Source organism: Canis aureus, chromosome 2 (assembly GCF_053574225.1).
Source record: "Canis aureus isolate CA01 chromosome 2, VMU_Caureus_v.1.0, whole genome shotgun sequence".
Lineage (NCBI taxonomy): Eukaryota > Metazoa > Chordata > Mammalia > Carnivora > Canidae > Canis > Canis aureus.
The window spans coordinates 3617287-4560114 of record NC_135612.1 but is presented as its reverse complement, the minus strand read 5'-3'; the positions used below and the strand labels follow the sequence as shown (position 1 = coordinate 4560114).

The 942828-nt window shown below is 39.5% G+C and overlaps 2 protein-coding genes, 6 long non-coding RNA genes and 4 pseudogenes across 14 annotated transcripts; 5 read left to right on the top strand and 7 right to left on the bottom strand.

Annotated features, from left to right (window-relative positions):
- Positions 1 to 20803: 20803 nt before the first annotated feature.
- Positions 20804 to 21573, bottom strand: LOC144291614 (H/ACA ribonucleoprotein complex subunit 1-like; annotated as a pseudogene).
- Positions 21574 to 25802: 4229 nt separating this feature from the next.
- Positions 25803 to 26380, bottom strand: LOC144290021 (MICOS complex subunit MIC26 pseudogene; annotated as a pseudogene).
- Positions 26381 to 126533: 100153 nt separating this feature from the next.
- On the bottom strand, positions 126534 to 133206 carry LOC144292163 (uncharacterized). Of its 5 annotated transcripts, none has more exons than XM_077862031.1 (4): positions 132530 to 133206; positions 132169 to 132354; positions 129957 to 130160; positions 126534 to 128641 (listed from the first exon to the last, which is right to left on the bottom strand). In XM_077862031.1, exons 3-4 carry the CDS (start codon positions 130011 to 130013, stop codon positions 128252 to 128254), a joined length of 447 nt encoding a protein of 148 aa, XP_077718157.1. In that variant the 5' UTR covers positions 130014 to 130160; positions 132169 to 132354; positions 132530 to 133206; the 3' UTR covers positions 126534 to 128251. The 5 variants fall into 5 exon arrangements, with proteins under 5 accessions (XP_077718157.1, XP_077718139.1, XP_077718167.1 ...); XM_077862013.1 differs by having other exon boundaries at positions 132620 to 133206; XM_077862041.1 differs by having other exon boundaries at positions 132690 to 133206.
- Positions 133207 to 133238: 32 nt separating this feature from the next.
- Positions 133239 to 143213, top strand: LOC144292155 (uncharacterized). 3 transcript variants are annotated; one of them, XR_013359641.1, is made up of 5 exons: positions 133239 to 133469; positions 137671 to 137848; positions 138278 to 138469; positions 142560 to 142711; positions 143013 to 143213. It is a non-coding gene; the product is annotated as an uncharacterized LOC144292155 (long non-coding RNA). The 3 variants fall into 3 exon arrangements; XR_013359643.1 differs by lacking the exon at positions 138278 to 138469; XR_013359642.1 differs by lacking the exons at positions 137671 to 137848; positions 138278 to 138469; positions 142560 to 142711; positions 143013 to 143213 and adding an exon at positions 133778 to 133911.
- A 14063-nt stretch (positions 143214 to 157276) lies between these two features.
- On the bottom strand, positions 157277 to 653643 carry FBXL17 (F-box and leucine rich repeat protein 17). Its single transcript, XM_077861966.1, has 9 exons — positions 652717 to 653643; positions 624258 to 624380; positions 620533 to 620790; positions 600334 to 600465; positions 493001 to 493108; positions 461238 to 461368; positions 315946 to 316022; positions 178769 to 178911; positions 157277 to 160230 (listed from the first exon to the last, which is right to left on the bottom strand). Exons 1-9 carry the CDS (start codon positions 653626 to 653628, stop codon positions 160090 to 160092), a joined length of 2025 nt encoding a protein of 674 aa, XP_077718092.1. The 5' UTR covers positions 653629 to 653643; the 3' UTR covers positions 157277 to 160089.
- On the bottom strand, positions 548695 to 560175 carry LOC144292148 (uncharacterized). Its single transcript, XR_013359636.1, has 3 exons — positions 560115 to 560175; positions 555681 to 555765; positions 548695 to 553564 (listed from the first exon to the last, which is right to left on the bottom strand). It is a non-coding gene; the product is annotated as an uncharacterized LOC144292148 (long non-coding RNA).
- Positions 608496 to 608972, top strand: LOC144292143 (U6 snRNA-associated Sm-like protein LSm8 pseudogene; annotated as a pseudogene).
- A 49249-nt stretch (positions 653644 to 702892) lies between the features above and the next one.
- Positions 702893 to 703695, bottom strand: LOC144290015 (ORM1-like protein 2 pseudogene; annotated as a pseudogene).
- An 8640-nt stretch (positions 703696 to 712335) lies between these two features.
- LOC144290011 (uncharacterized) lies at positions 712336 to 716464 on the bottom strand. Its single transcript, XR_013357900.1, has 3 exons — positions 716322 to 716464; positions 715766 to 715856; positions 712336 to 712502 (listed from the first exon to the last, which is right to left on the bottom strand). It is a non-coding gene; the product is annotated as an uncharacterized LOC144290011 (long non-coding RNA).
- A 740-nt stretch (positions 716465 to 717204) lies between these two features.
- On the top strand, positions 717205 to 788800 carry LOC144292138 (uncharacterized). The gene is made up of 3 exons (XR_013359633.1): positions 717205 to 717356; positions 732531 to 732646; positions 785743 to 788800. It is a non-coding gene; the product is annotated as an uncharacterized LOC144292138 (long non-coding RNA).
- A 72514-nt stretch (positions 788801 to 861314) lies between these two features.
- Positions 861315 to 904585, top strand: LOC144290008 (uncharacterized). The gene is made up of 4 exons (XR_013357891.1): positions 861315 to 861462; positions 863207 to 863345; positions 863960 to 864026; positions 904510 to 904585. It is a non-coding gene; the product is annotated as an uncharacterized LOC144290008 (long non-coding RNA).
- Positions 904586 to 920633: 16048 nt separating this feature from the next.
- On the top strand, positions 920634 to 929470 carry LOC144292128 (uncharacterized). The gene is made up of 3 exons (XR_013359627.1): positions 920634 to 920770; positions 922643 to 922753; positions 929178 to 929470. It is a non-coding gene; the product is annotated as an uncharacterized LOC144292128 (long non-coding RNA).
- The last annotated feature ends 13358 nt before the right edge of the window (positions 929471 to 942828 follow it).

Here is a 942828-nt window from a genome sequence, read left to right as displayed (position 1 = left end):
TGCTTGGGAATTTTACTTCAAATTTTCAGAGTTTTGTCTTTCTTTTTGTTAAATTTGGGGTTTGAGGTTTAGTTCTCCATTTTGTAAACTATTGAATAAAAATCTCATGGGATGTGAAATGCCATAAAGCACTGGTAGCTATATCACAGAAGCATTCTTGGCTTGTAAAGATTCACTGTATGGCTCCACTTCAGTGTTGACCACTAAGTAAATGATCAGAGGCTCCTGCCAATCGGAAGTATGAGGGGGTTAACAAAATTCAGTTCACTGAAATGTACTCTCCAATCCCTTTCAAACACGTAAAACGAGGTGCCGTGTAAAACGAGGTACACCTGTAAATTCCAAAGTGCTACTCAGGCTCCTGGGACTACAGACCCCTTTGATCTTGTCACAAATTGGCTCCTGGAAACCAGAAGGCCTCCTGGACTCAAGTCTCCAGGGACCTTACCCTGAAGCATCTCAAAACAAATAAAGTGGCTGAGACAGATGCTGGACCCAGACAGAATGGCAACCATTTCACAAAATTAACCCCCAAACGATGTGAACAGACAATTCTCCCCATGTAATTATGGCTTTTGTTACTTCTCCCCCATGAAAGCATTCTATTGCTTTGGTTTAAATGCCACAGATAGAGGCATTCAGCCTCTCCTGGCAATATTTCTGATCCATATTTCAATAGATTATCCTGAATTGGCCTCCTGGAAGCATTTATGCTGACCCGTTTTGAAAACCTCTGTCAGCCCTCCCCCTTACCTGCTAACGCCCAGCTCTAATGGATGAAAGCAGGGGGTGATGATAATCACTGTCTGCCTGCCTGAGCGCAGTGCCTGAGTCTGCAAAACAGCCCGTCTGGAGGGGGGGATAAAAAACCCACAACACGGAAATAAGGAGTGTAATTCAATGAATACTTGGGAACCAAGTTGGAGGGTTTCTTTTTCGTTTGAAAAAAAGGAGTAGTGATACCAGAAGCAGGATTATGAAAAAGAAAGAGCTAGTAAAAATAGGATCTTTGTGAATTAGAATAGCAAGGCCATTTCAAATTGAATTACACAGGATCATGGCAATTAGAATCGAAAAAGATCTCTCAGTCTTTCTCTGTCAAAGCATGATTACTCCCCACGGTATATTCTCCCGAGCTTAGTCTAGTCCAATTTTAAATGATTCCAGTGATGGAGGCTTCTTGGCTTCTCCTGGGATATCACTTCACAGTCTAAAATAGCTAACTACGATGGGAGCCCCTCTATGTATATTTTTTTGCCTTATTTCCATTATTCTGTTTTGTATTTCCCCAATCCACCTGAAAACTACTTGAATTTAATTTTGAGTAGGTACAGTATACATTTAAAAAATCAAACCCAGACCCTGAGACTGGGTCTTTTCAAATAGATGAATAATGTCTCTCTCTCTCTCTCTCTCTCTCTCTCTCTCTCCCCATTCCTCCCACCCCCCCCCCAATTAAATACACATATATACACACAAACATATACACATCATATATGTATGCACATATACACAATTAGAAAATATTACACAGCTGCAATATGTTTATGAGAAAATTTAATAAAGACCCCTAACTTTTAGGTCACCAATTAATGAAACAAGTATCAATTGCCTTTAACTGATAAAGGAGCAACAAACTATAAACTTATGGCCTTTTGTAAATATTATATTTACTGCATGTGAGTAAAATAATATAATCTTTTACTATAGTGTTTACTGTAGCTTATTCAGAGTAAATGCTATTGGATACACAATTTGATACTAATGCCATAAATATATTTGTAAAGATTATTTTTTTCGAACTTTTTTTGCACTTATTGAAACAATAGTGACATATTTTTTTGTGGATGGACTCATTCTTACACTAAATTTGGTTTGAGCTTTGAGTAAGTTGTAGAGCCTAAGGGAACAGCTTGGGGTATTCAAGGTTAATGGAGGTTGCTTAAGGGTATTTAAATTTGATCAAGGGATGTATATAGCTTTCCATGTCCTTGCCAAAGAGCTTCCCTGAAGTGTTTTTCACACCTGCCAATCAACTAACCAATATCCAATCAGGTAGGAGGATGGGAACCCTGGAAAAAGGGGACAAAGAAGGTAAACAAATGATTTGAGGTTTCATTAGAAAGACAGAATTCACTATTTTCATGGGCATGACTTGCTATGTCATCAATTCCTAAAATTTTTGAGCTGGAAGGAATCTTAGAGCTAGAAATCTTTGAATTAGAATCATCTATCTCCATGATTACAGTCGTGGGCTAAAAAACTATAAAGAGAGTTTGTGCGGCAATTTAAATTTTTAAATTTGTAGCTGGGTGAATTTTAGTTAAATATGAGGATTGAACATGTTTCTACATCAAATTTCTCCATAAATCTTATAAAGATTACAACAAAGATGTTTAAAAGAACAAAGAGAATGTGAGAGAAGACAGTAGCTAAGGAGATATATCTATTCACTTTTTGGAAGATGAAAGCAAATGGCATGGTAACTGAATGAGTTATATAGAGAAAGCTAATAATAGCTAATGATTTTTGAGCATTTATTATGTGCGAAGCATTATTATAAAAGCTTCACACAGTTTAATTCAGTTAGCTCCCACAGCACTCTGAGGTAAGTAGCATTATTCTCTCCATTTAATAGGTGATGATCTTGAGGCACAGTGGGTCCATGAGAAAGCTGTTAATTGGTGGAAACTGGTTCATAAACCCAGAAGATCTAACTCCCACATCCGTGCACAGGAGAAGAGAAATGACAGGCAAGGCAAATTGCCCTATCAAACCCCCAAAAGACAATGCAATGGAAGAGCCTTCACCGTGGAAGAAGGAGAGGTAGTAGTGAATACACTGGTTGAAGGACTAGGGAGAAAATATTTAGATGCACAGCACACTCCCTTTACTACACCAAGTGAAAGGAGATTTTAAACACCCAAGTGGGTCCAAAAATTGGAAGATTCTTAACAGCAGAAATGGAATGTCCTTGACAAAATGCAATACAGACATCGTATAGGTTCCCATTGAAAAGTCAGATAGCCGCCCAATATCACACAGTGGTGCTTAACTCTCTACAAGCCCACCCAGTACAGAGAGCTTGCGGTGAGACCCTACTGCACCACTCTCCATGTCTGTTTCTGTGGACTGCTTTATCTCTTGCTAATAGGTTGCTTTTCCCTGGGTTTTTAGTGTCTCATTTTTGACCAAATGTAGCACATGCATGAGTCCAATGGAGACTAGAGACAATTCTGTTTGAATACCCATAAGAAAAAACAAATGAGCCTTGACTCCTACCCAACACCACATGCAAAATTAATTAGAGGTGGATCATAGATCTAAACATAAAACAATTAAGCTTTTAGAAGTGATAGAAAAATGTATTCATGACTTTGTAGTAGCAGAGATTTCTTAAAAGGCACAAAAGGCCCTAATCCTAAAAGAATGGGTGGATGGATTGGACTTTATTAAAATTAAGGAACTTGGTTCATCAAGAAACACCATTAAGAGTGAAAGATAAAGACACAAACAGGAACAATATAACTGTAATTCAGATATCTGACAAAACACTTATGAGACCAGGCAAAAAAGCTCCTTCAAATACATAAAAGACAACCTAATGTAATAATTAAGTGAAAACTTGAAAACAAACATCACAAGAGTATATATCCGAAAATTCAATAAGTATAGGAAAAAACGCTCAACAGCAACAGTCATCAGGGATACGTAATTTAAAATGACAATGGGAAATCACTGTAAAACCACCAAAGTGGCTTAAATGAAAAAGACTGTATCAAGTTTTGGGGAGAATTACGAGCAATTCAAACTCATACATTGCTAATTGATGCAAGTATAAGTTGATACAACCAGTTGGGAATACGGTTTTGAAGTACCTACTAAATCTAAATACACACCTGTTCTACAAGTCACCAATTCTACTCCTAGCTACACAACTGAAGAAGTGGGTTTATATGTCCACTGAAATACATGTAAAATAATATTTGCAGAAACTTTATTCACAATATCCTCAAACTGGAAACAGTCAAAATATCCATTTGTGAGAAAATGGATTTAAAAAGGGTAGTATATTTATATGGTCGAATAATAAACAGTTATTCAAAAAGCTAAAAAAAGAAAAAATTACCACTCTATGCAACAAAATCAATAAATCTCACAAGCAATATTTTTAGTGAAAGGCAGATATAAAAACAAATATACTACAAGATTCAATTTATATGAAGTTTAAATATAGGCCAAAGTATCTATGGTATTAGTAGTTAGAATCCGGGATGGGGAGGAGCCTTATCTGTGGTACTGGACCGTGCTGTATGCTATGATTGTGTTGGTCATATGAATTCACGCATGGGTAGAAAGTCATCAAGCTGTGCACTTAATATCAGTGCACATGACTGAATATACATTATTCTCAATGAAAAAAATGTGGAAGTTTTGTGGGTTTTTTAAATTTTATTTACCTATTCATGAGAGACATGAGCCCCATGTGGAACTCCATCCCAGGACCCCGAGATCACAACTTGAGCCAAAGGCAGATGTTCAACCACTGAGCCACCCAAGTGCCCCTGAAAGTTTTTTTTTTTTTTTTAAAGTGTCAGCGAGGATCACAACACATTTAAAGAAAATCTCTAAGACAACAAAATGAAACAAAACAGACTGTCATTTTTTTCCAGAGTCGGGAGGATATATACATCTATGAAATAGAAAGCAGTGATTCAAAACAAAACAAAGCCAACAAGCAAAAAACAAAGAACAGAGAACAAGAAATAACCTTTGAGGAAAAAAATAGGTAAAATGTAAAAATTCCATAGAAAATAAGGGTAAGGAAATTATCTAGAAAACAGAACAATTGGGAGATAGTCAATAAGAGTTAAAAGATGTTTAAACAGCTTAGTCACTGCAGGCAAGTGGGCTCATTGCAGGCCACAGAGGTCCTTGCTTTCCATAACCTCTGTCTGAGCCTGGGAGGGACCCGGCCAATTCTGCGACAAGGCTGCTTACTGACTGCGACACTGTTTTTTTTTGTTTTTTTACTAGATTATTTATATCAATTCATCTTGGTAACACCTATTTCCTTGTGAAATATAATTTGCCACTATAGTTTTTCGAAGAAAATTGAGAAGACACATTAATTTTACTAAATCTTATTTGGTAGCTGAAATGTTCCAAAGCTGGAGGTCTATAGAAGAGGGAGAGGGTGTGGTACGTAAGCGATGAATCACCTCAAAGCAATATTTCACTGCATGTCAACCAACAGGCATTTAAATAAAAATTTGAAGGAAAAAAAAAAAAGACAGAGAGGGAGAGAATAATAAATATAGTTCCTAGGAGTTAAAATACAAAAACAAAACCATAAGAGAGCGATGGGAAGAGTTCCATGTAGGTCTTTGAGGTGTATCACCACACTTTTTATCCCTTAAATCCTCTGTATTATCCACTTTAGAATACTGCATACAATCACTGCAAAATCATTTCTGCTTTCCTATTTCCTTAGATAAATGATGTACATTTGCAAACATTTTGAGTAATACTGTAAGACACAAATAGAAAAATTAACCATAACTCTTCTGCACAGAGATGATCACTATTGATATTTAGTTAAGAATTCTTAAAGTCTCAAAAAAAAAAAAAGAATTCTTAAAGTCTCTAATCTTTCTCTCTCACCATAGGTACATTTTAGGAGACAAAATTGAGATCATGCTGTACATACAAGCTTGAACCTTTTTTTTCACTTAATAATGCATTGTGGTCATCTTCCTATATATATATATAAAATCATTTTTAATTGATAATATTTCATCATATGAATGGCCCATGACTTATTTGCCATTATGTTATTTTTGGACATTTAGTTTGCTTTGATTTAAAATATTATAAGTGCTATAAATTATGATAATAACATAAAACATTAGTACATCTGATTCTTATTGTCAGATTGCCTTTTAGAAATGTTATCTAAATTCACATTCATATTAGGCTCTGAGTGAAGTGTCTTTTTTGTGAAGCCCTAGCCAAATTTGGAAATGTTCATTTTTGTAAAATCTTCAACAATCAAAAAGAAAAAAAAAGTAACATGGCTTTTTAAACTTGAATTTCTATGTTCATTGTATCCTTGAACATTTCTTCATATGATTATTGGCATTTTTATTTTCTTCTTTTCTGAATTGCTCATTTGTGATATTTTCCCCAAGTTTCAGTTGGGGTTTTCTTCTTTTTCTTATTACTATGTAAGAGCTTTAATAGATTAAGGTTATTAAGATAAACAATGTTTAAATGTTTTTTTTTCTTTTGTTGTTTTTCTTTGTGATAAATTACACATGTCCCCATGAAGGAACATTTATGAACACCTTATAAGGTAAGTGGAAGAATAGAGTCAAAGGAATCGACAGAAAGCTTATACTATCTTAATGTGGCTACATTTGAAAAAACATAGCTAAAGATGGCATCAGCCAATCAAGAAGGGGAAGGAGGCTGGAAGACAATGGTTCTCATGGATGAAGTGTATTTGGGGAGTTTCCCAAATATTTGTCTTACATAAGCAGAGCAAGATAAAGTCTCTCTCAAAAATCTACTCAGAAGTTAATTCTTTGAGCCATGATAGAAATTTTTCTTTTTGGAGGCACCTGGCTCAGTGATTGAGCATCTGCCTTTGGCTCAGGGGGTGACCCCAGGGTCCTGGGATCGAGTCCCACATCGGGCTCCCTGCAGGGAGCCTGCTTCTCCCTCTGCCTGTGTCTCTGCTTCTCTCTGTGTGTCTCTCATGAATACATAAATAAAATCTTAAAAAAAATCTTTCTTTTGCAGAATGAGTAAGTCTTTTGGCTAAACATGGATAAAAGCTTTTGCTCCATGTGGCATAATTCTAGTAGGCTCACAGCAGCAAAGCTAAGTCTGCCTCAAAGTGTCTTATTACAATAAAATAAAATTTAACCTCTTAAACTCAAGACATAAATCACTCACTTTTCTTTTCTTTCAAACAATTTGTGAGTGTATTATCATAAATGCTACCTGTCACAAGACTGATAGCTGTCAGTAGCTCAAAAATATGAATAAAATGGAAAACGCATTTGAATATGAAAACCATGATAGCATTTTGTAAAGAGGTGGCAATAATAAGAGGTTATGGCAGACAAGAAAAATTCTCAGGAAAGGGGAAATCAAGAAAACTTTCTTCAAATTAAATAAGCTGCTAAATCAGTCTCACTAGAGTGATATTTCCACTAAACCTAACAGCCAATAAAATACTCATTGGTCCTTTGTAGTTGGTAGTGTTGGCAAATTGAGTTTATTTTGTGAATTTTCATACTGAAAGTATGTATCAAGTTGCAGAGCATAACTTGAAAACTGCACAATCTGAGCTTATATTTCTTTGCAAATGGTATCTGAAACCATCACTATTTCTCCAGCAATGTAAAAATTAATTTCACCCGAATTTTAAAGTGTACTTTTAGTCATTAACCAGGAATAAGCCCAGATGTCTTTTTAAAACATTCAAGTCAATATATTTCAGATAAAAGAAGTTTTATCTAAATTTCAGAACTCCATTTGTATCTCTTTTGTATTTTCTGATTTAAAAAACAGTATTACATGCAGCTATTTGGGTTTATCTCAAGGGTTTTACACTGAGGGAAACAAAAGCCAATCTCAAAAGGTTATATACTTTATGATTCTATTAATAGAACAGCCTTGACATGACAAACTACAGAGATGGAGAAAGATTAGTGGTTGTCAGGGGATGGGGTGGAGGTGGGTGTGACTAATAAAGGGATAGCATAAGGGAATTTCTTTGTGTTGCTGAAACAGTTCTGGATCTTGACTGTGGTAGTAGTTACAGAAATCTTTACATGGGATAGAATTGCATAGAACAATACACACACACACACACACACACACACACACACAAATAAGTACATATAAAAACTGGTGAAAATAGGTACGCCCATGTGGCTGAGCAGTTAAGCACTTGCCTTCAACTCAGGGGGTGACTCCGGGGTCCGGGATTGAGTCCCACACCGGGCTACCGCAGGGAGCTTGCTTCTCCCTCTGCCTGTGTCTCTGTCTCTTTCTCTCTGTGTGTGTCTCTCATGAATAAATTAATAAAATCTTAAAAAAAAAAAAAACGTTGAAAATTGAACAAAGTCTACAGTCTTGAATAGTACTGCACTCAGGTCAGTGTTCTGGTTTTGATATTGTCCTTCAGCTAGCTAAGACGTCCCTGTTGGGGGAAACTGGGTAAAAGGTTCATGGGACTCTGTATATTAATAGTGTCGTTTCCTGTGAGTCTAATTATTTAAAAATAAAAAGTTTTTTTTTTCCTTTAAAAAACATGACTGCTACTTACCCACATTTTAACCTTATATGGGCAATTTTCAGAAAGGAAGCAAATTAGAACTCTTAGCAGGCAAATTACATCAGAAAATTCATGCACTAACAGTAATTCATTTTACTTCTTAGATAATTCCTCAGGTTCTCTTTGAGGGCCTACTTGCTCCTATTTCAAATAGATTTCTAATATACTTGGTCATCTGGATTCCACAAAGACAACAGATACATTCATTCAATCAGCCATTCATTTATTCATTTATTTATATTTATAATTCATTCACAATATCTTGCTGATTGTACCAAGTAATGTGATAAGCATGATGTTCTGATGAATTACAGGATTTCTGTCTCTAAGGAGTTATGGCTTAGAGCAGTGATTTCTACACAGCGGTACTGAGAGGGATGAGGGAATAGATGTCAGAAAGTTACGGGCTTTCCAAAATACACATTATCCTATCCCAGAAATTCTAATGTTTCCCTTAGGGAGACATCCTCCCACTTCCTAGGATAGAGGAAAGATGATAAATGGGAAGTGGGGAGGGGTAAAGACAGACAGGACAAGATCAGGAAGAGATTTACAGGTGGGAGCTTTGGATTTTATCTTTAAGACAAGGAAGTGTTATTAAAGGGTTTTAGGCAAGGGGATGAGTGAGTGATCAAATTTAGTTTTTTTTTTTTTTTCTTTTTCAAGATTACACAAGCTTCAGTGAGCAAGTCTATAGGTAGATGACTGGTTAGGAAGCTGTTGCAATAATTTTGAAATGAATGAATAATGGCATGGGGATGAAGAGAAGTAGACAAACTTTTGAATTCATTAGGAGGATGAATTAATGGGACATGATGAACAATTATTTCTTATATCCACAGAAATGGAGGTAGCCAGAGATGAACCAAAAGTGAGAGGTTTCATAGGGAACTTGGAGCAAAGAGGATTTACTAAATGAGTTACATGCTCATATTACATTTAATGGTACAGTTCAGTAGAAATTGGACATACAGGCTGAAGTTTGGGAGAAAGATCTGGGCTGGAGATATATCATTGGGAAGTCAACAGTCTGTGGGTAAGTGGTTGTCAACCCTGGTTACACATTAGAATCACATGAAGAGCTTTGAAAAAGACCCATGCCCATACTCTATCTCAGGCTAAACGAAGCTCTGGCAATGAAGGGTACAAGCAGTGATTTAAAAAGAATGCACAACAGTCCCCGGGTAATTCTAATATGCAGCCACTGCTCTAGATGGTTATTAAATCTACCAGGATGAATGAGTTCACCCAATGACACAATATGGCAGAGCCTCTTAACCCTGGCTACAGAGTGGAATCATCTGAAAAGTTCTAAAAATGATTAGTGTCTACTTTTCCTCCCTAGAGAATCTGATTTAATTGCTCTGTGGTATAGCCTGGGAATCAGGATTTGTTAAAAAAAAAAAAAAAACCTTCCTGATGATAGACTGAGTTTTGTGCTCTCCCCAGCCCATTCATTTGTTGAAGCTGTATGTTGAAGTCAGGCTCCAGTGTGACTGCATTTAAAGATAAGACCTACATGAAGGTAATTAAGGTTAAATGAGGTCATAAGAGTGGGGTCCTGATCCTAGAGGATCAGCGTCCTTATAAAAAGACACACCAAAAAAAAAAAAAAAAGACACACCAGAAATAACACAGTGCTTGGGCTGGCACTCGTTGCATATGTGGTCTCTCTTTCCTCTCCCTATTTCCTTCCCCTCTCCCTCTCCCTTCCCCCTCCTTTGTCCTCTTTTCCACTCCCTTCCTCCCCTTTCTCTCTCTCTCCTTGCCAAGTAAGAGCACAATGAAAAGACAGCTGTCTAAAAGTCAGGAAGGGAGTTCTCACCAGACAGCAAATAGGCTGGCACTTTGATCTTGGACTTCCCAGCCTCCAGAACTGTGAGACAATAAGTGTCTGTTCTTTCTTAATTTTTTAAAGTAAGCGCTGCACCCAACATGGGGCTTAAACTCACAACCCTGGGATCAAGAGTTGCGTGCTCTACGCACTGAGCCAGCCAGTTTCTGTTCTTTAAATCACTCAGTCTATGCTGTTTCGTTATGGCAGCCTGAGCTGATTAAGACACATTTGGGTACTGGGAAAAGGGATGCTGCTATAAGAAAAACCTAAAAATGTGGACATGGCTTTGAAACTGGGTAATAGACAGAGACTGGGGAAGTTGAGTTGCACACTAGAAAAAGCCTAGATTTCTTTTCTGAAACAGGATGTCAGTAGAAATATGGATGTTAAAGGCCATTCATTCTGGTGAGATCTCAGACAGAAATGAGGACCAGGTTATTGGAAACTGGAAGAAAGGTGATTCTTGTTATAGAGTAGCAAATAACTTGGCTGAATTGTGTTCTAGTGTTTTGTGGAAGGTAGAAATTGTGAGCACAGGAATTGGATATTTAGCTTTGAAGATTTCTAAGCAAAGTTTTGAAGCCATGGCTTGTTTGTTCCTGACTGCTTATAGTAAAGTGAGAGAGGAAAGAAATGAATTGAAGAGATAATTAGTAAGCAAAAACAACCAGAACTTGGGCAGCCTGGGTGGCTCAGTGGTTTAGCGCCGCCTTCAGCCCAGGGTGTGATCCTGGAGACCCCGGATCGAGTCCCTGCATGGAGCCTGCTTCTCCTTCTGCCTGTGTCTTTGTCTCTCCCTCTCTGTGTCTCTCATGAATAAATAGATAAAATCTTAAAAAAAAAAAAAAAACAGAACTTGATGATATGGAAATTTCTCAGCCTATCCAAGAGGCAAAAAATGAAAACGGTTGCTTGGAGGAAACACTGAGAGTGTGGCTGAACAACCATTTGATAAAAGAGATTGTAGGTGCAACTCATGTACTTAATTGGACATCTCAGCAGAAGCCAGGGCAGAAATGGGAATATACCAGCAGAGACACTGCCAGTTTGAACAAAAGGGGACAGAGAAACTGGAACAGAATGAAGGCAGGCTATCAGGTTTTTTGGAGTCTACATGATTTGACCATAGAGCTCTTCGGCTGTGAATGTGCACTATTCTTCAGGTAGGGGAAGACTGACTCAGAAGGCAATTCAGATATCACATGGCTGCCACTCCCACCACAGGCCCAGGGGCAAGACTGGGGGCTTTCAGTGGACCTAGAAGGTGGGGCATGTAGCCAAAGGGGATTATTCTTGGTCCTGAGCACCCTGGAATTTACCTTGCTAGGTTTGAGATTTGCTTGGGACCCATCACTTCTTTCTTCTTTCCTATTTGTGACAGAAGTGAGATCGTAAGGCAAACCACTGGCCTCAAAATTGCAAAGACATATAGGAAGGTACAGGGAATCCCAGCTTATTGGAACAGAAACTCATGAGCAGAAACCTCAAGCAGAACCAGGCCCAGGGTAGGAAAACCTACGCTGTAACTCACGAATTGCCGGAGCTCAGGGTGCACCAGTCTAAGAGTTAAACTCCAGGAGACCCAAGCAGAGGTGGAACGACACTTCTGTTTTGTGTCTTGAATTTTACCAGGTCCTGGATGTGAATAGCAAAGAAAAGCCCCTTGTGCTTCTAGCAGGGGAAGGGGAAAGGTAATCATTTTGAAATACAACAAAGCATTCTGTTATTCTTAATACAGCCTACCCTCAAGAGAAACGATTTTACTAGACCCTAACCTGCTAGGTAGGGTGTTATCAGACCCTAACCTATCTGGGAGAAGGGAAATGTTTAACTGCAGCCCCATTTGGCTATTCTGTCCCACTGAAGGAGGGGAAGAGAGAGAGAGAGAGAGAGAGAGAGAGAGAGAGAGAGAAACACTGGTGAAGTACACAATCCAGAGAAACAGGCTCACCAAAGGATAAGACCTGATCAAAAGATTATAAAATGCTTCCCCTCCCCCATGCCTTGCATTATATTATTAAAGACCTATTTACTGCAGTTCCTTTCCCAGCACCTCAGGTCCATCATTCAACAGCAAAAAATTATGCATTCTTTTTTTATTATTATTAAAGATTTTACTTATTTATTCATGAAAGACAGAGAGAGAGAGAAAGGCAGAGACGTAGGCAGAGGGAGAAGCAGGCACCAGGCAGGGAGCCTGATGTGGGACTGGATCCTGAGACCACGGATCACGCCCTAAGCCAGGGGCAGGTGCTCAACCGCTGAGCCACCCAGGCGTCCTACTATCTAGTCATTCTAAAAGAAAAAAAAAGCCGGGATCCCTGGGTAGCAGGTTTAGCGCCTGCTTTTGGCCCAGGGCATGATCCTGGAATCCCAGGATCGATTCCCACATCGAGCTTCCTTCATGGGGCCTGCTTTTCCCTCTTTGCCCGTGTCCCTGCCTCTCTCTCTCTTTCTCTGTGTGTGTGTCTCTCATGAATAAATAAATAAAATCTTAAAAAAAAAAAAAAAGACAAAAAAACCAAGTCTGAAGAGACTGAACAAGCATTAACTGGAGTAAGAGGGGCACCTGGGTGACTCAGTGGTTGAGTGTTTGCCTCTGGCTCAGGTCATGATTCCAGGGTCCTGGGATCAAGTCCTGCATCACATTTCTTGCAGGGAGCCTATTTCTCCCTCTGACTATGTGTCTGCCTCTCTCTGTGTCTCTTATGAATAAATAAATTAAACATAAAATTTAAAAAAAGAACTAGAGTAAGATATGGCAAGAATGCTGAAATTATCAGGAAGCAATTTTTTTTTAACTATGAATAATATGCTAAAGGCTTTAATGAAAGTAGACAACATGCAAAAACAGATCATGTAGGCAAAGAGATGGAAATTCTAAGAATTTTTAAATGTTAGAGATAAAAAACAATGTGTCAGAAACGGAAAACATTAGGCTCATTAGTAGACTGAACATGGCTGAGGGAAGAATCTGAGCTTGAGGATGTGACAGTAGAAACTTTTTATAACTGAGAAAGATAGGAAAGCCTGAAAAAAAATAAAACAATACCTGGAGAGTATAGGACAACTAAAAAAGGTATAAGATATGCATAATGGGACTATCAGAGGGAGAAGAAAGAGTAAAAGAAAAAGGAGCATTAATAACTAAGAATTTCTCCCCAGGTTAATGTCAGGCACCAAACCACAGATCCAGGAAACCCAGAGATATCAAGAAGGATAAATACAAAACCCCCTTATACTTACAGATATAATACTCAAATTTCAGAAAGTCAAAGGTAAAGAAAAATCTTGAAAGAAAGAGGGGGAAAAAACATGTTAGCTATAGAACAAAGATAATAATTATATCCAGCTTTTCAAAAAACTGTGCAAATAACAAGACTGTGAAGTAAAATATTAAGTGTTGAGAGGAAAAACAACAACAACACCCAACACCCTGCAAAAAGTATCCTTCAAAATAAAAGGAGAAATAAAAACTTCCTTAGGCAAACAAAAATTAAAGAATTTTTTTGCGAGGAGACCAGTCCTGCAAGAAACATTCAAGAAGTTTTTCAGGGATCCCTGGGTGGCGCAGTGGTTTGGCGCCTGCCTTTGGCCCAGGGCGCGATCCTGGAGACCCGGGATCGAGTCCCACGTCGGGCTCCCGGTGCATGGAGCCTGCTTCTCCCTCTGCCTGTGTCTCTGCCTCTCTCTCTCTCTCTCTCTCTCTCTCTGTGACTATCATAAATAAATAAAAATAAAAATAAAAAAAAAAAAAGAAGTTTTTCAGAGAGAAGAAAAATGATGTAGTTTGGAAACTTGGATCTACTTAAAGAAAGGAAGAGTATTGGAGAAAGAATAAGTGAAAGTGAAAGAAAAACTTCCATTTTTATCTTTCTTAATTGATCTAATCGATAACAGTTTATTCAAAATAATAGCAACAGTGTTTTGGGATATATGTATCATAATTACATATGTGTCATGTCTGTTTACATATAAATGAAGTGAGTGACAGCAGTAAAATGAGAGAAGAGGGAAATATTAGGAATCTTTTGTTATTATAGGGCACTCACACTGCTCAGGAATAGCAGTATAGTTTTGTTTGAAAGTATATCTGGATTAGTTGCAAATATATATTGTGAATTCTATGGTAACCACTAAAAAAGTTTTTATTTTTATTTATTTATTTATTTATTCATGAGAGACATAGAGAAAGAGAGGCAGAGACATAGGCAGGGGGAGAAGCAGGCTCCTTGCCTGCTCAATCCTGGAACCTCGTGATCACACCCTGAACCAAAGGCAGATGCTCATCCACTGAGCCACCCAGGCATCCCTAAAAAAGTTTTTAGAAATGTATAATTGATATGCTAAGAAAGGAAAGAAAATAGAATCATATAAAATGTTCATTAAAACCATAGAAGGAAAAAAAAAAAAAAACCATAGAAGGCAGAAAGGTTGTGGAAAGCAAAAATAGGAACACAGAACAAAGGCAACAAGTAGAAAACAGTAACAAACATGGTGGAGATTAATTCAACCATTATCAAGAATCACTTTGAACATTAGTGGCCTAAATACATTAACTAAAACGCAAAGAATTCCAGAATGAATAAAAAACACAACACTACTATATGTTGTTTACAGAAAACCCACTTTAAATATAAAGACACATATAGACAGGACAGATTGCAAGCAGGGGAAATTATTAGGGATAAAGATGGGTGCAATAATGACACCAGCATTAATACCCCTAAGAAGACATAGAAATTCTTAGTGGGAATGCACCTAACAATAGAGCATCAAAATACACGAGGTAAAACCAAAAGAACCATAAGGAGAAACAGATTAATTCACTATTTTAGTTGGAAACTTTAACATCACTCTGATAGAAATGGACAGATCCAGCAGGCAGAAAATCAGTAAGGAGAGGTTGAAGTCAATCGCACCATGAATAAGCTGGATATAATTGACATCTATAGACTACTTTATCTAACAACAGATGATTTCACATTTTTTTGCAAGTCCACATGGAATATCCACTAAGATAAACCACACTCTGGGCCACATACTACATCTTAACAATTTTAGAAGGAGAGGAATCATATAATGTCTGCTCTCGGACCACAATGGGATTAAACTAGAAACTAATAACAGAAAGATAATAGGAAAATTCAAAGGATTTGCAGATTAAACATGCATCTAAATGACATATACACAAAAAAGAAATCTTGAGATAAATTTTAAAATATTTTTAACTAAATAGAAATGAAATACAAGTTATCAAAATTTGTGGGATACAATGAAAGTGGCACTATGGGGGAAATTTAGCCTTGAATACATGTATTAGAGAATAAGAAAGATTTGAAACTTGCAATCTAAGTTTCCATCTTAGAAACTAGAAAACTAGAGCACAGAGCAAATTAAATCCAAAGTAAGCAAAAGAAAAAAAACTTAGAGCAGAAATCAATGAAACTGAAAACTGAAAATTATTATTATGATTTTTTTTTTTGAAAACTGAAAATTAATAGAGAAAATCCACAAAACCCAAATCTGGTTCTATGAAAAGATCATCAAAATTTATAAGCCTCCAACCACTATAACTAAGAAGAAAAGAGAGAAGACACAAATAACAAATACTAGAAATGAAAGAGGGGACATCACTATAGATCCCATGGACACTACAAGGATAATGAAGAAATATTGTGAACAACTCTATGGCCACAGATTTGATAACCTAGATGAAAAGACCCTATTCTTCGAAAGACACACTCTACCAAAACCCACATGAGCAGAAATAGACCATTGAAAAAGACCTATATCTATTAAAGACATTGAATCAATAATTAACTTTCCAAAACAGAAAGCACCAGGACTAGATGGATTTGCTGGTAAATTGTACCACATATTTAAGGAAGAAATTATACTAGTTCTCTATAATTTCTTCCAAAAGATAAAAACAGAATACTTCCTAACTTATTCTATGAGGCCAGCATTACCTTCATACCAAAATTAGACAAAACTATTACAAGAAAACTACAGACCAATATCATGAACATAAAAATCTTCAACAAAATATAAGCAAATCAAATTCAACAATGTATAAAAAGAATTACAGACCATGATCAAGTGGGGTTAGCATATCAGGTAGGTAAGTTTGGCTCAACATTCAAAAATCAACTGAGGTAATCTATTACACCAACAGACTAATGAAGAGAGATCACATGATCATACTAACAGATGCAGAAAAAAAATTCGACAAAATCTAATACACATGATAAAAACTCTCAGCAAACTAGGAATAGTAGGGGAACTCCCTCAACTTGGTAAGGAATATCTTCTGAAAACCCTACAGCTCTCATCATATTTAATGGTGAGAAACTCCAAGCTTTCCCACTGAGATCAGGGACAATTCAAAATGAAATAATGACATACCACTACACACTTACCAGAATGGCCAAAATCTGGAACACTGACAGCACCAAACGTTGACAAGGATGTGCGCAATAGGAAATCTCACTCATTGCTGGCAGGAATGCAAAACGGGTAGTCACTTTGGAAGGCAATTTGGTAGTTTCTTACAAAACTAAACATACTTTACCATATAATCCCACAATTATTCTCCTTGGTATTTACCCAAATGAACTGAAAATTTATGTTCACACAAAAATATGCCCGTGGATGTTTACAGCAGCTTTTGTCAGGTTTATCCTAAGCTGGAAGTATTCATGACACCCGTCAGTAGGTGAACGGATAAATAAACTATGGTACATCCAGACAATTGAATGTTAATTATTCAGAATAAAAAAAGCAATAAACTACCAAGCCACAGAAAAGACAAGAATGGATCCCGAAAGTCTATTACTAAATGAAAGCTGCCAATCTGAAAAGGCTACCCACACTATATGATTCCAACTCTGTGACTGGCATCGTGGGAAAGGCAACAAGACTACGGAGACTGTAAAAAGGTCAGTAGTTCCAGGGCTTAGAGAGGAGGGAGGAACGAATGGGCCAAGAACAGAGGATTTTGAAGGCAGTGAAACTACTCTGTGTGGCACTACAATGGATCCATGTCATACACGCATTCAAATCCATAGAATGTACATCACCGAGAGTGAACCCTGATGTCACCTGTGGACTGTAGGTGATAAGCATGTGTCGGTGTAATTCTATCAATTGTAACAAATGTTCTAAGCTGTTGGAGGCTGTCAATAGCAGGGAGGCCATATGGCATGGGGCAGGGCGCAGGATGTGCACTGGAACTCCGTACTTTCTGCTCAGTTTTCCTGTGAACCTATAACTGCTCTCCAAAAAGTATAGTTTATTAATTAAAAAAAAAAGTAGTTTCAGGGATCCCTGGGTGGCGCAGTGGTTTAGCGCCTGCCTTTGGCCCAGGGCGCGATCCTGGAGACCCGGGATCGAATCCCACGTCAGGCTCCTGGTGCATGGAGCCTGCTTCTCCCTCTGCCTGTGTCTCTCTCTCTCTCTCTCTCTCTCTGTGACTATCATAAATAAATAAAAATTAAAAAAAAAATAAAAAAATAAAATAAAATAAAAAAAAAGTAGTTTCAGAAAACCCACCAGTGTTTACACTCACACTTAGATCTTCCCTACACATTGCACTATCTGTGAAAGCTCAAGAAAGATGGTTTTATTCAATCACTTTGGGAATCATTAACATCACGAGGTCTCTTATTTTTTGAGCCTTGAGGCAATAGTTCTTTTCACAGTAGAAATACAAAGAAATTCTCTTCTTATGCTACTTGAGAGTTAGTTAATCTACATCCTCATCTCTTATAATTTAAAAGATTTCCATTTCACACTTTTATATAATCCTCCATAATTTTTAGAGAGAAAAGTATTTTATTAACTGTCTTAAAACTAGCTTTTTCGTATTTCTACTGAGGCTCTAGAAAGAATATACGTTAACGATTATTTTATTAATCTCTTTTATTTAGGCTATCATGAGTATAAAACTAAATGTAATTTCACTTTAATGCTAATATACAATACATTGTGTTTAGATTGGTTATATAATGAAAATTTTTTTCCAATGTGATTTTTAAAAATTATCACAGAAGGAGTAATTCAAGTACCAGAAGAAAAACTAAGCAAAGTACATGCTATCAGGTATATTTTCTGATTATCTTCAGGTGGTAATGTTTATGAAGAAATAGGCAATTTTTTTAAAAGCGTTCATCTCCGAGCAGACCTTTTGCTGTCATCTCGCCTGTGCCCCCTTCTAACCACACCTCTTATATTCAGAGATCATGTTGCATATAATGATATAATTATCTACTTTGGGGGATTATTGATATGTTATGAGTGAAAGATAATGGATCAGTCACTACGTGTGATCAGAACTTTGAAAAAACATTACCAATACTATTTGGACAATGAACTCCACGGAGAATGAGTAGAAGTAGATTTTCAAGACTTAGGGAGGGGATCCCTGGGTGGTGCAGCGGTTTGGCGCCTGCCTTTGGCCCAGGGCGCGATCCTGGAGACCCGGGATCGAATCCCACATCGGGCTTCCGGTGCATGGAGCCTGCGTCTCCCTCTGCCGGTGTCTCTGCCTCTCTCTCTCTCTCTGTGACTATCATAAATTAATAAAAATTAAAAAAAAAAAAAAAAAAGACTTAGGGAGTCCTGAGAACTAGTGAAAGACACATTTAGGGATCCCTGGGTGGCACAGTGGTTTGGCGCCTGCCTTGGGCCCAGGGCCCGATCCTGGAGACCTGGGATCGAATCCCACGTTGGGCTCCCGGTGCATGGAGCCTGCTTCTCCCTCTGCCTATGTCTCTGCCTCTCTCTCTCTCTCTCTCTCTCTCTCTCTGTGACTATCATAAATAAATAAAAATTAAAAAAAAAAAAAAAGAAAGACACATTTAAAAGGACTTCCCGGGGTCTCCAAGGCAGAGTCTATCAACTCACTGAGAATTTTTTCACATATGATTTTTAAAAAGTAACCCCCAATAATTTTATAGAAATCACTATCTGATGTTTCAAGATTCATTCTTCACTAGAGAATTTTCCATTCAATTTACTGACCTTACTTCCAATTATTTTCAACCTCATTCGTTTCTGATTTTACTTAATTGTCTATCCTCTAAAGAATTACCCTAAATGGTTCTAATAACTATCTTTTATGTATCTTCCATGATTTCCAACTGGTCTTCTCTGCATTACTCTCTTCTCTGGCTCTGTGGGATAATGAGCTCCATGCACCGACTCACCTGCTCAGGCCTCTTGAGGGATGTCTGAAAGTCACCATGGTGATGGTGTACCAGGGTGAGGCCCCACTGGGAATGGGATAGGGCTTATGGGCTGAGGCGTATGTCTGGCAGGATGAGTCGAAGTTCTCTTAGTTGGGAGAGGGTAAGAGGGAGACCGAGGTACACAAAACTACATTCTGATGTTGACAGGCCTTGGAAGCCAAATGTAAGGCACTCTTAAGTCTTGGTTTTGCAAGTTCTCTCTCTATTCAAATGAAAGGGTGGTCAAAATTCAGGCCCCAGAAATACTGCTGTGTCATCCCTGTGTTAATGAGCCTGGAGAGGTGTGTGAGATAACTGTAATGCTCTCAAATAAACTGGGCTTAACCATAGGTTCTGAGTCTTCTATTTGTAATTTGGGAGTAATTAGTGTTAGGGGGATAAATTATTAGCAACCTTATTATATCAAGGTGACCTAACATAGGACGAATAACGTAGCCATTTCTTCAAAGACTGATTTTAGATCAATATTGTTAAGCGATGTTGCCACAAATGCTGAAAATCTAGGGAAATCTGCTTCATTAAGAGTCTATAATTAATGATGCAGTAAGATATTTTACATCTGTGGGCTGGCAGGTAGAAAAAAAATCGTCTCAAAATCTTTAATACTGATTTAAATCTAGGTTTTTCATTCAAACTTAGAAAACAAAATTCTAAGCAATGTATTTTCTAAAATGTCAATGCTATTCCAACAACGTTTGCAAATGGCTGCAGAAGGTGGAAAGGAGAATTGTTTATTGATCAAAACCAAGAAAAAAGAAAATCACTGGCTTAAAGATTTATTTACTTATTTTAGTGGGGGTGGGGGAAGGGCAGAGGAAGAGGGAGAGAGTCTTAAGCCCAGTCTGCCAGGGCTGAGGTGACTGGGGGCTTAATCTCATGACCCCAAGATAAAACCAAGAGTTAGGTGGGGTTTTTTTTTTTTTGAGTCAGACACTTAACAGGCTGCACCACCCAGGTGCCCCGAGAACCACTGGCTTAAAAAGGCCAAGATGAAGAAAGGTTTTGAGGTTACACAATGTACTTTGAGTTTCAAAATTCATGAATAATAGACCATGTAGGTAATATTTTATAATTCTAATTTCAAGGATGTGGTATGAGAACTGAAATTAACATTCTCTTTCTAATGCTTCAAATGAAAAGTGTCCATTTATTAAGCACCCACAGAGCTCCAAGCATTGTAGGAAACATTAAAACACTTGTTCATACTCTTAGAGCAAAATTGCCTATGTTGTACTCTCTTTTGCATGGCATTGACATTTTGTTCCACTGTCGTAAAATGACGAGTTCTTCAAGACTTGCTCAAGAAAGAAGCCTCTGATCCATAGAAGTAGATCATGCAGGAAGTTTCTCTGTCAACTGTGACACTTAATGTCCTCTGCCCCTGCAACCACCCCACCATTCCTCCTCTGAAGCCTTCACTTCCACCTTCTCTTGTCGCCTCTAAAACCACCACCTTGGCCACCTCCTCCTCCTGTCACCACCTCTTGGAGGTCCCTTCTCACCTGGAGGTCAAGGTAAAAACCTCTGCAGTGGTAGCAGTTTCTAAGGGTCTATATGAAACTTCTGCAGGTTTTTAAAGGAAAATGCCTTCATATTTTCTGACAATTTAACAGAAAAATAAAAACTTCCAAGCTGTCCAAATAGTTCACCCACTTTACTAATTTGTTCTTTGTTCTCTAAGTAAGTAGCAGCATTGGAATAAGGCACCTTAGTTTCACCTGTAGCACATTCACAAGCTTTGCCATCTTCACAGGGATGTGAGAACTCTCCTAATAGAACTACATGCTCTGGAGGGCCTCGGTCTTGGCTTTTGCTAAAGCCGCCCCTTCTACCTCCTTGTCCGATGCTCCTCTGTTGCCACCACCGCCTCCATCTCAGAAGTGGTTGCTGCTGTGGCCACGAATTAAGCTGCCACCTTGATCGAAACCTCCATGATCTCTGCCTCCAGAAGACCTGCCTGTTCCACCACCAGCCTCAAGGCTTCAGGTTAGTGCTCTTCCCCCAGTGGGCAGCAAGCTCCTTAGGCCCATCCCTTCCCATCCTCCCTCCCCCACAAAGCTGGGATCCCTGTCCAGCTCCATTGGATCCTCAAAAGTAACACTCTTTTATATAAGAGAAACATTATAACCCAGCATCTTACCCAGTTTCCTCCTCACTAATTGGTTCCAATTGGGTCACTTTCCAGGTTGACCAGATATCCAAAAGTTTTCTGTCTCTGGAACACAATATTTATGCATTAGGGAGGTTTAAGGGTAATGGGGTAGGAATGCCATTTCCTTGAGGGCTAGAACAGTGGTTCTCAAACTGTAGCCAGCATCAGAATCACCCGGAGGGCTTGTTACAACATAGATTGCTGGAACCAATCCCAGAGTTTCTGATTGAGTAGGTCTAGGGTAGGACTAAGAACCCACATTTCTAACAAGCTCCCAGGTGCTCCTCTGGGGAGTCCAGGTGGCAGGCCACTATTCAGGACCAGGGGTCTCAAGCTGGTTGCACATTATTGTCACCTGGGGAGGTTTTTAAACTCCAGATGCCCAGACCAGTAACATCAGAATCTATGGTGGTTATGACTAGGCTTCAGTATCGTTTTTTTTAAAGCTCCCCCATAGACTCCAAGGTGCAGCCCAGGTTGGAAAGTACCATCCAATCTCATAGTGGTTCTCAGCACAGGCTATACATTAGAGTAACCGAGAAAGTTTTTTTGTTTTTAATTTAGGTATAATTGGCACACATAAAAATTACCCTGCTAATGGGTCCAAGTTAGTGGTTCTTATTCACAAAGTTGCACGGCAACCACCACCACTATCTAATTACACAGCATATTCATCACCATCTAGGGAGATTTTAAACAACATTCTGATACACGGGTTCTACTCGCAGGAGATTCTGATTTAACTGGTCTACTGGGTAAAAGCATCAGTGTTTTTGTAAATTCCTCAGGTGGTTCTATTGCCTAGCTAGGGTAGAGAACCACAGTTTCTTAGTTTGGTTACAGACCTTCCAACACTGTTTAAGGAATTAATACTTATTTAGGGAGTTTCATTGGCCCTGTCAGGGATGTTGTAAATATAGAGGAACTAGCACACATTCTGTCTAGACTCCTGCTTGTCCATTAAATGTCCTCACCATAACACAAGGGAAGCATCATCCCTGATTTCTATCTCTTGGAGCAGAGAGTTAGGGGGCCTTTATCAGATAGATCTGGAGGTGACTGTTGGTGAGCCTGGCTCTACTGCCTGCAGTACTTCCTTGCAAACCCAAGTCCAGTTCTGGAGACTACAGGAGCCTCTGGAGGGCTCAGTGGGCCCTCAAAAGTACTCAGAGCTGCTAGTAAATTTTTAAACATTTGCTTCTGTATTTTTAAGAAGCTCATTTTGTAGAGACCTTTGGTCTGACATTATTTCAGTGTTGGCCTTTTGCCGTTCAAGGCACAGAAACAGTTTGAGTCTGGGGTCCTGCAGCTGTTAATTGCCAGATTTTGGATAAAAAATTCTGAGCTATAGTTGAGAGATGTTCATAATTAAGGAAAATCGTGTATTGGGCACATTCATCTCTGGAAAATGGATTCAGTGGAAAGATCATGAGATTTTTATGTCATGCAATATGGATTCAATCCCCGGTTCTGGCCCTTGCCGCTAATGTGACCTGGGCAAAAAATGAGCGCTTACAATCTACAAAAGGAGAAACCAATAATAATAATAATTAATAATAATAATTAATAATAATAAATAATACCTAACTCACCTTTAATAATACCTTTACATATTTTTGTGAAAATCGAATGGTATAGCTCAAAAAATGGTATAGTTCACATGAAAATGCTTTATATACTATGGCACCATATAAATGATTATGCTTTAGGATATAACTAGACGGATAGACATATGAAAGGAAGAGAGAATGCATAATTTATAAATTAAGTTGATTTCTTTTGATGTGTAGACAGTTTGAACCTTAGGACCTCAGGAGCAAAAGGCTACTTCCTCCATAGATCATTTAAAAACAGTTATTGCCTGAAATCTGGATAATGAAACCTCATTTAAACGTTTTATGGAGAAGGAGATCCTAAATTAGTATCCTTTAAGTCATCTTTTTCCCCCCACTTTCCTTTTTTTGGGGTCTTTGCCTATACAGAATTAATTATGTTTCCTTACTCTTAGTATTTAAAATTGGTGCAAGACCCTCCTTTTAATTTATTCTTCTCCTTCATCCTTATCCCTGATCCCATTTCCCATCCTTTCATAGATCCCCATTCTTTTGTTTGCAATATGGATGCTTCCAATCCACCTTCTATACCTTTGTTTATGTGTCTACATGTGTAGTTGTAAAAATATTGCTTGGCATGTGTGAAATTGTTTCTAGGCATTTACACATTTCTTATTTTGCTATAAACCTCATTTATTTCCTGTAGCAGTATGTTTATTTTATTTTACCATGGTAAGAACATTTATATGAGATTTACCTTCTTAACAAATTAAGTGTATAGTACATTTTTGTCAACTATAGGTACAGTGTTGTACACCAGATCTCTTGAGCTTACTCATCTTGCTTAACTAAAACTTTATGCCTGTTGATTAAAAACTACCCATTTGGGATCCCTGGGTGGCGCAGCGGTTTAGCACCTGCCTTTGGCCCAGGGCGCGATCCTGGAGACCCGGGATCGAATCCCACGTCGGGCTCCCGGTGCATGGAGCCTGCTTCTCCCTCTGCCTGTGTCTCTGCCTCTCTCTCTCTCTGTGACTATCATAAATAAATAAAAATTAAAAAAAAAAAATAAAAAATAAAAAATAAAAACTACCCATTTTTCTCTTTTTCCAGTCTCTGCAACCACCATTCTACAATTTGATTCTATGAATCTATTTTAGATATCTCATAAAAGTGGAATCATGCAGCATTTGTCTGTCTATAACCGGCTTATTTGACTTAGTATGGCATCTTCACAATTCATCTGTGTTGTCACATATTGCAGGTTTTTCTTCTTTTTAAAGGCTGAAGAGTCTCCATTGAATGTATATACCATTGTGAGATCCAGTTGTGCTATTATATGAAGATTGAATTGATTTTCTTTTGTTCACTGCATATTATTCCATCTTAGACAAGTACTCTATCATACTCTTCCCCTAGTGAGGGGCACACATGTTGCCTCCAACCCCCACCACTAAAAACAATCATGCAGTGACCTCTCTGAATGTCTCCTGTACACCGTTATACCAAGAGTGGAGTTCCTGAATCACGGGGGATATGCAAACTTAGTATCACTAAATCCTGCCAAATTGCAATCCAAAATGATCACACCAGATTACGCTCCCACCTGGTCTGTAAGAAGGTTCCTATTGCCCCATATTTTTGCTGGCAGGTGATATATTCAGTGCTTAAATTTTGCCAGTATGAATAATATCAGATGATATCTCCTGATAGTCTTAATTAACATTTTGTATTATAAGTGAAATTAAACATCTCCTCAAATTTTTTTTTTTAATGATTAGATTTTCAGTGAATTGCCTATTCATATTTTTTACCCATTTTTCTATCGGGTTTCTGTCTTTTCCTTGTAAATTGTTGAGAGTTCTTTATATAGTCTAGAAACTAATGGTTTGTCTGTCATAGATGTTAAAAAGATCTTCCAGTATGTGAGTCACTTTTTAATATTGTATATAGGGTCCCTTGTTCAATAGGAACTTTGAATTGTTTTGATATAGCCAAACTCCATCCTTAATTCTTTTTAGGGATTGTACTTTGAGGGTTACTTTTAAGACATCCTTTTCTACCTAAGGTCCCAAAGGTTCTCATTCAGGGTCTGCTTCATAACTTTATTATTAATTTTTCACTTGTTCTTTTACCAGTAGTATATTGCTTTAACTGTGATAGTTTTTCCTAATGTCTGTAGTATTTCTTAGTATCTGCTTAGGTCAAGCTCCTTATTTGCTCTTCTTTTTTAAAAATTGTCTTAATTGTTTATGGTCCTTTATTGTTCTACATTAATTTAAGAAGCAGTTTTACCCAGTTTTCCCAAAATATTCCACTGAAATTTTTATTGTAATTGCATGGAATTTTTAGATCAATTTATGGAAATCTACATCTTTAAATTATAAAGGTATCACATCATTTATATGTGTGACTTTCATTTATTCAAATCTTCCCTCTTTTTTTTTTAATTTGGAATTTTAATTATGTACATAAATAGCAACATGGGAACGAGTAATTCTAATGCTGGACATTATTTCTCTAGGTGAAAGGATTTCCAATTAGTCCACTTGTAGTATGGCATCACACAAGATAACAAAGAAGCCTAGAATAGTTTTTCTGAAGAAGAAAGCCAATTTACCACATTCAGAACTGACTTCTCTGCTATTCTTCAGTAGAAAATGCATGGAGTTTCCAATGTTTACCTATAACTGATTAAAATGGGCAGAGCATGGAGCATTCTACTTATTTCCAGGTGAATTCTTCACATTTCCTGGCTGGACAAATACAATGGCTTGTTGTGGATAATAAAGAGAGGCAGCTAGTCCCATGAGCCCAGGTGGATGCACCAGCTTCTTTCTTTCTTTTTGACCCTCTAGCCAAAAGAAGTCCAACAATGCCAGCAAAACCAATAACACCAAGTCTTGGAAAAAATCCAGGAGGTGCATTTTGGAGATATTCATAGCTGTCTAGCCCCCATTGAACTAAGCTCTGCATCCTGGGCTTCGTTTGTGAGTACATTTCCTGACACCAGCTTGTATATGGCTTGCAATAATGTCAGAGATGTGAAATGCTTTCTTCAAGCTGGGTCGTTGGCTCCTCCACATATTTAGATTGACTCTCAGGAATGGAGTAGAGTGAAAGCTCATTAACCTTCACAGTTTTGTGAGGTGAGTCCCTTTTAAGTGATGCATAGACTTTAAAGGTGAGCAGACTCAGGCTGGCTGGCCCCAGAGACAGCCGAATTACCTTGAACATGTTGCTGACAGAGGTGGCTCCAGCGGGGTCCTTCCCTCTTCTTTTAAATTTAAATTTTCCTCTATAAGGACCATCATTAGGCCAACTCATAATTTTTAGCGTTTGAGTTATTGTAAATAATGTTTTATTTTCCATCACATTTTCTAATTAGTTATTGCTGGTATAAAGGACCGCTGTTTGTCTTTGTTTAATGATATTTGTATTTCTCAACCTTGCTAACCTTGAACTCCCTTATTAATTTTCATAGTTTGTAACTTCTCTTGTACTTTATTTTTTTTTAAGATTTTTATTCATCCATTCAAGAGAGGCAGAGATGTAGGCAGAGGGAGAAGCAGGTTCCCTGTGGGGAGCCCGATGTGGGACTCAATCTGATCCGGGGACTTAGGGATCACACCCTGAGTCAAATGCAGATGCCCAACCGCTGAGCCACCCAGCCATCTATCTCTGTGCTTTAATGTAAACTATTATATAATCTACAAACAAGGGCAATTTTGTCTTCACCCTTCCAGATTTTTTTCATTATTTTAACTTATTGTCTGATTGTACCCGCCAAAACCTCCAGTAATAGGATGATTAGTTGCATTCGAAGAAATTAGTCTTGTCTACTTCTAGACCCAGTTGCATTGTGGCATGAAATCCACTATCATATATTCTTGATTAAGAATGTGGTAGGGTTTCCCATAAACCTTTTGTATACCTGTGGTAGGGAATGGGGAGGAAGCAGAATCAGGCCGAGAAGGAAATACATGAAAAGTCCTAATAGGGACACCTGAGTGGCTCAGCAGTTGAGGTCTGCCTTCGGCTCAGGGCGTGATCCTGGGGTGTCAGGATCAAGTCCCGCATCAGGCTCCTTGCATGGAGCCTGCTTCTCCCTCTGCCTGTGTCTCTGCCTCTCTCTCTCTTGTCTCTCGTGAAGAAATAAATAAAATCTTTTTAAAAAAAAGGTCCTAATAAATACTTACAAAGCCAGGGACTCCTACCAAAAGCTGAGTAATTATGGTCAAGGTGCATTTTGATTTTACATGTACTTGAGTGCTTCCTCTAATCCAAGTTAGGTCCCTTTCCTTCTTTTCCCTCTAATCTCTTACACTTTAAAAGTGCTCTGGAAAAAAACTACTATGATTAAATTTCCCCAAACTCCTCCTCATCATGTGCCCATTGGCCCTGCTGTCTCTTCCTCCCCCCATCCTTCTTGCCTACTCTATTAGGCAACTATCTCTCTCAGAGATAGTAACTCTCTTATCTCTCAGAGAAAAAAAACTTATCTCTCAGAGGAAAAAAAAAAAACAACCCTTCCTATTGGGGAAGAGGGAGACAGAATATTGAAATAACAAGTGGGAGCAGCAAAAGGGCTCTGAACATTCCCTTAGGTAATTTGCATCCTTTTTGCTTATCTGATTCGGCCCATTGGGGCAGATCATTAGATATTCAGGTAGAAATGTTTGCAAAACTTCAGTTCCTTTGGCTCTATATGCCTCTGCCCTACCAGTCTAATCATGGTTTGTTCCATATACATCGACTTCCATCACTGTTGTGTCCTACTTAGGCAATCTAACATAGATTTATTTATTTATTTATTTATTTATTTATTTATTTATTTATTTATTTATGTATTTATTTAGCTGTATCGCACTGTTGATCCATTTTGAAATTACACTTAACTAAGCTTCCAGTGTTACCCAGTTATTTGTATAATTAATTTTTGGATCTAATTCAAAGATTCTACATTTGTTCTTTTTAAAATTCCATTTCGATGCTCTAGCTTATGAAGAGTTTTAGAGACTTGTCTCTGTTATCCAACATTCTATCTAGTGCTCCAATCATCTTGTCATCTGTAGAATTTGATAGGAAGGCCATCAGTGTGCTCATCCAGACCTTTGATAAATATGTCAAAAAGGACAGGGCCAGGGAAGGACCCCGAGGCACACCACTATAAAATTTCCTTCAGGTTGACATGGAATTAGCATTCTTGGACATGACTCTTCAATTATTGATGAAGTCACCTGACTGTACTTGCATCCATCCCACATTTCACATGTTATCCACAAGGATTTCCTGAGAAACACTGTCAGATTCCTTGCTGAAATACTAACACACTGTGTGTGCAGCACTTCCTTGACCCACCTGATTAGTAAACCCATGTATTATTCAGTTCTACTTCAATTTCAAATGACAGAATTTCAATTTAAACTACATTAGGCAAAAGATATCATTTATAGGTTCACTTAACTGTATATTCTATGCCCTCAGAGGACTGGTTCTCTCTACCATCCTTTGTGTTGGCTTCATTCTTCTGCCATCTCTCCACTCCTGACATCAAGATGGCCACCAGCAGTTAGAGGGTTTTTCTCCCAATTGCTCCTCTAGCATCTGAGAACTGAGATTCATTGTCCCTGACAGGATCATGAGCCCATCTGTAAACCAAAACCAGAGATGTGATGATCAGGGTGGCCAGCCCTGGGTCATTTGAGGCTGTTCCACCCAAATTACAGGAACCGAGAAAACCTCAAAGATAATGATGCTATCAAAGGAAGGACAAATGGATATTTCCTACACTTAAGAAAAATGTTTTACTTCTCAGTGCTACCTCCTGATCATATTGTTCCAGAAATTTATCTCCTGAGAATATTGGTACCCACACTTCAAGGATCACTCACATTATATCTACATTTATATAACCAGTTATTTATCTATAACTATAACTATATACATATATACAGATAATTATTATGCAGTTGAAGTGATGCACTGCTTGGATAAACAATGCATCACCAGAAGTTTAGTTCCATAGGGATGAGTAATAAGTGTTCTTCATTCTGCAGCTGGTCAACTGACTTCAAACCCACTTACCACAGAAATCTGACTAAGAGAGTCATCTACAGATGAGGGATGAGGATGTATCATGTATGCATTTTGTGGTGAGCTGTCCTGCTATAAAGAGATAATTTCTTGGCCCTGGTTCATTTGGATGGCAACGGCACTACATAATACAGAATAGAGTGGTCTTAAAGCAAGATGGAATGCCAGGGTTGAAAGCTATAAGAATAAGAGCTATATTTTGGCTTTAATATAACTTAAAATCTATTATTAGATGGATCTACTATTAGATGGATTCTCCAAATGCATTTAATGGTCTAATTGGTTTTTCACCAAGGCATTTTTCCAGGCACTTAATTTTATATGTTCTGACAACATTCAGATCCATGGAGAAGTCTCACTCACTTAGTACAAACCTGCTAATGAGAAAATGCAGTGGTGAACATTGGAGAAAATGATCTTAGAAGACACATTAAAGGCTGCTTTTGAAGGAGAAAATCTTGGAAATTTTTATATCACGGAGTTGATCTAGAATCATTTGTAACCAGACTCAGTGGTTAAATGAGGACAGTTCAGGTCTGATTCCCCGATGAGAACAGCTGTCTCATGTTATACTGCTGGGACCCCACTTCTCCTGCTTGATCACCTCAAACAATGCAATATGGCCTTGGCCCAAACTATATACCTCTATACATATTGGGTGTGTCTGTCCTTTTTCTGTCTTATAGAATGCCCTGATTTTGTGTGAACTTGATGTTATAGAGTCCATACCTGGACAGCAGCAGAATCACTATATCTTACACTGAAAGGTAGATAGGAAAGCAGCACAGAAATATCAAGAGGATTGCCAGGTGTCAGGAATATATTACACTTTTACTGAATATATTAAATGTAAAAATAAAAGCAAAAATCTATTGGTAATTTTGCTAATAAGCTAGGTTAGTAAGGTATGAGGGGCTACCCTCCAAGAATATAGAGAAAATAGTGGATATTTCAGGAACCCAGTGGGGAAGACCAACAAGCCACTTTTTTTTTTGACAAGCTAGAGCTAAGCCATATAACCAATGGAATGTTAGGACATCCTAGCACTTTCCAGACTGATCGATAACATTAAACGTTGCAGTTAAGTCTGACAAAATGAAACTAGCAAGAACATATCAATGAACACAAAGAATCTGATCATTATCACTCCTAGGATGTAAAGAACAACAACAAAATTGTAATTTATCTGAGTGTCTTGCCATTAGACAATAGGGCTGAGTCTTAATTTCCTTTCCCATTTTCACAATAAGAAAGTCAATCCAGTGCTCCAGGCACTATTACATTAAATATTGATATAGCGTCACTGTATAGTAGGTTTTCCTTCTAAGAAATTGATAAATTCTTAATGAAGAGTAGGGAGACAGAGCCCAACATGAATGGATAATTCGTTCAAATACAGTTGACTTTTGTCTTTGGAGTTGTTCTTTTTCTACATTACATAATGAATGGTTTTTCTTTGGAATTTAATTTTTCTGACACTAAAACATACATACTTAATAAATCTTTCTAGATTCTAAATGAACATTCTTGGAAAGTTTTCATTTGGCACAAATAGTGATGAACAAAACCTAGCAAGGAACCTCATTAAAATCTGTATTTTTAATGTGAGGCCAAACTATCAATTGCTCCTACTTAGGAATAAAAGAAAATATCTGGTTATCTGCACAGTTACTGCTAAAGTTGCCTCTTGAACATTGAACATTGGTAGCTCCGAGGCTACCAATGTTCTCTATGCTCTAGATACATGGGAGAAGTGGAGACTGTAGAGCTCTGAAACTAACAGGGTCTTGAGATGTCCATCTAGAGCAGAGCTACACAAAATCATCCAGATGCCAGGTTGTCCCTTGCAACTTAAAAGATCAGCTCCATTCACTTCAGCTCCACAAGTTCCCATTGAACATTTAATACAGAAGTGTTTTGAGAAAGCTGGAGATAGGAAAGGTTCAGGAGACACAATTTTAGTCCTCAAGAGATGTATCACCCAGGAGATACTCAAAGCATACACGAGAGCTAAGCAGTCAAGCTAGATGAAGAGATTCTAAGTGAATGGAGTTAACTAAGGAAGATTCTTCTGAAACTTTGAATTGAACTGTAAAGAAAATGACAGAGTCACTTTTGGCCTCAGCTAACACACACTCATGTGATATCAGTCAAAGAGTCCTGATTCAGATATGTGGCAGGAGCTGTCTTTGGATGAAGAAAAGTACTGGGGAATGCTCTTGATAAGTTAAAAATATGTGTTTTCTGGAACTGAGTGTGAATTCTTCTAGAGATCCCATCAGAGCACTGCTCAGAGACTGGCCAATTAGGTGTTCCATACAACCTTCAGATGACCTCTAACAGGTAATCAGCAACTGAAGGGCAGCCCAGACTGTCCAACGGAAACAGCAGTGGAATAAGATTAATCCTCTCATATGAAAAAGATCACTTGGAGAATGAAACATACTGGAAAATGAGACAACCCAATAAAAGAGAGAACATGGACTGTATTTAGATGAAGGAAAGCGAGTATCTTGAGAAATTCTGAAGGGTGTTTTGAATGAACCACAAACACAGGATTAAAGTTTAAGGAATTAAAATAAATTAAGAAAAGTAGCTAGGAACAATTATATGCTAAGATTAACAAGCATTCCTACTGATTGGTGCCAGGCCTTCTGGGTGTATCTGAACAAGAGACATTCAATCCATGCTGTGAAACAACTGAATGCAGAGTCTTGGATTTGTTTTATGGCTCTGGTTTTGGTATTGTGAATGCCTTTGCTTTTGAGCATTTCTTTTCGCCTGTGTCCTTGACTGCCTGATGGAAACTATAGCTCTATATTTTAGTTGCATTCATCCATGGAATTTCCTTAGTTACTCATCACTTCACATGTGTAGATTCTTTCAGTATTTAAAACTTCCTCTAGCTGACTATTCAATCTCTTATCAGCACAGGCTGTAGGGCAGGTGGTTGACGGTATGGCTTTAGAGTTAGGCTGCTACCTCTACATCATAACCCCACCATTTATCATTTGTGTTACCTTAGGCAACTTACATAAAGTCTCAGTCTATATGCTTCCCTATCTGTAACATGAAAGTAATCACACGCTCATACACGGTTGTGAACAAAACAGTGATAATGTAAGAAAGGCGAAACCCAGTGCCTAGTCTAGAGTTGGCTCTCAAAAACTTTCTGCTATTACCATTAAAATAAAAAGTCATATTAAGGTTAATTAACTTGGTTACAAAGTGGATATTAGGGCAGCCCAGGTGGCTCAGTGGTTTAGCACCGCCTTCAGCCCAGGGCCTGATCCTGGGACCCAGGATCGAGTCCTGCGTCAGGCTCCCTGCATGGAGCCTGCTTCTCCCTCTGCCTGTGTCTCTGCCTCTCTCTCTTTCTGTATGTCTCTCATGAATAAATAAATAAAATCTTTTTTTAAAAAAAGTGGATATTATACCACAGCTGCAGTTTCTTAATGTCGTCACTAAACATTTTCCTGTCTGATTGTCCTATTAGCGGTCAACAACTAATTCCAGGCAAACTTCTGAATTGCTTTAGGTCTTTTCTAAGGCTTTTAAATGACAAGTGACTAAGATCCTGACCTGACTTTTTGGAATGACAAGAACTAGACTAGACTTGCAGGCAAGAAGTTGACTTTTATCAAACACTCATCCTTTGCTCTTCTTTTTTTTTTTCCTATAGAAATTTCTATCTTCTAATTTTTGTTTTTGTGGTGTTTGTGCCTTATTATGTTTCTCCCACTAAACTGTAAGCTCCAGAGGTGAAGGGATCTCTGTTTTATTCATGGATATATCCCAATTACCTAGAAGAGTTCCTGGCATAGTAGGAACTCAAGAAACATTTGTTGAAATGAGTTAATTACTATTAGTTTTGGGGCAATGAACATCACAAAGGTGTTCAAGTTCTTAATTTCAGTTGCCTGGCTTTGGACCAGGTTCATTCCACTGTGGATTAATTAGGGTTGCCATGTCATCATATAGCCTTGCAGTCTGTACACTGAATAGCCCTCAGAGATGCCTCTCACAGAGAATACACTCTCTTCCTGCTCCTTGAGATATGGGAAGCAGAGGGTCTCTGGTTGAGCAACAATTAAATGTGCCTTACTTTGGGGTAGTGTAATATACAGTCCTGTCAGCTGAGATGCTTACTGACCAGTTGGAGAGATAGGATAATTATAGAGAGATAAGTGAAAATGTAAGACCCTATCTAACCTGTGCCTGAGGAGTGATGGTGGCCTTCAGTCTGGAGAGAATGGGAAAAGAATAGACTAGAGGCAAAAATGCATTGGCATGTTCTCAAGATATCAAAAAGGTCTATGAGACTGTGGCCAAAAGTGTGAGGAGCAGTGCAGAATTATTAATGTGGTAAAAGGAAGTAATCCTCACAGACATCATCTCTTCCAAACATTTATTGCTCAAAAACTGACATGGCTTTGCCCTCATAGAACTTACAGTCTGTTGGGGTTGACATAATTAATTAAATAATCGCTCAAATAAATGTAAAAGTACCGTTCCTTGGGAGCACTTAACACAGTTAACGTATGCTATTAAAAATGTGTATAAGACAATTCTACCAAGGTCAGGGGAGTCACGGGTAGGCTTCCTTAGAGAAAAGCATAGGGAATTTGCTTATTTCTCCCACTATTAAGACTTAAGGACAGAAAGTATTCTATTTTGCTTTTGTGTTCTCAGGCAGCATATGAAACACAAAGTATGTTTTTGTTGAGTGAATGAATGAAGGCATATGGATTTCAGAGCCTTGAATGCAGAATAGAGGGTTGAATCTTGTTCTAAATTAGATCCCATTCTGCGTATACCTTTACTAAGCTCATAGGAAAGTCCATTTCAGTCACTATTCTGCTGTTTCCCATTCCAGGAGCACACCAGAATCTGGGAAGCTTATCCGGATCCTAGAAGAAAGGGATCTGATCTCTATTATCTATTCCAGCCTGAAGATGCTGACCATTCTTATCTACTGAGTCCATAATAACAGCCCCTTGAAGTCCTGTGACCCCCTGATGTTTTGGACACAGTAGCTTATAGGAATCTTTACTAAGACTGTGAACATGGTCTCACCTCCAGGATACACCCTAAAGCCATTGCTTTTGAAGTATTCTCTCCTATGGGGCCATTACCATGGAAGGCACACTCTATTCCCTACCTCAGTAACCTTGAAGCTCTTTTCTAAATCCAAGACAATTACTCTTTGTCTCCTCTAGCAACCCTCAAAGTCTTCAGAGAACTCAGATTTTAAGGAAATGCCTTAGTGGCACCAGTTAGTACAAATTTCCCTACTAAGGAAGAAGAGACCCCAAAAACTAGGCTTTTTGGAATGTGGAGGAGAAAAATGGGTGGAGTAACCCTTGCTAATGAATATCTCAAGTGTTTTCCTGCCACACCTGGATATTTGGAATTTTCCCTATAGACAATATGGCAAAATGATTCTTCTGATAACAGAATCAGAACAATTTGGGGAGTAGAAGGCATTTTTGGGAAACCAGTTAGAAGCATATTGCTAAAATCTAAACATGATGTGAGAGATCCTGGACCTTAGTGGTGGCAGTGGTCATGGGAAGCAGGGCAGACATTAGATGCATATAGAGAAGACTTTAGGGGCATCTAGGAAGATTACATTAGGAGGATCCTAACCTCACTTTGTCACATGGATACACCTAGATAACAGCTACATTAGTGCAGCTAACCTGGAAAACAAACCCAAAAACTGACAAAACAGATTATACAGTTAATTGTAGAGAGGAGGCCAAAACAGTGGGAATGGTGGAGTTCAGCTGAGAACCAAACTAACTTGAGAGGATAAGCACAAATGGGAAGTACAACACCAGCACAGAGGAGGGACAGCAGCAGATACCACACCAAGTACCCTAGATATGGGGGACTTGCATTTGGAAGATGGGTCCCCAAAATATTTGGTTTTGAAAATCAGAGGAGCTTAACTTTATGAGATTTTACGGTCACTGGGGCTTAACAATGGGAATTTTATAAATCAGTAGGCTTAGTTCTGAAAGACCTAGAGAGTGATAGGAACCTGAGTCCCTGCCCTAAGAGAACCAGCACATTAAACAACCCCTCTGAGATATAGCATAGAAGCAGCAGTTTGAAAAGCACCTTGAGGGCACCTGGGTAGCTCGGTTGGTTAAGCCACTGCCTTTGGTCATGATCTCAGGGTCCTTGGATTGAGCCTGGTATCAGACTCCTTGCTTGGCATGGAGCCTGCTTTTTCCTCTTCCTCTCTCTGCCACTCCTCCTGTTCATGCTCTTGCTCTCTGTCAAATAAATAAATAAAATCTTGAAAGGAGGAAAGAAGAAAGAAGAAAGAGAGAAAGAAAGAAAGAAAAGAAAGAAAAGAAAGAAAGAAAGAAAAGAAAGAAAGAAAGAAAGAAAGAAAGAAAGAAAGAAAGAAAGAAAGAAAGAAAGAAAGAAAGAAAGAAAGAAATGCACCTTGAGTATATCAGAAGAAGATTTACTTACTAATCTTAGTGTACCCTGGAGGGGCAGGGATCTTTAGGAGACATCTTCAAGAACAGAAGGGCTGGAAGGCACCTTTCCTCCCTTCCCTCCATCTAGATACCTGGACACCTGTGGAAAACAATACTAACTACATAGTTTGCTAACACTACACACCTGCCCCTGTGTTCTCCTGCAGATCTACTCAATTGAACCTGCCCCACTTGGCAAGAGTCCCTCCAAATGGATGCCTGACATCTCTCATTCTGCAAGCAGCTCCAACAGTAACCAGCCCCACTCCAAAGTGACTCCTGACCTGCGCAAATGGGAAGATAACCATACATGCCAGTTTGACTACAGTCCCAGCAGTCGGCTGGGGAGGGCAGACATTTTTTCTAACTGAACCCCTGCCCACTAACAGAAGCTTCTCAGGGGACAATGCAGGGAGAATGCCCTGTAGTTCAGTGCAATTACAGGCCTGGCAAAAAAGCTGAGGGCAGGCATCTGGTCTGGCCCAACTATAAGCCCATGGTGGCCCCAGACTGGCCCCTTAACAGCACAGGGACCAAACCCTGCCCCCAACAGGCAAAGAGGGTCATTGCAGCTGACTGTACTGAAGGCAAATGCGACTTAACCGCAATAGTAGGATGCATGAAGCACACATAGAAGACATCCCCGAAGCACTAGGTTTTGGTGAACAGGAAACATTGTACTATAGGGTCCTATAGGACTTCTTTATAAGGCCACGGCTTTCAAGATCAGGCAATATAGCTGACTTTCCTAATACATAGAAACAAACACAAAGAGACAAAATGAGGAGACAGAGACCTATGTCCCAAATGAAAGAACCAAATCTAAGCAAAAGAGCTAAATGAGGCAGAGATAAGCAATATGCCAGTTATGAGAATTCAAAGTAATGGTCATAGAGACATTGATAAAAGAGTGGAGGATATTAGTGAGACATTCAATAAAGAGAAAATATAAAAAAAGAACCTGTCAGAAGCAAAATCAATAACTGAAATAAAAAATACTCTAGAGGGGATAAATAGTAGATTAGAGGAAGTAGAAGAAGAGATCAATGAGCTGGAAGCCAGAGTAATGGAAAGCAACCAAGCTGAATGCAAAGAGAATAAAGAATAATAAAAAATAAGAATAGGTTAAGGAACTCAGAAACATTATCAAGTGCAAAAACATTTGCCATACAGGGGATTCCAGAAGAAGAGAGAGAAAAGGAGGCAGAAAGTTTATTTGAAGAAATAATAGTTGAAAACTACCCTAATCAGGGGAAGGAAACAGGCATCCAAATCCAGGAGGCACAGAGAATCCCTCTCCCTCCAAAATCAGCCCAAGGAAATCCACAGAAGTAGTGATAAAGAGAGAATTTTATTTTGTATTTTCCAATTTTTAATTTAAATTCTAGGTAACATATACTGTGATATTAGTTTCTAAGGAGAGAATTTTAAAAGGAGCAAGAGAAAAGAAAGCAGTTATATATAAGGGAGACCCCATAAGGACAACAGTTGATATTTCAGCAAAAATTTTGTAGGCCAGAAGAAAGTGACATGATATATTCAAAGTGTTGAAAGGGAAAAACCTGGAACCAAGAGTACTCTATCTAGCAAGGCTACCACTCAGAATAGAAAGAACATAAAGAGTTTCCCAGATGAACAAAAGTTAAAGAAGTTCATCACCACTAAACTAGCCTTATAAGAAAAAGGGATTCTCTGAGTAGAAAGAAAAGGCCACAATCAATAGTAAAATTAGGAAAGGAAAAATTTCACAGGTAACTGAAAACATAAAGTAGTAGATTAATCATTCATAAAAACCAGCATAGAGCACAAAAATAGTACAATTAATTATATTTATAAAAATCAGTGAAGGCATTTATAAAATAAAAGGATGTGAAGTATGACATCATATACATAAAATATGGAAGGAGGAGTAAAAATTTAGTATTTTAGAATGGTTTCAAGCTGAACTAACCATCAATTTAATGTGGACTATAATACACATAGGATTTTATATATAAACCTAACCACAAATCAAAAACCTGTAATAGATATGCAAAAAAGAGAAAAAAATCTATCACTAATGAAAGGGAGGAGAGCAAGAGAAAAAAGGAGAAGAAAAACAACCATAAAATAAGTTTTAAAAGGCAATAAATATTTACCCATTTATAATTATTTTGAATGTAAATGGAGTAAATGCTCCAACCAAAAGCTGTAAGGTACACTGATGGATACAAAAGCAAGACTCATCTATGCTGCATACAAGAGACTCTTTCCAGACCTAAAGACACATAGAGATTGAAAGTGAAAGGGTGAAGAAACATTTATCATGCAAATGGAAGGAAAGAGAAAGTTGGGGTAGCAATACTAATATTAGACAAAATAGACTTTAAAACAAAGACTATATAACAAGAGACAAAGAAGGATACTACATAATTGTAAAGGGAACAATTCATCAAAAACCAAAAACATACAACAATTATAAATATTTATGTATCCAATATGGGAGCATCCAAATACATAAAGTACTAGCAGACATAAAAGAAGAAATTGATACTAATACAGTAATAATAGGGGACTTTCAATTCCACTTATAGCAATGAATAGACCATCCACACCAAAAACCAACAAGTAAAATAGTGTCTTTGAATGACACATTAGACCAGATGGATCTAACAGAAATATTCAGAACATTCCATCCTAAAACTGTGGAATATATATTCTTTTCAAGTGCACATGGAATATTCTGCAGACTAGATCACATGTTAGGCCACAAAACAAGTCTTAACAAATTCAGAAAAATTAAAATCATATTGTGCATCTTATTCAACTATGGGTATGAATCTAGAAGTCAACCACGACAAAAAAAAATCTGGACAGAACACAAATTCATGGAGGATAAATAACATGCTAGTAAATAATGAATGAATAAACCATGAAATCAAAGAGGAAATAAAAAATTACAGAGACAAATGAAAACACAACAGTCTAAGATCTTTAAGATGCAGCAAAAACTAAGAATGAAGATTATAGTAATACAGGTCTACCTCACGAAGCAAGAAAAATCTCAAATAAACAACCTAAAATTAGATCTAAAGGAGAAAAGAAGAAGAAAGAAGAAGAAGAAGAAGAACAACAACAACAACAACAACAGAGCCCAAAGCCAGTAGAAGGAAGGAAATAGTAAAGGTTAGAACAGAAATAAATGAAATGGATACAAAAACAAAAACAAAACAAAAAACAAAACAAAACAAAACAAAACCCAAAAAACAGATCAATGAAACCAGGAGATAGTTATTTGAAAAGATCAGCAAAATTGATAAACCTTTAGCCAGACTCATTAAAAGAAAGAGAGAAAAAGAGAGAGGACTCAAATAAATAAAATCAGAAGTTAAAGAGGAGAAATAAGAGTTAACACTGCAGAAATAAAAGAATTAGAATATTATAAAAAATCATATGCCGACAAATTGGACAATCTAGAGGAAATGGATAAATCCCTAGAAACATCTAAACTTCCAAACTCAGAAAGAAATAGAAAATTTGAACAGATTGATCATTAGCAATGAAATTAAATCAGTAATCAAAAAGATCTCAACAGACAAAAGTTCAAAACTAGTTAGCTTCACAGTTGAATTCTAACTACCCAGCATTTAAAGAGTCAATACCTATTTATCTCAAACTATTCCAAAAAGCAGAATAGGAAAGAAAGCTTCCAAATTCATTCTATAAGGCCAGCATAATCCTGATACAAAAATCATTCAAAGACACTACACACAAACAAAAACTGCAGCTCAATATCTCTGAAGAACATAGATGCAAATATCCTCAACAAAATATTAGCAAACCAAATTCAAGAATACAATGAAAAATAATTGCCCACAACCAAAGGATGCAAAGATGGTTTAATATTCACAAATCTATTGATGTAATATGTCACATTAAAAAGAGAAAGGATAGGGCAGCCTGGGTGGCTCAGCAGTTTAGCGCTGCCTTCAGCCCAGGGCATGATCCTGGAGACCCGGGATCAAGTCCTACCTCGGGCTCCCTACATGGAGCCTGCCTTTCCCTCTGCCTGTGTCTCTGCCTCTCTCTCTCTCTGTGTCTCTCATGAATAAATAAATTAAATCTTTAAAAAGAGAGAGAGAGAGAGAGAGAGAGGATAGAAGCATCTGGGTGGCTCAGTAGGTTATACACCTGACCCTTGATTTCAGTTCAAGTCATGATTTCAGGGTGAAATCAAGTCTCACATAGGCTCTGCACTGAGTATGGGACCTGTTTAAGATTCTCTTTCTCTCTCTTCTGTCCCTCCCCACTTGTGCTTACTCTTTCTCAAAAAAAAAAAAAAAAAAAAAAAAAGCGAGTGAGAGAGAGAATAAAAACCATATCGTCATTTCAACAGATGTAGAAAAAGCATTTGACAAAGTACAACACCCATTCATGAAAAAAACTCTCAACACAATAAATGCCACATATGAAAAACCCACAGCTAACCTTATATTTAATGGTAAAAAAACTGAGAGCTTTTCCTCTAAGATCAAGAACAAGACCAGGATGTCCACTCTCACCACTTTTATTCAATGTAGTACTAGAAGTTTCACCACAGCAATCAGATAAGAAAAAGAAATAAAAGTCACCCAAATTGGTAAGAAAGAAGTAAAACTTTTACTATTTGGAGATGACATGATCCTGTATGTAGAAAACCCTAAGGACTCTGCTAAAAGACTATTAGAACAGATAAGTGAATTCACTAAAGTTACAAAATACAAAATTAATACACAGAAATCTGTAGCATTTCTATACACTAATAATGAAGTAGCAGAGATAAAGGACCTACACTCTGGAAACTATAAAACACTGATGAAAGAAATTGAAGATGACACAAACAAAAAACAAAAAACAAACAAACAAAAAAAGAAGATGACACAAACAAATGGAAAAATATTCCATGCTCATGGTGTGGGAGAACCAGTATTATTAAAATATCCATACTACTCAAAGCAGATTTAATGCAATCCCTATCAAAATGCCAACAGCATTTTTCACAGAACTAGAACAAATAATCCTAAAATTTGTATGGAACCACAAAAGACCCCAAACAGCCAAAGGGATTTTGAGAAAAAGAAGTATAAAACTGGAGTTATCACAATCTCAGACTTTAAGATGTAGTACAAAGTTGTAGTAAGGAAAACAGTATGATACTGGCACAAAAAGAGATAAATACATCAGTGGAACAGGATAGAGAGCCCAGAAATAAACCCATTATACAGTCAATTAATCTATGACAAAGGAACGAAGGATATACAGTGGGAAAACAGTAGTCTCTTCAACAAATTGTATTGGGAAAACTGGACAAATACATACAAAGGAAAGAAAATAGACCGCTTTCTTAGACCATATACAGAAATAAACTCAAGATAGATCAAAGATCTAAATTTGAGAACTGAAACCATAAAATTCCTAGAAGAAAACATAGGCCATAATCTCATTGACATCACCCATACAAATATTTTTCTAGTTATACCTCCTTTGGCCAGGGAAGCAAAAGCAAAATCAAAGTAATGGGACTACACCAAATTACAAAAGCTTTGCACAGTGAAGGAAACCACCAACAAAACAAAAAGATAACTTACTGAATGGGAGAAAGATATTTGCAAATAATATATTCCATAAGGGGTTAATATCCACCCAAATAACAAAATGATACAATTCAACACCCAAATCCTCAAATAATACAATTAAAAAAGGGCAGGGAGCCTGAATAAACATTTTAAGACATACAGATGGCCAACAGACACATAAAAAGACGCTCAAAATCACTCATTATCAGGGAAATGCACATTGAAACCATAGTGAGATATCACTTCACACCCGTCAGAATGGCTAAAATAAAAAACACAAGAAATAACAAGTGTGGATATAGATGTGGGAAAAGGAACCCTCATGCACTGTTGGTAGGAATGTAAGCTGGTGCAGCCACTGTGGAAAATAACATGGAGGTTCCTCAAAAAATTTAAAATAAAATTACCATATATCCAGTAATTTTCACTCTTGGGTATTTACCCCCCCGCCCAAAAAATGAAAACACTGATTCAAAAAGATATCTGCATCCCTATGTTTACTGTAGCATCATATACAAGAGTCAACATACGGAAGTTACCCAAGTGTCCATCAATAGGTAAATGCATAAAGAAGGAAAGGCATGTATACACGATGGAATATTCTTCAGCCATAAAAAAGAATGAAATATTTCCATTTGCAATGATAGGGATGGACCTACAGGGCATGATACTAAGTGAAATAAGTTAGAGAAAGACGACTACCATATGATTTGGCTCATCTGTGGAAATTAAGAAACAGAACAAGGGAAGAGAAAAAGAGACAAACAAACAAAAAAACCCCAGATCCTTGACTCTAGAGAACAAACACATGGTTTCTAGAAGGGAGGTGGGCGGGGATGGGGGAAATAGGTGTTGGGGGCTTAGAGTGCGCTTACCGTGGTGAGCACTGAGGAACGTACAGAACCACGGAGTCACTATATTGTGCACCTGAAACTAACAGAACACTGTATGTTAGTTACACTGGAATTTTAAAAAAATTTAAAAATTTACAACAGAAGACTTTAACTGATAGATATAGAGATTGTGTGAGAAGGAGGCAGCGAAGGCAAACATGAGCTTTTAAGTCTCAGGGAGGGGAAGACATGGACTTGGAGAGTCGGGAAGGGGGAAGCAGGAATAGGATAGGGACGTGTCTGCCAGACAGCCATTGCTAGAGAGATAGCCAATGAGATGACCCAAGTCGTGAGGTTGAAGCTCTGTAAGAGTGCCAGGGAAGAAAATTTGGGGGCCCGCTTGAAAAAGGTAACAGTCGAACACGTCAACATGAACGAGAACTGAAAGAAAGAGAAGGAAACCCAGACAAAGGCCAGGCATCAGAGTTGAATGGTGTTTGGGTACAGACAGCTAAAAATCCAGAAAGTTGTCTCTCATGCCATCCCTGCGGCTTCAGGGTCAAGTTGGGGGTCAGTGAAACCAGAAGCTTTAGGGAGGAGAGAATGAGAGTGGCCGAGTCCCTAAGATTGTTAGGAAACTCATATTAAAAGGTGATTAGAGGAAGTTTCTTGAATCTTTGGAGAACTGATGTGGTCATTCAGTGGGAGGACCAACAAGGAGTTCAGGAAAAGGTAAGGTGGTGGTGAAGAGGAGACAGGGCTTGTAGACCCATCCTTTAGGAAACCTGGCAGTAAAAGTATGGAGAGAAACATGACAATAACTAGAGAGTGTCGTAGAGTAAAATAAAGGACGTTTTTCTCTTTCCATGTACCCTAAGGACATTTCTTTTCTGAAGGGCAGAGGTACCAAATGGGTATTTCTCAAGGAAATAACCAGATTTCTATCACATGGGGCCATTTGTAGATAGTCATAGCAGGGGTTGTGTGTCTAGAGTATTTGGCTTGGGCTCTTTCATGACTCAGGAAATGTCCATTTTTGTGGCTTCCTGAAAGGGACACTCACCGGCATAGCACAGCCAGCAACTAAGAATAAATTCCTTATTCTGTGTTGCCATCACGGTCATCCACGGTGACCACTCCTGCCCATTGGATAGCAGTTCCACTGCGGGAAGAACATGAGCAGCTGGAAAGGAAATGTGTACTTCAGTCCCGCACAGAGATCCAAAGGGCTGGGTCCAGGCTGGTGCTCTTTTCAGAATTTGGGTTAGAAGTAGGCAGAGATGGGATCTTGGAGAACAGAGCCTCTGGCAGTATGACTCACTATTTGAGGATTTCAATAGGAGGGGAAGAAACATGTCCTTCAGTCAGTCATCAGGAAATCATGACTGCCTGCTTATTATGCCACCAAATCCTGCAGAATTTAGCTGGAGAGGGTAAGAGTCTGGGGGTGGAAACCTCGACACTGTTAATGATTTCCTTGCCTAAATCCAATCTTTTCTATTTCAAGTCATGAAAACACATATTTTTAGAAGGATTGATAGACAACACACATACAGAGTGTATGTATATTATCTTTTCATAAACACTTACCTGTCAATGCCTGTAACTTAGGGTGTCTTTAAATGAAATCTCAACTGAATTAACCTAAAATAAAATGTTCTCTAGACGAGTTCCCAAAAGAAGATGAACCCTAAAAAAGACTACTTAAATTCATTCCAGAGAAAATGGGGAATAAATGAGAATACCAGGTAGAGTTAGAGGGTTATTTTGATGAACAGATTTCTATATAATATAAAGGAAGATTAGAGCTCATAGGGTTCTGCATTTTAAAATAAATCACTGCATGGAAGCAGAGGAAATATTACTAAGAATTTTGTTCTGATGTCTGCTTAACACTTTCCTCCCTTTATAAAATTCAAAATTTCAGAAGGAAGGCACAATTTAGGCAGCCTTTTTACTCATTCAGAAAAAAAAAAAAAAAAAAAAAAAAAAAAGGCATTGAGGACCTCCTGTGAGCCAGGCATGATGTTAGGCTCTAGAAGATGATGAACAACAAGAGACCTTTCTTACTCATGGAATTGAGGGTAGTGAGGATGGGAGAGCAGTAAACCAATCATGGCACTGAAAAAAATAAATAAATAAGGGTGGGGGGCACCTGGGTGGCTCAGTGGTTGAGCGTTTGCCTTCCGCTCAGGTCATGATCCTGGGTTCCTGGGATCGAGTCCCACATTGGATTCCCAGAAAGCTTCTCCCTCTGCCTGTGTCTCTGCCTCTCTCTCCATGTCTCTCATGAATAAATAAATAAAATCTTAAAAAAAAAAACAAAACCCTGGTACTGAAGAACGTATCCTAACAAACTGAAGTAAGTGCTTTAAAAGGAAAAGAATGGCGCCCTACAAAAAGTAAAGAACAAAGGAGCCCAGGTGGGGGTACCCAAAGGGCTATTTGAGCTGAGATCTAAAGACCAAGGTTGAGTTCAAGCTAACAAGAGAAAGGGAGGGGGGCACACCCCAGGGAGGACCCCACCCCCACGCCAACCCCCACAGGGGCCTAGCCCCAGCAGCTCCTAGTTAAGGAGCTGGTCTTTATTCCAAGAACAGTGGGAAGCCATTCAAGGGTTTTCAGGAGGTTGGTGACGTGCTCAGATTTGTGTTTTGAAAAGAGCACTGGGGCCTCAAGGTTGAAAACAAATTGGAAAGACTGGCCTCAGAGGCGTTGTTAGGCTGGGTAAACGCTAAGGCCTGCAGCTGTCAGCATCACTTACCTACCTGCGGCCGGCTGACCCCACCGACATCCTGCTGCGCCCCTGCGGACATTTGGAAGCTATTTCAGATGGAGGATTAGGAATTTCTTGATCCTGGATTATTATATGATTATGTCAACATTTGGAAGAGAGACACCGTGCTTCCCGTCTGATCAGAATTCTGGCGGCAGAGCTCTCATAGCCGTTCCTCTCCCTGGGCCTACAGAGGCCTAGAACACACTTCTGCCCTTGGCAGTCGGAGCAATAGCACGTCGCCCTGTCTTCCTTCCACCTCTCTCATTGCACATGCTCCCGGTCTTTTTAGTTTCCCTCCTGCACTGTGACTCTCCAGGTGGCAAGGACTCATGTCAGACTCATCCTATCTCCGACTTCCCTGGTTTCTTGTCATACCCACACCTGCCCCCCTCACCCCCCAACCCCCGTCAGTTATTTCCACAGGAAGCCTGGCTGCACAGGGCAGGAGGGGCATGGCGAGAGCAGGCCAGAGCCTTGGGTACCAGGCAGGAGCCAGTCATCCTGACCAGTTGGCAACTTGGCCTTAGGAAGGCCTGACCACAAAGGCCCATTTACCAAATTTCAACTAATGGGGACTAAAGCCATGAGTGAGCAGTTGCCCTCATCAGGACCTTGAGTCAACCCTGGGCAACTTTAGGAGTAGGCCTGAAGCCTGAAGCAGGCTCAGCTGAAGTAGGCCGAGGGACGCAGGGGCAGGGAGTCAGTCAGTTCTGATGACCCCCCCCCCCACCCTTCACCAGACCTGCTGCAAAGGTTGCTGTAGAGCTGACGTGCTTAGAGTCCATCCCAAACTGCCCTCCACCAAGTGTCAAACTCTACAACATTCCAGTCAAGTGTCCATCGCTTGGCGTCACTAACATGGCTTCCACTGTTATGTCTCCCTTACATGGAACCTAAGCAGACGCCTCTCTTAACTTCTACTAACTTAAGCTAATTGTTGGCTCTGCCCCCACACGGAAGGCCACTCCTTCCTTGACAAGATGGCCCGTTAATATTTAATTAAGGGGGGGGGGCATTAGGCTTCCTCAGTGGCTTCCTCAGTCTTCTCCAGGCTCAAGCTCCCTATCTCCTTGCATGAGTGCTTCCGTGGTGAGGTTTCCAGTGTCCTGGTGTCCTGTCTGTCCTTCACCGGATGGGCTAAGAGTTTAAGAAATACCGTTCCTAAAACGTGTGTAATTGGCTGATCAACTGAGCTGGCCTCATTTAAGTTCATTCTTGTATCCATTCTTCTCAAGCCCGTTCTTCTCCATCAGGGCACAAAATCTGAAGCAGACACCAGAGCTTTTCTGCTTTGGGAAATAATATTAGTTCCTCGGTTGGGACACTACAAATCTAATAGGTCTCTAACTCCAGTCCGATCTACCTCAGTTTAGGTACAATTTCAAACACTTGTCCAGAAGAGATTATCCCCTGCTCCTGCCGAGATCTACCTCAGTTTTTGAAGCCTGGAGTTGGGGAAAGCATATGGTTGCTTCCTTTTCTATATCACAGCTCTTCCTTCTTCTCTCCTGGCTGCTGTTTCTAACCACTCCAGAGTTGCACTGGGGGAGAAAAGTGTAGGGGAAACTGGTTGGGGCAGTTAAGTCTGTGGCCGACTTCTAGGCATGAGGGATATGCAAAGCTTATTCTTCCTCCTATGTGGTACTTTTACATGTTCCTCTGAGAGGCCCTGCTGGGGCCTCTAAACACCACAAATGGTGAAGTTATTGTCTCCTGGGAACTTGTTAGAAACAACATTTGGGGGCCCCACCATCCTAAGGAATCAGAGTTTCTGGGAGTATGGCCCAGGAATCTGTTTTACTAAGCCATCTGGGTGATTCTAGTGCAGGCTGAAGTTTAAGAAGCACTGATCTGAAAGTGGTTCCTCTCCCTCTGGCTGGCCACTTACAACCTTGGTCATGCCCTCAGTTTCTGGGTACATCGCACGTCCAGTTCCGTGTTCTCCTGCTGGGGTGAGCCCATACACACAGAGTAGCCCAGGATACTACACTATCCTACAGCTAGTGGCAGTAGTGTTCTCTGCCAACATTATCTTCTCATTGCTGTACTCCTCAGAGGTCCCTAGACCTAAACTGTCCATCTTAGACTCATGGAGAGATGAGCATCTCTGTGTACCAAGCTTTGGGAGGTATGTTCCAAGCTCTCAAGGCCTTCTCTCAAAGCCTCCCTGTCTTGGCTTAAGGAGATTATGCTCCTTCTTTTATCTTCTGTTGAGGTGAGTGATGGGCTTATGTTGACCAAACTGGACTTCTGGTCTCTTAGCATGTTCCATAGAAGTGATCTGTCACATCCCTTTGGGTTATGGGAGAGCTTGATACCTCTTCTCTTATTCCTGTCTTTGAGGTCTGTTGCAAAAATCCAAGACAACAGAAGAATTATATTTAACTTCGTTTGGACATGGCGTCTAAAACTCAATCCAGTAGGGTGGTTGTACTTTATCCTGCCTGCTACTTTTAGTAATGCAGTCCAAGTTCACAATGGCTACATCACATCAGTGGCATATATGGGATCTGTGTCAATTGCTTTAAATCATTTCACTTACACTTCTGTTCAGTCATGTCTCCCCAAATTTATTCTTAGCTAGTTTTTTGTGTCAGTTTAAAAATAGATTTATGCCCTTCTTCTACATTTACCATGGTCATGTACCTCTCCTTGTCTTCTTATATTCATATATTGGTAAGCTCATGGAACTTTCCAGACATTGCCTTGGGTAATATTCAAGCTATCTGTCCAACTATGCTGCACTCTTTCAGGTGACACAATCACTGTTCCTGAGGATCAGAATTGACAAGAGATTACTAATTTCTTGGTCAATTCCTCTAATCTGAGAGGTGAATTATCATCAAAGCAAATGAAGAATTTATCAGATGTTTTACCGTCATTGCATTAAATATCCTACAGATGCTCATTCTGCGTATGTGCCATTCACCCTTCCTCGCTGGGCACTCACTGCTGCATGACAATTGATTTCTTACCTGTTTATTGCTTTTCCATGGAGATTACACCAAATCTCCTATACCCCTTAAGATCCAGCCACTGTTAATTCCCATCACCCTCCATGGGGACCCCCCCATCCATTTAACTACAAGTATTAATGTACACGATAAGAGCTCCCTCAGCTTCCCTCTTCTTGCTTAAAAGCTCTCCGTAATTCGATTCTTTTACTCTCTTCCTGTTGTTAACTCAGAAGATGTCCCTCTTAATACTTGCCAAGACCATGCTTTCATCTGTGTCACATTTTCTCATCAGCTTTGGGACTGAAATTTCTTTTGAGTCCTTAATATATCTCTCTCTACTAACCCCCTGATATCAGCCAAAAAAGTTTAAGTCTCACATCCTACAAACCAATTAACAAGAAAACATCCCTTGACCCTCATGTTGCCCTCATGTTGCTTTCCTTTGCTTCACTCCCATTAACCCATCTCTACTCATTTTTCTCCATCATCCTGATAACTTTCCACTCCAACTTAGTCAAGGATCTCCTAATTATCAAATCCAAAGGCCTTTTCTTATTTTTCATTTTCTTGGAAACTTAACATTTTCATGTCACACTTTATATTCCTGACTATCTCTTGGGCACATTATAAGTCCTCAATATATATCAGTCCTGCTATAATTGCATCAACTTCAAAACTGTCCTCCCTACTGATAATCTCTCTACTCATTATGTGCTATGTTTCCAGAATTATTTTCCAAAGGAAACTCAACTTTTCTTAAATATCTTAAATAATCCAGCCCCAGTATCCATTTCTAGCCTTACTGTCTAATGTCTCCTGACATACCAACCAAAGTGGACAACACAAAATGAACCATTTCCTCTTTTCCAAAGAAAATGTTTTCATTTCTTTGAGTTTTTGCTGCCTTTCACTTTGAACTTCTCTTCCTTCCAAGTTCTTTATGTCATAGTACTACTTATTCTTTAAGATCCATCACAAATGCTACCCCTGTGAAGCCTTGCCTGGTTCCTTTAAATGATACCTTCTTTTTCCTCTAAATTTCTGTAGTTGATTGGCATCCCTCATGTTATACATTCAGATACACAAATGTGAATAATTACTGAATTTGGAGAGCATAAGATCTTTCCAAAATGACTACATCTTTTCTACCCAGGGAAAACAATATAAACCACTCCACCTTTCTTGTCTTGCGTTAGTTTAGACAAAACACCATCTGAGAACTTGGAAAACCATAATTTTCTTTAATGTTTTGCCTGTAATTTGTAAAACAACAGAAAATATTCCTGTGGACATGTTTAAAATTTTTCCCAGATGCCATAATTTCAGTACTATATGGCAATGTCTTTATGACACCCACTGAACATCCAGATGCTGAAAGAGTCTGGAGGAACGGAACAAAAATGATTAGCAATTTTGGAAATAGGCTCTATGTGGAAGTAATTTATATATGAAGGAGGAGGAGGACAAAGAGAAGGAGGAGGGCAAATTATCTGACTCAGAAAAGAAAAGGTAGGGGCAGGAAATGTTAGCAATTAGTTTCTGAGTGTCTGAAAAAACTATTATATGAGTGACAGTGAGCAGCTGTTTCATGTTCCTACTCAGAGGAGAACAAATGCTTTGGGCTATTGCAACAGAGATTACAAAGAGACATTAGGAAGAGTCTCCAGACTCTAAAGTTGGGAAAATTGTGAGGTATGATAGCATGTTGTCAAAGAAAGGAAGAAGAGACATCTTTCTATGGCTGGAAGAAAAGATATTAGAGATAAAGTTCATTGAGGGTTTTTATTGCAATGAGGTCATACATATGGAGAAAGAAATAATTCCACCTCACAGTACTTGAAAAAGCTCTTTCATAAAATATAAGTTAGGAATCTAATCTAGCCTCAAGGAAGGAAGAAAAGTTCTGAGAATATGACATTGTGGGTAGTAGATGCACAGTCTTCAAAATCATATTATTCTGGTTACTTCTCCTCAACACCCACTTCCTAGCTCTGTGACCCTGGAGAAGCTATTCATCTGCTCTAAGAATCCATTTTCACATCTGCAAAATGGGGGTAGCTACTGTTATCCTGAGATGATGTTCAACAAATGTTAATTTTTATTATTTTATTAGATACATAGAACCTTTTAGATATTACGTTAGGCATATTCCCAATCATCCCCTTTACAGAGTGATCACCCTCGCCCCATATAAGATAGGATGATATGATGACTTTTCACCAGAGTTCTGTTCTTTAATTAAAAATGAAAGCCCTAGGTATCAAAGACCAGCCTGCTGAGTTTCCGTACCTTTCCCAACCATGAGACATTTCCCTGATGTCTGCAGCATGTCTTTGACGTCTGGGACAGAAGACCAATTTGCCTCCACCCCCACGTGGCTCCACCTGTCACCATTATTATGTGATCTTTATAAAATTAAGCCGAGAATGTACCAACTTTTTTTCATTACTCTTTCAACCAAAGCCATTAAGCTTACAAATATGGTGTCTGTTTAATGAAATGAGTGGATATGGGAGGGAAAAATCCTGTATTTAATTTTACATCTTCAAAAACAGTATTTATACCAACTAATGTTTTCATGTTCAATTTGAGTTGTAATGTATTTCTTATCATCTGATGAACTTGTGATAGAGGGTCTATTTGTAGCCAGTGGTTAATAAGCAAAGTATATTTTCCTCTTGGTCATTGCTTCTGTCTTCCTCTACCATTACCTTCAGAAAAAGCCATTTTCTCAAGGATCCCAGTATGTGAATCCTTTAACTCTTCTCTGTTTATATCAAGTGAAGACATCATCATTCTTATCTTGGCAGTAGTTATTGTATATCAATATAGACACCTGGTAAGATTTCAATTCACCATTTGAGAGTCAGTTAAAAAGCACAGAATGCTACCTATGTGGTGGTATTAGAGTTTGTGTGTACACGTGTGTGTGTGTGTGTGTGTGTGTGTATACATAAATATTTCCTTTCTTTAAGGAAAATTTGGATTCTCAGGAGCAAGGATAATGAGATATTTATTCCATTCTTAGCAAAACAAAGTGTAATATATAGCTTAATATGAAAATATATTAATAACTATCTCTATGCTAATAGGGAAATTAAAAAATCCAAATCATAGCGTTGCATTTATATGGCTGAGTCAGAAAGAAGCATCATAATTGGAATTTCAGCAACATGTTTGGGTGATAGAAATCAGTGGGGCATGACAAGCTTTACTTTGAGTTATACATAAAGATAGCTTAGGACTGGAATGAGACATACATGATGTATAAAGGAATCCTTTGACACTATGAAAATAGTTTACCACTGTGAAGAGAAAAAGGGAAGGTTAAATTACTTTGGCTCTAAAACCCCATGTAATGCAAAAACCAACTGAACCAACTTTGTTTTCCAGATGTCGTCAGAACTGCATGATTGTTGAAGTTGGGGGAGTATCTGAAGATTTCAGGGTATACCTTATACTTTGCTACAGAAACAGCAACCGTAATGATAAATGTTTTAAATTATCTTAGAATGGACAAAGGAAATACCATTGCACAGATTTAGTAAAGCATTCTTTTATAGAAAATGCTTAAAATGTCAGTTTTCGGAGTAAGAAATATTTGAGTTTGAGCTCTAGCACCATCACTCAATCCACTGGACCTCGAGAAAGTCCTTCATCTCACTGAGCTGTAGGTTCCTTGCCTTTAAAGTGAACACAGTGACAAGGCCGACCAAATGGGGCTGATGCGAGGTTTGAATGAGATATGAATAAAGCCCTTAGCATAGAATGGGTAGCACAGGGTAAGGGCTCAATAAATGTCAGCTGTGATGCTGTAACAATAAAGGGAAAATGTTGAAAAGTGGGAGGAGAAAAAGAGTGAAGAGGAAAATCAGGAAGACCAAATCTAAAATCTTTTTAAAATAGACTCCTGAGAAGGGTGCCTGGGTGGCTTGCTGGTTAAGCATCTGACTCTTGGTTTTGGCTCAGGTCTCCATCTCATGGGTCATGATCTCATGGGTCATGAGATCAAGACTTGTATCAAGCCCCATGCCCAGTGGGCAGTCTGCCTGAGACTCTCTCCCTCTGCCCCTCCCACCACACAAATGCTTTCTTTCTCTAAAATAAATAAATAAATCTAAAAAAAGAAATGAGACAGAGAGAGAGACTCCTGAGAAACAATTGTCTGGTGAAAAAAATGGGAATTTCTCTTTTACTAAGGATAAAATATATCATAGTGCAGCATTTAGATGCATTCCTTTACCTGACCTTGTAGAAAAATAGTCACTGTAAAGTTGAAATAGAGCCATATGCATTTTGTCAGAATGGAAAGAGGAATTTTTTTTTTAATCTAGAATTAAGAACAAACTTCAGTATTTTAAAACTTCTGTCCTTTTAAAACCCTCTATAGCTTAGAGTTTATTAAAGAAAGCAGATTATGGGGTACTTGGGTGGCTCAGTGGGGTAAGTGTCAGCCGTCAGCTCAGGTCATGATCCCAGGGTCCTGAGATTGAGCCCTGCATCCAGCTCTCTGTTCAGCAAGGAGTCTGCTTCTCCTTCTCCCTCTGCCTGCCATTCTACCTACTTGTGTTCTCTCTCTGTCAAATAAGTAAATAAAATCTTAAAAAAAAAATAAAAGAAAGCAGTTTCTTCAGTCTCTCTAATCTGTAGGGATGGTGGAGATGGAATGTGGCACATCAAAAATTAAGGCTCAATGAGCAGGCTTCCCTGAAATTCACAAGGTGATCCTAAAATTCATATGGAAATCCAAAAGACTTTGAATATTTGGAGCAATCTTGAAAAAGAGGAACAAAGTTGGAGGACCTACACTACCTGATTTCAATATTCTGGGAAGCCATAGTAATCAAAACAATACTGGCATAAAGGTTGACGATGGAACAGAATAGAGCACAGTAATAGACTCCTGCTTAGGTGGTCGTTTGGTTTTCAACAAGATGACAATGTAGTCCATTAGGAAGAAGACATTTTTATCAATAAATAAATGAATAAAAGAAATAAATATCAAAATTGGTAAGATAAAAAGAAATAAATATCAACAATTGGATATCCATAGGGAAATAGGGTGAACCTTGGCCCCTACCTCACATTATACACATCAGTTAATTTAAGCTAACACCATAAACTTTAAGAAGTTAAAATTTTAAAGATAGGAGAATATCTTCATGATTTGCGGGTAGGTTAATTTTTTTTAAGATAGGACAAAAAAACACTAAACATGAAAGAAAATTGATGAATTCAATTTCATCAAATGAAAACATTCTCTCATCAGGAGAATCTACTAAAAAACAAATAGGCAAACTGAAGACTAGGAGAAAATATTTACAAAGCATATATCTGGTGAAAGACTGGTATCCAGGATATAAAGAACTTCTACAACTCAGTGACATAAAGTCAAGTAACTCAATAAGAAAGAGGGCAAAAGGTTTGAAGACACCTTCCAAAAGAAGATAGAGGAATGGCCAAAAGCACATGAAAAAAAAAAGCTTAATATCATTAGTTGTCAGAGAAATGCAGCTTAAAACTACAATGAATACCAATAAATATCCACAGGGAATGCTAAAATTAAAAAGACAGATAACACCAAAAGTTGACAAAGATGTGGAGTGATCAGAACTGTCACATGGCTTTGTTAGGAGCAAATAGTAGAATTCAGAGTCGGTACAAGATCCCTTATGTCGATAGAAATTTTGCTCTTAGGTGTTTACTCAAAGAATTTAAAGCATGTGTCCACAGGCATATATAGCATATATATATATAATATATTTTTATTAAATATATATTTTATTAAATATATTAAATTAAATATAAAATATAATACATTATAATATAAATACTAAATATATATACTACTTATATTTATATATACTACATATTTAGTACATTTATTCATAATAGCTAAAAACTGAAAGACGCTCATCAATAGCATAATGTAGAAAAGAACTCTGCTCTATTCATACAATGGAATACTACTCAGCAATAAGAAGGGGGAAAACTAAGGGGCACCTGGGTGGCTCAGTCATTTTAAGAGTCTGACTCTTGATTTTGGCTCAGGTCATAATCTCAGGGTCATGAGATCGAGTCCTATGTTGGGCTCTGCACTGGACAAGGAGCCTGCTTAGGATTCTCCCTCCATTCCTCATGCTCACTCTCTCTAAAAAAAAAAAAAAAAAGGTGGGGGTGGGGAAACTATACTGAATGAAACTCAAAATCAATGCTGAGGGAGAGAACTCCTACCCAAAGATTCCACTTACAGAACTTTTAGAAAAAGTGAAACTAATATGCGGTGGATAATGTCAGAAAGCTGGGTGCCTGAGTTAGCAACAATATACCGGGAACGGGTCTGCAGTGACTTTCCACATTGCTGGTAATATTCTATATTGGGATAGGGCTTTGGGTTAAACCAGTACATACATTTGTCAAACTCTGGGAATGTTTACTTAAGATTGGTGCATTTCATTATATGTAAATTTCACCTCAAATAAAAAACCCTGTAAACAAATATTAAAACTTAGCTAATAAAACGCATGCTGAATGTTTGGGGAGAAATACAGCGATGTTTGAACTGGCTTTAGAACGATCTCAAAAAATAGGATGGATTGATAGATGCATTGAGGGGTGGATAGATGGACTGTTCTATAACAAAGTAGGTAGAGTAAAATGTTAATGGCTTAATCTAGGTAGAGAGTATGCGAGTGTTCATTGTAAAATTCTTTTAGCTTTTCTATAAGTTTGAACATTTTCTTAATAAAATGTTAGGAAAAAACGTTAAGGCTGTATGGGTAGCCAAGACTCAGATGAATGGGTTTGGTCCTTCTGTTGAATATAAAATATGGAGCCATGAAGCTGCTAAGCAGGGCAGTGCTATACTATAGTCAGAGGCACATTTTAGAATGGCCTCTCTGCCTGAGTAACAGGATGAATTATAGGCACAGGGGAGGAGCTAACTTCAGACTAGGAGACCAGTTAGGAAACTATTCCAGTAACTCTGTGATATATTTAACAGGGGAAGTTCTATAAAATGACAGTAGGTGACAGATACTGGGGGAGAGGGCAAGGATGGAGTTCAAGATGGCTCCCAGATTCCTGGCAAACATGGTTCATAAAGTGAATGGCAGTGACAGCCTCTGAGAGAAAACAGAGATGAAGCAAATGGGGAATTGGGCACAGCGGTGGGAGATGTTTCATCTCATATAAGACATGTTAACTTTGAGGTTCACTGTGATTCTCCGAGGGGAAGATGTCCAAGTGGCACTAGTAATATGACTCTAGAGCTCAGAGAAGAGGTCTAGGGTGGAGATACGGACTTTAAAGTCACCAACTTGAATGATGGTAGTTAAAGCCAGGCCAATGATGAGATTGTCCAGGGGGAGAATGATCATCCATGAGAGAGCCCTGAGATTATGACTGGGCTGGCTGAAGAGGACCAAGCAAATGAGGCCAAGGAGGCAAAATGTAGAGAATTATCTGTAGTTCTCGAAAGTACAAATGATAGAATTCATATAGAGGAGGGTACAAATAACTCCGTTGTGGCTTTTGGGGTAGGAAGGAGACAGGTTGGGGAAGTTTTCACGTAAGAAATGTCATTTGAACAGGGCTTTAAAGGGTGAATAAGAGTTTTCTGTGCAAACAAGGGAGATGAAAGAAAGGCAGAAGGAACAACATGATAGGCTAGAAGCTTCAAAGACTATTGAGGGGATTTCAGGCCATATCGTTTTGACTCTTTTTTTAAAAAAAAAATTTTATTTATTTATTCATTAGAGACAGAGAGAGAGAGAGAGAGAGAGAGAGAGAGGCAGAGACACAGGCAGAGGGAGAAGGAAGCTCCATGCTGGGAACCCAACTTGGGACTCGATCCCGGGTCTCCAGGATCACGCCCTGGGCTGAAGGCAACGCTAAACCACAGAGCCACCCAGGCTGCCCTCTTTTTGACTCTCATTTGGAGATTGAAATGTGGCATTTTCACCAAACATGAGACTGTTGGATATAGTTGTGGGGCTTGGGAGGATCAGCTTCTGGGCTTCTCCCCATTTTAAACCGCTAGTTTTCAACTACTGTGCATCAGAATCTGCTGAAGTGCTGGTTAAAACACAGTTAAAACTGGACCCCACTCCCTGAGTGTCTGACACAGCATGTGTGGGTAGACCTGATAGCCTGAATTTCTGATAAGTTCTCAGGTGATGTTGATGCTGCTGGTCCATGACCATACTCATAATTGCTGAGGATTGCAGGAGAGAAGAGGTGCCACACAATCCTCCAGAGTCAGCTCCTCAGGAGAGATCTTTCCTGTCCAAAGGGACTAGTTATACCAGAAGAAGAGACAGTTCCCACCACATAGTCTTCACATCCCTCTCTAGGGTTTTGTGTGCTTGTTTTTGCTCTTGTGTGCCTGTGGTACACAGATCCTTCTTATTTAATCTTAAAGTTATAGGAATTTGGGAAGTTTTTGAGGCTAAGGGCTCTTCAACAAAATGGAGTCACACTCGTGCTGAGTCCCAGGGCCTCCTCTGTCCACACACTCTGGTGACACATATGAAAGAAAATGACTGCCATGCATTTCTCCCCATCCTTGGCTGCTCCACGGAATGGATGGCTGCGAGAGATTAGTAGACTGAGCCTACCTGATAACAATATTTGTTGGGTGTTTGGTGCATTTTAAAGTATGTTCATATCATCAATTCATCATTTTACCTTCCTGATAAGCCAGCACTGTTATTACCAGTAGATGAAACAAAAACAAAAACAAAAACAAAAACCCAACCAAGCACACAGAGATGATGATGTGTCAGAAATCTCTATACTAGTTCACTCTAGTGGTGACCCCAGTGACACCGAAGGCCTCTCCTGGAAAATGCTGACAGTTTTTGTTAATTTCAAGTTATCCCTTCCACAGGTCTGCAACGTATTGACAGCACCATGTAAGGCAAATGTGCTCAAGTTAATCAGGAACTGTAAGTGGTAGCAGGCCAAGGTGGCGGACTGATGGATTCAGCTGCACGCCACTTGTGGGCCAGAGAAGTAGTGCAGGGCAGCCCAGGATTTCAGAATTTGTTCTCTGTAATCTCTATTTCCACTTGCAACAGCATCATGACTGCTTCTGTATTCTAAGTGGAAATATTTTCGGTGTTGCTGTAGCAATGGGGACTCCTGGGTGGCTCAGTGGTTTAACGCCTGCCTTCAGCCCAGGGTGTGATCCTGGGGTCCCAGGATCGAGTCCCACATCAGGCTCCCTGCATGGAGCCTGCTTCTCCCTCTGCCTGTATCTCTGCCTCTCTCTCTCTCTCTCTCATGAATAAATAAATAAATAAAATATGAAAAAAAAAAGCACTAAAGCTCACTCCCAAAAATGTTTCTGCCATTTTAATATCTTTAAAACTGTCTGTAGACAAGACATATTACCATAAACTAATAAAAGTCAGCTTGAGAAAAAGTGAACATTTTGAGTCATGGTGGGGTCAAGGGACACTCATTTTATTTAATACTTAGGAGTACTTCAGAAGTCAGGTGCCGTGGTAGGTACTGCGGATATTCAGATTAATTTTAGTAAGCTAGAGTCCCCGCCTTCAAGGAATTTATAATTTGGTCCCATTGGTTAAACAAAACAAAACAAAATACAAAAGATGAAGAACTACTTTGCAAAATGAACCTAAGAGGAGCCTTTCAAGAGTGACGGAGAGTCTACAATTCTACAATTTTTGGCATGGTCAGCAGCAACAGTGACAGCGGCCCAGTGGACACATTTAGTACAGACAAGAAACAAAACCAAAAACACGCACCTAAAAAACACTCGGCAGCCCAGAATCAGCCTTGAGGTTGAATAAACATGTAGAGCTAAAGGCACTGAAGGTCACTACACTTCTGAAAAGTAAAGTGTAAGGGCAGGAAAGAGTAATCCCCATGTGACGAAGTAGAGAAATGATTTCTCCAGGAAAAAAAAAAAAAGAAATTCTATAAAATAAAATATAATGTAGAAAATAAAAACCTACCTGGCTCTCATTATAGTCATTGTAGTATTAAATACATAGATTAAATTCAGATGGTCTGGGGCAGATAAACAGATGGCATGAAAGATCGTTGAGAACATTTTTGAAAACTATCTATTGTAGTTTAGAAGCTGGATGAAAAAGTCTGTGGCTGAAGATAAATTTCACAGAGAATAGGATACAGAGCTGAGAATTCAAGAGAGGAAGTTTCAACAAAAGAAGCTTAAGGTAAAACAAAAATTTCTCCTGCAATCGTTTTTTGTAAAATGTTGATGGAGAATAAAGTCTTCCAGGAAGTCATTACGTAGCACTTAAGACATGTAAGTGCTTCAACTCTCCAAAGCCAGATGGTATTCATTGTGGGGTCCCAGGGGGACCCACATGTGAATGGCCACAGCATCGGCCAGGACATAAAATACAGTCTTGGTGCTGCCTTCTTACCTAAACACTGGGCTCCACTGGGAGTTTTTTCTTGAATAAAGGTTTGAACACTGGGTCCCGTCATCTATTACTGCACAGGGATTATTTCTGGAAATTACAGAGGTGTTTTGTCCTCAAGAGATACAAGAAACTTGAAAACTCTGAGCCTCCTGAATTCTAAAACACTTGCTTCAAAGACTAATTGAACCAATATGCACTTATAATCTTGATATATTCTGAAGCAAAAAAAAAAAAGTGAAATCAATATTCAATTTAAATTCCTTCTGGGGAAGTACAACAAAAGGGGGAGAATATAACTAATCCAACATTACTTTCTAAAAGTGATTTATATTTTTCTATTCTCCCCCCAAATTTTCTGTTATGAATATGTATTATTTCTATAATCAGGAAAGAGGGTTGAGATGAATAAACTATGATATGCCAATATTAAAACATTTTTAAAAATATTTATCTTTAAGAGTATAATTAATTGTGGTGGCTTTACTCAAAAGGATTTAGGAGAGTCAAGCATGGTAAGAGTTAAGGAGACCACTCTGGATTAAGACTCCAGATAGAGACTGTAAGATGGATGGTCCAATACATGGTATGAAATTGAACAGTCTTGCATTATTTTATACTAGAATAGAGAAAAATTATTAGAGCCTTTATTGAGCTATTTAAGCCCTCAATGAATTCTGAGCAACTCCACATTTTAACCTGTGTTAAGGAGAAAAAAGGACACTATGAAATTAATGTCCAAAAGAAAATTAGTAAAAATGTAAACTACTTTTCACTTTGCATAGAGCCAAAATATAGAACATTGAGTCAAGGATTACAGTAGAAAAATCATGGAAGTATATATTTTATGATCGTTAATCGTATTTTTCTCCACAAGTATAAAAAATCATTCCATCGGGACACCTGAGTGGCTCACCGGTTGAGCATCTGCCTTCGGCCCAGGGCCTGATCCTGGAGTCCTGGGATCGAATCTCACATGGGGCTCCCCACAGAGAGCCTGCTTCTCCCTCTGCCTGTGTCTCTGCCTCTCTCTCTCTCTGTCTCTTATGAATAAATAAAACCTTAAAAAAAATTATTCTATCGATCTCTCTTACAGGTAATCCAAAGCTAACAAAAGCAAGAGATTATTAGTCAACTGCCTACAGAAGATTCTAGTTCCCTCATTGAGCGGTATCACACACACTCATGGGTCATTGTATGATGTGGCCAGTGGCTAACATATTTGGCTATTATTAGATCTTGGCTAAGGATGAGACAGGACACCAGGTGAGGGGACCATATACTTGATCGTCTCTGGGAGATCTTTATTTTTCTTGCAAGATTTTTCTTTAAAAAGAAGCACCTCGTCCTTGGTTGGGAAGACCAGTATGCTTTCCAGGGAAATGAAAGCTCTGTGTAAAATAACCTCTATTAAGCATGAGATAACATCTGTCTCCAGGTCAAAGAGATGATATACAGTGTTGCAGGACACTGGTTCCTTTTTGTTCCCGTTGGATTAAGATAACGTCAGACAGCCATTTGGCTTCAAGTGACTGTCTGCACCTATGTCAAACCCCAAAGTTTACCCATGGCCTAGTGTCAATCAATGGTCTGGAGGGCAGAGGCTCTTTCTATGTAACAACAATACTTCATTTTTACCTGATAGCTGACAGCCTCCTTAAGAGCTCTTAGCACATTGAAAACTCACAACAATTAACCTCAGGTGGACGGTTAGGTGGGGGGGGAAGGGGGAGAGTATAAACAATTGTGATTTATGCCTTTGCCAGGGTCGAGGACCACTGTTTTATTGTGCTCATACCCTTAGTTAGTACATAAATTTCCTATTAATTTGCTGATCATGTAGGAACTTGAGACAGTGTACATATTTAAAATTTGTAGAAGTTGATTCCGTAAAAAAAAACAAAAACAAAACACCACTATCCGGTGACAGCTTTAATAGAATGAAAATGCCCAAACAGCTCTGCCAATGCAATCCTTCCTTTGCATATCTGACTTCTGAAAAACACACAATCTCTTTGTAGTGTTCAAGCAAGTAGCCTTGAGCTGGAAGCAAGAGTGAAGGTCAAACAAGAAAGGAAATCTCAAATCAGATACATTGCATTTTGCACCAAGGATTTTCCGTTGCATTTACCTCTATCACAAATCAGCCTATCTTCACCGTTTACTTTTCACCCGGAGTAAAAAATTAGAGTCTACGAATTGTAAATAGAGGGGCGAAAGATAATTCAGCACACTGTTTTATCACCGTCACCTCAGTGGTTTTCATAACTGAAGCCCACGTATTTGGAGGATGTCATTACCGCCTGGCAGTGTTGATAGAGCAGAGTGAAGCAGGCCCAGCTCCGCCAAAGGTCGGGGAGAGAACAACCGAGCTGATCCCGGCGAGGACAGAATGTGACCTGTTCGTGATCAAACCTGCTGGAGCAGAAGATCAGTCGGGTCAGGACAGCGGCCAGAGTGGGAGGGAAGAAAGATGCTCATTTCGAACACAGTCCCACAGCCTGGGCCTCTATGGGGACCTTCCCCATCACCTACCCTGATGATGTCTTTTAGGATAGGGGCCTACATGCTCTTTCCTCAGGGCAGTCAGCAAAGCCAGGAGAAGGCGACACCCTCCTTCAGCGGGGCTCCCTCACGTGCACGTCTGTTGATGCCTCTGTACGCGGGGACAGGCAAGGAGGCGAGGGCGAGTTGACTCTGGGTTTCAACATCTGTCGATATCCCCGGTAGAAATTTCCAGCAGCTGAAGTCAATCAGCGTTTGGAAAGTGCTAGGCAACCATACCAGGCGCTCCCAACTAATGTTACCTCTGAATGTGCATGACCAGGCATATTTCAACGTGGCCTGCCAGGCGGCGTTAGTAATGCGAGCAATATGCAGCTCACTTTACTTGCTGACTGGCTTAAAAAGAGAAAATTAAATACATTTCTCATAAGGATATTTTGTGGAATTTTTCCACATCATTAAATAAAATGTAGCCCTGGTTTAGAGGCATTTCCGGAGAGAAAACATTTCTTAACCTAAACTAACTGAACTCTGTGAAACAGTGGGCCCGGACGCACCATCATATTTTTTTTTTTTTTGCCCTGATTACACGTAATGGCTCTCCTGTCCTCCCGCAAGCTTACCCATATCATTGAGTTGTTTCATGGCCAGCCGAAAAAATGGACTGCAAACTTTTTAAGGTGGTTCTCGGGAAACGGGCAGTTATTCAATTTTCTCCTCAGAGTTATGAAACACTGGCTGGTAGGGGCAATGGCATTTCTGAAGGAATTAAGAAAAAGCATGACAGGCTCTCTTCAGCGGGGTGCACCGCCCCCCAAAAGGTGCTTCCTTGCAGCGGGGCAAAGGGAGGGCAGCTCCAATGTGGAAGCAAAGATGCTCCAAATAGGGAATGGGACGAAGCTTCCCTGTCGGCCATCAGGTCGCCCACTTTCACCTTCCTCCCAAGGAAGGGGCTGCACGTCCCTAGTGACGCCGAAGTGCACTCAGAGTTTGGTTTTGCAACACTCGCCAGTCCCTGAGGGGCCCAGTGAGGCGAGCTGGGCCTCCCACCCTCCGAGGCCCGTGGTTCCCTCACACGGGCCAAGGCCCTGTGCAAGATTTGCATTTCTCTCCTATTTTCCGTGGGAAGAGCCGCATGAGATGTGCTGATTTTTCAACAGGCTCTCTTGGCCTCTGTCTCGGTGAGAAATTTTCTATTAAAAAGAAGGGGGAAAAAAACGATCCTTTTGCAAGAAGATACCACACATCTTCCGTTTAATCCCAGGAGCCCTCCAGCCAATTTGAAAGTCAACATCAGACGGAGACGGAAAGCTTTTGTGTTTTGTTTCCATCTGAACTCTCCCAGTTGTTCCAATGGCATCGAGAAGCGGGGGCTGCAGATGAGGTGGGGGGCTGAAACGGAAGCGGGGGGCGTCCCTCCACAGGCTGAGCCCGCCCGAGAGGGAGAGGGACGCAGGGGAGGGCCCGGCAGGCCGCGCAGGCCTGTGTGGAGGCTGCTGCTCTCGTGCTGCCTGCTCAGGTAGTCTGCTCAGGGCTTCTGGAAGGAACTCTGCGAGCGAGATGCCCTCCGAAATAGAAACAAAGTCTGCTTCCAAGAATGTTAGTGATTCTCGTCTCCATCTGGCAACACTCACACACACACACACACACACACACACACACACACACACGGTAAATGGACCATAGAGACAAGGGTGCTGTGTCTAAAGAGAAACATACAACAACTTTCTCTTTGGGATGCTGGATCAAATTCCCAGTCTCCTAACTAGGTTAGGACTTGGTCCCCGCTCTGGGCATTGCCTGGTGGCAGAGAATAACCTCCTGCTCCATTCCTACTCCCTGAAAAAATAAAACCTTCCAGAAGAAAGAATGTCCTATTGTTGGAGCAGAGTTATTCCCCCCGCTTCTCAAAGAGGAGGTATTTTTGGCATCTGGGAAGAGATTGTGTCCAGAGGGGCTTCTTAGTTTTACAGCTGGGTCCACTCAAGCCAGTCCAACAAGCCAGCATTGCAGCCAGGAGCCCAGCCAAACACGGGCACTTCAATCACGCTCAATTCACTTGGGTTTTGGTAAATGAAATAAAACCCCAAAGCTTGGCTTTTTATTTTTCTTAGGGCAAAGTCCATTTAGAATTGATATAATCGCTTGCTATGGTTACATATGCCACATTTATTTTTAAATAGCTCCACATCCCAAGGGCTCCTGATTTCCATCTACACGGCAGGTAGGAAGGCTGCAGGAAAATAATTTTCAACACAGTCTACATTTTACCAGGCTCAAAAAAAAAAAAAAAAAAAAAGCGCATCTGGAGACGCACAACTAGGTTGATAAGAAGCTGGGAAGCTTGGGGAATGTGTCTTGCGTGTGGTGTCCCGAGAAAGGGTGCCCAGGCAAAGGCATGGCTGGGGGACAAAATCCACCCCCTAATCTGTTGGCCACGCTGAGCATCGTGTCTTGGGGCTGCAGCTGCCTGGCCCAGGAGGCCTTTTCCCTGCTCTGTGCAAGCACGTCATCCACGCGTGGCCCTGGTGCACACGGGGCTGTGTCCACAGGCAGCCTGCGGGCCAGCGTGGGCCCCAGAGCACTCAGCAGAGTCAGGATCTGTTGGAGGAGGTTTCTCTGGGTGGGAGGGCTTGGGTGCCAGACTTTTCTTGGCTCCTGTCAGAAGCCCTTGTTGGGGACCCCTGGGGGGCTCAACGGTTGGGCATCTGCCTTGGGCTCAGGGTGTGACCCCAGGGTCCTGGGATTGAGTTCCACGTCGGGCTCCCAGCATGGAGCCTGCTTCTCCCTCTGCCTGTGTCTCTCATGAATGAATAAACACAATCTTTACAAAAAGAAACAAGAAGCCCAAGGTACAGGCAAACTTTGGGATTCCACAGCAAGCTCTCTCAGCTCTCTTGGCTCCCCTTGCTGGCTAGATGGTCCTTCGGGCTTCTCTTAAAGCGGGTTACTGTGCGCCACCTGACCACCCTCGTCTGAGGCTCCCCCTCTCTCCCTCGCCCATTCCTTGCATACGAGGGCCTGGCTCACGCTCATCTTCCACTGCTGAGTCTTGCCAGCTGATGGTTCCTTCGAGAGACTGCAGACGGGGGCCCACAGAGCAATCTGTCTGGTCGTGTATTTGGCCCAAACCGAGTTTGACCAATTGTGATTTAGGTTTGAGGTCGCACATAGATATTTCCGTTAATGAGAGGTGAGATTCCACATTAAAATTTGCATTTCCTCCTTTCTTTTTTTTTTTTTTTTAAGATTTTATTTATTTACTCATGAGAGACACATGCAGAGAGAGAAGCACAGACACAGACAGAGGGAGAAGCAGGCTCCATGCAGGGAGCCCGATGTGGGACTCAATCCCGGGTCTCCAGGATCACTCCCTGGGCCGAAGGCAGGTGCTAAACCACTGAGCCTCCCAGGCTGCCCATTTCCTCCTCTCTTTGGGAGAATCGGGAGTGCTGACCACCTCGGGCTCTCTGCGTCTCATGGCAGCAGTCAGCTGGCGCAGGGGAGCTACTGCCCTTGCTGACCTGGAGTGTCTTCTAGGTCATGAGGTCACCCTGGCACCCTATTCCCCACCGCCCGTGAGTTATCTGCCCTGTTCCTCTGGGCATATGGTTTAACTGAACAGGAGCCCGCCGGAATAAATGGTCCAGTCATCCCCCTTCTATTCGATTAGTGGGTCCAGTGCTGTAGCACAGACTTTGTCAACGTTTTCTCCCCCCTCCTCATCCACGGTGGAGGACTTCACATGTGCAACCCACTCTCAAGGGTGCTGTCAGGGTCATTCTAGCTGCAACAACACCACGAGATGGTTACTGGAGCCTAGAAAACTCTCTTCTTAGAAAAAGAAACCAAGTACTTCGCAGGCTTCAGGAAAACTATTACCGGGAACAAATTTCTTGTGACATCTCCCAAGTGATCATGATGCACGTGCGTGGAGCGAGAGGGCATTGAGAACAGTTCCTGCAGTCGGAAAGGGAAAAGCACGAGCAAGTCTAGAGCACTGTGTTTATAAAGCATGACAGAAAAGACGCATCAACAAGACCTCCAAGTAAATAATTTTAGGTCCGGGTAAATACTAGGTTTGCTAACTTCAATTCAACTTCCCACACATATACTTATGGCCAGGGCCAGCCCACGGCATGGGAGGAATTGGCAGCCGCCTTCTTCGCGTGATTGGGCTGGTAAGGACTCCCTACTATTAGACGCGCTTCTAGGATTTAGGTAAAGATGGGGTGTCCTCTCTAGGAGACTCTTGAAGACAGGGAAGGCTAGCTGACTCTTTGAGGCGCTCTCCTAGAACTCGAATTAGGATTGGTGTCTTAGGTTAGTGGTTTGTATCAAGAGAGTGGCAGGAACCTTGGGTGCGTTTGAAGAGAGGTGGGGGAGGCTGGGAGCCAAGCCGCAATAGGGAAGGAGGAGCCATAGGCCTGAAGCAGGAGGGGACAGGACCAGAGGAAGGGCGACAGAGAGCCCTGGGCTGCTGGGAAGTGATTCAGGGAAAGAGACCCAGGAGATGAGCTGTTGAGGCGGAGGGATGGAGTCGTGGAGACATCCACCGGGGTTCATTACTCGGTAAATCCTCTCCAAAGTTGGCTTTCTTGGTGACTTTGAGATTTGCCAGTGGTTTTGTTTTTGGTTTTTTTTTGTAAATTTATTTTATTTTATTATTATTATTTTTTTAAATTTTCATTTATTTATGATAGTCACAGAGAGAGAGAGAGAGAGAGAGAGAGAGAGAGAGATGCAGAGACACAGGCAGAGGGAGAAGCAGGCTCCATGCACCGGGAGCCCGACGTGGGACTCGATCCCGGGTCTCCAGGATCGCGTCCCGGGCCAAAGGCAGGCGCCAAACCGCTGCGCCACCCAGGGATCCCGTAAATTTACTTTTTATTGGTGTTCAATTTGCCAACATATAGAATAACACCCAGTGCTCATCCCGTCAAGTGCCCCCCTCAGTGCCCATCACCCAGTCAACCCCACCCCTGCCCGCCTCCCCTTCCACCACCCCTAGTTCATTTCCCAGAGTTAGGGGTCTCTCATGTTCTGTATCCCTTTCTGGTATTTCCCACTCATTTTTTCGCTGTTCCCCTTTATTCCCTTTCACTATTTTTTATATTCCCCAAATGAATGAGACCATATAATGTTTGTCCTTCCCCGATTGACTTATTTCACTCAGCATAATACCCTCCAGTTCCATCCACGTTGAAGCAAATGGGGGGTATTTGTCATTTCTGATGGCTGAGGAATATTCCATTGAATACATAGACCACATCTTCTTTATCCTTTCATCTGTCGATGGACACCGAGGCTCCTTCCACAGTTTGGCTATCGTGGCCATTGCTGCTATAAACATCGGGGTGCAGGTGTCCCGGCGTTTCACTGCATCTGTATCTTTGGGGTAAATCCCCAACAGTGCAATTGGTGGGTCATAGGGCAGATCTATTTTTAACTGTTTGAGGAACCTCCACACAGTTTTCCAGAGTGGCTGCACCAGTTCACCTTCCCACCAACAGTGCAGGAGGGTTCCCTTTTCTCCACATTCTCTCCAACATTTGTTGTTTCCTGCCTTGTTAATTTTCCCCATTCTCACTGGTGTGAGGTGGGATCTCATTGTGGTTTTGATTTGTATTTCCCTGATGGCAAGTGATGCAGAGCATTTTCTCATGTGCATGTTGGCCATGTCTATGTCTTCCTCTGTGAGATTTCTCTTCATGTCTTTTGCCCATTTCATGATTGGATTGTTTGTTTCTTTGGTGTTGAGTTTAATAAGTTCTTTATAGATCTTGGAAACTAGCCCTTTATCTGATACGTCATTTGCAAATATCTTCTCCCATTCTGTAGGTTGTCTTTGAGTTTTGTTGACTGTATCCTTTGCTGTGCAAAAGCTTCTTATCTTGATGAAGTCCCAATAGTTCATTTTTGCTTTTGTTTCCCTTGCCTTCATGGATGTATCTTGCAAGAAGTTACTGTGGCCAAGTTCAAAAAGGGTGTTGCCTGTGTTCTCCTCTAGGATTTTGATTTGCCAGTGTTCTATGGTTGATGGAGCGCCGAAGAAGCCAGTCTTTGCCTGTGGAGTAAATGGAACCTCAGATGCTAGTCCCTGGTGGAGACTGGTTTTTGTCTTGATCACCATCCGTTGTTGTTGTTGTTGTTGTTTTCTTTCAGGATTTCTTAAGAGGGTGACTGGCATTTTGCCTGAGAGCAATAGAGGTTTAGGGTAAAGTTGTGAGAGTGTGATGTTTCTAGGAACTAGGTTGTTAGCGGGGGCAGCAAACGGATCAAGTAGTTCATTTTCCTTTCTAGGCTGGATTATTTACTAGTAGGCCCCAGCCATTTAGGAACCATCTATGGAGAATTAAGTATTCATTACTCAGCCAAGGTTTCCTCAAATTCAAAGTGGGAGATTTTTGAAAGGCAAAGAAGGGATTTCAGAGGCTTCTAAAACTGGGGTACAGGCTAACCACTTGGGTCGTGGGTCTCTGCAGTGTCTTTAGCACCTCTCAGAGGGATTCGGGTTTCAGCTGTCTGAGGCTTGCTAATTACTGAGGTAAAGTTAAAAGTTGTTCTGTGCTCAGGGAAGACAGGGGAATAAGGGCAGTGAACCACAAAAGCCATGTCAGGAAAGTTTACTTTTCACGGTCACTGAATTACCAGAGGAACGAGTCAGCCCTGGCCCATCGCTGTCTGTCTGCGCGCCACCCAGGGCCTCCCTGTCACAGAGAGAGACACTTGTCAGACCCGAACACCCTTTCCATCAGAGGGAAGCTGGCAACACAGAATGCCCCTTGATTAGCACAAAAGGTAGGGAGTTCCTAAATCTCACTTTCCACCCACTTGCTGGAAATGGGACGAGTGTGTTTCTGGGGCGTCCTTCCAGATGCAAAAGGATGAGCAGCCACGGGGCCAGCCTTCTCCCCCTGTCCCCCAAGACGGAGGGTGAGCAGAAGGACTTGCAGGGGGCCCACCCCAGCCCGAAGGAATTGCAATGGTTTTGGAAAAGGACTCTACTTTTTTTTTTTCTTTTTCTTTTTCTAATTGCAAAAAAAAAAAAAAAAAAAAAAAGGAATGAGAAGAAAAAGTTAATAGTTGCAGCTAGAAAATATGCCTGAGAGGATGGCCTTTATCATCTGCTTTTGAAGTCGGGGCTGAGAGAGAGATGAAGCCAGGCGGAGGACGAGAGGGCCCATCGGAGCTCCGTGGGCACCAGGACACAATTGGTACCTGAGGGGGAACCTTTGCTGCAAAGTCATTTCAGACTGGCTCAGTGATTTAGTAGAAATAATTTACATGAGCTCCTAAAATGGTGTATCCCTGTTTCATTTCCAGACAAGAATGCAGGAGATGTTTATAAAGATCCCAGCCTCTGTTTAGGGATGTCTAAATACATTCTGGTAATTAGCTTAACTTTGATCCAGCCCAGTGCCTTTCCTTGGTAAAATAAATAAATCCGTGAAAAGTTCTGCAACACTCTCCCCTTCAACATCGCAGCAACCCAATAATATCCATGGATAGTGTTCAATTTGATGTTAAGTTTCCCAAACTCTCCAGTCTGGTTGTTCTGGTGATATACATAATATTTAATCCTGATTAATAAGAGTTTGAAATGAAACACTAATTATTAGCACGATGCCTATTTTTTTTCCCTCAGTAAACAAAATGTAAGAGTGTTCTACCTAAGGCTGTCCAGACTTTGGTAATATGCTTATCGCATAATGCATCCTGGTTTCTCATTTAAAAATGCTCAGTCACGTGGCACAGGCAATCAAGACAGAAGATGGAGTTCACCTTCCACACTAATGAATGAATGATGTTCAATTCCTTTTGCCATCTTTATGTATCTCTCTTCCTTGAAACCCAGAAGGGAAAGTGAGATAGAATTTTTTTTTTTCAACAAGCTTTAATTCACTTTTATTTTTCTTGTATAAAACTATGTGGTAGGGGGATCGCTGGGTGGCTCAGCAGTTTAGCGCCTGCCATTGGCCCAGGGTATGATCCTGGGGTCGCGGGATCGAGTCCCACATCGGGCTCCCAGCATGGAGCCTGCTTCTCCCTCTGTCTACGTCTCTGCCTCTCTCTTTCTCCTCTATGTAGTAGCCACAGCTGGAGCCTGGATCCTCTGCACGGAGAATCTGGTGTGGGTCTTTACAAACAGTCTCTAAGTACAAGACTCAAGGAAGAAGCACCAGCTCCATCAGCACCTAAAGCTGAAATTCTTCTTAAACTATTCCCTGATAATAAACCACCTTCTATTCATATATTGCAACAACTTCACTGTACTATGTCAGTATGTCCAAAAATTTCCTTTTCTCTCCCCCCACCAATGTACATCATGCATTATTGGTTTGCCCCATGCATATAAGCATGTATATGGTCAGGTCAGTGAATTCCTGATAGGGAGACTTGGTGAACACAGTCTCTTTCCAGAGATCAGGGGTGAGATAGCTGTAGGTCTTGGAGATTGCATCAAAGGTAGCCTTGGCAAAGTTCCCCAGGGTGGCAGTGCAGCCCCCTGGCCGAAGTGTAGCAGTCGTCAACACCAGCCATCATATTTTTTTTCTCCTTTTCCTTTTATTCCCTTTCACTCTTTTTTATATTCCCCAAATGAATGAAACCATATAATGTTTGTCCTTTTCCGATTGACTTGCTTCACTCAGCATCATACCCTCCAGTTCCATCCACGTCGAAGCAGATGGTGGGTATTTGTCGTTTCTGATGGCTGAGGAATATTCCATTGTCTACAGAGACCACATCTTCTTTATCTATTCATCTCAGTGCCCGATGGACACTGAGGCTCCTTCCACAGTTTGGCTACTATGGACATTGCTGCTATAAACATCGGGGTGCTGGTGTCCCGGTGTTTCACTGCATCTGTATCTTTGGGGTAAATCCCCAGCAGTGCAATTGCTGGGTCATAGGGCAGGTCTATTTTTAACTTTTTGAGGAACCTCCACACAGTTTTCCAGAGTGGCTGCACCAGGTCACTGCTAGTTAGCTTAAAAGTATCACAGGTGAATATACGTCAGATACACTGCCCCCCCTTCACTTTCCCATTTCCTGGCATTCCCTCAATTGTGTTGTCTGTGAAACAGGTTGGCCCCATATTAGACCTGGAAATACAAAAGCAAGTATGATTCCTTTCATTGTAGGTGGAGAAATAAGTAGATGTATTTAAGCATTTGATATGAATGCTGAATCTCACCAGCATAGCACATGGTCTCAGCATATTAACAAATAATACCTTTAAAAAAAAAGATTTTATTTATTTGTGATACCTCTTAAAGAAATATTTTAGAATGTTATTTCAATCTGTGTAATTATAAGAGTTTCTAGAACAATGTTGTCTCATAAAGTAGCCCTGGCCCCCAAATAATAATCAAAATATACTTTAAGAAAGAAAATTTACTTCTATCTTACTACTTAAGCTAATCACAAGTAAGACCATGAACGATTCCCTTTTAGACTTTTCATATGTTCATGAAATGCCATTTTTGTAAAGTTGAGATCCTGCCGTATATACAATATCATACTCTGATTTTTTTTATTCAACATTGAACCCCTCCTCCTGTGTCATCATATGTTATTTAAAAATTAACAAACATTCACTTCTTGTAAATGAAAATTACACCTTTACATGGTGGGGGGAAACATATCAATTCATTGCAAAATGTGACATGATGGGAAGGAACTAATTCTTCCCATCATAGACTTGAGTTTTGCTGCCCAGGGCTAAGTAACCACATCCATAGTTTCTTGTAGACATCAGCTTTTGGTAACTGGGCCATACTTTCTTGGTCAAGAATCATCACATTAACACAACATGCAACAGGTCTCACAGAATTTTAGTTAATAGGAAAGGGGAAGTTCCCATACTGTACTTTTAAGATCATGCAAAGCCAGGTCCATTGCTAATGTCAGTTAGATTGCTGTATGTGATTGTCCAAGTGAGCAACCGAAAATCCATGTGGGTGAGTGCGTACAGCTCTGGAGGGTGTTATTAGGGTCAACGGGTTAGAGCAGCCAGTAACACTGGCCCCTAACAGAAAGATCATGGTGTCCAGGAGGAGGGCAAGATATTGTCACTCTTGATTTAGGATCCCATACCCCACATCTCTTCCCAGGCATGCTCTTGCATCTTGAGGGTCACCATCTCATGTGCCCAGTGGCCAGGAGAGGAGTCTGAGTCACTCAACTGGGAAGGTGACAGAAGTGAAATGGCAACGGTGGGACACAGTGAACAGGAACTAAGGGCGGATGCCGGGGTGGAGGTTTGGGGCTGCTACTCAGGCTACTGCTTTATGAAAATGCAGCCTAGTATTAACTTTGATTTTTTTTAAAAGATTTTATTTATTTATTCATGAGAGACAGAGAGAGAGAGGTAGAGACACAGGCCGAGGGAGGAGAAGCAGGCTCCCTATGGAGAGGCCACTGTAAGACTTGATCCCGGGACCCGGGGTCACGCCCTGAGCCAAAGGCAGATGCTCAACTGCTGAACCATGCAGATGTCCCAACTTTTAATTTCTTAATGAGACATAACAAAAATAAAAACAAAAACACACCTAAATTTTCATGTGAATGTGCCCCATTTTTGGGTTGGCAATTTATGAACAAAGTTAACTCCACTGAAACTTGCCTCTAAGCTTCCTTAGTATGGCCTTATTTCTCTCTCATAAAAGCCCCCTCGTAGAGGACCCCCACTGCTTTAACTCTACCTACAAGCCCTGACATCCCTCTACTCAACTCCTTCCCAACAGGAAGCCCGTGTGACACAGCTGGTGCTGGGAAAACATCACAGCACAAGTGTAAGCGTACCCAGGGCAAAAGATGAGCAGGGCCTCAGGGCAGGGGCAGAATGAGGATAGTCCCAATCTTGCCATAGATGGGAAGTGGCATTTTGACTTCCTGGTTCTGCTGCTGTGATAATATAAGGGGACCCCCCCACCAAGGGCTATAGGACCACAATAGTACCCACTGCCGTGGCACCTGCCCTGGGCCTCCCTGGTGGGATGTTTGTTCCTTTGACAGGAGCACACAAGCCAACTCCCTTTGAGTTAGCAGATTTGCCCTTCAGTGTACCTGGGTGGCTTTATTCTATCACCTAAGAGGCAAAAGAAAGCAAATTCAATTTTATTTAAGTAGTGAAAGAAAAATACCATCAGGAAGTTTCCGGATGGCCCTTGTAGATGTTTTCCACGACTGAAATTTGAGAATGAGCTTTGTAAAACTGACAGAAGGTTGCTAACAAGAGTCAACAAACCAGTTTGGAAGCCCATGGCCCATAAACATGGTGGCCGCTGAGCTGGGAATGGTAGCCATAAAGGGCATGGAAACCTCAGGTCCTATCACCTCAGGTCCTATCACCACCTCAGGTCCTATCACCACCTCAGGTCCTATCACCACCTCAGGTGGTGTAGACCTCAGGCCCTATCTTTAACACAAGCAGACACCAGTTTACTCAAAATGGTTTACAACTAATGTCCTTGTTCTTGTCCTACTTAGAGGGGTGGCTTACTGTTTGAATATTGAAATACGGAATCAAAGTTATCAATCTATTTTTTCTAGTAATTTGCATTTCATATTAGTGAGATATTTTAAAATATTCATGTTCTTTGACTTGGTAACACCACTCTTCCAAGGAAACAATTCTAAACAATAACAAAAATAGAAAACAAGTTAAATGCCCAATAATAGTGGAATGGTTAAGTACACCATGGTTTATGATCTCAGTGTGATATTATACAACCATTACAATGATTATAAAGATTATGCAATAATGTAGAAAATGCATATGCTAAAATGTAGTCAGAAAGGCAAGATGCAAAATTCCAAATAAGCATGATTATATATTATACAAGCCAGCTAGCCAGAAAAAGGAAGAGGTGGGGGCAGGGGATTCCTCTGTAGAGGAAATACAGGGCTGGAAAAAAAAAACTTATTGAAAAGTTAAAAGTAGCTACATTTGAATGATAGTACTTTTTCTCCCTCTTTCCTTAATTTTCTGCATTCCCTTGAATAAGTATATATTACTTTTATAATGAATAAAAAAGGTAAGTGTTTAAAATGAGGCTAGCCCTAATGCTGTAGAAAATGATGGCTAATATCAAAATGAAGCAGCTTCTTCAACAAAGTGGATTTCAGGTTGTCACGAGCAAGATTTTCTAAAGCAAAAGGTTCATCCAGTTAACGACGTTCCAAAAGCGCTGCTTCTGAGGAGGGAAAATAAATCCAACTCTTCCTCGAATGACTCTGCCAACACTATACACGGAATCAAGTTAATCATTCCAGGGATGGTTTACAACCCAAAGCAAGAGATTTTCTTATTTCTTTTTTATCATAATCTCAGCAAAAGCTTGTACGAGCGGTACAATCAGTCAGAAAATTAACCTTATTAAAATCCCACTACAGTATTAAAGTCAGGGATTTCCATGGAAGCAGATTCAGAAGGTTGAATGAATGCAATGTGAAGTGGAATTTCCTTTCATTTGGTACCCCCTTCCCTCATAAATCTCTGCCCTTCAATTTCATCAAGCGATCCTTTGTTCTGACATTCTGGGCAGGAAGTATGGAGAGAACTGATCAGCTTTCCCAACACCTCTCGTGATTTTTGAATATGCACGTGTTTGAATACATCAAACACATCTGCTTCGAGACAGTCCATGCTAAATATTCTCAACATGTGTAATTCATATACCACGCCAGCTCCCTCCCTCTCCGCTCCCCTTTATGTAATAGCCACTCACACATACGCACACTAGAGTTTTTCCCAGACTGATTTTTAAAATGAAGGAAAACAAATTTGCAACAAGAATGTGCAAAGCAGTATGCTTCTTATGTCCAAATAACCACCAAGAGCGAAATAAATCAAATTCAGCAAGTAGGAGGAGAGATGGGAAAGGCAGAGAGGACTGGGGGAGAGGAGAGAAATTTGGGCTGGAAATTCCGCTGTGTGGTTTTCAAGGCTCTTCTGCGCTCACTCTTCTCTATTATCACCTTACAAATAGTCCATTGAGTAGAAGAGAATACAGATATTTGTTTTGGGGTGTTTTGCGGTCTTTTTTTTTTTCATAGTTCATGGAGAAAATGCTTAAAGAAGATATTTTATTATTCTTCTATAGTTTTTGCTTTATTCCTTTGTTGTGACAAAAACGCACAAAGTGAACGCACAGAGCAACCATCACTACTGAGGGCACGTTGACTTACTTTTTCATCTGGGCTTCTTAGTGTCTGTGGCTCAGAGAAATGTCCTGATTGGTTGACAGTTCTTCCCAAGGCCCTGCCACAGGGACGTGTACGAATTAAGTTTGCAGGTGTAAGAATTAAGTTTGAAGTAGGCCAAGTTCATATTATCTTTCCCCAGTCATTATCATCTTTCCTTTTATTTGTCCCGATTAAATATTACACGCTGTCCCCCGGCCTCCTTCCCAATTTCCTCGGTTGTATCTGAAAAGTCTTCAAACTTGCCATGGCTTTTCCTTGAAGGAACAGAATCACTGGCCTTGAACATCTGCAACAAGGCTTTGAATTTGGTCCTGAAAGTAACCTGGGAGGAATTATTTTCTGTTCTTGGGCTTTAGTTTACTTATTTGAATCTGTTTTCCAAATGAGGATGACCGTACAGAGCTGAGCAGAATAGAACAGCTAAGAAGTTAAGTTGCACCACATTTCTGGAAAACCGCACCCAGTTCATCCCCCCATCAGCAACACTCAACACGGGCGAGGGTGAACATCCTACCGCTCACGCGGCCTCACAGCCCCTGCTCCTTCCCTTTCCTAACTGGTTTTCAATTCACAGAGAGATCTGATCTTTACTCTAGGGTTTCAGATTTCCTTTAAAAGTCAGGAAAAAAAATCACGGAAGCCTTCATTATAAGATGTCTTATAAAAGCCTGCCCATTCCTAAAAGCCGGCCCTCGCTTCCCAGCTTCTCCCTTCATCCGTTTCCAATGGGACTCGTAACCTTTCTCCAGTTACCCAAGCCACGATGGAAGTTTCTCATTTCTCATCAATTCCCACAGATTCCTCTGACCAGAGCGTATATTTCAGATAGCAATAGCTTGCAAATTTGGATAAACGGGTCCCCAAGAATTCCAAGTGCCACTAGACTCGGGGTTATCAAGAAGCACGGACTGGCCCCTAAAAGGTCAGTAGCCTGGCCTTAACCCCGTGTAAGTGCTCCTCCATGAATTATTTCCTGGTTAAAAAAACAAAGACAAAAACCAGAAAATAAAAATAGGGTTCCATAGCTGCCACGCACTGTGTTAAGAACATTATGCGCTACTCATGCAGATCTTGAAATGAGATTTCCCTGGCCTCTACGAACCCTTCATTTTTCCTCCCAGGCCTCTCCCCCCACCTCCCCCAGGAGGGATCTTCCTACACACGACCCCAAATCTTTCTTGGGCTCAGCTCTTCGGTGGTTCCACTGACATCCACCCAGAAACTTTGACACTTCTTCCTTTTATAATGACATTGGACAGACCATCTCTTCGTGACTTTCCTAATGAACATGGAATTCGGCTAGAACACACTTGCACGTGCTCAGGCGCATGCACACGCACACACACACACACACACACACACACACATCCTTTGGTTTCCAAACCAAAATGCTTTGACTTCCCTTTGATTTTCGGCCGGGCCTCTTTAGGAGTAAAGAGCTACATTGTTTTAGGCAAGTCCCAGGGACTGGATCATTTCCCTGCCTGATTCCTGCATCATGCACACACTGGTGATAACAACTAGCAGGAGGCAGGGTTTTTAGGATCGCGTCTTTGCAGCTCTTAAATTCTCCCTCTCTGCTCGCGGCTCCTATTACCTCGGGGAGAGCCCTTATTAATCTCAGTGTCAGAGCTGTTTCAACAAATCTACTGTAATAATGAAAAGTCATCTTATCACACTCCGCTCTCGGTAAATTTACCATCCTTTGATAAGGTTGCAAACAACTGGGAAGTAATTGATCTGTAATTAGTGTGGCAACTGCCGTCGAGTGGGCACTGGGGTTTCATCATTTATCTGCCCCGCGCAGCGCGGCCCCTCGCCGAGCACTCCTTCCAAATCCACATGGTCTCCAAGGCTTCTCCGTTATGTTAGGGGCTTTCAGAAGAGGGGGCTCCCTTCCAGCCTGTGATTGCCCTGTGCGTGCAGAGGCCCAGGGCTCTCGGGTCCAACCGGGCCTGCACAGTTCATCTTTCAGGTGCCCTCAAGCTTTCGAGAAATGTCAGCTTGACCATCAAAGGGCCACGAGGCATCTCCGGCCGGTGTCTGTTGGCGCAGGGCGGCCGCGCGTCGGGCCCGGCTCTCCTGCACGAGGTACTTGCATCTCTGCCTAAGTGAAAAGAGCTGTGATCTTTTTTTGTTTTCTTTTTTTTCTTCCCCAAGATGGGGCGTCCCTCCGGTGGCAGGGATAGGGTTTCTCTTACAACCCGAAGGGGTTGTGTTCAAGGTCTGTGGGCCCCCCTCCCGGCAGGTGCTCCCCCTCAGGGGCTGCGGCTGTGCTCCTGTCTCTACCTTCTCCGGCGATGGATTTTTCCTTTGTGTTTTGCAAAAGACATGCTAAGGCAGGGCCGTCCTCCTCCCGCATCTCAGAGTTGGGAGGAGGAGAGGAGGTCGTGACTTGGGTTTTGATGTAAGACCCAGTTTGTCCTTGGATTACAGAGGTCACTGCTGGAGCCAGAGATGCTGGGGAGTAGCTGCAGGTGTGTTTTGGGCGGGGAGTGGAGAGACCAAATAGGAGGCCTGGAGGTCTGAGGGCAGATTTCCCCTTCGAGGCCGTGCCAAACGTTTAGGGCACAGGGAACAAGAAAGGCTGTTTCATGCCTGAGCTTGGATCCTTCTGTGCCTCTTTGAGAACTAAAATAGCCATCGGATCAGGAAGAAGGATTGGTCTCTGCCTTCTCGAGGCTTCCGTTCAAAAGCTCTTCTCCTCTTTGCTCTTTTTGGCCCCCACGAAAATGCAACCCTCTCTGGAAGAGGCACAACTGTAATGTGACATTTTGAAATGAAAGCTGATTTCGAACTCCATGGTTACGAAGGAGTTGCTGAAGAGCTGACAAAGGAGGATGGTTGGATGCAGCAACAATGCCTCTGTCATCACCTTTCAGGCTCTTCCGTCATCATCGACGACGTCGTCGCCGAGGCCCAGTGCAGCCCCACCGCCTAGACGGTCGGCACAGACGTGATGCTGTCTTTTGACAAAACCGACATTTCAGTACGATTGTGAAGAAAACCGAAGCTCCCAGATCAGATGGCTGACCTGCTGAAAATACAGACGTGCGAGGCTGCTCTGATGTCGGCGTGGTATCTTTTCTCAAGGACTGAGGAGAATCACTATAATCCTTACTATCTCTAAGAAAAAGTGAAAAAGAGCCAACTGACTGTCTGGAGGGCATCTCACAGTTTCCAACACAGATTAATTTTTTGGATGGGCTATCATGCAGCATTGTCAATCAAATCCTCCTGGAATCGTAATGTGACATTAGCCCTCAATACGGCTGGAGTCATGAGTGCTGAAAGCGAACTACAAAAAAAAAAAAAAAAAAAAAAAAAAAACCAAAAAATCCCAAACCGAGGTCACTTCCCTGACCTTCAAAATGTTGGCAGTCTCTGACTTTTATAAAACACCGAGACTGACGATTATTTTATGGTTGGGGCTACAGGAGGATTTTGACATGCCTAAAATTATTTCCTAATGGCAAAAGGGGGCACAATGACGGGCAGGGGGAAGAAGTCATTTTGGTGAAAGCCATTTGGAAGTGCAGTCCTAAGTAGCCCCAACAACTCTACATAAAATTTACCAAGTGACCATTTAGCTTTTCCAGGACAGCCATATGGTATTGAGGTCTTTGCTCTGCTATGCCTCTTAATTTAAGGTTCAAACCTGCCCTGTTTTTCTCCAACTCTATCTTATTGGATAGCCTTAAAAAAAAACAAAAAAAACAAAACAGTGGGTAGATAAATCTGTATTTACTGATGAATAAACAATCACCTATTTTCATATTTAGATATTCAGACATTCCCATGTATCCTAGTATATTTTTCTAAGAGGTGGTAAAGTCCTCTGCAATGATACCACAGATGTAAATAAACTTCTAAAATATCCTTCTCTGTGTAAATTGTCTTCTGAAATATCACTAAATGAGTCATGCACATTAAACATATGGAAATCAGGTTGAAAAATTAATCCATAATTGAGAATTTCACCATTTATTCCAAAATAACACTTTGTAAGTATCTTTGGTTATCTAACAGTCTCTCGTGCTTCCGGAACTGCCCAGAGCTTGGTTCTTTTCACTGTCTTTTGATGCTTCACATCAAGCACATAGGACGGGCCCATCCCTACCATTGGTGGTTGGGGTCTGAGGCAGGAGTACAAATGGAGGCTAACATATTATATCTAAATATATTTTTTAAGATTTTATTTATTTAGTCATGAAAGACACAGAGATAGATGCAGAGACACAGGCAGAGGCTCCATGTAGGAAGCCCAACGTGGGACTCCATCCCAGGACCCCAGGATCACGCCCTGGGCCAAAGGTAGGCGCTAAACCTCTGAGCTACCCAGGCGTCCCTATATCTAAATATTGAAAAGCTACACAGCATGTCTAAAAAGTTACACTAAAACCAGCACTCTTAATAAAATGTGTCCATGCTTCTATCCTGATAAATATATGTTCATAATAACAAATTGAGTAATATGTAAAAAGGCATAGTTTTTATATGACTAGAAGCCCACAAAGTATTAAAAAAAAAATGATAGAATTCAGTTCCTTTTGCCCATGTCTGGATGTGTTGTTGATTTGCTGCTGATGTTTGGATAAATAATAAAATAAGACATACATAATTCATAAATTATTATATATTTATCCCCTAAAATTTTGTTCTTGCCTTCCTCTCAGCAACATTATGTTGTTTTATTTATTTCTCAAAAATTTTATTTAGGTGAAATCCACATAACGTAAAATTAACCATTAAGAGTGAACAATTCAGTGACACTTAGTACATTCGTAACATTGTGCGACTACCACTTCTACCTAGTTGCAATACAATTTTATAACCCTGCAAAAAAACCCATGCCCACTAAGTACTCACTACCCATTTCCCACTCCCCCCAGCCTCTAGCAACCATCAACAAAAATATATTGTAATAAAGATTTTCATGTAATTTTTGCTCTATTGCCAAAAATGATTGAAAGTGTTAAATGTAAAAGGTAAAAGTTACTAATAGGAAATTTGAATATTTTCATCAAAACTTTAAATCAAACATAAAAATTTAGTGTTTATGTATTTCTCAAAGAAATCCATTTCTTCTACAATGTTAAAACTATATATTAAAGTTAAAAGGCAAAGGATCAATTATAATTACCAAATATAAACATTTTAAGTAAACTTTAAAAATTAGTGTTCACTTTTTAACTTTTTTGAAGTCTTGCTATTTTTACAAAAATTAAAATATATACAATCCTAACGTTCAGTGTTCACTTGTGATGTAACATACCTACACATACCCAAATTTAGTAGCAACCTTAATTATTTAATATTCCAAATGGTTCTGGCTACCACATGAAACTGTTACAAATACCAGGCTAAGTTGTGGGTCCTTCCAGAACAATGAATGAGGACATAACTAGAAGAAACAAAAATAGGTACTTCTAGCCAGCGGCGTGCTGCTAAACCAGCAGCAGGAGGGAGCGAAAGTGCCCTGATTAGTAGTGTTTACCAATTTCCGTGGTGTAAATACTCACACAGTGGCTCATTTCAGGCTACCAGTGATCTAAAGACTAGCTTGCAAAATTCCTACCTTTTTAAACAATTAGCCCTTCGGAGCAGGTATGAGCTGGTCTCACTACTCTGCTGCACAGTACCTTGCAAAATGATACATTACCCAGGAATGTGTAACGTTCATGTTATCTGAGAGGAAGAACTCTTTTCCTACAAGGAGGCATCCTCAGATCAACATCCCGCCGCTCAGAAGCAATCTTCAGCTATTTCTTTATAATGACAAGTCCCTTTTTTGACCATTTTGGCTCCATTTTCTCTGGCACACAGGATGCCCATTCAATTGGTAGAGTTAGGCATGCTTTTATTATGGTGAAAACATTGAATTATATAATTAACTTTTTAGCTTTTTTATGCTTTTTTAAACATTTTTTTTAATTTAAATTCAACTTGCCAACCTATAGTATAACACCCGGTATAATCAAATATTTATTTTTCTGTTACTGATTTTATAATATAGTTTTAATTAAGCAGCCTTTGCCCATCTCCTTTATCTATCTACACCTATGATTTTTCTTTCCAAATCCTTTTTAACTCTTCCAAAATTTCTAGTTTTTTTTCACCCACATTACTAATTTCAATCAATCAATCATGCCTATGCAACGAAGCCCCAATTAAACCATGGGTCCTGCACTTTAGATGAGCTTTCCAAATAGGCAGTACCCTGTGTATATTGTCAAATATCAATGCTGGGAAGGTAATGTATCTTGGGGACAACAGAAACTTCACACTGGGAATTGACCCAGACTCTGCCCTAGAAGTCTCTTTCTTTGGCTGATTTTGTGTATTTTTTTCCCATAATGAATTGTAACCAAGAGTATACTAGCATTCAGTAAGTTCTGTACTTCTAGAGAATTACTGAATGTGAAGGTGGTTTTGGAAATGAACACCCCAAACTTGAAGTTGGTGTCAGAAGTGAGAGTGGTTGTAGAAGACTGTGCCCTCAGACCTTACAGTTTAGCTAACTTTGGATATGACCATATTTTATTGGATTATTTGGTATTTTTTAATTGAATTATAGGTGTTTCTACATATTTGGGATACAAGCAGTTTGCCAGATGTAACGAAGGCAAACATTTTCTCCCCGTGTGTGGTTTGCCTATTTATTTCACAGTATAATTTGATGAGCAGATGTTTTGACTAGAAGAAGCCTAATTCATTATTTTTTTTCTCTTGTGGTTTTTGTTTTCTGTGTCCTGTTAATTAAATCTGTCCCTGTCCTGGTGTCATAAAGGTATTTTGCTATGTTTTCTCTAGAAAGTTTATGCTCCTCATATGTATCTTAGAATTTGTTGATTATATCTGTCTCCTATCTTCTCACTGAAAACGATGTTCACTAAAACTTTATTTCATTTACATTTACATTGCTAATGGTACACTAGTACTAATGGTGCTAATGGTACATTACTAATTATTGCCGTTACTTTGTATGGATGAAAGAGAGACAAAGCTGACGCATCCTCTGTTCATACTAGGAGGCTATAGCAATGAAATTTTAACTTAGAAAACCAATTTCAATATTCCATTAATTTTGTATACTTGGGATCTGTTCCATTACTAAAAGGCATGAATTTTTAGCTCTTTTGAAAGTAAAGTTTATTCAATGAGATTATAGTATCAGCCCCAGATAGATAAGATAGGAGTACGATATTGATAGAAATACTTCACTCCTTCTGAGAAGAAAGAAACTAATGGCATGTGCTTTTGACAAGGGAAATGGAGAGACGGAGACCCAATGGCCCATGCTCAGATATTGCCAGATGGCATTGGGGTAAGGGGAGAACAATGGAAGATATAGGACAGAAAAGTCCACGATCAATTTTTCAATGTAGATACTCCCTTTTTCCTTAAAAAACACTTGGAAAAATCTGTAATTTCCATCTCTATAATAAACTCAAAACTCCCTCCTACAGCCTTGGTGACTTTTAGAAATGCTTACTGGTCCCATTGGAGGAAGATGAACAGAATCCACTCTACATGGAAAAGAACTACTTGGAAAATGCAATCTAGAAGAAGATTGGTAAACTGAAGTCATAAAGACATAAATGCTGCAGTCTAGCTTAACTTAACACTAATAAAATGTAAATGGACTCAGAATTTCGTCTTGGAAGAGCTTAGTCAGTGAATTAGTAAGGCCAATGGAATGTCTCTTATAGCAGATTTGACTAGTACTGAGCATTCTAGACTTAGTTGAGACCACGTCAGAATTTACTGCTGTGACACTGTAATCTAACAGCATTGCTGGGAAACGTCTTTTACAGAGAATTGGCATCTATATGCATTTATGTAAATACAAATGAAAATTATTTGTAAAACATGTATAAGGTTGTCCAGTTCATCATTTCTTATCTAATGATGAGATAGACAAGAATGCTATCTATGGGGGTTAAGACTAAGTAATTCTCTAATTTTATTTGTTTTTCCTTTTGGACTTTTCATGGTAGGGGTGGCCAGTTTTATTTTTTTATTTTTATTTTTTTTATTTTTATTTTTATTTTTTTCCAGTTTTAAAACTAGAAATGTTATGTGAGTTTTTGGTTCCATTTGTGAGTCTCACGCTATTTAATTCAGATTCTTTATTATACACCCACCCCCATCTTCCTAATAGGACAGTCTGAAAAGTTGATTAAATAGATATAGTGCCTGGAGTTGGCCCTTTTATGATGGCACTGCAGGTGTTTTGATGGTCTCCCTGTGTTTAGAAATGCAGACTTAATTTTTGTCATTGGCTGTAAAATAGTAATTTTCTTTCACAGATGGCTGCTGAAATCACTATATCCAACAAAAGAATCTTCAATTGGTTCTTGTTAATGTAAGTTCATGAAAAATATGAAGCATAACTCCTTGGAAAATAGAAAATATTCTTTCTCTTTTGTCTGTTTCCACAAAATGACAAGAGTATCAATGAACTGACAAATGTGCAAAGTACCAATTTCATTTGAGGATTTCACTATTTCAGAAATGCAGGTGCAGATTAATACGTCTTTAGATTCATATTTCAAGATGAAAATTTAACACTGCAATACCCTTGATATATAATAAAATATAAATAATATTCAGCTGTTATGTTCCATGCTGAAATTATCCTATCGATGCTCATCATTTATCATTTGCTTCTAACTATAGAAATCTATAAACTCTTAAACCGACAAGTTCTCTTTCATTTACTTTGAGACTGCAATTGTGGCAGCATTCATAAATTCGTTTCTTGCCTCAGTTCAGTGGCCATCTATAATCTCTATTTGACATATTTTTAATCCCCTCTCTAATTTCAATAAAAAGGTTCGTTTAGAAATAATACAAACAAAATTAGCGCATTATAGTCACATCCATTGTGACTTCCAGAATGTTTACCTTCCAGAAGGTTTACCTATTAAAGCTACTAGGTCATTTGAACTTTAATAGAACTGCATTCTGCTAACAGCGCTTCCCTTTTAATTTCATTTTGCAATGGCAAAGCCCTGTAGCAGTTTTTTCCAAAGTGTTTTCCTTGAAGTATTAGAGTCCTAGAGGATACAATAGGTCTTCAACCAAAATAAAGGGAGGCATGATTTAATAAGCAGGTGCATTTGAGAAATTCTGGGTTAAAATAAGGTAAGGAGTTTCCATTCTTTACTACAGAATTCTCAAGGTTTTGGACACGCTAACATTATTTTGACTTCCTAAAAAGGCCATAACCTTTAAAACTTTTCCCAACTATTGGAGATTGTAAAATCATTCAAAAATAATATATATTTAAAAAATGAAAACAGATCTTATCAGGTTAATCTCCAAGTTCCCTTTCTGTTGAGAGTCTAGAATCAATCTCAAACATATGAATTAAAGGATAACTAAATAAATCACAGAATACACAGTGTAATATTGTACAACCACCAGAAATAATTATTTAAAGATCTTTTAAGGTATGAGGACATGTTAATGATATAACAATACTGAGTAAAGATGATACAGAAATCACAGAATACACAGTGTAATATTGTACAACCACCAGAAATAATTATTTAAAGATCTTTTAAGGTATGAGGACATGTTAATGATATAACAATACTGAGTAAAGATGATACAGAACTATAGAGAATTTGGCAATATTACTGAAAGTTACTGAAAATTAGAAAATTACTGAAAGGAAATCACATAAAAAATGGCTCATGATTTTTGACTGAGTTTTTTCTTCCTTCCATTTTCCTATAAATTTCACTTTTAAAAAATTAATCTGAAAAAAATAAGTAAATAAAAAATAAATCTGTATGAATTTTATAATGTGAAGAAAGTGAAAACTTTCCTTCATTTTGCTTTCTTTACTATCATCAGCTAATCATTATTTTTCCTCTAAACTATTTAAATTGACTCTATTTTTCCTCCAATCAATCCTTTATATCAGGAGTTAATAAACTATGACCAATAGACCCCAATGAGATGCTGCCTGTTTTTTATTTTTTTTTTAAAGATTTTTATTTATTTTAGAGAAAGAAAGAATGTACAAGCAGGGTGGGGTAGGAGCAAAGGGAGAGGGACAAGCAGGCTCCATGCTGAGTGCAGACCCCAACATAGGGCTAGATCCCATGACCCTGAGATCATGACCTGAACCGAAATCAAGAGTAGAACACTAAACCAACTGAGCCATCCAGGAGCCCCAAGGGATGCTGCCTGTTTTTGTAAATAGTTTTATTGGAACATGGTCATGCCTAGTTGTTTATACAGTGTCTATGGTTGTTTTGATTTGTAATAATAGAGTTGAATACCTGTGACAAAGACCTAAAGTCTAAAATATTTACTATGTCACAGGGTTGGGACTAGGGAGGCAAATGAAGCCATCAGAGGGCACTCACTCTCAGGAGAGAGGCACTCACTCTCAGGACAATGATGTGCTCAAACACGTGTAGCACTGAACCATACAGTACATGCTAGCATCAGTTTGGACCTGTGAAGAATGGATGCAATGAAAGAATTAGATATGCAAGAGATTTATTGGGGGAAATGCCTGTGCAGACTAAAAAAGAAGGAGCAAGAGTAGGTGCGTGGGGAGGCCCTCAGACCAATATGCAGATCTGACTTTGTTGACAGGAGAGAGGGACAAAAGATCAATTAGAAGCAGCCTCAGAATACACTATTCTGTGAAAGTCTCAGGTTGGCCAATGGGGGCTGAAGAGCAAGACTGACAATAGAGGAGTCCCTCAGTGAGCAGGAATTACCTGAATCTAATACTTCTGCCTTAGTGCAGACACCATGGTGGGTCCTCAGGTGCCAAAGCTGGAGGCTATCAACTGAGTATATGTCCACAGGAAGTCTTTTTGAAGAAACATCTGAGTGGTACACCTCCATAGCCACCTCAGTGTTTATTAATATTTGCTTATGTGACTGGAGATGTGTGATGAACATTGTGGTTTATTCCTACAAACCATTACACATCTTGCCCTCTTCCCCACTCACTCCACACACACACACTTTTGGCTTAGTAGAAATTGACTCCATTTTGGACTAAGGCAATCAGGGGTATGTCATCTCCAGGGCTACAGTGACTAATGCATAGATGGTTCAATCAGAATGAGGTTTAGGACTTTTCATCATTGGGAAAGTTAGCAGTAGGTTCTCTCTTCTTGGATGCAAACAAGGAAGCATGTAACCCTGGTTGCTGCTGGTAGGCTGTACTAATCAAGAATGCTTTCAGCTAAAAGCAACCAAGGTAACTGATTAAAGTAGCTTGTTACTTTAAAATAAACAAATATACCAGAGATGAGAGTTTGCTGGTTTAAGTTAAATGGGTTTTAGGCAACATCTCCATGATTTGTTTGGCCTCATTATTGCAGTAGATCCATCCTCACGCATTTGTATTCAGCAGTAGGGGACAGAGATGACACAAAGCACAGAGCGTCATTTCTCCTCACATGCCTTCCTCCCATCAGGATGGAAAAGGGTCATTCTCAAACACCCCTAAAGCAAGGATTGGGTTACACACCTACCTGTAAAGCAGACCCAGAACCACGGTCCCTGGGATAAGGGGCTCTCTATTATACACTAAACAAAAGTAGATTTCCACCTGTAGAGGTGTGAAGGGTGGGAAATGGCTTCTGGAAGGGTGACAGGTGGAATCACCCACTTAGTTACCTTGCAAAGTAACTAATAGAAGAGGATGAAGCTGACACAAAAAGAGAGATAAAACTGGGAAGATGTATAGAAAGGGAGCCAGAGCCCCCATCGAACCCCCCATCAAACCTCCCATTTAGGGTTCATTCGACTTCAGGAATTTTCTGCGATGTGAAGCAATGTAACTGACTGAGGGTCAAGTAAGCCTGAATTGATTTCCTCTTTCCTGGAACTAAAAAATCCTAGTTGGCTGAAGGGAAGAGAATGTTCTTGTCTTTAGAGTTTTCAGGACAGAATAGCAAAGTTGAAAATCAACCAAGGGAGTTGGGCTGTGTTAGTTAAGATGCTTTCAGTTGCAAGTTACAAACAAACAAATAAAAATCCTTAAGTCAAAGTGACGAAATAACAATGTATTATGTTTATAAAAGGAAATCTAAAAGTAAGAATTCAGCGGCTCAAGGACATCAGCAACTTAGATTCTTAAACAATTGGTCAGTAAAGAAATCAAGGGAGAAGTTAAAAAAAAAACCTCGAGATAGATGAAAATGTTTATACAACATGCCAAAATTTATGGGAAGCAGCAAGAGCAGTTCTAATTAGGAAGTTCGTAGTCATAAATGTCTACCTTAAGAAAAAAACTCAAACAACCTAAATTTATACCTCAAAAAACTATAAAAAGAAAAATAAATGAAGCCCAAAGTTAGAAGGCAGAAAATAATAAAGATCAGAGTAGAAAAAATGAAATAGAGACTAAGACAATAGAAAAGATAATGAAATGAAGAGCTGTTTTTAAAAGACAAACAAAATGGACAAATCTTTCATTAGAGTCACCAGACCCAAAAATAAATAAGTAAGTAAATAAATAAATAAAATCAGAAATGGAAGAGGAGAAGTTGCGACTGATACCACAGAAATACAAAGGATTGTAAGGGACTGCTACAGACATTTTTATGCCAACAAACTGGACAGCTTAGAAAAAAATAGACAAATTTCTAGAAACATACAACCTTCCAAGACTGAACCATAAAGAAATAGAAAATCTGAATAGACAACTTACTAGTAAAAAGATTAAATCAGTAATTAGAAGAACTCCCAACAAAGAAAAGTCCAGAACAAGACAGTGTTACTGCTGAATTATGCCAAAAAAAAATCAAAGAATTATTTCTGAGACTCCTCCAGAAAATGGAAGATGAGGGAATGCTTCCAAACTCATTTTACAAGGCCAGAATCACCTTGATCCCAAAACCAAACAAGAACACCATAAGAAAAAAAATTACAAGCCAATATCCTTGATAAAAATGGATATAATATTTGCTAGTACCTCAACAAGGTACTAGCAAATCAAATTTAACAGTACATTAAAAGGATCATACACAATCATCAAGTGGGATTTATTTGAGGATGAGGATTGATCAACATCTACCTATCAATCAATATAACACCACATTAACAAAGCAAAGGATAAAAATCATATGGTCATATCAATAGATACAGAAAAAGCATTTGACAAAATTCAACATCCATTTATAAAAAAAAAAAACTCTCAATGAAGTGGGTACAGAGGTACCTCAACATAATAAAAACCATGTGTGATAAGCCCGTAGCTGACATCATACTCAATGGCAAAAAGCTGAAAGCATTTCCTGTAAGATCAGGAATGAGACAAGGATGCCCACTTTCACCTTTTTTATTCAACATAGTATTGGAAGTTCTAACTAGAACAATTAGGGAAGAAAAAGAAATAAATTGGAAAGGAAGAAGTAAAACTTTCACTATTTGCAGATGACGTATTATGCTTAGAAAACCCAAAAGTTCCCACCAAAAAATACCCTATTAGTCCTAATAAATAAATTTAGTAAAGTTGTGAGATACAAAATTGATACTAAAATCAGTTGCAATTCTATGCACTAATAATAAACTCTCAAAAAGAGAAACTAAGAAAATGATTCCATTTACAATTGGATAAAAAATAATAAGATACTTAGGAATAAATTTAACCAAGAAGGTAAAAGACCTGTATACTTAAAATACTAAGACAGTGATGAAAGAAATTGAAGAAGATACGAAAAGTGGAAAGATATTTCATGTTCTTGAATTGGAAGAAATAATATTGTTAAAATATCCATACTCCCCAAAGCAATCTACAAACTCTGTGCAATCTCTATCAATATTCCAATGGCATTTTTTACAGAAGTGAAACAGTCCTAGAATTTGTATGGAACCACAATAGATCCCTAAGAGCCAAAGCAATTCTGAAAAAGAACAAAGCTGGAGGCTCATAATATACTCCCTGATTTTATTTTTTTGAAAGATTTTTATTTATTTATTCATGAGAGACAAAGAGAGAGAGGCAGAGACACAGGTAGAGAGAGAAGCAGGCTCCATGCAGAGAGCTCGATGTAGGACTCCATCCTGGGACTCCAGGATCATAGCCTGGGCCGAAGGGAGGCACTCAACTGCTGAGCCACCCAGCGGTCCCTATGCTCTCTGATTTCAAACTAGTAATCAAAACAGTATGGTATTGGCATAAAAAAAGAGATGAATGAAACAAATTGGAGAGCCCAGAAGTGAACCCATGCATATATGGACATTTAATTATGACAAAGGAGCCAAGAATATACAATGGGGAAAGAAGTTTCTTCAATAAATGGTGCTGGGAACATTTGACAGATACATGCAAAAAAATGAAACTCCACCACTATCTTACACCATACATAAAAATGAACTCAAAATGGATTGAAGACTTAAATATACGACCTGAAACCGTAAAACTCCTAGAAAATATAAGCAATGAGCTCCTTGACATTGCTCTCAGCAATGAGTTTTGAACCTAACTCCAAAAATAGAGGCAACAAAAGGAAAAATAAACAGGTGGAAATACATCAAACTAACAAGCCTATGCACACATCAAGGAAATGAAAAGGCAACCTACTAAAATGGTAGAAAATATTTGTAAATCATTTATCTGATGGGGGTTAACACTCACAATGTATAAAGAACTACAACTCAACGACAAAAACACAAAGAATTCAATTAAAAAATGGGCAGAGGGTCTGAATAGACATTTTTCCAATGAAGACATCCAGATGGCCAACAGGTACATGAAAAGATGCCCAGTGATATATCACCTCATACCTCTTAGAATGGCTATGATGGAAAAGATAAGAGGATGCTGGTGAGGATGTGGAGGAAAGGGAACTCTTGTGAAATGTTGGTCAGGGTATAAACTGGTAAAATCACTATGGAAACCAGTAGGACATTCCTCAAAAAATTAAAATAGAACTATCATGTAATCCAGCAATTCCACTTCTGGGTATTCATCCAAAAAAAAAAAAAAAAAAACGAAACACCAATTTAAAATATATATGCATCTCTTGTTTTGAATATTTTGCAGCATATTTTCAATAGTCAAGATGTGGAAAAAACCCAAATGCCCATTAAGAGATGAATGGATAAAAAGATGGATACACACACACACACACACACACTATCCATAGTGTGTGTGTGTGTGTGTGTGTATAGTAAAATTCGGCCATCAAAAAGAATGAAATTCTTTTGCCATTTGTGACAACATGGATAGACCTTGACAGCATTATGCTCCGTGAAATACGTCAGACAGAGAAAGAATACTGATACAATAGCTTCACTTATATGTAGAGTTTAGAAACAACCACCATAAACCAAGCTCATAGATACAAAGAACAGATTGGTGATTGTCAGAAGTGGAGTGTGGGAGATGGGTGAAAATGAGTGACCATAGTCAAAAGCTAAAAATTCCCAGTTACAAAATAATTACGATATGGGCATATAGTGTACAGCATTAATAATAATCTGCTCTGTATGTGAAAGCTTCTAGGAGAGTCTATCTTAGAAGTTCTTGTCTCTGGGCTCCCGGTACATGGAGCCTGCTTCTCCCTCTGCCTATGTCTCTGCCTTTCTCTCTCTGTCTCTCTCTCTCTCTGTCACTATCATAATTTTAAAAAAAATTCTTTTTAATTAAAGAAAAAAAAAAAAGAAGTCCTTGTCTCAAGGAAAAAAACCAAACTTCTTTAGCTGTGGAAACAGATGTTAACCAGACTGATTTACTGCGGTGATCACTGTGCAATATATAAATATCCAATTTTGTGGCTTGTCTTAAACAAATACAGTGGTTTTATACCAATTATACCAAGAGAAGAGAAAGGCCAAGATGGCCGCCTTTGGCAACGGCAGCTACACCTCACACGAGACAGAAAGAGCAGAGAACCTGTGTCTTTCTCTCTCGTTTGATAGGATCAGTCTGGGCCAAAACACATAAAGCAAATGACCATGTAGAGGAGCAGCAGGGATGAGATTGAGGAGAAGCTGAAATGCATACATTTGCACATACACACACACACACACACACACACACACACACACACACAGCTAGTGGCCTGTTCCTTCCGTTTGGAGTCCATCTAGTCTCAAGTACCGTTTTCATCATCATAATTACATAAACTAATAACTGCTAAGTACTTACCATATGCCAGGCACTCTTCCAAATACCTTTCCGTGCACGGTCTCATTATCCTCACGACTGCAACAGTCCTTTGAGGCTGCTTTTATCATCCCTGCTTTACAGAGGAAGCAACCTGAGCCACCGAAACATTAAATAATTTGGACAAAAATCACAGAACTGGTGTTCGATCGCAGGAAATCTGAGCACACGTTTCGGTATTCAATGCTCCTGGATTTGGGTTCTTCTCTGTGTTATTTTCCAGCTGTGTGACGTTGGGCAAGTCACTTCACGTCTCTGAGCTTCATGCTCCTATTCCACGCAATAAGGTCATATGATAGATCATGATCCGTATCATAGATACTCTCCGCACTGTGCTGGAGTTCCCCAAGCCCCCCCACCCTACACACAGACTCAAGGACTCAAAGGTCTCAGAACACAGAGGGCTGTTTTAGATATGGCTACAGCTTCTTAGAGTGAACAGATACACGTTAAAATCAGGAAAAGGAATACAGGGGAGGTGCAAGTTCCCAGTTATCCTCTCCAGCGGAGTCTACAGATGATGCGTGTTTCTCCCAGTAGTAATGTGTGACAACGTGTATAGGGTATTGCCAACCAGGGAAGCTTATCTGAGCCCGGGCATCTAGGGCTTCTATGGGGAATTGGCAATGTGGGCCTGGAGTGCCCCCCACCCACGGTCTAACTGATGCACCCTGGCCCAAGGCCCCCACCGTGGATCACATCATTAGCGTAAACTATCCGGGGTAGCCCAAGGCCCCGGGTATATGAAGGTACTCTTATCAGGCAAGACATTCCAAGGATTCAAAAGTCATGTTCCAGGAGCCAGACAAGGGCCCGTTCTTTCTTTGGAATATGAAGGGTTTGAACAAGCCAAGCCTGGTAGTTAACACTTTACTGCAAAATCAGATTCCCTGAAATTTGTAACACTTCTTGGGTCAATCTCGTAGGCCCGTCCCGTGGCCATGCGCTCAGTTCTCCCTCCCTCGGTCCTCACAGACAGAAAGCAGCATTTAGCAATTAAGGACTCGAGAGGATCCATCCAGCTTAAGCTTACTGATTACCCCTATTCAGAAATTAATATTTGCTATTTCTAGTCCCACAACTCATAAATATCAATAAACTGCTATCTTTTAGAAACTCAGAACCAACACTTTTCAAAGGGAAGATTTCTCAAAAGCCATAGCACTTACCATAGCAAAAAATGCAAAGGGTTTGGAGTTACGCTGTGTGGTAAATACATTATACTGGTTCCTTCTAAAATCAGGTATCTCTTCATCTTACTCAGGAACATGTAGACAGATCCAGATGTTTATCTTTCTGTTTGGACTTTTCTGCCAATAATCTCAAGGATTTTTTGATTGCACACACCCTTCTAACAGAACTTTGACCTAGCCCCTCTAATTTATGTGTTTTAACTCATTTATAAATTATGTGCACCAAGACTACTTTGCTAATATAATGGAAAGGATGGTAAGTTGCACAATAGAAATCTTAAAAGGATAAAATTGAAAAGTAAATGTAATAGAAGTTCTAATACTGTCTTTCATTAATTGAGTGGATCATCTTGTGAATCACTTGGGTACCAGTACCTTCCGTGCAGTTGTCATTATTCTCCACACTGAAACCATGCCCCAAATCCTTAATATCACATTGCTGGATAGCCTGGATCCCTCTGAGGTTCTCACCTCAACCTTAGTGTGATGGCATCGTATTATGGAGAACAGGATTTGATGAGGTGGTAGGAGAAATGATCGATATGTACGAAATAGTGCATGGAATGCTAAGCTAGGAGGCAAGGAGACAAGGGGATTCAAGGCAATCTCTAGATGCTGGATTTCCTGGACGGGGATATTTGGGAAGAGTCCACAGAGAGGGAGGCATATGGTTGGCTTTTGAGATGAATGGAATTGGGTTGAGAAGTAGAGGCATGATGTGAGCAAAGGCCTGGAGGCAGGGTCACTAATGTGACCCAACCTGGGGAGAATGCGAGACCAGCCCAACCGAAAGACCCAAGCAGGCCAACCTTGAAGCTCTTGACCTTCTCCCCCAGTTTGGTCATTCAAGTGATTCCATCTGGTTCCTTCCTAACTCTCAGGAGCTCTGGAGGCTGAAGACGGCCCTCTCAGACCTCAAGTGGTCCACAGGCTTCCTCGAGGTGGGATGAGGTTGAAAGGATGATGGGAGGGGAGTCTCAGTCAGGGCTCAGGCCTCCCCACGGTGGTAAACAATTCAAGTTTTCAAGTTTAATGTCCTCTCAGCAAGCTCTGTGTTGTCCTGTGCTGGGTGCAGTTGTCATTCAAGCAGCTTATAGTGGGCTGAGGTTAAAAGAAGATTCCTCTCTCAGGAAAGTTTGCCTGGGACCATGCTCTGTGAGTGGTCCTTCTCCCAAGAGGAGGCCTGAAGGAAGCTCCCTGAGGAAAGCAGGGATGGTGGGTGACGTGGCAGGAAGTATGTGTTAATGGAGTTAGAAATTAGGTGCGCATGTGCGGTAACAGGAAAACTGAGAGGAGCAGATGTTGAGGAGAGGCCGGGGGCAGCACGCACGGCCAGACGGCCTGTCTTTCCACAGGGGCTCACGCCAAGTGCCTGGGACAAATGGTCTCACTACCTTGAGGACTTAATGGAACAGCCATCAGGACCATGGGGACTGAGGTTTTGCCAAGGAGATGTCATCCTCAACCAGATTTCAGGTTTGTAGGCCCTTCCAGACCAACCTCTTCCAGGCTCTTCCCAGAGCACCTTTGGGAGAGCAAAACTCAAGAAGCCCATGGTCTTCTCTTGGCAGCCACTGTGTGCGACCCTTGAGACAATCGAGAGCTGCCAAATCTCCAGATTCAACCCAGCCCCATGACAGGCGTCAGGCTGCACCTATTACCCTCTGCAGCGCGGTGATCTGGGAGTGCCCCGGGCCTCCGGGGGAGGGGGGTTCCCCGCACAATTCGATGCATTCATTAATTCACAACAAGGACATAATGAGTGTTTCCACTGGACTCTGTGTGAGCACTTGATAGGAACTGGAGATCTATCAGTGAACACGACTGATATCCTCACCCTTATGGAGCTTACATTGCCCCGGAGATGATCATCAGTGAACAGAAGACATAACAAGTCACAGATTATGATGGAAGGATAAGGGTAAGGATAAGGATAAGGATAAGGAGTGCCAGGGAGTGCCAGGGAGGAGCAAGTGACGATTTCAAATCAGGCGACCTGGGTAGGCTTCTACACGAAAGGGAACGCATGGATATGAGAGGGAAGGGTACCTGAGAGGGGAACAGCCAGTGCAAAAGCCTAAAGTTGGGCAGTACATGAGCAGAAGGAGCGAGAGAGAGGAATAGGAAGTGAAGTGGATGAAGAATGGAACCAGAACACCATGGACACTGTGGGTGCCTTTGGTACCGGGTCTGGGTAAAATGGGAACCACAGTGGTGTTTTCAGCAGAAGAGAGACATGACCTGACATGTTTTGAAAAGCCCTCTTTGATAGCCGTGCTGAGCTAAGGGGCAGTTAGAGACATAGGGAGAGGACTTAGGAGATTATTGCAGTGATCTAAGCAAGAGGCCATGGCAGCTTGGACCAAGGTAGGAAGAAGCAATTGGATTCCAGATATAGTTTTGGGGGGCTGTTGTCTGCTTTAGTTATGCTTCAGTGTCCTGGAGCATAAGCCCCTTCACCACATGCTAGTGATGCACTCTATCTTGAATTCCCCAAACTTAATTGTCACGTAACACTCATTATGATCAACACTGCATAGTGGCCTTTTAATGTCTAAGCTTCGGGGCAAAGATTGGTAACTGGCCATCCACCCATATCTGGTATAAAGGGGTTTTTTATTTGTTTTTGTTTTTTTTTTAAGGGAACTAGCATTCTAAAAATAAAAGATACACCTAAAAATCTGAATTTCTAGCCTTACATTAAAAATCAGAATCACGGGATCCCTGGGTGGCGCAGCGGTTTAGCGCCTGCCTTTGGCCTAGGGCGTGATCCTGCAGACCCGGGATCGAATCCCACGTCGGGCTCCCGGTGCATGGAGCCTGCTTCTCCCTCTGCCTATGTCTCTGCCTCTCTCTCTCTCTGTGTGTGACTATCATAAATAAGTAAAAATTAAAAAAAAAAATCAGAATCACTTGCATTGGATTTTCTCAACAGCCAGACCTGAATAGCTGTTCCCATTGTACTCTCCAATTCTCCCACGTCCCTATGTGGCCCTTTCCACATGTCGACAGTACATGGACCATGTAGGCATTGGGGGTGGTGAAACTGCTCTGGTCCAGAAGGAGTTTTGAGGACCATGAGGGTCAGTGGTATAGAACGAGACCATAGATGCTACTAGGTCATTAGACTCTGGGGTGGGGGACAGTCAAACAGACAGAGAAGTGTAAAGCTCATTTGTTCCCATGAATATCCTCTTTGGGTTTTTCTCTAAAAATATTTGCCTCCCTCCCTGGGTCCCTCTGTCCCCTCCCATACTGTTGGTTTGATGAGACAAGGCAGTCTTCTTCCAGCTTGCGATAAAGACTGCTTCTCTCCCTCTCCCTCATAAAGAGCCCAGTGGGTATAAGGTGGGCTTCAGGCATGAAACCATGGAGTGGGTGGCAGAGGCCACATGCCCTGGACTTTAGGAAAAACCCTGATCTCTCTTGCTTATTGTGTCTACCATTTTCTGCTTTTTATTGCCTTCTGACTAATAAGACCCAGAGGGCCAACACAAGGATGAGGCTGTAGGTGAAAGACCTGAGCCATAGACCTCGGGGCCTCCAGCTCTCCAGGGCCGGGGGCTCCATGGAGGCCTCTGAGGTCCAATTCCTCTAGTTGTGAAACATGTGTACTTGCTTAGAGTTTCCCCTGTAAACCTGGAGTGTCTATAACCAAATGACCAAGGTAATGGTGACTGGGGGTTCTGGTCATCTCTCTGCATAAGAGACCCTCAACTGAGAGTTGAAGCCCTCATGTGGCCTGCAACTGAGAATATTGATTGAGTCAATGAAAAAAATTTCAAAGCCTTTAATTCTGCACTTCTTAGAAAAAGACAAAGAGAGACTCATTTTGCTTTCCCCTGCCTCCTCTTGCTATGGATCGTGAGAATGGAGCAGCAAGGCCTACCTTACCTATTATACAACACAATGCCAAGCACACTCCTGCATGGCCCTTACCAAAATCACCCACACACTTGATGAAGCTTAAAATTCCAACAGTCTTTCATTTCACAATTAAAAATGAGACTTGACATGCAAACCATAGAAGCACCTGCCCTCTGGTAGCGCTGGTCCTATCAAGGTCTCAGGGAAGCACAGAGAAGGTAGAGATGGTAAGATGAAGAATCCAACTGTGTTTACTGACCACCTTTCACCACAAAATGAGAATCAAGCAATTTCTTGGTCCAGGCTGGACTCTGAAGGAAACATGAAAAAAGTTTTTTTTTTTTTTTTGCATCTCCTTGTCTCTTCCTAATTCCCATCCTCCCATCACCATGGCAACCCACGTTATAAAGGCAAAAGAAGAGATTTATGAATCTTAGCTCCTTGACCTCCAGGCCTCTTTAAGTTTTATTCTATCCTTTTGAAGACCATAAGTTACCTAATTTGTACGTTGCAAGGGACAGGATTTTTATGGAGGGATGTGGGAAATAGCATAAATGGTAGGTGGAACAGCAAGAGAGCCATCACACTAATGACTGGCCACTCAAGGCTATTCCACCAACCGAGAAGGGTGTCAGGCCCCTGACTGAGAATGGCTGTGATGAAATTTTGGAATTAGGTGAGGTCTGGTGGGGGGGAGGTCCAGAGTCGATGACCAAGAAAGAATTCTTGAGATGTCTTTGGTGCAAAATGGTGGTTTTATTAAAGCACTGGGATAGGACCCATGGGCAGGAAGAGCTGCTGCCCTGGGCCTGTGAGGGGTGGCTGATTATATACCTGGGAGTGGGAGGGGTTTGAAGATAGCATCCTCTCTAAGGAATTTTGGAAGCAAGGTTTCCAGGACCTTGAGGGGCTGGCTTATTGTTGGGAAAGGTCATTTATTACCGCCTAATAAAACCTGAGCCATGAGACCCTTCAGATGGATATCGATGGGCCATGTACTTGGGGATGATCGCCAACATGTATCTTGGGGGGTAGAGATAAAGGAAATTTCTAAAGGAATTTTTATATGTTAAGGTAGACTTACATGCTCCTGGAGGTGAAGCTAAAATTGCCTCTTGCCCTTAGCAAAGTCTGAGCATCCGGGTAGTTGAGACCGTAGAGGAATGTCCCTCTGCCTGTTTCAAGGGCTTGTCAGTGTGCTGCCCCGGGCTCGTGCCTTGTCCTCAGCTAGTCCTCTGTTCCCCCATCAGTTGGGACAGAGGACTAAACTGTTTATGACTGATCTAAGTTCACTCTCCATCCTGTTTGAATATTAGACCTCCTTACCACTGAAATTTGCCTCTGCCGTGCTTCTCTTATTCTTACTGATGAATGGAAACATCTGGGAGAAGCTATATACATGCTTTAGTTTCTCACCAAGTTAAAAACGAGTGACCCTTATCACTCCTGAAGAACAGTTTTAAATAAGAGGAAGACCAACTCTAAGATGAATACAAGTGGAGGTAAGAAAATCAACTAACTAGGAGTCAGTAGGCAATAGGTACAGAAGATGCTGGAGTCTATCATTTAAAAGGCTTACTTTCAGATGTATGAATTACTGTTTTTTTTTTAAAGATTTTGTTTATTTATTCATGAGAGACACACAGAAAGAGGCAGAGGCTCCCTGTGGGGAGCCTGATGTGAGGCTCCATCCCAGGACCCCAGGATCACACCCTGAGCCAAAGGCAGACGCTCAACCACTATCACTGAGTCACCCAGGCGCCCCTAGATGTAGGAATTGCATTGGGGATGTGGAGTTTTAGGGTCTTTGCTCTCACAAAAGAGCTTACATAGCGAGTTTGGTAGGGTTTTAAATTCTAATGCATGTCCATAACTGTAGAAGACAAACTGACAGCAGAGGGGAGGTGGGCAGGGGGATGGGTGAAATAGGTGATGGGGATTAAGGAGGGCACTTGTGGTGATGAGCACGGGGTCACGTGGGGAATTGTTGAATCACTGTATTGTACACCTTAAACTAATATAAAGCTGTATGTTAACTACGCCAGAATAAAGATAAAAATTACGTTTTTAAAAACTCCAATGACTCTCCTGATTTTGGGTGAAATAAGGAGCTTAAGTGGGTTTCAGCATTAAATCAACCCTGGTATGAGGCAAGTCCATTCAATGTGGTTCCCAGATGCCCCTTAACAAGCTCTAATTTGAGCCAGGTGCTCAGGCATGGCCAATTCCCTCTACCTGAGTCTGAGCTATGGCCCAAGTGGCATATCCAGTTTTCTGAGCCCGAAGAGGCGGCAGTCAATGGGTTGTGGCCGGTGGTAACCAGCGCCTCTGCAGGAGTCAGGCCCCGATTGGGTCTGGTGCTGAATCCTTGCTCCGCGTCACATTTGTTACTGACCACAGCTGAAAAAATCTGTTTTATTGGCTTAATTTTTAAGTTTTCGGCTCATTTGAAGCCGAAAGGATCTGGACCTCAGGATGCAAATGACAAAATGCACTTTGTACCCATGTAAATGGTTTGAGTCCTCCACCCGCCCCCCCCCCCACCAACCACCAAATTCTTTGTGTTGTAGTCACTGACACAAGGACAAAACATCCCAAAGAATAGGGATATTCTAAGTCCTCAGAAGGCGATTCCCGTGGACATCCTGCTGTTCTCAAACAATAGCGGCCAAACAGAGAAACAGGAAAACAAGATCCACCATCCCAGGAAATCAAAAAAGAGATTGAGTGGCAGGTGAGGAGGGGCAAGAAAGCAAACATATGGAAGAGTTTTCAGTTATGGAGGAAGGAAGCCAAACACAGGGGCCATTATTTCAATTTTCTTCAGTTTTCGACCTTAAGAGATGCCCAGGAAATACTTTATGTTAATTCTCTTTTCTTAAAAAGCTGAAAAATCTTTCAAAACTAGAAAAAAGCCAATGGGTCTTACAACTGGTTTGCCCCCCTCCCCCACCGCCGACCTTCAAAATAAACTGCATTTCTTCTACCCACGAGTTAACTAGTTCAAAACTATTGCATGAATGCCACTTTCACTAAAATAGCCCAAAAATATTTGCAAGGCAGAAATTCTCATCAAGTTAAATACTGCACGGGACCGTTTGATACAACACTGGATTGATTCACTTTTGAAAATCCTGGGCACACAGAGGATACCTTCTATTAAGAAGAGCACTCTGGGCTTTTATTAATTTCCATGGTGCTTCTTGGCCTATTTTCACCTTTTTTGTCAGTAGCATTCTCTGTAGAGAAGCAATTTAGCTGAGAAAAAAAATAATAAATAGAGCAGAATTTAAAGAACTCTTTTATCTTCGTAAGCCTCACATGGTTTCTGACTGATATTTCAATAAACGTAGTCTAAAATTTTCATGGGGATAAACAACCTTTTGTGAGATTTCTCCTCCCCAAAATGTTCATACTCCTTTTCAGAAATTAATTAATATTCACAGCCATCAATGTGAAAATTGTACCATTTCTATTATGGAGTCATTTTAATCACTCAAGATACATAAGCTGCCGAGCGTTTCCTTGGATCACGAGACAGGCCAATCAAAATAGCAGAGAGTGAAAAAATAATCTCAGGTAAACAGGATCTTTCCATACACGCGTGCAAAGTTGTGAGCCCGGGGGCGGGCAAGGTGCATCTTAGAACAAGTCTCCATCCTCCCAAACATCACTTTAAAAACGAAGCAAGATCAAAGGTGAAAATCTGAGAATTTCTATGCCTTCTAGTAAGAGTGCCCACCTCGCAGCGCACAGTGTCCCCAACAGAGTCCGCAGCCTAACAGCCAGATACTAGAACTGAGCGCACCTGTAGCTTGCACAGCCGTCGGGTCCCAAAAATCCTGGTGCAGCTTGTCACAACTGAGAAATAAAGGAGCCTTGGGGAAGGTGGTGAGGAGGATGGGATACTCACAGTCCCCTGGCTCGGAAGTCCAGCAGGGGTCCCCGGATCCCCGCAGCGGCACAGCGAGTCCTCCCAGGGCCGCAGGGGCCCCGCCAGTCCTGCGAGCGGTCAGTGCAGCAGGTGCCGGAGCCCCGGGGCAGGAGTGCGGCCTGGGGAGGCGAGGGGACGGGACACGCGCCCGAAAATAATCGGTTCTGCCTCCGGTTCCAGAATTGGCCAAGCCGGCAGCACAGGGTGTGCGCTCCTACCAGGAAATGTGAGGCCCGACCGGAGAGTCCTGCCCTTTCAGGCCGCACCTGCTGCTGGCTCCCACCTGCAGGCGTCTGCGCCGACTCGGGCCTGCATCGCCCCCATAGTTATTAGCTTGCAAGATTCCACCTGGAGGGGCCCCTGGGGGGCTCAGGGGTGGGACACCTGCCTCGGGCCCAGGGCGTGATCCTGGAGACCCGGGATCCAGTCCCACATCGCGCTCCCTGCATGGAGCCTGCTTCTCCCTCTGCCTGGGTCTCTGCCTCTCTCTCTCTGTGTCCCTCGTGGATAAATACATAAAATCTTTAAAAAAATAAAAACTGTACCTGGCCTTAGGTGTCCTCATCTCCCGGAAGCCTTCCCGACTCCTCTGAAGCCGCCTCTGGCGTCTTCGCAGCCACAGGGCCCGCACGTGTCTGTCTCTGTAATGACCCGTCGAGCCGTTTGGCTGCCCGAGGCCTGTGAGGAGCCCCTGCCCTGCCGGGCCCCCCAGGAACTTGGGGGGAAGCACGCTCCCCAAGGGCAGCAAGGGGTTCCAGGCGAAACCGCATAGGGGCCACCTCCCTGGGCAGCGGGGGCCCAGGCACTGGGTTGTGCGGGAAGGACGAGGCACCGGGGGTGCTCCAGGCAGAAAGGACAGAACATGGAGAGCCAGGGGAGGGGGGTCACTGAGTTGATGGGGTGACAGGGTGTGTCTAGGGCACACGGAGGACTGTGCACATGGGGCTGAGAAGCGGGGACTGAACGGTGGAAGCCCTCCGGAGCCCTTCGAGGGACAGCGTGACACTCTCGGGGCCTGACGTCGGTGGCACAGCCGGGGAATCGACACCACGGGAAATGCAAGGGCCTGTTGAGTGTGCCGGACCTGTGCTGCTTGCTTCTCATCTATGAGTTCGTCTTATCCTCAAAGCTCCATGAAGAGGTTGCTAGAATTTTTTTTGAAAATATTTTATTTATTTCTTTATTTGACACACACACACACACACACACTGAGAGAGAGCGCACAAGCAGGGGGAGCAGCAGAGGTAGAGGGAGAAGCGAGTTCTATCCGCTGAGCAGGGAGCCCGACGAGGGGCTTGATCCCAGGACCCCGGGGATCACCACCTGAGCCGAAGGCAGATGCTTCGCCCACACCGCCACCCTGGTGCCCCTGGAATTCCTGAGTTGACCAGGGAGGGAGGGTTGGAAGGCTCACATACAGTTGGCACGTAAGCTGCGGAGCTCTCCATTCGGTGTCCTTGACATCTCGGGCGGTGTTGGTTGTAGGGGCACAGACAAAGATGAACAAGTGAATGAACAAATGAATGGAGCGACCGATGGAGCCGGTGCTGGACCAGTGTGGGCGTGCTGAGCCGTGTTCTCTGCCTCCACTGATAGAAGAGGTTTCCAGGGGCAGGAATAGGCTCAGGAAAGGTCTGAGCTGGGCTGTGGGGTCAAGAGTAGAGGAATGGGCTGGCCGGAGAGGAGCTGGGGAGCTGGAGCCATAGAGCGTTCGTGTGGCCCCCTTGGGGAAGGCTGGCCACCCCGATCCTCCCGGAACGAAGGGGGGGGGGGGTTAACCCGAAACTGAGTGGCGTAGGTGGGACTCGTGCTGAGATCCCTGAGGAAGGGTCCTACCTCACAGGGCAGGGAGGCTCAGGTGCCCAGAAAATTTTGGAAAAGAAGTAATGCTGTACCTGGACAGCAGCGGCAGCTGGAAGCAGCCCGGAAAGGTCTGTTGAGACCGAGTGCTGGACACAACCCCACAGTTTCTGACTCAGTGGTGTGGGGTGGAAGCCAAGAATTGGCTTTTTCTTTTATTTTTTCTTTTCTTCTCTTTTCTTTTCTTTCTTTTTTTTTTTTTTTTTTTGTTTTTTGAGAGAGAACATGCATGCAAGGGGGGGGCTAGGAGGTGGTGATAGAGGAGAGGCAGATGGAGAATCGTAGGCAGGCTCCATGCCCAGCATGGAGGCCGATGCAGAGCTTGATCAAACGGCCTTGACCTCATGACCTGAGCCCAAACCAAGAGTCGGATGCTTGACCACCTGAGCCCCCCAGGCCCCCCAAGAATTTGCATTTCCAACAGGTGACGTGGCTGCTCTTGGACCACACTTTGATAGACAAGACTTTTCCGGAAGCAAAAGTCTTCTCTGAGCCTCAGCGTGTGCACGTGTCATGATGACCTTGGGGAAAGTCTGAGGGTAGTTGAAGGCCTGTGCACCTGTACGGGGAAGACGTAAATATAGGTGTCAGACCACACACTGCCTTGGAGTCCGGTCCCTGGGATTTACCTGGGCTTCCTTGCCACGCCAACCCCGGTGCTCCAATACCACGTGCCCCCTCACACCCCAGGGAGCTCTCATGTACAGTGCGTGCTCCCCCGAAGTCTCAGCCTCCAGGAGGCCGTCTCCTAGACCAGCACAGAATTGTGAGACCCCTGCCTTTCCCCACCCGTGCTATGCAGTGCTCACCATGTGCTCTGCGTGAGGTCGCTGCTTTCCAGGAGGCCTCTTCTCGAAGCTGCCCTGTTCTGGTTGGTCACAGAGGCGTCGTCTGGCCGTAGGACAGGAGCTATTTATTTGCAATTAACAATTTCCCCAAAGCACCCCTGAGCCTTTATCTGATGGCTTGTGGATGGAGCCAGAGGTTGCTTGCAGGAGTGTTTTATGCCTAACTGTTGAGGGTGCCAGTCGGATCTAGGCTACTGACTCTTGCAAGAGAGATTAGAGGCAAAAAGCTGATTTGCACGTATCCCTTAGAGCTCCCAGAGCGCTCGCAGCCGCCTCGTCTAGTTAATCCTTATAAAATTCTCCAGGTATAGTCCACATTTTATAGGTGAAGAGGATAAAGGGACATGTCCCAGGGTTGTCGGGGGGAAGAAACGGGGTGGACGCCCCTTGCCGTCTATCCGGTGTCCATCCCTGCCGACCACAGAGGCGGGAGCTCGGAGCAGGAGCCTCCTCTCCTATGCACATCGTGAGCCCCACGTGCTGGCGGACGAGCGGGGAGCCCGTGAAGCATTCGGATGCCGGCCAGCCCTGCAAAGTCACTGTCTCCACAGCGAAGGTCCCCTTCTTTCCTGAAGGTCTGCGGCGACTTGGCACCCTAAATCGCACGTGTGGCCTGCCTACGGCTCCCCGATCCGATGGTAAGACCTGGCAGGTGGAACGGCGCCCCCGCCCCACCAGGCCCCTGCAGCAATGCTGTGCAGGTTGCAGGAGCCCGGCCAGCCCGGCCCGAGTGACCGCGGCACGGGCCGTCACAGCCTGGCCTCTGCACAGCCCTACAGACACCGGGGAAGGACACGAGCTTCCTGCAGCCGCTGTGACAGGTCACCACAAATACCGTGCTTTGGGGCCCCACCGGTTCCTCGTCCTCCAGCTCTGGCGCTCAGAAGCTCCAAGCGGATTTCATGAGCTAAAGCCAAGGCGTGGGCAGCAAGGCCCTCCTTCTGGAAGGTGTAGGAACAACCCCTTTCCTCGCTCTTGGCAGCCTCTGGCCCCCGCCCACTTTCCCGGCCTCGTGGCCTACTTTCCTCCGCCTCCAAAGGCAGCGACAGGAGGGTGCGGTCCTCGCTCTGGCCCTCTCCTAGGCTGCCCCCTTCCACTTTTAATGCCCCTTGGGATGACACTGGGTCCATCCGGATGAGCCGCGACAACACCAGCCAATTAACAATCTTTTTTTTTTTTAAGATGTTATTTATTTATTCCTGAAAGTCACAGAGACAGAGGCAGAGACACAGGCACAGGGAGAAGCAGGCTCCCTACGTGGAGCATGATGCGGGACTCGATCCTGGGACCCCGGGGTCATGCCCTGGGCCCAAGGCAGGAGCTCAACCCCTGAGCCCCCCAGGCGGCCCCGATTAACAATCTTCACTGCATGTGCAACCTCAATTCCCCTTTTCCAAGTAGCATAACCAATCCCCAGGTTTGAGGGGGGAGATGTAGACATCGCGGAGGGGAAGGGGGCTCATTCCGCCCCTCAGCGAGGGAGCCAGAGGATGAAAGCCGAGGGAGCAGAGGCAAGTTGGCCAACCATAGCTCACGGGACACCTGCCACCCGAGCCTCCTCGCCAGGCGTCCGGCTCTGCGCTGAGGCCCGCGGGCTAAGGTGCACGCGCTTGGTCCTTGCAGCTCTCGTGGTACTGGGGCCAGTGGGACCAGTTTAGGAAACAGAGGCAAGGAGAAGTCGCGTGGCCCGCTATGCTCCACGGGAGCGGCAGTCGGAGCGCGCCCAGCGCAGCCCACAGCTCCGGTGGGCCTCGGGTCCACGCCGCGGCCCCCTCCCCGCAGCTCGCAGCCCCGGGCCCTCTCGCCCGGCGGGGCGGCGGGGGGTCAAGGGAGGCCTGGCGAAGCCCGCCAGCAGGTAACTCTTCAGGGATTTGTTTTCCCTCTTATTCTTGTTGTTCAAGGAGACAGATGATAATTAAAATGTCAGAGCCCTTCATGCTTCCCTGATCAAGATAACTACTTTGCCACAGGTGAGAGAAGGAAAAGGAGGACAAAGTGTGCCGTGGGGAGCCGAGGTGATGATTCGGAGAAGGGGGCAAAGCTGGGGAGCCCAGGCCCCCCGCCGACCCACAGTGGGCGCTGGCCCCGGGGCTGGGGCCTCCCTGCACGCCCCCCCAGCCGCCCAGCCTGCGCAGAGCCAGTTCCCAGCACATCCAGCCCACGGCTTGCTCATCCTATCCAATCTCTCCAATTCAGCTAATTCCCAGTTTCAGTAACAGAAGCCGCAGCTGTCAAGACGGGCAGCTGTGTTCTTTGTCTCTCGCTCTACCTCCCCGCCTCCTCTCGCCAAGTTAACTGAGCGGATCACATACAACCTTCTGGGGGCGCAAGGGGGGGAAAGGGGCCTAGAGGTTCTGGGTAACGTGAGAGAGGAAAGGAGACTGGCAGGAGCTTCCAAGTGGCGGGTCGGCTGGAGACCATAGAGAGAAATCCTCCCCCACCTCCCAGGCCCGCTCAGCCTGGAAGCGTCTCCCCGGTGCCCACACGCCCTCTGGGACAGCCGGTTCTCGGCCTGTTCCTTCCAGTCTGTGGCAGCCCAGCGGGCCTTCCACCTGGCTGACCTCTGACCCCTGCCCCCCCACCCCCGTACCCGGCAGCGATACCCACTCTGGCCTATACCCCGCTCACGACCCCACATGCCCGGATGCCAGGCCAGCGGCAAGTTCCTATAAAGGTTCCTACACAGTCTCATTTTCTGCCTTTATCTCGTTGAATAAACCACACGGTGCCAGCTGCCTCATCGGGGAGGTGTGACCTGCACAAAGATTTAAGGCACGTTAGCCTGGAGGAAATTTTAGGGAGAGGAAACAGCCAGGACAGGGGTGGGAGACAAGATGGCTAGAGCTCAAGGGGTGAAGGGAGAATGTAAAAAGATGAGCTTCTGCAAGCAACGGAGGTAGGAGGTCATGTTGGGTCCTTAGGTTGTTGAAGGATTTTGAGTTTTTTTATTTTTTATTTTGCTCTGGGTGAAATGGTCTGCATTTTAGGATTGTGAGCAAAGGAGGGGCATGATCCAGCTTCAGGGCCGGGGGGCACAGCTCAAGGCGAGCCCAGTTAGCTGCTGCAATAATGCAAGCAAGCAGCAGTGAAGGCTCAGACGTGGGCATCGGTGCTGGAGGACTGACAAGAAGCACAGAATTAGATGTATTTTGAAGAGAGAGGATAGATAGGGTCCCAGGGAAAGACAGGAGCCAAGGATGGTGCTGTTGTTTTGGGCCCGAACACCAAGAAGGGTGGAGTTGCCATCACTGAGCTGAGGGGGACCTACCTCAAGTGGATTTGGTGGGGAGGCATCCAGAGTGTGATTTTCAACGCGTTAGGATTGGAACATCCAACAGACCTCCAGACCGAGACGAGAGAGGCTGAATGACTGTCGGGCAGACAAGTCTGGGGATGTGCGGGCTGCGGGGTGCAGGGGTAGGGAGAAATAGAAGTGAGGGAGTTATCGATATTTCCAGTCATGGGGTTCAGGGAGAATGAACGCCAAGGGAATACCTTTAGGGAAGAAGGTATGAAGAGATGAGGAGGACGAGGAGGAATGGGTGGGGGAGGGGCAGGATGCAAACCGAGAGTGTGCAGAGACCTGAGAGCCAGAGGGGGTGGTGGGGGGGGGAAGCAAGGTCTTGGGCAAATTGCCGAGCTGCACCGTCCACATCTGCTAAATGGGAATATTAAGGCCTCATAGGAAGTCATTGTGAGGGTTGTACGTCAATCCGTTTAATAAATATGTGCTAAGTGTAGTCGCTCTGCTAGGTACTTGCTTTGGGTAACGTGATTCTCTTCCTCAAATAGGAGGTCACATATGCCCAAAACACCTGGTGCGATGCCTGACCCCAGAAGGTGCTCTGTAGATTATGCTACCTCCCTGCTCAGAATAATAATTGCCTATGTGTGGCCTATGTGGATTCACACTCTCCTGCGCTTCTTGAGACCAATTAAAATTACTTAGTGCTAATTAGTTGGGATGGGTAAGCAAGGGAATCTCTCCCTACCACTCCAACCACTCCAGGCTCACGCTCTGAAACTCCATCGGGTGTGCAGATTCCTTCCGAGGTTAGGAACGAGGAGAGTCCATGTTGAGAACTGGCCACTCGGCCTTGCCTGGGCTGCCCTAAGGGACTTCGGGCCCTGAGGTCACCCCCAGGGAGGCCCCGTCACGCCATGCACACGACTCAGCCTGATGTCCCACCTTGAAAACCTAGAAGGAGGCGATATAAAGCAGCAAGATTTTCCCCAAAGGGAAAGGAATCGAGGAAGGGGAGCCCGAGGGATGTGGCGTGGGGGGCACCGCTCTGCCTGAGGCCCAGGGAGAGGCCGTGGAGTGTCCCTCATGGACATGCTCCCAGAAAGCACACGTGGGTCGCTGTGTGCACGGGGGGGCTCCTTCGGCCCCCACCAGCCACGCAGCCACCTCCTTCGGGGGCCCCCCTCGAGTATTCCAGCTCCAGGGACATACCTTGCTCTCCCCTCCCTGGCCTCTCCCCAGCTGTCCTGTGCACAGGCTGGATGTGAGGCTGGGAGCCCACTGGCCAGGGAACCAGGCAGCCGGAGCCCCCCAGGGCCCGGCAGGCCTCCCCGAGGAAGCAGCCCTCAAGGTGTTGTCCCTCCCTTGACGTGGTCCTGCCCATCTGGGCCGCCGCCGCTGCTGCTGCCGCACAAGGCCGCCCCTTGGGGCCTGCTGTTTTCCGTGGGACTGTGGGTGACATTGCACACGCGCTCCAGCAGCTCTCACGTCGCCTTTGTTTTGATCTACAGAAGTCCGCTGAGTTTCTTTTGGGCCTTGTCATGTTAACAAAAACAAATGTAATAATATGCACTTGAAAAGGCTCGCATGTCTTGATATTTTAATAAGGTTTTGATTCTACAGGGACCTCTGAGGCTTTTAAAAGTTTAAAGTTAATAAAGAGAGTAAAAGAAAAAAAATACGAATTGTTTTTAATTATTATTATACAGGATTAACCAAGCCAGTTGTGTATAATTAGACAGTAGCTACCTTGCTTCGTAAAGGCAGTAAATAGGCCCACAGGGGGGCTGCCAGAAGGCTGAGGTGTTTACAAGACGCTGGAGATGTTTTCACCAAGCACATAATCCCTGTTGCAGTTACTATTGCTTTTGTAATGGATGTGTTCATTACGACCAGAGACTAATATGTGTATCCATCATCTTTCTAGCACAGATGACTCTGGAGTGGGGGATGACAGTGGGAGAGTGTGCAATATAATTTGGTGGTGAAATTATTAAGAGAGCCCATTAGCCTGCAGCTTTTGTGTGTGCGTGTGGTTTTATTTCTGTGGCCGTGGCTGGGAGGAATTTTGAGAAGTTCAACTATTGCCAAAGGAGTGATGATTAAGATATTCCTAGGGAAGTTGTGCCTCTGCCTGTGTGTGCGTGTGTGTGTGCGTGTGTGTGTGTGTGTGTGTGTGTGACCTCCAGCGGTGAAAGCAATGGGCCAGGAGTCCTAGGCCTTTGCTGTGAACCAATCTGTGACATCAGGGAATTCATTCATGAATTTAACATTTATTGAACGCTGCCATGGGCCAGGCATCGTTTTAGGCGCTTAGGAGGGAAATAACGAGTCAGAAGCACTGGATCTTTCCTCCTAGGTGTTCTCAGACAGCTGCAGGGGGAAGTTGTAAAAACACTCGCACTGAGAAGCTGGCCCAGACCAAATAGAGCTAAGAGCATCTCCGGGTTATAGGGCCTGGGCATGTGCATTTTGAGAACGTTGTTTCGGTAATTCTGAAGGTTTTTAATTGTTTAATATAATTAAACAATAAGCTAGGATGAGCGCTATGAAAGGGGAAGTGTTTGCCCTCGGCTGCCAGGCCCGTATTTTTACGGTGGCAATGGTGACACCTGTTCCATACGTCTGTCTTCGGTCAAGTCCCTGCAGGTGCAGGCTCCAAGAAGGAGCATGTAGGACAGTTATTGAGGGATGCTCTAGGGAGAAACCTTCGTGAGGAGTGAAATGGACCAGTCAGTCCTTGGCTCCTCCTCCCTGATGGGGAGGTTGTGACTTGGGGGACAAGACCGGTCACTCCAGCTCTGGGCTGACTCCCGGAACGAGTCACCTGAGAGCCCTCAGCCACCACTTCCACCCAAACCCCCACCAGCAGGGGTAATGAGACCCGTAGTCCCCAGGGGGCACCCGGGTGGCAGGCCACAACGCCCACTACGGTCTCCTGCGCCAACAGCTGGTGCGGTGGAGACGGGACTTCCTTCCGAAGATCAGAAGTGACTCATTTTCTATTAGTAACCCATAAATTTATTTGCTTTTGATAGTGGCTTTTGAATTTTACACATTTTCAATGTGAGAATGATCTGGCTGTGACATATGTCACCCCATGATTACCGCTGTTGATTAAGCTGAGCCGGCTGGCTGAGCTGACACCCTGCTCTTCCCTCAAAGCTCCTCGTATCCTTCTGCAGAAGCTCCCAAACCTGCCCACGTGGGGGCCAGAGACATTTCCAGGCAAAGACTAGCTAATCAACTAAGAGTGGGCAGGAGACACGAACGGGGCCGAGCTGTCCTGCTGTATACACTTTGCACCGGCTGGCAGGTACTACTCGGAGTTACGCTGCAACGCCATCGAAAGCGGTAGCTCTTTCATTTGCATCTGTTGGATATTTTTCGTGCTCAAGGATGAGTTGCTGGAGCTGTTTCGTGCATTCAAAGAGCTTAAACCCTGTGCTTCTCCGTTCCAGCATCTAGAAACGCCGGGGCTAATTAAAATGACCTTTAAGATCTCTCCGGCTCTAACAGGCTATGATCGCTTCAGTGTTTCTCTGGGGCTGGGAGGACCGTACTTCCTCCCAGACAAGAGTAGGCAACATAAGGAGACCTCCACCCAGAGGCCTGTTTTGCTAAATGGAAGCGTTGTGAAACTCCTCTAAGGTAGCGACAGAGCTGCCGGGAGATTTTTCCTCCTTGCATGCAGCGTCTCTCCCATGCAGGGCCGTCTCCTCTGTGTCCACGCTGCGGTTGGGAGGTCAGTAAGTAGTGGTTCCTGACGAGGGCTGCAAATGGGAGGATCATACCAATGGGAAGAAAACAAATGATTGAAATTGGGTACAAAGTTGAAGCCTCCTTCACCGTCCTGGCTGGACATATAGTACACTTAATCTCTAAATCATGTTTACCCATGTTATTGGCGCAATTAAGCGGTCAGGATAAGAATTTTCCATTTTTAAAACGATGTCACCTTTATTTAAGGAGCTCTCTCTCACCAAGCTGCTCCGTCTTTCAACATGGTCAAGAAGATTTTTTTTAATGTTTTATTTATTTATTCATGAGAGACGCACAGAGAGAGGCAGAGGGAGAAGCAGGCTCCCTGCAGGGGGCCCGATCCCAGGACCCCGGGATCACACCGTGAGCCCAAGGCAGATGCTCAACCATTGAGCCACCCAGGTGTCCCTGGTCAAGAAGATTTTTTTAAAGATTTTATTTATTTATTCATGAAAGACACAGAGAGAGAGAGAGAGAGGCAGAGACACAGGCAGAGGGAGAAGCAGGCGCCATGCCGGGAGCCCTATGTGGGACTTGATGCTGGGAATTAAGGATCACACCCTGGGCCAAAGGCAGACGCCCAACCGCTGAGCCACCCAGGCGTCCCAAGAAGATTTTAAATAACAAAAAATGCTCCACAGCAGCTTTCCTGGAGCCTAGAGCTCCCAGTTCTGGGAATGGAAAACTGCAAAGCAGTTCGTGTGAGGGGCGGGGGGAGAACAAGGTAGAGCTAGATGGGTAGGTGGTCAGCCTCCATGGCAAGGTGGAGAAGAGTTTTCAATACACTCACTTGGTTTTGAGGACTTTGAGCTTCATCCACAGGTCCCTGGGTATCCAAATCGGAATTTGTGTAACACTGACATAATGCTCTTCCCCCTGGAAGGAACGGGAGATGAAGCCACCAGGACAACCCACTAGGCCTGGGACCAGGTCACTGTGGGGACCTGAAAAGGCTCTTAGGAGATGAGGCGGTTACCAGGATCTGGGAACTGGGAAGAATGGAAAATGACAGACTGGTGTAAGAAAAGATCAAAGCATTACTTTGGAGCAAAATTGGCTGCGAGGAAGGCTAACGGTCAGCCTTCATCTTGGCACGCAGGAAGAGAAGCGCAGAGAAGCCACCAAGAGCCCTCCTCCCCGGGGAATACCTGTGGGGTGGAAGAGAAGGAACTTAAACATCTGAGACAGGCATTAGGGAAAAGACGGAGCTTCCCTTATTCCGAGGGGAAGGCGAGCACACTCAAGGCATTTCAAAATTGAGGTTGAATTAAACTCTTGGAAACGTTTTCCATTGTCGGCAACAGTCCTGCGCGGGCCCCCCGGGAGGGAGTACCTCATCTAACAAGACGTTTTCATTCCTAATTTCTTTAACTCTATGGAAAATCCTTCCTGAATTCGCGACAACTCTCTGTGGTGTTTACTAAGTGAAATAACTTAGTGCCCTCCACAGCCTTCACTAGTGGACTATCCACTTGTTCCTCCGAATCAATAATAAACACATTAAATAACACTGGTCCCCGAACGGACCCCAAATGCACCACATTATTAACCTCCCTCGGCTCCAGGAGACCAACTGCCACTCTGCGTCCTGCTGCTTAGCTGGTTTTGTGAAAAAAAAAAAAAAAAAAATCTCCAGACTTTGATTGCTCCTGCCCAGCGTACCCAAGAGTGGATCCCCGCCCCCGTTCTTTCCCGACTGGAGAGGCATCTCCGTCAGGCTGGGGGCCTGGGCTCCTCGGGGTGAGGGGTTGGGAATGACACCAGTCGTCTGATGGGAGGCCCAAGAGACTGAGCAAGGAAGGAAAAGAAAATAGAAGAAAGTTTATTGTTCCTGCTGCACATCCAATTGCACGACCATTTTTCAATCCCATTGAGAAATGTCAATGTTCCTTCCCACCGTCTGGCAGTGGCAGATTTGACCAGGTGTCTCCACACAGAGTGGGTTCTCACAGTTGGGCTGCGTGTGTGTCATCAAGCTAAATAAGGAGCCAGTTCAGACCGCCACCCCCCTTTGCTTCTGCCGGCCAGACACACTTCCCCATATGACAGTCTTATAAATAGCTTCTAAGCAGCTGGTCCTCCTCTCACCTCCTGACTCCATCAGATTCCCCCCCCAGAAGCCCCTGACAGTCATGCAGCTGGGAGCGCTCCCCCTGCCTTCTCCTCCCCTCCGCACCCTCCACCTCTGACACGTGGCCACCGCCTCCAGCTCCGTCCACTGGAACTACTCAGAGAGTGACTTGCGTGGGAGGCGGCCTCCAAGGGGTGCGGGCTGGACTTGACCACGGAGGCAAGCTGTCACCCAACTGAATGAGGGGATAGAAGGTTGGGAGGCCCCGCAGTGAGACAGCAGCCAGCCTACAGCACAGGGGCCCCGGTGGCTGACCCAGCAAAAATCCCGGGAATCATTCTGGAGCGAGCCAAACATTATAAATATCTATGGGGCTCTGCTGTGCCTCTCTATATGTACATATTTGAGAACGGTTTTGGGGCAAATAAATGTATAATAAGATGCATTATTAATACATTTTCCCGAGGACCAAGAATGCGTTCTGAGTTCAAATGAAGGGAGGACTTAGGAGAAGGGAAATATGTGAGAGAATTAAAGATGTGGAAGCCGATACATAACGAGGAGATGATAAAAGAGAAGCATTTTCTTCCTAAATAGTGTTGGCTTTTATAGGAACTCAGGCTCCTAGGCTCTGAGGTATGAGAGCTGCAGGGCTGGCCAAAGAGACTGTGGAGGCGGGTCCGGGAACCCCTTGGAGGCCGCTGGGTGCGGGGCAGGGGCCGCCGAGAGCCCCCGGCCTTGCCCACCTCCGGCCGGTGAGGCCGCCAGACCAGCGAGGACCAGCGGGAGCTGTGGGGGGCGAGCGGCCAGTTTGGCTCTTGGGGAAGGAGAGTCCTGGAGGTGTCCACAGAGGATCCGGGGAGCCCGGGCTAGCCGGGCAGCAAGAGGCCAGGCAGGACAGGACGAGCAGTTCTGGAAACTCGAGGAACCGGCGGCCAGAGCGCGAGGTACCCCAGACGTGCCCCCCCAGGGTGCGGCCGCCTTCCGGGCCGCCACCCGGGGCCCCCTGGCTGGCTCAGGGCTCCTGCTCCGGGCCTCCTGAGGGGCTCAGGCCTGAACCGTGACCACCCGGGCTCCTTCCCAAACAGCCCGCCGTTGACGGTGAGTGCATGGACACGGCTGTCCCCGAGCGGACGGAAGTTCTGGCACGCGGCCACGCCCGGGGGCTCCTCCCGCGGGGACCCCAGGCCTTCTGCTTCCCTTGGCTGTGCTCCTGGCCCCACGCGGGCCTGTCCTCGTCCCGCCACCCTCAGAGACGGGGTCCTCTCCGGAGGGCCTCCTGTCTCCCCTTTGGCTCGAAGCGGCCTAGATTTGTGGCCTAGATCTCCGGCCTCACCTCCAGCTGGCCTCCGCCTCGGCTGCCCGGGGTGTCTGAGTTCAAGCTGTACAAAGGTTTCCGCAGGTGTCCCCGCAGCTGCCCCCAAAGCCCTCCCTGCTGTCTCCCCTGCCCTACGTCGCCCTGTTCTTGGGAGATTCCACCCAACACGCGGCTGCAAGTTCAAGGGTCACCGAGTCCCTGCCAAACACGGAAGGCAAAACTCACAACGACTGTCCCCATGAGGCCTGGTGGCCTCGCAGAGCCCGGCACCTAGAGGGCCCCTCCCGTAAGTCTGGTACTTTCTCTGTGCCAAAGCTATCTCGTCACCGTAAGTCTTGACGTGATAACAAGGAGCAACATCACATCGCAAATGTCCTGGAAGTCGAGCTGGCGTCATCGGTTTTATTTTTTATTTTTTTAACAACAGACTGAAACCTTACCTGTGCTAAGGGCTCTATATTTACTGTCTTGTTTCAGGCTCACTGGGACCTGACGAGTAGGTATTAGGGTCTCAAGTTTGCAGGTGAAGAAACCAGGGCTGAGAGGGGTGATGGTATTTAATGTCATCAGGGAGTGAACGGCGGTGCTGGGATGGGAACCCAGATCTTTCTAGATGTAGAGTTTGAGATCTTAGCAATCAGGGTATTCTGGGTTAATAGTTCATCCTGGCTGCCAGGATACAACATGTACAATTTTTTTCCCCATTTTGGGCTTTCAAAAATAAGATTTTTTTTTGAATAGTCAGATCCATTACCGATGATAAGGAGTTTATGTGAGAATTTCTTCTTTAATCCACAACTTGATTATTTAATGACTTTTTTTAAGATGCAAGGAACCAGACTAAAAGTCCCATCTTGGACTGTAGTCCAAAATCAAGGGGACCTAACTTTTTCTTTTTTTTTTTTTTTTTAGAGAAAAATACCAAGGGTACAAAAAGGGGGCAATAATGTTTGAATGATTTCATTCGGGGATTTTTCTTTTCTTTCTTTCTTTCTTTCTTTCTTTCTTTCTTTCTTTCTTTCTTTTTTTTTCTTGGTGCTCAACTGAACAACAGCTTTTGTCTAAAAAATTAAATGTGACAAGAAATTAATCCACATTGTGATCTAATTATTTTTAGAATTATAAGAAAAATGTAAGGTGTCTCAAGTATTTAATTTTGAAAAGTGTCTGTGGAAATTAACTTTCATTACCTTTCATAAAGATTTCTAGTTTTTTTGCCATCCTTAAATGGCATTTTCAATAGTCACTAATGCCATTGCTGTCATGTGAGGTCACTAGAGTATGAGGTAGGGTTTCTTACAAAGCCTGACTCTAAAAGAACATGTGATATGTGATGGTCTGGGCTCACCCAAAGTGTAACTTATTAAATCTTGGGGCAGCTGGGTAGCTCAGTGGTTGAGCATCTGCCTTCGGCTCAGGTCCTGGGATCAAGTCCCGCATCAGGCTCCCTGCTTGGAGCCTGCTTCTCCCTCTGCCTGTGTCTCTGCCTCTCTCTGTGTCTCTCATGAATAAATAAATAAAATCTTAAAAAAAAAAAACCTTCATGTATCAGAATGTAGAGGAGGATCAAGCATCCAGCCAGTCTCCTGACTTCCTTCACATCTCTGAAGGATCAACTCTCAAGTACGAAAGCACACCAAACACGGGGAGCTTCCTGGAGGGATGTTAAAATCAAGAGCAACCTGACCTTTAAAAATTAGGTAAAACCAGACCCAACATAATGCAAAAGTGGAATTAAGATTACTTAAGGGAATGAAAAAATGTGGAACTCGGAAAAAAGAATTCACAATTGTGGCAGCTTTATAACAAATATTTTAGAATTGCCGAGGCCTGCTCATCTTTCCCGAAATACGTGCCCCCTTTGTAGCCCCCAGTCACCTAAATTCAAGTATTAAAGTTGATCTTCGTAGAAAAGGCACTGAATCCGGAAGAGGTCAACCTCACCAAAGAATGTCATCTGGGAAGGAACCTGCTTACGTCGTCTAATCTTCGCAAAAGTGGTGTTTATTGCACCAGGTAAGAGAGAACAAATCATAGGGTCGCTACCAGTTTTGTACCGGAGATAGCAGCAATTCTGTTGTGAGAAGAGCGAGGGGAAAGTAGCAGGGAGGGGAGAAAACCTATGGCCTTCACAGGAGAGGGAGCCGAGAGAGGAGAGTGGAAAGGAAGAGATTCTCAGAGCTGCAAGAAGGAAAGAAGGGGGCTCCGGATGTGGGGAGAGCCAGGAGATGCTAAATGTATTCACTCAGCAGTCCTGTGAGCCTCTCTGCCCCGTGAGATCCGAGGTTCACATGATGGGCTCTCTGCATCTTGAGCACCTCTTCTTTGAATAACACCTTTATGCCCCGGGGGAGCATTTGTTCACATGTCTTATCTTCAGGGTCCTCAAAACACATGGTGCCACATCCAAATGCCAGGCAGGTCTACGTTCAGGTGGGAGATGGAGGGGACGGATCCTGCCTCCGAAAACAAGGAGGATCTCAACGGCGGATGCACTAAGGTAAGAGAAATGACAAATTAACTTGTCAAATGTGTCCTCTCATGGAGCTTGAATGCAATGGATTCTTACCCAACAAAGTGCCATTTCCCAGGGATGCCAAGTGTTCATTTGTGTGCTGCCCTTCTTACTCCAACTGGGGATCTCCAAGGTGCTCGCGAGCTAACACGGCATTCACAAGAGTTACACGAGGCTGCCGATGTGGGCTACTCGGGAATCTCGTGTGTACACATGGGTCTAGATGTAACATGAATGAACCGTGATACTGATGCTTCACATTGGCAGCTAGGTGGGAATTTAATAGTAGAGCTGCAAATAGTTTTTTTTTTTAATAAAAATAAATTACAAGATTTATGCTTAAAAATAAAGTAACAATCTAGCCTTTAAATATTTATTTTATAATTATTTAAATTATAAACTATTAATAATTTATATTGTTTTTTAAAAAAACTTTAATAGGTTATTTTGAATATTTTTAAAAAACAAAGTTTTTATTGTGAAAAACAGTGGATAAAATTTACCATCTTCGGGAATGCCTGGGTGGCTCAGTCAATTAAGCGTCTGCCTTTGGCTCAGGGCATGATCTCGGGGTCATGGGATCGAGTCCTGCATCGAGCTCCCTGAACAGTGGGGAGTCTGCTTCTTCCTCTCCCTGAGCCTCTCTCCCCCACTGACACTTTCTCGCTCTCTCAAATAAATAGAGAAAATCTTTTTTAAAAAATTACCATCTTAGTCATTTTTAAATGTACAGTAGTGTTAGTGTTACTATGTGCATCTTGTACAACAGATCTCTCAAACTTTTTCATCTTGCAATGCTGAATCGCTATGCCCTTTCAATAATAACTCCCTTTTTTCTCCTCTTTCCAAATCCTGGCAATCACACCATACTACCTTCTGTTAAAAGAAAAATTATTTTAAAGACATGAGACAATTTTAACTTTATTTTGAAGTTTTACTTTCATTTGCATTTTTATGTAAGCTAATATGTCTTAATATTTTAAGGTATTTAGACATTACTCTTAGTAGAACACAAATTATATGAGAATGTTAACTATAACATCTTAATTAGTGATTTTGTTAAAATGAAGAATTTTATGAAATAAATGCATGATACTTTATGAATTACGTACATCTTTATTTTATTATTCATTCGAACATCTTAAGCTCATCAACAGAAACCCAGATGTATGCAATAACAATTAATTCAGTCCTTTTTGACATTTTGCCAACTTTAAATCATATAAAGCCTATAATTTTTACTAATATATTTCAATTTTTTCTCTATGAAATATATTTGTCAGAGAAATAGAACATATTTAAACAGCTTATTAGCTTTAAATATTTAGGTGTACGGTATGTGGGCTTTTGTTTGTATTCTTGTTCTGGCCTCCAAAATATGAGCTGCCTGATTTAATAACGTGCCCAATTATTTGTCTTGACCAGGCTACCATAAATACGGAAGGAGCAATTATTTGCTTTATCGTTGTATCTCCAGTGTTTGGGATAAACCTGGTGTATAATTGGTCCTCCTAGAAATGAGCTGCATTTCATTGAAGTCACTTTTGTTGACGACAACTCATTGAGCTATTGAGTGTGGGCCCATGTATTAAAAATTCATGTAAATGCACAGTGAGTGCTACAGCCAGTAAGCCTTCCTGAATCCCAGACTATTTATAATATGGGGATAATAAGAATTCCTACCTCACAGGGTTGCTGTGATGATTTGAAAAGAGAATTCATGTGAAGCACTCGGCACAGGGTTGGCACAGAGCAGCATCCAGCAGGTAAATGGTGAGTGGTGGCAGGAATACAGGTGGTAGTAGTCACTGCATGTTAGTGGTAGTGGGGGTAGTTGTGATGGCTGTGATGGGAACTGGTACAGAGGCTTAGTGGTGACCAGTGTCTCTGGGCTCAGATGGCCAGAAAAGGCATCATGAAGGAAAACAGAGGTGCAAAAGAGCTGAGGGTACTTGAAAGAATGTTCTTTGGGGAAAGCTATATCAAGGAGTCTAAGCCAGCTTTAAAAAATTTAAAGAAAGATAAAGTGGAGGAACCCATAGGCCAGCAGGGGAAGAAGATGGGGGAGTGACCGTCCAGGGGAGAGCACTGACTCAGCCCTCCTGCTGGCCTTGAGGCGTACTAGATGGGAGAGAAGTAACGGCCGGGTCTTGAAAGGGGTAGAGGTAGCAAACTCCTTGGGGAAGATCCAATTGTCAATTAAGGGAGAGAGTTAAAGAGGGCACTCTGAGAAAAGATCATATGCCTGTGGGGTTGTGTTTTTATTTTTATTTTTTGAAATATGGCAATTCCAGAGAACAAGGTAGATGTGTTGTGGGTGTCGGGTGAGGAGTGGGGCGCTGGGTCAGGAGCAAGGAAGAAAATGGTGATAGAGCCGTTGAGCAGGATGTGGAGATCTGAGTTTGTTGAGAATCCATTCACTATGGGGCTTATGCCTGCTGCACTGACTGATGAAAACAGGGAGGAGAGGTATTGCGAATTTATTTTTACCAGTTTCCGTGGAAAGGAATAATAGATCATCTCAGTCCTGTCACCGAACTTAGATAAATGACTCAACTTTCTGTGACCATCTCTTCATTTAAAATATACACTCAATAATACTTGCCTTGTGTATCAATGAAAATTTAAATACATATTATATATATGTCTAAATATATATAATATATAAAATTTTAAATATAGTAAAATTTTAATATATATTTAAATATACATATTTTATATATACATAAAAATTTGAAGGCTTGGAAAAGTTTTAAAATGCTCTGAAAATATAAGGTATGACTCTGATGCTCATATATCAAGTCAGATCATGTTCCCCGTTCAAATATTCCAAATGCACTAGTGTTGTGCATATGTGGAGGCCCAAGGGACGCCAGTTTTAACCACTTGCTAGATTTTTGTGAGGCACAAATGATTCAGAACATTCGTCCTAACAATAACCTCAACCATCAGCAGGTCGTAAGTCAAGCTGGATGAAGAGGTACATGAAGAAACAGGAGTCAAGACTAGAAGGAGCCAGGCCAGACATCTAGACGGTTCCATGAAGCCAAAGAAGACGTCGTGGTGGAGAAAAGTACTCCACAGAGAGGGCTTCTATACCCCAACTGGACTCACAGCTCCATCTCATGCCACACAACGCCGCAGTCTTGAGTGGGCAGACAAAGAATAATTTGACAGGATATAAATTAGCCTCGTGGAAGGATCAGAGTCATATTTGGGTAGAACAGTGATATTACTTCCCTGACTCTGGCAATAATTTTTTCCCCCCAGAGCTTGGCTGTGTCCAGCTCTCGTCCTAGATCTCTCCAGAAAGATGTAATTCACGTATTTTCTCACGTGTTAATGTATCACATTGAGTGTTGACAGGCTCGGCATTTAATTATCTGAGGATTGCTGCGCTTTCTTCCCTTCTTGAATAATGAACTGGATCCTGTACCAGAGCGTGAGGTACTTACAACTTTTCTGAGACACCAGGGGCCGTTCCTGAAGTTGCATGGGGATTCGGCTACTCACGTACACATACCCCAGCGGGATAGGTAGGTGAAGCAATCATCTGGAGATTTCAGGAAAACTACTGACTTGTCTTAACTATCTGGATAGAAGTAAAATCCAATTTCAACAAACTTCAAGACACTTGTCTAACTGCCTTGAATGTTGAATATTGTTTGCAAGAAGTACATCATCATTTGGGCGTCGGACCTCTGTTATACTGGCTGCTACCATTGTAATGGTGTCTGTTATCAGATTTAACCTGCTTAATCTATCTGGAAAAATGATCTTAAATGATCACCCTTCCTTCCTTCCTTCCTTCCTTCCTTTCTTCCTTCCTTCCTTCCTTCCTTCCTTCCTTCCTTCCTTCCTTCCTTCCATATAATCCACTTTGAGTAAAGAGAAGTAGAAAGACCCCTATCATTGGTATTTGGGTTTGCAGACCATAAGCTCTTCCATGGTCAAACTGTGGTTCTTGCATAAGCGTTTATTCCGAGTTCACTGAAATGAAGGCAGCCGTGGGTTTGGGCTCCTTCTCCCCGTCGGTTTTGCATTCCAGGCGGCTGGTTGGGATGAGCTTGCACCTGCTGTCGTTCAGCTGCATCTGCGCGTTGCCTCTCCTCAGCCTGGCCCTTCCTGTGGGCTGGTTATAGGAGCTGCTTCATGGGCCAAGGTCATCACTCCCAGTGCCTGGCCTTCCCTCTGGCCATGGTTAGGCAATACTACAAGAGGGGCGCTAAGTCGTTTGTCTGGAAGCATCTTTGCCCCCAAGCATTTTCACCAGAAGCACTTTTTCCGCATAATTAATTGACTGTAAGGCAATTTTGCTGTAAAAGAAACTCACAAAAGAGAAAAGGCAGACATTCATTCATTTAAAAGGACTTAATGAAACATGAGAAACTAGGAACAAAACTAAAAAGATTTTATTGCAAGATACAATTATTGGAACACATTTAAAATGCGGGTAGAAAAAAAAATGCGGGTAGATTCGTGGCACTACTGTGCAAATAACTGATTTTATTTTGTGAATTTTACCTAAGCACTTGTCTTCTAAGTCTTTCATTCATAATATTATACTTATTATTTAGGATTTTATTTATTTACTTAAGGGAAAGAGAACAGGAGCAGGTATTGGGGGAAGAGGGAGGGGCAGAGAGAGAGTGAGAAGCAGACTCCCCCCATTGAGCAGGGAGCCTGACTCTGGGCTCAATCCCAGGACCCTGAGATCATGACCTGAGCCAAAGGCAGATGCTTAACTGACTGAGCCACCCAGGTGCCCCTATTATTATTATTATTATTATTATTATTATTATTATTATTTTGCTTGTTGATTCATCTTCTTGCACAGCATTATACTTTTTCTTTTTTGCTAAAATTTCTTCCTTCATAAAGAGAAATATCAGTTTCCAAATATTAGAATGTGTATTTGTAACTGAGCTCTGTGTGGCATCGTGAAAGCCTTTTCCACTGCTCTTTGCTGTTGGCCTATTGTCACATGTCCATTGACAGATGTTCCAAAGTTCTATGGGAAGCACAGGTTTAGAACCCTGGACCACTGGATAGACTACCACAAGGGCTAAGATTTATATCACATGGGAGTACCGTGTCAATGGAGAAATGAAACCAAACTGTCAACCAGTTGATGAAACCAAATTGTCAAACCAAACTGTCAACCAGTTATTTTTTTTATCTTTTTACAGCAAAATTGCCTTATGGCCACTTAGTTATGCGGCGAAAATGTGTGCGGTGAAAATGCTTGCAGCAAAGATGTCTATAGCGAAGATGCTTATGGCAAAAATACGGACCACTTACGGGAGGGTACGAGGGCCTGCAACCTCATATTTTCATGCCATGAAAGAGCCTTTAATTTCTACAAGACCATGAGAGGTTGAGCCCCATTAAGAAACCGAAGAGCAACACACTAACGTATTACCTAAAGGCCTAGCGTAGCCTCTTACACACAGAGAGTGCTTGAATATTTACTAAGGAAATGAGAGTGTATCTGTGGTGTGCCCCATATTCAAACACAGCTGCCATAGAACTATCTAAAAAAAACAAAAAAACAAAAAAACAAAACTGTTTCACACACAATTATAGTTTGATCCAACTTTCCTTTTCAACTTCAAACCTATATTTTCAACCACCCAATGGACATCAGCATTTAAAGGCCCAATAAGCAGCTCAAAAATCAACATTCCAGAAAACCAGTAGGGTGGGAAGCCCCTAAAATGGCCCCCAGTGGTCCCAGTCCTGCCTCCTGGTACTCATGCCCCTGTCTAATTCCCTTCCCTGCAGTAGGCTGGACCTGGTGACTTGCTTCTGACAAACAGAACGTAACAAAGGTTGTAGGATACTAATGGCGAGGTTAGGGTCCCCAAAGACTCTGGCATTTGTGCTGCTTGCCTGCTCTTGCTCCCTCGTCCTCTCTCTCTCTCCTTTGTTCCTGTTCTCCTCTTCTTAGAGCCTTTGCCCTAGGGGGAAGCAAGCTGCCTTGTTGTGAGTAGCCCTGTGGAGAGGCCCATGTGACAAGGAACTGATATCTGGGCCAAAAACCCAGGAGAACCTGAGGCCTGCCAAGCCACACCAGTGAGTCATTTGAAGTGGGTCTTTTGAGACCTCCCAACAGCCATGTGAGGGAGCTGAGGCCGGGTCCCCTCGTGGTCAAGCCTGGAGGAGACAGCAGTCAGTCCCAGCTGACCCCTTGATTGCACCCTGTGAGAGCCCCTGAGTTAGAAACACAGAAATCCATGCCAGGATTCCTGACCCATAGAAACTATAAAATAATAAACATTTATTGTCTTAAGCTACTAAGTTGGGGAATAACTTGTTATACAGCAGAGGTAACTAATACAGCCAGTCCTATGTCGTCTAGGGTATTGTAACGAACGGTATTGTTGCTCGGCACTCTATTTTCTTACTGCAAACCCAATCACACTCACCTTCCTAAAAATATTTTATGAATCCTTATTGCTCCAAAAGAAAAATTCTAAAAATCTAGCACTGAACACCCCAGGCCCTTGGTAATTTGGCATGTACCTGCAGCTTTTCTTTTCTTTTTTAAAAGATTTAATTATTTATTCATGAGAGACACAGAGAGAGAGGCAGAGACACAGGCAGAGGGAGAAGCGGGCTTCCTGCAGGGAACCCGATGCGGGACTGGATCTCAGGACCCCGGGGTCACGCCCTGAGCCAAAGGCTGATGCTTAACCACTGAGCCACCTCTACCTGCAGCTTTTCAACCTATTTTCTATTCGTGCTACCACTACTTAATGTCTCTGCTCCAACGACACCAAATGACTTGTAATTCCTAAGCACACCGCAGATGTTTGGTCCTGGCTGTTCCCCTCTGCCTGGAGTGCCCTCTCCACGTCACTCCCCAGCCTCCTGGAACACTGCTGCCCATCCTTCAGACCCCAGACCTCAGTCTCCGTCTCTGGAGAGCCTTTGCTATTACAGGCAAAGTGAGGCACTCCCTCCTCTGTGGTCCTACAGTTTTCTGCCCTCATCACACTATCCTGTCTCTGACTAGACCGAGAGTTTCTCATGGGCAGGAAACTTGATTCCCAGAGCTTGAGCATTAGAAGCTGAGAACTGGGAGTCAAGCTGTCAGCGTTCAAAATCCTGACCCTATCCGGCTACTTAGCCACGAGCCTCGGACATGCTTTTAAGCCTGAGTCTCAATTTCCAAACCTGTTAAATGAGGATGAAAACAGAACCTACCTACTGGGTTGCTCTGTAGTTAAATGAGATGTGTGCAAGGTGCTCAGCACCTTGGGGCTCGCGGTACTAGGAGTTCAGTACATGTCATTATTGCTCGCATCTGTAACCACAGAGACTAGCACACAGTAAAATTTTAATTAACGTTTCATGATTCTCCAGAGATTATTTGCATTTCCAATGGGGACAAAAGCAGGCAAAGAAAGAAATGTTATAATAGTGGAATTGTAGGCATTATGGACACCTGTTTTGCTTCCTCCTCAGGTTGGCTCTGGGTATTAATATGAAAACAGCTAATAAATTACCAGGTCAGAGACAGAGCAGGGTTCATTTATTCACTGATAACTATTTGTCAAAAGTCTGGAAATGAGAAGATTTTCCCCATTAATGTGATGAAGCGATTGTAGTGTTGAGGATGAAGAAACCATTTCCATTTTTTTGAAAGAAAAATTGCCAGAGAATCAATTTGAGGGATCCGTAGTCTTTGACAAGCTCTTTCAAGCGGTGGAATGCAGTGGAAGGGGCCTAGGCTGGAAAGTCTGAAGACTTGAGTTCTAGATCCAACTCTGAATTGACTGATACATTTTGGGGGAGGAACATACTCTATAAACGGGGGTTGGTAATACTCATTTTCCTAATTCACGGCACTGCTGGGAGGAGCAAATGAGACCATGTATGTGAAGAAAATGTTTGAAAGTTTAAGAAAACAGAAATGTACGATGTGTATATTTTTGTGGTTTCCTATTTAAATAAGAAATAGTCGAGCACGTGTAAGGACAGCAATGAAAGACATAATTGATTCTGCTTATGCAAATGTATTTTTTTTCTTATATGCTTTCCAAAAAACTCGAAAGGAAGTCATAAGACTAAAAGTCATTTTAAGGAACTTTTTCTTTTTTTTTTTAATTGGAGTAAAAGTGAATTTTCTTTTTTGGAACTAACAGAACACGACTTTAAAAAAGAAAAAAGAAACCCTAGAGATCCAATATTTATCACAAAGGAACTAAAAATTAAGAGCCAAGAAATAGCTTCTTTACTCAATGCTTGAGTTCTTGCAGATGTCATTGGGCCAGGTAGACCAACTCTTACATATTATTTAAGTCTCTGGATTTCCCAGAGGTCTATTTGGAATCTGCCCATAGTCGCTTAACAACTTATCTTGAAGGGGGCAACTTACCTGATCTTTTTCAAGAACTCTGTTGTAAGTAAATATTTGAAAAAAAATCAAATGCAAAAGATAACTCCAGGTAAACTAGATAAACACAATTATCCTTAGAGAGCGATTCATTCCAATAGAAAAAAAACAATGAATGAAAATGGTAGACAACCAACACGGTCTACATATTAAACATGGTGTTCTATTTCCAGAGTTTCCTCTTTGATGATCTCTCAGAGATAAAAATCACTCTTCTCAATTTGAAACAAAAGTAAATGGAAGTTTGCAATGCTAAGAACCCCTGTGGAAATAAGGCAAAATAAAACAAGGCCTTCAGACCTGTGAGAAAAATCAATCTGATGGAAAATTGACAAACTTGTTTAACGTGAGGCACAAGAGCCGAGGGCTGACCTCCGAGACCTCCACTGAGACACCCGTGAAGTTCCCGTCAGTTCCCTTAATCCGTTCAATTACACAACAGCATTGCAAAGGGAACCTTTTTTTTTTTAACCAAACATCACTTTAAATTAACTTTTTTGCCATTGTGCTTTAAATTCCAATCTCTTTCTCTTCATTCTCTCCTCTATACTAAATTATTAAAATCACCAACTGCTCTAAAATCAAAAATATTTCAGAAAGCAGTGATGCCAAATTTGGATTGACTAAAGTGAAATCAGACAGAAGGAAAGATATTTTGAACATTTCCACGCTTGGTGCATTGTTTAAGGATATGGCAACAAGTAATTAAAATTGACTACTTGGCTTTTCCCCCACAAAACCAGCACTAAGCTCAGTGTTTGGCCCCATTATAGCCTAATTCAGACCAGGGAGGCATCAGAGTGAAATGAAACACATTAATACATTTACGAACAGACTGGCTTTTTTCTTCATCTATAACTGCTCTCTCTCTCTCTCTCTCTCTCTATATATATATATATATATATACACACACACACACACACACACACACTATGATAAGATGATAAAAGAAGTAAAATTAGATTTTGATTGGAAAGCCAAATTGGAAAGTCAGAATAAAAAGACAAAGTAGATAAACTTTCACAACTAGAGAAAGGAAGAGGTCTTGACTGGTTTTGACAGATTTTACCCAAAATGTCACTTAAGTGGACCTGCATGTGTAGCTCACCATCAAAACTCCCATCATCAAAACAAAATAAAACCTCCCATCATCTACCAGCGTACACATTTATGCAGATAAATAAGTATACACAACCTCACAGAGGGAGAATCGTACTCCGCCTTTACACACAAATAACAGACACACGGCCACCACCCACCTTGCCACCTTCTGATGGGCGACCACGGGTGTCGCTAGGCCACAGCCTCTGCTCAACTCTCGTCAGCTCCCGGCCGACCCGCCCACCTTACCTCACAGTGAGAGGAAGGTCCCTGAAAAGACACGACTGCTGGTGGCCCACGAACCGGCTGCAGGCCTTCCAAGGCTCCTCATCCCCTTCTCCATCCTTGTCCTTGGAACCTGGCGGCTGCCTGTCTTTCCCCCCGCTCCCGGAGGCTGCTCGGAGGACACAGCCTTGAGGTAGTGATGCAGGGCTGAGAACACCTGCATGGTGTGCATGACCGGACCTAGTTAAGGTCTCTAAATTGTCACAATTGATGGGCAGGTGCAAGGACTTAACCCAACTTGCTGATGCCCCATCAAGCCTGGTGCGTGAGTTCCCTTCGCTTCATCGAGGTGCCGCCCACCAACCCGGGGGTAGGTCCGGTCTCTCCCTGGCCTCTGAGAACAGGGGCCAGGGTCAGGTTACACCCGAGAGGGTCGCCAAATAATATACATGCGTGTGTCATCACGAGTCCACTCGGCTCAAGAGCGGGGTCCAAGCAGCACTCGCTGCATCTTCTCAGCACCAAGCACGGTGCCAGGTGCTACATGTGCAAACCCGGTCCCTGCTGTCAACGAGCCCCTGGAATAGTGAGGATTCTCCTACACTTCCCCCCGGGGCGGGGGGGGGGCTGTACCCCAGGGAACGCTGAGCAGAGGAAAATAGGCCCACCTAACAAGTAGGTGTTGTTTAAAAAGAAAAGGAGGGAAAAAGAAAAAAGAAAGGAAAAGAAGAAAAAGAAAAAAGAAAAAGGAAAAAAGAAAAGGAGGGAGTGCTGAGTGTTTGAAAATTGATTCACATTTTTTCCTCTGGGGGGAAAAAATGTTCAGCATGGTGGTTACCTACCTAAGCCTCTGAAAGCCCGTGTGACTCCTAATGTGGCCGAAATTCTCTGTGATGCAGAGCATCTCATGCAATTAAAGGAAACCACACTGCTGTATGTGTCTACCGTGTGAGACAGGAGCTTCATAGTTTTTAAAAGTCTGTACGATTGGAGTATAGAAAACACTTTCAAATATTACCTTATTTGACTTCGTGAGACCACAGGCTTATCGAGCTCAGTTTTTATGAATTAAGAACCCAGGCCCGGTGAGGCCAAGCGGCCTGGTGGGGGAATCACTTGGTTCGGAAGTGGTGGTTGGGGAGTGGCAACCTCCTGCTGCAGAGTCCAGCTCTTCCTCCCACTTGCCACCAGGCATCTCTGAGGTAATACAGCTATTGCATCGAAGCATTGAGTTCTATTTAAAATTAGAAATAGGGGATCCCTGGGGGGCTCAGTGTTTAGCGCCTGCCTTCAGCCCAGGGTGTGATCCTGGGGTCCCGGGATCGAGTCCCACGTCGGGCTCCCTGCATGGAGCCTGCTTCTCCCTCTGCCTGTGTCTCTGCCTTTCTCTCTCTGTGTGTGTGTGTCTCTCATGAATAAATAAATAAAATCTTTAAAAATAAAATAAAATAAAATTAGAAATAAAATGGTTACCTAGAACTTTCCAGTGTTCCTGGTATATTCGATTTCTTCCCTGTGCCTTCGAAGAGCGAATGTCCTTGGAGAAAGGACCAATTTATCCGGAAGCCGTTTTTATTGGCAGGGGATGAGCAGCTGGCTGTTTATTAGCAGCCTTCCTAGTTCTTGGTTTCACTTCTAGATAATGACAATTTGATTTTTTTTTTCTTTTTTAGTGTTTAGTTTTGAAATCAAGATCCTGATTAATTTTACAAGAGAGATGGGTGTTATGCTATATGTTGGCAAATTGAACTCCAATAAAAAATAAATTAATTAAAAAAATAAATCTATAAAAAAATTTTACGAGAGAGAGAGGAGCTGCTGCTGAAATAAAAAAATAAAATAAGGAAACCTGTCCTATTTGATTTGGGCATAGACCACTTAAATTTTTTGTTTCATAAATGCAACAGTAAAAAAACAACAACAAAAAACTCTTGAGTCAGTCTTTAAGGCATCAGTTATACAAGGATTGTATGCTTTATCAAGCATTTTAGGCGCAAGATTAGATCTTCAAGAAAATCAGACTTCAGTGGATTTTATTTCTTTCAGAGGGACCAAAGGGATCATCCAAAGAATGACACTTGCAAAAACTGATTTAAAAATGAGAACGCTTGAGTTCCAGCCCTGTGCTGGATATAAAGAAACAAAGGCATTTAGGCCACTAAATTAGATTTAGGCCAAATCTAGACAGAGTGTCGGAAGCGAATCTATCACGAGAGATGCAGTATCTCCTGCTGTTTCTGGGTTCACAATGCACCCTCTGTCTGAGGACCCACCCCTGCCCCCTTTGCCCGGGTCCGTCTCACTGCTAATACACACGTAGTTTATTACCGTACCATGCAATGGTGACATATTACTTTTACTCTGTGAGTAGAATATTGCACTTTCCCATATGTTCCCAAGCTGCAAGCTTTTGTGAGCTCTCGTGGGAAATTTGTGATGGTGTGAAGTGAACTCCTGTCACCACTCAATGGATTGCAAAAATAGTGTGGCTCTTGCTAAAGACCTGGATCGTGTCTTGAAAGATTGCACTGATCAAATCAATATCTTCCAACAAGATTTGTTGTAGCCAACCTTGTCTCCATGTGTGAAATGGATCTAAGGACGTAGGGTTGGCTACCTCCTTTTATCGTATTCCTTCTAGCTCATTCTTTGGCATGGATTTCTAGAAGTGTAAAATGCCCCAGGTAGATATACCCAAACATCTATGTTGCCACTCCGTGGGCACGAGACTGACCAGAGCTGGGGGTTGCTGTGAAAAGAGGCTATTGTGGAGTCCCGCAGACCGAGACTCAGAGCCCAGCTCTGTTGCCCAGGAGACACGTAACCTCGGGCAAGTTACCTAACTGGGCCTTGGTCTTGGTTTCCTTCCATGTGAAGTAGAAGCAATAACGTCTACACCGCCGACTTGAGAAGTACCAGGCTCACAGCACGAACTCCCTTCATGCTAATTCACTCTTTTCTTCTCTACGGGGCACTGTTCTCCTTTTGCTCCATGATCCGCCCACGTCTCCTCTCTCTATGATCCTACTCCTGAGTGTATCTGTACATTTTTAGGTGTTCTTGCAGTGGGTGGATTTTGGTCTTTATGTGCATACCATTGAAGAGTAAGCTCAACAGTGATTTTTTTTTTCCTGCACGACCTTTAGGAAGTTCAAAATGACTTCCTTTTCTTAAAAAATAAAATAAAAAATAATTTAAAATAAAAAGTCTTCCTTTTTGTGTTACTTGGCCTGTGTCTTTTAAAAAAATTCCCAATAGGCCTTTTGTTTCCACTCGGTACAATCAATAAAGACAAATATTCCTTTTAAAATGATATCCCTGATGCCAAAATCCGTCCGAGGGACTTGTAATTTAAAAAGACCAGCTAAATGAGCTCCGTCTACTTGAAGCTTATCTGCAAACAAGCTGAAAAATTCTATATGTAAAAAAAAATATATATATATATCTATTACAAATTTGCTCGCATATTAAAGAAAACCTTGAATTCGAAATGGGAAACATTTCAAGGAAAATACTTAGGAGAAATGTTCAAAGAGCAGAAACTCACTGAGGGCCACATTCCTCATTTTCACAGGAGTTTTGGCCTCAGGATACACCGGGAAGAGCAAGGATGGGCAGGGAACATGCCAGATTGTGCTAGAAGTCCCGGGGGTGCACTACCATGTTGGTAATAGGGTCTTGGGAAGTGTCTGCAGTCGCCTGCTCCTGCTGGGACCTTAGAGCTGGGGGGTGGGGGGTGGGGAGTAGCGGGCGGCTCTGCAGAGCTGGAGCCAACGCCCCGGGGTTCGCCAGGCCTGGGCGGGCAGCGTGGGGAGCTTCAGCACAGGGGACCCTCCCGGGGGCTTCTGTTTATTGAGCCACCGGATCCTCGTGGCACAGAAATACTTGTGAGGCTGCGATCGCTCGAGCGGCTGGGCCTGGGCCGCTTTCTGCTCGGGGCTCCGGGGAGGGCGCTGCGCAGGGTGGAAATGAAAATCCCCTCCTGGCTTCGGGCATCCAGAGGCCTGGGCTCCGCACTGTGCGGAGGAGAGGCGGGGACAATTGAGGGCTACGGATGCGGCGAGAAAACCTAGGCGTGACTTCCTCTGTACCTGCAACTCCTTGGCCTAGGGGAAAAACAACAATTGTCCGGAGACCTGGAGAAAATGGGAGAGAGCCAGGGAGGGAGGGACCCAGGGACCAGGGAGGACGGTGGCTCCTTAGTCCAGGCTCTGTAGGCTCCGGGTCTGGGCTGAGCCCTGTGCAAGCAGGAGAGGCCGAGGCGCTTTCCACCTCTGGGGCCGTCGGGCACCTGCACCGTCTCCGCGCGGAGGACACCTGTGCCCTCTCTGCGGGGGCACCTGCACCCTCTCCACAGGGGGCACCTGTGCCCTCTCTGCGGAGACATCTGCGCCCTGTCTGTGGGGACACCTGTGCCCTCTCCACGGGGGGACACCTGCGCCCTCTCCGTGGCAGACACCTACACCCTCTCCATGGGGGGCACCTGCGCCCTCTCCGCGGGGGGCACCTGCGCCCTCTCCACGAGGGGTTGGATGGCAGCCGGTGAGTCACAGAGCAGCACCGTGGCTCTGACCAGCTCGGCACCGAGCGGCGCGGGGGTGTCCGTGAGCCCCGGACTCCAGGTGACCTCGGGGCGGGCGCTGGGTTCGCAGCGGGGAGGGGGGCAGACACTGCAAGGCCGCAGCGCCCCCCCCCCCGCCCCCGCGGCCCCGGACAAGGCCAGGCCCTGGGCACAAGATTCACCCGAGTCACAGGAAAAACCCAGAATTCCGGCGCAGCCGCTTGGGGAGCCTGGTCCGCGCGGGGCGGGCGGGCCGCCGGGGTCCCCCACGCACTCCCCGCCGCCCGCCCAGGCCCCGGGCCCGGAGCAAAGGACGCCCGGACCCGGAGCCGGCCTCGAACCTCCGCGGAGGGCCGGGGAATGAGGCGCAGGCCGCGGGCGGCCCGGGGGTGGGGGGTCCCCGCAGGGAGCGCATCCCTCCGCCTTGGTCCCAGGGGCGCCCCCGAGTCCTGAGCCGAGCTCTGGCCCTGCACCTGCTCTGATGGGGACTCGGGCCCTGCACCTGCTCCGACAGGGACTCGGGCCCTGCACCTGCTCAGCCGGAGCTCTAGGCCCTGCACCTGCAGCCGCAGGGCTCCACCCAAGAGGGGAGGCTGTGCTCGCGGAAATCCCCAGGGGCTGAGCTGGAAAGGCCCCGCGTGGCCCAGTCACGAGAAAGGGGCCCGGTGGTCACCGCCACCGCAGGCAGCTGACAGGTGAGCCACCTCCACCCCGGGAAGGGAACAGGACCGGCCGAGTTGTAAGCAAAAGCCTTGGAACGACAGAAACAAATCGGTTAAGGGCTGGCCAAGGGCAAGTCAATAAATCAAAAGGGAAAGACGGACTCGGCGGTGCGGCTGCCAGGGGCCGAGATGGATTACCCTGCATGTGTTGTAAGAGAAGTTGCACGTGATGCACTTCCCATCTTTGCCTCTCATCGTCCCCTTCTGGCTTTCAGAGTGCGCTCCGATCCCAGATGCACGCTGGCAGGCCCCGCAGGTCAGGAGAATGTATTCCTTCTGGACAGCCTGGTGGGGATTTGTGGTCACAAGGAGGTCACGTCGCCTCGGTACTGCTCTCAGAGCCTGGGGAGGAAGATGGCAAGAGCGTCTCTGGGGGTCTGCAGGGTGTTCTCGTGCCTGCAAGCAGGGCCTTAGGAGCCACAGGTGCACCTGCTAGCATTTCAGGGACACCTGGAAGGCTCCTGCCTCCTCCAGTGGCTTCTGGGCATGCAAAACTCTTTTCAATAAATACAATATTTCCTTACACTGCTAGAAGGAGTTTCACACTAAGGTGTGAATGACTGATACAGATTTTTTTTCCCCCAAGGATGGGTTTTGATAAGAGAAACATAGGAGGGAACATGGGGCTATGACGGATCGCTGCAGTTGTACCTGGGGGAGGGAGGGGATGCTGTGTTGGGGAAATGATGAAAAATAGGAAAGGTGAGGCTGCCCGAAGCTGACCACTTCCTAATTTTCCACGGGGCTAGTCTTAGCCGAAAGTAATGAACTGGCCCTGAGGAGCCATGTGGAGGTGTCACTTAGGCTAATCCATTGGTTGAGAGATCTTATATGTTCCACGTTATTAATAACAATGTCGATGGAACTCCCACCAAAGCTCCTTAAACACACTTGGCCTTCTCCAACTCTGGCTTTCTGGGTTCTTTAACCTCCAGGTAAAACACAATCCTAATATCTGTCCAGCAGAGCTCACTGCCAAGCCCGGAGGGCAGGGATAGGAAACTACCAGGATCCCCTCGGACTTTTTACAAATGAAAGATCCACAAGGTTCTTAATCAGGAAGTCTTTTCATCATAAATATCTCAATTCTCCCTAAACTAAGTTATGAATTCAATACGGCCTCAACAGAAGTACTAATAGTTCTTTCCTGGACTTAAATACGCTAGGTGATTTTAAAGTTCTCATGGAAAAACAAATAAAATAACCCTGCAACTTCTGAAAAACAATAGGCTAGAACAGGGATTTTTAGAGATCAGATCTATTTGATATTAATAAAAATTCCTAATTTTTAAAAATTTTATTCATTTTATGCACTTCCTTTCCCTTCCCTTTTTTTTTCTTTTCTTTTTCTTTTTTTTTTTAAGTGTGCTCCATGCCTAGCCCAGTTAAGTTTGGGACTTAAACTCGTGACCCTGAGATCAAGACCAGACCTGAGACCAAGCCCCAAAATTCCTAGTTTTTAAAAATGGTGGAGCTGCCATAGAAAAAAGACAGACCTTTGGAACAGAACAGAAATTAGAGAGGAATAAAATACATAGAGAATTTAGTATACGGTAAAGATTGACTTCTTATACTAGACGTTGGGACCACTGAGTGTCATGTGCTGAGAGATAAAATTGGATCCATACTTTATACTGCACACCAAGATTAATTATTTACATGTGAAAAATGAAACATAAAAGTACTAGAAGGAATCCGGGTGTGGGAAAGCCCTTTCTAACTCTGACTAAAAATTCAGAATCCATAAAGAAAGAGACTGATAAATTCAGCTACATTTAAAAAAAAAACCCAACCTTCACCATGCAAAAGTAGCATAAAGAAAGTCAAAGAGAAAAAAAATATAATTGCAACTCGTATACAGACAAAGCGTTAATTTCTCTATAAAAAGAACCCCTAGAAAAGAAGGGACTCCAACACAGAATAATGAACAAATAACATGAAAAAACCGTCTGTAGAAAAAGAAACACAAACGCCAAACATACATCAAGATGATCAGTGTCACTCATTACAAAAGAAATGCGAATTAAAAATAGAGATGCCACTTCTTTCCATGAGACAGACGATAATCCCAAAGTCAGACAACACATCCTATCGCAGACGCAGGGGAAGAGGAGAGCTCAGTCATTGCCCGTCGGGGGGCGAAGTGGGAAAGAGCAAGAGGAGGAAATACGACAGCGCGCTTCCAGATGACAATGCGTCTGCCAGACTTCATGTTCGATCAGGACAGGGTTGAAAAAAAAAGATGTGATGTACCGTCTCACAGCAAATAACAATGACAAACAGAAGAAGTATTTGAAGCAAAAATTTTTAGATGTTGGACCATGGGAGACTGGACAGCTGTGGTGGTTACCTTTATGTGTCAACTGGCCTGGGCCACAGGATACCCAGGTATTCGGCCACACGTTACTCTGGATGTGTCCGATGTGTCTGTGAGCGTGTTTCCAGATGAGGTGAACGTATGAACTATGTTCAGTAGACTGGACAAAGCAGATTGCCCTCCCTAGCGTGGGTGGGCCTCGTTCAATCAGTTGAAGGCCTAATGAGAATGGAAAGGATCCCGTGAATAAGAAAGAACTCCTTCCTAATGGCCTGACAGCCGGGACATCGTTCCCCTCCAATCCCCCATCCCTGTTTTCAGACTGACACGGAAACACCGGCTCTTCCCAGATCTTGGACTAGATCCCCAGATCCCCGGCTTGCCGACTGCAAACCTTAGGACTCGTCAGGCTCCATTGTCACATGAGCCAACTCTGGAGAGACCCTCTAGGCTCCAGCCCAGGGACAGGGGAGTCGCAGATCACCTGCGGCCTGGTTAAGTGGAGGAGACGGAGTTCAGATTTCAGAGAGGTTCCCCATCATGGGGCCAAGTACCGGGGAGGTGAGAGAGCTCATCACCGAGAGACACTTCCGAGGTCACAGTGTTCCCTTTGGGACTTTGCCTGAGGACGCTCTTGTCCCTGGTGCTAGTCTCAATTTAGGTGCCACTGGTAGTGGGAGCATCTTCAATGGATTGTGATCCTTGACTTTAAAGACCCATTTCCCCACAGTAGAGCCTCCAGGCCCCAACCCGCGGCTCCACGTGGCGCACAACTTGAGAAACGCAGATGGCCTCCCGAGGGCAAATGTGTGTGTGTTGGACCCGATGGGAGACGCGGGCCTGTTTCCAGCACAGCGCCCTTCTAAGAGATTGTGGGAGACCCTTCGGGCCCCCTGCTATTTTCGCCTGCTGCAGACCTTATCTCTGTGTAAAACGTAAATCACGAAACGCTGAGTCCTAGATTTGGTGTCCTGAGACCTGGTGTAGGCTCCAATCTGTCACACGGCCTCTCTGGGCTTGTTCTCGTCTTTATGAAAGGAAGTTGCTTGGCTACATGATCGCTTAAAGACCCTTCAGTTCTAGAACTCCACGAAAATCTCTAATAATACATCACTGTTCCAAATTTACGAGGCTCTGAGAGAAGGCATAACCGCACTAGCTCTAGAACATACAGTGATGCTACTTACCTTTACAGTGAGACTTAATTAATTCTCTTTTCCCACTGTCGGAAGACCCCCTGGAATAATTGTCTTTGCGAGTAGTGCGGAGCTTTGGTGGCCTGATTGGACACCCTGGGTCCCGACTGGCTCTCTTAGCGGCAGGAGAAAACCTGGGTAAGTAGCAATACTTTATTCACTGGAGAAAAGGAAAAGGGAAGGCCACCTTGCTCCCTCTCCGCGCAGCCCCACAAGCCCTTCCAGAGGAGCGGTGGCCAGGTAAAGGTGCCAGGTGAGTGCCATGGGAAGGATTTAGCCCAGTGGACAGGTTTTGTTCCTCTGGCTGCCTTGAACAGGTGAATCCATCTGAAGCAAATGTTCTGAATTGGACTTTTTCATGCAGCCTTGTTGAAATAATCTGTGCCCCTAGGCCCCAGAGCCACCAGGGAACATCTGACTTCACCACAGTTTTACTCATCTTTCAGCTGAAGCTGACCTTCAAACATAAACCAGAGTCGTCGGGGGCATTGAGTGGATTTGTGACCCTCCCTGGAGGCGGTTGGCTCCAAACCCCAAGAATGTGTTATATGAAAAAATAAATGCCTTTTTTTTAACCATCTGTGAATGAAAAACATTCTTCATATGTTTAACTGTTTTAAATTGCCATATGTCACACACACACACACACACACACACACGCCTGTTTTGGGGTTGGGATCAAGTGGGTTCTATAGGCTTTGGGCTCTTCTTCCAACTCTCTGCTTTTTCTTTCAAGGAGGCTATATAGGTAAACAACTTCCAGGTTTGGGCCTGCCCAGAAATAGGGCAATTTTAATCTTAGCAGGGGTGCTATGGCTGACTTTTCTGGAATTTCAACCATCTGCTGTAATTCCCCCCCTCCCCTTCAACCATTCACTAAACGGCCCCCACGCTGCCACAGGATCATAAACATCTGAGGCCCCAAACCATGGCGAAACAGGGCAATGGCACTTTATACAGTTTTATGTTATGAGTGGAATACGTAGGTAGAGAGAAAAGGGGAAGAAGAAAGAAATTAAAAGAACCTTCTGTATTCAACTGTCCCTCATGAACTTTGAGTAAAAAAAAAAAAAAAAAAAAAAAGCTAATTTTAGGCTTCTTTCAAAGACATTCTGGTTGTTTGTTTGGACCAATCTTTCTGGAAAAACTAACAAACTAGAGTTTCTCTTGTCTGAAGTTCCCCCATTCACCTCTCAGAGCTGTAGGAGGATGAAGGCAAAATCCTCAGTGGTACTTATGGTGGGATCTGTTTGGGTCTGACCTCCCCCCACCCCAAGGTGATTAAGGAATCATCCATGAGCAAGGTGGAAGAGTTATTTTCTAAATCTAGGAGCAAATCCTCTCATAAAGGTCCTTTTTAATTGGCTTATAGATCTTGCCAAATAAGCCCTTTTACAGCAAGTAGCAGGTACTGCTGTCCACCTACCCAGATCAACCTCCTTCCTGACTTTGCTCCCACAAATGTTTCTTTGCCCCAGAGGGTCCACAGTGATCCCATCCTCCCTGAATAGAGTTTTCATTTAGTTGCGACCACATGACCCACTTCCAGACAAAGGGCTGTAAAAGATTTGGGCCTTCTGGGGAAAGCTGTTTTGGGGAGACCTGGTGAATATTCTCCAATATCTGACTCTCCTCTACTCCTAAATACCTGGCTAGTTGTGCTTCCCTATTTCCGCAAGGCGAGGCAGGGCCTTGGAGTTCTGGCCAATGAAATCTAAGAGGGAGTTACATGTATCACTTTGAGCCAAAGGATCGGACCCCAGGAGCTAGAGTTTTCAACTTTCTTCCTCCCTGCCACAGCAAAATCTGAAGTTCTTTTTAAAATGAGAGCCTTGCTCAGCATGGGTCCCTCATAGTGAGCTAGTGGATCTGCGCAAGATGCGGAACACCAGCAGGCAAAGCGCTTTCTTTGTCGTACGTAAGCTGTTAAGATTTAGAGGCTTATTTGTCACTACAGTGCACTCTATTTAATCATAACCGATACAGCTTTTCTTGGTCTTGAGAAGTAGAGAGGTAAGATGCAGGAAGGCACAGTCTCTTTTCCTACCCTGAAGACTATTCTGTGAGGATGAGACCCCTAGAGCTGCTGCTGCCATCTTGCCACTGCGAGGGGACAGGCTGGATCAACTCAAGTCAGAGGCCAATGCCAAGATGTAAAGACAAAGAAAGTGGGCCCCTGAGAATATCACCGAACCCCAAAATTAAATCTAGAAGAGTCTGTCACCAGATATCTTGTGTGAGATAATCAACATCTCATTCTAATGCCACTTTCAGTCAGATTTTCCCTTATTTGCAACCAAAAGTGTGTTAACTAATACACTGCAGAAGAGGTTCTGATACACTGCCTCTTCTTCTCTCTGTATGTTTCTTTTACTCCAGCTACACCCACACATCCACCCACCCATCCACCCACCCATCCATACATCCATCCATCCATCCACCACATATGCACTCATCCATCCATCCACCAACCCACCCACCCATCCATCTACCCACCCATCCATCCATCCATCCATCCATCCACCCACCCATCCACCCATCCATCTACCCATCCATCCATCCACCCACCCATCCACCCATCCATCTACCCATCCATCCATCCACCCACCCATCCACCCATCCATCTATCCATCCATCCATCCATCCATCCATCCATCCATCCATCCATCCATCCACATATGCACTCATCCATCCATCCACCAACCCACCCAACCATCCACCCATCCACCCACCCACCCACGCATCCATCTACCCATCCATCCATCCACCCACCCACCCACGCATCCATCTACCCATCCATCCATCCACCCACCCATCCACGCATCCATCTACCCATCCATCCATCCACCCACCCATCCACCCATCCATCTACCCATCCATCCATCCACCCACACATCCACCCATCCATCTATCCATCCATCCAACTACCCATATATCCACTCCTCCATCTACCCACCAACCCACCCACCCACCCACCCAACTACCCACCCATCCACCCACCCACGCATCCATCTATCCACCCACCCATCCACCCACCCATCCATCCATCCACCCACCCACCCATCCATCCATCCATCTACCACATATGCACTCATCCATCCATCCATCCACCAACCCACCCACCCATCCACCCATCCACCCACCCATCCACCCATCCATCTATCCATCCATCTATCCATCCATCCATCGATCCATCCATCCAACTACCCATATATCCACTCATCCATCCACCCACCAACCCACCCACCCACCCATCCAACTACCCACCCATCCACCCACCCACGCATCCATCTATCCACCCACCCATCCATGCACCCATCCATCCATCCACCCACCCATCCACCCACCCATCCATCCATCCATCCATCTACCACATATGCATTCATCCATCCATCCACCAACCCACCCATCCATCCATCCACCCATCCACCCACCCGTCCAACTACCCACCCATCCACCCACCCACGCATCCACCAACCCATCCATCCATCCATCCACCCACCCACCCATCCATGCACCCATCCATTCATCCTCCCATCCATCCATCCATGTGACAAACAAATATAACACTTCCTTTTCAGGTCATGCCAGTCATGGGAAGGAAACAAAACAACACAAAACAATTCTCTAGTTTTAACTAAAGCTGTACACAGATTTCCTGGAACTCCAAACTTACTCCAAATCACCCTGGTCAGTGATCGCTGGTGCTGCTCTTATTACCGACCCCCTCCAGGAGGCTGCACTAAGTCTTTATCTAAGGTAGTGCCGGGAAGCTGAGGGTCCTCTGAGCTATAGGGCCTCTTTGCTGGCTCCTTTCAGTGTTTTAGTTTAGTCCTTCTATAAACATGTCTCCTGGGTACAGGCTCTATGCTGGGTACTGCAGTGGCTGTGGGGAATGGCAGTCACTGCCATGAGAAGAGAGAGGGTGGCTGGGCAGGGAGGTAAGACACACAAATCAACAGGCCACGTGAATACAGGGCTTGCCGCTGTGATCTGCAGATGCCCTGAGGCCTCTCATCACCGTCTCTTCTGGGCCCCACCTTACCCACCATACCTGCATCCACTGCTGGCTGCTCATCACAGCAGGCTATGCCTGTCTGACAAGCTCCAAACCTTCACAGCCAAGGATTCATCAAGCCCTGAGAGTGGCTTTGCTCTGTGAGGTCTAGACTGATGCCCAGAGGTGGATTGGAGCTTTTCTCGAACTCTCACCTGCCACATTACAGCCCTGCTTTGCCTACCCCTAGCCAGTGAGTGTTTCAGGACAGTCTTTCACCTGCAGGTGGCTTCCTAAGGTCCACCCCAAGGATTACAAGGCAGTCTTCATCTCTATTCCTAGATTCTTGGCTCTGGGGCCAAAGGTCTCCAAAAGCTGGAAATGAAATGAGTTATCCAGAAGCAGATGGGGGTACGAGATTTTCTTTAGGGAATAATGGCTGTGAATGGAAAGCAGAGAAGGCAGGATTAGAGGAAGAAGTCATACGATGATGTGGGACCAACCAACCTCAGCCAACCTGGTGAGTAGAGCCCTTCAGAGGACACCGTGTTGGGCTGAAGTGGCCAGGACTTCGTCCGCTGCTCTTGTTCAGGCTCCAAACGAGAGCTGCCCCAGAAGGAGCACTACTGCCAGCAGGCCACCCTGAGCAGCTGAGGCAGAGGTGACAGGGCTGGCGGCCGAGCTGGGCCAGCTGCGCTCCCCCAGCTGGGTGGCAGGCGCTTCCCTAGAGGAGGTCCAGGAGGCACCTCTCAGGCTCCACCACAGCCCACCCGTGAGCTGCTGGGATCCACTTTGTGTGTGTCCAGGGAACAGCTCCTCCAGGAATCCTGGGGCCTCGTTCAGAGGGCGGGCAAGTGGATAATTACGGCCCCCGGTGTGGCTGTCTGAGCAAGGCAAGTGCCTGCAGGGCCCAGAGTGGTTTCCTTCCTTCTCCTCCCGTCACCCTCAGGTACCACCTCTGCTCGCCTTGGTGGCTCGGCCCAGACCATCTCCAAGGATCACCATCTCTCTTCAATGGTGTTGCTGGTTCTGCTTGTGTAGAGTGACGGGCAAGGCACACAGAGAGGCACCCACCTGGCTCCACATGCAGTCCACCCTGCTCCCACAGTGAGACAGGAGCCCCCTGGCCCTGATGATCTGGGTCAGTTACCTCTGTCATTCATCTTGCCTACTTGTCCCTAAATACAAGGATCCCAAAATGCCTAGGCAGTAGAAGTAGTTAGAATTCAATGTGGGGGCTTTTGAGGGGCTCAGTGGCTGTGTATCTTCAGCTCAGGGAGTGACCCTGGGGTCCTGGGATCTAGTCTCACGCCAGGCTCCCTGCATGGAGCCTGCTTCTCCCTCTGCCTGTGTCTCTGCCTCTCTCTCTCTCTGTCTCTCGTGAACAAATAAATAAAATCTTAAAAAAAAAAAAAAAAAAAAAAAACAACTAAAAGAATTCAATGGTCCCTTGCTGTGTCCCCTAAAGGAAGTTTGTCCCCTTTGGGACAGCTTTGGGTCGCAGGGACATGAAGCACAAAGATTGCCAGTGGGTCATTGGGAGTGGGGTCCACTCCTACTTCTCTTCCTTGGTTCCTAGATGCATGAATTCTTCCTATCGGAAGGGACATAGTGCCCTACAAAGCCCTTTGCTTCAACGTGTGTATTTTATCCTTCCGGGCAGTGTGGAATGGACCTCATAGTCACTTGGCCATTCCCAGGTGGCTCCTCTGGTGGGATGCAGGGTTACATGGGTTCCTAAGCCAGTGGATCAAATATTGCTACACGAGGCCTTGGAGAGCCATGCTGTCTGAGGCCCTGTTGGCAGGAGAGGTAAAGTCCGGCCTAGAATATGCATATGCACCCACCTTTTGCCAACAAAGTGCTTGTTGGCCCCTGGAGGATGGGAAAGGCTCAATGTAGTGAACTTACTACTAAGGGACTCGTTGATTTCCTAGAGGAATGATGCCATTTTGGGCGTTCAGTGTCAGTCGCTGTTGCTGGAAGGTGGGATGACTAGCAGAGCAGCAGCTAGACAGACTTGGTGAGTGGGAGTCCGCGCTACATGGCCCATGTGTAGGCTCCATCTGCGTTGCCACAGCCACTTCATTCGTGTGCCCATCGTGCCGGCGCTGATGCAGCTGATAACAAAGGCTGGATGAGGTCACCTGGCCTGGTCATTTTTTTTTAAATTTTTATTTATTTATGATAGTCACACACAGAGAGAGAGAGAGAGAGGCAGAGACACAGGCAGAGGGAGAAGCAGGCTCCATGCACCGGGAGCCCGATGTGGGATTCGATCCCGGGTCTCCAGGATCGGGCCCTGGGCCAAAGGCAGGCGCCAAACCGCTGCGCCACCCAGGGATCCCTGGCCTGGTCATTTTATCTGCTCGCTCCTCTAGTGCTTCTTCTGTAGTGGTTGCTCTCTGATAGGCAGTGTCATGTTGTCCAATGACCTTCACACTTGGTGCGCAGGCCTGTAGATTCATCCACATGCCTCCGCCCCAGACTGCCTTATCCTTGACCTTTGACTCTTTTTGCCACGAGGTGTCTGACCAGCAAGCCAGGATCTTTGCTAGAGCCCACAGCAGATGTTCTAATCTTGGGCCACTTCTCTTTCTACAGTTTGCGGACCAGATATACCACACGCAGCTGCCCATTTGTTGGATTTTCTCTTGTCGCTGTCCTGTAAGGCCATCGCTAATGAAGCTGCCTTCCATTTTTGCCTTAAATCCACATACTGAGCCAAATCCTGGCTCTTCCCTCCATTTCTAGCCAGTCACACAAGATGTCCCACACGTCCCTAAGCAAGGGCTGAGGCTGGGGCATGAGCACCATGGTCTGGGCTACCTGTTCATGCAGTGTGCTTATGTATTTGGGCCTACCTATGCTTGATCCCAGATGGATCACGTGCATCTTATGATGGATCGCTGCTGGGCCTTCTGACGTGGCGGGCCTGGCGGGAACCAGACCTTGAGGGGCAGTGCAGGCTCCTTGCACTTTACGGTGACCGGCTTTGCGTGGGACCGAGGGGGTTCCTGTAGCAAGGGACTTCCATCGCTCAGTCTGAGAGGTTGGGAAAGTCTTGAACAGAGCAGGATGTGTTGATCATCCTACCCGAGGTCTGACATTCTGTTTCCAGCAGGGCCCTATTTGTATGCTCGAGTTGTATTTCAAAAGGTACATAATTCCACAGTGAAGACACCAGGGCTTTGTTCCAGAATTTCAGAAGCCTGCACTGTTGTTCTCCCACTGGGACTTGCCATAGATGCTTTGAGGGCGTCCCCTCAGATGTTCTCATTTGTCGAGGTCCCAGGTTTATCGGCCAGGACCCTGACCTTGGGTTCACAGATCTTTCTCGGTTGGCTCATCCACTCTGCCTTGAAGTCCTGGGCTTGGTCCTTGCCTTGCTGCACTCTAGCTACAGAGGAGAGCTTCACTGTGGGCAAGCAAAGAGGCCGGAGGCTTTCATCTCTGGCTTTCAGTTACCTGTTACTCGTCTTCTGCTGTTCGTGATCTTTCCTTGGAGCATCAGTGACACTTGGCAGGAGTCGTCTAATCCCCCTCTCTTGACGTCCACATCGTCCTAGGCTTCGGGTGCCTTACATACTGTTGTCACTAGTACATTCTCCTCCCCCAGGATGCCACCCCAGTCCACCACCGAGGAAAGTTCTAACAAAAGGACCACCACCTGGTCCCAGAAGCTGGGCCCTCGTTGCCTCGTTGCTAGCCAGGTGGAGAGTGGGTTGGCTCTAAAGCTCCACCTTATCACCTGCCGCTTTCTAGGCTTCTCTTGGTACCGAAAGGCTGATTCTCCAGAGGCAGGTGCTGAGGTGGTTTTGGGAGTGAGGTATTTATTAAGGATTAATACCCACTAAGGGAAGGAGGAAGAGCCTGGATTGGCCCCAGGAGGAAGATGATCTGCGATGCAGGGATGCAGGCCCGACAGAGCTTCGGCCAAGCTGCCAGGGGCCGTGGAGACGTCTAGACAGCCGCGTGCTGCTGCCCTGGGAGAGTGGGACCGGCCAGGTGGCTTCTGCAGCTGGGTTGGGGCCCAAGCTGCTGAGCTGGAGGCTGGTTGTGGGCTGCACCCCTTCCCTCTGGCCGGCCTGGAGGACCCTTCGTGAACATGTCCGTGTCCAGCACCCAGTTCTCCTCAGACCCCTGGGAGACCCCACCGAGCAGGGCCCCGAGTGGGGCCGGGCCTGGGCCACACTGTGCTTCCTGGTGGGTGGCTTGTACACACCGGACTCTTTGTGTTCCCACCGTGAAAGGAGGTAGAGGGTGCTGGGAGGAGGAGGGTGCTGGGAAGGAGAGGGTGCTGGAGGGGGAGGGTGCTGGTGGGAGAAGGTGCTGGAGGGAGAGGGTGCTGGAGGGGGAGGGTGCTGGAAAGGGAGGGTGCTGGGTGGGGGAGGGTGCTGGGAGAGAGAGGGTGCTGGAGGGAGAGGGTGCTGGGAGGGAGAGGGTGCTGGGAGGGGGAGGGTGCTGGAGGGAGAGGGTGCTGGGAGGAAGAGGGTGCTGGGAAGGGGAGGGTGCTGGAGGTGGAGGGTGCTGGAGGGAGAGGGTGCTGGGAGGGAGAGGGTGCTGGAGGGGGAGGGTTCTGGGAGGGAGAGGATACAGGGAGGGGAGGGTGCTGGAGAGGGAGAGTGCTGGAGGGGAAGGGTGCTGAAGGGGGAGGATGCGGGGAGGGAGAGGATGTGGGGAGGGAGAGGATGCGGGGAGGGAGAGGGTGCTGGAGGGAGAGGGTGCTGGGAGGGGGAGGGTGCTGGGAGGGAGAGGGTGCTGGGAGGGAGAGGGTGCTGGGAAGGGGAGGGTGTGGAGGTGGAGGGTGCTGGAGGGAGAGGGTGCTGGGAGGGGGAGGGTGCTGAAGGGGGAGGATGCGGGGAGGGAGAGGGTGCTGAAGGGAGAGGGTGCTGGAGGGGGAGGGTGCTGGGAGGGGGAGGGTGCTGAAGGGGGAGGATGCGGGGAGGGAGAGGGTGCTGAAGGGAGAGGGTGCTGGAGGGGGAGGGTGCTGGAAGGGGAGGGTGCTGGGTGGGGGAGGGTGCTGGGAGGAGAGGGTGCTGGAGGGGGAGGGTGCTGGAGGGAGAGGGTGCTGGGAGGGGGAGGGTGCTGGGAGGGCCCAAAGAGCAACTGTGTACAAGTCAGAAGGTAAGAAGGAGACAAGCACTGCAAAGATCTAGGGAGAAGAAGACCAAACGCTTGTCCCTCTCCGAGGTCTCTCTCATTGTCCCTTGTCCCCTGTGTCCTTTTAGGCCCAAACCCAGGATAAGAGAACCCGGGCTGGGAAGTGCCCCGAAGCCTCCAGGACGAGAACCAGACACGAATCCGTGGGGACCTTCCTCCCAACTTCTTCCCAGACAGGATCCCACGACGGTCGCTGTTCCCCGGACGGGAGCCCCCAGAGGTGTGCGGGGCCCGGGCGCCCAGACCCGCCGGGGGGCCCGAGGCGCACCTGCCCCTGTGGGAAAGTGTGACCTGTGAGTCAGGCAGGGTGGGAGGTCGGCGACAAGGCCTCCCCTCCCGTCCCACCAGCAGGTGGTGAGGCCGAGGGCCTGGGCTGCTCCTGACCTGCGGGGCTTCACCGAGAGGGGCTCCCCGGCACCCGAGGCCAGAGTGCAACCGCCGCCAAGGGGCCACGGCTGTGTTAGGAAATCCAAATAGGAAAAGAGACACCTCTCACCGTGTTCCCTGAATGCCGGTCGCAGCAATGTCACGAGGGATTCCGTGTCCCCAACCATCCGTGTCCTCCCCACCCGGGCCATCCTGCCTGATGCGTCGTCATTCCCGTGGGACCAGCCGTGCAAATCCGGTGAGGCATCTCCTACAGGTCTACAACCCTGCATGTTTGGAAAGTTGAGACCAATTTAAAGTGCAAGTATTACTCCGAAAATGCTCCCTAATTAATAAATGTTCTACATTTTTATGTGGGAATGTTTAATATTTAATTTTTCAATAATTTTATCATTTATAATTTATTAAATTTATTTTGTGGCTTGTATTTATTAAAAATTGATATACTTCCTTTTTTTTTTACTCCGACGTTAGATTATTTCTATGCAAAATGAAAAAGAAAACCTGTGCTTTTAAGTCCCAGAATTCTTTTCTTAAAGCCTCGATGGCCGTGTAGTAAGGTTCCAATATCCTATAGGCCTCGCTTGTGATGGCTCTCCCAACGTTTTCTCAATGACTCTTGTGCTTATGTAGGTCGGGGGGTCAGCAACCCTTTAGAAGCGAGCTAAGATGGTCTGCTTTTTTTTTTTTTTTTCTCCGATGATCTGGGAGCAGAGGTTATTGCAGTGCTAAATTTTATGGTCTAGGAACGGTAGGACTTAGAGCCGCAACGCTCTACAGGTCCCTGCAAATGCAGACCCAAGATGTATGAAGATGGGTTGAGTTGGGAATTGAGGTCTCAAGTGTGTGCAGTTTGCAGCCAGGTAACAAAAAAGAGAGAGAGAGACAGGGTGGTGGAAAATATTACAAGTGGAATTAGTGGTCAACGTCTCGACCGTTCAAAACCTGTGTTTTCAAAGAAACAAAACATGTCTGATGTCCGTGGTCTGGATTCCGCAAGTTTACAGCCTCTGCATGGGAACCATTGAGACTCTAAATGGAAGTCTGAATACATGGGGCTGTATGTCCTCCTAGGTGGAGGGAATGGTATTAAGAAGCTTCTTTCCAGGGAACCCCTGAGGGGCTCAGTGGTTTAGCACCTGCCTTTGACCCAGGGCGTGATCCCGGGGTCCTGGGATTGAGTCCCAACATCGGGCTCCCCGTGGGGAGTCTGCTTCTCCCTCTGCCTGTGTCTCTGCCTCTCTCTGTGTGTCTCATGAATAAATAAATAAAATTTAAAAAAAAAAAAGAAACTTCTTTCCAGACTGTGGATTTTGGGGGGAGCTCAGATTATGATTAGGGTCAGGAGCCACAGGTGTGCCACACAGAGAGGGTTACTAGGATAAAATTCGGCAAGCACACAGCAGGTCCAGCTCACTCGGCACACATGAGTTTATTGAGTGTTTACTATGTGAACTGCTCACAAGGTTGGGCAGAAAGAGGTACGAGGGGAGTGAAGGGCATTGTGGCGACAGTCAGCAGCACGAACAACAGAAGGCGGGCACGATCGCCACTGCACTGCAGGTCACCAGAAGTCGATGACCCGAAGTCCAATCAACAAGGCTGAGAAATGTGGTGAGATGCTGGGTTTAAATATGTGACATGAAATCATTAACGTCAAAATCTACCACTCATCACATTTGACTTCTTTTTTTTTTTTAAGATTCTATTTATTTGACAGAGAGAGAGAGCGTGCACATGCACAAGCAGGGGGAGCAGCAGAGGCAGAGGGAGAAGCAGGCTCTCCGCTCAGCAGGGACCCTGGGATCGTGACCTGAGCCAAGGGCAGACGCTCAACTGACTTGAGCCACCGGGGCGCCCCTCACACTGGACATTTTTAATGATGTGTTATTGTGTGTCCTCACTCCTGTTGGAACCAAGGGCAGAGCCCACATGTGTTTTATCTTCATTTCCCAACATCCAACACAGGGCTTGGCTCATGGTACCTCCTCGAAAGATGGGCCAAGGGATCAGTGCTCATACCCAGACCATCTCTAGCGTACAAGCCACAGGACGATGGGTTGTAGTTTTCATCACCATGTCTTGCAAGGAGCCTAGAACAGTGCCTTGCACTGAAGATGCTGAATGGATGTTGATTCAGTCAAAGAGGAACCTTTGATACCCAATTCTTTTTCCCATCAAGGCTGCCCCCAGTGCCCTTCTCCCAACCTGGCGGTGCCGACTTGGGTCTCCTGCAGTGCCAAACACTCCTGCAATCTAGCTGCTGAGCGTCTGTAGCATTTTGATATAATGCATTGAAACAGTTCCTCAGCCAAGTGTTTTACACAACATAAAATATTTTCCTATGCTAATGTTTCTTTTATTGAGTTTTTTTTTACAAAAAAATTATCACACATTCTACAGATATTCAGCAACACTTACTCAACTGAAACACAAAATAAAATTACAGAAACACCAAATACAGACATTCTCTCAAATTAATTGGAAGGAACTGATTGCTCGTGAGGAATAAATGCCACAAGGTAAGTTGCAGTACAGCTCCTGCCTCGGGCTCCCTTCCATCCAATGCCACCTGGGTGGGCCACCTCTCTGGGGGGTCAGACCCTTTATCTGCGGACCCAGGCATCAGGCCTCAGCCATTCAAGTTCATGTTATAGAAGAGGGCCAAGGTTGTAGAAGAGGGCTGAGGCTGTAGAAAAGGACCGAGGTCATAGAAGAAGGCTGGTGTCATAGAAGAGGGCCGAGGTCGTAGAAGAAGGCTGAGGTCGTAGAAGAGGGCCGAGGTCGTAGAAGAAGGCTGAGGTCGTAGAAGAAGGCTGATGTCATAGAAGAGGGCCGAGGTCGTAGAAGAGCACCGAGGTGTAGAAGAGGGCAGAGGTCGTAGAAGAAGGCTGACGTCATGGAAGAGGGCTGATGTCGTAGAAGAAGGCCGATGTCATGGACGAGGGCTGAGGTCGTAGAAGAGGGCCAATGTTGTAGAACAGGGCTGACGTCATGGAAGAAGGCTGACGTCATAGAAGCTCAGGGATTCACAAAGCAGACAGAGGCTCCGCATTGTCCAGCCCCAAACGAACGGAGATGAGGAGGCTCTGTGGACGTGGCCAGAGCCACGGAGTCTCGAGAACACTCCCCACCAGAGGAGCGGAGCCGTGGCCTCACCCTGGGGAGGGACAGTGGCCTGGAGGAAAGATGACATTTAGATGTCACAGGGGCGGATGTTAAAGGTCTGGGTATGGAGGTGAGACGGTGCCGGGGAGGAGGTGTGGGGAGGACGTCGGGTGGGAAGCGGGGAGGGACGGTCCCGCGGAGGCGCTCTGGTCTGGGAAGCGGGGCCCGCGCTCGTGTGGCACTCGGGCAGACAGACAGGTGGCCGTGCCAAGCCCGGCCGTGCCACGCTTCCACCTGCAGCTGCGGGCCCCCAGCCGGGGTCCCTGGGAGCCAGAGGCCGGGGGACAGGCCGGGGCAGGCCCGCGAGCACCTGTGCACCACGCCCGAGGCCCCGAATCACCCACGAGTTTGTCATGAGTGTCTCCGCGTCTCCTGGCGGGGGAGGGCCCGGGGGCCGGGAGGCCCGGTGGCCTGCGGCTCGGAACATGCTGGAGGCCACAGGGACAGGGAGGCCACCCCGGGCCGGCTCCTCTGGCCGCTCTCTGCCGTTTGCCCTCTGACTTCATTGACATCTCGGTCCAGATTTCGCCCTTTTGGTGAAGATCTACCCTGACGACCGTTTTTGCAAAAAGATTTATTTATTTTTGCGGGGGGCGGGGGTGGCAGAGGGAAGGGACAGAGAATCCTGGATTCTCCTCACCGAGCACAGGAGCCCCACATGGGGCTCCATCTCCCCACCCTGACACGGTGACCTGAGCCGAAACCAAGAGTCCGACTTAACTGGCCGTGCCGTCCAGGCGCCCCCATCGCAGTCCAGGAACCCTCACCCCACATCAGCACTCGTCGCCCTTTCCCCGCCCCCAGCCCTGCGGCCCTCAGAAATACTAATAGTGTCTGCTTATTAATCCCCCCCCCCCCCCGCCCCGTGCAAACTCAACGCAAGCAGGACTCGGGCGCTATACGCACTGCGCCTGGCCCGGCGCCCCTGGCCAGTCCTGCCTGGAAGGAGAGGACCAGGACTTCTGAGCCATCAGGGATCTGCAGCGAAGGCAGGTTCTGACACCTGGACGGGGCCTGCGGGGCTCAGATGGCTGGTCTGGGACCATGGGCCACGAAGTCTGAAGTTCCCTTAGCTCTGGCTGGGGGTTGGGTGCAGATGGCCTCCCGCAGAGGAGGCCCAGGCGGGGACAGAACCAGGGGACGATCAACACGAATCTCTTATGGGTAGGTTTCTATCCTCTTTGGCCTCCTGAGCATCTTGAATGCGTGGCATTTCTAAATCCTAAATCCCATAGCACCCCGACCAGCCACCAGGCCCCAGACCCACCAGCCTCCCCCAGGAACACTTTAGCAAGGCTGCCCTGAGGTCGCAAACCTCGTTCAACTCCTAGGCGCACCTTAAAAAGAGAAAAGCCTCAAAAGGCTGCAGCGAAAGGCACCAACTTTCTCAAAACAAGGATTTTCTTTAGGGTCTGTTTGGCAAACACGTATGTTTCTTACTTTGAGGCAGGTCATGTCAGCAGTTTAATTTAAGACATCAAATGAGAAACAATCTGTCTGGTATAACCTTTTGCCAGTGAAATGCACAGCCTCGGAGCCAGCTCCCAGAGAACACTCATTATCCTGGTCTCCGTGACATGGGACATATTGTCTCTTTTCTTGACTTGACCTTAACACATCACTGATGCAAAACATATTTCTAGTTTGAAAAATAGTCATCTAGAAAATAAAACCATTTCATCGTCTCAGCCACAGTTCTGAGCCTCAGCACTGCTGAAAATGTGTTTTATTTGTTTGATTTGTACCACTGACTGGTTCCAGCCTCTTAAAAAAAATTAGGGAAATATTTGTGAGCAGCGAGGTTCACGGCAAAAATTTATTCTTTCCATTCTGTACGTAAGGTGAGCAGACTCAGACCAATGGGAGCGCAGATTCTTTGATTTTTGGTCACCAAAGTTCCTTGGAAACTGAAGGACAAAGAGAGTTTGGTGTGAAAGTAAAGACTCATGATCAAATTAAAGGGGGAAAAATACATTAAAGCTCCAAAACTCTTTAAAATTGCAAAAACGTAATTTACACCACAGAGGGTTTCAGTGGAATGGTGGCCTGGGGGTGGGGGCTGTTAGGGGCCATTTAACCTAACGATAGACTTTCACGGAGGAGGAAATTGTGGTTTGGGGAGGGAGAGTTGCTCAAAAATATGGTAGCTACGGTTGGAAGAGGCAGGTCTCCTGGTTTGCAGGCTGACGGACTTGGCACCGCAGTTACTCTTTCTCCTGACCAAAATCCTATACAACGGGGGTGCTTGCAGTCGTCCGTGCCTGCCTTAGAGGAGGGCCTCCCTGGACTTACATCCTTTAGGATCAGCTTCCACCGCTACCAACCATGGTTGAAGAGAGACAAAAATGGACATTTCACTTATTCGAAAGAAGACTGGCGGTAGGCAGTGGTGGTGCGATAACTGCACAGAAAAGAGGACCCAGTTTTGCTCCATCTTTCTATGGTCCATTCGTGACCGGGATGGGCGCTGAAGTTCCAGCCGCCGCGTCCACACCATGTAGTGGAAGATGAGGAGAAACAAAGGGCAAAGGGTCTCCTTCCTTGTGCTGTTTCTTTCTCTTTTAAGGAAATGTCCACAAGTTTCCTTCCCACATTTTCTGCTCATAGGTCACCAGCCAGAAGTTACGTTGCTGGGTGACGGGGGAAGTGTGACTCCAGGTCAAACTGGGGTTGTGTTCCTGAGGAGGAGAGAGGACATGGGTGTCGGGGGGCAGTGAGCTGTCTCTGCCACCGTGCGGTGCGTGGGGAGCCCTGGAAGCCGTCCTCTGATATGTCTAAATTTGGCCTCCTTAAACCCAATATGCAGTGGTGGAGCATCTGCCTTCAGCTCAGGGCCTGATCCTGGGGTCCTGGGATCGAGTCCCCCCACGGGGAGCCTGTGTCTCTGCCTCTCTGTCTGTGTCTCATGGATAAATAAGTAACATCTTTGAAAAAAAACCAAACCAACCCAATACTTGAGGAGCTATGATTCTGGTAGAGCTGCTTGTATTGGACTGGCCCCCCCAGATAACAATTAGACTGGGGGGACAAGGAAAACCACCTCCTGAAGTCCCTGGAGAGAAGGCCGAGGTCGGCCGCTACACTTGGGAAGGCAGCCGCTTAAATAAAGGAACCTGAGCAGGAAACTGGTGTCTGTGGCCTGGAAGGGGGTCCACGGGGCGGGAGCTTGATTTGGGGGAGATCCTGGGAACAAGAGCAATCGATCAGAAGCTGCCTCTAACTCCGCCTTGGCCAGGTCAGGCGGAGGCTGACTCCGGCTCGGCGCCCACGCGGGGCCCAGCGCAAAGAACCTAGGGAAAGTGACAGCTGGAAAGACGAAAGGATCACGGAGGTATCTCCTCTCTGTCAGTTGAGGCAGGAAAGAGTTGGGAGTTTAGGTCCCTTCACGGTAAGGGCATTGGCCATTATTCTTAAAAACATTCTCTCTCCTATTCTTCTCTACTCCTCTCTGTCTGGGGTTGGAACTGAACCTACGCGAGGCCACTTGCCACAGGCCACTGAGGCTTTGTTCTTTTCCTTCCCTAGCTTCTTTGCTTTCCATTCTTCAGATTACATCATTTCTGTTGCTATATATTCACACCCAGTGACTCCCCTGCCAACTCACATTTGCTCTTAAACCCATATTCAATGAATTTTCTATTTCAGATATTGTACTTTTCAGTTCTAGAATTTCCATTTTTTAAAATATAGTTTCCATTTTCTCTGCTAAGATTCCCCATCTGTTCACTCATTATGATCATTTTTTTTTTCTCAAAGTACCAGGGCATATTTATAATAGTTCCTTTAAAGTTCTTGTCTGCTAATTCCAATATCTGGATCGTATCAGGGCTATTTCAATCGACTGATTTTTTTTTTCTCTTGAGTATGAGTAAGCAGTTCCTTTTTCTTCACAATAGTTTACTATTATTATTATTGTACACACGTATGCATTGTGTATACTGTTTTTTTAATCAATTGTATGGCTTGTTTGTGATGCTTCATTTTTTTTTTTTTGCTTGTTTGTTAGGTTTTATTTATTTATTTGACAGAGAAAGAGACAAAGGGGGAGCGTGAGCAGGGGGAGGGGCAGAGGGAGAGGGAGAGGCAGGCTCTGCATGGAGCAGGGAGCCCGATGTCGGGCTGGACCCCAAGACCCTGGGATCATGATCTGACCCGAAGGCAGACGCTTAACCGACTGAGCTACCCAGGTGGCCCCTGTGATGCTTGTTACAATAGTCTACACTTTGGACAAAATGCAGAGAACCGTACCTTAATATATGTGTATTTTACTGTAGGTGAATTACACCTCAATTAAAAAAATACATGAATTCTCATCAGCTGGCTATCTGTTCTGGCTTAAGCAGTTAGAGCAAAAGCCCTCTTCTCAGCAGAGTCAGGACAGCTAGTTGGCCAGTTAATTGAAAGAGTTTTATCAAAACATCGTTTAAAAATATATATGTTCATATATTTTCAATATTTTATTTTAATATAAAAGATTTAAACAGATCTGTACACACTTTTATATTAATATAAGGTGTACACACCTACACAGATGCCGTCATTGGCTGATCTTTGGACGTAAAGCCAAGGCCGTGTTTCTTCGATTTGTGTTCTACGCTGTGATTCTTGTATAAATCATCACCACAACACATCATCTGTGATTTCTAGAGTCAATTTCTTGAAAAAAGGAGAAATAAATTAAATTAAATTCACTGTTGAAGCAGTCTAAATGCAAACTCCTTCTAGGTTTTTATAATCTTTCCCACATTCTGCATCTTGTGAGGCCTGTCACTGACTGGAAAGATATATATATATATATATATATATATATATATATATATATATATATATATATATTTTTTTTTTTTTTTTTGGTGCTCTCCTTCCATCTCAATTTCCGCAGCATTCAACTTTGTTTTCATAGCAGAGGAGTGACAACTCTCTTTTCCCATTCTTATTTGATTTGTTGACATCATATTTAATTTAATTGCATCATCACAATAACCGTGCAATCTTGTGTTAAGGCCCTGCTCAGATTCCTGTAACTTCTCATTTAAATCCAAGGTAATGACCTCCTTCCACATATATCAAGATGTAATAAAGTCACAGTCGTCATAAAGTCCATGTAATAAAGGAAGGTAAAGCTTTGTCTTTTTAATCTGTAAACCTCTTAAAGGGTCCCTCATCTTCTCGGTCCTCTTTGTGCAGCTCTTGCCCCAACAGCTAAGATCCACCGTGAAGCTGTGCCAATCCTCTCACCCCTTCCCTGTCTATGTTCTTTCTTTCCTCGAAATGGAAAGGCAAACATTGGTTTAAAGATCTTTACAAACCATTATTTCCTACATGGCCAATGAACATATGATACGATACCCAGATTTTTTAATATCCTGGAGAATGCAGACAACGGCCGTGATGGGTACCACTGCGTGGCAATCGCAAACCAGTGAGGGATCATGAGGAACTTCCATACTCTGCTGGTGGAAATGCGAATTAGTTCACTCCTTGGAGAATGGTGTGGGGTCACCTAATAAAATTGGAGGTAGGTGAATACTAGCGCTTCCTCTCCAAGGCCCGCATCCTGGAGATGTGGGCTCACACCTGGCAGAGAACGTTTTTTATTGGCAGCAGGATTTGTAATGGTCCCAAGTTGGAAACAAGCCAGATGCTTCTTTTTCAATAGCAGAATGGATAAATATCCACGCAACAGAATATTAAGGAGCAATGGAACTGCATAAACCAGAGTTACAACAAAATGGATGGGTCCTAGACACACTATCAAGTTAAAAAAAAAGTCAAAAAAAAAAAAAACAATAGATGGGGTACGATTCTTTCATCTAAAGTTCAAGTCCAGGCAAAACCCAACTGCATTCTTAAGGATGCATGCAGGTAATACAACAGAAATAACGAAAAAAAATATTTCCATAGAGGCCGGGAGAGTGGTTACATCTGGAGTTAGGGGAACCCTTGGGCCAGGGAGGGGTCCTTGGGGTGGGGGCTTCTAGGTGCCAGTCATGTTCTATTTCTTGTCTCAAGAGGAACTTCCGTCAAAACCATGTTACACCGTCGCATGTGTGTGTCATAGTCTCCGTTGTGTTCACAGCGACGTGTTTTAAAATATTGAATGTTTTACAGAATTCATTTAATTCTCCTTGTCACCATCAGCTCCCCATGCTCCCAACTGCATGTTTGGGAGTCAGTGTCAAATATCTCATTAATCCCTAGAGGCATGATCACTAATTTTCTTAGATTCTTTGGTTAACGGTAAGAAGTATAGCTATAAAGAGATGGGAGCAGCAACATTCAACAGCAGGGAAAAGAGTAGAGAAGTGACTAATCACTCATTAGTACACATTTGAGCAAATTCAGTCATCTAAATTATCTAATAAAGAGGGGTGCCACTAATTTAATGTTCACATTAAGCCCAATTATTTACGTTATTCATGAGTGTGTTTCCCAGCATTTGCCCCTCCACATCCATGAACCCAGTATAGTGATTTTGATTTGGAATCAAAGAAACATTAATAAAAGCTTTATTGAAATCCAATTATCAAGATGTCTTTTCTATCCCCACTTAAGCCAACAAATGACTCAGTTGCAAGATGTTGCTTAAAATACAGTAGACTCGTTTCTAGGAACAGAATCAAGCTTGCCGATATTTTTTTCCAGTTATTTTGGCATTATTTATAAAAACTACCCTCGTCGGGACGCCTGGGTGGCTCAGCGGTTGAGCATCTGCTTTCAGCTAAGGGTGTGACCCCGGGGTCCTGGGATCTAGTCCCACGTCGGGTTCCCTGCATGGAGCCTGTTTCTCCCTCTGCCTGTGTCTCTGCCTCTCTCTCTCTGTTTCTCATGAATAAATAAATAAAATCTTTAAAAAAAAAAAACCCAAAAACAAAAACCAAAAAACTACCCTTGTCATTAGCCACCCAAGACCATCAAGGCAGCCTCTTTTTTTAAAAAAATAACACTTCTTGTTAATTTTATTTTTATTTATGTATTTATGCATTTATTTATGTATTTATGTATTTATAACACTTCTTTTTAAAAAGTCCTTCTTTAGACACTAATTTTTCATTCTCCATTATGTCGATCTCTGAAAAACTCCAAAGAAGAAAGAACAGAAGGTTGAATAGACCGTGTTCAGTAGGCAACCTTTATGATTGGATCAGCACACGAGTGTGTTCACACACACACACACGACCACAGCCACACCATGGAGAGATTTTAGTCAAGAGAAAGGAAATCGCTGAGTGCCCATCAGCCTGTCTAGCGGTGCATCCACTCAGGGTCTCATCCCCAGGTCTCTCAAGTGATGCCAAACTGGGGGAGAAGGACAGGAATCGTCTATCCATCACGTGGCGAAGAAAAGAGCCAAACACCTGCTCCTTGGGTGTTTCTCTTTCCTTGGGCCGATGGCATCCATACCTAGTTTTATTAGCCAAGCAGAATCACAGAAAGGGGGAAGCTTGTCTGGAGTTCTTGGAGACATTTTAGTTTGCTGAAGTTCATTTCTGGAGGTGGGTGTGTTTCAGGGGCCGAGGAAGCTGTGCTGCTGCATTGAGAACCACAAGACATGTCAAGGGACTGTAATTAATTTTTAGAAACAAGATGCCCTAAGCAGAAAGCAACCCACTATCCACACGGGGTCATGTGGGTAAATAAATTGTGGTTGTTGATAAAGTGAAACGTGTAGACTTTGCCCCCGACTGTTCATTTCAGCTATAGGTCGTCACGTTATCAGACAAGTCTCCGTATTAGTGCTAAGAGGTTTGATACCAGACTTTATCTGTGTAATTAAAAATGAAGTGATAATGAAAGGGTCCCCCACTGCTTTACAAAACAGTGCAGAGGCCCTTTGATTCCTGCGGTAATGACATGACAGATATGCCGCAAGAATTCTCACAGCTGTCCCGGCCCAGTGGACAGCTGTTCCGCTTAGAATTCCAACCACAGACAGAGAGAAAGCAGGATGTTGGGCAACACGGTGGCCCCGGCCCAGGAGGAGAGAAGGCCGAGACTAGTATGTCCCCACCTCGGCCACCAGCTTAGACATGGGACTGTGTGAACTCTGCTTCCCGTAGAGCGAACCTCTGCTAGCACACCCGTGGGGAGACCTGCACCTCGGGTTAGCGGTTCTTGCTCGTCAGCAAGGTAGTCAACCTTTTCCCCTTAACCTTTAATATTTGATAAAAAAATAATTTTTTACGTGAATATACACGGTGAACCAGATCAATACAACAAATCCTGGTGAGGCCAGTCTTCAATTTACAGAAGAGAACCTACAACTCCATAGACGCCCTTCGTGCAGCCCCCAATCCCGGCCCGCTGTCCGCTCCCCAATCCCGGCCCGCTGCCCGCTCCCCACCACCACTCTGCGGTTTTGCACTGCTTTCCTTTTTCTTTTTGTCTTTTTATGAATACATGTCGGTCCCTAAATAATAGCTTGTACTTAATTTTGCTTGTTTTCACTTGATTCTAGGATAGAACATGCTTGGGGTTTTCCTTTTTCCTCCTGCCTTTCAGGTTATTCCCTCTTAATTCCTTTGTTCTTCCAGTCTTCCAAATCTCGGGGTGCCCCAGGACACCCTCCTTAGGCCTCTTTCTCTCTCAACTAATGGGCTATGACCCAGTATGATGATTATAGACAGGTTCGTGGTTTTCAGTGCCACCTGCAAACCTGTCTTCTGAACTGACCTCCTACATCCAACGGCATACTCAATGTACTCACTTGAATAAGCACCTCAAAATTAACTCATCCAAACCTGAGCCTTTGCTAGCCTCCTCCCCAATTTTTTTCTTCTCCGTAACAAATGGAAACTCTGTTATCTCTTTAAATATTGCCTGTCTCTTTAATTTTTCCTTCTGCAAGATTTGATAGATTGGAAAAGTCTCATACTATGTCCCACGTGTCTTAAACCTCTCAGGCTTCCACATGGAAATTATCCATACAAAAGAAGAAAGACTATTTTTTTTTAAACTTCCTTTTTACTTTACTCAGATCTACTTTTCAGTTTACAAATTCTTCCCTTAGCTGAATACCACTACTATGCAAGCCTTCCATTTTGATTTCAATTATTACATTTTTCATTTCTAAAAATTCTATTTAGTTCTTTTAAAATATGTCTTTTGATAGTTTCTTTTTTCTTATATATGTTTTAAATAACTTTTTAATATCTTTGAATATATCAAAACTTTATTTTGTATCAGGGATTTGAAAATATAATATTGAAGCCTTTGAGGATGTGGGTCTGTTGTCTGTTTTTCCTGTTGACTTGCACTAGTGCTGGCTTATTTCCTGTTGTTCTCTGTGATTTTTAGATTGTGAGTTTATGTTTGCTGCCATTCTATTTGTAGGCTTTCTTTTAAAGCCTGGATTAAAGGGTACCTTTCTCAAGGGATGATATTTGTCCGCTTTTGTCAGGCAATGAGCACTCCTGTAATGAATCCTTTTAAAAATACAAACAAGCAACACAAACTATGCAAATAGTGTAGATTCAGGTACTAAATCATGTGAATGGTAGCCAGTGGGTATTGATTTTCAAGAAAACCTTAAAAAAAAAAAAAAAAACCCAAACCCCAAACTCATGAATAGCCAAGGCCGAAAAGGACAATTTTTCTTACCGTTTGAGTCTTCAATTTTTGTTTTATTTTAGTTCACTATTTACAAAAGGGTATTGCCTGTCAGGGATCCTGGCTTTATAAAGATCAGCTCTTGATTTACCTCCCTATTATTCGCTGGCCCAAAGTTTTGTACGCATTTTCTAGGCCACAGTGAACAATATAATCTCCCACATTTCGTTAGTTTTCAAGCTTCTCTAGAGATAGTAGTCTTAGCATGCATCAGAATCACCCAGAGGATCTTCTAAAACATGGATTGCATGGCCTTTGTCACGGTCACTCAACTCTGCTGTTGTCACAGAGAATACATGTATGCGCGCAGTTGTATTCCAATAAAACTTTACTTACAAAAATATGCATCAGGCCACGTTTGGCCTGGAGCCACAGTTTGCTGACCCCTGCTCTAGACTGACATTTCTACTCTGTTCCTGGTCACAAGAGGTTTCTTTTGCTTCCCAGCAGGCACACCTAGTCATTTAAAAGGATTTAAACATATTTTACTGAGAAAGTTTTAGGTGTTACATAGCAAGAAATATTTCAGGAACTTCATTCTAACATAATTGAAATAGAAGCCCCGCATTTAAATTTCTACTTGTTTAAAGGATTTGGGGGAAGACTTTTCTACTGGAAATGATCTTTCCTACAAGTCTACTCTCTTTATTATGTATTTATTTTTTGTTTTATTTATTTTTAAAGATTTTATTTATTTATTTATTTATTTATTTATTTAATTTATTTATTTGAGACACACAGAGAGAGGCAGAGACACAGGCAGAGGGAGAAGCAGACTCCATGCAGGAGCCCAATGAGGGACTCGATCCTAGGACCCCAGGGTCATGCCCTGAGCCCAAGGCAGATGCTCAACCACTGAGCCCCCCAGGTTCCCCAGGTCTACTCTCTTTAGTAGTCAATGAAAAGTTTATGATTAGCCCTTACTTTTCTGTAGAGGTTTTTTTCTACCCTCTGCCCCTACAGAACATACTCGTCTACTTTACTGGGTGACCTCAAACACCCAGGACTTACCCTGCTGTCTTACTACCTGACGCCTTTGCACATATTGGTCCATCTTCCAGGCCGCTCTCCCTTCCTTCCCCATGGTAAATCTGGTAAATTCCTGCGACTCCTTCAACTCTCATCAAAAGCACCTCTTTGGTAAAACCTCTTCCATCCCAAAGCTGCTGTGGCCCGTGTGTTCCATCTAGTTGTGCCCATTATTACACTGATCATACTCCACTGCTAGGGCTAGTTTTCAAGAATGTCTCTTTGTGAGGCTGTGAGACACTCGAGGCTGGGGATGAGTTTTGTTTAAATGACCAGTGCTGTTACATGCTTTTTACGTAATAAATTTGTTTGCTTTTGAAAAATGGAATAAATGGCTAAGCAAATGAATGAGTATTTAGGGAGTGGGATTTTAAACAAGCCTCTCGTTTAAACCTTAGATTTTAATCCATCTCGGTAATCACTGGCCAAATCAGAATCTCCTAAAGCCAGTCTCGTTTATGATTCTGGTTGAGTCAAACCTATATAAAGTCAGCAGCAAAACACACAAGGACAGGAACCACTGCATGCATCACACCCAACCAGCATCAGGGAGGCCATTTATTGTCTCTAAAATAAAACAAAAGACACAGTGTTTTGTTTCTTTTTTATTGCAACCCATTGCAAGGTCAAAAGATTCACGGAAATATAGAAACTACAAACTGGGTGAATTTCCTTTATCCACTCAAAAAGACATTAAAGACAAAGGACCAGAATTTTTCACTACAGCAATATATTTCATAGTCTTTATTCTGAAAATACTGTTGACATTTTGGAGAGGATAAAAAGCCCTGCATTAAACGTGTTCACATATATTTATGACACTCTAAGCAAAACAAGAAACTCTATATTGCCCAGAAATCATTTTAAGCCTCATTTCAAAGCATCTAATGAGAACACATTCAACAACCATCACAGGATCACTCAAGGTGATGCTTTTTTTTTTCTGGTTGTTTTTTTTTTTTTTTTTTGGAAATTAATGCTTTGAGGCTGGATATGATATTTCTACAGATTTCTACAAATATACCACAGCAGTTTTCCAGGTTATGTTGCATCAGGCTTTCTGGATTAGTCAACATCTTAAAGAATAAGTGCAAGTTCCCCACCCCAACCCACCCCCCAAGCTAAAGCATGTTATAGTGCTGTATTTTAGATTCAAACAATGCAACATTAAAAAAAAAATCAATTATACACCTCTGGAACCATTTGACAACCAAACTGTAACACTCTAAAGATTATCACAACTTTGAACTGAAATGGCACCATCCATATCATCAACCGCTCTCCCTTCTTTTGTCTTTTTTAACTATTTAAAATATAGTGTGACATATATAAAAATTAAACTTTTGTTTATTCACTCCAGCTACTATTACTATACATACTGTCTTATAAATTAGTTTTGGATTAAAAACCAGTTAAAATATTGTGAATTAAAATATTTTTCAGTGGTGGGGAAATGAACATGAAAACGATACCACTTGATGTGCAAGAACTTTTTTATTAATAATAAACAGCTTTTCTTCTTACACAAATTTTATTCCTTTCAAATTAAATTAGTAACCTATTTAGTGATGGAAAAAAAATACCCTTGGTGCTTATTAACTAGATTTTCTTAACTGATTGGGATTAAAAGCAAAAAAAACATATGCCACATCAGAAACATGTTGACATAATCAAAGGAAACAGTGTTTACAAAAAAGGAGTCACTATAAATAAGTGAATGGTATTTGTGAATGTAAAGCTATATTTTGTTGCTTACAGCTAGTATCATTTTAGACATATTGGGACTTACAGAAAGTGAAACTCAAACCTTAGTATATCTGTTAAAGACCAAACAAAACAAAACAAAATAAAACAAAAAACCCAGTTATGTCCACATTGGGGAAGAATAAATAGCAAACTCACAGGGCAGGGTTTTGTATCTAGCTCTACTGTGAAAGATAATCACTCTTTAGCTTAAAAAGGCTCCCCTGCTGTCTTGATTATAAATCGAGACACAGGAAAGTTTACTTGAGCCTGAGTCCCTACTATGAATTAATTGTAAAGATGTGTGAAATCAAAACATATATTCATTTACTGATAGATATTGTCTTAACTGAAAGCTGGCAATCTTGAAACAAAGAAATGCTTATTTCCGACAAGTGTAAACACAAATCTTAATGAAAAGATTTTCTAATTTTTCGTCTTAACTCATACATTAACCAGCAATAGATCTCTGTAGTAGCACAAGAACTATTCAAAATTAACATGCATATATCCAAAAAACCTGTTCTAAAGCCCAAAGCAAAGCAAAAAAAAAAAAAAAAAAAAAGATAAATCAATAGGAAGATTGTCTACTTATATCTCACTCATTAATCTTCTAATAATGTGACTACCTCCAAATCTTAGAAATAAACTTTCATAATTACCAAAATCAACAAAAATAATTAAATGATCTGTAGGTATTGTTTTGTTTTTTTTTTAAATAACCGCACACTAGTATTACACTGGTGCTTTGAATGTGGATAACGCTTAAGGGTAGCTCCAAATATCATTAAAATATATCCGGACCAGTTGCAATCCATGAAACAAGAGCGAATACAACATTAACATAAACCTTAACGAAAATATTCAGGACTCTACAGAACAAATTTGCAGAATAATGGATAATTAACTTGTGTGAGCTGGCCAGGGGAGCTCAGATCGTTGCCTCCATATAAAAACTTCTCAGAAGGCTTTATGTTCTCGAGTCCCTCCCTCACTTGCAGACAGCAAGTTAGCCACCTGTGCATATCCCGGGTTGGGTGCCGAGCTTCCTCAGTGGCCTGGAGAAGGCCCCTCCGTCAGAGAACGATCTAGAAAGAAAGTGCCCTGGAGTTTGTGCTCATGCGGCACAGGTACTGGCATGTTAGGGTGTGTGTGTGTGAGGACCTATACGTGTGTAGGCTCCTGAAATGTTGCAAAGGCCTGGTTTCCTGGTTTCTAATTGGTGCAACATCCCTTCTGGCCTGGTCACCATCAGGAGCAGTGCATAATTCTATTCCATCGGAAGAGAAGGCCGATGGATGCCTTCATTTCGGGGCATCTTCAAGAGGCAGCAATTAGAAGATCAACATACTAGGGCCCACGGTTTTTGGTTTTACAGTAAATAAAAAATTTTTTTTTCTTTAGAGAAACAAGCCTTTGAGTTTAAAAACCAAAGGGTCTGTGGCTTTCAAAAATCTTTAATTTTTAAGGAAAAAACAAAATAACCCAAAAAACCACCCCAACCCAGCTCACCTGGGAACAAACAGCAATTGCGCTTATGCTATGCGGTATGCGAACAAGACACACATATACACTGGGGTACACCCGTAGACGTGGAACAGGGAAAATCTTTCCAAGGGCTCGGCCCCCCAGATCTCCCACCCCTCCCCCGGAGCAGGAGCGTTAGGAGGAGGCTGCAGACATGTTGGGGGTCCAGCCCATCTGATAGGCCCTCTCCAAGGTCCTCTTGCAGTCCTGCAGCACGGTGCTGAAGGTGATGTGGGGGTACTGCTGCACCAGCTGCTCCACCGTCACTTCGTTGACCTGCAAGCACAGAAGAGCCGCCGTCACGCACAGGCCCACCGAGCCCGGCAGCCGCCCCTGGACTCCGGGGAGGAGCCCTCGCCCCTTCCCTCGCGGCAGCGCCAGGCAGCATCCATGACACGACACGACACGTGTCCTTGCTGTCTGCCCTCCCGATGCCTCGGCACTGCACTCACCCGGAGGGATGCTTAAAAAAGACATACGCTATCAAGGAACCGAACGTGTTTTCTAGAAGCGTGAGCGATAGGGACTCGTGGAGACCTTCACGGTGCCGTGGGAGAGCCGGGGTGCGGGAGGGGAGGCGGCAGTAAGGCACCATTCTTAGGTGCCTCTGCCTTCATCGTCAACCCGACAGCTTTTTTAAGGACAAAACTCTGGATTGGGAGAGAAGATCCACGGGATTCCAGCTAGGAGTGCTGGGGAAAATGTTTATTTTTCTTCCCTTTAAATGTTAAGGTATTGCAAACTCCAAGTCCCTTTGTGAAAAGGGCTGAAATGTGAGGAATCAATAATTAAAACATATGTGGCTGGCAGGTCAGGGATGGCCCCGATAGACCTTAACCATCAAAGATACCACCTTGATTCTTGATTAGACAAGGCAATCAGACAGGCCTAATTAAAACTAACACCTTTACAATTGCTGTGCTGTGAAGGGATTAATTTGTCAATTATTTTTAAGCTGATTGCAGTTCATATCACAGAAGCAGACAGCTTCCTTCATCCTTTAGATAAATAAATGATTAACCTAAGAACCACAACTTTTAGGTAGCTTTATTTAAAATCTTTATTGAACACTTGGGCATTTTCAGATACATCAATATTTCATTTATACTGAGTAAGCTGATCTGAAAGGAGGTGCTTATGATACACAGTTCCGTGCTCCCTCCCTCTCCATGTCTGTCCATTATTGAAAAGGATCAGGGCCGCCAGGAAAAACCCAAAACAACATCAAACCCTTGCTGTTTGCTTTGAAAGCCTGTTAAAGAAGGATGATGACCATGACATTCCATCATCTGCACTTTTCTGAAACGACATGATGTTCTCTGGGTGATTTGGAAAACTATGTTATATATAATATCTTTTTTAAAAAATGAGAATTGATATTCCAGCATTGCATTGATGGTAATCCGTGGGCACACCTCTCTCTTCAAGACTTGCTTATATTTAAATCAACCTTCATTCCAATTTCAACCAAACCATGTAGGTAATCAGTTTTTGTGATACAGATATGATGTATAACGCTGTTTTCAAAAACAAGAAGAAGATAATTTTAAATAAAAAGGAAAAACTGATAAACAAATTAGAGTTGAGAATATGAATTGATGGCCCTAAGATGATTTTTAAGCAGCGTTTTTATTTTTTATTTTTAATTTAAATGTATGCTCTAAGTCTTGAGTTGAGGCAGCTTACAACAATATACTTAGAAGGTCACGCACCAACTAGCCCTGCCAGTCGCTCTAGCATGTTTTTTGATACTCCAGTCACCTGACTTCATTTCAGTTTATCAAGTTGTCCAAGTTTCTTCTGGCCTCAGGGTCTTTGCACATGCTATTCTCTTTACCTGGAATACTTCTTAATCCACTTTCTCCTAAAAACCCTTCCTTTATGCCTACTTCCTAGTCACTCTTGAGTTCTTAGCTTCCATGTCATTTCCCCGGGAAACTTTGATCACTGCCTTATCCCTGCTCCCCCTCCCCCCAATCTAGGTAAGGCTTCCAGGTCATTTATTTTATTTATTTTATTTTTTTCAGGTCATTTATTCCTTCAACATTGCCCCCTTGGTCTTCATAGCACCTAGAAAGTTAGTTTATAATTGCTTCATTCCATGTCTGGCTCCCAAAGCCAAAATCATTTTTGTATCCATAAGTTAGGCCTAGCGATTAGTGAATGAATGATAAATACCAAATACCAAATAAAAAACAGGAACTCAATGCAAAGCAAAGCCATACACTAACATACTAGTCACAAAGACTAACGACTCCTGAGCAGCTCCTCTTTGGCTCAGGAAGTCCCTCCTTCGGTAGGTCTTCCCACCCGAGCCTATCTCCCAGAGAGGCCAGGTTAGGTCCCCCCTTCCCTATGCACCTGTGGCTGGCACCCTGCATGGGTTCTCTTATACTGAGGCTCTCTCATGTTGCAATCCTCTCTTTACTCACCTGTCCCTCCCACCTGAACAAAAGCCTCTGGGGACCAGGGACCTGCGCCTTTGACCTTTAAGGCTGGCAAGCTGTGCGAAACACAGAAAAGAAACACGACCATTGTGGTTCATACCATGGACTTCAGAATCGACCAGAAACAGGCTTGAACCCTGGTTTCACTTTATTTCTTTAAGATTTCGTTTCCTCAACTGTATGCACGGGATAAAAATACGTAAGTCATAGGATTGATATAAGGATTAAGTGTAATGATATGCTTAACACTCTGACGGACGTAACAAGGTCCCGGAATGGTAGCTCTATTACAGCAGGCACTCAATAAATGGTTATCGAGTGTGTGAATTAATTAACGATGTGTTAGGGTGCCCCGCTCTCCATAGTGATGTTCAATCTCTGAGATAGTTCAGAAATGAGCCCTGATAACAATTGTTGTAAAGTTCAAAATAAAAGAATCACAGGGCAAGAAGTGACCTTTAAAACATACTTCATACGTAAGCAGAGTTGATTATATCTTAATCGTTCTCTGGGGGAGATTCTAGAACTTTCCTTAATAAAACAGTCCAGGTTTTAAATATCTACTTTCAGAAAATCCTCCCTTTTCTTTACCCGATATCCCCCATTCTGCTGTTAGGTTACCTTCCCCGCTCCTGCCATCAACAAACCCATAAGGATGTCGGTCTCATTAAGAAAGAACTTAGAAGTCATTTGGTCAGAGAGGAAGCCCAGAAAAATCTACTCCACATCACAAGGGAAGAAAGTGTGGTCCAAGCCACTTAGTATTCAAGGAAGAACTAACTACCTGAAAACAGATGACAAAAGAATGGAGGAGAGAAAACATTTAAACCCACCGTAAGGATGGGGGACTGCCTTCTGTGCTGCACCTTTTCTGATCTACACGTGGGCCTTTATGAAGTCCTATAGCCACGGCTGACAGGCAATTTGTTTGGGGGGCCCAATTTTTAAAAATAGGAAATATCTCTATGTGATACCTGTTTTGCAGGAAGAGGGATACAGTTCACTGTAAGCAAACTCGATATATGAAGATAAATTTATGAAGTACATCAAGGAGGGGATAACCTGCTCACCTCGTGAAGTCTTCCATGGGCGGGTTAACTTATTTTCTCAGCTCTCCCAACGTATTTTATATATGCCTTGATTGACCAAAATTCAATTTACCTATTTCTGTTGCTTTAAGTCAGGTCTACCTGTAGCTGAGAATACAGAGTATATTAGCTCTCTGGCCTTCTCAGGTTATGGGCAGGGGGAGACGGTGACTTGGCTTCACGTGGCTGTATGAAAATCGGAACTAGCGATCCTCTGTGGGTATAATACACCTTCTGAGCAATCTTTGTGCTAACTGTGCTCTGTAAACTCTAGAAAACAAAGCAGAGGGGGAAATGCAAATATCCCATTTTAGGGCTTTGTCGGGTAGAAGCTATTCAGGGGAAATACATGTGTTCCCACTAGGGAAGGTTCTATCTTTTACTTATAGTGTCTCCTGGCGATACAGTGTGACAAATTTTATACTGAAGTTATTTTCATTTACTCCTCAGAAGTACAAATTATGCTCACCTCTTTGTATAGAATCCATAAGCACTTTGGTGCCTTAGAGAAAGAGTTTGGTGTAAGACACCAGGAGGGTCCAAATCATTTTAAATCGTTACGCCTACATACACATTTCTGCAGACATTTTGTCATGCACAACTCTACTTGCTAGAATGAAAAGAACCATTCTCTGTTCCAACTCACAAAATGTGTGTAATATAAAAAAGGAACTTAGATGAATCTTTAAAAATTTCCCCACGATCCCTGGTTTTCTGTATTCAATTTCTTTTCCTCCTTCCGAAAACTATCAATGGCAACGCCTGTATTACACAGGAGATTTGAAAAACGCATCCTATCTTCCTAAAGAAATATGCAGTGGTGTCATTTGAAGAAATTACCGTGATTAAAGGGGAAAAAAGTGTGTACCACAGGTTTTTTTTTTTAAATATAAGAAAGATTGGATTTTATAGTTCTCTCCAAAGACTGCACAACCATAATTTACATTTTCAAAATTATTATAACTCTTTTCAAGGTAGTAGCAATTTGTCTGGTATTTTAATCTATTTTGAGTTAACATCTATTAGCACTTTTTCAAAATGTGAGGTAAATTGCTGTGCTAATTAAGGTAAATCACACCATAGCTTCATTCTATGGCTGCTGCGACTATGGAAGGGTGAGGAGAGAACCTTCAGAGCCTCCGAGACCCACCGCACTAATTTATCTAGATCATCACACCGCGGCTTCACCTCTTCATCAATACTTTCTCTGGAAAGTTCCAGCTAAGTGTAAGCCCAGGCCTGAAGTATCTCCCCAATGATACCTACCATTCTAGAGAGACTATTTCTGATAGAATTTGCTGAAGAAACCACGTAGATTACGTGATTCTTATTTCTTCTTTGACTTAGGTTTTAAAACAGGACATGTTTCTTGTGAGGGGCAGAAATACTGGACACCTACATATATTAAAATCACATTTATGAATATGATAAACCCCTTAAAATCACTTCTTTCCAAATCACTTTTTTTTCCTAAATGGAGAAAGCTGCCCTGCAAAAAGTGACCACTACTAAAAATGCCAGCGCTAAGAACGTGCATCGCGTCATCTCTGGACTGTCAGTTCCTTGACAGCAAAGAGTCTTTGGGTCATTTCTTTTTTTTTTTTTTAAAGATTTTATTTTTTTATTCATGAGAGACTGAGAGGCAGAGACACAGGCAGAGAGAGCAGCAGGCCCCATGCAGGGACCCCGATGCGGGCCTCGATCCCAGGACCCCAGGATCCACACCCTGGGCTGAAGAAAGGCGCTCAATCGCTGAGGCACCCGGGTGCCCCCGAGTCACCTCTTGGTGTCCAGGTCTGGGCACGCTGCCTGGTGCGTTCTCGCCCCGTTAGTCCCGAGCTCAGGAGACAGGAGTGTTTGCTGGTTTTGTCCACTGCCAAGTCCCCGGCGCCTGCAGAAGGCCTGGCACCTGGGAGGGACTCGAAAAATATTTGCTGGCTGAGTTACTGTCGTGGTCGGGCAGTGAACAGGTACTGAGCGGACACGGGAGCGGCAATCAGCAGCGCCTCGGAAGCTGTGCAGGTAAGCCCGCCGTGTTTCCAGACTGTTCCAGGCCCGGCAGGCACAGCCTCTAGAGTCTTGACGTTTCGGTGGCGCCCAAGTCCTGTCGTCCTCTGAAGATCCTGCCCAAGGCGACCCTGTGCTGCTCCCTCCTTCCCAGCTGTGCCTCTTTCCAGATGTGCCCTCGCTGGGGTGTCCGTGCGCACAGGAGGCCTGGGACAGTCGCTGACACCGCCGCTTGGCAGAGATCTAAGGCTTCTGCCTGCAGCCCCAGCCCCCGCTCAGGGCACTCGAGGTTTTGTGACATCTCAGATCCCTTGTCACATTGCACTGACCCGGGGCAGAGAGGGAGCCGTGGCCAGGTGTCCGGCTCGAAGCCACGTGGCCTCCTGCCACCTGCGGGCCGCCCGCCGCCTGCCGCCTGGGGGGGCGCCTGGGCGCGGCGGGGGGCACCTGTGGCTGGAGAGCGGAGGCCCCGGGGCCGCGGTGGCAGCACGCCCGACACGTGGCTAGGCCTTCCTCCTAACGACCGACAAAGGCGAGACGGAACCATGTCCCCGTTCCCGCCATCCGGGAGGCCACACGGGTCACACTGCGCAAGTGGCGGCCGGGCCGCGAAGCCGGGAGCCCCGGGCACCCCCAGCGGAGGACGGTCGCTGGCGCCCCTAGGCCTCCCAGCCAGCCCTCCCCATCCGGGCGCAGAGAGACATGTGACTGTGGCCGAAGGGGTGGGGCACGGCGGGGATGGCTGTGGCTGCAGGGGTGGGGGACAGGACGGGGACGGCTGTGGCCGTGGGGGGGGGCACGGCGGGGATGGCTGTGCCTGCAGGGGTGGGGGACAGGACGGGGACGGCTGTGGCCGTGGGGGGGGCACGGCGGGGATGGCTGTGGCTGCAGGGGTGGGGGACAGGACGGGGACAGCTGTGGCCGTGGGGGGGGGGCACGGCGGGGATGGCTGTGGCTGCAGGGGTGGGGGACAGGACGGGGACGGCTGTGGCCGTGGGGGGGGCACGGCGGGGATGGCTGTGGCTGCAGGGGTGGGGGACAGGACGGGGACGGCTGTGGCCGTGGGGGGGGGCACGGCGGGGATGGCTGTGGCCGCAGGGGTGGGGGACAGGATGGGGACAGCTGTGGCCGCAGGGGTGGGGGGCACGGCAGGGACGGCTGTGCACCTGCGCTCCAGGCCTGGCGGTGCCAGCTGCTGGGGATGGGCACCCGGCCTTCCCAGGGGTCTGGGAAAGGCTTCCAGAACATGTCACATTGAATTGGACTTCCCGGGGTGTCTGGGGGGCTCAGCGGCTCAGGGATTGGTCTCGCATCAGCCCCCGCAGGGAGCCCACTTCTCCCTCGCCTGTGCCTCTGCGTCTCTCTGTGCCTCTCTGAATAATTAAATAAAAAAATCTTAAAAAAGACACATTGACTCGAGCTCCCGAAGGACACGGGGGCACCGCCCGTGTACCTACGTGTCAGGTGCACATATCAGACTCAGGGAAGAAAGCCAACCCGCCGCCCGCCTGCGTAGACCCTGACCTGCCTCCCGGAGCCGCGGCCGCAGTGTCTGCAGCCCACGGAGCAAAGGACGCGTGTGGCCGCAGTAGCTCTCATGTCGTGTGGCCGCGTTCCAGGGTGGGGGGACGGAGCCCCTTGTGCGGGGGCAGCAGGGAGCCCACAGCAGGCCCGCGGAGGCGCTGCCCACGGCCCCCGCGGCTCCCCCGTCCTGATGCAGGGCTCCGGCCCCCGCCCCCACCGCGGCCCAGGGCCCAGCTCGTCGGCCAGGCCGCAGGCCCCCGGAATCCGCTCCTCACGGCCTTCTCCAGGGGCCGCACTGGTTCTCCGCGGGTCCGCACTCACGAGGTGCAGCAGAGGTCGCCGGGCGCAAGCAATTCGGAGGAGGCCCCGAGCTCTTCAGGCCGGGCCGGCGGCCCCGAGGTGGGCACGTGTTCAATGGACAGAATAAGGGTAACGTGAGTTCCAGTAAGACATCGAATTTTCTTGTAAATGAGATGAGTCATCTAAGTGCAGTTGAAAATATTGTAAATAGGACGCTAAGAAAAGAAGGAAGCACGTGGGTCTTCCTAGGACCCTGCCCAGCGACACCCCGCGCCAGGCTCGCTCCGGGTTCTACTTCCTTCCCTCGGCGGCAGGGCTCCTCACGTCCCCGTGTGGGTGGCAGGCGCGTCCTGCCGAGGGTTCCCTGGGCCCGAGCCGGGAGGTCCAGGACGCTGATGGGGACTGTGGGAGCGACTGTCACCCCCCTCACCGCCCCGTCCTGTTCAGCGGCAGGGCCCAGGATGGGGGGCAGGGCCTTCCCCTGGCTGTGACTGCGGAGTGCTGTGCAAACCGTTCTTGCCGGCACCCAAAGCACCTGCTCCTTGCCTCTGCTCTGCCGCCGCAGTGTGTCCCTTCCTCTGCCTGAGTCAAACCCATGTCCTTCTCCACGAAGTACGAACGGTACAACCTCCCGGATGCTCCCCACGCGCTTACTGACGCGGCATGAGCTACGCTGTGGCTGCCACCAGGAACACAAACAAGAATGTGGTGGCTCTCGGCCCAACGGCTCACCACGGTCACCTGGGGATCTTTCAAGGGTCCCGATGCTCAGGTCATACCCCAGACTGACTGTATCTGAACCCGGGGGCGCGGGGCCCGGGCACCAGGCCTCCTCCTGCCCCCAGCGTAGCGCGGGCTCAGTCCTACTGGTCTAAAGCTTTCATCTGAAGCACTCACAGAGGGCACAGGTGACTTCTGCTCTCGGGGAATCTGAAGGCAGGTTCTACACTGAGATGATTTAAAGGTGGCAAGTCACACGTTCGCCTCCCGTGTCGCCCTCCACGTTAAACTGAGTCAGGGCTCCTGGAGAAAAGGAAACCGTGGCTCCAACAGCCGATTAGCCCATCTTTTTACAAATACTTGTCGCTACGTGAAACAAAAGGTACACTTTTTTTTTAATGTGGTAGAAACAGACTGGTTTCCTCTTCTTCAGCATTGGTATTGGGACTCTAGTTGGGCACAGCCAAGGAGGCCACCTCCTGGCCTCCCCGATAACTCAAGGAAGGGACGATTTCCTAAACCCAGCTGTCACGTGGAGGTATGTAGTGCTTCCTCATGGGACCATCCACAAGGTGGAAGGACAGGGCCCACGTGACTGGGAAATGTTTAATATAATCTTAAGAGGAAACACTGATCATCATCTTGGAGACTGGAGGCCACCTGCTGAATATGGGAGTCAACTGATTACAGGCCACCCACAATGCACTACACTTCATGCGTGAACCTCCTACCGCTAGCCCGAGGCCTTTAAGGATTTTTTTTTTTTTGAGAGGTAAAAAATACTACTCTTGGGTGGCAAAAAACTCATCTAAAAGTCCCAAAGCATAGAAAAAGGCAGATACTGAGAATGCAATGAACCTGACAGAGGCAGGCTCATAAATTCAGTCAACTTTGTCAAATGCAGTCATTCCATTCCAGAATCTGCAATGATTGGAAGTGCTATGCTCTGTCAATATCACAACAGGCCTGGCTTCATGCTGTCTCTTTTTCATGAAATGTGGGCTGCCTGTTAACACTAGCATTGCTTTCTATTCACTTGAATTAGCACAGTGAGAAAGCAGCAAAGAACCTGGGAGGATGAGGATCACAGAAACGCCTGCAGTGTTAAGTGAGACTCGGGGCTCACCAACCTGAAGCCTCTAATTAGAGATTAGTGCGACAGGAGTCCAACCACCAGACTGTCAAAGAAATTAGTGACATTTTCATTCCCTGTTTCACCAAGCAATCTTCCACCAAGAAGGATGTTTCACGTCAAGTGTGAGCTCTACATGTAGCCTTGCAGAGCCCATTCCGAGGCCTCTGTCTGCTGGCCGTGGAACTGACCTACTGCACAGATCTATACATTTTGGGGGGTACGGATTTGCATGTGTGGTGCAGATGGGAACCAAAGCAGACCAGTCTGGGGCATCAAGATGGAGAGAGCCCCTTGGGGAGTCATCTGAACTGCTCTAAATGGTTTAGCAAAAGACTGACTATTTGAGACACACTGAGTCCTAATAAGATAATTAATGTAGTCACTAACCGAGCGGTAAGTGCAATGTATTTATAGAACACATCTGGGTGTTTCTAAATTAAACTCTCAAAGTTAAGCTGAAAAACACAATTGAGAAAAAAAAAAGAAACCTCTCAGAACTAAAAATGTCTTTTATGCTTAATGGCTTTCTTGATTTCAGTTTTTTTCTATTTTTTTTTTTTTTTTCAGTTTTTATTTTCTTATGTAAAGCCTTGGGCAGCAGCAATCACCAGTGGACGCCTAGTGAAAAAAAAATCTCTCTCTAAAACGGCAGCTTCTGTCCCGTAGAATTTATGGATTTGACCTGCTTCCTAAAACAAATTTATTACCAGCAAAAAATTTATTCTGCGTAAAAGTGATCTGTAAATCTGTAGATTAGAACACCTGAAAACAAGTGAGATTTTTGGTTTACAGACGAGAGACTCTACATAAATCAGAGCATTTCAGGGTTAGGCTCTGAAGAATTCTGAGTCCGATCATCCAGCAGATGCCTGAATTTTATCTGTTGACCGTCCTGAACCCCAGGGGCTCTGGGCTACACTCAGAATTCCCCAGCTATAGGAAGCTCTATAAATCCAAGGTGCCGTCTTTCACAGTCATTTCTTTCCCTCTGTCCAGATACTTCTTATAATCTGCAAAATTATTAGCAGGAGGTGGGATCTCATGTTTTTCGAGCTTGCTTTTAGGCGTACAATACTTCTGCAAACCAAAAGAATAAACACATAAACAAGCCAAATAGGTAAACTAAATAAATAAAGCAGTAGAGGTGGGGCTGCCCTGAAGTTTGGTGTAAGGACCAGACGCCCGGCCCTCGTGGCCAGCCTGCCATTCCCAGAGACCCTGAGGAACCTCCTCGAACCCTACAGCTACACAGAAGACAGATAAGAAACCTGCTCCATCCGCGCATCATGCGATATATAATTTGCGTAGGGATGATTATGTGCCAGCCACTGTGGCGGGGTCTGGCCATGGATGAGAGGAAAATCCCAGAGGGAGAAATCCATGGATCCCACATGTGGACAAGGAGGAGAGCGACAAGGAGGAGGAAGGTGAGAATGCACCACCAAAGCAGATAAGAGCTGGGGTTTACTGCTTGCTGCCTGTAAGGAACTTTGCACACGCGGACTCATTTAATCCTCTCCGTGGTTTATGGGAGAGGTGTTGTTTTTTTATTTCCACTTTACAGACAAGGGAAGCAGTGCCGGAGATGGGAGAGAGAAAAGCCAGGAGCGCGGGTACACCAAAGGCAAGAGAAAAGCATTCTCGGGCAGGAGGGCACGGTTACCAGGGCGATGCAGCTGCTAGGGGATGGAGCAAAGTGCGGATGGAGAAGTGGCCCCTGGATGTGGTGACAAGGGAGTCACCCGCGATGCTGGAGGGAGCAGAATCAGTGGGGCGCGGGGGGGGGGGCGGGGGGGACAGGAAACAGAACGGCAGAGGCCCCTGGCTGAAAGATGTGGGATCAAAGCAAGGTTCTTTATGCAGAAGAAATATACTTTGGGGTGCCAGTTCTGAAAATTAATTTGTAGTCTCACTGCTGTGGAGCTGCCGGCTTGATGGTCTGTCTCCCCCAAGAGCCCGTGGGCTCCACGCTGGCAGGGGTGGTCTCGTTTCCTGTTTTTTTTCGGATCTGTCACCTATCACGGTGACTGGAACACAGTAAGCGACTGAACAGATATTTCGTGAATTCAGTGGATAAAATGCATGATAAAAATTGGGACACGGAGGGATGCCTGGGTGGCTCAGCGGTTGAGCATCTGCCTTCAGCTCAGGGCCTGATCCCAGGATCTGGGATCGAGTCCCAAGTTGGGCTCCCTGCATGGAGCCTGCTTCTCCCTCTGCCTGTGTCTCTGCCTCTCTCTCTCATGATTAAATAAATAAATCTTAAAAAAAAAAAATTGGGACAGGGGAGGGAGTTTAGGTTTCTCCTTGAAAAACTGCTTGCCAAACCAAATGTTCCCTGCACACTGGCCGCTGAATGCCTGGGCCTCACACACAGGCTGAGCGGGCTCCTCCCCGAGGGCCGTTGGTCCCTCGGTCTCCTGAGCCACCACCAGCTGTCCTTATTTCCACTTTGTGAAGACAGGTGCTTAGGAGTCCTGGGATCTAATCTGAGCCCTGTTAGGAAATGGCTGTTACCTTTTCTATTTCTAAATTAGAAAAATAATATGATCCCGCAGCCTAATTCTTTCATATAATTACTTAAGCCACATCAGAGTTCCAAGGAGATTATTTACTGCAAAGCCATGATGCTCCCGGGTGCCGTCAGGCAAACCCCAACAGAACATTCTATTCACCTACAGCATTTGGGGAACAGCAGACCCTTGCCTTCCTCCTTTCTAAAAAAGAAAAAAAAAATCAACATCCATCAGCCTCATAGCAGAAGTGAACAAAGCATAAGCACCTCCTTACAACACACCGCCTTATGGGATTCTAGGGAGACAGCGTGGGAGACACGTCCCAGCCTGGACGCTACGTGGCCATCTAACTTGCCAAGTCCTTACCCTGCTCAGGAGAAAGGCCTGTGACCTACTGGTCTCTGAATTTCTTCTTCTTTCAAGTGTAACTGTGATTTAATGGGTCTTAAAAACATGACAAAAAAAAAAAAAAAAAGAAAGAAAGAAAGAAAAAGATAGATTCTATTTGTTTCTGAGGATTGCTAAGTCCCAGGCCTAGTTTTTCTTAGTAAGATGTGAGCGTATGAATTTCTATTCACGGCTACAATCTTATGAACCGCGTAGGTCATGTCGTGGTTAAATACCACGTGCAAGATTCCGGAACGGATACGCATATACGGACAAGTAATAGCAGTGGTCGTGGTTGATCTTCACGGACGGCTTACCGTGTGCATGACGTGGGGTCAAGTGCTCTATTGCACTATATCTCATTTAATCGCCCTACAGAGGAGATATATCTCGATTTTTCAGACGGTGAAACTGAGGCTCCTGGAGCTCAAGCTGCCCGAGGTCCCACAGCAGTGGAGCACCCAGCAGTGCGACACCGGTGCTCACCCGCTTAAGCTCTGCCACGAAGCTCCAGGCGGTGTTTCTTGGCCAATCCTTAGATACAGGGAAGGCCTTTCGGGTGACCAGGCCTGGAGGCGGAGGAGACGGGAGCTCCCGGCTACCGTGAAGTCGTGAGGTCACCTCGGGGTTGCAGCTGGTGTGTTTTCCTGTTTCCATTACCGAGAATAGTCAGGAGAGGGTTGTAAAGATGTGTTTTGAAGCGTTCCTACGTGAAAATCACCCGGAGAAACTGTTTCATCAGCAAAAGGTGCAAGATGCTGATGCTTCCAGTGCAGGACTGGGGTTGGGGCCTGCGGGCCGCAGCCCGTCCCTGACGGCGTCGGCCTCCCTCTTGCTCGGGGCCCAGACTGCGGGCTGTTGCCCCGGCCTGGGCCTGCACCATCCCATCCAGTCAACGCCACTCCCGGCCTTAGTCTCAGAAAACGTTTTGTTTTCTGTTTTTCACTTTATTTTCTTTGATAAGGCATAAATTTTCAATTTTCAATTTTGGCTATGGGCAATCTGGAAACAGCTGTGCGCACATGGCAGGGGGGAAGGGAGTCCCCGCAGGTACACACTTTGTTTCATGGCTGAATTGCTACCAAAACAGTCCTGGACACAGCGCCCCACAAATTATTTTTCCTTTAAACTGATTTTTCCAGTTAGTTCTGTATATTAGTTACAGAGTCCTATATTATTTTCCCCATAGGGCTTTCCTGCTCCTGATTCCTAAACAAGCTGATAAAAACTCCATTTTCTCCACAGAAATATTTAGGTGGTTGAGGCTTTCTCTTGCCGTAATTACTTCCTGAAAAATGCAGTGGTCAATTTTTCCTGAATATTTTTACATTAAATCGGGCACACGAAAGTTGGCCTCTGATATTTTAAGGTTGTAAAGTAGATTTCTGGCTTGAAAGAGATGACTGGTTTCTATTACTTGCTTTCTGTGTTGGCTTCTCATTGATTTGATTAAATCTCTCTACCATTTAAATGAGGGACTCTGTGTGAACACAAACATTTCTTATGACCTGGAGAAATCATTCCTTATTGAAAGAAATCATCTATTTCACTCCTCAACTAAGTACTTCAGGAATTGGAGCAGGTGAGGAGAAAGGTCTCGGCAATGGCAGTTTGATGAGAAATGAATTAATTCGATTATTTCCAGGGTGTGGATCAATAATAGTCAGCCTCACAGAGGCCCCTGGCCCGAAGGCAGCTGGATAATCAATAGGATCACACAGAGGCTTCTCCTCCCCCAGCAGCCTCTCTGATCTTTTCTGGGCGGACTCTTCACGCCTGTGTAATTCTAATTTATGTCAACTAGAAATCAAAGAAATTCCAAGAGGCTTTGGTCATAGGACATTGGGGTGGACCTTTCAAAATCTATTTATGTCTATTCCTTAAGTAATATGGCCCCCACGACCCTCTGGGCGCCTCTAGAGGCCAAGGAGAAGGAGCCTCCCAACAGAAGCAACCTGCTCCAGGCAGAGGCAGAGGAGCGGCGTTAGGTAAACTGAGGCACACTTTCCCCCCTTTCTGTCTCTAACTCTGCAGGGACATAAGAACAAATAAGCATTTTAAAGCAAAATGCTTTGCCAAGAGTGGCTCCCTCAATAACGCTCTTTAATGATAGCCCAGACGCTGGCATTTTCAAATCAAATGAACAGTGTATAAAATTAGTTCTGCATGAAGTTAAAAAAAGAGAGAGAGAGAGAGAGAGAGAGTGAGTGAAAGGGAGCTTTTAAAAGCTCCAGCATTTCTCCATCCAACTGCTTTTCACAAGGGTTTGGCATTTGAGAATTGCTACATTTATGATGTTATTCGCTGCTCATAATTCAGGCCCTCTGTCTCCAAACTTCTGTATTAACACACACTGCAGAGGTTCCCACCACGACATTTTATCACCCAGGTTTTCCAAACCAGCCAGGCTGCCTCTGGCGAGGTCTGGTTTCTCAGCCAGGGCCATGCCACTGGGCTCCCTCCCTTCTCATCAACCCTGTTACCCCAAACATTTTTCATTAACCTTGAACACTGCATTTCCATTTGCCCTACAGCTTTCCCATGACTTTTTTTTTTTTTTTTTGTCCTTTTCAGTTTTGTTCTCCATCTAAACTGCCTTGTATGAAATGAGGGAAAAAATCATATTACTAGAAGAAACATCTATATGGAATCTGGAATTGGACAGCATGTTCTATTTTGGGTTGTGAAAATAATTTTTGTGACCAAAGCCACTGTCTACAATCGTAGAAGGCAGAGTAAACATATCGCTCTTATTAGAGTCCCATTGATTATAGAAGCAGTTTTAACTAAATCACCAAATAAATGCGTGTTAAGTTGATAGGTGATTTCGGGTCAACTCTAATTCCCAAGGTCAAGTAAGCCTTTGAACAGTCTTTAAGAATATAAGTTCACCCCAATTCATCAAAGCCGTCTCACACAGCGTTTTCTTCTCTTGGTTCTTACAATGCACTAAAGTTTAGGAGATTAAGTGGCGTCGGCTTTAAAACTCAAAGTAATGCCTCTAACATGCTTATCCATCCAGCAATCGGAACAGCTACTCAAACACGGGCTTCTGAGTGCACTTCCTAATTTTACAAGTGCTCAGGGAACGCTGCGTTTGGGGAACGGCCGGAGGACTCCTCCTTAAGAGTCACCGAGGCTGCAGCCAAACAAATTCGCCGCAGCTTAGCTTAGACGTTGTCTGACAATCTGAGCATACGTTGCTTTCATTGCAAAGAATACATTTAACGTTTCTCATCTGTTCTTTGTTTACCGGATGAGAGAGAGAAAGAAGAGGGAGAGGAGGAAAACACCTTTTCCTACAACAAATACAATGCATTTTGCTATTCTTTCAATTTCCTTAAAAGCCCAAGTGAGGAAAAAGGTTCAAGTTTGGTATAATATGGCTTCCAAATTCAATATGAGTGGCTGAGTGTGAAAGAAAAGATTACTGGCCTTCAATATTTCATAGAACTACAGGGTCACAGAACTCAAGCCCTGGGATACACAGACATCACAAGCTCCATCTCTTCCCAGAGCAGGGATCCCTACGACAAAGCTCCTGGCAAGGGGGTTCATTGTGTAGACCATCAAAGTCTCTTGCTTCTCCTCTGGCTCCAGTTGGCGTGCAGAGAGTGGAAGAACTCAACTCGATGAGTTATCAATGGTTATTAGCAAATTTGGTTAAGGGACAGAGAGAAGACTGATAGACCCAAAGTAGTTTTGTTCTTCAATTATTGGTTGGCACAGATGATCACATGGAGATAGACAAAGGGGTCTTCATCGCCATATCCCAATCATGATTTCTCTGAGTCTTCTATTTCTATTTTTAGTTTTCTCCATTATTATTACTTTCTGTTTCCCGGCCTACTTGAATTGTCTTATCTTCTGGAAACCCAGCCTTTTTTTTTTTTTTTTTCTTACTGCCAATCTTCCTTCATCCCTATGCCCAGGTTTGCAAGTAGATTCTAAATACAGAGTGTCTCATGGAGGTATTAGTTTTCCTTTGTGGGGTGTGTAGAAAATATAATTATTGACATCTTAGTATAGAAAATAATAATCATAATTCTAGATTTAACGGAGGCAAAAGTTAAAGGGTAATGTCTTCTCTAATCTTAGTTTATTTTTCCTCTCTTCAATTTCTTTTCAAAATCAGATAGCAGGCAGTACAACTTTTTTCTCATTCGGAAATTTCAAATGTCATAACACAGGTTAATATGACATTGATGATAAGAATCAGCAGCAGCACTGAGTATTTTATATACAACAAACATGATTATTCCAAGAGCTTGGTATTATTATTACCCTCATTTTACAAATGAGGAAACAGAAGCACCGAGTAAATAACTCCCCAACACGATACTATGAAGAGCAGAGCCCAGATCTGAACCTGAACTCTGGTCACTGAGTTCATGCCCTCAACTACTAACCTCTTTGCTACCCAAGTCTTTCTATGAGTCTTAATAAGAATTTAAAATCTGGAGACAGATTGCCTAACACAAAATTTGAAAGCTGAGTAGCTACATACTCTAGATTTCTATCCCTCTTAAATCAACAAACAGGCTATTATGTGCAGGGCTTTCCTTGCATTTTGTGGGTGGTTTGGAAACTTCTTCCATCCTCACAGAACCTCCTGTGTCTGGGTCTGAGTTGCCATAAGTGTAAGGACGCCAGGCAGCAAGGCTGGGCCCAGCATCCCCTAGGTTGGGCCACATGGCAGCACAAGGTGGTGCGAGAGCCAGCAGCTAGCTCTCAGAGCAGCTCACTGGTTGGAGGAAGGAGTCCGAGGCCGCTCTAGGAAAGGACTAACACTCTCTCAAGGATACCGCTAATCAGCACGGCCTCCCCATCGCATTTTGGAGTAATTTGCATTTGGGTAGAAAAGGATCCATTCCTTAACTTAAAATACGCAAAATGCCGGTCAGCAAATGTCTGGAATAATCTTCTGGAACATAAACTTCTACAATTCATCTCTGAAGGTGGAGCTGACCTCAACAAATCTAAAGAGTATGGACTAGAAATATGATAATTTCCAAGAATGCGTGTGGATATGCAGGTACATTTTGAACGCATACATTTTGGTGTCCTTAGTTAAGGCAGTACTCAGGTAGCAGCTTCTTCAGGCGGACACTGAGCAAAGCTGTTGTCATTGATTAGCGTTTCTAGAATATTCTGTCTACTGTAGACTCTTTAACTTGTTCCCCCCCCCTTAACTTGTTTTAAAAAGAAGTCTTTAAAAAAAAATATTTTATTTTTAACTAATCTACACCCAACATGGGGCTTGAATTCATGACCCAAGATCAAGAGTCCCATGCTCCAGTGACTGAGCCAGCCAGGTGCTCCTAAAAGAAGTCATTTTTAAGCGACAGGGTTAGTAGCAGCATCAGGTTAGTTTAGTAGTGAAATCTGAGGGAGACCTGCAACCCCTGGGTCTCAGTGCTGTTGCTTAGTAACAAAGTCAGTCAGCTTTTTAGGCTGGGCTGAGAATATATAGTAAATTCTCTCTAAACATAACTAACTGGCAAAGGCCTAGTGTAAGTTGGGATTTTAAAGCATTTGGAGAAAAGAACTAGGTCAATTAACAAAAATGACATAGCACACAAAGGATTTGGGCCATTCTCCAATGTGCCCCCAAATATGCTACATTTAGAAAATGCCTGTCCTTTGAGAAACATATATATTTAGTTTCCCTCTCTTTTGCTAGATTTGTCCCTAATCACCATTTGCAAAAGTAGCACACATGTGTAAACTATTTTAAGATGCAAGTTCTGAGCAAATATCCAAGGTGGAATTTTTCCAAGAAAGCAGTCCCTGGGCCTGGAGACCGCACCCAGGGTGGGCCACAAGCACTGGACCCAGACTCCGAAAACCTGGGGTAGTATCTTGGATGAGTGGACTCTGGCCAGTGCCTGGTCTTTCTGCGCGCCCCCCCCCACCCCGCCCCTTCTCCCCTCCGCAGCGCAGAGAACCACTTGTTAGACTTGGAGGGGGAAACGTGGAAGTAACAAGGGGGAGAGCACCTCTGTAGGGCCTGGGGATCAATACAGATTTTTATCATTTTTCTTCTCTGTCTTCAAAGGGTCCCATATTAAATGTGGCACAATTTCCCAAACTCTGACACGCACTTCTCTGGCCAGCTCCACACGCCTTCAGTGGGACCCCTGAGACCATTTCTCATCATGTGCTAAAAGTGGCATCTTAAGTGTCGAAAGGCACAGACTCCCACATAATATCCCCTCACTGGCCCTTTCTTGCCCCCACATGGCAAGAATCCATAGACATTGAACACTGAAATCACACACTTCAAATTGCGAAAAACCAATTTGGCACTGTTCTTTCCACCTTACTGCTGCAGGAAACTTGGAGCCCAGAAAAGAATTTGACTGTTATTTGACTGCACATTGCTGTGTGCCATGCAAACCTTTTTAATTTTGGTCCACAGACTTAGGGAGAGAAGGCCAACATCCAATTTGACTTGTCTGTGCAATTGCTCTTCCTTTCTGCATAGGCACAAAATTCATTTTTAAACAGGGAAATGCAAAAATACTCTCAGATTCGTTTAGAGACCCAGGCATCTTGCAATGTGTAGCTGTAATAGTACATGCATGTGCAAGTACACGTTTGTACATACAGGGAGGGAGAGAGAGAATGTGACAGAGAGCTGTTACCTACCCGGATGTATAGAAAACAAACTTGAAAGGTAACTCTTACTTTATCGCATCTCATCAGCCCCAGATATCTCAGAGATTTGCTGCTCTGTGCAATCAGGGTGGCTCCTTGGTCTGTAATTTCTTTACACCATCCGACATCCACAGTCTCTATCGTCATGCTGTACCGGCCGATGGCAATCAGTGCTGCAAGGAGGGACAGAGAGGGAGGAAGCAAGCATAAATGTTAGCAGTGTAAGGGACCTCTAGCTCATTACGACTATTCCTCTCATTTCCTCACTAAATTTGTTCCTGAAATGTTGTGTGTAAACCAGTGTTTGGGAAATGAAATTAAATTTGAAACGCTTCAGGAAGGCTTGCTCTATGACAAACCCTTTCACAGAGTGAATAATCATTCCATAATTCCCCTTTCATTGGAACACAACCTCTTATCAGTTCGACTCATTACAAGGTTACCTGTACTTTCAAACATTCGTATCTGCAGAAGGAATAAATTAAAATGAGTTACATATATAATGTTAGAGAAAACCCCAAACAGAAGCTAAACTTCACCCAAGATAACCTGGATACTTTTAAAAGGAAAAAAAAAATCCATGTAAGCGCCACTCTGAGGTGTGTTATATACTGCATGTGAATTTCTTTACCGATTGGCATAATTTTTCCCATCTGTTCGTGATCTGTGAAATGTAAGACTATGTAATATTTTTCACGTTAGTCCTTCTTGGCACTGTTAGGAATTAAGAGTACATTATACATACAGTTGAACTTAATTGGTGCCATGCTAGAGCGCAGCAAAGGGAATGCATTTGTTATGGCGAATTTCCTCACCATTAGCAGAAGTCTTCCCTCTATTAACATATAAAATGAAGCCTGTCGTCTGCAGACTCTCAGTGTCCCTAGTCTTCTTGACTGGTTAGCATCGTCCCGCTACCACAGTGCAGACTCTTATCCCATAATCTGCGATGTGCACTACTTAGCACCGCTCCATTACCCATCACCTGTCAGGGGGACCAATCAGTGAAGGTGGCTCTTTGCTACGGACTTCTGACTTGACAGACAGGCCCACCTCGACATTTGTGGAGCGGAAAAGCAGATTTCAATACCCCCAGCCAGAAGAAGTCTATGGTGCATTGGTGTGTAAGCGAAAACCCTGAAAACAATGCCACACATATTAAAAAGGAAAGAAATTGTTTGCTAATTATTTCCTCATTCTAAGATAGGATGCCTTGATTTCTGTGACATTCAAGGCGGATGATATTTTCCAATTGACGAGAGTGTTAAGAGCAGAGTGAATTACTCATGTAAATAAATGTTAACTCTTAGAGCTCACAGACAAGAACTTGGCAAAATCTCTTTGCTAATCCCCTCAGTAATCATTCATTTTATTTTATTTTTTATTTATTTATTTTTTAATTATTCATTTTAACTAGAAAACTCATGTCCACGCATTCAAGTATCAAGGTATTTCCAAGTGGCCAGATACTTAAGGTTCACAAAAGCAATCGTTATGCCAGTGTTTTCCAGTGAAAATGCTAAGAAAGATAACAAATTTCTTCCTCGAAGCTCCCCTGCCATGAATTTGTTCATATGCTCTCATCTTTGCACATGCTACCTCGTGATTTAGTTTCCAAGGAAGTGGAGCGGGATGGAGGAGGATCTGCCAAAGGTCTGCTGAACAGCCTGAGCGATATTTTGTGTGTAAGCAATATCCCAGGTTAATCCCATTGGTGTCCTTGCCCTAAGAAAACTGTTATCTCTGGCATCGTCATAACTCTTACTAGTTATGGTATCCTGAGGATCTCCATACAAGAAAGTTCTTTCACTACAGTGTGCTCCAACTGTGATTTCAAAAGATGATGAAGCACAAGTTGCAGGATGGCCCCACTTTGGTAGATTGTGTACTTTTATTTAGGTTTGGGGCTAGAAGATGAAAGCCCTGTACTAGCCAGAAAAAGGTAAAAACAAATGATCTGAGGATTTTTCAGAGACTGCTTTATAAGCAAATGAAGATTCAATAGCTATTAATTCTAACTGCTAAAAACACTGGTGTTTAGTATTTCCCTCCCCCCATTTCTTGTCCAAATTAAAATAAGCAGTAAATAAGACAACTGACGATCAAGCAGGGTATTCAGTTCTTGTTTTGACATAGTTCTATATATGTTACAGGAAGAATTAAATGTTATTATTCCTTAGCTCCTTCACTTACTCAGCAAACACCTCATCAACACTTACTCTAGAGCATTTTTTTCCAACATCTATCGACCAACCATGTGGTAGGCACTGGGCTAAGAATTTTATGTAGATTGTCTCATTTAATCCTCTCACACTTTATGAGTTGTATTACTATTTTCATGTTAAAGATCAGGAAACTGAGTCACAAAAAGACTGAATAACTTCCCCCGTCGCCAGATACTAAGTGGGAGAGTGGGTAATAAGCTGAGAGTTGGCTCTGAGCCCTGGCCACACAGCAGATGCACTGACTCAGTACCGCGGAGCCAGGCACTCAGCAATTCTAACACGCTGTGCCACCAGCGTGTGACGTGTGGGACCCGTGCTGGGCCGTGGGGACAGAAAGACTCACATAGCTCAGAGGCCAGCCGAGTGGGGGGTGGCGTCTGGCAGGCTGGGGTGGAAACAAGGAGCGCCTGGGTAGATGGGGGGACAATGACAATGTGATGCTCATCCCTCATCCTTCCCATCCCTAACTCCTTCTCACTTTTCAGATCTCAAGTCAAAGGTCAGCTTCTCAAAACTGATCATCCTCTCGTTTACCACTATTGGAGACGTTATTACTAATTTGTTTACTTTGTAGACGTTATTACTAATTTGTTTACTTTGTCGTGGCCCACCTCTCCCATTAGCATGACAGCCCCCATTCCCTGCTGTGTACCCAGCTCTAGCCTGCGTCCGGGGAGCAACTGGTTCCTAAGAACATTAGTTGCACACACCAATTACGACTGGGGGGTTCAGGTCTATTATAGAAGCATGGAGGCAATGGAGCCTCTCATTCTTTAAGGGAGAAGAGGAATCTTGGGAGCCCTCAATGGAAGAGCTGAGCTAGGTTTTGAGGGATGAGTAAGAATCTTCCAGAAAAACAAAGGAGTGAGGGGCAAGTATGTCGGGCTAAGAAAATAGCATATGGAAGGGTAGAGAGATGTGAAAGGGCAGGGCAGCTGCAGGCCATTCTGTGTGGCTGAAATAAAAACAAATACAAGGACGCGGTGGGATTCCCTTCAGAAGGAGTTTTTCGGTGACTAATGGCATCAGGGTAAGCATAAGGGATGCAAACAGTAGCAAAAACAAGCAGAGTCCTTGATGTCCTGAAACTTCTATTCTAGTAGGAGAGACAGATGTGAAACAAACACAAAAGTATATATAACTCTAAATTGTGACAAATGCTCTGAAGGAAACGGACTGAGCATCTAAGAATAACATTTTGGTGGGGGGCACTAGGGAGTGTCTTTCTGGCGAACTTACTTTTAATCCCTCCAATGCCCAGTAAAAACAATACTCATGTTAAGGCAAGAAAACAGGTTCAACACTTCACCAAGGCCCCACCCCCAATAAGTGGCAAAACCAAGGTGCAAGTTTGGCTCCAAAGCCAGTGCTCATTCTATCACAGCAGCACACAGGGTGGGAGAGGGGCCGGCATGTGAACAGACTATATTTCCTTTTACCATCATTCAAGACTTAAACAGTACAGCTTACAGGTAGCCGCGTATTAACCCTGACCATAAATCACAGGTCCAAGAGACTTTGAATTCCAGAATTTACAGAGCACCTCACCTCTTTGTGACTACATCCTACCCTTGGATATTTTTTCATTGCTGTTCGCAAGCTAGCCGTGAAACTAGTGGCAAGTCTCAAATTCATTTCCAGCCTCACTATGTAGTAGGTAGATGTCTGGTCTCGAGACACGTCACTTCTCTGAGTCTCAGCATCCTCGTCTGGACAATGGGGATGTTGACCATACGTGCTGCTTACTTCACAGGGTTGGTCAGGGGCTCAAATGACATAATACAGGGAAGGGACTTTGTACTAGATAAATGTCATGGTTTATGTGATATTTCCCCCAGAGCATTCTACATTGGTGCAATTGACATAAAATGAAAAGACTTGAAAGAGTTTTGAAAAATCAAATGCCTCTGGGCAAATGAGAGCATCATATAAACACTTAGTCATTACGTCAGCGCTAGTTCCTGAACTGCCCAGTCTCCACTGGCGATCGTGAACTTGTAGACTGCACCTGGGGTGAAAGGGCTGTAAGTGTACTGCGTGATTACTACCTTCATTAGGAGCTGGTGACACTTAGCAATGATATTTGTGGAGCCCTGAAAAGGGGTAAATTATGCAAGACTAATTCCTAATCTCGGTACAATCTTAATACACTCTTTTATGTGCTAAGTAGAACAAAAAAAGTTAAATCCGGACAAGTTACACAAGTGAAAAACTGTGATTCAGTAATTTCTGTAGCGATCAAGGATACACGTTAACCCACTAGAAGATATTTCCATAGGCAGACAGAGCAACCGAAAGCCACGAGCACATCGGTACTTAAACTAAGAAGTTCCCTTTTTAGGAATCTACTCCGAAAATATACTTTTAATAATACAAAATTACATGTATGAAAGTTTATTCATTGGAGCATTGATTGTAATTGCAAAATAATAAAAAGGGCCTAAATACCCACACGTAGGAGTGGTTAAATGATGCTACCCCTCTCACAACTGAATACTATGCAGCTGTAAAAACACGGATGGGGGAAGATCACTAGGAATTCTAAATCATTCCTTTGAAAATGTAAAGTGCAAGGATTTATATGGTGTGCTGTCACCATGTAAAAGATAATACAATAAAAAAAAATAACCCCACAAACAGACCTGCTCTTTTGTGAAAAAGAAACACAGGAAAGATAAAGCAGAAAATACAGAGACTGTTTAACTATAGGGGGTTGGTGGGAAAGGGGAGGAAAGAAGGGGGCATGGAATGTGGGGGGTGAGGGGGCGAGGAGGGGTAGACACCTCTGGGAGTATCTCTTTGGATACAGCTTTGACCCTGCATCATACCTACCTCCCAAAATACAAAAATTAAAACCAACCGCCCGGAGGGGAAGAGGAGATAGAATCCAAACAGTAACAAATGAAGCTAATTGTATTACAAATGAAGAGCACGATCTGGAACCACACAGAAGGGGATGGGAATTAAGAATTAAGCCACTTTGGAAAACATTATTTCGGCAGGATATTGTAAGGTGAAACCCAAAAAGAACTGTCAGCAAATATACCGTACTCCGGGTAGTAAGTCTATTTCTCACAGGGGTGTGAGTTAGCAATTCAGTAACTGCTTTATGTGTAATCTCGGATTGTGAGTAATGAGAGCTGGGCTTTTTACTGTTAGAGAAAGAAGTTATAAATTAAAAAAAAAAATGGGGAGCGGCTTATAATGATCCCAGGGGTACTGAATTGGAATCAGAGGTATTAGAAGGAACTCATGGTCATATATATATAACACATACGACACACACACTCTGGGGGCAGAGGGGAGTATTTTTTTTTTCATTTTAGATATGATTGATTTTATTTTGTTGAAAGTGTTTCTTGTGTAAAATGAACACCTATACAAGACTAGGCGGGGAGCGGGTTTGTGCCCCCACAGGTCAGAGGATGAGGTGGGAGAGAATTTCTTGCAGGCCAGCTTCCCACCACTTCATTGGCAAGAGAGAGGACGACACAGAGTTCACTTCACTTGACCCCACTCCAGGGAGTCTGTTATATATAACAGAGATGCACAGATATAGAAATAACTAATAAATATGATGTATATGCATGCATGGATTAGTATATATGCGTATATTTCCTATCTTTTTCAGCTGAGAGAGACCAGGAGCAATGATACTCCAGCAGCAGTGATCTACTGGCACCCAGACCTTGGTTTATAAATATCATTCTCCAATAAAAAGAATTAGGGCTTCTTATAGAAATGGTTGATTCTTAGATTGGGGCAGAGAAGATACAAGATGAGTTTGAAACATCTTGTGCTGTCAGAAAAAAAAAAAATAATAAGTGCTTAACAAAGAACGAGGGCATGTCAAAAGGATGCAAGATCCGATCAAAAGAAACGGCCAATGGACACAGGTGGAACGATTTGAGCATCAAAATAAATGATGTGAGTTTTAGACTATACTTGAGAAAACTGAATAAGCATTCACAAGTCCATACTGTAAAGACAGATAGATAGTCAAGGAAGGACAACTCTTCCTTACAGAAAAATCCCAATTGGTAAGCGTAGAAGGAATGGGAAAATACAAAAACATCATCAGGCAAAGACCACAGTAATAACTGTTGCAGACCAAATCCACCAGTGGATGCTAAAATAAGGGGGTGAAAGTTTGGGGAGAAACAGTGTATTAGCATAATGCCCAGAGTATTTATCCATTACCAAGGGAAGTTAGTACAATTACTACCTTCTTAGTGAAGAGACCCAGCAGCCACCACCGTGACCCAAAGGCCAAGGGTCACATCACTGGTAACAACACAGAGAGACAGCACGTACCACCTGAGCACCTCTGCAGTATTCTTGCTGAAGTAAATAACCTCAATCTACTCAGAAGGAAATGCCACACAAACCCAACCCGAACAACATCGCAGAAATAAATCTAAAGGGTAGGGGGGATGGAATACAAGGAAAGAATGAGGCAGTGTCACAGATAGGAGGAGACTGAGGAGACGTGCCAACTAGATACACTGGGAGATCCTGGATTGGATCTTGGAATGGATTAAAAAAAATTAGAGGAAAAAAACCCGGGGAAATTCAAATCAGATTTGGAACTTAGTTATCTCACTGTTTCAATGCTAATTTCCTGGTTTGATAATTATACTGTGGTTGCCTGAGTTGATAACATTAGAGGTAGCTAGGTGAGGAGTGTGTGCGAACTGTGTACTGTTTTTGCAACTTTTCTGTAATTCTAAAAGTATTTTGGGGCACCTGGCTGGCTCGGTTGGCAGAGCATGTGACTTTTGACCTTGGAGTTGGGGGTTCGAACCCCATGCTGGTTGTAGAGATTACTTAAAAATAGAATCTTTAGAAAAAAAAGTATTTCAAAACAAAGATTTAAAACACAGAGATGAGCTAAATCACAGACAAGTGAATGAACTAAGGAGAGAACAAAAATTTTCTAAGTGAAAGCAGGTATTACTTCCACAGCAAACAATCTGATATATAAATGTTACAACTAAAAATACATTTTTTTCCTCATGGGAGGGAGATTATAGTCATACGAGTGCATTAACAAGTGACCTGCATATACCACTTTGTCCTTTCCAGTTCTATCTTCTGCTGTGGATCTATGTACCCGCGACACAATCAGAAGAAATGCCCTGGTGCTTGAAAGAACTAGGGTTAAAATTTAACAGTAGGATTAACATCTTTCATGTAATACTTGGATAAAAGCCATTTGCAAAGAAATTTCTTGGCATGGATACAAAGAGATAAATATGAAAAGTGCTCTTCTTTGTAGGAGCCCCAGAAGCTCCAAAAGAACAAAGAGGTGCCACTCTCCGAGACATTTGGTGTTGTGCGGTGTCCCCGGGAAGGCTGGCTCTCCCCTGGAGGGACCGCAGCCGCGCTGCTCAGGCCTGGCGGTTCAGCAGAGTCACAGGGCCGGGGTCCCACCCCTGGAGAGCCTGGCTTAGGAGAGGCGACGGAAGCTCTGTGATCCGAGTGCGCCGGGGCTGACAACCACCGGAGCAGAACCACCTACGACTCAGGCAGTCAGTCAACTAAAAACAAAAGAACTCATTCCGAAGGATGTACAGAGCTATGGGGTCTGGTATTTTAATATGACTCTGTCTCTCAGACAGCAGTGGCTTCTTGCATATAATCCAATACTTTTTCATTTCTTTACTTCCGATTTATATCCTTCCCTTCCACTTTTATATGTTGCTATTATAGCCCTCCTCCTGTCCTGAACTGACAGCGACCATATTCTAATTTTCTAGGTTGTCCTTTTAGCAAACATTTTTCTTCACTTCATTGCACTTATTTATATTTCTAATGCGGCAGCTCTTATCGGAGTTTGTTGGAATTATTTATCAACACCCCTGTCTTCCTACTAGATTGTCAAGTCTCTGAAACCGTGGACGTGGAGAATGCTTTTCTAGAGGGATCCTTGGGTGGCCCAGAGGTTTAGCACCTGCCTTCGGCGCAGGGCCTGATCCTGGAGACCCAGGATCGAGTCCTGCGTCGGGCTCATGCATGGAGCCTGCTTCTCCCTCTGCCTGTGTCTCTGCCTCTCTCTCTCCCTGTGTCTCTCATGAATAAATAAATTAAAAATCTTAAATAATAATAATTTAAAAAAGAATGCTTTTCTAGGACCTCTAAATCTCTGGAAATCAGGTGTCACTCGTCTTTTGCAGTTTCGGTGAACTTTATGGAAGGATAGCACGCATGCGGAAAATTGCACAAATCCTAAGGGTGCAATTTGGCAGACCCTGACGGCGTTAACCCGGCTGTACGGCAGTACCCAGACTGGGAGGCAGGGCGTGACCTCCACCGCTGAGGCTCCTCCGTCCCCAAATCCAGTCCCTGCAATTCTGCTGATTAGGACAACCACTGTCCTGATTTCCAGACACGCAGATCAGTATCCTTGTGTTTGAACTTCATCTAAATAGAGTAGAACACTCAGCACTCTTGCTTCTGGTTTTTCAGCTGCCCATTGTGTCCATGAGCTCCATGCACGTTGTTGTGCGTACTGGGAGCCCGTTCATTGTCAGCGCTGCGTAATAATTCCGTTCCGCTGGCTGGTACACGCGGTGCGTATGAGTGTCGACAGGGTTTCCTGTCATCTAGGACAGCACCGAGGAGTGGAGTGAGATTTCTGGCTTGTACCGTTAGGTGTATGTTTGACTTCGTAAGAAACTGCCAAAATGTTTTCCAAAGGGGCTTTACCGTTTACATGCGCACCAGTAATGGAGAGGCCTCAGGGTCTCTCTATTCCTGCCAATTCTTGGCAATATCTGTCTCTCTGATTATAGCCATGCTGGTGGGTGTAAAGTGCTACCTTATTGTGGGTTTTAATCTTCACTTCCCTCAGGACTAATGATGTTGTGCATCTTGTCACGGTGTCATACATTGTTATAAAGTTCTAGCCTAAAATTAGGTGTCTTTACCCTTACAAGTACTCAGTAAATATCTATTAACTTGATAAAGAAGGAAAAGCACATAAGTTTTCTATTATTAAAATCCAGGGTAAACACTAGCTTTCTTAGACAACAGATAATTTTTATGTGATTTGAGGGAAAGTACCAGTAAAATAAACTTAGTCTATCCTCTAGAGACACGAAAAATCATAGAATTTCTTGAAATAAGAAAGTAAATTTAGAAGAATTAGAGTGATAGAAAGCTTTCCAAATGCTCGTTTATTTGTAGAGAATGCTTTATTTAGGAACTCTCTCTGAAAATCAAGTGATAAATAAATATGATACAAAAATTGTCCAACAATGGTGAGTAACATTAGCGTGAAAACTTTGAATTACGGTAGAATTTTCAAGACACTGCACGCAGGGGCATTCATTCATTTTAGAGAACTCTGTTTACTGAGTTTGGAATAGCAACACGCAAGTCTTCTCTGACAAAGGGAACAAGCTGGCTGTGGCCCTTGACCTTTTGAGGAGAAGCCTCTCTTGCCCTATACATCCTGCAATGGAAATGCAACATTATTTATAGGCTGCACCTGCTTCCCTTCCTATGAGATAAACAAGTTGGTGGAAAAGTAAGAGTTCAAGTGAACACTTTTTTTTTAAAGGTCTTTAAATTCATCAGAAACAAGGATAAGTTTTGTTTTGTTTTGTTTTACCCTTTATCTTTTTCAAATGATTTTTATTTTAATAACAGAAAGACACTAATCTGGGTAGGTAGAAACTATTTTTGAATTTTGATTTCTAAAAATGTAATGATCATAAGGCATATTTAGAACTAGCCTTCACTGAACAGGGATCTGATCCACTGCCCTGGTTTTCAGCGGCACTGCATTTGGTAGTAACCAACGCTCTGAGTGGAATGTTAGGTTCCCCTTATAATCCCCTGATTAAATTTTAGAGTCCAAGACGAAGAAGAAAAAAAGCCTTACTACTCTTAGCAGTAGCTGAGAACCTTAAAGTCCCTGGGGTTCACTGACTCTTTCTTATTCCAGCCTGCATAAACACACAGATTACCTATCAAAGACTTATGCGTCTTTTTCAAAATCCTAATATTATATTAGATTTCCCCACTTTATGAGAAGCGAACTCTGGGCTTAAATATGTTAGTCCACGGATCTGGAAAAGTACATTAGTGTTTCTGTCATGTATCTGCCTCGTCCACCTTTCTGCGCTGAATTTTCCAGAACACCATAAAGACACAGCATCAGCTGCAAGCAGGCATCAGATACAAATATTTACGTGACCCAGGGCAGGGCAGAGCAGGATGTGCCTGTGGCAACTACCACCTGAGAGACACCGAGGCTGGTGACAACATATGTGTCATCAGACTACCCGACACGCGTGGTAAAAGTGTCTGAGGTTGAAAGGAAGGAAACCAAAGGAAGAGGGAAGAACACATGTGGATGTCGCAGAGTGAATACATCATCTCTTCCTTCTTTAAACAAATACTAATTGAGTACCTACTATGCACCAGGGAATGTCTCAGGAGCTGGGAAGAAAGAGATCAAAACCCTACCCTTGTGGGGCCTGTATTCTGAATACAAATAAATAACTAGAACACCTAATTTGTCGGGTGGGGAATAGGTTTTGGAGAAAAATTAAGCAGGGATCGGGGGTGAGAGTGCTACAATTTTAATTAGGGTGAACAGCGAAGGCCTCGCGGAGAAAGTGCCTTTTGAACAACCATCTGAAGAGGTGTGGGAACCAGCCATACAGAGACCTAAGGGAAAAGCATTATGTGCAGAGAAAACTCAACGTCAGGCCATGAGGTAGGAAGGCTGCTGGCTTGTTTTAGGATGAGCAAGACGGTGAGTGGCGGAGGTGAGATCGGGAGGGTTCCTGGGAAAGGGAGTGGTCAAAATCCTCTGATAGATCATTTTAACAACACTGGCTTTCCCTCTAAATTAAATTAAACACGGGAGAATTGGGGGGCAGAGGAGTGCTGTGGCTTAACTTAAACTTTTCGAAGGACTTCTCTGGCTTCTGGGCTGGAGACAGACTGTGAGGAGGCCAGAGACGCACGGAGGCTGGTGAGGAGGCCGCTGCAGTTATCTGGACGAGAGGTGACAGCGGCGTGGCCCAGGGCTGTGTAGGAGAAATGGGGAGGAGTTGAACGATGACTCTTTTAGAGAGGATCAACAATACTGCTGATGGATTGGATGGGAGTAAGAGAAAGAGAAGAGTCAAGGATGTTAAGAGAAAAGAAATAGTTTTTTTGGCACTTAGATGTGAAAGAAATTTCCCACGTGGGATTTTACACAGCAGCTCTTTGTGTCCTTGTGTGTCTAAGTGTCCTTGCGTTAGCAGGAATATATTGGCTTCTTCTCTGGGATATAAACTCCGAGAGGGGCAAAGACCACCTTTACTCATCTTTATACCATCATTGTCTAGCACAGGGCCTTCACTTGTTAGTATTCCACGTATGTTCGTTTAAATATGTGCATCTTAGACATCACAATTGAAAGCACTTCAGGAAAAAAAAAACTCAGAAAGGGGTCCTGTTTGCATTCTCACTCATTCTTTTATTCAAAAAGTATTTACTGAGTAGCCACAGTATACCAATCGGTATGGTGTCTGCAGGAATCTTTGGGGCGGGGGAGGTTATAGGTAATAAACATTTTCCCCTATATATTTCTGCATTTAAAAATTGTCAACACTAGGCATGTTTTGCTTTACAAAGGAAGTAAAAACCAGTTTTTAAAAAGGTATCCTGGACAGATTTCTGAATTTTATCAGAGGAAAGGGAAGAACTTAACATTCCTGACAGTGGGGTTTCTGACCTTGCTCTTCAAGGCACACACACACATTTACTGGTGCCAAAATTCAATACCTAAAATCATATGAAATCTTGTGAAAAAAAGCATAAAGCAATTTGCAAACTAACACTAAACATAAAAAGGTAAGCTGACTTATTCCTCCCTAAGTATAACCAGAGCAATTATAATCCAGGGGTGTTTGTTCCGAGCATGGACTACCTTAGATACTGGCAACAATTTTTGCTTGTGGACCTTTCTGCTGTAAGAAGGGAAAAGGAAATAAAACCACGAAACTCAAAACATTTCAATGGGAGTTTTTAAAGTTTACTGGGGAACTAGATTAACATTCAGAGAACACTAAACCTTGTATATTCTTTGTTTTCGAGGGGGAAATGAAAATTCCAGTTCTGGATCCGCTCACCTGCAAACTTGAATCATGCGTACGAGTGCACATGCGCAAGGAGACACAGACGCACATACACAATACGTTATTCGTAGGCCCTAATTTACAGGTAGACTTACTTTGCAGCTACTGAAGGTTAAGCTGCAGGATCCATCATTTACACGGACCTTCACAAGGGCCTGGGTTACAGAAATGTATTCACGGGGTAATGTATTTTTGTAAAATTTGTAAAAGTAAGATGCTTTTCTATTCTTTTTTTAAAGAGAGACCACAAATTGTTTAAATCTCAGATCCTGGGGGATCCCTGGGTGGCGCAGCGGTTTGGCGCCTGCCTTTGGCCCAGGGCGTGATCCTGGAGACCCAGGATCGAGTCCCACATCGGGCTCCTGGTGCATGGAGCCTGCTTCTCCCTCTGCCTATGTCTCTGCCTCTCTCTCTCTCTCTGTGACTATCATAAATATAAAAAAAAAAAAAAAATCTCAATTTGTCCCTGACCCAACCCAGAATATTCTGATTCAGTGACTTTGGGGGTGGATACCAGGAGGCTGTATCTTTTCCTTCCTTCCTTCCTTCCTTCCTTCCTTTCTTTCTTTCTTTCTTTCTTTCTTTCTTTCTTTCTTTCTTCCTTCCTTCCTTCCTTCCTTCCTTCCTTCCTTCCTTCCTTCCTTCTTTCTTTCTTTCTTTCTTTCTTTCTTTCTTTCTTTCTTTCTTTTTTTTTTTTTCATGTCACCAAGTGATTTTGATGCACAGCCAGGTTTGGAAATCACTGACGAAGGACTACAGACTGATCAGTTTAATGAGTCCCTGACATCTAGGTAGTATTTCTTCCTGGAGCTTTGCCACCATTGATTGAGACATAAACCATATAACACTGTGTAGTTTGGAAAAAGCTGACAATTGGCAACATTCACTTCCACATTGCAGTGATGAATCACATAACCCTCTGTGCCGAGTAATTAACTATCCATTTGTATGTGCTGGCTGGAGCCATAGAGTTCTTTTCAACCAGGAAGGAAGGGAATTTGGACATAACATTAACAGTTGTTAATACCAAGCAAATAGAGTAAATTGGATTTATTAAAAAGAGTATGTGTGTGGATTTTTTTTTCCCTAGGAGTTGATATAATTTGTCTAGCTTTCTAATTATAGCTGGGACAGAAAATGGCTGAACCCAAAGACCTCTCACGGTATCTAATAAACTTTTAGTTACAGGGAGAATATTTCTTGGGTTGGAGAATGACAAATAATTTACTAAGCTTTTCCTGAAAGATAGCTAAAGGTGTTTCACCTATATCTAGCTGATGAATTAGCTTTAGCTAATAATCAGTGTCATGAGACAGGGAAGCAGCAGCCTGTAATTACTTTGAAAGGAATGAAGGAACAGATCTGATAAAGAAACTAAATCTGCTAATTCCTCTAGGGGCATACTGAGTAGGGGAGAAGCTTACCTTACTGCCAGTTTATAGGGAGGCATGGGTGGTTTTCACCTGCCTGGCCTCCATTCCCACTTTTTCACGAACAAGCCCTTGTTTTCCTTTCCAAAGGTGCAGTATAAGGGCTCTAATCAAAGGGTCCCTCCTTTTTCCAAGATGTGGGTGGGCATGTGTCCCAAACCTATCTAAGCAAATTCCCTAAAATCTGAATTCTGTCCAGAATGACTTGAGAAGAAAAACAGCTGGAGACAACCATCCTGGGGGAGGTTCCCAGAAGAGACTCTCATTAGTCCCAGCTACCTAGAGATCCCATGTTCTTGTCTTTCTCACGGCCCAGTTTTTAATCTCGATTCTGGGAGTTATTCCATCTTCTTCAAATAATTTATTTGGTTTTGTCCTGGATTTTGTTTTCACTTAAAAGTAGACTTGGTTGTTTTTTGCGACTTGCAACCAAAGAATCTTAATACAGAATACTGTGCACCTGATAACTTAGGTATTTTCTACAATAACAAAAAACCCAAATGGATTCTCAACTAATGCCCAGCTGAAAGAGTCATGCCAGCAGAAAATACAGATATGACTCAGGAAAGAAACATCTGTTCTGTTGGTAAGTGTTCCTGACATATTCTGTACTCACTCTTTAGCAGTCAAATTAAAATATTAGTTTTATTATTATAAATATTTTATTATTTATGTCACTTAAAACTTTTAAAATAATAACTCTATCGAAAAATGGCACAACTTATTATACACGTTAAATCAATAAAGGAAAGTACAATAAAGCTTTAAAATTATTCCAAATCCCATCACCCAGAAATACCATTACTAATATTTGGTAAGCATTCTTCTAGCACCTTCCACATACAGACAGCGCAAAAGAAAGAGAAAAACAATATCAGAAGAAATCTTATATATAAGTATGCATGCTTTTAAAAAGTATTTAATTTGTTTTAGTTGAATTTAACCAAAATAGAGAAATTGAATTGAGAAAGAATCACTGATCTTCACAGTTAAATATTTCTTTACCATACAAGATACTGCTTAAAAGAGTCTACATAAATTAAGAAAAAAAAAAAAAAGAGCCCAGGTGACTCATTCAGTTAAGCATCTGACTGCGTGCAGCTCAGGTCATGATTGCAGGGTCCTGGGCTGGAGCCAACGTTATGCTCCACACTCAGTGGGGCATCCGCTTGTCTCTCTGCCCCTCCCCCAGCTCATGCTTTCTCACTAAGTAAACAAAATCTTAAAAAGAAAATTTATGAAAGCCTTTAAGAATTTAGAGTCATTAAAAAAATCCTTTACACTACATCAGACAGCATCTATTTTTTTTTTCTAGACTCCCTTTTAGAAAAAAAAAATAAGAAAACTGGCAGGCATTTCTCCCTCTTCCCCCTTCCTTTCATATTTAGTAGCTGTATTATTATTTTTACACTGTCAGGTTTCACTATTCCTATCTGCTTTCGTAACCACGATTATCACAGTTGTTTTGCTCTGGTTCTATATTAAGTGGGTTAAATACCATGAGTTTCTTCAGGATTTTTCTTTTTTTATTCCTGAGGTCTTTTTTCAATTAATCTTTTAGGTGGCCAGATATCATCTTTAAGTAGGCTTTTTTTTTTTAAAGAAAGATTCATCCTATATTCCCTAAATTTTCAATGCTTGAGAAAGATTGTTATGCTTATGTTTAAGGAACAATATTGAGTAAGTATTAAATTTTGGGTCATACTTATTTTTTACCTTCAGAGCTTTATAGACAGGTGCTTCAGTTTTGCTGTGGAGAAACTAAGTCCAACTTGATTTCTTCTCCTTCACACATGTCTTGCTTTAATGTCTAGAAGCTATATGATTCTTCCTTTATCAGGCCAAGTCTTTACTATTCTGCAGGGATTTATTTTCCTGGAACAGGGCAGATGCTTTTGATTGTTGTAGATTTGGAACTCTGTAGATGCAGGATCCATGTGTTTTACTCTTGTTCTGTTGGCCTTACTTCTCCTCCTCACCCCTTGCCAATGATGCCTTCAAATAAAATGCTAGGAACGGACTCTGCAAGTGCTTGTACGTGTGTTCCCCTGAAATTCTTCTACTTCGATTAACTGAGGATGGATGGCTATCTGTCGGGAATATGGGGAGGTGAGTAATAAGCTGGAACTAACTGGGAATTGTTGTGCCCATTATCCTTATCACAAGTCTGTTATTTCCTTTATCGTGACACGCCTGTTCTCTCAGATTTCTATGTTCAAGATGTAATGTATTACTGATAACAAAGCTCTTTGAGCCATTTTTGTGTTGAATTCTGGCACCTTGTGTTTCTCTCCCTCTCTCACCCACTTCACTTAGGCAGTCTCCTCAATTCTGAAGCAAGGCAGCAGATGATGGAGATGGCTCATTAACATGGCTTCTCCCTTGGTGACCTCTTCCCCGACATTTGGAATATAAAACTGGGACTCTACACAGGCATGGAGATGCATGGCTCCAATGAAAGGATTGCTGGCTGTGCCCTTCTAAATGGGGATACCTGTTTCATGTTATTCAGAAATATCCCCCAAGATTTTGGAAAAAGATTTCTTTATTTGAGAGCAAGAGAGCCAGTAAGCAGGGGTAGGGTCGGAAGGAGAGAGAGAATCCTCAAGCATGCTCTCTGCTGAGCATAAAGCCCAATGTGGAACTCGATCCCAGGACCCTGGGATCATGACCAGAGCCAAAATTAAGAGTTGGCTGTTCAATGGACTGGGCCATCCAGGCACACCCCTTCCCCCAAGATGTTTTTAAGAATTATGAAGTTAGAGTCAATAATGTTGACAAATATCAAATTATGTAGAGAATTCTTGAACTGTAGGCTAATTTGATCAATATTTATTGCATGATTACCACATGCAAAATAACAATGCACATAAAAAGACGAGTAAAGCAAAGTCCTTGTCCTTGCTTTCAGTGTGACTAGGGAGATAAAATTAAGTAGAAGATATTTATATTATTATGACTATATAAATACTGTTCACTATTGAGCCAAGTGGTATACTATTGACCAAGCTTCATTTCTCAATTTTTATCTGGAGTTTACATTTGCTTCATATTTTATTTGTTTACTTTTTGTCTATTATAATCTTTTGAATGTTCCTACAGATAGTTCAAATCCCTGTCCATATTTTTCCAAAAGTTCAAAAAATTAGTCAACTGAATAGTTCCATTATCCAACCACACCATCCTGCCTCCATGTCCTCTTTTCTGAAGTCTTCTAAACCCCAGTTGTGGCTGAGTTGCAGGCTCTCACACCTAAGTATACCATCATTCTAAGATTCCCTCTTTCAGCTCTCCTATGGGCCCCATGTCTTCTTCTTACCATGGTTTATTCATTTTTGTGATGAAACACATCTTCTAAAGGGTTAATGGGAGATAAAATTTGAACCTTAAATGTCTAAAAGCATCTTTATTTTACTTTCACAAGTAATTAATAGTATAGAGCATTGTATAGAATTCTAGATTGTAAACCACTTCTCCTTAGTTTTGAAGGCACTGCCTCATTGTTTTCTAGCTTCCCATATTGCTTTCTTCCCCCAGCTTTATTGAGTTTTAATTGATACAGAATATTGTGTAGGTTTGATGTATAAAATGTATTGATTTGATATATATTGCAAAATGATTACTATCTATATTGCTCTTAAGAGATTTGGATTACGCTTTGATCTGTAGCATGGATCCTACCTTCTTTGTTAGGAAACATTTAGAATTTCCTTTTCATCCTCTACAATCTAAAATTTCAAGATGATTTGCCTTCATGTAGATCTATTTTCATACGTTACTGGACATTTGGTGGGACCATTCAATCTGGAAACTCATGTCCTTCTTTCTCTCATAGCAGCCTTTTTATTTTTCAAGGATGGAATTGTTTTTCTTAATTCTGAGAATAGTACTTATGGCTTTTAATGTTTTCTTCTGCCATCCCCATTGCCTCTGTTTCCTCTTAGCTTGATTTTTTGGGTTTGTTTTAATATCTCTCTTTTATGTTGGATGCTTTTCTAAAAAGGCTAGTCACCTAAGGATTTGACCATATCACTTGGGCTTTCTAGAGTATCTGATGCCCCTGAGGGCTCAGCCTTGGCTGGGTTCTGTAGGCCAATAAGCTCACCTGTTACGGAGTCCCTCTCTCAAAGCTTTTAGGATATGAGTTCGGCTTTTGTTAAGAAAGCACTCCTTCTTATGTCTGATTTCTAAAAATGTGTTGACATCTCTCACGCTGTCTTATCTCCTTTCCTATTTTCTTTGTCTTAAAAAAAATCCTTTAACATCATGTTTGCAAGATTTTATGATAGAGAAAAGATTAATGCATGTGGTCTGTTGGCAATTTTAATTGGTGAGAAAGAGCATGGGAAATGTATGGTCTTCCCTAAGTGTTCCTAATTTTAGGTGTTCATTAAAAATTGCTTCCTTTGCGCTTAAGTGAAATATATCATTAAAGGAAAGGTCAGTCTCTTTACATGTGTATGTGTAACATCCCAGTCTATTAAAGGCAGAGTAAAAGCAGGATAACATCAAAAGTGAGCAGTGTAACCTGGAAAATGTAAGTAAACTTAATAAATAGTAATATCTTTTTAGTTATTCCTGCCTTCTGAACTATTACTCTGCTCTGTATTTTACATTACTCTTCTCTAAATTTAGGCTAATCCATATGGGAAATAGACTGTTTAAAAAACCTATTGGGATGTACTTTATTTTATCAAGTGGCATACTGTATTTACAACTGAGTAAAACAACATTTGAAATTAAATCCCAGATGCTTGAAAATTCTCCATATATTCTCAAGGAATAGTTTCTATAACTTGGATGTTTCCGTCATAATATATTTGAAACACTTTTTCTGATTTCACCGACACCTTACTACATGAAGTATTTTTTATTTTAAGATATTTAAAAACAAACAAGTAAACACCTGGTCTTTTATGCAAAAGAATATTTTCAGTAAAGAGACTATTTTTTGCTAAAATAAATGTACTAACATGACTTGCTAAGTGCATCAAACTGGTTAATTGTAATAAATCTTAGTGAAATAGTACTATGCTTCCATTTACCTCATTCCATCATCTATCCACAATATATGTAATAGTCATTAAATCAGCCAATTTTTTTTTCAGGTTCAGAGAGGGATGTCTTAAAGAAATAGCCTATGATTGACATTTCCCTCAAATCCATAATATCATAAATATATATAGTATATATATCGAATCCCACGTCCCCACATTGGGCTCCTGGTGCATGGAGCCTGCCTCTCCCTCTGCCTATGTCTCTGCCTCTCTCTTTCTCTCTCTCTGTGTGTGACTATCATAAATAAATAAAAATAAATAAAAATAAAAAAAAAAGAAATGCAATTTATCCTCAGTGATAATAGCTTTGAAAGTTAAAAAAAAAAAAGAAAGCTAAGAAGCAGAACTTAAACATTTTAGTTCTCTGGAATTTTATCCTTTCAACAAATATAAACTGTTCTAACTAAAGAATATCACATAATGTAGTTCTCTATTTACTAATCATTACATTTCTTTTTTTCTTTTTTTGATATGCACGCAGAATGTAGTAACCACTATGAGGCTAAAAATTATTTATGTGCACTAAATATATTACTTTAAGAACTGTGCAGATGCCAAGAAATGAAAGATTTTAAATAAAATTGCATCCCTCAAAGCTTTTACTTACATTTATTGAAGCTTCTTATAAAATCTACTGAATTTCAGGTAATGATCTCTTTTTAAGATGAGTGGTATAGAACAGGAGCAAGTACATTTTTTATGAAGGAGAAGAATATTTCTGAGTGTATTATGCACACAAAATGTGTCAAAATAATGTAATAGAGCAGCTTTGGCCATTTACTTTACCTACATGGCCCGTTAAGCATTTGAGCTTACTAAAGAGCCCTCCTATAGTTCTGAGCTTCTTGTTACAGTAGAATAAAATCATGATAGTCAAAGAATAGTTTGACTGGTTACAATAAATGAAGTATCGAAAACTTTCCAGAACTATTTGCCTCCAAAATAATTAAAATAAGAATCATTTGGTATAAAAATGTTGAACCAAATTGAAATTGCCATACTTAATAATTTCTAACCCACAAAAATGGCAACTTCACATCAATTAATCTGTTGTAAAGTAGTGTCTGCTACTTGTTTTTACTTATATGAAACTCTTTCTCTCCTGCAATTCCGAATTAATGAGACAGTGCCTTATCTGGGTTAATAAAGTTCATAATATACTGGAGAATAGTTACAGATATTATATAAATCTTATAAAAATAATTAAAATATGCAACACCACGCTTGATTACAGTCTGAAATATAGCTTATGTTCATGGATATGATAATATACTCTGAGCGTAATGACTGAAAATATTTTGTGTAGATAAGCCCTTCATTATGAGAGGATAGTAGCTTTACAAATCTTCTCATCCCCTAAGATATAATGCTCTCTCTTGAGAGGCTTACTCTACTTAGCATCTAATAAATATGTTCCAGAAACTAACTACATTGCACTTTGTTGGTTCTCCCCTATGGATGCAACTTTCTACTTTCACAGGGTTCATCTTAAAAAGAGACTCAGATGTAATTTAAACCAAGATAAATGGCAACTACCACTAAGGCTCAGTGTTGGGGAGTCTCATAGTCCCCACAGGGCTGAGTGAGGACTGTGAATAAGCGGAGGGTTGGCAAACTGGATGCCACATACACTGTAGTCAGTCTGAACTCCGAGAGCCAATGCCTTTTAGGAGTGTAAATTCAGTGCTGCTAGATCTTCAACCTTCAAGAAGGCTTGAAATCAAGTTTTTAAAATATGAATCTGATACTTAGGTGTTAGCAACTGAAAAAAGAAATACTGTGTAAATCAACATAATGAGAGCTAAACAAAACATATTTGTGAGATGTACATGGCCTATTAAGTACTAACGTGGAATCTCTGCTCTAACTGGTCTCACGCTATGCTGGGTGGTTTTAAGTCTTTCTATGTATTATCTCTTCCCTCTTGTTATGGCTATTTTTCAGTGTCTCCTAAAATTGTTGGGCAGCTTGAGAAATCAGGTAATCACACTATATGAAGTTGGAATGAACAGGTTCTACGGGAGTAAAGGATAAGAGGTTTCTTTGAAAAAAAATTAATTTTAATTTATTGATTCCAACATGACATCACAGTATGGGTTTTAAGAAATATTTACTATTGATGCAGTACTAATGCAATTAGGAATATCAGAGAGACAGGCAAGAAGAGTAGTTGCCATGCATTATTACCCTAACACAGTATCCCCCCTTTAGGGTAGGAGTTGCAGTCAAAATTGTTAACACTGTAAGATTTCAAACAGCCAAGTTAGAATTATCCTTCAGTACCTAAGTAAAAAGCATGGGTAGCTCAGAGTCTATTTTCTTCATTCCATAAAGTAAAAAGCTATCTGAAGATGATGCACTCTTGAAAACCATCTAAAAATATCCTTTCATACTTTCTTCTCATCTGCCTTTATTTATTTTTTAAAACTTCTTATTATGGAAATTTAAAAACAAAAGTAAGAGATTTTATGCATGTACTTTGTGGTATCTATTTTAATTGCACAAAGTGGTTTTTTTTTTTTTTTTTTAAGTAACTTGCAGGCTTTGGTTTGTGTTCTAGTTGAAGTTGGTTGATAATTGATCTCCAGACAATTGAAATTTTACTGTAGTTTGTATAATAAAAATCATCATTCATGGCGCTGACTGAATAAAAAGTGAAGAGAACAGAAATTTGTTTTATCTCAGTAATTTATGAGACCGAAGAACTTTCCTTGTGTATTTCATCAAATTCTCTACATAAAAATGAAAACCATTAAGTCATTTTGATTTTGTCTTTCTAACTGTAACTTGATTTATAATCTAAGCTTACATAAAAAGATTTAGGCAACATTCTTCTAGAAAATATTTCATATTTCACAGACCATAAAGTGACCTTCCCCCAACACTTTAGATTTTCAAGTTAAGCAATTTTTACTTTCCTTGATACATAATTAATTGAGGTACGTTGATAGCGGTAGTAGTCAGTCACAAAATAATTATTTTAAAAATTATTTATTGAACACCTTCAACGTAGCTTAAACACAGTATCTCACCCTCAATGAGATAAAGTTGCACAGTATTAGGCTGAACCATGTGAAATTACTGTTTTGGTATAACAGCAATTGCAAATAACTCAACCTAGTAAGTAATATTAGCATAAGCCTATTATAGAAAAGAAAACTGAGCAGATAGAGGTGGATAGATAGATCTTTCCAAGATCAGGTAGCCAGTTTATAGCAAAGCTAGGATTCGCACCCAAGTCCACCTGGTCCCAAAGTCTGTGTTCTTATATTAAGGAGCTGTGGTGGGAGCATCTGATGACAGATGAAGGCAGAACTAAGGGAAAAAGGTATAAGATAGTCCCTTAAATATAAGAGGTTTACACTTTTGCTTGAGGAGAAAAATAATAATATCAAAATTAACCAGAAAACCCCACCACCATCACACCACAAAGTGCAAAATGTTGGGCATTTGTTTTCACATCATGACTTGAGCTTTACTACTGCAATTTCAGGAGCAGTTTTTCTGTCCCTATTCATTCCTCCAGAACAGGCTTCTTGAGATCATCAGGGCATCATGCACTGGTAGGAGGGAAGCCTTGGTCATATGTCCCAAGGACTGCAAGGGCAAATTTCTCTAATACATTTATAATCGAACACGCATTTATAAAGGTAACATTTTTGACTCTGATATCAGTATATTTCATTATAAAAGAATGAACTTCTAAAACATTAATGACTCTCAGCCTAGACACCTCTCCAGAGCTCCATACTGTATTTTTAGCATCTGGGGTTTCACCTCAGTTCTTCAGAGGTACTCAAATGCAACATGTCTAGAAACAAACTCACTGTTCTTGACTCCAAACCTATTATTCTTTCTATTCCCTATTAGGTGATGGCACCGAGACACCCAGGTCAGAGTCCGGAGCATCATTCCTTGCTCCTCCTCTTCCTTGGCCTTCGTATTCAATCAGTAATGTAATACTGATTCTGTCTCTTAACCAGCTCTTCAGTCTCCTCCAATTTCTCCATCCCCAAAGCCTCTATTCTAATTCGGATCCTCCTCATCTCTTGCTAACCAATGACCCAGTCTAACTGGTTTCCCTGCCTCTAGTCTTGTCCTACTTCGATCTAGCCTTCATAGAAGGAAAGCTTGCTTGCTTGCTTGCTTTTCTCACATTCATTCTCCAGTTTCTAATCATATCAAGCATATTTAAAAGATGAAAAACAACCTTCTTTACTTACATATGCTAATTTGGGGCTTGAACCCCAAAGCAGGGACATCATAAATACTAGGTAACTCAATTTCTTGGCAGGTGAGTAACACCCACTGACCAGTTGGGCCTACATACCTAGGCTTTTAAAGGAGTGTTTATTCATGCCAATAATCAAATATCCTAACAAAAACCAAAGTATATCTTCCCTAAATAAAGTAACTCAAGTGTTAAAGGTATAAAACAACAAGAGCAACAATTTCAATGCCTATGTAACTGATATTAATATTACTTATGCTGAATTGCTATTAGACTTTCTGCTTTAGGAGCAGTAGTCCAGCAGATTGCTAAAGAACCCTGAATTCTGCTGAAGTAACTCCAGGTACTTCACCAATTTCAGGGATGGGGCAGAAGGAGGAAGAGAGTGAAGGAGAGAAGAAAAGGGAAAATGAGAGAAGAGAAAAGGGAAACCCTAAGTACGTTAGATTCCTGGGACTTACTTCCATTTCAAACAGGGCAACTCAACTTTTTTTTTTTTTCTACATATTTTGTGGCTCTTCATAAGATTTAATTATAAAAGGTAATAACGCTTAAAATAGTTATTTAAAAGTTAATGCTCTATAATCTAAAAATTTACAGTAGATGAAAAATGTTTCGATTTAAAGGGTAGTAACTAATTGTGTATGTAAAAAAGAGTTTTTTGCTAAATAACCACTAACACAAAGCCTATCCCCCTTCCATAAATATAAAACTACCCTTTGTGTCTCCTTAAAGATTTTCTGTTTACAAGATACTTAATATATTTCCAAAAGGAGTTTTTCTCAAAAAGTGAAGACTTTATCCAACATTATTCTGATAAATTCCTTTTGCTTTGATTTTCACAGGATCTACTTCTGATTATTGACCAAGAGAACCCATAAAACAAGGTGTGTGGAATACTTCCCCAGGCTACTATGTTAATATTTGTTTATTATTTGTGGAATAATATGTACCAAGCACTTAGTATATACTATGAAAATGAGGCCTTAAAATATTTCAGATACAGACAACTGTAGACATTTGTAGTTAAATATGGCCAGTGACAGGTAAACCTGAACACACAGTCACAACGTGTGTGTGTGTGTGTGTAGGTATACGTATGTATATATGTATATATCTCTTCTCCTTGGCCATATAGATGAGGCTGTAACTCACCTACTCGACAGAACTACCATTTTTAAGCCTTTACCCATTTGGAATTATTTTCATAATGAAACTTCATACCATATTTTGGGGGTAAAGACTTACTTTTTAATAAATCCTATATTTTTTCATATTTTCTCTGGGCCTCATCTACCTCAGGCAGCTGTAGTCTCCTGTGGTAATTTGTGAGTCTACCTCTGGGTGATATTTCTTGAGAATGAAGTATGGGACTACAGTCAAACTGAGCAGAAATATAAGGGCATGGCCATGTTGGGAACCAATCTAACACTATGGCCAGATGAAAAGAGAGGCAGATTACATGCCTAGAGTGAACTTTTTTCTCTGGAAGTTTAGCAAATATGGTTAAATTCTTTATATCTAAATGTACAGTTTGATCTTTTCTTGGAAACTAGATGACACGCCAACGAGTAAGGATCATTTTTACTAATTCATATTTTTGGAAAGCATGTTCTTTAAACATCACAAGTATTCACAATGCCTTCTATTTAGCCTGTACAAGCAGCATGTAAAATATATTGGAAACTATTACTTTAAGCTTCATATACTAAAGCAAAAATAGATAAAAACTATTTTAAATAAAGGTAAAATAAAAGATAAAGCAATATAGTATCCACTGAAGAGACTATGACTAATATAATAATAACAAAAGGAGCAATAGTTTATGAGCATGTGCTATCTGGTAAGTGCTCTTAAATACATATATATACATATTTGGTCAGTGCTTTCATACACATTTACTCAATTAACCCTTATCCCATTCTTGTGATATAGATGCTATTTGTATTATATATATAAATGAGGACACTATATTTCAAATGAGGCTGAACAACTTAAGCTCCACACTTAATAAGAGGTAGGGCCAGGAGTAGGGCCCAAGTCCATCAACTATCTCAGACTCCATCTCACCTCATACCACGAAGCAATTAGATATAACCCAGAAAGGACAGAAGGCAAAAGAACTGAGGTGGAGAGAACATGTCTATGAACATGGCTAATACATGTGAGTTATTATAAATAGTAAACTAAAGTAACCAAAGAGATTCAAAAACAACTAAAGAATGGGAAATCCTTTCATTTAAACAGTCTGAACAAGACAAAGGAACTATATGGTCATAAAAATTATGCGATATTTGGTAGTTTATAATACTACTGTTACATTAAACTTAATTTTCTTTCAAGTAGGTGTATCTCTAAAGTAGTTTCCATTCTGCATGGAAAGTAATGTGATGCTAAGTGCAAGGGCAGAGATCTCCTAGTCAGATTCAGAAATATAGTCAACTTTTGAGTCTCAATAAATATCTCAGTAAAATAGATAAAACTCCCATGACAAGTACAGTAATTCATAGATAAATGGAGCAAAATATTAATAGCTAATTTGTACCTCCCTATCCTCTTGTCCTCTACCTCTCCTTCGCCATATCATTCATTCACATTCCACACATTTACCTTATAAAGATCTATGAAGTGTGACTATAGTGTAATGAATAAGGAATAGTCTCAAAAGATGACTAATTTGAAGGAGATAACAGTGATCTAAATAAGGAAGTCCTAGTATGTTGGTTAAAGATTAGTAACATTACTTTATAGTTGTTCTTTGTGCATTGTGAATGAAATCATGCAATAGCCACAAGCTACTGTATGGTCATAGAAGCTCAGTATTACACACCTGTGTAATCCCAGCTCAGGATGGCTGCACACTAATCCCTCTTTCAAAGCAAAGCAAAGCAAAGCACAACACAAAACAAAACAAAACGAAACAAAAAATGGAATCAACCAAGCAACCACAGGATTCTACTCGGAATACCCTATATTTAGTAATATGTTAATAACTAAGTCTCCTTATTTTTTTCACGTAGTCATAATTAGATTTATTTGCTAATTTCACCAATATTCAAATGCTGTCTTCTGCATGCAGAGATAGCTATTCATTTATTCAACAAATGATTGCAAGTATCTACAAAGTTCCAGGCACAGTTCTTAGGTACTGGAATATGAAAGAATGGATTGGGTGGGATGCTGATAAAAAATATATTATTTTTAAGCCAAAATGTCCGTATGTTCAAATTTAAAGGAATCTTGAGCCCATTAGAAAAAAAACGATAGGTATAAAAAACTGAGAAACATGACCAAAAAAATCTGTATACAATTAATTCTCTATAAAGAGCCATGGGTTCAAAGATAGGGAGATACTATATGTGCTAGGGTAGTCAGGAAGACTTCAGTAGCAGTGAGCCATGAGCTGAGCCACAGGGCTGTGGGCTAAGAAGGGATGAGAGGGCATTCTAGAAAGGGGGTGGAGGAAGCAAAGGCTCTGGGGAGGGAATGTGCACAGAAGAATGTAGTTCAAAGAGCCTATCGACGAGCGTATGAATCTGTGGAGACAAACAGTGGGTATCAAGGTAATAAATGTAGGCTGGGGTCTTCCTAGGAAGGTCTTAAGTGCTAGTTTGGGAAGCTGACTGTGCTGAAAGCTCCCAATAGCCTTACACTTAGGAACTCGGGACAGTGATCTCTTTCTGAAACGGTTCTCTTCGCTGGGCCGACACACTTTGGTTGGCTGTAGCACAGCGAGTGGCCTCAGTGATAAACTCTGCCCCATGTTCATTATGATTAATTAAACTCATGACAATCTCACTTGTACATGTAAATGAACATAAACAGATGTTTAGAGCAGCCTATACTGAGATTCTGGCAAAAAAAAAAAAAAAAAGAACAAAATTAAACAGAATTCTATACTATAAACCAATGTAGACTGAGTAAAAACACAGTGAAGGAGTATTTGCAGTCAGACCATTTTGAAGTCTCATTATTAAACTCCTTTAAGTGGGTCCTGAGTACTTGGGAACAATTGTGCCAAGTTTCCATGGAAAGAACCACAATTTGTGCATAGTGCTTCAAGACTGTCAAATTAGTTTCAATAATGTTACCTACTGTATGTGAACAATGTTTATTGCTCAGTGGCTACACATAACTTGAATATTCTTTAGACTAACAGAGCTTTCAACCATAATTAGCTGCCTTGCCTAATGAGCACACGGAACTTTAAGAAGGTGATTGAATGAAATCGTCTTCAAAATCCTTAAGCAACTGTGTGAATGATGGAAATACAAAGAATAGCTATTAGTCTTGCAGGCCTTTGAAACATTTTCCTCCTGAACTAAAACATTTCACCAGCCTATCTGGCATCATAAGCTTAAGTAGCAAAATCTTACTTTTCTCACTAATTAAGGCCTTTTTGCCTCAGGGATTGTTCAGGAAAACATAATACAAATGGCAGCCTCCCCTCCACTTCCTTGCCCAACGAATTCTGAAACTTTAAATAAAATATAAAGCTCGAATGTGGAGATAAGAGAGGTAAGTAGGAAGGCTGCATACAAAGCTGGGAAGGATGTTAAAGTCAACCCGTGTTAATGTAGCTTCTCCCAAAGCATCCTGGGCGGAATCTGGTAATAAGCCTCATGCTGCAGGTGCTGGGACCAGACCAGAACTGGCCTGAACGTCAACGTTCAACCATTTCAGGGATGAAAGTCAATCTCGAAGAAGGTAGACAAATATGTTTATAATTGCCTTATTACTGTTATTGAGGCTTAATATATGAAACATATATTGGCTGCATTCTAAGAATATACCTTCTTTAGAAAAGAAAAGTCACTAACTTATTCTTGGGGAGCTACATACATTGAACTAAAGTGACCTCACCGTAAATCCCTCAGAGAAATGCAGTTCAGAATCTCAATGTCATTTGCTTGTAGGAAGAGAGGTTATTCAGACTGAGTGAACGGAACGCCTGGCCATGGGGGATTAGGGGGCAGACTACTCAAAGAATTCAAGAAAAGAAGCATTACAGAAAGAAGAGAAATAATGGAATGGGGCCTGCCTCTTTTGAAAACTAAGAAAGAAGCAAATGAAAATTAATTTTAAAATCTTACATTCCTAAAAACCTAATCAGTGACAAATAACAAGTAAAACTACTAGGTCTTCCACTTCACAGACAAAGAAGGCTAACACAGACTTCTAAAGCTAATTGTTCCAGTCTTCAAAAGTATAAAATAAGCAATGATATGCTGCTCCCAAGAAGGTGTCCTTGTGAAACCCAGAGCAAGCATCAGACTGGATGTTACCATAGTATAAGCATCCATTAAAGCCAGAAGCATGCCAGAGAGGTCTCTGACATTCCTAGCATCCAGCACATTCATAGTCCTAGAAAATGGCAATAAAACAAGAAGACACACGAGGCATAAAAACTGGAAGGAGAGAAAATAATCAGGAGTTTCAAAAATTATTGCAAGAGACTCAAACTAACAAACTATTAAAAAATACTAAGAAAGGTGATTTTAGTAAGTTAGCCAGTTACAACATTCACAAAACCAACTGCATTCTGATTTAGTAACAACAACCAGTTAGGATTTAAGAGAGAAAGATTCCACTGGTAATAGTTACAAAAAAAATGTTATATAGGAATAAACCTTACAAAACATGAAATAGCTTTGTAGAGAAAATTGTAAAACTTTATTAGAGGACATAAAAGAAGACCAGAAATGGAGAACTATGCCTAATTTATGGACAGGAAAATACAGTGCTATAAATATGTCCTTTCACTTCAGAAAAATCTATACATTCAATATAATCCTCCCCAAAAAACCAACATAGGGGATCCCTGGGTGGTGCAGCGGTTTAGCGCCTGCTTTTGGCCCAGGGCGCGATCCTGGAGACCTGGGATCGAATCCCACGTCAGGCTCCCAGTGCATGGAGCCTGCTTCTCCCTTTGCCTATGTCTCTGCCTTTCTCTCTCTCTCTCTCTGTGACTATCATAAAAAAAAAAAACAGGGGATCCCTGGGTGGCGCAGCGGTTTAGCGCCTGCCTTTGGCCCAGGGCGCGATCCTGGAGACCCGGGATCAAATCCCACGTTGGGCTCCCAGTGCATGGAGCCTGCTTCTCCCTCTGCCTGTGTCTCTGCCTCTCTCTCTCTCTGATGACTATCATAAATAAATAAATTAAAAAAACAAACAAAAAAAAAACATAGTTTTTTTTTAAAGATTTATTTATTTATTTATGATAGAGAGAGAAAGAGAGAGAGAGGCAGAGACACAGGAGGAGGGAGAAGCAGGCTCCATGCCGGGAGCCGGACGTGGGACTCGATCCCGGGTCTCCAGGATTGCCCCTGGGCCAAAGGCAGGCGCTAAACCACTGAGCCACCCAGGGTTCCCCCCAACATAGTTTTTAAATGAAATTTAAGAAACTGATTGTAAAATTAATATGAAAGAATATTGTGTAAGAAGGAGGAAGACAATTTTGAAAAAGAATTAGGGGGGATAAATCTACCAGATTGAAAAAAATAAATAAATCTACCAGATGTCCAGTCAAAATATGAAGTTACGATAATTAAAACAGTATAATACTGGTGATGGAATAGGCCAACTGAAGAGATCCCAGAAACACGTTCCAGAATATATGAAAATGTGGTCTATGAGAGAATTGCCCTAACCAATCAGAGGGGGAAAAATATCAATGAATGATGTAGAGACAACTCATGATCCTTATGTAAAAATACGTAGAACTCAACCTCATAAATAAAGTAAATTCCAGGTGGATTAAAGACCAAAACTTTAAAAGAAAGAGAAAATTGAAATAATTACAGTATTATAGGGGTGTGTCTTCTTGACTTTGGGTTGGGGGAGGACTTACTCAATAATGGAAAACACACTATGTTGGCTCTGTGGTAGGCACTTCACATATATTAATGCATATACTGCATGACCTATAAAGTAGATACTATCATTATCCTCATTTTGCAGCTGAGAAATTGAAAGCAACAAGAGGTCATATGAGTTATCTAAGACCTCAGAGTCTGTAAGTGGCAGAGTGAGAACTCATCTCAACTGTCAAAACCTAAAGCACATAAAAGAAAAGTTTGGTAGATGTGGTCCTATAAAACTCCATCGTTTTAAAGACAAAGATACTTTAAACTGGCAGATCAAGAGAAAATACTTGCAGTGTGTAAAAAGGAAACAGTATCAAAATTAGTACATTTTAAAAAATTCGGCAAAAGTCTACAAAAATACGGTGTCCAACGAAAGATGAATGGATAAAGAAGATGTGGTTTATGTATACAATGGAATATTACTCAGCTATTAGAAATGACAAATACCCACCATTTGCTTCAACGTGGATGGAACTGGAGGGTATTATGCTGAGTGAAGTAAGTCAGTCGGAGAAGGACAAACATTATATGTTCTCTTCATTTGGGGAATATAAATAATAGTGAAAGGGAAAATAAGGGAAGGGAGAAGAAATGTGTGGGAAATATCAGAAAGGGAGACAGAACATAAAGACTGCTAACTCTGGGAAACGAACTAGGGGTGGTAGAAGGGGAGGAGGGTGGGGGGTGGGAGTGAATGGGTGACGGGCACTGGGTGTTATTCTGTATGTTAGTAAATTGAACACCAATAAAAAAAACAACAACAACAACAAAAAAAAAAAGTCTACAAAAATAGAAAAAAAAACCGTCCTGGGCGACAAATAATTTAAAGTAGTAAAAAAACTGGCTAATAAACACATAAAAAAGCATTCATCTTCATTAATGATCAGGAAAATTCCAATTAAAATATCACTTAAAGAAGGTTTCTTCTTGGACAGAATACCAAATAAGAAGGTTTGATAATACAATGTATTAGGAGGAGTTAGGGAGGTGGACACTCTCTTACACTGCTCCAGGAATTACACATCAATGTGGCCACTTTAAAGAGCAACTTGGAAGTACCAATTAAACTGGAAATGCGTACAGTCTACTGAGCACTTACTATGTACCAAGCCTGTAATGCGGCGCCTTTCATACCCAAACTCATCTAATTCTTAAAACAAGTCTATGATGATGAGAATGAAGCTTAGATTATTTAGGTAACTTATCCAAGGCCCCACAGCCAATAGGTCAAGAGCTGGGATTTAACCAGCAAAATACATTGCTTCACTACACGCAAGGAAGGCGCACTGAGGAATTTGCAATAGTGAAAAATGAAAACAGAACTTAATGGTCTTCAAAGGGGGAACAGATGAAACAGATGAATACAATATGGTGTATTCATTTCATGGAGTTTACAGAGTCGCTAAAAGAACCATCTAGACCTGTATCTATCAACACAGATGAATCTCAAAAGAATACTGTTGAAGAAGGATGTTGTTCAAAGATGTTTATGCTAGAATTCATTTGCATAACAATAAAACAATATTCTATATTTTCAATGAGTACATCCACGTAGGAATGTGTATAAAAATAGTCTAAAAGAACTACACATGTCACAGTGGGAAGTAGGAGAGTGGCTAAAAGAAATTTGTTTCATTTGCAACATAATACCTGTTTTTAAAGGGCACAGTACTCATGTATTATCTGTGCAGTTAAAATTTAATAATAAAGTTCATAATTTGGTACCCTGAAGGCCTGGGTTCAAATTCTAGCTTTGCCACTTATTTCAGTCTTTGGCCAAGGAATCAACTTTTGTAAGAGGTGTACTCTGAGGACTTAAGGACGACTTTATGTCTGATGTCCAGGGAAGCCCTGAGCCCCTGTGATAGAGAGCTTCAGTGGCCTGACTAGGTGGGAAATAACTCTCATAATATTGTAAGTGGTTTAAAAGCAGAGGCTATACTGTATTTATTTTGTATCTTAACAGTAATTAGCTCTTCACACAATAGGCTTACAATAAATATTTACTGAATTATTAGAGACTTTAGGAGGGCATGTGGTTTTGCGGGGAAGGATGAGGGTAGAAGTTGAGGAAGCTGGTAAGGACTCTGATCAACTGCAGAGACAGCAGCCACGAAGGAGAAAGAGATGGTGACGTTTTTATGGGACTGAGGGATTGAAAAGAGGTCTGTTTTGCTCTTTCATTGCATTCTGAACAGGTAGAGGTGGAGGTGTAGAAATGGCATCACGTCTTAGAGCTGGGCAGAGGACGTGGGAAATGAGAAGTATATGTGCAGACTGCTAAGTTAAGAGAAGTAACATTTTCTTCTGGGATAGGAACAAAGGAGAAGAAATATGAAAAGATGGTGGCGACGGTGATGACAGTGATGATCGTGACTATGATGACGGTGTCACCCTGTCGGGTTCCCTTGATCCCCTGGGAAGCAAATAAAATGGTTAGAGCTGCCTTAGACTTTCTGGACTTTACATGAAGCAGACCCATGATTTCTTCACGGCACCCCATCCTGGAGAACAGGAGTGCAGGTTGATAGGGATGCAAGGCCACCTTCTAATCCCTGGACTCTTACCCTTTTATGTCTAAGGAGGGCATTCGGGGCTTGGCTTCATAAACTCAGCACAGGAGGATGCTATTTGCTGAGGGTAACAGTATGACTGCTCATTCTGCAAATACTGACAGTGGTGGGTGGAAATACAAATCCAAATTAGGATCAACTAGGGCAATTTAGGCTGCTAAAAACATATAAGAACATGTGCCACACAGGACTGAAATGGGCCTATCTGGATGAGCTTATGCAGAGAGACAGAAAAAATAGAAGGGGGAAAAACTTTCGTTTTTGTTTTTTTGCACGAGAGACACTTCACACAATGACATGAATATAAAATGCAACCATGAGCCCATCATATGAAGGTTGAGCATTCCACAGGACTACTTCATTATAGATTTAGTAGAAAATCTAAATGCAAAACTGGTAAAATGTTTCCTGTTGAATCAAGCTTTTCTCTAAATCCTACAAGCAGTTTATTGAAACCAGAACAGCGTTTCAAACCTGAGTATAGTCAATTGAGGTGGGCTGTTGAGGTAGTCAATGGGGAAGACTCCACTTACGCCTGTGGATCACATTCCTCCTTTGAAAACTGGATTTGCTTCTAACAGATGTTAAAAATTAACATTTTGAAACAAGGTTGCCTCATCCCTCCTGGAAATACCCAAATAATAGGATTGCATTGTCTGCTGAGAGGTAAAGGGGATGCCGGACAGAATAAATTTTCCCCAGCCAATTTAGGGCTAGGCATGTAAGACAGTAGCCTTTTTACGGACACAGTTGTGGAGGATATTCCCTGGCTGCCTCCTAGTTGTTTGGTCTCCATCTTCTTTCCCTTCTCCTAGATCTTCCTTCAAGAATCAACCTGTCCTCAAATTCTTCGCTGTCCCTAGAAGAGACTGAACCCATCTTCAGTGCTGGGGTTTAGGCTTTGAAGAGCTAAAGCACACCTGTGAATCCCATCTACCTGGCCACAGCGATCAGTGGACATTTGACATTAGCCAATCCTACTAGCGTAAACCCCATGGCTCTTGCTGGGAATGCTGGGACAGACTTCTTCTTTCCTTGGGATGGTATTTGTGATGTTTCAGGTCTAGAACGACCATAGCCCTTTTTGCTAGAAGGAGAGTTGGCCTAAGGACAATACCAATATATAGAGGGAGGCAAAGTGGGAAGAATTACAGAAATCCAGAGCTGGCGGCTGAGACCCTGAACGGCTGGTCCAGGCCTCACGTGCTACCTCTTGAGTTCCATGAGCCAATCACACCCACCCCTCCTTTTTTTGTTTAGATCAGCTAAGTTGGGGGTTTTATTAATTGTAACTGAAAGATTCCTAACGGACAGTATTCCATTTATTTGATTAATGGTTTTAAACATACGGATTGAACGTTGAAGTAACATTTTAGTCTTTGGTGGAGAGGCTAATAAACTCTCTTTTGTGTAGAGAAAAACTAGTTTCTTACTATAATTGAAAATTTAAAATATATTATTTGCTTAGACCCAAGCATCCCTTCATTATTTTTGGCACTTCCTAAAATTTATTCCATATGGAATACGGAGGGGGATGTTTGAATTCTAAATGAAGAGTCTCAACCATTACGAGCTGCATAAAACATAAGTAAAACATTTTTGCCAATTTTTTTTATTTGTATACCCTATTTTAGATCTGGGAATCTGACACTAAAAATGGTCTCAGATTTAATGTTGATTTGTATTCAATGCCAACAATAAAAAGAAAAAAGAACCCTAGTTAATATGTCTTTGGTGTTTTTATTTTAGAGAACTGCTATTTCATAAGAGCGGTTTCCCAGATTGTGTAGGGGCTGGGGTGGGGGAATAGTTTATTCTTTATATGTTAAGAAAAATTTCCACCAATAGTCTGGAAAAAATATACAACAGTCTTTTCTGCAAGAACTTATGAAAGTAATGAGATTTTTTTCCCCCTTAGCTTCTAAGAAATTTACAGTGAGCCACATTGTTCTTGCGTCATGTAGTCTTGGGACATATAATTTTAGAACCTGAATGTACCTTTTTGCATGTAAAAATAAAAGTAATTTTGGTACTTATAATAAATCAATAGCTAAACAGGAGAGCTGTGTTTACTCTAGCCTTGTCTGCTGCCTTGTTCAACTGCTAGAACCAAATACCTTAATCCAAACTTGACTTCCCAAACATTTCATCGTTATTGCTCGTTCCTGCTGTCTCCCGTCTGTGTTCAATCAGGCTGACATCTATTGGTTCAAAGACCTTTACACATCTGCCAGCAGACAAAGGACGCTTGGTGCCAGGTCTCCACGCTTACCAGTCGGCACCTCTGGAATTCTCACCTCACTGTTTGGCAGGTATTTTCTCTCACGATACAAAGGCTCTTTTAAAAACTTTCTTTGCTTCAAACAATACATTTTTTTAAAAAAAATTTTTTAAGGTTTTATTCATTTATTCATGAGAGACACAGAGAGAGAGAGAGAGAGAGAGGGGCAGAGACATACGTAGAGAGAGGAGAAGCAGGTTCCATGCAGGGAGCCTGATGTGGGACTCGATCCCAGGACCCCAGGGTCATGACCTCGGCCAGAGGCAGACGCTCAACCACTGAACCACCCAGACATCCCAAACAATAGATTTTTCTTCTGGTGGTGGGCAGTCTAATAAGAACCTAAACTGGCTGCTTAAATATCTTCTGTGTATTGCAGACCTCCCCTAAGCCCGGCCGGGTAGTGTAGATGGTGCAGTAAACACAAAGTCCAGATCCCAGGTATTATGTCCATATTTATTCAATAAAGACTACCTGGTTCGGGACTATAATAATCAATCCCTTGTTTTCACAAGGTTTTATAAAGTGTAAGACCACCTAAATATGTTTAAGGTCATGCTTTTAAAGTCGAAAACAAAATGTACAACAGAGGTTGGGAAGGCTCTCGGTTGTGGCTGACGTCATTGTAAGAACCCCACCTTATCCATATCCTAGGGGAGCACAGGGGTGTAGGCTTATCCCACTTACTCCGATCTCTCTTCTGACATTGTGATTTTCCTTAAAGCTGCATCACTTCCTACTTGCCTTGTAATATGTAGTTTCAGGAGATAAAAATGACATGAAAATAAAGAGGTTTGGGAATATACAATTCTGACAAGACTGTTCTTTCCTCCAAGAAATTCAGCAGTAAATAGACATTATGTTTAATCATTTTAAATGAAGTCAAGTCTAAAATTTGCTATTTTTATTTCAAAGCACAGGCTATACAAACATCTTTCTTCTTTCTATATTACATAACGAAATAAACTTAAATAAGCTAACCTATTTCCCATGGCTGCTGGGCATAAAATGTGCTATTTAACTGAAGAATATTTTACCTCTTCCCTTTATCTTGTTCATTTCCCACAAAATAATGTACACACTTCACCTGCAGATAGATCGAAAAGAAAATGCCTTAAACATATGTGGTTAAAGACGTTTGTTTTCTGAATTAAAAATACTCAGAACCAGAAACTGTTTTCTCAACATGCTAAAAATTTAGTCTTTGAGCGTGATCAAAGGTGTGTTACTAAGACATAGCAAAACTTTTGGTCTAAGAATCCTATTTAGGATTTCCTATTTCACAGCCTGTCAGGGCATTTCTATCCTTTCCTAAGGGTATTTCAAAGAAATGAGTAAAAGTTTCTTGAATATATAAACTTTAAATATATTTTACCTTATTAACTTGCAAATATTAATAGATTACCACCACCACCACCACTACCACCACCACCACCACCACCACCACCATTACAAGAACTATTACTGGTTGCTGACAGCAACTGTCAACTCACTAGAAGGGAGCAGATACAGGGAGGGGGAGGCTTCCTATTTCCCTGTTCTCATTTCTAAGATTCCTGAGGGTTTAAAATGATCTTGTGAGGATGTTGGTAAAACCACAGCTGAAAATCCAGAGAATGAGCATTCTATAAAGCCCAAGAATGCAGTAGTATCAAAAGCTTTAGAAAACTGTGGATTTCTTTTAAGAAGGTGAAAGATGAAAGGAAAACCTGTACAAGTAGCACACCAAGAAACAGATGGTCTTTTTAAAAAATGAACCAAGAGTGTGCCTTCCACCAGCACGCTTCTTAATTGTAGCATACTGAGCACTTTTATGCAGATTATTGCAATTGCTAAGCACAGAGCCGAATAAACAGGGTTAGCTCATTGACATTAAATGACATAGCGTACTTGGAGCTCATCTACTATTTAGTCTGTAAACACCTGATATGCAAAATTGTATGAAGAAAGTAGTGCCAAGACGGTTTAAGATTAACCAATGTTCAGTGAAGACTTAAAAGCTTGGCTTTCATTTTGCTAAAGATGCTCCCTTTCATATTTAATCAATGAACTCAGTTCTGTCTTAAGAGCTTGATTTAGAATGTATGATTTTGTTTCATTTTGGCTTATTCCAAAATAAGTTAAAGGAAGCTTAGAACTGGGGAGGGGAGGGATAACTCAAGAACTTACACGAGTTAAAAAGCAACAAAATTTCACAAGAAAAATAAAAAAAAATAGGTTATTAAATTTACCTTTTGCTGGGCAGACTGAGGGATCGTGGTTTGCATGTTTATTTCTACTTAGCCCAGAAGCATAGAAACGTGAATGAGATGACCCTTAGCTAAGGTCTCCCTCTGCCTTCCTCACTTTGGTTTGCCAGCTCAGTGTCCCCTTATTCGTTGCGGCACAAGCCTTCCAGTGAGGGGGGAAGCACACCTACCGCTGCTTAGGAAGGCAAGCTGTTCCTTGGGTCCTTGGTGGGAGGAGAGTCAGAACAATGGGGGCTTGCTCTGCAGAAGGAGATGCAGATCTCCCTTGGGGGGTGGAGCGGGGAGGGAGCCCTTTCGGGGGCAAAGCCAGGAGTGGCTCAGAGCAGATGCACACACCAGCTCTCCAGCTTCCTTGGGCAGCTGTAACACAGCCATGGGCACCTTTCAGAGCTGGCTGGGGATTCCTGCTACATTGGGGAGAGTTGCCGAGATGATATTACCTGTTATTCGACGCACAGGGCTTTTTTTTTTTTTTTCAAGAAATCTTGCTCAATATATTCTCGTTGAGTATTAAGTCCCAAACTGAACATTTTTTGGGGACAAAAATCTGTTGAGCATCTTCTATGTACCCTTAGTTTACTACAGCTTTTATTGATCATTGTGGCCAAGCAAGTCCTTAATACTGAAATTTGGAACAAGAATAGGAGTGAGCTTAGAGTCCCGTATCTATACTGTTGGCCTACACACACGTAAAAAACATACATCGAAATACCTGCATGATCTACATTTAATGTCTCTATATCTTTGCTTCGAAGTTACATCACTGACATCTCTGCACATGCTATAAATAAAGTCCTAGTGCTACACTGAGTCATGGGAGGCCAAATGCTCTCACTAGACTTGCAGCTCCTCAAAGACAAGGAGTGTGTCCTGTTGATTGAATTTTGATTCCCAGCGCGTAGCCTTGCTGGGTGAGTAACTCTATCAACGAATCTTTGCTCAGAGCCTCTGGATTTTGTCTCCTGATCCAGGGAAGTCATGCATGAGCTCAGGCTCTTGTTCCACTTATATTTCAAACTTGACCCCCTCTCTGCTTGCATTACTCATTGGACTGTACCTTGGGGGTGGGGCTGTGTTAGGGGGGTGTATTTGGTACCTTAATTGCTAAGCAGCATCTCTATCTTACGTTGCAGTAGTAGAACTTTGTTTACCTTGCGACAACTACTTCTTGTATTATGTTGGTCTTTTTATAGACAGAGACACAGATTTTCACTGAGTCAGTAAAAGAAAAAAATACATAGGGTCCTGAAAAAAGGGAGACTGGATTCCCTGTTTTGGCTACAACGTAACAAGGAATTGGGACTATGAGGCTGGCAGTCTTGACTCTTGTGTTGCTCTCACAGCCATTATTTGCTCTATTAGCGAGTTCTCTGGGCTCTGTCTTCCACTGATCCAGAGCCCAACTGCTTCTCCCCATCCCCTCTGCTGTCCTCGCCACCACCCTCCCCACCCAGGTCCAAGCCAATTTCCTCTCCTGCCTCAATTGCCAATGACTGCAACAGACTCCTGACCGGTCCCTCCTCATCTGCCTTTATCTTTCTAGAATCTTTTCTCAAGAATGGGATTCTTCTAAAGTGAATCAGTTCAAGTCCCTCCTCTGCACATTAGGCTCTCACCTCACTCGAGTAAAGCCATAAATAATGGCTTTGCACGCTCTGGTCTTCATCCCTTACTACTTCTGCTCTGCTCACGCCACTCCAGCCACACTGCCCTCCTCACCCTTCTGCCAACAAATGAACCATCCTCCCAACTAGTGGCCTCAACCCAGATATGCTCCATCCTCCCTCCTCCCAAATCCTCAGGGCTCACATTCTCACATCTTTCAGACCTTTCTTTTATAGTTTCCTTCTCCTTAAGGCCTTTCCTCACGTCCTTTGCTCAAATGACACTTCCCCCCACCCTCCCTCATCTGCTCCCATCTTCCTGGTTGATTCCATTTATTTAGTTAAACTAGAATGTAACCCCTCCACTCCCTGAAAGGGCTTTTGTCTCTGCCTTACTTCTAGTACCTAGGACAAACCTCAGGTACGATGCTCAATAAATGCTTAAGGAATAAATGAACAGCGGCTAGAGAGTGCAACCAAGCAGCCTTTTAAGATCTAGTTTTATGCTATCAGTTGCAAAATGTGTATTCGAAACTTAAGTCAAAAAAGCAGTTATTTTCATGTCCTGACTCTTTAACCATTCATATTTTTTTAATGACATATTACTTCTTTTTGACAAATTTGCAAATTGGGAACCAAAGCGACCGGGCCTGCCACATTCGGATCTAAACTGCAGATGTGAATCTTAATATACAGCCCACAGGTCTTGACAGCAATGATGCTGTCACTTAATCAGCACAACGCTGGTGGCCAGAAAGCGTCAGTAGAATGTTGAGGCAGATACAAATTACCCCAAAGGACTGGAACAGCCTGATTCAGGATGAATCTGCAAAGATTTTGTAGATGATCCACTTGAAGGACAATGGCATGATGTCTGGGATATGAATAAATCCACACCCCAAATTCTGAAGTGAACTTTTGAGAAAATTGAATGACTTCTGTATAGCACCTTTTATAAATCTAGCAGAAACCAAATTTACATCAATGCCAAAGACAGAGTGAATCTTTCTCCAGGAAGTGCCTAATCCTGCAATAAACCTGTTGAAGAGACAGGTTTAATGTTCACCAAGGCTAAGTGTTTAAGAGGTCTCCATGGTATAATTTATCACCACTACAAGTTTCTCCTTTCCTTTAAAAGCCATGAAAATTGCTCCACAATCCCAGTAGGAACTAAGTTGCTCATGTCAGGACAATGGTTTACAATTCATTTCTATTTTCATAGCACTTCTTTGTTTATTCTTTGTTGAAAAAAATATATGCTATTATACATACTACAGAGCCACAGGATATAGTCACATGAAAACTCAGAGGCTAAAATTTAAAAACTAGCACGGCTTGACTATGATAAACTGAGTAAAAACAGCATTAGGTTGTTTATTTGACGTGGCTTAACAATCTGAATAGGAGGTTTCAAATTCAAAAGGGAATGAGGGAGGTGGTCACTGAATTATTTTCAACCTGGTCAAAAAAATTAATTATTCATACGCTCTTAGTAGAGTGACTCTACCATAGTCTGTGAGACTTATTCAGGGATTCTGTAGGGCTGCACACCCCTGAAGTCTTATCATCATATACTAGTTGTAAAAGAGAACGTGTGCTAAATTGACCAAGAGCAACAGTGTTCAAGATTAGTGTTGCAGAAATCTAAAGAGAACTATTTTTTTTTGGATTTACATGCCAAATACATAAAAAGAATAAATAAAGACACAGTTGGCAAAGGTTTATTTTCCTTTTATTCTGCTTTAAAAACAAACCAATAAAAAAATTGTGCAAATCTATAGCACACACATACTTATTTGATGTCAGGGTCCATTTTCAGGGAGACATCCATTTACTACAATACTGTTTATTAGTAAATGGTCCTTTACAAGAGGATTGGCAAGGTGTGAGGAGCTTTTTATCATTAATGATAAATGGTACTTTCTCAGATTTCAGTTCAGAACATCCTTTGGTAGGGTTTTATGTAAATTGTTAGGAGATTTGGTGTAAGTTTTTGAAAATTCTGAATATTTACCCCCAACTTTTGATTAACATTTCCGATTTTGACCTAGATGTCCTGCTTTAGAAATGAAATTTGTTTCCTACCTCCCTCAACTCCATTTCATGTCCCATACAGGATACAGAGGGCAGTGACTGGGCACATATATTCCCACGTGCATATACATCCCTGTATCATTCCACATACTTTCATATATGGTATTAAAAGATCAACAATACAAAACTTGGTATTGATCAGTTCCTCTAAGGTTTTTCATAGCTGAAAGCAATGCCATTGAGAAGCAGAAAGCAGTAAGGCAAAGGGCAGGTGTCATGGCATGAAGGAAATGGCCAGTCATACAATAGAACAGAACGGAGAAAATGGAGGCAGCAAGCCAAAATTCTCATACTTCTTATACAAAACCCAACTTTACATAGAACTTGAGGCATTAAATCGAAGTTGGCTGTCATTATGGATAATGAAAAATAGGAGAGGGCAGCAGGAGTAGCCAAGGTGAATAGATGTCCCTGGTGAGGGGTTAAGGTGACAGGAGTAGCCTCCTATGATCATGGAAGAAGTGGGCCCGGACCACACTGCATCCATGCCCTTGGCCAGGACGCTGGGTGACTGAGAGGTAAGACCAGAAGAGAAGCATCTGATAATAAAAATCAAGCATGGGTCAGAGATTTGGCCAGGGACAGTCACACTCTAGGACGGGGGAAGGAGACACTCCTGCCTCAATCTCTTTTATGGTGCATGGGTCGATTGTACCTGAAATCGAAAAGGACCTGATTTCTCTCTCCTTGTCTGCTCTCACTGCTATCTTCCCTCCACTTCTTGCTTTCAGGGAAGATACAGTTCACATACCTCACACCCGATTTGGCTCAGATTTACTAAATCTTGATTCAATTCCATTTTAATATCTACAGAGCACCTGCTGAATACAGAGCTCACATCTCCTGTGACTACACGGGTAGACAGTACTGCTGGGAGCCTGCAGAGTGAAACACGGATCCCAAAGCCCTTGGCAGAGACCCAGGTATCACCAGGCAGATTCTGAGCAAGGATGCCTGCCACTGGCTTCCCTACATAGGTACCAAGGGATGACAGGAAAGCCAGAGAGAGGCCATTAAGACCTTCTTTCCCTTAGTGCCTGGAACATTTTATTTCCAAAATGGATTGAGGTCAGACAGAAATACCACAAGGCATGCTGAATCTCCGAATGCGAAAAGTTTGCAATGTGTGCTGTGGGCACTGGAGTCACTAATATATATGAAAGTCCATGGGACTATTTCACCATGTAATACATTACAACGTCTGAAAAATCAATGTCCTAGGGCACAGAAAGATGAATACAGAGCTTTCCAATTATCTTTTTTTTCCCTAAAAATATTTCTCTCCCAAACAGATTCAAAACGCAATATGATATTGTTTTCATTTTTGTTAAGAAGATGTTGAGTCTATGCAAGGATCTCACCCAGTTCAATCTACTGGGTAATGACCCACTGGGCCAAAGACAGTATAGACCCTGAAAACACAGCAGGTTAATAAAACTCTCCCTGAGAGCTCAGTGAATGAGGATGAGATATCTTCAGCAATTGACTTGTCTGTTAACAGTCTAGCTGCACCCAATTTCTTTGAGACTGACACTATCTTTTTTATTTTTATTTTTTAAACGGACGTCTTCTGTCAGTAAGTAAGTACATGGATCATCGTATTGTTTTAAAATAAAAATTTCCTGTCACATTCACATCTTGGGAAATTTAACAGAAGCAATCCTAAAATCCTAGCTTCTTCATATTCAGTCAAGTAAGAAACCAGAGTCAGTTTAATACGACAGCAGAAACCTAACTTTCAATTTCAATTACCCAAAAGGCACAGGGTCACCCACCACTTCTGAAAAAAACAAAACAAAACAAGACAAAACAAAAAAACAAAAAAAAAAAAAAAACAGGCCTTTGCATAAATGACGAGATCCTAAGAATAAGCTTGGAGACTTCCCAACTTCTTGGGGGGGAGGGCAGAAAAGAATATTCTAGTGGGACACTGTGTTTTGGAATAGGTATATTCACCTTGTACCTAAAGCACTCCCTACTAGTGTTAATAAGGTGTGAAGACACGGCTTGTTGGCCTTGTTATAGTGGCAAAGCCCTTTCTCCAAACCAAATTTTGCCACAGAAGGCCAAGAAATAATAACATCAAAGGCAGAGTGTCTCTGTAGTGATGGGTATGGAAGAGACAATGGAAGCTGGAATCTAAATAGTGCTCGTGCGCAGGAGGTGCTTGATAAAAACTTGTTTAAAGAATACATGGCCTATCATTTCAGGCAAGGACAGACTGCATTGCTCTAAAGTCCCACAGTGTGTTTACCTCAAACAGACTCAGCCTGCCCTTTCCTCTGGTGGCCTATAATGGCATTTTCATCTACTCCTGGTCTCGGTAAGAAGGCCCTTCTAACCAGGGAATGCCTGAGGTGCCTGAGCCCTGAGAACTCAGGTGAGGATGTATTGAGCCTTTCATCTTTCCTGTTTCTTTGCTGATTCATGTTGTCTCAAGTCCCAGGTACTTCCCAAATATAGTTCCACAGCTGCCTGGCACACTGACCATGAGGGTCTGCGTCTGTATCCCAACCCCTGTGTCTACTGTTCCCTTGTCAGGAAAGCTGTGCCCAACAGCTCAACGATTTTACTGACAGGCTGCCTGTTTTTCATTTTTTTAACATTATTGCTGCAGTGAAATAAAATGCATTTTTTAAAAGCTAGAAAGAGTTAAGGTTCTTCCTTAAAACACTAGGGTACTTGATATGCTACATTTATTTTCAAGGACACAGGATTCTTAATATCCATCCTTTCATTGATTCATTCAACAAAAATTTATTGAGCGCCTACTCTGTGGGAAGCACTGTCCTTGACATTGGGGGAGAACAATGAATAAGACAGATAAATTCTCTTCCTCCATGGCAGTAACATTCCAGTGGGAGAAGTCAGAAAAACATACAAACAAACAAAGAAGCAAGAACAAATAAAGAAGACAAGATAGTGATGAGTGTGCTGCAGAAAATGCAACAGCGAGGTGATGGAGACGAGGGGCTGGGGTGAGGGGTTATTTTAAATGGAGTAACCAGAGAGGTTCTACTTGAGGAGGTAACATTTAGGCTCAGTGAGGCTCAACTTTTAAGAGTATGTTCCTGTGAAATCTCAGTTTGTAGCCTTTACCCATGAAATACCAAAAATATGAAGGAAGCACATAAAATATCTTCTTGTTTGTCCGTATTTATGTGGCTTACATTCTACCAAAAACTGAGCTTCATGGCAGAGAGCCACATGTCTTTCTAATCGGGTACAAGGAGTCTTATTAGAGAAATATTTATTACATGAAACTGGGTAAAATATACTCCAGATGGTATCTGAGCATTTGCATGGAGCTTCATGTCAAATTAATAATCATTAATTAAGGTTTAGATTACTCAGAATAAGCTGGCTTGAGCAAAGATAAATAAGTGGTCAGGCCAGTGCTAACCTCCTGTGAAACTTCCAAGTAGATGACGTTTGGTCTGTTCTAGTCTCCTTCTAGAATTCTCTTTTTATCATATTTACCACCCATGTACCCAGAGTCTTCAAACTTTACAGTTTAGCAATTCAGGACTTAACCAAGTAATTGAAAGGATCTGCCCTTAAAAGAGTTTGAGGAACCCTCCTTTTAACCTAAAAGCAATTTCACCAGATGATCTGTTTTAAATTGAGTAAACCATCCATCACAAAATTCTTGAGACCAATTTAAGAATTCAACAAAATTTCCTGTGCCTAATAACACCCTTGCTCAGCTGCAGAGGAAAGTTAAGAAGATAATATGTGAAATAGAGCGATTCTGAAATCTTTGCATTTTCTGATTTGTGTTATGGTATAATACAATGAAAGAATTGCTTTTGACCCTGTCAAGTGGAACCTCAAGGACAAAGATTTTATCGTTTCTTTTCCTGGAAAATTGATGTAAAGATTCAATTTACTTTGGAGTGTCCAAGTGCTTCAGCAACTAAGGAAAAAAAGATTGATTTTTTTTTCCATATAGATGTTATGTAATTAAGTTCTAATTTGATAAAAGAGCTGATCAAAATGTGGTGACCATTCTGAAATGGTTCCTCAGTGCCAAAAAATTACTTGTAATGCTTTTAGAAAGAAAAACGCTCAAGTATATTTCCTTTATGTAAGGCAGGTGTTGTGCTTCCACACTAATGTTCCCACCCTTATTCTGGAAAAGGAATTCTAAATCCAGTGTTTATCCACTCCTCTTCTGTTTCTATGTATTTTGAGCTTGCCACATACAGCCTGCATCCTAGTTTTGGGGTGAAGATCTATGTGGCAAATGCTATTGGTGCCCCTCCCAGATCCCTTTAAATATCATTGTTTCTGAAAAGGCCAAGGGCTTCCTGTTGCAAGCACCTGTGACTGCTAAGGGCATGCGGGGACTGAACACGGTGCTGGATGGAAATGCTATGGAATTAAGTACCCAGCAGTAGCCTTTGGCCAATGATAGAAAGGCAATGGTTGAAAAATACCCCATTTTATTTTCCCCTTGGGGGTACAACTCAGAGGCGCACCCTATGTCATCGTCTACAGACCCTGAGTGAGACAGAGTCCTGGTCGCCTACTGCTGTGATGTGTTCTCAGTGTATCTTCTGATGGCTTTCCTTCCCTGCCCTGTTTTCCATCTCTGTTGCTTTACCAGAGCTGCTTGGGATAACCCCCTAAATAAACTACTTGCATTCAAATCCTTGCCTCAGAGTCTCTTACGAATTACAACCTAAATAACCTACAACAGAAACATGTCAAGTGACTATTAATGCTAAAGGATATGTCTAAAACAAGACCTTTTTTTTTGCATTTCTTAAAATACTTAATGCAGTGCTTTGTACGTGAAATATGGCATAGATAATGATGAAGAAAACATCTACCATCAACTGAACACATCTATGTTGCGCACTTTGCCAAACCTTATAATATCCTATTGGCTTTCTCAACAGCCTTGTGGATACTACTGAAGGCACAGACTTTATCTGGTTCACTGTTGAGCCTCCGCTCCTAGAATAGTACCTAAAACATATCAGGCATCCATTAAATACCTGTTGCATAAATCCAATTTTACAGATGATGTAACAGTGACTTAGCAAGGTTAAGTAACTTGCTGATGGTTCTGCAGCTGTAAACTGCAGAGCTGTTGCCAGAGTTCAAGCTCTTAAGCCTACACTCTCCTAGAGGATGGCCTAGATGAGGAAGAGGACTAGGGAGTCCACTTAATAAATATTTATTTGCTCTGGCCTTGCAGAGAGATAAAGTTATTTTCAGGGTTGCTAACCTAGCTGTTGTAACACACACATAAAATCCGCATCCCTTGCATCTTCACTTCCTGATTATAGTAGTCATGATCCTTCCGGCTACCTGTAGCCTTTCCTACTCTTTCTCCTGGCATCTTCTGAATAAGCAAATCCATGTGTCTGCCCTTGTGTATCACTAACATTTAATCTGATGATTAACATGTGTCGTGATCTCTGGCGAATGTCCTGCTTGTCTAATAGCATTTCTCAGGTTGAAAGTTAGAAAGGCAGAGTAACTAGCCTGCCTGTGCTAGGTGAATATGTAAATACTTTTCTTTTATTGTCATCATCATCATCATTATTATCATTAAAAAATACTAATATGGAGACAAGTTACAGGTACAAGTGGTAGTAGTGGCAATATTTATTTTCTGCCTCAAAATAAATTGGGAACATTTAGTATATCAAGAATATTTTTTTCCACCACTAATACACATATTTGAGCTATCTATTCCTGACTTAATAGGTTAATGATGTTGCTAGCCCATCGACTGGAAACTTGATTTTTGCTGGACTACTGACTTGAATTTCGTTTAAAAACAAAGCACAATAAAATTACAAGTTAAACATGTAAAGAAAACAAAACAATAAATGTTGTATCTACAAACAGGTGAATGAGCAATTAAAAAATAAGCTAAAGTGATCTATAGAACAGGTCTTCGTGATTAAAATAATGCCCCTAAAGTCCTATGACTTTTAATAAAAACACTCCATAGAAAAATAAATGCTAAATCAATTTCTCTTCAAATATTTAAAATGTTAAAGGTTAATCTATTTGGGCGAACTAGCCATGACAGACTGACATGCTGTAAATAATAAACGACCTTTAATAATAAGAACTGTAACTACATTACATAATAGCAATATTTAAATAATGGCTCAGAGCCACACTGCATGCTGTAGGCAATTAGCTACATGAGGGGGGAAAAATGCAATGGTGACTCCTACTACAGACTTCTGTTACCCAAGATTTTGTAGAGGAGCAAGTGAGTACTTAAGACTCTTTGGAAAGCTTTAAAGTCTGGTTCTTGAGCATCCCATCTGTCCAATAGCTAAGAACAATCACTTCCTTTTATATAAAAGATTATGAACCAAATGTGAAAACCAAAACATACAAAGAAGAATTTCTTCAGTTAATAAGCTCTCATAAGACTCTAACTGTAAACACACAATGATTCTCTAGTAAATAAAACCGGATATAAAAGAGCTTTTTATCTACCACAAGGTTGTATTTTTCACAAACATAGTAATTTTCTTCTGAAGAAAAGATTCTTCAGCTTCAGACAAGTATTTTTTATAGGGGGGGAACCCTCAATTAAAAAAATTATAATAAATTGACACCCAACAGAAGCAACCTCTTCTCTTGACACTTGCTGACTGGAATTCTACATGCCTTCCAAGAAGTTAAGGAGCAAGAATGAAAGAGGTGGTGCACTGTTTTTTGTTTTTTTTTGTTTTTTTTCATTTTGTGTTAGCAATTACTCTTTCAAATTCGCCTGTTCTTATAAACTGACCTCATCTGGCATTTAGATATCAAATATCCAAATATTTTAGCGGTGGCAAATGATAATATAGAATGACTAATTTCTTACCGTTCATCTACAGAGCCTTTAAAAATATTGAGGTTACCCTGGGAGAAGAAATTCTGGGATAGTTCCTCTCAACCATGACAAAGGAAATTCTAAATAATAATTAATATGAGAAAATACGACTGCTCTTCCAGCCCTGGTGTAGGAAATGCGGGTATATCTTAAAGTCTGGTAAAGAGAAGCAGCGTGTAGAAACACATAAAGAGAATATAGGGCTCCTATGGGGCCTGCTCAAGCTCTAAGGAAAGCTTTTCACTAAGATTAAAGAGGTAGTGGGAGAAAAAAAGCCTTTGACTAGCTTTGCAGGAAAATACATATACAGTAGCAATCCATCACATCCTTAGTCCTGAAACATTTATTCTTTTAAACCTTTATTTACTTAAGAGAGTTTGGCTCTAGGATTTGTTCTAAGAGACAAAAAGCTACTTTGATTTTTAAAAAAAGTCAGCAAAGATGACCTAACAAAATACTCGCTAGTTATTCCTTTTGAAGAAAGCTGTATCGCATCCAAAAATAAAATCACATTTTTAATTTTACGTACAGACCCTCAATAATTACTCCTACCTCTAAGTGATCTTACATGCTCCGACTTCAGGAAGGCATGTATGTAGTTTGCACATTTTGTTCACTGATCAACAGCTTCAAAATTTAATTTTATGGGAAGGATGGTGTCTGAAGAGAAAGAGGTAGTGGTTTTAACAGGATTAATATCTAACATTATCATTACTACGAGAGCAAGAAGGCATGTATCCCTAATCTTCCGAGTAAAGTTCTTTCATCTGCTATTTAGCTGTAGGCCTGCCTCTGATTATGCAATCATCACTGTAAGTGCATGCAACCGTTTGTAGCAAACGTGCTTTTAAAACAGAAGTTATGTATTTCCTAATTACCTCTCTGGAAGAAGAAATCTCTTGCTAAAGCAGATTTTTTTCCCCCCAAATGCACACTGACAACAGAAAAAAGAAAACAATCTCCTTGTGCAGGAGTGAATAATCTAAGGCTCTCCATCTCGTGCACTGCCATTTTACCATTTACCTTTCTTTACATAGTTCAGTAGAGGGGAAATAACACAAGGCAATGAAAGGTGAAATCTCTCTCCACCTCAGAGGAACTTGCCATATTGGTAGTGAAAAGAAACTCACTGTCAATATTGAAAACTGTGAAGACTAAACAGACACAATAGGGAAAGTCTTCAGAAAAGAATTCATTTTTAAATGGCTTGTCTTTTATTTCCTTTGGGGTAGGGAGGAGGATATGAACTCAAGTGCTTTTGAAAGCCTAAATCTAATTATTCTGTGGTTTCCGATTTTTCCTGATGCTTCTTTTCCTACTCTAGTCTCATTACTTAAAATGAGCCACATTTGTTTGGCATTATTAAATCTGATAAATTAACCTAAATGCTGTAAAATTACTTTTGCTACTACTTAGTGGAAAAACATATTAAATTATTTTGAAAACAACATTTAACTATGATGGGGATGTGTGTGCTAGTAAAAATAAAAATATTTTGCATACATATATATACCTTTTTTGTTTTTAGAGCTTCTAAACACTTCAGATTTTCTTGGATTTTATTCTCAATCTGAAATGTTGATTTATTAAAAATATGAACATGGCATTAAAAGCAAAAATAGGAGTTGGAATCAGATACCTATGAAACACAATGGCTCCAAGGAACATTTGCTGATACAATTATAGGACCCCCTCATGCTCACAGATTTCTGTGGGAGGAATCAAAGAGAGAAAGGATCACTCCATCTCCTCCTCCATCTGCATATGCAAAGGCAACATGCTTTTGTGATGACCTCCCCAGAGAGGACAAAGCACAGGGTGGAGAAGGGATGGGAGCTAGCAGCTGAGACATCTTTAGTCCCTACTCCCTGATATTTCTATACCTATAAAGTCTGGATTCACATATATTCCTCCTGAAAACAATACTATAAAAACATTATGTAAATTCCAGAAGAAAATTCAATCCTTCAGCAAAGTCCATTAATAAATGGACTGATTCCAAAATATACTTTGAATCCTTTCACTTTTGTCCACCTGCACGCTGACCATCGCTCTCCTTGGACCACAGCATCAGCCCCCTAACTGGTCATCTTTCCACCCCCTCCAATCTAGTCTCTTACACAGTAGCCAAAGAAATGTTTTGAACACTGGTCTTGATCATGCACTGCTTTGCAGGATACTCTTCGATGGCTTCCCGTTGCTTTTAAAGTAAAAGCCAAGTGCACAGCCACTACCTGTCCAGCACAGCTCCACCTGCGGATCTGACTTCCTCTGCACCATCTCTGTCGGCCGGGGTGTGTTGGATTTCTACCAGGTTCTTGGACCTCCGCGCCCCCCGCCCCCCACCGCAGATTCTCTCCCTCTGCAGGGCCTTTGTGGCGGTTTCTCCCTCAGTTTGTTGATTCAACTCGTGTCCCTGTCTCTTTCCCATCTTTCAGTGGGGGAGGGGGGGTTGATATTACCTTCTGAGAGGGGCCTTCTCTGATAATTCTGTGTCCAACTGGACCCCCAACCTGTTCTTTTGTGTCACAGAGTCCTAGGAATTCCCTTAGGAGCTAGTTTGTTCCTAGGTTTTTCCATGTTAGGGAGCACTCTCCAACCAGTACAGGACCCCCGAGGGCTGGGCGTGATTATGATGTGTGCTTACGTGAGGCTGCAGCCCAGGGCCTACGACAGTCCCTGGCATTGTCACTCATTAAGAACTTGTTACATGAATAGACACAAGAGAAAAGCGTGAAGTGCATAGGAAATCTGGCGACATCCTAGTGCCTTATATTTCACTTTGTTGTGTTACCTGTTCATATATAATCATGACCTACAGGTCGCACTGTTACTGCATGCTTATTTATACAAGGTGACTGATTCTGGAAATTAGTACCTTACTAATAAATACTGGAAAGTTATATTCTTTTTTTTTTTTTAAAGAAAAGCTTTTTTTTTTTTTTTAATACCAGTTTGCCAATTTTTTTCTACCTTGACATTTCCTATTGATTTTTAAGCATCTTTTGGAATTTAGCTCTGTTTATATCACTTTTTAATGCTGGGTAAAAAGTAAATAAGGACATTTTTCCTTGGGGCTATATATACAGCTTCTGTGGCTAGTCTTTGTGAATTATCACTTGTGGTTGAGCTGAGCAGCTGGTTGGCTGGAGCAGAACATGAAATCCAATGATGGATACTTCCTAGACTCCCACTTGCACATCTAAACCAATCAAGTAGTAGGGTTAGCCTCAACTAGAGCCACTTGATATTGCTTTTGCTATGACTTGTGTAAGAAGCCAAGACCTCTTTCACACTTTTGAGAATTCATGTTAAAGAGAATTTTTTTTTAATTGAGTAATTTAAACAGGCACCTTTCTATTCTATTGAATGGCAGATTTGTTCTCACTCCTTGCAAACATGACTTCATTATGACATTTCTAGTTTAAAACAGCGTCTCTAGAACAAGGTGTTTAATTAATTTCTGTTAACATATAAAGGCATCTAAGGCACAGAATTCTAGATAAATATCTATCCCTGTGCTTACTCCATATTATAGGTCACATGTTCTCATTTTACATTTATTAGAAACATAAATTTAAATCAAGTATTTATCAATGCCAATTCTACTAGAATAATTATCACTTAGCGTTACACTAATTTCTCTTTGTGTCTATCTTCTTGACATACAGGTGGCTCTTAAACTAATGAGAATCACTGAATAATTTACTTAAAAGTATACCTGTCTGAGCCCTACCTGCAGATTGTGAATCAGTAGGTCTGGGGAGAGGTCCAGGAATGTGCATTTTTAACAAATTCTCCAGGTGATGTGGATGCTGATGGAAAAAGGCACCCATAGCAAAGCCACTGGTTTAGTCTTTCTTCCTTTGCAGAAGGATTTTTATCTAGCATTTTTAAATGTCTCCTTTAACACTTTGCATAATTACCTGGCATCTCGTAGGCATCAATACATTTTCACTGGATGAACTGTTCATGAGAATAGAAAGTTTATTATATGACTTTATGAAACATCTAATGGAATATTCTCACTGGTATAATATGTCTTTTGAATAGTAATATTAGCTAATACTAGTTTTTTTTTCCAAAAAAGAACTACATTTAAGGAATACATTTATGTTTAAAACTTGCTATGAATACAATGAAATCGGATATTTTAATGACCTCTATGTGGCTAGCAGCAGGTGGAATTACTGTGAAGAATAGGAAAGCACTTTTTACTAGCTGATCTATTTTATGCAATTCCATTAAGTGGCTTGAAATAAAGTGCTGACTGTTGTCTACTGAACTCTCAACCCCAAATATATTTAATAAAACAAATTTGATTTGTTTTAAAAGCATTATCGTATCTCAAATCATTGAATTAAGACAGTCTTTTTTCTCTTTTAGCATATGGCAAAAAGATTTTTAAGAATCAAAGACAATCCTAAAATATTCGAATTGAACATGATTTATTTCAAAATAAGACAGTCTTTTTTCTTCTTTAGCATATGGTGAAAAGATTTTTAAGAATCAAAGACAATCTTAAAATATTCAAATTGAACATGATTTATTTCAAAATAAGAGATATCTGTTAAAATAAGTTTAAAGAGAAACTGGAAAGAACAGCAGGGGTGGGGGGAGGAACCCTACAAACTATCTCTAAAACAGTGTTTAGAATCCAAATTACTCTAAGCCTGAAAAATCTATCACCACCAAAAGTAAGAAGCCTGTGAAGGAATATGTAGGAAGTCTCGTTCCACGTTGATTATGGATATACACAGGAATTCTAGGAATCGGGTACAAGATTATGGCTATTATGAGAGCAAAAGCGGAGACAGAAATGGTATGAAGAGGGATAACTGAATAGTATCAGAAGACAGAAAGGGGCAGAAGTAAGGGAAGTACAGGATTTTGAATCAGAATATGCAAGTCTGAGGTCCAGAAACATGACCTTGTTCAGGTCACTTTAAAAGAAATCTCAGTTTTCTTACTTGAGGTGGAGAGTGGTAGGGAACTTAAAATTCTATTAATCATTTTTTGATTGTCATCCAGTACATTAAGGAGAATTCTACATAAGTTAAATGCATCTTTTTCTCAATTTCAAAATAGTCAATATGACAAAATAAGCAGACATGATATTGTGATATTTAAAAAAATACTTATCAAGTATTTACGTCAAAGTTCTCAAAAATTCAGCTAAACCTTCAACCTTTTTAGAAGCAGGATAACTTCATCAAAGGTGTTTTTTCTTTTTTGAAACTAAGTACATAACTCCCAATGTTATAGATTGTTTTTTTTTTTTAACTCTTTCCTGTTTTGTTTTCTTAATTTCATTTTCTTCTCATTCTTTCACTCTGCACTCTATTTGCAGTGACTCTGGTTACCGATCGGGGATTTCCAGTCATCGCTATGAGCACATTCCAGACTGGACCGATGGCAGGAGTCTCAAAAGCTGGAATCTCTGACTATGTATTGTATTTCCTATAAAAGTATAGGAATGCATCCTGAACTACTGCCCTACTTACACACATTTTATCACGTATTTTAATGTACTTTGTAAAGTACATAAAGTCATGTTAAAAAGGTAGGTGCCAAATGTCACCCTAAAACTCAGTACTCTCATGATTTAAAATAAAATGTGTTCTGAAAATGTAGACTTCAGGTCAGGTGGCCTGTGAAACGAGCTGTTATAAAGAGGTTATTCTTATCGGTGTCATCTGTCTACAATAAAGAATGATCAGTAAGAGGATGTCTTTTGATTTGTTGTACTTTCTACACACAAGGTGCTGTTTAAATAAAAAGTAGTATCTTTATATATTACTTAAATGTCTGTTTCCTTACAGAAGATGCAAAGCATGCCCGGATTTGACTCTTTGGTTGTTATGTGTGAATAACTAACTACCTTAAAAAATCAAGGACACTTAGGAATTGATTTATAAGTAATTGTTGCTCTTTTTGCTGTAGCAGGGGACTACAGAAAAGGTATACAAATATTACTGACTTGCCTTAGCTTTTCCGTAAAAAGCAAACAAAACAACGCTCTTGATTTTCTCAAAACAACTTTAAAATAAAAGGTGCATGCGCGCGCGCACACACACACACAGACTCCTCCCAAAAGTGTTGTCAGTGGTAACAGAACACTTTCCACTGTGATTGTTATGAATCTTTTAAGAAAGAAGGTAAATGTGCTTTCAAGGTTTACCATAAAAATATTTTATACTCTACTGCTTTAGAAGTAATGATGAAACAAAAGCTTTATAAAATAGAATTACATCTTTGTTTCTTAGACATTTTTGCACAATGTAAGCCTGTTAGCTGGCATATAGGACCACTTTCCATTTTACTAAGCCGAAAAGGAATGTTAGGTAACACGTCTGAATAGAAATGCCAGCACCAGTTTGTCCAACAGGTTCACAAGATCTCATTCTACAGATCAGTCTGAGCAGGGAAAGAGAAGCAAAGGAGGAGAAGCTGAGCTTGTATCACCATAGCAACCTGAGAGGGTGGGGAAAGGCAGGGAACCACATGCCACCTGCTAATCAATTAGGAGAGCTATTTGCAAGCTCAAGAAATCCTGGAGAATCTGAGTAGGGCTGTAGATATTGCTATAGATAAGAGTCAAGTAACACAGAGAAACTTAATTGGGAATACTCTTTACCACTTACAACACTGTCATATTGTTAACACCTGTATATTAATAATACTATATTTCATACCAGCGACTGCCGTATATCATCTGTTCCAAAGAAATCTTATTCCTTTATGTTATTACTATTACTATGATAGCCATTAAAAAAATTGCGTTGATAATTTCCTTTAAGTTTGCATTAAATTGCACTGTTGGATGAGTTTACAATTGAACTTGATTTTTTTTTCCCAAGAGAGACATGGGGGTAAGGGAGAAGGAGAGGGAGAGAGAGAATCTTAAGCAGGCCCTACATCCAGTGTGGAGCCTAATGCAGGGCTCGAGGTCATGACGCTGAGATCATGACCTGAGTGGAGATCGAGTCTGACGCTTAACCAACTGAGCCACTCAGGCGCCCCGGCCTTGATTTTTCAAATGTAATCTCTCACTTAGGCATCATGTAGCTTTAATGTTTATGTAACTGTCTATTTTATACTCTTAAATCTGTTCAAATTCTTAATAGCTTAAGAAGTATAAATTCTTCCTAAGATTTATTTGTTTTGTGTGGCAAGATTTTTCAACATTGTGTTGAGTGGGGTCAAAGAAGCTTGTAAGTCACTTAATTTACTATTTATTTTTTCTAAAATTATTCTCACAGGCTGAGAATCCTCTTAAGTTTGCTACTTTTCTTTTGCCTCCTGGCTAACTATTCCTCCTCCCCTTGTGCCATCTTCTACCTTGGCAGATCTAACAAGCATTCTTTTGTCCTACTTTTCTTCAGTTGAAAACTATTGATGACTCTACATTAGAAGGATGACTGATGTGTTACACAAAGGCCCCTATGTAGGTGAAGTCTGGAGATGTGCTAAGCAGCCCATTATTTTTACAGTACAGTGATCTGCTTGTGGAATTTTCAGAAAATATTTCCAAGGGACAAGACATCAGAGCCTCCATTCCTGTTTCATATTGACTTTTGACCTAACATTGGACCAGTAAATCCCATGTGTAAATATGAGGCTAGGTAGCAAGACCACTTTCCTAAATATTTACAATGGTCAACTCTCCAGGTTATAAATTACAATAGGAAAAAGATGATCGGCTTTATCCACCATGAACTTGTCTTTAACACTTATTTTTGTATTATATTAAGCAGGCTAGCAAGAGTTTAACTAGCAGTACAAAGAAACTCAAAGAGGAACAAAGACTAAACAATTCATCACTGAAAATAACCATGGATAAGAAAAATGGCTGGGAAGAAAAACACAATGGCCAATGTTAGCATAGGAAAATGTTTCCTAAATTAAAAAAAAAAAATATAAAACTTGGGTAACAAGTCTTATTATTAAGCAAAAATTCTATATTCTCATTTATAAACACAAAAGGGTGTGAATTAACTTAGTGATAAAAACATTAAACGACGTACGTGAAACATCCAATAATCATCGGAACATAAATAGGCTGATATGCTCAGTCACCAATCGGTGAAGCAGGGATGCAAATCAGCTCCGTCTTATTCAATCTATTGTGTGCAGTGATTCTCTGAGAGTAGAATAAAGGGCTCAGAAGCCTGTGTTAGACTGTGATTTTTGTCTTCTGGGAAACACCACTTAACAGCTCTGAATATCATTAAAAGCCTTTGAGATAGTCATTCAAGGGCTGCTGCTGTAGGCTGACGTGGGAGCTTTCAAAATGCACACACAGAAAGACAGCTCATGGTTTAGATCTTTCTACAGAAAAAGTTCAGTGGCCAAAGCACGGAAAAGCTGACTCTGACCTCCAGTAGCACTTTTTGTCTGTCCCTCCTCATCATGAGATAGACTTTTATCATCGCACAATAATATTCTAAGCTCCTTGAAGGTAGAAACGTGCCCGTGTTTCTTTCCGCCTTGTGGCACCTTGTAAACGTCTAGGTGAGTGGCAGGTGTGTTAATAAATAGGTGCTGAACTGAATTCCAGCACGGGATCACGCACTTGTCCCCATCAGCAGAACCCCACACACAGCTCACTGCCAGTATTGAGATTACAGGGGTCACTGGCAGCACTCTGCCTAATAGTGTGCTGACTGACAGAGTAGAAAATCAAATCAAGAAGGCCAGCATGACCTTTGTGTCAGGCAGGCAGGGTGCGCACTCACTGTAGCAACAAGGTCAAGATCAAAGTGACGAATGTCCAACCTTCTAGTACATGGCTAGAGACCTGAACTGACCACATCGGATTATCTGCGCAATTTCATCAGCATCACCTGTGAGTAATACTTGAGCTACTAGTGAGCAATGAGAGAGAAGCACAGATAACACATTCCCAGACTGCAGCAAATTTACCAGCTTCAAGAAGTGCACTTGACAACAGCCTTCTTGTGGATTATGCAAGCCTGCCGATTAGACATGAAAACAACTGCTTTGTGGCGACCCAAAATGGGATTAACATAAGCTGGATGAGTGTTAGAGATTCTTTAAAGTACCCAGTGAAGTACCATTCAAAATGATACAGCCACGCCATTAAAAAAAAAAAAAAAAAAAAAAAAAAATCCTGGGAAAACAGAGATGAGATGAATCAGGTTATCAGTAATTAAGAAATGGGACAGCTCACACTGAGAAAAACTGTGGGAAAACATGATCCTGGGCATCAAAGTCACCAGTTTCCATGAATCTAGGGTGAAAAGGGTTATTAGTTACTTGTCTGTCTTTTAGCCACATCAGTTGTCACAAACGGTAGTCAGAACCAGTAGCATTATCTTTAAACACTAAGGAGAAAAATACGTGCGCTGTATGTAAATATATATCTAAATGATTTTTATATTTAAAAAGAACTTCACTTTTAGCTATTGAAAAGCTCCTTTAATTCTAAGAGAGATAGTAGGTGACTAAGGCACTGCAATTTACATCTGCTTAGTGGTGATATATTAGTCTAATCTCCAGAGGGCTTCCAACTTGATTTTCTCCATATGTTACCCATATGTTATATTACCATAAACATGTCTTCTGGAAAACAGCCATATGCTTCACTTTTATACCTGAATAATAGTGGCCCTTCTTTATCCTTTGGTTGTTATCTATTCTGTGGATTTTGAAATACTTACAGGAATTAAATACGAAAAGAATTATTTTAAAATCAGTTGAAAGTAATCCCTATTATTCACAATTCCGCATTTCTTGGACCCACAAACTTCTTTCTACAATACTATATACTATAAAATTTTCAAGCTCGAGTATCAAGGTAGTGCTGTTGTTTAAGCTTGGGTCAAACCCAATTTAGCATGAATTCTAATGTATCATGCCAACCAATGCTCCTAACTACACTCTGGAAGTAGACGATTTTCTCCTACTGACAAATGAGTCATGGATAATCATCCTCAATCATCAGCATCAACCTCATGAGATCAACAACAGTTTATAGTTGCTGAGTACAGATGACATGCCAAGTATTGTGCTATGGGACATAACATGTCATTTTTATTTTATCTATAAGTAAAATGTAATAAAAAATGCAGTAATGATGTTTATAACTACATCATTTAAGGCTGAATGACTATAATTTTCAGTCATCACAATGGTGATTTTGCATATATCTGACTCTGACAATCCTAGTGCTTCTGGGGCATGCAACATGAGAAAAGAGTTAATGAATGATCTGATTCTTTGATTACTCTCTTTTTTCTCCTCCTTTCTTCTTCTAACCTTCTAATTACCAGAATCTCCAGACTCAGACCAGGGATCATCAGGAAGGGCTGTGATGATCTGATTTCAATAAATGCCTCTAGGCAGATGACTGTAGCCATAAAATATTAGTGTGTAAACAATTATTTCTGTTTTAGAGTCAGAAATTCATAGTCTCTGCCCTTGGTAGATACTCATTATTTCATGTCAGATTTTGGAGAAATTACCCTATTTCCAGTATTTCCTATTTCCAATCATGTAAAATTATACAGAATAATTCTGTTCATGCACAATCTCAACTGTTTCACTCTCTTGCTATAGCATGTCCTTTAGAAATCTAGGATCCTTTGCCTGTCTTTCAAAGTATTTTAACAACTGATTCCATGCAGCTCTATCTACTCCTTTCTCCAAGCCAGCCAGGAAGGCCTTGGAAGAAGGGGCAGGAGGCTCAGCCAACTTACATCAGACGAATGCAAGCTTCATCAGCCATGTTTCATCTGTTTCCTCCTCTATCCCTATCACAGTTAATCCTTATAGTTAGTTACATCCAGATGGCAATCAATTAGGAGGCAATAAGAACAATACAAGTGAGCATTTAATGCTTGCTATGTATGCACTAGGTACTATCCTAGCCACTTTATGGGTACAATCCTATTTAATTCCCACAAGCCTAAGTAGGAAATAGTGTGATTCCCACCTAAGGGATAATGAAATGGAGGTTCAGAAACATAAAATAACTTGCTCAAGGTGACAAAGCTAGTATGTGGCAGAGCTATCATTTGAACCCAGCCTGTCTGACTCTGGAATCCATGCTGTTGCTCTGCATCAAGTGAATTTTTATAATAAATTTCATTCCTTCATATGTCAAGTCCTCATTATGTTTTAGGTACTGTATGATAACATAAAGAACAGTAAGGTCTGGATCCAATCCTCAGGTCACTCCGTGTTTTGGAGGAGGGGGCCACAGAGATCAACAGTGGTGAGACAACTGAGTACCTGCAGGGGGATAAGTATACACAGTGCAAAGAGAAGCAACACCAGCCTGAGAGAACCAGGGAAGGTTTGCTAAGTTAGGGTGCTGATGCCTAAGGTGTATCGTAAAAAATGGAAAGACTTCAGTGGGCAAGGATAAGGTCCTCTGCTCCAAAATATTTGCTAACACATGGAGGTGGAGACAAGATCACCGGTTTGAGAAAAGGGAGTATTACCATGGTAATCATTTCACAATACATGCAAGTGAAATCATTATGCTGTACACCTTATACGGTGCTGTGTGCCAATTACATCTCAAGAGAAGAAGAAAAAAGTGGAGTAGTTAGAGGGTACACACAGCAGACTCGCATGAGCTTACCGACAAGCAGTGAAGCCATTCAAGGAAGGATCTTAAACCCTAAGGAGTTAGGCTGTTTTCTGTTCACAAAGGTTATAAAGTGGAGAGGCATACGGTTGGATTTGCATTTTAAAAGGCAGGGGTTCACAAATCTGGCTGCATATCAGAATCATCCGGGGATCTTTTAAAGAACTGCTGGAGCCCCAACTCCACTTCCAGAGAATCAAATTCAGTTGATCTGAGGGAGGACCTGGGCATCGGTATTTTAAAAAGCTCCCTAGGTGATTCAAACATGCAGTCCAGGCTGAGAACCACAGTTTCTTGGCTTCTAGAGTCTAATCTATTAAAAAAAAAATGTACTTGTATTAAACATTTGCCTCACAAAAGCAAAACATAACCACCAATCCAGAAGATTCCACCTCAGATATAATTCTAAACAATGTCTTACACAAAATTATTGCTAAGTAAAGGGAAAATTAACAAACAAAACACACTTTGGTCTGTAATTACAGGCCAAAGGTAAGGGTTTGCTGGCAACACATGTGCCAGAATCCCAAGGGGTCAAGTCACAGCATCAGATGATGAAACAGTGTGGAAAAGCCATGACTTTTAAAAAGAGAACAAGAAAATCAATTGCTCATCTTAAAAACCTTCCTTTCCTAAAATTCCATGATTCTCTACCAAATGTATCTTGGGTGACAAGAGTTAAAAATCATCTTTATCTTTACAGATTGTACAGAATCGTGGCTAAACCCTGCCAAGGCAATTGCAGAACAGTCTCGGCTGAGTTACATAATGGGAGTATCCGCACTAGTGAAAGTTATCCCAGCTCTTGGGTAGAATGATAGATGTTCCACAGTCTCTTCGGATGTGAAGCCACCAGGGACCTGGCTGCAAGCATGCATTTTTATAGACACCTCAGCTAATGTAAAAGCCCTAATGCAAACTTCAGTGCTTGGGAACATTAAATAGGTTTGGGATGCTTCCCCAGAGAGTTTTAGTTCCATTAGCACAAGACTTGGTGGCTGAGGATGTATATAATCCCGATCCCGTGTTAGAGATAGAGAAGGAGAAACTCTTCACTGTCTTCAACTTAGCACTCACATTTCAAAAGATAAGGAGAACCTTTCAGTGTCGACAGAACTAAGGAATTCAAGCAGAACCTAATTTAGCATCTTACCCACACCCCTTCCCCCCAAAGAGCTCAAGTGGCAAAATACAGCTTAACTACTGCAATTGTTAGAGGAGAGGCAGGGAAATTTTTAGGCTTTATTCTGCGGCCACCAAGAATGAAAGTGCTGTTACCAAACTACTGGCGGTTGGTGGTTCTGAGGGTTGGCTCTCAAATCACAAAAGGGTTGCGGCTCCACGTGCAAAACGTCTGCTGGCAACCCAAAGATGCCCTGATGGTCACTGCCCACGGACGTCCACGGTACACAGATGTTCCCGTGCAGAGCTTCTAACTCTTGGCACAAGAATAAAGTAGCAGCACCAGCAAATCCTCTGAGCTCCCATAATTGGCCTTAACGTGCCTAACATTCCCTCACTAGGCCTTTCCCTAACACCAAGGTCCCTCAGGTCATATAAGGCAGGATCTAAAAAGAAAAACAAGACTGTTCTGTTGCAGAGTTCAGAGAAGAGGCGGAAGGAAGGGTTTTCAAGGACACTGAGGGCTTTCTAGAAGGTCCCATAGCCATGTTTCCCTCACTACCAACCCTCTCCATTCCAGAACACCATCACCACCACCAGTTCTGCCAAGTATATTTCTGTAACATTTGCTCAGCCATCCCTTTCTCTCTGTCCCTACTTTCACAACCCTAGTATGGAACTTCTTCATTTTTTTTTTTTTAAATCCAATCCAGTCCAATCATTCTAGTTGATCTTCTTGTCTGTATATTGTCTCCTCAATCTTCTCCTCAACCTATCCTCTATCTGGTGATCATTAAAGTAAGACCAAGGGCCAACTCCTGCCTTCTGCCTGTTTCTGTATATGAAATTTAACCAGAACACAGCAGCACCCGTTCATTAATATATTCTCCATGGCTGCTTTCATGCTACAATGGAGAAAGAGACCATGTGGCCCACAAAACCTAAATTATTTGCAATCTGGCTCTTCATAGAAAAAAGTTCACTAACAGCACCACTGCCAGCATGATATCTACTACATATCTGATTGCCGTGCTAAGTTATTATGAATTGGCTTAAACTTTCCAGGATTAAACTTTCAAATGAACATAATGAAGATCTTATGCTCCTATTTATATTGAGGCTACTGTTAGTTCAAAATAGTTTGAGAATTTCTCCTAGATGTCTGCCTTCAGAATCTCTTTATATTCATGCAAGGAGAGCCATCTTAGCAATTTGCAGTTATATCTCATTTTAAGTTAAATAAAATATCATTCTCCAGCTTCATCACCAAGTTTATTCTAAATTAAGTCTGACCTTAGAAGGAAAAAAATCTACCAGTGATGGTAGGTATTCAACAGTTTACAGCAGGCTTTCAATGTTTTATAAAAAAGAAATTTCAAAAATATTTTCAGTGATGGCAACCATCTTGAAATAAATACTTCTGTTAGGCTATTAACTTTGATGGGAACATTCTGTGGTCCAGAATGTATTTTTTTGTTTAATGAAATGACATTGTGCAAAGGATAGAATACTCAATAAATGGTTAATCACATTTTCAAAAAATTGGTTTCAGGTGGATAACAGAACTAAGTTATAAAAACAAACTAAAACTTTTAAGAGAAAATGATTTTTATAAACTTTGGATGGGGAAAGCTCCTAAAAGGTGAAATAGAAGAAACAAAACCCAGTGATGATAAATTCATCTCCATTAGAATGAAAAACTTGTTTGTGAAGATACCAGAAACTAAGTAAAGTCAAACCATAGGTTTAAAGAAGGCATTTTGCAAAGCATACAACTGACAAAAGATTAACATCCAGATTGTCTAAGAGTGACTGCAAATCAATAAGATAAAAGCAATCTCCTAAACAGGGGGAAAAAAAAGACATGAACAGGTAATCCAAAATAAGATTGGACTTGAAGGTCCAATAAACATTCCTAAAAATTCTCTACCTCATCATAAATCAAGTAAATACAAATTAAAGTCATAATGAGATATCATTTCACACCTATCAGACTGGCAAACATTAAAAAATCTGGCAACACCGTGTGTTGGCAGGGATACTGAACAATGAGAAAGCTTATACCTGATGGTTGGGAGTGTAAATTAGAACAACTTTGAGAGCAAATTGGCAGTATATAATAAAGTTAAAGATGCACGCCTACATTTATTCTTAGACGCAAATACACACACAGACAGACACACACAGAAGGATATTCAATGCAGCACGGTTTGTAATAGGAAAGAGAAAAATCACCCAAATGTCCTTCAATGGGATGAAATAGGACACATATACCAACGTGGATAATCTCAAAAACATATGCTGAGTAATAAGCAAAAAAAAAAAAAAAAAAGTGAGAGACAGAAAATGTATTTAGTAAAATACTACTCATAAAAATTTAAAAACTGAAAAGGAATGATCAATTATATTGTTTAGGGTTACATGCAAATAAAGCAAAAGTACACAGATGTGTGTGAGAATGATAAATACCAAAATCAGGGTAGTGGTTACTTTTGAAGGGGAGAGGCAGGCATGTAATTAGGGACTTTAATAGTATCTGTAATCATTTGTTTCACTAAGCTAAGGTGTAGTAATGTCTCTATACTATTCTCTCTGCTTTTCTGAGAATCCGAAATTTTCACAATTTAAAAAGTCAATCACTTTGAAGACCATTCCCTTTGAAAGAAGCTGCTGTAACACGTCCTTGCACAATATAAATCTAACAGCCAGACATATTCCAGTCCCTGACAACAATAAACTGGTGAGATTTTAAATTACTCAAACAGTGTTTTCAATCCTTGGAATTAGAATTTACCTTAAAGTTTGGCCAGTCTAATCCTTTCCCATTTGCAAGTTAGGAAGTGGCAGGAATAACTCAGTTCATACTGTCAGACTGGCTAGTGATGGGATTAGAACAGCTGGATCCCTACCCTCACTGCTACAACCCGAGACACAGAGTATAATTATATAGGGGCATTCCCAAGCACAATGTCCAACATTCCCAGTATTATTACTTTTGTCAATCTTACTTAAGCTTGAATTCCAAATACGTATCTTGAAACTTTCATTAAGGACTGAAGCCCCTGGATACATTCCGGACTATGAGTCCTTATAATTATTTATCAAATGAAAACAGTAAGGTGCTGAACAGTGTGTAGAACACAGCACCACTTTTTAAAAAATGAAGGGAAACAAGAACATTGTGTTTGGCTCGCATATGCAGAAAATACCCATGGAGGATAAATCAGAATAGTGGTTAGCTGTTAGGAGGAATGGGAACAGAGCAGGGCAGGTGACATGATTTGGAAGGTGGATTTTCACATTTTTCTCACTTTCTTCTCCCAGAAAATTCCAGTCCCAGCTCCTTATCATGCTTATATGCTCTTTTTCACAGACTGATCAGAAAATGATGGCTGATGATTAGGGCCTGACAGCTGGAATACAATGGCCATTACCTTGACATTGCTATGGGCCCCAATTTCAAGGGCTCAGCTTCTTATGTACTAAGACTTTGGTTTTAGTTCCAGAGTCAAGATGTTTAATGCCTATTGCCTTTTGCAACTAGGAAAAACTCTTTCAACTCTGGCAGGTAACATGGCGCAAGGCCTGCCTGGGCTGTGAGATGCTCAGGTTCCTTTTGGTGTCTGGAATATACATGCCAGCCCACTGGGCAAGGTTGTCACACCTTGAGCCCTAGCTCCTGGTGCTTATTGGCTCTCATTATCCTGCCTTATTTGCCTGAACCTGATACTCTGCTGCTGATTCTTACTAGGGTATCTATGCTAAGCTCCTAGCCCTTCTCTTCTCACCTGTCTCACCTACTGATCCCTAAAATGTGAAGTTCTTGCTGATACATTTTTTTGCTGTGACTACTACCACCACTCGGATGGAAGCTACTTCTTCCTCAACTTTGAGTTTGGTTTCTTCCCTGTAGCTCCTTTCTAAAGAGTAGGGTTCTAGAAAATGGCTTTAAGAAAAGTCATGGTCATTGAGAGATCTCTAGACTAAGGATCTATGGCTTCCAGGCTGGACTGAAAGAACAACTTCTCTGGTCCTTACTTTTTCAACCTGAAAATGAGCGGGTTAGTAGACATTATCTTCTGTAAGGTTCCTGATATAGGTAAAATCCTAGGACTCTCCTTTAAAAAAAAAAAAAAAAAAAAGCTCTTCTACCTCCTTCCAGTCCTGTCCCTTCTTCCACCTAAACATTTCAAACGTGCTCTGAGCAGAACAGATGTGTTCAGACATGTGTACCCATGATTTAATCTCATAGAAATATATCAAAGAAGACTAAAAAGATTGGAAACATAAAGGAACGGACGGGAATTGCTGCCTGCCAACTTTCCTCATGGGAAAAAGGCATTCTCTCCTGGAGAGAAAAGTCTCTTGAGGTATCATGGCTATAGAAAAAGACTTTTTCTCATAAGGACATTGTTTTATGTAATTTCTCTAAGGAAATGAGGTAATAGAGAAGCAACCTTTTGAAAGTAGTCTCTTATTTTTAACTTGAACAGACAGCATCCATGCATTTAGCACCCGCTAAGATATTTTCTAAACACATGATCATCTAAGTAATAAATTCTCCTTAAACAATTTGCATTTTTAATCACTACTGTCATCTTGTGGCTGAAGCTACACACCTGAGAGTCACCTCCGAGTCCTCCTTTTCCTTGACCACATGTCCAGCTAACCACTAAACCCTGACTCAGACTCCAGTAGAGACCTTGAATCACACGCTTCTCCGCTGCTCTTCTCCCTCCCAGCCGTGTCTTGTCTACATTCTTTAAAACCCTTGTAGTGACCTCTGTGCACTCTGGCCGTCCTCCAATCTCCTCCCCACAGAGCAGCCACATACCTGGCTGTGCCACCTCCCAGGAAACACTCTTCAGGGTCATATCGGTTGCTTTTAAACCAAACCTACGCTCGTTCCCTAGCCTTCAAACACACAGGATTTGGTTCTTGTCTGCCTCTCCATCATTAACTAGCATGTGAGCTTGAGTAAGTTATAGAATCTTTCTCTACCTTATAAATCTTATGCTATAAGATGCAGCTAAGGAGTAGAACCTGCCTGTAAAGTGCTTATGACACTTCTTGATATACACCAAGCACCCAACGAGTGTCAACTCTGAATATTTTATAGTTGATAGAGTCACAGAACATCCACTCTGTGTATGATGCCAAGCTAGGCACATCAAAAACGAGTAAACTCTAATACTTCTCCCATCACGCATCCTTTTCTCATTGCTATGTCAACAAGGCAATTACTACATTTAACTGTATAGAGGCTTACATTTGGGTTAAAATATCAGCAGCACCAAAATGGCTTAGGGTATTTCACAGCTAATATAAAAAGACCTTGAGAGCTGTAGGTGACCGCAAGCAGCTAAGAGAAAAGAGCACAGTGGTTTCCACGCACACACAGAAAACAATCGAATGAAATCTTAGACCATGAGACTATTTAGAACTAAGGCAAGAGAAGTTGCCTGTTGCACTGGTCAGATAACATTCGGTTTTATTCTGGGCACTGTATTTTAATAGAGGGATTCACCTGTGAATTAAGGATGAATTTAGGACAAGTAGGAAGGTAAGGGGCCTGCAAACAATGTTATATATCAGATCGTTAAGAGAACTGAGATAATTAGCCCTGGGAAGAAAATACCTGAAAGAAAGGATGGATGAGATGTTTCAAATATTTGAAAAGTCTTTTTATAGAAAACACATTATATAAGTCCTAATGAGCAGAGCTAGACCCAAAGTATAGAAGTCACAAGGAAGACTTCAATTCTAACCATTAGAACTATTCAAAAACAGGAGAAAAATACTTAGGAGAGTAACAAATGGCTCTTCGCAGGAAAAGTTTTAAGTACAAGCTAACGGATCATCTAAGAATCATGTGGAAAGAATTTCCTTTTTGGATAAGAGCTGGGACTGGATAATAACAGCTAATATTTACTAAGCACTTAATGATGTGCTAAGAGCTTTAGAAAATTACTCATTTAATCCTCACAACAACTCTATGAGATAGATACTATCATTTTGCCAATGAGAAAATTGATATAGGTTAAGTGACTTGCCTATTACTGTCCAACAGGAAAACAGCTGAAACAGGAGTTGAATACAGGCTGCTTACTTCCAGAATTTGGACTTTTAGCCTCCGTGCAATACCACATCTACTAAACATGCTGGTTTCTGAATGTTCTCCACCTATAACTTCTATGTTTCCATCTCACAACTTTTTGCAGTCACTTGGTTACTGGCATCTCATATATCTATCATTTCCTGTTACTAAGACTTGTCAGAAAGAGAAGTTTTCCTGAAATAGATGAATGTGTACCATTTCCTGGAGATATACACGAATTCACAGGTAGGAGAAATAGTTGTAGCAGAAGAGAAACCTTAATCTATACAAACCCTCCAAGAGAAAAAAAGTCTCTGTAACCAAAAAAGGACCCTACAAGAGATCCCTGTGCTTACTCAGAAGAAGAATTTCTGAGATGGTTTTAGATAAGCAATCATTTAAAATATGCAATACTTAACAAAGAGATCCAAGAGAAAAATCAAAAGATACAACAACCTTTACAAATATCTTCTTCTTGCCATTTGATTAAAAATTGATAATTGCAGATAGTTATTAAGACTGCTAACACCCTGAAATTAGAGATACTACACAATATTCTCCATAAGGAGAGAGTTTAAAAAGTAAAACTTTCTGGAGTACTTTGAGATCCAGATAAAAACGGGGGTGGATAAATGAGATAATGACAAAGAGAAAAACTCCCCATAGAATGCACAGATACTCTTTTCTGATAAAAACTTTTGGGTGTATTACTATGCTCAAATGTCTCATATGGTCTCATCTGGCACAATTTTGCAGTGATAGTAAAAAATACAATTTGCTCATTTAGAACATGTTTTAGAGCTGGGTGAAAAATAATTTCCCTAAATTGAATATTTGGGAACCAATTACAACCCCAAATCTGCTATTAACCTCAAAATAGGTAATTGCAAGTTTGTGTCTAAATCCATTTGTCATAATAGAGTAAATTAAGAATCACGTGATGGACGTGATTAATGTGTGACAGTTATCATGAGCACCATGAGCCAAACTAATAACAACATCAAAGAGAGATTCCAAATGTGATGCAGCCATGAAGGCAAAACTAATTTTCAAATTATAATAGCAACATCCAAGAAAGCTAATGTTTTCTTTGTGTGATAGTCACGGCTGGGCATCTGGAGGATGGCTGTCCACTAATGTCCTAATAAATGGCAGGAACACACTGGAAAGGTTGTCATCACGTGGCGAGTTGAGCACAGTTGTTGCTGCTGTGGTCATAATGGACCAGTCAGGCAGTGGGTCACAGGGTGCTGGAAAAAAGTAAGTTTCATTACAGGCTCAGCTCAGGGCTCTATGTGCCTGTCAGTCTGACTCACACTGCAGAAACACATTTTCAGTGCATATAAGTAATACTCCTGCTTTGTTCTTGTGCAGCATTTCTTCCCTATTTTTCTGTTGCGAGAATAACCAGAAGACTTGGGAAGTACTTGGTAGTGTTACAGCAAGAGCTGGCATTAGCCAACAGCCACCTTGGCGCTAGGATGGAAAACCGCCTGCAGATTCAGGGAGAATAGGGGCTTCAGCTGATGTCATTTGCTACCTGGATGGGGAAGGGGGTGCACCCACCCAGGCAGGTGCTGGTAGGCTGGTACTGCCAGGTGAACCACACAAGGAAGGGCAATGATGACCCTACTCTACCAGCCACGAGATCAGAAAGTCTTTTTCATCTCCATCCCTGGCACCAAGCACAGGGCTTGGACTAGAGAGACCAGAAATAAAGGGAATATTACTTAAGAGAGTTAAGCAAATAGGCTTGGAATCCAGGCTTTGCCACTGACTAACCTATGTGACCCTGTGCAACTTATTTCAGCTAGGTCTCAATTTTTCTCTGCAAAAGTGAAAAACAATTGTGAGGATTAATCGAATAATGAATAAAGCATTTAGTACACAGTTGTGCTAAAAATTGCATCCAATGCATTTTAATGATGAGAGCTGCCTAGGAACTATAAGGTAAGAGAAGACAGAAAAAAGTCCAAGATAGTCACTTTTCATAAATCAAAGGTGGCAACAAAAGTTGCCCACGTAGTGCTCTATGAGGTGAATACAGATAACCTGTACTTGTCCACAGTACTTAGAAAAAAATCTAACTGGCTTTTTAGCATTTTTCTTGTAATGGTTAAAAATTTTTCCCCAAAACAGTAAATTTTCATGAGAATACCAATTAGAATATGTCTTGCCTGATTTTAGCTCAACAAATTTCTTAAAATCTTGACTACTTTAACACTTGTAAAACCTCAAGGACAGGAATACACATACATTTAAAAAAAACCCACAAAACCAAACTCCTTTCTTACCTTTAGTCATTGGTGCATTCAAGAATGTATCTGCCAATTTAAGTGTTGAATCATAAAATAATTGATGGCTTCTCTCTTTCAAACATTTCTACATGTACTCTTTGCATTCTTTTGTAATGACATTTGTATGGTTTTATCTCTTTTGATAGGATAAAAATTGGATTTTTTTTTTTGCATTGCTATTAGTCTTAAAACTAAAGTGGATATTTTAAGTGTTGGCAATTCTCCACATCTTCCTCCAATATTACTGAACCTATCTTGGTATCATCTCCGAGGATAAACAGTATTATTAGTTATTTATAGACTTTAGTCACAGAATTCATTAGAAATTATGAGTATCATGCTGAGTGAAGTAAGTCAATCGGAGAAGGACAAACATTATATGTTCTCATTCATTTGGGGAATATAAATAATAGTGAAAGGGAATAGAAGGGAAGGGAGAAGAAATGTGTGGGAAATATCAGAAAGGGAAACAGAACATAAAGACTCCTAATTCTGAGAAACGAACTAGGAGTGGTGGAAGGGGAGGAGGGCGGGGGGTGGGGGTGAATGGGTGACGGGCACTGAGGGGGGCACTTGATGGGATGAGCACTGGGTGTTATTCTGTATGTTGGTAAATTGAACACCAATAAAAAATAAATTAATTAAAAAAAAGAAATGATTAGTATTTTAATATAATTGTTTCTTACTGAACAGTTAGGTTTGAAAAAAAGGACTGTTGAGCCTTTGAGGACAATTGAGGAATTGAGGAATTACAATTTTCTGATGTGTATCGAATTTTGGGTTCAAAAATGTGTTTGTATTACAGTCCTATCTCATCAAATAGTTTAGATAACCAAATGAAGTTTTCAGTAGTTCTGTTTCAAATGTTGGCATGGTTCCAAAATGTGGACCTAGAATAAGTCATAAGAGATTAAACTGAGGTTGTCTGAGCTATTTGCATGGCATAAATGGGATATTAAAACATCTATATATTCACATACCCAATTACATGGACTTTCTTGATGCCTGAGATATAAATATTCAATTCATTTACAGGGTGAAATCCATATATGTGTCTTGTGATTCACAATTATTACCTTCTTAGAAACACTACTTGACGGGATGAGCACTGGGTGTTATTCTGTATGTTGGCAAATTGAACACCAATAAAAAATAAATTTATTATTAGAAAACAAAATAAAAATGGAAAAAAGAAAGAAAGAAAAAAAAAAGAAACACTACTCTAGTGTCATAGCACGACGTCTATCTCGTCAGACACAAAGACTGGACACACAGCAGGAGACACGCACTGTCACTCCTTCAGTGATCTCCTTACCTTCTCTGCTTACGCTCTCTGTCATCTCACACGCTGGTCATCCCTTCTCCTCAACACTATCATCTACTCTCTGACAACACGGTCCCTTCTACTTTGTTTTCCGATTCAAAACTGCTATGTTCCTCTGGCTCAGCCCTCCTCTACTCTCAGGAAATATCCTTTTTTTTCTCAGAAGTCCACGTCCTTTTAAGCATTCAACTATGACTTATATGTGGGTAAGTCTGAAATGTTTCTTTGTGAAATGTTAAAATGCAAGGAATCTCAGGACACTCCTATTTTACACGTAAGAAATGGAAGCTAGGAGCCATGAAGTCACTTGACTAAACTTATCCACCTAGTTGGCATCAGGGAGGGCAGGGGAACATAGGTCTCTGCAGATCCTAGTTGTTTGCTCTCTCCTATACAATACTGCATCCATTTCTAGCCTTGGTGTCTCATTTAGTCTCTTTTATTTCTTACTGGATATCACACTTGAAGTGTCCAAAACCAGATTCTTGACCTTCTCTGTCAAGCCAGCTCCCATGACATCTTTTTCGCTAACGATAGCTCACTCTCCAGGTTTTCATACTAGGCTATGAAATCTTAAGATTACCACTGACTCCTTCCTTTTGTCCTCTAAATATAATTAAGAGGAGGTCTTTGATATAGAGATTATATAGAAGTATATCATTTTCTTTAAAAAATATATTTTATTTATTTGAGGAATGTTTGGGTGGCTCAGTGGTTGAGCATCTGCCTTTGGCTCAGGGTGTGATCCCAGGGTCCTGGGATCGAGTCCCACATCAGGTTCCCTGTGCTTCTCCCACTGCCTATGTCTCTGTCTCTCTTTGTGTCTCTCATGAATAAATAAATAAAATCTTTTAAAAATATATTATATTTATTTGAGAGAGAGAGAGGGAGAGGGAGAGGGAGAAGCATCGGGCAGGTCTCCATCCCAGGACCCCAGGATCATGACTCAAGCTGAAAGCAGATGCTTAATCTACTGAGCCACCCAGGCATCCCAATATCCATCTTCCAAGGACAAGTGTGACTACTAGCTCTTCAAACCAAATTTTCCAAGGTCAACAATTTATACTGATTTCTCTTTCCTCTGAATTCATAGAGCATTGCTTGAGTCTACTAATTACTTTTGATAATCATTTATCAATTTACTGTGTCACTAATTACCACACTTTAATTAACTTTTTTTTTGTATTTCTCATAAGACCTAGAAAAGTTTTTTTATTTTATTTTATTTTTTTTTTAAGATTTTATTTATTTGTTCATGAGAGAGACAGAGAGAGAGAGGCAGAGGAAGAAGCAGGCTCCATGCAGGGAGCCCGATGAGGGACTAGATCCTGGGTCTCCAGGATCAGGCCCTGGACTGAAGGCAGGCGCTAAACCACTGAACCACCCGGGCTGCCCAGACCTAGAAAAGTTTATGCTTGTAATAGGTACTTAATAAATCCTCATTGTAGAATCATTTTTTCTTTGCAACATATTGGCTGACATATCTCTAAAATATGAATCAGATGCTTAAAAATATTTTCTGAGAGTTTTGAATATTAAAACCAAAAAGATGAGTTCTGAATAAATACTTCTTTGGAAGAACATCTTATTTAATACTATGTTTCCAAATGAGAAGAAAGGCAAATACTAGTTATGCACAAAATAAATGGATATAATATAACTCTATCGAGTATTACCAAAATGTTTTTCCTGACATGTATTTGAAACACACAAAAAAATAATTTAAAATAGCAACAGCTTTAAGAGGTCAGTGCTGTCTCATTAGGAAAGATCAGTTCAGAAAGTAGGCTGACTCATGCACTGAATAGCAGTCACTGGGCCTGCAGGGTGATGGGAGGTGCACTGTTACAAAGTGCAGGGGTCCTCAAAAGGAAAACATCCCATTTCAATTTCCCACATCCAACTTGGGGAATCATTAGTAGGCAAAGGCAGCTGATTTTAATTGTTCACACTGGTACACAGGGAGAATGACAATCTCAAAAGTAAAGAATTCTTTTCCCCCTCCTAATTAGTCAAAGAAAGTTGACATACCATGGCATATTCATGAGTCTACAGGAGAGGAAACAGATTTTAAAAGGAGAGATGAATGAAAAGATAGCAGATGGAGAGAAAATGGTTTTGATCACAGATGACTAGAAATGAAGGAAAATTGAGATAAACTAGTATTAGAAAGCTGAAACGGTTAGCACAAAATTAATAAATGTGAAAAACAGAAAAAATGGAAGAGGGTTAATTATAGGAAAACTTTCTCATTTTTATTATTATCTGTAAAATTAAGCTCAAGGAACTAACTATAGATTATATAATTACTGCTCTGATACTAATGTGACTTTAAAACCAGAGATTTACTGCATTCATTTAGTGACAGACCTTAGATATGTTAAGTATGGAACACATAATGCATTTTTAAAAATTGACTCTAAAATTTTATCCAACTTCAAGGAAATAATTTTTTTAATTACAGAGTAATTTCTCATAAGAAGTAAATCCTGACAACTAGTAAACTCTAAGGAATTTTATTTATTATATCTGCTGATATTTGAAAATTACTTCTAATTAATAATATAGTCAGTTATATGAACAAAATTAATGCATTAAGTAGGAGGAGGTATGGTTCAAAAGTACCACAAATTCAATACATATCATGAAATCATTCTTCCTTGCAGCTTAAGAGAAAAAAAATTAGAAAAATTATCAGTAGCACGAGTTTGTGATTTTTTAAAAACAAATAGATTACAAAGATGTTTCACTTGTTAAAAACTAATGATTCTAAGAAAGATCACAAAGATGCTCCACTTCACCACAAACTGATTGTGAAACGCTGTTTAGTGTTGATTTTGCAATCAGAGTAGAGGAGCTCAGAGCTATTGCAGCCCCCTGTGACAGGAATCTCCAAAGGAGATGAATGAGATCATCCTATTGATAAGGTCGTAATCGATCTGAAGCAGACCTTTTTTAAATTAGCAAAATGTTGCAGCACTTTAGGGAGTGTCACCAACCACCTTTCTCCATGAAAAATGTACTGGCTTATGGAAAACTAATTTTTTAAATTAAAAATTTGTCTTATAACAAAAAAGTGTTGCTATACCTATTTTCCCCCAATTCATTATTATTTCAGAGGCACAGGTTCTCAAGGTAGCCTACTCTTGTATCTGGTTTCAGAGTAGCTCACCTCCCAAAAATCTTTTAAAATAAGTTGTGTCCACTAATTAAAATCAATGTCTGTGGCTAAAGGCGTCAAAAGGAAGATTCCTCAAAGTACTAATAGATATCAGTCTTAAATAAAATTCTGATCCCATCAAAATGAAAACATCTTTAGCTTACTTGAAATGACTTAACTCAAAATCAATGACCTCTTGAATTAATCTGAAGAGGGCAAACCAACAGTTTCAGCCTTCTTGGGAGGAAAAAAAGTGGGTAGAGAAGGAATACTTAGATTGTGAAGGAGCTGACATTAAAACCATCAAAATCTTAACCATCGTGTGGCAAGAGAAGTCAATTTCTTTTTCCTTCAAGTAAAAATTATTATGGAAACTCTTCCAGATATAAATAAATACACACGATGGCTGGATGATTAGATAGATAGATGCAGATAATTTTATTGATGCCTTTAGAAAAGTGATTCACAATGTGGAAATCTGTTTCAGAATTGCTTGGGGGTACTTGCTAAAAATTCGGATGCCTCAGGGCACCTGGGTGGCTCCCTCAGTTAAGCATCTGACTCTTGGTTTCAGCTCAGGTCATGATCTCATGGTCATGAGAGCGAGCCCCATTTTCAGGCTCTGTGCTCAGTGTGGGGTCTGCTTAAGATTCTCCGTCTCCCTGTCCCACTGCCCCCCCTTTCTCAAATAAATAAACAAAATCTTTTAAAAAATTTAGATCCCTAGAATCTGCAAGTATGGCAAAGGATCTGCAATATTGCAGTGCTTCCCATGGGATTATTTGCACAATAAGGTTTCAGAGCCGCTGCTGGAGAAGGACGTGGTCAGCCATCTGACTTGTGTACAGCATGGTACGGTAATCTCTGGCCTTCTTTCCAAAGCAATGAGGTGCAGTGCTTGGAGGTCAGGTCGACTGAAGGCCCCAACTCTCATTCTTCCCTTCACAATCTAGCTTTGGGGAGGTTATTCCAACTCTCCAGAATTTCGGTTCTGTCAAAAAGTAAAACTAAAGCTTTTAATAATGCATCATAGAGGTGCTTTGGGGATTAAAGAAAATTTATGTTAAGAGTCTGGCACATGGGAGGCTCTCAAAGATAGCATTATTCATTCAATCCCCACAGTGACAATTAACTTGTTGTGCAGCTGGTCCACAGAACGTACCTCACCACAGCAGCCAATCAAAGAAACGGACTATTTTGGGGTTGTGTGCTCCTAACTACCCACAGCATGGTGATTTGACGAAACCCTGAGAAGTTTTACTAATACTTCACAAAGGTAATTTTGTGAAGTGCGTAGAAGTGACGCTGTTAATCGGACAGTTGAGGGGGAAAGTCAAGAAAAGCACTGAAAAGAAATGATCCCCAAACAAAGGTAAACTCTTGCATTTTCTCTGTGCCCAAATCCAGGAGTCTATAGTGCTGGGAAGGTAGCAGGAGAATTTGCATAGATTTCACATTTGAAATGAGGACATAATTTATCACCTTCAGGACTGTGAGATCGATTCCTGTAATTTTAAATTTACATGGTTTCACTGCTTTGCTTAATATAGTCATTTCTTGATTATTCCTTTCTTCGCTTTGTGTTTTCTCAACCTTCTAGTGTCACCGATTAAGAACCCTTACACCAGAAGTGTACAGCCAAGATGACAAAGGGCACTGGCTCTCTGAGTAATCCAGGTGAGGACAATGGAGACAGAGACCCAGGAAGACGGGTAAAACAGCAGCTGGTTCCACCAACTGCTCCCCTGTATCAGCCAATTAGTGTGATCAGGAAGTAACATGCTAATAAACAGTTCTAACACTGGAAAGGAGAGAAAGGAAACAAGGTTTTTTCATTGGTTGGAAAAAAATGGCTTCAGGCCAAATTACCAAAAAAAAAAAAAAAATCACTCAGGAAGAAGAGACTCTTTCGCTCCTATTTAGAATGTACATTTAGAGACGCATTGCCTAAAAAGGGCTATCCTTGAAATTGATATTTTAAGTAAAGAAAATGTCACATGTCATCTGTTGGAGCTTCATAAAGACTTTAACGCATGCATGGTATTTGATTCCTCCAAGTGGGGCACGTTTGTTGTCTCCATCTAACCTAGCGATGGAGCTCTCTGTCCACACCGATTCGGGTGCAACCCAGGCTGCTTCGTAGGCCCAAGCACAGCACAAGCACACACTTACGCACACATGCACCAAGAGGAAGCAACTCTACAGCAGATAGTTGGTGAATATTTAAAACCTAATTGTGGTAGAAGCTTCCTAGTGATTCAACTGGAGTGAGAAAAAAACCAAAAGGTGTTTAAAAATGAACCATTTGCTGTGGTCACTGGGCAGCTAGCTGTACGAGGACCTAGTTGGTTCTATGGGGTGATGTACATCAACACGCAGAATGCGTCCAACAGCAGTTTCTGAACCAGGCATCCTGTACAAGGTGTGAGGCCCAGGGCCCAGGTAATGAATTCGTAGCTGCTGATGCAGCACAGAAAAGATCTAAGCTGTACCAGCACGACGGCCAAGAAGTACAGGTAGGAAGCATAATTATCTCCCTTATGAATGAGTCAACCATGGTACAAAGAGATGGAGTGGTTTTGGGGGGGTGGGGGTGGGAAAGTGAATCATGAGTAAAAATAGAAGGAGAAAAGATAGCCTGGATTCTTTTTCTGTCAGCTGTTCTCAGCAGAGAGATACTGAACTGCTCCTTTATCTGTCTGTAAGTTTAAATATCTCTTTTCTTCTCATCAGCCATCACTGCTTCCCCTTATTTGGCTTTAAGACTCTGATAGACTAATATAAAATCTTTACTCTGAGAACTAAAGATCTACTGTACTGAGCTCACAATGATCTGCACCGGCCAGCCCCGAAATCTCATGGAGATCAACATCTCACGGAGCCTTTCCTACCTCCTCTCACGAATAGAGAAAAACCCAAATTATTTATCCCTCTCCAGTGATTCCAGCCATAATTAACTTGTCCTTAAAAAGCACCGAAACACAAATGATGTGGCTCTTTCATGTAGAGATACTTGTTCCATGCTCCTCTGTCTTCTGGTCTCACTTTTTTTTTTTTTTTAAATCCTCCATTCCTCTCAGATTTTATTTCAAATTGATGTTACACAACTAGAGTTCAGTAAAAGCATGACAGATTAGGATTTACAAGAAACCACATTATTTTATTTAAAGATGTGACCTACAGGCTGTATTTTGTACACCTCAAAAAATACCTTGTGAAGAGCTCATTCCTCGCCCCCACGTGAAAAATTATTGGAGTCTCTCCCCCCCCATCCCTCAATAGCTGCTCTCTCAATGACCACTGCCCACGCCCAAGCTGTGACCCATTCACCGGCAGCCTATGTACTACACGAATGTCATGGAGGTCTGGGGATCATGTGAGCTCAGGCCCAGCCTTTTGAGGAATGGGGCAAGGGCTCTAACACGAACACTCCTATGCACGCTCCCAGCACACCCCTAAATAATAGGCTCTTCCCGTTACATGTGGCTGCCAGCTAACACCCTGTGAACTACTTTCCTTATGTTAGACAGGCCTCTGCTTTCTCACGGGGATCTAAATTAAAAGGATAACTTTCAAAATTACATGGAAAATGAACCTGTCATAGAGCTAAGACCAAGAAAATGAAGGAAAAATTGTATCAAGTTCTAAATTTTATAGGGGTTATTGCACACCTCTCAAAATTTTGCATCTTCAGTTTTATGAATGATGGGCAATCACACGTTTTCTTAAAATAAAGTCTGTCATGTAATAGTTTAAAATATCAAGTATGGTCAAGATTCTGTGGAAATTAGTGGAGATGTGAAGATCAGGTGCTTTAGCATCAGGAAGTGACTTGAATCATGTGGTCTCCATGGTAACAGCCTTGGTGCTTACATCAAAGGGCCCTCTCTTACATGCACAATACCCCACGATATTTCTGATGAGTGCTTGGGCAATAGGATTGTTCTCCTCATAGGTGGGGCCCCTCTGAATTCAGGGCCGGTCATTAACCTAAGTTTGGGATACTAATGGGTGAAATTACCAATCACAGAACCCTGCCTCTAGCCAAGAGTACAAAAAAACTACCTTGTATACAGAGGGATGTTCCGGGATCATTTAGAAGAACCTCGTGTATTTTCAACTTATTTTTATCCAGTTACACAAAAAGTTAAAGTGTTTAGAGGCATGATCACTATTTACTATACGGGGCTGCTATATAATTACACACATACACAGACAACTTTCATTATTGAGATAGGTTTTATTTCTGTACGCATTCCGCGACGTGCCTTACCTGCCTTTCACCTGGTTCTACTCAATACCTTACATCTCCTTTCATTCACTCATCAAATCCATTAGCTTATTTGCTTGGTCACATTTCAATGTTAATCACTCCATCTTAGGTTATATTCTAACAGCAGTAGCTTCTATTATGCAACAATATTTACGCCCCCATTGTATAAAGTACTGGTTCTTAGGACATGGGGATTATGTCTGCTGTTTGGTACTGAAAACACTTTCAGGTCCCTTCTCACGTGGTCTCGAATGAAGGAGAAGAGAGCTTAACATGGTTTGCTAAAGTTGTAGCTAGAAATAGCCTCTAAGTTCCCTGCTTCTTCTGTATTTTTTTGAGGGGGGGCGGCGGTCTTTGGAACTAACATGGTCTCACAAAGGCAAGAAAAGCTCTGGGAGGTTTATTCTGTGCTTTGTAATAAAATCCATACTTACTGCAGGGAATGTTTCAGTAGATCTGTTCTCAATGACTAAAATTAATCTGTGTACCTTCCTTCTCACGTGACACATGAGTCCCAGGGCCTTATTCTGTTGTGGAAACTGATATTCAGATTAATCGAGAACAGGAATGATATGGACAGAAGGCAAATTTGGAGAATTTTGTGGTTCCTGTTGGTTTTCAATTCCTTTTTATTTTTGTTCCTCTAAATGCCTTGCTGTTCATGTGGGCCAGAGCTCACTCATTTATCCATGGTTCTGGGATTCAACTTGTCCTCACTAAGTCTCCTGACATGCACAGCTGCTCATTCATCTACTTTCTTCTTAATAGTAATCCCCCAAGGTTTCTGATCAGCTGAAAATACAAATATAGCAATCCGTTGTTCTTGGGTATGACAGGTTGGCTACAATTGGAAAAATTCAAATACTGTAAAAATCTATTTAGTAACTATTTACTAACTGCCTCCTCTGCACCATGTACTGTGCCAGGATATAGAAAAGTAAACATTTGTAAGTCTCAATACCAAACCTTAGGGAGTTCCGAATCTAGAGGGAAAGAAGGACAGTCAGTATGAGATCTCGGAGAAGAGTGACGCAGGTTACCAGAGTGCACAGACAGGAAGTTGCGAGCGTACAGACGGGAGGCAGGGAGGCCGAGTGCCAGGGAAGGCTTCCTTGAGAAGGTAAAGTGTGACTTTCGCACAAAGTGATAGTAAGAACCAGCCTGTCTGCAAACAAGTGGGAGTCCAAGCCAGGGAGGACACTTAGGTGAAATAAGCAGTACACAAAAGAGACACACACGTGGGAAACTCAAGTGCAGTCAACGTCAGATTAATCAAGGTAACACGGTGGGGAACGGGCACCAAAAGGGTGGGCAAGGGCAGGGGAAACGGCCCGAGGTGATCCGAACTCGGGGTTCAAACCAAATCAAAACCTGGCACAATGTGGATAAAATGGAACTAACAGAAAATGTCTGTCTTGGTAAATACTTATTCTTAAAAGACATCTGGTTTAAGCATGCTTTCATTTAGATGTGAGAAAGGCTCTCTCAGTTGCACTACTTTCTCTGCTCAACTTTCTAATTTCAAGTAATCATGGGGGGAGGTCTATGTATGTGGGATGGGGCGGGAGGGAGCAAAGGGCAGAAGATGGGTTCTTGGAGGTTAGGGAAGAACACATCAAGACCTTTATAGTGAGAACCTTCAGTCATTAATTCCTTAGAGTAAATGTGACTTACAAGAGAGTGAAATACCTTTGGGAAAAAAGGGGGAACTCAATAAATGTTCACCATAGGTCTGTTAAATACATTTTTGTTGTCTAAGTCTTTAAGAATAAAATATACACAGGGGCGCCTGGGGGGCTCAGTGGTTGAGCATCTGCCTTCGGCTCAGGGTGTGATCCTGGGGTCCTGGGACCAAGTCCCACATCGGGCTCCCTGCAGGGAGCCTGCTTCTCCCTCTGCCTCTCTCAGTGTCTTTCATGAATAAATAAATACAATCTTTAAAAAAATAAAATATACACACAGTTTCCTTTTGGAAAGTTCTATAAGTGGATAGTGATGGTAGCTGTACAACACTGTGAAAATAAAACACACATATAGATAGAAACTGTAAGTCCTACGCAAGAAACCTACAAGGGGCCAAGACCAAAGGTAAGGAGAAGGATGAATTTGCCACTAATTTTAATGGGTTGAGAGCAAAGGCTTTGAAATCAGAAAAAACAAACAAACAAACCCACAAAAAACAAAAAAACAGATTTTCATCCTGGCTTCCCTAGTTAGCAGTTGTGTTACTTAACACCTGTGCTCCTGAACTTTTCCAAACTTTAGTCTTCTTACCTGTCAAATGAGGATAGCGCTTCTTTTTCTTTGAGTTGTTGTTCTAAGAGGTACAAAGTATATAAAACCCCTAATAAAATCAATGAAATACATAATAGGTGCCGTTATTATCATAATACCTCCATTTGTTATAAAGTATAAAAACTGGGTATGAAACACACTTATTTCAGGGAGCCTGGAAAATCATGCTACCTCTTGATGAGAGTCCCTTGTTCTGTCATTGGTTGGCATACAGACAGTCCCCAACTTACGATGGTTTGACTTAGGGTTTTTTTTTTTTTTTTTAACTTTATAATGGTTCAAAAGCAATATGTATTCAGTAGAAACTATACTTAGAATTTTGAATTTTGGTCCTTCCCTGGGCTAGCGACATGCAGTAGACTCTCTTGATGCTGGGTGGTGGCAGTGAGCCACAGCTCCCAGTCGGCCAGCCAGGTGGCCAGGAGGGTACACAGCCCATACACTTACAACCACTCTGTCCCTACAGACATGCTGCTTTTCACTTTCAGTACAGTAGTCAATAAATTATGCAAGATATTCAACACTTTGTTATAAAACAGACTTTGCGTTAGGTGATTTTACCCAACTGTAATGTAAGTGTTCTGAGCACATTTCAGGTGGGCTAGGCTAAGCTGTGAGGTTTGGTAGGTTGGGTGTATCAAATGTTATTTTTGACTCACAGTATTTTCAACTTAGGAAGGATTTACTGAGACAATCCTACCGTAAGTTGACAAAGATCTGTACTCAAATTTTGGGGGATGCAAAGCAACAATTCTATTATTTGGAAACACACCCTAGGCTTTATGTGGCAGAAAGTAAATTGTAGTAAGTAGATTCTTTTCTAGTTAATGGGGTTAATCATCAGATAATTACAAACATCTAAAAATTCTGAATAAATAAGCTTGAGATTGTTTTCCTGTGCTGGTACAAAAGAGTAGTAACTAGCACATTTATCACCGAGGCAAACGTCCAAATAAACAAAGTTTGAGGAACATGAATAAAGTAGAATAGTTTTTGTGTCAGTAAGAGCTTTTTAAGATTTATTATAGTCCCAGGCTCACACAGACAGGTGAATTCACTGCACAGCTGCCAATTTTTTATTTCACTTTGTGTAGGGACAACCTGGCATCGGGCAAAGGCTCCCATTTTCTTTATCCAAATGGATAATTTTTGCCCAAAGAGATCACTTTGTCATGTGAGCTTTCATGTGGTGAGCTGGCACATTTGTTGCCGCCTTATATGATCAAAAAACAACAATAAAAATCACAGGGGACGCAGTGCATGGGCAAAGCACAATTAGAGCCATGAATAATTCTCAGGGATAAAAATTATTACGTGGAGAATAAACACCATGAAATTACTGATTATCTATTCCTCTCATAAAATTACCCAAAGTGAAGAGTACTTAAGACCTAGTACAAATACCAAACGTAATACAAATATCCTAACTGGATCCTAACCGCCAGAGATGACAATCCTGAGCCGGGAAGCTGCACCCAACTCTCATATTTTAAATTAAGTATCTTAATAAAAATGATAGTCCCAGTAAATATTGTCCCATTATCGTGAGCACACAGTTGCGACTTTGTATAGGATGGATAGCTTTACCTCCGAGGCTATTTATAGGCCGCTAATAACTGAGACCCCAAAGACCCCAATTTGCATAAAAAGAAGCCAAGGCAACATTCACTCAGGTATACAAATGGCAACCATATAGACAAAAGCTCTAAGAACTCATAATCTCTTCTTTTTGGATTTCGTCAGGGATGGCTGGCTAATTGGAGGAACTCATGAAAGTTCCTTACAATCCAATTAGCACTTCAGTGCAATTAAGTGGTAGAGGCTTCCCTATTCTGCAGAGACTGCCTTTGATCTTGCAGTGAAAAGTGTCCTTCCTTAAAGCTGGGGTTTTGATTTTTTTCTCAGTAATTAGTGCTAATTGTAAACCCAAGCCTGACCTGCTATAAACAGAGTATTTTACCGCATTTGACACTAGGACCTTAAATCAGTGTTCTCTTTTGTCTATATTGTACTTGCTTATTAGAAGTCTGGCTATTTTGCTCATTATTTGATGCACAATGGATAAGTACATACTAAAGTCAGCTGAAACAAATGCCTTGATCTTAAGAGCTTGTGTGGGTATTTTCACTGATGTCTTTTAAGCCCAGTTACCATAAAAGTAGTTGATTGAATTTCACTTAAGGAATATACTGTAGTTTTTCCAAACAAAGAATGACTATTCAAAAGCAATTTCTAAAGAGGTTTAGTGACCCTTGCATGTTTGGAAAATAAAAACAAAAGATGAAAATGGTCTTTTCATGGGAACAAACATAAAGAACTGCATAAATCAACTGCAGTAGTCTGCTGAAAAATACCTAGTATAACAATGTCTGTTAAAATCAACTCATTTGTTTAGATACATAAAAATGAATTAAAATATAAGCCTATTAGTGAGTAGGCCAATCAGGGATCTCTGTATGGAAATAAGACACTACAAAATATAAAATCCCAGACTTTCTCTAAGGTATAGATAAGACCCTCTGAATCAGCACCCGTTTCCTATGCAAATGCAAAGCGGTTGGATGTTAGATAGGACATTTCTCCCTCAAACATGTTTTTAAATATACCCTATTCCGTTACTTAGTAAATGGTTTCCTCAGAAAAAAAATCATAAATGAAACTAGGCCCACTCTGGTTGTACTATTAGACATTCTGAATTAGGACAAAATTAGGGATCTTGACGTACACATAGCCTGGTGTACAGACACAAAATTACCAGATGGGAAAAATGTCTAAGTAGAAATATACACTACACATAAAATATGATGGCACCAATAAGCACTCCTTAGAAATAGCTATTTTGGTGGATTTCGTCTCCCTTTCAAAAAAAAAAAGTCAAGAATCTAGAAACAGTATTTTTGATAGAGGACAATATGATTGAATCTGACTGAAACAAAAGGCAAGATGGGCTCTTAGAAATCATCCCTTGTTTTATGTCTTTTATTTTAATCATTTGAAAAACCAAAGTATTACAGGCATATAGTTGAGAAATCAAATAATAATAAAAGGCCTGTTAAAAACTTCCAGGTAACTAAAGAGAAACACAAAAACCCTAGACTCTTAAATGCAGAAAACAAACTGGTGGTTGACACAGAGGGGAGGTGGGCAAGTGGGGGGCGAAACAGATAAAGGGGATCAAGAGTACATCTATCACGATGAGCACTGAGTCCGGTGTGGAACTGCTGAATCATTAAACTGTACACCTGACACTAATAGAACACTACGCTAATTATATGTCAATGAAAAAAGAGAAAAAAAAAAAAAACCCTTAGGGTTATTTGTCCCATCTTCTCCTCTCCTCCTCCTTGAAGGAAATGATTTATCAACCTTTCAATCATTGCTTTGGCTCTTCACTCCCATGATTCCAAATCAGCTGTGACTCCTCTAGTGGGATAAGCTCCCAGGATGTCTGCGCTCTGGGGCTCTGGGGCTCATCATGGAGAAACAGCTCACGGTCAGTGTCCGACTTCCACTTGTGTCTTCAATATGGTCGCTCACTCTCTTCAGTCCCTGGAGTCTCCGAGTCCTGAGACTCTGACTCAGACTTCCTAAGAGTGTAATCTCCTGCCTGGATGAAGTGATGAGGTCACCTGACCAGGCACGGTGAGATGTGGAAGAGGGGAAGATCAGGAGGGGGCTAGGTGCGCCTTGGACACAATTTCGAGCAACCTGTGTTTTCACGACCCTCACCTATTACTCCTGGCCTCCAGTTTTGGAGCCCTTTCTGAGAAACTGATTGGCTAGCTCTTCTTTGGTACTTTCAACCTGTAAGTGTTTTTGTGTGACCTCCCTTCTCCCTAGTAAATCACTTACTGCTTATTTCTAAAAAAAAATATTTACTGTCATAGAATATCTATTAAAAACTTGCCATTTTAACTATTTTTAAATGCACAATTCAATGGCGACCATTATACTTTATATAATTATGCAACCATCACCAATACTTATTTCCAAAGCTTTTTTTTTTTTTATTCCAATCATTTCTCATTCTTCCCTCTACTTTTAGCTTCACAACTGTGTTCCCAGGCTAGAGCGAGCTCCTACTCTAATCACAATTGAACCTTAAGTTTGTTTGTGCTTTTTTTTTTTTTTTTTTAGTTTTGGGTGATTTTCAAGAGAAGTGTACAGAAACGTTTTTATTCTGTCAACATAAAACCTGAAGCCTCATGTCCTCATTTTAAAGATGGGACTACTCTTCCTCGAAAAGATTAAGCAACTTGCTACTGATGATTTGCCAGACTACCTGCCAGGGCACTTTCCATCAACTGTACTATTCACATCATTATTGGCCGGTCTGGTCTTTTCTTTTCTTTCTTTTCTTTCTTTCTTTCTTTCTTTCTTTCTTTTTCTTTTTTCCTTCCTTCTTTTTCTTTCTTCACAATTTTAAATTGTGTGTACCATAGAGACCAAAGATGCTGTTTCTGTACCAATTATGAGAACAGTGTTGGACAGCTGTTGCTCAGGAAGTTAGATTTTCCTAAGTCCCTGTCATGACACCAACTAGGAAACTGAATAATAGGATTAAATCTCTGGAACTTCTTGGAAGTACAGTCAAGGAAGAACCTGCTGACCAATGTTAATGGCTAAACTGACCACCTTCTCCTAGAGCCAGCAGACTTTATTTTAGGGCCCATGTAACACAAAATGTTCTATCTTTTGCTGAGCATGCATCCCAAACCAGATGGAGATAATGCCCAAAATATCTAATAATGTAATAGCAAAAATGATAAAATCACATTTTCTGTGCTAGAATGTGGCTTTTTTAGGTTACAAAGCCTCACTCCCTATATTCCACATATCATTGTGGCCACCTATTTTAAGTTGAGAGAAGTTATTTTAATCTTAGGGATTGTCTCTTTCAATGATGAACTGGAAAGGTAAAGAGCCTCAACAGGATAGTGTAACTTAACTGGCATGTTAAGTTTTAAACCTATTGTTAACTTGAGCGCCACTGGAGGAAAGAGGGAGGGAAAAGAGAAGAGTAAGGGCAAAAACATCAATGGAACAGAACAACGAGGCTCCCAGGTCGGCATCTCTGTCACTCCTATTTTACAGATGAAAGAGCCGAGGCTCAGAAAAGTCCAGTGATTTGCCTAACGTCGCAGAGCTACAGGCGACAGAGCTATGATCTGAACCTGGATCCAGCGCTCTCAACAACTCAGTTCTGTGGGCAGGCTAAAAAGTTCCCAATAACTCAAAAACAAAGTTTGGTTATGTGAATAAAGTAAATCTAGAGTAAGCACAAAATATTACAGTACACTGATCATGGTGAGGGCAGGGCAATTTCTTCTTGTTTGAAAGGCAATTTAGTCTCTTCTTTTTGAGTAGACACATCTGTTACTCTTGATAACTAGTCATAAATATGGAAAACACCGGACGGGACACACTAAACTATGCCCATGAAAATGTAGTTGAAAAATTTGTTCTTACTTTTAAGCGAATTTGATGTAGATTTATATAAAGCCATTGAACCACAACAAAATTATTTTAACACAAAACTTATTTTACACATTAACACTTTGGTCAAGAATCTGGAAATAAATAAAAATGGCCCCTGAGCAAGTGTGGAAAAGAAAAGCCAGAGTAAATGTACTGTGTGCTTCCTCCACTGGAAAGCCTTTGGCCCTCCCTTGGGTGTCCAGGGACTCTTATTTTAGGGATAATTCTAACAAGCTCGTTCTCCCCCTTATAGACCAAAGCACATCAGAAGCAATAATCAGAAAGGGATGAGATACTGCTAAAAGAAGCAACGCAAGAACGTCAAGACATGAGTAAATGACCATAACAGATTTCTAAAAAATTACTCCAGAAAGATGGTGGCTGAGGTCAGAGGTTGTCAAACCACAGCCTGCGGGTCAAATTCAATTGTTGCTTGTTCAGTGACAAAGTTTTAATGGAAATCAGCTATGGTCTTTCACTATATAACATCTACAGCTGCCTTCACAGGGCAATTGGCAGAGATGAGGAGCAGCCACAGAGACGACATAGCCTGCAAAACACAAAATGTTAATATCTGGCCCTTTACAGAAAAAGTTCATTGACCCTATGGTCTAGCTCATTAAAAGCTTGGATAAACAGCCTCCCATACCTTCCCAGGGCCTCTGGGCAAAGTACACACGAGTTATCCAGAAATTATTGGCTTATGTGTAGTATGCTTTAGTAGACAGTATTTAATAAAGCACTGAAGGCTATAATCCATTTTATAAAGGTTTCTGGGAAAAATTATTATTATTTTTAACTGACAAAAGACAAACATTTCAGTTAACCAGAAAACTGCTTTTATAGAACACCCACATGGATTATGTTTCTTTCTTTCTTTCTTTTTTTTTTTTTAAGATTTTGTTTATTTATTTATGAGAGACACAGAGAGACGGAGAGAGAGAGAGACAGGCAGACGGAGAAGCAGACTCCATGCAGGGAGCCCGACGTGGGACTCGATCCCGAGACCCCAGGATCACATCCTGGGCCGAAGGCAGGTGCTAAACTGCTGAGCCACCCAGGGATCCCATGGATTATGTTTCTAAAGGCAAATCTAATATTTCAAAAAAGAGACTATTCAGGAATCAAAATCATAAAGTTATTTACTGGCACAAGCAGGTCAACACAACGAAATCATTTCAGATGCCCTTCCATACACATTTTTTCCCCTTACGATCAAAGTTTGAGCTCTGATTTCCTTCAGGTGATCCATAGTCTCGGGGCTCTACGAAACCTCATGTTCCCTAAACTGAGCACATTGGAAACACGGATGTCAGACAAGTGAATTGGCATTTTTTGAAGAACTACTGCTGTAATTTAAACTACTCCTTGATCTTCCCCAAAGCATGCTAGAGAACCTAATTTCCATAAAACTTTCTAACCCAATTTGAACAGTATAATGTGGACAGTGGGGAATAAATGGGTTTGATCAATTATGAATTTATGTGATATGTTAGTAAGCTATTCAGGCTAAGTCTTACAATTCAGTATTTTGAACACTAATGCCAGGCTACATAATTTTAAAATGGTGCATTTCAGAAAAACCTCACTAGGGCATATTTGCATATTTGGAAATCTAATTAACCCAAGCATATCTTAAAGCTTTCAAGAGGGAACATACAATAACATTTTTGTCAGCTGAATGTTTGCTGGAGGCTATGTAAGGATTTTATCATCTGGTGTAATTTAACCCTTCAGCTCCCAATTTTTATGCTTGGGCTGTCCAACTCGGGAGTGCGATACGGGCAGAGGGAGCCTCCCCGTCTCTGGGCCTGTGAGTGGGGGTTTCAGAATGAACGAGAGGGCTCCAGCCACTTCAAGAACACCAGGAAGGGCCCGTGACCACTCTCCCTGCTACCAAATCCAAGACCAAAACTGTCTCTTCTCCCCCACCTTGGACTGTGTCACTAAGAACTGTTATTCTTGCAGGAATGCTTGGATTAAGTGGAAAAAAGAAAATCACCACTATGTTGCATAGATGAAAAACATCCTTCTTATATCTTTTATGGGGGAAAATACTTCAGGAGGACACAGGGGCCCAATGAGGGACACTGTCCTATGTACCTCCACAGCTACCTCCTGTGCCCCTAAGTATAACTTCCTCCAGTGAGATTTGCCTGTTCTCAGAGGCCTGCATCTAGGCCCACTACCAAAAAAAGGAGAAAGCATGAAGAAAAAATGGGTTTTTTTGGACTCACTGGCCCCCTACTAAAAAGCAACACTTTGATCCCTAGAGGCATCACTGTCTCTGCGTGCCTAGGAGTGGAGACTGGTCCACAGCCAAAGCCCCACTCTCCTGAGATCGCTGCTTTGTAGCTTTAGCCATTTACCTTGCCGGGGGGGTGGTGGGGGGGTGGGGGGAGACCTGCTGTCCTTGTTACTGTGTCTGCCCAAGGGTTGTTGCACACACGGAGGCTCAGGTTGCAGGACATGACTGGCACTCACTGGAGGCAAATTCCCTGTTTTGCCAAGTACCCAGTGGACGCTCCTGTCAGAGAGGCCTACGGGAAAATGCTGCTCCGGAAGAAATGGAGGTCCCTGTATCAGCATTAGTTATGTAGAAAACAAAATCCTGATAGGCCCAGTAGAATCTAAACACATTATACTTGAAATTTCAGGAGATACAGTAAAAAAAAAAAAAAAAAATTGTGAACTCCATTTGCAACAATATATAGTCAGGTCTGCAATAACGCTTTTTAAAATTGAAAATTGATTCCAATAGGACTGACGTGTTAGGGACCAACGGGAGCGTGATGCAAATTTTGCATCTGCTTATGTGGAGTTCTGGGTGAGAAAGGCTAGGTGAGCACGGAAAGCTGCACCCAGCTGAACCCAACCGTGCAGAAGGTTCCAGAGTGCGCGCAGCTCACATCTCGAACTTCTCGCCTCACGTCGTGCGTTATGACTCAGTTGTGAGCCACGTTCACGTTCAGCCCACCTACTGTCACGACCTGCCTTCTGACGTCAGATCACCTCCCTCCACTACTTCAGGCCCAGGCGCCCTCGCAGCACCGGGGAGCCATCCTAGTCCCACGATTCCTCAACTGTCCCCTAGTGTAAGACCGCGCGGCCACCTTTTTATTGCATCCCCCTCTTTTAAAAATTTTTCATGTCCCTGATGAAGTTTCTGAATGTTTGTCTCTCACCCCATTTGGCCCCAAGCTATCATTTTCTGTGCGGCCCAATGAATTTAGAAACATGCATGTCACCTTATAACGAAAGGGACTGTAAATCCGATTTCATTGTTTTATTAAAGATCAAAGAAAGGGCAGGGGACAGAATCAATAACGTTTTAGTTGATAAAATGAAACAAATGTTTTCATGTGTCTCGCTGAGTAGAAATCATCAGTCCATGAAGGACAGTCCCCCTGGCATGTTAGAGCCCACGGGGCTCCCTTCCCACGACACCTCGATTCAGCTCAGACGCGTCTCCTCCAGCAAATTCTCCCCATCTCCAGAACCATGTCCATCTACAGCAGACGCCTTCACTGTGTCCTGTGAACGTCAAAGCCTCAAAGCTCAGGCCTCAGCACACCACACTGCAATTCCCTTTACTTATTATTCTCATTCACTACACTCCGAGCTCTCTCGAGCTGTCTCTGCATGTGTGTTTGGATTCTGAGCATGCAGCACGGTGTCTAGCACAGGGGAGGTGCCCAGAAAATGTTTGCAAAAGAAGAATAAAGGAAAGTCCAGTTATTTGTTATTACAGCCCTCAGCACAGTGCTTTGCACAGACCAGGCGCTCAATAGACGTTGTTGAATTTATTTCTGACAGAAAACAGAAAACAAGAAGTGTACTTATTTAGACAGGAAAACGACCAGCGGAGTCCTTTCTTGAACAAGGCCAATAAAGCCTTGATCTGCATAATGTATATTCAACCTTATAAGATGCACAAGACAGGAAGAGGACTATGACATTTTACGACCATGAAACATCAAATCCCTCAAGAGGAGATCTGCCTCAGTTCTACTGTCAAGCTGGTCAACTCTTCAGCTTTCCAATCAGGAAGGCTTATTCCATTTTCAACACCTTCGAAGATGCGATTACATCTCCTGGTAGCTTTAGACAATGCTTAATGATGGTTTGTAATCAAGAAATCCCTACCAATGTAATAGCAGGCTCTCCCTTGCTACTTTAATTTTCTTTTGTTCTTTCTTCTTAGGGATGGAGAACTGGTCAGCATTCTTATTATAAACCTCTGTATACTATAAGACAGTTATTAAGTCATCTCTTAGCTTTCTATTTTCTTGGCTAAGCAATGAAACTCCTTTCATCTTTCCCCACATGACCCATTTTACATCCCATTAAGCATTTCTGTGGTTCTCCTACAGACCTTTTCCAATTTTCACAGTTCTTTTTAAAATGTGGAAACCCAAAGTCGACAAAATAGTTTAATAAAAGCTTATACGACGCCAAACATAACAAAGGATTATTTCCTAACTCCCTAAATCCCAGTATCGTAGGAGTTTTATGGCATGCTTTGCTAAAGGCCAACAAGCTCTTACCCCCTCTCCGTGCCGGTCAGTCCTCATGCACTCTCTGAATGTGCGGTGTTTGAACAGGGCCTGGCACCCACGCTCTCTGTGGACAGCTGTTCAAAGGTGCCCTGAGCACATGCAACACCCTGTGTCTACTCGCACCAGCTTGCTGAACTAGGGCTTTGGGACACAGAGCACGTTTCACGTGTGCCTCGCTTGGCTTTCTGTAGCTCAGGCCACAGAGGAGCTAAACATGTGTTTTGCAGAGCAAAGCTGGCCTTTGTAATCTTGTTTTAGGCTGGGCACCACTCTGCTGACTCACCTTGAGCTCACAGCCCTTTTTCTTATCATTCCTGTGCTTGGATAATCTTCCTCCCTCTGCTGAGAGTATTGTTTGCTTTCTTCTCTCAGGATATAACCTTGAATTTGTTCCATTTTTTTGAAATGTGATTTATATAATTTATTAAGATCATTTTGAATTCTAGTTCTAGCTTTCCAAATGTTTGTAACCCCTGTTAGCTTAGTGTAATCTCCAAACTTAATCAGCATGCTTTTCATTCTGTCACCCAGGAAATAATGAAATGCAGAATGGAATCTAACGCGGGCACCAGGACTGAATCCTGAAGATCTCTAATTAACAGACCCCTAAGGCTTATGATAAGGACTTTAGAGGGTAACCTTAAACACACACACACACACACACACACAACCAAAAAACCGTGTCTACCTAAATTGTGGTGGGATCTACTTAGACATAATCTTCTTATTTACTGATAAAGGGTAAAAGGGTAGCAGTTTACAGGGTGCGATTAATGGCGATCGCAAATAGATAATTACTCCAGCCACTGCTTTCCTTTAGCTTGTGTAGGTTAATATTTCACCATGAAGGAAATCATACCACTTTGGGTGGATTTCCTATTCGAAACACAGAAAGATAAAATTATAACCAAGGTTTTATTACTTACTCATTTATTTATTTTTAAAGGAGTCTCTATGCCCAATGTGGGGCTTTTGAACTCAAACCCCAAGATCAAGAGCCCCTATAATGAGGTTTCATAATGGTGATCTTTATTGGTTATTGTCACTGTGGACCTTAAAAACAAATCAATGTCTAATTAATTAACTATTTAAAATGTAAAAAGATTTGTGAGTCAATACAAGAAGCTAAATATAGGGGCCTGATCAATCTAGATGCCTGTGATAATTGTATTATCTGGAGATCAAGTTGCTGAATGATTCTACAAAATACTGCGTAACTGCACAGAAAGGCAAAAACTAGTGAAAAGTAACTTTAAAATTAAATGCATGCACTAAAAAGATTCCATTACTTTCTAAACTTCAAATTAAATACCCTATTAATACAGTTAAACAAAAAAGAGTAAAGCAATTATGTCTTAATGGTTGTAAAGGTTTTCTTCATTGGTAATTTTAAATTAGATAAGTAAATTTAATTTCCACTCAAAAATATTTGATACTAGAGCAATTCCCATCAGACAGCATTTTTATCACTATTGCAACAATTTCCAAAAAAATAAACAATACAAAAAAAATAAACAATACACCTAGAGACATACAACAATGTCCTTAAAGAACAGTGTTCAGTTAATCAAAAATATTTACTGACTGAAAATTCAATTGCTAGATAGAACCTCTACTTGATTATTTCCTAATTTCTTTTAGCTCCGCGTTCACTTATTTTGTTATTTTAGGCTACTCGGTTGTTTCATGCTGCTGTTTGTTAGATGTTTTCAAAACTGCACAGAAATGGGTTAAGGGAGAATTACAAAAAAATTATCTCACTAGACTCAGATTTATGGAATGCTTGATAAAGGGATATCTACTGTTAACAGAGAAAGGAGCATATATCAAAAAGAAGGAAAAAATCTGAGCTGGGCATTCAGCAAAGAGTGAACTGACCTTGGAATTGTATTGTATAAACATACAATTCGCCCCCATTTAGTTTTCTGCTGGCATATACACTCTGTCTGCATATAATGTTAATGCATCATTTATTTATATCAAAAGCCTTTCCTAGACAAGCATCCTAAAAATATAGTGAGATTATTTTGTTCTGGGAATAAAAGAACTTAAGAAAATTCTCATTCTTAAAATATGCTCTTCTGTAAAATCAATTCTCAGATATCCAGTGCCTAGTCAATGAGCTATGGATTGCCTACAAACATGCTCAAATACTCATTAGCACATCTAGGACAAGATGAGCTGGGTGACACAAATCTATCAGTTTAGAAACCTTGCCAAAAACTTGTGGAAATTCACTTCCCTTCAGTAATCTCGTTTTTCATTATAGTTCTTGAAATATGTTTAATTAACAGGATTGAGTCCCCCGTCAAGTAAACAGGTCATATAAAGAAGTAATATCATAAAGTACAATTTCAACTCTAACATACCATCAGCTTACAGCTTATAATGCATTCCTACTAAATACTATTTGGTATTCTAAAAATTTTTATGTAGTATTCAAGATTAAAAATATAGGTAAAACCTTTTAAAATTAATAGGTTTTTTGTTTGTTTTTTTGTTTTTGTTTGTTTGTTTTTTGCTTGGGCACAACCTATTACACTGAAGAGTACTTGAAAAAATGTGTCATTGCCTGAGATTTGGATACTATTTTATTATACTGTTTTTTTTTTTTATTGTAATGGCATTAGGATTAGTAGAATTTGACTTCTGAATTAAAATGTACAGGATGAACTTACTGTTTTCTTCAGTAACACACAAAGAATTCTAGAAATCAAAAGATAAAAAATGCATGGAATCTGAATCAATCTAGATGTAAATTTGACAGTTCATTTTTATTACGAATGATAATTAGAGTTTTTGAGATAACAGGCTTATAAATAATATCAAAGATTCCATTTGTATGGTTCAGTGAAGAGTCCTAGTCTTAGTAGATTGTTCTGATTTTCCTACTTTAGTTAAATCAGATTTTTCAAGAAAAGAAACTTAAAGACGGTTGGCCTAGAACAGGTAACAAACTGTTACAGAGGAAATGTTTAATATTCCAACATGAAGATAATGATACCAATAGTGAGCATGTCGTAAAATTATTGTATAATATCAAAATAAATATAAATAAGAGTTTGTGCTAGCCCTTTGTTTTATAATACATCTAACAAATGTGGCTATGATAGCAGGAAATTCAATAAAAGTTAGAATGGTTATGTTTGTATGTTTGAATTGCTGGTGATGATGATTTTTCCCCCCTAAAATTTCTGTATCTTTCAAATATTTGACTATGAATAGATACCACTTTCACAGACAGATAAAAAGGTGTTAATACAAAAAAAGTTTAAAAACCAAGTAAAATTCTGAGAAGATTGGAAGATTTCTGCTAGCATTCTCCAAGGGATCATAAATCTCCAGATGTTATATATGATGCACGCTGACTTCTCTCAAGGCTGATATACAATCACTTGGAAGAATCATGACTTTATTTTAAAAGTCTATCTTATCTCCACTGGTTGCAAGTATAAAGAACATTTTAAGCATTAAGGAAGCATAAAAATCTGATTCTCTATTTGCAATTTTTCTTTGCTTTGCTAGATTTCCCTGAAACCAATTACTGAAGTTGATGTAAGAATGTCTGAAATACAGAGAAAAGAAGATATTTGGAATTGTTCATACTATTTGAAGCAAATTCATATTATTTAGTCAACAAAGAGTTATTGGATTAATTTTATTCAGCACTAGATTCTGGAAAAAAAGAAGGGAAAAAAAGACCCAGACCCTCTCATGTCTCGTGATGTATAAACTCGAAGTCTAGGTGGTAGTGACACCACACAGGTGGTAGGGACCTGAGGGCAGGAGGGGTCTGCCCGTGATCTCTCCTGATTGCATAGTGTGGGCTTTCACTCTGTTTGGAGATGCCTTGTTCCAGACAACAGTGAAGAAACAGCCACAAAAGATAAAAGTAAAAAATGGAACACATTTCATTTTTTAAAAAATGCCTTAATGATATTTTTTCTCTTTTTGAGACCTTTTATGTTGTGGCAAGCAATTGGAGGGGAAAAAAGAATAAGACAATAAAAGAGATCATGGAACAGATATCAGTATAAATAAATAGTGTTTCAACTGAGGTCTCAAGCTATAACATCTAGAGTTAAAACAACTGATTCTAGTCTTGTGACGGAGGGGGGAGGGGTAGATGGGGAGGGGGGTTGGGAGGAGCAGACATTTTAAGTATTAGAATGTACTTTTCTAGCATATTCTCATAGAAGAATAAGAGACATTTTAAGTCCACATTCACCTTCACTCTTCCCTCTTTCCAAGGTCATTATCATTGGGAATTGGCTAAAGAAGGGGACTGGAAGTTTCGAGATGTCTGCTATTTAAGTTAAAATTTAAAAATGTCTATGCCCTGCCACTGTTATAAGACAAAGAATATATAGCTGGGTGTAGGCAGTCAGGGATTAAGTCTTATTTGTGTATTACACTAAATTATTCATTGGACATAATTCTTTCTAGGCAGGTTGACAAAGAATCATAATAAACTGTTTAGTAAAAGTGGGGTTTACTAAACTCTGCGTAACCCAAATGAAGTTTTAAAAATGAGAGGCAAGTGGGTTATCTCTGAGTTATCATTTATTTTATTTCTGGGTTATCATTTATTTTCGAATTTTCTGCATTTTCCAAATGATAAGGAATAAGTGCACGCGTGAGCATGCACACATGCACACACACACTTTAATGGGGTGCTCTACTATAATGCTAGGACTTTACATTTATGACTGCTAAGTTTTCAATGATCTTACAAGATGGGTATTATTACCCCTAGGTTCATAGAGTAAAAAAAACCTGAGGCTCAGAGAAGGTTAGTCCTGCTTAAGTTCACACAAAGAAAATTAAATGTCACAGGTCAGATTTCTTAAAAGAAAAAATACTAAAGAACAGAGATGAAATGCTTATTGTTGTTGTGAGGAGCATTTACGGGCCTTGACAAATCTTTATAGCCACTACCTGCGGGTCTTCACCGAAATCCCAGGGAAATCGCATGGACTGGCTCCAGGCAAACATGATTAACACATTCTACACGGGCATACATGTGTGTCTGGACAGACATATTTGGGCAGAAGGTTCATAACTTTGATCAGATAATGATTAGAGGGCTTGTTCGAGAGAGAAATCTAGCACACAGTTTGTTCTTTCAATAAACGTAAACAGTATTTCTTGTATGGTTGGATTCATTAAAGACAGCAAAGTGATTTCAGGAGGGACTGGGGGTGTGCAGGGTTGGGGAGTGGAGGGGGCCTGTGGCGGAGAAGCCAGAAGGCAGCTGCAGCTGGGGCGGACGCAGGCTGGGAAGGCTGGCCAGGAACTTAAGCTTGAGAGAATAATGGAAATTCTCAAATTTCAGCATCATCAGCATCACCCTGAGGTCTTGTTAAAACTCAGGTTGCTGAGCTCCATCCCCAGAGATCCTGACTCAGTCAGGTGGCGGTGGGGCCTGGGAATCTGCATTTCTAACAAGTTTCCAGGTAACGCTGCTGCTGTCAGGGAATAACACACTGGATTGAGGCACAGGCCCTGGGGCCCAAGAGGGTTTAAATCCTTGTTCTATTACTTATGAGGGTGGGATCACTGACAAGCTACTTAACCTCTCCCTACCTCAGCTTTCTAATCTGTGAAGTAGGCATGATTATACATTAAATGGGATAACACATATGAAGTGCCTATCCCGGTGTATGACACACATGAAGAGTTCAACAGACTTTATGTATAAATCAATAAACTCAACAGCTCAACACACACACACACACACACACACACACACTTGGATTAGAGTTATAAAATACCAAGACAACTTCCATAGGATAGGATAATATATTAAATCAAAGCAGGTTGAATATAGTTGGACAGTTTTAATTGTCTTTCAGATAAACAAGCCCTTTTCAAATTATTGAGTCAAGCTAATCATATCATTGCTATTTCCTTAAATTTGCAGCATCTCAATCACCGCAGGCCCATCAATGCTAAGAGAATCCATGGTAACCACACAAAGTAAACATCCACCTACCCATTAGTGCCAGCAATTATTTGGCATTTGTTATGTTAGTTAAACTGTGTAATGGTGTGTGAGAAATCAGTTTCTGCTTCCTTGACCCTTTGGAAAGCTGGTTTTCCAACCCAGCATGCCTTGCCGAGACTCCAAAGTGTGACAGCTGTGACTTTGGGCACTGATTCTCTCACAAGCCTCTTCTGGAAATGAGGCAGCAAACATTATGGTCTCCTCCAAAAGAGTGGGAATCTATTATAGGGGCTTGATTATTGATAATGACCATTTCTATTTTGGGGCTAACAGCTAACTAGGACTCACATTGTTCATTCTAATAAGTATTCATCATGAACCCTGAACTATCATTTCAGGGAATATTAATTTGAGATGCATGTTATACACAAGAACACAATGAAAGGATTATTTTCATGTCTTTAAATTTCAAGAAATATAACCTGTTGACTTATATTGAAGATGTATAAAGAGATTTAAAAACAGTTAAGAACAGTTTTAAATGTAAATGCATCTTCCATGTTCTCACAAACTCTTAACCATAATCCTGAAGATATTATAGATCTAAAAGTACACAGAAATTTTACTTCGTACGAATTTTCGACTCAACAGATATTTACTATGTCTCCTTAGTAAAATCTCTTGTATTAAATTCTGGGAGAGATACAAAGGTGAATAAACACTTGGCTGTTATTAGGGAACTGACAATTCATAGAGAAGATGAGATATAATCATGAAGGGAGAAGGGAGGGCATGGCCAAGGTCACAGACGCTGGAGTGAGGATGAAACATTTACAGTAGAGTGAGGAGAAGCCCAGCTTGGCTTGGGTAGGAATTCATTTTTTTGTAGAGAAATAGGAGACACTGTGAAACACAGGAAGACCTGGGGGTGAAAACAAATTCTATGGCCCTAGTCATCCCATTCACAGCCATAGGTTTTGCTAGCCAGAATCCTAATATCATCATAACAGGTTTTTTCCTTTACTGTTTCTGCACCTCTGTGCCACTCACAGATATACCTAGGAAGATATGTACAAGGAATGACCAGAGCCCTGGGTCAGGCTCTTCTGTCTCAACAGACACCAAGATTTGACTGGGAAAGTAACCTTCGCCAGGAGCAGAATGGAAAGCCTAGTAGAGGTGGAAAGCTGCTCAGTCATGGCAAAGGGGGGGGGGGGGTGGAGGAAGGACTGATGAGGTCACCCCCACCCTCTACGTTAGCTCTGAGTGTCCTGCTGGTCTAGTGAACACTTGCTCTGTTCTGGCCTGAAGAGAGGATGCCCCCCTTAAGGAAATCTGGGTTGGCAGTGGCAGCTTCTATTTTAAAGCCTAATCCAATATGGCACCAGGGCAGGGACATTACAGGGGAAAAACATTCTCCTTGACATTCTCGCTGGCATGCGAAGGGGAAAGAAACCAATGAACAAACAAAGTAAAACCAAGTATTTATTCGAGAGCCACGCCCAGATGACTTTTTCATTCCAAGTCGGTTGACCTCCTTCACTGCTTCCCTTCATTGCAGCCGAAAACACAATGCCTCCCTATGGATGAAGCTATGCGCACCAAAGAGATCTGAACTAAGCCTGATGGAGCAAATGTTAATCACGGCTGCTTGTTTACTGTGTAACATTTCTGATATAATTTCAGAGTAGCAGAGTGGGGTCCTAACCATAGGAATAAGGAGGAAGAGTGTCACACAATATTTTGGGGGTGGGGGGGCGCAAATAAGGGCAAGGATGAATCTGGAGCACAAAGGTAAATGAAATACATTTGAGAATACTTATTCTCTACTTAAAGTCAGAGAGATTCTCATCTTTGACTGCTATGTAGATAATATATAAATGAATTTTCTTCCATTCATAAGCAGAGAAGTTTAAAAGGGTATTTGTGCTCGAATGTACATCAGGGCACGCTCTACAGGCTTATAGTGCTAGGCCATCAATATTGACCTTATCTATACAAAAGATTTTTATATTAGGATGTCAAGGAAACGTAGCAGGTTCATACAAAAACAAATCCTTCAACGTTCGGCAACACAACGATGGAGTGAGTACTCGGTTTTATAATCGTTTCGCTCCGTGCAGTGCTGAATAGAATACATGGCAATGAACTTGCGATGAAAACAACAACTGATATTTCAAAATGAAACCTTCCTCTGCTGAGAGCCAGAGGAGGAATGCATCCATTTGCTCAGGGCGCTGTCTGGCTACACTTCATCTATGCAGATTTCAGGTTAATTGATAGGACTCACAGACAAGGGTTCTATAAACCATTTTACTGAGCATACATCCTGATTATAATGTCATGTTAAGAAATGGAGTGCAATCTGTCTTCATGTCATATTTAATAGATTTCTAGTAAATAGCCCACAAGTGCTCCTTCTAACAGGTGATGAATTATATTAATGCCCTGTTGTACTTTCATAATTAAGGGTCTGGCAGGATTTCCATTATAATCAAGACTCACGGTAGGGAACAAAAGGGGTTGTTTTCTTGTTTCGTGGCCCTGACCTCAGTCCTCTCCTCATGCCCACAGCCACTTTGGGCCATAGGGAATACGCCTAGGAGGCTAGACTCAGGGAAAAAAACTGGGGAAGTTGGCTGTCTGGGTATCAGGAACCTCCGTCTTTATCAAGGCCTTCCCCTGTCCCCCGGCTCACTTGCTCCTTCCAGGAGAGTCTGCTCTCCCTTTTTTCACTCACAGAGTTGAATTTTCCTTCATCAGGAGCAGGCCTGATGGCTTCTCTTTGATGCCATTTCCTTTCCCAGACTTTGTTGCCCTGCTGTTTCCTCTGGAAGAAACCTGGCTGCCCTGTATCTGAGATGCCCAGTGGCAGAATTCTTTGCCTTTTGAGTAACAATGAATGTTACTCAAAGTTCATAAACAAAACCAATACGAAGACAGCAAAGGGAGAGGTGACTATGACTGATGGGAAGCCTCTCTCCACAAAACAAAGGTGAATATACTAGAAAATTCAGAGGAGAAACCATAGTCCCTAAGGGCCATTCTAAAGTAGCATTTGTAACAGTAGAGATGTCAGAACAGCTAAGCCAGGGGAAGAGGGCAGAGTCCAGGGAGGATGGGAAACTGACCCTGAGTCATGGTCCCTCAAGTTCTTTTGGGGGGCATGCATCACACCCTACGTGCACTAAGACTCACCAGAAATGGAAATAAAAGGGGTTGGGTAGTGTGGAGAAGAACAGAAGTAGAGGGAGAGACAGGAAAAAGAGGAAGACGCTCAGAGAGAAAAAGTGGCAGGGGTGTTCTGGATTGGTTTAACCTGCTTTGAAGTAAAAAGAATTGAGGTCCAAAAAGGAAAAAAAAAATGAAGTTGCCAATCATGCCCCTTGTGGATTAGCAATTTTGAAAAATCTTGTTATTTCCCTCGCAGGCAGACTATGTGGTCTAGTGAGCAAGCACAGCCCTCAGGGTTTGTACAGGTGAGGTTTCTGATTCTCAGCTCCCCCCTCCATGAGCTGATTGCATCAAATTGGACAAGTCACCTGGGGACAACAATATTAACCTCCCAGAGTTATTATGAGGGCAAGCTTAGATATTTAAAGTACTTTCAAGGAGCTGTAGTCCCACTTCTATCTCCTTTCACGTTATATACATTTCAAGTTATTTAATTTTATAAATTTCTAATATAATTTATACGCCTTATCTTTTTTTTATAAAAGTCAGACATAGTATATTACTATCAACTAGTGAGTAAATACCGCTGAAATGACAATATTAAGAAAGTTCTAGTCCCTCATTTTGCGAGAGTTGCAGAAATACTCAGAAATACTCTAGTTCCACAGTGAACCAGACATATAATTTCAGTTCCCAGACGCCCCTGAGTTCCTGTTACCTACTTTCTACAGCATACAGTTCATCCTTCTAGTGACCTTTCCCTTTGGTCAAGCCTGAGCAAGGTTCTGCTTTTACAACCAAAATAGCCTAAGACAGGGATCCCTGGGTGGTGCAGCAGTTTGGTGCCTGCCTTTGGCCCAGGGCGCGATCCTGGAGACCCGGGATCGAATCCCACATCAGGCTCCCGGTGCATGGAGCCTGCTTCTCCCTCTGCCTGTGTCTCTGCCTCTCTCTCTTTCTCTCTCTGTGATTATCATAAATAAATAAAAATTTAAAAAAAATAGCCTAAGACAGTTGAATCAAGGTCAGATAAAAATAAAAAAAGAACATGGTTATCATGCCATCTAAATCCCTACCTGTTCTACACTGGAATTATATGACTGTAGTGGAGAAAGTAATTTGTTGTGCTTTTACAGCAGACGAGATACTTAAATATTGAGAGGTGCTATTCAGAAAACTGGGATCCACTTTAGCACCCGATCACACTGTTATGCAGAGAATCCTCATATATGCATTTCTGAGCAAAACAAAGAATATTTTCGTTGCTAAAGTCGTATATACTTTTCGAGAGTAAAAACTTTATACACTAACCTTTTACAGAAAATCAGAATGAATTAGTACGGTATATACGATAACCTGCTATGTCATCGTGCCAGAAGTTTGACCAATTCCTTTTCATGGAAGTTTGAAAATGTCAAGTTCATTTTTAAACCCATGGCTAGTTTCATCTACTTTAAACCAAAAGTGACAAAATAGGAATTGACTGGGGGGAAAATTCTGCAATCCACTGTTCTTAATATTTGATAATCCATGTGAAGCAGGTTTACCACAAACTGCTGTGACAGAACAAAGATGACAGATAAACTCCTGTGACCAAATTAATTGGAAATAGATGCCTCAGTCTTGTGATCCTATTTCAGTTTTTGAAAGAATTATATGCACCTTCAGAGCATGCCACGTCTAAGGATGATTAGTCCTTGTACTGCTGGCATCAGGCTGATATGGCGTGTTGCCAAGTGTCTCAAGAGAAAGCTAAAAGTTCAGTGGAGGTGGTGCAGACTGTGTAGCTATTCCAGGATTACCTCAGAGAACATTCTGGCTTTTCTGCTGAAAGCTTGTCAGAGTCTGATATCTATTCTCTTTGTGCCTGTGATGTGTGTTTTCAGACTGCCATAAATGGACCTTCTCAGATTGGTCTCTTGTTTTATTTTTTGTTTTTTGTTTTTTTTTTTTCATTTTTGCCATACTGCTGAGACACATAACTTAACCTCAGGCATTCAGTTTATCAGGCCATCTTACACCCACGTACCTCTCTCCACCTTTATTATGATTTATACATGTCAGAGTGATCCGGTATTAAACTATGGGAACTCTAATCCCAAAGAGAACTCTTAATATTTTCCAGTTGCCTGAAAACAATAACATGATATTTATTACACAGAAGTAAACGGTCAAGCATCCATCCATTTGCAGCTAGCCAAAACAGGGTCAAATACTAAACATAACCAAAACTGCTGTCAGTTAAATGATGAAATATCCTACGAATTACTAATTATAAACATTATCATAATGTTTCTTGACTTTGCTTCACAGTAACTCAGTGTGTGGGAAGACAGTAGAGAAGGTGAGAATCTAGACGAAACCAGCTTAGCTGTCTACTGCAACTGATGAGGTTGGGTACTGTGTATATGCATTATTAGTTTTCTGTAGAGACTTTTGTTAACATTTGAAATTTTCCATGATGAAAACATTTTAAAACACGAAACCTAGCAACTTTGGAAGGTTATATTACTTAACGTGGTTGAAATAAATTTACTTTTCAGACTGGAAATATAATCTACTGAATCATCAGTATCGAATCTACTTTACACAGTAACCATAATAAATATATGAGATAAAATATATCTGTAGCTAGAGTAAATATTTCAAAGTCTAATATAGATATATGCTTTTTATACTGATAAATCTACTTCTTGCCTTGTCAAACCAACCATAACTAATGTAATATAAGGAAACCTGAAAGAAACAATTATTTTAATAGAGATTTTTTTCGTTGGCATGTTTAACTTCAAATCACAAAAGATATAAATGCTCTCAAATTAACCCGTTTTTAGGCTAAGGAAAATTATAAGATTAAACATACACACAAAAAAGCAATCTATTCAAATGTTAGAACAACGTATATAAACTTGACACTAATTTAGATCTATTTATCCTTTTATTTGCAATATGAACGAGGTTGCAAGAAGTATTTCCATTTACACTAAAAGAACTCAGATCTCCATATAATATCTTGATAGTCTTGAATGTAACAAGGATACACACTAAAATCAAGTAAACTGCTTGAAACAGATCTAATCGCATCACTCAAAAAAAAAGTTTTAAGTAGAATAGTCTTTCATATCATATTAGAATTATTTTCACAACTTTTGATAGTTACTTTCATTAAAAAAACATATTAACACACTAAGTGTTCCTGTTAATAGAGTGACACACAAATGTGCAGCCCTATTTATGACAATTTCAAAAACTATCATTCAAAAATTAAAAATATATTCCAAAAATCAGTAAATAGCTAACAAATAATATAATATTATTACCTGTAAGATCAATTGTGGGAAAACCATGTTGATATGTCTGAGCATACGTTTTTAATTTTAATACTACTAAATTTTCTTGAAACAAGTTTATTGACATATTATGTTGAAAACTACTAATAAACTCAGGCAAAAAAAAAAAGTCACATTATTGAAATCTTAATACATTTTTGAGCAATTGCGTTTATAAAAGGATGACCAGGAGATGATTTGCTTCTTTGACAAGAAATAGGGAAATACAGGAGTGGGAATTTAAAAGTATATTACAGTTCATACACAGTAGAAAATATTTTCTCTGTATGGTCTTTAATCATTAAAAAGAAAAAGAAAAAGATGGCATTAAGAGAAAAAATATTTTTGAGTGATACAGAAAAGCCAAAACCATATAAGTAATGTAGATTTTCAGCTACTCCATTATTCTTAATGCTTTAGCCAACACTCTTCCTTTCTTAAAAAAAGAAAACAAGTAACAAAATAAACAAATATTTAGATACATTATGGTCATTTCTCCTAGGAGCTAATACCTATCCTGGATTAAAAAAAATATTTAAAAAGAATAATAGCAATTACAGAATGAAACTTTTTATACTAGGTGCTTTGTATAAGTTCTCTCTTGTCTTCTTTCCTAAGCTCTTGACTTATTTTCAGGTTAGGAAAACGGCTCATGTAAATTCAGTAGCTCAAGACACATATCTAATAAGACAGTAGTAGTGCTTTGGCTTAATGCCTGCTCATGCTCTTTGCATATTGTGTGTCCAAAAAATAAAACCCGTCTTCAGTGGGCATCTTGTTCATTGTTTTTAAACAATGTCTACAATAAAAATATTCAAAGGCAAGAAATTTAGCATAATTTAGCATATGCTGAATAGATGCTGAACCATGGCTGAATATGAGAAAATTGAGAAATAGGTTTTGAGTGTCCTTAGGAATGAATAAGAAGCTCTGGTCAGGCCAAGCAATGATTAAATCTATACCTATCTTAATGATAAAAGACAATACTTTGATGGTGTTGAATTCATCATGGATGTATTACATGGAATTGAACTGATGCTGATGGCTGAAATTATTTTCTAAATTAATTAGATTCTTTTGTATAAATATTGGTTACAAAAGGATACCATTGGAATTTTCCTTGTGTGTATATATATATATATATTTGAAGACACAAATCTAATAATGGTAATTTGAGATCATTAATACAAACAAGTGGGGTGACCAGGTTTTCTTTAGCACACCAGGACAATTTTAATATATTTCTTTTTTTTTTTAAGAAAAATTAACTTTAAAAAAATAAGGATAAAAATGACAAAAAAATTCAGAATTCTCTTCATAATATATGCTGTATATAGTGGGGCTATAACATCCTGAATTCTATGATTAGTCTGAAACTAAGTAATTCTATACTCAGGAGTCTAGCAAGATATCACCTTTCAACTCATTACCACTTTCTTATGCTGCAGAAACAGATTAATCTGAGAACTTACTGGCCAAACACTTTCCTTCCACTTTTGCAATTAAAATTTTTTTCAATCATTTTTTCTTGAAGATGTCATAGAGAGTGCTAACACTTTCATAAGCACAATCAACACCTTTAGAGCACTGAAAAATTGATAGGAGTTGAACATATAGGCTGCTACAAATAGTCCCTTTTCTAAGTAGTTCAGTTTTAGGAGTAATACTCTTGCAGAACCAAACAAATGATTTTATAAAAAGTAGAACAATACATTTGAAGATCATTTACTACATATGAATGAAACCTCAAACACAAATAACCAGTGCTATTGAAAACAGACCAAATTTGGATGTTTAGTTCTTAAATGTGAAAATTTTGCTTAAACCAATTAAAAGAATAAAATTCCTCATCTAGATATGGCAGTGCATTTGAATGCTTTGATCCATTAGTTAAAAATGATTAATTAAAACAGTATGATAATCTGATCTTTGGTTTAGCCTAATGTAGGTAACCACCTACCTGGAATTTAACCCCAAACTAAATTTTCTCTTAGACAGCAATGAAATTTGGTAAGAGGAAGAATTTTGTGCAACGAAGCCAACCTCTGACGAGACTTAATAAGGAAGAGGATCATCTCAAATGGCTATTTACCTCATATCAGGTCTATATACCCACAGTATTCTCATTTGAACACCTAAATAAGAGTACATTCGATGTATTTGGAATTTGTAATATTTCTAGATAAATATGAGAACATACTGTGACTCTCTGAATGAAGTTAATTTCTCCACTGTTGGAAGTATTTGTGGATCTCTACTCAAAAAGACCACCATTGCTGGGCTCCAGAAGGGAGCTCTGCAGTTCCTTTTTGCTCCTCCCCTAACCTCTCCACATTTCTCTCTATGAAGTGTGTGAATCTCAAGTTGGATTCTAGCATGGTGGATGAGTAACAGGCTCTAGGGATGAAACTTTCAGAAGAGGTAAGAACTTTTCTTTACCCAGTATGGTGGTTGCTTCTTCTGGCATCCTTCTATGAGGTTCCACTCAACACCCTACCCACCATCTCTTTTCCTTCAGCATGGGCAGGCGAGAGAGGGCGCAGAAGGATGTGCTTTTTTGTTTCAATGTGGTTACTAACTTTAAGGATTGATGTTCAGGGGTCAGAAACCCGCTTGGCTTCTCCCTGGACAAAAGGAGGACTCCATGTGTTGTTGTTTTTTTTAAGAGTTCTGTGTGAAGTTTGTGGCCAATCATGTTCATTATCATTTATTCATTTGCCAATTATCAGGTGAATAATAATTCAGGGTACAAAATCTAGTGTCTGTAATTTGAATTCTAGCTCCATCACTGAAAAACTGCATGACTTTGGGCATTAATTTCTTTGTGTCTTAGTTTTCTCATCTGTAATTTGGGAGTAATAATAACTGCCTAGTAGAATGCTGGTAAGAACTGATTAAGTTAATAAATATGGAAACTTAAAATAGACTGAATATAACAAATGCATGATAAACATTAAATACTATTATTGATAATTATTTAATATAATGAATATTAATAATGCTAGTCTTGCTTGGCAAGCAGCAAAGCAAGAGAAGACACAAATATGCACATGAAAGACAAGGTCCCTACCCCGAGGGAACCGGTGTTAGGTTAAGGTACTAAGTGTTCATCTTCTTAGAGACTGCTAGGATTTGTCTGAGTCATGATTCCTGTGGTAAAGTGCCATCTTAATCACAATCTGAAATTTTATCTTTATAACAAACATCAACTTTCAGAATAAGACCAGGGCCAAATCTGAGCCTCACTGGCTAAAATCTGTATATTGAAAGGGGCTCAACTTTTATACTTCAAGCTTGACCTACTAACAAATGTTTTCTAAAGGTGATAATATTAAATAGGTACCTGAAAGTAAGGCTTCATGGGACTGAATTAAAACATATGTGACTACAGATAAGTGGAGGCCCAAAAACACAAAGGATGCCAGCCTTACTTCTCAGCTACTTATGCCTGTCTTTAAATACGGATGGGGTCTTGTTTTCTTTCTTTCTTTTTTTTTTAATTTTTTAAAGATTTATTTATGATAGAGAGAGAGAGATGGGCAGAGACACAGGAGGAGGGAGAAGCAGGCTCCATGACGGGAGCCCCGGGACTCCAGGATCGCCACCCAGGGATCCCCCGGGGTCTTGTTTTCTAAAAGCCTCTGGCTTGTCTAACATGACTACACAGCTAACACGGCTGCATGTGAACAGATGGAGCAGGTAAATGGTTCTTCTGAAAGCAGAGACATGAGTATAAAAGGCTGAGTTCAAGGAGCAAGGCTGAGGTTTCATGGTTTATAGTCCTGGCGGCCTGGGAAATGTCATTCAAAAACAAATGTCATGCACATAAAAGATGTATTTTTTTAAAATTCATTTTGTTTTCATCTAAAAGAGCATAGTGGGGGCGCCTGGTAGTCAGTTGGGTTCAGTGTCTGCCTTCGGTTCAGATCATGATCCCGGGGTCCAGGGATCAAGCCCCACATTGGGCTCCCTGCTATGTAGGGATCCTGCTTCTCCTCCCTCCCTCTGTCACACCCCCTGCTAGTGTGTGTGTGCTCTCTCTCTCTAATAAATAAAATCTTTAAAAAATATATAAAAAATAAAAGAGCATGATGTTTTTTGAAGCAGTGATACCTAAATGGAACCAATCATAAAACTCACCAGAGAAACACTCAATAACATTAACAAAAAAACCACAGAGCTCTGCTCACTACCCCTACCCCTCACCCCCATCCTGGCTAAGAGTCAGATTTAGTAGGTCTGCTGGAAGGACGGTCATTTGTAGCTTCCCTATTCCCAGAGCTACCCAGAATATCTGAAGACCAGGGTTGGATGTATTCACCTTAATCTGATCTTTAGAATTGTCACCCAGCCCCCAACTTCCACAGAGACTCTGGTTTTACCAGTCTAGGGTGGGACCTGATACTGGTGTTTTAATAAAGCTTGCCCATGTGATTCTAAGGTCCAGTTAGACCTATGGACTATGGGCCTAATTCAACGCTTTTCTTCTGAGCAGTTTATTACAAAACGGGATGTGATTTCCGTGCTTCAGACCTAAGATATGCCACTGTCACTGCCAGGAGAAGTTACACGAGCTCTTACTCTGCATAAGCTTCAGCGCTGAGTGAAGTCACAAACATAACTTAAGGGTATACATCCTAACTACGGATGAAGCCAAATTATAGATAAGATTTAAAAATTAAATTCCAGGGTGACATATATACTATTTAGTCTTCATCCACTTCCCCAGAAATAACCTGAAAACTGCTCTTTCAGATCTAAGTTTCTCCTCTTACTTTATCTCTTTCTCTTTTTTGGTATTTAGATACTGCTTATGATGGGAGAAAAACAATACTGCATGGTTTATCTGTTTTGTTTTGTTTTTTTTTACAATATCCTTTCATCAGCTTGGAGAAGTAGAGAGTCAACATAATTTATGTTCAGAGGGACCCTACATAAAATACACTTTAACATATCTAAGCCTATCATTCCAGTGCTTGGGGTAGGGAGATTAAATCACACTATTTAGTGAAATAAGAACTAATTACTTAAATCAAAATTTCTTTCAAACCTCCCAAGACACAAGAGTCCAGGGCCAGATGGCTTCCCAGGGGAATTCTATCAAACGTTTAAAGAAGAAACCATACCTATTCTCCTAAAGCTGTTTGGAAAGATAGAAAGAGATGGAGTACTTCCAAATTCGTTCTATGAAGCCAGCATCACCTTAATTCCAAAACCAGACAAAGACCCAACCAAAAAGGAGAATTACAGACCAATATCCCTGATGAACATGGATGCAAAAATTCTCAACAAGATACTGGCTAGTAGGATCCAACAATACATTAAGAAAATTATTCACCATGACCAAGTAGGATTTATCCCTGGGACACAAGGCTGGTTCAACACCTGTAAAACAATCAATGTGATTCATCATATCAGCAAGAGAAAAACCAAGAACCATATGATCCTCTCATTAGATGCAGAGAAAGCATTTGACAAAATACAGCATCCATTTCTGATCAAAACTCTTCAGAGTGTAGGGATAGAGGGAACATTCCTCAACATCTTAAAAGCCATCTACGAAAAGCCCACAGCAAATATCATTCTCAATGGGGAAGCACTGGGAGCCTTTCCCCTAAGATCAGGAACAAGACAGGGAAGTCCACTCTCACCACAGCTATTCAACATAGTACTGGAAGTCCTAGCCTCAGCAATCAGACAACAAAAAGACATTAAAGGCATTCAAATTGGCAAAGAAGAAGTCAAACTCTCCCTCTTCGCCGATGACATGATACTCTACATAGAAAACCCAAAAGTCTCCACCCCAAGATTGCTAGAACTCAGACAGCAATTTGGTAGCGTGGCAGGATACAAAATCAATGCCCAGAAGTCAGTGGCATTTCTATACACTAACAATGAGACTGAAGAAAGAGAAATTAAGGAGTCAATCCCATTTACAATTGCACCCAAAAACATAAGATACCTAGGAATAAACCTAACCAAAGATGTAAAGGATCTATACCCTCAAAACTATAGAACACTTCTGAAAGAAATTGAGGAAGACACAAAGAGATGGAAAAATATTCCATGCTCATGGATTGGCAGAATTAATATTGTGAAAATGTCAATGTTACCCAGGGCAATATACACGTTCAATGCAATCCCTATCAAAATACCATGGACTTTCTTCAGAGAGTTAGAACAAATTATTTTAAGATTTGTGTGGAATCAGAAAAGACCCCGAATAGCCAGGGGAATTTTAAAAAAGAAAACCATATCTGGGGGCATCACAATGCCAGATTTCAGGTTGTACTACAAAGCTGTGGTCATCAAGACAGTGTGGTACTGGCACAAAAACAGACACATAGATCAGTGGAACAGAATAGAGAATCCAGAAGTGGACCCTGAACTTTATGGGCAACTAATATTCGATAAAGGAGGAAAGACTATCCATTGGAAGAAAGACAGTCTCTTCAATAAATGGTGCTGGGAAAATTGGACATCCACACGCAGAAGAATGAAACTAGACCACTCTCTTTCACCATACACCAAGATAAACTCAAAATGGATGAAAGATCTAAATGTGAGACAAGATTCCATCAAAATCCTAGAGAAGAATACAGGCAACACCTTTTTTGAACTCGGCCACAGTAACTTCTTGCAAGATACATCCACGAAGGCAAAAGAAACAAAAGCAAAAATGAACTATTGGGACTTCATCAAGATAAGAAGCTTTTGCACAGCAAAGGATACAGTCAACAAAACTAAAAGACAACCTACAGAATGGGAGAAGATATTTGCAAATGATGTATCAGATAAAGGGCTAGTTTCCAAGATCTATAAAGAACTTATCAAACTCAACACCAAAGAAACAAACAATCCAATCATGAAATGGGCAAAAGACATGAAGAGAAATCTCACAGAGGAAGACACAGACATGGCCAACATGCACATGAGAAAATGCTCTGCATCACTTGCCATCAGGGAAATACAAATCAAAACCACAATGAGATACCACCTCACCCCAGTGAGAATGGGGAAAATTAACAAGGCAGGAAACCACAAATGTTGGAGAGGATGCGGAGAAAAGGGAACCCTCTTACACTGTTGGTGGGAATGTGAACTGGTGTAGCCACTCTGGAAAACTGTGTGGAGGTTCCTCAAACAGTTAAAAATAGACCTGCCCTACGACCCAGCAATTGCACTGCTTGGGGATTTACCCCAAAGATACAGATGCAGTGAAACGCCGGGACACCTGCACCCGATGTTTATAGCAGCAATGGCCACAATAGCCAAGCTGTGGAAGGAGCCTCGGTGTCCATCGAAAGATGAATGGATAAAGAAGATGTGGTTTATGTATACAATGGAATATTACTCAGATATTAGAAATGACAAATACCCACCATTTGCTTCAACGTGGATGGAACTGGAGGGTATTATGCTGAGTGAAGTAAGTCAATCGGAGAAGGACAAACATTATATGTTCTCATTCATTTGGGGAATATAAATAATAGTGAAAGGGAATATAAGGGAAGGGAGAAGAAATGTGTGGGAAATATCAGAAAGGGAGACAGAACGTAAAGACTGCTAACTCTGGGAAACGAACTAGGGGTGGAGGAAGGGGAGGAGGGCGGGGGATGGGGGTGAATGGGTGACGGGCACTGGGGGTTATTCTGTATGTTGGTAAATTGAACACCAATAAAAAATAAATTAAAAAAATATATATATATAAATTTCTTTCAGATGAAGTTAGAGGAGTGATGAAATAGGACTTTACTTACTTGCATCTAAAAATTTTGAGATTAAAAATTACACACACACTGATGTTTAAAGATATAAAAGTTGGGGCAGGTACATGGTCATCTAGGCAGTCTAATACCATGTAATGCTGAGATTTTCTTATAACAAAAAAGAAGTAGGAGGAATAAGAGACAGATCATCTCTTTATACAGTTTAGTGATCAATAGATTTAGACTGGGAAGGAACTAACTTTCCACTACGGGAATACAACATATCACAAATATCCCGTACTAACGTGAAAAGTACAATATCATTAAATACAGAGAAAAATGAAATTTTCTGTTATCGCACATCAGACAAGAACACTTTGTCTCCCTGAGACTGGAGTGAGAATTCCAAAACTACTGGCCTCGAAAAGGATGTATAACAAGGCTATGACTCTTCCAATTTCTGTCATTATTTTTTTAATGTTAAAAAACCTCGGGATCCCTGGGTGGCGCAGCAGTGGGATCCCTGGGTGGTGCAGCGGTTTGGCGCCTGCCTTTGGCCCAGGGCGCGATCCTGGAGACCCGGGATCGAATCCCACATCGGGCTCCCGGTGCATGGAGCCTGCTTCTCCCTCGGCCTGTGTCTCTGCCTCTCTCTCTCTGATGACTATCATAAATAAATAAAAATTGAAAAAAAAATTAAAAAAAAATAAAAAAATAAAAAACCTTGCCATTACTAAGTAGATTTTCCCCTCTGTCCTTCTACATGATGTAAAAGGTAACTGACGGCACAATGAAACAAGAATTACTGTACAAGTTCTAAAATCTGCTTTGGGGGACACATTTTTAAAAAATTTTTTATCATGAAAAATTTCCAACATACAGAAAAGTAGAAAAATTGGTACAATGAACTTCCATGTACCCATCACCTCGCTTCAACAATTAACTCCTCGGCAAAACTGTTTTGTAAATACCCCTACATACTCTCCCTGTCCTAATGGGCTCACTGGCTGGACTTCTTTAAAGCAAATCCCAAACAGCAGGACAGATCACTGGATGGGCAGGGGGCATTTAATCAAGCCATTATTCACCATCTGAATAATTTGGATTTTGTTTTCTTTTTAAAGACATATCTCTTGTACATTTTTTATTGCCAAAATTTTTTCTCTATGTTTTAATGCTTTCATAAGCTTGCTAAGGGGGGAAAAAAGATTCTCTCAAGCAGGTGTAATAAGGTGATGATTCTTTACACATGTGTATTTCTGATGTATAATCTATGATTCTATTAAAATAAATCACCAGGTAAGAAATTAGAGATGCAGGGATTTATTAAACTCCCATTTGCAAATATGTGCTAAAATAAAGCTATTAAATACGTGCAGTTTTCCTCACATTTTTGATATATCAATCAGGAAAGCTCAGTGTCAGTACAGTCTCCATTTTACATTCATTTGACTAAGCAATAAACAATCCATGCAGATGCTTTCCATGTATCTTAACGCCACGACCCACATAAGTAGGAAAATTTCCTATATTTTCCTTAAGTTGTTTAATCTAACATATATTTCTCCTAGGGTGTTTCCTTTTTACATGTAATGTCTTCTTTTCATAGAATGTGTATGTTGAGAAAGAGGGTAGATGTTATCACTCTTCAGAAATCTTCCTTCAAATCACATTCCTTTGTATCATGATGTTATCCCAAATAGGTAAGTGACAGCAGTGCTAAGACAAAATGTGGTGGTAAATCAAAATTTATATTTGAGAAATCCATAGCCAACCAACTCTACCTGCCAGATCAAGCTCACTTCAAACTCACATCCTTCAGCTCAAGAATAAGCGTTCCCGTCGGTAACTGTGGTGCAGAGTTCAAAGAGCTAGCACTGATTCTTAATATTATGTTAAAATCATACTGAAATCATCCTTTTGGCTAAATCTACATATTTAAAAGCTAATTTTAAAGGTAAAAATTGTGTCTTATTAAAGAAGGCTTGAAAGAGGCACCATAACACTGATTCACAAATAGAATAAACACTGATTCATAAAGCTGGATTGTTTCCTCGGACTATTCTAAGAAGATTCCAAAATTACTCCCAATAAAGGCTGTGACATGGTATCACAAAAATTGTTTTTAAAAAGAAAATCCTCCATTTTGATGCCAAGTAATTCCACTGTTAAAAAAAAAAATCAACAAAATAGTGTATTTTCTTACTATTGCACTGCTTTAAGGATGATGGAACTGGTGATAAAGCAAAATCTTATTGTGTGTGTGCACGCATGTGCTCACACATGCACAAGTATTAGCCTTCCTTCTTCCCTTCAGGCCATAGGCAATTAATTTATGAATAGTTTTGTCTTCAGGCTGAAGACAGCATTAAAATTATATATTTTAAAAAAACCTATAGAAGACAGTAAACAATAAGACTTTAGATATTTCTGTAATGCCACATATATTTAAAGAAAAGTGTTTTTTTAAGCAGAAAAGGAGGCAAAATTAATCTCTGCTATTAGAAGGAATGATGCTGATTACCCTTGGGGTGGCGTAATGACTGGAAAGGGTCAGGAGAGGTGAGGACTGTGGGGTAGTGGAAATGTTTCTTCATAGGGGGTATTCAGTTTGTGAAGATTCACTGAACTTACAATATATGTGCACTTTTTTCTATATTATTCTTAAAATTTTTTTAAGTGGAAAAGGAATTAAAATACTAGAGAATTTTTTAATTTTCTATATACTTTTTAAAGATTTTATTTATGTATTCATGAGAGACACAGAGAGAGGCAGAAACACAGGCAGAGGGAGAAGCAGGCTCCCAGCGGGGAGCCTAGTGCGGAACTCGATCCCAGGACCCTGGGATCATGCTCCAAGCCGAAGGCAGATGCTCAACCACTGAGCCACCCAGGTGTCTCAAAATTTTCTATATTTTTATGTATTAGTAAATATATAATATATATAAAGATACAGAGTGGTTCTTTTAATTTCAATGCTGTATAAGACAAACTATTTCCTACCCAACCTGATTTATTTAAAATACGTGTTCCTCTGAGGAACTGGGAATAATTCTGGATGTGACTCCATTAGGAATAAAGATGGCTAAACAAACTCTTTTAGTATAGTATATTTAAACTATCTCTATCAGGTAACCCAAAAGAACCAAAAAAAAGATATATTCTTCATCAATTCTAACAGGCCTTGTTTTAGAGACTACAACATTCCCCTTACTTTTAAGGGGGAAAAAAAACCTTATCTGTTCCATAAAAGTTTGTATATGTGTGCATCAATGTAACCAAAAGCCTAATGAAGTCAAATTTCTGAGGGCTTTTATAAATTATTCAAGACCTTTAAAATAATTATTTTTGAAAAATGATATGAGAGATGTATCATATGTAAGATGTAAGAAATTCAAGTAGTCTGGTCTCACTTAAAGTTTAATTTAATAATATTATCAAATAAAAATAAATACTATTACATAAATTAAATAAATAGTATTAAGTCAATGAACATTTAAATTAATTCTGTGAAACCTAGTAAGAGACATAAAGCTGTTATCGTAAAAGAAGGTGAAAGTTCTGGACATGGAACATTGAAATTGGAAAAATGTAGACATTAAAAGAGACATTCAGACAAAAATTTGAAGCCAGCAGCTGGTGAAGTACATGGGGTAGCTGAGTCTAGAAGAGAGAGCCCACTACAACAGATTTACCCATTTAGATACAATTAGACACTCGGGCAGAAAAAGCTACTTAATTTTATGGTTAGCTTATGACCATACTCAATAACTTGAACCATGTCATAATGCTCAACATCATTACAAATTCCCAATGTTCTCATGTATGCCATGTCTGTTTTCACCTTTGCTCTTGTGATACTGCTCACTGTATGGCCCAATTTTCCCATCCAGATCTTTCCTTCCTTACTTCCTCCACCAGCCTAACATCTTCATCCTTTCTGAAATCTTCTCTGATCACATCTCAGTTCCCGATGATCTTTCTCCTTCTCTAAATCGTCTGACCCTAAGAACTTAACTCTTCTGTAAGATATGTTTTATGAGTGAAACTCATTTTTTTTCTGATGGGAAAAGCAAAAAAGGGACAAATTCCATTCACTATATTGTCTCATTGAATCTTTCTAATAGTCTAATTCACAGATGAAGAAAGTAAGACTCACGAGAAACTAAATAATTTGCCCGTCTTCATATAGACATTGAGAGGTAAGACTGAGTTCTGAACAAGGGCTTGACGCCAAAATATTAAAGCCTCCAACTGCCCTCCAGCAGATGGGGACTTTGAAGGACAAAGAACACTGTACTTTACTATGGTACCTCTTCTAGAAAATGGGTTGCTTACTAATTTCACTGTCCTTGCATGTTGCCCGAGACAGATTCATATGTAAAATATTAAAAGATAAGGAATCTGCATATGTTCATATACTGTGTTAATGGTAGGGCAGGCACTAGAAACTGTCTCCTAGCTACTTTGTACCATGTTCCACTGAACACTAATAGCATAGAGTGCTCAAGGATGAATGATTTTCCCTAAGCACACAGCATATTGTGGTGGAAAGGGTACCAGATTCAGGGCAGAGAAATCTGGGTTTAAATCGCATCTCTAACATTACTTTGTATCCTTAGGCAATATTTGCAAATACTCAGCATATTTCCATATATAACAATAGTAATAAAGATGCTCAAGATCTATAATGGGAAGACTAAGGGATCTGATAAATGTTAAATTACTAACAAAATACTCAAAGTTAGTCCTCCTGCCCTCTCCCAACTTACACGTGATAGTGAAATGGTCAACTCTGGTGTTCTACTGATACATCATCATCTGCAGGGGTTCATCATAAAGCAGGGTACAGAAATCAGGTATATGTCCTCTATGGGGTATCTATTCCACAGGGCTTCCACGACCCCTCCACATGTCCCTATGGAAGAATTGTGCTCCTTGCTTGCTATTCACTACTCAGGAGTATTCAGGAAGTGGCATCTTGAAAATAATTTCAAGAATTCATTATCATATCAAATAATACAGGTTTCATTATAAGAGGGCAAGGAGTTGTGAAGGAGATGGATCCCTTTTTATCTGTCTGATTTGTTCCTGTCTATCCTCCAGGATGTCAGATGAACACTCAATTTATTTATAAATTATCCTACAGCTGAGAACAAAAAGATGAGATTATAAAAAGACGGGGGGGGGGGGGGGAAGCCTCAGAAGGATGAAGAAAGAGGTAAACTTAAGACCTCTGAACTAGATGGATGAATTAACAACCTGACTCAACAAGGTTATAAAATAGATGAAATTCCTGTTCAGTGACTGGTTACATCTTTGCCACAAAGAAAAAAAAAAAATAGAAGTCACACTGACATCCATTTTTCTCATATGTCACTAAATTTAGAATGAATCCTAAAATGGAGTTTTATGTTAAAGATGGATAATCTAGAGCTGCATTCCAATACAGTAGCCACTAGCAACACATGGCTATTGAGCACTGGAAACATGGATAGTCAGATTTGAGATGTGCTGTAAATGTAAAATACACACCAGATCTCAAAGATGTAGTATAACAAAGAGAATGTAAATACCTCAGTAGTTATAGTTTTACTTCATTACATGCTGAAATGATAATATTTTAGAAATTATTTTATTAAATAAAATACATTAATAAAATGAATTTCACCGGCTTCTTTTCACTTTTTTCAATGTGCTTCCAGAAAATTTGAAATTACATATGTAGCTCATATTTGCGGCTTTCATTACATTTGTATTAGACAGCATTGGCCTAGAATGAGAACCAAAGATATGTGACATTCAAGCAAGTGATAATATGTGAGAAATACTCTCTTCAACTCAAACAAGAGGAGCTGAACTTCATTAAGAATTACATTTGCCAACTGTTTCCTGAGTCACAGATATTCATATGAAATTATCAGTAGGTATTTAGCATGTTACGTTGTTACCTGAAATGTTTTTGCTCTTCAATATCGTGATCTACTGAGATAAGATTTAAAGAGCTTAATTCTAAATATATATTTTCAATATGAATTCTAAATATATTTAAGTGATATAGATGCATTAGAACACCAGATTTCAGTGTGCGTGTGTATATATGTATACACATATGTTTACTTTGAGGTCAGAAAATCAAAAGCACGGGAAAGCTCTGGAAACCTGAGATTTGTCATCTCTTTCCTAAATTACTCCCATATCTTCCTTGTTTATTGGTCTCTTCACTGATCTCTTTTCATTGAAACCCATCCTCCACACTACTTCTAAAGTTCTGGTTTGGAAGATAAATTGGATTTTGTCACTTTCCTCCTCAAACACCTCCAATAGCTCCCAACACTTACAGCATAAAGTCTAAATTCTTCAGAGATAAAGCTTGCCAACATCTCACTCCAAACTTCTTTTCTTCTCCACCAGAGGCAAATGCCTTGCTCTTCCCAACTATGCCAGCTTTGCTCAGGACTCTGCTGCCCTCATTTCCCTCCTTGTCTGCTGGTGATCTGTCCTTGCCTTCAGTGATACCCCTAGGTGACTTGGGATCACCTTTTCTATACTCTCCAGATATCCAGTGTATTGATATCATGATATATCCCACTCATCACGTTATATTGTATAGGGCTACTGCCCCACCCAAGATCAGTTTGAGAGGGAGGAGATGAAGATAAACACCTTAGTAGTATACCTCTGTGTCCCCTAGATCTAACAGTATAGTGACAGATATGAACTAGGTCTTCAATAAATACTCATGTTTTTCCTTTCTTCTTAGGTATCAGCCACATATGACTCGTGTTTTTGAAACATCTAGAGCTTTCCTACAACTGGGACCTATATCCCTGCTCTTCTACCACAGTTTGGAATGCTTTTCTTTTTGAAATTTGTTTTCTTTTGGTTTTACCAGAATAATACACACATAATGTTTGGGGTAAAAAAGTTAGGGGCACCTGAGTGGTGCAGTAGGTTAAGCATCCGACTCTTTCAGTTTAGTTCATGATTTCAGAGTCATGACATCAAACCCAGCATTGGGTTCCATACTCGGTGTGGAGCCTGCTTGAGATTCTCAATCTCTCTTTCTCTCTCTCTCTCTCTCTCTCCCTCCCTCTGCTCCTCCCCACTCTCTCTGTGTCAAATAAATAATTAATTTTTAAAAGTGTTCAAAAAAAAAAAAAAGTTAACCACCACCACCAGCCGTCTCCTGTTATGTACTTCATCTCTAAGCCCTACTCCCTGAAGTCAATCACTTCCAACTCCTTTAGGTGTTTCCTTTTATTCTTCCCTTCATTTTTATATTTCTTAGACCTTGCTCTCAAAGAACACAGAGGCAAAAGAAGGCAGGTTTACCTGATTCTTTATGCTTCCTAAAACATCTTGTAGAGTACTTTACGCACGATAGATACTCAACAAACACTTGTTGGTTGATTGAAGAAATGGATAAGTGAATATTCATGCTCTTTTGTGCTTAAGCATACACTACTCAACAGTCTTAAGAGTAGAGATGCATTCATATACCACAGTCAAGGCAAAGAAGTTAAAAGGGGTACCGATTAAGAACAAGCAGAAAGGAGATAATGAAAGACAGGCCAAGGAGGGCAGAAACCAGGAATCTTCCAAACCACAAAAGTCAGGGTAGCCTGGGAAGAGAGGTTATGTGAATGAGTTTTAAAATCAGATACATTTGGATTTGTACTCTAGCTGAATAACCCTGAGGAAATTACAGAACTTTCCAGACCTCCCCATTTACTTATCTGTTAAGTGGGGATAATACTCCCTCCCTTCAAGATTTGCTATAAACGAGCTTGTAGTATGCTCTGTAAATGAAAGCTGCTTTATTATTTTTTTTGTATGCATATACAAATAATAATAACAACAACAACATCATCCTGGCAACCTTGAAGATGAGGCGGACTTCTGATCTAACAGCAGCTTCTTACACACTTATTGCTGAGGTTTCCTCAGACCAGTGTAGGAACAGAAGGAAGTGGTTATAGTGAGTAATGGGAAATATATGGGAAGACGTGAGGACAGATTCCTTCCTCCTAAAGGCAGAATTCTTCTTACATCTATATGTTAATAATCTTTTGTTGCTTGTTTCGACCAAGAAAAAAACGTTTCTTTTTCAAATGGCACAGTCAAAAACACAATAACAATATTTTACAAATGACAACGGATATCTGATTACTGATAAAATTTAATAGGTATACTTGATGGCAGAGTATATTTCATAACATCCTATACTAATGTAATCCATACACCGACTAAAAACTCTATCTTCAACTTTCTATTAAGATAGATACACCAGGATCTCAAGACAATAAAATCTCACCAGAGAGTATCATATACCAGAACCTTAAATTGCTCTCAGCATCTCCATGATGATTCAGTGCATCAATGATAAGTGATTGGTTAAAAGCATTTAAATCAACCTTATGATCTTGAAATTTTCCATGAACAAAAATAATATCCATTTAGAAAGATCTTGCAAAAATGATTTTGTTGTAAAGAAAAAGGGAAACAGCACAATAAATTATTTTAAAGCATTTAGCTAGTGAAGTAATGTCATCTACTAGGGGAATATACCACAAACCCCTGAATCACAAAGTGCTTATAGGTGACAGGTAATCATAAACACCAGTGTCCATCTCCATCTACCACAGACACATGAAATTATGAAGTAGCTGACACACAGAATCATTAAGCTCATCTGCAAATGCCAAACCTCAAAGGGACTAACAACACCAGCCTGTTGGCCTCATAGCCCTAAATAACCTAAGGATAGAGGGAAGAAAATTTCCTTTCACATATGATAGTAGACTCTGCTAGTTTTGCAATATTGTTTATGTATAACAACTATAACTACTTACTAGTTGTGACTCACTTTAGGGAAAAGAAGACCTCGAAAAGAGAAATAAGAATGGTTTAAGTGTGGATGTTTTTATGTTTTTAATGAAAGCACAGGAAGTCCAAACCAAGCCTCTGAAACAGAATTAATTTCTAATTAAATGACTTTATCATTACAAAATTTTTTAAGTCAATGCTCATTGTAATAGCAAAAGGAGAATTTAAGTAATCTGAATTTGGATATTTGAATACATTAAAACCATATTTCCTTCAATCTAATTCTTTGGGTGACAGAGAAGAGAAAGTTGTTTCCTTGGGGCAGCTCCCTGTGTCCCAGAATAAAAACTAAAACAAATGACAAACAAAAATATCTTGTGGCTAATTCATTTGACATTCTATTAGTGTTTTCCTCCTGTGCTATTAAGGGCCTCTGATGACTATGGCAACTACAAAAAAAAAGAGAGACACATAAAGGGAGAAAGTGGAGGAAAAGGTATACACACTGATAGGATCACATTCTTACAGGTGAATATCTTCAAATGACAAAAATTTCAACTCACAAATTTCTCTGATTAAATTGTAGATTAAAACCCCAAACAACCAAACAAACAAAAAACCTTCTCTTTCAATTACTGTTATGCTTCAGATATACCAAAAAATTTTTTTACTACAAAACAGCTAGAAATGTCGGGTGAAATACAGTAAGAATTCTTTAAAATACACAGTTGACTTTGTAAGAAAGCAACGAAAAATTTACCATACAACTTGGCAGTTCTTTTTCTAAGTATCCACCCAAGATAAATGAAAATGTGCCCATACGAAGACTTGCATGAGAATTCATAGCAGTATTATTCATAAGAGTAAAAATGTAAGGACAACCCAAATGTCTATTAGCTGATAAGTAGATAAACAAAATCTGGTACGTCCATACTATGGGACACTACAGAGCAGTAAAAGGGATGAAAGCCTGAGACACGCCACAATGTACATCAACATGATGCTAACTGGAGGCACATGGAGGATACCCCACCTTGTATGATTCTACTTATGTGAGAGATGTTCAGACGAGGCAACTCCACGTAGACAGAAAGTAGAATGCCAGCTGCCTGGGATTAACTATGCAAATAGGGATCATTAAGTCTTTACAAGAGGATCTTACTGAGGGTAGAAATATTCTAAAACTGGATTTTGGATAGCTGTATAATTCTGTTAATTTACCAAAATAATTTAATTGTGTACTTAAAATGCACTTACATAGTTTATGACAAAATTCTTTTTTAAAAAGAAAATGAAAAAAAAAAGAAAATGAAAAAATTAAGGACCCCCAAATGAAGGAAGAATGTCACAATCACCTTGGGGAGGTTCGTTAACCTTGGTAGCTGAGCTTAATGGCCATGTAGGACTGAGTGGGGAAAGCTATCTCCTCTAAGAATTGAAGCCCTAGACTATCCCTCACATAAACATGGACTGTGAATTACCCTTTTTTCTTCTTGGAAACCCCTACTCAAGAAATAAACTAAAAAACTAATTTGTCCAAACTGGTAGTGCCCCAGAGTGCCTAGTGGATGGAAGCAAGCACAGATCTTTGGAGGCACATCCATTTAACCCAAGTCCGACTGGAGTTCTACAGATGAAGCTCACAGGACCGCACAACTAAAACACAATACAATACAAAACCAAAACAAGAATGAACCCTAGAGGACTTCAGATTTTAGATTACATCATAAATTTAATGTCTATTAAAACTGAGAAATAAAAAGGGAAATTGAAAACATGAATAAGAAGACTATATAAAAATGAATTTCTAAAAATTAAAACAATGATTGCCAAAATTCAAAATGCAACAGCTTAAAGAGTAAATTAGAAAGAGCTGAAGGAAAAATTAATTAACTGGAAGGCAGATATGAAGATAGCATCCTTCATAACACAGGGATGGATAATATAAGAGATTAACAGACAAGAAAGTCTAATATGTGATTAACTAAATTAACTAAATATCCAGAAGAAAAGCATAGAGATAATGGAGGAAAGGCAATGTTTGAGAACATAAGAATTGAAACTTGCCACAAACTGATTAAAGAACTGAGTCTCAGATTTAGGATGTTCTGCAAATTCTAAGCATGACAAATAAAAAGAAATATTTAAGTAGAGCTATCAGAGAAAAACTGCAGAACACTAAAAAAAAAAAAAAAAAAAAAAAAGATATGACCAGCAGTCCAAAGAAAAAATAAATCACTAACAAAGGAATGATGCTTGCTAGTTCTCTCACTACAGTAGAAGCCAAAAGACAGTGGAGCAATATCTTCAAAATATTGAAAGGAAGGGGCGCCTGGGTGGCTCAGTTGGTTAAACATCTGCCTTCAACTCAGATCATCATCCCAAATTCTGGGATTGAGCCCCGCATCTGGGCTCCCTGCACAGTGGAAAGCCTGCCTCTCCCTCTCTCTCTCTCTGCCCCTCCCGCTGCCTATGTTCTCTCTCTCTCTCTCTCTAATAAATAAATAAAATCTTTTAAAAAATACTGAAAGAAAATAACTGTAATTTTTAATATTGTGTACATAGCTAAATATCATTCAAGAACTGGGTAAACCAAAATTGTAATCTTATGTTTTTAAAATATTTCTGCATAAAATCCCCATGCATTTTGCTTCACAAACACAACTTTCTCCATTCTTCAATAAACTGACAAATAGCCTTATCCTACATAATCTGAACTATTAGGTAAGGAATTATATATATATATATATATATATATATATATATATATATATATATATATATTTTAATTTATATAAGAAGTTAATAAGGAACATTTATGAGATCAGTACACCAAAGAAATAATGATTTATTTGAATAATAAACATATTTGCTACCTCCTTTCCAATTCTGAGGAAAGGCAGGCCTGATTGGTTTCACAAAAAAGCCTGTGGTTGGAAGATGGGGGAACCAGGTGATTTTGTGGGAGAATCAGGCCTCCAGCTGGGGAAAGAGGACAGGTTGGTTCTGGTTCTGGAGCTGCGGTAAACTGAACCTCAGTTTCCTCTTCTCCAAAAAGTAGGGACTTCAAAGAAATCAACATTTTCTGATGGCTCCTAGAGCTTTCAAGCCTGATCATCTTTTAGCCCAATCCTATGGGATGAAATTTCTGTCTTCCATAATCTCAGAACCTGTAATAAAGCTAGCGGGAAATACTCGTAGATGGAACTTGAAGCACATTATATAACACATTTTTGCAGTATTTTCCCACTAATCATTGTATTACCTAGAAGTTTCCAATCTTGACGCCTCATCCTCCAGCCCCAGGAGATTTAATAATAGAAACACCTGCTTTAAAAGATGTTTACAAAACTGACAGCTTTTCCTCCAAGAACACTGTGCTGGTGAGGGGATACTAGGTGCCAGTTTACAGGTCTTCCCAACAGTAGCCAAGTAAATTGCTATAGCGGCTAATTTCCAATGACTTTGTTTTCCTGTTTACTTGTGTCATTTTGGGACCAGACTGAGATATTAGGTGTAAGCAACAGTCTTAGTGATTTTGCTGCCTGGTGTTAGCTAGGCTTTCTCCCTCATCCAAAAACAAAATGGAAATCTAAAAGTGCTTGTACCACAGCTAAGTCTGGACTGTGTGTAAGGTTTCAGAGTCCCCAGTGAGGCCAGGCCCAGCTGGTCCAAGGGTAAGATCAGAGGGGTACAGAAACAGCAGTGCCATCCTGTCAAGTGGCTTACTCCTTTCTTTTTTTTTTTTTTTTAAGATTTTATTTATTTATTTATGAGAGACACACACACAGGTTGGGGGGAGGGAGAGGGAGAGGCAGAGACACAGAGGAGAAGCAGGCTCCATGCAGGGAGCCCGATGCGGGACTTGATCCTGGGACTCTAGGATCATGCCCTGGGCCAAAGGCAGGCGCCAAACCACTGAACCACCCAGGAATCCCTGGCTTACTCCTTTCATATCAATTTTAGGGGTAAAGTGTCTGTTTCTTTAAAAACAAAAACAAAAAACTAGTGCTGGGCAGAGAAAGCAGGAAATATGCTAGATATCTGCCCTCTAATAAATATGAAATAATGTTAAAATTAAGGTCAAATCTAAAGCTGATTAAAGATCCTACGGTGGGTAAAGAGCTAACAAACTTCCCACTTTCTGGATGAGAAGCTGACCTTCGGTTAACTTCCTAGATCTGTTCCCTTTAAAATAGTGCATTAGCCATGTTACTAGACCTTGCTTACAGTGACGATGATCGCTAATTGGTAGGTCGCATCTGTGTAGTTTAAGGGAAGTACACACATCTGATGGGGACACCACTGCTCTGGACTCCTTCAGTGCAGTCACGCTCCTAACTAACCGTGTAACTTTCAGGGAGACTAGATGCCATGCCTACTGATCATTCCATGAGATCTCAATATTAGTTCTTGGGGGTTTGATGTTTCTAGGCCAGGGCAGCACCCGCAGTCATGCTAAGTGGATCTCATCTCCTTGCACTTGAGCCTTCATCTGGCAGTAAAAGAAAAATGCCTCCTTGACTGCTGGGTGAGCTGTGGCACGGACTGCTGCAAGGTCTCCTACAGGAAAGGACTGCTTGACACTACCCTCTGGCAAAGCCGAGGTTCCCATCCTCCTCATTCTGCACAGACTGTGCCAATGGTGGCCTATGATGGCTTAATGTCTCAATGTTTAGTTGCACGTTGTAAGATCCCATGGCGGGCAAAGCATCTACAATGGTTAATCTTTAGTGCTTCTTATGCGTCAGGACTACAACCCAGAACAGAGAGCTAAAGTCATGAACAAATTGATTTTAATAACATTTTAATTAGCTCCTTCATTCAAGAATTTTTAGAAGGTTCATTGTAGCTGTTCTGTGATAAACAGACTGTAAAGTAAGAAGGCAAATAGGAAGTACAACTAAGTGGCCAGTACAGTTATCAGTGGAGCTGGCTCTATTTGAGATATATTTCAAGGGTAGAGCTGACCTGGCTCATTAATGGATGTGACGAGAGGTATGAAGAGAAGTGAGGCATCAGGGACATCTAGGTTTCGGCTGGAATAACGAGGTGAATAGTGATGCCATTTACTGAGCCAGAGAAGACCAGCAGTGGTTCTAAAGAAGCGACAGAAATGGGGGTGAAGAATAAACAGCCCTCTACTCTGCATTTAGATTAACCCACTGGAAAGTAAGTGCTTACATTTGGCCATGTGGGGAAATGATGCTTTGAGCAAAGTGATAATACGGACCCAGTTGTATCATCGGCATTACATCCTTAATTCCTTTTACAGGACGTGGGGATGAATAAAGAAGAAAAGGTAGGAAAGGCAAAACACAGCTTTAAGTGTGCAGCACGTCATGTGTTAAATTGAAACAACCCCAAAGTTCAACTTCCTTCACTGTTCAAGGAGAAAATCCTTCACTATGTACTTCAGGATAAAGGATTTGCAACTATATGGTGCTTGAGAAATATGCTATTGCTGTAATTTAACTCACTGTATGTGGGCTTCAAGATGCACAGTGGCATTCCAAACCAACTTTTAAAGAAAATTGCACGGAATTTTCAAGACATCAGGAGCGTTCTTTAAAGTTATGCAGAAAAAACGGATTTTTGATAGTTATGAATTACATTTAGTGCTGCCAGATTGCAGGGAACACTCATTTTGCCTCGTATGGTTAGAATTACTGTTGACAAAGTTTTAATTTAAATTTTTAAGGATTTAAATGGAAGAATATAGGTCACTGAATTTTCATTCATTGTATAAGTATTACTAGTGGCAGAAAGCAAGCTTTGTTAGTGCGGGTCCAATTTTGGCCCCGGAGTCCATCCTTTCTGTAGTAGTTGGGAATTGAGTATGTGTTAGCGAGAATAATTTGGCTCTCAGTCAGTCAATCAGTGGACTGAACACGCAGTTAGAAACCTGCCTGGCACAGAACAGAAGCTCAGTTCAGAAATATTAAATGCATTTGTGAGACAGACTCGAGTCCACACAAATTATATATTACAATCACAAGCTGGAAGGGATTCGTTCTTTCCTAGCAGGTTGTAGATTCAGATAGATTTGTAATAGTCAGAAAATACCCTACACAGCCCCAAAGTCTAATTCTACAATTTTTCAACTGGTTTCCTAAAGTTGAAAAACAGAGGTAAATATTTGTAGAGCCCACTGACTGCATGTAAAAAATGCTTTCAAGAGCCTTGCCATATCCAGGAAACCATAAGAAATTATAGTAGGTGTCTAATTTAAATGCTGTATCTTAAAATAACAACTATAAAAGTATATGCTGTATAGACTATTAAAAATAAAGGCCACTTCCTTGAATAGAAATTTAAAAATTGTATTTTTTTTTATAAATCTCAAAGAGTAGAGTAAGTTTCACATCAACAATCTAGCAAAAGGATGAAGTACGCGCTACACGAGAAAAAGCAGCATATTGTAGAAAGGCACAGCCTTTTGTGCCTTTGTGTGTGTAGACGAGAGGGTCTTTCTTCGGGTTTATGCTGTTTGGTATCCTATTGCCCTCATGGGCCCCCAGCTCTAGAAGTCCGTGTTTTCCTCCACAGAATGATGAATACGATGGATGACACTGACACGTATAGCACAGACTCAGGTGCATTCCCTAAATTTGCTCTAGTTCCAAAATATTGAAGCAAATGAGCATGACAGGAATTTGGGGGGGGGGGGGAGGATATGTATATGGGGAAGAGGTGACTGGTTTTCATAATAACACATTTCACAAGCACATAAATAATTAATGATAGTATACTGGTGAATACCACATACCAAAAGCCGTGACAACAAAGAACCCACAAATTATGTGCAAATTTCAACAGGCTCGCTAAACTCACCCCTCCTGCTGCTGCTCAAGAAAATTTTACCAGAATCCAAGCGAGTGAAAAGAAGAAATTACTGAATTTGTTCTAATTTATAATCTTCAAAAGTAAATCACTTCCAAGCCTTGAATGCAAGGTGTGCTGTAATGGCAAAGTTGAAAACTAATGCTTTAAATGATTTCATGCAATTTCTTATGTAAACCAGAGCAGAAGGTATGATTCTCAGAAAAAGCCAAGTACATTTGCCTCAACATAAAATAGGACTGATTGAATTTCAAAGTCTTCGTTTATTTTGTAGAGCTGAAATGTTAAGTTCCTTATTGCTGTTCAAAATTGGCTTGAATCGTATGCTATTATATATGTGTAATTATAAGATATATATTATTCTCATTCATTTAAAAGAAGTTGTTGGTTACTATAAGATATATGTGATTTAAAATTCCAAATACATTCTCCGCAAGTACATTCACAAAGTGTCATTCTGGATGATTTCAGCTTGGTCATGAGCTGCTTCACGCACGACTATCTTGTCCTCAGTACACCAGAGAAGAATCTCTGGACTTCAAATCTCCAAAACTGACTTTCCAAAGCAGACTTCAGAGAGATTCTCAAACAGACAGAGGGCAGGGAAGGGGCTGGAGCCTATGAGGGTATTATTGTGATTTTCAATCTAAAAGAACAGAAGAATCCTTTACGAGAGGAAATAAAATATCTTCAAAGAAAAACTGCTTTCTTGGAGAAGCTCCTAAACATGTATGTGTGGAAAGAGATAGTAGGAAGGAAAAAAATGGAAAATTTCATCTAAGGAAGAGATAGAGATGATTAAAAATCATCACTCAATCATTAAACGGTGCTTAGCTAGTTTTCTATGTAATTTTTTTCTGCTTCTAAGAATTACTTACCATATAAAAATATCATGGCAAGCAAATTTTACATTATATCAGTATGAAGGTAGTTCACTTTGAAAGGCCATATATATAGAGAGATAATTCCCTGAAGATAGACAGAATGTTCTTTTGTTTACTTCTCATTTCTAATTTGTAAAATCTCCTTTTCTCTGCCTACACTCAGTCATTCTTAATGAAAGACAAATTGCTTTCAGGTATTTGGCACACACTGCACACAGACACACATAGGCTGGATCAGCCACGTCAACTCAACACAATTGTTTGAAAAGTTGAAAAGTTCAAACTATTTATTTAATGTCAGGCAGATAAACCCAAGAAAAGGAACACATTTGACAGATAAATTTTAGGTGATTCAATCTTATAAGCCCAAGGAAATGTATGAGGATAAGGGTTAAAATGAATAGTTTTAATATATAAGTTGAAAGTACATTTGATTTACCAAATTAGGAAATTAACAAAACTACCTTTTTTTTTTTTTTTTTTTGCCTCAGGAGAAAGTTCCATTTAGTATCTATCTAAGGTGAAATCAATCATCAAGAGAATCTGTTTGATTCTCTTACTGCCAAAGATAAAGACAGAAGCACTAACCCCTTATTTCACAGATAATAAAAGCATGTTTGCTGGATTTGATGAGCATGGGAAGGTTGGCACCTTCTACCCCAAGAACAGTGACCATCTATACGAAGGAAATCCATCAGTTTTCTACTCTTGAGCAGGTCATGGACTGACAGATGTAGTTCTTATCTATACACTGAAGGAGAAGTTGAACCACAGCAGTGTCAACTGCTGGTCATTCCAGTAAGCGACAAAATCAATTTAGTGAGAGTACCACAAGCACTTTAAATGCAAAATGTATTTTTCACTGTAGGACAAGAAAGTCTGAAAGCCCCTGAATGAGATTACATAAGACCATACAGTTTGAATAGTTTTCTATTTATTCCCAAATGGACCCAAGAGGTCTACTTTTAGCCCTTGCTTAAAACAAATGCAGACCATCTGAGACAAAATCAGAAGGAACTCTCCAAAAAGTTGATGGAGTCGCTGAAATGTAAAACTACTTTTCCCTCCTAAGTCCCACCTTTAACTTCTCCAAAAGCAGGACTTGCAGGTAAGATTTAAGATTTAGAGAGTGTTGGATATAAGGAACTAAGAGTTTCTAGTGTGTGGGAAATCCCTAAATGAGGGTGCTTTAAAGCTCAAGGGATGGTATCGCAGAGTTGTAATGGGAGGACTGGATTTGTGATGAAATACAGAATAAGTTTTAAGCTGGAGGAATGAATAAGAGACAGGGAATACCGTGATGGAAGATTCAGAGTGCAGCAGATTTTAAAGGAGGAAATTTTCTAAATTAAAATAAAAGGAAAAAAAGCTGAACTCACTCAAAGAACCAGAGTTATTTAGAAAAGTAGCTGATGCCATGTCTCCAGTGCGAAACGTGCAAAGCGAGCCTGCTGTGTCTCGACATGATCATTCTATAACAAAAGCACACAGGAACCAACTTGAAGAAGCTTCCGTTACGAAAGATAGGACAAATTGAGGATCAGTATGGAAATGACTGCAGTGGATTGCTGAGTTTATAATGATAATTCAACAACAATAACTCTTCACTGGTCACCTCTGGAAGAAGATGGAAACGTAATTAATATTTCGAAAACTGGTAAATACAGAGAAAAAAAATCCTGTGTTATTCTTCCCTTTCCTTTATAAATTGAACTCAGGTAAACCACAAAGTCAATAACAGAAAATTGCTCTTAGTGTAAGTCCTCCTAATAAACGAAAGGAGAAAAGCCTTCTATAAAGCTCAATCCTATCAGTGTTAGTGGACATAACGATGTGTCTAGTGACAGTAAAATCAATTTATCTTAATGTTCAATTTGTATTTTATTGTAAGTGTTATTATCAGTTTCTAAGGGGAAACTAAATGTTTTTGTTTTGTTTTGTTTCAAAATAAATTAGATGTCGAGTATCTTAAATAGGCTAACTAGCCAGCAAATAATGAAAAGGATTTAGTGAAACATCAGCTGGGGAGGACAGGATCATTTCAGAGAGAAGGTATAAAACCCTAAGAGAACACTTGTAAGCACAGGAGATGTGTTTTGGTGCTTTAGAAGGAAGAGATGCAGCTCTTGGGTTTTCCTCCCTTTCTGCTCCTATTTTTCATGCTATCTCAGAAAATGAGGTGCTCTAAAATTAAAGAGCATAGAGGAGGTAGAGAGGACAGTCATGTGGAAGACAGAGATTCCATTCCTACTCTTCAGAGAACATTACTGGAAGAGGCTCTCCTTAAGGGAAGGAGGGTAATGGGCACCTGAGACAGGTGATGACACTCAGGAACTTCTGAGCTCAGGTTCAGGGAAGATGAATGTAAAGAAGAGAACAGCTGCTGATGCTATGGAGAATAGCTCAGCTGCATGTCTCTACAAATATCTGTACTTTAAAAAACTGCTATGACCTTATATCATTTAAGGTCGGCTAAAATTGCTTTTAAAGGACTGCTTCAATGAAGAAATGATTTCTATATGCAAAGCAAAGACATTTGAGGAGTTACATGCACACAATCCAGTAAATGATTTAGAGTAGGAGACTCGAGCTCCAGCTTTGCTAATGAATGAAACCCGTCTGGGCTCAACTTTCTCCTCTATTAAAAAAAAAAAAAAAAAAAGCAATAATATTTCTGCTTCCTTCATCAATTTGGGGAAAATTTTAGAAAGGAGATGTAAGATGATTTTTTTTACTCATGAAGAATTGTATACACTTTTGAAATGATTAAGAAAATATTTGTTGAATACATGAATACACATTGAACATCAATGAGAGTCTCTACCTTCCGGCTAGAGAACATTTAATCACAGCATGCAACTGGTATTTGGTGTCGGCATAACAAAGTTACAGTGAATAAGCACATTAAACCTATTAAGTTCTATAACTATACAATTAGATCCTAAGGGGCGGCTGCTTTGTGACACTGTATGTTTATACACAGATGGACAAACGTGGTGGCACAGGGCTCAGTTATATTCTCTAAGCTCTGACAACTGGGAAAATCTAACAAAGCTTTCTAATAATAAATGCTTTTAAGCACATCACTGCCCTATAAGTGATTATGCAAGAGACTACCTAATATTGAACCCATACCAGAGATCACTACTCAAACTGTGTGTACCTGAGCCCTTCCAGGGTTCAGTTTCTACATCTGTAGGCCTAAATACTAATAGCACTATCTAAAGTGGGGTGGTAAAGGGATTAAATAAATAATATCCACAGAAAACACCAAAAAAAGTGTTAACTATCATTATGATTATGGTCATGAAAGTTTACATTTGGTTCCTTTCAATTGAACTGGATACTTGATTAGTTAGAACTCAAAGTAGTGTTTCCTTTTATATATGTTAAGTGAAGTTGTTACCATGGGAATGGTGAATAAGACAGGAAAAGTTGAGCTGAAAGTTGGAACTTACCCTGAATTTTCAACTAGAATATTTTCATAAGGTTTCTTCAAAATTTGCCCGTGTGTGCACGTAATCACTTTGGATGATTTCTGTTCTTTCTTTAGATTAACCAACGCATACAAACTCATCCATTCAGACACCTGTTCTTGCTCTGAGCCTTTCCTAGGGCTGTACTACCTCAAATGCCCTTCCTTCTCATCTCTGTCCTCCCATGCCTCTTCCACCACAGATACCTCTCCAGTGATTTCAAAAGCTGATGATCTGTGCTCCTGAACCCCTATACCTTATAGGGCCTTTTTTAAAATTTGACCTCATCGTATTGCTTAGTATGTTAGAAAACTTTTCACTGCTCCTATCTTTCTTTTCAACTTTCTATCCATCTCCGTATTCGCCACAGCACCCAGCCAGCACTTACACAGTAAACATCTGCTGAATGAAATAAAACACAAAACCAGTCCAGAATACATTGCAGGACTAGAAAGGAATTTAAACATCACGTAGGTGACTTCCTTACTCGATGCTTCCATCTTTGCACATCCTCCTAATGAGACTATCCCAGCTTGAATAGTTCTTTCCAAAACTCTTAAAAAATTAATCTCTATACCCAATGTGGTACTTGAACTCACAACTCTGAGGTAGCAAAAGTAGAATGCTCCACAAGCTGAGCCAGCCAGGTGCCCCTCAGCTTGAATAATTCTTGTAATAGAGAACTCACTACTACTCAAGACATCTATCTTCAAGAAGTTTTAACATTAGGAAATGGTTTCTCATGTAGTATCTAGGATTACTGCAATTATCTTGGTGTTCACTGCAGTCCCCTCAGATCTATTCATCACTGATAATAATCAATAATAATTCTATTTATAATACAGCATAGTACAAGGAAAACAAATGCTTGGTCTGCATACTCAAGGAGACAAAGCAATGAGGGTTAAAGATGAAAGCTCTGAAAAATGACTGTGATTTGGGACAAATTTCTTTTACAAGATTAATGTGAAAAACAACTAAGTATAATTAAAATTAAACACTACATTTTAGAAATGCTAAAAGCAATTGAGGAAAGTTGGAAACTTAATATTTCAGTTAATTCAGTTAAATATAGAAATTTTGTATTTACTTATTTAAAAAATTAATAATTTAGAGCAATAACATATGCATTTAGAGGTATAAGAAAGTTTAGAAGCAAGCAAAAAAAATGGTTCCTTTGTCTTTTAAATGTAGGTTAAAGGTTTCTTAATTAAAAAACAAACTAACAAACTCCATTATATATAAAAACTAGAGTTGGCCTTTGAATTGGTTATGGGAGTATTTACTTGAAAAAAATGTCTTTAAGTCCTTCTCAAAAGATTTGGCAAGCCACAGTGATAAGCGTTATTATTGTTCAGCCTTTTATTTCAGGGTTATGGAGCTGTAGTCTTAGGATGTCCTAGGAACTGAGGAAGAAAGTCAACAATTTCTTTGCTGTTAAGCAAAGAAAAGCATTTAGAAAAAGTTACAATTAAATATCAAATTTTTGTTGAAAAATTATGACCACTACTGAGAAGAAAAAGAAATATATAACATTTGCTTAGTACAACAGTAGGCATATCAATCTAGTAGTGAGGAACTCCAGGAATAAAAATAGAGAATTAGAAGTGAAAAGAAATAAACTTTTAAGATGGACCTATAATATAACAAGGGAAATTTGCAACAATAGAAGATTTAGCAATTTAGTACTATTTTGTTAGAAACAATAAAAGCTATATTTAAATGATAGAATGGAAAGAAAGCATGAATAATCAACAGTAAACAATAAGACATTCTTTTTGACTTGCAAATGTATTTTCTAAAGTTCTTCTCTGTCACTTTACAACTCTCAGAGTTATTCCTGCTGACAAAAGGCCTTGAATTGTACCTGGCAATCTTGAAACAGTTTGAAATACACTTTGAAAATGAAACCTAACTCTGGGAAACGATCAAGGAGTGGTGGAAAGGGAGGTGGGCAGGGGGTTGGGGTGACTGGGTGATGGGCACTGAGGGGGGCACTTGACGGGATGAGCACTGGGTGTTATGCTCTATGTTGGCAAATCGAACTCCAATAAAAAAAAAAAAATACCAAGAAAAAAAAAAAAAAAAAGAAAGAAAGAATATGAAACAAAATGTGAAAGGAAAAACCAGGAATTTAATTTTAAACGGAACATCACTTTATGTAATGCAGACCTAATAATATGAAACATAACATAAAAAAAAGAGCAAAATTATTTTTGGCATAAGACTTTCTTCTTGAGTAATTTATCAGTATTGGTTTGATAAGAAAAGACGAAGCCCACTTTGACAACTAGCGTGATCCAGGATGCTTGTTAGGGTTTCCTTTTGTTTCTTGGGCGTGCTTACTTATTTTGATAATGCATCCCGGGATCCCAATTTGAATTAACTAACAGCCGGAGAGATGTGGGGGGCCAAGAAGAGGCAGGGAAGGTACAACCTATAAATCTTGGAATAACGTTAGAAGGTCAGCAAGGCTGAGGTGAGGCATGGGTTACACCACAGCAAAGATTAATGTCAGCGAGCCACTCCCTGCAATTCTTCTTGTCTGGAAGAAGGAGATGAATATTCTTTTTTTTTTTTTTTTTAAAGCAGGTTCGCCTTGTCCTCTCAATCCCATCAGAATGAAAGCTCCAGGAATACAGAGACCTGACATGTCTTGCATCTAGAACAGAAGCCAGCACACAGTAGGTGCGGAATCCACCTGCTGACAGAGCTGTTGTGCGGCACACCAGCTGAAATGATGCCCCACTGACGACCATGGCAGCGGTGACCTCCTGGACTTGGGAGACCTTTCGCTCAGGGCAATCCGAAAGTCTCTGCGGCGAGCCTTGAGGTTAGGTTTAAAAGTCCCAAATGAGGCAGAAGAGCGATGGCAAGCGGACTAAGGGGCAACCAAAGACTGCCCTAGAAGAGTAGGTCTGGGCCTGTGGAGTGACAGAGGAGTGGGGGAGCGGCGCAGGGTGAGTCTGTGGGTGGGCAGCAACCTTGCGGGCCCCAAGTATCTATGTCAGTAGTTAAGGGTTTACAGTCTTCTGTAATTAAAGTTTATTTAACAACTTGAGAGGGAAAGCCAAAGATACCCTCTAGAGTATATTTCTAGGGCCTTCAGGGGTGCTGATGTTAAAGGAAATGTGATAACAACCCAGAAAGAAACCTGGGTCCTTTTTACAACTGCTCCCTGACACGGGTAAAACTCACCATGGAGACCCTGGCGGAGGCAAGAGCTTTACCCGCCCCCCCCCCCTTCATTACGCCTCATGCCCTGGGCCACGCAGCCCAACGTGGACTGGCTCTGACCCCCACAGCCTTCAAGGATACATGCTGCTTTCTACGCCTGGTCTTCCTTTCACTCCCAAGGATACAGTTCTCCAGGAGAGAACTTTCGACAGAAAAGTGTTTGAGGGTAAGCAGCAAGGGGGGCTGAAAACTGTTAGCTGACTATTCTAGGAACAAAAAAGCATAAGGGGAGTGAAGAGAAAATTATCCAGACGAAAAGGAGAAAAAGATAAGGAGGACACACCTAAGATAGGGAGGCTGCATCCTTCCCTCTCTTCCCAAGGAACAAGTCAACAAGACAAGTTCATACTGATATAGGCCAAACTTCTAGATCATGAGTCCCACAGACAGAAAAGCCGCCCTTGGAGGAGGCGGCGGAGGAGGCAGAGAGCTGATGCTTCTTCAGAGAAAGATGATGATTTTATTATTTTAAGAACTGACACTTAATGAGTACCCACTACACCATGGGGCATGACGCAGATGTTTTAAATTCATATTCACTACCTTTTATGGTACATTTTATCATGTGCTTAACAGATGACAAAACTAGGAGGTGAAGTCGCTTGCTCAAGGTCATGAAGAAAAGGGGCAAAGCTGGGTTCTAAGCTAACTCTTAAGTTTGAGTTCTTGCCCACAATACTGCCTACGTAACATATATTAGTTCAGTGATAGAAGAGTGACGATATTAGATTTCTCTTCGGGGAGCAATTTCCCAAGACTGTATTTTCCATTTATCTGTGCCTGAATTATTGATTTGTTTATAATTGCCATCCTTTACCATAAAGATCTATGTTCAATTTGGGGAATAAGAAGGCCTATTAGAATGATAGTTTTCTTCATGACAACTATATCATATATCAATTAAAATGAACATAACTTCATAACAGCCTGGCCAGGTGTTGCTAAGTACTATAAAACCACATTCAACATCTGTGAGAATCTTGACAAAAATTACAAATGATACGCCAGGCAAGCTGCTGTTTCTGAATCAATGCATTCTGCGAAAAAATTGCCAAATCTCCGTATGCTATCCTGAAAGCATGTGCAAACACAGCACCATGGAGGGAGGAGGTGAGGAGAAGACTGACTAGCTCAAATAGAAGTAAAGCAAGAGGGAGCAGAAATATGTTGTCGTCTCTTAAAGGATGGAACTCCCCCAGTATCAGGTGGATATCAAATTCTACGATTTTTAAGTAGTCTCAATAATCTAAAAGTTCTATAGAATATATCTCTGCTTATCCAGTTAAAGAAGAAAACAGGTCTGTTTTTCCACCTTAAAATGTATAATTAACACAGGGCAAGAGATCACAGCCAGCCTCCCCTGGTGGAGCAGTTACCTCCAATAACAGGCTGTTTCTCTGGTTACAATGAATAATCCTTTTTGCTGTCTTTTTTGACAAAAATTATTCATGTGTTATTGGCATGTTACCAGGGAAAAGAGCTGAGCGGAGCTGAGCTGAACTTTCAGTGATTTGTTTTAATTTTATAATCAAATAACAATTATACTCCGATCTCATAAACTACCGACCTTTACCCCTCTCCTCAATTTTGCCCTAACGTTTTGAAAAACAGAATCAATAGATGAACACTGGCTTTCTATGAACCCTTTGAATACCTAAAACCTTTGAAAGATGGAAGAGAGATGAGGTGAGGCAGAGAGAGCTTAAAGCTGAAGTGACTAAGGTACCAGAAAAATCGTGATAAGATTTCTCATCACCATGTCAGGAAGTCCTCTAATGCCTACTTCTGGCCCTTTCAAATGAACTGGATCAGTTGTTCTCAACTTTGGCTGATGTAGTACCATTTAGGTAGGTTTTACCAAACCATTGCCTGGGTCCCACCTTACAGAAATTCTGATTTAATTAGTTTTGATTAAGACTCAGGCATTAGTATGCTTTAGAAACTCCCCAGGTGACCCTAATGTACAGAGATCCACCAACCTAAGTAATTCAGAAATATAAATAAGTGTAAACCATATTGGCAAGGTTTTAACAATGTTTTTGCCTTACCAGGAGAAGATCCTAAAATTTCTAAACACCAAACACAATAATATCAAAAACCAACAGCAATAAATAATAAGCACTGACAACAGCAACAACAAAAACTACCTCAAAAACCTATGAAAGGAAAGAGGGTAGAAGAATTTTGTATAAAATTTTTTCTCGGTCCCCCTCCTAGGGGAAAGCAACATTTACTGATGCTAATCATTAGACCTGGTGCCAGGTACGTAAGTATGACACCAGGCATGAATTCCCCATTTTACAAATAAGGAAACTGAGCCTCAGAGATGTAGGAACTTCCCTATGCCCAAAGAACGGATAAAGACACAGACTGAACATGATCCCAGATGTATCTCAAGTCCAAAGCTTTTTCTCTTCTCTACATCTTCTGGAACATTTCTTTGCACTTGCTAATATCTTAACAGGTGCTGGGACAGAGTGTAATTTTAGCAACATTTTAGCAACATTTTCCACTGTGGGACCTTGAAGAATTCATTCCAAAGAACTTAATCTGTAGCTCTCCTGGCAATCTGACGATGGCACTGAATAGATAAAGCGGGGAAATATATAAAATAAGTTTGGAGGGACAGATAGAGACAAATGGTAAAGGAACCTGAATGCCAAGGAAAGAGCCTGGAATGAATGAATGTATTAGCTAATTAATAAATCCATGTGTATTGAGTATATGCCCTGGGTTGGGCAGAGAATGCTCTAAGGGCTAGACAACACAGAGGTAGTAAAAGTTTTAGAATTACTGTATCTTAGTGGCGATCTACTATGCCAAACCAGAAAACAAACTATAAGAAAAGGAAAACATCAAAACATTCCTTTTGCATGGTATAAGTAGGAAAAAACCTCAACCACCCAGAAATATTATGAATAAATCCACATAAGGCTCATTTATCATTCTAAAAAATAAACTGAAAAGAAATTAGCATTATTTTAAGCCAAATTTTTAATGTTATTTTTTTATTACAGCTATAGTAGAATTTTTCTAAAGGCTGAATTTAGTAGCTGCCAAAATACAACTCTTCCACCTAGGACAGATGGTCAGTATGACATCCTAGGATTGGAGTCATTTATTAGCATATGTCAGAGTTAACAATAAAGAAACTTAATGAATTATTAGTTGCCCTCGAGGTAGAAAGCATAGTCTCAAATTTAAACAAATTTTTAAAAAATCAGAAAAGGGAAAAGAAAACCAATTCAGTCTCCCATAAAGCCAAATACCTGGTTAAAACTCTATATTTAGGGTAAATACATGAATTAATAAGTAAAAGCTGACCAAAAAAGGAAAGACTAGGTTGTTTTCCTTTTATCACTCCAACAGGATGATTTCATCCTTTCCACTTTTTTTTTTAATAAAACTTGCTTTTCTTCACTTTAAAGCAATATTGAAAATTAAGATAATTTAAAATCTTGCATACAAATGTATATCCCTCACTTCCTACATATCTAAACCTGGAAGTTTCCAATGCTTTAAAAAATGTAAAGCATTAAGTAGTGTGCCATTTGGAATGTCAGCAGGGAATGTATCTGACATGATACATTAAGCAAATTAGCTCAAGTAATAACTTTAGTTATAGTTATAATATCAAATATTAATTGTCCCGATATTTGTGTTCATTGTATAGCTTTTTTAACCATACTGTTTAATCCTACGTGAGTGTGCGTATGCGCACAAAAGTGTGTGATTGCATGTGGTGACAAATGGATAATGTACGCATGTTCATTTTACTCTGGGTCCTAGTCTCAGGATTTCTTAATTTCTTCTGGAATGATCAGAGATAACAAATAAAGACAAATAGCCTCTATGAGATAACAGCTCTTGATTTCTCTTAAAAAGTTTTCAAAGATTTTGTAACTTTTTAAATTCTAGAAAAGGATTAGGACAATGACTCTTTACATACCATAATCTGTGATTTTACAGGACACCAAATACAGCTCTTTCAGGTTTTGTCCTTCCTTTGCAATGACCTCCACACACCTAAAACACACACACAAAAAAGTGGTGAGTTACACTAATGCATTTCAAGTTAAATTAGCAAGAGTTTGGCCATGACTATAACAGGAAGAGGTCAGCGTTTGATGAATGCCATAGCTCTCTTCTTTCAACAAACTTCTTTCAAGGTGTTTCAGGAAGAAGTATTATATTCCCTGCTCCAAACTCAAGTGCTCTAATACCTAAGTGGCTTTAATTAAATGCATCTATGACTAGTGTATATTTTAAAACCAAAGTGATGAAAAAGTGGTACTGCTATAAGAGTAACGTCACTTTTAGTAGACTAGTCAACGTAGACTATATAATGACCATGTCACTTATATAATAAAATAAAAAAATCACAAGGAAACTAGAATCTAGATGGTTGGTCATTATAGGTGGACAATAATATTGCTCATGGTTCAGTTATTAAAGACAGAGTTTGATAACACTAAAATACACATTTTTGTATATTTTATTCAATATAAACCAGAAATATTTTTAAAAATCTTACAGTGATTATAGATGAAAGAAAAAATCGGCACACATAAGAACTTTAAGATTTTTTAACTTTAAAATGTTTAATTCTTAATATTTTAAATGAATGGTTGCATAGATACGTAAATATAGATGTAGATATATAAGATTTAAAGTCTTTTCTGGTTTCATTTAAGTTAAAAGGTTTTTGAATGGTGCACTCAGATTTAATGGCCATAGCAGAACATGTAGTATAGAACTGAATGAACTTTAAAAATAATGATTAACAACGCCATTCATTTTGTGGCTCAGTGTCCTATAAGATCAGAAAAACCTGTACAGTCATACTGACACATTGGAATATGCATCCTTCAATGTAGTCGCTGTTTTAATCTTTATAAATAACAGTTAAGTAAAAGGGTAAAAGCAAAAAGAGTCATTAACCTTTTCTAGGAAGTAGAGATCAAGTAATTTGATACCTGTGTGTATAATCCATCAAAAAATTACTGAGTATCCATCTCTGTCTTGCAGATATTTTATTTGCTGTCTGGCTTATTTGTAGGAATCTTCATAAAATGTCAGAAAATTTTATACAATTTTACTTCACATAATTCATTACTGAAGGTTAAATTAGTTATGAAGAAGACATATTTTTTTCCTTTAAAATATTTTTATAGAATATTGTTTTAATGGGATGATAAACATTTCAAAGTTCCTTAGAATAACTGAATAAGCATTCTTTTTTTGGCTATTTTTTAAAAAAGATTTATGACAAAACTGGAGAAGTTTTTCCGTGGCTACAATAGAAAACTTAAAACAGCAGTACAATGCAATTACCATTGATACAACTTATCATGAAGGGGAAATTTTAAACCTAATTCCATGTCATTTACCTTAATGTAATATTTGAATAAACTCATAAGAAAGGAAGGACAAAAGCAGATAAGACATTACAGGCAACAACTATTTTTTATTTATGACTTTAAAAATGATTTTTCACATGCTCAGGATAAAAATAAAGACCCTAGTTGATTACAAAATCCTAAAAAAAAAAAAAAAAAAAAAAAAAAAAAAGGTCTGGCTACTTTGTCATATCAAAGAAACATGTTGCAGTCTTCCTCTAGCCCCACCAGAGGTTGACACATGCAGTATTCTTTAGGACTGTCACAGTCCTTTAGGACTTAAGTAAGTCAGTACAGAAATAATGTTTGTGTCGTTTATTTTGTTCTCACGTTCTTTCCAAATAGTCTGAAATGCCTGATTTTACATTTGATTGTGAAAAAAACTACACAAATGCAATATTCTATCTGCATTCCTACTTCTTGTAGACTACAAGCACACAGGAACATTAAAGACACACAGAGCCCACTACAAAGAGCAAATAACACAAATTGATTTCACTGTAAAAGCCAGATCAAATACTATTTCATAGGCAACAAGAACCAGTATTCATATAAAATAAGATAATCAATCACCAGATGAAAATTCTCTAAAAACTGATGAAACGCCATGAGCATCAGGTTTCCTTCATGTGTGTCAGAGGGAAGTTTTTACGAACAGATATTGTAAGTAAATTTAGCTTATTCATAAGGCAAGAGCCAAGAGGTAACATATGATTAAGAAATAAGCAGTGAATATCTGTTAGAAAAAAAAAGAGAAAAGAAATATAAGAGAAAAGCACTTTGCTTCTACAAAGAATCATCTAGGATTTTTGCTGTTTTTAAAAAGTCCAGTTGCATAAGATTTTCCAAATAGTCTTAATTATCCTGTAATCACAGCCAGTGTGCTACACGTTAACGCACAACACAGAAGTATTCCTTGAATAAAAATTCATGGAGGAAAAAACATTCCTTGGAAGACTTGTAGCAAAAGTTAATTTTTTAAAATGTAAATATCACATCATTCCAAGAACTGATATTTGAAGAGAGAAAGAAACCTCAAGTTCTGTGAATCTGGACTGAAATTCTTAACATAATAATAATATTACACGAAATTGAATGGTTCAAATAAATAGCTAAAATAGCTATTGTTTTGAGAATTGAAAGTGGAAATGGTTTGTGCTGTCCTGTTACTGTAAATTGATGGAAAGGGAACCTCACACCAATTGGCTAGTGCCTGAAACCTGGTGATTAGTTCAGGTCTACTTTCCAGGCAACCTGCAGAGACCCACATGGTGACTAACCTTTCCTCCTGAAACTCTGAGAGTCCATTATAGTATGTATTTACAGGAAGTACATGAACATCACCTAGTCTATGGACTGCATTTACTCTAAATAATTCTTCCCTGTTTTAAAAGGATCTTGGCTCTAGTCATGACCTTTAGCATATTAACATCAGAGCACTTCCCAGTTCGCAGTATACTAGGTATGCAGGCAACAAAACAAGATGGTAAAGCTTATTGAAACTTTTTAACTATAGGTACTTATGTAAAGGTATTTTTTAAATGGTACCAATAAAATAGAGAAATGTTTGTAAAGTGACAATCTTTAAGAAGGAGAGTGAGAGGAGAGCCTGGGTGGCTCAGTGAGTTAAGTGTCTGACTCTTGATCCTGGCTCAGGTCTTGATCTCACAGTCATGAGTTTGAGACCTGCACTGGGCTCTACACTGGGTGTGCAGCCTACTTTGAGAAAGAGAAAGAGAAAGAGAAAGAGAAAGAGAAAGAGAAAGAGAAAGAGAAAGAGAAAGAGAAAGAGAGAGAGAAAGAGAAAGAGAAAAGGAGGGAAGAGAGAGAGAAAGAAAGAAAGAAAGAAAGAAAGAAAGAAAGAAAGAAAGAAAGAAAGAAAGAAAAAGAAAGAAAGAAAAGAAAGGAAGGAAGGAAGGAAAGAAGGAAGGAAGGAAGGAAGGAAGGAAGGAAGGAAGGAAGGAAGGAAGAAAGAAAGAAAGAAAGAAAGAAAGAAAGAAAGAAAGAAAGAAAAAAAGGAAGAGTGAGAGTGAAAGGCCACATGTAAAATCTTTGTTTCTCCATCCTCTCTCCTATTCACAGGTAACGCATAGGAGAATATCCATTAACTTCAATGATAAATTAGACTTTTGTCATGACAAGCCATGAGTCTCTAAACTCAGAATCTAGAATTCATATTTTCCCCACTCTTCACCCTACCTGTTCCCACCATCCCTAAGGATAAACCTCAGAATATCATATGACTGACATCCTCTATGGGTCAGTACATTCAAAGATTTTTCATTTCATGCATGACAACATAAAGAATTCTAAAACTTGGGAAAAGAACTATATCCTTAAGGAAAGTAACAATCTGTAAGATTCTTAAGGTGAAACTAATAATGGGAAAATGGCACAGTGGAAAACTGCAGAATATCAAATATTCTTAGAATGGTCCGTGAACGTCAAACACAAGCCTACTAAACTATTTTCCCAAATTCTGAGAAATAAAGTGAGATGTATCTTAACAAGAAGGAATAAAAAATAAAAAATCTGGAGAAATCCACTCCATTCTTAACCTCCGCGGAACCACAGAACCACCTACCTCCTTTGAAACCCCATATTCTCATTCTCTATAGCATGAGGGCCTATATGAAGAGTTTCTCCTAATCAAATATCCTAGGTTCAATATATTTTAGTTTATTCTGAATTGCCTCCTCTCAAATTATTTGCTTTCTTTTTATGATTTGACAGGGTTCCAAAGGGGGGTAAAATTGCTGCTGAGAGAGAGAGAGAGAGAGAGAGAGTGTGCTCATGGGGCCCAGGGGGGAGAGAGAGGGGCTACAGAGGGAATTAATTATTTATTAATTTATTGGCTTATTTATGAGAGGGAGTGGGGAGGGACAGAGGGAGAGGGAGAGACAGAATCTTAAGCAGGCTCTGTGCGCAGTGCAGAGCCTGAGGCAGGCTAAATCTCACAACCCTGAGATAATGGCCTGAGCTGAAATCAAGAGTCGGTCGCTTAACCGACTGAGCCACCCAGGTGCTCTTGAAGAAATTTTTTAAAATCGCAACCACTGTAAATTCTTGAGTAACAGCTGTTGAGTGTGTATGATGTGTGTGTACACATACATATATACATATAAACTCTCCTAGAATCCCAAAAAGCAAGAAAATCTGCTCCAAAGTATCGAAAGCATCCCGAATTATGATTTGTATTAACACAATGTTATGCTCACTTGCTTTTGATAATCTTCTAAAATGCACCTGAAATATCTGATGAAATCTGAAAAGCAACAGAAAGGTTACTTTTGTCAGCTATATAGGAATTTTTTTTAAGACCAGAAGGCATTTACTTAGTTTCAGTAGAGGGAAAATCTGTCTCCTTAGCAATAGATTCCTAATCACCTGATTTATGTGAAGGGTAAAGGTTAATGAATTAAGCTGTGTAAGCTTCAAAACTATCAAAGGAATTCAAAAGATCCTTGAATTATGGAAAACAATGGCCCATTCTACATACATACCAAATTTTTATGTTTTTTGTCTCCTACTCAAAAGCTGGAACATGGCATTAGTGACAATTGAAAAGAACTAATGAGGAAATATGACTACATTGCTTGCGAGAGGAGTGTCCTAGGAGACCTTGTTACTGTTTGTGATGTGCTTCAAACCCAAAAGAAGCTAATTGGAGCTGCCAGACACTGGTTTGCAAATCTCACTTTAAAGGACAGGCTCAATCACCTTAGAGGTGTGGAAAGAAATGTCCCCATTAGAGATGCATTAGTATGGGCTTGGTGAATTTCTAAATAAACTTTAGGATGTTCTTTCCTAAGTCACTTTTATATTTGAATAATAGATATATCTTCAAGCAGAGGGAAAATGCAATAAGACAAAAACAACCCCACAGATTTAGAACAAAAACTATGAAAAGGGCTGCAAAGTAATTGGCAAATAAGTACAACGGGGACCTAGATACATTCAAGACTGAATAAACATGTAGATCAAACCTTAAAACTCCTGAAATGCAAACACACTGTAAAAGTGATCTATCGGGGGGTTTAAGGAATAGAACTTCATTTTCATCATTTCTTGAAACTAAACAAGCGAATAAGCCACCCTATGTTATACAGCTTATAAATGGATAAAAGCATAAGAAGCTGCAAGTCACAGACACATACAAATGAAAAAAGAATAAAAAGGATTTACACGATCTAAAGAGAGCAACAAGGGAGCAAACTTAGTCCAATGCTGTGCCACGAGCGCTCATCCTGACTTCAGGTCATTTAAGTGATAGCAGAGGTCACCAAAACACAATTTGGCATCATATAGAAAGAATAATGATATTTGATTGATTTTTCTAAATCCTCAAATTGAGTTTTACTGAAGAATAATCCGATCCCAGTGTAGCAAATGAATTGGCATGATTTACAGGTATATCCTGCTTTTAGAAGATGTCCTATATAAAAACTTTCTATCTACACAAAAAAAGATATTTATAGGTAAACATGTGCAAGACGAATCAATTTAATAATCTATTAATAATGGTACATTTCCCCTTATTACAGGTGACTATAATTTCATCTATAAGCATTATGTTTATAGTTATTTTTTTAGTAATATGACACCTTAACCTCACAGAAAGAATATGTAGTAGTTATTGCTGTCTTTAGCTTAAACAACTGCCCATAATGACAAATGAAAGACAAAAGGCATCAAAATGATATGCTGTGTGCTCTTTGTATTTTATGATACACTTTCTTGTAAACATTCTTCTATTCTATCCCATTAACAACACAGTACCAGATATATACACAAGTCAATTTTTCACAGAAAAAAATATTCTCATAGAAGAGATGTTCACTGCAAGAGAGATTTAAAAAAAAAAAAAAAAAGGTTGACTTGTGGTGAAAATGCTAAAGCATTTGCTCAAAGCATGTTCTTAATATACCACTGGGGCAAAGACTAGCAGTGACATGCAAAATGTCACCAGCGCCACCAGTTAACAACAGTTATCTTGGGACACTCATTAAGTTCTCACTTACCAAATGTTATTCTCCAGAAAGCCAATATCTGATTAGTGAATCTAAGATTAATTTAGGCATTTGCTACTTAAAAACAGTGGGGAACTGATACCCATTTTGTCACACAGAGATAGTGAAAGTTTACAAAATGAGAATAGTATTTTTTTTTCCTAAATGAGACTTAACTACAATAAGTGGCCTATAAATTGAAATGTTACAGAAACTTAAGTTCTACAGGTTTGCACCTTTGCCAACAGAGGTGTCACATCTTTGAGGGAGGCAGAGCAGATGCTGTCATTGCTGATTCGTTGTGGACCACCCTTCCCCTAAGTGTCTCTAACATCAGGTAGGGTTCCCAACTGGAGGGTAAGTAGAAGTCAGCCCTGAAAAACGGAGTAATACAACAGCAAAATAATATTTTCCGATATATTTAGGAAGGACCACTACAAACCAGCTCTTACAGAAATACTTTTGTTTCTTCATTTAGTAATACATGTTTTAATTTCATTCAAATGTTTCATATAGTATTTTAATCATGTTTTTCAGATAGAATGAAGCCCGCACTATTTTAAAAATGCACATCTTCTTTAAGCTACTAGAAACAATATGGTTAAAGCCCCTTCCAAAGTCGGGGGGTGGGGGTGGGGGATTAAACTTGTGATAAACTTGGCTTTGGCTTTAATATTTCAGATATATTTATCCCAAAGTGTTGCTTTTAATTTTAGCCATGGTTCCATACTCTTACCACAACTACACTCAATCATTACATGATGATTTGAGCTCACTTCTTCTAAGCATTCCTCAAAATATGCAAGAGGCAGAAAAAGACTCTAAGCTTTTATTTATGTAATTCAACCATGTTTTATTGAGTGCAACTCTGTGTTAGAAATACTAAAAGATATAATCGGAAAGCCGCATTATTATAAAATGATGGACATAACACTTATAACCTTGATAGATCATCTACTATTTATCTTTGTTATTGTTGATAATAATATTCCCACCTCGGGGCAGAAAAACGTATCACTAAAAATAATTATATTTCAGGACTAAAGGAAATGCTAGAAAAGAAAGGGGGAGGGAAATATAAAGGCAAGACTTCCTAATTCAGCAGTTTATTCATTTTTCAACGGGGAAAAATATAGTTACTTTCAACAAAATAGGAAAAGTTAAGTCTCTTCCTCCTTCCTTTAAGCTTTTTGGGGTTCCATCAATTTATGACCAATAACTGGGAGAATCCAGGCACTGCACAATGTTGATACAGTTAAGACCGGTGCTATCTTTATGGGTTCTCGGCATATTTTAAGATAGAGGACAAAAGAGAAGGTTTTATTATCCTACATCTTACAAAAATTTATTGTGTAGAAGCAGAAGCCCAGGCTCTTTAAAAAAAAACTGAGGAATATAAAAACATATAAAACTATGGTCCAGTTTAGTGAATTATAATTCATCAGAGGCCACTCTTTTTCTGTAAAAAAAAAAAAAAAAAAAGTGAGGCAAGATTTTGGCAAGCTCCAAACCAAGGCCCACCACCACCATCAATGATAAATAACAACTTCAGTGGTAAAGCTATAAATATTTCAAGGAGATTATTAGGCTTGCAAACACTAAAATGAAATTCAGGTGGATTATTAAACGTAAAATTGTTAATAATCTCTCTGCCCATTTCTGCCCCATTTACCCTAACTGCTATTGATAAGAAAGTCTCAATTCAAGAGACAGCATATACTTTACGCTCACCTTTGATTTTGAAATGGGTAAGACTGAACACTAAATTATTTTAATGGAATATAAAAGCACCCAGGAGATGAGATTTGAGGCATCGTTCAGGAAAGAGTTAAGTACTTCCTTACCAGAAGACGCCACAAGTCGGCTTTGTAGTGACTAATTGCCTCTTTAACCTCTGTACTCTGGGAGCTGGCCTGTGCTTCAATACCAGTTTTGTGATAGAGCCAAAGACTAATGTTCAACATAGACCTCCCATGACCTGTGTAGCCAAGGAGTTAACTCAGACAAGATGCTGACAAAAGGTTTCCTTCTCACTTGGGAAGGCACACAATATCTTTTTGGATAAGCCAAATTCTCAGAAGACTATAAAACACAGTAGGTAAAGACAATTTATAAAAGTCGAAAGAATGGTTTCACTTTGGCTAACAAGGATTCTAAACATCCAAATGTACTATTCAAAATTTTGTTTGAGAAATGGTTTTGGTGATAAGGAAAGAAATAAATTATTTTAAAATGCAATGAAGAGGGCACCTAATTTGATATCTTTGAAAGCTTATAATTAGATAGCAAGGAAAAGAGGTCAACATTCTCCATTCCAAATGTTTTCCATATACTGCAAGCACTCATCCTCAGGTAGCCTGTACTTTGTCATTAATTTTTAAACTTAGAAAATTTCTGACCCGATCAAAAGTCAATAGGAGAATTTTTACCGGTGATTTTTGGTAATCGTCACATAAAACGAATTCTGCAATTGAGAGAAAAGCATGTGCTTCTTGCTAGTTTCTATAAAAGAAGGGATGAGGAAGGAGTTCTAGATTAGGGAGCTGGGAAAAGGGAGGTGTGAGAACAAAGTAACCCACATAATTCATTCACAAAGAGGAAAAAAGAAAGACCACATGGGCTTGAGAGGGCAGGGGACATTACATAAATTTGACTCTACTAATATTTAGCTAGGTTGAACTCTGAACCCACTAAGGCCTAAGTATCATCACTGCTGAATTCATAAAACATATTTCCAAAGCTCTGAAACTGCCATTGCTTTATTCTTATTTTCTCCCATAGCATTACATATCATTCACGTCAGAGGTAAAGTAATCTTTGCTCTAACATTTACAGGAAAGAGAGGAAGAAGGTCATGTTTGGTTGTTTTGGTTCCTTGAATTTACACAGAGATTACTTTTTCACTTAAAAGGAAATAAGAATTACACTTCTTTTTCAAAAAAAGAAAAAAAAAGCAGTCCACATATTTCTACACATGACAATAAGGGGCATCAACCAAAAATTAACTCGTGAAAAGTATGCAGTTTACATTTTGTAAATCCCAACACAAGGAGGATGGCTAGTTTCAGTTAATTTTTATCTATTTGAAGGATAGAGAAACAAAGCCCTCCAAATTTTCTTCTTAAACAACATTTAAGTAAATACAACAGAATGAAATTTAGAAATTCCAGGGAAAGACTATTGAAACTTCCTTATTAGTTTTTCTGGTACCAGGCCAATTCAATGACTCCTAATATAAAGCCCATTTGCCTATAAAATATACTTCTAGAGGATTCTCTCTTTATCCATCAATGAAAAGACTCTCATCTCATCAACCATTTAATTTATATTCAAAAGAGTATGTATGTATGTATGCATGTATGTGTATATATATATATATATATATGTGAATATAATTTCTTAACAAATACATTTTCCCTTACCAATACTGTCATTAAGTCAACAAAAATGTAATTGTTATAAATGCACTTAGTGAAGGAATTTTAGCAGCCTACCTCTCGAAATACTATAATCACTAAAATCCAGGTTGCTTTGCTGGGACTGATCATCAGTCGATTTCCTGTGAAGGGAAAAAATTGCATCTCTTTGATCCTGGGGAGGCTGGTGGAAAGCCAATGAAACCAGTGCCTAAGACGGATGGAAGCCATGGAGGGAAGCCTTACCCAGTTTCCCCTTGTGGAAAGTTGCAAAAGCATGAAGAGGGAGGAAGGATCATTTCACCATTTGCTTCAGACAGTGGGTACCTTGCAGGCAACATCACGTCTGACAGCCAGCAACACTCCCAAACCCAGGGCTCAGCTTTCTGTTATTTTAAATGATAGATCAAAATGGACAGCACATCCCTGGCATATTTCTCAGTGTTCTACTGTCCATTGTAGTTACGGTTCTGTCTGCGTAAGGAACAAATCATGGAGCAAAATGGACAAACAGTATTTAGATTCCTGCTCTACACACACACACACACACACACAACTACTTCTCTCAAGTAGCCATTCTGCTATTCTGAAGAAAAAGCAAGACTGAGAATTGAGAAGAGAGTTTATTTCTTTTAAAAGTCATTAGTGGAATAAAGAGGCACGAGCAATGCCAGGTGTTTAAAAGGGATGTCAGATAAATGTGCTTAGAATCAATCACTCAGTTTTGTGCTTCCACGGGTCCTGAGAGTATCATGAGTGCTGCCCTGGTAATGATAGAATTTTATTTTAAAAAAATAGAGGATAAATCCCTTTTTGTGATCTTTTACTGAAACGTAAATACATAGTCATCTGACACAGAACACACTTAGGCCATCTGGCAAGATTTGGGGCTTTGGGGAAAATAATGGCAATTCAATGCCATCTCATAGTTTTAAAAAGGTGAAATATAAAGTCAGAAAATGTGATATAAACTCAGGGATGAAAAAAAATAAAATAAACTCAGGGATGTACTAGTTGGATTAGTGGCTTGACTTAAGGTTGCGGAAAGAATATTATAAAGAGGAAAAAGAAGAAAACAATACACACAATACATAACAATACAACAAATATGTAACATACTATATATTATATATATACAATAATTCTTGTTACATATATGCAATAACTCCTGTTACAAACATATATGTAATAATGAATATGTAACAATACATTCATATAATTCATCACTAGTAAAGGACCTGAATTTATTTTATGTTTACATATATTCAGCCTTATTTCACTAGAAATGCGTACAAAACTATGAAAGATATATTGAAGGGAAGAAAGGTCAGAAATATGGATAGTAAAATAGTAAGTCAGGGATATATTCACCCTGAAGGGAGCAACATAATTCACTCCTGAAAAGCCTCTACAAGTGGGTTATGATTTTGAAAAGCTTTCTCTTTTTTTAAAGATTTTATATATTTGTTCATGAGAGACAGAGAGAGAGAGAGGCAGAGACACAGGCAGAGGGAGAAGCAGGCTCCACGCAGGGAGCCCCACGTGGGACTTGATCCCGGGTCTCCAGGATCAGGCCCTGGGCTGAAGGTGGTGCTAATAAATAAATAAATAAATAAATCTTAAAAAAAAAAAAGAAAAAAGAAAAAAAAATTAAAACTATACCGCCTGTGATTAATAACACCGTGTAATAATAAAACAGATTTAGCTACGTCGGAATTCTACTAAAATTTAATGTTTCATGCACAAAATCAATCAGTTACAGATAATGGAAATGTGTTTCAGATGCTCAGGCTGTCAAAGTTGTGTGAGTGTGTATGTAGGTGTGTATACACAGTCCTGGTGCTGGGAATGTAATTCAACTTTTCTAAATCTTTTCTGTAAAATAGAAATTACAATATCTACCTCCAAGGGTAGATGTTTGCAAAGGCTCTTTTAGTTATTTGACAAACATTTAGGAACCCTTACTCTGTCCCTAACGATAGGGACACAAAGATGGAGCAGCCAAGCCTCTTCCCAAGGGGAATTCACAATCTTGTCAACTTTACTGTCCTCCACACCAAGAAGACAGGATTATTTAGAAGAAAATATAATTTCCCAACGTACACTTCTCAGAGCACTAGCACTTGGGCTTTAATAGTTGGCATATGCAGGAAAGAAATTTATGGTTCAACAAGCTCATGCGAAATCCATTTTCTCCCTTAGTGAAAGGAAGGCCCAGCACGGGGACGGCTCGGCACAGGAACAGCCCAGCACAGGACAGCCCAGCATGGAACAGCCCAGCACGGGGACAGCCCGGCGCACAGGGACAGCCCGGCACGGGGACAGCCCGGGGCACAGGGACAGCCTGGCATGGGGACAGCCCGGGGCACAGGGACAGCCCGGCACGGGGACAGCCTGGCACGGGGACAGCCCGGCGCACAGGGGACAGCCCGGGGCACAGGGACAGCCCGGGGCACAGGGACAGCCTGGCACGGGGACAGCCTGGCACGGGGACAGCCCGGCGCACAGGGGACAGCCCGGGGCACAGGGACAGCCCGGGGCACAGGGACAGCCTGGCACGGGGACAGCCCGGCGCACAGGGGACAGCCTGACACGGGGACAGCCCAGGGCACAGGGATAGCCCAGCATGGGGACAGCCCGGGGCACGGGGACAGCCCGGGGCACAGGGACAGCCTGGCACGGGGACAGCCCAGGGCATGGGGACAGCCCAGGGCACGGGGACAGCTTGGCACAGGGACAGCCCGGCGCACAGGGACAGCCCGGGGCACAGGGACAGCCTGGCACGGGGACAGCCGGGGGCACAGGGACAGCCCGGCACAGGGACAGTCCCGGGCACAGGGGACAGCCTGGTGCACGGGGACAGCCCGGGGCACAGGGACAGCCCCGGGCACAGGGGACAGCCTGGGGCACAGGGGACAGCCTGGTGCACGGGGACAGCCCGGGGCACGGGGACAGCCTAGCACGGGGACAGCCCGGCACAGGGGGCACCTGACTGTTGCTGACTTTCCTCGTCCGGCCCAGGACTCGGGGCTCAGCACCGCTGCCTGCAGCAGCCCCACGACGGCCGACGAGGGGCCGTGTGTGCAGTTTGCAGGTGACCGCCTTGCGGGTCTTGGGATGGGGAGACGGCCCTGGCCGTGCGGGCGGCCCCGGAGCGAGAGCTTGGCCGCGGGCAGGGGCGGGGCAGGAGGCAGGTCCCCCGGGGACGGGAGCGACGGCCCGGGCGGGTGCGGGGCTCCTTCCCTGGAGCCTGGGGGGGGCACCCCGACGGCCCCCAGCGCCCGGCTCTCCGTGCTGGGCCCCGCGGCGAGACGGCCAACGCCCGGGCCTCGGGCTTGGGGTTGGGGCCGGGCTTGAGGCCGGGGCTGGGACCTCGAGGCCCCGCGGCGGTGCCTGCACATGGGCTTCCTTCTAGAACCGCCGGAGGCAGAGGCACGAGGCAAGCTTCTCTCTCACAAACACTAAGGCGCACTGCCCTTGGCTGCGGGCCCGAGCACCTCCTGACTCGGCCCCTCGAGCCGCCCCTCGGCCGGTGTGGGCCCCCCGGGGCCGCGGGGTGCAGGGGGAGGGGGCCTGCAGCCTGCGTCGGGGAGCACCTGCGGGGAGGGGGCCTCCGGGGGGAGGAGTGGGCCTCGGGGCGAGGGGAACCTCATGGGGGGAGGAGGGGGCTCATGGGGGGAGGAGGGGGGCTCATGGGGGGAGGAGGGGGGCTCATGGGGGGGAGGGGGAGCTCATGGGGGGAGGAGGGGGGCTCGTGGGGGAAGGGCCGCCTCATGGGATGGGGAGCTCATGGGGGGTAGGAGAGCCTCACGGGGGCCTCACGGGGGGGAGGGGGACCTCATGGGGGAGCCTTACAGGGGAGGGGAGCCTCAATACGGTGGGGGAGAGCCTGGGGGGAGCCTCGGGGGGGGGGCCTGGGCGCCGACGGCGGGCAGCGAGCCGTCGGGGCGGCTGAGCCATCTGCGGGCGCGCCTGGGCCTGCGCTTCGGGCGGGGGCGGGAGCCCCGAGGGCACCTGTCCTCTGCGCCTGCCCGGGGCGGCTCACCTTGACCTCTACGCCAGTCCCCAGTCCCTGCGGCTTCCCGGCAACTTTTCATTTCCTCTTCATTACCATCCCGGGAATCCAATTTTTTAGTAGGTTCTTTCCCTTTGGCTGTTGGAAAAGCCCCCCCTTTTCCCAGGATGTGCTTGAGGGGAGGGAGCTTCCAGGGGCGGGTCTCGGTCTCCCGGTCCGAGGCCTGAGGCCTCCTAACCCATCCCCCCCCCGCCCCCCCCCCCGCTCCTCCCTGGGGAGCCTCGGCGCACCCCACCTCCGCCTCCCCCCATCCCTGGGGGCCTCTGCGCCTCCCCCTACCGCGCTTGTGCTGCCGAGTTAGGGCCCGGTGGCAGGTGACCCCGGGCGGACAAACAGGCCCAAGGCCGCCCCGGATTACACAGGTGGCCACCGAGGAGTAGGACTGCTCAAGGTAACAAGCTAAAAGCAATTAAGATGACCTCACGGCATAAAACAAAATCTTAATTTGTGAAAAGGGCAAAAAAGGAAAAAGTTAAACAATGGAACCGTATCTTCAACCTGAATTAAAATAAATTCTAGAAGGTATGTCTTTTTTATAATAAATCCCCCCCCCCAACATTTTACTATGGAGATTTTCAAACATACCAAAAAGTTTGAAGAATTGTTCAGTGAAAGCCCCTAACTTCTATAATTAACATTTTCTACATCTGCTCTCAGAAGTATGCATCCATTTCTCTATCCAACCAGTTATCTATCAATTTATCTTATTTATTTTTTTAAGATTTTATTTATTTATTCATGAGAGACAGAGAGAGAGAGAGAGGCAGAGACACAGGCAGAGGGAGAAGCAGGAGGATCAGGACCTGAGCCAAAGGCAGATGCTCAACCACTGAGCCACCCAGGTGCCCCTAACTTATTTTATTTTCTGATGCATCTCAAAGTAACTGCAGACATTAGTATATTTCACTCCTAGCCACTTCAGCATATACATCATTGACTAGACTTCAATGTTTTTCATGGTTCTTTCTTCCTTTCTTTCTTTCTTTCTTTCTTTCTTTCTTTCTTTCTTTCTTTCTTTCTTTCTTTTTTAAGAGAGAGAGAGAGAGAGAGAGAGGCAGAGACATAGAGGGAGAAGCAGGCTCCATGCTTCTCCAGGGAGCCTGATGTGGGACTGGATCCTGGGTCTCCAGGATCCCGCCCTGGGCTGAAGGCAGGCACTAAACCGCTGAGATACCAGGGATCCCCAGTTCTTTCTTTTTTAAGTAAAATTTACCTACTGTGAAATGCAGAAGTCTTAAATGCAATCAGTTTCAACAAACACACATATCTGTTTACTTTGAACTGCTATCAAGGTCACCACCTAGCACGCCACCAACTTCCCTCATGCCCCCTTCCAGTCAATGCTCTTACCCACCCACAAAGGCAGACAGTTATACAAAGGCAGCATAGTTTCTTTATCCATTCTTCTCTGGAAGATGTGGCATGTAAATCATTTGCAGTTTGGAGGCCACTGATTGATACTGCTAGGAACATTCCTGTACAATCTTTTTGTGTACATACGCTTCCATTTCTCATAGGTAAAAACCTAGGATTGGTATTGCCGGGTCATAGAGGATTAGTAGTATGTATTTAGTAGAGGGTTAGTTTTAGAAGAAACTACCAGTCTCTTTCCAAAGTTTTACATTCTCACAAACACTTTTGAAGGTTGTACTGCTTCCCATCCTCACCAGTGTTGATGTTATCAGACTTCTAGCCATTCTGGTGAATACGTGATGAAGACTAGTTCAATATTAAAAAAATCCCAAAGTCCTCTCATGATAATAATTCTTTTTACATCTTTTTTTAGTTTTTGGGTTTTTTTTTTTTTTTTTTTTTTTTTTTTTAGCAATCTCTACACCCACCACAGGTCTCGAACTCACAACCCCAAGATCAAGAGTAGGATGCTCTTCAACCTGGGCCAACCCAGCACCCCACTCTTTTACGAAAATATTTACACAATGACAAAAGATAATTGGAAACTAATCAATATTTTAAAATTTATCCTTATATTTCCATAGTTTTTTAAATGCACCCAACATTAAAAGTACATATATATGATATAATTTGCTCATTATACAAATCTTGGAGTAGACTCTTTGTAATTGCTATCTGGCCCATATGCAACATTCTATCTGCTAGGTCTTTGGGAGATCTTCATGACTGATTCTATCTTTTATCATCTTTATTGGAAGCAACCTAACTGTTAACAATAACCAGGTAACTTTAGGAAAGAGGTCTTAGTCATTTCATATGGCCCTCAACATGACCTTATATATGTTGCCTTCTACATCATCTCTCATAAGTTAAACCAGAAGTTGGAAACCAATTTCAAATTGGCCAAACCATGACCTCCTATATAAGCTCCAAGCTTTACAATTAGGGTTTCTAAAGCCACCTGAATATTTGGTGGAAGATATTATATAATGCTGTGACTTAAAAAGTAGACTGCTTATTCTATCAACAAGAACACCGTAAAAAACATATTGCCAGGAACTGGATTAGGACTTTGGCATGAATCAGCAAATAGTAAAAGCTATATACCCTGGATTGCTCAGCAGAATTTTCTCCAATCACTGGGGATAAAAATAATGGACTTTTCTTTCCTTTACAGATTCTAATTATTTAAGTTAATTGCCCAATTTTAAGAAACTTGCAATCTACTGATTTTCATTGCTACATATAATACATATAAAATTAAAATCCTCAATGAAACATGCTGGAAACCATGGACACTGTCAAATGAACATAAAGATGCTTAGTACTGCTGAAGAGACAAAGTCAACATTTTTTTCTAATCATAAGTGAAAACAGAACAAAAAAGATTAAAGCAAATTTAACCTGACAGTTTATCTTTTTTCATTCCACCGTAAATTTTATTTATGTCTCACATACAGTGATTCATCTATGATCTAACTGATTTGTGTAAAGCAACCAAATATCAGGTATTTAAAGAAATCTTTGTAAAGATCAAGGAAAAATAGTCACAAAGATTTGAAAGTATTCAATTAAGGTTCAAGATATATAAAAGTTCATGGTAAGCCATGCTACGGTGTAGCAAGCACGTATTTGAGGATTCCTGCTACATCTGAAGGACGTTTCTCATATATAATATAAAGATTACTTGAAGATATTAATAACTTTATGCACAGTACCATAAACCCTACATGATCAAAGTCTGGTATTCAGTGAAAGAAAAAGATACCTTTATGTCACAAATATGTAAAAATACAGTAAGAATTCTATGAGTTACTGTTATTTTTCATATCAATATTTAAAAATGGAAACCACTAAGAAATAATTGCAAAGTTATTAACTGTATGAGAGCTTTTAAAAGTCATTTTACACTTCTACATTATTCAATTATCCCATATAACTTTCAAAATATTCAACCTTTTTAAAGTAATCTTTAATCACTGATTAGAATTAATGTCTACAAATCCCTGCAAGGGAGAATAAATGCATGTTTATTGCTAGAATTAATACAGAGCACATATCTGTAAGTTTGGAAATATCTCTTACTAGCTAGTACAACCAATATCAAACATTAATTATAAGGATGCATTCAAAATTATTTGAAGGAGGAAAAAGTCTTAATGGCCAGGGGGCTATATATTCATATAAATAGAATATGGCCATATTTGTTATTGAGCCTAGTTTCCAACACCCATGCCCAGTCACCCTGAGTCTGGTCTTCAGCCAAACACTGTACTCCTCTATCCTTAGAATCTTAAATTCTATCACCTTATTCAGGTCAGCTTAAGGTGTACAGAGGCCGTGAAGTCCTGGAAAAAAAAAAATATGGTTCCTCTTCCATCTGAAATTGTGTAACAATTCAAAAATCCACTAAACTGTACAATTCACAAAAGGAAGACCAGAGTTGTTGGGGTGTTTTTATTTTCCCAGATTGTTCATGTCGTCCTTGTGGTGCTATTACACCAAGCATGCTCTTGGTCTGCTTAACAGTAATCCAGTGGAATCTCAGATCCTAGAGCAACTGACTGCTGCTTCACTGGGAATACTTTTCCCCCATTTTATGGATCGAAATGATTTTGCCACTTTTTTTTTTTTTGGTTCACATTTTATCCTTCATCTATTTCTTTCGATATAGATTGAAACCCCAGACACTCAACTCAGGCCCACATATCCTGCATAACTGACTTGGTTCACTGAACACATTTATTACCTAGATGGCTTCTCAAAACACCATGCCTGCCTTTCATGTATTTAGACTTACCAGAGCTACAAATAGGCTGCCCAGGCACATTTTGCGAGGCTGAGTCTGTGTCTTAAACAAACTTTTGAAAGTGAATGCCTTTAGATCAGACCTGTGCTCTCAGCTGTAACAGTCCCCACCATTCCCTAATGATACACTTGATCCACTTTACTCATTTATATTCTTTGGTTTTTATAGACATTTAAGCTTGTGACACCTGAAAATACCATGTACATTCATCCACGTGAGTTTAAAACCCTTAAATCCGTGCTGGTCTCTTCTCAGACGGACTGTTGCTCCTAACCCAGAGTTCTCTGTCCCCTCTGTTGTGACCACTGTATGAAGCACGTGTCATCATCCTGACCTGACTCTGGTTCTGCCTGCATGCAGGGCCCATGTTTCAATCATCTTTGATGTGATGCTCAAGGCAGGTTTGTTGAGTGAATGAGTGAAGGACTGGTACTGATAAGACACTGATAACACAAATCAGGGCCTTGTATATAATTAGAATTCTGAATAAAAGGAACAAATGCATCACTTTTATTAAGAATATGAAACTAAAAAAAAAAGAATATGAAACTATGTTGAATATTTGCATATATTTGATGAAGGCAACTCACTAAAAAAATGCTTTCAAATTAAATGTGAGATGATCTTAAGAGTTCAGGGGAAAGTCTGTAAAATTCAGAAGGATTTTACTTATATTGCTTCAAAGTGTCTTAGTGCTCATTCCACTTCAACGTACGCAAAGCTGGGGTTTATGGAGAGATGATAATGAAACTCCCGACGGCAAGCTCTTGTACAAATAAAAGGTCTTGGCCCTTCAGCAGAAGACTGGTGAATAAGTGGGCATTTATAGAATTTTAAATGAGGCAAATTATTTAAATATTATATTTTGCAATTCGCACCCTCCCCCTTATTAACTCTCTAAATAAATAAATAGTATCAGAAAAGAAGGGTTTCTCCTTAGGTACAAGTTAGTTTTGTTCTTTAATAAACACTTTGGACCCCTTTTAGTTAATGAAATCCAAAGATTACCTCTGTTTGAAATCCTGTTCAAAATATTATTTCAATTATTTACATTAATTGATTGATTCATAGTATAAGATTAAAGTGGTATAAATTGAGAAAACGATATGATGTTTTATAGGTTTAGCCTTAACAAATCCAGAAGCTGGAAGCCTTTCTAAATTGCAAAAAGCTGTGTTTTGCATTTGACCAAAGACAAAATACACAGTAAAATGTCTTGGTATCAAACAAACTCAAGAAAAAAGACAAGTTATTTATTTATACTCTGCCTACTTGACAAAAGAATTGGCAATAGGTTAAAATGAAAGTAAATGTTTATTTTAGCTCATCATGAGACAATGAGACGAGATGACTTTGAACTTTGCTCTAAAAGGAAAAAAAAATGCTTAAAATAAACTTCCTTTCCTAAGCCAAGTTATGTAAAATATTCGAAGTCATTATAATGAAGTGCCAGAATTTAAATATATTTTCCTGTTAAAAATGATCAGTCTTCATTTGTACAGCTGGATATCAGCACTAGCATAATTCTGAGTCTTATTCGTATACTTTGGGGACAATAATACAATCACAGAAAGCTACCGAAAATCCTAGTCTGTAGGTTCTAATAAACTGAAATAGAAAAAAATTAATCTCAGTAAAATATATTTTGTTATAGATTTGATTTAATTATAGCCCTTTTCTCAGAGCCGTTGGAAAACATGACAATGCAGCAAATCAGCATAAAATGAATACATAATTAGTGCCTAAAGCCCTGTGCCAGAACTCCTCATCATCCTAAATTTCAAAATGACATTGTTTGGTGGTTTATTTAAAAATAGTAAAAATGTTGAAACACATTACTTTATATCTTGGGAAACAAAAGAGAACTTTTATTATAGTTTCTCAAAACTGAACTTACAAAATTATAAGAAGTTACATATTTGGGTATAATAAAATCCTGAATTATGAATAAGTGTTTAGAAATCCGACACTGCCTTTTTAAAACTGCAGTGGACAACGTGACTGGCGTCTAGGAGCTACCTTAAACACAGCTGCTGCTAAGAGTTTCTGATCATTGGGAGCTTCTACGGCATTCGAAAAGCAGTTTATTTAGAAAAAGACAACAGGGGCTTCGTTGTCAACTTTCATATGTGGCTGTGGGAAAGATGGGGAAGCACACACATGTAGCAAGAGCATAAATTATCAAAACCATTCTGGGATGTAGTCTGGTCTTATTATTCATTCCTTCATTTTATATGCGTACGGACCAACATACGTGGCCAAGGGATATGCTGGATCCTAGTGATACAGGATGAACAAAAGTAAGAAAACTTTTCAGTGATTGTGTCCTGTGACCCAGAAATTCTATTACTGCAAAAAAACACAAGTAGAATAGGTTAAGTATATGACGGTATCCACTTGCAGGCATGTAATAGAATGATACATAGTTTCCTTGACATGTCAAGATTTCAGGAAATAATGCTGAAATAAAGTCACAAAGCAGCATAGATAACATGATCTTTTCTATAAGACAGCTTTTTAGTATTTCTTACATATTCTTCAATTGGTTTAGATTCAACATCATTCTTTCAAAACATAGTTATTTGCCAAATGATTTGTAGGAATCAGCAGATAATTTCTGAGGTTTTGTGGGCATGAGATTTTTACGATGAAAGTTGAACCACCAGATGTTAAATATGTAAGAACACAAAGTTCAGATTTGGTAACATAGGAGTGATTTGGTTCAGATATTTTGGGCAAGAAAGCAGCTATAAAAGTTGTAAATATGTATTAGTAAATATGAAGCGTTATAGCACAGGACTTGGAATCAGAGGTCTGGGTTCACATCTGGTTTTGTCTCATGATGTATGACCATGGACCAGGTTATTTAACCTCTCTGGCCTATTGCCTTAATAATGAAATGGAGATAATGACTTCATAGGGTTATTGTGAAGATAAAACAGTATGATACATATACAGTGATTCATATTCATAAGTGGTCAATTATTATCTCAATTGGTAGCTATTATTAATACTTTTAAATCAGAAAACATATATTTGTAAAATATTTTAGGGTTTTTTTTCTTTAGTATTTTATTATTAAATTCAAAGTATTAAAACTATCAGCATGAAAATGTGCTTCTTTCCAACAAAGGAGGCTCATGTTCAATCAAACTTCACGATTAAGTAGAAAACATTTCTCATGCCAGGGTTTTGATACCATGCTGTGCCCAGAAATGGAATTCAACACAGAGAAATTTATGGACTCACATGCTCTACAGTCAACTCCTGTAAAAGCACCTGTGAAGCACTCTTTGTCATCATCGATGGCATGAAAATAGACACGTGGCCTATGATCTTTTACCATGTTAAGCGTCTTAGATGGAACACAATGTTACCAATGATTTACATGTTTTGAAATCTTTTCTCAACAATACAATTTTAGGACTTTTTCTGTCTACACACTTAACTCCTACAGGAAATTACAAAATGCCCATCTAACTATTGGCACCTGGAAAGTGAATTCTGAATAGATAGCTGCAACAGAATAAGCAGCCAGGGCTTTAGAGACATACCACAGAGTAATCTAGACCTCTCTCCTAAATATCCAGTAAGGAAATGGAGATTTATCAAGAGAGACAGGTGAGCGATCTACCACCCAAAACCATTTTGCAAATGTCTTCAAAACCCTCAGTTTATTCAAAGAGGTCTGATATACAAATGAAAAACATAGGCAAAAAAAGTGTTTGACATAATGTAAGATAAACATATGTGTCAAAATAAACTTCAACATTTGTTTTTTTAAAAAGGCTTAAGCTTTTTGTACTAAACTACTAAAATTTCACAACAGAAATCAATTTCAAAACAAAATGCTTTAAGATAACTTGTACAAAATTTCAATGCCAACAGTATCTTCACACTGTGACATTAATGATTTTAATAACGACATGTCTTTAATGTGATAGGAGAAATGAACATCATTTTCATGTTAAGAATCTACAGAGTTAGTTTCCCATAGTTCTAAAATGTAGCTTTAAGTGCCTCAAAAACACATTTTTAACATCTTTCCTATTTAAAGTTCTCCAAAACTTATAAATTTTTAACTCCATCTCCCCAGTCTCTATAAATTTGCTTTTTGGAGTCTTTCTGATGCATGGATTTGATCTATATACAATTCAGCTAAAAATTAAATGCACAATCTTCAAAAACTCTAAATCTTTTACAGTTGTGCTGTTGAAGATGAAAGACCTTGTGTACAAATGTTAAAAAGTATATAAACCTTCTTATGTAAGATGGAAAACAAGAGGTTCAGTACTTTTTCTTAAATCTGTCCAAAGGGATTTTGTTAAAATAGCATGGTCTTTCAGCAATCCCATTACAATAGATATTTCACTGGAAACAAAAACGTTCCACTGTCAGAGTAGTAGTCAATAATAATTTTACTATTACTAAAAAATAGTATGTATTAATTCTGAATTAATTATTAATTCAGAAGATTTAAAAATCTTCTGAAATTGGGGTACCAGCCTGGTTCAATCAGTGGAGGATGAGACCCTTGGTCTTGGGGTTGTGGTTTTAAGCCCCATGTTGGGTATCGGGATAGCTTAAAAATTAAAATCTTTAAATAAATCTTTTGAAATTAATTACACATTTATGATCTCAGTTTATCCTTGAAAACATTGTGTATGATGGTTTTGTTTTCATTTGATAATTGAGGGGACTAAGTTGTAGAGATATTAAGCCTTGGGCACAACAAGATTATATGTTGTGGTAGTTAGTAATGACTTAGAATTGGAATGAGACCAGTTTACTGGCTCCTGTATCTAGGACCTCTCTGCTCAACACTGAAACTATAAAGGTAATTAGCATTAGTGAGCATTCAGTAATTGATAATTTGGTAAATATTTACCTGTTTAATTCTGTGAAATACTAGTCCGTTCTACCTACCATTTCACATCTCCCATTTTAAAACTGCGGAGAGCTCAGCCCTATTGTTATATCTAGTAAATGGCACATTTAAACTGAAGCTGGGGGGATCCCTGGGTGACTCAGCGATTTGGCACCTGCCTTCGGCCCAGGGCGTGATCCTGGAGTCCCGGGATCGAGTCCCACATCGGACTCCCTGCGTGGAGCCTGCTTCTCCCTCTGCCTGTGTCTCTACCCCCCAACCCCCGTGCCTCTCATGAATAAATAAAATCTTAAAAAAAAAAACCAACAACAAATAAACTGAAGTTAGTATGATTACAATTACAAAGTTGTGCTTTTTCCTCTAAGAGAAAAAACTTTAAAGCTAGAAATAATTCCGAAGCTATGATATGCACTCTGTCCTTACTAGTTGTCTGCACAGACTCTTATTTCTATGACAAGGGCAGGGGGAAAGGAACTCAAAATACCAGGTAAATTTGGGTCAGGTCTGTTGCTTCTTACTACTCTGATATTCCTACACTTCTTCCTAAAACTGAATTCCTGGCCTTGAGATGTTTCTGCAAAAGACGCTCCTGGAGACTAGAGCAAGCTAGGAGAAGGGCAGACTTTAGGAAGAAAAATACTGTATTTGATGATCATTTAAGCTGCATACTGAAAACAGCCACAAACTGTTTGCCAGAATGTAGAAACTTTACACACAAAAAAGACTTCATTTAAATCAGGTGAAAAAACAGATCCTTGTGCGAAAAAACAGATCCCCAGTGCGAATTTGCACAGGGAAAGCTCTGAGCAGCACTGCGGGACCACGGCCCAGACCTTGGCTTGACCAAGTGTTTCCCAAGTGTAAGACCTGACACTCAAGTGAAAGTCATTCTAGGGAACAACTTCTGATATTTCAAACTTGCCTCTTATAATAATCCACAGTGTGTTTTTCTCTTACAGAATAGAGGAATCTTTAGTACGTTATCCACTAGGTACAGCCCTGTAGTGCCTTTTCTACAGGTATAGACAAGGGATAGCCCCAGATGAGACTAAATGGATAATCCCTGGATATTAAATCTGCCAGGGCCTTCAGGGTCTTCTCATCCCTTCACTTACATATGAAGAAGCAAGAGCCGAGAGGGATTGAGAACCTGCTCCAAGACCACTGGACCTTGCAAAGTGGCTGCACTGCTGAGTGATGGCTTCTCCTCACCAGACTTGGCCATGGTGCCTCAGTGGGATGACATGTCAGAGGTTTCTCACTCAGCTCTTCCCTGGCATTCTCTGCTGGTCTGGTCCAGAGTCACCAGGCAAAGGAGGAGTAGCTATGAGCATTGTAAAACATGGCCTCTGGGTGCAGTTGTTCCGCTTTTGTGCTATGTGCTTTGTTCTCCAGAGGAACCATCCCAAACATCATGGTCAGGCTACAATTTTGAGCATGAATGTTTGCAGTGGGAATATCACGTAGGTGTCTGACATCTTAGATTTGTTTCTAGGCTAATATACCCACAACTTTCCCCCAACTACTATATTGACAGGCATTAATGAAACCCAAGAGTATTTCTAAATTTTATAGGGATAATTTGGGGGAAAAGTCAAGTGCTTTTCATCATAGCTGCATAGGGAGTAGTTTTTAAGTGGTTTTCTAGGGGAAATATATATACTTTGGAACTCAGGAGGAAATCATAAGTTTCTACATATGTAGTAATATTTGATAAGTATATATCTACATTTTATCTAAATATCTCTATATCCAAATACGTTTATATAGACATAGCACAGCTAAAAAATATATTAATTGGTATTAGTGAATTCTGCTTCAAGCCATTTCTTAGTGAAATGGAAATGAAAGCTTTTCTTAGAGGTAATCCAGTAATTATATTATTTAAGAAATTAATCTGGCTTGCATTATAAATGATAAAGAGGTACAGTGAGAGGTACACGGACATTCCTCTGCTGTTCAGCCAGTCCAGTCTCTGATATACTAAGGTCTCAGCCTCTTATCTCTATTAAGAGTCTATGGGACACACAGCACTTTTTTTTTTAATAGTCTTTAAATTCAATTTAGTTAACATACAGTGTATTATTAGTTTCAAGGGTAGAATTTAGTGATTCATCAGTTGCATATAACACCCAGTGCTCATCACACACGTGCCCTCCTTCATGCCCATCACCCAGTTACCCCATCCCCTCGCCCACCTCCCCTCCAGTGACCCTCAGTGTGTTTCCTAGAGCTCTGTGTCTCCTATGGTTTGCCTCCCTCTCGATTTTCATCTTATTTTATTTTTCTTTCCCTCCTCCTACGTTCATCTGTTTTGTTTCTTAAATTCCACACATGAGTGAAATCATATGGTATTTGTCTTTCCCTGACGGACTTATTTCCCTTCACACAGTACTTCTTTTTTACCTATTTTTTTCACTGGGCAGAATGGATCACATGTCAGCAAATTCAGTAATCTCTTATGTGTATGTATGTTAGCCTCTAGACTCCCACTATCTAGTCACACTTCTGAAAATCCTGTTCAGAAATCTTCCCAAAACCCCATTCAACACTGAAAGCAATGACCTCTGAACTCTACATTAAATCTCTCAATTCACCCATCACTTTCTCACAGACACTGCCTTTTTTGGTTCTAATTTTTCTCATTCCATCCGGGTCTTCATACCCTATGCCTTCCTTCTTAATGGAAGTCAAACTTCCCGCACTTTTGCCCTCCGTCCCACACACGTATTAAATCAGTCTGCACAAAACAACCAAAAGTGGAGGTGACAAAGAGACCTTCCGATTCCTCATTCTCCACAAATCTAGTGCAAGGCAGGTTGAGAATCACAGACCTAAATCCAGACATATTCAAAACAAGATGGGCTTTTACTATTGTTATTTTTTAATTCCCTATTTTCTACTAATCTCTTACTCATGCTTTTATAACAAATAATCCACATTTGAATTGTATCACTGAGATTATTTATGTCTTTGGCAAAAAAAAAAAAAAAAGGTGGAGGAAGGTGGGGAGGAATAATAGGAGAGGGAGAAACATGGAGGAAAGAAGAGAAAGATTAAGATTGATTAAACGAGGGAGGTGCTAATTCTTGACACCAGACCTTTCCTACTACCCCACCCACAGGCTGCTCTTTCTCTGGTCCCCTCAACCATAGGAACAAAACTCTGTAAAGTCTGACCCTGAAAAGACTTTTCCTTTCCCATTGAGTTCTTTTTACAATTTCAATATTTAAAGGCATTAAATGATTAGTCAAGCTCATGAAGTTACCTATATTAGAGCTCATTTTCGTTCTGTGACCATTTCCCCTAACTGGACTAGGACAAGAATGGGCTACTACCAATTTTTACTCCCCACAATTTTGTTACTCTTTGAGCACAGTGTATAAGTTGATATCCAGGTCAAGAAATCCTGAATACTTTCACCCATATATATTTAATTAAAATCACGACTTCCATTGTTGCAGGTGTGGGCTTCCTTCAGTCATTTAAGCTCTCTCGACTTCATTTTTCCTACTTAAAAAAAAAAAAAAAAAAAAAAAAAAAAGCCAGGGGAAATGCTACTTATGCATAAAACACTTTGAGCTCCCCAGATGAAAGCCCGAATATATAAGTGTGATGCGTGTTTATTGCCTCTTCTCTGATGAAAAGTGGCAGCCTTCTGCTTGAAATGGGATTAGAAATTCTGACTATAACAGAGCAGAGAGAGGCACAAATGAGTAACAAGCAGTCAGAATAAATAAAATTGAAAAGATGGAGAGCACTCCTTTTACAAAAGGAACATCAGTTGTGAAACTTGTGGTTTAATTTGGTATGCTTTCCACTTTTAAAAAATTGGGCTCAACTGCATGTATAATGAGCTACTAGCAGAAGGTACATTCAGTAGTACATGAATAAAAAATGACCTTTTCATTTGCTCTTCCGTAGCTTGGCATTCCTATATTATTAAAATATAATGTATTAAAGATTAAGTAAGCATATTAGCATACAGACATCACGCTTATGTGGCCATGGATACAAAGGCTATCTAACATAAAGCTAGAAATTCAGCTATATAAAATTCATATTTTTAATAGTATAGATATCAATTAAAAAGAACACAAACTTTTCTAAAAGCAAAGTTGGCTATTGTATCAAGAATGGAAAACAAAGAAATGAAGAGAGAAACTCTAAAGAGAGCCACAAATAATCATCACAAACTATTCAGTAACTGGGAATAAGCTGGATTCCATGTTGGAGAAAACCTATTAAACAGATAAACTCCCTAGCCTAATGAACCTAGTGTTCTCAGTCTAGGATTTAAAATACTAAGGCAGGGGCAGCCCAGGTGGCCCAGAGGTTTAGCGCCACCGTCAGCCCCAGGTGTGATCCTAGAGACCCAGGATGGAGTTCCACGTGGAGCTCCCTGCATGGAGCCTGCTTCTCCTTCTGCCTCTCTCAATCTCTCTCTCTCTCTCTCTGTGTGTCTCATGAATAAATAAATAAAATCTTTTAAAAAATAAAATACTAAGGCAATTTTCATGCCAACATTTTTTTGGAGAATAAACCATTTATTAAATATTCTTCTTGTATTCATTTCTTTCTATGGCTTATTTTCCTTTCTCACCTTTTCTTTTTGACATTTAAAATTCTCTAAGTTTGTAGATTTTAGAGTATACAAAGAAGTAACTGCAAAGACGTAGACAACATAAAATAATAAATTTCCAAAGGACAAGGCTTTCTTTTCACCTCATTATTATGTAAGCAATACAGGTTCATAAAAGAAAATGTGGAGTTTAGGAAAGTAAAAGGAGAAGAAAAAAATCTAATGCAGCCACTGGTCACCTCTTGTATATTTCCCTCTTACTTTATTTCAATATGTAGCTTTTTGTGTTTATGGATGTGTGTGTTTTTCTTGTAACTCCTACGCTGTTAGAGACATCATGTGATAGCATGCTCTTTTCAGTCAAGTACGTCAAGAAAACATTTTATACCCAAAACATGTGTGTTTCTTCCTTATATAAAGAAACTTCCTTATATAAAGTTCATTTTTTCCTTTCAGAAAATTGCTTTATGGATCACAATGGAAAGAAAGTTGACATTCCCCAGAACTTTGTCATTTGTCCTATAGACTGTTCTCCAATGGCTTGAGAAATGATGGTGACAGTCTTGTTTGGAACAGTGGGAGAAAGGAGATGCCACGGCAAACTGTCTAAACTTAGCGAGGCACCATCATCTCTCCTACGCCTACTCCCATCTAAGAACTTAGTCTCCACTGTCCTTTACAAGAAAGCCCAAGGTGAGGTTCAGTACAAGGTACAGGCCGTTAAGAAATCTAAGCTTAACTTGGCTTTTAAGGAGCTGAACTGTCAATCTCCCTCCCTCACGGCCCCTCATCCCCCCATTAGCCTGTGCAGAAAGAAGCAGCCCAACCTTTGAACTACTGTTTCCAATCTGTCAGGTTCATGAGCAGACGGCCTGTAGGTGCACCTAAAACGTAAGCATGTATTGGAGAGAAATTCCTTCATCTGTGCCTTCACTAATATGAATAAAATTCTTCCCTAAATTTAAGAATTGAGGTAAGATGAGAAAATCAAACAAAGAGGGAAACTAAATTGAAAAGTTGAAGGAAGAAACAAACCTTTGCTTTTAAAATGATGTAAATATGAAACAGGCATTTATAACAGATATGTCTTTCTTGTTTTCTGTCGTACTCTTGGATGAAAAACAACAGTGATTTTTTAAAAAAACAGTTTGCTATGAATAAAATTTATCATCTACTGATGCATTATTTCTCAGTTTCTTTTTCATATTATCGCTCAGAGATAAATGGCAATAACAAAGACATTAAAATGACACTAAGAACAGCTTTTTATAGTTTTAATTATTTTTTCCTTTTTAGCAATAAAAATGATGTGGTACGTTTGCGTGTGTTATATATTGAGAAGCAATAATACTGTTTAAATATTCATAATTGTGGAGATAATTTTTACTTGATATTTTAAATATGAAATAGATTGCTTCTGGTCCCTAATATAATGGCCCTGTTTATTAATATATATTGCAGGCACACCTATATTCATGTCACTCAGTCACTTGCTGTGCTTTTATTCTGTTCTGAAGTCGTCTGCACAGAGATAATATTCTTTTATGAGTCCATCAAGTTTCACTTTCTGAGAAATAATTCCACAATTTCTAATGTAGATAATGAGCACTCATTTTCCCACTTCTCTTGGGATTTGAGCTCATTTTAGTCTATGAAATAAAAACTAAAGAACTGAAACTGAACTCCAAGGCAAGGGAGACCCTGAGGGGCAGCAAACAGCATGTGTATCCAGCTCCGCGACAGTCGCAGAGCACACGGGGCACCTCTGGGTGCCTCTCGGGGGCCACACTTCATCTGGGTCACCAAAGTGGGGACTCCAGGAATGATTTTGTGCTTCTAGGGAAACTGAGAAGCCTAGCCTAGCGGGGATAAGCTCACGAAACCAGAACTCCTCTAATGCCACCTTGTTAATTTAGAACAACACCTTCCCGAAATGCAAGCTGGATCTCTGGCCTTGTCGGAGTGGCGTCCTCGCCCACACAGGACCCGACACTACTGACCTTGTGAGACCGACACTCGGACCTAAAGGACTTAGTGGTCTTTTCTCAGGGTTCCTGGGCTTAATTGGTTTGGGGCAGTCTTCCTCCCTGTACCCTTCTTTGGTCAAAGGTTCTCACCTGGTCTGCTTCCTTTTACTTTTACACATTCTCTTTATTTTTAGATATATATTTTTAGGTAGATTACATTTAAATATACAGCTCTAAGGGAGTGAAAATGAAGTCGGCCCTCCCCTCCTCTTCTATCCCTAAATGCCCTGTTTCTTTCCCTGGAGGCTAGCTATCTACCCTATTATCAGTTTCATGAAGAGCCTTCCAGAGATAACCTATGCACTTGCAGACACATGCCATATGTGTGTGTGTGTGTGTGTGTGTATACATGTGTACGTTATACAGATACATATTCATACGTATGTGTATATATATATAATTTGTCTCTCTATAAATAGCTGTGCATGCATACATGCTGTTTCTGCATTTTACTTTTTTTTTTTTTTTTCTTTTTTAAGAGCTGAGTCACAGGATCATTAGGAGAACTTTTCTTTGGACATTTTACCAACTTCCTTTTGTTGGGTTTTTTTTAACTGGCTCCCCTGGTTATGCTTATGCACCCCCCCCGCCCCCCCCCCCCCCACACACACACTACATCTTAGGTATATTTAGTTCTCATTCTACTGGTTTTCAGGTGTCTTGGGCTTTTCTTTATTCTTCGTCTTTGACAGTTATATTCTTGGACTTTATCCCCTGAAAGGTATCTACTTATCCAGACAAGTTCTGCAGAAGTACTAACTCAACCTCCAATATCAGTGGGACCAGGAAGTCTGATGGCAACTTCCTAAGTGATCTTCTGGTTCTATTTTTTTTTAAACCTGAAGAAACAGATATGCTCATAAATTACTTATGTAGTTGGACTATATACCTCTCTAGGCATCTTTGACTAGGGAATACTTTCAGCTTCTAAGAGGCCTAGACTGTGGTTAACTACTGGAGAGCATTCTTTCAATTTTTTTTTTTTAAGATTTTATTTATTTATTCATGAGAGACACACAGAGAGAGAGGCAGAGACATAGGCAGAGGGAGAAGCAAGTTCCACACAATCCTGGTCCTGGGACCAGGACTCAATCCTGGATCCCGGGATCACGCCCTGAGCCAGAAGCAGATGCTCAACGGTTGAGCCACTCAGGTGTCCCACATTCTTTCAAGTCTAATAAAATACTTAAGGTCTAAAAGAAAGATGCATTTTTACTTTCACACTTTCCATATAAAACTTTTTAGTTTTAACATGTATGTTGTTCATACAAAATAAAACATACAATAAATATCCTTAAATATTATTTTACACACATGGTTGTTTATCTGTTAGATAAAGAGCTCAAAATAGAATTCCAGGTCAAAAGGTATGCGCATTTTTTCCTTGGACAGTAGTGCCAAAATTTCCCTCGTTTTATAATGGTTAAAACTTGAAATTCAAAAACACAACATGGCAATGAACTCTTTCCATGTTGTGACTATAGAATGATGTATTATGAGTTTTCATAGAAGAGGAAGACAATTCAAAATTAATAAGTTTGCTTCCAGTTACCCTCTTTCTCTCAAAGCGAATAATTCAAGGTGTATATTTGATTACAGATCCCTAAAAAACAAGTCATCAGTCACATGGAAGATATTGCCTGACAGATAGGAAAACAAGAAAACTACTTGGGATTGAATCTGAAAGAAAAGATTTTAAATCTGGGTTTTAAATGAGTCACTTTTTTCCAGTAACCTTCAAGTTGCAGGATAAAATTCCTCTCAAGCAGGAGGTGATGAGAAGAAGTTAAAAAAAAAAAAAAGAAAAGAAAAGAAAAAATGAGAAAAGTGAAATGAAATCACCAGGACTCTTTGAACTGGAAATCCTACAGTTACCAATAGGTCTCATCAAGGAAGGGCTGGTTACCAAAGGAAATGCGGACTCCACCTGGGGAATGACCTGGAGAAGGGCTCAGGGGCTAAGGGAGGGTCAGGTTTCTAGCAGGGATTCTCACGTACACCCCTCCTGATGAGACTGTCTTCCAGATGCTGAGAAGGAAAAGGGAGGAAGAGAAACTGGGTAGGCCCAGGCTCTGAAATTCAAAATGCCTTTGCTGAGGACAAGAAAGAGACACCATGACAGTGATTGTAAGGAAGATTATAAAATCTTAGAGCAATCACTCAGAGCCTGCTGACTACTACTGTTTATTTACTAAGTCACTGTGTTGGCCTATGAGAGCAACATTTTAAATCTCCAAAGATATAATAACCATTAATGTTAATTTGTATAATATGTAAACTAAATATATAATCTTTTAAAACTTTTTTACTTAGGAAGTCTGGGGTATATACCTGGTGTGGTCTCATATATGCACATGACTCCACTGCCTCACCACACGCTTCAAGTTAAAAGCACTGATCATAGTAATTAAAATTTCCATTCCAACATGACTCCAAACAACTTTCTTTGTATAATTCCTGGGAACTATAATACAATCTTTTAATCTTTGTATGCAAATTTTCCTGAATAAAGCAGGATATAAAATAAGTTTCAAGTGTATAATTTGTATCTAAAACTTGAGGACAGTGTCAAAATACTAACGTGTCCTTTGCATTGTGTATCATTTTAGATAGAAGGTGAATAATTGCAATTTTCCTCCATTTTATTATCTGCTTTACAAACTTGCATATTTTCACAAGGCTAACATCTGTATTCTAATGGCAGTGCTTACCTGAAGATGGATTTAAGATTTTCTCACTTTTATTCTCAGTTATTCAAAACGTAACATATATGCCCTTTTTCTTCCATATATGCCTTTAGAGTATGATTTTCTCATTCATATATGAAAGTAAATGAAATGATTATATCCTAAATAAAGCACTGGATTTGAAAATAAGCACTGAGCATTTAAGTGTAAAAGCTAAATAACAGTTTAAAGCAAAACTATATTTTACAAATGGAATTATTTAGCTTGTCTTCTGAAAAATGAATTATTAATTTTCTTCTTATATCTACAATAAAGCAAGGTCACGGTATCCTATAACTCTGAATCTACAGTATGTTTTAAGTAGATGCCCTAAAAGACATAACTAGTCTGTATCTCAATGAATAGATATTCTAAAGGAAATGGGTTGGATAGCATTAATAATTTACATAACAGAAAAACCTTTTATAACAATGTGGAGTTTTATGCACTAACTATGCAGTATATCTGAGTCATATAAAGCAGTACCTACCTCATACGATTTTATTGTATTTTTTTTTTTAAAAGATTTTATTTATTTATTCATGAGAGACACACAGAGAGAGGCAGAGACACAGGCAGAGGGAGAAGCAGGCTCCATGCAGGGAGCCCAAGGTGGGACTGGATCCCGGGACTCCAGGATCACACCCTGAGCCGAAGGCAGACGCTTAACTGCTGAGCCACCCAGAGATCCCCTGATTTTATTGTTATACATGTACTTTTTAAAATCTTCTGCCCGGGAACATATATCCCATTGTATTCCTATTAGTAGGAATACAATGGCACCAAACCTTATAAATTATAGAAGTTCAATAAATGATCATACAATGAATCCTGAATAAATGAATTGACTACAACATTCAATTTTTAGTTAAAACATACACAAGCACTCCTAAAGTGGTAAAATGAGAAAAAAATACAATTATATGTGACTAGAAAATGAAAACTTAAGGGAATAATTATATTTACTACAAAATGTATTTCTGAAATCTTTGAGCTTGAGGGTCCCTAGATCGCACAAGCCCTTCTAAGGCCGGAGAACAGCCTTCACATTGTATGAGCCTGGTAATATGTTTTCATAAATTTTTCTATATGATATTCTAACTATGACTACTACACATTTAGAATCTAAGTTTTTCTTTGTAATTTTGTATTTGATTTCTTAAGGGATGGAGAGGAAGTTATAAAAGTGACAGGCTCCAGAAACTAGGATCTGCTCCTCCACAGCTTCCTGACACCCTGAGGACACCCTAACGCAAGAACTGAAACTAAACCAAGATTTGGGCAGGTAACAAAGATTTAGTTTACATTTATAGAGATCTGTCTTTTGATTTTTCATAAAGATCTGTCTTCAAAGATTTTTCTTGCTGAAAAATCAAAATAGGACCAATTCTAAGTTATGGGTGAGCACAGTATTCTGAAATACACTTTATCATCTAACAAATCATGTGGTGAGATTTCAATCACGTATCAGCACATTTTCTCAAATTGCAGTTTTCTTTTCTGGTAATTATGCTTGGACATTTATTGACGGTTAACAGCTGCTCTAGTACTTCACTTATTTTACTTCATGTGTTGACATTTCACATTTCCTCATATTTTCAGATAGCCTAGAGTACTAGAAAAAATAGACGCTTTAATATTGCCTCTTAAATTCTTTATGTTTCATTTAACACGTGAAAATATCATAGAGTTGTTGATTTCTGCCTCTTGTGATCTAATATGTCTCATTTAAAAGTGTACAGTAATTGAAATACACATATAACATTCAATTTTCAGTTTAATATTTTGATACACGTGTTCTACCAAAATATCTAAAGTCAACTATCATGAAAGCATCATGAAATACCTTGAGTCCATGATGTTTTTGTTAAAGTTAGCATACAAAAAAGTTATCTTTACGTCAATAAAATATAAATATTCCTAATTGCTAACAGATTTTTTTTTCTGACAAGTGTTAGCCCAAAATGAGTATTTACAGCCTATGCTGAGCAATGAATGCCTGAAAAATAACATTTACAATGAAAACACTAACCCAGTTTTAGCCAAAACAAACAAAACAAAACAAAACCCCCAAAACAAACTTGTACATTAGTACTAGGTAATGGGGCAACTGGAATACTCTTGGCCTTGGAATGATATAAGAAAATATTTAAAGAACATCTGATTCTGCTGAAAATAAGATCATTAATAGACTTCTTGTTAAAACAAATGCTTGAAGGTGTGAGTGTGATATTTCTCTCTCTCTCACACACACACACACACACACATACACACACACACACACACCATGGTCTACAGCAAGAAATATTTTGATCTTTTTCGTAGGAACACTTTGTTATTTGAGGAGCAGAAGCTAAGAGAAATAAGAAAAACTTACAAGGAAAACATGCCCTAAAATTTACAACTGAATCATGTTTACTGCAGTGATAACATCATTTGCTTTTCCTTCTTGTGTCATGCTATATGTACTTTAAATAAGTGATTTTGTATTTTAAATGGGGGATATTAAGGATTTAAGGGCTTAATTTAACAGTTTGCCTATTTGGGAGTGCTTATTTTATTCTGAAAACAGAAACTTTAAAGACGTACCTTTTTTAAGTCAAAGAAGATAAGGAATAGGGATGATGTCTATATATAAAGAAAGAATAAGAGAAACTCAGTTTTAAAGGATAATTTTGTGTAATCTCTGTTAATGTGCTTTTGTATATGCATCATGCCAACAGTATGTATACACAGAAAATAACTCTTAGAAGAAAGTTACAAAGAAAATTATTCTCGGTAAAATGCTAGATTCCATGACCTGTAAATCAAGATATCTCAGGGGGTAAATTAAACTTCCTGCTTTCCATGGAGGAAAGAAAGATTATTTTTCCTGCATCCTCACTCCTCACCCTGGACTGGTTAGTGTCCATCAAGAAAGGTGACTTGTTTTTCTTGGTTTGAGAGGGTGTCATGTCCCACACAGCTGGAGGAAGAAACGAGAGCTGATGACTCCTTACACATAGCTTTTTAATTTCAAAAACTTCCTTATGCAGAAGCCTATAAAACCAAATTCTACAGTGCTGATAACTGATTTTTTTTTCACTCCATACTCCAGACTACTAGCTATAATTATGTTCAAGCTATTTTGACTACAGTACTCCAGTGGTCAAAAAACAAAACTAGTCTGGAGAATATTCTTACAAAGAGAATTAATCTTCTCTGTTAGTTGCCTGATTCTCCCTCTATTGCTGCCCTAAGATACTTCTTTGGACATATGGCATATATTTCAAATTAAAATATTATGCATTAGAACATCAGATTAAGTAGAAGTACTTCTCCAAATAACAGATTTGTAAATGAATCTTCCAATGTTGGAAATCTCAGCATAAGTTGGTATGTTCACCATGTCATTCCATGACACCCGGTAAGGTCCTGCAAAGCCAAATTAGGCCAAAGATTCAATAACGCATCTAGTCTTAAGGCTCTGATCAGGTTAACAATGGTTTTCGGCAGGACTACAGTCATCTTCACGAAGTGTGGCTGTCTTTGAAAACCACTGTTAGGTTCAGAGACAGTAACTTTTAAAGATACTCTTAACACAGTTCTTCCCCATTACTAAAAATCTTATCTTTCATGCTAGCAAATGTGAAGAGCTTTTCATGATAGCATGAAGAAAGTGAATGCTATAAAATGAAAACTGAAAAATTATACTGTTTTTAAGTCACCGACAGGGCTTATTTCACAGGGGTACACTTCATCACTACAAATGCTTCGAACCCATCTCAAAGATGCATCTGCTTTCCTGCTGTCATTTCTACTGCATAAATCAAAACGGTACTCATTAGTGTAAACTCATTAGGGTAAACCAAACCTCAATTGCAAGGATCTCAGCATTTTTGAAAACTCAGATATAAAGATATCCAAATTAATGTCACTTAATTAAAAATATATAGTTTGCTTTGGACAGTTTTTACTAACCCTGATCCTTATTATCTGGACTAGTGAGATTAAGATAATTTAGGGCTGAATAGTTCCAGAGTGCAGCAGAGCATAAAGGCCTTCTAAAATAGAGAGGCCCAAACCCATAATACCCACTACCATGTAACTACCACTGGGAAATGCAATTTTAATTTGCAGCAGAATCTTAAGGAAACACTTTGGTGTAAATAAAAGTGAATCCTTAAAAAAAAAAAAAGAAAAAAGAAATTTAGTAATTTTGCAGATGAAGCAGATAAGGCATTGCCATAACACTTTTCTTTTCAAACCAACGAAATGCAGTTTCTTGATGGAGAAAGAGCTATCTGAGCTAATTAGAATCCAAAGCATCTTGAGATAAAATTTCACAAAATAAAAGATCAATTTGTGAAAATATATATTACTCTGATACAAGCAGCACTACCATCCGTAGGTGGCACTGCTGGGACAAATTCAGTGGTCTCCCTGAAATTCCCAAAGCCTAACTTGGCTTAGTTGCCAAAACATGCATCTTAATATCGTTTTGGGTTTTTTTTTTTTTTTAAGATTTTATTTATTTATTCATGAGAGGCACAAAGAGAGAGAGGCAGAGACACAGGCAGAGGGAGAAGCAGGCTCCATGCAGGGAGCCCAATGTGGGACTCGATCTGGGGACTTTGGGGTCACACCCTGAGCGGAAGGCAGGCGCTCAACTGCTGAGCCACCCAGGCATGTGGTAATATCCTGTTTTGAAAGTAGAAAAGCAGGCACTAAGATTTTCATGCTCCTACTATACTCAAATGAAGTATATTTGTATGATATTTTCAGGTAAAAGACAATGGAGCAAAATCTGTAACAGGAATTACTTGCCTCAGGACTCAGTAATATTGGAAAACCAAAACTCCATTTGTGTCACATGTCTCACACGTAGGCTTGAAATTAGACCAAAAACTTCACTTTACTACTGGCATCTCCAGTTGTGAGGATGACTTCAGTCAAGTGCACGGATTCTTCTTGGTCTGGTCTTAATCTAGATCCAGAGTGACACCAATCTGATCCAAGTCACATTCCTCATCCACAACACCCGTGGGTAGGTGAGGGGTGAGAGTCATTCTGTCCTCTTCTAAACTTGCTTTGATGTCACAGAGGAAGCAGCTCTACTTCCTTCCAAGCCTAATCTCTTCAGTCCCCTGGTGATACTGTGATCTATAATAAACATATACTTGGTCTTCCTCCCTGTTTCTAGCACAGAGCTCTTAAAACCCTTGGAACATCCTAAGTGATGAGGGAAAGAAAAGTGCCTTTTGTTATATCAATGAGGTGGTTTTTGGTCCTGCACCCAAGGATGGGGGTCTGGGTGCCAGGGAGAATCAACCCTGTGATTAGAGGGTTGTAACTAACCTTCATTCATTGCCCCATGCCACCCCTGGGAAGGGAAAGAAGCTGGAAGTTTCAACAATTCTCAATGGCCAATGGTTGAATCAATCATGCCTCCATAAACCCTCAAAAGTATGGGGTTTTGGTGAACATACGGAGATTTGGGGAAAGTGGTCCATTCAGAGCCACTGAATTCTAAAAGGAACATCCCTTATTCCACTTGACTATAAAATCATTATCACACATTTTCCCCTTCCCTTCCTGATCATTTAAACTTGCTGTCCCTTCTGTTTCATCTTTCATTTACTCCTTGGTACGTTGTAATTCACTTTCTATCCCCTACATTTTAGAGTACAACTTCAGTAAAACTGCCCATCATAGGATTCTCTAAATCAAAAGTCTAGGTCAGAATCTCAACACAACTTCCACAATATCTAGATTTACCAGATACCTCATTCATGAAACCATCTCCTCTTGGGCAGCATCAGATTGGTTCTTCTCCTATCTTCCCGATTGTTCTGTTTCCCAACATGATGTTGGAGGTGCTTCTTCAGTTCCCTTGAATGAAGTGACCTGACCTATTCCACATGATGGGTAGATCTTTCTGCCTGTATGACTCCCAAATGCATCCTAGGCCCTGATCTTTATCCTTAATCTTTATGCCTGTAACACTTATCTACACTGAATCCAACTGAGATTCAAATTCCTTCAAACCAGTTGTTTTTTTCTCCTCATACTTTAACCTAGCTAAAGTTTTAGAGCTTGCTTGACAGAATGTAGTGAGTTAAGAACATGAAAAAAAATCTTACTGACACCCCCAAACCCTCACAATACATTGTATATATGAGAGAGCTATTACTCTGAATTCAAGTATGAGCCACAGCAAGGCAGGGACAGTTACACGGTCACGATCTGCAGAAAGTCTCCTAGAAAGTATGACAAGGAAGTCCTCAGTCACATCTTGATCTCAACCACTAACAACACTTCTTCGCTCATTCCTCATTAACTCTTTTGTATCAGAAACACTTCAGATGTCTAGCTGAGGGGCACGTGACTTTCTCAACAATGAAATATGTTGCTTTTAGTGTAAAGGGGTTATGGAGCTAAACAATAAGGACCCCATCTCAAGGGGAAAAAGATAAAGGTGTATAGGATCATGTCCATAAAATTATTGAAATACATATGCTTATTTTAGGATAGCGTGTTTTCTTTTTTTAAATATTTATTTATTTATTTATTTATTTATTTATTTATTTATTTATTTATTTTAGACACACACACACACACACACACACACACAGAGAGATGGGGAGGGGCGCAGAGACACAGGCAGAGGGAGAAGCAGGCTCGATGCGGGAGCCCGACACGGGACTCGATCCCGGGACTCCAGGATTGTGCCCTGGGCCAAAGGCAGGCGCCAAACCACTGAGCCACCCAGGGATCCCCAGCCTATTTTCACTTACACATATTTTTTGCTTCAGGAAGAACACTTTTAGTCCTATGTCAAGTTACGAAAGTTAGAATGCCAGCAAGGCTATATATATTTTAATGATATTTCAAGTAATATCTGGTTAACAGCAGAGTAAAGGGGACAAAATGAAAAATGAAAAACTCTTTGTGTATACTCCTAAACTGAATAACACCAAACACTACACTTAATGGATAAAGATTGAACTGCACTGGTTGTGAAATTCAGACCTAATGTGGAGACAAGGGGTGAAGAGAACAATATTTTAAATAGTTATTAACACTTTGCTTTCTTTCTGTAACATCTACAAAGACTTGAGACACAAGAAAATGAAAGAAATGCTATCCATGAATTTAATTACTACCAGTTACAAGGTATTATCCATAGGGACCTAAATTGAAGTCAACCTATCATGAAAAATATTATACATGAGGAAATGAAAGATAATCAAAACTAAAAAATAAATGATTAACCTGCTCTACTTGGAAGGCTCAGCAAATGACAATGAAAAACAATAATAAGGCTTTACAGCATAAGCAAGTTTCCCCCTAAATCCAACATGTTAAAGTCCTCAGTATGGAAAGCATTCAATGCTGTATTTATAATGTATTTTCTATACTTGGAATAACACAGATATAAATTCTTACTGAGGATTAGGTCAATCTCATGAAACCAGGCTCCAGAAGTTAACTATATTTAGCTACAAATGAAGTGAGAAAAAAAAGGAGATACATTATTATAATTTTACGGTAATGGAATATTATTGGAAAAATTGGCTAATAAGAAAATGTTTGCATAGTTTCTATACATGTTTTATAATAAGTTATTATATGACCAGATCATGAATATCAAGTAGTTTCAAATTCTTTTTTTTTTCAAATTATTTTCTTGCTACAAAAGGGGTAGTAGGACACTGAAAGCAATACGTTTGCTCATTCATTCACTGTTCATCCAATATTTACCTATTAACTGCCAGACTCCGTGCTAAGTAATAAAGAGGACAGTACCTCTCCTCACAGAAACAAACAAATACCATACATACCAACCTATGTGTTATCACAAAGGTTTTTTGTGAAGGTGTTATGGGGACCTCCGGGAGATGTACCTAACCTAGCAGGTCTCTCTGGTTTAATGTGAAGGATGAAACTCAATTAGAAGTAGGCTAGATGAGGCCCTCTGCTCCACCCCGTTCAACAGATAGCTGCATCTTCTGGTGCAGTGCCAGCCACCTCCCTGAGACACAGTGGTGAAGGTTGGAATAAACAGCTTTGGCTGTCCTGGGTGCCTGGTCACCAGGGCTGCTTTTAATTCTGGCAAAATGGATCTCATCGCTATCAATGATCCCTTCACTGGCCTCAACCACATGGTCTACATGTTCCAGTATGATTCCACTCATAGCAAATTCCACAGCACGGTCAATGCTGAGAATAGGAAACTTGCCGTCAAATGGAAAGCCCACCTCCATTTTCCAGGAGCGAGATCCCACCAACATCAAATGGGGTGATGTTGGTGCTGAGTATGTTGTGGAGTCCACTGGGGTCTTCACCACCATGGAGAAGGCTGGGGCTCACTTGAAGGGTGGGACCAAGAAGGTTATCATCTTTTGCTGATGCCCCCGTGTTTGTAATGGCATGAACCATGATAAGTATGACAACTCTCTCAAAACTGTCAGCAATGACTCCTGGACCACCAACTGCTTGGTCCTCTGGCCAAAGTCATCCATGACCACTCTGGCATCATGAATCACAGTCCATACCATTCAGAAGACCACAGATGGCCCCTCTGGAAAAATGTGATGTAATGACCGAGAGCTGCCCAGAACGTCATCTCTGCCTCTACTGGTGCTGCCAAAGCTGTACGCACGGTCATTCCCTAAACTGAATGGGAAGCTCACTGGCATGTCCTTCCATATCCCCACCTCCACATATCAGCTGTGGATCTGACCTGCTGCCTGCAGAAAGCTGCCAAGTATGATGACATCAAGAAGGTATTGAAGGTGGCATTGGAGGGCCCCCTCATGGGCCTCTTTGGCCACACTGAGAACCAGGTTGTCCCCTGGGACTTTTACAATGACACCTACTCTTCCATCTTCAATGCTGGGGCTAGCATTGCTCTCAATTACTTTGTCAAGCTCATTTCCTGATATGACAATGAATTCGGCTACAGCAACAGAGTATTTTTCCTATGGTCCACATGGCCCCCAAGTCCTCTGAACTACCAGCCCCAGCAAGAGCAAGAGGAAGAGAGGCCCTCAGTTGCCAGGGGAGCCCTTGCCCCAATTCATCTCCCAACACACGGAGAATCTCCCAACCTCCAGTTTCCATTCTAGACCCCATGAAGAAGGGGAGGGACCTGGGGAGCCCTACCTTGTCATGTATCATCAATATACTGTAATACTGTAAAGGAAAAAAAAAAGTAGGTTGGATGAAACGCCAATAAATTGGGTTCTACACAAATGTAAGGTATACTCAGGAACAACTGGAAGTAGGGTTCCTTTCTCTGTGTCTCTTTCCACTTCTCTCTCTAAACTGGCTTCATTCTTTCATAATCATTTTGTCCACAACTCAGAACCATGGCTGAGGAAGCTCTGGGCTCACACCCTCCCATCCTTGCAATGGAGTGGGGAGCTTGAGCTATATTTACAGTTGATCACTCTCAGGAACACTACTACCTTAGAGGTCCAAAGCCAAATACATTTGATTTCTGGTAAGATGGTGGAATGGGAAGATGGTTAGTCCTGGTTTAGTAGGAATTGTACCCCCTAGGCATGCTTACTCTTAGAAAGGTAGGTGCTTCCTGAAGGAACTTTTACTGAGTAACTTGACTATTTTGTTGAAAAATAATTTGTATGGTAAGAGGGCAAAGTGATCCTGAAACTGTCTCTGTGAGGGTCCTTTTAGAGTTTTGGATCTATTTCTGAAACAGGAAGTCTCGAGATAAAATCACTGACTCCTGATTAAAAATAAAATATAAATAATGTATTTCATGTTGTTTGATGTGATGAAAGCCATAGGGCAGAGTTTCAATGCTGTTAAAGACATGACATTCTTTTTTTTGTTTTTTTAAGACATGACATTCTTTACCTGTATTTTAATCTTCTGTATTATACAGGGAAGGACCAGAGAAAATCATTAGAGAAACATAAAATAACCTCAAACTCAAAAATCCCATTATTATTAACCTCTGTTTGAAAAAGTTAAATGTGTAATTATAGGCTCACTGGGTAAACATAACCAACATGGTTATAAAAAATTGTATGGTTATTTTGTGGGTGCGAGCACTGAGGTTTTAAGGATTAGCTCACAGGGGTTAGAAATGGCAAACTCGTGCTGTATTTTAGGTTGCATAAAGCAGGCTCCTCTCTTGTTTACTATCCAGCAATTGCAATGGGCCTAATTTACACAACAATTACTTAGAAAGTAACTCCTTTGAAATGTATTGTGTGATTAATTGACTTGGCTTCAGGAATGCATTGTTGTTTCTACTTCAACCTAATGCCCCCTAGAGCACAGATCCAATTAAGAAACAAGGCAGGGAAGCAGATATTAAGTGTAGTATTCCTATATTACACAGCACTTTTGTATAGGATTGAACACCACCATCTACTGTCTGCAGGTACTTGATTTATCCAGTATATCCTTGTGACACCGGACGTACGGCTTATGGAAATGGATAGGATGTAAAGTAAGTATCTTAAGAGAAAAACTGAAACCAGGTAAATTTAACTTATTAAGAGGTGTTTTTAAAAATGAAAGCGTAAAGGGAAACAAAAGGAAAAATAAGTAACTGGGACTTCATCAAAATACACCATTTCAGCACAGCAAAGGAAACAACAAAACTACAGGGCAACCTTTGGAACAGGAGTGGGAGAAGGTATTTGCAAATAACATACCTGATGAGGAGTTAGTATCCATAAAAAACTTACAAAACTCAACATCCAAAAACCAAATAATCCAGTTAAGAAAGGAGCAGAACACACAATCAGATATTTTTCCAAAGACATCCAGATGGCTTCTTTGACACATAAAGAACAGACACACAAGAAGATGCTCAACGTCATCCATCACAGGGAAATACAAATCAAAACTACAGTGAGATATCACCTCACATGTGTCAGAATGGCCAAAATTAACAACACAGGAAACAACAGGTGTTGGTGAGGATGTGGAGAAAGCGGAACTCTTCTAACAGGGAGAATGCAAGATGGTGCAGCCACTGTGGAAAACAGTATGGAGGGTCCTCAATAAGTTAAAAACAGAACTACCTATAACCCAGCAATTGCACCAACTAGGTATTCACCCAAAGGACACAAAAATACTGATTCGAAGGAGTACGTGCACCCTGATGTTGACAGCAGCATCATCAACAATAGCCAAATCATGGAAAGAGCCCTAATGTCCATCAGCTGATGAATGGATAAAGAAGATGTGGCATATATATAAGTGTAATATTACTCAGCCATCACAAAGAATAAAATCTTGCCTTTTGAAATGACATGGATGGACCTAGAATGGCTTATATGCTAAGCAAAGCAAGTCAGTCAGAGAAAGACAAATACCATATGACTTCACACCTATATGGAATTTAAGAAACAAAACAGATGAACATAAGGGAAGGCGGGGAAAAAAGGAGAGGGAGGCAAACCATAAGAGACTCTTAACTAGAGAACAGAGGGCTGCTGGGGGGGGGATGTGGGTGGGGATGGGCTAGATGGGTGATGGGGATTCAGGAGGGCACTTGTGAGGTGCACTGGGTGTTATATGTAAGTGACAAATCACGAAGCTCTATAACTGAAACTAATATTATACTGTATGTTAACTATACAGGAATTTAACAAATAAAACCTTGAAAAATAAAATGAAATAAAAATAAAAGCCTAACTACAGTTAAACTTAATTATCTCATAGAAATAAAAAGAACAATGATCTGGCCCAAAAATTATTCCTGTCTCTAGTGACAGGAGAATTTTCTTCTGCCGTTAGAGGTCTTCTGCCGTTAGAGGTCTCCAAACTGGCAATGGGGAAAACAAGTCTTAAATTTCAACAAGGATTTGCACTTCCATCTTGCTAGGAAGAAATCATCTACTTCGTTAGTAGAGGCAAAATCTAGAATCATCAGAGTCACATACCAAACGCACACATCACCCAACCTTTGCCTTCAGAGAAGTTAGGGTCCTGCCCGCTAAGACTGCCTCCTCTGTCTCCTTAGAATCCTATGTTCAGACAGCACTCAAGCTTTGCCTGGCCAATAATGTCCAAGTCACTCCCCCAGGCCCTGCTCCATCTTGCCCATCCAACTTCCCTTCCCTTTCTCTCCTCTCTCCCTAACTTTCCAGTCTACCTGCTTAAACTCTAGCATTGTCTGGGCTGTAACTTCATCAAGAAGAAAAAGCTTGAGGCCAACGACTCTCAATTCTAGAGTGAGTTTGAGGAAAGAAGCTGTTCCAATACTGTTACCAGGGGAGAGGCCCAGAGCCCCAGAGGGTGAGAAACCCTGAAACCAGGGGGCACCCAGGCTCAACGCTATCCTACCTCCATCCCTAACATCTGACCTTGGGGAAACACTATTTCTACTGCTGAAACGTAAAAAGAGCAGTGGTTCCATCACATTGTGTAGGCTCACACTGCCTGGTTCAAATCTCACCTTGGTCGCTTCCTAACAATGAAGGTCTGATTTCTCATTTCGAAAATGGTGACACATCTCATAGCATTGTTAATGAAAACTAAGCTACTTAGCATTATCGTAAGTGCCTAGAATAATGGCTGAGAGATATTAAGTGCTCAGTATATGCTGGTTGTTCTCATGGTTATTCTAAAAATTTCCAACCAAAGACAGGTGCCTAGGAGCCATGTGACTCGTTCCCTGTGTCACAGTAGACAAAGTTCCACATACTAGCCATCTCTTCTACTTATTTCAAGTTTTCTTACTGCCAGTTTCTTTTTTTTTTAATTTTAAAAAAGATTTTATTTTAGAGAGCTTATGCACAAGCAGGGTGGGGGGGCGGAGATGAGACAGAGAGAAAGAGAGAGAACAGACTCCCCGCTGAGCACAGAGTCTGACCCAGGGCTCGATCTCACCACCCTGAGACCACGATCCTGAGATCATGACCCTGAGATCATGACCTGAGCTGAAACCAAGAGTCAAATGCTTAACCGACTGCGCCACCCAGGCGCCCCTCTTACCCCCAGTTTCAGAAGTATTGCTTCATAATCTGCAGAGTGCTCTAAGAACATGAACTGCAATGACCGCCCAGTGTGATCTATAAATTCCTGTTTGTAAAACATCAGAATAATAACAATAACGAAAACAAAAAGAATATAATGACAGCATCACTGTTTTGTCTCCAGTCTCTTTCATAAAATTTATTTCCCAACCTTTGATAAACATATCAGTTCATCTTTAGCCAAAAGTAATAAGATTGTGGAACAAAAGTAAAAACAGTTGAATTCTTGCAATGCCTAGCAGGAAGTAGAGTCTTTCAGTGGTATCTGGATAATAAAATTTGATAGTTAAAGAAATACCACTTGTCAATCAACTACTTGCATTTGTTCAGGAAGGCAACATTACATGCGAGTATTGCTGAAATCTTATGGAATTTTTTAAAAACATTTTATTTTTTATTTATTCATAAGAGACACAGAGAGGCAAAGACACAGGCAGAGGGAGAAGCAGGCTCCCTGCAGGGAGCCCAATGAGGGACTCGATTCTGGGACCCCAGGGTCACGGCCTGAGCCAAAGGCAGACACTCAACCACTGAGCCACTGAGGTGCCCCAATTTTATGGAGTTAATGTATTAATCAGTTTTTGCCTGTGACTGAAGGTGAGGGCAGATAAAAGGGAAAACAATGGAAAATATAACCCATAATGATGTTTAAGAAGGTATAAAATAGGAAAAATCTGTAAATGGTTGAAAGCATGTACGTAATGACTGTTTTAGAGGAGGAAAATACAGCAAGAAACACTAGATCCCTCTCTCCATGGCTTCTCCCTCACCTTCGCCTCAGAAAACACACACTCATACACACAAACATACACACGCGCACACATGCATACATTAAGGTATCAGCTATTTGGGTCATGTACCCCAGAATAAACATGTTCTGTTCCTTCCCAAGTAGCCACAAAACATTGATCTTTAGGATTTTCCCGTTTGTGAAACAAGGCATCAGTCTCACACAGTTTATGAGACCACTGAGGCATGGATAGCTCAGAGCATCCCAGAGATGGAAACGTTCTCATAAAACAAGCTTACACGCGGCTCGAAACACAGATGGCCTGGCCGCAGCCAGCGCAGTGGCCACACCGGGCCCAGGACGTCGGGTCCAGGGCGCGGGGCCCAGGACATAGCCCAGGACGCAGGCCCACAGCTGGGAGGCCAGGACGCAGGCCCAGGATGCAGGCCCAGGATGCGGGGCCCAGGACGCGGGGCTCAGGACGAAGGGCCCAGGATGCAGCCCAGGACGCAGGCCCAGGACGCAGGCCCAGGACGTGGGCCCCAGGACACGGGGCCCAGGACACAGCTCAAGACGTGAGCCCAGGATGCAGGCCCAGGACACGGGCCCACAGCTGGGAGGCCCGGGCCGGGGACCATCCCTGCGAGGGGCATCACGGGCTCCTCAGTGAGGAAAGGGGGGGTGAGAGAGAAAAAAAAAAAAGAAACCAACTTTGGAAATGGAAAACAGCTACAGACTAATTTTCATAAGAAAGGTAGAAAACTCCCTGCGTTTAATCGCTTCTACTTAGGAAAGAATCTACCTTTCATATTCTTATAAAGCGGCTTTCTTCTGTGTTATCAATAAAAACGAACACTGACCTTCCTCGCGGAAGGTTAAACTTGCAGCTCCCGCTTGAAAGGCTGGCGTGCCTCCCCTCAGCAGCGACGCCACCGACGTGCCGCCAGCGAGCAGGCCCGGCAGCGCCCGGCCCTCATTAGCCGGGGGATCTTGGCGGCGGCGCTGCTGCTCGCGCACGTCTGTGCATGAGAAACTGCTTTCAAAGGTAACCTTGCCAAGGGCTATGTTCTGTCTTGGCAAAAGGAAGCAAACTTTACTTTTCTACCAATCGGTTTGCTCTGCATGAGAAACAGGTGTTAAGGTACGAAACGGGGCTCGGAGCGGTAGCAAAATAAAAACTCACCCCAAATAAGTTTCATCTGGGAAAAAAAAAACCACAACGCAGATAATAAGCCTTCAGGGCCAGCATGTTTGTGCAAAATGCAAATCATGGAAACCGGTTAAGGGATTAAATGCTCTTTTGCAAAAAAATGACCATGGAGATTATAATCATTAATTAAAATCATGTAAATAATTTTCTGAAAGAACTCTCCCTTTTTATCTCCTAGGTTTCAAACAGCCTAATGGTAAAAAGGTTTAGTCTCAGAAGACATTCTCTAATTAAAACCAGAAATCTGGTATAATTAATAAGTGTCAGTCTGCAATCTCAACCACTTAGTAAAGGCAGAGGAATCAAATGCTGATGTTTTATAAAAACTCCAAGAGGATGAAATTTTTATAGCGTCTACTTCCTATCTATACAGTGGGTATCCCAGATGGAAGCGGGAGCTTGGTAAGTGCATAAATATTGTGACACTTACAATTCCTATCTGCCCGTTTTACTCACTTTTCTCTTCTCTTTGGCCCCGGGAACAGGCCAGGACCGAGTAGCTGAGTCTTCTCCACCTGTCCGGCCGCACTGAGCTCCCAGGCCCGTGCCTGGGCTCGCAGCACCTGCCCGATGCCCTCCCGGCCGGCCGGACAGGGGGCTGTGCAGGTGGAGGCCCCAGGCCTCTGCCCTGGGCTACCGGCAGAGGCGGGGCAGAGGGGAGGCTCCGGGATGCTGCGGCTGCCCAAGAGCACCCCGGGGAAGGGAGCTGGAGTTGCTGGCTCTGGGATCTGCCAAGCCCACCTGACCTCTGGGCCTCTGCCCCCAGGGCCAATGAGATCCCGGACCGGCTGAGCCAGTGTGAGTGGCTGTCGCTGCTGGAACGTGGAAGGCAACCACTACGTGTGGGAAATGACCCGATGACAACGTAGCAGAGAAGATGTGCTACCCAGAGCCTCCTTTGCAAGGACTCGCTGCCAGGCTCAGGGTGTGAGCAGCCCCCGCGTCAGCTGCTGACCTCTGCCCTGGGCCCGAGCTCCCCGCAGAGGGCCACCTGGCACGGAAGGGACGGAGAGAACCACCCAACCAGCCCTGAGCAGGGCACGCACAAAGGCGCTGCTGGCAACAGAAGTCCCTGCAGGGCTGGCCAAGACCTTGCTGTGCCTGCATCCCAGCTGGAACTTTCCCCTCTGCCCAGTCCCTCTTCCTGTTCTACTTCCTCTCACCGGGGCTGATCCCTAATAAACACCTTAGACACCGACCTGCACCTCAGGGTCTGCTGCCAAAGAACTCCACGGTGACAGCCACAGTCTCCGTCCACGTGCACATTACGACGCATTAGAACAAAACAAGAAAACAGAAGAAAAGCAAATATATATGGGAAACCGTATATGGAAAATCCTCGCCAAAGGTCTATAAATAAAACGCATAACCTAGATTTCCTGGTGGCCCATCCCAGCTTTCCCATTTCCCAAACTTCCTTCGATACTACAGTTTCCTTCAGCCACCTCCAGAAGAAATCCTGGTCAGGGAGGAAGGCATTATTTAATAAACTGAATTAATACAATTAAGTTGGCTAGGAATTGATGAGGCCCGTGAGCAATGTGGTATTTCCCTTGAGTCACCAGTTTTGCTTTTTTTTGTTTGTTTGTTTTTAGTCACTTTGAGTGTTGTGACAATAACCTCTTTCTCATTATTGTCGTTTTTTATTAAAGGGGATTTGATGCACAATCTGGGTAAGATTTAAGTAGGTGATGGGAAATAGATGTTTTCAATCAAAATTTGCTGTGAAGCAAATTTCTTTTAAGTGAATCTGATTTTTTAATTAACTGCCATTGTAAAGTTGGAGATCAATTGAACCATAAAAAAGTCACACCTGGGAGTGCAAGTTTTCTTTAAAACTAATATAAAGACATAAATAACTTCAATAAAACAGCAATTTAGGGATTCTATTCTCATTGCCTCATCACATTTTTTGGCTCTAGACCCCAAAAACAGTTGACTGCACAACTCCATGGACACTCATCACTCCTGTTCTGTAGACTTACTTCTCTGAAGCATTATCATTCCCTTGACAATCCTCTTTGACTTCTACTGCACAACAACTTTTGTTTTTTAAGATTTTAATTTATTTTTTCACGAGAGACAGAGAGAGAGAGGCAGAGACACAGAAGCAGGCTCCCTGTGGGGAGCCCGATGCGGGACTGGATCCTGGGACCCCAGGGCCATGGCCTGAGCTGAAGGCAGGTGCCCCACCGCTGAGCCCCCAGGCGGCCCTACAGAGCAACAACTCTTGATTTCACTCTCCCCCTCCTCTACCATCCAGGCTCCTTCTCTTCCAGGCAGTCATTATAAGACATCGCTTGGTCTGAGGCCCTTTGCCCTTCTCGCTCCATAAGCGATCCCTGGTGTCCACACCACCACGGGGTTCCAACGCGGCACCCACCCACAGGTGACAGCCACAGACATACATCTCATCCACTGGTGCAGACCACTCACAGGACGCTTCACATAAATGCATCAGAGGCGCTTCCACCCGCACGTGCCCACTGCTGCACCCTCCACGCCCTTCCCAGGCTGCCCACCTCAGAGAACGGCACTACTCTCCATCCGGAGTGAAAACCCCAAACCAAATGGCCTCAGTGACATCTCCCTCTAGGTCACTGTCTCCCTACATCCGAATCCATCATCAAGTCCTGTTGGTTCAGACTCCAAAATTTTCACACGCTGATAAATTCTCATTTTTTTTTCCAGTGACTGAAAATGTAAAAGCCACTTTGAGCTCCCAGGAGGTGAGCGAGATTTGACCCCTGGGCTGCTGTCTGATGACCTGGGTCTTTCAAGACACACTAGGGGGTTCTCAAAACTGCATACCTTACTAAGTTTGTATTACAGGAGGGTGTCTCAAGGGGTTTTCAAATATCTGGTTCTGTTTTGTAGGCTGCTCTGCATGACCACCACCACCACACACACACACACACACACACACACACACACACACACATTTTCTTTATAGAGTAAGAAAACAATAAAATCGTGCTACCAAGTTTCCCTTCTTGTTCCTACCGGAGGGAGGGGCTCTGCTTAAAAGAATCTCTTCCTTTGCCATCTGCATTTAACTGAAGACTATCATAATGTGACATAAGCAAAACAAGCTATGAAAACCGAACAAAACTATGTGAGTCAAGATTTTTCTCTGCAATGTGCAACCTGAACAAAACACAAATATAAATCGAAAGCTGAGGCTAATTTTGTGTTGTAACTGCTACCCAAAGCATGGAATCTAAAACTGACAGCAATAACAAGACTAATGTACATTTGTGGAGTCCTTACTGTAGGCCAACCCCGTTGCCACTTACTTAAATTTTTTGGCTCATTTAGAGGAGTTATTTTTAAAATATTTAAAATTTAAAATATTTAAAATTATTTTTCAAATAACTTCTTGAGTAAATATTATGTACGTCTGAACTTGTACGACAAAATTAATAGTACAAAACCCCCACATTTCTCTGTTTCCTATGTTGGCATTTTGCATACAATTTCATTTAGAAAGGGAAGCCTGCCTTTATTTTTCCTTTAATGTGCCACCCACTCTGGCATTTTATTGCATGTTCTTATTATATGCCGCTATGCTGTTTTATACAAATCCTGCTTCTTTTAGTATCAGGTTGTCTTTGAGGACAGGCATCAGGCCTTAGGCATTTTCTCCCTCTCTTTATGCTACATTGCTACTCCTTACCCACAAAACACATATCCCACATACTCCCCGTAAAGCTGGGCTTAGCACACAGCTTGTAGATGCAAGTTTTTAGCTTAATTTGTGAATTCCTTAGATGTACATTTTGCTTACATGTATTTCAGTTAAACTGAGGTATATATTAGAATTTTTGTACATTTTTTTTGTACATTTTTAATAAACTCTAATCTTCATATAATGGATCAGAATATATGTGGATCAGAATATAAAGCTAAATAAGATGTTTAGCTTTAGTAACAGCAGAAAAATCTATAACAACTTATTTTCTTTAGTTAATTTATGTGTCAAACTCTTCTGTCCAGAAAACACAATCACCCTCTTATATTTATACTATGGCATTAGCTTTGGCACCGTCCTGCAATCTTCTAGGCTGAGAAAAATTGTGACTTTGAACACAATTAGTTCCATATAGTCCTTGACATACTAAAACTTATTTGAATGGGCCAACAAAAATGAATCGGTGTCTTTTTTTGCAGTGAAAGATCAGAAAACCCCTCTACAAAGCCCCACCTTGTACACTTGGTCCGGTCCTATCTGGACTTTTCCTAATGACTCTCACTTGCCAGAGAAAGGTATTCACAATGACAGTAGCTAAATGAGACCAACAGTTGGCCTTGAAAACCTGAAGGGTGAAGCTGGAGCTGAGTGCGGCTGTTATTTATATAAATATGAAATACACAGAATTTGGAGTTATTTTCTTTTCATTGCCAAGAAACGTTTAAAGGTCTCATTAAAGGCTTTCCCCTAAATGAGTACACAAACAGGTCTTTTCAATTACGTACCTGAGGGATAAAAACCCTAAGGGAAGAAAATGAAAACAAGCAGTAAGTACTGGATTTGTGCATACTGTTAGGATGTATTATGTATTTTAGAAAACTTGATTATTTTTCTTTTGTTTTGTTTTAAAGAAAGAAACGACTATGAATTGAGGAACTAATTAGAGTATGCTCTCTTCAATTCCCAAATTAAATAAGTATATTATCAATCTGTGGGATAATTACGCAGAGAATCAGCAATAGAGAGGGGAAATAAAACATTTCTAAACCCTTTTCTTAGACAGATGATAAAGCATTTAGTAATGTTTAACCTTACACACACAGACCTCTTTGCACGTACCCTCCTTCCCAGTACCACACGGTAGGTACACTTCCAAGTCTCCTTCTAGAGTGAGTCACTTACAATTCAGTTTTCGTAGTTTGTTAAAATTGGTAAATATTTCCCTGTTGAAAAAGATCCCTTTTCCTGTGTTTTACATGCCATAATCAACTTTTATGATAACAATCTCACTGAAAATCTTAATCTACTTTAAAAAAGAAAATACAGTAGTTTAGCACAGATAGTTCGCTTCCTTCCCCTGGAACTACTGCCCCCTTGAGTTTTGTGAGAAAACTCAGTCCTGCATCATGCCCCAATGGCATTTTGTCAGTAATTTACTAGGGAAAAGCAAAACTTTATGAGGAAGCAAAGATGAATCTACTGATGTGGAGCATTAAAATGATTACTAAAGAAGATTTCCTTTGAATTTCTAATAAGGAGCTCATCTTGAAATGTATCCAAAAGCTGAAAAGGCAATTTACACTGCCAGATATTCCCTAGGGGTCACCAATGAAAAAATATTATATCATACTGTGTTTAGCATCTGAGCGTCTTAGAATAATTTCCTTTACTCCCCATTCAAGTTCACAATCCCACACTGACAGTTTTTAACATCTTTTGATTTAGTAATTTTAGTGCATTTATATTTGCAATGATTATATGCAGACCTGAGAGTTAAGTGGGTGGATCTGTCTAAAGGTAAGGACAATAGAATAAGATTTAAAATCTTTAACTCAGTAGGGTGTCTATGTTTCATTCTAATGCCTAACTTTATTTCAAGATGTAATGTAAATGTATGATAACGTGGAAAGAAACGGGCATGATTTTTAAAAAAAATCAAAGCCATCAAGTACTTAGAAAACCGCAGATTGGGGATGCTGGAACCAGAACACATCTGCATGGGCTGTAATCCTTAATTTTAGAGGTCCATATTCTCCCTTGAGAGTTCCTCGATCACTCAATGCACCAAAACAGCAGCACTAAGTCAATGGTTTAAACATCAAAATCTGTACTTGCACAGAGTATGCTCTCAGAAAGCGGCACGGTTAAGAGCCCTGGGCTCATAAACTTAAAATCATTACTGGAGTGCAGGAATAAAACACAATCTGTGGCACTTAGCAGCGTGCACTTTTTCAGTCATTATTTTGTGCAAATTAAGCTCCCTGCGACCAATCAGTTCATCAAGAAGGGAGGGCAAAACACGAGGGAAAAGCTCTTCTGCACAAACAAGTTACGAAATCATCTTTCTGATAAAATGCTTAAAATTAATTATGCATCTCCGTGCAACTTATATCCAGAAACTTGTCCAAACCCTGGTAAACTCCGTGATTCTGGGAGAAGCAACTATTGCTTGATCACGCTTCCAGCATCCAAATGCCAGCAGGACAAGTGTGTAACGCTGTGTAAACAGTATGTGCAATTTGGAGAAAAATCCAAGAAACCCCTCCCAGCTCACTCATTCTACTTCTCTCCTTTCTCTTTAAAAAAATACCAAAACTATCTCTAAACTCCATTTTGCACTTTCATGTGAACAAAAAATATTTAGAAGTTCCTCATTCACATGTAGAAATAGGTCTTGAGGTGAAATGACACAAACAAAAGCTGCGAATGTGCTCCTGTTTCATGAGAGCAAGATCTTTCTGTAATTGGAAATTTATTACTTTCAAAATCTGGATGGGCGCTCCCATTCTGCTCTGAAGATGTGAAGATGTTACTCCCCTAAACCAGTTCTGGGGACTGATTATTATATGATTTGCTATGATTAGAGGAACCTATGGAAACTGAAGCAAAAATAAAAATGACTTTAAAAGCTTCCATTTGTAAAGGCTCATGTCACAATTGATAGAAGCAAAGGTCCGGCGAAGCAAATGAGTGGGTGACCTCTTACGAAAAAATCAACTGAAGGTTCATCTCGGCCCACCTATGTCTTATGTATTTTATCGGGGCATTTCAAAACTGATAGGGAAGCAACGCTACCAATCATCACAGGGAGGAAAAGAGCTAGCTTCTCTGGCCAAATCTGTTAAGCGATTATACTTAGATTTTCTATTTTATACATAAGTGGGTCCTTATAGAAAGCAAATGTGTTATTTATGACACTCACTTAAAAATCATAACATGTTGTATCTTTACACGTGGGAGACAGGAGGACACGTATTCTTCTTCCTATTAATAGTGTTTTACATGTGCCCAGAACCCTACTTTTTATCTCTAACCAACTTTTATAAATACCATCAGATGGCCAAGTTGTTTACCTATAGTATGAAAATGAAGAGAGAACGGGGAGCAGAAATCAGTGGAAACTTCAGATGCTTTCTCCCTTAATATGTGATATTTGTTTAACATTTACTATAGTGTTAGAAATAAGAGGGGATGGTATTTATGCCCATTATGTGGGGAAACTCAAGCTATGTAAAATTTAAATATGCTATTTTAGTAAGCTATTAAAGAAATTAGAGAACACAAGTCTCTTCCAGTCTTAGCCCCACATACTATATGGAAAAAAAATCAAATGGGTAGCTATTCACATTGACAAAATGCTATCTGGCACCCAACTGACTTGATAATTTCCTGACAACTGAGATTCTTTTCCTGTTACTTCAAATCGTAATAATATTTGTCGTGCTAGGAACATATTATATGTGAGGAATTTTTATGTATCATTTATCACTGCTAATATTAAGCCAGAGGTAATAAATGGCAAACGTAGGTACATTTTATTCACAATAAGGGCTGATATGATGATAAATGGCATCATTCATAGAGTTTTCACCTTGAAGTCAGATGTCAGAACAAAATGACACAAATTCAATTGTTTGAAAAGAACTAGGGGATTTTATGAAGAGAACTGTCTTCTTAGAAATAAGAAAAACTGATAAATCAATATCCTAGACAGGTAAAATCAATGCTGAACAGGGACATGCTGTCTATGCCAAAATATAACTTTAAAAAATATAGATAACATTGTTTTTTTAAAGTTTAAAATGCTAAAGAGCCGAAAATGTTCTGGGTCTGTTTAAACAGCATGATTACCATATCAATCTAGTTATCTTCCTCAATATAGGACTCAGTGTTCTAAAACCGGTAGGCTTGTTAGCAATATTACAAAGTTAAGGAGTCCAAAGAACATGATCGATGACTGCAACGCCAAATATCCTATCTGATTTTCCTTTTAAATGTTAGTCATCTTTTTCCATAGGTACTGAAGCAACAATTTATTTAGGCATAGAGATCCTACACATGAATCTCTCGCAAAGTGATTTTTCAGCTCAGTAAGAAGCCATTAATTCATTATCAATAGCATTGCTCCTGTGCAAATGGAAAATACAGAGTTTTGCAGACATGAGTGGGAACAGCACTTAATTTAGACAGTTACCCACACAAGACAACCTTGGCGTTACAAGAGCCATAATTTCCAGAATGTCTGCAGTGGCGGTCCAAAATTAACACCAAAGTTGTGGGCACCGTCCCAAAAGACCACCAGCATGTTCTTATGCTACCCTGCAGGGAGCCAACCTGCCAGAGGGCGCAGGGGCGTGGAGTGGGAGACCAAGGAGGAGACTGTAGTTTGTCCTTCGTTCGTGTATGGCTCGGATTTGGACCTTAGATTATCCAGAAGCACCCTCTGGAGGAACAAGAGTTTGGCATCAGGCAGAGAGAAGACAAGAAAGGCTTCCCTCATCTGGGGCATGGGGGGTTTAGGCCGCACCCCCAGGATACCTGGATGGCCAGTCAGTAGGAGAGAGGGCAGGAAATAAGGAGCCGTCCGAGCAACCAGAAGCAGGACACAGTTTGGGGTGAGAGGGCAGGCCTCGCAGCAAAGGCTGGAAGGCCAAGAGAAACAGGCCAAAGCCAAGTAGCCTGCACTGGCACTTAAAGGGCCCTGAAGTAGGCGACAAGGAAATCCAGCTTGCAGCGAGTTACCGGATGAGGGATGCAAGGCACAGTCCACCGACTGGTCAAGTAGAATCAAAGCACACATACTATTCGGGTAAAACCCCACCACAAAGGCTGCAAGAAAGCAAGAAATTTGCCTGTCTTATTACCCCCTGGATCTCCTACACACTTAGGTGAACTTTTAGGAGGAAAAGTTCAAATGAACTTTTGGATAAGTAAACAGTCAAATGAATGAATGGACGGGTGTAGGGCCAGATGAATGAACACACGGTTACTTCATGAGATCCTCAATAAATACTCGATGACAGATTGTACTCTTTAAGGACCAGAAACTTAATCCAGACTGCCGGGTACCACAGACACTTTCAATAGCTATTTATAAAAGTCCACAGTGATATCACGGATGCATTAAGAAGAAAAATTAAGGCTTCAATCTCTGAGCATTTGCCTGCTGTCCATTTTAATTTGGAGTTAACTTGCCACAGAAGCCACGATCTTTTTAAATCTCTGTAGAATAGGATGTTGCCAAACATTCCAAACTGAAAAGAACAATAACTTTATATATGTGTGTGTGTATGTGTGTGTGTGTGTATATATATATATGGATGGATGGATGGATGGATAGATAGATAGATAGATAGATAGATAGATAGAGATATCTGAGTGACTGTAAACTTGAACACATGAAGGATGCAGCACCATTCGGAGAACAGGGACCAGTTACTTAGACTCTCAAAGTCCTCTCCTCAAGCAAACCCGAAGAGCAGCCCGGGATCAGAGTCGTCGCAGGCTCCCTGTGCTCACCTAGAGTCCCCCGCATCCCCCTGATGCTTCCCTTGCCTCTGACACCACAATTAACAGCCTTGCCGGAGCAAAGCTTTCCCACCAGGAGCTCGCCAGAATATGCGTATTCTCCAACCAGACAACACTGTAAACAGTTTTAAAACTGAAGTCTAATGTAGATAATTAGCAGTCGAACCAAGCCAAAAAAAACAAAGTATGAGATAGTTTACTATGTGACATAAATAGACATCAACATACTTATCAGTTAGTTTCGGCACTGAGACCACCTCTCATTCTCTTAACTGAGACTCTGTTAACCAAAACTTTTCCATGTCCACAGCAGTATGATAAGTCATAACCAAAAAAATAAAAAATAAAAAATAAATAAACCATTTTCTCAACTACTTTATGGAGAACAGGCATGGGTTTACTGCTTGTATTACAAGACGATCATGTTTTAGAAGATTATTCATCTGTGCATAACTTATATTAGAGACTCCCTGGACTATCCTAATTATGTCAAGGCCCCTTGCATTTCAGTTAAGACACTATTTATGACATGACTTTTATAATCCATGTCTCCACTAGCATTCTAAATATAATCACTGAAGGAAAAATTAATTATTTATATATCATGGGGTCATTTGCACATCATAAAACTTTTAAAAATTTTTAAGAGATCTTAGATTTTTGTATTTCCTTAGCGAGAATGTATTTCATTCTATGAAACCATTCTGAACCATGATAAATTATTTTTTGACTTTTTATTATGAAAAATCTCAAACATGTACAAAAGTAGAGGAAATAGTATATAGTGAACATTCATGTGTGCAACCCCCCAGGTTGACAATGACCAACTCACAATCTTATGTCATTTATACACTGACCTACTTGTCCCCAACTCCCCTCTCCACTTCAAATCGTTTTTTAAATAAATCTGAGAAATTGTTATTACATTTATAAGTACTCCAAAATATATTCCTAATAGATCCTCAGATTTTTAATAGTTACATAAGGCAGCTTTTTCATGCTTTTACTCAGCTGTTTATACCCTACTAGGAGCCTGGTTTTATAACACAGAACTAAAACATGCTTTAAAAGGACTTCTTAGGAGGCTCTTCTCGATAATTTACAAAATCAGAACCAGCTTCAAAACAGCTAAAATAGTTTCTATTCCTGGATCCTTCAGGTACTTTCTGGCAGGCTCTGATTACAGAATTTTTATTCGGTTTTTAAGAATAAAAATTAGAGTAGAAAAGCAAGTTATAATGTCATAGTTTTAATCAATCACTAGGGCTTAATTTTTCTTCCTTTCTCTGCTTTCAAGGGGAAAATACTCAGAAGAAGATCAATTCATTCTTAGAATTCAGATGTACTGAGACAAATTTAGACATTTCACTACAAATACAGATGGAGCTGTAAACATAAAAGATCAGAACATCAGAAATTCCATAGCAAAAATCTGTGGTAAATTACCACAGCTTTCAGAGGGAAGACATTTTATGGAGAAGAGAACAGTAAACGTCTACACTGCTCTCTAGCTTTTTTTGTTTTTGTTTTTGTTTTAAAGAGTTTGTTCTTCAGGTCTTTGATGTGAATTTCGGAGAGCTATCAAATAAAAGGGTTGGGCTATGTCATTTTTACATCAGCCACTTGTTTCTGGGCATGCGAGGAGGAGAGGCATTCAAGAACCTCTTCAGAACTTCGCTTTCAGAGTTTAATTATGAATGGAATAGCGTAGCAGGAAGACAGAAATTCAATGTGTGTACATAGACCTCTGTCCACAGGCCAAGATTTTATTTCCAAGGGACACAGGCCTTCTCAGTGAACAATGCTATGGTTAGCTCATCATACCGACACAGGACTTGTGCCAGGACATTTAAGCCTTTCGATGCTCCACTATTCATTACTCCTTGACGCTTGCCAAGGACCAGACTGAGCCCATTCAGTATAAACTTAGCGCTGGGCCCAATCAAAGGAGTTCAAGGAAAACATGAACAAGTGTTTTGTATGCAGGATCCAGCCGCTGGCAGTGTCTATTAATATAACACTGTTCCCAGCTAATTCTCATTTAGAAAATGGCTTTTGAACTAAATTGAGTTACCTCTCTGCTGTATTTTAACATTAACTGGTACCAGAAAAAAGGAGAAAATGTTTATAATTGGTCACTTGAAAATGTATTTTGTAATAGTCATTTTCCAAGCTATCTTCTCCCGCTCTTGCAAAGTCACTTGGGCAGGGAAACTGGACAACAAGTACCAACTTCTAATCATCACCTACACTGATCTGTTGCTTTTATTTTAACTAACAAAAATTTCTAAAAACACTAAAAATATAGAGTGGAATGTACAAAGGATGTCACTTCAGTTGGGAGAGATGCTAAAGATACACTTGCAAAACTTTCAAAATAGACACCGCAGAGGCAGACAGCTCTTGAGAAAATGGTGAGTTTGTCTGTGACCTGTGTGCCCCAGTTCACCAGCACGCGGGGTAGCTGGGCTCCTGAGCAGCTGGGGCGCAATGAGAGGAGCCGAATGGGTTTGAGCAGCTCGCCCCCAAGGAGTGAGGATCAAATGGAGTTTACTCCCCAGGGGAGGCGGCTAGTATGCACTAAAGGGTTTCTGTCTGTAAAGAGTGAGATGCGTGGAAAGGGAGCGTGGAGAGATGCAGGGGGCATTGGAGATGCTAATCCTCATGGGGAACAAACTCGTGACATGTACTGCTCTTACACAGTACAAGTTTTAGTCCCCAAACCGTTTTCAGTCTCAAGTTAAGAAACTAATTTATTACAAGTTTCAATTCCCTTTGACTAAAAGTGGCTTTATTTCTACCAAATTTTTAGGATTGAGGAAACCAAATCCTAAGTGCAGTGATGGGGACGCCCAGGGGGCTCAGTGGTGAAGCATCCACCTTTGGCCCAGGGCGTGACCCCGGGGTCCTGGGATCGAGTCCCGCATTGGGCTCCCCACGGGGAGCCTGCTTCTCCCTCTGCTTTTCGCTGTGTGTCTCAGGAATAAAGAAATAAAATCTCATAAATAAATGAATGAATGAATGAATGAATGAAAGAAAGAAAGAAAGAAAGAAAGAAAGAAAGAAAGAAAGAAAGAAAGAAAGACAGTGATTAAGATAGAATTTTGAGTCAGACATCCCTGAGTTGAGTTCTATTCCTGATTTCAATACTAACCGGAAAAAAAAAAAAATACTAACCGGGACCCTGGACAAATTATTTAATCTCTCTTAGCCACAGGTTCCTTATCTGTAAGATGGAAATAATGCTTGGAATTTGAAGTGTGGTGAGATTCTTTCCATTTTAGCCTAGTCTACTCCTAATCAGAAATGATCCAGCCCAAAAGCAAGTATCTTACTCTTGGTCTTGTCTTTGGTTTTGCTCGGATTTCAGTTCACCGGTGCACATATGGTGCAATGACAAAAAAAAAAAAAACAAAAGCCTTTCTGAGAAAACATTTCTGCAAACACAACACAGGCATAGTTTTCCCTGTGTGTCACTAATGCTTAATTGTCTAGACAATTCCTGGCAGGAGAAATATTTAAGTCCTATCTTTTACAAGACTGAGAATCTTATGGACAGAACAATTTTCTCATGACATTTTTTTCTGCCAATAACATTTATTATTCTGAACATTGTAAAGTCAGAGTTGAAGACTACATAAAAGAGGTGATACTAATAGGAAAAGGTAAATATGTTATAAGCATCACAACAAAGCCAATCAGAGGAAGAGAAAAGGATATTTGCCATCAGAATTACTGGGTGCTTTGCAAATATGTATAATATACTGTGAAGCTGTGGAACTATTTAATTTTTCTGTCTTTAAGGGTTTTATTTTATGTGAGCCAGTTAATCTGTCCTTACTCTGCTTAAAAAACCATCGGCTGTGAATTCACTTGGATAGAATTTGGAAAGCAATCAGAGCAAAAGAGACCCATTTCATCAGCTTTATACAATTATGCAGAAGGTAACCTGTATTCAGTAAATCAACTTCTAAAACTTCAGAAGACTTGCTGCAGCACAGGATTTTCAGCTGCAGCCCTTTCACTTTCCAGTAGCATGAAGAACTTGCAAATTCAAACAGAGCTCATTAGAAAAAAGCACAAGGCTGGGCTACTGCCTGGGCTTCAAAAACAGGACATTGGTTGTTTTTTTTGTTGTCATTTAAGTGTTCACTTGGTCAGTGACCCCATCACTGGTAACCTTCAATATAAACCTTTAGTATAAAATGCTACTATTCTAATTTAAGAAAAAAATAAAATATAACAATGGTCAACAGATAGAGGATTGTGAGCATCAAAAAGAAAAATCTGTGAGAAGATTAATTTTGATCCTTTATGTCAATGTCATGTATTTTATCAAGCAATCTCATACACTTTAGCAGTAAAGCTCTTCATTTTTCAACTGTTTCAGGCCAAATAAAATATTTTCTCTTTCATTTACCACAAAACTTGTTTCTTTTTACTTTGATGGAAGAGGTGTTTTAGAAGGCAGTAGGGCTCTTACTTTACATTTAAAGGAAAACTGGTCTCTTCTGCAGTTTTTGTATTGACTATCTCTTTTATTCCTCCAAAAGCTTCCCTTTATTCACCTTTTTTCTCAGCCTACAACAAGTTGCTCTTAGGCTTTTTGTTGATTTTTCCCTTTCTATTCCCCTCTAGCTGCTATCCTTTTCCTTCTTCTAAACTGTGCTAGACACCAGGCCTTGTGCTGGACTTTCTCAAATTTCCCTCATCGATTTGATCCTCTCCCCTCACCCAAATATTAACTTTACTGCATTTCTAAATGTCGTTTTCATTAGGAAATTACCTATAACGAAAATAAAGAAATCAATCCTCCAGGAATTCTCCTGCATATACAGAAGATCACACTGAGACAATCCCTAGTATCTCCGACAAGACAGACCTCTGTGCATTCCTGATGGGGAAGAACAGAAGCAGAAGGTGTAGCTCTGTCCCCCAAGAAGCTTCTTACTTTTGTTGGAAGAGTTAAGACACATGGAAACATTTTGCACATGAAAAAAATTAAATAAAAACAGATGTAAAAAGTAAAGGATTCATTCAATGAATGTAATAAATGATTCATAGTTTTGTGACAAAGCAAGCGTGACAAAACAACATGTAGAGGATGTTTCCATTTCTGTTAAAAGTGTATTCAGCTATATAGTGAAAATGACCAGAAGGATACATACAGAGAACTCTGGGGAGTAGAAAGGACGTTTGCCTTTTCCTTCACATACTTTGGATATGTCAGATTTTTTTAAAAGTATGAATTACTGTTTGTATGAACAAAAAACTAACAATAAATAGAATGGCTCATATGGGTAAAGACAAGAGAAGGCTTCTTGACGAAGGCAGAACAGGAGACCTTGAGGAACAGGCACAAAGCTGTGGGCCAGGCTGGTGGCAGAGAGAGCACAAAGCCCTGTGGAAGCAAAGTTTTGGCACGTGCAAAAGATGATAATTATGCCAATTTGGTTTCAGAAGATGATTCAGGTAAAACTGTAGTAGAAAAGTCAGGCTGTTGTAAACTGGTGAAGGCTCTGACATGATGTTGTTATTAAGCCATTAGATATTAGATCTTGCGTATGTTTCTCAGAGTTGCTTTTAACTACAAAGAGGGTCAAGGAGAAGACACAGCTCTCTTCTGAGAACATATCCACGTTACAAACATAGAGAAAATGCAGGGAAAACACTTAAAATGCTACAAAGAGAGCTTCTTTTTGAACTCTTCATTTTCCGTGTATATAGATTATGCACTTCATTTCTTATCCTAGACAAATTATAAAATCCTTCCCAAAAGGGAAAGGACAAAAGACAAGCTTTGCTTTCAACATATTTGCAGATACAACTACTTCTTAAGTTAACCAAGGATAACAATGACAGGAAAGAAACTTAAAGCCTTCGTAGAGTTTATATTCTATTAGAAAAAAGCCATTAAACCAAAAACATTTAATATCTCCCTCTATTTACTTAAGAAACATGTATCAAGCAGAGAGCAAAATGGTGGCAGAGAAGGAACAGCAAGAAGAGTCTATTGCTCTAAAATTTGCAAATTAATTCTACATATTATTTTATTGGACCACAATCAGTAAGTCAGAAAGTAGGGGATTGATCCTATTTGAAATGTGGAAAACTGAGGCTCTCGGGAGTAAAGTGATTAATTTGCTCAAGGACTCAAGCTGGATAATAAGTAATAAGCTGATATGGAAGGCAATTCTTCTCAGTTTGGTACCCCTTCTACACCGCAGCTAATGGGTCTAGCAAAGTAATGTAGCAGGGACGCTAAGAGTATAAAACAACCAAGCAGGACAGGATTCTGGTTCTCCTAAATATAAAAATTTAAGGAAATAAAGTTTAAAAGACAGACAATTGGGACGCCTGGGTGGCTCAGCAGTTAAGCACCTGCCTTCAGCTTAGGTCGTGACCCTGGGGTCCCGGGATCGAATTCCATGTTGGGCTCCCCGCGTGGATCCTGCTTCTCCCTCTGCCTGTGTCTCTGCCTCTCTCTCTCTCTGTGTCTCTCGTGAATAAATAAATAAAATCTTAAAAAAAAAAAAAAAGACAATCAAATGTTGGCAAAAACATGGGAAAATTGGAACCCTTATACATTGCTGGTAAAATGGTGCATAACCACTTTGGAGAGGAGTCTGGAGTTCCTTAAAAGTATTACACATAAAACTATTATATGTCTGAGCCATTCCACTCCTGGATAGGCAAGTAAATATGTGTATATATTTATATTTACATTTATATATTTGTACAAAAAACATTTCCAATGGAAATGAAAACATAAAAACTTGTACACAAATGTTCACAACAGTATTACTCACAATAGCCGAAAAATAGGAAGAACTCAAATGTCCACCAGCTAATGTGTGGATAAACAGAATATGGTATATTAATTCAATGGAATATTATTTCCAATGAACAGGAATGAAGTACAGATAAATGCTACAATAGGGAAGAACACTGGGGGGAAAAGGGGTGTTAAGTGAAAGACACCAGACACAAAATGACACATATTATACTATCCCACTGATACGAAATATCCAGAATAAGCAAATCTATAGAGACAGAAAGTAGACTGGTTGCCAATGGCTGGAAAAAGGGAGTAATGGGAAGTGACTGCAGCTGGTTACAGGGTTTCTTTTTAGGCTGATGAAAATATCTTAAAATTAGATATTGGTGATGGTCGCACAACCTGTGAATATAGTAAATACCACCATCTATAAAGTGTGAACTGCACACTTTAAGATGGTGAATTTTATGGTATATGAAATATATCCATATAAAGCTATTTTAAAAAGAGGTGAAAATAAAAGAAATAGAAAAACATTTTTTAAAAGAAAATATTACAAATATATATAGAATTTCTTTCTTAACAGCCTTTGAGTTTAAACAAAACTGTGGAGGTTTTTTGGTTAATTAAATGATATAATGAAATGAAAGTTTTTCAACTCTGATTAGGCATTAGTTCACTAATTTAGTTTTCTTTGTAGCTTAAAAACATAATTTCAACATCATTTCCTTCCTGTAAGGGAAACCTCACTCTTTTCATTTCACCAGCCTTAAAGACATGAGGAAGGTGAATTACAGAATCAAACTGTCTTTATAAAAGAGTTCATTTGGGGGCGCCTGGGTGAGACTTGGTTAAGCATCTGACTCTAGATTTCGGCTCAGTAATCTCAGGGATGTGAAACTGAACCCCAAAATGGGCACCACGCTGGGTATGGAGTCTGCTTGAAACTCTCTCTCTCCTTCTGACCCTCCCTGACTCTCTCTTAAAAACAAAAAAGAATTTAATTTGAATGAAACATGGAGAATGAAACATGAAGTGAAACATATTTTTAAAGGGAACCATGATGCCTACATAAAGTAAATACATCTCCTGGGAGTCCTAAGGACTTTGACAGGTCAGGATGGGCAACCATTTCCTTAGGGTTGACTCATGTAAGTCCTTCCCACCTCCTCATTCAGCTTATCACTCTTTGATGTTATGTATTTTTCTAATGGATGTCTGCCCAAAAACCCACAATCTTATTTTGATTCTGTCTTTATTGAAATTGAATTAGTTATATCCTAGGCAATGTTTTTTCCTAAGCTTATATTCCCTTTTGTTTTTCTAAAACTTGAAGATCTGTACTATGAAATGTAAATAACATTCTCCCTTTTCATTTTATTCAACACACGTGCTTATCGCTCATGAGATGTATGATGTAGAGGGTAAGAGCGGAACAGCAGAGCCAGACTTTCTGGGTTCTGATCTTAGCTTTGCTACTCATTAGCTATAATTCTATAAAGCCAAGGTAAGTCCCTTAGCCTTGCTGGGGTCAGGTTCCTGATCTTAAAATGAGACAATAGTAACTTCCCTGCAAGCTTGTGTGAGGATTGAACGAGTTAATGCATGTGAAGCACTCTGATCAGTACCATGTACATAAGACAACATAAGCAAAGCCTAAGAGTTAGCTAATTCCTTAATAATGAAACAAGAACAATCTGCGGTTCCTTATTTACAGCCTGCACCGGGGTCAGCCTTGACCCAGCTGAGCATCTAGGCTGACAGAGCACAGGGCAAGCAGCTGGACTATTGCCTCTGTTCCCTGTTTTACCCACTCCACTGAAACCACCGAATCATCCTTCTCTGCCCTGTGGGCCTGCATCAAGGAGAAGGGATGTTGGGTCTATCACTACAGAGATAATAACACATAACAAAGAAAGTCTGCACGTAAACTCATTTTAATTCCCAATGTTCCTTTTCACTATCCACTTACTGCCTCCACTTTCTATTCTGCTCCTCCTCTGTAAGTTCTCTCGACGTATTCCTCTAAAATTACACACGGCTGCCAGTCACTCACTGCCACACTCCTTAGAAATGGCTACATGTGACAGAAGGGAGGAAACGATCTCAAAGAAATTGATCTAAAATCCTGAGTGTATGTTTTCAAAAAAGAAAAAAAAAGAAAGAAAATTTCTGTAATCCTTATAGTGATAAAATAATAATATAACTGTTCACTATATTTGTAATGTTGATATCCAGAATATTGCCTCTTCACCTAATTGCATAATGCTCTTAGTTTCCTGAATAGGAGGAAATGGAAAAAACAACGGATTAAGAAAAGAGTTTAACTTTTTTTTTTTTCAGAGCTAGTCCAGGTTCTGAAACAGAACAAGGTTAGGGAAAGTACAGTTGACCCTTGAACAACAAAGGTTTGAACTCTGAGGGTCCACTTATGTACAGAATTTTTACAGTATTATAAATGTATTTTCTCTTCATGGGGGCTTACTTAGTAGCTTTTCCTCTTCTTTAGAGAGCCTACTTTAGTGTAAGAAAACAGTGTACAACACATCTAACATACAAAATATGTGTTAGTCGACTGTTCATGCTATCAGTAAGACTTCTGGTTGACAGCAGGGTAGGAGTAGTTACGTTTTAGGGAAGTCAAGTTAAAGGCAGATTTTCGACCGTGCAGGAGAATTGCTGCCCTTAGCCTGGAGCTATTCAAGGGTTAACTATACTTGGCACCTTGGAAACTCCATCCCTCCACCCAGCAACTTAGGGTCGATGTACGCACCAAGACAGGACAGGAGACCGCATTCTCCACTCTTCTCTTTAGTTCCCACATACAGTCCAACAGCAAATGGTGTTGGCTCTAGTCTTAAAATACATACCAAACCTGACTATTTCCCACAATCTCCACCCTTATCATCCATGTCCACACCACCACACTGCTTCCATCCTCTCCTTGCTACTGTGTATTCTCTACTCATCAGACAGCATGATTCCTTTAAGCAATAAACAGGATCACGCCATCCTCTCATTCAAACCTTCCAACAACTTTCCAACATATCTAAAAATCCAGACCCCTTCTGGGGCACTTGGGCGGCTCAGTCAGTTGAGCCTCCGACTCTTGGCTTCGGCTCAGGGCATGATCCCAGGATCACGGGATGGAGCCCAGCATCTGGCTGCATGCTCAGCAGGGAGTCTACTTGAGGCCCTCTCCCTCTCCCTCTCCCCTCACTCAGGCCCTCACATGCTCTATCTCTAAACCTTTAAAATAATAATAATAATTTAAAAATATATAAAAATCCAGACCCCTTCACTTGACCTATGAGGCCCAATATAATCTGCCTGCTGGCTAGCATTCCAATCTTATTTCCTACCCCTCCTTCCTTCACTGACTTTGCTCTGGCTACACTGCCCTCCTCTTTGTTTCTCAAGCACACAAATGTGGTCCTGCTTCAAGCTCTGGTCCAGTGCGAGCATCTTAGCGAGTCATACCCTCACCACCCTATCGAAAACTGCAAACAATAACTCCCAGGCTACTCCCTACATCCGCTTAAACTTTTAGACTTTTCTTACCACTATCTGATGTAAAAAACATTTTGACTTGTTCATTATCCATCCCTCCTACTGGAATGTAACTCCACGAAGGCAGGGTCTATCTGTTCCTTTCACTGCTCTAACTCCAGTGTCTAGAATAGGGAGTTCAGCAAGTATTTGTTGAATAAATGAATAAACAATCAGATGAGTCTCAGTGAAAGTGCTTAGAAAACTATGAAATACTATCAGCTCTTCAAATACAGCAATCATCTTTGTGCCCTCAGGGCTGAGCATCTAGTAAGTCTGAAGGATGGACAGATGGATTCATGAATGAATGAAGTTTTTATGTTAGGGATAATCAGGTTAGGATATAGCTATATATTTGAGTACATAGCTACTCATTGTAGCTATGTACTCAAATATATAGCTATATGAGTAGCTATTACTAAAGAGTTTTTAAAATTTCCTTCGGCCTTTCTGTTGTAAAATAATAAAAAAAAATTGTTCCTCTGCTCCATTTTTTTTCAGCACTGAGTAGAACACACCTTGAATAACCTGCATCTGTGTCCTTACTTAAAACAACACAAAGCATACCCAGTAGATCTAGTTCCCCAGTGGCCAAAAGCGTCACACCCTCAAAGACCCAACAAGAAAGTAAAAAGGGAGAGTAGGCAGGGAAACACTTGGGGTTTGCCAAAGGAAGGATAAAGGGTGATACAGAGAATGGAGAACTGACCAAAGCTCCATTCCCAAGATTTCCAAACATGCAGTTTTATGATCTGTATTGTTTTATATCAATACAAGGGCAATATATGAATAAGACATTATATGGTATTTTTTGATAGGAATACTACATTTTATCTAATCAGTTTCACACATTAAATATATTAACACATGTCCTTCCCAGCCCCCCAACCCCCCCTCCCCACACACACATATATATAAACTAGAAGTTGGGGAAGGAGGAGCAAGGGATACATCCATTCTGTTCAAATCAGAGAAATAATTCCTTTTCTGCATAATAAAGATTTTTTCTTTTAGAAGTGTGACATCTGGAACAGTATCAGGTAATAGAGAAGTTGAATCACTACACTGTACATCTAAAACTAAGGTAACACTGTGTGTTAACTATACTCGAATTAAAAAAAAATTTAAGTCTATCATATAAAAAAGTCATTTGATAAAGACTTTACTCTCTTTTAGCTTACAAGCCATAAAACCGATTAATATCTTAATTTACAGACACAAAAGTATGATTCTGTTCTTCACACCACTCCTGGATGGGATGGGTACACCCTAGCTCACTCTGGCCCCTGGGCCTGCCTAGCAAGGCTCTCACCACTCCGTGAGCTTTCATCCTCAATCACTTTAAAATAGGTAAGAAAAAAGCCAGCGGATTCAGGAACACCGCAGCAGAACCTGAAGCATAATTTGGAATTTATCTCTTACAAGATCTTTTCTTTGAGTTTAGTTTGAAACAAAGTCTTCAGTAATACAAGCTATTTATTTATATTAACAATTAAAATGGACTAAAATATATATATTTCCAAATACAGAATTTCTGGTATTTATTAACTGGGTATTAATAAAAATAAAACACAGTGCATTATAGCTATGCCATTTTAAAAAGAAAAAGAAACGAATGGGGCAGCCCTGGTGGCTAAGTGGTTTAGCGCTGCCTTCAGCCCAGGGTGTGATCCTGGAGACCCGGGGTCGAGTCCCATGTCGGGCTCCCTGCGTGGAGCCTGTTTCTGTCTCTGCCTCTCTCTCTCTCTGTCTCTCATAAATAAATAAAATCTTTAAAAAAAAAAAAAAAAAGAAACGAATGAATTCATATATGAATCATAAGCACAAATGCTACCTGGCTGTAGGAATTAGATTCTAATTAATGGGCCCTTTGTCAAGTTTGTAAATAATGTTTAGTGCTTGAAAACAGTTTCTTGTTTAGAGCCCTAATTTTCACACAGATGAAAAAAGAAGGCTTTGAATGATTGCAATTTTCTTTTTTTTTCCTTTTTTAAACAGTTTTATTGAGACATGATTCACATACCATAAAACTCACTCTTTGTAAAAGTACAATCTGATTGCAATTTTCAAGTGCTGAGTAACACTTTCGAAGTTTTCTTTATTTTATATTTTACTATTTCTTTACTTTACTATTTAAGAATTTGTTATTTTTGATGAGAATCATCACTTGCCAATCCTACTGCAGCCCTCTTTCTTTTTAGTACACTGGCATGCTATGAAAAAGGGGGAAAAAGCAGATTTGTGTCTGAAAAATACCACACAGCCATTTGCTATACCTTAATTTTTTACAACAAAAAAGCCCCACACATTTTAATTAGGATGGTACTTTATGTGCTTCCTTGATTCTAATTAGTGGTTCAAATAAAATATCCTAATAGTTGCTAAACCTGGGATCTAAGCCTCCTTTCCCCTCTCTGCTAATACACTGTGGGGTCCATATTCACCAGCATCAAGTCTCTTTCATGAGGACAATGGCAACAAGAAATCTTCAACAAGTGCTGGCCTGACCCCCTTTCTTTTTCTACGATCCAGCTGAGCAGCAAAAACTGCTTGAAATTCAGCAATCACATTTCTCACTGTTCCAGAATGACCTATTTCGCACTAGAATGAACCAGTGAATTCATACATATAAATAACTATCTGCAGACACTGCTTTTCAAAATATGAACAGGAATAGCCAAAAAAAGGGAGGGGGGAGCGGTAGTTAAAGATGAAGGTTTGACTGAATTGGTACTTTTCAACTGTTGGTATGACAATTAGAAACAAAGCAGGGCTACATAATTTAGATGTCAATGTTAATATTTAAAGTCCTTGAAATTATCAATGAATAATATTCACGATAGTGCAAGCTAAACCAAGTTTCTCTTAAAACATGCATTATATTCTTAATGCGTATTTATTGAAACCGTCTTTATTCTAGAGGACTAAGAAATAAACAAGTTAACATTTCTGAGCAAATTCTACCTATAAATTAGCTGCAACATCCTCCATCCATGAGTATTTACTGAGGGCTACGGTGCGCAAGATCTAATTATAAGTTACATCCAGCAAGCACAAAGTGGTCTGAGACCTTCTGATCTCTCAGGAAGAGTCTTCCCTATTCTCATAATCTTTCAGTCAGTGTATAAAACTGTACATGCCAGCTTTCTCCACTAGACTATGGGATCATGCTTTATTCATTTCTGCATTCTCCGTGACCGACAAAATCCTATCACATAATGAACTCTCAATGACTATCTGCCATATGGATTGATTACTTAGTTCCAGCTCTTGAGGAGCGTAAAGGAGGTCAGGCAATGTTCGTGGGGACCCACCACATGGCTAAAGGTGTCACAAATTCATGGGGGGGGGGGGGTACTATATCCTATCCTGAACTGACCAAAATTCTGATTTCAGGTTTCTGATTAGATGATCAAAAATCTTAAATAAATTATATTCAGGTGAAAGATTTTTAAATGTTATAACAAAGTTTCAGTGGAGTCTGGAACTTCTGCTTCTAGCCATAAGAAGAAAAGAAACCAGATTTACCCTCCTAATTCAGAAGACCACTAAGCCTGACCACATATATTAAAACAACAACAACAACAACAAAACAAAACTGGTATTCAGGCACTGAACAGGCAATACAGGACAGTGATCTGCGAGAGAAGGAAAACAAAACAAGCGAGCCCTAATGTAAAACACTCACTGCCTTGAGAGTTTCCAGCTGGCTGCATGGGGAGGGAGATCTCACACAGAGCCCAGTGTAGTACTTAGTTCAGGACACAGAGTTCCGAGTTGTATCACGCCAAGGTGGCCAGAGTCTGCTGGGCCGGGTACCAGAAAGGAGGGAGCTGCATGGAAAGAGCCAACGAGCAAGCTCTGGAAATAGGTACAGGAATCTGGTCAAGTCTTTGCCTAAATATTGGTCTCACTGAACACAAAAGAAAGTGATCGAGGCTCGAGAAAGAATCATCATTAAGGAGCAACTGAGACAGTATCTGGAGCTCACAAAGGCCTGGCAACACTTGAGATTTCCAGGAGCCAGGATAGAAAGACCTCCTAATTGACAAGGGCATCAAGTCGAGCCCTCAGAAGGTCAAGGCTTCCCTACTGTGGCCAAATTACCCGTTGGCTAACAGTTGTTCTGGATCTACCTAGCAAATCTTAAAAGCAAGCCACAGATGATCAAATTGTGTAAAAGTAACTTAATTGCATTCCAGAAAAAAGTCCAGTAATGTTTAAAGGAATACAAAAAAAAAATCAGTACTCAACAAACTCATAGTCCCAATGCCTGGCATCCAATTCCAAATTACTAGTTGTGAAAAGAAGCAACAAAATATATCCCGTAACCAGGAGAAAAATAAATCCTTAGAAATAGACACAGAAATGGCATAAATGATAGAATGAGTAAACAAAGGCATTCAATCAGTATTATAAATATATTGCTGCTCAAAAAGGAAAAGAAAAGCATCAGCATGATCAGGAAAGAACTGCAAGATGTAAAAAAAACCCAAATCAGATTTTAAGAGATGAAATAATATGCTGATATGCTTCAAGGTCAAAATATTCTATATTTAACAGATGTCATATTTTCATAAAATCTTTGACTTATTCCTTTGATTTCCCCTGATATTTAAACCCTAAAATAATGGCAAAATAGGGGTAATTATGTCACAGCTCATTGGTTCCAAACTTTCTCTTAACCTGATATTCATAGTCTCAATCATTCTACTATTTCTCACCATTCCACCCCCATTTACAAATAAAAAGTTACTCCTCTAAAATCACACAGCATATAGTGATCCAGTCGAAAGTGATCTAGATTTTGCTAATACCTCACCCTTTCTCATACTTTTATGCTTATCTAGACCTCTATGCTCCAGATGTGTTGGTATTGTAAAGAAGGTGTGGGCAGGACATCAGGAGATAAGAAATCCCATCTGGTCTCCTCCTCTGTCTGAGGACCTCAAGGGCATGTGGCTAATGTAGCTGGGTCTCAGTCTCTTTATCTTCTAAATTAAAGAGAAGATAAACTGTAATTTTAAGATTAAGATCTTAGTATTATCTTAATGAGCAATTTAAAAATACTTCCCAGTCATTAAGCCCTTTAATCCAAATAAGCAAGACAGACATTACATTATGGTACTTTGGAATGGGTGTTTACATGTGTAGGTGAGGAGAAGCACAGGAGAAGGGCTGAAACAAATCACCTTTCACATATTCCATCCCGCCTGGAGCTGGGTACCTAGTTTTAAAACTAGGGATTAGCTCAACCAGTCACCTCAATGTCAAACTTATTCACTTATAAGTATTTATTGAGTATCTGCCCTATGTCAGCTCCTGGGTAGGACACTGGGGACATAATGGTGGATCTGATACCATGTCTGCCCTCTAGGAGGTTGTAGATGGATGAGGAAAGATGGGAAGGGTGGTGAACAACAATATACCCTTTTACTACAGTAGGTGTGATTTAGTGTTTAATAGTATCAAATTAATGCTGGCTCACTCTGAAAATCAGAAAAATATTACTGTGTTACCCTAATCCAGGCCCCATATATAGGCCAGGTTACTGCTAATATAGTCAGAAGTTTAGCAATGAGTATTTGCTACTAATAGTCATAGTAGTTTTTAAATGAGTAAAGTTGGTATCTGTGAATAATCATTGCAGATAATGTAAAATCATGTGATGGGAAAATTCTTTCTCCTTAAATTTTGCTTTGAATACATCAAGGATGGAAGGAAATATGAATGGGGGGGAATATATGTGAGTCAATGCAGTAAATGAGAAAGACAGGCAAGTGAAAAGAAAAAAAGTACTTCTGAGACGTCTTTCTTGGAGGCAGGATAACTACGGAGCGGCCCTCATAACAGACATCAAGACGCCATCAAGAATGGATGAGTCTCTGAGAAAAATCCCCTTACAAGTAAACACTCCTTACATTAAAATAATCCAATTCTAGGGATGCCTATTTTAAAATCTTCCTTTCTTTTTGGTTAAAATGAAAACCGAAAACCGCAGACCCAAAATGACATCACTTAGGTTAAGGCCCCAAGACCTAATACATAACTAGGAAATGTGACCTTTAACCAGTCAGCATGGGAATTTCCTGGTCAGCACTGGGAAATGTACTGATAGACCCCTACTCTTCCCCTTACGAGGGTGACCTTGCCCAAAACAATGGATTATTTGCTAATGATTTCCTTTTTTTCCACTCCCTCTCTACCTTTAAAAGTCTTTCCTTTTCTGTAGCCCTGTGGAGTGCCCCTCTACTTGCTAGATGGTGCCCTGTCCCATTCATGAATCAACTAGTAAAGCCACTTAAATCTTCAAAATTTACTCAGTTGAATTTTTGTTATTTAGCATTGTAAAACTGCAAAGTCTGTCCCCAGAATCTTTCTACACAGTATGTCCTTCTGCCTTGAAATAACTCCTAAACACTACACCTGAAATAACCATCCCAGAAATGTAGCTGTGTAAGCCATTCTTCAGAAAATTGGTTTTTCAAAAAAAAAAAAAAAAAGTACAACAGAATTAAGGCACAAATAATTATGAAATAGACATTTTAATCATTTCTGTGTTTTTAGAACTGCATATAAAAGACATTTTTAATACTTTTGTCATTTATGTGTCATTTTCACTTGGAGAAATAGACTTGTGGTGATAACTGCTTGGGTTATACAGTTAGTGCTATATATGAAGGTCATAAAGCTAATCTTAGTCATTATTATCTGTAATAAGTAAACTAGAAAAAAAAAAAAAAAACCTCCCCAAAGGAGTTTATAAAGCATTTTGTGATTATAACATGTATAGACTTTATATACTCCAACTCCTAGAACTTCACAGTTGTTTATGAATTTATTGTGTGTGGTACCCTGTGCTTACTCTTAAAATACTTTTGATTTTTTGGTATCTTATTGAATTCATTTCATTCAATTCCCTATAAATTGTTGTCTCTGACTTCCAAATTACTATAAACTCAGTATGACATCAAGCATAAATCATCATTTATATTAATTGAGTGTTATTGTTATTGAAAGACAATTAGGTACACATCACTAAATGTCTGACTGAAACAAATTAGGCAAGAAAATAATTTTATAGCCAATAATGAGAAATAAAGTTGTTGTATGTTCAGTAGCCCCACATTCTTTGTTTGTGATGGTGTAGGATATCAAGTGACTTTCATATTCTTATCTGTGGACATTTGTTTTTCAAACTATGTATATCAGAAAGACATTCAAATGGGCAAAATTTACCCTGATACTGAATGGAACACACAAATGCTTGGCACATTGCAAAATGTTTCAAGCTTGGTTGACTTTTAAATGCCTGAAAAGGGAATTAGAGAGAGGCCACTGAATGCTAATCACACTGCTGCATCTACTCACCACATTTAAATTCTTAGGGTGAACATATTTATCATTGACTTGTGATGCTACATCATTTTTTAATATTGCTCTCAAGCTGCTGGATAGAATTTCATGTCCTAAGTCCAGAGAACCAAGGTAAATGACAAACATGTTGCAGATTTCTTTTCTTATCTGGAATATTAATAGAGTGCCTCTAATCATATACAAAAATGCAGTCTAAAAAACGTAGCCATTTCAGTATAGTATGTACTCTTTAAAGTATATACAGGATCACAATCCCCAGGCAATTTTCTAAAAGAATGCATCAATCCCTCAACAACTGGACAAATTCAAGACATATTAAAAAAACTTGAGGGATAATCATTATGAAATATATGTGCAGGTGCAATAACCTGATAGAACAGTAAGTACTCAAGTTATGCAAATAAAAATATTTGCCCTTTCCAAGTACCTATCATCGTAAAATCAGAAAGTTCTTACTAGTGGGGAAACAAAACAAACATAGGAAAACATGGGCTTTATTCATTGATTTTTACATAAAGTTTTTTATATGTGAAAATTTCACGTGTGTCTATGTTGAATCTGGTATACAAAAATATATTTATAGTAAATTAAAACAATTTTTTTCTTTAAAATGCACATACTATCATATACATGAACATTAAACCTTAACTTCTAGACTGGCTTCATTTCTTAGACTTGTTTCTATGTAAACCCGATAGGCTCTCTTCATTATAAGAAGGGTGTGATGGGGACTGGGGCAAACTGGAAAACACAGGCCCACCCACCTAGAGGTGATAGCCAATATTCAATTCAAGCTGCTGGGGGAGGAGTGGGAATATAGACATGGTATTTCTACATCTTCCAATTTTAGGAAAAAGGCAAAAAATGAAAATCCCCCAATTCTCAAATTTTTGCAACTAATTCAAAATTGAAAAAACTATTTCTCTGAGTAGTTCTACAAAATGACCTATATATATAGACCACGTCAGTAATGAGCAAATGAGCAAGATGAAAGGGAGGAAGACTTAGAGCCATCAGCAGTGAAGAGAAGGCCCAAAATATTGTCTCATCTGGCCCCCTCTCCACAGGTAAGATTAAGTTTAAAAAGTTTAAAAAGCTGATGCAGCCAAGACTCAAAGGGATGAAAATGAACACAATCACACTGAAAATTAAGTAACAACACAGTTTGACCACTTTCTATGACTGCTTTTGTTGGTTGGTTGGTTTTTAAGCTAAATAACCATTGGTTTGGAAATTTTACTGACAAGTCCTGGCTTGGAAAAAGTTGAAAAGATAGAGCCGAAATTCTGAAGTAACGATGATAGGGAACAAAATCTCCTAAGAGGGAATTTAGTAAACCAGAGGGAAAATAGAAATAAGAGAAGTCCTAAAGTCAAGGAAGTACACAGTATAGGAGGCAGGAAGGCTCTCGGCCTCAGAGCAATAAAATGACTCCAGGAGCAAGCTCTAGAAGAAAGACAGGGGAGCAAAATAAGAAGTGAGTGCCAACCAAGCCAGATTGCCAGAGATAAAGAGAGATCCATGAAGGGGTAAAGAACATCATCAATCCAACAATTAACAAATAGTAAAAGAGGTTAAAATGGGACGACTGGGTGGCTCAGCCGGTTAAGCGATCAACTCTCAATTTCAACTCAGGGTCCTAGATGCCAGCCCCACTGGGCTCTGCACTCAGCAGGTAGTCTACTTGAGATTCTCTCTCTCTCTAAAAATAAGTAAATCTTAAAAAAAAAAAAAAAAAAAAAAAACAGAGAGAGATTAAAATAAAGAATAAGGGATTTAAAAAAAAGAATAAGGGATAAAGGATGCATGACACAGTTTTCCGGAAGCAACTATGCTCACAAAAAATCTCATCACTATAAAAAGAACCTCAGATAGATCCATCCCAGGATGAGCATCCAGCTTTTTCGTTCCCAATTTGGCCAAGGACCCTGAATCTATAGCTTCAGCAAGGCTGAGACAGTAGTAATTCTTTCACATATTTCATCATGTATATGACTCTGCAACCCCAAAAGGGAAGGGATACATACAAAAGGAATGAAGTGGATCAAAACCATTTTAAAAATCACACTTTTGTTAGGGTCAAGGATGTTTTGTTCGACATTTAGGGTGTTTGAAACATTTAAGAGGCTTCAATACCTTAGGAAATCTGCCATTTTAGGCTTGTGACTTTTACTTAAATATTTAAAAGAAGTTGAATAATGGAAAACTTGGGCTTTTCAAATTTTCATTTGAAATATTTAAGGATAGTTTGACTAAATTTATGCATAGTGTTTGAAAACTGACTGATACGTACATTAGGTTTTCCGTTTGTAAATTTTACTTAAATGCTCAGGAAGATTTCTGGAAGATTTGTAAGGCTGTCTTGCTAGAGGTTTAAAGTGCTTGGGAAAATTAAGTATATTAGAGGTTAAAGTTGGAAATGTTTAAAGGAATTTAATTAATCAAGTTTAAAAGTGGTGTAAAATGTTTAGAAGAATTTGTCAAATTTATAAGCTAATTGATCATTAATCAAAGAACAAATGAAAGTGAGCATTTAGATATAACTTAAAATTACTAGATCTTATTTAAGTTCTTTTAAAAGTTTTATTTATTTAAGTACACTCTACACTGAACGTGAGGCTCAAACTCATGACCCTGAGATCAAGAGTCACACACTCTTCCAACTGCGCCATCCAAGTTACCCTAAAATTACTAGATTTTAAAATGAAGAGATTTGTAAAATGAGCTTAAAGGCTTATAAAAACTCAGCTTTAAGATTTCAAACTTTAAAAAGATGAATAATCATTAAAAATGCAAGGAATATCAGTTTTCCTTTCAAATATAAAAGACCCTCAAAGATTAAAAGCCAAGTGATTATGTGAACATGACATTAATTTCTCCAATCAGGAGATAAGCATCTTTTCCAATACCTTGAGATATCAATAGGTATTCCATGAAAAGAAAGGGTCTGTAGTTTCCAAAAAGAAAAACTCAAGAGGGAGCTACCACCTACATCCCTTCCCCCAGAAATTTCTAGTGTATATTATTAAAGGTTTTGAGAAGTCCTGGGATAAAGTAATGTTTCACTTTCGCTTTTTTGAACACAAAAGTTCATTTAATGGCTTTTAACATCCTGCGGAATTGCAGAAGCGTCTATGAAACATGGTTTGGGAAACGAAACAATAGATGTGAAACTCCTTCAAGGCTTCTTCTTTGTCAGACTGCTGGCACCACAAGGACTCACCAAGCGCTTCCAGGGGGTCAGAGTTTCCATGATTTGGTGAATCACCCAACAGAGGTCGGCTGGCCGCCCCAAGAGCTGTTCACATATTGCCAGGGTCCACAGCCACTGGTGTGCTTCCCTATTGCTCTTGAGCCTCTTCTTTCCTTTAAACCCCATCTATGTGTATGATTTTCACGATGATCTATATCCTGATCCAGTTTGGGATCCAGACAAACCTTTGTGGGTATTCCTAAGGGACGTCTCTGCTTCGGTGACCCGTGTTAACTTCAAATTCAACATGTCCCAAACTGAGGCCATTCTTTCTCACTCCAAATCTGGTTGGGCTCCAGTTTTGCACAAGTTAGTAACAGCATCCCACTTACCCAGATGCCCAGGCCAAAATCTGTAATAAATTCCCTTAGCCTTCATATCACTAAGACCCACGTACGCTTAATGACTCTCACATTTATCCTTCCAAGTCTGCCTTTCCCTACCGAGATTCAGGATGTCGTAATTCTCCCTTTGACTGCTGCCACAGCATCTATGGCATCTCCCTGCTTCCCACTGCCCTCTGCTCCACTGTATGTGGCTATTTTGGTTTTTGCTACAAAACATTCAATGCCTTCCCATAATCGATACATGATAATTTCTTAAGTCTTTTTTTTTATTTATGATAGTCACACAGAGAGAGAGAGAGGCAGAGACACAGGCAGAGGGAGAAGCAGGCTCCATGCACCAGGAGCCCAACGTGGGATTCGATCCCGGGTCTCCAGGATCGCGCCCTGGGCCAAAGGCAGGCGCCAAACCGCTGCGCCACCCAGGGATCCCAATTTCTTAAGTCTTTAGTGTGATACCCGTAGTCCCTTATGCTCTGTCTCCTAGTTACCTATTCAGAACCTCCCCCCCAACTATGGCCTCCCTACTTAACCCTGTGTTCTAGACATTTCCAACTTCTTACACCTCCTACTATATGCCGTAACCCTTCAAATCCTAAACTTTTTCACATGTAGTTTTCTCTGTCTGGAGTGCCCTATTACTTCTTCTTCCAAAAAACTCCTACCTCATCCATTAAGACTCGAAGGAAATGTCTCCTCCTCAAGGAGCCCCCTCTGCCCTTTGCTTACTTCCCAGTCTGTGCTAATTCGCTGCACTTTATTCAAATACACAAAAGGCACTCATTTCAAATTGCTGCGATTATTCACTTCACAGAGCTTCCTTGCCTACTAAGACTCAGGTGGCATGGATTATTTTCTAGGTCTTCAAAAAAATTTTTTTAAATATCTAGTACAATTACCTATATTGAGTCAAGATCTCCTAAAATAACGTTTTAAAATCCTAAGTGTACAATTTGATCACTTCCTTCTTTGTCTTATTCCTTATTCTAATAACGTTCTTAGAAACTCTAGCAGAAAGGCCTAGCTCACATCCTCTATCTATTCCCTCAACCGACTTTTTTTTTTTTAATATTTATTTACTTGAGAGAGAGAGAGAGAGTGTGTGTGTGTGTACGAATGTGCGGAGGAGCAGAGGGAGAGGGAGACTCTTAAGCAGACTCCCCACTGCATCCGGAGCCCCATGACCGGAGCTCAATCCCAGGACCCTGATATCATGACCTGAGCAGAAACCAAGAGTTGGAGACTTAACTGAGTTAGTCACTCAGGTGCCCCTCTTTTCTTTTCTCTTTCCTTTTCTTTTCCTTTCTTTCCTTTCCTTCTTCTTTCTTTTCTTGGCCAACAATAAACCATAAATGTCCCCTTCTATCTTTAACAACTAAAGGACAAAATATACTAACGTTTCAAATATCTTAATTTTGATACAGGTCTCTCTTGGTCACAAATCCACATGCCTACAGGATATGAGAAGCTGGGAGGCTTGGGCTGACTCTGCTGAGTGTCAGAGACCTCAGTCTCTCTTCCATTAAGGAGAAAGTTGATTTAATTCAACAAGTATTTACTGAGCAACTGCTGAGTAGAAGTCACTCACTCTTAGGAGAGATGCAGCCCCAGCTAAGAAGATACTTTTTTCCTTGCCCGCCAAACACCATTCATGACGGCCAGCCTTCTATTCTTTTGGACCCTACTGAAACACTCTAGGACTTCCAGCACAATTCCCTATCTACAAGAAATCGGTTGTGGTTACTTTCTCTCTGAGATTTGTCCTTTGTGTTTAAATATAACTTAGGTATTGGGCAGCCTGGGTGGCTCAGCGGTTTAGTGGCACCTTAAACCCAGGGCCTGATCCTGGTCTTAGGATCAAGTCCCGCATAGAGCTCCCTGCATGGAGCCCACTTCTCCCTCTACCTGTGTCTCTGTCTCTCTCTCATGAATAAATAAATAAAATCTTAAAAAAAAAAAAACCTTAGGTACTTGGTTAAACCACAGTATATAAGATTTTATTCACTAATATGCTTCCTTTCACTTGTTTCTCAACTTCCCCATTTCTCTAGATCTTCTTGTCTCAGGAACAGAAGCATTGTTTCTGGTTTTATTTTTGTTGTCACAAATAGAACCTAGGGCAGTGCTCTGCACACATTATAAACTCAAAAAACACATGTATTCTAAAAGGTGATATTCCAGCATTATGATTTTCATGTATTAATATCTTTCATCTAACAACTCACTGAGTTAACATCCCTTTTGTAATCAAGCTACTATAAAAGTCAGGCTCAGATGAAAGCAAAAGAGGATGTCAGTGCCTTATTAAAAATACAAATAAATGTGAAAGAATGTGACATTCCAACAGCTTCTTATCACTCTTGTTAAGTGCTCAGGGTGAGGACTGCAGAGGGTCAGATGGGAAGCTCCCACCTGACCCCGGCATGGATAATCATGTCCTCAGGTTGTGCAAGGGGAATGCCACTGGTCCCAAATCAACAGGCTCATTCTATTCATAGCCTGGAATAAATTAGGCACTTCAGGGAATGGAAACTGCTATTCTCCCCAGGAGGAACCAGGGCTATATGAGCAGGTCAGAGTACCTGCCTTGGGCATGTCAGGTGCCCAGCCAGCTGTGAAGTTCTTCCTAGCTTTGCTCAGTTGGAAGCAGCATAATAGGGCCCATTGTTATTAACATTGAGAAAATCAGGAGCCTCAACTTTAGAAAGAATGTATTTTCCATCTCTCCGAAATTCAGTGAAGAAAGTTCTGGAATGTAGGCCTTTAGGATTAATAAAATTGTAGCATTCATAGTTTTGTCAGAAAATAAGTACATCTAATACTCTAATAAGGAGTTGGCTATATAGTGACTTGTTACAGGCATTAGACATTTTGCAGAAGTTTCTGTGTAATGAGAATACAGGCCGGCATTTTGACATTTATTTAGCCCCCTTACATTATAACAATAACAGCAATTCCTGATCATTTCTCTACATTTTCAAAAAACTCTAGGGAACAAGATTCAACTAAAATTAACCTGTGACTAGATTTCCATGGGATAGAACTTCACAAAATACAGAAGGTGGCCTGGAAAGAGTAGTATCTGATGAGCCGCCCATTGGCTCCGGGGCACTGCTGGATCAGGCCCTGGCATTAGCCATGCTTCATATCGTGCATTCACCATTAAACTGCCATAGTGTTAACATATGCTGCATTTCCGCTGTTCACGTTGCCTTTACAATTAACATTCATCTACCCTTCATCCCATTCCAAAAGCAAGGTGCTAGGTAAAGGGAAATTTACTTGAGAGAAGTACCTTATCATTATTAGGAGGAACACAGACTCCCTGTAGGAATGGGGAAGGCCAGTATATTCCCCAATCCCAGCTCCTTGGCCTTATGGAACAAAGAGATAGTCCATGAGCTAAATAAATCGAGTTTAATTAAAGCAGGTAGCAAGCACCACTTATTATTCAAATTTGACTTTAAAAAAAAAAAAGTGGTTCATATCAAGATGGAAGTTCTATGAACAATCCCATGTGGTTAATCCCCCCTGTGTAGGAGACAGTGTTTCAGATTGATTTAACCACTGCATACAATAACTAAGGTATTTTACGCAAGAGAATAAAAAGTCATTTAAACCACATAATACAGGTAAAGAAGGGCTCAGTGTCCTGAATATGTATCTGAATGTTATTAACAATGATGACCATGAAAAAAAATTATTAGTTTATTTCTGATCCAAAGGTTTCACTGGTGTATTTAGATCCTAGAATAGTTCAAATATTGATTTATTGATTGACTGAATGACTCTATCCTTATCACCATGTTTATTATGTTCTTTATATTAGTCAAAAGCTCAAAAGAATAAAGGAGTTTCAGATTTAGTCTGTCACTATTAAATAATTTACAATAAGTTATATAGGTATATAACTATAACATTAAGAAAATTTTAATGTTTTTTGGCAATAGAACATATAGATGGTGATTGACACACATGCATACTTCTTATATATTCAAAAGCTTAACAAAAACAGAAAGGAAGAAAAGAAATATTTCTAAGTTGTATGAATGAGTTTATGCATATTTTAATATATAACTGTTCATTATACAAAAGGAGAAGGCTACATAATTCTAATGCATACAAAAATGTGGTTACACATGTTTTCTTCATCTTATTTTTAAAGATAATTGAAAAGTAACATTTTATTACTATACTTGGTATTTTTATATTCCAGCCTAAACACTTTAAATTAATTTGGGTAAGTAATATTCTAATCCTATCCACTGGAACAGAGTGGAATCAAATTAATAAAGACTAAAAACATCTGTGAAAAGCATTGAAATACTATTTTCTAAATTATAAGCCAAATTTTGACAATATATCAGGCCTTCAGAATGAAAATACCAACAACAGCAATTGCAAACTCGTATGAAGAGCTTATTACGTAGTGGGTAATACTATTTATAATATACATAGTTTTTCATATAATTTGTATAACATAAAATAAAATACCAAGTTATATGTAATACATATATACACATGTACATACTCCTATACATGTATATACATAAACATATATATATATTCGGTCCTCATGAAAATCTTATGAAGTAGAGAGCATCATCTCTTCTATTTTTAACATGAGGAAACAGAGGCACATAGAGGTTAAATAACTTGTTAATAAGTCACAAAGCTAATAAGTAACAGAACCAATATTTAAATTCAGTCTGGCTCCTGAGTTCATATTCTAAATCACTATGCTGCACTTCATAGAGAAATGATTTTAATTTTTTTGTGAAGGTATCCTAAATTAAGGACATTGTTAGAAAATGCAAAGTGAAATATCTGTAATGTCTTCTAATAAATCCACTTATGAGTTGCCCTTCCAACCTTGTGGGCCTAACCTCTTCCCACAAATAGCAAGTACATGCATGCAAAGAGGAAAGAAACAGGAATAATCTCGGAGGAGAAATAGCTGAGACTAGAAAAATCAACATTCTAGGAATTGAAGAGTCCCCGCCAGTTCTGTATTCACACCAACACAAGGCCTTTGAGGGCCATATCCTCAGCCAGGGAGGCAAACGCAAAGGCCTCTCCACAGCGTCTGCGGCATGGTCTGTCAGCAAAGGGCTTTCCGGGAAATGCCCACGAGAAGCTGCTCCGCGGCGCTGCCCTGTGCTTCATCCTCACAGCGTTTGAGGGAAGCCGAGGAAGAACTCAGCACCCACCCCCCCACCCCACCCCCCGGGGCCCCCCTGACGGCTGGCGCGGAGTCCAGCACAGCGTCAGCCTCTGGGACCCAACGCCAGGCCTTCCCCAGGCTGAGGGCTACTGAGGGCCTGTGGTTTCTCCTCCCAGCCCGACTTCTACTCCCCACTCCTTAGCTGCACAGATTTCCTCCTTGGCCAGGCTGCATCTTTTAGGCCAAAAGGGTGTTTTCGTGGTGGTGCTGCTCTGTGTGGGTCTGTGCTTGGTTGAGCTTTTTTCTTTCTTTTAATTGCCACCACACGGCTTTGGCAGAATCTTCCACAGGGAAGTGAGGATTCTGTAGGAATTACTCCAATATCTCTATTTTTAATACAGCTTTCTCCAGAGAGAAGTGCGTCAGCCCGTTAATCTCCCTCAACCTCACCTCTTTTCTCCCCCTCAGCACAGGCAAAGCTCTGACAGGGCAGCATCAAGCCACCCTTCAGGTAATCGAAGGATGCTCCCTGAAGACCAGCAATCACGCGTACGGGCCACCTCTTCCAGACCAAGCTGCAATGTCACTGTGGGCATCGAAACGTTCAGCTATGGTGTCTACACTTCCATTTGAGACTTTAACGCAAATGAATTACATCCTGGTGTTTTTGTACTATTGAATTTTTAGTAGAGACATATCACTGAATCTTTTCCTTTGAGTTTACTTTCCAGAATAAAAGAAAAAAAAAAAAAAAACAGGAGTCTGAGTGAAGGCAAACTCTAGTTTCATCCTATTTCAGTACACCTCCACCTGTCGTCTCGTTGTCACCTTTCATTAGCTGATGCTCCCTATTCCTGTGTCTCTTCTATGTACCAATAGAAAGAAAAAGAAGAAAGAAAGAAAAAAAGAAAAAACACTGCAAAGCTGGAGATTTTCTAGTTTCTGCTCTTGGGTAAAGCAAAAGCAAAACCAAGAAACTACACTCTGAAATGGTCAGTCAAAATCAATATCTTCATATACAGAACATATCACATTATTATTTGGAGAAGCCGCTCACAAATTGAAGGACTGAAGTTCCCGTGTAACCTCGGGCTGTAAGTTCCTCTCCCGAGCCCCAAGGACAGGACGCCTACCAACTCTTATTCCTTTTGAAAGTATATTAAAGGATGCGCTAAGTTGGAGTCAGTGACTGGCAGTTTATTTGGGGTAAAAAAAAAAAAAATCACTTCACATTCTCACTGTTGACATTACTAAACTGCCTTGACACTGGGTTTGCTTATGCTTACTCTGGCCTATGGTTTTAATTCTAACCAACTTCAAATAAGTTCTACAAATTCATCTAAAACACTGCAAATTTCAGGTCATCTGGAGGTTAAGCAAAGCTGATAAGAAGAAAAGGCATTTATATTCCTGAAATAAACACATATTAAGTGCAGCCATTCATAAGATAGGAAATATGTCAGAAAAGAACCAAAGTAATGAAAGAAAAAATTTAATTTTAGTGTCACTCATGCAAATTTCTAGGTCTCTGACCTTGGCATATATATTCCTTAGCTCCTTGGGCCTCGGTTTCTTCATACAGAAGGCAAGAAGGCTGGACCAGATAAACTCTATGATTTCTTAAAATTCTTAAACTCCTAACTTAAAGCAAATTTATCTGAATTTGAAAGAACAAACATAATTACAGGTATTTAAGCCATGAAATGACTAAATTGGCCTATTACAACAATATGCAACACTACTAAAAACATTTCACTTTGGCTTAAAATGTTATTCTACTTTAATAAGAGTGCTACCCAGCTAGTAAGCAAATACCTGTACATCGAAAATATTTTTACAGCAAGCATAAACAGTTTGACAGTAATTTGTATCATTCTCACGGGAAAATAACTTCTCCAATCTCATCTTTCTAGTCTATGTAGCAGTGCCAATTTATAGGCATATAAAATTCGAAATCTCTTCTGTGCATCAATTATAACTTACGCAGCTCCCTGAGCAGCATTTAAAAAGCAAAGAAGTGCAAACAATATTCTGCTTGCTGACATAGTAAAAAATTTAGCTAACATAGCTTTAGAACTTCACAATTTAACCGCAATCAAATATCCTCTTTTCAAGAAAGTAAAACAACTAGGGTAATATCCCAAGTATAGAACTCCATGTCCAACTAAACCATATCTGAAATTACCTAACTAATTAGCCAACAAAAAGGGCTGCAGGGTGGAAACCTGGCTAATAATATTTTTCCTTGTTATCAAAGTACTAGAAGTCATAAAATCCTACATTTTATTTTTTAAAAAGGAATGCATTTAAAATCAATGTAGAGAGAGGCACCTGGGTGGCTCAGTCAGTTAAACAGCCGATTCTCGGTTTCGGCTCAGGTCATGATCTTGGGGTTCTGGACATGAGCCCCGTATTGGGCTCTGCACTCAGCGGGGAGTCGGCTTGAGATTCTCTTCCTCTGCCCCTCCCCCTGCCATACTCTCTCCCTCTCTCTAAAATAAGTAAATAAAATCTTTAAAAAATAAAATAAAATCACAGATACAGATATCTATGTAACATAAAGAAAACATTTAATGCAACATACATAAGGGATCATAACCACTGGAGCCTCTTCTGAATGTACTATTCAGAAAGACAACAAGATAAATGTACCTAAAAATAAACTAAAACAAACCTGAAAGTTCCAGAAAAAAATCAATAAAATTAGATCAGGGTCATTGCTGAACAAAATGAGTAAGACTTAAACATTAATTAGAATATAATATCCATTTGAATATCCACTTTCCTGAATGAGATATTCAAATTTTACATCTACAGGTAAGCCCAGGGGTTTGGGGGGAGGGCAGCTAATGGATCCTCTTAAAATAAAACTGTCAGGTAGTTTTGATCAACAGTGATTGCTTTGGGAAGCGATGTTAATGGATACTTTGGCAGATATCTGCATATAATTTTTACGGTGTTACCAGAACTACATTATGCTTTGTGAGGAGGAGGGACAGATTCCTTTTTAACCTAGTTTATGTTATTATCAGTTAAATAATATCCAAACCCCAGAAGCAAGTGGAAAACCTTCCCTTAGCTGTATACGTCCTTCTACTTTCCTGAGAAATGTAACCAAGTGAAACACAACACCTGTCTATTCTCACAGTCCAAAGGGCCCAAAGAGTCAACAAAAATTCTGAAAGCCCACAAGTGTGAAAATCCTATTTCTCAACTCCTTAATTTTAGATTGCTCTGATGGAATGGGGCTTTTGAGAATTTTCTCTAGAGCAATCATGTGCAGTTATGAGAGGTGCAGAGGCAAGTACTTTCTGGTCAGCTGTAGACTGGAGATAGTCCTAAGGGCTCCCTGCTACTAGCACATGGCTTAACTAAAATAGAGAGCATAATTTAGCCTCTAAATTTAATCAGTTTAAAAATCAGGCAGGAAAAAAAAAAAATTGGGCCCTACGCTAGAACCTGGCATTTGAGATATCCACCCAAGGGTGTATTTTCTTAAAAACTATTTTGGAGGTTTTATAGGTAAAACTAGATAAGGTTTACTCATTTCTCTCTCTTTTCATTTAGGATTCAGTTTCTTTTGTTAGACCATGAAGATTTTGTTTTTTAAATCTGTCTGCTAAAGTATTAAACCAGAAATTTTTATCTATTTCAAATCAGATTCTTTTTACTTCAGAATAAAAATGATTTTGTTAACATTCTAGACAGCTAAGACCCTATGAGAAGCTGCCAGTTTATTTTTTACCATAATTATAGTTTATTTTATATATATACATGTGTGTATATATATATACACACACACATATTAATCATATATCATTAATTCTTAGAGCAAACATACAGCATGAGTCAGCTAAAAGCCTGTTTTCTAAAAGAAGGATCAGATGAAAATACTGAGTTTCAAGCTACCAAGGCACATTTTAGATAACCAGGTTTGGTCTATTTAGTTCACTGAAAGACATATTTGGGGGAGAAAGGGTCATTGAAAGTTAAAAACTGAGAAGAAAACATCTCTGCGGTCAGTGAAGAGAGTATTACAAACATCATCACACAGATTCTATTTATTTATTTATTTAAAGTATTTTTATCTATTTATTCATGAGAGACATAGAGAGACATAGAGAGGGGAGCATAGAGAGAGAAGTCCCCCAATGCAGGACTCGATCCTGGGACCCCGAGATCATGACCTGAGCCGAGGGCAGACGCTAAACCACTGGGCCACCCAGGTGCCCACACAGATTCTATTTAAAGTCACCAGAAGCCTTTAAGTATCTAAAATCCTCAAATCAATATAGTTTCAATCTTGTTTTTGCTTCTCTGTATTATGCTTTGTTGTGGTGGTGTTTGTCTGGCTTATGCCAACAGTAAAAAGAAGAAAGATATCAATATGAAATTTGAAAAGCCATTTTTGCTAAGAAAGGAATTCCAATTTGGAAGATTCAGACATGTATGTCTTTGTAGAAGTCGCTTTCAGACTGCCTCTCAGGCTCCCTATAGTACAAACTGAGACTATGGTAAGGCCACAGTGACAAATTCTGATGCTCAACTACAATGATGACAAACACCAAACTGCTGTCATTGTCCTGTCTAAAACACGATGGGAAGGAAAACAGTGTGGAACAGCTGCGCAGCACAAGAGGGTTATGCACCTTGATTCCCTTTTTAAAACTGCCATCGGTGCTCCTTCCACTTTTGTAAGCGAGCCACAGAGTCGCATATCTAACAGGACTTGGAGTTTCAAAGGTTATGGATATGCATTTGTCCCCCTGGAGAAAGGGAGGTGCTTTAGTGTTAGAAAGATGTTGAGAGAAGAGGTACTTAGAAATAAAAGAAATTAGAAATGGGGAAATTCTGCAGCAGGCCATTTTTCCAATTAAGAGATCTTTAATAGATTTTTAAGGATTCTTACATGTGCTATGCATAAATGCACTCAAATACTGAAAAAATGTTTGAATAATAGCCCATATGAGGTTTTTAGAGTTGTAAGTTTTCATGAAATAATTTTTTCCTGCTTTTTCTACTTATCAATTATTAAGAATTTCTCCCTAAGCCTCCATTAACCAGAACATCTAATCATCACCTGATCATAATTCTTTGCTTTCACTGGGTTTCACCTGTGATGAAGGTCAATGTTTTATGCTCTTTATTTCTGGTATTGTTTCCTCTAATATTAACAGTCAGTAGTGCTACTGGGAATTCCTTAGTCAACTAGCCTGGCTGGCTCAGCTTCAATATTAAAAATGCTATTATAATAAGAAAGAGGGCTATGAAATAGATGAAAAGTGAAAGGGTTAATACGCCAACAATAATTCATCACCTTATTATGACTTGCACCGTGGCACAAGGAAACTCTACGATAAAAACAACCACCAAGGAAACTTCCTTTAACCTGACATTTCTGATAACTTGTCGTGGTAGCTGATTAAAATACCAAAACCAACAAGAGTCTACAAAGCACAGTTAAAAATTATGTGAAGATCCATAGCACAATTTTTTTTCAAGCATTTTAAAATTTTAATGAGATATAGATCGCACAACACTAGCTAAAGAAAGCAACTGAGATACACCAGGGAGTAAAGCTACCGATGTACAATTTCTGCAGATAATGCCAACTGCAAGGAAAATAAACTTCTCAACATTATATATAATTTCAGCAGGAACATCTGGATATTTAAATATCTGCAATATAAAAACAAGCTAAACCAAGTCCGATTATTACATTTATGTTCACAGTATGTAGAAATTCATTTCCCCATCTAGCTATTTAAATGGAATTTTCTGGTTGATGTGATTTTTAAGTAGATGTGATACCAATTGCCACTGAGAATTGCATTCCCAGAGAATTGCATCAAATAGATTGACTTAAGAATGCTCTCAAGTCTTGATTATTGTTAGCAGAAAATCTGAATTTAAGTATTTTCTTTCAACTGTAAGCAATCAATCTACCTATATTACATCCTGACGGAGCACATGAGTAAAGAAAGAGAAAACTAAAAGAAAGACTCTTTTAGTACCATCCTTTCACAAAGTAGGATTTTACCAATTTGTTCTGCGGTTGTATAGGGTGTCAGGTATTATGAAATCAATGCAATGTATTCACTAGTTGTCAGTCACAGGATGACAGTATTGTAAATTAAGGAGATGCATCTTCAAGCAGGGTAGCATACATATTTCCAAGGAATCCATTTGCAGTCTGATTTATGCTCTTAAAATAGACAACCTACCACTATCTGTTGAAAAGTCTCACAGGTATGAAATTGTCTAATTGAATATCATTTTCCTTTATAATCAAAGTAGGCTCCCATTTAGCTTCAATCACTTTGCAGTTTTAACCTTAATATTTTCTAAACAGTGAAAAGGAGTCAAAAGACTTCACGAACAGTTTTGAATAACATTACCTATTTAAATATGTCTCTACTGAGATGAAAATTATTGAGTAAAAATATGTCATGGTAGTTACATAACTCCTGAGAATATATCAGATAGCATTCCTTAAAGCAGCAATTCATTACCATGGTAGATTGCTGATATCTATTCTAAAATCTGTCTAGAACAAGGATTTCTCAAAATAAATGAAAATAATTATTGGCTGGTATGCTAAGATCTTTTAAATTTAAAATAATGTTATATTATCATTTTTTCAGAGATTTTTTTAAGAGACTGCTTTATATATAGTCTTTTACCTAGATAAACTATGTCTTTGAATCCCACATACTTAATAATCTAATAAAATAAAAATGACCAGGCAATGCAAGAATTCACACAAGTTCTGATAAGTCTATGTAAACAATGCTATTTTTCATGATTTTATTTATTAAAATAATATGTTAACAGGAGAAAAATTGTTTTAAAGGAAGACAATTATACATAAACAATTTGTATTTTTCATGTTCCCATCCAGATTTTGTCACATATTTTTATATAACCAGGAACATAATAACTTTTGATATGTAATTTTTATTAGAGGTGAGAAAACAAACACGAAAAAGTTCTCATGAAGTCAAACTGAGACTTAGAATAGGAAAGAAATGACAGAAAGGAAAATTTCTCTTTCTCTCATGTATACATGTGAACTTGCCATTTTAACTTAAGAATTGCAAACCTTAAAACTGCCAAAAAAAATCACATATCTTACTCACTAATTAAGAAGCTAATTAAGGGTGGGTGTGGAAAAGAAAATATTATTCATAAATATCTGGAAGTAGTCATATAATTTAGAGAAAGGCCCTTAAGATTACAATGAAATAATTATGTATCAACATAATTAGGCCTATGGGTAGGATGTCAATGGCTGATATATACGTGGATTAAATTTATATGGATAAAGGAAAAAAAGGCTGTCTGTTCAAGATTTTGCTCCAGATGGTTAAACGTAAAAACCAAGAACAAGTTCATTCATAAAAACTACTTTCTTATATGCTAAAAATTTCCCAAACCAATTATTTTCTATTGCTACCTTATAGGCACATTTATCAACTTCTCTGGTTTAAAGTGTTAAAAAAAAATCTGCTTTAAAACCCCACTGTAGGGAATCCCTGGGTGGCGCGGCGGTTTAGCACCTGCCTTTGGCCCAGGGCATGATCCTGGAGACCCGGGATCGAATCCCACATCAGGCTCCCGGTGCATGGAGCCTGCTTCTCCCTCTGCCTATGTCTCTGCCTCTCTCTCTCTCTCTGTGACTATCATAAATAAATAAATTAATTAAAAAAAAAAAACCCCACTGTAGTTTTTTTTTCTTTTTTTTTCACTTTACACAGACTGTCAATTGTGTTCTGACTTCATAATAAGATTTATACCCTCAAAGATGGCTACAACCACACTTGCCAGGTGTACTAAGAGTAGGATGCCTCTTTTAAATTCAACAAATAGCCCCACATTGTTGTGTCCTAACCTGAAAGACTGACTTTAAGTTCCAGTTCTCAATTTTCATATATCTCTCATTTAGATTTTGTTTCTGAAAAAAAATGAAGATTAATATTTTTTGTTATTCCAGATTTTTCAAGTCTTTCTAAGACTTCAAATTTTAGAAAAACACAGCAGAACTCAAGAGACATACTATTCACATAAATCTCCATGCCATTCTTGACACCACTACTGAAATAAATAACATATTTCAAACAGGTATAGCAACACTTTTGCAGGGTTAGATCTACTCCTGTTTTATGTCTATTCCGACACAAACTTCTTGGTTCAAGTTATTTCTGACACCGGTAAATTATTACTTCCTGGTTACATTAAAAGTTTCCTTGAGCATCTAATGAATCTTAAATAATAAATGTGTTTCCTAGACTATTCACCATTGGAAGTTCTGAATTCTATTATAAATAAATCCATGACTGTTTGGTAATAATATTTTGCTGTAAGTGTGATTTGTGAAGGATTTGCAAGCAGCCCAAGAAACAGGTACCAAAATCACAAATGAAGAGACCCCCAGAGTCCTCATTAATAGGATGACTATAAATGATTTAAAATTGTAGTGAGGCAGATACTTCTATAGAAAGACAACTTACATGGGCGTTATTGGTTTTAATAATGAGAACCCATACCTTTGAAGGAAAATCCTAATAAAACATTCCATTAGGAAAAAAAGTGGGGGGGAGAGAATAACCTCCTTACAAGCTAATCACCTCTGTGAATTCTCTTACATTCTCAGAGCACCAAAAGACTACATTTTCATCAAAACATAAATTCTTACTACAGAGGGAATTTAGAACACAGAGTCCTTAGTAAGAGAAAAATAATTATGATAGTATTTGTTATAATTATGAATGTTAATTATTATGTAGCTATAGTAATTATGATTCTGTTAGAACTTCTGGTTTTCTCTTATAATTTCTAAAATTATCTGAATAGATGTCAAGGTTGAGTTTAAGGGATTTTTTCATAAAATCATTTGTTATTTAGATTAATTGGCACAGAAATTCACATGTATAATCATACTCAAACCAGTATTCTATTAGAAGCATAATCATATGTTTTCACAAAAGAATTATTTTATATTAACTTTGACTAAAGGTAGTCCCTTTTAAGAAATGCAAAAGTGTAAACAATTCATACACAGCTCTGAAAGCTCAAAATTATCTCCGACATACAGAGAACAATGACCGCATGAAACTGAAATCTCTGTGCTGTTATTAATGTTAAATACAAAATGATGGAAAACCCTAATTAGTTAATACACTAATATTTACACCTTATTCATGGATATTAGCCAAAATGAACACTCTCCCTAGGAATATTTTTTGGGTAGGTAGGTGTGTGTGTTTTAAGTAAATTCTACCCCCTATATGGGGCTCAAACTCACAACTCTGAGATCAAAAGTTGCACGCTCGACCAAACAAGCCAGCCAGGCATGCCTATTTGGGTGTGTTTTATATAAATCAATAAACTTTTTTGCTTTATGTAACATGTTATATTTATTACAAATATTCAAAACTTAGATAATGTTTTCTAGGAATTAGAAGGATTTTCTGATTTGATTGGGAAGCTTAAAAAGTTTACATTTCAGTAGCCTTTCATTCAAGTAAACAGTGATCTACAACATACCTTTACCTTTATTATTACTTCCTTTTAACAAACACATCATTTAACTATTTAATAACAACAGTCTTACAGAACAAAAAGTAATCTGATTCTATGGACAGTAAACATCACCACAAACCACTTCTGTTTACTTAGCCAGATCTTACCAACACTCCATAATCCCAAATATGAACAGAGCATCTCCATTTGGATATCCCTGCATTAGTTTACCTCAAATGCAGCACAGAAACAAGGAACCAAAGGAAAGGAACGTTCTCTGCATTAAGAGATTATCTGCAGTATTATTAGAAAAATTAGAAATAACTTTAATAAATTTTCCCTTCAAAGAAGAAAATGGAAATGGTTAAGTCAACTGTGGTAAATATCCACTCAGAGGCACATCTGACAGCAATCTCATCATTACTATGATTGCTCTGAAGACTCTGGAGGAACACAGAGGCAGACATTGGTGAAAGTGTACCAGCCCTAGGATTACAATTTAAAAAGCACTACTAATAAAGGGTTGGAAGAAAAAAAACATTAAAAATTCTGAATTTTTTTTTTCCCATGAGAGACAGAGAGGCAGAGACATAGGCAGAGAGAGAGACAGGGTCCATACTGGGAACCCGATGTGGGACTTGATCCCGGGACTCCAGGATCATGCCCTGGGCCGAAGGCAGGTACTAAACCGCTGAGCCATCCAGGGATCCCCCAAAATTCTGAAATCTTTAAGGTAAAATTAAACTTCCCCCATAAACTATTTCATCTGTGAACTCTCCTCTTTCAGATTGTCCCTATGCTTGGCTCTTTCCTTGAGGGGGTCACCAAATGGTACTGTACCTGAGGGAAGTGGCCACCATGGAGATTTTAATAGGCTATACTTAAATATTTCCTAATGTCTTACACATTTGAATTTTATCTGCCAATTTAGTCTTATTTACTAATAGCAATAAAAAGTTATTTGGAGCTAACGAAAGAAATCCAAGGTTTCTATGTTGTTTTCTCCATTCCTTCATTTTTTCACTAATTCAGAGTACAAATGAGCAGCCCATTCTAGAGACTGAATTTTAAACTCCCTGAGGGCAAATGACACTGAACACCCAGTGCCAACCACAGTGTCAGGAATCCAGGCAGTGTACAGAGATTTGTTGGAAGAAAGGAAGAAAAAAAATGGAGGAGTAAGAGAGGAAGAAGGAAAGGAGGGTGGTCTGTATGTAGCAAATAAAAAGAAGGGAAGACAAAAAGAGTTTTAAAAAATGCTTCGGCTTTGGAGTCAAATATCTCAGCTTGGACTCTGTACGTATTCTTAACTAGTTGAAAATCTTGAATGCACTTAAGTTATTGTTCCAGTTTCTTTATCAGTTAAAATGAGAGTCGAATGAGTAGGATCCGTAAAAGGCTTAGCAGAGGTCCAATCCACAGTAGGTGCTCAGGAAATACTGGCTGCCCCACTCATACCTCAAAACACTTGGAAGGATTTGTATTTTTAACATCACTTCTAATGTTCTACGTTACAAATTTAAGCACTGCCAGTAAAATGAGGCTGAATATTGGCTGTCCTTATTGGCTGTTTTGAAGATATATAACCATTATTTAGAAAAGCCCAAAAAGATCTAGCTTCATTTTTTTCCAAAAATGGCAAAAAACAATAAATAGCAATTCTTAAGTCCAATGGTCAACAACTTTAGTACTTGTTATATGACCACAATAGTCCACGGAGGGAAATTATATGGGAGGAAAAAAACCCCTCAAAATCAGTGTTGAAAGCAAATATATGAATACATATGTGGTAATAAAAACAGAAAATGTATCAGGGGACCCAAAAAGGGTATCTTCTTCTTTGCTTTGAGAAGTCATTTTATAATGAAAATAATCCTATTATAACTTTGTCTCTTTTTTGAGTTTATAATTGACTGTATCAGGTTTTCTTAAAACTGGGGCACACTTGTACATCTTCAAAATAACAGACAGATGTAATTTCAGAAAGTGACAAATAAAAAAAAATGTAACTATTTTTTTCCTCAAACCAAAACTGAACTGTAGTCACTCTTTCTGGGATAATAACAGAGTTCTCTTTCCAAGGAGTGCCTGGCCCAGTATAGTGATCAAAACGAAAGTGCACACACAAGGAAAAAAGAAAGAAAGAGCACAACTATATCTGCAGAGGCAGCACAGGGAACTAATGCTGTGACAAAGTAAACACTGGAAGTTCTCCATGAAGGAGTAGGTTTTAAAACCACACATACGTGTAAGATGTGCGCTCTATGGATGTAACTGCTGATTTCCTACTCTAATTCCAACAGCCTCCTGGCCCCCAAAGCCACCCATAGCTGGCAGGTTCTCCTGTAGAAGAAATCCTCAGGTCCTGACTCCTTACCCTCCATTTCTGTTCCACCTTAAACCTACACTGCATTTCCTTTTCTCTCCCTTATTGACAAAAACAAAAACAAAAAACAAGAACAACAACAAAAACAAAACAAAACCCAGAACAAAACAAATTCCTATGAGTTTAGTGAAGTGTTTCATTAATCTGTTTTAAAAATCACAATAGCGGGGACACCTGGATGGCTTAGCAGTTGAGCCTCTGCCTTCGACCCAGGGCGTGATCCTGGAGTCCCAGGATCGAGTCCACATCGGGCTTCCTGCATGGAGCCTGCTTCTCCCTCTGCCTGTATCCCTGCCTCTCTCTCCCTCTCTCTCTGTGTGTGTGTCTCTCATGAATAAATAAATAAATAAAATCTTTAAAAAAATAAAAATGAAATAAAAATCACAATAGCATCTAAATAAATTTTTTCTCATTAGATGTTTAGATGGAAAATATTGCTGCTATTTCGTATGGTCCAAAATAATACTTCTTTGTGATCAGAGACTCAAAGACTTAAAAAGGTTAGCAACCACCTATCTAATATATTCCATCTATTTAGTGGCAGCTTCAGAATTTCATTAAAGAAGGGGACTGGGGGTGTCATTCAGATGGGAGGAAGAGCCCACAGAAATCATCTTACCAGTGTGTTTATATAACTGCCCCATAGCCTTTATCTGTTCATCTCACGTGGCTCCAGAGCTGTAGAGCATGAAGCTGTTGGTGGTTCTGAGAAGAGCACCTTCATGTTGAAAGGGGACAGTTTCAATGCGGCATAGGATTGAAGGTAGGAGTCAAGGGAAGCTACTCACAATGTGCTCACATTTACCCTGATATTCCAAATGGTAAGGATCATGCAAGCATCTGGACCTCGCTGAGAAAATGGCCTTGGCTGACTTCACACATCCTTTGAGATTCAAACCATGTTTGTTCAGAGATTCAGTCCTCCACTAATGTCTGAAGCACCCACCAGTAGTGAAGTGAACAAATCTCGAACTCTCCATTGTCTATTCTCCTTCAAAAATCTTTATATTCCTAAAAATTTCTTTCCAGGTAAACTGTAAGGAACTCTTACTCTTGGGGTTTTGAATTTGAACCCCACATTGGGTTCCTTAAAAATGAAATCTTAAAAATAAATAAATGAATAATAAAAATAAAAATGAATGAATGAATGAATGAATGTGACATCTATGTTTGGCATTTCCTTTGCTTGTCAAATTTAGATTCAGAGCTTACAAGGGCCTAGGGGTAGAAGGATAATATAGTTATCTCCTCTCTAATCAATCTATATAAAAAGTTGAACATCTCTGACCTCTCCCCAAAAGGAATTTTTTAGATAAATATTTTAGGAGGCAGCAGGAAAGAGGAAAGGAAATTCTAAAATATTCACTCTGTCCTCTTACACCATCTAGTTGTCAATACCTACCACACAGGTCTTGGTAGGCATGGCAAGGAGAAGGGGTATTTCAATCACCAATGAGCAACAACAATGGTTTCTGTTTCAGCACAGGGAAGAAAAAAAGTAGGATTACTTTTGAAGAAAACATTTTGTTTTCATCTCAAAATATATGTACATATGTGTGTTGTGTATATGAAAAAGAAAAATATTACAGATAGGTTAAACCTCTTAAATTCAAAAATGGAAAGATCCGCTTTTATCTATTTATAAACTTAACTCTAGAACTAATTCAAACTACTACTGATGAATGTTTCTTAGATCATTCATTTCCTTTTAATAAGTTTCATTCATTCTCACAAAAAGGAAAATGAGGGACACCTGGGTGGCTCAGCGGTTGAGTGTCTGCCTTCAGCTCAGGGCGTGACCCCGGGGTCCTGGTCCAACATCGGGCTCCCTGCAGGGAGCCTGCTTTTCCTTTTGCCTGTGTCTCTGCCTCTCTATCTGTGCCTCTCACGAATAAATAAATAAATCTTAAAAAAAAAAATTTTTAACCTGAAATAAAAAAGGAAAATGGGCTAATGCATGTTAAGCTTACTAAATGTGAAGAACTTTATTCAAATATCAAATTTAAAACCACTAAGTTATAGTGATAGCAAGTTTCATAACATGTTTCTCGGTATACTGCGATTAAGTTTAAACAGTGGTATTTCTTGACTCAAAGTGGACTGTGGACATAAGAACTAGTTTTTCTTGCCCAGTTAAGCAATATGGGATGAAAGACTACAGTCAAGGAAGTGGCTATAACAACTACTGTAGCCACTTCATGTAAGCACAATGTAGGGTTTAGCAGTACTTTGCTCACACCAAAAAATATATATACTAATACGTAAAACTGATCTCCTAGAGGAAAAAAAATAAAATTATAATAAATTTACACTGTGAAGAGAGCCCAACCTGCTGAAAATTTAGAGGGTAAGTACAGAAATTTTTAGGAGTGACTATTATCAGGTATGTAATCTAAACTCTGAGGAAACCTCATATTTCTAAGTTAGTCTGAAAATCTGCTTTGATCATTCTACTTTTTCTTAATACAGCAAAAAAGGAAAGTTAATTATCCAGGATTACTGAGACTGAAATCCAGTTTTAGTTTTTTGATTACTTTAAATCTACAACTTAAATCATATATATACATATATATATATATTATATATAGCAACATTTACTTTAAGTTCCAAGAAACTCATTTTTTTTGTTTTTGTTTTTTTTTAAGAAAGTCATTTTAATAATCGGATAATATCACTCAGTTTTTTAAACAAAGGATAATAAAATTTAAAAATAGTCATCAGAAATTAGATATTAACCTGCAGTACTGCAAAGGTTGCCATTAACTGGAATTCTCTATGAAGTAAATATATCTCCTCTACAATGAAAATCATAATGTTAATCACAAAATATGGAAAAATCCTAAAATGTGATTCAGTGAATATTAGTGTAATCTCTTCTAAGTATACTTTACTTCGTTCTATTTCTTTGGAAATTGGTTATCTGCGCATGATCTCTATAGACTGTACGGACAACGTGAGGCTGTCATCAGAGGGGCATGAGGATCAGACATGATCCTTATCTCCCCATCACCCACATTCACAAAATCAGGAACATCACTAATTACCTCTGTGTTTTTAAAAATTGGCATGATCGCCTGCTAATAATCATGTATGAGAGTAAAGTGGCATGCCACTTTTGAAAAAGCTGCCATACATGATAACTGCACTGATTAGAGTATTTAATTATCCCAGAGCTTATCACTGCCCAACAATTATCTGCTTCACAAAATGCACTATACTTGTGAATTATCTGCTTCCAGTGAAAATCATGAAATCAGTTTGATAACCAAAATTTCTGGACAGGTATCTTAGCAGTGCCCCTCCTCCTCATAATAGATGGTCCAACATGACCACTTTTACATTTATTTTATACAGTATCTGTTGAACAAAGTAAAACTTCACATATGGGGAAAAGAGGACATCACATTTGACTCTAGGTCCAGGGAAAATTAGATAAGTTACTAAGAAATACACTATCTATACCAAGCCTATTGATAACCTGAGTACAACACTTCTTTTTTTTTTTTTTTTAAGGTTTTATTTTTAAATAATCTCTATACCCAATGTGGGGCTCAAATTCACAACCCCAAGATCAAGAGTCATATGCTTTATTGACTAAGTACAACATCTAAGATAAAAACCCCACAGCTCTTAAAACTATATATAACTGCTTCCTACTTGATTTTTAAGTTGCCTTATTTTCCTAGAATATTTGTGCCTATTTTTTTGTAACTTCCCATTAAAGTTTTCAGAACTAGGATGTTTTACGATACAGAGATAATTTAAAGATCCTAAATCAAAAGGACAATGAGACTATTGGCAAGATAATGTAATGTTCAGTGATTTGTCCAAAGTTATAAAAACAGACTCTAATTGGGGCAGGCTTAGAAGCAGAAGTAAAGCAAGGTCAAACAGAGAGTATGTTTCAGACTGCAAATCTCCAGATTACTGACATTTTTAGAAAACCTTTACTTCTTCCCATTTTCTTTGTCTCCCTAATATGCCTGGGTAATTTTTCATTGGCTTTGCTTGGAAAATGCATTACCATGGAACTTAAACATAGAGAACAGAAGAGAAAATTTTAAACTCAAATTTTTTGCCCATCACAATTTTGGTAAAAGACTCTGTATGGGCTTTTGGATTGTATATGGATTTTATGCTTTCTCCTATTCCAATGCCTAGGACAATTGGGCCTGATATCAAAGAGACAAGTAAACAGCTCTTCTTGAGTTGGTCAAAGGTAAACCACATGATACTGCAGTGGGGAGAAGAGGCAAAAAGAAGGTAGTAGAACCTTTACTCTTCCTCTCTTTCACTCATGGCTTTTACATCGAAGAATAAGTCATTTATGCACTTACTATTATTTTTCACGTATGCCTTTATTATTTACTTACTGCTGATTCAGCGTCTAATCTGAGCCAGGCAACAAGGAGACACTGGAAATAAATACAGATGAGTAAGACTCAGTCTGTGCATTCATGGAATTCAAAAATATACAGAAAAGGCAGGAAATTTTGTGAAAACTGCTATGTGGACAAAGTATGGAAAAGAGGCTATAAGAGATCAGGGTTGTTTCTCCAAAGAGGAGATGAACCTGGCACAGGTTTCATGGAGAGGGCCACGTGAGAACCAGACTCCAAGGTGAGAAGTACCTCAGATTTACTCATTCATTTGGGAACGAGCATTTATCTTCCTTCCAGGCACATCACTCATCAAGGAGTAAACGCGTATCCTTACATGACCAATAAAGAAATATTTAAACTCAGATGAAATGATTTGACTGAAGTAGGCAGTGGACTTAGAATTATGATCACATCACTGTGTGTAGGCGGGAGGGAAGCAGGCAACGGCATGCATGGCAACTATGAACAGGGCTGAAGTAACTGAGGATATTCCTGAATAAGAAATACTAAATAGGAAATAAATTACGTCCACGTGGGACCCAACATACAGCATTTGTTAATTTTAGAATTCGCAGAATTGTTCAGTCTACTCTGCAATCTACACATTTGAATTTATGGAATCTGATAGCTGTCGTATGCCATCCTTGCTTCACAGCAACTCCAGATTCGGTTTCAATCAACATTTTTTGAGTGTTCATAACCGGGCTGCTGAGGGCTGCTGGAGGAAATTACAACAATCATGTGGCCTGGTGCCACTACAGATTTATGGTTTCCCAGCTCTCACAACCACTCAGCAATTCTACATTCTGCTGGTCAGCTCCCTCTGCCACAGGGGCTCTTCCAAAAATTCACTACTGTCCCAGGGGGCCTACCCAACTCCTTCCTGGCCTCAGGCTTTCATCTTAGAACTTGTTTGGCTTTAAAGAACAATTAGGGGCCATCAAGTTGCACTCTTTCAATTTTTTACACTCCACAAAACCTACAAGTGTTTAATCAGCACCCGTGCTCTATTCTCAGAGATAGATGGTTATCTCTCTCTTTCTTCTCAAGGTTAACTCATCCAGTTATTCCCTTATTCCTAAGGAGACCCCTTGAATTCCTCTTAGATCTCTCTCCATGAATCCCCCCTCCCCTACATCTCTCTCATTCTCTTATCTCCTTCGCCTCAGCTGCTAAACATATTCAAGGGTTACTCACCTTAAAAGGTAAATAAAACTCCTCAATACGCTGGAATCTGGGTTTTACCACCCACTCCCAACCACTTTCTAAAAAAAAAAAAAAAAAAAAAAGCTAAACCAGCTTTCACTAGAATCAGCAAGCTCCTCCTAAATGCTAAATCCAAAGGTCTTTCCTCAGCCCTCAAATTCTTAATTATCACAGGAGCATCCGACACCTCCTCCTTTGAATTTTCTCATCCTTTGGTTTCAAGTAACAACTTGCCTATTTTCTGATTCCCCCTTTTCATTTTGTCTTGGGCTTCAGCTTTCTCTGCCCATTCCTTAACCAGTGGTGTTCGCTGAGGTGTTATCTAGAACCTTATACTGTAGCAATATTGAGAGAGCAATACCACACCCAAGGCTTTAACAGCCACCAAATATTGGCATCTCCTAATACCTGGCTCAGATTTCTTTCCCAAGTTCTACTCCCTAAATTCAATAGCCAAGTAGATATAAACTCAAGGATACCCCACTTTATTCAGGGAATAAGTGGCACCACCCAAGTACATACACAAGCAACTTGAATCATTCCTTTTCTCCCTCCCCAAACCAGATGCTGAAACTCAATTATCTCATCTCCTAATTTTTTAATGTATTCCCTAATAGTTTCTCCCTATCCCTGACTTAAGTCTCATCATCATCATCTCTTGCCAACACTGTCTACCTACTCAATGATCCTGAATCCTGATCTTAAACTTCAGTTTGTCCTAACAAGGAAATGCGATGATGTCCCTGCTCCATTTAGAGGTTTCTCCAGGGGGGCCCCTGTCTACTTCTCTCGTTTCATCTCCTACCCTTTATGTTCTAATCTCAGTGAGCTATCTCTATTCCTCCACACATGCAGATCTCCTTCACATGTGTGTGTATCTTTTGTGAATCTCCTCCACAAAATTACACTCAGCTTCCAGGTCTGAGGTCCAGTGTAAAGCATCTTTGGATTCCCCCCTACCCCGACCCACTACCCCCAATACACACAGACCTAGAAGTTTCTCACATTCCTTTTCCTTTTGTCAAAACAACTACTCTGACTAAAGACCTTTCCTCACTATATTCTACTTTGTTGAAAGGCCTCTTGGCCTGCTATTCTGTGAGCAGGGCCAGGCCTGGTGTTCTTTGCTCTGTAACCCCAAAGTTTCTTACCATGCTTAAGCCATTGTAGGAACCACTCGATATTTTTTTTCAATGAAAGAAGGGCACTCATCTTTTTCTCTTTCCCATCATTTTCCTCCTTCCATACGTCTATGAGTTCTATTTCTAAAAGTAGATCTGAGCAGGTTACTCTTCTAATTAACCTAAAGGCAATAAGGGACCTTTGAAGGAATTTCCAAGTACCTCAGTTTGGCATCCATATGACCTACTTGATCCTTGTTTGCTTCTCCACAATCACTTTCTACTCCTTTGCCCTCAAACCAGACATTCCAGTAGCATCAGATTATATGTTATTTTGTGTCTTCAGACCTGCTCACATGGATAACTGCACTCCTCCAAGGTCGCGATAGGAAAATGCCCTTCATCCTTCAAGATATCACACCTCTATGAAGCACTTAACGTCTAGGAATCACACTTCTATGCAGCATTTCTGACCTCACCACTCCCATCCCTGGCTGAGTTGATTCCCCTGCTCTCTGGTATACCTTTCACATAAGTCTGTGTTTTCTGTTTAGTTCACTCACTTTAACTTCTTTGTTTAAAAGTTTGTTTCTCCTACTAGAATGTCAACTCCTCCAGAGTAGAGACTGCTGCATTTATCTTTAAATGTCTGGCACATAAAAGCCTATGTTTCAAGTGCTAGCAGGAAGAGTAAGAAGATAAGCCTGTACAAACACAAAAATACAAACACATTCTAACTCACTTTAGTTGACATTTATTTGTCTACACTTAAAATATTTTCCCCCTCTATTCTTATCATTTTAGCACTAGCACTTTAGAAACTAAGAGGCCACACTCTAATTATAATTATTTTGAATTCAATGTTTTGCTTCCCTGGTAATCTTTTTTGCAAACAGTAATTTTTCAAAAACTGTTTAGGGAATTTTTTCCCACTCTACTTCTAACAAAAGGAAGTTCTTAAAAGGTGTTTAATGAGCTAAATCTGCATAGACCCAAAATGATATAGTAAATGCTAAATCAGTTGGGCTTGAATTTCCAGATGCTCCTTATTATTTCCTTCAATCAACTCTAAGAAGCAGTTCTCCAGCATTCACAAGAGCACCTCTGTCCAAAAAATGCTGTCTGTTTATAAATAAATATCAATTTGTTAACTGATTTCTCCCCCTGGAGCCTACATAAGTAATACTAATCATTGCATTTAAAAACTAATTGGAAACAAGGAAAAGCACAGGAAAAAAATATGTTGTGAGGAATTGGGGCAAGATTACTTTTAACTGTAAAAAGTTCCTACATGATGAACTTCAATGCTAAAAGAATTTCTCACATTCAGGTACCACCATGTAAAATTATTCAGATATTAAATATATTCTTCAATAAACAAATACAGACTACTAATGTGCTTTATCAGAAAAAGGGTATTCACATATTCATAAGAAGAACACACTATTAATGTATTTATTCATTGTTACAGTATTTTATAAAGAATCTCAAGCACAACACCAGGCATCTCTTCATACCCAGACTTTCTACAACATTCAATCATAAAGGGCTACTTGCTCTCTCCTGCCTCTGCTTTTACAAACATCTGCATCAAAAATCCCTCTACCCTCTTATATGTGAATATTTAAATATATTTGAACCCCAACAGCCCTAACAAACCACATACAATAACCCTTCATTGAGCCCCTTAACTGAAGTGAAGGTATTTTTACTGCTCTTTACACCTGTGACCTTACATTTTTCATGAATACAAAATATATACAGCTGCCTTCTTATATGGATAGTCATCCTGCCTGTGGGTGCTTCTGCGATTTGTCTCCATGTGAAACTGTGAGAAGGCTCCATCCTGGCAGGAAAAATAAAACTCACATTCTTTAATTCTTTAATTTGTGTCCAAGAAGCTGGTTTTCTTGATTCTTAAAAAACCTGAGCTAATGGAAAGAACTTACAACTGAAAAATTATAGAGAAATGTTGTAATATCTTTAATTTCAGCTTTAAAAAAATTGACTAGATGGGTGCCTGGGTGGCTCAGTTGGTTAAGTGTCCAACTTGATTTCCACTCAGGTCACAATCTCGGGTTCTGGGATCGAGCCCCATGTCCAGCTCCCTGCTCAGTGGGGAGCCTGCTTCTCCCTCTCCCTCTGCTCCTCACCCTGCTTGCACTCTTGCTCTCTAACTCTAAAATACATAAATACAATCTTTTAAAAAAATCTATTTGCAATTCATGTTTCTCAAATGATAGTAGAACCAACGATGTGTGATACTTTTAGAAATTTCTCTTTGGTTTTATAATTCTTTGGTATTTCTGACATACTCAGACTAAATTGAAAAGAATCAAATTGCTTTTGATTATTTTTTTACTTGAACCATTTCTCAAAAAAGGAAACTGACTACATCATCATTAGATTAGATTAAGGTAATCTAGTATATTCGATTATATCCAATGCCCTCAAAGAGTTAATGCATGTGCTATGAGGGAAAGTGATTCTTAAAAGGTGTTTAATGAGCTAATCCTATATGAACCTAAAACAATATGATAAACATTAAATTATTTGGCTTAAATTTATGTACTCTCATGGACCAATATAAATATAGTGGAATTATTTCTAACATGAAAAAGCCCTCATTTAATCATTTGTCAACTGGAGAAAGCAATTTCCCACTGCTAAAAATATTTAAAAATCTGATACGAGAATAAAATTATATTAAAATGGCATAATACATGGATTTGGCAACTTTCCACGGGTAGATATGGACTTTTGCAGATTTCTCTTTCAAAGATATACCAAGCATTCCAACATTTCTAGTCATTTGATAGTCAGCTGCTGTAGGCAAAAAACTATACCTAGTAATGCTGTACTGCCAATATATTTTAAACTATTTCATAAACATTGCTCATACAGTATGTCTAATAGATTTTGCATACTTTTTCTTATCAGAAACTTCTTTAACACATATAATCTACAGAAATTCTCAAACTAAATTAAATCATAATAGAAATGAAACTGACAAAATCTTTTAGTTGGCCTATTTTACGTGGAGAAACTAGTAAAATAGGGCTCGTGACTGAATCTCCATATATATTGAAAATAAACACGTTTAATATTCAAATAATTTGGTTAGACTCACAGACCGATAATTCTTCAAACTTTTCTATATTTAAAATGCAAACGTGATAGAGAAGCACAGTAACATTTTAAACACATTGTTTTAGAATTATATACTTTCAGGCCACACCCAACAGAACCAAGAAATTCCTGGCATTTTTAAATAGAGAAAACAGTTGCCTCATTATCAGAGTTTCACAAAGCTTTTTTTTTTTTTTTTTAATGGTAAAACAGGACCCAATTTTCCATATACTTTGATGTACTCTACTTATGGCACTTGCCAATGATGAATTGAGAAACGTAATTTGTGACTTAAAAAGTAAGCATGAAGTTTACTTGACAGATCATTTTCTACTTCTGTCACCATACATTAAGTACTTGCAGAATTCATACATCGAGAATAAAACAATCAACTTCATAGAAGTAAATGAGTAGTGATCACGTGAAAATAAGCAGAACTCTATGCTTCAAGGACATCAGCATCTCAGATCCTCTCTCTCAGAACTGTTAGCACAAGACAGAACTTTGAAGTTCGTATAATCCAATGTCAGACAGGTCAAGACAAATTCCATTTTATCGCCTCACCAAACCAGCCTGCTCAAAAATTTCCCTCATTAAGCACATACTGCACTAAACACATACTAACTCACCAATTTCCTTCATTCTCCAATCATTTTCATTTACTAACACAAATGTTAAAAAGCGTCTTGCAAGGGAAGTCAAGGATATGAAGCAGGTTATATTTTTAGTCTGCCTTCTGCAAATAAAGAAAGTGAATTATTAAGTAAAGAGAATTATTCTAAACAACAGAAAGGTCCATTTTAAACTTATTTGAAATTAGAACGTCAGTGCCTCATCAGTTCCCAAAGGGGCTTTTGGAAGGACAGAGAAAGAACTGTTAGGGAATATAGTAAGTACTCCATCCCTACTGCCTAAAAAACAAAACATAACAATTAAGACAATCTCTTAATTGAGATTAATAGAGATTAATAGAGAACTGCACAAAGATATTATTAGTAAGCATAAGCTATTAGATAAGTTTCTATCACTAAAGCAGAATCTTAGAATCTGAATTGTCACCCCTTAACATATAAAAGGATTTTCAAATCCTCATATTTAAATGAGGATTATTTTAATTCATGGCCTCTAAATTAACTCAGGGATTACCTTCTGTTTCATCACCACCTAGTCAGACTTAACAAGAGTTTCTCCCTTCCACCTTAGGTCCTGGTGTGCCCTATTCTCTTCTCCTAGTCCAAGTGGCTGGGACAATCCACCTCAGGGGCTTAGGGAAGCAATCTTAGGAAAATAAGAATCAAACCCCTCTTTACGTTTCATAAACCCAGGCTTTTGAGTTGCAATGATGTAGGTTTTAAGTTTCAAAAGTTATAGAGACTTAAGTGACATGGTTTATACCATCAATCCAACACCTATCTAAAACTTCGCCACAAGAGAATGAGATCGTAAGTTCAGAAAGGCTGTGTCCTGGCCTGGGTGCACTAGTAGTATAGGCGAGAGACCTCCAAACAGGTTCAAGCAGAAAAGAATCTGTGAGGTCCTATCTAGCAAAGGCCAGAAGAACAATTAAGAACTCAGAGGTTTGCACACGGAGCCTGAACTGGGAAAAGAATAAGAACCAGCTAATGTAACAACATTCTTTCTCATCCTACACCTGCCCTCCTCTACCAAACGATCAGTTGAAAATACTGTGAACATAATTTTGATTACCTTTCTTCACAGAACAAAAGAAAACAATTACATTCTTATCTTTCCAAAATAAAATACACTCACAATTTATGGAATCGTATTTTTTAACTTGTGTTTTATGGAGCTTATTTTTTTTACAGATGTATCATTTTGGCATTATCAAACTATTTACATTTTTAAATGCTTATTTCTGTCTCCTTTTTTTTTTTTTTTTAAAGATTTTATTTATTTATTCATGAGAGAGAGAGAGAGGCAGAGACACAGGCAGAGGGAGAAGCAGGCTCCATTCACTGGGAGCCTGATGTGGGATTCGATCCAGGGTCTCCAGGATCGCGCCCCAGGCCAAAGGCAGGCGCCAAACCGCTGCGCCACCCAGGGATCCCTTATTTCTGTCTCCTAAATAGTATGTATATACTTTTATATCATTTTCAACAAAGTGTAATTGTTTAAGTTTTTTCTCCCTTTTCAAAGAACTTTTCTTAAAATAAAAATCTACGGACATGGTTCTTATTGCCTTTAAAGGACCTTTCTGTTTTGTTCATTATGTGCCTTCTTGAAATTTAATTGAATTTTTAAAAGGAATATCAAATTATTTAGCAACTCAAATTCAACTAAACATACGCATTTTCAGTTTTAATAAGATAGTTAAGGTTTTCTGCTATAATGATAGTGAATCAAATAGGTTAATTGTAATATATTTATTTTTTAATTGTAATATATTTAATGAACACTTATTAAATGACTAATTTAATAAATGACTAATTAAATGACTAATACTAAGAAATTATTTGACACAGAACCACTTTCCTATAAAATAGTCATTGAAACTTCTGATTGATGATAAGAAGAAAAAAAATGGATAAAAATGTATAAAGTTCACCTCTAGCTGGAGTAGCACTTTAAAAAATAAGTGATTTCTAATTTAACTCACATTAGAAGAATTTGATACAGACAAAAAATAAAAGAAGCAAAAGAGGAAAAAAAAATCCTTGAAGTTAGCCCTCATTCTAACTAAATTTGTTAATATATATCTTAGAAAATAAAAGCACTTGACTTTCTTTTCAAATTAAGAAATGACATTTGGGGGGACCTGGAGTGGCTCGGTCGGTAAGGCATCTGCCTTCGGCTCAGGTCACGATCCCAGGGTCCTGGAATCAAGGCTTGCGTAGGCCCCTTGCTCAGTGGGGAGCCTATTTCTTTCTCACCCTCTGTTGCTCCCCCAGTTTGTGCTCCCTCCCCCTCACCTCTCTCAAATAGACAAACAAAATCTTAAAAAAAAAAAAAGAAAGAAAGAAAGAAAGAAAGAAAGAAAGAAAGAAAGAAAGAAAGAAAGAAAGAAAAAAAAAAGAAAAGACACGACACGACACGACACGACACTTGGGGCACCGGGGTGGCTAAGTCAGCTAAGCATCTGACTCTTGATTTCAGCTCAAATCATGATCTCGGGGTTGTGAGATTAAGCACTGCATCAGACTCCATGCTGGGTATGGAGCATGTTTAGTATTCTCTTTTCTTCTCTCTCTCTACTGCTTTCAGCAACCCCTCTCTCACACCGCATCTTTAAAAAAAAAAAAAAAAGACATAGGACACTTCTGTGAAAATAGAAAATAATTTTAGATACAATATAAATCTCAATCCAGGTAATTATTTATGAAAGAAATATAATTTTTTAAAAGATTTTATTTAGTTATTAGAGAGAGAGAGAGAGAGAGCATGAGCTGGTGAGGGGCAAGGGGAGGGCAGAGCAGAGGGAGAACCGATTGCCTGCTGAGCAGGGAGCCAGACCTGGGGTTCGATCCGAGATCCTGAGATCATGACCTAGCGGAAGGCAGACACTTAACCATTGACTGAACCACCCAGGTGCCCCCAGAAATGTAATTTTTTCATCTTCTATAGGGCCATGTGATTAATCTACTAGAGTAAGTTATGGTGAGAAGAGCAAGTTAATTCCCTTTCATGCCTAAAATTTTTTATTGAATATAGTACTTGATCTCAGTTGCCTTCCTTTTCATTTTTTATAATCTAGAGACAATCAAAATCAAGATCAAAGTAGTTCGAGATAGATCTGAGGAAATTATCCAGAATGGCACACAGACAAATAGAAATGAAAACAAGGAGAGATAAAGACATATGGATTAGGAGTTAAATAGGAGGAAGCAACACATAGATAATGAAAATTCCAGAAGAACATACAGCATACAGGAAAGTGAGATATTATCTTCAAAGAGGTAATGACAAAGGGGTTTGAGAACTGATGAACACCAATCCCAGACTCAAAGAGCCCAATTGCAAGCATAATAAATAGAAATCCGAGTGTCATAAAGTCATACGATATTAAAGACAAAGAGATGTTCAAACCTGCCAGAAGGTAAAGACTGATCATCTATAAAGGAATATTAATTAGACTTAAAATTACTTCTTCATGGCAAAGAAGGCTGCCAGGAGGCACTAAAATAATATCTCTATTGAGATTCAAGAAAATAACTTGTAAACTATGATTCAACACTCAGCCAAACTATTTTCCAAAAGAAAAATGAAAAAGTAAAGATAGATTCAAAAGAACAAAAACCCAAAGAGCCTCTGTGATCAAAGCAAATTCTGAAGAACATCGTGGGGTAAGAAGGAAAAATGATCCCATGCAGAAGCACAGAGATGCAAGAAGAAAGGGTAATGGAAAATACTAGTAAATATATGGGCAAAGACACTAAACATCAAGTATATAAAGCAATAATATATGATGGGAGAAGGGAAAGGTTCAGTTCGACGAAAAAGTGCATATTGATCACCTTTACATCTTAAGTCTGTACATTAAAATAGGCACAGTAGGGGCACATGGGTAGCTCAGTCGGTTGAGTGTCTGACTCTTGATTTCAGCTCAGGTCATGATCTTGGGGGCCACGGGCCTGAGCTCCATGGTGGGCACCGCACTCAGCGGGGAGTCTGCTTGAAGATTCTTTCCCTCATCCCCCCCCCACACACACACACACCATGTGCACTCCTTCTTTCTTTCTCGCACTCTCTCTAAAACAAGGAAATCTTTAAAATAATAAATAAAATAAAATAAAATAAAATAGGCATGGTAATCATTAAAAGAACAAACACAGAAAAAACAAATGTTAAGTGAATCCAAAAGGAGGTAAGCAGAGACGGGCAGAAAGGCTGGGAGGGTGAAATAAATTAAAAATATAATAACTGGGTCCAAAAAACCCAATATACAGATAGTCCTCAGCTAACAATAGTTTAACTTACAATTTTTCAACTTTATAATGGTGTGAAAGCGATACCCATTTAGTAGAAACCACATTTCAAATTTAGAATTTTGATCTTTTCCCAGGCTAATGATAGCGGATACGACATTCCATCTGGATGCTGGGCAGTGGCAACCACAGGTCCCAGTGAGCCACATGGTCACAAGAGTAAACAAGCCATACACTTAACAACCGCTTTGTACCATACAGCAATTCTGTTTTTCACTTTTAGTACACTATTCAGTGAATTACATGAAGCATTCAACACTTTATTATAAAATAGTCCTTTTGTTAGATGATTTTGCCCAACTGTAGGCTAATGTGTTATTAAGGTAAACTAGGCTATGATGTTCAGTAGGTTAGATTTATTAAATACATTCCTTAAGCATTCTTTTTTTTAATTTTTTAAATTTATTTATGATAGTCATAGAGAGAGAGAGAAAGAGAGAGAGAGAGAGGCAGAGACATAGGCAGAGGGAGAAGCAGGCTCCATGCACCGGGAGCCCGATGTGGGATTTGATCCCCAGTCTCCAGGATCACGCCCTGGGCCAAAGGCAGGCGCTAAACCACTGCACCACCCAGGGATCCCAGCATTCTTTTTTTTAAGACCATTTATTTTAGAGAAGAGAGTGCAAGCAAGCTGAACGAGGGGCAGAGGGAGAGGGAGGGAGAGAGAAAGAATCTCAAGCAGACTCTGCACTGAGCCTGGAGCCCAGCTTGATATCACAACCCTGAGATCATAATCTGAGCCAAAATGAAGAGTTGGATGTTTAACCAACTAAGCCACCAAGGCTCCCCAGATGCATTTTCAAAATAGTATAAGTTCATCCTAAAATGGATTTATCGGGACATAACTCCACTATAAGTTAAGAAAGATTAAATAGAAGTAACACAAATGCAAATGGATGAAACTGTAGCTAAAATTAAACTATTTAAAAGAAAGCCAATGAGCTATATTAATATCAGACAAAAGATACCTAAAAAAAAAAAGACAAAAGATACCTGAAGTCAAAAGCATTAATAGAGAAAAAGAAGGTCATGATAGAATAATAAGACACTCTCCCAACAGAAAAATACAGAAATTTTAAATTTGTAAGATTCAAATAACAAAGCCTAAAGCAAAAAGACTTATATAGCAACAGATAAGAAATAAAACTGCCATCATTTACAAATACTGCAACTGCCTATGTAGAAAACACCAAAGACATTACATATAAATTAAGGAGAGGATAGTAAAGTTATCAGATACAAAAATCAACATTAAAAAGTCCACTCTTCTGTATACCAATAAGAGAAAACATTTTTTTAAAATGCCATTTATAGCAGCAATGCTATACCTATGAATAATTAATAAAATATGTACTAGCTCTAGATGAGGAAAATTATCAAATCTTATTCTAAGACATAAAAAAAAGAGCTAAATGAATTGAAAAGCATTCTATGTAATCCAGAAAAATGTAAATTAAGGTACAATGAGATTTCTTTTTAAACCTCACTAGCTCGAGCAATAATTCAGAAGCTGGTCTCACAAGCATTTATGAGAATATGAGGCAAAGGGACACTCATCCATGGCTGTTTTGAGTGTAAATTTATTCAACCACTTTGGAAAACAGTTTGGCATTCCATTGGAAAGTGGAAGACAATTCATCTGTTCTACTTCCAGTATGTGCCCTCAAGAAACTTTTGCACATTAGGTGAACATCCTAGTTAAAAAAAAAAAAAATAGAAGAAGAAGAAGACACTTTTGCACACATGCTTGGGAGACATGCATAAGAACCTCCACACAAGCAACACTGCTCGTAACAGCCAAAAACTGGAAACCATCCAAATATACAAAGTAAAATAGATAAATAAGTACACCCAAAGACTATAGACTGATTTCTCAGGGAAGTTTCAAAGAGCACAACAGGTCAAGTGACTTCATCCTCTACATTAACACGTGTAATTCTGATTGCTGCCATCAAGTAGCTGTTGGTGCCATAGGTTCTAGAGAAAATACAGAATGCTGAGTGAGGGTCACACAGATGTCATTATTATTATTACCTATGAAGTGCTAACTACAAGGCGGTCACTGTGCTAAGACATTATCACTCCTCATGACTCATAAGCAAAGTGGGAGCTTCTCACTTTGCTCACGATAAAACCAAGACTCAGGTCTCTTTGTCAAGGTTACACAGTACGCAGCAAATGATAGGGTTCCACTTATGGGACTTCAAAGCCTGTCCTCCGATCACCATCCTTTTGTGGCGAGTCCCACAGTACAGCTTGTAGGATAACCACGATCTGCCAACACACCGTATCTCATCCAACAACCTGTAAATTCTGAGTGTAGGATTTTATCTGATTCATTGTCTTTATAGCCTTCGAAGCAAACAATCAATTTAAAATACTTGAATTATGTATGAAATAAACATTTTAATTTTTCTGGCCTTTTTACACACATGCTCTCATTTTAACATTCTGACAAATTCACTGAGGGAGGTACATGGAAGACACACGCAAATAAAGGACTGCTGAGTTAGACAGTCCAGCACCAGGCTGAGCTTTGGGGCAAATCATTTAATGATGCACATTCTACAGACTTTTATGGAGGAGGAGTAGACTTTTATTAAATAGTCAAAATAGAACAACTAAATAAGTGATTGAACATGAGTTATCATTACATGTAAACATTAAAAGAAGCTGGCATTTGAAGCAACATCTTAGCTACAAATTTTTCCCACTTTGAAGTGTGTCAAGCATGTGGTAAGCATAAAAGAGCTGGGCTCTGTTTCTAGCTTCATTTTCTACCCTTGACACATGAGTCTCTGGACAGCCCATGATAGTGGCTGTAGCTTTGCATTCCTACGCCATCCTACCAGGGTTACTAATAGATGCTAATCACACTTCACACTCCGTACTTTCAGGAAGTCAGTCATTTCTTCTCATACTAAGTCCAAGCTAATTATCCATTAATTTATTATAATGAGGGGGAAAAAGTCTTAACTTTAACATATCCCATACTCTCTGTTTTCCATGTACCATATGATTTGGGTCTCAAAAATAATACTCATTATTTTTCTGCTCCTAAGTACATAAATGTATAAAATGCATAAAAGTCCAATGCAGGGAACTTGAGTGATTTCCCCTGATCCCATGTCCCTTAACTTTTAATCTTGTATATAATTAAGGATGTGAAACTTATTTGCTTGGTTTTAGCTTTTACTTTTGAAAATTTTCAAATATGCTGAGAAGAATAGAATGTATACCTATGAACCTTTCACCTAGATTTAGCAATTGTTAACATTTTACCACAAATACTTCAACATATCTCCTAGGAACTAGGACTTTCTCCTATTAAATAACAATATCCTATCATATCAAGAAATTTAAATTTGAATTGAACACCAATAAAAAATACATTTATTAAAAAAAAGAAGTTTGATACAATTATTTTTCTCTAATAGAGCCCATCTCCATTTGTACCAATCATGTTCTTTTTCTTTTTTTTAAGATTTATTTATTTATTTGAGAGAGAGAGACATACATAGCGAGAGAGAACATAAACGGGAGGGCCCCAGGGAGCCTGACAGGGGGCTCCCTCCTAGGACCCCAGGATCATGACCCGAGCTGAAGGCAGACAATAAACCGACCCAGCCAATCCTGCCCCCACCTCCACTGAGCCACCCGATGCCCCCCTTGCACGGCCGTTTTTAACAAATGTTTTTTTCAATCCAGGATCAAATGAAGGATTATGCATTACATTTAACTGTCATGTTCTGTGACTTTTACTCTTGCCTTTCATTACATTGCATTTTTTAAGAATCCACATCAATTGTTCTATGGGATGTCCCATAATCTCGATTTGTCTAGTTACTACTGTGATTAAATTCAGATTAAGCATGGCTGGTAAGAATACTATAGGAGATGCTGTACTTCCCAAAGGATCATATCTGAAGGCACATAGTGTCCATTTTCCCCCATTATTGGTGGTAATCATTGATCGCTTGATTAAGGTAGACTCTGCTGGATTTCACCACTGCAAAGGTACCTTTTGCTCTTCACAATTAATAATTTCCCCTTCCCAATGAATAATTATAAAACTATCTTTTCCCCTGCAACTTCCCACACAATGATTTTAGCATTACTGATAAATATGACAACCTTAATTCCTTGTGGACCCCGTATTCCTTATGGTTGCTATCAACTAATCTGTCCCTCCCAGAATGCTTGCCTAGGTAAAAGAACCGTAAGGCTCTTTTGTGAGGCCTATAGCTTCAGTGTAAATGGTCTGCTGGAGCCCTCAGGATACAGTCTCTCCCTTTTTTCCTTTTTCTCAATCTTAGGAACTTTCTTTTATTAAAAGCTTCAAAGATAGTATTTTACATAGTAGTTGCCTCATCACTCATATCAGTATGAGTCTAATCTATTGCCCACACCAAAACTCTAACCTATTTGCTTGCCTCACTTTCTATGAAAAGAAAAAAAAAAAAAAAAGAAAAGAAAGAAAAAAAAAAAACCTCATCCATACACAAGCAGAACTAAACTAAACCCATCAAACTTGAGCCCATCTGTCTCATTGGTTAATAAAGAAAATTCTCTTTGCTTCACAAAATTTCAGGACAATCTGTCAATCAAACTCGTAGCTTGTCTCCTAAAAGATTTGTACCAGGTTGCCTGTCATATCTCCAGCGTTCTATATTTGCTGTGGATCTTACTTTATCAGCTCTAATGAAGCAAGCTACACAGGAAGGTGAAATAAGGTTTCTATCAGAATCTTAATTCCCAAATCAGAAGTCAAGAGGGCAATCCTAGGAAGAGCACAGCCATCTGTAGACCCTAGAAGAAACTTTGCTAAGACAGATAATTACGACAGTGGAACTTTTTGAGAAAGTAACTATGACCTAGGCTCAAATGTTACCATAAAAATCAAACCTGATCATTCTATTATGCAAAATGGAAAGGCAATTTAAATAAGGACTCCTATTTTTCCACTTTCTATTTTTATCTCTGTGAAAAACCTTCAGACTTTTTAAGTAAGTAATCCAGGGATGAACAATGTGTGTTAACACCTCCAATAATGAACACAATATGCTCCAATGACATTCTTTATCTCAGAAACTTTAATACCAAAAGCAAAAAAAAAAAAAAATACCATTGTACTTAAATTATGCATTCTCCTATAGGGAAGCTTAAATGGCCAGCAGAAACCAAAGGAACTCTAGTCTCAACTCTGCTACTGTGATCAGTTCCTTCATCTATGAACGAGAGGATTAGACTTGATGAGTTCTAAAGATGTTATGTGCAGAGTCATCTATGAACCTAAATGTACTGGACTAAGATGTGAAAACGTAAGTTGATACTCAAATAAAATAACCCTTCGCATTCCCCCAAGAGACTGAACCAGAACACAAGATTTAAATAGGCACCAAAAATACTCAATAATCAAAATAATTAAGAGTTTAATACAATATTTTTTAAAAATAAAGGCAAAAATCAAGATAAACAAAATACCAAAATTTTAAACACAGACAAGTTGTTTGATGACCCTGCATTACTGTGTAACAGAAACACAGTCACCTACCATCAGCTGGCAGTTTCCTGTCCATGAGGCTGTTTCCTTCCAGGAAGGTTCATACGGGTTGAGAATGGTGCCCAACACATTGGGCAATCTGTCTTTTATATATAATCATACTTGTGTTAGAGAACTTTTATTAACTTTTTCCACTTGATACAAAATATGGGAAGATACTTTGATAAATGCATACATGGGTACTTTTTTTTTTTTTTAATAATTTTGCCCTGAGTCTCTCATACGGTTCAGTAGGGCTAAGGATTTAAGGATTCACTCTTTCAACAGGTGAAGCACCAAAATGTTTAAAACTAAATTCCTCTATCCTGGGAGACTTCAGCCTCATAGAAATTAAGAGTCAGTTTTACAAAAAAGTAAAATGAAATACAAAGTACCGTAAAGAGAAAACAAAAACCCTAGAATTCAGAGAGATCAGCGCTTTTTGTTTGGGGGCAGGGCCAGGGCGGGGATGTGAATTAGGAACAGACTCCTGGAAGTAGGGTAGAGCCCAGAGTTATTAGCAAATAGAAATACAAACATTGCATGAGATACACTTACACTAAAAAGTATTTGTTGTTTTTTTATCTGAAGTTCAAATTGAACTGGGCACCCTGTATTTTATTTGGCAATCCTAAAGTGCTAGGTAGTATATAACTTGAATCATGAACTATGGTTCTAAATAAGAAATTCCTATTTTACTATTTTGAAATTATTCTTCAATAAATAGGAAGCATTAGGACACAAGGCCTTGAACTGAATTCAAATACAATTCTGGCACCAACTAGGTGGCTAACACTGATTAGTTACTTCTGTGAGTATTTCCATTCAATATTTTAATATTATTTGCCCTACATACCCTGCAAAGTAGGCAGGCTCAGGAAACCTAACATTTCTGATAATGCCTTATGGCATATAAGCATTGGTGAAATAAGAATTTAAGAAAAAGCACTGTTTTATCGTGGAAGCCAACATCTATACTGTTGATGTAATAGGCCGTAACCTCGCCGTTCTGCAGAATAGCACTTGGTCCAGGGACCATGGCATCTGTGACTGAGTCAGGAAATTTCACTGAGCAAATATCAAGGACTAGCTTGCTTTCTTAAAAAGGAAGTTTTATCCTCTGATTAAAGGGTAAAATTCACAAGAACAATTACTTTCGCTGTTGTCCGGATTATTGATAGATGGTTAATTGTTGTGTAAAAATGTGTTTAAAACTTTTTAAAAAGTCCAAAATGCTCAAACACCTCTGACACTGATGTCCATGTGTACTACACTGGTGTGTAGGGCTCAGGCAATTTGTAAAAATTGCCTCTTACAGACAGTGCTTTCTTCCCAGGTTGGGTAGGGACTCCCACATAGCCCAAAGGCCCACTTGTCACTGGGCCACCAGGTGAATGCCAGTCACAGGCATCACAGGGTGATGTCAGTAACAAGAGACTGAGTTAACTATGTTCCACCCACTACCGGACACCTGAGATGTGAACACCTGATTTGCAAGACAAGATTAACTTCAAAATGGCAGGACGGAAAACAGATGAGAGAAAGGGAAAATACCAGAGAGGGGTAAATTTGAGAGAGGAAAGAAGAAAATGGTTACAGATAAGAAGAAAAGAATTACAGATAATCTCAAGGATGAAATGAGATAGCTGAAGGGGGAGGGAGGACGGAGATATGAAAAAAAAAAAAAAAAAGACCAAAGGATGATGAGAAAGAACATGAATAAAAGGGGTCAGAAGTGGAAATGCAGAGTTTACCCAGCCATTACCCCTGGACAGACCCGCCTAGAGGTATCAGACAGGGTCATCATCTTCCCAGATTGCTCTGAAGACAAGAAAAGCAAAGACTGGTGTCAAGAAACTACTGCGGGAGGATTATAAATAAACTACCTTTTATCAAAAGTGGGGCACTGATTAAAATATAATTTTAATCTTATAGAAGCAACTTCTATATAGTTCTGATTAGTTGTGTACAGCTTTATTCATCACAAACTATCAAAGCTTAGGGTGAATATTTACTATAACCCTGTTAGGGATTTTAGTTTTTGATATTTTGCTTCTTATGATTTCTGTTATAATAAGCATCATATCATGCTATGGTTACTTATCCATAAATCTGCCTTTCCCCTTATTGACACCTAATGAGCAATTTAAGACAAGAAATCACATTATTTATTTACCTTTTTGTGCCCAGCACCTAGCACAAAATACGAGAAGTGTTAGAATAGGCGTCTAATAGGTACTCAATATATATAAATTTGAGTTCATGAAATTAGTTGAAAGGACAAAAATCCTCCACAGAATATAAATACAAATATATTCAACCTACGAACAAAAGCTGTGTACTTGATATCAACAAATAACTTCTGGAGAAATGTACATTAATGTGGCTTTAGTTACAAAATCTTACTTGTATATCCCAGACATACTATATTAAAGTAAAAAAAGAATAGCTGTCTTTTTTTCACAACTTAAGGATTTAAAAATTTCTGGAGTATCAAAGCTTGCTGATATTTTATCAGCTTGCTCTAAATCAACCCCTATTGTTTATTTTTCCATGTTTAAAGACATTATAATGTGTTGTTATAAAAGCACTTCATACCAACAAGTTTTCATCTATTTTCATATTAATAAGTTTCAGGAATTATTTTATGATTCTGTCTAAATGAAGTTTTTCTTAAAATATACTTCTAGTTTTACATATCAAATAAACAAAAACAAAAATAATAGTAGCAATTATATTCCTGCTTTACACTGAAATTCCAAGAATAATAATTTGACTCTAATGCACATGTTAGTTCTGTTGCTTGGCAGACACCAAGAAAATAAGAAAATTAAAATAGTGAAGATTAGTATTATTAGTTACACAAAGGGCTAAATTTAAGATCTCTTAAATTATATAATTTTATTTTTAATCATTCCTGAAATGATCTATTTATTCAAATTAAAAAACAAGAGTTTCAATAACCTACTTTATGTAATGAATCGAAGCGTAAGAGTTAGATTTAGCTGTTAGATATGCAAATATCCACCATCTGATAATATGCATCATGTAGTATTCGATTTTTCACTTCATGCACTCCTATGAATGGCGCTGAACAAATTAGAAAAAAGAGTAAGCTAAGGACAACATACAAATGTGAAATAACTAGGGAATTTTTTAAAAATAAAAATGAAGGACGAAGAGGATTTTCCCCCAATTTTTTCCATTCCAAATAATTCATTTTGTTGTGCAATACAGAGTTATTAAAATACATTCTATCAACAAATATTCTACAAGTCTAAATCACTAGGGAAGTATGTTTAATACAGAGATCAAGTCATAGAAATAGCCCAAAGTATCTCTTACAAGAAGGTTTTTTTTTTTAAAGAGAAAATGCAACAAAATCCAATGTAACACTGTTTTATTTTAAAAGATTGTGTTTGTTGTGTTCTATGGAGTTTTAGGAACAGTCTATGAAGATGCAATAACCAGTGAATTCAACTTTTGAGTTTTCTTTAAAAACTTTAAATGCAATCGCCATGACATAGTCAGATTAGAGAGTTTAAGATAATAGCATCTGAGAGCTAAAACTAGGAAAGAAAGCCTTGGTAAATCTATTCAGTCTTACATTTTCTCTCGGGGGTAGAAGACTCCAGAAGGGGCAAATATAGCAATGGGAAGCTTCAAAGACTCAAAGGTGTACCTTGAACCCCACTGCAACAAGGAAACAGAGACCAATGTAAGAGAGGTCCCTAGCAAGTAAATGGTGGTATGTATTTCTTTTCTTTTTTTTTTTTAAAGACACATTTATTCAGCTTCATGATCAGACTATTACATTTAGCAATCAACAGCATGGGTGCAAAAAAAAAAATCTACATTAAAACCCTTTGTTGGAATGCTTTACACTTTCTACAGAACAGAAACTAAAATAACCTGTTATACAATTCGTCACAAATACAGTCCTCGAGTTTTTTGCCCACACACATGAGTATTGTCTAAAACATGTCTTCTTTGTAGCAGCTAGGCCCTGCCACCACCTGCTCGGCTGAGTTCACAAATATATTGTAACCTGTAGCTTCCCTGTCACTCCTCTGGCTCTCCTCTCCTGCTAAGCTTTGTTTCCTGGCAGTAATTAAAACCTTCTGCCACCGCCATAGCTGCTGCTGCTGCTGGAACCGCCATAGCCACCTTGGTTTCGTGGTTTGGCAAAGTATTGGGGCCACCATAGGCGGCAGAGCTTCTACCTCCAAAATTTCCTCCTTTCATGGGTCCAAAATTTGAGGATTGATTGTTGTAATTGCCAAAATCGTTATAGCTTCCGCCGCCTCCGAAGTGGTTTCCGTCATTACCAAATCCGTTCTAGCCATCCCCACTGCCACCGCATCCACCACCACCTCGACTGCCACCGAAGCCACCTCGACCACTGAAGTTCCCTCCATGACCAAAGCTGTCATTCCCACCAACACCAGCTCCACGACCACCACCAAAGTTTCCAGAACCACTTCGGCCTCTTTGGCTGGACGGAGCTCTAGCCATCTCTTGCTTCCATAGGGCTTTCCTTACTTCACAGCTGTGGCCCTTCACAGTGTGGTATTTTTGAATGACAATCTTGTCTACAGAGTCGTGGTCGTCAAAGGCCACAAAAGCGAAACCTCTCTTTTTGCCACTGCCTCGTCAGTCATGATCTCAATCACGTCCACTTTCCCATACTGTTCAAAATAATCTCTTAGATGATGTTCTTCAGTGTCTTCTTTAATGCCACCGACAAAAATCTTTTTCACAGTTAAGTGGGCACCGGGTCTTTGAGAATCTTCTCGGGAGACAGCCCTCTGGTTCCAGACTCTCCCGTCCACCTTGTGCGGCCCAGGTTCCTGGCCGCGCCCGCCTCCGCCCCGGTGGCCTACGTGACGAACCCAAAGCCTCTGGAGCGCTCGGTGTTGGGCTCTCTCCTTACCACACGGTCCGGAAGCGGCCCCCAGTGCTCAAAATGGCTCCTCAGACTCTTGTCGGTCGTTGTGAAGCTCAAACCTCCGATGAAGAGCTCCGCAGCTGCTCGGGCTCTTTGGGAGGCTCTGACTTAGACATGACGGCGGTGGGAGGGGAGACTCTACCGATGCTTACTCGGCGGCGTCCAGGGGCAGAATGGAGTAATCTAACGGACGTATCTCGGTGGTATGTATCTCAATCAGCAATCCATCTTTTAGATGTATAATGGTCTCAGAGAATAAAGATCAGAATATGTTTGGCCTAACACCACAAATACTCTGAACAGAGAAACTGACTCTAGAATATCAAGTTGTAGGTATATTCTCATATCCTTCACAAGTCTAAGCCAGACAAACTCAACTTTTCCCAACCCCCTTTTCTTTGCTCAAAACACTATGCAACTCCATTCAAAAAAGACTAAAGCAAAAGGATTACTTAGGAAGACAACCTTTCAGATTAGTATGAATCTGGTGATATCTGACACACCCTCTACAACATATAAAGATATGTTGAGAAGTGTTCAGACTTTTCACAAGGGGTAAAATTAACACAAATACTTCATTTTCTATGATATTTTCTTAACTTGTACTAAATCCATGACGTCTTGTTAAAAACCCATAAATAAATACATGAAGACCTAAAAGTGAAGAGCAACGATAAATCAACTTAGATCCCAGAATTATTTTCTCATTAGGATAGTAAAAGTTCATACATTTCCCTATATATAAAATAAAACACAACTGCAATGAGAATTTTAGTTAAATAGTATATCCCTGAAAAAGTCACTGAAAAAAGTTAGAAAACCTAAATCTCAACAGATTATTTTACTTTGTCTGATACCTAAAAATAAAAGGGTCAACCAGTGACTAGGGAGTGCCTATTTCTACTCATGGTGACCAGGAACTACAAAATCCAGATCCTAAAATCTATGATAAGACACAGTGAAAAGTTGCACAATTAATACAAGTTGCTTGCAATAATCTCTCCTCTGCAGTACCAAAGGTCTTTAATAGGGTGCGTGTACTATAATACCAAGATTAGATTTATATATCCTAGAAAATGGGTTACACGCTGATGAACAGCATTAAATTGACATAATGGCTCTTAGTGGTTATAAATGTAGCTTTTTTCCTACTTTAATTGGCAATGACTAGACTGACCTTTTCTCAATAATTGTAACTACAGTACAGTAATTAGACAAACCACTACTTACTTCTGAAATAAAGAGTAGAAGAAGAAAGCTTTCAGTCACTAGCTTTGAAAATGCAGAGTAAAATTGGATTGGCATTCTACTGAGGTAAAATGAGCCACCAATAAGAAAAACTGTTTTTCGTAAATTATGTTCCATGTTTAGTTTCATATCTGAACTAAGGACAAAAATCCCAGAGGAAAGCCCTTTTCATATACCTAGAAGCAGTCCCCCTACTTGAGGACAAAAACCAGTCCTGGAAACAGTTTGAAAGTCAAGGAGTACTTGGCTGGCTCATTGGTAGAACAAGCCACTCTTGATCTCGGAGTCATGAGTTTGAGCCTCACACCGGGCACAGAGATTACTTTCGAAAGGGGGGAAGTGGCGAGGTGGCTCAGTTGGTTAAGCTTCCAACTCTTGGTTTGGACTCAGGTCATGGTCTCAGGGTCATGGGTTCGAGCCCCGTATTGGGCTCTGAGCTCAGTGAGGAGTCTGCTAAAGTTTCTTTCTCCCTCTCCTTCTGCCCCTCCCCATGCTCACTCTCTCTAAAAATAAAAATAAATCTTGAAAAAAAGAAAGCAAAAAAAAAAAAAAAGTCAAAAACCTGAATTAAGGATATTATTTGAGACAGTTAGAAGAAGGGCAGGAGTGGAGGGAAGGTTTACTTCCCGAGATCTAAAAATAATAATGATAAAAGCCTTAATAACGGTCCATGCCAGCATGCCTTCCTTGGGCTCACATAATTCCACACGGAAGTAAGAATCTTAACTGGGGCCTTGGGGAAAAGTCAGCTGCCAGTCATCTCAGAGGACTCATGACTCAGGCTACTGAAGAGAGCTTTTTCTCCAATCTGAGAACAATCACCCTTTTTTCCACCCCATTTCTGGGCCTCTGAGGAAGGTCAGCTAGCCCTCAACCCTTGAAGCCTCCAAAGTGGGAGATACTAGGTCCCTGGAGGAGGGGTGCAAGATTTCTTTCTCAGCTGCCAAGACTGTACATAAAGTGATCACCTGTCTGAGAGACCTGGGGAGAAAATCATGGCATGCTGAAAGAAAAGCCAAAGCAAGCTCAACCAGTGGGTCAGTCCTTGTTTTCAAGTGGCTACCCGTTGGCATCTTAAGGCCATCACACCAGTTACATTCTTGTCTACCAGCTGCGGCAGCTAGCAAGTAGTCACACCACCGCGCAATGATAAATCAACTCAAGACTCAGGATTACTTTCCCACTAAGACAGCAAAAGCTTACTCATTTTCCCTATATGTAAAAAAGAAATATAGGTGTAATAGAAATTTTAGTTAAATAGTACAGCTCTATTTGTCCCTGAAAATAAGTCAGAAAATCTAAATGAGAGCCAAGGACCATCTTTTTGTCAACTAGAACAATGAAATTTGGTACAAAATTCATTTTAATGATTTTAATGAGTTTAATGAAGTCACTGTACAGTATGTGAAAATCCAAGTTACAGAAAAGTGCAACGTATGGTAATTAAAAACTGTCCACACATGCGAATTGGAGACCATTCATTTCCCCAATTACAGGAATAGCAAATAAGGCACAGAGTGTGCTCAGCACAGTTAAAAGGAGTGAGTAGAAATGATGAAAATGAAAAGTGACAAAAGTATTATATGATTATCCAGATTATCAATTTCTGACCTTGACTATGTCAGAGGTAAGTATTACTAAACTATCAACTCCGTGAAGGCAAGGAACACAAATGTTCTGCTCACTGCCCCTTCCCCAATGCCTAGTGCCTATCAGCACTCTGTAGATGCTTACTAAATATCTGATAAACGAATGAATGAAGAATACATGAAATCAGACTCAGTAATTTTCCCTCACATAGTCTCGGATCACACAAATAACTGCTGCTCAAAATGCTTATCAGACACAAAACAGACCTGTGAACAATGCTTCTCTAAAGCCTTCACCTGGGATAGAAAACTGCATTCTACCCAAGTGACACTGGGCAACTTATTGAATTTCTTTTGCCTCGGCTCTCACACTTAAAAAATGGCAATAGTGACAGTATGTACCTCACGGCGTCCTTAGGGGTTGAGTACATGGAAAGTAGTTAGGAACCCTGACTGGCGGAGCCGGTGCTATATGTGTGTCGTGGTTTCTGCTGTTACTGTGCAGTAACAGTCAGGGTGCTCTTTCAAACCCTATGGCTAGTCACTCTTCTTATTAGTCCCTCTTTTGACCCCCGGGGCAGAGACCATTTCTTATTTAACTATGTATTGCCAGTACTAAGCACGATGCCTGGCACATAACATATGGTCCTAAAGAAAAAAGGGAATACAAATTGTAGTGAATCAAACACTAATAATACAATGTTCTCATCAGAAAAAAAAAAAAAGTCATCTAGGCCCATTATGATTCAGGGCACGAATTTCCTACATAATAAATCCAAATGTGACACACATTTTCCTCTAACATTTGATAATATCTAATTAAGAGACAGTAATAATGGAAGAGCTTAAAATATTTCATTTTTGCCAGGGCCCATCATACAGTCAACCTCTCTTTCTTTATATTCTTTCTTACCATTTATTCATCATGCAAAAACTAAACTCTCAATCCTTTAAATGTATTACTGTGACATCAATGACAAGGATAGCAGATAAGAAGGTTCAGCTGACAATCAAACATTGGGAAATGGGCTAAGATGTCAACAATGCAGGACATTAAAACATTTTTAAAAATCTGTACTGAAGATATGGAGAACTACACACTGCTCCAAATGCAGTTAGCATTACAGGCACACTTCTGTGCAAAACACCATGTTAGCACTCTAAGAAAGAGTGGGTTTGTTTTATTTCCACCTACCTGCTATTATTCACCCTGAAAGATTTCACCCTTTGGATTCAGAAAACTAAAATCTCAATTAGTACCCTGATGTAACATGCTGGATCATCTAAAACCTGGCAATAACATTTTTCCATAGTTTCCTTCCTAACATTTTAAGCAATACATAAAAGATAAGAATGAGCTTTCCCCTGAGAACCTAGAAATAAGATTGTCTCCTAAATTAAGCCATGAAATGAATCAAAAATAGAACAAATCAGCAATGATAATAGGCAAAATAGCTCCCAGGCCACAAGAATTTGACTTCACATCATTGCCACAATGACACCCACAGAAAGAAGATACCAGTTGGGAACAGGGTAACCATCTAATTTATTGTCCAACCGTGACATTACGAGGCAAAAGCCCAGTTGAGACATACGATCACCCTACATTACAAGAAGTTTCAATGCTACTGGAAAATAAGAATAAGGAACAGGAAAGCAAACTTTTGGCATTGCCCTTCCAAGTACCATTAAAGGGATCCTGCTTCATAAATATATCATACATTTGGTGACTCCTAATGTTTTAGCCCAAATCTACCCATACTATGTCGTTCTGTGTTTTTATATGTAACTTAAGTATGCAACTTTTCATCTACTTATGCCTTATTTCTCCTAGTACACGGTAAATGCTTTCGATCGTTGTGACAATGTCTCATGTTTCTTTTCAAACTCCACATTCCAGCATTATGTACTATAAACTGTATATAGAAATCAAATGCTCACTGGCTGGTAGTAATAATAATCATTATTAGGGCTGGCAGGTATTGAATTATTAACTATGTACTCTTCTGAGTACTTTACAAGTACAAGCACATTTGAATCATACAAACACTTTATAAGTAAGTACGACTGGTATCCCAATTTTACAGATAAGAAAATAAGAGCAAGAGGCTAAGTAACATGCCCAGTGACAAGTAGGTAGGGAGTGGTAGAGGCTGGTACAAGTCCAGATTGTCTGGCTCCGGAGCGCAAGTTAACAACCACCATGCTATACTTACTGCCTCTTGGTGGGAAATGCACGGTGCCTAAGAATTTATTACAGGGTTTTTTCAGCTATTTAGACCTTAAAGTCATGTTTAAATTTCCCAAAATAGTTGAGATAACATCCGTAATTGGCCTAGGTACACAGAAATGGACACTCTTCTGCAGGAATCTACACTTCTATATCGATATAATCTTCTATAGGGAACTAGGCAAGATGTATAAGAAATTTAGATATGTATACATATGTATATGTAGATGCAGAAATTGTTTCAAGTATTTAACGTTAATGAGACAAAAATAAAAGTACACAAAGAAATGGGTATGAGAATGTTCATTATAGTTGTAGATAGGAATAAAACTAGGAAATAATTTAATGTCCACCAATAAGAGACTGCTTAATACAACGTGCGAAAACACTACCATGGGTCCATAAGAAATGGTGACATAGATTTATAGTTATTAAAACAAAAATAAATCCATAATATATTGTTTGGTTTTAGACAGATTGCAAAATAGTATGCATAATGAAATTCCAGAGGAGGTAGGGGGAGCACTTACACATATGTGCATATCTAAAAGATGTCCATCAAAATGTAAACAGTAGAAATGTCTGGATAGCAGGAATTCAGGTAGTCTCGTTGTTTTGAAACTATTTATGAAGAAGCTACTTGTGTATGTGTTATTTTGCCATTCAAAGGGGCATAAAGAAATACAAGAGCCTACAATCTGGAGACACTCCATTCACTCTAGGACACCAAAGGAAACAAGTGTTGGTGGCAAGTAAGAGGCTGCTAGTGAGAAAGGTGAGAAAGGAGCCAAGCAGTGGGATGCACAGCCCACGAGAGAGGAAGAAGCAGCACCCAGGCTCCCCCGGCCCTGCAAGCAAGGTGGGTAAACTGGGTAAACCCAGACCAGTTTCGAAGGGTCTCTGAACCGGTTTCAAAACTGCAAAATGAGGAGTTACACGGGGGTACTCTGAGGAGTTCTTTGCATTTCTAAGGGTTTCTGGTTAAAATTTTCTGAAAGAACAGGTAAGAAGGAACAGGACAACTTCTCTATCCCTTGCTGGTCACAAGTGGCTACTCTGCAGTTTATTAGTCTACACGTTAGTCTCTTTATACAAGATGTGCAATATCAAAGTCCAGAAAATGAGAACAGTGGAAACCCCCAAACACACTCACGCAACTTATTATTGGAAATATGACTGTTCCTCGGAGAGTGGGATGGTATGCTCTCCTAAGGAAGGAACCCACCCGAGACCTCATCATCCCAATAAAAGTTCATTCCCAAACAGTTGACAGCTCATTTATAACATTTCACTTCTATACAGATAAAAAAAAAAAAAAAAAAACTACATACGATCCATCTGACATTGTGGTATTTATATGTCTACTGACAAAAATCTAAGGAATAGTCAAGAGAGACTTTGATGTTGCATTCCACTATTATTCAGATATATCAATAATCAAATCTGGAGAGCTGCCAATAAAAACAGAATAAACATCATTAGCATTTTAATAAACCTGCAAGCCACAGGGCTGGAAAAACAGAAGGAGACAGAGCAAAGGGAAATCAGCAGGTGCAATGTCTTCCCTCCAGCGGTTTGCCCTTTGGCAGGCCACTGTGTCCTCCCTGCTCCTTTTGCCAAAAATACGCGCTCCAGAGGGGCTTCTCTGTATTTTAAAACTTCTTATAGAGCCCAAGCTCTAAAGTTAAGAGGATGTATCACAGGTTTTTGTTTTGTTTTTAAATTGAGAATAAATAACCTGATCTTTAAAATACTTTAAGAATCTGCTGATCTTGTAGTTACCAGCAGCATTTTGAGTGTCATGTAGTCAGACTGTGATTTTATATGTTAACTAAATGGACCCAGATGATAGATGCAGGAAAAAGTGGTAAGAAGATGGAAAGAGAAAGAGAGAGAGAGAGAATATAGGCAATAGACGAAGACCAAGGAGCTTCTACATAGAAACCAAAATTAATTCCAAATCAAATCCTGTGACTCTTGGAATAGATCAAACTCAGAATTACACATAAACATTCAAAGTAAATATTTTTCTTAATTGTCAAGTCATTACATTCTCTCAACTGAACTAGAAATTAGAAATTAAAAGCCCTGCTTCTTAGAATATTTTGAATTTCATTTAATCTCTCATTACCCCCATCGTGCATGTATGTGTATATGTGCGGATGATGTGAAAGTATTTTTGAAAAGTGTAACTCTTTAAAATACATTTGTATAAAAACTGCAAGTGAAAAACATTTCACAAAGGTAATGGAGCTATATATTAAGGGGTCTTATTTTATTCCAATATAAGTAGGAAACACTGTTGCTACTGTTTAAATCTCTATTTCTAAATCTGAATTACTTTGTGCATTTAACCTGAAAACAGACACATTTATGAAAATATATAATAATTACTATACGCTAGTTGTCTTATTTTCTTCAGATAATTGTAAAGTTGAGAACACTTCAGTTTAACTATACAATAAGCAATTAAATAACCTTCAAGAATCTGCTCGTGTCTTTAAAAAATTTGATTTAAGACGTCCGCTGTCAATTTGCAGGAAACCATGAGGCTACAATGGCGATAAAGCATCAGTGATAAATGGTACGACCCAAGCCACCCTTCTAATAATGAACTAATGATTCATATTCAAGGTGCTTTTGAAACATGATTAAGCCTCCAAACATTCCACTAAGGTAGGGTCTCATTACCCCAATCTTATAAAAGAGAACTTAAACAAGTTTGCCAAGGTTATACGGTAAATGACTTAATGACAAAAGTTTGGAATGTCAGCAAAATAACACAAAGGACCCCAGACTCCTAACTCCCACTTGCAAACCCTTTTCATTAGTATTGCAGAGAAGCCTTTCAGAGTAATTTATTTCTAAGTGACCTTCTCTGGTGGCCACTGGCAAGTGTTTGCCAAAATGTCACTGACCAAAAAACTCCTTACAATGCCATGTATTATAAAATGAATATGTCAAGAATCAGATGAAAATGTCATCAGTGACACTGACAACAATAAAAGAAAATATTCTACAGATTTAAGGAACGGAAGAAGATCCAAGTTGAAGGGGGAAAAAAAATTACCTGAGAAAATGTCATCAGTGACTACAGCAACAGAAAAGTAAAACAGACCACAGCTTTAAATAAAAGAAGACACAAATCAAAGGGGAGAAAATTACCTGAGAATCCAATGCTCGCTAATGGATCAGAAAGGAGAAGAAAGACTCCTTTTATGGAGGTCTGTGGAAAAACTAGGTCTCGTTTAGAGATCATCCTATTGTTTCTGGAGAAAGAGGAACAGGGAGATGGAGGCAACATGTCTAAGCACCTGTGAGAGTTCTTCAGATCTGAATCCCAAAGTCACTCATTTTCTCTTTTGCATGTCAAAATGAACGGCATAATTTGTGAATGTCCTAAGTAGTCATAGCAAATTAAACAGAAATTGAACAAAAATTTCCTCCTTGTTGCCCTTAAAAGAGCAAGTCAAAAGTTGTTGATTCTGAAGCATTTGGAAGTAAGTTTCACTTGTACAAATATTACAGTCAAACAATGGTTAGATTTGGATATGCCTACCTTTTTGAAATTTATACAAATACATGATATACGTATAGGCAGATATACATCATATACATTATATATATGTATATGATTTCACTGAGAAAATTACTTTTACACTAACACTTGGGAATTTTTTCTAAATGGACCTAGCTTTAAAAATTAATTAAATTAAATTCAAAAAATAAAATGGACCTAGCTTCAAATGTGATTATTGAAATCAATGACTGCAGCAAACAACTGATGATTAGAATATATTTTTTTGTATATTCTGGAATTTTCATCTCTATGTGATTCGTATTTTTAAATGAAGCTTTACTAGACCCTTCAAAATAACATATTTACACGCTTTTGATTAACTGGCTGAGGATAAATTGTTTTGAAGATCAACCATAGTCCAGATTTAATCTTAGGCAGTTTGTTCTAACTAAATGCTTATGGGACACCCATCCTCCTAACGATGAAGCAAAATCAATGCTCATATGAGTGTTAAGAAAGCAGAGAGTGGCGCATGTTGGGATTTTCTTACTACCCTGAATTACCGTCCCATGTTCTCTACCATGCGTACCCCTAGGCCCATCAATGTGGTTCACTACAAATTCTAAAAGCTTTCTCAAATGCAATACGCACAGAGCTTACTTAGTGGGATGAAACAAAGTGTATAACTAACAACGACAAGTTAATAAAGATAAATGCAACCATTCAAAGTGAACATTAGAAAAATACTGTCAATGGGGGAAAAAATCACAGGTAAAATAAATGCACATGTAGTAAGCAACAGGAGTGTTACTGTAACCTTGTCCCTTTTCCAAATGGCTATATTTTCAAAATGGGAGAGGACCAAGTGGCAGCAACATCTGTGTGGATGTCTAAGTGCCTGTCAGGGCCTGCTTGGTGATACCTCATACTCTCCTCCTCTAACAAGCTTCACTGTTATATCCTACTTGGAGATGGATGGCTGCCAAGAGCCATCATCCAAAAAAAAAAAAAAGCTCCTCTGTAACATAATGATGTCTCCGTACTGTGAATAAACCTGTGAAAGAAAATTCTTAGAATCAAAAAGACGATGGATATCTCTTTAAAGATATAAATTACTGGACATTTCTAATTTCATTAAGACTATAATAACCAAAATATTAACTCTATGATAAATACTATATGTATTTTTGAAGATAGTTATCCCATAAATGTCTACAAATCTGCAGAAAGAAATGTTTCAGAACACAACTCTTGTCTTTCCCTACCCCCACCCCCAAATTCATTACTCAATTTAATGAAGCCAGGGCATTGTCTTGACACATTTTGTCATCCCCTTTCCGAATAAATTGCTGCCACAAGGATATCCTGTTCCTCTAGGGGTTCCTCACCCCATTCCCCCACCCCCACCATCTTCATTCAGTTTTCTTAATCCAGTAAGGTTAACATGTTGTCACTTGGACTAAAATTGTGTCCACGTACCTCACACACAAACCACCACTCTGTACTAGAGAACTCAGTTAGTGTCTCTTTAACTCTTAAATTACATTTATAAAGCGTTTTCAAAGGTTATGTCTATACCCATTAAATGAACTTGACTATTCTGAATGACTTATTTTGACTTGCTCTATTTCTTGACCGACTTGAGCAGTTGTTTTCTTTTTTCCTGTTACCTTGAACGACACGCTTATGGTCTGATTGCCACGTAATCAATCAACACACATTTACTGAGCTTCTGGTTAGGAGCCCAGGACTGTGGAAAAGTCACAATTCCCAGATATGGTTTTAATACCTATGCTGCTATCACTGCAACATTCTAAGAAACCTATAAACCATCTGAGTGTAAGTTAGAACTAAAGACAAAAATGCAACTTCTCACTTCTCCTCGAACATCAAGTGACATTTTCTTTATATCTAGAAAATATTTTACACAGAGCTAAATATTTGTATATGTGTGATACAATAAAGCATCAATATACTAAAATATAGCACTGATTTATTGATGGAAAAGAAGAGATTAATCAAAACCGAAAATAAGAATTCAGCTTAAGTTCAAGTAAAAGGAAAACAAATGGAAATTGTATTTCCCAAATGAAACTGGTTCTCCAAATACTGTAATAAATCATGGAGGAAATGCTCCTAGGCTTTATTTAACAGGCAATAAAACCCTGAGGCAGCTCCGATTAGTATGCTGCTATGGTAAATGATAAGATGAGCAATGATATATATGTCAGAATTAACTACTACTATTAACTGGCTTATTGATGCATACTTATTTAGGTGATAGTTAAAATTAAAAATAAAAGCATTTCAAAGATGAAAAGACCCCCACTTCTATTTGTGGAATTTTTTGTGGTAGGCATTAAGTACCACTACTTCCATATGTCATAGAACCTATGTACTTATAAGACTTATTATCAGAAGACATAAATGCTGAAGGTAAAAATGTAATGGTGATTAAGCCACAGCCACAACACCTCCTTTTTCTTAAGATTTTATTTATTCATTTAAAGGAGAGAGAGAGCATGCACACAAGCAGTGGTGAGGGGCAGAGGCAGAGAGAGGAGCAGACTCCCCACTGAGCAGGGAGCCCAATGCGGGACTCCATCCCAGGAGCCTGGGATCACGACCTGAGCTGAAGGGAGACGCTCAACCACTGAGCCCCCCGGCCCCAGCCATAACACTTCTAAGGAAGCATCTCTTCCCTTCCATTTCTCTCTATCTTAACAACTGAGTAAATAGAATATACTATTAAAACTATAATACCCCTAAAATTGTTTCTAATACAGCAGCTGACTATTGAACACGGATTTGAACTGCACAGGTCCACGTATACACGGATTTCTTATTCTGTATGTTAGTAAATTGAACACCAATAAAAAAAAATTAAAATAAATACAATACAGTACTGTAAATGTATTTTCCCTTCCTTATGATTTTTTAAATAACATTTTCTTTTCTCTAGCTTACTTTATTGTAAGAAGACAGCACATAATACATACAACAATCAATTTGTGTTAACTGACTGTTCATATTATCTATAAGGCTTCCAGTCAATGGCAGTCTATTAGTAGTTATATTTGGGGAAGTCAAAGTTTATGACAATTTTCAAAGGTGCAGCGGGTTGGAGCTCCTAACCCTGCACTGTTCAAGGCTCAACCGTACATAAAATCAAGGCTTTATTACTTATGTATTTTTAAATCTATATTCACACTATTCCCTTCAGACTCAAAGCTCTTATGAGACCAGAAGAGCTGTTTTTCTCCCGTGCACTGTTTAGATGAATACTCAAGATTAAACAATAACACTGGAAACTGCAAATGGATGTTATTTTATTATGATATTTATTTAATTCAATGATATTTATTTTATTATAATGCTATTTAGCTTGCACTTATATTCAATAGACTCTATTGGTAGATTTAACTGCTTATGGCAACCAACTGTATTTTTAAACCCAGAATAAGCTGTTGGAGGCCGTCTGATAGATGGGATTGAGGTCACAAAGATCTGCATTCAATCCTGACTCTGCACTTACTAGCTGCGATTGTCAGCAAGATACTTTACCTCTGTGAGTCTCATTTTTAGTTCATCTATAAAGCAGGGTATAATGATACCTATGTCATAGAGTTAATGTGATAATTAAATAAGATAATAAATAGAACACTCTTGGCACTTTGCCTAACAATAAAATTCTCAACAAAGAGTAGCTACAAAGTCTTTATAACTGATTGCTGTGTAGCAAACTACATCAAATCTTAGTAGCTTAAAAACAAAAAAATCATCTCTTATTTGCTCACTAATCCGTGGGCCAGCAATTCGGACAAGGCTTAGCTGAGTAGTTCTGCTGGTTTCATTCACAGGATTGCAGGAGTCCAAAGGCTCCACTGAAACTCGACAGTCTAAGATGACCTTACTCATATACGACAGCTGATCCTGGCTATTAGCCAACCTTCCATCTCCATGTGGTCTCTCATCCTCAGAGAGACTGGTCTGGGCTTCTTCAGTGGGTGGCAGCTTTCCAGAAAGGCAAGAACAGAAGTCACAAGGCTTCCTGAGGCCAAAGCTTGGAAATCCCATAACAATTTCTACTACAAGCTGCTGGTCAGAGAAAGTCACAAAGCCAGCCTAGATTCAGGAGGACAGGGAAACTGGGGCCAGCTGTTGACTGGAGGATGCGCAATGTACAGGCACAGAGGCACGCATTCGGGGATGGGAAAAACTTGTGGCTGTCATTTGCAATTTTCTAAAGTCGGCAAAATAGTGACAAATTTTTATAGCACCTATGCTATCTTTCAACATTAAATAATTGCAGAATTTAAGTTCTGAAGGCCAAAAAAGAAGTGCTAGCTTGAGTTTCCCCCAAACGAGAGTAACATTTGACCTGCTGCTTCAATGACAGATTTCAAAAGACGAACAACATCCAGTCCCAGTGTCTGATATGATTATGTGGGCTTCTTTGGCTGCTTTTCTGTGCCTGGATTCTCAACACTTTTCTACTGGCTTAATTCAATGAGTTTATTCCCCCCCCCTTTTTTAAGATTTTTATTTATTCATCTGAAAGGGAGAGACAGCACAAGTGAGGAACAGGTATGGAGGGGCTGAGAGAGAAGCAGACTCCCCACAGAGCAGGGAGCCCGATGCGGGGGCTCCAACACACAGCCCTGGGATCATGACCTGAGCTGAGGGCAGATGCTTAATCAACTCAGCCACCCAGGCATCCCTCAATAAATTTATTTTCATCTGACTTAACAGTTTTACCTTCAACAAGCAGCTTTCTAATTGAAGATTCCAAAACAAATAGATCACCAAGAAATCAGGAATGAGTATGAAGTACTTCTAGAAACTATATAGTTTCTAAACAAAACAAAGAAAAATGAACCAATGGAAAAAGTATACAATATGCTTTTGTTCTTCTCCATGAAAACGATCACTAGAGAAAAATTTAGTTTTGTGATACAGTTACTTAGCGAGGCCCATAGATATATTCATACTGAATTAAGGAGAGATAAAATAAAAAGAAGTAAATTAAAGAAAATAACTTTTTATCTTTTATGAAACAAAAAAGTAGAATGCCAAAACAAAACTTGTAATCTATCTTTAATTTATTGCGTCAAATCTCATTTTAATGAATATCTTTCTAACTTTTTTGTCACGGTCACAGAAAATCACAAAATGATAACTGCTACCAAGGCTTTCTTTAAGATGGTGTGTCTCCAAGAGATTTATCTTGAGAGCCACAGTCCTTAATACAACAAAATCTGTTTGTTTTGGAGAATTTTGCGGGGCAGGATATGCCACTGAACACACTGCATGATAAGAATTACTCCTTCTGGAAGGAGAGAGGTGAAAGAAGGAGCTGCTTGCTGTTTGACAATATGGTGAGTAGAGAAGCAGTTTGGGGAAAGGCTAATTCCCCCACTGACATTTCTACATTTTCCAATGAAGAACTGATTCCTAAACTTACCATTTTTTTGCAGTAAGAATCTGTTGTAAGACTGCTCCGTAGAGAAACAGTTGGAAACTCAAGCAGTTTTCAATTTTAGACAAATCGATGCTGCCAAAATTATAATACTCAATAACGGAAAACTTCAATAACATGAAGTGTGCCTAATCTGGTTTTTAAGGCATGTAAAAATCCTGATTATTTTATGAGAAGCCACATAAGAAGCCAAATACACATTCAGCTAGAGAAAATATCACTAGCCAGTGCCATCTTTGGTGGCGAGGTTATTTCTCCTCCCGAGTGAACAAGGCAGCCTAGGGTGTATATTGGAACTAGATAATTCTAATTGATAATGAAAGATCAAAGATGATCCCAGGCTATAGCTTCTGTATAGGTAATCTACTTCCTAATTATTTGTACAGGAAATCCTGTAAATATCTAAAACACTCTGATTTTGCTTTAATTATTTCAAAGCGCTACACAAGTGATAGCTATACTATACAGGTTCACATGGAAGAGTTATCACTTTTGAAAAATAGTGACTATTCTAACATACTTTAATTATACTGCTTACTAATCTTAATTGCCACGATTTCAAAAGACAGTTCCAAAGTGCATCCTGAACAAACAGAAAAGCAATTAGCCTAAATTAATTGCTTTGCTGATGTGATTTGCAGTAGGTATGCTTGGTGGTTTTGAAACTCCTGCCAGTGCTTTCACAACTTGATGTTCTGATGATTTTTTAGCCTATTTTTGCACCAGAGCAATTAACCAGATAATTGTTCTAATGTGAACCTGGCCTTAATCAGTATGTTTAGGTTCATAGTAGCAATTAACCAAATATTAAACATACTTTAAAGAGCAGCACTTAAAAGTGCTACAAGAAGAGTTAAGGAAAAACTTGCGATTTTTTTCTCAGACAGCCACACTTTTCTCACCAAGAAGCAGGAAAAAAGCTGTAACTGTCTCCTCTGCCTCTTTTCAATTAACACAAGGTATCATTACATATGAAAGGCAAGTGAAGTTGCTGGCTCTTCATTCAGAAATATTCCAAAGACCCTATTACAAGGGCAAACCCAATGATTCAACATTAAAATCCTATTGATTGTTCAAAAAAGGGGGCTATGGCTTTCAGATAAATAGCATGCAATACATAAAGCAAGCTCTATCTGAATCCAGACAATGACATTAAATCCTCACCTTATTACATATCAACTCTATTCAGAAATAAATAAATTTGGAAGAAAGAGGGCATTTGAACCAATCGCCTGGATTCCAGCCAGAGTTCAAGCCAAATTTAAAAGCAGATTTATACATCCTACAAAAGCAGCATTTATAATTCTCTCACCACGCAGGTATTAAATTACTTCTCTGACCTGGGCCCTATACGAGGTGCCAGGGGCTGTGACGGGGGCAGGGGACCCGAGGCGAAGACACAAGTCCTCCTTACCAGGAGAGAAACTCAGTCACAAAACATCATGCAGCCCCAAGATGATATATGGCCCAGCCGAGTGACCGCTGTGGATCCACCATGCAGCACTTCATCACAACCACCATTATTATTTCATCTTTTCTTTAAAGAAACTCACATTCATTTTAAGGGAAATCATCAGTAGTGCAACTCTAACTGCTAATGAAACAAGTCTGCTTTTCTGACTTCAGCAAGTGAGGAATTATTTTATACCATCTTAAATTAAATATTTTATCAGTTGGGGAATAATATACGTGGAAACCCTTCTCTTTTCATGAGGCAAAGGGCTCAAGCTGCAAGTGCTCTGTCATTCTTGTCTCCACGTCTTCATGTCTTCTTTCTTAATTTCTGAAAGGACTGTCACACAGAAAACAGCCCAGGCACATATGCATCAGGTCTGCCACTTTTAATTATTACCAATCAGATTCCAGCAATTTCTCCTCTAGTTAAACATGTGTGTACCTATCTTCTAAAATACTTCTTTATGCCACAGTTCATAAAATATTTTAGGCTGAAGCAAATCTCTTGCACTAAATTAATAACTAATCACAGGAGATATTTATCATCTCCAGCCTTTTTACAGGAAAATTGTCAGATTTAATCACCTTTCTCATATTTTCACTATTTACTGGGCTTCATTTATCATACATTTAAAATTTTTGACAACAGTGAGTTATTTTAATTACCATTTCTGGTTGTGGATTAAGAAGAAGACAACTCCCAGAGGGGACTGGAGAAGGGAGGGATGGTCCTAAGTTTATCCAAGCAATCGATAGGCTATTACTATTTTTATCAATAAATGAAGATTTTTCTTCACTGATGCCAATTTTAAAACAGGTTTAAGGTTAGGAAGCCTCCAAATCCATGAGTATACCGTACTGCATTCATCATCACATAAAACACGTCCCATTTTTCCAAAAAAAAAAAAAAAAGTCCCATTTTTCCCATAAATTTGATCATGAATTCTGATTTCATACCATGTGAGACATGTTTTTTAATTCCCCAAACTAAATGATTACTATACGTTTACTCACATTTATATTCCCTGAGAAACACAAAAGCAGTAGCAGCATTTAGAGTACTGCATCCAGAAAAGCTAACAACATAATTCTATAGACGCTCTGTTAATTATTATTTGCAGAAATGTTTACTTACATATTATTGCTCAATAGGAACCAGAGACAAAGCAGAAATTTAAAATTACCATTATGTGTCAGAACTACCATAAAAATTCACATTATTCTATAAGACAAAATAATGTGAAGAAGAATTAATAAGACAAATTCATCCATATCAAATACAGCTCCCATCCCATGTCCAGAATTAGAGTTAAAAATCAAAGCAAGCTGAGACATATACATCTCATATAGATATTCCTTTCAAGTGATTTTATTAGATTAAATACTCTACAATATATATCAATTAATATTTCCTTATACATGACACTTGGTTACTAGAAGAACTTAAAAAAAAAACAATGAAAAAAAAAAGGAAAAGTTCCTTGAATTTGCACTAAAAATTTCATCTGAGGATAGACACACGAATCATTTTATTGGAGAAACTCTACCTCTTGTACAAAAGTATCATCAGCTATTTGAAAAAATCACATACACTAGGGAAACTGTACAGATTAGTTATAGCAATTATTATCTTACCAAAGGTACTGAAACCTTCAGTAAAGTTAACTTCCTTCTTTTCAATGCAGTGATGACTTAAAATATATACCCAGTATTTTCCTTTGCTCTGCAATGGTTAAATATTTGCTACAACTGACAGGGAGCATTCAGATAAAATATTTGTAAAAATAAATCTGTATCAGAAAGACAAATATCATATGATTTCACTCATGTGGAATTTAAGAAACAAAACAGGTGAACATAGGGGAAAGGAAGGAAAAATAAAATAAGATAAAAACAGAGAGGGAGGCAAACCATAAGAGACACTGAGGTCTAGAAAACACACTGAGGGTCACCGGAGGGGAGGTGGGCGAGGGGATGGGGTGACTGGGTGATGGGCATGAAGGAGGGCACATGTGTGATGAGCACTGGGTGTTATATGCAACTGATGAATCACTGACCTCTACCTCTAAAACTAATAACACACTGTATGTCAATTTGAATTCAAATTTTAAAAAATAATAAAAAAAAATAAATGTGCATCATCATATGCTTAAATAAATACCTATTCAAAATTCAATTGTGAAATTCTTTTCAGTACCAACTATGAACCGGGCCCGGTACAAGACACAAAAAATGGGTAAGACTTTCTACTTTTCTTCAACGAACTTAGTAAGAAATGAAGAGCATTTACAAACGGGGTTGTTGGGGGAAAAGTGCCTTTCATTACAAAATTGGCTATCTTGAAAAATCTACAACTCTATGTAAGATACCCAGAACTTGTCACCTATCAGACATCCCACGGGGAAAAGAGAAGGTAACATTCTACTGATGTTTAGAATGACCACGCCTGAGCTAGGGTGACCATGTGACCTATCACCCACACCAGGACGCTTCGGAGCACAGAGGGAACAGAACAGCGTAACACAAATGCTAAAATTGACGGATTTTCAAAATGACAAGAATGGACTGGAAGTGACATGAGGAAATCAGGACATTGGGTCACTCCGGGTCTGAGGCAGAGTAAAGGGCTGAGAGAACATGAGGCCTTCGTGGTCAGAGCCTAGACTTTGAAGACATATTAAAATGGGCTCCAGTCTTGGTTCCACCACTACTTGTGAGCTACCTAACCTCTCTGGGCCTGAAGTTTTACACTTGAAAATGGGGTCAATTTCTTCTTCGGGGCTATAGTAAAGATTAAGTCAAACAACGTGTGTAAACACTTAGCACAACACATGGCACAGACTGTAACAAATGACAGAGATATTGTTAGCTATATTGCTATTACCCATGGTACAAAAACCAAAAGGGAGAAAACATTATATCCTCTGACCTCTCCGGTATTAGAAGAACCAATAATGGGTTTGTTTGTTTTTTGTTTGGTTTTTTTTTTTTTTTTTTTTTTATAGTAGGCTCTATGCCCAACATAGCGCTTGAACTCACGACCTCATGGTTGAGTTGCGCGCTCCAATGACTGAGCCAGCCATATGCCCCCGGGACCCATCATAGGCTTAAAGAGAGGGTCCTTCTGTAGAAGGACAGAAAAGACATATTTTTACAGATGGTCTGAGAATCTGAATAGTAGTTACTTTAATACCACACTACTCTTCTAGGGATGGTCTTACAAATAATTGTAAATATAAAAGAGGGTGTCAAAAAATATGCCAAGCTTAAAGAGGTGTCACCAGCACAGAAAGACTCCATTCTGTCCCTATAACTCCCTCAGAACTCAATAAAATATCTCTTATTCTTTTTGCAAATATATGAATAAATGCCATAGAAAGTATAATATTACGCCATAGATCACAAAAATAAGCTAAAATTCACTATTTCAAAAGCTCCAGCTAGGCAGGCCAGCCACATTATTAGGTATGCAGACAGACTGTTCCACCTTCTCCACAGGCAGGACAGTGCTGCTATAAACACCACCACGGAGCTGCTTCAATAGTCGGTGTTATTTTTGCCGCCTCTTTATTTCCAAGTTTTCAGACTTTTATAAGAGAAAATTGTTCAAACTCCACACTCAATACTCCAAGGTGAAAAGCATTCCTCTCCTCCAGACCACTTAAATTTAATAGAAAACAAAATATTCTCAAACTCAAATTCAACTATGCCTGCTGGATTTAATGGATAGGTTTGTCCCCCTTGGGCAATCTTTAAACCTCAGTCTCTAGGAGAATTAAGTAATATTAGGGGATTGAAATGAAATAAAATTCTAGGTCCGCTGTGACATGACATTCACAGGAAGATGGTAGATTATCCACCCAGTCCTTGAACACTTATAAATACAATATATAGCATATGTTCACAAAACAATTCTTGGAAATAAAACACAATGGGCACTCGGCAAATAGTTTATATCACCAACACCTGCTCAAATCCTCTCTGAACTTTATTTCTAAATGTCACCGTTTTTTCTTTTTTTTTATTGAATCAACGGAAATTTGAAAGAAGAAACAGAATAAACATCCAGAGAAGATCAGGGAGGTAGAGAAATCTTTATAGGAAGCCTCATTGAGTTCTACAAGAGCCAGAGCACTGTCAGCCTCCCTGGAAGGGGGGGAGGGAATGGGTCATGCTACACCTTTAACCTAAGTGCACCTAAAAGGCTCGAAAGGGCTAGCCAGGGAAGAAAAGAGAAAGAACAGTAGTAACAGTTTTCTTAATGCTGTACACAGAGGAATCACGAGTCAAACACTGAGCACTGTAAAGAAACCCACTAAATAAATAAAGAAAGAAAGAAAGAAAGAAAGAAAGAAAGAAAGAAAGAAAGAAAGAAAGAAAGAAAAGAAAAGAAAAGAAAAGAAAAAAAGAAATCCACTTTGCAAGAAATAATTTTAAATCACAGCCCCGAAGTTGGAGGGAACTTTATAAACCAGTGCAGCTCTCTTTGTAATTCAGGAGGCTTTTTGGTAATTCTCATGTTTGAACACTAGGCTCAAGTGTCCATTTTGATGGCAGGGGATGAAAATAAAGTTGTTGTTGTTTTTTTTTTAGGATTTTATTTATTTATTAATGAGAGGCACAGAAAGAGAGAGAGAGAGAGGCAGAGACACAGGCAGAGGGAGAAGCAGGCTCCATGCAGGGAGCCTGACGTGGGACTCGATCCCAGGTCTCCAGGATAACACCCTGGACTGAAGGCAGCGCTAAACCGCTGAGCCACCCGGGCTGCCCAGAAAATAAAGTTTTTGACTCATTTTCAGCTGAATTCTGTCTCATAACTTCCACCCATTGGCCAAAGTCCTGATGTCTGAAATAATGAAGAACTAACTTAGATAGGCCAATTAACTATTATCTGTTAATATATCTTAATAGACTGGGTTTAAAAAGAACTATTTGGTTTGAAATAAATATCTTTTAAAAAAACCTCTACATTCTCGATTTTGATAAAGGAGAATTCAGTCTGTAGACTGCAGACAGACAGATAATACAAATGCGTATGTCGTGCCTGGCAGGAATGGTGGGGGACTGAATGGCCAGAGAGAACAGCCCCTTCCTCATCCTGGAAAGACTATGAGTCAGAGTTGCTGCATCTGTAGCTTCTCCAAGAGAGAGCCCAACCTCAGAACTTTTATGAGAACTATTCCAATTTTAAAGTGCTGGCAACTAGATCAACTTTTTAAATATCGTATAGGCCAAACAAAACAGCTTCATGGACGGGACTCAGCTGTAGCCAACCAGTTTGCAATCAATTGGTCTTACTGCAAAGCTTTAAGAGAAAATATCCATAGTTATTATTCTAAACACTAGTACGTATAAAATGAAATGGCAACATGTTATAAATGCTATTTTATATTTGAAAGAAACTGGGCACAATAGCCTAAGATTTAAAATTCTCCAAATTTTAGAATATCCACTGATGCAACAGCTCCCTTGACATACATATAAGATTCACACAGCAAAATTAACTCCTTAAAGAAAGTGTCCTTAGTTAGTGATAGTCAACAAGTTTAATATATTTGATTTTTTTTAACTGCGAATTCAAAGAATAAACTGCTAGCTAGGAAAGTTCGACTGGTTGGCCACATAACTTATTTTAACAACCAGCCTGGTATTTGTTATTTTGGGAACACTAGCTGATGGGTGCTAGAGAAATTTTCATTTCTCTTATATTGCTATCCTGATCCATCAGCAAGTATGGGCAACAGTTAATGAATGGATCATATATTTGATAATGAGTATACAAATCATGTGACTGAACTTTTCTCAGGACTAATGTTAAAAACTGAAAACAGGGAGATTAATTTTCTCTTGATAGCCAAATAAAAAATTTTTAAAAGCTTTTGTAAAGATCTATTAAAATCAGTTAGATTTCATTTAATTCTTCTTGGCAAAAAAGAACAAAAGAACCATTAATGTCTATCACTAAAGATGCTCAGAACCATTCAGTTTTTCACATATCAGCTTGTTACATCCAAAGCAGGCTGCCAAACATACAGAAACGATGGAGACCAAATTGGATGTGAAATAATAAAAGATTCATATCAAATAGAAATAAACATTTCAATAAACTTAGAGTCAGACACAGCAGAGGAGATATAACAACCAGATGTTTTTAATTTAAGTCACTGATAGAAATAGTCAGTGTCCTCTTTTCATAAACCACTTGGATTTTATTTGTATTCAAAAGCAATGGTAAATGTCAAATGACTACTAGACCATCCTTCTGAATACAAGAAAATATCATGCTGTTTAACTCTCTAAACACAAAAAAAGTGCTTTTAGAAAAACAAAGATAAAGAACTGCACGTCTTAGTCCTACACATCAATTCAAGAACCACAAAATGCTAAAAGATACCAAGAGCATGGCACTATAAAGACCTTCAATTACTACATATTTTAAAATTTTGAACTTCAAAGAAAGTTTACAGATAAGAACTTTTAAGGTCCAAGATAAACCTTATATCTAAAGATCTGATTATCAAAGTTTATCTTCACGTAAAGAATCCTTTTCCAAAGCCAGCACCATTAAACATTGATCCTTTTCATATGTACAACGTATAAAACAACATCTAACGTTTCTATTATACTTTTATTATGAAAGGAAATAATGAGATTACTTTTTAAAACTAAGAGTTTTACATATAAGTGTTAGTTGTGAGTCCCAAAACTATAAAATGGAAAATTGACCTGTCAACCACCATTTGCTTTTTCTTGTTTGTCCTCACCCAGTTCCCAATGCATCGATGATAGAAAAATACATCCATCGGCAAAGCCAAAGGAAAGTTATACAAATGGTCTACGTATAATAGGAACAGTATGACCTTCCACTAAACAAAAGATGTTGAGAGGATTAAAAGAACAGGTAAAAAGTGCCTATCAATTACCTGGGTAATTAAAGTTACTTTCCTTGTATCTTTATCATTATAAGATAAATCTTTATACTTTCCTTGTATCTTTGTAAGACTCACTCTTATCTCACTCATTAAGTCTTATGTCACCTAAAGAGAGAGCACCTTTAAGAAGAGGAGGCACTCAGTGCCCTACAGTCTGAAACATAGTGCCACGTATTTAGTAGGGGGTTAATAAATGCTTCCTGCTTTACTAGAGGATAATAATAATGAACAAATGTAAAACAGACGCTAATTGATAGGCTAAATGCATTAGTGCATTCAGTGCCCTCTGGATGAAAGGTGACTAACCCATCCTGGCTAAGTGCTGAAATTATAATTAAGTCTGATGGGAAGTCCTGGATTTATACCAATATAATTACAAATATTACTTAGCTTAGTGATAGAGTATGGCAAGAACAATGAGATGAGTAATTTAGATGATACTGCAAAGTGGGTTTTAATGTTTGAAACTTCTATTACAGTACACAGGATAAGTGCAAGTAGTGTAATTAAAACCTAAAAGAGTTTGATTTTTAAAACTCCACTGCTCAGCCTCATTAAAATGCATATTTTCTCAATTAATCCAAACTTTTCCATTAAAAACATAAAAATACACTTTCATTCCTTGCAAATAAATCTCTACAGTACATATATTTAGGATCAAATACCAAATAACCATCACAGTTAAGTAGGAAAGAAAATTACTGAAATAGCAAGAGCTTTGAATACATGGAGCCTAACAAAGGGAAGAAAAGGCAAAGTGAGGGCTGCCCACTTTCTCATTTGTAAATACTCACTTGTGACTAAATAAGCCTTTGAAGAGCTAGATTAGAAATCCCTAAATATCTCTATTTAAAGTATTCAAACCTAAGCAAAATGTTTACTTAGGAGATAACCCTTCTAATCATATATAGACTGCTTATTTACCCCTGTATTCTTTAATTACTGATTCTTCTACATATGTCAGGTACACAGAAAACTGTTGTTGAATAAAAGGCAATCGATTTTATAATCATTTTGTTGGAGAAACAAGTTTTTCTTTTTTTAATTCCACACGTTACTAAGCAGTTTATCTCAATATTGAACTGATGCAAAATACCACAGGATAATGCTTCCTTATGTACTTTATCTTATGAAAAGCACTTAAAAGATCATTTTTAAATTGTCATGTAATCAACTGTAGAAGAATGTTGATTACAGAGAACTTTATTTTTAAAATTCTTAAAAATTCTCTTTAGATTTCATCGATGTATTTTACATGAGGGTTACTCAAAACCAATAAACACCTTTTATAAATGATGACCATGTGACCAGATTACAAAGCTTTTCAAGAAAAAATTTTACTAGGAAAGAGTCAAGTCAAAGGCTATCATATAATTGTAAGAGTCATGTGGGGTAAGTTAAGAAAATGTCACTAGAACTTACCCATAATTGTGAAAAATGGAGAACATATAACTTTCATTTTAAGTGCAAACAGAAATTAAAAGAGGAGGGGAAAGTATTTTGAATTTAAAGCATTCTCTGACACAAACAATAAATCACTGCCCCTATTTATGAAAAAGTCTTTTAATCTAAATAGGTTCTAATTTTAGCTGAAATAGTACTTTCTATTTTGAAAGCAAAATATTTTGAGGGGCTTATCTTTAAAAAGAAAACACTTATCCCTAAAAGTCACTGGGCAAGCATCCTGTCTCATGCCTGTGTTTCAGAACCCACCTCAGTTAATTGATAGTAGGGGAACACTTACACCAAACTTGTTTTCATTATAAAGAAATCTACTCTCAAGGATTCTTTCATCCTTTTTTCTTTTACGCAAAGAAAAATGGGTTCATCATTGTTTATAAGAAGAAAACTACCCATTTTACACATTTTTACACTATATGTTAAACTGTCCATCACATGACCTCCATTTCCAAAACAAACTATACTGATACAAAGAACAAAACGTCATGCCTGAGAAAGCGTCTGAATGCATCATGTTTGAAATGGTTTCTGAGAATCATTTTCCTTGACAAGTAGACAGCAAGTCAACCACAAAAGTTACAAAAACATTAAAGTGACAAATAAGCAATATACCTGGATGGGTGACAAAGAAAAATTCGACAGACGGCTGTTATCACTGTTTAGGCAAACATTTGAATCAAAGCACATAAAACCTTTGTCACAAATATGAGCAATGCATGGATTAAAAGTATACAGCTAGATGGTTTTCAAATCTTGAACGTATCTCTTGTAAAAGGCACGGCTACATTAAATCCTCCTTAAAATTGACATGCCTTGTCATAATGATAATTAGTATTTGGTCAGTGGAACACACATTTCCCTCTGGAAAAGTGCTTTTAAGATGTTACAATGGTTACCTGTCATTTATGATCCAGTTCAGACAGAGATTGAGAGAGCTAAGATTTTTGCACCTCTTGACAATTTCCATCACAGTTTCATTATCCAGTTCAGTGATATGACGTAGGTCCAAGCTGGAAAGATTTCGTAGCTAATGAGATAAGTAAAATGAAAGATGAGAAAGGTTAATGCTACATTCATTCTCAAAAATTGTACAGTTTATCCCAAAGGAGAGTATCACCATACAATATTTAAAATGGGCAAGTCCAATTAAATGAAATTCATTCAAATAATATTTTACATACTAAATTAGAAATGAATACAGAAATCTATTGTAAGCATATGAATGGCAATAAACATTAAAATCAAACAGATTTTATTGACATTTCATGAAAATCAAAAGTGAGCAACCTAAAAGGTGGGGGAGCCGTTAAACATATTATATTAAGTACCCATAGTTTGATAAGATTATTCTAACACTGTTCAATTTCGATATTTATTTTCATGATTATAATGCCACTTGTGTATAGGTTTTCTCACTTTTTAAAAGATGAGGTATGAATTAAGTGGTTAATTCAGAGATACTCTGGTGATATTTTACCAACATACTCAAAATTGAACTATTACAGGTGGTGTGTTTCACCACATAGAAAGCAATATAAAATCTTGTTTAAGAAGTAAAGACCACAACTATATGGTCAACTAATCTTTGACAAAGCAGGAATGAATATCCAATAGGAAAAATAAAATAGTCTCTTCAACAAATGGTGTTGGCAAAACTGACAGCGACGTGCAGAAGAATGAAACTGGACTACTTTCTTATATCATATACAAAAATAAATTCAAAATGTATGAAAGACCTAAAAATGTGAGACAGGAAACCATCAAAATCCTAAGGGAGAACACAGGCAGCAACCTCCTGGACCTCAGCCAAAGCAACTTCTTTCTAGAATAAACTATTGGGAGATCATCAAGATAAAAAACTTCTGCACAGTGAAGGAAACAATCAACAAAACCAGAAGGCAATATATGGAATGAGAAAAGATATTTGCAAATGACATATCTGACAAAGGGTTAGCATCCATAATCTATAAAGAACTTCCCGAACTCAACACCCAAAAAACAAATAATCCAGTTAAGAAATGAGCAGAAGATACAAATAGTTTTCCAGAGAAGACGTCCAGATGGCCAACAAACACACGAAAAGATGCTCAACATCACCCATCATCAGGGAAATACAAATCAAAACCATGATTAGATACTACCTCACACCTGCCTAAAATCAAAAGCACAAGAAACAACAGGTATTGGCAAAGATGTGGAGAAAGGGAAACCCTCTTACACTGCTGGTGGACTGCAAACTGGTGCAGCCACTCTGGAAAACAGTATGGAGGTTCCTCAAAAAGTTAAAAATAAAACCACCCTACAATTGCACCCAGCAATTGCACTACCTAGGTATTTACCCAAAGGACACAAAAATACTGATTCAAAGGAATATATGCAACCCGGCATTGACAGCAGCATTTTCAAAAATAGCCAAATTATGGAAAGAGCCCTAATGTCCAACAACTGATGAATGTATAAAGAAGATGTGGTGTATATATACTATGGAATCTTATTCATCCATTAAAAAGAGTGAATCTTGCCATTTGCAATGATGTGGATGGAACTAGACTGTATTATGCTAAAGTGAAGTAAGTCTGTTGGAGAAAGACAAATACCATATGACTTCACTCATATGTGGAATTTAAAAACAGATGAACATAAGGGAAGGGGGAAAAAAAGGAGAGGGAGGCAAACCATAAGGGACTCTTAACTATAGAGAACAGAGGGCTGCTGGAGGGGAGGTGGGCGGGGATGGGCTAGATGGGTGATGGGGATTCGGGAGGGCACTTGTGAGGAGCACTGGGTGTTATATGTAAGTGATGAATCACAAAATTCTCCTCCTGAAACCCATATTACACTATATGTTAACTAACTGGAATTTAAATAAAAATTTGAAAAAATATATTCAAAGGTATCACCTTCCCCATATCTCTATTTCTCTCCTTCTTCCCTGAAGCTTCCTGTCTTTCCCTGATGTTTAGTCTCCAAAGAAAATTACTAATACTGTTTACACAAAGATGGAAATTATCCTCTTCAAATAAGCTATAAATCAAATAAGCTATTTTTGCTTAATAACATGCAAAGAATTAATGTGGAAGCAAGTGGTAACCCAAGTTAACACTCCTTCTAAATATGTCTATGCCCTAATATGTTACTTATATGGCAAACCAGACTTTGCAGATGTGATCAAAGTTATGGATTCTGAGATGGAGAAATTCTTATGGATTAACAGGGTAGCCCCAATCTAATTACTGAGCTTTTATGTGCAGGCAACCTTTCCCAGCTAAAGTCAGAGAGGTATAAAGCAAGAAGTTACAAGAGACACGTGAATTCTGAAAGGGATTCAATTTGCCTTTAATGGCTTTGAGTATGGAGAAAAAGAGCAAGGAGCTAAGGGATGCAGGCATCCTCTAGAAACTGGAACAGCCCTGAGCTTAAAGCAAGAAAGAGGGACTTCAGATGTACCATCTTAAAGAACTGAATTCCAGCAAAAACTTGAAGGAGTAAGAAAACAGACTGTCCACTTGAGCTTCCAGAAGGGAACACAACTGAGTCAACACCTTGAATTTAGCCTGTTAAGACTTGTGTTGGACTTCTGACTTAAGGAACTATGGGATAATAAACTTGTGCTGTTCTAAGCTACCGGCTTGTTATGTCAGCAACAGAAGAGAAGCACAGGGCATTTCTAGCACTGTGACGGGGCTTACCAAGGACTGGCCAGTCTTCACACCATCCTCGAATCCTTCTGTAGAGGGAGCAGGTTAGTCCTACAGGAAGCTGACTTGCAGCTGTAACCCAAAGGCCTCAGAGGAGTGAGACAGCCAAGTTCCACTCAAGACTCAGTTGAGCTTCAACCCCAAAATAAGACACTGGAATCTCTACTGCTGTTGGCCCAAAGGGAAAGAAATGCTCTAAAACAGCACTGTTCCAGAAAACTTTCTGATGACGAAAATGTTCTGTATCTCTGCTGTCCAATATGGTAACCACTAGTCATATGCAGCTACTGAGCACTTAAAATGTGACTAGTGTGAGGGAGGACCCGGATTTTTAACTTATTTTCTTTAGTTTGTATTTACTTTTTCTGCCATGTGTGGCTAGTGGCTGCAGTGCTGGACAAGCAGCTGGAGAGCATGGAGTGTGCCGGGCAGCACTCAAACCCTCGTTTCCAACCTCAGGGAGGAGTGGCACAGAGTGTTCACGCAGAGCCACTGCTCACTGCTCCCTGACACACGTTGCAGAGCTGAGAACCAGAGTTACCTAAGGGAGATGAAACATGAAAACGTCCATAATAGTAAATTTTTTCTAATTGAGACAGGAATCATCTATTCACTAAGGGCTGAATTCTAAGCGCTCATTAAAAGATTTAGGAAAACACCTCTGCCATCAGTCTACCGGGCCAGGTGTTCAAAGAAGCCACTAGTCCAATGAGAGACTCAAGGCAGCAGTCTAGAATGGAGGCAGGACAAAAAAGAAGAAATGAGTGCTAACAAATGGGTTCCGACTCAAGGCACCGTGAGCTCAGAGCTCTGGCAACACTGGAAGATGCTCCGTACCTGGCCACCCAAGCACACCGCAGAGGGCACTCGTCTCTGTTAAAATAAAACATACCGTTGTGGCTATCCGCAGGGGCCCCAGAAAGCAGGCCCATCAGAAGCAGGGCCGAAGCCTGCGTCCCCTCCCCTGGGGAGCCCCTCCCTCCTCTCGCTGATAACCAGGCCCAACACCATGCCCAGGGTGCAGGTAAGCTGTTCTGGCTCTAACATTCGGCCCTCAACCGGACTCCTGGTCCCTACCCTTTACACCTGTCACCATAAATGAGGCCGACTGGCATTAAATGAAGCAACAGTGATCAAAACATTTCAAAGTATCTAAAGGAACAAAAAAATAACTACATAAAATATAAGATAAACAGCAAAATACAGTTTTTATAGTCTTTCTGATCACTAAAATTCACCTGAAGAATCAAAAAGCTCATACATATGTTTCTTGTTATATTTTCTTCCTGACGCATCTCTACGTGGGGGGCACAGAAGCTGAAATCATTCAGAATAAAGGCGGGCATGGAGCAAAATGGAAGGCTGTGAGTCAAGGGCCAAAATTTTTCACGAAGGAGCAGAAGACACCAGAAGAGTAGAAGGCGCCAATAAAATGGGAGAGATCATGGTAACGCCAAAGGCACAGGTGTCAAAGTCTCAGTGTTTTGTTAATTATATTTATCGCTATTATTTTTCACGGGAGGTAGAAAACTGATGGTCTGGAAGCAGCTACAGAGAGCAAAGAGGCTCTTGTCCCCACCTCCTAACCCTAAGAAACACAGAGAGAAAATAAACAGGTATGATAGGGAGAATTCTAAAATACTCCGTGACCTAGGCCCCAGTATAATGCTGCCCCTGTGCATGCACAGGACCTGTGCATATGATGGGACAGCCTCCTTATAAGGCAAAAGTGAAGGGACTTTGCAGCTGTAATTAGGGTCCCCAATCAGCTGACACTGAATTGATCAAAAAAGACTGTATCCTGGACGGGGCTGACTTAGGGTCAGAGAGACTGTCCTGCTGCCACTGAAGCAGTCATTACTCAGCCATACTGGAGAGGGACTGCAAAGCCTCCAAGAGCTGAGAGAAATTACTGGATGAAGGTCAGCAAGATGCTGGCAACCTCAGTCCTATAACCATAAGAAAATGAATTCTTCCAACAACTACCCGAGCTTGTAAGAGGATCAAAGCTCTAGAAAGAAATGCTTCCCCCAACTGAGACCTTGCTTGTGGCCTTGTGAGACACTGGACAAGGCCACACTGGGTATCTAGACTCGGGGCCCTTGGAAGGGACATTGTTTTAAGCTGCTAAACGTGGTAATTTGTTATGAATCAGTAGAAAATTAACACAGAAGGGCTTCGGGGGACTCTCTATCCTTGAAGAGAAGTCAAGTTTCTCTTAAGACAAGGGAATATCCTTAACCATTTTAAATCCTGAGGCCCACTGCCCTCCTTTAGACACAGATGCTCACAAAGGAATAGAGGGAGATGCTTGGGCCATTCAACCTTCTCCTACGGGTGCATCTTCAGTGCCCAGAAAGTACTTCCTGGGAAAACAGGCAACTCTGATGTGGCCACCCTTACTAGCTCCATACTGTAGTAGGGGAAGGTCTTGCTAAATTTCTCCAACCACTCCTCCTCACTCGTGGAAAGATGAGTTTATTGGAAATGCTTCATAAAAATGTTCATAGCTTTTACTCAATTTGTATTTTGTCAAGAGCCATGGGTTTACTATACATATCCTAATACTGCAAGAAGTTGTCTTTGTACCTTCACGTATCTTTTATTTTTCACAGAAATTTGTACTGGGATGGAAAAAAGTGGCTGTTTCACTAGACAAGTTTTCTTGTTCTTGATTAAGCAAAGGTGAAGTTAAACATACCAAGGATCAGAGTCACTATTAAATCTGATACTCTTATTAATGCCCATTTTAGTAATGTATCTTATACTTCTATTTTCTATACAAAAATCACCATTTTCTTGAACTATATCATTTTTATAGTTAGCTGTCTTTACAGGGTATTTTTTTGTATTTCTAATCGAAGTTTAATTAACATACAATGTTACATTAGTTTTAAGTGTATGACATAGTGATTCAACAATTCTATAATTATCTCATTGCTTATCACAATAAATACAGTCACCATATGTCACCATACAATGTTATTACGATATTGTTGACGATATTCCTTATGCTGTACTTTTTATCTCCATGACTTACTTATTTTATATCTGGAAGTTTGCCTCTTAATCTCCTTTATCTTCTTCACCTATCCATTACCTCCCCCCCCCCCCCCAACTTCCCTTTGGCAACTACTTGCTTGTTCTTTGTATTTAAGAGTCTGGTTTTGTTTGTTTGTTGACTTGTTTTTTAGATTCTACATACAAGTGAAACGGCATATATCTTTCCCTAATTTCACTTAGCGTAATACCCTTTACGCCCATTCATGTTGTCACAAATGGCAAGATCTCCTTTTTAGATGTTTGGTAGAATGCACCTGTGAAGCCACCTGGTCCTGGACTTTTTACTTGTTGGGAGTTTTTTGATTACTGATTCAATTTCATTACTAGTAATCAGTCTGTTCAACTTTTCTATTTCTTCCCAAGTCAGTTTTGGATTGTATGTTTCTAGATATTTATCCATATCTTCTAGGTTGTTTAATCTGCTTGCATATAATTTTTCATAATATTCTCTTATGATCCTTTCTTTTTCTGTGTCATTTCTGATTTTGAGTCCTCTCTTTTTCCTCCTTCATTTCTGATTTTGAGTCCTCTCTTTTTTTCTTGATGAGTGTGACTAAAGGTTTGTCAATTTTGTTTATCTTTTCTTTTTTTTTTAATAATTTTTTTTATGATAGTCACAGAGAGAGAGAGAGAGAGAGAGAGAGAGAGGCAGAGACACAGGCAGAGGGAGAAGCAGGCTCCATGCACCAGGAGCCCGACGTGGGATTCAATCCCAAACCACTGCGCCACCCAGGGATCCCAATTTTGTTTGTCTTTTCAATGAACCAGATACTGGTTTCACTGATATCTTCTTTTGTTTTTTAGTCTCTATTTCATTTATCTCTGCTCCAATCTTGATTATTTCCCTCTTTCTACTAGCTTTGGACTTTGTTCTTTTCCTAGATATTTTCAGTGAAAACACCCAAAAAGTCTTTATTTCTGTGGAGATATACTGATCTGGAAACATATAAAGAACCAATAGGGATCCCTGGGTGGCTCAGCGGTTGAGCCCCTGCCTTCGGCCCAGGGCCTGATCCTGGAGACCAGGGATCAAGTCCCGCATCGGGCTCCCTGCATGGAGCCTGCTTCTCTCTCTGCCTCTCTCTCTCTCTCTCCCTCTCTCTGTGTCTCTCATGAATGAATAAATAAAATCTTAAAAAAAAAAAAAAAAGAACCAATAGCCTCTTAGAGTTGCAAGTTCTGAGTGGCTTGCTGGGCTTATGTCCTGAGAGCCTACGCATATCTGGACCATACAAAATCAGAAATATATAAAATGGACCTTAGAGATGCTGGAAAATACTCTGAAGCATGACTATTAAGCCTGTTAATGTTAAGGATAAATTTTGCTATGTGTAACCACGTGCATATGCGAACTATTAAATATAGCCATGTATAATACATATATAGCATCATTTTATTTTCTAGTTTTTCTGTATTATAGTCACTAGGAAGACACAAAATCTTAAAGATTTTACGCACCCACAAAAATATTTCCTGTACTTTTATATTTTGTGGTCTAGCACAACTTCAACACAGTTTCTATGTGAACTCTTACATAGCTCTTAGCTTCTCTTACTGTAAATTATCTTCATCACAACACTGTGAATGTACTTAATACCCCTGAACTGAATACTTAAAAATGGCTAAAAGGTAAACTCTGTTATGTACATCTGACCATGATAAAAAAAAAAAAAAATCACTTCATCAACCAGGACATGGAAGGAGGCTATAATAAATTTGTGTAGAGTTGAAAATTTAAAGTTGTTTGTGCCAGTTCAGTCCCCTCACATTAGGAAAAATACCTGAGGGCCAAATGGGTTTGAATAACTTTGATCAAAGTACAGATAACGAGAAGAGAAATGTTAGTAAATCTAAATTATTTTACAGATGTGGGGAAATCCAGGGATATCACCTAGAACTCACAGAAACACAAAAAGTAACAACTCCAAAAACTATCTATATATAATAAAAACTCTAATTCTAGTTGATTGACTCTAACTTTTAGAAATCCTGCATCCGACCCCATTCCTCAGTGCAAGGTGAGCCAGATAATGACACTGGCCTATTTTTGGCTGCTACCGCCCTGTTTACTGTCCATAAATGAAACATCCCTTCTCTTCCAATGGAGCACAAACTCACACATGAGGAACCAGATTTATTTCGGCTCTCACAGGTAGCATTCTGACATCTTGAAGAGGGTTCTACTCTCAGATTCTTTTTTTTTTTTTTAATATTTTATTTATTTATTCATGAGAGACACACACACAAGAGAGAGAGAGGCAGAGACACAGGCAGAGGGAGAAGCAGGCTCCATGCAGGGAGCCTGACGTGGGACTCGATCCCGGGTCTCCAGGATCACGCCCCGGGGCCGAAGGCAGGCGCTAAACTGCTGAGCTACCCGGGCTGCCCTACTGTCAGATTCAATTAAGGCTCATTTTATGATGAAGTGTCAATCCCTGACTATGCTCATGTGGCCTTCCTTCCCTATGACCACTTTGGCCAGTTCAACATAAAATCTGACAATATCCAAAGGCAGTTTCAGGAGGCAAATTCCTGGATACCACCATTATTACAAGACACATACTGAGTACCTCTATGGGATGCATTTTTATTGAAAACTCTACAAACAGCTCTGTCAAATTCATCACACTCCTTCCCTTGCTATAGGCATGTCATAATAGCGCCCTCCAGGGTTTCATACAAAGCTCCCTAAACTAATTCTTCATAGTGTGAAACAAATAATTACATTTAGGAAACTGACATTTTAATTAAACTTACTTTCCTTATAAATTCACTGGTAGTCTTGGGTTATACAAATCACAGAGGATCTGAATAAACAAAGACTTACAACCAAAACCTCATAGATGCTTCACTCCAACTTTTAAACATTTAGTAAGATGTTTTAAAAGAAATCCAAGTCAGAATGTAGACTGTAGATAATCAACTTTCAGGTTAATTCTTCTTTTATTGAGAAAAATATTATTTAGAACTAATTCAGGTTAAAGACTAAAATTAGTCAATGACTGGTATGGCCATGTATGTACTTAAGTATAAAATGAGACACTAAAATGTTACCTAGGAAACAGTCTTGAAGGATTATAAAAAGACCTCAAATGGCTTCCAAGTTCTCTTAAGACTCTGGAAAAGTAAAAAATTAAACAAAATCCTCAATCGTGCAAATTGACCATGGTGGATGAATCAACGTAGGAGGACACACAGGACCTTGGCAAAGGCAGCAGGGCTGTTCCACCATTTCAGGCTAACAAGGATGTCTTACTTAGGGAAAGCCAGTTGGAGGTGATAAGTTTTAAAAAGAGTAAAAACCTCCGTGTAGTTAAATATGTTGAAATGCCAACCAATCCTAAATTACTTCTTGCCAGCCCTGCAGATGTTGGTTTTATTGGGACTGGGTTTCGAAGCAATTGGTTGTGATCTGTAGGGAGCAAAGTCAAGGGTAAGGACAGGCTGCCCTGCTGAAACTGGGGTGACTGGGGCTGTAGGTCAGCACCACACACACCCCTGCCAACTGCCAAGACGGAGACCATGGGAGAGAGCAGAGGTGCGGGGAGACAAGGGTCAGAGAAAGGCAGTTTCTTTGGGGGAAAAGTCTCCTGTTAAGGACAGGGAGGGAGACACAAGCAATAAAGGAAAGGGGCAGAGTGGGAATTGCTGTCCCTGAGGATAGGACGGCTTCTACACCTTGACAGGGTCTGGTGTCTACATTTAGAGAACGTGGTTAGACAAGGAAGAGAATGGGGGCACCCCTGCACGTCACCTCGGTCTGAACCTCAGCTTTGTTAAGGCCTGCACTCCAGCATGGAAATGGGAATAATAATTGAGCTGGATGAGTCACATTTAGGACCTTGGGCAAAAGTTTTCCAGCACCTCATAGAACCAAGAACCTCAGGGTGGAACGGAAAGCTTTTAAACAGCCTGAGGTCACGGCACAGACAATAAAAACCATGAAAATAGGACTTCCAGGGTACTGAATGCTGTCACCTCCCCAGTTGCGACCACGTTAATTGTCTGACACCTTCTCTACGTATTCCTTCCAACCACTGCCTTCTTAATCATGCTGGGCTCTTGTCTCTTTGCATTAGTTCCCAATCCAAGGTCTATTTCACTCTGCCATTCCCCCAGTAGATCTGACATCTTTTGCCACTTTATTCACATCCTGTTTTGCTTTCTAGCACACCTTCCCGCAATGCTTCTCAGAGCTGCCCCTTCTAACTCCTTCCTGGCACCTTACCAGCCAGATTAATCTTCCTTAAATAACTTTGACCGTTATCTCTCACCTTCTCTGAAACTTTTAGGGAATAAAAATATTTCAACTGCAAAAAATGAATCCCAGAACTTGCCTATCAAAGCCCTTCACTGTCTACTATTGCCATTGCCTGAAATCTGTTCAGCTAGCTGAAAACTCTTTCCCCAAATTTTGAGAGGTTGTTTTCACTGTACTCAAAGAGCTGTGCTCATTACTCTAAAACTGCTCTCCCTTCACTCTTTTTACTCAGGTGCCTTGGAAGTACATCTTGCCTCTATGCCACTATATTCAACTGCCTGGTGCCTACCTCATCTTCTCCACAAAGCCTTCTCGATTACTTTAGAGAGAGGAAAAATTAGTGAGTCTTGGAAATACAATATACTTGCCTAACACAAATTATCAACCAGACAGTCCCAATGTCACTATGCCTCTTAGATAGCAATCATCAATTGGCAGCAGCTGCCAAGGGACCAGGGGAACAATCTTCCCTTCCTGCTTCAAAGTACTTGGGTGTCCCCTCTTTGTCTCTGTCAATTCTTTCACCTTCCCCTCCCTGTCCCCTCATCATCCCCAACCAGCCCTTCCCAGGCTGTGCAGTTCAAGACCAAGCTCTCATCCCAAACGCTTGACATCTAATCTTAATGCTTGCACTGGCCCAAATCTAGATGGTTGTGAATTTTCATTCATTCATTCGTTCACACTTACTTAAATGTCTCCTAAGCACCTGACCCTGACTTGACTGCATATTAGGATCATATGGGGGAACTTTTTAAAAAAATACTGATAACCAGGCCCCATCCTTAGACATTCTTCTGATTCACTGGCCTCAGTAAGGCCAGTGGTTAGTATTTCCGAAAAAGATACCCAGCTGATCCCAGCCTGAATTGGAAACCACTTCTCTGATGCACGGCTATTAATATCTAAACCCTAAAAGTATAATTTGTGAAGCTCAGCCTCTTCCATCACTCAAAAAGGAATGCAGAAGATATTACTCCTATGAACAAAAACTACTTTTTGAGCACCTATTATGTACCAGAGGCTATGCTAGCTGCTCAAAATACAGCAGTGAACAAAACAGACAAAAATCCCTGTCTACACTCCTGGTTGGAAACAAGTGAGGGGAACAATAAACAAGTAAACAAAGTATATAGTATGTTAAAGTGCTAAGTACTATTGAGAAATCATAAAGCAAGGCAAGGCAGATAGAAAACAGTGGAGGGAAGGGAGATGGGATGTGATTTAAATAAGCAGTCAAGGATGATCTCATTGAGAAGATGATCAAAGAACACAGATTTGAAGGAGGTGAGGGAGCACACAAAACATGGGGATGTCTGGGGCAAGACTCAGAGCAAAGGTCCTGGGGTGGGAACAGGTGAACATTTTGAAGGATTAGTGAGGAGCCAGAGGGATTGTGGCAGGGTCAACAGAAAGAGAACTAACAGGAGACATAGCCAAAGAGGTGAGTAAGGAAGGGCAGACTACATGAAACTTTGTAGGACAAGGTAGTAAGGATTTTAGCTTTTGCACTGAGGAATTTGGGAAGCCACTGGGAGCGTTTGTGTGGGAGTATGACTTGATCTAACTTACATTTTTAAATGATCTTCCCTGTGAGTCTAGAATAGGAGCAAAGGCGAAACAGGGAGAGGCTACATTGAATTAATCCAGTCAATCAATATCAGTGACTTGGACCACAGTGACGGCAGCCGGACAGGATATGAAAAATCAGATTTTGGATATATTTGAAAGTAGAAACAACAGAATTTTTTTGACAAATATATCATGGAGAGAAAGAGAAAAAGAAGAATCAAGGTTGATTCTAAGGCTTCTGGGCTGAGCTCATGGAAGGTATTGTTGGCATTAACTAAGATGGCTTGGTAGCAGGTAGGAAGAGTTTGGTTTTGATTATGTTATGTCTGCGATGCCCTTTTGACAGCCAAGAAAAAATGTCAAGTAAACTGAGCACATAAATGGCATTTATACTTCTAAATTTAATATATGGAAGTTTAATTATATAGAAATATGCTAAATTCTTTATATGTAAATTATATATTTTTATAAATAGAAATTATATAATTTATACATAAATTATATATAAATATGTTAAATTCTTTAGGTACAAGGATAGCAGCCTTCCAATTTGTAATGAGTAAAGGAAATAAAATACTACTTAACTGATAAAATTAATATACAGGCATACATACCCACAGTAATAAAATATAATACATAATGAGCTAGCCTGATTCTAAAAAAATTTAAAAATGCATTAGGAGCAATAGGCTCCTGAGCCATCAGGGGCAGTTATAGGCTGGTTTCATTTCCTACTGAGGCATAATTCAGCCTTCGTGGCTCCCATGCACATCCTCTGTACAACTGCCTGGGATGCCCACAGTCCGAGCACGAGACTGCTCTTCATACACCCACTGATGTTGCTCAATCACAGCCTAGAAAAAAGTCAATGAGAGACTGTTCCTCCCACTAGAGTCACAGGCAAACTACCACAAATCAGGGCCATGGCTATTAGCCTTTGTGTCATGAGCCCAACTAGCTATATTAGGTACATCAAACTCATTTATTAAATGCTTATTGCTGAATGAATAAATTTGACATCAGGAGATATTATTCATATGAACAGTAACTACTTATTGGGCACCAATTACATGCCACAGGCTATTCAAAATACTGTTTCAGGGAGTGTGAATCAAACTTTAAAGATAATCTCACTGATTTAGGTTTCCAGAGATCAAGTATCCCTTTAACTATATCAAATGCAGGATCTACAGCTCTGAAGCTCCATGTTTTTAAAAGTGATATTATATGAACATAAATTTCACAATATCGAAGCATTACATAACCAAAAACAACAATCTCCTTCCACAGAATTAAAGATCATTTTAGAACAAGAAGCATAATCAGTTCACTATTTACATGTTTGTTTTTAACATGAAGAAACAATTTTTTTTTAAAAGCTTCTATAAGTTGTCAGCATTTTGAAGTGTGTGACAGGAATCCTGAATAGTTCACCAAAATTTTAATCACTGTCTTCTGCTGCAGAAATGTGAATTTGTTAATTGGATTTCTGCATCTTAGTATACCAATTCAGAATGGACGCTCCGCTCCTACTCTTTCACTCTGGCAGGCAGCAGTCTCTAATTGACTTTTTCCTGGGACTTTCCTTTCCACCAAATCCCTTTCTATTTTCCATATAAGATTTCTGGAGCTCAAAATGAACTACAAACAGCACTTAAAGTTAGCAGCACTAAGCAGCCCTGTCACTTTTTTACCCAGCAGCAGCTAAGGAACAGAACTTCTCCTCAATTAAAAAAATAAAATGTTCACACTGTTTCACTTAAAAAAAAGAAAAAAAAATCAAAGCTTAAATAAATTAAGGGCAAATTAAGTCAAATGTGAATGCAAACAAGGGGAGATTATTTCATCTAATTGGACTGGTTGTGTACTTCTCTTTCATTTTCTTTTACCAAGGTCAGAGATCTGTTATTAAAAAAAAAGACAGTTCAAGGAATTCTGAACCCATTTCAGTCACTAGCATCATACAGCACACTTCAGTGTGTCAAAAGTTTTGGAAATACATTCCAAAAAAAGGTTTTACAACCTAATTTTTTAAAGTAGTAAAATAAATGAAACTTAACCCAGGACAAACTGAACTAAGGGCAAAAGCTTATCATATTCAAGCCAAGCGACCTGTACACTCACCTCTTAATCATATACTATTAAGGCAAAACCACCATATTATTCCATTCTTTATTTTTAAACGTGTGCAGCTGGAAAACAAAGGAATAACATTAATGGGGACATTAATTTAAAAAAAAATATTCTGGGGACATCTGGATGGCTCAGCGGTTGAGTGTCTGCCTTTGGCTCAGGTCATGATCACGGATCCTGGGATCGAGTCCCGCATCGGGCTGCCTGCAGGGAGCCTGCTTCTCCCTCTGCCTGTGCCTCTGCCTCTATGTCTCCCATGAATAAATAGATAAAATATTTTAAAATTTTTTTAAAAATTAAAAAATATTCTGACATGTTTATTTTCTGGCATTCTGGAAATATTATAGAAATATTGTGCCTATTGTCTAAAATAAGATGTCTATTTTTTTTTCTTTCTTCTCGGTTTAGAATTGCAATTGGGACTCAACTTCACATAGAAAATCTCCTAGAGCCTGCCTTGCTTGCACTCTCATTTCTGGGCATCAGCTGAAAGCCATAGCTCAGAGTAAAAAGTACCTAAACCTTAATTTCAGAAATGATTCCTCCTATTCTGTGACCAGGAGCTATTTCAGGGAGGTGAACCAAGAAACTCTGGTGCATAGAATAACCACCGGCTGAGCCCCACGCCCCCCATCTCTGGGCCTTCCATACCACCAGAATAAAGATCTCCCGACATACGGAGGAGCACTATGAGGCCCGTGTCAATAGGGCACCCGCAGCTCCTCTCTGAGTCCTGCCCTGTAGGTGTGGAGCACTCGGAGTCACCAGAGAGGAGAAGAACTAACCCAGGCATCCAGCAGCAGCTTTCTCTCCTCTCAAACTCTAAGCCATTTTTATGAGAAGAAACATTCCAAAACATATATGTAACTTCTCCTTCCTATCATCCCCCTGCCTAGTCCTCAAATAAAATCCCAAATACTCCTTCTAGTTGAAACACACATCTGGGACTAACAATCTAAAAATTAATCAATCGGATCATCACTACTAATGAGAAAGGAGTCACAGAATCCGTCAAAAGAAATCAAGATACAAGTTTGGAAAAAATACTTTTTCATTTCTGGCACTGTACTTGATTTAATTGTTCATGGTATTGCCCAAGTGCCCCATCACTATGATAATGAAAGAATGAACACTTTGCAGGTGAGAAAAATCTTAGAAGACTCAAACTTTTTAAAGGGCGTGCAAAGATGTATACTCCAAATCCAAGTCAGGAATTCCCCAAACACTAAATCAGATTTCAGATGTTTTACCTCTGTGCTATAATAACCATTCCAAGAAACGACAGCATTTGGTTTAAAATATGTTTAAATTTGGAATTGGTAAGTTTTAGTTCCTGACTCTGCTAATCACACTCAAGAGCTAAAAGTGAATGATCTAAAATTCTCGGCTATTATCTGTGCTATAGGCAGTATATCAGTTATCAATAAGAAATGGTAATCAGAAAGAAGGTCTTTAGGAAATTTTCTTTGATATTAAATAATGTAGATCATGAAATTACATTATCATTAAAACAGATAATACAAATATTTCCAAAAGAAACTATAAAAATTCTGTAACTTTGATTTATATATTAAAATACTACTTTCTGATACAAAGAACTATCCATCTATAATACTACTCTCTCAACCTATGTTGTCCATCTCTGAGTAAAAATAACCTTCAACCTTCATCCAAAAAAAAAAAAAAAACAAACAAACCTTCAACCAACTGAGATGAATTTAAAATAACATTAGCTAGTGTATAGCTAAGGTATAATTTTAAATATCAAATTATGATGTACTCTAATAATACACACTGTGAGTCAGTTATACCTTCTCATATCAATGAGAAAAGTATGACCAAGCTTTTTGAAAATTAAAAAATAAACAGAAGTAGACAGGACAGCATGTTATTTTTAAATTATCAGCCAAAACCATCAAGATATAACTTAAATTAACTAGTAACAAATAACCAGTAAGTCAAATAACTAGTTCACAACTTAATTTCTTAGTCAAATATTTCTCTTTGTCTTCGCCTCTGTGAACTGACATTATAGATTACAGCACTGAGAAAACATTTAAATGTCGGTTTTGCTAGGAGCATGTATAAAAACTATCTTTCTATAATTAAGCAACTAGCCCACTATCCCACTTTTGGGACTCACCGTGACCTTGTGGCTTCCTTATTCTTAAGGGTCACATATCTAGCCGCCCCTATCTCTCTAGCTGTAGCTTGTCTAGATCCAGAGCAGAAGTATGGCTAGTGATGGTCCGAGCAAGGGTCAAGACTAACTTAAATCTTACATTATGTGCCATTCTCTGCTTTGCGCTTTGATCGCCACTGTTACAAGACTCCCTGAGAGGAAAAAAATATCAGTTCTATTCTCTTAAGTGGGGTCTCATGGAAGAAACCTAGAATTACACAAAAAGATGTATTACGGTCTAAACAGGGAAACAGAAACCACTGTAAGTATTCATTAAATTACATAAAGGGAATTTCATTAAGGAAATTGGTTACTCTGTTGAAGCAGAGGCTGAGAAGAAACACTGCAGAGGCTGGTGTGAACCAGAGATTTCACAACAGCGGGAAGAAATGCACCCCCAAGGCTGGAGGGACAGAAGGAGGAGTCACTGTTACTGGAACCCACAGTCTCTGGCTATTCAACACAAGGTGGAGCCTGTCCAGGGCTAGAACCACAGAGGAAATAAAGCTTTGCCAGTAACACAAACTGTGAGAGAAAGAGAGCAACAGAAATACCCTAGTTTCTCCCTCCCTTCCTCCTGGCTGCCTCCCACTAAATGCAGCCAAGCAAATGAAGCCCCCTGTGATGCAGAAATGCATGCTTAGGGAGAAAAAAGGACCTGAGGGCTAAGAGACCCAGGATCAGAGCAAAGTAAAAGGAAAGAAAGGGGGAAAGGGATCCTGTTCCCAACAAAGAAAAAAAGCAGTCCATCTAATGGGGAGTTCTTTATAACAACCCAGAAGCATAATTTCCAGAGTATTTCTGCAACTTGCCTGAGAAACACAGGGTGCTAACCAGCTTTGTTTTCGTTTTCAAGCTAGATGAAAGCTGTAAAAGTCATCACTTGCGCTGCTTTCTCAGGCACAGGGGTATTATTTAATTTTTAAAGATCCAAGATTGATAGCCAATTGCATGTTGAAAAAGCACCTCTGATTAAACATAATAACAAAGCATATTCTCTAATGAATATAATAGAAAAAGCTCCAGTGGGAAGCTTTCTTTTGGAGAAAAAAAAATGTTGATGGCCAATCATCCCACTAGGATATAATCAATTGAAGAGAAGTCTACAGTAGGGGAAGCAGCTATGTTCCTAAAGGTTCTGTAAATACAGTATGATCAACAGCTTTTGTGTAAATGCCTGTGATACCTCTGGGCTGGAGAGCAAACATGTAAGGAGCTCAACTGCGGTTGGTCAATGTACTCTACTGGCCTCTATTATTGGGCCAGCGCGTCTGGGAGAGAGGGAGTTCAGAACCAAACTTCACTCCAAAAATTATTGTGGAAAATAATGAATAATAATACGTAGGCCCAAATTCTGGTTAAATATTGAGAATTCAAGCTAAAAGTTCAGGACATACACCCCTACCGTCACATAAATAAATTAGCTTTTGACTAACAGAGAGTTACTATGGAAATGAATTCCCTATTGTCCAAGATTGCCACCACAATAAAGACACAACATAATTTATCTTCCTTTCAGTATCCAGGAGCCCCTTTTTAGATCATCATTACTAACATGGTACAATGTTACACAGAATTGTAGAGAAAAATCTAATTACTTGGGTTCTGAGTAATGATTAATGATTGACATAGTGTGGGTGTCTACTGTGTTTGAGTATGTGAGTGACTGAATATATAATATGTTCATAAACAGGCATTTCTCTGTGGCTGACAAGATCTGCCCAGGTGCAGTGAAAACAGCACTTTAGAAGGTAATTAAAAATAAAACATTGTTAAATATTGTATAATCGTTCGAAACTATTAACTGAATTTAACTGCCAGTGGTTTTATATAATTGAATATGTCCCTTAAACCAATATGGATTCTATTTAAGTCTAATTCTCAATAAATGCTTATTTTAAATTAATAAATGAGATTTGCTTACTTTACTTTTTCTCAGTAATATATTTTCTCATTAAGTTTCATTATAACTTATTCTCATTAGGCCCCCAAAATGATTTCTCTAATTCGGGCAACTCTGTTCTGTTAGGGCCCCATCCGTGTCTAATATCACTATTTATGTATAAACCACAAGACTAAGTGAAGTAGACTCACACTGATCCCTAAATAAAATTTCTCTCACGAAACAGTGTGAATGAATTTGAAAGTCTAAGAAAGCATGAAAGCAACATCTCCTAATCTTTCTCAGATAAAGACTGACCTCATGTGTTAGAGACCAGATAAAGTTGAAATCCTTTTTTATAAAAATATTTGCAATAAAACCACAATTTCTGAATAATGAGTATGTGATAAAAATTCAAGGAGTAAAATGAGGATGGTGTAAGCAAAGTAAAATAATATTTAAAATATAAAAGACAAGATACAAGAAAGGCCCTTTCAGAAAGAGATTACCAACTTTCTTCATTTTATATTATATATTTATATTAAAGCCTGAAGGAACCATTTTATCAAAGGATAGATACAACAAAGAAACTCATTTGTTCAATATACTTGTTAGAACTTCCACAATCTGAGTCATTTGAAAGATGAATTCATTTTACTAGTGTCACATTGATACATCCTGCCATTGTAGATATTGAAATGAAAATGTAGCACAAACAAATATATATTACAAGTAGAGAATGAGTAACAGAGTTATAAAATATAAAGGGTAGCATCATCGAACAGGGATTGCTGATTTTACAGAACAGAAAACTAAATGTGATAAATTGCTACAGCTTATTTATTTTACCTTGCCTAAGCTAATTTAGAAAAGTAAAAATCAAAGTCACTAATTCATGCAGTAATAAGGTACAACAGTATATTCCCCCAATTCAAGTATATTGCTATATTAGGAATTATTTAAAATGACCTCATTAAAAATACTATTTTAGTTGTTCAGTGCATGAACTTAAATCATTAAATAACCCTTCAGGGGTTCAGCTGGGAAAGGAAAGGAAAACAAAACAAAACAATGAAGAGCAGACATATAGTCATTAATCTTAAGGTTTAGGACTGATACTAAGGTAGAAAAAAAAGGATCATAATGATTTTAAATAAGATATATTTTCATGAAAATTATTTTACATTTTTATTTTAATGAAAGAATAGGAACAGATTAGGACTACTTACAGGGAACTTTTGTACATCAAGATGCTTATTTTTCTTATTACTTTATTTTTTGACTACTTCTTTAGTTATGCTCTAAGCACTCTTCCTCTACAATCCTAGAGGTAAGTAGATGCTATTATTATTCTTATTTTAGAGATGAGGAAATTGAGGCAAAGAAATGTGGTGGTTAGCCCCCAAGTCATACAATTAGTAGTGATGCCATTAACTTTGATGACAGAAATAAGTGCTTTGCCGTCCATTGCAAACTTCTAAGAAAAAAATCAGTTAATGAATCTTGATAATCATCGCCTATATTTTCAACATCCAGGTTTTGGGCCCAGTTCATAAGCTCGAAAGGCATGGTCATCCAACAAAAACACCCCTTCACAATACTTACTGGCTCATACTCACTATGAGATATTTTAGAGCTGAATGAATTTAAGAGCATATATTTTACCTATCTCAAAATAACACACAAGTGCTATAATCATTTAGAAACAAATGAAATGATAATCTATGACTAAACAACAATATCATCCCTAAAGTAGCAAAATAGTATATTCTTCCTTCAGAATAAGGCATTCTAAACTGATCAGGAGTTTGGAAATATAAAAGGCAAGAAAGTTCCTCTTTCATTTCTCTGGATACACAAAAAAAAGGCAAAAATTTAGTTAGTTGCATGAATGAACATTCTTTCAGTTACTTATGTTAAATTGACTGAAAAAATCAATTTTGTTTTCCTTTAGAAAACATTTCATACTTTCAGCCATAAGCACTTTTAAAATATGTGGGGGTTTTTTATGTTCTTTAAATGTGATTATGGTCTAAGGAAATATCAGAAGTTTGAACATTTTGTTTAGTTATCTGTTACATTTTCCAAAAAATTCTGTTTAAAAACAGAAACAAACATTAAAAACTCCAACCAAACCCATACCTGATAGACCTTAAGAATTCAGATCATGCTTATAACTTGAATAAAGCAATAAGATCTAATATAGCATCAGAATTAATATTAACTGAAACTCATTTTATAATATTTAGTAGTCTTATATATTCATATTTTAAAATAATATTAACATAACTTTAGAATATATCAACAATCTAAAAAGCCAGGAACCTCAAAGTTTTTAAATATAACAAATATTTGGTAAAATTCACCAGGGAAGCAACTTGCACCTGGAGTATTATTGGAGGGAAAGTTTTTAACCATAAATAAAATTTCCTTAAGAGATATAGGGGTATTCAAGTTATGTACTCTTTCTTGAGTAAGCTTGGTAGTCTGTATCTTTCAAATAAATTTTTCATTTCATCTGGTTTGTTGGTTTTAGAGGCATAAACACGTATAATATTCCCTTGTTATCCTTTTTACATCTGTAGACTCTGTAGTCCTGTTGTGATATTGGCAAGTTGTATCTTTGTCTCTCTCTTTCTATTTCTCCTTTTCTTCTGAATAGAGATTTATCAGTTTCATCTATTTTATCACAGAACCAGTTTTCGGGTTCAATAATTGTTTCCTTTATTCTTGTTTTCCATTTCATTGACCTCCTTTCCATCTTTATTATTCCTTTTCTCTGCTTACTTTGAGTTTAATTTACTCTTCCTCAAGTTTCACAACGTAGAAGCTCATGAGGGAAAAGGTCACTAATTTGAGAACTTCCTTTTTTTCTTATATAGGTGCTTACTGCCATTAAATTTACATAGTAAAGGATGTTTTAGCAGCATCACATTAAATCATCAGTGTTGTGTTTTCATTCTCATTCAGTTCAAAATACTTGCTAATTTCTCTTTTGATTTCTTCCATCCTTGTGGATTATTTAGGATTGGGTGCTCAGAGGAGATCATCTACAGATGTCTGGGATTCCCTATGGAGTTCTCTCCACTCCAGTACTCTGTCCTCTGAATTCTGGCTACCTTGGTCTCCCTGTTCTGTCTCAACTCACAGTATATGCTGAGTTTTGCTTGGGTTACCCCTCTTTGTGCCATAAGCTGGAAATTCTCCAATGCTTTAGATGGAGGTAGTCATAGGACTCCTCTTGCTTCTCATATCTCAGGGATCGCTGTCCTTCATTGAATCTTGAAGATTACCATTTCATATATTTTGTCTGTTTTGGGGGGATGTTTCAGGAAAAAGAGTAAATCTGGTCCCTATCACTCCACCCAACCTGGAAAAAGAGATACAATTTTGCTTTTTTATATATCACTATGAATTCAAGATTTTTATAAATTTGGTTTGTTTTAATCCATTGCAGTCATTTTTCTTCTTGATGCTCAAAGTTCACCAATCTAGACCAGTGGAAACCACTTCATGTTCGCTTTGGGTCCTTCTGAAATGTTTCTACTAGCTCCTTTAGTGGCAAATGATATTTAGCCACTAGAGTCTAGATACTAGGGGTTGAATACATATTTGCATTTGCTGAATCTGTTTCTAAAAAATAGGAGGGAGAACAAGATAGATTTTATAATATTTTATAATATTTTATACTTATAAATAGGTACACTGCAGTGAAAAGAACAAACACCTGTGTTGGAGAAGACTCAATTCTCTCACATATAACACAAGTGACTAACATTCTCAACTGTTAAATGGAGACCTCAAAAGTTCATAGTATTTCTTCCTAATACTGATCTATAGTTTCCAAACACAGTCCGGTAAACCTTACTTTATCTTCTCAACTTGGGTGGATTCAGTCTCAGCTATTTCAAGACTTTAATTTACAGTCATAGGAGCGTAAAAGGAAGACCTCCAATATTGTTTGCTATTAGCAGAATTTCTCTTAAGACTAAAGGTGTGTAGTCAGTAAATATTGCAAAGTGAATAAGAGTCTAGCTCAGGCTAAGCACATCAAAGTAAAATCAGACCAAAGGAACCATATTTAAAGGATATGAATATCCTTCCACCTGTTCCCAATCTTCTATCTTCTTCCCGAGCTGTCACAAATCCCCAATTTTCCTTTCTAAATTGCCAAAGATTTGACATTTCTTAGTTTCAGGGAGAGCCCTGCGTAGTCCCTTCCAGGTCAATGATTCTTAAATGTGTAGATTCTTCTGGGTACAAGAAACTAGAGACAGATCACCTAATTCAGGCACATCTCTTCATAGACAGGAAACTAAGGCATGGAGATTTTATGTCATTTGTTGTTAGCAAACTGAGAGCCAAAGACTTAGAAAAGTAGTATGTCGGAGAGAATTTCTAAACCATATAAAATTAAAAATATTTAGACCAATAGCTCTCAACACTCTGTATCTCACACATCTCTAGTCATTTACTTATAATAACACACCATGATGATAATAAGGATGATACAACTTGCTAGCAGCATTTATATACTAATAAACATTTTGTGAATGTAAATTACATTTTGTGTAATGTCTTAGTATGAAAACTGCCAGAATGCAAATATCTTACCAAAAAAAGTTTTTATTTTCATTAAAACCTGAGTTCTACCCTTGGTTTTCAAGAGATAAAACAATTTAAACAGCTTTGCAGAAGCTATGCATGCTAAAATGAATCTAGGAAACTAAGCAATATTATACCATAAACCAGTCTTCTCATTAAAGCAAAAAACTGTGCTGAGCAACAAAGATGATCCTCAAAAGTCTGTGGACCAGCTTTGATATTAATCCAGTAGATTCAGACTACTGACAATCAAAACCACCAATTCTGGCCTATCATCTTCAGAAGAACATTCTCAGCAATTTGAGCCTTCCAAAACAGACATTTGCTATTTGCTATAGCTGCTATTTTGTCACAGAGAGTCATTCTGATCTTTTAAGTACCAGTGTACCATAATTTTTGGCCATCTCAAAATGCTCAGAGAAGCACTTACTGATCTAATAAGTCTTGTTTTGTCTTTAATGAGTACAATTTCAAGTGATCATAAAAATCCCACATATGGTCATTATAACACCGGTTGTGCACAATCTGTTCATCCGAAGGCATTTCTACTCTACACTATAAACAACATTAGATGTGACTAGAAAAACATTCATCCACCAAGATGTTCAGGCCAAGGCTATAGGAAATGAATAAAAATTATGGTTATGTATGGTCTTGGTTACACTAAGATAGTCTGACAGAGCAATAATTGAGAATAACGTGCTTTTCTTCTCCACTAGCTTTAGGCTCTGATCCTCAAAATACAATTAAAGCTGATCAGTTATCAGTCACTGAAGACACAGGACAACCACAGAACCTGTTTCAGACACACTAGACCCAAATAGTGATTTGATGTTTTTTTCTCAAAGTTTGCTCTAACTTTCCAGCAATTTAGATATTGCAAAATTTTAATATTAGTAGCCAACATTTACCTAGCATTCACTGCAATCTTGATAGTGAAGCAAGCACCTTGCATATATTATTTCAATTAATACCCTGAAGAAGAATTTCTCCACTTAGATAATTAAGGGCCAGCGCTAAGATTCAAACCGAAGCTAACAATAGAGCCCAGGCTCCAATCAACTGTGCCTTATTGCCAGAGTCCTAAGGAATTCACAATCATTTGCTCTTTTTTCTAGGAAGGAAAGAAAAAGAGTATTTCCCACTAAACTGTAAGCTTAAAGAGACCTGAAGAGACCAAACCCACAGAGACCTGGATCTCACCTGTTTTATTTCAACACTGTGCTGCTAACACAGCAGTTTCCGATAGTAGTGAAATTAAGAAAGGGTGAGTGAGAAGGTTACTCAGCTATTACACGGGAAAGGCCAGACTCATACCTATTCTCCTAAGTACTATATGATACAGTTAAAATGTATACAGTAACAAATTTCAGATAATACACAGATAAATTTGTAGCCGCCTTTCCATGAACACATTAGGAATTAGTTCCTAATTATTTTAAAGTTCTGAAGAGAAGATGACACAGAAGTGAGAGATTCCAAAGAAACTAGCATTATCATCATTGCTAAAATATGAGATTTCATATATTCAGTATATAAGTGAACTCTCTGAACTAGGTTAATTTTTGACACAGACTCACCTTTCTTTTCATTTTACATATTCAGCTTAATCATATGCAACCCGCCATATTCACCTCCTAAAAGGCAAAGGCTCAAAGGACCTAGTGATTTGTAAGCAGTTAAAACCTCAGTCAAGGAGCAGCATCCAAGCCACCAGAGGAGCAGGAGACCTTAGTTTCATCTGGTCCCAGAATTCACCTGGATGGCTATTAAATCATTAGGAACACCTGCGAACCCAACCGGAGTTCTAGGAAAAGAATCACTGCAACTCTACAAATAGAAAAGCACGGGATCCCTGGGTGGCACAGCGGTTTGGCGCCTGCCTTTGGCCCAGGGCGCGATCCTGGAGACCCGGGATCGAATCCCACGTCGGGCTCCTGGTGCATGGAGCCCGCTTCTCCCTCTGCCTCTCTCTCTCTCTGTGCCTATCATAAATAAATTTAAAAAAAGAAAAGCGACCCCTTTCTGCAAGGTAGGAGGTGTGCAGAAGTGAATCAAGGTGATCTGGGGACGATAAGTGGGGGGGAGGGGGCCTCCTAAGCTGCTACTGGACAGTACAGAGCAGCAAAGAGCAAAATCAGCCCCGAATCCTCAGCGGGACAGTGTGGTCTCAGGGTCACAGGAAGAGGGGGTGTGTGTGTAGCAGACTGCCAGGCAGCTGCCATCAGCGAGCCTGGGATGGGGGGAGTGGAGGGGTTGCGGGGGTGGTTTCAGCCCAGTGTTGCTCTAAACCACAGACCACAGCACAGGCAGGTGACCTCTCTCCACACAGGGCCCAGCAAGTGGCCAAAATGGCTCGAGAACCCCACCTCCACGAGAGGAGTACATGGGTGTAAGCTGCAGGAGTCCGGAGGATTTGGAGACCCGAGATAGGGTCAGATAGGGCCGTGTGCCTGAGACAGAAACTCTCGGTCCCAGGCCGGGTGAGCGTGAGTGTGGACAGAATCCAGGGAGAGGAGGGACTGCTTGTCCCTGAGGGCGCCCTGAGGGGGGGGGGTCCTGAACTTTCGGCTCTGGGGCTAGGGACTGGGAGGCCCCTATTTTCACCCTCATCCTCTAAAGTGCACAGAAAGCCTTCAGGGAACACAAGGCACCTAGAGCAACTGGGAGCAGAAGCCTTGGCCTGGCTCCCGGCAGAGGCAGTGCAGTGCTGCCCAGGGACAAAGCACCTGTGAACCACATGGTGCAGTGCAGGAGGGTGGGTGCTCAGCAAAACATCCAGCCCAGAGCAAATCGACCATCACTGGAAGGACAAACTCCAGGCCTGGGGAATACAACCTACAGAACTCATGGGGTTCTCCCCCACGGTTCTTTAGTCTTGCAATGTTAATTCTTTTCTCTTTCCTTTTTCAATCAATTTTTATTTAATCACCTTTTTAGTCTTTTTTAATTTTCATTTTTACAGTTACAGTCTATCTTTTGCATTGTACTTAATTTTGTGTGTGTGTGTGTATGTATGTATATATGTATGTATGTATTTATTTATTTATTTATAATTTTGGGGCACAGTTTCTTCTAACAGACCAAAATATACCCAGAATATAGTGTATGGCTCTATTCGCTTCACCTGTCTGACTGATCATATCTGCTTTTTTCTTTTTCTCCTTTTTGTTTTGTTAAAGTATTTTTTAATTTTCATCTTTATGCTACATTCTATCCTTTCAATATAGTTAATTTTATTTTTCTTTACAACACTAAGATGTAGTTTATTCTAACAAAACAAAATGCAATCAAGATATAGTGTATTGTTCTGTTCACCTGTTTATATTCTTTTTTTCTTTTAATTTTCATTCTTACAGTTACCTTCTATCCTTTCATTGCATTTAATTTTTTTATACATCTATAAGTTTTCTTTCGTTACAATTTTGGGATCTAGTCTTCTAACAAATGGACCAAAACACACACAGGATCCAGTATATTGCTCTATTCTCTTCACCTGTCTGATTATATTCTCTCTTTTTATCAAATTTTTTTGTCTGTTCCTGGTCTCTTCTGATTTCTTTAGTGTATATTTCTCTGAAGTCATTGTTGCTATTTTAGTATTTTGTTCTCTCATTTATCTATTCTTTTCTGAATGGAACAACAAGATGGAAAACTCACCTCAAAGAAGAGAACAAGAGGTAGTATTGATTGCCAGGGACCTAATCAGTATGGACATAAGTAAGATGTCAGAACTAGAGTTCAAATAATGATTATAAAGATACCAGCTGGGCTTGAAAAAAAGCATGGAAGACACCAGAGAACCCCTTCCTGGAGAAATCAAAGAACTAAAATCTAATCAATTTGAAATCGAAAAGGCTATTAATGAAATGCAGCCAAAAATGAGACTCTAATTGCTAGGATAAGTGAGGCAGAAGAGAGAATTAGTGATACAGAAGAAAAAATGATGGAGAATAAAGAAACTGAAAAAAAGAGATAAACAACAACTAGATTATGAGGGAAGAATTTGAGAGATAAGTGATATCATAAAGCAAAACAACATTAGAATAATTGGGATCCAAAAAGAAAAGGAAAGGAAGGGGGGTGCAGGAGAGAAGGTATGGAAACAGGCATTCAAGTACAGGAGACACAGAGAACCCTCCCTCAAAATCAATAAAAATAGGTCAACACCCCAACATTAATAGTGAAACTTGCAAATCTAAGGTACAAAGAGAAAATCCTGAAAGCAGCTCATGACCAGAGATCCATAACCTCCAAGGGTAGAAACAATAGACTGGCAGCAGACCTCTCCACAGAGACCTGGCAGGACAGAAAGGACTGGCATGATATATTCAGGGCACTAAATGAGAAAAACATGCAGCCAAGAATACTTTATCCAGATAGGATGTCATTAAAATAAAAGGAGAGATAAAAAGCTTCCAGATCAAACAGAAATTAAAAGAATTTGTGATCACCAAACCAGCCGTACAAGAAATATTAAAAGGGATCCTTTAAGTGAAGACAGAGCCCAAAAGTAACATACACCGGAAAGGAACAGAGACAATATACAGAAACAGTGATTTTATAGGTAATAAAAGGCACTAAATTCAGACCTTTCAATGGTTACTTTGAATGCAAATGGGCCAGAAGCCCCAATCAAAAGACACAGAGTATTAGATTAGATAAGAAAGCAAGACCCATTGATATGCTGTCTGCAAGAGACTCATTTCAGACCCAAAGACACCTCCAGTTTTAAAGTGAGGGGGTGGAAAACCATTTCTCATGATAATGAACATCAAAAGAAAGCTGGGGTGGCAATCCTATATCAGATAAATTAGATTTTAAACCAAAGACTGTAATAAGGGATGAGGAAGGACACTCTATCATAATTAAAGAGTCTATCCAACCAGACGATCTACCAATTGTAAATATTTATGCCCCTAACATGGGAGTAGCCAATTATACAATTAATTGTATAATTAATTGTAAGCCAATTAATAACAAAAATAAAGAAACACATTGATAATAACACAATCATAGTAGGGGACTTAAACACCCCACTCGCTGCAATGGACAGATCATCTAAGGAGAAGATCAACAAGGAAACAAGGGCTTTGAATGACACACTGGACCAGATGGATTTCATGGATATATTCAGAATATTCCACCCTAAAGCAATAGAATGCACATTCTTCTCCAGTGAACATGGAACATTCTCCAGAATAGATCACTTACTGGGTCACAAATCAGGTCTCAACCAGTACCAAATGACTGGGATCATTCCCTGCCTATTTTCAGACCACATATTTTGAAACTGGAACTCAGTCACATGAAGAAACTTAGAAAGAACTCAAATTTTAAAATTCATGGAAACAAATGAAAATGAAAAATACAACTGTTCAAAACCTTTGGGATGCAGCAAAGGCAGTCCTAAGAGATAAGTATATAACAATATAAGCCTTTTTCAAGAAACAAGAAAGGTCTCAAATACACAGCCTAATCTTACACCTAAAGGAGCTGGAGAAAAAACAGCAAATAAAGCCTAAACCCCGCAGGAGAAGAGAAATAATAAAGATTAGAGCAGAAATCCATGAAATAGAAAGCAAAAATATGTAGAAAAGATCAATGAAACTACGAGCTGGTTAAGAATTAATAAAATTGATAAATCACTGGCCAGACTTATCAAAAAGAAAATAGAAAGGACCCAAATAAATAAAATTATGAATGAAGGGGGAGAGATCACAACCAACACCAAAGAAATACAAACATGTATAAGAACATATTATGAGCAACTATTATGCCGACAAAGAAGGCAACCTGGAAGAAATGGATGTATTCCTAGAGACATATAAAACTACCAAAACTGAAAGAGGAGAGATAGGAAAACTGAACAGACCCATAACCAACAAGGAAATGGAAGTAGTCACCAAAAATCTCCCAACAAATAAGAGTCCAGGGCTGGATGGCTTCCCAGGGGAATTCTACCAAACATTTAAAAAAGAACTAATACCTATTCTTCTGAAGCCATTTCAAAAAATACAAATGGAAGGAAAACTTCCAAACTCTTTCTACGAGGCCAGCATTACCTTGATCCCAAAACCAGACAAAGAGTCCCTAAAAAAGAATTGCAGACGCTTATCTCTGATGAACATGGATGCCAAAATTCTCACCAAAATACTAGCAAATAGGATCAAACAGTACATTTAATGGATTATTCACCATGACAAAGTGGGATTTATTCCTGAGCTGCAAGGGTGGTTCAGCATCCATAAATCCATCAGTGTGATTCACCACATTAATAAAAGAAAGGACAAGAACCATATGATCCTCTCAATAGATGCAGAAAAAGCATTTGAAAAAGTACAGCATCCTTTCTTGATTAAAATTCTTCACAATGTAGGATTAGAGGGAACATACCTACGTATCATAAAATCCACAAAAACAAAGCCCACAAAGAATATCATTCTCAGTTTTTCCCCTAAGCTCAGGAACATGGGAGGGATGTTCAGTCTTACCAATGATGTTCAACATAGCATTAGAAGTCCTAGCCTCAATAAACAGACAACAAAAAGAAATAAAAGGCATCTGAATTGGCAGAGAAGAAATTAAACTCTCATTCTTTGCAGATGACATGATACTCTATATGAAAAAAACCCAAAAGACTCCACCCCAAAATTGCCAGAACTCATACAGGAATTCAGCAAAGTGGCAGGATATAAAATCAATGCACAGAAATTAGTTTCATTTCTATACAATAACAATGAGATGGGAGAAAGAGAAATTAAGGACTTGATCCCATTTACAATGGTACCCAAAATCATAAGATACCTAGGAATAAACCTAAACAAAGAGGCAAAGGATCTGTATTCAGAAAACTACAGAACACTCATGAAATAAATTGAGGAAGACACAAAGAGAGGGAAAAACGTTCCATATTCATGGATTGGAAGAACAAATATTGTTAAAATATGCTACCTAGAGCGATCTATACATTCAATGCAATCCCTATCAAAATACTATCAACTTATTTCACAGAGTTGGAAATAATCCTAAAATTTGTATTGAACCAGAAAAGATTCCCAATAGCCTAAAGGGAATGTTGAAAAAGAAAACCAAAACTGGTGGCATCAGATTTCTGGACTTCAAGCTGTATTACAAAGCTGTGGTCATCAAGACAGAGTGGTAGTGGCACAAAAACACATAGATCAGTGGAACAGAATAGAGAACCCAGAAATGGGCCCTCAACTCTACGGTCATCTAATCTTAGACAAAGCAGGAAGAATGACTATTTAATGGCAAAAAGACAGTCTCTTTAACAAAGAGGAAATTAGACAGCCACGTGCAGAAGAATGAAACTGGACCATTCTCTTACATCAGACACAAAAATAGAATCAAAATTGATTAAAGACCTAAATGTGAGACAAGAATCCATCAAAATCCAACCTTTCTGACCTCAGCCATAGCAACTTCTTATTAGATATGTCTCCAAAGGCAAGTGAAACAAAGGCAAAAATGAACTACTGAGACTTCATCAAGATAAAAAGCTTTTGCACAGCAAAAGAAACAGTCAACAAAACCAAAAAACAATTGACAGAATGGGAGAAGATATTTGCAAATGACATTTCAGATAAAGGGCTAGTATCCAAGATCTATAAAGAACTAGTATCCAAAATCTATAAACTCAACACCCAGAGAACAAGTAATCTAATTAAGAAATGGGCCGAAGACATGGACAGACATTTCTTCAAAGACGACTTACAAATGACCAACAGACACATGAAAAAATGTTATCACTTGGCACCAGGGAAATACAAATCAAAACCACAATGAGACACCACCTCATACCAGTCAGAATGGCTGAAATTAACAAGACAGGAAACGATAGATGTTGACGAGGATGCAGAGAAAGAGGAACCTTCTTGCAGGGACTATAAGCTGGTATAGCAACTCTGGAAAACAGTATGGAAGCTCCTCAAAAAGCTGAAAATAGAGCTACCCTATGACCCAACAATTGCACGACTGGGTATTTACCCCAAAGATACAAATGTAGTGATCTGAGGAGGCACCTGCACCCCAATGTTTATAGCAGCAATATCCACAATAGTCAAATTATGGAAAGAGCCCAGATGTTCACTGACAGGTGAATGGATAAAGAAGATGTGGTATATACACAATGGAATACCACTCAGCCATCAAAAAAATGAAATCTTGCCATTTGCAATGATGTAGATGGAACTAGAGGGTATTATGCTAAGTGAAAATAGTCAATCAGAGAAAGATAATTATCATATGATCTCACTTATATGTGGAATTTAAGAAACAAAATAGAGGATCATAGGGGAAGAGAGGAAAAAACAAAACGAGATGAAATCAGAGAGGGAGACAAACCATAAGAGACTCTTAATCACAGGGAACAAACTGAGGGTCTCTGGAGGGGTGGGGGATGGGAAGATGGGGTAACTGGGTGGCAGGCATTAAGGAGGGCACGTGATGTAATGAGGAATGAGTGTTATTTAACACTAATGAATCATGACCTCCACCTCTGAACCCAATAATACATTATATGTTAATTAACTGAATTTAAAATAAAATAAACAAAACCTCAATCAAAATATATTCTAAATGTAATAAATTAATGCTTAAACAATTTTTGTCATACAGATCATTTTTAATGCATATATTTCATAGTCATTAGCAATGAAAAAACAAAAAAAAGTAAGTTTCTTATTTAAATGAAATCCCATTTAAGAAAAGCTAAGTTTGGTATTGTTGCTTTAAACTGATTTTAACTATCAAACCATAATACACATCTGTTAACAGTCTGACTGCTCCTCAATCAAGTACATTTAACAATGCTAGGGCACTGATATGAATGACAGGAACACTAAGGAAGGGGCGCCTGGGTGGCTCAGTCGGTTAAGCATCTGCCCTCAGCTCAGGTCAAGATCTCCTGGAATGGAGCCAAGCCGGAGACAGGCCTCCTGCTCAGCAAGGAGTCTGTTTCTCCCTCTCCCTCACCCTCTGCCACTCCCGGGACTCAGGCTCCTGGTCTCTCTCTAATAAAATGAAAAAAAAAGAAAGAAAAGAAAAAGAAAAAGAAAAGAAAAGAAAGAAAAGGAAAAGGAAAAGAAAAAAAAAGAAAAGAAAAGAAAAGAAAGAAAAGAAAAGAAAAAATTAAAGAAGAAAAGAAAAGAAAAGAAAAGAAAAGAAAAGAAAAGAAAAGAAAAGAAAAGAAAAGAAAAGAAAAGAAAAGAAAAAAGCTAAGGGGATGGAACCATGGAACCTACCTTGGTTAGGTGAATGACTCCTTTCGAAGTAACTGAACAACCCATGAAGCCAACGTACTGAAGTTCAGGACAGTGTTCAGCGAATGCTTTCACCGACTGATCTGTTACCTAGGGAAGAGACGTGAAGAAAGTTATCAAAGGTGGTGTTCCAGTGAGTGGAAGGATTTGGCTCCTGCACATTCCTTCTCTCCTATCTTGCATCACTAATATTTTCCTTTCCACTGGATCATTTGAATCTGTATACAAACACATAGCAATATCTTCTGTAGGTTTTTTTTTGTTTATTCATTTAATCTCTACAGCCAGCCAAACTCACAACCCCAAGATCATGAGTCTCATGCTCTCCTGAATGAGCCAGCCAGGAACCTCTCTCCTGTGTTTTGTTTTGTTTTGTTTAATTCTTCCTTTGTCCTAAATTCCCTTTTCTCTATCATGCCATTTTTTTTTTTACTTCTTCATAGAAAACATACCAAAGATGTAGACATTCTCTACTATCATTTCTTCTATCAAATCTCTCTTGACATATAAATTTTCTATTGACATATAATTCACATATTATAAAATTCACCCTTTCAAAGGGTGTGGTTCAGTGGTTTTTAGCATCTCCACAAGGTTGTGCAACCAGCACCAATATCTAATTCTAGAAAAAGCTCATCACCCCCAAAAGAAAACCTATGTCCTCTGTTCCAACCCCGTGCCCAACCCCTAGCATTCTTCTGTCTCTATGGATTTGCTCAGTCTGAACATTTTTTATAATGGAAATTATATAATTGTTTCCTAAAATGCAATAATGGTCTCTTTATAAGGTTTCTCAAGTGTTTCTTCTAAAGAATCTGATTTTGCCCCTCATTGCTTCAAACTTTTTAAATTTGGGTAGCGTGATGGTTAATTCTATGTGTCAACTTGACTATACTGTGGAGTGCCCAAATATTTTGTGAAACGGTATTCTGGATAGGTCTGTGAGGATATTTCTCATGATATTACCCTTTTAAATGCAAACTGAGGAAAGCACACTGTCCCCCTCAATTTGAGTGGGCCTCATCTAAACCATCTGAGGTGTGAATGGAACAAAAAAGTTGAGTAAGGGAGAATTTGCTCTCTCTCTCTTTCTCTCCTTTTCTCTATCTGGTTATCTTCATCTCCTACCTTCAGATTCAAACTTGGACTAGAACTTATACTGTTGGCTCTACTGGTTTTTATGCCTTTGGACTCAGATTAGAACTGTATCATCAGCTTTCCTGCGTCTCCAGATTGCAAACTCAGAATTTGGAACTTCTTGGCTTCTGTAAACACATGAGTCAATTCCTTATAATAATCTCTTTATAGAAACACACACACACACACACACCCTTGTATGAGTTCTGTTTCTCGAGAAAACCCTAATGTAATACGTATTAGAAAACTTGCATTTATTTAAAACCTCAGAACCAAAAAAGGTGAGGCCTAAGAATCTACATTTTTAATAAACCCCTGAGTGACTCTTAAACATGTGAAAGTTTGAGGTCCCAGTGCTGCAAAGAAATTACCTTGACACCTTTTGACATTTCTACCCAACCCTGCTTTAAACAAAAGCCTGAGTTAAATTTCATTTTCTGTCCCCTCCCTGCCACTCTCCAGAAAATTTCAGAGTATAAAATAATCCTCTTGTAATTGTGCTAAAATTTTCTTAACTGTTCCACAAAGTGGTAGCTTTTAAAAGAAGGTCCAAATATTCTCTACCATAGGCTTAATTTCAGATTCACTATCCTCACAGTCAAGACGAAATCAACAAGTTAAACACCTTTGTTAGTTTCTCAAACAGCAGCGACAATTCTCCTTTGCATTAGCTTTATTATGGCTGACTCTTTGTATCTTCCTTATCTATTCTGAATAGATATTAGAAAATAAAGGTATGTGGGTAGCATTAATTCTAAAACAATCACAAGAACATCTTCCTAAAATAATGAAACCAACAGCATCCATGGTACATCTGATAAAAGATTAATTCTGCCCTCAAAAGTAAAGTATGCTTTAGCATATTACGACTAAGGGTGCCATTGATAAATTAAAAATGGGCCTTCCTGACACTCAGCTTTCTAAAAATGTTCTGTTAACAAAGAATATTCCAGGCAACTAAAATTGCTGGAAGCCTCAATGGAAACTAATTTCTATTTTTTTTACAAGCGGGGTGGGAGCTAATAGAGGTAAAATACTTATGGTCAGTTGGTTAAATACCCTGCCCAATCTCACTCTAACATCTAGCCTTTCCTGCATCCATCTTCAAGGAAAGAAGAGGGAACTCAGATAAGGATTAAGGACACACATGAGAAAGCTCAGGTACAAGGTGTTAAATCTTTCAGACAGAAGAGAAAGGGGTACTAAAAATTTGGTTTGCGGGTCTTTCTCATTCAGCTCAAGCAATCAGAATAAAAGAGCTCAGCATCAACAGAGTCCCAGAAGTCAAGTCTTCTTGAAGACCTTGAGGTATAGAAACACCCTTAGTAGGCTTGGGTGTGTCTTAGGAGACTAACAAAAGGGCCTTGAAGATTTGGGTGGGGTCTGGTTCTGTTCCCAAGGATAGAAGATCGGTTAGAAATTGGAGGCTAAACATCTGGCAAAAAGAAGTACAGACTGCAAGAGGCAGGCACTGGTGAGTGTCAGCTTCTCTGAGACCCTGCAGCCTGACTGCCTCTTTTCAAATCCCAGGTGGACCACTTATTAGCTGTATGATTTTAAGCAAGTCACTTCATCTCTCTATACTTTGTTCCTTCTCTACTACAGAGAAAATCATAGTACCTAGCTCACAGGGTAAAATATGAGGGTAGATAATGCATGTAAAATGCTTTGAACAGTGCAAGGTACATTGCAATTGCTCAATACATTTTAGCTATTATCATCAAAATCATTGCATGTTCTCCTCCTTTCTTCTGCATTCTAATTCTTAGCCAAGACTAAGGGGTTGACATGTGTAAGAAAATAAGTCAAAAAAAAAAAAAAAAAAAACCATAGTCAAAGCATGCTAGCTTACTCTTCTATTTATTCCAAGAGATTTTGATCATAATTTGGGGGCTCTAGGTTATGGGCTAACCATGGGATGAGAGTGAGGCAGACTTAGGTAGAAGTTTATTACTGATCCATTATGGTAAAAAGAATTTCATTTTGTTAAGGTTCTCAGCCTGTCTGCACATCAGAATCACCTAAAGAGCTTCCCGATTTAATTTCTGGCAGAGAACTGCATCAATTTTATTCTAAAAGCTCCCCAGGAGAGTCTAACGTGCAGCCTGGGTTATGAACAAGTTCCAAGGCCTTTCATTCACAGTGTGGTCCTCAGACCAACAGCACTGGCATCACTTGGAGCTTGTTAAAAATGCAAAATCTCAGACCCCATCACAGACCTACTGAATCCTAATCTGCATTTTAATAAGATCCCCAGGTGATTCTTTTTTTTTTCCAATGTATGAATTTATAAGTAATCTCTATACCCAATGTAGGGCTCAAACTCACAACCCTAAGATCAAGAGTCTTATGCTTTATGGACTAAGCCAGCCAAGTGCCTCCCAAGGTGATTCTTATGCACCTGAAACCTTGAGAAATACTGTTGAAGGTATAAGGGATTATGTCATTTTCTTGGGGACAGAGAAAGCAAAAATTGGGTAGCTATCTCATGACCCAGGTGCTATGGAGAATTTTTAAAACAGTTTTAATGGGTTATAATTTATATACCATAAAATCCACCCATTGGAAGGCATAGTTCATTGGGTTTTAGTAACTTATACAGTTGTGCAACCATCACCACAATCCAGTTTTAAGGTGCTTCCATTACAGCACTCCCCAAATTCCCTTTATTCTTTTTGTCCATATGCAGTGACTCATAGCTCCCACCACTAGGCAACCAGTGACCTGCTTTGTATCGCTGTAGAGTTTTGCCTTTTCTAGAAATTCCATATAAATAGAATTATACCATAAGCAGTGCTTTGTTTCTAGCTTCTTTCACTAGCATAACGTATGGACATTCATCCTTGCTGCTACATGTATCATTTTTTTGCTGAGCAGAATTCCATCGTATAGCTAGCTACAAGACCTTTTATTTATCTGTTCACCAGATGATAAATACTTGAATTCTCCAGTTTGGGTTTTTTTGTTTGTTTGTTTGTTTTTTTATTTATGATAGTCACACAGAGAGAGAGAGAGGCAGAGACACAGGCAGAGGGAGAAGCAGGCTCCATGCACCGGGAGCCCAACGTGGGATTCGATCCCGGGTCTCCAGGATCGCGCCCTGGGCCAAAGGCAGGCGCTAAATCGCTGCGCCACCCAGGGATCCCTCCAGTTTGGGTTTTGATAAATAATGCTGCTGTGATCATTCACATACAATCCTTTGTATGGACATATATTTTCATCTCTCCTGGATAAATATCTAGAGAGAGAATTGCTGACTCATGTAAGTTTCATTTTTCACACATTTTTAAAACTAGGTTGTCTTAGTAAGTTGTAAGAGCTCTTTATATACTCTGGATACAAGTCCTTTATCAGATACCTGTTTCATAAATATTTTATTCCATCCTGTGCTATGTCTTTTCATTTTCTTAATGGTGCTCTTAGCTCTAGCATTTAGGTCTATAATGCTCTAGGAGTTAATTTTTGTGGATACTGTGTAAGGTGATCATTCATGTTTTTGCATACAAACATCCAACCATTTGTCTAAAAAAAACTATATGCTATAAAGTAATGCTAAAAATCTCCAACTTGAGGGGCACCTGGGCGGCTCAGTCAGTTCAGTTTAATAAGATTCATGGTGGCGGCTCAGGTCTTGATCTCACGGTCATGAGTTTGAGCCCCATGTTGGGCTCCATACTGGGCATGGAGCCTACCTAAGGGAGAACAACAAAAACTCCAACCTGGAATGGTTGGCCTTGAAGGATTATATTTATTGAGAGACTGTGGGAAAACCAGGCAGCAGACAGGAATTAGTATGCAAACAGAAACGTAGCTCAGGTTTTGGAAAGAAGCATCAAAAAAGAAGGGGAGAATGAGATCAGCTTGCAAAGCAAATTTTGAACTTTTAATCAAAGCTGTGATGGAGAGGAAGAGGAAGATGAACCTCAGATTCAATAGTGTCCTCTCTCCAAATAGCAGAGGTAGTGAAGGACCATAGTCCTAAACTGGCATTCTAAAAGCTACACTTTTACATCTGCATAAAGAGGATGCAGGTGCATTTCATGTTACAAGGAGAAAAGCACTGGTGGTAAGGAATGTCTGTTGTATCTTCAGAGTTGAGAAAACCAAGAAAAGTCTGAGTAATACAAACATGCACAAAGATTCTAGTAGAGCTTCAATTTGTGAATCCTAAGGGGGCCTTCTCCTGTGGCTAACCTAGAAGCAAATGCAGGGGAGAAAGGGAAAAAGGAAGAGGATATTGGTTCTGATAAACTCTTGGGAGCTGCACTGAATCGGAGATCATTCTTGTGAGATCTAACGTGGGGACAGGAGAGAAACATCTCCAGGAGGTAGAAATAATGGGCCTATAAAATTCTAATACAAAGGAGAAGTGTAATAGCCACTGTGGTGGAAATGGCCATAGATGACTAAAAAACTCTTGGCTGGAAAATAAAGAGCAGAAGGTGAGCAGGACAGGGTCACTAATTTTGCTTGGAGAGTAACTTTATAAGTATGATTTTTGGATTGTGTATTTAGTCTCTGCACATAGCTCATATTCAGTAAAGATCTGGGGTACTAGCAGCCAAAGAATCAAGAGGATTGGAATGGAAGTGATGGAACAGCTAAATAATAAAAACGGCTCTATTTATTAAGGCCTTACCCTGTGCCAAGCTAAGTTCTCTGCATTATCTGGAATCTTCATAATAGCTGTAAGAGGCATCATTATTTCCATTTCATAGGTGACTAACATAAGCCTATTAGAGACCGACTTCCCCAAAATTATACAACTAAAAGGTAGCAAAAAAGGTGAAGCTTAGTCTTTTAGGTTTTGAAACCTATGTTCTTTATACAAATGACACCTTGATACATTTTGTGGTGCTAATTTCACTCAAATGCAAGAGCAAATTCAAGGCCTTCCTTTCAGCCCCAAGGAAGGAGAGTGGCAGGGATCAAGGCACAATAGCTCTACTTGTGAAAGAATGTTCCAAGCATTACTTTTTGCATCTCTGCAAATAGAATACGTGTGGTGTCGATACTATGATAGTCTTGTACATCCTGAGAACCTGTCCAAAAGAGGGCAGCATAGGAGAGGGCTGGGGAAATCTAATTCAGAAGTGTTGAAGAACGAGACTGAAGAAAGAGAAATTAAGGAATCAATCCCATTTACAATTGCACCCAAAAGCATAAGATACCTAGGAATAAACCTAACCAAAGATGTAAAGGATCTATACCCTAAAAACTATAGAACACTTCTGAAAGAAATTGAGGAAGACACAAAGAGATGGAAAAATATTCCATGCTCATGGATTGGCAGAATTAATATTGTGAAAATGTCAATGTTACCCAGGGCAATATACACGTTTAATGCAATCCCTATCAAAATACCATGGACTTTCTTCAGAGAGTTAGAACAAATTATTTTAAGATTTGTGTGGAATCAGAAAAGATCCCGAATAGCCAGGGGAATTTTAAAAAAGAAAACCATATCTGGGGGCATCACAATGCCAGATTTCAGGTTGTACTACAAAGCTGTGGTCATCAAGACAGTGTGGTACTGGCACAAAAACAGACACATAGATCAGTGGAACAGAATAGAGAATCCAGAAGTGGACCCTGAACTTTATGGGCAACTAATATTCGATAAAGGAGGAAAGACTATCCATTGGAAGAAAGACAGTCTCTTCAATAAATGGTGCTGGGAAAATTGGACATCCACATGCAGAAGAATGAAACTAGACCACTCTCTTTCACCATACACAAAGATAAACTCAAAATGGATGAAAGATCTAAATGTGAGACAAGATTCCATCAAAATCCTAGAGAAGAACACAGGCAACACCCTTTTTGAACTCGGCCATAGTAACTTCTTGCAAGATACATCCACGAAGGCAAAAGAAACAAAAGCAAAAATGAACTATTGGGACTTCATCAAGATAAGAAGCTTTTGCACAGCAAAGGATACAGTCAACAAAACTCAAAGACAACCTACAGAATGGGAGAAGATATTTGCAAATGACATATCAGATAAAGGGCTAGTTTCCAAGATCTATAAAGAACTTATTAAACTCAACACCAAAGAAACAAACAATCCAATCATGAAATGGGCAAAAGACCTGAACAGAAATCTCACAGAGGAAGACATAGACATGGCCAACATGCACATGAGAAAATGCTCTGCATCACTTGCCATCAGGGAAATACAAATCAAAACCACGATGAGATACCACCTCACCCCAGTGAGAATGGGGAAAATTAACAAGGCAGGAAACCACAAATGTTGGAGAGGATGCGGAGAAAAGGGAACCCTCTTACACTGTTGGTGGGAATGTGAACTGGTGCAGCCACTCTGGAAAACTGTGTGGAGGTTCCTCAAACAGTTAAAAATAGACCTGCCCTACGACCCAGCAATTGCACTGTTGGGGATTTACCCCAAAGATACAAACGCAATGAAACGCCGGGACACCTGCACCCCGATGTTTATAGCAGCAATGGCCACAATAGCCAAACTGTGGAAGGAGCCTCGGTGTCCAACGAAAGATGAATGGATAAAGAAGATGTGGTCTATGTATACAATGGAATATTACTCAGCTATTAGAAATGACAAATACCCACCATTTGCTTCAACGTGGATGGAACTGGAGGGTATTATGCTGAGTGAAGTAAGTCAGTCGGAAAAGGACAAACATTATATGTTCTCATTCATTTGGGGAATATAAATAATAGTGAAAGGGAATATAAGGGAAGGGAGAAGAAATGTGTGGGAAATATCAGAAAGGGAGACAGAACGTAAAGACTGCTAACTCTGGGAAACGAACTAGGGGTGGTAGAAGGGGAGGAGGGCGGGGGGTGGGAGTGAATGGGTGACGGGCACTGGGGGTTATTCTGTATGTTAGTAAATTGAACACCAATAAAAAATAAATTAAAAAAAAAAAGAAGTGTTGAAGAAGTGGGATTAATAGTAGTAAACTGTAAAACCACAGAAGTAGAAACTGGTAATCCAAGGAAGTACCTTCATCTAGAAAGGATTAGAAGGAAGAAAAAAAATAAGAGTAAGGATGGGAGAAGCTTCTACATAAATTTCAGAATTCTAAATGAAGAGATGCAATTTTATTTTTATTTAATACTTAACTGTTTTCTTGGAACATAAGGGGAGAGACCTATCTTTATCAGGTATCTGGGAATGAAAGGAATTTGTAGTATTAATTCTAAAAGGTGGAGCAACCTTTGGACATGTTTATACTGCTGGCGTTATAGAATGTACATGAGTGTACCAAATAATATAAGATTATTTCTTGACCTTGATCAAAAAAACTTAAAAAAAAAGTTTTTCCTAGACTTCACCCCAAACCTACTAATCCAGGACCCAGAAATATATACTTTTAATAAGGTTTCTTAATGATTCTTGTGGAATCAATCCAGAAACAGTTCTATTTTTTTGTCTCTTTTTTAAAGTTTTTATTTAATTTCTAGTTAGTTAACATACAGTGTAATATTCAGTGTGTACAATTCAGTGAGTCAAAACTTACATACAACACCCAGTGCTCACCACAAATGCACTCCTTAATCCCTATCGCCCAATTCCCCAATGTCTCCACCTACCTCCCCTCTGGTAACCAATGGTTTGTTCTCTATAATTAAGAGTCTGGTTTTCCTCTATTTTTTTCCCCCATGATCATGTTTGTTTCTTAAATTCCACATATGAGGGACAGCCCCTGTGGCTCAGCAGTTTAGCGTCGCCTTCAGCCCAGGGCGTGATCCCGGGGTCCTGGGATCGATTCCCACGTCGGGCCCCCTGCGTGGAGCCTGCTCTTCCTTGTTCTGCCTGTGTCTCTGCCTCTCTCTCTCTCTTTCTGTGTGTGTCTCTCATGAATAAATGAATAAAATCTTTTTAAAAAAAATTCCACATATGAGTGAAATCATATGGTATCTTTCTCTGGCTGACTTACTTTGCTTTTAGCATTTTACTCTCTAGCTCCACCCACGTTGTTGTAAATGGCAAGACAGAAACAGTTATATTACTAACTCTAACAACCATAGCTAACTATACCCTTCAAATATCAGTACTGAAGATGGCCTTGGGTCTACACATGGTCTACATGCCACCTCCATGCCACAGTGGACCACCATGGCCCAAGATGTATCATCCTTCTCCTGGACATTTTCAACATCCTGCATGCTGAACCTCTTTCTGCTGCTCTGGACCCCACCAATCTATTCTCCACCCATCAAGCCACAGTGATCTTTCAAGAAAAAGTGATCTGGAAAATCAGATGTCAAAATTCAAAATCCTCCATTGGTACCAATTACTCTAAGAATGAAATCTGAACTCCTTCTATAATCTACAAAGCAGTAATGGATCTGCCTGCTGCCCGTCTCTTCCACCTCATTTCATCCCACCACCCCCTCTCCCTGTTCACTATGTGATGGTCTCCCCATCTATCCCATTCACTATTCTATCCCCAGTGCTGGGCACAGGACCTTGGTTACAACAGAAGCTCCCAAACAAAAACAGGATGAATACATGAAGTACTGTTTTGATGTATGTTAATGGCTTATTGGTTCAGTACTGAAAACCAACAAATCCTTACAATGCCAAGAAAATGTGAGTTGTTGATCCTATTTGTCCCAAAAGTCTAAGAATGAGACAAATGGCTCCATGAAGCTAAGGATAGGATTTTCAAAAAAAGCAACAGGAGCACCTCAATTCTAGAGTAGACAGGAAAACTAATGTGGGGGTATTAGCAGCATCACTAGCAAATTTTACTCAAGACCTCAGAACCCACTCATAGCCTTCCTTCTACCTCTAGGAAAAAAGAGCAACAGAGATCAAAGGCATAGGGAGTCTACTTGCAAGGACTTTTCAGGAGGAATGCTAACCTTTGATTATTCTTTTCATCTCTTAGAGCTGACGTGGTCAGTGGGACTGTGGGGTGCCCCCATTTTCTGAATGTAAAATAAAACCAGCATAAAGCAATCTGCTTAGGTTGGGTTCTAACTGAGCATTAAAACCAAAGGGCAAAACATTTCCATGTGTTCCGGTTTAGCAAGATTCACCAGACAGGAAAAGCCATATGGATTCCAGGGCAGGAGCCAGTTAGAAAAGAGCTTGATTGTCTGAGGAACCATTTGGTAGTAACCATGTGAATAGATTATGGGCTTAAGAAAACAGAAGAGAAGTTACCTCAGTAATGGCTATCCCAGTCTATAAAATCAGCAATATCTTTAAAAATTAAAAAGGCACGTTTACAGAGTATTTAATGAGGGACTTACTTCCCTCAGGGTTGTTCAGTTTGTTAAATCCCTGTAGATCAACACATATCTGAGTACCTATTATATCACCTCATGTTAGACACTAATGCAGGATGAATATAAGGCACAGTCCTCGCCTTTAAAAGCAAGAAGCTACAGGTTGGAATAGGAGCAGGTCTAGATCCCACAACTACTAGAGATTCCTGGGAATATTTCAGTCTGTACCTCACCTCCCAATTGAGTTTAGTTCAGCTTCTCAAGGCCTTCCGACTAGATCTGAACCAAGGTTGAAGATGTAACCTTTATGGAGTTTATGGAGGACTGAAAGCCACGCAGCACGGTTATGACTTAATAATGAAGGAATCTATTTCATTGGTAATAGAGGAAATGTAGAGCTAATACCTACTGCAGGCCCACGACTAATGGAGCCATTCATTAAAGGCTCTGAGAGAAGGGTGATGAAGGGAAAGTTGTACTTCAAAGTCCAGCAGGTGTACACAGGACCAGCCAAAGGGATATTCTGACCTCAAAGAAGCTGGCTAGAAGGCTAGGGCCACAGCAGGGTCCATCCCCTAGGGAATATTAATATACCACGCTACAGGTTACCCTGGTTAGGCTTAGCCACATGCCAGAATCAGTAAGTATCCACACCTGACAACTGACAAAGAGTATGTCAAGTACATATGATGATAAAAACCGCAAATTATTTAAATACTCGGTAAATATACATTATACTTATAGGAGCTTTAAAAAAAGAAACAATAAAATTTCTTCATTTGTTCAGTCAAATCTTGAAAATCTACAAACAAATCTTCCATTTTCATCTTCCTTTGCTTTTCCGTATTATCTCTTTCACAATTAATGCCCAAGAAAGCTTTCTCCTGTGAAACAGTATTGCAAAAAACACATAAAAATGACACTTGTCGCGTAACAGTAAATACTTAAATTTGGCGACAAAACAGTACAGTTTTGCTTTATAAATCATTTCAGTAAAACCTTCACCACTGTCTCTTCATTTAATAAAAATTCACATCTTTAATGTTTAAAAGAAATCTAAAAGCTGATTATTTAAACATCATTTTCTTTTAAACCATGATCAGACAATATTTCCTGAGCACATGTTATATATGTCACATGCTGTGCTCCACACAACGGGTTAAGACATACAGACTGCCTTCATGGAGTTTACCATTTAGTAAGGAGAACAAATGTTCAACATTTGATACAAGTGTGATCACTATAGTAATACAGTCATTGAATTATTACTTTCTACATATGCCATACTTATGTAGTCCACATGGAAATGAACCAAAAATATGACTAAAAATTACAATTAATGATTACAAATAAGATTCTCCCCAAACATCTTAAGCTAAGTCTTAATTACATGCCTGATATCTTTTCAGCAAAGAGTTATAATAAATATTGATTTTATATGAGAGACACAAGGATTATTTAAGACCTCATATTTGCTAATGTAACTTTGACTTTAAATTAGCATGCTACAATTATTTCATTAATAAATCAAAAGCAAAGAACACTGAAATTTCATTTTTTAGTTTTTTATTATTGAAGTATAGTTGACATAAAATGTCATATCAGTTTCAAGTGTACAACACAGTGACTAGGCAGTTCTATATATCCATGCTTGCCATAATAAATGTAGTCATCACCATACCATATTATGACAATATAATTACTATATTCCCTATGCTCTACTTTTCATTTTTGTGACTTTTATATAACTGGAAATTTGTACCTCTTAATCCCCTTAATCTCCTTCACCTATTTCACCCATCTCCCCCCTACCTACCTCCCCTCTTTTAGCTTTTCATTATAAAAAATTTCAAAATTATACAATAGAAGACAAAATAGTAAAATAAACTTCCATTTGCCAATCATCTAGTTTCAATAATTGCTAATTCACGACCAACCTTGTTTCATCAATAGTCCTATCCACTTCTAAAACATCACATTTATCAGCATATATTTCAGAATATATCTAAAAGATAAGGCTCTTTTAAAAGTCATAGCCATAATGCCATTATCGTTTCAGCAAAAATGTTCGTGTGAGACTTAATATCAACTACTTATAGTTTTTATGGAGATAATAATCCAATACAGTGATTTAAAAATCTCATTAAGATTTTACCATAATTTTATAAAAACTGACCCTTTGTCAACAAGGGCATTGAAATTCATAACTAATCATTTTCTACAAGTCTAGAATTCCATTAGTGTCCAATGAGAATCTGATCATTTGATTGCTTATTTGACCTTCCCTGATTTTTTCTCATTCTATCTTGCTTAATGTTAGTCTGGGTTTGGAAAAGTCAGATTGGCTGATAAAAAGAGATTTATAAGTTATGCGTTAAAAGTATTGTGAAAGGGAAAGACATTGGCCCAGAACTAATGGCACAGATATTTGTCCCTATTAAAAAGATCTATGATAGGCTGGATATGACTTAACCACTTTCTTGCAATTTGCTGACCAAGTTTTTTTTTTACTAATACTGCTTTATTTTATTGAAATTCAATATTTGGATAATCTAAATGAAACAGAAAAATTAGTCTATTCTGCATCTGCTCATCCTTTTACAGAAGGGTGAATCTAAAAGCAATCTACTAATACAACAATCACAGGCATATTTAGCAACAATACTTACAAAGTATTTTCTAGTACTTGTACACATTTGTACACTCAGTGAGATAAACTGGCATGTATAATTTCTATTTTACAAATGAAGAAGTAGATTATTTATTTATTTATTTATTTGAGAGAGAGAGAGAAAGTGTGCACACAAACAGTGGGAGAAGCAGAGGCAGGGGGAAAAGCAGACTCTCCTCTGAGCAGGGAGCCCTACATGCAGCTCCATCCCAGGACCCTGAGATCATGACCTGAGCCAAAGGTAGATGTTTAACCAACTGAGCCACCCAGGTGCCCCAGAAGTAGATAAGTTAAAATAAACTGTCCAAGGCTACATATGAGCTCCATGTTCTTTTTATTATAACATAACCAATAATGCATGCAAAATAAAACCAAAGAATCTACTTGTGCACCAAATTTGGGATCAATTAAGTAGTAAGTACACATAATTGAAAACAAAGTTGTTGCTTCATAAATATTAATTCTTCAGTCATGGCACCCCAGGGGAAAAAAAAAAAAAAGTTTCAGTTTTCTGAAAGTAAAGTCTTTCCATTCTGTCAAACTTTATTTTGTTTCTAAATAAAACCTTTAAATGAACAGATATTAGTTTGAGGATTCATTTCAAAGAGCATAAAAGAAATTCACAATAGTACGACTGAAGACTAAATTAAATCCACCAGACGGATCGCTTACCAAAATTTCATTATGCGTATGTGTATCATGTGTTATATAAGAAAATAGGAAAAAAATAGAAGTAATACATACAACTTGAATTCCGAATCATCTAACTTTGAATGAAGTTTCACCATAAAGGAAGAAATGAAATGAAGCCCCAGAGGGCTAACACATAAAGAAGAGTGGAAAAACTCTGAATAGTGCAAAAGCTAGTTAGTATTTCAAAAGGCGTGCCAAAATTCACGAAGCAAGGGAAAAGCCACCCATGATAAAAGGAATTTTACTCGGACTTTCAAACTTTCTCTGGTTCTTTCCTTACCTATGTTACAAGGCATCCTCTGCTTCCTTCCCCAACCTCTGCCAAAATTCTTTCTTTCTCTTCAAGCCATTTGTTGTCCTCTCCCCTTTCCATCTCTCACCTCACCTCAACTCACCTCCTTTCTCTGGGTCTTGGTTTTCCTTTTCCTCATGTTTCTCCTGAATCTTTTATGCCCACTGTAATACCCTTTCTTAAGTGGCTGGTCATAATATGGAATGAAAGCATTTTAAACACAAGTATTGTATCAATTTCAAATCAGTGGTGCTAAACCTTTTATTTATCTCAAGTAGAAATATCAGATTATATAGCTGTCTAAGAAATCACTGAACTCAGACAGCCTGGGTTGAAATCCACCTCTACCTCTTCCTAGCTGTGTCACTTTAAGGGAGATATTTATTATCTAAAAAGTTTGAAAATAAGATATGAACCTAATGGAATTCTTGTGAGCATTCCAAGAGATCTATGTGCTAAGCACCTACCATGCAAAGTGCTCAATAAACATTAGCCGCTACTCTCCAATTCCTTGAAGCTGGAACATTACTGTACGAAGTTAATTTTTATTCTTATCATTATACTTGATAGAATATAAATCAGCACTTAATGAAAATCTCTGTTATAATATGTCCCACCTGCCACCACCAAGTCATTGTAAATAGAAAGAACAATTCATTAACTCTTCTACTCCATACATGTTCACCAGGCTGAAGTTACGTATTGGGGGTTAAAAACACAAGTTAAATGAGACTTTTGGTTGGTAAAATACCAGTAACAAGTTTAACTGTACACAAAAGGTTAACCTGTATTTTGCAACATATTTTAAATAATAGGTAATAAAAGGAAATAGCCCAAATAACTTTATTTTGTTAGGGTACATTGATTCTATTATTAACGTTTTAACTTGACAAATTTTTACTCTAAGTACGTAGCTATGACAGTGCATTCCTACTGTTGTTAAAGACTTTGTAAGGCACAACTGTATACACCCAAAATTAGGCTTTGTAATGCCTTTAAATATACAAGGTGTTGGGTAATAAGTAGAATAGCAAAGATTTTTACCCATAATTATAAGGAAGGTTTCCACAAAGATGTTTTAACTCATGAATATATAAGTGGATTTCATTTAAACGTATAATATTCTATAGCAACAAAGAACACACCCCTCTCTGGAAAAGCTAATATATAATATGCAAAAAGAAAATGCACAGAAGCAAGAGCACAACCTTCAAAAAGTCACTTGTGTTTGTGAAAATATTTCAGATTAGGCTTTAATATTTTAACAGGAGATAATGCTTCCCAGGATGAATAAAATCTAACCAAGGTATAAAGCCCTAACAATCTGTGTTTTAATCATAAATGAAAGACAATAATCACTTGTTTAAAAAAAAAGAGTACAAACATCCTAATGTATGAATATAGAACATTTCTTACATATTCACGTTAACATTCTTTAAACAAGAAAACCTATCATCAAAAAACAAAACCTAAAATTAGGTTATACATTTTTCATCATGTCAGACAAATACATTCATAGCTCACTGAATGTTCTTTCTTACATTTCAAACAGCTTATAAAATCCCACCTCATTTAATAAGGTTCCCACAATAATTGGAAGTAAGATGGCGAGTCCGTCACCCACCCTTGACCTAGTCCAACTGGTACGCACACTTAACCTTCACAAAAGCAGCCATGCTAAGTAACCTGAATGCAAAGAAGGCATTTCTTTGTCAATTCTGTCAGAGAAAAGAAAGTATACTGTATAAATCTACTTCACTTCATTTTTTAAATTAGAAGCTCAGGAAGGGGAAAGCACATTGTATAAGGTCGAGAACAGATTCATTTCTCCAGGAATAGGGGTCAAGGAAGTTTTCAAGTATTTTCATAATGCTTCCCCCCCCCCCCTCAATCCAAGTTAAAATGTACCAGTAGCACAGGGCATGAAAAATAGTAGGTGCTCAATAAATATTTACTGAGTACGTGAATGAATTCATGCATAAATGAATGAGAAAATGAATGAATAAGAGAAATCCAGGAGGGGCACCTGGATAGCTTAGTAGGTAGAGCACATGACTCTTGATTTTGGGATCATGAGTTTCCTCTCCACCTTGGGTGTAGAGCTTACTTTAAGGAGAAAAAAAAAAAAAATTCCAGAAGAGGCAGTTACTAGAAAAATCATTATCAATGAGGATGGAACAGCAAATAAAATGCTAAATTTCTATTGTTAAAGTCAGTTCTGAGTGTCTATTCGCCAGGTATTATACTAGATGACTTCATTTATATTTATTTAAACTACAGTGTAAAAATGCTGTTTATACGTTTTAACCCAGAAAGAACATTCCTGGGGACCTTTAGGCAACACACTAAGCAAAGCAGCAGATTTGTGGACCAGGATGCTCACTGCAGCACTATCTATAGTAATGAAAAAACTGAAACTTCCCTAAAAATGATTGAATGATATTGTATATTTTTGACAGAGTGCTATGTGGCCAGGAAAGATCGTGTTTCTTAAAACATTTAATGAAGGGGGAAAATGCAACATAATTGAAAAAAGCAGAATGTACAATTATTAGAAGTAGAAATATGTTTCTAATAAGCATATTTGCAGAGAGAAAATGTTAACTATCTCTTTATAGTGGGATTATATAAATGTGATTTTAATTTTCTTTATGCTTTTTTTTTATTTTCCAAAGTTCTACATCAGTATTTTTATTCTTATAGTCACAGAAGAAAAGTGCTAATGAGGGGAAAAAAAAAAAAAACACGGGAGAGGACTTTTTAAACTTTATTCTTTCATTTTAACCTAAAATTTTCATAGAATGGAAAAATTTAAGAAACAAAATAATACATTTTCTTAGAAATCTGGAAAAAATAGAATATCAATTACTTTAACATATAAGACAGTAAATATAAATTAGTAGTATATTTCTCTGTGGCCTTTTTTTTTTTTTTTGAGATTTTATTCTTAAGTAATCTCCACACCCAACCTGGGGCTCGAACTTACAACCCCAAGATCAAGAGCTGCTTGCTCTACCGACTGAGCCAGCCAGGCACCCCGGTGGCCTTTATTCTTCTAAAATCACTTCCATAAACTATGCAATAAGAAGAAAATGTACTATAAAGCAATATACAGTACATCTAAGTACACTTTGTTTGGGCAGACCAAAACTGAGTTTCTAAGAATCTGCTTATATTTCTTCCCTAAATATTAAAAAATGCAAAATTTTAAGCATTATTAGGGAATAGGAGGAATAGTGTATAGTCAGTTCACCGGCTGAGAACCAAAATATGAATCAGAAATTTTTCCAACATACAGCTAGATTACAAACAAGATAAAGAGTCAGAACTCAGGAGTAAAAGGTACTTTCAGCGTACATAAATGCTTAGCACCCCAGGAATTGACAAAGCCAACTGTTCCAGCAGCACGGTGATAATGTGCTTGTATCACACAGCTTCTCACCTGTATTTTGTCTGAAAACAATATAAATCAAATGTGTCCCAGGCCTCCCTCATCTGGGACCATAAAATAGGGTCAAATCTGCTTTTAATGACCTAATTAGGGACCTAAAACTCCCCACTAGCCTGACTGATGGAAATGAGCATCTCTACATTTCTCCAGCCGTTTCCGAGATGCCACAGCAACACCTCACTCCTGCCCAGTGCCCATCTGCCAGGGGCTGTTCCCACCACGCGCTGACTTATCCTGCTCGGGTTCCCACTGCTACAGGTGTGTGACAGCAGAGCCACGCAGCCTACGGTTTGCCCTGCCTGTGCGGCCACCCCCGCGTCACAGTGTGATCTCCTGTGGCTCTTGAGGTCCCAGCCCTTGGACTGCCACCGCACAGCAGATGTAGAACCAACGGAACCAGGGGAATCCGTCCTCCGGGGCTGCGTGCCAACCCTCCCACCTGAGCGCTGAGGGCCCTGCTGTTGGGGCCCACCATCGCACATCTCACCCTCTCCCTCCGCCCCCAGGAATTAAAACCAAGTACAAGGGGTTGAACGAGGAAGAGAAGACACACAACTTGCATCTTTCCTTACTCTTTCTACCACCTCTCTCTCTCTCTCTCTCACTTCTGCATGTTTTCAAACTGTACACATCAGAAACTGGCAAACACTGTTTATAAGCATATATATAAAAAGAAACGCTGTGTGTGTGCTCTCTCTCTCTCAAATAAATTAATTAAATCTTTACAAAGAAATAGGTGAACAGTCATCTCTACAAATTCATATGGTTAAGACTTGGATCTGGAGTCACAAAAAACTGGATCTGAATCACTCATTTCACTATACACTAGCTACATACTTAAGGTCTCCAAATCCCAATACTGTCATCTTAAAGAGAGGTACTATATTATTTGCCCCCATCAAGCTTTGTGAGAATTAAAAGAGATAATGCATGTAAGGACCCATGTAATGTAAGCTCAATACAACCACTTTCAAATGAATCTAAAAACCTGGCAAAAGATTTAAAAGATTATATTTTAACCTGGGGTGAAACCTGAGTTTTCAGAATTTCATAAAGAAAAAAACACCAAAGCATCTAAACACACATATCTTTGTTCACTGAGGTTTTGATTTAGTTGAGGAGGCTTGGTCTCTTAAAATCTTGGGCAATTTGTACTTACCTAACATTGTGTAGTTCATTATATTCAGAGAATGCAAAGGAACATAGTAAAGTAAGTGCCCAACTGGGAGTTAGATTTTAATCTTAATTCAGTTCATAGATGTTTATCATCAACTATATAAAGGCCCTGTCTAGTAGGTACGTGTGTGCAGTGGTAGTGGAGGGTAATACACACAAATACCCATAATAACAGGAGATAAATGCTAAAATAGTTTTGCAAAATTGCTTTGGGATCACAGAAGACAAAGCAATTTGTTTTATGAATTTGTAGAGGGACCAAATGGTATCTTAAAAGTTGCAAAAAGAGAGACCTTTAAAAGGCACGGAGGTAACATAGGACCATGATAGAATAAAAGGTGCAAGATATGTGAATGTACAAAATATATGATAAGAATAAAAAAATCCAGGTATCAAATTCTGGCTCTTCCCTAGGCAGGACTGTGGCCACATGGGATACAATACTCAATCTTCTATACCTCAGTTTTATATTCTGTAAAATGGAGATAAGACTCTCAGCTTAAGGCTTTCTCATAAATAAGGTTGTTCTCATAAAAATATAAGATACACAATTATTTAAAAAAAGATACACAATTATATTTGTTTTACTGTTAATATCAGGTTCCTTCTAATCTCAGATTTGAAGTTTTTAACATAATACATCTTTATAAATTTAACATATAAACTTTTGATATTCAAAGTTGATTTTAAAAAGTTTTGAATGTATTTTACTTTTCATTCATGTCATTTAATTTTTACTGCCTTCTAAACATCCTCAGAATATCTATGGCTTCTGACGGTTTATATCACTCATCTACACAAACCTAGGAAGTGACATAATTCCTACCTGCCAAGAGTCAGGAATTAACATGTAGTTCCAGAATAGGATGAACTATTCTACTCCTCACACTAAATACAGCAAAAGTCCTGGGCATCGCATATAAAACAAACATTCACACTACTGATCCTTTGACTAGAAACAACAGCACAGCAGAGTGTTCCTGAGGCCATTTTTTGAGGAGTGTTTGTTTGTTTGTTTGTTGTCTATGCTCATTGATATTTCCAGATTGCTGGTTTCTCCAGCATCTTGTCAGGGATATATAAGGCAAAAAGACAATCCAGAGAGCTCTGCTGTGTTGTATTCATGTTCCCAGGAAAAGACAATCAAGAGATGCCAATAACAAAATGATGCAGATGTTGGAATTATCTGATGAAAAATCCTTGAAATAACTTAAAAAAAATAGTGTCACTAAAGAAATCCTTGAAATAAACTTTAAAAAAATATATCCTTGAAATAAACTTAAAAAAAAATAGTGTCACTAAAGAAAGAGAACATATAAACAAGACCCACATCGAAGCTTTAGTACTGAAAAGTAAAATAAGCAAAAAGTCACTGGATAATCTCAACAGCAGAATAAAGACAAGAGAGGAGGGACGCCTGGGTGGCTCAGTGGTTGAGCGTCTGCCTTTGGCTCAGGGTGTGACCCCAGGGTCCTGGGATCCAGTCTCACATCAGACTCCCTGCAGGGAGCCTGCTTCTCCCTCTGCCTGTGTCTCTGCCTCTCTCTCTGTGGTGTCTCCAATAAATAAATAAAATCTTAAAAAAAAAAAAAAAAGACGAGAGGAATCAGTAAAATTGAAGACACAACAATAGAAAGTACTCAATCTGGAAAACAAAATGAAAATTGAAAAAAAAAAAAAAAACAAAGCCTTAAGTACTTGTGTAACTAAATCAAAAGACTGAACATTCATATTAGAATTCCAGAATAAGAGGACGAAGAATGTGAAACTCAAACAGTACTCAAATAATGGCAGAAATCTCCCCAAATTTAAAGAAACAAACCTATAAATTCAAGAAGATGAGTGAATCCCAAACAGGATAAACCCCCGAAATACATGCCAAGACATCATAAACTCCCAAACACTAAAGACAAAAAAAAAATTCTTGAAAGCAGCAAAATCTCTCTACAGTTGGAACTAGAAAAACAATTCAATATTACAACAGGTTTCTCAGAAAACCATAACACCAGAGACAAATGTGACAATATTTTTGAAGTGCTGAAAGAAAAGATCAAGTCACAATCCTATAACCAGCAAAAATATCCTTCAGGAATTAAATCGGAAACCAAGACATTCACAGATAAAGAAAAACTTAGGAAATTTGTTGTCAGCAGGTCTACTCTAAAAAAATAACCTAGAGGAAGTTCTTGAAAGGGAAAAGACATAATAAAAGAAAGAGTCTTAGAACAGTGGAAAGTACAGAGGAGCAAGAGAAAAAGTTAAAATATAGATTAATACACTAGGCTTTTCTTTTCCTCTTGAGTTTTCTGTACCTGACATTAAAACGTTAAAGTGAAAACAGGTTGAGAAAAATTCAAAGCCAGATTCAACCCATGGTAATCTCCATTTCCCATCCCTTTCTCTCTCGAGCAGCAGCAAACGGACTTGTGATCTTGGTCCCCTGGCCTAGAGACCCAACTCCTTCCTGATCCTGCACCATCATGACTAAGCGTGCTTTGTTCCTGTTCCTGCTTTAGGAAAAGGGGGATTTCAGTCTCTCTCCCTGTTACAAAAGGGATGCAAGGGCCAGGAAGGCACCTGATAGAAAATCCTGAACACGATTTTTAATCATGGCAGGAACAAATGATTAAAAGTGAAGGCTGACTCTACCTGTGACCTGGCCAAACACTACTAAATATACTGCTTTATTCTGTACCAACATGTGAATTTATGAAAATGTATCTAAGCAGTATTACAAACAGCATCATGCGTATTTTGTTATAAATTAGGAGAATTCTGCATTTAACTTATTCGAAGAATGAAGCTGGTTGATCTGCTACCTCTGTAAGGCCATGAACTTGCATTAATAATGCAACTTATACAGAAACGGGAAGAAAAGGGAGCACTGCACCCCTGCAATCAGAAGTGCTCTCTATTCTGGCCTCGGTTCATAATGCACCACCCCAAGCAAGATGCCCTGAGGAGCAGTGCAGAGCTAAGAACAAACATCTATGACCCATATTTTCTGGGACTTGCTATTAGAGGCCACATCCCCACAATTAGACATATTCCTATACTAACAAAATATACGTGCAGGGAAAATCCTGCCAGAACCACCACATTGGACAGGGAAACTAACTCCTCTTTCCTTTCCCCAAAAGTAAACCCCAATGAATGAAGAGATTGTAAAAATAGTTAGGAAAAGCTGACAACTCTCCTCTACATCTAGGAAAACACGTTTTTTTGCATGCAAGAAAAAGTGACCTTATTATTTTTTAAGAACTGTTACATATCTAAGAAGGCATATAAATCTCTTCAAAGGTTTTTAAAAGGTTTAAAAGCCAGGAAATTTAGATGTTTCAGCACGATTAATGCTAACCTTGGCACTGTGACTGCTACCAATCAATTTTTTCCTTTTAGAAAGAATGAATAATTTTGATGAATATTATTGCAAATTACACACTAAAAACATAATTTTTCATATGAATGGGGCCAATGTCTTTTGGCACCCTTGTCACCATCACAATATAACTGCTAATCTTCAAATACAGTTATTAACAACTTCAGAAAATCATTTAGAAGACCAATTCTCCTTTTTAAGGTCAATGATTACCACAGTTAATGACCAATTGGCTTTAGCCATTACTGTCCTGACCTTTACATCATGTTTTAAACTAACAAGACAATAAATAACTATTAATAATGACCTATTTTGAAGGGTGTTTTTCAGTGACCATCAATGCTCACTGAAAACATAATTGTTTTGTGTTTTATATATAACCCCTCAGTCACTTGCTGATTTTTGCTGGTTTCCTTGTGATAGCTGGTATTATTCTATCATTAGGCAGGAATAAGGGTGGAGGGTGAGGAGACAAAAATCTGAGGTAATCCCTACTGCCATTTCAATAAATATTAGTAAACATCTCTTAGTTTAGAAAGTATGAAATGTACTGAAAGGTACAGAATGAAAAGTAAAAGCCATCTTTCTTCACTTTCATTTCCCAAAGGTTTCTTTCATTTCTTAAGTTTCTTATAATTGCTTATAAAAAAATGTTTAATGTATTTTTTTGTATAATACAGTTGTTTGTTTTTCCTTTTAATTTTATGCAGCTGTTTCACACTCGATACATTGCCCTGTGGCTTTTTCACTTAGGATCTCCTAGAGACCCTTCCATCTCAACGTGCACAGTAAGAGCTGCACAGTATCTATGATGTGAAAACGCAGATTTAGTGAACCAACCCTACAATGATGGATATCTAAGTGGTCTCCCGTCTTGCTAACTTTATTTTGTTACTGCGAACAGTATTTCAAGGGCTATTATGATCCGTACATTTTGTAGCTGTCTGCAGTGATTCCTTGGGGTATCTCCTGGGTCCAACATGTGCTTTTTTGAGAGACTCTGCTACACTGTCTTCCAGAAAGACTGCCCTGGCTGATACCCAGCCGCTGAGAACGCCGCTTCCTGAAGCACCGTGGGAATTACCCCACTTCTTACTTTCCCCACCCTGCGAAGTCAAGATCTCAACGTTGTTCTCATTTAAAGCTTCTTCGTTAGAATAAGAAGTCTCACATGTTTATTCAAAAATGGTTGATTTCAGTTGTTATTTTGTTAAATGAGAACAAGAAAATCAAGTCCGATCCCTTTAGCTGGGGGCTTGATGCATAGCAGCTACTCAATAAATGCCTGATCCCTTATCAGATGAATCAAACAACAGCTTAATAGAAATCGTCCTACAGCCAGACTTTATTATTCTGATACAATCTAATATCTGGTTTTCTAAATTTACAAGATTCCTTGACACTGAGCCAAAAGAAGCTGGCAAAACTACAGGACACAGAACAGTAAACACGTTATGCAGCCGCTTTCCTATAGCTATAATCACAGACCACTTTCTGCCGTGTTATACGCGGCACATATTTCTCCACATTGTATAAGCCCTTTGTATAAAGCCAAATAAGAGTCCATCTTCCTATGTAAGTGGTGTTTTACAGGTTTTATTATTTATACAAATAGGATATTCTGTATCTCCTACAATTTGCTTTCATCTTCTCATTCAACATTATGTTGCTGAGATGCAGACATAGTGATACATGTAGATCTACTCCACTAATTTAACCATTCCCAATTCTTTAATATACAGTGATTTGCCAATTATCTTATTGATAAATTATTACAAGGTGGCAATGAAAATTCTTGCATCTGTCTCTTTGAACACACGTACAGCAACCTTTCTAAGACATGTATATATACATATATACATGTTCCTACCAAGCAGTGGAATTGCTGAATCCTAAAAAAGCTCTTGCACAAGTGTGGAAGAGGGTGTAAAGAGAACTCCTTTTCATTATTAGTGAGAGCATAAATTGGCATAAGTACTTGGAGAGCAATTTGGCAACATATTCATAAAGTTACTTAAATATAACTACGAATTAGTTTATTCTTAAAATTCTTCCCATCCATAATTTCATAACTGGGAGGTTTTTTAGTTATCAGGTATAGAACTGGGGTAGGCCTGGAGTATCCAAGAGCAATTAAGCAACAATGGCAAACACACTAATACCTGATTGAAGAACACTGCTTGACAGGGTTAAAGAGTATCATAAGCACAAAATCAAATCAGCAAGCTTTTTGTTATAACAGAATACCATGTTAATACCAAATTCCAATACACCAGAATTCTAAAAAACATCATTTTCAAACTGTTCCTAAAATTTCTGGAACAAATGAAATAATAAAAATAAGGTAAAAACAGAGTAATATATTTGGTATGGATTCCAGCAGTCATTTGTTATCTGAAAGTTGGCAATGCACATAGGCCTGACAATTTAATACCACTTAAGTGTACTCTTCTACATATAGGAAGATACATAAAACATATATCAGACCATGCCTTGCTTTGAGATGAGGGTAAAGGGCAGCCCGGGTGCCTCAGTGGTTTAGTGCCGCCGTCAGCCCAGGGCGTGATCCTGGAGACCCCAGATCGAGTCCCACGTCAGGCTCCCTGCATGGAGCCCGCTTCTGCCTTTCTCTCTCTCTCTCTCTCTCTCTCTCATGGAGCCCGCTTCTGCCTTTCTCTCTCTCTCTCTCTCTCTCTCTCTCTGTGTCTCTCATGATAAATAAATATAAAAATCTTTAAAAAAAAAAAAAAAAGAGAGAGGAAAAAAAAAACACAAAGAAATAATTCCAGGTCTCCAGGAAAGCTGTATTGATATTTAATGTCTCTGAAAGCAAAGAGGTAAAACACTATTTTGTCTACAAAACTGAGTAAAAGGTATTATTACTGTTTTTTATGCTCTAATTAGACAATTCTCAAATTCTCATTATGCATAGCAAACCTGAACCACCATCTAGATGAAACTATTATACCTGCAGTCTTAAAAAAGGCATAAACTGGGGATCCCTAGGTGGCCCAGCGGTTTAGCGCCTGCCTTTGGCCCAGGCCATGATCCTGGGGTCCTGGGATCGAGTCCTACATTGGGCTCTCTGTATGGAGCCTGCTTCTCCCTCTGCCTGTGTCTCTGCCTCTCTGTGTCTCTCATAAATAAATAAATAAAATCTTAAAAAAAAAAAAGGCATAAATTAATGTGATGATGACCTGAGGCCTCTAAGTAGTCTCTGGATCTTTTACAAAATTTACTTAGATTCTCTATCAATGATCTAAGACAAAGAACTACAATCATCAAATCAGTTCATCAAGTAAATGCAGATCACAATATCAATAAAATAGTCCCACAACAAACATTCAAAATTGTTACTACGTGATCAGAGCAACTGTCGAAGTAATGTAGAAAAGCAGAGAATCCCCAACCTGGACATGAAAATTCTCTTTAGGGGTGCCTGGGTGGCTCAGTTAGGCGTCTGCCTTAAGCATTGGTCATGATCCCAGAGTCCTGGGACAGAGTCCCCCAGTGGGCTCCCTGCTTTGTGGGGGAGCCTGCTTCTCCCTCTCTCTCTCTCTCTCTCTCTCCCTCTGCGGCTCCCCCTGCTTGTGCTTGCTCTCTCTCTGTCAAATAAATAAAATCTTTTTTAAAAAACTTTTAAAAATTCCCTTTGAAGACAGGTCATATTAATTTTTTAAAAAAGAACACTTTATTTTAGAAAAAAAAAAAGGCATTCATTTTTTTGAGGGTTTTTTTTCCCTTCTTCCTCTTCTGTGCCTCAGCCGATTTTCATAATTCTTGTTTAAGCACATAGAATTGGTTCGTTGGAGACTGTCTTCAAATGCTTCATACTGTTAAATGTATTACTTTAAATCTTCACTAGTATTTTTATATTTGTTAAAGTATAGTATAAAGTGCAAAAGTACCTTATCATTTAATGGTTGCTTCAATGTTACATGGTTTACCAGTATCACTCATAAAATTCTATTCCTATTTCTTCCTTGTTTTCTTTACAAGAGAAAAATGAATAAAGTATACTAGATCTTGCCACCAGCTAATCCCCCCACTTGGCCCATCCTCCTTTAATCTAACACCTAGCCACAGCCATAATGGATAATTAGAAGTAGGAACAATTCAAGAAGTAATTAGGCAAATAACTTAAAATTTGCAAAGAAGTATCCACATAAAAGCAATAATAAATGTGAAACCACCTTTTCCTACAATATAAGCATCCTTAGGCAAATTTGTGTTTTGCACTCATGGAAACAATTAAGACATACATGCTTTTTATAAAATCCAAAACTTCAAACTTAAGGAGTTTCAAGTTACATTATTAAAAAAAAAAAAAAACCTTACTGGTAAAATAGCTCTTAACTAGTAAACTGCCTCTAAAAAAGAATAAGGTTTAAAAAAAATTGCAACATATTCAAGTCAATTTCCCCAGATGAGCCTGAATTGGCTAAATTACATATTCTCTCGTGTTTCAGAGGAGACAAGACACCAATTACTAATGTCTAAAATTCTCTGCCTATACATAGCTTCTTCCCTAATTCAATATCCACCTAGAGAGAAAACTCTGTCCCCCATGCTTTCCATTACTTCACTGTTTCAAAGACTGATGTGACTAAGTTTGATGATCTAGTAAGGATATGAAAAAATCATCAAGACATCCTAAAGACATCACTTATTCCCAAAGGATGAATCAAACACTGAAAGAAAATGGAAATCATAAATGCCTCTAATTTCTCAAGCATTGATTCTATAATATTAAAGAGTGACAGATTCCTATTTAATTATATTCCAAGGAAAGATACAATATAATTTGTAGAAATAATACTTAATAATTCAAGATAAGTTATATTTTCACAAAAATATACCTTAATCCCACAAAGGTGAGCTGAATTATAATGGTGAGAACAGAGAACAAAGGAAAGCCCCACCCTCTGCTTTTTCCTCAATTAGAGCTATCAGAGGTACTGCATTATGCTCTTCAGAAAACCATTCAGTATCGGTGTTTAAATTAATCCTAATGTCCTCCTCTTCAAATGGACTATACATATGCTACTCAGCTACTAGATTTATTGCAATAGGGCATTGTGCAATCTGCATACGAAATATGTTGCTTTACACACATATCTCTGCTCTGTGAGATAATTAATGTGGCTTTTGTGAGTGCACAAAGAACTTGTACAACTTAATGGAAAAGAGCATTATCTCCATCAAAGAAATTCTGTAATCAATCTTGAAGAATGGTTCATATACATATATCTCAATATACATTTACTGTTTATTCTCTGGCAACCTGAAATATATTTTCTCCAAAATCTTAAAGAACATTAAGGCAGAATTGTGGCAGAAGATAATTATTTTATAAATAAAAAGAAGTATGTTCCAGTGTCCTGAAGGCTCAACACGCAGTGTTGAGTGTATACACACACACGGATTTCTGAAAAGATTTTATTTATTTGAGGGGAGGAGCAAGCACAGGGAGGGGCAGAGGGAGAAAATCTCAAGCAGGCTCTGCCTCCAAGCATGGAGCCCAACTCACCGCTTGATCTCATGACCTTGAGATGATGACCTGAGCAAAAACCAAGAGTCAGACACTTTGCCAAGTGATCAATCCAGGTGCCCCGTAAAATGGATTTTAACTTTTTCATTTGGTTGTTCCTTTTCTTTGTAGCATTTTATAAAATCATAAACTGGGATCCCTGGGTGGCGCAGCGGTTTAGCGCCTGCCTTTGGCCCAAGGCGTGATCCTGGAGACCCGGGATCAAATCCCACGTCGGGTTCCCCGTGCATGGAGCCTGCTTCTCCCTCTGCCTGTGTCTCTGCCTCTCTCTCTCTGTGTCTCTCATGAATAAATAAATAAAATCTTTAAAAAAAAATAAAATAAAATAAAATAAAATCATAAACTTTGGGATCCCTGGGTGGCGCAGCGGTTTGGCGCCTGCCTTTGGCCCAGGGCGCGATCCTGGAGACCCGGGATCGAATCCCACATCGGGCTCCCGGTGCATGGAGCCTGCTTCTTCCTCTGCCTGTGTCTCTGCCTCTCTCTCTCTCTCTGTGACTATCATAAATAAATAAAAATTTTAAAAAAAAATCATAAACTTTAAAAATGATATGATTTTTTTTAAAGATTTTATTTATTTAATCATGAGAGACAGAGAGAGAGAGAGGCAGAGACACAGGCAGAGCGAGAAGCAGGCTCCATGCAGGGAGCCTGATGCAGAACTCGATCTCGGGACTCCAGGATCACACCCTGGGCCAAAGGCAGGTACCAAACCGCTGAGCCACCCAGGGACCCCCAAAAATGATATCATTTTTTTAATGCTTGCTCTTTAATACCTACATTTATGCAGATTCAAAAGCCAATTCATAAGAGAAAATAGGCTTCAGGGGGCTGGTTTTTTGGGGGGTTTTTTTGTTTTTATACAATCCAATAACTGAATTTTAATTCAGTAGCAAGAGATTTTCCTACTTCCTATTTTCCCACAATGGTTTATGGAAATATAACAGAACTATGTTGGCTCATTAGGCCCAACCCCAAGCAGTCCTCTGGGTTCATACTCAGAGCAAGACTGACCAAGCCCACAACGTGATCTTGATCTACCTCCCAGGATGTCATTTCTAACTTGTCAGGCATGTTAATTTATTTTCATACATTAAGCTTGTTTTCACACATTTTATTGCTTTAAATTAGCTGTAAATCGAATAACAAAGGTCTTAAAGCCGAAAATAATGCAATTTTTTCCAAGATTTTTTTATAAACAACACATCTTCCCTACCCCCCCCTACCCCCCCCCCCCACCAAAGCATCTTTCTAGCAAAGCAAACTTAGACAAATCACCTAGGAAAACCCAGATTTGGAAGTGTTACTAAAAATAGATTCCACTTTTTTTTCTACTTGTCATTGGGGAGGAGCAGAAATAAAACACAGAGATCTTATGATAAAGTGGGAATCTATATGAAAGTGCTTAGCAAAAACCCAGGCACACGATAAGCATTTACAAATTTTCAAATGCTGCCTTCTCTGTTGACTCCAAAAATAACCAGTTCCCTTCCTTTAAATAGACTATTAAGCCTCTCTACGCCTATTTCCTCATTTGTAATCTCAATCCATATTCCTGGATTCTAACCATTCTGAATAGAGAAATTTCTGACTCAAAGGACTGGTGGGAGGAAATCTGAGAGGGCATCTTGTTCTTATCTCATATAAATATTGTGAACAACCTTTCAGTATCTTTACCTCTGTCCTGTCATAGGTACTCAAAAAACATGTTCACAGATGAGGAAATATTTATTCTCATGTAAGAGTAAAATTTTAAACAAAAATGAAGCAACAGATGAAGACATCTTGCCTACTGGATTTCTACAAATGGGTGTCTTCCTAGGTAAAGTCCACTCAAAAACAAAACACCGAGAAACCATGAGAAAAAAGGGTCAAGACCACCAAGACTGGAAATAGATTAAGACCTAGAATGAGGCCAACTATACAAATAAACAAGGCCAGTATCACTAGAAATATGAGCTGTATTATTCACCCAAAGCCTGAGGCAAAGCTCAGAGTCAAGAAGGCTCAGGAAAGCCTGCTCTCCTGGCAGGTATTTTGTACTATCTTCCATTTAGGTTATTTGCATATATCTCATCTCTGACTAGATCACAACTTCTTGGAAGCAAGGATTATTGTCTAATTTACATTTATATCCCCTGCCACGCCTAGCACATTGCAGACATTCAGTTAATATTAGGCAAATTAATTAAGTATGATGCCTTCTAAAGGAAATCAACGCTTATCTTGACATTCAAACAAAACATCAGCTAAGTTAAAGTCAAAATATTTATGATTGGGCAAAAGTTTGTCTTCTTTATTTTTAGCTTTTATTTTATTAAAATTATATATATATATATCTGGCTTGAATTAGCAAATAACTTCAGAAGGTTAAAAAAAAATAGCAGACTCCTCTCACCTTACTTCTATTTCTCCCAAGATAATAAGCATTTTCAGTTCTTTCAGATGATTATTTTGAGATTCATTATGTTCATTTTGATGTTATGACTGCTGTGATCCTTTGGCATTTTTAGGAACACCACAAATATTTAAATTGTTTTTAACAGTTTTTTAGTTACCAATGTCTCATTTCACCAAATAGGACTCTGTTAGGCTGGGTAACAAATTGCCTGGGCTTTATATGGGTTACAAATATTTCAAATGTTACAAACTTTACACTAATCAGATACCACTCAAAAGTGATGAAGTGTTTTGGGGGGCACCTGCATGGAGCAGTCAGTTTAGCGTCCAACTTGGTTTTGGCTCAGATCATGAGATCAACCCCTGAGTCGGGGTCCATGCTCAATTTGAGTCTGCTTGAGCTTCTCTCTCCCACTCTACCCCACTTCGGCCCCCCAATGCATGTACTCTGTCTCTAAAATAAATCTTTTTTTTTTTTTTTAAGTGTTGAATTGTCTTTAATGTAGGGTAATGGAAATAGCACAAGAGATGGAGGCAGACAGCCGACAGAGCACTCTGGTGCACCATAGGTGAACAAGGAGTCATTCACTTATTTGAGCCTCCATTTCCTCATCTAGACATGGGGATTGTTGGCATATTATAGGTTCATTTCTGATTTCTCTACCCACTGGAATAATTTAAGAATTTTAACACCTGGGGCAGCCCGGGTGGCTCAGCGGTTTAGCGCCACCTTCAGCCCAGGGCCTGATCCTGGAGTCCCAGGATCGAGTCCTGCGTCAGGCTCCCTGCATGGAGCCTGCTTCTCCCTCTGCCTGTGTCTCTGCCTATCTCTCTCTCTCTGTCTCTAATAAATAAATAAAATCTTAAAAAAAAAAAAGAATTTAAACACCTAGATAAAGTTGCTCATAATCATTTACCATTCCAAGAAATGATACAGAATTAATAGAAATTTACCAGGCCCCTAAATGACAACGGGAGGAATTTTTGGGGCTACTACAGAGAATAAATAAGCTAGAGTCATTTGGGCCTGAATAGTCAAGAAAAGTAGCAAATAAAAAAGATGATAATAATCATTATTACCTGAATACTTACTATCTAAAAGCAGCACTGACTCCTTTATTCCTCAGTGTCAGCAGCTGAGAGGTAATTCTGTCCACGTTACAGATCAGCTGAAGCAGAGTGACAAATACCCTGTCCAAGTTCATAGATGCTAAGCGACAGAGCTAAGGTTCAAATCTAGGAATTCTGATGACGAAGAATGTACACATGTACACTGAATCCTGACCTGATAACACCTTCCATTAAGACTTAAACAGTGATTTAAACGGGTAAAATTATCACACACGTTATAGTATTATAATTTCTTGAAGGAAAACCTTGTTTGTACCTGAACTAGAGAATTGGGAACAATCCTATGAAGTTGTGTGCTTTGTCTAGGGTTGCAGAAGGAACTATGCTGCATTAATCTGCAATCTCCTCAGAGCTTGATCTTGACCCATTAAGGATGATGAGGCAGGCATATGAGCAGCTATATGGAATGCTCGCTATTTCATAGGGTTGTGATACACAGAGCATGCTATGGACCGAACTGTGATCCCCCAAAATTCGTATGTTGAAGCCCTAATCCCCTTGTAACTGTATCTGGAGATAGGGTCTTTAGGAATCAGGTTAAATAGGGTCATGGGGGGAGGGGGCTGGAGCCCCTATGGGATGGAATGTGGCCTTATAAGAAGAGAAAGAGATCTCTCTCTCTCTCTCTCTCTCTCTCTCTCTCATATTCTCTATCTACCCCCTCACTCTCCCTCTCCCAACCAGGTGGAAGACACAACAGGAATAGCAGTCTGAAAGCCAGGAAGAGAGCTTTCACCAGAAAATGAACTCTGTCAGACTTACATATTGGACTTTCTAGACTCCAGAACTGTGAGAAAATAAATTTCTATTGTTTAAGCCACCTAGTCTGTGGTATTTTGTACGGCAGCTCAAGCAGACTAACAGAGACAGCATCAATGTAGAAGGGATATAGAAGGGACTTAATCATGTTAGCTCTCTTTTCTCCTTTCTTCACTTTTATATGTTGGAGGAAAATAAGTAGCAAAGAAGTAGTCAGTTGTTGAAAAAGAAAAATAATGTGAGATTCCCACAAGAGAAACAGATTCAAACAAAAAACACAAAATTTCTGTGTACCATTCATTAAGGAGATTAAGTGGTATAGTGTAAAGAACAAGAGTTGAAGTCAAAAAACCTGAGCTCTGGGGAGGCAAGGGCCCTTATTTGTGAAATGGTTTTGGCCAAGTCATTTAATCTTCCATTTGCTCAGATATAATCAAGGCAGTCAGGCTAGATGACCCTTAACTTCTTTTCTGCTAAAACACTGTAGGATTCTATAATCTAGGTGGTGGAAAATTAATCAAGGAAGAGTCTGCTCAAGATATACTCCTAAAGTGGTAACAGAATTTAAAAGAAATTCCAGTGACACAAATTAGATCCCAGTAATCAAGAGAAAAACATAAAAAAAAAAAAAAACTGTAAGAGGCTATATCTAGACTACATATTTTCCAAAGCAGTCTACAGATCATAATGAAAACAATTACACAATTTCCACTTAAATAACCAGTTTCTGTGATTCAAAAGTGGCAAGTGCCCCCAACCAACAATAAGTCTTTGGCTGCTCTCAGCTATTCTCTCTGCATAATTTGAATTGGAGAAAGAAAGCACAAACAACACTGTTTTTCCAGCTGTGAAAATTGAGAATTGAAGAGATTTGATCTAGGAGAAAAGTCAGGTACAAAGCAAGTATGTTGGTTGAAAAAAAAAAATACAGTACAACTCATCAAAAATGTCTATCAATATAGAATACGTGGGTTTGTGAAAATCTTTCACTTAGAAGTTTCTAAGTAGCAAAAAACTGTGAAACTCATTTCAATATAAAAAATAAATAATAATTTTCAAAGAAATCAGAGGAGTCTAATGTGAAAAATTACTTCCAATGTAGTTAAGAGTGTAGCAGACAGAGTCCTGGAACTGAAGCTTATCCTAGGTTTATATCCTTGGCCTGACATTTACTTGCTTATCCAGCAAACTTGACCTCTCTGAGCCTTAGAGTCTCCTCCACACAATGTCAGTTATAAACGAATAAAATTAATATATGTGAAAGGGCTTTGTAAAAATGTTGTTGCTAAAAAATGAGAGCTTCTAAGAAGTCTAAAGCATGTTCATTGTCAAAGATGTGACAATATAAGCTATAAAAAATACAAAGCAAAACAAAAGGCAAAAGGAATTCCCAAAGAGAAAGAATCATATGAGGATACAGAGTACCCTAAAAGGAAATTTTTTTAAATATCTCGTGAAATCAAAATTTAAATACCAGAAGACAATGCAATAACATGCTATTTTAGGGCAATTTTAGGGCAGCCCAGTGGCTCAGCGGTTTAGCGCCACCTTCGGCCCAGGGCTTGATCCTGGAGACCCGGAATCGAGTCCCACATCAGGCTCCCCGCATGGAGACTGCTTCTCCCTCTGCCCGTGTCTCTGCCTGTTTCTCTGCCTCTCTCTGTGTCTCTCATGAATGAATGAATGAATGAATGAATAAATAAATAAATAAATAAATAAAATACTATTTTTTAATTTACCAACTTGAAACTAATCATTTTTTTAACCGAGGCCAAGATAAAACTTACTTTGGGATTGCCTTTTTTTTTTTTTTGAAGATTTTATTTATTTATTCATGGGAGAGACAGAGAGAGAGAGAGAGAGGCAGAGACACAGGCAGAGGGAGAAGCAGGCTCCATGCAGGGAGCCTGAGGCAGGACTCGATCCCAGGACCCTGGGGTCACAACCTGAGGTGAAGGCAGATGTTCAACCACCAAGCCACCCAGGTGACCCGCTTTGTGGTTACCTATAAGGTAATACATTTTCTTGTTCCTATCACAATGGTAAACTCCTTCCACTACAGCTTCTTCCACAAAAATCAACCCTGGAGAAACTACAGGTTGGTAAAGGAAGTAGTTATAAGGAGAGAGAGAGAAAGAAAGAGGGGGGGGGAGGGAGGGAGGGAAGAAAGAGAAGAGAGAGGGGAGGGGAGGGGAGGGGAGGGGAGGGGAGGGGAGGGGAGGGGAGGGGAGGGGAGGGGAGGAGAGGAGAGGAGAGGAGAGGAGAGGAGAGGAGAGGAGAGGAGAGGAGAGGAGAGGAGAGGAGAGAGAGAAGAGAAGAGAAGAGAAGAGAAGAGAAGAGAAGAGAAGAGAAGAGAAGAGAAGAGAAGAGAAGAGAAGAGAAGAGAGAAGAGAGAGAAGAGAAGAGAAGAGAAGAGAAGAGAAGAGAAGAGAAGAGAAGAGAAGAGAAGAGAACCAACCAAAAGAAAACTATGTTAGAGTCAGAGCACTGGACACTGTGTTGGGAGGAAACAGGCTGTTAGAAACCATCTCAGTGCTACTCTACTTGTCCTTTAAGGTAAAGTATGTACCTTCACCACACCAAAGAAATTGGGCAGCAGATAGCTGGCCTTTAATGTCTGCAGGGTAAAATGGGGCAGTTTAAAGGTTCTTCTGAGGTGGGCATGAAACCTCTAGATAAAGCAGCAGCAAAGAGTGGTCAATCAACAGGAAGTCGGTGATACCTGTAATTCAATGCAGGTTAACAACCAGGGCAACATTGGGCAACCAATGTTACATTGGGTTCCCTCTCTGGTACGAGTGGATTGGGAGAGAGAAGTGAAGGCACTGGCAAAGCCACATCAAGCGACACCATTCCTAGAAGCAGGGAAGGAGTGTGGGTTCCTACATGCCACCATTTTTCCCAGACTAATCATTCCAATCAGACACACAAAATGAAAGACAATGAACTTAAAATTTTAATTGCTGTTGCTGTGCTGGACCTCATGAACGAAAACTAAATTGTGCCCATGGAAATTTATGCCAGAAGAGGCAATGGCCGCTAGGGGCACCGAACCACAGTGAGGCCTGGGACCGCTTGGGTTCTCAGCTCAAGGCCCAGCAACCTGGCTGGCACACTGCATAGGCTTCCTCCAATCATTTCATCAATATCAACATTATGTATTTTTGCACCTACACAATTAAAAATCTGAACTCTCTTTATAATCTTTTGGAGGAGTTTTATGTATCTACTAGAGCAGAATTATTGGAATAGTTGTATCAGTAATATAAAAAAATACAATATAGCTAAGGCAATAAAAAAAGATATCAGCAGTATGAGTCATATACAATAAGTCATTAAAAATAATTTAAAATAATGGTATAAAAAATACAACGGCTGGAAAAAAAGAAAATACAATAAAGAAATAGCAGAACAGCTACAGCTAGAGGACAAGTTACTGATTTAGAAAATTGAGTGGGACATTCTTCCTAAAAGGCAATACAAAAGGATAAGATTTAACAACATGAAGGGGAAGCCGACAGATGGAAGCAGAAGTCAACAGCCAGATAACAGGAGGCCCAGGAAAAATGATGGAGAGAGGGAAGTAGAGAGAGACAAAGAAAATCTTTGAAGGAGTAATTAAAATAAATGTTCTTCAACTAAAGAAGGATTAAATACCTCTGAACGAAAGGGGTCTCTATAACAAGACAAATAAAGAAGACTCTACTCCATGGCACACCATGGCTAAATTTTAGACCAAAAAGAAAAGGATAAAATTCCTAAAGCTTCCAGACAGAAAGAAAGTAAACTCTGGAACAACACTAGATACAATATAGTAACATTTAAAAGTGTTGACAGCAAATAATTTGACTGTAGAGTTTTATATCAAGCCACATAATTTCTCAAAGGTGGGATAGAATAAAAATTACTCAGGCATACAAGGGCACACAGATGGTTTGTCTCACAAAGACCTAAACTGAGAACATTCTTGGAGAAGGCACTCAAATTAAAAACAAACAAACTGAGCCTGGCTCAGCTGGAAAAGCATGCGACTCCTGATCTCAGGGTTGTGAGTTCAAGCACCCTGTTAGGTATAAAGACTACTAAAAAATCAATACTTAAAAAAAACAAGCAAACAAAATAAAATCAGGAAGATAAATGCAAGTACACACAGGATTATAAGAGTTATCAAAAATATTACTGTTATCATCTTATAAACTAAACACCAAGAAAAGGAAAAGACATTAGATTATCCACACCAATGGAGAACCAAAACTCTAAATAAGAACAAGAAGCAAGGATATGATGAAGAGTAGGAATCAACAAAATACCAATCAAAAAAAGCTGTATAAATAACACAGACTGCTTTTCTGAAGATTAAGAATATTAATATTGACAACCCTTTCATCAGACAGGTGTGAGGCTGGGTTATAAGAAGAAAAACATAAAATACAGAATGAAAAGGACAGTTAAATGTTATTTTTTAAGTGGTATAACAAGTAGAGGCTAATGGTTGAAAAATCAAGATAAAATGGGTAAATTCCCAGAAAAATAAAACAGGCCAGAGTTAGCAAAAGAAATGGGAGATCCTGGGGCAGCCCAGGTGGCTTAGCGGTTTAGCACCGCCTTCAGCCCAGGGCGTGATCCTGGAGACCTGGGATCGAGTCCCACATCAGGCTCCCTGCATGGAGCCTGCTTCCCCCTCTGCCACTGTCTCTTCCTCTCTCTCTCTCTCTTTCTCTGTCTTTCATGAATAAATAAAATCTTAAAAAAAAAAAAAAAAGAAATGGAGATCCTGAATATACCAAATAGCAGGAAATAATGTGAAATAGTTAAAACTCCCCTCTCAAAAAGCCCACAGCCCAAAAGACAGGGGTTACAATAAGCTTTTAAGAAATATTAATGACTTTATAATACAAGTCATACAAGCAAATAGGAAGTGTGAAAATTCCCAGTTCATTTTCAGAAGCTGATTGATGGAATCTTGATTCTAAAATCAAGGGGGGAAAAGGGGTCCATTTCATTTATGAGTTAAATGGAGAGGAAAAAACAAAAAAAAAACCCTCTAAATAAAATATTAGCTAAGTGAATCTATGATTACTTTAAAAATGATAATAATTAATGATACCATGAGGTATTCTATAATGTAAAAAGTGGTTCAATATCATATGATTTTATCAGTCAATACAGGAAAAGCACTTAAAGTAAATTTGCCAGTCACGATTTTTTTTTTTTTTAATGGAAGAGAACTTCCTTAAGTTGATATAAACTGTGCAGGGATACTGTCCCATCTGAACTTAGCTGAACCCCTGCTAGTGAAACTCAGTAACAAACCAATTCAAATAAATTTTCAGTTTTCAATTTTCCTCACTATCTTGGCTCTCACCACTCAGTATCCAAAAATCATAAATCATATATAACCAATTAATTGAGATCACCTTGCTCTCAGGCTCCAAGTAATCTTGGATAGTAAAGAATAACAATATAGCAAAAACCTACAAAGAACACTATATTTAAGGAAGAATCTTTACTCTTTTTAAGATCAGGAATAAAAGAAGGGCGACTACTAGCATCACCACTCATAAATGCAGTTCTAACAGTCAAAATAGAATAGAATAGAAAAGAAAATTTGTCAAGCTTGGAAAGAAAGGGAAAAATACCAGTATTAGTTTAAAATGATATAAATATCCACCTAGGAAAAAAAAAAACCAACATTTTTTAAAGTTCCATATAAAAGAGTTCAGGAAGGTTGTCAGATAAATTAAAGAGTTCTTATCATTGAGTCTGTAAACTCTAATGGACCCGATCATTTGGATGGAAAAATAAATTACATTTTTGTATTCAGCAACCTTTATTTACTTTCCCCAACTTCTATTACATTTTACTATCACTTTCCACTACTTATCACTTACTTCTATTATGAATATAGACAACAAAATACAGTGGCTATTACCAACAGAAATTATGGTGGTTTCCATATCACGTGAATTCCAGTTGTTGCAGATATCTTGAAATAGCATTAATTTTCATTCCTATTTAAAAATTATCTATTTGGGATGTCTGGGTGGCTCAGCAGTTGAGCATCTGCCTTCAGCTCAGGGCCTGATCCCAGGATCCGGGATCGAGTCCCACATCAGGCTCCCTGCATGGAGCCTGCTTCTCCCTCTGCCTGTGTCTCTGCCTCTCTCTCTCATGATTAAATAAATAAATCTTTAAAAAAAATTATCTATTAGCCATATTATTTAATATGTTAAAAAGAATTAGACATCTAAGTACTTTCAGGTATCTTTGTATTTCAACATTATCCTGAGAGAGTTACCAGTCTCTACCAGATTGCCATAGTGTTCCATGGCATTTAATCAATTCTTCAAAACCCATAATTAAGGAGAAATAGAAAATTATCTTCATTTGAACACACTACCCAATATGGAAAGAAATGTTCAGTATCTAATTAAAGTGTTTGTTTTAAAGAATCTCTACACCCTTTTTCAATTAACACATTCTTTTCAATTAACTCATTTGGTCCAAATTGAGTCAGAAAGACAGCAGGTACTCTTGTCCCAGTTTGGTCCCTATAATTTAAGAGCACCTAAGACATTCAATAGGTCTGGCGCTCCGTCCCAAATGATCAAAAGATAAGGGGAGAACCAGTGACAGAACTAAAATTATTTAAACTGGTAAAGAGAGAGAAGACAAAAGTATTCAGTCAAGTTTATGAATCATTACACAAAGTAAGGTAACAAGTTGGTCCCTGTCTCTATGCTAGTCCTTTGTTTCAATGTTTATAAATTTATAGGGATATAGAGGCTTAAAGTGAAAATGAAATGATTCCAATTCAAAATAAGTTCAAAGTTTCTGACACTTAAGTAAATTAGGAAGTACTCAAAAGATTTTCATCTAGAAGCCTTTCTAACTAGATCTTTATTTCTTAAGAGAAAAAAAGGTTCAAGGCTTAAAGGAAGATCAGATCAGCTCTCTAAGCTTTCCCAGCTTTACTGATCCATGACAATAACTTCAGTAGGACAAATCTACTAGTATGAAAATAGTAACTGTAACTCTTCAAATTTCAGTGAATGAAGAATAAACCAGTCAATTCTTTTCTTAAAAAAAAAAAAAAAAAAGATTCTATTTTTTTAAGTAATCTCTACACCCAGCATGGAGCTTGAACTCTTCATCTCTACATCCATCCTGGCTCTCAATCTTGAGATCAAGAGTCACATGCTCTACCATTTGAGCCAGCCAGGCATTCCAGGAGTCAATTATTTTTTACTTTCCTAGTTTACATTTCCTAATGCTATGTAATATTAGTAAACATAAAAATTTGTAGAGAATTATAATAGTTGAGAAATATATTTTCAACTTCTATTGACACTGGGGCAAGGTCAAAGCCGTGTTTCTTTTATCCATGATCCACAGATTAGCTCTATATTCAAAAACTATTAGATTAATTAATACTGTCTAGAACACAAAACTCTTTAGAAAAAGCAAAAGAATAATTTAGAATTTTTTTTAATCAATGATTTGCCTACATTAGAAAGATTTTTTCTGTTTTCATGTTTGGAGTCTTATTATTTCATTGCCCTTTTAGCTGCTTTGATGATACGACTAACCTAAGGCAGTAGTAGTTCCCGGATTTCTTGAAATACTGACTTATCATTCTACCTAATCAGGGAAAAGCACAAAACTATTGGTACTCATCTTCAGGAAAGAACTTTCACTTTGACATTTAGAGATCCTCATACAATTCTTAAATCTAGACAACTGTCCCATGTTCCTCACTATCTTGGCTCTCACCACTCAGTATCCAAAAATCATAAATCATATATAACCAATTAATTGAGATCACCTTGCTCTCATGTTTAAACGTGTTTAAACATGCTTAAACATACATGTTTAAATGACAGAAGCCAAAAGCCATTATAGCCAAAACTACTTACTTCTCAACTATTCCCATTTACTACATCTAAGGTATGTTCAACCTAATACCACTTTACAAAGACTTAATGAAAAAAAAAAATCAGCACATACTCAAAAGACTCTACTTGTGACTTCCCAAAGCTCAACTGCATTTTCTCAATGCCTGTATCATTTACAAGAGATAACTAAAGCAATCACTGTTCTCTAGGCTCACGTATACAGGGACATGCTTACCTCCAGCAAGACTTAGGGAACTTGTGCTATTATTAAATGTCTTAATAATCTCTGAAAAACAACACTCACTGTCCTAAAGTCAGGACCTATTTTCATTTTTATTTGACTGGCTTATTTTAAACCAGAGCACCTCAAACTTTAATGTGCATACACATCACATCTTGTTAAAATGCAGATTCTGATACAGTTGACTCTGATGTGGGGACCTGAGATCCTGTATTTCTAACAAACTTTAAAATGCCGTTGGTCCTCAAATCATACCTTGAATAGCAAGGTTCAAAACCGCAATTACATTTAACTTCTCAGAAATGCAATATACTTCTTTTCATATACAGAGATACTTAAACGTCCTTTGGCTTTCTCTTACACAGGTGAACTAATTCAAATTCCTTCCAGTTTCTAAATTTTAGAATGTGATAGAGTGAAATAGAATTGAGGCATAGATAAATGTAAGAATCTTTTCAAGACTTAAAAATAGAGGGAGCTTGGGTGGCTCAACAGTTAAGTGCTTCTGCCTTTGGCTCAGGTCGTGATCCTGGGGTCCTGGGATTGAGTCCCGCATTGGGCTCCCTGCAGGGAACCTGCTTCTCCCTCTGCCTGTGTCTCTGCCTCTCTCTTTGTCCCTCATGAATAAATAAATAATTAAAAAAAAAAAAAGACTTAAAAATAGGACACAAAATTTACTTGAAAGTTCACACTGTAGCTCTAAGTAAGGTGCAATTATTTACAGTAACTACATTACTAATTTTAATTTTTGAATAGTGGGAAATAATTTTTAACAACTCTAATGATTGAGAAATTTAGATTTATTCTATAGCATAAAAATTGCAACTACCTACCATTCCCACAAAAAATTTAAAAATTTTTTATAAATTTTACTATTAAAGATATTTAACATTATATTAGGAAAAAATTTTAACTAGCATTATATTTCCATGGTATTCCCATAACAAATATTACTAGAAACTATGTAGGGAATCATTTAAAAATCTAGTTGGCAGGGGATCCCTGGGTGGCGCAGCGGTTTGGCGCCTGCCTTTGGCCCAGGGCGCGATCCTGGAGACCCGGGATCGAATCCCACATCGGGCTCCCGGTGCATGGAGCCTGTTTCTCCCTCTGCCTATGTCTCTGCCTCTCTCTCTCTCTCTCTCTCTCTCTCTCTCTCTGTGACTATCATAAATAAATAAAAATTAAAAAATAAATAAATAAAATAAAAATAAAAATCTAGTTGGCATTAGAGAACCAATTTCCCTAAATAAAAACAACTTAAGAAAAACTAATTCTATTATTCATACTTTGTATATTTGGCATTATGTTACATAATCTATCAAACAATAAGATGTGTTTACATCTAAATATCCAAAGTATTTGTAGAAAATTCTGCATAATGTGTACACCTAATCTTATTTTCTGAGTTGGTATGGACTTTAAGTTTGTTAAACAACACTTAAAAATATTTTCAAGGTGGCATTTGCAAGTTTGAAACCATATATTCTAAAATGTTTACCTCTACTGTTAGTCCAAAGTTTCTAAATTTATACACACAAATCTAAATGTCTGAGATTACCTTTTTCAACAGACTTCTCAGTTAACATGTAACAGAAAATCTAGCATTTCTGAAAGAGCCATGCACAAAATTCTCCAAACATAATAAAAGCAATATTTCTAAGATATGCTTTAGAACACACTTATAAAACAGACCAAATTTTTGCTACTGAACTGAAAATCAAAAAACTCCACTATAAAATGATACACAACTACAGATTATTCAACTTCTAGTTTATACACAGATTAACAAATTTAAATATTTGGAAATTCTTGTTTATGTAAATTGACAACACTTAAGATATGCATTATAAGATTCAAGGTGTTACTTAATCCTACCCCTACTAGTAGTAATGTAACCTTGGCAGTTATTATCTTTAGTTATTAATTTTCATTTCTGTAGCATGGCGAAAATTGCTTCCTTTGTCTATGGTTTATTCAACAAATATTTTGTGCCTATTTTGAGGCAGGCACTGTGCTGGAGTGAATAAGACCAACTATCCACCACAGCATTTGCAATCTAAACCAAAAGACAAACATAATATACCGGTAGATGGACAAGTAGATGAACAAAATATGTCCTATGAAGACATATGGATATGAAGATAAAAATGAGTAGGGTTGCTTTAATAGACCAGGTTAAATCAGGGAAGGCTTCCCTGAGGAAATAACATTTGAGTGGAGACCTACCTCTAGGATGTCACGAAAAACTAATGATCCCATTCTTTGTTTCAAATACATTTTCTAAATTTTATTATTTTAAAAACCCAACTTTCATTTATCCCTTATAAATAGGGATGGCATAAACAACTATATGCCAAAGATAACTCCCAACTAATTTTGGTTGTTAGTTTGATCACTGTTAACAAGGTACAAAGTTGGCTAAATTATTGTGTGTCCCAGGCATGTTCCACCCTCTGGCAGAGTTGGTAATGAGAAAGAAAAACTAGAGGTTTACGAGTAGGCGGCTGATGGGAGAAGAGTAAAATAAAGAGAATAAAGGCCTGGAGGATCCATAAACTGGATAAGCAGCTCATGAATAAACCATGAGTAAATGACATTTCTATTTTCATTTTATTCTAAAAAGGCAGCAATTTTAATGGAATGGGGAGTGTGTGTATGCACACATGCATATATGTACCATGGCTTTCATACCTAACTTCATCTAGCACTTTCCTTTTTTTACTTTCAAAGCATTTTATCTCAAAGTATAAGGTTTAAAGGCAAATCTGTAACTATGAAACGGCTTTGGTTCAACCTTATCAGAAAAGGACCAGAACTTTAGATTATATGAATTCTCATGTTTTTCTTCCGAGATGCATCAGCCACTTGGCACAATACTTCAGTCATTTCAGAAAGCCTGATTCTTCACTCCTTCCCTGATAAACTGTTCAATCAGAACTATGTTGAATTTATTTTTAAGTATCAAACTGAAAAGCTAGGATTTCAACCCCTAAAGAAATGACAGAGGAGATTCATTTTCTTTAAAGATACATAAACACAACTCAAAAGAGGTTGATATCAACTATTACTACATGTTAGAACTCTTTTTTATAGGTTTTTTAATTCAAGGAGTTTAATCAACTACATAATTATCTTGGAATACATTAATTCCTTAAACTGTTATGAAAGTTTCAACCTATAGCTTAGATGAGATCCATGATCAGAACAAAAGTACTGAAGTATCTCATGACAATCTAAGACTAGAATAATCTGAAGAAATTAATGAGAAGGACACACACAATATGGCTAACTCCATCAAGCTTAGTTAGTTATTGGATACAGATGAAGAAATCTGTGAATTCCTTCATTTTTTAATGAAGAATTTCTTTTTGGGGGCTCAGTGGGTGGAGCACGCAACTCTTGATCTTGGGGTTGTGGGTTCAAGATCCATGATAGGTGTAGAGATTACTTTAAAATACAATCTTTTTAAAAAATTCTTTTTAAAAACAGTTTTAGGTTCATAACAAATTGAGGGGAAAGTACAGATATTTCCCACATATCCCCTGCCCCTACACATGCACAAACTCTTCCCCATTATGAACATCCACCACTAGAGTGGTACATTTGTTAACAACTGATGACCAAAGTCCATAATATGGTTCACTTTTGGTGTTGTATATTCTATGGGTTTAGCCAATGTATAATGGCATGTATCCATAATTATGTCATATGGAGTATTTTCACTGTCAAAAATCCTCTGTGATCTACCTCTGTGTGTGCCTCCTCCCAACAAATTCCTTCATTCTTATTTTTTTTTTAATGCAGGGTTACTTTATTGTTTTTAGTAATCTCTGTACCCAACATGGGGCTCCAACTCACAACCTTGAAATCAAGTCGCATGTTCTACTGCCTGAGCCAGCCAGGTGCTCTCATTTTTATTTATTTTTAATATGAGCACTGGCCCCACACAATCATAAGGCTGGTACACAGAAGAATTGTGATTCTCCACACCTGTAGCAATCTGAGGTGAGGCAAGAGGATGAAAATATTGGATCTCCTCCCCATCCTCTCTACCCCTCCTCTACCACCCAAAGGTCTTCCAAAAAAGAGGACTAATGCATTGCTTACCTTTGAATTTTCAACACCTAAGATAGTACTGCCATAAAACGACATTCAAAGAATAAAGAATGTCAGCTGAAATCGTTTAGAAGAGGTTTTTCCTACCAAGTTAATTTATTACTTGAAATACCAAATAAAACTTTGGTACTACCCTGAAATGCATTTCCCCCCTACTATTACTGCAACTATTAGTGTGAAGTAGTGTAGCTAGAGCCCCCTCAATGGGAGACTAGGGGGATCCTGACAAACCACCCCCCCCCAAAAAAAAAAGCAGCAGTAGTAAGTATCCGAAACTAAAAGGTTTCCTCATCAACTTTGACACTAGGTTTTCAAACGTGTAGACTGAAAGACATCAGAGAAGTAAACAGTCCCCAGTCATGTATAAGACGTCTATGGGAGGTAAAAAAAGAGAGATGCCTGTCATGTTACCACCTGAAGAACTGGATTCTTAAAAATAGCAAGCACTTCAGAATGAAAAGGGAGCCTTACCGACTGAGAAACTCTCGATGTCTGTAGACACCTTAAGAAGTGATGCATTTCTCTACACGCCAGTGATGGGCTGAAAAGAGGGTGCCTAACACATTTCCGAATGCAGCTAAGTCATACACTTAACAGCTTTAGATTTGTTGTTTGAAAAACCATAGTCCTAAGGAAATTTGTCTACTAAAACCAAAGAAACAGAAAATAATTTTTTTAATTTAAAAATTAAAATAAATAAAACCAAAGAAACAGCTCTGTTTCATTAGCCATAAACCTTGAGAATAAATGCCATTTAAAATTTTTTTCTCAGGACAAAGTTTATATAAAGTTCTATGTTAACAAATTTTTATTAAGTTATTTCTACCATATCCCCTTTTAATATTATCAGAAGAATATCACTTAAGGATGAAGAATAATAGATTGCCGAAATTCCCCCAAAAAAGCCTCATTTTTGGTAAATATCTTTCTCTGTCTCCTCTCCCTCTCCCCTGGTGTGCACATCATTTACACCCCTTCCTAACATTACATCCAAGTGAAAAGTAGAAATGATGAAGACAAATAATTTGGTGATAGATGTAAAAAAAAAAAAAAAAAAGGAAAAAGGATAGCAACAGGAAAGAATACAGTCAATGAAAATCAATACCTAATAACTAAGTAAATCATGATAGAAATCATAACACCTGATAGGATCACTGTCCCTAGTGTGAACCACTGAAACCAACCGCTAAAATCGGAGCTTGCTTCCCTTTCTGTCGAAGGCCTCTCTTCTCTAACAATTCTACAAATGTCCAAGTCACATCACATGTGGCAGCTGCTTCTCCTCCCACTCTCTACCCAGTATCTGACTGTGATGAGAAAAGAAAGCTACAGGCTCAAGAGAGCGGAGAGCGTTCATCAATTCATTTACATTTATTCATCACAGCTTTATTAAGGACCTTCTAAATCCCAAACCCAAGCTCAGCCAGAAAAGGATCACTGCTGAGGAAAAGAACATTGAAGAGGGGCAAGGTTGCTCCAAACCCAAGAGGTACTCCATGATGTAAGTCTGGACTCTCTTAGACTTTTTCTGTTCTTTCTCTACCTAATTCAGTAACCTGGTAGGGAGGAGAAAACACGCACACGTGCGCGCGCACACACACATGCTGCTCATGCTGACCCTTGAACAGCATGGCTTTGAACTGCACAGGTCCACTTCAATGTGGGTTTTTTTCTGATAAACACAATGTAGTATCATATATGTATTTTCTCTTCCTTATGATTTTCTTAATAACATGTTTTCTCCAGTTTACTTTTAGAATGCAGTACCTAACACATATAGCATACAAAATATGTTAGCCAACTGTTACAGGTAGGGCTTCCAGTCAACAGTAGGCTATTAGTTGTTATGTTTTGAGGGGATATGTTATACATGGATTTTCAATTGCACAGAGGGTTGGTGCCCCTAGCCCCTGTGATTTTCAAAGGTCAACTGTATATGTACCACATTTTCTTTGACCATTCAGCCACCGATGGACACTTAGGTTGCTTCCAACTCTTAGTTATTGTAAATAATCCTTGCAAAGAACATGAGGATTGCATATATCTTTTCGAGTTAGCATTTTCATTTCCTGCAGATAAATATCCAGAAGTGAAATTGCTAGATCATATGGTAGTTCTATTTTTAATTTCTTAAGAACCTCCACACTGGCTATACCAATTCCCAACAACATCCTCACCAATACCTGTTCTCCCTTCTTTTTGATAACAGTCATTCTAGCAGGTGTGACAGATAGCTCATTGTGGTTTTGATTTGTACTCCCCCAGTGACTAGTGATTTTGATCACCTTTTCATGAAACTGCTGGTCATCTGTACATCTTCTTTAGAAAAACGTCTATTCAGATCCTCTGCCCATTTTTAATCTGTTATTTTGCTATAGATTTGTATGAGTTCTTTACATATTTTGGATATTAACCCCTTATCAGATATAGGATTTGCAAATATTTTCTCCCAATCAGTAGGCTGCCTTTTCATTTTGTCGATGGTTTCCTTTGCTATATAGAAGTTTTTAGTTTGATGTAGTCCCACTTATTTTTGCTTTTGTTGCCTTTTACTTTTAGTATCAAATTCAAAAAATCGTTGCCAAGACTGATGTCAAGGAACTTTAGCACCTATGTTTACTTCTAGGAGTTTTATGGTTTTAGATCATACTTTCAAGTCATTAATTCATTTTGAGTTCATTTTTGTGTATGGTGCAAGGGAGGGCTCCAGTTTTATTCTTTTGCGTGTGGCTGTCCAATTTTCCCAATATCACTATTTAAGAAACTATCCTTTTCTCATTGTATATTCTCAGGTCCTTTATCATGAACTAATTGACCATGTATGTGGGGTTTATTTCTGGGCTCTCTATTCTGTTCTATTAACCTCTCTGTTTCTATGTCAATACCATACTGTTTTGATTACCATGGTTTTTAATATAGTTTGAAATCAAGAGATGTGGTCCTCCAACTTTGTTCTCTTTTTTCAAGACACACTTATTACCTTATTTAACTCAAAACAGAACCACAAATGTAGGTACTTTCAGAATCCTTTTTTTTTTTTTTTTTTTTTTTAAGTAGGCTCCCTACCCAGAGTGGAGCCTAACTCAGGGCTTGAACTCACAACCCTGAGATCAAGACCTGAGCTGAAATCAAGAGTCAGATGCTTAACCAGCTGAGCCACCCAGGTGCCCTGTGTACTACAATATCCTAATTAAGGATATTGGAAAACTGAGAAGCAAAGAGGTTAAATAACTACTTAAGTCCACACAAGGAAAGGGACTGACTCACAAAGTTCAGGTCTATGCAACCCCAAAACCAGAGCTCTTTAACTATGTGAACACTCCCTCCACAAATAACTATCATTTCACTCAGAATTCTAGATAGACAGCTATACAGACAGAGAGACAGAATTTAATGACCTTTAAGAATACTTACCATGAATGCTGGATGAAATGCAAATGTGTTAACTTACAAAGTAGATGACAAGAATATTTCCTTCACAAACTACAGTGATAGTTCTAGCTGACTGAGGTAGTGCTTCTGACACAAGACTCCAATATACCATTTGGTCAAATGAACTAAGTCAGGTTTTTGTTTTGTTTTTTTGTTTGGGGCAGGGTGGGGGTATGTAGTAATTTAAATCAAAATAGTTACATGAAATCATTTAAAAAATTTTTAAGCCACAATTTTTACCTTCTAATAGTCTTGGCCTATTCTGACTTATACCAGGTGTATTTTCATTGGAATATAAAATAATAACCATGCCTCCCTTCTACCTACCACTACTGCCATTGAAGAGATGAATCATTTCCTTATCTTTGCTCTCATACAGGAGAAGTGGAGAAGAAGAATGAAATTAAACATCTTTGAAGCACTATTTTGTGTCAAGGACTTTAAGGGCCCTATAAAAACTATGAGATTAATCCTCACAATCAACCACACATGGGTAAGGTAAGATTATTTCCCATTCTGCAGTAAAAAAGAAAAAGACTTATTCCTTTTGATTAGATCATCCATCCAGTAAAAGAGCCTAAATTTGAACCCAAAACTACCTCTAAAGCTTTCACAAGTTCTAATCTAACTCAGCAGCCTCCCCATGAGGACTACTAACTGGATCCCAGAACTAATTGGATGGGGAATCTAAGTAGAACGGAATTTATATACTGCCTGTAGACTTCCTCTTCGAGATAATCAAAAGAAAACTATCTGAAGAGTTAACATAAAATTGTTAACACTATATTAAAACTTGAAAGCAAGTAACAATAAAGTAAATGTGATCCAATATTAAATTATCCTTTAGGTGTATTTCTTAGCCAGACACTTGAGGAAACTATCACTATCACTGGAGAGAAAATAACTTTTCTAATTCCAAGAATGAAATAAAATGCTTAATGAATTAGCTGAATGTTTTTTCATGTTTCCCAATCTGTTAAAACCTTGTATTTCACTAATTCAAGTCCACAGAACTTAGGAATTGGACATAGTAATTTACTTTATTTAAAATACTAGAAATGCGTTGTTAGAATACGAAAACATTACTTTCAGAGAAGCTATCAAATGACCTTGATGATCTACACAACATTCATTATAGACTGGTAAACATTTGTGAAAATCCTTGCTGTGATGATTGATTGCATTTTTCCTTGCTTCAGTTACCTCAAACTAAATTGCCTGTCATTAAAATGATGACTTCTGTCAATGTAGTTCCCTAATCCTTCCTCGGTTCTTTCTAGCAATGACAACCTTAGAATAATATACTGTAAATCTTTATGGATCAATAATGTTCAGTATAAAACACTGCAATCTACCACCAAGATTTTTATCCCCCTATTTATAATGATGTCTGACAAGCTAACTAACAGTAAAATTTCTTACTAAGGAAAAAAAAAAAGACATCTAACAAACAAGTCAAATACAATACTATAAACAGCATATGCCAATCTAAACAAGTTAAGAATTTTAAGTGAAACTCAATGTTGGCAAAATGCTTTTATCCTAAAGTAGTTAATGACTGAGATGTCATTTGCAGACTACTCAAGAAAAAAATTATAATTCAGGCCCTTACTTAGACATTTTGAAATGATTTATGGGAGGTTATTTATGTGAAAAGCCTTCTCTGCAATGTCAGAAACAGAAAACTTCCACTTAAAAACCATAAAAGATAAGGCAACAAGCATACTCTGGTTAATTTTCTTTCCATAGGCAATTATAAAAGACATTTTTTTCCCATTTAACCTATATTTAGATTGTTCTTGGACATCTTTATATGGAAATTAGATTATAATTGCCTTTAAACACTACAATTTAGATGTTTTCATTTAAACCAAGAATTATTTAAAGTAAATGCCATTATATCAATGAAAACAGAGCCATGACACTCTTTACAACTGACATTACCTCCTTTATATAAGGAGTTGTATTAACCATGCTTTCTCTAAATCTCCATGTGTTTCATCATTTGTTAAATTCAACCTGAAATCTTTGACAATAGTAAACTGTAGGGGAAAAGTTTCAACAAGCTAACAGTTCACCATATTTTTCCCAAATTATTTAACTACAAAATAAGAATCCATTTTTGCTATTGGGTAGTTAGAAAAAAATATCAGATTTTATTGCAGTTAGAGAAAAATTAACTCCAAATCAACACATCACTTTAAATTCTCCAGAGGGATAGAATGTAACCTCCATGCATTCTTTCTCAAAAAACTATTAGAGGAATTAAAATTGAAGAATTAAAGCAAAACGGAAATAGAGAAAACAGGAAAAATAGGGATCTAACAAAGAAAAGCGACAAAACAAATATAAATTGAAGTAAGAGTGCTTATCAGGGCTCCAAAAGGAACATCTCTAAGAAAAAAACAACAATAACACTAATTATGTTATTGGTTTGTCATACTGAAAAGAATTTATAGTTTGGTTAGAGTTTAAGGCAACAATTAGAAATTGGTAAAATGAAAACTAAGCAAATGAGGGGACGTTATTAACTTATGTTCATACGAGAAAAAAGTGAACAGTACTTTACATAGCTCTGTTTTAAGTGTTTACATAGTCATAATAATGTGATGTAAATACACTAGAAAATAGGAAGAAGACAAAAGAAAAGAAAATGGTGAGGGGAAAAGAGAGGAAATGGTAAATCATGGTCTTCCACAGTAGAAAGACATTATTTAATTAAAACTGAAAGGTCAAAAAATGGTAGTATGGATGGGGAGAGCAGATAAAGAAGTAAATAAAAGGGGAAAAACAACAACAGAAAGTTGAAAGCAGTTGTCCTTGAGAAACGGACTAAGCACGGAGAGGGAGGTATCCATTTTCATTCTAAGCCTGACATACTTTGACTTTTTAAACTATGTATGTTTAACGCTTCTAAAACTTTTTAGATTAATTGGATGAAATAAAGCTATGTGAATCAATGCTGGTAAAATCTCAAAAGAATACTGGTCAAAAAGAAAAAAAAAGAAAATTTTAGACTGTTAATTTCTCTATTAATATCATTTATACCAAGTTTAAAAACAGAAAACCAAAACAGAGGGGGAAGAGTGTATATAGCCTTTGTTAGATAAACAGGAACCCCTCTACTTACAAACAATACATGGTGGACAAATGACTTACCAGCTCTTTGCCTGGGTTTTCTCATGTACAAAATAAGGACAATTATAATATTTATGATTATGACTATGTTATTTTGTGAGATAATGCAAGTGACGTGCTTGATACATAGCATATTCTTGATAAATGTGTTACTCATCTTACTAATCTTTTTTCTTCACTTTTCAGTTTTTCCATCATGAATATATAAATTTGTATTTGAAATTATTTTTCTAAAATATTCAGAAGTTCATTAAATTAAGAAGTGGCTTTTATTATTATTATTAGCCTATTAGTTGATGTCAGAAAAACAGCTCAGCCTCAATTTTCCTCACGTTGTGCTGATCCCACAGAGAAATGAACACTAAAGAATTCTTGAAGGGGTGCCCTAACCTCCTCTTCTAATTTTATCCATTAAATAGACATAACCACCCAGTAGGTTCAAGAAATAAATAAGAAGGTACGGGAATACAAAGATGCAAAATACATGGTTTTTACACTCACCTAGCTTACTATAATCAGAGTAGGAAAGCACAGAGGCAGAAATGCAGCATGATGCGATATGTATGTCATGGCTTTGAAGTCAAGCAGTCCAGGGTTCTAATCCTGATTTTATAATCTTAAACTCCAAGTTTCAATTTCCTACGTAAAAATTTGGGTAACAGTAATTGCCTTGCAGAGTTGCCTAAAGATCAAGAATAATATCCTTAAAGCAACTACCACAGGATATACACTTTTTTTAGTTTTTATGGAGAGAGAATGTGAGCCCGAGCGGGGGTGGAGGGCTGTGCAGTAGAGAAAGAGAGAGAAAAAGAATCCCAAGCAGGCTCCATGCCCAGCTCAGAGCCCCTACGGAGCTAGATCTCACAACCCCAAGGTCACAATCTGAGCCAAAATCAAGAGCCAGATACTTAACCAACAGAGCCACCCAAGCATCCCACAGTAGATGCTCGGTATTTGTTAACTCTTGGTCCTATGAGGATTATTGTCAAAGAGGCATACATTCTGAAAGGGAAAAGTAGAGGGAAATGCTTTCTATAAGTTGGTTGTAAAATGTTCACAAAAAGATAAAATAAATGCCCTACAAATTCTTAATGAGAGAACTTACTTTCAGATAAGAAAAATACTTTTTCTGGAAACCCTGGCATTTTAAACACCATGTTCCAAGGATCCTAAGACACATTTTCATGTTTTAACATCTCTGAAACAATATACCCAGCAATGATGATATGTCAGTTTAATTGGCAACTTTTTCTTAGCAGTACATAAAATAATAATGCACCTTAGATTCAGTCAAGTACAGTCTATTGGGATGTAGGGCTTGTGTAGAAAGTGGAAATACCAAGGCATAGTACTGCAACTGTCAGCATGATGCTGGCATATACACTTTGGGTTGGCTGGTGTGTAGTTGTATACAACGAGGAGTTAGGAAAAAACTGAAAAGGCAGATTGTTCCTGCCTTTTAGTTTGTTTGCCTGTACAATTAATTTACTAGTTAATCTACTATTGTTTTATATGGCGAGGAAGAAATTTGTAGGAGCCCACCCAAAACTGTTTGGTTCTCCTTGTCCCTTACTCTTCTATGTCAATTTTAAAATCAGACTGTCTGATGCTGTTAAAAAACACAAGTTGAGATTTTGATCAGAATTATATTGAACTTTATGGTTTCATTTTGGGAGAATTTCTATTCTTATGTTTTCCTATTCAAAGGCATAGTTTCTCTCTCCATTCATTTGTCTCTTACATCTTTCAATAAATTTGTTCAATTTTTTCCACAGAAGTCTTGCACATCTTTTACTGAATTTAGTCCCTGGTATTTATTTTTGGGGTTATTATAAATGGTGTTTAAATTGTGTTCTGTAAGATGATGGAATATTCAGGAATCTCAAATATATATGGCAATACATTTAATCTTGCCTTTCTGTATGTTTATAATATCACAATTTAAAAATTAACAAAAATATTTCCATGACACCGACTATTGAAACTTCAAAAGGCCAAATGTAAAATTCATAACTCATGTGCAATTTCACTTCAAATAATTAAAGCATAGATTTAAATTGTCCTGGAAATAACACAGCATCCAAAACCCATACTCATGTACAATATATGATACATATAAACTGTTGGACTATTAAATATTGGACCAGGTCTATTTCTGCAGCCTTGAAATAAATGAGTGGTAATAGCATCAAAATAATTATTCCTCTCACTATAGTGATCTTATTCCATCAACTCTCAATTTCCCACACCAACTGAGAAAAACACTGATGCATATGACAAAAAAAAACCACAGATAATGCACCCAGGTGAGTTGAATGCACATTAAAAAGTTAGACATCCTCTAAATTTGTATGTATCCAGAACAGCTGGGTCATTATCTGCTCTCCTTTCCCTTAAGACAAATTCATTGATCACATGAGACAGCTGATGGCAGACAACTGAAATTTACTGGCAGTAGAAACAAATCCCAGTTTCCTTAAAATTCAAAATACACAGACATTTATTTTTCCAAAATTTCTCTAACCCAATTGCTAAATTCTCCTTACTCTCATTACTTTGCCCTTTTCTTGGAGAGTCATTAACAAATTAAAAAATAACCTTGATGAAATGAGCTTGGGAGCTACTGGTATACTAACTTCCAAACTTCTAGCTCCTGGGCTCCAGATCTTTTGAGATCTAACTGCCTACTTGGACATTTCTTTAAGCTACTGTTCTCTGACATCTCAAAATGCTATGTTTACTACTAAAGTCCACCCCATCCCAAAACTATGCCCTCTTTCCATTAGTCTCTATATCAGTACTAGCTCAAACTAGATACCTGTCTTGAGTACAGGAAAAAAAAAACAAAAAAAAAAAAAACATTGTGAACCTCAACAACGAATTAACCATCAAAGCCTGCTGGCTGACTCTCTATCCGTAATAACCCCACCCCCCTTTCTACTCTCACTGCTACTTAGTTCAGCTACCCTCTTTCCTGTACTGTAGTAATTTCCTTAATAGACCTTTCTACCCTCATCCTCCACAGTATGACCAGAATAATCTTCCAAACATGTAAATGGGTACATGTTATTCTCTGCTCAAAATTCTTTAATACTTACAGGATAATATCCAAAATTATTGGCATAACACTCAAAAAACTTTTACAGCCTACATCTCCAGTCAGCCTCATGGTCCATAGTCCTCTCTTCCAAGCCCTGTTCTCTAAATGCCCCCACACCTTTGCACATAGTGCTTCCTGAACCCAAACTCCTTTATTTTCTTTCTTCAATTCCTTATAAATGAACTGAAACATTATAATAATGTCACAAAAACCTTCTGTGAACCCTCCAGAAAACTTAAGCACTGCTCTAAGTGTCTTTCATATCATGTATAATAGCACATATACCATTGCATTTTAATTCTCTATTATTATGTTTTTCTCTTCCTAAATAATATTTAATTAGGAAATATCCCAACTTATATCATAGTCTCAGTATTTTTCAGACACCAAAATATTTGTTGAATAAGTACTCTATATTTCTATTAATCTGAAAATAAGGTTATCACTGATACTTTAAAATATTTCTTGGTAGGAATGATTACACTTTACAATGAGAAATTTCCATCATAAAGCAAAATACTACATATGCATATGGGTTATATATTGAATATAAAAATATAAAATTGAAATATTTTACACTAATTTTAGCTGGCTTGTTGATTTAATAAATATTGAAAAGTTTCTGATCTAAACCAAACTACAAAAACTATAAATCCAATAACTAAAAGATATTTTCAAATAGAGAAATATGAAGAATTTTATTGCTACAAAATAATTCGGAAATACGTTTGTTTCCTCTAAGTTTACTTAGTCCTAGCGAATACTATATATATACTAAGGATAGTCCTCTCTACATTATTCTGAGCACACAACTTTTAGGGAAGAATACACAATTCACTAAACAATAAAATTCAAAATTGTAAGACTTCAGACTATATTCATCCTTGAACATTTAATTAAATCCCCCAAATAAATTACTAAATTATGGCGTATTTTATAATCATAAAATGAAATAACACACACAGAGCCAACAGAAAGCCATCTTCAGTTAAATTATTAATTGTAGACTGCACAAATTATTTAAGAATACTATCAACAGTAAGCGTCTCACTCAGGAGTAATGTATGTCAATCAAAAAAAATTCAAAGCAGACACACATAATATTAAACACAGACTGTCAAAGCTATACTTATTTCCAACATAAGCATTCAATCACAGAAAGAAATGATACATATCAATGATATTTTTAAAGTTATGCAATATACATACTGATAATGATACTAGATTGAAAATATAAGATCCAAACCAACAAAGAATCAAATTTCTTTTTACCCTATTATCTGAAAAAACACCTTTTATAATTCCAAGAAGTTGTAAACTCCTTAAAAAGATGTAGCATTTACAATCTAAGCTAATATTAACATTACTCAGTGGTTCTCATTCATTATGAATGTTTTTATGAATTTTTGAGAGGAACTGTCTAGATTCAGAGGCCTACATCCCAATGGACGCTTTTAACCTTCATCTTCCAATGCCACATCGTAAATAAAGATTTCTAACTAAGGAAATCAGATTTAACTATATCATATATTATAAAAAATATTCTGTTGACATTTCCTTATGTACCCACCAAACCTCTCTCCAAAACCACGGAAAGAAAGTCAAGGAAATCTTCACTTTGAACTTGAATGGAAGCAATGAGAAAATTCATCGAGTCCAAAAGAATGGAAGAAAGTAAAAAAGTAAACAACCAAAAAAACATGCCAGTTTATTTCTGCCATAAACCTTGTGATAAAATGACTTATTTCAAACATCCCACAGTTGTCCTTTAAAATCTTCTACTGACACTACTATAATCCAGCCTATCTGGAAATTAAAAAAGAAAAAGCCTATACTAGGTCTCCATTTTTAAATTAAAATGTCTTTCTAAAAATATAAGGTGCCACTTTTTCATTTATTTTTTTTAATTTTTATTTACTTATTCATGAGAGACACAGAGAGAGAGGTAGAGACACAGGCAGAGGGAGAAGCAGGCTCCATTCAGGGAGCCAGATGCAGGACTTGATCCCAGGACTCCCAAGATCACGCCCTGGGCGGAAGGCAGATGCTCAACCGTTGAGCCACCCAGGCGTCCCTCATTTATTTTCTTAACATTATTTCTCTGTATTTACAAAAGCCATTTTGGTAAATAGTTTATAGAGTGAAATTAACATAGTATGGCACAACTTTAAGACAAGATTAAACAGTTATTTATATATGTGTATGTTTTTAACTCCAAAAGACAAACTCAAAACTTTACATAATTCAATTCTTAGTTACAAAGCTTTTAAACAAAATGGTTTTCACATACTCAAGATTTCTAATTAGCTTTAAAATGCGATATTTCATGGCAAAAAAAAAATAGTTTTTAAGAACTTGGCATCAAATCTGTGTACTTTCCCCAATATTGAAATACATTTAAATATATGGCTAATTTCCTTTTTTTTTTTTTTTTTTTTTTTTTTTTTATTTATGATAGTCACACAGAGAAAGAGAGAGGCAGAGACATAGGCAGAGGGAGAAGCAGGCTCCATGCACCGGGAGCCTGACGTGGGACTCGATCCCGGGTCTCCAGGATCACGCCCTGGGCCAAAGGCAGGCGCCAAACCACTGCGCCACCCAGGGATCCCCTTATTTTCTTTTTAAAATAACTGTTAACATTTATTGAGGCTTTACCATCCACTGATCTAAGCATATGACATATACAGACACACTTAGGGGCTGAGTAATTAAGTGCATTGCTCTATGAGACAAAGTAGACAAACTCTTTAGGGAAAGTTTACAACCTCTTGTGTGCCAAGGACTATGCTTGGGACTTAAAATTCAAAACTCAAACCAACAAACCACACAGTCACTGCCTTCAGAGACTTCCTAACTATTTATGCCTGTATAAACTAACAATTCTTCTAGTGAGTAGAGACCTTCTAGTAATATGACCCAATTGCTAGTAGAGCTCAAATCAGTATGATTAATTCTTAAAGTGGCTCTTCACAAAGAAGATAACATTTGGTTTCAAAAGATGGGAAAGGGAAGGGAAAAATTAAGGCTGTAAATAAGTGGAACCTGACCCCTCAAGTCCCAGGGAATGGCACCCAAAGGAATTTAGATTTGATTGCATGGTAAGCAATTGGGATCCAAAGAATTTTTAATATGACCAGCCAAGTGTTTTAGTAGAAAAACAAAACAAAAAACTTCTAAGTGCTATTGAAGATAGGGTGAAATAAGAAAGAGATTAGAAATAATAAAAATTAGTTAGGAAGCTACTAGAATAGTCAGAGAGAGAAGATAGATTGAGGTAGGGCAGTAGTATGGAGAGATGAATGAGGAGGCATTTCCAGTGTTTAGAAACTGAATGTCATGGGGAAGATGAGAGGACTGACTCTGAAATTTCTAGCTTACAAAACTAGCAAGGAGGGATGACATTAGATGGATATAAAAAGAAGCAACAGGAGTTGAAGAAAATTGGGGTATGATTTTTTACTTATTAACCTAATAGAGCTGACATTATCAGTCTTAATTTTTATATAATACATCAGTTACTTTCTATATTAGTTTCTATTTTATGATACATAAAATATCAATGTAAATTTCTTAAAGTTATTTTTTTGGCTTTATTTATACTGTTTTCCTGGTAAGAATATATGGAATTTCTTTTAGAAAGTATAACCTAAAATAAAAAGATCAACCTCCCTAAATCCCAAAAGGACTGATTTATTTACTGTACATTATTAATGGATGAGGGGTTAAGACTTTGATACAGCTGTAGCACTCACTTTGATGTCAGTAGTGAAAGAAGTACCACCGCTGCCTTCTGTACCTACTACTCTTAATGAAAATATAGTTTTCACATCTTTGAGAGTATCAAATGTCACTTCAGATATTTTTTGCTTGGCTCTGAGTAGTCTGTTTTATTCATCTCAATTATTAAAATTAACATATTTTAAAATCAATAAATAATGCCTATTCAAGTTATAAGTATCCATTTCAAACAAAATAAAACATTCAATATGATAAAGTACAAAATTATTAAAAAATAACTGCAATAAAAAACAGTAATTTGCTGGTTTTAGTACAAAAGTTCTTACTGTTCTACTTCAAATCACTATTAAAGAAGAGAAACAAATAAAAAAGGATTTCTTTTTCCTAAGTATTAAATCTAGCATCATTCAGATAATGTGTAAATAACACCAGAATCACCAAACTGTTCTTCCTCAATTTGATGATTTCCATATAAGGCAAATAAAATAATCATGCCTTTTAATAACTTAAGTACAGTTTTCACACATACATCTATGCCGTGAGAGAATTATATAAGACCTCACTTGTTAAGGAATGTAATTATTTCACAAAAAAAAAAATTTTGCTGAAATCACAAATTAAAATACATTTGTTTGACCAACAGGTGGTGCTCAATCTCCACTTATAAAGAAAGTAAACATTTCCAAAAGCATTTCCAGCACAATGAAATCATTTTCAGACTCTGGCAATTTTAAAAATGCAAACATCAGGAGAAAAGCCAATGCATAAACATTATTTTAACTGTTTCTACTGTGCAGAGGAAAATTATTTCAGTTACCTTGCAAAGAATTTTAAGACTGACACTGACTGCCCATTCATTTATAGAAGACAAGTTTTAAATGTTGCTGAAACATTTCTTTTAAAAATTAGCACTGAATACTGCAAAAAGTGTTAAGCAACTCAGAAATATACTTGAAAGGATTACCCCATGTTCATTATAAATTAAGAAATAATTAAGTTTAGGTCATTTTATACCAATTCCTGCTTCAAAATTTTAAGTATTTAACATTCTATCCTTTGCCTGAAAGATAGCATTAAGAACAAACAAAAACTAAGAAATTCAGCTAAGCTAGAAATCAGCTGGTTTTTGAAAATTCAAGTTTCAATATGGCATTGTATTTTTTATTTGTAAAAACAGTTTAAGATCCAATTGTCTGGCTGAATTTTAAAAGCAAGTGCCACTCTCACCAAAAGCAACGGTGTTACTTCTTACCGGGGGATGAAAAAACAATTTCACTCTTGCATTACCACAAATATCCAATTAGGGTTCCTATTATACAATTTTAATTTTATCTATTATACAACTAATTCTTTCTTCTTCTAATGGAAAGAACAAAGTGTTGCAGAAACTCTGCAAAACATATCATCATATGATAGAAAATACCCCAACACAGTAATTTTTAGTCTATTCAAGTTACAGTCTTCTTGCTACTTAATGTGAAGATAAGAAGACACCCAGTATTTGGCTTCTGAATGTCAAAAAAAGGATAGAGGATATTAAGAAAAGTCACTTTTTTGCATAAAACCTGTGCACAGAAAAAGGTACTGCTAATCTATTAGTCAAAGGGAGGATAAAGCAGGATAGACATAGATTTAAACTAAAATCCAAACAAAACAATTTCAATGGGCTTTAGTTTTTACTGGAAGAATCTAAAGCCCTAAGTTTTGCTTTACACATGTTAAATGCCACTGATTACTTTGATGGTGCAAAGAAGAAATCAGTTCAAATTTAGTCTGAGAGATGGGAAACAATGTTGTTTGTTTGGTAGAAAATATATAAATGAATTATTTTAAATACCAAAGTTCTTGATCAACACAAAACACAATTCATCCCTTAATAATATACTATTTTCTCATATAAAATTTTAAAGCATCAGAAGTCTAACAATTCCTAATTCATTCTGTTTAATTTTTAGATTCATGCTTACTTATTCCATCATTAACTAGCCACTAATCAAAAACCTAATTTAGTTCTTACAGGTTTTCAAAATGCAACAAAAAAATTTAAACTTCCAGTATATATTCTTCCAGTTTATAAAAGTGAGTCTTCCATATCCACATTGAAATTCTGGCTCACGGATCTAAATAGTAATATTTAAAATTTACTTTCAGTTTTATAAAGTGCCAGTATTTCATTGAACTACAACACAGCAATTTCCCCTGTTACTTAACTGCCAATAGAGAGACACCTAATTTTAATGGACACACATCTGAAAAAGTAGCCCCAATTTTCTGTTGCTATTCTAAAGTAGCCTGGTTTACAATAGTTTTTAGAATCCTTTGATATTGTTTAGTTGAGATCCTACCAAAATCTTGTTTTTCTTTTAAACTGACGACACAGTTATATCCTTATGATATACAAGATAAAGTCCCAGTTTGCAACTAGTTTAAAGCTCCTTAAATAAATCTCTCTCTTCTACTTCCTTAGTAAACCTGAGGTTCTTACCTTTCAACACTATACCAGTAGGTTATATTTTGTGCATACAGAACAGTTTTTAAATGGATTTTTTTCATATCTATACAAGCATGTTTTCATTATAGAAATATATACTAGAAAACAAAGATATACTTGATTTTTAGAGATAGAAAAATGTTTCAGTTACAATGTAAAAGTTATTGAATACAGAAAGAAAAGCCAGCAGGTAGGTAGGCTCATTTGTATACAATTCTTCCATTGTAGATAAAGACATATATTTCCTACAGGAAACTCACTGGCTTTTACTTTCCAGTAAGTTGCTAAAATGAGTATCTACACTTTAAAATGCAAAAAAACATAAAAATTTAAATTAAAAAAAAAAAAAAAACAAGGACAGTCTGCCCCTGTTCACAACTGACTGCTTGTCCAATAAGACCTGGGTCCCTAGGTAAGTTATCCACTCTGCAGGAGCTGATGGAAGTAGTGCATGTGAAATTCGGAAGGCTCCAGGAGGAACTAAATAGCGTGGAACACAATAACACGATAAAATGTCAGTCGAGAATCTGAAAAAAAGGGTAGATGTCATGGAAAAATCATTAGATATTTCTTCCCAGAACATCTGAAATGATGGGTAAATGAACCTAAATGTGCAAATTTAGACCCTCAACTTAAAGGTTTCAGAAAATGAATTTCTTAGAGCTCAAAAGGAATGTATCCATTGTCACAGGGAATTCAGATTACAGTTTTGTCTAAACCCAGAAACAGATGGTTACTTATCAGTGCCTCACTTGAAATTTTAAAAATATTTTTAAACTAATCATTGGTTCTGCTAATGATTAGATTAAGTGGTTTCATTTCTGTATCTCTGACAAAAAAATGAAAGGACTAACTAAAATAATTTTATATACTTTAATATTTAGCTCTGTCAAATGTCTAAAATGAAGAACTTTTTATACAGAGACACACACTCTCCTGCCCCTACTTGTTCAAATGGCCCAATTTAGAGACAAATAGATCCATGATTTTCTTCATGAACAATTTTTGGAATTGTACAATAAATGCTTCCAAAAAGAAAGATAATGGTTTTAATTAAACATGCAGACCAAATTACCTACTGTATTATAGGGCAGTTGTTAAAAATTAATGACTATAAAAGATCTGTTTCTTTTATATTACTTAATTATCTCCATATGGAGATTTTTACTGTAAACTAAGTATGTTTAACAATGTTCTATATACAGAAGAGATGTATTCATTCTATGGAGTTTTGCTCTAGTTTTATTTTGCTATGGTAGCAATTTGAGAAAACCTAGAGGGCAGCTCCTAGACCTAAAAATTATTCATTAGTATGAAATAACTCACTTTGCTTCTTTAACACACACACACACAAAAAAAAAGGCAAGAAAGAGAAAGAAAAAAATAAAGATGTATATTTCTAGGTATATTTTTATTACCTAGAATTTATATAATGAAGGCCTATATGGAATTGTTTTATATACTTAAGGGTAGGGTTCTGCTAGTTCCAAAATATTGTTGACTCATAATGACTTATAATTAAAGATCATAGTTAGGAAAATAAAATGAATATTAAAGAATATATATGTGTTTAAATATGTTTATAGTTTAAAATAATAACTTAAAATATGGTCTAAAATTAGATTAAAGAAAGTAAAATATATTAAAGTATACATATACATGAACATAATAAAAAGCAACAGACCTACTAAAGGTTTTTTCTACGAAATGAAATTGATTCCTGGAGTAACCACTGAAGCATTTTAATTGTAGCATTTCACTGCATTTTTGTCTACTGAATTTAAGAAACAGTACAAATAAAACTCAGGGATCTCTGAATTCTGTTATTTCCACTGCTTGTTAATTCTGAAACCTTTGGCTTTAATTTGTTGCTCAGTTTTCTATTAACTAGTCTTAAAATGGAGGAGGCACATTTTTATATAGATAAACTGATAAAAATCTAAAATGAATTTAAAAGCTTTATAATGCATACTAATAAAGGGAATTCTAAAAACAAGTCATCTTTTCATGAAGAACTGTTGGCATCATTTGAATCGCAAAACAATTTTACTAAATTTAGTAATTTTACTAAATTCCTTTTAGCACACAGCTACTACAACTTACCTATGCTGCAAGATTCTTTAATCTTTCTTACACAGCACTTGAGGTCACATTTCTCATGGGCAAAAATTTAAATACTATGTTAACTACTATCTGATTGTAATGGAAATTAAGGTAAGTTTTGCATTTTTGTTTTTAGTTGCAATACTGTAGATCTAGTCTTAAGAAAAAAAGACACTGGAGAAATAACACTTATTCTTGCATCGATTCTAAATGACAAAACTTCATTAATCCTGGAAAATTATAGTTATCAGTATAAATGGAATTATCAGAGTCAATTATATCAATTATAAGTTATCAGAATAAATGGAGTAATAATTATTTACTAAGAAAAAAAATAATAATTATTTACTAAGAGATACCTTTTTCTATTTAGAGGAACAATAAAAATTTGGAATCCAAAGAAGTTTGGTACATTAATTCCTAGAATAATAATTTCTACAAATTTATGAATAAACTCTGGTAATAACAAATCTAATTATTTCTCATTCTTAATGAGAGATAGAAGTATTGATATAACAGGATAACTAATTTTAAGAATACCTCCTAGTAGGACAGGGAATCCAACCATTTCTCATGTCGTGATTGGAATATGACATTTCTGTGCGCCAACCCATCATAAGTCTTTCTGAAAAACACGCCACAAATTTGGACCAATCAATAAAGTGGTGGGTCAAGGCTAATTTATCTGAAAATACAGATGTTATCAATGTAACTAAATTGACACATCCAAGGAAAAACAAAAATTTACACAAAAACAGAGGCAAAGATAGTGTAATGATCATTCCTATATGAATATAAAGTCACCTATAGTCAAAAATACTTCCATCAATTATACCAATACATTGTAAGTGAAGAATAATTTCCCTCAAAAAAGTGAGTGGAAGGTTCATCTTTGATTTTTGGAATAACTACTTTAAAATCCCAAAAGTTAGAAATACAGCTTGCTTCCTGACTCCACTCAGGTTAAGTCTTTAGAAGACTCTCCAAATGAATCTTTAGCCTGAAGAAATAATCACTTTCAAATTAGCCCTTTTAAAAAACGTGAATTAGCTTATCATTGCCTAGGCCTAAGAACAGCTTTCAAAAGATACTTACAAAATGTAATTCTACATACGAAACCTGAAAATTTTCCTCTAACAAAACTGTAATTAAGATAATAATTTTCCTCATCAAATCCCTAAATCTAACTGAACCACTCAGGAAATATATCCAATATTTTAATTTAAGTGATATTTACTATATTTAAATAATACTTTAAGGAATAGGATGTTTGTATTTTGTGGGATATTTTAATACAAAATGTTTTTCAGACATTGGCATTTAGCCCTTATGTATATATACACTAATAGCTTTTTCTATAATGTACCCTATGAAATTCATAGATATAATTCATTTTTTAAGAAAAAGTAAAAGTGATAAGTCACAGTTCAGAATAATTTTTTATTAAAAAAAGCCACAGAATTGGTGCATCTGGCAGACTCAGTCAATAGAGCATGCGATTCTTGAAATCAGGGTTGTGAGTTCGAGCCCCAAGTTGGGTGTAGATTACTTTAAAATCTTTAAAAAAAAAAAAAAGCTACAGAATTTCTTTCAGTCAAAAATGTTACAATTAAATTAACATGTAACTCAGTGTAAAAGAAAAAAGGAAGATGATTTGCATTCACTTTCTAAATAGAGTGCCAAACATATAAAGCTGCAAATACTACCAACTGTTTAAAAAAACAGTTGTACATGAAATTGTACAGCTTCACCATTATATTCAAGTCCCTGGTTCAAATCCAGCTAGGGTTAGTAACAACACAAAATGTTGAGGTCTTAATATAAATATTCTTCCTAAGGCTCAGAAAGATCATGAGATTCTCTCAAATATACTCCCTTTACTAACTGTGGTCTCAAAATTACCTGCTATAGGACTCAGGCAACAGCCATATAATGAACCGTAATATATGGCTAAAAACAGAAAGCAAAATGACCACCATTAGATAAGCCACCCAGACCAATTTCTAGTACCAGCTCCATTCCATCTGACTAGATCACTTCTCCCAAACACACAAACACACACACATACAAACACCCCACAATCAATACTACCCATCTCTGTCTCTTTTTTTTTTTTTTTTCTCCTTGTATTTTGGTCTTCCAATCTAAAACTAAGTACAAACAAAGCCAAGTCAAATTGTTTTCTTTCACTATGGAAAATACATTTAAACGGGATAAGATTGTTCAACATAAAATATTTGTATTATGAAGATGGTTTATTTCTTGCTTCAACTGAAGTTTTCTCATTTAAAATAAAGAATTTTAAAACAGAAGTATTATAACTACAGGAGCAGTTTTCAAAGTCTTCCAAAGTTTCTCACCCAGGACCTGTGCAGTGTTATCTGTAAAATCAAAACTATTTTAATAATAATACTAACAGGTTAAATGTCTTTTCAATTCTCATTTTCTGAGTATACAGTGCAGTTTTTCAGAAATTAGATGATCCTGTGATATCATAATCACTCTGATGACTAATGGAATGTATGCTTCTACATTCAAAATTTCTTTTTTAATTTTAAGTACAAAAAATACCGATATAAAAACATAAACAAAAGCTCTTTGGAATCCTGAATAATTTTTAAGAGTATGAAGTGGTCCACAGACCAAAGAGTTTGAGAACTACTTGAACAGAAGAAATTTGGTTCCTGGAAATACTGCTTTTAATGGAGGGGAGTATCACGTAAGATGTTCCTTCCTCTTTATATTTCATAGCCCAAAGACATGTATCTCCATTCCTTTCAATTTTATTACAGTTTTAAACACAAAACATCTATCATGGATGCTAAACACTTTCAATACAGTTGTTTTAAATAAATATGAAGCAGCCAAAACTGCCATGTAAATTTTTAACGACTACCCTATGCTTCTTTAATTAAATCTGCTTTTCTTCAGGTACCAGCATTTGAGAAAAAAATATTTTTGTCTTCATTTGAATCATTACTTTAATAATCACATTTCAATAGTTTATCTATTTGTTATTGCATTATAATATTTAGTTAGTTCAACCTGATAAAACCTATATGGGCTAACAAAAGAATATAATTATCACTTGTAATTGTTTTCATGAGAAACCATTTTCTAGACTCCAATCAAATTCATAACACATATGTGGAATATAATCACTTTTCAGTGAAGATTTCCTCTAATTAATTGAAACTAAGCTAGAAAATAAACACTAATATACACGTGGGCTTTAATTTGGCCCTTTAGGTTGCAAAGGACGAAAAATCAACTCAAATCAACCGCAGAGAGGGACAATCTCTTACAATCGTCAACACAAGAATGAAAAGACCTAGGAACCCAGAGAGCTCTTATACTCTCTCCCTCACACTCAATTCTTTCTTTTCCATTTCCTTCTGTCTCAGCCTCATACATACTCTATAGAAAAAGAATTTCCCTCCCCCGTGTGGAGAGAGATCTCTTCCTGAACTTCCTCTTGGGAACGGAGTCTCTACTGTAGGTCTACAAGATTTCTCAATGAGGAATTCATTTATTTTTCAATTTCTAATACCTAAGAGAGGAACTTGATCAGTTCTTGAGAAAGGTAAACTTTCTAAGCTTTAATTTCCTCACCTGAAAAATGGAGACATGGTAACACCTACCTGATAGAGCTGTCATAAACCAACAAGTCTTAAAAGCTAAGCCTGTTGGAAAAGGGGGGAAAGAGAATTCTGTGCAGGAAGAATGACTGTGAGCAGCACGTTCCGAACACCACACGCGGGTTCAGTGGAGGCAGAGTGGGTCTGTAAGGGCAAGGCCGGAGCCAGACTGCGAAGCAGAAGTCAGGCCAAGGGGAATACTGCCGACCATTCTAAGGAATGTGGTATCTCTATCTTGTATGAGAGGGAAAAACATTAAAGGGTTTTACCCAAGAACGGGAACATAGAAGAAAAATAAATTGAGAGAAAGAGGTAGGTAAGATTATGAATTCAGTCCAGTTGAGCTTTAGACATTGCTCAGTTTGAACTGAAAATAAAGGCTCAAACATAAAGAGAATAAGACTAAGAGAGAATTATTCAGCAGTCTCAGTTTACAGGAAACAGTTGAAGTCAAAACTCAAGGAGTTACTTAATGGCCTTTTTCCAACTGTTATGACCAATCTCCACAGAAAAAAATCCATATGTTTATCTACCTAGTTCCGAAACTCAAGTCTGTGAAAACAATATTGACCTTCACTGTGTAATACATCCCATCACTTCCATTCCTATTAAAAACAAAAACAGAAAACAAAAAGAACCTGCCAGTTTGAGTCTAACATCAAAACCTACTACCTGCACCTTTACCAGCAGAGCAATACTGCTGTACTCCGAGACGAGTGTGATACCTAGGGGCCATTACATTCGAATTTTTCAATCTTTTCCACAATTGTCTACATAAATGGAGAAATACATGAATTTCTATATTTTTAAAGGATCTTTTTTCTTTGAGGGTAAGTTTTTGTACATTTTCTTGAAAAATATCTAAGTATATTTATTGTTTTTATTATCTTGTGAGCATTTAGATATAGGGAACATATACTTCCTACTGCCTTAAGCAGGCCTGAAGACTTAATTTTAATTTTATAATACTTTGAAATGAATGAGAAAGAAACACTGCTGTTTATACATTTGATATAAATTACTAAAGGATAGAAGTCTCCAAGAGAATTTTTTACTACTCTTATGCCTAAAACAACATTAGACCTAATTTGCTATAATACAGGCAGCACAGAGTAGTGATTAAGAACATGGTTTTAATGACAAATTGCCCAAATTCTAAGCTTGGCCCTGAAATTTACTGGCTTTCATCTCTCTGTGCTTCAAGTTTCCTCATCTGAGAAATGAATATAATGATATTACCTACCTCATAGGACTGACAAAAAAATTAAGCTAGGTAAAATATGTAAAGTATATTACAGAGTGTTGGATTCAAATGTTCAATATTGTTATTATTTACCCTGGAGCAAGTTATCCAGCCAGATTCTTGCTTCTTTTAAGTGAAGGGGCCTTTAACTGTGGAACTGTGGGTTTGTCAAGTATTTTATCATTCTCAGTATGAAGAAAAAGATCCATTATGATGTCCACAGAGCGCTGAGTCATAGTATTTTCATTTGAGTGCAACTTGAAGGTCTTACATAGAAGAGAACTTGAATCTCCATACTCTCTCTCTTCTCTAATTATCACTACTTAGTACATAAAAAATTCAAAACACTGACACTAGTAATTGCCCCATGTCATTCAATGTATTAATTCACTGTCGTTATTATGTCTTCGTCAATCACTGTCATTTATTGGTTCTTATCTTTTTTGTGTGGTACACACTGTTTTTAGGTATCCATCATGAAGCCTAAAAAATAATTGTCTAGGACCCTCGACTATCAGGGCAAGTACTCCTAGACTCTCAGTTGTCCCTGAGAATATCACTGTGTATAGCACAACCATGTTACTGATATTTATAGTGATGACCCTGAACCAGAAAAGTCTATCTTAATATATTCTCTTTAACAAAATATTTTAGAAAGATTGAAAAAGGTATAAAATTAAATGAATGACCTTTAGTTACCCAGTCTAGAGTATAAACTCTTCTGTATATATTCTACCAAATTATTTCTTGTTACAGGATAATGTTTAAAATATGTTAATTAGTGAAGTCATATATAAAATATAACATCCTTTGAAAAAATATAAATTCTATTTACATAGAAAAATACTGGACAATGTTCATTCAGGTATAAAGAGTGATTAATTTGTCTTTGGGTGGTGGGTTACAAGTCATTTGTGATTTCTGCCATTTTTGCCTTGTGTTCTCCAAGCTTTCTTCAGTGACTATGTATCAATTTTGTAACTTAAAAAAGCAAAATAAAGAAATAAAAGGGCTCTACCTCTCCTCATCTATTTATGTTTAAGATAGCAAATACTTTATATCCAATACTTTAAGTGAAAACTATTTAGCCTAAGTCTGACACCTAAAAAAACACTAAAAAGTTCTTCTAAAATGGAAAATTTCTATCAAATGCAATGTATCATTCTATAATTAAGTATTTAAAAATTTTAAGGCAGGTAAATTTATGTACATTGTGGGTTACTTTTAAATAATTGTGTTTGAGAATAATTCCAGGTTTTCCTGAGAATTACCGGGATTTTCTGGAACAGAATTTCCTATAGAAGATCACAGTTTCAAAATTGCAAGTCAAAACAAGTAAAATTTCTGAGGGGACTGCCTTTTTCAATAATTGTAAAAGGGCAGGGAGTTTAAGAAAAAAGCACTTTCCTATTATCCATTTAACATGACATGTAAAATATGAACTAAGCATTCCTCTTCTACCAAAGCAGCTCCCCACTACAAAATTTACAAACTGTTTTACCCTAAAGAATTACTTTTTAAAACATTCTCTGCCCCCATATTTACCCACTGTTTTCATCTAATAATCCTGTTAGGCTATCTGTATCCCAAAATGTCTAGTATGTCAGAAACTGCCCATTCCAACTATGGAACTTCAATAAACAATCTAACTGTAGTTATAATGTATATAAATTTGAAATTCTAGTGAAGTTGCTTACATTACAAAAAGTCCATTAGAACTTTGAGATATTTTTTAAACTGTTTCAAAAAACAGTTTAGAGATTATATCTACTTTAGAGATCTATCTGCTAAAGAATCAATAAACTGTGTGTGTTAGAATATTTGTTTAATTTTATTGCAGGGCCTTTTGCCACTGCCATATTCAACAACCATCACATCATTACTTAACATCACAGTGCGGAATTCAAGTTTCTTTTGTTGTAAACAAAAAGCAGTATGTGATTTGCAAGCATTCCCTACTTACACATGTCCTACACAGCCCAAGGTTGAAAATCCACAGATAACTTTCCTTCGCCTGCTGCTGCCAAGAAAGACTTAACCTCCTTTCTTCTCCTAGCCAAACTGTTGGCAAACTTCAGATAACTCTAGCCATCAACATTCTAGCTTCAAATGGGGAACAATTCAGGACCAGGTCAACACAAATTAAATTTGGGACTAAAGGGGGAAAGGAAATAAGGGAAAGGTAAGCATTATTGAAATCATTGCAATCTACTTTCAGTTCCTCACTGCAGAAAAGTTACTTATCTACCCTTCCCTCAAGTACTTTTTTTTTTTTTTTTTTTAATCACTGATTCTTTACATGTTCTTCCTTGGAAATGCTCCAAGGAAACCTGTCTGAATGTTCTTCCAAATTATAGAAAACGACTTCTGGTTTCTGGGTCACCAAATATCCACCACTGGTACCTTTACTGGACTAAGCTTTCCCTAAGAATCTTTTTATTCTTCTCCAGATCTCTGTTATTTGTATACACTGTTAGAAAACTCCCAAAAAGATCAAAGATTCGCTCTGATGACAGGAAAAAAGAAGGATAAGCTGAAACTATTCTGTGTCTTAGCTGAAGAAAAGAAAGAAATCTTTCTTTAGTTACAAACGAGTGGGTGATAAGAGGCTAATAACAAAACTATGGAAGAGAAGACAGATGAAGGCCCAATGCCAGGAGACACTGAGTGTGCTCTAGGTATTTTCAGTGGAGGAGCTTGAGTCAGACTTTAGCTTCCACTCCTGTGCCCCAGCTAGCTCCTTACTAAGTTTCTGTCCAGGTCTTTAGAGTCACCATGAGAAGACAGAAACATGTACTCTGGATCTCCTAACCTAGAGCTCTGAAGATATTTTTCTATAGAAACATTCTTATTAAAAGTAGCTAGACCTCATAATACCAGCAGTATCATAGTTCATATGAAAGGGTATTTATTGTAGACAAGCTTAGAAAGATACTACATAAAATACTCCGAGAAAGAAAGAAAAAGTGTTCCTAGTTACACTCAACTCCTAAAAAAAGGACATCTTTAAAAATTCAACTCTTGAAACACTGCTCATTTGTAGGTCACGAACTGCCTATACTTCTGATGCAACCATAGCTAGTACGGCAACCTTTCCATTTAGGGAAGCAATTTCCTTTATTCCTATTTAAAAAAAAAAAAAAAGAATCTCCATTTTCTAAACTTAAATATCCTGAGTAGCAGATTGCCTGATTGTAGCAGTCCAAGCCATTGCTGGAATGCGACCCAACAGTGGGATGAGAGTAATTTCACACGTATCTTCTATTTAAGCAGTCACACATGTTATGACACTGCCCAAATGCCAAAGTGTGAGCAAAAAAACCCTAACTTTTATAAACTTAAGTTGCAGTTGAAGAGCCCTATAAAACTTAAGGGGGAAAAAAACCTGCTATTCTAATCCTGATTTTGTTACTTCAAAAGTACAGATGACATAGTAAAATTATTTCTATCCTTAAAAATACAACTATGTAAAATTTACTACTCCGAGGAAATATATGTTATTCTATATAACATATTCACAAAGACATATTTCCAGGCCCCTCTAATTAAAATGCTCTAATACTGACAATTTCTAAGTTAGCACATAGTCACTGTAGTAGTTCACATATTCTTTCCTCATTGCCCCATAATAAACTAATGGCAGTCCTTGACTTTTTTTTCAGGTCAGACCAAAGTTACTCATATGAAATTCTATTTGAATTCAAATTTAATCAATTAACAAACTCCAAATGATCGTTTCTGTCATATTTTTAAATGAAGGTGAACATTCACATAGCCAAATCTCGTTACTAAAGATCCAACCATTGAATGCTCACACTGCTTTTATTTTTCCTTCCAACTTGCACTTTCATTTCCTTCTCACTTCTTACTTCCACTAAACAGATAGGAGCATTTTTTTAATGATGCATAAATTAGACAACTCCAAGTTGTTAGAAAGAAGAATTCACCTCTTCCAACTTTCTACCTGATGAATAATCCTTCTAACAACCCTGATGTATATGTAAGCAGTTCTACTCAGGTAAGTACCTGGGATCACAACTCCTCTGGAGTAAGTCCTACAAACCAGCTACATTTACTTCCAATCTTGGGCACTTAGACTGGATAAACATGCTTTGAGAGCAGATACTTCAATTTGGAAACAATGGGCCATGTATCTTCAAAAACCAGAAGCTTAAGGACATTTAATTATAGCTCTAACTTCTGCCACATGGAAGTCTATCAGTGTGGGAATGAGGGAGGAATCAAAACAGACAGACCTAGCTCTATCATTCATTTACAGCAAGCTAACAACCGCAAAATATGCCCTCACTAGCTATACTAAACTATTCTGCTCATCTACATTTCAGAGAGTTGGACAGTAGCAAAAGAAGGATGAAACACAGGCTAGTACTCAGTTTGGTGATTATCTTCAATTGTTTATATTAATATATTACTATATCTCCATTATTTCTCTACCCACTACTAAGGTAAGGACTATCACACTTCACTCATCAGCCTCAGTGACAATGAATACAACATATTCTGTAAAATATTCAGGTAAATATCACCATTTACAGCTCTATACATTGTACTTATTTAATGCCTCAGTCCCAAATCATATCTAAAAACATTCTTTGAATATCCAATAGTTACAGCATTTTTATTTTACTTTATAATAAAAAGTTTACAAAGATTAGGTAAAGAAGAACTTGATTAAAAAGACTTAAAAATAAAATTCTTAGCACTATGAATAGGGACCATAAAGAAAAATACATACTTTCACAATCAAAATAGAGGATGATGATAAAATATCATATTTGGTAGTAAAACATTAAAAATTAGTAAATCTGGGTAAAGAGTATACAAGTTCTTTTTATATTATTGTCACATTTCTACTTTGAAATTATTTGAAAATAAAACAATTTAAATACCTAAAATGAAAGCAAAAGACTATATTTGAAACATTTTCTTTAATACTACAAATTTTGATAAGTAATTGAGCAGTCTTCAATGCTACTATTTTTCCACATTCTTCTGAATATAGTCTCCTAAACTGTGGTAAAGAAAAAAAATCTATGACTTCAAAAACACTCTTAAAGGGATACCTGGGTGGCTCAGTGGTTTAGCACCTGCCTTAGGCCCAGGGTGTTATCCTGGAGACCCGGGATCGAGTTCCACATCAGGCTCCCTGCATGAAGCCTGCTTCTTCCTCTGCCTGTGTGTCTGCCTCTCTCTCTCTGTGTCTCTCATGAATAAATACATAAAATCTTTAAAAAAAAAAAAAACTCTTAAAAATAATCATGGACTTTGCACTGTCTGCCATTATTGAAGTGGTATAATCAAAAAGATTTAAGATTATGCTTACTAAGACTAGATTTATAAAAAAAAAATAATTCAGTGTGAAACAACAAATTTCTAAGATTTTCCCATAAGTGAATTCAAAAATTAGCACAAAAAGAAAAACAATTTTAATTTTCCATTCTATTACAATGATTGGCACATGTTGTCTTCCAAATAACAAATTGATATTATTTACTTTAATCCTAAATTTTGTTCTTAGCTGAATATTTTTTCTTCCCCAATATAAATTTAACTCAGAATAATACAGTGCTAGAAAGTTAAATGGTCTGTCTATACTACCTAGAAATTAGGCCCCAAAAAAATTAAGAAGTAAAAAGTTACATTCAGTTTCTGAAATTACTACTTTTAAGAGTGATAAAATATGTTTCTTCATTTCATTATTTTAAAATAAGACAAAGTCTCTGGAGTCCTAAGAAATAATAATATCACACTTGTATAACAATTCCTTCAAAAATTCTCTAAAATCTATAATCTTATTTTAGTCTATAATCTTGCATGCTAGGTAAGGCAGGTATCATAATACCAACAATACCAACTTAATAGGTAAATTTTATAATCCACTAAATATTAAATTTAAGACCATCTATTATCTTATTTTCCTATTTTAAAAAGTTCTTCCATTTTTATTTTTATGAACAAAAAGACAAATGCCATACATCATTATATTCACTGAGATTTCTACAAATCATTCAAGAATGATGAATTATTTTTTTAAGCTGATCAATTAACAAGATTGCAAAAATGCAGCTCATTAGAAAGTAAAAATAATTAAAAGTTAAGAAAACAATGTAAGGTCACATTATTACTGAAGCAAAAAAGATAAACATGTTGCAAAAAAATCTAATGTATCTTCTATAGAATCTATCTGGAATTTATGAGATCTAGAGAAGATAATAAGAAAATCACTTACATGACCTATTTTTAGTTTTTCTTGTTTTGAATTTATTAAAAACAGAATCCCTTAGTAAGATCAGGAAATTTGTCTCACTTACAATTTAATATTTTGTGCTTCTGAATGGTGAGGTGAAAATACTTCATGTGTAATTTTGGTAATGTTGCAGCCTTTTAAAATATTTTCTTATGTCAAAAAAATGAAATAACACACTAAAAAGTACGTCAAACTTATAAAATTGTAATGAAATCTGGCAACAGTTTTCCTTCAAGTATTTTTCTTCTAATTTCAATATGACTTAAGAAACTTTTTACTTTCTTCCTAACGTATGGACGCTGTCAAAAACAGAAAACAATCTTTAAGCAACCAAGCATCAAGCATATGCTTATTTAATTCAGCATCATAGTCTTATAAGAACTCAAAGAATCTTCAAATACAATTGAAATTATACTTGCTAATCTATATCATTTGATAATTCAATTAGAATATTAATCTAATGTCTTCCAAATATTTTAAAATATATAGGATATTTAAAAACAAATTAACATGTTCTAAATCTACAGAACACTTCAGAATTGATAAACAGGAAACATTTCTCTTTGAGACACAGAGTAAATCCAATGAGTAAATAGCCTTCATTATTAAACACCCCAAAATGGGCACCAAATATAACTGAAGTCTGACAACAATGCTGCCCTGCAAACAAACACACTTTGTTGATGAGGCCATCTCATGACATTTCTTTAACAAGGGTCGTCAGCAATGAAACCTCTTTGAATCAAGTTGCACACATATCTATCCCAAATGAGATATATTATGATTCATGAAAAATGACATAATATGAATCCAATAAAATTGGTATCCATTAGAAAGATTAAGACTTTCATCCTTATCTGACCCTCTAAAAACTTTAAAGGAGATGAAAAGGTGATCCGCTATTATTAAAATACTTACAAGACAAATATACTTTTAAAAGATTACCAACAACCATAGAATCGTATTGGAAACATAACCCATTTTTACATGAAAAGATCAATTTTAAGTCCTAATTTCTCATGAAAGAACTCCCTATAACAATAAACTACTTCTGTCACTGATTACAAATTAACCCTAAAAGATACTTAATAGATGATTAGTAAAATCCTATCTTCCACAACACAAGCACTAATCATCATCGTGTAGATGGCATTCATTTGTCAGGCACTCAAAAGTTTATACATATAAATGATAGCTGTCTTTAAATATGACTGTCTTTAACATTAAAATACAAAAACAAAAAAGTGAGAAACATCTTCAAATTCAGAATACTGATTTCTTATGTTCGATGATGCCTACTCATTATTAAACAAACCAGATTCCATAGTTTAGCCTTGCCAATCAAGCATTCATTTTTAAACAGCACTCTCTTGTTCTAAATACAATAAACAAATGATGAATTAAATAACAGCATACAAGAAGAGACCATAAAATAAATAATACATATTGGAAATTACACTATTGACATTTTGGAGATCAGTTATCACTAAATTACACCAAATTTTACCTACTAACAATCTTGTAAGTTATTGTAAACTTAACTAATTACACAAAATACAATTTTAACACTAAGCCAATATAATTTGCTCCACTCTAGGTTTTAAAAAAACACCTGTTTGTGTATTTATCCACATTTAAAATTTTTTATAATAATAATTATAAATCACACAAACCGATCTCAATTTCTGAGTTATGTCTCTATCAAATTCTATCAGGTATTAAGTGGGACAGGTGTGTTGCTAAATGTTAATTTTCTGTATTATATTTTCCATTAAAAAGTTTTTAAAAACATGTAAAGTTGACATATTAAACTAAACGTCTTTATATGCATTTATTTGTTACAGTCATACTACTAAAACTTTGGTCATAACTTCTTTAAAAATCAGATACAAAAATCAGATACAAAATCCTTTCAAAGAGGATTCTTCTGCAATGTACTGAAGAAACTACTCTTAAGGATTTTTGGTATAAAAATTAAGATTTGTTATACTGAAGATTAACCACCTTAAATTAAGTACATAAGAAAACACTTCCATACATCTTAATATAACAGATTCATTTAAAAAATTATGCCAATATGCACATAATACTTAGTCATATGAAAAATATTATCTTAGAACAATATGATTTAATTTCTATCCCAAGACCTACAGAGAATTTCTGAGCAGTATAATGAGCAAGTGTGTGCGCCTTACAAACCCAGTGATTTAAAATGCAAAAGCATTTTACGTATGCATTTGATCGTCTTTCTATGTATCAGCAAATAATAACATAAAAATTAACTGTTTTTACTGGAACTATATTTGCCAAAATAAAATCCTTAAATAACAACATTAAATAACAAAATTAAATACATGGTTCTAGCCTAAAATGTTATTTATGAAACAACTGACAAAACATTTCAATGTCTGTACATACAATAAAAAACATACTAATAGCTATAAAGACTGAACATTTTTCCTAACAAATGAACATTAGTTCTCTAATATAGAGGGAAAAGACCCATGCACACAACAAAAAGATGTCCTGTATTCTTAATGGCTTTCAACTATTTTAAAATAATAGTAATGAGCTATATTCCCACAAATCACACTCTAACCCAGCAATACCACAGTCAATGACTTAATGTCTTAGCAGGTTTTCACCCTTTCTACGGCTTTAATGAAACAGTAAGTTGCACAAATAGCAAACAAAAGTATTGACTAATATCCTATTATATACCCTACATGGTGCTTGTGTTAATTATGTTCGCAATCATTTTTATTTTGATTTTAAATAAATCCCAAATAATCCAATATTGCTAGGGAAAAAAAAGTATGTTGAAAAAAACTGTTTCTCAATAACCAACATGCAAAGAGGCCCTGATATTTCTGAGGCAAGAAGTGAAAACTGGTTTCTAAGACTGATAGCATTTAGTATATTTTACTATTTGTATATGATATTTTCAAATATGAGGTTTATTTTAGTTCTTCCTCTTCAAAGCTGTACTTAATTAAGCTTTACTGGGCACTGCATCTATGCAACTATAAACAGAAAACGGCAGCTCTGTTACAGGCTTATGAAACTTGGAGTACATGCCAACAGAACACAAGATAAAGATACAATACAACTCCTCTCAGAGTGAAATATTTAACATTCCCATTCACCATTAAAATCATAAACCAAACAAGTAAAGGTTATGAAAACAACTGCCTAAGGTCCATTATATTTCTGATAGGACAATCGCAATTAATTATTAAAAGGGTTTTAATGTTCTTGTTTTAAAAATCACAGCAGAAATTAAATATTCATTAAAAAATAAGTTACAGCACATCCCCAAAACAAGGCCAAACCCACTGTGACTGACTATGCTTCATCTGACACAGCTGGAACATTCTGCTTTGTCTACTCCCCCGAAAAGACACAAGGTGGGAACAAACTGTGCTGCCTTCCAATGGTTTTACTCTATACATACAGATGACAAAGGAAGTATTTTAAATAAGCCATTCTACTTAAATTTATCTTCCATGTAACAAGGTTAAATAACATGACCCATATTGTTCTTGAAACTGATTATTCTAAGTACAGAATGGGTAGAGTTAGCAACAGAGGGGAAAAAAACATCATTCCCACTAAGACATTTTTAAATATATTAATATGTCCTTTCTTTGAAATTTTCCTGGATAGATAAATTATGTGTTACATTGCTCCTACAGTAAAACAAAATCAAGTATCAGAGTTCTCGGACTAAAGCATTCCCAATTTGGTTAGGATAGTAACTACCATTATGGGGAGGTTATATCTAATGAATTTTAACTCTGTACTGCAATGCAAAAAGTATTAACAATGAGAAAACTCGAATTACTTAATTTTTTTCAACAGAATTTACTTGTAAGACATTTAAAATATACGAACATTTCAAGGTTTTCATAGCTGCATTAATATTTCTTAACTGCAAAATAATTTTTGAAAATAATTACAAACACCCACAAGAATATATTTGAAATAGACAAAAATCAATCATCTAAAAGTAATTATTTTAGTTGGATAAAATTTTCTCTCAGGAAAACAATATAACTTAAATTTTTTTATGACTTTCACTTCTTAAATTTGGTATTTGTAAATGTCTATTATCACATGAAGTAGAAGAATTACCTCTAGAATCTAGGCTAGACATCACCAAAAAGTGAATAGCAATATTTTTCCTCAAATAAGAGTATCTGAAATGTGTGCAGTGAAAAATAAGTTTATCAAACATGACCCAAAATTGTATCCTAAGATCCAAAAGCGATTACTGGCCTTGAATATTATTACACATTTTTAAAAAAACTACTCAATTTTGATATTATATTCTTTTAAAACATCCATTCTCTTAGCTCAAAAAGAATTTTCTAAGATGATAATGAGCTCTTTCTTCATTTAGCAATGTATACTTCTCTCTTACTACTTTGAACTTATTTCATCATTTTTAATCCTCAGTGTTCTGTTCTTTTGCCTTGAACATTATTCCTTTCCTTACCTTCTCTTTTACGCCCTTCTTTGTTTTTGTCTTTTCATATTTCATTCATTCTTTAAGCCAGCTGCATATGAAGCCAAAGTGATCTAAGTCACACTAGATCTATGATAGCTATAAAAAAAAAAAATCTTACTATTTTTAAGGGAAGAAAAACAAGCCAGTTATCATCTGGGAGAGGATGAGGGGTTTTAACCCACCAGACAAGCCTGTCCAATAAAACCCAGACTCGAATCAAGTGATTATAACTTCTCATGCACATACATAAAGCTCTTGGAAAGCATCCAAAAATTTTTTTTGGTTTCCTCTCTCTTGTCTAGGAAAGAGAACTAAAAACATAATTGGGCTATAACAATTCAATCTCTTCCACAAGTCTATTGAACACAAAAATGTTTCAAAAAAATTCTTTATAAGCTAAGACTCTAAATGTCTTGACAATTTTTAATTTTATATAATCACTTTTATTTAAATATCTGAGGGACGGCTAAACTGTTTTCTGCTTCCCACACATTTTTACTCCAACTAATAAGAGTATCAATTACTAAATATGTAATTGCTAGATTATTCAAAAATGAAATCACCAGATTTTGCAACTAAAGAAGCAAGTAACTAAAATAATTCCCAAAGCATTTAAAAATGTGATTTTCAACATATCGTATTTGAGCTGACTACTTACAGTGTTTGTAAAAACAGATTAACTCTTAAGAATTTGTAGAGAATGCTGATTTAATTTTGAAATAATCATAAAAATTTATTTAAAAGAAAAGCATGGCTTAGTGCCTATCTGCAAATAAAGCTTTATGACAAATATTTAAAATTAAATAAATGATCATGAACTAGTTCACCTAGCAAGGGTGTCCTAAGGGTATGTATTTAATAATATATCTAATGAGGATAATTTTCAGGTTGCCTGCAATTGTTTCTTATAAAAACATTATTATTATTATTATTATTACTACTACTACTACTACTACTACTACTACTGCTACTTACCTATCATATGGCAGGTATGCATTTGTTGTGTTATATTTAAGTCTATAGCAATACTCGCATTTAAAATCTTTAATTATTGAATCAGTGAAGCACTGAATTGTAAGAAACTGTTATCAAAGTGATGCCAACTAGAGATATATTCACAAGTTTTAAAATATTTATTCTGCTTCTTCTTTCAGGACAGAAGAGTGGAGAAAGAGGCTTCTTCCCAAATGCTAACCAAATTAAATGTATGTCTTTTATTGGTGCAGATTTGAAAAAATGGTTAGACATCTTTCCACACTTTTTTCACATGTAAAAATGGTCTCTGATGTACAGAAACGTAGACTGGTGTTGAATGCTATTATATAAGAGCACATCTGTATTCTATTGTCCTAAAAATGTTCCAATGTCTCTGCCGCACAACAATTTGTACAATTTATGTTGATAGTGTTCCTATTACCTAAGGCTATTCCAGTCCATTCAGAAAGTGCTGCCTTTCTAATTATATAACAAACTTTAGAGGCCAAAAAAAGGAAAAGGTGATAAATGAGGGGGAGCCTTCTATGTAGTAAAAGTGGGCTACAGCCAAATGACAAACTGGGAAAAAATATTTAGAACTCTAATTACATACAAGAACCTAGTATTCTGATTAAATAAAAAGTACCTAGGAACACATAAGAGAAAGATCAGCAACTTGGAAACAAAATTAGCCAAGGATGAATAATCACAGAAAAAGAAATCCCAGTGGTTTCTAAACATATAAAAAAAGGCCCAGACTTTTAAAGGAGGAAATAGAAATTAAAACTAAGTCAGATACCATTTCTTGCCTATCAAAAAGGCAAAAATCAAATATACTGACAACACACTATAGGCAATGCTGTGAGAAACAAGCACTCTAAATCCATACTTATAGGAATACAAAACAACATAACACCTAGGAAGGAAAATCTGACAATATCTACCAAAATCACGAGTGTCTATACCTCCTGACCTAACAATCTCATTCTGAGAATCTCTTGACAAATACATTTACATTTGTACAAAACAACATATATGTAAATGACCTGAGAATTCTTATAGCAAGAGTGGATCTAACCTAAGTGTCCAACAATCACATGCTGAACGAATGAATTGTCACCTCCAAATAATAAACTACTATATCACAGTTACAGAAGAGAAGAAAAAAAAAAGATCTGTTATCAGAGATCTGTGAAGTAAAGAAAAGTGCAATACACATAGTAATTTAACTTTTGTGTAACTAGCATGCCATCCTTTGTGTAAATACTATCTACTTTTTGTATAAGAAAAAATATAATAATATATGATTCTTACTTTCTCATATTTTCATAAAGAAACACTGGTTACACACAGGAAGCAAGATTCTTGGTATGTGTTTTCTAAAAGAATTTTATTTTAGGGATGCCTGGGTGGCTCAGTGGTTGAATGTCTGCCTTTGGCTCAGGCGGAATTCCGGAGTCCTGGGATCGAGTCTTACATCGGACTCCCTGCATGGAGCCTGCTTCTCCCTCTGCCTATGTCTCTGCCTCTCTCTCTGTGTCTCTCATGAATGAATAGTTTTTTAAAAAAAGAATTTTATTTTCAAATCAGTAACCTTTCCCAAAAAGTGCTGACTTTACCAGATATGAGTGGGAAAAACTCCTTAGCTCTTTTAAATCATTTGTAAAATGGCCATCAATTAATTAATTATTGTTTCCAAAGAGAGTAATGAAAGTAGCAAGTGTCATATCAATGCCTACCCAGTCATTAAAAATATTACTTGGGAACTTACTGTATGCAAGCCTCCTGAGAAAAAATAAATAAATAACAAACTCCAAAACTTTACTTAATGTAATATAGCATGATTAGTTTATAGCTAGAAGAAGTACACTCTATACTGGATGTGACCAGTACTTTTCAATAAAAACTGATAGAAAGGGCCCACAGCTTACATCGTATTCAATCTTGAAAGAGTAAAAAGCTTTTCTTGTAAGATCAGGAACAGAGCAGGGATACCATTTTTTTTTTTTTTTTTTTTTTTGCCACTTCTGCTTAATATAGTAGTGAAAGTCATAAACAGAGCAATTAGGGCAGGGGAAGAAAAGCATCCAAATAAGAAGGTAGAAGTAAAATTACCCCTGTTCATAGATTATATGACCTTATATATGAAATACCCTAAAGACTACAAACAAAAACTAAACAAAAAAAAACCAAAAAAAAAATCTGTTAGAATAAAGGAATTCAGCAAAGTTACAGGACACAAAACCAACATATAAAAAATCAGTTTTATTTCTCTACATTAACAATAAACAAAGTAAGGAAACAATCCCACATACAACAGCATCTAAAAGAATAAATTATTTAGGAATAAACTTAACCTAGGAGGTCAAAGACTTGTATACTGAAAACTACAAAATACTGTTTAAAAAAATTAAAGATATAAATAAATGGAAAGATAGCCCATGTTCATGGATTGAAAGATTCGATACTGTTAAAATGTCACTACCACCCAAAGTGATCTAGAGATCTAATATAAAACCTATCAAAATCCCAATGGCACTTTCTGCAGAAATTTTTTTAAAAAATCTATTCTAAAATGTAAATGGAATCTCAAGGAAGCCTGAATAGTCCCAACAATCTTGAAAACGGACAAAAAAAAAAAAGAAAGAAAACGGACAAAGTTGAAGGTCTCATACTTCCTGATTCCAAAACCTATTATAAATCTACAGTAATTAAAAGTGTGATACTGGCATAAAAACAGATAGACAACAGAATACAAAGCCCAAAAATAAATCTTCATATATGTAGATTAAATGATTTTCACAGCAAGGGTGGTTAAGATCATTCAACAGAGAAATCTTTTCAACCCATGGTGCTGCTAAAACTGGATATTCGTGTGGGGAAAAAAAGGAGCTGGACCCTTACCTTGCACTACATATAAAAATTAACTCAAAATGGATCAAAGACCTAAACATAAGAGATAAAACTATAATAAAGAGTTTTAACTCTTTAAAAAAAATAAGGGAAAAACTTCATGACAATGGATTTAGCAGTAATTTCTTGGATGCAACACCAAAAGCACAGGCAATAAGAGTAAGAAGAGATAAATTGAACTATATCAAAATTTAAAATGTATGTGCATTGAAGGATGCAATCAACAAAGTGAAAAGTCAACCTACAGAATGGGAGAAAATAGAGAAAATATTTGTGAATCACACGTATCTCTAATACAGGGCTAATATTCAGAATATATAAAGAGACTTATACAACTTAAGAACAGCAACAAAATAAACCAATTAAAAGTGGGCAAGGAATGGAATAGACATTGCTCCAAAGATATACAGGGAGCCAACAAGCACATGAAAAGATGCTTAACATCACTAATCATTAGGAATACAAATCAAAATCCCAATAAGATGATATCCCATACCCATTAGGATGGCTACTACCAAAAATAACAATGTTGGCAAGGATGTAGGGAAAACTGGAACTCTTCTGCACTGCTGGTGGAAATGAAAGTGGTGCAACCACTGTGGAAAAGGTATGGCAGTTCCTTGAAAAATTAAAAATAGAATTTACCATATGATCCAGCAATTTCACTTCTGGTTTTATAACCAAAAGAACTGAAAGTAGGGCTCTTGAAAAGATATCTGTACACCCATACTTCTAGAAGCATTACTCACAATAACTAAAACATGGAAGCACCCCAAGTGTCCATTGACAAATGAATGGATAAAGAAAATGAGGTACATAAAATACTATTCAGCCTTAAAAAGGAAAGAAATTCTTATACAAGCTGTGACATGGATGAACTCTGAGGACATTATGGTAAGTAAGAGGTAGTCATAAGTAGGCAAATATTGTATAATTCCACTTATAAGAGGTACCTAGAGTAGTCAAGTTCATAAAGACAAAAAGTAGAATGGTGGTTGCGAAGGGCTTGGGGAAGAAGTAATAAACCTTGTTGTTTAATTGTTACAGTCTCAGTTTTGTACAATAAAAGGAATTCTAGAGATTGGTTGATAACAATGTGAACAAATTTAACACGAGTGATTTGCATACTTAATTTTATATTAGATGTATTTTACCCACAACTAAAAAGAAGACAATTTTTAAAAGAGGTGAAAAACTGATATAAACATACCACCTTCCCACACAGTGCCACCATCAAGTTCAGCCAAGGAGTAAAAGGAGTGATCAACCAAGAAGCATCACCCCTGTACTCAAATCTTTTGAAAGAAGTAGAATGCATCAACTATTACCTCAGGAAAGAAACAATACAGACAGGCAAAAATATAATACTGAGAAATACACAACAAAAATCTGACTTTAAACATAAGTGAAAAGACCTGGAGAATAACTGGGATTTATTTTGTCAGAAGGGAAAGGGATAATATTCGTGGAAAGAGAAGAATAAACAAAAGTGAAAACTATGAAACATAAGAATAAAGAGAAGGAGGTAGCAGCTTTTACACCTTTCCATCTATAATAGAACTTTAACTGGTTCTTAAGCAAGCAAGTATTATCATTGAGAAACAAAGTAAATATCTTATTGATTTGTCTGGAATTGATTTATAGGTAAACCCAATGTGGAAAGGGTGACATGATAAACATAATGAGATACTGCAGTTCACATAAAAATAAAGGGGCTAGAACTAAAGAGTTAGCAGTTGGACTAGAAAAGCAAGGAATCAATCAAAGGAAACAAGACAGTCTAACAATCAGTGAAATATAGAAGACAGAAGAGAGTAAGACATAATCGCTAAAATGTTCTAGTCTATGAAACCAAAAAAATTCATTCATCCAAAAATTACTTTAGAACAATTATCAGGTGCCTAGCACCCTTCTAGGCAAAGGATACATCAGTCAATAAGGCAAATAAGCTCCCTACTGCTACTGAGTTTACATCCTAGTGGAGCAGCACAGTACACAATAATAAAGAAAAAACAGCTGACACTAGGCAAAGATTTTACACAAGACACAAAGCACTTATCACTGAGGAAAAAATGATAAATTTGACTTCATCAAAATTAAAATTTTTTGCTCTACAAAAGAAAATGAAGGAAGTGAAAAGGAAAGACAAGGACAAAAAGTAATCACAGTACCTATATTTGACACAATAACTTGTTTCCAAAACATATAAAGAACTCTTCTAACCCGATAAAACCACCAAACTTGTAAACAACAAAAAAATGGGCAAAATATTTGTACAGCTACTTCACAAAAGAAGAGACAAGAAGGACTAAAATGTACACACACACACACACACACACACACACAAAGGTTTTCAGGATCTTCAGATATCTGGGAAAAGCAAATGAAGACTACAGGAAGGTACCACTACAGACCCATTCAGAATACCTAAAGTAAGAAGTCATTACCACCTGCTGGTAAGGATACTGTCAAATGGAACTATCAAACATTATTGTACGGAGCATAAAACATCAGAATACCACTTTGTTAAACTTTTTGGCAGTTTCTCAAGGTAAGATTTAAACAAACTCTAACTATATAACCTGCTATACCAAAGGTATTTACCAAAGACAAATGAAAGCCTTTGTCCATTCAGAGACTTGTTTGTGAATATTCATAGCAGCTTTATGTAGAACAGTTAAAAAAATTGGAAACATCCAAAATGTCCATTAACAGGTGAGAGGATAAATTGTTTTATGTTTATATTTTATACCAAAATCAAATTGAGTACAACATTCTCAGAATAAAAAGGAACTAATGATCACACACACAATGTACTTAGGAGTCGCTGTCAACAATCTCTGAACTACAAATGGATCCAGACTTAGATCGAAGATAGCAAAGCAGAAAGCGAAGAGTCCAAAGAATCAGTTCCATAAATAAACCATAAGAGACACCGAATCAAATCAATCCGAAAGCCTCAACTACTTCTACACAGTTCAGTCATGAGTCAATAAACTTATTTTAGCAAGCTGAGTCAGGTTTTCTGTTACTTGCAATCAAATGAATTATAGATGATATGATGTAACTCTTAATGATTTGAATATTTCCCATTAAATAGTAAGAGAATTTAACTTCTAAGAATGAGGATTCATGACAAAGAAAATGCCAGAAACCCACTGCCCCAAAAAAATCCATCAACAAGAATAACCACTGCAATAAAACTTACTAGGAATACAAAATATAAAACCAGTAAGAAGGATAGGTAGAGTTTTTAAAAAATCAAGCAAACACAAGAGGTTAAAAATGACTCTTCCAGAATTCACAAGATGAAAGCTCACCAAACTCTCCCAAATACATAAAGCAACCATCAGTTACTTCTCCTCCTTGCCAAGCTGTTCAGTAACAAAAGCGTTTACTACCAGCAAAGCTCCAGCAATGATTTCCTTCCCAATTCCTTTGGTCATGAAGAGAAGAGATATGGCAGTTAGGAAGTTAACGTTAAAAAAAAAAAAAAAAGCTATTATTTCATGATGCCAAGGTGCTTTGTTGGGCAATTTACATATGCTGTATCTCCGTCCATTTAATTTTCTCAATGATCAAAATAGACAGTATCATATCCAATTCTAAACAAGGGAATCAAATCTCCAAAATATTTAAGCGCTTAAGAAGGAATCCACAATTTGTAAACTGATAATGCTAAAATTGGAATCCATATCTGTCTGGCACAAAAGGTACCTTTCTGCAAAAACTCTTGGTAAGAGTAAACATCAAGCAGCAAACATCAATGAGCACCTTTCACCTGGCCCAAAGGAAAGTATCAGTTACTTTTCACAAGAAAAATACATTCCCTAATGATATGACTTAGTATAGAGTATCAAGTATTTTTTAAAGCACCTTGTTTATTCTTATCTCTGCCTCCAGGTGTTAAACTATTTGAAGGTCTCAGAAAATTCCAGCAGCAGATACAGTCACTATTTAAAAGAAAAACGAAAACATTAGGAACAGAGATCAAGAGCCATATGAAGACGTGCTTCTTGGTTTAATCAAAATCATCAAAAAAAAATAATAGTAAAAAATAAATAAAATAAAAATTATCAACAACATATCATAGAAAGGGCTCACAATGGGGCACCTGGGTGGCTCAGTTGGCTAAGTGACCAACTCTTGATTTCAGCTCAGATCCTGGTCTCAGGGTCGTGAGCTTGAGCACCAATGGGGCTCCATGCTCAGCAGGGAGTCTGCTTGAATCTCTCTCTCTCTCCTTCAACTTCTGCCCACCACCATGCACTTTCTCTCAAATCAATAAAGTAAAAATCTTTAAAGGGATGGGGGCACATAGGAAAATAGAAAACCATTGAAATTTGTGGCTTTATCATTTGTTATGGATGGGAAAAAAGATCCTAAGTATCCAGCAATAATGAAGTATTATAGAACAAGATCTATAGTATAATTTTTTTAAATAAGGACATACGCATACATATTGTATATGCATTAAAAGCTGTCTGGAAATAATTAATCAGAAGGATTAACAAATGCTTTCACTTTTCATTTTCTCTTATTCCATATTATTACAATTTCACAACCACGCACACATACTGTTTTAGGACAATAAGGGTTATTCAGGCCTCTTTTCTTATATTTCTCAGTATTTTTAAATTTTATTTTATTTAAATTCAATTAATATATAGTGTTTTACTAGTTTCAGAGGTAGAGTTCAGTGATTCATCAGTCGCACACAAGACTCAGTGCTCATCACATCACATGCCCTCCTTAATGGCCATCACAGTTACCACCATTCCCCCACTCACCTCCCCGCCAGCAACCCTCAGACTGTTTCCTATAGCTAAGAGGCTATTATAGTTTGTCTCCCTCTCTGATTTCATCTTATTTTATTTTCCCCTCCTGTTTTGTTTCTTAAATTCCACATATGAGTGAAAGCATATGATAACTGTCATTCTCCCACTGACTTATTTCGCTTAACATAATACCCTCTAGTTCCATCCACATCGTTGTAAGTGGTTAGATTTCATTTTTTGATGGGCTGAGTGATATTACATTGTGTGTGTGTGTGTGTGTGTGTGTGTGTACATATTACATCTTCTATATCTATTCATCTGTTGTAAAGTGTCTGGGCTCTTTCCATAGTTTGGCTATTGTGGATATTGCTGCTATAAACACTGGGGTGCAGGCACCCCTTCAGATCACTACATTTGTATACTTTGGGTAAATACCCAGTAGTGCAATTGCTCAGTTGTAGGGTTATTTCTCAGTATTTTGTGGAATCCTCCCAAATATTTTTTTAAAAAATAGGCTCCATGCCCAGCATGGAGCCCAACACAGGGCTTGAAGGCACGATCCTGAGATCAAGACCTGAGCTGAGATCAAAAGTTGGACATTTAACTGACTATGTCACCCAGGAACTCCCCAAATACTTTTAAAATCATGGTTAGCTTTTGATATTTAACAACAACCTGACAGATAAATGACTAAAGGAAAAATCTTATCACTTAACATGAGACTACAACTTGTACATAAACTACCTAAGGTAATATTTTTATTCCTGCTACAAACAGGAAAAAAACCACTCAGAAACACTGGCTCAAGGTGACTCAACTAAGTAATACAGGTAATATTTAAACTTTTAATTTCTAATTCAAGCTCCAAAGCTTTTCCCATTAAACCACAATCACCTATTCCAAAAAGGTGTTTTAAAGTTAAAATGTGCTTATGTAAGTATTTCTGTTTGTATTCAGGTATATCCCTCCTCTTTCCAAAAAGGAATTGAGGCAGTTCACGGAAATAAACCCTACAAGAAAAAAAAAAGCAGAAATGTAAACTAAGGCAAGAGAAAATAAGGATAAAAAATAAAAGTTACTCTATAATAAAGGGCAGAAGTCCTAAATGCTTTGTCCTTGATGAATTACTAATCACTAATTTGTTTCTTGATTTTTAAGATGCCTGCCAAAGTAAAGAGGGAAAGGAAACTAAAATGTCTTTTATAAAATAAAGGAAAACAACTACCCAGAAGTCTAGCTTTCCTTAGTACTATGACTAGAGGGAACATTTAACTGAAAGCTCTCCTAAGGGAGGATTCTATGCGATACAGTTAATATGTTCTTATAAATATCTCAATAATAATTAAAACATTAACTTAATGGAATAATGCCAAAACTCAATTAATTGTATTTAATTTTTTAAGTATTGCAACCCAAATACTACCTAAGTACTACTGTGGCTCAATGAAACAAGTCCTTCTTTAAAAGCAAACTATCCTTATAAGCAACTAACAGAAACATCAACTTAAATAAATTTTTAAAGGAGCACCTGAGTGGCTCAGCCAGTTAAGTGTCTGCCTTTGCCTCAAGTCATGATCACAGGGTCCTGTGATCAAGCCCCACATCAGGCTCCCTCTCAGCATGGAGTCTGCTTTCTCCCTCTACCCCTCCTCCCCACTTGTACTCTCTTGCTCTTCCTCTCTCTCTCTCTCTCTCTCTCTCTCTGAAATAAACAAAATCTTTAAAAATAAATAAATTAAACAATTTTAAATTAAAAAAACAGAACAAGTCATTGTAAAGAATACATCATGTTAAAAAAAATAATACATCATGTTTTATACTATATAATAATAGCTCCTTTAATTTTAATCTTCAAAATATTTCATCTTAATTAGGTAACTAAGATGAATTAATTTAAGGGTTATCATTATAAGCAAATAAAATATTATCTATTTTCTAGATACTATCTAGATTATCTAGATGAATGTAATATTCAACATATGAAAGGCTAAGAGTCCAGGCTCTGGAGCTTTGACGGGGGTATTATTTTTCTCTGCTGGAAGCTCTTACAAGGTAAATATAAGATACAAAGAAATTTATCATGTTACTTAAAAGTTACTATAAAGTAGGCTGGCATGACCCCCACACACACAAAAAAAAATGGGTCTAGAAGCACCATGCTGTGTATGCAATTAGTACCCAAGAAATGCTTAAAAATGAATGAATGGTTAAGATACTGGGCTTATAAAAATATTTAATTGATCCATGTAGCTAATAACCATAAAGAAACCAAGGAGAATATATTTTATAGAATTATACCACATGAAACAACAGCATCATTTGTTTCCAAGCTTTCATATTATTTTCTAGGGCATAAAATGTCACTCCACTCTCAATCTCTACCTGTAAGCTTAGTTTCTAGTCTACCCAAAATCCATGTACAGTGTCAAATCTTTCTCCATTAAATTATCCAAATGACTGGTTTACACTGAGAAAAAACAAGGAACAATACCATTCTATCTTTAGAAAACTATTTGATACTTCTTTTAAAAAGCATACAAGGGAGTACTATTTTGATTCTTCAGGTATACCTGACACATTATAAAATACTGAATAAACCTCAATGGAATGAACTATGTGTAGCTTCTCAAACTACAATCCTAAACATTTTCTGCCAACCATAGTTATCATTCATAAGCAATCTCACCAAGATGTATTTTGGGGAAAAAAAAGATAAATCAGCACTCACTGAATGTCCTGGACTCCTTTATAGAGCAAAAAAGCATAGTTCATCAGTATAAAGAAGGGGGAAAAAAACCCATCTCCCTTTTAAATTCAAATTACATTAGCCTGAAATCACTTCATGAAACCTAATTTTATAAATATATATACAATTATATGTACATATGCACATACGCATACACAAATATGTATGAGCTTTCCAATTGGATTGAAAATCTCCTAAAAATAAAGATTGGTACAAAAATTCAATGTATATCCTACATTCTTATAAATGTGACTGATCATAACTTGCTCACAAGGGGAAAAAAATCTGTTGTAATCAGAGTTGAAATTTCCTAATTTGATCTCCGATGATATTAATTAGCTCACTCAGTATCTTCACAAATTATTAGCCATTTTGAATACTGACTATTCTTAGGTATAATCAACCATATTCCCAAAGGACTACCAAAAACATGAAGGTAATATGAATATTTATCTTTATTTTACAAGGACTACATGTTAAAAAAGAAATGAGAAAAATCTACTTGTACTCAAACAAATATGCTGTTTGATTTTATTTCACCAGAACTTACTGACTTACTAACCAATCTAATGAACCAGACCAATACTGACTTACTAATCAATCTAATGAACTACACTGGGGGGGAAAGAAGACACTTTTCACAAATTAGCTCAAATCACAGGAAGTCTTAAAAATCAACATAAATATTTAATATAGTTTTTCTCCCCACCAACAGCTGTTTTTAAACCAATACTATATCCTGAAATCAGAAAAATTTAGGTCACTTTATCCTTATGAAAAATGACAATGGCTGGATTTATTATATTACTAATGACACATTAAATTGATAAGTAAAAGATAAAGGTCATTTGGTAAGTTTAAAATTCACTTACTTCCATATCTAACTGGTAATTATTTAGCTATTTCTGACCAACTACCTCTATCACCTAAAAGGGGAACTTTTCTAACCTGTACATCAAGTCACAAAATTGCCACAATTGCTATATACCAAAATTAAGAAAAGACTTCTTTCACTATTACTCTATTAAATATAATTTATATATGAAAGATGCAAACTGTAAGGGACCAACATGTAGATACTGTACATTCAATCAAAAGATCTAAGATAACATGAAAATACAGCAGAGACTATAACACAAATTAGATGTAAATAATATCAACTTTAACTTTAGAAATTTATTTCTTTATATTGACTAAATTATAGTACTCTTTTTTTATTGGAGTTCAATTTGTCAACATATAGCATAAAACCTAGTGCTCATCCCATCGAGTTAAATTATAGTACTCTTAAATAATACATTAAAATATCTGAGAAAGCATGGTTTTTACCAGTTCATCAATGACCTCCTTCAGAAATCTACTTGATTAAAAACAAGTAAAAACTGAACTATTTATTGTTTAGGCATATGCCTAAACATAAAATTCAGGAGAGTGTTTACCTCTAGTTACCTATAAATGGGAGTCAGAGATAAGAAAAGGGAAGACTACATGCATAGATGAAAGTTACTGGTTAATACACCAATACTTACTTTTAGACAGGAGGTTCTTGAGTAAATGTTAAATACTCTTTAGATAAATTAACCTTTATAAGGACATACAATCACGTATGGACCAATTATGATAGTATACCATAAACCAAAGATTGTGACTAGTAAAATTTTATGTTGAGGAGGTCCATTTTGAAAAAACAACTGACATTTACGTACAGAAATTTACCTTTCACAAATGTTTCTTCCTAATAGTATTAAAATAGTATTAAAATTTAATAGTATTAAAATATCCTAATAATATTAAAATACCTAAAAGTATTAAAATGTCTTCCTAAGAGTATTAAAATATTAAAATAGCATTAAGATACTATTAAATAATATTAAAATAGTATTAAAATACCCTTCTTGCAAATATTCAGAAATGAAAGACAGACTAGAGAAATGTTCTCAAAGAACCAAGACCCAGGGACACCTGGATGGCTCAGCAGTTGCGCATCTGCCTTCAGCTCAGGGAGTGATTCTGGTTCTGGGATCGAGTTTCATATTAGGCTCCCTTCCAGGAGCTTGCTCCTCCCTCAGCCTATGTCTCTGCCTCTCTCTGTGTCTCTCATGAATAAATAAGTAAAATCTTTAAAGAAAAAAAAAAAAGAACCAAGACCCAAAGACCCAAACCAAAATTATTCTCCTCCCTAAATCAGAGTAAAATTATCATACTGGTTTGAATTGCAGCCCTTCAGAGGTTGTTGAGGGCAAACATGTTAAAAATGCTATAATGTTGTACACGTAAAACTACGTTATTAAAAAAAAAGGTAAAAAAAAATGAGTCTAATTGTATTTAGATGTGTGATGCATCTGTATTAAAATTTCTTAAATTTCAAAAAGCTTCAGCTCTAGATATAGAATCTTAATTTATAAGACATTTTGTTCCAAATAATATGAATCAAGTAAAAAGTTATATCTTATTCGATGTCAACATAAGAACTAAGTCAAACTCCTTAAAAAAAAACTTAAACATATTTATGATAATTTATTAGGAAAAGTTTGTTTAAAAGCCAAATCAGAAATATCACTAGTTAGAAGTATGCCCAAATATATTATTCTGAAATTTCTTAAGCACAAAATATATTTATAGTTAACAATAGTCTAGAAGCCATTTATTAATTTAATATGAAGGTAATATAACATAATATATATTATAGTTTATATTCTCTTATATCTCTAAGTGTATAAAGGAGGAAGATTTAGGTTACCTAAGAGTATCAAAAACAAATATAAAAGTTCATAAAAAGATATAGAATTGGACAAATTATTAGATTAAAATTACTTTTAAAAGGCTGAAGCACTATGACTCTTTATTCTTCTTACTGGAAAAATCAAGAATTCCAAAAAATTCTCACTTCTAGAATTTGAGGACAAAATGTGTTAACTACTTTTGAAATGAATGAAATTTAGTAGTACTTAAAATTCCGAGTTGAGACAATGAAAACTAGTAGAGGTTAAAACTTTGTTATTAATGTAAAGGAAAACACCATAATTGAAATATTTAGAAATATGTCTCAATTGTCAATTTATCAACACAGCAAGCTAAATGAAAGATAAAAATAGCATCCTTCTTCTAGACTTTAGTCATAGGCTGTCTAAAGATGAAAGGGCATGGGAAAAGAACCATACATGTAAAACCCCAATGGGATTCTCTTTAAATTTTCTTTCAACTGACTTGATTAGAAAAGGTTACCTTAAGAGAAAATATAACAATAGCCACTTAGACAGACAGAGTGAATTCAAACTTAACTGAAATTACTTAGCAAGGTAACTTCCAAAATTTTACCATGAAGGGACCTACTATGTGCCAAGCTTAGTGATCTCCACTTTGTATTCACTATTACAATTATACAAATGCTCTGATTAAAGTTATAACTAGATGCTCGAAAGCAGAGTTTGGTGACTTTTGAAGCCTGTTCTATACTGTACTGAAATGTGCTTGTTTGAGTACTGTCTCTAAATACATTGTGTTAATAAAGTTAGTGTGGGTAAACTAGTATTTTATTCAACAGAGAATGTCTTCTGTAACTTCTGGATAATTAAAGTAAAAAATTTAAACGCCCAAATTGCCCAAGAACTAGGAAGTAAAAATCTTCTGTACTCCAGTTAAGCTTCCATTCTGACTTCTAATTCACTGTACATCAAAGAAAATCAACTTTCCCTGACACATAAGGACTATTCCCTTCAGTGATCAGGCAGGTGTTGAGGCCAGAAAGAGAGCCTATTTTCCACAGCCCTTTTACCTTGTTTGATCACTGGTTACTTTTGATCTGACACTGCCCTCTCTCTGGTAATGACTTCCCCCTCATAGACCCTACCTCACATCTGTCAGAAAGAATAAAGGGCATCAAACTGAGACCTGACAACGCCTATGGGCCATGCGATGGGCTGCCAACTGAATGTTCCTCAGCTCCCACAATTTCCAATTCAGTTTCTTTTGTTCTGGTAGGTACAGGGTTAGGGTACCAATGACAGCAGAAAGGATTATGCAGCAACTGTGAAACCAAGCCCTCTTGAATGTGTATCTTTTATCTTTGCTTCTTCATCTTCTTAAATGCTGCAAACTTCATGGTGGTTACTATGAAATACATATTCAACAAGTGCAATAGAAAGTTTGTTTAAATCCTTTTCCAGGAGAAAACAAAGGACACAATGTATTGTAATTCAGCTATAAAGCTTTAAGGAAAAAGTTTCAAACCCATGGTGTGAGATTAGTAAAGGCCAGCTGTCGAAGAGCATGTTAATAGTAAATGAAACCACAAAAGTTTCACAGGGACCACTACTTAGTGGGTACTGCCATACAGCACCTAAAAATGGAAAGGTCTCCTAAAACAATGCACATATTCACAAGACGTGATCATTTCAATTGTTAAATTAGATTCTCGTACTAATTGGGTGTGAGAATAAGTTTCTCTAGTCTGGTCTAAATAATGTGCTGAGTTTATGTAATCCTTTTTTTAAAGGCATTAATAATCTAAATATTAGAAAGAAGAAAAATCTGGTCAAATATCACTTTGGCACCATCCTGTTAGTAATTTTTCAACTGTCATTAAAATAATTGCATGAGTTCTTGAATAGTCATCAATAAATTACCCTCTCCACAAACATGCACAATAGATAGCTCATTATTAGGCATGCAATAAAGGGCTTTGTAGGAAGCAGGTTTGGAGGCCTCTGAGATCACTTTCAAAGTTAAGTCATCATTTTTTTAAGAAACAAGACTTATCTTAACTTTATAAAAGTTCAGGAGAAGAATGTGCATGATCAATATGCAAGCAAATCTAATGTACCTTTAATATTATAACGCAAAAATAAATAACCTTAGGCATGTGCAAATACAGAATTTCAAAGATGGGAGGTAAGCATTAAGGTGATTATACGTTCACTATAATAACTATAAGAAGACAGTTTCTACAACAGCTAAAGAAAGGTATGCTTTAAGAGAAAGAAACAAACATTTAAAGAATTAGCCTGTGACACTAGGCAAATACATACACTAGACTGAAAAAGATTTCCCACCATGGAAAAGATTATACATGAAATATCTCTTATACTGATCAATTATATTCTTCTTAAAGAAAAAAAAAAACTTGTCTCTGACTCTGTAATCAAAAAATATCATAAAGAAAATTAGAAAATGTGACTATTTTAAATACACTTTATATATGAAAAAGATGACTCCTATGTGCTTGGACTAACTTCACAGCCAAAAGCCGTCTAAGTGTACTAGAAAAAGATATCACTTCTAGATTGAAAAAACACAACTTAATCCAAGGTTAAAATACAGTTGGCTGGATAAATACTTGCCTAATTTTTTTTCCTTAAGTTTCCCAAAGGCCACTTCAACCTCGAAGAAAAGGAAGAACCAAACTGCATTATTCTAGTAAGAAGCCTATTTATGCTTCTTTTTGGTTATTCCTTCCCCAATTTTTGACTCTACAAAACCATAAAGATATTTTAAAGAAAAGATAAATGGAATAAATGTATTAAATTAACAACTAACACTTTTACATGAAGTATTTTTGAAAGAATACTTACTTGTCAGTGTCACTTCTGCATAATATATTACCCTCAAAGCATGTAATATCTACAATGTTTTAACTAAATTTAGCACCAGATTTGTTTGATGCATTTTGTTGGCACCAAGCAACCAAGATTTATATCAAATATTATATTTAATCTATCTCTTACTGCAACAATAAAATCAAGCTTTACTAAACAAACTCATCCAGAAAAGCAATTTGATGACTTTCATCTTTTCGAGATTCAAGTTTGCCAAAAAACAAAACAAAACAAAACAAACAAACAAAAAAACAATTCTTAGCAATGTTGGAGAGATTTTTGTTAGAGCTGTCAGAAAGCAGGAAAAAAATGCATTGGTGGAAGCACTAAAGTCAAACATCCTCAGTGGGATGTAGACCAAGAAATGAAATTCGCAATAAAAAATTTTTGAAGATATGAGTTTCAACATTCACTTTTAAGAAATCACTTCCTGAAAACTACTTAATTCTTGAAGAGAACAGACATCTTTGGGATTTTACTTTCTCAAGCTATCACTACCACTCTTCTAGTATGAACACTAATGAAGAATCACTTGACACTGCTACAGAATAAAGCATATTTTACCAATTGAGTTAATAAAACTGAACCTTATGTACTAAAAGCTATATGTTCATACCAAAGTATAGTCACCTTTAAATAGGTTACTGGCATGTGTCTCATTAAAAAAGCTAATTTTTAATAGCTTTCTTCCTTGTCACAGAAGTAATTTTTCCAGAACTAAATCAAAAGGACTTAATTATAGGATGGTTCATTTTCATTAATAGTCCTTTACAAAAACTTAACAGTTTTTATGTAGGAAACCTAAAAAATATTTAGATAAAACACTGACAGATACAGTCAGATATTAACTACGTGTTTTAAAAAAAGACATCATCATTCCCATTTATAAGGAGCTTACACAAACCAAAACCTTGAAACCTACAACAAGGTATCAGTGGGGTAATAAGAAATTATAAAATACAGGAAAAGCTGAGTGTATATGGAAAGTAGTAAATGTGGTAGAATTCTTAAAGAAAGTTGGACAAAAAAATAATATTTAGCTGAGCTTGAAGGTATCGGACACATATTAGATGATGATAAGAGAAAATGAAGAGTAAATGGGCAAGTTGAGAATGTAATGAGACTAAAGACCAGTAACTAGAGAAATCTTTGAAGTTAGCCATTACGGATTTCTGAAATGATGAAAGTAGTATTTTATCAAGGACATTCCTGGATTGCGGGATGTGAAAAATAAAAGGTCAATCTTTGGAAATGTCTTAGGTCATGACTGAATTCAGGGAAATATATATCTTTACCTTTCACACTGTTTTGCATTAAGTTCTTCACTAGTAATCTTAAAACAATTGTAACTTATGGAATATATACCAGATCACATAATGGAACTGCCTACAATTATATATAATGAGAAAAATACTTATTATTAGTCTATCAACAGTAGAGGGGTATGCACATGTGCACAAAATTATGTCCTGCAACACATTAAAACATATGAAATACCAAACTACTCAAAATTATATTCAAATATTCAAAGTAAACATTAACCTAGTAAAAAGACATAGAAATATATTTTGACTCCCCATTCAGAGAATCCACAAATCAAAACTTAACCCAAGTCTACCATGTTCTCAAATGAGTCAAAATGAAAAGCTAACATAACACCATGCAAATAACTTTACAAATCTGTAGGCATTTAGATAGGCATCTGAACAACAGTGAACATAAAGACATGCCTTCCTTTTATTTTCTCAAGGATATACTCAATAAGAGGAAAATAAAGGATAATAATCACACAAATGTATTCAACTAGAAGGACTCAGATTTATAATGATTTTTCTTTGAATTACACATTCTCAACATATCCATTTACATATCATATTAAAGTGAAAGATAAAGATCTAGATTTTATGCTTAAACCAAAGACAGTCCATAATAAACACTATAAATTTTCTACCCCAAGACCTCTCCTGAAATAATCCACTTCTCAGATTTTAGAAACCGAAAATAGTTAAATACAGTAGCTACTAAAGAAAAATACTATATTGGTCTTTTCTGTGACCTAGATTTGATGTGGCTACACAAGATGCAATAAAAGCATTTAAAAAGTAAGTAAATATCAAAATAGTACAGACTTCATCGGGCTTTTCAATTTCTCAACTATTGAAAACCAGAAGGTGTACAGTCCAAGGAAAAGAATTTACCCCAACACTCATGACGAGTCATCCTTCTACTGCCCAGGGGGCAACTATATGTTCAGACTTTTAACAAGAACTTCAAGAAAGACAGCAAAGGAATACAACCCTATTAATATGAACAGACAAAATCGGGTAGCAGGAAGACGAACAGTACTCACCACACGAGTTACCTAGACAGGAGCACAACTTGCACACCTTTTGCCTGAAGAAAGGATCAGTGGTGAAAGCCCAAATGGCATAACACTTTCATGGCAACTTATCTTTTTTTGATAATAACTGTAAAAAATGCTAGAAAATAAGCATCCTATCACCTGGTAGCCATTTTCAAATACAGTTTGTAAACAATATTCAGAAAGGCAAATCTAAAAAAATACACACAAAAAAGCAAACCTGCTAATAATCACTAAAATAATAAATGGGATTAAGTCTTGGATATCCTAAGACCCTAGCACCTCATTACTGTGGAAAAATAAAAATGCAAGCCAAAGCTTCTCCCTAGATCCAAAATAATAGGTCTTACTTGTTGATTGACGGTCTAGAAAGGTAGTTGAAGAACATGTGCTCATAAATGACAGGCTTAACGCACTCCCAGGATCCCAATGCTATCCAATGCTATAAAATTTCTATTTGTTAAGTCTAACAACTTGGCTCTTTATCTCAATCCACCACCTCCTGTTACCAACATTTGAGCACAAAGCCCTAGACAACACTTTCACACTTGTATCTGACAGATAATTTGATTTGTTCCAAATCTTTGATTTTTTAAACACGTAATGCTAAAAAAAAAAAAGTAAACAAAAATTATATCTTTAAAAAAAAAAACAAGCAAGATCTGAACTACAGAATATATAAGTAGAAAATAACACCAGCAAAAGAATTGCAACACTAGAAATAACCTACCAACTATAAATTTCAAACCCAAAACAAGTTGGATATTTTTAGTAATCTAGAATTTCATCCAGAAAAAAAAAAATTTTAAGTATATGTAAATACCATTTGAAGTCTCCTATTTTTAGCCATAACACTGGACTATCTGTATTGGAACTCTTTTTTTAAGATTTTATTTATCCATTCATGAGAGACACACAGAGAGAGAGGCAGAGACACAGGCAAAGGGAGAAGCAGGCTCTGCAGGGAGCCCGACATGGGACTCGATCCAGGTCTCCAGGACCACACCCTGGGGTGAAGGTGGTGCCAAACTGCTGAGCCACCAGGGGTTGCCCTGTATTGGAACTCTTAATAATAGGTTAGCTTCCTCTTGGGATGCTATTTGCATTTGAGCATCTCCTGTCATCAGTTGATAAGTCCCAAATTTGTGAACTAATTTTAATTTTACTAAACTAATACAATTAAGCAAGAAATATGCTAGGTAAAAAATTACTGCATTCCCAAGAAAAATTATTTGGATATTATCCAAGTCACTACCTGCCCTCCATGTCACACTAGTCCACAGGGGAGGAAAAAATAACACACCACACACAAACCCCCACAGATACACATTCTTTATGATTTTTTTTATTCCTTTCAAATGATGGAACACATTTCATTTATGTTCTAACCAAAATACCTGATAAAGATACCCACAGAAGTACAGTTATGATGACAATGAGTAATGTATAGAATTGCTGAATCACTATATTATACATCTAAAACTAATATAACATTGTATATCAACTATACTGGAATTAAAATTAAAACTTAGTAAAATTTTAATAATTTTTTAAAAGGAAAAAATAATTTTAAAAAAAGGATACCCACAGGAGAAACATATCAATAGATTAAAAAGATAGGATAAACTTTAGCAGAGAGCATATAAGTAAAAACATATTCTTCAGATTGAAAAATCTGCAAATAACTTTTACTTTTAATTAAAGTAGGTCTTTCAAATACCATTCAACAAAATAAAACCAATTTTATTAACAGTACAAATGTACAAGTCCATGTAATTCTGACAAGAATATAAATTATATTCTAGTTGCTCAGAACTGCATGTCATTAAAAGAAACCATCCTAGAAAATACTCCTTGAGCACATTAATGACTGTGGCTAGATAAATCTGATACATGAAGCACTAATACAGTGTCTAGATGAAAGAAATTTGCTTATTTGAGAAGTCAGAAAACGACTGACTCTGAATCTTCAAGCTATTTTTCAAGCTTTTATTTATACACTTAAATTCATCTACTTTTTAAAGCATATTCCCAAAATACTTGAAAAAGTACATTTTAAAAGCATGTTCAATTCACTAGTAATCTATTTGTCACTAAACCAACATTTATTGAATGTCTATTATGTGCTTGATGAGGAGGGATGGATAAAAGACTAACTAGATACTACTCCCTGCCCTCAAAAGAGCTGACAATCCATCAGCGAGATAAACCTGTAAACCATGATTTCAATTACTCATGAAGAGCAATTTGGAATGATATAGTAAAAATTTGAAAATATACATAACTTAATTACATTTCTAGGTATAGATCCTAGAGAAATTCTTACAGATAAGCACAGGGGACTTACACAAGGATTTTCCTGCAACACTGTCTCTAATAAACAACACTGGAAAAAATACAAATGTCTTTCAGTAAGTAAGGAATGAATAAAGAAGAGATATATACCTATATAGAACACTAACAGTTACAACGAACAAATTATATGTTCATTATGGTTAGATGTCAAAACACCTTAAAAGTAAAAATGTAAATTATAGGCTGATAAATACTTTGTAAAAACCAATATTTAAACAATCTGGCATCAGATATAAACTATGTATAACTACAAACTAAACAATACTATATTGTTCATGGTATCCATTATGTATGTTAAAGTTTTCTTTTTAATTTTTAAGGCATTTTAGGTCATCAGAGTAGTTATTTCTAGGAAAGAGTGGGAATGACATGGGGAGCAAGATGATAGAGATTTAAAGGTTATTTGCTCTAAGTTCAAAAAGAAGCAAATTTAATAAAATGTTAAACAACTGTCATGTGTACATAATGGGCATATAGATTTTATTACTTAAGTTCTCAAAATTAAAAAAAAATACAAGACTCCAAAATTTGATCACATTTCACATGTGCTCAAATCCCCATTACCTAGAGACATACAAATGCCTTAGCATGACACTCAAGTCTTATACTGATGCCTACCTTCCTTTATAGACCCAAATATGAACACTTCCCCCAACTACCCAGCATATAAAATTAATCTTACTTTAGTGCCCACATGTTAAACATTCTATATATTTTCCCAATCCTTGTCTAAGTGTTGCTTTCTGACAATTGGAATCACCCAAAAAAATGTTCACCTGCATCATAATCATATCACTATATATCACTCAAAACCAAATTCATATGTCATGTACTATTTACATGATTTCCTGATTCTTCTCTTATCTCTAATATAAGTAACTACTTTTGTAATTGGCATTTCCGTAGCACTTTTATAACTAGACAAGGATCTCCTCCCTTTAGCAGTATATCTTGATTTCTCAAGACTTCTCATAGAGCCTGGTAAATGCTAGGTATTCAAATATTAAATGAACCGAATGAATATCTGAAACAATATTAAGGCACAGAGTAGTAAGTTATCAGTTCATTGATTCATTCAAATTTCTTTTAAATCTGCTGGACAAAAATGAAATGGTATTTAGCTTCTAAATCCAAATTTCACAAAAAATATAAAATACTATGCTTTTACAAAGTAAAATATTTTGCATAGAGTATAATTCTACTATTAAAGTTAGTTATGTTCATACTCATATAGGTTTAAGATGAATATTAAGCACATTTTTAAGACCGTTTTCCTTTGATAATTTTACTAATTTTCCTGGAAAAGATTTCAATATGTCTTCACTGGTACCTCCTCTGAAATTGGTTATCATCCTAGCAAAAAGATCCTCTGCTCATGCTAATAATTAACTTCTTCCTTTGATGTCTCACAGCACCTGTCAGTAAGTGTTTTAAAGGGGGCAATGTCTTTTGGAAATTACTGCCTGGTTAAAAGGCAAATACATTAGCACCATCTGTGATTTCATGGAATAGCTTGAGGACAGAAATTTGGGTTACAAATTGTAACAGGTTACAATCCTGACTTTGACACTTATTTGTTATTACTTAAACTCTCTAAGTCTCAATTTCCTCATCTGTAAAATAGAATAGACTGTTTCATATGGTGGTTTTGAGGATTAAATATGTAAAACTGCATATTGCCTAGCATATTATAAATATTCAATAAAGAGTAATTATTAAATATTTTTAAATATCAACAAATGACAGCAAAATCCTGATACATAACATTCAATAGTAAAATAAAGCTCTATATCTTTAGGTCACCTTCTTTAGAGTGCCACATTCAAGCACCAGTGTTTACTGGAAACTACTACTCTGGGTGTAAGTAAATGCCTCATCCACTAAGAGGGGTAAGCGGGAATGCCTGGGTGGCTCAGTCGGTTAAGCATCCAACTCCTGATTTCAGCTCAGGTCATGATCTCGGAGGTGTACGATCAAGCCCCACATCGGGCTCTACGCTGGGCATAGAGTCTACTTAAGATTCTCTCTCTCCTTCTCTCCCTTTGCCCCTCCTCCACTTCTCTCCCTCTCTAAAAGAGAAAAAAAAAAAGAGGGCAAAGGACAATGAAGGCAAGTATCTACTCCAGGAGATTTGGAAGTTGACATGAGTATAGAGAAAAGGAATCCCTCACAAATGTAAATTATTTAAGTCTGGGATTACAAATAAACTCACTTCACAAGGAGTGTTTGAGAAATAAGATGTAAGAAATGAAGAAATATAGTGGGGGAATTGAGAGGAAGAGAGGGTACTAATCCCGTAATATATTAACTCTAGGTTGAAAAGCAAAAGAGTGAAGAAACACAAGCCTTAATGTAATGTTGAATTAGCTACTGCTATTTAAACTCTGACGCAAATGTTTACCTTCTACACCCCTGTTGATGATAACATGGTTACCAGTGTATTTTCGTAGCTGCTGCAACAACCTCAAATCACACCAAGCAGCAAAGAGGAATTAAACTGTGAATAGCTCAAGGGTGAAATCAAAATACAGTAGGTGATATTAGTCAATGACAGCCCAATTCAAACTGGACTCCAGAAAGTAAACTCTGGAAGGAAAATGAAGTAAAGTAACCTATATTGAAGACTTTCTATATGGGGACCATAATACACATTTGGTTCTTTACCTCCAAATCTCTTTTAGTCTGATGCTTGTAAGAACATGTTTGAAGTAGTATTATATCCCTTCTGCAAACAAGGAAATGAAGGTACAAAAATTAAGAAAACCAACCAAAAAAAAAAAAAAAAACCCAAGTTACATGAGTAAGAAACATTGGTATGAACTGAATTTAGTTCATCTCAAATAGGGCATTTCCATCAATCACTCCTTAAAATGCTTCCGCCCTATAAGGAGGCCTGAAGAGGTGAATTTGGATCCACTTCATATATGTAAGCCTCCAAAAAAATAATAAAAAACAACATCATAAAAATTGTCATGCCAGCAGCCAATGAACTCTATGAGATGTCATGTAATTATAAAACTAAAAAAATAACAATTCATCAGGAGATTGAAAAACTTAAAATTCACAATTAATTTTCAAGACATCAAGTTTAAATCAAGAAATATTTATCACTTCCCTAAAACTTTCTAAAATCTATTCGCAATACGTTATGTGTATAACCATATACATAATACATTACTACTTTCTTGGTAATTCAGAAACCTATACTAGTTCATAACCCAAAGCTATACAGAAGGTGTAAAAAAAATGACTAAATAAACAGAACATATACAGATCTAAATAAAATATACTGACCAACACAGAAGTTATTTTTTAAATAAATTACAAAATCCTAGTACTTCAAAATGTCAAGTTGTATAATAATTGAGAGATAATCCAACTGATCCCATTGCAACTGAATAAGAAGCTGCCCAAAGAGCTTCTGTGTCCAAATTTTAGTAAAGAAGCAGAATCTAGAGCAAGAAGAATAAAGAAGCAGAGAGAATATACTTAAAGAGGTGTCTAGATCACCAATAACTGTAAACACAAACTAAATAGAACTTTAAAAAAACTTTGTAGGGACACCTGGGTGGCTCAGTGTTGGAGCATCTGCCTTTGGTTCAGGTCATGATCCCAGGGTCGGTGGATCAAGTCCCCTATCGGGCTCCCCGCAGGGAGCCTGCTTCTCCCTCTGCCTGTGTCTCTGCCTCTCTCTCTGTGTCTGTCATTAGTAAATAAATAAAATCTTTTAAAAAAGCAAAACAAAAAAACTTTGTAGCCAGTACTGCACAGAAGTGATATAAAAGCTATCACCAAAAAAAAAAAAAAGAAAAAAAAAGAAAAAAAAAAAAAAGCTATCACCAGAATTAGAAACATAGCTAGCTGTAGACAATATGTTGGAAGCTCACCATAGTTGCATTCTTCAAATCTATTTCTAAAATCTATACAACAGTTTTTCAGCAAATACAAAATACATCATATAGGAGCATGGCACTTGTCTCACTCAAAAATGACTAAAACAGAAATCCATTCTCTGTCGAGGAAGATTCTACATGTAAGCTCTCAATTCTTTACTTCACCACAACTCACTGAGTCTTAAAATGTAAACTCATTGTTCTCACTTTCCAGCTGAATAAAACTTCCCCCTCTGACAAACACAGGAATCCTTCCCTTAAAGTTTATCTTAGTGTAAATCAGTGTTGCAAAAAAGAATATTCAAGTATCTTTCTACTTTGTATAAAATAGCAAGTTTATAACATTCCAGATGCAACTAATATTTCAAATTGTTTTAAGAAATTTTCCCACTAAAACCACCTAAAGGACAAAAATTTAAGATAAACCCTAATACCTACAGAAATTACGTACAAGCATTATATCTTTCTAGTTAAATCAAGGACACAAAAGCTGTCACCAAAATATACAAAGACAATGCTGCCATCTAAAGGCCAAGACAGAATATGAAAAATATGTATACTCTATTTCTGCTTATACATAAAAATAATTTGATATTTTAAGTCAGCAAAGTTTACACTTTTAAAGAAACACTATGATTATTTTTAGACTACACAACAAAGCTCTAAAACTCTTGAGAAGATTCAATAGTGACTGATATCTGCACAAACCAAATTCTGTTGCCATCCTCTCACACACAGCATTTTCCGAAATATCTCTATTAGTTAACTTAAAAAAAACTGTCATATTTATTAATATTTAGTGATATTTCCTGTCTATAATTACATGTGCAGTATAATATTCTAAATACATTCTGTATAAATATAAAATACTACTTGCCTTTAACCAGACTGCTATTATTTCTACTCATCCCATATAAAATATTTGTTGTTAAAGGACCAATAAAAACAGTCCTCAGAGTGAAAATATCTAAACTACTTAAAGAATTCAATTATTTCTCATTTCATAAATTCTAAAACTACAAAGCAAAGCTCCAATGGGAGGACAGTTATCAATATTGCCCAGTGCAATGAGCTCAAATGATTCTAAGTTTCCCTTTCTAGGACCTTAAATGGAAGGAACTGTATTGAACGGAAAGAACTTTAAGATTTAGCAAAACTACTTCAATTTTCCAATGAAATCACATGTTTACTGAGTAATACTACATACAAAACTGATTCCTTTAGCATTTAAGTATATAACATCTTTTTAATGGACCACAATACTAGATAAAAACAAATACGAACATAATTATAATCTTCAAAACATACAGTTAATCCTTTTGAGAAACTACTAAAAATTTTAATGTGTCAAGAAAATGCTTCTCCATGTTTACTCAACAAGAAAACAAATATTAACCACTCAACAATTATTCCTATTATGTGAAGAATATAAAAATTTTAAGTTGGGTTTACCATCCTTCAATTTATCTTGAGTATAAAAAGGAAACTAAAAGACAACAAATACAGACAGAATTTCATAAAAATTACTAGTTTTTTAGTGCCTACAATAGATTAGAGTTTGTATTACACAATTTAAGGACATTACATTATTTAATCCTCAGATCTACATCCTGCAAAAAAAGCAAGTATAACCTTGTCTGTAGAGAAAGTTCAGAGAGCTTAATAAGTAACTTCCCCCAGAATCACAATACAGGGATCCCTGGGTGGCGCAGCGGTTTGGCGCCTGCCTTTGGCCCAGGGCGCGATCCTGGAGACCCGGGATCGAATCCCACATCGGGCTTCCGGTGCATGGAGCCTGCTTCTCCCTCTGCCTATGTCTCTGCCTCTCTCTCTTTCTCTCTCTGTGACTATCATAAAAAAAAAAAAAAAAAAAAAAGAATCACAATACAACTGAGTGAATAACCAGGTTTTAAAAACTCATTCCGGGGATCCCTGGGTGGCTCAGTGGTTTAGCACCTGCCTTTGGCCCAGGGCCTGACCCTGGAGTCCCAGGATCGAGTCCCGCATCGGGCTCCCTGCATGGAGCCTGCTTCTCCCTCAGCCTGTGTCTCTGCCTGTGTCTCTGCCTCTTGCTCTCTCTCTGTCTCTCATGAATAAATAAATAAAATATTTAAAAAATAAAAATAAAATAATAAAATAAAAACTCATTCCGACCCAGATCTTATTCATTTTACAAGATCATACTGTTTTAAGAGAAATTATTAAATTTGTATTAAAGAGAAATGTGAAGGATTTTTACTATATAATTTCAGAAGAAAACCGAATTTACTGGAGGCAAATAGAATTCAATATAGTAATAAAAGCATTTACTTTTAATTCATAGTGTTTTGCTTTTTCTAACTGGAATCTTCTTTTGAAATGGCATTATCTCAGTGTGCCTGGATGGTTCAGTCAGCTAAGCGTCAGACCCTTGGTTCTGGCTCAGATCATGATCTCAGGGTTGAGAGATCAAGCTCTGCTTAATATTCTCTCCCGCAACCCGGATGGCTCAGTGGTTTAGTGCCTTCAGCCCAGAGCCTGATCCTAGAGACCCAGGATCGAGTCCCACATCGGGCTCCCTGTATGGAGCCTGCTTCTCCCTCTGCCTGTGTCTCTGCTTCCCTCTCTCTCTCCCTCTCTCTCTCTCTCTCTCTCTCTCTCTCTCTGAGTCTCTCATGAATAAATAAAGAAAATCTTTAAAAAAAAATTCTCTCCCTTTCTCACCTTTGCTCTCTCTCACTCTGTTGCTTTTAAATAAATAAATACCACTATCTCATTTGAAGTGTTGACACTTCTAGAGACTTTTTAAAACTCGTTAATTTATGAGATATACTTATCAAATTTTGTAAACTAATTCCAAGGGACAACAAAAAGACCTCTTTATTTAGGGAATACAATTAAATAGCAGGTCTCTTTTGTAAATATGCAACATATTCAGCACCATCTTGTCTACATTTTAAAGTACACTACTTCTGAACATTGAGAAATCTACTAGTACCTCCCAAATGACAACTTTTTCTGTTAACTTGTACTATGCACCTATCATCAAAATTTAAAAGATCTGGAGTATTACTTAACCATTTAAAAGATTGAAGCTCTGATACATGCTACTACATGAATGAATCTTGAACATTATGCTAAGTGAAAGAAGCCAGACACAAAATACCACATACTATGTGATTCTGTTGGTAGGAAATGCCTCAAACAGGCAAATCCACAGAGACAGAAAGCAGATTATCAGGTTCCAGGAGCTGGAAGAAGTGGGGTGCAGAGCAACAATGAATGAGCACAGAGTTCCTTCGGGGGTAAGGAACTTGCTCTAGAATTAGTGATGATGATTGCACAACTTTGTGACTATATAAAAACCACTTTAAAACCCTTTAAAACCGTGTATCTTATGGCATGTGAATAAAAGAAAATTAAATGGTTTTAAATATAAATGATACATTAAATGTGAACGACTTATATATGTATGTTCTTAAAGTATAAAATCTATATAACTACCAGAATTATCTGCCTCAGTTTACTAAATCCCATTTTTCACCCTACCAAGTAAAAGACTGTATTTCACATGTGTACATCTTCCTGAAGAGTAAAAAGTTCTAACTACCTAGAAGTATTACGGTCCCTAGGGAATCAGAGAGAACCACCACCACATACCTATGTCTAGCAACTAAATATAATTTTTTTCCAATTTACCTGAGTTAGTTCACTGTCAGAACTTAGACAAAAACATGTTAACACATCCTAATGAGGAATTTTTAACATGCAAGTACCACATGAAAGCACATAGAGAGTTACAGGATCAATTTAAAAATCACTGCTTTGAGGGGATTCTTGATTTAAGTAGTATTTGCCTCTAAAACGCCAAAATAACCAGATAAAAATTTATAAGCTAAGTTATAAGGAAATCAAAAGTTAGAAACAAAATGTACTTACTAATTTGTTTTCCTGCATGTATATTCTTTGTAATTTCAGACAGCCCTTAGCTATGACGATCATGCCTTCATCTGAGATCTTGTAACACTGGCCGAAATGAATATCTTTGAGTTCTCTGCACTTTGATCCCAGCTGTAAACAAAGAGATTGGCTGAATGCTCAGAAAAATAACAAAAATAACATATTTCTAGTGGGATTTTCATAAATATTTTTAAATAGCCATGCCAAAGTTATATAATTGCTTATGAACTACTTTTAAAACAAAACAAAACAGAATGGAGGCAATCTATAACTTAAAATGAAATTGTGTAAGCTGTATCATCTTCGAATTACTTCCTTGCTCCAACTATCTCATACTATATGCCTACCCAAAGTGCCTAGATTCTTTAACGTTTGCCTTAAATTCACATTTTTATTTCTCTTGAATCAGTTATATTGTTACACTGGTGGGGCTCAGTTCCAAGGAATAAAACAAAGGTCCAAGAAGTGAGGCAAAGGTCTAAGGAGTGAAAAAATATTTCATGATTAGATTCTACTTCCACTTCTGATTAATGAAATCCCAACTGTACCTTAAATAGTAACTGAACAGGTACAATGTTCCCATTAAAACCACTAAGTATCACAAAGAACAAATTACATACATTTCTTTTCAAAAACTACAGTGGAGATTAGACGGTCAAAGCAAATTACAAATGAATGCTATTTCATAAGTATTACATATGAATAGGATCACTTTAGAGATAAAATATAAAACTTATTTAGTAGAAACCTGTATATCAAAACCTGTATACCAAAATTATTTTAAGAATTACATTAAATAAGACTCAGTGTCAGAAAGGATTCAATGTGTCCTAAAAATATACCACTGGTAAGTGTGTAAATTAGTACTAAAAATCTTCCTGGAGGTCTACCGAGCATAAATGAAAAAATATGACTCAGCTTTACCAAAAAATTAACTACAGAGGGATAGATAATTGGATAGATTACGTGATAAAGTAAACATATTAAAATGTTAATTATAAAAAAATAAAATAAAATAAAATAAAATGTTAATTATAGGGTGGAGGGATGGGAGAGAGTTTAAGGAGTGCACTTGTTATGATAAGGACAGGGTAATGTATGGAACTGTTGACTTATTATATTGTACACCTGAAACTAATATAATCCTGTATGTTAAGTGATTGCAATTAAAATTTAAAAAGAAATAAAGATGTTAGTTATATAACCTAGGTAGTGGGTATATAGGTGTTCACTGTAGAATTCATTCAATTTTTCCATAAATGTTTTCATAATAAACTGTTGGAAATAAATGAAAGTCTATAAGCTATAAGAAATTAGCAAAAGGGATTTTTTAATATTAAAATATAGAAAACCTAAAGATACAACTTGCAGTGTTTTCAGAAAATTGAATATAATACAGCCATTAAAACTGAAGTAAACACTTGACAAAAATGAAAATTTTATAAAAGTTTTTATAATATAAACCAATTTTTGTAAGCAAATTATACATATTTAAATATATATATATGTGCATGTGTGTATACAAAAGAGACTGAAATTACATCATAGTGTTAACGGTGCTTTGTGATTAGTGTAGCATGTTTTTTTTTTTCTACCAATCTTCTCAGATCTTTTTAAAAATAAATGTTACTTTAGTAATTAAAATTTTCAAGCTCTCTTTCAAGTAAAGTAATGATATGTGAATTCAGTTATTTTTCCAGGAGTGCTGATACAGTTATACTATGTTATTTTCATCTCAGCCACACTATAACCAATTATATATTCCACTAGAGATGTAAACTCTATGAAGAAAGAAGTTTGCCTAATAACTACCCCTGGAGCTCAGTGTCTTATGCTTAACTTAGCTGATACTCAGGAAATATTTGTTGAATGAAGACTGATCTTAGAACATGAGAGACTCCTAACTCTGGAAACAAACTAGGGGTGGTAGAAAGAGAGGTGGGTGGGGCGGTGGGGGTGACTGGGTGACAGGCACTGAGGGGGGCACTTGATGGGATGAGCACTGGGTGTTATTCTATATGTTGGCAAATTGAACACCAATAAAAAATAAATTTAAATAAGTGTGAGGGAAAAAAATGGCTGATCTTAGTTACATGATGTAAAGAAGCCTCTTTGAAAAATGAACAAAATACAGGAAATCATGATTATGGTCTCACATCACCATGTTCCAGTTAATTCAGGAATTCTGAATTAGGTCCACAGTTAGACTGCAGGGATGCCACAAAAGCAGATAAGAAAAAGGGAGTACATTTTTATTTTCATATTAATTGCTTCACTAATTAACGTAAGAAAAAAATCACAATAGTTTAACAGTACATGTGACTTTGAACAAGATATCAAAGATAATTTTATATTACTGCTGTTGCAGACATCATGAAATACCATTTTTGTTCATCAGTATTCATTATATTCATTAGATCCACTACCAGATCTTATAATGCATAAAAGAGGCACATATATTTCTAGAACAAATATACAACAGCATGTTACATAGACCTAAAAATGCTGACTTCAAAACCAATAGTGGGGAAAGTAGAAAAACAACTTGATAATAATTACAAAACTCCTCATAGGCTCACACAGGTTGGGCATTGAGGGTGAGGTTAGTATTAAAAACACCAAGGTTCTTTATAGTCTATTTAAGAAGTAGTTAACCACTCAGATCACCTCCCCATCACTGCAAAGCCCATTCTCCACAAGAGCAAAAGACTGGAGTTCACTGGGATGAGTAAAACACAGAGTTTCTGGACTAGGCTACACCATGCATAGCTGACAGCAAGAGCATACTGCTAAAAATATGGGGATGATGTGAAAGTTTATAAGGTGAAAATGAAAAAATTCAAATAAATAAATCTATAAAATGTTTCAGGATGAAAGGGTATTTTTTATTTTTTTTTTATTTTTTTTTATTTATTTATGATAGTCACAGAGAGAGAGAGAGAGGCATAGACACAGGCAGAGGGAGAAGCAGGCTCCATGCACCGGGAGCCCGACGTGGGATTCGATCCCGGGTCTCCAGGATCGTGCCCCGGGCCAAAGGCAGGCGCCAAACCGCTGCGCCACCCAGGGATCCCAGGATGAAAGGGTATGAACTGAAAGGGCTCACTCACATATCCAGCACAAAGGACAAAAACAGACCCATGGCAAGGCAAATCAACAGAAAATGTCAGAATTAAAGAGTATTTAAAAAAAGATTCTACAGACTTCAAGACACAAACATTTCGTACAAAGGATTAGGATTAAAAAGCCATCAAACTTCTTAATGATAACACTGAAAGAAAGCAACAAAGCAATGCCATCAAATTCTGAAGGTTTTGATTTGTATTTCCCTGATGGCAAAAGTACTTCAAACCTAGAATCCTATAGTCAGGATTCACCTATGAATTAAGTGTAAGGATAGAAGAGAGATGTTTTCAGACATGCAAGTTCTCAAAAGATTTACCTCCCATACATTCTTTATCAGAATCTGTGCTCTACAAGACAAGAATATACCAAGAAAAAGAAGATTTGACATCTAGGTAATAGGATATCTAATACAGCTACATGATCAGGAAAACCTTAAGGATAATGATAATGGTTAAGATACTCAGATGACCATTAATGCAAGAACACTGGGTATACAAAAAGTCCAAAATGGAGCCTTCAGACTATCCTGGGAAAAGCTGCTCTAAGAAGATATATTTAAGTATCTACATATCTTGATATATTAATGCAATTGTGGAAAAGCTTTTAGTTCCATTTGTGTGGAGACCATTAAAAATAAGTAAACTAAAGGAGATGAAAAGACATCTATTAATTTCAATAACAAAATTTTATAGAGAAAAAAGTAGGTACAAAATTGTAAAATGTAAATACCAAATACTTAATCAAAATTATTAAAGAATTATGTTGGGAGGATGAGAGAATAGGAGACAGGGAAGGATAACTAAGCTAAATTCTCATCTTCCATAGTAAGGAATCAGCCTAGGTCGTCTAAAATGGATAAATCAAGAAAATATAGATGGGCTTGGAAGGTAAATGCTTCCTTCTTCTGAAGAAAGTTCAATTAGTCTAATTCCTTGTCTCTACACGGATTAGTTTGTGTTTAATAATTATCCTTTTTCCTCCTGGAAACAAACTGCCCCAAACAAGCATCCCTTCTACATTTGCAGGCCACTCTGCTGGTCTGGCTTAGCTGATGAGTGAGTCTGCCAGACAAATTCCAGAGTTGAGTTAACAAGCCCATTTAACTCTATTTCTAAGCAATATTCTCCAATCTAGCCTTTCTGAGTAATAAAGTTGATTTGACAACTCCATCCCTATTCCCTTCTCTTGTTAATTTGTTCAGATCCTAAGAAGTAAGGAGGCCTCAACACTTAGCACACCAACCAGATCACTGAAAAATACAACAGAATCTATACAGGAGCAGTGAACGAAGTATCGGGGGGGGCGGGGGGGCTTAATGTCTAAGGCCATTAGTTTGTGCAGACAAGTTGTCAGAGTCTCAGGTTAACACAGGTAAGTCACACCACTGAAGCCTTCGAGAAAGACCTAGGCTGATTACCTGGTATTTTGACTTTAGCAAGTCTCTCTGGTGGATTTATATACAAACAAGTGACTTTCCACATAAGTAGGAGCTACATGGATAGCCACACGCAAATAAGAATGATGTGGATGGCTTCAACAGACATTAGCAGCAGGAGAGCCCCAGAAACTTATCAGAAAAGCGTGCCTCAGGGAATAATTACTGTCATTTATTCTCACTGCAGAAACTGATAGTCTATTTTAGATATCATCACTGAGCATAATAGGCCTATCTGAACTAATTACATTACCCCAACCATAAATATCCTAAGGTTCCAGACTATCCAGTCATTGGAGAATCAATCATTTTACCAGGTATATTTCCCAGTTTTGCTAATGTTGTTCAGATCTCTCAGTGCTACAACTATCTTGTCCATCGTCCACAGAAAACATTCAGAAGACATCAACCAAAGCCTACATGAATATCCCTGTCAGCATGCCCTAAATTTATTTCAATTAGTCCTCTACCTAAAAACCACAGAAGCAGTATATAACTCTTTTAAATATGGAATTCTCTATTCAGAAAGACAGTGCTTGAGACACTGAAGCTCTGGCCCTACCTGATGAGCCCTGGTGACCAAATAAGATACCAAAAAGGTGGTACTATGGAGTAAGAACCAAGCCCCAGTATAAGGCCTATTCTAGATTACTCAAGTTAGAAACCTTGGACTTTCCACAACTATATCATATTAAAGGAAAAACTGAGTGTAAACAAGATCAAGATCATCATACAGTAATGGTAATGCCTTTAAAAATAAAAATAAAAATCAACCTGAAGCTTCCAGGCCACCATGTGAGGAACTTAGAAGTCACTACTCCATACTAACAACAAGTAAAAAGTTGAACTGAAAAATCAACAACTCTTCTTAGAGAAGTGAGGTTACAAGGAAAACTGCTGTCCCCAAAATTGGAGAGGCAAAGGGGTAGACATAGAAAAATAACCTGCCAGAGCAGAAACCCATTAGAAGAAACCTCCACAGGAACAGTGCCAAGGTAGGAAACCCTAAATTATAATCCATCTCCTGCTGTATCAAGTAAATAGTTTACCCCCATTAATTCTTATCCCAACAAAAATCAGTACCTAAAGGATCTACAAACACCTCAAAATTATCTCCATAATTACCTTGTACCTTACCACAGAACACTCTGAAATGATAACTACTCATCATCAGATAAAAATACCTATCTGCTTGATGTTGACTAGATGAATATCACCACTTACCTTGGTTGAATACAGAAAACTGCTGCCTGAGGGCCCTTCCGGGTAATGGAGATTATCAACTTTGTGGAATTTTAGCTCCAACCATATCTCTCCATTCTCACTCAGCCTGCCCTTCATTGCTACTCAATCTGGCACTCATGCCAAGTATGAATCCTAACTCTCACTCTTCACCCAAGTAAATGGTCTTATGGACCTAAGACATAGAACACAAGTGTATCATTTAAGAGGTTCTGAATTTTTACCAACATCAGTTCAGTATCTGGGTAACTATGAAAGGTAAAAGTCAGATGAATAGTGATAGAAAACCCTCTGTAACATGAATAATAATCATGTGTCAAAGGCATCCACTAGTCAATCCTGAAGGAAAGTGTTTAATAAAAGGGTGCTGTGATCACTCTGTCACTTGAAAGAATCCACTCCATCCACCCATGAAGCCATAGTTCATTTTCACATGTAACAGCAATCAGAATTACAAATAGACTGAAGAAAATAAATAGAAAGTGGATTACTCTTCATTCATTCTCTTCTTCTTTATAATAATCATCCAAGATTATTCACAAATTTGCTCACAAACATCCAAAGGTATTTTTCAAACTTTTCTACAATGTTGGGAGATGATTTTCCCACCATCTCAAATTTTAATTAAAATATTGCACACCACCCTTGAGAATTTATAAAAGAGAATCTATTTTAAAAAGCCACCTGTGGGGCACCTCGGTGGCTCAGTCGGTTAATCAGCTAACTCTTGGTTTCAGTTCAGGTCATGATCTCAGGGTTGTGCGACTGAGCCCCACATAGAGCTCCACACTGAGTGGGGAGTCTGCTTGAGATTCTCTCTCCTTCTCCATCTGCCCCTCCCTGACCTGCTCACATTCTCTCTAAAATAAATAATAAATATTTTTTAAAATATCTGTTATCCCGGAGGGTATTATGCTGAGTGAAGTGAAGTAAGTCAATCGGAGAAGGACAAACATTTTATGTTCTCATTCATTTGGGGGATATAAATAATAGTGAAAGGGAATATAAGGGAAGGGAGAAGAAATGTGTGGGAAATATCAGAAAGGGAGACAGAACATAAAGACTCCTAACTCTGGGAAATGAACTAGGGATGGTGGAAGGGGAGGAGGGCGGGGGGTGGGGGTGAATGGGTGACGGGCACTGGGCGGGGGGGGGCACTTGACAGGATGAGCACTGGGTGTTATTCTGTATGTTGGTAAATTGAATACCAATAAAAAAGAAATTTATTTTAAAAATTAAAAATTAAAAAAAATAAAATATCTGTTATCACCAGGTGATTTTTATAATAAAACAAACACCTTAGGAAGAGCATAGTTCAATGGACAATGAATCTAGACACCTGAAACCACAACAATGTTATGGGATAAAAACAAAATTAGGTTTTCCAATGCCACATGCTTTTCTTCCTCTTGCCTACAGCCTCCCCTTTTCTTTCTCTTTGCCCATCACCTCTTGGATCCAGCCAGGGATTCCCTCCTGGGCCTATGAGAGGTGAACTAGGTTAGAAGCAGACACCAGGGGATCCCTGGGTGGCTCAGTGGTTTAGTGCCTGTGTTCAGCCCAGGGTGTGATCCTGGAGTCCTTTGATCGAATCCCATATCAGGCTCCCTGCGTGGAGCCTGCTTCTCCCTCTGCCTGTATCTCTGCCTCTCTCTCTCTCTCTATCTCTCTCTGTGTCTCTCATGAATAAATAAATAAAATCTTAAAAAAAAAAAGGCAAAAAAGTTGCTCAAAACCAATATAAAGAAAAGATTTTTAAAATATGCTGCCTTCACTAGATAAGGAAAGTTATTCCTTCTACCTTCCATTCCCAATCTGTTACTATAATTATTATACACGTGCAAATAAGAACAGTTAATAAAATTCAATCCATGTCTTTTAACAACTTCACCCAGTAGTATGCTGTTCATATTTATAAAATCTGTTCATATTTCTAAAATCATAAGGACAATTTTATAATTTGACTCATTAGTTTCATCATTAGTAGTACAGTAGCACAGACAATGAGATATGGAAGAAAGCAAGGCAAATTTTTCAAAATGCCACTCATCTGACCCACTTTAAGGACGTAAATTTGAATATTTTCCCTACACTTGTATCATTCAACTTTGCCTTTTTTAAAAAACATTCCAATCAATACAATGAAAATATGCCACATAAACTCCCAAAATATGTACCAATACTAATTACTTTTCATTGTATTGCAATGGTATGTAATTAAAACTCAGAGTAAATGAAAATTCATATATGGAATAATATATTTTAACATATACAGAATGATCATTGGATTAATCTATTACACATTGAAAAGATTTTTTTTAGAAAACCAACAAAGGTGCGGCGCAGCGCGTCGGCCCGAGTATCATGACGTCCGCCCTGGAGAACTACATCAACCGAACCGTCGCAGTGATCACTTCCGATGGAAGGATGATTGTGGGAACACTGAAAGGGTTTGACCAGACCATTAATTTGATTTTGGATGAAAGCCATGAACGAGTGTTCAGCTCTTCACAGGGAGTAGAACAAGTGGTGCTAGGGTTATACATCGTAAGAGGTGACAATGTTGCAGTCATTGGAGAAATTGATAAAGAGACAGATTCTGCGCTTGATTTGGGGAATGAATATTCGAGCAGAACTTCTAAACTCTATAGCACACTGAGGAAGAATTACATACATTGGACATCTGTAAATCTTTGTATAGAAACTGATTATAATGAGGATGATGTATGGAATTTTTATGAATGTAATTTTGGACTTTTGACTTCATATTGATTCATTGTAATATGATATGTAAATTAAAATATTTCTACATTTCCTTGAAAAAAAACCAACAAAAATGCTATTTTACCATCAATACACAAAAATTCTGTCACTGTTTCAACTAAGAAATATTGTGATTAAAAATTTTCCAACTTAACTTTAAAAACACAGAACCTATTAAGTGTCCATCAACAAATAGAAAAAAAATGTAGCTTATACATACAATGGCATATCATTCAGCCATGGAAACAAATGAAACTATTATATGCTACAACATACATGAACCTTGAAAACATGCTAAGTGAAATAAGCCAAACACGTAATAATTAATCTTGTATAATTCCATTTCTATAGGATAACTAGAATAGACCTAGAATTTACAAAAACAGAACTCAAAGCAGAGCTTACTGGGAGATGAAGAAAGGCAGGGATAATACAAAGTAATTGTTTAATTGGTATAGAATTACTCTTTGAAATGATGAAAAAGCTCTAGAAATAGATATTGGTGATGGTTACACAACACTGTAAATAAACATAATGCCACTGAATTGTTTGCTTAAAAATGGTTAAAATGGTAAATGTTATGTGCATTTTACCACATTAAAAAATCAACACCCTGAAATAGCAAGTGCCAATAAAAGTAAGAAAAAAACTGCCAAGAAGTAGGGAAATTTGTTCCCATACTGGTTTTTGCTAATTTTTATAACATAATTACATTAAGAAATAAATAAACTGGGGGATCCCTGGGTGGCGCAGCGGTTTGGCGCCTGCCTTTGGCCCAGGGCGCGATCCTGGAGACCCGGGATCGAATCCCATGTCGGGCTCCCAGTGCATGGAGCCTGCTTCTCCCTCTGCCTGTGTCTCTGCCTCATTCTCTCTCTCTCTGTGACTATCACAAATAAATAAAAATTAAAAAAAAAAAAAAAAGAAAGAAATAAACTGGCTTAAATGAGAAGAAAAAAGAAAGCTGTTGCTATAAAAACTAGGTTGAATAATTTTTCATTCAGTGAAAGCAAGCCATAAAAAGCTGCTGTTGAACGAGTTTTGGGTAAGACAAAAGTATGGTCCCTAAATTAGGCTGGTTTGACTTAAGATTACTTTGAGGCGGTGTGAAAGCAATACGAGTTCAGTAGAAACCATACTTTGAATTTTGAACTTTGATCTTTTTCCAGCCCTGCCATATGCATAGACTCTCCTGACACAGGGCAGCAGCAGGAACTGCAATTCCCAGTGGCCACACAATCATGATGGTACACGACCTGTACACTTACAATCATTCTGTACCCCGACAGCCATTCCGTTTTTCACTTTAATAAATTATATGAGATATTCAAGACTTTATTATAAAATAAACTTTGTGTTACATGATTTTGCCCGACTGTAAGCTAATATAAGGGTTCTAAGCAAGGGGATTTTCAATTTACAAACAGTTCATCAAATATAATCCCACAGTAAGCCGATGAAGATCTGTACTGGAAAAATCATGTTCTAAACAAAGCCACTGGGGATCCCTGGGTGGCTCAGTGGTTTAGCGCCTGCCTTCAACCCAGGGCATGATCCTGGAGTCCCAGGATCGAGTCCCATGTCGGGCTCCCGGCGTGGAGCCTGCTTCTCCCTCTGCCTGTGTCTCTGCCTCTCTCTCCCTTTCTCTGTGTCTCCCATGAATAAATAAATAAATAAAATATTTTTAAAGGGCTTAAGAAATGTTTATATATCATTATTAATCATTTTTAATAGGTAAAGATGGAAGCAATTAGAAAGGTATTCATTAGGATCTATGCAAAGGGAATTTTCAGAAATGCTATAAAGATGAATTTCTAGGAAAAAAAGAAGCCTCTTGGCATTATATAAAGACTCTACATTTCTAGTTATAGATGAAAAATACTCTCTAGTCATTGGACTCTCTAGAACTGGATATCGCAGCTTAAAATCCTAGATATGAGGGGCACCTGTGTGGCTCAGTGAGTTAAGTGTCTGTCTGCTTCAGCTCAGATCATGATCTGAGATCCAGCCTCATGTCAGGATCCCCGCTCAGTGGAGAATCTGCTTCTCTCTCTCTCTCTCTCTCTGCCCCCCCCCACCCTGATTTGTGCTCTTTCTCTCAAATATTTTTTTAAAAAATCCTGGACATGATACCACATGATATGACTCATGCAGATTTTAAAGAGAATACTGGCTCCACATCTTCCCAGCTATGTGAACTTGGGCAACTTACTTAACTTACAAGAGATTCCATTTTTCATCTTGAAATATCACCCCCGTGCTGTTGTGAAGATTAAACAATGTAGCATATACAAAAAACACCCAACATGTATATATACATATACTTCCTTTTGCCAATTGTGATTCTAATTTAGAAAGAGAATACTTAAAATATCCTTTAATTAAACATAACAGTTTTGATTTTTAAAAAAGGCTTTTCAACGACCTCTAGTTTTTCAGTCTTCTTTTATGAACATTAATTATTATTATAGGGATAAAAACATGTGCCATATCATCTAAAAAGTGGAGGGAAAGAACTAAATCAATTTAGTATGAACACAAGACACCCTTGGATACGAATGTCAGTCCTACCACTTAACTACTTCACCTCAGATAAATTACTTATTATCTCTCTGTAACTGCTTCCTCATCTATAAAAAAGGATTAACACCTAACTCATAGAGTGGATGTGAATCAAAAAAGAAATTAAACATATGAACATATAATTAGAATATACAAATAATGCCTAATACATGGTAGATGCTCAATACATACCTGCTCATTCCCTAACTGACTGAACATCACTGGGACACATAAAGATAGATTAGAGGGACAGATTGACTATTTTCCTTTATCTTATATAAATCTAGAATCTAAAAACGTATTTCTCTTCTCCTTTAGTGGGATAAAATATATAGAACATAAAAATTGCCATTTTGGTCATATTTAGGCATATAATTCAGTGACATTGATCACATTCAGTGTTAGGCAACCATCACCACCTATTTCTAAAACTATCATCACCCCAAACTCTCTACCCATTAAACAACTCCCCATTCCCTTCTTCCCCCAGTCCTTGAAAACCTCTATGTTATATCTCTATGAATTTGTCTATTTTAGGTATTTTATATAAGTAGAATCATACTACATTTGTTCTTTGTGTCTTGCCTATCTAACTATGCATATGTTTTCAAGATTCCTTCATGTGGTAACCTGCATCAGCATTTCACTCCATTAAATGGCTGGATAATATTCCATTACATATATTCTATTATTGTTTACTCACTCATCTCTCAATGGACACCTGGGTTGTTTCCACATCTTGACTCTTATGAATAACGTTGCTATGAAAATTAACAGAAACAAGTAGCTATTTCAGTCAATGTTTTCAATTTTGGGGGTATATATTTAGGGTGGAATTGCTGAGTCATATGGTAATTCTGTGTATAATCTTTTGAGGAACCATCAAAATGTATTCCACACCAGGTGCACCATTTTACATTCCCACCAGCAATGTACAAAGTTCTAATTCCTCCACATCCAAAGCAACACTTTGTTATTTGTTTTTTGGGTATGTTGGGCTTTATTTACATCAGAGTAGGTGTAAAGTGGTATCTCATCCTGCTTTTGATTTGCAATTCTCTAATGGCTAATGATGTTGAGCCATTTGTATCTCTTCCTTGGATAAAGGTCTATTCAGGTATTTTGTTCATTTTTCAATTGAGTTCTTGGGGAGGGGTTTTGTCGATCTGATATTATTAAACTCTTTCCAAATATATGATTTGCAAATATTTTCTCCATTTTATGGGTAGCCTGTTCACTCTCTTGAGAGTATCTATTGAAACACAAAATTTTATTTTAATCAAGTCCAGTTCATGTTTTTCACATTGCTTGTCCTTCAGTTGTCACATGTAAAAAATCAGGACCAAATACAAGATCATAGAGATATACATTTATACTTTCTTCAGAATGAGAAGGGGAGCCTGAAGATGTGACTGAATTGCTTCAATCTCATGATAAAACATTAACAGATGAAGAGTTGCTTCCTATGGATGAGCTAAGAAAGTGGTTTCTTAAGATGAAATCTACTCCTGCTAAAAATGTTGTGAAGATTATTGAAATGATTTAGCAAAGGATTTAGACTATTACATAAAATTGGCTGATAAAGTAGCAGCAGGGTTTGAGAGGACTGAATCCAGTTTCAAAAGAAGTTCTACTGTAGGTAAAATGCTATCAAACAGTCTCGCATGCAACAGAGAAACCATTCATTAAGTAAGAAACAACTGATTCAGCAAACTTCACTACTGTCTTATTTTAAGCAACTACTACAGCCACCCCAACCTTAAGCAACCAACACCCTAGTCAGTGCAACAACATCGAGGCAAGACCTTCCACCTGCAAAAAGATTATGACTCCCTGAAAGCTCAGATGATGGTTAGCAGTTTTCAGCAAGAAAAGTAGCTTTTAGGATCCCTGGGTGGCGCAGCGGTTTAGTGCCTGCCTTTGGCCCAGGGCCCGATCCTGGAGACCCGGGATCGAATCCCACGTCGGGCTCCCGGTGCATGGAGCCTGCTTCTCCCTCTGCCTGTGTCTTTGCCTATCTCTCTCTCTCTCTCTCTCTCTCTCTGTGTGTGTGTGTGTGACTATCATAAATAAATAAAAATTTTTTAAAAAGTAGCTTTTGATAATTAAGGTATGTACATTATTGTTTTAGACATGATGTTACTGTACACTTAATAGACTACAATTAAGTGTAAGCATAACTTTTACATGCAGTGGAAAATCAAATCAGGGTCTCCTGGGTGGCTCAGTGGTTGAGCGTCTGTCTGTCTGCCTTTGGCTCAGGGCGTGATCCCGGGGTCCTGGGATTGAGTCCCATATCGGGTTCCTCGCAGGGAGCCTGCTTCTCCGTCTGTCTGTGTCTCTGCCTCTGTGTCTCTCATGAATAAATAAAATCTTTAAAAAGAAAAAAAAAAGTATCCTTCTATTCCTACTTTGAGTGATTTTATTATGGACAAGTACTGGAATCACCAAATGTATTTTCTATACCAATAAAATGATTTTGAGTTTTTCTTCCTCCATTCTAGTAATGTGGTATATCAGATTGATTTTTATATGGTAACCCACCCTTGCAATCAAGGGATAAATCACTTCTAATATGCTGCTGGCTTCTGTTTGCTATTTTGTTGAGAATTTTTGCATTTATACTCATTAAGGATATTGCTCTGTAGTTGTCTTTTCTGGTCCTTGTCTGGCTTCAGAATCAGGGTAATGCTGGCCTCATAGGAGTTAGCAAGTACTGCTGCCTCTTAAACATTCTCGAAGAGTTTAAGGATGAGTGATATTAATTCTTTACATGTTTGAGCAAATCCACCAGGGAAGCCAAATATTTGGTCTCTGTCTTTTCTTTGTTGGGAGGATTGTTATTACTGGTTCAATTTCCTTACTTGTAGGTCTATTCATATGTTCTATTTCTTCTTGGGTTGGTTTTTGTAATTTGTGTATTTCTAGGAATATACACCAGTTTGCTGGTGTATAGCTGCTCAGCATTTTATTGTAGAACCTTTTTATTTTTATAAAGTTGGTGATAATGTTCATACTTAAATTTCTGATTTAGTAAGTTGAGGCTTCTCTTTTTTTTTTTCCTTAGACTACTGAAAGGTTTGTCATTAATATTTTCAGAGAAACTAGTTTTGGTCTCACCCATTTTCTCTATAGTTCTTCTTTTTCAATTTCATAGGAAAAAATGAGTAATCACAAACCAAAAGTGAAGAAAAACTATCTTTTATATTTACCTATGCAGTTATCATGTTATTTTTTTATTCATTCAGCTTTCAGTTACTAGCTAGTGTCTTTTTTATTTAGCCTAAAGGACTCCTTTTTTAGCATTTCTTGTAGGACAGGTCTCCTAACAGTGAATTCCCTCAATGTATTTTTTAAGATTTTTTTTTTAATTTTTTTAAGTAATCCCTATACCCACAGTGGGACCCAAACCTACAACCCCAAGATTAAAAATCATATATGTTCTACCAACTGAACTAGCTAGGCTAAGTTCCTTCATTTTTTATCTGGAAATATCTTATTGTTGTCTTCATTCTTGAAGAACAGTTTTGCCAGATATAGAATTCTTGGTTGATATTTTTTCTCTTAGCACTTAAATACATCAGTCCAGGGGCACCTGGGTGGCTCAGTCAGTTGAGCATATGCCTTCAGTTCAGGTTGTGATCCTGGAATCCCAGGATCAAGCCCCACATTGAGCTCCCCACTCAGTGGGGAGTCTGTTTTTTCCCTTTGCCCCTCCCCCTGCTCAAGCTCTCTCTCTCTTTCTCTCTAGTAAATAAAATCTTAGATAGATAGATAGATAGATAGATAGATGATAGATAGATGATAGATAGATTAGAGATGTGAGTCCATTGCTTTCTGATTTCCATGTTTTCGTATGAGAAATCAATTATTAATCTTACTAAGGATCCCTTGTACACTATAGGAGTCACTGCTCTTGTTGCTGCTTTCAAGATTCTCTATTTCTCTTTGACTTTTGACAATTTTTATGTGTCGCATTGTAGGTCTCTTTGAAATTAACCTGCTTGGAGTTGAGTTTCTTAGATATATAGATGCATGTCTTTCATCAAATTTGATACTTTTGGTCATTATTTCTCCAAATACTCTTCCTGCCTCTTTCTCTCTCCCTTCTCCTTCTGGGACTACAATAATGCAAATTATGTTCTCCTTTATGGGATCTTACAGGTCCTTTAGGCTCTACTGACTTTTCTTCATTCTTTTGTCTTTCTCTTCTCAGTTGCAATAATTCATTTTGTCCTATCTCCAAGTTCACAGATTGTTTCTTCTGCCTTCCCACATTTGACGTTGCATTCCTCTAGCAAACTTTATAATTCTCAACTCCAGAATTACTATTTAGTTCCTCTGTATTATTTCTAGGATCTTTACTGATTATTCTCAATTTTTTCATACATCATTTTCTCTAGAATTCTTTCAGTTTCCAGAACTTTTAGTTGTTTGTCCATGCTTTCCTTTAACTCTTGTACAATGTTTACAATAATTGATTTAAAATATCTTCCTACAAAGTTCAATGTCTGGACTTCCTCAAAAATGGTTTCTATATGGGATGCCTGGGTCGCTCAGTGGTTGAGTGCCTCCCTTCCACCCAGCATGTGATCCTTGAGTCCCAGGATCAAGTCTCACATCAGGTTCCCTGCATGGAGCCTGCTTATCCCTCTATCTGTGTTTCTGCCTCTCTCTGTGTCTCTCATGAATAAATAAATAAAAATAAAATCTTAAAAAAAAAAAAGAATGGTTTCTATCAATTATTTTTTCCTCTGGGTGAGCCATTCTTTCCTGGTTTTTTTGTTTGTTTGGTTGGTTGGTTTTTTTTTTTTTTTTTTTTTTGCATAACCTTGTGCTTTTGTTGGTGGTGAAACCCGGACATTCAAGTATTATGGTATATTATAACATGGTAACTTTAAAAATCAGATTCTCACCCTTCTCTTTCTATAATTATCAAAGAAATCATATATAACTGGCTTATGTTCAGCCACTGTTTTGACTGGTATTTCCTTGAGTACAAAGAGCTTAAAAAAAAAGAAAGAAACAAAAAAAACATGTTTCTTAGACTAGACTAGTTCTGTGCTGCGGTACTCCTTCAACACTTAGCCATGATATGTACAATGCTGTCTTGGCTGTCACTACCTGCATCAAGCCAAGAGAAGAGCCAGGGAAAGCTTAAGGGTTTCTCAAATATTTCCTGAGCATGAGTCCTACCTTGGGTATACATGTGGTTTTCTAAATTCCCCTGTATACACTGGCACTTTGACTACCCTAATTTCCCAAAGAAATGCTCTCCCTGGCTTTTCTTCTCAGGTCTAAGGTAAGACTCAGCCATAATCTTTTGTCATGAGGATCTGCAGTTTTTGTTTGCCTTACCATATTTCAGTTAATGCCCACTGCTTCTCCAGCCTCAGTTAGGTGAAACAGATATAAGCACCTTGCATCAATCCTTCAAGAAACTCCCAGACAGGTTAGAATAGGCAAAGATGATACTTTTTAATAAGCTCTGCTTTGCTCCCTCTGGAACCAGGCTGCTACCTTCAAGACTGTTGCCAAGCTGGGGAGGGTGGGGGACACAGACAAGTAAAAATGCCACAAAGCCTTCCTACCATTTTTCAACTGTCTTTTCCTTGGTTCAACATTTGCTTTAGTTGCTGGAAAGTACAGACATTTTTCCAGAGTTCTGGCAAAGTTGGTTCTAAAAGTGTCTGCTTGTTTTTGATGTTTCTCTTGAGGAGGATTTGGAACTGCCTACACACTGATATTAAATATAAATATTAAATATTTATATTTAAAGACCTAAAAACTCATAATAAAGCAAGATAAATTTACTAATGCAACATTTATTATTTGGGCGCCATTTTAATCTGAGAAGATATCTATAGTGACGATTTCCAAATTTCTACAGAAATCCATGAATTGTATTGAGGTATTAAATAGCTAAGATTAAATACAAGTAGTCACATAAAATAGTAACTTAATGGATATAAATCCTTAGATTTCTTTGAATACTGTAGCTATGTCTATCTCTTCTTCCTGGCAAGTGTTCCATGGCAATGAAATACTAGAAAAACTCAGAGTTTATTACTCTTAATATTTAGTGCTTTCCCCTATCACATATGTGATTGTAGTTTTTATAAGATGTATATGACAGATACATTCCACTGGTAAAATTACTTGGGAGTTATTTTTATGGATTTCAAGGAGGTATTTCACAAAGAATATATTGTTCAGCCAAAAACAGTCTGATATTTAGGTGCTTCACATAAGTTTTAGAAACACTGTTAAGGAGAATGCAATAATTAAAATAATAAAATTTAAATCCATTAGAACTCCACACTGAAATACTTTATATAACTACTTTTATAAACATATAGAACTCAAAAATACATTTCATGTATTTGCTAAAGTCAATTAAAATTATAGTTGTTATGATGGAAATATACTTTAAAGATATTATCAGGGCAGCCCGGGTAGCTCAGCAGTTTAGCGCCGCCTTCAGCCCGGCGTGTGATCCTGGAAACCCCAGATCGAGTCCCATGTCAGGATTCCTGCATGGAGCCTGCTTCTCCCTCTGTGCCTCTGCCTCTCTCTCTGTGTCTCTCATTAATAAATAAATAAAATCTTTTTTTAAAAAAAAGATATTATCAATAAAATATATGCATACCATTCTAAAACATTTGTCAGTTTTTACAACAGAAGAGGGAAAAAAAACCTTAAAACCCTGCAACTTTAACTGCAGGATCAACAATTCAATCAAATGCTATGTTTGAGTAAAAAAGAAAAAATGATCGCAGGAAAAGCCATCAATTATGAACAGTTCCATTCTAAGTCTTTTGGAACTTTGTTATATATTTCTAAATTGTTAGTTCACTAAAACTATAGCATATGCCACAGCACAGCTCACCAAACATCAATGGGACTTGAAGTAAATTTACTGAGTCAAGGCCAACATTTATATAACATAATATAGAACAAAAAATATTAATGTGCATATAATGCTATGTATTGCTTCATAAAATTTTTATTCTATTTTATGTATAAATGAAAGCCATTCTCTTTCTACTATACCACAACACTATTCCATCAGAAGAAAGAAGCTGAAATAGGACACACTCTGCTACAGTATATAATACACTGTGTATAGGAAAGTGTCATGTATAGGAAAGTATACTGCAATGAGGTTCTTATATAATTACTTAATGTAATTTAATTATTTAAAATTACTTATGGATGAAAAAATTTAGATTGTTTTACTACTTTTATCAGATTATTACTTCATATATAACTAATTCAGAAAACATGAAAATCTGAAGCAAACATCTAATCTATCATAAATTAATGGGTTTCAAAATACCTTACATTCTAGCAAAGATTTAACATAATTAATCTCAAAGTTGTAAAGATGGATAAATTCATGATACTTGACTGGCATATTTAAGTGTAGTTCCTCTAGGGATTTTTTTTCCATCTATTTTAACCATAACTATGGTCTTATTCTTATAAGGACACCCTTAATAATCTGCTCGACTGGTACCTATCCATATTATATCTTATTTAAATACATAACAAAATTGAGTCCGTTTCTTAATAAATACAGAGAACTTTAAAAATGATTCATTGTGAAATATAATTTGCTGGGACTTTTCCATCACAAAAAAACCATGCCATGTTGGTAAAATTTAGAATTTCCCCATTAAAGATTAATTTGTTGTAATACATTTAAGAGCTTCATATTGCTAGTGAGTAATCCTATATATAACAGAAATGGATTAGGACAAATATTAAAACAAGTAACACTGTTACTGCACAATTTCCCTTTGCAGACAAAATAGGCTCCCATATACATTTTAGCATTCATAATATATAAATTGGACTGACACACCCAGTACTATTTAGGATACAATATTCCAAGATTTCTTCTAATATTGAGCTTTTGATTAATCTATAGTATTTAAATTTAGGAATCTTCATTTATTTCTAAGTTCATCTCAGATCAAACTTAAATCTAGGACTTCACTGATACTCTACTTTTATTGGGAAATGTAAGAACTGCACTCCAATTCTAAATTTAAACATTAATCCTAACAAAGTTTTTAAATGAAATTATCAGTTCTTTCTTCCAAAAGTGTTTGCCAAAAGCAATGGTAAGTAGAATGGCAAAGGTGCACGGCCTCTACTATCAAAGAGCAAGCCCCTTTATTCAAGATCTTAGAGAAGGTCTTTTAGTCTATTAGAGTGGAACAGTGGAAAGATGGAAGAGATTTTGAAGAATCTAGGCTTTAAATCCCAGCTCCATCATTTGCTAAACATCAAGCAAGTTAATTAATCTCTCTAAGCCTTAATTCAAAATAAGTTTAACACTAACTATTTCACAAAGTTATTTCAAGGGTTAAATGTTAAAATACAGTAAGCACCCAATACAATAGTGGGAGAATTACTAAATATTCACAATATTCACAAATTCAGGGCCTGGCATACAGAATCCATTGAATATTTACTGAATGAATAATCCACTCTGAGACAAGAAATCTTAAATGCCATTTCCAAAGAAGTGCATCAAAGAGAAAATACTTATATAATAGTATTTTAAATCAAATTATTGTTCTAAATATAGGTGATTCCTACCTTTTATTTCATTTTATACTCTTTTAATTTAGACTTCCATTTATGCCTTACAACATACATTTTAAAGCACATAATTGTATCATCTAGTAACATAAAAGGTAAATTAAAATTTTTAAAACCTCATGCTGACCCAAACTGTACACCATTGGTACCTGAAGGAAAATTTGGTGTAAAATTTAAGTAACAAATGAATAAATTAATAAACAGTTTGTCACAGAAGTTCACAAATACACTATAAAACACAACAAAGTTAATTTATCAGTTATGACCCTGACACTCTAGTTTACTAAAGAAGACATTCATGGATACAAGAGAAAAATAAGATGGCTTATTTTAGTCTCTGCACATTATTTTTAACATAATAATCTTTTAAGGCATAGCTTCAAGCAAACATTTTTAGTTAATCAGAGTAAAATCATTTTATAGATGCTAAAATTTACCTGTTTGAGTCCTTCATCAGTAAGTTTGTCCTGGTTGCCTACATGAACTTTCTGAAGTAAAGGACAGTGAGAGGCAACCGCAATAATAGAAGTGTCAGAAAGCTGTTTACACCTGTAGGCTGTATACCTAAGAAGTCCAGGACACTTAAATGCTAGAACACATACGCCAGTATCAGACATACTGCGACAATCAGAAATGTTGATTTCAATTATATTCTGACTTCTTGATGCAATTTTTTCCAATAATTCATCAGTGACCTATGAGAGGAAAAAAAGCAATAAATTTAAACTTTGCTGCAAGTGAAACTTACTTTCTATTCTTTAATTAAATTTTCCCTAGTAAATAATATAATAGCACAATCAAAGGAAACCTTCTTATTTAATATCAAAGCATAATAAGGGGTGCCTGGGTGGCTCAGTCAGTTAAGTGCCTGCCTTGGGCTCAGATAATGATCCCAGGGGCTTGGGATCGAGCCCCACATTGGGTCCCTGCATGGTGGGAAGCCTGCTTCTCCTTCCACCACTACCCCTGCTTGTGCACTCGTGCTCTCTCTCTCTTTCTCTCTCTCTCTCTCTCTGTCAAATAAATGGATATCTCAAAAAAATAAATAAAATAAAGCCTAACAAGAACTGTGGTATAATAGAAAATACATACTTGGTCTTTGCTTCCAGTCCCTGGAACAGAGCTCCTATAACTCTTGTAATTTCCTGATTAAGAGGAATGTCTTTTCTTATTCCTAACAAGCCCCATACATTTTGACCACATTGGAGTTTATACTAATGAAGCAGCTTAAGTTGGGGCTCCCCGAACAGCATCAGAATGGGGTCTGGTCACCAGAAAGACCAAACACCATGTGATTAGAAGGTGGTCATTTTCAGCCCCAAACCCCTGACTTCCTAGGAGCGTAGGGGAGCTAGAGACTGGGTTATAAAAACTCTTGAACACTGAGATTCGAAGAGCTTCTGGATTTGTGAACACCTTCAAGTGCTGGGAGGGTGACATGCCCACAGACGGAATGGAAGCTCTACATCTTCTTCCCCTGCTTATTTTGTCCTATGTATCTTTTCCATCTGGTCAGTCCAGAGTTGTATCTTTTACAATAAACCAGTAGACATAAGTATTTTTCTGAGTTCTGTAAGTATTTCTAGCAAATTATCAAGCCTGGGGAAAAGGTCAAGGGGACTCCTGAATTTACAGCTGGTTAGTGAGAAGTACAGATGACTCCTGGGACTTGTGACTGACTGGCCTATGAAGTGGGGACAGTCTTATGGGACTAAGCCAATAACCTGTGAGGTTTTGCACTACCCCCAGGAGTTAATTTCAGAATTGAACTGAACTGTTGAACACCCAGGTGTTAACAGAGAATCTGTGAGAACAAAAATAATTCCACACATGTGGTGTCAGAAGTGGTGTGGAAAAACACCAAGCAAGAATATATGTGTTAGTTTCCATTAAAAGCCAAAGATATAGATCATTCCTTACTAGGAAGGTTACTTTAACTTTCAAACTCACCAAAAACTCCCCATAAACAAAACTGTACTGAGATTTTAAACATTTTGTTCTTATTTTTAATTCATCAAATAGTGTATATCTCTTATCATGCTATATGAATTGTAACTTATAATACTTAACCAAATTAGATGATATGTACCACAAAATATAAACTTTAATTGTTTTACTGCTTCTTTAAGAATACTACCTCATAAAAAAAAAAAGAATATTACCTCATATATAACTAATCTATGGCTTAGAAAATATATCATTTTTCTTATGAGCACATCAAAGATTACATACAGATGTCCATATCAAATAGTTCTTATCAGAAAACTCAAAACTAAATATAAGTAAGCTTAAAATTCATGTAGTAAAAAATTTACGTGGCCATCTGAATTTTAAACATACTTTAAAAATCAACCTCTACATATTCCTTACCCAGTGATGACATGAATAAGACATCAAGATGAAAGGTAAAGCACAGGGAATATAGTCAATGGTGTGGCAGTAGCATTATACGGTGATAAGTACAGTATAACATACAGAATTGTCAAATCACTATGTTGTACACCTGAAACTAATGTAACATTGTGCATCAGGTAAATTTCAATTAAAAGGAAAAAGAAAAAAGAAAGGAAAGTTAATATTATTCAAGTCCCCTGAGTACAAATAATGGTGAAAGAAAATGCATGTGATGAAATTTAGAACAGAAGAAGGAAAGAACTGGAATGTTCAGGAGCTATAAGAGGAAGAGCCAAACTTGCAACTGCCTTTATGCTTGCTGGAAAAAGCAAACTGCAGACAGTTACCTTCAAAGCTACAACTCTGACATACCTCTCCTTCTATTTTTTTTTTCTTTTTTCATCTCCAGACCTAAGTACCAGTAGAGGTGAAAAGCTATTCTTAGTCTGAGTTTATAACAAATAGCTCAGATATCCAAGCCTAATGAAGGAAAGAGCCAATGCATTATTTCACATTACTTCTTTCCACTCTACCAGCCACAACTAACTAAATACTCACCATTTTCTTAGATACAAATTTCATGGACCCAGGCAGGGAAATGACTAATTCTGTAATTATTTCAACCTCCAACCAATGAGGCGGAAAAACAAAAAGAAAACTTACATACAATGCTCAGGAATTTGCTTATTTTGTTTAAAGCATATAGTTATATACACATACACTACCACCAGTGGTGTGCTAAAGTTGGCTTGTACCAACTCACAAGAGCCTGTAATGTGCACCTCTTTCCAAGTCAGTGACATCAGTACACAGTGATATCACATTAGTAGCCTGAAATTGGCTATGGTGGAACATTTGCACCAAAAAACTAGCAAATACCATAAAACACAGCTTTCTGTTTGTTTCTGAAAGCCAGTTGTTCAGCATGTACCAGCACCACTACCTAAAAATATCCTGGAAGGGTTTAGAGCAGGTTCAATACTCCAATAAAATCCTATTCTTATTGGATATTTTATGTATTTCCAATGCCAAGTACTAACAACCAAGTCTAAAGAAGAATCCAACAAGCCCAACAAATTGTTTGCAATTAACACTATTAGCTCTTTTTTTCTAATTTATGCCACCATATAAACACATTGGGCAGCCAGGCAATAGGGAGGATTGGAAAATTAAAGCAAGATATCTTAGTCCATTTTGCTTCTATTTTTTCAATTATAACAACTGTACAAGAATATTTATTTACCTACAACAATAGCATAAGGATACTATTATTAATAGTATAATAATAATAGATTAAAAGGAATAATGATAGTTTTGACTCATAACATTGTTACAAGGATCAAATGCTTTAGTATATGTAAAGCCCAGAGAACAGTATATGCCATATCAGCACCATTATATAAACACTTGCCATTATTTTCTACTATTAAACTAATATTCATGATATAACCCCTCTAAAAAATGGGGAAAAGTTTAATAACTTTCTTTGAAGGTAATGAAAAAAGGGAGAAGATATAGAGGATTTAGACAAAGAGGATTAAGAAGTAAACCAAAATTACCAATCCACATTAAAACATATCTTCTCCACCACAAGAACCTAGCTTTAACATAATGCACACACAAAAATTACTATAGCAAGGAATTATAAATTATAATCACTTGAACCATCTTGAAAAACTACAACATTAAAAGAAGTGACTTCTGAAGAGAAATAAAGATATTCTTTTAATAGGTCAAAGTGAGTGTTTCTCAGAATTAGATTCCATACCTGCTGACGACTACTAAGATCCAGCTGCTTCCAAAACTGGAAATCTAAACAAAGGTCACGCCAGTACTTGCAAACCAATGAGGCAGAAAGGCAACGCTCATCCAGGGATAAATTGGAAAATATCTGTGAATAAAAGGGGAACCATTTAATATGTGCTAAACACTTTAAAGACACTGGAAAAGGTTTTTATTAGGAAAAAAGAACATTTTAAAACAGAAAACCATCTTGAATACAAGGGCCATTATTAGAAAAATCATTATTAGGGAATGTGTCCTGAAGAGGAAGTATGGTATAAGAGTTAAGAATATGTGCTAAAGGGGATCCCTGGGTGGCTCAGCAGTTTGGCGCCTGCCTTTGGCCCAGGGCATGATCCTGGAGACTCGGGATCAAGTCCCACGTCGGGCTCCCTGCATGGAACCTGCTTCTCCCTCTGCCTGTGTGTCTCTGCCTACCTCTCTCTCTCTCTCTCTCATAAATAAATGAGTAAATAAATAAATAAATATTTTTTAAAAAAGAATATGTGCTAAATATCACCTTTTATGTAAAAAGTGGGGGGTGGGAAAGCAAAAGAGAGAGAAAAAGAGTTTGGCAGTATTAAAAAAAAAGAGAGATGGGAAGGAGAAGCCAAAAACTAGTAAAAATGCTTACCTTTAGGGGAAGGGAGAAAAAAGTAGAGGAAAAAGGATCAAAGTAACACTAATTTAAAGATAGATAGCTTTTCAGTTTTGACCTTGGAATCTTGTGAACTTTTATATAATTTTTTGAAATAATGAAAATAAATCGTAAGAAAGATGCTTTACCTCTATAATTTTTTTCCAGAAATTCACAACCCCAATCAAATCCTGAGAAAAAAGTCATATATGTTAATGATGGGACATCCTACAAAATCCTAATAAGAACACCTCAGGGGCACCTGGGTAGCTCAGTCAGTTAGGTGTCTGCCTTCGGCTCAGGTCATAATCCCAGAGTCCTGGGACTGAACCCCACATCAGACTCCTTGTTTAACAGGGACCCTGCTTCTCCCTCTCCCTCTGCCTGCTGCTCCTTTGGCTTGTGCATGCGCGTGCTCTCTCTCAAATAAGTGAATAAAATACTTTTAAAAAATTTTTAAAAACAACTCCTCAAAAAATTCAGAGTCAGAAAAATGAGGAAAGACTTAGAACCTATCACAGACCAGAAGAGAAGAAAGAGAAAGGACAACTAATACAATCCTGAATTAGAAAAAGAACAGCAACAGAAAAACTATACTGATACTGATTTCACGGTTTTGGTAAATGTACAATGGTAATAATGGAAGATAATCAAATTAGGGAAAATTGAAAGTAGCTGAGGAATATATGGGAACTCTACTATCTTTGCAAATTTTCTAAGACTATTCTAAAATAAGAGGCTTAATTTTCAGAGTTTTAAAAAGTTAAATTCGGGGATCCCTGGATGGCTCAGTGGTTTGGCGCCTGTCTTTTGCCCAGGGTTTGATCCTGGGGTCCCAGGATCAAGTCCCACATCAGGCTCCCTGCATGGAGCCTGCTTCTCCCTCTGCCTGTGTCTCTGCCTCTCTCTGTGTCTTTCATAAATACATAAATAAATAAAATCTAAAAAAATTTAAAAATAATAAAAAAAGTTAAAATCGGGGTGCCTGGGTGGCTCAGTTGGTTAGGCATCTGCCTTTGGTTCAGGTCATGGTATCGGAGTCCTGAGATCAAGCCCCAAGTTGGGCTTCTCGTACATGGCAGGCAGTCTGCTTCTCCCCTCCTCTCCCCCATGCTCATGCTGTCTCTAGCTCTTAAATAAATAAATAGCTAAAATCACAAAAAGATGGCTAGGTTAAGGGTTAGGACCAGTATAAATTTTTACAATTAATATATGTATCAACAGGGACGCCTGGGTGGCTCAGTGGTTGAACATCTGCCTTTGCCTTTGGTGTGATCCTAGAGTCCCAGGATCGAGTCCCACATCAGGCTCCCTGCATGGAGCCTGCTTCTCTCTCTGCCTGGGTCTCTGCTCCTCTCTATGTGTCTCATGAATAAATAAAATATTAAAAAATATATATATGTGTGTGTGTATGTATCAACAAATAAAATGTGTAGACCATATTGAGATCCGGAACTGAACTGACTATAAGAAAATTCTTCTGAGACAATCACATTAAACTGAACACAAAATACATATTAGACGAGTTAAAGAAAATTAGTCTTTACTTTTTAAGTTTTCATTATATTGATTATATTCATACTGTAGTTATATTTTTAAAAGCTATTGTGCATTTTAATTTAGATACCTTAGTGTTTTTACCTTAAATGATATTTAGAATTTGCGTTCAGTTATTAATCAAAAGCAAAAAAAGTTAGTGAAAGAAACAAGAAAGGGCCAATATTGAAAACTATTAAAATTGGTTGAATGATACATAGCAAGGGGCAGGTTCATTATAGTACTTTCTATTTTGCTCTGTATATGAAAATTTCCATAATACTAAGTGAAAATTTCAACAAGACCATGTGCTCTAACACTAAATTGTTGGGGATCCCTGGGTGGCTCAGCGGTTTAGCGCCTGCCTTCAGCCCAGGGCCTGATCCTAGAGACCCGGGATCAAGTCCCATGTCAGGCTCCCTGCATGGAGCCTGTTTCTCCCTCTGCCTGTGTCTCTGCCTGTGTGTGTGTGTGTGTGTGTGTGTGTGTGTGTGTGTGTGTGTCTCATGAACTTAAAAAAAAAACACTAAATTGTATTATGCTAGGTTTAAATCATGGTCCCATCATTTATTATCTATGTAGCCTTGCACAAATTACCTAACCTCTCTGTACTTCAATTTCCTTATCTTTATTTTCTTTTTAAGATTTGAGAGAGAGAGAGAGAGAGAGAGAGAGAGAGAGAGAATGTGGAGAGGAGGGGCAGAGGCAGGGGGAGAAGCAGACTCCTTGCTAAGCAGGGAGCCTGATGCAGAGCTCAATCCCAGATCTTGGGATCATGACTTGAGCCAAAGACAGATGCTTAACCAACTGACCTGTCCAGACACCCCAATTTCCTCATTTTTAAAATGGAGATAATAGGGATGCCTGGGTGGCTCAGCAGTTGAGCATCTGCCTTCGGCTCAGGGTGTGATCCCAGAGTCCTGGAATCGAGTCCCACATTGGGCTCCCCACGTGGAGCCTGCTTCTCCCTCTGCCTCTCTTTCTCTCTCTCTCTCGAATAAATAAATAAAATCTTTTTTTAAAAAATGAAGATAATACACTACTGACCTGATAGAGTTACTGAGAGGACCAAAAGAGTATAAATAAAGTTTTGGGAACAAGGTCTGGAACAGAGTAAGCAGTATATAAATGATTCCTATCACAACTATGACCTAAAATGGTAAACCTCTGTGCAGCCAAAAGTTGTAGACGTCTAAGCTAAAATCTCTACTAAGCTTAAATCTTCAACCTGGGGAAAATAATTGCCTTCCCTTCACAACTATCATTCCTCTTCCAAGGACCTAGTGAGAAAAAAAAAAAAAAAAAGCATAAGAATCCCTGGCAAAGATGGACTTAAGCCCACTCCAGCCTCACATTCCCACTCATGACAACTAAAACCACTGGACAACATACAAAAAGCAGTTAACTCAGGATTCTAAAAGGTTAATAACAGATGGACTGGGAAGGTGAGCCAAAACTTAAAGAATGGCCAATAACAGTAATGAGTTTCCTGAGGTTTTCTTCCCTTTTATCTCCCATCATGGAACAGGATGGCCCCTGTATGGAAGCATACATAAGACACTACTTAAATACAAGAGAAAGGGATCCCTGGGTGGCTGGCACAGCAGTTTGGCGCCTGCCTTTGGCCCAGGGTGCGATCCTGGAGACCCGGGATTGAATCCCACATGGGGCTCCCGGTGCATGGAGCCTGCTTCTCCCTCTGCCTGTGTCTCTGCCTCTCTCTCTCTCTGTGTGACTATCATGAATAAATTTTTAAAAAGTAGTTTTAAATACAAGAGAAAGTTATCTTTCTGGACAGAATGTGAAATAAAGAATATGAGAACAATCCTCACTTTGGGTTTTCTTTTCTTTCCCTTTTCTCTTTTCTCTCTGCTGGCCATGTCCCAAATACAGCCTCAGTCACAGAGCTGAAATGTGGCAGGTACGTAAAAACCATCTTTCTGGACAACAGAACCAGCAAAGAGAACTCTGGACCAAAGAGTGTGAAAGGAATCCTTACTACTTTTTTTTTTAAGATTTTATTTATTAAAAAAAAACAAAAACAAAAAAACAAAAAAAGATTTTATTTATTTATTCATGAAAGACACAGATAGAGAGGCAGAGACACAGGCAGAGGGAGAAGCAGGCTCCCTGCAGGGAGCCCGATGTGGGACTCGATCCCGGGACCCTGGGATCATGCCTTGAGCCAAAGGCAGACGGTCAACCGCTGAGCCACCCAGGCATCCCCTTACTACTTATTTCTTAACACATCACCATTAAAGTAGCCCCAGGGGTACCTGGGCAGTTCAGTTGGTTAAGCATCCAACTATTTGGTTTTGGCTCAGGTCATGACCTCAGGGTCACGGAGTCAAGCCCCACTTCTGATTACACATTCAGTGGAGAGTCTCCTTGGGATGTTCTCTCTCCTCCATTTGCCCCTCCACCAAAATTAAATAAATAAATAAATCTTTTAATAAAAAAAATAAAAGTAGTCCCAGTTACACAAAGGTAATAGCAGCAGAGGCAACTCTAGCGCAGAGAAATTCCATCTTTCCAACCAGAGAACCAAGAAAATGGGCCTCTAAGAATGTAAGGAGGGGCACATGGGTGGCTCAGCTGGTTAAGCAGCTGCCTTCAGCTCGGGTCATGACCCCAGGGTCCTGGGATCCAGCCCCACATGCGCATCTCCACTCAGTGGAGCCTATCTGGCCCTCTCTTTCTGTTGTTCCCCCCACTTGTGCTCCCTGACTCTCTTTATCAAATAAATAAATTATTTAAAAAGCAAAGAAAAGTATAAAAGAAGGATCAGAAAAGATCCCTAACTCTGTGTATATATAGTGACAAAAATCCTGAGTTAACCAAAAAGCTATACATGTGCAAGAAACCCAAGCACAGGGCAGCCCCGGTGGCTCAGCAGTTTAGCGCCACCTTCAGCCCGGGGTGTGATCCTGGAGACCCAAGATGGGAGTCCCACGTTGGGCTCCCTGCATGGAGCCTGCTTCTCCCTCTGCCTGTCTCCCTCTCTCTCTCTCTCTCTCTCTGTCATGAATAAATAAAATCTTGAAAGAAGAAAGAAAGAAAGAAAGAAAGAAAGAAAGAAAGAAAGAAAGAAAGAAAGAAAGAAAGAAAGAAAGAAAGAAAGAAAGAGGAAAGAAAGAGAGGGAAGGGAAGGGAAGGGAAGGGAAGGGAAGGGAAGGGAAGGGAAGGGAAGGGAAGGGAAGGGAAGGGAAGGGAAGGGAAGGGAAGGGAAGGGAAGGGAAGGGAAGGGAAGGGAAGGGAAGGGAAGGGAAGGGAAGGGAAGGGAAGGGAAGGGAAGGGAAGGGAAGGGAAGGGAAGGGAAGGGAAGGGAAGGGAAGGGAAGGGAAGGGAAGGGAAGGGAAGGGAAGGGAAGGGAAGGGAAGGGAAGGGAAGGGAAGGGAAGGGAAGGGAAGGGAAGGGAAGGGAAGGGAAGGGAAGGGAAGGGAAGGGAAGGGAAGGGAAGGGAAGGGAAGGGAAGGGAAGGGAAGGGAAGGGAAGGGAAGGGAAGGGAAGGGAAGGGAAGGGAAGGGAAGGGAAGGGAAGGGAAGGGAAGGGAAGGGAAGGGAAGGGAAGGGAAGGGAAGGGAAGGGAAGGGAAGGGAAGGGAAGGGAAGGGAAGGGAAGGGAAGGGAAGGGAAGGGAAGGGAAGGGACCCAAGCACAGAAAAGTCTTTGAAAACTGAGCTAAAACTGTATCATAGGCCAAGGAAGGTAAGATAGAGATTTCAGTCTAAGTATAACAATGCTGAGATACCTGGGCAGCTCAATCAGTTAAGCATCTGCCTTCAGCTCAGGTCATGATCTCAGGGTCCCTCAGGTCCTCAGGGGATCAAGCCCCATATTAGGCTCCCTAGTCAGTGAGTTGTCTCCCTCTTCCTCTGTCTCTCTCCCCCTCCCATTTGTGCTTGCTCTCTCTCTTTCTCTCTCATGCAGGGAGCCCAATGTGGGACTGGATCCTGGGACCCCAGGATCACACCCTGGGCTGAAGGCAGGCGCACAACCACTGAGCCACCCAGGGATTCCCTAAAAATAGTTTAAAAATAAATAAACAATGCTGATCCCTGACAAACCTGATGAAAGAAATGAATCTAGACATTCATAAACACAATTAACACCAGTAAGATTAACTCGAAGACTCTACACCCAGACACATTATAATCAAATTGTCAGAAGACAAAGGGAGAACCCCAAAAGCAGCAAGAGAAAAGCAATTCATCAGGTACAAAGGCTTCTCAAGGTTAACAACTGATTTCACACTAGAAACTATGTAAGCCAAAAGGCAATGAGATAACACATCTACAGTGCTGAAAGAAAGTGCTCTGTATCTGGCGAAACTATTCTTTGAAAATGATGGAGAAATTAAAATATTTCCAGATAAACAAAAACTGAGGGAATATGTCACTAGCAGACTTGACTGTAAGAAACGCTAGAGGGAGCTCTTCAGGCTGAAAGGAAAGAGCATGAGCCAGTAGTTTGAAACCACATAAAGAAATAAAAAACACAAGTAAAGATAGGTACTTATGTAGGTAAATTAATTTACCTGAGATTTAATATATTTTGGGCTTGTATCCCTTTTATCTTCTACATGACTGAAAAGACAACTATATAAAAAAATAATTATAAATGGATGCACAAAGCACATAAAAGTGTAAGTTGTGGCAACAATATAAATATAGGAACTAAGTTTTCACATACCATTGAAACTATAGTTATTTATAATTTAAGTGTCTGACAATAAGCTTTTTTGATCACAGCACGTCTAACACTAAGCTTTTGACTGCCATGACATCCACTTCAAATAAACATATTGTCAGCTGTATGACACAGCTACTAAAAAAACAACCACATAAGGAACCAGGCTACCACCATCCATTAAGGTCTTTCAGAAAACCCCAGGTAACCTAGATAACAGACTGCCTGAGTGACCCTGTTTCTCCCTTCTCATGCCCAAATTCTTTTTTTTTTTTTAATTTTTATTTATTTATGATAGTCACAGAGAGAGAGAGAGAGAGAGTGAGAGAGGCAGAGACACAGGCAGAAGGAGAAGCAGGCTCCATGCACCGGGAGCCCGACGTGGGATTCGATCCCGGGTCTCCAGGATTGCGCCCTGGGCCAAAGGCGGGCGCCAAACCGCTGCACCACCCAGGGATCCCCTCATGCCCAAATTCTGACTTTTCTGCTTTAAATTAGCCAATAGAGAATAAATCTGGAAAACCCTAGACACTCCAGCCTTGAACCCTAATAAAGGCAGAGCCCCAAGACTGCTCTTTCTCTTCACCCTCAACCAGCTAGATGGTTCTTGGTGTGCTATATATGGCATAGTAAGAACCAGAAGACCTCGCCAGCTATAAATAGGGGCCCTGGTAGCAGAAATATCTGTGGAGCATGCCATAAATAATGTGTGCCCAGGCAAACACTACAGGCATTTCTGACATGGGGTATTACCATCAACAGGCTCAACATCAACGGAACTGTATTAACTCAAACAACATTGTTATAAATTATAGTATTAATTATAACCACCACAGTAAATATTAAGTAACTAAGTATATATATATATATATATATGTATATGCTAGAAGAAAAGAGAAGGGAATCAAAACAGTACACTAAAAATATCTAATACAAAGAGCAACAACAGAGGAATTGACGAACAAAAAGTATAAAACAGAGAAAACAAATAAGAAAATGGCAGAAGTCTTTCCTTATCAGTAATTACATATAAAAACGAACTCTCCAATTTAGAAACAGGATGAAGGAATGGAACAAAAAAATGATCAAATCTATAAGAGACTTGCTTTAGATCCAAGAACACACATAGGTTAAAAGTAAAAGGATGGAAAAACGTATTCTATTCAAATACTAACCTAGAAAGAACTGCAGTATCCACGCTAACGTGACAAAATAGACTTTAAGACAAAAACTGTTGCAAGAGACCCAAAAAATTACAGAATGATAAAAGGGTAAATCCACTAATAAACATATAGCAATTATATATATACATGTAACAATAGAGGTCCAAAATAGATCAAGCAAAAACTGACAGAATTGAAGGGAAAAATAAACAGTTCTACAATACTTAGAGACTTTAACACTCCATTTCAATAATGGATAAAACCACCAGACAGAAGACAAACGAGGAAGTCAAAAAAATCTGAACAGTTAAATGAACTGGGCCTAACATATTTATACAACACTCAACCCAACACAAAAAGCATACATTCTTCTTAAGCGAACATGCATAAACCTAAACCGTATGTTAGCTACAAATCAAGTCTCAATAAATTTTAAAAGACTGAAATACAAAATATTTTTCTTCTCTAACTACAATGAAATCAGAAATCAGTAGAAAAGGAAATCTGAAAACGAGTGGAAATTAAACAATACACGTAAAACAATTAGTAAGAAAAATTCACAAGGAAAAATTTAAAATACTTTAAGATAAATGAAAACAAAAATACATCCCAAAACTTATGAAATACAGCTGTAAACAACTGTATTAAGAATAAAGATCTCAAACCAATAACCTACACTTCCACCTTACAGAACTACAAAAAGAAGAAGAAACGGGATGCCAGGGTGGCTCAGCAGTTGGGCGGCTGCCTTCCCCCCAGGGCGTGACCCTGGAGACCCAGGATCGAGTCCCACGTAGGGCTCCGTCCATGGAGCCTGCTTCTCCCTCTGCCTGTGTCTCTGCCTCTCTCTCTCCCTCTCTCTGTCTCTCATGAATGAATAAAATCGGTTTTATTTTGTTTTGTTTTGTTTTGTTTTTAAAAAGAGGAAACTAAATACAGGCCAAGTAGAAGGAAGAAACTAAAAATCAGACCAAATAGGGCAGCCCCAGTGGCGCAGCGGTTTGACGCCGCCTGCAGCCCGGGGTGTGATCCTGGGGACCGGGGATCGAGTCCCACATCGGGCTTCCTGCATGTATGGAGCCTGCTTCTCCCTCTGCCTATGTCTCTGCCTCTCTCTCGCTCTCTCTGAATGAATAAATAAATAAATCTTTAAAAAAAATAAAATAAATAAAAATAAAAATCAGACCAAATATAAATTAAATATAGACTAGAAAAATAATAGAAACTATGAAAACCTAAGTTTAAACTTTGTAAAGACCAACAGAACTGACAAAACTTTAGCAGACTAAAAATAGAGAACACTCCAGTTACTAAAATCATGAATGAAAATAGAGACATCATTGCCAACCTCACAGAAATAGAATTACAGAAAACTATGCCAACTAAGTAAACTAGATCAAATGGACAAGTTCCAAGAAGAATACAAACTACAAAAGAACTAACTCAAGAAGAAACAGAAAATCTGAATAGAACTGTAAGAAGTAGAAACATTAACTCAGTAATAAAAAAAAAAACTCCCAACAAAGAAAAAGCCAAGGAATGAGGATATAATTAGTGATACAGCCGAAGAACTAATACTAATCCTAAAATTCTTCCTAACTGGAAGATGACGTAAGGCTTCCTAACTCATTCCATGAGGTCAGGATTACCCTGATACCAAAGCCTAATGATGCCATCGCAAGAGAGCTACAGATGTCCCTTATGAATACAGAAGCAAAATCTTCAATAAAATATGAGCAAACTAAATCCAGTACATATTAAAAGGATCATATGCCACGCCCAAGAAGGATTTACCCCAGAAATGCAAAAGTGGTCCAAAATGAAGAAATAAATCCATTTAACACACCATATTAATAAAATGAAGGGGGTTTTTATTTTATCAAATTTTTATTTTATTACCTATGAATTCCACGTCCTCCCCCAGTTACATAAAGAAGGCAGATGTAACAGCATTTTCGGTGATTTTCATTCCTTCTAGAAGACAAGTTTCTTTTTTTTTTTATTTTTTTTTTTATTTATTTTATTTACTTATGATAGTCACAGAGAGAGAGAGAGAGAGGCAGAGACACAGGTAGAGGGAGAAGCAGGCTCCATACACCGGGAGCCCGATGTGGGATTCGATCCCGGGTCTCCAGGATCATGCCCTGGGCCAAAGGCAGGCGCCAAACCGCTGCGCCACCCAGGGATCCCAGAAGACAAGTTTCTATCTGTTTCATTGCTCTTGAACCCAAAGCATATCTTTTAGGATTTCTTTCAGCTCAAATGAGTTGATGAACATTTTCTCAAGTTTTGTTCATGACATATTATCTTTGTTTCTTTTTTCCTAAGACAACTACTGCTTGTGTACAGAATTATGAGTTGACAGTTTTGAGGTTAGTCCAGTATTCTCTAAAATCCATTATTTTTAACCCATGAATCCTTTGAAATAGTGTTCCATTAATATACAGTGTTATTTTCCTTTTCAGTGCTTTTAGATGTTATGAAAGGTCTGTTTTTTTTTAAATAACCATCTCAATAGACACAGAAAAGGCACTTGACAAAATCCAATACTCTTTCTTGATACAAATACTCAGAAAACTTGAAATAAAAGGAATCTTCCTTTCTTGGTAGATGGCACATCTATTAAAAACACTCAGCTAACATTATACTTAATGGTGAAGGACAGATTTTTTTTTTCCCTTGAGATGAGGAACAAGGATGTCTGCTCTCTCCATTGTACTAGAGATTCCAACCTGGGCAACTATTCAAGAAAAAAAAATGAAAGGCATCCAGGAAAGAAGAACTAAAATGTTCTCTATACGCAGATGTCATGTTTTTTATATAAAAAATCCTAAAGAAAAAAAAATCCTAAAGAACACACACAAAAAAATTTAGAGCTAATAGGCAAATGTTTCCACACATTAACAATGAATAATTCAAAAATGAATTAAGAAAGCATTTCTGGGATGCCTGGGTGGCTCAGAAGTTCAGTATCTGCCTTTGGCTCCGGTTAAGATCCCAGGGGTCTGGGATGGAGTCCCCCATCAACTCACTGCAGGGACCTGCTTCTCTGTTTCTTTCATGAACAAATAAACAAAATCTTTAAAAAAATAAAAAAAAGAAAAGAAAAGAAATAGAGAAAGAAGGAAAGAAAGAATTTCCATTTATAATAACATCAAAAAGGTGAAGTATTTAGTTATAGATTTACCATTTTTTGAGTATCCTCATATTCTTCATTATACTTAATGTTTCCTTTTATTTTTTTAATATTTATAATAGCAGTTTAAAGTTTTGTCTTTTAAGTCTAATATCTGAGCTCATTCACAGTTATTTTCTATGAACTACTTTCTTTCAGTATAGGTCACATTTTTCTGTCTCTTGACATGTCTCATAGCTTTTTAGGGGCACCACAGTGGCTCAATCAGCTAAGCGTACAATTCCTGATTTTAGCTCAGATCTTGATCTCAAAGTCATGAGCTCAAGCCCTGCAGTAGGCTCCACGCCTAGCATGGAGCCTACTTTAAATACAAAAAAAAAAAAAAAAAAAAGGGACAACCAGGTGGCTCAGCCATTGAGCATTTGCCTTTGGCCCAGGGTGTGACCCCAGAGTCCCGGGATCAGGATCGAGTTCCACATCGGCCTCCCCACATGGATCCTGCTTCTCCCTCTGCCTGTGTCTCTGCCTCTCTAAGTGTCTCTCATGAATAAATAAATAACATCTTAAATAAATAAATACAAAAAAACCTAGACATTTTAGATAACTTATTATCAAAAATATAGCAACTCTGGAATTTTTCAGAAGGTTTTTTTTTTTTTTTTAAGATTTTATTTTTTAAAACCTGAACAGGCCAATAACCAGGGAGGAAATTGAAGCAGTCATCAAAAACCTCCCAAGACACAAGAGTCCAGGGCCAGATGGCTTCCCAGGGGAATTTTATCAAACGTTTAAAGAAGAAACCATACCTATTCTCCTAAAGCTGTTTGGAAAGATAGAAAGAGATGGAGTACTTCCAAATTCGTCCTATGAGGCCAGCATCACCTTAATTCCAAAACCAGACAAAGACCCCACCAAAAAGGAGAATTACAGACCAATATCCCTGATGAACATGGATGCAAAAATTCTCAACAAGATACTGGCCAATAGGATCCAACAGTACATTAAAAAAATTATTCACCATGACCAAGTAGGATTTATCCCTGGGACACAAGGCTGGTTCAACACCCGTAAAACAATCAATGTGATTCATCATATCAGCAAGAGAAAAACCAAGAACCATATGATCCTCTCATTGGATGCAGAGAAAGCATTTGACAAAATACAGCATCCATTCCTGATCAAAACTCTTCAGAGTGTAGGGATAGAGGAAACATTCCTCGACATCTTAAAAGCCATCTATGAAAAGCCCACAGCAAATCTCATTCTCAATGGGGAAGCACTGGGAGCCTTTCCCCTAAGATCAGGAACAAGACAGGGATGTCCACTCTCACCACTGCTATTCAGCATAGTACTGGAAGTCCTAGCCTCAGCAATCAGACAACAAAAAGACATTAAAGGCATTCAAATTGGCAAAGAAGAAGTCAAACTCTCCCTCTTCGCCGATGACATGATACTCTACATAGAAAACCCAAAAGTCTCCACCCCAAGATTGCTAGAACTCATACAGCAATTCGGTAGCGTGGCAGGATACAAAATCAATGCCCAGAAGTCAGTGGCATTTCTATACACTAACAATGAGACTGAAGAAAGAGAAATTAAGGAGTCAATCCCATTTACAATTGCACCCAAAAGCATAAGATACCTAGGAATAAACCTAACCAAAGATGTAAAGGATCTATACCCTCAAAACTATAGAACACTTCTGAAAGAAATTGAGGAAGACACAAAGAGATGGAAAAATATTCCATGCTCATGGATTGGCAGAATTAATATTGTGAAAATGTCAATGTTACCCAGGGCAATATACACGTTTAATGCAATCCCTATCAAAATACCATGGACTTTCTTCAGAGAGTTAGAACAAATTATTTTAAGATTTGTGTGGAATCAGAAAAGACCCCGAATAGCCAGGGGAATTTTAAAAAAGAAAACCATAGCTGGGGGCATCACAATGCCAGATTTCAGGTTGTACTACAAAGCTGTGGTCATCAAGACAGTGTGGTACTGGCACAAAAACAGACACATAGATCAGTGGAACAGAATAGAGAACCCAGAAGTGGACCCTGAACTTTATGGGCAACTAATATTCGATAAAGGAGGAAAGACTATCCATTGGAAGAAAGACAGTCTCTTCAATAAATGGTGCTGGGAAAATTGGACATCCACACGCAGAAGAATGAAACTAGACCACTCTCTTTCACCATACACAAAGATAAACTCAAAATGGATGAAAGATCTAAATGTGAGACAAGATTCCATCAAAATCCTAGAGAAGAACACAGGCAACACCCTTTTTGAACTCGGCCATAGTAACTTCTTGCAAGATACATCCACGAAGGCAAAAGAAACAAAAGCAAAAATGAACTATTGGGACTTCATCAAGATAAGAAGCTTTTGCACAGCAAAGGATACAGTCAACAAAACTCAAAGACAACCTACAGAATGGGAGAAGATATTTGCAAATGACATATCAGATAAAGGGCTAGTTTCCAAGATCTATAAAGAACTTATTAAACTCAACACCAAAGAAACAAACAATCCAATCATGAAATGGGCAAAAGACCTGAACAGAAATCTCACAGAGGAAGACATAGACATGGCCAACACGCACATGAGAAAATGCTCTGCATCACTTGCCATCAGGGAAATACAAATCAAAACCACAATGAGATACCACCTCACACCAGTGAGAATGGGGAAAATTAACAAGGCAGGAAACCACAAATGTTGGAGAGGATGCGGAGAAAAGGGAACCCTCTTACACTGTTGGTGGGAATGTGAACTGGTGCAGCCACTCTGGAAAACTGTGTGGAGGTTCCTCAAACAGTTAAAAATAGACCTGCCCTACGACCCAGCAATTGCACTGTTGGGGATTTACCCCAAAGATACAGATGCAGTGAAACGCCGGGACACCTGCACCCCGATGTTTCTAGCAGCAATGGCCACGATAGCCAAACTGTGGAAGGAGCCTCGGTGTCCAACGAAAGATGAATGGATAAAGAAGATGTGGTTTATGTATACAATGGAATATTCCTCAGCCATTAGAAATGACAAATACCCCCCATTTGCTTCAACGTGGATGGAACTGGAGGGTATTATGCTGAGTGAAGTAAGCCAGTCGGAGAAGGACAAACATTATATGTTCTCATTCATTTGGGGAATATAAATAATAGTGAAAGGGAATATAAGGGAAGGGAGAAGAAATGTGTGGGAAATATCAGAAAGGGAGACAGAACATAAAGACTCCTGACTCTGGGAAACGAACTAGGGGTGGTGGAAGGGGAGGAGGGCGGGGGGTGGGAGTGAATGGGTGACGGGCAATGGGGGTTATTCTGTATGTTGGTAAATTGAACACCAATAAAAAATAAAAAATAGGGATCCCTGGGTGGCGCAGCGGTTTGGCGCCTGCCTTTGGCCCAGGGCGCGATCCTGGAGACCCGGGATCGAATCCCACATCGGGCTCTCGGTGCATGGAGCCTGTTTCTCCCTCTGCCTGTGTCTCTGCCTCTCTCGCTCTCTCTGTGTGACTATCATAAATAAATAAAAAAAAATTTTTTTTTAAATAAAAAAAATAAAAAATAAAAAATAAAAAATAAAAAAACCAAAAAACAAACAAACAAACAAAAAAAAAAAGATTTTATTTTTTAAGTAATCTCTATACCCAACGTGAGGCTTGGAATCACAACCCTGAGATCAAGAGGTACATGTTCTAACCAACTGAGCCAGCCAGCCACTCCAGAAGGTAACATTTTAATTTCCCTGCAATTAAACCGTGGGGTCTATGTCCCCCGCAGGGTTGATGCCTCTGCCCGGGTCAGTACTCACATACTCCTCGCACTCTAGCTTCCCGACGAGGTGACCCCATATCTACGTAGCTGGGGCTCAGGCATGCTCCGCCTCTCAGGCCTGCTCCTCGACCTCTGAGGGGACAGCAAGAGCACATTCGAGGCTGAGCCAGTTCTCCGGCTGAGCCCTTGCCTCCTGCTAGACCTTCAGGTCTCCTCTGCCCCCGGGCGTGGCCTCACCGGGAGCGCTTACCCCTTTACGGTTTTCTCATTTCCAAGGTCCGCCTGTTCAACTCCTGGCTGGTCCCCCGCTCATCCCAACTGGCACAAAAACCTAAGACTCGCAAATATGTGGATTTTCACTGTTTCCTATCAAATTTGTCACTTTAAGTTGACAAACACAGGTTTTTACTCGTTGCCACAAACTGAATTAGCCTCTGGCAGCACGGCTGCCGGTCTCCCAAACTCCAGTTCTTGCCAAAGGAATTGGGGAAAGCAAGAATGCCGCAGACATCGACTGTTCTCAAAAGCTCTAGCACTTTTCCTAAAAATAAATGCTTCTCAATTTTTTTCTGTCTTCGGTCAATTTCCAAAGCCCAAATAGTTTTAGGCAATTTTGCCTAATTTTACTTTGTTTTTGTGGAGAGGAATCACCAAACTCTTCATGCAGCTATCCCTGGAGGTCCCTCTCTTCTGAATATTTTTATGCTCTTCATTTTATGAGATGAAAAAATAAAGATTCAGGCAAAGTAGATCATCTGTTTAAGGTTAAAGAACAATGTGGTTTTCAAGAACTAAGTTGTCACTTAACAAATAGAAGTTATGTAGAAATGGTCACCGGAACCAAGAAGCATCTTGTTTTGTTTAAGATTTTACTTATTTATTCATGAGAGACACAGAGAGAGGCAGAGACACAGGCAGAGGGAGGAGAAGCAAACTCCATGCAAGGAGCTCAATGTGGGACTCAATCCCAGGATCCCACGATCACACCCTGAGCCAAAGGCAGACGCTCAACCACTGAGCCACCCAGGCGTCCCAAGAAGCACCTTGTGGGCAGCCGGGGAGGCTCAGCAGTTTAGGGCCACCTTCGGCCCAGGGCGTGATCCTGGAGACCCGGGATCGAGTCCCACGTCGGGCTCCCTGCATGGAGCCTGCTTCTCCCTCTGCCTGTGTCTCTGTCTCTCTCGGTGTCTCTCATAAATAAATACATAAATAAATAAATAAATAAATAAATAATCCTTAAAAAAAAAAAAAAAGAAGCAGCACCTTGTTTAAAATATATCCGGCTTTAGGGGAACCTGGGTGGCTTAGTCTGTTAAGCGTCTGCCTTTGCCTCAGCTCATGATCCCAGGGTCCTGGAATCAAGTCCTCACTCTCTCGCTCTCTACTTCCCTCTCAAATAAATGAATAAAATCTTAAAAAAATAAAAATACAATCTAACTTTGGATTGTTCTTTCTTTGAATATTAGTTTTCTCTTTTGTTAAACTGAGATGACCATGAGAATCCACAGATAACTGACTAAATCTAGGTGGATTTCCATGAGTCTTAGTTATCCAGCTGAAAGGCAATTTAATAAGTGGGTGAAGGTTAGATGAAACCAGTACCAGCAAAGATGGGTAAGAATAAAAGGCAAAATTCTAAGCTGATATCGCAGCGCATATTTAATAGATCTTTGCACATTGATCGTGTCAGCAACCTGCACAACGGCCCCCAATGAGCTCACGGCCTGATACTTATTTACGGTTGTATAATCCTCTCCTTGAGCAGGAGCTGGGTTTAACGACCGAGTCCCTTCTACTGGACACAGTAGGGCACAACTGATAGGACACCAGTTCTGAGATTAGGTTAAAAGAGGTGGCTTCCGTTTTGGGGTGTTCTCGGATCTGTTGCTCTAGAGGAGCGAGCTGCCACACGGCCATTCGCCAATGGAGAAGCCACAGAGCCAGCAAGGAACTTACGCCTGCCGCCCAGAGCCAGTGAGGACGTGGGCCTTGCCAACAAGTTCACAAGTAAGTCTGGGCAGGAATTCTTGAGCCCCGGTTGAGGAGCTCCAGCCAACACCTTGAATACAGCCTCAGAAGAGCCCCCGGATCAACTGGGACCCACCTAAGAATCACAGAGGTTATTACCCCACAGAAAATCTGAAATAATAAATGTCTGTGGTTTTAAACTGCTTAATGTTGGCATAATTTGTTACATAAAAATAGATAACACAATATTTAAATATTTCTACTTTCGGGCAGCCTGGGTGACTCAACGGTTTAGCACCGCCTTCAGCCCAGGGTGGGATCCAGGAGACCTGGGATCGAGTCCCAAGTCAGGCTCCCTGCGTGGAGCCTGCTTTTCCCTCGGCCTGTCTCTGCCTCTCTCTCTGTGTGTCTCTCATGAATAAATAAATAAAATCTATAAATAAATGAATGAATGAATAAATAAATAAATAAATAAATAAAATATTTCTGCTTTTCTTTCTGTCATTAAAAAGCCCTCTCTCAAAAAAAAAAAAAAAAAAAAAAAAAAAAGCCCTCTCTCCCTTGGGATCCCTGGGTGGCTCATCAGTTTAGCACCTACCTTCGGCCCAGGGCATGATCCTGGAGTCCTGGGATCGAGTCCCACATCGGGCTCCCTGCACGGAGCCTGCTTCTCCCTCTGCCTTTGTCTCTGCCTCTCTCCTTCTGTATCTCTCATGAATAAATAAATACAATCTTTCAAATAAATAAATAAACAAACAGCCCTCTCTCCCAAATCTTAACTCTCAAAGTTAACTACTTCTCCTCCAAACTATCGTCTTAACTCCTTTAACCAATATTTGTGCACGTGTACCTGGGTTTCTGTGGGAGACCCTAAGACTTGAGAGGCATTCACTGGCTTTAAGATTATATAGTCAGGGCAGCCCCGGTGGCACAGTGGTTTAGCGCCGCCTGCAGCCCAGGGCGTGATCCTGGAGACCTTGGATCAAATCCCACATCAGGCTCTCTGCATAGAGCCTGCTTCTCCCTCTGCCTGTGTCTCTGCCTCTCTCTCTCTCTCTCTCTCTGCATCTCTATGAATAAATAAATAAAATCTTTTTTTAAAAAAAGATTATATAGTCAGAGGCATTTCTGAATTATCTTTGGATAATCTGAGATTCAGGAGAAAGAGTATTTCGAAAGTTGATTTGCAGAAAGAGAATATAGGTCTGTAAAGGACTGACCCGTAACAACATTTTTGTTGAATACAGAAAACTACAAAGGGGAAAGAGGACACTGAAAAAAACTGGGATGTCCCTTGCATCAAGCCAGGAAACTGCTTACTCTAACACAGGCCTGTTAGCAAAGCTTGAACATGAGAGAAGTTCAAACTAAGTAGGTGTAGGCATCCTGCAGATGTAGAAGATCCAGGTATCCATCGCCTGGCACCTTGCTGCTCGCCATCGCTGCCTTCGGCTACGGCGAGGAAGACCGTGCCTAGCCCTGAAAAAGGGAGGCAAAGGGCAAGCGGCTGCTCTCATGGACACATTACTTCCACTCACATTCTATTACCCAACATTTAGTCACATAGCTGCGCCTCGCTACAATTAAGGCTGAGAAACAGCCTCTAATTAGGTGATCTTGTGCCAAGCTAGAACATGGTAAATTCCACGTCTAAAAGGAAGATGAGGGGAATGGATACTGGGAAACAGCAGTGACTTCTAACCAAGTTAAACTTTTTTCTTTTCTAACTTTTTTCTAAGTTGAAAACTAACTTAATATTCTTTATCTTTAGGGGCAGATCTGGAAAACACAACTAAAATACAAATTACCGGATCCCTGGGTGGCGCAGCGGTTTGGAGCCTGCCTCTGGCCCAGGGCGCGATCCTGGAGACCCGGGATCGAGTCCCCAATGGGGCTCCCGGTGCATGGAGCCTGCTTCTCCCTCTGCCTATGTCTCTGTCTGTCTGTCTCTCTCTGTGACTATCATAAATAAATAAATAAAATTTAAAAAAAATAAAATAAAATAAAATACAAATTACCAGAAAAGGTACATGTTATAGATACAATCTGAAATAATCACTACCAGAGACATCCAAATATTCCTGAGCCTTCAAAGACTCTATTTTTGAGCAGGGCATCAGTGTAAGATTTCAGAAGATACTTCAGACGGAGAAAAAGTCCAGAAAATGCTTTGTTGTCTAACACTTGGTCATACCTAACCCACAGAACCTTGGAGTATTTGAAAATCAACCAAGCCAATACTTACATTTGGCCATTTAATTTTTGGTAAGATCTTATCTGCTATCAAAGATTACTGCAAAAGTTTATGAGTAAGCAGATGGCATGCAAGTTATACAAATAATACTTTGAAAAGAAGTAAACTGTGTAGCTATTTTATCTAATATTGACTATACTAGGTGTTAAGAGAGAGAGATACAGAGGTATGCAAGATAAAACACAATATTCTTGACTATATACTGTATGATGACATTTATATGAAATTTCCAGAAAAGGAAAACTCTATAGGCAAATAGATCAGTGGTTGCTTGGGGCTAGGGGTATGAGCAGAAATTGTTAAGAGGCACACAGAAACTATTTGAGGTGTTCCAAAACTGGATTATAATGATGGCTATATAACACTATACACTTATTAAAACTCAAACTGTAGGGACGACTAGATGGCTCAATTAAGCATCTATCTTCAGCTCAGGTCATGATCCCAGGGTCCTGGGATCAAGCTCCACATGGGGCTCCCCACTCAGCGGGGAGTCTGCTTCTTCCTCTGCCTCTCCCTCCACTTGTACATGAGCTCTCCCACTCTTTCTCTCTGTGCTTATACTATAAATAAAATCTTAAAAAAAAAAAAAAAACCTCAAACTGCATACTTAAAATGGGTAAATATCAATAGAGTTGCTTTTTTAAAAAATGTCCACAAGCTCTGTATTTCTCTCATTCTATTTTTCTTCCCAGAATCTTTGAATTCCTTTTTGAGAAGACATTCACACACATACACAAACACTATGTTATAGTAAGGACTAAGCAAATAATATCAGATATTATTTAATTATAATTTAGAAAGAATCCCTCTTTGCAATCTTCTCAAAATTAACTATTTCAATCAAGTTCAACTTTTCTGCCCTTTTCAATTTTTCCCCATATGTCATATCTTCCCTCTTAAATATTCTACTTAAATTATCTGCCAAAAGCTTGCAAGTAACATTTACTAAGTAGTTTCTTGAATAGAGACTGTTCAGAAAAACAGAAACACAAAACATATTTCTGGTACTTTTCTAACCACATAACCAAAGGGAAGTCATAGGCTCTAAAATTATTTCCTAATCTATAATTTTAAATAATTCTTGCAATTTAATTATTAAAATTTAAGGCACAGCAAACTTCTACAATCCCAATGCTTACTACAGAGTGCTATTTTATAGTAGTAGTCAGGTATTATGAAATGTACACAAGAGTAAGTTTTATTCTAAAGCCAGTCACAGAATTCAATAAAATACAAAACTTTTTTATGTATTTTGGGGACGTCTGGGTGGCTCAGAGGTTGAACGTCTGCCTTTGGCACAGGGTGTGATCCCAGGGTCTTGGGATTGAGTCCCACATCGGGCTCCCTGCATGGAGCCTGCTTCTCTCTCTGCCTGTGTCTCTGCCTCTGTCTCTGTGTCTCTCATGAATAAATAAGCAAAATCTTTTAAAAATTTTTTTAAGTATTTTGGGAAGAGATACTATAAAATGACATGTCCTTCTGACATATATCCATTATTCTTTGAGTACTTCCTTGTGCTCTGGCACAAAATATTCTAGGCTCGTCTAGTACTTTCCTGGTACCAGCTTGGTAATCATCCATTTCTCCTAGAACGCTGATTCCTTTTAGCAGAGAATGGTTTTTAGAAGCTAAGATCTAGCTAAGTGCGCAGACACACACACTGTTTATTGGGCATTGCTTCTCTAAGGCCCTTTCAAGTGGACAGAGCTAGAAAATACATATATACGTATGTATGTAGGTTGCCAATCACCCATCACTACTCTAGAGTCTTCCTCCACATAGATGCCCTGAGCATATTATGTGGCTCCAAACTGGCCAAAACTTGGGCAGGACTCTTGACAAACTTAAATTAAGATATTCAGCCAAAATTAAACAACTTTTCAGGAAACTATTATGGTAACACTAAATGCTTCCATATATGCCTTCACTTATCTTCTCATATTCCCTATCACTTATACAACTTGGTATTCCAAAGTTGGCCAAAAAAGAAAAAGAAAAAAAAAAAAAACGCCCAGGTTTATTCCCTTGACAGCTACTCATTACAAAGCACCAAAATTTATAGACCTCTTAAGAGGTAAAAAGAAAATAAATCTCACCTTTTGCGGCTTGATTAAGTTAATCGAGATTACTTGACATTCTTTAGCTAAAAAAAAAAATCTTGAACCTGACTTCCTAACAACATTCTATTTCAGAGTTGACTAAACTCATCCCCAGAACTACAGAGACATACATTCTAGAGGTGAACTGGCCCTGGAGTAGTAAGTCAAGCATTCATGAAATGCTACATATAACTTAGTTCCTCTTACCCACTAGTAATCTACATTCAAAACTTTAAACAGTGGTATTGCTTTTTTTTTTTTTTTTTTTTGAAAGAAACAGGTCGAGCACATAAGCCTTCCCCCAAAGCACATTTCTCTCATAAAATTCTTCCTTGATCACTAAAGCAACCTGTTGGTAATGAAGCTGTAAAAATAAAGATCTAATACCTAACACGTTATCAGGGGTGCAGGCATGGTGAGGCGGTTTTCCCAACTGTGTTGACAGACTCTGGGGTCTCTAGCCTGGTTTCCTTTGGAAAGAAACAGGTCGGGCTGACAGAGAGCAAGAAAGATACCTAAACATAAAGCACACAAAGTCTCTAAATATCTCAAAATACCTGTTACTCAAATAGTAACACTTAAAGAAAAGTATTCCACTGCTATCATTTGGTAAAACTGTTGCATAGGGGCTCCACAATATAAAAACCTGTGATATCAGAAGGCAGGATTGCTTGAGGTTATGAAGGCAACAGGTACCAAAGACTGAAGCCGCCTTATTTGATCCAAAGCAATCCCTCAACCAAAGACCAACTAGAACAGGCCTAAGGCCTTAAGAAAATGCTATTTCCACAGTTGATCTGTGAAGAGCCATTCCCTACTTCTCATATTTCTTATATTTAAGGACCACAATTCAACCCTACAGGCCCAATTATAAAATTAGCCTCTGACTCATAATAGCTCCGAAGTTGTCTGGTATAAGCTCCTCCCTGCCACCACCAATTCAGGAATCTCTTTCATACAGTCTCTGAGAGAAGATTACTGAGACCCTCTTCAACAATATAGGGAAAAGATCTCCTGGCCTGGAAACACAGAGAGGGGCTCCAACCCAGGGTCTGCCTTTCACTACCTAAAATGTCTTGGGGTAAGCCATTTCACCTCTCCAGGCCGGTTTTCTCACACAAAAGAAGTGGGGGAATAACCAGAAGATCTCAGAGGTCTCTTACTGCTCTGAAGTTAAATTATTATCTCCAGCGAAGCCACTTCAAGAAAAAATTCATTCCACGTTTACACAGTTCTTCTTAGAAAGGATTTTCTAAATTTCTAAATGTACACATTCTTTAACCCTAAAGTTCCACCTTCCTGAAATCTACCCTACAAGAAAATGACTATATGCGCACAGAAAACATTAGAACTCTCTACAGTAGCAATAATTTGGAAAAATTCAATAATAGAAAACTACAGTATAACATTACAGAATACTACGCAGCAGTTAAAAAGAATGAAGGAAGAGCTAAGTTGGTTGAGCACGTAGCTGTTGATCTCAGGGTTGCGGGTTCAAGCCCCAGATGACGTGTAGAGATTACTTAAATAAAGGAATGAAAGAAACCATATACACTACTTACTAAAAAGGAACGACTTCCAACCCATACTTTAACAAAACACGTACATTTTGGTGCATTTAAATAGCTATGAAGGTCTACACAGGTCTTTCTGCAGCGACAGAAATGTATCTGCATCTGCACAGTCCACTATGGTTAGCAGCCAGGCACCCGTGACTACTGATCTCTGAAATGTGGCTATTGTGACTGAGAGACTGAATTTTAAATTTAATTTTAACCACTTTCAGCTACTGTACTCTACAGAGCAGTTCTAGAAGAACAATCTAAACTGGTAACAGTGGTTAGTTACCTCTGGAGAGGAAATTAGATGGGAAGGTAGGAGTGAATCTAGGCAAACTTTCGCCTGCCTAGATTATTTCGCCTACCTGCATTATTTTAATGCTTTAAGGCAAGTTACAAAAAAACAAAATTTAAAGAGAAAATCTTGTTGAGGGATCCCTGGGTGGCGCAGCAGTTTGGCGCCTGCCTTTGGCCCAGGGCGCGATCCTGGAGACCCAGGATCAAATCCCACGTCGGGCTCCCGGTGCATGGAGCCTGCTTCTCCCTCTGCCTGTGTCTCTGCCTCTCTCTCTCACTGTGTGCCTATCATAAATAAATAATAAAAAAATTTTTTAAAAAATCTTGTTGATACTGAACCAAAAATTTGCCCTATGAAGCGCCATAAAAAGAATCTAGGTGGGGGTATTTTTGTTGCTTTGTTTCATTCTGCTTTTTGACTGGAAAAAAAATTTACCTGGAAAAAGTTGGTAGTTTTTCTTAAAAACAACCTTTAAATCACTTTTCCTTACATTTCTCTTCCAAACTCTCCCTCCTCCACACACCCTCGCCTTTTTTTTTTTAAAGAACTACAGTTAACTTCTGGTACAAAAGATACAGCAAAACATCATAAAGGCTACTGACCCATCATTAGGGAAGAAGGGCCATGCTTTCCAAGAATTTTTCCAACAGAGGTGATGGATTTGTACTTCTCTCTGCAACAATTCTTCTCGTACCATGAAAATATCACTATAGCTCCTAAAATCTTCTCTTCTCCAAGCGGAATATCCCCAGTTCTCAACCAAAACACAGAGCAAGAACACTTTCACCATCACGTGGGTTTTGTTGTAGCGCAAAACAACGCAGGTCAGGATATAAACATTTCGCACAGGCTTCTCCTAGTGGCATGGCATACGCACCCAGAGTATCAGCCCAGACTTCCTAAACATCTAGCCATTCATTTCTTCAAAAATATTTACTCGGAGCTACTAAATACCAGCCACTGCACTTAGGGGAAGGGATAGAGCAATGAGCACAATCTATGTTGACAGAGCCTCTACCACCCAAAGCCCTGTTCCTAAAAGTTGGAATCAGTAGGTAAACCCTGAACCACCTCAATTTCAATTCATTCCAACAGTCTAACTCCATGCCGAATACCACTAAGACCATGACACCCACACAGAGAATCTGTACTCAACTTTATAATACAAGGAAATCTACCTGACATGTCTTAAACGGCCCAACAAACCGGGCAAATTCAATGGGTAAAATCCTCAAATGTCCTTTAGACCAAGTTTTCAACAGTCCACAGCTAATTTGAAAAAAAAAAAAAAATGTTTTTAGCAGGTAATCTATTCTAGCAAAACTTAATCTACATAAATTTTCTTTACTATGAGATCATGTACTACTTTACTTATTTATTTTATGATTTTGGTATTAAAATGTTCCCTACCTCCTGAAATGATGGTTTCGGTAGAAAGCAGAAAGTATCCGGGTTTTGTTTTGGTTTCTAAAGTCTTACTTGCCAAGTAACAACACAGTAATCAAACCTCTATACCAAATATTTGTTGATACTTGTCATTTGCTGATTTAAAGGACTCAAGGAAGCTCCCTCTGCCCTAAAATGCACACCCTGAACACAGAGGAAGTGATTACTCCTCCAAAAAGTACACTTCCATAAGAGTTAAATCGTTACATTTGACTCAAGGGAAACTTAAGCTTTCCCATTCTCTTGCTATATTATTTGCAAGAACGCTAATATCCTGGGGATTCCTGGGTGGCTCAACGGTGGAGCATCTGCCTTCAGCTCAGGATGTGATTCTGGGGTCCTGGGATCGAGTCCCACATCAGGCTCCCCGCAGACAGCCTGCTTCTCCCTCTGCTTTGTGTCTCTGCCTCTGTGTGTCTCTCGTGAATGAATAAATAAATAAATAAATAAATACCTTTTAGAAAGAACACTAACATCCCAGTAAAACAGATCTAAACACACAGGATTATAAATGTGCAAAAAAGTCTAATTAAAAAAGTACATTTGTGACAATAACAATTGTGACTGATGACAGTTACTTCCTTAACAGTAAAAGTAGCCAAATTCTTATCTAGGTTATTTTTGACTGGTATTAAACATCTCCACACTGAAAAAGGTCTATTAAGTTTGGCGGGGGGGGGGGGGGGGGGCATAAGGAAGACACAACTTGCTAGTAATAACAACACTAACTTTGTCACTCAATTAAAGTTCCCACTATCATGGGCAGCCGGGGGGGGGGGGGGGGGGGGGCTCAGCGGCTGAGCACCTGCCTTCGGCCCAGGGTGTGATCCTGGGGACCGGGATCGAGTCCCACCTCGGGCTCCTTGCATGGAGCCTGCTTCTCCCTCTGCCTGTGTTGTGTGTCTGCCTCTGTCTCTCTCTGTGTCTCTCATGAATAAATAAAATCTTTAAAAAAAAAATAAATTTCCCACTAACATAAACTAAACTGTAAATTTTACTTAGTAAAGTGAGACAAAGCTCCCACAGGACACACAGCTCCACTCACCTCCATCCCTTAAAAAAAAAAAAAAAAACACTTTTCCCTACCTTCTGACAAATTATAGGTTTCTACATAAGGATTAAAATGTAGTTAGGCCACAGAACACAGCGTGACCCAAAGGGTTTTCAGGTCCTTAGGAAGGCCTGAATCCCCAGGTGTGCCCTCACTCTGTAGTGTGACCTTGGACAAGTCCTCCGACCCAGATTCTCAAGCGCACGGAGCGCGGAGCGCCCGGCTGTGTCCCGGCACTGGGGATCCGGGAGGGGGGGGGGCGGCTGGGGGGGTCGCGGTCTCGCTCCTGGTGGATGTTCGCTGAACCCGCAACCAGCGGCCGCCGGGGCGGGGACAGTCACGCTGCTCCCAGGCGGAGGCAGCTGCAGCAGCCAGTGTCAACTGCTCAGCTGGTAAGAGTATACACGTGCTCTATTTGTATATTCGTAATATATGTGTTTATATGTAAATATACATACAAATAAGAATACATATATTTATACACATAAATATACCTACATATAAAAACGTATGTTTATATATGAAAATATATATTTATACATAGTTATATATTTAAAATGTATACATTCATATACAAATGTCTATTCATATACTTAAAAAGTGTATATTTTATGTATAAATGTATTCATATATTAAAATGTATATATTTATATGTAAATACATATTCATATGTTAAATGTATATATTTATATATATTCATGTTAAAATGTGTATATATTTATGTATAAATGGATATTTATATATTGAATGTATATACTTATATTCATGTTAAAATGTGTATTATGTTTATGTATATATTTATACATTAAATGTATAAATTTATATATTCATGTTAAAATGTATATTTATGTATAAATGTGTATTTATATATTAAATGTATATATTTATATATATTCATGTTAAAATGTGTATATTTATGTATAAAAGTTTATTTATACATTAAATGTATATATTTATATATATTCATGTTAAAATGTGTATATATTTATGTATAAATGCATATTTATATATTAAATATATATTCATGTTAAAATGTATATATATTTATATATAAATACATATTTATATATTTATTTACAGAAATGTGTATACTTATATATAAAAATATATTTATATCAAATGTATATATTCATATATATTTACATACAAAAATGTATAGATTTTATATAAAAATATATTTATGTATAAAATGTATGTTTATTTTTTTTTAAGGTTTTATTTATTCATGAGAAACACGGAGACAGAGGCAGAGACACAGGCAGAGGCAGAAGCAGGCTCCACGCAGGGAGCCGGATGTGGGACTCGATCCCGGGACCCCAGGATCACGCCCTGGGCCGAAGGCAGGTGTCAAACCACTGAGCCACCCAGGGATTCCCTAAAACGTATGTTTATAAATATATTTATATATAAATGTGTATATATATGTGAATGTGTGTATTTATATATAAAAGTGTTTTTATGTATCTATAAATAAAACATGTTAATAAATAAGTCACATGTTTATAAATAAGACATATTTATCTATGAAATATACTTCTATGTAAAACATATTCATGTCTAAAACATACATGTGTACGTAACACACCCGCTCGTACATGCAGTGGACAGGAGTGGCCGCCGGGCCGAGCCGGGAGCCGGGAGCCGGGAGCCGCCGGGCTGCGGGGCGGGACCGAGGGAGGCCGCAGCCCGAGCTGCTGAGCGCGAGCGGCTCCCGAGGTCTCGGGCTTCCCACGACAGGCCCGAGCGTCCTCCCCAGCGGCCTGTCCCCCTCGGACTCCGGCTGCCGGGGTGGGGGGGTGGGGGGCACTGCGCTCAGGGGGCGGAGACCAGCGAGGGGGCGAGGGGGTGGGGTCGCGGGGATGGGGGGGTCACGGGGGTCTCGGGGGTCTCGGGGATGGGGGCTCACGGGGGTCTCGGGGATGGGGGGGTCACGGGGGTCTCGGGGATGGGGGCTCACGGGGGCCGGAGGGTCACGGGGGTCTCGGGGATGGGGGTGGTCACGGGGGCCGGAGGGTCACGGGGGTCTCGGGGATGGGGGGGTCACGGGGGTCAGGTAGTCACGGGGGTCTCGGGGATGGGGGGTCACGGGGGCCGGAGGGTCACGGGGGTTTCGGGGATGGGGGGTCACGGGGGCCGGAGGGTCACGGGGGTCTCGGGGATGGGGGGTCACGGGGGTCAGGTAGTCACGGGGGTCTCGGGGATGGGGGGTCACGGGGGCCGGAGGGTCACGGGGGTCTCGGGGATGGGGGGTCACGGGGGTCTCGGGGATGGGGGGGTCACGGGGGTCGGAGGGTCACGGGGGCCTGAGGGTCACGGGCTTCTCGGGGATGGGGGGTCACGGGGGCCGGAGGGTCACGGGGGTCTCGGGGATGTGGGGGTCACGGGGGTCAGGGAGTCACGGGGGTCTCGGGGATGGGGGGGTCACGGGGGTCAGGGAGTCACGGGGGTCTCGGGGATGGGGGGTCACGGGGGTCTCGGGAATAGAGGGGTCACGGGGGTCTCGGGGATGGGGGGTCACGGAGGCCGGAGGGTCACGGGGGTCTCGGGGATGGGGGGTCACGGGGGCCGGAGGGTCACGGGGGTCTCGGGGATGGGGGGGTCACGGGGGTCAGGGAGTCACGGGGGTCTCGGGGATGGGGGGTCACGGGGGTCTCGGGGATGGGGGGTCACGGAGGCCGGAGGGTCACGGGGGTCTCGGGGATGGGGGGTCACGGGGGCCGGAGGGGCACGGGGATCTCGGGGATGGGGTCACGGGGGGCCGCGGGGTCACGGGGGCCAGGGCCGGGGCCGGGGCAGCCGTCGCCCGCGGCGCAGACCCACCTTGAGCAGGATGGACGGCGGCAGCTGGTTGATGTCCGGGGTTTCGGGGGGCGGATCCCTGTGACAGTCGCAGGGGTTCTCGGGGGGCTCCCGGCGGTCGGCGTCGCCGCAGTCGTGCTGCTGCTGCTGCTGCTGCTGCTGCTGCTGGGCGGCCGAGGGGGCGGCGCCCCCCGCTCGCCCCGCGTCCCCGCCGGCCGCCGCGGGGGCCCCGGGGGGCGCGGGGGGCGCGGGGGCCTCGGGGGGCGCGGGGGCCGCGGGGGCCGCGGGGCAGCAGGCGGCGTCGGGGGGCCGCGGCGGCGAGGCGCCCCCCCCCGCGGGCCCTCCGTGCGCCCCTGCGTGCGCCCCTCCGTGCCCGCCGCGCCCGCCGTGCCCGCCGCCGTGGCCGCCGCCGTGGCCCCCGCAGCGGGGCTGCTTGCAGGGCGTGCAGGCCGGGAGCCCGGCGCCCTTGCGCTTGCACACCATGTCGGCGGCCGGCGGCGGCCCGCGCAGGAGCCGCAGGGCGGCGGGCGGCCCGAGGAGGCGCACGGGCCCCACGCCCGCCAGGAGGAGGCCCGGGCCGCGGCGCTCCCAGGCGGCGGCGGCGGCCAGCCCCAGCTCGCGGCAGCGGGAGGCGGGCGACGCGGCGGCGGGGGCCAGCAGGAAGCGGCGGGCGGCGGCGGCGCAGTCCTCGGCGGAGGCCCGGGCCCGCGGCGGCGGCGGCGGCGGCGGCGGCGGCGGCTCCTCCTCCGGGCCGGCGGGGGCGGGCGCGCCGGGGCTGTGCACGATGAAGCAGAGCATGCAGGGCCCGCGGAAGAAGCAGTCCCGGCTGCGGGGCGGGCGCGGGCGCGGGCGGCGGCGGCGGCACCAGCTGCAGCAGCGCGGCCTCCTGCGGCTCGGGCGGCTTCGCGGCTCCCGGGACAGGAGGTGGCCCATATAGGAGGCCGCGCGGGGCGGCGGGCGGCGGGCGGCGGGGACGGGGACGGGGACGGGGACGGGGGCGGCCGGCGGGACGGGGCGGCGGGGCTCCGCGCACTCGCGCTCGGGCGCACACGCGACGGGGGGGGGGGGGGGGCCGGGGGGCTACATGCTGTGCCCCGGGGCCGGGGGGCCGGGGGCCGGGGGGCGGGGGCGCGGCGGGGGGCCTGCGGCCGGGGACCGCTCCACGCCCGGCCCGGCGGCTCAGTCCGGCAGCGCGGCGGCGGCGGCGGCGGCGGCGGCGGCGGGGGGGACGCGGGGTCCCGCTCGGACCATTTTAACTGCGGCTCCGCCGGCGGCGCGCGCGCCCGCGACACAGCTCGGAGCCGCAGGGGCGCGCGGCCCGCTCGGGGAGGGGGCGGGGCCGCTCGGGGAGGGGGCGGGGCCGCGGCGGGCGCGCGCGCGGAGGGGGCGGGGCCGCGGGAGGGGCGGGGCCGCGGGGGCCGCCGGGCGGGACCTGCCGGGAAGGAGCCGGGCGCGCGCCTGCCCCGCCGCCGGGACGGGAGGAGCGGCTTCCGAGCCGGCGCGGTGACATCCGTTCGCGCGGCCGCGCTGACGTCGGGAGGTGTGAGGTCAGGAGCCGCCATTGGCCGGGAGCCGCCGCGCTCCCCGCCCCCACCCCCCCCCCGCGCCGGGAGAGCGAGGCCCCCGAGGAGCCGGAAGCGGAGGTCGGGAGGCCGCCTCTGCCCTGGCTGCCAGGGGTGCCGGGGGGCGCCGAGGTGCGGGGGCCCTGGGTGCTGAGACCCCGAGGTGCGGAGACCCCTGGGTGCTGCGACCTTGGGTGCTGAGGCCCCCGGATGCTGAGACCCTGGGTGCTGAGGCCCCTGGGTGCTGAGGCCCTGGATGCTGAGGCCCCTGGGTGCTGAGGCCCCTGGGTGCTGCAGCTCTGGGTGCCGGGGCCATGCTCTCAGGGAGGGGCTGATGGGTGGGGCAGCCCCTTCTCTGTTCCGCTTGGTCGTACCCTTGCTGTGGTGTCTGCTGACTCCTATTTCAGTGAAAGCACCTGTCGTGTTTCCAGGCCAAGCCCTAAGGCACGTTGTCAACTGGTTGAGTCCTCAGCCTTGCAGGCTGGGGGCTCCACTGGCCGTCCCTACGCCCTCGGGGTGCCGCCACCCGCCATCCACCCTCCTGTCCTACTCCTGAGAAGTGACTGTAGAGCCTCCCAGGAGATAACCGGTTGTAGGTGGTCCTCGTGGCCCAGATGGGATAGAGGACAGCCAACCATCTGGAAGGTTTATCAGGCACCCAAGCATCAGGGCAGGGGTTGGAGCAGCACCTGGTGTGCAGAGAGGACCTGGGAGAGGGCTAGGCAACCTGGGAGAGGCCTAGCTGACCTGGGAGCTGACCTGGGAGAGGCCTAGCTGACCTGGGAGCTGACCTGGGAGAGGCCTAGCTGACCTGGGAGCTGACCTGGGAGAGGCCGAGCTGACCTGGGAGAGGCCTGGCTGACCTGGGAGAGACCTAGCTGACCTGGGAGAGGCCTAGGCGATGGGAACGGGTCAGCGTAGAGGAGGGTCATGAAAAGGGCCTGGGGTGGAGGAAGAGCAGGGCCACGCCTTGCCTTGGCGCCCTGAGGGACTGGCCGCTGAAGCAGGGGTACCTGGGGGCAGAGGGCAAAGTGACGAGGTCCCTCTCACTGGGGCCCCCTTCTTGAAGGGGAGCCTGTTACCTGCTGAAGGGGCAGCAGGCAGTGGTGGGTAGTTTTTAAAAGCTGCTACGAATGACTTGAGAGTGAGTCGGAAGCAGTATTTCAAGCCTCCAGGCCCCCTCGGCTCTGAGCCCACTTTCCCAGCCCTGTGGCCTCCCACCCGCCTCCGCCCAGGTCGGTACCCCCCAACCTTGGCTAGCAGTGGCCTCCTGGCACACAATGACTGGTGCTTTAGGGCTGTCAGCACCCAGGGAAGCCGGTCTCTGAGTTTGATGGCAGCGAGGTGGCGTTCCAAGAAACCTAGAGGCAAAGATTTGTCAAAAGGTCCTACGTACTTAGTACTGTACTGTCTGTCGAATGCGCTGCCTACACTGCATTTCTGCAGTTGCCGGACATGGAGCTATCATCCCCCTGGGACCGCGTGGGAATCTTCCAGGGCCCCGGAGCTCCCACACTGAGGGGAGGTTAGAAGGGACAGGACTCACCAGAGGCCTTAGGACAGGCCCTTCGCCATCTCTACCAAGCTGCACTTTGAGCAAACGGAGAGGGTGTTCTAACTCTCCTTATCACTTCATGTCGAAATTATGGACCCATTAGTTTCACATTAGTTAAATATACACTATGACCTAGGAATTCCACTCACAGAAATGCACCGAAAAATAGAAAAGAATGTATCCACAAAGAAGGCCTGCGCAGAATAGTCATAGCTGCTTTATTCACGATCGCCAAAATCTATAAACAGCCCAGATGTCCATCTGTAGAAACTGGATAAATAAGTTGTTACACTCGTTCTATAGAATACTACTCAGCAATTGAAAAGAAAAGAAAAAAATTTTAAAGATTTTATTCATAGAGACACAGAGAGGCAGAGACACAGGTAGAGGGAGAAGCGGGGCTCCCTGCAGGGAGCCTGACTTGGGACTAAATCCAAGGTCTCCAGGACCACGCCCTGGGCCTAATAAGGCAGACGCTGAACCGCTGAGCCACCCAGGCGTCCCAAGAAAAGAAACTTTTAAAACATGGATAAATGTCCAAAACTCAGGCCGAATCAGACTCTGGATTTGGGGCCCTAGAATCTCTACCTGATTTTAACCAGCTCGCCATCTGATTACTGCGCAGCTTGGCACCATGGAGACCTATCGGAATTTCACATATAATCTAACCTAGCATCTTGTTTTCACAACACGAGGCAAGTGACAGATTTTTCAAGTAGTTTCTGAAATGTACAGCCCTAGCCCTTCCAATTCCAGAGCTGTTCAACCGCAAACAGGTGGCTGTTCTTCTCCTTACCACAGCTTGTAGCAGAGAGTCTTGGGTATTTTAGTAATGATGAAGCAAGCCACTGCTGTGGTCACCAGATCCCTGGTGAGTTTTCGAACTAATTACCCCAAGTAATAACACTGATAAATATTTTAAATATTCAGGGAACAGAGTTATGAGTAAGAGATATAAATAGCAATTTAGAGACAACTATAGCACTTGATGGTTTTGTTAGTTAGAGAAAGCAAAGCAGCAACTGGGAGCTATTAGCTAGGCCTCGATGTTACTGGCATTCTCCGCCAGGACTGAGTGTTGTGTCGAACATCAACAATCTCACAAAACATCAACATCAGTCGTGGCCACTCTGTAACCATAATGGACCAGCCAAAAATAAGACCCCTCTATAATCAGGTCTGAACAAGAACACAAAAATACAAGAACATCCCCCAAAGCACAAAAATGACCAAGCATCCTGGCTAATATTAATGACTTCTGGGGATGCTTCAGGGGGGCTCAGTTGGCTAAGCGTCTGCCTTCAGCTGAGGTCATGATCCACGGGTCCTGGGATCGAGTTCCAGATCATCAGGCTCCGTGCAAACACTTCTCCCTCTCCACTGTTCGTGCTCTCTCTTGCTCTCTGTCGGTCTTTCTCTTTCTCGAATAAATAAATAAAATATTATTTAAAAAATAAATGGCTTCTGTTTCTCAACCAATTATAACCTCGCCTTGCTCTGTTCTTCCTACCTTCCAGACAACAATTATTATTAAAATATTCAATCGTAGATTTACCTGCTTTCTAACAGCATCCGATCCAGGGCAAAGTCTTGAACAGTCCTAGAATCACCTAACACAATCCCAATCCTATAATAATAAGCCTTTTACAACACCTTTTTGACTGAGACTCTCCACAATTCCTCTTGGTGTGCTATCTCTGTTCTTGTGACAAGTCAATAAACCCAAGTTGGTTGGACTATGGGCGTGTTCCTGCTGGCCTTTGGCTGAAAGTCATTAACATTTGTTATAATCAAGACTATCACCCTACCTAAAATTATTCCTTCCTAATGCATATACCCTGAAATTATATAATGCTGTATGTCTTTTTTTTACCCATTAAAACTGAATTACTGGGATCCCTGGGTGGCGCAGCGGTTTGGCGCCTGCCTTTGGCCCAGGGCGTGATCCTGGAGACCCGGGATCGAGTCCCATGTCGGGCTCCCGGTGCATGGAGCCTGCTTCTCTCTCTGCCTGTGTCTCTGCCTCTCTCTCTCTCTCTCTCTGTGTGACTATCATGAATAAATAAATAAATAAATAAATAAATAAATAAATAAATAAATAAATAAAACTGAATTACTCCCACCTTTACTCTTCCTTCTTATCCTGTCTTTATTTATACGTCATTACCACATTCATTTTGACTTTTGTAAACTCCAGGAGGACAGTGACTTTGTTCAGTTTTTAGGAACATAATCTGGTAACTAGAAGAGATGAACTAGAGAAGGAAGAGGCTCCTAGCAGCAAGAAGAGTTAAGATTGTCCAGTGGGTCAACAGGGAAAACATAAAAGTATGATAAGGCAATTATTGCTGGGAGAATGAAGTAGGGGTAGGATTCAGAATTATTTCTTATGTGGAGTTTTCAGAATTTTGTAATTTATAAATGAGGTAGAGAAGAGGGGATGACAGGAAGAAAATGAACACTGAAATAATGACTTGTTTATTCAAATGATTTTTTTTTTCAACGTATAACTACTTGTGGTGAAATAGTGGGCTTTATAATATAAAATATTTTCGTATATGGATAAAATTCAAACCTGAGGTAGACTTGTGTTATGACGTAGATTCGCAGTGAAAGCCAGTCTATAAATTTAAAAAGTTGAGTTTATTTTTTTCAAAGATTTTTATTTATTCATGAAAGACACACAAAGAGAGAGAGGCAGAGGGAGAAGCAGGCACCCTGCAGGGAGCCCGATGTGGGACTCGATCCTGGGACCCCAGGATCACACCCTGGGCCAAAGGCAGGCACTAAACCACTGACCCACCCAGGGATTCCCTAAAAAGTTGAGTTTAAATAAAAGCTTTTCTTTTTTTTTTAATTCAAATGTATTTTATTGAAATGCTTTTTTTAATCATTCAGTCATCCCTAACAGAAAAGCCTTTTCTTTCTTGTTTGCTGACATACAATATACTCCCTTTGAAAGTCACATTTGCCAGTAAGAAGACACTTCAGGATAAAAAGTTGTAGTGCTTGCAGTTGGGTAATGATCATCATTATAAACAGCTGAGGGATCCCTGGGTGGTGCAGCAGTTTGGTGCCTACCTTTGGCCCAGGGCGCGATCCTGGAGACCCGGGATCGAGTCCCACGTCGGGCTCCCGGTGCATGGAGCCTGCTTCTCCCTCTGCCTGTGTCTCTGCGCCTCTCTCTCTCTCTGTGACTATCATAAATAAATAAAAATTTTAAAAAATAAAAATAAAAAATATATATATAAACAGCTGAAACATCCTCTGGCACCAGTGACCCGGGTAGAACACGGGGATCGTGCTGTCGACCCCACTGATGGGGGTGGGGGCAACGGAAGGCCTAGTAAACACTCTTCGGGAGCAGAAGACATTGTCCTTTGTGCAGAAAAACCATGCAGCGCCCCAAGGGTTCAATAAACTTAATTCCTTATTGGACTGTGTTTTTGAAATACTCAGAACCAAAGATACCACACAAATGAGCTTCTGAAGTGCTCAAAGCCAGAGACAGCAGGCTCAAGTCCCAACAACGGGCACAAAGCTTATTAATAAAACGTTCAGCTGCTGCCTGCACTGTTCTTCCCTCGGCTCATCTGACCGACTGATGCTCTCACCTGGGTCTCAGCCCCGGTGTCACCTGTCGCAAGAGCCCTTCCCCAGCTGCCCCGTGCCAGTGCACCGTTCCTGTCCCTCGCCGCAGCTCCCACGTCCGAATCCAGCCCTACTCCCAAATTAAGCTTGCTCCCGATCGCTAGCACCTGCAGGTGCTAATCAGTTGCGTTTTAAAGAGATTATCTCGGGTAGACACGATGTTATCAGGTGAGCTCTTTGGAAGAAGGTCTGCAAGTCCGAGTACAGGAGAAGTCCGAGGTGAAGAGCAGCAGCAGATGCTTTACTGTCGGCCTGGAAGAACCAAGCTCCTGTGGCCTGGAGAAAACTATGTGGCTGGTGGCCCCGAGGAACTAAGTAGGCTGATGATGGGCGCCAAGGCCATTCCTCAGTCCCGTGGAATTCTAAAGTATGCCAACCAAACACCTGAGCCTCCGAGAAGATCCCGAGCTGCAGAAGTAAGAGCACGGGGCACGGACGCCTTGATCTCAGCCTCGTGAGAACCTGAGCAGAGAACCCAGTTGACCTCCTCCCAGAACAACTGATACACGTAACTATGAAATAGTATATATTATAGCTACATTTATTATCATTTTTTTGCTATTGTTGATGTGGAATAGGAAATGTACTTGGCCAGCAAACAGTCCTGAGGAAACCAAGACTTAATGCAGTTTATTGGGAGAAAGCAAAGCAATCAATTATCCATGCCTCTTCAAAGATTAATTCAAGGTCATGCAAGGAGACACCAGGACTTACAATCCTTATTCATTGTTCTCCCACTTTTATGTAAATTAATGGGATAATTGAGGCAAAACTGGGGGTTTAAGTTTTCTCTCTTTCTTTTGCTTAAGATTCCCATATTTATCTTTTCTTCTACCTAAATGAAATTAATGATACACAAAGATGTTTCTCCATTTATAACCCCTCAGTTCTGTGTCCAGCCATATCCTATATTGTAATTGATATTTTTCTCACTTTCCACTGCTAGAACAGGGACTTTATTTTTTTTTTTTTTTTGTAAGATTTTATTTACTTATTCATGACAGGCAGAGGGAGGAGCAGGCTCCATGCAGGGAGCCCGACGTGGGACTTGATCCCGGGACTCCAGGATCACGGCCGGGCTGAAGGTGGTGCTAAACCACTGGGACACCCGGGGCTGCCCAGAACAGGGACTTTAGATAAAATAGTTGAGTTGCATATATCTCCTGAACAAATGTTTTTCCTCCTAAGTTTAAAAACATTTAGGTTTCTTATTATATAATAATAATATATTATTTTATATTTTTATATATTTTAATTATACATTAAATATAATATATATTATATAAATTAAATCACTTTTTAGGGGCACTTGGGTGGCTCAGTCAGTTAAAGCCCAACTCCTTGATTTCGGCTCAGGTCATGATCTCGGTTGTGAGATGGAGCCCCACGTCTGGCTCCGCACTGGGTGTAGGGCCTCTCTGTCTCCCACTGCCCCTCACCCCTCTAAAAAGATTACTGTTAGTGACTCACAAATGGCAAACCACGATTCTTTGTGTTGACAATTTGTGGCATCCGTACAATAATCAACTGAATGTCAGTGCTCTGGCTTTGTTTGCTCCACTCCCGGGTCTGATTACCCGCAAAGGTTGCCCCTTCCTAGCCAGTTCCCTAAATAAAAAGAGTTTCATCTCCCACTCATATCCAGGATCCACAAACCAAAGGGATTAAAATGACCTTTCAAGTTACATGTGTGATGCTTCCTGGCACAAGTAGGGGACAGAGAAAGGGTGGCAGGAGTGGTGATGCGGGGTAAAATCCACCTCTGCTCTGATCCTCTGATACTGCTGGCTTTGTTAATCCCTGGATCAGGACACCTCTTGCCTCATGTTGCCTCCTTAGCCGAGTGATGGACATTGTTCTTCATTACTCGTGAGGGAGTAGATAATACTCTTTGGATATAGAATGGGGTGAAAGAACATTTTGTTTAAGGGGATCCCTGGGTGGCTCGGGGGTTTAACACCTGCCTTTAGCCCAGGGTGTGATCCTGGGGACCCGGGATCAAGTCCTACATCGGAAAAAAAAAAAAAAAAAAAAAAGTCCTACATCGGGCTCCCTGCATGGAGCCTGCTTCTCCCTCTACCTCTCTCTCTCTCTCTCTCTCTCTCTCTTTCTGTCTCTTATGAATAAATAAATAATTTTTTTAAAGAACATTTTGTTTAAATATTTTATTTATTTATTTGAGAGAGAACAAGTGGGGGGAGGGGCAGAGGGAGAAGCAGGCTCCCCGCTGAGCAGGAAGCCCAATGCAAGGCTTGATCCCGGGACCCCGCCCGCCCCCATCATGACCTGACCCAAAGGCAGAGGCTCAACCAACTGAGCAACCCAGGTGCCTGAAAGTACATTTTTCTTCAAGTTCTTTTTCCTCTGTAAAAATAGAAAGTAAGAGTCATATGCAAGTGTGAAAACAATGGAAGAAATTATTGGGAATCAGTTCTCTTTAACCTCATAAATTACATAAATTCCCTCAATTTTCTGGAAGAACGCTTTATCAATATCTCATCTTTGTTATCGTCAGTAGCTTTGGATTTCAGTTCTGTTCTACTTGCTTTATAATCACAAATTACATTTGTTTTATCATTTTAAATTTAGTTTGTTGTGTGTTTTTATCCACTTATGCTCACAGTAGATAATGATGCAAATATACCAACCCAGTTTGGGGGCCGTTGTTTTCTACTAATTTCATGTGAAGGTCCAAGTAGAGGGATTAAAAATTATATTGTCTTTAACCTAATTGTTAAAGCAAACCTAAACATCTTCTTGTAAGATGTTTTAGTTGGTCAGTAACGCTTGTAAGTGAATTCCCTCTCCTACCCCCATCTGAGTAATGGGAATGAGTGAAATTTCGATGTTAAAGTCTTTTGTCCCCTCCAAGGGAACTGATCCCCATAGCTTGACCACGACGGTTATAGAAAGCATACTGTCTTTGTGACTTCTTTACCTTTACCTTCTTTACCTGCCTCATAAATTAATTTCCATCTTATTTTGGAAGAATATGTGAGTATGTGTGTCTGCATATGTTTCTCTATGTTAGGGAGTCAGGGCTTTTTCCAGTTTCTATTGTTTCGCCAATAATTTCCCCCAACAAATCAATACATTTCTTCTATTTGCTGCCATGTCTGTAAAAAGCAACATCCCAAAACATTAATGAATTTGGTCTAGGTTGAGTAATTTGAATCTTTATTAGACCACAAATCAGAGGTGTTCACTGCTGGCTTACTGACAGATAACAAATGCGGATAGTGGTAGATGTCATTTTCAAGTGCTATGGGTATAAAGGAATTCTATTTCTAAAATTAATATAGTCATTTTCTGTGTCAATTTTGAAAGGATAAATAGTTTTTCCAGCTACCAGCCTCTACGTATTCTTATAAATGAAAAAAAGGGCAGCCCAGGTGGCTCAGCAGTTTAAGTGCCTGCCTTCGGCCCAGGGTGTGATCCTGGAGTCCCGGGATCAAGTCCCACGTCGGGCTCCCTGCATGGAGCCTGCTTCTCCCTCTTCCTGTGTCTGCCTGTGCCTCTCTCTCTCAATCTCTCTCTCTCTCTCTCTCTATCATGGATAAATAAATAAAATCTTTAAAAAAAAAAAAAAAAGAAGAAGAAGAAGAAGAGGCACCTGGGTGGCTCAGTGGTTGAGCACCTGCCTTCAGCCCAGGGAGTGACCCCAGGGTCCCAGGAGGAGTCCTGCATCAGGCTCCCTGCATGGAGCCTGCTTCTCCCTCTGCCTGTGTGTGTGTGTGTGTCTCTCTCTCTCTCTGTCTCTCATGAATAAAAAAATAAAATCTTTTTTTAAAAATTTTTATTTATTTATGATAGTCACACACAGAGAGAGAGAGGCAGAGACACAGGCAGAGGGAGAAGCAGGCTCCATGCACCAGGAGCCCGATGTGGGATTCGATCCCTGGTCTCCAGGATCACACCCTGGGCCAAAGGCAGGCGCCAAACCACTGCGCCACCCAGGGATCCCATAAATAAAATCTTTTTAAAAATAAGAAAGAAAAAAAAATTTACTTTAGAAGTCTCAGGGGCACCACGGTCTATTAGGATCTTCACCAGAAAGATACGTGGAGCACATAGCCAGTGGAAAGTGACCAAAATCTATAAAGAATTACAAGAAAATTTGTTATTTCAAAAGAAACCCTAACTCTAAGAGAAATTAACCCTAAGACCTAGCTTAAATAGTATTGCCTGTTTCGTGATGTTTCATCTACTTTCATTAACAGCCAGCGTCCCTACACTCCTAAAATGTCTCATTTCTTACTATGCTTTTCTGATCCAGATGACACCTCAACAATATTGAGATTTGCTTCATAGTCTCTTCTTAGAAATGCAGTTTTGGAGAAGAGCCAATGAAGAAAATTAACAATCCTTTCCAGGCACATTTTAGGAAACATTTGCTAAGATCAAGTTGGACAATGATTACTCCAAAAAGAAATTTTGAAGAATGGATTAATGGGGGCAGCCCGGGTGGCTCAGCGGTTTAACGCTGCCTTCAGCCCACGGCTGATCCTGGAGACCTGGGATCGAGTCCCATGTTAGGCTCACTGCATGGAGCCTGCTTCTCCCTGCCTGTGTCTCTGTCTTGCTCTAGCTCTCTCTCTTTCTCTCTGTGTCTCTCATGAATGAATAAATAAAATCTTAAAAAAAAAAAAGAATGGGTTAACGGGAGAATAATTGTTTCTAAAATAAAATAGCCAGGGATCCTGGCTGGCTCAGTCAGGGGAGCATACGACTCTTGATCTCAGGGTCATGGGTTCAAGCCCTATGTTGGTTGTATAGATTACAAAAATAAAAACTTAAAAAAATATTTTTAATAAAATAAAATATGAGCCTGCTGCTCATTTTCTGGGAAGCCATCAGGTTTTAGACTGCATGAGGTATGTGGGAATGTGTATGTGTGAAAGAGAGCTTCTTGTGTATTATGCTACCATCAGTAATTATTTTCAAGAAATACCAAACAAGTTCTACCTTTAACTCAGTCCCTTCCTTTATAGAGATACACTGATACACACAAGCAAAGAAAAATTTTCAGGATTGGAAAAATTCTGGAACCCTTCTGACTAGACTGAGACAGGCACTGGGGCTGAGCTTATAATCTTGGCCACAAGAGAGAAAGCATGATAGGAGGAAACAGAAGACAATAGAGAAATGACCTAAATGTTATGGTGAGGTAGGGTCTTTCTAATGGCACACAGCCCAGAAACTATCCCTTCCTGTCCCTGAAACCTAGACCTCAAAATTTAAGTAATTTAAATTAAACTCCTAATGAGATATCCTCACACACCTAACTAGGAGGGCTAACATTAAAAAGATTGATATAGCTGGTGTTGGCAAGGATGGGAAACAACCAAAATTTTCATATACTGATGATGGAAATGCAAAATGGTAGCCAGTTTGGAAAACATGCCACCAGTTTCTTTTAAAATTAAATACACAATTACCATACAATCCAGCCATTTCAGTCCTGGGAGTTTGTCAAAGAGAAATAAGAATGCATGTTTACACAAAAGCCATTATGTAAGTATTTATAGCAGCTTTATGTATAATACGAATATGAGATGCACACAACTCCTTTTTCCATTGGTGAATGGATAAACCATGTTATATCCACAGCAATGGACAAATCTCAACCACATTACACTGAGTGAAAAAAGACTCAAAATGCTACATATTGTGTGATTACACTTCTATGACTTTCCCCAAAAGGCAAAACTGTAGGGACAGAAAACAGAGCCCTGGTTGCTAGAATGGAACTTTTTGGGAGAGTTAGTAGTCTGTAACTTGGTGGTGGTAGTGGTTAACAAGACTAAATGCATTTGTCAGAAATCAAAGAACTATACACTGGAAAAGATGAAATTTACACTGCATAAATTATATCTCCATAAACCTGACTTCAAATGAAGGAATAGAGGATGTAAATCTATGAGACATCTAACCCAGACTCTTCAAAAATTCAATGTCATGAAAACAAAAAAGAAGAATATCTGAACTAGATTTAAATAGACTGACGAAACAAAAATACCAGATGAAATATATAAACCTAGAATGGATTCTGGTTTAAAATAGCGTAACAGAAAAAAAAATTTTTTAATTAAAAATAAATTAATTTAAAAAAATAAAGGGGCAGCCCGGTGTGGCTCAGCGGTTTAGCACTGCCTTTGGCCCAGGGCAGAATCCTGAAGACCCGGGATCGAGTCCCACATCGGGGTCCCTGCATGGAGCCTGCTTCTCCCTCTGCCTGTGTCTCTGCCTCTCTCTCTCTCTCTGTCTCTAATAAATAAATAAAATCTTTAAAAAAATAAAAATAATAAAAATAAAAAAATAAAAAAAAATAAAAAAATAAAAAAATAAAATAAAATAGCGTAATAGAACTACTAAGAAAATTATCTTTGTACAATGGTGATTTGAATATGGACTGGGTATTAGATGATATTATATAATTATTGTTAATTTTCTTAGGCATCAAAAGAATATGATTATATAGAAGAATGGCTTTTTTTCATTAAGAGATTCATACTGTGGGATCCCTGGGTGGCGCAGCGGTTTGGCGCCTGCCTTTGGCCCAGGGCGCGATCCTGGAGACCCGGGATCAAGTCCCACGTCAGGGTCCCGGTGCATGGAGCCTGCTTCTCCCTCTGCCTGTGTCTCTGCCTCTCTCTCTCTCTGTGTGTGTGTGACTATCATAAATAAATTTTAAAAATTAAAAAAAAAGAGAGACCCATACTGAAATATTTAAGATGAAATATAATATTTACAGCTTAGTTTCAAATGGTAAGGAGGGAGACACGACAAATGCTGATTTTTACTTTTTTTAAAATTTTTTTTGAGACAAGGGCCAGGGAGAGAGGGAGAGAGAGAATCTTAAGCAGGCCCTGTGCTCAGTTCAGAGCCTGGGGCTCTATCTCACAACCCTTAGATATGAATTGAGCCAAAAGCAAGAGTCAGATGCTTAATAGACTGAGCCACCCAGGTGCCCCCAAATACTGATCATTTTTAAAACTAGGTGAGGAGTTGTACTCATCAGGAAGATGTCTTTAAGTGTAGTGATAACACTCTGACCTAAATATTCTCTTTATTATATAACAAATGCCCATAGTGGTTACGATTAAAAGGAAAATTCTAAGAAAATATGTATTGCATGATTCGAGGTTTAAAAAGTATGTGTTGGGACGCCTGGGTGGCTCAGTGGTTGAGCGACTGCCTTCGGCCCAGGTCTAAATCCCAGGGTCCCGGGATCAAGTCCCACATGGGCCCCCCGCAGGAAGCCTGCTTCTCCCTCTGCCTGTGTCTGCCTCTCTCATGAATAAATAAATAAAATATTTAAAAAAAAAAATCCCAGTTCCATACCCAGGTTAAGTAAGGATAGCTTTTGGATTATTCTATTCATTCAACACTTAGTGGTGACTGACTATGTGACAATGCTGGGGATACAGACCTGAGTAAGAAGACCCTCTCCTTCCTCCCGGAGCTCACATTTAGAGACCCTCCTGGTCCTTCCTGCTGACTTCTTCATTCCCTCACTCTCTCCCACCTCAGATAGTTACGGAAGCTTACTGTTAACACGACGGCTGGGTCATATTTGGGTTGAATACACATTTCCAATCTGCTTTCCTATCTTACCCACATGTCTAACAATGTTGCTGTGTGGGAAATGTTATATGAGAGGCATTCCGAGCAGCTTTTGTTGATTAAATAAAAACATTAGTAACATTTCTACAACTTCCTCAAACAGAAGAAGAAAAGGATCTCCTTTCATAATTTTGTATCACTCCAAGATGAGTAATAATTTGCAAATGAATTTTGACTACTCTGCTGTATTGGAAACTGCCTATATTCATGGGTTGCCTGTCATTTTCCAACGATGCTGTTATTGCTGAAAATATTTCTTGAAGTTCTTTTTTTTTAAGATTTTATTTATTTATTCATGAGACACAGAGAGAGAGACAGAGACCTAGGCAGAGGGAGAAGCAGGCTCCATGCAAGGAGCCTGATGTGGGACTCGATCCTGGGAATCAGGGATCCCACCCTGAGCTGAAGGCAGACGCTCAACCACTGAGCCACCCAGGCATCCCTTGAAGTTCTTTTTTAAGATTGCTTTGAAATGTAGAAGTGTTCTATTATGAGTACCTCAGTGTAGATATTTGTTCAAGGAGAATTTGGTTTTAGAAAGTCAAAAGTCTCTTGGAAAGGATTTTAATCTCATTGTGCACATACGAAATTAAGGATCAAAAATAAGGTTTTGGATGACCTCCTTTTCTACCTTCTACCTTGAGTCTCCTACCACAAGAACCGTAGAAATCATCCAAAAGCCTTTCAGCATTTTAAAGTGTATTAAGTGTTTAAAGTATTAAGTATAGAGTACTAAATAAAATTTCTACTTAGGTCCTTCCAATTTCTGCTCCTTCACCTTACTTACCAGTAGGTACCACTACTAACATTATCATGTGTATCAACACCAGATTATTTAGGAACTCATAAAGATTGATCTATATACAATAATCACATGTATATTTTGATTTGAATTTTTTTTATTTTTTAAAGATTTTATGTATTCCTGAGAGACACAGAGAGAGAGAGAGAGAGAGAGAGAGGCAGAGACACAGGCAGAAGGAGAAGCAGGCTCCATGCAGGGAGCCCCATGTGGGACTCGATCCCCGGGACCCCAGGGTCACGCCCTGAGCCCAAGGCAGATGCTCAACCACTGAGCCACCCAGGCATCCCCAGAACTGGACTTTTATAGTAAGTCATGTTTGTCTTAACCCATTGCTAAAGGATTCTTTTTTTTTGGAGCTAGAATCATGAACCTTGTAGAAAAATAAAATAAACCTGCGTTAAGGAATGTTTCAACTCAATTACTGAAGGAACTGGAAAAAAACGCAAAAGTCCACTTCAAGGAGATTGGGAAGACAAGACACAAAGGCAACGAAGAGTGCTCAAATGATTTGTTAAAAGGGGGGGGGGGGGAAGAGGTCGAAATTCACAGGGAAATCATCAATTGCATCTTCACCAGCAAAAATCATTAGTATTGGGCCCCTGGCAGGCTTCATCAGTAGAACCTGAGAGTCTTATTTTGGGGCTGTGGGTTCGAGCCCCATGTTGGGTGTGGAGATTACTTTAAAAATAAAATATTTTTTAAAAATCACTTGCATTACCAGTAGCTTACTACAACTAACAGGGTGATAAAGACTCCGTTGCAATGAAAAATGCTAATTATGAGGAAGAGTGAGCTAGGCAACACTTGGCCTTTCATAGGATATTTTTTTCAGAGTGATATTTTTTCCTTTGTCATTTCAGTCTTTCACAATTTTTCCAGATAGTGTCTTCTCCTTGTGAGAATAGTAATTTCAAAGATTATTATTTTTTTAAGATTTTATTTATACACACACAGAGCGCACAAGTGGGGGGACCCCAAAATGGGGCTCAATCCCAAGAAACTGAAATCATAACCTGAGCCAAAGGCAGACCCTTAACCAATTGAGTCCCCCAGGAGCCCCTCAAAGATATTCTTAATCACCCCAAAAGACTGGTTTTACTGAGTTTGACTTCATTGTTTACATAGTTGAAGCAAGGGCAGGAAGAGTTAGCTGTTAAAAAAGAGACAACAGGTTCATGAATTGTTGAACAAAGCCAATTTGATATCAGATGAATTTTTTTCTTTCTTTCCTTTCTTCTTTCCTTCCTTCTTTCTTTCCTTCTTTCTTTCCTTCTTTCTTTCTTTTTAACAGAGCTAGCTACAACCTGTGGGCTGATTTCCCCCCCCAAAGCCTGGTTTTGTGCCTCTGGAGCTAAAAATAGTTTCACATTTTTAAATGGTTGAAAAAACATCAAAAGATAAATATTTTTTTGTGACACACGAAAATCAAACTTTGGTCTCCATAATTAAAGGTTTATAGGAACACAGCTATGCTTTTTCTTTACATATTGTTTGTGACTGCTTTCCCACAGGCTCACAAAACAAGGCCAGAGCTAAGGTGAGGCAAGCGAGGTTCTTTTCTTTGGTACAAGGCTTGAGGAGGCACCAAGAACTAAGTAATAGAGGTGCCTGGCTGGCTTAGTAGGAAAAGCATGAAACTCTTGATCTTGGGGTTGTGAGTTGGAGCTCCACATTAGGTGTAGAGATCACTAAAAATATATAATAATAATAATAATCTTTTTTAAAATGAGTGATGAAAAATGAATGAATTTTACATTGATGCAATGTTTTGTTCTAAAGATTTTATTTATTCATTCATTCATAGACACACAGAGAGAGAGAGGCAGAGACAGAGGCAGAGGCAGAGGGAGAAGCAGGCTCCATGCTGGGAGCCTGATATGGGACTTGATCCTGGGTCTCCAAGATCATGCCCTGGGCCAAAGGCAGGGGTTAAACCGCTGAGCTACCCAGGGATCCCCCTGATGCAATGTTTTTAAAAATCAAAGGTAATGCAAAAAAAAAACCTCGATGTCAAAAATTTAAACAAAGACAGAATGTTACTGATTTTTCCATTTGCTTCAAGCTCCAATACAGCTTGGCAAAACACGGTGACATCTCACTCGCCTCACCTTGATCCTGGCTCTATTGAAAGCCTAAATTATTTACCACTGGCTTTGGAGAAAAGTTGATAAGCAGCATTATTAAACAAACATATAGCTGCCTTGAGGTTTTTATTCCAACTTAAGCACTAAGCTTCAAGGCCACAAAATAAACTTCTGATCAGGAGATTTCATAAAGAGTCTTGGATTGGAATCTTAAAGATTCTATTACTGGCTATCCTAAGGCTAAGAAATCAAGTCCCAAAACCTTTCTCCAAACCAGACTTTGTCTGCAGTACCTATAAATTCAGTGATTGCCTCATTTTTGAGGTCCTCAAAATGAGCTAAGTTTTCTGGCTTGCCAGTAAGTGAACTTTCTCTTATCATTTGTCAACCTTTGTTTTCCATTAAAATGACCTGTCATCACTGATTTAAAAAGCCCCATTCTCAAATCATACACTCCAGGCAATTTGTCTAAATGAATCCTGGTGTAAAGGCAGACAGATTCTTATTGAACATATGCAACTATAGGGTTTTGAAAAGCCACGAGACTTAGTAAAAGTTTCTGAATTTAGGTGCATCAGTGAGAATCAAATATCGTGTGAAAATGTTTTATTTCAGCTTATAAAAGCAGTACACCAAATTGTTGTGGGCTACAGGGGCCCCCAGCTGGGTCAGTTGGTAGAGCATGTGACTCTTGATCTCAGGATTGTGAGTTCAAGCCCCATGTTGGGCGTGGAATCTATTTATTTATTTTTTTTTATTTTTTATTTTTGGAATCTATTTTTTTTAAAAAAGAGAAAAATATGATAAAAACAATAAATAAACAAATGAATAAATAAATTGTTGTAGGTTACAGATTGCTTAAGAAGAAAGAAAAAGGGCTTCCTCATTTACCTAAAAACAAAACAAAATAAAAACAGAATAATAACACAACCAGCGATATTCCAAACGAATAACCACCATAAAATTCCTCTCATCACTCCACTCATTCCTCTGTAATCAACTTTCACTTGGCTGGGTCTTGGTTAGCAGTCTGCTCTCATGAAGACCCTAGTCTCTGAACTAAAAGGGATTGGAAAATTCTGACTCAGTTCATTTGTAAGGTCTGAAAGTTACCTAAGTGCTATCATTTCAGAAGTCTGAGCATGAGTCTGTTTTTGAATTGCCAATAATACCTATTATAGTGTTTTTTCCACTGGTCCCTAACACTGTCCTTGTTTGTTGAAGACACAAACTCTGGCTATAACTTTTAACAGTCCTTAGGCAAGCCTCAGAGTAAACAAAACAAATCTATCTGTAGATTACAAAGACTCCATGGCTATGGCTTATTTATTACTGCACCCAATAATATCAGAGGAAAAAAATAAAATTCTCTATTGGAGGTACTGCATAGCTATTTCATGAGTTGTATTCGGATTTCCCCTGAAAGTAAAAGTACTATAGATAACAAACATCTAGGGATGTCCTGTTAGGCATGCAAGCTCGGAAATGTATCATGAAAACGTCTCTCTATACAAATCTATGCTAAGAACAAAAACAAAAACAAAAAACAAACAAAAAAAACCCCAAATCTATGCTAAGGAATATAAGAATCTCTTCTGACCTGTCAACCCTTCCCACCCTCTTCTCAAAATAGGAACATCTTGAACAAACCTAATTATTTCTAGCATCTCTCCTTCCATAAGGCAAGGAAGCAAATCTTTGTGACTTTTTTCCTGGGGTCTCTGAAAATCTCAAAGATGCTTATAGGTATAAAAGATATCCTGAAATAATTATTTATGAACCTGGGGCTCTGGTTTGAGGAAGGCAATTTCAAAAGAGTTGTCAAAGGACATGAAGACAATTAAGATAGGATCATGGGTTACTGAGAAACAATACCTAGTTACTTATTTAATCAAATTGACAATAAAAGACTTAACACAAACCTAGAAGGTTAATGTGATTGTAAAGAACCTCAGCTCTTTGAAAAGTGGGAAGACTTTGTTCTTTTTTTTCCTTAAATAATCAAGAACATAATAAAATCAACATAAGGCACAAATAAAATGATTCTGATAAGTCACAGAATCTTTGCTATGTAGGCAGATAACATGAAAAGTAAAGAGTAAGCTTTCATCTTATAAATGCTAACTATTAATCAGTGAACCAAGGAAGTAATCTATTTAAACTGAGTTAATCTTTGCCAAAATTTAACACATATTATAGCCTCTTTCAGACTGAAGTATTATAAAACCAAAGAAAATAAAATTCCCTTTATAAGTCTTCTCCATTATATTATTTTTTAATTTACAGTGTCTATGATCTAATTTTTAATCTCAGTCGCTACCCTCAAATTATATTATTTTTATATTCTGGAATAAACTGACCTTTTTCTTAAAGATTGTCTTCGTTCATTTGGCTACTATAACAAAGTACCATGGCCTGGGCGGCTAAATCAACATTTATTTCTTACAATGCTGCAGGCTAAGACGTCCAGGATAAAGACACTGGCAGATTTAGTGTCTGGTGAGAGCCCTCTTCTTGGTTCACAGACAGCTAACTCCTGGGTCATCTCATGGCTGAAAGTGGGTAAGGGAGCTCTCTGGGTTATGTTTTATAAAAGCACTAAACTCATTGATGAAAGCTCCACCCTGATGACCTCCAAAAAGCCTCACCTCCTACTGCCATCACATCAGGGATTGGATTTTGGAAGGACAGGAACCTTCAATCTATGGCGAGGACAGAGTATGGTCTCAGGATCTGTAGGGTCCCCAAAACTCTTTTAGAAGATGCACAAAGTAAAGACTATTTTCATAATAATATTAAGATGTCATTAGCTCTTTCCATTCTCATTCTCTCAGAAGTACACAGTACGGAGTGTGGCATCACAGCAGATTGAATGCAGCAGCAGATATGAGAATCCAGCTATCTTCTAGTAAGCCAGATATTTAAGAGAGTCCCAATAGTGCAAAGCAATGCCATTCTTCTCAACTTTTTTGGTTTTAGAAAATATAGTTACTTTTCATAAAAATGTCATTTCTTTCAACATGTAGTAGGTCCCTATGATATTGCTATTTTTCCAAAGATTCAAAAAATAAATATTTTTATACATTTTTCACATAAACAAAATCTCTTTGGAATCCTCAATAATTTTTAAAGTGTAAACAAATATAGAGATTTTTTTTCAATTCCTTCTTTTTTTAGAGAGGAAGAAAGGTTAGGAGATGGGCAGAGGGAGAGAGGGAATCTTAGGCAGGCTCCATGCACACCACAGAGCCTGATGCAGGGCTCCATCTCACAACCCTGAGATCATGACCTGAGCTAAAATCAAGAGTCAGACACTCGGGCAGCCCGGGTACTCAGCGGTTTGGCGCTGCCTTCAGCCCAGGGCGTGATCCTGGAGACCCGGGATCGAGTCCCTCGTCGGGCTCCCTGCATGGAGCCTGCTTCTCCGTCTGCCTGTGTCTCTGCCCACCTCTCTCTCTGTTTCTCATGAACAAACAAATAAAATCTTAAAAAAAAAAAAAAAAAAAAGAGTCAGACACTCAACCAAGTGAGCTACCCAGATGCCCCTAAAAATTACACTTCTCATGAGGGGAAAAACCCTACTCTTCTTTGTTTTTTGTTTGTTTGTTTTTAAATTTTATTTATTTATTCATGAGAGACACAGGGAGAGAGAGAGGCAGAGACACAGGCAGAGGGAGAAGCAGGCTCCATGCAGGAAGCCTGCTTTGTGAGACTCAATCCTGAGACTCCAGGATCACGCCCTGGGCCAAAGGCAGGCGCTAAACCACTGAGCCACCCAGGGATCCCCCACTCTTTGAAAAATAAAAGCACACACATAATTTTATTTCTCTCTCACTCTTGCTCCTATTATGGCCTCAGCCACTCCTAGTAATTATAATTTTAAAAAAGAAATAATTGACTTTTCTTTCACAGAGTAAAATGATGGTATAGGGATGAAGTGATTAAAATTACTTTAAACTTAAAACATCTGACCAATCAGCAGCCACAGAAAGAAACATCTAAACTGAAGCAGATACTCCCCAAAATAAAGCTGCCATTGACCGGAGAGATTTTCTCATTGGGAAGAAGATTGGCCCTTACCGCCAGGAAGTACAAATTAAGCTGTTCATTAGCATCATAAAGACCAATAGAAAAAAAAAATAAAGACCAATGGAAACTTTCATACTTTCCAGTGGAAGCCCTAGACCCATCTCTTTATTAAGTTGGCATATAAACCTTTACCTCTGTCTATTCAGTGAATTATTCATTACTGGTGAGTTCTGTGAACAGATATAAATAAACCTTGTCTTTTCTCTTGTCTCTTGTTAATTTGCAGATCCCTATGAAATGGAAGTAGCTATAGGAAAAGTTTCTCTCCCAACAGGGATGGATTGCTGAACTATTTGTCCTACACAATCATTTGAATAAACTAGCACGTAACACATGTAACATAACCTCTACAGCAACATCCATCTCTTTTATACCTTGTGAAGATGGCAAGAAGGAACACTTCATTAACATGACCAAAAGTTGGGACACCTGGGTGGCTCAGTGGTTAAGCTCCTGCCTTTGGCCTGGGGCGTGATCCTGGAGACCTGGTTGAGTCCCACATCTGGCTCCCGGCATGGGGTCTGCTTCTCCCTCTGCCTATGTCTCTGCTTCTGTGACTCTCGTGAATAAATACTAAATAAATAAAAACAAACAAACAAAACCATGACCGATAGTTATAGCCTTTTGGTAGCAAATGAACTAGGATGAAAAGTAGCTACATTTCAAACTTTGCTTCATAATCGATGGTTCAGTACTCTGATTTGTCTAGAAATTATCCTGGTAGTCAATGTTTATCTATTAATTAACTCAATCTAATAACAGTCCAAGGTTTTAGGTTACCCAAAGATCTTGGAAATTATCTTGAAGTTGACACACTAGAAAACAAAACTACTGTTGTAATTAAAAGTTTATCAGAATAATGACTCAATTTAGTTGAACAGTATTTACCTTTAAAAAATTATGTGGGAGAGGGATCCCTGGGTGGCTCAGTGGTTTAGCGCCTGCCTTTGGCCCAGGGCGTGATCCTGGAGACCCGGGATTGAGTCCCACATAGGGCTCCCTGCATGGAGCCTGCTTCTCCCTCTGCCTGTGTCTCTGCCTCTCTATGTCTATAATAAATAAATAAATAAATAAATAAATAAATAAATAAATAAATAAATAAATAAATAAATAAATAAGTGAGACTGACGTCAGCTTCTTTGATTAATAAACCGGTAGCTTGGAAAAAAACAAATCTGAGTAAAATAAAATGTACATAAAGGAATCCAAATATACCACCCACTGTGACATAAAAGTTACTTTGAGCAGAAGGCATTTGAGTTTCCAAATTTCCTTATTTGTGTAAAAGCAGAAACTCTCCCCCCGCCCCCCATCCTCCCCTAAAACTCAGAAGAAACGAGGTGCCACACATCCCATCCCCGGGAGCAACCAGGTAAGACTGACATCACTGAGGATGAGAAGTTTTCTATTACCACCTTTAACAGATATAGTCACAAAAGTTATCTCCCATCTATTGCCTATTTGTCTTCCTAAAAAGCCATTCATTTTCCTTTAAGTGCCCTGGTCTGTAGGTATTTGCCAATGGGGGAAAAAGTCAACAAAATTAGTTTTGTTGTTGTTTGATATTCACCTGTGGGAGCTACAGCAGATGCACTGGGAGGCTGCTTTTGAGAGGTGTGTCTCCATGGTGCATGTTCCCTGGCTCTGCAGGTGAAGCCATAGGGCATCCTGGAGGAGGATCTCCTAAACCTTTGAAATTTAAATTTTTAAACAAGGAAAATCACAGTCTTCAATCAAATGTAACATGAACACATGCCAAAGAGTTTTAAGAATCCATTAATCAGTGAGAGAATCAGGACAGTGTTAAAAACCAAGTAAAAAAAAAATAAATAAATAAAATAAAATAAAATAAAAACCGAGTCAAAGGAGAAGTCAAAGAGTAGACAAAGTAATAGACAATCAGACACATGGGAATACGTTTGGTAAGAGACTCAAAACTGGGTAATAAAAAAAAAACTGGGTAATATTCACAGGGCAATAATCAACCATATCCTGTGTAGTGAAACTTCACTCGTGTCTCTATGGACAAGAATTATTTGGTTTTTTAGAGAGAAAAGAAGTTTTCTTCTACAAGCTTAGGTGCCTGACTGGGTCTGAAAATTAAACTGACAAAGACAGATTTGCAGGAGAAAAGCATGAATTCATTTAATATTAGTTTTATCTGACATAATTCCTTCCCAATAATAAATAACTCCTTCTTAAGGAAATGAAGACCTAAAGAAGTGATTAAACCTAAATGTTTGTATGCTAGGTCTGATGAAGAGCTAGGTCGTTGTGGAAAAACATGATGGGACAGAGACTACGAGGTAAGTGTGATAAGTGGAAAATCGAGCAAGGCCTGATTGTTTGGATGATTCTTCTTCTTCGTCTTTGTCTTCCTCTTCTTCTTCTTAGATTTATTTCTTTTTAGAGAAAGCAAGCGTCAGTGCAGGAGAGGCAAAGGAACAGGGGGAGAGAGAATCCCAAGCAGACTCCCCGCTAAGTGCAGAGCCTGACCTAGGGCTCGTTCTCGAGTCCCTGAGAGCATGACCTGAGCTGAAATCAAGTCAGGTGCTGAACCAACTGCACCACCAGGTGCCCCTGGATTCTCCTTGATGTCCCTCTGTCTTAGAGATGAGGATGATTCCTTTCTTCTGGGTCTATGGAGGGCGCTTCCCACATGAGCCTTACAACCTCACTGCAAGAAAGGCAGTGGACGGGTAAGTCAGGGAGACTTTGTGCTTCCTCAAACTCAGCTTAAAGTATTCAGTGGGCCAAAGTGGCTGCGTTTGGGGCTCTTGTGCTCTGCACTACAACAGAGCAATAAGATAGCCCTGAGATGACAAAAATTGTAGATAACCGAGAAGATTAGGCCAGACGACACCCAGCACTCCACAGAGCCCCCAGGAACCTCTTACTCCTCTTTCTAAAGCTTCCACAATTTTTTAAAAAGATTTTTATTTATTCATGAGACACAGAGAGAGAGAGAGGCAGAGACCCAGGCAGAGGTAGAAGCAGGCTCCATGCAGGGAGCCCGATGTGGGACTCCATCCCGGGACTCCAGGATCAGGCCCTGGGCCAAAGGCAGATGCTTAACCCCTGAGCCTCCCAGGCATCCCTTCCACAATCTTTTCCTACAGATTTTCTCGCACCGCTCAACATGCCTCTTCTTCTGTGTCCTCAAAGGCAGCTTAGGGAGATCTCCCCTTTCTCTTCCCCATCCTTTCCCTCCCTTGGCATCAGGCCTATTCACCTTTAGCTCCATCTAATTTCTCTCTATTAACTTTCAGACAAAGCACGAGGAATGAAATAATTTAAATGAAGCTCTCCACCCCTATATACCTTACGTGCCCAAAGGTGCAGATATGTTAACAGTAATAGTAATGATGCTTGTTGTCCTAGTGAAATCTATAATTCAAAATATTTTTTTAGGGGATCCCTGGGTGGCTCAGTGGTTTAGCCCTTGCCTTCGGCCCAGGGTGTGATCCTGGGGTCCCGGGATCGAATCCCACGTCGGGCTCCCTGCATGGAGCCTGCTTCTCCCTCTGCCTGTGTCTCTGCCTCTCCCTCTCTCTCTCTCTCTCTCTCTCTCTCTCTGTGTGTCTCCCATGAATAAATAAATAAAATCTTAAAAAAAAACAAACCTTTTTTTAATGGAAGGCAAAGTGAAGTAAAAATTCTTCACTGTGCAGAGAACCAGCATTCGATGTGGGGCAAATCGTTAGGCAGCCCAGCCCTGGCTGTTCACAACTGCAGCATCTCCGGCTTCAGGAACAGGCTCACGGCAAAGGTCATATGGGTTCCAGGGGTCAGGGAAGTAAAGGCAGGTCGGGGCCCCCCAGGGTGTATTGGTGGCTTTTTTATAAGTGGCATGTTTAGAAATGTACACTTGTCTGTTCTTTGAAGGGGACAGTAATCACGAGGTAAATGACTATGTTCTTGTCATTTAAAATCTTGTTTATGCAAGTGGTCTCCTGGTGACAAAACGCTATGAGCGATATGTTCCCTATATTGTAGAGCGTAGAACTGTTATGGAGTTTTTCGTTTACTTAAAACAAAAGTACATACTTCATTGTGGTGATTTAGATCACTTCAATTTGGTAATGTCTCCTATTTTTATTTAAAAAAATTAAAATAATTAATGTTATAGTCTTTAATATTATTGTTTTGAGTTAAAATAATTAATGTTACAGTCTTTAATATTATTGTTTTTTTAAAGATTTTTAGCTATTTAGTTGAGAGAGACAGACAGACATAGCAAGCGAGAAGGAGAAGCAGGCTCCCCGCTGAGCAGGGAGCTCAATGTGGGGCTTGAGCTCAGGACTCTGGGATCATGACCGGAGCTGAAGGCAGACGCTTAACCAACTGAGCCACCCAGGTGCCCCTTTAATATTATTTTTATTTTTGCTTTTTTTCCCCCATCTCCTGGCATTTTTAACCTTTTGGAGTTTATTGAAACTTACTACCTGTGTGTATTTTTTAAGGCCGGGGAGGGGCAGAGGCAGAGGGAAAGAGTCATAAGCAGGCTCCACGTGTAGGGCAGGGCCCGTCACAGGGCTCAATCCCACGACCCTGACTGACATCATGACCTAAGCAGAAATCAGGAGTCAGACCTTTGACTGACTGAGCAACCCGGGTGCCCCTACATAATGTCTATTTTTAAGCTATTGAAATATTTTCTCTCGCTAATGATGCTGACACAGGTTCTGTGCTTCACTAATCTTTTTTTTTGTTAGGCTCCTGAAACTTTCCCTAGGCCCCTCCATGCGCTTCCTTGTGAAATCAGGTTTTACCAAGAGCTTTGTTAACTTAGTTTAACCAGAACCCCCTACTCTGCCTATCTAATCACTCCTGGTATCTGATCAGGTTCCTCACCGCCCTCCCTCCCACCCCCCCATCCCTATCCCACCCCGCTGCCCACCCTATGATGTTTGATCACCCTGTCCTGTCTTCAGCAAGAATCCTGTTAGGTTGATTTAGCCAGAATCGCCCTCAGCCCTGATGCTTCCTGGGTAATTTCCCACCACACTGACCACCTTGCTTCTGGGCTACAGATGACCACCACCCTGTGCTGTATTCAGAGTAGAGCCCAAGCTCTCCCTCCCCACCCCTCACTGTAAAATCCCATTGCAGGGGCCCCTCCACCTAACTCGATGGCCCTGAGTAAAGTTGGCCTTGCCGTCTTCTATTTTATTTATTTTATTTAGTATTTTTAAATTTTATTTATTTTTTATTATTTTTATTTATTTTTAATTAATATATTTTATTTTATATTTTATTTTATTTTATATTTTATTATTTTATTTTATTTTATTTTATTTTATTTTTTGCCTTGCCATCTTTAATAAGGGTCACATGTTTTGATTTTCTTTAACAACGGTTTAGAGAAAGACTCCGTAAGGAAAATTACGTATTCGATTTTCATAATTAAGTAAACACAAGGAAAGAAAGAAGTGTTGACAGGTTAGGTATCTTGGAAAAGATTCTCTGTATTCTCATTTTTAAATTTTTTAATTTTTTTAATTTTTATTTATTGGTGATAGTCACACACAGAGAGAGAGAGAGAGGCAGAGACACAGGCAGAGGGAGAAGCAGGCTCCATGCACTGGGAGCCCGACGTGGGATTCGATCCCGGGTCTCCAGGATCGCGCCCTGGGCCAAAGGCAGGCACCAAACCCCTGCGCCACCCAGGGATCCCTGTATTCTCATTTTTGAGGGAAAGCAATCAGTAAAGATCAGTATTCATCTTATCTCTTCAATCCCTACTTTCATGTCCTACTATCTTTGGGGCAGCTAGAATTCATTGCTGGCTCTCTTTCCTTTCTGCAAACTGAATTCCTAAAAATATTTTGAGGAAGTGCCAAAGGTATATGTCAAAGCCATAACATAACAAATTTTTCCTCATTCGCCATCATTTGCCTCTGACAGGAATTAATGACTTACCCTGGCTGTGTCAAAAAGTCATAAACAGGGATCCCTGGGTGGCGCAGCGGTTTGGTGCCTGCCTTTAGCCCAGGGTGCGATCCTGGAGACCCGGGATCGAATCCCACATTGGGCTCCGGGTGCATGGAGCCTGCTTCTCCCTCTGCCTATGTCTCTGCCTCTCTCTCTCTCACTGTGTGCCTATCATAAATAAATAAAATAAAAATTAAAAAAAAGAAAAGCTAAAAAAAAAGTCATAAACACTATATGCCATCACCCAGATCTTCTAAATGTTCCTGAAATCTTGTGAAAAATCAATTGTCACTTAGAAAAACACTAAAATGTTTTCCTTTTTATACATCTGGTCGAAATCTTAAGGAGATACATAGCAGTTTGCAGTTGAATATGAGGGGCGCCTGGCTGGCTCAATCAGAAGAGCATTGACTCCAGATCTTGGGGTTGTGAGTCCCAGCCCCATATTGTGTGTAGAGATAGCTAAAATAAACAAACTGAAGTTGAATATGTCAAGATATCCTCAGTAGAAAACTAAAAAAAGGGAGGGGGCAGGAATATACAATTAGCCAGAAAAGAGAGACAATAGAAAGACGGTGAGGATGAAGAGTAAAACAAGTGTCTCGGAAGGGCAGAAAAAAAGGATCCACCCATCTCGAGGAGGGAGAGGGAGAGATCTTTTGAAAAGGCTTCATCAGAATAGGGCAGTAGAAGTGGTTTGTAAAGGGTGACACTGACAATGACATCAATGAACATTTGTCCATTAGATGCACTTTGAGGCTGCCTAGCGGTGGTCTGAGGCTGCAATGAAAGATAATTCAAGCAACAGCATTTAAGTCTAAGTTATGTAAAGTCTGGAATTACACCTAGAGAATCAGCAATAGATCTTGAGTGGCAAAACCTGCCAGACGAAAGTCACTGTTCTCACCCTATATCCTCATTTCTCTGTTCTTCTCAGCTTAATATATTTCATACTCTCGTAAGCTGCTGTAACACAACTACCTCCTACCCACGGCTTTCTAGTGAGTTTAGTGAGCCCTTTGAAAATCCCATTTGTCACAATTAACAATCATAAAGAATACACAATATACCCACTGTATCATCCGCACACTTTTTACATGAGAGTAGGTAAAGCGGTTTTGTGATTGGTGGTGGTGGTGGTGTCAGAATGTCCCAGGAGAGGTTTCAGTTACCCCTTAAAAAAATTAAGAGCTTTTGTAACCCAAAACTCACTCTGGCCCCATGCCTTGCAAAATTTTCCATTTTGATTCTACCTTCAGTGGATACTTTCCCCAGGATCCCCAACACACACACCCTCTTTCGGATGGTAATAGTGCATTTAATTGTTCAATGTCAGCTATTCAAATCCCTCAGGTGGAGATAGGATCATTAACATCTCAATGATACCTATCTCTTATCTAAATCTTTCCTGCTTTGCAAAGGAAAAGTCTATTTAAATCCGTTAAATCTCTGAATTCTCCGATAGAGCCTCCACCAGAACATTTATAAAGATGCTAAAATGGATACCACCACTACTTTTTAAGAAATGAACCCTTCCACGCTTCTCATTTATCTCCTCCGTTTGCTTCCTCTCTCCAGGCCGACTTTCAGTTTTCAACAAATCCCACCCATTTCCCTGTCTTACTTCCATCAAGAATTGTAGGAAAAACTATAAAGTCACCCCTTAGTCCCTTTCAACCAGATTTTCTTCTCGGGAGAGTTCCAGTTCTTTTCATTTTGCAAAGCACCACCAACGTACTGTTTTTTCGATTGGTAATCCTACCATTTATAAAACCTAGTTTAGGTGCATAAGAAAGTAAAAGAAAGTTAAGGCAAAAGAGTTAAAGAGTTAAAGAAAGTTAAGTCCTCTGGGAGTCCATTTCCTTATCTGTAAAAAGCTCTGCATCACAAATCTCTTAAATGGTTAATGGGCAACCCTGAGAGGCCCTACTTAACATACAGGCCGCAGGTTTGTAATCTCTGTTCTGCTCCAGCCCAGGTGCCTCTTCTTCCAGGCACCGTGGATCCTCCACAACTGGCTTCCGAGGCTCCACAGCTATCACAGATTTATGTAGTTTGGCCAATAGTCATTCAGTGTTACCCTCAAATGTCTTCACAGTTCCCAGATGCTGTGCTCATTCTTTTTTTTTTTTTTTCCTACCTTAAATCCTTTCATTTAATCAAGCAGCATAGTACACACGTGCATGCATTTTTTTTTCCAGGGGAACTTGCAGTATTTTATTTATTTTTATTGTTTTATTTTTTAACTTGCAGCATTTTCGATACGAATCTCTTTTCAAGGTAGTAACTCACATGTATACAGTTGGGGAGATCATTGACTCGTTCGATCAGTGAATAGTTTCGAGCATCTTCTCTGAACCAAACTACTGTCTTAAAGTACCCGCTCCCAGGGAACTTAGATTGTAGAACAGAGAGTATGTATGTTGGGGGCTGGGAGCTATTTTACATAAGGTGGTTAAGGTATCGGCTCTAGAGGAAGTAGTATTTGAACAGAGCAAGGAATGCAATCTCTAAGTAGGCTATGCTGATACCTCTAGGGGGCAAGGGAATAGGGAGACCCAGTAACTGCAAAGGTGCTGAGGTGGGAATCCCAGAATAGCAAGGAGCAGAATCAGTGCGGAAGGCAGAGTTTAGTAGAAGTTATGGAGGTAGGTAAGGGGGCAATATCCAATGACCTTCTTTACCATAATAACCACTTCGGACTTCATTCTGAATGATATGGAAAGCCACTAGGTAGGATTCCATTTCAAGCTGGATTTCTCTGCTTTATAAAAAGGACCAATGCTGAAAATCAACTTAGCACACCATTTTTTTTAAAAGGATGAATACTTTCTTTTCTTTTTTCTTTTTTTAAGATTCACTTATTTATTTTAGAGAGATGGAGAGTAGGAGGGGCGGAGGGAGGGAATCCTCAGACTCCCCACTGAACAGAGCTCAATGTGGGGGTGTGATCCTTGGACCCTGAGATCATGGCCTGAACCAAAATCGAGTCATGGATGCTCAACCAAATGAGCCACTCAGGTGCCCCTCTTTTTTTTTTTTTAAAGTAGGTTCCAGGGATCCCTGGGTGGCGCAGCGGTTTGGCGCCTACCTTTGGCCCAGGGCGTGATCCTGGAGATCCGGGATCGAGTCCCACGTCGGGCTCCCGGTGCATGGAGCCTGCTTCTCTCTCTGCCTGTGTCTCTGCCTCTCTCTCTCTCTCACTGTGACTATCATAAATAAATAAAAATTAAAAAAAAAAAAAAAAAAAATAAAGTAGGTTCCATGCCCAACATGGGATTGAACTCACAATCCTGAGATCAAGAGGTGCATGCTTTACCAACTGAGCCAGCCAGCCAGGTGCCCCCAGTCTTTACCCTTTTTATTTCTACCCTGGAGCATCCCATTAATTGTATGATAATTATCTGATGTAGAGATTAGCAAAGATTTTCTGTAAAGGACCAGCTAGAAAATATTTTAGACATTTCATTCCGTGTAGTTTCTGTTACAACGACTCAACTTTGCTATTATAGTGCATAAGTACCCATGTACAAAAGAATATGGAACACCAATAAGACTTTATGGACACTGATGGTTGAATTTCTTTTTTTTTTTTTTTTTTAATTTATTTATGATAGGCACACAGTGAGAGAGAGAGAGGCAGAGACACAGGCAGAGGGAGAAGCAGGCTCCATGCACCGGGAGCCCGATGTGGGATTCGATCCCGGGTCTCCAGGATCGCGCCCTGGGCCAAAGGCAGGCGCCAAACCGCTGCGCCACCCAGGGATCCCTGATGGTTGAATTTCATGGGATTTTTGTATCATAAAATATTTTTTCTTTTGATTTTTTTAAAAGATTTTATTTATTTATTCATGAGAATACACAGAGAGGAGAGAGAGAAGCAGAGACACAGGCAGAGGGAGAAGCAGGCTCCATGCAGGGAGCCTGATGTGGGACTCAATCCCTGGTCTCCAGGATCACACCCTGGGCTGCAGACAGTGCTAAACCACTGAGCCACCAGGGCTGCCCTTTCTTTTGATTTTTATTCCAGCCATTTAAAAATGTAGAAACCATTCATAGCTCATTGGCCATACAAAAATATGCCTTAGGCTAGATTTAGCCCACAGGGCATAGTTTGCCAAACTCTGACTCAGTTGTAACTTGTTACAATAATTAGGTCTTTATTTCTAGCCTACTGAAAGAAGAAATGAGAAATTATGGCAGAAAGAGAAAAGTCAATCTCATTTGAAATCTCTCAAGCAAGACAAATATATACACAAAAATGTATTGAAATCTTAAGTGAATACAATACGAAGTCTATGGTCAGGGAGAAACAAGCTTATATATAAAATAGGACAAAAATAGCTTTTGAAAGTAATCTGAAAAAGACATCTATGTTTTAATAGCTCAGAAGTAAAACATAAGGTATATTCAGAAAAAAACGCTTTAAATGTGGGTTTTTCTCAAGAATCTAAAGCCAGGGTGGACTTTACTCATAGGCAAAAGATGACGGTCATCACTGAGTGATTTCCGGGGCAATGGACAAGTTGTAGCGCTATTAGAGAGGGCAGCTGGGTTCCGACAGGATACCTGGAGGTCAGGTCAGCAATGAGGAAGGCGTGGCCAGCTGTCAGGAAGGTCAAAGGCCTGTCCTAGAGGTCAGGCCTAACCAAACAGGCTCAAGATGATGGTTGCCATGACAGGCAAGCCCTGACCAAATTAGGAAGGAAAAGCAGGAACCACTGTTTCTCCACCCCAGGTAATAAATACCTCACCCCCAAGTAAAAGCTAGAAACCCACCCCCCAGGGCTCACAGCTCTCTCTCCCTGGAGCTCACCAGCACTCCTATCTCAGAGTGTACTTTTTGCTTTAACAAACTGTTCTGCTCGTGTTCCTCATCCCCTGTGTTGTGTCTGTCCTTGAATTCATTCCTGTGACAAGACCAAGAACGTTGGGTGACTCCTTCAAGTACCAGAGCCCAGGGACTCCCTGGTTCACTCAGCGACAGCACCTTCCCGAATATTTTCACCACCACCTTCGTGATGCCTGAAGTTTCTTTAAACAGGATAAATCTTTTTATTCCAGAAACAGAAAGTTTAAAATAGAGTTAAGTTTTAACAATAAGTATGCACCACGTGGTGATATCTGAAAACTTTCCAGTATGTGCATTTACATGAAGACTTTTAAAAGATGTCAACATCCTTATGTACTGTTTCCTAAAACTGATCCATCTGAAATGTCTGAGTCACCATTGGTATAAAAGAATGGCATACCCATCCCCCTCTCCACCCTAAATCTCACTACCGTGCTTGGCTCAGGAATGTAAATACCTGTGAAGAGCTAAACAAAGGAATATTCAAGTTTTTTGTTCAAGGAACACCCCCCCACCCCCCCACCCCCGCGCAGTGATTAATTAAGGCATATGTAGTTTACACACATTTTTGTTAAAGGTGAAGTTCTGAGGGGAAGCCTGGCTGGCCCTACCTGGTGCACCGTGTGACTCTTGATCTCAGGGTGTGAGTTTGAGCCCCAGGGTGGGTGCAGAGGTTACCTAAAAACAGAATCTTAAAAGAAAAAAAAGTGAGGATCTGAGAAATAGGATGTTCGACTCATGTTGAAGCATTGAATTCACAACAGAAAGGAAGGGTAGACGATGATTCTTATTCTTCTAAACAGAAAAGGGATGCTTTGTCAAGCTACCCAAATTTTGATATATCGGATAAAACCCATAGATAAAAATGTAACAGCGCTTCTTTAGGTGGAGCATGCTTATTCAAAAAGGTAGTTTAGACCTGTTTCATCAAATCTCATCTTCAGTCATTGGTTTCAGTTATAACCGATCCTTTATTTCATCCTATAAAATAGTTAATAGTCTGTATCTTAACAAGAAACAAACTTATTTAAATATATGATAACAATTTAGCTGTTAACTTAAAAATGAGCAGGAGGGTACACAGATTTTCACATTTATTTTAAGGGATGAATGAACAAAAATGCTTGAAAACAATTACCCTAGAGAACTGGGAGGGGCCCTCAGTTCCTGTGGGGAAAACAAGAAGACAGGGAGAAGGGGAGACCTTGGGAAATTTGGGGAGGAGCACAAAGAGGTCGCCAAAGAATCCGAACACACATCCACTTTGCAGTTTTCCAAGAGAGCAGCCCTAATACCATCTACTAAATCTAAATCTACGCTCTTCCCACCCCTCCATGTGAGATTGGGCAAAAAGAAAGGGAGGTGGAATTAAGCTTTATCGGGGTTTCGTTGGGCAGAATAACAGTTTAGGATTGGCTAGTTTGAATAATTCCAGCCCCAAACCTACAGGGGTGGTCTCTGGTTGTCTGTACCCAGCCCTGGGATGATTTAAAGCAGGGGAAATATTGATTTGGGATGTGAAAGTTAGACAAGGAGCTGGTTGGAGCTACAGATTTCAGATGGATTGGTTTGCATATGAAGATGTGCTCCCAGTCCAGTCTTTGCTGTCTCTGAGAATTGGCTAGCCCAGGGAAGGACAGTCTTTATCAGGCTAGCAAGCTTTCTAAGACTTCAAACATCACAAAATAGTGAAAAAAATTTTAATGTTTTTTTAAACTTTTAGAAAATATTTAATTTATTTATTCATGATAGTCACACACACACACACACACACAGAGAGAGAGAGAGAGAGAGAGGCAGAGACACAAGCAGGCTCCATGCAGGGAGCCTGATGTGGGATTCGATCCCGGGTCTCCAGGATCACGCCCTGGACCAAAGGCAGGCGCCAAACCGCTGCGCCACCCAGGGATCCCTGTTTTTTTAAACTTTTTTATGTGTATTTTTTTTTTATTGGAATTCGATTTCCTTTAAAAAATGTTTAATCGGATTATTTGTTGATATCTTTTGCTCACTTCTTAATCGAATTGCTTTTCTCCTTGCTACTGAGCAGTAAGAGTTATTTGCAAATTCTGGATAATAGACCTTCATCAGATTTGTGCTTTTTTTTTCCAAGATAGTTTTTTTTTTTTAAGATTTTATTTCTTTATTCATGAGAGACACAGAGAGAAAGAGAGAGACAGAGAGACAGAGACACAGGCAGAGGGAGAAGCAGGCTCCATGCCAGGAACCCGACGTGGGACTCGATCCTGGGTCTCCAGGATCAGGCCCTGGGCTGAAGGCGGCGCTAAACTGCTGAGCCACCAGGGCTGCCCCAGATTTGTGCTTTGCAAATATTTTCTCCCAGGTCTGTGACGTCTTTTGCGTTAACGATTAGACAATTATTCCTTTTTTTTTTTTTTTTTTTTTTTTTTTTTTTTTAGTTAAAGATTTATTTATTTATTTTAGAGATTTGAGGAGGGGCAGATGGAGAGAGAGAACCTCAAGCAGATTTCCCACTGAGTGCAGATTTCCGTTATGGAGCTTGATCCCAAGACCCATAGATCATGATCAGAGCCGGAATCACAAATGGGATGCTTAATAGACTGAGCCACTCAGGCGCCCCTGGACAGTTGTTCTTAAAGTCACTGTGTCTTTCCATAGTATAAAATTGCTTGGTTCATTGATTTTTAATCCTGACTTACACATTGAAACCTCTTGTGCAGTGGAAATCTTTCAAGGATCCTTATTTCATTGTCAATGGACCCCCTCCCCCCATGGTGTTTGTTTGTTTGTTTGTTTTTTAAGTTCCTTCAGTGTTTACTTGCATAGCCAGGATGGAAAACTACCATGTTAGAGAAAGCATGTAACAAGGGTCTTGGAGGCATTGTTGAAGATAGTCAGAGACTGGCTTGTTTGATATTCTCTGTTCCCGCCAATCAATCGCCCAGCCAGCTGGTCAGGTCTCTTGGATGTGAAGACCTGTTGCTTCTTCTCTGGATGCCTCGTTAGGTGCCAAGTGTTCGGCACTTTCATGTATATTATCAAATTTAACTCTCCCACCAACACTGAGGGAGTAGATATAATCCTCTCTTCAGCAGATAAAGGAAATAAGGTTGAGAGAGACCAAGCAAATCAATTACAAATACACAGTTAATAGGGGATAAGGACAGAAAATATGAACTCTGTATTCTGACTCTAAAACCCATGTTCTTTCATCTATCCCTCAATTTCACAACCACAAGGCAGCACCAGGTTGAGTCAATGCTTCTCATTACACGATGTCATCATTCTTCATCAGAGAACACGATCTCATGTCTTAGGGTTTGCAGAAAGAACAGGTATTTGAAGTGGAAAGGAAGGCTACAACTTCATGCAAAACTTCCTCAATAATTAATTCCCCAGTGCCTTTGAGATTTACTAAAGCAGACTTCTCAAAAGAAGTCAGTAACTGTTAAAGGTGAAAAAGAAGCAGCGAGCCCCAGAAAATTTTCATGTTTAAGAAATTCACCCTCACTTTTACAACAAAGTTACTAGGAGGGGAAAACCTTCATTAAAAAAAACAAAACAAAACAAAAAAAAAACACTCTTTCTAGCCCAGAGGAAGGAAAAAAACTTCTATTAAGCAGAAGAGAAGGACGGAGATTCCGGGACAGTCTCCTAAAGTATTCCCCAGAGCCTCCTATGGAATTTTCCATTTCTGTCAAGAAAGAAGGGAGGGAAAAGGGTGGAATTACTTTGAAGCCTCTCATTTAGAAAAATCTACTAAGGTCTTTAAGAATGTATATTTGACAAAGAAAGAATAACATCTTTTTCAAATTCTCCTAAATAATTTTCCAGATCCCCTAAAACCTCCATGAAGACTTTAGAATCTTTCAAGCTCTGTTGAACAGGAAAGAATTCACTGAAAATTTAAGCAAATAGGCATTTAAGTTGGGCAATCACAGTTGCAATTTGGGCTCAGAGATTCAGGTGGAAGCCTGGGTCACGTTCCCAGAAAGACAGGTGGGGACAGAGTTGCAGAGGCAAAAGGCTCTGAGTATAGTTCTCCTGCAGGCTCTGAAAGAAAAGGGAACGAAACTAGGTTAACTGGGATTACCTGGGTTGATATGCAAAAGAAAGATTGAAGCTTGTTAAAACCTTGGCTCCTTTAGACGTGAAGAAGGCAGAGGGTATTCTGATGAGAAGTTAAGTCCAAGCTGTGGGGCTTACTGATGGCTGAAAAGTTGTTTTTAAGTTCCTGGTTTCCCTGAGGAGGACTTACATAAACCCCTCATCCCTCATGCATCCCAACCTATTTTAAACAGAGACTCTCTTAGCTAGGCTGGCTTGCTCCATTTTATTTTACTTTATTTTATTTATTTTCTTTTATTTTACTTTAGATATTTATTTATTTATTTATTTATTTATTTATTTATTTATTTATTTATTTATTTATTTATTTATTTATTTATTTATTTATAGGCAGAGACAGGAGGAGGGAGAAGCAATCCAAGGAGCCTGATGTGGGACTCGATCCCAGGACTCCAGAATCACACCCTGGGCCAAAGGCAGGCGCTAAACCGCTGAGATCGGGATCCCCTCCATTTTAAAATCTCCTTTTATAGCTCAAGTGAGGAAAATGGTAGGACTCATTTAAAACCATACAGTCTTAGGTCTTTAAGATTCTAAGGAAATAATATTTGTGGGGAAAATAGAGAAGTTCTGTGAAAACTTTTAAGAAAGGGAGAAAAAGGGGGCCCAGAAGCAAAATACAGAGAGAGAAAAAGACAACACAAAGAGAATATGTTTAGTGGGGAAAACGAGTATATTCATGTAAAACTCTCCTGAGATGTTTTGAGGGTATAGATTATTCCAAACTGATATTTTTAGGCGAGGCTGCCAGAGGGAATAAGAGGCATCAGAATTGGATAAAAAGTTGCACAGAAATAATTATCTTAAATAAATTTTTCATAAAGAAAAAAGGAAAGGAAAAAAAAAACAAAAAAGGGAAAGAAAAAGAAGAGAAAGAAGAAAAGTCCTTGTGCAAGATTTCCTAAATAAATTAATTCCCCAGTGCCTTCAATAATTAAGATAAACTACCTCAGAGGGAGAAAATATTGGAGAAAGAAAAAAGTATTGAAGAAACTACTTTTGCAAAACGGCAGCTTTTCTAAATGTACTGTAGTATCTAAAACTAAATATTTAGATGAGAGGGTTTTCAGTGTAAACATTTTATAAAGAAATTAATTTGGTATTAAAAAACAAACCCATCCTAGACTTTATGACTAAGCAAATACAAAGAAGATTCCGGTTCTCTTCTTAGCTAACTTATCAGTTTGGGTAATTGATTATCGAACATAGTTTCATATTAGAATCATACAGAGAAAATTTTTTAAAATATATGCATATGCCAGGCCTCGCCTTCCAGAGATTTTGATTTAGTTGGTCTGGTATGAAGAATTAGCAGTATTTTAAAAAAAAAAAATCTTCCCAGACAATTCTTTCAAGTTATCCTCATGAATGTAGCAGAGGTAATAAATCAATGGTTGCAAAGAATCAAGGATATGTATTAAGAAAGTGTTACAGCCGGAGAAAGACAAATACCGTATCACTTCATTCATATGTGGAATTTAAGAAACAAAACAGATGCACGTAGGGGGAGGGAAGGAAAAATAAAATAAGATGAAAACAGACAGGGAGACAAGCCATCAGAGACCCTTAACTATAGGAAACAATCTGAGGGTTGTTGGAGGGGAGTTGGTGGGGGGATGGAGTAACTGGGTGATGGACATTGAGGAGGGTACATAATGGAATGAGCACTGGGTGTTTATGCAACTAAATTCTACCCCTGAAACTAATAATACACTATATGTTAACTAAACTGAATTTAAATAGAAAATTTTAAAGAGAAAAAGAAAAAAAAAACGTTAGGGCCAATTTGACAGAATAATTTTACACTACTGAATTTAAAGGTAAAATATTTTGACTCGTATTTTATTTGCTTTTATTTTTATTTCTTTTTCTAATTAACTGATTCGTAATTTACCAACATATTGGTCTACAATCAAGTGAAACCCTAAAATTGAGAATCACTTAAATACCTTCAGCATGGATTTTAAAGACTTTGCTGAAAATACAGAAGTCTTTTTCTAGTAGAAAGAGCAAATTTAAAAAAAAAGAGCAAATTATTTTTTCTTTCTGATGGACGTAATAGTTGATGTAAATAAGAGTGTTGGGAAATTAACTATACAGGGAAGTGTAGATAATGCCATGAGCAAAGGCCCTGTGGTCGCCACACAGACCCCACAGGAGGTCCAAAGGGCAGGAAGCAAAAGCGGTCATGTTTATCCATGGCAGGTGGAAGTGGGTTAGGTATGTGCTTCTGTGGAAGGCCCCAGCTCCCGTCAGATGCCCTCTCCACGCCCTTCCTTCTGCTTGTATTATCTGCTCCCTTCACTTACTCTCAGGCCGAGGGATTGCCAGCCACTACCCAATTTCCTTAAATCTTACCCGCATCTTAAATTCTTGCCAAATTACCCCGTTTAAGGGTGCCATCTGTTCCAAACAGGACCCTGACAAACACCACCTTCACATTTTAATACTTAAAAAGCAAGACAAACCCCATACATTCCCAGTTTCCTTATTTGCTTGAATGTAAACATTAACTAGATGCTTCCAATCAGACACAGCCTTCTGGGATTCGCGTTTGGAGCTGAGTTTTGCAGGGATGCGGGTAGGGTGCAGGGCATCCACTCTGCCGTCACAGGTGTTTCAGTGAAGTTCATTTGGGGAAGCAGAACCCCTATGAATATCTGAAATAAGGTTTCATTGTAGGAATAGGACTGTACACAATTGGAAGAAGGGCTGGGGCAGGAAAGGTCCCCTCCAGCATGGGAAGATCAGGGAAAAGCCACGTGGTTCTCAGGCACTGGGACAGGTGAACGAGTCAGGCCTTGCGGGAAGCCAGGCACATCCAACTGCAGAAGGGGACCCCAAAGGGCTGGTGTTGAAATCTATGTCCCCTCATCCTGGCTCTCATCTCTGAGTACACAGCAAATTTGACAGTGGGGGGGCACCTGCGTGGCTCAGTGGTTGAGCATCTGCCTTCAGCTCAGGGCGTGACCCTGGGGTCCTGAGATCGAGTCCCGGGTCTCCTCGCAGGGAGCCTGCTTCTCCCTCTAGCTGTGTCTCTGCCTCTCTCTCTGTGTGTCTCTCATGACTAAATAAATAAAATCTTAAAAAAGAAAAAAGAAAAAAAAGAATTTGATGGTGGGCCTGCGATTGCTTTGGTGTTGACCAGAACTGCCAGCTGTTGGGAAGCACTGGGAATGGGGCCAGAAAGGACGAGTACGAGCCAGCTCCTCGGCACCTCCGTGCCTCTCTGTCTCATGGTCTCTAACCGCAGTGACCTTCAGAGAGCAGTGGCTGGCCTCATCTACTTGCCATGGAGTTTGGCCAACTCTAACCCGGAGCCATGCCGTTGTTCTGCAGTCTTTCGGGGAGTTTTGGGGGTCTGCATTTCCATGAATGGTCACCAGATGACAGCAGGACACTGACGACACTCAGGCGTGATGTTAATTGACTGCAGGTTTGGTTGGCTCTCCCACACAGGGTTTGGCACACCTCTACGAAGACTTCCCCAGTGGCTCCAGGGTCATGCTGACTTGTCCCTGACATCATCCCGACGCCACCTGGACTGTCACGTGACGCCACCTGGCCTTGCTGGACAGACAGCAACAGCAGGAACGTCTGTTAGCGCAGGTCCCGGACAAGCCCTGGCCCCCGTGATGGGCCAGGCTTCCAGGAGGGGCAGCACCCTGGTTTTGCCCACTTCCCCTGCACCGGAATTCTCGCCCCAGTGGAAGCTCCTGAAGGACTGGCCCTGAAGAGGCCGAATTTCGAATCCATTGTCAACTAAGAATGATTATTGTCTTCGGAAGGAAAGGAAATCCCCTACTTGAGAAACACAGCATGGGTGTCATCAGTGGCGAAACAAAAGGCTTGACTAGGACCCCTGGGTGGCTCAGGGGTTTGGTGCCTGTCTTCGGCCCAGGGCCTGATCCTAGAGACCCAGGATCAAATCCCACCCAGGCTCTCCGCATGGGGCCTGCCTCTCCCTCTGCCTGTGTCTCTGCCTCTCTCTCTCTCTGTATCTCTCATGAATAAATAAATGAAATATATATTTTTAAAGATTTTATTTATTTATTCATAGAGACAGAAAGGGGGGGGTGGTGGGCAGAGGCACAGCCAGAGGGAGAAGCAGGCTCCATGCAGAGAGCCTGATGTGGGACTCGATCCATGGTCCCCAGGATCACACCCCAGGCTGCAGGCGGCACTAAACCGCTGCGCCACCGGGGCTGCCCAATGAAATATTTTGTTTTAAAAAAAGACTTGACTATATAATCTGCCTTGCAGAGAGATTTATTAGCGAAATAAATCTTATAATTCCACCTCTTTTTTAAATAAAATATTTGGCAATGAAAATTAAACATCGATGAGGGTTTATAACACGTAAAGTACAAAGAATGAAGCAAAAGCCTCCCCGTCTTGGAAGAAGGATGCCTGACCCATTCAGTGAGCCTAGGAAATGGGTAAAGACAGAGATGCATGAAGAAGGGTGCCGTCGGTGGCGCCCCGCGCTCCCTGTCGGCCAGGCATTTGTCCAGCCTCACTCAGCTGGTTTACGGTTTTGTTTTGTTTTATTTTATTTTATTTTATTTTATTTTATTTTATTTTATTTTATTTTATTATTTTATTGGCTTATGGTTTTAATAACACCTTCTGCGACTCTCTAAATTCCTGGGCACCTTTATCTTCCCGCCCCGGGTCAGTCAAAAACTTGATCCTGGATAAACCCAACGGCCTGACCCGGTCACGTCTGCAAGAGGCCCAGTGGGACAATGATGACAGATGTCACCCAGCAGAGAGGACGGTCGCTGCCACGCACTCGTGATGGTCGGCTTCGTTGCTGCCAGCCTTACCTGGGCAGGTGGCGCTTGCTCCCCGGCTGCTCCCCGAGCCCCCCAAGCACTGCCGCCCTCCCCTGGGGCTCTGTGGCCGCACGCCTCATGTGTGTCCCCTGTCCCCATGCTCAGGTGCACGTGCTCGGGGCTGTGGCCCGCGGGCAGGCCGGCACCAAGCCCCCCGGGCGGCCCTCTTGGCAGTCGGGCTCCTGTGCAGTGCACCCCCTAACCTCTGCCTCTCCCCTGAGAGAAAGGAGAACAGGTAAGCTGCCTTCCAGCGCTTGCACTCCTCAGGGCCCCTTTCAGCACTTTGTGTTCTCCGGGGGGCGGTGGGGGGGAGGCCGTTCCCTCCAAGGAAGGGGGCAGGAGGAGAATGTTCAGCAGGGGCACAGCCTAGGGCCAGCGGGTCAGCCAGAGGCCCAGTCGTGAGAGGGGGAGGCGGGGGGCCGGGCTCCTTCGCCCCCTGGGCCCTGCTCAGGGGAGAGAGGCTGCCCCCATTGGTAGGGCTTGGCCCCTGAGGGGGGTGGCTGGGGGCTCCCGATGGCACAGAGAGGTGTCCACGTGGAGACTGTCGCCCTGCACGGCCTCTTGGGCTGCAGCCTGCAGCTGGCCTTAGCCACTCGCCCTGAGCCGCCAGCTGGCTGCAACTGCTGCACGAGGCACGGAGGAAGCAGGGGCTCCCCTAAGAAACGGGGGAGACAGGCCCAGGCCTGTCCCCGGGGCCTTGTGGACCCCAGTCCTCCGTTGCACGCAGCTGCCCTGCGGGCTGTTCTCCGGGCTGGGCGGCCCCACCCGCGCTCACTAGCAGCCGGGGCCTTGGCCCTCTAAGGGGCTGTGTTCTGTCCAGAGCAGCTTGGAGACGTTGGCTTTTTTACTTTTTTTTTTTTTTTTAAAGATTTTATTTATCTATTCATGGGAGACACGCACAGAGAGAGGCAGAGACACAGGCCGAGGAAGAAGCAGGTCCCACGCAGGGAGCCCCATGCGGAACTCCATCCCGGGACCCGGGGTCACGCCCGGGGCTGAAGGCAGGTGCTCCACCGCTGAGCCCCCGGGGATCCCCTTGGGGACGTTTTCTGTGTGGCTCCTTGTAACCGGCACCGGCTGGGGGCCAGTGGCCTCCTGGGGGTGATGTCAGGGAAGGCGAGAGGGCGGTAGAGGTCAAAGGGAGACGGGCGCGGGCGTCAAGGGTGCCTCTAGGCCTGCGAGCCCCGGGAGCCGCAGGGCGCGGGCCCCCAGCCCCCTGGGAAAGGCCTAGAACCTCGGGCCGCAGCAGCTCCCTCCCGGGCCCACAGGGTGGCTCGTGGGGGAGGCTTGCCCCGGGGATGTTCTGGGGGGTGAAAGGTGGCCGAGGCCCTGGCCCTCCGGGAGACCCAGGCGAGCCAGGCCCGGCCCGGGACGAGGAGGCGGGCGCGGCCCGAGGGCAGGACAGGGCCTGGGCCTCTGCGGGATTAGATGCCTCACAGGCACCTACGAAAGCCTTTTCCAGTCTGGAATCACTCCCAACTCCCAGAAGCGTTGCCGGGTGGTGGAGTCGCACACGCCCCTCACCCAGTGTCCCCGACGCCGGCGACCCACTGCCTGGCTGCAATGACCAGAACCAGCTGGGCCGGCTGCTGACCACCCCGCGGGGCTGCTCGCATTTTGTGGGGTTCCCCCAACGCCTCTTTCCGGCCGTCAGGAACCCTCCTGCCTTTAGCCGTGATGCTTCCTTCACCTCCTCTCATCCTGACGTCTCTTTAGTTTTCCTCTTTCATGATCTTGACACTCCGAGAGCACCTACTCGTCGGGTGTTTGGTTTTTACTGTCCTTCAGTTTGGGTTTTTCTAGTATTTTATCACGTATGGTTAGATGAGGTTATGGATTTTGGGCCAAAAGCCACAGAAGTGAAGACGCTCTTCTCAGAGCATTTTCTCAGGAGCCACGTGAGGTCAATATGGCCTCATCCACCTTCACGACCGGGTTAAAGCGCTGTCTGCTGGATTTTTCCAATATAATGTTTCTTTTTTCCCCCTTTTCAATTAATAAATCTCTTGGGGTTCCCCGGGTGGCTCAGATGGTTGAGCATCTATCTGCCTTTGGCTCAGCTCGTGATTCCGGGGTCCTGGGATCGAGCCCCACATGGGGCTTCCCCCTCAGCAGGGGAGCCTGCTTCTCCCTCTCTCTCTGCCTCTCCCTCAAATAAATAAAACATTAAAAATGAATATAAATAAATAAATAAATAAATAAATAAATAAATAATAAATATCTTGGAGAGGCTTGTCAGTGGGTCAGTCCATTAAGCACCGACTCTTGGTTTCGGCTCAGGCCATGATGTCAGGGTGGTGAGATCCAGGCCTGTGGGGGGCTCCATGCTCAGCTGGAGTCTGCTTGAGGTTCTCTCTCTTTCCCTCTCCCTCCATTCCTGCCCCCAATTGCACCGCCCCCGCCCCAAGTACATAAATAAATGAATAAGATCCTTGGGATCCCTGGGTGGCGCAGCGTTTTGGCGCCTGCCTTTGGCCCAGGGCGCGATCCTGGAGACCCGGGATCGAATCCCACGTCAGGCTCCCGGTGCATGGAGCCTGCTTCTCCCTCTGCCTCTGTCTCTGCGCCTCTCTCTCTGTGACTATCATAAATAAATAAGGAAAAAATATTGTAAAAAAAATAAAAGAATAAGATCTTTAAAAATATATCTTGGAGAGAAATTTTTTTTTAAAGATTTTATTTATTTATTCATGACAGACCCAGAGAAAGAGAGAGAGAGGCAGAGACAGAAGCAGAGGGAGAAGCAGGCTCCATGCAAGGAGCCTGACTTGGGACTGGATCCCCGGTCTCCAGGATCAGGCCCTGGGCTGAAGGCGGCACTAAACCACTGAGCCACCCAGGCTGCCAACTCCCACCCCTTTTTTTAAAAAAAGGATTTTATTTATTTATTCAAGAGAGAAATTCTTTGACACGATCCTATTTCTCATTATATTTACCCACTAAGTTTAGCATCCGTTGATGGTCCTTGCCTGCCCTGTTGTCGCTGTGCTCTTGGCCTAATGGTGATTTGCTATGTCCCCCAGTCGCACGGTTGATTTCCAGTACGTGTGAGGCTGCGGGGGAGACTAAGGGCAAGAGAGGGCTGGTCGAGGTGCAGTTCTTTCCTGCACAGCGGTACACGGGGGTGGATTTCCTTCTGACCTTAGGGGGATCGTAATGTCCATGAGCATTCTTGGGCCGGTATGTAGGAGGATGGAGATTCAGAGGGAGATACTAGACTTCCTGCTAATAAATCAGTTGGGGAACCGAATCATTAAGTTAGAAAAATATTAACCATATTTTTACATGATTTTATAGAGCAGTTTATTCCAGTTAATTAAATTTAATCTGGAATACAATGATCCCTTTAAATGTGTAGATTTAGGTATGCCTCCACTTTTTGAAAGTTAAAGAAAATTGTGTTCCACAGGGTTCATTTTTTAATTTATGCCCATTATTTACATTTAGCCTTCTTTCTTTCTTTTTTTTTAAAGATTTTATTTATTTATTCATGATAGTCACAGAGAGAGAGAGAGAGAGAGAGGCAGAGACACAGGCCGAGGGAGAAGCAGGCTCCATGCACCGGGAGCCCGACGTGGGATTCGATCCCGGGTCTCCAGGATCGCGCCCTGGGCCAAAGGCAGGCGCCAAACCGCTGCGCCACCCAGGGATCCCTCTTTCTTTCTTTTTAGAAGTCAAGGGAATCTTTTGCAAACTATCATACCTTATTTATTTTATTTTTTTAAGATTTTGTTTATTTATTCATAGAGACACAGAGAGAGAGAGGCAGAGGGAGAAACAGGCCCCATACAGGAAGCCCGACATGGGACTCGATCCCTGGTCCCCAGGATCACACCCCAGGCTGCAGGCGGCGATAAACCACTGCACCACCCGGGATGCCCTACATTTAGCTTTCTATCGTCTTTCTTTTTTATCTACTATCTTCTTTTCCCCCTACACTATCTTTCTCCTTTTGTCTTTGTCCTCTGCTTTGTGTGGATATCTTAAATGCGTCTCAATGCTATCGGTCCACTTTTCTATAGGGTAATATTTGATCCTAATGAATTTTGGGTCTTGCAATGATATCATTTTCCTCCTCAAGTATTTCACTCTATTTTTATTTCATTCTTTCACATCAGATTTTCTCTGACATTATTAAACATTGTTTTCTAAACTTTTTTCTTCTATTTGTTGGAATATATATCTTCCAGAGTATGCTCTTTGGATGCCAGTGTTCCCTTCCTTTCTTCCTTTTGCTATACTTTGCATACTGCCTCACTTTGCATCATTAAAGATCATCTCTTTTATTCTCAACTTTGAATCAGAATAGTTTATCCAGGATTATGATTTGCCCCCTCTCCCCAACGCTACATATGGCTTCTTGTTGACTTCTTTTCCTATTCCCCTGGGCAGTATTGGAGTCTTCACTTAGAGCTAGAAGACTTGATATGTTGGCTTGTATTTTCTGATCAATTATGCAGCTATGTGAGATGGGTGGGGAGGAAGCAACATCTAGGGGCAACTGTATTCAGGGAAATTTATCTCTGCTCTCTCTTTCCTCATAATTCTCTTGAAAAGTCTGCACCCACGGCTGGCTGAGTTGGGATAGTGATTTTCCTTTTTTTTTTTTTTTTTTTTAAGATTTTATTTATTTATTCATGAGAGGCACAGAGAGAGAGGCAGAGACACAGGTAGAGGGAGATGCAGGCTCCCTGCGGGGAACCTGTTGCAGGACTTGATCCCTGGGCTCAACCCCTGAGTCACCCAGGCATCCCGGAATAGTGATATTTCCTAACCAATTATGGCTTTCAATGTTTTGCTCTTCTCTTCAGGATGAGCGAAACACTTTGGTGAACAGTTACAATATTTTTTTGTTTCATGCATGAGTGTGTGTGTGTGGCTGTACCTATATCCCCGCGCTTATCTATCTTTACTTGACACTATCACTCAAGATCAAGATAGTGGTCCCTGAGAATTATTCCTGTCTCTGTCCCACTTTGTGGAGCACCTGGGGCGGGGGGGAAGCCTCTCTTGCTTAGTTTCTGTTCTAGCTTCTGTCTTGGAGTGTTGGCTAGAGGACTTCAAAAAATATATTCCGTATCTTTCTCCTGGTATGCTACTGTTGTCAGTTCTGGTATTTCTTTTTTTAAAAGATTTTATTTATTTATTCATAAGAGAGAGAGGCAGAGACATAGGCAGAGGCCGAAGCAGGCTCCCTGCAGCAAGCCAGATGCGGGACTCGATCCTGGGACCCCGGGGTCACACCCTGAGCTGAAGGCAAATACTCAACCACTGAGCCACCCAGGCGTCCCAGTTTTGGTATTTCTGAATTGGACAGCATGAAAGAAGTGGGTTTTGTTGTTGTTTTTGTTTTGTTTTACAGTATCTTACTATCTTACTCTACCGTCTTATCTTTCTAGAAAGGAAATTCTCTTTGACTTTTGGTATTTATTTACTCTACTCGAAATTGAATGATTTTTCATTGATGCCTCACGAAGTTTGCAATTAAGATCATATATGTTCCAACTGTTCAGTATTGAGGATATTATTTTTATACTTTGCTTTTATTTGTTGTTGGGCTTTTTTGTTTCAAATTCTTTTAAATTCATTTATGGGAGAAACCTCCAGCAAAATCCCCATATAGTTCCAAAAGAATCGATATGCTTTTTGTAGCATGGAAAGCAGGCTTTGCCTCTCCTACCAATGAAATAAGATATATCTCATTGTCATTTGTTTTGTGCTTTTGGAATTCAAAATATACCCTAGTTGACTTAAGTTGTAACAAATCTCTTCTTACTTTCATAATCTTCTATATGTTTTACCTAAAAACAACCTTTGAAGTTCATAAAATATGAAAGTACTTCCTTAAAAGTTTTTGTTTCTACTATAATTTTTTTAAGTAACAGAGGGCTTTGAAACACAAATGAATTCCCAGATGTAATTATATGTGATGAAGTTATATGATCACCAGATGTCAGTCTTGCTCCATGCCATATTTCAACCAGTGCCTAGAAAAGCTAACTGCAATGCTGGTTTTCAAGTGGTGAAATATTTTTATCAGCAGGGAAGCCTTATATCCTCTAATTAAACAATAAGACATAAAAGGGAGTTCATTTTGATAGTAGAAAAACAAAACAAAACAAAAAAATCCTCTCTATTGACTTTAATTATTACAAGAAAGAGGTAATTCTTTAAAACACCTGTCACTTAAGGAATGAAGAAATTATTGCATGGAGCTTAGCTTGCTGCTAATTATATACTGGCTTTATTAAATTGACATATACAACAGTTGCTTCATAGTTTTAATTCGAGCCAGCACAATTATGGTGCAAATTTAAAGTGTCATTTTCTCCTCAGTTTTGGAAGAACTGATTAAGTACAAACTAGAAATTATTGTAAATGTCTTGAATTTTCCTGTTCAGAAAATAGTGAGTGTTAATTTTTTTGGAGATCACTCTTTTCAATGGTAGGTAAGATGACTTAATTTCATAAATACTACACCAAAGTTATCTTGAGGATTTGCACGTTTCAAAAAAAATGTAATGTCAGTAGATACTGCATTTCAATTATAATTCCTGACATTTATTGTGTACTCACTGGATACCAGGCACTATTCAAAGCACTTTTTATGTTTTAACTCATTTGATTCTCTCAGTAAACCTATGAGGTCCATACTCACCATTTTTTTCTTTGTTATTTATTTATTTATTTATTTATTTATTTATTTATTTATTTAAAAACATTTGTTTTTTCAAGAGAGACACAGACTGAGAGAGAGAGGCAGAGTTGGAACACACTGAGTCTCAGAAAAGTTCCACAAACTACTCAAGATCTGATGTTTCCACTCATGAAGTCTGGTTTTGGGACCTACTGCTGTGCCATCCGGTGAACTTTCATACACCAGTCAACTTCCAAAAATGTGTAGAAGTTGGCCTCTTCCTGCAGATCCGTCCCGGGTCTGAGCAGTGGTGCCCCTCGTGATGGCGAGCCTGCCTGGGTGGCACAGCCCAGCAGCCAGCGAGAAGTGTTCTCAATCCAGGAACGGGCCCCTTATCACACTCAGTGGTACTGGCGTAGGTGTAAGCACTTCCTGAGGCCAGTTGTGCTTCACGTGGAGGCCCGTCTGCTGGAGAAGATAGTCGGACCAAGCAGAGCCCTCCTCCTGGGGTTCCAACGGGAGTTCAAGGTCCTGCTCCAGAAGATAGACCCCAACTCTGAGGGCAAGGTTCAAATCCTCATCGTGGGGAGGTGCTGGTATCCAAAGTGTGCCCAAAGGCTGATTCACACTTGGCCGTTAAGCCCCGAGGGAAACACTATGGAGGCACAATGAGGCTCAGCCTGGAACCCAGGAAGTCTTTTGAAAGAGAGAATGTCCATTCCAGTGATTTCCTCTCCACCGCAGTGATGAGCAGCCTGGATGAAGCCATGCAGCCCCTGGAAATAGGCCAGGACACTGTCCAGGAACCTCTTACCAAGGCAGTGTAATTTTTGTCATTAGGACCTCAGTGCAGGGCATGGGTTCGGGTCAGGAGCCTTACCCTCCGAGGCCCAGTCTGAACTCTGCCTTTGCTCCTGTGGCCAAGGAGAAACCAGCATTGTCAGGGTTCTACCCACCTTTCTCCTTCGTAGATAGTTGTTTCAAATCAAATGTGAGTTAAAATAAAAAATAGGGATCCCTGGGTGGCTCAGCGGTTTGGCGCCTGCCTTTGGCCCAGGGCGTGATCCTGGAGTCCCGGGATGGAGTCCCACATTGGGCTCCTGTCATGGAGCCTGCTTCTCCCTCCTCCTGTGTCTCTGTCTCTCTCTCTCTATGTCTATCATAAATAAATAAAATCTTTAAAAAAATAAACTTGAAATAACATAGCTATATACATAGATATAGACTAGGATTGTCAAGAAAGGCAATCCTGCTTTTGCATGCTTCATGATGGGAAAAGGCTAAGAATTAATAAATGGCTGCTTCTGCTTTTCCATAGCGTTTTGTATGAGTTGGTGTGTGGCTGGGATCTTTAATGTTCCAGAGAGCATTTGTCCAGAAGGAAGAACTTTTTTTTTTTTTAAGATTTTATTTATTTATTCATGAGAGATGCAGAGAGAGAGGCCGAGAAGCAGGGTCCATGCAGGGAGCCTGATGCGGGACTCGAACCCAAGTCTCCAGGATCATGCCCTGGGCTGAAGGCGGCGCTAAACCGCTGAGCCACCCAGGCTGCCCCAGAAGGAAGAACTTTATTGCTGTTTATACTTTCCCTAATACTAATTTTGTTTTTGTTTTTGTTTTTTTAATTTTTTTAAAATTTTTATTTATTTATGATAGTCACAGAGAGAGAGAGAGAGGCGCAGAGACAGAGGCAGAGGGAGAAGCAGGCTCCATGCACCGGGAGCCCAATGTGGGATTCGATCCCGGGTCTCCAGGATCGCGCCCTGGGCCAAAGGCAGGCGCCAAACCGCTGTGCCACCCAGGGATCCCCCTAATACTAATTTTGAAAAAAAAAATGTTTCATTGATATTAAACAAGCTTTATAACCCCCCCCCCCAAAAAAAAATTCGTAGAGGTTAAGCTACCACAGAATATTCGGTAGTTGGTTATTTTATTTTATTTTATTTTATTTTTTAAAAAAGATTTTATTTATTTATTCATTCATGAAAGACACACAGAGAGAGGCAGAGACACAGGCAGAGGGAGAAGCAGGCTCCATGCTGGGAGCCTGATATGGGACTCGATCCCAGGCCTCCAGGATCTCGCCCTGGGCCAAAGGCAGGTGCTAAACCGCTGAGCCACCCAGGGATCCCTTTTTCTTTTCTTTTCTTTTTTTTTTTTAAGATTTTATTTAAAAAAAAAAGATTTTATTTATTTAGTTGGTCATTTTAGAGTGGTTTTTAAGTGTGTTACAAGTCAGAAACCTAGATTCCTCAGCTTACAGGCTAGGTTATTTTTGTGTCCGTCAGTCTTGCCTACTCACTTTCAGAGTCTCATGCTCGAGTGGAGAAGAAACTTAAACACTGTTCAACAGCTAGAAGAAAAAATATATATGTAAAATATTAGTTCTTAAAACTATTAATACTTCCAGGTTGATACCAAAGAGAGTCAATGATGTTGTTGTTGTTGTTGTGTTGTTGTTTTGGAAAAAAAAAGTATCTTTATTATAAGGAAAATACACAGCAAAACAGAGCTGGAAAGTGGTGTGGGTAGAAGATCTAGAAAAAAATCACAAAACAAGCAGCTCAGTTACCAAACAAGCTGTTTAGACATGGCTTCCTGCTGTAAAGGAGAGTGATTTAGCTCTTATCTTTCCCACCTTTCCTGATTCAAAAAAATCTGCTCTTAGGGCTGGGCCCTGGGACCCCCATTTTCCAATCTGTTCTCTTCCTGGAGTTTGGGAAAGGTAATATAGTTCTCAGGCTTTCAAGATACAGAAGACAATACGGAGAAGGGAAGGATGTTCTAGCCCTTGGGTCCAGTGTTACCCCAGCCCTATCCCTCAGTATTTGTTGATGCCAAAGAGATGAACCCTGTGGAATTGGAGTAATTTAGGCAGCCGTACACTAAGCAATGAGGCTGTGTTGCTGAGGAAGTGAGCAGCATCATACTTGGTGTAGAAGCTGGCCAGGAGGTAGAGTACAATAGGAGAGATGCTGAGGAATTTGCAGGAAGAGGTAAATTGGAGCCCGTAGTCCATCTGTTCCCAGCGTGTCAGTAGCCGAGCCCTTCCTTGGTCAGGGGTCTCAAAGGGTGTCCCTTTCACAAATTATGGGTGACATTGCTCAGGGTCCAGACAACGGTATGCTGAAGAAGGGGATGCTGGGTAGAACCACATGCAGCAGTCCTACCAAGATGATGTAGGCCAGCCAGATGCCCCAGCTATCCATCACTCAAGTGTTGGGGTTTACTTCGCAGTATGCCACCCCCACATTCATCCTGCAGCTTCCCCAGCGGGTCCGACTCGAGGTGCCCAATGATGCTGTAATAGAGATATATGGGAGCTGAAGGGAGCCACATTTGTGGTCAACACAGGGTAATATATAAACTTGTCAGATCTATTTGTCGTACACCTGAAACGAATGCAACATTGTGGGTCAACTATACCCAAAATTTTTTTTAATTTTTATTTATTTATGATAGTCACACACAGAGAGAGAGAGAGGCAGAGACATAGGCAGAGGGAGAAGCAGGCTCCATGCACCGGGAGCCCGATGTGGGACTCGATCCCGGGTCTCCAGGATCGCGCCCTGGGCCAAAGGCAGGCGCTAAACCGCTGCGCCACCCAGGGATCCCTATACCCAAATTAAAAAGAAAAAAGATGCTGACTGGGATAAGGTGGTAGATCTCATTTAACCCCTTACCTAAACCATGTTAAAACTATAGACAGGGTATGTTTTAAAGAATCAAAAACTCAATGTAGAGACAGCTTGGTAGGAGAAAACAGCAACAAAATTTTGTAGGATGGAAAGCAGGTGGTTGAGAGCCAACTGTTAGCCTGGAAGGTTGAGAACAAATACAATCTGTGATTTACTCTAGAGCCTTGAAAAAGTTCAGGAACTATTCGTTCCAGGTAGGTTTGGAATTGGATGCAAGGTGTGTCCACTTGTGAGGGTGTCTGTGTTGGAGTCATGCTATCATTAAAGGTATGGGTGGATGCTGTTAGATTTAAAAATGTCCTTGTAAAAATAAAATGTCCTCGTCTTAGGGCACCTGGGTGGCTCAGTTGGTTAAGCATTTGCCTTCAGCTTGGGTCATGATCTCAGGGTCCTGGGATTAAGCCCCACGTTGGGCTCTCTGCTCAGCAGGGGGTCTGCTTCTCCTTCTCCCTCTGTTTTTCCTCCTCTCTCTCAATTTATTTAATTAAAAAAATCTTTTTAAATAAAAATGTCCTCCTCTCTGTGGCTCTGGGCCATTGCCCATTGTCCATCTAGGGAGAAGACTAGAGGTTTATTTCTGGAGAGTGTAAAAGAGGATCTCTGCACAGGGAGTGAGGGGAAAGGGCATCTTCAGCACAGTTGAGGAAACATGGCTACAAAGCCAAGAACAGGGCGGAATGTATATCTACACAGATATACCTAATGTTGAATGCAGAACCCTCTGGACACCATCCCTTATTTGGTCTCCAGAATAGTCGGACAGACTCTCATTCTCTAGTCAGGGTCTGAAGATTCTTGGAACTCTGACCAGGCAAAAAGGAAATACCTACAATATATCAGCACCAGGGCTTTCCTAGCAAATGACTCGTCCAGATAAACTTAAAGAGAAGCCCAATGATAAGTCTCCTTCACATGCCCAGGGCTTCCGAATGAGCTTTTTAGTTCCCTATCAAGGGCAGACAGCCAAGGATTTCCAGGTATCTGAGGAAAGCTAACAAAGAAAATGAGGACAAAACCAAACAGAAAACAGCAACTTGGAGGACCTAGAATCTCCCCAGGTAGAAGAAAACTTAAAAAACAAAACTAAACCCAAACCCAAACGACCTTTAATATTCTCAGAAAGACAAAATGTTGTAACTCTGAAACAAGAAGAGGGTGCTAAGAAATTTATAAAGAATAACAACAACAACAAAAAAGATTTGGAAATTATAAACATTATAGCAGTGGGGAAAAAACTCAATAGAACATTAGAAGATAGGGCAGCCCTGATGGCCCAGTGGCTTGGCGCCGCCTTCGGCCCGGGGCGTGATCCTGGAGACCCAGGATCGAGTCCCACATCAGGCTCCCTGAGTGGAGCCTGCTTCTCCCTCTCCCTCTGCCTATGTCTCTGCCTCTCTCTCTCTTTCTCTGTGTCTGTCATGAATAAATAAATAAAATCTTAAAAAAAAAAGAACATTAGAAGATGAAATCGAGGCAATGTTCCTGAAAGCAGAGCAAATATAATATATAGAGATGGAAAATAGAAGGAAAAAAAAAAAAAAAAGACAAGAAGGTTAGAGGAATCGTCCAGGGAATCCAATGTCCAAATAACAGGAATTTCAACAAGAGAAAACAGAGAGAAATGAATCATTCAAAAATCTCCTGATTGAGGGGACCCAAGAAGCATCCAGGACGACGGCAGAGACAGACAGACAAACAGGCCTGAAGGGCAGCGAGAAGATTGGCTAAACGTCTGAATGTGGTGTTCACTGTGAGGCATCTGGTCAACGGGCTAACTGGCACCCAGCTGACTTTCTCTGCCGGAGGGGCTGCACCCAGGTTCAGCTTCCCACAGGACCTTTGACTTCTTGTCCCCAGGAAAAGGAGGGGCTATCCCTTTCCTCGGACACCATCATCTCCAAGTGCAAGCAGCTAGTGTTCACACCCCATTCCTACAAAAGCTGGTACCCTCCGCACCCAGCCAGACTATGTAGTCCCTTCCCTTGACTCTAGGCTTGCCCAAGAGACTTGCTTGACTAATGGAATGCAGGGGGCATTTGATGTCCAAGGCTAAATCCTAAGAAGCCTTGCCACGTTCACCCAGGTCTTTTGGAACACTTGCTTGTGGAGTCCTGCTGCCTGCTGGAGAGAAGCTCAAGCGACCCTGTGACAGGAGCTGCTCCCCTGAAAATGCAGCTAGCCGTCTACACAGCAGTGAGGACCAACTTGCTGGTAAGTGAGCTAACCTGGAAGTTGAATGGCCAGGCTCAGTTTAACCACCCAAGGAAAGCTGTAGGAAGCAGAAGTGGGCTGTACCTACCAAGTCCTGCCCAAACCACAGGTTCATGGGCAAAGAAATAACTGGTGTTGTTTTTTTCCTTTTAATCTGCTAATATGCTGAACTTCATTAGTAGATTTTCTGATATTGAACCGTTATGTTCCTATGTTCTTGGAATATACCCTTTTCTGTGTTGATGTACTCCCACCATTTGGACCCTGTACTGAGTATCATCATCACTTATGGAGAAAAAAGGAAATTTACCAAACAATTTAATAATGTAAAAAAAAATGCATGGAAAATGTTTCACTTGTTTCAGACAATCTCAGACATAAGGGTAACATCATTAAGTAGGGCAGCCCAGGGGGCTCAGCGGTTTAGCGCCGCCTTCAGCCCGGGGTGGGATCCTGGAGACCCGGGATCGAGTCCCATGTCGGGCTCCCTGCATGGAGCCTGCTTCTCCCTCTGCCTGTGTCTCTGCCTCTCTCTCTGTGTGTCTCTCATGAATAAATACATAAAATCTTAAAAAAAAAAAAAAAGAAGAAGAAGAAGAACATCATTAAGTAGTCTGGAGCGATTCCTAGCTGGCAACATTGAAAAATACAGTTTGCTTTATTTTACATAATTAGAATTTTCTTTAATTTGGAATACTTACTCCAAATGAGCTGCTTTCTTCTCTATTTTTCAGTTATTTTGAAGGTTGTGTTTGAAGTTCAGTTCTTCCATTTGTCTTTTCTTGTGATTCAATTTAGGGACTTGATTAATGGTATTCTATTTAGAAAACAACTGAGGCTTCACTAATCTGAAATAATCCGAGGTGGGACTCCGTCTCTCTTGCTATGTCTCTCTCTCTCCGTCTTATCCCACTGAACATTTCTTTTAATGAATGTAATCAACTGTTTGTGTAAAAAGGGAGAAACACAATGAGCCTTGAAAGTCTTTTGAAAATGAAAAATAAGAAAAAATAAAAGTAACAAGGCAGACTAGAGGCTTGGAGCTGCTCTAGTTTGAAAAATTTATCAAGTAAGGGGTGCCTGGGTGGCTCAGTCAGTTGAGCATCTGACTCTTGATTTCAGCTCAGGTCTTGATCTCGGGGTTGTGAGTTCAAGCCCCACATTGAGCTCTAGTGTGGAGCCTACTTAAAAAAAAAACAAAACTATCAAGTGAAAAGATGTTTTCCTGCTTTTCAAAGATAATAATATTTAGGAGAGAACCTTCTACTCACACCCTACTCTCCAACTCCTACCCCAGCTACACACACACACACACACACACACACACACACACACTCACACTCACTCCCTTATATGTCCCACCCTCTTTAGGGTGATGCTCTTTTAACCAATCCCCCCCACAAAGCATTCTTTCTAAGACAGAACTGATGGACCCTCCCCTTCCTCTACCACCCTATCATCAGCATCCTTAAGAAACTTACTTTCCAGGAAAAAAGGGGAGAGAGAGAGAGAGAGAGAGAGAGAGAGAGAGAGAGAGAGGAGCAGCCTTAGCAAATTCTCTTTGAGTACATTTCCATTTCTAAGACTTTTTGATAAGAATTTTCTCTCTTTTTTTAAAAGATTTTATTTATTTATTCATGAGACACAGAGACAGAGAGAGGCAGAGACCCAGGCAGAGGGAGAAGCAGGCTCCACGTAGGGAGCCCGATGTGGGACTCGATCCTGGGACTCCAGGATCAGGCCCTGGGCTGAAGGCAGGCGCTAAACCGCTGAGCCCCCTGGGCTGCCCAGAATTTTCTCTAGAAGATGGCTTGCTTGGAAAATTTACTGAAGTCCCAAATAGTGAGGGACCAGCATTTATTGCCAGAAGTGACACTAGCAGAGAGTAGAGTTCCCAGCTGGGAAGCTGTCATTATGTAAATGTACCCTTGTGACAGCCCTTGGAGGAGGACAAATGACTTGTCAGTGACTTCTTAATCAGCTTGTCTCTCGCAATAATAATCTAATCACTGGTCACCTAATTAAAAATGAAAGAAATTAGTGCCTTTCCAAACACTAAGCTTCTGGAATCTCAGGTTACAGACTGTCATTAAGCAGAGAGCTGTCAGCTATTTGCATGTCACTCTACAGAGAGGCAGGATTCTGTGAGGTGCCTCATGCTCATGCTCATGTCTGTGATTTGATTACTCTTGCCATCATTCATTTAATGCATTGATCTGGATGATTTGCTACTATGGGGCCCTCATTCATGATTTCCACTGCTAGTATTCATTGCGGTCTTACTGTATGCTAAGGGATATATCCTGGGGGTCTAAAGAACAGGAAACTGTTCCAGCATTATGGTATATGTGCTGCCGAAGCGAGCACTGTTCCAGCATTTTGGAATATATCACTGTAGGGGAAACAGATCTAAAAATATTTAACTATGATGTAATGGTCAAGCCGTGGTAGAGGTAACAAATATGCATGCATATTGCAAAGCACGGAAGAGGCGAAATGGTGGCCCATTGGAACCAGTCCACAGAATCTGAGATCCTTTTTTTTGTGGGGTGGGCATATGCTCCTCAATTGACCGAAAATTCTACCACACCCTATTCTTTTAAACTTAGTCTGCTTCTTTCATTTGTGTTATATGCCTGGTCCTTGTTAAACTCTTGAGCTTGAGATCTTGGTAGAGAGATAGATTTGACAAACAGACACCTGCTGTGAGATGCTATATTATAATTGATTTAAGTACTGTTCTTTTAAATGAGTTTCAAAGAACATTTTCATGGTGTGTTAAAAAGTTCTTAATTACACTCCTCAGGTATGGAAAAAAAATACCTCACTAGCCACCTGTGCTGCATAGCAGGGAAAATAAATTGTAAACTTGTCAGTCGATAGCATTTAAGAGTATCTGTTTCTATTTTAATGCTTTCTGAGGCTGTCCATTCTCTTTGGGCTTAGTGCTTAGTCTTTCACTTCTCTTCCTTCTTACCTGCTTCTCTTCAGGTGATGTTAGGTGTTTGGGGGCTTTCTTGACTCTGCGATGGTCTGGAGAAAAGCATCCTCAGAGCCATTGCCGGTCTTGCTGCCAAGTGGCTACCTGGCTGCCCCAGACCAGTGCCCGTGGAAGGGAAGCTCATCTTTAGCCTGTTGTGAGTTATTTGGACATAGGTGCCACTGCTGAGTTCACAGTCACAATCTTTTTTTGCCCTTGGATCCAACATGTCCATTCACGGTGGCCTCCTTCTGATCTCATCTTTTGCTCAGGTATACCCAGCCCTCTTAGCACTTTTAGGCTACATTTGGGCACTGAAAACTTTTGGGATCCACTGAAATCCATGAACAGATTGTTGTTTTAATTGTACTGGGATCAAAGAATATAGTTTATGTGACATCAGTCCTTTGAAATTTGCTGGAACCAGCTCCAAGATGTTATTCGTGATCAATTTTAATAAATATTGCATGTGAGGTTGAGAAGAATATGCTTTTCTCTTTTTTTTCTTTTAAAGATTTTATTTATTTGTTTGAGAGAGAGAGAAAGAGAGGCCACAAGTTGGGGGGAGAGACCAAGGGAGAGGGACAAGCAGGTTCCCCAGTGAGTGTGGGCTGGATCCCAGGACCCGGAGATCATGACTTGAGCCAAAGTCAAATACTTAACTGACTGAGCCACCCAGGTGCCCCAGGATATGCTTTTCTAATGATAGAGTGTATATTAGTTTCTTATTCATATGGAACAAATTAACAAAATCTTAGAGGCTTAAAATGACATCCGTTTTTATTACCTCACAGTTTCTGTAAGTCAGAAGTCTGGGCATGGGTTCTCTGCTCAGGGTGTCACAAGACTGAGATCGAAGCATCTAACAGTGTTCTCATTTGCACCTTAGGGTCCTCCAAACTTATTCGGACTGTTGGTAGTATTCAATTCCTTGTCATTATAGAACTGAGGTCCTCATATTTTGACTAGCTGCTGGCCTGGGGTCCTAGGGCTCCTACAGCCCCCTCTGGTTCTAGCCATGTGGTCCTTTTACACATGGCAAGTTACTTTTTAAATTTAATTTAATTTAATTTTTTTAAAATAAGGAAATATATATATATTTTAAATTTTTTAATTTATTTATGATAGTCACAGAGAGAGAGAGAGAGAGAGAGAGAGAGAGGCAGAGACATAGGCAGAGGGAGAAGCAGGCTCCATGCACCGGGAGCCCGACGTGGGATTCGATCCCGGGTCTCCAGGATTGCGCCCTGGGCCAAAGGCAGGCGCCAAACCGCTGCGCCACCCAGGGATCCCTACTTTTTAAATTTTAATTTATTTTTTATTTATTTTTAAAGATTTTATTTATTTATTCATGAGAGACAGAGAGAGAGACAGAGAGAGAGAGAGAGAGAGAGAGAGGCAGACACAGGCAGAGGGAGAAGCAGGCTCCATGTAGGGAGCCCGACGTGGGACTTGATCCCGGGTCTCCAGGCCCACGTCCTGGGGCAAAGGCAGGCGCTAAACCACTGCACCACCCAGGGATCCCAAGTTACTTTTTTTTAAAGCCAGAAGGAGAATCTCTCTCCAATCTGAAAAGATGGGGTCCTATGTAATGTCATATAATCAAGGAAGTAACAGTCTTATCACATCCATGGGCCCTATGCAAGCTAACGGGGAGGGGATTTTACAGGGCATGCACATCAAGGGGTGGGAATCTTGGGGACCACCTCGGATTCTTACTACTAAACAGTAAAAGGGTCTTTATATGTTGATTAAATCCAGCTTTTTAACTGTGCATTCAAATCTCCTTTATGCTTATTTTTCTGTCTGCGTGAGCTAATCACTAATGCAGTTGCGGTGATTATAGATTTATCTGTTTCTTCTTATAGTTCCATCTGTTCCTTTTTTTTGTTTTATATATTTTGAGAACATTTTATCAGGTGTATACAGCTTAGAATTCTATTGACTTTCTTTAACTCTAACAATGGCTTTTGTCTTAAAACCTATATTTTTGATATTAATATAGAAATGCAGACTTTCATATTGTTAGTATTTACCATATATATGCATGTATACATATATATACACATATAAATACACATATACACACATTCAATTTTCAGCCACCATGTACCTTATATTTTTGGTGTGTGTCGATTATTTCTTGGTCCTTAACATGCTGCTCCTAAATTTAATAGCTTAGTAGCTCAACTACTTGATTTGACCATGTTTCTGTGGGTCAGCAATGTGTGTTGGACTCAGGCAGTTTTTCTGCAGGTCTTCCATGGAATTATTCATGTGGTTGCAAGTCCCTTGACAATTTGACTGGCACTAGATGGTTCAAGATGTCCATATAGGTCTGGCAGTTATTGTTGGCTTTCGACTGAGCCACTCTCTCCACATAGTTTCTGATCTTCAAGAAGGATGCCTGGGTTTCTTCATGTGGTGTTGGCATGTGAAAACTGAGAGCAGAAGTTGAAAGGTTCCTTGAGGACCAGGCTTGGAAATTCACAGGTTACTTCTCTCCTGTTCTCAATGTATTCAGCGAATCCCTAGGAACAGTCAGAGGCTCTGGCCTTGGTGTGAAACTTTTAAGGGTCCAGGGGCATGACGGCCAATAATTTTTTTCATGGCAGTTTCTCTGAGAGGGAACAATGATCAGTGCTCCTCCATGGCTACGACATAGACATGGCTTAATTCAATGATTAAAAATGTTTCAGACTTTTGCTATCAGTGAGAATCCTTGTTATTGACTTCTATTTTGAGTTTTCAATGCTTGTGATTTCCTCTCACATGTATCATTTGAAAGATTCAAAATAAGAAAGAAGATGTACCTATTGAGTAGGGATTCACCTTTAAAAAACCAATTGTTTTAATCATTAATCAATTCATTCACACAGAAAATATGAATGTTTCCTGATTTTTGGAGAAATTCAAGTTCACCTTTCTTCTAAATAACTTGCTCCAAATGACTATCGTTAAAACAATGGAATTCTATAGTGAAGATTTTAGTTTAAAGATGTATTTATTTATTCATAAGAGACATAAACTGAGAGAGAGAGAGAGGCAGAGAGACATAGGCAGAGGGAGAAGCAGGCTCCTTGCAGGGCACCCAGATGAGGGGCTCGATCCTGGATCCCGGGATCACAACCTCAGCCGAAGGTAGGCACCCAACTGCTGAGCCACCCAGGCATCCCTGTAGTGAAGATTTTAAAAGACATTAAAAGAGCAATTACTTCTATCCAACTCTATTTTTCAGCCCTGAGGCTGAAATATTCATTCTGATTCTCTTCCTTCTGCAACACAGTCCATTGCTCTCAATATATGTCTGTCTTTCTTCAATTTTTGGCCGGGCATCTGGCTGCCACTAACGAAGACTAGTCGTAGTTGTATAACTAAGTTCTGGAAAAGGTGAAAGTGATAAATATGACTTCCAGAAGTGACTATAAAGAGAAGATAAATACTTATCTCTTTCTCCTTTCTTCTTTCCTTTTGGCTTAAACAAGAGAATCAGAGCTGCGGCAGACATCTGAATCAAGTGATAGCTGCAGGATGAGGTTGACAGAGCAGCAAGGTAGAGAAGCCTAATTCTATCACTCCAAGTCTAGATCATAGATCTGAACAGTTTGATGAGAGAAAAATAAAATTCTATCATGCTTAAGCCATTGTTATTTTAGGGGCTCTGTCACTGATTGCTAAAGTGAATCCTAAGCAGTTCTTTTTTACGTGCTTGCTTTCGCTCACCATTTTATCCCCAACATCTGCTATAGGATGTGATGGAGCTGAACTTTGAAAGACAGTCATCCGGCAGGATAAACATGATGGGCTTTCCCTAGCCTGGGAAGGGGGATGTAAAAATATGAATCCCAACTGAGGACAAAAAGCATCCCTGGCACAAAACATGCAGTCAATAAATATTTGTTGAATGAATTAATGAATATAATAGGCAGTTGTCATATTTTTTAATCAAATATTATACTTGTCTAGATCATTTTCCTATAGCAGTTAGTCAACTCCTACTGATCTCTCAAGATTCAGCTTAACTGTGGCTTATCTGTTAAACCTCCCCAGCTGCTCCTGGCATTGGGGGCGTCTGCCTCCCTAAGTATGTCTGCAACCCTTATACCTATTTCTGCTATCATTTTATCATATTGGAACTTGAGAGGAGTGCCCATGACTTCTCACTTTTGGGTCCTTAATACTCAACATGATGGCTGGAAGAATGGAGGGGAAGCAAGGAAGCAATTCTTCCAAACATATGGACTTTCCTTTGAACATTTACTTCCTTTGCAACCTAGGAACTGCATCTTTCTCTCTCTCTCTAGAGGATGCATTTAATGCAGCCTCTAGAGAGAGAGAGAGAGAGAGAGAGAGAGAGTTTTATTTTAAGGAATTGGCTTATGAAATTGTGGGTGTGGAAGTCTGAAATCTGTGGGATAGACTGGCAGGCTGGAGACCCTGGGATTCCGTTGATGCTACAGTCTCACGTCTCAAGGCAACCCACTAGCAGAATTCCTTCTTCCTCCAAGACTTCATTCTTTCTTTTATGGCCTTCAACTCATTGGATGGGACTTATTACAGAGAGTATCCTGCTCTACTCAAAGTCTATTGATTTAAACACGAATCACACCTGAAGATTACTTCCATAACAACATCTAGATGGGTGCTTGACAAAAAACTAGGGTACCATGGCCTAGCCAATTTTTTAAAAAGATTTATTTATTTATTCATTTATGATAGACACAGAGAGAGACGCAGAGACACAGGCAGAGGGAGAAGCAGGCTCTATGCAAGGAGCCCGACGTGGGACTCGATCCCGGGACTCCAGGATCGCGCCCTGGGCCAAAAGCAGGCGCCAAACCGCTGAGCCACCCAGGGATACCCTGGCCTAGCCAATTTAACACATAAAATTAACCATCAGAGGAAACGTAAAGAGAAGTGAGTTTATTTAATAATTTTAAGTTCAAGTAGTACTATTTAGATGAACTTTGCCAGGAAAATTGCATTTATTATTCAGTATTATAGCAGGTCACCATGAAGCCAGAAAAAAATATTGATTATGACAAATGAGAGAGAGGTCCCATAGAAAACAATTGTAGATAAAATCAGATGTTTGATAATTTCAAATTCATTATTACCGCCTACATAAAGTTTACTCTCACAGAGCATTTGCTATGTAATAGAATTAAGCTAAGCTCATGTGAACCAAGAGTTGTGGAAGAAAAACAAAAAGAATGTGCACATCAGGAATTTCACTGAAGGTTATAAGATTTTTACAATTATTAATCAAGGATTTGAAAACTGGACGCCTGTGGGGTTCAGTGATAGAGTGGTTGCCTTCAACCCAAGGCGTGACCCCAGGGTCCTGGGATTGAGTTCCACATCGGGCTCCCCTCAGAGAGCCTGCTTTCTCCCTCTGTCTGTGTGTCTCTCATGGATAAATAAAATCTTAAAAAAAAAAAAAAAGAATTAAAAAAAAAGAATTTGAAAACTTTGAAGATAATACTTCTTTGCCCAGGAAAAGAAGTCCTATTCATAGTCCAGATGAAAACTATATAAAGAGGAGGAAAGGAGGAAGTGATCCCTAGAATGTGTTGATCTAGATTAATGGTTGCAGTGTGCAATGCTGTAAATTTAACTTTTCTTGCTGTTTGTGCACTAAATGGTACTCAACTGGCCCAAAAGAATTAATGCAACTGCTAAAAGCAGACCAACTAATTTATAGCCAATAGCTTATATACCAGGAAAACTGGATCAATAAGTAATGTTGTATTTATTTCCAAGAAACCTAGCAATATTTTTCTCATTGAGAAGTGAACAGGGATGAAGTCAGTCATGAAGTGTTTTTTTCTGAGGATGGAAGGAGCATAGGGAAACACTTCTCTCTGAGGAAAGTATATAAAGCAGCGACCAGCAAGGCAAGGAGGAAGAGAAGGAAAATGCACGTGGCAGGAAAAACCTGCTAGATCTTTCTCAGTTTGACAGAGAATGTGAAGAATTTGGGTCAAAATTAAGGCCAAGGGGCACCTGGGAGGCTCAGTTGGTTACCATCTGCCTAGTCTCTCAGGTCGTGATCCCAGGGTCCGGCCACTGAGCCCCAGGTCAGGCTCCCTGCTCAGCGGGGACCCTGCCTCTCCCTCTGCCTCTGCTCCCCCCCTCTCTAAAATTAATAAGGGGGATCCCTGGGTGGCTCAGTGGGTTAGGTGTCTGCCTTCAGCCCAGGGCATGATCTTGGAGACCCGGGATCGAGTCCCACATCGGGCTCCCCGCATGGAGCCTGCTTCTCCCTCTGCCTGTGTCTCTGCCTCTCTCTCTCTCCCTCTGTGTGTCTCTCTGCGGTAAATATGTAAAATCTTTTTTAAAAAAATTAATACATAAAATGTTTAAAAATATTAAAGCCAACACCCAGAAAGAAAGACCAGTCCTCTGTGACATTATCATTACTAGAATCCCATTCACCTTCTCTTTAATGCATTCAGGTATCAATCTTCTATTTCTTCAGCTGTAGTCCAGGGAGCTCACAGCAGGCCGGAGTCGGATGGGAACCAGTCTACAAGCAGCCCAGCCTGGTCTACACAGTTCATGCCCAGCCCAGGTCCGTAGCCTTCTCTGGAGGCCCTACACAGTTCCCTGTACGGGCTGATGGGTCCTTAAGTTTCTCCGCTGGGGGTGTTTGAGGGGACGAGGGGGTGGAGGGGGGCTGGGGGGCATATGCTCAGAGAGGTGTTAACACCTGTGATGGGCCCTAACCAGTGACACCCAGAACACAGCTGGTAAATGCCCCAGTCTCTGAACACTGGAGGACCGAGGTCCAGTTTGCTCCCAGGGGTCGCCCGCTCACTGACACTCTCCTCCCTCCCCCCGGGGTTTCGGGGTCACCTCCCCATCACTAAATCTTCGGCTCTGGGGGATGAACCGCCCCAAGCCATGAGGGAGTAAGTGAGGCCGGCGTGGTCTTCCCGCGGAACCTCCCCCTTGGCAGAGGAGGCAATAAACAAATCACGGGAATAAATACCCAGAAACTGTGTTCCGGTGATCTCAGCAGGAAGGTGACCAGCAGGGTCCGGGGGGCAGGGCGGGGCCTCGTCCGGACCCGGGGATCCCCGTCCCCGAGGTCCCCGTGCCGCCCTGGAGCCTCCCCTGGTTGCGGGGGTTCCCCCTCCCGTGGCGCCCCGTGCCTGGGGGGCCGTTGGGCACCGGCCCAGGCGGGGCGCAGGGCGCAGGGCTGCGGGGCTGCAGGGCTGCGGGGCTGCAGGGCCGGGCCTCCCGCTCCCACCCGGTCACCCCAGGACCTTGGGGCGGCCTTCGCTGCAGCTGGGCCCGGGCCTCTCCCGCCCCCTGTGGGCCGCTCGGGGCGACGGGGACACACGGGCGGGGCCTCCCGTCCGGCCCTCGGGTCCCGCCAGCACAGGAGGCTCAGCACAGCTCGCTCGCCGCCCCCACGTGCGCAGACACGACGGCCGTGCCCCGGGTCGGGGTAAACGCATCATTTCAGAACGAAAAGCCTGCCTTCTTTCTTTTAATTAGTTAATGGGAGACACGGAAAGAGGCGGAGGCCCAGGCAGAGGGAGGAGCAGCTCCCTGCGGGGAGCCCGACGCGGGACTCCGTCCCGGACCCCGGGGGCACGCCCTGGGCCGCCCAGGCGGCCCCGGACTCGATTTCTTTATGAACGCCAACCCGCGCTGCAGAGCCGCGGAGCCGGACGGCGGGGCGCGGACCCGCCCTCCTGCACCCGCCGCGCCGCGCCGCGCCGCGCCCCTCCGCCGCGTCCCTGCCGCCTTCCCGGCCGCGCCCTGCAGCCACGCCCCCGCCGCCCCTAGGCCCCGCCCCAGCCCCGGCTTCCGGTCCGCACGTGGGGCTCGGCTCGTCCCCACTTCCGGCTTCCGGTCCGCACGTGGCGCTCGGCTTGTTCCGGGGTGAGGGGCGGCCGCCGGTCCGGGCGGCGGTGTCAGCAGCGTGGCCGCGGGGCTCCGTGTCCCGAAGGCGGCCCGCCCAGGTCCCCAGGGGCTGACCCCCGAGCTGACCTCGCGGAGAACAGTTTGAGCGCAGGTACGGTCCTGGGCCCGCGGTTGGGAGGTGCGCAGGGCTGGGGGGCACGTCGGGGCCAAGAAGTGTTCGCTGGCGATTGTGGCCTTTAACGAAAAAGGAGGAAAAACACCCAGGAATGGGAAATGCTGGAATCCACAAGCTAAAGGAATTTTAAAATTATTTCATTTTGTTATTTTATTTATTTATTCATAGGAGACAGAGAGGTAGCGACACAGGCAGAGGGAGAAGCAGGCTCCACGCAGGAGCCCGTCGGGACTCGATCTGGGGTCTCCAGGATCGTGCCCTGGGCTGAAGGGGCGCTAAACCGCTGAGCCACCCGGGCTGCCCCGGTCTGTCCTTTCTTTGCATAGTTTTGTTAATGCATGAATTTCAGTTGCTGTGGTTTAGTTAAATTTAAATACCAGGCCCTGCAGGACACAGTCTGGGTTCAGTTACCGTGTGAGTAACTGCGCAGAGGACACGAGTTGCTGCTGGCCCTTCAGACCACAGGTCTTTGTGTAAGTAATGGATACACAGCACGGCCAGTGACCCATCCCATCGCTTCTTTCAAAATCTGCTGGCGATTGGTCAGTGTATGTAGTACATCTGTTAACTCCATGCACCCGCAGGCAGTAAAGCACGTAATTATGTGGCTTCCGTGTCTCCCACGGGATTAAACCCCTGCGACGCCTTGGAAAACCGGATGATGAAAGAGAGAGTCGGCCAGCGAAGCTGAAAGAGCAGCAAAGAAACAAAACGTGCCGGTGCTGAAAGTGAAATTCAAGCAGAATTTCTAGAAGAAATGAGCGGCCAGGGGAACGTTGACATTGCTGCCAGTGAGAGATGCTACAGGTGCAGCCAAGGGATTGAGTGAGGCTGCGCACGCCTAAGTGGGGAAAGTGCTGGCCATGGGAAGAAGGAAGATACCCGGAGGAAGTGACCCCTGCAAACACTCCAGACACCAGGGCAGGTATTTCATAACCCTCGAAGCATGAAGGATAAAATACTGGAAAGTGATCCACACCTAAAAAATGACATGACAGTTTGGGGCGTGTGGTGGCTCAGTCGGTTAAGCACCCGCCTCGTGATTTTGGCTCATGTGGTACCAGAGTTGTAAGATGGAGCCCAGGTTGGGTTCTATGCTGGGTGTGGAGCCTGCTTACGATTCTCTGTCTCCCTCTCCTCCTGACCCCCCACCCCCTATTCCCTCTCTCTAAAAAAAAATTAAAATTTTAGAAAAATGTTGTTACAGTTTGCCAAGGTGCAGAAAAATGCTTCTCAACATAAGTAATGTGAGATGATAATTTGAATGAATGTTCAAACTACCTTTTTTTTTTTTTTTTTTTTTAAAGATTGTATTTGTTTCTTTAAGAGGGAGAGCTAGGGAACACAAGCAGGGGGAGCAGCAGCAGGAGCCCTGAGCCTAAGGCAGATGCCTAACTAGCTGAGCCACCCAGGTGCCCCAGAACTACTCTTGACTATTTTTATACGAAGAAAGCAAACACTTTTCATTCTCAATGTTTCTAATATTTAAATTGGAGTGTGCTAAGTACCATTTGCATTATAATTTTCATTTCTCTGTGCATTTGTAATGGTAATAGGATGAGTATCTGTAATCTGTATTTCTAAAAAGATTTTATTTATTTATTCATGAGAGAGAGAGAGGGAGGCAGAGACACAGGCAGAGGGAGAAGCAGGCTCCATGCAGGGAGTCCCATGTGGGACTCGATCTCGGAACCCCAGGATCACGCCCTGGGCTGAAGGCTGCGCTAAACCGCTGAGCCACCCGGGCTGCCCAGTATTTGTAATCTTTTGATAGAAAACTTTAAATCATTATTTTCTCTCTCTTTTTTTAAACATTTAATATATATATATATATATATATTTTTTAAGACTTTATTTATTCATAGAGATGCAGAGAGAGAGAGAGAGAGGCAGAGGCACAGGCAGAGGGAGAAGCAGGCTCCATGCAGAGAGCCTGACGTGGGACTTGATCCCACGACTCCAGGATCATGCCCTGGGCTGCAGGCGGCGCTAAACCGCTGCGCCACCAGGGCTGCCCAAATCATTATTTTCTCATTGATTATCAAGCTCACTTTACCATATTCAGTATGCTTGGTCACTCTATGGTCCTGCATTCCTGTGCAAAGTAAGGACCACCTGCATGTAGCTGAGTATCCTGAGTGAGTTATTTTAGCCGTCTGTGGCTCATTTTTTTTTTTCACCTGGAAAATGGAGATAATGATGGTATCTACCTCATAGGGATGTTATGATGGTTATCTGAGTTAATATCTATAAAGCAATTAGAACAAATAATAGGTAATTAGTAGGTTAATAGCATTAATTGAATGCCCCAGTATATATTATTGTATGGCCATATTTTAACTTTTAAATAATCCCTTATTGTTGGAAATTTACAGTGTTTGTAATTATCTGTGATAAACAGTGTTGCAGTGATCATCTGTGTACATGGATCTTTGAATACTAGGTGTTTCTGTTGGATAAATCCTTTAAGAAATTTTTTTTAAAAAGATTTTATTTATTTGAGAGAGAGCATGAAAGAGCAGAGAGCAAAGGTGGGGAGGAGAGGAGAGAGGCAGAGGGAGAAGCAGACTCCTCACTGAGCCGGCAGCCTGATGTGGGGCTTGATCCCAGGACCTGGAGGTCATGACCTGAGCAGAAGGCAGAAAGTTCACCTGAGCCACCTAGTGCCCATTAGATAAATTCCTGAGAAGGATAGTTGGCATTACATAAAATTACCACTTACAAATTTAATAAATATTTCTAGATTGCTTTCCAAAAATGTACAAGGACGTGAGTCCCTATTTCCCCATAGTCACACACATTCTGAAACCTTTTAAATTTCTAACTTGATAGGCAAAAATGATATCTGATTTCAACTAGTATTTCTTTAATAAGAAGTGAGCTTGATCATTTTCACATGTTTATGGACTATTTTGTATGTCTCTTCCTGAAAGGCCAGTTATAGTTCTTTGCTTATTTTCCTATTGATGTGTCGTTTTCATAGTGACTTTTTTCCTGTTTTCCTTTATTTTCACCTATTAAGTAATGAAATCAAATGTTGTAAAAACAGTCGCATATACCACCTAAATAAAAATAAAGTTGATGCAGTTTTTCCTTATTTATCAGTCCTTCATTCTAGGCAATAACCTATTTCCTTATAACTTAAAAAAACCCATGTTTTAAAACAATTATAGAAATTGATAAAATAGCACCAGAAATTGATAAAGTAACACACAGAGCTTTGTGAACCCCTTATCCAGTTTCTCCCAGTGATGGCATTTTATATGGTTATAGTACAATATCAAAACCAGGAAATTGGGATCCCTGGGTGGCGCAGCGGTTTAGCGCCTGCCTTTGGCCCAGGACGCGATCCTGGAGACCCGGAATCGAGTCCCACATCGGGCTCTCGGTGCATGGAGCCTGCTTCTCCCTCTGCCTATGTCTCTGCCTCTCTCTCTGTGACTATCATAAATAAATAAAAATTAAAAAAAAAAAGGAAAAAAAAACCCAGGAAATTGATATTGGCACAAAATTGTTGACTTGATTACAGTTTTTTTCCCTCTGTGTATGTCAAGTTTTATGCAGTTTTATCTCATTTATAGAATTGTATAACCACCACCATAATCAAGATACAGAACTCTTTCTTTTTTTTTTTTTTTTTTTTTTTAATTTATTTATGATAGTCAGAGAGAGAGAGAGAGGCAGAGACACAGGCAGAGGGAGAAGCAGGCTCCATGCACCGGGAGCCCGATGTGGGATTCGATCCCGGGTCTCCAGGATCGCGCCCTGGGCCAAAGGCAGGCGCCAAACTGCTGTGCCACCCAGGGATCCCCAAGATACAGAACTCTTATCCCCAAAAAAGGAACTTCTTTGTATTACACATTTGTATTTGCACTTATATCCATCCTCGTGTCCTAGCAACCACTGATCTGTTCTTCATCTCTTTAGTTTTATCATTTTAAGAATGGTATACAAATACAAATATGTAAGTATGTAGTCATTTCAGATTGGAATTTCTTTTTTTTAATATTTTTTTAAAGATTTATTTATTTATGATAGACATAGAGAGAGGCAGAGACACAGGAGGAGGGAGAAGCAGGCTCCATGTCAGGAGCCCGACGTGGGACTCGATCCCAGGACTCCAGGATCGCGCCCTGGGCCAAAGGCAGGCGCTAAACTGCTGAGACACCCAGGGACCCCCAGATTGGAATTTCTTTTTAAGATTTTTTGTATTCATGAGAGACAGAGAGAGGCAGAGACCCAGGCGGAGGGAGAAGCAGGCTTCCTGCAGGGAGCCTAATGCAGGACTGGATCCCAGGACCCTGGGGTCACGCCCTGAACCGAAGGCAGATGCTGCACCACCCAGCCACCTAGGTGCCCTGAGATTGGAATTTTCTACTGAGCATAATGTCCCTGAGAGCCATCCAAATTGTTTGTATCAATAATTTATTCCTTCCTACTGCTGAGTAGTATCCCACTCTATGGATACCAGAGTTTGGGACATTTGGGTTGTTTCCTGTTTTGACAGTTGTGAGTAAAGCTGATATGAATATTCATGCACAGGTTTTTGTGTGAGTGTAAGTTTTCATCTCTCTAGGATAATTGTCTAAAAGTATGACTACAGGGTGGCAGTATGGCAAACGGATTTTAGGTTTATAAGAAACTGCCAAATTATTTTCCAGAGTGGCTGTACCATTTTACATCCCCACAGTAATATATGAATGATGCGGTTTCTCTGCATATTTGCCAGCATTTGGTATTATCACTTTTTTATTTTAGATATTCTGCTGGGGTGTAATGATACCTCATTGTGGTTTCAATTTGCATTTCCCTAAGAGTTGATAATGTTGGACATCTTTTTGTGGGCTTAGTTACTATTCATAACTCTTCCTCGGTACAATGTCTCTTTACCCATGTCTTTCACCCATTTTCTTACTGAGTTGTTTGTTCTTTTTTGCTATTGAGATTTGAGACCTCCCTATATATTCCAGGTGAAATTCTCTGTCAGGAAGGTGGTTTGCAACTGCTTTTCTCCAGTCTGCAGCTTGTCTTTTCATCTTTTTAATAGAGACTTTTACACCGCAAATGATTTAATTTTTGATAAACTTTAGCTTATATCACTTTCTTTTATGGCTTTCTTATTGATTGTTAAGTGCTCATGCATTAGGGGAATTAATCGTATGACAGGTATGTTGGAAATAGCTTTCCAATTTTTATGTTAGTTAATTCATGGCACTTTGTTCCATATCAAATCTTCATCATTTTAATTTGTTTTATCTTTTGTACTGTTACCTCTTCCTTTAAATTCTTTCCTTTTTTGCCTTCTCTCTGCTCTGTGATTTTACTCAAGTGCCCTAAACTCTTAAAGTTTTTAGAAAAAACTCTCAATTCCTGACATCTTAATACACTCACTTTTTATGCTCTGTATATTTTTTCCAGCTGATCTCATGTATTCTCACAGCTTCAACTATAATCCCTAGCTTTGATTTGTATGTATAGTTCCCAGCTGCTTGGACATTTTCACAAGGCTATCCTTCCATCTCCTGAAACTCAAATGTCCCCAGAGGAAATCATTATTCTTCCCAATTTGGTTAAGGACATTCCCATCAATCTAGGCTAGAAACTGCAGCATCATCTTTACCTTTTCCTTTCTCTTATGAACACGTGATATGTGTTCACCAGTGGTCACCAGTTCCTACTGACTTATTTTGCAGAGTCCATTAAGTCTCTTTTTCCCTGGTTCAGACTCTGATCATCACTAATTTGAGATGACATAGTTGTCTCCTAAATGATATTCCCATGTCTTCTCCCTTTCAGTCTATCCTATACATTATTGTGATTGTTGTCTTCCTGGGACAGAATCCAGGTTTATCATTCTTCTCAAAATCCTACGATAAAAAGAGAAAGTAGGGGCAGCCTCGGTGGTGCAGTGGTTTAGCGCCTCCTGCAGCCCGGGGTGTGATCCTGGAATCCCTGAGTCCCACGTCAGGCTCCCTGCATGGAGCCTGCTTCTCCCTCTGTTTGTGTCTCTGCCTCTCTCTCTCTCTCTCTCTCTCTGTGTGTCTCTCTCTCTCTTTCTCGTGTCTCTCATGAATAAATAAATAAACTTAAAAAAAAAAGTAAGTAAAAAAACAACCCCCCCCCCAAAAAAAAACTAATGAATAAAAATATAACAATGGGTGGATGAGAGACTAAAACTTTTATGGAAGATAAAGTATATGTATAAGTCTGACAATTTAAAAATCTGAGAATTGCTGTTTCCTTAGAAAAATATAAATTACCAAACTTGAATTTAAAAAAACCTGAAAAAGTCCAGAATAATGAAAGGGATGTAGAAGATTTATCATTTGAAATGGTACTAGACCTAGTGTTAGTTGCTATGGAGGAGGAACAAAAATCCAAAAGAAGCATACCCTCTCTGAGACCTATAATGAATTTAAAGGCCCACTAAAAGTTTTTTTCAAAATCAACACTAAGCATGTTTTACTTAATAGAGCACAGGTTGTATCTAGCAAAGCAAGAGAATGTGACTGGTTAGATTACTTCTTGATTCTTTTAAGTTTATGGACTTTATATATTTTTTTTCCAAGTCAGATCTCTTGCATATAGAAACGACAAACAGAACAGAGATTTTTTGGTTTTGTTTTTCACATTATTTTTGTTCTCTGGAAACCTCAAGATGGCAGCATTTTACTTTAGAAGGTGTTTACTGCCTGTAGTACCCATCATGCTTTTCTATTTATATTAGCACCAGGAGCCAGGCTGTCCATAGGGGGAGGGAGACAGGTTGGTGTGTGGATTTCAAAATATTCTGACCTTTTACATTCTTCTCTAATTTACCATCTACAACCTCTGTAAATTGGTACTTGAGGTAAGCCTTCAGGTAAGCAGTTTCAGGTATTTTATTCTAGCTACATCTGTCCCACTCCAGCTAAATAGCTGATTTTTCTGTTCCCAACATGCTGCTTGCCACTTAGAAGTTAGGCAGTGGAGAGTCAATAGTATAATAGTGCAATAGTATCAGACCTTGCCCAGACTGAAATGGTCTCCTTGCCTCCTTAGAGCCTCTTTTCCAAACTTCCTATCGTATCATTCTCTTACTTCCAACCATCCTATGGCTTTCCAATGCAATAAAAATAAACCCAAACTCCTTACCATGACCTGTGTGCTCTATAGGGTCTGGCCCTCCCTGCTTCTGTGACCTCATCCTTTGTCATTCTCCTTGCCAGCTTGCTTTGTTCTAGCCACTAGTCTTGCTGCTCTTTAACACACTGAGATTGTTCACCTCAGGGCCTCTGCACTTTCTGATTATCTCTCACTTTTGCATGTTTTTTTATTTAAGTCCCAAGTGTCACTTCTTCAAACAGGACTTCCCTGACCACTGTCCTCCCCCTGACCTTATCCTTGCCCTGGTTTATTTTTCTTCATTGGAAGAATATTACTATCTAATAATTTGTTTGTTTTTCTCAAGCAGAATTAAGTTCCATGGAGGATTAGGACTTTGTTTACTCCTTTTTCCTCTTTGAACCTAGAAATAAGCCTGACACGTCATACATGCCCAATAACTAGTTGTTGAATGAATGAAAAAGTGAAGCAAATCACATCACTTTCAGTCAATCTGATGTCTCTATTTCATCTCTTTTGTATATGGCAGTATGCCAGATACTCGGAAAGTAACAGTCTAAATCCTAATGAGGCAGTCTTACTGACACTAACTCATTGAATTTTTTAGACACCCATGATTATCTACGTTTATTAAAGGCATTTGATTTTAAAAAGTCTCTCCTGAATTGTCACTAAGGCAAAAACGGTTAGATAAATGATGGCAGTTAGGTATCTTTAGCATTTAAGTAATTTAAAAAACATTGAAGTTAGCATCAGAGTATTCTATTATAGATCTGTGGGACATCGGGCTCCCGGTGCATGGAGCCTGCTTCTCCCTCTGCCTGTGTCTCTGCCTCTCTCTCTCTCTCTCACTGTGTGCCTATCATTAATAAGTAAAAAATAAAAAAAATAAAAAAAAAAAAGATCTGTGGGATTATTTTTTTTTTAAGGTTTTATTTATTTATTCACAAGAGACGCAGGGAGAGAGGCAGAGACCTAGGCAGAGGGGAAGCAGGCTCCCTGCAGGGAGCCCGATGTGGGACTTGATCCCAGGACCCTGGGATCCTGACCTGAGCCAAAGGCATACGCTCAACCACTGAGCCACCAGGCGTCCCTGTGGAATTAATTCTTAAATGAAGTAAATATCATAGAGAAGTTATGCAAGTTACCTAAAGAACTTGTCACTTTTGTCAAGAGTATCTGGATTACTAATCCCGGATGTTATTTTGTCTGCAAAACAGCTCTGAGGCTTAGAATATTGAGGCTGCAAAGAGAAGAATGTAAATAATGAAGATGTAAATTCAATTATGGCTATGTCCCCATTACAGTTCTTTTTTTGGTAATAGCAACATACCATGTCCTCAATTTATAAATGGAATTGCATTGGATGTAAGCATGTGGAAGGAGAAATTATGAAAAGTTCTTGGTAAATAAAAAGCAATTCATTAAATATTCCCAGCCGTATGGATCTACTCAAAATATTTGATTCAGTTTTGCAACTACATAGAACCCTCAAATTTAATTATAATTTAAATAGTATTCTGTTCTGAAACATATTAAGATAATTCTCTATATTCTTTTATTTTAAGTAATAATAAACATTCGTTAGGCTCAAATATATTAAATGTCTTCTTATTTGAAGTGGAATTGGGAATTAAACCAAACCGCTTGTTTTTTCATGGTAACACACTGAGTGTTCCTGTCTGTCATTTTTGTAAATGCTCATTACCTTAGCTCTTATTATTAAAAAAAAAATCATTTTGAGGTCAACTAGGTGGCTTAGTGGTTGAGTGTCTGCCTTGGGCCCAGGGTGTGACCCCGTGGTCCCAGGTTCAAGTCCCACATCGGGCTCCCTGGATGGAGCCTGCTTCTCCTCTGCCTGTGTCTCTGCCTCTCTCTCTCTCTGTGTCTCCATGAATAAATAAATAAAATATTAAAAAAATAATTTTGATTATTTTCATGTTTACCATATTATAACTAATAATATCTGTAAATTCTAAAGTGTGTACAATGTGTTGGACACATTAATCAAGCACATTCACATTGCTTGATTGATACTAATGGACTAGCCTTGGAACCCAGTCACCATTTCTAATACATTTTCAATGGGAAAATGGACTCAAAGTTTACTTATTTAAAGTTTTTATTTATTTGTTAGAGAGAGAGTGCGCGAGCGAGCATGTGCACGCACAAGAAGGGGGAGGGCGGAGGGAGAAGCAGACTCCAAGCTGAAGCAGGGAACCCGATTCAAGGCTCAATCCCAGGAGCCTGGGATCATGACCTGAGGCAGACGCTTAACTGACTGAGCCACCCAGGTGCCCTTGGACAAATGAAACTACTATTACTACTACTATTTTTTTTTTTTTTTTTTTTTACAAATGAAACTTCTTAACACTATGTATTTATAAGAAGAGACCTACTTAAATTGGGTGACTGCAGTGAATAGAAACCTATGCAGCATAACAAATTGGATTAAGTTAGAATAACTTTTGTGTGTAGGAGCATATTGAAGCTCTTTCGTATTTTACTTCCAAATAGCGTTCTTGGCATTTAAAGATATTAATGCTGACATTGTTCTCTGCCTGTTTGCAAAACTAGAGAGTCTGATGTGTGTATTACTTGTAGTTACTTCCACAGTAAACAGCATCCTTGTGAATTCTATCTCTTGACTGTGATGTGGCAAGGTACTTTAGTAGCAGTACCTCTCTACCCTCTCTCCTAAAGTTTGCCTTTCCCCAGATAGCTCCATTGTCTGTGACTGCCATAGTTGGCAAAGTTTGTTGCTGCTGTTGCTGTATCTACACATCCGCATCGATATGATTCGGTGAAACCTTGTTAGTGCACTTCAGCTCACTCTTGCTTTGACTCACTACAGGTTAATTCATTAGAGGGAGGTCATTTTGATGGAGAACTCAAAATCTCCTTACTTAAAGTGGTATGACAAGATAGCCACTTATTCTTCTGGCATGCCAGGGTAGATATGATGGACATCTGTGCTTTATCCATACTCAGCATCCCAGTTTCCTATGTTGAGGTAGAAATATCCTTCTTTAGGGAAGCACCCTCTTTTGGTTGAGGTTCATTTTTTTTTTTAATTTTTTAATTTATTTATGATAGTCACACACAGAGACAGAGACATAGGCAGAGGAGAAGCAGGCTCCATGCAGGGAGCCTGACGTGGGATTCGATCCTGGGTCTCTAGGATCGCGCCCTGGGCCAAAGGCAGGCGCTAAACCGCTGCACCACCCAGGGATCCCTCGGTTGAGGATCAGCTGGAGTTGAACCTTCTTCCTCTGGAGTCACTGTTCGATACATGAAAGCCCTGGCCATAGAGGCAGTTCATAGAGACTGTGATCCAGGCAGGCCAGTCACAGCCATAAACATCAGTTTAGGATTTTCTACTGGAACCAGTGAGAAAGAGAAACTTTCTTTTGTTCTCTGGGGTTGCTAAGCCTACACCTTCCGATGGCCATTTTGCCACCATTTGACCACTGAGAATGATAGCAACATGGGGCAAGCCAGGCTGGGAGATGGAGAATCTACAAACTTGATTGCTTAAGTTAATTGACTTGGTTTCTGCTTCTTGCAACCAAAAGAATCTTGGATAACACAATGGGGATGACCGTAAACCACATCTCAAGAGCAGTGATGTTGCTCTATTTGTGTTCTCAAGGATGTAAACAGTTACAGTGAGGACTTCTGTTACTATCAAGGTGGGGCCCACTAATTCAGTTGTTGACATTTTCCTGAAGAGCAGAAAGTGTGCTTCAGGTTGCTGATGTCGTGTTTTAGAATTCTGCTTCATTGTCCTTTATCTTATTTGTAAAACTCGAGTGGCAGAGAGCGATAATTAGGGAAGGGCTTGTGGTATATCATCTTGTCAACTCTGTAATTGTAAAACAAATCTTAGTATTTGGTTGAAACGTATAGTAATTAATCAGTAGAAGGGCAAATTTCAATTGAGGTACCGAAGAGTGTCCATGTGATGGATGTGCGTTTGAATTTAGGCTGTTTTCCAGCCTTACGATAATAGTCAAGTTATTTAATCTCTCAGCCTCTCAAATTTAAAATGGATATAATAATCCTGCCTGATATAGCACTTTTTTAAATAATTTTTTTAAAAAATTTATTTATGATAGTCACACAGAGAGAGAGAGAGAGAGAGAGAGGCAGAGACATAGGCAGAGGGAGAAGCAGGCTCTATGCACCGGGAGCCCGACGTGGGATTCGATCCCGGGTCTCCAGGATCGCGCCCTGGGCCAAAGGCAGGCGCCAAACCGCTGCGCCACCCAGGGATCCCACTTTTTAAGAAAAAAATAATAGGTGGATTAAATTAAGAATAAGATTAGAACAGTGCCTGGGCATAGTAAGTCCTCAAAATACGTTAGTTATGATGATTCTTCCCCCTTGTTTTTGGGCATTAGAGCATGTGGTCCAGAAAGGAACTCCAGATCTGCACGTGATGATACCATCTTCATCTGTTTCTCCAGACACGTTTGGACATGAGTGTGGCAGCCCAACGTACACAGACAGACCCTAGGCTAGACTTTAGCATGCTTTTAGTCTCTTGTGGGCTACTGGTTAATATAGAAATGCAACAAAATATGACTGCTATATCAGGATTGTGTTCAGCCTTGAAGCAATTTCCATTTTTATACGTTCACTTATACCAGTTTGTATGATAAGAAATCAATGAGAAGAGAACTATCTTGGCAAGAACCCTGCCTAGTAAAAAGGTGTTTTCTTAGACTGTGTATGCCTTTAAACATAGTTATTTAAAAATTCGTTATTTCCTTGCAAAAATGTGATTACAGCATTATAAAGAACACATTGTAGTTGCACAATAGCCTTCATTCAGCTCTCTTCAAGCAAATATTGTAGATGTCTAGCGTAAGTACAACCACATGTTATAAAGGAAGTAAGTGAAAGGATGTAGCATCTAAAATTGGTCAGAAAATCAGAGAAAGGTTGGCTTTTTTGGTACATTTTTAGCCATTATTTCTTGGCTTGAATTGCTCAATGCGAACTTCTGTGACAGGAACAAAATTTTAGAGAATGAAAATAATGCATTAAAATCATTTAATACCTTTTTTTTTTTTTTTTTTTTACTGAGATTGATCTTAGTTTCAAGTAAATAATTACCCGTATCTCTCATTATGACTGCCTTTAATACTTTTCAGCCTTCTTCATTGTCAGACTGCCAACTATCGAATATTATAGCTGTCAGCCTGAGTCTAGAAGTAACCCTTTTAAATTTCTTGCTTCTAATCTGTAGTAGAGAGGGTAATTAGATTTTCTTTCTTTCTCTCTCCCCTTCCCTTCCCTTCCCTTCCCTTCCCTTCCCTTCCCTTCCCTTCCCTTCCCTTCCCTTCCCCCTTCCCTTCCCCCTTCCCTTCCCCCTTCCCTTCCCCCTTCCCTTCCCCCTTCCCTTCCCCCTTCCCTTCCCCCTTCCCTTCCCCCTTCCCTTCCCCCTTCCCTTCCCCCTTCCCTTCCCCCTTCCCTTCCCCCTTCCCTTCCCCCTTCCCTTTTCCCTTTTCCCTTTTCCCTTTTCCCTTTTCCCTTTTCCCTTTTCCCTTTTCCCTTTTCCCTTTTCCCTTTTCCCTTTTCCCTTCCCTTCCCTTCCCTTTTCCCTTCCCTTCCCTTCCCTTCCCTTCCCTTCCCTTCCCTTCCCTTCCCTTCCCTTCCCTTCCCTTCCCTTCCCTTCCCTTCCCTTCCCTCTTTAAAAAAAACAAGGGGCTTGAACTTAAAACTCTGAAATCGAGACCTGAGCTTAGATCAAGGGTCAGACACTTAACCAGCTGAGCCACCCAGGTGCCCCAGATTCTTTCTAAAACAAAAATGAACAGGCTCTGAGTGTGAATCAATTTTCTATTGACGAATTGAGTGACCTTAGTGTATTGGTTTGCAGTTTTTTTCCCCTAAGATTTTTATTTTTTTTTTAAGATAGAGCAAGCATGAATTGGGGGAAGGGCAGAGGGAGAGGGGGAGATGCAGACTCCCAGCTGAGCAGGGATCCCCACATCGACCTTGATCTCAGGACCCCAAGATCATGACCTGGGCTGATGCCAGACACTTCTCCAACTGAGCCACCCGGGGTATTTAAAGGCTTCCATTACTTACTTCTGATTTTCTCAGCGTGTCCAGATGAGGAGCTAGCCTTTGGTTAAATAATATGCCTTTATGGGATCCCTGGGTGGCGCAGTGGTTTAGCGCCTGCCTTTGGCCCAGGGCGCGATCCTGGAGACCCGGGATCGAATCCCACATCGGGCTCCTGGTGCATGGAGCCTGCTTCTGCCTCTGCCTGTGTCTCTGCCTCTCTCTCTCTCTCACTGTGTGCCTATCATAAATAAATAAAAAATTAAAAAAAAATAATATGCCTTTATAATAAACTAAACTTTTCAGAGACTTTTTCTGGAGCTAAGACCTATACTTAAACATAATTTATTTTCACTCGCTTATTACCTTGTTCCTGACTTTCCAACAGGAGTATTTAATGTCAAGAGGAACATATCTAGATTCTATATTTTCTATCAGCTGTTCTTCCAAATTCACCCCTTTCCCTTCCCTGCCAAGCCAAGACAATCATGACCTCATCACTATTTTCTCAACATACCTTGCTTATACATAATATTTAAACTTTTGCTTTAAAAAAAATAAAAAATAAACTGTTGCTTTGAGTTAAGGCACATTTTTCTACCCTCTCAACCATCTTCTATTTCTTTGTTTTCTTATTTCTTTTATTTTTCTTTTTGTTTCCTTATTTCTTTTATAAGTTATCTCTGTGGGCAACATGAGGCTTGAACTCATAACACTGAAATCAAAAGTTGCATGCTTTGCCAACTAAACCAGCCAGGCACCCCTCTTCTCATGTTTCTTAAGTCATCTCACAGACTAATGTTTTCATGACTCTAACTCTGGCCCACATGAATCACTTCCCATTGTAATTGCCTGTAACTACATGGTTTTTCCCATTGGGGAGCTGATGAAATACTACTACTTACCATTCTCTGTTTGGGTGTATATATGCTTATTATCTCTAAGTATGCTATTATCTACTCTGAGCAAATGTATGTTCCTCCTTCAGTACAGAGAAGAAAAGAATATTGTTAATATTCCTTTTATATTCTTCCCATTATCTTATGTCTGATAGAAAGGAAATGACATGTATTCAATGAGGGATGACAGAGCAGCACAGGAAGGCTAGTGATTTGAGCAAAATTTTTTGCCCTTCTTTGTATGTATCTTTATTTCTCTTGGCACAAGACTTCTTTGTATAAAGGAGCCTGGATATTTTCATGCTTCATCAGAGGGGGGAGGAAAAGTGATGCCTTAATCACTCACGTATATGTGTGCACAGGGCTTTAAAAGAAACCAGGGTTCAAGGGATCGAGTTGCTTACACAGAAGTGAAGTATCGGGTCCACTTGTAGACCTAGGATGGTTTCAGGCATTTTTTTTCAGATAGAAGATTTCTTGTCTGAAGTCCAAGTACATGATTGATATATTCTCTAATCATGGACACGTAATATGTCCAATTATGAAAGAACATCTGTTATTAACTTGTTATTTCCATCTCCATGTTTATGTTTTGTCAAAGGGAATCTTTTCCATTGTTTCTTCTCCATTTTTAAGCCACTCTAATGGAGAATTTGCTCTACTTATTTTTTTTACATTCCAGATGCAAGTTATTTTATTCTTACTCTACTTGTTTTTTTATTTTTATTTTTATTTTTTTCTAACTACTTGTTAATGAGTCATTTAAATCCTGTGGGTTTTCTTGACCTAAATTCCAAGTGGTTTTTTTTTTTTTTTTAATCTCAGAACATGGTGGACACTTATTAGAGATGAATAAAATCCTTCCTGGAAATAAAATGTGTATCATTAATTGGGCAAGCCATCAGTCTTCACTTAATAATTCATGGAACCCAGCAAAGGATTCAGAGATATCTGAATTGTTTGGTTACAACAGGATGCTAGTGATGGTAAAGTCAGAAGAGCCTCATTTCAGCCCAGTTAGTTTTATGCTGATGAAATTTCTGCTCTAAATATGCACACTATTTTTTTTCAGTGTAGGCAACTATCTCAATGATCCACCTGCCCCATCAGGAAGGAAGGAGCTGAGTGGCAGCCTCACCACTGTGAGTGAAGTTTCAAAGCAAAGAGCCACATTTCTATAGATGCAAGGTCAGTATATGTCAAAACACGGCTATTTATTTCTAAATAATCAGAAATTAAAGATCTCTGCAATGCTGTGTTCCAGTTTGTGTTGACCCAGCCCCATTCTTTTTCTGGCACCATAACTGGCGTACAAAATGACACAAGGGATCAACCTGCTGCAATTTGACCACCTGCACTCCTACGTTCTTCCCCAAAGTTTATTATAAAGAATGTTTAATTATAGATCTGGCTAACTACACAAAGCAGACACATATAACATATAAAAAGCTTTTTATTGCCAGATAAATGCTTTCTCAGTTGCAGTCATATTGAATGGCAAGTGATGATACCCAAGGATTTGCTAATTACAGGTCTAAATTCCCAGTAGATTATACTGAGGTTATACCCTGGACTCCACCTCCTATTTCAATGCAGAGGGATGAATTCAAATTAGGTAAAACTTCTGACTATACCTATTATAGCTAAAAACTTCTGTTTCTTTCTTTTTTTTTTTTTTTAAAGATTTTATTTATTTTTCATGAGAGACAGAGAGAGAGAGAGAGAGAGAGAGGCAGAGACACAGGCAGAGGGAGAAGCAGGCTCCATGCAGGGAGCCCAACGTGGGACTCGATCCCGGGTCTCCAGGATCATGCCCTGGGCTGAAGGCAGGCGCTAAACCGCTGAGCCACCCGGGCTGCCCAAAACTTCTGTTTCTTGAATCAAAAAGGCAAAGGGTTAGTATAAACTATATTTAAAATACATTAAATAATAGGGTAATAGTGGCATTTGGTGTTCTTATAATTTTATACAAGATAATTCTGATATTGTCACATTTATTTCCTACCCCTTTCTTGTGAATAATGTGGTCCTTCATAGGTTCTTGGTGGAGATTTGGAAGTTTGAAGGGAAAATGTCATATAAGAAAAAAAGTTTGAAAAATAATCCAAATTTTTATTCCATTATACTTACAAGCAACTTTTGAGCTCTTATCATTCTTTAGCTGCCTGGTGGAAAATAACTGCTTATAACTATAGTGCTTAGATAGATTTTGCTGTCACTTTCTACTTTCTGGGTATTGTCCAATTGTCCATTTATTCTTTGCTTATAGAGAATCATGGTTCAACAATTATATATTAGGCCAACCTTGTAACATCAGTTTTCAGTATGGCCACACATTAATGAAAGTTCTTTCACGGAAAATTTTTATGTTCTGTTAAGAAAAAGATCTATTTGTATAGGATTATTCTATTAATAATTTTGGGTGTCCTATTAACCTCAATTATCCCATTTAAATATTAAAAATTTATGTTTAAATAAGAAATACATTCACATATAAAAATTTGGAAGTTATAAAATATGTATACAGTGAAAAGTGAGCTTCTTACTCATCTCTACGGCAACTACTCTTACTAAGGTTTTTTTTTTATCCTTCTGGAGATGTTCTATGCATGTATACACAAATAAAGAAATCCATCCACTTTTATACATAATGGCTGCATGATATGTTACATTTTTACACTTTGCTTTTTTGTGTAGCAGTTTATCTTGGAGATCTCTTCATATTCAGCTGCTTTATTGGTGGATATAATATTCCATCACAATTCTTAAATACACAAAGGACCCTCTGATTTTTTAAGACATATTTAAAATGAAAATACATTTCTTTTCCTGGTAATCAGAATACATGATGGTTTATCTCCCTATTCTAATTTAGTATATTTTTGCAGGAAAATTAACAGTGTGCTTATTTTATGCAAATACATGCAAATGCCATGTGGTTTCCAGTACTGACGCTTTCTAGTTAAGTGGCTTTGGACATGTTACTCTCTGAATATAAGTTTTTTTCATTTGTAAAAAGGGATAGTACATCTGAAAGGATTGTTGGAAAGATTAAATAAACTTGTGATCATGACCCACTGTAGCTTATTACATGGCACATAGTGCTATGTCTAGAACATTTACATCTGTGTTTACCTGTGTATTTATAGCTCTGTCTATGTTTATATCTAGATGCATATCTGTGTTCATAGCTAAAGGATTGTGCTCGCTTCGGCAGCACATATACATAGCTAAAGGATTGCCTGTATCTTTACTGTATGAAATTAAAATTGAGGCATCTGAGTAGCTCAGTCAGTTACGCATTGCCTTCAGCTCAGGTTATGATCCTGGATCCTGGGAATGAGCCCAGTATCAGGCTCTCTGCTTAGTGGGGAGTCTGCTTCTCCCATCTCTGCCCTTCCCTCTGCTTGTGTTCTCTCTCTTGCTTACTCATTCTCTCAAATAGATAACATCTTTTTAAAAAAAAGAAAAATTAAAATTAAGATGACTACCTCATCTATAACCAACCCCATGTTTCTGTATTTTCTGTGATTTTTCTTCATAGCGCTTACTGACATAAGTGACATAGCATACCTGACATTATATTATATGTTTTTTTACTGTTTCCACTAGGATAAGCTCTAAGAAAGCAAAGACCTTGTCTATCTTATTTACCACTGTGTCCTACACAGCCTAGAATTATGCCTGACGTGTAATAGGTACTCAGTACTTAATGAATGAATGAATGGATGAATGAATGAATGAATGAATTTAATAAATATTTATTGAATGTCTATCTTACATTGAACTTGACTCTTACAATTTAAATGTACATTGAATACTTACTTATTATCCTTTTAAATATAGGTGCATGCTGTGTGATAGGATCTTAGAAGCAGAGCAATATGATGTGCTTGATGTACACTATCACAGCTTCTGGTCAAATGAAATAATTAGTATTTGTTAGAATCAGATTGCAGCAAGTGAAAGAGATCTGAATGATCAGGGTACAGGTTCCTCAGTTCACAACTAAAAAGAATTCAGCCTGAGGAGCAAAGCTTGAATTAAAAAATGAGGTTTGACTCAGATACTTTCTACCATATTAATTTGCCTCTTAATCACCTACTGTGAATTTAATGCTTTACAAACCACTGTGGGAATCTATGGTCATGAAGTAATGTTTCTGTCCTCAGGAGCCTTATTTGGAAAGGTAGTTCTAGCATGTGTCAACTGTTAGAGAATATTATAGGAGATAGCATGGTGCTAAAAGCTGGAAGATACAGTAAACTAATTCAGAGATAGACCAGGAAAGGCATCATGGGAGCATGGAACTCCATCTAGGCCATGAAGAATGAACTAATTTAGATGGAAAATTTGGGAGAAATATTACAGATAGGGGAGACACATGGAGAACATGTGGGGATGAACATGAGCATTTATGAATCATAAAGACAGGGATGCTAATGACACATTGCAGAAGCACATGATAGGTAAGCAGCAGGAAATACTGTTGGGAGGGGATGTCAGGCAAGTAAAACAAATGACTTTCGCAACATTTATTTCTCTGTGATGTAAGAATTGAGACTTTTTATTTTAAAAACGAACTGGCGAGGGGCACCTAAGTGGTGCAGTCACTTGAGCGTCCAACTCTTGATTTCAGCTCAGGTCATGATCTTGCATTGGCACTCTAATCTCAACCTGTCAAAAATGATCTCCTCTTCTTTCCATGCTTCTTTTCCACCTTACTTTCACCACCACAAACCTGAGAGTTCTCTTTTTTCCTCTCTCACTATTGAACCAGTCTTTATTTATTTTTTATTTTCTAATTTTTTTTTTTTTTTAAGCAACCTCCACGGCCAGTGTGGGGCTTGAACTTACAACCCTGACACCAAGGGTCACATGTTCTCCCGAATGAGCCAGCCTTGCACCGTGTATCAGTCTTTAAGTCTCATCAATTTATATCTCAACACATAATCAATTTTATTTGTATCCCCACTGACACTGACTTAGTCTTGGTTTATAGGATTACTATATTAATGCAACAGCTTTCCAACCAAACTCTTGTTTTGAATAGTGCTTTTCTAAATTGTCCTTAAGGTACTGTCAGTTTCTAAGAAGCAAAACTGTCATGTCCCTCTTATGCGTAAAATATTTTATTTGTTCCCCATCTCCTTCAATATAAATTCAGATTTCTTGGCATGGTAATAATAAGCTCTTGGTGATTTGGCTCTATCCTGCTTTCTACCTTGCCTTTTATTTATTTAATAAGTAAAGAATATGTGCCAAGTTCTCTGCTAGGCAGTGGAGAAACAGAGAGAGTGGGATGCAGTCCCTGTCTCTAAGGAATAGGGTAGAATGACATAAAAAGAAATGTTTCCAAATGGAGTAGCAGATACAATACCAAGAGCCTGGTGCAGGCTAGGCTCTGTAGTCTAATTTCAAGCTGGGCACACAAAGATACATAAAATTGGCAACTCAAAGAGCTGAATCAGGTCAGAAATGTATTATTTTCCTGTGGCTGCTGTACAAATTACCATGAACATGGTGGCATCAAACCGCACAAATTAGGGCACCTGGCTGGCTCAGTCAGAGGAGCGTGTGACTCTTGATCTAAGGGTGGAGAGTTTGAGCCCCATGTGGGGTGTAGAGATTACTTAAAAATAAAATCGTAAAAAAAAAAAATTAAAAGAAAAAACAAAAAAACCAAGTCTGGTGTCCATAAATTTAAAATCAGTTTCACTGGCCTAAAGTCAAGGTGTTACAGAGTTGGTTCCTTCTGATGGCTTTAGGGGAGAAGCCATTTTCTTGCCTTTTCTAACTTCTGAGACTGCCTGCATTTCTTGGCTCCCGACCCCTTCCTCACACCTGTCCAGCCTCTTGCTTCCATTATCTCCTGTTTCCCATCTGTAGTCCGATCTCCTCACCCTCTCTCCCCCATGTTCTAAGAACATTTGGGGTTACATTTAGGGTTCACACAAAAAATCCGGGATAATCTCCACGTCTCGGTGTAACATATGTACAGGTTCCAGGGGTTTGCAATGGGATAACTCAGGCCATCATTCAGCCTACCACAAATAGATAATTTGATTTTTGCCTACAAAGTGGTAATTAAAAAAACAAACAAACAAACACCACAAGCTTGCTGACAATGAAAACTTTTAGGATATTACATGCAAATCCAGATTTCTGGCCTCTTCTGAGACCTCTGTGGGCCTGCACTCCCCTTGGCCGCTGGAGGCCGGTGCCTTCCCCAGTCTGCTCAGCGCCCCCTGCCTTTTACTGCTCTGCGCTGAGGTGGCTTTGTCATCTGTGCTGACCTGGGAACCTCTACCCTAAAATCTGGTTTTTGTCCATAAGTCTCCACCTTCGTAGATGCTCACCCCTCCTCCTAGGGTTCTCTTCTTCATTCTCCCTCCTCTTCAATCACCCAGCTACTCCTACTCATCCATACAGAATGAGTAAAAGGGTCTTTCTCTGGGAACCCTTCCCCACATCTCCTGTTGATGTGAGATAGCACCTCTAGCACTGGTGTTGTAACATTTGGCTTTTGCTCCATTTGTTATCTCCCCAGAGGTAGAGTCTGAGTCTTTTTTCTGATGTTAGCACATCACTGACAGGAGGTGCTCAATAAATGTTTGTGGAATGCATAAATGTGATGGATGAAACTGGTGATACTATTGACGGACACATTTGATGTAAAGTAAAAAAATGCTATTAGAAGGAGAGTTTTCAGGGACACCTGGGTGGTCAGTCCATTAAGCATCTGCCTTGGGCTCTGGTCATGATCCAAAGGTCCTGGGATCAAGCCTACATTGGGCTCCCTGCTCAGTGGGCAGCCTGCTTCTCCCTCTGCCTACCTTCTCCTCCTGCTTGTGTTCTCTCTCTCTCTCTCTCTCTCTCTAAGAAACAAATATCTAAAAAAAAATTTAGGGTTATCAGCTTATAAAACAAGATAGTTTAAATTTTCCAATATAGAGCAGCTTTGTAGAAAGACTAGGTGGGGCCAGATACTTCTGAATGAGAAAAGATTTGAATCCAGGGAAAGTGTTGGAGAATTTGGAGAGGAATCGGGGCTGAGTCAGGGCGAGTGGGAAGCCCTGAGGCAAAGCTCAGTACTCTGAACTTGTTTTGTCCAGTAAGACCTGGTCAAACTCTGCTTTGCATCAGGGCCTGTGGACAGATCTATAAATCAGAACATCAGAAGCTGTGCTGTCTGGTATCATTTCAATTCTAGCATGGCTAAAGTGCTCGAAAGAGGCACAAGTTCGAATAATAAAATTGGTAAAATCTTGTGGAAGATGCAGGCAGGGGAGATGGAAAGCTTACCTGGGTCATGAATTATTCATGCTTCACCCGGAGAACAATGAGGCTGAACTTGGCTTTTATTACTGCTTCTGATACAAAGTGATTAGTTTTAATTTAGATGAGTGCACATGCTTATGTAACACACTAAATTCTATTTGGATATTAGCATTTTTGTTTTGACCAGTCCAATTTGAGACGATTTACTTGAGGTTATGGAATTGTTTCTTCCTAATGAATGCATTAGAATTGAATATTAAGATATATGGACGACTTCTTCCCAGTCCTCACAGTTAATCAAATAAAGTAATTTTTGTCTCTGATGCGGAACCAGAGATGAATGACTCTTTGAACTAAAATTAGTTTAAAATGAAACAGTCATCTGAAGAGCAGAAATATACCCATCCTTTGCTAATATTTATTACAAGAGAACATTCTTGTTTTCCATTGTTGACCATAAAGGTGCTGACTACCCATACAGCAAAACTGAACTTAAGTCACAAGTTGAGTCTCTAAAGTTGGCAAAGGTGGTTCAGCTGTTTCCCCACAACTAAGAATGTAAGCTATATAATGTTAGGTAGGAACAATTGAATATCAGAGCTGTTGATCCTAATAATCACTTGAATTTAGCCATAGACAGCCTGCTCAATTTTTGCTGATTACCATATGCCACGGGGGTTTTTTAATCCAGAATTTTAAAAAAATTTTCTTCATATTCTGCTTGTTTTCAAGTTATAGGGAGAAGTCGTTATGGATCCCTTATAAAGCTTATTTGAAAACTCTTGGTACCTGTATGCATATTAGATTCATTTACTTATTGTTTTGCATTCTCAAGAAGAAAGTTGACTAAAGTAGAGCAAATGGTCATTCCTCCTGTGTGATACCAGTGTTCTATTTCTATAGGGAAAATCAAAAAATGACTGCAGTAATTTAAAAGACAACTGGGCGAATTATTTTTCAGTTAACCAAGATGTATTAGTAAACTATAACATTAAAAATGCTGATTTTAATATTAAGTATTAACCTTTAATCTTATGATCGAGACTTAATTTAGATTCTCAAGCAATTAGAAAATAACACCACTAAATGCCTTTAAGCCTCTAGTGATCATAGACATTGCAAACCTCCCTTTGTATAACATGAATCCCAATAAAATGAGTCCCAAGTGTTTTTCAAGAATTCTTGTGATAGCTTGGATCTGAAGAAAAGTTTTAACTTCTATATTTTGTTTTTGTTTTTAATATTTTATTTATTTGAGACAGAGTGCATGAACAAGCAAGGGGAGCAGAAGAAAGGGAGAGAGAAGCAGACTCCCTTCTGAGCAGGGATCCCGATGTAGGGCTCGATCCCAGGACCCTGGGATCATGACCTGAACCCAAGGCAGAAACTCAACCAACTGAGCCACCCAGGTGCCCCTAACTTCTACATTTTGAAACACCAAACAATTTAAAATAAGATTGCACCTTTTTTTCACATTGATATGCATTTTTATTAATTAAAGATTAATATTTTTATTTATTAATATTAAAGATTAAGATTTTTATTAATTAAATATTCAGGATTAAAGATGTATATTTATATCAAACAGTGATTGTAGAAGTAATTGTATATCCAAACACATGCTGTCTATGCTGTCAACTTGTCTACTTTTTTTTTTTTTTTTCCTGAAATGACAGGAAACCCAGACCCTAATATTTGGAGATAATCTTTATGTCTTTTTTTTTTTTTTAATTTTTATTATTTGTGATAGTCACAGAGAGAGAGAGAATGAGGCAGAGACACAGGCAGAGGAGAAGCAGGCTCCATGCACCGGGAGCCCGACGTGGGATTCGATCCCGGGTCTCCAGGATCGCGCCCTGGGCCAAAGGCAGGCGCCAGACCGCTGCGCCACCCAGGGATCCCCTCTTTATGTCTTAATTGTATTTTCAATATGAACAGAAATAAAATGGATTTAGGAAATTTGAAATGTAATATTCTCTTCCCGGTTGTAAGGATGAAGGCTCTTATCTGTGAAAGTGACATTTCTTAAAAACCCTTTTTGATAGAATACAGGAAACAACAATCTATATTTTTTGGGACAAGAATGACAGAGGCCACTTTTTAGTTGCCCTCAGTCTGGCTCTAGCCATCAGTGGCATGTGTTCTTCTATTTTTTGTAGGTGTTTCCTGTCTTGCCATTTCAAGTGCATTTTCTCATGGCGCAAAATGGAATGCTCTCCCTCCTTTCTGTCTCAGGAGTTACTGTGGTCATGTCCCTTCCCCATGCTTCATGAGAAGCACTGGCTTTCCCGGGCTAATCAGAAGAGCTGGAGGTCTACAACATGCTTAGCCCCACCTGAATGAGCTGGCCTTAGTAATCATGCCTTCCCATCTCCCTCACATTTCCCATTCCCACACTCTGACAACCGAAGCTCATCAGATGACAGATGGCCATTAGGATATTGATTCTGAAAGACCGATGGCACCTATACTTGAAAGATTTTGATGTGGTCAGATTCGGAAGTTCTTTCCTTTGTCTGACATTTTTTGCTTTACCTTCTCACGTCATACTTTCTCAACAGGAGAGGAAATTCAGTGGTAACTTCTATTTCCTCTCATAATCAATTCTAAGAATATTCCTTTTGTTTGCTTACTACATGAAGATTCTTGAAAGAAAACTGCTATGTACTTGTAAAAGCCATGAAACATTTTTATTTACTTATTTATTTTTGGATTTGTGAAGAGATTTACCAAATTGAATGGCTCTCAGAATGAGATTGAACAAGTTTGCCTGGAAAAGAAAACCAAGAAAATGTCAGAAAGCACTATAATTCTTCTGAAGCTTTAAAAACTCTGCGAGTTCGATTTCAGATTTTAGAGGGGGCAAAAACTAGAGTGGGAAAATGTGGTTGTGCTCAGTTCAGTGGATTTCAGCTCAAAGTTACTCTTGTTTAATATCTTTGGACCAGAGAGAAATCCTTCTTGCCTAGCTTGAAGAGTTTTTTTTTTTTTTTTTAAGATTTTATTTATTTGAGAGAACGAGTGAGCGAGCACACCTGTGAGCTGGGAAGTGGAAGAAAGAGCAGAGGAGGGAGATGTGCACACTCCATGCTGAGTGCAGAGCCTGATACGGGGCTGGATCTCACGACCCTGAGATCGTGACCTGAGCTGAAATCAAGAGTCAGACGCTCAACAGACTGAGTCACCGAGACACCCCTAGCTTGAGGAGTTTTGAGAGTACAACAAATATACAGACTGTGATATCTGAAAACATGTGAAGTGCTCATAAGGAATTCAGTGGCTTTGATACACTGAGATGCCTACTCAGGAGAAGCATTGGGAGGGTCTAACAACCTGTGGAGGGTTAGCCACACTGAGAATTACCTTAGGGAGAAACACCACGCCTTATAATGTATAGTATAAAAACTATATTCTCTTCTTACTCTGAAGAAAAAAATCCTGAATTTTAAACTTGCATGGGAGAGAAAATTGCCTGGGAGAGAAGAAGCAACATCTATGTTTTCTATAGAGTAGAGCCTGTTTATGGTGGATGTAGTTTACTCATTCACTTACTCCATCTGTAAACATTTATTGAACAACTAGTTTTATATGTGCCAAGTATCGTTAATTTATAGGTAACTAAGGCATCATACTTCTCAAAGAGGGATTCAGATTGAAGGAGGAGGGAAAAAAATCAAATAATTATAACTGCTTAGATGAGCTGCTCAGAGAATAAAGTGACTAATGTTTGTTCAGATATCCCAAATGTAATTCTTTTTTTTTTTTAAATATTTAAAGACTTATTTATTCATGATAGACAGAGAGAGAGAGAGAGAGAGGCAGAGACACAGGCAGAGGGAGAAGCAGGCTCTGTGCCGGGAGTCTGATGCGGGACTCGATCCCGGGACTCCAGGATCGCGCCCTGGGCTGAAGGCAGGCGCTAAACTGCTGAGCCACCCAGGGATCCCTGCCAGATGTAATTCTATGACAAGTCACACTCTGCAGACCTTACTATATCGTTTCTGTATGGATATCATAGGTAATGTTGTAGGCTTCCTGGCAAGGACTTCACAAACGGCCACAGATTATAGGTGCATGATACGCTCTGGAGACAGGCAGTGCACTACCCACACAGACCAAATGTCGTGACCCTGTGCTTAGGAGGGATGATTACGGAGTAAACAACTTATATTAGGTAGAAGAAAAGAGGGAACTATGAGGTGAAGCAATTTTTTCTTGTTTCAAAATAAAGTCCTCTGCATAATAATAGAGAAAAGCTCCTTTTTATGATAGCAACAGGTATTTAAGAATAAAGTTAAGGAATGTCTAAAACTTATGCAAGGTAAACCTTAAAACACTTTTGAAAGACACAAACATGAACTTGAACAAATGCAAAGTATATTCTCTATGCTTGAATAGGAAAACATGACATTTTCCCTAAGTGAATTTATTAATGTGAAACAACTCCAATAAAAACACCACCAGGCTTTACTATGGAGTTAGAAGAGTTGACCCTAAAGTTCATATGGAAAAACAAACATGTAAGAATTGCAGGGGAGAGGAACACTAAAGACACAAAAAATGAGGCGGGACTACTCTTACCAGGCATTAAAACATAATACAAATTTCCTATAATTAAAGCAGTAGGTACTTGTACGCGAATATACAGACAAGTCTGACAAGAAAAGAATAGAAAGTCCAGACAGACATCTAAGTTCATACAGAAATCCAGGATATGATAAAGGTAACATCTCTAATCACTGAGTCAAAGATGAACTTAGGTAGCCATCTGGGAAAAGATAAAATGAGGTATTACAGTATACAAAAGAATTAACGTCAAGTTCATCAGAGATCAAAGGGTAAAATTCTCACAATTTAAGTACAAAGAAATATGGGTGAATACATCTTTAATCTTCATGTGGGAAAATCTAATTATGACTCAAAATCCAGAGACAGTAAAAAAGAGAGGGATAAATTTAACCATAAAAATCAGTATTTTTTTTTCCTCAATTCTTCTGTGCTATTCCTACCAAAGACACTTCATATGAATTTAGTCATAAGGAATCATTAGACAAACCTAAGTTGAGAGACATTCTACAAAATAACTGGTCAATATTGTTTTAAAGTGCCAAGATCATGAAATTCCCTGAAAGAATGAGTCTCCTTCCACATTGAAGGGATGTGATAATTCAGTAGAACATGTAATTCTGGGCTAGATCTTTTTTCTTTAAAGGACATTTTTGGTACAATGGGCGGAACCCTGAATGAAGTTTGATGATTAGATGGTGGTAATATATCAGTGTTAGTTTCCTGAATTTGATGCTGTGTTTTGGATAGAGAGGAGACTTTCCTTGTTTGTAGGAAAATTACACTAATACTTGGAATAATGAGGCATCATGTCAATAAGTCACACTCAGAGGGTTTGGGGAAAAGCAAAACATCTTTGTATTTGCAACTGTTTAGTAAATTTGAGATTTTATGTGTGTGTGTGTATAATGATATATAATATATATATCTATATTGATAAAACGATTAATTTCATAGAAAAAATTAAATTAGCAAAACTGATCTTAGAAGAGATTTGAAAATTCAAACAAAAATTACCAGAGAAGAAGTGTGGAATGCTGTCAAAAGGCAACCCCCAAAACATTTTCGGGTTCAGATGTTCTCACAGGCAAATTTTATTTAGCTCCTAAAAGTCAGATCTTTCCAATGCTAATTGTTACAGAATATAGAAAGAGAACTAAAGCTTCCAATTCCTTTTATAAAATGAGAAAACATTGATACCAGAACCCAAATATGACAGCAAAAAAAATAAAGGAAAGCAGAAAAGAAAATGATAGGTCAGTCTTTCTTGTGACTATCTATGCGGTTAAGGCAAATAAAACATTAAGAAACAAAACTTGGCAGCACATTAAAAGGATAATAAATCATGACCAGTAGCATTTTATCTAGAAGTATAGGAATAATTCAACATCAGAAAAAACTATTAATACAATTTATCATAATAATCAAAATGGAAAAATTACATGATTATCTTCCTAGATGCTGAAAATATTTAATAATAGTCAACATCCATTCTTTATTAAATAATAAATAAAACAGGAATCAGATATGTTTTATCATGTTTCCTTTTTTTAAAGATTTTATTTATTCATGAGACAGAAAGTGAGGCAGAGGCACTGGCAGAGGGAAAAGCAGGCTCCATGCAGGGAGCCCGACATGGGACTCGATCCTGGGTCTCCAGGATCACGCCCTGGGCTGAAGGCGGCGCTAAACCTCTGAGCCACCTGCGCTGCGCACATTTTATCATGTTAAGGAAGAATTCACCTCCATCTTCAAGTGACATCATATTAATTTAAGATTGTGTATGGGGTGCCTGGGTGGCTCCGTCAGTTAGGCATCTGCCTTCAGCCCAGGTCATGATCTCCTTAGGTCCTTGTCTTGGGATCGAGCCCCGTGTTGGGCTCCATGCTCAGTGTGGAGTCTGCTTGTCCCTCTCTCTCTGCCCCTCTCCTGCTTGGGCTCTTTCTCTTCTGTCTCAAATAAAATCTTAAAAAAATAAAAAAGAAAAGAAAGAAAGAAAAGATTGTACACTGGAAATGGTCCGTAAGTGACAAAAGGGATATCCCTATTTAATATTGTTCCAGGAGTCCTGGTAAATACCATTAGATAAGACTAAGGAACTAAATTTTTTAAAAAATTGATAAAAAGGAGGTAAAAAGTATTGTAACTTCTAGGTAATGTAATTATACATATGGAAAATTATCAAAGAAGCAAATGAAAAACTATATAAACTGAGTGAATTCAGTCAGGCATTAGGATTCACAATCATATGAAAAGAAGTAACCCTTCACAGATACAAGTAAGCAGTGTTGAAAAACCCAACTGCTGGTGAAGGGCTTCAGCATTTCCAGTAATACCTTTGGGATCTTTTTCTCTATTATGTGGATACACTTCAGAGGTGAGATACCCGAGCCCATTACTGTTTTGCTGTGGGGTAATCAGACTTTTCTTTCCGGTAACTTAGGATTTTCTCTGTGATTTTAATATTGTCAGCTGCACTCTGATGTGGTTATATGTGCATTGGTTTTACTGTCCCCAGGACAATGGCGTATCCCTTTTATTTGTGACCTCATGTCTTGTTACAGCTGGAGAATCTAAACCATTTTTTTTTCCTAAACCACTTTTTATTTAAATATTGCCTCTCCCCATTGTCTCTAGTCTTTATTCCTAAAATTTCAATTAGATATTGCATCTGGGGATCCCTGGGTGGCGCAGCGGTTTGGCGCCTGCCTTTGGCCCAGGGCGCTATTCTGGAGACCCGGAATCGAATCCCACATTGGGCTCCCGGTGCATGGAGCCTGCTTCTCCCTTTGCCTGTGTCTCTGCCTCTCTCACTCTCTGTGACTATCATAAATAAATAAAAATTAAAAAAAAAAAAGATATTGGATCTGATATTTCTACTCCCCATGTCTCTTATTATCTCATTCATCTTTTCAGTCTCTCTCTTTTTTTTTTTTATCTTTTCTGTCTCTATTGTTGCTTTTGAATTCTCAGTGAGATTCCTAGATCTGTCTCCCAGTTCATTACTTCTTCTTAGCATGTATTTAGTTTATTCAGCTTGTGTATTGAGGCTTTAAAAATGTTTTTAATTGCACTTATTTATAGATTAAAAAATTTTAAGTTATATTTTAAGTGAAATTTTAATGTGTAAGTCAAAGGAGAACTATTTCACACAGCTCGAAACTGTTGTATGGATCAGAAGTCTCTAAACATTTTTTTAGGTATGAATAAATAGCCATGATAGCATTGATTTGTTGCTCTCTAATATGCCACTTGTTTAACATTTTCCTGTCTTTGATAACTGAGGTTATTTCAAATTTCTGTTAATGTAAATATTTTTGAAATGAATGTCTTTATGCATGAGATTCTTCATTTTCGATTACTTTCTTAGGAACTATTGAACCAAAAATATGTAGTTTTAACATCGTCAACGCTTATTGTCAAAATGATCTCTAAAGGGATGAGCTGATTAAAATGTGGTAGCTTGCATCAGACTGCCACTTCAGCAGCATTGAGTATTTTAATTTTTTTGCTGATTTAAATGGTGAAAACAATATCTTCTTTTTAAAAATTTGCATTATTGGATTACTGGTAGTATTGAACATTTTCACCAAGTTTGCTTACTGGCTATATTTATTGTTTTGAGGTTTGTCTTTTATTTCATTTTGTACTTCATTTATTAGGTCTTTCTGTTTTTCCTATTGATGTGTATCACTCCTTTCATAATACGGATATAAACCAGTCATCATTTCTGTGGCAGTTTTTCTTCTAGCCTGTGCTTTTATTAATCTATAAGTTGCTTTGAATGTATTCATTCTGCTTGAAACAAAACCAACCCTTTGTTCATTTTAGTCAGCTTAAAACTGAGGAATACATTTTCTTCATGGAGATGGAGAAACTGCAGTACTGATATCAGGAATGTGCTTCAAAATGGCCTGTAATGCTGTGTTTCTGAGGAGTGGAGATTACAGTGATGTGCTCAAAAGAAAGCTGCATTGCTGCAGCAAAGGACGAGGAAGGGCTGTCTGCCCAATGGTCATTATGGCCAGTATACTGTGGAGTTATTATATGCTCAGCACACAAACCCAAGCTGGCTTGAGTAACTTATTTCCGAAGCATATTCACATAATCAAGCAAAATTCCCCAAGGAATCATTGGATGTGCTGACAAGTCTGACAAGTTAGGTTTCAAAACGTAAACCGTGGAAATGCACACACATTGAGCTTGAGCCTTTTCCTTGTTCAGGCAATATGGGCTTAATTACGAAATACGCAGTTAGACCACCTCCGTTTTAAGAGTAGCCGTGAGGATCCACAGGTATGGGAGATATATTCAAGCAGGTGTTAGTGTGTGAATACAGAGAGTGTCACAGATTAAACAGGGGACATGGGTTGCCTGGGTGGCTCAGCGTCTGCCTTCGGTTCAGGGTGTTACCCTGAGGTTCCACCCTGAGGTTCCACCCTGAGGTTCCGGGATCGAGTCCCGGATTGGGCTGCCTGCATGGAGCCTGCTTCTCCCTCTGCCTATGTCTTTGCCTGCCTCTCTGTGTGTCTCTCATGAATAAATAAATAAAATCTTTAAAAATAAAGAAATAAACAGGGACATAACTAGGGAAAACCATTACCATATTTCATGTGGTAATCAGCATTATTCAACTTGGAGCCAATTGACGTCCAAACAGCCAAACCTGAGTCATTGCCAAGTGGCTGAAGCGACTGTGGCCAGCATCACCACTGGTAGTAGTGTAAAATTACATCTTTTTATTTTTTTTTTAAATTTTTTATTTATTTATGATAGTCACAGAGAGAGAGAGAGAGGCAGAGACACAGGCAGAGGGAGAAGCAGGCTCCATGCACCGGGAGCCCGACGTGGGATTCGATCACCGGGTCTCCAGGATCGCGCCCTGGGCCAAAGGCAGGCGCCAAACCGCTGCGCCACCCAGGGATCCCAAATTACATCTTTTTAAATGTAGATTCCCTTCCTCTTCCTGGTAGAGTTGCTTAGGTTTATCCTCAGGGGAGGTTTATTTGGGGGGAGGGTAGTGGGGAGCTTTAAATGCAAATCTAATTGTCTCTGCCGTTCTGAGTCTTTCTGCCAATGCAGGTTGACTCAGAACTTGTCTTTTGCTACGTGCAGGAGCCGTTGCTCTTCCTACTGCTCAGTAAGCCCCAGTGACCCTCTCCAGGGCCCCACACAGTCTCCCTATATACTTGCACAGACAGTCACAAATCAAAAGAAACCAGAGCCCCATCCTCATCCTTTTTATTTCTGAAAGCTAACTGGAGTGATGAATTTTATTTCTGACTTCCTACACGGAGCCACAAGATTTATTTTCCACTGCTTGGCTTCCACTTCTCAATAAAAGCAGTTAAGCTGACCATGGTAATCAGGTCTTTTCACTAGCAATAAAGCACAAATATCACAGGTTTGAGTCCATTTTTAAAAGCACAATTTTAAAACCTTTAGAAAGTTGATGCTTGGAGCCTCAGGTATAATGACCTCTCCTTTCAAATCAACATTAGACCCAGATTGTATTTCCAAGTGGAAAGGCTGCTGGGCCACAAAACGTGACCTTTGGCTGGGTGACTACTTGTTACCTTGTCAGCTTCAGTGCTGCCTGCCATTAGGAAGAACTACCAAGTAATAAACTATTTACAGCCCGCACTTATCTATCCCCTACAGGGCACTTTCTGAGGAGGGGAAAAAAAGGCAATTGATTTTCTCTATTCGATAGTCATCATCTCATACTTAGGTCATCTAACTGCCTAGTACTGCTTATGTTCAATTCTCAGGGTACCTTATATAACAAGGGCTTATTTATTTTTTTGTGTGTGACAGATTTTAAAAGCCTCATGCTTTTGTACAACATAGAAAAATACCTAAAACCATAGACAAATGAGGTGCAGAGACAAGGAAGACAGAAAGAGGCTTTCCTGTCGTAAAGGATCTTATTTGAACCACACTATAAAAGATATGTCTAAATTCTCTCCCCATCCTCTCCAAACATTTTTATTCTGCCGAACTAATAATTATCTTGGACTGTGAAAATTCCTTTTGGAAAATGTTTTCTTCTTTTTTAAAAATAAATTCACTTAGTCTCTAAATCTTGATGTTCATGGTTGAAGAATAAGGCAGTTCTTTGCACCTGTAAGATTACTTAATTCTAAAAAGTAGATTCTAGGGGCTCCTAGGTGGTCAGTCAGTTAAGCTTTTGACTCTTGATTTCAACTCAGGTCATGATCTCAGGCTTGTGAGACAGAGCCCCACAGTGAGCTCTGTGCTGGGTGTGGAGCCTACTTAAGATTTCCTCTCTCCCTCTGCCCCTCCCCATTTACACTCTTAAAAAAACGTAGATTTGAATAACATGTAACAAGAAACTTCAACTTTTATGGTTAGTTTATATGATAGAACAAACTTTCAAGCAAGGAAGCCATTGTAATACTATTAAAAAAGAAGAATTGTATATAAATGTTTCAGCAGGTATATTCTGAAGATCTAATGTTCACCAGCATCAGGGCGGTCTGGGCACCATAGATCCCTGGAAGTCTAAGATATGGTTCTTTTCTTCGGGTATTATAGCCTTGCTGAAGAGATAAGATGTGTAGAAATGGTTTATAACAAGTAGAGACCAACACAGCACGTATTCATGTAGGGGGACAGTAGACAGAACAGGACTGCTAAGATGAGTCCTACAGTTTGGGTAAAGGTGGATGTGAGCTGAACCATCAAGTACAGTGAATGAGGCTTATGAGAGAGGCAGAAAGCAAGCTCCCCACACTAGTCTATAGGACCTCACGTTTTGTGGAAGATATGTTTAGAGAGAAGAGTGGTAAGAGGTTATAGAGGAGAAGAAATATGAGCTTGAACTTAGACCTATATCCTTGGGGAAATGCCTTTTATTTTGGGCCTTTAGATCAGTAGTCTTTAGTAGGGTGCATACATATCGGGAGTTGCACAAGACAATTCATTGAGATGTGGAAAGAAAATAGCAGAACTTTGGTTTATATTTGTGTTTATGAATATAAATGCTGTGTTGCATCCTTCAAATAGTTCTATTTCTTTAATATGGTATATAACACACTGGTGTGTGTAAATATAATTTATAAAGATATGTATATATATGCACACACGTATATATATCTATATGTATATAGATATATAAAAATTATTTATTTATTCCTGAGAGACAGAGAGAGAGGCAGAGACATAGGCAGAGGGAGAAGCAGGCTCTCTGCAGGAGCCTGATGTGGGACTTGATTTCAGATCCTGGGATCACACCCTGAGTCAAAGGCGGATAGATGCTCAACTGCTGAGCCACCCAGGCGTCCCTCAAACATTTTTTTCTGATAGAAGTGAATAATCAAAGACCTTTGGAGATCATTGCTTTACATCTTTTTCTTAACCATAATGATTTCTGCCATTTATTGAGTATTTAATATGTGCCAGGGACAATATTAAGTGCTTTATGTCACAACGTTATTAAGTCTAACCTGCACAATAAACTCTATAAGGTAGGTAATGTATGTGATCCCATTTTATGGTATTTGAGACTCAGATAGGTAAAGTAACTTGCCCAAAGCCACTCAGATGGTAAATGGTAGAACCAGGTTCAGACCCAAACCTGCTGACTGACTCCAGAGCCTATGAAATATGTATTCATTGTTTTGGTCTGACAAAGCCTTAATTGTCAGATCTTGCTTGATACAAGTAGTTTGGATTTTTTACCCTTTCATTTATGAAGTAAAGGTGAACTGTTTTCATAATAATAGTTTACACTCAGAATCCACGTGGTTGGAAGCTTCCAGAATATATATATTTTTAAGATTTTATTTATTTACGCATGAAAGACAGAGAGAGAGAGAGGCAGAGACACAGGCAGAGGGAGAAGCAGGCTCCATGCGGGGAGCCCAATGTGGGACTCGATCCCAGGACTTGGGATCATGCCCTGAGCCAAAGGCAGATGCTCAGCCGCTGAGCACCCAGGTGCCCCAGAAACTTTTCTTTTTTAAAGAGAGAGAGAGAGAGAGCATGCACGTGAACGCATGAACAGTTGGGAGGGGCAGAGAATCTTAAGCAGATTTCATGCTGAACGTGTAGCCTGACACAGGGCTTGATGGGGCTTGATCCTGTGACCCTGAGATCATGACCTGAGCCAAAATCAAGAGTCAGATGCTTAACTGAGTCACCAGGTGCCCCAGCTCTCAGAATTTTTGAAAGTATTTTTATTGCATGTATGGTGTGCCAACACTATAGAGTAATTCCTTACAACCAGTAAATACAGTTGACCCTCTAGAACCATGTGGGTCCCTTATATATGGATTTTTTGGAGAAATACAGTACAGCATTATAAATTTATTTTCCTTGTGGTTTTCTTAATAGCATTTTCTTTCCTCTAGCTTACTTTATTGTAGGAATACAGTATATATTACATATAACAAAAAATATGTGTTAATCAGCTATGCCATTTGATAAGGCTTTGTGTTAACAGTAGGCTATTAATAGGTGAGTTTTGGGGGAGTCAAAAGTTATACATGGATTTTTGTCTCTATAGGAAGGGGATGGTGTCAGCATCACTAATCCTTGTGTTGTTCAGGGGCCAACAGTATTTCTGTTAATTTGTCCACTAGTCCTCCAAATTCTTTTTTTTTTTTTTTAAGATTTTATTTTATTTACTCATGAGAGAGAGAAAGAGGAGAGAGAGAGAGAGGGGGGCGGGCAGAGACACAGGCAGAGGGAGAAGCAGGCTCCATGCAGGGAGCCCGATGTGGGACTCCATCCTGGGTCTCCAGGATCACGCTGTGGGCTGCAGGCGGCGCTAAACCACTGCGCCACCGGGGCTGCCCTCCTCCAAATTCTTTAGGCAATTTTGAGACAGAATTAAAAAGTGATTTAGCTATATATGTCATATGTTTAGCAGCCGGGAGAGGGCACCATCTACATAGACTTAAAGGCATGTGGCCAGACCTCCATAGTTACTTGAAGGTAGAACTATATGAAACATAAAACCAGAGAAGAGTAGAGAAGCCAAAGGTTAGATTTTGTTGTGTGGAATCCTCTGTGAGGACAGGAGTGGACTCTTCCCACTTTTCTGTGCTGCCTAGGACGGCATTGACTGAAAACTATTGAAATCCCAGGGTGTTGGGGACTTGCTGCAGGGCCCTCTCCCTTGCTCATCTTTGAGGGGCTGGAGATCCAAGGCACTTGTCAATTTCCACCCCTTTGCATGTACCGGCAACTGGGAGCTTTAGCACCTTGTACACAGATGCAGGACACAGATACAGGATGGTCCAGGATTGATCCAGCTATAGGGCTAATTGACCTGAATGAAGACTCTGAAGACAGAAAGTCTGACTGTCTACTGAACTACTTAACAGTCTACTGATGACTTTCTGTCTTAGGAGTCTTCAGTAACAGAACATATTAGAGTCCAGTGTCCTCTCTAACGTATTTACATCTTCTGTGCTGGCATGGAAGTCCCTGGCATGTCTAAAATCATGTATATTAGGTTCATATGTGTAATGTTGGAATAAATACAACCACAGATATATCTAAGGCAAAGATACTGAGTTTGTGACTTTAAAGAAAAGGTGGCACGAGTCCATGTTTGCTAGAAAAATTGTCTAACAGCACCTCTTGACTGCCTAGTTAATGGCCAGGCTTTGGCAAATTGTAGTAATTTACACCACTTTCACCATTAGAAGGTCCATATTATTATTATTATTTTTAAAAGATTTTATTTATGTATTCATGAGAGATAGAGGCAGAGACACAGTCAGAGAGAAGCAGGCTCCTCGCAGGGAGCCCGATGCAGAACTCGATCTCAGGACCCTGGGATCACACCCTGAGCTAAAGGCAGAGGCTCAAACACTGAGCCCCCCGGGCGTCCCAAGAAGGTGCATGCTATTACAACACGCTAGAGCACAGTGATTTTTATGGAAAGTTGATTCTGCTGGTATTTATCTGTGAGGTCAAGGCAAATTACTGAACTTCTCTCAGTGTGTTTTCCATTTGTGAAATGGTTAAAATAATAGTTCCTAATTTGTAGGTTGTTGATAGAATTAAATAAAATAATATGTTTCAAATGCTTACCTCCGGGTGCCTGGGTGGTGCAGTTTGTTAAGCGTCTGACTCTTGGCTTTGGCTCGGGTCATAATCTCAGAGTCCCATGTTGGGCTCTACACTCAGCATGCAGTCTGCTCAAGATTCTCTTCTCCCTCTGCCCCTCCTGCTGGTGCTGTCTCTCTCAGTCTCTCTCAAATAAATAAAATCTTTTTTTTTTTAATAAAGTCTTTTAAAAATTTTTTAAAAATGCTTATCTCAAAAAAAAATGCTTATCTCAGTGCCTGTCTTATGCTAAATGCCCAATAAATATTAGGTATTTTTGCAGTTATTTAAAAGACTTCTAAGTGGCCTCTTGTGCCTGTTAGACCCTATTCTTCAGGGAGTGGGAGCTTTGTCTTTGGAGCTGGAAGTTTTGCCCCAATGGTGGTGAACTGATGTGGAGCCAGGGGCTTGAGAGGGATAGGCCAACTTTACTGAAGACTTCCTGTATGTCAGGCAGTGTTGTAAGTGCTGGGGCTCTAAGCAAAACAGATACTGTTCCTTCCATCATAGAATTTAAGAGATTGATGAGGAAGGAAAAACATAAGAATTGATGGAATCAGTGCCTGATTCAATCAGGAAAGTTGTCCTTGAGGAAGTAACATTTGAAATGGAATCCAAAGATTTAATAAAACAGCTTACTGAAAGAGATGCCACAGGAGGTAGTCAGCAGATGCCAGAGACCTCAGGCAGGAGAAAGAATAGTGTGACCTGAAGGAAAGCCATTGTGAATGGAGTACAAGTTAAAAATAGAACTACCAGGCAGCCTGGGTGCCTCAGTGGTTTAGCGCCACCTTCAGCCCAGGGCCTTCAGCCCAGGGCATGATCCTGGAGACCTGGCATTGAGTCCAGTGTTGGGCTGCCTGAATGGAGCCTGCTTCTCCCTCTGCCTGGGTCTCTGCCTCTCTCTCTCTCTCTCTCTCTCTCTCTGTGCCTCTCATGAATAAATAAATAAAATCTTAAAAAAAAAAAATAGAACTGCCTTGTGACCCAGCAATTGCACCACTAGATATTTACCCAAAGGAAACAAAAATACAGATTTTATAGCAGCATTATCAACAAAAGCCAAACCATGGAAAGAGCCTAAAGGTCTATTGACTGATGAATGGATACACACACACACACACACACACACACACACACACACAGAATGGAATATTACTAAGCCATCAAAATGAATGAAATCTTGTTATTTGCAACAGATAGGGATAGAGTGTATTATGCTATGCAAAATAAGTCAGAGAAAGACAAATACCATATGATTTTACTCCTATGTGGAATTTAAGAAACAAAACAGATGAACAGGGGAAGGGGAAAAAAAAGGGAAAAAAAAGGAGAGGGAAGCAAACCATAATAGACTCTTTTATTTTTTATTTTTTTTATTTATGATAGGCACACAGTGAGAGAGAGAGAGGCAGAGACACAGGCAGAGGGAGAGGCAGGCTCCATGCACCGGGAGCCCGACGCGGGACTCAATCCCGGGTCTCCAGGATCGCGCCCTGGGCCAAAGGCAGGCGCCAAACCGCTGCGCCACCCAGGGATCCCTAGACTCTTAACTATAGAGAACAAACTGAGTGTTGATGGAGGGGATGGGTGGGGGGAGGTTAGATGGGTGATGGGCATTAAGGAGGGCACTTGTGATGAGCACAGGGTGTTATGTGTTAAGTGTTGAATCACTAAATTCTACTCCTGAAATCAACATTATACTGTATGTTTACTAGAATTTAAATAAAAACTTTAAAAAATGGATTATGTAACTATTAAAAAAGTGAAACATGTATTGGAAAAAATCTGAATTGGAAAAAATGTCAAAATGGTAATGGTTGCAGTTAGTAGGCTACCCTAATAACTAATTCTCCTCAGGCTGTTCACTAAATTTTATTTTATTTACTTTATTTTATTTATTTATTCATGAGAGACAGAGAGAGAGAGAGAGAGAGAGAGGCAGAGACACAGGCAGAGGGGGAAACAGGCTCCATGCAGGGAGCCTGACATATGGGACTCGATCCCAGGTTTCCAGGATCATGCCCTGGGCTGAAGGCGGTGCAAAACCGCTGACCCACCAGGGCTGCCCACTAAATCTTATTATAAATATATTATTTTAATTATTTTTGCCTGGGAATAACTTCTGAGTGGCCTGGACAGAGAGAAGTGGAGAGCTGGGGGAGGAGTCTGCTGGGTGGAGCCGTTCAGGAGCTGCTGGCCCATTAACTTCTCCCTTTTAGGTTTTTACCTTCCTATAGTATCTGCTTCCCTCTTTATTTTTTAGTCTTCCAGAAAATTCTCAAAATCTCTCCTCCTTTGATGTGATACAGATTTGTTCCTTTTTTTGAATTGAAGTATAGTTGATGTACAGTGGGTTTTTTTTTTTTTTTTGATATACAGTGTTAGGTTCAGGTCTGCAACACAGTGATTTGACAATTCTGTACAGTGTGTGATGCTCACCACAATCAGTATAGTTACTGTCTGTCACTAGATTTATTCCTTTACTGCATGATTGGGGTCTAAAGAGAGAGAGAGGAAGTAAGTACTTGTTCTAAATTTGCTACTTGAACCAGAAATCCCAATTTGATTCTTGAAATATAGAAGAAGTGTATTGTATTCCTATAGAATGTTTAATGTTTGAATAAGAGATTTAATTATTTTGCTAATGTCAAGTAGTAAATTGACACTTACTAATGTCAATTACTAAAGTCACTTAGATTGGGAAACTTTGGCCTAAGACAGAGCTTCTTGCCCTGAACTTAAGCTGAGAAAATCTATTGTATAACCCTGACTGGCCTGGTCTTTTGATGAAGTTTTAACTATGGCATGCAGGTAAATGCCTTTCATAAAATATAAAATGCTGACTAAGCACACAGTTGTAAAACACTCGTCAGTCCCAGACTCAGATAAAATGGAAAACTTCATAGGAAGCAAAAGGATAAAAGGAGTAGATGGAAGAGGGTAATGAATTCATTGAATCAGCTAGTAGAACTTTTTGTATCAGAAAAATGAACACATTTTCCATAAACATTTAATTTCCATTTGAACGTTGCTATTGAATTTGCTATAATTACCTCTTGAGGGAAATGGTTCTACTTTCTGACTGTAATTAGCTCCAGGAATATTTTCCCAATTTCAGTTTCAGTTTGCCCTTTGCTCTTGCTTTACTGTTCTTCAGGCCTCTTCAATCTAAAGTCTGTTTTCCTCTCAAGTCAGGCACTTTTTTTTTCAAGTGTTTTTCTACCTGAAATGTCATTTCTTTAATCTAAATAAATCAGATCTCTTGACCTCTTTTTGGTAGCTTTCTTCTCCTATTAGCAACTGTTTTCATTTGTTTCTAGAATCTAAGGTTTCTCTCAATATTTTATCTGCCAAATTCAGTTTTCACATACTATATAAATGTCTCTTTTATCCAGATATAAAATAGCACCCTAACCATTTCATAGTGAAAACCCTTTGCATCACCTTTCAAATCACAATTGGGTGAACTTTTCTTTAATAGACACACATATTGTAATTAATACATTTGTAGATATATCTTTGGGGGTGGGCTCTGAAGGCAATTTTGAAAATCATGTGCTATTTTTCACTGCCTTACATAAGGTTTTTGCACTGTCAACTCATAGATTCTGCAAATGTTACTTTATCAGTTGATAAACCCACAGCTATTCATGCAGACTCTGCACCAGTCATTCATTTGTTCAACACCAATATGTGCCACATGCTGTTTTAGCTACTCTGAAGCAATAGTGGATGAAAAACAAACTTGATCCCTGCTCTGTGGAGTTAGGAATCTGGTAGGGGAAAACATTTCAAATGTGATAAGTGCTATGAAGGAAAAGCATGCAATTAACTCTAATGGGACAAGAGGTTTCAGGAAGGCTGCTTGGGATCACAGATGCCATGTGCAAATACATTTATTTGAGTGTAAATGATATTTGAGAAGTATCTGGAGCTTCAGCAGCAATAGGTTTTTTTTTTTTTTGTTTTGTTTTGTTTTGTTTTGTTTTTAAGACTTATTGGAGCTCCTGGGTGGCTCGGTCAAGCAGCTGGCTCTTGATTTCTGCTCAGGTCATGATCTTAGGGTCATGGGATCAAGCCCCACATCAGACTGCACACTCAGCATGGAATCTCTTCAGGATTCTCTCTTCCTCTGCTCCTCCCCCCTTGTTCTATCATTTTAGAAAGAGAGAACGTGAGTGAGTACATGAGTGGAGAGGAGGGGCAGAGGGAGAGAGAGAACTTCCAGGAGATTCCCTTTGGAGCAGGGCTCAGTCCCACGACTCCTGAGATCATGATCCAGCCAAAGTCATACTCTTGACCCATTGAGCTGCCTACGTGCCCCAGCAATAGTATTTTTTTTAATTTATTGAAATATAATTCATATAATACACAAATCACCCATTTAAAGTGTATAAACCAACAGCTTTTGGTATGCTACATGAATTTTTAATTGTAGTTTTATATATATATAAATATTGTTATATATATAAGACCATAAAATTTGCCATGTTAATGATTCTTAATGGTATAATTAGTGACACTAATTACATTTGTACATTAATACAGTGTCATGCAGCCATCACCACAAAAACCTTTCATCAATCACCCTAAACTGAAACTCTATATTTGTTAGGCAGTAATTCCTAGTTCCCCTCCCCCACCCCTGGTAACCTCTATTCTAAATTTTGTCTCTATGAATTTGCCTATTCTAAGTACCTCATATTTGGAATCATACAGGATTTGTCTTTTTATGTCTGGCTTGCTTCACTTAGATAACGTGTTCAGAATTTATTAATGTTGAAGTGTGTATCAGAACTTCATTTTTATAGCTGAATAGTATTTCATTGTGTGTATTTACAATACACCACATTCTATCAGTTCATGGATGCTTGAGTCATTCCCATCTTCAGCTCTTGTGAACAATGCTGCAATAAACATTGATGTGTATCTGTTTGAGTTCCTGTTTTCTGTGCTATTGAGTAAACATCTAGGAGTGGAATTACTGGATCATATGGTAATTCTGTCTATCTTTTTGAAGAACCATCAAACTCTTTTCTATGGTGGCTACACCATTTTATATACTCATCTTGAATATATGAGTGTTCCAGTTTCTTTCTGTTCTCGCCAACACCTGTTATTATCACTTAAAAAAATCATAACCATCCTAGGAGGGATGAAGTGAACCTATTTTTAACTTTTGGAGAAACCGCCAGACTGTTTTCCAAAGTGGTTATACCATTTTACATTCCCACCAGCAGTGTATGAAGGTTTCAGTTTCTGCATGTCCTTGCTAACACTTGTTATTACCGGATGATTTGATTCTAGCCATCCTGGGTGGTATGAAGTAATACCTCATCACGATTTAAATGTGCATTTCCTTGGGGAGCCTGGCTAGCTCTGTCAGTGGAGTGTGCGACTCTTAATCTCACCAGTGTGGATTCAAGCCCCATGTTGGGTGTAGAGATTACTTAGTGAAATCTTTAAAAAAAAAATTAATATGCAGTTCTTTTTTTTAAATTTGCATTTCTTGATGGCTGATAATATTGATCATCTTTTCATGTGCTTATTGGCCTCTTGTTTGTCTTTGAAGAAATGTCTATGCAGATCCTTTGCCCATTTTTAAATTAGCTTGTCTTTTTATTATTGAATCATAGAAGTTCTTTTTTAAATTTTTTTTAAGGTATTTATTTATTTATTTATGATAGTCACAGAGAGAGAGAGGCAGAGACACAGGCAGAGGGAGAAGCAGGCTCCATGCACCGGGAGCCCGATGTGGGATTCGATCCCGGGTCTCCAGGATCGCGCCCTGGGCCAAAGGCAGGCGCCAAACCGCTGCGCCATCCAGGGATCCCCGAATCATAGAAGTTCTAATAGCAGTATTTTTTTTAAAGATTTATTTATTTATTTGAGAGATTGTGAGAGAGCAGAGGTGGGCAGATGGAAAGAGAATCTCAAGCAGACTCCCTGCAGCACTCGATCTCAGGACTCTGAGATCACCACCTGAGCCAAAACCAAGAGTCAGATGATTAACTGACTGAACCACTCAGTCACTCTTAACAATATTAATGTTAATTCAAAGCTACTGGGCAGTGGTTCAAAAAGGAGCCCTTCTTTAGCCCAACAGTAATATGTCTGTCTGTAATCCCTGGGATATTTTTATGAGTCTTTCAGTACTTCCAAGGATTTATGGGGGTCAGTTAGTTTCTTGATCTGATTCCTTTGGGGTTTTCACATGAAGTCAAATGATTAATTCTAAAAAAGAAGAGACTCATTTTAACCCAAAACAATAGTCAAATACCTAAATCTTATTGTTTCCCCCTATAATTTTATTATTTTTCTGTGCAGTAATTTTCCTTGGGTTTTCACAATTGTCTTGGTTTGGTATTTAGCTATGTTCCAATTATTTATAATTATTTCCACTATTTATTTCCTTTTTTTTTAAAAAAAAAACTTTTGGCCCTATTTTTTTTTCTTTTTCTTTTTCTTTTCTTTTTTTTTTTAATTCATGGTAGAGAGAGAGAGAAGCAAGCTCCATGCCAGGAGCCCGACGTGGGATTCGATCCCGGGACTCCAGGATTGCGCCCTGGGCCAAAGGCAGGCGCCAAACCGCTGAGCCACCCACGGATCCCCCCACTATTTATTTCTTTGTATTTGGTTAGAATCATTGAGTTCCATGATATATATCATTTGTTTTTTTTTTTTTTTTTGAGTTATAATTGATATGCAACATTATATTTGTTTCAGAGGTACAACATAATGATTCAGTATTCCTATATATTTTGAAATGATCACCACAATAAATCTAGTTAACATCTAGTTAACATTAACATCTAGTTAACATAAATCTAGTTAACATTACCACATGTAGTTACAGATTCTTTTTTTTTTTTTCTGTGATAAGAACTTTTAAGATTTATTCTCTTAGCACCTTTACAGCATGGTAACTATAGTTAATAACACTGTATTGTATGATTACATCATTTATACCACTCCTGGGTCATGGGCAATTTTCATGTCAAATTAATTCACATTTGATTAATGTCAAATGCATTCAAGGTTATTAATGAGAAATCATACTTGGGATTTATAAAGCAATTTCTACATACAAAGTGCTCTTCAGATAGTAACTAATTATGCTTTACAATACACCTGAAAGATAGATTTATTACTAATAATATTTGTCCTGATATCAAGTTCCATGAGGTGCCCCTTGACACAAAAATCTAATATTATATAAGTTAATTGAGAAGAACCTTTGCTTCTCAGCTTGCAGGCAACTGTTTATCCAGGTATCACATCATTTATCTCTTGGCAGATTTTTTTTTCAAAAGCAATACTCAAAAGTGTTGCAAATACTTGATGAATTATACCTTGTCTTAATAGAGGAACCGTGAATAAAAATCTCCCTTTTGCTATTTGATTTCAAGATAAAAGGGAAGGGAAATTATAATTTTTAGTTGAAAGGTGAGTGTCAAAAAAAAAAAAGGTGTCTTAAGAAATGATCAACCTCTTTAAAGCACTGTGAATTTCAGATGGGTTATTTGAATCCATAACAGTGGAACGAGTTCAATGATTACTTAGGATAAAGGGAGTGATAGGGTCCACGAGAATTGGGTTCTGTTTTAAACTCTGACATTGACATTGACTACTTTAGTGATGTTTGGGCAGGTCTCCTAGCCTGAGTTAGTTTGCTTATACAATCATGAGGTCACTGTAAGTCAGTTCTATAAACTGATAGTCTGAATGCAGCCCTAATTATGAGTTGTTTAGCCCACTATATATATATATATATATATATATATATATATATATATATATATATTTTTTTTTTTTTAATTTGATCTGGTTTCCTACATTTTTAAAAAGGGAAAAAAATCTTAAAACTGAAGGAAATTATCCTGATTTTATATCAAATAAATACCAGAAATAAATACCAGAACCATATCAAGGGAGAGCAAACAAAGAAATCAAGAAAGAAGTAATACAAATAACTTAGGCACATGGACTTCCCTTGTATACCCTCAGTTTGGAGTAGGGAAGAGGCTGGGGAGGGGGAAGAATTGCAAACAGACTATGATTTTTTTTTTTTAAGATTTTTTATTGAGTAATGGCTACACCCAACATGGGGCTCAAACTCACAACCCCAAGATCAAGAGTTACATGTTCTGACTAAGCCAGCCAGGTGCCCCTATGATCACTTTTAAGTAGGTTCATTTATGTGGTGGTATGGCAAGAAATTCTGAGATGACTTTGGATGTATAATGGGATTAAGCAAGTAAGTAAATACGTTGATGTTGGAAGCAAGAGTTCTCAATGAAGAAGAAGGGACAAACAAATATGGAATATGAGCAGGGATTGGAATTGGAGTTAGCAGTATATACTCATGGTTTCTGAAATATATGTGTTTATGCACGTATTAATCTATTGCTATAAAACTATCCTAAAATTTAGCAGCTTAAGACAACAAACATTTATTATCTTATAGTTTCTGTGGGTTAGGTATCCAGGAATAGCTTAGCTGAGTGGTTCGGACTCACTGTCACTCATGAGATTATAGTCAAGCTGTTGACTAAGGCCACAGTCATCTTCAAGGTTGACTGAAGCTGGGAAACCCACTTCCAGGCTTACCAGTATGGTTGTTAGCTGACAGCTTCAATTGTGCATTATGTGGACTTTTCCATAGGCTGCCTAAAATATGGTAGCTGACTTCCCAGAGACAGTAAAGGGAGGAAGAGACAGAAACCAAAATGAAACCTCCACAGTGTCTTTAATAACCTGATCTCAGAAGTGACATATCATCAATTCTGCTGTGTGCTATTGATCACTCAGACCAAGCCTCTCACAAAACCTCCCACCAGGGTGTGAGTGCCAAGAGACAGGGATTGTTGGATGCTATCTTGGAGTTGGCTCTCATAATGCATGTGTATATATGTCTATATCTATATGTTTGCATGTATGTGCATGTACATATGGCTATGTATACATGTATTTCCTAGCTCTGTTGACCAGAAGAGCCAGAAAGCAAAGACATGGTGGTAGCAATCAGCATATCTAGCATCCAGATTTTGGTCTCTAATTTCATTCTCTGTAAAAACAACGAGAGCCTCTCAGATAAGGTTGATTCCAGGGTAGGGGCAGGTGGGTACAAGATGATACAGGAACAACCTTTGCTCTTCCAGAAAATAAAGAAATACCCAAACACACGATAGGGAAATGTCACAAGGATGTAGAAGCCAGCTGGATGGATCTACCCATCAAATCTGTGACAATTTGGACTTCTAAATAATTAAGTAAAATAAGTTATCAATGATTGAAAAAAAATACAAACTCATGAATTTTTACTGATGATCGGTTGGTAGGTAGATAGATGACTTCTCTTGCTTAAAGTAGAATGACTAGGCCTTACTGTTAAATATAGACAGAGTGCTGGATTTAGGAAATCATCATTTGCATCCATAATGGTAAAGACTGGATCATACAAGAATCATCAATGCATGCTAAATTTAGGATGAAATTTTATGAAGTCTTAAAGTATCTCCCCCACAGACTACTTATTGATTGCAACTGAAGAAAACATCCCAGTAATTATAGAGTAGAGAAACAGGGTAACGGCTTGACCAGGTGATCAAAATCAGCCGTGAAGGACACATACTTTGCATGCTTCCAAACGATATGTTCTAAGAACTCTACCCAAGGATATAAAACCTGAATCTAATCAAGAGGGAACATCTGATGAACACAAAAGAAACTTTCTATTTGAAAAGAAAAGTGTCCAGAGGAACAGTATTCTTTAAAAATGTCAATATTGTGAAAGAGAGGCTGTGGAGATGTTTCAGATTAAAAGAGACTAAAGAGGCATGGCAATTACATGCAGTTACCCAACCCTAGACTCATTCCTGTACTGGAAAAGGAAAAAGTGCTATATAGGTCAGCTGAAATATGGGCAGTAAGTAGCTTACATAAAAGTATTGTGGTAGAAGAAGATTGGTCTGTCCCGTTGGCCAGAGATTGGTTTTAATGCTAGCTTCCCTATTACTAAATGTATGATTTCTGTGTCTTTGTTTTCTCCTCTGAAAATGTAGATAATTAAACCCATCTCATGTAGGTTATAAAACTATTTAGCCAGAGTTAAATACTTGGTGCAGAGTAGTAGACCTTCAATACATGTCTTGTTGTCTGCAGTGGGACCACCAACTGAAAATTATCTGCTTAGTTTTTTTTCCACGTAGGAAACCAGGCGTAATCACTACAAAATGATCTCTCTGCCCTAATAGTATGAAAAATTGAAATAATTTTCCTAAGCATTTATCTTACCACCATAGGGTGGTTAAGGCCATTGCTACATGTGGTCTGACTTTTTTCTAACTACTTTAATAAATGATGTTGGCACAGTCGCTCAGATTGGCTGTATAGCCCCACCAATTGATAATCACCTGCCAAAACCAGTTTTGATTATTTTCAGAGTATTGGATGCCTGCTGAACACAAAATAAGATATGACACCAGCCTAGCAAGTTGGTTGTCTTAATGCCAAGACTGTCTTTTCTTGTGTCCAGTAGCTTCTATTTAGGGCATTCTCTAAAGGGCATTCTTTAGAAAGATAAGCAATATTTCAGTACATAAAATATGAATACCCACGTCCTTTAACTGATTTCTATGATTTCTTAGAGTAATGGAACTATTATTGAAAGAGACCGTGTAATTCTCTACCACAATTTTTTCCTTTTTAGTAGTCTTTTAGTAATTTGACTCTCTAGAAATATCTCATTAGGAATGTGAACAATCTCTAAGAATCAGCATACACCACAAAAATAAAAAAGAATTTCTGGAATTTTCACATAACTGTACCCCATACATTGACTGTCTCCTGCTGACCCTTTAATTTCTTATTAGAAAATTTTTTTTTTTTTTTTTTTTTTTTAGAGAGAGAAAGAATGAGCTGGCTGGGGGTCAGGATGGGGAGGGACAGATGGAGAGGGAGAGAGAGAATCTGAGAGAACCTTAAACAGGCTTCACGCCCAGCGTGGAGCACAACACAGGGCTCATTCTCATGGTCCTGAGATCATGACCTGAGCCAAAATCAAGAGTTGGACACTTAACCCACTGAACCATCCATGTCCCTCTCCTTCTGAACCTTTATAGCAGTCTGAGATCAGCTTGTGCATCTCAGTGCTGCTTAACTATTCCAATATGCAAAGCTTTTTCGGATTACTTGAGTGGAAGATATTCATGGGTATACTTTAAGAAACGTATCCTTGTATTTTGGGAACAGTACCTTCACTTGGTTCAATATACAGAAAGTGCAGAAGGTCAGTAGTGAAAAGTCTTCCTTGTACGTTCCAAGCCACCCAGTTCCCCTCTTTGAGCAGTCAACGATAAGAGTTTCTGGTATATCTTTCCAGGAATATTTTGTGAGTATATATGAAAATATTAATGTGTACTGTCTCTCTCGGGTAAATATTTATACACACTGTTCTGCACCATGTTTTATTTTTCACCCACAGTAGATCTTGGAGATCCTTCTTTGTCAGCTCATAAAGAACGCTTCCATTCTTTTCTAGGGTTAAGAATATTTCATTGTATGAATGTACCAGTGTTTAACCAGCCAAATGATGGACATTTTGGTTGCTTTCCACTGTCTGCTCTTGTAAGCAATACTGCCATAAATATTCTGGTGTATGTATCACTCTGGATATGCTTAAACATCCCTATAGGTTAAATATTTAGAACTAGAGTTCCTATGTCAAAAAATCCATTTGTAAATATGATAAATACCATCAAATTGTCCTCTGTGAGAATGTTACCAGTTTGCATTTCTCTATAGTGGAGAAGTGTGTCTGTTGATCTCCTTGATGTTACCACATAGTGTTATCACCCTTCCTTGACTTTTGACTAGTAATAAACAAAAAATGTTGTTTCGATAAATCTTTTTTAAAAATTGTATATATTTATTCATGAGAGACACAGAGAGGGAGGCAGAGAGATAGGCAGAAGGAGAAGCAGGCTCCATGCAAAGAGCCCGATGCGGGACTCAATCTTGGACCTCAGGATCACACCAAGCCAAAGGCAGATGTTCAAAGGCTGTGCCACCTAGGCTTCCCGGGTGCCCCTGTTTCAGTAAAGTCTTATTTGTGTTTCTCTTGTTCTAAATGAGATTTAACATTATCTTTAGTTTAAGCCCCACTTGTATTTCTTTTTTTCTGTGAGCTCTAAGTTCATACCCTTTGCACATTTTTTTTTCTTGGATTGTGTATCTTTTTTATATGAGAAGGTTTGTATATAATTAGGAAAATTAACCCTTCGTATTTGACATAATCTGAGAATGCTTTTTCCAAGTGTATTATCATAGAGGCTTTTATAGTAGCTAGTTTATTTTATTTTTTTAATTTTATTTATTTATGATAGGCACACAGTGAGAGAGAGAAAGAGAGGCAGAGACACAGGCAGAGGGAGAAGCAGGCTCCATGCACCGGGAGCCCGACGTGGGATTCGATCCCGGGTCTCCAGGATCGCGCCCTGGGCCAAAGGCAGGCGCTAAACCACTGTGCCACCCAGGGATCCTTATAGTAGCTAGTTTAAAAAAAAAACTTAATTGAGGTATAGTATACACACAAAACATACTTAAATTAGTGATTTTTTTTTTTTTAAGTGAAGACACTAGGGATGCCTGCATGGCTCAGGGGTTGAGCACCTGGTTTAGCCCAGGGTGTGATCCTGGAGTCCCAGGATTGAGTCCCACATTGGGCTCCCTGCATAGAGCCTGCTTCTCCCTCTGCCTGTCCCTCTGCCTTTCTCTCTATGTGTCTCTCATGAATAAATAAATAAAATCTTAAAAATAAATAAATAAAAGTGAAGACACTCATGTAACCACCATCCAGATCAAGAAATGTCATGTTTTATCATTTGTGGAAATATTATTAATTCCAAAAGAAAATGTAAAAATAAATCTTTGAAAGAGGTAAACCATTTTGGATAGATTAGAGACTATAGACAATTAGCATTTTAATTTTCATTATTTAGTGGTGATCGTGGTATGAAAAAGTTGTATTATGTAAAAGAGCAGAAAATTGTAAGGAATATGATTTTTTTCTGGCTAGATTGCATATTTTAATACTAGCTTACTCATATTCTTTTCTGATGAAGTAAAACATACCCTACAGTAAGTGCTATAAAGAGAGCCTTGAAGAATATTAATTTTAGATGAGCCCCAGAAGAGTGATTCATCATTTTGCATTTGGAGCAAAGATCTGGGGATGTTCCACTGTACTCAAATTTGCTACTAATTATTTTAGGGTTTCTGATGCATTTTAAATACCATGGAAGCTTTTCTTGTTTGGGTCAATGATTCATTCAAATGCTCATTTCCTCTGAGTATTCTAAATGTTCTAAATGATTATCCATTGAAACTTCTCTCCAAGTACATCACTGAGAGCCTGCGGCAGTAATAGCCAAGCAAATAATTTCAAGGCTGAACACACAGTGTCAAAAAGGCCTGTTTTAAAAATCTGATTTTTAAAAACATGCATAAAGTTTGACCTTAGACCATTACTAATGGCTATTAAGAATGATAACAGAAGAACTCTTCTTTGAATAAATACAATCCAAACATTATCTCAAATTGATGCAATTACATTTCATCTTCCTCTTTTAACTTCATTTTAAATAAGAAATCTTCACATCCAATCTGGATGTTAGAAATACCCAAATTTATATCAGCGTGGTAGCCCATGAAAATCACAAATAAGAAACAAAAAAGCTCCAAAGGCAGGAAGTCTAAGTAAGCTGTAGCATTACAGTGTGTTCCAGCCTAAATTTGATCAGTTTTGATTTTTGACTTTGGCTGAGTCCCTGGGGAGTCATGAAAAAAGTGTATGAATTTTGTAAATTTAGTTTTGTATTTTTGCCTGCTTTGCATATCAAACCCACCAAAGACTTCTTCCTTGCATAGCATTATTTTAAACTGTCATCATGGGTGATGTCCTTTGTATAATAAGACTTGCCTGTAAATATGATGAAATCAGGAAATCAAGGGAACAGAGATTAGGAGAATAGCTAGAAGTCATAATGCATATAGGAATTTTTACAGATGAGGAAAGAGCTTTACCAGCTGTGAGAGAATTTCACCTCTCTCTTTTTGTAACAAGCAGAATGTGAAATCATGAGCCAGAAATCCTCTCTTCAACCCTAGGACAAGAATAGCATTATTCTCACTGTTGGTATTCAAATATGTGCTCTGAAGAGCCTTAGAGCATATTGCAAAACTTCACTAGGGAAGGGCACACATTGCATTGTTAGCATTCACAACTTAGGCCAAATCATTGAGGATTCTTAACCTCACTTATACTAAAACATCTGCTCTTGTCTCCAACATGAAGAGGCAGTAGGGCGAAGAAAACATTGAATGGATATCTATGTTTTTATAGTTCTGACTCTCCAATGAAGTAGATATCAGGTAAGATGTTTTTGCATCTCAGTGGTCTCTGCATCCCAAAGTGTCAGTGTTCTATAATTTACACTAAAGTATAAATGACTCACAACTAGGTTTGTTAATTTATTTCACACAGAGTAAGTTCAAAACTTAAAAATAAAAGTCTACCCTCCATGTCAGCCTGTTTGTTGGGATTAGGAGGAGGGTAGGGAAAGGAAGCAGGACCCACAGAGACATGCAAGAAGAGGGATGATAAGAACATCAGAGGTTATATGGTGCTGTTTCTTTTGCTTCTATTCCTTCTAAAGAGACCTACACAAACTGGAGGTGGTCAGAAGCTGGGTTATATAGAGCTTAAATGTTGCCAGGCTAAAAATAAAATATTGGCCCATATTTCTATAGCTCGCATATTTCTTTTGATCCTTTACCGATACTATAGTTATCTTTCTCTCATCAAAATTTGACCTAAAGAACTGGCATAAAGATAGACATATAGACCAATGGAATAGAATATAAAGCCCAGAAATAAACCCTTGCAAAATAATCAAATTATTTTTGACTGGGATGGCAAGACTATTCAGTGGGGGAAAGGATAGTCTTTTTAACAAATATTGCTGAGAAAACTGGGTATCTACATGGAAAACAATGATGTTAGGGGCATGTAGGTGGCTCAGTAAGTTAAGCATCTGCCTTTGGCTCAGGTTACAATCTTGAGGTCCTGGGATCAACCCCTATGTCAGGTTTCCGGCTCAGTGGGGAGTCTGCTTCTCCCTCTCACTTTGCCCCCCTTTGCCCCCCCCTCCTTGTGCACTCTCTTTCTCTCTCTAATTAAAAAAATCTTCAAAATAATGATCTCAGACCATTGCCTTACTGCATATACAGAAATTAATTTTACATGGACCAAAAGTCTAAACATAAAAATTAAAACTATAAAACTCTTAGAAGAAAACATGGGGGAAAAGCTGAATGACACTGGATTTGTCAGTGATATCTTGGATACGACATCAGAGGTACATGTAACAAAAGAAAAAATAGATTTGACTTTGAGAAAATTAAAAATGTTTGTGCATCATTGAACACAGTCAACAGTGGAAAGCAACCTGCAGAATGGAACAAAATATTTCCAAATCATGTATCTGATAAGGGATTAATATCTAGAAAATACAGAGAACTCCTAAAGCTTAATAACAGCAACAAAAAACAACCAGATTAAAAAATGGACAAAAGACTTCAATAGACATGTCTCCAAAAAAGATATGTGAGTAGTCAACAAGTATATGAGAAGATGCTCGACATTACTAATCAACAGGGAAATGCAAATCAAGACTACAGTAAGATATCACCTCACACCCATTTACTGGATGGCTTGTATAAAAAACAAAACCAAACCAGAAAATAACATTGTTGCTGAGAATGTGGAGAAATTGGAACCCTTGTATACTGTTAGTGGGAATGTAAAATAATGCAGTCACTTGAAAGCAGCAGGGTGGTTCCTCAAAAAATTAAAAATAGAATTGCCATACTATGCAGCAATTCCCCATCTGGGTATATACCAAAAATAATTGTGAGTGGGATCTCAAGACATTTGTATACCCATGTTCCTAGAGCCATTATTCACAATAACTAAAACATGGAAGAAACCCAAGTGTCCATTGACAGATGAATAATAAGCAAAATGTGGACTATACATACAATGGAATATTATTCAGCCTTAAAAAGGAAGGAAATTCTGACATGTGCTATAATATGAATGATGAAGACATGCTAAGTGAAATAAGGCAGTCAAAAAAAAGACAAATACCATTTGAATCCACTTATATGAGGTACCTAGAACAGTAATAGTCATAGAACCAGAAAGAATGGTAGTTGTCAGGGCCTGAAGGGATAAAGCATTGGAAGATTTGTTTAATGGGAGTTGAGTTTCATTTTTGCAAGATTAAAAGAGTTGGAGGTGATAATGGTGATGGTTGCATAGCAATATGAAAGTATTAGTCTTATAGTACTTAATACCAGTGAATTATACTGTTAAAAATGGTTAAGATGGGGCAGCTCAGGTGGCTCAGTGGTTTAGCGCCACCTTCAGCCCAGGGTGTGATCCCGGAGACCCGGGATTGAGTCCCATGTCAGGCTCCCTTCATGGAGCCTGCTTCTCCCTCTGCCTGTGTCTCTGCCCTCCCCCCACCGCCCCATGAATAAATAAATAAAATCTTTTTTTTAAAAAACGGTTAAGATGGTACCATTTTATGTGTATTTTACCACAATAAAAAACTAAAAGATTCATTTAAAGAATTCGCAGATTAATTTTAACCGAGTAAGGGTTGCACTTTGAACTTCTTATATGAAGGATGTGAGGTCATTAGGTAAGCAGTGTACTGGACCACAAATTCCTTTACCAGTGGCAGGCAATAACAACATTGGGAGTCATCTGCCGTCACTTAGTGCTGCTTGTACTTTTAGCCAAGTTACAACTACAGCACTCTCCCTCTTCAACATAACTTATGACTTAAAAAATAATTATAGCTAATATTTACGGAGTTCTTACTGTATGCCAGGATACTGTACTTAGAGTTTTATACATATTTATGTTAATCTTTATAACAATGCTGTGAGTTAGGTGCTATTATCATGTCTGTTTTACATACGAGAAGTTTTGTTCTTAGAGTGGTAAAATCAGTAAATTGTGAAGCTGGGAGACCATTCTTGGTTGTTGGGCAAGCATGTACAGCTTCTGTCTGTCCCCCGCTCACTCCTCTCCACTGACCCTCGTGTGTCAACATCCCCTCATCCTTTGCACCTGAGCCAACCCCTAAATTGACAATTTGATGTTTTTGTTTCATTGAAAGTAGCAAATAACACTGATAATGTTTATTAAATCCGCACTGTGTGCTGCTCCCAGTGCTATCCTTCACTGTTGCTGCTGTGTCAGACCCATTCTTTGTGAATACCTCCTTCAGCACCACCACCTCACCACCACCTGACCATGTGACCGTCCAGGACTCCTCCATCTGAAATGTCAGAGGTAGGGACTATCAGTCAAGAGCTAGCTCTGATTGTTCTGCTAAAACTACCTCAACATGCAGACATCCAGAATGATGATCCCTTGGAGGAAAGCTGAGATTCAAATACAAAGAGAAGAGAGTTGAAGGAAAGGTTTACAGAGCTGGGGATTCAGATCCAAGTCCATGAGGTCAAGAGTTAGCAAATACTGGTAGCTCTTAACTCACATCATGGTCTGGAGGTTTATTTTACAAACGTGTTTCAAGATGTGCTAAAAGCTCATGTTCAATGTTATATTCTTACACTAGAATGATGCCTCCGTGAGAGCCGGGTTTTCTCTACTCTTGCTTATATCCAGTATCTAGAACTCTGCCTGCCACAGTGGATGATCATAAATATTGAGAAATCATAAGTATTTGTGCAGTGAATGAATGAATGAATGAATATGTGCCTCATCATATTGTAAAGTACATGAAAAAAGTTCATTGGGCTCCTGGAGTTTGAACTCATTATGCTGAGATCAAGACCTGAGCTGAGATCAAAAGTCTGATGCTTAAACAACTGAGCCACTAGCTGTCTGGTTTATCATTTTTTTCCTTTAACACCTTTACCCCAAATAGGCTAAGGAAGAAATTTTTTTCCTCTTCAAAAATTACAGCATTTCCCCCCCGCCAAATGTCCTGTGGCACATTATATCTGAATGGTACAATCCAGAGGGTTGAATGATAAAATGGGGAAATGCTGAGTTAAAAATTATTTATTTTTAAAGATTAAAAAATATATATTTCACTTAAGTTCAATTTGCCAATATATAGTATAACACCCAGTGCTCATCCCATCAAGTGCCCTCCTTAGTGCCCGTCACTATCTTTAAAGATTTTATTTATTTATTTGGGAGAGAGAAAAAGTGAGGGATAGAGCATGAGCCAAGGGGGAGGGGCAAAGGGAGAAGCAGGCTCCCTGCTGAGCCCCACCAGGGACTTCATTCTGGGACCCTGAGATCATGACCCAATCCCAAAGGCAGACACCCAGCCAACTGAGCCACCTAGGTACCCCATGCTGAGTTACAATTTAAAAGGATTCTTTGATGCTGGACCTCTCAGAGCTCTTAATGTGCTTTCTCATGTTGAGTCTGTAAAGAGAGGAGAGAGAGCATGTGCAATTTTCCAAAATTAATTTGCCATGGAACACTTCAATACAAAGAAACTTAGAACAAGTACTTCAAGGAAAACTTTAGAAATTCTTGTCTAGAAGTTTCTGCAGTTTTACCTTATCTAAACCAATACATGTCAGATCTCTTCCATCATCTAAATCTTTCTTGACCTGCTCCATACTCCATCAACATTTACATGATTTCCATTAATTTCCACCATAGTCTTCCAGGGGGTTGACTAATCTGATATATTCAGGTAAAATGTTAGTTCCAGATAAGAACTTTCTTACTTCCCAAACCACATTAGCATTGCAAGGAAGCTTAAGGTAGCCCCAACCCAAGAGTTGGCCAGTTCAGAATTTGAGGCAGTCTCACTCAGTGGAATGGGAGCAGAAAGAGGGGTGAGGGTCAGGAACAGTTTGGTTTGGAGGAAAAGGATTTTGACAACCCTTTGAGTTATACCCTATAGGGATCTACTCCTCTCTCCACACAAACAGCAGGCCCTTTATATCCTCTGCTGCCAAACTGATTGGGACGACTCTTCTTTTCCAGTATTAGAAGGAAATATCAGTAGGTGACCAACCATTCTGATTTTTCCAAAAGTGAAAGATTTCTCGGCACATAGGACTTTGAGTTCTAAAACCAGGGAAGTCCTAGGCAAACCATGACAGAACAGACTCTTCACAAAATGTAATGATTTTGTGGGTCTCTAAAATTTCTGAATCAGAAATGTCAGTATAAGCCACATATAGTCATTGTCACTGAATTGCAGAAATGCATTTGTGAGTTTTTTTTGCTCATGGTGAAGGAAAATGATGTGGGAGAAAAAGTATACAGTGTTCTCAGTCATTTGAAATCAATTATGCAGTTTGTGGAAGGCCTAGCTTTCTCCTTCCATTTCCTCACCTTTTCTTTTTGGGCACCTCACTGCCTTTTTTTTTTTTTGTTGTTCAAGAGCACTGGAGAGGGCATTGAAGCTGATGGGAAAACTGTTGGTCCTGAGGGTTAGGGCTGCTATTGGTGTTATTGGACTGTTCCCTCAGTCCCCAGTCCCTCTAACCTACTGACTGATATGCATCCGGGCCTTTTGTTACTGAGTTTTTACCATCTTTATTCTATTTTTTATTTTGTTTTGCTTTCCTAGTGTAATTGTTTAATGTTTTCATGAAAAAATATGATGCCCAACACCATGTGTCAGCTACCGTGCTATAGATTTTGAATACATTACTTTGTCTAGTTTTCACAAAACTTTAAGATAGAAATAATTGTTTATCCCCATTTTACTGATGAGACTGATTAAGCAATTTGCCTGAGGTCATAATGGCAAGGGAGGCTAGGATGCAGATCTGGGTTACCTGACTCTGCACCACTATTCCTAAGCGCTGCCCTAGCTACACTGTGCCTTCTATGGTTGGAGAGAAACCTAACTTTGCAACCCTAGGCTGTCATCACCAGGTGAGATGAGTCTGGGTGTTGGGAAAATGCTTTATCATTCAGATATTTTTATATACACAGACTTAATTCAATAGCTGGAGTTCCTCCTTTCTCATTGGCTGTTCCTTCTCAGTTTCATTTGCATACTTTGCCTTCAATCAGTCATTAAATACAGGATTCCTGAAATCTCATTCCTCGCTCTCCTCCCTTTTTATTCTTTACTCTGTCCTTAGGTTATCGGATTCATGTCTCACAAATCTACATCTCCAAACCCTCTCTTCCAAGCACCAGATCCTGTCTCCAGCTGGGTACCTGCCCTCATCGTAGATGTCCCAAATAATTCTCATACTAAACGTTCTGAATCAGACTAAAGGAACTTCTCCTTGTGGTTGCTTGAATGGACTTGGAGGACCTGGCTCTTTCCAACATCCTCCATCTTACAGCCACTGTATTACCTGGTTATGCAACCTGGAAACCTAGGACTAATCTTCATTATCTCCTCATCTAATCTATTACTACTAGTGTTTCTTGGAGAATTGATAAAGTTTGCTAATCAGTCTACCCACAGACATTCTGCCTTCCTTATTCTTGTTTTTTTAATTACAGACAGAGAAATCGTGAAAAAAATTTTATTAAATTTTTTATTTTAATTCCAGTATTGTTAACATACGGTGTTATATTAGTTTCAGGTGTACAATATAGCGACTCAACAATCCTATACATTCGTTATTTAGTGTTCATCATGAAGGTATTCTTGCTCTCCTTCACCTCTTGCACCCATCTCCTCACCCATCTCCCTTCTGGTAATCATCAGTTTGTTCGCTAGAGCTAAGAGTCCATTTCTTGGTTTGTCTCCCTCTCTTTTTTTTCCCCCTTGCTTATTTGTTTTGTTTCTTAAATTCCACAGATTAGTGAAATCATGTGATATTTGTCTTTCTCTGATTAAGTTATTATGCTTAGCATCATACTGTCTACCTCCATCCATAATGTCACAAATGGCAGGATTGCGTTATTTTTTATGGCTGAGTAATGTTTCAGTGTGTGTGTGTGTGTGTGTGTGTGTGTGTGTGTATCAGATCTTCTTTATCCATTCATCTGTCAGTGGACACTTGTGCTGCTTCCATAATTTGCCTATTGTAAATAATGGTGCTATAAACATAGGGGTGCATGTTGATTTGATTTTGTGTTTTCGTATTTTTGCAGTTAATACCCAGTAGTGCAATTACTGGATTGTAGGATAGTTCTATTTGTAACTTTTTGAGGAAACTCCATACTGTTTTCCAGATTGGCTGTACCAGTACCAGTTTGTATTCCCATCAGTAGTGCAAGTGTGAGGTGATATCTCATTGTAGTTTTGATTTGTTTTTCCTTAATAAGTGATGTTGAACATCTTTTCATGGGTCTGTAAGCCATCTGGATGTCTTCTTTGGGGAAATGTCTATTCCGGTCCTCTGCCCATTTTTAGATTGGGGGGTTTGTTTTTTTGGTGTTTAGTTGTGTCAGTGCAATATATATTTTGAATACTAGCTCTTAATTGGATATGTCATTTGCAGTATCTTCTCTTAATTGCCATTTAGTTTTTGGGATCATTTCCTTTGTTGTGCAGAAACTTTTCATTTTGATGTAGTCCCAATAGTTTATTTTGGCTTTTGTTTCCTTTGCTTTAAGAGGCATACCAGGAAAAATGTTGCTGCAGCCACTGTCAGAAACATTACTGTCTGAGCTCTCTTTTAGGACCTTTATGGTTTCAGGTCTCACATTTAGGTTCTTGATCCATTTGAAGTTTAGTTCTTTTTTTTTTTTTTAAGATTTTATTTATTCATGAGAAACAGAGAGATGTGTGAGAGACAGAGACACAGGCAGAGGGAGAAGCAGGCTCCATGCAGGGAGCCCGATGTGGGACTTGATCCCGAGACTCCAGGATCACGCCCTGGGCCAAAGGCAGGGGCTAAACCACTGAGCCACTCAGGGATCCCCTGGAGTTTAGTTCTGTGTGTTGTAAGAAAGTGGTCCAGTTTTGTTTTTTTGCATGTTACCATCCAGTTTTCCCAACACTGGATGAAGTGTTGAAGAAGGAAAACACAGTTTTCTTCAACACTTGTTGAAGAGACGGTCTTTTTCCCATTGCATATTCTTTACTTCTTTGTCAAAGATTAATTGACCATATAACCATATTAAGTGGGTTTATATCTGAGTTTTCTATTCTGTTCCATTGATGTGTCTATTTTGTGCCAGTAACATACTGTTTTGATCACTACAGCTTTATAATATAACTTGAAGCCCAGAATTGTGATGCCTCCAGCTTTGCTTTGCTTTTTCAAGGATCTTTTGTGATTCCATACAAATTTTAGGATTATTAGTTCTAGATCTGTGAAAAATGCTGGCAGTATTTTGATAGGAATTGCATTAAGTCTATAGATTGCTTTGGGTATATATTTTAACAATATTTGTTCTTCCAATCTGTGAGCATGGAATGGTTTGCCATTTTTTTGTTTCATTTTCAAATTCTTCCATCAATGTTTTATAGTTTTCAGAGTACAGGTCTTTCACCTCTTTGAGTTAGGTTTATTCCTAGGTTATTTTATTATTTTTGGTAGAATTGTAAATGGGAATATTTTCTTAATTTCTCTTTCTGCTGTTCATTATTAGTGTTTAGAAATGCACCAGATTTCTGTACATTGATTTTGTATCCTGTAACTTTACTGAACTCCTCATATGTCAGTTCTAGTAGTTTTTGGCGGAGTCTTCAGGATTTTCAATATAGAGAGTCATGTCATCTGCAAGTAAATGTTTTGCTTCTTTCTTACCAATTTGGATGCCTTTTATTTCTTCTTGTCATCTAACTGTTGTGGCTAGGACTTCTAGTACTATGTTAAATAAAAGTGTTTAGAGTGCACATCCTTGTTTTGTTCTTGACCTTAGGGAAAATGGTTTTTCATCATTAAGAATGTTTGCTGTGGGTTTTTCACTTGAGGACTTTATTATGTTGAGGTATGTTTCCTCTAACCCTACTTTGTTGAGAGTCTTTTTAATGAGTAAATCTTGTACCTTGTCAGATGCTTTTCTACATCTGCTGAAATGATCATATACTTTTAATCCTTTTATTGATGTAATTTGTCACATTGATTTATGAATATTGAACCACCTTTGCATCCCAGGAAGGGTGAAAGGTGATCATGGTGAAAGATTTTTTTAATGTATTGTTGGATTTAGTTTGCTATTATTTTGTCGAGGATTTTACATCTGTGTTTATCAGAGATATTAGACCATAGTTCTCTTTCTGTGGTGTCTTTATCTGGTTTTGGTATCAGGGTAATGCTGGCTTCATCAAGTGAATTTGGAAATTTTCCTCCCTCTTCTATTTGTTGGGATAGTTTGAGAAGAACAGATGTGAACTCTTCTTTAAATTTTTGGTAGAATTCACCTATGAAGCTGTCTCATCCTAGACTTTTGTTAGTTTGGAGGGTTTTTTTTTTTTTTTTTTATTTTACTGATTCAATTTCATTGCTGGTAATCAGTTTGTTCAAGTTTTCTGTTTCTTCCTGCTTCAGTTTTGGTAGGTTATGTGTTTTTAGAAGTTTACCCATTTCTTCTATGTTGTCCAATTTATTGGCATATAATTTTTATAATATTCTCTTAAAATTGTTTGTATTTCTGTTGTGTTGGTTATTTCTCCTTCTTCATATGTGATTTTGTCCAAGTTCTCTCTCTTTTTAGGCAAGTCTTGCTAGAAGTTTATCGATTTTGTTGATGTTTTCAAAGAGCCAATTCCTGGATTCATTGATATGTTCTTGTTTTCTTAGTTTCTGTATCATTCATTTCTGCTCTAATCTTTATTATTTCCTTCCTTCTCCTGGTTTTAGGCTTTGTTTGCTAATCTTTTTGTAGCTCCTATAGGTGTAAGGTTAGATTGTTTATTTGAGATTTTTCTTGGTCCCTGAAGTAGGCCTATATTGCTCTGAACTTCCCTCTTAGAATCGTTTTTGCTGCATCCCAGAGGTTTTGGACCATTGTGTTTTCTTTTCTGTTTGTTTCCATGTACTTTTTTATTTCTTTTTTTGATTTCTTTGTTGATCCATTCATTGTTCAATAGCATTCTATTTTATTTATTTATTTATTTATTTATTTATTTATTTATTTATTTATTTATTTATTTTAAAAGATTTTATTTAGGGATCCCTGGGTGGCGCAGCGGTTTGGCGCCTGCCTTTGGCCCAGGGCGCGATCCTGGAGACTCAGGATCGAATCCCACATCAGGCTCCCGGTGCATGGAGCCTGCTTCTCCCTCTGCCTGTGTCTCTGCCTCTCTCTCTCTCTCTCTCTCTCTCTCTCTGTGACTATCATAAATAAATTAAAAAAATAAAAAAAATAAAAAAATAAAAGATTTTATTTATTTACTCTTGAGAAACAGAGAGAGGCAGAGACATAGGCAAAGAGAGAAGCAGACTCCATGCCAGACGCCTGATGTGGGACTCGATACTAAGACTCCAGGATCATGCTCTGGGCCAAAGGCAGACACTTTTAACTGCTGAGCCACCCAGACATCCCTGTTTAGTAGCATATTATTTAACCTCCATGTATTTGTGGTCTTTCCAGATTTTTTTCTTGTGAGTGATTTTTAGTTTCATAGTATTATGGTCATAAAAATGCATGATATGACTGAATTTGTTGAGACTTGTCTTGTGGCCTAGTATGTGATCTCTTCTGGAGTATGCTCCATTTGCATTTGTAAAGAATGTGTATTCTGCTCTTTTAGTATAGAATGTTCTGCATTGTTCTGTTAAATCCATCTGGTCTAGTATGTTATTCAAAGCCACTGTTTCCTTTTTGATTTTCTGTTTGGATGATGTGTCCAGTGATGTAAGTAGAATGTTGAAGTCGCTTACTGTTATTGTATTACTATTGATTAGTTCCTTAATGTTTGCTATTAACTACTATATTTAGTTGGGTGCATAAATATTTACAATTGTTATTTCTTCATGCAACTTTTTTTTTTTTTTAAGATTTTATTTATTTATTCATGAGACACACACACACACACACACACACAGAGAGAGAGAGAGAGAGGCAGGGACACGGGCAGAGGGAGAAGCAGGCCCCATGCAGGAAGCCCAATGTGGGACTCTATCCTGGGATTCCAGGATCATGCCCTGGGCCAAAGGCAGGCGCCAAACCGCTGAGCCACCCAGGGATCCCTTCATGCAACTTTTGATCTCAGAGTCATAGAGATTACTTAATATATAAAAAAAAAAAAGAGAGAAAAATTAAGGGCTGCCTGGCTGGCTAAGTCAGTGGAGCATGTGACTCTGGATCTCAGAGTTGTGGGTTCAAGCCCCATGTTGTATGTAGAGACTATTTAAAAATAAAATCTTAGGGGGGAAAAAGTAATTATTATATTTCCTTGTTGGATTGTCCTCTTTATTATTGGTGTCCTTCTTTGTTTTTTGTTATAGTCTTTGTTTTAAAGTCTGTTTTGTCTGATAAAAGTATTGCTGCCCTGGCTCTTTTGACATCCGTTTGCGTGATAATTGTTTCTCTATCCCCTCACTTTTATCTGCAGATGTCTTTGAAATGAGTCTGAAATGAGTCTCTTGTAGGCAACATATAAATAGGTGTTGTTTTTTTTTTTTTTTTAAATCTACTCTGTCACCCTCTGTCTTCTGATGGAGCACTTCGTCCACTTCGTCCATTTACATTAAAGGTAATTATTAGTAAGTATGTATTTATTGCCATTTTGTTACTTGTTTTTTGGTTGTCTTTGTAATTTTTCTTTAATCTTCTCTTGCTCTCTAATGGTTTGCTGGCTGTCTTTAGTGATGTATTCCTTTCTCTTTATTTTTTGCGTATATATTACTGGATTTTGATTTGTGCTTACCATTAGGTTTAACATCTTCCGCATATAGCAGTCTATGTTAATTTGATGGTGCTTTAAGTTTCAACCACTCTTCGCTCCTCTCCTCCCATATGTTAGGTATATGATGTCATATTTTACATTCTTCTATTTTGTGAATCCCTTGACTAATTTTTATAGATACACTTTTTTTTTTTTCTTATTGCTTTTGTGATTCCTACTTTGCACATTCTCACTGTCTGTCTTCTCAAAGAATCCCCTTTGATATTTCTGGCAGGGCTGGTTTAGTGGTCATGAATTCCTTTAGTTTTTGTTTGAGAAATTCTCTCTCCTTGCATTCTGAGTAATAGCCTTGCTGGATAGAGGCATATTTTGCCCTTTTAGCACTTTGAATATATCATGCCCCTGTCTTCTAGCCTGCAAAGTTTCTGCTGAGAAAACCCCTGATAGATTTCTAGTATTTCCCTTGTATATACTTGTCATCTTTTCTCCTACTGCTTTAAAAATTTTTTTCTTTATCATTGCCTTTTGCCATTTTAATTACTGTGTCTTAGCGTGGACCTCCTTGGTTTGATTTTGTTGAGGGTTCTCTGTATCTCCTGAATATGGATACCTGTTTCCTTTCCCAGATTAGGGAAATTATCAGCTACTATTTCTTCAACTAAATTTTTTGCTCCCTTTTCATTTTTTTCTTATTCTGGGATCCCTATAATTTAAATGTTATAATGCTTGTTGGAGTTGCTGAGTTCTCCAAATTTATTCTCAGTTTGCATAATTTTTTTCTCTTACTTGCTCATCTTGATTCCTTTTGATTACTTTGTCTTCGTGGTCATTAATTCATTCCTCTGCTCCTCTAGCCTGTTATGTATTCTATCAAGTGTATTTTTTATTTCATTTATTGTGTTCAGCATCTCTGATTGGTTCTTCTTTTTTTTTTTTTTTTAATCTCTGTTAAGGATCTCATTGTTGTCCTCCACTTTTTTCTCAAGTCCAGTGAGTATCTTTAAGATTTTTTAAATTTGTTTATTCATGAGAGACAGAGAGAGAGAGAGAGAGAGAGGCAGAGACACAGGCAAAGGGAAAAGCAGGCGCCACGCAGGGAGCCCGACGCAGGACTCGATCCCAGGACTCCAGGATCATGCCCTGGGGTGAAGGCAGGCACCAAACCGCTGAGCCACCCAGGGATCCCCCATGATCATTACTTTAAATTCTCTATAAGGCATGATACTTGTATCTATTTTGCTTAGGTCTCTTGCTGTAGTTTTGTCCTGTTCTTTCATTTGGGCCATATTCCTCTATCTTCTCATTTTGTTTGACTCTCTGTATCTTTTTCTGTTTTAGGATAGTCAGCTACTCTTCCTGCCCTTGCAAATAATGGCCTTATGAAGGAGTTCTGTAGTGCAGTGTCCTCTGTTCCCCATGATCTGGTGCTTCAGGGAGTGTATGTGTGTGTTGCCTATGTTCTGTGTATCCTGGCTGCTTTTTCCTCCAGTTCAGTCACCTGCAGAGGTCCTCTTTGCCTGTTGTGGGCAGTGTGTGGCCCTAGCCAGGGTGGAACACATTTTAACATTGTGCATGCTGGTCTGCTTGCAAAATGAGACATGCTTCTGCCCCTGGAACCAACATCCCACAAAACACAAGGGTCAGAGTCGTGGTGTCCACAAGGTTTGCATCTGTCTCCTGGGGAGGGGCCCTGCAGCACAGGGACTGAGGCAAACTGACTGGGAAGGGTGGGTTGGAGGAAGTGGGGAGACGGGAGGCTTGGTGTAACCAAGTTAAATAGCAGGTTTCAGTGCTGCCCTGGTTCCTACAGGTGACCGTATGTTTATGCTGGAGCAGATGACAATAAAATGGCACCTGCCAGATCCTTTATTCCTGGAGGGCTCTCTTTGCAATCTCATACTCTTAGATGAGTACAGAGCTCTCCCTCCTCTATGCCCAGTTTCAAAACTGCTGCTTCTGTGCTATATCTGCATGGGCTGTTTGTCTGCTGTTTCTTTAGGGCAGGGACTCAGCTTCCTAACATGCTCTGGGCTCTTCCAGAGTTGAGCCACTAATTTTTTAAATTCTGGGGTTTAAGTCCTGCTGGTTGTAAGAACTCATGAAATTCAGCCTCTCTTGCTTTCAAAATCAAATGTTAGGGGGGATCCACCTTTTCCTTGTGGGCTTGCCAGTGTGACAATCTGTTTCTTACCCTTCTCTATGCCACCGGCTTCCTCCTGACTGCAGAGAGTCTGTTAAGCTCCCAAACCATGTCTCTGCTCTTAATACCTTCTTCAGTATAGCCTCCTTTCTACTTTCATTTGTGGAGTTTGTTCTGTCAGTCTTTGAGTCTTTTTCTGGTTATTTATGCTGATGTGTTATCTAATTGTATCTGTATGAGGTTAGCTTAGGAAATTCAATTTCTTAGCTTAAGAAGTTCAAACACTACTACAACAGTAAGAAGAAAAGCAGTAAACGGATTCAAGCATTCTAAGCTTTGTTGACATTCTCTCTGTTACTAGGACTTCTTCATGGGTCTTACAGTTCTATGTTAGACCATGAAACATTTGCATACACATCGTCTTTAATGTCACTTTTATCTTTTTTATGGTTCAGATATTCATCTATACGTCTATACAGGAAAAAAAAAAAAAGCTGTTTTTTTTTTTTGTCCTTAAAAAAAAATAAATAAAAGGGTCCTGGGCAGCCCGGGTAGCTCAGCGGTTTAGTGCTGCCTTCGGCCCGGGGCCTGATCCTGGAGACCCAGGATTGAGTCCCACATCAGGCACCCTGCATGGAGCCTGCTTCTCCCTCTGCCTGTGTCTCTGCCTCTCTCTCTCTCTATGAATAAATAAAATCTTAAAAAAAAGGGGGGGGTGTCCTCCTACTCTCTAGTGTCTTCTCAGCCTCCTCACAGAGAAATCCTTTTTAAAAATCTGATCATATCAGTATGATTGTTTCCCTGCCTATATCTTCAGTCTCATCTTACACTAAAACTATTATTCTGTATCATGCAGGACTCCCTTCACAAATTAGATGATATAATCAAGTTGGACAATTTAAGGAGAGGCTAATAAAGTTATAGGCAGTGTTAATGGCTGGACCACCTGATGCCTGAGGGGTTAGGAGGGGAAAAAGTTACTATAATCAGGAGATAGTAACTGTATAGAAACATTGCCTGATAGGAGTGGTGGCTTTAGGTAGAAGGAGGCAGATAATACATGATTATCTGTCAGGGAATGTGCTAAGGAAACAATTAACTTATTCTCTTTCTACCCTCTAGTCCAACCTGGTGCCTCTCATTGGTTGAACTCAACTGAAAGTGAGGTCCAAAAGAGACCATTGTGACAGTGCATCAGCCTCCAGGAGCCCTCCAGAATAGGGCAGAGAAGGCTAGATAATGGGCAAGGGAGAAATGGAAGGTAGTTAGGATACTTAGTAAACCAGGAAGAATTTCAAATATAGAAAGTATCAAAGCAAAATAAAAACCACTTCATACATTCAGTAAAAAACAATCATAACTGTAATACTTGAACTTCAGGTGGAACAATAATTTACTTGATGTGCCATGTACAGTTCTAGAACAAGACTTTCCAGGTATCGCAGAATTCCTTTTTCCACTCTCCACAACTACAAATTCTACTTGGTTATACCATCATCACTAAAACTCCCCTTTTCCAGACATTGGGCCTTTCCTCATATCTGTGTTAGTCAACCCAATTCACAAATATTCTCTCACTAAGCCTGGCCTAACCACTTTGGAGATTGTCTTTTTCTTCTCCTTCCCCTTCTCTTCCTTTTCCTCCTCCTTCTCCTCACCCCTTTCTTCCTTCTTCTTCAACTATGTTTTGCCTCTGAAATATTTCCCTCTGTTTTTCTCCTAATAGAAGAAAAGTCTGTTAGTTTTCTTTTTTAACATGTAAGGCATGTGTTGTTATTCTTTATTTAAAAAAATTAAAAATATGTAAACAAAAATCATAAAAATATTAACATTGAAACGAAGTGAGTTATTTAGATGAACTTGATATACCTCTTTAAGAAGCTATCAAGTGTTTTATAAATATTTGTCAGCTATTTAAATTGTGGCATTCTTATGGGAATGACTGTATGCTTGTGCTGACTATAATTAAAGTATTTTGGAAATACTTTCATGAATTTTACTTCTTGAAATTTGGCAGATTAGATGTTCTGAAAAACTCTCCTGCTATAAGCACCTAGAAAGGCTGCATAAGGTCAAATACACATCTGTTAAAATTTATAGATGTGCTCACAATAAACGGTAGAAAGCTTCAAGTGTCAAAAATGGAGAAAGAGAAAAGCCCGAGTGGGAGTGGTGCCCACAGGCTGCCCTAGGGCATCTCAAGTCTTGAGGAATCTAGAGAGGAGAGATTTAATGGCTATGAGGGGACCTGAGCCTAGGTATAGGGCCTTTTCCATTTGGGGAGCTGGAATTTACACACCTGCATGAAGTCCAGACCCTCAAAATGTCAGTACTCTTTTTCTCTGTAGAAGAGAATGATACCTTTTTTAAAAATAAAAACTGATCTTAGATTTGGGGGGAGATATAAAATATAAATACCAAATTCTGCCTGTAGGAGGAAGGCAGGAGGGAGAGTAAAGGAAGTAAATGCAATAATAAAAAAAAAAAGGTACACGCAGGGCTTCTAGTATATCTGCAGTGTTTTACCTCTTGAGGTATGTGCACCTGAGTTTGTTAGACTTTTTTTATTTGTGAAATACTTTAGAATGAAAGACCATAAAGAAAAAAATGAAGTTACAAAGTAGTGAGTATGGTATGTCTTTATCAGTGTGCGCCATGTATATGTGTAGAACTTCTAGAAGGATATAAGGATGTACTCTTAAATATAGACTAAGACAAATTGCAGAACAATTAATATAGTAAGATAACAATTTAAAACATGAATCAATATTATTAGTACGTAAAGATACATATCCACATAATATAATTATAAAGAGATCATATATACAACATGTGTGTATATATATGTATAAATACATATATATGAAGTATATATATAAAAAGAGATTGCTAAACACCAAATTAAGTATAATGGTTATATTGCAGGGGAGGGTGGGGAAGACATCTAAAAAGGGCCGGTGGGGAAGACATCCAAAAAGGGCCACACTAGATGAATTGAACAACTTTGGCAATACATTGTCTCTTAAACTGAGTGGCAGTGCATGAGTTTTAGTTACGTTATTCCTCATTCCCCTTTTTATTTCTTAAATATTATAAAATATACTGTAAAGCTTTTTTTTTTTTTAATATCCCACCTATTTACTCATGAGAGACACAGAGAGGGAGAGAGAGAGAGAGGCAGAGACACAGGCAGAGGGAGCAGCAGGCTCCATGTAGGAAGCCCAACGTGGGACTCAATCCCGGGTCTCCAGGATCAGGCCCTGGGCTGAAGGCAGTGCCAAACTGCTGAGCCACCTGGGCTGCCCCTGTAAAGCTTTTATAATGAAAGATTTTGGTGTCATAATCTCTCTGAACAGCACTTGGGCATGCTTGTGGCCCTGAGGAAGTGCTGATATTCTGATACCTTTAGAGACTGATCACTTCAGCTCAGAATACCTCTTTGATTTTTTCCCTAATGCAATGATTTATTTTACTAATAGTATTTATTGAGCTTCTACTATGTCCTAGTCCCTATTTTGGTTGTTAGATATATCAATGATTAAAACAGACAAACTATAATCTAGTAATATCAGATTCAAACAATTTCAAGAAAGTCTGGACTCTCCAAGAAAAATTGCTGAATAGACTCCCTTACCTGCTGTTAATGGGGTTGATAGATGGTTGGTAGAGAGTGCTGGATGGTTTTTGGGATTCATTTCTGAGAGTGCTATACATCCTCAAATAAACCTAGAAATCTTGAAATCTTGATTAAATCTGTATCAGCATTTGATAAAGTGTACCAATAATTACCATATCACACATTATTTGGGTAGACTCATCAGGCCTGGAGTACAACTGAATTAGAGTTAACTGAATATTATGCATTTTTCACTTACCAGTTGTCCTGATAAGGTAGTCTTGATATTGCTATGGTTTAGATTTGCATCCTAGAAAATAGGCAGGAATCTGCTTCTGAACCTGAGAAGTCACCATTGCCCTCCCTCCCAAGTATTGATTATGGTTTCTTTGTACCATATTGTTGACTGATTACAACTATCTTTTTCAAAGGAGTCATGCCCTCTTGGAAGAGTAAAAGTCTACTTGCTTGTTCAGTCCACCTATCCTTGTCACTTAACAAACCACCCAAAATGATGCCTTAAAACATTAGTCATTCATGAAGCCCAAAATCTGTGGATTAGGAATTTGAACAACACTCAGATAGCCCTCTCTTCTGCCCCATGGAGTCCTGGTTGGGTCACTCAGTTGTATTCACCTAGTAGCTACTTAGATTTGGAGAGTCCAAGAAGGATTCATTCATATGTCTGGTGCCTTACTTGTATTGATTGGTGTCTGAGCTCATTTGGGCCCCTCTCTTTCTTTTACAGTTTCAGGACTTCTCTACATGAGCTCTCCACAGAGTAACTGAACTTCTTACATGGTGGCTCAAGACTCTAAGAAAGTGTGTTCCTAGAGGCAGGAAGTGCAAGCTACGGGTCTCTGAAGATCTGAACTCCATATTGGCATAGCCTTACTCCCAATGTGTTCTCTCAGCCAGAGCAGTCACAGAAGATCGGATTCAAGGGTAGTGGATATATCTTCCTAACATACACAGGAAGAATGTTGATGAATTTGTGACAGTCTTTAATCCATCATATCATCCTTTTCCCCTATTAGCTAGTGAAACTGGGCTAGAGTCATTGGTATTCTTTGTCAGGGCTTCATACATAAGCTTAACACACTGAGATAAACAGAACTCCGTCTAAGTAGAATAGGTCAAAATGGGACTCATGCATTAAACTCCTTCTTAGGGTGCCTTTAACCAGAAGAAGGCAAGATAATGTCATGTTGGGCAGCAGGTTAGGCAGTTAGCTGGAACAATGACTCAACAACCAGGATTTAGAAATTAGAGCCAAAATGTCATCCCTACATTTCACTTCATTCCACTTAATGAATACTTTTTCAGTACCTACTACCTGCCAGTTACTACTAGACACAAGGGTGAGATACTTGTTCTCATGGATCCTGTAGTCTGTTGGAGGTTAACAGTAAATGGGTAAATTATTTAGTAATCTACAAAATATGACAGATTTGGCAGGGAGTGAAAGTCTCTTGGTGGTCAGGAATAACTCTGTAGGAGTGGAAGTTTAGTCTGATTATCAGAGCAGTACAAATGAGCCAGTGTCAGAAGGAAGTACATTCTGGAAAGAGAAAGAAGTAAGTGCAAGGTAAGACAAACAGGATGAAGGGCAGTGTGTTTGGAGCACTATGAATGATGGGAGAGTTGTTGGAAATGAAAACAGAGAAAGATGGAGAAGTCAAATAATTGAGGGGCTGGAAAGCCATGGTCAGGAGTTTGGGTTGTATTTGGAGTATAAAAGGAAGCTGGTAAAGGAATTCGATTCAGCAGAGTGGTGTTACTTGATAGATGTTATAAAAATACCTCTAGCTACTGTGTGCAGAATGGACTGTGAGGGCATAGGTTAGTGAACCCTGTGTGTGCGTGTGTGTGTGTGTGTGTGTGTGTGTGTGTGTCCCCATGAGAAATGAAGGCTGGTTATTAATGATGGAGATGGAAACAGTAGAGGGATTCTAGAGATATTTAGGAGGAAACCCTAGTAGGGTTAGGTGATAGATTGGAAAGGTACAGAGGAACAGGAAGACCTCGAAGGGAGAGCTAAGTTTCTGGCAGCTAGGATCCACTGTCAGCTCACCTTCTCACCCAAGTTAGGACAGAATATTTAGATCATTATTTTCACTCATCACAAGCTTGCTTTTGAGAGTGAGGCTTCTGTATCACCATGTGGCTTCTGTAAATGCTACAGCAGTGAGCCCAGAAATGTTCAGAGACACTAAATATATTTTCAAAGTGCCTTTCAATCCACTAAGGGAAAAAAAAGAGGGGACATGCCTTCCTAACCCTTTCACTGTCAGCATATTAGGCTGAGCCAAGAAACATGAGCTTTCCCCCATGTGAGTGTCATAGAGCATCTTTGAAAAGAAGCTAACCTGATTATGAAAATGAAGTTGAGAGACTCAGGCTCCATGGGAAACTATGACTTGTTCCCCTGACACAGAAATAGCTCCAGGATACCTCACTTCCCTGCTGCATGATGCTGTTCCTCTTGATTTATTTTCTCAGATGAAGGAACATTGAATGATCACAACTCTAGCTTTGTGCCATCACAACCAGCTTTCATCAATCATAGACTCAGACACTGGACCGAACAAGTTGCCAGAAAAATATCTGAGTGAGAATTATTTTCTGGGGGTATCTTTACAATTCTTTCGATTGTAGTTTATCATTCTAGTCTGAGTAGGGGTGAGTTTGGACACCACGATAAAAAAAATAGGAGTTATGGATAGGCATACCCTGAAGACACAGCAATGGAGGGAAATGAATGTGCTCCACTAGCTGGGAAGTGCTTAGGTTCAAATTTTCAGCCTGCTTAGCTTCACTGCTTAGCTGCTTGTTCATCTCCCTTGTGTAAAAATGTCTATATTCATGTGAGCAACTCGTACAAACAAATCTAGGGATCAGAGTCAAAGCACTTTGATATTCAAAACTCTGTGGTCCTTTGCTCTAGCCAGTAAATTTTGCTTTGACTGAACTGCTTCTCCAGCTCTTCACGTTCAGCAATATGCTCTGCACAACTTACAGCAAGATGTTCTAGAATTATCTCTAAATCAATATAAAATGAGCACAAAAAAATAGAAATTTGCAGCCAGTGTCTTCTGTTCTGTCTCACCTTGCTAACAGTTCTAAAGACCTTCAGTGTGCAGACTAACTATCTGGCACGCAGGACCACTGCATGGAACACCACCAGTAGACATTCATACTGTATTGTCTTTGAGTCCCAGCCACTGGATAGTTAGCCGAGGGGTGGTGCCTTTCACCTGTCCCAAGGAAGTTGTGGAATGAGGCAGCCTTGTTGCTCACTATCCATGAATCATCTCACCAACCTACTAAAAGCACCCTTCCTGCCTGTGGCATGACCTGTAGGGCATGACCAAGAATGACCTCCCAGCATTCTTGGGCTTACCCAGCTACAGACTTCGCCCAGATGGTGCTTCTATAACTTATGACTTGGCTTTTGTCCTGTTGTACTAGAACTCTACCCTAAGCCCCACCCAGCTCTTTTCATTCTCTTCTCTAGGGGACTTGGAATCTGTTTCCTGTAGCCACCCTGTGTTCTCTAGCACTTGGCTAGAGGCTTGGCTCAGCAAGCATAATTTGCCTTAGTCTACTCCAGAAATTCTTTCTGGCAAACTTCATTTGTCAGATCCAATTAACACCAAGGCCAGGTGTGCTTCCCCCTAGAACCCTGTGACTCGCCCTCTGTGAATTCATGCCTAGCCTTGATCCTGCCATTTTGGGCTTATTCCCTCCTTTTGTAGGATCACTTTTGAGGATCAGGTGGGCAACACTAGAAATGACATTATTCCATTTTATTTTTTATTTTTTATTTTTTAACTTTTATTTATTTATGATAGTCACAGAGAGAGAGAGAGAGGCAGAGACACAGGCAGAGGGAGAAGCAGGCTCCATGCACCGGGAGCCCGACGTGGGATTCGATCCCGGGTCTCCAGGATCGTGCCCCGGGCCAAAGGCAGGCGCCAAACCGCTGCGCCACCCAGGGATCCCACATTATTCCATTTTAAATCCATATCATTGGACATCTAAGTGTGGGCAGAGTTACAAATAACTTCATTTAAGACCCTCTGCCAGCAAAGTTTGTTTTTTTTTTTAAGATTTTATCCATTTATTCATGAAAGACACAAAGAGAGAGAGAAAGAGAGAGAGAGAGGCAGAGACACAGGCAGAGGGAGAAGCAGGCTCCCTGTAGGGAGCCTGATGCAGGACTCAATCCTGGGACCTCAGGGTCATGCCCTGGGCCGAAAACAGGCACTCCAACTGCTCAGCCACCCAGGTGTCCCTGGCAGCAAAGTTTTAAAATTTAGTTGATGAAACATCAATAAATGCCACTATTTTATTTGTATTTGAAAGGACAAGTATTTGGAAGATAACTTCTCAAGATTGGATCTGCTTGCATTGAGTCAACTAATGACATAAGCTTCCTACACTGTCATTCTCTCCTTTCTGTCCAAGCTCTCCTATCTTTTCGCCCCAGAGAACCCTTAAAAATTTGGACCAATGGAGGAAGTTAGATATAGGAGATGCAAGCCACAGGTTTTTTTAAATTGTGGTTTTCCTTTGTGGTAAGATGAGATCTGCCCTTGTCTTCCTAAAATGACCCATAATACTCTGGACATAATGAGTTCTTTCTGGGAAATAAACCAAAACTTGAAATTTGGATTATTTTAGAGCTGCACTCCAGTGATCCAAAGAAAACAATGAATTGAATATTTGCAAATACTGTAATGTGACTTAGTTACACCATTGTAATCTAGATACAGATTTAAGACACATGGAATCCCTATGCTCCCTGGTGGCCCCCCAAGGGTGACATCACTTGTTATGAAGTTAAGAGGGAGTAGCTCAAAGAATGTAATGGAAAAATCCCAAGTGCATATGTAATTGGTTATGAATCTCAGAAACTTCACTCTGTTTACACTAGGAAGACTGCACATCTTTTAGGAATCAGGAGTCTTTTGTTGTTACCACAAAACTATCTGTTGAAGATCCTGTTCCTCTTACACACCCAGATTTTGTTGTTTAGGAACTCAGACCTACTGAGCATGGGGAAACTTCAGCCACAGCCTTTTTGGCAGGAATGGGAGTTGGGATATCTAGGGATGAGGAGTAAAACCCCACCACTTATGTCTAACAACCTCTTCACATTTTCACAGTAAGAGGGTTTGGGTAAGTGTCCAAAGACTGTTTCCCTGATTGTGTGCAGTAGACACTGCACAGTGAAGAAAAGCCCTGCTTGGGTGTCAGACTGACTGATCTGAGTTTAAACCCTGACTGTTAGTGACTGTGTAACCCTTGGAAAATGTCTTGATCCTCCCCGAGTCTGTTTCCTTATATGCAAAATTGGGGATAAAAATAACTATTCTGCAAGAATTGTTGTGAGAATTGAAGATAATTACTATTTTTCATGTTTTCAACAGAGTAGAAATTCATAGCCAATAATAGCTGTTGTAAATATTTGTAATTGTTATTACTACTATTATTAACTTATCTCCCTCTTCTATCACCTCCTTCTGTGAATTTCCTACAAATTCCCCAGTGACAGGGAAGTTAAGTTCTGAGGAGCATTGTTTATTCATTTATCTTCAGGTTGTCTAGCCCCCAAACTTACTGCAAACTGCTGAGAATTCCTCAGCCTGATGCACACTCCACAGGAGTCTCCCTACTCGGAAACTGAACATGCAGTAGCTGTCTTACTTCACTCACGTTTGCAGGGCCCCCTCTCTCAGGTTCACAAAGCCCCAGAGAGCATCTGTAGCTCCACTGTAGTAGTTGAGATCAGGCCACCAGCATGAAGCACTGTGTCTGTTCATGGGAGACGGAGTCATTGTTTGTGCCCTGAATAAAGGACTTAGATATAACAAACAGTCACTTATTTCTAACTTTTAGTAATTTTTATACCATGTTCATAACTCTATCTTACGACCGTAGATTTTAAATTGATAGATTACTTAGGTGTGCAAAAATGTAACTTTTTTATATCTCCATGATTTAATTCAACTAACTCGGGACCCTATCGTATCTTACCATTTCTTCAGATGTTGGAAAAAATGATTTTGGTTTTGTAGATTAAAGGTAATTTAGTCACTTTCAGTTTAAAATTTCATATCTCAGTTAATTATATTCAGTTCAGGGTTTAGAGTCACACAATCCAAGGTTTGTGGCCTTTCTTTCCATTCCCTGATATGTACGATTCCATCAGGGTAGCACATCTGGTCTACAGACCAGCCTCAGCTCTTCAGCAGCTTCCTTTGGCTCTTTAGGGATTGGCTTCTGAAGCACTATATCTGCTGCTAATGTATCTGGTCACACCTGCTTGGGGAACTTGGACAGAAATATGGTGCTGGCGTTTGTTGTCCCTGCCAGAGCTTCTGGTGACCGGTCTGTGTCTTCTGCATCTCCTCATCCTGACTGGGGCCTGTTTTATTCCTCTGGCCCTTATGGCCTTTCTCAGTACCATTTAAGGAAGGCATGAACTTCTGGATGACTGCCATATTGTGCTGAGGTCTTCTCCCTGCTTAAATATACCATCCTACCTTCCTGCCCCACTCCATCCACCCTGTGACAATGCTGGCACACTGAGAGGAAGTCTCCTTTCACAGATTCAAACAGCAGGTGGGGCAGAAAGCTCTGTGTTCAGCCTACTTCCAAGGCATCTGGGATTATCATTCTCTGCATTCTTCCTTAGACTGAGGCCTAGGGGGTGGGAATATTGCTAATTGCTGTTCTGATTGCTCTTCTTCTTATTTTCCTGCTAAAAGAAACCCAGTTTAAAAAAAAAAAAAAAAAAAAAAGAAACCCAGTTTTGTTCAGGGTATCAATGTGATTAATATCAATATTTACCTTTTCAGATTTCCTTTCACTAGGGATGGGCAATAAGATATAAATGGGATAAAAAGATATAAATGGAAAAAATTGGATAGCCTTCACAGAAGCTATTGTTTCCAGGATTTAAAAAAAAATTAAAAGCTGATGTGTGTCTTTGCCGTTGCCTTTTCTCCTTCTTGCTTATTGGAATGCATACATGACAGTAGAGTAGCCACCTTGTAACTGGCAATCCATACGCTAACCCTGCAGTAGGATGCTGAGAGCAGTCTGGACCGTTGATAAATTACTTATCTTCAAACCGCTTGTTAAAGGGGAAAAAATAACCCTCTATTTACTTAAGCTGTCGTGATCATGTCACTTGTACATGTAGCTAAAAGCAATAAAAACTGATCAACTTGAGCACCATATATATATATCCTAGTCTTGCCATTTCTAAATATGCGTGGCCTTCCAGCTTTCACTGGTACCAGCAGACTAGCAAGTGTTTTTATTGATGTCCTATGTGTCAGGAAACCACTGTTATATCATTGTGGGGTTATAAAACTTCCTTAGATTCCTCAGTGCTCCTGCAAAAACTGTAGTCTCCTGAGACATAGCATTTTGTAAAGGATACAAAGATGGAGAATATGGGCTTTCACTTCCCCTGGACACATTTTCGCATGCCATAAGTATTAGATCTGTAGCCATTTATTTTTCTAATGATGTAGCTAATTGCTATGATCTGAAAGGATAATAAAACTTCTCTTATCTCCCCCAAAGCCAAACATCCTGAGATAGGCACCTAGGTTAGCTCCTAGGAATTTATATATAAAAAGAGATGAAGCCAGGACCTCTCTAGGTTGAAACACTCCAGGCTTTCTGACACCTAGAGAGATTTTATTTACAATCCAAACAGTTCGGGTGAGAACCCAGCATCATTTCCATCCCCAAAAGATCAGAAGTTTTTTTGTTTTTTTTCTTTCTCCTCCTATTTTGGGGAAGGGCATAGAGGCAGCTGCCTCTCTCCTGTGTATACATGGAGAAAATCCATTATTCCGTGCCCTCTACCACCGAAGTTAAAAGATTCCGTGGCTCTCATTGAGAAGTCTGGGGTATCGGTGTGGGAGACAAAGGCTGTAATGTTATTCTGGTTGTTGATCTGGTTGTAGTAATAAAAAACTCTTTCCTCTGCCCAGAAGCCTCATGTCTGCAGTATCCACATATAAAAAGTAGGTAACTGTGCAAGTGGCATAACCAGTCCCCCAAAACAATCACATCTGTATCCTTATTACTCTGTGGTCTACTTTATAGCCTCCATTCTTTTTGATTTCACTAAGTTCAGGCTCATTTAATACTGCAATTTCTTCTTGTTCTAAACAGCCTGACTCTTAGACTCTTGTAGGAAGTGGACTTTATGAACTTAATTTGGAAGTCCGAATAAGAACAATTAATCTTTTGTCTCTGTTGCGCTCTTTCCTTATTCTGAAGAAGGCCTTTAAAGAAGTAATCTTACAGGAATAAAATATCTATGGTACAATATTTCCAAATATGAGCCTGTTGTACTGTTCTGTGTTACCTAGTATGACATTATCTTGTTACATGATGTTGTAATCTTTCATGATGTTGTAAATTTAACCTCTTGTGAGACTTCTTCAGAACCCCGGTAAGTAGTACCTCTACTGACCTTATTGTTCACTTTGCACTGTGCATTTTCCTCTGTCTCTTTTATAGTGTCTTTCTTGCACAGACATGGTACTTTTGCATCTTGGAATGGTGTAATAATGTGTGTCCATCAACCTCCTTATCCTTTTTTCCTTCAAATCCGGTGGGTTAAGTGGCCACAAATTCTTTGATCCACTTCTCGTTGAGAAATGAGGACTATTTTCCTTCCCTCTGTGCACCATCTATGATAGCAACATAGAATAGAGCAGAAATGACACTGCACTAGTTTTGGGGTCAAGGCCCGAATAGACCAGCTACTTCCACTTTATAGGAAACAGTCCTGCAGCTTGGAACCACCATGTAAGCAGCCCAGTTACCCTGCAGTAAAGATCATATGGTGAAGACAAGGAGTCCATGCTTATGCTTCTAACTCTCCTTGCCAAGGCATTGAGCATGTGAAGGAGAAGTTAACCTGAACCTTCCAGCTCCAGTTGAATACCCGAGTGACTCAGATGATGTCTCGTGGAATAGGAGAGCTGCTCAGCTGAGCCTTACCTGAATTCCTAACCCCTCCAAATTATGAGCTATAATTAAATTGGCTGTTGTTTTAAAGTATCAATTTTAGAAGGACTTTTTTTCTTTTTAATAGAAGGACTTTATTACATAGCAGTTCAAACCAGAACACCCAGGCTCATCGCTGTCCTTCCACTTTGGCACCAACATCCTTTTTTCCCCTTTTCCTGAGGACAGTCTCATAGCATCCCCAACATTGATTATATCCAAATGCTATTTATTATGATAACAGTGTTTCAAGGAACCATATAGAAAGTTAATTGCCAGACAAATTGCTTAATAGCAGAGGATGTGAATTGTAATAATTATGTTTAGATATCTTTAGGATCTTGGTCTGTCTTCTACTTGGTGAGACATTGTGTTCACTCAAGTAGATTTTTTAAAAGCCCTAATCAACACTATCATTGCTTATGCTGATGAAAATTTTGGTATTAATAAACCTTAAACAGCCTCAGGGTTTGATTTCTTTTCCATTTAAATCTGTTAGGATTCATAAAACAGTTATGATTAATGCAAAGAAATACATCCAACATACAATGATGTAATTTTTGTCTAAAAGCTTAAGAAAAAAATAACATAAAAAATTTAAGGCAGAATCAAGATTGAGTACCTATACTTCTTAGAGGGATTTAGAGAGATGAGAAAGGAGGAGGTGAAGAGGTTGCAGTGTCTTTGTGTGGTCATGTCGTTTTGGTTTTTCTATTAAAATTTTAGAACCTAAGTTCCTGGACGCCTCTAGCAGTGGGTATTGACTCGATCAGACCCAAGCCCCCTTGCTGTCCTGAGGTGAAATTCATATATAACATAATCTGTCTCTGCAATATTTTGAAAAAAATACAGCACCCTAATTTTAATATAAAAGAAATAAAAGGAAATAATTTATAATATAGTATTTTAACATGAAAGAACTTGAGCTCCATAATACTGCAAGAATAATGAAGACTCAGGTGCTTACGCACACAGATACAAGCGCTGTGATATTGACAGCTACAGGTGATTGAGGTGTGGTGTACTGGTGACTCAAATACCACAGACATTGTTGCCACAGGTGATAACGGTTTTTTGGAATGATGAACAGCTATTGATAATAATACTGAACAAAAAGTAAAATTATCCCTTAATTTATATAGTTACTGCATTCTGATTTTTAAGATTCCATTGTATGTTAAAAGAAACCTCATTATACATTAAAATCATCCCAACTTAGTTTTCCTGAGTATCCGATGGGATATTCAAAAGTCATGTGGCCAAGAGACATTTCTCTATTATGTAAGATTGTTCAACATATGAATAATATCCAGCACCCCTGCTCCCTCCATCACCATGATGAAGAAATTTTCCTCCATAAATTTTGTAAAAGCTCACTAGAGTAGGGTTGCCAGACTAAATCCTGGATGCCTTATTATATTTGAATTTCAGAGATACAACAAAACATTTTTTCGTATAAATATGTCTCATGCAATATTTGGGACATACTTAATAAAAACAATTATTGTTTCTCTGAAATTAATATTAACTAGGCATCCTGTATTTATACTTGCTAAATCTGGCAACCATACCCTAGATGGAGGTACCAATCTCTTGAGAAACTCTGCTCAGCATACTGCTCTCAGGACCTCAACATCTGGAATCATGACCCCAGGGAACACTGAGAATCTCAAGAGAAGAGGCAACATAGGGTGTGAGACACAGCTTCCCTTTGTTTTATCACTGCCCGCAACACACAGAAGTTCTCTAACACCGGACACTATTTTGGGGGGTTAATCCAAACTTGCCTATGGCACTACATTTGTTTGTAATTCAGTTGTCTATGCTAATTTTAATTTAAAGGAAGTCACAAAGGCATCCAAGGCTGAATTTTTCTAAGAAACCATTGAAAACATTTCCTTTGTGAGGAGAAGGGGACAGTTAACCTGTCATTGATTTTCATGTCGGCATCTTTTTCTCTCTGGAGATAATGAAGATAAATAGAGAAATAACATAGCAGTTTATTGGATCTTTTGCTATACATATTTCTTCGGAATACCAAGTACAGATGTGGGTGATATTAAAAGGAGGGAGGGGAGAGGGGGGATGGGACAAAGGTGTACATGTCTGTCTCTCCTATATGACTGAAAGCTCTTCTGAGGAGAGATGTCATGATTCTTACTCATATGTTCCCCAAAGGTGACTTGCATAATACATTGTAATGGCAGAACTTCAGTTTCTCTCTAATGTGACAGAAAGACTCAAAGGCACCAGAGTAAAGTAGATCTATATTAAATAACAAAATGATGTATGTGTGCCTGAAATATATTATTTTTAAAGACCTAAGAAAATTTTGGAGCAAATTTCCTCGATTTTGTAGATGAGGAAAGTAAGATTCAAGAGATCTTAGTTTCTATGAATAATAAGTTGGAGCTGGAAGCCAGGCCTCCTGAAAATGTCTCTCAATTTTGTTTTTTTAGAAATATTCTCAGAAGGTTGGAGCCCCAATTTGCCCACAATAGCAGCTGTTATCACATACACATACCCATTTTTAGCTTTCTTTCCTTCCTCTCTCATATCCTCATTCCGTGTGATCACTTCTAAAATAAATACTTATACTCAGTTTCTCATCTCAGAATCTGCTTTAAGGGGAACCCAAGTTAGGACAAGGGTGTGTAATGATATAACTTTCTTGGTTATTTTTTTTAAAGATATTATTTATTTATTTGAGGGAGGTGAGGGGACGGAGGGAGAGGGAGAAGCAGGGAGCCCCATGTGGGGCTAGATCCCAGGACCTGAGCCAAAGGCAGATGCTTAACCACCTGAGCCACCCAGGTGCCCCCTTCATTAATTTTTAACCTGTTATTTTATGCACTATTTGTAACTGGTGAATTCTCCTACAGAGATCACAGTGCTTTTATTTCATAGACAAAGTGTGGTTGTCATTGGGGCTATTGACAAATGTTCTGTTTTTCCTTTTTTCTAATTTTCAAGTAGACTGCATACCCAGCATGTAACCCAATGCGGTGTGAACTCACTACCCTGAGATCAAGATCTAGGCTGAGGGATCCCTGGGTGGCGCAGCGGTTTGGCGCCTGCCTTTGGCCCAGGGCGCGATCCTGGAGACCCGGGATCGAATCCCACGTCGGGCTCCCGGCGCATGGAGCCTGCTTCTCCCTCTGCCTGTGTCTCTGCCTCTCTCTCTCTCTCTGTGACTATCATAAATAAATAAAAATTAAAAAAAATATTAAAAAAAATAAAGCTTTAAAAAAAAAAAAAAAAAGATCTAGGCTGAGTTCAAGATTCGGACATTCAACCAACTCAGCCACCCAGATACCCTGTTTCTCCTTTTCCTAAGCATATAGAGGATCGCTGCCCCCTCTCCCAAGACAGGAATGGCTATTTGACTTGATATGGCCTTTGTAATATAAGTGGAGGTGCTATATCTTTAAGAGCCAGTTCATGGCTTCTCATGTTCACACTATATATATATATATTTTTTTTTTTTTTTGATGACCTCCAGTGATCCCTACACCCTGACGTTCATATCCTTGTGCAGTTCCCTCCTCTTGAGTATGGGTTTTTCTGCTAACTTGATACTAACCAATAGAATATAGCAAAGATGATGGGCTATCATTTCCATTATTATATTCATTAGATTGTAAATTCCATCTTAGCACATTCTTAGCACATTCTCTTACATGCTGGCTTTAGTGAAGCAAACTGCCATGTTTTGATTTGCTCTGTGGTGAGGCTCACATGGCAAGGAACCAAGGCCCCATTCCAGCTACCTGCAAGGTACTGAATCCTGCCAGTAGCCACATACACTGGGAAATGGATCCATCCCCATTCAAGCTTTCAGATGAGACTCCCAGCCTTGGCTAACATCTTAATTGCAGTGCGGGACCAGGTAGCTTAGAACCCAGTAAAGCCATGCCTGGATTTTTGCCCCAAAGAACCTGTAGGATGCTAGTGTATATTGCTTTAAGCTGTTAAGTTTGTGGTAATTTGATACACAGCAAGAGAAAACTAGTTGGCAGTTGTGGCAGTACAGAGATGTAACCTCCTACAAAACCGGGTCCCAGTTGATCTGGTGAAAATGTAGTGCTATTGAAAAATAAAACTTGGGGGTGGCCCAGTCAATGGAACATGTGACTCTTGATCTCAGGATTGAGCTTGAGCCCCATGTTGGGTGTAGAAATTATTTTTTAAAAATAAAATCTTACAAAAAAGAGAAAACTTTGGTATTTAAAACCACTGTGGTTTAGGAGTTGTTGCTGCAGAATAGTCTGGCCTATACCTGCTGAATTATAATGCAAGTCTTTTGCTCCTCCTGCCCGCACCCCCCCCCCCCGCCCCCTGGTTATCTACATTATTAAATAAAGAAAAGATAAAGCTGTGATATATGATAGTCACCTTGAGTTACACAAAGAATAGAATTTTGCATGGGACCAAATTTGCTTAAAAAACCTTCTTCAAATTAATATTCATCTATAATAATCTTTGTCTTTCTCAGCTGCTGGTTTTAATGTAACCTCATCAAAGTTAAGACCTATTCAAATCTCATCTTTGACATGCAAATACCCTAATACTAACGTGCTAATATCCTGCCAAATTTCTGAGTAGTTGCCTCAAAACCTAAAACAGCTAGTTCTACCCTTGTTGAAAATAACAACAACCCAGCATCTTGCTCTAGTTTGGTGATTTGCCTTTTTGACATTTTGCGTTTAGCAGGAGGTTAATTAGACACAATTGCAACACTGCTGTGCTGCCCTGGGGCACAACACAAAGGGCCAATTTGGAGACAACTGTATCTTGGAACCCCTAGGAGATACCAGCTTGAAATTTCCAGCAGGTTTAAAACTGAATCTTCTTTACAAATTTAGTAGCTTTATTGGAAACTTAGGTCTGCCACATAAACCGTAATTGGACTAAAGTTTTCATGGCAATGATCTGCTCAAGGACATAATGAAAAGTCAACTTTTCGATGTGTTTATCTACTTTTTGACTCCTAGGCACGATTGGAAATGCTAATATCCAGATGCCCTTCTACAGAAAGAAACCGAGGGCTTTTAATTTGAATTATGGAATGCAGTTTTTTCTGTCCCCAAAACTAACTCGCATGATTAGCCCACCAGTGCAACAGAAAGCAAATGTAAACACGGAAAGTGAGTCTGGTAGAGACAACTGCTTAGCTCACTGGATGCTCTAAGGAAAGGAAGAGGTAACCGCTCCTGGGATTTGCGGCATTTTCCTCAGTAGACAGGCAAGCCTCAGGCTCCCACCTGCCAGTCCTTCGTTACCTCAGACACTAACCCTGAAGGCCCTCGTCCTTTTGGTCAAATGCGCCTTCCTTCCTCTAAGATTCTGCTTAGGTCAGGTCACTTTTCCCGAAGAGTCGAATTGACCCACTGAAATCAAGTCATTGGAGGATTCGGAGCTGGATTCCAGTCCCAGACCCGTCACTTACTCATTGCATGAATTCAATCAAATTACTTTAGCTCTCTAACTTCATTTTCCCCAAACGGGGTCAATGCTTTAGAGGTTGTGGAGATTAGGTGAGACAGTAGCTGCAAAGTCCTTGGCCCCCAGCTGGGTGCCTTGGTAAGAGTTGGAGTAATTTTTTGTACCCCTAATTCTATTTAGCAGTTAATTAGTTTGGCCTTTGAAATCTGAAAAAGTGCTAAACTTGTCATATTTGTGTCTTGCTCCTTAGCTATTTTCTAAGTTTCAAAAAACAAGGACAAATTGTCATTATTCTTTAATCCATCCAACTGCTAACACACAGTAAGAGCTGGCCTTGCAGTGTAAATGGGAGAGCATTTCTCTCACGGGTGACCTGGACCTATCACAGTGCCTGGCCCTCAAGAGTGACTTAATATATTGAATGATTGATGAGACACAATTGAAAGGTCAGAGAAGTGCTAATTTCAGTGACCTTGCTAGAATATGCCAATTTCACTAATGTGTATTGTAAATGTAAGCATTTAAAATGAATACCTTGTATTTTCAATATCTGTGGCAGGAGGCATTCAGTTTGCTGGGCTTTATAAATTTAGAGTCATTTGACTTGTCCCTGTATAAGTATTTTCAGACACACTCCTGTATTAATTAAGTCTGTTTTTTCAGGGATCTTCAGCAGTACATGCCCCATGTATTCAGGCATGAAAGGCAAGATCCTCTATACATATTCATACATTTGGAGAGGAGATTTGGAGCTTCTCAAGGGAGGGTAGAGTTGTGGCAGGAAGCTGTCAGGTGCTTGAGGCTGTTTTTCTCTTCCAAGGAGAAATTCTCACACTGGCCTTTTTTCCAGATTGTACAAAGGAATACACACATCTATGAAACTTCTAAGACCCAGAGACATTGCCTTGAATCCAGAATAAACTCTTTAGTGTGTAGCTAAGCAGGACTAGTGAATAATACAAGGATTCTAATATATTCCATTGCTGCATTAAAAATCCTTGGAAATGGAATTCGAATAACACAGAGAAATTTAAAGGCAACTTCACTGCCAGGAATTCCTGTCAGCCTGCAACTGCTCTGAGTCTGAAGAGTCCCCAAGCGTGATCCACAACGGTCTGAACAGGTGATGGACTTTACCTGAAGGCACAGATTGGCTGATGCATGTTATTCCTGTGTCTTTATGCCCTGTGTGGGTAGTATATTTGCCCTCTGTGGGTAGTATATTTGCCCTCTTTGGGTAGTATTTTTGCCCTCAAGTTTTGCTGAAACTGTCTGTTTATGGTTGTATTTTAGTACCAGTTACTTGGCAGCAAATGTATGTCTAAGAGAGAGAGAACTTGTAGTTCCACACTTTTGCCACATCTCTCCATTTTCATTTCCCACTTACATTCTAGCCTTTCTCAAAGGACCCTTAGGTATGTCACCTCCTCTCTGATGTGAACAGATGTGAAGTCTGCACATGCGTAGTACTCTGCACAAATGTGCTGCTCAGGATGTCTGCTTGCTACTGTCATTATAACCTGCACCATGTGTTCTATTGCATGTATTACTGTGTATGTTGTTATTGTGGATTTTTTAGTAAAGTAATCTTGACATGAGTAGTTTTTAAGTGGATGTATCAGGTGATAACAAATACTATATCATCACGACAATGAAAATGATGATGATACTGGTTCTTATAGTAGTTGAGGTTATCTGGGGCTGTTCCATTAGTTAAGACATAGGATAAACCGTAGTTACAAAGAGATCCCAAAATACAGGGGCTTAAATTAGATAGAAGCTTCTTTCCTATTCATGTAATAAGCCAGAAGCCCACATCAGTGTGACTAAAGGGGTGGTTCTACTCTATGTGTTCATCCAGACACCAGGCTGCTGGGTTAGCCCAACCATCCTTAATATGCAACTCCATCTCTAGGTCCAACGCAGCTCCTCTGGTTGTTGCCATTTCCCCTGATGGTGGGAGGGAGGAAAAAGGGAGCCCAGAGGAGGAAGCTTCCCTTTATGGACATAATCAGAAGTTCTCACATCAGTTATATTCCCATCCCAATGACCTGAATCCCATAGCTGTAAGGGAGGCTGAGAAAAGTCATCTCTAGCTGGTCAGGGCATCTTTTTTTAAGAAAGGAAATTAAGGAGAATGAAGGATGAATAATTAGCCATATCTGCCAAATACCTTTAATACTAACCAAAATAGAGCAAGAAAGGAAGCAGACTCATCAGGAGAAGCCTTGCATCCTTTTTATGCAGTTGCTCTCTGACACTTCTATCCGGAAATGTTTGATGGTCAAAGTAAGACACATATTTCTGATTTCAGTCTAACCTAATATAGTTTATAGTATCAGTGGATCTACCAAGTAAAATATTAGTTCTTTTATTTTTTTAAAGGTTTTATTTATTCATGCAGAGAGAGAGAGAGAGGCAGAGACACAGGCAGAGGGAGAAGCAGGCTTCACACAGGGAGCCCAACATGGGACTCGATCCCGGGTCTCCAGGATCACACCCTTGGTTGAAGGTGGCGCTAAACTGCTGGGCCACCCGGGCTGCCCTAAAATATTAGTTCTTGAGAGCATAGAAGCAAGAGGCCTATTCAGACTTGAACATTCTTACCCACTTACAATAGTTAGATTTCAGACACAATGTGGCAGTCATCAGCCCAGCTAAAAGCATTGTGAGCCCCGTGTATGGGGACCAGCACTACATGTCCCATTTCATGGAGTACCATCATGTGGAGAAAAGGGATAACCAATGGGCATTAACCCCATAAAAAACAACCCAGAATGCATCTATATCTGTATATGTGTTTGTCAGCTGCATAAATTACTTCAATTTATAATCTTTCTTTGGTTTTGCTAACTGGTAAGTTAGGTCACCATTTTCAGAGCTGAACCTTTTCTCTATTTTCTTTTATATCTTCATGAGGCATAGGTGGCATGAGGTAATTGATTGGTATATAAATACACCTTTCTTTTTTTAGCTCCAAAGCTTCAGTTTGTGTAACTCAGGCTTTTTTTGGTTCCTACACAAGCAGATGAAGGAACAGTCTTCTGATAGCAGAAATTTAATAATTAAAATAGTCAAATTTGTGCAGAAAACTTTTTTGGAAAGTATATTTCCAAAAAATAACTACAAAGAAAAGTAAATACTCTAAACACATTTCTGTGATTACATTTTATGCAATTCCCAAAGAATAGTGTATGTAAATGTAAGACTGTTTCTGCTATTAGATCCATAGACATATTTATATCACTACACTGAGCAAAACATATTTGAAGTTCAGAGGTAGATCAATATTTGTAAAATATTGTGTCACTTATATTTATACATAATAAGCTCCTTGGCTAGTTATTCTTTGAATGTATGATAAGACATCCTATGATTTATTTAGGAAACAACTCTCAAAATGGGAGGGATAGAAAATTTTATGCTTAGTGTGATTACAGACCATAGAAAGACCTTTAAAGAAAAGAAAGATATGCTTGTTTTGACTCACAAAATTATAATATGGAAATTTTTTCATTATAAATGATTGAAAATTAGTATTAGGCCACTTTTCCTTTTAAATAAACACTCTGGTGAATTGAATTATATAATGCTGCAAATGAAAATTTAAACATGTACAGCAGATTGCTTAAAGTTCACATGTGATAAAGAAATTTCCAATTCTCAGATTGCTTTTCAATTTTCTTGCTGTCAGAATAAAAAGTGTCATTGAATTTACACTTTGACTTCCTATCCTCCTATGGTTAAGAATTTCAGAGACAGAAAAGTCTGGTTGAGTGAGTTTTATAATATGAATCTTCAAATCAAATCCAATTACAGTGGCCTCAAGTACTAACCAAATGCTCTATTTATGCTAGAATTCAGCCTCAACTTGTAAAAAAAAAAAAAAAAAAAAGGCAAACTATACAAGCATATTGGCTGAGACTTAGGGAAATTTAAAGTCTGTAAAGATTTCTGTTGGGATGTTATTTCCAAAGTTGGGATGTAGCCTAGGGCTGAAAGAGTGAAGTCTTTGGAAGGACCAGTAGGTTAATGCTGTAACACCAAATAAAGGCCAAGAATTGGGAAGGAAAACAAAGCACAAATACAGACAGTGGTCCTAGAATCACTGATGATTAGCGATGTCAGCCACAAGCAGATTACATGACAGGACTAGAAATATCAAGGAGTGGAATGAGAGGCAGATGTTAGATGTCCATGTCATATAAAAAGAAAAGAGAAAGGTTCTCTGCCAACTGGTCACATTTGGAAGACCTCTTTATATTATAAACTGTGTTTTATGTGTGCATTTCCTCACTACTGCATATATAGTTGACAGTGCTGAGTGCTTTATTGAATAGCTTATCTTCCTAGGTGTTCTGAAGTGCCTGGTGTTGAAAGTAGAGATAATAAAATCTCATATTTTGTAAATATATTTTTGTTAAAATCCATATGGAGTATTGTTTCAGGGGAGGAGGGGTTGGAGGAACCATCTCTTTAAGCAGTACACATTGTGTCTGTGCACTGTTTTGGGGAGGGAGAAGGAAATGCAGAGAATTCTTGCCAGTGTGTTTATAATGAAGCAAAATTAACCATTGTTCCTTCTTTTGATGGATTTTTTTTTAACTCTGCAGGATATATATTGTATAAATAGACAGTTGAGTCATCATTTACAACATCCAGTCTTTCTAGATGTTGAAGAGATTGCCAGTATGTGACAAAAGTAAAGTTAGTAAATTAACACATTTTGTACATATTATGCTAAAATTCCTAAGAAAGATTGTTTTTTAAATATTTGAACCCTATAGTCCGCTGGATTAGTGAAAGAGGGAAAGAAAGGAATATTTTAGGTCAGAATGTTCATATATTTTTTAAAATATTTTATTTATTTATTCATGAGAGGCCCAGAGAGAGAGAGAGAGAGGCAGAGACAGAGGCAGAGGGAAAAGCAGGCTCCCTGCAGGGAGTGTTATGTGGGACTCGATCCCAAGACCCCGGGGTCATGCCCTGAGCCGGAGGCAGATGCTCAACCGCTGAGCCACCCAGGTGTCCCTAGAATGTTCATATTTTGAAGACGCTTTCAGATTATAACTCTTGTTACATGTGTGCAGTTTATTCAGTGATTGCTGTGTATACAGTGAACAGATACAGTCCTTTTTTTGAAACATCTAGTAGAAATACTGAATATATGTTAAAGTAGAGGAGGCAGTAAAATAAATAGTACTTTGTAATTATCTTTTTGCTAAAATTCATAGGAATTATTGTCTCTTGGGAATGGAATTGTTAAATCGCCTCTGTGAGTAGTAGACTACTGGCTGTACTTGTTCAGTGGTTTGAAGGAAGTGGGAAGGAAAGAATTGCAAAAGTTAATATGCTAATGTGTTCATTCTTTGACATTCTTTGTTCATTCCTTGACATTGACATTTTTTTTTGCTGTGTATATAGTTTAATGAACAAATGAATCCTAATGTTGCAACATCTAGTCTCCAGATGTTAAAGAGGTTGCAAATCTTTGACAAAAATTAGCACATTTTGTACCCTTTGTCTTGAAACTGATAGGGAAAGCTTATCTTTTGTAAGTGGCCTTTGGATATAAATTTACTGAATTATCTCTAAGCATTACACATGCCCGTGTTTGTCTAATGGATTGGTGGAAAAGAGAAGGAATTGAAGAGGAATTGTTGTAAGACCAAAATGGTTATATTGAGAAACTATCTGAGATTATAACCATTGTTACATGCATGCAGTTGTAGCTAACAAAGCTAACTTTGTACATGGCGGACAAGTAAGCTTTTATGTAAAATATCTAGTCTTCCTAGATATTTAGAAGTGGTTGATATACTTGAAAGTAGAAGTAGGGATCCCTGGGTGGCGCAGCGGTTTGGCGCCTGCCTTTGGCTCAGGGCGCGATCCTGGAGACCCGGGATCGAATCCCACGTCGGGCTCCCGGTGCATGGAGCCTGCTTCTCCCTCTGCCTGTGTCTCTGCCTCTCTCTCTCTCTCTGTGACTATCATTAATAAATAAAAATTAAAAAAAAAAAAAAAGAGAAAGTAGAAGTAGTATAATAACACTTCCTGTAAATAAGCTTTAAAAAATTTGATGGAAAATATAGCTTTTAGAAATGGAATTCTGGGGATCCCCGGGTGGCTCAGCGGTTCAGCGGTTTAGCGCCTGCCTTCAGCCCAGGGCGCGATCCTGGAGACCCAAGATCCAGTCCCACGTCGGGCTCCCTGCATGGAGCCTGCTTCTCCCTCTGCCTGGGTCGCTGCCTCTCTCTCTCTCTTTGTCTCTCATGAATAAATAAATAAAATCTTTTAAAAAATGGAATTCTGATCCACCCTTGTGAACAGTGTACTCTCTGTTCTTGTTCATTGGATTCAAGGAGATAGGAGGAAAGAAATTGCAGAAGACCTTTTGCTAGTGTGTCTTAGAAAATTTCCGTCTATCCATTTCCCTGTATGTTATGTTGATTTCATTTCACTTTACTGTACAATTATTTTTACCCACCTATTTATCCTTCTCTGGTTACTAAGTCCTGATTTCTTCTCGGAATCTTCTCAATTTTCATTTCATGTGCATTAAGGAAGTTCAGGTGACTCAGCTAGCGCTGCATTTCCTAATTTGTAGGCATTGGTTCAGAGATGGACACACAATCAGAGCCAATAAAACTTAATCAGACTTTTTTCTGGGTCTGCTGACAGGGAGGTACATTTTTTTTTTCTGTTAGACTTAAATAAACCTGGAAGATTATTGGCCTGCAGTTATTAGTGCCATCTTGTCACCATCTGGAAACTAAAAATGAAAAAAACAGGGAGAAAAGCAGAGCCACAAAACATTGGAGGCACACTAGATTCTGATGACGTTTAATTTTTCAAAATTCCAGTAGAGGTAACAGTGGTATATTAGTTTCAAGTGTACAAGACAGTGATTCAACAATTCTATACACTACTCAGTGCTCATCATAATATGTGTGCTCTAAATCCCCTGCTTCATTTTCTTAATATAGCTGTCTTTGAAGCCAGATCCACACTGGACCTTTCAGATATGAGAACCAATTTAATTTCTTTGTTTGTATAAACTACTTTGGGGTTGAATTTTCTGAAACTTGTAACCAAAAGAGTTATGATCAACTGAACAACATGATGATTTGCTAAGAAATAAAAAAGCCAACTAGTCTGCTTTTTTTCCCTTGTCCTAACTCCAGAAAGAGAGGTCAACACAAAGTTTCTGAAAGTTTGAGCACATCTCCCAGAGGGAAGTTAAGTGTTTTTCTGTTTCAGGCTCACTGAAGAGGCTTGCCTTGGAGCAGTAATAGTCATTTATTATCTCTTATGGTTTCTTTGAGTGCAGATGACTTGTCCCTGCTCCACAATGTTCAGAGCTTCAGATACAGGGTTTGAAACCCATGTACTGGAATCTTATTTATTCACCTGTTTAGCGGGTAATCCTGGCTATTGGCTGAGGATCTAGCTGAGGTAGTAGGCCCACACACGTACATGTGGCCTCTCTATATGGTTTGGGTTTCCTTACAACAAACCATACTGACTGGTATGGTTTCCAGTGACTGGTTTCCGGTGGCAAACATCCTATAAGGGAGACCAGGCAGAAGTCAGAGAGCATTATTTCCATCACAGTATGTTAGGAAATGCTGTCTACAATCAGGAAGAGAAGAACTAGATTCTGAAAGGATGAGTGCCAGAGATTTTGGAGATCTGTTTGAAACAACCATGGAGGGGATCCCTGGGTGGCTCAGCGGTTTAACACCTGCCTTTGGCCCAGGGCGTGATCCTGGGGTCCCGGGATCGAGTCCCACGTCAGGCTTCCCGTATGGAGCCTGCTTCTCCCTCTGCCTGTGTCTTTGCCTCTCTCTCCATGTCTCTCATAAATAAATAAATAAAATCTTAAAAAAAAAAAAAAAAAAAAAGAAACAACCGTGGATAAGAAAGGAGAAGGATTTCCCTGACACTGGAGAAAACTGTGACTAGGGAAACTGTTACTAGGGAAAAAAACTTTTTTTTTGTTTTGTTTTGTTTTGTTTGACAAACAATTCCATTCAGATTTCTCATATATATTTAGGCATCCTTGGTAGAGACAATGTGGGTTTTTCTATTAGGTTTTCTGTGCATTTTTCAAAGTAAGCTGTTGGTGATACTATGTAGTCATTATGATTTAAATTTTGAAGACTATTCAATAAGAAGGAAAAGTGTTATGAGACGTTAAATGAAAAACAAAGCATAAAATTGTTTACACTTCAATAACTGAAAAATTTATTAATACATATGAATAGAAACTGGAAAGGAACTCAAAGTTTTATTTGTTTGGTCTGAGTTGAAATCAAGAGTCAGATACTTAACCAACTAAGCTGAGCCACCCAGGGTGCCCTGGAGAAATAGACATTCTTATATACATTCCTAGTAGGAGTGCAAATGTTACAACATTATGAAGAATTTGTCAGTCCACTTTAAGAAATCTACCCTGAAGTTACATCTGCCGAAATGTAGAGTAAACATATGCGCAAGATTATTAATTGCTACACTTTTATCTCAAAAGATTGGAAATTCCTTTTATTTGTCGGACCTCACTGTCCCCAAGGCAGTCATGAATGAGAAGAAGGAACAACTGGAGAATAAACACGAGGCGGGGACTCCTATCCATGGCCACATCATGCCAGGACATGTTGAGGGCTCAGTCGGTGTGTTGAATTAAACACTTGGTATTAAACTCAGTCTAATTCTTCAAAATGACAGCGAATCTCCTCTGACTCACAGACCACTAAGCCAGGAACATTCTCACAAAGTCACAACCCCAATTAAAAGAAGGCAACCAAGATACTAAATCTAATCTCTGTTTTTCGAGCCGTTTTCTCAGCTTCCACAGGGCCTAGGCTGTGTGTCTGTTGTGGCAAGGAAAGTCCCTGGTCACGCAGAGGGCCCAGAGATCCTGTTGGAGGGGCTGTTATTCACAGCGTTGAGCCGCAGTGATCACGTCTTTCATTGCCAATAAGAAATGAAGGCTGAAATCTGAAGCTGAGAAAAGCAATCAGCACGAGTGTGAAAAGCATGCAGATGGCAGAGATGCCGACAATAAACCTCGTCATGATACCAGTAGACTCCATTCAAATAGACAGAGGAGCGCAGGCACGTTATGAATCCGAATGTGGTTGCCTCCCCAGGCACTCAGCCACCTCAGCATGCTCCTTCCACGCGAGGAACAAGGAACTTCCAACTGCGAGTCTTGGTGTACTAGAGACAAATAAACTAGTGAATAGCCCCAGAGAAGTCCAGGATCCTAAATTGGCTCAGGGGTGGGTCAAAGAGTGAGCTGTGAATGATACAAAATCAGAACCACTCTTTCTTAACATTTTAAGTAATGTGTAGCAGCTCCAAGAGGACTGGCATGCCCTGGAGCAGAGCTTTTCTTCCAGACACCTAGACACTCCCAATTACATTTACTATAAAGCTCAGAATTCATTCCCTGACCCAAGCCAGGTTAAAAACAATGCATTGGGAATGATTTCTTTTGAAATAGTAATCCTATGCATGGAATATCCAGATCCATTTTGTAAGTGAGAATTTTGGAGAAAAATGGTTTTGAATTTTCTCTTAGAAAACTGGGTCAAGACAGCACACTTTAAGGACATACTAGAGAGGCATCCAGCCAACCCTTTCATTAGGCTCATCATTCTGTCCTTATTGACCACATGCTTTCCTCTGCCTTTTTTTTTTTTTAAGATCTTATTAATTTATTCACGAGAGACACACAGAGGAGAGGCAGAGACACAGGCAGAGGGAGAGCAGGCTCCCTGCGAGGAGCCCGATGTGGGACTCGATCCTGAGATCCTGAGATCATGACCTGGGCCAAAGGCAGATGCTCAACCACTGAGCCACCCAGACACCTCTCCTCTGCCATTTTTCTTCCTAATTAAGTGAAACCCTGAAAATCCAGTTTATCTGGCATAAGCATTTTGGCCAAGTACAGAGCCATTAAAATCTATTATACTTGAAAGCTTAATAATGAGGCCAGCAAGCTAAGAAAGAAAAATAATTCCACCACCCTCCATACTTACCTGAGTCCAGTTTCCCATAAATGGATTATAGTAAATTGAAAAGAAAGTCAAAGAGAAAATAAATTTTAGAGAATAAGACAGTTAAGCTCTTCTCAAACATATACTTGCAGAAGAAGGATCCTCATTATGGATAATTAGTATCCAAGTTTCAAAATCTAGCTTCTAGAAGCACACTCTTTTGCCAAAGCTAGGAGATTAGAGAGCTGCCATTGGCACGATCTCTTGTGTTCTCTCTCTCTCTCTCTGTCTCTCTGTCTCTCTCTCTCCCCCTCTTTCTCTCTCTCTCTCTCTCTCTCTCTCTATATATATATATATATATATGAATGACACAGTCTGTATGACATCAACTCTGTAACTTTAGTTCTCTTTGATAGAATTCTGGTCCATGTTCAACCATATTATAGCCCCCATGGAAAAGTCAAAAGTCAAATGTTAATTTTAATCATTTCACTCTAGGTCTTTAATCTTTTTAGGTTTTTGTTTTCTCCAAAGAGAATTTTCAGAATTTTCAAGGTTTGTCTAATCAAAAACCTGTTTGAGGGGATCCCTGGGTAGCTCAGCGGTTTAGTCTGCCTTCGGCCCAGGGCGTGATCCTGGTGTCCCGGGATTGAGTCCCACGTCAGGGTCCCTGCATGGAGTCTGCTTCTCCCTCTGCCTATGTCTCTGCCTCTCTCTCTTTGTGTGTCTCTTGTGATTAAATAAATAAAATCTTAAAAAAAAAAAAACAGATGAAGCAAATAGGAAAAAATTGGCAAGTGTTTTTGTTTGTTGTTTTGTTTTGTTTTAGAGAGATATGGAGTGAAGGGGGGAGGGGAGAGAGAGAATCCCGAGCAGGCTCCATGCCTGGTGCAGAGCCGGACTCAGGGCTCGATACCACCAGCCCGAGATCATGACCTGAACCAAAATCAAGAGTTGGATGCTTCACTGACTGAGCCACACAGGTGCCCTACCTTTAAAAGTGTAATCATAGAAGACTGGTCACATTTTGTTTTAGTCACACAATGGAGCACTATGTAGTCATTTAAATGATCCATATATATGTTTTTTGAAATTAAAGAGATTTTTCACAATACATGACTAAGTGAAAAAAAGTTAGAAAACGAAGGTAGAGAAGATGTTATCACATTTGTATGACGAGAAGTTTCAGTAACCATGTCAGTCCAATTAAATGAGGGTTATCATAGCTATAGCGGTATTTTCATGGATATCAAGAGATAGGGACCACACTATAGCAGGCAGGAAATCTGGGAAGGCAGCAGGTTATGGAGAAATGTCTTCGTATATATGTTGGCCACATGGGAAATACCAAATGACCAAGTGCTACACTAAATTATTTTGTTCTCAGTTTTTCACCTTGGTGTTTGTTTTACAGATAGTTATCAATAGTTGTCTTTCATTCAAAGCTAAATAAAACCTTTAATAAAGAATAGAAAACTATAGCTCAGATTGAGGAAACTAATAATGGCCTTATGTTTAGAATATTTTTAATATGCTTATAATTTATACTTGTGTTTTTTATTTCTTTTATTGAGATATAATTCATACACCCATATTCACTCTTTCAAGGTGTAAAATCAGTGATTTTCTAGTATATTCACACAGGTGTGCACCCGTCACCGCAGTCTTAATTCCAAAACATTTGCATTACCCCACAAGGACTCCTCTACCCATTAACAGTCCCTCTCTATTCTGCATCTACTCCAGCCCCTGACAATACCAGTCTACTTCCTGTCTCTATGGATTTACCTATTTGAGGCATTTTATATAAATGGAATCATACAGTATATGGTCTTTTGTGTCAGGCTGCTTTCACTTAGCAAAATGTTTTCAAGGGTTCATTCATGCTGTAGCATTGAAAATCCCATTCCTATTTATGAATATAGTTCACTGTGTGGATATACCACATTTGTTCATTCATTCATCAAATGATGGACATCTAGGTTGTTCCCTACTTTTTGGCTACTATGAACATGTGCAAACTTTTGTATGGACATATGTTTTCAGATACCTTGGATATATACATAGGAGTGGAATTACTGGGTCATATGTTTAGTATTTTGAGGAACTGCTAAGCTGTTCTGCAAGTGGCTAGACCATTTTACATTTCTACCAGCAAGGTATGCAGGTTCTGATTTCTTCATATCCTCACCCACAGTTTTTCCTTTTTTGTTTTGTTTGTTTTGTTATGGATAGCCTAGTGGATGCTAAGTATATTTCATTGTTTTTTGCATTTTCCTAGTGACTTATATTATTGAACATCTTTTCTACCATTTGTAGATCTTCATGGGAGAAATGTGGATTCAAATCCTTTTCCTGTTAAAAATTTTTTTACTGTTGAGTTGCAATAGTTCTTTATTTATTGTGGATACTAGATACTTTTTAGCTGAGATTTGCAAATATTTTCTCCCATTTTGTGGACTGTCACTTCACTGTTTTTGCTAGTATCCTTTGAGGCACAGAAATATAAAATCTTTAAGAAATCCATTTTACTTATTTTTTATTTGATGGTTTGTGTTGTGGGTGTTACAGCTAAGAAACCAAGGTCTAACTCATGGTTACAAAAATTTACACTTCTATTTTCTTCTAGGAATTGTACTATTTCTTCTAAGATGATGTCATTCCCTGAGATGGAGAACAGGAGAAGGAATACTGTGCTGGTGCAACAACCCTCTTGATTTGCTTTTCTTGGTTTTGCTTATAGTTTTTCCTTCCATAACTTTGGCTGTGTGTGTGTGTGTGTGTTTTTTTTTTTTTTTTTTTTAGATTTTATCTATTTATTTGAGAAAGAGATCAATAGCAGGAGTTGGGAGAGGGGCAAAGAGAGGGAGAAGCAGACTCCCCATTGATCAGGGAGCTTGTTGTGGGGCTCAATCCCAGGACCCTAGGATCACGCCCTGAGCCCAAGGGAGATGGTTGACAGTCGGAACCCCCCAGGTGCCAGTAACTTTGACTTTCTTATGGGTCATCAAGGCCTCTCTGTTCCTACTTTTCCTTCAGTGTCACTGTTAACTGATTCAGTTTCTTGGTTTCCCAATTCCAAATTCACAGGAAAGGAATCTTATTAGCCTAGTTGTTTTTTTGAAGGCGGTCCCACAGCCTGTGGTTGGATCATCAGCATTTGGGACAATGCCCACTAGCCAGATCTAAGGAGCTTTACCTTTAGAGAGAGGAGAGAGGCTACATTAATAAACACCCCCACTAATACTGCATTTTGGAAAGAGGAAATACATTTAGAGAGATAGTTCTCAACATATGTAAAAATATATCTAATGTTGTGTGAGGGAGTTCAGAAAATAAGCTGCTAGGAATCACTTTGAATATTAAGTATTACTGCAATAGGAAAATGATCAAACACATGGCTCATTTTAAAACTCTCAAGAGAAATCAATCTATTATTATACAATGTGACTTGAAGAAAATCGTAACTTTTTTGAAGTGTAATTAACATAAAATGTTTTATTAGTTTCAGATGTGCAATATATTGGTTCAACAATTGTATTTTGACTATCCCCTATGCTGTACTATTCATCTCTATGACTTATTTATTTTATAACTGAAGTTTGTGCCTCTTACTCCCCCCATCATCTATTTCACCCATCCTCCCACCTACCTCCCTTCTGGCAGCCACCAGTTTTTTCTCTGTATTTAAGAGGCTGTTTGTTTTTGTTTATTTATTCATTCATTTTGTTTTTTATATTCCATATGTAAGTGGAATCAGATAATATTTGTCTTTATCTGACTTATTTCGCTTAGCATAATATCCTCTAGTTCCATCTATGTTGTCACAAATATGTATATAAATATATACATGTATAAATATGTACATATATACATATATAAACACACACATAAATATATATGTAGTCATGTATAGACACACCACATCTCTTTTATCCATTCATCTCTCAGTGGATATTTGGATTGCTTCCATACCTTGGCCAGTGTAAATAATGCTGCAATAAACATAGAGATGCATACATATTATCTGAATATATATTATATATATTAATTATATTTTTTGAGCTTTTGTTCTCTTTGGGGAAATAACCAGTAATGGAATTACTGGATCATATAGTATTTGTATTTTTAGTTTTTTGAGGAACCTTCATACCATTTTCCACGATGGCTGCACCACTTTACATATCTAGTGTTAGTGCAGGAGGGTTTCCTTTCCTCCATGTCTTTGCCAACTCTTGTTATTTTGTTCTTTTTGATATTAGCCACTCTGATTGGTGTGAGGTGACATCTCATTGTGGTTTTTTTGTTTTGTTTTGTTTTGTTTTAAAGATTTAATTTATTTATTAATAGAGACACAGCTAGAGAGAGAGGCAGAGACACAGGCAGAGGGAGAAGCAGGCTCCATGCAGGGAGCCCTACGTGGGACTCGATCCCTGTTCTCCAGGATCACGCCCTGGGCTGCAGGCAGCACTAAACCGCTGCACCACCGCCACCGGGGCTGCCCTCATTGTGGTTTTAATGTGTCTGTTGGCCATCTGTATGTCTTCTTTGGAAAAATGTCTGTTTAGGTCCTCTGCTTATTTTTTGAATTGGATTGTTTTATTGGTGTTGAGTTGTATGAGCTCTTCATAAAATTTGATTATTAATCTCTTATTGGATATATAATTTGTAAATATCTTCTCTAATTCATTAGGCTGCTTTTTGTTTCATTGGTGCTTCCTTTGCTGTACAGAAACCTTTTCTTTTGTTGTACTCCTGAAAGTTTTTTGTTATTTTTGTCTTTACGTTTGCTTCCCTTGCCTGAGGAGACATATTCATAAATATGTTGCTAAGGGCGATGTCTAAAGATTACTGGCTGTGTTTCTTTTATAAATTTTATAGTTTTAGGTCTCCCATTTAGATCTTTAATCCATTTTGAGTTAATTTTTGTGTATGGTCTAAGAAAGTGGTCCACTTTCATTCTTTTGCATGTAGCTGTCCAGTTTTCGCAAGACCAGTTATTGAAAAGATGTCTTTTCCTCATTGTATATTCTTGCCTCCTTAATCATACATTAATTGACCATATGAGGCTCATTTTTGAGTTCTCTATCCTATTTTGTTGATCTATGTGTCTATTTTTGTGCCAGTACCATACTTTTTTAAATTACTTACAGCTTGTAGTATATCTTAAAATCTAGGATTGTGATATTTTCACTTTTGTTCTTCTTTTTCAAGGCTGCTTTAGCTATTTGGGTTTTTTTATAGTTCCAAACAAATTTTAGGATTCTTTGTTCTAGTTTTGAGAAAAATGCTATTGGCATTTTGATAGGGCTTGCATTGAATTTAAGTATTGTTTGGGTAGTATGGACATTTTAGTATTAATTCTTCCAGTCCATGAGCATGGTATAGCTTTCCATTTATTTGTGTTGTCTTCAGTTCCTTTAATCAGTGTCTTATAGTTTTCAGAGTATAGGTCTTTCACCTCCTTGGTTACATTTATTCCTAGGTATTTTATTCTTTTTGGTGTAATTATAAATGGAATTGGCTTCTTAATTTCTCTTTCTGCAATTTTGTTATCAGAGTATAGAAATGCAAGAAATTTTTGTATATTAGTTTTGTATCTCGCCACTTTACTAAACTCATTTATTAGTTTTAGTAGCTTTTTGGTGGAGGCTTTAGGATTTTCCATCTATAGTATCATGTTATCTGCAAACAATGACAGTTTTGCTTCTTCTAGTAAAATAACTTTTAGGGCGCCTGGGTGGCTTAGTGGTTGGGCATCTGCCTTTGGCTCAGGGCATGATCCTGGGGTCCCGGGATCAAGTCCCATGTTGGGCTCCCTTCATGGAGCCTGCTTCTCCCTCCACCTGTGTCTCTGCCTCTCTCTCTCTCTCTCTCTCTGTGTGTCTCTCATGGATAAATAAATAAAAGTCTTTAAAAAAATAAAAAATAAAAAAATAGGGATCCCTGGGTGGCGCAGCGGTTTGGCACCTGCTTTTGGCCCAGGGCGCGATCCTGGAGACCCAGGATCGAATCCCACGTCGGGCTCCCGGTGCATGGAGCCTGCTTCTCCCTCTGCCTATGCCTCTGCCTCTCTCTCTCTTTCTCTGTGTGACTATCATAAATAAATGAAAATTTAAAAAAAATAAAAAAATAAAATAACTTTTAAGTCTATTATATTAACAACAAAAAATCCTTAAGGTCACATTGGTTGAGGGTAGGGGGAAAAGGCCCTATTTGCCACCTTTGGAGGGCCAGTAGCACCATTCCTTAGTTGGAAAATTGAGATTGAAAGAGAAAGAAAGCAAAGATTTACTAATTCTTTTTAGGAAAAACTGTAGTTTATCCCCAGTTTAGAGAGAATTCTTTATTACAGAAGATCAGCGAATAAATATAGAATGAGTGAATTAGGAAAAAAACACAGCTTGCCAATACCATTTGAAATAATATCCTTTTTTTATTTTTTATTTTTTTAATTTTTTTATTTTATTTTACTTATTAATGATAAGCACACAGTGAGAGAGAGAGAGAGGCAGAGACACAGGCAGAGGGAGAAGCAGGCTCCATGCACCGGGAGCCCGATGTGGGATTCGATCCCGGGTCTCCAGGATGGCGCCCTGGGCCAAAAGCAGGTGCCAAACCGCTGTGCCACCCAGGGATCCCTGAAATAATATTCCTGATAAAAATCATCAGTGGATGCTAAAATCATCAGATGAAAGGTTGTGAAGAGCAGAATATCTGAAGGGTCTTAAAATATCATCCCAAGGATTATTTGCTAATTGCAAGGGAAATAACATGCATTTCCAATGGAGAGATCTGGTGATCATAACCTCACCTGAAAGTTCAAACTTATATTACTAATAGTGGGAAACCTTGACATTTTGTGCTGCTTGATATGATTCATTCTGAGATATATAGTATAACATATGGAATAGTCACACCAAAAGTTTAACCTCAATCCAATCAAACTTTAACCCTTACTGCCTGTATCCAAAATATAATGTTGATACAGAGCAAGCTAAATGACATTAAGAACAATGAATGATCAAGAAAATCCAAAATGTAATGAAGCATTATTCCTAGGCAACTTACTTGATTTCTTAAAATGCCAGCATCAGAGAAACAGAGAGAATAGAGACCTAAATACACACATATACAAACACATAAACACATATATTCTATAAAGACAATTGTACACATTTAAATTAGGAGTGGAATAAAGATAATATCATGGAATTACTGTTAATTTTCTTAAGTTTGATAATGGTACTGTGATTATGCGGGAGAATTTCATCATTACGAGTCACCTCTTTAGGATGATCAACTAACCTGAAGGAGATTCTCAAGATATAAGGCATTCACTTTTTAAAAATTAATTTGTAATGATTTTTAATTTAAATTCAATTTGTTAACATGTAATGTATTACTAGTTTCAGAAGTTGAGTTCAGTGATTCATCAGTCTTCTATATAATACCCAGTGCTCATTACCCAGTTACCCCATCCTCCCACCCCTCCCCCTCCAGCAACCCTCAGTTTGTTTCCTATGATTGAGTCTCTTATGTTTGTCTCCCTCTCTGATTTCATCTTGTTTTATTTTTCCCTCTCTTCCCCTATGATCCTCTGTTTTTTTTTTTTATCCTTTGTTTTGTTTCTTAAATTCTACATGTGAGTGAAGTCATATGATAATTATCTTTCTCTGATTGGCTTATTTCACTTAGCATAATACCCTCCAGTTCCATCCACATCATTGCAAATGGCAAGATTTCATTTTTTGATGGCTGAGTAGTATTCTGTTGTAGGTATGTATGTGTGTGTGTGTGTGTGTGTGTGTGTATATATATATATATATATATATATATATATATATATTCTTTATCCATTTATCTGCTGATAGACATCTGGGCTCTTTCCATAGTTTGGCTATTGTGGACATTGCTGCTATAAACACTGGGGTGCAGGTGCTCCTTGGGATCACTACATTTGTATCTTTAGGGTAGATTCCTAGTAATGCAGGTGCTGGGTCATAGGGTAGCTCTATTTTCAATGTTTTGAGAAACCTCCATACTGTTTTCCACAGTGGCTGCACCAGCTTGCATTCTAACCAACAGTGTAAGAAAATTCTCTTTTCGCTGCATCCATGCTAACATATGTTGTTTCCTGACCTATTAATTTTAGCCACTCTGGTGTGAGGTGATATTTCCTTGTGTTTTGATTTGTATTTTTTCTAATGCCAACTAAACCAGACATTCAGTTTAGAAAGCAGGAAAATTATGGGCAAATGAGGATAAATTGATCATCTTATACCCATGGAGAACTTAGAGGTGAAGTAACATGATATCTGCAATTGCTTTTCAAATAACTTGGCAAAATATTTACACACACACATATATATAGATTAAAATAAACAAATATAGCAGAATATTAAAAATTATTGAATTTGGGTAGTGTGTGTATGACTTATCACACTACTCTTTCACCATTTTTGTATGCTTGAAATTTTTTGTAACAAAATATTGGGGAAAATAGGCTTAGATAACAAAAGGCAATGCAAATATGATAGCAGACAGGATTCAGGTTTTAATAGGATTAACCTTATTTTTAAAAATACTAGAAACTGAAAAATATTAGAAACTGAAAATATACACTCATGTAAATGGAATGTAAGAAATAGTGAAAGTGATTTTCAGGGAATGAAGGGAACTTAGTGGGAAATTAGGGAGACAAACCATGAGAGACTCCTAACTCTGGGAAACAAAGGGTTGCAGAAGGGGAGATGGGAGGGGGGATGGGGTAATGGGGTAACGAGCACTGAGGAGGGCAATGATGGGATATGAGCGCTGAGTGTTATACTATATGTTGGCAAATTGAATTTAAATTAAAAAAAAAAACGCTTATATATAATAGAGAAGATACCAGATAATCAGTGTTGGGGATGGTCAATGATTTCCTTCTCATGCATGGCACAGAAATACAGTTGTTCTGGTTTGATTAAGTCCATTAGTATTCTTATTACCATGTGTATAATAGTGATGGGAATAAAATATAATGATTATGTAAAAAAAAAAAAAAACCCTGAAAATATAGCAAAAGTGAATAGCTTAATAGAAGAACTGAAAGATGAAATTGAGGAACTCTACAGAAAGTAGAGCCGAAGAACCAAAAGGATAGAAAATAAGAAAGGACAAAATGAAAAGCAAATTAAGTTTAATATTCAAATAATTGGAATTCCAGAAAGAGGAAAGAAAGAAAACTGAAAGGAAGAAATCATTAACAAAGTAATTGGGGAAGAAATTCCTAGGATTGCACAACTTAATATCTAGACTGAAAGGGTGCACCAAGTATATAGCACATATGGATTAAAAGAGAACTATACTGAGGTTTATTACTATGAAATTTCAGAACACAGGGCACAACAAGAAACAAAGAGAAAGGGGAAAAAACTGGTCAAATAATAAAGAAGATGGACTGAGAATATGTCAGACTTGTCAGTAGTAACCTTGGAAGCTCTAGAGGTTGATAGAATAATGCCTCAAGCAATTGGAAAGAAATTGATACCAATTAAGATTTCTGTGCCCAGCCAACGTGTTAGATAGCATAAAGGATCTTCAGAATACACAGGTTTCACAGAACATCACTTCCCATTTCTGTAATCTCAAGACTCTTTTAGACTAAGTCAAGAAAGAGAAAAATACCGGACAAAAGAGACCAGGAGAGCCAACTGAAGAGGAGATAAAAGAATGCCAAGATGATGCTGAGAGAAGATCCCAGGATGAGACCTGTCCATTAGAGCTGGAGTGCTATCATTCCGGAGTGGAAAAAGAGAGGCTCTGTAAGGCCCTTCATTAGGAAGAAAAAATATGAAGGTAATGCTAATAAATCTCACAGTTTTGAGGAGCTTTTGACAACTGGTGAGAAGTCAGGGGATGAATTAGTGAAAAGTAAATTTCAAGAAAACAAAAAATTAAGACAATCATTAATTCCAGAGAAAACGAAAAGTTCTACAAGAAAGAATAAGTCACTAGAGTTTACTATTTATTTCTGCTAGAGCTAACTTTTATAAAAGCATAATAAAATTAAATCTGATATTAACCCAATTAAATTATGATATAATTATATTGGAAGGATGAGATAAAAGAAAGGAATGCATGTATGGTAGGAATCCGAAAAGAAAAGGAGCAAAACCTTTATCTTCCATAGTAGGAGGACATTAAAGTCTAAAATAAAAATCAATGATAAAAATTCAAGTACGTTATTATTATTTTTTTTTAAGATTTTATTTACTCATGAGAGATCCAGAGAGGGAGAGAGGCAGAGACAGAGGCAGAGGGAGAAGCAGGCTCCATGCAGGGAGCCCGACCTGGGACTTGATCCCGGGTCCCCAGGATCACGCCCTGGGCTGAAGGTGGCGCTAAACCACTGTCACCCGGGCTGCCCTCAAGTACGCTATATTGAGTCATGGAGGTAAATACTAAAATATTTAGCTGAGTTTAAATCTGTTGTCCCTTGAAGAGGTAAATTCTGGAGTGGGGATGGAAGAGTACTCCTTTTCATGACAAACGTTTGTAGAATTATTTGATTCTAAAGTGTATGCATATAAAACTTAGATTTTATTAGTTAAAAATAGGGAAAGAGAGAAGAATAAAGTCCAGATGCAGAGATGCATAAGTTATTTAAAAATGTAGTCATGGAGTGTTTTTGAAGTCTGTAGAAAAAAACATGAAAAATAGCTCTTTTTAAAATGTAGTCTGAGACAGTTATAAGACATTTATTTAATAAATCCAAAATGGCAGTGTATGTGACACACATCCAAGCATAAAAGGACCTAAATGGTGTTAAGGAAATATATCAACTAGTCACTTCCATTGAGAACTAGGGCATATTGCTGAAAACAAAGACAAGAGTATGGTGAGTGGAAAAGTGAATACAGAACAAGATGTGTAATCAGTTTTTAAGAAGCAAATGTGATTTGGGTCACTATCGTCTGGTTGTTCTTATGTCAACCGATTAAAAAGTTATGGTGCAGCTACTGAAAGAGAAAAATTGTAAACAACTAGAACACAGAGGAGCTATGTCTAACATAAAGTTTAGATCTGTGGGAAGGGTACATCCTACCAGAAAAACTCCCAGAGAGGAAAGAGGGAGAATGCTGCGTAATTGATGGACGTAGATGTGAATCTATCATTGTATGTGAACCCTCCAAATTTTATTTGCAGAATTAATTTAAAACAGACTTGAGTAAGAATCTAGTTATATTAAAAATGCTTGGGTGATTATAAACAATGGGAAAATGATTAATGATAATTAATAATTAACTCTAGGGCAATGTGTAGTCAGGTGTTGCAAGGGTCGGTGTTGGGTCTGGTCTAGTTTAATGCCTTTAATGATCTGGAAAAGGGAGTGAATAGAATTTATAGATGCTACTCAATTTTCCACTGAGTTCATGGCCCTAAATAGAATGTTTTCCTGGCATGGTATGGATGGCACTCAATCTGGCGTAGAAAAGGATGGATTACAGTCTCTAGTCCTTCACCCTTGAATGCTTGCCTTGTATATTAGAATTAATATTCTTTTCACCTAGTTCATTTTGCAAGACTTGGCTTTCTCTGAAACATTTATCCTCTGATTCCCTTTACTATACTTTCTGCTGAAAGAACATGTAAAACAGCTCTCCTCTGTCCTATATGTCAGTTACTATTACTCTCTCCAGGCTTGAATTTATGCTCTGGTCTCTCATATGCATTTAGCATACAAGTCTACTATAAATTTTGTTCTTATCTGACCATCTTGTTCTGTGAGTTGGACAAGCCACTTATGTATATGTTTGTATATATTTTTAAGTCGCACATATTTTTAAGTCATGTATATTGTTTCAACTAAATACTTTCATGTTCTTTTCAAAGCCTGATTCTTTAAAATCTTTCCCTTAAATCATGAGCTAAATTATGTCATGTTATCTGTTGATAAGACATTCTGCAATTTGTAATCCAATTAAGAAACTTCATTATTCTCTGTGAGATTGTGCTGTCAGTACTTCCATCTTAGTTCTGTAAGAAAGGTTACCAACCTAATTCCATTTTCTTTTTGCTTCTGATGGTTTATTGAATAAGCCTATTTAATTGAAATGTTCTAGCCATTTGAAGGTTATGACAGATCTTCTGTTATCCATGCATTGGGTATTCAGGTGGGGAGGAAATCTGCGAATACTGCAGGCCTGCATTTTAGCCAAAAATTTCAACTAAAATCAACTTTTTCCCACTGTGGATGAACACAGAAGAAAAAGTGGTGTTTGATTTTCATAATTGCCTTCTCTCTGTTCTCTTTATTTAGGGACCTAAGGAGGAAGGAACAAAAATTAGCTGGGGATATCAACTTAAGGGTTGATTATGCCATCTACTTGTAGACAGTTGACCCTAATTGCAAAAAATCTTGATGTAAAGTTAAATCAAATTAGAAGTGAGAGCAAAATAATGGAACGAGCACATGCATCTACCTCTCTTCCTACCTCAAATTTCTTTTAGCATACAAAATATATTTTGCAATGAATAAATCTTTAGCAGCACAAGAAAGCAAATCTAAAAATTGTGCTATCAACAGATGAAAAATTGTGGGAAATTTATGGAATATAGAAAGCAGATTGGACAAAAATGGAGGAGAAAATAGCCTCACACACACATACTACCACCACCACCACCAACAACAACAACTTAGGTAATGGTGCATCCAGAGAAACTTCAAGCTCAGACTGAGTAAATAGTAGGTTCAGGAGGGGGTCTTGGGCACCTATTAGAAATATTAGCTAAAGAGGTCGATGAAAAACACCAGGGCCAGTGCAGCTCCCAACTCAGTCTCAGCAATAGGCTGTAGCAACACTTGATCTTAGATTAAAATCCAAGACGTACATGATCAAGAAAGTGAACTACCTACCAGAGAAGGTTTGCCATTGAGAGTGGGGAATTAAGAAAAGAAGCACGGACTTTATGGTTACTGGATATCCAATAGAATAAAGCTCCTTTATCCTGGAATAGACTGTCCTAAGGACTTTCATTCCTAATGTAAAGCTTCCTTATTTTAATAACTTGTAAAACCAGCCAGTCAGCATGCCTTCACCCCAATTCACTTTTCTAGAGTTTTCAGTTCACAATCTTATAAGAAATGATGAGTCTGTAAGGGGAAACAGATCTAGACTTCTACAAAGACACTCATGCGCCTTGTGTTTTAGAATTCTAAGATGGTATCCAGGATATCTCCCCCCTGGTGTCCACATTCCTAATCTCCTTCCCTTGCATGTGAGTAAGACCTATGACTATAGCAAGATTTTGCTCCTTTGTTAAGGTTACTAATAATTTGGTTTTGAGTTAATAAAAAAGGACAATTGTACTGGGTAGTTCTAGAATTATCAGGTGAACCTGCTAAAGAAGTCAGGGAAGTTTACAGCAGCAGAGGTATTTTCCTGCTGTCGTTGAAGAAGAAAAAAGTCATGTGGTGAACTGCAAGTGTCTGGGAGGTGACAGTGGCCCTGCAGAAAGTCATCAAGGAAACAAGGACTTCAGTTCTACAACCTCAAGGAACTGAATTCTACGACAACCACTGAGGAGGGAAGAAGACCTTGAGTGTCAGATGAGACTCCAGCTCTGGGTCTTCATTTCAGCCTGGTGGAACCCTGAATAGCAGACCCAGCTGACCCACACTGATGCCTGACCCGTGGAAACTATGGGATAATATGTTTGTGTTGTTTTCAGCTGCTAACTCTGTAGTAATTTGTTATGTAGCAATAGAAAACAAATGTACTACCTTTTTTTTTTTTAATGTACTACCTTTTATTTGACCTAATTTTTTCAGTCATTTAAGTACCCTGATAACCAAGGATACCAAATGCATGAACAGGAAGGACCAAACAGCATCTGATAAAGCAAAGATAGTTCAGAGGACAGAAAAGAACTATTAAAAAAAAATCTTACCAACATTTGTTTCAAAGAAAGGGGAACCTCTTACGCTATTGGTGGCAAGCTGGTACAGCCACTCTGGAAAACAGTGTGGAGGTTCCTCAAGAAGTTAAAAATAAAGCCACCCTAGGACCCAGCAATTTCACTACTGGGTATTTATCCTAAAGATACAAATGTAGTCATCTGAAGGGGCACCTGCACCCCAGTGGTTATATTAGCAATGTCCAAAATAGCCAAACTGTGGAAAGAAGAGATGTCCATTGACAGATGAATGGATGAATGGATAAAGAAGATGTGGTGTGTGTGTGTGTGTGTGTGTGTATACATACACACACATATATGTGTATATATACATATATATATACACACACAATGAAATATTACTTATTAACTGTGGAAATAAGAGATATTAACTGTGGAAAGAAGAGATGTCCATTGACAGATGAATGGATAAAGCATGTCCAAAATAGCCAAACTGTGGATAGAAGAGATGTCCATTGACAGATGAATGGATGAATGGATAAAGAAGATGTGGTGTGTGTGTGTGTGTGTGTGTGTGTGTATACATACACACACATATATGTGTATATATACATATATATATACACACACACAATGAAATATTACTTAGATATCATAAAGGATGAAATCTTACCATTACATTGATGTGGATGGAACTGGAGGGCATTATGATACGCAAAAGTCAGTCAGAGAAACACAATTTTCACTCAGGAATATACGAAAGCGCAGAGAATCATAGAGAAGGGGATTGAAAACAGAATGGGAAGAAATCCGAGAGAGAGACAAACCATGAGACTCTTAACTATGGGAAAGAAACTGAGGGTTTCTGGATGGGAAGTCAATGGGGGGACAGGGTAACTGAGTGATGGGCATTAAGGAGGGCATGTGATTGAATGTTATATGCAACTGATGAATTACTGAACTCTACACCTGAAACTAATTACTATATATTGGCTAATTGAATTTAAAAATCTTACTAGTGTTCTCAGAAAGAATAGAGGGATCTTTCATCTATAATGAAAGAATGGTTTTTAAGGCAATATACAAAAAGCTTATTTTAAATTAAAAACATGATTGTTATAATTTGAAAAGATCAGTAAAAGGGCTTAATAATAAAATGAATGAGACTGAAACAAAATTAGTGATCCAGAAGATCAAGTTTAGAAAATATCCTACAGAGCAAAGAAAAAGAAGAGAAAGAATAAGGGAGAAAGAGAATGAAAGCAAGAGAAGGCATAGAACTGAAGATACATGAAAAGTTATCCTAGAGTAATAACAGTAATAATTATAATATTGTCCATTAAATACATAAAAACAACTTTAGAACTAGAACCAATATGACTGACTTCCGCATTATTAGCTGAAATATTAGAGGAGAAAATAAAAATTCAACCAATAAGTAGTAGGAGTATGAAAAAAGAAATAAAAATGGTCAATAGAAAAATAATACAAGATAAAAAGAAAAAGCTCAAATATAATGCCAAGAAGATGAATGAGTTAAATTCCCAATAAGATATGCCAGGTTTATAGAAAAAAAAACCCAACTATATTCTGTTTACAAGAGGCAAACTTAAAACGACAGAAATTTGTAAAAAAAAAAAAAAGTGAAAAACATATTTCAGACAAAGGCTATACAAAGGAAAACATAACAATAAATTTGAAAGAGAAAGTATTAAAAGAAACAGATATTTCAATTTAGCATGAAGTTATCCACCAAGAAGTCATAATAGTTAGGAAACTATGCATCTGAAAGTATAAATTTGAAGTATGTTGACAATTACTGATATGTAAACTTAAAAGTTTACAAGGAAAAATCAATAAGACAATTTTAATAGGAGATTTCAACTCCTCTCAGAAAAGTAAGTAACAGTATATAGTATTTAAATAATAAAATTAGCAAGGTTGACCAAATAGCCTTCAAGGAATTTTGAGATTCACAAACAGAATAAGTGGAGGACATATTCCAAAAATATATAACATTATAGCAATTAAAATAGTGTGGTATTTGAGGAGCTATTTATAAATATACCAGTGGAACAGAATTGAGAGTTCTATAAAAAATCCAAGTGTCTGTGGGTATTTTGGATAAGATAAGGAAGATGTTCTAAATGAGTGAGTAAAGGCAGGTTATTTAGTAACAGTTGAATCAACTAGTTATCCATTTGGAAACATGAAAAAGTTAGGTTATTACTTTAACTCTCTACGCCAATAGAAATTCTTATAAATAAAGAATGTCTGTATAAAATAAGGACCTACAAAGGTATTAGAAGAAAATATAGAGAGTATTTTTGTTACATTGGAATGGAGACTTTCTTAAACAGTTCCCTAAATCCAGAAACCATAAAGAAAGAAATCAAAGACTTGAATTACAATGGAAAACTTCTGAAGGATAAAATGACATCTTTTTTTTTTTAAAGATTTATTTATTTATTTATGATAGACATAGAGAGAGAGAGAGAAGCAGAGACACAGGAGGAGGGAGAAGCAGGGTCCATGCCAGGAGCCCGATGCGGGACTCGATCCCGGGACTCCAGGACCGCACCCTGGGCCAAAGGCAGGCGCTAAACCGCTGAGCCACCCAGGGATCCCCTAAAATGACATCTTAAAGTTAAGGGATGAGTAACATTTAACCTCAGATTATCAATATCGAAATGATATTCTTACAGATCATTATGAAAAAGACAAACATTCAAACTTTAAAATGCATAAAGAAAACAAGCATTACAAAGAAGAAAATATATGAATAGCTAATAAATGTAATTTAAAACAGCCCAGTCTTTATTTATTTATTTATTTATTTATTTATTTATTTATTTATTTATTTATGATAGTCGAGAGAGAGAGAGAGGGAGGCAGAGACACAGGCAGAAGGAGAAGCAGGCTCCATGCACCGGGAGCCCGATGTGGGATTCGATCCCGGGTCTCCAGGATCGCGCCCTGGGCCAAAGGCAGGCGCCAAACCGCTGCGCCACCCAGGGATCCCCCAGCTCAGTCTTTTTTTAAAGATTTATTTATTTATTTGAGAGAGAGAGAGTGGAGGGAGAAGAGAGAGAATTTTCTTTTTCTTTTTAATTTTTTTTTTTAATTTTTATTTATAGTTACAGAGAGAGAGAGAGAGAGGCAGAGACACAGGCAGAGGGAGAAGCAGGCTCCATGCACCGGGAGCCCAATGTGGGATTCGATCCCAGGTCTCCAGGATCACGCCCTGGGCCAAAGGCAGGCGCCAAACTGCTGCGCCACCCAGGGATCCCGAGAGAGAATTTTCAAGCATCCTCTGCTGAGTGCAAAGCCTGACACGGGACCTGATCCTCCGTGTCATGAGATTGTGACCTGAGCTGAAACCAAGAGTGGGACGCTTAACCAACTGAGCCACCCACATGCCCCTAAACAGTCCACTACTTTAAATGTCAGAGCAGTGCATGTTAAAATAAATAAATATAATTTATTTTTTATTTTATTTGGAGAACATGAAGGCAATATCAGCTGAGGACAAGGGTATAAGGGAAACATATTCTCTTGCATTCTTGATGTATAGTGGCCAAGCTTTTTTTTTTTTTAAATGTTTTATGTATTTATTCATGAGAGAGACAGAGCGAGGCAGAGACACAGACAGAGGGAGAAGCAGGCTCCATGTAGGGAACCTGATGTGGGACTCGATCCCAGGACCCTGGGATCATGCCCTGAGCCAAGGGCAGATGCTCAATCACTGAGCCACCCAAGTGCCCAACTGACCAAGCTTTTATTAGAGGACAGTTTTATATTATCTAGTAAAATCTTTTGATTTTACATACAACCTAGAAAATCCACTTCCAGGTATCTATTCTAGAAAAATACAAATCTGGGATCCCTGGGTGGCGCAGCGGTTTAGCGCCTGCCTTTGGCCCAGGGCGTGATCCTGGAGACCCGGGATCGAATCCCACGTCGGGCTCCTGGTGCATGGAGCCTGCTTCTCCTTCTGCCTATGTCTCTGCCTCTCTCTCTCTCTCTGTGTGACTATCATAAATAAATAAATAAACATTTAAAAAAATACAAATCTGCACAAAGAGACAAGAACAATAATATTTGAAGTATTATTTATAGTAGTGAAAAACTAAAAACTACTAAATATCCATCAGAGAGATGGAATACATGGTGTGTGTGTTACTAGGAATTATTGCATGGAGCAACTTTAAGAAAAATGAGGTGGAGAGTTTATCAAGATACATTTTTAAGTGAAAAAAAGAAATTGAAGTACAATATACTGTTATATAGCTTTAGTATTTTTATATAAAAGTAAAGAAAATAATACTATATGTTTTTATGTGTGGATATATATATATATGAATAAAAAAATAAAGGTCTGAAAGGAAGGAGAAAGGGAGGAGAAAGAAGGGAAAAATAGGGGAAAGAGTGGAAAAAATCAATTCTGGTTTATCAGAGTTATCTAACAGCTATATTTGCCATTATGCTTTTATATTTGGAGCTTTCATGCAAAAGAACACAGTTCTCTGCATATAGATTTTATTTTGATATTTTATGTCTGATGTCATGCTAAGCAGAAAAACCGGAACTTTTTCCTCTCTTACAAATAAATTTATACTCATAAGCCAAGAAAATTGCTAGAAAATCTCACCTGAATATTTTGCTTGTCTTTCATTCAAGTAAATGAAGGAAAATAAGTGTGTATGTGTATAAATCAGAAACTAATAAAACTGATTACCTGCAAGTGATGGATGAAAACAGAATGGAAGGAATAGGGAATGCAGTGACCCCTTCTGAGTATATCTTTTAATGTCCATTTTTGCTTTGAACCAAATCATTATTTTACTCATTTAAAACAATAAAATTTTATCAACCAAGATGGAAAAAACCTAAAATTTAATATATGCAACAAAAAAAGAACCTAAATTTGTGAATATCAAACTTTAAACATAAAAATGAATCAATTCAGGTAATGCCTGAATACACTACAGTGTAAGTACACATATATGCCTGCAGAAAGGCAAAGAAATGTGAGATTTTACTTGTTAATGGTAGTATATGGTAGTGGCATAAGTTTAGTGATTCTGAAATACTTTTGTTATTATAGAATAGAGCCAATGATTAAATGTATTAATGTTTAGAGCCAGAATTCTCACTGTGGGAGTGGAAATACAATAAGGAATGGGGGTTGTATTGAAGTAGAATAGACAGGGATGCCTGGGTGGCTTGGTAGGTTAAGGATCTGACTCTTCATTTCAGCTTAGGTCATGATCTGGGGTTCATGAGATCAAGCCCTGGGTCGGGCTCCAAGCCGGGCATGGAGTCTGCTTAAGATTCTCTCTCCCTCTCCCTCTGCCCGTCCTCACCTCTGCTCATACACTCTCTCTCTCTCCAAAAAGTTAAACTTTAAAAAAAAGAAATGGAATAGACAGTATCTGTATGAACTCATGATTTTAAAAAATCATCTATCTTCACTTTGTCAACAAAAGGGTTCAGAAATAATGATGCTTCAGTGGCAATGAGCACATTTAGCATTCAGTTTTCTCATTGCTGCTTCCCAATCAAAGGAACCAAATATCCATAGAAAAATGACCGACTGTAGGCCTGAGGCAGGAAAAACACAAATTAAGTGTGGAAGATCTTATCCTAGATGGAAAGTGCTCAAGGACAATTGGTAAATGGTCAAAAGGTCATAGGAACCAGTTTGAAAACATTGTGACTCGTCAAATTTGGACTTTTGGACAATTTGAGCATCGAAAAGTGTAACTGTGAAAGATAATACATTGACTTTTTAAAATAGATTCAGCATCTGCTTTCTTGTTAGGATGTAGAAAATTGGAAAAATTGTCATTCCAACCCTAAAATCAGGCAGATGTTGCATACTGTATAAAGTCATTTTCTCCAGCCCCTGTAAGAGCTGTTTTTCAGTGTTCACTGCAGTCACCTACTGTGAAATCTAAGGGGACAAATGGGTGCCCCCAGGAAGAGACAGTACAGGAGCACTGGTCTACCTGGGGGAGGACACAGAGGAAAATAGGTCATTATACAAGTGAATTTAAGATTTCCGGTCAAGGTTTTGGGGAGGTGGCAGGGCGGGGTGGGGGGAGGTGGTTTGTTTTCCTTAAGGATTTTATTTATTTGAGAGAGAGACCGAGAGAGCACAAGGGGGGAAGGGGCAAAGGGAGAAGGACAAGCAGACTCCTTGCTAAACCAGGCTCAATCCCAGAAGCCTGAGATCATGGCCTGAGCCGGAGTCAGACGTTTCACCAATAAGCTACTCAGGTGCCCCTCAGGTCAAAGTTTTAATGAACTGTTGAAAATTGAAAGTGAGCAAGCTTACATATGGCCTTTGGGACCCTCAAACACAAGGGATGTCATAGTACTTCCAGGCTTCTCTCAAAGACCCCATGGGTGCTTGCAGAGACCAGGGGCAAGGTAGAGAAGAAAGCTTCCATCCGGGGCAGGCAGGGAAAAAGACAGCAACTGCCACTCAAGGGGCTTGACAGCTTATTGTTAGGAGCCTGACTCCTAAAGAGAAAACAAACACAAAACAAAAACTACATTATTGAGACAGTTGGGGAAATACAAATACTTAACTTACATAAGAAACGGTTAATTTTTAACATATAAGAAGAGAACTGTGGTTATGTAGTGCTTACATGGTTATGTCCTTGTTCTTAGGAGATAGACAATGAGGAATTTAGAAGAGAAATGTACTAGTGTCTACCACCTGCTCTTAACTGGCTCCGATTAGATGGGCGTGTATGTGGGTGGACAGAGGGAGCGAGGGAGAAACCAAATGGGTCATTATTTTAACTGGTGAATGCAGGTGTCCAGTATATGCATGCTTATTGTATCAGCAATTTTTCAACTTCAGGTGTTACTTGACTTTTAAATCTCTTTATTGAGGTTTACCAGCTGTAACAGATGTATGACATTTATAGAGAAGTGAACATATTATGAGGGCACAGTTGCATGCAGTTTCCCCCACAGAGCACACCTGTATCCTTCAGCACCCAGCTAAAGAGACAGCGTACTGCTAGGACCCCAGACATCCGTATGAAGTAGCGATGTATGTGCTACGTAGACCCTGTATTTTGTCAACATACCGGGTGGGAAAAATGGTTATGCACCTGAGCCAAGAAGAGGTTACATGCAGCTGTCCTCAATCCTGTACGGACCAACACAAGTCCTGCCTGTTAGAGCGGGCCATGTTGTACTAACAGAAGGATGGGGGAGAAAGAACATAAAATTGTGAACTGTCTCCAAAGGTGACAAAGAACATACTTTCGACAAGTTTGTTTTACTTAATTCGGTGTGGCTTTTTGTGCGTGTGTGACCCATGAGGTTGAATACATTCTCATGTGTTTGTTAGCCATTTGGATATTCTCTGCCCAAGTAGAAGCTTATTTTTATATTGTCTGTCCTTTTCTTATTGATTTGCACTATTCTTTACATAACATGTTTCCAGGTTTTGGTTGGTTTTCTGTATTACAAATATCTTTCCTCACACCCTGGGCTGTAATTTTACTCCTAAAATGATGTCCTTTGAAACACAGTTTTTAATCTTATTTGTCAGTTGTCTTCTTCATGCAGTTAAATGCGTGGTGTTTTTTGTTTAGGAATTGTTGCCCGAGTCTCAGTCATGAAAATATTCTGTGTTTTCTTCAAGAAACTTTGACCTTTCACATTTGAATCCACAGTCTTCTTAGAATCTGTTTTTATGCGGTTGGGGAGGGATTACAGATTCTTTTTTTTTCTTTCATGTGGCTATACAGATTACCCAGTACTAGTTATGGAAAAGATCATCCTTTCCTCCATTGCACTACGGTGAAACTTTTGTGATGGTTGAGTTCTGGAGGCCTACTGTAGAGCATGATGATGATACTTAACAATAGTGTATTGTATACTTGAAATCTGCTTAAGTGTTCTTACCATTAAAAAGAGAAAAAGTACGGTAACTATGTGAGGTGATGGATATGTTACTTAGCTGGATTGTGGTGATCATTTCACAATGTACACATATGTCGAAACATCAAGTAGTACACCTTAAATGTATATAATTTTTATATATACATATAGTTTTTGTCAATGATATCTCTATATATCTATTAAAATATATACAGCTATCCTAGAAAATAGATATTATTCAAGTAAAACCCACTGATTCATATTAATCCTAACACTATCTACTCTGAATCCATTCGTCTCACATTATGGGGTAGTCAAGGCAAATAATGGTGAATGGGATAAAGAAGAGTTTGGCGTCCACAATGAAACTTGCTAAAACCAGACATCTTTGCAATTCCAATTGATAATGTTTCACTTCCCTTCACTTTGCTCCTTTACACTTGAGCTGAAAGTTCAGGAACAAAGTGGACATTATCACTCGTTACACAGGTCCTGGCTGCCGTCAGCTTCTCGTCTAAGGAGCAGTCCCTCGTTCCCCAGCTGAGTGTGTTATCACGGACTGCAGATCTTCACTGTCTTTCCTTCTAATTTTCACATTCCACTTGCTGCTGCCGGGTTTGCTCTGTACCATTTCGGTGTTGTCTCCGAGTGACAAGTGAGTCTTCAACTTTCTTTTCACAAGAGTGTTACCTTATCTAAAACTGAAGAAGTGCGGTAATATCTTTGTGAAACTGATGGTAATACTGTCAAACCTCTGGAAAATTTCTTCAGACCAGGGAATAGGGAATAAATCTTTGTCAACAGGCTTCTCTGTTCATTAGATTGAGAATTTCATGCCAGCCACATTTAAAGTCCTGTATGATATTAATACTAATCAGTGTTTATTAACATTCAGACATGTTCACAACTGTTGTAGCAGCTGAGTGCCTGTAAGTTAAATTGATTTCAGTCCTCAGATACCCATTAACAGCACTGCTTCCCATTTCGGTAATGGAGTACAGTTGTTTGGGGGTGTTTATGAAATGACATCTATTTGATTTATAAGTAACCTTGACTGGGAAGTCTCTGTGTGTTAGAATGTAAATGATCACCTCCCCCACTTTGATTGCCACACTGCAGCTGTGCATTCCCATTTCTAAACCATAAGAGACCAAAAAAAGATCTGCAAACACAACAAATACTAAGCTAGAGTCTCTCAGCCTTGAGCAAATATTATAGGACAGATAGTGTTCAGATTTGCCCTTAACCAGCCCAGCCACCACGAGCCCACCAAGGGGACAGTGTGGTGATGTAGTGAAGTGGCCTCAGGAGATTTTTCTGGAATCAAAAGAAGAATACGTTCTGCTCTCTAGAGAGGGCAGATGGTATCGCTCTTTGGACTTCTGCCCCAAGTGGGACTTAGAATTGGTTCCGCGATTTGTTGAGATCAAGCTGGTTGTAGACGCTAGGGTCTCAGATTCTGAAGAAGTGTGCACAGAGGGAATAGAGGGGTTGACAGACTGGTTCCTCTGCTTCAGCGATACTTCTTTCAGGATCCGTGTATTTGAAGATTTTTTTTTTTTTTAATCTTGACAGTTCGAGTGCCTTTACCAAGGAGCTCCAGGTGGGGTGCCGAACCAGGCAAACACATAGAGAGAGTTCCCATTCCAGCCCAAGCCCACTTTTAGATGAAGCAATGTACTTTCCGGATTTTAGCTTACGAACTGCCTTGATTTTATTTTGAGCACAACGGCAGGTTCAACACTGTTTTGTACTTTCATGTTTTATTATTCAAGGTTGAATCACAGTGTCCCTTACATGGGTGCTACAAAGCAAGTGTATAGTAGTGCTTATTTAATTTCTGGGTGAGCTCGTTATGGACCAGATTACTCTGTGTGAAACCCTAAAGGGGAATGTTTGTATAGAGAACAGGTTCCTATGGGCACCATGGCTAGAGAAGTATCTGGAAGCTGATATTCTGAGTGTCTCCATTTTACTTCACAGGTAATAATGCACTGATTCCACAGACTGTAAATCTTTATTTAGGGAATTTTGAGAAAAGGAGTCAGATGAATGACTCTAGAACTAAGTAGGAAATGTGCACGCATGTAAGTCACATTTGGAATAACGTAGATAATAGAAAACATGGCAAGAAAAGGGAGGTAAGAGGATATGTGGAGCACCTGTGGGGCTCAGTCAGTTAAGTGTCTGCCTTGGGCTCAGGTTATGATCCCAGAGTCATGGGATGGAGCCCTGCTTCTCTCTCCCGCTGCCAGCCGCTCCCCTTCCTTGTGCTTGCTCTGTCTCTCTCTCTCTGTCAAATAAACAGCTTTAAATCTTAAAATAAAAAAAATATTTAAGATTGAAGTGCAATAACATGTGCATCAGGAAGATTATCCTCACTGTGGCTCAATTAAGCATCTGCCCTCGGCTCAGGTCCTGATCCCAGAGTCCTGGGATGGAGCCCCACATCATCGGGCTCCCTGCTCAGCGGGGAGCCTGCTTCTCCTTCTCCTTCTCCCCTGTGCTTGTGATCTCTCTCTCTCTCTCTCATGCCCTCTCTCAAGTAAATAAAATACTTAAAAAAATAAAAAAGGAACAAATGCATTCTCTAGGGAAAAGAATGGCGCTGTTAATTGTTGGGATTGGGAAGTGCTCACCTAATGTGATATAACCACAATGACAACAGTAAAGCCCACTGCGTGCGAGTCTTTTCTGTGAGTCTCCATCCTAGGGATTTGTGCATTCCACCACATGCCACCCACCTTACGTGTGGTATGCTTCAGAGATTGAGCCATCCCAAAGTGGAAAGATTTGCATGTTCAGTGGTTGTCCTAACTCTTGTTCGGCCCCTCTCTTACCTACATTTCTGCTTCCACCAGACTAATGTCTTGGCTGTGCTTTTCTGCTTCAGTCCTACCTCTGACCCTGTCCCGCTTTTCTCCTGCAGCGTCCACCGGCTTCCTTTATCCTTTGGCTTTCTAAACCCTGTGCAACCTCAGGACAAACCCTCGGGTCCACTCCAGCAGTTTGAGCGGTGGCCAAGCCAGCCAAACCACTATGCACTTCCCATATGAGCTCCTCAGTTCTTGATGCAGTCTAAGACCATGATTTCTTTCCATAAGTTCATCAGCCAGGCTAGGAGACACCTGCAGAATTTTTCTGACGGAGTGTGTGTGTGTGTATGTGTGTGTGCACAAGTGTGTGTGTGTGCTCATTCCTGTCTGATTTTTTGTGTTTGTTTGGTTGGTTGTTTTCTATTTGTTTTTTGGAATGGTGACTTCTATTTTTTTAAGATTGGTTGATTGATTGATTGATTGATTGATTGATTTAGAGAGAATGCATGGGTGGGAGGGGCAGAGGGAGAGAGAATGCCAAGCAGACTCCACACCTAGGGTGACACGGGGCTCCATCTCATGACCCCGAGATCATGACCTGAGCAGAAACCAAGAGTCAGATGCTTAACTGACTGTGCCACCCAGATGCCCTAAAAAGGGTGACTTTTAATGAAGCAAGGAATTTTATGGGTTCTTCTAGGTGGCCACTCTTTAAGAGGAATATAATTACAGTTCTCCTAGAATGACTGTTTCATTCTATTGCGAATTCCCATGCTTATGAAAATAGGAAAAGGGAAGAGAAGGTTGTAGAGGTGGAAAAACAGGCAAGAAATTTTTATTACTTAAGTTAATGAGTCATTTGCTCCCCCTGGGCATCATATTCCATATAGTATTTACCTTTAAAATTGATCAGGCCCAGATTGGGAAAGGTTTACTTATATCTACTTTCTTGAAGTCATATAGCCGAAATTGAAATAAGTAATGAAAAGAACATAGAGCTAGATAGGTCAAATTTTAGTTCACTCTCTCTCTGCCTAGAGATTTGGTCATTTTAAATATTGTCTGCTTCATTATTCCTACCTGTAAAAATGGAAGTTTTAATTTTTATCCGACAGGGTTTTCCAGGACTATATGAGAGCATGTATATTAAAATCCCTTACAATGAGGCGTGGCCCCAAATAGGCACCTTTCACCATCTTTGTGGATGGCAAACGAGAAAGCTAACGCACTTTAATGTATTGCTCCCATTCTTGATAAGGATAACAGTTATCTGAGCATATTAGAGTGAATTGGCTATACATTCCCACTGAATTGTTCCTTGGCAGGTGTCTTTAATAATTAGCCTTTTCCCCTCCAATCATGAGGCTGGATAATATGGGTATTCCGTAAACTAATGCGGTCTTTAAACTGCATCTACTAAAAGGGAGGGTCTTTTAAAACATGTTCCGAATTTACCTAAAGAAAACTACCAAACCAGCCTCCACAATCATTTGTACAGTCATTTGTATGATTGAATTTCCCATTTTGAGGGAGACAGATGACATTTTTAACTAAAAGCATTTTAGCCTGCCTTCTATGTTGAGGAACCAGATCTACCAGCAGAATACAAAGCTTTGTGGTCCCTTTCCTTTTCAGGGCTCTTGGGTTCTCTGCACCTTAGCCTCACAGAGGATGTCACACTTGGGAGACGTACTTATTTATCCCCAGACCACAGCAAGTCCCTGGCCCTGTTTTGTGTTTCTGGCCTGTTCTCCAAGCTGGGTGTGCTGGATTTCCCCAGTGCAGTTTGCTTTTTTGGTTGCTGTTGACAATTAAGGTTTTACAGCCTGGAGTGATTTGTTTGAGGGAGGGAGCAGCAGCTTTGGGTGTCCTTTGCCGTGATTGGAGGAATGGGCTTTCAGCCTCCGTAATAATGCACAACAGCTGCTGAAGAACATCTCATTCTAAGTGACACCACATTGGAAATGGAGAACCAGCCTTCACAGTCATTTGTACAGTCATTTGTATGATTGAATTTCCCATTTTGAGGGAGGCAGATGACATTTTTATCTAAAAACAATTTAGCCTTCCTTGTATGTTGAGGAGGAACCAGATCTACGAGCAGAATACAAAACAGGTTATAGAAAGAGGAGAAGGTCTTGATGAGAGGAAATGAAGCAAACCAAACAAAGCAATAAAGTAAGGAATTTGCATCCACCTATTTTTGTACACAGTAATAACAAAATATTTCTTCTCTTGAATGCTTATTCCCTTAAATTAGCTACACCTGAGTGATCATAATAAAGAAAGTTGGGGACAGCCAAAAGTTTAATTGGTATTTATCACTTGGTTGAATTGTTGGGCATTTGAGCAGCTGGGAAAGAGGAGAGGTGTCTGGGAGAGAAGCGAAAGCTGTTCAGAGACATCATGAGTGCCCTTGCACTGGAGCCTTGAGCCACTTAGACCTGTCGTCCACAAACTCAAGTCCAGCTGTATCCGGTCCAGCAGTGGATGGCATAGTCCAGTCAGTTGTCACGACTGACATGGTGTCAGGTTGTGTTCTGCTTATTTGTGGTGTCTAAATCACAAAGGGCATTGCGATGGGGAAAGTCTGGCTTGTAAGACATAATTCCATGTATGGTCCCTAATAATGGCATTTTGGGAGAGAATTATGAACTTGAACCACCGAAACTAATAATGTCTGCTGCAACTTCTGAGCTATTTGTGTTATGTTTTCCAAATTTCCAAATTCCTTTCTGCTCTTTCTCTTCTAGGATTTCTCAGAAATTCTTTTAAGAAGGAAAAGGCATTTTCCCCCAACTTCCCCCAGGCCTTCTTCTGTATACCTCTATTCATTTCATAGATATGGAGTAAAAAAGGGTTAGACTCCTGTCTTGGACTCTGACTACATCTTCCTCATAACCTGTTTTATTTCCTTTTTAGTTGTACATGTGGTTGGACATTCTAAGTAAACCCATATTATACATGAGCTTCTAATACTTGAGTCTGTTCTTAAAGAAGTGGTTTGAATTCTGTTTGAAACCCATAATGTGTGTGCCTATGCCTTAGTAACAAGGAGCTGATTCTGAAATACAGCCGTGCTGGGTACAGAGGGTTCCCAGGATCCCTCTGCAGAGCTGCCATAGAGGTGAAGGAGCAGACCTCCTCATTGCAACCAGATACCTAATTCCAGGGTGTATGTGTAAGGTGGTGACAGTATCCCACCGTTTCCCCTTTGAAGGATGTCTTGTTCCTCTTTCTACTGACACCCTAAGAGCAGAAGGAGAGTTGTAAGGAAGAAGTAGCATAATAGAGTGTTCTGTCTCAAGACACCCTCTTTCCCAAAGTTTTCCCATTTTTAGCAACAACTGTGTGTCCCTCTTACTCTCAGACATCAATTTGGAAATAAGAAAAATTGTTCTATTTGAGGGCAAAAGAAAAATTGAAATGGGTCTTAGAGTCTGGTAAGAGAAAATCCTGCTTAATATGAAGTATCCTGAAATCCTCACAATGCTTGTGAAAATAGGTAAGTGGACTGAGGTTTCCTGTCTCCTTATTTGGTGAGGGAATTAACATTGTGTCAGGAGGTACCTGTTGAGTTAGTGCATGAGGATGTGGAAACCATAAGCTACAACTTTGCTGTGAACCAGAGCTCCTGTCTCTGTATTGTGTGACAGAGATGATGTGAAGTTTAGAGGGAAATTTATTATTTGTAAACAAGAAACATGTAGCCTTGGTAGCCATTGGCAGCCATTTCACCACCACAACCGGAGCCAGCCTGAAGACCAAACTAACACGAGGAGGGCTGAACCAAGCAACAAACAGAAATGGAGCCAGAGCCCTGATCAAATCGTGCTTGAACCCTGCCTCATTGCCAAACTGTTTATCACGTGAGCCAATAAATCTCTTTTGGTGTTGAAACCGTTCTGCATTTTGTGTTACTTCCAACCAAATACATCTTAATGGACCCAGAATTTGTTCCCAGAAATAAGGTGTTGAAAATAACAGACTATAAAAAGTGGGAGTTGCTGAGTGGAAATTAGATGGAAGGCAGTGAACACATCTTTATTCTAGGCTGGGAAGTTGGCAGTCATTATCATGTGATAGCAAAACAATTAGTTAAACACAGGAATTGTTATCATGTGCCTGCCGAGGCTTTTAGAAAACCTGGTAGGAAAAAATCAGTAGGTTAAGATACGATGTAGTCTTCAATATGACTCTAAAATAAAAAGGCAAGCCTCCCGGGATCCCTGGGTGGCGCAGCGGTTTGGCGCCTGCCTTTGGCCCAGGGCGCGATCCTGGAGACCCGGGATCGAATCCCACGTCGGGCTCCCGGTGCATGGAGCCTGCTTCTCTCTCTGCCTCTCTCTCTTTCTCTCTCTGTGACTATCATAAATTAAAAAAAAAAAAAAAAAAAAAGGCAAGCCTCCCTTGGAAGCCTGGTACTCTGGAGTCTGGCAAGTGTTTAAAAAGCCCAGAGAATTACAAAGAAAGGATGTAACCCTGATCAAACTTCACCCGAAGCCCCACACATAAATGATATAAGCTATAAATCTCCCTTCTGTGCTGAAACCACTTTGAGTTGCATTTTCAGTTATTTATAGTTACTTATTTTTCCATTGAATTTTTACTTACCCTTATTTTCTTCAAACCAATACAAGGCCTTAAATCTGTTGTTGTCAACGTTCTTAAATCTAAATCTTTATTCTGTTCTCTTGTTCTTGCCTTTTCCAGGAGCTACTCACGGTTTGAATATTCTTCCTTTGACTGCCTGGCTTCTGCTTAACCTGAAAAAAATTGATGAGCTAAATGCCACATTGTTTGAATTAGGGTAGCTTCTTAAACCACAGAATCACAAATTAGGATTCTAAAAACAAACTTGAGTTTGTAGCAGAGCAATTACTGCATGATAAGATGGTCATCATTGAGGCTGTCTCTGCACAGATCGAGTATCTGAATCATGAACCAGCAGTCTATTTTTGGTGTTGGCTTGTGATTTGGTCCTCGCTTTCCCTGGTTTTTCCTAAGGGCTTGATAATTTTTCACCCAGCTGGCCAAAGTTCTTCAGACCTCTTCTGTCTTCAACTTCTCAACATTTTCTCTCCAATCTTTAAAACAAACAAACAAACAAACAAACAAACCCTTATAGGATATTTACAACACCTATTGGGTAGTCTCTCTCCATGTTCTTAACTAAAGCAGAAGTTTGCATGGATACTCAAGACCTCAGTTGTAAGGTAGAGAAACACAGTTCAAACTATCTGAAGAAGGAATTATTTGGCTCACATTACACACCATGGAAAATCAGAGGTCGGACCCTGTGGATGATTAGATATAAGATTCAAAGGTCAACAGGACAATCTCTGTCTTGTGTCTCTAAGTTTCTTCTTTGCTTGTTTCTACACATAAGCTTTGGTCTTTCAGGCTAGCTGTCCTCACAAGTCTCTAATGATGGCCAGATTTAGGCTTACGTCCTGATAAGTTCCTGACCAGATACGAAAGTGTTCTTCCCTGCCCACTCCAGCTGGGAAAATCCTGAGGAAGGGCTCCACTGACTTGACATAGATCACACACTCCAGTGCAGTCACTGTGGCCAGAGGAAGGGATAGAAGATTTGGCTGACATGGGCAGGTGGTCACTTCTCCTGATAGAGGGGGATGATCTGCATCCCTCAAGAGAGCCACATGGTTGAAATGAGTGAGAAGGAATTCCCAAGGGAAAGGGGGATGGGAACAGCCTGGGTAGTAGTGAGGTGAGTAATTTGATTGGTGATTCACATGCAATAGGTCCTCAATAAATGCTGCTCAATGGATGGATTAGTCTTCAGTTCTCCAGCTTTAGAAATGGTTTTTATTTATTTCTTCTTAGTCTGGATATCTCTACTTAACCTCTATCTCACCCCTCTTCTCATTCTGAGGACTTTCTGCCTAACTTCTCAAGGAACTTAGATGACTCTTTCAAAAATAAAGGTACCAGTAATTCAGGCCATTTACTTGTCTCATTCCTTCTGCAAATCATAATAGTTTCTCTTTCTCAATCTTTGCTATCCCCCATCCTCAACTCTTGGCTCCCTTTTGAACTCTGGTTTCTACAGCCACAGTCAGTAGAGTGTTCTAGAAGTCTCATCCTGTGTTCCAGATGCCAGATTTACTTATATAATATGTAAACACCACTGGCAAAAGTGCAATCACATATATGGCCTACATTTAGGAAACTAGACTACTATTCACATGGGGATGCCTCCATTTATTGTAAATCCCTGATGTGTTGCTGATGATGTGTGCAGAATGAGTACTTCCTGAGTCCTATTTCTAACTATAATAAACATGGAAAATCCTGAAGCCAGCTTTTGAGGGGTTTCCTCATTGAACTTTCTTGCCAACTGACTGCCTTATTACAACCAAACATGTGGAACACAGACAAAGTTCCGGAAGAATGATCATTAGTTGACTATAAATAACTGGGAGACAAACGTCTGCTGGAAGCACAAGGAAGATTAGCTTGGCAACTAATGTGACAGAGAAGAAATAGAAATGGATAACTGCTTCCTTCTTCTTGGTAAAAATTCAGAGAAATGGAATAATTTCTCAATGTTCCTACAAGTAAGAACATTTATTCTTCTAAAAAACAAGGCAATAGAATCTTTGGGAGAAAAGGAGACTCTGAATCACACCATCTTGCAGCGTAACTACAAATAAACTCAGATAATTTCAAATAAAAACACATGGTATACAGCGTTACCACTGTGAATCCTGCTGTCTGAAACCAACACAAGAATTTAAAATATTGATTCTGGCAACACTTGTATGACTTTCCATTACAGCAAAGTTACTGAAATGGAAACGGACTGCCATTTTGCAAAAAGGATAATCTCAAAGATATGGACATCTTGAGAATAAGAACATGCAGACATTGGACTCTATTTCTTATCTCTTATTGCTAGATTTCTCACAATTCACAAAAACAAAACAAAAACTTCGTTAGCATTTACTAAGATTGAAAAAATAAGAATCTCCTATCTGGTATGTCAGATTAGTCATTGAGAAAAATGCAAATTAGAACAGCTTGTGGGGGAAATGTGATATTCTGTGAATATATCTGACAAGTTTAAAAAGGAAAGTGGTAGAGGATAAAAGGAAGCTTATAATATTAAGAATAGCTGATATGAGTTGTCTAAAATATCTATCGGGAGGGACACTGGGTGTTTCAGTGGTTGAGTGTCTGCCTTCGGCTCAGGGCGTGATCCCGGGATCCTGGGATCGAGTTCCCCATGGGGAACCTGCTTCTCCCTGTACCTATGTCTTTGCCTCTCTCTATATCTCTCATGGGTAAATAAATAAAATCTTTTAAAAAATATCTATCAAGAATTTGTATCCTATAAGCTTCATAGCTAATCATTGAAAATATCATACTCTTTTTAAATTAAATAATGGTAATTCCAAACACTAAATTTTTATTTTTTATTTTTTTTAAAGATTTTATTTATTTATTCATAGACACAGAGAGAGAGGCAGAGACACAGGGAGAGGGAGAAGCAGGCTCCATGCAGGGAGCCCGATGCGGGACTCGATCCCAGGTCTCCAGGATCACACCCCAGGCTGCAGGCGGCGCCAAACCGCTGCGCCACGAGGGCTGCCCCCAAACACTAAATTTTTATTACTTGTATTTTTTAAAGCAAATCATGAAAACTAGAAACTCAAGATAATTGCAAATGTCAAACCAAATAAACTTTGTGAAATTAAAACTATTTTTTTCCCAGAGAAAATCATACTTTAAATGCAAATGTACTGTATTTCTGTCATTGTTAAGAAAGGGGTGTGAACCCCAAGATTCATGTCTGGAAGGTGACATAAGTCAGTATTGGCTTTCTGCAGATAATTCCCAATCATCCAAAAAACTTGAAGGGCAGAGGGAATCAAAGTCAAGAGAAAGAAAGACTTTGAACTTCAGCAGTCACTGAGAGAGGATGATTATAACCAAAGCCACAGCATTAATAGAAAGGCAGTGGAATAAAGAGTGACAGGTTATACAGGGGCTTTTTATGTGGTGTCCACCCACAGTGGTGGTATAAAGGGAGATCACGAGTTGATTTCAGGAGTGTGTGCGATCATGGAACATTTGCCCTGGAAGAGACTTTTTTTTTTTTTTGGAAGAGACCTTTGATGAGCTCCCACCCCACATTTGACAGGCAGACCCATGTGGGCTGGAGGGGTAACTCCAGGTTACAGCATCTGTCCCGCTCTTGCTGGGTGATGACCATTTATAGGTGAGAACTCTAGTTCTCAACATCACAAACACAAAATCTTTGAGGGCCCTGTCCCTGGAAGTGAGTACGTAGGTTTAGTTTCATTGTATAAATGTTCATTTTCTGTCTTTTAAAGAGCAGCTTCAAATCTGTACTATAGAAAACATGTACTTTGAAGAAATCTAGAGTAACCAAGTGTTTTCCTATGGCTTGCATTTTAATCAGCCATGGGCCACAGTGAATTTTAGAGGTGGATTTTGGAATCCCAGGTCATTTGCATTTAAAAGGCCATGGAGAGCATTTTAAAGTATATCTTTTTAAAAACTGAAAAGAGCTGATTTCACAGGAAGCTAAGTGACTGTAGAGCAGAGTGGGGCTAGCTCTCCTGACCTCCATTCTGATACTACTTCACCTGTTCCTGCTTCCTCTTTTGCTCCCAGTTTTTCCTTAGTAGGAAAAGAAGAGAGAGAAATCTGAAATTCTCCTAGTGATCTATAGAAGCGTTTGATTTTGCTAATAGATAAAGCCTTTTAATTGTCTAACATTTTTGCCAACAATCTGCAGTGTCTATTTGCGGAAGTCATTATTCAGGCACATAAATCATGAGTCTGGCCCCCTCGTTTATAAGTGATCATTATGCAGGGACTGTTTTGGAACTGCACTTCAGAGACCACCTATGAAAAATGATTCTTTCATTCATGCATTCATTCAGCAAATGTTTATTGAGAACTTAGTCTCTGCCAGAAGCTACTAGTACGGAGGGAAAAAAGTCAAAACATAAGCCCTTGCTCTAGAGAGCTTACACTCCAGTGGGAAACACAGACATGTATCAAACGTAAGTATGCTCCCGTGTCGTATATGCCTCAACAGCTGTGTAATAAGACATCAGCATAGCACATAGCTACATGCTTAGGTGTGTAGATGATTAACTCACACTGTCGGAGGCATCTCACTTCTAGATACTTCTTAAAAATCACTTAACCTCTCTGAGTTTCAATTTCTCATTTTCAGAATGGGGACAAATAATAGTTCCTGTAGCATAGGATGTTACGAGAATTGAGTGAGATACAATCTGTAACATTACTAGCACCTAGTAAGTGTCCAATAAATGTTGGCCATTATTATTATTATTATTATTTATTATTATTCTTTCCACAGAAGAAGTACAAAAGAAGTATCTTATTTGACTTGTGAGGGTGTAAAGATGCTTTTTGGGAAGACTGTTCTTGCAAGTCTTGAAAATGCACCAAATTTCTGCTAGATAATTGTGGGGAGAAATAGATTGTGGGCAAGAGTAGTTATGTGAGTAGGGTGCTAAAAGCTTGATACGGCCTGACGTTTTGGGAAATCTTCGGGCCTTAGGGAGTAGCTAGCGCTCAGGATGTAGGCCTGGCTGCTCTGTGCAAAAGACACAGTCAGGGCCTGGGCACCTTCTGTAATACTCCAAGGAACACCTGATACTCTCCATGCTCTGTTGCAGCCACTCTTATGTTTTGGCCTTAGGTTTCTTACTGGGGAACTAGGCAGTAAAACTAGATGATTTCTGCTGTCCTCCTAGCTCCATATTTTATGGTTTAACTTGGGATCTAATCAGGTCAAGCCAGAAGAGTTATCTTGCATCCTTGGCAAAACCAGTTAGTGTTACAGGTTGAGACACTGCTTATGAAGAAAGGCATCAGTCTGTGGGGAGTCTGTGCAGAGCAGTCTGTGGGGAGGAGGGAGACTGTGAAGAAAGGATGGAGGCGGACTCCTGAGCAGCCACTGAATTAAAGGATGGCTCATTCTTATGCATAGTAAGCACTTCCTGAAAAGTATATGATTTATAGGACTCTCCTTCACTTGTTTCACTCATCTCCTCACTCACCTCCCTCTAGCAACCATCAGTTTGTTCTCTAGAGTCTGTTTCTTGGGGCAGCCCCGGTGGCTCAGTGGTTTAGTGCCACCTTCAGCCCAGGGCGTGATCCTGGAGACCTAGGATCAAGTCCCATGTCAGGCTCCCTGCATGGAGCCTGCTTCTCCCTCTGCCTGTGTCTCTCTCTGTCTCTCTGTCTCTCATGAATAAATAAATAAAATCTTTTTTAAAAAAAGAATCTGTTTCTTGGTTTCTCTCTTTTTTTTCCCCCCTTTGTTTTGTTTCCTAAGTTCTATATATGAGTGAAATCATGTGGTATTTATCTTTCTCTGGCTGACTTATTTTACTTAGTATTATACTCTTTATACTTTCTAGCTCCATTCATGTGGAGATTGGCGAGATTTCATTCTTTTTAATGGCTGAGTAATATTCTATTGTATATATATGCCACATCTTCTTTATCCCTTCATCTGTCGATGGACACTTGTGCTGCTTCCATAATTTGGCTATTGTAAGTAATGCTGCAATAAACATAGGGGTGCGTGTATCTGTTTGAATTAGTGTTTTGTATTTTTGCAGTAAATACCCCATAATGCAATTACTGCATTGTAGGGTAGTTCTATTTTTAACTTTTTGAGGAACCGCCATACTGTTTTCCAGATTGGCTGTACCAGTTTGCATTCCTACCAACAGTGCAAGAGGGTTCTCCTTTCTCCACATCCTTAGCAACACTTGTTGTTTGTGTTCTGGATTTTAGCCATTCTGAAGGGTGTGAGGTAATATCTCATTGTAGTTTTGATTTGTTTTTCCCTGATGACAAGTGATGTTGTGCATCTTTTCATGGGTCTGTTGGCCATCTCGATGTCTTGTTTGAAGAAATATCTTGTTCATGTCTTCTGCCCATTTCTTGACTGGATTTTTTTTTGTTTGTTTTTTGGGTGTTGAGTTTGATAAATTCTTTATAGATTTTGGATACTCGCCCTTTATGGTATGTAATTTGCAAACATCTTCTCCCATTCAGTAGATAGCCTTTTAGTTTTGTTGATCATTTCTTTTGCTGTGCAGAAGCTTTCTAATTTTGATTTAGTCCCAAGTTATTTTTGCTTTTATTTACCTTGCCTCAGGAGATATATCTAAAAACAATGTTGCTTAGGCCAGTGTCAGAGAAATGACTGCCTGTAGTCTCTTCTAGGATTTAACTGTTTCAGGTCTCACATTTAGGTCCTTGATCCATTGGAGTTTGTTTTTGTGTATAAGAAAGCGGTCCAGGGATCCCTGGGTGGCGCAGCGGTTTGGCGCCTGCCTTTGGCCCAGGGCGCGATCCTGGAGACCCGGGATCCAATCCCACATCGGGCTCCAGGTGCATGGAGCCTGCTTCTCCCTCTGTCTATGTCTCTGCCTTTCTCTCTTTCTCTCTCTGTGACTATCATAAATAAATAAAAATTTAAAAAAAAAAAAAAAAAAGAAAGAAAGCGGTCCAGTTTCATTCTTTTGCATTAGCTGTCCAGTTAACCCAACACCATTTGTTGAAGAGACTTTTTCCCGTTGCATATTCTTTCTTCCTTTGTCAAAGATTAACTGATCATATAATTGTGGGTCTATATCTGGGTTTTTTATTCTGTTCCATTGATTTATGTGTCTATTTTTATACCAGTACCATACTTATTACAGCTTTGTAATACAATTTGAAGTCTGGGTTTGTGATACTTTTGTTTTTCTTTTTAAAGAATGCTTTGGACATTTGGGGTCTTGTGGTTCTATACAAATTTTAAGATTGTTTTTTCTAGCTCTGTGAAAAATGCTGTTGGTATTTTGATAGGGATTGCATTAAATCTGTAGATTGGTTTGAGTAGTATAGACATTTTAACAATATTTGTTCTTCCAATTCATGAACATGGAATATCTTTCCATTTCTTTGTGTTGTCTTCAAATGCTTGCATCAGTGTTTTATAGTTTTCAGCATATAGGTCTTTCACCTCTTTGGCTAAGTTTATTCCTAGATATCTTACCATTTTGGGTGCAATTTTAAATGGGATTGTTTTCTTAATTTCTCTTTCTGCTGCTTCATTGTTAATGTCTATATCAGAGATTTTGTACTGAAGATGCTGGAAATGTGGGAAGGATTGTGGAATTTCTATAATCACTGACCACTTCCATGAGTTTGGAAGCTCCCTAAAAAGACAATTTATATAAAAGAGATTTGCATGGCAGAAACTGTTGCCAGATTCTGATTGGTCCTGCTTGGCACAGACTTCATATTTCAAAAGCCCAAATGAGGTCCATGTTTGAAGACAAGATTCATCATTGTGGAAACTGCCCTAGGAAGGTTGCTGAACATACGTCAGAATCTCTATGACCATCTTTCCTCTAATACAAGGGTGTTATCCCTCCTCTGTTAGGCACAGCTCAGGATATTCACCTAGGTGGTGTTCTGGGATGTTTAGGCTCCAAGGTAAGAAATGCAGATTGGTAGTGAGAAATTTGAGACTAGAAAGAACAAATGTGTGAAACTCACTTGGTAACAACTATAACTGGGACTGAAATCACATACATCCTTCAGTCTGTGCATAGGGTTTAAACCATGACTTGAAAAGTGTTTAGCATTAAAAAAGACATTGTCTGCTCCTGCAATCCCCACTCACCTGTACTCTTCTCACAGGTTAAACAAGGGTGGTTCCCCTTATGCCTGGTCACCTACCCATTATCAACCAGCTCCTTTTCATCCTCTGATGCCCCTAGCCCCTCACTCTGTACTAAGCTGACCTGAGTTGCATCATGGGCAATGCCTGCCTATTAAAGGAAATTAGTTTGGTTCTGTGTGGCTTCAGGGGATGGATTTAGAGCCATTCAGACTGGAATCAGCGTGGGCTCCCTATTTGTGTATTCGCTTCTAAATATCTAGAGGTGGAATGATGATCTAGATGACCCCTGGGAGTAGACATTGCTGAGGAGAAAGTGGGCCTCTGGCTTTCTTAGTGATGTCTTTTGTTCATTTTAATCAGTTAAGTACTGGATAGAACTTGGGAACTGCACAGTAATAAGTTAAAACTGAGACAATTATTGAGACATTCATATCAAATTCCTAGATGTATTTATTCATAGAGACAGAGGAAACTCTAGGCAACTTAGTAATAAAAGAAATTTCCAAAATACTTACGGTCAGAAAAAATTCTGGGGATTTGGAGTGAGTTATCAGCATCTATTTATTGGAAACACAGAAAGATGAACACTGTTTGGCAGATATTCCTAGCATTTTCTAAAAATAAAAAACAAAACCAGAAACCTTTAGCCCATCCTAGTGATACGTTTGTGAATATGTCATTCTTCTGAACTGGTGAACTCTAGAGGCCTGTGGTCTGGTGTATGGGGCCTGATTGCTTTACTTAAGTTATACAAAGATTTCATTATTACAATTTCCTTGTCTTTTTGGATTCCTCCTAGCAATACTCTTTTTGACAAGAAAATACAATCAGCAAGTAAGTTCTTTTCTCTTCAAAAATATTAATGTTAGGTCAGTAGCACTTTTTTTTTTTTTTTTTTTTTTTTTTAAGATTTGAAGAGAGTTGTTCTTCCACTCATAAATAATTCAAGAGTTACTGTTGCGATTTTTGGTCTTTTTTTCTCCTTATTTCTTAGAGAAATCTTCTGTTTGTGGATGGATGATTGAGAAAGAGTAACTGCTTCTGTTCCTGGCTATATCTAAACTCTGAACTGAAAATTTGGGGTCCTTCCTTCAAAGTCATCACAGCTTACATGTTTGGTAATCCACAGTGTTTCATACACTGAAATCCAAAAACCACAGAAACAAATCTTGCTTAGGTGTTAATGTTGTTTAGATACTTCGGGGTAATAGGCAGCAAGTGTATGCAAATTCCATTGCATTCTGGACTGTGTAGTAGCTCAGGTGGGAAAACATCAAAGGTGAGATGCAGGGAAAAAAACAGAACTCCCCTCCCCTCAAAAAAAAAAAAACAAAAAAACAGAACTCCCCAAGATGACCAGCGCTGCCATCATGTATGATGTTCTAGCACAAAGTCACTGCAAGGCTAGCCTCAGTCAGAAAGTCCTGGAGTCAAGATGCCAGGATGGGTCCCATGTGGGACACACACAATTTGCATGTATTATTTCATTTCATCTTCACATTAACTTCTACTGTTTTATACATGAGGAATCTATGTGTCAAAACATGAAGCAACTTAGCCAAAGAACTAAGAAGTGACAGCACCAAGATTAAAATCTTGCTACATTATAATTTCAGGTACAGGAGAAGGAGCTTTACTGGGAGAACAAGTTTATCCCCGTTCTGACCAGTGCATGAAATTTTGTTGTTTAAATTAAATAAACTTAGTGTAGTAGTTTTCCAAATACATTCTTAGAAAAACTACTATTCTGAAGCTTTGGCACTTCTTCAGTGGTTCTGGAATGTTTTGTTTTAGTTTCATTCATGAAAGAGTTCTACTTTTGATAAAATGCATGTCTTATAAACCGACACCTAGAAAATCATGAAATTATTTGTTTCAGTTACTACAGGTTAATTTCATAAGTAAACATAATACGTTGTGATTTACAAGGAAAGGATCCTATAAGAAAAAAAAACACCACTTCTTTGTTGTACTACAATTGGATTTCTGTCGCCATCCCATTTGTCTCCTCTTTTTGGCAATATTTTTTGAAAGAATTCATATTCTTTGATTACATCTTCTGAACCTACTCTCTTCAACCCACTCCAATCAGGGCTCAATTTCAGCCACGTCACCAGAGCTACTGTAATCTTCACTACTTTATTGGCCAAATTGAGCCAGCCAAATTCAAGGTCTTTTTTTCTCTCTCCCTCTTGTTTTATGTGACCTCTCAGAAACATTCAGCATAGATTACAGCTCCATTCTGCAAACCCTTTCCTTCCTTATCTCCCAAGAATACCACATTCGCCTGCTTAGGTTTCCCCTAACACCTCTTCCTCAGTGTACACTGCTGATCTCCTTCCTCAGTTTGGCCCCTGAATATTGGAGGGGTCAGCACCGGCCCCTCTGTTCCTCCTAGCCATCCTCTTCAGTCCCACGGACTTAAATATCATCTACATGCTGAATAACTGACCCCTAGTTTCAGATTCATATACTCAGCTGCTCCCTTGATAGTCTGGGAAGTCTGTCTACCCGGTCTTACATTTAACATGCCCAAAATAAAAGCCTCGATCTTTCCCTTCTCAAACTATTCCTTGTCTGTTCTGTCCCATCTTGGTAAATAAATGCCTGACTGCATTGTCTACCCGGTTGTTGAGGATGAAAACATGAGAGTCATCCTTGACTCATTTTTTTTCCCTTATTTCTTACAGCCAATTTTATCAGCAGGTCCCATCAACTTTATTTCCAAAATATATCCTGTGTCACTTTACCTCTCTCCAACCCTCCTGCTGACATTCTAGTCCAAATAACCGTAATTTCTTCCACTTTTCCTTCTTCCCAAATAATCTATTCTCTATGCCATACGTAGCTCAGGGGTTCTCAACGACAGCACTACTGATATTTTAAACTAGCTGTTCGTCGTGGGAGCTATCCTGGGCATCTTAGGATGTTTAGCAGCATCTCACTAGATGTCAGTAGCACTCCCCAATTGTGATGACCAAAAAGGGTCTCCACACATTGACAAATGTCTCCCGGGGGGCAGAACCACCCTGTGCTGAGAACTGCTGCCATAGCCAGAACAATTTTATCCTAAATACGAATCCTGATTAATGATAATAAATATTAAAACAGTGAGTGAAATAATAAAAAAATTATGTCACTTCCTGACTTTAAACCCTGCAGTGACTCGTCGTGTCTTTCACCATGTCTAGAAAGGCTCTGCATGACCTAGCCCAAGCCAACTTCAGCTTGACTTTAAGGTCCTCATTGGCTTTATTTCAATTCCTCACATCCACTGAGCTCATTCTTACCCCAGTCCATTGTACTTACTATTCTCCATAGGATGCCTCTCCATAACTTCTGAACCTCTTCATGCGTCCTCTCCCCACATATTGGATCCAGCTTCTCAGCAAGCCTTGCCCTCACCACCCTACTTTACATTTCCAGGTCTGCTTCCTTCATAGCATCCGTAGTTACCTGAGATTACTCTATGCATATATATGCTTGTCTGTCTCCCCAACTACAGCATAAATTCTGTAGAGGAAGCTCCTAGTCTGTTGCATGCCCGTATTCCACCTCCAGCACTTAGAACAGTGCTGTGCACAGAAATTAAGTGCTAGAGAAATATTCATTGAGTTTTAAAATTCTTTCTGTCTTGGCTTAATATACTGATATGTTATGTGTGAAGCTTCACAGTCTGATGTTTGCAGGTGTTTTTAATAGAACAGAATACTAGTCACACAGAGCTCAAATGAATTCCTGTGTTGGATGAGACAAGTGTGGAGAGCACCCCTTTTGTAAGGAAAAGCTGCCAACGTAATCGGATTGTGATTGGAGCCCAAATGCCAATAAACAAAGTTTGGCAAAGTTAACACGATGAAACTCATCTTTTTCAAGTGACCTAAGCCGTGTTGAAATCCATTCCCAAAGGTGAAAGCCTAATGAATCTATCTATTGTGCCATCGAGCCTTCTGTTTGATATAAGCTTCGTCAGGGGAATGAGGTATTGACGTTTTAATGTCTTTGGATTATGGTAATGTGTTTAACTATATTGATCTGTTCAGCATTCTGTACTTGGCTTTGGCTGCTGTCCCAAAAACTCCAAGAGAAGGAAGTGTCCAGATGGCCGTAACATGGTCTATGAAAAGGGATCAAAGAAGTAGCACATCAGTGCAATTCATAAAATATTAGTCTTCAAATTTTGACACCTCACTTAAGCCACAAGCCTAATGGGAAGGTGCTTAATGAGCTAAATTAATCCTACCACTGACAAAAATCCGTGCATGTGACAAGAATGAGGACTTCCCAGCTGACCTGCAGTCTGGAAGTGACAGAGAAGTAACTTTGCATGGGCCAGTCCTTGGGCTCTGCTCTTCAGGCAAGGACCTCATACGTAATGCAGGAATGGGTCACGCAGAGCACTGGCAGGTCCAGACAGGCCTGGTAACAGAACCAAGACAGTTAGTGGAGTGAAAAGTACTCAGCGTCTGAAGGTGGGTGGACCTAGATCAACCCCCCAGTTCTACCATTTACTCCTAACTTACCTGCATGCCTGCCTTCTTTTATTTCCTTACACCTTTATTTTTTTCACCTATAAAATGAGGGGGAAATAATGATTCTTCTTTCCTAGGATGGTAAGAGAATAAACTCTGCTAATGTAAAATACCTGGACTAGGTAGGACAGGCACACAGTTCTGCTTTCCTTTTTTCCCATTCCCTTCCAGGCTTTGTAGCATCTGCTCTAATTAAGATACTGTGTGCATTACCTACCTGACCTTGAAACAGCAGAGACCTTCAGAGAGGGAGCCCAGAGTCAATCTCCTGTTCTCAGCAGCTTTTGTCAACTGCCTCAGAGGAAAGATTAGCCTGTGTGAGTTGCTGGCATTGAGTTACCCTCTGTTCTGTAAAGGTGATCTAAGGTTTGGCAGGAGCTGTTGGGGAGGGAGCGCTTGGGGAGCATCTATGCCCACCTGCCAGCCCACAGGAGAAGAGCAGGAACAGCAGACCCCTGTCCTGCCAGGCTGATCCCCACCGCAGATGCCACAGGCACTTTACGGCCGTTACAATAAAAGCTGAGTCTGCCATCCCTGGCTTCATGAGATGAGGGGATAAACAATAGCTAGCAGATTAAATAACACGGGACATTTTATATTCAAGTTTGAGAGTTTAGTAGAAACTGAGAGCATAATAAATAAAAAGGACTGCAATAGACTTTAATAAAGCAAACAGACCAAGGAGTCATTCATTTACAATATGAAGGATTTGTTTTCCGAGGCAATCATGCAAAAAGGCTTAGCCTATCCTGCAGATGAAAAACTAGCCTGACCCTATCCTGCCCAGCTGAATGAACTCTGCAAACAGGATTTTCAAAGCGCTCTTTTTCAATTAATGTTTTAATATTTTGAGCCTTTTCATGGAAATTACAGCTTTAGCTGTTCAAGATGACTTAGCGACTGCCTGATTTACAAATGCACCCAAGCAATGCCAATGGCCTTTGCAAATTAGATTTTTAAAATAATTCACATGGTGGCTTTTAATGTACTCAAGTGCTTCCCATATGCCGCCTTCTTGCCTCATTCTGAAGTGCAGATTTTTTCAGAGCCTAGTACACATTTCAGCTCTCCTTTCATACTTTTCTCCTTCCCTTTTTAGATAATTCCAGCCCCGCTTTTACTTATCATTTAATGAAAAGAGAACCATAGGGTTCAAGATGAGGAGATGTCAATATTAAGACTTCCTTCCCATTGAGTCTAAGATTATCACCAAATCTTCAACCCTCTCTCATCATTTAGCATTCACATTACTGCTATAGCATCTTGCTCTTTTGGTCCTCTCTATGCATGGTGGCAAAAGTCTCCCTTTCTTTTGAAGAGATTTTATTTGTTAAGATAGCAAGCAAGAATGGGATGGGGTAGAGGGAGAGGGAGAAGCAGAGTCTTCACTGACCAGGGAGCCCTTTCCCACAGGTTGGGACCCCCAGGATCATGACCTGAGCTGGGACACTTAACAGACTGAGCCACCCCAGTGCCGCAAAAGTTCTCAAAAACCTTACTCTTAACACATGTTCCCTGCTCAAGAAGTGTAAGAGCACCCTGCTGCCTCTAATTTAAACCTTCAACTCCTCATCCTGACTTTTTCCCCCATTAAAAAAAATATGCTATTTTTTTTTAGAGTAGTTTTAGGATCACAGCAAAATTCAGCAGAAATGATCAAGAGTTCCCATTCATTCCTCGACTTCATACATGTACAGCCACCCCGCCCCCCGACTATCAACGGCCTGCACCAAAGGGATGATTTATTAAAATTGATGAGAAAAAAAAATTGATGAGCCTACATTAACACATTATCACCCAAAGTCCATAGTTTATATTAGGGCTGACTCTTGATGTTGCACATTCTTTGGATTTTGACAAGTGTACAATGACATATATCTACCATTGTAGTAGCATATAGAATAGTTTCACTGCCCTTAATATCTTCTATTCTCTGCCTATTTATCCCCTGTCTCCTCCCCAATTCAGGCTATCACAGATCCTTTTACTCTCTCCATAGTTTTGCCTTTTCCAGAATGTCATACAGTTGGACTCATATATCATGCAGCCTTTCCAGATTGGCTTTTTTCACCTAGTAATATGCATTCAAGTTTCCTCCATGTCTTTTTGTCCTTTTTAGCACTGAATAATATACTCCATTGTCTGGATGTACCACAGTTTATTTATCCATTCACATACCAAGGGACATCTTGGTCACTTCAAGTTTCTACAATTATGAATAAAGCTGCTGTAAACATCTGTGTGTAGGCTTTTGTGGGGACATAAGTTTTCATCTGAGCACATCCCAAAGAGTGCAATTGCTGAAATGTATGAAAAATATGGTTGGTCTGTTTGTTTTTGGTAAGAAACCACCCAACTGTCTTCAAAGTTCCAATTTGCATTCCCACCAGCAGTGAATGAAAGTTCCTATTGTTCCACGTCTTCACCAGCATTTGGTATTGCCAGTGTTTGGGGTTTTCTTCATTCTAATGGGTGCACAGTATGTCTTTTATTTTTTTTTTTAATTTTTATTTATTTATGATAGTTACAGAGAGAGAGAGAGAGAGGCAGAGACACAGGCAGAGGGAGAAGCAGGCTCCATGCACCGGGAGCCCGATGTGGGATTCGATCCCGGGTCTCCAGGATCACGCCCTGGGCCAAAGGCAGGCGCCAAACCGCTGCACCACCAGGGATCCCACAGTATGTCTTTTAAATCCCTTTTTAAATTCACCTTGTCCTTCCAAATGTATTTTCACTCCTCTTAAGAGCTTCCAACTGTTGTCTAGCATATGTTCTGGGTCCCACCAGTATCTGTCCCAGCTCTGTGCCTTTGCTTACCTCCACATGAAAGTCTGCCCCCTTATTTTGTGCCAGAAACATCTTCTGCCCTTTTTCATGGGATCCTCTTGACTGCACCAGAACGTTATTTTTTTTTCCCTTGTTGTAAATTTCTCTAAGGATATGGTTCTCAACCTTCAAGAACTTTAAGAGATCCTAATTGCTGTTTCCTACCCACAGATATTCTCATCTTACTGAGCCCGTGCAAGGACGTTTAAAAGTCCTCCAGGTGACTCCAAATATGTTGCTAATGTTGAAAACAAGCACTAAGACTCCTAGTCCTCACTGGACAAATACTTTATGTTAAGTACGTCGTATAATCAATACCAGCACTGGGGAGTTTTTAAAGCTCCCCCTCAAGTGATTCCAATGCATAGTTAAGGCTGAGAACTACTGGCATTCACCTTACAGTTTGCTTCATTATCTATCTTATCTACCTGATTGCCAGTTAATAAATGATGTTTCTACTTTTTGATTGCTGATCCCATTCTACTCCTTCATCCTCAACACATGCCATAACACTGAACACACTACAGAAAATAGTAAATAAATATTTAAGTAGATAGTTACTTTCTGGTGGCCTGTTTGATTTTTCCCCATATAGGGTCCATGGATTAGAGGCAAGATCATGTATTGAAATCTCAAATGGGCCACCGTCTTTGCTCAGATTAAATACCCATCTGATAGCCAAAGGCTAAATATTGACCCTCTTGTACCTGCCCTGCAAATGTATACCATCTTTTAGAGAAGAACTAGCTAAGCAAGTTTCCTCCACTGAGGAGAAAAAGAACGTAAGAGATGAGGCAAGAAGCATTTACATTCATTACCACCTTTTTGAGGATTTTGCTGCTGCTTGTTCTGTGGTTGTATTATGATGACATCAATACCAACTGCTGACTTAAAAAAAAAAGATAACACTAAGATAATTAACAAGACACAAATGCTACTTACTGGCCCACCTGAGCTGAGTTTCTAGATTTTTATTACCCACTTCAACCCATCTTGAAAAGAGGATTCAGCCGTCTAGAAATTAGTCTTCATTTCTTTCCCAGGTGCACAATATATCAGGAAAAACCCATTGATGGTCAGTCACAGCAAAGTTTCCAGGGGATGAGTTCTTCCCCATGCAGCGAGGCAACAAATTAGCCCATTGACTCAGTTGTCTGCAGTAGTGTTCAGACTTTGCCTTTCCCAAAATTCACCTCTTTTAAAGTTCTTGTTCAGTATAATACCAGAGCAGTAAGAAGGGTTATTTTGTGAAAATGTATTGCTTTTAAGGATGCAACTGATGTTGAAATGAACTAAGCTCATTAAAATGCAGAAGCCAGGTTCTGGTTCAGGAAGTTGACTGAAAACCTGTATTTACTTCTCCTCTCCAGTGTCTCATAGAAATGACAGTAAAGATACCTGAAGAGGGATAAATACCCATAATAATATGTGAGATTCATCCTTTCTTTTCCTCTTAAAAAAATAAAAAAAAATCTCCTTCAAGAATCCTTTACACATTTCTCTAAAAAGAGTTGATAACATTTCCCATTACCATAAGGATGTAGAAGTTCTCCCTCTTCTTTACCATTTATATGCTCTTCTAGGCTATGTCAGCTCTCCATTATGAGCTGGCTCATCTTTGACGGGTCAAGCTTTAGACTGTCTGCCATGCCCTCAACCCTTTTCAGAAGAGATCATCCCAAAGGGGGCTCACTGTTACATGTAGCCCCAGGGAAATGAACGAGGGTAGCTAATCAATAAATCCACTGGTTGCAGACACTTTAGGGGTCCAGAATGTGAGCTTTAGCTATATAGGAATTCTGAACTCACGGCATTAGAATGAACCGTTCATTTCAGGAACAAAGTGCAGTGCACAAAGAGGAAAGGTAAGACACTGAAGTCATGAATACTCAGGAGCAATGAGGGGCAATAAATAGGAGCCACGGAGAAAAGAGAGGGAAAGTAGAGAGAAGGTAGTGGGAGGAGCAGGAGCAGTAAAAGCAGAGATAAAAAGTAAATGAATGGACCAATAGAAGCTAGATGGGGCTTTGGGGAATCCTTTCAAAAGAGGACAGCCTTGGTCAGCATGCGTCTTTGGTTTTAGCCTTTCATGAAAATGAAAGTCCTATACAGTAAGAATAAGTAATCTGGTTCTGTTTAAGCCACTGTAGTTGAGTTTTCCACTACCTAAAAATGAAAGGTTTCAGGTGATGTATTTTTCCTTTTTATCTTTATGTTTATTTGTTGTCCTTTAGTTTTTAACTATGGACTTTAATGCATAGAATTGGATTCACCTTAAATCTTGCTTAGTGTTACACTACCATCATTGGTCCATTCATAGCTCTCTTTCATTTTCTTTTATTTTCTGGTAACAAACACCCACAAACCACCACACGATCCAAGAATTGGAACATTAACAATGATTTGATTCTCCTATGTCTTCCTCCCCATGGCATGCTCTTGACTTCCTGCCAGAAATATGCATTTTTCTAAAGTTGAGGTCTATCATTATCTTGCTTTCTTATTCATTATATGGATGTACACTTAATCAAAATATTGTTTTTGAACTTTGCTTAAATGGTATCATGTTGTATGTAGTCTAAAATTTGCTTTTCTCATTTAACAGCGTGTTACTAAGATTCATGTATGCTATGCATGTAGTTAAAATTCATTCATTTTCAGTGTCATATAGTATTTAATAATTAATTTTGTGCATTTTCCTGTTTCTGGGCATTTTGTTTGTTTCCAGGTTTTGTTTTTGTTTTTTGTTTTTTTTTTTTCCTGCTGTTACAAGGTTGTTGTAAACATTCTTGTATAAAACTAACTCCTGGTGCATGTTTCTTTGGGTACATACTAAGGAGTATAGTTTCATGCCTCAGGGTATGTGAACACTCAAGTATACAAGATAATGCCAAATTATTTTCCAAACTGGTTGAACCAGTTAATACTCCTACTTGCAACATATGAAACATGCTGTTGCTCTACATCTTCTCTGATATACAGAATGCCAAATTTCTTAAATTTTACCCATAAGGTAGTTATAGTATTTCATTGTGGTCATGCTTTTTAAAGAGTGAATATGTATTGCTTGTAAAATCATGTGTAGAAATAGTAAACATTTTAGATCAGAAGTGCACATCACATACATATAAACCCCAAACTTACCAAGTTCCCCATGCTTCAGTGTCAGTAAGAGAAACATTTCCCACTGATACTATGAGCTGAATATGGACAAGAGCATAGACTATCTAGAGTTTCTTTTTTTTTTTTTTTTAAGATTTTATTTATTCATTCATGAGAGACAGAGAGGCAGAGACACAGGCAGAGGGAGAAGCAGGCTCCATGCAGGGAGCCTGGCCTGGGACTCGATCCTGGGTCCCCAGGATTAGCCCCTGGGCCAAAGGCAGAGCTAAACCGCTGAGCCACCTGGGCTGCCCTAGAGTTTCTTTTCTAAGCTACTTACCAAGACAAACATATATTCTCTGATTCTTTTTTTTTTTTTCCTGTTCAACTGTAAAGCATCTAGCTCTTCAAGGAGATGTAGCCTATGGGAGTGAGGGGAGAAAGGAAAGTCTGGATTTCACTCCTAAGATTTCTTTTGAATTCACAGTCTGATTCCATAGGTTGTGTTTTTGTGACATCAAAGTCACTATTTGAACTTAAGGGGCCAAAAGTGGGTCTGTGGCATCACAAAGAAAAGAGACTTAAGGCATTGGATTGGTTTTTTGTGTTTAACCACTCAGGTTAGCATTTATAGAAAGAGCCCCTCTTCAGCCAGACTATATAATGCAGTTACTTTGAGCTGAAAATCATTTAGAATATCAACTGGCAGGTGTTATATAAACACCAAATGGAAGAGAACATTCCTTTCAAATAGTGCCACAGTAAAACCAACAAGGCTCAAAGAATTGCAGAACTAAAGATGAAAGCCATATAAAAACTTCAGAAATACTGATATTATTAGTGAAATAAATCTACAATATTGAATTTGAGGAAAAAAACCCAAACACCAGCACCATAATGACACCAACAAAAGAAAAACAAAGTCTCTGTGTAAAAGGAAGCAACCAGTATTAAAGTAAATAAAATGCCCTCCTGTAACCAGAAGTACCACTGTTTCCCACAGGTTCAAACTACAGTGCTTTTATGCTGCAAAATTATAGTTTATACTGGCATGTGTGGTTGAGGAAGTAGCAGTGAAAATGTCTCCCTATCTTTTGGAAGAAACAAAAACGAGGTATAATGTAAGAAGGATAAGCTCTTTCCTATAATTTCCCCCAGGACTTAAAGTCAATTCTATCCAACAAGTGTTCGCTTCATTTCTATGTGGAAAGCCCCCTCCTATTTAGTTTGACTTAATTCACGTGAGTTTATTGAACATCTAACGTGGGTCACTGGTGAAGAATGTTAAATCTTTAACGGCATAGAAGGCTCAGTGGCAATGGGGTGATTCGAGTGGGGACAACACTCCATGTGGCTGAAAGGCAGAAAAGACACCAGATGGGAGTTATCATCTGAAAGAGACCTTGAAAGATTGGGCTTGTGGAGATGGCTGCAGACTATGGACTATGTTCCAGATAGGACAGCAGGAGCAAAAGCACGAATATGTAAAATCATTGTACCTTTAAGACAAGAGCACGTAGTTTAGCATAATTGTGGAAGGGCAGGAGGAAGTACTTTTGAAAAGATAAGTGGAAGCTGTACAGGTCAGAATTCTTTAGGTTGAAGGTCACTGCTGCATAAGTAAAACTGGGCAAAGCTCAGAAAGACATGCATCGGCCCACTTCACTGGAAGGACAAGGGCTTGCTCTGGCTTCAGTAAAGCTGGACCCAGGGACCCCCATTTTGCTCTCCAAATTTCACCTCTTTTCTCTCTGTTGGCTTCATTATCATGTTATACTTGTCAACTGCTGGCAGCTCCAATCTTTTATCATTGTTATTTCTAACAGTTTCCACAGAAAATGAGCTTCTCTCTCAAATGTTTGGGCAAAAGCCTCAGAATAGAGACTCATTGTTCTGATTTAAGTCATTTCTGCTTCTCCCTGAACCAATTACTGTGTCTCGGAGGATACGTCACATGTCCACTTCTAGCGCCAAGAAGAGGGATCAGTGCCAACCAAACCATATGGATTAGGGAGGAGGGGGTCCCCACAAGGAACCTTAAAGGCACTTACCAGAAAAGAACTGGCTTCTGGGGAGGAAAAATTGCAGATGTCTCCTCCTGGGGATGTATTTTGGGGGCTCTGAAAGTATTCTGAAGAGCATCCACCTGATTTAGCAATGGAGGGCCATTAAACATTTTTATGCAGAAAAATACCATGATTAGAGCCGTTCCAGAATGATCTGATCCCAGGATGGGGGACAAGGAATAGATGAGAGTGACTGAAAGTCAGATGAGAGACGAGAGGAACCAGTGATAATGTCTGAAAAAGAAAATGAGGATATGAACTAGAAGGGCTGGCCCTGATGTTTGAAAGATGATGGATTAGAGACATTTTGTAAGTCATATCAATTGGTTATTGGCTGAATTCTGTGGACAAGATAATGAGGCATCAAAGATAATTGTTGTTTTCAAACCTAGTCAACTGGAGAAACAGGGGCATCAGGAGAAGTTATTTGGGAATAAAGGTAGTTTAGCTTGTCAGTGCTGAGTTTGAGGATGAGTGGTACACCCGGTAGAGGTCTTATCAGGCAGCTGAGGAGTGAAGTCTAAGTGGAATCCAGAAGCAGAGGCAGGTCCAAACAGTGGGAAACACCCAGGTCATCCCAGGAGCAGAAAGGTTGGGACAGGCAAGAACAGTCCTGAAACTGGGAGTGACCAATCCAACTGGTTTCTTATGTTTGTGGCCAGAAGTTGTGTGTAAGGTTCCTACAGGTTTTGAAGAGTCATCAAGGGCCTGGGCTTTTGCCCAGTTGGTCGCTGTGGACAGGTAACAGAGACGAGGAGAGAGGACAAGGCAGAGTGTGTGACCAGCTGTTTCTTCTCTTGATCTCTCCCCTAATAATCGAAAGTTCTCATTTCTTCCACTTTCTTAACTTTTCATTCCTCATGTACATTCTGATCCTCCAAGTCTGTTAGCCAGTCTGCAGAATTTTTCCATTCCCCAGTCTCTAGCTAGTTGTTACCAAAATAGCTCCTCTGTGGATTATCAGTTTCCCCACATTTGTCATATTCACTCCAATGGCTCCTGTGAAGGAAGCCATCCTAACATGAAACTAAGGTCTTTGCCATTTGCCATAGATCAGAGTTGCTGGGTGACTGTGGCTGAGTTACTTGCCTTTTGAAACCTGTTTCCTTATCTGGAAAAAAAAAAAAAAAAAAAAAAAAAAAGCATTAGTAGCCACACCTGCTGCATAGGATTGTCTTGAAGATTACGTGAAATACATGTGGTACAGAAGCAATAGTGTTGTGTTTAACTTGCTTGGTTATGTGTCCTAGTGAAAAATAATTGATGAGGGAGAAGTTCAAAGCTGTAGAAGTATTCAGTCTTTCTGTTCTTGAATTTTTCACTTCACTCGTTAAAGGATTTTCCTCCATACCTCTCTCCACCCCAGAATCCCGTGGACACGTTTGAGAGTCTTAAGGAGTCTTCATTCCCACAGCGTCGTTGTTCCTGGCCAGATGGAAGCGTGAGATGCCTCTCCTTTCACTTCACTGTGAGCACAGTGAGGCTGTTGTCATGGTGAAGACCCTCACCAGGTTCGGGCGTGCAGGAGCAGAGGAAGATGGGAGGACCTTCCAGCCCCATGAGCTGCTATCTTTTTCCCAAATTTCATGAATAAATCAGAATACTATTTTATTTATTTTTCAGAATACTGTTTTAGCATAAATTCTAGCCAAGAACATAGGGTATGGTGTGGGGTGGGCGGGCGGATATATTGTCATTAGATGTACTGCAGGAAGGAGCCTGGGTACCGGTGTGGGAGTCTCAGAGCAATGCGGGGCCGGGGGTGGGGGGGTGGGCAGGCTGCTGGTGATGAGCTCAGGTATACAGGTGGTCGGGGAAGACAGGTGATGTAAGCGAACCTATGCCATATGGGGGAGAGGTAAAAGGCAAGACTTTCTCCTTTGTCTGTTTGCTACAGATTAATGTCAAAATCTCCATCCTCCTTGTCTTTTAAATCTTGTATCTTGCTAGAAAGAGTAAAGCAGAAGGATGTGGACGGCCACACAGGTGACCTTGGAGGGGACCAGGAGGTGTGTGTGTGCTGCAGATGGGGACCACGCACAGCAGCACAGCAGCTCCTCATCCCCACAGTGGGCCCAGGCCAGCGCCGAGTGTATGCGTAAGAATGACTCTTTAATGAATCTCGCTGTTTTGAAAAGGCTGTTCATCTGTCAAGCTGACCAAAATAAATAGAAGCCCTAAAGAAAAGCCCTTCTCTTTAGCACATGATTACAGCCAGAGCTGACGTTCCACAGAATGTAATGATTTATTCAGCCGGAAGATGACTGGTTGCAGGGCAACAGGGGGATTTTCTTCTGCAAGAATTTCTGTCGTGGCCTTTTTTGACCCTTCACCCTGGTGATTGAAATTTAAAAGTAAAATGAATGCATTTGCCATGAGTTATTGAGTTTTCCTACCCTGCACTTAGTATAGCTTGCTGTTGGGGGGAAAATAGGATAAAGGGCTCTGTTCAGTCAAATGTCTGAATTAATGATGTCCCCAAGCATCTTGGATTTAGACGGTGGATTTGAGGATGTAGAGAACTTGGGTGTTTTCGATAAGGCATGCAGCTTTACTGGGCCTTATTAGAGAAAGAGAGGCATATCAGCAAATTGATGGTGAGACTACAGTGAGGCAGGCAACTGCAGCAGGAGAGGTGATTTTAGGCTGCTCCAATGAACCAGGCAATCATAGTTTCCAAGCCCTCTCTGCTCTTGCTGACCTCGTTTTAGGAAACTGATTCCCAGAAGCACCAGCTTTGGCCTTACCAGAGGGGGTGGTAGAAAGATAACAAATTGTATTAACCTTAATTAGATATACCAAAACAAATTTGGTGATTTAATTGAAAAAGAATGGGTCTCAATTAGATCATGGGGCGGACAAGGCCAGAAGGAACCATAAGGCAGTCCTTTATTTCCCTGAAATTGCTTTAGAGATAATTTTTATATTTAAACCAAAAGTTTCCAAGATCTTTTTTTTTTTTTTTTAGATTTTATTTATTTATTCATGAGAGACACTGAGAGACAGAGAGAGGCAGAGACACTGGCAGAGGGAGGAGCAGGCTCCCTGCGGGGAGCCTGATGTGGGACTTGATCCCAGGACTCCGGGATCACGACCTGGGCTCCAGGCAGATGCTCAACCCCTGAGCCATCAAGGTGTCCCCCAAGATCTTTTTTTAAACGATAGTCATCTGACACTATGAGAAAGGCCACATCAGAAAGTCACAACAAATGTATATTATAATAATATGTGATGGACAAATACCTATGCACCCGGGACCAGCCTGTGTTGGCGTGTTTTTTCCAGCTCTAAGTTTTTCCCTGAAGCCATCAGCATCAATGACAAGGCAACTTAAAGACAGTGAGGCTAGAAATACAAACGTCCACATTAAACAGCTGGGATATGTAGCATAATTTAGAGAACAGTGTCTGATTGGAACTAGAAACACCTTTTTCCAAGACAGGTGCTTGAGCAGCCTTGAGCACAGCAGCCTCACACTGGAAGGGTAGAGAGACAGCGGAGAGGCTTCCTAAAATTCTTTTATCCACTGAGCATCCTTACTGTGCATCACGTGCCGAGGGATTATACGTGGAATCAAGGTGCTTAAGAGTTTGAAAAGAGTTTGGGACCCACTGAGCTGCCTGGCAAATCAAGATGTGACTACAGTACCTGACAAACATTAATTTAGCAGCGCCCATTAAGAAGTAAGCCCCATGGGGAAGGGAATTTTGCACGTTAGACTAGTATTATGGTTACAATAAGAACAAAGACAGCAACGATAGCAGCTACTCCCTATTGAGGACCTGTGATGCATAGCACAATGGTCCAGTTTTCAAATATTAGCTCATTTAATCTTTCACCAGCCTTATGATATAGATATGATCCTCATTTCATGGCTGAGGAAACTGTGATTTGGATTGGAAAATCAACTTGCCTGACATCACACAGAGCTGAAGGCTTAGAGGAGCAAAGATGAAACCCGAATCAGCCATTGAAGAGCAGGTAAGAGGGCACGGAGGTGGCCAAAAAAAAAAAAAAAAGAAACATGGAAAAACAGTACAAGGTTAGTTTGATGCAAGTCATGGGGCAGGTTCCTGGTTTGGCAGCTGTGCCAGGCCCAGACAAGGGAATCACGAGTAACAGAGAACGATCCTGCTGGATAGCATCCGGTCTAACGTGTATACCAGTCGCATGGCAGTCACTTTAAAATGCAGACTCTGGATTCAGCATTTCTGACAATCTTCCAGGTGATATGATGCCCTTGTCTAAGGCTTCAATTTGAATAGTAAGAATTATCCATTAGTCTCAAATGCTGGTCTGAGAACCAGTGCTCAGCAGTCCATGACGTCCATAGCTAAAACAAGGATGGTAACAAGCTGAATTCTTTTATGGTTAACTTTATTCAGTTTTTCCTGATTATTTATGTTGTTATAATTCACTTTCTCTGGAACACAATACTCCTAAGCTAGACTAACTATATGAATATCAGAATTAGTCATAGACTCAAACTCTGGCAACCCTGTGCCAGTCTCCAGTTGTTTTTGTTTTTGTTTTTGTTTTTTTCCAAAGAAGCCTAGGAACCACTGATCTAATCCAAACTCTCATTTTATAAACAGGGAAATGGAGAATGGAGAAGTGCTTTACCAATTAGAAGATACCGGCTGAATCTTCTGGCCCTGAAAGGTAAAAAGCTATAGCTACAAAGAGTAGGTACACTAAAATACACCACAGAGAGCATTACTGGTCATGTTGAGAAACCTGGATTTTATAGTACAGGCAAAGGCAAATTATGGAATATTTTGATAAGGGGAAGTGACATGATGAAAATTATGAGTTAGGGGAACTGATCTGGCAACAAAGTACAGCCTAAGTGCCTAGAGGCAAGGAGATAAATGCAGAGTCTAATGCCTGATGATCTAGAAAATAGACTCTAAGATTCCATCACTTATAAAAAGCACTTATGTACCCCAAAGAAAAATTCCTATCAGTAAAATGGTAACAAAATGATGTATCATTTTATAATTTTATTTTATGCACATCGAATTGCTCTTATATACTTACTTGGACATTGTTTTTATTTTTATCATGTATGACTTTTGAGCATTTATAAAAATATGAGCCAAATGAATTGATTAAGGCCATAGTTCCCAAAACATGTAGCAGGCCTCCTTGAGGAACTTAGAGTGATATCATGGGATGGTTTATATTTTCAAAGGAAAACAGTGATACTTGGACATGGGTTAGACACGGCACCAACTATGAGTTTGAGGTTATTCTTGATTTTAACATTAGATCAGGCTACATTCTACATTCCTTTTGATGACATTGTATTTTGTGAGGCTGAAGGCCATTGCTGAGAAAAAAGCAAATACCAGATTTCCAGTTATGAAATAAATAAGTCATGGAGATGTAATGTATAGCATGGTAACTATAGTTAATGCTATATTGGATATTTGAAAGTTTACCAAGAGAGTTGATTTTTTTTTCAAAGGGAGTTATTCTTAAAAGTCTTCATCATAAGGGAAAAATTATAACTATGGTAATGGATGTTGACTAGATTTACTGTCATGATCATCATGCAGTATATTAATAATAAATCATTGTATACCTCAAAATAATATAGTGTATATCAATTATATTCATAAAAATAAGCAAGTAATGCAAAAAGAGTGTGAACAGGATTAAGACTTGTGCAGTGCCCAAAAGCATACCTACTCCATTAGAAGATAATTCTAGTTTTTAAAGAATGAAACAAAAATATTATTTTTTTCAGATTTTCAAATGGCTACTAAATTGTTGGACCTAAGTATTTTATAAATGGACCTCTTAGATATTTCTCTTGGCCTCATGGTTATGAAAAAGTACTGAGACCCTAGAAATGTGGTGAACCAGGCAAGTTTGGGAATCTGTGGGTTAAGGTGTTCCTAAAGCTTTTTTGCATTCGGAGTGCAGCTCTTCTGGATCATTCTTTGATTCAGAGTAGTCTGCACCCATGTTTTTATCTGTACGTTATCCCCTGTGCGGTCAGATGCATTGGTGATGCATCCTTTTTTTTAAGAATGTTCCACTAAAGTCACTGCAATTTTTTTCAAGCCCCATTCTTTCTGAAAATTTTGTTTCTGAAAAACATCTCAGGGTGTTTAATAGAGGTTTTAAGATCATAATCAGGACTCATATTCCTTCCTTAAACAGTCTGTTAGGAGATAGCAGTTGAGAACAGCGAATTCCATCCTACTACCAGGAAAAATATGTCAGAAAGAGCTAACATAGTCAATGACAAATGCACTACAACTGCTATCTGGCCAATAGCGATTGTAAATTGCCACAGGGTATAAAACCTGTTTCACTTGCAAATATGTTTAAACGTGAAAAAAGATATATTTATCAACAAACCATCTATCTATCTCACACTGTTATGGGAGTTGAGGTAATAATGTGGAAGGATGATTTATAAACCACAAAGCACCACCAAAAGTATTTTGATGAGGCACCAGGTGATAAGGGCCTGAACAATACCACCTTCAAGGGTATTGAAAGAGGCTGTAGAAAAAGGGCTACAAGAAAAAAGATAAAAAAAAAAAAAAAAAACAAAAAAAAAAAAAAAGAAAAAGGGCTACAAGGTGGAAGCACTGAAATAAAATAAAATCAGTGGGATTTTAAAATCAAAACACAAAGTAGGTTGTTTAGCAAGTCTCAGCTCAAGACTGTCCTGTAAGTGCTTGGTGAGGTAGTATGAGAAATGTACGACCCATCTGACAGCCCACTGGTCCCCTTTTTTATATCCCCTTCCACAGTTAGGGCTTATAGACTCAAGTTTTGTACTCCGGACCCTGATATTTATTCAATGGTAAAATCTAGAGTTCTTGGTAAAATTATGATGGGAGGGGAAAAAAAAGTTCTAGATATTTATAGCAAATCACTCACACATTTCAGTTTTGAAAAGCAGTTTAATTAAATTTGTAGTTACTGTATAAATTTACTGGTTTCGGTAGAACCAGACCTGGATTACATGTTCTGATGATACCTTTTAGTAGCTATATGATTTTGGACCTCCAAACCTCAGTTTCCCTATTTCATAAAATAGGACTAATTATAATATCAATCCAAAGGGTTGTAATGAGGATTGAATGAGATAAAGCACAAGTCACAGTGCTTGGCTCACATTTAGGATTTAAATGTCAAAGAGGCAAAGATACTTTAGTTCTTTTGCCACCTCTTTGGCAGGGTTGGAATACTTTCTCATAGGAATTTGTTCCCATGCTAAAAATTTTGTTTAGAAAAGTTTCATGACTGATTAATGAATGGAAGCAAATGTGAGTTATATGTAGGATCTTTCCACTGATTCTATCTTCACTCGTTTGCCATAGTCTGCTACCATCATGTTTTTTCCAACTCAAAATCCTTCTAGCTGAAAATCTTCTTTCCACCCTTGACTCACTGGAATCTGTTCTCCACCCTCATTTTTAAATGTTCTTCCAATTCTGTCACTACTCAGGTTAAAATCCTTCCAACAGTTTCTCATTTCACTGAGAATAAAACTCTAATGCAATACCTAGATTTTCCAAGTCTGGTGTTCCACCTCGCCTCCTACCCTATGGCTTCTCTCCAACAGCGTTCATCTGCCTTCTGTTCCTTCAGCACGCCAAGCGCATCTCCATTGTGGGGACTCTTAGGTTCCCTGGGCATAGCACTAGTCACTCTCTGATATTTTTCTCATTCATCACTTTATTTATTTAACAGCCATGTTTTCTCTACCTACCCCCCAGTTCCATCCCTCAAAGTGTGAACTCCAGGACAGCAGACATTGTCTTGCTCTTTGCTATCTATCCAGTGCCTAAAGCATTACCTGGCACATGCTAAGCATTCTATAAATGATGGCTTAATCATGAATGAACACATAAAAATTAAACATCAGCACAGTACCATTACATAGTTACCCTTTGGGGTAGACATTTCTTAAAAGACAATATTCTATAAGCAATAAATAACAGTACATTTTATAATTTATATCTGGTAGTGAATGATTGAAAGAGTCCTGCCCAGGTACTGACAGACTGAATTTGCACAAAGCCAAGAAACTGATATCTTAGGGCCATTTTCCTTTGTTTTAGAAGTATTTAGTAGCCAAGAGCTCACTGTAGTGTTTTTCCTTTTATACCTGGGAGGCCTTCTGTTTCTAGTTCCTAAAAGATTTCCTTGTCAGTTTATTTGAACAAACAATACATTGCAAAGACTTACATGTCATAGCAATTTGAATCCCAGCCAGTTACTGAATTCTCCTAGTATTTAACAAATAAGCCATTCTAAGATACCAGCCTGGAGTGTGCTCTGAATAGCCATCAAATGGAGATACATGGAAATTTATCTTTCCATGTATCTGTACATGTATGGCAATCAATCTCTGCCTTTCATTTCCTTTATTTGTTGTTGGTAGAGAAAATTTCAATTTACAATAGAAATTTATATCTTTGGGGATCCCTGGGTGGTGCAGCGGTTTGGCGCCTGCCTTTGGCCCAGGGCGCGGTCCTGGAGACCCGGGATCGAATCCCACGTCGGGATCCCGGTGCATGGAGCCTGCTTCTCCCTCTGCCTGTGTCTCTGCCTCTCTCTCTCTCTCACTGTGTGCCTATCATAAATAAATAAAAGTTAAAAAAAAAAAAAAGAAATTCATATCTTTGAATTCTTTACTCACAAAGCTGGCAAAAACTGGGGGCCAAACACATTCATTCCAGTATGAAGGACTAGTCTCTTTCAAGCACTCAGCAGTAACAGCTTATAAATCTGTCTGCATAATAGTCCTTCTTCAAGGAAAATCTTTAACATAATTACTGGGAAAGTACAGCAGAAGGAAATAGTCGTCAAACCCTGAATCAATGTAAAAAGATTCTATTCAATTTATTTACATTAAAATGTTTATTGAACAAGCACTATTACCCTCCAACTATAGGCAGTTATCAGGTCAGACATCCAAGGTGGAAGAAAGAGCCTTGGGAACAGCATGTAAAATGTCAAGCACAAGGCTAGTAGACACATGGAAGGTGTCTACTCAACAAATACTGGCTTTCCCCTCAAATCTGTTGGTTCCTCCCATGATTCTGGGGATGTGTAACTCAACTCAGATATATGCTGAAGTGGGTAAAGCAGAGGCAGCACCTCAGTGTGACAGTATTCTGTGCCTAGAACGGAGCAGGACACTTAGTTCATAAAATCTCATTTCCATCCTTGTAGGTAGATATTTTATTCCCCTTTGCCAAAATAGGAAATGGAGGCACCGAGAAACTAAATAAACTGCCAATGATATGTGGTAGACGCAGAATGCAAACTAAATTCTGATCATTCACAGCCAGATTTATTTCATTCAAAACACATTTATTAATCACCTAAACCCTTGAGGCTGAGGATTCAAACAAACAGGACATGCTCCAGATGCTCAAAGAGCTCTCACCTAATGTGGGATGAAATGTACAAAACAAGTAACATTTTTAAAGTGAAAATATTTTGGGGTATATGGGTAGCTCAGTGGTTAAGCATCTGACTCTTGATCTCTGCTCAGGTCATGATCTCAGGGTTGTAGGATGGAACCCTGTGTTGGGCTCAATGCTGGGCATGGAGCTGCTTAGGATTCTCTCTCTTCTTCTCTATCTGCCCGTCCCCCCGCCAGAAAGGAGAAAATATAATAACAGAGGTATGTGTGACAAAAGAGAAGACGTCTCAGTTTGCCAGGGTGAAGTGAGGGTGGGCGATAGTGAAGACTTCCCCAGGGTGTGGTAACAGATGAGTCTTGAGGAAATACACAAACACCCCTGGGGCAATCTCCAAGAGGAGGAGAATGAGGAGATGGGGTGGTATGGGAGTGGGGAGGGGAGGAAGACAGCCTGGGTGTTGGGAACTGCAAATGCTAGGTCCAGAGGACTTTAGGGGATAGCAGGTCTTTCCCTTTGGTCTGGAATATGAGTGTATGGCCGTGGCAGGAGATGAGCCTGAAGAAGGGAGCAAAGGCCAGGCAAAAAGGGTTTGTGTCAGGCTGAGGGGTTCAGACTTTACCTTGTAGGTAATGGAGACCCAGTGAAAGATCTTAAGCAGAGAGATGACGTTCTCAGAGAGGTATTGCCTAAAAGCCTCCCATCAGTGGTACGGAAGAAAGACTAGAAAGAGACATATTCAAGGAGGCAGGGAGACCTGAGAAAAGGCTTCTGTACCAATCCTGGCAAGAGAGGCTGAGGCTCTGAATCAACAGCTCAGAAATGTCCCTGTCTGGGTGCTCTCCACTGTCCAGTTTAGCTTGGTGTGCGCCTTGTAGCAGCTCTGGACCCTTGGCAACGTTAACCAACTTCTAGGGACAGGAGAGCCCTGTTTTCAGCCAGTGTCTGGCACTCACTCTTCTGTTCAGTCCTCCAGTTGGATTTTATGTAAGTTGTTGTCCCAGTGATGTTGACCTTGCAAGGGTTCTGAAATTCGCCTATTAGTCACTACTTGCATCAAGTTAAGGAGACTCCTATTAGGGTACAGCAGATTCCCTAGGAGGAATGCAGCATTATCAGCCACTAATGCCCTGCCCTTAACTGCTTTGCCAGATTAATTGGGTGGCTCCCCAGCAGGGCCTTAATCAAAGGGAGGGCAGAACAGAGTAAATGAGATTCAGAGCATTGGACCCAAGCTAGGGAGAAAGAACTGTGCTCAGCAATCTGGGCAGAAATGGAGTATCAGATAGACGGAAGGAGAAGGTCAGGAAAGAGGGAGGAGCAAAGAACTTAAATACAAAGGAGACCAGATGGGCTCCTCAGGCAAAGAACCCACTTAAAATATCCCTTTCACGGGCAGCCCCAGTGGCGCAGCGGTTTGGCGTCGCCTGCAGCCCAGGGCGTGATCCTGGAGACCCTGGATCGAGTCCCATGTCAGGCTCCCTGCATGGAGCCTGCTTCTCCCTCTGCCTGTGTCTCTGCCTCTGTGTGTGTGTGTCTCTATGAATAAATAAATAATAAAAATCTTTAAAAAAATATCCCTTTCACCTCTCTTTAGGACGTTCCTCTGTCCTAAAGAGAGACCATCACCTGAAACAGGAATGTAGAACAGTCAATATCATCCCTTCATTTCATCCAGTTCTTACAATATGCTGAACAGAGTACTGGATGCTTTCTATGCATTTTCTCAGTTAACCCTTACTACCATCCTATGAGCTAGGTTTCCAGGTTTCCCAGGAGGAGACTGAGCCTCAAAGAGCTTAAGGAAATTGCCCACGATCATTCAGCTGAGTCACAGAGTCAGGATTTGAATTTAGATGCTTCTGGTTCCAAAGTCTTAACCAGCAACCCAACAGCTTCACTACTCCAGTATGCACTACCTCAGCTCTTCTGACTGCTATGGGGTCAGCCTTTAGAGGTAGTCTTGGCCTTTAAGAACCACTGGATGCATTTTAAAAGGCTCCAGCCCCAGTTTAGCTCCCACCTGTACTACATTCCTTACCATTGCCCAGAGCTGCACTCTGTGGCTCATGAGAAGACTCATTATCCCTGCAGTTTGAGCATGAACAGAAGAACGTACATCCCGAGGAAGCTGCTGGATTCTTCTGGCAGTAAGAAGATAGAGCTGGGATTACAGTCCAGGTCTATCTAACTTTAAAGCAAATGCATGTCTACTTTCTGACTCTCTCAGGAGATGATACTAGTGTTGAACTTGAATGATGGGTCATAAAGGTAAAGAGTGAAAACTGTAGGCAGAGGCAGTACCCTAGGCAAAGACGTGTAGGCATGATGCAGGAAAAAAAAAACAAAAAGCTTGGAGAATGATGAGGAGCTTAAGGTGCTTTTGGTAGAAAATAGCAGATGAGAATGGAAAGGTATTTGGGATGATGTTGAAAAGGTGAGGACCTGGGAAACACCCAGTGGAAGAGAATACCCTTGTCACTGAGATGATGCAAACATCTGATAAATATTGAGAGGACAAAGACTATAGTGGAGTTGGCTGGTTATTACTAAATTGTGCTGAAGCCTTACAGAGGGATAATTAGAAATCCTAATAAGATCTGTTAACAAACAGTTAAAGACTAAATGTGAAAGCTGACCTGATAGTTCACAAAAAAGCACTTCTCTCTTGCAGTGGGAGAGCAGTCACAGCTGAGGAGCAAAATCAAGATCTGATCATTGAGGTTGCTGGACTCTAGTGATATTTAAATGTTCACAGTCAAAGCTGCTCTTATATACTAGGGTAAGGACTGATGTTGGGAAAACCTGGGACCCTGAAACATGAAATGGAGACATCTGAGTGAGTGCTTCTGTGGATCTTAATTCTGTAGAACCCCCTGAAGCCTCAGAGCTTGAAGAGGTGGGCCATCTCTCTGGAGAAAGAGTTAGGAGCTCCAGCAGGGAAGATTGTACTGAGCTCTTTTCTCCATGAAGCCATAGGTAACGGCCCCCCTCAGGAGTTCATCCCACCTTTACTCCTGGCTGCCAGGCTAATTAATTACTAGGGTTAAATCCCCACACAACTTGGCTGGGAACATGCTGAGCCTGCGAAGGAAGGAAAGAGATTTTGGTTAAAGAAGCTGGAAGAAGTAGCCAGAATGTATACACATAGGCTAGGGGAATATCCCTGGGATTGACTTTGAAGGTGCTCGATCAAAGGGCCAGAACATAAAGCTGGAGTAGCAAAAAACCAGAAGGTGATGCTTTCTCAAGACATAGAATTTATTGCTCTGGCATGGACCCAAGGGGATGAGGCAAACTTTCCACTTGGGTGACTCTTTGAAGCCTGGGGGGAAAGTGACGTCTTGTGCTAGACAATGGAAATGCCTGAGTTGCTGCGCATATGGTAGAGGAGGGAATAAAAAGGCTGCAGGAAGTGGGATGCTGGAATAAATATGTGAAACCGAAAAGCCTCCTGTGGGATAAGATTCCATAAAGGGCCCCAGAGCATGTTCCATTCACCAAGGCCATCAGAAAGATGCACCGGCAGCACTCAAGGCTCAGTGGTGGCCTCCTCTGCAGGCCAGGGTTGATGGTAAGGGAGATGGTCTCGGAGCTTCATTTCTCATGATGGGGAAGCGAAGTAATGGAAGCCAAGCAGTGATGCTCAGCGACTAAAAGCCCGCAGGCCACAATTATAACAACTGAAAGGGAGAGTGGGGCAGCCAACAATGCTTGACTTCAGGGAGTTCTGGAAAAATTCATAGAGGGAAAATTGGCCAGGGTTGCCTAATATCTACAACCAGAAGCTTGAGCAAGTAGGCTACCCCTCCACCATAACTACACCAGGACCACTGTCCCAGATCATATCTAGGACTGTATGTGGGGCCCCTTATGACTAGCTGTGGGTGGAGGAAATGTCTAGACTTGGTTTGCATATGGATCAGCTTAGGATGTGTGTACGAGCTAAAAATGGATGGCCGCTGTATAGCCATATTCAGGGATGGCCTTGAAATACAATGGAAAAGGAAAATCTTCCTAATGAGCAGGTGATATGCCTCATCATTTACTTTGTGTGCAAGGACATGTGGCCCAAGAAGACAATATATGTATATATTGATAGAGATTGAGATTCCTGGGCAGTGACAAAGCTTAACCAGATGGCCAGGGGCCTAGAAGAAACAACACCGGAAAATCAGAAATAAGAAGTTCTGGGGTAAAAGCAAATAGATAGCATATGGCAGTAGGTACAAAGAACAAAGATTTTCACACATTGATGCCCAGTAGAAAACATGAACTATAGAGGAGACAGTGAACAACAAATAAGAAAAAATGGCAGTTGACATTCACTAGCTTTCATCACTGTCACCTCAGAACTGGAATGATGGGCACATAATCAGAGTGGCCCAGTGACATCAATGGAGACTACACAAGAATATGACAGCATGTATTCTCATTTGCCAACTGCTACTGTCTCTACATGTCCAACCTTTGAGCATCAGAAACTAATCAGTGCTGATCCCCAATCTGGCACTATTCTTTCAGCAAATTGACAGTCTTCTTGGTGGCAAGTGAACTACATTGAACCCCTTTCACTTTAAAAGGTTCACCCTCACAGGAATAGATATTTATTCTAGATATGAATTTGCCTTTTCTTTCCATGGATCCTCACACAGCGTCACTGTCTTGGGGCTTATAGGATGCTTGATCCCTAGGACGAAATCCATATAACATAGCATCCAATCAGGGAAGCCGCTGCTCAGCTTAGAATTTACTGTTTGCCTCACCTAGTGCACCTTCCAGAATCAGCCAACCTCAGAAAGTAGTAGAACAACCTACTGAAGACACATCTGAAATAACATTCTTGGATGCAGTGCTCTGTGAGGATGGGGTGCCACCAGGGACTGCTAAATGGCCTCTTTGGGAAGAACACATGGATCTGGAAACCAAGAAGTAGGAATGGCCCCACTTATCACTCTCAGTGACCCAGTGAAAATCTCCGTGTTTCTCATTCTTTCAACTCTGGACTCTGCAAGGTTAGAGGTCCTGGTCATCAGGGGGTGCATTTTTATGAGGAGACAAAGTAAAGACTCCCATGAACTGTAAGCTCTGACTGCCTCCAGATCACTGTGGACTCCTTATGCCCACGTACTGGCAGGTAAGATGGAGTCACCATCTTGACAGAGACAATTTAACCCGACCAGCAGGAAGGGGTAGGGCTACGTGGTGAATGGCATGTGCAGCAACCACAGCCTGAGAAGATTATGATTTCCACGAGATCAGACCCATCAGGAACAAGACTTTGGGCTGTGCCAACACGACTGGCAGAAGTGATACTTAGAATGAGAGGAGAGAAAAGATGATTATCATTGAGGCTTGAGATCAATGGTGGTAATAGGGCCTGTAGTTTATCCCCATAGGAGCTCTCCCTCTTCTAAGTATCTCTTCAGGAATAGAGGTACGTGAGGACCACAGAAAACATGAATGGAGAAGTGAATCTGTGCCGCATACGGTGTAAAGTGTGCCGTCATGGAGATGTGCCGTCCATGTCTCTGGAAACATAGTTGATGGATGAATTCTGTCTTCTACCCTGGAAACACCGAAACCCTACTTTCCACATACTGCCTCTGATCGCACGGAGCACAGCAGAGTCATAGAGCCAGCCCTGCTAGCTCAACACAGGAGTCCTCTAGCAGGAAGCTTTGGCTCAGGGATGTCGCATCAGCACAGCTGAGATTTTCTTAGAGCCGCATTTTCAAAAGCTGTGGCTTTTCCCATCCAACCCTTCTTTCCTCCTCTCCTTTCACAGTTGTCAGATCTGCAATGTGATTTAAGAGCTCTCTGCCTACTCCAACCCCTTTATCTTGGACAGGCATTTCCCTCAGTAGATCTCCTGCATGTCTGATCCCATCTTGGTAAGCATTTCCAGAGGTCCTGAACTGATGCACCCAATATATGTTCCAGAAAACAAGGATCATGCCTGTTTTATTTACTACTGTATCCCCAGTACCTAGCCCCATACCTTGTAATTGCAATATACTCATTACTAATAGCATCAGTAACATGGTAGCAGGGAGACCCAGACTGGATGGAAATGGAGACAATCTGCAAGTCCAGGACACTTGTTCAGGAATACTGAAAGGGAAAAGTAGAAGGGAAGTACGGTTGAGGGTTGAAGGTGACTAGAAAAGAAAGCAGAATTGAAAGGGACACCTTTGGGATTGGAAAGGCTTACTTGTATAAGCTGAGGAGAAGTCATTGAAGAGGGAAATACTAAAGGTACAACAGAAATGGGATAAAATTAAAGAAATGAGGAACAAGGTGAGGATGGGGGCAGGGAAGGGTGAGAAATTGAGCAACTGCCTTGGAGTCTCCGTGTTTCTAATGTTATAGGACAAAGGATCATCTACTGAAAGAGAGAATGGGGAGTGAGGGGTAGTGGAGACCAAGGGGGGACTGGATGAAACAGCCCCTAATGGTGAATGGACACAAGAACATTCTGGGACACGTGGAAGCCTGAGGTGGGGAGGGGCCTCTGCTGAGGCTGGGACCATGCGTCTGTAAAATCAGCCATGGGATTTTCTTCAGCATCCTCTAGGGGCCCCTGTATAGAACTGGAAGTGTTAGACAACTCTGATGGTACAGTACGGGTTAGACTCTGAGGGGGACAATGGTGAGCAAGAAGGGGTGCTGGTACCTTATTTTAAACAGTGATTTACCAAAATCCAGATCTGAAGGAAGGAGACTTACTCCCACTTGATGGAATAATTAACCGACCACCTTTATTCCCACATCTTGTCTAATTGTCCCACATGAAAGTATTTTCTCCCCACAGATGAAGTCTTGAAGGCTCAGAGAGGTTTAAGGAACATGCCCAAGTTCCTTCAACTTGTGTATATGGAAACACTCTTCCAAGGTTTGGAATTGACTTGAGTTGGGGTGGAGGTGAGGCGAGAAGATGCTTAAATCTCATCTATATATTATTTTATACCTATGAATGTGTACTTATTTAGGATTTTATACTTATTCTTAGGAATATTTAAGTAGGGAGGCTATGACTTATATGGTTAGGTATGGTTAGGTACTTACATGGTTAGGTCATTAAATAAGTAGTAACTACCCTGACTTGTCAAAAACTGATGAGCAAGTGTTTGGGCTGAATTCCATTTTCTTCCTCTCTTTTAACAAACATCAGGGCTATTATATATATAAATAAATAAATGATTTTTACCGAGCAGGTAGAGACAGTTTTGTAGGCAAGCATGCCAATCTTTGTTATTTATGGAATGAGACATCATATCTTCTTAAAGTAGTTGGCAATCTATGTGGATTTCACTTTTTTTTTTTTTTTTTTTAAGATTTATTTAAGAGAGAACAGGTGAGTAGGGGGAAAGGGGCAGAGGGAGAGGGAGAGAAAGAATCCCAAGCAGACTCCCTGCTGAGTGCAGAGCTGGAATGGTTCTGAGTCCCAGTCAGCCTGACCTCGTGACCTGAGCTGAAGTCAAGGGCTGGCTGCTAAACCACCTGAGCCTCCCAGATGCCCCTGAATTTCACATTTCTTAATGTGCAGTTATTAAGTGAGTTTATGGTTTTGACTGTTGCTCTCATGTTAACTGTAATATATCATAGATAGTAGCTGGGTCAAGGAGGTTTTTCTAAAAGAGAACAGGAACAGTTTGCCCTGGCTATGTTCACAATGGGTTCTGGTAGAATTTTAAGAAGTTTTGCAAATGAGATTGCTCTTAGCAACTTGTTTGCTCATTATGAGGCCCTTTATCCATTATCTGGTAAAGATAATTTGAGTCAAGTAAAGGGTGAAGTTCAAAATGAAAGCAATAAAGGATTTATTTTCAAATCTGATGATGACTATGTTCCCATAAGCATTCTAGTGAATTTAGATTTATGGACATATGTGACTCTGCAACACATCTTAAAATTATTGTGGATTCCCTGCGGTGCCGTCTTCGACAGCTGGCCTCCTGCAAATGTGAGACCGGACTATTAACCACACGACATTATAGACAAATATGAGAAGCATGGTTCAGGCTGTCATGCTTTTTTTAAGAAATTAACCAGAAGAAATGTGAAAAGATTCATTATACACAAAAGAGGCAATGGAATTGCTTTCCTTGTGTTTTTCCTACTGGAGCTGAAAGAAATAGTTTGCTGAATAGTGTAGCATGAATAAGCACTTCTTTGATGAGAAATTTTATTAAAATAATATTTTAAAAACCCAAAATGAATCAGATCTGCCACATTTTTTGTGAATTGTTTTTTAAAAAAAAATAGTCCAGTAACAGTGCCGGAAAAAATTCGTGCCACAAAGTGATCCTGGGTCACTGTTAGTGAGGTAAGACCCTCACTTGTAAGCGCTACACAATTTACAGTAGGTTTATGTTTCCATCTATCTGGTAGGTGGACAGTTCAGAGCTAAGGATATATCTGGCTAGAGAAAATGGACTGCCACAGAGCCAACGTGGACCAGAGTCCTATCACAATAGGAGTTTCAGACATTGAACCCTTTAGATACCCCATCCCCCACCAGTGGGATGGTTCAGGTTGTCTAAGTGAGCGTGGAGGCCCACTGGTAACCTGCATGGAGCTACAGTCAGGCCCAGCCATGTCAGTCTGGCCGTGTGTCCTGTGAGAGGGCCATGGCACTCAAGAGGAGACATAAAACTCAGAGAGATTCTACCCAATTCTTAGTCCAGTGAACCGCCAAAGTAAAGATCACCACTTCCACATGCAAATCTTCCCTTTGGCCCAGCTCCCTTCAAACCTTGGCGCCTCTGATGCCTCCCTGGTCTCCCTTCCAGAAAAACTGAAGCTGATTGTTGCCCACACTGGAACCGGGTTCCCCAGCAGCCTGCCCAAGGGTAGAAACAGTATTTGCCCGTGGGTTCTAAAATACATACAACTGCGAAGACTGTTTAGAAACAGAACGCACCCCAGCCCAGTTTAGTCCCCAGGCAAGAGAGAACCCGGATTTGTGGCAGTGGGCCCAAGAGCAAGAAAACTCTACAATAAGGATGAGAGATGGAAGGGTGACGAACCTCCAAGCTAGAAAGAGTCTGCACCTGCTGGGTAGTGATGGGTGGACACGGGAGGAGGATAACCTAATGGAGAAACAGGTCACTTCTTATTTTTCTTTTACAAGCTCTTGTGGTGGTCTTTAAGTAGAGCCACAAATTCTTTTTTTTTTTTTTTTTTAAAGATTTTATTTATTCACGAGAGACACACAGAGAGAGAGGCAGAGACACAGGCAGAGGGAGACGCAGGCCACACGCAGGGAGCCCAACGTGGGACTCAATCCCGGGTCTCCAGGATCACTTTGGGCCACTCCGGCCAAAGGCGGTGCTAAACCGCTGGGCCACCCAGGCTGCCCTAGAGCCACAAATTCATTCACGTGCCTCTCATCAACTGGTGAAATCCCTGGCTTCCCTTTGAACCTGAGCGGACCTTCTGACTGCCTCCATGAGCACACTCCGGTGCAGGTGACATTGAGTCACCTCCAAGACCAGATTCTAGAAGGCCGTGCAGCTTGTGTTGGTACTCTGGGGATGTTTGCTGTGCTCACTCCTTAGGCTTTGGCCACCTTCTAAGAATTCTGCTACTCTAATGCTACCTGACACCACGTGGAGGAACCCCAGACAGACCGGAGGATGCCCAAGGAGTCTAGCCCCAGCTGTTGGAGCTGTCCCCATCCAGGCATCAGTTTTGTGAACGAAAAAACCTTCACGATGAAGGTTTCACACACCTTTCCTTCACTTCACACACCTTTCCACTGCAACCACGGGAGAGACCCCCACGTGAAAACTGCCCGAGGCCTATCAAGTTCCGTATTCGAATGCAAAATTAAAAATTGCTATTGTTTTGAGCCAGCTTGGTGTAGTTTGTTACTTAGCCATAGACAACCTGAACAGACTCTAGAAAAAGAGGCTTTTACTTCTCCTTTCTCAAAAGCACAAATATCCTGGAGATCTGGAGCCTTCTTTGCTCAGGGGAAAGTTAAGAAGTTTTAGTTATCAAAGCCTGCCCCCCGCCCCAGCCCCCTTTTTAAAACAGCAGGATTATTATGTAGAGAGGGAGAGCTCTGTTGATTGAGCAAGCTAGAAGAACCTAGAACGGATGCCCTCCAGAGACCAGAAAAAGTAGAGGGTCGGTGGGGTTTGGTGGTTGACAATTGTGCCAGTGGCTAACTTGCATTCAGAGGTAGCAGGTGTTACAATTAGCAGAAATCCACATTAGCACTAATAAAGGTGGAGCTCAGGGCAACTAGGATGAGTGCAACACCAGATTCTCCTCTCTGAAGTTTTTTGAACTGACAAGCTGCTTGGGATTCTTACATAATAATGTTAGACGGGAGGAGGGCCTCCTAAACATGACTAATACTGAATTTCCTATCATGTGATATGATTTTGAAAACTTAAGAAAAAGAAGAAACCTTTCTTGTCCCAAAGACTGATTAAAGCAATCTCACCCAGTTACATACATACATTTGGGAATGACAGAGGTGACCTCAACCATCCCAAAGATGTTCATTATCCTTGCAAAAGGTGTTGATAGTAATAAATTAAATGAATGTCTCATTGAGAATTTTAGGCAATGTACAAAAAATGAAAACTTAAGAATAATTAAGTCATGGAAAGATAGTCATCTGGGGCTTTGGAAGATCCATTAAACTGCCCTTTGCTCTTTACTAAGGATCCCTGTTCCTCCATTTCTGAAATGACAAGATCTTTCAAAGCCCCAAGATGGCTCGAGCTTCTAAAGCTCCAAGGTGATTTTTGTTTGTTTATTTGTGATGTCAAATGTGAAGTTTGTTTGATACAAAATGCCCAGGCACACATAACTGTTGCTATGAATCATATCCTCTGGATACCAGGAAAGATATCTCAAACTGTTCCCATTTTATTTCCAGATAGCCTTTAAAATAACCAACTGAGATTAGTCATTTAGATTTAAAGACCCAGAAACTGATTGCTGGAAGCATTTAATCCTCGATGTTGCCTCCTCTTCCTTCCTGGTCTCCCTAACTAAAATAAACCAGTCATTTGTCTTTGTCCATGAAATAAAATTAGATCGACTAAGGTCCCTTCACAGTATCTTTTTCCTTCTTAACCAGGTATTGCAGTTGATCCGAGTAATCAACAGCAACCTTATCTAGGTGGGAAGGGATTCTGATAACCTGACAACCCATCTGAATTCCAACTCTGTGAAGGAGTTTTGCAGAATGTCGGTAGGGTGTTCACATATATGTGCTGTTCAAAGTCAAAGAGGGAAAAAATGAGATTCTGTGAAAAGTGGCCCAAGATGAAGGCATTGAACTCCGGTTCCTGAGAACTGCTGATGAGTTCTTTTCAAGGCAAGGTGAGCCCTTGCATGCAGACAGGACTCAAAGGGATCAAAGGAGCAAGTAAACAAACAGAATGTGTTCTCAGAACTCCCAGACTGATTGCCTCAAAGAAGAAGTAGAAATAGATCAGATCAAAGCATTTTTTTTTAAAGATGCCAACATGGCAGCTTTTTACAGATCAGCATCCTAAATGTCAGATGGCTAATGAAGGTCAGGCAGGCGACTTCCATAATTTGTCATTATGGGTTTAGTCATGTGCTTTTATTAGGAAAATAATGGATAGCTTTCTCATTAGCAACTTTTAGGGATATTTTTTCTAGAATATGTAAAAAATTTAAAATGTGGCCACAAACGTGTAGCAGCACAAAAGCAATTTAAAGTTCCTTTTTTTCTGGTAAGCGTCAAGAGGGCAAATGAACGTCACGATCAGTTTTTTTACAAAGCCAAATGAGATTAATTGCTTTGCTTACACCTGAAGGAGTCTTAGTGACTCTGAAACCACATTTTTGCTAAATTTTGACTTCAAGAACCAAAGTTGAAGAGGATAAAACTGAAGCAAACACTATGAAAGTGGCTTTTGTAGTACAGATTTTAGGGACTAGAGGGCATAATTGTTGTAGCTGATCCAAGGCAATGGAAAGCAAGATCTGTTAATCTGTTTATTACACAGTGACCTAGAGGTTTTAAAATTTGGATCATGAATGCAAGCTTGTTTTTCATTAAAAGTCCAAATCATTGTCTGCTGGAAGGAGCGGCAGAATAAAATGTGCATTTTCTGTGGTTGTTGTGGATGTTTTTGCAGAGGCCCTAGGCTTATGAGAGAAAATAGAGGACACTTCAAGGGGCCTTTTGCTTTAGCATTTTTTCCTGTCTTAAATCCACCAATCTGTCCACTTGGGTCTTCACTTGGGCTTTTCCTCCTCAAAATAGCAGCCTTCCCTCTCCCCGCCAAAAGAATATGTATGGACATATGTATGTATACGATGCGCTTGACAAGGATCTCGGTAATTAATTGAATATTATTATGAAATTACAGAGTCAATTCTAGGTAGTGAGAAATATTTTTTTATGAAAATGAAAAAATATTTTTAAATGTACACCTATCAGTAAATTTTTTTCCAAAGAGGCTAGCCAGTTGATGATATTGTGTGGTCCTACTGCTCTTTTTACCTTTGTTTGGCCTCTTCTTACATAGGAATTCCTGGATCTTTGTTATTTTACCTTCTTTGATACGATACACTTCTGGTTATCCCTCCTTACATAATATATGTGACCCCCACGCCCCAGATCACTTTCCTCTGCAATAATTTCTTCTGCTTCTGTTTGTGCCAGCACACCCATATGGAGGGAGAACAGTGGAAAAGTGACTTCCACACTCACAAATTCCTGCTTAATTTCATCATGTTTTTGCCTCACAAACCACAATTCTCATTACCACTGTTAAAAAAAAAAAAAAAAAAAAAAAAACTCAACTGAGTAAATTTAAAGATCTAGTTGGCTTTATTCAGTGATTCATGAATTGGGCAGCATCCCATCCAGCAAGTAGAAAGGAGCTCCTAGAAGCATACAAGATGGAAAGATTTTTATAAGCAAAAACCAGGCAGGCCAAGGAGGTTATTGGCAAAGGAAAAGAAGGGATTGTTTCAGACAGGGCCACATTCCCTTCAGGGCAGGGGCAAGGGCAAGGGGTCTTATTTTGTAGATTACCTCACTAGAGCTGATCAGGAAATTCCAGGATGATTGGTTTAAAATCCACTCTTGGGAGAGGCTGAAATTGCAGTGAGGTTAGATATTAAGGCTTGCAGGGGCATAGCAAAAGTGACTCCATTTGGGGTCTGTTGTTTCTTTTTAATACCGCATTCGAATTTTCCTTGACTGATATGTTGTCTTTCCTGTTTTCCTACACTGAAAGCCTCAAGCAGGATATTTGTAGGCTAAGAAATGCAAGTGCTAAAGGAAATGGTGGGGGCTTTTAGATAAGGTATAAACATCTCATTAGAAAAAAAAAAATGTTGGGCAGCCTGGGTGGCTCGGGCGGTTTAGTGCTGCCTTCAGCCCGGGGCCTGATCCTGGGGGCCCGGGATTGAGTCCCGCTTCAGGCTCCCTGCTTTGAGCCTGCTTCTCTCTCTGCCTGTGTCTGTCTGTCTGTCTCTCTCTGTGTGTCTCTAATAAATAAATAAAATCTTTTTAAAAAAATATTAAAAACTTTTCAAAACAAGCTTTTGAGTTCTACCTCCAAAGGGTATTTCAGATCCATCTATGGCAGGCAGAATTTTGGTGTCCGTGAACTTTCCCCCCTGATTTTACTCTTGTGAATGTTACTTTCCCTGGCAGAATGGATTTTGCAGATGTAATTGAGGTTGCTAATCAGATAACCTTAAATAGGAAGATTATCCTAGATTTTCCAGTGTAATCAAATGAGCTTGTAAAAGCAAAGCTGTTTCTCCAGCTTTTAGTAGAAGATGAAGTCAGATATTTATTATGCCATTGTTGGCTTAACGATGAAGGGGCCATATCAAGGAGAGGGGGGCATAGTTCTGTAAACCTCAAGGAACCGAGCTCTGCCAACAATGTGAATGAGTTTGAAAACAGAATCTTCCTAAGAGCCTCCAGATAAGAGCCCAGTCCAGCTGATAACCTTGATTTCAGTCTCAGTAAGGCTCTGAGTAGAAGACCCAGTTACGTAATGCTGGACCCAGACTTCAAGACCATGCAACTGTGTTTGTAGTTATTTACAGCAGCAAACTATTATAGAAACTATTATGTCATTAATTTTTCTTATGTAGGATTTAAAACATCTTTACTATTTAAGCTGTTTTCATTTCAGTTCTTCTATTTTTTATAGTTGAAAAAAAAGTTTGTATCTTCTCAAGCTGTGAAAAGTAAGTCCTTAAATGAAAACTCTCCCTTCTATACCAATGGGCTGTCGAATGTGTTAGCACTTTGATGAAAGAACGCAATTCTCTTTGCATTGGCTGAGCGGTGTCGGGGGCTAAGTTCTATACTATCCTGTATATAGATTGTACTTTGAATCCTTATAGCAACTTTCATGTACTACAAGGGAATATAAATGATCAAATTGGGGGAAAAACAGTAACCATCTCTGACGATAAGAACAATAAGAAACATTAAAAAAGAAAGCAGACATATAGTAGGAAACAATTTATTTTTGAATCTGACTCCAATATGCAAAATATCTAGGATTCCAGAAGCCACCTTACAGAGCAAAAGTGTTTCTATTTTTAAGGCTTATGAATTTCAGGACACAAACTGAACTGTACAATGTATAGAAGTTTTTAATTTTGTATGGCAGCTTAATTGTTTACTTTTGAGTCTTGTAAAAGAAAAATTGTGTCAGACCTGTTAAACAGGCAAGGGAAACTTTTTTCAAGATTATTGCAAAAGGGGAGAGACAGACTGTTGCAATAGAGGAGAGAAACTGACACCTTCTGAAACTAAAGGCAGGAGGATTCCTAAATGCTGGGATGAGCTCATGGAAAAGTACTGAAGAACTTGATGGGAAGATGGCCAATGACATTAAACCATCTGCATTTACTTAAGTGTCGGGCTTTTTCGTGTTTTGGGGTTTTTTGAAGTTAAGATCCTGTCCTCCACAAAGACTAAGACAGCAGCTCTTTCTTGATGATTCCATCAAAGGGTTGACTCCCCTATCCTTGAGGAAAACATTCCCGGTTGTAGAGGATTTACATTTCAAGGAGAAAGAGAAAGAATTTACGATTGCAAATTTTCTAAAGTAAATATTCTAAGAAAAAGGCAGCCAGGGGCACCTGGCTGGCTAGGTGGGTAGAGCAAGTGACTTTTGATCTCAGGGTTATAGGTTTGAGCCCATGTTAGGTGGAGAGATTACTTAAAGAAGGTAAAGTCTTGGGAAAAAAAGAAAAGAAAAGAAAAAAAGGCAGCGAGAAGCCTGTAGTTAAGAAGAAGTTTGTCTAAAGTTTGGTCAAGTTGAAGGGAATGCTAAGGCCTTCTTGGTAGATCTCCATTTTGCTTAGCCTTCAAAATATTTAAATACAGTCTTTTTGAAGAGTTTTATTACCCAACTGCTGGATTCATTCCACCCGTACCTACTTCTCACCAATTGTTCCATGGTTTCAGCACCAAGGGCCAAGGTGAACTCTGAATATCAATTGTCCACAGCCCAGTTTCTGTCAGAGTGGTCCATAGTGCTGGTTAGTGCAGCTCCCCACAAGACCGGCAGCTGTCTGATGCTTCTATCCCGTATTTGGGGCATAGGAATTTTACTTCTAAATAGTCTATGAGCCAGTCTACCTAGATAACCAGGATGGTTTTCTCTCTAACACATTCTTCATCTGATCAAACTAACATAGCCTGGCAGAGAAATAGAAGGTAGAAGAAATAAAAAGAAAAATATAATTAATTTCTCAAACACATTTTTCTGCCACTCATCTTAAAGAGCAGGCTGATGCATTCAACAAACAGGAAAGCATTAAGACACTAATGTTGTGCATTTATGTGCCAATTAAGGAAAACAAAGAAACTAGTCTTATTAGTCTAAAGTCATTAGAGTCTGAGTTTAAGCATCCATTCATATAGTTTATATAGTATATGAGCTTGTCTGAATTGGAGCAGTAAATAATAAATATTTAATTTTTTCCACAGTAGCACCTAATAGTAGAAACCATAGTAATCATTTTTTTAAATGTGCTTTTACTCTCATATTCTTAAAAAGTTTTGATTATATAGATTGCTAGCTGTATAGGGATTTTCATATCTTAAGGTTTTTTTTCTTGACCTTTCTGATAATCACATTTAATGAAAAAAAAAAAAAGACGGCAGTATATAACATACCACCTAGAATGTATCTATTTGTGTCATTCTGCAAAGACAGAGTTTGGGTTTGCATATATTTCTGTACATAGATTGAGGACTATGATAAAATTCTTAGAGATCATTTATGTGTTGAATATAGCTCTGGTGTTCCTGTCAGGAATAAGCATTATAATAAGTCCATGGAATGATTTCTGAAGAGATTGAGTGATAAAATATCAAGAAATTTTTTTTTTTAAGAAAACCTTGCAGTTTTAAATAACAGCAGATACCGACAAACATTAAGGTTGAACTCAATTCATGACGTTGCCATGACAACAGATCTTGAAAATTGAAAGTGAGGATAAAGATGAATAAAAATTTGGTTTGTGGACCTCATAAAAGGATCAAGACCTTAATTTTCTAAAAAAGAAATTTTCTAGCGCACAAGGTTTCTGTAGATCCCTGGGCAAGTAGGCCCCCTCCCTACTGGGTTTTATTTCTTTCTTTGCCTCCTAAGGGTTTCCTGATGCTGACACCCCACCCAGCCTCTTGAGTGTTTCTGCTTCCCTTGGCTCTTAACTGGAAAGTGGCAAAAAAATTTTTTTTTAATTCCATTTCTTAGTAGTACAACAGAAACAGCTTGGAATCCAAGGGAGATTTTAATAAGAAAACAAAAGAAAACAAAAATAATATTTTAGTTCCCCGAATGACTTTTCAATGATTTCCAGGTGTGGCTCTCTTGGCTTGAGCGGTTTATAGAACTGTGACCAGGGAGACCATCCCATCCCAGCTTTCCCAGGAATTCCCTGGTTTTAGCACCAAGCTGGGAAACCTCCTGGTCTTGGGAAACTGGGATAGTTGGTCACCCTGTCTGTGGGAGGATACCCTAAAAGCCTTCTTTTCCAGTCTTAGACTTTTTCCTTTCCAACTCCTTGAGTGTCCCTTTAAAGTAGATACAGATGATAAGAAGGTTGAATGACCTGGTCTGGCTAAGATTGGAAAGGTCCCACTTACTTCAATATGTTAGTGTGGCAACAATTAGAAGGTCACTGAACCATGGACTTGTAAAGGAATATTTCACCACCTTAACCAGTATTCTTAGAAATAGATGTTCTCAAGCCCCAATAGTGGACAGCTGCCTGAAAGCTTATCACAGATCTAGCAGGTGCTGATATCAAAGATAAGCTAGATCTTTGGGTGGTGTGAATAGTCAAACAGCTGTTCAACTCAGTACTGTGTCAACAGTCCAAACAAAATGGCTTTAAAGACTTCTTGATCAAATAACCCAGGACACTTGGTCTGTTGTAGACCCAACCCAGAAGTATGGACAAAGAGAATACCTTCAAAAATATTAAAATACAATATATAGTGAGTATTTAGAGGTGAAGAATTGACTTTACTGGAATTAGAGCTGCCATTAACCTCAACTATGAACGGATTTTTTTTTTTTTTTTTTAAGTAGAGTCCACACCCAGTGTAGAGCACAACAAAGGGCTTGAACTCACAACCCTGAGATCAAGAGTTGGATGCTTTTAACTGAGTCTGGAATTTTTATAAATAACTTTTATGCTTTTTAATGTGTATCCATGTAGAAAGGAATGAAAAAAAATACAAAAAAGAATAGAGAAGATACTGAAAATCATCAATAATCTTATTACACAGAGATATCCACAGCTAATATTTTATCATTTATTTCGGATCTCTCTCTATATATATACCAACACATGTATGCGTATGTATCACATAGTTACAATGTGCATGTGGTTTTCTAATCTCCCTTTTTTGACATAACATTTTTATGAGCAGAATGTTTGTGTCCCTTTCCAAATTCCTTCGCGTTAAAGACCTAATCCCCAATGTGACGTTATTTGGAGATGAGGCCTTTTGGAGGTAATTAGGCTTGCAGTCATTAGAGTGGGACCCTCATGATGAGATTAGTGCTCATAGGAGAGGAGAAAGCAGAGAGCTTGTCCTTTTCTCTTTCTGACATGTGAAGACAGAGCAAGAAGGCAACCAGGAAGAGAGCTCTCAGCAGCAACCGTATCTTGATCTTGGACTTCCCAGCCTTCAGAACTGTAAGAAATGAGTTTCTGTTGTTTAGGCCACCCAGTCTATGGCATTTTGTTATGGTATTCTGAGCAGACTAAGAAAACATATAATGAAAAATCTTTCTGTGTTAACATTCTTCAAATACAGTATGGCCAGATAGCCATCCATCATACAGCATCAGTGTACTGTACTAATTGTGCCAAACTGCTAGTTTAATTCCTTTAGATATATAATATACACTTTTGGTTGCCCTTTCTGTTTTTCAAAAAGAACAATATATCCTCCTTCTCCATGTAATAAATAGTGTATTTCAAAGAGAAATAATTCTACTAGGAACTCCAGAAATTGACCTGGTGGGTCTAAAAAAAAAAAAAGTCATAATTATTTTTCCCAGTGATTGGTTCATAAATGGCGTGTGGCCATTTCTAGCCAATAAGATGTGAAGGGAAGTTCTGAATCTTTCTCATATCTTCAAGAGAGCCTTAGGAAGAAATAGGCTGTCTTCTTCCTGTAGACATTGTGAGTTGTGGATATGCAGCCGTCTCACTTTCTGGCAGTTCTGAAGATCATAGAGATGAATGAAACCTGGTTCTTTGATGACATTGACGAACTACTGAATCACAGCCCTGAAGCCTACCTCCTCTGTTCTTTCTGCTACATGAGATAAGTTTCCTTTGTATTTAAGTCAGCTTGTGTCAGGATTTCTGGTACTTGTATTTGGACACAAAATATTTTAAGTTTTGCTCTTATAGCCATCTTTGTGCATAAATCTTTGTCCATATCTCAGATTATTTCCCAGAATACAATGCCTGAAGAGAAATCCCTGGGTCAAAGATAATGAACATATTTAATATTTTTCATACCTATTGCTAAATTTATTCCGAGAAAGGCTGCACCAATTTGCACTGCTATCACAACATGTGAACAGCTATTTCAACATACCTTTATTAGCATCAAATATTATCCTTTTAAAACTTTTTTTTTGAAGATTTTATTTCTTTATTTGAGAGAGAGAGAGCATGAGCAGGAGGGAGGAGGCAGAGGGAAAGTGAAAATCAGACTCGCCGCTGAGCACGGAGCCCTATATGGGGCTCAATCCCAGGACCCTGAGATCACGATCTGAGCCAAAGGCAGATGCTCAACCAACTGAGCCACCCAGGTGCCCCTCTTTTTAAAGCTTTTTATTGTTGTGGTGGAGGAATAATGGTCCCATGCTTTGATATCACAATTTGCATCTTTGTTAAAGGGATTAAACATGTTTTTATATATAGTATTTATTAGTCATTTGTATTTATTCAAATGTACATTGTCTATTCATGTCCTTGGCTACTTTTTCTTACTGTTTTCTTAGGTGAATAGGGATATGTAGTTGTTTTTAAAAGTTGATCATAATGTACTTTTTATTTTGACATATTTGTAGTTTGGATGAAAGGTATATTATCAGAGGACAGAAGTTGATCTTGGCTTTTTAGTTTATAATTTAGAAAAAAAAAAAACACCCTGAAACTCACTAGAGACATAAAAAGCTTTTCTTTAAAAGATATTCATATCTATGGAGTTTGGGTAGATTCATGAAAGAGTTTAATAGTTATGATCCAAATATGCATGGAGTCTTCTAACTTTTTTATTTCTCTAATCAGTACTCTTAAGCTATTTAACTGCCTATTTTAAAGCTTCATTTATGACCTGTTCAGCAATATTTAGGTTTCTCTCCACTGGTTTAATAACCCACTATGACTACCCTCATGCACCCTCTTGCTAAAAATTGTTTTATGTCAGGGATTAGCAAATTTATGATCAACTAGAGAGAAATATGGGTATGTGAAAGAAAAAATGAGTTCTAATAATAATATATACTCAAGGTTAGGAGGCAACATTTGTTCGTTTTTATCCTAAAAGTGCCAGTTTTCAGCATTTCTGCAATCCTGGAAAATAGCATAATGCAGTCTTCATTATTAATGTGTTCAATTATACCTTTTTATATAGGTTGGCATTAGCTAGGTACGCTCTTGAGAGAAAAAAGGAGACATGATGAATGATACTCACTCCCTTATTGCCAAACTCCTCCCATAGTTTTGGCTGGATTGTAAAGAATATTAGAAAGTACAGCAGTCTGTATTGCCCCAGAGTCTGTTAGAAGGAAAGTCTACATCACTTTTGAGTCTTGCTTGTATGTAGGAAGTATGGCAACCTCTTCAGTGTGATTCAACTGGCCCCTCTTAGGCAGGAGTACAGGGGCCAAGAATCCTGAATGGGTGGTCCTTGAGTTAGATGGGCCTTATCCTAGAAGTCAGTTCGAAGGGCTGTAATCACTGAGGTTTGTGACCCAAAAGCAGCTGGAAAGGGAAGATGAGTGGCAGGAACAGAAAAAAGCCCATCCTGGAAACTGAAATACACAGTGGTAGAAAGAGCTTCTGTCAGAGGACAACAGGTCTCTTCCAGATTTTGCAAGCAGCAAAAGACACTCAGAAATGTGGGCTCCCAGCGGTTGACTCTAGAAAACCCAAATTTCAGATCTGTTGAAGGATAACAAATCTCTACAAAACAGTTTCAGCGAAGACAGGGATACAAAGGGGTATCATAGAACCCGAAGGCAGGAATTCAAGAAAGGATTGGAATTAAGAACAGGAAATGACCAGAACTCAATGTACATCTGCTGTGTTCTTCTCTCTGTGTAGGTGTGGATAACTCATTGTGCTCCACATGGAATGTGGCATCTCTCAGCTTCTGAGTTTGTTTTTTTTTTTTTTAGTTTCTGAGTTTTTATGTCATATTCCAGCCACACAGATTCTGAATGTCTCTTTATAACCCTTTGTCTCTTGCAATTTTTTCTCTCTAGAAAGGTAAATAGATGATAGATTAAATGATTAGATAGATAGATAGATAGATAGATAGATAGATAGATAGATAGATAGTCTTACAATTTTTGTTCACTGGTCAGCTGGCTTTAGTCATTTATGTTCATGGCAAGTAAGGTCACAGTGAACAGACAGGACTATAGAAACTCAGCCCTGGGGATTGGAGTGATGGGTAGCAAGATGGGTAATTAAAAGGTTACTGTGAGGGGCATCTGGGTGGCTCAGTGGTTGAGCACCTGCCTGGGTTCCTGGGATTGAGTCCCACGTGGAGTTCCCCCCAGGGAGCCTGCTTCTCCCTCTGCCTGTGTCTCTGCCTCTCTCTATGTCTCATGCATAAATAAATAAAATCTTTTTTTTTTTTTTTTTTAGTAAATAAAATCTTAAAGCAATAAAAGATTATTGTGAACCATCTACTCAGAATCTGCATCTCATTGGATTGGAGAGGAAGAATGAGGCTCTTAATGTGTTAGTTGCTCCATATTGAGATTGGGTTTTGATCTATGGACCCAGCCATCATTGAGTTAAGGATAATAGACCGAGTTACACTGGGTTAAGGTCAGTCTTAAGATGGTAACTGACATAGTTCCTGCCTTAAGGAATACTTTTGAGGAGTGATTATATAAGTGCTTATAAATTCTTCTGGTAAGTATGTACATTTTATATATATTTGTTTTTATTTTTTTATTATTATTGTTTTTTTAAGATTTTGTTTATTCATTCATGACAGAGAGAGAGAGAGAGAGAATGAGAGGGAGGCAGAGACACAGGCAGAGGGAGAAGCAGGCTCCATGCAGGGAGCCGGATGTGGCACTCGATCCCGGGACTCCAAGATCACTCCCTGGGTGGAAGGCAGGCACTGAACCACTGAGCCACCCAGGCATCCCTATATTTGCTGTTATACTTCAATAAATACTGAAAACTTTCACTATGATGGAGTAACAGGGTCTGGATTTGCCCTCCCACCTTCAATATTAAAAAGTCAGATGTAATACAGAAAATCATGGTTTTCAAACATGAGATAATGGTTAGTGCCAGGACTGTAATCCATGAGAGAGGGAGCCTGTGATTACCTTAGTTTTCTGCCTGGAGAGACTACAGCAGGTAAGGGAACCCAAACAGAGCCTGGCAGTTTCATGAGTTGAAAGTCCAGGGAGGCCAGGGTGGCTAGAATTTGGGGGACAAAGTAATGAAGAGAAGGCAGCTGCAAAGAAAGAGCTCTGGAGTTCCGCAAAGGGCTTTCTTCAAATCTTCATCTCTCTAATCTCTGAGTAAGCATGCATGTGAAGAAACTACCCAAGGCCAGGAAATGAACCAACAAAAAGGAATAGAAACAAGCATAAACATCACTCAAACTAATGCATAGCTAAGAGTAGGTCATGTTCACACCAGCCCAGACGAAAAGATCTCCTAATTCGTGAGACATTAGGTAGGCCTCTCAAATGACTGTTGCCTTAGTGGTGAGGCCACATTAGCTCTAGGCTAATGACTATTATGACTGTTCTGGGGCAAATCAGGCAAAACTTCAAAGCAAACCTCTAAATGATCAAAACAAATTTTAAATGTCCCTAAACAAAGCCTGACAATAGTTAGTGAAAGCAGCAAAATATAAAACTCAACAAAATAAAATTCAAAATGTCTGGCATCCAATAAAAAAATTACCAGACAGGGATCCCTGGGTGGCGCAGCGGTTTAGCGCCTGCCTTTGGCCCAGGGCGCGATCCTGGAGACCCAGGTTCGAATCCCATGTCGGGCTCCCGGTGCATGGAGCCTGCTTCTCCCTCTGCCTATGTCTCTGCCTCTCTCTCTCTCTCTCTCTGTGTGACTATCATAAAAAAAAAAAAAAAAAAAAATTACCAGACATGTAAAAAGCAGGACAATAGGATCCTTAACTAGGAGAAAAATCAATCACACGTATTTTTAATCAAATAAAAACATTAAAACAAGTATTTTAAATATATTCCATATGTTCAAGAAGGTGGACGAAACATGAGCATGATAAGAAGAGAGATTGAAGATTTAAAAACTTTGGAACTTCTGGAGATGAAAATACAGTGTCTGGAATGAAATATGAAAACAATAAAAAGCAATATCTGAGATGAAAACTACATTGGATGGAATTAGTAGCAGATTAGATACTACAGAAACAGAGATCACTGAACCTAAAAGACTAGCAATAGAAATTACCAACAGAGAGAAAAAAATACTAAAAAATTAATAGAGTATCAATGACCTGAGGAAGCATATCAAGCAGTGTCATACACATGTAGTGGAGTCACAAAAGGCAAAGTGGGCTGCAAAATCAGGGAATAAAAACTTCCTGAAGGAATGTTTTCCCAAGTTTAATGAAACCTGTGAACCCACAGATACAAGAAACTTAACATGCTTCACGAAACATGAAGAAACCCAACACTTTGATAAGCAGCATCGTGGTCCCCCAGAGATAACCATGTCCTAATCCCTGGACCCTGTGAATACATTACCTTATATCTTAAGATGGGAAGATTATCTGAACCACTGGGGAGAACCCAATATAAAGTTTTTATAAGACCCAGGCAAAAGAGAGAGAGAGAGCGGTGACAGTGGGACAGAGGTTGCGGTAATGCAAGGAGCAGGCCAGGAGCCAAGGAATGCAGGCAGCCTCTGGGAGCTGAAAGAGGCAAGGAGCAGGACGCCCGGTGGCTCAGCGGTTGAGCAGCTGCCTTCAGCTCAGGGCAGGACCCCGGGGGTCCAGGGATCGAGTCCTGTGTTGGGCTCCCCCCATGGAGCCTGCTTCTCTCTCTGCCTGTGTCTCTGCCTCTCTCTCTCTGTGCGTTTCATGAATAAATAAGTAAAATCTTAAAAAAAAAAAAAAAAAAAAGGCAAGGAGTGCATTTTCCCCTAGAGTGCCTAAAAGAGAGAAGCCCTGATTATAGGTCTAACAGACTGCTTTTTAAATTTCTGATATATGGAACTATAAGATGATACATTTGTGTTTTTTAAATTGAAGTATAGTTGACACACCAAAGTTTTGTTGTTTTAAGCCATTAAGTTTGTCATCATTTGTTGCTGCAGTGATAGGAAACTATATAAATACCCAAGCACATCACAGAGAAATTACCAAAAATAAGTGATAAACAGAAAAATCTTAAAAGCAGCAAGAAAAAAAAAAGCACATTGAATGTTGAAGAAAGAAAACCTTTTTCAAGAAAAGACTGTACATATGTAGAACTGTAAAATTTATGACAATATGACCACAGCACAGAGGGGTGAGAAATGAAGGCATACTGTCGTGTAGTTCTGAAAAGACACTGACATGGTACAGTATTGTTTAAAGGTATACTGTGGTAAGGTGAGGATATATATGATAAACCCCAGAGCAGGCGTCGGCAAACTAAGGCCTGTGAGCCAAATTTGTTTTGTAAATAGTTTTACTGGAACACAGCCAAGCTCATCTGTCTTCATAATCTGCATGGCCCACAAACCCTAAAGTATTTATTCCCTGAACCTATAGAGAAAAATTTGTCAACCCTGCCTTAACTACTAAAAAAACAAAAAACAAAAAACCCATAAAACACGTATAGCTAGTAAGTTAGCAGTGGCGATAAATAAGAAACATAAAAACTTAATCCAGGGCGCTTGGTTGGCTCAGCGGTTGAGCATCTGCCTTGGGCTCAGGGCATGATCCCTGGGTCCCAGGATCAAGTCCCGCAGCAGGCTCCCTGTATGGAGCCTGCTCCTGTCTTTGCCTCTCTCTGTGTCTCCCATGAATAAATAAATAAAATTGTAAAAACAAAAACAAAACTTAATCCAAAAGTAGACAGAAAAAGAGGAATAATCTCCACGCTGCATCCCACACAGCTGAGCATGCTAACCTTGAACTTTCTTCTCCCCCTTGGTTCCTCCTCCGTCCTTTTGGCCTTCCTCTGCTCCTTTCTTAAATGTTGGCTTCCACCTACCACACTAGCTTGTCAGTCGCTTGCCCCACGCATCCCCTCTCTGCACCTGCAGAGGCATCTTCTGTTCAGTCATCTTCTGTGCTGTTCCGTGCGTCCCGGCCTTTGCCTGTGACATTCCTTCTCCGTGGGCCTCCTCACTTCACCTCTGCTCCTGCCCTCTGCCCCTGCTAATTCTACTTAATTCTAGCTCAAACTAGACTTAGACATGATGTCACTCACCCTGCAAGCCCCACGCCGCCCCACCTGTGCCACAGCCTCTTTCTGCCACTAAAGCACTTACTGCGCTGAATCAGAATTACTTAGTTACTTGTTTTCCTTCTCCATGAGATTCTTGGATCCTTGAGGTCAGGAATAATGTCTTTTTTTTTTTTTTTTTTTTAAATCCCTGATACTTCTATGGAGTGGGTGTTGAATAGATATTCATTAAAATAAATGGAAGATGAAATCAATATCTACTTATAAAGCAAGATATTATAAAATAATAACAACAGAAGCTAACATTTTTTGTTTTGTTTTTTGTTTTTGAAGCTAACATTTATTAAAGGACACTTCTATGCCAGACACTGTCCAATGTGCTTTACATGCCTTAGCTTATTTAATTTTTATAGTAACCCTATTAGGTAGGTGTTAATTCTCATCTTCACTATTTGGTAGGTTAAGTCTGTTTCCTAAAGTAGTGAAGAGATGACCAGCATTGGGACCTAGGCATTCTGATGCCGCAGCCTATTTCTGGAATAAGAGCTGAAAAAAAGAAACCTTTCCAGATTGTGCATCCTACCCCCTCAATTTACTGCCGAGATTCACAGAGCCAATGTGTCTTGACCTCCACAAATGATAACCAAATGTTCAGAGATATTTATAAATTCTTTGTCTTATTTAGCTTTAATGGTACCATGTGATTACAGTCGAGTTACGGGGAGCCTGCAGATAAGAAAAGCTGCTTCTCGGAACTAGTGTCTTAATGAAAGAGTGCAATGCGCATAACTTAATAAGGGTATGGAAATCCTTGGAAGAAAGATGGTGCCAGAGATAGAGGAAGAAGTTTCATTCAAAGAGAAGTTATAGGTGAAAGAAAACCAGTAGAAATGTTTGTGCTGAGAGCTGGAAGTGAAGGAGAATAGAGACAGAAATCTAACGATTTTGTTATCTATAAACAAACACTCATAATTGACACTGTATGAACCTTTTTTTTTTAAAAGATTTTATTTATCTATTCATGAGAGACACTGAGAGAGGCAGAGACACAGACAGAGGGAGAAGCAGGCTCCATGCAGGGGAGCCCGACCCGGGACTCGATCCTGGGTCTCCAGGGTCAGGCCCTGGGCTGCAGGCGTCCCTAAACCACTGAGCCACGGGGGCTGCCTGACACTGTTATGAAACTTATTTGTACTTGTGCTTATTGCAAATGTCATATCCTAAAAATCTATATGCCAGAGCCCTGCATTCCTAGCCATTCCACAGTAGTGAGGTTTTGTTTTTTCAGCTTTGAAAATAAATAAGATGGATTCTGAGATTGGCTGTTTTTACCACCCCCTAAGTAGAATTTAAAATTTTTATGTTGTATTTTGGAAATAGTTACGTTTTATTACTTCTTAATAAGTGATTTTTTTTTCTATCTCAAATATTTCTATCTGATGAGAAGATACTTTTAGCAAAATAATCCTGTATAATAATTCTAATGGTGAGGCAGGTAATATTAGTTGCAAAAGACAGGTAGGATATGTTCTGCATTCCCAGTGTCCTAACATAAACAGATTATTAAAATAAGTTGCAGCTGAGACCTAAGAAATCAATGCAGACAAAGCAGAGAATTTCTCAAGAGTAATTTCATATTTATAGGTTACAAAGTCTTGTGGGTTTATACTAAATTTTTGCCTAATGAACTTGCAGCAGAAAGATTCCCCAGCTTCCCAAAGAATAGGCCACTTAGGCGAGTTCAAACACTGAATGTTAAATTAGAAACGTGATTTTGACTTTGATCATGATGGAAAGGGATATAGTCTTCTATTCTTTATTCTCAATTTATTATTCAGTCCAATTGTCCATTGGAGGTAGTTTTCAGATTTAAAGAAAATATCCATAGTGACAACCATATATTAAATAAAAATTACGTTTTAAAGGGCATTTGGATCCTTTGTCCACTTTTTTTAGAAAGTTAAAAAAAAAAAAAATTCCTTTAAATGAGTACACATTTCCCATCAATGAGTATAGTTCTCAACTTTCCCAGGCCCAAGCACTTTTAGTCCTCTGGGACCCACTTCGGCGGGATTAAACACCAATCTCTCTTCTTAAGGAGATAGGCTGTGGATGCTTACTTTTTATGAGGCAATAACTGCGGTCTCTACTGAATAAACTCAGGACTGAGGTATTTATAGGAAATAAACTCAAGGCTAAAAAGCTAAGGGTGTTTTTAGCCTAGGATAGGATGATAATTGAGTATTTCCAGGAGTACACCCTCAGGTTAACTCTATCATGCTCAACTGGCGTGTGTCTCCACCTTTCCATCTTTCTTCAAGATCTTTATTGACTCTCTCCCATTTAGAAGGTGGCTGAAAATTTTGTCGTAAATTTCTCATTTTTTGCCATAACGAATGCTTTATTTTTAAACTGTCAGCCCTTAACCCCGCTGGAAGCCCGCTAATTTTTAGGTCATCACACAGCATTCAGAATGCAAAAGAAAGGGCTTGGGTCTCCTTTTCCTCAGCTATAAGAAGCACGGGGAAAACCTTGATTGGAGCCCTTGATTTAAAACCAATTAAAAACTATTGTCATAGGATAAGGAAATAAGCGAATTTAAAACAGCCTCAAGCTCTGTCCTTTGGGGAAATTGATTCGGCTGTTTATTACCGTTAGCTTATTTTAATTCTGAAATCCAGTTTGTTACCTATATAAAGAAAATGGGCTCTGTAAATAAAATGGGGTCTCTGCTTGCTTTCGGCTACATCGTGAAAAAGGTAGCTGAGCAGATTTTACCACATCTGAAGGGTGTATTGAAGATGGTCTGATAGAACAACAACAACAAAAACAAATAACAAATAAAAGGGACGCCTGGGGGGCTCAGCAGTTGAGCACCTGTCTTCGGCCCAGGGCGTGATCCTGGAGACCCGGGATCGAGTCCTGCATTGGGCTCCCTGCATGGAGCCTGCTTCTCCCTCTGCCTGTGTCTCTGCCTCTCGACCTGTGTCTCTCATGAATAAATAAATGAAATCTTTAAAAACAAAACAGAACAACAACAACAACAAAAACAAAATTACAAGTGTGCCCGCGCAAGCAGTGCATTTTGAAAAGTCATTAAGATGGCTCTCCAAAGAGACCAGAAGGTCCTCCAGAACAACTGCAGGCTTTCAGGTTTGCAAAGGGTGATCCAGTCACATGTGCACATGCATTCCAGATGCCTCCAGCGTGAGTAAAAACAGCGACAGTTTATTTGACAATAGTTAGTTATTGTCTAAGACAATGTTTGGTTGGCCCGCTTGACGCTGCAGATGTTTTTTAGGTGACTCTATAACCCATTCTAGTATGTTCTTAGAAATGGATATCGTTTCTGTTTCTTTTTTATATTATAGGGGTTCCTTAAGTGGGAATTTAAAGGATGAAAGCTAATTTGTTCTATGATACAGTTTCAGTAAGGCAGAAATCCATTTATTCATGAAATAGACTGTTCTAACACAATAAGGAACATTTCTGGTAATTACTTGTTTTGAGTTGATTCAGATCCCGTAGCAGATGCTGTCAGTGTCCCACTGAGATCCAAGAGCTAACGGGAAGCTCCTCCGTCACTTCAGTAGTGGTTCCCATACACACCGAGGTAGGTTCCCTTCAGCAGCGGCAAGTGTCTGCATCTCCTGCTCAGCCCACGCCTGCTGCAGGCTAGGAGAGCCAGGGAACTCATCTCCTTAGGAACAGTGGTCAACTAGAGGAGGGTGACAGTTGGTGAGATTAAGATTAATACCCCAGCTTCCCCAGCCCTCGGCAGGTCAGTTCTAGTCTCTCAGAGCTCCCTGGAGGGCTGAGGCCACAGTGATGTATTAGCGCACCCTTTCTCCTCGGCCCTCCTTTCTCTGCCCTACCTCCTCATACGTGGGCTTCTGAGATCACCTCCCAGAGGAGCTTACATACTTCCAACCCCTTGTGTCCCGTTTCCTTTGAGGAGGAGCCAAACCAAGATAGACGGAAAACATTGGCAAATTCTTGATAGCACCTTTCGCCCTGCCTTTCTTTTTACATCTAGTTTGGTGGTTAAAATCACGAGCTTTTGTACTAAGCAGGCCTAGATTGATTGTTTTTTGTTTGTTTGTTTGTTTGTTTTTTAAGATTTTATTTGTTCATGAGAGACACACACGGAGAGGCAGAGCCGGATGTGGGACTGGATCCCGGGACCCTGGGGTCATGACCTGGGCCGAAGGCAGACGCTCAACTGCTGAGCCCCCCAGGTGTCCAGGCAGGCCTAGATTTAAATCCCAGTTTTCTGTCTACTTCTGTGCAATTTGGGGGCACATGTCTTAACCTCTCTGAGTTTCAGTCTGTCTATAAAATGGGGATAATAATAGTACCTACTTTAAGGTGCTGTGTTTTGTGTCTATTAAGTTAGTTAATACATGGGATGCCCTGGGGGCTTGGGGGTTGAGCACCTGCCTTTGGCCCAGGGCATGATCCTGGAGACCCGGGATCGAGTCCCACATCGGGCTCCCTGCATGGAGCCTGCTTCTCCCTCTGCCTGTGTCTCTGCCTCTCTTTCTGTGTCTGTCATGAAAAGATAAATAAAAGTCTAAAAAATAATAATAATAAATAAATAAAATAAATAAAAATTAAAGTGTAAAGGGGGCACTTGGGTGGCTCAGTCAGTTAAGCATCTGACTTTGATTCAGGTCCTGACCTCAGAGTCCTGGGATCGAGCCCCGTGTTGGACTCCACGCCCAGAGGGGAGTCTGCTGGTCCCTGTCCCTGTGCCCCTCTCTCACACTCATGTGCACACACTTTCTCTCTCTCTCTGTCTCTCTCTCAAATAAATAAATAGAATCTTCAGAAAAATGAAGGTGTAAAAGCTTTTAAATTGCACAGGACATTACAAATATACTGTGTCGTCTTTTACCCGAACTGTGGTTCTGATACCTGGTGGGCGGGTGCCTGCAGGTCCCTGGAGAGCGTGGGGGGCTGCTGGGGGGGGCGCCTTGCCTCCGTGGCCCCCACAGCCCAGCCAGTTCGGAGCCAGCTGCTGGCTGGGGAGCTACATGAATCCGTCTACACCCGGTGCGGTGCTTTGCCAGGAGGAGGCTTCCCCAGATCTGCAGGCACTTTCCTGCTCGGCAGCTCGGCCTTCTTGAGGCCTCTTGCTGGGCTCGCCTGTTGGGCCCCGCAGATACGAGCTCCTTGGTCCCGGGGTGGGCGGGGGATTCCGATGTCCTGGAACCCTGCTGACTCTGAGAAATAGGGGAGCTTCCCCCTCGGGGTGGCAGCAGCGGCCTTGCCCCCGGCCAGTTCTCCACCCGGCCCAGGCCTGTCCCTCCTTCGTGCTTCCCCCAGGACCACGGTGGGTGGCCCCGCCAGCGCCCGCCGACGCCCGGGTGCTCAGAGCGGGGCTGAGTCTGCTGCCGCGAGGGCCGACCCGGGTCCCCGAGGGCGAGGAGGGGGCGCCCCGCGGTAGGACGGACCTGTCGCACGACGAACATGAGCACGGAGACATTTCAAAGCTCCGCCCTGGAAGACGGCTGAGCCCCGCAGGTCCCCTGGAGCGGCGGCCGGGGTGGGGGTGTGCTTCGTGCTTCCCCTGCGCCCCGCGCTCCCTGCCGGGCCGTGTCCCCCCGCCTAGAGCCGGGTCTTCTCCAAGATGCTCCAGGACGCCCTTCGCCGGCGTTCACTGCCACGAGGCTCGGGACGCGGAACACGGAGCGGCCTGCGTAGCACACCCCCTTCCCACACGCCGACGCCCCCCACACCGTGGAACACGGGGTGCGGGGGGCCAGCCCGCAGCACCCGCCTCCACCCCTCCCATCGCTTCTCGGCCTTTGGGCGAAGAGCAGGTGCACCCGGGCCCCTTCCCATCTTCCTTCCCGAGGACAGAACTGCCTCCCTCAAACTCGTGCAACTGTAGCTCTGGGTGGGAACCTGCTTCCCCCCTGAGAGAGGGCGCCTCCTTCATCCTCCTCCATCCTCCTCCATCCTCCTCCATCCTCCTCCATCCTCCTTCATCCTCCTCCATCCTCCTCCATCCTCCTCCATCCTCCTCCATCCTCCTCCATCCTCCTTCATCCTCCTCCATCCTCCTCCATCCTCCTCCATCCTCCTCCATCCCGCGGTACTGTTTGCAGAGCCTCTGCAGCACTCCAGGGCTGGCTGAGCAGCCTCGTCCCCACGGAGGGCCATGTCCCAGGGCCCTGGTCACCCCCTTCCGTGGAACCTGAGGAAGGTCAGAGCTCCCTGGGGGGCTGAGCCCAACGGTGATGTATTAACCCACCCTTTCCCCCCTGCAGGGGAGATGCAGTTGCTGTGACAGCCAGGCCAACAGTGATGATCAGGCGTGCGCGTGTTGGTGACTCTGTGATTGCAAGATGCCATCAGTTGTTAGTGGCAGCCCAATATCAGAGATGTTAAAATGTGCAAAAGCCCTCAGAATAGATGAAATATCCATTTGATCCTCAACTCGTAAGTCACTTCTGTTAGCCCTCAAGTGAGAAAATTGAGAAACAAAGAGGTTATTGAGGCGCTTTGTTATTATGAAGTAGGTCTTTTTAAAATGCACTTGGTCTGGTTCCAGTGGTTACCATCCTAACCATTAAGCTCTCCTTGTTGTTTTAGACTTCCTTTATTGCCACATAATAATCATGTTATAGCTGTTTAATATTCCATCAAAAGGACAAACCAGAATTTAATTAACCATTATCAAATAGTAGATAAGTAGATTGCTTCTAATTTTCCATCAGAAAATAGGCAATTAACATATCAATGCATATGGCTCTTCATGACCCAAAGGGCTACATTTTGTTTTCTAATAAAAATACAATATTCTAGAAATTTTGGAAAATACAGAATTTATAAATACGCAAACAGTAGTTACTATAATTTCATCATCTAGAGGCAATCAGTGCCAACAGGGTGGTGAGTTTCTTTTCAAATTTTTTCCATAGATCTTTTCAAGCTGAGATTATAATGGAAATGCCTTCCTGTGTTCTGCTTTATTCTCTTAGATTATTGTATTAGTTTCCTGTGGCTGCCATAACAAATTGCCACAAAATTTGTTTTCTCAAAATATTTATTCTGTCCCAGTTCTGGAGGCCAGAAGTCCCAAATCAGGATGGGGGCAGTGTCACGGTACTCCCTCCTTTAGGACTGACCAAAACATGTTGCTTTTATAATGTTCTAAGATTATAATCATAAACGAAGAGAATGACAACCAGTTGGGAATATTGGTGGCTCATTGCATTGTCTTCAGGAGCTAGACATACTCCCCGCTCCTCACGCAAACCTGGAACCTAGCACAGTGTGGCTGGAACAGACTCGGCGCTCGATAAATGTTTTTGAATGAACAGCCTGACAAGGGAGGCAGTGTTTTCCATTGCGGGGCAGCATCATTGTTTAGGAAGTTTTTCACATATAGAACCCACTGAAATAGTTATCTTAAAATATTCGCCTTTCTATTCTGTTCCCCTAGCATTCTCCATGAGATATTGATTCATTAGATAGAAAAAGGGGCGCTTATTAAACTTATAATTAACCTTTTCTCTTGACGTATAATTAGCTAGGCTATATGAGATGCTAAAGGCTGCAGTGTCTGAGAAAAGGAGCATGAATAAGGATATTTTTGTTTTACCGAGCTTGGAATAATATAGTCATTTATTTTCATTGAAATATTATTAATCTGATATGTTTTTCTTTTAAAATGGCTAATGATCTTCTGAACAACTTCAGATAAATTATTCTAGTTCAATCCAGGAGTAAGAGATCTGGTTTTAATTTTTTTCCACCAAAATTGTTAAGATTCATTTTGTTAAGATAATTTTATTATTTTAATCTTCATTTTGTTAAGATAATTTTATTATTCATTTTAATAATCTTCATTTTGTTAATCTTCATTTTGTTAAGATAATTTTATTATTGAGCTCATATCATAATTCAGGATTACACTGTCAAGAGGGTAACATTTTAGATGAACCAAATAAATCTTAAAGGAAATATGTATTAAAATTTATATTGAACTAGAACTTAGAAGGGTTTGTTTTGCACTGTGTTGCAAGCAAACTTTTACCAACTAATTAATTTTTAAGAGTTCTCCTTTATTTAGGAAGAAACATCTTTCCCCTCAAATATTAATGGTCTACCCTCAAGAGAAAGAAATGCCTTATAGTAAAGAAACAGATTATAAAGCATCTAATTTTTCACTTACTTGGAAAAAATTTTAATTGACTTGCCAAATGAGATATGAGAGGTTCTTACTCCTAAACTTAAAATGACTCACATTCTCTGTGTTGTCAATAATGTAGACATCCAACCTCCCTGCCAAACTGTCTTTTACTTTATAGTTCTTGGGCTTCTCTTGTGGAAACCTCTCTGACATCACTTAGGATATGAATAAATATTTTCATATATTCTACTTTGTCATGTCATCTAATTATGGAGGCTAAAACAAGCTACTGGACCTCTGGTTCAAAGCATCACATTTCTTTATTGATGCTATGCTAAATCACACTTAAAAAAATTCTTTTATATTCACTTTCTAAAGTTTAAACCAGAAAAAGGAGACCTTTGTAGTAGACTTAGTCTTCTGTTGCTTCCAACTTATTTCTCACATAGGAGCTTTCCATATAATTATTGTAATTATTTATACTATCACTAATCTTTCATACATACAACTTATGTTCTGCTAATTCCCCTCCCTTCTTGCTAGTTAGATATAGGTGATCTTTTGCCTACAGGCTTTTATTATGGTCTTCACAACCCTCCTTTCCCATATTTGCTTTTCCCTATCTTTTGAATAACATTTATTTATTTATAACATTTATTTATTGTTTTCCATGATTTAACAATTGTCACCAGAGTGACTTTCATAGTACACTGTTTTAAAACATATTTTAACAGCACAAAATATGTGAGTTGAAGTAAAAATGCAATAAAAATTAAAAATATATATAGGAAAAGAAAGAAGCAAAGTTCAGTTAGCTGAATTGTGGTCTCTTGCATGGGAAGTTCCATATTTTTCTTAAGAGACCCAGCATTAAGTCAAAGATACGCTGATCTAGGTTCTTCTTGATCTGTGTGTAAGATGAGCAGGAAAAATGGCTTGTAGTTACCTGTTCCATTATCTGTTTACCAGTAACCTGGGAATAATTCACAAAATTCTGTATTTTGACTACTATCCTTGGAAAATTTCCTGTTTCCTGCGACAGCAATGGCTTTTCTCTTTTAGAGTTGCTGATCTCAGGTCAAAGCTGATTGTTTCCCCAACCCTCTTATAAGTTTTTTTTTTTTTTTTTTTTTAATGGCATCTGTCTGTGCTTAAATATTAGGTACCAGCGCTCTTAGGAAGGAAAGCCAGGAGGATGGCAAACATAAATATCTTTTTCTCAGATACTAGAACAAGGTGACCTGGAAGATAGTCACCATATTAATGTTAATGAGAATAAACAAGGCCTGCAATACGACTCAGAGAGCAGGACCCAAATCACAGGCACAGTAGGCACTGTGGTCTGAATACAGAGATGAATGAGATGCTCCCACCCCAAGAAGCCTGTGCAGCTTCTTTTTTCCTATGAGGCTGGGAAACCCCTATGGATCGGGGGCATTGCTGTTAGAATAATGTAGTAGAACTCTCAGAAAAAGCCAGTTGAGCCTATCTTAGGTTGAGAAAGGTCAGACATCGTATGACATAAATTTTTGGGAAAAAAAAATGGGACTTTTTACAGCTAATACCATCAATGTCCAAACTTTTATCCAACAGCCCGTTTGCCACTGCCAACCTAATGTCCTCCCCACTCAATTCCTTAACCTCTGGAGATCACCCAACCTGATCACTCCTTTGAAGCTACTTCCTGTAGTTTCAACTACATTCTAAAAGGACATAATTTCCTGATTGTTAACTTAATGATAAAGTGTAGACAGATGAGCAAGGTAGTTAATAGAATGGGCTTGGAATTAACCTGTGTTTAAAATCTGAGTCTACTACTGCTTACTAACTAGCTCTGTGACCTTGAAAAAGCATTTTGAAATCTCATCTGTGAAATTGGGATAATTAAATCAATTGCATAAGTGTATCATAAGGATTAAGAGATAAAATACGTAAAGCACCTAGCACAGAGTAAGGCACGTAGTTGTCCAATAATTTCATGATTTTTATTTTTTTTTTAAAGGCTTTGAGAGTCTTTATTTCTTCGTACATTTCTACAGCAGGTGAAAAATGTCACCATTCCATACTTATGTTTTCTTTTTTCTTCTAGGCTACAAACCTTAAATAATCTTTAGTGTCCAATCCTTGGACTGCAATTCTTTATTTTCTAGGAAGCTGTTATCAGCCTTTGCCCAAAGGGATGAAAGGAGGGACTTAGAAGGAGAGAAAGTAAGGAGTACGGGAGTGGCTCAGTTGGTTAAGTGTCCAACTCTTGGTTTCAGTTCAGGGTCCCGGGATCAGGCCCTGTGTCAGGCTGAAGCTCAGTAAGGAGTCTGCTTGAGATTCTCTCCCTCTCCCTCTCTTTCCCCCTTGGCCCTTCCCCTGTGCACACTCACGTTCTTGCGCGTGCACATGCTATCAAATAAAATAAAATCTTTTTTTTTTTTTTTTTTTTAAAGGAGAGAACATTTTACCAAGTTGAGAAAAGTAACTGTCAGTGGGACAGAGCCAATCCAAGGCAACCCTTGCAGGAGCCGATTGCTGGGGCCCTATTGGCTGAGAGCATAAGAAACAATGAATGCTGTCCCCAGAAGTCAGCCTCCCCGAGTAGAGAGCAAAGTGGAGAATGGACATGGAGAATCGAATGGGAGAGATGCCTAACACATATGCATAGAAATAAATCTAAAACATGTGTAAGATGTTTGCGAAAAATGTAAAATTTTCTAAGCAGAAATCCCTGTATATGGATAAGTAGACTCGATGTTCTGAGAATGTCAATCTTCCACAAATGGATTCATAAATTCAATGTAACTTTTAAAAATACCGAGAGTATTTGATGGAAGTTTTTTTTTTTTAAGTTTTAATTTAAATTCCAGTTAACATACAGTGTAATATTAGTGTATGTATATTAGTGTATGTAATATTAGTGTATGTATACAGTGTAATATTAGTTTCAGGTGCACATTATAGTGAGTTAACACTTCCACACAAAACCTGGTGCTCATCACAAGTGCCCTCCTTAATCCCCATCACTTCTTCCACTCATCAGTTATCTGATGGCTTTGGTTCAGGGCATGATCCTGGAGTCCTGGAATCGAGTCCTGCATCAGGCTCTTTGCATGGAGCCTGCTTCTCCCTCTGTCTGTGTGTCTGCTTCTCTCTTCTGTCTGTCATGAATAAATAAAATCTTTTAAAAAATCTATAAGGAAAACCAGGGGTATCTGGCTGGCACGTTGGTGGAGAATTAGACTCTTGGATCTCAGGGTTGTGAGTTCGAGCCCCACATGGGTGTAGAGATTACTTTTTAAAAAATGTATAAGGAAAAACCAAAGAAAAGAAATGAACAGTGCCAAGACAGTTTTGAAGAACAAAGTACAGGATACTTAACCTAGAACTCTCTAGGCTAATTACAAACTTATGATAATTAAGACATTACCAAAGCTCCCAAACAAACCCATATATATATATATATATATGGGTAATGAGTAAAAGATGAGTGTTAATGATGCCAAGAAAACTGGTTATCCATATGGCATTAAAACATTTTGACAGGGCCACCTGGCTGGCTCAGTCAGAAGAGCACTCAATTCTTGATCTCGAGGTTGTGAGTTTAAGTCCCATGTTGGGTGTAGAAATTACTCTAAATAAATAAATAAATAAATAAATAAATAAATAAATAAATAAAATGTTAGACTTCCCACCTCACAGAATATACAAAAATTATTTTCAAGTGAGTTAAAGACCTAAAAGTGAGAAAAGAATATAAATATGTAATAAGTAAATGTAGGAAAATATCCTTATGATTTTGGTATAAGGAAGAATTTTTTTTAAGCCCACAATAAGTATTATGATCTTTGATAGGAAAAAAATTCCTGAAACAAGACACAAAAGATATAACCCATTATGAAAAAGATTTTTTAATATATTTGGTTACCTTAAAATTAAGAGCTTCTGTTCTTAATTAGTAGATGTAATAAAGAGAATAAAAGACACGTCACAAATTAGGCAGAGAAGGCAAATATTTGTAATTCAATTATTGGCAAAGAACTAGTATACAGAATATAGGAAGAACTACAAAACACAGGAAAAGATAGAAAAATGAGCAGGTGACTTGAACAAGAACTTCACAAAAGAGGAAAGTCCATGGCTAATACAAATAAAGGATGCTCAGTGTCACTAGGAATCAGGAAAACGCACATTTAAATAGCAAATCTGACAATACAAGTATTAATGAACATTGGGAACTCCTAATCCTATTAGTAGAACTGTTAATTGGTACAATTTCCTCGGGAAAATGTTTAGTAGAGTTGATTATAGTCATGTTCTACCCCAAGGAATTCTACTCCTGGATAAGAATTCTTGCCCATGTCCACAAAGAAATATATAATAATATTCATACCGGTTTGGTTCATAATATACAAAAGCTGGAGGTAACTAATGAATCCATTACAGTGGAGTTGCTAGATAACTTGTGATACATTCGTAGGAAGGAATACCATGCAGAAATGAAGATAGACCCTTAGCAACATGAGTGAATCTCACAAAATACTGTTGAGTGACAGGAGCAAGAAAAAAACAATACACAAAGTATGATTCCATTATATGCACTTCAAAAACAAAAATAAACAGTATGTCATTAGGGATGCATGCATAGCTTATATAGCCATAAAACAAAGCAAGACATTTTTATCATAAAAATAAATAATGGCTGTTACTTCTGGGGAGAGAGAAAGGGATTTGTTCAGGCAAAAAGCACTAGGAGTTTCCGAGTATTGACAGGTTTTGTGTGTGTGTGTGTGTGTGTGTGTGTGTGTGACCTGAATAGTAGATACCTAATGTTTATTTTATTATTTTCCTTTAAATTGTGTGTGTACACATTATACACGCTTATGTATATATATATTTTGCAATTAAAAAAAAGAAAACTATTTTCTCCCTTTGTTAAAATAGGTTTACATATGGACATTATGCCATCAGCCCACTTAAATAAATACATTCAAACCTATTTCTTAGGGATGCCTGGGTGGCTCAGCAGTTGAGCATCTGCCTTCTCGGATTGTGAGCCTGAGGTCCTAAGGGGGAGTCCTGGGATTGGGTGGGGGGGGGGGCGCTGCTTATCCCACTGCCTTTGTCTCTGCCTCTCTCTGTGTCTCTTGTGGATAAATAATATCTTTAAAAAAAAAAAAAAAGATTCAAACCCGTTTCTTAAATTTAAAAAAAAATAAGAAAAAATACATTTAATTTATATATATACAATAGTTGTATATTACTAGGTAAATTTAAGTACATTGAAATTAAAATAATAAAAATAGAGATAATAGACTTCTATGCAGATATAGACTTCTATCTGTATTACATATTATGTATATTCTATATTTTTATGGTTAGGAAAATATGTAAAAGTATTAGTCAGCATTTACTACATGGCTCAATTGTGACTAGTGTTTGCATATGCATATTTGTTCACATATTATTTCTAATTCCTCAACAAAGTTAGACATCAACTATCCTCAACTTTTTTTTTTTTTAAGGTTTTATTTCTTTATTCATGAGAGACACAGAGAGAGAGGCAGAGACACAGGCAGAGGGAGAATCAGGCTCCACGCAGGGAGCCCGACTCAGGACTGATCCAAGGACCCTGGGATCATGTCCTAAACCAAAAGCAGATGCCCAACCGCTAAGCCATCCAGGCGTCCCACTATCCTTAATTTTTAAATAAAGACCCTGAGAACCTAAGTTAAGCGACTTGACCCCAAATAACCCAGCCATTTGGCATGCAGCCAGCTCATTCCAGTAAAGCCGTTTGAATTGATGGTCTTCTGAGCCCCCAGCTGGGATGCTTTCAATTATATTACAGGATGGTATTTTCAATTATATTACAGGATGGTCCTTCCTGTTCTTCACTCTCCTATAGTCTTTGAGTACACTTATCATGTGTTATCTGAGGGAGCTTTAGGACTTCTTAGAAAGACTTGTTACCAAAGCTACAGACAATAGAATTAATTACTTATTCTAAGCTTCATTTTCTTAATGTTCAAAATAAAGAGTCTAACAATAATTCTTTTTCTTAGATTGAGGTATAATTGGCATATAACATTGTATTTGTTTTACGTGTACAATAGTTTCTTTGAATACTAAAAGTCTGTTATTTAAGCATGAAAACATAGAACTGCCATTCACTTTTAGATTCCTTTCTTGGTTATGGGTAGGAGACTGGAAACTGGTTAAACTAGAAGAAAAGAACATAAATACAAGCCAGGGTGTCACATCAGAAGGCCATTTTTTTTTTAATTTTTATTTATTTATGATAGTCACACAGAGAGAGAGAGAGAGGCAGAGACCTAGGCAGAGGGAGAAGCAGGCTCCATGCACCGGGAGCCCGACGTGGGATTCGATCCCGGGTCTCCAAGATCGCGCCCTGGGCCAAAGGCAGGCGCCAAACCGCTGCGCCACCCAGGGATCCCAGAAGGCCATTTATTTAATGCTTGTTTGTTATAGCTTCTCTCTAAATCACATTAACTGTGAAATAGGATAAATTTATTTAATAGTCTAAATTATACAATATATAGAAAACTCTAAATTACATAATGTATTTTACAAAATGTATTATTTCCAAACTCAGGTTGGAACTATTTAATCAATCTAAAAGTACAATACCTGGTTAAGTTACTTTTATGGTCCAGATATAATGAATGATATGGACAGATTTTGGCTTAGTATATCAGTTGCAAAAATCTAAATGGTAATTCAGAGTACTTAAGCATACTTTAAAATTAGATTCTTAATACTTAAACAATTAATAATAATTTAAAGATTCTTCTTGTTGGGGTCATGGGTGGCTCAGTCAGTTAAGCATCTGCCTTTGGCTAAGGTCATGGTCTCAGGGTCCTGGGATCCAGCCCGGCGTTGGGCTATTCACTCAGTGGTGATTTTCTTTATTATTTATTATTAATTTATTATTCTCAAATAAATAAGTAAAATCTTAAAAAAAATTCTTCTTGTCACCAATATACTCTTATTAATTTGTTGAAAAAGAATAAAAAACTTACCAAATAAGCACTGACATATGTCAACATTGGCTACATCTGAATACTGACAAATTTTTAAATTAGTTTGATGCACATTAATTCTTCTGATACTAGTTTTAATATGCTATATAGGAAATGTATCTCTGATCTTACGAATGCCTGAGCATGGTATATGGAACATACACAATTAGAAATAATTATAGCAGTGATGAATGAATGATTCTATTAAAGAATCTGTTATTTTAAAATATTTTAATCTCCTTGTTTCTCACCGATAAATTTAACAGGTGTATATAGTCCTCTAATTGTTCTCACGCAGGGCTGATTTTGCCCCCCATGGACACTTAGCAATGTCTGGAGACACATATCTGTTATGGTGGGTGCGGGTCGGTGCTACCAGCACTTCGTGGGCAGAGAAGCCAAGGATGCTTCCAGGCAGCCTCCAATGCACAGGCCAGTCCTCCACAATAAAAGATTATCCTGTCCCAAACCAGGATATAAGTAGTGCCAAGCCTGAGAAGCCCTCCTGTAGCCCAAACTAAAGGACTCACTACAGATTTCTGTCTCTAAAAGTTTAGGATATTAAAAAGATAAAGGATATATATACACATATATTTGTGTTTCTATTCACAGCGAATCCACGTGTTACGAGGTGGGCTTATGCAATAACGAGACCACTTTGTGGAGAGGAGATAACGGTTTGCTGTTTATAAAATACTTTCTTGACACTGTCTCCCAGATAATATTGTCTATATCCGTAGAGTCCATTGTCATCTCTGTGACTCTCAGGTGTGTATCTGTAGCCCAGACTCTGGTGTGTTCCCACGTGCTGCTGATTCTGTCTTCTCTATTTCCTCTCTCCCGCTCCTTGCCCTCAGCGCCACTGCACTGGGTGGGCCGCATCCTTGTTCGTGTGGCTTCCCCTGTGGCTCCCTTGTCCACAGTCACACCACCTTGCAGCTATAAAATAAGGAAACCCCTTTTTCTCAGTGCACAAAGTATAATAGCTCCCATCCTAATCCCCAGAAATCAGCCTCCGTCACATTACCTGCCAGCTGCCTCTGAGAGCTCCCAGCGTCCACCGTGCAGTGTCCCCAGAAGGTCCACTGAGGCTGGAAGCAGCAGTGTCGCCCTGCACATCCCACTGCGAGCACTCGGCTGCGTGGGGCTCTCTGCAAACTCACAACCACACCTTGACCTCAAGGACGGGGTGTGCTGCTTTCACCTTTTCCTTTCTTTCCCAAGCAATGGGACAAGCCCTTCCCAGATTCTCCACAGCGTAACTGAATCCAGACCATAACTTTTGACAAAACTTTGCTGCAGATTTAGGAAGAAAAACAAAGGAGATCGAGTGAGGTAGTTCTGCACAACCTCCCCAGGCCCGATCCTGAAGATTCCACACAGGGATCTCATTCCTAGCCCGTCGTCCCTGGCCAAGACGGCTTCTGCTCTAGAAATGCCTCAGGAAACTCCGTGACTCGGAGCCTGTGCCAAATGGCTTCTGGCACCAGAAAAAGGAGGAAAACTTTCCCCTCACCTGTCTGAGATCTGCCAGTTTCCATTCTCGGTATGACTGACAGGTGAATTTAAATTTCTTGCAGACAGATCTTCACCACCTCCCTAATAGGGATATGATCCATCCCCCGCCCCCAATAATCATCCGAATACACTAGCCAGTATCAGTTCATTTCTTAAAGTCTGGATAATTCCGTTTTAAATAATCTCTCATGGGACATCAGTAATGCAGAGGAAGCCAGGCTGCATCAGCCCCATTCTAGCTCATTCTCAGGCTCTCCCACAAAGGGTTTAAAATCTTGCTGTCAGTCTCACCAAGAATCACACTGTAACAACAGAGGTGACTTTCCAGCCAGTCTCCTTCCCGTCTGGCCTCATCGAGTTCATGACTTGGCCGCCCACATTCCGTAAGGAATGCAGATCTGATCAGATGCTGCTGCTGCTGCTGCTGCTTCTCTTTTTAATTCCATTAAAATTGTGGTCATCTATTCAGGAGTCTAAAACCCCGGGCCCTGGGCTAAAGTTGTAGATATTGCTGATAAAGGGCCCAACCCTGATCCAGCCCAGCTTCCGATACGTGGCCCGCTGACCACCTGTTGCCAGGCTGTGAGACATGGTAGTTGATTCCAAGTAGTGTCGTGGACGGGAATGTGGGCCCAGAGTGGAGAAGGGAGAGGCGCAGCTCCCTCTGCCCCTGGGGGGCCTCAGCAGGCTCACCCACCGGGTACGAATAGGCGGGCTCCTGGTGGTGCTGGGACGGCCTGAGTACATACATGCAGCCCGCCCCGCCTCGACCTGACGTGAGGGGCAGCCTCTGAGCTTCCCAGCCCTTCAGCCGGCCCCGCCGTCCAGGGCCTGAGACCCTCAGGCAGGGCCCGTCAGCCGTGTAGGCCCCTGGGCCGGGCCGGCCAGCCGGGGGCAGCCCTCCTGCCGCACCTGCGCCTGCCCCTCTTCGCCTGTGCCCTGCTGTTCCCCGAGCTCCTCTGCTCCTCTTACCACCTTCCTGGTTTGACTTGTTGAGTCATTACGTTTCTGTGAATGGAAACCTCCTGCTGCGTCCTCAACTGGCCTTTTCTTTACGTGAGACTCCACAGTGGCTCCATATGGCCTTCGTGGCTCCCTCTTGTTTCCTTAGCCCCATCACTGCTCTCTCCCCATCTACACCCTTTGCTCACGCGCAGACGTTTCGGGCTACTGCCATTCCCCGAACTTAGATTCTTTCTCACACTTCTGCCTTTACTGTTGTCTAGGCCATGCCTCTCACCCGGTCACCGGGGACATATCTTACTCACCCTTCAGGACACCATCCGGTGGCCGTCTCCTCCAGGAATTCTTTCTTTGCCTCATTCCCAGGCCTCCCTCCATTAGGATACCTTCTCTCTGAGTTGGAGCACATTGTACTCATCTCTGGCACACGTCTTACCACACCACAGTGGCTTGTCTCTTCCATGAGTCCGGGCGCTTCTTAAGGGCAGAGGAAATGTTGTTGCCCTCTGTATTCTCAGGTCCCTGACACAGGGCCTCCAAATGCCAAATGCTCAAATTTCATGAAGGTTGACTCCATATTTTCGTTTGATCCTCTTGACAAACCTGGGAAGCTAGTATTATTTCCAACAGTGCCTGTAAGCGGTGAACCCATTTAATTTTTTTTCCTTTTTTTTTTTTTTAAGTTTTTTTTTATTTATTCAGGAGAGATAGAGAGGCAGAGAGAGAAGCAGGCTCCATGCACGGAGCCAGTTGTGGGACTTAATCCTGGGTCTCCAGTATCACACCCTGGACCGAAGGCAGGTGCCAAACCGCTGAGCCACCCGGGTGTCCTGAACCCATTTATTTTAAGACTAAGACTAAAACACCCATGAAAATTATGGTTACAGAATAGAATAAAATGTATGAATCATGACAATGTAGAAACAAAATAACAGAGCAGAGGAGAAAGGAGTGAAAAAGTGGAGCCTGTGGATGATGTTGGTTAAGCATCTGCCTTCAGCTCAGGTGATGATCCCCAAGTCCTGGGACGGAGCCCGGCCTTGGCGGATCCCTGCTCGGTGGGGAGTCTGCTTCTTCCTCTCTCTGCCCTTCCTCTCCAGTAATGCTCTCTCTCTCATTTGTGTACTCTCTCTCACTTGAATAAATAAAAATTTTTTTAAAAGTAAACATTAGAAAATGTGGAGAAATAATGCAGTTAATTAAGTTCAGGTTTTAGAGGATAGGGAGTGGAAAGAGGGGGATATGGATGGCTCGGCGGTTTAGCGCCACATTCAGCCCAGGGTAGGATCCTGGAGTCCCGGGATCTAGTCTCACGTCGGGCTCCCTGCATGGAGCCTGCTTCTCCCTCTGCCTGGATCTCTGCCTCTCTCTGTGTGTGTCTCTCATGAATAAATAAATAAAATCTTAAAAAAAAAAAAGAGGGGGATATTACTCATGGTTGGAAGTGTATGTAAAATAAAAATAAATAGAAAAGTGTATTATATAAAGTTATGTTAAAAAACATGCAAATTACATGTTCAGAAGAGACACATAAAATACAAATATAAAAAACTAAAGCTAAAAAAAAAAATAAAAAGGGCAGCCCCAGTGGCACAGCGGTTTAGCACCTCCTGTGGCCCGGGGTGTGATCCTGGAGACCCTGGATTGAGTCCCACATCGGGCTCCCTGCATGGAGCCTGCTTCTCCCTCTGCCTGTGTCCTCTGCTTCTCTCTCTCTCTGAATAAATAAATAAACAAATCTTAAAAAATAAAAATAAAAATAAAATAAAATAAAATAAAATAAAATAAAATAAAATAAAGCTCATATACAGTGTAAAACAATACAAAGATGAAGTTCAGGAACGTAATGTTGGTCTAAAGAGAAAAGACTACACAGTGTCGATTACATTTATGTGAACTTCAAAAAACAAGTGGAACTGAACTCTAATGTAAGCAAATGCACACTTAGATGGTAAAAGCATAAAAACAACAGGGAAGTTCTACAAAAATGTTTCCCATCAAAATAAGAAAGAGGAAAGAGAGGCAGAGAGGATAGAGAGGATGCTGTGGATGGGAATGGGCCTGTAAATAGTGCTTCTGGAGCTTTACCAGTGATTTACCTCTTGACCTGAATTGGTGATTACACGATGTTGACAGAAGTTTATTCATTAAGCTGCATGTTTACATTTCATGCAATTTTCTATTTACATGTTTTATTTAACAATAAAAACATTTTAAAGTAAAATAAAACAAACCCTAAAAACTTCCCCCCGAATGTTTTAATAGGCTTTGAAAGATGTTTATGAATTTTCAGTATAAGAATATCCTTCTTTTAAGGGCGCCTGGATGGTACAGTCTGTTAAGCATCCAACTCTTGGTTTCAGCTCAGGTCGTGATCTCAGGGTCGTGAGATCGAGGCCCCATCCGCAGCTTGGTGCTCAGCGTGAAGTCCACTCAAGACTGCCTCTGTTCCCATTCTCTTTCTCAAATAAATAAATACATCTTTAAAAAAAGAAGAAGAAGAATATCTTTGCTTTAGAAGTCTTAAAAACAAAACAAAACAAACAAAACAACAAAACAAAACAAAACAAAGAAGTCTTGAAAACTACAAAATCCAGGTTACAATGATAAAAAAATATGTGAAGTACATGGAAACTTCATCAAGATCATTCATTTAACAAATTCATTCCTTTCAAAGGCTATCAATCCCAATGCTCTCATGATGCTACTGTGTCTTTGCTTTGAGATAATTTTTGCTTTGTTTACTCACCATCAACTTTTACGTTTTAAACAATAACAAGTCCATGGGTCATAAAGAGGGCATATTCTAAAATGATAATAAATTCCTCTGAGTAAAAAAAAATAATAATAATAAATTCCTCTGAGTCTGGTGACATTACTTAAGAGTGTCATAAAAAATTTTAAACATCTAATTTAAAAAAATTCTAGTATTCATTTCATATTAACTACTTCTTTAAAATATATAAAAATCAAAAAGAAAAGCCATATGCAACTGATTTTCTAAAAACCATTAGGTAGATAAGTATCGAGAAAAAAATGATTAAAGTTTTATATTCTAATATATTATTATGTTAATTAATCAGCCCCTCAGGACATTTGGCAATGTCTGGAGGTATCTTTGGTTAGGGCAATGACGTTGGGAGTGGTACTGAGGGCATCTGCTGGGTAAAGGCCACAGATTCTGTTAAATATCTTACAATGCACAGGAAAGCCCCCTGGCAACAACAAAAAAATGATCTGTTCCCAAATGTCAATAAAGCTGAGATTGAAAAACTCTGGAATAAATGAGCAAAGAGAGACGAGTTATGACACATTGTTAAGCAGAAAAGATTAAAGTTAGTGTGGTTCCATTTTTTGTAAAAAAAAAAATTAGTGTGAGTGTATGTACTGTGTATCTATGTGCAAAAATGTTAACAATGGTTGGCCAAGAATGCTGCAAACTTGGATGAATTTTATTTCTTTTTGCTTTTATTTTGCCTATCTAAAATTTCTGATTATTTTTTCCTATCATTAATTACATTACTTGAAGCAGAAGAAAAATACAAAGTTTAGTTTCTACCAAAGAAAGAACACTGGTTTTGGTGTCAGAAGGAACTGGGTTTGAACACTGCTTGTCTTCCACTAAAAGTATTACTATTTTTAATGTTCTGAGACTGTTTTCTTTTGGTAAAATATGGAATTGATACCTCTCATATTGGTCCTTTTCTCTTCAAAAAAAAAAAAAAAGATTTTATTTAGCGAGACAGTGAACCAGTGGGGGGCAGGAGCAGAGGGAGGGGGAGAATCAGACTCCCCTGTGAGCAAAGAGCCCAGCGCTGGGATCATGACCTGAGCTGAAGGCAGACCTTAACCAACTGAGCCACTCACACGCCCCAGTTCTTTTCTTTATTTTATTTATTTATTCTTTTCTTTTCTTTATTTTAGTTTAAATACAAGCATACACACACACATCCTGACTCAATAGAAGAAAGAATTGAGTAAGAATTCATTTTACTACTATCTTAAATGTTTGAGGGGAAGTATATGTAGAGGGTAAGAAGATAGATGAAGATGTGTGCACCTTCTAAAGGTAATTTAGGCACGTTCCCAATTTAGAAATTAGCCTCCCATTTATACCTATTTCACCTAAAAATTTTGATTTAACAATGAATTCCTTTCTTTTCATTCAAAATATAATCAATGAGTACCTTTAATGTACCAGGCATCGTGGAACCAGGCACAGTGAAAACAAATGGAAAAAAAAAAAAGACTCCGTCTCTTTTTTCTTTTTCTTTTTTTTTTTTTTTTAAGACTCCGCTTCTTTTCAAGGAAGTCTAATTAATGAGTGGAGGATAGCACAAAAAACTGGCCATAGCACAATGTAGCAAATACGATCATAGCCGCATGCACATAGTTTTATGGGAACAAAGAGAAGTAATCATTAGCTGTCATCACTGGCTAGTATCCTATAGGACTATGCTTACGCCATCTTCATGATTAGATCTATTTTTTGGTTCATAAAGCTGATGATTTTCTAATCATAAAGAGGAAAGAAGAAAAAAAGTCCTTGAGCATGAATAATGTAGAAGGTGCCTCAAGTAGAATTATAGTGCTGTGAGCAGCAATAGGCAAAGGAAGTTAAAGAATAAAATATGTACACTGGGACACCCTCACGCTTAGGGTGTGATCTCCAGGTCCTGGGATTGAGTCCCACGTCCGGCTCCCCACAAGGAGCCTGCTTCTCCCTCTGCCTGTGTCTCTGCCTCTCTCTCTCTCTGTGTCTCATGAATAAATAAAAATAAAATCTTAAAAAAATATGTACATAATCTCCCTTAAGGCAGAAGGTAAAGGGTGAAGCTCAGTCAGTCTCCATCGTGTTAGCATCAGATGGTTCCGAAATGCCTGGCTGGCATCTGGGGTGGAGGAGTAGGAGAGCAAAGGCTCCTGAGTGGGAAGAAAAAGAATCAGTGTATAATAAATTATGTGTTAGATTGGGATACAGTTCTTTAAAAGAATCTGCCTATATTCAATAATTGCAACTACTTGAAGTGCTAGTATTATTCTGTTGTGGGAGCAGGAAGTGGCTAAGAAACATTTTGTGGAGGTAAGGAGATATTTGGGATACCAGGAATCAATGTGCTCCATAATGTGTGATGCTTTGAATAGCTTGGGGATTAGAGAATTGAAAGGAGGTTCCAAAAGGAGTCAGCAGCAGCTGAAGAAGAGAGTGAAAGGCACGGCTGAACAGAAGCTGGAATTGAATATGGATCCTTGGCTTGATAAAGAACTTTTTAAGCAAGTTAGTTGTTTGTACAGGAGTCCCTCCATCCTTAGTTTCACTTTCTGTAGTTTCCATGGTAGTTTCGCTTTCTGTAGTCAACGTGACCATGTTACCCGTGGTCAGCTGTGGTCCAGACATACCGTGAGGTCAGCAAGTAGTCTAATGCTGTGTCACAATGCCTCCCTCACTCACTTCACTTCATCACATCATGTAGGCATCATCTCACAGCATCACAAGAAGAAGGGTGAGAACAGGACAATTAGATACTTGGGGGTGGGGGGAGAGCCCACAGTCACGTTTATTACAGTACATTGTTATAGTTGTTCTATCTTACTATTCTATCTTGTTATTGTTAATCTCTTACTGTGACTAATTTTTTTAAGATTTTATTTATTTATTCATAAAGATGCAGAGAGAGAGAGAGAGAGATAGAGAGAGAGAGAGAGAGGCAGAGACACAGGCAGAGGGAGAAGCAGGCTCCACGCAGAGAGCCCGACGTGGGACTCGATCCAGGGTCTCCAGATCACGCCCAGGGCTGCAGGCGGCGCTAAACCACTGCGCCACCGGGGCTGCCCTAAGATTTTATTTATTTGAGAGAAACCACGCAGGAGAGAGCACAAGCAGGGGTAGCCGCAGAGGGAGAACGACAAGCATGCTCCCTGCTGAACAGGGAGCCAGGGCTCCATCCCAGGACCCCGAGATCATGACCTGAGCGGAAGGCAGATGCTTAACCAGCTGAGCCACCCAGGTGCCCCTACTGTGACTAATTTATACATGAAACATTATCATAGGTATGTATTTATTGGGAAAATCACTGTATGTATATAGGGTTAGGAGGTTTCAGGCATCTAGTGGGGGCTTGGGTCTTATGTGCTAGAGATAAGGAGGTGACTACTGTATTTGATTTAGAGGACAGTAAGAAACCGTAGATGATATACGGTGGGGTCGTTTTGTTTTGTTTTCCCAGCTTTTCAAAAATACCTGTTTTGATCAAACAGGAGACAGGAACAACCTGCATGGTGTGTTTACTGTTAAGGAAAGACTATTTGGACCAAAATTAGCTGCCAGCTTCTCTGCATACTGTGGGGCTATGGCAGATAATGGGCAGAGCAGAGCAGGTCGAGGGGTCTGTGTTGGTGCGAGGCCAGCGCTGAGGTCCTCGCACAGTCTACTCCCTGGGCCTGGCTGGGGGTCTGAGTCCCCGATTCCTCCTCATCCTTCAGGTCTCAGCTGAAGCAGTACTTCCTGGAGCCCTTGGGCGGCACAGGCCGTGACCCCGGGGTCCTGGGATTGTGTCCCGCGTGGGGTGTCCCGGGTCGCGGTCCCTGCAGGGAGCAGAGCCTGCTTCTCTCTGTCTCTGCCTCTCTCTGTGTCTCTCATGAATAAATAAATAACATCTTAAAAAAGAAATAGTACTTCCTCAGGAAAGTTCTCTTTTTTGTTCTTCTGCATCTGTCTCCATCCCCTCCAAGTATCTCCCTGTAAGAAGCTCCTAAGGTTGTAATTAAATAACGTGGTGGTTAGTTCTCTCTTCCATACTGCGATGAACCTCATTTTTTATTTTTTTAAGAGATTTTATTTATTCATTCATGAGAGAGAGAGAGAGAGGCAGAGACCCAGGCAGAGGGAGCAGCAGGCCCCTGCAGCGGCCGAAGCGGGACTCGATCCCGGGAGCCCGGGGCCGCCCTGGGCCCGAGGCAGCCGCTCGCCCGCTGAGCCCCCCCCCCCCCTTTAAGTAATGTTGTTAAGGCCGAGGGCGGCCTCCCTGGCAGTTGTCCTCGCCCGGCTGGGCGCTCCTCTCGGCCGCGCAGGATTGCGCACGCGGGCGACAAGCGTTTACTGAAGTCCCGGAGCCTGTGGGGTGCCGGGCGCGGGGCAGGGGGCGCCCGCAAGGACGCGGAGCTCACGGACCACACGCTTCGAGGACCTCATTTTCGTCGCCCCAAGCCGGGAAGCGGTCAGCCGGGCCGCGGGCCACGACGCCGGCCCCTACCTCCACCCCGGCCCGTCCCCCGCCGCCCCCGCCGCCCCCGCCGCCCCCGGGCCCGAGCCGCTGCGGGGCCCCGACTGACTGCACCCCCGCCCCGCCCCGCTCCGCTCTGGGCCCCGGGGTGGGGGCTTCCTCGCGGTGGTGGGGACGGGGCCGCGCACCTGGGGGGAGGGGAGACCGGGGGCCGCCCACCTGGGGGAGGGGAGACCGGGGGTCCGTCCGCCCACCTGGGGGAGGGGAGCGGGGGCCGCCCACCTGGGGGAGGGGAGACCGGGGTCCGTCCGCCCACCTGGGGGAGGGGAGCAGGGGCCGCCCAGCTGGGGGGAGGGGAGCGGGGGGCCGCCCACCTGGGGGAGGGGAGACCGGGGTCCGCCCACCTGGGGGGAGGGGAGCGGGGGCCGCCCACCTGGGGGAGGGGAGACCGGGGTCCGCCCACCTGGGGGGAGGGGAGCGGGGGGCCGCCCACCTGGGGGAGGGGAGACCGGGGTCCGTCCGCCCACCTGGGGGGAGGGGAGACCGGGGTCCGCCCACCTGGGGGGAGGGGAGCGGGGTCCGCCCACCTGGGGGAGGGGAGCGGGGTCCGCCCACCTGGGGGAGGGGAGCAGGGGCCGCCCAGCTGGGGGGAGGGGAGCGGGGGGCCGCCCACCTGGGGGAGGAGAGACCGGGGTCCGTCCGCCCACCTGGGGGAGGGGAGCAGGGGCCGCCCAGCTGGGGGGAGGGGAGCGGGGGGCCGCCCACCTGGGGGGAGGGGAGACCGGGGTCCGCTCACCTGGGGGACTGGGGGCTGCCCACCTGGGGGAGGGGAGACCGGGGGTCCGTCCGCCCACCTGGGGGAGGGGAGCGGGGGGCCGCCCACCTGGGGGAGGGGAGACCGGGGTCCGTCCGCCCACCTGGGGGAGGGGAGCAGGGGCCGCCCAGCTGGGGGGAGGGGAGCGGGGGGCCGCCCACCTGGGGGAGGAGAGACCGGGGTCCGTCCGCCCACCTGGGGGAGGGGAGCAGGGGCCGCCCAGCTGGGGGGAGGGGAGCCGGGGGCCGCCCAGCTGGGGGTACCGGGGGCCGCCCACCTTGGCCTGGCCCGAGTCCCCGGCGCTGGCCCCGCCGCCCCCCGGCCGCCCGCTGGGGCAGGAGGCTGCGGCCTCCAGACCCCACTGCAGGCGCTGAGGTCTCTGGAAAACCCCGTCTCTAAATATCTCGGAGAGCAGCGGTCAGTTTTGCCCAACATTCCACCTCCTTTGCTGCTCGGCTGACCATTTCTTAGTTTGACTTTATTATTTTCCGGTGATTTCTTGTGTGTTCCCTTGATTTTATTTCTACTTGTTGCTGTAGAAGCTTTGATGGTGGTGGAAGCCTTGGAAAGTTACCCTGTCGCAGGTCCCTAAGCATTGGGCTGAGTAGGGCACCGGGACCCCTTTCTGTCTCCAAGCAGGGCCAACAGCCTTAGGGAGGGGGGTGCTCCTTGGGGAGCTTCTGCCTTCGGCTCAGGGCGTGACCCCGGGGGCCCTGGAATCCAGCCCCGCCTCGGGCTCCCCGCAGAGAGCCTGCTTCTCCCCCTGCCTGTGTCTCTGCCTCTCTCTCTGGGTCTCTCATGAATAAATGTGTAAAATCTTGAAAGAAAGAAAGAAAAAGAAAGAAAGAGAGAGAGAAAGAGAGAAAGAAAGGAAAGAAAAGAAAAAGAAAGAAAGAAAGAAAAAGAAAAAAGAGAAGAAAGAAAAAGAAAGAAAGAAAGAAAAAAGAAAGAAGAAAGAAAGAAAGAAAGAAAGAAAGAAAGAAAGAAAGAAAGAAAGAAAGAAAGAAAGAAAAAGGATCAGACAGTTGCCCTGCTACACTCATTGTTATGCACACAAGGTGAGAGGGGAGGCGACACCATTAGAACCAGAAACATTAAAGATAAGCAGACAAGAGCCCAAAGCACCGAACGCAAATGGAAATAGAAATAAATGGTAAGGAAAATAGAGGTAAATGGAAATAGCCAGGAAAACAAACTGGTATGTGTATTCCTAAATGTACAATTACTAACTAAAAGAAGCCTTCATGGTCAGGTTTATTAAGAAGTATCGGGGTACCTGGCTGGCTCAGTCAATAGAGCTAGTGACTCTCGAGCTCAGGGTCCTGAGTTCGAGCCCAATGTTAGGCGGACAGTTTCCTTTAAAAAAATGTGCATTGAGAATTATGAATAATTCTTAAATGTTCTGCAATTACAGCCGAGTTCCCGCATTATGAAGGCAGTTTAGGCAATTTTAACAAGATGGTGAAGTGAGACTCCTTCATATGCTTATTCTTCATTTGAAAGGCTTTCATCAGTTTCCCAGGTCTTAAGAAGCCTAATTCCATTTATCCTCATAGGAGTATCTGATAAATACCAATACCAAAACCAAATGTTTCTTTATGTTTAATTTAGATAGGCAGAAACATTCTTGTGTGGGTCAGCAAAGAGGTATGGATACTTAACAGAAGAAAGATAAAATCGACGCCCCTGACTAGTTAAAAACCCCAAGGAATTCAGTTTCAGCTGGAAAGTGTTAGAGCTATTTCGGAATACTTATTAATGAGCTTATTATATTATCCATTTTAGGAATCTGTCTTGGCAATCTTTTATTCTTAGTGGTTCCCTCTAATAACGTCCTCGTTTTATTGCTGTGTGCATAATGATGTTCTTTAGTATATCCAAGAGAGTTTTTGATGTTGGAATATGCAATGACTCAAGTTTCACTCTAGCAGCTTGAAAGAGTGATAATGAGGTGCTCTTCTTTTTACATTTATACTCCCCTTCCAGGCGTATAATTTCATTTAAAAGTTGGTATTATTCTTCTAGCTTTTCTATTCAATAATGAAATGCAAAGCAATGATTGTTCCCCTAAGAACAACTTTAAGTTTTCTGAAAGCTATGATAAGGACTTTGCAGCAGACTCTAAAGCTATCATTTGGGAATTTGACACAATATGCTTCAAACCCAGATAAAAGGGAAGGCTCTAAATTAAAATGTGTGGATGAAAATCTATAATCTGTCACTAAATCAGTGGCGATATACTGGGTGGCAAATGGAATTGCAGGAAGAAATTGAAGATATCTGCTTGCCTGAAGCTTTTATTGGTAGGGCTAAAGTCCAGCTCAGCATTATAGGAAAAATTACTTAGACCACAAAGAAAGAGGAAAAAGTGTTATGTGAGGGTATGAAGCTCAATACTAAAAATAACAGTAACAGTAATTAACATTTATGGAGCATTTATTAAATGCCAGGCACCATGATAAACATTTTATGTGCATGATGCCATTTAATCCTTGCAACAACTCTGTGAACTTGGTGCTTTTATGATCCTCATTAAGACTTAGTGAAGTAGTTTCACCAAGGTGGGAAATTGTGGAGCATGTTCTCAAACCTAGGTTTACCTGATTTTTAAAGCTGTACAGGGATTTTTAGATCAGCTATGTTTTTACTTTAAAAGATCTGATCACCCTTAACTGTTTTGCATTTTGCGCAGATATTGGTCATGCTTCTTTCCTATCAAAATCAGTCTCCTTCTTCTGAATCAATAGACCTAATTACCCAGGCAGCCCTGATGACCGAGTCTTAAACATTTGATTAGATCACCTGGATTCAAATCACAATACCCCTCCTAACAAGCTATGAGACCATGAATTATGCATTTAACCTCTCTGCCTTTTCCGTTTTCTTTTCTTTTTACATCTGATAATATTAGTGCCTACCCCACAGGGTTTTAATAATACTTAAATGAGAGTGTGTATAAAAACAGTGGGTAAGCATCTGAGCATGTAAATACTCAGTTTATATTATTTTTACTGAAAACCAATAGTGCATGTGATACAGCATTCTCTAACAAGAAGTCTATGAAGACTCAGGCAAAGCTGGCATTTGCTGTAGGAGAAAGAAGTGAAACGTTTACCTCCATCTGCCTTTGGAACGTGTGAGTAGTTCGCTCAGGATTGGGGAAGAGGAGATAAGTAAAAGTTTGCTGGTGACTAAATCCAATCTATGACTGCTCTAGGAGAAGCAATTTCTGTGTATCGTATATGATTAGTGATGGACTAAGTCCTAAAGAGTTCTTTCTAAATTTGAACACTCACTAACATCACTAAATACGCAGTAGAAGCTCAGGCTCACTCCTTAAGGAAAAGTTTTATAAAGAATGCCCTTGTCATACCAATCAAACCTGGCTTACTAAGGTTTCTGGTAGATCTTTTTCAACACACATGATATTGATGGTCATTACTGCTGCACTGTGGTTTGAAGCCTCGTATGAATGTGCAGATTAAGAAAACAAATATGTACATAGATTTGATTAATCTAAGTTCATTTTAAGAAGGGTTCAAAAAAAAAGAAGGGTTCATAAAAGGATTTCTTCAAATTCATTGTTTATAACCTTCTTTGGCATTTGAATTTTACTGTGAAATAACTATAGTGAAGGTTTAGTGAACTCTTACCATTCTCAGTTTTTATACATTATTAGCGTATTTTTTTTCAAGATAATCTTTTGAGGTTGTTTGTATTGTTATCTTCGTGTTACAGATTGGGAAACTGAAGTACACAGTTTCAATAATCTGAGTAAGATCACCCAGCTATGCATTAACCTGGGCAGGTTGTCTCCAGAGCCAGGGCTTTGACTCAAACATTTTCCTTGGAAAAGCGTGCCTTATTGTACATCCGTATCACATAATCTTCCAATTTGTGGCACATGGGCTCTCTGAAGTCCGATCATAAACCCCATGATAAAACCTACTACAAAGAGTGACTATCTCTTAGATTTGTGTGCGTGTATATTCCACAAATATAAGCAATCTTTTAGGAAAATGTTAATTATATAACGGTTCTAATGTTCTGTAGCAGAAAGCACCGTGGAGAATCCCCACACCATCTGTCCTCTTTTAGTGAATCATAATGAGTCTGTCTTAGCTGTTTGTGGTGGTCGTCTGTGGTGGTGATTAGCACTCATCCCATCTCTCTTTGGAGAACTACTTTGTCCACTCGAACTGTGTGATTCCAGCACAAGCTGCCATATGCTAAGCTTCTAACATGATCAGATTTTAGCTTGCTTGTAATATATTTTCTTTAGTTACATGTTACCATCTTTTGACATGGACTATTGCAAGCATCATGACAATACAGCTTTTTTTTTTTTTTTAAGATTTTATTTAATTATTCATGAGAGACCCAGAGAGAGAGGCAGAGACACACAGAGGGAGAAGCAGGCTCCCTGCGGGGGGACCCTGAGGTGGGACTTAATCTCGGGACTCCAGGATCACGCCCTGGGCCGAAGGCAGATGCTTGACCGCTGAGCCACCCGGGCGTCCCTGCAGGTTTATTTTAATAGGACTTCTAAATATATCTATTATGTTCACTTCTCTATTTTATTTTCATTTTTTCAAGTCTTAAAAGATTGTGCCTGGGTGGCTCAGTGGGTTGAGCATCTGCCTTTGGCTCAGGTCATGATCTCAGGGTCTTGGGATTGAGCCCCACATGGGCCTCCCTGTTCACCAGGAGTCTGCTTCTCTCTCTCCCTCTGCCCCGCACCCTGCTCATGCTCGCTTTTTCTGTCTCTCAAATAAATAAAATCTCTACAGAAATATTATCTTACATTATTAAAAGATTGTATTTGTTTTATTAAAATATATTTTGTTTATATTTTATATTAAAATTGTGTTTATGTTAAAATATATTTAAGATATTATTTCATATCCACAATGTTTATTTTATAAAGAAAATATTATTGAGCTGACATTATGGGTGTGAGTCAATGCCTTGGCTTATGTATAAGTTTGCTAAGGCCGCCATAACTCAGTACCACAGACTGGGTGGCTTATACAACAGAAATTTATTTTCTCTCAGTTCTGGAGCCTAGAAGTCCAAGATGAAGATATTGGCAGGTTTGATTTCTTCTGAGGCCTTTCTCTTTGGATTGCAGATGGCTGCCTCCTTGCTGTGTCCTCACAGTCTTTCCTGTGTGGGGATGCATCCTGCTGTCTCTGTGTACGTCCACATTTCCTCTTCTTATAAGGACACCAAGTCAAAATGGATTAGGGCCTCATTTTAACTTAATCCCCTCTTTAATGCGCCTATCTCTTAGTCATATTTTGAGGGACTGGGCTTTAACACATGGATTTGAGGGAAACACAATGTAGCTCATAACAACAGCATAGCTTTTGAGTTTTTGCACATTGCAGGACCAAGTTTATTTTCTTTCCAGACCATGCCATACAGCTTCCTTCTAAAGATTGCATAAGATAAATTACATATTAATTTTGTATATCGTACTACAGGATTCCTGGTGATATTTAAAACTTTGTGAATTTTCAACATACCCTAAAAAGATCTCTGAATCTCCTTACATGAACGTAGTTTGACAGTTTGAGAGAGAGCTGCGTTCAGACCTCTTTTCCTAAAGTTTTATTACTTATTTTAGAGATAGCCTGTGATAAAGTTTATTTTTATTTCAAGTCTCTAATAGACTTTGTTTTCAGATAACTTAAAAATTGTCCTTTATTGGAGATTGTTTTATCACTACAGATATTTTCACATATATAATACCATGCTTATTGACAGCAGAAATACCTTATGAGTAAGGATTCAGATAGCAGAAAACCAGGGACATGTTATGTAATAAATCATTGTTGGATCGAGTTGAGTTACATTCATAATTTTTTTGTTAGATTTCTGTTCAGTTATATTAGAATCTATTATTTTATAATAATAATATCATCTTAAAGATACTTTTTAATATGCCCTGCATTCCTTCCCTGTTTTCTGCCCTAATGCTACCATGGTAATCCAAATCAACCACCATCACCACTTCCTAGACCACTTCATCAATCTCCTGGTTCCCCCTCTTGCACTCCTAGAATTCATTCCCTATGTAGCACCATAAGTTATACTTTTTCAAAAAGCAAAAATCATTATTAACTTGCTTTGAACTTTCTGTTGGCTCCTTATTGCAGTTAGAATAAAATGTGAAGTCTTGTTCCTGCTCATAAAGCCATACTCAATTTCCAGCTTATCTACCTGCCTCGTTTCCGCTAGGTTCATTATGTTCCCTTCACACTGGTCCTCTTACTTTCTGTTCATGGGACACTTTATTTTTAAAAAAATTTTTAAAAAAGATTTATGTATTTATTTTTGAGAGAGGGAGAGAGAGAGAGCAAGCATGAGCATGGGGAGGGTCTGAGAGAAAAACTTTAGCAGACTCCCCACTGAGCATGGACTCCCCCCTCCAACCCCTCATGCAGACTCCATCACAGGAGCCTGAGATCATGACCTGAGCCAAAACCAAGAGTAGGAGGCTTAACTGACTACACCATCCAGCCCCTGCGCCCCGGGACACTTTAAATTGTTCCTATCTCAGGGCCTTTATGTGGGCTATACTTTGTAATCATTATCTAGAACATTCTGCTTCCAGACCTTCCTATGGCTGGCTCCTTTTTTCCCTTCAAGTCTCATTTCAAGTGCCACCTTCTCAGATTCTTTATCTAAAATTTAGCAGGATCATCTCTGTACCTAGTAATACATAAGCTATTTCCCGTATTACTTTGTTTCATTTTCTACATAATTTTAACACAATTTGAAAACAGTCTTATTATTTACTTGTTTATTATACTTCCTCCACTGAAATGGAAGTTTTACTGCCAGTACATATTAGAAACTTCATAAAGTACTACTTGATAAAGTAATAAACATGAAATGCAATACAGATTTCAAAGTGTGTATGTATATATTTATTTATTAATTAAAGATTTTACCCATTTATTCATGAGAGATACAGAGAGAGAGAGACAGAGACAGAGGCAGAAGGAGAAGCAGGCTCCATGCAGGGAGCCCAACTGGGACTCCATCCTAGGTCTCCAGGATCACGCTCTGGGCTGAAGGTGGCGCTAAACCACTGGGCCACTCAGGCTGCCCTATTTATTTATTTTCTTAAGATTTCACTTATTTATTCATGAGAGGCACAGAGAGAGAGGCAGAGACACAGGCAGAGAGAGAAGCAGGCTTCCTGCAGGGAGCCTGATGTGGGACCTGATCCTGGAACTTCAGAATCACGCTCTGAGTTGAAGGCAGATGCCCAACCTGCTGAGCCATCCAGGTGTCCCTCAAAGTATTTATTTAAAAGTGAAATTCTCAGAAAGCTATATAATTAAAACAATATGGTACTGGCAAAAAAAAAAAAAAAAAAGAATAGACACACAGACCAATGGAACAGAATAGAGATCCCAGAAATAAGCCCCCACATATATGGCCAACTAATATTTAACAGGGAAGCCAAGAACAGTCAATGGGAAAAGGATATTTCTTCAATAAATGGTATTGGGAAAACAGGAGAAACGTATGCAGAACAATGAAATTGGGCCACTATTCTTACACCACTTACAAAAATTAACTCAAGGGATCCCTGGGTGGTGCAGTGGTTTAGTGCCTGCCTTTGGCCCAGGGCGTGATCCTGGAGACCCAGGATCGAATCCCACGTCGGGCTCCCAGTGCATGGAGCCTGCTTCTCCCTCTGCCTGTGTCTCTGCCTCTCTCTCTCTCTCTTTCTCTCTGTGTGACTATCATAAAAAAAAATTTTTTTTTTAAATTAACTCATATTGAATTGAAGACTTACACATGAGACCCTGCAAGAAAACAGGGAAGAAGCTCCTTAACAATGGTCTATGGAGTGGTAATTTTTTTTGGATGTGACTCCAAAAGCATAAGCAACAAAAGTAAAAATCAACAAGTGGGCTATATCAAACCAAAAAGATTCTGCACAGCAGAAGAAAGTAAAAAAAAAAAAAAAAAAAAGAAAAGGCAACCTATTGAATGGGAGAAAATATTTGTAAACCATACTTTGGTTAAGGAGATAATACTCAAAATATACACAGAACTCATCCAAGTCAATAAAATTTGACTAGAAGATTGTGAAGGAATTAAATAGACATTTTCCCAAAGAAGATATTCAAGTGGTCAACAGACACTTGAAAAGATGCTAAAAAAAAAAAAAAAAAAAAGATGCTCAGTGTCTCTCATCATCAGGTAAATGCAAATCAAACCCACAATGGGATATCATTTCATACCTGTTAGAATGGCTATAATCAGGAAGACAAGAGATAACAAGTCTTGGGAAGGATGTGAAGAGAAGGGAAATCTTGCACACTGTTGGTGGGAATGTGAACTGGTGCAGCCACTATGGGAACCAGTATGGAGGTTTTTCAAAAAAATTAAAAATAGAACTGCTATTGATCCAGCAATTCCATTTCTGGATCTATATCCAAAGGACATGAAACAGGATATTGAAGAGATATCTGCACTCCCATGTCTATGCAGCACTATTTACAATATACAAGTTACAGAAATAGCCTAAGTGTTTGGCAGTGGATGAGTGGATACAGATGTGATATGTATTAAATATAAAATATTATTCAGGCCACGAAAAAGAAGAAAATCCTATCATCTGTGACAACATGGGTGGACCTACAGGGCATTATGCAAAGTGAGATAAGTCTAACAGAGAAAGGCAAATAATGTATGATACCACTTATATGTGGACTCTAAAAAAACCAAACTTGTGAAAACAGAGCAGAAAGGTGGTTACCAGAGTTTGGGGTTAGGGGGACTGAGGATATATTGTTTAAAGGGTGCAAACTTGGTGCTAGTAAATAAGTGCTTGGAGAGCTAATGCATAGCTCAGTAATCTTGGCATAGTAATTACAGTCCACATTATGTCTTATAAACTTAAAGGTTGCTAGGACTAAATCCTGATTGTTCCTACCACAAAAAAGAAATGATAATTACGTGATGTGATAAAGGTGTTAACCAACACGAAGGCGGTAATCATACTGCAATATATAAATGTATTGAGTCAACAGGTTGTACACCTTCAACTTACACGACATTATGTATTAATTACAGCTCACTAAAATAAAGAAGGAAAGTCCCATTAACTACAATTAAAAAGCAATTTTCTCTTTGTAAATGAACCATAACGATTTCTGAGAAAAAAACAAAACCAAAACTGTAGTTTTAGCCAGAGTAGGGTAAGGAGGGGAGAGGCAGACTATAATTTCTATCATGCTTATTTGGAGAAAGTCTCTCAGGTTAATACTTTATGATGAATTAAACATTTTAAATATGAGTTATTTAAAGACCTTCATTTTGCATCACTTAGTTTTGTCTTAGCGATAATGAAGCTGTTACAGAGCAGACTATGTTTCAGGTAAAGACAAACTCAGTATTTTCCTCGAAAACACCCCTAGGAATAATGAAAAAAAAATTCGTTTGTTTAGTTTCTTTTGATAGTCTAGGTATCATACCGTGAATGGGATGACGTAGGTAAAATTACAATCTCAAATTATTTCCTTTGAACTTAGAATTGGAAATGCCATCAAACACAAACTACTGAGCTACGTATTTCACCTGCCGTCTGTATCAATCCAAGTTGTCAAGTGTGGTCATAAACTACGTGCCAGCACAGACTGGTTCAGGCCAGTGAACGGCTCCATCAGCTCTGTCAATAGCTTCTTCTCAGTTAAGGTGATGGACCTGTGTAGTATAAAATGTAATAAATGTAGTATAAAATGAAATTTTCCCCTTGCTCAAACAGGAGGAAAAAAATGCTTCAAGGTGCTAAAACGGCTTTCCCCCCCCCTTCTTCAGCCTCTCTCTGGTGTTTTTTATTGACTCAGTAAAGAGAATCTTTAATTTCAAATTATTAGCATGACTTTTATTGTTCATCTTTCTATCATATAATGCCAGTTTTAATGCAAATATAAGAACATCTAGCTTGTATGTGGAACCAACAAAACTATAGAATTCATATTTTGTAACTCGCATATTAGTACTTGTTTCATTTTTACCAGGATAGTGAAAACTACACAAAATTAAGTCAACTTTTTAATTTCGCTTCTTGGATTATGTGCACATCTATCAACCCTCCCGAGCTCTGCACTCTCTGATATGTAAGAAAGGACAGAAAGGGAAATGAAATCTGTGATGTCCTGTCTTTCCTTTTCCTCCCGTGTCTTCATGTTAGTATAAGTGGTTGGCCCGTACCGGAAGTGACACAAGTGATCAAGGATGTGATGGTGTTCCTTGGATGCTCACGTTCCTTAAGATGCCACTGCCTTCTTCCTGCATTGGAAGCAAATTCTGATTTGCATGAGAAGCATGTTCTCTCAGGATTGTTAGTACTCTGTTTACTCAGTGATTGAGATAAGTTAGCCCTGACCTTATACTCATTTCAAACTCGCTGAATCTCATGCACTGTGAGTCCACTATACTCATGAGGCCCTGAGAATACTAAGGATAGAGTGGAAAGAAACAGTGGACACCCGCATTGTGCATATCTTCTCTGTTTACTCCATGCTCCCTTATCCCTTTAGATTTCATTTATAAAACACAAGTTCAAAGATAATATTATTAAACATTTCAAGATGGTAGGGCACCTGATTGGCTCAGTCAGCAAGCATGTGACTCTTGATTTCGGGGTTATGGATTTAAATCTTAAAAAAAAAAAAATTCAGGATGGTGATAGGAGAACATTAAGTCAAGGACACAGGGACCTGTACAACTGCGCTGTACCTGTATTAACCTCCCTGAAAGCACCCATCTCTCCTTTACTGTATCCATGGGGAGACTGAATGTAGTAAACCTACTGTCTTAAAATCTTTGAAGTAAACATCAAGGTTACATATTTTCCTGGGCCCCTGGAATACCACTGCCTAAGGTATTAACTCATTACGAGCTCTTCAGTTGATCCTTAGCAAAAGGAGCTACATTTAAATTTAGAATATCAAGGCTTTTTGACAACGTCAGAATAAATGGTCTCCACAAAGGCTAAAAGCTTTTGATTTAAAAAAATAATTATTATTATAATGCAACAGTGTATTTGGTAGAAGGTAAAACTCAGTAGGAGAATTGCTATTTCAAAAATAAATGAAATAGGGCAACCCTGGTGGCTCAGCGGTTTAGCACTGCCTTCAGCCCAGGGTGTGATCCTGGAGACCTGGAATCGAGTCCCACGTCGAGCTCCCTGCATGGACCCTGCTTCTCCCTCTGCCTGTGTCTCTGCCTCTTTCTCTCTCTTTGTCTCTGTCTCTGTCTCTCTCATGACTAAATAAATAAAATACTAAAAAAATAAATAAATAAAATAGATAACTTAGAATTTTTCCAATTTTTAAAACTTTCTATAACTGCATATAGACAAAAACACATTCACAGATCCACGCAAGACGTTATCCACAGTTGAAAAATACACCTTCTCAGCCCTACCTTCATTAGGTATAATGTCCCTCGATCTAAGTCATAATGTGAGCAGTGGGGGGTATGTAAGGTGAACCCATCCATCTATGAGTTGTTATTTATTTTAGTCAATAGAGTTTGCTGTCATTCCATGGTAACGTACTGCAATATGACAAGTGTCTGGCGAATACATCCATGTTTTCAGTTAAAAGGGAACCAGAATATTAGTATGTATTTATCACACTAGTGTATGTTTACTAGAGTATATGATTTTATAGGAAAGTAATAATGACTGAGGAATGCTCATTCATTCATCCACTTGTGGTCCAGACATATGAATTCTAGCTCCTCTGGTCGTTGAGGTTTTCATAGAGATGAAATTATAGTTAAGCCTGAAAGAATGGAAAGCGCTTTTTTTGAAAGTGGAGAGTTTTATACTGGCTACATGCCCTTTGTCAGGTGTTGTGATTTGCAGACATTTTCTCTGGCTTATCTTTTCATCTCTTGTCAATATCTTTCACAGAGCAAAATTTTCTGATTTTTGTTGTTGTTGAACTATAATTAACATACAATGTTATATTAGTTTCAAGTGTACCACATAGTGATTCAACAATTCCATACATTACTCGGAGCTCACCATGATGAATAGTCCCCATCTGTCAGCACACCATGTATTCCAATATTACTAACCATATTTCCCATGCTGTGCTTTTCACCTCCATGATTTATTTATTTTATAACTAGAAATTTGTACCTCTTAACCCCCTTTATTTCACCACTACCCCACTCCAACCACCTCCCCTCCAGCAACCACCTGTTTTTATCTCTCTATTTGAGTCTGATTTTTGTTTGTTTTGTTTTTTAGATTCTACATATAAATGAAATTATGTGGTATTTGTCTTTCTTTCTGAATTATTTCACTTAGCATAATACCCTCTAGGCCCATTCATTTTGTCACAAATGGCAAGATCTTATTCTTTTGTATGGCTGAGTAATATTCCATTTTATATATAACATCTTTATCAATTCCTTTATGGGTGGACACTTGGGTTGCTTCCATATGTTGGCTAGTGTAGATAATGCTGCAATAAACATAGAAATGGATATATCTTTGTATTAGTGTTTTCATTTTCCTTGGGCAAATATCCAGTAGCGGAATTACTGGATCATATGGTATTTCTATTTTTAATTTTTTGAGGAATCTCCATGTAGTTTTCTACAGTGGCTGCACCACTTTACATTCCTACCAATAGTGCACAACAGTTCCTTTTTCTCCACATTTTTGCCAGGACTTGTTATTTCTTGTCTTTTTGATACTAGCTATTCTAATAGGTGTAAGGCGATATCTTCATTGTTGTTTTGATTTGCATTTGCCTAATAATGAGTGATGTTGAGCATCTTTTCATGTGTCTGTTGGCCGCCATTGGGATGTCTTCTTTGGAGAAATGTCTATTCATGTCCTCTTCCTTTTTTCTTTTTTCTTTTAAATTCAGAGTTGTCAGTTTTATTATTTACATTTTCACTCAGAATGTTGACACTTGGTATTCCCTTTGGAGTTCTAGTCCCTTGATTTTTTCTTTCTTTCTTTCTTTTTTTTTTGCTATTTAAAAAAATTTAATTCCAGTATAGTTCATATACAGTGTTATATTAGTTTCAGGTACACAATATAGTGACTCAACAATTCCATAGATTGCTCAATGCTCATCATGGTAAGTGTGCTCTTTAATCCCCTTCACCTATTTCAGCCACCCCCTTACCTCCTCCCCTCTGGTAACCATCAGATTGTTCTCCAGTATTAAGAGTCTGTTTCTTGGTTTCTGATTGTTTTATTAGTGTTCAGTCATAGGAGATTTTTATATTTTGTATATTAGCCCTAATTGGATGTATGATTTACAAATTTCTTCTCCCATTCACTGGGTTGCTTTTTTGTTTTGTTGATAATTTCCTTTGCTATGCTAAACTTTTTATTTTGGTGTAGTCCCAATAATTTATTTTTACTTTTGTTTCTTTTGCCTAAGGATGCATAGTGATAAATATTTTGCTAAGGGTGATGTCCAGGAGATTACTGCCTATGTTTTCTTTTAGTGGCTTTATGGTTTCAGGTCTCTCATTTAGGTCTTTAATCCATTTTGGGTTTATTTTTGTGTGTAGTGTAAGAAAGTGGTCCAGTTTTATTCTTTTACATGTGGCTGTCCGGTTTTCTCTACACCATTTGTTGAAGAGACTATCTTTCCTGCAGTGTATCTTCTTGCTTCCTTTGTTGAGGATTAACTGACCAGATAGGTGTTGGCCTATTTCTGGGATGTCTATCATATTTCATTGACTTGTCTTTCATTCTTTTGCTAGTATCTTTCACAGGGCAAAATTTTCTAATCTTGGTCAAGTCTAATTTACCGATTTTTTCTTTTATGTATTATGCTTTTGGTGTTGTATCTGAGAGCTCTTTCCTTAACTAAGAGTCATAAAGATTTCTTAAATTTTCTTCTAAAAGCTTTGTTTTAAATTTTATCTTTAGGTCTAAGATCCATTTTAAATTAGTTTTTGCTTGGAAGGTGAAATATGGGTCAAAGACAAGCCACAGAAAATATTTCCATGTCAATGTCCAATTGTTCCAGCACTGTTTGTTGAAAACACCCTTCTTTTTCCATTGAATTGCCTTTGCACCTTTGCCAATAATCAGTTGACCTTACTTACATAAGTATATTTCTGGGTTCTTTATTCTGTCCAATTGATCCGTGTGTCTGTTTCACCAATACCCCATTCTCTTGATTACTGTAGCTTTATAATAAGTCTTAAAATCAGGTCATAGGAATCCTTCATCCTTGTTTTACCTGTTCAAAAAAATCCCCTGGTTTTTAAAATGGGCAAAAGCTTTGATCGGATACTTTATCAAAGATAGTGGATTGGAAATAAGCAAATGAAAAGGTGCTCGACACTATCAGTCATGAGGGAAATGTAAATTAAGTGCTGCTGGACACTTATCAATGAGAAAACAAACAAACCCATTACTCCCCTGACATGCACCTGAAAAAAACACCTCACAATACCAAGTGTAGGGGACAATGAGGAGAATTGGAACTGTCCTGCATTATGGGTGGGAATGTGAAATGGTGCAGCCACAGTGGGAAAAGTTTGGCAGTTTCTTATCAAGTTTAATATACACTTACCATGGGGCCTAGCAATCTCATTCCTAGGTGTATTTGCTCAAGTAAAATGCAAATATGTGTTCACACAATAAAACCTGTATGCGAATGTTTATAGTAACTTTATTCCTAATTGCCAAAAACTGGAATAAAAATGTCCCTCGACTGGGAAATGGGTAAATAATGAAATGCTACAGTGCAATAAAATGGAGGAAACTGTTAACACACACAATAACAGTAGATGCATCTCAAAGGCATTATGTTAAATGAAGGAAGTCAGAATCAAGAGGCTACATATCATGTGATCATATGTATAACATTTTTGAAACGGAGAAACTATAGAACTGAAGAACTGATCAATACTGTGCGGGAGGAGGGCTGCCGACAAGGGGGTAACTAAGGAGATCCTGTGTGTGTGTGTGTGTGTGTGTGTGTGTGTGTTCATGTGTGTGTATGCGCCTGGGTTGGGCGTGCAGGTTTGGAACTGTTCATGGTGGTGCTGGTCACGTGGCTACGCAGTAGTCAAAACTCAGCACTGTACACCAAAGAGTGAATTTTACCATATGTAAATTAAGAATAAATTAAACTACCTGTAGAGACAGGATGTATTCCATTGCTGGAGGGGAAGAGGGGGAGGGAACAGCGAGGCAGAAGAAAGCCTAGATAGTTAAATTGCTTGTAGATTTGTAAAGGGTCCTGAAGCCCAGTTCAGAAACTTGGTTTACTTCTGAGCCAGAATATCTCAATGTGAGAACAACAAAATGAAAATGATGGTTAGATGGTTGACTATGCTCACAGTGTACACCAGAGAGCACGAAGGAAGCAGGCCTAGAAAACAGCTAAGAACTGACAAGGGCTCCTCTAAGGAGAAAATCTTATGTATGAGTAGGAATTTAAACATTGAAAATTCACTCATTTATTCCATCTTAATGAATCCTCAGAAGGCCAGTGAGGTCAGAATTATCATTTGTGATTAGTAGACTCAAAAAGGAGGCTGAGAAAGGTTACGAGGGGGGATTCCTGAAGTTCAGACTCTGACTGTGAAGCTAAGACCTGAATCTTGGCCTTTTTGATTCTTTCCCATTCTCTTTATTCTGTCACACCATTTTATTCATTTCCTTCCTTGCATTCATCACAATCTGTAGATGGTCTGTTTATCCATTTTCTGGCTTACTGCTTATCTCTTCCAGGGGAGGAGCCCTGAGCCTGCAGTTCCCTGTCATATCCTCAGAACCCCTCATGGTGCTTGGCACATAACAGGTGCTCAAAAATCTCATTGCGTGAATGACCATCAGAGTTAGAAAGCAAGGAAGGGGCATAATTATGTCTGGTATTAGCCTTTTAAATGTGTATGCTATCTGCAGTGACGGGGACAGATGCTTGTTGTCCTGTTCTTTAACCCAGTAGTTCTCAAATCTCTCTGTACAACAGACTCGCCTGTAGATCTTTTTAATTATTTATTTATCTTTAAAACTTATCATCAGAGCAATACAAGTGAAATGATATCTTAAGATTTATAACATTAGGGATCCCCCCAGCTCTAACCACTGTTACTTTTCAGTTCCCATCACCAACTCTGCCATTGGACTCTTCTCTCAGCACTGGTGTTTATCTCTCCTACCATGAAGCATACTCATAGCACCCTTTTTTTTTTTTCATTCTTCAGTATTAGGAATTATCTGCTGGCTTCCTACTGTAAAAGAAGTAGATTTAGCTGTCTTATATCTACTTCCACTCAATAGCCTCCCTCACCCTATTCTTAAAATATTGTTAGTATCTACAATATTGTAATTTGGGGCTAAACAATACTCAAATCTTAGATTAGGAAGATTGTATGATTTTTTAAAAAGATTTTATTTATTTATTTGAGAGAGCATGAGAGAGAGCACGAGCAGGGAAGGAGGGGTAGAGGGAGAGGGAGAAGCTGACTCCCCGCTGAGTGGGGGTCCTGCTGTGGGACTCGATCCCAGGACTCTGGGCTTAACTGACTGAGCCACCCAGGTGCCCATATGTAATTTTTTTTAAGGCTGAGTCACATGCATGCTATGATTACATTTTTAAAATGTAAAGTTTCTTAATATTTTTTACCATAGGTAATAATCGCAATCATTTTCCATTTGCTTCATTTCTTATATGCCTGCTGTTTTGTCATCTCCAAACTGTTATAATGCTAATACATCTCTCTATGTAGTCAAATATACTGAGAATTTATTGATCCCATTTTTGTTGTTGTTGTTTTTTCTTAGAGATACCAGTTCTGGAGACATTCCTTCTCCTACCTCAGTCTGTACTAGTTGCTCTTTAGTTAGGCCTATCATACAGTTGTAATCCTAGAAATTTCTTTCACCATCATCCTGGGTATTCCCTTTTCCTTTCTCCAGTTTTGATCCATGTCTTCATCTTTTTTTAAATTCTCCTTTTTGGTGGAAAATATCTTCAAGTACCTCCCCGGGAAAAGGCTCCATAGGAATAAAGCTTTTTGTAATCTTGCACGTCTGAGAACACCTTTATTTTGTCTTACACTTGGTTGATTGATTGGGTTTGTAGGCAATTCTAGATGGTAAACATTCTCCCTTTGGAGTTTAAAGATATTTCTCTATTTTCTTCAGGTTTACAGTATCATTATTGAAAAGCCCAATTCCCTTCTCTGTTATCATGCCTAATCTTCCATCTGCAGTCTGTTATTCTGTCTGAAGTTTTGAGGGGATTCTCTTTATCTCTGCTTTCTGACATTTCAGGAATAAATGTCTTTCTGTGAGCCTTTTTAATTCATTTTGCAAAGCACTCACTAGATGGATTTCTTTTCTTTTCCTTTTTTTTGTAAAGATCTTATTTGTTTATTCATGAGAGACACACAGAGAGAGAGGCAGAGACACAGGCAGAGGGAGAAGCAGGCTCCATGCGGGGAGCCCAGTGTGGGACTCGATCCCGGGACTCCAGCATCACACCCTGGACCAAAGGCAGGCGCTAAACCGCTGAGCCACCCAGGGATCCTGTAGATGGATTTCAATCTGGAAAAACACTTCTTGGGCAGCCCCCGTGGCGCAGCGGTTTAGCGCCGCCTGCAGCCCCGGGGTGTGATCCTGGAGACTCAGGATCGAGTCCGGATCCTGCTTCCTGCGTGGAGCCTGCTTCTCCCTCTGCCTGTGTCTCTGCCTCTCTCTTCGCTCTCTCTGAATGATTAATAAATAAATCTTTAAAAAAAAAAAAAAAGAAAAACACTTCTTTTTTTTTTATTATTTATTTATGATAGGCACACAGTGAGAGAGAGAAGCAGAGACACAGGCAGAGGGAGAAGCAGGCTCCATGCACCGGGAGCCCGACGTGGGATTCGATCCCGGGTCTCCAGGATCGCGCCCTGGGCCAAAGGCAGGCGCCAAACCGCTGCGCCACCCAGGGATCCCAAGAAAAACATTTCTTTCACTTCTGGGAAAAAATGTCTTTCTTCCATAACTCTGCCCCTCCCCCACCCACCTCCTCTCTTTTTGGAACCCCTAAGAGGTTGGATGTTCACCTCCTGGATTGGGTTCTAGGTAGTTTGCCATAAACCTCTTTGCTGCAAGCATCTTTGCCGCAGACTTTTTCACTGCATAACTAATTGGCCCTAAAGCAGTTTTATCATAAAAGATAAAATAAAGAAAAATAAAAATGTTCTAACAAAACGTGAAAAAAATTAATAAAATTAATAATTAATTTCTTCATTCATTAAGCGAGGCATCAGTCTTCCAAATTCTGAGATGCAATATTTTTACCTGAGCTTTGTATTGCATCGTGAAAGCCGTCTACACTGTTGTTTGTTCTTCACGTAGAGTCACGTGTTCCTCATAGATGCTCTAAAGTTCAGCGAGAACTGTGGACGAGATGCTAATGCTGTAATGCGTTTCTAACTGAGCTTTGTTATCGTTGTAACTGATGTGTAACCATTTTCTGGGACAGTGTGTAATCTGGCTTTACACTCTATTATTTCACACTTTCCAATAAATTTTATCACCATTATTTTCTATCAAGTTGGTAAATGCAGTTGTTATCATCCACTGTTTTAAGACCACCACGTCTACTGTATAGACCATTATGAGGGCTAGCTAAGATTTATATAACATAGAAATGGGAACTTTGTCACTGGAGAATTGAAACCAAACTGTCAGCCAGTTATTTTATCTTTTATGGCAAAATTGCGTCACAGCTAATCTGTTAGGTGAGAAAATGCTTGCAGCGATGATGACTACAGCAAAGATGCTTATGGTGAAAACACTGGACATGCCTGGATGGATCCTAGGTTTTCTTTTCTCTCATTTTTTTTAATTGTCTTTTTTTTTCTTGTTTCGAGACTTCAAGACTTCAGTTTATCATCTTCTTTTGAACTTTAACATTTCTTATTTTGTAATTTCCAAAAGATCATTTTTTTTCCTTTGAAAATCTCTTTTAAAAAATAGCATCCTGTTTTCATCATGGATCTTTTCTTTGTTTAAGGATATCACTAATAGTTCTCAGGTTTCTTTTTGTTTTCTGCTGTGGTTACATTCAGCTCCCTCTCCCTACCTCTGCAAATTTTGTCTTGTCTAGTTTTCATGACTGGGGGTTTCCTCAGAAGTGTGGTGATCCTCAGATGTCTGTTCATGGGTAAGAGTGGAGAGGAGCTGCCTGCCTGGCTGGAACTTGAGGATTGGCAGCCCTCGTTTTGATGTGATTAGGCAGATGAATCCCCCCCCCCCCCAAGATACATAAAAGTATTTTTCCTTAGGCAAGTCAGTTTCATTAAAAAGCCATCCTGATATCTTCTCTGCTGGATACAAATCTAGAAAGTGCCATTATAGGAGCTAAGTGGGAGAGGAATTTCGTAGTTCAGTGTGCAGACTTTCCCTTACTCCCTTCACCCCGATGTGCAGTAAGACTCCTCACCCCTACGCCCCTAAGTGTCTCCAAGTCTTCACCCTCACCACGGAGTATATCTCATTGCCTCTGGATCAGGTTAGGGCAGTATCTTACCCAGTGGCTTAGTTGGGAAGTGATATGAAGGCTTACTCCTGATATAGATTATCAACCAGTTCTGTTGTTTTCAGCCCTTCTTATCACTTCATGCCTTCAGAGATCTCTGGACCTTGCATTCCTGGTGATCTGGATCTGTATTTATGCTGTGCCAAGGATTCTGGGGAAGGAGCAGAGTTAAGCGCCTATATGCAATGCACCATGTTGACTAGATTCATTGTTCTCAGTCCAAACAGATTTTCTGAGCTCTTCCCAGACTTTTCAAGTTGGAATCTCTGGAGGGTTAATCTAGGAGTATATATTTTTGAAAAGGTTCTCAGGTGATTCTGATGAAGCTAGTGTATTAATCCATCATTACTCCAGAACTCCCTCACTGGCACACATTTGACAGTTATCTTTGAAGTTCCAGTGAACTAGGAATCAGGGAATGAGGGAAAGGACAGGTAAATTCTACGACATAAAAAGGGACAAGCCTTGAGGGACCCAGAGGCACTTTGGGGAGGGCATGGCTTGATTGGAAATGTTGCCGGTCATATTTCTCAATGGTGAGCAGGTCAGGGAAGCAGGGGAAGCAATATTAGAGTGCTAGGAGGCCAGCCAGCCTTTTGCTAGGGACGGATGGTTGTGAGATGGCATCAATGGATTCAATACCTAGTTTGAAGATAGAAATTTTCCTTCAATTCTCCTTCACCTTCTTTCCTCCCTTATTTTTCTTACACACATTTGTAAAATAAAGGAAGCCATAAAGCAATTTGGAAATTTGGAAAGCCAAAAAAAAAAAAAAAAAAAAAAAAATCCAAAAGGAAATCTCACATAAATATGACCTCTAGTGACAGTATTATTCAAGAGAACAGTTTTCAAAATCAAAGAAGTTTATATAGGCACTAAAAACACACTGCAGCACATAAAGACAGTTATGATTTCCATGTTGCACGCCTCATCACGATCTCCCATCTTAAGAGGTTTGGGCTGGTGCTTAAGTACGAATTGTGGTTAAGAGAGGCCAGAGTCATAAAGCAAAGGAGGGCAGAAAGGAGGAAAAGAGAACTATAGATCAAGGAAAGAGTAAGGGGTGAACTGACAGGTGAGTATTGAACTGACAGGGCACACAGCCAAGATTTCTCTTGAAGCCAATAATGGGAAACTATTACACAGGAAAATGGAGAGGAGGGGGTAAGTAGTGGGGAGATAGGGTAAGGGAAGAAATTTTAAAAAATAATTTTTTAGGGACGCCCAGGTGGCTCAGCGGTTGAGCATCTATCTGCCTTCGGCTCAGGGTGTGATCCTGGGTCCAGGGACCAATCCCACATCGAGCTCCCTGCAGGGGAGCTTCTCCCTCTGCCTGTGTCTCTGCCTCTCTCTGAGTGTCTCATGAATAAATAAATAAAATCTTTAAAAAAATTAAAAAATAATTATTTTTTAAGAGTTTATTTATTTAGAGTGGGGAGGGAGGGGCAGAGGGAGAGAGAGACTATCAAGCTGACTCCCCATTGAGTATAGAGCCTCACACAGAGCTCCATCCCAGGACCCTGAGATTATGACCTGAGCTGAAGTCAAGAGCCAGTTGCTTAACTGACCGAGCCACCCAGGCATCCCTAAAATAATTTTTAATTAAGAATTGCTGAAATTGGGGCATCCCCGGTGGCGCAGCAGTTTGGTGCCGCCTGCAGCCTGGGGTGTGATCCTGGAGACCCAGGATCAAGTCCCACATCGGGCTCCCTGCATGGAGCCTGCTTCTCCCTCTGCCTGTGTCTCTGCCCCTCTCTCTCTGTGTCTATGAATAAATAAATAAAATCTTAAAAAAAAATTGCTGAAATTTTGACATCCATGTTATTGTATTCATTTGTCCAGGTAAATAATGTTATTAGAACAGAGAAAAATTGGTATTTGTTAAAATGGAATATATAGTAAAGAGGTTTTTTATTTTAATCTATAGCGAGGCAGAACTAGGGCCTTTTAAGTCATAGTAGTACCTGGTATAGATCTAAATTTTAACGATAGAAGAGCCTCTTAAATCCTATGCTAACAACTTCAACTAAGATACATATCCCTCTAGGCCCCGTGTGGGTGGCTAGTATTTTACAGAGCCTGTGGAACATGCACACAGGAAATTATTTTCTTTTATTCTTCCATACTTTCCTTACATTTACAAGAGGTAAGAAAAGTTGCACAGTAGTTTTGAAATCAGATGAAATCAGGTGTTTATTAAATTTGTTGCAATACAAAGTGATAATTAAAACAGATGGAAAATTTAAATTGGATTTGCCGTAATTGCTTTATTCAGCTTCAGAAATGCAGCATAGGTTTTTCCAAATTCATTTACTCACAAGTACATTCATTCAAAATTGCAGTTCTTAGCACAATGCTTGGCATATGGCAAGCAGTTTTTAAATTTTTTGAGTGAATAGGTAAGACGGGAGAAGATGGTTGAACTAGAAGGATTCTTACTATTTTCAGAGATTTGAGTTCCTTATCACACACATACACATGATACATATCAAACGTCCTAATTCACCAGTAGACTTTAAAAAAAATTATTTATTATATTAATGAGAGATTCAGAGACACAGGCAGAGGGAGATGCAGGCTCCATGCAGGAAGCCCGACTCAGGACTTGATCCCAGGTCTCCAGGATCACGCCCTGGGCTGAAGGCAGGCACTAAACCACTGAGCCACCCAGGTGTCCCTATCAGTAGACTTTTATTTGAAACTATTCTGGGGGGGAAAAAATAGAAAGAAAGAAACTATTCTGCAATAAGTAATTCACCAAACAAATCTTTGCAGATTTAGCTTCTCTTTGCATAAAGGTAGAGAAATCCTCACGGTCTTGGAAAAGATATGCCATGGCAAAGCAATCTCCAAAGTTGTATTTTGGCTTTACCTAACCATTTAATGCACAGACATTTCACGGATTTCATTCATATTGACATGCTATATATCATAATATTTAGTATTCACGGAAAGTTAAATTTTTTTTTTTGAAAGTTAATTTTTAAGAGGTTTATTCACATATGCTTAGTTTGTGCAGTTAGCAGTCACTACAAAATACATAACCAAACATTAACTGTTATCATTTCTGATTCTATTAAAATGTAGTAGTTCAGCAATTAGGTATCATCCAATCTGAGATCATTTTTGAGAACACATTAAAAACCAAAATACAATGACTTTCCTTAGCTTCCTAGTCTCAATATTTTGGGCATAAGTATTTATGGGGAAATAGAATTAAAAACAGAATCTTCTCCCAACCCAGAAATCCTCTCCACAAAGGCAATAAAGGAATAAAACAGTATTAAACCAGAATGTGATGTGCATTACAGGCAATTAGGAGAGAGACTCTAAAGACAGAAAGAAATCGCTCACCTTTGTGTAGCCAAGCAGATACAACCCATTGCATGAGTTTTCAAGATAACCAGTTCTCAAGTACGAGGCCTTGACAATACCATTTGCACACATAATTCATCTTAATTTTATTTGGTAATTGGGTTGACCATCTGTGTTAACCAATTAGCTTTATCCAGAGGAAAAACAAACTTCTCAGATCTTTATGACAGAAGGTAATTTTGCCAAGTTGGGAGTGATTTGCCCACTGAAGTTGTATTCTTAGTCTCCCGTGGAAAGTGGGTGTTATCTCTGCTTGCTTTTTTATGGC

What these genes read in the sequence shown, in the direction of transcription:
- LOC144292163 (XM_077862031.1), bottom strand. Translation starts at nt 130,013, where the DNA reads ATGAGAGGCAAAGATGGGAAGTGCATCACGTGCAACTTCTCTTACAAC. An exon ending in TCTCTTACAACACATGCAGG is followed by an intron (nt 128,642 to 129,956) that starts GTAATCCATCTC and finishes TTTTTCCCCTAG; the next exon opens with GCCAAGGAGTTGCAGGTACA.
- FBXL17 (XM_077861966.1), bottom strand. Translation starts at nt 653,628, where the DNA reads ATGGGCCACCTCCTGTCCCGGGAGCCGCGAAGCCGCCCGAGCCGCAGG. An exon ending in CTGATGAAGGACTCAAACAG is followed by an intron (nt 600,466 to 620,532) that starts GTAAATTTTAGC and finishes CTTTGTTTACAG; the next exon opens with CTGGGATCAAAGTGCAGAGA. An exon ending in AACTGGATCATAAATGACAG is followed by an intron (nt 316,023 to 461,237) that starts GTAACCATTGTA and finishes TGTGTGTTTTAG; the next exon opens with GTGTGTGGAGGTCATTGCAA.